General features: G+C 40.0%; 9 protein-coding genes, 1 long non-coding RNA gene and 1 pseudogene across 11 annotated transcripts in view; 4 read left to right on the top strand and 7 right to left on the bottom strand.

Moving 5' to 3' along the window:
• The first annotated feature begins 13,309 nt into the window (after positions 1-13,309).
• CLEC14A (C-type lectin domain containing 14A) lies at positions 13,310-16,112 on the top strand. The gene has a single exon (XM_060758997.2). The coding sequence runs from the start codon at positions 13,451-13,453 to the stop codon at positions 14,762-14,764; it is 1,314 nt and encodes a 437-aa protein (XP_060614980.2). The 5' UTR covers positions 13,310-13,450; the 3' UTR covers positions 14,765-16,112.
• A 41,879-nt stretch (positions 16,113-57,991) lies between these two features.
• Positions 57,992-61,511, bottom strand: SSTR1 (somatostatin receptor 1). Its single transcript, XM_060754893.2, has one exon. The coding sequence runs from the start codon at positions 61,315-61,317 to the stop codon at positions 60,130-60,132; it is 1,188 nt and encodes a 395-aa protein (XP_060610876.1). The 5' UTR covers positions 61,318-61,511; the 3' UTR covers positions 57,992-60,129.
• Positions 61,512-267,915: 206,404 nt separating this feature from the next.
• Positions 267,916-324,663, bottom strand: TTC6 (tetratricopeptide repeat domain 6). Its single transcript, XM_067467841.1, has 23 exons — positions 324,564-324,663; positions 318,552-318,592; positions 316,617-316,630; positions 310,332-310,794; positions 308,619-308,748; positions 306,698-306,873; positions 304,873-305,009; positions 304,575-304,744; positions 301,752-301,872; positions 301,478-301,628; positions 299,255-299,337; positions 298,094-298,170; positions 295,969-296,129; positions 291,844-291,993; positions 282,137-282,277; positions 281,219-281,332; positions 278,537-278,656; positions 277,432-277,505; positions 276,272-276,482; positions 273,729-273,881; positions 272,513-272,683; positions 271,434-271,659; positions 267,916-268,297 (listed from the first exon to the last, which is right to left on the bottom strand). Exons 1-23 carry the CDS (start codon positions 324,661-324,663, stop codon positions 268,161-268,163), a joined length of 3,321 nt encoding a protein of 1,106 aa, XP_067323942.1. The 3' UTR covers positions 267,916-268,160.
• Positions 324,664-324,665: 2 nt separating this feature from the next.
• On the bottom strand, positions 324,666-347,696 carry LOC132762128 (uncharacterized). Its single transcript, XM_067467807.1, has 3 exons — positions 346,689-347,696; positions 344,577-344,666; positions 324,666-325,133 (listed from the first exon to the last, which is right to left on the bottom strand). The coding sequence occupies exons 1-3, from the start codon at positions 347,694-347,696 to the stop codon at positions 324,666-324,668; spliced, it is 1,566 nt and encodes a 521-aa protein (XP_067323908.1).
• A 35,422-nt stretch (positions 347,697-383,118) lies between these two features.
• FOXA1 (forkhead box A1) lies at positions 383,119-393,017 on the top strand. Its single transcript, XM_060759013.2, has 2 exons — positions 383,119-383,284; positions 391,490-393,017. The coding sequence occupies exons 1-2, from the start codon at positions 383,213-383,215 to the stop codon at positions 392,909-392,911; spliced, it is 1,494 nt and encodes a 497-aa protein (XP_060614996.2). The 5' UTR covers positions 383,119-383,212; the 3' UTR covers positions 392,912-393,017.
• Positions 393,018-457,024: 64,007 nt separating this feature from the next.
• On the bottom strand, positions 457,025-676,936 carry MIPOL1 (mirror-image polydactyly 1). Its single transcript, XM_060759026.2, has 11 exons — positions 676,806-676,936; positions 623,460-623,698; positions 622,104-622,233; positions 618,207-618,312; positions 600,911-601,040; positions 596,858-596,891; positions 596,427-596,597; positions 566,702-566,809; positions 522,999-523,093; positions 489,971-490,201; positions 457,025-459,968 (listed from the first exon to the last, which is right to left on the bottom strand). Exons 2-11 carry the CDS (start codon positions 623,681-623,683, stop codon positions 459,902-459,904), a joined length of 1,296 nt encoding a protein of 431 aa, XP_060615009.2. The 5' UTR covers positions 623,684-623,698; positions 676,806-676,936; the 3' UTR covers positions 457,025-459,901.
• LOC137095973 (U2 spliceosomal RNA) lies at positions 642,987-643,126 on the bottom strand (annotated as a pseudogene).
• Positions 676,937-684,365: 7,429 nt separating the features above from the next.
• Positions 684,366-991,297, top strand: SLC25A21 (solute carrier family 25 member 21). Of its 2 annotated transcripts, none has more exons than XM_060759039.2 (10): positions 684,366-684,595; positions 849,360-849,408; positions 901,568-901,651; positions 957,501-957,567; positions 970,160-970,219; positions 976,496-976,603; positions 982,939-983,103; positions 985,813-985,994; positions 988,204-988,256; positions 990,281-991,297. In XM_060759039.2, the coding sequence occupies exons 1-10, from the start codon at positions 684,529-684,531 to the stop codon at positions 990,340-990,342; spliced, it is 897 nt and encodes a 298-aa protein (XP_060615022.2). In that variant the 5' UTR covers positions 684,366-684,528; the 3' UTR covers positions 990,343-991,297. The 2 variants fall into 2 exon arrangements, with proteins under 2 accessions (XP_060615022.2, XP_060615029.2); XM_060759046.2 differs by lacking the exon at positions 684,366-684,595 and adding an exon at positions 810,189-810,222.
• Positions 849,357-939,665, bottom strand: LOC132764877 (uncharacterized). The gene is made up of 4 exons (XR_009630385.2): positions 939,617-939,665; positions 909,275-909,364; positions 849,539-849,664; positions 849,357-849,440 (listed from the first exon to the last, which is right to left on the bottom strand). It is a non-coding gene; the product is annotated as an uncharacterized lncRNA (long non-coding RNA).
• A 5,603-nt stretch (positions 991,298-996,900) lies between the features above and the next one.
• On the bottom strand, positions 996,901-1,055,391 carry PAX9 (paired box 9). The gene is made up of 4 exons (XM_060759063.2): positions 1,055,310-1,055,391; positions 1,052,626-1,053,282; positions 1,032,791-1,032,936; positions 996,901-1,003,187 (listed from the first exon to the last, which is right to left on the bottom strand). Exons 1-4 carry the CDS (start codon positions 1,055,311-1,055,313, stop codon positions 1,002,933-1,002,935), a joined length of 1,062 nt encoding a protein of 353 aa, XP_060615046.1. The 5' UTR covers positions 1,055,314-1,055,391; the 3' UTR covers positions 996,901-1,002,932.
• Positions 1,055,392-1,150,131: 94,740 nt separating this feature from the next.
• Positions 1,150,132-1,153,433, top strand: part of NKX2-8 (NK2 homeobox 8) — a 9,862-nt gene continuing 6,560 nt past the window's right edge. Inside the window, exon 1 of the mRNA XM_060757831.2 lies at positions 1,150,132-1,150,354. Within this exon, the coding sequence (XP_060613814.2) occupies positions 1,150,132-1,150,354 (223 nt within the window). The remainder of the gene's footprint in view (positions 1,150,355-1,153,433) is intronic.

The following is a 1,153,433-nucleotide window of genomic DNA, read 5'->3' as shown; positions in this document are numbered from 1 at the left end:
GTATAACAAACTCCTGGGACTGCTGGGTGGAATTACATTTCAAGGGTCTGGGGGATTTTTCTGCTGTGGTAAAAAGTGGAAAAGGAAATGAAGAAAGTTACAGGGTTTAATACTGTTGATTGATCCTGTCATAGAAACTAAATGTTGGTGAACACTGAGACTATTTCATCTGCAGACAGCAGTGTCATCTTGTGGCTTCCATACACGGGGTGGAAACGGGACAGTGAATCCACATTGGATTTTAGTCTGAGCTTTAAAGGAGGCATCAAATGTGCTGAGGTCTCAGCCCAAAATATATTTAGCACTTGGAACAGGCATGTAGCCGGGGGGGGGGGGGGCTTGGGGGGCTTCAGCCCCCCCCCCCCCCGAAATTCTGATGGTGGTTCGCGAAAAGGCCTTACTGGTGCATTATTTAAACTGTTATGTTTATTCATATCATGATCTGATCACCATAATCAATATATCCCATATGCATGGGGGTATTGGGGTAATAATACAAAAGGTTTGCTAGGCTAGACCCTCTTTCACTCAGACTCAGCCCCCGCCCCGAAACTCAGCCCCCCCCCCAAAACTCCCCTGAAAATTTTTTAGCCCCCCCCGAAACGAAATCCTGGCTACGGGCCTGACTTGGAACAACTATTTGGAAATTTGGACTAAAACTCAAAAGTAGATTCACTGCCCCATTGTAATTGGAGCCATCACCCAAGAATCATCAAATTTGTGAATGAGACCAAGTACTGCAACTTTGCTGTCAGTTTTGTCACTAAGGGAGGGATGCATTGTTTGTTTATTTATTGTATTTATCCCCCCCCCCCAGCTACATGCCTGACATTGGAGGACCTAGATAATACTTAGGGTGAACATCCCTCACCATGCAATACAATGACTGTTAATTACAATAAAAATTAACTGCTGTCATTCGCTTTCTTGTGTCTTCCAGGTAACATCTAGCAGAAATACAGCATTGGTATTATGGAGTGCATTATCCAGTTCCATCATTGTATCACTGAATGGCAACCCTGAGAGTGAAGAAATTGGGATGAGTATCAATGCATAATGCAGTTGGTCTGTTTCCAGCCATTGGTGCAGATACTTCCTGTTAATTAGACTCGACTGTCACCTTTGTATTTTGTTAGGTAATGCATTTAAGCCATCTGTCATGCTCAGTGTCCACAATGACTTGGAAAAATCCTGTGTCAGAGCATTGTGGAAATCTGTAAATGGTATTATGGTACCACTGCTGTTTCCAGAGGCACACTCATGCGGTGAGGGATTTCCCATAGCACTCTGTAGAGTGGCACTCAATCCTGAAGCCCATCCTTTGCACAATGCAAGCTCATATTGTGTTGATGGTGACCATTACAATAGAGATTGGGAGTAGTTCTGCAATTCTTGTAAGATATGGACTGTGTTGACCATGCTAAGCACTCACATAGAACAGAACCTTGATGTAATGTATGAGTATGAGTTTATGCACTGCACATCTGTGCATAGTTTTAGATGGGAAAAATATAGGAGGAAAAATACCAGGAACAGACACCCTTGTGAATTAGTTCTCAGTTAGGTACATCCATTAAAAGTAATGATAATTAATAGAACTTATTTCCCCAAAGTGGAAGCATTGAACTTCATTAGAATGCAGATGCGTCAGGTTTTTCTTGTTCTAAATGACATCGTAATAGGATAATATGTTGTCAAGTTATTTAGATGCAGGTCACTACCCTGTGGAGATGAGCAATAAAATCTTCTGTACGTGTTTATTATGATCATAGTTGCTGCATCATCCTAGTGGGTAATAACATTATCATTACCATTAACACTGTCATGAAATGCATTTATAAGTAAATGTGTATGTTCAGGGGATGCCAAGACTCCAAAGAAAATTATGGTAGGAAAAAAAAGGAGAACAGACATTACTCAAAGAAGCTTTATCAGTGTGATCCAGGAGGAAATCTACCTTTAAACTCTTAATAATGAGGTTCCTAAATATTCTACCCCAAGGGCCCCTGTGAAGACAGATGAGCGGCCACTTGTCACAAAACGATAGTGCAGATCTGAAGCCATGCACACAATAGTAATAGAAAATCTTCTAGCCATTGTTAATTTATTTATTTACTTTATTTCTATACCACTTTTCTCAGCCCTCAGGCGACTCAAAGCGGTAATAACCTTTTTTCAATTGATACCCATAGTTGGAAGTAAGTATATTCTTTGTTTTCTGTTTATTTTGTATTGAAAGTTCCATAGATCAGATGTCCCTGAATCCATTGGTGTTGGAAGAATTGTAACGGAGGGCCTTTCCACACAGCCACATAACCCAGAATATCAAGGAAAAATGACCAACAATATCTGCTTTGAACTGGAATATCTGAGTCCACACTGAAATATATCCCAGTTCAAAGCAGATGATGTGGGATTTTATTTAGCTGTGTGGAAAGGGCCACAGACCTAAATGTGGTAGTCTCAAGTTTTTTTTTCTTTTTAAAATACAACTTTTATTCTCTTTCTAATTTTTTGTCATGCCCAACTTGGCCCTTCCTCCCCACATACCTGCAGTGTGTCTACTGGCCATTTTTACAAAGTTCCATTGTTGTATCTTTGTCACATATATCGGGAGCACAATTTGTTCCTGGCCCATTAAGTCAACTTCCTAAGGTCTGGGTGCTGTTTTATTCTGCCAAAATACATGTGGGACAGGGTACAAGATTACTGAATTGCCTCAAATGCTGGGGAAGCTCCAGAATGGCTCAAAATCTTCCAGTTTTGAAAAGCAGGTGTTACTTTGATGTTGCAAACGTGCAGGAAAGTCCCAAAACCTTTTGAAAAGGTGAATGGAAACTTCCCACTTTCTTTGTCGCAGAAAGGATGTTGGGCAAGATGGAGAGTGTGTTCCTATTCCATCAATGTAAATGTGAAAAGTCTGCCCAGTGTTATGCAGCCAATAGACACCCAAATGATTGAATATATGTGGTCGGCCAATGTCAATAACTTTTCAATTCTTTAACCCAATTGTTGTTAAAGTGGGCTGTAGCCGAGCATCCAATTTTTTTTTTAAATCCATAGATTTCTGACAAGGAACACAATATTTCTTCTTGATTTTTATACATTGCACTTTAAAAACAAGACAGTAGATCTGATTTTTCACAGACCTCAGTTTTGTCACAGTATTTTGCACTATTAATTTCTGGGTTGTTATAGGTTTTTCGGGCTGTATGGTACAGGGTGGGAGCTAGGTGTGAATGTTTCAATTGGCCACCTTGAATAGCATTTGATGGCCAGACAGATTTTAGGTGTAGCTTGTTACTTCCTGGGGGAATCCTTTGTTGAGAGGTGATTAGTTGTCCCTGATTGAAACATTCACACCTAGCTCCAACAGACAAGAGTTCTTTCTCCCACCTTGGACTTTCCTCAGATATATTAACCCAATTTTCCTAGTTTCCAACAGACCTCACAACCTCTGAGGATGTCTGCCATAAATGAAGGTGAAACATTAGGAGAGAATGCTTCTAGAACATGGCCATACAGCCCAAAAAACTTACAACAACCCAGTGATTCTGGCCAAGAAAGCCTTTGACAATACACTATTAATTTCCTTTTTCTTAATTAAAGCTGACCGAGCATTCTCTGCTCACCCACAAGTACTCTTGAATGACAAGCAACTTTTCATTGCTGCTCAGTTGTTGCAATTTAGGGTTGGAGGATGGCAGTGTAACTTCCAAGAGCATAATTACGAGCAAATTGCTTACCCAATTATTCCAAGTAGAAGAGTCAAATTTTGAATCACAAAATAAAAAGCTCATTTAAGGACAAGTGTCAATATTGAAATCCTGTACTAGCCAGCTCAGTCAAATTGCCTGAGTGTATTTCTGACAGCCTTATAGATTAATTTAAATTTAGTCTTGACATGAAATCAATATTTCATGAGGATTCAAAGGACAATTTTCTGAGCATTCAAAAAAGATGTGGTGACCTGCATTTCTCCCTATTTTTGTCAGTTAAACATGAAATGAATTTGAGCTGGGGGCTGGGACAGAAATCTTATGATTTGCCTTGTTTCAAGGGATGCATTAGTTAATATATTTTAGTATCTATTACAATGATTGCTGTTGCTATTTGTAATTATTATTGTATGCTGCCCTCTGATTCCCACATGTGGAACAAGCTAAAATACTAAATAAATAAATAAATAAATAAATAAATAAATAAATAAATAAATGCTAATTCACATTTCATCTGGAGGGGAAATTGCTCTTTGTTATCAGATGGATTGGGTCGGGAGAGCATATTAATGAGATTCTCTAATTCTTAGAGTCCAAGATCTGAGAGGGAAAGTCAATGTAAAATATTGGGCTAGATTCCAAGCTGCCATTCTGAAAATGAAGGGCCACATCCACAACAGATGTGGGTTAGTGGCATCAATTTTTACTTAATTAAAAATGGTAATTCTCCATGGCAGCTCACCTGTTTCCTCTCCAGAGTTCCTAAGCCCTGTGGGGAAGATGTTCTTGGACCTACAGAGGAAAGAGGGAATTATAGAAAGCCACCTTTCCTCTCTGAGTCAAATGCATACAACTCAATTATTTGATCCACATACATACAAGGGAACAAATAACTCCCTCGTTTTAACAGCTTCACTGGTTGCCAGTTTGTTCCTGAGCAAAATTCAAAGTGCTGGTGATGACCTATAAAAGCCCTATATACCTTGGGCCATGGCTGTGGAACGCCCTTCCCATGGACATTAGATCAGCCCCTTCGTTAATGGTGTTTCGAAGAAAACTAAAAACCTGGCTGTTCAAACAGGCGTTCGGTTAAACAATGCAATGTACACGATGAATATAGGAAACGGAAGTATGGAAGACGAATTGGATCACGATTCTAGTTACGAGACGTTAATGTGTTGTTATTGATGTGTCATTTTGTATATTATGCTGTTAATGGTTTTTAAATTTTGTATGCTGTTGGATTGACTTTTGCTCTTGTTGTAAACCGCGTTGAGTCGCCTACAAGGCTGAGAAATTGTGGTATACAAGCAAAGTAAATAAATAAATAAATAAATAATGGCTATTTGGGGGATAATATGACCGTGTTATAGTGCCAATTTCTTTTTGAACACATTGTGTCTGTTCTAAAGCTTGATGCCAGAGTAATAGTTTATACTTTTGGTGTTCCGTTTGTTTGCTGGGAACATGGGGAAAGCCCTTCTCAGTGTCTGCTCCTGTACTTTGGAACTCCTTGCCTAATGATGTTAGGATGTCACTCTCATTGGTCTCCTTTTGCCAGCAAGTAGAAACATTCTTATTCTGATTTTGATGGGATTTTAATTCTGTGCTGCTTTGTTCATTTTTACGTTGTATTTTAATAAATTTTACATGGTTTCAATGTTGCGCGGTCTGTTTTAAAATACATATTTTTATGTTCTTGAATGATTTTTTAATATGAACAAATTTTAATAATTTTAAGCCACCTTGAGTCCCATTATTGGGAAAATGGCATATATTAATGAGTAAAATTATCACCAGTACTACTACCACCATCACTATTTAGTCTAGTTATTTCCTTGCAAAATTTAAAGTGAAACATTTTCACCTTGTTTAATTCTAGTTTCGTGTTTATGTTTTAGGTTTTAAGTACCGTATATTCTAGAATACAAGGTGACTGGGGCTATAAGACAACCCCCCAACTTTTTAACCCCAAATAGAGGGTTAGGGATATACTCGCCATTTAAGATGACTCCGTATTCCATTCCTCCAAAGGCCACTGGGCTCCCAGAATGCTTCCTTCCATATCTTATGGTCACTCTTGAGGTTTCTAGATCCAAGGTGCGGTGACGTAATGGCTATGGTGGTTTCTTTTTCATCGCCCCTATGCCTGGCGTGTGGTTGTGTCAGTCTCACAGGACAAGAGCTGCTTCTTGAGAGGCTTGGCGGGGCTGGGAGGCTGAGGCATGATGGCAGTGGAGTGGGGCCGGTGCCAGGAAGAAGGAGAGCAGCCCAAGCAGTGTGGGAGGCCTTTCTGGAGGCAGCGCGGGAAGCAGCCCAGGGGCCCGGGCACCAACAAGGGAGACGCCTGGGCCTGAGCAAGGAAGGCAGCCAGGAAGGGAGGAAGGACAGGGAGCCCGCTCGGGAGGCCACCATGAGCGGAGGAGGAGGAGGAGGAGGAGGAGGGGAGCCTGAGGCCAAGGCCCTCCACACCAAGAGGCTCTACTGGTGAGGAGGAGGAGGAGGAGAGAGAGAGAGACTCCCAAGGGTTGTGGCATGCCTGGGATGAGCTCGCTGAGGCAATATGGGAGCTGTAGTTTCCTGACTCCTACGGCTCCCAGAATGCCTCAGCAAGCACATCTCAGGCATGCCACCACCTGGGGTTGCAGGGAGTTGTCTTCTAGAGGGGCTTCCTTGGGCCTAAGGCGAGCCCAGTGGCCTTCGGAGGAGGTGAGCGGCAGAGGCCGCAGGGTCAGCCCAGTGGGCGATCATCCCCAGCTGGTCTTTCATGGCAATACGACCTGCCGCTCCTCCTCCCTGTGCCCTTTCTCCACCTTCCTCTCCCTCCCTCCTCTCTCCCTCCTAAGGTAGTTGGATATTATTCTTTTCTTTTAATTATTATTATTTTAATTTTATACCCGGCATACTAGATGACCCCCACTTTTCATAAGATTTTCCAGGCCTAAAAAATCATCTAATACCCCGGAAAATACGGTAGTACGTTATATTGTTTATAGTATTTTTGCTACATTAAGTTTCTTTTAAGAGAGAAAAAGTGGCATACAAACAACAACAACAACAACAACAAGGATCTACTGTATTGAGCTCTCCACATACATTAGCATTAGGGGTGCAAGACTGTTTTTTTCCTGTTAGAGCAGCTCTCTTGGACTTTCTAGGTCCTGCAACACAACTATGTTGAACTTCCTCCTGGAAGAAAACCATAAAATTATGTTGGAGGACATAGAGATTCATAGAAAGAACATTTTAATCATGTCCATGAATAATCAAATCTAGAAAATCAAACCCACAAATGAGGAGGATTGACTGCATATGGTTTATGTTTGTAATACTTATATCTACTCAACTAGCTGTCCCCTGCCACGCGTTGCTGTGGCCCAGTTTGTTTTGTGTGTGTATGCATCTGTATATGTGTAGTCTTGAGCATGTGTTGTAATGTATTTATTTTTGTTTTTAAGTCTCTTCTGCTGTGTTTTTCAGTGTTTTTATGAGTGATGGTCACTCGTTGGCCTGATAGATGTATTGTGTCCAAATTCATCCAGTGGTTTTTGAGTTATGTTAATCCCACAAATGAACATTACATTTTTATTTATATAGATAATGGCACTCAAGGTGGCTTAAACAAGGGCCTCTTGGTCATCTAGGATTCTGCTACTCATTTAAGATTTTTTTGAAACTTTGCATTTGGTGAATAAGAGGAAATAAACTCTACTTCCTTCTGGAACCTGCTCTTTAGAGTAAGGGTTCTCAAACTTTTAAAGTCAAGGGCTATTTCCTGGTCCCTTGGATTGTTAGGAGTTAAAGTTAACTTAACGGCAACTAACAAAACAACAGTGTTGTTGTTCTCCTAAGTTAGATCTCTTTCTATGAAAAAGGAATATTCTGATAGCCCCAAAATACCACAAAAATATTAGTACACGTTGAGCACCTCTTATTTAGAATTCCAAAATACTCCAGAACCCAAAACTGGCAACGTGGGTGGCTGAGATAGTGAGGCCTTTGCTTTTGCATGGTTCCATGTACACCATACACAACAATATTAAAAACCTTGTATATAAAATTAATTTCATGGTATGTGTATAATATAAAAAAAAACATAAATCATTTTCATGCTTAGGCTTGGGTCTCGTTTCTAAAACATCTCATATATGTATGTATGTATGTATTCCAAAATTCACAATATGGAACACTTCTGGTCCCTTTCTGTGGGAAAACAATTTCAGCATGTAGGGTAGCCTTGTTTCTTTTTAAGTGTAATTCTTAAGATATTAAAATGTAAATGCTGATATGAAAAACTGATGCCCTTAGTAGAAATCTAGAAGTGTTTAGTGACAGGATTACAATTTATGTAAAGTCTGATTGACTCATTAATTCATTGATGTGTGCAAGATAGCTGAATCAGTTATTAGGCAGATGATAAAAACAAATATCTACTTATTTCAATCACTAATTACAAATATTGTGATGTGTTGTAAAAACTAATTTCCCTTGTAAAGATTCAAGCAATTATCAGAATAAACAGATGGAGACCTTTAAAAATTGCCTCATAAAAGAAGATGTGTGGATTCATTTGTGGTGTGAAGAGAAAAAAATATCCCTTCCTTTGCAAAATGTTTAGTATAACCAACTACACCAGCGTTTCTTAACCTGGAGGTTGGGTCTCGGGGGGGGGGGGGAGTGTTGCAAGGAGGGTATCAGAGGGGTCGTCAAAGACAATAAAAAACACAGTATTTTCTTTTGGTCATGGGGGATCTGTGTGGGAAGTTTGGCTCGATTCTATCGTTGGTGGGGTTCAGAATGCTCTTTGATTGTAAACTATAAATTCCCAAATGTCAAAGTCTATTTCCCCCAAACTCCACCAGTATTCACATTTGGGCATATTGAGTATTTGTGCCAAGTTTGATCAACATCCATCATTGCTTGAGTCCACAGTGCTCTCTGGATGTAGGTGAACTACAACTCCAAAACTCAAATATTTATATCAATTATTAGTCCTCACCAAACTCTTCCAGTATTTTCTGTTGGTCATGGAGTTCTGTGTGCCAAGTTTGGTTCAATTTGAACCATACCTCCACGCTTAATGCATGAACTCTTACTTACAGATTACTCAACCCTTTAGAACTAATACTTACATTAACCCTTCCATCACCAAGCACCGTCAATTACAGAACATAATACATGACACTGGCGCAACTTTTCTATGCACCAGGAGAGCAGCTGCAACAGTGTACTGGAGGCCAGGTAAGTTTACTTTTAAAAGGGGTTTGGGGACTTTGGGGGAGAACGGAGGGTCCCCAGATGTTCTGCCGGGCTAGTTCTGGCAGAACATCTGGACACCCATCCCAGAAAGCACACACTTTCTGGGGTGGGTGTAGACAGCCTCCCAGGAACATCCACGTCTTTAAAATGTGAATGATCCTGGGATAAAGGGGTGTCTGAAACTGCCCTTGGTTGTAAAACTGCCTTGCCTATTTGGGAAACAGTTACGGGATTTATAAAGATCCTTCAGGCCTGTTACATTAAAACGCAGTTGGGTACAGCTAAGGACACTATGAGTTTGCAGCTGTCTGCAATGGCACATTGTAAAGCATTTCAAACATACAGTGAAGCTCCTTATTCAATATCCTTATTTGAATATCATTCGAACTGATTTCATTTCTGGTTTGCACTGGAAGGATCATATTTTCTCTCTCAAAAAAAAAAAAAAAAAAGGGAAAAGATGAGCTAATTGCCCATAAGCCTTTGATATCTCTACTCTTAGAAGCTCTCCACCTGGAAGTAGTCCTTGCATATAGTAACTGCACATGAATGCTATTTTTCAAAAGGCAGGCAGGATAATAAATGCATTAAATAAAAATGCAGATAATGTAGGAAGGGCATGAAGTTTAGAACAGCAATGGGGAAAGCATGGTGTGTTCCTGGTTTCAAAGTGTTATTTCCTGTTTAATTGTCTGGGACTTTGAAAATAGTTGTTATACTCCAGAAACATCTTTTTTTTTTGTGGCTGCCACAAACTATGATGAATTGGTTGAAACTCTATCCGCTTCATCAGACTGGGGAAAATTTGCAGCACTTTGGGATGGGGCCTGCCGAGTGCCATCACATGATGCTTGGCAGGCCCTGGCCCATTGACCCTCCAAGTGCCAAGATGTAGGTGTTATTCGGGCAGCTACTCACATTTTTGGACCCTTTCCTCCATGTGATGGGGAAAAGGGCAACATGACAATTCCCATTGCTGCTCTTTCCTCCATCTGATGGGGTCAGGCTGCCAAAGCACCTTGTTCTGTTACCCCTGTCTGATGGGGGAAGGAGGGAAGACATGTGGGGCACTGCAAGGGAAAATGGTACTGGGGGGAAAGGCATATGAAGATATTTATTGAAAAATTATAGCAAAATGTGCTGCTATAATTATTGTAGTTATTGTAGTTTAGTAAAGTTATTGTAGTTTAGTAAACTTTTCCCATGTTTTTATTATAGAACCAATTAGGAAATGACATTTATAACCAAGGAACAAAAAATTTGCTACATAATGTAATGGGAGTTGTAGTTTGGTGAGGCTCCAGCATGATATGGAAGAGAAGGCTAAAGACCCTGTAAAATTACAGTTCCCATGGTTCTATAGCATTGAGCCATGGCAGTTGGTGTTGTATCTAATTGCATTAATTCTACTGTGTATATACATCCTTGGTTTTTGAATCTTTCACAGGGAAGTAGCCTCCCAATGTAGTGGTTTAACTTTCTTATCTTCCTGTAATGTTTCCACCTATACAACTATGCTAGCTTTTAGTTGAAAACCAGTTAAAATGTGACTAGAAGTGACATATGCTCATGTGACACATGCTCATGTGGAAAGGGAGTGAAAATTAGTCTTTAGTTGAGAGAGCTGTCCATCCTAGTTAAGACTGAGGACCTCGTCACATGGGGCAGTTTGGCCCCATTTTGCTGCTTTTATGCACAGCAAGGATGGGGCCTGTTGTGCGCCATCACATGATGCACACCTGGCCCCACTCACATTCCTCCCTGAAAGGCACTTTCTTCTCCACTGTGGGGAGGAAAGTGTAATTTGGATAGCTTTGATGGAGCTACCTGCACTTTCCTCCACTCTTTGCTGTGTGATGCCACCTTTTCTACCATCAGATGAAGGGAGGAAAAGGGAACTAAAACATCCTCTCCTGCCCCCGCCATGTGAGGGGAGGAGGGAGGGTGTGTGGGGCACCACAAGCCACCCCCACATGCCATCCCTTTCTCCAGTGATTGCTTGTGCAGTGGCATGGCCCAAAAGGGTCCTAAAAAATGAGTAAAAAAGTATCTCTAAACAAGTTCTATTTTGACATTTCCAAGCCTCAATCAAAAATAACCGTTGTTTTGACTTCATACTGATATTGTGTCCTTGAGTTCAGTAATAATTTCTCTAAGTCAGAATGCCCTTTCCCTTATTTTGAAATTTTGGTTCAGCTGTTCTTTTTTTGCAAACACCTGCTGCGTTCTCCATTAAGATATTCTGCGGAGGAGGGAGCCTTGGCAAATTACCAAGAATTGACATCACTTATTTATGCCTAGGCTTGAAGCTTCCTGCTATTCTAGTGGCAGAGTTTCCTAGGGAAACTCTGCCTCACGACAAATGGACTGGAATTCTTCAGACATTTATTTTTGTATGGGCAAATCTTATTAAAAGCTCAGTACTTAATTCTGCCATGGTTCAACTTGAAAAAAAGTTGTATCACTGATGATAATGTATATGAGGTGTCGCAATGTGAACTCAGAATAGAATAACTTTATTATCATTGTACATTGTACAACAAAATTAAATGCCATCACCAATTATTATTATTATAATAACTTTATTTTTGTACCCCGTCTCCATCTCCCTGGAGGGACTCGGGGCGGCTTACATGGGGATGAGATGATTGACATGGTTAAAATATTGCATATTAAAATATCTAAACAACAACATAAAACAAAGCCAGAAAAAACAACATTATAACAAAATATGAAAACAAAACATCAAACCAATAACCGATGAGCTCTACAGTAATAATCAGTTTCTGGGCACAGGTGGGCAGACTGCTGCAAAAAATAATTGTAAGGATAGGGCTGATGGATAAAGTGCATAGGTCATAAGGAAGCAATAGAAATAGGGGGCAGTATAAGAGCATTATAACTTTGGGTACAGAACAAAAGTAAAGTGCAAGGACAAAATTTTGGGTCCTAGTTGGGACGAAGCTATCTGGGGGATTGTCTAGTCAATACACATTATATATGTAGAATTACAAAACAAAACACCCATTGGGTTGTTGTAGGTTTTTCGGGCTGTATGGCCATGTTCTAGAAGCATTCTCTCCTAACGTTTTGTCTGCATCTATGGCAGGAATCATCAGAGGTTGTGAGGTCTATCGCACAACCCCAAATGTCACAAAAGTTCCATCCAGTCTTGGGATAAAAGATGGCTATCTTGTATCTGTAGTTTTACTGTATGCAAATGGAACCACCAAGTGCTTAGTTAGAGCAGGTTGGCCCACAACTGATGTAACTTGGGCTATAAAGTACCACTGTTAGATATCCCCAGAAGGTGCTAGATACTTCTTCTTTGGCGAACTCCTACAGTTGAGCAGCGGGGGAGAGGGGGCAATTTTATTATGATCCTGGAAATGCTTAATTTTTCTATGCCTTTTCCCTGATAACTTGAGAACACAAACTGATCCACCCGACATTTTTCTCACTATAGGACAGCTTGGGATTTTAAAAGTGCCAAGAACTAAAATTACAATTTTATTAGGAAGGAAAAGGAGCAAAAGTGAACCTTACAAGCAGTAAGAACTTTCACACTGAATATTCATCACTAAAATGATTTATAACACAATCATGCTCCTCTCAGTCACCTGTCACACAACAGACCTATCTTATTGACCCTGTTGCTGCAATGAGTCCCAGGCTTCTTCCAAAACTTCGATCACCAGAAATATCCATAAAATTCATCTTTGCAAGGTATTTTGGAGTATTTGAAGTCATTCAACTATCCTGACAAGTTTGCAAGGAAGTGAAAGTCATAATAGTACAGAAGGAAGGTGAAATGATGTACAACATGAGTTAGATACTTCAACCAGGATGATATTTGGTGATATAAAAACAGTAATTTGGGGGAGGGACTTCTAAAGTTAGGTTTTTAGTATTTTAAAAAGTGTCCCTTCCAAAAAAGTGTAGTTTACAATTAAATACCTTCCCAATTACATTAAACCCAGAAACTGTATCAAACTATGATTTGTGTACCAAACACAAGCATCTATTTCATGCTTTCTTATACCACAAAAACTTCTCTTCCCAGCTTAGCTACCAGTTTTTCCTTTCTGAATGTTCAGAGTAGCAGGGATCAAACTCTAAGCAAACAATAGCCTGAAATCCCAGGCTGCTTTCCTATGCCTGGTTTGTGAGGGCCATTTCTCCAGTTACCCACCATGAAGGGGGAAAATCCTCTGGCTAGGTTTTATCAGATGCTTCCTCGCTCTGGAAAAGGAGACTTTGGCACAAGGCCATTCAACAAATCAAGGATGTGTAACCCCTGACACATTTCCTTCCAGCAACTCAGAGGGGAAGGCTGTGGCAGGCAAAGATTATTGTTGTGAACTTGGGAGGAAAAAGGAGTTGCCCAAGACACTTTCCTTCAATCCAGGCGGGTTGGTTTGCCTTTGAATGCCTCTCACTCAGGCCTTCCATTGTGGTGAGTGGGAGCCGAGATGAAGGGAGTCTTATTGGCTTTTCTGGTACTATGGCAGTTTTTCTACACTCCAGGAGGCTCTGGGATTCTTCCTTCTGCCTTCACTAAGTGCCAGGCCGATTCAAGGACCTGCTACAGTGCCCAATTGGTCAGGCTGGCTTTCCAGAAGGCTCAGGAGGCCTGCATGGGACAAGGAGGTGGCCTTAGCACTGCCAACAATGCCAACGAAGTGAGCACCATTTTGGCTCTGCTTGGTAACCTAGGCAGCACCTCTGGCATCCACTTCTTCTGGCTGGGCTTAGTGAGGAAGGCTCAGCAGTGCACCAGGGAAGACCTGCCACTGAGGGGCTTTTCTTGGACCTCAGATGGTGATTTCATGGAGATGGCAAGGAACAAGAGTGGCCTCGGCTGGCTGAGGGAGCCCAGCAAGTCATGTACCGTGGAGCGCTGCGCTGGATTGCAGGTAATGCTGGGAGGACCTCATTTGGAGCCATGGGGCTTGAGGGATCACCCTTGCACTAAAACCAGTGCGGGTTATATCTGCAAATACATCTATGGTGGTGGCTGCTCCACTCTTAAGCCATCATCCAGCCTTCGGTACATATTGCCCCATTCCCACCTCCAAAGCGCAGCTGTTGAGTTCAGCCCGCCCGGAACGGAGCTCACTCTGAGGTGCCCCGGAGGTCAAGAAGCTCACTTCACTTGCCGCCTCTCAACTGATGGCTATCACTGGGAAAGAGAGATGGAGGAGCGGCTCTGTTCCTGCCCCAGTGGATACTGGAGCCCCAGAGAGGCGGCCTGCATGCAGCTCGACACCTGTCAGGATCCTCAAGGTGCCTTCTTTTGCCTTTGTGCTTTGGGTTCCCGCTTAGGGACCGATGCAGAAGCCTGCCTCCAGGCTGCACAAAATGGTGGTGCTGCCTCAACATCACAGCCTGGCTTGCCTTCAGCAGTACCTAGCAACAGCACTGTGGAGGAGCACTTTCCTACTGTTGTCAATGGGAGTATGGCGGAGGAGACACCGCGGCCTCTGTCGGACTCCTCCAACTACGTCTTCATCCTCATCACGGTGGCTGTGGTGATGCTGGTGATCCTGGTCATGGCAGCGCTGCAGGTCTTCCAGCTCTGCTTCCGAAGGTGCTCTCCTTCTTCCTCTGCTTCTAAGGAGCCTGCTGGGAAAGATGGAGCTGCTATTGGAGCTGAGAAAGGCGACCCTGAGGCCTCCGCCACCTGCACCAACTCAGAGCACTCTTTGGGGCCCAGCAAAGCCGAGTCCCTGGAGGCCTCACCAGAGGAGGCCTCACTAGGAGGCCAACTCACAGAAATGGACTAGCCCTGAGTGGGGTGGCTGGGTTCAACTCCAGTGAAACAGTGAGGAATTAAGGCAGTTTGATACCACTTTAACTGCCATAGCTCAATGCTATGGAAGTCAAGGAGTTGTAGTTTAACAAGGTCTTTAACTTTCTTGCCCAAGAGTGCTGGTACCTCACCAAACTACAACTCTCAAGATTCTATAGCACTGCAACATGACAGTTAAAGTGAATTCAATCTATATTCTACAATGTAGATGCACCCCAGCCTTTGATCCTCCAGGTTTTGGGATTTCAATTCCCAGAAGCCCCAACCAGATTGTTAATTTTAGAGCTGAAGTCCAAAAATGTGGAGGATCAAAGGTTGGGGAGCATTTGACTGGCCATGCCCAGAAGAAGCTTCCCATGGTTTGGATGTCATTCCATTTTTTACCCTTTAGCAGTGGGTTGCTTGGTTGATGCATAACTAGAAGGTTTTGTTTCCTTTGAAGGGAAAGTTGTAGTTGTCGAATGTTTTATGATTTTTAGGTTGCTTGCTCTGTGACCAGGTCAATGCATAATTTCAACACAGGAAGAATGCATTCACACTATTGAATTAATGCAGTTTAGCACTACTTTGACTGCCACAGCCAAGTGCTATGGGATCATGACAAAGGTAACAGCACTCTTTGCCAGAGAAGGCTAAGGACCTTGTAAAACCACAGCTCCCACGATTCTATAGCATTGAGCTTTGGCAGTTAGAAGTGGCATCAAAATGCATTAATTCTACAGTTTAGATCTACCTCAGGTCACCCAAAAGGGGAAAGGAGATCACACAGCAGTCCTGTTGACTTTTATCTTTTCCAGTGGAGGTAGCTCTAAGAAGCAGTGGCTATTATCTTCACTTATTTAACCCCCAACCCTTTCTGCCCATTGACACTATCCAACTATAGGTTATCTTTTAACTGCCCTGGCCACAACTTGTGAAATCCTTACATTTATCATTTGCTAAGACACTAGAGCTCTCTCGCTGAGAATTCTAAATATTGCTCCCTTAAACTGAAAATGCCAGTATTCCATATAATGGGCTGTAGCAGGTTTTTTTCATGTCAGAGGCGACTTGAGAAACTGCAAGTCACTTCTGGTGTGAGAAAATTGGCCGTCTGCAAGGACGTTGTCCAGGGGACACCCGTATGTTTGATGTTTTTACCATCCTTGTGAGAGGCTTCTTTCATGTCCCTGCATGGGGAGTTGGAGCTGACAGAGGGAACTCAACCCATTCTCCCCAGACTCAAACCACTAACCTGTCATCAGCAGTCCTGCCAGCATAAGGGTTTAACCGCACCACTGGCGGCTCCAGCTGTAGCAGTGATTCCACTTTAACTGAGTTGTGTGACTCTCTGAGTAAAGCGGCTGAAACTTCCCTGTCTTTTTGCACTGTTCTCCTACTCTCCCTCCCTTGTTTTCCAGCTGTCTAGGCAGCACAGACATTGGCACTATATGGCAATGTCAATGTTCTAGAATGATAATGCAAACCAGCAGTGGATGTTTCTTGCAATTGTGCACCAACTTCCACCTTGAGTGTTTCGCTTCCTTTCCAGTTTTTACCCTCACAATGCTGATATTATCAATTTTTCAGTTCTCAATTGAAGTGGTAAAGTCTAAATATTGGTAAGAAAGTCATAGGGTGCTGGAAGATCCCAGCGGAACACATTCAGATTTAAGTTGCTCAACCAGTGGCACAGTTCTATGTGTGCTTAAAGATAAGTCACATTTAGTGGGACTTATTTCCAGTTATAATTGTGGGTTTGCAACCTGGAATAGGCTTCTTGTTGATCCTGGTTTACCTCTAGTTTTAATCTTTGTACTAGAGCTGTTTTCCACAAATGAGACTTTGTGTGTGAACATGGAAATAAATTTATAAGCCTAAAAAGGATCTGAAATCTTTTTTTGTGGATTGTCTGATGGATTGTATCCATGATTGCAAACATGAAATGTATAGGCTAGTGCACGCTATATTTTATGCTGTAAAATCCAGCATAAATTGTGAGTTGTATATCCCATCCTTACTTGGCACTTGTATATTTTCTACACCTGATTTTTTTTGAGAATGTCCTTAGTAATCTGTAAATATTGGCAAAGATGCTGCATCACAGATGTAGTTGCAAATATGTATGTGTGAATTGTCTTCTGACTCATCTCTTCAAACACTCCTTAAAGGCCAGCAGCTACACCAAATGATAGAAGTTTGTTCTCGTGGTGATTAGAGTGGGATTTTCAGCTCCCACAAGTGATCTGTGGTAGTATGAATATTTACAACGGGGATCCTCTTTCTGATTGTCACCCCACAGATTACTGGTGAAAATGTGCTAGGAATACCATCCTGTCCATCTTGATTGTCATCCAAACAGACTTCAATTCAATGTATTGTCAAAGGCTTTCATGGCCGGAATAATTGGGTTGTTGTAGGTTTTTTGGGCTGTATGGCCATGTTCTAGAAGCATTCTCTCCTGACGATTCACCTACATCTGTGGCAGACATCCTCAGAGGTTGTGAGGTCTGCTGGAAACTAGGAAAATTGGGTTTATATATCTGTAGAAAGTTGGAGAAAGAACTCTTGTCCATTGGAGCTAGGTGTGAATGTTTCAATTGGCCATTTTGATTAGCATTTGATGGCCCGACATTTTTAAGGTGTGGCTTGTTTCTGCCGGGGGGGGGGGGGGGATCCAATTAGGAACAGCTAATCACTTCTCAACAAAGGAAAAACCTACAACAACCCAGATCTCAATTCCTTGTTGTATTTGCTGGTTGTTCAGGAAGGTTTGAGAAGGACCTTTGCGTTCATGGCAATATTGCCATATTTGTAAATATAAGTACAGACGTGTAGGTCTAGTTTATTCATTTGTAACTGTTTAATGGGATGCCAGGCATTGTATCCCTGAAACTGACTGTTTCTCTCCCCCCCCCCCCCAATTTTGTTACTTTTTATATCCATTTTTGCTTTTGAGACTGTTATTTTATTGATGGCTTTGGTGTTGTTGCTGATGTGCCTTTGAGTAAACCCATTTTGATGCCCCTATCACAAAAGTTTACTCTGCAAAGTTTATTCAGAGCCAATTTCATCTGAGTCTGAGAATGTGAAGCTTGTCTAAGGTAAGCACTGTGTCGTGGTCAATGACTGAATGAGGATTTGAAACCTGATCTAACAGTTGTATATTGCTATATCACATTGACTCTCTTTTTTGTAGATCACCTTGGGAGGGGGGGGGGAGTGTTTGGAACTAAGAGTGTAAATTTGTTAATAAATAAGAAACATCTTTCATAAAGTTTGTTGTTATTTTCTGTAAAGTTTATTTCAATTTATGGTATGAATGAGAGACTTCCAAGAACATGTCATCAACAGCTCTGATCAGGTATTGGAAACTCAGGGCCATGTTTTCCTTGATTGTGTCCATCCAACTGTAGTGTAGTATCCCTGTTTTCCTACTGCCTTCTAATTCCCCAAGCATTAGTCTTTCCCCCATATGGCCCAATTCATCACTGCAGAGTCTCACATAGAGGAAGAGTCTGGGAAGAAAGGAGGAAATGGTGATGAAATTTTCTTTACACTATCAGCTCATTGTGGGGAAAGAATAGCAAGCAGAGAAGTTTAAAAGATAAGAGCATGAAAATCTCCTTTACCATATCGTGGCAGATTCTCTCTGCTCAAATATTTTATAACCCAGCCTTCACTAACCTGGCCAATACTCATGCAGGCTGAGGATGATGGCCACTGTAGTTAACATTTCTGCATAGTATTAGACTAGATAATCTATTAGGAATGCTAACCTGCCTAAAGCTATGCATATCAAGAGATCTGTGGGATTTTTCAAATGCAGAGCTTTGATTAGAAACTAATTGCATTGTTCGGGGAATATGGACATCAGATGTGCTTTGCCAGAAAAAATGCCTGTAAGATGCGACCTGCAGGAATAATGAATCACTGTGTCGTGGTCCAAATGTTCTGTGCGACCATGTGTAAAAAGCCAGAAGGCCTGCAGCTTTACTGAAAAGCAAGTAGAGAAGGAGTGCACAAGTACTGAATGTGGGAATGGAATGTTTCCTTGTTTTCCGTCCCTGCTCCCCTCCCCCATTTTCTAATTCTTTAAATTTTTTGGGATTCCAGAAACATTTTTTGTAAGATAAATGTGAACAGTTGGCTTTAATGTCTAGAATTTCAGTTTTGGGACTCATTGGCTCATAGGATTAGATCCATGAGGACTGATGAGAGAAATGTGGATGTAGCCACTGATGTTACTGTATGTATATACTCAAGTATAAGCCTAGTTTTTCAGCTGAAAAGGGCCCCTTTGGCATATTCTCAAGTGAGGATTCTGGCAGTAAGGTGTGGGCCTGAAAGAAGCTCTTTGCAGGGCTTCTACCAACCGTGTGCCTCCTCCGTTTTTGGCACAGAAACCCAGCTGGATCTCTGTGCCGAGAGAGAAGCTGTATGCCTCAATTAATGTAATTCTATTGGTATCTATTTTTATTTTGAAATTTATCAGTAGCTACTGCATTTCCCAGCCTAGGCTTATACTCGAGTCAATAAGTTTTCCCAGTTTTTTGTGGTAAAATTTGGTGCCTCGGATTATATTTGGGTCAGTTTATGCTCAAGTATATATGGTATGTGGTGTTGTATTCCAAGGCATTTAAATTAAACACTTTTATTCAAACATTTGAAACATGATACAAAAGTTTTATCTCATCATCTATTCCCCTAGCCCTTCCATTATTTACATAGCATGATAAAAATACAGTACTGTCAATTCTATTACATCGACATTATTTGAATTTTATCAAATACATAAAATTATTGTAATGTACTCACAAATTACTCAGTGTTTCCTGCTAACATCTTTTTTGGATGTTAGTGGGAAATAATACATTTCAGGGGAGCTCTGTATTCGAAGGTGAGAATAAGGATCTGGTAACTAAAAATCTTATACTGCTCATGTTATGTGCCCCAAGATCTGAAATATGATTTGAAAGATTTGAAAATGTTAAAGAATCTGAATTAAATAATTGGTTAAACAGGATATGGGTGATAGCTCTATCGGAAAAGTTAACCAATAAATTAAGATTGGCAAAAAGGGTGCATTGAAGGAAGATATATTTGATAAAACTTGGAAACCATGTATTAGTTTCATGTGTAAGAGCAATTGCATTTCTGATGAGGTGACTTTTAAGCAAAACTGTCAAGAGCTTTTCTTGGCAAAGTTTGCTCACAGCAGGGTTGCCTTTCCTTCTCTCTGAAGGTGAGAGACTCTGACTTTCCAAAGATCACCCAGTGGGTTTCCATGACAGAATGGGGATATAGTCCAGTGCTGACTAAGACTCGTGCTATTTTTTTTTTAAAAAACCAATGTTTATGAGCTCCTTATTTCTCAAAAAGAAATTCCAGAAACACATTTATTTTTATTTATTATTGAGGGTACGCAGCAATTATAATGTGAGAAGAAAACATATTTTAAAATAGATTCCTTTCTAAAATAGATTGCACTTTTGACTTTGAGAGAGTAGAACCCAAATTTATTTATTTTTCTAACAAGACAATCCTGTGCAGACTAAAATTAAGTATACCCAGGCCTGCTGATTTCAGTGCATTAAGCCCAGTATTTTAATAGAGCATTAAAGTGTCTCTATATTAGCCATCCAGAACCAATGCAGAAATAGCCTATCCTAGTTCTGATTGATGTCTGAGCAAACAAACAAAACTACAATAGTCCCTCCACATTTGTGGTTTTGAGTTCTGCAGATTTTCTTATTCATGGATTTGATTAAAATATTCTTTCTAGGATTTTCTAGGTCCTATACTGTGACTTTATGGTCAGTTTCCTCTAGACATGTTGGAAGACCTAGATTTCTAGAGAGAATGACTCTCTAAGAATCTCTAACTGCTTTATCACAGTAGGGCTTTAAAGAGGGCAGCCCCACATTTTGTGCATCTTATGTCGCCTACAGAATTCTGGGAAAAGTAGCTTAGGGCGGGGCCTTTTATAGTCACAGATACAGTGGCTCCTGCCTTCCCAAACTACATTTCCCAGAATTCTGCAGGTGGCAGAAGATGCCAAAATGCCAGGTTGCTTGCTTTAAAGCACTAGTATGATAAAGCAGTTAGCCTTCCAATGCATTCTGTGGCCAGTTTCCAGTTGAAGATAACCACTGAGTTGTATTGGAAGACCTAGAAATTTCTAGAGAGATGTCTTCTAGAGAGATATCATTTTTTAATTTGTTTTTCATTTTTATGGGTATTCCGAATCTCTAACTCCAGGAGATGTGGAGAGATGATTGTAGATCAGGGGTTCTCAAACTTTTTCAGCCACGGAGCCCTTTTTGAAGCAAAAGTTTCTTGTGGATCTCCAAGAAATGTATGTGTGTGTATGTGTGTGTGCGTATCAGGCATAGGCCAACTTTTTGACCAACATAAACTTATCATTAACTTAATAGTGGAAGACTCCAGGAGCTATCCAGTCCAACCCTTTTCTGCCATGAAAGAAAAGCACAATCAAAGCACTCCAACAGATAGCCACCCAGCCTTTGTAATAGCAATAATAATAATAATAATAATAATAATAATAATAATAATAATGGCAGAAACCCCAGTGGCCATTCAGTTCAACTCCCTTCTGCCATGCAGGGAGAGCACAATCAAATCACACACACACACACCACCTGTGGAGGCCCTCAGTGTGCTTCATGGAGCAGCAAGGGCTCCATGGAGCATACTTTGAAAATCTCTGTTGTAGATTATTTGGAAAAAGGTTATAACACTAACTATGTGTTTGTGAACAAACATCCACACAATGCTGTTGGATGCCTTCAAGTTCTTTCTGACTTACGGGAACTCTAGAGGATGGAGAGACAGCACCCCCTTGTGGCTGGAATCAAGACCAACCTCCAAGATGCCGAAGCTGGGAAAAATGATGACATAATACCTCTATCTGTTGTCTGTCTGTCTATTTAATGGCATTGAAAGTTTGTCATGGATGTGTTCTGTGACCCCGAGTCCCCTTCAGGGCAGATTATAAATACTGAAAATAAATAAATAAATAAATAAATAAATAAACTTGTTATGGGGTTTTGATAGTAAAAATTGTTCAAGGAAGTTTCCCATTGCCTTCCTCTAAGGTCAAAATAGCGTGAATTGCTCAAGGTCACTCACTGAGTTTCAGTGGCTGACCAGGGATTCAAATTCTGGTCTCCCAACACTAGTCCAATACTCAAACCACTATACCATGCAATACTAATAGCATAATTTCTATCACTGAGTGCTTTTGAGATTCCTAGTGTTCAATTATTAAATGCACAGAAGTTCCATTAACATCATAAAAGATAGAATTGCCCATTCCTTTGATCTAGGTCAATAGAAAGGTGCATTCTCTTGTCACCTGTTAAATCTTATTTCTGGAATGTTAATTCTTTCTAAGAAACTTCAAAAGTGGTTATAGACATCTTGAAGGAAGAAGGGACTGTAAGGCACAATTACAATGAATATTTGATGATGTATCTTCATCACATAATCAAGGATAAAATTCAAATCCTCAGAAAGATGTTTAATAATGTTTTAAACTACAGAGGGCTTGGTTAAATGTGCTGTGGGATTAAAGTAAAACTGAAAGGTGGCCAAGAGCTAAATTCAAATAGTACTTCAAAGAACATTTTTTAAAAAATATATCCAAAGTCATACAGTTTAATGGAGATTTTGGAAAGGGAATTGATTGAGTACTTGCCAACAATTTGGTGGCAGTTCCCCTTCCCCATCCTTCTTTTATAAAACAGCTTCATCTCTTGTTTAAAATGTTCACTCCACCTAGAAAGGGAGATTTTTTTTGCTGCTGTTTCTGTGGATGAACATCACAACTCTCATTCCAGTCTGGATGCATGATAAGTAAGGTGAGGTGGTGGTGTACAGCTGGACCAGAAGCACAAACAGCAGGAAATAATGTGCTGGTAGAGGTGGGCTGGATCTACGGCATTTGCTATGCTTCAAATATCCTGATGTGTATAGCTCTCTGTGTGTAATGACAGCAAAGTAACCCAATTCTTGTGGAAAAGAGAAGATATTTGTGTAAGAATGATAGTAAAAGAGTGCTCTGTTAAACCAGGATTCTATAGAAATAGATTACTCCTTCCCTGTGTGAGTACAGTTCAACACCTATATTCATGGGGGTTACATTACCCAAACCTATGGATCTCTGAAACTGTGGAAAATGTCCCACTCTCCATTTTGACTATAGTATACTGTACCTGAGACATAAGCATAGAATTATGCTAGTGGATCTAAGAAGGCCCACATACACTTCTAGGGTACTTACTTTTACTTTGCTTACTTAGGTGATCCCTCGTTGTCCGAGTACGACAGTCTTCCAGGATCAGTGTGCTGGTGGGTCTGTAGGTGACTGTGGGTCTGCATCTTCTCCCTAAGTGAGGGCATTGGTTTCCAGGTGGAAGGCAGTTTCGGTCAGGGTTGGCTTGACACGCCTTCCTCTTGGCACGTTTCTCTCTTTCGCCCTCCATTCATGCGTCTTCAAATTCTACAGCACCAGTCGTCCCTGCCAGACACACTTGTGCTGTTGACGGGAGTGAAAGCATGGCCTCCCCGGACAATCTTAGATTATGAGGTGGAACGTAGAGGTGGATGTGTTCGGACAAGTAAGCTGGGCCAGAACCATATAGAGCTTTATAGGTCAAAACCAGCACTTTGAATTGGGCTCAGAGATGGACCGGCAGCCAGTGGAGCTGACATAATGGAGGGGGTTTCCCCCAAAAAAATAGGGGGTTATACTGTATGCTAGTGGAGCTTTATTTTCCATCATGGAGCTATTTGTTCTGATGGAATTCTATCAATTCCAATGAATTAATAAAAACACAATATTCACCAATTAACTCAGGTTAACCCAGATTATGATCTTCTGCGAAACAGTGCTGTATTGCAATCCACATATTTTTCTGGGTGACAATAGCATGGTTGGGATAGGGTGCCATATTTTCAACTGAAAAGGTACTGCTCTTCAGTTGCTGTGAAATGCTCATAATTACATAGGAAAATAGGCTGGAAAGGCTTTGGTTATAGCCAATGTTATACTAATGGGAGGAAATCAAAAGAGTTGTTACATAGAGGGTTATATGAGCACTAGTAGAATAAGTAGTGTGCAAAATACCTAACCTCATAAAACCAAGTTTTGATATATTCGATGCACTAAAAAGATGAGGTGAAGTTCTCCCAGTTTGCATCTTTTGTGGATTTGTCAAATTATAAGGATATTTTGGAAAAAGATCAAGATAGCAATTAAAAAGATTACATGAATAGAGTTTTCATGGAGCCTCAAACATTTTTGCTAATTCATACAAAAGAGAGATTTCCAGCTATTATGAACGTGTTTTAAGTATGATTAAGTTATGCTAAATAGTGAAGAATGTTATCTGTAACTGAATGAGAAAAATAAATGTTCTAAAGATAAAGTCTTGTCATAGAGTTGTTGTAGGTTTTTTGGGGTTTATGGCCATGTTCTAGAAGCATTCTCTCCTGATGTTTCACCTGCACCTATGGCAGGCAACCTCTGAGGATGCCTGCCATAGATGCAGGCAAAACATCAGGAGAGAATGCTTCTAGAACATGGCCATACAGCTTGAAAAACCTACACCAACCCAGTGATTCTGGCCATGAAAGCCTTCAACAATACAGTCTTGTCATACCTTACCAACCATTAGCTTATAGAAAGAATGACAAAAATGCAAATATTGCTTATAATTGGAGAGTTCTAATTAAATCTTCATGAAACGTACTATATATGTCATATCTATTGTATAGTCGTATACAATAAAGCCCAGCCAATAGAACAGCAGCAGTAGCAAATCTGCTGTTCTCCGAACATATGTATATAGTATTCTGAAAGTCCCAGTAAATATATCTGAAGACATACAGGTAAAGGTCTTTCTCCAGTTAGAAATCTGCAACAGGCATCTAATAGATTATTTCATAAGGGCACAAAGCATTTTAATTTGCTTGGAAAACAAATCAATAACTCTACCTGTAAATGCAGAGAAAATACATCAGCTACCATTTCCCCTAATTACAGTTAATGAGAGATCTGCCATTCACTTCAGTTGGTGGTAGAGTCTTCCTGTGACTTAAACAATAAAGCATTTCTCTCACCATAATTGTTAGAGACACATTTCCGATTTATGCCTTACCATATTAGATCACCTATAACAGGCGTGAGCAAACTTTGGCCCTCCAGGAGTTTTGGACTTCAACTCCCAGAACTTCCAGCCAGCTTACATGCTGTTAAGAAATGTGAGAGTTGAAGTTCAAAACACCTGGAGGGTCGAAACTTGCCCATGCCTGATCTATAATTATTAAGTTTGAGAATAGATGAGGAAGCATTAATTATACATATGGGAGAAAACGTGGAGGCAGTAACAGGCTTTGTATTTCTAGGTGCAAAGATTACTGCAGATGCAGACTGCAGCCAGAAAATCAGAAGGCGTTTACCTCTTGGGAGGAGAGCAATGACCAATCTTGATAAAATAGTGAAGAGTAGAGACATCACACTGGCAACAGAGGTCTGCATAGTTAAAGCAATGGTATTCACTGTAGTAACCAACGGATGTGAGAGCTGGACCATAAGGAAAGCAGAGTGAAGGAAGATAGACTCTTTTGAACTGTGGTGCTGGAGGAAAATTCTGAGAGTGCCAACCAGTCCATACTTCAGGAAATAAAGCCTGAATGCTCATTGGGGGGAAGGATATTAGAGGCGAAGTTGAAGTAATTTGGCTACATAATGAGAAGTCAGGAAAGGTTAGAGAGGATAATGATGCTGGGGAAAATGGAAGGAAAAAGGAAGAGGGGTTGACCAAGGGCAAGATGGATGGTATCCTTGAAGTGACTGGCTTGACTCTGAAGGAGCTGGGGATGGTGACGGCCGACAGGGAGTTCTGGCGTGGGCTGGTCCATGAGGTCACAAAGAGTCAGAAATGACTGAACAAATAAACAACAAAAATGGTATGCTACTTTGTAAAAGTAAAAACAGAAAAAGGTCCCATAGAATTTTAATAGTTTTTGCAAATATATTGGCTCACAAAATGTTCTGATTTATTTGTTTGTCACAGACAGCAAGTACTGGTGAAGCATCACTGCTCACTGTTACTATCCCCAGCTGGAGATGACAAAGGGATCTTTGCTTCAGGGGAAAAGCGAGAGCCGTGTCTTTTCACTGAAGGCAAGCATGTAATTCGCTTTCTGTTTGCTCTATTACTTCTGCATGAGAGTATAACATTAGGTTGTTAGATTCATCGTTCATCTATGCAATGGTTTTTGAGCTATGTGTTGTAGCAAGTTTAATGATTTTAGGATGCTTGAAGTAACTTAAAATGATCAGAGGGTTATATCAAAGACCTATTTCTCACAGACACCAACTGGGGCATTTCCACACAGCCCTTAAACTCACACCAAAGCAGGTTAAAATAGCCTGCTTTGGTACAAGTGCCTGTCTACATCTACCCACCCAAACAATGGACTTTCCTGCGAGGACGGCTACATACCATCCTGATTAAAATCAGAATTTGGGGGGGGGGCTTCATGCCATCCTGATTGTAATCAGGATAGCATGAAGCCCCCCCCCCCCCAAATTTCCCCCTAAAACTTACTTAAAATGGCCCATGGCCGCCATAAAGCCTCTCTTCACATCCTTCTGTCATGAAAAAATGATGCCTGAGGAGATGGGAGAGGTAAGAAGGAAAGTTCCTCCTCTACATCTCCTCACTCATCATTTTCTCATGCCAGGAGGATGTGAGGAGAGGAGTTATGATGGCCATTGACCCTTTAAAGTGAGTTTTAGGGGAAATTGGGAGCTGGAGCCCAAAAGACATGGGATGGCTGTGGGGACTCACCCCCGGGACTGTGGAAGTGGTCCTGTGAGTGAGTTTCCACAGGCTCAATACCTCATTAGACTCAGGCCTTTCAGGGTGGCCCAGATCTAATGAGGAATTTAATTACGTAATTAAGAACAAAGTAAGGAAACCTTGGCTTGTTCTAAATTCATTTGTTTTTATTGTAGGCGTAGTTTGGACACCTCCAGTAAAAACTGAGACATGTCCCGCATTTTGGGACTATCTGGTTGGGCCCTAGATGACCACTGGAAGACCATAGGCATAACACAAGGGCAAAAGGACTCTTCTGCTTTATTCCCCAGCAGCTAGTATTCAGAAGTCTCTGATCCTGCAGGAAATATATAGCCAGTGTGTCTACTTGTTACTCAGGGTCATTTCCACTATTATTCATATATTCATGGAACCAGCACGCACAGTTTCACCTATTATCATCCAGCAAAATATGTCCTAAGAATTTCCTAAGGCCTCATCTCTGCTTCTGTTGTATGTCAGCCTGTTCAGCCTGGGAGTGTGTCTGCTGATCAGGTTGCTTTGGATGATGGGAATGAGAATGATGTTCATGTTCAAGCTGATTTCCCTGATGGGAATGGGCTGGTCATGTAGATGTTCCTGAAGGGAATGGGGATGAGGATCTGTTTCCTGGGCCTGGGTTTGGGAATGTGGTGTCTGAATGCAGTTTAGATTATGGGTCTCAGAGGCCTGTATTGTTGTAAGAGGATTCTCAAGGCTTTGAGCTTGGGAAAGGCTCTGTGCCGCAGTTCCCTGGTCAGTTATCGCCAGGTGGAGATTTTAATGAAGGGAGTAGCAGTGAAGCCTTGAACAGAAGGAGTTCTTTTAGTCAGCAAAGACAAACAGGTCAACAATTATGGTGCTCAGCCAGATTACAACAGAAGTTAGAAGTGAGACCAAAATTAAGGGAAAATCCTTTCCTAGCTGTTTGGGAATTAGGGCAGGGCTTACAAGTGCCAAGTACAGAATCTAGCTTCAGATGAAGCAATGTTGGATTCATGTTAAGTTCTTCATGCCAAGTTCTTGGACTTTTGCCTATGTTTGATTCATAGATTTAAGTGCCTTTGCTGTTATTTTCCTATGAAATCAAGTATCTAGTTTCATGGAATTCCTTGGATTATTTCTCTTTGGACTATTTGTTCCTGATTTTTTAATCAATTGGATTTACCTTTTATTGTGAATTACTTTTTATTGCTTTGGCTTTTATTATCCTCAATAAACTGCTTGCTAATTTAACCCATCTGTGTGGTATTTAAAGTCAGAGGTGTTCCTACTCTGGAATACAACAACTTCCATAATAATGTAATTTCAGAATGTAGCTTAACTGCATCGAACTGCAGTATATGGCAGTGTGGACACATTTAATCCAGTTCAATTTAGTTAAATTGCATTCCGAAACCGCAGGTGATTTTGTGGTATACCTCTGCTGTAAGATAATATAGAATCTCCCTGGAGAATCCAGCAAATTCCCAAAGAAGATTTTTCTAGGCCTCCCAGGATGAGTCTAAGTCAATTGCTGGTGGTTCACTATTATTTATAGTACCTCATCAGATGGAGGAAGAATTGGCAACATGCTCCACTTTACTGTCCCTTTAAGCACGGAGCCCACTGACTACCATTACATGATGCACAGCTACTTCTGTCAGTGGCTCCAGGCTTAAAGGGGCAGCAAAGTGGGACATGCTGTCTTGGTGGCAACATGGGAAGCTTCCGATATTCCTCCAAGAACAATGGGGGGAAGCCGGATGATTGACATGCGGGGTGTGGGATGACAGGTTCCACACACCCTCTGACATGCACTGCCGGAATTGCAATATGTGGCAATTCCAGTGTCCTTTATGATGAGGTCCATAGTTTCCTGTATCTGTGGTAAATTTAGGAATATATGCCTCATGGATATGGGAGCAATGCTGTAGTTTTAAAAATCCCAGCTAAGCTGAGATGCGACTGCTATAACTGAACCCCAGAAGTGGGGAATATGGGGTACATGCAAATCTCAACCTTCTTGGTCTCCTAGGACATCTTCGGTTTTTTAAAGATAAGAAAATCACTTCCAAATTGCTCAAATCACTCTTTTAAAAAGCTCCAAATGGATAGAAAATGGAGTAAATCAATTCTGAAAGTGATTTCTGGTAATTTCCAAGATGCTAAAAATGAGGCAATGCAGACTGCTGTAGTCAGGGCCTGGAGTGAAAATTAGCCCTTGCCACAGTTTTTCAGGATTGTTATATACAGTTGCCAAGTGTTCATTTGCAATGTGTGAATGTGCTGTCTTAATAACAAAAAAGATATGATCTCAAATAGGATAACTTAAACTTAAGGCAGTTTATACATTTACCTGCAAATAATAAACTATTGAGTAAACAAGTGACAGCAAGTGATAAATACATTTCAGTGTGGCTTCAAGATACCTTCCAGCTTGGAAGTCTTTTTCTTGTTGCTTTAAATACTGAAGAATATAAGACATTGCTTTAAAACAGTGGTTCTCAACCTTCTTAATGCCATGACACCATAATACAGTTCATCATGTTGTGGTGACCCCCCAACCATAAAAGTTACTTTCATTGTTACTTCATAACTCTAATTTTGCTACTGTTGTGAATTATAATGTAAATATCTGATGTGCAGGATGTATTTTCATTCACTGGACAAAATTTGGCACAAATACCTAATATGCCCAAATTTGAATACTGGTGGGGTTGGGGAATTGATAGTGTCATTTGGGATTTATAGTTCACCTACAATCAAAGAGCATTCTGAGCTCCACCAATGATGGAATGGAACTAAACTTGGCACACAGAACTCCTATGATCAACAGAAAATACTGGAAGAGTTTGATGGTCATTGACCTAGAGTTTTGGAGTTGTAGTTCACCTACATCCAGAGAGCACTATGGACTCAAACAATGATGGATCTGGATCAAACTTGACATGAATACTCAGTATGCCCAAATATGTACACTGGTGGAGTTTGAAGAAAATAGACTTGACATTTGAGAGTTGTAGTTGCTGGAATTCATAGTTCACCTGCAATCAAAGAACATTCCGAACCCCACCAATGATAGAATTGGGCCAAACTTCTCACACACAACCCCCATGACCAACAGAAAATGCTGTGTTTTCTGATGGACTTTGGTGGCCCCTCTGATACCCGCTTGTGACTCCCCAGGGGTCCTGACCCCCAGGTTGAGAAACACTGTGTTAAAGCCTAGTATTGTTTATTTGACTCATTCTCAAGGTCTTTCCACCTTGCTCTGTGCTTCAACTCTTGATCATTACAGAAAAACAGAGGAGGTTGAGTCTCACTGCAGTTCATTGGGATACTTCCCCTTCTGACATCCTTCCTTGTAAAAACAGAGTGGAACACGTTAATTCAGGATGACTAAAGACCAAATAAATAAATGTGTACCAGAGGTATATCCACACTACATCATTATTGTGCTTTAATTCCACTTTGATTGTCATGACTTGATCCCATGGAATCCTATAACTATAGGACTCTTACGTGTAAATCCCAGATTTCTGTGCATTGAAATTATGATTATTAACATGGCATCTAATTTCTGAAATTGCACATTGCAGATTATTTTTACTCTTATTCTTGTTGACATTGTCAGAACTATAGTGTTAAGCTGATTGAGGATGAGATACAGGTTGAGCACCCCTTATTTGGAATTCTGAAATCCTTCAAAAATCCCAAATTGTCCACATGGATGGCTGAGATAGTGACATCTCATAGTTTTACTCACAAAATTATTAAAGATATTGTGCATATCATTACTTTCAAGTTATGCTTATAGGGTATATATGAAAGATAAATTAATGTCATGTTTAGACTCAGGGCCCATCTCCAAGATATCTAATTATATATGTATATTCAAATAAATAACAAAAAATAAATTCAAAGTACTGCTGATTCCAAGCGTTTCAAATAAGGGATTCTCTGCCTGTTTTACTTCTACGGATTCATGTTGGCAAAACACTACTCAAGATACCTGACTATTTTATTGTTAAATAGTGCTTCCACCAATTCGACTTGAACAGACTTTAAGGTAATTGGGGCATGCAATCACCTGGGCTTCTCCCAGATTACTTTTTTAAAAAGCCATTTAAAAGTCCTGAAGTATAGAGGCTACAGTTAAGGGAAATAGATTTACGGTATTTTGAAGAAGATCTAGTTTCAGTTCTGAGTTGTTTAAACACTCTTGGCTGCAAATAATCTGAATTTAGTGACGTATAAACTTCTAATTTGCCAATCAGGTTTGCCATCACTGTTTTTACATCAGCTTATCTGGATCCCTTCTTCAAAAATGTCAATTCAAACCCAAGTAATTAATTGTCTTATTGATACTTCTTTGTTTAACATTTAGCATCCATAATGCAGTGACAGCAATTTCTCCAAGAGCTGAATGTCATTGGCCATAAGGCTTGGTCTATTCTGATGTTATTGTGTCTAATATTTTTCAAGTGATTAGAGATAAGGTGCTGTATTAATTAGATAACAAAGGTGAGTTTCCTCATAAGTGAATTGGTAGTGCTTGGAGTGTGTGAAGAGGTGAAGCAAGAATGCCCTTGAGCTGAAACCCAAATGCTCTTCGGACCAAATGTAATGTGGTCAGAATCTATGATAATACTTAACATTACATTGTTAAGCCCATCATGACACAGAAGAAGTGAGCAGGCATGAAGTATATTAACCATGAAATTGATGATAGAGGCTCCCGAGACTGACATGATGGGCCACTGCTCAGCTCAGTGGCTAGACCACATGCTTTGCATATAGATTTAAATTGTGTTTCCCTGACGCTATGTACTATGAAGGCTGTGGGAGAACTTCTTCTTCAAAAATTTGGAAAAAAAATCCAATTAAAATATAGAGAACTTAGAACAATGACAATATTTTATATCCTCTTAAGAATAACATAACATAAAGGTCATATAAAGCCGTACAGTAGGCACTTCGTATACACTGGGGTTTGTCACCATGGGATATCAATATAATCATCATCATCATCATCATCATCATCATCATCATCATCAGCAGCAGCAGCAGCAGCATCTTTATTTATATCCAGCCCTCTCTCACCAAAGAGACTCGGGGGCGGCTTACAACAAAAAATACAGTACTTACTTACTTACTTAGGCGATCCCTCATTGTTTGAGTAAGATTGTCCTCCAAGTGCGGTGTCCTGGCAGTGGGTACGTAGGTGATTGTGGAGCCCTATTCTTGACCCGCATGTTCTCCTGCAGTGAGGGCATTGGTTTCCAGGTGGAAGATGGTCTTGGTAGTGGTTGGTTTATGCGCCTTCCTCTTGATACATTTCTCTCTTTCTCCCTCCATTTGTGCCTCTTCAAATTCTACAGCACTGCTGGTCACAGCTGATCTCCAACTAGAGCGCTCAAGGACCAGGGCTTCCCAGTTCTCAGTGTCTATACCACAATTTTTAAGATTGGCATTGAGCCCATCTTTAAATCTCTTTTCCTGTCTTCCAACATTCCGTTTTCTGTTCTTGAGTTTGGAGTAGAGTAACTTCTTTGGGAGATGGTGATCGGGCATTTGGACAATGTGGTCGGTCCAGTGTAGTTGATGGTGGAAGACCATCGCTTCAGGGCTGGTGGTCTTTGCTTCTTCTAGCACGTCTGTCTTCCCAAGAGATTTGCAGGATTTTTCAGAGGCAAATACAGTATACATAATAATAACCAACCAAGAAAACAAAATTCATCAACCAGCAAATCAGCAAGTCATGATACATAAACAAAATAAAACAATAATAGACATATTAACTGTAGCATCAAAAACACAAAAAAATATAAACTATATGATAGTTAAAACATGTTATATGAAAGAGACAAAAACCAGCTCTTATTAATAAAACAGTAATATCCAGTTAATACTGGGATCAATTAAAACTCCACCACTTAAGTTGTAGTATTGTTACAAGCTTGCTTCCACATCCATGGTTTTAATTCCTTTCTAAATGTTATTAGAGTGGGAGCCAGTCTGATCTCTTTGGGGAGAGTGTTCCAGAGCCAGGGGACCACAACTGGAAAGGCAGTTTCTCTTATTCCTACCAGCTGCACCTGTGAGGGCATTGAGTCAGGGGTCCCACCTTGAGCATCATGGTGAAGGATTCTTATGACCACTCAGAGCAGCTCTGCTGGTCTTTTAGTTGCAGACACAATGCAGGCAGTTCGAGTAAGACTTCTTGGCTGCATCCATTACCGTGGGGTAGGTCCTAAGGGAGGCTCCAACCCTTGCTCAGTCAGATTTATCCCAAGGCTTCCGCCAGCAAGACTAGATGCTGAAATCCTGCTTAGATGGAGCAGACTTACATGAGTACACCTACAGTATAGAATTAATGCAGTTGACACTGCTTTAACTGCCATAGTTCAATGCTATGGAATCATGGGGATTCTAGTTTAGCAAGGCACCAGTACTCTTTTGGCAGAGAAAATCGTATCTCTTAAATAAAATGGAAAAACCAAGATTTGCTTTTTTGCGATTTTATTTGTTATATTTTCATGCCAGGGATGGTTGAATTCATTTTTTTTGTGTGTGTGACAGCAGCGACTCAAGAAACGGCAAGTTGCTTCTGGTGTGAGAGAATTGGACGTTGCCCAGGAGACACCTGGATATTTTTGATGTTTTACCATCCTTGTGGGAAGCTTCTCTCATGTCCCTGCATTGGGAGCTGGAGCTGTCAGAGGGAGCTCATCCACACTCTCCCTGATTTGAACCTGCAACCTGTCAGTCTTCAGTCCTGCCGGCCCAAAGGTTTAACTCACTGCGCCACTGTGAATCCATGAATGTGTAGAACAACTGTACAAATATAAGGCTAAATCTAATTTGGTCTTTGAACTAATGGGAAAAGCCTATCAATGGATTCCAGAAGAAGTTATTTCCTTCTCCCTACATAGCTCTACATTCTCGGGATGAGCTGTTTTCCTTCCTTCTTTCTTCCCTTGCTTTCCATGTCACTCCAATTATGGAGGATATCTCCAGATGGGAAGATAGTCTGCCTGCTTCAAGAAAGGCACCTTTGCTGACAAGTTTGTTTCATGAGCACAACGGTTCTCCAAATTTCCTAAGAACTCTGTTGCTTTTCATCATTCAACCACATTTAGAACTTGGTTCTAAACAATATTTTTGATCTCCCAGCAGTTTCTGTCAGATAATATGCAAACTAAAGCTGTCAAGGTGATAGGAAGAATTGCACATTTAACTGTCCTATCGATTTGTTGTGCTCCAAAGAAACTGATGTGTTCTGAATCTTTCTTTTTTGGTCTGGGCAGGCTGTTCTGTTATATACATTGGAACAACCCTTGCCCAGTGCAAGATACCATTGAGCCTTAATTGGCACTCTGGTTTAAGCAAGGATGCATTTTTCATTTCATTAAAATATAGTCTAACCTAGGAATACATAACATAGTTTGCATTCTTGAATATCTAAACAAGGTGGCATGGGAATATGCCATGAGTTTATGCATACATAATAAGTATTTTATGTGAAATAGGTACACTTAAATAATCTCAGGATTATTATAGCAGGAAGGAATATAGCAATTGGCCAATGTTACTTTCTGTTATGCCTCTTTTCCTTATAAAGTAAATATTTTGGGATAAATGGTCTCCAAATCACAAGTCTCAAGACATGTGCACTTGTTCATGTAATAAAACATACTAAAAAGGCTAATTAAGGGTGCATCTATACTGTTGAATTTTTTTGTTTTGGTCGTGTCGGGAGTCACTTGAGAAATTGCAAGTAGCTTCTGGTGTGAGAGAATTGGCCGTGTAGACTCATATAATCCAGTTCAAAGCACATAATGTGGACTATCTGCTTTGATAATATGGATTATATGGCAGTGCGGAAGAGCCCTAGATATTTGTTGTTACTTGCTGTCCGATGGACTTTGGTCCCTTCTACACTGCCAGATAATAATGTGTATTACCTGATACTGTGTATACACATAATCTGCTTTGAATCGGAGTATATGAGTCTACACTGCCATATAATCCAATTCAAGGTAGATAATCTGGATTTTATATGGCAATGTAGAAGAGGCCTTTGTCTTATAAATGAAATACATCCTTCTAGATATGACTTAAGTTTAATTAGTCATGGTAATTCAATCCCTGTATCCAAAACCGGGATTTTCGAATTCAAGGTAATGACATTTCAGTATCAAGCTCATTATATGAACTGTATGGTATGGGAAAAGAAAAATGTGATTTTAGTTCAAATGTATGCAAGCGTGGTTTGTGGCTTATTTTACTGGGATGATGTAGCCCTTACTGGTATATCACAAATGATGAATATTTATTATAAATGTCATAGTGACTGCTAGAATTTTTTTACATCAGGTAGAAGCCAACAGAACCTATACACTACTAGTGATACTTCCACTATACAATACATATTAATGGTAGTTTGGGATGCTTTTTATTGAGAATATTGAATTCCTGTTTGTTCTGTGCTTTCATAGTGGCAGGCTGTTGAACTTAGAGCCTGGAAGATATTGCGTGATATTTGATACTCTGTGATACCAGATGTTTTTGTTTGCCGTCTGCAAATAGCAGCCTGTGGGGTGCCTGGTAGGTTGACAGTTCTAGTGAAAGTATACTAGAGAATAGAATGACTGAATGAATCACTGAGTTGGAAGGGATTATTAGTGCCACCCAATCCAACCCCCTGCCATACAGGAATAAACAATCAAAGCAATCCTGATAGATGGCCATCCAGCATCTGAAGCAGTGTATTCCACTGTTGAATCCAAACCACAGGAAAACCTACTATATGTGGGCACTAGTTCACCCCTGTTTTCTATTGATCTCACGTGGAGCAATGGGTTAAGCCCTTGTGCCAGCGGAACTGAAGACCAACAGGTTGTAGGTTCGAATACGGGGAGAGTGTGGATGAGCTCTCTCTGTCAGCTCTAGCTCCTCATGTGGGGACATGAGAGAAGTCTCCCACAAGGATGGTAAAACGTCAAAAAAAACCCACCCAGGGGTCCCCTGAGCAATGTCCTTGCAGATGACCAATTCTCTCACACCAGAAGCGACTTGCAGTTTCTCAAGTCACTCCTGACATTATTATGTATATGTTTATTTATAGCCCGCCTTTTCTCTCCACAATGAGACTCAAAACTCTTTGAATTTGACTCTCCTATTCCTAAATATAACTGGCCTCACTTTTAAACCCCTTTGCTAGAATAGCTCACAAATGAACCTAAGACATTGCCAAAAAAACATCAAAGACCATGCACTATTGGCTGTCTGGGGTCCTGTTTCTGCCAATATAGATATGGTTCTTGTGGGTTTTTTCGGGCTATAGAGCCATGTTCTAGAGGCATTTCTCCTGACGTTTCGCCTGCATCTATGGCAAGCATCCTCAGAGGTAGAGGTCCTCTACCTCTGAGGATGCTTGCCATAGATGCAGGCGAAACGTCAGGAGAAATGCCTCTAGAACATGGCTCTATAGCCCGAAAAAACCCACAAGAACCTAGTGATTCCAGCCATGAAAGCCTTCAACAATACAATATAGATATGGCTTCATTATCTTAATTTGCAGTTTTTAGTTAGCAGTCCACCCCACAGATGTACAAACACTCCCTGATGAGCCAGAACTGCAGCCAGCCTTCTATTTGGGGTTTATCTCTTTGTTCATTTCAAACTAATGGTGATTTCCCCATCATGTCAAAAGTTTGGTAGAGTGGGAATTATCACAAAAAGAGGTAGAAGAGAAGCACTGTATGGCTACTACAGGAACTAGAGAATATATGACCAGAATCCTGTAGGTGACATAAATGATCATATAAGGAGATTACACTACATTTGCTTATATTGCAGGAGGTACACAGTATGCCAATCAGACTAATTGATAACTGGCAATCAGAGGGAGAAAATGTGGAGGCAGTGACAGACTTTATATTTCTACATGTGAAGATTACTGCAGATGCAGACTGCAGCCAAGAAATCAGAAGATGTTTACTTCTTGGGAGCAGAGCAATGACCAATTTCTATAAAATATTGAAAAATAGAGACATCACACTGGCAACAAAAATCTGTATAGTTAAAGCAATGGTATTCCCTGTAATAACCTATGGATGCGATAACTGGATCATAAGGAAAGCTGAGTGAAGGAAGACAGATGCTTTTGAACTGTGGTGCTGTAGGAAAATTCTGAGTGTCTTGACCACAAGAAGATCAAACAAGTCCATACTCTAATGCCTGACTGCTTACTGGAGGGAAGGATATTAGAGGCTAAGATGAAGTACTTTGGCCACATCATGAGGAGACAGGAAAGCTTGGAGAGAATAATGATGCTGGGGAAAATAGAAAGAAAAAGGAAGAGGAGCCAACCAAGGACAAGATGGATGGATGGCATCCTTGAAGTGACTGGTTTGACCTTGAAGGAGCTGGGGGTGGTGATGGCTGACAGGGAACTCTGATGTGGGCTGGTCCATGAGGTCACAAAAAGTCGGAAGGAACTGAACAAATAAACAAGAAACACAGGACTTCCCTGTATACCTCCTGCAACCACAAAAGCACTTGGGACATGCCCCTATGACAATTAGTGTACTGGAGTTAATGACGGTACCCAGGCAGCATACAACTGAAGTGCAGTTGGGAGAAAGAAATAGATGTCATCCTCCCAGACTTTCAACATATGATAGAACAGTATTGCTAGAGAGACCAATGGACCAATTATTGAGCAATCTGCTGTTGATCTCCAAAGAGCATTCTGCAATGAAAAAAGCAATTGTAGCCATTCGGCTCAAATATGTTCCTGGCACATTATGGGGAAAGGAGAATTGCCAGTCTCCTGCATTAGATATCTTAAGGAGCGCTGTGCTAAAGTACATGGTAGTGTACTCACTGGAGATTTGGGTGAACAATGTACATTCCTTTTTGGGCTACATATTTGCTACCTTGGTGCCTTTTGTCCTCCTCTGGTCACTACAATTCCATGAAAATATTCTGTAGCACCATCAAGTTGTTTTGTATTCAGGGTGAAGGCGCAATGTAAGTATTATGCTTACAAATCTTTAATACTGGATTTGGACATATATATATACATTTGAAGGTAGACATCCCAATTAAGCTGGTAACATGTTACAAAAACACGTGTACATTGTCTGTGCCCACAAACCAACCATTCCAATAGAACAGGTTACAATCCAATATAATCTATATAGCCCTTCTCCTATCTTTCTCCCAGAAACCCTTGAACTGCAATTTCCACTTCTGGAGCATCCAAACAATTACAGCTCTAACCCCTCTAGGACAGGATTCCTACATACTGCTGTGATCCAGCTGTTTTGGTCTCATAGCCTGGGAACACTGAAATAATTAATAAAGCCAGGTGGTTGGATATATATTTTATTCATTTAGTGTTCTGTAATATATTTCTGTAATGCCTTGGAGTGTCCATCACCTGCGTGTTAATTAATTCCTTCTTAGGATTCATGAGATTTTGTAGCTGGGTGCCTTTTGCAAATAGGCTGTTTCCAAAAGAGTAATTGCCATCTCTGTTTTTGATTCATAGGTGTATTAATAAAAATACATTGAGAAGTAGTTCTACTGTGAGTGTAAGTTGCTGGAACAAATTATGGTGCTGCTAAGGTTAAACAATCCTTTATAGATGTGTATCTCAGAATGTACATATGCTGGTGCACATGTCTGTGGGAGGATCCATTTCCTGTGGTTGCAATCAGAAGCTCCCCCACAAACTTGTAACTACTATTACTTTTGTCAGTGCAACTCTACCACACAATTATAGCAGCTTGTTATTACTTTAATTGTTATAGAATCATAGAGTTGGAAGAGACCACAGTCCAACTCCCTGCTATGCAGGAAAAGCACAATTAAAGTATGGCCATCCAGCCTCTGAGGTCCCTTCTACACTGCCCTATATCCCAGGATCTGATCCCAGATTATCTGCTTATCCCAGGTTACTTGGCAGTGTAGATTCATACAATACAGTTCAAAGCAAATAATCTGGGATCGGATCCTGGTATATAGGGCAGTGTAGAAGGGGCCTTACTAATAGTATCTCACCTTTTGATATAGTTACAAGCTTGGTAGATGAAAGGAATATGGTGCGGATCCATGCTGGCTCCATTGGAGCCAGCACAACAGGAGCATCATTTGATTCTTCCACTCCAGCTATGGACAGGACCTCCACCTTAAGTCCAGCAACATCATGTGATGGGCAACAAGGAGACGTGATAGCATGTTAAATATTTGAATGATTGTCATATTTAAGATGGAACAAGCTTACCTTCTGCTACGCCAGAGATTAGACATGAAGCAATGTATTCAAACTACAGAAAAATATATTCCAACCAAACATCAGGAAAGACTTCTTGGTGGTAGGACCTGTTTGACAGTGCAGTATGCTGCCTTGAAGTGTGGTGAAGTCTCCCTTTTTGGAGATTTTCCAAGAGAGGCTGGATGGCTATTTGTCAGGGATACTTTGATTGTGTATTCCTGAATAGCAGGGGGTTGAGCTGGATGACTGTTGGGATCTCTTGTAATGTTATGAATTTATAATTCTACATTATTTGTCATCTGTGCTCAACTTCAAGGAAGGAAACATTCTACAAAATTCTTCCAAGTGAAGCTAGGAAAGTAGAACTGGTTCAAAATGACACAAAATATTTTGAAACCATTTATCTTCCTTCAAAGTCGGTTAGTTTGATCCATTGTGAGTTTTTAAAGGTCAAAATGGTGATATAACAGTAAGGTATGAAAGTCAGTATTTTTCCTTTGTGTTCCTGAACCAGTTCCTCCTTTCAAAGTGTCACTGTTAAAACTTATCTTCTTTAAAAAATATTAAAAAAACATTTTCTCAGTTATATTGCAAACTTATTCCCCTCTTTCTGTTCTAAGGAAGTAGAGGTCTACAGCCATTTTTTTTATTCCTTCTCTTTTCCTTTGTGAGAAGCCTTATCATCAATATTTTTAAACCTGAATGACTAAGAAAAGCCATTGATTGCATTTAGGGTTATTTTAAAAGAATAGTTGTCAAAAAAATCAGTTGCCAGCGTTTCTTAACCTGAGGATCGGGATCACTGGGAGTGGGGTCACGAGGGGGTGTCAGAGGAGTCGCCAAACACATAAAAAACAGTATTTTCTGTTGGTCATGGGGATTCTGTGTATGAAGTTTGGCCCAATTCTATAGTTGGTGGGTTCAGAATGCTCTTTGATTGTAGGTGAACTATAAATCCCAGCAACTACCACTCCCAAATGCCAAGGTCAATTTCCCCCAAGCCACCAGTGTTCATATTTGGGCATAATGAGTATTTGTGCCAAGTTCGGTCCAGTGAATATCTACATTACGATTCATAACAGTAGCAAAATTACAGTTATGGAAGTAGCAACAAAAATAATGTTATAGTTGGGGGTCACCATAACATGAGGAACTGTATTAAGGGAGTTGCGGCATTAGGAAGATTGAGAACCACTGATGTAAGCAGTAGGTCTTGCTGCTGATTAAAAGTTGTATGATTTTAACACTGAAGAGCAAATAAGCAGGAATGTTGAGGACAGTCTATTAGAAAGCTCTGCAACTTCGTTTTTGTTTGAATATACAACAGATCTATTTTGAAGTGCACTGGTATTGCTTAAAGAAATATATTCTATAGGGAATGTTTCTATTTCATGTATTCAGGTAGTTCAAACAAGGGAAAGATTGAAGGTTCAGACATTTCAAATAATTATTTTTTTCCTTTGTGAACAAACAGAAGTACAGTACTGGACCTATTTTGGTCATCTTTGATTTCTTGCCAACTCTAAAAAAATATAAATACAGTTTGTGTTCTTGTAAGAAGTTTAGAGAAACTAATGAGGTAGAAGAAGACAAGGAGCTGCTATTCTGATCATGTCTTCGTTGCAGACAGCTGATTAGTTGCTGTAAGACCAAGGATAAATCTTTAGTTTAGTCTAATGAAGTTTTAAAATTTTTATACTCTCAGGGTGTTCAGACTGCTCTCTCAAGAGAGTAAGAGTTTTAACCTGAGCATTATTCTAATACCATTATTAAAATGGAGCAACTAGAATCTACAATGAGTCATTTTCTTTTCAGGGACTCAGATTACCAGAACTGTGGCCACTTTGGCTGAAACAGTAAAGATTTACTCCATCTGAAAAGCATATACAGTGTTCCCTCACTTATCGTGGGTGGTCCTTTACAGGACCACCTGTGATAAGTGAAAATCCATGAAGTAGGGACGCTCCGCCCACTCGGCAACAGCCTCGTCCTCTTTGCCTCCTCTGCTGCTCCTTGCTCAGAGGTCCCTTGGGTGCCATTGATGGCACTGCCAGGCTGGTCTGAGGCCTGGTTTGAGGGTAAGGCCCAGCACCTGGTTCCCCCTCCCCTCCTCCTCTTCTTCCCCCCCCCCCGGCAGCTCCCCCCCCCCCCGCAGCTCCCCCCCCCCCCCGCTTATTTCAGACCCATGAAACAGTGAGTCCTCAATAAGCAAGCCTCAATATAGCGAGGGAACGCTGTATTGTGCATATATCCTATCTCTGTTTAAGGAAGTATTTTACTTTGAAAAACAAAACTTCACACCTGTCATATAGTTCTATATGACAACTAGTATGTGTGGTAATGTTTCAAGTGGAAGCAAAGTGTATATATACACACCCCTTTAGACCAAGGGTGGTCATTGCATTGGTCACCACAGGTGTTTAGACCAGTGATGAAGGCTCAAACTGTGTAGAGCAGTAGTTCTCAACTTGTGGGTCGCCAGATGTTTTGGCCTCCAACTCCCAAAACCGATGGTAAACTGGCTGGGATTTCTGGAAGTTGTAGGCCAAAACACCTGGGGACCCACAGGTTGATAACCGCTGGTGTAGAGGGTATATAATATGTATGTTGGCATTGTTTGCATTATCTTTGAATTCATTCACCTCTTTTCAACCTTTTACTTCCAGCTTTCACACATTCAGTTTGATTGTGTATAGAGTATTATAAGTGCTTTTAGATGAATGTGAGAAGGTTGGACACGAGGGGGAAGAACCACTGAGCATAAATGAACTGAAGAAGAATTGATGCATGGAATAGACATTCCTTTCCATCACAAGGGGGTATTTGGGGCATAATAACTGCCCTGTGCTCTTTGGAAAAAGGCTTGCATATCTATGAAAGAAATTACATAGGATTATCATCATGTCATTAACTAAAAACTAAATGCATCTTTTTAAAGCAACCTGCCTCTTGATCTGTAACTCTACCACTGAAACATCAAAGCTTCATATATCCCTTGACTAATTGAACTTCCATCTATCTTTCATCTATAGACCCTGCCAGCGAAATAGACTCCTTAATCTTCCTTAACTCTGTGGCCTGTCTGAGCCCATCCACATCAAACACCAGTCAATGCGATCACTTCAAAGTAGTGAGGAGAAAATTAAACAACGATAAGCCCACAATTTGTATAACAGACCCCCCCCCCCAACTTCCCAGTATTCTTTAAGGTGAAGCCAAGGAATGGGATTAGTAGCAGGTTCATTGTCCCACCTTCAGCACACTTGATTGTGATTGATTTTGAAAGCTAAGGTGTGTCCTGCTTGGTTGGCACTCAGATGAGAGACCACCAGAGAATACCAAGGATATCTAGAGAGGTAGGACAGTATTCTTCTTGATAACCTGAACAGCAACTATCAGTTAGACATGGTATAAGGCAGTGATTCTCAACCTGTGAGTCTCCAGGTGTTTTGGCCTACAATTCCCAGAAATCCCAACCAGTTTAGCAGCTGTTAGGATTTCTGGGAGTTGAAGGCCAAAACATCTGGGGATCCACAGGTTGAGAACTACTGGTATAAAGCAATGCCTGCTGTACTCTTTGTCTTCCTCTCTGGAAAAACAAAGTCCTTCAGGCCCCAAAGAGCAATGAAGCAGCCACTAATTCAAAAGAACGGTGTGCCTATTAATTTATCCTAACCCATTTTTTTCTTGCCTGAGACACATACACACTAATGAAATTCCATGTTTGATACAGAGGAGCTGCAAAAGAATCCCCAGAGGAGGTATATGGCAGCCTAATACCCTATTATTCAAGTAATAAAAGTTATAAAATGGCACACCTCTAAAATAATTTCTAATGTATCAACTTCAGTCTCTTATGTCTTACACTACAGCCTGGTTCTCGACTATCTCTTATTTTTGCAATATGCCCTCCAGTACATTTCAAATGTGAGTGTGTGTGCATGTGTGTATGAAATTTAATTGCTGAATGTGTATTTTTTTGTATGAGCTCAGGTTTCCACTATTGGTCCAGGGGGAGTTGGTGCAAGAGAAATCTACAATGCATAATGCATAATGTGAGGGAAGTATTTTATTTGCCTCCATAGATTTGTTATTCATTTTCTTAGCTCCTACCCCAGGAGACTGATAAACTTGTAGGGACTAACAATTGTGGAAGCACAGCCATTCTTTCTTGAGAATGAAATTTGTTTTATGCATTTATTATTTCTTTATTTTTTGCCTATAGTTTTTTAGGGGGCGGTGGGGATGATTATAATGCAAATCTTTATTTTGAATCTAACTTTTTCAGCCAGTTGAAATAAAGCAATCAGATCTTGCTGGCATTTCTCAATGTCTTTGCAAGAATGAGGTTTTTAAATCAAAATGTAACAGAAATGGGAATATGTGATTACATTCTGGAACTGAAATTGAGGGCAGCTTATTGTATATTTGCATTAAAACCGTTGAGGTTAGCAGATATGTTTTTAAAATTATGTCTTTCTAAACTGTAGCAACAATACTACAAAATGTACCAAATACTCTTAAATATCCTGGAACCCACCATTGTATGATTTTTTGGTCCTATTGTCATATTGTAAAAATTACTCATGTCCTGGATATTGCCTCACTTCCACATTTTGGCTTTTGCAGATTTTATAATTATGTACACCAGGCATAGCAAACTTCACAACATTAGGGTGACATGACCTTTCCTGACACCAAGTAGTTGGGGGCCACACCACTGGTGCTGCAGTTTGGTAGCTATGAATCAGGTTTCCAATATGGTTGGAAGAGATCACTGCCTTTTCTTTTGGAAGGGAAGTTTCAGAAGAGGAATTTTGTAGTAAAGTGAATTTTTATTGTGTCAGTTGTTTACTGATAGTGGCAATAGCAAATGTGGGTTTGCAAAAATGACCCTTGAGGAGTCTACATATGGTTTGCTGGTTATGTGTTGCCATACTGTTCCAAAAGTAATGGGAATGCTTTTTTTTGTGTATCCCAGATGGGCAAGGAAAGGAAAGTGGGAGGTGAGGCAGGTGGAAGGGGAACTCAGGCAAACAATTTGACCTTCCTCAATTGAATGCATGCCTTTGTAGCAGTCAGTACATTAGCAAAGTGTGTAGTAGTCTTTGCATCTTTTCATGGGCAAAAATGTAGAGGAGCCTGGAGCAGCATCCTTCAGCTTCAAGAACTGGGGACAATGTGGCTCATGTGAAGGCTGCTCTGAATGCTTCCCTGACTTGTACAGCCCTGACTTGGCTCCATGCAATTTCTTTCCCTAAAGAAATTGGTGCAAGACCCACCTCAAAGGACATCATTTTAGGACAGTTGGAAATGTCCAGGCAAATGCAATAAAGGCTTTGAACAACACCTCAACAACACTACTGTGAAGTGGCAGGAAAGTGGAAATTGTTGTATTCAATCACAAGGAGCCTATTTTGAAGGGAATAGACTAATTGCATATACGAGCGTTATCTGGAAAGATGACAAGATTTTTTTAATACAAAGAATTAATATATTTTAATAAAACTTACATGGATTGTACGATAGGTATTACATTTTTCCACATAATCACCATTCAGTTCAATACATGTTGTTATTTGTGGGATGAGGTTTTGATGCCTATGTCATAGAAGTTTCTCTCCACCTTTTTCAGCCAGTTCCTCACTTCGATTTTCACCTCATTGTCATCAGAAAAGTGTTTTCCACCTAGGTGTTCCTTCAATTTAGTGAACAGATGATAGTCACTGGGTGTGAGATCGGGACTGTGAGAGGGGTGGCTTAAACATCCCAACCAAATGAGGTAAACAACTCTTGTGTTGCATGAGCAGTGTGCAGATGTGCATTGTCATGAAGGAGGCAGACCCCTGTTATCAGTATCCCACAATGTTTGTTTTGCATGGCTCTGCAGAGTTTCTTCATGGTCTCACAATATATTCCATACCCATTTTGTCATGTGCTCTCTTGACATTACGTCCTCTCCATAAACTGAAACAATTTTGCGATGAATCACAGTGGTGTTCATGCCCTTAGCATTTAGGTAGTGTATTACAGTGCAAACTGCGCACTTGGAGGGAAATGGAATGAGGACGCTCATCATTAACCTTCACCACACTGCCAGTTGATGAGCTACTGACGACTGGCACTGCTCATTCGCTTCTGCTGGCTTCCCACTATACGGTTGTGATACCAACTTCCCCTGTGAAAACTCCTCCGGAGAGTTATGTGCCTTGTAACCTTGCTTTTCAGATAACCCTTATATGTTCTATATATATATATATATATATATATATATATATATATAGGGGTCCCTGGTGGCGCAGTGGGTTAAAGCACTGAGCTGCTGAGCTTGTTGATCAAAAGGTCGCAGGTTCGATTCCGGGGAGCGGCGTGAGCTTCCGCTGTCAGCCCTAGCATCTGTCAACCTAGCAGTTCGAAAACATGCAAATGTGAGTAGATCAATAGGTACCGCTCCGGCGGGAAGGTAAGGGCGCTCCATGAAGTCATGCCGGCCACATGACCGTGGAGGTGTCTATGGACAACGCCGGCTCTTCGGCTTAGAAATGGAGATGAGCACCACACCCCAGAGTCAGACATGACTGGACTTAATGTCAGGGGACTACCTTTACCTTTATATATATATAATCATTCTCATTACTTTTGGGGCAGACATGGAATATACATGAAAGGGGATTGGAATCATGTCTGTTTACAACCACTGGCCTTAGCCCACAAGCACTTGGTGTAACTTCTGAATCATCACATGTCCAATGAACATGTGCACATACTCTTTGTGTACATATGACAGAAGGACCTCATCTTTTAAGAGAATGCCACCACCTATAATATAATGTCTGAATAAGACTGCACATGAATATGTCTCTTTACATTTTGCTAGAATCTGGAGATTTTCAATAAAATTAGTATCATATCTTAATATCATTCGAGATTATTTATTTTGAGGGGGAAAAGAGATCAGAGACATGTTTTTTCACAGGGAAATGCTGCAGCATACCCACAACATCACCTATTTTAAGTCTGAAAATGATGGTCTCATCCTGGCATGAAGGACCAACGTAATATTCTGTGATATTATGCTGGTGCAGCAGCTGGTAAACTATAAGCTAAGCAGTCTTTTTGCTGGCACAGCATCTCTTATTTTGAGCTTGTAACTAATTTAACACTTTGTGCGTATCACTAAAACTTGCTAGCATTTATGAAATGTCTACTGGCATTATCCTGAGTAAAAGGAGCTCAATATTAGAATTTTAATTGAAGCATATTTGCTTGGTGATAACCTCTGCAACTCTTTCATCTCCAAACAATAATGCATTTTTGTCACCTTTTCTGTAATTAATCCCCAACACCAACCCCACCAGGCAAGATAAAAATATAGTAACTTCACATTTCTGGATACCCAGTGCTAGGTCAATTTGAAATTTCCTGGGTGACATTATTCAAATAATTTCTTGGCTGGCAGTTTTGGATCATGCTCAGATTAACACAATGCACTTTGCAGAGCAAGGCACTTCATGACTCCCCACCCCAGCCTTGACAACCTGTGTAGTTATTTCCACCATGCCTATAAATGTATTTTCAAGGCAATTATATCATCACAAACAGGCTTAGACAGAAAAAACAGACAGGAGAGCTTTGGCATGTTACGGGTATAACCAGGAAGTAAAAAGTGTTGGTTACATTTAAAGTCCTATATGGTTGAGGTTTCTGTTGGTTACCCCTCAGCTGTGGAATGACCTGTCGGAAGAGAATTGACAATTAAATATGATATCTGAATTTTATAAAGCATTAAACTGCTATCTCTTTCAGCACATCTATCTGGTTTATTTTACACCATGAATTCCCATTTTTATGTGTGGATGATTATTTAAGATTAGTGTTTGAATCTTATGTTTATGTGTTTGAATATATATGTTTTAAGAGATTTTCTGTGTTTTTAGTTACATATTGTACTAGCGTATGTACCTGGATTTCAGAGAGCCTGCTCCCCATCTGCTTTCACCCCTTTTTTTCTCTTTCTTTCCTTCTCTCCCTTCATGCTTTTTTCCCTTTCATTTTTCTTCCTACCCTCCGTTTTCTTTCTCCCTCCTCCTCTCCCGCCTCCTTTTCTTTCTTTCCTTTCTTCTTCCCTTTCTCTCTTTCCTCCCTCCCTCCCTCTCATACACATCACCTGATTTTTATCTATTTGTACCCTGCCTTGAGACTGTTGGAGTTCAGCCTGTGATTGTGTTTCAAGATCAAGGTGCTTTGGATGTGGGGAATTATGTCAATGAGGTTCAAGATGGCAATGGTTTGGTCAATGATATTTATGCAGAAAATGACATAGAGACACCGGTTTGAAAGAGAAGTCTTTGGGAGTAATTCAGGGAGTAAACCATCATCCCTATACCCTGTAGGAACATTCTCAGAATTTGGGGCTTGAAAACAACTGAACACCTGCAGAAACTAATGAGCATATAGACAGGAAGGTGGAAATTAGCCAAAACAGACAGCTCTACTAGGGCCTTTGGTGTTCTGCCAGGCTCCGACAGATAAGGATGAGAGGCATTCAGGGAAAACGAAACCAATTTCTGAGTGCTTGGCATGGCTTAATGAGGGGATATAAAGTTCCTAACATGGGAAATATAGTCAGACGAAGCATCATTTTAGAATCCTACTAAGTTCTGGTTCTTGCCTCATGGAAGTTTTGCCTGGAAGATTCATGTTTAAGGATTTCTTGTTCCATGGTTGGACTCCTGGTCTCTGGTGATTGTATACTCCTTTGGATTTTGTTAGAGAAGAGTGGACTTTGTTTTTGGACTTTGCTGAACCTTATCTTGGACTAATTTGTTCCTGCTTGTCTTCTTCTCTAATTGGATTTACCTATTCCTTTAAAGTGTTTCTTTTTTACTTTGCTGCTTTTACTTATCTTCAATAAAAGGATTGTTTTTTCCCTACACAACATTTGGTGTTTTAAAATCAGAGGGCTATTCCTGTCCTGGAGTGCAACAGAGCCATCACTACCACTACTACTATTATTAAAAACTGGCTTTACTCAAGGGTGCCATCTTCTGTGAAATGCATCATGTGCCTCCATGATTTTAGCACTTTCTTATTCTGCGGCACCAAAGAGGGCACAGCTTTACTGGGGCCTTTATGCACTCTTTTGGTATTAAATTGTACTGCCTTCTCCTCAAATTGCCAAACGTAAGGCATATTGACATTTTCATTTCAGAGTTATTGAATTATTTTCAAGTATAACCAATGCCATTTTCCAGTTTAATATTGCCAATACAGAATCTGTATTAATTCTAATCTCTAGGCCAGCATGTTTTAAAGAGTGCTCCGTGGAACCCTTGGGGCTTCAGAAAGCATACTAAGGGGCTCTGTGCTTCCCTCCTCCTTCCAAGTACATGCAGCAGCAACTTTCCTGCTCTTCCTCCTCCAAGCATGCACTGTGGCAATTTTCCCACCAGGGAGGGAGGGGTGAGGGAGAGAATGAATGTGGTCCCGGAAAGTGAAGGGGGGGGGGGAAGGACCTGCTGGCCTCCTTCCCACTCCCACCAACAGTTGCAGCAGCAGTAGCATTATCCTCCTGGGGCACAGACCCTTTCTCTTGTGCCCTTCACTGCCCAGGATCCTTTCTTAGTGCCCCCTCATTATGTAGACCCTTTTCTCTGTATCCCCTCACCATGCAGACCCTTTCTCCCATGCCTTCCTTGCTTCCAGAACCCTATTTCCCTCCCACTGCTCAGGGGGTGCTTTGATTAAGCTTTTCCTGCATGGCAGAAAAGGATTGGTCTGGATGGCCCCTGGGGTTGCTGTTGTTATTATTACAAGGGCAGGATGACCATCTGTTGGTGGTGATTTGATTGTGTGTTTACTGCATGACAAGAGGGGTTTGACTGGATGGCCTCTGGGGTCTTATTTATTTATTTATTTACAATATTTGTATCCCACCTTTCTCAGCCCAAAGGTGGCTCAAGCCGGCTTTCAAATTGGCAGCAATTCCATGCCATAACAGTCCATAGTATATAATTAAAAACAATAAAACAATATTATAAAATCCATACAAAACCATTTAAAAATATAAAAACCAATGTCTTCCTGTTAATCTCATTTTCCAATAGTATTGTCTAGGCCATTCCGTGTTTCGTTCTTTCATAGTTCCATGTTTATCTATTACACAGCATTTTCAAAGGCTTGTTCAAAGAGTCAGGTTTTTACTTTCAAAGAGCCAGGTCTTCTACTGAAATACTGTTAAATTTATGTCAGTTAAAATTGTTTTTCATTGTAAATATTGTATTGATCTTTCTTTCCTTGTTTTGCATTGCAATTGAGATATGTGCAGTTTGCATAGGAATTTGTTCATTTTCCCCCAATTAGTTCACACGAACACTCTCTATCCATCTGACACTGGCAAGGCCTGTCTGTCAAATTTTAAAATGCCATGTGTCAAAAGTTTGCCCATGTCTGATATATATAGAATGAACACACACACACACACACACACACTTACTTTACTTTACTTTACTTACTTACTTACTTACTTACTTACTTACTTACTTACTTACTTAGGCAATCCCTCATAGCTTGAAGATGATTGTCTTCCAGATGTGGTGTCTTGGTGGTGAGTCTATAGGTGGCTGTGGAGCACTATTCTTGATCCACGTGTTCTCCAGAAGTGAGGACATTGGTTTCTAGATGGAAGGTGGTCCTGGTCAGGGTTGGCTTGATGTGCTTTCTTCTCGGTGTGTTTCTCCATTCATGCCTCTTCAAATTCTGCAGCACTGCTAGTCACAGCTGACCTCCAGTAGAGCACTCAAGGGCTAGGGCTTCCCAGTTCTTGGTGTCTATGCTGCAGTTTTTAAGGTTGACTTTAAGCCCATCTTTAAATCTCTTTTCCTGTCCACCAACATTCCACACACACACACACACACACACACACACACACACAGAGAGCTTTCACATCAAAAGATTGGTCAAATTCATATATATGCTTTGTTTGTCTATCACAGAGTACAGAACCCCTAGTTCTCAAACTACTTTTGTGTAATTGTGAAATTGTGAAAGAACAAACAAGCAAAGCATTAGCTTGTTTCTGAACAAATCTCTGTGTGATTATATGCCTTTACAGAACCTTTAAGAGATAAAACCACCATAATGAATGCGCAGAAACAGTAAAAAAAATTGAATGCTGAGCCCTGATTAGTACATCCGTTTATTAAGCTAACACTGAATTACAGTATTGCTGAGGAAAAATGACAGCATAAGAGCACTAGATTGATACCCTCTGAAGGAAACAGTGATCCAAATTTGAAATGCCACTCTAAAAATGTAAAAAGTAACTTAATTAACAAGTAGCCCAATGGGATTTCTGTCTGTTCTGAACAATTTGACAATTCTCCCAATTTCAAAGGAATGTCAAAAAAAGATATTGAAGTGGAATCTGGTGAGTGGGGAGGTACAATGAGCAATCAAGTTAATATGTAGCAGAATAATTGCAAATGAATAATCCACAAAATTGTAAAAGAACCGAAATGCAGACTATAGGCATGGTGACTGTCAGATAAAATGATCTAGTTCTCCAAGGCTACAGTCTTATATCTGTGCTTAACTGTGAGTAGGTCCTATTGAACTCAATGGGACGTCTGAGCCATTTATGGAACTGTAATATAAAGTAAACTGAAGCTTTTTCATTTAGTTCTACTGACTTCATTACCAGCTCGGGTTGTTTTCTTTTTGCAGCACTGGTTTTTGCCCATTGGGTGGAACAGTTGTACAGAATGGTGTGATGAGAGTTTGTCCAAATGGTGTCCAACCAATAGTTTGTAGTCCCCGAGTGAGCCAAAGCCAAAACAGATATAAAACTGCACCTTCACACATGGATTTCTTATCCCTATTCTTTTAGTCCTTACTTTCTCACTGACCAAAGCATGAACACAATATAGGCAAAGCAATATACGTATAAGTCCAACAGATTTTGCCTGGAGAAACACAGACCTATGGCACTTGGATGGGAGTAAGCACCTCGATTAATAGGGTCTTAGTTCCAAGTAAAAATTCATAGGATTAGGCTATAAGTCTCTTCCACTGCAGTAAATCAGACAACGTATACTGTAAATATATAATCCAACCAAACAAAGCTATTAGTGGCAGGAGTCTCACAGATATACATACAGCCTGAAAAGCACCATGAAGGTAAATAGTGCTATAGGGCTGATAAAACTGCAAGAAGTGCATATATTGTTCCATTCAAGTGAAGATTTTAACCCTTAAGCATATTGATAAGAGTATATCATAGAGCAGGCATGGGCAAACTTTGGCCCTCCAGGTGTTTTGGACTTCAACTCCCACAATTCCTAACAGCCTACCAGCTGTTAGGAATTGTGGGAGTTGAAGTCCATAACACCAGGAGGGCCAAAATTTGCCCAAGCCTGTCATAGAGGGATTAGAAAAACTGAATTAAAATTGCATTTCCCCAATTTTCCTTTACATCTGAAATATATAATTTGATACAATCATGGTATAAAAGAAAACTTGCCAGTTTTGAGGATGGGGATAAGAACAATGGTTACAATATTTAAATCACTCCTTCAAAATACATTGTAACTATATGCATGTATATTTTTGAGCAACATTGTATATTTTTCTCTATTTCGGTTCCTCTTAGTGCCCTGTTAATGCAGAAACTGCATTTTCTTGGGCTAGATTTGAAGGACAAAGCTGGAAAACACTGGTTTTGTATTCTATAGATCTGGTTAAAAACAAAAGACAGAACATGTTGTTTTATCACAGTGTTTCTCAACTTGGGGGTTGGGACCCTGGGGGGGGGGGTCATGAGGGGGTATCAGGGGAGTCACCAAAGACCACCAGAAAGCATATATTTCTGATGGTCTTAGGAATCCCTTTGGCAGAGAAGGCTGAAGAGCTCTCCTCCTGTCCTTCTCTTCCTTTTTTTTTTCCTCCCACCAAAAGCCCTTCTCCGCTGTGATTGGCTGGCCTCTCAGCTGGCTTCTCAACCAAGGGGAAGGCTGTTTCTGAGACTCCAAGCAGGGAGGGAGGAGCAGGCATTCTTAATACATGACAGCATGGTACACATGTGTGGGCAAGGGAGAGCATGTGAGGTTGGCAAGAGGCTCACACCAGCAAGTCCCTTCAAGGCATGGGAGTTCTGTGTGGGAAGTTTGACCCAATTCTATCATTGGTGGAGTTCAGAATGTTCTTTGATTGTAGGTGAACTATAAATCCCAGCAATTACAACTCCCAAATGTCAAGATCTATTTTCTCCAAACTCTATCAGTGTTCATATTTGGGCATATTGAGTATTCGTGCTAAGTTTGATCCAGATCTATCATTGCACAGTGCTCTCTGGATGTAGGTGAAGTACAACTCCAAAACTCAATGCCCACCACACCCTTCCAGTATTTTCTGTTGGCCATGGGAGTTCTCTGTGCCAAGTTTGGTTCAATTCCATCTTTGGTGGAGTTCAGAATGCTCTTTGATTGTAGGTTAACTTTAAATCCCAGCAACTTAAACTCCCAAATAACAAAATAAATCTCCCCAACTCCATCAGTATTCAAATTTGGGTGTACAGGGTATTTGTGCCAAATTTGGTCCAGTGAATGAAAGTACATTCTGCATATTGGATATTTATATTACGATTCATAACAGTAGCAAGATTACAGTTATGAAGTAGCAATTAAAATAATTTTATGGGGGGGGGGGGGTCACCACAACATGAGGAACTGTATTGCGGGGTCACGGCATTAGGAAGGTTGAGAAACACTGTTTCATCAGATCACACATGTACAATTACAAAATAATTTGAGATCTTCACTTTAGCCATTAACGTTTATAAAACAACACTTTGCTGTTTCCCCAAGAATGTACAGCACTCTTTCTAAAAGACAGGAAACAAGGAATGAGGAAGAAAAGCTACAAGTATTTTGTTTCCCCTTTACGAAAGTACCTTGGGCAAATGCAACCTGTAAATAATTTTCCACTCAATTTTTGCTATTACCCAACATCTGAATAACTACCCAGACTTGGCATACATCACAAACTGTTTAGAAAGATAACCTTTTCCAAAGGTAGACATTTTCACAACACAGAAACAACAATATATTGCATAAAACAAACAACATAATGGTTCTTTACGTTCGTAAACAAGGAATCTAACACACTGAGTGAAGCAATTGGAGAGTGTATTACAACTTAAGAGAGCTGCTGACAGAAAAGTAGAGAAGGAGAAAACACAAACATATGTTGCTTGGTAATGAAAAACAAAGGGATGGGGCCGGTCTTTCCCACCCTTGTACCTTCCTTGTTTCTTCACAGTCCATTTTTGTGGTTTTTGAAAATAAAATCTACTCTTTTTTTGGTCCGATTTTTTGGTCAGAAGGAGTCGTTTGGCTTGACTCAAATTTGTAGTTCCCTTGTTTTCCAGCTCCTCTTTACTGCTTAGTGAAATAGGAAAGAAGCAGACAGATTCTATCATGGGTACCATTGCAAACTGCATGGATTCAGCAAGTCTACACATTATTATCATAAACAGATATCTGGGAGCTTTTTCCATGGCATTTTCACATCCAAATATTACCAACCATGAGGTGCTTTTCAGAGCCAAACCAAAGAACCCCCCCCCCCCCCCCAATAGCTTGTTTCGTATGTGAAGGCCTGCCCTATAGGATTTCCATAGGATCATCTACACCAGGCATGGGCAAACTTCGGCTCTCCAGGTGTTTTGGACTTCAACTCCCACAATTCCTAACAGCTGGTTGGCTGTTAGGAATTGTGGGAGTTTGAAGTCCAAAACACCTGGAGGGCCGAAGTTTGCCCATGCCTTATCTACACTGTAGAAATAATGCAGTTTGATACCACTTGAACTGCTATGGCTCAAGGCTATGGAATCATGAGAATTGTAGTTTGGTGGGCACCACCACCCCTTATGCCATATAAAACAACAACTTCCAATGATTACATAGCACTGAGCCATGGTAGTTCAAGTAGTATCAAACTGTGCTATTTCTACAGTGTAGATGCACTCCATGATCACCTAATAACTGATCCCTGGGCTAGATAAGATTTCTAACCAAACTAGGCAGCCTGTGTCATACTATGCCACCAATCCATCACATATTACTAATAAATAAGCACATAGATGCAGGCCTTGGAGGATACTTTGGAGGAGGATTGCAGCCTTCAGAATAAACCCAGGGTGCATCTGTACCATCAAATAAATGCAGCTTGGTCCCACTTGAAATGCTATGGCTCAATGCTCCTGGTAGTTATAATTTGGTGAGGCATGAGTAGTAAAGTAAAGATAAAGGTTTCCCCTGACATTAAGTCTACTTGGGTCTGACTCTAGGGAGTGGTGCTTATCTCCATTTCTAAGCCGAAGAGCCGGTGTTGTCCAAAGACAACATGTGGCCATGTGGCCAGCATGACTGCATGGAGTGCCGTTACCTTCCTGCTAGAGTGGTACCTATTGATCTACTCACATTTGCATGTTTTTGAACTGCTAGGTTGGCAGAAGCTGGGGCTAACACCGGGAGCTTACCCCGCTCCCTGGATTCGAACCGCTGACCTTTCAGTCAGGAAGTTCAGCAGCTCAGTGGTTTAATCCACTGTGCCACCTTGGGGCGGGGGTGGGGGAGGAATGAGTACTAAGTATTTAACAGAGATGGCTAAAAACCTTGCACAACTACAATTTCTAGGATTCCCTAGCACAGTGGTTCTCAACCTGGGGTTCCCAGATGTTTTGGCCTTCAACTCCCTGAAATCCTAACAGCTGGTAAGCTGGCTGGGATTTCTGGGAGTTGTAGGCCAAAAACATCAGGGGATCCCAGGTTGAGAACCACTGCTAGCATCAAGCCATGGCAGTTTAAGTGGGATCAACCTGCATTCATTCTACTATGTAGATGCACCCATATTCTCCATATCAGGAACCAGCATGAGTGTTATTATGCCTTGGAGTGTGTCCAGTGTTAGGGAATTCTAAGTTGGTGCTTTTCTTCTATGGGGGCATCTGTACTACAGTTTGGCATCACTTTAATTGCAATGGCTCAATGCTGTGGAATCCTTGGAGTTGCAGTTTGGTGAAGCACCTGCATTCTTTGGCAGAGGAGGCTTTCAAAGAATTACAAAACTGGATCGTGGTAGGTTTTTCGGGCTGTATGGCCATGTTCTAGAAGCATTCTCTCCTGGTGTTTCACTTGCATCTATGGCAGGCATCTTCAGAGCTTGTGAGGTCTGTTAGAAACTAGGAAAATTGGGTTTATATATCTGTGGAAGGTCCAGGGTGGGAGAAAGAACTCTTGTCTGTTGGAGCTAGGTGTGAATGTTTCAATTGGCCACCTTGATTAGCATTTGATGGCCTGACAGTTTTTAGATGTGGCTTGTTACTGCCTGGGGGAATCCTTTGTTGAAAGGTGATTAGCTGTCCCTGATTGAAACATTCACACCTCGCTCCAGCAGACAAGAGTTCTTTCTCCCACCCTGGACTTTCCACAGATATATAAACCCAATTTTCTTAGTTTCCAACAGATCTCACAACTAGGTTGTTGTAGGTTTTTTGGGGCTATATGACCATGTTTTAGAGGCATTCTCTCCTGACGTTTCGCCTGCATCTATGGCAAGCATCCTCAGAGGTTGTGAGGTCTCCCGGGATGCTTGCCATAGATGCAGGTGAAACGTCAGGAGATAATGCCACTAGAACATGGCCATATAGCCCCAAAAAACCTACAACAACCCAGTGATTCCAGCCATGAAAGCCTTCGACAAGACCTCACAACCTCCATTTTCCTAGTTTCCAATAGACCTCACAACCTCTGAGGCTGCCTGCCACAGATGCAGGCGAAACGTCAGGAGAGAATGCTTCTAGAACATGGCCGTACAGCCTGAAAAACCTACAACAACCCAGTGATTCCGGCCATGAAAGCCTTCGACAATATACTTGCAAAACTACAACTCCCAGGATTGCATAGCATCCAGCCAGGACAGTTAAAATGGTCTCAAACTACATTAATTCTACAGTGTAGAACTGAAAGTCAAGCTTTCAACCCTTCTTCATTAAGAAACAATGGCTGGAAAGGGGATTCTGGGCATTGTTTTCCCAAAAGATAACCTTGCCGGGCTCTGATGACAAGTAGAGGAGGGGAGGCTTTCTCCGACCAGGTTTCTCCTAGGTAACTATCAGCAAAGATTGCCTGGACTGCAGCCAAGTTCTTCGGGAGCCTTTCAACGAATCCTTTGGAGGCTCCCCAATGTTTTCCTTCCTGCCCCCTCCCCGCCCCTGGCACCGTCCACGTCAAACACCTCGCTGCCCGGGACAATCACCGCGCGGCTCTTGTCACCTGCTTTGTTTGCACACCTTGATGGCGAGGAGCCCGGGCCCAACGGCGCTGGAGGCCAGAGCTCGGCTCTCGACAGGCAGGCACCGAGGAGGGGGCGGGCCGCAGCCGAGGGCCAAAAGCTATTTATCTCGCTCTTATCAGCAGCCTGCTGTTGCTGCGAGATAACGACATCCCCGCCTCCCTTTCTTCCCGGACCGCTTTCCTTTCCTTTGGCAAACGAGCTGCCATTTCCTTCCCTTCTCTCCCCAGCCATGCTGAATGCCAAAGGGGAAAAAATCCTATTGGGGGGAGGCAGGGGGAGGAGTATGTGTGTCTGAGAGATGCTGGGACACATTTGTCGCGGTTGTGTGCGGATTTGTGCCTATTTATCCTCTCGCAGGGGTTTCTTGGCCTTCCCCTGGGACTGAGAGAGTGTGACCCGGCCAAGGTTGCCCAGGGAGAATCCGAACTTTCGTCTCTAGAGTCAAGATAATCCACCAGACCACATCTTAGGGCTCTCAAAAGTGGTGTCTAGGATTGCATCTATACCAAGCCTGGGCAAACTAGGGCCCTCCAGGTGTTTTGGACTTCAACTCCCACAATCCCTAACAGCCTCAGTGGCTGAGAGGGAAAATGAAAGGGCATGAGGCTGTTACGAATTGTGGGAGATGAAGTCCAAAACACCTAGAGGGCCCAAGTTTGCCCAGGCCTGAGCTATACTATAGAATCAAGGCAATTAGACATCACTTTAATTGCCATGGCTCAATGGTGTGGAATCCTGGGAGTTGTAGTTTCACAAGGTCTCTCACCTTCTCTGCCAAAGAGGAGTGGTGCTTCATCAGACAAGGCTAGAGACCTTGTCAAACTGAAACTCCCGGGGATTCCACAGCATTGAGCCATAGCACTTGAAGTGGGGTCAAGCTGCATTGATTCTGCATTGCTGTTGGGACTTGTAGGAGTTGAAGGTCAAAACTCCTGGAGGGCGGGCCGAAGTTTGCCCATGCCTGATCAGTGTAGATCAGACCTGGGCAAACTTGGGCCCTCCAAGTGTTTTGGACTTCAACTCCCACAATTCCTAACAGCCTCGGGCCCTTTCCTTTCCCCCCCTCAGCCGCTTAAGCCTGAGGTTGTTAGGAATTGTGGGAGTTGAAGTCCAAAACACTTGGAGGGGCCAAGTTTGCCCAGACCTAGATGCGCCCATAGTGCAATGCTCGGTCCACTACACTGACTCTGAAAGTATCTCAGGGCTCTCAAAAGAGTTTTTAAGGATCCTATTTTCCTGGAGCTACTTCGATTTGGGCAGCCCGGGCCCTGCTTCTTGGTATGCTTTGGGAGCGAGTTTGTCCCCAGCGGCAGGACAGCTCCGGAGGAGGAAGAGGAAGAGACGGAGGAAGAGAAGAAGAAGGAAAGGACTCTCTGGCTGCCTTTGTCATTGCCCGCTTTCTTTTCCTTTGTCAAACGTGATTTCTGACGCTTGGGATGCTTTCGGCAATAGATCTGAAAGCAAGTCGAGCCACCCCCCAGCCCGTTTTCAATGTCCCCAAGCCTGCCCTCGGCAACCGATTAAAGCTACGCCCCCTAAGCATGTTAAGAGTGCTTTCCAAACCCCCAAACTGACAAACCACACACAAATGCGTGCACAGGCGAGACTCTTGAAAGGAAAAAGGCTGAGCCCCGGCACCTCTTTCTACACTCCTCCCACGCTTTAGAAAACAAATGTTTCTTCAAACTCATAAAGACACGGGGGGGGGGGGGGGGTCGGTCCCCGATTTGGCTTGGGTTTCTTCCCGTCACCAATAGGGTTTCTTCCCATCACCAATGGGAAGCAATTGGCGGGGTCTCGAGAGACGGAGTACGAGGTGCGACTCGGGAGGGAAGGAGGAAGGTCACAAAACCAAGACCCCAAAGCACCAAGGGGCCCGACCGACACCCAGTGGAGACCCCTCACATTAGGGGCGGATAGTGTGTCTGCAGGCCCCCACTGTGTGGGTCGGTGGAGCCCCTTGGTATTTGGGGGCTTGTTTTCGCGCCCTTTGCTGGGGGGACCTGAGACTGGATGGCCTTCGTGGTCCCCAAGTGTCTTCAAGAGCCAGGGAAAGAGTCGCGGAGAAATACTCACTCCCTTTCCCTCCCTTACGTGGACATTCAAGTTTCTTCCCTCCTCGCTTTCCCCCTGCTCCCTTTTCTCCCCCCTGGACCCCTGCTGCCCTCGTCCTGCGTTGGTTTCTGGTTTGTTTTTCACTCCCTTTCCTCGTTTTCCGGGGAGAGTTACAACTGGATGTCCTCGGTGGTCCCCAATGTGCCTTGGAAAGCGAGGGAAGGCGACGCAGAGGAGACGAATGCTTATTGTGATATTGTGATACCGGTGTCCCGCTTGCCTCTCTTACAGGAGATTCAAAGCGGATGGAAAAGTAAGGGGAAAGAGAAGAGTCCTTTCTCTTACTTTCCTGGGCAAATCCCTTTCCTCCTTGCTCCTTTTTTTCTCCCTCGGCATCCTGCTTCCCTCGCCCTGTGCTACCCTCTCCCCCCCTCTTGTTTCTTGAGGGGAGCTCGTCTTGATGGCCTTAGTGGCCCCCAAAGTCTCTTGGAGGGCGAAGGAGAGGGGCGCAGAGGAGAGAAGGATGACTGACATCCCGCTTTCCTCTCTTATGGGAGACTCAAAGCGGCTGGAAAAGAAAGTGAAAGGAGAAGACCATCTGTCCTGACCAAGGAAGTGTCAAACCGGTATTGTAGAAAGCGGAAGAGAGGAGCCCTTTACCTTGGTGCCCTGGGCCAGTCTCTCCCCCTGCTCTATTTTCTCTCCCCTTGATCTGCGTGGGGCTCGGAGTGTTTGCTTAGACTGGATGGCCTTGGCGGTCCCCAAAATGCCTTGGAGGGTGAGAGAGAAGGAAGAGACCCCTTTCCCTTGGCTTCCTGGCTCAGTCTCCTCCCTCTGCGCTTTCTCTCCTCCGTTTGCCCCATGTTGGCCTCTAAGTTTGCTTTTCTTTAAACTCCCGTTTCCTTGTTTGGACTTGATGGCCTTAGTCGTCCCCAAAGTGCCTTGGGGGGCGAGGGAAGAGGGCGGGGAGGGAGAGGAGACCCCTTTCCCATGGCTTCCTGGCTCAGTCTCTTCCCTCTGCTCTTTCTCTTCTCCGTTTGCCCTGTGTTGACGTCTAAGTTTGCTTTTCTTTCAACTACTTTTTGTTTGGACTTGATTGATGGCCTTAGCGGTTCCGAAAGTGCCGGGGGGGGGGGTGAGGAAAGAGAGTGGGGTGGGGGGGGGGGGAAAGACCCCTTTCTCTTGGCCTCATGGCTCAGGTCCCATCTACACTGCCATATAACATCCAGAGTATCTGCTTTGAACTGGAGTCTCGGAGTGCCATGTAATCTAGTTCAAATCAGTCTCTTCCTTGTGAGCGTTTCCCCACCTCTTTCTCCTCTCCGTTCGCCCGTGTTGAGTTCCAAGTTTGCTTTTCTTTCAACTCCCTTTCCTCGTTTGGACTTTGGTCTCCAAAGTGCCTTGGGGGGATGGGGGAGGGTGGGGAGGAGGAGGAGAACCCTTTCCCTTGGCCTCAAGGCTCAGGCCCCATCTACAACATCCAGATTATCTGCTTTGAACTGGATTCTCTGAGTGCCATGTAATCTAGTTCAAATCAGCCTCCTCCCTCGAAGCGTTTCCCCATCTCTTTCTCCCCTCCGTGTGCCCGTGTTGACCACTTGCTTTTCTTTCACCTCTCCTTCCCTTTAGCAGTCCTCAAAGTGTGAAGGGAGAGGGTGGGGAGGGGGAGGAGACCCCTTTTGCACGTCTTGAGGGCCCTGCGCTCCCTTCTCCCCCCGCCCACCCTTTCCCCTTGCCCCGTGTTGGGCCCCTGCCTTCTCCTTTCCGGCCTCCCCCTCCCCCCGGGGCTCAGAGGGTGGTGATACGGGAGGCGCAGGTGCCGTTCCGGTAGGCGCTGCCGCCCGAGGCCCCTCCGCTGCCCACGTCGGCGTCTCCGGGCGGGAAGCCCAGCTCCTCGGCGCTGTCGGCGCGGCTCTTGAGGGCGGTGGCGTAGTAGTCGACGGGCTCCTCGGCGGCGTGGTCCATCCAGCCGAGGCAGAGGAGCCTCTGGAAGGAGCGCTTGAAGTTGTCCGAGAGGAAGCCGTAGAGGATGGGGTTGGCGCAGCTGTTGGCGTAGCCCAGGATGACGGAGAGCTGGCTGATGGTGGCGTCGCCGGGCTCGACGAAGAGGTTGACCAGCTGCACCACGTAGAAGGGCATCCAGCAGACCACGAAGACGGCCACCACCATCAGCACCATGAGCGTGACCTTGCGCTCGGAGCGCTTGCGCTGCTGCCAGCCGGCCTTGAGCGCCACCACCCGCATCTTGGCGATGATGAGCACGTAGCAGAGGCTGATGGCCACCACGGGCAGGAGGAAGCCCGTCAGGAAGGTGTAGAGCACGAAGGCCACCAGCCAGCGCTGCCGCGGCTCGGGCATCATCACGTTGCAGGCCACCGTGCCGTCGCTGTTGACCTCGGCGCGCGAGAAGACCACGATGGGCAGGATGACCACCAGCGCCAGCGCCCAGACGCCCAGGTTGACGGCCTTGGCCACCGAGGGCCGCCGGTAGCGCGAGGCCTTGAGCGGGTGCACCACGGCCACGTAGCGGTCCACGCTCAGCACGGTCAGCCCGTAGACGCTGGTGAACATGTTGACGGCGTCCACGCTGAGCACGAGCCGGCAGAGCGCCGCGCCGAAGGGCCAGTGCCGCAGCAGCGTCGAGGTGACCAGGAAGGGCACGCTCAGCATGAGCAGCTCGTCGGCCAGCGCCAGGTTCAGGATGTACAGGTTGGTGGCCGTCTTCATCTTGGCGTAGCGCAGGATCACGAAGATCACCATGGAGTTCCCGCACAAGCCCACCAGGCACACCACCGAGTAGATGAAGGAGATCAGGATGGCGCTGCCGCCGCCCTGCGGCTCCGACGGCGAGCCCGCCGAGCCCACCACCGAGCCGACCCCGGCGCCGACCCCGGCCACCACCGAGGGGCCCTCGCCGCCGCCGCCCGCCGTGCCGTTGCCGCCCGAGGAGTTGCGCCCGCCCGCCGACGCGTCCATGCCCTCCGCCCTGGAGCAGGGGCCATCCTCCGCGCCCTCACACGGCGGGGCTCGGACACGCGTCTGCCTCTCCTCCTGCTTCTCCCTCGAGCGCTTCTAAGGCGCCTCGAGCCCCTCGCCGGCGTTCATTGCCGCGCTTCTCGGCTGGCCAGGGCTATTCATAGGAGGCGAGCGGCGGCGCGTCAGCAGCGACGAAAAAGGGGAGGAGGAGGAGGAGGAGGAGGCTGCAAAAGGCGGCGGGAGGAAGACCAAGGAGCTTTGAGATCACGTCAGCTCAGCCGCTCAAAAAGAGCCGCTCCGAAAAAAGTCAAGGCAAGCACACATCCACGCTGACTCTTCTTCCACCCAGTTCAAAGCTAGCTCCCAAATGCAGCGGCCAGGTAACAAACTTCCCCCAAAGCTGGGTTGTTGTGAGTTTTCCGGGCTGTACGCCATGTTCCAAAAGCATTTTCTCCTGTTTCGCCTCCATCTATGGAAGGCACGAGAGGTTGCCAGACCTTACAACCTCTGAGGATGCCTGCCATAGATGCAGTCAAAACATCACGAGAGAATGCTTCTGGAACATGGCCTGGAAAACTCACAACCCAGACCTCACAACCTCTGAGGATACCTGTCGTAGATGCAGGCGAAATGTCAGGAGAGAAGGCTTCTGGAACATTGCCATACAGCTCGGAAAACTCACAACATAGACCTCACAACCTCTGAGGATGCCTGCTGTAGATGCAGGCGAAATGTCAGGAGAGAATGCTTCTGGGACATGGCCATACAGCCCGGAAAACTCACAACCTCTGAGGATGCCTGCCATAGATGCAGGCGAAACATCACGAGAGAATGCTTCTGGAACATAGCTATACAGTCCGGAAAACTCACAACAACCCAGTGATTCCAGCTATGAAAGCCTTCGACAATACATTCCCACAAAGCGCCTGAAAGGAAGCCCTTCCTGTGCATCAATGCTCCGTGGTTGGTATTAGCACCTCTCAGACCTCCCACTGCCTTTCCAGCACCCAGGAAACACTTTTTCCAATACCGATTTAAATGCAGCCGGAATATCGTCGGAATATACGGGGCTTCAATTTGGACCTGATGTAGCCCTTGTAAAAATAGACAGGCTGTCTTATTTTTCCCACCCCCTTCCTTTATCTTTATTTTCAAGTTGCCCAGTGCCAGGTGTGGGCAAACCTGGGCCCTCCAGGTGTTTTGGACTTCAACTTCCACAATTCCCAAGCAGCTGAGGGGGAAAAGGAAAGGACCTGATGTTGTTAAGAATTGTGGGAGTTGAAGTCCAAAACACCTGGAGAGCTCTTTCTGTTTACCTTGCTTTCCCACTTGTCAGATGAAATTCCCCCCTCCCCCGAACACAACTTTTTTCAATGTATTGTCTAAGTCTTTCGTGGATTCCAGCCCTGTTGTAGCAGCATTTTTTCTCCCCAGCCACAGATGCAGAAGAAACGTCTAGATGCAGAAGAAATGTCAGGAGAAAATGCTGCTCAAACACTGCCATACAGCTGGAAAACACACAATGCCACAACTTTCTTGGCTTTTCTACCTCTCCTCACTCCCACACAAACCTTCAACCCCCAAGCTCTGCTCATCCCAGCATGTCAAAGTCATTGTGATTTCAAGCTGTTCTCAAAATTTGGCCATCTTGAGTCACTGCCTCCTTTCCTTTGTCTCCAGCCAATGAAAGCTGCCATGTCTCCACACCTTAAATGGTCTTATATTCTTGTAATACAATTCTAATAGTCTTATTCATCTCAACCAGCACAACACATTTGACTCCGTGAAGCAAAAGGATCTTGCCTGGAGCTTGGATCTTATTTCAGGAGTAATTACTGGTTAGATCCTAAAGTGAAGTGGTTAACTTGAGGTCAGGTGCGTGGTACATATGATAACCTGTACCTTAGACCATTTCACGCCCAGTGCCACTCCTCTAGAATCAACTTTATTCTGGGTTGTTGTGAGTTTTCCAGGTTGTATGGCCATGATCCAGAAGATTTTCTCCTGACATTTCACCCAGATCTATGGCAGACAACCTCTGAGGATGCCTACTACAGGTGTGGGTGAAACATCAGGAGATAATGTTTTTGAAACATGGCCATACAGCCCGGAAAACTCACATTAACCCAATGATTCCGGCTATGACAGCCTCCTACAACACTACCTTATCCTCTTAATGATAAGACTGGCTGTAATCATCACATTTGATGATTACAGCCAGGCACAGCTAGTTTGTTTGCTTTCTCTGCTACCTCTCTCCCTGTACAAGATACAAGGCAACCTCCCAATGTTGCCTGGAGCTTACTATCTTGGCAGGGCTACATTCACCTCATCCCCACCCCAACTGCTAAACCAAACACTGACTGTGTGCGGGTTAGCATCACTCCCCAGTCTGTCTCACTATGAATGATACACAACTGTGTGCCACAGTATTGGAGTTATAGAACTCTAGTATGCTGATAACAACGTTGTCTGTGCACATTCAGAAGAAGGCCTACGAACACCTAAACACCTTCGCAGAAGCATACTAAAAGCTTGGCTCCTCATTGAACATCGAGAAAACCAAAGTGCTCTTCCAGCAGACACCAGCCTCTCCAATGCCAGAAATACAGCTTAATGGTGTAACATTAGAAAATGTTGACCATTTCTGCTACCTTGGCAGCCACCTCTCCACAAAAGTCAACATTGCCACTGAAATACAACACCGCCTGAGCCCTCTGAGTGCAGCATTTTTCTGAATGAAGCAGAGAGTGTTTGAGGACCAGGACATCCATAGGGATAACATGGTGCTTGTTTATAAAGCCATTGTCCTCCCAACCCTACTATATGCCTGTGAGATGTCTATAGACATCACATGCAACTCCTAGAATGATTCCATCAGCGTTGCCTCTGAAAAAGCCTCCAAGTATCTTGGGAAGACAAGCGGACAAATGTCAGCATGCTGGAAGAAGCAAAGACCACCAGCATTGAAGCGATGGTCCTCCACCATCAACTCTGTTGGACCGGCCATGTTGTCTAGATGCCCTACTATCTCCCAAAGCAGTTGCTCTACTCTGAACTCAAGAACAGAAAATGGAATGTTGGAGGACAGAAAAAGAGATTTAAAGATGGGCTCAAAGCCGACCGTAAAAACTGTGGCATAGACACTGAGAACTGCAAAGCCCTGGCCGTTGAGCACTCCAGCTGGAGGTCAGCTGCAACCAGCAGTGCTGTAGAAACTGAAGAGGTATGAATGGAGGGCGAAAGAGAGAAACGTGCCAAGAGGAAGGCACATCCAGCCAACCCTGACTGAGACTGCCTTCCACCTGGAAACCGATACCCTCACTGCAGGAGAACATGCAGATCAAGAATAGGGCTCCACAGTCACCTACGGACCCATCACCAATACACCGATCTTGGAAGACAATCCTACTTGGACAAGGAGGGATTGCCTAAGTAGTGTGTGCCACAGTTTCCATTCGTTATGCACCGTATTGCATGGACTCTTGTCTGAAAAGATATACTAACTGCTCTGTTGCACATCTATATGTATAGGTGATACTGATCAAAGTACATATCCCTGCCATTGCCTGACATCTCCTCCTTTCTGCACTATGGCTAGAGATATTACAGTCATCCTTCCACATTGACTGGGGTTATGGGCACAGGACCCCTGTGAAACTAAAAACCACAAGTTAATTGCTATTTTTGTTTTTACTTGAAAACAATTTCTAGGTCTTCCAACACAACTCTGCAGTCATAGAGAGACCAGAGCAGGAATAAGCAAACTTTGACCCTCCAGGATTTTTTGGACTTCAACTCCCACAATTCCTAACAGCCTAGGCATTGTGGGAGTTGAAGTCCAAAACACCTGGAGGGGCGAAGTTTGCCCATGTATTGGTCTAGAGGTTCTTAGAGAGAACATTTTCGATCACATCCCTGAATAACGAAATCCACAAAAGTAAAAAAACAACCTGGTAAATTTGCTTCCTTCACTGGTAGTGGAAACCAAAGAGAGAATCACGGGTCTGCTTGGTATGACCAGGAGAGAGCGCCCTCTCAGTGGCTGCTCCCACCCTCACCCAAGGGACACTAAGGTGGTCTGCACACTTTTTGCCAGCAGGCAAATATTTCTATATTTAAGCAGACTTTTGAAGAATTTATTTATTGTGTCAGAAGCAAATTGAGAATACATTTATAATGCATACAAAACCCACAAAGTTAAAAGCTTGGCATTGTACTAAATTTCCTTCCTTCCTGGTCAATTCGAGTGCCTCTGGTGTAGCTGTAAGAAAGTCTTCCATTGTGCATGTGATAGGGCTCAGACTGCATTGTAATAAGTGGTCTGTGGTTTACTCTTCTCCACACTCGCATGTTGCGGACTCTACTTTGTAGCCCCATTTCTTAAGGTTAGCTCTTGATCTCATGGTGCTAGAGCACAGTCTTCCAAGTCACCCAGTCTTCTATGTGCTCAGGATGGATATCTGAACAGAGGATGGGCCAGAGATGTCAATGCCTTGGTCCTTTCATTACAGGCTTCTACTTCCTGATGGATATTAGGTGGTGTGGGGCATAGACATCCTGTAATAATGTGGCATGTCTTATTAAGAGTCACATCCACTGTTTAAATGTGATGGGATGTATTCCACACTGGGCATGCATACTCAGCACCAGAGTAGTGAAGCACATGGGCAGATGTCTTCACTGTGTCTCGTTGTGATCCCCAGGTTGTGCTAGTCAACTTTCGTGTGATATTATTTCTAGCACCCACTTTTTGTTTGATATTCAAGCAGTGCTTCTTGTAAGCAGTGCTTCTTGTAAGCAGTGCTTCTTGTAAGCAGTGCTTCTTGTAAGCAGTGATTCTTTCAAGCACAGTCTAGAGTAACTCCCAGATATTCTGGTGTGCTGCAAATGCTCCAGTGGGATTTCTTCCTAGGTAATCCTCAGAGCTCAAAATGCTTGCCTGTTCTTAAGATGAAAAGCACACATCTGTGTTTTAGATGGATTAGGAATCAGCTGGTTTTCCCTGTAATAGGCAGTAAGAGCACCTAAAGCTTTGGAGAGTTTCTGTTCAACCATTTCAAAGCTCCCTGCTTGAGTGGTGATGGCACAATCATCAGCATAGATGAAACTCTCTGTTCCTTTTGGCAGTGGCTGAACATTTGTGTGAATATTAAACATTGATGGAGCAAGCATACTCCCTTGAGGCAGGCCATACTTCGATTTTCGCTATCTGCTTCTCTGACCCTGGAACTCAACAAAAAACTCTTGTTTTGTAGCAAACTTCCTATGAAGCTGATGAGATGGTAATCCTTTGTGATATTATACATTATTTTTCAGGAAGAGGTGATGATTTACAGTATCATATACTTTTGAAGTATAAGCAGGGGAGCTTCTTGGTGGGATATTTTATTTATATTAAATGATTTATAGTGTTTTATATGGTGGGACTAATTGTTTTTAAAAATTAAACATTTTTAATTTACTGCTTCTGGCAGCCACCTTCGATCTTACTCTGGAATACATATAAATAAAGAAATAAATAGATCTTAATACATGTCAATGATTCAACAATAAAATGACAAAATATGTAACAAGAGGTTAGTATTTTACCATGTGAATCACTGTTGAATCCTCTGGCATTTGTGAAAGGTGGGTATGACACATTTATAAATATTCATACAAGCAAACTAGAGAGGGTTATTTAATGCAGTTAAAAGTAGGCTAAAATTGTAGGGTTTAAAAATGCACCAACCTATTTTAATTTTACCGCACTGTTCCCTATGCATGCAGCAATGCCTTTGTAATTACACATGATGTCTTACTGACATCGTCTGTGACCTAGAAATGGTTAGAGCTGACTTTCTTCAAAATGATTTATCAAGGATTTAAATATACTTGGTAATATTTCCATAGCTATTGCTAGACACAGTAGCTTTGGAAAATACATTACAACAGAGGAAATTAAACCTATGCACGCAAACATTTACTAATGCTTATAACATATTATGTTATAGGTGTTGGGATAATTTGCATTTCTTGTTATATTTCTTGAAACAGCATCTCATTTGTATTGTTCATTTGATCAAAATTCTTAGTCGGACTACTTTCAAGTCTCGCCCTAGATAAAACAGTTTGTAATATTGAACACGAGAGAGGCATGGAAACAGCAAAGCTATGTAATGGCTAAAAGGCCGTCCTGACCTCTGCTGCCACCTGCCTCTCTGAAAGCAAAGCAACATCCATATATACTCGAGGCTGCACATCTTCTGCAGTCATAGAATTAGATCCAACACTGACAGACAAAGACATTCATCAAATGATGGAACATGCTGCATGGCACATCTCAAAGAGATTTGTTATTTATTTCAGTACCGTTAAAAGACTAGTGGGCACTAATAAATTAATCTATAGGTTTGATATAATGCACAGAATGCTGGTCTCAGATCTGGACACTTGTGTTCAAATCTCATTTAGTGAGCTTTGTTGTTCACTGATTATTTATATTGATGGAGGACTTCCCTTAGCTTGACTGGTAAGCTGCTACTTAACGTCCTTAATCCAAACCTGTGTTGAAGGAGACCAATTTGAAGCAGTATAAAGTTCTGGAACTGAAGTGGAGTTTGAGACCACATTTTTCCCAATTTCTGTGTGCCAGTTGCATTTCCTCCTAAACTGCCTGTGAAATGAAAATACTAGGCTGGGCAATTCTATAACAGGCAGATCTGCCTTTCTACTTTCTAATTAGGCAATGATTTTACCAGAACATTTTAACTACAGTGCTTCAGCAGAGTGTGTGCACACATGTGCAGTGATATTATATATCAAAAACTATTCATTGCTTTCTTTGCAAAATGAGTCTTTTAGAAACAGCAGTGCTTAAACAATTTATGTGGCTTGCTTGTGTTACTTAAAATCTGACATATTCTAGTACACATCAATAATTCCCTCAATCCCATGTTGTGTTTTCTTACTTTTAAAATGTAATCTTGCTGTTGTTTTTTGTACCTGGATTTGAGTCTAAAGTTATCAGTGTTGTTAATAATAAGTAAGTAATAAGGACACCCCTCCTTTACAACTCTGGAGTGCTTCCAGATGGATAGTTCCTAGTGTGACCAGTCAATTGATAATGTTCTTGTTCAACTATACCTTGTTAATGGTGGTTTTCAGATAAGTAAAAAGCAGAAACACGCCATCATATGATTGGTTTCTGTGTTTCTGTTGATATAAGATTGGATCTGGAGTGTGCCTACAACTTTTATTCTGTTGGTTAGCACCAAATACAGTAGAACAATTGAATTAATTGTTGAATAGTGGATGAACACACAAATAAATTCCATGGATCCAGTAGGTCTTCTTTAGTTCACAATAACAAGAAAACCTTTGCCTTTATCTGCTGACAGAAGTGAAGATGCTCTCACTCAGTTTTCAGAAATCCCTCTTTTCATCTGCATCACACTTAACTCCATTCAGCAGGGTCAATCCAGCCACTGTTAATAATCTTTGAGCATTTTTAAGTAACAGAAGGCCCAGAAAGTTGAAGAAGGAAAACATTGCCCTCATCTTCAAAACAAAACAAAACAAACAAAACAAAAAACAAAAACAAAAAACAAAAAAAGGGGGAGGGGAGAAGCCCCATGTTGCTGCTAATCAGTTATCTTGATGTTAATACCAGAATATCGACCTCATTACCTCTGAGGATGCTTGCCATAGATGCAGGCGAAACGTCAGGAGAAAAATTGCCTCCAGAACATGGCCATATAGCCCGGAAAAACCTACAACAACCCAATACCAGAAAAATTTCTTTAAAAGACTATTAAACAGTCAGTCATTCTTACCTGGAATGGAAAGACATGATTAGCATAGGTACCAAAAGCAAATATTATCCCCTCTTTTTAAAAACAAAGTTACAAATTCAGTAGATAAGAGGAATGCTGTGGATATTGTATATCTTGATTTCAGTAAGGCTTCTGATAATCTTTCAGGCAAATGGATGAACTTTGGGACAGACAGTAATAGTTAGGTAAACAATATTATTGAATGGGAGATCACAGAGAGTGTTAACCAACAGTTGTTCTTCACTCTGAGAAAAGAGATTACTGGGGAGCCTCAGAGTTCTTTTCTGGCCCTGATGTTGTTTAACATCTTAAAAAAATGATGCTTATCCAATTTGTAGGTGATGGCAAATTAGTGGAATATATTATACTTTGGAGGACCAGATTAGAATTCAAAATAACTGGGCAAGAGCTAATAAAATGAACTTCAACAGAGATAAATGTAAATGCTACACTAGGCAAGAAAAATGAAATATAAGATAGGAGACACCTGTCTTGAAAACAGCAGATGTGATGAAGATATAAGTATATCACAGGCTAAATATAAGTCAACTATGTGATGCAACAGCCAAAAAGACAAAAAAATAGTGCTCAGCTCAAGGGAAGTAGTATTCCCACTCTATTCTGCTTTGATTAGATATAAACTGGAATTTCTGGGCTATGCAGTGCTAGAAAGATGTTGACAAGCTGGAATGTGTCTAGAGAAGAGTGAGCAAGACAACCAAAGCTTAGAGAGCTTGGCATGTTTATCTTGAGAAAGAGAAGGTTGAGAGGGGACATGATAGTTATGTTTAAATATTTGAAATGATGTCATATTGAAAATAGAGCTGGCTTGTTTTTGGCTGCTCTAGAGACTAGGGACCTTATCATGCAGTCTTATACTATCTCTGATACCCTTTATTTACTTGTGCCTATGGGTCTTATCACATGACATACTTTCCATATCATTAGTAACCTGTAGGCACCCATAGGCAAAGGATCTGCTGCTAGTACCTTTGTAAAATTGGAAAATATTGACTTTATTTATTTCTACACGTAAATCAGAGGTGCAGTGTTTTGATCATAAACTGGTCTGCATGTCGTGTACAACTCATCAGCTGTGCCAGTGATGTGTGTTTTGGGGTATGTTTTGGGAGGCTTCTTTCCCTACAGCTCAATGCTACTTTGTTGAATCATCCAGTATCACACTTCCACTGGCACTCTAAGAAAGTCCATGATTAAAACAATTAATGTTTCATTGTTTATTTTATTTTTCAATTTCAGATCTACACAGCTCTAGGGAATGAAAAAGATATTTTGCAATTTCTATGCAGAGATAGTGATGTAGAGGAACATTGGAAAGATTGGGAAGAGTCATCCATCAGCCATGTGAGAAGTCAAATGTACATTATTATATTTGATAGGGAAAGGAGATAACTGGATGTCAAAGGGTGGGTAAGTATTCAGTATGTATACAATCCTCACCCACCTTCTTTTACCATGGGTTGCTTTCTTAACAGGCATGAGTCACCTGAGTGCTGAGAAATATAGTAAATAAATAAATAACACATACATTTTCTCTGGTGTGTGTGATAAGGTCCTAAGACATGGAGTAATGGATTCAAACTGAAGGGGAAAATTCTACTGAATATTAGGATGAACTTGTTGATGGTAAGAATTGTTTTACAGTGGAATACACTGCATAGGAGCATGGTGCAGATTCCTTCTCTAGATGTTCTAAACAGAGACTGGGATGGCCATCTGTCGGGAGTGCTCTGATTATATGTTTCTGTATGGCAGCGGATTAGATTGGGAAGCCCTTGTAGTCTTTTCCAACTCTATATAAATAAATATTAGGCACAGAAAATTTGTTCCCTTGGTTGAAAAAATGCATGAGATGGGTAGGAAGGCCTTTTCTTATGAGACCATTTCCTTCTGCGATATTAACTAATTAGCCATCTACCCCACTTCACCATTTTTTAACATATATATCAAGAAGCATTCTAAAAAATTAACTGCATAGTTACTCAAATATCAACTATCAATTTATTCAGTATTTCTGCATGGAAAAATGGAAGAAAACATTATTAGCTCTGCAATTTATTGCAAGAGAACGGATTATTATGTGATGCTATCGTTTCATTTTCTTATTCCTCCTACCCATTCTCTTTACACCTACTCACATCTCAGAAATACTTGGAGTGCTTCCTTTCCTGGAAATCTTTCATTTGGAATCATACTTCTGTTATTATGATTTTCTTCAGCAGTTTATGGATCACCTCACTAGACCTCATATGGTAAAAAATGTTTAAACCAATCATGTGTTCAAATTTCTACTTTTAGGATGTGGTCAGTGGTATTTGCTAACCTTTTTGAACTGTGAATTTCAGTTTGATAATGCAAGCATTTAAGGAAGACTTCAAAGTAAATGTTGGGCTATTTAACATCTCTCGAGCTTCCTTAAGCGACCTAACATAATTTAAATCATTAGATCTATTCCACTCAATTAAATAATAATTGACATGAATGACTTCCCACTTGGGTCAAAAGGAGTTTATTTGGCTGAGTAAGTGATAGGCTTAAATGTAGCAATTTGAATTAAGTTTTTATTGAATTATAATCATTGGAAGGTTAAATAATGAGTTGGCCTTTCTGAAGGTAGTGGATACAGTGGAATGTCCTTAGGTTTGACTGGGGAAGACAAACTTTTAGCAGTTTTCATGTCCGGCAAATTCTAGTTGTGTTTCCAAAAAGCATAGCAGTAACAGAGAATAGAATAAGTAAAAAGGTAGTGCAGGAATACCTAGCTACTCTAAATGATTTCACATTACAAAGGTCAGGTGAACAATATGTAAAGGTATTAGAAAGAATTTCTTGATGGAAGCTGTTGTTCAACAGTGAAATATACTTCCTTGGAGTGGGATGGAGCATCCTTCTGTGGAGGTTTTAAAGCAGAATCTGGACAGTCATCAGTCAGGAGTGCTTTGATTGTGTGTTCCTGCAAGACAGAACGTTGGACTGGGTGGCCCTGGTGGTCTCTTCCATCTGTATAGTTCCTTGATTCTGTGTTGATATTTACACTACATTGGATTGGGTCACTTATTAAAAAGGTAACTATAGCCCCTTCTACACTGCCATATAACCCAGGTTATCAAAGCAGATAATTCACATTTTCTGCTTTGAGCTGGATCATATGAATCTACACTGCCATATAATCCAATTCAATGTAGATAATTTGGATTTTATATGGCAGTGTAGAAGGAGCCTTAAACTATAAAGTATATGAATATTATAAACTACTGTACAACACCCTCCATGTTCCAACAACCATTCCTCTGACCTGAGGAAGAGAAGGGCACAATTTAAAGGAGGCTTCAAAATCTGCTGCTGCTTCTGAATGCCTAGGTATACTAGTTATGGTCTTTTCTAAGGTATTCAGGGTTTGCTTTCATCTACATTATCTTACTGCAATGTTCTTTATGTTGAACTACTCTTGAAGATACTCTTGACTACACTTCAATGCTCTACAAAATTCAGTTGGTACAAAACACATCTGCAAGATTGACAATCAGAACTCAGCAACTCCAATCTGATAAAATCTTCATTAACTAATATTTTTTTGGGACTCTGTGTAAGCTCTTATGCATATTTAATTGGTTCTACTGTGTTCAATAGTGTGTACTTTGGGATTAACATGAATGTGATTGTTTTTGCAGCCATGGGCTTCAGTGAAGGCTTACTTCTTTCGAGACATGTATAGAATTATTCTATTCATTGCCCCAAACAGGAGTAACTTGAAAACCACATTTTTACATACACTCATAATTTGCTTCAAGCCTATCTCAGTGCTAGTTGAGATTCATTTCAGGGGTTGCAAGGACATGAGGGAGAAAACTTCATTGATGGCCTGGCTTTGGGATGATAGTGCCTACTAGGTTCTTTTATTAATTTATTTTACAATAGGGTTCAAAGCAGCTCACAACAAGATTCACTTTGAAGGTATAGATAAAAACACAACAGTTTGTCATCTTAAATGCAAAAGTTATATGCAATTGACTGTCTGTTTCAAAGAAATTTACAGTATATGTGTTAATTTACAAAACCTTTATTGATTTAATGGGTTGGCTCTACTCAGGGCTACCATTTAGATTTAGGTCTTAATGTTAAAAGCAAACACAATAAATTCTGATATTAAAACACAACTGAATCAAAAGCAATTTACTTTGAGGGAAACACACTTTACATTACAAAGTAAAAAAAGGTAAAGGTAGTCCCCTGACATTAAGTCCAGTCATGTCTGACTCTGGGGTGTGGTGCTCATCTCAATTTCTAAGCCGAAGAGCCGGCGTTGTCCGTAGACACCTCCAAGGTCATGTGGCCAGCATGACTGCATGGAGCGCCGTTACCTTCCTGCCGGAGCAGTACCTATTGATCTACTCACATTTGCATGTTTTCGAACTGCTAGGTTGGCAGAAGCTAGGGCTGACAGCGGAAGCTCACGCCGCTCCCTGGAATCGAACCTGCGACCTTTCGATCAACAAGCTCAGCAGCTCAGTGCTTTAACCCACTGCACCACCGGGGGCTCCACATTACAAAGTATCAAGAGTATAAATTACATAACAAAGTAGAGATCACCCAACAGGGTAACATCATGCTTTGTACCTTTAATTAGAAATCTTTGTGCTTAACCATTTTTAACAACAGGTTTTCAGTTGCCTGGGACTCATGTCTATATGTTTTGTTTTGTTTTTGGTTCACATATTCTTAAAAAGAAGCAATGGCTGATTACCAGGAACACTTATCTGATTATGTATTGCAGTTCAAATTTATTTGTAATGCAAGGTGTCATCATCATCATCATCATCATCCATATTCCATCTTTCTTTCAAGGTGGTGAATGGTGATAGCTACATGCATCCTCCTAAATCCATTGCGATAGGTTGGAGTCCATACTATCCAGCAGAACAGTGACAACATCAGACCTGGTGGACTATCATCTCACTGTTTGTGTCACTGTCACTGTTCCCAAGCTGCTGCAGAACTCCATGGCCAATGTGGGTACAATTTGCTGACATCAGCAGAGGCACCCTCATGACCATGAAGAAAGGGTGGAGATTGGCTCCCTCCTTTTTACTGGTTACATGTGTAATGTCACATGTAACCAGTAACCGCGACATCAGGAGTTCACATACAATCTTGCAGCAGTTTGGAAGCAGCAGTGGCAACACAGGCAGTGAGGTGATGGTCCACCAAGACTGATATAATATAGTCTTGGCCTGGCTGGACTATGTGGACTCTGACCCACTGCAGTGGGTTCAGAAGAGTGCCTATGACCTCCTCTGAAGTCATTTCACAGCATTTATTTATTTATTTATTTATTTATTTACTGTATCTCAACTCCGAAGGGGACTGAGAGCAGCTTCCAAATTAGCAATAATTCAATGCCAAAATAAACATAAATATGGCATACATTATACATTATACATGAAAATCAATAAAATAATAAAATCCTATCATATCAGCACATTAAAATAGACTGTTAAAACAACATAAAGACCCAGAATCATAATCCAGGAGCCATTCCAATTGTGTTATAATCACTTCATAGCTGCCTAATGCACTGTGCTACACTCCGAACCCTTGGTTCCACAGCCAGGTTTTAAGTTTCTTTCGAACAGTCAGGAGGGAGAGAGCTTAATTTCACTGGGAAGGGAGTTCCACAGCCGAGGGGCCACCACTGAGAAGGCCCTGTCATTCATCCTCACCAGCTGAACCTGCGAAAGAGGCGGGACCAAGAGCAGGGCCTCCCCAGAAGATCTTAAAATATCTGCTCCAGATTGGCTCTGGATTTACTGATCAGTGTAGATGAGCACCAGGACAATTAGGAAAGTATTCTACTGCAAGCCCTGGAATATTCTTGTTAGTCAGAATTTACAATACTGGGCTAGATGGGACTGATGGCCTGATTTAGTGCAAGGCACCTTTATTCTAGCACATCCATAGGGTTATATGTAATGATAGTGTGCATCCTACTTTTCTTCTGTGCCACATTTGATTGCATGCACATTGGTAACATTTTTTTAAAAAAACTCCTTAAAATTCTTGATTCCCTGTGGGTTTCTGAGAATTATTGACCTGAATCCTATTATTTCCATTGAATCATTTTTAAATGGTGAGCTAACCCTTTTGTAAATCCAACTGATTCCATTGATCTTCTTTAGTTAGAAGTATCAATAGTATTACTTTTGAGGCCATATTCCTCAAAGACAAAACTTTCAAACTCTGGATAACAGTGAACTATTGATGGCCCACATTGTGCTTCTTGTTCTACCCAGAGCCTTAGTGTAGCAGTGATACAGTAAGACAACTTTTTTTCCAGACATGGGAGCTAACTTCAATGATATTACAATTATATTCAGCAAACCTAATCACAAGTTTTTGTGAGGTTAAAATAGAGAAGAAAATGAAATACATTATTATGAGCTCCTTTGTATTGTGTAGCATATACAGTTCATTATGACCTCCATATTTGTGAGGGATAGCTTCCAAGACACACAAGCCTGCCTCAGTGGATACCTGAAATTGTGGATAATCGTAAACCCTGTGTTTTAACTAGGGCTGGAAATATAGCGGAACCACAATGGAAGATCTAGCACAGCCACCAACACTTCGGGGGGGGGGGTATCTTTTGGATTGTGGAACATTGAAACTGGAATTATGAATCTGTGGATAAGGGAAGGTATGCATATATACAAACCCTCCCCCTACAACCTCATCAGGTGAAGCCTCCTGCTTTGCCACCGGACAGAGGCTTGCATACTGCTCCCTCTCAGCAATGGTTTCTCATCACACATGGGAAGTGTTGCCTTATTGGTAAGGACCCATGTTGGGAGCCAGCACTACACAGGCAGGCTCCCGTGTTGGGAGAGAAACTTCCAAGGGCAGGACCTCCACCAGAAGTCACACAATGTCATGTGATGGCCAGTGTGGGGCTCCATCCCCAAGACAGGGTGAAAGCATCCCAGGACACTAAATTTCTGATTAAGCCTTTAGTCGGTGTCAGGGACCAAGTCATAGAGGGAATAGGCTAACAGAGTTGTGTGTTAGGGATGTGGGAAAAGAAAGGAAAACACTTCTCAAGATTCTAGAAGATGGTCTTCGTTAGCTAAAAATCCTCAAATGTTTTCCCATACAGATACTCTGAAGCCTCTTTTGGGAGAAGCTATACAAAAACCACATAATTGCACACTTAACATTATACTTCCAAATTTAAAATGCAGCACTTCAGAAACTCCCGAAGAAGGAACTGCAATACCATTTATGGGTATATTAAAGCATATGAATTGAGGCTAAATGGTTTAGAAAAAAATATCTTACATGCATATGATAGGGAAAGAAAGGGTAGACAGGGAAAGGAACTGTCTGAAAACTCCAAAAGATTTTATAAGAGTGAACTTATAATAGTTGAAGAATTCATCAATTATTGGCCTATTTCTAATCTCCCCTTCTTGGGCAAAGTCCTGGAATGTGTGATGGCCTCACAACAGCCTTGGTTGCCTTAGTGGACGATCTGCGCCGGGAGCTTGACAGGGGGAATGTGTCCCTGTTGGTGCTGCTGGACCTCTCAGCGGCCTTCGATACCGTCAACCACGGTATCCTTCTGGGACGCCTCGCGGGGATGGGTCTTGGAGGTACTGTTTTGCAGTGGCTCCGGTCATTCCTAGAGGGTCAATCTCAGAAGGTGTTACTGGGAGATACCTGTTCAACACCACAACCTTTGTCTTGTGGGGTTCCTCAGGGCTCAATATTGTCTCCCATGTTGTTTAACATCTACATGAAGCCGCTGGGGGAGATCATCCGGAGTTTCTGGGTACGGTGTCATCTGTACGCGGATAATGTCCAACACTGTCACTCCACCTACTACTAAGGAGGCTGTCCAGGTCCTGAACCGGTGCTTGGCTGCTGTGACGGTCTGGATGAGGGCGAACAAATTGAAACTGAATCCAGACAAGACAGAGTTACTCCTGGTTAGTCGTAAGGCTGAACAGGGTATAGGGTTACAACCTGTGTTGGATGGGGTCGCACTCCCCCTGAAGACACAGGTTCACAGCTTGGGTGTGGTCTTGGACTCATCGCTGAGTCTGGAACCCCAGGTTTCGGCAGTGACCAGGGGAGCATTTGCACAGTTAAAGCTTGTGTGCCAGCTGCACCCCTACCTTGGGAAGTCTGACTTGGCCATGCTCTGGTTACATCCCGTATAGACTACTGCAACACACTCTATGTGGGGCTGCCTCTGAAGACTGTCTGGAAGCTTCAACTGGTCCAATGGACGGCAGCCAGGTTGCTAACAGGAGTGGCTGTCAGGGAGCATACAACCCCCCTGCTGTGCCAGCTCCACTGGCTACGGGTTTGCTACTGGGCACAATTCAAAGTGCTGGCTTTGGCCTATAAAGACCTAAATGGTTCTGGCACAAGTATGTCTGGCGGGACGAGAGACTGGGCTTTCTCAGAGATGGCCCCTCGGCTACGAAACGCCCTCCCCAGGGATAACAGATCAGCTTCTTCCCTTCTAACATTTCAAAAAACAAAAAACAAAAAACAAAACAAAAACTCAAGACATGGCTTGTCAAGCAAATACAGAGTAGCTGACATAGGAAAATGGAACAACTATACGATGGAACTGGACAATGTTTTAATAAGGACTCATTAATGATTTATGTTTTATTGCTGTTGTTATGATTTTACTTACGTTAATTGTTTTTAAATTGTTCTTCTACTTTGTGGCATTGAATTTTGCCTTGTAAACCACCTCGAGTAGCCTGAGGGCTGAGAGGGGCGGTATACAAATACAGTAAATAAATAAATAAATAAATAAGACTCAAATTATTCAATTAATCCTACCATCAGTCTATTGTGTCTAAAAACTAAACTCTTCTACCGAATGATGTTGTCCTCAAAGGGAGCTCACTAATATAACACTAATATACTTCATTTATAACCCGTCCTAACTCCCTGAGATATCACTAAGGCAATAAGTCTTTTGTTGCTCCTTATATTACATAGTAGTACTCCACTGTGGGCAATGTGCAACCAAACTAATGATTTTACTGTAGGCAGTTCTGTGTTGTTCTCTGTGTTTCCTCCATGAAGGCACATCTATATGCTCAAAGCATCAATAAGCTCAAAGCATTCGTAGGTTGAAGTGCTTTTTTGTTTTAGCTAATACCTTTCTGGTAGCATCTTGAGATATTGGATATTATTGCTTGCTCTCTAGTTTTTGTTCTTTTTGTTCAAACTTGTGAAGAACACAGACAATTTCATTTCCCAGATATAAGACAAATAAAGGGCACATCTATATTGACCGCTTAGGGTGATATGTGATACAATCAGCCCCAAGGTGTTAGACAGAGCCGATCTGGATTAACCCAGAGGAAAGATACTTAATATGGCTTTCCTCTTGGTTATCCACGAGTTCAAGTCTGCACAAGAACCAGCCACAGCTGTCATGACAGCCACACCGCACTCCCTGGGCTCTGCGGCCCAGGGACATGGCTGTCCCTTCCCATTCCTTCTCTCCCATGTTATGAGTGTTCCCAGATACCCATAAGGGAAAGGGGTCTCTGTTAGGGAAGGTGTGCCCATTAGGGAAGCGTGTGGGGGTAAGTGAAATCAAGACAGAAAGCAGTAGTCCATATGGCTTTGGAAGCAATAGAGAAGATCCAAAAGAGAGGGACACCACGGGGAATCCTATTTTTTGTTGTTTAGATGGTATGCCTCTGAGCTGTTTCGACTTATGGTGACTCTAAGAACAACATGGCACATGTGTTTCATGGCAGGTTTTGTTTGGAGAGTGTTTGCCATTGTCCTCCTATGAGGAAGAGAGAATGTGACTTTCCCAGGGTCACCCAATGCCCCTGGTAGCACAATGGGTTAAACCCTTGTATCGGCAGGACTGCTGACCAACAGGTCAGTGGTTCGCATCCGGGGAGAGTGGGTCGAGCTCCCTCTGTCAGCTCCAGCTCCCCATGTGGGGACATAAGAGAAGCCTCCCACAAGGATGGTAAAACATCAAAACATCTGGGCGTCTCCTGAGCAACGTCCTTGCAGATGGCCAATTCTCTCATACCAGAAGTGACCTGTTTCTCAAGTCACTCCTGACATGGAAAAAAGAAATCCAATGAATTTCTGTGGCTGAGTGGGAATTTGAACCCTAGAATCCCAGAGTACTTGTCTAACTCAAACAACATTTATTGTCCCTTAAAACACATAGGAAATTGAACAAGCACGGGCACATAATTTTCCATTTCCAACAAGCTCACCAGGCAGATACTGTCCCAGGGGCAAAGATATGAAAACAATCTGAAAAGAAATTATGATCTCTTTAGTCCACTTTTCAGGAAAGAGACACTGTTTCTGGTGAGTCATTATTTTACTACTTTTCTTAGGGTAATGAGAAGTCAATGAAAAGTTGTTGTCATCGTCGTCATCATCATCATTTTGAATTAGGGCTCTAACCAGCATGACAGGGGAATTCTGGGAATTGTAGTCAAGCAAGTAACTGCTTCTGTATTTTGATACATTTGGTGAAAGGCCTTCTCTCAAACTAACGTAACAAAAACATCTTTCAAATAATGCAAAGAAACCAGTATATAGAGAGTTTATTGAATAGCTGGTTTCCCATAGGGCTGGGAATGTGACTGTTGCAAGTAGAATGATCTCATTTGTTACTGGTTTTTATCACCTTTCATTATTATACAAGAAATTATTGTGATCAGTACATTTTTAATTATTATTTCAGTCAGGAACTTTGTTCTGCCCAAGCTATTCAACACCTACAGTTCCTTTTCTCTTATATGTAGTGACAGCGTTTAACATTGATGAATGCTTTAATAAATTCTTTAAACAGGAGATTAATCTATCATTCTCAGCACATGTTAATAACTTGTATAACCAGTACTTTAAGTGATGTGTACAATATAAGGACAGAGTGTTATAACCTATCCTTCCAACAGATCTATCCTTGACAGCATCTCTTTTCTGTTTTTCTGACACATCTCAAGTGATGTTCTTTCTTGGCCTCCATTCTTATCCTTGAGTGAGTTTTTATTGTACAGATTATGTTATTTATTTAGATGGTGATTCACAAATCTATGTTAAGAATGTTAAGAATTCTATATTATTGATTTTTATTTTCCTCTGTGTTCACCCATATACTTCAAATTAGACAAGGGATGGCTTTCTCAGAATAAAAACCAGAAAGAGTTTTCACAGAATATAAAATGATTTTAGAGGGATATTTCCTCCGAACACAATGGAAAAAGAATTGTAACTGTAAAATCAGAGGGCAGTTCAAACTGAGAGGAAAATCCAAATTTGAAACCTAGGGAGATTAAAGATCAAGGCAGTAGTGGTGTCAGAAGAGCTCAAAATAGTCTCGGAATCTGACTTTTCACCCATCTGTTCATGATCTTCTGTGCACATAACAAACTGTAATTTAAGGAACACAGATGAACCTCCTCAATCTAAAATCCTACTTTGATGATTCTGTCCCTGGTTACAACCATATATTCCTGCCAGTCCCTATGACTCATAATCACTCTTCATGCCTCATATCAAGAGCTTGGGAAAACATGAATTAATTATTAATTTGTTGGCATAATTAGTTAATTATAATGTTCAGCCCTCAAAGGGCTAATTCTCAGTAACATATCATTACAATCTACCTTCAATATAGATAGTAGAGATCTGTTTCACTTATGCCTCACATCTCTTACTAAAGTCACACTTATACATGTTGGACTTGATTTATATTGAGGTTGTATTCATGGATTCATAATGTAAACTGTGAATAATGTAAATGAGGAGAGGGCAATTCCACAGGGAAACACTGTAAACTAGAGGGATGTAGACCTAAGTAGCCACATAGTTAGTAACGTTACCCAGTCTGAGTTGTTGTAAGTTTTTTGGGCTGTATGGCCATGCCCTAGAAGCATTCTCTCCTGACGTTTCACCTGCATTTATGGCAGGCATCCCCAGAAGTTGTGAGGTCGAAACGTCAGGAGAGATTGCTTCTGGAGCATGGCCTTACAGCCCGAAAAAAACTTATAACAACCCAGTGATTACAGCCATGAAAGCCTTTGACAACACATTACCCAGTCTATTTTTAAAGATGTTGAAAGTATAAAGTCTCAGAGCTCACCTTTGCCAGGTTAGAAAAATATGCAGATGCTCTCTAGAAGGACTACAAGACTTCGCAAGGGATATTGGTTGAGATGAACTGGATTGACAATAGACAACAATTTCTCTTGATCTAAATTGTACCTTAGACTTAAATATAGACCTTTATAATTAATTATAGTCTTAAATAGATTCCTGCTCTAGTATGAAAATAATCATTATCATGTACTTCATATTTATCATGTGCTAATGTGAATGGAGAAGTTAGCTAGTTTATGTATGTTGAACTGTTCACACAGCACTGTTGGCAATTTTAACAGAACAAATGGAAAAATACTTAGTTGCCACTGAATCTGAACATGTAGTTATTTAAAATAGATATCTGCTCTACTGTATGTACCCATATATAAGGGTAGTTCAACATGAGCCATATAATTGCTAGTGGAGGCTTGAAGAAGGTTGCTATTTCCAACAGCAGTTTTCTTCTTAAGTTTTGTATTACTGGATAACTGATAACATTACATACAAATCTGACTTAAAAGTAGTGAAGAAAGAATATTTCATGTTATTTGAAACTATTTTTTGATTTTTCCAGTTTAAGCTGAAATCACTTGAATAAATGGATCATACTTCCTTCTTTTTAAAGTGTTAGTCTGTGGGGTTTTTTTTAATAAAAAAAGAATGTGTTTTCTGAATTGCTGTTAATTTTAGCACCATGCTTGACCTTTCTACAGCTTCAGTCAATAATATAATAATAAAAAATCCTTTTGGAAATGATTCACTACGATAATGGTGGTTTAGGAAGCTTTACTTTCTAATTTGAATCATCTGTCTTTTTGTACTTAACAATTAATTGGCTTTCCTCCTGTAAACCAGATTAGAATACACTGCATCTTTATTGTTGCTTTTAGGCAGATAGCAGAATTTCATTTCCTGCAATTGAAAATATTTTTATTGTTATTATTAACCACAATATACATGACATTTTACAGAGAACATAAACTCAGACAGGTCGCTGTCTGAAGGGCTTGTAATCACAGTGACAGCCGTGGTAGGGAGACAAAAGGTAATGGGGTGGATATCTGAAAATGTAGTTACAAATAGTGATGTTCCAGTTAAACATATTCCATTCTGCTTTTGCTTCAGAAGGTTGAGCATGCTCATCCAGTCAATTTTCTGCCAAGTGCTCTTTCGGAGCCCCCCCCCCCCCCCCCAACACAAGCAGAACTTGGATGGAAAATAATATATAATATCATTTTTCAACAATGTGCCCTTTCTATAATTTGCATCTCTTTTATCATCATCCATCATTTTCAAAAGGACTACAATATTTTCCACAGCTACATACACAAATATGTCTTTAAATTTCAAAGGCAGCACATTTTTCCTGCCCAACCACAGTTTCTGTTGAGACAAAACAGTCCAGCCTCATGAACATCATTTAAAAGAGTGGGACCAGTAGAATCTATGGAAAATTTCACAAGCAAACCTAGTTATAAATGCTTGCTTATGTTATCCTCAAGGGAACAGGGATTTCTCAACTGTGTTATATTCCACAAAAAGGTTTTGGAGGAAAGTATAATAATGTATGGCACAAATTATCAAATCACAGGGTAGCAAGTGAGAACTGGAAACATACTAGAGCGGTGGTTTTCAACCTGTGGGTCCCCAGATGTTTTGGCCTTCAACTCCCAGAAATCCTAACAGTTGGTAAACTAGCTTGGATTTCTGGGAGTTGTAGGCCAAAACACCTGGGGACCCACAGGTTGAGAACAACTATACTAGAGGTTGGGTACTTTTAGGATGCATAAGACAATAGCTGAAAGTCACACAGTAGAATATAAGGAAGAAGTACATGAAAGCTTGAAGGTCATTCAAATTGATTAGTTGGTAAAATTGCACAACAGGTTCTTGTGTGCTGTTTAATTCAGGGCCAAGTACACGTCAGTGCCACACTTTCAAAATCTGTGTTGTAATATGTCAGTGGAAGTTTATTATTCCAATTGAAATAGGCATATTCAAGGTACATTATAACATTTTAATCCCATTTATTTTTGTGGGGTGTTCTTGCACAAAAACCAGTGGAATTTTTCAAATGCGCAACATTTGTGAAACTGTGTCAGACTATTTTATTTTCCAGTTTCTGTAGTTTTAGTACTTCTGATATTGTGTCTATTCTATCTTTGATATGAAATTAGTATTCAATTAGCCATGGATATGAGGATGAAAATATAATCCCTCCAAATTATAATTGGACCCTCCCAAATAAAAATGTGTTCAGTTCCTGAACCTTCTAGCATTGTAGTAACTTAAAACCACATTTGAGCATTTAGAAATACATGTAGGCATCCAAAGAAAAGGGAAAAAGCAAATAAAAGAGAAAATGTAATGATTTTAGGTATTAATGATTTTTATGGTATCACTTTCTGCAATGTTAGAAATTTGAAAAAATTTCATAGAGGGGCAGAAGAATTTTATTTGGAGAGGCAACATCCTTATTATTTTGCACCATATATAGACTCCTTGGTTTTGTACTTTGCTCTAGAGAAGGCATGGGCAAACTTCAGCCCTCCAGGTGTTTTGGACCTCAACTCCCACCATTCCTAACAGCTGGTAAGCTGGCTGAGATTTCTGGAAATTGAAGTCCAAAACACTTGGAGGGCTGAAGTTTGCCCATACCTGGACTAGAGCATAGTGTTGGTCCCTTAAGTCAATTTCATGTACTAGAGTTCCTTGTTCAGTCTTGTATTTGCTGTATGTTTGCCTTCTGGAACAATAGTCAGCCTGATCTCAATCTTTGACATCAACATATCAGCAGAAGCACAGATGTTGGATATGAATTGTGTGACAACATTTTTAAGAATGAATGCTGAGGTCAGTTTTTGCTGTGAGAAAGAAGCAGAATGCTTTCTGGTTTACTGATTGTGTTGGGCTGATGCTATCTAGCACCTCTTTATGAAGGCAGGTAGAGAAGTCAGCCACAGTGGTATCATTGTAGAGGCAACAAACTTTATCAGGGATATTGATGCCGCTAGTGATCTTCGGGGCACCTGCCTGTGCAGTGACTCCAGACAATCAAAGATCATTTTGGTCCAGGAATAGCAATTTCCTGAGCAGGCTAATGTGAAAAGTTTTAGTAGACCCTGTATGTCATACACAAAAGCCAAGAGATTCCAGAGTGGACAGGCAGCCAGGGACTACTTGGTGACAACATCTCTTCTCTTTACGAACCTCTTCCCCTGAGAGGTAAAAGCAGGGAAAAACATTTTCTTTAGCATTGCTTACCCTGCCTTTCCATGTTACTTAGCTGTCTTTCTCATTAAACATGTTAACTCCTTACTGTTTTAACAGTGATCACCTCCCCATTTGTATTACAACAGAAACATCCAGCAGTTGCCATCACATGGTAAAGTACCCACTTTTTCCTGCTTCCATTTGAATAGAGAGGTATGGAGTTAGGTAGCACCTGACTCCAAAAATGTCTGTTTCTGGAGCAGGGGGGAAGCCATGACACAGCGGAGACGCAGAGAGATGCCTTCATTCCAGCAGCACATCTGACAAGTTTCTTAATCTTCTTCCCTCAGACTGTTTGCCTTCTCATGGGACAGGGAGGGCATGTAAAGTAGGTACTGGTTACAGTGTGGTCATGACTTGCCCTTTCTTCTCAAAACTTAATATTTAGTAGGCAGAGATATGTAATCTTTGAAGTATCCTGAGTGGAGTAATCATTGAGTATTTATTTTGGATTTCATTTCCATTTGTTGCAATTGCTTGCAAGCCCCTTTCCCTTGTCTGTACAGTATAAACTCATATTTGAGCCCATATACCACATATTTAGAATTGTTGTGGATAACATCATGTATCTGATAGAATGGATTCTTCTTATCCAACAAAAAATATGCTAAAGTAAATTTGGCAGTAAAATGCTACAAGGCTCTGATATTTTTTGCTACCCTATGGGAAATCGAAACATTTTGTTTACTTCTCTGACCTTTTTTTGGCTTCCTTCATTTTTTCTGTTATTGTGGCAGAAACTCCAATTTGCTTTCAAACGTTTCTTTGGGTGAAATTCAATAAAGGAACGTGAAAAAGAAAACACATCTATTGTTAGCCTTTCCATTGCCTTCTCCCCAATTCCTCAGGCATTTTGATGGAGGAACCCCCAAACTAAATTTCCCTTCCTATGAAGTAGTGTTGACTCAAGTACTGGAAAAAAAAGCAATTAACCTGCAACAGAAATTCAACCCAGAGGGAAGACATTGGGATCAAAGTACTAATAAACCACAGCTCCGAAGTAATGGCTGCAGTGTTGGGCACACAAACTTTGGAATGAAATCTGCTGAATACGGGCAGTCCCAGAGTTACAAACAAGATAGGTTCTGTAGGTTTGTTTTAAGTTGAATTTGTTTGTAAGTAGGAACAGGTACATTTTTAAGTGTAACTCCAGCCAAAAATATATATTTCCTAGCTTTGAATAGCCTGGGGAAGGGTTAACATCCTTGTTGTTTTTGTTTTGTTGTCTGAGGATTTCCTCTCGCATTCTGTCCTCGTGAGAATTGGATTTTCAAAAGTTTGGCTTGTTGTGGAAACAAGGTTTGGTGAGAAAGCTTCAGCGGAGACACCTTTCCCCCATGATTACTCTTTCAGGAGTGAATTTCCTTTCCGAGGGTAGATTTCTCTCACTTTCTGTTGTCTCACCCCCATTTGTAACTGTGAGTCATTTGTAAACTAGATGTTTGTAACTCAGAGACTGCCTGTATCATGAAAAGTATAGACATGCATAGCATTTAGCTTGATTAGGTTATCCCAGTGTAAATTATAATTTTGAAAAGTTACTTTTTGGAATATAACCCACTGGTCATGCTCATGGAATTATTCTCTGTTTTCAAAACATTTTGTTGCCTTGGTGCAGATTAATATTGATAAATGACAGATCATTGAGGACACAGCTATTATCCAAGCTTTAACTCAAGACCAATAATTTTTTCTCATTTCACTTTGGAATTATATAGATCTCATATTGCAGCTGTCCTTATAAACAGGAAGACTTGACTGAACTGCTGTGTTGAGTTTAATGCCTTGCCTGATTATCACTTCTTAACATATGACAGAACAGGCTTTGTCAAGGTCAGGAAAAGTGTAAAGCCTGACTCTACTTGGAGCATGAATTCTCAGAAATTAGCATAAATTAATATTCATTAATCAATTGTTAGCAGAGTGCTTTGGGGGGCACAGCATATAAAAATCATTGTGAAAGTGCTAGAAGTATTATCAAGCTTTGCATGTTCCACAACAGCGAGAAACTGGAAAGCTTTAATAATCCTTTTCTTCAAGTTGGAGAAACAGTAGTTATCCAGATGTCAAACTGCAACTCCCATTGCTTACTAGGGCTAGTCCAATAACATCTGAAAAGCTATGTGTAACTCAGAGTCTCAGTATTTGGATGTTCTTCTCCAGTCCAAAAGAAAAGAAGGAGGAATCTCAGAGTAAGAGCATTACCCCAGAAAATGTGTGCGTGTGACAAACTCTAAAATAGCTGTAGATGATGCTTGATAGATCATGTTTAATAGCACCACCAACAATCATCCTTTGTATTTTCAGGGTATTTTGTAGTCTTGCCTCAGAATTTTAAGGGCCTGGAATAATACCTGGCAGCCGAATAATACCTTGCAGCCGAATATAATCAGATGGGTTCTGAGTCAATCACGTTCCTCCCTTGACTCATGTTACTCACATTTCATGTTCCTCTAATCGATGCTGTGTAGCTTCAGATTTTCTTTTTTACCTCTGAACTTGTCAACAGTTGAATACCCTTTTGGCTTCAATCCAGTTGCCTTGCTAGCCACAGTTACCTCTGCCCTTCCACAGTAACTTATTAATTGCCATTTGACCTTGGAATTTAATTGTCTGACATTCTCTCTTGTTTCATTTTGGATTGTCTCATTATTGGATTTTGTTGTAAAAGACATTCGAAAGGGTTTATTGTGCCTCCTGTGCTGCCACTGCTGTTGCCTCTGAGAGGTCCTCCACTGGGGTCACTCTCCACCACTACTGCTATCCACTAGCTGAATGGCACATTTAGAATGGCTCCTGAGAAAAAACCTTCTGCCACAGAAGACCTCATTGGAAGCAGTATTTTATCAACATACCCTCTTTCCTCACAGGAGAATACAATCCCACCACCATGGAAAGGCTGTCTGATTTATCAAGGGTTTCTATCTAACTAATTGAAAAAAGGTTGATGTGGCCATCTAATTGGGTAAATAGTACAGTCCTATAGTACATAAAAGAAGTCAGGAATTATTATTCCTAGTAAACAATATAAAAGAAGTCAGGAATTATTATTCCTAGAGATATATATATATATATATATATATATATATATATATATAGTAAATTGTAATGTTTGAATAACCATGCCCATTTACTTTCTACTTCATTGCTCGCTGGGAATAACTTGAGTCCCACTGTGCCATACTGAAATAGTAATTGTAGAATGGTTTATAAGCCTATTATCTTCAGATGACAGAGGCGAGACAGAAGGAAAATTAAATATGTGATTGAACTGTTATGCTTTCAAAATGTCCTGCAAGCTTTGAACTCCCCACAGCTTTTGACCAGAGATAGGATTATGAAATAAAGATTAAAATATCCTCCGCGCCTTATATGCCTATGTTTTGAGGCTTTATCATCTGGTTGCTTAGAGAGCTGAGAGCTGTCTTCCAACCCACAAGATCTGGCAGGTAGACACTCATACTATCATGAGCCAGAGAAAGTCATACCACAAGTTTGGGGAGGGACAGGGACTCATGGCAAGATACTGGACTGTACATCACATAATTTGTGCTGTGTTTCATAAACTAGCCTGCTCTCTTTAGCTGTTGTATCTTCAGGATGCTGTCCTATCACTACTATTGAAGTAAGATTCATCTGATGTGTGGCCAGCTTCTGCTTATAGAATGGAAACGAGGTCCTGTTTTGTTTTGACTTCAGGCAGCAAAATATCTTGCTCCAGGTAGCAGCACACATTGTCAAACAGCACCTTAGTAAGATCCAATGGAACAAAATGGCAATATTGTATTCAGCATCTTCCTATCCCACATTCTAGTTTATTGGCTGCCTCTTTCAGGGGTATAGAAATGCTCTACATGATGACATATCAGGTTTTTCATTTCCTACACATTACTCAGTTCATCCGTGGAGGTGGTGAATGTGGGAGTCTTTGGGAGCAATGAATACTTCATGACATTTGGCTCAGCCCTTAAAGGGGGTTTACCTGCCTCAAGCTGTTCAAATACCACATTGCAAAGAAAATAACTCTTTCTGAGTCAGGAAATGTTACAAGGACAGCTGTGTTGATTGTTAAAAAACAAACAAGATCCAAAATCCATACCTCTATCAGGCAAACCAAAAAGGAGCAAAATAAATCATGTTAGCTTTCAAAGCTTCCAAGGCTTTTTCATCAGGTATGGACCGTAAAATAGCATATAAGGCAAATAAAGTGACAGTTTTGTCCTGGCATCTGTGCTTTGGATATTATAGGAAGCATGTGCAGATGAAAATGAAGTCCCATTCTTATAGCCATAGGCTGAAGGGAAGGGAAAGCAATAAAGCAAAGGAAATCTAGTTTGGCTTCTCAGTCTGGAGTTATAAAACATCCCCCCACTCAAGAGCTATATACAGTTAACTTTTCCTCAAGATCGCCTTAAACAGCATCATGAGCAAGCATCTAAAATACAATACACTATCCGAAACACCTGCAAAGGTACAGAAATCTGGATGTCTACACAATGTCCTGGGACATCTGGTTCTGAATGTGGGGCAAACTAGGTTGAACCAGTTTACTCCTGAGCTAAGGAAAATTTGGGAATACTCCTGAGTTTCAGAGGAACTCCAGAGCAGCCCCAAACTTAGGGCAGAGTGTGGACAGCACAACGGGGTCTGATGTGGACCAGGCCTCTGCTGCCATCCCCCTTTACTTGTGTTTATCAGTGCAGTGAAAAGAGAATGGATTAGATCAATGCCACTGTTGGCTCTGCAGATGTCCACAGAGCTCTGGAAGAGCCCCTGGCCATTGCTGATGCCGTATATTGACATCTCCTTCTCTTTGGTCATGAGAGTGATGCCAGTATGGGACATCCATATTGGTCAAGCAATCATTTGGCAGCAGCAAAAGTAACAGGGAAAGGAAAGTCACAATCCAGTTGGTTTCGGCTTAATTGGACCATATAGACCATTGCTATGGCTTGGGTCCAGACCACGTAGATGCCTCCATCCAAGGCCTCTGTGGCCAGGCGAAGCATTTGTGCTTTGCACTGATCCCACAATAACTGGCCAGTGCAGACAAGCTCTTTGATGTTGTCACTTTTAAGCTTTGGAAGCTAGCATAACATATTATGTGCCTTTTAGTTGACTTAATAAAGGTTATCAGTGTGATATATATTTTGGATTTTGCTATTTTCAGTTGCTTCCAGTGCCTGATAAAAACCAGGCTTCTGTATGTGATTTGGAAAAAAAAATACTTGGCAAGCAACATGCTTCTTTGAAAAGAAAACTATAGAGATTGTTCATTTGATTTCAGTTAACATTCTTGACATTTCAAAACATACAAAATGTGCTTGGCTTACAAAGTGATGCCCCCCCCCCCCCGCCTCCACAGCAATAATTTTGCCTTCATAATTCTTTCAAAAATCTAGCTACAATGGATACAATATAAGAATCACTTATCTTCATCAGTTATGAAATACCCTTTAATGCTGACCTTATGGGGCATTCTGGGACATGCCTCCTATCCAACAGATATGATTCCAGAAATACTTCGAAGACGCATCGTGCCTGCTTTCTTCTAAAGCATTTTGTTTTTACTTTAGCATTTTCATCTCTTTGCACAGGATAGTTCAAAATGACTCACACAATAATTTCCCAGGTTTGTTTTTGAACGTTTGGCTGCAGTCCAACTAGTTATTATAGAACCTCTTGGCACCACAAGGAGGATTCCCACTGTGCTAAATGTACCAATAGAAGGAAAAGATAATTGATGACTGGGGGGAGGAAGAAGATTGCATGGAAAGACGGGTGACGTAATTCATTACATGCAAACAGTTTTAAGTGAGATAGAAAATATACACCTCTATCCCATAAAAGCCAGGGAAAAGCTTTTGATAGGAGAAACTTATGTTTGACAAACAGAGTTGTTACAGTTGGAAGCTATTTCAAAGCCATTATGGTGTAGTCACAGATCAGTTTAAACTACTTTCAGTTGACATTACACCTTTCCCCATAAACCTTTGGACCCATGGTAATTACAGGGTTTATTACTCTGGACCAGGGACCCTAGAACTTTCTGAAAAGTATATGTAAGGTCAAGCTGGCATCATTATTAATTTTGCCTACTTGCAGCTTGTGTTGTTGTTATGTGCCTTCAAGTTCTTACAAATTATATTGAGCCTAAGACAGGTGTCACATTCATTTTCACTGAGTGCCACATCAACCTTATGGTTGCCTTCAAAAGGCTGTTGAATCCATATCAGTTTCTTGGCCAGATGTTGATCTTCTTGATTGGTGCTGATCTTATGTTGACTTCCTTCTTAACATAAGGAATGTTGCAAACATTTCTGTTATCACTGTCCCAGTTCTTATCAGAGTTTCTCATTAGCAAGTCCAGCAAGCATAAGGAATGTTGCAAACATTTCTGTTATCACTGTCCCAGTTCTTATCAGAGTTTCTCATTAGCAAGTCCAGCAAGCAGGTAGTTAGTAATTGCAGGCCTTACTATTATACTGGTGTCTCCAGGCCCGTAGCCAGGATTTTGTTTCGGGGGGGGGGGGCTGAGTCTGAGTGAAAGAGGGTCTACCCTAGCAAACCTTTTGTATCGTTACCCCAATACCCCCATGCATATGGGATATATTGAGCATGGTGATCAGATCATGATATTTATTTATTTACTTATTTATTTATTTACTTTACTTGTATACCGCTGTTCTCAGCCTGAAGGTGACTCACAGCGGTTCACAACCAACAAAAACAGCAGAAATTCAATGTCAGATATAAAACAGTTAGCAATCCCGCACAGCACACAATTAATAAACACTTACTACAATAACTAATCACTATCATCTCATCCACAAAAACATAATCCAAACTCGTCAACCATTTTCCATTCCTATGTTCATTACCAATTATTGCACTAGTTATTCGAACGCCTGCTCAAACAACCAGGTCTTAACTTTTTTACGGAATACCATTAGAGATGGTGCTAGCCTAATGTCCATGGGAAGGGCGTTCCACAGCCGAGGGGCCACTACCGAGAAGGCCCTATCTCTCGTCCCCGCCAACCGTGCTTGAGAAGCAGGCGGGATCGAGAGTAGGGCCTTCCCGGAAGATCTCAAAGCCCTGGTGGGTTCATAGGCAGAGATGCGGTCAGATAGGTAACTTAGGCCGGAACCGTTTAGGGCTTTAAAGGCCAACGCCAGCACTTTGAATTGAGCCCGGTAGCAAATCAGTAGCCAGTGGAGTTGGCGCAGCAGGGGGGTTGTATGCTCCCTGCGCTCCGCTCCTGTTAGCATCATGGCTGGCGAGCGTTGGACTAGTTGGAGCTTCTGAGCTGTCTTCAAAGGCAACCCCACGTAGAGAGCGTTGCAGGAGTCTAAACGGGATGTAACCAGAGCGTGGACTACCGTGGCCAAGTCAGACTTCCCAAGGTACGGGTGCAGCTGGCGCACAAGCTTTAACTGTGCAAATGCTCCCCTGGTCACCGCTGAAACCTGGGGTTCCAGGCTCAGCAATGAGTACAGGGTCACACCCAAGCTGCGAACCTGCGTCTTCAGGGGGAGTGCGACCCCATCCAACACAGGCTGTAACCCTATGCCCTGTTCGGCCTTGCGACTGACCAGGAGTACCTCTGTCTTGTCTGGATTCAATTTCAATTTGATATGAATAAACATAACAGCTTAAATAATGTACCCGTAAGGCCTTCTCGCAGACCACCATGAAAATTTAGGGGGGGGGGGGATGAAGCCCCCCAAGCCCCTTCCCTGGCTACATGCCTGCGGTGTCTCCAAAATTATTAACTCCATTCATACATCCTTCTATCCTTCCATTCATTACCACACATCATTATATCAAATCTGCACATTCAATTTTTTATTACACAGTGGGGAGCTGGAGCTGATAGAGGGAGCTCATCTACGCTCTCCCTTGATTTGAACCTGCAATCTGTTGGTCTTCAGTCCTGCCGGCACAAGGGTTTAACCCATTGCTCCCCCAGGGGCTCCAGAATAGGTAAAGAGGCAGTAAAGAATACCTGGTAAATGCAATCCTTATCTCCAAGAATGGGTCAAGAGGACCCAAATAATTTGTCCAATGAATACCAGAAATGATTTTATAGAAGATTCTGATATGGCCTGCAAGCACTCAGAAAGGAATGCTGTGAACATGGGTTTGTCAAAAACAATTCAAACCAGACAAGTTTCTCTTGAAGTGAATATGGTGTTATCTTAATTTCAGTGAGGCCTTTACCAGTTTTCCCACGATGTTTTTGCAAACTGTGTAGTGAAATGTGGGCTACACAATGCTCCTGTCAGCTAAGAGGTGACATTATAGTCTTGTTTAAATATTTGAAATGATAACATATTCTTTGGAATGCCCTCCCCAGGGAGATCAAAATGGCCCCCTCCTTACTTGCTTTTAACAAGCAACAAAACATTTCTATGCTCTCAACCATATGATAAGAAGGAGGAATAGCACTTATAACATTGTTAAACAGAACAGAATATAAAACAGATTTGATATGCTATCTTACCTGGGTTTTAATGGCTTAAATGCCAATTATTTAATTGTTATTATTTAAATTACTTGTTTTAACTTGTGTAATGTATTTTATTGTTTGTTGTTTATATTTTTACTTCTGTTTTATACAGGCATTGAATGTTTGTCTTTATTATGTTGGAAGCCACCCTGAGTCTCCTCTGCGGAGATAGGGCAGGCAACAAATAAAGTATTATTATTATTTTTATTAAAAATGGAGCAAACATATTTTCTGTTGCTCCAAGACACAAAGAAATGCATTAAAACTGCAGGAAGAGAATTCCACCTAACATTTGGAATAATTTCGTGATGGTAAGAGCTATTTGACAGTAACGTATGCTGCTGCCTTCGAGTATAGTGGAGTCTCTTTCTCTGGAGGCTTTTAAAGATAGGCAGCTTGGCAATCTGTCAGTAGTGCTTTGATTGTGTTTTCTTGCATGGCAAGGAGGTTTGACTGTATGGCCTTATGAGTCTAACAAAATTCAAGGCTGAATTAAGTGAAAATGTACAATTGCTGGTTGCTTTTCATTTTCCTGGCTATGAATAAAATCGCAATATCTTTTACTCTCAAATATTTTGTGAAATGTAAATGGCAGTGTGTACAATGATTGTAATGTACCTTACAATTATGATGAAAAACATTGGTGGAGTTGACAGAACGTTTACATGTTCCCTTTGCAGCATCACTCCTTTTCTCTCTTTCAGTCTCTCTCTCTCACACACACACTTGGAGAAGAAATTAATTTTAGGCATATCTTTTCAGTGTTGTGGGAAGAAAGAGTTTCACTACTCCTCTTAAATGTTTTCGTATGCTGTTCACGATGCTTTTCCTGACCCTCAGATCTGGTATATTTTCCCTGAAGGGATTTTCTTTGAAATTATTCCATCTAATCTTGGGTCATATACTAAAGTCTGCTTGAACAGTTATTTGTTATTGCTGTGTGCCTTCCTGTAATTTCTGACTCATGGTGAATTGAAAAGAAAGCTTATCACAGGATGTTCTTAGAAAAATTTGTTCAGAGAGGGTTTCCTGGAGACCTCACATCCACGTTCAACCATGGAAACAAACTGAGTAACCATCAGTAAGTCACACATTCTTCTGAGTTGAGAATGTGTGGTTTGCTGAAGGTTACTGGATGAACATGGATGTGAGGTCTCCAGAGCCACAGTTTAACAATCAAACTATCACACCATGCCGCAAGATTTTTTTGGCTGCCATAATACAAGACAGGCAGGAGTTGAGGACGACTCCATATTTACGGTATTTTGTGTTCAAATTTGTTGACACCTCTATCTCTATGGGGTTCCTACTGTGACAGGGGGAATTGCAAGTCTAAGGACAGGCTTCTTTTTGGTGGTAGCTACGGGATTTTTCAAGTTTGGCCATGGAGCCTGACAACTCCCATCACACCTATTACAAGTACTTCCAGGGAGGCTCTGTGGCTGAACTGGAAGAAAATTATTTATTTATTTATTTATTTACTTACTGTATTTATATACTGCTTTTCTCATCCCTGGGAGGACTTAAAGCGGTTTCCAAGATAGTCACAGCAAAATTTAATGCCGAACATACATGTGAAAAACCAAAACATAAAATCAACAGTAACATATAACTATTAATTAAACTATTAAAACCAAATAAGAAACAATACCTGCTGATTTTAGAAAGGTTGATTTCAATTTAAGCAGAGATGGACTCCATATCTTCAACTGATCAGATCCCAAAATTTCCAAAATGTCTTCATTTCTAATTCCCATCTCACTCAATCTCTATCAGTCTCTATCTTCCATTTTTACATTTTGGTGACAGACTTCTATTTGATCATTCTATTTTAACACACATATTCTCAAATAGTGTCATCTTTGCTTTTTATCAGCAGCAGTGGTAGATGAATGTCCTCTGTCCTGAGATTTTGAACTTACAGGCAATCAATTCAGCCCATTTATCCAAAGGTCTTCTAGTTCTGGCTTTTGGCAGTATTGGAATAATAACTAATTTTTGAAGCTCTGATTAAGGTGGAGGTAGGGCACATGGTTCTTCAGATGCTGTTGGACTGCAGCCCCCATTATCCTTCACCAGTTATTACATCCAACAGCATGTGGAGGGCCATGTGGTCTATTAAGATATATCAGTAGACTCTTCCAGTTATACTGGAAACCAATTGTAAATTGTTCCTGTTACAGAAAACCAATTGTATAATATACTCTCCACCGGGAATGTTTGGATGATAGTGTCTCTTATCTTTTCAACCCCTGCCACAGCTGAAAAGAAGCCAGAGGGGCACAACAGGAGGCTCCCCATCTTCCCATGAGGAAAGATGGGTTGAGACGACTTATTGGGGCTTTTTCATGTAAGATGAGGCAGGGGAAAGCCGGGACAGTGTGGGGCACGAGGTGACAAGTCCCCGTGCCCCCTTGGTAGGCTTATGGGCTGTCATTTTGGAGTGGAGACAACAGTAGCGAGTGGAGAGAGAAAGGAGGAAGCCCTGTGTACCAGGAGTATGAGGTGGCAGCTCTTCATTGCTCCTGGCATACAGGGCATCTTCCTGTCCCCTCGTCCCCTCACCACAGCCACTTTTAAATAGAGAAAGAGAGGGGTTTCTGCTCTCTCAACTGCCATCCCCCCCCCCCCCCAATCCTCTCCCTTCAAAACAAGGAGAAGGCAGGGGCGGCAAGTACAAGGAATGCTGACAGTCGCAGTCTACATTTTAACAGAGTATATCTGCATCTACAAGCATTATTAGAGAAGTGCTAAAAATTATATGAAATGTATTTTTTATTTAATGTCACCCTCATGAAGTGAAGCCCTGATATATTATAAATTCCACGTATGCATTTAGACCTATAAATATTGAACTATTGTTACTAGTACGAAGCCTTTATGATGGAGTGGCCAATAAATCTTTGTAAATGTTTGTCATGGTGTTCTCTGCTCTTTCACATGGAAAGGGACAAACATGTGCCCCCAAAGAATCAATACTCTTTAAAACGTACAGAGGAAAAAACCCATACATTACTCATGCTGTCCCATGCTGAACAAACTATTTGTCTGGAAATACTAAACTTTCCTGGGTGGTAGAGTTCCTCAAGAATTTTGAATGCTCTGCATTTTTCAGTGAACCTACCGGAGCCATACTGCCCAAGCTAATACATGAGTCAGCATTTCATTATTCAGCAGCATTTGACACTTCCTTGAATTATGCAAAATTCAGTATACACCACAGCAGTATATACAAAATGAACATATTTTTCAAATTGTAGTTTTAACCACCATTCCTGGATTTATTTCAAACCTTACCTACTAAGGAGGATATCCAGGAACCAAAAGAACTGGAAAAGAGGGGAGAATCAAGATGATGAATGGGTAAACTCCCAGATTCAGTCATACTGTGCCCATTCCCCAGAACTTATTGAAGGCTAGTGTCAGAATTTGGTTGTCAAAGCTAGAGTTTGCTGAACCTGCTACAAATGATACTCAGTTTGGAGAAGCAATCATGCAAGCACCATTTGGCATGTCAAAACAGGTAGTGGGAAGGAGGAGACTATAGGAGGGATGTTTCTAGTGACAGTATCGGAAGTGGTGCCAGCGAAATTGTGGAATTATGGAGACCTCCTCCCCCAGTGATGGTGCTGTGAGTAACAACTGGGGTAAATAGAGGCAATAGGAAATAGAAAAAAGACCTTGGGATGACATCTAGCCAACAGGCTGCTATGTTGGTGATGCTTCTTCTAGATTTTAAGATTGAAACCCAGAATGCACATGGATTTTTTTTGCTTAATAAATAATTGCAAGTGGAACGTTGTGGGCTGCCCTGTAACACATTATTTACTTCCATGGCAATACCCAAAGTGCTCCAGAAGCATTCAATGGGAGTAGATGGGGGGAAAAGACAATTGGCTGCATTCCAATGCTGTCAACTTGAATTTAATTTATGGGCACTATGAATGAGAGACTTCTAAGGTGCATCTATACTGTAGGCATAATGCAGTTTGACAGCACTTTTACTGCCATGGCAATGCTATGGAAAAACCATTCATTTTTAGTCCTGTGTTGGACACCTTTTCATCATTTTGCTGTTTTTTATTTTTTATTTATTTCAATTTTCTTATTATGGTGTTAAAAGAATTTAAAGAATTTAATTGTTTTAATATGTGAGAAGGAACTTTGCTAAGACTGTGAAGATGTTCTATACATATTTTAAAATGTATAAATGCGGCTGGTGGGGATGAGAGACAGGGTCTTCTCAGTGGTGGTCCCTCGGCTGTGGAACTCCCCAGTGACATTAGACTGGCCCCATTCCTCCTTATCTTCAGGAAAAAGCTAAAGCCTGCCTTTGGATATAGGCATTCAGGAAGTAGGGAAATACGGAACTCAGCCAAAATTTGAATAATGACTATGGGGAGACCAAGAAGTATAGAAATCCAGATTCTGATATTTTTAATCTGTTTTATTGTTTTATAATTTAAAATGGTATGTTTATTTTTATGTGCACAATGTGGCATTGAATTTTTGCCATAGTTTGTAAGCCACTTTGAGTCCCCTTCAGGGTGAGAAGGGCAGGGTATAAATATAGTAAATAAATATTCAATAAATCTATATTAATAAAAATGTAATGTTTGTTTGTGGGATTAACATTACTCAAAAACCACTGGACAAATTGACACCAAATTTGGACACAATACACTTATCAGGCCAACGAGTGACCATCACTCATAAAAACACTGAAAAACACTGTAGAAGAGACTTAAAAGGCAAAAAACAAAATTTACATTACAATGCATGTGCAAAACCACACACACATACACACAAATATATACACACAAAAACACATATAAAGACTGGGCCATAGAAACACGTGGCAGGGGACGGCTAGTAAATAATAAATTACATGGTGTAGTGAAACCAATTTTCCTCTTGTTGTTTTTTAGAGAAGGAAGTACACCTGCATGAACCTGAAATCTTGAAATATGGGTTGAGTAGACCGGTGGATTTCTAGAAATATGTTTTTCTTCCCAGTTCTTTGACCTTGTTGGTAGAAAAGCAGCTAGGGGCGATTGTAAGCCTACCCAACTATGCACAAAGTGCCAGGTTTCTGTTTTCATGAGTGTGTTTTCTGGGAATGAAAAGTATTGTGGAACTACATTAAACACTGCTTTAAATATTTTATAGAGAGGAAATTTCTTGGAAAATTGATTCTTATCCATTTCAAAGGCAAGACTGAATTTCAAAGTTATGGGCAGGCAATAAATATTCATTCCACCATGACAGTTTATGGAAGTAAGCTGCAACTTTCATCATCTCACCATTTCCATTCCTCTTGGAAGTAAAATATTTCATTTCTTTACACATTTCTCAAAAGATTATTTTAACATTATCTCTGGTAAAGTATGCAAGTGAAAAGACGGGGTGGAGTGGTGCTCAGCACACATTTAAAATGTTTTCAATAGGGAATAATTGGGTCTAACTAATTTGATAAAACCAGGATCAGCTACATTTCATTGTGCAAAACCAAAAGATCAACAGTTCTTAATATGAACATTAAACGATGCCTCATATTTAAAAAGAACAATTTCTTCAAACTAAAATAGCAACATGAAAGTTCATACTTGAAAAGCGCACACTGAATTGAATATGCCATTCTGCTAATATAATTGGGTTTCGCATTTGCGTGCTTCAATTTAAGCTCATTTAAACTCAGGTACATGAAATACTACATTCCTATTTCTAACACTCATCAAATCCCCATCAGCTTTATGTGAATGCTCTTTTATATAAGACAATGAAGCAAAGAACATGCAATTGTTTCCAGTTTGGTACCTATGTCACCCTGAGTAAAATCCTATGCTACATAAGTGGAATCTACTTGTGTGATGTGATCTTCTGTTGCTTCTACAACCTTTCGGTCATTGCAAAAATCTAAGCGAAAGCACTTCTCTCCATATTCTGTTGATGGAAGCCTCAACAGAAGGGCGTAGCGGGATTTTAGCCATTAAGTCTCATTGAAGTTTTAGTGTACTGAAAATCATTATATGCTGGAACCTGTTTTTAAGAAGGTACGTTCTATGGCTTCATTCTTTTGATTGAATGCATCTTGGAGTTGTCAGATCCTTCTCCTTTTTCATTTGCTAGTGCAGCCATGAGGAAGAGAGAAGTTTCCAATGCTGATTTTAAAGGCAACAGTTGGTATGGACCCAGATAAACGAAGGTCTGTTTAAATCACGGTTTCTAAAACAGCTTGATCTTAAACCTTGATTTAACCATAGTTCAAGTTCAAATATAACACTAACACTAACTGAAAATAAAAGGAAATATTCCAATCTACTTGGAAAATATGTCTAAGGAGGAGGAAGGTGGGATAAACGAAAGGACCATATATAAATACTAGGCTCTTTCTCATTACAACAAGCCATAATGTATTAGTAGAACTAAATGCAGTCAAAGAAGGAAGAAAGGAAGAAAGGAAGAAAGACAGACAGAAAGAGGAATTCATTTAAATTATTTGAGATGACGATCAGGGGTGCCATTATGAGTTTCAATAGGATTGGGACATGTATCAGAGCAAATTTCTATAACCTGCATCTAGATATAAATAATTTTATCTTGGAACCCAGGTCAGCATTAAAACAATGCTGTGGTTACTTTAAATATATTTCATAATAATCACACCAGAAGTGACTTGCAGTTTCTCAAGTCACTCCTGACAAAGGAAGAGAAAGAGGAAGAGGAAGAGGAAGAGGAAGAGGAAGAAGAAGAAGAAGAAACATAGATTTTAGTCTTGGACTATAGCTAAATGTTATTTCAACCCATCCCACCACAGGTTCATCCCAGAAGGCAATAGAAAACAAGAAGAGTGTTTTACGGATGAGTTTTGTTTTCTTATGAGCAAAATGGTTTATTTCACTCATCAGTAGTTCTTGGAACCCACTTATTTCACTTATCATATCTCCTGCTATACACCCTTTGTAAAAGGCTGGAATAACTTCTGGAATTTTGCTTGCTTAATTTAAGTTCTTAAAGTGGTAATAAATGTATAGTAGATAATAGCATATTATGAACATCAACACATGCTAGCTCCAGGCCTAGAGCTGGCCCAATTATAAAGTGAGATAAGAGTGAAAGCATGAATGAAAATGAAGGCAAATGGCCAGCTTATAATAACTCCAACAGCATAGGTTGATGCCAGCAAAATGCCTGCACAATTGTAATTAATAAAGGAATATATTCCCTAGCTTGACTGGAAATGAAGTTCCTTGAAGATATAGTAGCTGAGGGAAGTAGGAAACTTACAACCTGCTGGACCATGGGTGTGGCTATAGGTAAGATCTTTATTTTGATTGGATGAGATAACGGGAAGAATAGTGAAATTGATTGGCTAAATGAAAACTGAATCTGGTATAAAACAGAACTCTTGAGCAGCAAGCACTAGGTTTTGCTCTCAGCAAACTGGTCTACCTCTTTGTTCTCTACTGTTTCCTGGTACTGCGATGTCTGTAAAAATGTTTTTTCCCCACAACCATTATATCTGGTGTGTTATGTGGCAGGTGTTTATCTGTTTGGTTTCTAAACACCCAGAGTATTTTTGCTTCTTTGTTTTCCATGGTCTTTTCAGCTTGTGCTCATACCAGGTTTTACTGCAAGGTAGGCCATACTTCTTGCAAAGGTTCCAGTGTACCATTGCTGCTAGCCTGTTGTGATGTTCAATATAGTCAGCCTTTTCCTTCTTCTCCTTCTCCTCCTCGATGGCCACCTTCTGCCTTAGGAGAATATAAAAAGATACTACAGGCCTTGCCTATACAAGCAGTATGAGATATTGTAGGTATTGTAGGTGTGACCCTAGGAATGTAGATCTCTATGCATGTGCACAAATAGAGGAAGTCATTCTAATCCATTCAAACAACCTGTGCAAGATACTGATTAATGCTTTAGCTGCAATCTCACTGGCAAAGAATGAGTGTGGCAATTGGAATGATGCAATTGCTGCCTTATATGTGAAGACCCATGGATACTTAGCAGCTTCTAATCTGCAGACTGTCTTGGCTGCTACAGCTAAAACAGAAGAAGCTGCAATAGTGCTAAATTGGGAATGGAGTCTGTATCCTGTTTATGGCATAGCAAAGTGCTTGTCAAAAGAAGAGGTACTAATGTTGGCAACTAGCATAGTTTTGGGGGCTCTTCTGGACCATAACAGTTTTAGACAGTTCTGGCCACAGTGTTGGCTGCCCCAGGTTTGGATCCAAGGACCAAAAGAGTCAGGCCAAAAGATGAATAAATAGAGATGACCAAAGCCCCAAGATAGATGTACCAAGGATATGATAACAGCAAGCAAGCAAAAGGACCTGCTTAAGATCAGAAAGTGCAAAACACCCCAGCATACTTGCAGAAGCCTTTACAAAAGAAATCTTCTCTGCTTCAGATTAGCTCTGGATTAAGCAGCCAGTGTAGATATGGCCTTGGTTGCTTTCACTTCAACATTCAAAGAAGCTTTATAGAAAGCTACATCATATGCATCTCCTTCATCAACACATAAGGAATATTTATGTGCTTATCAGAGAACTAATGTGATTCTAGTATTATATATACATTAAATGAAGGCACACATGCTTTTCACACTGGAACAATTTGCTCAATTAGAAGACAAACCGCTTTTGCCATGTGCTTTGCTTTTAGTACAGACTACATATCCTACTTTCTTATCTTTTAAAACTTTTGTCTTTACCCATCTATGGCAAACCATTTAGTGGTTCTCCTAGGCGCTACTGAGTTTTTAATCAGTGTTAGTGTATCTCAGCAGTGAAAAGCGTACAATATTGTCAGCAGCTCACATTAGCATCAACAGAACAGCAAGGTTTCTGTTTAAGAAAGACAGAAGGTATAATTTGTGGGCTCCAGGATGTGGCATTTTATGATTAAAAGTAAAAAAAAACCCTCACTTTGGCTGACATCATGACAAAACCAACCAGTTTTAGGTTTCACAGACTGCAATAAGTTGTCTATATTAATTTCTCCTTCACTTTATAATCAACAGTTCTCTCATCACCTCCGTGTTTGAAGACCACACATTGCAGTCTGGTTAATTACAATTCTTTAGAATTTGGAGTCATTTTGGGTGAATGTTTTTCCAGGATCTGGAATAAATAAATATGGGGGATTAGCAAAATTTCTCACTTTCTGTATATGCTGGGGTAACATTCATGTGTAAATAAAATCTTTTGATTTTCTATGGCACATTGCCTCGTTAATTTTATGTGAGAGATTTTCTGTCATGAACAGCATTCATATTTTGTTCAACCATTATTTTGCAGATGGATTCCCTTCCCTTAATTTTAGTTAAATCAAATTTGTTGCTGATCTTTTTGTGGTTAAAAAATATTGGAGATAGATTGCTGTGAGTTTTCTGGGCTGTATGGCTATGTCCCAGAAGCATTCTCTCCTGACGTTTCACCCACATCTATGGCAGGCATTCTCAGAGGTTGAGGGGTCTGTTGAAAACTAAGTGAGGTTTATATATATATGTGGACTGTCCAGGGTGGGAGAAAGAACTCTTGTTTTCTTGAGATACAAGTAAATGTTGCAATTTGCCACCTTGATTAGTATTTAATGGCCTGCAGTTTCAAGGCCTGACCAGTGGTTGCCTGGGGGAATCCTTTGTTGGGAGGTGTTAGCTAGCCCTGACTGATTCTTTTCTGGAATTCCCCTGCTTTTTGAGTCTTGCGCTTTATTTACTGTTGATTCTTGTATGATTCCAGACAAGAATCAATCAGGGGCAGCTAACCAGCCAGGCCTTGAAACTGCAGGACATTAAATGCTAATCGAGGTGGCAAATTGCAACATTCACACATACCTCACCCTGGACATTATATATATATATATATATATATATATATATATATATATATATATCACTTACTTAGTTTCCAACAGACCTCTCAATCTCTGAGGCTGCCTGCCATAGATGTGGGTGAAACGTCAGGAGAGAATGCTTCCGGAACATGACCATACAGCCTGGAAAACTCACAGCAACCCATGGATTCTGGTCATGAAAGCCTTCGACAACACAAAAGGGAGATACATTGATAGTTTCCACAATCTGTTCTTTCTCCTTTTTTTTTTTTAAACGGTGATGATAATAGCATCTTTGAAGTCTGCTGGAATCCTCTGGGATCTTCCTCTCCTGGGAAGACTATCAAGAGGACAGACAGGAAAGTAGTCTGAAAATGTCTGTGATTTGGGGAGGTGTGGGAAGGTGGGTGAAAGAGAATAACACAGAATTTTTGATTGGGATTTATTACTGCATTGTGATGCTGTATATTATAAAGCAAATTTAATAAAAAGTAAAGTTAAAAAATGAAAAAAGCTGCTGGACCACATGTTTAATGTTCTGCTGTCTATGGAATTCCAAGCTATAAATCCCCATATTTTGCAAACTGCATTTTAAAACCACCTTCTATAAAACCCTGCTTTGTGTCCTAATGGTGGTGACTCTGGCCTCTTAAAAGTGCAAGCTGTGTTACCTTATGTCAATTTGGTATGGGTTAGTACAATTCAAGCTGTATTAGACTGTGTTTCTGCCTCCTAAGGACCACCCTAGCAAAGTAAGTGAGCCATCACCAAAGACACAGCAACAATGAACAGTATGACTGCATGGAATAGTTGCCATCCGCATCAGTCAAGTGACTGTCCATCTAAAAAATATTGTCAATGTATTTTTTAATCATCATCATGGGTGACATTACCAGAAGCTGTAAAAGAGAGTTCACTTAAGAGAGAGCTTTAGAAGATGTGAATAAACTGGCAGAAAGATAAATACCACAATAAAATTAAGTCATACAAAATATTTTAAAAACTAATAATAAAACAATGGACAGCAACGTTTGTCTTTTTCTACTCCCACTGTTTCATGAGTGTACTCTTTAAGAGTTTTTCCACTCTGTGATCTGCTGCTGATTCCGCTGTGCTCGTTACAGCAATGTTATTAACAGAACTGTTTCTTCCTACACAGCTCTGTAATGTCCATTTATGTTTTGTTGGAAATAATCTCCCGGTGTCTTTGTTTTTCTGCAAAATTAGTACAGAACCACTACAACATATTCCTGCAGTGCTAATTGTAATACTATTTTTTTCAAAAAGTGTAAGCTTATTTTTTTTACAAAACATGTAATCATCACAATAATTAAGCATCTCCAAAATGCTTACAAGTGTAAACAAATACATTACAAGTGTAATCACAGGACTCAATCACATCACCCACAATATTAGAGGTAATTTCACTTGTTCATCCACTAATGTGATATATGCCACCCACTGTCAACACTGCCCTTCTGCATTCGACAAATAGGCCAATCTCTGCACTAGAGAATAAATGGACATAAATTAGATGTTAGAAATGAGAATACACAAAGAATAGTTGCAGATCACTTCAGTCGTCCTGGGCATTTCATCTCTGATCTCAGAACAGCTGTTCTTGAACAAAACAAAACAAAAAAAAACTACAAAGGAAGGTTGTAAAAAGAAACAGTAGAACTGGAATATACCCACCAACTCCAATCCATCTACAATAGGTTGAAAAGAGACAATGCTTTGCTGGCACAATACACATATTATAACACTAGTTAGCACCTCAGCTTCATGGAGCTTGTCTTAGCCAGTTTATGCTATCTCATTTCTGGTTTCTAGCCAGTATCTACACAATACCTAAAACATGGGATTTCCCGTGTTAAAAGGGGTGGGGGTGGGGTGGCTACATGGCGTTAGCCCTAAATACGTGCTGATTCACTGCAACTACCGAAAAAAACGGGATTAAAACTTCTCCTTTTATCTCAGTTCCAGACAAAAAATGGGCATGTTCACATCACTGTATTTCTCTGCACTTCCCCAAAACACTATTTCCTTCCCTCCGTGCTGTGAAAACTGCTCCAGCACATGCCTGCTTTTAAACCTTATATGCGCACATGCAAATCTGCTTATATTTATATTAAGATATTCACATGTGCGCATTTATGGTTCAGCACATAACTGAGTGATTTTTGTGTGAAATAAAACACTTCCACTGGATGTCCCCTGTCAACCTTCCATCTTGTTCCAATACAGAGGAGACCTATGAGGACAGCTGGGGAAAATATTCTGGAGCCTACAGGTCTTTGTGGGGACATGTTCTCAGATCCTGGGTTTCTTTGTCTTCCCTTTAAAACCTGTGTTTCTATGCTTTTTGGAAGCACCTCAAATTCCAATTTTTCTTTATCATTCATATTGTTATCCAGTCATCTTGGCTTTAGACAATATCTTCCCTCTTGCCTTTGCCCTCCAATGACTTTATCAGTATACCTATACGTTTTGCATCTCTATAGCTTTTCACATATACAATCTGCCAACAGAGGTCTGTTCCTAGACACTTCATTCCATACATCTGAGGAAATAGACTGAGGTACATCTGCACTGTTGAATTAATGTAGTTTGACACAATTTTAACTGTAACAGTGTGGTGCAATGGAATCATGGGCATTTTAGTTTTCAAGGTCTTTAACCCCCTCTGCTTCACCCAATGACAACTCTCAGAATTCCATAGTATTGAGCCATGGCAGATAAAGAGTGTCAAACTAGATTGATGATCCACTTAGTTTGCCAAAGTGGGCTACGAGATCCCTTTGCAAGTGTAAACAAATGTCACCTCTAATTTTATAGATCTGTTGCATGGCTGATGGGTCTTCATTTTTGTCACTTACCTGGCATTTTTCCTTTAGTTCTGATCACAGTTTGGAAAAAGTTTTATTTTAAAACTATAGTTTTCAGAATCTCCCAATCAGCATGACAAGTGGCTAAGCTGCTAAAGAAATATTGGAGTTCTGAAAAATCAATTTTTGAGCCTTGTTTCTGATTTTGGTGTGTTCTCTTCTTAGCTGGATTACAGAGGTATTCCTCAGAGCACTGAAGCTCAAGCAGAGCTTTCTATGAAAATCCTAGTTCAGGATCTCAAGTTCCAGGTCAGTAACTTCTGCCAGAGGTTGATCATAGAGGCATGCTGAAGGACATAAAGATTCTCAGAGAAAGCATATTAATCAAATCTGTCAATAATCACATCTGTAAACATTAAAGTTTAATTGTGGAGTGTCTACTGTATTTGCTCCTTTTGCTCCCATTAGTTTTCTTCTAAACTTAGGACCTCATCCCATGGAGGAGGGGAAGCAGGGGGAATACTATTATTTACTATAGCTTCTCATTCTATTTATTTATTTTTTCATTCATTTATTTATTTATTACATTTATATCCCGCCTTTCTTGACCCCAAAGGGGACTCAAGACAGCTTACTGCATAGGCAAAAATTCAATGCCTTAAAAACAATATACGTCCAATAAACAATTAAATAAACATCTCAATTAAAAAAATTTTCACAAGATTTATAAGAAAAATGGATAATATATTCACCCTCATTGCACACAATGCACTTTTGTCCATGTCTATCAAAATCCTCCATATTCTGAGCTATCACATGGGTGAGTGTAGTCCTTGCTCATACCACTTTCTTTCTTTTTAATTAAAAAAGGGGAAACCTTGAAATTGTGGAGGTCTGAAATCTAGGCCTAAAAAGGGGGAAATATAACTACAGCGAACTGAAGATAATATATGTTTAAATTACCATAAAGCTTCACGCAAGAGTATTAATGGGAAGAAAAGGAACACTGAGGCACATTTTGAGACCACCCATAGGAACACCCACACTTTGATGTCACTACAATGATCGAACATGAGAGAATCTGACAGTTCTTATTCTACGTTAATATAAGCACCTTTAGCTGTTTCTGTGTGAATTGGGGGCTTTGAAGAAGATTGCTCCCTGACTCTACACAGTTTCTACACACTTTACAAACATTTTAAAGATGGAGTCCCACAGGGAACTACTGGAAGTAGTCTTGCATCGTATAATGAGATCAATGGGACTTCATCTTTCAACTGTTTTTAAAGAGTGTATAAATGTGTGTGTATGTGGTGGTGGGGAGTGCATCTGATGATATCCTTAGCCAGTTTCAATCCCATCCATTAGAGGATGAAAAATAATTTTATTGAGGTCAAGGTTCTCGATGAAAGCTGCAAGATGAAGGGCAGTTTTTCAAGATATTAAATTTGAGTAAGGAAATGGATTAAACTGAACTCGTTCCACTGTGGCACACCTACACAAACACCCCAGAACTGGTTTGAGGCTGGGATGGTGGTCACAGTATCTATTGATTGATTGTATCTGAACCCAGGGCTGTTTTTTCCCATTAACTAGTCTGCTGAGATGTTTAAGATCAGCATTGGACTTTGGTGGGGAACCAGAAATGAGAACAAAGGGGCAGAAAGTTACAGTCCCCATGGAAATTATGTAGTTTTCGTCCCACAGGAGTACTTATTTACCTTTTGGCCAGCTGTGATTTTTTAAAGTGCATCAGCATTAGAGGCGTCCTGACAAGCACTTCACAGGGACTTTTAAACTCACATCGTATCACTGCATGCTGCTTCTTCAAACATGAATCAAGTCAAGTCATGAATCAATAAACAACTTATGACATGTTATATTTCACATCTTTATTATTATCAACTGTCAGTAGATTGTTTGACAACCATTTGGTGTCGTCTACTGTTGCGCTTCTTTAGGTTATTCAATAAAATTGGCGGCGGGGGGAGGGGGGAGAAATGGGAAAAATATTCATTCCCCACATTTCTCAGAAAAAGTAAAATTCTGGGGTAATTTAAGATAAAGTTGACTATTTGCTGTCAATTTTCTTGGTGTGGGGTGATTTTGCTGAAGATCTAATAAACACAAAAGAAGACAAAGCTTTAAAGTCAAAGAAATTGACAGAATCTCTTACGAATGTGTAATATAGCAAGATATTGTTACATGCAGAGCAACCATCACTACCTCTGAGGATGCCTACCATAGATGCAGATGAAACGTCAGGAGAGAATGCTTCTAGAACATGGCTATATAGCCTGAAAAACCTACAACAACTCAGTGATTCTGGCCATGAAAGCCTTCAACAATACAACCATCACTTACGTACATCAATGATTCCACAAAAAGGATATATCTGAGGAGTGTTGCAATATTGGTTTTGCTTACAGCTATATTCACCTAACTTGAAATAAGGCCCATAACTGAAGTTAATGGGGATTACATCTGAGTAAGCATGTATAAACCATTGCATGTCTTGAATTGCTACCTAGTCCACCATAGAAGCATTTAGAAAGAACATTCTGACCAAAGGCTTGTGTTCAAGGGTCATACTTACACAAATGACAAATGCAAGATACTCCACTTTGGCAGAAAAAATGAAATGCAAAGATACAGAATGGGTGACGCCTGGCTTGAGAGCAGTACGTGTGAAAAAGATCTTGGAGTCCTCGTGGACAACAAGTTAAACATGAGCCAACAATGTGATGTGGCGGCAAAAAAGCCAATGGGATTTTGGCCTGCATCAATAGGAGCATAGTGTCTAGATCTAAGGAAGTAATGCTACCCCTCTATTCTGCTTTGGTTAGACCACATCTGGAATATTGTGTCCAATTCTGGGCACCACAATTCAAGAGAGATATTGACAAGCTGGAATGTGTCCAGAGGAGGGCGACTAAAATGATCAAGGGTCTGGAAAACAAGCCCTATGAGGAGCGGCTTAGGGAACTGGGCATGTTTAGCCTGAAGAAGAGAAGGCTGAGAGGAGATATGATAGCCATGTATAAATATGTGAGAGGAAGCCACAGGAAGGAGGGAGCAAGCTTGTTTTCTGCTTCCTTGGAGACTAGGATGTGGAACAATGGCTTCAAACTACAAGAGAGGAGATTCCATCTGAACATTAGGAAGAATTTCCTGACTGTGAGAGCCGTTCAGCAGTGGAACTCTCTGCCCCGGAGTGTGGTGGAGGCTCCTTCTTTGGAAGCTTTTAAGCAGAGGCTGGATGGCCATTTGTCAGGGGTGATTTGAATGCAATATTCCTGCTTCTTGGCAGGGGGTTGGACTGGATGGCCCATGAGGTCTCTTCCAACTCTTTGATTCTATGATTCTATGACTCCATTTGCAAGCTATAGTGAACTTTTCACACCTATAGTGAACTTTTCACCCTATTCTCCCCTATGAACCATCTAGGTTGTTAAGATCGTCTGGAGGGGCCCTGCTCTCAGTCTCACCGGCCTCACAAGCGCGTCTGGTGGGGACGAGGGACAGGGCCTTCTCGGTGGTGGCCCCTCAACTCTGGAACTCTCTCCCACTGGAGATCAGAACTGCCCCCTCCATTCTGTTGTTCAGAAAATGGGTGAAAACCTGGCTATGGAGTTTGGCTTTCGACGAGTGAATCAATATTTCTGTGATCGGATGGATGACGATGAATGACGAACAACGAATTTACTATGACGACTGACCATTGTTATTATGTGATTGCATTTTGCTGTTTTAACATTTTAATTGAATATGTTATATGATGTTTTTAATTATTGTTCTGTGATATTATTGTTGGAAACCGGCCCGAGTCCCCCGATAAGAGGGGAGAAGACCGGTATACAAAATTGCTAAATAAATAATAAATAAATTTTCAAGACTGTACAGAGAAAAGCCATGTATGTACAGCTGTACATATAAATAAGAGAAGTAAATTAACCATAGAACTAGATAATTTGTTATTGTTGCTATGGAAATCCAAAAGCCAATGGGAGGCAGAGATTACAAGTCACTCTTAACAACCAACACTAATAATTTTGCAAAAAGACATGATGTTGAACGTTTTGTTTTTTAAATACTAGCCTGTCAAATAGCTATTGTAATTGCTTTAAGATGTTAGCAGACCAGAAAAACCAATTAAGCATAAGTCAAACATTTGCCCTATCTTTCACTATATGGAAATATTTTTATACGTAAAATGCAATAATTTGTATATAAGGTTTCAAATAATAAACATTTAAACATATTGCCTTTACTACAATATGTGTATGGGTGAGAAAATAATGTTTTATCAAATCTAGCTCTGCTTAATGAGCTATGAAAATCCAGTACAACTTTATTGACAGATAGAACTGTTTGACAGTGGAATCAGTCTCCAATGACCTCATCACATGGAGCAGTTTGCGGCAGCATGTGCCAGTTCCTCGATGATTTTATGACAGAGCCCCTTGCTCCCATCCCATGATGTAAAACTACTTCCGATGGGGCTCCATTATAAAACTATTGAGGAACCAGTGCATGCCACCTCAATGTAGCAATTCTGCTGGCAATTCTGGTGAGGTTACAAGAAAGGTGGTGGTGTCTCCATCTTTGGATGCCATCAAGAAAAGGCTGGACAACTACCTGCCTAGCTGGAAATACTACATTGAGCATGGGATGAGACTTGATGGCCTATATGATTTTAAATATTGACCATTTATAAGTTCTCCTTAAATTAGAAGAAATTTAAGAAAAGAGATCCACGTAGATTGAATGATGTCTCACAAAGATGTCTCATATATTACTTTTAGATGCCACATATTTAAAATGTAAATGATTGCATTCATCTGTACAAATTGTTCTGTACAGTGAGGGAAGGTACATACATCTAATTAACTGGCATAACTAGAATAATACATGAGGGGCAATTATTGACAGTTGAGCTTCTGGGTCTGTTCCTCAATAGGAAGTATTTTTCCATAGTCATACGGGTTGAGCTCCATTTCTCTTAATATGCACTTAATATCACCAGAGGATTTTAAAAAATTCAGTACTACACATAGAGTCCCCTAGTTTTCACTGGGAACATAGCATATTAAAAAGGCAACCCTTCCCTTTCCAGCTGTGATCATAATGAAAATTATCCTCTACATCCTGCAATCAGTGCTGGGAAAGAGTTCTCATTTGCTTCCACCTGGAGCTTTTTCTCCCTATCTCTAACTGAAGTGTGGGAGGTTGTTCAGATTGCAATAGTGGAGATTACAACTCCCTTTTTTGTACACTACAGTTTTGTTGAAAACCATCCTTCTTGCACACAGAACATGCGTGACCCTGAAAATATGGACTTTGAAACTGCACCTGCAGCACATGAAATTGGTATATGTAAAACATGGATGTAATGATAGACTTCATATCTTTGTGAAGATTTTTGTGAAATTGACTGCTTCATTTAAATATAGAAGGAAATATAATTCTGGTATTACATTTTAGCATATATGTGCATAAATTAAAATGTTCAAAGTATGCTGGCATAGTATTTTATACCGTCCCAAATAATACATTTAATTTCAGTAGTGCAGTTATGTGGCACACAAAAGTTTAGGTTTCAATGAAGGCTCTTCAGTTATTGCCCTAACCAAATGGGAATCAAAATAAACATTTCCCAGATATCCTTTTTAAAAGGAAAATCGCATTCACGTTTGCTCTCTCATGGCCTTTGAATAAGGATGAGCACAACGTGACCCCCAACCTGCATGCCTCTCACCCACCCAAGTTTCTTAGCATGGGCTCCAAAACTGCCTATAAACATGGGGTGGAAATGGTGTGGAAATGACCAGTTGAATCCCAAGTTGCATGTAGGGATAAAGCTAACCAAATAAATGCCATTTTATGGCATTTAAAGTTCATTACAGGTCCAAAATAGATGACTACTTCCCCATTCCTCTTCTAAGATGACCCAATTTCTTCCTTTTAAAAAAAGACTATTCTGAATCTTTAAAAGGCCCAAGGGCATCCCAAAATACTTCAAATGGCCAGTGGTGTTCCCATGGCTTCTGGAGAACATGTTTGCCTATTTTTATACTGAAGCAAAATTAAGCATGGAGGTGCAAGGTGCCCTCTAAGGCCTGGGAAAGGCGTAATGTGACCCTCCTGACTCTGCAAAGTTGTTCACCCATACTTTAAAACACTGAATATTGTTCCTAAGATCAGTATATTGAGACATTTTGGGGAGTGCACCTAGCTAGGAAATAAATGACATACATAACTTGACACAAAAGTGAATTGCTGCTTCAGTCTGCTATCTTGCTGACCTGCCAAAATTCTAGGAACTACAAGTGCTATAATTGTTTACCCTTGGCTATCATTCCTAGAGTTTCTGGGAGCAAAAGCTCATTATCCTGGAATTAAATGAAAACCTCCTATATGTTATGAGTCTCCAGAATACCATTCACTATAGTTACCAATGAGCTTAAGCATTTTGTGTCCTCTTTTTGCTTTACAATGCCCATGTCTTAGTAAACATGAGACCACTGTGGCATTTCAGTTCCATTTAGACCAGGTAAACAATGTGAGCTCCATGCTTCACAGTGGTGCTTTTGGACTTGGCAATCAAATGCCTGAAAGTTGATGAATACGGATCTACACCTGATTGAAGAAGCATCATTTTGTGAAATATAATAATGGTACTTTTTTGCTTGTATCAGAACATTGGCACAATATTCCCTATCCTTTTTTTAATCCCAGAGTAGGTACAGACTTACATGCTGAGTGCATTTAGGAACAGAAAAACCATATTGCCTCTGAATGGCAAATTTCCATTTTTAATAAGCACACAAAATTAAAGACTAATTTCAATAAGATTTTACTTAAATGTTATTTTTTTCTTAAGACTTGAGCCTCTTTCAGGTGTTCAGCATTGCCCATCAGCTCCAACCATTTCTTTATTTCCTGAAAACCTGGCAGGGGACAGCAACCAACGGCTTGTGTTTTGGCACCAGTCCCTGGACTACTACTTATAGCATCACTGCTCTATACAACAGCTAATCAAACAGGTAAGGAAAAATGTCCTAGTTCTATCTCTTTGGGGATGTAAACAACCACATTTATTAAGGGGAAGCCATATTTTCAGGTTGTTTTGTGAGATTTAGAGCAAAAACAAATAACCTGGAATTTAGCTTGTTTTTTTTATTGGGGAGGAGGTAGAAACTTTAGGAGGTTTCTACTGGGGCTACTGTAGTGGAATACACTTTCCCCCACTCCTTAGTTAACCCTTTCATAGAATCTCTGAATTTGGTGATTCTACTTAAACTTGAATTTTCCTGGTGCTTGTTCACATAAAGGAGCATTGAGGTTGTCTGTTCAAGGCTATTCCTTTTTTACATTGCACAGAATCAACATACTCATTGAAAAAGAGCTGCCACCTCTTCCAGATTCTAAATTGGCATGCAACCCTTTAAGATCCTGATGATCCCAATAGTTTTTGTGCTCTTCACTTCAGGGAACAAATGCTAGGCTAATGAAAATGGGAACAAAAGTATTCATTGCATCATTGTTTGGGCAGTCATCAACGATCAAAGAGGTAAGAACCATTGAGCAACCCCCAAAATCTAAGTGTTGAAAAAAGGGTATTCAAGATGGGCAGGCAGTGATATGGAATCTCATCCTGTCGTTATACTTCTGATTACTGCCATGTTAATAGGTACAAGAAATGCTCTTAAAATTGGGGGAGGGGGGTGGTGGTTGCAAGTTAACAGGTTTCTCTTTTGTAGATTTGATTATGAGCAATTTTGAAGCTGCTGCTCGACTAGCTCAACCTCCTGTCCATTTCATGTCCTGCCAATAGCAGCAGACTCTCACTCCCTTTCCCACCTTAGCACCATGAAGACTAGGCTTGAAAATCTTGCTGAAGTGTTGTGATACAAAGATGGGAGAGGAAGTGATAGGCTGTTGCCAAGTCAGAAAATGGAGCGGACGAGAGAGGGGAGAACAAAGGGGTTGAGGAAGTCGATCAGACAAGGCCTACTAAAATCAACTTCTAAGGAAATGGAAAGGCTTGAAAATCTGGGCGAGGCATCAAGATACCAAGGTAGCATATACGTTTGGGAAGTGATAGTGATGATGTTTTTTTGAGTTTTGCAGGGATATTGCACCCCTAACACACAAGAATGTAGAAGGCAGAACGTATTCTATGCTTGACCCACACTCCTCTGAAATGCCTTTGCTTTCGGTTGAGCCTTTTTGGAAAGCTTGTACTATCCAAAATGGTTTAAAGATCAAGAATCATTAGAAAAGACAACAGGGGCATTAGTGCTGCTGATAATCAGTTAGCACCTGAATAGCAAAGGGAGAGAGTGTAGACACTACTATGCTGCCATCCTCCTCTCCTGTTGCTCCTCACTAACTAGAAAAGTTTCCAGCTGCTAGGCTGTTGATGATAAGAAGAATGCTAGCAGCTGTGAAAAAGACCAGTCACTTAACACCACGGAAATGCTGGAGATTCAGTAATGGGATCAGTTGGGGGGCGGGGGGAGCAATCCTGATTAAAAAGCCAATAGTGGAGCAAGAGACTACCAGAGTGGGAAGATGTTTGTCAGCATCCTAGGCTTAGAACCTGCCATTGTTGTGATTACGATGTGTTTATACTACTAGACTTTATTGATGTCAGATCTTAATATGATGCATTTGTAGTAATAGATATTATATATATATATAGAGAGAGAGAGAGAGAGAGAGGAGAGAGAGAGAGAGAAAGGTCGTGTCAGGAGCGACTTGAGAAACTGCAAGTCATTTCTGGTGTGAGAGAATTGGCCATCTGCAAGGACATTGCCCAGGGGACGCCCGGATGATTTGATGTTTTTATCATCCTTGTGGGAGGCTTCTCTCATGTCCCCGCATGAGGACCTGGAGCTGATAGAGGGAGCTCATCCACCTCTCCCCGGATTTGAACCTGCGACCTGTCAGTCTTCAGTCCTGCCGGCACAGGGGTTTAACCGACTGCACCACTGGGGGCTCCAAGAATAGATTATATTGATAAGTCTTAAATATTAACAGTTGATAGGAATTCGAGTAGTGTTAGATACTGACCAGCTGCATCTTGTGGTTAGTTGGAGATGGTAGCACCTTATTGCAGACGCAAGGCACCTGAAAGAGAAGGGAGTTCAGCTTTAGGTAAAAGTATGATAGCTGTAACGCAGGTGGGATAGGATAACAGTGAGGTAATGTAACAGTAACTGATTTTGAATCATTTTGCCTGTTTCCCCTCCCCCTTTCTACCGAACTACCTTGTCGACTCTGTTGCAGCTGCATCTCTCACCGCATCTGGTCTCTCGCACACAGAGGCGGCCCTAGGTAATTTTCAATGGTAAGCAAACAGTATTTTGCCCCCCCCACCCCCGCCCAACCAATCACTGAAATATATTTTCTGTTCGTCGTGGGAATTCTGTGTGCCATATTTGGTTCAATTTCATCATTGGTGGAGTTCAGAATGCTCTTTGATTGTAGGTGAACTATACACCCCAGTAACTACAACTCGCATATGTCAAGGTCTATTTTCCCCCAAGAGCACCTCAAGAGCGCCCCTGGGCAAAATCAACTATACTGCAAATGCTTACTTCATGTAATGGGTTGAGCCGCCCCTGCTCGCACATGTGTTCTCTAATTCAGAGCCACATTACGCAGCCAGCATAGCGCTACCAGCACTGGGTTCCAGCTATCATACTTTCTCCGAACTTTAGTTTAGAAGGAATTTTCTGAGATCCAAATCATAGCGTTGGAAGAGACCTCCTGGGCCATCTAGTCCAACCACCTGCCAAGAAACAGGAAAATAGCATTCAAGAGATGGCCCTCCAGCCTCTGTTTAAAAGCCTCCAAAGAAGGAGCCTCTACCACACTCCAGGTTAGAGAGCTCTAAAAACATAAATATAAATCATATTTAAGAAGTATAAAAACAATATAAAAACAATAGTAAATTGTACAGTACAGGCTACCTATCCTGTATTTTGGAATAAACTTCTTCTATCTTCAAGTTAGACTTCTTTTGGAGTCAGCCCAGATCTGCAGCTGAGAATGTTGGATTTGCATCAGCCTAAGAAGGCAGGCAACAAAAGAGAAAAAGGAACAGGGATGTTGGATTGCCAAGCACAACTACAAAGGTAAAAGCTTTCCCAGGGAGGGAATATCTTGGAGGGGTTCTCCTGTGGGCTCTCTCTAGGGATTTTGCTCCTAAATTCATGAAACTCAGTTTAGATGGCTTCAAAAACCTGAATTGCTATGAAGTACTTGTCTATTTTTACCTGCTATTTCAGTGTCTCCAAAAGGGAAAAAGCCCCCACTCAACTCGAACCTGGTGTGATAGAGCCAGATGACATATGGAAAAACCTATACTTACTTTGAACCTGGCACAATCAGGTCAGATTATGTACAGCCGCTTCTGCTTCTTTTAGTCTTCAATCTATATTTTAAAAACTTGAAAAATATTATAGAACTTCCTGGAAACTCCAATGTGCCCCTGGCATATTTGAAATGTGGATAGTTGGAATGGTTTGAATTTAGAATAGTCCAATTCTCCACATGTCAAAACATCTACCTCTGTTTTGCTGACCTCTCTGACAGAGCCCTGCCATAGAATCAAAATTTACCACAGAACTGCCTGGGGGACCTAGCAAATTTCTACAATGGCATTACAGGGGTCTTTTAAGGGGGTCTTACTCTATTTATTTTTAATTGTGATATTGGCTCAGACTGAGAGCACAGTTTCTTTAAAAACTTTCTTCATTTTCCTATCTGCTTTAAAATGGGTTTGCCACTGCTTCCCCAGCAGCAGTGACTCTTTTAACCCAGTAAGCATCAGAGGAAGCATGTGTGGTGGAATGAGATGCCCCAGATGAGGAAGATCACTGTCATATGGAAAAGCAGCAGCAAAACTATTCAAAGGAAAAGATGAGAAACAAATTCTGGCAGAGCTTCTGACTGAGTCGATGCCTCTGGTGCTAAAAGTGTTGCATTCCTCATCAGAAATGGAAAAGAACCACTAAAACTGCAGGAAAATGGCAACAAAACCCTTTAAAAGGGGGGAAATAGAAAAGGAGGTGCTTCAAAGGAAATGTGATCCAGAGGACTACCATCCTGAAAGGCAAACTCAGGGGAATTTCACACGAGCAATAAAATCAAGTTTGAAGCTGTCTCAAGGTTGGGGTGCCTACAAAATGCACACACCCCAATGTGTGCTGAAGCACCCATCCAGCCTGAAAGAGTGTAATTAAAAACCTCACTGGTAATTCTGGAATAAGCGATAAAACATGCTGCAGCAAATCACTGCATAGCCAATACAGTGGTCAAACCTGAGACCAAAATGAGGACAAGGTTAGTGCCAAACTATTTGTGGAAGAAACTGGAAACACAGCTTGCAGGAAAGTAAACAAACACCACCACCCCTGAGGAAACCACAGCATTCTCATGGGAACACTTGCCTTTCCTTTCTTGCTGTTCCCTGCTTTGCTGTAGTGTTGATCCCTAATACATAGGATACCCCCCTTTAGCACATACTATCAGATGAGGTAATTGAGCCACAGTCAGTGGATTGTTGTGGCCATTGTACCAGCCTCCAACAGATTCCTGGGGTGCCTGTGTACATACTCTACAGCAGTGGTTCTCAACCTGTGGGTCCCCAGATGTTTTGACCTTCAACTCCCAGAAATCTTAACAGCTGGTAAACTGGCTGGGATTTCTGGGAATTGAAGGGCAAAACACCAGGGGACCCACAGGTTGAGAAACAGTGCTCTACAGGGTAGTGTCTCTCTCTCCATATCCTGACTCAGTTCAAATACTGATATAGAACCACCCTAAGAAATTGCCATGGACAGCTTGGAGGAGTTGTTTGGAGGGCTGGCAAAAAAGATGGAGGTCAGCAGCACCCATGTTTGCCCAGCCTAGCTCAGATACTGGTGCAGAAGAGCCTTCAGCAGAAGCAAACACTTCTCAGCAGCCTGAAACAAAGATGTCTGAGCAAGCTATGGAAAGGCTAACCATACCCACTTCTCTATAAAGTGAATAGGCTATCACAGGTCTCAGAGATTAAACCATAGTAAACTAAGGCAACCGCTGAGATCTTAAAATTAAAAAGTCATCAGTGTTGTGACTCTTGTGACAATGTTGTTTCCTGGTCTGAGTCCAACACCTGCTTTATCTCATCCTGGACCCTGACTCTGCTGCTTCCTGGTATGTTACTCAAGAATTTCTAGCTTCGACTTCTGGTAATCTGACTTTTGGCTCTGGTATCTTTGTTTGAACTTCATGCTTCTGACTCTGGACCAGACTTTTGACTATTCTGCTGCTTTCTAGGGTCTCTGGTAATTGGCATTTCTAAACCTGGAGTATTGCCCTTGGCTATTTCAGTGGATTTGTTTGGATTTCCACACAACAGCTCTGTTTATGACATCAGTGTTAGAAGGCTACCTTAGGTTTCAGTTGGAGGCAGAACTAAGGGTGAATCTGCACTGTAGAATTAATGTAGCTTAACATCATTTTAACTGTAATGATTCAATATTATGGAATCAAAGGAGTTGAAATTTGATGAGGCACCAGCACTCTTTGGCAGGGACTACTAAAGACCATATAAAACATAAACTCTCATATTTATCGTGTCATCAGCAACCATTGTATTACAATTCTAACAGAGCAAAACAAACACAGAGATTAAAAAGAAAAAGAAAAAAAAAGGAAAGAAAAAAAAAACCACACAGATTTTGTAAATTTGGTATTTGGTTAAATGTCCTTTGACCAGTATCTGGCCACTTGGAGTGCCTCTGGTGTTGCCGCAAGAAGGTCCTCCATCGTGCATGTGGCAGGGCTCAGGGTGCATTGCAGCAGGTGGTCAGTGGTTTGTTCTTCTCCGCACTCGCATGCCGAGGATTCCACCCTGTAGCCCCATTTCTTAAGATTGGCTCTGCATCTCGTGGTGCCAGAGCGCAATCTGTTCAGCGCCTTCCAAGTCGTCCAGTCTTCTGAGTGCCCAGAGGGGAGTCTCTCATCTGGTATCACCCATGAATTGAGGTGCCGGGTTTGGGCCTGCCACTTTTGGACTCTCGCTTGCTGGGGTGTTCCAGCGAGTGTCTCTGTAGATCTAAGAAAACTATGTCTTGATTTAAGTCGTTGACGTGCTGGCTGATACCCAAACAGGGGATGAGCTGGAGATGTCTCTGCCTTGGTCCTTTCACTATTGGCTGCTACTTCCCGGCGGATGTCAGGTGGTGCAATACCGGCTAAGCAGTGTAATTTCTCCAGTGGTGTGGGGCGCAGACACCCCGTGATAATGCGGCATGTCTCATTAAGAGCCACATCCACTGTTTTAGTGTGATGAGATGTGTTCCACACTGGGCATGCATACTCAGCAGCAGAGTAGCATAGCGCAAGGGCAGATGTCTTCACTGTGTCTGGTTGTGATCCCCAGGTTGTGCCAGTCAGCTTTCGTATGATGTTGTTTCTAGCGCCCACTTTTTGTTTGATGTTCAGGCAGTGCTTCTTGTAGGTCAGAGCATGGTCCAAAGTGATTCCCAGGTATTTGGGTGCACTGCAATGCTCCAGTGGGATTCCTTCCCAGGTAATCCTCAGAGCTCGGGATGCTTGTCTGTTCTTAAGGTGAAAGGTGCATGTCTGTGTTTTAGATGGATTAGGGATCAGCTGGTTTTCCCTGTAATAGGCAGTAAGAGAACCTAGAGCTTCGGAGAGCTTCTGTTCTACCATCTCAAAGCTCCCTGCTTGAGCAGTAATGGCACGATCATCAGCATAGATGAAACTCTCTGTCCCTTCTGGCAGTGGCTGGTCATTTGTGTAGATGTTGAACATGGATGGAGCAAGCACACTCCCCTGAGGCAGGCCGTTCTTCTGTTTCCGCCATCTGCTTCTCTGGCCCTGAAACTCAACAAAAAAGATCCTGTTTTGTAGCAGGTTTCCTATGAGGCGGGTGAGGTGGTAGTCCTTTGTGATATTATACATTTTTCTCAGGAGGAGGCGGTGGTTCACGGTATCATAGGCTGCTGACAAGTCTATGAAGACAGCTCCTGTGATCTGCTGCCTTTCAAAGCCATCTTCTATGTGCTGGGTCAGGTTCAGCACTTGGGATGTGCAGCTTTTGCCTTTTCTGAAGCCAGCTTGCTGTGGGATCAGACAGGGGTCTATATTTTCCATAATTCTATGCAAAATAAGTCTCTCCAGAACTTTGTAGAGGTGGCACAACAGGGAGATTGGTCTGTAGGTTTTTGGGTCATTACAGTCTTTGCCTGGCTTCAAGATGGCGATGACTCTTGCTTTCCATGACAGTTAAAGTGGTGTAAAACTGTATTAATTATTTAATGTAGATGCACTCCCATTTGAAGCATCACGTCCTCAAATTGCCCTCCATCTTCAGGACAATCTTAGATCTTCCTAGGGTCATCAGGGGCTATTTAAGTGAAATTTTAAAAAATTTTAAAAGGGTTTTGGATTTTCACACTCTGGTTACATCCCGAATAGATTACAGCAATGCACTCTATGTAGGGTTGCCTCTGACGACTTCAGCTAGTCCAATGCTTGGCAGCCAGGTTGCTCACAGGAGCAGGATATTGAGAGTGTACAATGCCCTTTCTATGCCAGCTCCACTAGCTGCCTAGTAGCTTCTGAGCACAATTCAAAGTGATGGCTTTGGCCTATAAAGCCCTTAACGATTCTGGCCCAGTTTACCTGTCCGAATGTATCTCCCGATATGAACAACCTAGAACCACTTAGGACCTTAAGATCATCCGGGGAGGCCCTGCTCTCTGCCCCCCCCCCCCCATCGCAATCACGGTTGGTGGGGGCAAGAGATAGGGCCTTCTTCATGGTGGTTCCTTGGCTATGGAATTCCCTCCCAAGTGAAATTAGATCCGCTCCATCTGACCTTCTGGAAAGAGGTGAAATCCTGGCTGTGGGATCAGGCCTTTGTGGACTAGACAGACTTTATGATATGAATGGCCATCTTATCCCTATAAACAGGATAACAGATAAAATGGGAAACAAAAATTGGATTAAGATACCAGGATTATATAATAAATTGAAACAAGGAAAATCTGGAGAATGTATAGGTAAGGAGAGTATAATGGAAGATATAATAAAAAAAGCACAGATTTCAGAGAAAGGGTTGATTGGAGTAATATACAAAGGAATGATCAAAGGTGAAGAATATATTATAAGAACATTACAAAATAAATGGGAAAAAGAGGGAGTACTTACAAGAAAAATAATAGAGGACTTAAAAAGAGAGGCTAGAAAAATCAAAATAGAGAAGTTCAAAGAAATTGAAAGGAAATTTTTACGGAAATGGTATTGTACCCCAGCACAGCTATCAAACATGAGTAATGGTAAAAGCTCAACTTGTTGGCATTGTGGCTTAAGCAAAGAATAGTATACACATATGTGGTGGGAATGTCCAAAGGCAAAAACATTTTGGGAACAAATAACAGGAAAAATGGAGAAAATATTTAAGATACCACTTCAAGTAAATAGAATCATAGAATCATAGAATCAAAGAGTTGGAAGAGACCTCATGGGCCATCCAGTCCAACCCCCTGCCAAGAAGCAGGAATATTGCATTCAAATCACCCCTGACAAATGACCATCCAGCCTCTGCTTAAAAGCTTCCAAAGAAGGAGCCTCCACCACACTCCGGGGCAGAGAGTTCCACTGCTGAATGGCTCTCACAGTCAGGAAGTTCTTTCTAATGTTCAGATGGAATCTCCTCTCTTGTAGTTTGAAGCCATTGTTCCGCGTCCTAGTCTCCAAGGAAGCAGAAAACAAGCTTGCTCCCTCCTCCCTGTGGCTTCCTCTCACATATTTATACATGGCTATCATATCTCCTCTCAGCCTTCTCTTCTTCAGGCTAAACATGCCCAGTTCCCTAAGCCGCTCCTCATAGGGCTTGTTCTCCAGACCCTTGATCATTTTAGTCGCCCTCCTCTGGACACATTCCAGCTTGTCAATATCTCTCTTGAATTGTGGTGCCCAGAATTGGACACAATATTCCAGATGTGGTCTAACCAAAGCAGAATAGAGGGGTAGCATTACTTCCTTAGATCTAGACACTATGCTCCTATTGATGCAGGCCAAAATCCCATTGGCTTTTTTTTTTTGCCGCCACATCACATTGTTGGCTCATGTTTAACTTGTCCACGAGGACTCCAAGATCTTTTTCACACGTACTGCTCTCGAGCCAGGCGTCCCCCATTCTGTATCTTTGCATTTCATTTTTTCTGCCAAAGTGGAGTATCTTGCATTTGTCACTGTTGAACTTCATTTTGTTAGTTTTGGCCCATCTCTCTAATCTGTCAAGATCATTTTGAATTCTGCTCCTGTCCTCTGGACTATTGGCTATCCCTCCCAATTTGGTGTCGTCTGCAAACTTGATGATCATGCCTTCTAGCCCTTCATCTAAGTCATTAATAAAGATGTTGAACAGGACCGGGCCCAGGACGGAACCCTGCGGCACTCCGCTCGTCACTTCTTTCCAAGATGAAGAGGAAGCATTAGTGAGCACTCTTTGTGTTCGTCCACTTAACCACTTACAGATCCACCTCACCGTAGTTTTGCCTAGCCCACATTGGACTAGTTTCCTTGCCAGAAGGTCATGGGGGACCTTGTCGAAGGCCTTACTGAAATCCAGGTATGCTACATCCACGGCATTCCCCGCATCTACCCAGCTTGTAGCTCTATCGAAGAAAGAGATCAGATTAGTCTGGCATGACTTGTTTTTGATAAATCCATGTTGACTATTAGCGATGACTGCATTTGTTTCTAAGTGTTTGCAGACCGCTTCCTTAACAATCTTTTCCAGAATCCAGAAATATGGAGTTGATGTTCATAGGAATATTAGGAAACAAGAAGATCAATCTAAAATATCAAGATTTATTCAAAGCAATGATTATTGCAGGGAAGGCTGTAATAGCTTTGGTTGGAAAGATGCAAAAAATGGAATATAGTTAATTGGAACAATTATTTGTTTGACCAGGTCCAATAAGAAACTATTGCAAATGTAACCTGCAAGGATATGAAGGAAGATAAAATGAGGAAAATTAAAGAGAAATGGTTCATATATTCGGAATGGATAAAAAGAGGCGAAGCTAATGTAAATATTGTACAGAGATGGGAAAAGCTGAGCTGATGGATGAAGTTAAAGTTCTAATGGAGACTGTGGTATGGGTTTGGGATGGGGGAGGTGGGAGAGAAGGGAAAAAAACAAAACAAAACAGTGAATGAACTCTAGGACATACTAGATAAGTGAGTGGATAATATTGAATGGAGGAGGTGGAGGATAATGGAAGGGCATAGAGAAATATGCTTATAGATGACATGCATGTACTAATTATATATATATATATATATACAGCAAAAAAAAGACTGACTTGATGACAAAGATATGGTTTTGATGGACTCTGATGGACTGCTTTTAGGATGATGACTTAAATTGGTGATTGTTTTTAATGTTTTTTTATGTTTTATACTGTTTTTACTTAAAATGTATATTTATGCTTTTGTTGTTAGCTACCCTGAGTCCTCCGCAGAAGGTCGAGATAGGACGGGATATAAATGTCCTAAATAAATAAATAAATAAATAAATAAATAAATCTTATGCTGATTATCCTCAGAACTGATTTCACCTCTCAGTTCACACCATGTTATTTGATCAGTTATTTTCTGTAATAATTCTTGATTTTGTTACTATATGTTCATTTTGCTCTCTGTAGTAATGTAGTGCATTTTATACTTTATCTCACTTTGAATTTATCAGTAATATGTTTTTGATATAAAAAGATACCCATTTCATGAGAATTTCAGAAGTAAATACTTTGAAGAGAAAGCTGTGAGTTTCTTTGATCTTTCACTGAAAACAAAGCAAATATTCTAAAGCTCTAGATTAGTGCTTTATAGTGGCTACAGGCAAACAGGTTATTGTCTTTGTAGTTACTTCTGTGGAGATTAGCCGGAAAGAGGTACAATAGTGCAGAAAAAAAATCTTATCACTATACAAATATAATTGAAAGCTGTTTTTTAATTAAATGTTTCCTTTCCAGTCTTGTATAAATAGCTCAGGAAATTCAAATTGCCTTAAATTTTGTTGTAATCCTTGTAATTTTTCACATTGCTCCTTGTGGAACTGCAGAGTGATTCATTACTGAACCATAGCTTTTGCTTTGTATGCCACACATCGTAAGAAAAGAAACCACAAAGCTTGAATGCTTTCCACCTGTTCATCCCATAGACCAGGATGTGTCAAATGTTTTGTAAATAATCAGAGCCCGCTTGAATTGTGCTGTAATCCAAAATGTGTGTATTATTTTGTCTTGGAAAATATTTCACTGCTATATAAAAAGGAAAGCTGTAACAAGCTGATGAAGAAATATTGAGTGTCCTATCTTAAAATAAGCTCACATCTTTGAAATTGGATATGGGCCCTTTCACACTAAACAATTATGGCACTATGATTCCATTTTAACTACTATGGCAATATCCAGTAGCATCCTGCTGAAGCATTTGACTTTTATGGCTGCAATATTCCATAGGATGTTGCCATTGTGGTCATTGAGAAATCAATCTTTGCTATTATTGTGCAATGGGAAAAGGTCCCGTGTTGTTATCTGAAATACTTGAATAAAAAGAGATAGAATGAGGCAACTTGATAAACTGCCACCCAAACTTCACCCAACTCTCAGTGGCATTTCAGTGAGCATGTTATTTTATGTGAGAGCCAGCGTAGTGTAACGGTTTTGGATGAATACTATTCCTTATGGAAATATACTATAGTCCCATCTACACAGGCCTGAATATCTAGAAGGAAGTGGGATAAAAGGGGGAGAGGGTTGTCCAGAAAATATACTCCCCCAAGCATTTTGCCCAATATAGCACACTAAAAAAACTCACCTGAAAGTCTGAAATTGGTGATAAAACGTGCTGCAGCTGAACAGTGTGATCACTCAGAACAGGAATTCGGGAACAACATGTGCAAACAGTACCACTGCTGGAACTGGATATGGAGCTCTCAGGAGGTAAACAAACACCTTTTTCCAAAGGGAAATTGCTTTTTTCTCTTTTGTTTTCCCCCTGCCATGATACTTATCACTGTTTCTCATCCAATGGGCTGCTTCTGTTTAGCACATTTCTCCTGATGAGGTAAGAGAACAATTCTTTATGTTGGATTAATTTGTCATGGGGGGAGCTTTGTGGATGCTACAGGAGCTTCTTTGCTGTTCCCAGGGTGCCTGTGGAAACTCTCAGGAGCGTAACTGAATTTCTTTAAATCATGTTCTGATCTGCATTAGATCTGTGTAGAAGCAGCCTGTGAGATCTCGGGCAAGTCACACTTGCTCAGCCTAAGAAGGAAGCAATGGCAAGTCTCCTACAAAAACATCCTTTCAAAAAACCCTTGGATACATCATAATAAATTGGAGCCAACATGAAAGTATGCCAGACCAACAACATTTTATGCATGGTGGGCACAGTGGGAAATGAATACTATATCTTGATTGCACTGGTGTAATGACATGTTTTTGTGTACTATACTTATGCCTAAAAATACATTTTAAGTGATTTGTAACTACTTGATCATTGTCCCATCACAAATGGGTGAGGGGGAAATAGGCAGACTGGATCCCAACATATTCCACATACTTTATCTACTCAAAAGCTCAGTGCAGCTTTGAAATACTTCAGCATGATAATCTGATAATACCATGAGCACAGTAATGAGGACGTGACCTTTTCCAGTTTCTATAGCTTGCTGAATCAAGCTGAGTTTGGAACATGATGGCTGGCATCCTGCTGATGAATCACACTAGCCTCAATTAGACTTACAACTCATTGTTTTGGGTTTTTTTATTTTGCTTTTTGTGGATTTTGGAATTATCCATTGATTATGCAATTGCCACCCCACTCCCACCCCATTTACATTTTCTCAGTTGCAACTCTTCAAACTTGTCCATTTTCTGGTTGGAGTGTGAAGGGAGAAGCAGAAGCCAAGTGTCCAGGTATTTTGCTATAGATGAATAAAAAAGCATATCCTGTTGTGATGCATTTGGTTATGAGGAAAGAACTTGGCTGCTGCTTCACTTGCTTTCTGACAATGGGTGAATGCTCAGGTTTGGAGCACTGCAGTAGAGAAAAGAGAAAAGGAGGAATGGGTGAGCGATGATGCTAGCTACATTTCATAGCGACATCTCCAAGTACATGATTGTTGCCAACTTTTAAGAAGTTATTTTCAGAAAGGAATTGGAGCAGGCTTAGAGAAGAGTGACAGGGGTGATAAGAGGAATAGAGAACAAAACATGTGGAGAGGCTGAAAGAGCTGAGATGGATAAAAGAAGAAGGGCGACATGATTGCACTTTTTAAATACCTCTAGACTTGAAGAGAGAGGAGGGTGAAGGCTTGTTCTCTGCTGCCCAAGAGGGCAGGATCAGATCTAATGTTCTGAATGTACAGACTGAACTTCTTGACACTAAGAGTGATTTGGCAATGGAACCAATGGCTTAGAGCAGTGGTTCTCCGCCTTCTTATTGTTGCAACCCCTTAATACACTTCCTCATGTTGTGGTGACCCCCAACCATAAAATTATTTTTGTTGCTACTTCAAAACTGTAATTTTGCTACTGTTATGAATTGTAATGTAAATATCAGATATGCAGGATGTATTTTCATTCACTGGACTAAATTTGGACCAAATACTCGATACGCCCAAATTTGAATACTGGCAGGATTGGCGGGGGTGGTGGTGGTGGTGGTGATTTTGTCATTTGAGAGTTGTAGTTGCTGGGATTTATAGTTAACCTTCAATCACAGAACGTTCTGAAATCCACCAACAATGAAATTGAACCAAACTTGGCACACAGAACTCCCAAAACCAACAGAAAATACTGGGTTTGGTGGGCATTGACCTTGAGTTCTGGAGTTGTAGTTCACCTACACCCAGAGAGTACTGTGGACTCAAATAATGATAGATTTGGACCAAACCTGGAACAAATACTCAATATGCACAAATATGAATACTGGCGGAGTTTGGGGAAAATAGACCTTGACATTTGGGAGTTGTAGTTTCTGGGATTTATAGTTCACCTATAATCAAAGAGCATTCTGAACCCCACCAACAATAGAATTGAGCCAAACTTCCCACATAGAACCCCCATGATCAACAGAAAATACTTTGTTTTCTGATGGTCTTGGGTGATCCCTCTGACACGCCCCTCATGCTTCCCCCCCAAGAGGTCCCAACCCCCAGATTGAGAAACACTGGCTTAGGGCCCTTCCACACAGCTCTATATCCCAGAATATTAAGGCAGACAACCCCACAATATCTGCTTTGAACTGGGTTATTGGAATCCACACTCAGATAATGTGGGATTGGCTGCCTTGATATTCTGGGATATAGGGCTGTGTGAAAGGGCCCTTAGAGAGGTGTTGTGGTCTCCTTCTCTTCAAAATCTCTTCAAAAAAGGCTGGGCAGCTACCTGCTTGGTAGAGCAGAGGTTTGGACTGGATGGCTCATGAGAGCCATTCTAACTTGTGGATTCTATGCTTTTAAATAGTCAGTTAACTCCCAAAATAAATTTGTTAATGCTAATGTGATCAAAATGTTTCATTCACTATATTATGCTAGTTGTAACTTTTCATGGAAATTATTGGCAGTCTGCACACTGGAGCTCCTGCTCTATGCAAAACATTCAAAGATTGTTAACCAGAGCTCTTTTTTTGCAAAACCTTTCAAGAGTTTCCATAACTCCATATTTCCAATCACTGATCACTCCAATCACTGGAGGGAAAAAACCCCAAATGATAAGCATGTCAAATGACTAGCTTTTATGCCAAATGATTGACAGATATATGCCTTGTTAACTTAAAGGTAAAGATGCAAAGTCATATCCCCTTGTTATTCACCCCTCCCTGTAAAGTTCATTTTTCTTGATGTCTTTGTGGAATCAATCCCACTTGGAGGATTTTTGTAAAAGAAAGAAGGAAAGAAAGAAAGAAATGTCATTCTTGCTATTTCTTTTGGTGCTCTGTGAAATCCCCTCTGTACAGTGTCCAGTATTGTGTCTTATATTAATTCCAAGACAGGGCAAAGCCATGTCTGGGAACTTGGCTTAGTTACACTAAGCACACCACACATTTGTTGAATTGGCCAGAAATGAGGAGGTGTGGCTCAGATGCCTGCCAGGTTTTAATGCTCTGCACTATCAAGTAGTGCAATTCTTCTCAGCCACTACCACTTCAGAGAAATGAGAAGAATTAACCTACCGACTAAACTACATTTAATCCATGATTGCTGTCTACTTTGATTTATTTTTAACTGAATTTCAGCCCTGGGGAGTCACCAATCTGTTCAGACCTATAGCTAGGAGAACCGGTTCTGTTTAACACTTTGTCGTATATTAATTTCCCCAAGGTAGTGCTTGCCTTGTGAAGTACTCTTTCTCCCCTCTCCCAGTTATATCAGTCACACAGGAGAAGGCTGAGCTGTTTTTACTGGAAGGTTATCCTGGGTGGTAGTGGTGAGACAAGAAGGATTAAACGTTTTCCTGATCTTTTGCTCTTCTGGACAGTTTGGCATCTTCCCAGTAGCTGCATTACAATCTATATAAATAAAAATGTAATGTTCATTTGTGGGATTAACATAACTCAAAAACCACTGGATGAATTGACATGAAATTTGGACACAATACAACTATCAGATCAACGAGTGACTATCACTCATAAAACACAACAGAAAGGACTTAAAAGGCCAAAAAAGCAAAAGGACACTACAGCGCATGCACAAAAACAACTCCCTCTGGCAAACAAAAGACTCAAAAGCATATCCACACTCTCTTTCTGACTACAGCTCCCAGCATCCCCTAGACCAGGCCCTTTAGGAGAGGAGAATGATCCAAATGCACTGCTTCCAAGATATGTATTTATTTTATTTTAAACTTTTATATCCCGATCTTCTCTACCTCCGTAGAGGGACTCAGACCAGCTGATACAAGCTTTCTTCTCCTTGGATTTCTTTGAGAGCGTCCCAATCCCTGCATATCTCTAATTTCCTATTCCTGGACTGCAACTCTCAGCAATTCTCCAAATAGATAGATCAGATGGAGATAGATAGGTAGATAGATAGATCAATCAAGATGACTGCTGGGAGTTGCTGTCCAAGAATAGGTAGAGAAGGAAGAAAAGGGAGAAAGGGGAAGAGAAAGAAAAAGGTGGGGGGGGGGGAGGAAGAGAAAAGGAAGAGAAGGAAGGAAGGAAGGAAGGAAGGAGAGAATGAAATTTTAAAAAAAGGAAGGAAGGAGAGAAAGAAAGGAGAGAAAGAGGAAGGTTGGCCACAGCAACACGTGGCGGGTACAGCTAGTGTTAAAATAATTTAGGAAATCTACCACAAATACCCTACATCCAATAATGTCCATTTTAGCCAGCAGATTGCATGTAAAGATTCAGATTGTATGTAAGGATGGTTTATCACTTTGTCTCACATTGAGTCTTTTTTAAATGAAGAAATTATATTCTTAGTGTACAGATTGCCGTGGCCATAGGGTTGACTTTCCTTCTTGCAGTGTGGCATGAATCTTTTACTTGTGGAAGAGCAACGTATGGGCAGCAAAGGAAAATTCAAAGGGAATAATTAGAACCATCAACAAGTAAAAGACACTACTTTTGGACCTCAGTACATTGGGGTGAGAAAGCATAATGGCATCCATTGACAACTGACTCCTGGGTTGGTTCCATGTTTTATTTTGCAGAGGATTGTTTTTTCTACTTGAAGGGCTTCTATTTCAAGGCATGCTCTGTTGGGATGGTTATTCACTCTGTTGTTGAAAACCATAGGAAGAAAGAGAAGAACACTGATTTTGATCATTAATAATTCAAGACTTTATGAAGAGAGTAAAGACGGGCTTGTAGTAGTCTAGCAACAATTAGCACTGGACAGCAAATTTAGGACCAGGCTAGATAGCTTAGATGGCTAGAGTTTTCCCTATTATGATGAGCTATATTATCGGTATTTCTGTATCTATATATGAGTTAGCATATGAAAGTATTATGCAAATCTCCCCTCTCTCTCTTTTAGTTCCACATGGTTAAGCTTGATGAGCAACTGGATGGTATACTAGGTGCTGTGGGGTTGCGTATGTGTATTGCTTTTTTTAAAAAAAATATTATTATTTTATCATCGTTTAATACATATGTTATACATTGTTTGTTTTACAGCAGTTACATAATATTCAATACAACCTACCATACTTTTGGCATCTAGTGTTATTTTTCTGCTTATACATATTATCTATCCCTCAGCGCTGTGCTCCCCTCCTCCCTCCCAAGCCACAGCTTTTACATATCATCTGTCCAAAATTTCAATTCTTCTTGAGGAGGTAACTTTCCTTCTGCATATGTGTATTGCTGATTATGTTTGTGGGCAGGTTGTCTTTCCACAGTGTCTAAAGACGTTGCTGCTACTTTGATACCATTTTGAAGTTTTCTGATTGAGGTGTTTCCATCTTAGGGCCCTTCCACACAGCCATATAACTCAGAATATCAAGGCAAAAAATCCCACAATATCTGCTTTGAACTGGGTGATTGAGTCCACACTGTCACATATTCCAGTTCAAAGCAGATAATGTGGGATTTTATTCAGCTGTGTGGAAGGGGCCTCAGCGATGGCTCCTCAGGTATGGAACTCCCTCCCCAGTGATATTAGATCAGCCCGTTCTCTCCTGACTTTTAGAAAAAAAAGGTGAAAACATGGCTTCGTGACCAAGTCTTCAGCAACTAAGACAAAGCAATAGATGACTTGGATTTATGTGTAATGATCATTGGAATGGCCCAACCTTGATTGTGGATAACATGATTATATATCTGTGAGTGGTATTGTTTATGTTTTAATTGCTTTTAACTTTGTTTAGATTTTAACTAAATGTTATTTAATTGTTGAATTGTTTATGGCATTGAGTTTTGCCTCTGCTTTAAGCTGCCTTGAGTCCCCTTCAGGGTCGGGAAGGGTGGGATATAAATATAGTAAATAAATAAATAAATACTGCCCAGTGTCTTTCACAGAAATTAATGCAAATTTCCAAATAATTGCAATGTTAAGTCACTGTGAAAAGTATTGCTTGCTTGTGTGTTTTCTTTTCAACTGAAAACACATTTAAGAATATTTGTTTCCTTGTGTTGTAGGAGCTAGATAATATAGCGATACAACTCACAGAAAAAAGAAACCAGGAACACAGTGAGGTTTGAGGGTTTGAGGGTGGGGGGAGAGAATAATTAACATCCCTCCCCATATTATTTTTATTTCTTTGGATGGATTTAAAATATTCCTTCTAAAGCTCCTGCCATGCCTAAAGCCAACAAGAGTGGGGTTTTGTTTTTGTTTTTGTTTTTTGTCTTGGCTGTTCCATCTTGCTAGGCCCTTTGAAGCTCTTCATCTCAGAAAGAAAGCTGTGTGATCAAGATGAGTTTATTCTTAAGCAATGGGTCTTTTATTCCCTTGAGTGAATGCAACAACATTTATGACATGGAAGTAAATGTATGAGGTTTTGTGCTTTAGGGGATTACAGGATTTTAAAATGAGGAAAACATTATTGTGGAAATGAAATATAACAAAATACACTGCAAATTACATACCCACAACATGGAGGGAAAGTGCAGGATTTGAGATAGGCTGCATCATAGGCTATATGACGTTCACACTTGTGGGTCTGTCATCAAAATTTCAAGAGCAACATTTTCTTGAAGTCCACTGTTTCAAGTCTGTAATGAAAAAGTCCACAGACAGACCTCTGTCTGAGAGCCATGCAAAGAAACTGGCCGGTACGTCGCTCCAGTGAGCAATCTGGCTGATGCCCATTGGACTATTTGGAGTTTCCAAACAGTCTTCAAAGTAATGTAAAATGTGTTGCAGTAGTCTATTCAAGATGTAACAAGAGCATGGACCATTGTGCTCAAGTCTGGCTTCTCAAGTTATGGGCGCAGCTAACACACAAGTTTTAATTGTGTGAAAGCACCCCTGGCCACCACCGAAACCTAGGGTTCTGGGGTCAGAAATGAATCCGGGACAATTCTCAAGCTGCAAAGCTGTGCCTTCAGGGGGAGTGTAACCCCGTCTAGCACAGCCTGTGACCCTATACCCGGTTCGGCCTTTGACTGACCAGGAGTACCTCCATCTTGTCTGGATTCAATTTCAATTTGTTTGCTTTCATCCAGATCATCACAGCTGCCAAACACCACTTCAGGACCTGGACAGCCTCCTCAGTAGCAGGTGGAAAGGAGTGATAGAGTTGGACATCATCTGTGTATCCCATTAAGTAGCAGTGAGCACTTAAAAATAGCAATGCTTGCTACAGTCTGTCCCACCCACCACTGAAGCTGCACACTAGCAAAAACCCATTTTTTCCTGGAAACTGCAAAACAAGGAGTGAGTTTTTAAACATCCCATTAAAGCCCCAAAAGGGGCTTTCACTTTAATAATAATAATAATAATAATAATAATAATAATAATAATAATACCACACAGCCCGAAAAACCTACAAAAACCCAGTGATTCCAGCCATGAAAGCCTTTGACAATACAAGGAATCTTACCACTGCACCATTTCAGTGTTGCCCAGTAGTTGGACTGCTTTGAATACAAATTTCCTGCTTCTTGGCAGGGGGTTGGACTGGATGGCCCTCTGGATGGTCTCTTCCTACTCTATGATGCTATGAACCCCAGTGTGACCCACCAAAATTGGAGATACTGAATGGAAGGTCTAGCTGCCCTACTTAAGAGCCCCTTTGACTAGTCTAGCTATGTGCCTAGACTACAGGTAAACCAGCCCTGTAGTGGCAAGAGTAGCAATACTTTAGTACATGTGTCTCTGCCTGTAGACTAGAGATGGGAATTGTGAAAGTCTTCAGAGGCTGCTATAACTCCCAGCAGCAGCCTGTACCAATAGAGACAATGAAGGGGGATATTTGGAGTTGCAGTCCAACAATGTCTGGAGAGCCACACCACTGCTGTGGACTACTTCCACATGTTTAGAGAATATTCACAGTTGAGACATTAATAAGCAGAAGGCAGAGGGGTTTAACCAAAATGTGCTAAAGGAACTACTGGGCAACACTGAAATGGTGCAGTGGTAAGATTCCTTGTATTGTCAGAGGTTTTCATGGCTGGAATCACTGGGTTGTTGTAGGTTTTTCAGGCTGTATGGTAGACAACCTCTGAGGATGCCTGCCATAGATGCAGGTGAAACGTCAGGAGAGAATGCTTCTAGAACATGGCCATACAGCCCGAAAAACCTACAACAACCCAGTAAGATTCCTTTTTTTAGTTTTTAAAATTGTATTTTCAGTGTATATACAGCTTGACCAGTATTTCTGTAACCTTGTGTGCTGTCTCAGCCCCCCGTACATCTCTTTGTTGCCCTTCGTTTGATTATGTTTCTATGGCAACCAGGTCAAGAAGCAGCCAGGCACAATTATGTGCAATGATGCAGGAGAGAGAGAGAGGCATCATGGCAAAGCTGCTGTGCACTGATTTCAGTTTTTCCAGTCTCTTGGCAACTCCACTACGCAACAGATGAGAATGAATGCCTTTTGCATGTTTTATCCAACCAATTTCACAAGAAGTAACCATGGAACATCTGAAGAAGAGATGCCTTATTTAAGCCTATCAGTGATCATAACACTAGGAGAGTTCTATTGGATCAAAGCAAAAGCCAACTTGACTAACATGCTGTTTAATCAGTGGCAATTCAACTGCTTATGCAAAGCCACAAAGCAGAGCATGGATATGACGTTCTGCTTTGCTCATCCTCCTCTTATAGCTAAGTTAGTAGCTGTTACACCATTTTGAGATACCTGATTCCATCAGTCAACCATGTGTTCTTTGAAGCAGAACATCCTCTTACATCACCTAAATTTCCATACATTAGCTACTGTGGATGAACCCAGATGGCAGTATTATGGAAAAAGAAGAAGAAGAAATGTTTCTCCCTATCCTTTTTCATAGGGCGAAATATATAACACCACAAACTGGATTCATCAACCATAGTCTCTTAGCCTTAGAGGAAGGCAAAAACTCCCTCTTCTGAACACATCTTCTCAAGAAACCCCATGTTAGATGTGTCTTAGGACACAATAACCAGAAACTACTCAGGCCAGATCCAGACAGGCCTTTATCCCAGGAGAATATGCGTTTGAAAAAAGCAGATTTTCCTGGGGGCCTTTCCACACCTACCCCAGAAAGCGTAGTTGTGTGCTTTCTGGGGTGGGAGTCCAGGCATTCTCTCAGGACTATCCCCCATACCCCTTAGAAAAGTAAAATCAATTTATCTGGCCTTCAGTGCACTCTCGTAACAACTCTCCTGGCACATAGAAATGATATACCAGGAGAGGGGGGCGGGGAAGAAATTTTCCTCCTCACCTCCCCCCCACCCACCCACCCGCTCTCCTGGCGCACCAATTCTATGCTATTATCACATCTTGCATTTTCACATCTTGAATTCACCTCCAGTCAACATAACCTTACCTCATAGGGCAGTTTCTCCAGGCCCCTTATAATTTTGGTTGCCTCCTTCTGTACTTCCAGCTGTACAATATGCTTCCTTAGGAGACGGTGATCGGAATGGTACACACTTTTCCTAGCATAGTTGCACCATAGGTTTGCAATAACATGTTACTACATGGTTTAATGTCAAAATGTAGGAAGCTGCCACAGAGTTATATCTGGAGGACTATCGTAAACGGGCAGTTTTACTCTTAATTCATAGCAAGTATGTATTTCTTATTTGACAGCACTAACCATATGTGGGCATGTGCTATACACTCAGGCTTTCAGATTGAGACATAGCTTTAACAAAGACTAGTCTTTTGGGAATGGTGGGATTAAAACTTCAAATACTACCTAAGCACTATACATATTCTTTTGGAATTTTTCAGGATACGTTTATGGTAAAACACTGCAGAAAGTTGGCACACCTCAATCTCTCAGGAGCAACTATGATGCCAGCAAATTACATCATGGAAAACATCCAGAGCTACAGAAAGTAGGATGATGTGACTCTCTACCTTAGATCAGTAGTAAAGTATGATAACATGATCCATTAAGACAATACATCCACTTTTAAAGCAAACAATTTCTCTGTGCATAGTTTTATTCTAGTCATATACAATAGGTGCATGTTTATCACCCAGCTGTTAATTCCCAATTAGAGTATATGTACTAAACCAATAAAATTAACCAAGTACTGCAGGACACCACAGGCCATTTATTTATTTATTTGATTGTTTGTTTAAAACATTTATATTCCACCCTTCTCACCCCAAAGGGGACTCAGGGCAGGGCACAACACACAATGACAAACATTCAATGGCTATGGTATTGAACAGGAATCCCCCAGTGCTGCTTCCTGAGTTCACCCCTTCAAAGAGAACTAGAATAACTGTAACGCAAGTCCAAGTACTATCCTGAAGAGACAATCCAGAAGGATATTGTGGTCAGTGGTCATTAATGACATCATACGGGGTTGGATTCGGTGGCAAACACTGATTTAGCTCTAGTAACCCATGGAACCAACTGGCTCCATTCACATGATGTTGTGCCGGTTCTGTGGGTTCAGAGGGGCAGAAGTAGTGTTCCGCAGTCACCCAGGAAACATGGGAGGTGTCCTGAGTTGCCCAATCTGTGGGGAGAATCCACGAGCACCATGCTCGTTCCACGCTTCCCCCATGTGATTGTCCTCCTGGCAGGCAAGGTGAGGAGATGCAAGACATGGGTCACTGGATACTCACATCTTGCATCTCCTCACCTTGCCTGCCAGGAGGAGCACTGCTGCTGGCTGCTGCTGCAAGTATGATGAAGTTGTAGAAGGTCCTGCAGTCAAAACGGACACATTTTCCATATCTGGTTTTTCGCAAAGGCCATCTACTTAAGGAGGCCAAATGTTGTGGAAAGCATGGACGAGGAATTGCTGGTAGAAGACTCAGCAGTAGAGCTGGAGTCTAGCAGTGACATCTATGGAAAAAGCAACTACTTAGCCTGCTGACCAAATGCAAGAGACATTTGAGCAGGCTGAGGAAGAGTTAATTGCTCCTGCTTTTGCAGATTTTAAAAAAGGAAGGTGTGTGCTGAGAAGGTCATTGAGGCATGCTGTGAGGACAGCCAGCAACAGGTAACACCTGTGAATTTAGGATTTAAGGAACTGAAGATCCTTACCTGGTTGCCTGCTGCAACATCAGTGCTTGAGCCAAGACCTTGGATTCTTCATCTCTTGTGCTCCCTGAAACCTCGACTTCTCTTGGAAATCAGCTTTGGACTTTGACTCAACCTTGTATCTTGGATACTTCTTGGTTCTTGACTCTGGAACAGACATTTGGATTTCTATCTTGTATATTCCTGTGATTGTTTGGAACCTCTGTGGACTCATTGGCTCAATCTTGTATTGTTTATTTATGCTCTGCTTGTATTTTTTTGTGTCTCATAACCAAATCAAAAGCTCCACCAAATTGTATCTAAACAACCTGTTTCATCCAGGAAAAGGGATATTGGTGACTGGCATAGTGCTTTTTAGTACGGTAGGATTCAGAAATGTTTTTTCCCCAGTAGCAGCCTAAATATACATACTTGTCTTAGCCATTTAGCCAGTCTCCCTCTGGTCTGTTTGATTAACCAGTTTGATTAACCAGCTTGATTAACTTGTCTTCAACTTGGTGAGTTTGTTTCTCTGTCCTGGCCGATCTGGTTTAGCATATGCTCGCCGGGCAGGGACAAGTTAACCAGGACAAGGATCCATTAAATTTAAGCTGGCTCTCACCTCTCCAAGGATACTATCCATATTCCCAGGTTACACAAATTAATATATATCCAATATAACAGAAGAGTTAGAAGCCAATGTTACATTCACTGGACTTTCACCAATTACAACATGCAAGTTATAAATCCAAGTGATTCTGGCTGCAGTATTGTGCAAATTCTTCACAACGGGCTGTTGAGTGGTCTGTGTTCTGCTCTTTTGAGGAAGAATGTAGAAAGTTCCTAATTACATAGTACTGCTCCATTAGATGACACTGTGCAGATGCAATGATGTAAGATCTCTGAAGTAGATAATTGTATTTACATTTTTAGACTTAGGAAGCAACAGTTCCATAATTTGTTAATGCAGAATATTACTCTAGGCAAGGAGTGATAGACATTTTCCAGTGCTTTTATCAGTACCCTTGTAAACATAAGACTCTTCAAAGGTTTCTGTGTTCCTGATGCTCATCCATGATTGTGTATATTTTAAAAACTGTAAAAGCTAATCATCATTTGGACAACATTTGAGAGGTCCCTGACTTCACAGTATGACGGAATCGTGCATATTCGTATATAAACACTTGAACCTGTAGAGGTATTAAAGGATCTATTCTGACAAAAGAGACATACAGTGATATCCAACAATTTTCCCTTGAAGACACTTTGAGCCCATTCTCTTTATCCACTTTGGCTTAAATCTTGGGGAGGGGGGAATGCCAAGTGAGGACATATTTATTCTGCAGATTGGCAACTCACCCATCTACCTTCCAACAGTGTGTAAATTTCTGCATGGGTGGCATGTGGGTAGACCTTTGTCACCTCCCTTGTTCTTTATGTGAATTTACATTACTTTCACTGTTCTCTTTTTAGCTGCTAGAAAGCATTGCTTAAGTCTAAAACCTGCCACCTCTGGAAAACCGAATTCAACCATTCAAGGCACTTCTGGGCCTTAAAATAACAGCCTAAATATTAAAACTATGTCAACATTCTAGTTACACTAGTTTGGATTAATATTCAGGAGCACCAGCCCTGTATTAACCAGTTAGTCCTGCTATTTGTCTATGTTTTGCCATTTATCAAGCTCTGTTGTAACAACTGCTGTATACTCATTGTGTATCTTTTAAAGCATTATTTATCATGTACACAAGGTAGCCAGACTCAGGCTTGGTGCTAGAGTCCCAGCAGCTAATGTTGGAGGACTTCAACATTCATACCGAGTCCACTCTATTGGGAGTGGCTCAGGACTTCATGGCCCCCGTGACAAACATGGGTCTGTCCCAAGTGGTTTCTGGCTCCACCCACAGTGCTGGACACACCCTTGACTTGGAATTCAGTTCAGGACAAGATGACAGTGATGGTATTGTGGAGGAACTATCCACAGTTCCTATGTCACGGACCAATCATTACCTGGTCAGGTTTAGTAATAATAATAATAATAATAATAATAATAATAATAATAATAATAATCCTTTATTTGTACCCCGCTACCATCTCCCAAAGGACTCGGTGCGGCTTACAGTAGGTCGAGACCCAATACAACAATAAACAAGACAACAACAACACAGCAGTAAACAAAACTCAAGCAATAACATTAACAATAACAATACGACGCAATTAAAAACCAATGTCAGGGCCAGATGTAAAGGTTAAAATTTAAAAAGCTGGGCATGACCGGGTGAAATGGATAGATATTTTGGAGAACAGGTAGGGCGTGCAGACAGTCCTCTAGTAAAGTCCATTTGGGACAAAGTGCTTGGAGTTTCCTATTCTGGGAAGGCACACTGAAACAGCCACGTTTTCAAGCTCCTCCTAAAGACTGCCAACGTTGGGGCATGCCTGATATCCTTTGGGGGCGAGTTCCAGAGTCGAGGGGCCACCACAGAGAAGGCCCTGTCCCTTGTCCCCACCAATTGCGAAGCAGGTGGGATTGCGAGCAGGGCCTCTCGGGAAGATCGAAGAGATTGTTTGGGTTCGTATACTGAAATGCAATCATGCAGGTAGGCGGGTCCCAAACCGTTTAGGGCTTTGTAGGTAAGCACCTGCACCTTGTATTGGGACCGAAAAATGAATGGCAGCCAATGGAGCTCCTTAAACAGGAGGGTTAACTGGTGCTCCCTGTAAGGAGCACCAATTAACAATCTGGCTGCCGCCCGCTGAACCAGTTGGAATTTTCGGGCCGTTTTCAAGGGCAGATCCACGTAGAGTGCATTACAGTAGTCTAATCTGGAGGTGACTAAGGCATGGACCACCCTGGCTAGATCCGCCTTCTTAGACTCACTGGGGCTCTAAACCTATGCAAGGGTGGAGGATGGTCTGTTCCCTTGGGGAGATGGTGGTGGGGTATAATAATAATAATAATAATAATAATAATATCACATGTATGAGTTCATGTCAGGACTGTGACCGCATACATGGTAGAAAGGATTTTGCATTCTTTGAAGAAGGAATCCCTGAAACCAAGATCCTAGAGCATAATCAACTTGTGCTTTGCCCTAGTGACTGGACAAATTCAGACCTCAGTTCCATCTAAAGAGCTGAGAACTAGTCATTCCCGTCGCTAAAAATGTCTCTTTAGGTTAAGAAGAGCTGTCATTGTTAGGTAATGAACAACCCTGTTGTGGTTGGAGCCATGTGATCAACTGTATAAAAGTCTATGCTGTTGCACATCACATGAGCAAATACTACGGATTTGTATTTACCTTGCTTAATTCAGTTATTCCATAAAAGAAATATAAGCAAAAACAAAGTGAAAAACAATTATAGAGATAGACTTAACAATAATTAGAGTTTTAAAAAATTAATCAGTAGTATCTTGAGTCTCACTGAGAGTTGTTTTTAACGCTATTTTTTCCTTCATTCCTTAATTACAATTCATTTTAGGATTTGCTGAAAGCCATGTTTCAAGGGAGTGATAATAAGATAAGCCACTGGAAGACAGAAGACCTCATGCCAGAATTTAAAGTAGTTCTCTGGGGCACTGGCAGCACTATTAAGGTAAGATAAATAAAGAAACCATTTGTTTATAAATTTGTCTTCTGTCTCCACTTTCAAGATATGCAAACAATAAGTACTCCATCACATGGATGTTTCCCACATGTTCTCTTCATTTTTGCATGCTGGCAAAACAAAGTCCCACTGAGGCCACCCCATGACGCATGGTCATTTCTGGTGGCCGCCCATGGGACTCCACCTTGCCAGCGTGCATCAAGGAAGAGAAGACTCCCTTGTAACACCCGATTTGTGCTTGCAGAAAGTGGGGGGAGTGGAGAAGCAAGGGAAAGTGAAAAGAAGACCTGGAAAAGTTGTGGAATGGCTGGCCATTTCTGAATATGGACCCTGCAAGGAAAGAATGTGATAAGATGTTTTCCTCACTCTTCCCAACACTTTCCTCCTGTTCGTCTGATGACGTGCTAAGTTATCTTTTCATTGAATGCTAGCACTCAAGCAGTCAGGAACCAAATAATCATAGAGTTGGCAAGATCACAAGGGCCATCCAGTCTAACCCCTTGCTATGCAGGAATACATAAAAAACTCCTGACATATGCTTAAAAACCTCCAGATAAGGTGATTCTACCATACTCTGAGGCAATGTATTCCACTGTCCAACATTTCTTACTATTAGGAAGTTCTACCTAATGTTTAGGTGGAATCTCTTGCAGTTTGAATCCATTGCCCTATTCCTTGTCTCTGGAGCGGCAGAAAACAAGCCTGCAGCCTCTTCACTGTGACATCCTTTCAAACATTTAAACATGGCTATCATGTCCCCTCTCAGCCTTTTTTCTCTAAGCTAAACATACCCAGCTCCCTAAACTGCTCCCAGGCCTGTAGCCGGGGTTCAACCCCCCCCCCCCCCCCGAAATTTTTCAGGTTTAAAAAAAAAAACCTGGTTTACTCATGAATTTTAACTGGTTAACCAAATCCCCATGAGGCACAAAAAATTAAGAGTCCCTCCAGAACTGCAAGCACTATCTCAAGCAAATATTGACAATTTATTCACACTGTCATTACTTGCAGCAATAGCCATTGCAGTGAAGCAACCAAGTTGGGGGGGTGTTGAATGTTCATTAAGGAGGCCAGACTTTGTAGAGGTGGTTAACAGGGGCGGAGCTGCAGGCTATTGAAGGCTGCTTTGCCCCCTGCTGTGCTCCTTGCTTCAGCGTGAGCTAGGAGGCAGGTTTCAACCCCCGTGAAATTTTCAAACCCCCCCCCCCAAATTTTCAACCCATCCCGAAATTTTTTTCTGGCTACGGCCCTGACTGCTCCTCATAGGGCTTGGCTTCCAAACTTTTTATCATGTTGGCTGCCTTTTTCTAGACACATTCTAGCTTGTCAATTTCCTTCCTGAATAGTAGTGCTCAGTGTGGTTAAGGAAAGGGAGGGGGTGAGGGCATTTCCCTGAAAATAAGAATTTTGTATTACAGAATGTGCATATGTATGCTAAGTTTTTACAAGGATCATTGCCTGTATGGGTGCGTGTTGAGGAAGAACACCTGGACAATTAAGCAATTAAGCTTGAGCCACTCCCTGAAAGGAGTATATCATGAGGAGTGCTTCATGGTGTATTCAGATGGAAATGGTGATCAGATGACCAGGAAGAGACCGGATGGGACTTCTATATTACAGGACTTGCTGAAGATCCTGAACAAGACTCCTTGCACCAATGAAGAAGCAGAGAATGCATGATTTTAATGCATTGGACTGTTGTGTGAGTTATTTTGCTGCAATGGACTAAATTTATTTTCAAGGCTGGTTATTTGGTAAAGCTGCATATTTATCTCTGACTACTCAAGAGTAAATTTTGTTTTTCCTTTTACTCTGACTCTGTGTGATTCAACTAGAGGGCTGGAGCTGGGAAGACTACTGGGTAGCTTCCGCATAGACTGATAAACCGCAACATTTTGCTCCCCAATGACATTTTCCCTCAGACATCACATTTCTAGCATTGTAGTAATTTAAAACTTCACTTGCATATTTAGCAATACACATTAGCTATTTTTTAAAAAATGGGGCTGGCAAAGCTACCAGGGGAATGGGTTGTACAGTGCTAATCTATTTGTTCTATGCCATTTTCAAAGACATCTCACAGGTGTAGAAAATCTCTGGTAGCAGTGATAGAAGATATTCAATTTACTTGTCTGACTAACGTCTGAAGCAGAGCTTGCCAAACTCTGTGTTGCGACACCTTAGTAAGCTGGCTGCAGTATGTAGGCATGAATGTAACAAGAAACCACTATGAAACAAGCAATGCCAACTTGCATTCATTTTTATGGAGCAAAGGTGCCAATTAATATTATTTATTAATTTATTTACAACATTTCTACCCCACCTTTCTCCACCTTGGGGGAGGAGGAACGGGACTCAAGGCAGCTTACATTTAGGCAACTATTCAATGCATTCAAAAACAGTGTACAATATAAAAAAATGAAATAGAATTATAAGATACATTAATATATTTAAAACTTATAAAACAGTGCCTTCACTGTTAGCCACAATATCCAGCATCATAGTCTGGACCATTCCAATAGTCATTGCACATAATTCCATATTTATCTATTGTACAACATTTCCAAAGGCTTGATCAAAAAGCCACGTTTTTACTTTCTTATGAAAGGTCAGGAGGGGGGGGCGATCTAATATACATAGGGAGGGAATTCTACAGCTGAGGGGCCACTGCTGAGAAGGTCCTGTCTCCCATCCCCACCAACCACACTTGTGAAGGAGGCAGGACTGAGAGCAGGGCCTCCCCAGTCAATCTTAAGCTCTGAGGTGGTTCATAGGGAGAGATTCATTCAGACAGGTAAGCTGGGCCGGAAACATTTAGGGCTTTGTAGGCTAAAGCCAGTACTTAGAATTGTGCTCAGTAGCAGACATTTTATTAGTAACATTAATAGTATTAGTAACATATTGTTACTCATAAAAGCCAAAATTTTGGAAATATATATTAATCATATATTTAAAAATATAAATGAAAGGTTTTCATGAAATATGATGTCTCCTTATAAATTTCATCATCATAATCTATGTATGTGTTCATGTCTCTTATAAGGGTTTGGTTTAATTACCAGTTTGCTAATAAAAATGAATTACTGTGTTATGAAATGATGCATGTTTAAAAAATGTGTCACCAACTTGAAATGTCTGGTCTGGAGGATGGAGCAAAAAGGCAACTGTCCAACTGAAGGCAATTGTTAAAAAAATATTCTCAAGGTTTTCGGTCACTTGAAAAATCCCTTTCTTGGTTTTCCCCTTTTGAGGTGTCAAATATTATTTCCATTCCTGGAATACAGCAAACATGAGAGCTTTAGGTGTATCAGTGCTAGAAATTTGGGGACTGCAGGAAACTTTCATAAGGGAGATACAGTATTCTTATTTGGAGGACTAATGTCCTCATTTTGTTCCACCATAGTTACACCTCTGATGGAGACTCATTGGCTATTTAAACTTTTCCCACCATTTCTCCCAACCTCTTACCTGTTCCCTTTCTGTCACTTTCTCCTCCTTACCAGTCTTAAGGTAAGGAGGAAGTATTTATTTATTTATTTATGTTGGATATTTATATCCTGTCCTATGTCGACCTCCGTAGACGGACTCAGGGTGGCTAACAACTAGCACACCGTGGTGTCCACAACCAAAAGCATAAATATACAATTTAAATAAAAACAATATAAAAGCAGCATAAAAACATTCAATCAATCTCTGATTTAAGTCATCATCCTAAAAGCTGGGAGTGATTCATCCTTTGTCTTCACTTTACCACAGTTGTTTCAAATTGAATTCAAAATACACAAATAGTTGCAATCGGTTAACTCAGTGGGTGAAGGGAATAAGAGGGCAAAATCTTGTTTTTCCCTGTAAGCTCAGGGAAAAGCAAACTGTCTCTTAACTCCTAACTGTGGACATCTTGACCACTCTCTGATATTCTTTGGCTACACATATCTTAGTTTTCATCTGCTAAATATTGGTGGCTACGGGTTGCAGTTTTCCCAATCTTTTTTCTGTCTGGTAATCTACCACATTTATTCAAGCCGGCATGAAGATACTGTATGTTTAGTAGTGTTTTGATCTGTGTCAGGTTGGACAACTTGTGAGCCACATGTAAGCCTTCCTGCACTGATCCAGCACCTCTGGCAATGACAGCTGATCCTACACCCTGCTTCATTCCTTTTTCTTTTCTTTTCCTGTTCTCTTTTCTTCTCCCAGGAAGAGAAATATATGCTCACTCTTTCAGCTTCACAGAACTCTGTGATGTAGGAGGATGTTCTAATATTGTCCTGAAACATACAGGGCCTCCAAACTTGTTACAAAAATATAGGTGTGAACTTTAAAGGCTGGAAATTGGAAAGTGCTGCAACCTCTGCTCATTTCCAAGGGCTTTTAATGCATCTCTCTCCAAAATTCAGGAAGTTGATCTCTATTAGGGTGAGAGTTGAACAGTGCTCTGGGTTGCTGAATTGCAATTTCGAGCAGTGTCACTCAGAATAGCTAAAAGCAATGTTCAACAATAGCTGGAGAGCTGGGATGCCGATCACAGCTGATCTACATTCTTGTGTGCCATAACTCACAAAGAAATTAGAAGTTGAAGACGTAAGGCCATGATTGTTGAACCAACAAATAGACGGTAAAGAATGTTCAGTGTTCTGTCTTTCATGTATTCCTTTACAAAAGCAATCGTTTCATCCACAGGGAATTATGCATGTAAGAGAGAAACCTTAATTTTCTGTAAGAAAAACCCTAGAGGCAGTGAAGGAGGTTGAAAAAAGAAACCCTGTCATTTCTCATGTAAGAACTCTTTTATTGTGTTAAACATGGCTAAACAAGCAAATAATACAATGCACACACTATAATGCCACTTCAGCACAATTTACAATGTACTTATGTTTAAAGATCAAAACGTACACAAATCTTTATTTAATCACAAGACAAATGAGTCAACCATGTACCAAATTAGTCATGACTGAAAGACTTATTATGGAATAATTACAATTCATGATTAGAAATAATAATATTACCATAATTTAAATCTGCTCTGGAAAGGCCATTTAACTAACATAATTTATGGCACAAGGAAAAAAGTAAGCCTGATTGAAAGGAAAGTTCCTGCCTATTGCTCTCAAGAGAAAAAAAATCTTTTATTGCAAAACTTATGCCATGGAAGAAATTAAGAAACTTTAATTATCAAAATGTAATTAATGTGCTTTTCTATAACACAGGTATAGGCAAACTAAGGCCCACGGGCTGGATGCAGCCCCCGGGTACTTACCTTAGGCCCTCCTCCTTTTCCCTCTCTTTTCAGCACCAGGAAGTGGTGGCCCGCTGCATGCTTATGTAGAAAGGATGGGGGAGGAGGACACACAGCAGCTGAGAGCCCTTTGGAGTGCTCTCAGTCACTGCAAGCCTTGCCCTCCTCCTGGCATAAGGACAATATGAGCAATCCCATCCTTAAGCTGAGTGGATGGCCTGAGGAAGGCATGTAGTGGCTTACAACCCTCCAGAACATCTTGGCTGTCTCCTGTCTTGCCCTCCTCCCGGCATAATGCCAAGAGGACAGCCGATTGGGGGAGGAGGATCAGGGAGGAGGATCGGGGCAGTCACAACATGTCTCGTTTTCCTCCCAACCTAAGGATGGAGTAAGCAGCCTCGTCCTTATACCAGGAACACAACCTGAGGATGACCCAGGTCCTGCCCCGCACCCTCCTGGCCCTGCCCTTTTCTCACCCCCACCCCCATTCAGTCCCACTCAACACATGCCTGGCAGCCCTTCCTCTCGGCCAGGCCCACATATCTGGTATAACCCCATGAAAATATTCAGTTATCTTTCTGTTTAAAATCTTTTATTGTGCATTCATTGTGCTGTATTCATGTTGGGCATATCTCTCTCAATGGGCCTTCTGCAGATGCATTTATTTCTCCTCCAGTGCATCCAGCTGTTTAGGGTCTTTGGTCTTCAGCCTCAGTTATGCTATATGAATGCAAGCACAACAATGCCTGAACAGCCATCTTTCAAACATGTGAGTCTCTGGATCAGAATGAAAAAGGGGAGCTGAAACCAACACCTCTATATGATACAGTACTCGTACAAGTGCAGTAAATGAACGAGTGTGCTGTTTTGGTTTGAGTGTTAGACTATGATTCTGAGATACCATAGTTTGAATCCCTGCCCTGCTTTGGACAAATTGTATTTTCTCAGTAAGCTCCTATATAGGCCTTTAATCCGGAGTATAAAGAGGATTTTAAATACTTGTTACTCTCTGGAAAGTTTCCACTTGACTCCATTGCACCACAGCAATCCTCCCAGGATGTTTGCATTAATCTGCCAAACAATCCAATTGGCAGGACATACATCGGAGGTTTTTCACTCCTTTCTCCATGCAGCTGTGGAGATGTGCTGCAGCACATGTGCAGAGTGCAGGTATGACTGATGTTTCAAAATGCAGTTAGGCACTTGTGACATCCACAACAGAGCACCACATGGAAATCTCGCAGTCTCGTATTTTCCATGTGCCTGGGATAAAATGGGCTCTGTTGCAGTGCATTTTTCAGCGGAAACCAGACGTTCTCAAGACTTTTTTTTAGATATGTGCTTTCCCTGTTTAATGTTGTTCTGCTAGGATTAGGGGCATACTCTGGCTGAGCATTTTAAAGCCCCCTTCTTTTAACTACAAACCCCAGAATTCTGCAAGAAGCAGCAACTCCTTAAGCCCTAGTGGATGTTGGCCACAGAGTTGTGATGGATGACATAGTGGTTCTTAGAGAAGAGTTCTCTTAGCATTTTCATTTACAGTTTTTCAATATCAGAATGTGAAGGGCTGACTAAATCCTCATAGAGGGTTTTCCCCCACATTTAGAGACTCCTCGTAATGAAGCCCCATGCAAAAGTCTAAAACTGCTACATTTGCTTGTTTGCTTGTATCAAAATAGTTGAAGCAGATGATGATGATAATGACAGAAAATGACAAACGGAATTAATGTGTAATGGCAGTCAGGCTAATAGATTATCTAGTGAATGACAGTCTTATTAATAAATCAGAATAATATTTATGTAATAGAATATGTCATTCCTTTCGCAGCAGGGAGGATATCCCTATGAAAGATAATGAAACCAGGTATAGGGCTTTAGATCTGGGTGTTCACAAGGTAGAAAATAGCAGAAATAATCACAATCATGCTTCCTGACACATTAATTGGGCTTAATGCACCACAGAATATATCAGAGCAGAGAAGCGTAAACAACAAAACAGCAATATTCTAAGCCTTTGACATTGGGGGTTTTTTTTTCTAAATTAGAAGTGTTTAATGGGAATGAAGGAGAGCATTAATGTGAGGCAACAAAACTAGCTAAGAAGAATGTTAATTTCTATGGTTACTAACAGTCCAACCCAAGACAGTTCTGCCCAAAGCAGAACTGCATCTCACTCCCATACTTTACCCCAGTCAGTATAGGATTATTTTATTCCTGGGTGCGGAAAATCCCTATAATATTTGCCCTTCCTTCCTGCTACTAAAATACAGCAATAATACATTAAATAACTATAGCCTCTTCCTCATATCCATGGCAGAGGCCAGCTCTTAATTTCTATTGTCTTTATGCAAAGATCATGGTGACAAGAATGTTAACAACGAACCAATATACTGATGTCAAAATGTTAACAGGTATCAGGTAAGATCATTGGAGCACATACAACTTGACACCATTTTAACTGCCAAAGCTCAGTGCTATAGAATCATGGGAGTTGTAGTTTGATGAGGACCAAAACTCTTGGGCAAAGAAGGCTTTGCAAAATTAAAACTTCCATGGTTCTGCAGCTTTGACCTGTGGCAGTTAAGGTGGTGTCAAACGGCATTAATTCTAGCGTTGATGCACCCAGGGAGCCAATTTTTGCTCTTGTGGATGCCCAGTAGGTGGTACTGGATTTCAATAGGTAGGATGTAACACTGAAAAGAAAAATGGGTTCCCTTGGAACTAAAGAGACCAGTATCCACTAATTGCAGTAATGCAAATGTATCTAAACACATAGAAACTCAATGTATGACAGTGTTCTTGAAAAGTGGATCAACAATTCCTTGTCAGCCAGTATATTCTGCAAAGGCATATAAAACGTCTTGTTGATCCACTTTTTAAGAACACTTATCAGTAGACCACTTGCCTCAAATATTGAGCCTTTTTGATAAATGAACCTAACTACCTGATGAAGACTCCTGTGAGTCAAAACCGGTTGAATGTTGGAGTCTACTCTTGTGTAATAAAGAAAATGGGACATTTACTGTAAATGTTGGAATCTATTCTTGTGTAATAAAGAAAATAGGACATTTGCTGTGCAAGGACTTGGAGTCTACTCATCTGTAGTAAAGACACAAGGACTATTTCGACACATGTGAAGAAGATTTTTTCATCTTTCAAGAAAAGAACAAATTATATTAGTTAAATGTGAATGTAACAATCCTATGTTTTATTGGCATTTGTACAGTATTTGTATGCGTACATTGAGTTTCTATGTGTTTACATACATTTGCATTACTGCAATTAGTGGATACTGGTTTCTTTAGGATGTAACACTGGTCATCTATCCTGAATTTTCTTGGCAAGATTTATTCAGAGGGAGTTGTCCCTGTGTTCCTCTGAGGCTGACAGAACATGACATGCCCAGGAGGTCAAACAGAAGGATTCATGGAGAGCAGATACCTCCCTGGGATTTAAAATGGCTGAAATGCCAGGAATCTCTGGCTTGGCTAAGTTTGAAGATAAGGCTTCTCATGGGTCATTTTTCAATGTAAGTTAGAGGCCACCATCTCTGTACATTAATCTTGTCTCAAAATTACCTCTTTAAAAACTCATTACACTCCTTGCAATTTGTGAGAAGTAATTTGTCTTTCGCCTAATTTCAATCCATAATGTGTCCTTTCAATAAGAAACCCAACCATGTACTTTGAAATGGACAATAGCCAGACTTGTACTCAAGAAATCATAATTAGATTTCATAACCTTGCACTGATTATATTGGCTTTTATCCAGCTGAAAGGAGATGCCATGATATATTCTGTCCAAAGCAGACATCTAAAATGCCTTATTTGGTTTCTCAGGAAGGAAGTCTTCCTGCTGAACGCTTGTGAACAAGAACTTTCTTTCTGTGAGTAGGGCTCTGTTTCCCTTGATCTTGCAAATACTGCTATCTGTTGCACTGTGTCCATCCTCAAGCCCCAAAAATGTCTGGGGCAAGGCTGGGAAAGTCAGCAAAAATGGGTTCTCTCCAAGCCCTGGCAAAGTGTTTGGGGAAATGGATAGTCCCAAAATGCCTATAGATCCAGGTGACTGGAGTTCTTCACTGAGGTAAATCTAGATCAACCTCTTAATCTGGGGACAGTCTGGAGCACTAAGGTCTGGACTGGTCCTAGATCAACTCCATGATAGTGGCCACATGCACTAAGCCAAATTATCTCTGACACTGCATCAGCCCCACAGGCCTGTTTCCTCACACTCATATGACTGTTGTTACTCCCTGAGAGTTTCTTGCAAACTCTGGAGTAACTATCTACTTCATCATACTAGAGAATGAATCCACATTAAATCCAGTTTCTGCCTCCTGCAGAATTCTGGGGTTTGTAGTTTAGTGAAGCTGTTAAAGGTGCCTCTCTAAACGACATTCTCTAGTGCATTCCTTCCTTCTCAACCTGTGGGTCCCCAGGTGTTTTGTCTACAACTCCCAGAAATCCCAGCCAGTTTACCAGTTGTTAGGATCTCTGGGAGTTGAAAGCCAAAACATCCGAGGACCCACAGGTTGAGAACCACTGCTCTAGTGTGATGAGGTCCGTGTTGTCAAAGGCTTTCATGGTCGGAACCACTGGGTTGCTGTGATACTGGTCTCTTCTGGGATATATGGTCATGTTCTGGAGTAACTCCCACCCCAACCCTCCCCCCCCCCCCCCACACACACACTTTTCTTATGCTTGATTCGTCCTGGAAATCACTGTGTAACATGAAGCCTGCTTTTTAAAGACCAATATAGATTTGTCCTTAGCACCACATTTGTCATGGATAGTATTGACTGTCAAGGACTTGACAATACCCTTTTTACCTTGCCCAGTACAGCAAAGTTATTTTTACCTACAAAAATCATTGATTTTCTGGAAGTTTTAAAAGTATGCCTTTTCTTGTAATGCTAAACCACAGCATTATATTCTGTATGTCAAAAATTCAGAACAAAACTGTATATGTATTAATTTAATGTCTTTGAATTATCCTATATACTCATGAATAAGTCTAAAAAATTTAGTTAATAAGTCAGCCTCCTGCACTGATGACACCTCAATGTTCTCATATTGACAGTGATGTTGTTTCTGGTTGTTCTGAGTGATGGGGCAAGAAAATGCAGGTGGTGGCCAGTCGCTGCTGGCCCTCTGGGTTGGCAGTGGTGCTTTCATCTCTCAGAAGAATGACCCTCGATTTAACCACGACATATCAAAATCCCTAATATTGTCCCAAAACCTGCTCTCAATTTGTACTTGAGGTTGACTTATATACAAGTAAGGAAGTAATAGAAAGTGCTAAGACTATGCATTTCGAAATTGGTCTCTATTAAGCTATAGGATTTCAGTGTATAAAGAAAGGAACCGTTCCATAAAACATATTTAAAAAGGCAGCCTGGAAAATGCATATGTCTGCACAGAAGGAGCCATTAAGAAGGGAATTCCAGAGTTGTGAGGCCACAAAATAGAAGGCTCTGCTTCTACAATATTACCTCCATGAATCTTACTAGGAGGCGGACATGAAACTCATCTTAATGTATAGACATTTAGGTAAAGGTGTCATTTAAAAAGCCTGCTCTTAGGTAGTTTGACACTAGTATTTTGAACTGAGCTGAGAAACACTGCCCCTGGGTAGCTGGTGCAACTAGTACAAAATCATACTAAAAATATTTGCTCATAAAAAGTGATGTGTCAATCTATCATGACAATCTCACACTTCTGCAGTCTATAAAGTCTGTACTTGAAGTAGTAAATTCAGTACTTTGTGCCTTTTTGTTGATAAACTTCTCTTTCTGCTATCGGCTAAATGAAATATTATGGGTTGTACTTTATCTGTTAAAAGTCTATAAATCTTATATCTTTGTATGCTCAGTATTCATAACCCAGAAAATTGCCCTATATTGTGGCATATTAGAGTATTTCCTGTCTTGTAGGTATGAAAAAAGTCTTAGAGAAATATAATTGTTGTATGTCTATTGTAATATCTCATAACATTCTGTACGTGGCTTGCCAAACAGAGCACAAAATCATACTTGAACAAAATGCATCAGCTTTGAGGGAAAGGTATAGATATTTTTTGCTGCTTCTCCTACAGCATTTATTTAAATGCAGAGAACAGACATATAATTTTCCTTGCATTTTCATGCTCTGAAATTAATAGTAGAGCAGGACTGGCAGTTATGAAAATCTATTCAATGAATTCATTCTTGCTGTTTGTCCTTCTCCCATATCACCACAGCAGAACTGGGTAAGACATTATTTTTGACCACTGTGGTGGAAAGGAGTTGCTGATAAACTTTCTGTTCTCTGCCCTGTTTTTTAAATGTATGAATCATGCATGATGATTGCATCCATATAGGCAGGGTCATGTTGCTTCCATCCTCTAGACAACTGTGTGTGCCATACAATATATTAAACTTAATATGAGAGAGGGAGTGTGGGTGTGTGAGATGAAAATGTGAAAAATTGAATACAAACTAAGGCAAGACATGCAGTTTGATATCATGAACTGCCATGGCTCAATGCTATGGAATCCTGGAATATGTAGTTTGGGGAGGCATCAGGCTAAATATCTTGTAAAACTACATCTCCCATAACTTTGAGTCATCACAGTTACAGTGGTGTCAAACTGCATTAATTCTACAATGTAGATCAGTGGTTCCCTACCTGTGGTCTGTGGACCACCAGTGGTCTGCAAGAACTAAAATGGTCCACGGCTTCACTGTTACACTGTTGCAATGAGAGTGACTGGTCTCACTAAACCCTTATAGTGCCGAGGCTTATTATTTATTTATTTATTTGCTTTATTTTTATACCGCATTTTTCAGCCTAATTCGGCGACTCAATGCGGTTTACAATGGAATTTATATAACAATAACAATTAGTTAAAACACAACATATACGACAGACAATACAAGACAACACAACATAGTCATCAACGCCTCAGTAAAAATCAGATTCCGTTCTCATAATCCTTCTACCATTCCTTTGTTCATTTATACCGTCTTCATGAGTTCAGTTGCCTTGTTGACCGAACGCCTGTTCATAGAGCCACGTCTTGACCTTCCTCCGGAACTCCAGCAACGAAGGGGCCTGCCTGATGTCTATTAAATATGGTTTTCTGTGGGCGAGCCGATAGCGACTACTGGATGGCATATGTTCTGTATTAGAAACTAGAGGTGTTGTGGTCTATCCAATGCAATTTTCTGAATCGGCACCCAAAATAACCAAACCGAAGCTAAAGTTGACCAAAAACTGATTTGTAGCCCTTTTGGAACTAATGTTGGAGAGTGGTCCCTGGTCAAAGTGGCCCCTGGTCAAAAAAAGGTTGTGAACCACTGAGGTAGATAGGCTCTAAGGACCTCATCACATAAGAGTAAGAATTCGCCATCCAGCATGACAAATCCATGGAATCCCAGCTGGGGGTAGGGGTGGGGGGGTTGTGTGTCAGGGAGAAGCAGTCACTTCATTCCCTGCATTGCCTGATTTACCTGGGACCCCATCCCATGGGGGAAAGCATCACCATCCAGCTTCCTCCCGTTGATCCAAAGCCAACACAAGAAGCCTCCCGTGTTGCAGTGGCAGTGGCATATGTCATTTGCTTGCCCTTTTTGGCATGGAGCCTGGCTGAAATTACACGTGTGGTGTGTAATGGGTTCCAGGTTGAAAGTGGAGAGCAAGTGGCGTATAACAGTAAAATCAGGCCACCCGATGAGGTGGAAAATCAACTGTTCAAATGTCTTCTATGTTTACATCTTTCTCATAATTAGATATTTTGTATTTTCTTTCACACTCTCTGACAAGTGCCATTGAAAACACAACTGTACTTATTTATTGAGTAGAAAACCCCTTCTGCCCTTGCCCCAGTCATTGGATACAGTATTTATACACTTAACTTTCTACTTCATTTTCAGTAAATGGCGAGACACTTCAGAGCCAACTAAAACATCTGCTTTTGCCTTTTTAAAATTCACAAGGCTTTAATTTTAATCAGTCTATTTTGGAACAAAAAAATAAAATAAAATAAAGGGAAACAAAATAACCCAAAAATGTCTTTGCAAATCTCTTCCCAAATTGCTTTATAGATTGGTTTTACTTTGACACATTTCATTGCCATGCTAAGTTGACTTACAGCCATCTGTACTGCAAAGCTGCTGATTGTGGTTCAGGTGGGGATATTATTTATATTAGCATATGAGAGAACCTGACAAGCATGCATACATCTTTGTATCTTTTTTATGGGTTCTAGGAATGGGTCACGGCCAAGGACAGAATATATTAGCACAGACATTTGTGGCAAGTTCCATCAAGCGACAAGGCTCTGTGTATTTTGGAAAATGAGTATAGAGTGACAGCAGAGCTCACAGACACATTCCATCGGTTCTTGTCCCATTACCATCTGTCTCAGCTTGCACATATGGCCAATGACATCCTATACCAATCAGCATGTAGGAATCCCTTGGAAAAGGCTGCTTGGAAAATCTAAATTGAATCATCACCACTGTCATATTTGATAGGACAATTTATGGTGAGATCCAGTTGTGTCCATCTGCTAGTTACAAGGCATTCCCTTGTAGAGGAGGGGAGTAGAGTGGGAAGGATGGGTGCCGAATGAGGAAACAATAGTCTCTTCTCTTCCATTTCACAGAGGTCTCCTAGCATGCTATTGAATGTATCTCCTAGGTGTTTAGCACACTAATCAATTGTTTCGAGTTGTTATGGTTGAAAAAGCACTTCTCTGCCTAGAAAGATATGCTTCAGTGGTATTAGTCCCCATGTTTGCTTTCTCATCATTGAAACATGGCAATATATTCTACACTGTACTATCAGTCTTACCTCCTGCTCCATAATTGGTATTTTAAAACATTAAAACAATGAAACCTGGAAGCTGTAATGACATAGTTATGTATGCTGGAACTACCCCCAAGTCTGCCCTTATCAGAAAGATAAACACACACCATGCCACTTCCAAAGCATGTTCCCATGTATTCCTTCACACAATCTAATACCTGCCTGATTCACTTTTGTATATAACATGCAGTCGGCCCTCTGTATCCATGGATTCTATATCCATCGAATGAAAATATTTTTAAAAAATTCATAAAGCAAACCTTGATTGTGCCATTTTATATAAGGATTGTTTTGCTAGGTCATTGTAGCAAATACCAATGGCTCATTCTATTTTAAATAATGTGCCAGAGTCCAGAGAACAAACATACAAAATCTGTTGGCGTAATGAAAATCACACGTAGTTCATGTTTAATCAGTCCACACACTGTCTTGCCAGAAAAAGAAAATATGCCACACAGATGAGCAATAAAGAACAAGTAGTAACACAGAACAACATATATACAATTATGTGATCATTTGCATTAACTCACACAATGTCCTTTTCAAGTGATATAAATGGTATTTTGGTGTCCATGTGAAAAATCTCCTTCCAGCAGCTCATGAAGCAAGAGCTGTCTTTCTGCAAGCACCTGCACAGCAAAAGCCTAAATATGAAACTGTTACCAAAACTCCCAGGCTCAGCTAGTTCCCTGGGTGTGATCCAACCAATCAGCTTCGCACTTTGCATTTCCAGTTAACACAAACACACACACACACACACAGAGACACCATCCTTTTATGGATCCAATGCAAAATTAGGTCTTGCCCACACTGGCAAAAAGCTCCATAAGCACTGAAAATGAGTTGCTACTATTCACATGAAGCACAGTAGCTTCTGGTGAGTATCATAGAGTTTTTTGCTGTTTGCAAAATTAGGGAAAACCCTAGAATTGGCTGGAAATTCCAGAGTATCCCTGGCGTAATGAAAATCAGTCTAGTTTGGACACCAGGAAAATCAGTCTAGTTTGGACACCAGGATTGGCTCTGATTTGGGCCGATCCGTTGCCAGATTGGATACTAGTACAATCACCATTTCCCTATGTTCATCTGTGTAGGGAAAAGCGATGGGGTCATGCCCATGTTGCCAAAACTCCCAGAGCTACGGTGCTCCACATAAACTGTTGGCTGTCATGGGCTGCTCTACCGATGTCAGAAAACGGTGTTCACATGACCAGCAAGAAGGAAGGGAGACTTAAAATGGAATCGTCATGCTATACTTGTGTAGCATGAATTCATGTATCACCCTTGTGAGGTCATAATTTTCTAAACAGTGGAGAGTATGTGGCATGACAAATTGTAATAGACCCATAAACCATAGCCACCATATCCAGTGATGAAAGCTGATGAAAGTTGCAATCCAATACTTGGAGGGTGCATGTTCCCCATCTGTAGAATAGGAGTTGTACTGGTATAGGAACAGTATTACTTATCTTTTGCTTTTCAGTAATTAAGAATACTAGAAAGTCATGTGTAAAATATAGTCATAAGACAATAAAGACTTTTGTAAAGTATGTTTTGAAGCATCTCTTTGCAATGTATAAGATGCTAAATGCTATTGAAAAATCCTGTTTAAACGCACAACATCCTTCTAATTTGATTTTATTGTTTCAGCTCTTCTGAGCTAAAGATTTTTTTTCTGGCTGACCTTTTCAAATGTCAGTGGAAAGGGTTATCATGCCTGAGTAATCTTAAATCCTGAGAATCTTAGGTCTGGAAGGTCATTAAGTCCAATCCCATGGCGTAAATCATCACTTTTTCTACAGTTCACAGTCAGGAATCAAATTCCCATAAATCTGTTTTCTAAACCAGGTCTGAGGAGAATTACACTTTAGACTATGACTGTCAGAATTCCTTAACTAGGATGATGATGACCACACCAGATGGGGGAGTCTGGGAAATATAGTTTAAAAATAATTCATTATTTATTTATTTACAGCATTTTTATCCCGCTCTTTTTAGCCCGAAGGTGACTCAGGGCAGCATACAGATTGGCAGCAATTAGATGCCACAATGTACATACATACATATCAATTAAAAACATTTAGTATCACATAATAAAAATAATATAAAACCAATTAAAAACTATAATAATCAGTATCTTCCAGTTCAACTCCTTATCCAGTTGCATCTTTTAAGCCGGTTTAAGGTTCTCAAACTCTGCTGTAAACCAAAGGGAACACAATAGTAATCTTCCTCAGCCATGAAAGCCAATAGAATAAAACAGAGAATGGCATCAGCTAACTTTTATTATATTCAAGTAGGAAGTCTCCTTACACTGAGTAAAGACATTAGGCCATCTGGGGGAATGTGGCTTGCCATCAAGGAAACTGTGGTATAATCAGCTTTCTCTGACCTAACCACACTACTCAAAGCAAGTTAATTAAATGTTTGAGAAAATAATGAATAGACACATGAAAACTACAGTAATGGACTTCAGAAGAAGAGCTTTGAAAGCAAAGTGATGAAGTGGAGCAAGGTAAAATGGCTTTAAGGAAAATAAAAGGGGCAATGGGAGGACAGCATTTTCTAAACCAGGTCTGAGGAGAATTACACTTTAGACTATGACTGTCCAATTAAAGAAGATGAAGGCACGAGAAGCTTGTTACAAGTAAAAATGGAATTTCATGCAGAGTTGTAAAACATCCAGGAGATTCAGGCTCATTTTTCAAAGTTCTGAAAAACGTAGATAAGAACCTTGTTATGAAGGCAATAAGAATTAATGAGATCAAAGAGATGGCAAACAAGGTACTAGAGCCTTGCTTAAATTACATAACTTCAGGAGAGGAAGTGAAGAATAACCTCCAAGAGCTAACAGCCAAAGTGAAGGACCAAGAGAGCTATAGCAGAACTGTACTTTGGCCTACAAAGAAGATAGATGATTTGATGTCGTTTTAAAAATCTAATCTGCCATGGCAACAATGCTTTAATTGCATCCTGTATTTAAAAGCTAATTGAAGAATGCAAGCCACTAAATGGAAAGAAACGTGTAAATGATGAGCAGCCTTGAGAAGAAGCTGGAGCACAAAGATAGAAAGAAGGCTGGAAATCTTACAAAACAAATTTAAAAAGACCAACTTAATAGGAATGCATCACAGCAACTCTTCTAAATGACTACAATCAGAAAATATTGTACTTCAAAACATATTTATGTTTAACTACCTAAAGTTGCTTTCAGACTTTTTGACTGCAGCAGGCAGTCATATCAACATGTTTGGTGTTTGTTAAATAGCTGATTAGCTACCTCCCCCTCTTCAGTTTTCAATTCTTTGTTAAATATGAGTAAGCAGTTATAGAGATCTGGCTACAAGAACAACGTTAAGCTTTTGACTTTCTGGTTTTGAGTTACAGAAGTTACCCACCAGAGTACCCAGAGTTCAGGCCAACTGGGGAAAGTGGGAGGGAAAGAGCAGAGGGTAGTAAGAAAAGTTTGCATGTTCACTATCTTATGAAATGCTCAAGAGCAAACCAGAAATCTAGTGTTTATAGATGTTCAACCCCCTTTCAAGACTTGTCTATACTAGCCAATAACCCTGGGCACACCTCGAATGGAAGACTACCTTAAGGGCAGCTATTACCAGGAATTATCCTGAAGATTTTGTTGTTGTGGTGGTGGTTGTTTGAATCTGCTTTTCCTCTGATTCAGTCAAATCAAGGAATACTGCAGAATTCCCTGGAAATACCGGATCATCCCTCTCATGGCCAGCAGCTCCCAGCACTCTGCCTGGCCTATCTCAGCTGTTGCTTCAGATGAGCCTTCAGCAGAAGCAGACACTCCCATCATACTCCAAGGCAATGAGTTCCACCTCCGAGAAGCTCTTATGGATCCCCAGATGTTTTGACCTTCAACTCCCAAAAATCCTAACAGCTGGTAAACTGGCTGGGATTTCTGGGAGTTGTAGGCCAAAACACCTGGGGATCCACATGTTGAGAACCAAATTGAACCGGTTGCTCCAGGGCCACAGAAAACAAGCCTGCTCCCTCTTCCTTATGACATCCTTTCAAATATTTTAACATGGTGATCATGTCTCCTCTCAATCTTCTCTTCTGCAGGCTAAACATATCCAGATACTCAAGGACTCCTGACTTCAACTTTGACTCTGGTATCTATGTTTGATGAACAGCATGCTTGGGACACAGGATTGGTCTCTTGATTATTATGTTGCCTTCTAAGGAATCTGACTATTCTGCTTTCTAAGGATCTTTGTAATAAGTATTTCTGACCTTGTACTGTTGACATTGGTCCTCTTGACGCACTTTACCTCATCTAGTGAAAATTAAACCCCACTGTTTATCCCATAGGAATCCCCCACCAGATACACTATTCCATTGACCTATCTCACCCAGGGTTACATGATTTTATCCCTACATTTGATCTAGCCCATTGTGTTCAACTCCTTGTTTGTAACTTTTTAAATTTTATTTCATATCCTATGTTTATTCTATTGTATTACTTTTATTGTTTGTATGTTATTTGAGTTATTGCTTGTTGTATGTATTGTATTCTGCTTATTGTAATTGTTGGGCTTGACCTCATGTTAGCCGCCCTGAGTCCCCCTGGGGAGATGGTGGCAGGGGGTATAAATAAAGTTGTTGTTGTTGTTGTTGTTGTTGTTGTTGTTGTTGTTGTTGTTATCTTACCCATTACAGTGAGCTTGTTTGGATTTGGCTTTCCCCCAGCAGCTCTTGGCTTTGGGGCAGTTTGTAAGACCGGATCTGCCTGCTCATTGATCAATGGGTCGGTGGGTGAGATAACCTTTGTCTACACTGTAATCAAATAAAGTTATGCACTAGTATGTTTATGAATTATAGTGTCTGTCTGGTTCTTAGTCTTTGTGTGCAGAGTACCTCATACCTGAACACACAAACCATAGTGTCCACTGAATTTAACATCATACCATTGTTTGCTTTCTCGTCAGAAATGACTAATTGAATCAGAGTGGGGAGAGGAGAGGAACGGAGAGGTAGTGGGAAGCTTGTGATCACTTAATCCAACCATGGTATGAGGACTTGGAGATATTACTCTTACCCATCTTATTCTAGTTTGACATTGCCCATTCTTGTTAACTGATTTAGCAACATGATTACTAGATAAGGTGTATACAAATTATGCATTTTTAAAAAAAACAACACAATTCATTTATTTTTTCAAAAATGGCCTGAGGTTTTGCATCATCAAATATTCATATAATGATGGTGCTCTATCATCATAGAAACTGCAAGCTGCTTCTGGTACAGGCATGTAGCCGGGGGGGGGGGGGGGGGGGGGGGGCTCGAGGAGCTTCAGCCCCCCCTCCCCAAAATTCTCATGGTGGTTCGCGAAAAGGCCTTACTGGTGCATTATTTAAACTGTGATGTTTATTCATATCATGATCTGATCACCATACTCAATATATCCCATATGCATGGGGGTATTGGGGTAATGATACAAAAGGTTTGCTAGGCTAGACCCTCTTTCACTCAGACTCAGCCCCCCCGAAACTCAGCCCACCCCGAACCCCCCCGAAAAAAATTCAGCCCCCCCCCCCGAAATGAAATCCTGGCTATGGGCCTGTTCTGGTGTGAGAGAATTGGCCATTTGCAAAGACATTGCAAAGGGGACGCCAGATGTTTGATGTTTTTACAATCCTTGTGGGAGGCTTCTCTCATGTCCCCGCATGGGGAGCTGGAGCTGACACAGGGAGCTCAATCCTCTCTCCCCAGATTCGAACTGCTGACCTGTTGGTGACAGACTTTCAGTAGCAGACTAGCTTTAAAGCACTGGTTTAAATCAGGCTTTTCTTTTGGTGATTTACATCACACTTTAAATCAATAAATGATTTAAACTGATTTAGTCTGCTAGCAGCTGTGACAGGCTAGTAGTGAAACCTCTTTTTGGCATGTTTACTAGGGCTGTCCAACCACGGAAAAATTTGTTTCTAAATTTGATTCGTTTTTAGAGGGTTTTTTCGTTTCGTTATTTAAAAGAATTCCGAAATTTTTCTTTTAAAAAGTTCGATATTTACGAAATTTCGGAAATTATGAAACAATTTTGAAACAATAATGAATCGATTCGTTAATGGCAGACGCAATTGCGCAATACGCTAAAAAAACCTCCAAATGGGACAGGGGGAACTTCTGAAGCTTCCCTCTCCCTCTGTTGTTGACTGTTGGTGTGATAAAAATTTTTTTTATCACTGATAAAACAAACAACGACTATAAAACTTGCACCAGACATACGGAAATAATTACGAAATAATAACGAAACAATTACGAAACAATTTCGAAACAATTATGAAACAATTACGAAACGAATTGGAAAAATTCGTTTCGTTTTTTAGTTGCTCCTGAATGGTTCAATATCGCTTCGTTATCAAAAAAAATAACGAATTAATAACGAATTACGAAATTAACGAACGAAACCGCCCAGCCCTAATGTTTACACATCATTCTCTGCACAGTAGGAAACCATTTTTGACATTTGGAACTATAAGCCGGTTATTGTTCCTTTATATTGCATTTTTTGGAATTTAGTTTATAAGAAACACATTTGTGTTTAACAGGATCTCTTAACATGTAAATTTGTTGTTATTTGCTGACAGGTCAGCTTCAACATGATGCCACTATGAAAAGATAAACCACCAAGTCACTCTTATCTGCCCTGCTTAGATCTTCCAAGCTTAGGACTTTGTTTTCATTTGCTGAGTCTATCCATAATTCAGTCTTCCTCTTTTTTTTCCTGCTGCATTATAGATTAATAGACTCTATAAAACCCTAGTATATTTCTGATAGCATATTTTTGTCATTTTTCCTAAGGAGTTATGTCATCTCATGTTATGGCCAAGGTATGATAGCCAGTTTAGTCATCTTGACATGTCTTCTAGTGTAGAACTCTCCTTCAGTATTACATTTCAAATGAGATTATCTATCTCTAACAACTTTCTACACTGTCCTGCTTTCACAGTTATACATATGAAAAGGTATAGAAATATCCTACAGAATAGGTTTCACTTTGTTGACCTTCCCATTTATTGCTTCTTCATATCCTTGTCCTGATCTTTCCCAGCCAACTCAAGTATCCTTACTGCCATGTCTTCATCCATAAATTGGTTCACATTCATTATCTTCTCAACGAAGAACTTTTTAGGCAACTTCAGAGTGATCACTTCACCTTCTCAACACTGCAAGAAACATAGCGAAATGAGACAAAAATGAATACAAATAGATAAGATGAGAACCAGACCGAGAAAACTCTAGATTTTATGTAATAAAGATTCCAACTCTTCCATGATACACAAGGCTGAGCATAAAATGAGCCATAAAAATAGACCTGCAGCCAAGCTTTGTATCATTATAATTGGAAACTAAAAATAGCTATATACAATCTAGTGTGAATTCATCTGCTTCAGATCTCAGTAGTTCTTTTTAGCACCATATCACAGATCTTGAAAGTAAGTGGCTAGATTATATTACAATTGCTAGCTGAGTGCTACAGAGTTGAGAGAATCAGCGAACCACATGAACACCAGAGTTAAAATTTTAAAAACCTCTACTATGATTAAGGTCTGCAAGCAGCATGCAGTTTGTCTTCGGCAGACAGATTAAAAACAGAAAAAAGAAGTTAGTGGATAAACTATTAGAAATAGCAATCTTCATCAAGCCTCCACTAGTTATTTGTCTGTGTATAATTCAGATTGCTTACTGTATTGGATATGTGTGTATTGGTAAGCAGTCTTCCTTTGTGGAAGGGGCCCCAGACCATGTGATCAGAACTGGGACTGTTCAGGACATCTTAGAAATAGTATGCATCCAAATGCCAGTAGAAACAGTACAGTTTAGACTCCATTGGTCTTTCAGACTAGGCAGAGACTTTATTAGACTCTCAAAACAGAGAGATGCATTAGACTATGGACTGTTAAGATTATAAGCAAGATGCCCTGTGTTATCTCCACAGAGAAACTACTTCAAATCCTATCTGTAACTGGATTGATATGCAAAGAACTTGTGTGCTGAACACATGAAGTTTGTGAGTAAACCAACTATGTTACTTTTAAAGAAGTCTACCTTGTTTTTGGTCTCTTGAAACATGATTTAAACCAAGATGTTTTAAGGGGGAGTAGATGTTTTTTGGGCAACCAAAAGAACACTTCTGAAACTCTGAGATATGTGTGTGTGTGTGTGTGTGTGTGTGTTTGTGCATTGGCATATTTTTCTCCCTAACAGTTCAAAGAGATATCTTTACCATCATTGATGATCAGTCTAAGAGGGCCCATGTCTTCTTCTGCCCTTCTCCGCCTTCAAACATCTTTGGAGCCGATTATCACTTGGCAGTTGTCTGTTACTGTTATCGCTGCTGCTGCCTGATAGCCTCGAAATCTTGAGCCGCCATCAACCGCCATCACAGTGACTATGACTGCGCCTCCCAGGACCAAGAGTTGGCCTTTGCCGCTAGCGATGCTGGGACCTGCTCCCATTTGCCACCAACACTATGGCCACTATTCATCATTCTGACAAATTAGCCAGCATTTACCAATATTGCTGTCTGCCTCAGGGGGCTCTACATCTTTGGCCAATTTGGGGCTTAATTTTTGACATTCTGAGGGATTTTTTAAATCTTATTTAACCCATTGATTATAAGACCTAAGGGGTAAGAAGTCATGGGCCAGGAGCCATTGTGCGGCCATTGTTATTGAAATTACACTGATGAGGCTTTATGAAAAACTTGACGGTGCCCAGACATCAGCACCAGTGACTCCAGGGTTTTTTTTTCTCCTGCCACATCCATTGCTGCTGTTGCCTTGGAGATCGCCACTGCCACCGCTGATATTAGAGGCCTCCTGCATGCCTCAGCTAACATGGCTGCCATCTGCTATTGCTGTTCCTGGTCTTGGCAATGATTGCTCCTGTCTGCTCCATTGTCCCATTGCCAGATTGCTCAGATGCCCTCTTGCCGCTCTTGTGAATCTTAATCATGGTGTGCAGAGGCTGATTCTTTGGGAGTGGGATGGTGCCTTCACCTTGCACTTATTTTTATATACTACCAATCTAATAACTTATAAGCCAATCTAATAACTTGTACAAATAACTTGTAAGCCACTCTGAGTCTCCTTCGGGGTGAGAAGGGTGGCATATAAATGTTGTAAATAAATAAAAAAATAAATATCTAGGTATATCAGTTTAACATCTGAGAAACCTAATTGCCTTGGATGAATACTAATGAATATTTACGCTAAGGAGAAGGTTGGCTCAAGCAAGTTTTTAACTTTTCTCAGGGAGATTACAATCTTCCCAAAATGGTGGTGAATGCTGTTTTCCAAAAGGCTATGGAGATTTCCATTTCCCAAAAGGTTATGGCATCATTTTTCCAAAATGTTCTGACTTCTAACAAGGTCATGCCTTTCCAAAGAACATAATTCTCCAAAAGAAGTTGCTTAGCTCAGGCCTATTCCACACTGCCTCTATATCCTAGGATCTTATCCCAGATTATCTGTTTGCCCCAGGTTATCTGGCAGTGGAGACTCATACAATCCAGTTTAAAGCAGATAATCTGGGATCAGATCTTGAGATGTATAGAACAGTGTAGAAGGGGCCTCAAATAGAAAAAGGGGAAGAAGCTGGATCCATTGTTGTTCAAAGCAGTGGTCTGTAAATCAGTGATGGTATGTGAGCCATGTAATTCTAGTCCCCCCCCCCCCAAAAAAAGAAAAAAATGAAAAGGAAGAAAGCCAGCCAGCCAGTGGACACAAATATGGCATTAATATCAGAAGCACTGGGTGGTGAGGTGAGGGATTTGCTGGTCTCCCATATCAAATTTTGAAGGGCCACTGCTCTATGCAATCAATCTGATAAGTTAAATTACCACCTACTTTTGTAACTGACCATTATTTATAAGCCATCTTCTTCCCAAAGACAGCAAGGTTGCTCACTGTCTTCAGTAATCTAATTCTATTTCACTTATTTTCATCTCTGCAACAACAAAAAAGTAATGATTTACCCCTATTCCTTTCAATTGCACATCATTTTGCAACCAAAATAGTGAGGTCTCCTCTCAGTCTTTCTTACATGAAGATTACTTTGGTCTAGGAAACATGTACTTCATACAACAGTCCCAGTGTCCCAGAGAAGCTGCTCCTTTATCTGAAGAATCTAAAGAAATGCTTCCCAACCACTTACAAAGTATTTGAAAGCATATTCTTGGTCAAGATGCAATTACAGATCAATTTCACAAAGTCAGGAAAATGAACCATACATGTCTTGGATGTAACAGCATAAAGAGAGAGCTGCCTGCCAGGCAAGCTTATCCATTTCACTGTAAGAATGATATCAAAGAAAATGGCAAAACATCTTTTAATGGAATCTCATGACTCTAAAAAAAACCCTAGACAGTTTAGAATATTTGTTTATATGTTATTTTTGATATGGGAGAATTTCAAATCAAATGAAATGAAAATTAGAAATAAAGACCTCAGACCTCACAACCTCTGAGGATGCCTGCCATAGATGCAGGTAAAATGTCAGGAGAGAATGCTTCTAGAACATGGCCCAAAAACCCTCCAACAACCCAGAAATAAAGACCATTGGAGATTATAGTAGAGAACCAGGGAGCTGAATTGGTTTGGGCATTGTGGTTGAACATGCGGGCCAACCCTACACTTGGAAGGCCATCCTACTCAGACACGAGTGATCGCTAATGATGATTCGTTTCAGCATTGCAACAAGTCTGTAGACCAGGGTTCAATTCCCCACTTCTATGGAAACCCATTGGTTGAATTTAGGTGACTCCTAACGCACTCAGTCCCAGAAAACCTCATGATAGGTTCACTTTGGGATCACCATAAATCAGAAATGATCTGAAGACACATAACCACAGCAACAACATAGTAATATAGTGACACAAGATGTAAAAAATTAGCAGATAAATCAGAAATATGCTACAGCTTTTTTTTTTAACTGATGCAATCAAGGATATGGATGTTAAAGAAGAGGAAGGATATGTATCAAGTGGAGTATGAATTAGGAAGTGATGCATAGGAACCAATAAAACGCTCACATAAAGACTAGGATTTTTTCAAACTTGATCTCAAGGTGAGAGAGGACCAGACTTAATGTTTTCTTCAGCACTATTACAAGAATCTACATTGGTACCAATAGCAATTTAAATTGCCATTTAAATTGCCAAAAGGGAACTACTGAAAAAGTAGATCATAATGAGGGCAATATTAATTATTGGTGCAGGGATCCATAGAAAGGATGATATATTTCCTATGTACTTTGTTAAACTTCCAATTCAGAATTGGTCTCCTGAACTTAGAAGAGTTGAAAGAGAACCCATGGGCCAACCCACCAAGAAACAGGAAAATCTTATTCAAAGCACCTCCAACAGATGGCCATCCAGTCTCTGTTTAAAAGCCTCTAAAGAAGGAGCCTCCACCACACTTGGGCAGAGAGTTCCACTGCTGAACAGCTCTCACAGTTAGGAAGTTCTTCCTAATGTTCAGGTGGAATCTCCTTTCCTGTAGTTTGAAGCCACATTCTAGTCTCCAGGACAGCAGAAAACAAGTTTGCTCCCTCCTCTAACTTAAGTTAGAATTTTAAAATATAAAACAAAATGTAATTAAGGGGAAATTGACTTTGACCCTAGTAACTCATTCAAATGGAAATTAAATGAACATTATGCTTTAGTGTACATATAGTAATGTCTGTGATTTCAGCAAGGTTGTCTGTTAGTGCCATGATCATAGGGATTGTTGTGCATCCATTCATACATTGTGTTCCCATTGCTTTTTGCAATAGATTAGGTTTGCACTTAACCTTATGAGCTCCAATGCTTAAACAATGGATTCTCTTTTTGCAGCAACTAAAACGAGGTGGCAGAAATCATTTTATTTTTGCTCTTGGGTCTGACCTTTAAGACCAGCAGGGAACCACAAATGTCTTACTGGTCTAATGCTGATTAACATTTTGAAGTAAAAAGTGGAGCAAATGCAAAATCCTGATCAGCATAAGAGGAAGGAAGAAAAAGAAAGTTTTCTTGTCTTCAGGAATGCTGGCCAGTGTAATGGTAGACTGAACCTCTGCCTTGAGCTAAGCCTCATGGGTCTCCATGAAAAAGAAGGCATTCAGAAAGCCATGTTAACTAATTGTAGAATCATGCATTTGTAGGGAACACTGAAATATTGCTGGAAGGCTTTGAAATGTTTCTAATTGTACATTTTTCTCAGCACCACATCATGTTTTTGGTAGATTTTTAAAAAGGCGTGCAGCCTTGCTAGCTAGAAATGCAAATGATTTATGCTGCCCTACTTAAAAACTATTTAAAAATGGCTGGAATTGTCATAAGCCTTGAGAATGCCTATTTGTCCCTCATCACATTGGTTTGGCATTGTTTTTAAGACAGCAAAAAGTAGTGTCAAGAACTATAAAACATTTATTCCTATGTTTAGAAATATACAACGATGTTTAAAGCCCAGACAAAATATGCTTGTCAAAAGCAGCAGCCTTGAAATGGTATTTACTTTTCCAGACAGTACAATTAAACAAACACATTCTACTTTTTCTTCTTTTTGATAATTCCCAGATGAGATTACATCATCTCTTCTGCCAAGAAATCAAGGCTTTTGATGTTATCTGAGAAGCCTATTCCCATTTATGTGAGAGAGATCCAAGAGCATCAGACAGCACTGGGCATTTAGCAGGCAAGAAACAGTGAAGTTCAAAGGCCTGTTCAAGATTAAATTTCAAAGTGTGCGTGTGAGAAAGGAGCATTTGTACTACTTCCTCTGAAAATATATACAGATAATGGGTTCATGCATGTATGGTGATGCATAATTCCATAATAAATCATATTACAATACCATAATAAGCTAAGCCATAATGTCATAATAAACAAGATCCACTGTAGGCATCCTCCCAAAATGGCAGGCATGTAAAGATTATGCTTTGCTCTCATTTCCGTCATTTTAGAAAACATAGACTTGGACTGGGTGGGATGGAGGAGATTGAGGGTGCATCTATGCTACAGAATTAATGCAGAATTAATGCAGTTTGATATCATTAACTGTCACAACTCAATGCTATGGAATCCTGGGAGTTGTTGTTTTGCTAGGTGTAGATGCACTTTTAGAAATTGTGCACACTGTATCTCCTATACAACCTTGCTGATTGTGCAGCCAGGTAGCAAGCAACAACATTGAAATCCCCTCTTTTATGTAACCATTAAAGATACAGGAATCTTCTGTAGTTTTCACTCTATGCAATTTAATGCACATGCAAGCCTCACTGTTATTTATTTGTACTTCACATTTCCATTTGGTGCCATTCCAACGGTATACCAATATCATTCAATGCTTTTGGACCATCTGCAGAATGAGGCCAACTGTTAGCTCACCCTCAAAAGTCCAGTTAGCCAAAGCTTGCAATCCTGAACAAATCTTTAAAATATTAAGTTTCCCCTTTATTAACATGCAAGCTTCTAATTGGTTATATGCAAACTATAATTACCCTACCTAATACATAAAACAGATATATTGTCTTAATTCAAACTGTACATGCTTATTCCATGTTTGATAAAATGTATTCCCCCCACCCCATTTCTATCTACTTTTACCCCTGTCCATCTTCCTTCACATATCTTCCCCCATGTGCCTATGTCATTATGCCCTCGTATGTCTGCAAATGTGCGCATGAGTGAAGCACTGATAAAAATAGGACCGGACTGTGGCACAGCTACAGGTAAGGTAAGGAGATGCTTATTTAAGCAGAAGTACATAAATAGCCAATGTAAAATATAAACAATTATTATTTTAAAAACACCAACAACAGCTAGGAACAGCAAAAACACCAACAACAGCTAGGAACAGCAACAGCAAGTTAGTCGCCAGCTGCATTAAATCACTACTGATCAAGAGGTCATGAGTTCAAAGCCAACCCGGGTCAGAGTAAGCTACTGACCATTAATAGTCTAGCTTGCTGTTGACCTCTGCAGCCCGAAAGACAGTTGCATCTGTCAAGTAGGAAATTTAGGTACCGCTTTATGGGGGGAGGCTAATTTCTCTAATTTATGACACCATAAAACCTTCCAGCAGCATGCAGAAGAATGAGGAAGTACTCCATCAAGGACTTGGTGTCACAAATGGATGGTGAAGCGGCAGCTCCCCCTGTGGCCAGAATCGAGTATACCCTCATGAAGCCAAAAAAGCTGAAATGTTAAATTGCCTCTATGTCTCTCTATATATGTTGTATGTCTAAATGGCATGGAATGTTTGCCATGTATATGTGCATTGTAATCTGCCCTGAGAAGGGTGGAATATAAATACTGTACATAAATAAACAAATAAATAAAAATATAGAAACAATGTTTCTTGACCTCTTTAATGAAATATAACTAATATGATCTGCCTAAACTGTACCCTTTCCTCTCTATAACCTAGTTTATGAAACGTCTTAATCAGATATGATTTGTGCATAAAGCCAGGCGCAGAGTCATCGCTCCTTGCTAATCCCACTGAAGAATTTCCTAAGACATCTGAGATGGGCATGTCCTGATACAAAAGTGACAATCAAGATCCATTATGTACATAGGCAGGACAACAGGCGGTTTCCTCTGCAAAATCTGGTAACTGCCAGCCAGTGCTCACCAGCTGATCACTTCTATTGAGCTATCTGTGGAAAGCAGGAACTCCAAGTATACACCTGTAGTGGATCCCTTTCTTTGACACCCAAGGCTTGATTGAAGGGAATCATCATCTTTTTTTCTCAGGGTACCTCACCCTAATATTTCCCAGGGAACTCCTTCCTCATTCAACATTAGAACAATTAAAAACAAAGACTTACATGCATCCTCGAGGGTAGACAGAGAATTTTCTGGGGTTCACCTCCTCCCATGAATTCTGCCCCTCAGCAGCTGATTGGCTCTCCCTGGGCCAATCCCCCTCCATCTCCTCCTCTCCACCAGGGAATCCCTGCTTGGAAGTGCCAATGTTATCAACACACCAGCCAATGGGAGCACGGATCCTAAGCCTGTCCTCCTGCTGGCCAATCAGTGAAGGGAGTAGGTGGAATGGGAGATTTTGAATAATTGTCAATTGTATAAAGTCTTGTACCTTCTGTATCCACGTTATGCGTGTATTTTTGGTGCTAGCCTTACACGTATCCTTTCTAGCCAGATTGCAAATAAACCTCTATCGCTGCTTTCAAACTTGGTGAGTGTACTTTTAGATTGGGAAAGCTCTGGGTTAGTGTAACGCTCACTGGGCAGACCTTCTATACTTGAGGTCCTTACTCTAAATTGGACCTCAGCATCACAGCTACACACAAAATGCTCTTGATTATTATTTTGTTGTTGTATTCCCTCAAGTCAATTTAAACATATGGCAATCCTCTCATAGGATGAATTCATGTTTGCCATGAGGCTGAGAGAGTGCAACCTCTTCCAGGCTCAGTGCAGTCACTAGGAGGGTGCAAAAGGTGCACTCCTCACTTGGTGAAATCAAATCTAGTCTCCCTGCTCTATCTAGGATTTATTCCAACCTCTAAAGAGCATTATATTCTGTTGCTGTGCCTCCAGAGAACACCATATCGAATTTTTTATCCATTGCCATCTCAGAAGTATTAGTTTAGTTGAGTAGCAGAACACAGGAAGGGGAATAATTGCATGCAAAGTATGCTGATGTCAAGTAAAAGGTAACCATGAATGCTCTAATGTTGTCCACTTAGCTATCCATGTCACTGAACTTTTCAAAAGCATGTCTATTTACTCTGTGCCTTTGCTAATAGGATCATTAAACAACACACAAACAAGTGTAATTTGTTATAGATGGATTACTTCATAATTGAGTGTGTTTTAAGGAATGCCGTCACAAACAATAGCTATTTCTAGTCTCTGTTAATCCTACATAATTACATTGCTGTCGATAGATTTTAATTGGAGAGGGAAACTAGATTTTAATTGGAGGGGGAAGCTAAGAACACTTGCAGTATTTGTAGCTCTGGGTAATGTTAAGATTGCTTCGGGTTTTTTTCCAGTTTCTACAATTCTTTCCTCTTATATAAGAACTTAGGAAAACAGGAATTATTGTATAAAGAGGTGAAGCATTTCTTAGCCTTTGGCTAAGATCATGAGTAGGTGAATTACATTTTCACATGAATTTGTCTATTCAGATTTGTCATCCTTCGAATTTAGGGTCACAGCTCCGCCTTATTACATTGAACCATAGCAGTTAGTGATGATGAACTGCATACATTCTACAGTGTAGATGCATTCACAGATGAAAACTAGGTCATGTGTGGCTCAGCAACAGTACAATATGATCAATATGATAAAAAGTTATGAAATGAAAGAACATAAAAGCTAGGAGAGGTTGCAGCAATTGCTTTGGCTTGAGCCTACTGGAAAGTACACGATTCCACTATTCCCTCTCCTCATCTCCTTTCTAAGTTACTTAAATATAAACTACTTTGGGAATTTGAACTCAATTTACAGCAAATCAAATTAACTGAGGACACATGGAGAAAGAAGGAGGAAGAAACTGATATTTTTAAGCATTTTAAAAAGGAGAATGATAGGCCGCTGCCAAATCAAATCAGTCTAAGGGTAAGACACTGTTGTATTTTGAACACTTAACAGAAAATATTTTATGGCAACACCTCCATCGCAATATATGACAAGGGCATCCATAATATACTTGTAAGAAGACATTCAAACAACTGTTTCATTGTAATATGAAATGCAGAGGTATGTACACATCAAAAGGGTCACAGTTAATTTCAAATTCAGCTCCTACTGAGAACAAACTAGAAATCAATTCTGTGGCCAAATTGGAATAAATTACAGGGGAGCGCAGGATTTTTTAAAAAGTTGAGTATCCCTTGCCTAAGACAACCCTACGAAATGTATAGGGTCTCCATAAGTTAACAGGTGACGTGAAGGCATATAGACACCACACACAGAGATGAATGCTGGATCACTTGTCAATCCTGGGCATTAGTGAGAACTGGCTGAACAATGGTGTGTGTGTGTGCATGTCTGTGTGCACATGCAGCCCTTCAGTGGGCTGATAGAAACTGCAGTTCAACAACCAGCTAGGATAGGGCTCCTCAAGATGTAATAATGTGGCGCCCACAAGTAAATGTGCCAAAAACAGACATGTATCAATGTGGCTACTGGTTGACTGGCAGCCACCCCACCCATTATAAGTCTAACGCTTATCACACAAGGGAAAGGGGGTTGGTGGCCTGTGTGGGGCAGGCAGCAGCTGGATTGACAAGAATATACCCACCATGAGGATTGCAAACAAAACAAATTTTGGACAGCGAGGGAGTTGGGGGGGGGGGTGCTTAGGGTGCCAAGGAGGACAGTAAGGCTTTTAGGTACACTTTCAGAACATCTCCTCTGCTCTATTGATGACCTTGGTGACCCTGTGGATCCAGGATTTTCCTGCCTGGGATTACACCATTTGAGAATAAACATCTACCTCTTTTGGACCACCTGCAGGACAAAGCCGATATGGCTAGCTGACTGTTGCCGCTGCATTGCCTGTCAGTAGGTGGAGGAGAGGCTGCCGCCTCCACGGAGGGAGTGAGACACCAACATGTCTGATTGGGAAGCCAAAGAAGCTCCTGATGAAGAAGAAGAAACCAAACTATTGGATCAAGGCTAAAATGCCCTTGTTTGGAAAACTGCAAAAAAAGGAGTAAAACAAAAGATCTTTTCTACAAGATCCAAGAAATCAATGAAAGATTTAAACCACAAGTGGAGATGCTTTATGATCAGAAACTGAACACATTACATGACCAAGTAGAACTATATAAAAGAGATGAAAATGTGACAGAGCTATTCAAAGAGGCAGCATTTAAAGATGAATCTTTCTACAGTTGTAGAAGTGGAAGCTGCACTCATAATACTTGGGATAAATGAATCACCAGGAACAGATGGCATGTTAATAGCTCTGCTTCACACTACAGAGTCAGAATCTATTCTAGTTATAACTAAAATATGGTAACAAATGCAGAAAATCCAAAAATGCCCACAGATTAGAAATACTTAATACACATTTTGGTCCCCAAGAACAGGGACACCAGGAATTTCAATAACCACTGGACAATTGCATTAATTTCCCTACAAACCAAATTATGTTCGCTTCTCGGCCTTTTGGCTAAGATCAAGTGTGTATACTACTACAAACCAAATTATGTTCAATATTATACACCAAAGTTTTTTTTTTACCATATATGAGGTAAGAAATGCCACCTGCCCAAGATGTATCCAGGAAAGAAAGAGTCACTAGGAAACACATTGCAAACATACATTTAATATGCAGTTGAGCATGTAAAGGAATTTTCAAATAAAATCAGCCTAGATTTTCTAGATAGCAAACCCTGATAGGAAGAAAATAAACTAATATGAAATGTGGTGCTAGAGAAGTATTCTATAGATACTGTCTGCAACTAAAAACACAAATCAATGGGCAAATCAACCCTAAACTCCCCTTAGAAGCCAAGATGATTACATTTGGGCATATGATTAGAAGACCGACTTGCTTGAAAAAAGCAGTGATGATTAGTAAAGTATAAGGCAGTAGGAAAAGAGGAAAACTCCATTCCAAATGTATAATCAAGGAAGACACAGCCTCAAATCTTCAAGACTTGGGCAAGGCTGTTTCAGGGTGACTTAAGCCCCCTCCATACTGCCCCTATATCCCAGGATCTGATCCCTGATTATCTTCTTATCCCAGACTATCTGGCAGTGGAGACTCATATAATCCAGTTTAAAGCAGATAATCTGGGATCTGATCATGGAATATAGGACAGTGTAGAAGGGGCCTTAGAGGCTCCCATTCATAGAATCATAGATTCATAGGGTTATCTTAAGTTCAACTTGACTTGACAGTAGTTAACAACCCAGTGCTCATCTCACATTTTCATTTTTGAATGTCCCTTTTTTGAATCACAATCTTTCATTGAGCTGCAACATATAGTTTCATTGAGCTAGACATATATTCACCATCAAGTCAGCAACTAAATTTAGTGGGGTTTACATTTGAGTCGAAATAAATGGTGATTTCTGTAAGTTTCTTTCGCCATATTGTAACAGCCATATGCAGAAGACGTGCATTGTTTCTGTCTGATTTACAGTCAAGTTCAACAATTCAGTGCTACAGTTTGTAGAAGTAGCTAAGGTCTCCAAGAAATACCAGTCAAAGTCAGGACACAAACTTGTACCAAGAGAAAAATAGATTGATATGCCCTAACATCAGTGAAGGGTCACCAATAGCACTTCTGTTGGACTCTTGATAACTAATTATGTCTAACCTTGTTTGTGTCAACTTCATTTCTTCAGCCTACAATTGAATAAGACAAAGTTGCAGAAAAAACTCTGGTTTGATATCCTCTGCTGACTGTTTTTGGAATAAAAGGATTGTTGCAGTTAGTCCCCTGCTGGTTTTGTCCCCATAGTTTGCAAAGTCACCAACCATATTGCTGTCAATCAGTAAATGCTGAAATTAAAAAGATAGATAGTGAATGAAGAATTAGCATTTAGTGACCTAAATCAGTCTATTGATAATTTGAGAATTTTCACACACCATAATATACAAGTGTTAATAAGACAGTGCCTTAATTATGTTAATGCATGCAAATAGCCCAGTTTGGCTCTCCAAGGAATAGATTATCTCTGTACTTAGTCAGCAAACGAGTTTTATGGAGCTTAGATTCTTACGCTCCTTGCACAAACATCCTTTCTTCTTGTGGATGTTGTTTAAAGGTTGAGTGTACGATGTTTCAAATTTGGATATATTTGCTAGTAAGGAAAATGAATATTGAAATTAAATCAATACTGAGGTGAATTTTGCAGTCTGAACCAACTTCAGCTCATTGAGGATACTTTACTCCTTCAAATGACTCCACTAGTTCTCCTTTGCTTTTCCTTATGCTTCAGATTACCTCATTAGTATGACCAGCATTTTTGTTATGTGAAATTAATGTAAACTGCAGTACTTAGGGTTTTGGGTACTGCAGAAGGAGGAATGCAACCCCTCTATGTACAATGCCTTTGCACCAGGACTAATGAACTGCACCATTATGTGACCAGGCGGTGATCAGGGGAGCATTTGCAGAGTTAAAGCTTGTGCGCCAGCTGCACCCGTACCTTGGTAAGTCTGACTTAGCTATGGTAGTCCACGCTCTGGTTACATCCTGTATAGACTACTGCAATGTGCTCTACGTGGTGTTGCCTTTGAAGACTGTTTGGAAGCTTCAAATGGTCCAGCGGGCAGCAGCCAGGTTGCTAACTGGAGCAGTGGTCAGGGAGCACACAACTCCTCTATTGCGCCAACTCCACTGGCTGTCAGTTTGCTACAAGGCACGATTAAAAGTACTGGCTTTAGCCTATAAAGCCCTAAATGGTTCTGGCCCAGCTTACCTGTCCGAACGTATCTCTCCTTATGAACCATCCAGGAACTTATAATCATCTGTGGAGGCCCTGCTCTCGATCTCGCCTTCTTTGCAGGTGCGCCTGGCGGGGACGAGAGATAAGGCCTTCTCAGTGGTGGCCCCTCGGCTGTGGAACTCCCTCCCTAGGGATATTAGATCAGCCCCCTCCCTTCTGACTTTCCGGAGAAAAGTAAAAACTTGGCTCTTCAAACAAGCTTTTGGAAATGCAGTGTAATAGATAAACTCGGAACTATGAAAGACTGAACACTGAATGGCTTAGATGATGATACTGGAAAATAAGTTTAACAGGAAGACATTGATGATTGATTCTATGTTTTCAATGGTTTTTGTATGGATTTTTATAATATTGTGCTAAATGTTATAATTGTATTTTATGACTGTTGTGGCATCAAATTGCTGCCAATTTGTAAGCTGCCTTGATTCGCCTTCAGGCTGAGAAAGGCGGGATAGAAATACTGCAAATAAATAAATAAATGAATAATGTTCAGACAATGTCTGGCTGTAATGTTAGACCTGTAGAAGCAGCAGCAACTTTTGCTCTTATCTGGGGCAAATCAGAATTGTTCCCTGGCTGCCCTTGTACTTCCAAGGATATAGGAGTAGCTTTTGACACTTCCCCTTACCACTGGAATAGCTATTCTGGTGGATATACGCATTCTTCCAACAGACTTATTGAAACTTAATATATGGCTCTTCCCTGGACAAACTCACAAAATTATGCTGTCTGAAGTAGATCCCACCCTGATACACTGCTAAGTCAAAACACACAGTACTTAAACCCAGCCAAGTTATTTTGGTGCATGAGGCAGAAAAATCTCATAAACACTTCCTCTCCCACTGACACTTGAAATAAACAATAATAACAAATAAAATAATCAACTATTCGCTGCCTTTTCATAATGTCCAACATTTGCTGACGATGGTAGCTGCCTCAATGTATGTTTACTTTCTTCCCTCAATTCATTCAGATCTTGGGTAATGTCTTAGATTTTACAAAGACAGAGAGGGAATTTCTTAGACCTCAGCTCATAACATCTATCACCACTTGATATCAAGGATATGCAATATTCCATACTGTGACCTCTCATTTTTAGCAAGGTGTGAATGGCCTCCCAGTCACAAATCTACATTTTCACTGTGGTCTTGGATTTGTTCTCTTAAGTCTTATTCAAACCTGTAACCAAGTAGATTTTTCATAGCAAAAAACAAGAGGTTGCTTTTCCTTACAATGTTAAGTACATTTGTCAACATTCTTCTTTTCTGCCCTACCCATTTTCTACTTTTGATTATAAGCAATCGGGGACAATCAATTATCTTCGTTGCTTGCAGAATTCTTTAAGAGACCATATTCATTGATGATGCATAATGGACAAGTAAGGAGATTTGGAAGACAGAAGGCTACATCATGGAGCTTTTCACACACATTTCATCCCAGTCTTATGAAACAAAGGTGCAAAGACATGTGGGGCAAATATTCACTTGACATTTAGAAGCACTTTGAGTATGACAAAACAAGATGTGTTTTTCTCAACTAAGATTCTAATTGAACATGACAGTTAATGACTGGCGACGGCAGCGGGGTGTGTGTGTTGTAGCAAGTATGAAAAAGATTTAATGTAGGAATGCAGTAAAGCCATCTGCTGAAATTGCATCTGCACATACCTGGATTCCACAGTGCTATTCAGATGGCCTATCTTTGATCTCCACCAATGTTGAGAATGAAGTCTAGGCTGTTCAGCTAGGCAGAAGCCAGTTCAGCTATGCTGGATGGCCCCCCTTATTTGGCCTGTCATGCATGTGGTTGTGGTAGCTGCCCCAGAGTTCCAGAGAGCCCCTCACCACCACTGACACCTTTGATTTCATTAGCAAAGGTACTCATGCAACTAGGAAGAAGGAGCGAGGTTTGTTCTTATCTTTCTTCCTGGTTGAATGGATGCTCTCGCTGACATTAGCAAAGGTGCCCGGTGTTAGCCAAAAATTCTCTGGAGCTCTGTGGCTGGCTGCCATGGTGACAAGGGCAAAACAGTCTGATCTTTCCCCTTTTCTATGCATTGCAGAGCATACGAAAAAGGCAGTGAAGATGCTGGGCTATGTGGACAGTGGACTAGTTTGAATTAGAACTGGTGCAGCTCTCAAATCCAGCTCAAACGTTTCTCTACAGTTTCCCTGTTCTCCCATAAAGAGGGGTAAAAGCAGGTTAACCTAATGCAGAATAAACCCAGTTAAAGTTGGGTAAATGGGCCAAATGTGGTTTTTCCCTGCATTGTTTACGGTAAGTCCCCTGACGTTGTCTGGATATTCTAGAGTGACTTTTGATCCAAACAAGGATATAGGGCCAGTGTCCAGTTATGGTAGGATGACACAATTCTGGTTATCATCCTACCAATGCTCAGTTATAAGGTTGCTTACAGTAGACTTTTATATTCTTAAAGGTAACTTAAAAGCTTGGAAACTAGGCATAGTTTATTTTCATTTCTTATGAGATCATCTAAGAAGCATAGTTATGAATAATCGAAGGTCCAACTATAACTTTCCATTCATGATGGCAGGAGGCATCCACTTCAGTGGGCCATGAATCCACTTTGAGTTTTAGTCTGAAATTTAGGCCTTATAACTCCTTTAAAGTTCAGACTAAAAACAGAAACAGCTTAATCACTCAAGGTACATGAATGCAACCAGGTGCCACTTCTTCTTAATCTGAAAAAAATCAGATGCCTGGCCACCTGTTACAGCAGCAGATCTCCAATTAACCAATTAAGAGACTAACCCATAATAAAGCCCCGGTGATTATTTTATTTCCTGTTAATTTTGCTTAATTGTTTCCTGGGTTTGCCTTTTTTTAAAGTACAGCAATAGCTTTTCATCTATTAGTTGGACTGAATAATCAATTAACGGCCTTCCAAATTATTCTAAAAGTGCTTCTGATTAATTGGAGATCATTTTAGAAAAAAATAAAGCCTCAATTGATTCCTGCCATTTTTCTTCCTTTCTTCTACAGATGTTCCTATACTACAGCTCTCATCATCCTTCATTATTAACTACTTGTATTGCCCAGGGTGGGAATGCAGTTCAAGAAACAGTGCTTTCAGTCACTTGTATTTTTAAAATACATTTAATTCTTTCTGTATGAGAATTGTGATGGCACGCCAAGCCTTTGGGGAAAAACTATAGTGTCTGGCTTTACTCGGGGCTATCTCTGTACTTTCTGTTAAGATTAAGACTCTTTAACATGCAGAGGCATTTTAGGCAAGATGAAAAGATAACCAAAGTAAGTTTACTGCAAACAAGATGAATAAAGGGTTAACTCCACCCAGGACTATCATAAGGTAACTTAAAACAATACATTACAAAAGGAGCCTTTGCTGGCTGCAGTCATCTATCTGGAGTCTTCTGCCTCTGCTGCAAAGCATTGGTTATAAACTGTCTAAATCTTCTTTCTTGTCAAGCATAAGCTGGTCATAGGCTTCTGTTGTCCTTTGGATTGCTGGTGTAAAAATACTGGTGAATGCAAGTGCTAAGGATGCCTGTTTTTGGATTGCTAGGCCTAGGGTTACCAGACAATCCCAAGCCTAAGTCACAGTAGCTCTGCTGTAGGAAAAAGAGGAGTCCAGCAAGAGAGCTCTATACAGGGAAATGGAATAGACTAACTAAGGGTGGCCTCTGGGGGGATTTTAAGCTCTACCCAAAATGAATACAAAGAAAGGGAAAACCTAAACAGCGGAAACTGAAGCAGAAAAGAAGAAAAGTCAGAGCTAAGACTTCTCAAGAATCATGTTCATTCCAAAGTAAATATATTTTGTTTTTTCCTGCATGGCAAAAGATTGGGCTGGATGGCCCATGTGGTCTTTTCCAACTCTGTGATTCTATGTTTCAGAATGCAAACCAACTTCCATACTATTTCCTTGTTTATGGTGGCAGTGCTTTGAGTTAAGTCATCTTAAAATAAAAAAATACACAGGGTTCTTTTTTAAAAACCCAATGTTGGATTGTGGTTGCTTGCTCCTATATAGAAGGAATTATAAATCACAGAACAGAGAATGATAAACGTTACATGAATATTTGCACAAAGTGAAGAACTGTAACATAACTATCTAAAGGCCTCTCCACCCATAAAATCATTATATCCAAATTTTAAAATTATACTGCTGTGCTAGTGCAACTGAAGACTTTATCACATAAGGGAGGCAATCAGCATCAAAGCTGGAGCATCACAGACCATACCACCTGGTGCCATGCGCATCCTATTGATAATCTGCCTCTTCCTTGTGCTTAACCCATTTCCAGCTAAGGGGCAAAGTCTGTCAACGTGACCAATCCTGCAACGTTTCCAATATTTCCTTTGTATAATTGGTCCATTCCACTTCTTCTACACCCCTCACTATTCCAGAGCTGTATATTATATATTTTATTTTAGTCTTTATATTTTACAGTATTTTTATGAACCATTGTGGAAACTGAAAATCTTTTAAATCATTTTAAAACATAATGGAGTGGCAGCAGAGTGAGAGGACAGATTTATGGGGCTATGCGGAAGTACAATCACTGGACTACAGATCAGCAAATTCATTACAATTGTGCAAATGAAGTGAGGTGTGTTAACAAAAGTGTTCATGCCAGTATGTATCAGTTAGTTATGATACCAGCTATTTGTGATAAAGTCCTTAGTCTTTTCTGTAATGATGTTTGTTCCAGTCTCAGACTCTAAAAATTGCTCACCCATTATTCATTCCCAATGGTAAAAGTTGCAATGTGAACTCCCATTTAAACTAGAAGAGAATTCACATGTGGGTATGCAAAGTAATATGACAGTCAACTAATGCTTTTTTTATTAAGCTGTCAAGTATATTAAAATACAAAGTGGAGAAAAACAAGCAAATTTTGTGAAAGTGAGTGCCCTTTGCTTTTGTAGAGACTCTTTGATCTAAAGCTCTATGTTGTGTAGAAATCATGTTGATAATTGAATTTGTATTCTGTGTTTTATATCTTAAGCTTGTATCAGCCTAGAGATCAACAGAACATCAAAAAGTCTGTCCTATCATAACTTAAAAATTATGATCAATAAAAATTGATTGATATAGTAATAGCTAAGATTAGAGGTCCCAGAGAAGGGACAGTGAAATAGCCAGCAATAAAATGATACCAAGTACTATATAGTTGGCCCTCTGTATCCAGAAATTCAACCATCCAGAACTTGAAAATATTTTTATAATTCCCAAAGCAAACCTTGGTTTTTACTTTTTATATAAGGAACACCACTTTTTGGTACCATTTTATATAATGGGACTTGAGCATCCACAGAGTTTGGTATCCATTGGGGGCCCTGGAACCAAACCCAGGAGATATATCAGCGTATTTTTCTTTAATTGCCATGGCCCAAGAGCTCTCTGGCTGAGAATCCTAAATACTACTCCCTAAATGGCTAATCCCAGAGTTTTATGTGATGTAAAATCTATAGCTTATGTGTATACTGTTAGAACAAAGGCAGAAATTGTGAAGCTCTCCAAATGTTGTTGAATTTTATAGAGCTGCTGAGTGAAAATAAATTCAGTCCCCCAATTGCCAATTTTTCAGACAAAATACAGTAGAGTCTTGCTTATCCAACATAAACGGGCCGGCAGAACATTGGATAAGTGAAAATGTTGGATAATGAGGGGTTAAAGAAAAGCCTATTAAACATCAAATTACGTTATGATTTTATAAATTAAGCAGCAAAACATCATATTTTACAACAAATTTACAAGAAAAGCAGTTCAGTACATGGTAACTTTATGTAGTAATTACTGTATTTACGAATTTAGCCCCAAAACATCGCAATGTATTGAAACAGCTGTGGATTCGGGTGGGAGGCAGACTGCGTTGGATAATATAGAACGTTGGATAAGTGAAGGTTGGGTAAGCGAGACTCTACTGTAGCTTAAAGAGACCTATATGATCTAGGAAGGTAAGCAGAGTCAACTCTGCTTAGTATTTGGATGGGAAATTAGCAATAAATACCAGGCGTTGTAGGCTATATTTTGGAGAAGGGAGCTGGCAAAACCACCTCTGATTATTACTTGCCTGAGAAATCTTATGAAATTCATTGGATCACCATACATTAACAGGCAACTTAAAGGTTATATAAAGCCTACTTCCAGTCTTACATGAAGTTCGCCTCTCACAAGAGTTCCAATTTATTAGTAATGATCTTGTGGAAGTGCAGACCTTTTTCTAGGTTTTCCAGCATGACTCTATGCCTAATGTTTGGCAGAAGATGACCAAGAGAAGGACCTTTGATCATCTTTAAAGGTTTGGAGACCATTCCCTATGAGGAGTGGCTTAAAGAGCTGCGTATGTTTAACCTGCAGAAGAGAAAGTTGAGAGGAGACAAGATAGTTATGTCTAAATATTTGAAAGGATGTCATAAGGAAGAGGGAGCAGACTTGCTTTCTGCTGCCGTGAAGACTACAACTCGGAGCAATGGGTTCAATTTACAGGAAAGGAGATTTCCTCTGAACATTAGGAAGAACTTCCTGACCATGAGAGCTGTTCAACAAGGGAAATCTCTACCTTAGAGTGTGGTGGAAGCTCCTTCTTTGGAGACCATTAAACAGAAGTTGAATTGACCTGTTGGAGTTGCTTCAATTGTGCTTTTCCTGCATGGCAGGGGGTTGGACTAGATGGGTAATGTGGTCTCTTCCAACTCTATGATTCTATGAAGAGATACCCAGAGAGAACACTGCAATCAAATCTGTGAATAATTAAATCTACAAAAGTTAACTCACATATATGGAAGGATGACTGTGTTTCAGAGGAAGAAACTGGCAAAATCGTTTCTGAATACTCCATGCCTATGAAAGTCATAGAGTTGCCATACATAAACATACATCACATACAACAATTGGCATAATCTGGCCAAAGCTGAAAATGTTATGTTCTAATTTTTTGAATAGAACTAATCATGTGGGCAGATGCATAAAATACTCCAGACACCATTTACTTATTCTTCTTGCATTTCAAATCACATGTACTTTTGAATTTAACCCCAAGGGATATCTGTAGCCAATTTAAAACTGCCTTCTTATCTATAACTCCCATGTCAGTTGGATGAAGAATCCACTCTAGGTGTTCACATGAACTTTCATGCTATTGTACATCAAAAAATGCAAAGAGGGGTGTCCTGCAGCCCCAACTTCAGGCTCCTCCAACCTCTGAAAGACAGCTTTCATTTCCCAGGGGTAGTACTGTGGCTATTTAACGAGGGACAGAAATGTGGGGATAGGCCATGACTGCAGTTCTCCAACTGAGGAATGAGAATTGTAGTTGCTCAGAAATCTACCCCCAGGAAGGAAAATTCACTCCTGAAAGATTGAGAAGGGGGAAAGGCATCCCAACTGATGCTTTTTTGCTAGTCTCTGTTTCCACAAGACAAATTGTTCAAAATCCAATTATCACAGGGACAGAAAATGAGGTTAATTCTTCTGAACAGGGGCAAAACAAATACCCCATGGGTATTAACCCTTCCCCATGCTATTTCAAATCAGCATGGAATTCCATGTTGTGTAGCAGAAGGGACTCTCCACTCCTGTTAAGGAGCCAAACACCTTCTTGCAGTGAAGTGGTCTCCTCGAGAGAAAAAACAACAACATGCAAACACAAAGTTGTTCATTCCAACTGGAAGGCTTTTCTTTCTTGAGCTGCAGTAATAGTACAAACAGTACAAATACTAACACAGTATTTACAGTATGTACAAACATTCTCTCCCCTAACTTCATACACCAATCCTCACCAGATTACTACAAATGTATATACCACAGTCTGACACCTGTAGTTAAACCTGAGGCACTGATCTTGTTATCACTTCAATAAATGCTGTGTAACTTACAAATCCTGACAGGAGTTACATTTAAAAAGTTCATGTTCCAACTTTCATACGAGTTCAACTTAAGAACAAGCCTACAGAATCTATCTTGTTCTTAACTTGGGGACTGCCTGTAATAGGTTGCATGGGCAAGATAGACAATAGACCAGTGTTTCATCTGAAATTACATATGTGTGTGTCATCAATAGGTCATCAGTATCATCAAGACAGCATAAGTTCCTGCTTATTTGCAAAGAATAGCAATGTTCTCAGATGGTAGCAACTAATTTAAAATAATGAAAGTATTTTTCCCCTTTATGTATTTATTCTAGATGGTTCCAATAAGGCTTTTTATATATTTTATGAGTCTACCTTCTTGGAGAAATTTGTATCACCGTCTTTATGAGACTGTTGAATGCGATTCATCAAATTAAGCAGCAATTATCTGAATGTACCTTAAAAATGTCAGCACATGGTGGCCGGATTTGGAATAATTTTGATTCTGTAAGGTGACTGGTATGGAAATAGAAAATGTAATTTAATGGAGATTGATGTAAAATATGGGTATCTGAGGTCAGCAAAACTAATAGAGGGTACGTTTTAATGGAATATGTGTACAGTACATTGACCAGGGAAAGGATTTAGATATCAGTGTGTGGATGAGGGGATCGTTAATGGCATCATCTTATATAATAAAAATGAAATATTGGAACAGCCAGAGAATACTGGAGCTTTCTATGGCTTGTAAGGAGGCAGTCTTCTTCTTCATTATGTTTCCTTTCCCAAACCTGGCTTAATCAGAATAGCCTGTTTCTCATATTGGAATCCTAAAATCTGCTATTAGGGCATTTTATGCTACCTTTCTATTTTATTTACTTTCATTCAGAACTAATTGCTGAGCAATAACACAACCTTGTGGCCCATGTTGTGTTTTAGGGCAAGTGATGCACCAGTTTGAGGGCAAGTGATACACCCTTGCCACTTTCCCATGTACATTGGTTTAGAACAGTGGTTTCCAACCTTTTTTTTTTGGGACCAGGAACCACTTGATCAGGGACCATTTTGACCAGGAACCACTCTTGAACATCAGTACCAAAAGGGTTATGAATCACTTTTTGGTCAACATTAGATTTAGTTTGGTTATTTGGTGTGCCGATTCAGAAAATTGCATTGGATTGACCACAACAGCTCTAGTTTTTTATACAGAACATATGCCACACAGTAGTGCCATCTGCTCACCCACAGAAAACCATATTTAATAAGCCTCGGCACCATAAGAGGGTTTCGCGAGACCAGTCACTCTTGTTTCAACAGTGTAGTAACAGTGACCAGGGACCATATTTTAGTTTTTGCGTACCACAGGTTGGGAACCACTGTTTTAGAACATAGGAGATTGTCTTCTTGATGGTTGCTTCCAGACTTTGGATTTCTCTCCCTGGGGAGGCCAAAATGGTCCTATCTTTGATATCATTTCACTAGTAAATCAAAACTTTTCTATGTATTGTCGAAGGCTTTCATAGCTGGAATCGCTGGGTTGTTGTAGGTTTTTTCGGGCTATATGGCCATGTTCTAGAGGCATTCTCTCCTGACGTTTCGCCTGCATCTATGGCAAGCATCCTCAGAGGTAGTGACCTCACTACCTCTGAGAATGCTTGCCATAGATGCAGGCGAAACATCAGGAGAGAATGCCTCTAGAATATGGCCATATAGCCCGAAAAAACCTACAACAACCCAAAACTTTTCTGTTCTGACAGATTTTCTAGGAATATTTATTTATTTATATCATTTCTACCATGCTCTTCTCACCCGCGCAGGGGGAAATGACTGGGAGGACTTGGAATGGTGTGGGTTTACAGGGCTGTGCAAGATTTTGATTGTCCGTCATATGTCAGATGTAATTTGTAAGAATCGTACATACAACATGATATTATGAGGTGCGGTCTCCCAGGCCCAAAAATTAATAATCAAAACTCTCACCCCGGTAGTTATATGTAAACTTCGTAACTCTCTGGGATGTAGTTTTAATTCAAAGAGCAACCAAGCACTACCAAGTGGCAAAGTCAAACATATTGGCAGAGGAGGTGGACCTACAGCAATTTCTCTTTAAATTCCCAAGAGTGACACCACAGCCTTCAATTGCAATCAGGCAGGGAAAGAGTTTGGATGTATAATTCCATTAAAAATACAAATGGAATACATTGAATTACAATCCAGTGATAATTTTAAACAATGTTGTTGTTGTTAACTGCCTTGAAGTCAGTTTCGACTTATGGCAACTCTATGAATGAGAGACCTTAAAATTACCTTGTCATCAGCCGCCCTACTCAGATTCAAGGCTGTAGCTTCCCTCAGAGACGAACTAATATACATCAGTTGAGAAGAATCCTTTATTTGTTTAGTTATTAATTATGTTCTGCAGGCTCTTAAGGTAAGGAGATACTGCTTATTTAAGCAGAAATACATAAATAGCCAATGTACAATATCAACAATTTTTATTTAAAACACACCAACAACAGCTAGGAGCAGCAGCACAGGCTGTGGCGCAGCTAGTTAGTAGCCAGCTGCATTAAATCACTACTAACCAAGAGTTTGAAGCCAGACTGGGTTGGAGTAAGCTCCCAACCATTAATAGTCTAGCTTGCTATCGACCTATGCAGCCCAAAAGACAGTTGAATCTGTCAAGTAGGAAATTTAGGCACCGCTTTATGCGGGGAGGCTAATGTAACTAATTTATGACACCATAAAACCTTCCAGCAGTATGTGTAAGAATGAGGAAGTACTCCATCAAGGACTCGCTATAACAAGTTGATGGTGAAGTAGCAGCTCCCCCTGTGACCGGAATCGAGCATAGCCTCATGAAGCCAGAAAAGCTGGAATGTTAAATTGCCTCTGTGTCTGTCTATATATGTTGTATGTCTAAAATGACATTGAATGTTTGCCATGTATATGTGCATTGTAATCCGCTCTGAGTCCCCTGCAGGCTAAGAAAGGCAGAATATAAATACTGTAAATAAATAAATACACCCAGAAAGCCCTGTGTTGTATTTCCACTAGAGCTATCTATGAAGGTCATGGGATGGAGAGAAGGCTCTCCCCAGAAGATCTCAAAAGAAGGATCGGTTCGTGTGGGAGAACAGAAAGTCATGGTGAATGTCTCCCTTCCTTCTGGATAAATTCAGTGAAAATACCGTGTCTTCCCAATTTGTCTACAAGTAAACAGAATAATGAATTTGGTGAGGGTATTTACATTTAACTTTAGGCTAGCTCAACTGATCCAGTCAACTGATTATTCATTCAAGATTCTTCTTTTTTACTATCAGGTGTGGGAAAAAGTCCAGCACACAAATAAACACAAGCAGAAAAATCTGATGCAGAATTGTGTGTGATCCTTCTGCCTCTACCACTCAACAGAGATTATTTCAATGTAAAGCTATTTCTAGTGTCTGCAAATAAAAAAACCAAATGAAGGGGAGCCATTAAGCATTTCCAGGAAGTTTTCAATTAATTATGCAATTTAACGAGCACCAGCAGTAGGCCGGTAGCTATTATATCATTGCTGTTAATCACTTTATTCCATTTTAGCTTTCTTAATGATTAAATATGTGGTTCTGGTAGATCTTCTGTTGCCTGGCTTACCTTCATTTGGGCATGTGTGTGGATGATGAAGCACAGATTTAAATTTCCCCATCTCATATCATCAATATTAATTTGGCTTGCATGAGAATGAATAACCTGAGCGCTGCCTTCAATATTCTATTTTTTGTAATATTTCTGTGAAAGTGAAAGCAGTTTGGACAAGCAATTGATGGAGGCTGAGTTAATGACTTGGTGCTATCTTTATTCATGTCACTAAATCAGCATTATTTCCATAGGACAGAGACCATGCTGCAGGCAACTCTCCAAAACTGCATTTGGATAAAGTGCATCCAGAAAGATGGGGGACATTATATATAAAGTGAATTTTACAAACCAAGTGTATCAAATTATCTTTTTGATGTCATATATGTCTTATTATGTATGAGATCATACAAATCTTGACGATATTTCATGTAGGTAACAAACCATCTGTGTGGGATGGGGCCAATACTCCAACAGTGCATGGAAGTACAGTATAGTCTCACTTATCCAACATAAACAGACCGACAGAGCGTTAGATAAGCAAAAATGTTGGAGAATAAGGTGAGATTAAGGAAAAGCCTATTAAATGTTGAATTATGTTATGATTTTACAAATTAAGCACCAAAACATCATGTTTAACAACCAATCAACAGAAAAAGCAGTTCAATACATTGTAATGTTATGCAGTAATTACTGTATTTACGAATTTAGCACCAAAACATTGCAATGTATTGAAACAGCTATGGATCCGGGCGGGAGGCAGACTGCATTGGATAATACAGAACATTGGATGAGCAAGGTTGGATAAGCGAATCTCTACTGTACAAAAGTACAAATATATAATAAATGAATAATAAATACTGTAGCAGGAAATCTGAATCATGGATTTCCTCAGTATAACTGTTTTAATCACCTTGCCATAATTAACCAGAGTCTAATAGGGAGACTAGGCAGTCTTGTGGAGGCCATATCCCATGTCTTCACTGCAGTTGGAATCTCTTCTATTGATATGCAATAAGACACCCCGCCCCACACACACACAACAATGGAACTATTATCCATTGTTTCGCTTACCTTCACCCAAGTAAAAATGGAATCTCTAGTCATTTCCTAGGGCCACCAGGAGATTGTATGAACTACATCCACTGGAGATTGTATGACTTGCTTCCATTGGAGTTTACTAAACATTTTAGTAGAAAAATCGACCATAAAACACCGCCGTGAGTCGCCCTAGGGCTGAGAACGGCGGTCTACAAGTGCAGTAAATAAATAAATAAATAAATAAATAGATCAACTTATGCATGGACTAATATAAGTACTCCCCTTCTCTGACTCAGGGCCCTTCCAGACAGGTTTTGTATCTCAGGATCTGATCTCAGGTTTTCTGCTTTAAACTGGATTATATTACCAGATAATCTGAGATAAACAGAAATCCTGGTATCAGATACTGGGATATAGGGTCTGTCTGGAAGGGCCCTCAACAGGCTGCAAGGAGAAGACTGTGGAGGAACTCCTGGAATATGGAAATTTCATTATTATTGTTATTATTATTACTACTATTATTATCTATTTTCTATTTTTTAAAATCAATTCTAAGGCGACCTGACTGCGACTGTGAGAGCTGTTCAGCAGTGGAACTCTTTGCCCCGGAGTATGGTGGAGGCTCTTTCTTTGGAAGCTTTTAAATAGAGGGTAGATGGCCATCTGTCGGGGGTGCTTTGAATGCGATTTTTCTGCTTCTTGGCAGAGGGTTGGACTGGATGTCACACGAGGTCTCTTCCAACTCTGTGATTCTATGATTCAGGCGCTACCACTCCTTCCTCCATCTCATGCCAGTGACAAAACTAGAACAGGAGAAAGTGATGAGAAAACAAGAAATAAAGGCATCTCGTCCCAGAAGGTTGGAGGTGTTGACACCTTTCTAAATCACATGGAGTTTGATTACATAATCTTATGTTATTCTGTTCCCTAAGTGGTTAAATTAACACTTTGTTAACTAGATATAGCTTAGCACACAGTCACTGTGCAGGCAGTCCCCGAGTTACAAACATCCGACTTACATTTGACCCATAGTTAAGGACATGGGTAAAAAAACAGGAAGTGAGAGAAATCTATCCCTAGGAAGGAAAACTAACTTCTGTAAGAGTTATTATTCATAATTTGGGGACTGCCTGTATAAGGGCATAGAGTGACATTATCACAGTCTCAAAAGTCCATCCATTCTGGATTTTTAATTGGAATTGACATGTTTTGCTAACTTTTTATGGGTCGTATGATAAACCAAATACTGTCATGCTGCAATTTCTCTGTGCTTCTCTGGGCAGATGGAAGATTTCCTGAGCTATCTTTCATAGGACCCTGTGCCACTCTGCATTTCCCCACTTTCTTTTCCTGGTAAGAAAAAGCCACAAGAAGTCATTGAAAAAAATGCAAAGATTATAAATGCAACAATGTTATTTAAAGTGAAAAATTTCCAAAATCCATCATTAATGTTGCTAAGGTTGTTAAAACATGTTTAAGCATTAGCATTATTATAGTATTATAGCATTATTATGTTGTAACACAGGAAACAACAATGCAACATTATGGCATTATAACTCTTTCATTAAATGCCAAAAGGCATTTTAAGGGCTAATTAAAATATCTATTAATACTGGTTGGCATCCTGTCCAGTAATAATGATGCTGTAAGCCTGATGTAATTATTCCAGTTGATGCTTACAGTCATTGCATGATCATAATGTCCAAAAATGTCCACAAAATCCTACCTCTGGTGCCTCACAAACACCGCAAACACAACCATATCCAGTTGCGGGCACACAGACAACTGTGAGAAGATCCCAAAAGTACCCTTGGATTTCTACAGTCTGCTGGGAAAACAGAAAATTGGTGTGTGGGCTGTTTTGTGCATGTTGGTTGCACATATGACTCCAATTGTGCACATCTCTCCAAACCAAAAGTGAAAATGTTTGCACCCTTTACATAAAGCCCCCCATTTTTCACAAATCCACCTATCCGAATTTACACAGTGCCCCAAAATCTTACAAACTACTACTAGCAATTGCCATGAAAAGCTGTTAGTCTGTATCCAACTCCATGTATTGTTACTGGAAAATAACCAGTTCTCACTGATCTGAAAGCATCTTTTCTCTAGATAGCACTCATCACCTGGTTATAAGTATTTTCTGTCAATCTTGTCAGCTCTTTAAGGATTCTCCATTTTCTCTTAGCCTGTCCCATTCTGTCAAGTGATATAAGAAGCCTGCTTGAAATCAATAAGGTTCTAGCAGCAGCTCCCAGCTTTCTTTCTGATTTTCTTTATTATTCGTCCCATTCTATGGAGCCATGTCAATCCATGTAGAGCTTAGTGTTCACAAGATTCAGAGGCGATTATCCCAGCACTGCTCTCGTGCAATAACAATTTCTGCCATCTTCAAACACACAATTTTGTTATCTGTGTCATTCTTGTTGTTCCAATTTAGAGCCCAAGGGCAGACAATTGTCTTATAGGTGAGTATGGACTGGAGACAATCTATAACTTGGTAAACTGGACTTGCAGACAAGCTGGAGATTGATATTCCCATCTACATTGATACAACCTGATTCCAATAGGAAGAACAGGAAAAGCTGCAAGCCTGAGAGTATACTCTACTGACTAGTAAGACTAGATCCAGGGCTCCTGAACTGCCTGACTTTCTTAGTCAAAAGGATTATATGGGTTTATGATAGGTGTAGTCACTTCTTCCAGCTGTCTGGCAGTGAAGGTAGTAAGGAGCTCTGTCTGAGTCAGAGGTCATCAGTGGATGTCTGCAGTACTGGAAAAAATCACAGACAACAGTTGAAATGTAGGTTCATCATGTCAGAGAGGAGGGTTGAGCAAAGTGAGGCCCTAAGGTTGCATGGAGAACACACACACACACTGCTGTTTTGTGGCTGTTTTGTGGTCCTTCCAGTCTTTCATTTTGATGAATTGCCTTTTTCAGATGCCTCCAGGAGGAGCAATTCATCTTTAAAATGTATTGCAGGCCTGGCTGCTTAATTTTTTAAAACTGTTTTTCAAAACCAGAAGTGGATTTCTAGAAATGGAGTTTGGGCATTTGGGGCAGTCTGTGCAGATCCTGGAGGACAGTGGGAATCAAAATTGCTCCCTTGGCCCTCCACAGTCACCATCTCATGTCAGATGAATCAATCTGCAATTGTTAATATACGTAATTTGTTATGAGCCAAAACTCTCTTATCTTTACAGGACTGTTGGTTATCAGGATTTTCCCCTTCAGTACATTATCAGAACTCACTTGAACTTTTCACGCTCTCATCTTGTATCAGGGATGAGATCTCATGAGAGGTTCAAGGTTAGGCCATACCAGAAGTTCAAGTGTATTCTGATTATGCTATCATTGGATAACTCCTCATGAAAGCAAGTTCATACTCATCCTTTCAAATGTAATTGCTTCTCAGATTCCTTCTACATACATACATGCCTTTGCATCAGAATTTGGGAGAAAATTTGAAAAACTGTTTCCAGAATCCACCAGCCAGAATAACAGCTGGCCATATTGACTAGAGCTATGGTTCTCAACCTGTGGGTCCTCGGGTGTTTTGGTCTACAACTTCCAGAAATCCCAGCCAGTTTACCAGCTGTTGGGATTTCTGGGAGTTGAAGGCCAAAACATCTGGGGACCCACAGGTTGAGAACCACTGGACTAGAGGATTCCAGGAACTGTAGTCCAAAAAGTAAACTCCCCAACCTCTTCTCCACAGACAGTTGTCTTCTAGTGAGCCCCAGTGAATAATCCACATCTTCAATAGTTCCTGTGCAATTTTCAATGAATGTTCAAAGATGTGTAAGGTATAGGTACACATTAACTGAAAAATGTATCTGGGTGTGTTGCAAATTGTACTGACCATATTTACGTGATTCTATCAACTCACTTGAAATCTGTCATCTCAAGACTGAACACTTTGTCAAATTTAAACTTGGTTCTACATTCAGCATGAACAAAAATGGGGAAATTCCAACACCAGTCTCTGTATGCAAATGAATGATTAAAGGTATTAAGAACCTGCATGAAGCACTACTGAGTACGTGATCCTTGTGTTCTGAGAGATGCATTATTATGCAATAAATAATGAGAATAAGAACACAGATGTTCAGCATCTGTCAGGGGCTGATTCAATATGCATATTATATCTTAATTTAAACTGACAGTGTAATCATGTTCATCCTTTAATACACTGATTTTTATTCTATTGGCTATATTGTGTTTGTATGTGATTAGATGACTAACAGAACACCATCACAATGGGATTCTTTCCCCAAGCTGCTTAGTTTACCTTCCAATGAAAGATAACCTTTCATTGGAAAAAGAAGATATTTTCATTTGAAAATTGTAAGACATTACAAAACAAACAAGAATAGTTTTGCACTGGGGTGTAGAATGGAGAAAGAAGAAAGTGACTAAACACTGACTAGTAAACAGGAAAAATAAATCTATTTCCCATATCTGTATGAAGTATAATTTATTAATTATTTAGTAAACATATTTTATTTTTATTTTTCCCATTGTTAATATGTTTTATTTTTAGTTTACATATTCATAAAAACAGTGAAACAAATCTATATACATGTATATATGCATGAACCAATACACTACTTCCTAACATCTATGCATTATTTGCTCTCTCCTCCTCCCACGCCTCCCAATTTAGTGACCTCCCCTCCCTTTGATTAGAGATATTCATTTATAATTCCATTCTTCTTTCCTATTACATTGTTTTTTATTCTTCCTTCTGGCCTGATATTTATTATTTATAAATTCCCTACACTGATTCTAACAGGTTAAATTGTGAAGACTTTTATTTAAAAAGTCCCTTTTTTACATAGTTTAGAAATGGTCCCCAGTCCTTGATGAAGTTTTTTTGTGTGTTTTTTCTTTGTTTATCATTGCTAATTTGTCCACTTCTGCCAATTTGTAGACTTTAACTATCAATTATTCTATTGTTGGAAGGTCTTCCTTCTTCCAGAACTGTGTGTATACTGTTCTTGCCACTACGATAATATAGTGTAACACTTTATAATTTAGTTGTTTCTTCCTTTATACGTTTTAGCTAGTTTTGCTGCGGTCAGATATCACTTGTTTATAAAAAAAAAATCTAAGATAGTAGCATTGAATTTTCTTTAAGCCACTAGTCCACATTTTCCCCATTTATCTAGTTCTATGTTATACCTGACATTTTGTGCCAATTTAATCATACAATCCTTTATGAGTTCTGTTTCCATTTCCATCTTCAGTAATACTTTATATATTTTCCAATAAGATGCTTTCAAATTCCGATTGGTCTCTTTGGAATCCTATATTTTTACAGCCTAGAGCAAATCTTTCTTTCAGTTGCCAATATTTGTACCTCTGAAGGTAAAGTCCTTCATCCTTCAGTTTTGAGTTTTAAATCTGTATTTTTCATCTTCATGTATTATTAAATCTCTGTATTTAATCCATTGTTCTCCTGTCTTATCTAACTTTCTTATCTAATTTGAAACGAGATTAACAGGAAGACATTGGTTATTATATGTTTCTAATGGCTTTTGTATGGATTTTATAATGTTGTTTTAAATGTTTTAATTGTATATTGTGGATTGTTATAGCATCAAATTGCTGCCAATTTGTAAGTCACCTTTGAACTTGAGAAAGACAGGATAGAAATACTAGAAATAAATAAATAAATAAATAAATAAATAAATAAATAAATAAATAAACTTGTTAAAAGCTTCTTCCGTTGAAATTGATAATTGGGGTATTAAATATATTTTAAACTACCCTTCAACCTAGTACACAGAAAACTGGTATGCAAAGAGCGCAAACTACTAAAAAGTGTAATAAAAGAGAGGAATGCTGCAACAAAAGATGTACAGAAAAAGACTAACTAAAAACAAATAGAAACCTTGAAAATCTCTAGACAAAACTTTTTTTGAGACTGGGATGTCAGTAATGCCAACAGTAATTGAGGTTCTGAAGGGAAGCATCATTCCAAAGACTCTGGGCTAAATTAATAAGGTCCTTCATTTTGTCTTTACAGTATGGACTTTATACAACATTTTTTTTCTGAAGCCTGCAAATTAGAAGTAAAGTGAGAAAAACAGATAAGACAAACACAAAGGTAACTTGCTGTATACTTCCTAGATGGTCTCCCTAATTTGTAAACCCATGATAGGAAGCAGCAGGAGGAACCAGCAGGGAGGAAATTTAATCACTCACTCCTACATCTCTGTTAAACAAACAACACTTCTTAAGTCACTTTTCCAGAGAAAAGAAGTCAATGAATTCTGGTTACAGAAGTGAGTAGTTATATTTTGCACTACAATATGGTTGATGGTGTCTGTGAGTTGTAGTTCAAAATATAACCTTTATAAACTCTGTTCCATTAGGAAGTAATAATTTTAAGAACTATAATTTAGCATGTTTCTTATAATGAAGCATATTTCATATATACCTTGCATAACCGTGGTATAAGTTAAATTCACGTATAAGTCAAAAGCAGGCTTTGGGCCAAAATTACAGATTTTCATGTGACCCAGATAATTTGTGTGTTGAAGCATTGATTTTTAACTGTAAGTTAAGCGTAGTTATGTATATGTGTCTCTACAGTTAAATATGATTGTATGTGTGTGTGTGTGTGTGTGTGTGTGTATATATATATATATATATATATATATATACATGCTTAGATGGTTGGATATTATTATATGTATGTGTTCAGGAGGTAAAAGACAGTTATGGATGTACATAAAGGGTTAACCATTTAGAAATGGCAGAACTAGGGGGATGGGACCAAGCTCAGCACTCTGAGTTAGGTTGCCATGGAGAAAAGGGTGGAGCCAACTGTACTTACCAGAAGCAGACATTTTGAGGCTTCAGTGCTTTGGTCATTGAGCCAAAGGGAAGGTGGTTCAAACGTGTGGTGAACCAAACTAAGGGAAAGCTTTTAGCCTGAGTGATTTAAATAAGTCAAGGGGATTTATTTAGGTTTGTGGTTTAGCTGTGTGCTAATAGGAGAAGAAATGCTACTGGAAATCTTTACTTCAGCAGGAAACGGAAGGGAGACAAGGGCATTAGCTGACCTTAGTTAATCTGTCAAATAAGGAAACATATTTAGAAGTGTAAGAACTAGTTGGTGAAGTAAAAGACATCCTAAAGTTATATTAAGATTTGTTGAAACTGTAACTCGTGGAGCTTTATACCGCAGGAGAAGAGAACTCTGAAACCATTAAGACCCTTCCATACTCCAAATAAACTTGTTCTTGTTTTAGTAACTCAAGTCTCAGTGTACTATTTCAAGGAAGAAAAAAAACCCCTCGCTACACACCAAAAGAAACACTACAGAGTGGTAGCAGTGAATCTGTTTGAAAATAGGGGAATCCATTAATAAACTAAATAGGAAAACCTTATTAATTGATGGCAGCATAGCCTAGTACCTCACAGATGGTGGCAGCATACTAGATTGAATAGAATATCAGACAACAAAGAAGAAGTCTTTACAATTTGAGAGTAGAATTTAGGGAAATGTAACAAATATTTTCTTTTCCTTTTAAAAAGTGTGAAGAGCTAAAGAGAGGGAGAGGATCTGTTCATTTGAGGGGTTACCGCTTGGATATTTGTGTAAATTGCATTGCTGATCTTAAAATGACTGCATGTACAAATAAGGAAAAGAATATAATGAGGAAAAAATTAGAATGGAGTCTGAAAAGTGGGGAACAGAATATAATAAGGAATGCAACCTGCCTCTATTAGGGATGCGGTGCAAAGACAATAACAAGAGGAAGAGGTGAGAAGCCTTTCTTGATACGACAGGGAGTGGAAGCAGCTCTGCCATCCCATAATCCCCTCTTGCCTCCTTCCATATCTTATTTCTTGGTTTCAACAGCATTCAACAACAACATGGGAGAGCACAAAGACTGCTAAATACCCATCATTTTGGGCACTTGAGGTGGAATGGAGTAGCAGCAACCATTTTAATAGGGATTTAAAGTGTAAGCCTCTCTTCAGAGAGATTGCCAAGCTTCCTAGAGCTTCCATAGTAAGCCGCTATTAAAAATGACTGCCACTGTTAGGCTCCAACTTAAATACCTAAAATGGCAAGCAAGCCATGTTCTTCTGGTTCCCACATATCACTGATGAACATTGCTCAAGTTCAAAAAGAAATTTGAGGATAGGGGAGCGTTGTCCTTATTCTCCAATTTGGGCAAAGGAGGAATAGTGGGATAGGAGCATTTCTTACCTCTGTCTCTTTTCAGTGCCTTCGCAACATGTTCCTAATAGAGGTAAGTTGCTTTCCTTGCTCTTCTCTCTCTCCCCGCCTCCCTCCCCCTCTCTCTTTCTCTCCCTCCGACCTCACAGCTCATTGAACTGCCATAATGATCTGTTTCCATTATGAACCCATATATAAATCAACTCATTTTGGATCTATTTCTTGTTTAAACATTTTTTACTTATACATTAGTTTATATGGTAAGTAAGCATGTATTTTCTGCTACAGTGTTTCAGGTGAGTGATTATTATACAACTACTAGAGATATGCAGTGGATGAAGACAACAGTGTTGTGTGTGCTAGACTTTTGCTTCAGTCGCTTGGGCATTTTACATATCTTGGTTTTTCATCAGAATTACAAACCACCAGTGAACTTTGCAGAAGTCAATGGAGGTTATATAGGTTTGAATGAAAGCAGAATTACTTGCCCTTTATCTCATCCAGCACAAATAGATGGGTGACAGGATTTGAACTACAGCCACCATTATAGCTGACATTAATTTCCCCCTGCCAGTCTGATCACCTAGTAATTGAAAAGCAGCAAATTCTTTTGTTCATATCTAGGAGAAATTCCATTTATAGAAAAAAGAAGTAATTTGCTTGGCTTATGATCCTTTTGGGTGCTAAATATTCTCATTTACCTCCAATTTCAAAAGAAATTGAAAGCAGGACTTAACAAGAACCAGGGTCTCTCACCTTGGAACTGATCTTTAGAACTGGAGTCCATTTCTGTGCATTATGAAGTGATAAGCAAACAGCTCTTTAGCATATACAGGGTACTTTCTCTCAATTTTTCCTGACAGATCTGTGACATTAAGATAAGAAACAAAGGCCTGAGCCCCAAATGCCCTGTTCATGAATTGAAGCTATGTTCACTAACACACAGGGAGGTTGATCCCACCCTACACCCCTTTAGCATGGGATACAATGAATGCCACATGAGATATATATTTAAAACTGGTTTAGCATTTGGCATAGAATCATAGAGTTGAAAAAGACTGCAGAGGGAATCCAGACCTATCCTCTACCATGTAGGAACACACCATCATGCACCCCTAACAGATGGTTATCCGGGCCTTTGTTTAAAAACTTCCAGAGGAGGAAACTCCACCACACCACAAAGCAATATATTCCACTGTTGAATAGCTCTTATCATTACAAAATTATTCCAAATGTTTAGGTGGAACCTCTTTTCCTGTATTTTGAAACCATTGCTCGGTGCCTAGATTCTGGAGCAGCAAAAAGCTGCTATTATTATTATTACTTGATACACAACAAGATTATACACAGTAAACAAGATCACTATGTTGGGTTTTGTATTCAATCACATGTTGGACACTTCCCAAGTGTCTAGGACTGTGTGATGTATCGACGAATAATGCATGCAGATCCGAGTAGGGTTGCCTTTTGCTGACAGATGGTAATTTTGTCAACGCCAATTGTTTTTAAGTGCAGGCCAAGGTCATTAGGTGCTGCACACCATGTGCCGATCACCACTGGGACCACCTTTACTGGTTTGTGCCAGAGTCTTTGCAGTTCTATCTTGAAATTCTCATATCGTGCAAGCTTTTCTAGTTGCTTCTTGTCAATTCTGCTGTCTCCTGAGACTGCAACATTGAAGAGCCATACTTTGTTTTTCCCCCCCACAATCATGAGGTCAGGAGTATTGTGCTCCAAAGCTCTGTCAGTCTGAATTTGGACGTCCCAGAGTAGGTTGACATCTTCATCTTGTATAACTTTTTTCAGGCTTGTGATCCCACCAAGCAGATGGTATTTGTGGCACATTTATCTTCAATATCTTATCCAATATCACATCCCTTCAAATATTTAAACATGGGTTTCATGTCACCTCTTAACTTGCTCTTTCCCCAAAAGGTTCCCACTCAATCTCTCTTTAAAAACTTCCAGAGAAGTTGCTGTGGCCTCTAGTAAGAGTTTTGAAGTCTCTGCCTGGCCTCTCTTCCTTCCTTCCCTCGCTCTCATGTCACCTCTTAACTTGCTCTTTCCCCAAAAGGTTCCCACTCAATCTCTCTTTAAAAACTTCGAGAGAAGGAGACTCCAGCCATCACACTAGACAGTATATTCCACTATCAAACATATAATTTACTAGCTGTGCCCTGCCACACGTTGCTGTGGCCTTTAGTAAGAGTTTTGAAGTCTCTGCCTGGCCTCTCTTCCTTCCTTCCCTCGCTCTCTTTCCCTCTCTCTCACACTCCTTCCTTTCCCCTCTTTCTCTCTCTCTTTCTCTCTTTCTCTCTCTAGCATCCCTCCTTCCTCCCCCTTCTTTATGCTTGTGTGTAAACTTGAGTATTTTCTGTTGGTCATGGGGGTTCAGTGTGGCATGTTTGCCCCAATTCTGTTGTTGGTGGGGTTCAGGATGCTCTTTGAGTGTTGGTGAACTGTGAATCCCAGTGACTACAACTCCCAAATGTCTAGGTCTATTTCCCTCAAACTCCATCTGTGTTCATATTTGGGTGTATTGAATGCTTATGCCAAGTTAGGTCCGGATCCATCATTGTTTGAGTCCACAGTGCTGTCTGGATGTAGGTGAACTACAACTCCCATACTCAAGGTCAATGCCCTCCAAACCCCTCTTTCTTCTCCCCCTCCAAACCCCGCCCCCTCCAAGCCCCGCCCCTTCCCGCCCTGTCCAAATCTATCCCTCCTCCCCTCTTTCTTCTCCCCCTCCAAGCCCCAAGAAGGAAGAAGAGAAGGAAAGAAAAGGAAAGTTGAGTTTTCCTCCCTTTCACTTTCTTCCTTCTTTTCTTCATTCCCGTCTTCTCTCCTTCCTTCTTGGGGCTTGGAGGGGGCGGGGTTTGGAGGGGGAGAAGAAAGAGGGGAGAAGGGATAGATTTGGATAGGGCGGGAAGGGGCGGGGCTTGGAGGGGGCGGGGTTTGGAGGGGGAGAAGAAAGAGGGGAGGAGGGATAGATTTGGACAGGGCGGGAAGGGGCGGGAAGGGGCAGGGCTTGGAGGGGGCGGGGTTTGGAGGGGGAGAAGAAAGAGGGGAGGAGGGATAGATTTGGACAGGGAGGGAAGGGGTGGGGCTTGGAGGGGGCGGGGCTTGGAGGGGAAGGAGGGGGAGGAGGAAAGTTTGAGGAAGAAGAAGGAGGAGGTAAGACTGGGGCGTGTTGTGGCATGTGTGTTTGTGTGTTGCGGGGAAGGGAGGGGTGGTGCGTTAGCGGCGTGTGTGTTTGTGTGGAAGGGAGGGGGGTTTGTTACAGGCGTTTGGTTGTGTTGCGGGGAAGGGAGGGGTGTGTGTTAGCGGCGTGTGAGTTTGTGTGTTGCGGGGAAGGGAGGCGTGTGCGTTAGCGGCGTGTGTGTGGCATGGAAGGGAGGGGGGTTTGTTACCAGCGTTTGGTTGTGTTGTGGAGAAGGGAAGGGGGGGTGTTAGCGGTGTGTGTGTTTGTGTGTTGCGGGGAAGGGAGGGGTGGTGCGTTAGCGGCGTGTGTGTGGTGTGGAAGGGAAGGGGGTTTGTTACCGGCGTTTGGTTGTGTTGCGGGGAAGGGAGGGGTGTGTGTTAGCGGCGTGTGTGTTTGTGTGTTGTGGGGAAGGGAGGGGATGGTGAGTTAGCGGCGTGTGTGTTTGTGTGGAAGGCAGGAGGGTTTGTTACTGGCGTTTGGTTGTGTTGCGGGGAAGGGAGGGGGCATGTTTTACCGGGAGGGGGCATGTCTTACCGGAGCTGCATTGGAGGAGGGAAGGAGTGTTTCAAGGCCGGAAGGGGTGGGGGGAAGTTGCAATGCGCCTGTGTGTGTGTGTGGGCGGTGACGTGTTCATGCTGGGCGGAGCGAGGGAGGGAGGGAAGTGCGGAGGGTGCGTTGGCCGTTCGGCCATGTGTGTGCGCGCGCTGGGGACTTTGCGGCAGTGCACATGCTCAGTTGTTTTGGCGATTTATCTGTGTGTTGTGTTGTTTTCAATTTTGAATGGATTAGTTTGTACCGAGTGGGTTGTCCTTGGGGCATGACAATTTTGGTGCAGTTTCGTTGGGGGGTTGTGGAGTTTTGCTGTCCCGTTGAACCAACCTAACAGATTTATATATATAGATTTCAAATAAAAAATTAACAAAGCATAAAGATGTTCCAGAGTGAATCTTATCTGTCTTTTAATCATTTTTATAATACACTCAATTATTTAAAGTTCTATAATGACTACAATTTGTTAGCCTTCTTTATTCATTTATTTTCCTCCCCTTTCCTTTATAGCAAGATCTGTGGTAAACTATTCATGTAAATGTTTGTTTTTGTTTGAAGAAGCTGAAAATAATAATTTTGACTAGGGGTGACATTTTGTTTCACTACTTGAGAGTTTATCACTCCTCAACTATGTGTGTGTGTGAGAGAGTGCAACAATTTTTCAGGGGACTCAAGGACCTTCCAGACAGGTCTTATATCTCAGGCTCTGATCCCAGGTTTTCTGCTTCAAACTGGATTATATGAGTCCACACTGTTAGATAATCTGGGATAAACAGAAAACATGGGATCAGATCCTGGGATATAGGGTCTGTCTGGAAGGGCACTCAACAGGTTGTAAGGAGAAGACTGTGAACAACACTCTTGGAATATGGACACTTCATTATTATTATTATTATTATTATTACTACTATTATCTATTTTCAGTTAGAGCCACTTAAGCCAGTACTAACTATCTAAAGCTGGCTCTGTAAGTATTGAAAATAATTTAATACAACCCTCTCAATGTGTTGGCATTGTGGTTGTGTCTTTGGACTTCAGGAGGTTGGAATTGTGGTAAATTAGTTTACTTCTTTCAGCTCCTGGTTTTGTTTTTGTTCATGTTATCTTCATCTTTAGGCCCTTCCACAGCCATATAACCCAGAATATCAAGGCGGATAATCCACAATATATGCTTTGATCTAGGTTATCCGAGTCCACAGTGCTATCCAGTTCAATGTGGATTTTAAACAGCTGTGTGGAAATGTCCTAAGTTTTCCACATCTTAGATCTTGCCCCTGATTCATGGTCTGGACCCTCTTATCTGGCCTTCATAGGGTTTCTTAGGAAAGGAATATTCAGAAGTTGCTTTGCTCATTCCGTTTTCTGAAATATATTTACAAAGAAAAACACAGCTTTAAGAACGGCAAAATTAGAGTGGAGTAGCACCATAAGGAGCCCCTGGTGGTGCAGCAGGTTAATCTGCTGAGCTGCTGAACTTGCTGATTGAATCTGGGGAGAGGGGTGAGCTCCTGCTTTTAGCCCCAGCTTCTGCCAACCTAGCAGTTCGGAAACATGCAAATGTGAGTAGATCAATAGATGCAACTCCTGCAGGAAGGTAAAGGCGCTCCATGTTGTCATGGTGGCCACATGACCTTGGAGGCGTTTACAGACAATGCCGGCTCTTTGGCTTAGAAATGGAGTTGAGCACCACCCTCCAGAGTTGGACACAACTAGACTTAATGTCAAGGGGAAACCTTTACCATTACTAACAGCACAAGTTATATATGTTTTTATAACTCTATAGAGGGCAGTAATTGGATTGGAAAAATCGCCAAGTTGGGGTGGGGGTGGGGGAGGATTAGTGATAAGGATGAGTTAAGGAGGCAACCAGTCTTCATTACAAACTTCCTTCATGATGCTGATTTCCTGTAGTTTGCTGTTGTTAGAAAAGACATCAATGGATATAACATGTAGTTGGTTCATGAGTCTCTTTGGTGCCTTGTGACATTAGTTCTAACTTTGTACTTTCTCTATGCACAACTGTTGGTAAATGACAAATGTAACTGGACCCTATCTAGCTCTACAGTGTAAAAAAGGGATTCCTTTATTGAACAGAATGGGGTCATGGAGTTAATATGTATTTACATGCCCATAACAAATAGCAGTAAGTGATCCATTATTGGGTAGATCGTGAATGAATAGTGTGGCTTTGAGGGGACATCTATGGTCCATTTATCTGAGAAAAGTTCAATAATTTCTTTTGCCATTAGTGGGAATGTCACAGGGTAAGGCTAAAAGCCTTTATTAGAACGAATGTTGTAGTTCCGATCATGCAGAGCAAATAGGAGGAAAGTTGATAAAAGTTTACTTTGCACTTTATGTGTTATGTAGCACAAATAGGAATGAGACCAAGAGGAAAATTCATTTCATTGACCTCTGCGAATGACTAGGAAACAGTTGTCACTAATGAGCTAAGCAACCACATATGGTGCAGTTAGAAGTCTAAGGACAATCAAGGGGAGGGGAGAACCCTGAATCACTGGTTTGTCATATTCTTTGAAAGATAATTTACAGTGGGAAGATGTCATCGGTGGTACATTTGCACACTTACAGTCAGTTTCATCAGTAAATCAGTCAGCTAGACCATTAGTTAATTCATTACTGGGTCCCTAATAATCAAGTAATCAAATTTAATTGCAGTACCTTTGAGATAAGGGCACACTTATTTTTCATTGTAATTCCATTTGATTCTGGCATGCTGCAATAAGTAATACAATACTAAAGACAGGTTTTCCTTACAACAGTGGTGAAAATGGAAACCAGTATTTCAAATTATTATTATTATTATTATTATTATTATTATTATTATTATTATTTGAAACACAACAAGATGAGTCCACAGCAGACAAGATCACTCTGCTGGCTGTTGTATTGGATCACACGTCGGACACTTCCCAAGTGTCTAGGACTGTGTGATGTATCGGCAAATCATGTGTGCAGATCCCAGTAAGGTGGCCTTCTGCAGCTGGTAGATGGTAATTTTGTCAGCACCGATTGTGTTTAAATGCAGGCCAGGGTCTTTAGGCACTGCACCCAGTGTGCCAATCACCACTGGGACCACCTTGACTGGCTTGTGCCAGAGTCTTTGCAATTTGATCCTCCTTCCCGGCCTTTTTTGCTGCTGCTGCTGCAACTTCTTCTTCCTCTTCTTCTTCCTCTTCTTCTTCCTCTCCTCCTCCTCCTCCTCCTCCTTCTTCTTGGTTCTTCTTCCTATTCTTGTTTCTGTTGTTGTTCTTCCTTCTCCTCTTGTCCTCATACTTCTCTACTCCTTGTTATTGTTGTTGTTGTTGTTCTCCTTGTTCTCAATCTTCTTCTTGTTCTCATTCTAATTCTTGTTGCTCTTGGGGTCTTCTTGAGGTCGGCCCCTCTTCCTCTTTCCTTCCATTTTTCCCAGCATCATTGTCTTCTCCAAGCTTTCCTGTCTTCTCATTATGAGGCCAAAGTACTTCATCTTTGCTTCTAATATCCTTCCTTCCAGTGAGCAGTCAGGATTTATTTCCTGGAGTATGGACTGGTTTGATCTTCTTGCGGTCCAACACCACAGTTCAAAAGCATCTATCTTCCTTTGCTCAGCCTTCCTTATAGTCCAGCTCTCCAGTAAATGCTCCAGTTAATTATATTACTGAAAAAGGCATTGTCCCTTTCCTCTGTTTATGAAAAAATTATATAGCTGTTCATGCTGTGATATATTTGAGAAAACTAATGGGGCTAGGAAATGCCAGGTTAATTTCGTAAGCCTTAATGAAGCATGACATGCATGAGGTTCGGTTCAACACTCAACCAGTGGTTCTCCCTCCCTTCCTCCTTTCCTTATTTACTTTTTTCACCAATTACAAAAAGGGAGTAATTAAACACCAAAATTTGTCTCAAGACCTGAGAGTATAGATACTCTCCAAAGTAGAACTAATTCAGTTTGACATCATTTTAATGGCCATGGCTCAATGATATGGAATTATGGGAGTTGTAGTTTTACAAGATCTTTATCCTCCCCTGCCAAGTATTGCTGGTTTCCTCAAACTACATCTCCCATAACATTGTTCTGTGGCAGTTAATGTGGTGGCAAACTGCATTTATCCTACAGTGTAGATGCACCCAAAGAGGTCTAGTCCTCAAATTGTTCTCACAATTCTCTGTTTTGTATCTTTTAATGGAGCCACCAGTGAGTTAAACCGCTGTGCTGCTAAACTTGCTGATCGAAAGGTCACAGGTTCAAATCCGGGGAGCAGCATGTGCTTCCGGTCAGCCCCAGCTTTTGTCAACCTAGCGGTTCGAAAACATGCAAATGTGAGTAGATCAGTAGATACCGCTTCGGTGGGAAGGTAAAGGCGCTCCTTGCAGTCATGCTGGCCACATGATCTTGGTGGTGTCTATGGACAACGCCAGCTCTTCAACTTAGAAATGGAGATGAACACCAACCCCCAGAGTCAGACACGACTGGACTTAATGTCAGGGGAAAACCTTTACCTTTACCTTATATCTTTTAATGGATAAGCAAAATTGTATTGCCTCAGTTACTTTCTTTGTTATGAGTATAGTTTGCCTTAGAACAGCCATCTTTAGCTTGCTGCTCTACAGATGCATTGGACCACAGCTGCCATCATGCTAGATGGCATCAGCATTGTAATGCACCAACCTGGGGGACGGCTGTCTTAAAACCTCCTTTAAATACATAGACCCAGTGAAATCAGCAGACATTAAAAGTGCTCAGCTTAAAGTAGAATGTACGCTCGCAGATACCAACTGTCTTCCTGAAAAACCCACTGGAGTTAACTGAACTAAAGGTTTTTCTATCTTAGCACCATCAGTCTGAATCTATCCAGATGCTGTATCTTTCCGTCTAGCCATCTGCCCTCTTCCCCTTTATATATGAGTAGTGGTTTGAGAAGTGTACCCTTAAATAACCCAGTCTTTCAGCACCTTATTGCTTTTTATTCCCAATTCCCTGAGCTTTTATTGAAAAGGAGTGTCTGACCTTTCTCAACTCCCACAGGATTTCTAATGAAGAGGCAGTCATGGGGCAGAATCGTAGTAATTAGATGTTATGGAAGAAAAGTATATAGAGCAAGCCAAAAGGAACATCCATTGATTTAGAATCCTTTGGTGGGTTTTTAAAAGAACAATCTCCAGTATCTAGTTCCTTTGAAATTATTTAATTAATCCACCTGTCTTGAATTCTGTATTGGGAGAAAGACAGGGTATAAATTTAATTAATTAATACCATCACACCAACAAGGAGCAATGGGTTAAAATCTTGGCCGGCAGGATTCCTCACCGATAGGTCAGTGGTTTGAATCCGGAGTGAGCGGGTTGAGCTCCCTCTGTCAGCTCCAATTCCCCATGTGGGGACATGAGAAAAGCCTCCCACAAAGATGGTAAAAACATCCTGTCTCCCGGGCAACATTGTCTCCCAGGCAACATCCTTGCAGATGGCCAATTCTCTCATACCAGAAGAGACTTGCAATTTCTCAAGTTGCTGCTGACATGAAAAAAGAAATAACAATCACCCCACAATGAGGTCGAAGAGTAGTCTCCCTCTTTTTCTTGTTTTCACAATTTTTAAGTATGTTTTATTCCTGTACTCTGGTGACCCCTCAGTTAGATTGTTGTACCAAACTAAATTTAAAGAAAGTTCGGAAACAGCACTTGCACAATGACAGCATTAGTAACCAGGCATTGGGCATGATTACAATATTAGTAACTAACTATACTTGTACTATGAAATCTGAGCCACATGTCATGCTCTTTTTTCGGGGGGGGGGGCACAATATGGGTACTATGTTTCTTGATGGGAATAGTTTGGGTGCATCTACACTGTGGAATGAATGCAGTTTGACATCACTCTAACTGGCATGGCTCAATGTTATGGAATCCTGGGATTTGTAGTTTAGTTAGGCACCAGTACTAGAGAAGGCTAGAGATCTTGTAAAACAGTAACTCCCATGATTCCATAGCACTGAGATATGGTGTGAAATTAGATTAACTCTACAGTGTAGATCAGGCAGGTGCAAACTTCGGCCCTCCAGGTGTTTTGGATTTCAACTCCCACAATTCCTAACAGCCTACTGGCTGTTAGGAATTGTGGGAGTTGAAGTCCAAAACACCTGGAGGGCCGAAGTTTGCCCTTGCCTGGTGTAGATAGATACACCAGTTTGTCTACATGAGCCTTTTCCTGGATGCAATCCACAGAAAAGTACCAATGGCTGATCAAGCAAAATGTTCCCATATTCTATAATGATTTCTTCCATATCTGAAATATGGTTAAATACATAGTGGAGAGCAGCAATGGAGACTATTAGCAATTATCTTGTCAGAGGGAGGAGGAAGGAGTAGGTTTGAGTAAATTGTGAGGTTCTAAAAGAGAACCTGGCCTATTTGTTTCCTATGCACATGGATATAAATTGCTTTTTGTATCAACTGATATCATACAATTTCACTGCAATTTGAATTTTTCAGTGACACAAATGTTCTTTTCAACCTGCACATTTCCCCACCGCCCCAAGCATCACAATTTTTATCTATCTGCACATATTTCAAAGCTCTGGCATCAAGTAATGGGAACAAACATTTCCTTTGCCCAAAGAAATGTGCTGTAGCAAGATGTACTGTGGCAAAAAACCAGACAACAGCCATAATGTAATACGACATGATATGATCACGTTATTCGATATAGCAAGACATTTAATTGTTTGGATGAAAGAAGTTACACATAATTTGAAGGCTATCGCAGCAGCTCAATTATCTATTCAAATGGTAAAATCAGTTAGATTTGACATATGCTCTCCTTTTCTGTGACTTACGCACTTTATAAATGCGTTGGCATAACATACTCAGGTAATTACTGACTCCATCAGCAGCACAGCAAAAACATTAGATGTTAATAAGCATCTTCCTAGAAACACCACTTTTTCAGCGTGAGTGGGCTATCTTTTCCCCCGTGTTTCTAATGGGACCAAATGCAATCATTGCTAATAAAGACAGAAAATAAACATGCCGGTAGTGGGCACAACAAGGATAATGTGAAATTCCAGGAATATAATTACAAAAGCTAAAGAAAAGCAAATAGAAACCATTTTGTTATCTCTAAAGTAAACTTTTGACTTGATGGATGAACCTGAGCCAGATTCCAGTTTAGTTTTATATCCCTTTGTAATTCATTCAGGTTCCTGTAGTTTGCAATAGAAAGAAAGGCCGAAACCAGAAAAGTCAAACTTGCATTCTGGACTTTAGGAGAGCTGACTTCCAAAAAATGAAGGAAATACTGAGTGTCATTCTGTGGACGCTGATACTAAAAGACAAGGGTGTTAAGGATGCATGGGACTAAAATTATCAAGGGTCTGGAGAACAAGCCCTATGAGGAGCAGCTTAAAGAGCTGGGCATGTTTAACCTGCAGAAGAGAAGGTTGAGAGGAAACATGATAGCCATGTATAAATATGTATTATCAAAGGCTTTTATGGCCGGGATCACAGGGTTGTTGTGAGTTTTTTCAGGCTGTATGGCCATGTTCTAGAAACATTCTCTCCTGATGTTTTGCCTGGCAGGCATCCTCAGAGATTGTGAAGTCTGTTGGAAACTCGGAAAATTGGGTTTATATATCTGTGGAATGTCCAGGGTGGAAGAAAGACCTCTTATCTGTTTGAGGTAGATGTGAATGTTGCAATTGACCACCTTGATTAGCATTTAATGGCCTAATAGTTTCAAGGTTTGGCTTCCCCCAAGCAGTCAATTACAACATTCACACCTACCTCAAACAGACAAGAGGTCTTTCTCCCACCCTGGACATTCCACAGATATATAAACCCAATTTGCAACAAACGTCACAACCTTCGAGGATGCCTGCTATAGATTCAGATGAAACGTTAGGAAAGAATGCTTCTTGAACATGGCCATACAGCCTGAAAAACTCACAACAACAATATATAAATATGTGAGAGGAAGCCACAGGGAGGAGGGAGCAGGCTTGTTTTCTGCTGCCCTGGAGACTAGGACACAGAGCAATGGCTTCAAACTACAAGAAAGGAGATTCTACCTGAATGTTAGGAAGAACTTCCTAATTGTGAGAGCTGTTCAGCAGTGGAACTCTCTGCTCTGGGATGTAGTGGAAGCTCCTTCTTTGGGGGCTTTTAAACACAGGCTGGATGGCCATCTGTCAGGGTATTTCGAATGCAATTTTCCTACTTCTTCGCAGGGAGTTGGACTGGTTGGCCCACAAGGTCTTTTCCATTTCTAGAATTCTATAGAATCATAGAATCAAAGTGTTGGAAGAGACCTCATGGGCCATCCAGTCCAACCCCCTGCCAAGAAGCAGGAATATTGCATTCAAATCACCCCTGACAAATGGCCATCCAGCCTCTGCTTAAAAACTTCCAAAGAAGGAGCCTCCACCACACTCCGGGGCAGAGAGTTCCACTGCTGAACGGCTCTCACAGTCAGGAAGTTCTTCCTAATGTTCAGATGGAATCTCCTCTCTTGTAGTTTGAAGCCATTGTTCCGCGTCCTAGTCTCCAAGGAAGCAGAAAACAAGCTTGCTCCCTCCTCCCTGTGGCTTCCTCTCACATATTTATACATGGCTATCATATCTCCTCTTAGCCTTCTCTTCTTCAGGCTAAACATGCCCAGTTCCCTAAGCCGCTCCTCATAGGGCTTGTTCTCCAGACCCTTGATCATTTTAGTCGCCCTCCTCTGGACACATTCCAGCTTGTCAATATCTCTCTTGAATTGTGGTGCCCAGAATTGGACACAATATTCCAGATGTGGTCTAACCAAAGCAGAATAGAGGGGTAGCATTACTTCCTTAGATCTAGAATCCTATGATTCATGAACATCCAGGAATTCTTTCAAAATGCTATCATTCATCTATAAGTTTTATTTTATTTCATTCATTTATATCCATCTTTCTAGATTGTAACTTCCCCAAGCTGATTTCGAGCAGAAAAAGAATACAGTTGAACAGAAGACATACAGATTCATAAAACCATATTGTTTGAATACAATATTAGGACAATGGAAAATATGCAATAGATATGGTATTCTTCCAAGCCAACTACTAACATACAAACTATGCCTAGCATGATGAAATCACAATATGTTGAGGCAAGATTACGTTAAACGTACTTGCAGGCCAATTGCATGCAAATCCAGTGTAATAATGTTGTTGCAATATTTCCCTTGAAAATAACAATTTTGTGTCATCCGTTTGATTTTTTAATGATCAGAACCCTGGAAATAAGCTTGTGTTTGTTGCAAAATTCTCCTTTTAACATTTAGATTTGTAGGTCTTTTGAATATCACTATATGTCTGCCTCCTAGCATATGTTGCCGATTTCTTTTGGAACAGCACTTTAGGCTTAATTTTGACAAAACTGCTTTAGCAGATGTTACCCTGACACTTCCTTTGGCAAGATTAAAGTGTTGCCTTTCTAGCCTGTAGTGCTAATGATGAAATAACTTAATTTGCAAAGTGAAGCAACTTAAGTTTAACAAAGGAAAATTAGCACAAATGAACATTTGCATGAAAAACAATATTTTGTTCATATAAAAACAGAAAGGCAGCCTTTCCTCCGGTGCTTGGATTCTGCTTTCCGGTGTTTGAGTCTCCCCAATCGTGAGTCCAGAAATTAAATCGACATACTGGAGGTTGAAAGTGCTAGACAAATTTCATCACCTGTTCCACATGCAGTATCACCTACAGTTTGGAGGATAGGTGAGTAACAGAACTTGGCAGGCAATAAGGTCTGAAATCTATTTATTGCCATGCACCAGAATAGGTCTCATTAGACTCAGTCACCTTCATCTAGCAAGAGCACAGTTTCAGGTATTTAAATGTGCTATGGTGGGAAGAAAATAGCCCACCAGCACATCACAAAACTAGAGTGTGCATCTTCACACACACAACACAACCTGCTCCTATATCATGAGTGCAGCTCCAAATCGTTAGATGTTGTCAAGGCTAGGGGCAGATTGCATGTCTGCAAGGGTTGGGGACCTTCATTTTCCCAGTAAGGGATTGCTGTTCTTCTCAGTTCAATACATGTTAATATTCCTGTACTGAGAAAACCAATAACTTTCAATGACCTCTCTGCACACGACCTACTTTTCTGCAAAAAGCTTGTATTTGTTATCTATTTGTTGCACTAAATAACCTTTTCTGAACATAGAATGCAATATTGAATTTCGGGGAAGTGTTGGGTCTAGGCATTTAGCAATGCAATGTGTATTCATTACTGAGATGAACAAGTAATTGGGTGAGGAGGCTGCTGAGTTATAACCAAAATGCTATCTTTCCCAATGTTTGGATGCATCTGTATTGTAGACTTGATACAGTTTGATATCACGTTAACTGTCATTTATTTATTTATTTATTTATTTATTTATTTATTTACAATATTTATATGCCACCCTTCTCACCCTGAAAAGGACTCAGGACGGATCACATAAGACATATACAGCAAACATTCGATGCCGATTATACAATGACAAGACAGACAACAGATAGAGATATATATAGGCTTTTGGCATTCTTGGAGGTTGTGTTTGGTTTTGGGCACAGGTGGGGCTGTCGCTCCATCTCCTTGCCTATAGCTTTCTCTGTTCGTAAACTTCCTCCTTTTTCTGATTGAAAGGCCATGCCTAAAATACCTCTCCACTTTAATGTGGTTCCTATTTATCTACTCACATTTATTTTCAAACTCTCAGGTAGGTAGAAGTTAAGCTAAGGACAGGTGCTCACCCTGATCTGGGCTTGGTGATTAACCTGCTGTGCTAAAGTTCGGCCCCAATTCTCAATGCTATGGAATCCTGGCAGTTGTAGTTTGGTGAGGAACCAATACTCTTTGGCAAAGAAGGCTAATAACCTTGCATAAATATGCTGTTGAAGCTTTAATTTTATCAGCATTAAAAAGATATCAGTTTTTAAGTTTCTCAATGTGGTCATAGACAACTGAAAACATGTGCAGACATAGTCATGGTCTGATATCCTAAATTTCAGATCCTGTTGTAAATCAAATCCTCCAAGACTGTTAAAACTTGTGCAAGACTAAGGACTACAAGGCGCAAAAGGGCTTGACATGCTGGCAATTCATTGCCAGTGCCAAACTAGATTTAGACCTGAGTTTAACTAAACATTTTAGGAACGTGAGGAAAAATTAGATGCAGGATTGCTATAACTGCTCTATATCTGATATGATTATCTAATTCTTATTGTAGGACATCCTGTTTACATGGTGAAAATAAAACTAAGCTGCAGTGAGTGAAAGAGTGCACAGAATTGTGCTTTAAAACAATGTTAAACAACATACATAGATGTATTTTGGTTAATTCCAATGTGAGTGAATGCTCATCCAGCCTATATAACTCCTATATTGTGTACAACACCGAAAATATTACTATTGGAATGAAAAAAAATAGTTCTGTCTCAATTGTGCAGATTTATAGGGTTTGGTGATTGCCCAAATGGCAGAACAATAAGGCTTTATTCTCTACTGTTGCCAAATGGAGCTGAAATCATCTTTGTCTCAATTTCAAGTCTTGCATATTTCAGGGGCAGCACATTGCCAGCTCTGTTCTCAAGCATCAGGGAGGTGTGGTGAGATGTCCATCTAATAAAATTAACATCTGAACATGTAATTATATTTCTGTGTCAGGGAACATAATGAATTAACAGTGAGAAAGAGGAAGCATACCCTGCAAGATATTAAAAAGGTATACGTTAGGGAAAATGTATCTATAAATAGGAGATACAATCTTTTTAGAAGGTTTGAAGAACATCTAACAAGTGCTGAGGGTGCAAGAGAGAACCTCCTCCTTAAGATAAACCCCATGGTTTTTGCCTTGTCCTGGGCACTAGTCAAGATAATCACTTTCTGCACTACATAATCATGCCAAAGAGGGGGATCTGATTTTCAACCAAAATATAGGTACAAAGATGGCCCAAGACAGTTGCTACATGAAGCAAATCAACAAATGGGGAAGCAGGGGAAAGCCAGAGGGAAGTGTCACCCAAACAGGGCAGAAGAGTGCTGGCTTCATTGGAGCCAGCAGAACACAGGAAGGCTCCCGTGTTAGAGTGGAAGTGTCCTTGGACGCTTCCACCCTGGTTGGGGGCAGGGCTTCTGCTGGAAGTCACATGACATTGTGTGATGGCCAGTATGGGGCTCTGTCCCCAAAGAAGACTGGAAGTGTCCTAGGATGCTAGTTTTGATAAATATGATAGAGTCAGAAAATACAGTGTCCTGCAAAGATGATCCTATTTATATGAAGGGTCTTATGCACCCAGTGTCTAAACACCACCCCATGTAACACACAAGGTAGGTGCTGACTGAAGTCTATCTCCTTCAAGGTTCTTTGCTTCAAGGAGATAGACCTCCAAGTCTATCTCCTTCAAGGTTCTTTGCTCACCAAAAATGATTGCAGAGCCTCATTCAGTTAAGCTCCAGCCTTTGCTGGTGCAAGATGTCTGCTTGGCACCACCATTGACCTCATCACATTGGGCCAAAATGAGTGGTATGCACTGATTTTAGCCCAGATCACCCACAGAGCCAGTTGGCTCCCATCACATGATGCTTGGCCAGCTCCGTAAGTGAAGGAGGGTGGAGCTGGTACATGCCCCCAGCAGGACACCATGGGAGAGCTGCCATGTTGCCATGAAATCTATGGAGGAAGCCATGCTTACCATGCACATTCACTCTTTTCCCCATATGATCGCACCCCATGGATAATAATTATGTATTTTATATTACATGTAATATTACTAATAATAATACAGTATAGTGGTATAGTAAAATGTAGTAATATATAATACTAATATTGTGCTATGCTAATAATATAATATATTGTATGCACATATAACTTGTAAGCCACTCTGAGTCTCCTTCGGGGTGAGAAGGGCAGGATATAAATGTTGTAAATAAATAAATAATGGATCTGTACGATACGGGGAGTGGGGTGCCGGGTTCCTCACCTCCCGCAATGGAGCGCTGCCACCTCCTGTCACTGGCCATCTGATGAGGTGGTATGAACTCCTCCATATAGGTCAAAGAAATACCAGACTATTCTGTTTCTGAGCATCATATCTCAAAATGGTTGTTCCCACTCTTGCTTTCAAGTCATGTCCAATTATAGTGGGATTCTCTATTTTTCCTGCTTCAGGTGTGATGAATTGAAAAGTGGGGCTGTTTTTCCTCCATGAAATGAACACCTCCCCTCACACTCCTTTCACCTTTATTTGGGGTGGGGTGGGGGAATCAGCCATAGTGCCAAAGTGCTATTGAGATAAAGTGCTACCCTATTGCTGTAGAAAAACAAAAAAAAAAAATCAGAATTCAAACATCATACTGTGAATGTAGTGTAGGTCAAAGGAAGTGTTTAGCCTAATAACTGGAAATATAATGAGGGAAGGATGTTCAGAGGAAAATATCCATAGCAGAGGTTACACCTCCATTCAACACACCATCAATAGGAGCATGCAGAAGTAAAGAAGAAAATAATACAAACAAACCATGAGAATTTTCCCTTTATCAGAAACTCCCAAGAGAAAGGAGGAAAACAGCTCCTGTCATTAATGCAGAAAGATTAGACTAGCCCCAGAAGTTCATAAGAAATCAACTTTTAAAAAATGCAAATACAGTTCCCAGTAAATCCCAAGATTTTAGGGCAATCTGGATCCCTACGGCTCTCAGAATGCCTCAGTGAGCACATCCAAGGCACAACACCACCTGGGGTTGCTGGGAGTTGTTATCCGGAGGCGCTTCCTTGGGCCCAGATGAGCCCAGTGGCCTTCAGAGGAGGTGAGCGGAGGTACAGAGAGTATATACATAACTCTATTTTATCTTGAAAAATTGGGGGTCATCTTGTATGCCAGAAAATACGGTAGTAGTGCCACTTGGTTCTGCATTGTTCAGATGTCACCTGGAATACTGTATCCAATTTGGGGCACTGCAGTTCAAAAAGGATATTGACAAGCTGGAAGCCAATAAAGATAATCAAAGGTCTGGAAATCTAGCTTTATGAGGGATGACTGCAGGAACTACACATACTTAGCTTGGAGAAGAAAGAAATGAGTGGTGACATGGAAGCTATCTTTAAATATCTTAGAAGATTATGGCAGTTTGTATTCAGTTGCTCCAGAGACCAGAACAAGAAGCAATGGATTTAAATTACAAGAAGAAAGCGATTCCCCTTAAACATCAAGAAGAACTTTTTAAAGAGCTGTTCCACAGTGAAACAGATTACTTTGGAGGATGGTGAACTCTTCATTTTTGGCATTCTTTAAGCAGAGGCTAGCCATTATTTAAGAGTGCTTTAGTTATGTGTTCCTGCAGGATAGGTGTTGTACTAGATGACCCTTGCAATGCCTTTCAACTCTATGATTCTATGGTTCACATTAGGAGGAGCGGGAATCAGACTTAATACATGCACCTCTAGGGATTAGTATTAGTAGAAAGAATAGCATTTCTTAATCAGGTTGGATAACATTAGCATGTATTGATTTATAATGGTAGCTAGTGTACATTCCCGGTGCATGGAAAAAATAGGATATTAATTCTTGCAAGTGTTTTCTGAAACTATACTTCAGCATTAATCAGATGTTCCCTTGGCACCATGACTCTAAATAATCCCTAGAGATGAAAAAGAACTGGGTTCATTAAAAATGAGTGATTACCTACTAACTTTCCAGAAGGGTAATTGGTTCTGTCTATGCGGAACTTTGACTATTTCTGTTAAGAGAGAAACCTGGTCCTTTTTTAGATCTTCAGAAACTTGTCCCCCATCCAACCCCTAGTGAAGGTGACTCCAATGCTTCAAACAACTAATGTCAGCTTGTACAAACTGGCTGTATGCTGGCAGTTTTCCATCTCCATAATAAAGTTCACCAGTCAAGGGTTGCGAACGTCTCATTTCAAGCCACCCAGAAAAAGTTGGCTGTTATTCATTGTTAAACTGGAAAGCGAGGGTGAAGAGCAACTCAGTGAAGGACAATTTGAAAATATACCTATTTGGGGCTGATGAAACTTCTAGTATTTTTCCTATGAAATCTATGAGCACTAAATGGTCTCAGAAGCACCAAACCAAATCTGTAGAGGTGTGTGTGTGTGTGTGTGAAGTTCTGTGTTCTACAGGGCAAATCTGAAAAGGAATATGGAACAATTTTGCCAAGAGGGTATGTTCGGCAGGAAATGAAAGGACAAGGGAGAGCTCCACATTTTTATTTACATGTCATCATCAGCACACTAAATTCAGCAACATCTGGACAGTTGTCATTTTTAAGTCTATGAATTTGCTTATTGGACTATTACAATTAGAAGAAAAAGAGAGGAAAAAAGAGATGATGAAGGAACATATTTTAATATATGGTAGTCTTTATATTCAAGTATATTCATAAAATAGTGTAATATTTAATAATTAATATATTCATTATATACTGCATACTATTATTTATATTACATTTATATTCATTTTATTTATATGCATTGTGTGTGTGTATTATTGACATCTCTAACCCTGGAATTCCAGGTGGTTGAGAAAAATTAAGGGTTCAATCAGATTGCCTGGAAATATTAAGAATGTCTAGTTCTTTTTGTTTTGAATGTACCTGTCTGTTCACAAGTTTTTCTAATTTTCCACCTTTCCCTTTCTGGAAGTATGCTGGGCTTCCTGATCACATGTGACATTCAGTATTGTGCAACATTGAGATGATGATGATGATTCAGGATTTGTAGTTATTATGCTAAAGTACGTTTGCAATAGAGTCATCTGTGACCTCATCAGATTGGGGGGGGGGGGGGTAAATTCAGCGGTGCACTTTGCTTTGCCTTCTCTTTAAGCACAGAGCCCACCAGCTCCCATTACACAATGCACAACTACTTCTGGCATGGCTCCATGTTTAAAGGAAAGGGAAGTGGTACATGCCGCTGACACAGCAACACAGAAGGCTTCCCATGTTTCCCCAGGAACAAATGGGGGAAGCTGGGCAATCGATACTTCTTCCTATGGGAAGGAGTGGGGTACAGGGAGCGCACAACTGCTCTGTTGCGCCAACTCCACTGGCTGCCAATTAGCTTCCAAGCACAATTCTTTTTTTCCCCCAATAGTTTTCTTTGTGTTAAAGGTAAAGTTTACAGCGAAAGTGAAGGAACACATTATAGTAGTATAGTGAGAGAAAGAAAAAGAACAAAAACGGACAGGAAGAGTGGGAGAGAAAGAAGCAAAACAAACAAAGAAAAACAAACAAAAAAATAAAAAAAAATACGACTTTCCATTGTCCTCCAAAGAGAAATATTATCCGATAGAGTATGTATCTTCTGTTTTTCTCTGTCAGTTTGCCTTCTTCAGTTGTTGTTCTAACACTAACATTTCTTTTCCCCTTCCTTGATCTTTGTTGAATCTGTATCTTGGGGTTCATCACAGGAGCTGTAGTTTACAAGGTCTTTATACTTCTTTGCCAAAGAGTGCTGGTGCCTTGCCTTGATTACATAGTACTAAGTCACTGCAATTAAAGTTCTTTAAATTTTCAATTCAATGGGGTAGATGTACCCCTGGAAACATAAGCATTGTAGAATTAATACAGTTTAACATCACTTTAATTGCAATTGCTCTATACTATGGAATCATGAAAATTGCAGTTTTGCAAGGTTTATTTATTAGCATTTTCTGCCAGCTAATGTTGATACATCACCAAACTGGAACTCCTATGAATTCTACCTTATCCTTTAAAATAAAACCCAAATGGACTAATTTGTTTCAATGTGAATAAAATATCAAATAAGTGACCCTCGTCGATTTGTAACTGCCCACTTACCACTCATCCTCAACCCCACTCCTGTTTTTTGTTGGTACTTGAGGGTTCTTTGTGGCTAAATCTTGAGTTTCATTCATGCCTGATGATATTTCCCTCTAATTTTGTGTTACATAAGCAATGACATTCATAGTTGGAAATTAAAATTAGAAGTTTGGATGAACTACCAGCTAGAAATATCATCTTGGGATATATAGTACAGCATCCCTGTTTGTAACATCACTGCGCTGTAAATTCTGAGTTTATCATTTCAGGCTCTGGCAGAATCTGGTTTCCATCAATGCTCTCATTATTGTTCCTCTCATAGGAACTAAATCCTAAGTAGTGGGCCAGCTAGCCTAATATTCCAATCAAGAAGCAACCAGTCAAGCATGTAATTAAGAGGAAAGCTGTGCTCAGGTTTTTGGATCATAGGCAGGAAAGGGCACATAAATGAACAAAGACAACTTTGATAATTGACTTAAACACAGCAGTTCAGCTCCAGTGGATGTTGCCTGTAGAAACTCAAGAGATTTCACAAATCAATACCTTACATCCCCAATAAACCCACAGATTCCTCTCTTTTGAACAATTTTCTTTGGCAAAACATTTCAGGTGCGAGGGGACATATCTGCTTGCATTTCTCCAAAGAGTTACAGCTATATTCCACTCAAGGCAACAGTCTAGCCTGGGAATTTGCCAGGGGAAATTCAGATGTTTTGCTCAATTGCTTTACTTGGGAAATTGAGCTGCAAATCTTGTTTCAGCAGAACAGAGATGGGTTTATGGAGATAAGAATGAAGGAAGACAGAAAAGAGAAGCGGCTTCTCCTAGACAGCTCTTGACTTTGGGAAAAAACGTTCTCAACTCACCACCCACCCACTCACACCCAGCTTGAAGCAGCTCAATCTGAAGTCAGATACACAAACGTCCTTGTTTATAAGAATCAAGGGCATCCATGTGATGCACAAAATTGTTTGTGTTTGGTATAGGAAATCTGGCTTGTTTTGTGAATTACCTTACTTATTTAGAGAGGACAATACATTAATAGTGACAAAGGGACAGGTGAGTTGCAGGCAAAAGAACACAGTAGGGGATGTCCAATGGGTGAGTATGGGATAGATCTTAGCTCTAGTACTCTAATTGTACCAAGTGGGATGGAATTTGCTCAATGATCCTTAAATTTCCTGCTGCTAGAGCAGAACTTACAGCAAACGAGTGTGGAGAGTAGGGCTTCCTTAACTTGTTATCGAGCCATTTACCCACCTCCCAAATTTATCTGGACCTGTAGAAGGCTGCACATGAATTTATAAGATTTGTTTCTTTTTTCCTTTTCTGCTTCACTACAGCTTTGCTATTGAAAAAAAGTCAGAAGCGCTGGAAGGACCCAGCAGCAACCGTACCCCATACTTTATCTGATTAAACCCTTAAATAAGTATATTAAATGATTTTTGGGTTATGCTGCATTAATTGAAATTGTATAAAGTCAAATCCAATGTATTGTGCAGACACCCTTTTACCTAGTCCCCTCTATTAAAATAAATCCCCAAGAACAGAGGCCACAGAACCATTAAGAACTACCCCTACAGCAATCTCTCAAGCTTAAAGATGAAATACTTTTGTGTGTTGGTGAAAGACAGATAATTCCTTTATCGCTAGGGCTATGTTTTGTACAGCTTACCTGACCAGATGTGTCCAGAGACTTACAATTTTCATGGAAGACAAGGCTAAGAAGTAAGGAGTGAATTGAATGGGCTACTAGGCCTCTGGATACCTGGCATAATCACCTTTTTCTTTCTGTGTTTCTTACCATGGTCTCACTCAGAACTGGATATTAAGTCAACCAAGGACACATTCACGTACCCACGTCATCACATTACTCAGTTTCGTGTCCTTCACTGGGGCGTCTCCACAACTGACTGGATCTTTAACGCTATCAATGATCAGGTGTTCTTCTTCCCAAAAGAGGGAACCCCGTTTCTTAGCCAGCTTGTTTCTCAGGCAGTCATGGGAGGTGCAGAAAGTCTGAATATCTGTAAAAATGTATTTAATGTCATGTATTTCTCTGTGTTGGTATGCTTGTACATTTTAGAGCACAGACTCTGTACTTGCATCCCCCATGGCCAAATTCTAATAGACCTCTGTCTTTTGCCTTTACATCCAGAGTGCTTCACCACTTTCTTGGCCTATCTGGTTTAGCAGAAGTTCACTGAACATAGACCCGCTATCCTCACTTTCTGCTGTAAATCACAACAATCTCTCAATTTGTCTATACTGAAATAGTCCAATTCCTCCCATACAAGAGATTTGAGCAATTCTTTAAAAACAAGTAATGATACAGTAAAATTGGTTTAAGCCTTTTTCGTTTATTGTAGTGTCAATGGGAATGCTCAACCTATATGGTCTTCTCGCCATTGCGCATAGCATGGCCTCTCGAGTCCAAACTGTTTTTTTCTTGCTGTGTATAGGTCTCAATATTGAAGGAGCAAGGGACGTGATTCTCCCCGAGACTTGGCCTTGAGCTCCCTGCCCAATTGATCTAACCAAAATGGACCACCAAGACACATAGGAATTAGCAATCGGGAATGTACAAAATATACATAATGGCATGCAGCATGGAGAAATATGAAGACAGCAATTGTTATTGAACTTTCCAAAAAATAATCATGTCTGCCCACAATTTGTCCTATTAATGGGACTAAGCTATACTGAATACACGAGGGGCACTTATGTGTGCACATTATAAAAGGCTTTGTTGTATTTAAGAATGTTTCCATCATAGAGGATGTAATAAGTATTTTGATTCCCCCACTACAAGCATCTTCAAGTAGGCAAAATTAACCTATCTGTTAGACTTGAGTTTCCCGCTACACCTCCCCCCCCCCCCCCCCACAAAAAAGAAAAAAGAAATCCAATGTCCCATCCACTAAATTACTATTTGGGGTTGTGAGAGGGGGCACTGGTGACTTTCATGTAGTACAGCTTTAGTGGCCCAAAATATGACCATGAAACATCATTATTTTAAAAATGATATAACCTCTGATGATTTTAGAATTAGAACCATTTCCTTCCCAATGTTGACTCAGTTCAAAACCCAGCCATCCCATATTCTACAGCAAGGCATCTCAGAGCTGCTTTTTCTACTACTACATCTGTTTATTTACACAAATACTCACAGAATGAAAATTCAGCGTTAAAACCTTTTAAATGTACAGTTTTAGGATTTGCTGCTCCTGCACAGCAAGAGAAAACCGGGGAGAATGAGATTAGAAAAGAACATCGCCATTTCTTTTTTCAGTTCTCTTGGTAGGTTAGGAATTATGATGTTTGTCCCTAAGCTCACAGGGTTAGCAGGGTGAGAGAACAGCATGCATTGGCAAGAGCTTTGCATATATTTCTAGGTTCTCTCCTTTTTACTATTCAACTCAAGCCTTGCAGACAAATCAGAGTAAGACCATAAGCACTTCTAAACGCCACGGGCTTAGTTACAGAATTACAGTTTCTTGGTGTCAAAATACCTACACTTACACTTTTATGTATCTTCAAAATGGTGCTCTCCGGAATTTGTTGTGATGGTTTTTAAAGACAGACAGGTAATATCAACCCAAACTACTGCAACAGCTATTAGTGTACATCTTCCCACCCTCCATGCTGGATCAATTTTCAAGCATGCTGCACCTTCTGGATCTCATGCTGCAATTTTTCTCTTCAGGAGTGTTGTCGAACACGATATCCACCCTCCCCACCTCCAATGATTTATAGTTTTCCAACAGCAACAGAATAAAAGTATAATTTTTATTTCGTTTTGTCTGGACTTCTGCAATTGCAGTGAAGAACGATACCAGCAACAGACCAGCAGCAGCTCCCAGATAAAGACTACATTGTTTCCAACCCATTATAAAATGCATCTTCCCTACAACTTTTCTGCCTACCTTGTACCCTTTAAAGGTATTTCTCTCCCTATATGTGTTGGGAATCAGGAGCTGTTAGGCTCAAAATAACCCTCTCTGGGGGTGATTCCACCAAAAATATACCAGAGTGCTGGATACACAGTTCATAAGCAGCAGAACTTACATATAGTGTTGTAGTAGAGCCTGCGAGTAATGATGCTAACAGTAGTTTGGGCACTAGAAGGGGAAAGAGGGTTACTCAGGAGCAGGAACCTGATGATGAGCAACAGAGGAAAAGGATCTGGGACATACTTATGGCACCCTCAAATGAGGAGTCATTCGAGGTTTTCTCTGGGGATGATGGGTCAACAAGTGAAGAGGAGGAAGGAAACATCATGGATTGGTCCAAGGGAAGGAAAAGGGCTACTCGGGAGCAGGAGTCTGATGAGGAGCAACAGAGGAAGAAGATACGGGATATACTTACTGCTCCTACAGATGAGGAATCAATTTTGGGTTTCTCTGGGAATGATGGGTTAAGGAGTGATGAAGATGGGGAATGACACACTGGACTGGACTAAGGTGAAAGAGGTACAAGCTGTATGTGTGGAGCCAACATCCAGTGATACATTTGTAGGGTTCTCTGGTAATGAGGACTGGCAATCGGCGAATACATCTGAGTCTTGGGGGGATCTAAGTCTTGACAGAAGATGGAGAAGGTGGAGAGATGAGATTCTCGTGAGTGTGGATTTCCCCCTGCCTTGACCTTGGACCGGTTTGACTACGACTCTGCTTCCATGGACTTCGGAACTTTGCTACTTCGGATTCTGCTTGCTACGACCCTGGACTTCGTTTGACTACGCTTTCTTCCCTGCGGCTTCTCTGTTTTGTTGACCATTTGCATGCTGTGCTGTTTTGTGTGACTTTCAGAATTCCTTGTTTAATCCGGTTCTTTTCTCCGGATAATCCGGATTATTGCTTTGGTTAATCTTTTTGAACCAGGACGGGTTTTTACCTTTGAGTTTTGACTGGAGACACTGACACTTTTTCCTTTGTTTAATAAACTCTGTTTTGAGAACTAACTCTGAGTCTGGCCCTTTAAGGCGTCTGGGTTCCGACATATAGTGAGCATGGATTGGCTTCAACAGGATGGAACAGGATTACAGAGATACACAACGTCATAGGACCAAAAATAATATGTTTATTAAAGATAAAAGGAATCCATTCCAGATAGTAAACTAGCTTCACTGAGCTATCTTCTAAGGAAAAGGAAAAATAATGAAAGTAACTATATCTACTACATCTTGCCTTAGACAATGGCAAAATGCTTCCTCACACTAGAGAAGACAAAAGGAGAAGAGGCCAGAAAAATGTAGAAAGGCCACATGGCCAGCCCAGGGCAATAAAAATACCTTTAAAAGGGGAAGTTACGTTTCCCTGAAGAGATCGTATTCCTAGCTATTCAAAGGGAAGGAAACAGTGGCATGCAAAAATGAGTAAGACAACCCCCTTCTTAACCCCTTCTTAAAATGAGCTTGCTACAGGAAATTAGGGAGGAATCCCTCAGTCTATCTAGGCTAACTACTCATTGAGAGCTGGAGTAGTTAGCCCTATCTAGGCTAACTACTCATTGAGAGCTGGAGACTTGAAACCCAACAATATGTATATATGATATACATGATTTATGCTAAGATGAACCTTAGAGGTTTTCACCCTTCAGCCAACCATAGAGAATAATTCCTGGGGCAGGAAAGCTTGGGCTGATCCCACCCACTCACCCCCGCTATCCCTAGCAAGGTGATAATCAAGATCCATTGTGTGTACATGTGGAATGAAAGACAGTTTCTATGCTTGATCTGATAAAATGAGCCAATTTTTGTACAGCCAAGTATCCCACTTGAGATTGCTGACTAAAGAAACAGAAGCTTAAACTATGTATATTTACCTACTCCTTTTATTCCAAGTGCAAGGCTTGATTAAAAGAGATCATCACCTTTTGTTCCTGGGACTCCTTGCCTTTGTTTTCCAAAAGCATTTCTCATCACCTGGAGCTGGATGATTAAGCCACTCAGAAACTCGTTTCCATTTTCCAAATATATACACAGATGATCCCCTTCCTTGGGGGATGCCTCCAACAGCTGATTGGCCCTCTTGGACCAATCCCCTGTCATCTTCCCCCCACCAGAGGGAATCCATGCCTAGAGGCGGCCATGTCATTAGAGCACCGGTCAATCAGGGCGTGGATCCAAACCAGCCTCTCTTTCGGCCAAACAGGGGAGGGAGCGGGAAGTTTGAATGGCTGTCAAATGTATAAAACCGTTGTATTCATATTATGCTGTGCATTTGAAAGCTTTTGTTTGTACACACATCCTTTCTGACCAGATCAAATAAATCTCTTTGACTTGTCTTCACCCTGGTGAGTGGCTTCTCTGTCCTGGTCTATTTCAGTTTAGCCTGAACGCTCGCCAGGCACAGATTCTCTTATTCATGGTCCTGACTTTAAATCTGACTACAGGAGGACTTCAGATTCAAATACTACAGCAACTGCCAGGCATTAGCTAACAAAACTCAGGAACGTACTTTTCTTTAAATTGAAAACAAACCTGTTTGTTGTTGTTCTCAGGGACCACAAATTCTCACTTGATCCCACCAAAAAGAATTTACATAGGAAAGGCATCAATTTTCTCAGACAAAACCGAAGAGGAACTCACATGGTGGAATTCTTGCCTTTTAATGTCTTTTTATACTTGCTTATTTAAAACTGACACACCTTTTTCACAACAAATCTAGGCCACATTTCTGACACTAACACGGCTTTTTTTGTTCTATAATAAGTCATAGAATTAAAATAAGAGTGGCTGGATGTGATTCATTTTACTTCAGTGTTTTTCTTCAACCACCACAATGTCTGCTCCTCAAGTCCAGTCTTTTCTATTTTCCAATGTGGATTAGGACTCTGGGAGACTAGAATTCCCACCCAGCCATGGCCTTAGACAAGCCATACTCTCTCAGCATCAGATGAAAGGCAAATTCTGTGTTAAGTTGTTTTAGAATTCACCCCATGCTTGGTTGGGACTGTCTTCTCTCTGTTTCTATGTGCTTCCAACACGGAGTCCCATCACATAACTCAAGGCTACTTCCAGAGGGACCCCATGGGACTGCATGTGGTGGCTGCACAGTGAAACAGAGGGAACTCAATTTTCAGGTGACAGGCTCTATTCGACTTTCAACTGCAGAATCCGCAGATAATTAGACTAGCTCCATCATTAATGGTATTCGCAAAAAAGTGAAAGCCTGGTTGTTTGAGCAGGCGTTCAAATAGTCAGTGCAATGAATGTAATGAACATAGGAATGGAACAATGGATGACAGATCTGGATCATGTTTTTAGTGATGAGACGCTAGCGAATGGCTATTGGTGTTAATTGTATATTGTTGTTAATTGTATACTTTTCTATAATATGTTATGATGTTAACTGCTTTTTATACCGTGTTATGGTAGCATTGAATTTTTGCTGTTCTTGTTGTTAACCGCTGTGAGTCGCCTAAGGGCTGAGAACAGCGGTATACAAATAAAGTAAATAAATAAATAAATAAATAATTCAGGGAAAGGTGCAGAATGGATGTGGCATGGCCATCCTAGAAGATGAGGAAAGACCAGAGAGAATGGAATAAGACATTTCCCTCCACTTTCCCCTGCTTTCCTACCGGTCATTGGATGAGGTCCTTAGTGTCACCTTGAGTTGGAAAGAATTTGAAGGCACATACCAAAAACACTAATTTAGCAAGAAAGATGAGAGCTCAAAACTGACAGACAGATTTTTACTAATTTTGCCTTCTTGGGGTGGGGGGTGGGGGGCAATTGCCTTCAAATCTCAATTCTAGGCTTTTTAGTGGCACAGTTTACATAATCTCTACAATTCTTTTCACTCTTTCTAAAAATTGAACTGCACGGTATTGATGTACACAAAAGCATGGGGTGGTATTCCAAGACAGAGTTGAGAGCATGTCTTCCATTGTTTCCTTATAGGTTGGTATGGAAGCATGGGAGTCTTAAACTTTGTATACCTCTGAGCAGATACCAAGAAGTACCATTTTCCCCTTGTGGGTGGCTCACTTCAGTTAGCAAAGTAGATAAATTTTGGGGCAATACTTCTTTAATTTAAATTTGCTGCTGGAGATTGAAAAAATATGGAAAGAATGGGAACTTTGACATATTTCAGCAAACTTTGTCTTTTCTGCCTTGTTTTTCTTTTTCAAAATAAAGCTTTCTTTCTGAGAGCAATAAACGCCTGGTTAATTTGCTGGCCATACATTTAAAGCTATGCCTTTTAAGAGATTGGGACGACAGAAGTGCATTACTATAGTACAAAATGCCATCTAAAGAGCCTCATCACTACCACAGTCCACTGTGTTCAAATATGAAAACATCCCACAGGTGTTTTTAGATGAAGCTTTTATTGTGAAACTGTTCTTTTTCATTTGTGGAACTTTACAGGGTATCCAGAAGGTATAATCTTCCATATGTTCCTAGAGAGACACACATACACAAAGAAGCAAGAAGTGTCTCCCCACTGTCTCTTCCATCTGTTTGCTTACCATTCATTAAACAGGTGTAATAGTTGTCATGTGCCTTTTTAATTTTTTAAAAAACCGTGTGGTGCCACTAGGAACCATTTTTTGAGAAACACACCACATTTCATACACACACATTCCTCTCATTTGCAATGAAGCCTCTTTGTGGCACATTCTGCTTTAGTTGCTCATGGGCTCTGATATAAGAATTGTTTAGTGTGAGTCAATAGTAAATTCACCCCCTTCGCATCTTGCAATAAATAGAGGTTAGTTTGGAAACATGGTTAAAATGATTGTTTGAGTACATTCTCCGCTCAAAATGGTTTGAGTTGCAAAGGTTTCATTTCAAAGCCTGGGAAATCTATGTGGCTTTCACCGGCTGCAGGTGCCTGGAGAAAATCTTTAAAGGAGAGCAATCTGGAAGAGCTATAACATTGTTCCCATTCTGTATATCCATAGAGATAAGGTTTCAACCATTCCATTTTATTCTGTTTTTGTTCCAGATTCCTCCAAGTTACGATGAGTATTTGGCTTACCTCTGACTTTGTCTCAAAGCCATTAAGCATTAATGATGCTCTGTTGCATAGATTCAAATGATTCCAAATATTATTTGTCTTATAGTATTTATTTATTTATTTATTTATTTATTTATTTATTTATTATTCGAACGTATATGCTGCCACTCCCCTGGGGCTTGGAGCAGCTTACAAGAACAGGCTAAAATCTAACACAATTTAAAAACAATTTAAAACAATTTAAAAACAGCAATATCAAAGAAACAGATATGTCTTACATGCCCTGCGGAAAGCTGATAAGTCCCACAAGGCACGTTCTTCAGGTGGCAGAGTATTCCAGAGTGATGGTGCCACTGCTGTAAAGGCTCTGCATCTGGTTGCTGTTAGACGCAAGGTCTTGACACTGGGGATTTCCAACAAATCTTGGTCTTCAGAACGGAGGGATCTCTGGGGTTGGTAAGGGGTGTGTTTTGATGTGTGTTATAGGATATGTGTTCCAGATAAGAATGAGATACCTAGCTTTCTTTTCAATCCATCACAGGTCCCAGGACAGATTTTTCCCTGTAGGTGATCCCAGGCTGCAGAATTCCCTTCCTCAATCAATACATAAAACCGGACCTCTCTCTTTTTTTCTTTTTGCCAGCAAGCAAATACTCTTTTAATGAGTAGCTTCTTGCAATGAGCCTTTTCATGGGGTGCCCGTCCTCCATTTTTAACTATATTTTAAAAAAATATTTATATATTTTAATTAAAGTGAGGATTTTTAAATTGTGTTTTAATATTTATTGTTAGGCTTTTAGCTCATCTTGTTTTATTTTTGTAAGAAACTTTGGAGGAAAAGTCACATATACATAGAGTACAATAAATAAATAAATGTTATCTTACAATCTTTCTTTACTACGGTCGAACATCATAGAGCTGCAAATTATAGAGCAGTGGTTCTCAACCTTCTTAATGGCATGACCCCTTAATACAGTTCCTCATGTTATGGTGACCCCAAACCATAAAATTATTTTCATAACTGTAATTTTGCCACTGTTATGAATCGTAATGTGAATATCTGATATGCAGGATGTATTTTCATTCACTGGACCAAATTGGGCACAAATACCCAATACGCCCAAATTTCAATATTGGTAGGGTTGGGGAAGGATTGATTTTGTCATTTGGGAGCTGTAGTCACGGGGATTTATAGTTCATCTATAATCAAAGAGTATTCTGAACCCCACCAATGATAAAATTGGGCCAAATTTCCCACAGAGAACCCCCATGGCCAACAGAAAATACTGGAGGAATCTGGGAGGAATTGGCAGTGATTTAGGGGAGAGCATGCCTGCTTGGAATCACAGATACTGCCCTCCCCTTGACTGAGAGGCCAGCCAATCACAGCAGGAGAAGGGCTTTTGGTGGGAGGATTCACCTTCTGTTTTCAAAAAAGAAGAGAAGGATAGGCGTAGAGATCTTCAGCCTTCTCTGCCAAAGGGGTTTCTAAATCCATCAGAAATATGTGTTTTCTGATGGTCTTTGGTGACCCCTCTGAAACCCCCCTTGCGACCTCCCCCAGGGGTCCCAACACCCAGGTTGAGAAATGTTGTTACAGAGGGTCAAATGAAAGGAAGTAGAAGTTGTGCCAAAACTGCATGAAAACAGAATTGTCAGATCAAGACCGTCCTGGGTCCTGAAATTTCTTGGCCACTACTTGAGAATAAATAACCAGTGTTGTCATAAGGGTGACTCCTGGCAGTTTTACAATTTTACAAAATTGATGTTTCACAAAGTGATTCTTGGTAGCCATGACACATTAAGGATCAACTGCAGTTACTCAGAGTATGCAATTCAAATTTAAAACACCATGTATCACAAATGAGGATATACACTTTTCAAGGCAGTTAACTTGCCATGGGACATCATACTAAGTCTTGAATAATGGAGAAGAAAGACCAAACTGTGGGATATGATAAGTCTACAAGACAGTATCTTCAGATCAGATCAGAGCAATCATGAAACTTATCTCCAGAACATGAATATATATTTTTATTGCAACATCCAGAATCTCCACAAGGTATAACTACTGACACTCTTACCACTATCTAATTATGTTAATTATTATTATTATTAGTAGTAGTAGTAGTAGTAGCAGCAGCAGCAGCAGCAGCAGCGGCAGTAGTAATAAACTTTATTTATATTCCACCCTCTCTCCCCAAGGGGACTTGGGACGGATTGCAACAAAAAATGGCAAATATTCAATGCCAAATACATTCATAAATAAAAAAAATACAAAAACTGACTACTCGAATCTCAAAAGGAAACAACAACTACGACAAAATTAAACAAACATTAAATGACAACATAACTTACCAGTTCACAGACTTCAGTACAAGCTTGGAAAAGTTGGGTCAACATGATCATGTTGTCCAAGACGGTTGAATAATAGTCACCCCAAATGTTGATCTTTTATGTTCCAGGAAACTCCCCACTGTAATGGTGCTTGTTTCATAAATAAATTGATTCTCTTGTGTCTGAATATCCCACACGTAGAATACCAATATTGCTTTATTATTAACTTTGATGATCTGGAAAGAGAATCTTGAGTTACCAGTCTTGAAATCCATGAAAAACCGCCTTTAAACTTCAAGTGACATTGTAAATGACATAAAGACAACAACCAGAAGCCATTATTTCTTTCATCAATATGCATTTCCTGACTTATAGGCCTGGTCTTGAAGGACACATCCATCCTTCCAGTGATTCTGATTTCCCTTGAGAAAAAAATGAGACATTTGCAGGCATTTTTTCTTTCGAAAAAAATGTCAGTAAGGACACAGTATACAAGCCTATTGCAAAATGCAATCACTCTAGTTACACATATAATGAATGTGGGGAATGGGATAGCATATGCTATCACTCTTCCTTATCTCCATACATTTAACTGACAGTCTATACAGAACTTATGAGTAACTGTATGTGTATGTCTCTCATTTTTGCCAGAAGGAATCCTGGAAAAGAATGGTTCCAAAGTAACATCAGGAGAGGTATAAACATTTATTAATACATTATGATACCCTTATCTGGGACCATGGTTTTATTTATCAAACACAATATGCCCTCTCAGGGTATTTGGGGACTAGAAGTCCACTTCAATAGGATTCACTATTATTCATGGTTTGGCTATTCAAGTCCAGGAATGTATCTTCTGTGCATATGATGGGGGAATCACTATAGTAATAGTTATTAATTGGTTTTCTGATCACCAGAGCCACAAAGCAACAATAAAAGAGATCAGCTGGGCTGTATGGCCATGTTCTAGAAGCATTCTCTCCTGACGTTTCACCTGCATCTGTGGCAAGCATCCTCAGGTTGTGAGGTTTGTTGGAAACTAGGAAAATTGGGTTTATATATCTGATAAAGATAAAGAAAACCTTTTAACTATAGATATATAAACCCAATTTTCCTAGTTTCCAACAAACCTCACAACCTCTGAGGATGCTTGCCACAGATGCAGGCAAAACGTCAGGAGAGAATGCTTCTAGAACATGGCCATATAGTCAGAAAAACCTCTTAATTCTGAACTGACAACCCTAATATGAGATGTTCCCCTTATACCAGGAGCCACTTTAGGGGTATCTGTCCCCACCATGAATGTATTTCCCAAAAGTATTGTAACTTTTACTGTAGTATGAGCATCCATCCATGTTCCTCCCATTTTGTATCTATACTCTTTGTACTCTGTTAGTATACTGTAGTTAGGATTTTCATTTTGTCAAAGGCACAGAGAATAATGTGTCAGTGCGGTGGGGGCAGTTAACCCACATGGTGCTATGCTTCATATCAGTTCTATGTATGTGGGCTGAGGTCTCATTTGAACTCCCTTTCTGGGATTCTCTTCCAGAATTTTAGAAGCCTTTGGACTAATTAAGGCTTTAGATTGTGGGGGAGATGTGCAGTGTAGTATGAATTATAGTACCCCCCATAGTCTTTGCTCTCACAATTTTACAGCAATGTACTTTTTTTAAAAAAAAAAGACAGTTATTTTAAATTACTCGTTTTCACAAGGCTTCAATAAAATCCAGTCACATGGCACTCATCATGCAAACTTTGTATCAGTTCTCAATGAAATTTCCTTCAAACTCTATGTGAATAATTACTGGTTACTTTTGCAACAGGCAATTTGCAGAACTGTAGTTTTTGTTCAGCAGCGATTAACTTTCCTTTAAGCAGATGGTGCATAATATATCATGGTACCTTGAAGACTTCTGTTATGCTACCCCTACCGAAATGGTGGTCAGTTTCATTCTGGTATCATTTGCCAGGTGGTTTATTGCTTTGGGGGGGATTGCATCGGGTTATATGAATGCCTCCCCTCTGAATTATCCCATGATGTTTCTGCTCAGTAATGGTTTAAAGCTAGGGATGCACAGCTTGCGAAATGAGATACTGCTGTGCTCATGCAATGAAAAGATAAAGAAAACCTTTTAACTTATTAATTACCAAAAGCCTAATGATTTTTAAAATTTATGTTATTCCGTATGGAAATCCACCCCTTCTAAATTAAATTATTCACTAAGCATTTCTAAAGTCCTCCATCAACCAAAGTGGGAAGGTCATGAGTAGCTTAATCCCTTTTCTCTTGTTGGGGTCCTTCATTGGTGATAAAATATATTTGCTTAGGAGAATACACTGCTGATTTGTCCCTGTGAGTGAGAAAAACTGGGTTTGGAATTATCATAAGAATGAAAAGAGTTAGAAATCCTACTATTTGGGGCTAAACCGGAATAGTGTAACATAACTCAGTGAAGGAAGCCATGACCCCGAATTCTCAGGACCCAAGTAGGGCTGTTGGCAATCTCTTATTCATGGGTCACTAGTAAGTCAGAGCCTACACATCATCACATAACAACAACAAATCATAGCGCAATAATGATTTGGAGCTAGTGCCAGCATTTTGCCAATCCTGGGCTCCCACTCAGGTTCTAGTCAGAACCAAGCTGCCATTTTGAATTTAACACAATGCCCCCATGAGAAGGAATTGCTAGAGCTTGGGAAAGTTACCCTTTTGAATTACTACACCCAAATAATCTCCAGCTAGTATGGCAACTAGACATATTGGACTCCAGAATTCTGGGAAATTTTCAAGCAAGTGCTGAAACATCTGCCAGTATGCTGTGTTTAAATATCAACATTTCCCATTATGATAATAATGGATGCCCATTATAAATGTTTCTAACTATGAAAAGGGAACTGCTAGATATAGCAAGATCAAGCAAGGCTCAAAGACATTAACCTTTGAATGTGTGTTCACAGATGCCTCTTTGGAAATTTATGGTTACACAACAGATGAGATAGTATTTCTTAATGGAGAAATGACCAAGCTATACTATATACAATGGCAATGTGTTGACTATTAAGAAGATTCAAGGAGACAGAAATTCAGTTCTCTGAATTATCCAGTGATATGCCAAGTCAGATGTTATACTTGCATAGGAATTGAATGTATATCTTTCTAAATCTTTAACAGGTTTCTTAATAGCCAACAATAAAACATTACCCTCTTAAGCAGGCATCCTCAAACTGTGGCCCTCCAGCTGTTTTGGCCTCCAACTCCCAGAAGCCCTTGCCAGCTTGTTCAATGGCCAGGAATTCTGTGAGTTGGAGGCTCAAACTGCTGGAGGGCCGCAGTTTGAGGATGCCTGCTCTTAAGCAATATATTTCAGCTATTGTAACTTTTTGATTGTAATGATGCATGAGACCTTACATTTAATGTAGTATAATGTTATAAAATCAACTGTATACGTTTGAATGCTGATTGTTGCATGGCATAAATAGCTTAAAAGGTTACTAGAGAGTCTGTTCATTCTACCATAAAAATATGCTGAAATTCCAATACTTAAGAATGCTTCACTTGAGTGTTGGTGTTACTTCTATCAGGTTTTCACCACCATCACAATTAGGGTGCTCAGACATCCAAAAGGTGAGATTCAGGACAGAATACAGATTAGCTGAGAAATGGCAAAGGACTTTCTGTCCCTCAGTCTAAAGAGAAAGGACATGGGACCATGCCAGTGATGGGCAACCTTTTGAGCTTGGTGTGTCAAAATTCGCCAAAACACAGAGCATCATTCGGGTGAGGTGTCACTTCAAGAGAGAGAAAAACATAATTTCGTGGTATTTATAGTGTAAATAACAAAAAATGTATAATTGTAATATACAACTGTATTTAATAAACCAAAAACTAATTAATTAACTTACCTGACTTCTTTGTTCACTCATCAGTCGGTTTCTTTTGTTGGTCTTGATATTATTTGACTTGTGTGGGGTGCCGTGAGCTAAAATAGGTCAGGGGGAAATCTTTAAGTCACCTGCCTATGAGTGACTTTTTTGTTGCTGAATTTCATTGGCTAAATCTTCAATTGAAGGTTGGTATTTTGTACACATCAAGCCCGAGCATGTGCTACTAACTTCATCTGCTGCTATTTCTAATGGTGGGAAATGGCACCCATAGCAAAGGCCCTTGCCTCTCCCGGTCCCCCCCTCACTTATCTCAGTAATGATGGTCAATTAGAAATCCACGACACCCCAGAATAGTAGATTGGACGATGGTTGCTGTGGTTATGTAGCTGCTGGCAATGGTGATCACAGGGCCCCCAGAGATGTGTCCCCCGCGGCATTCCGCTGCTCTCTGCTTCGCTGGTTGTGAGGTCAAAGCTCCCCTAAAAGCCTAACCAGAACGTCCCAGAACAAGATGCTCTATGCTGAAGTTCTGTTGTTTTGGCCTACAGACCTCCAGTACAGCAGAATGCCACGGGGGACGCATGTCTGGGAGCCCTGTGTCTACACTACACTACAGCAAATCTTTAATCCTTAGCTACTGCACCTGGCCATGCAGGAGCCGAGGATGAAATGTCTTTCTCGGCATGTGGCCCCATACTTCTCTGTATGTGGCCGCGTGTCATAAAAATGGCTAAGCGTGTCAGTGCTGACACGCGTGTCATAGGTTCGCCATCATGGGACCATGCCTTTCCCACAACATATGCCTATGGGAAGCCCACAAAAAGCCTGGGAGTACAATGGCACCCTTCGTCTTGATGCACACTTAAAAGATCCCTCGGGATAGAGCTTCAAATTATATATATACACACACACACTAGTGAACACAACAGCCTCTTGCTGATTCTTCTCTTGATAATAACATACACTCAAATTTACCTTATGTCCAATATCAATACATTATGGGTTTTTACTTTTGCTCTGAATCATTCCTTATAGTTGTCAAGTCCAATAAAAATGTTCAGAACATAAGATAAATTGGACTCTAGATGATAGTGAATAGGGAAGGAGAATTCTCAACACAAGGCTGCAGTGCTCCATAAAAATGCATTTTGCTTACTATTTTATTTCCACCTCTAAAGAAAAATACTGTCACATCCATCATCGTAGCCACAACTGAATATGATTAGTGTAGTTTGATCAAACCTCCCCAAAATGGTGCTGTCCAGATTTATTTATTTATTTATTTCCCACATATCTAACCCGCCCTTCTCAACCCCCAAAGGGGGACTCAGGGAGGCTTACACCGACAACAATTCGATGCCACAAGATAATACAAATATGAACAAATATAATAACAGTTTAAAACAGTAAATAGAACATTAAGTTAAAATCACATTTAAAACATTGTCATCAACCCATATAGCCAATTCCAGTCCAATTCAACATCCAAAGTGCTGTCATGTTTGCTGTCCAAAGGCCTGGTCCCAGAACCATGATTTAACCTTTTTTCTGAAAGAAAGGAGGGAAGACGCCGACTTGATCTCACTGGGAAGCGAGTTCCACAGGCATGGGGCCACTGCTGAGAAGGCCCTGTCCCTCGTCCCCGCCAAGCGCACTTGCGAGGCTGGCGGGACCGAGAGCAGGGCCTCCCCAGATGATCTTAAACTGCGAGGCAGGATGTAGAGGGAGATACTTCAGACAGGTAAGGCAACCCCACGTAAAGCGTGTTGCAGTAGTCTATTCAGGATGTAACCAGAGCATGGACCACCGTGGCCAGATCAGACTTCCCAAGGTACGGGCGCAGCTGGTGCACAAGCTTTAACTGTGCAAAAGCTCCCCTGGCCACCGCCAAGACCTGGGGTTCCAGGCTCAGCAATGAATCCAGGATCACTCCTAAGCTGCAAACCTGCATCTTCGGGGGGAGTGTAACCCCATCCAACACCGGCTGTAACCCTATGCCTTGTTCAACTTTTCAACAGATGTATTGGATTACAATCTCAGAATGTAGAAATCACAGAATGGGAGTTGTAATCCAACATATTTGGATGGTGGGAAGTTGGGAAAGGTCTAGATAAAGTGAAAAATTATTTTTAACATTTAATTTAATTATACTACCATGATTGGCTGTGACCAAGCTTTTGGGAAGCATTGTCCCTACCCCTCAAATTATTTCTCCCTAGCTGTTATCTATTGGTTCTCTAAAATATAGCTCTTATAAATGCAGGAGTGGGTAGTTTGCTAATAAACCCTTTGCAAATCAAAGATTTTAGGCCATCAACTAATGAATGCACAGCTGAAAACAAAGAAATGTTACATAATAATGGAAATAAATACCTTTCTCCTATATATCAATAGCTGTGCTGGCATTATGCCCAGAACTCTGCTTTTTTTCAAGTGAACAAAAAGAAAAAAGATACCATTCTCTTGCTCTTTGCTTCCACTGCTATTTGAAGACAAAGTCTGCAGGAATGAAATTGTGGATATTGCAGCAAGACACAGCTGTGCCAGCCCAAGAGCACAAACCTATTTCAAGCTGTTGCTGTGGGTCCTTGGCATTTGGGCACCTGAAGGTAAATGTCTACATAAGTTGCCTCTTTCCCTACCCTTTTAAAAGCAGAAATTGATGTTAAAAGCAGAAAAATGATCCATCTCTTCACTCACCCCACCTTCACACATCAAGCAGGAAGGATTCTTGTTTCTTGAACAGACATAATTCTAACATCCATTCATATGCATATAAGGATGCACAAATATACATACATTTAAGGTGGAGTAAGAAGCAAAGTTCATAAGCAGCTAATTTACAAAGTAGAACATGGGAAATGTGAGAAATAGTGGTATACAGTCCCTCTATATTTGTGAGAGATAGGGGCGCATATATTTTTGATCACCTGTCAGGGAGCAAATATGTGACCAGTTACATCTGCAAATGCTTAACCTGCAAATATAGAGAGACAACTACACCTGAAAAGCTCAGTAATTGGTTATTTGGTGGTGTGGGTAACCAGTCCCACACCACCACTGTAAGGCTTAAAAGATGCTCCAGAGAATAGACTAATGATGGTTAAATTTTCAGAAATAGGACCCAGTCTTCAGCAAAATCGATTTGAAAAGAAGCCCCCATTTAGATTTCCTCCATTAAAATGGAGAACAAGGGAAAATAAATGTGTTAACATGTCAATACCCTAACTTGGTTCTCACTTACCTTTACATATACAAAACAATTACTCAAGGACAGAATCGAATCACCCTCAACCGCAACTAGACCGTATGACTAAACCTTTGTTTTGTTCCCTTGGTGATACAGTAACTCTTATTGTGGGAACTGAATTAATTCTTGTTCACACATACACTGTAATTACTATTAGCTCATTACAGTATGGATGTATACATTTGCAACAACCAATCAATAAACTATTCTTCTTGACTCATGAAAGAAGGTGATCCATCTGCATTCTTGATGAGACTAACGCAAAATTCTTTGATCAAAGTTAAGACTGGGCCATAATTTTTCTCCACTGGCTTGGTGGTTTCCATGCAATCCAATGACTATAAAGTGGTTTCATGGCAGAATGGCAGACCTGGTATTCTAATGTTTGCACCTTACACCACCAACCATCACCCCCCCCCCCCCCCCGCCAAAACATTCAGGGGCTTTTGAGACTATTTTGAGAGAGAGAAATCAGCAGAGGAAGAGGAGGAGAAGGAGGAGATCATTTTGTACCATCCAGTGTAAACATTATATATTCAATGATATTCCCCTCCAAAACTATGAAAACCTACAGACAGCTGGAGAGATCTCTCGCTTCTTCAACATGCCCCCTAACTGGTAGAGCAGTAGAATCATAGAGTCATAGAACCATAGAGTTGGAAGAGACCTCGTGGACCATCCAGTCCAACCCTCTGCCAAGAAGCAGGAAAATCATGTTCAAATCACTCCCAACAGATGGCCATCTAGCCTCTGTTTAAAAAGCCTCCAAAGAAGGAGCCTCCACCACACTCTGGGGCAGAGAGTTCCACTGCTGAACAGCTCTCACAGTTAGGAAGTTCTTCCTAATGTTCAGGTAGAATCTCCTTTCTTGTAGTTTGAAGCCATTGTTCCGCGTCCTAATCTCCAGGGCAGCAGAAAACAAGCTTGCTCCCTCCTCCATACGACTTCCCCTCTCATATTTATACATGGCTATCATGTCTCCTCTCAGTCTTCTCTTCTGCAGGCTATACATGCCCAGCTCTTTAAGCCACTCCTCATAGGGTTTGTTCTCCAAAACCTTGATCATTTCAGTTGCCCTCCGCTGGACACATTCCAGCTTGTCAATATTTCTCTTCAGTACAGTACAGTTTTAATTTCCACTGATCTGAACTATTTTGAAAAGCTCCTTTTTTGGAGGCTTTTAAACAGAAGCTGGATTGTCATCTGTCAAGGGTGCTTTGATTGTGCTTTTCCTGCATGGCAGGGGGTTGGACTGGATGACCCTTGTATGTCCCTTCCAACTCTATGATTCTAACAGATATGAAATAACATGAATATTGTCAATGTTCTTCCTAAATCCTTAGAAAGGCCTGAAAATTGGAAATTATCAAATGCAAGCCTGCTTATCAGCATTACTTCTAACACATATTTCAGAATCATGTGTTTGGAGTGACAGGGGGAACAATCACAGCCTCACCCACTCTGAACATTATATGTATGTATTGGATGAACAGATTTCCTACTTTAAAACATCATTTTATTTTAAAATCATAAGCTTAAAAAGTGAGGAAGCTTATTTTCTTTCTACCTTCTTGCTTCATTCATACAGTTTTGAATCATTTTTTAAAAAATCTCTCTCAGTAGGAAGTACTAAAATGTAGTACAGAACATATTGATCATGTGGAGAATTCTACAAATAGTTCTCTCCAGGAACCTCACATTTCAAGCAGCTAAGGCAGAACAGTGTTGAAGCCTTTGAGATAGCAAAAACCCTGCTAGGCTCATGCCAGTAAGGTTGAAGTGAGAGAAGCAAGATGTTCACTTTTTCCCTCTCTACCCAGCTGGTTTAAAAAAAGAAAATAATAGATTCCTTCTCAATGAAACCGAAAGAAAGGAGGTATTCTACAATTGCTCGGTAGCACATGGAAACAGAACCCCACAAATTTCCACCAGAAGTGCCCTCATATCATGTTTGTGGAGCTTGCATTGATCCTGGGATAGAGCAGCCTAGGATGTACTGAAAGGGATGTGGGCAGATATGGTCTAGTGGACCTAGAAAAAGTATCAAATATAATATCATGTTGGTCCTTTTAAAACTATTCCAGTGTCCCACTGAGAGGTAGACTCACCCAGGTAAACAGAGCAAACAGGAAAGACTTCATTTAGAGACACGAAGAGGATCGGACTCCTGAGGGTATCCAGATGGTGGGAGATGTCAGACACAATCAGTACCTCGATAAAATCTGTATTGTTCTGCATGCTTTCCTTTGAAATCTCTATATTTGCATAAGCCTTCTTGTTGTCTCGAAAGGTGATTCTTTTATGTACATTGGATCTCACCAATAATCCCATTTTGGACTATTTGAGCCTGGGAGAACTCTCTGAATGGCTCCAGCTTCGAATGGACAAATTATAGCTCTCCATTCTTCCTGCCACAAGAAAAGTTCCATCCACTTCTGACATCAGAGGGAATCCCCAGCCAATGAGAACCCAAATCCTAACCTTTCAGCCAATCAGGGAAGAAAGCAGGGACTTTGAATGTCTGTCTTGCACTGCATTGCATGGTTTTATCCAATTCTGTTAGAGTGGAGACTCTGTATCAGACATCCTTTCAGGCCTTAAAGCTAATAAATCTCTGTTTGTTGCCTTCAAACCAGGTCTCTATGTCATCATTTGGCTCTCAAGGTAGCAGGTTGCACCAAGCAACAGATCCACACCACTTTTTAAGCAGATAGCTTAATTTCATCTTTGGAAGGAAGGAAGGAAGGAAGGAAGGAAGGGAGGAAGGAAGGGAGGAAGGGAGGGAGGGAGGAAGGAAGGAAGGAAGGAAGGAAGGAAGGAAGGAAGGAAGGAAGGAAGGAAGGGTGGGCTCTATAAGTGATTAGCTACTCCACTGCTACATTAGCTCCCTATAGATTCGTTTTTAGATATTTCAGTCTAGTCTTTAAGAGCTTTTCATTTAAAGTGCTTTTTATTCCCCCTATTAGAAAAGAAGGTTTTTTCATTCAGCCTTGTCATGGTTGCAGGATCAGAAATGGAAAATTCATGCACTGCTGTATCTTTAAATCAGTGATACAACCACTTTGAACCTCATTTGATTTCTCATCTCCAAGGGTCCATGGACAAAGCAGATTATCTAGATCCATTTCAGTCTGGTTTCAGGCCTGGCTATGGGACAGAGACAGTTTTAGTGGTTGACCTATGCAGAGAACTGAACAGGGGGAATGTGTCCCTGTTGGCTCCCCTGGACCTTTCAGTGGCTTTCGATAACATTGACTTTGGTATCCTTCTGAGTCACTTTTCTAGGATGAGCCTAGAAAGAGAAAAGTGGGTTATTTATTCTTATTCTTCTTATTATTATTATTTGGATAGAGTAGTGAAGGTGATCATGGGGGGAAATAAAGATGGGGAATAAATATATCCAAACTTTACTGATGATGATCTTCACTGTGGTTATTTTATTATATTGGTGTGGTTTAAATCAAAGGTTTCTTTGGCCATTAAGTAAACACATCATGTGAAGGATGGATACTGGTATGGTTGTGGGGAAGGATTATATGACATCGGCTTCTTATACTGCCACAACCAACTAGGACTCCATTAAATATTTAGGGGCACCATTCTACATGAAAACACTCCCAAAATCTCTATTCACATTTCTCAAAATCTGTTTCCCCCCTCTAATTACTTTTTGCATTCTCAGTTTTAAGTGTCTTGTATCTGTAGTGAAGGTGAACTACGAATCATGTGGAGATTACCATTCCGCCATTCTAGAAGCCAGGATGCTGCTTGGTCATCATTACCATGCAAGATAATGTTCCTGATAGACAACAAAAATCATTATGCTGCATGGAAGGGAAAGTGCAGATGAAGCTGATAAAGGAGGGAAGTATCACCATTTCTTTGACTCTTCGTACAAAATTGGGGATGGACACATACCCCAAAAGCGATGCTTTGCTGCTAGAAATAGCACACCAACATATGGCATCACATTGACTTGGCGTTTAAATTGAGATTATTGCAACATGAAATCTCTACAATGATGTTGGGAAATGAGACTAAACAAATAGGTACAAAGAGCACATTGCTCAGTTTGTCAGGAAACAAGTTCAGTGTCCAGTGTGCAAGCAGCATTCAAGAACACATAATTACACACAAACTGTTGGTCTGGTTTCCTTCTACATCTCTGAAGACATAATAAACTCCTTTACAATGAAAACTAATTTATTCCCGCATGTAACAATATAAACACCAAGACCAATTCATAAAATATGTACAAAAAGCCCATAGGACAAGAATATTAAATATATATGTTACATATTATTTTACCAGTATTTCTGAAGACATTGCTAGGGCCATGGTCCTGCATTATAAAACAACTATGATGATAGTGTTCCATCATCACTGTTATGTCTGATAATGATACCTCCCCAATGCTTACATTGTCAGACTGACAGTGCCCCAGATGAAAATTTCTGCAGCTCTCTCCCAGATTCAGGGCACATTAAGGACAAGCAGCTAGAGCATTCCCTCGGGGTCCTAGTGTAAGTACTTGTCTCAAAGTCACATTCGGTTATTAACAACAGTAGAGTGAATTCTTAAGTCCAACTTCGAATCTTGTCACCACTGAACTGGATGTGAGTCCATATTTTCAGATGCTACAGATAGATGTCAAATGACGTAATGTAGAAAAGAAGAAGTACATTCTTCTGAAATTTGTTGTCCCCAAAATATTGAGCACCATCTATGGCTTTGCAATAGACAAATAAATGTTACAATCTAAGCAACACTGAGTACCCCCACCCCACCCCAATAGTCAACGTCAGAACTAAAATCTGGCTACAGAGGGTTTTTCAGATTTATTGTTGTTTATTTGTTGCTTCCGACTCTTTGTGACCTCATGGACCAGTCCATGCCAGAGCTCCCTGTCAGCCATTGCCACTCCCAGCTCCTTCAAGGTCAAGCCAGTCACTTCAAGGATAACATCCATCCATCTTTTCCTTTGGAGAATGATCTTACATCTCCTTTTATCACTCCCCTCAAAATGGGTGTCCTGTCCTCATATTGCACTGCTTTCTGCCTGCATGAAGGACTGTCTCCATTATTTCGTTCATGAGTCTCCCCTACAAATATGTTTTATTTCTATCTCATCCTGGGTTTTTATCATTGTATCTTGCACATGTGGCCCACTCATTGTGATGGTGTTTGATCTTTTATTGTATTACTTGCACTGTTTATTGTTTTTATGTTTGATTCATTTTACTGCGATGTTTTTTATGCTTTTTATGTTATTGTATTGTAATTGTACTACTGGGCTTGGCCTTATGTAAGCCACCCCAAGTCCCCTTTGGGGAGATGGTAGCGGGGTATAAATAAAGATTATCATCATCATCATCATCATCATCATCATCATCATCATCTTGTCCTTGGACTTGTCTTCCTTTTTCCTTCCATTTTCCCCATCATCATTATCTTCAACCTTTCTCGCCTTCTCATTATGTGGCCAAAGTACTTCATCTTTGCCTTTAATATTCTTTCCTTCAGTGAGCAGGTAAAGGTAAAGGTATCGAGATTGGTCATTGCTCTGCACCCAAGAACAGGTATCTATTGGTAGGATGGGGGAGGAAGAGAAGGGAACGAGACCCAGCAGCGGCGTCCACCAAGCTTGCAAGGCTCCTCTGTGCTGCCCCCTCCCCCCTGCCTCCCTGGGGGAGGAAGAGAAGGGAACGAGGCCCAGCAGCGGCGTCCACCAAGCTTGCAAGGCTCCTCCATGCTGCCCCCTCCCCCCTGCCTCTCTGGGGGAGGAAGAGAAGGGAACGAGGCCCAGCAGCGGCGTCCACCAAGCTTGCAAGGCTCCTCCGTGCTGCCCCCTCCCTCCTGCCTCTCTGGGGGAGGAAGAGAAGGGAACGAGACCCAGCAGCGGCGTCCACCAAGCTTGCAAGGCTCCTCCGTGCTGCCCCCTCCCCCCTGCCTCTCTGGGGGAGGAAGAGAAGGGAACGAGGCCCAGCAGCGGCGTCCACCAAGCTTGCAAGGCTCCTCCGTGCTGCCCCCTCCCTCCTGCCTCTCTGGGGGAGGAAGAGAAGGGAACGAGACCCAGCAGCGGCGTCCACCAAGCTTGCAAGGCTCCTCCGTGCTGCCCCCTCCCCCCTGCCTCTCTGGGGGAGGAAGAGAAGGGAACGAGGCCCAGCAGTGGCGTCCACCAAGCTTGCAAGGCTCCTCCGTGCTGCCCCCTCCCTCCTGCCTCTCTGGGGGAGGAAGAGAAGGGAACGAGGCCCAACCCAACGGCGGCGTCCATCAAGCCTGCAAGGCTCCTCCGTGCTGCCCCCTCCCTTTCATAAGATCTCCACCCTTGACTCTGCCCTATGTCTGATGTATAGGGGGGAGGGGGGGTTAAATCGTGTTGTATTGCTGTTACATTGTTATTACGACCATTTTGGCCAACGCTGCTAATTCCCCATCTGCCAGCACTTTAAGCCACTAGGTATAACCTGCACTTTAGACCTTGTTACTTCAATTGCTGAGTGCACTTTAAACTCTCGCACTTTAATCCCATTAGCCTCCATTACAGCACTTTAACTATTACCAACGGGTTAGATCAAAGCACTTTATTGCATCTTGCACTTTAACATCTGCTGATACTTGAAGCTAGTAACTTGTACCAACGTTGCCCCATCGCTGTTATCCATGTCGGCTCTCATCCTTTGGTACTTGCTAACAACATTGTTGATAAACTGGGAAGGGAACAGAGGGTGGAGTGGGGGGCTAGATTCTAGAAATAGCATTGCAAGGTTAGGAAAGGACTGGAAGGAGGTTGTATGGCACAAAGAGAAGTCATTAAAACAAATAATTTGGAAAGAACTATGGGATGAAGCCACAAAATTGAAGTGCAATATGATCGAGGAGAGGTATTCCATTGGCCGAGGGGCCCCCATAGAAACCATAATGGGGAGGCGGAGATGCGGGAAAGGGAGACCGCCAATTCGGTCTAGAGATAACGGAAAATTTAAAATAACTCAAATTCGGCCTAGGGATAGAAAAAGAAATTTAAGAACTTGTAATCGGTCTCCTGACATGGTAAGTGGGTGTACCAAGGATGGCGGTCCCTCTGGGTTGAAGCTGGTGCTGTTGAATGCCAGATCTGTCAACGGAAAAACATCCTTCATCCAAGATATAATTCTGGAGGAGCGGGCAGATCTGGCGTGCATTACGGAGACCTGGTTGGACGAAGCCGGAGGAGTAAATTTGACCCAGCTTTGTCCACCAGGCTTCTCCGTACAGTACCAGTCGAGACCTGGAGGGCGGAGAGGCGGAGTTGCGGTTGTCTATAAGAATTCCATTCCCCTGACCAGAGGCCCCATCCCGCAGTCAACTAATTTTGAATGTGTCTACCTGAAGGTGGGTGACCGGGACAGAATAGGGATTCTGTTAGTGTACCGCCCACCTCGCTGCACTACGGTCTCCCTACCTGAGCTAGCAGGGGTGGTCTCGGGCCTGGCATTGGAGTCCCAACGGCTTCTTGTGCTGGGGGACTTCAATGTACATGCTGAGACTACCCTAGTAGGAGCGGCTCAGGACTTCATGTCTTCCATGGCAACCATGGGGCTGTCCCAACAGATATCTGGCCCCACTCACAGTGCTGGACACACATTGGACTTGGTTTTCTGTCAGGGATGGGAGCAGAGTGGCGGTGTTGAGGAGTTATCCATCTCTCCGTTGCCATGGACCGACCACTATGGTCAGCTTTAGACTTACTGCACCTCCCAACCTCTGCAGAGGTGGGGGACCCATTAAGTTGGTCCGCCCCAGGAGGCTTATGGATCCGAATGGATTCCTGACGGCTCTTGGGGATTTTCCCGCTTCCTTGGTTGGTGATCCTGTTGATGCCCTGGTGTCTCACTGGAATAGGGAGATGACTAGGGCAATAGACACGATTGCTCCGGAACGTCCCCTCTCAAGTAGCCGAGCTAAACCAGCTCCTTGGTTCACCGAGGAGCTGGCAGCAATGAAGGGAAGAAAGAGGAGACTAGAGCGCGTGTGGCATTCGGACCCGAGCGAGTCAAATCGAACACGGTATGTCGCTCTTCTTAGGGCATATGCCGTGGCAATAAAGGCGGCAAAGAAATCTTTCTTTGCAGCCAATATTGCGTCCGCAAAGAACCGTCCGGCTGAGCTGTTTCGAGTTGTCAGAGGTCTATTAAATCCCACCAAGTCGGATGGGAACCCTGACAACTCGACGGCCCGCTGTGAAGCTTTTGCTCGGTTCTTTGCGGACAAAGTCGCTTTGATCCGTTCTGACCTGGACACCATGTTAACGGCAGTCTCAGAGGATGTAACACGAGCATCTGCTTATCCGATTTCGTTGGATTCATTTCAATTGGTGAAACCTGAGGATGTGGACAAGATGCTTGGAGGAATGAGAGCTACCACATGCATCCTAGACCCCTGCCCATCCTGGCTTCTAAAGGAGGCCAGAGGGGGATTGGCCGAGTGGGTGGAGGTGGTGGTTAATGCCTCCCTTCGGGAAGGCAAAATTCCAGCCAGCTTAAAACAAGCTGTGATAAAACCGCTGTTGAAGAAACCATCACTGGATCCCACTCAATTCGTCAACTTTCGGCCTGTTTCCAATCTTCCCTTTTTGGGCAAAGTCCTGGAACGTGTGGTGGCCTCACAACTCCAGGCATTCTTGGTAGACACTGATTATCTAGATCCGGCACAGTCTGGTTTCAGGCCGGGACATGGTACCGAGACAGCCTTGGTCGCCTTAGTGGATGATCTGCGCAGGGAGCTAGACAGGGGGAGTGTGTCCCTGTTAGTTCTGCTGGACCTCTCAGCGGCCTTCGATACCGTCGACCACGGTATCCTTCTGGGACGCCTCGCGGGAATGGGCCTTGGTGGCACTGCTCTGCAGTGGCTCAGGTCCTTCCTAGAGGATCGTACTCAGAAGGTGTTGCTGGGGGACAACTGCTCTACCCCACAACCATTGACTTGTGGGGTCCCGCAGGGCTCAATATTGTCCCCCATGTTATTTAACATCTACATGAAGCCGTTGGGAGAGATCATCCGGAGTTTCGGGGTGCGGTGTTATCTGTACGCAGATGACGTCCAACTCTGTCACTCCTTCCCACCTACTACTAAGGAGGCTGTTCAGGTCCTGAACCGTTGCTTGGCCGCTGTATCGGACTGGATGAGGGCGAACAAATTGAAATTGAATCCAGATAAGACAGAGGCACTCCTGGTCAGTCGGAAGGCCGAACAGGGTATAGGGTTACAGCCTGTGTTGGACGGGGTTACACTCCCCCTGAAGACGCAGGTTCGCAGCTTGGGTGTGATCCTGGACTCCTCGCTAAGCTTGGAACCCCAGGTTTCGGCGGTGTCCAGGGGAGCATTTGCACAACTCAAACTTGTGCGCCAGCTGCGCCCGTACCTTGGGAAGTCGGACTTGGCCACGGTGGTCCACGCTCTGGTCACATCCCGGATTGATTACTGCAACGCGCTCTACGTGGGGTTGCCCTTGAAGACAGCCCGGAAGCTTCAGATGGTCCAGCGCTCGGCAGCCAGGTTGCTAACAGGAGCGGCACTCAGGGAGCACACCACTCCCCTGCTGAGCCAGCTCCACTGGCTGCCAATCCGCTACCGGGCTCAATTCAAGGTGCTGGCCTTGGCCTATAAAGCCCTAAACGGTTCTGGCCCCGCTTACCTCTCCGAACGCATTTCCGCCTACGAACCGACTAGAACGTTAAGATCGTCTGGGGAGGCCCTGCTCTCGATCCCGCCTGCGTCACAGGTGCGCTTGGCGGGGACGAGAGACAGGGCCTTCTCAGTGGTGGCCCCTCGGCTATGGAATGCCTTGCCAGCAGACATCAGACAGGCACCTTCGTTGCTGGCGTTTCGGAGAATGGTCAAGACCTGGCTTTACGAACAAGCGTTTGGCTAAGCAATGCAACTAACTAAGGAAGACGGTAACTGAACATAGGAACGGCACAATGGCTATGAGAATGGATCTGACTTTAACGGAGGCGTTATATATGTTGTTTGTTGATTTGTCTGTCTGATGTTAATTGTTGTGGAGCGACGTTGTCGTCCCGGTTGTTGTATTGTTGTGTTTTAATTACACTGTAAACCGCATTGAGTCGCCTGTCAAGGGCTGAAATATGCGGTATAAAAGTGAAGCAAATAAATAAATAAATAAATATTGCATCTACAATATCAGCCTAATAGGGGAGTTGATCAGGATCAGGTTTAGTCAGTACAGTCCAACTTCATATCTGTGGGGAATACACTCCTAGACTTTGCATGGTTACTCAGATACTATTTTTTCAATGGCTGAACAGTAGAGGTACTAAGAAGAGGATAAGTGTGAAAATGTGGGTAAGTAAAACCACTTATATCACATGTTAAATTAATCATCTTCAGCTGTTTCCACATTAATCAGGAGTTCTTAAAACAATTGCACGTTGACTCCATAATTCCTCAGTTTCTACACACTTTTGAAACAGTTTACAGGTAGAGTCCCATGGGTGACTGGCTTACTCCTTAAAACTTATATCCCTTGTTCACCTCTATCTTACCCCATTGTAGTTCACAGACCAGTTTAACGCCTTTTTCCTCTCTATTCTGTCGAGTTGTAACAGCAGCAGAGAATGGTTCTTATCACTTACAAGAAGTATTACAGTAATTCTTGCTGGAGAGCCCTTATTTATTTTCAATCCCATTGAGGCTTTACTCACCTTAAAATGGTTTCTTTGAGCAGTAGCAGAGAGCTAAGATGTTAGCCCATGCTGTTTACAATCTCCTCTGTTCAGTGGAATGTGCCTTTTTACTTTCACACAACAGAGAGCTGTAATCTCTAACACAATAAATGAAACCTTACCACCTTAACACGGGACACAGATTCACTAGTTTTCTTTCTCTTATGAGAGCTGCCTGCCGAAATAGAGTATTTGATAATACAGTGTGGTTTTGTTTGTCTTAATGAAAAGCCAAATAGGAAATAAAAGTTTTGCCAAATTGTATTTATTATGTGGTAGCTAGATGCTTCTTAAATATAATGCTATCTCCAGATAAAATTCAGTAAATTAAATGTTGGAAGGGAATTTGATTTTTTTTTCTTTAAAATAAATGGGAAGCAAAACAATTGCATTCCCCCTTTTAATAACAAAAATAATAGAAAACTGAATGAAAGAAAACTGAACAAATTTCAATTAATTTGATTAATTTGCATTGGATGTCTTGCTTTGTGCTAAAGAAATGGCTACAGAAAAATAATTAATTTGCATTAAAGATAGGAACTGTGATCTGAATCTAGTTGTTAGTCCCAACTAGAGACAGCCATTGAACAGATGGGATTTATCCTATGCATTGGTTTTAAAGGTGGTGCCCTCTAATTGTGGCTTTGAATCTGTATATACAAATCACAGAGGGTGCATCCAGACAGCCCTTTAAAAGTGGGAGCTCCCACATTTTAAAGTGGAGCGTCCAGATGATGTCCCACAGAAAAGGGAATGCATTCGGCACAAAGCAGAAAAACTCTGCTTTGTGCCAAGATTTTTTCTTAGCTGGAAAGATGTGGGTATTCTTGAAAGACCCACATCTTTCCAACTGCGGGGGCTGTATAGATGGGACCGGGGATTGCACCACACGGCTTCCAGTGCCCATCTACACAATCTGTCTCGTGTTGCTTGGGATCCTGGAGCCCAAGAAACCCTCTCCAAAAACCCCTTCAAAAACCTTCTAAAAAGGAAAATAACTTACCTGGCAGCCATTTCCCTTCTCCAGACCTCTCCTGGGTCATACCAATGGTGCACCTGGAAGGGGGGAGGAGGAAAATCACTCCTGCCCCCCTCCTCTTATCCAGGGCATCATTGGGATGACCCAGGAGAAGTCCGGAGAAGAGAAAATGGAAGCCAGGTGAGTTGTTTTTTTAAAAGCTTTTAAAGGGGTTTGCTTTTGTGTCCCAGTAACCTGCTAGAAAGCTCAGCAGGACATCTGGACCCCCCCCCCCCCTCCGTAAAGCAAGTACTTTTGGCAGGTTTGGTGTGGACTTCAATGCGAATGCAATCACATTTTAAAAACTTGATTGCACTCACAGTAAACTGCTGTCTGGAACCACCCAGAGAGGTCATGAGGAAAAGATGAAAAATAGCAGTCAAAGAAACCGTGGAAAGCTATATTTAGTTTTTATAAAACTCACAATGTCCATCAGTATAAACTCTAAAACTAAGATATTTCATTCTAGCTATCTGAGGCGCTTCACGTATAGTAGCAGAACTGTGAATTTCTTGTCTTTCCAAGAGAAAACAACATAGGCAGCAGAAGCTTAGCTTGGCTTTCCATTAAAAACAGTGGGAAATTAACAAACCAATTAATGAATACAACTCAAACAAATAGAAAAAAAGCACATTTTCCCTTTCCATGTGAAAATATTTCTTATCTATTTTGGCCATTAGTGCTAAAAACATTCCCATTTATTCTGCAGAAAAGGCAGCCATCAGAATGGATGTTGCACTCTGAACTGATTCTAGGAATGAAACCATGATGTGCTGCCCTTGTATTGCAAATAGAAAGGACATTTACACTTAAGTAGCAGAGAGTGTGTCAAAAAGTTCTACAGAGACACTCGCTGGAACACTTCAGCAAGCGAGAGTCCAAAAGTGGCATTCTCAAACCCCGAACCTCAATCAATGGCTGATATCCAATGAGAGACTCCCACCTGGGCACACAGAAAACTGGGCAACTTGGAAGGCACTGAACAGACTGTGTTCTGGCACCACAAGATGCAGAGCCAACCTTAAGAAATGGGGCTACAAAGTGGAATCCACGATATGCGAGTGTGGAGAAGAGCAAACCACAGACAACCTACTACAATGCAACCTGAATCCTGCCACATGCACAATGGAGGACCTTCTTATAGCAACACCAGAGGCACTCCAAGTGGCCAGCTACTGGTCAAAGGACATTTAATAAAATGCCAAGTTTGCAAACTTTGTGTTTTTTTTCCCAATGCAATACAACTGTTTGGTACACTCCAGACATGATAAATACATAAACTGACAATTCCCCCCACCCCAGAATCCCACCCACACCTTCCCAGCAGCATGCCCCTTATCCTTCCCCAGATGCCTGCTGGCAGAGGAAGATCTTGAACTGCTTGTGAAAGGCCAGCAGGGATTGGGCTACCCTGGTATCTCTTGGGAGGGAATTCCACAGTCTGGGAACAGTCACCAAAAGGGCTCTCTCCAATGTTGCCACAAAACATGCTTGAGCGGGTGGTGGGACAGAGAGATGGCCCTCACCAGTAGATCGTAGATGTCTACCAGGTTCATAGAAAGAGATGCGGCCCTTCAGATTACCTGGACCAGAGTAATATAGAGTTTTGTAGTCAAAACCAGCACTTTGAATTGTGCCGGAAAATGTATTGGCAACCAATGGAGACAAAACTAGAAGAAAATTATAGTAAGGACCATCAACTACTAATATCAACCATTAAAATAAAACTAAAGAAGACCACTAAATCAATTGTGATGCCAAAATGCAACCTGAAGAACATCCTTGTAGAATTTAAAGACCATGTAAAGTATATTTCAACCTTAAAGTCTAAGAGGTAGCAGAACTCTGGACACTCTGTGCAGCCCAAAAGAAAAAGAAGCATCACTGGATAATTAATCAAACTTTTCAAACAGTTAAAAACAGACAAAAAGGAGAGAAAGGGGAGACAAAAATAGGGCCAGAATCCTGAACACAATTATTCAGTAACTTTTGCACAGGAAGAAAGAGATTACTGTACTAATAAATGCAGAGAGATCGAAAAAGACAGCAAAGAAGTAACTCAAGAGACCTTAACTGCAAGATCCATGAAATCAAAGGGAAATTTAAATCAAGAGTGGGGATGCTGTAAGACCAGCCGGACATGATCATGAAGAAATAAACAATTATGGAAACAATAAACTAAAGAACTATATACAAGAGATGAAAGCATGACAGATGTGTTCAAGAAATAATCATTTGAAGATGAACCTACAATTTTAGAAAGTGAAGTTGAAACTGCACTCAGAGCACTTTGGAGAAATATATAACCAGGAACAGATCGCATACATAAGGAAAATTTTCATACAAGAATGTCTACATTTTTGGGTAAACGCTTGTGGCTACAATTTATGTGCATAAATTCATGGATTGATAATGAAGCATAATGGGAAACGCTTGTGGTTCAAAATATCTAAAACATTAAACAAACAAAGTAAACAGATTAATCCATCCATACATGATATGGTTGTTATTTTTTAAAGTTGGCAAGTAACACAATTGCTTGTGACAATCCTTTCTGGCATAAATAGCCCTTCTGCTGCCAGACTTCTGAGCAGACTTCAGCAGCAACTGAAACTTAGTGAAATAAATCTTCTGTCAGGAGCAACCTAATAGAAGCACACAAGTTATCTTTTTATAGTAACTGAGATACTTTACTGTCACTGAAAGCTCATTTTCCTGTCATGCTTGCTTCCTTTGCTTACAACCGTCTATATACAGAAGCGCCAAAATAATAATGCTACATTCTGAATCAATCCAAATGGGCCAAGAAGGAAGCCTTACACTTTAGATATCAGTGACATGTTAAAAGTCACCTGAATATTTTTAGCAAGAGAGATCAGGTATCAAATTTGTTTTTCTGCTACAAAGAATATGACAGTTTCCAATGCCTACCTGGAAAACAAGCGACTGTTTGAAAATCTATTCCATAATGTATACATATATAGATATGTATATGCAAAGGAGCCCCCGGTGGCGCAGTGGGTTAAAGCCTTGTGCCGGCAGGACTGAAGACCGACAGGTCGCAGATTCGAATCCGGGGAGAGGCGGATGAGCTCCCTCTATCAGCTCCAGTTCCTCATGCGGGGACATGAGAGAAGCTTCCCACAAGGATGATAAAAACATCAAATCATCCGGGCGTCTCCTGGGCAACATCCTTGCAGGCAGCCAATTCTCTCACACCAGAAGCGACTAGAATCTAAGAGTTGGAAGAGACCTCATGGGCCATCCAGTCCAACCCCCTGCCAAGAAGCAGGAATATTGCATTTAAATCACCTCTCTCCTCTCAGCCTTCTCATCTTCAGGCTAAACATGCCCAGCTCATGCCCATTTTTTCCAGATTGGGAGCAGGGTGAAAACATAACAATAGGATACAATGTAAGCAAGTGTAAAGTGGTGCATCCGGTGGAGAATTGAAATTCTATATATACACTGATGAGATTCAAGCTGGCAGTTGCTGAACAAGAAAGGGATCATGGAGTCGTAGTTGACAGCTTAATGAAATAGCTTGATACTCCCCTCCTGCAGATGCTGTAATAAAGCTGAATTCCACATTAGACATAATTAGAAAACGAACTGAAATAAAACTCCCCAAATTATACTGCCCATATATAAATTTGTAATGCTACCATATGTGGAATATTGTGCAGCAGTCTGGTTAGCACACCTAAAAAGGATACTCTAAAGCAAAATGGAGCAGAAAGGGAAATGAGACATTCACATTATTATTAACAAAACTTGAAATAATCAATTTGACCTTGGTGATTGGATAGTAAGGGATTAGGGCTGTTATATTACTCTTTTGGTATGATTACTAATAGAAATTACTACTATCTTCATCTTTATTCTCTGTAAAATGGTAAGAATTGTTACATCATTATGTTGTGAGGCTAAATAGCTATATAGTTATGTATGCATGCATTATTAAAACTTTGCCTTTCTCCCAGACCTAGAATTCAAGCTGTTTGTTGGATGCAGGCTCCAATACTGCAGGACCAAATACTCTAAAAGAAAACATTAAATGTGAGGTTTTTATAGAAACAGATATGATTGATCAATTTCAAGAAGATGTTCCATGTTCTGTGGTTTTGGCTAATTAACTAGCACAAGATGCTGTGGCAGAAGTGATGGTGTTAAAAATAAATTGCTATAGCCGTAAAGTTGAAAGAGGACTAGGATGTCTTTTGTGGCACTTTTGTGTCTTGGTCATTCTTATGTCAAGAAAGCTTGCTTTTGAATCGATTCATTCACATATAATACTGTATGTCATCTGTTTTTTTGGCAGATTTCCTATGAACTAGACATGAAAGCACAAATTATCTTGTTGTAGTTCTCCACTGCCCTTATTATGCACACTATTTCTCACACCTCCACTTGGCAGTGTCATGTTAACCTTAAAAATGTAGAGGCTACAGAATGAGCTGCTAAATGTAGAAAGGAAGGACATCAGTACTTCAGGTTTATAGGAACTTGCTGTGCTTTCTGTCCTCTCTCTTCTCTCACAGTCACAGTCCATGCTATTTTTATGCTTTCTGATAGCTGTTGTGTTTAGCACACTTTTTCTCTCCCCAACAGCTCCCAGAATCCTACAACCAACAAGTGCATAAAAGTCCTTCCTTTCAGCACCGAGCAGAGGAAAGAGTCATTAGGATTTTCTAAATGCTAAAAACTATCCTGGTTTCCTATTTTTTGGAATTATCCATTGATTGCCCTGTTGGGTGGCTATTTTAAATACTGATAATGTCTCTGCTGTTCACCTACACAACCATGAAGCCAACAGGAAATTGAAAGTCACCTGGGAAGATCAAAAGCTTGAACACTGTTTCCATCCTAAATATCTCGATGTCACCTTAGATTGAACACTAGCCTATAGGAAACACTGCTTGAACACCAAGCACAAAATAGCTTCATGCAATAACATCCTACGGAAACTTACTGGCAGCACATGGGGTGCAGACCCAAAATTAATAAGATTATCAGCCCTAGCCTTTCTTACTCAACTGCTGAGCATGCCTGCCCTGTTTGGCATAAATCTGCCCATGCAAAGCAGGTGAACACAGCACTGAATGAAATATGCAGAATAATCACAAGATGACTGAAACCTACAGCTGCTGGTGGCATTCTCTCCCCCCCCCCCCCCCCAATGTGCGATGGGAAGTTGCTGCTAAATGTGAAAGAAATAAGGTTGAACACTCCTCCCAGTAGACTCAAATCAAGGAAAAGCTTTATGAGAACTACCACTCCTCTTGGAGTCTCCCCAGGAACAGCAAGGATATCCCTCTGTGCAGCTAAACCAGGAAATCCCAACTGGATGGCCTCCCACGAAGGTCTTCCTCCAGGGGTGAACCAAGAATGGGCAACTTGGAAGTCCCTGAACAGACTCAGAAATAGAGTGGGCAGTTCAAAAGACAACCTGGCTAAATGGCACTACCGAACAGAATCCCACGCCTTGTGTGACTGAGGAGCAGAATAGGCAACTCCACATCTGGATGCTTGTCCACTATGCCCTGCCTCATGTACAGAGGAAGAATGGTTGGAGGCTACAGGCAATGCCATTGCTGTTGTCTGTTTTTGGTCAAAAGATATTTAGCTGCCTGCTCTACTTTTATTTTTATCCATTTATATTAATTTATGCAATGCTTTTGTTACAAAATAAATAAAATAACCTGCTCCAATACATTGTGAGAAATTTACTTGCTGCTGGTTGTTGCCCTGCCAGTAGTCAGAGGCCTGTGCAGAGATAGGAACCCTCCACACATATATTGTGTACAAAATTAATATAGCATCAATACTGGAAAAAATACTATATATCTCCTAGCAGCTTTGATTTATGGAATCCAATCATAAGGGTTTCCAAGGGAGAGAAGGACAATGGGAGTTTGCAGTTGTCTTCCTCTTAGGCTGAGAGAGCATAACTTGCCAAATTTCCCCAGATCTTTTCCACAGCTCAGTGGGGATTTGAGTCCTGGGGCCCTTGCACACGGCCCCATATCCCAGAATATCAAGGCAGAAAGTCCCACAATGCCTGCTTTGAACTGGGTTATCTGAGTCCACACTTAGATAATGTGGGATTTCCTGCCTTGATATTCTGGGATATGGGGCTGTGTGCAAGGGCCCTTGGCCTCCTAGAGTCCTAGTCCAATACTCAACACTGCATCATACAAAAAACGTATATGTGTGGGTTGTATGCTGATGGTATGCATAGGGAGTTGGTTCCGGGACTTCCTATGGATACCACAATCCATGGATGCTTAAGTTCCATTAGATACAACAGTAGAAAAGTGGTATCCCTTACACTAAATGGCAAAATCAAGGCTTGCTTTTGGGACTTTTAACAAATATTTTAAATTCAAGGATGGTTGAATTCATGGATGCAGGATTTGTGGGTACAGAGGGCCAGCTATATTTCCAAATTTTAAATGTAGCAACTACAGAATGCTGGTAGAGTGTTTTTCACCTCCATGTAATCTTCATTAAGTCCATATAAGATAAGACTGAAGCCTTCAGGGGGTACCTTCGCATCACCAACGTAAGGTTTGTGCTTGTAGTTTTATTTTGAGTAACTAGTTTTGCTGCTTTGACACACATCTGTAAGTCTGCTGAGCTCTCTTGTATTTCCAAATTGGCTGGCATCTTTCCAACCTGTGGGTAGCTTACTCCTCCTGCTACATCCCTGGTGATCTGTGGCTCTTACCCCTACTTCTTCCAATTATGAACGAATAAGATTCCCCCTACTTAGTATTCTGGTCTGCTGCAAAAACGGTCTGTTTTACTTTCTTCTTTTTTGCAGCACTTAATTTCCACAAGAATTTCCTGAAGAAGAGAAGGCTGGGAGGAGATATGATAGCCATGTATAAATATGTGAGAGGAAGTCACAGGGAGAAGGGAGCAAGCTTGTTTTCTGCTTCCCTGGAGACTAGGACATGGAACAATGGCTTCAAACTACAAGAGAGGAGATTCCATCTGAACATGAGGAAGAACTTCCTGACTGTGATAGCCATTCAGCAGTGGAACTCTCTGCCCTGGAGTGTGGTGGAGGCTCTTTCTTTGGAAGCATTTAAACAGAGGCTGCATGGCCATCAGTCAGGGGTGCTTTGAGTGCAATATTCCTGCTTCTTGGCAGGGGGTTGGACTGGATGGCCCATGAGGCCTCTTCCAACTCTATGATTCCATGATTCTTTGAAAAAGAATGCCCAAGGCCTGCAGGGAAATTCCATCCAACAGTTTTTCTTCCTAATCCTCAGTTTGGAAGTGATAATGGTGGAGCCACCCAACATTAAGGAAATCTTATTTTGTTCATGTTTTAACAGGTTCTTGTTGTCAATACTACCACAGCTCAAAACAGTCATTTTTTTTTTTTGGATGGCAAAATGCAAAGCAGGAAAACACCTTTTTGTTATTTATTGGGTGCTTTCAAATTGTTTCTGACTTATGGTGGCCCTAAGGCAACCCTATCACGGGGTTTTCTTGGCAATATTTTTTCAGAGGGTGTTTGCTTTTGCCTTCCTTGAGCCTAAGAGAGTGCAACTTGCCCAAAATCATCCAGTGGATTTCAGTGGCTGAGTGGGGATTTGGACTCTGCTTTCTATTTTTCCTTCTCCGCAAATAGTTGTGGTTCGAGAACTAAAATGGTGGTGCAAATACTTTAACCTGAAATGATGGAAAGGACACACACTTACCCCACTTGGCACATGTCCTAAGTTTTAAGTTTCTCCCACTGCTCAGATTTCCTCAAGTCTTAGTGTTGAGGAAAGGGAATATACAGACAAAGAAAGGAGGGAGAGGAGAAATAGGAGTAGAAATGCAGGAGGAGGAGGCAGAAGAGAAAGAAGAGGAGAGATGATGATGATGATGATGATGATGATGATGATGATGATGATGATGATATACCCCATCACCATCTCCCCGAAGGGATTTGGGGCAGCTTACATATGGGACAAAATGCCCACGAGACATAAATACAAAACAATCAATTAAAGCAAAAACACAATTGAAGTAAGAGCATAGTAAAATATAACAATTCAGATAAAAACACAAATAAAACATAAGCATATAAAACAGCAACACTGAAACTCAATCAAAACAATACCCAACAAGAACCAATAACCAGTAATATGATGGGCGTGACTAGACTATAAAAAGGGCCAGACATGGAATAGTGCGAACAGTGTACCATAGAGCCGGGGTACTGGATGAAGTGGAGAGAACAAAATATTATCAGGCAACCTAGCAACAGGGCATTTATAAGTAGGGACTAGGCATTCTCCAATGCTAGCTGAAACATCCAAGTTTTCAAATCTCTGCAAAAGGGGGACAGTGTGGGGGCTTGCCTAATCTCCCTTGGGAGGGTGTTCCAAAGTTGGGGAAGGGGCACCACCTAGAAGGTCCTCCCCCTCATCCCCACCAACCATGCTTGTGACAGTGGTAGGAGTGAAAGGAGGGTGTCCCTGGTGGATCTTAGAGCCCATGGCAGTTCATAGAGGGAGATGTGGTCACAAAGATAGACAGGACCCAAACCATTTAGGGCTTTATACGTCAAGACCTGCACTTTGAATTGGGATGGGAAACTTATCAGCAGACAGCAGAGCTGCTTTAATAGGAGCGTTGTGTGCTCCCTATAATTAGCTCTAGTTAGAAGCCTGGCTGTCGACCTTTGTACCAGTTGCAATTTCTGGGCCATCTTCAAAGGCAGCCCCATGTAGAGTGAGTTGCAGCAATCCAATCTGGATGTAACCATGGCATGGACCACCGTGATCAAGTCAGACTTCTCAAGATACGGTCGCAGCTAGCACACAAGCTTTAACAGTGCAAAGGCCCTACCGGCCACCGCTAACAGCTGAGCATCAAGCATTAGTGCTGAATTCAGGAGGACCCCCAGACTGCAGACCTGTGTCCTCAGGGAGAGTGTAATCCCGTTGAGCACAGGTTGTCACTCTATACACCGATTGGCCTCATAAGTGACAAGGAGGACCTCTGTCTTGTCTGGATTAAGCTTCAGCTAGGTAGGAAACTTCTCAACCCAATCATGCTGCGGGAACAGAAAGCGGCAAGAAATGTTGAAATTTCATGACTCAGAGGTGCCACAAGACACCATGCATACACACTTACCCCGCACTTACAGGCTACCATGGCAACTTCCATAGTATTTTTGATTACTAATTGCTATCATTCCCTACTTTCACTATCTTTACTGTGTAATTGTATACATATCTGTTTGGAAGGAATTCCAAGTGGATTCAGTGGGGCTCCCTGGTAACTGTGTTCAGGATGGCAGCCTTCACAAAACATTATATTTATTTATTGTATTTAAAGCCTAATTTTCTCCCAGAATGGGTTTCATACTGCCCAGCTGGTAAACATTAGTAGCTAGAAACATTTTTCAGTGCATACTTTATATATTTCCTTCTTGGTGGCATAATGATTTGTCTCATATTCTGAAATACCAGCACACGCTTTCAGTCCATTAATGTTGTTGTAGATGAGAGGAAAAACCCTCACACTTTGCTAAATGACTTTATGATATATATTTTCCACATTCCTAAGGAAGCTTTTTTATGTATGCTGTTGCTGTTGTTTGAAGTAAGGGTTTATTTTTTTTAAAAAACACACTTTTTTTTCAAGGTAGAGAAAAAGCAAAGTTATGGGCAAGCATATGTACGTGGAAAATAATTTTCTGTAGGAGATCCTGCAAGAGGAGGATTGGGACTTGGCTTTATTATGCATGCACATATTTCCATCTGTTTGCAATCCTTTTAAGCAAATTGATGTGCTTTGAGCAACTCCACACATAAAAGACACAAGAGCCTGCACAATTGCTAGCATTGATTGGAAAACATTCTTTCTGAGCAGGAGATCATCGCTAAGGATCACAGCAAAGGGCACCAAATTCACTTCAGTATATTGCTCGTGTTGGCACGAGCAATAAACAACTCTTAATGCTAGAGCTTTGCGAGATGCTGACATGGGGAACCATGACCACCATGCAATCAATACATTGTGATTTACATCAAGGCTAAATTGATGCCTGCTACAGTGGTTAAAAAATAAGAACCAACAAAGTGGCAGGACTGAGCGTTTCCAGGCCCAAGTACCTATTAATATTTCAGACTAATATGTCACACCTCTGAATATACACACACATATTACTCCTCTTCAGTGGTCAGTCTTCTATGTGAAGAGCCATCCAAAATATGAGTGGGAAGTTGCTTTTCCTCCTCAATGATGAGAAGCCCTTCTCCTCATTTAATGAAGTGCCTGTAATCTAGGTCCAATTTAAAGAAAAAAGAACTCCCAGGAGCCTTGTTTACTTTGCAACTTCCAATTTTCTTGTTTGCTTCTGGGGTGTCTGTCCCTGAGAGCTCATTTACACAGACTTTCCCTGTTTCAGGCGAAGTCAAGAGATACTGTTCAAGAGTATCCCATGATTTTGGAGTAATGTTAATAGCTGGATCTGATTCAGACTGGTTGGATCATATGGACTCCAACCTGTCATTGCTCATATTGGAAAGGTACAGATGGTTGAGGCCAATTCAGAGCATTGCTACTGTGGACTATCCCAGATTTTGTTTATTTGTTTATTTATTGACAGTATTTATATTTTGCCCTTCTCGCCCTGCAGGGGATTCAGGGCAGATTACAATGCACATATACATAGCAAACATTCAATGCCATAGACATGCAACAGATATAGATGGACACAGAGGCAATTTCACATTCTAGTTTTCCAATTTTATGAAGGTATGCTCAATTCTGACCACAGGGGGAGCTGTCACTTCACCGTCCATTTGTGACACCGAGTCCTTGATGAAGTACTTCCTCATTCTTATGCATACTGCTGGAAGGTTTTATGGTGTCGTAAGTTAGTTAAATTAGCCTCCCTGCATAATGCGGTACCTAAATTTCCTACTTGACAGATGCAACTGTATTTTGGGCTGCATAGGTCATCAGCAAGCTAGACTATTAATGATCAGGAACTTACTCCAACCCAAGCTGGCTTCGAACACATGACCTCTCAATCAGTAGTGATTTAAAGCAGCTGGCTACTAACTAGCTGTGCCAGAGCCCGGTTCTCCCGTCAGTGTAGATATGCCCTTAGATTCTTGGGCATCTTGCTAATATTCCATCTTCTTTGGATTGAGGCTTCATTCTCTGCTGAATTAACTGTTTTTCTTTTCCCTCACAGGTTTGGCATCACACCTGAGTACATTCAATGTTTATTACAGAAGAAGTTAACTAGCACTTTCTTCATGCAATGACACCCTGTCTATACAACCTGTCTCTCTGATGCTTGTGCCTTCCTGTACAGCCAGAGGAGGCAGCCAAGCAACATCTATTTAACATTCAGAAATTATTAATCTCTAACCCATTTTTTTCTATCATGCAAATTCTATGCAATCTGCCCAAGTAAGGGTTAAAGTAAGACTAGAGTACATTTTGCTACCTTGATCACAACTAATAAATTACAAACAGTTCAGCATGATGAAAGGAAGGCAACTCCTGCTGCATATAATTCTTACTTCAGAAAAAATGTTTTCCCCAAAGTGCAAATGTTAATGATTAATCAACTAAAATGAACGAATACAGTATACGTTAAAATGGAATGTACGCTGCTCAAGTCTAAATAAAAGGGAGAATCAATTATTTCATGTGAATATCTGCAGGAACATAAAGCCAGTTTATTATAGTGGTTTGAGCACTGGGTGTAACTGGAGACTGAGATTCGAATTCCTGTTCAGCCATAGAAACCCACTGGGTGACCTCAGACAAATCACACGCTCTCAGCTTCAGAGAAAGGCAAAGACTTTCTCTGAACAAATCTTGCCAAGAAAACCCTATAATCAGTTTGCTCTAGGTCACTGAAAGTCAGAACTGACTTGAAGGCACACAAAAGCAATCTGGAAGCAGCACATTATTATTACACACATAGCTGCTCAGGCATGCTACAAGTTAAAGAAAATCAAAATATGAATTAAACATTGAGAAAAACATCTATAAGGAGGCAATGCCATGATTGTGGTGCCTTGGAAAAAGAAACAGTGAATCAAATGTATCTGATTTTAAAAGAGGGGAAAATAGAGTTTGACTCTTTAAGGTGGAAAGTTTGATATGGGCGAAGATGGCCTCCCAAATAACCAATTCTATGCAGATTAACATTTTGGTGCCTGACACTGTCTTCAATATTAGTGGACTGCAACTCCCATCAATCCTATCGACATGGTCCCCCATGACCTTCTGGCAAACTAACTGGTCAAATGCGGGCTAGGCAAAACTATGGTTAGGTGGATCTGTAATTGGTTAAGCAAACGAACTCAGAGGGCCCTCTTCATCCTGGAAAGAAGTGATGAGTGGAGTTCCGCAGGGTTCTGTCCTAGGCTCGGTCCTGTTCAACATCTTTATTAATGACTTAGACGAAGGGTTAGAAGGCATGATCATCAAGTTTGCAGATGACACCAAATTGGGAGGTATAGCCAATACTCCAGAAGACAGGAACAGAATTCAAAATGATCTTAACAGATTAGAGAAATGGGTCAAAACAACAGTGACAAATGCAAGATACTCCACTTTGGCAGAAAAAATGAAATGCAAAACAAAGATACAGAATGGGGGAGGCCTGGCTCGAGAGCAGTACGTGTGAAAAAGATCTTGGAGTCCTCGTGGACAACAAGCTAAACATGAGCCAACAATGTGATGTGATGGCAAAAAAAGCCAATGGGATTTTGGCCTGCATCAATAGGAGCATAGTGTCTAGATCTAAGGAAGTAATGCTACCCCTCTATTCTGCTTTGGTTAGACCACATCTGGAATATTGTGTCCAATTCTGGGCACCACAATTCAAGAGAGATATTGACAAGCTGGAATGTGTCCAGAGGAGGGCGACTAAAATGATCAAGGGTCTGGAGAACAAGCCCTATGAGGAGCGGCTTAGGGAACTGGGCATGTTTAGCCTGAAGAAGAGAAGGCTGAGAGGAGACATGATAGCCATGTATAAATATGTGAGAGGAAGTCATGGGGAGGAGGGAGCAAGCTTGTTTTCTGCTGCCCTGAAGACTAGAATGTGGAACAATGGCTTCAAACTACAGGAAATGAGATTTCACCTGAACATGAGGAAGAACTTCCTGACTGCGAGAGCCATTCAACAATGGAACTCTCTGCCCCCATCTGTCGGGGTGCTTCGAATGCAATTTTCCTGTTTCTTGTCAGGGGGTTGGACTGGATGGCTCATGAGGTATCTTCCAACTATGATTCTATGATTCTAACCCCACCCTGACTGCACTGCATCAGAATTGTTTTCCTATCAAGTTGGAGTATCCAAGATTAGGAAAACATCTGTTTAGGACTTTAAAGGTCAAACCCCAATATTCCATAAACAGAAGAGAGTGCAATATGTGTACTGTTCTAAATTAGACCTTTCCTGAATGGATTTTCAGAAGTTAAGCAGTGCCAGGGATATGGTTAGGGGTTAAGAACTAGGATCCTAAAGAGCTACTACCAGCCACTATTGACAATATTGGATTAGATTGGGATGGCTCAGCTTCTTGTAATGGCTCGTGGTCCTCTGAGTGGTGACCAAGTCTTTCCCTTAATTTGCTGTTAGATGCCATTGATTAAAAGAGGTCACAGGAAAGGAAGAGAATTAATCCAATTAATGATAACAGTTCATCTGAGAACGATGTTTGCTGTTTGTGTCATATCCCAAGCAAACACCTTTCTCTCTGACATTTCCACAGCAATTTCCACTATATGGCTATTACAGTCCCAAAGTTTCTTTAGCTTTCTATCAGGACAGTAACTGTATAACTAAATAGTGTGTCTAGAGTATTTTTTTTAATTAGTGATGCCCCAAGGACTGCTCTTGGCAGCTTTAATTAAGGGACTGGAGGCCATATTTCCATCTAATTAGAGCTTGCCTCCAAATTGACTCTCCTATGGAGAAAGTTGCCACAAGCTTAATGAGAAGAAATTACCTTCAAACATAAACACTTTAGCTCTGTGGTACCTGGGACAAAAAAGTATGTGCAGAAGAGATGTAATCACTCCCTAGACTCATTAGCTTTGCAATTTGTGACTTTTTGAAAGTTTAAATTGGGATCTGACCGCACTATTCTGTATTCACAAATCAAGTCAGAAATTCCTGTCTGCATAGTCATTTGTCCCTCTTTTTCACTAAATCCTGTCCTCAACACTTGATTTGCCTAAAATACAAGCAATAATACATCCCGTGCAAGCACAATCTCTGACTGAAATACTAGGAAATGCCCTTTCTATATGAACGAATAATCAGTGATAGGCACTCCAGTTATCAGTAGCTCTTTATCAGCTTATTTTCACCTGGTTCCTGAGATCAAGCTACAACATTTAAATGTCACATTGTAAGATATGCAATTTAGGAACTAGAGCTTAGGTGTGATCCTGGACTCATTACTGAGCCTGGAACCTCAGATTTCGGTGATGACCAGGGGAGCATTTGCCCAGTTAAAACTTGTGTGCCAGCTGCACTCATACCTTGGAAAATCTGACTTGGCCATGGTAGTCCATGCTCTGGTTACATCCCCTATAGACTACTGCAATGCACTCTACGTTAGGTTGCCTTTGAAGACTGTCTGGAAGCTCAAATGGTCCAATGAACGGCAGCCAGATTGCTAAAAGGAGCGGCACTCAGGGAGCATACAACTCCTCTGCTGTGCCAGCACCACTGGCTGCCAGTTTGCCACTAGGCACAATTCAAAGTGCTGGCTTTAGCTTATAAAGCCCTAAACGGTTCTGGCTCAACTTACCTGTCCAAACACATCTCTCCTTATGAACTTTCCAGGACTTTAAGATCGTCTGGGGAGGCCCTGGCTTCTCAGTGGTGGCCCCTCGGCTATGGAATGCCCTCCCTAGGGATATCAGATCAACCCCCTCCCTTTTAACATTCCGGAAAAAAGGCAAGACTTGGCTTTTTGAGCAGGCATTTGCAAATACAGTGTAAAATGGAATGACTGGGTGATGTGATTGGACAATGTTTTTAACAAGGAGACCCTAATAATATATGTTTTTATTGACTTTGCTATGGTTTTATATTATCTTAATGCTTTAAATTGTACTTTATGGTCTTGGTACCGAGTATAAACCACCCGAGTCGCCTGCGGGCTGAGAGGGACGATATATAAATATAGTTAGTAAATAAATAAATAAATAAATAAATAAATAAATAAATAAGATATGGACTGTAGGCATGGGGGAATTCCCCCCCCCCTCCGTTTCTATTTCTAAAAATGGTTATGCAAATATTCTATGGGACAATTCCACTGATGGAACAGCCCTAGTGGAAAAAGGAGAGGGGTGATTCCCCTTTCCTGCATCCTTCATGGACTCCCCCTCCCTCAATTAACATTGACAAAATAAAATTTCAGATCTGGGGTTTGATTTTAACTGCCATCTAACACAGTGCCACAATTTCTGATGGCATTTAAAGTCAGTTCGGCTCACAGTTAAGTGTGTGTGCATGCGAGGGAGGTGGAGTGTCCTCCTGGATATGTATTTTCAGGTCTCCCTTCTGTGACAACATTTCAGTATTCAGATGCTACTAAAGCTAAAAAGATGTCAGATCACTTTTTTTCAGAGCTTATCAAAGGGCCTTTCCAGACCGACCCCAAAATGTGGGGTCTGTTGGGCTTTTACCAGAGGCATCCAAACGATGTCTCCGGTAAAAGCGAATTAATTTGGAATAACTATTCAGAATTAATTAAATACCCCATTCAGTTATTCAGAATTAATTAAATACCCCATTAGACCCAGGTCTTTCTGAAATACCCCATTATACCTGGGCCTTCCTGGGACTACCTGGGAGTCAGTCTCCATAGCCATCTTGCACTTCTGGAGCCCAAAGCTGCAAGATGGCACCAACCCATCCCCCAAAGCTGCCCCCCAAGCCCTTAATTTTTTTTTAAAAAAACTTTCAGGGCCACTATTAAGTAACTCCGTCAATCTTCTTGGCACATAAAATTATGTACCAGGAGGCAGGGGGAGGAGCAAAATAGCTTCTCCCCCCCCCCCCCCCGGCACATAATTTATACATGCCAGGAGGACTGCTGGAGCAACTTAATGTGGCCTAGTAAGTTTTTTTAAAAAAATGAATTAAGGGCTTTTTTGGGGGGGAGGGGGTGCTCCTGAGTGCCATCCTGGTGGTTAATGGGAGGGCATCTAGAAAACCCTCTCAGAAAGCCCAGGTTTTGTGGGGAGGTGTGGGGACAAAAACCTACACTGAAGCGGATTTTTAAAATTCAATTTGTCATCGGTTTTTCTGGCCTGGACATGCCCTAAGAGATATAGGAAGAATGTACAATAAGATTTTGAGCACCAACAGTAGTTTCCATTTAATTGAAATTCACTTAGGATATGTACATAGATCATCAGCTCCACTGGAAGGGGAAAACAATGATGAGTAACTTTAATGTATTGTGGATGACAAGTTAATTTTTAAGGAATTGTTCCAAGGCCTGTTTGGGATTAACTAAAGGAAGCATTTTTATGAGGATCATTTATTCCCACATGAACCTGCCTGCTGCTCAAACTATTTCTGTCCCATCGCTATTAGAGTACGGTCAGCGGAAACCTAGTACAGAGTCTTATTCTTCATGGTTCTACATGTGGAATTCTTTCCAAAGTTGTTTCACTGTCAAATATTTCTGCCATAGATAATTTCTGCCACACAGTAACTTAATATTTCTCCTGCAATATGACTTTGACTTGATCAGATTCCTGGTTTTTAATGGCTGCTAATTATTTGAGATTTGCTTTTTATTTTTCACTTTAATTTATTGTATTCCTGTTTTATCATTTTGAATATTAGCTGCCAGATTTCTCATTCAAATGTGAAAAGGTGGGTATGAATATTTATAACATATAATCTCTCAGGTTAATCTGCATAATAAGTAATACAGGAATAGAATAGAAAGGCAGCAGGAGATGCCATACACTGCTAGTAATTTTTTGGAGCGTAAGTTAGGAAGCATTCAATTAGATCCTGGAGTGTTCCTTTGCTGCTCCCACTCTTGCCCGGCCACTAAATGTCCTTGTGCAGGTGAAAGAGGAAGGGGAATTTTCTCTGTTGGAGTATCATTGCATGAAAGTGGCTGTGAATAGTAATGGCCAGAAAGAGACATATGAAAGAATAATAATAATAATAATAATAATAATAATAATAATAATAATAATGTATACCCCACTTCTTTTCTCCACAAGGAAACCCAAAGCAGCTTACTTTAAAAGCATTTCATATCAACTTAGTATCTAAAATATATACACATTACTTAGATACTACATATGTCACTAAAAAGATGCCAACTCTTAAGTGTACTTCCCTTGCCTCTATTCCACATTTTTGTTAAATGAGCTTACTATTTGTTTCCTTTCTAAAACGCAACTCTGGATAGTGGATCATGACAACTGACACTCAAGAAAAGATGAGAATGGTTGTTTAACCCAAGGAAAAAGGACTCCACATTTGATTTCCCAACCAATTTCCATTTGGCAATGATGAGATATCTGTAAGAAGTCTAACAAGCAATTTATTAGGATGTCAGTAATATTGTCAGTGAATTAATATTGACATCCTCAGTTGCTCTAATCACAATATCTATATTTGGGTGTCACTTTCTATAAATGAAGAATAAAAACAAAGTTGAACAAACTGGGCATTTTGTTCATTCCTTTGAGCTTATTTTTCCCATTGGCAACAGGTACCCTTTTGCAAGATTCGGGGCTCATCTATCCAGGGTAATTTAGGTAAAGGTAAAGGTTGTCCCCTGACATTAAGTCTAGTCATGTCTGACTCTGGAGTGTGGTGCTCATCTCCGTTTCTAAGCCGAAGAGTCGGCATTGTCCATAGACACCTCCAAGGTCATGTGGCCGGCATGACTGCATGGAGTGCCAGGGTAATTTAATCCAGTGTAAATACATCCTGGAGCAACCCTAGATCCAGCATGTCTGTGCCAAATTCAGGGAAGTTGGTTACATGGCTGGGGAGTACAGCCATTCCTAGAGGCTGCTCACACTTTAACTCCTCCATGTCACCACCACCATTCCTAGCTGGTCACAGAGCTTTATGAGAGCTGTGGCAGTGCCTCTGCTTATATCACGATGACCAGCATGAAGAAGATCTCAAGATACTCACTGGAAATAGCTGTGTGTAAATTAATATAATAAGATTATTAAGAATAGCTTTGGCGATAACTTAATAACCACAGATGTATTAAGAATATGTTACTTTCCAAAGCATAATAAGACCCTACACACTTACAAAGAGCAGTATAAAATAAAACATTAAACTAACACAAACAGATATGCCTACTTTGTACTATGCTTCTTGCAACAGGTTAATATTGCTTTGTGTCTCATTGTTACTTTCAAATCCTGCATATATTCAACCTTCCATTCACAGTGAACCCAAGCTTTTTGGTTTGTGAAAACAAGCCCTCATTCAGGGAACCTTTCTAACAGAAGTTAGAGTAATACGTGTAGAGGTAGTTAGAAGTTATATTCATGGATGCACTGCTACATTAAGTATAAGTGGTTTAAGTAACCATGCAATAACATATAGGCATGTTGACACAAATATGTTTACATGACATATATACAAATATACCAGAAACTAGAAATGTCCACATTAAAGTGAATGTCTTAAGACTGAATCAGATGCTAATTCACTAGCATAGATGGTTTTAATGAAAATTAATAATTATTAATAACAAATTAGTAATTTATTTGTTTTATTAATGAAAAGTATTAAAATGGTCAAATGAAAGCCAAAGTACCGCCAAAAGTAACAAAATATCATGAAATGTCAATCCTTACTCAACTGATTTACATTGTTGTCATTTAACAAATTAAATTAATAACCCATTTACATCCTTTTCAGGGGGAATAACATATTGAAGCAATTAATTAATCTTAATTACTTTTATCAAGCTCTAAAAATGTATTATGAAAACTTCCAAAACTCTTACTACTAAAAGAATCACATCCTGGATTACTTCATTAATGCCATTCGTATTCAAAAGATGCACACCAGCAATACACCAAAAGAAAATTGTCTGTATTCATCATGTTAGTTTTAGTGTCAAAAGGAGAAATAGAAAAGCAGGGGAAATGAATGTGGCACCTTTAAGACAAAGTGATTTCTTTCAGCATAGGCTTTTGTGGATTACCATCAATTCCTTCAGATGCAGAAAGGGAATACACTAATACAAGCCACTGGTGGAGGTTTGAATATTACACTCTTTCAGTACATTTGGGGAAGTGGATTATAATCCATGAAAACTTATGCTAACATAAACCAGATAAATCTTAAAGGGGCCAAATGACTCCTCTCCACCTGCTAACTGTGTATTCATGATTCTTGCATTACATCAAGAATAGTGGTTGCTGGAGTCCAGTGGTTGGATAGATGTACCAAACATTTAAGTCTTTTTCTCATCTGTGCCAGACTTGGGTATGTGTGTGTGCGTGCACACATTCCTTCAAGTCACCTGTCAACTTATGGTGACTGCATTAATTTCAAAGGGTTTTCTTAGAAAAGGATTATTCAGAGGAAATTTGCCTGTTCTGTCTTCTAAAATACAGCCTACAGCACCTGATATTTGTTGGAAATCTCACAATTTCATACAGAATCTGGTGCCTTTAGGGTATTTAGGGTATTTCTGAATCTATTTGTGGTTTTAATGCCAACAATTATATGTAACTGTCAAAACAACATGCATTTATTTATCAAATGTAATATGCTTTATCCTAAAATGCATTTTAACAGTGTCATGATTTTCAGAGCTGAGAGCACTACAATATTTGAAGAAGTGTAAAATATGAAAAATAATTATGTTCTGATCTGCACATTTGTCCATGAGGTGAAGATCAGGTCAGGTATGTCAGACATGCAGTGTGCCTCACAAATAAGAGTGAGGGAAACAAGTGAAAGAGAGAAGAGTGCAAACTTTCATTTTTGAATGAACATATACAGTCATTTGTGTTGTTCTAATGAAAATTCACCTGACCTTGAATACTCTTTCTACCCTCTGAGATTTCCTTCAATGTTTTAGATTCCGAGATATTCTAATTTCCTAATAGATATGCTAGACATAGCACAGTCCAAAATTCTAATTAACTGCTTGGTAATTCTCCTGCTAATTGAATAAATAACTTTGTTTCTTAACAAGATTAGGGGAGGTAGCACATTTGCATCTTCAGAATAAACCTGCTATCCCATATAAATCTACTCTAAATTAATCTCCTGACTGATGTAAATTGTTGTTATTTACATACAATCTGTGAAGAATCCATAAGTCAAAACCCACAAATGTGAAGGGATGATAATACAGACACGCAGAAAGGATAGGCCCTCATCTAACCCTGAAGCGGATCCTCAAAGGCATAACTTTGCTTTTGGGTTGCCATTACTCCCTGCAAGAGCCCTGCTTTTAATGGCTCAGATAAGCAAGGCAGATGCCTGGATGGTGGGCAGTACCTGATGAGTCAAGACCTTGGTCCTGCAAGGAGTAGAGGCCCAAAGTATGTGACTGCTGAATTATGGCATCTTCATGAATTTAATAAGGTTTTTACTAGATCCTTTAAGGAACTAAAGAAGGAAACCATAATAGGTACACAAATTTGTCCACATGGGTGGCTGAGATGGTGACACTTTTGCTTCCTAATGGTTCAGTGTACATGAACTTTGTTTTATTCACAATATTATTAAATATTTTGTATAAAATTACCTTCAGGATATCTCCTTATATATACCAACTATTCAAAAAAAAAAATTAAAAAATCAAATCCAAAACATTGGGGAGACTTCTGGCCCCAAGCATTTCAGATAAAAGATGTTCAATCAGTACCTGCTCAAACTGCTTTAATATGTGCCTTAAAAGTAACCCAAAACATTATCCATTAACCACCAAATAACCTTGTTCCTATGCTGTATTCTTAAATTACTTTTGAAATGTTACTTGACTACAGCAGTGTCGCAAAAAAGTATCATTATAGATAATTTGTTAGCTATATTCCATTACTTCCAGTCTCTGGGTGAAACCAATATCCAGCTTTCATATAAGGCAAGAAATAAGTCTTTTGATTTATTTTCTCAAACTTTTAATTATGAGCACACTTTGAAAATTAAAGAAATCCAGTGCAGTTGCATCAACAGCAACAAAAGAAAATTCAAACTTCTAGAGATTTCATTTCAGAGTTATTTTCCTTCCCTGTTTCCTTTTTTCATTTGCATTCCACTTTTGTGAGGGAATAATAATGACAACTCAGATTGTATGAAATCAGATATTAGTAATTGTGAAAATGCTATGGTGTTTATTTTTTGTAAAATTAAAACCGCAAAAAGCTTTATTGAAGAGAGAAAGAACAAGAATTTGTTTCTTTCATAATATAAAATAGAACAGATATTTTCATTCATTCAGTATCCTACTTTTTGTTTTCATGGGATCCAACAACTATCTGCAGCAACAACTATTTATAATACAAACAAAATTTAAAGAGTGCTACCTTGGCTTTCATAGTACACGACATTATACTTTATAAAATTACGTGAATAGAAATTCCATGCTGCCCTCTACAGGCAGTTCGCTAAAATGGTGATTTTTATGATAATACTTGAAATCTCTGCTATATATCACTATAAATCAGAAAAGACCTGAAGACCCTGAAAAACAACAACAACAACAACAACAACGTATGTGGTCATTATGTCTGTTTTCTTAAAGTTCACCTGTAAACCTGCATTTGCATTTCTTCCTTGATTTTCTTCAGTAATTATTCAAAATCTTCTAGCATTATGGCTTATCTTAAATTGAATCTGCACATCTTAAATCGTTCAGCAGAGCTTTCCAAACACTTTTTAGACATGCATCATTTCAGTTCAGTTTTCCTAGCAAACCCCTCAAAAAAGATATGGACACAAACATAAATTTGTGATATCAAAATGTATGGGGATACAACATTGGTCATGAAAAGTTTTCATTTATATTTTAAAAAATATATGAGTAATTGCTTGTTTTATATAGACTGAGAGGTTTTGTGCAGCATGCCTGCAACTGCAGCCAACACACTAACATGCCACAGTACAGATACATGCAATTATAGTAAAAATTATAGTAAACCAAGTACTTATCTTCGGTAACATGTTTAGTAACTTATTTCACTAATGTTATAGATCTCAAACTGGTAGAAAGGGTAGGGGGATCTAAATAAACACATGAATCCATATTGAAGTGATTCCTATTTTTATTTGTTAATTAAACATTTATGCACTGACTTTAATCCCACTTGAAATGCAGAAAGTTGTACAATAAATATTAATTTCAGAATACAAACTACGGTACGTGCATTCATTTTATGTAATATTCACTACTGAACTGTGCAAACAAGATAAGTACAGAACTATACATACAATTTAAACCCCGTGACAAAAAATAACTAGATTAGTATATTCTCTACATAGCAGCAAAATACAGATGATGTTCAACATGAACTAATAAAAGTCCTTGTAATGGAAGCCCTTATGTTGTATTGAAAGATACCTTTTCACCCAGTACTGATAAGTTCTTGGATACTGATAGCTTTTCTGTAATCAGCAATTGCTTCTTTAATTAAACCCATTTTGCCACGAATATCAGCTCTGAGCTTATACATCAGAGAATCATAAGGTTGAATTGAGAGTGCTGTAAAAAATAGTAATTCTATTAGGTTACTTTTCAGAAAAAAATATCTATAATGCTAAAATGCCACTAAAAATGCACAAATAACTTTGAATACATATTGTTTCAATTTTGGGTCTTTATCTTTGGTTCAAGAAATTAAATATGTCAAAACAGCCTTAATCCCACTTATTAGACTGTAGAATTAATGCTATGTGACACCTCTTTAATTGCCAAAGCTCAAAGCTACAGAATCCTGGGATCTGTAGCCTGGTGAGGTACCATCACTCTTTGGCAGAGAAGCCAAAGGTAAAGGTTTCCCCTGACATTAAGTCTAGTTGTGTTTGACTCTTGGGGGCTAGTGCTCATCTCCGTTTCTAAGCCAAAGAGCCCGCACTGTCCATAGACTCCTCCAAGGTCAAGTGGCCAGCATGACTGCATGGAGAGCAGTTACCTTCTCTCAGAAGTGGTACCTATTGATCTACTCACATTTGCATGTTTTCAAACTGCTAGGCTGGCAGAAGCTTGGCCTAACAGCAGGTGCTCCCCAGATTCGAACCACCAGTCTTTCAGTCAGCAAGTTCAGCAGCTCCGTGGTTTAACACACTGCTCCACCCGGGGACCCTAAGAGAAGCCTAAAGACTTTGTAAAACAACAACCCTCTGGATTTCATAGCATTGAGTTATGGTAGTTAAAGTGGTGTCAAACAGTGTTAATTCTACAATGAAGATATACCCTGAGAGGTCTCGCATTGCTTCCAGAAGATATCTGGGATATAATGTCATGAATCTACAGCAAAAGGATGCTTTGCAATATAACACTGAAAACAAATTAGGTATTTTTATTTGTTTATGGGGCTAACTATACTTCACAAAATAACTTCTTCCGACAAATTCACCCCCAAACCTGATGGAAATGCATTCATTTGCACTCCAATCACAGGCAGAATGGATCTCCATCTTCCCATGCAGTTTACACTTGTTATGACACTAAGGCTATTCCTATCCCATAGTCATTTTAATTTTGCACTTCCCATTGGCCCCATTTAGGAAGCTCTGCACTTACTTGTGCCTGAACCCAGTGCGGCTTTATCCCAGCCATTAGACAGTTTTATTATGATGATTGTTACTGTGTTATGTTTTATTTGATAGATTCTATTATGTTTGGTTTTATCTGTATTTGGGTTTGTCCCCAAGCTGCCCTGAGTCCCCTTGGGGAGATGGTGGTGGGGTATAAAAATAAAGTTATTATTATTATTACACCTTGTAGAATAGGGAGAGTTATGGTTATAGCAGTAGTGTCCCAGCTATGGGTAAGTAGCCATCATGAATATGGAACAATTACCTAGATCAAGCCATACCTGCACAACAATAAACCATTCATCTGCTACCCTCAAATGTAATAAGAAAACATTGTCCTGTTATCAGTTATCTCTCCAGCTACTGCAAAAATAACCACCTGAAACCTAACCCTACCAAGACACAAGTGTGTGCTTTCCACTAACGCAACCGTGAAACCAACAGGAAATTGAAAGTCACCTGGGAAGGTCAAGACTTTGACCATTGTTTCCATCCTAAATATCTCGGTGTCACCTTAGATCGAACACTAGCATATAGGAAACACTGCTTGGACACCAAGCACAAGGTAGCTACACACAATAACATCCTGGGGAAACTTACTGGCAGCACATGGAGTGCAGACCTAAATTAATAAGAACATCAGCCCTAGCCTTGTCTTACTCAACAGTCGAATGTGCCCACCCTGTTTGGCAAAGCAGGTGAACATAGCATTGAATGAAACATGCAGAATAATCACAGGATGTCTTAAACCTACACCTGTTGACAAACTCTACAAGCTAGCTGGCATTGCCTCCCTCATGTGCGATGGGAAGTTGCTGCTAAATGTGAGAGAAATAAGGTTGAACACTGTGAAAACCATCATTGCATGGCTACAAGTCTCCTCCCAGTAGACTCAAATCAAGGAAAAGCTTTAGGACAACTAGCACTCCTCTTGGCATCCCCCCAGCAACAGCAAGGGTATCCCTCTGGGCAGCTAAACCAGGAAATCCCAAGTGGATGGCCCCCACAAGGGTCTTCCTCCAGGGCCAAACCAAGAATGGGCAACTCGGAAGTCCCTGAACAGACTCAGAAATGCAGTGGGCAGATCAAAAGACAACCTGGCCAAATGGCACTACCTAAAGAATCCCACACCTTGTGTGACTGTGGAGCAGAACAGACAACTCCACATCTATATGCCTGTCCACTATGCCCTGCCTCATGTACAGAGGAAAAATTGTTGGGGGCTACAATGCCATTGCTTTTGCCTGTTTTTGGTCAAAAGATATTTAGCCTTCTATTTTTATCAGTTTTATACTAATTTATGCAATGCTTATGATATGAAATAAATCAATCAGTGTGGAAATAAATTTTAACTGAGTCTTCTCTACCTATGAATGACAGATGGAATTTAGGATGGGTGTGTTGAGTTGCCTTCTGTTTTAGATAGAAAAACCTCATCGGTCAACCTTGGGCCCCTGCACACAGCATCTAGCTACCAAAACCAGAGCTCTTCCCCCACTGAACGGATTGTAGGTGCTGGTGGTTAGATGGTATTGATTGCTTATTTGTGGATAAAACAAATACTAGGAATCACTGTGCTCATCCCATAATCAGTTATTTAGTCTGTCGCTGTTGACGCTATTGGCCAGTTATGTGTGACTGGTATAGGATTACTGTACAGTATATGAATACACAGTATGGCCCCTGCATCTATGAGGGATGCATTCCTAAACTGTGGATAGGTGAAACCACAGGTACCTGGTCCTACAGGTACAGGTGCTTAGATGTTGGAGGAATTCACACCTAGATCTGCATCCATTTTATTAGGTCTGCATAATAATAATAATAATAATAATAATAATAATAATATAATAAATGATTTATAGACCCCCCCCCCCCCCCTTATCTCCTCCAAGGGACTCAGGGCACTTTCCAACATGTATGGCAAATATTCAATACCAAAAGGGGAAAATATTCAAAAAATTACATCAACAGCCTGTCTGGATCAGAAAGACAATTTCAACTATTCATTTCCTCTATTGAAAAGATGAGGAAAGGAAGTGACAAAAGACGACCTGCGTGTATACTCCAAACACTAATACCTTTTGAAATGTCCTCTTCAGCTTGCTCATATTGCTGTAAAGTTTTGTGGAGATTTGCCTTGTTAAAATATATTGCTGCAGAAAAAGGGGAAAGGCAAATTGCATTCTCAAAATCTGCTTTTGCTTCTTCAAATTTCCTTAGCAGAGTATTAGTAATAGCACGATTGAGGAATGCAGATTCATTTTTAGGATCAAGTGTCAGTGCCTTGGAATAGTAGTTATTTGCCTATAAAATAACAAAATGCATATTTATTTAGGTTTTCTGAAATTGAGAAATACAATGTAAGATTATACTGTTTTATATTTATTTTTAAAAGTAATAACAGCACAAGAAGAAAAATAGTTCAGCAGGAAAAGTGGTTCTCCTTAACTCAAGATGTTTCTCCCTCTTCTTACGCTATGTGCTCACCCATTTATTTCTGAGAATTCTAACAGGCATCATTCCAAAATAATTTTGTTTCTGTGTTTTGTTGTGTTGGTTTTCCCCAAGGTCTAATTAGTCATACATTTAACATTTCCGGTGCAATTACTGAAGAAGCATTAGGTGCAAATTGCATCATCAGCAGTGATGGATAGGTGATGATACTGTTGTTATCCATTCATCTCACCATTACAGCTTGAACAGCATCAATTTTCTCCATTCCACTGCCATTACTTATGAACATAAAAACAGTGGTGCTTTGACAAATGTTTTCAATCTCAGTTGTGTACTTTTAGGAATTCCAAAAGACTTGGCTTATCAATTGCTTTTGAAAGTTTTACTAAACAATGTTGGGCGAAAAGCTCACATTACACATAAGCACTATGATTTACTTGGTTACACACTTAGTGAATAATTCCGAGATTAATTTTAATGAACACTATTGTTGAAGGCTTTCATGGATGGAATCACTGGGATGTTGTGTTGTGTTTTCTCTCCTGTCCTCTACCAGATTGGACCATGAGTAACCTATTCTTGAGGTTTTTTTCCCCAAAAATCTCAAATGCTTAATAGTATGACATAAGTTTGCTTAGCTGAAATAGTTTCACCGAAAGAAAAATGTTCCAGAAAATTTTGGAGCATAGATTCTCATACTGACCTGTACAAACTGCCTGTTAAGAAAGTAGATATTTGCTGCATTGAAATATGCTAAGGCATAGTTGGGGTCAACAGTGATAGCCTGCTGATAGTCTGTCATGGCACAATTTAAATATCCCATAAATTGGTTAATGACACCTCGGTTTGTAAGCAATTCTGCACTGGTAATGATCTGAAATGTGTGTCAAAGATATACATTTGTAAGAGTACATTCACAAAGGAAATATTCAATAGAAAAAGAAAATATAGCATAATCTGAAGAGTTAACTTTGAATACTATGTTCTTTCTGCTTAATTGTTTCTACTCTCCCTCCCTTTCTTCTATGAATTGGAATGACTTTTCAAAGTAACAAGTAAATGAATAAATATAATATTTTAAAGTGTTAGCAGTATGAAATTTATTTTTGGAATTCACTAATAATGCGCCTTCACCTGTTTTAATCTGAATTCATATTGGTCTTGAATGCGATATAGTTCCCCCTCTCTCAAGTAACTTTCCTGAAAAAGGGCTTCTCTGGCATGTTCACTGAATGCAATTACTTTAGGTAACACCATCATAGTGGCTCCAATTTCTTTCCTTCCCAGCACGCATGTGAATGTATGTATTGCCATAAAACAGTGTAGCACCAACATATGTAAGAAATGTAGAAATTTGGGAAACTATGGGCAAATGGGTTGTCGAAGGCTTTCATGGCCGGAATCACTGGGTTGCTATGAGTTTTCCGGGCTGTATGCCATGTTCCAGAAGCATTCCCTCCTTACATTTCACCCACAACTATGGCAGGCATCCTCAGAGGTTGTGAGGTCTGTTGGAAACTAGGCAAGTAAGGTTTATATATCTGTGGAATGTCCAGGATGGGAGATAGAATTCTTGTCTGCTTGAGGAAGTGTGAATGTTGCAATTGGCCACCTTGATTAGCATTTAATGGCCTTGAAGCTTCAAAGCCTGACCTCAAGCAGACAAGAGTTCTTTCTCCCACCCTGGACATTCCACAGATATAATAACCTCACTTGCCTAGTTTCCAACAGACTTCACAACCTCTGAAGATGCCTGCCATAGATGTGGGCAAAATATCAGGAGAGAATGCTTCAGGAGCATGGTCAAAGCCCGAAAAACTCACAGCAACCCTATGGGAAGATGGTTGAGAATAACAGTACAAATTATAAGCAAGAAAGGATATACTTTAAACATGATTAGTAAGAGAACACATGTTTACCTTCAATGCAGCATTTGTATCCTGAAAAGCAGCAAAGGTATCGCTCATCTGAAGACAGACTATAGCTCTCCCATCGTAAGCAATGTGACATTTTGGATCAATAAGAATGGCTGCTGTAAACTGGGCCCAAGCTTTTTGAAACTTTCCAAGAGCCTAAAATAATTTAACATAATAATTAACAAAATGGTAAGTAATAATAGGTTGCCTCATCTCCTTAAAGGGAGCTGCATAATGTTAACTACTGTACCTGCAATAAAGGCAGTGTGGAAATCAGTATGCAAAGGCATCTTATAGCAGCTATGTTCCTGAGAGAAAGATGTTGGTGACATAAGTTTTTGTAGACTTAAGTCTACAGGAACTTCTTTCTCTCAGTATCAGAAGTGCTACAATATCAGTCTGCATAGTGCGTACTGTTACAGAAACATAGCTATGTCTTTTAATTCAACTGGTTTACAAATCATTCTTACTTAATAAGGTACATAAAATGTGGTAGTGCAACATTTTTCCTAATTTTTCAACAGATTACAAAGTACATGGCAAATCTATTATAAATGGGCACTCTAAACCATAACCTTGAAGTCCTCAATATACATATATCTGACTACACCTGAGATTCTGAGTATAACTAGGCAAATACAGCAATTTTAGGAACTAAACTCATTGTAGGAATTAAACACCAGTAAAGGCATACCAACAAAATTATTTTCCCATGGTAAGAGGTGCCATTTTTTAAAACAGGATTCTTCAGAAGGCAATATAAGGCAAGTGATAACCAGTAAAGGAAACCATGAGGATGAGGTAATGTTGGAAAATTCTGACTTTAGCTTTCATGATATGTGTTTTCCCCCTTCATTGCTGGAAAATTAACCCCAGCAAGGGCACACAACTAGAATTTTTTCCATTGTGAATGGAAGCACTGTATTTAAATAAAAAATATTGAAAAGGCAACATGAGGCCAATAGCAATCAGTCAAAGAAATCAAGAAGATTAGCTGAAGTTGCAGAATTCCAATTTAAGTTTTTATGGTACATAGCTTTGTTATAATGAGATTTTAATTAAAGGAAAGAGATTTTACAGTTGTACTGAGATAATCTAATCTTATTCAGAAAAAAACAGAAGCAGGTCAAGAAGCAACTCATCATTTATTATACAGTGGATAAAATGGAAACTCACAAAAGGTTACTTTTGTAAGTTTCCATTTTCATCAGGAAAGGTGACAAGCCTGTTCTTCCTGTTGTTTTAATATTTGCTCATAGGAATGGGTCTCATCAACTTTATTGGGGGTTGATAGTCTTATGACTACTGACAGCAATAGATAGGCCTCAGTCATTTCTCTCCATGACATCACCTTCTTGAGTATTTCATAGTCATATGACACATGGGGAATAATCCAAGAATATATGGACTGCACTACCCAGGCATGTAGCCTGGGGAGGGGGGGGGGCTTGAGGGCTTCAGCCCCCCCCCCTCCCGAAATTCTCATGGTGGTTCGCGAAAAGGCCTTACTGGTGTATTATTTAAACTGTTATGTTTATTCATATCATGATCTGATCACCATACTCAATATATCCCATATGCATGGGGGTATTGGGGTAACAATACAAAAGGTTTGCTAGGGAAGACCCTCTTTCACTCAGACTCAGCCCCCTCCCGAAACAAACTCAGCCCCCCCCCCAGAATCGAAATCCTGGCTACGGGCCTGGCACTACCTATAATTCATCCTGAGAATTATTCCAATCTGTAAATAGCTTATTCAAGAATTCTACAAGACATTAGAATTGAAATACCAGTTTTCATTGTCTTCGATCCAAAGATTTTAGAAATAGCTCTTTTTGTATGTAAAAGGTTTTTAATCCAATGGAGATTTCTGCTGACAAAAGTGTGCAGCACTTCCAACAGTAGGCAAGATTTTCCTGATTCGCCTTACCCTCTGCAACCTCCACATCATTTCTCAAACTGTTTTAACACAGATTTTAGGAGACTACACAGGAAAGAAGAACTGGAGAAAATTGCTCCACTCATCTGACAGAAAAAGACATAAGCAAATTTCTGCCAATAAATCCCTAAAAACCCAAATTCATATGAAAAAACTGTTTTTTAGCTTTTGTAAATTTTTAAAAAAATTTTTTTTTCATTTTTCACAGTGGTATTTGTTTATTTTTTTCTTTGAATGAATGATTTGTTTCCCACATGTCTCTTTTTGCCTTTCTTCCTTTTTCTCTTAAATTGCTTTGCTGCACTATCAGGTAAAACAAAAAAAACAGGAGATAAAGCCAACAAGCTGTTAAGGAATATTATAAGAGTATTATTATTTTATACTGAAGATAAATCTTTCCATCTCCATTTTGCCTACAAAAGGTATAAGGAAATAATATTGCCTTCTATAACTGAATTCTAAAGATTTCATGTCCAAGCAAAACATCTAAATCTTTAGTCCTTCTCAAATAATGTAAGTGACCTAATCCTTCAAATAACAAACAGATCAATTTCAGATTGGCTTCCTGTTTTTAGCAGGATAGGTGGCAGAGTCATAAACACATTACCTGCAAATTATATCCCAAACAAAGTCGGGCCTTCACAGAAATTGGATTCATGTGTATTGCTATCAAGAAGTCCTTCTGGGCTTGCTGAGTGCCTTCTATGTGACCATATTCCATATATGAATTTCCTCGTCCAATGTAGCCATCCAGAGAAAAAGGATCTATTTTAATAACCTCAGAAAATGACTGCACGGCTTCCTCATATTTCTGAAGTCTAAAATCAATATACATGCATTTATAAGCAGAAAACAAACAGTGGTTTAAAAAACCCCGATGACTTAAATATGGTTACAGCCAGGACCAAAATGATCCTGAGAGGAGAAACCAGCAAAGTTTTTGGAGTCTGATGCCCCAAAAGGGGACTGGGACTCCTTCATTTGCTTGTTTATTTTTATCCCACTTTTCTCCCACATGTGGGACTCAAAGCAGCGAATAATGGTAAAACAAAAACAGGAAAAAAAGAACATCCCCCTAACCCAAATACATAAACAATAAACCAACACATTGCATAATAGTAAAGGCTTCCCCTGACATTAAGTCTAGTTGTGTCCGAATCTGGGGGTGGTGCTGACTCCTCCAAAGCCTACATGACTGTGTGGAGCACCATTACCTTCCCACTTACACTTAGAAGAAGAAGAAGAACTTTATTTTTCTACCCCACCTCCATCTCCCCGAAGGGACTCAGGGCGGCTTACATGGGGCACAGGCCCAGGCAGAATACAATTAAAATAAAGCAATAAGAATTAAAACACCATAAAACAGCATAAAACAACATAACAAAAATAGCTAGCAACAACAATAACAGCATGTGGTGCCTCAAGCCAGGTTTGTCATATGTATGGCTCATAAGGAATAGGAAATCTCTTATTCTTATTTCAAGACTGGGTATGCAATGCAGGAAAGTGACAAACTCGGCTTGAGACACCACCATGAAGGTAAAAACAGACATTTGTGTTTGCTACAAAAAGACTTCTAACTGTTCACTCAAGCATGGATGGAACATGCCAATTTCACTTGGAATCCAGTTCAAAAAGAAAAAAAATGTATTTGGTTGTTATTACTTTCTTGTTCAGCTCATTCTGCTTCAACTTTGTAAAACCTCCATTAACTTAATTGTAAACTGTAACATAAAAACATTCCAAAATCTTATTAATCAGCATTACCTGTGGTAGCACTGCCCAATAGCTTTTAATAGTTGACTGTCCTTTGGTTTACTCAGCATTGCCTCTGTAATATCCTAAAAATAGAATAAAATATTTCTGATACATACAACTGATTATATTGGCACTATTCAGTAGATGCTGCGACACTAGTACATTTGTTTATATTATTTGCCAACAGGTTCTGTGAGTGTTTTGAATGTTGATTAATAGTGTTTTCACCATAATTGTAGAGCTTGCAGTGTTGCAGAAGGACTGGAGCAGTGTTTTCCGAGTAGTTCAGTGATAGCTATATAGTTCCTAAAGACTCACTACAGTTTTTAGATGTCCCCCACCATAGAGTGGCTTCCTTGTATATGTATGGATTCTTTCAAAACATTTATTGCAAATTACAGTAATCTAGATTGAAAATTATGCTAAATTAATTTGGCCAAGTAAGTGCTATCATAGAAAAGTCATAGGCTGCAGATCAAATGAGAAGGGCCAAAAGCTTATAAAGAACCAAGCTCTCTTGAGTCCAAAGCTCAAAGATTAATTTAAGTGTATTATCAAGCTCTGCACCTGTTCAGTGAAAGCTCATTCAGAGCTTGGTGTTTATCCATCTCCTTGACCTGAGAACTACCAATTCACATAACCTCCATTTTGTCAGTTTCTGTTGACTGAAAACCCTCTTTTATGTTGTTAAATTTTGTACATAATCAGAAATAGTTATTTACAAGCATTCCTATATCTATATAAATAAAAATGTAATGTTTGTTGAGGGATTAACATAACTCACAAACCACTGGATGATTTGACACCAAATTTGGACACAATACACCTATCAGGCCAAAAAGTGACCATCACTCATAAAAATACTGAAAAACATAGCAGAAGAGACTTAAAAAGCAAAAACAAAACAAAACAAAACAAAACAAAACCCAAGGAATACATTACAACACATGTGCAAAACTATATATATACACAAATATATGCACACCCACAAAACACATATACACAGACTGGACCACAGCAACGCGTGGCAGGGGACAGCTAGTACAGGATATTCTGTGTTCTATATTTTTCAGTTATTATGCCCAGCAATTTCTCGTCAAGAAAAATACCTAACCTCTAGTGCATCCATATATTGTTCCAATTCTATATAGACGAGTCCACGGTTGATCAGGACTTTCAAGACAATGTCCTTGTTTGCCTCAAGGAGAAGAACAACCCCATAATCTTTTAACGCCTACAAGAATGAAAGTCACATTGTAAGTGCAGAAAAATCTGTATCATGAAATGCATTTGCTAGAATAAGGAATTCCCTCTTGTATGAAGATATTCTGGTTGAGCAATAATAGGAGAGAATGCTTTTGAACATGGCCATACAGCTCGGAAAGCTCACAGCAACCCAGTGATTCCAGCCATAAAAGCCTTTGACAATACATTATTCCAGTCTAATTATACAATTTCCTTTTCAAATGAATAGGACCTCTGAGAATTTGGTGTCTACTATATGTTTATTAGTGATTAAAACAGAGGCTGAAAATAACTTTTCCAAGTTTCAACAAAAGTAATAAAATAGTCTGTATAAAAGCATTCATTTTAGTTGTTGTTGTTGTTGTTCATTCGTTCAGTCGCCTCCAACTCTTCATGACCTCATGGACCAGCCCACACCAGAGCTCCCTGTCGGCTGTCACCACCCCCAGCTCCTTCAAGGTCAGTCCAGTCACTTCAAGGATGCCATCCATCCATCTTGCCCTTGGTCGGCCCCTCTTCCTTTTGCCTTCCACTTTCCCCAGCATAATTGTCTTCTCTAGGCTTTCCTGTCTCCTCATGATGTGGCCAAAGTACTTCAGCTTTGTCTCTAATATCCTTCCCTCCAATGAGCATTCGGGCTTTATTTCCTGGAGGATGGACTGGTTGGATCTTCTCGCAGTCCAAGGCACTCTCAGAACTTTCCTCCAACACCACAGCTCAAAAGCATCGATCTTCCTTCGCTCAGCCTTCCCTAAGGTCCAGCTCTCACATCCGTAGGTTACTACAGGGAATACCATGGCTTTGACTAGGCGGATTTTTGTTGCCAGTCTGATGTCTCTACTCTTTACTATTTTATCGAGACTGGACATTGTTCTCCTCCCAAGAAGTAATCGCCTTCTGATTTCCTGGCCACAGTCTGCATCTGCAGTAATCTTTGCGCCTAGAAATACAAAGTCTGTCATGGCCTCCACATTTTGTCCCTCTATTTTCCAGTTGTCAATCATTCTTGTTGCCATAATCTTGGTTTTTTTGATGTTTAGCTGCAACCCGGCTTTTGCGCTTTCTTCTTTCACCTTGATTAGAAGGCTCCTCAGCTCCTCCTCGCTTTCGGCCATCAGAGTGGTGTCATCTGCATATCTGAGGTTGTTAATGTTTCTTCCAGCAATTTTAGTACATTTATTTATTTATTTAGTACATTTCTATACCGCCCCTCTCAGCCTTATGGCGACTCGAGGCGGTTTACAAGGCAAGGATTCAATGCCACCAAGGACACAATTACAATATACAATATAAAAAACATCAGCAACAATAAAATCAAACATTATAATGAAACATACTTCAATTGATAATCATTAAAAGAATGTCCAGCTCCAGTTATTCCATTATTATAGCCGTTATTCTGTATTTTCAAATGCCCACTCAAATAGCCATGTCTTCTGGATGGGAGCGAGGAAGCTGATCTAATCTCCCTAGGAAGAGTGTTCCATAGCCGTGGGGCCGCCACTGAGAAGGCCTTGTCTCTCGTTCCCACCAACCGTAGTTGTGATGATGGCGGGACTGAGAGCAGGGCCTCTCCAGATGATCCTAAAGTCCTTGCAGGTTCATAAGGGGGATTCGTTCGGACAGGTAAGTTGGGCCAGAACCATTTAGGGCTTTATATACGTGTATGTTGCAATTGGCCACCATGACTAGCACTGAACGGCATTGAAGCTTCAAAACCTGGCTGCTTCCTGTCTGGGGGAATCCTTAGCATTGAATGGCCTTGCAGCCTCAAAGCCTGGCTGCTTCTTGACTGGGGAGGATCCTTAGAATTGAATGGCCTCAAAGCTTCAGAGCCTGTTTGCTTCCTACCTGGGATAACTATAAAGACTGGTGCTCAAATGTTCTGTTCTCTAACAAAAATTGTGACTTATACCCCATATAAGCTTGGGGGGGGGGGGGGGATCCTAATTTAATTTACAGGCAGTCAGCGAGTTACAAACATCCAACTTACAAATGATTCATAATTATGAACGGGGACGAGGTAACACCTCCAGGAAAGGAAATTCACTCCTGGAAGAGTTATCATGGGGAAAAGGTGTCCTCACTGAAGTTTTATTACCAATCCTTGTTTCCACAACAAGCCAATTTTTTGGAAATCCAAGTACCACAGGGACAGAAAGTGAAATCTTCTGAACAGAGGAACAGACAGCAAAACAAACATCACAGGGGTGTTAACTCTTCTCTATGCTATATATTACTTATATATCTATTTGGCTGGAGTTACACTTTAAAATGTGCCTGTTCCGACAAACAAATTCAACTTATTTATTTATTTACTATATTTGTATGCTGCCCTTCTCAGCCCTTAAGAACAAACCTACAGAACCTATCTTGTTTGTAACTTGAGGACTTTCTGTACAGTACAATGACAGACTAGGACAAACAAATTAATAAAAGTATGAATACAAAGTTAAATCTGAAAGTGAAATATGCTTATTATAATTATAATTATTATTATATTATATTATTATTATATCATAGAACTGCTCACTTGAAAAGCTATACTTACATTTTTGTAGTCCTTCAGTAAGTGATAGGAAATTGCCCTGTTGTAATATGCCAGCATGCATGTATTATCAAATTCTATAGATTTAGTTAAATCTTGAACAGCATGTTTGTAAGTCTTCAGGAAAAAAATGTTGCAGCATCAGTCATATTAAGTGGAACACAGAAATCATGAAAACTGCATGCCATAGTCCTATTTTTGCAGATTTTTTGTTGGAATAAGCAGCAACTTTTCTTACTTTTTTAAAAAATTATATCTCAAATTCCTCCCAACATGGAAATTAAGGGGAAAGCAATAATTTCACACACATATACATATGTATTAAATGGAACTATTCCCTTATAAAAAGGCAATAAAACTGCTTTAAAGTATTTAAAACAGAGCAATCTATCATGGAAAAAGGCTTCCTGTAATGACCACTTAACAGCTAAAAGCCTATCTAAATAAAAAATATCTTTGTCAGCAGAAGAAAAGCAGAGAGGAGACCAGCGTCCCGTGTGCAAGGTCTCCAATCTTGACTCAGCCATCAGAAAGTCTCCCCTACATTTCCACTGCCTTAGCAATGATGGGACTGCACCGGGGTGGGGTGGGGTGGGGTGGGGAATCTTGAGCACATTCATAATATACAGTCTTGCAGATAGTCCACATCTAAGCCATATAGAGCTTTTTAGCTTATAAATGGCACTCGTTCATTGTGGTCCAACAGCAATATACCCAAGGCTATTCCTGATCTTTAAAAGGGATGGCTTTCTCCAGAACTATTTCTTTTAAATTAAGATTGCCCCAGGAATGATGGTATTATTTATTATTATGTATTTAAGAAACCAGTAGTGAAACTCAAACATCTACCTTCACCTATAACAACATTGCATAAGATTCCTCCTGTCTCACCCATGCTAAAGTACCAATAGGCATGTTTACCTTGTTATAACATTTCAGTGCTCCTCTGTACAGGTAGGCTCTCACGCTTTTCGGCTGTATTTTGATGGCTTCTGTACAATTCATTATTGCCTTAGAGAATCTTCCTTTGCTCCCATAATAAGCAGCACGGCTTAAATATGCCTTTGTAGGAAAACAAAAATACATTATAAAACAAAAACTACTGATATGTAGATCATTTTGTCTTAATGTCCAACAAAAGAATAAAAACTCAGTATTTTGACACTCTAAGCTGCCAATAATGGTAGGTTACATACCTGTGACCATCTTTCTTCGAGTGGTGCTCTGCGAATTCACACTTGTGGAGAGACTGCGCCTGCGCGGGCTCCAACGGAAACTTCTACATTTTAAAAACTTTCAAGTTTTGGCGGTAACCCCGCCCAGCCCCGGCAGGGGATAAAAGGGCGCCCCGCGCACACCGATCCAATTCCTACGCCGCTACGGTAGCGAGAAATTGGAGGTTTGCATAGAGGGGAGGCTGGGCGGGTTAGTGTGAATTCGCAGAGCACCACTCGAAGAAAGATGGTCACAGGTATGTAACCTACCATTTTTCTTCGTGGTCTCTGCGAATGCACACTTGTGGAGACTAGCAAGCTCAGGTCCCGGAGGCGGGAAAAATGAAAACCGACTAGTCGAGTCAAGGGCCAAACAATTTTATTAAGTGCAAACAGTTACCAAACAAGAGATTGCAATCACTTCCGAAGAAGGGTACCATGCATAAACTTATGGGAGTACGTGATCCTCCCGGTCACGTGAGGGTGACCAATCAACAGTGAAAGACACTCAATAAATGAGGGCATTCTCGAACAATAAGAACTGTTTCATGACCCTTGAATTAAAACACATAGTTATTTCCGAAGACACTCATTGGAATGAGGGCACATTAAGTGGTTACACAAAAAACAGCTTTGTAAACAAGTGCAAAACACATTAGCGAGGCAAAGAAAGGCGTCGATATCGACACAAACACTACCCGTGGTGAGCCCCATTAGGCTATAGTGCAAGGTTGCCTGTGCCCCAGGCAATAAGGCATCAAGTGTAAAGGTGCAATTACATTCACTGGCACCGGTAAACAATTGAATTCAAGTAAAACATGGTAAATAACATTCACAACAATGTACGGTACCGAAGACAGTCTCGGTATCGACCAGCACCAGAAAAGTTCTTTGGGTCCTATGAAGGACACGATCCCAAAATCGCCCTCCCAAAGGCCATGTCAGGTGTACACCTGGTATTTAGTCTATAATGTGAGACAAATGTCTGAGGATTCTTCCAAATGGCCGCTTTGCAAATAGCGTCCAGGGGAATCCCTTTAAGGAAGGCTGTTGAAGCCGCCATGGCCCTGGTTGACCGAGCTCGGACAACCGAAGGAGGCTGCTGTCGGGCAAGCTGGTAACAAAGCTCAATTGCCGAGGTGATCCAGTGGGACAGGCGTTGTGCCGTGACCGGCAAGCCCAACTTCTCTCGGGCATACGCCACGAACAGTCTCTGAGTCCTTCGAGACCGAGCGGTTCTGTCCCTATAAGAAAGCAAAGCCCTCCGCACATCGAGCATATGAAGTTCTTTCTCCCTCGGGGTGGAGGGGGACTGACACAGCGAGGGAAGGACAATGTCTTCATTCACATGAAACGGGGACACTACCTTGGGAAGGAAGTTCACGTCGGTACGGAGGACTGCTCTGTCCTCGTGGACAACAAAATATGGTTCGTCCACGCGCAGTGCCGCAAGCTCCGAAGGCCGACGGGCCGAGGTGATAGCAACAAGAAATGCTACCTTCCATGACAAAAGTCGCAGGTCGATCGACATTATTGGCTCAAAAGGCTCCTGTGCGAGCCGGGCCAGTACAAGGTCAAGGTCCCACCCCGGAGTCGGGGAGCGGACTGGGGGGTGTAGGTTGTTGAAACCCCGCAGGAAGGTCTTCACTGAGCTCTCCTTAAACAAGGAGGCCTCTCCTGTCCGTTGAAGCTGCCAAGAGATGGCTGCCAAGTGAGACTTGAGCGATGACAACGACAAGCCTCGTTCGGTAAGGTGCAGCAGGAACGAGAGGACCGACGGTATCGAAGGCTGGCGGTCGTCAAGGCCCTTCTCGGAGAGGAAGGCCTGGAAGCGGTTGAGGCATGCCGAGTAGCACTTTTTGGTTGCCTCCAGGATCGGGAGGACTCCTGGACACAGGGACCTCAGAACTGGATCCTCCACGCCGAAAGATGCAGAGAAGCGAGGTCGGGGTGGAGAAGTTGACCGTCTTCCCGGGAGAGTAGATCCTGCCGAAGTGGAAGGCGTCTCATCCGTCCCTCGGATAGTTGGAGAAGGACCGAGAACCACGGTTGTCGTGGCCATTCTGGCGCGATCAAGATGCAGTTCACTCGCGCCGACTGGATTCTCTCGATCACCCTCGAGATGAGCGGGAAGGGAGGGAAGAGGTAGAGCAGATGCCGCGACAAGTCCAGGAGGAACGCGTCCCCGAGACACCCCGGTACCGTGTTCGGAGCAAGCCGGGCACCGAACTGAGGAAGCTGAGCGTTCTGCGGCGACGCGAAGAGGTCTGCGGTCGGGAGCCCCCAATCCCTGAAGATCTTGGCCAACTCGTTTGGGTTCAACTTCCACTCGTGAGAAGTTGCCTTGGTTCTGCTGAGTGCGTCGGCCTCGACGTTGACCTCTCCCGGGAGGTGCAAGGCTGTTATCGACACCGACCTGGCCACACACCAGTCCCAGAGTTCCAGCGACAGCTTGAGCAGTTTTCTCGAGCCCGTTCCTCCCTGCTTGTTCACATAGAACATTGCCACCATGTTGTCCGTGAGGATCTGGACCGACTTCCCCGCTACCAGGAGAGCGAACGCCCTCAGAGCTTTGAAGATTGCCAGCAGTTCCAGGTAGTTTATGTGGCACTGCTTCTCCTGTGGAGACCAGAGATCGTGGACTGCGAGATCTCCTGTATGGCATCCCCATGCGAACATCGAGGCGTCTGTCGTTATCGTGACAGCCGGGGGTTCTGGGTGGAATGGAACGCCTCTGCAGACATGCTGGCGGTCCATCTACCAGTTTAGAGAGTCCTTTACCGACCTCGGTATCAGCAGGCGTTTCGTAGGACTGTCCCGCATGGGATTGAAGTGGTCCAAGAACCATCTCTGGAGGGGACGGGAGCGGAGCCTCGCCAATGGTGTCACCATCACCGTGGAGGCCATGTGCCCGAGGAGGACCTGTATCTGCTTCGCGGGGACCACTCGGGATCGACGTACTTTGAGCGCCTCGGCACGAAGAGCTCTGAACCTCTCCTCCGGAAGGAAGACTGTCTGGGAGAGAGAATCGAACATGGCGCCGATGAACTTTATGCAGGTGGTGGGCTCGAGATGGGACTTCCCCTCGTTCAGCTGGAGGCCGAGGTCTTCGAGGAGGGAGAGCGTCTTTGCGACTTGGAGGCGCAGAAGGTCCTGGGAGCGTGCTGCCAACAACCAGTCGTCTAGGTACGGGAAAATGCAGATTTTTTCCCTCCTGAGGACTGCCGCGACCACCGACATGCATTTGGTGAAGGTTCTCGGTGCCGTCACGAGACCGAACGGGAGGACGTCGAAGACGTACGTCTGCCCCGCTACCCTGAAGGCCAGGAAGCGCCTGTGATGCTTTCTGATGGAAATATGAAAATAAGCGTCTCGAAGGTCGACGGACGCAAAGAAGTCCCCATGCCTGAGGAGCGGGAGAATGGACGATACCGTCACCATCCGAAACTTTTGAGGTTCGATGAAGGAGTTTAAGTCCCTGAGGTCGAGGATGGGGCGGAGGGAGCCGTCCGGCTTTGGGACAGTAAAGTATCTGGAGAAGAAGGCTCGATGGTTTTGGGAGTCCGGGAGAGGGGAGATTGCCCCCTTTAGAAGCAAGGTCTCGACCTCCTTCAGAATGGCTGAGGACGGTTCGGTATCGACAATTTGCCCCGTTGGTGGGAGCTCTTCGAACTCCAATGCATAACCTTCTTCGACAATCTTTAAAACCCATGCATCTGAGGTGATATTTTCCCATGCAGGGAGAAAGTTTGTCAGGCGATCCCTGAACGGTGTCGAGCCGGATGGAAGGAAGAGGGTGGGTGCCATCGGGAGGGACATGGGAACAACATCGGTAATGAAAGAGCAAACGGTATCGTCCATTAGGGCGTCAAATGCGGCGCCTAGCTTGGTTGCCTCCAGAGGCCTGGCGGGATCGGGAGCGTTGCTGCTGATGCTGCCTTCTCTGTTGCTGTGGTTGCTGAGGGTGGGTTTGCTGGGAGGCATGCAGAGGGCGGGTAGGCTGCCGGTACTGTATGGTACGGTACGGGACCGTGTGTCGGCGCTTGTACTGGAACCATCTGGTCCTCTGCGCCTGGTTTTGGTTCTCGAACCCACACTTCGAGGCCAAGGTCTTGTAGTCATGATTCGCCTTCAACTTGTCGTCCGTACCCGCGTTGAAGAGTCCCAGGGTATCGAACGGAAGGTCCTCGATCACCTGCCTCGAGGATGTAGAGAGGCCAGAGGATCTGAGCCATGCATGTCTCCTGATTGCCACGGCGTGGGCAATCATCTTGCCCGCGGTGTCCCCCGTGTGTTTGGCCATCTGCATTTGGTGATGGGCCAAAGAGTTCGCCTCCTGAGCCAGGGTGGAAAGGGCAGATCGGTCCTCCTCAGACATTCTTTGGAAGAGTGGTGCTGCCTTCTCCCAAAGGATCTGTTGGTATGCGCCCATACAAGCGCCATAATTTGCCATGCGGGCCAGCAGGAGGGCACCGGAGTACAGTTTCCTGCCCACTGCATCAAATCTCTTCCCTTCACGGTCGGATGGCGTTGATGATTGCCTTCCGAACCCCTGAGCCGCCTTCACGACCACCGAGTTAGGGTCGGGATGGTGTTTCAGCCACTCCAAGCCCTCATCGTCCGTTCTATACCAAGACTCGATCTTCTTGGAGGTAGGAGGGATGGAGGAAGGGGTCTTCCAGGAGCCCTGGATCACTTCTAGGAGGTAGGGAAGGAAGGGTAGAAGAGGAGCAGGTGGGGATTCTGCTTGCACCCTTTTGAACACCGGGTCTTGTACTGCCTTGGAAGTTTGCTTGACCTCCAGGCCCAGTTCTTCAGCCATACGAGCCATTTGATCTGCAAAGGCTCGGACATTGTCAGTAGGAGATGGAGGGTCAGCCTCATAGGCGTCGTGAGTAGGTGATCTCTCGATCCCGAGAGACAACACAGATCCTGAGTGTACCGATCCCGGCAACTCGCCATCCTCTTCGTCATCAGCTGCCACTGACTGAGGGGGAGGGGATGAGGAGACATCCCTACTCGGGCGCTGCAGCGGGGCCACTGGAGGGGCTTTGGAGGTTGAAGCCTGATTGGCACGGGCCAAGGCCAGTCTCATAGTCTGCCTGCCCCTTTCCGGAGTCTCCAGCACTGGAGAAGTCTCCTGTCTTGCCGTCACAGTTGTCAAGGCCACGACCGACGGGAAAAGCTCCTGTCTGGCTGTCACGTGTCGAGCTGGTGCCTCGATCACCGTGTCCACCGAAATCACCGGGGACTCGGGTTGCTCCGACGGTGGCTCTGGCAAGGGCTGCGGCTCCTGGGCAGGCTGAGGGGCCGGCTGGGGCTCGACCGGCTGCAAAGGCGACGACCTCGCCAACGAGGTGGCCGAGGAGGCGGTGGTTTGCTTTCGGGAAGAAGAAGAAGACGAGGATGGAGGCGGCATCGTCTTCTTCTTCTTTGCCGGTGGTTGAGATGTCTTCGACACCGACTTGCCCGGGGTGGGCGGGACGGAGGAAGAGGTAGAGGCACGCCGAGACTCCTCCTGAGACCGGCGGAAGGCAATACGGACCGCCGTGGAAGATGGCGGAGTCGCCGACGTCGACCTCGTGGACCTGACCGATCTCACCGACGCCACAGAACTGGTGGAAGAGTGCCGGATGCGCACGGTCTCGGTCGTGACCGTGCATGGGGCCTTCTGCTTCGTCGGCTTTGTAGCCTTGGAAGCTGTTGACACCGAAGGTTTGGAGGTTGTCGACATCGCTGCTCTCGGCCTCTTCTGTGCAGCCTTCTTCGCCCTTGTCTGGCGAGGCTCGGCCCCCGCCGATGGGTTGACAGGTCTTGGTGTCGATGCTGCCTTCGACGTCGAAGCTGATGTCGAAGGCCTAGATATCGCTGCCGACGTCGACGCCGATGTCGATGTCGAGGGAACCGGAGCCAAAGACTGCTGATACAGAAGGTATCGAAGTCGGTGGACCCGATTTTTACGGGACTGTGCTGTCAACGATTGACAATGACGGCACGAGGAAGTAATGTGTGCCTCACCGAGACACAAAAGGCAAAGAGCGTGAGAGTCCGAGTCAGGAATCTTCTTCGGACAATTCGCGCATCTTTTGAAACGAGTTGTTGACATAATCCAGTCAAACAACTCGAGGAAAAACTCTGACGAGAAGCTATCAAACTCTATCCAAGTAGAAGTATCGAAGCGAGCCGTGCGGCGGAAAAAAAGGAATTGGATCGGTGTGCGCGGGGCGCCCTTTTATCCCCTGCCGGGGCTGGGCGGGGTTACCGCCAAAACTTGAAAGTTTTTAAAATATAGAAGTTTCCGTTGGAGCCCGCGCAGGCGCAGTCTCTCCACAAGTGTGCATTCGCAGAGACCACGAAGAAAAATGATTTATAAGACTGAGAATCAGCTGTGTTACCAATAAAGTCCTGTTCCACAGGAAAATTCTAAATGTAGTCAGCCCTTGGACAGTAAATGTAAATGAATTTATCATTTGTATCTGAAAAAATGTGTTTGTTCCTCCAATAGTGCATTTAATGTTCTTATAATTGGTGGAAGGGTGAATATAAAAATGTCACATGTTACGTACAAATACATGATGTATTCATAACAAAGTCATTTATGGCAGATAACATAACCCTATTCCTCCCATTATGTAAAAAAGTTATTACAATTTGAGTCACTATAATTTTTCAAAGATGTTTTCCTCATAATATAACCCAGTGTTGCAGCACAATTCAGTTATTCCTCATCTTCAGGTGAAAAGTTACACATCTCCTTCCTTAGAAAGAATTATTTTTTCAGTCATTCACTAACACTGGAGTAGGGAAATGTATAGTTTTGCATCTCCCAATTACGTCTGATGTAATCATGCTCTGAATAAAATAGTCAAACAAATGGCCAGCCACATCCGCAGACCCTCCCCTACCCCCCTGAGACTTGAAATAACCTTCAAAAAATGTTCCTTCTGATGTGGGGAGAGGGAAGCAATTTGGGCATTAAGGATTTCATTAGAAGGAGTGGGGGATGACAACAGGGAAATGGATGAAAGCAGAGGGAAAGTCTTACCCCATTCCCTCCTGTCTTTCCCTGACTTGAGTGATGGACAGACATCCCATGTCCTTATCCATCTTTCCCTCACTTTCTTCCATCTTAAGACTGTTTGGAGTTGGGTAACACCCGATTCCTGAAGATGGGCGTAAGCTCTGTTTCCATGCACTGCGGAAATGGAGTCCTACTGGTCATGCCCTTACGTCATGTGATTGCCTCCCTGGTACTCCTGAGGGCCCCATTTCCACAGCCCTACAGATGGGTGCCCTACACCCATCTGATAAGGATCTATGACAAGTCAAGAGACATGGAAATATCCATTTTACGGCTTACTGTGATTTCTGGAGGTGTCTGGGTGAGCAGGAATTTTCTGAAAACTATTCCCTACCCTCCAAATTCTTATTTTAACTGAAACTTATTAATTCATTCATGTAGACCGTAGGCTGTTGACAGTGACCTCCAGACTTCACTTAAATGCAGCATCCATGATCCCGCTCCACTAGCTATGCTAGCTGGACTCTGGTGGACCACAGTTGCTCCCCTTCCTCTTATACAGACCGAGCTTCTTTTTTTCCTGCAGGGCAGCATATACCATATTTTGGCATATATTTTAAAGCAGGTACAAAACCAGAGCTATTTTCCACATAGCAAAAAATATTTCCACTCAAATTCTGTTTATATACAACACAGATAAAAATAGAACCTAGAGAATTATTTGAGAGAAATACTTCCAGTGATCATTCAGAAAGATCCCAAAAGCTTGCATCTCTCTGTGTTTGAAAGTAAATCACGCAATGCATCTTATTGCAAAGTAAAGCTGAATCCACACTAGAATTATACCCCAGCCCGAATGAGCACGATCCTGCCCCAGTTTGACCCCACTGAAAGCCAGTCACACTTTTTAATCTGAACTAAAAGGGGTCTTGAAAGCCACATAGTTCCTCCCTCCCAGAAGCCACTGCAGTACAAAAGGGAATTTCTTGAATGGTAATATATTTATTGTATTGGATTATTTTAGATCACACACCCATGGCATCTGTGGGGGGTGTTATATTACTGATATGCATAAACCTAGCAACGAATAGCCTTTCTTACTCTCTTGTTAATGTTACAACATACATCGCCTTCCCACCAAATCCCATTCTCACAGATGTGAATTCAGCCTCAGTCTGAACATGATTCTTACTTAAGAATGAAAATATGAAAAAGGCTATCTTTGATCTATATTGCTATATTGTTATTATTATTAATAAGTTTAAAATGTTTAAAATGTTTAAAATGACTATTTTATAATTTAATGTTTTAATTAATGTTGAATCTGTGTTATATTGTTATGGTCTATGTGTTGGCATCGAATTGCTGCTGATTGTAAGCTACTCTGAGTCCCCCTCGGCGGTTGAGAAGGACAGGGTACAAATGTTTGAAATAAATAAAGACAAAACCTAACTACTGATAAAAGTCCATCAGAAGAATTACTTTAAAATATACTGTAACAGTCTTGGCATTTCCACTCTCAGAATTTCCACCAAACTAGCATTCTGAAGCCTAAGTAAGAATCTTTGCTCCCTTATGTCATTTGATTTGTTGAGTTTACAGTTGTCTATATTGTAAGGGCAAAACCACTTTTTGATGTAATATTTAAGTACATATAACAACTGCTAGGGGAGTATTATTATCAAGATCACATAGCACACAGGATGAGTTTTATTCTTTCCTTCTATTGCAAAAGTAGGCCTAAGATGCTGCTGTTTGAATGGGAAAGAAACCTATTATTTGTTGGCCCTGTGTGGCTAATTTCCAACAGCAACAGAATTGTCAAAGGATCAATTCTCGGGTAAAGTTAGCATCAGCTGAAACAATGAGAATACAAGGAAAGGGTGAAAGAGATTCTATGAGAGGGGGTGCATAAGATTATCTTAAATCCTGCCGGCCATCTTATGAAGCATCCTGCACGCTTCTTGCCTCAGGCACAACATATGAATGAGAAATGGGTAAGCCTTTTAATGCTGTGGAACTGCAACTTCTAGCAGCCTTAACCAGCATTACCAATGGTGACGAATCCTGGGAATTGTGGCTCAGCAATATCCTGAAGAAAGAAACATTCTTACTCCCATCTCAAATATATGAAAAAAATTGCTTGAGTGAAGAATAATGTAGGACACATCAAACAGAAGGGAGGAAAGAAGGAAAATGAGAAATCAGACAAGGCATATTAACAGGCCAGATATCTTGTGCTGTTCATAGAAAATGGAACAGCAATGGGAATGTAGACTATATCTAAATAAGGAAAGCTGCATTTAGTAGCATCATAACATTTTCCTTCAGACTTCTATTTCCATCTTACTTACTACTTATTACAGACCTTGAATAGGCACGCTATCCTTTACCTGAAAATGGTTTGGTGCGACAGCAAGCGTTTTGTTGAAATCTAATATGCTTTTAGCTCGTTGGAGGTACATTCTGCAGAGCCCACGCTGATAATACGCATCTGCATAACGTGGATATAGCTTGACAGCTGAAGTAAAAGCCTCACATGCCTAAAAAGATAACATAAAGCAGTTTTACTGAGTACTACCTTTTATGAAATAGCAAGAGTATCAACATTTAAAAATTAGGAGGTTTTTATAAATTTTCTTTTTGATTTATTTAATAAGAAAAGGGGCAACAGAAATCTTTGCAGGTTACTTGTTTATTTTATTTAATTTAGAGTATTTATACTCTGTTCTTCACCCACAAAGGACACCAGAGTGGTCTGCTTGCACCACTTCAGAATACTTAATAAAACAAGTGATTTTTAACCATATTTCCTTAGAAAAATCTCTTTTGTGATCATGAGGACTTTTTGGTTTAATTTGGAGCCAAAGATAATGCTGTAATGAAATAGTCACAATCCTTCCAATAACCAGCTGTCATTAATAACAGCTGGTTATTAATGTCCAACTCTGATTAAATCATTATTCTAACCTTCTTCAATGTAAATGTGCTTACGTAACCTTCCAATAATCACCATAGTTTATTTTAACTATACGTTTTGGGGAAATGCTGTGTGTATATGAATAAGGAGAAGTGGGAAAGACTAGCACCATGAGAGGAGGAGAGGAAGGAGAGCTGGGTTGTTGTGTGGAGAGGTGAGGATCCTGGCAGGAAGGCGTGGGGCTGAACAAAGCCCTGCTTTCAGCCCCACGTCTTCCAGGCAGGTCCCTCACCCGAGTATATGCCAAGGGGGGCTTTTCAGCCTAAGAAAAGGGCTAAAAACTAGTTTTATACTCAAGTATATACAGTAAGTTCAAATTTCCATGAGATATACAGCAGAAGTACTACTGGCTTATCACTGACTTCCCCCTCCCCACATCATCAATTCTATAAATGTCTTTTATTGGGATGGCCATAAAGGGGTCAATATTATTTTTTTTACAAAAACCTGAGCAAATCAATAAAAAATGTTTTGATAGATTTTACTCTTTACTCATTTTAACCCAGCAATCAAAATTTCCATTTACGGCGCTTAAAATCAAGTTAAAACTAAGGAATAGATACCTCTATTAAGCAGACTTGTTCCATGTAGCATTCTCCTATAAGAAAATACATTTCCGCAGCTTCAAATGTATTAGGTGGACTTTTTGCAGAACCAGAAAGCAGCTTCAAGGCCTGTTTAAAACTGGCCACTGCATCCTGAAACAAAATGAAAAGCTAAGCATTGTCAATGTGTTGACAATCTATGATCAACTGCTCCTATTGACATGGAAAATCGAAGCACTTAAAATCATGGCTTATTTGTGCAAAAGATTCATAATAAAGTACTAGACATGCCTGAGAAACAGACCTCCCAGACACCCAAAAGTCCTCCTTGTATTTCAGAAGTGGCCCTTACCACATTCAAATACTTATCTAAACATATATAAGAATGAGCACTTGAGATAATTTATCATTATTTATTGGATTGTCTGCTGTGGTTGTTGTTGGATGCCTTCAAGACATTTCTGATTTACCTCCCTCTTCTTTTATTTTTCCTCATGCCAGGAGTGACTTGGGAAACAGCAAGTCACTTCTGGTATGAGAGAATTGGCCGTCTTCAAGGACTTTGCCCAGGGGACACCCGGATGTTTCTGATGTTTTACCATCTTTGTGGGAGGCTTCTCTCATGTCCCCACATTGGGAGCTGGAGCTGACAGAGGGAGCTCATCCGCACTCTCCCCGGATTCAAACCTCTGACATGTCAGTCTTCAGTCCTGCCGGCACAAGGGTTTAACCCACTGCACCACCGGGGGCTCCTTCCTCTGAAGCTGAAGGAATGTGATTTGTGTTCTTTTCCAACTCTATGATCAATAAACAATGCTTCACTTTGGGATCATGGGAATGTGCAGACAGGGGCTCTTTGGTGCATATTCAGTTGAACATCCCGTTCTCTTGGAGCAGGCCCGTAGCCAGGATTTTGATTCGGGGGGGGGGGGCTGAGTTTGATTCGGGGGGGAGGGGCTGAATCTGTGTGAAAGAGGGTCTACCCTAGCAAAGCTTTTGTATCGTTACCCCAATATCCCCATGCATATGAGATATATTGAGCATGGTGATCAGATCATGATATGAATAAACATAACAGTTTAAATAATGTACCAGTAAGGCCTTTTCCCAGACCACCATGAGAATTTCGGGGGGGGGGGGAGCTGAAGCCCCCAAAGCCCCCCCACCCCCGGCTACATGCCTGTCTTGGAGGCAAGCTAATAGCATCCCTGTACCCAACCAATACAATACTGTGGAGTACCTTTATTACCATTCAGCATTTCTTGAAAGCAATGGTACATTATTATTTGTGGCCATGATCTCTCTGCTACTGATAGCAGCCCATATGGAGATAACCAGCTAGTGAAAAATCCTTGAGGAGCTTAATGTAATGAATTGGATAGATCGAATTTAGACAGTCTTAGGCCCCTTACACACATCTGAATAAAATCCTACATTATCTGCTTTGAACTGGAATATATGGCAGTGTGGACTCAGATAACCCAGTTCAAAGCAGATATTGTGGGATTTTCTGCCTTGATACTCTGGATTATATGGCTGTGTGGAAGGGCCCTTAGAGAAACTGGCATTTAAACTCTGAATGGTTAGAAGACCTGGCAACAAATATAAATTTCTAGATGCCTGGTATTCTTTTATCACATTTGCATATAAAGACCCTTCATCTTGTGGTCTGTCAGTACTGCACGTGAAAAACTGGAAAAGTGTTCTTTTAAGAAGTTAAATTTGACTGACCTTAAATGGAGAATGTGAGGGACTTCTCTTCTGCTCAAACATTTCCCATTATTATAATTACAATGTTCTTATTACCTTTTATATTTAGGCTGTTTGATGTTTGAGGTTTTTTTTAAAATATATATTTTGTATAGTTGTCCGTCTGTGTACAGCTGCTTAATCTACCTGGGTCAAAAGAGAGCTGGACCTAGTGGCCATCTACACTGACCATTTGATGCAGTTTAAAACTGGAAGAAAGTGGTTTCACTGTGCACAGGAAATCCGGGAATCCTTGTTATCCAATACTATTTGCTGAAAATTCTGGTAACAGCTGAAACTTTTTATTTTCATCCTCTAATAGGAATTATTTTTGTAAAAAATATACAAGATATATTGCAGCAAAAGAAAAGTCCTGAGGGGCACACATGCATCGTTTTATCCTTTTCACCTTCTTTTTAAAAAAATCAGAATTCATTATAGCGCATTTGTAAAATAGCATGTTGGCACTTAAATGCTGTAACACTATGATACTAAGAAAAGTAACAAATAAAAATGCAGATAAAGATTCAAACAGGAGATCTCAAAATAAGTAATGATATATCAAAAATATGTTCAGCATGTCACCATCTAACTTACAATTACTATGCCCAGCAACTACCTGACCCCAAAATAATGGAAAGTAGACCACAAACATGGAACAAGTAGAACCCTAACACTACGTTAGCATTACTGAGCATAAGGCCCCTTCTACACTGCCATATGTAATCCAGATTATCAACGCAGATGGAAGTCGCTTGTGCCAGCAGGATTGCAGACTGACAGGTCACAGGTTCGAATCCAGGGAGAGTGTGGATGAGCTCCTTCTGTCAGCTCCAGCTTCCCATGTGGGGACATGAGAGAAGCGTCCCACAAAGCTGGTAAAACATCAAAACATCTGGGTGTCCCCTGGGCAACATCCTTGTAGACGGCCAATTCTCTCACACCAGAAGCAACTTGCTGTTTCTCAAGTTGCTCCTGACACAAAAAAAAATCAAAGCAGATACTCCACATTATCTGCTTTGAACTGGATTATATTATTCTACACCGCTAGTAATTGTAACTCCAAAGTATATAATTTGAATTTTATATGGCATTGTAGAAGGGGCCTCCAGCCTAAGTATGCAGAAATATCTTTGGAGTTGGAAATACCTCACAACTCAGACAGTGCAATTCTTATATTCTACTGTTTAAAAGCAAAAAAAAAAAAATCCCCTTCAAATTTACAGAGATTGTAAGTTTTTGACCTTGTGTTTTTTGGCTTTCATTTGGATTTTTCCGAGAAGAACAAACATGGGAGGTTCAGGCTGCTTTTTGGCAGCAGCTTGAGCACACTCAATAGCCTTGTTATGATTCTGACAAAATGACTGAACAAGTGCTTCTTGAACAAGGGAACATTCAAGGAATCCTGTAAGGGATTTAAAGAGAAATTGATCATGACCAAAATATTCATTACTGTGCATTTCAGAATAGATATAAATTGAATAAATCTCTAACATAAATAGTCATAAATATGTAATTTTAAGAGATTTTCCAATCTTAGCATACAAAGTCAAACCACTAAACAACTTTATAAATGCCCTTTATATCAGACAAAAAAAAATAAGTTTTCTAATATAAAGTCAGATCACAGGCCTGTTGGAACTCAACCACATCCTGGCACAAGGTTGTAGTCATCAAGGATTGTGATTGGATCTACACTGCCATATAATCCAGATTATCAAATCAGATAATCCAGATTATCTACTTTGAACTGGATTATACACTGCCAAACAATTCAAAGACAGAGGCTATCCCTCTAAGGTTGTGGACACAGCCATTCAGAAGGTTAACGATATAGATAGATCTCACCTTCTAAAAAGTTCACCTAAATCATCTTCTAACAGGATCATCTGGCCTCTCACACTTACACAACTCTCCTCAAATATCTTTAAAATAATCAAGAAACACTGGCACATGATCAAGGATATTCCAGGCTGCCAATACACACCGATGGTAGCATACAAACGCACCAAAAATTTAAAGGACATGTTGATGTCATCAGATCTCACTAAACCTAAAAAAAGTCTATCTAGCCTTAAAGGACATACTTACTGTGGGCACTGTGAATGCTGCTCACAGTCATTGAAAACTCTACAATTCACACACCCCACCATGAAAATCACTATACCTTTAAATGATTTGACCACCTGCTCGACAGAAAATTGTGTATATTGTATTCTATGCCCATGTGACCGTCTTTATATTGGTATAACAAGTAGACCGGTCAAGGTCAGAATAATGGAACATCGCTCTCGCATAAAAAACAAATACAATGACTGTACTCTTTACTCTCACTTTCTGGAGAAAGGACATACACCTTCCAGCTTCAAGTTTTGCATCATAGAAAAAATTCACACGAAGCCACACATGGACACTAAGAATTTTCTTTTGCAAAAGGAAGCATTTTGGATTTTTAAGCTCAACACAATTTTTCCTACCGGTCTTAATGACAGACTGGACCTCAGCTGCTTTCTATAACAGGCCCCATTATCCACCTTATCCACTAACAATTTACATTCCAGCTGCCGGTTTGTAATTAGCTATGCATTTAAATTCCTGTTTCCCTGCAACCACAGTGCTCACAACTGAAGAACTCACTGTAGGGCCAGCATTCCATTCAAGACATGAGTAATTATTTGTGGGGAGTCTGTTTTACTGTATTGCATGTTATCATCACTAAGTGTTTTTGGTTTGGGTGCCTTTGTTGGCATATCTATTATGTTGCTAGCTTGTTATTGTTATCACCCACTCAGGGATGTAGGGTGTGAACCACCTGCTAGCAAATAGAAGAAACATTCTGAAGAAGGGGAAGTCTCCCGAAACAAGGCGAACTCAACCCGGGGATCCTTGTCATTTGTTTACATTCTCAAGGACTACAAGTATTGATTTGTTTACGTTCCCAAGGACTACAAGTATTGTCAATCCATTTACGGTCTTTAGGACTACTTATATCATCATTTGGAGTGTATTCTGCATTGGAGACCATATGGACAAGATTTTAGTTCACTGATTGTCTCAAGGACTATACATAATTTGTTTACGTTCTTATGGACTACAAGTATTTTCAGTTTATTTAAGGTCTCAAGGATTACTAATATCAGCATTCGGAATATATTTTGTATCGGAGACCATTGGGATTATATTTGAAGTTCACTAACTGTCTCAAGGACTAATATACAAGCAAGGAACTTTCTATCTCTATTTTGTTTTGTGATTCACACACAATGTTTGTTTGAATACATGTTGCAACTTCTATTGTGTTATTGTATATAGATATCTGTGTTTCTTTGACATGAAGAAAAAGTACAACCAAACAGAAAGACATTATACCTTTATCCATTTCTGCAACTTGATATATGCAGAAGCTTGCAAGTTCAAACTTCTTCATATCCAGTAAATATTGTCCTCTGCAATAAAATGTTTAAAAAACATAGATTGCTTGGAATTCATGTGAAACTGTATCATAGTCCTTTAATGTAATACTATTCAAAGCTGTGGTCCCTTAATTTATATCGGTCCTTTGGTCCTGGTATTTTCCAGAAAATAACAATTGTTTTAATGGATGGTGGGATTAAGATTCTGAGAGAAATTGCTCAGATCTAGAATGCTCTGTGTCAGGCTTTCTGTAGTTGTAAAATCCTTTCTATTCCATAGAGACCGCAAATACAAAATTGTCACTATTTTAACATGTATCAACGTAGCATTCTCATGACACAGTGAAGCAACAGATCGTCCACCACATCCAAACTTTCCTGATTTACAAAGCAATCCTAACTCCAAAATGCGCTGGTGTAAAGTGTCAGGAGTAGGCATTATGCTATGGCAGTTAAAGTGGTGTCAAAATGCATTAATTCTGCAGTGTAGATGCACTCAGACATAGGATGAAATGACAGACAAGCAGATCTCCTGTACAGTAGAGTCTCACTTATCCAACATGAACAGGCCGGCAGAATGTTGGATAAGCGAAAATGTTGAATAATAAGGAGGGATTAAGGAAAAGCCTATTAAACATCAAATTACGTTATGATTTTACAAATCAAGCACCAAAACATGTTTTATAACAAATCGACAGATAAAGTAGTTCAATACATGGTAACGTTATGTAGTCATTACTGTGTTTACGAATTTAGCACCACAACATCACAATGTATTGAAACAGCTGTGGATCCAGGCAGGAGGCACACTACCTTCTACACTGCCATATAATCCAGATTATCAAATCAGATAATCCACATTATCTGCTTTGACTGGATTATATGAGTCAATACTGCCATATAATCTAGTTCAGAGCAGATAATCTGGACTTTCTATGGAAGTGTAGAAAGGGTCTTACTTAACTCGCCCTCTGCTATTCTGGTGAATTAGGAGTGCATCTGACTGTCTTTCTTTTTGTGGTGTTTTTAAACAAGAGGAAAAAATAAGAGAAAAAACTACATGTAAAGCGTTCCTGGAGGAATGAACAGCTCAGTGTATGTGATAATAGTATCTTACCTTGTTAAGCATAAGTGGGCTGAGTTGGGGTAGAGATGAATGGCTCTGTTTATATCTCTAACTGCATATTTTAAGTCATGAATCTGTTATTTTCAAAAAGATAGGCATCCATTATTTCTAATTTTTGGACATTGCCACACAATACATTACCATAGCATAGTACTATTATTCAACTTGCTTACACATTTAAAACAACACCAATAAATATTTAAAGCATAGCTTGTCTAAAAACAAGAGCCACCATGTTTTCCATTGGCTGCCATGATATCTAGCAATATTCTAGAGTTGAGTAGCTTTGGCATAAGGTATGCACCAAACCTATAGTCTAACGTGTCATTAGAACTGAATGTGCAGGAAAGCGGAGCAGGGAGGGGTTATGTGAATGCACAGATATTACTCAAAGAACCTCTGTTACTGGTAAGCAAATTGATCTTCACCATGGTCAATATGTTTCACACAACTACTTGCTTATTTATAGTGATGGGGTAGGTGAAACTGTTATGAAAGTCAGTTGCATCCTGACAAAAACTCCTCTGCACAAATGAGGAAGAGAGATTTCTGCTAGGCAATTGACACTTAAACTGAGCACAGGTTGCTTAGCTGATAAATAGGTCAATTTTATGGCTTGCACAATAAAGTTTGCAAATTTCTGAGATCACATGTTCTTTTTATGTCTTCTATAATAAAGAAACAAATATGAAGATTATTTGAAGTCTTTACTGGCAGTTTCTGAGCTACAAATATCTGACTTACAAATGACTCATAGTTAAGAATGGGGGTGAGACCACAGGAAGTGGAAGAAATCTACCCCTAGGAAGGGAAATTCATTTCTGAAAAAAGTTATGGGGAAAAATGTCTCCACTGAAGCTTTAACATCAATCTTAGTCTCCACAACAAGCCAATTTTTTTCAAAATCCAGTGATCACAGGGATAGAAAGTGAGGTGAAATCTTCTGAACAGGGCACAGACAGGCAAATAAATATCACAGGGGTACCTTTCCCTAAGCTATCCAAAGTGCTTGATCTCTCTCTCTCTCATTCTCGCTAGTTATTCGGCTGGAGTTACATGTAAAATGTACCTGTTCTAGTTTACATACAAATTCAACTTAAGAACAAACCTACAGAACCAATCTTGTTCATAACTAAGGGACATCCTGTAGTTCTATGTATATGATATGCTAGGGCTCCCTATACATCAAGGTAGTGAAATACCCTTTTCAGCTGTGAAGGAGGCGTAAGAAAAAAAAGTTTGGAAAACAAACACATTGTAAATGGATATTTGGCACTACTCTCATGAGGAAAGTGACATTAGGTCTTAACTTCATCTTATCTCTATGGAACATGAGATAAAGGAAGCCATTGCAACCATAAGGTAGTCTTGCAAATGAAGAGATGTAAAGCCATCAAAACAAAATGTTCAGATGGTGTGAGCTGTGAGAGCATCAAAGATAAGAACCATGGAAAAGCTGGGTGAAATGAAATCAGATTTTTTTAAAAGAAACATCAGATAAAAAGATTAAAAAAAAACAAAAGGTGAGAAAGTGAGAATATAAAGTAGCTATTCAACAAACTGTACTACTGGAAGAATTCTCTGGGAAAAGTTGCCTGAATGGTAGATGAAAACACTGTTATTACAGGAAGGAATAGCAGAGTTTCCATCTAAACAACTCAGTTCTAAAATGTTCCAAATGCAGTCTGCACGGGTACAAGGCCTAATTGTGTGATGCACTGTGGCTATAATAAAGAATAATGTATGATATGCAAAAAAGGAAAAAGAAAAGAAAAAGATGACTTTTAGAACCCAATTGAAAAAAGGCACTAGTATGGCTCATGTAACAATTTTTATCTTAAGTTTACTTTTGAAAGTTCAATCTCTTCTTATAAACTATAACAGTAAATCAATAAATTGTTATTTTTAATATGTTTTCTTAGAATTTGACTACACTGAAGACATTATACCCATTGGGTGCAGAATGCAGTTGTCTTTTAAAAAATGAAAATAGAGCCAGGAAGGATGTTAGCAACATATAAGATTAACTTAATTATCTGTCAGTTGGCTACTTTGTCAGAAGGGAAAGAAGTTGGACTGAAGTGTAGACAAATAATTAATTTTTTCAAGCCAACATCATCCACTGAGCCCCACATCAAATATACAAGCATTTAGCTAGTTAAGATATTAAAGGCTTTTTGCAAAATTTTAAAGTACAGTATGGAAAATGGGTACCTTGTGATATGCTTGAGCTCTGCACAAGTAAGGTCTAATATCTAGGGGATCAACCTGAATGGCACGAGTGAACTGTCGAATAGATTCAAAAAAATGATCCAGATGCAACATCATAATCACTCCAATGTTTATATAAGCTGTTGTAAGAGTCCTAAAACATAAATAAAATACTTTAATATTTTCTCAGTTAAATTTATTTGATCCACTTCTTCAGGGTTCTTCAAGTAAAGTACGCAAAATTAAGCAAACAGGAGAGCAAATAAACAAAGTGTACCTGTCCAATTCTAATGCACTTTCAAAATCACATATTGCCAATGCCCATTCTTTCAGTTCTGCATACAAGATTCCACGGTGAAGGAACGCACCAAGATTGTCATAGCTGTAATTGAGAAGAACTGGAGAAGAGGGGAAATCCAGGCATGAAACTCTTTGTATTTACAGCATAGAACATATCCTTCTCCCAGAACAATAGACCTATACTGAATAGGGTTACATTCCTCTGAAGCCACAGCCTCACAGTCTGGGTGTACTTCTGAACTGAGGTTTGAGCTTGGAAGCTCAGCTTTCTTCACTGACCATGAGTGCTTTGGCTAGTGAGGACAAAAAGCGATTGCTTCACCTTCACGTGTTCCTGGAAATGCCTGATGTGGCCATTTTGGCACATATCTTCATTACATCCATTTGGATTATGGAAACCTGATATGGAGATGGCTTAGAAATTCAGTTGTTACAAAGAGCTAATGCTTGTGGTTTTAACTGGGACTGGATAGTGGTATGATACAACCTTTGCTACAGCAGCTCCACTGACCTATGAAGCCCTATATATTTCAGGTCCAGGCTATCTGATATATCTCAATGAATTCTTAAAATCCTCAGGACAAGCCCTTCTCTTCAGTTCCATCACTTTCATAGACATGGCTAAAAAAGGTGTTAGATATGACCTTCTTGGTGGTTACCTCTAGGCTCTGGAACTTCCCTCCTAGAGAAGCTAGAATGATATCCCTTGGTACAGCTACACTGTCAAATTAATGCAGTTTGACACCACTTTGACTGCCATGGTCTAATTCTGTGGAACCTGGAAGTTGCAATTAGGGGAAGCATCAGCAGGTTTGGCAGAGAAGGCTAAAGACCTTGTAAAACTACAAATTCAATGATTCTGTAGCATTGAACCATGGCAGTTAAAGGGGTGCCAAACTGCATTAATTCTGCAGTGTGCTTTCAGCAGAAGGCAAAATCTTTTATTCTGATAGGCCTCTGAAAGTTGAATGTTTTAAAGAAAGGACTTTTAAGGGGCTGTTGTATTATTCTGAATGTGCCTTTAATTGTTTTTAAATTTTGAAATTGTATTAATGTCATAGATAGTTTTCATTTTAAGTTGCTATATTTTATATATTTTAACTATATTGAATTGCAATTCTAGTTTTAGGGGAAATGTGGGGCTTAAATAATGTTCACAAACCAATCATCTTTAAAAAAAAATACTGAAGGGATTCCATGACACCTGTGTGTGTGTGCGCATACACACACACACACACGTGCGCGCATGGGCAAAGGTTTCCCCTGGACATTATGTCTAGTTGTGTCTGATTCTGGGGGGTGGTGCTCATCTCCATTTCTAAGCCAAACAGCCAGCATTACCCGTATACGCCTCCAAAGCCGCATGGCCAACATTACTGCATGGAGCACCGTTACCTTCCTGTCGGAGCGGTTCCTATTCATCTACTCACATTTGCATGTTTTTGAACTGCTAGGTTGGCAGACAGACAGACAGACAGACATACAGACAGACAGATATCACAAGCAATTTTAATCTAATGAGAAACAAACCTGGAATAGGGCAATAATTCTAAAATACTTAAGTGGGCTACATGCAGAAGGTTTGTTCAAACTCCAGTTTCCCTTCTCTGTCAGCTACCTTATCTCTTCCCCCTAAATCACTTCCAAGGTTATCTTCAAAGGAAGTAAGATACCACAAAACAGGCACATCTACACTTGTGTCTCTCTTGGTGTGTCACTGGGAACACTAACAGAATCAAATCAGGCAGAGGTCAAACACAAACAAGAAAAAATATTACAAGTCATCTTTATATTGAATAGCTCACTTGTTTGAATCCCTAGGGGACAACTGCATCTTTAAATAAACTTTCAATTATTCTCATCTTTCATCTTCCTCTTAGTCCCATCATTCATCTTCCTCTCGGTTGTCCAAAACTGACACTTTGTATATTGGGGTGGGAGTCAAACAGATAGTACAGAACTACAGCAATCAGCATTCCTTACCATTAGCTTACTCACTTTTTCATCTTCCTTTCTTTTCCCTTGCTTATCTAAGTCTTTGCTAAGTGTCTTCCAACTGTCAATCTGCTTTTCAATTCCTCCCTCTTTTCTCAGCACCCCTCCCCCTCCCCCACCACAAAGCTCGATATGGTTGTGATAGGAGAAAGCAGACAGCATCTCCTCTGTCCATTACACTTATCTATTGTGATTTTTTCTATAAAGTTCCCTGAAGCAACTATTGTGATGGATGGAAAAGAACTGAGCATGAAAGTGGTGAATTTCCTGACAGAACTTTAGCCAAGCTATAGAGTTTTGTTGAATAGGAACAGAAAACACACAGCAAGGGGCCATACAGAAAACACAAAGAAGAATTAGTGCTTGTACAAGGTCATAACTCTCTTAATCACATCTGAAAAATGGTAAATTATCTGTTTATGCCCAAATTCAAAATTAAAAATCTTTAAAGGGGGAAAATGTTTGCTAGTGGAGAACTAGTTTTTTTTAATAAAAAAAACCTCTCAAATTTAGGAATAAAAGAACTAGTTCACATAATGAAAAACGAGGAGTAGGCAATAGAAATGGTCATGAAACACTGAAATACCGGTATATGCAAGCTTAATTGAATGTTTGACTATAGTAGTTAGAGCCTGCTAAATAGAAACTAATCGTATTTACTTTAAAATGCTCATTTTTTACTTTAAAATGTTGATGAGCTTACAGACACATGGACTATGAATTCATAACATCCACATATGAAAGTAAATCTTTCAACAACTATAAATGCATTTTGGCCTATATGTGAAAACTATGGGAGAAATACCGGAAACACTGAAGTCCTGTAAGGCTTGTTTTGGATTCAGCTTTCGCAAAATGCAGCCTCTGTAGTAGTAGGCAATCCAATTACAAGGATTCAAATGAATTGCAGCACACAAGTCTTCAGCTGCCTTGTCATATTTCCCTAGTTGCAGATATGTTCTTCCACGATAGGTCCTAAAACATAAACTCAACTCAACAATACTTTCTCTACATTACAACCCTAACTGCATTACTAAAAGTTAACTTTGTTTCATTGCTGAAACAACAACAGTTGCTCCAGTCCATAGGCTGCAGGTGCTTACCTTGCCTCAGCATGGTTTGGATCTTCTTCAACCACAGTTGTAAAATCATTAACAGCTGCAATCCAAGAAGATTTGTTGAAAGAATATATTCCATGCTTCATAAGTGCATCTGTTCTTCTCGGATTATAGTAAAGACACTACATTGAAATAAAACACACAGATAACGTTTCCACAATTCTTATTATATCAGACTCACCACATTGTTTGGGCTTAAAGCATATCACAAATTATTCTATGGTCAATCCATACCTTCTAATACATTCATTATTTACCTAAAATGGCAAAGGCTGAGATCCTATACATTTTTCCTGGAAGTGCATCCCAACGGCATAATAAGGGTTACTTCTAGTAAATTTACAAATACTAAATAAATTTGAATTACAATATTTGATTTGAATACAGCTCACAGTACAGGCAGTCCACAAGTTACAAACAAGATGGGTTCTGTAGGTTTGTTCTTAAGCTGAATTTATTTGTAAGTCAGAATAGGTACATTTCTTAAGTGTAATTCCAGCCAAAAATATGTGTTTTTTAACTCTGAATAGCAAAGGAAAGGATTAACATCCCTGTGATATTTGTTTTGCTGTCTCTGCCCCTGTTCAGAAGATTTCACCTCACTCTCTGTCCTTGTGGCAGTTGGATTTTGAAACATTTGAGTTGTGGAAAAATTGTTTGGTGATAAAGCTTTGGTGGAGACACTTTCCCACATAAGTTTTCCAGGAGTGAATTTCCCTTCCTAGGGGTACATTTTTCGCATTTCCTATTGTTTCACTTCATTCTTTACTATAAGGCATTTGTAAGTCAGATGCTTGTAACTCATGAACTGCCTGTACTGTAATCGGAGAATAAATCTTATTTTTATTCTGCTGCATGCTGTCAGGATTAAATGCACTTTGACTTATTAAAGCTCAAAAAATAAGATGTACCATGTCACCCATTTTATATACCTGTTTTCCAAATGCCTAAAGGCCTCCTTTTCTGAATACCTTCAACAACAAAAAAAGCTGGGTATCTGTAGCTGGAGTCTCTGCATTGAGAAGGGGATTAGACTTAATGTCCTCTGACTGGACAATTTCTAGTACAAGCTTGGAGGCTGCAATAGCTCTCTATAGAAACCTATAGAGAGGTCATGAAGAACCATTTCGAATTTTTAAAAAGTTTTTTTGATCAAAGATAAGTAAAAATTCCAAAGCAGCCAGGATTAAAACTTCAACATAGTTACCAAATTGAAATCCCAATTTGAGTTGGTGAAACATAAGAATTTATATCACCCTTTCAGAAACCACAAGTAAGTATCCCATCCAGAAATCCTGGACAAGATTGTTGATGTGTGGAGGCCTGACATTAAGGCCCCAGACAATTTTGAGTATTGAGTATATGTATATCTGTGTAGTTAGGGTCCACAGCCAATGCTGAGAGGGGATAAAAAGATTGCACCCTGTATTCAAATGAAAAATGATGAACTACCTTCATTCTAAGCCCGCTAGAGAACAAGGAGAATTAAGGTTAGATGTTCACATTTGTTCTAAAGCACAGAAGGAAAGATGCTTGGCTTTCCTTCTGTTGGGGTATAGCACCACTTCAGAAGTTTCCACTAATTTCTATATTACCTCAAGTAAATATATTTAAAATGGGAATGTGCTTCCACTGATATTTTTTTTTAAAAAAAACTGTCAAAGGGTATCCAATCAGGGCATTTTCTGAGATACACAAATGGTACAATGACCTTTCTCAAGTGATATGCACTTTAAAAGGCTCCAGCCAGGTGTAGACATGGGAAGGAGTGAAGGAGAAAAATAAAATAAATCTACTCAGTAAGACTTACTCTGGTATAATCCTCCATTGCCAATAGTAGGTCTCCTTCTTCTTCATGGGCTTCACCTCTCTTGTAATATATTTCATCATCTGTAGGCCTGCTTCTTGCAGCAAGAGTGTAGTTAATAATTGCTAAAGAATTCTCTCCTTGCTTTCTGTATATATCTGCTCTTGAGAGATATGCATCTATATATGAAAATTAAACAAAACAAAACTTTAAACATTCCCATGATCCATACTGACTTGTAGAGATATTTTTTTCTAAAGAAACCTTTAATTTTATTTTTAAAGCAAGTCTGAGAGGCAAATCTGCAAACATGTCAAACATCAATCTTCATTAGAAATTGATAATTTTAAATAATTTTCCCATCAATATTTCAACTTTCTAGTTGATGTGTCCAAAGAAAACAAAACTCTATATACCTCCCAGGGCTCCTCCCGACGGTCCAGTAGATCAAGTGAATGTTGTGGCATTCTGGTTCAGAGCTCTAAGCCTTGTGGGCTTTTTCACATTCCCATACCCAATTATATCCTACATATACTGGGATTTCAGCATTAATATGTTGCTGGTTATACCAAATTTTTGCACTACCCCATCTTTTCACCATGTGATTAAGCAGTGGCATGCATATAGTTTTCCCTCCACTTCTGCCACTTAAGTTGTTTTATCATTTATTGAGTAGTTTCTTATTTGTTTATATATTATTGTTGGCACTGAATGTTTGCCACTGTGTATTTTGTTGTGAACTGCCCTATAGGGCGGACTATAAATAAAGTTTCATTCATTCATTCATCCCATGAACTCCTTAGCACTACTAAATACATTCCTTGCCCAGTATCAACATTCCTAGAATTGCACATTATTTCTATTTTCTATCTCAAGATTTTAAAAAGTTTTATGTATAACAGTACTCCTAAAGTAATATAGTGTCATACTGGTTGTGCACTACAACTCTAAAAGAAATGAAAAAAGAAATCAATCTGGTGATTATATCTTTTCTATTTATTTCATTATAAAAGTGGTGGGGTTTTTTGTATACTCATAGTGCTAAACCAATATAAAGCTATGCCACTGTAGTATTACAATTCTAAAAAGAAGTGGGGGTGAGGGATTAAATCTGGTAACCAGGAATGAGACAAAGGAACAGCGGGAAATCTCCATCACAATGGTTATACCTCCATTAAAATGTCATTTAGAAGGCTTTTTCAAGTATAAAGCAGAAGAAACTGAGACATTGGATACATATACCTTGTTTTTACTCCAGCCTATATTGGGATCGCCTCTTGAAATGGATATAAGCCGCTATGACTAGTAATAGAATTTCAGGGAGGAAGGGAAACAGGACAGGAAGAACATCACTAAGAAATTACCCAGTAAGTATAGCTCCAGCTCAAATCAATCTCAAGGTGATTGTTCAGTCTGGAGAAACTTATCACCAATGTGCTTTTTATTAATTAAGAGAAATTTCAACTCTGTTAAATGATATGGCCTAATACTATAAAGGCACAAAATCCTGCCTGCTCTTAAAAGCTAAACAGGGTTAGGTCTGATTCATACCTGAATTATGAACCACCAAGGAATATCAGTTGCCAATAGCTAAATTTCAGGTGAATGCAAAAGGAAACCATCTCCTAGTATTCCTTTCTCAAAAAGAAAAAAAATCCAGTCACCATGTCAATAGGCAATTTGGAGGTGCATACACGTACAGATAAAAAGTCTATATCTGTGTTTTCCACTAGAAACAATGGATATCATGGTATGCTAGTGATCTAAATTGTGGTCAATATACACTTTATGTATGTTTAATGGAACTGTCATAGAACAAGACTTTTTAAAAAAATGAGTCTTCAGTATGTCACACTATCTTGATACAAAGAACGTACAAGCCTGAGGATCAATTTTTAGATAGCAGATCTTCAAAGAGACTTACCTGCATGGGTTTTATTGTACTTAATTATAAAATTCAGGTCTTCCAGTGCTAGAAGAGTTTCGTTTTGGTAAAGGAAAATTAAATGCCTGTGCCAATAAGCATCAACCAATGATGGTTCTAAATTTATTGCCTGCAAAAGCAATGAAACAAACAGAAAAAGAGCATGACGGCTAGTTGTACATTCTAATGAAACAGAGTTACCTTAGGCTTTCATTTGGGGATGCATTATTTCACTTATAAATGACTTGCTTAATCTAAACTCAGATTCTAACTCTACCAAATCAACTGCACAGCTGTTTAAAATGATATATAGTTATGTTGAATAGGTTATTCATCCCCCTAAGGGTGAGAAAAGCGGTATAGAAATACTGTAAATAAATAAATAAATATTTCTATGTACAGCAAATTCTTTGTAGCCCCATCACAAAATTCGGGTATATGTAATTTAACTATTTAGCAGACAAAATCACTAATAACACATATCTTTCAGATTTTTTTTCATTCTAATGCTTTCATTTGTTTTGGAATCTATGAACATAAAAAATATAACCTGTGTCAATTATCATATGATTGACAGCTAAAAATCTAATTGTTTACTTAGCTTTTTAGAGAAGTCATTGGTTTTATCTGACATTTATAAATCACCAAAAATATATATATATAAAAAGCATTAAAAAATAAACCACTCAAGACACAAAAAGACAGAGATAAAATTAAAAATAAAAATAAAATTAGAGGACAGTACTAAAATCAGAGAGAAACATGAAACTTCTATTCTTATGATATGATCTTGATATTTTCTAAATTACAAATTATTCCATAGTGTGGAATAATTAAAGTGGGATCAAACTGCTATAATTGTATAGTGTGAAAACTCACAAATTTTAAAAGTAGCACATATTGATGACTAAAAACTCACAGCCACTTGTTAAAAGTTATCTTGCATTATAAGCTTTTTAATATAAGACTTTATTCATGTGCTCTTGCTAACATCCCTTTAGTATAGGTGCATAGGGGGTCCTTGATATCCACTGGGACTAGGTTCCAGAACCTCTACGGATAGTCTTTGAATACTCAAGCCCCATATATACAATGCCAAAATAACATGGTGTATCTTATATAAAATGAAGAAAAAAAATCAAAGTTTGCTTTTTGGATTTTAAAAAAGGTTTCTGAAACCATGGATGATGGAATCCATGTATGGAAATCTATAGCAGTGATCAGCTATATACCATAAATTTCCAAAGGTCCTCAGATCCTTAGCTCTGTATCAATATGTTATCCAAGTGCGTGTATATCCATACAGTTATTAGATGTGTCATTATTATTTGCTTAATCAGTGTCCTTTAGAAATTGTTGGATCACAAGACCCAGTAGCCCAAGTCAATATAGCCAATGATGAGGAGTGCTGAGAGCTGCAGCCCAAGTGGAAGTCAAAGATTACTTGATTTTCACTCCTGTTCTACATGAAGGTTCCAGATACCTACTTACGATGCATGCCTTCTCTTCTCCTCTCCCAACATAAAGACTTTAGCAACTGTTAGGGTGAACACAGCAGTGCATAAAATAATGTACCCTACAATGGCGTTATATGAAAGAGATACATATTCTTTTTGAACCTATTTGACACACTTAAGAAGTCATAGCTATTCAAAGTTATAAAAAAAGGCATTCGTAGCTAGCAAAATCAGCTAATATTTCTTTTTCACTAACTTTTTCTAAGTCATCCATAGCTGCCTGCAATTTGCCTTGTTTCCTATAGATTGCTCCACGCCTACAATAGTTGAATGCAGAAGAAAATCCTTCATTTATCTCTCGGGTTAGTCGATCAATTTCAGATTGACACCTATCATTTTCATCTGTTTCCCCTCCTAACAGAAGAGGATTCACTGTGTCAGATAGTTCTTTTTCCTTTATTTCATCTTCCTTTTTGCTTGATGACTCCCCATCTTCAATAAATGATGGACTGGGAGGGTACAATTCATCAAACCACTTATTCCAGATTAGTTTGTACCAATTATATTCATCAACGTCTTCGGGTGTTCTGCCTTTCTCTTTTGCAAATTTCTCATAATCTAAGTAACAAGGCAGACTTGGACTTCGATAAAGGCGAACTACTCGGGACACTTTGATACTATATTTTTCATGTGCATGAAGCTTCCCAAGAGATGCAGACCTGAACAGAGTAAAGTAAAGCAAAATTCTAGTCAATATGCTCATCACTGATATAGTGAAATAAGAACAAACTGTTGGAATATATAATTTGAAAGATGTTATTCAATATAATATTTAATAATATACTGTAATCATTACACTAAACTGTAAGAACACATTGCTGAAATAATTTAATAATATGCTCTGTTTTGGTAGATAACACTCAAATTTTGGCCCATATCAGAAAATGTCAACCAGAGGTAATCCTGTGTACATTTTGAAAACTCCAGAAAGAAATGTATATCTTAACTCAAAGTAGCAACTTCAAATTAAGATGGCCCAATATATTTTATAGACAGAAAATCTAGATAGGACAATCCTTTCCTTTTTCTTGTCTTACAACACTGATGGTGAACCTTTTAGAAGCCAAGTGTGGGGGGGCACTTGGGGGTACTGGGGTGAACTCAGGTGAGTGAGCGGGGAAATGAATGGGGGTGGGTGAGCAGGCAAGCAGTGAGAGGATGGGAAAGTGGGCAAGCAAGTGGGCAAGCAAGCAAGGGCAGGTGAGCAAACAAGTGGGCAAGGGGGGCTGAGCTGTGTGGGGGCAAGTGAGCAGGGTAACGGCGAGCAAGCAAGAGATGAGCAAGTGAGTGGGGTAGGTGGGAAAGCAAGCCAGCAAAAAGGGCCCAGATTGCCCCTTCTGGCACATGTGTGATAGACTCGCCACCACTGCACTAGGGCAATTCAGTGCTACAAAAGGTAGCATATACTACTCATATATAAAGGACCCAGATATGCAAAACTGGACCAATTTAGGTGCATACAGAATGCCTTCTGGGGTTTCAGTAAAATGCACCAGCTCTACTCTCTTGTGCACCTCTTTTTCAGGCAATGCACTTTAATTCATTTTGCCCATCACTATAACTATTTCATACTATGGTGCTGAACCATAAATAACTAACCATTTGGGTTAGTAGCACACTAAACTCAGCATCAGATTTTTGCTTGATAGCACATTTAGCCTATGGTGAGGAATATGACACCATTAAGCTGGCAACTCATTATCAATTTCCTGTTACAAGCACTCCTGCAGCACCTTCTGTTGGAAGGGAAACAGCATTGATTGCTGTATAGCAACTCATTTATGCAGTACTACTCAATCAGGAGTATGCAATGTTTCTTTGGGATATGAGTATGGATAGACCAATATAGCTTTTCTCCTACATCCCACCAGTGGAGCCAATATGTTATTGGGAACCTGGAAAGTGGCCATCTCTATTGTGGCACCCCAGTTATGGAATGTCGTCCCTCAGGAACACACAGTTGATGCTGACTATGATGCTATTTCAGTCCAAATTCAAAGCAGAGGTTTTCATTACAGCATTCAGGGACTAACTGGTTTTATCCATATCTGCAAATATGCATGGATTCCATTCTTTTCAATGGCTTGAACTGGTTTTAAATAGTTTTACATAATAAATATTTTAATACTTTCTTATTGTACTCAAGTGTTTTAAATTGATTTTAGTCTATGCTGCCTAGAGAATCTTCCCAAATAGTAGATTAATATATCAATGAGTAAATAAATAAAACAATAAACATGTGAAAATGAACAGGAGAACAATACTTCTTTAAGGAGGAGGCTGGAATGTCAGCTCACACCAGTCATAGTAAGAGATGTTGATCGTTTTTTTCATGATTGATTTTAAAAAAAATGATATATAAAATTGATTCATTTCTCCACCCAGGCCTCTTAGTTTTAATTGGGGTTATCAGTATTCCAGCTGGCCTACTTCAGGAGACCAATTCTGGTGCCTCTCAAATAATTAGATGTGAGTTGTTTTCCAAACATTATCTTAGAAGTTTACAAATGACAGACACATTGCCATGGCAAATCTGTGATCCTTTCCAAGGCTGGTGATAGAGAGAAAAACCATACCCATTTATAGCCACTCTAGGCAAGAAATCACCAACTTCAGAGTGCTCTGCCTGAGGACTGAAATGGACTCTATAGAAAAATATTAAAATTATAACATTCTTCAAATGTTAATAATATTGCAACCTTTTAAGACTTCTTGGGGATTCATTTAATTTCTCACGTATATTTTCCAATACATGAGGAGAAACACGTTTCCCTGATTTCTTCCTTCCTTGTGTTTTCTTTGGATAAATAATATATGTGAGCCCAGCTTTTCGTGATGCTTCAGCAAGAGAAGTGTCATCCGGAGCCTGGGAAGGTTGGGAAGGCGCTTCAGGCTCTGGGGTGGAGGGGAAAAGACTTTTTCTTGATCTTTTCGTTAGTTTTCTGGAATCAAACCCTTGATCTGTAGTAGGAAAAATATCTGTAAGATCACGGAGATCCTCATCAATAGAAGTAGGAAGGCTCTGCTGAAGTTTTTCTGGAGATACTTTAACTTCTGGAGTCGAAACACGAATATCTGTTGAAGAAATATGTTTCTTCATAACATTTATCTGTTCCATAGTGGTTTTGAAATCTGCAGAAATTTTGAAATCTGTTGTGCCTCTGTATAATGACAATTCTGGTGAACTATTTGATCTTTTAAATGGCTCTATCTGCAAGAAAATTAAATTACAATTAATTTAGTATTTTTGTTGAAATATCTGAAGCAGCAATCAATCAATTAATCAAACTATACATCAAATGCAGGTGCATGTTAATATATTTAAATGAAAAATGATGTTTTCATATTAAAATAAATTAAGGAACATCCTTGATCTAAAATTTCATATGCACATCTGAGCCAGGTCCAATTGCTAGATAAGCGTATGGTTTCCCAGTCTTTTTCAGAGTTACACAGATGGATTACCATGAAATCATTCCCATTAATAAAAATCAGAAGAGACTACCATAATTTATTCTTTAAAACCAAGAACCATAGATTGCATGCCAATATAAAAAAATCTTAAGACATGAAAAGTACGATGTTTGGTAAAGATGTTCGCTTCACAGAACAATAAAGATGTTCTGTTCGCAGAAATGTTTTTACCAGCAGGAGAGGACAATTGTACGACCTCCTTTCCAAATCAATATAAGAAGTTTGTTTCCAAAAGGTACCAAATCTCCCCTAAAAGTTGAAAAGTGAGTTATAGATGGCAGTACATAGTTTGCTAGTAGATACATTTTGATAATTTTGATGTACAGATCAAAATTATCAAAATGTATCAAATCACTTTGGTACAGGACTTGGAAAACATTTTATAGCAAAAGAATGCATATACTCAGTACATTTTTCAATTCCTATAAAATTTGTTCAGATGGATTTGGTACCTTATGGAAACAAGCCCCACATATATGTTCCAGATTATGGAGAATCTCCAAAGCAGAATGGAAAACTAGCAGAGAGACCAGACCAAAAATATATATCTTGTACAATTTCATCCTTTATATAGAAGAAAAATAGACTAGTTTAATTTCCAAATGTGTCTATTCAGATTTAGATTTAAAAAGCCTTTGGGGAAACATACTTGAATTTCTCTAATTAACCATGTTGTGAATCTAAGCAAAACTAATACACATAGTTTTTAAATTCCACCTGTTTCAATGTATTCTTAACTCAGGCTAAATAATGCTACTGTTAATACACAATGTTAACATCATCTGATGATTTCGCTTACCCGGGATCTGTGAATCTGTATTTTAAGGAAGAATTGATATAATGGCTAAAATTCTGAATTATATGTTTATGAATCCAAGTATTAGTCTAAATTACTTCAAATCATTCCCATAAAAAAATCTAACAGCAAACTCAAAAAAGAGGAAGTGTTATCCTTTATTCCCGGTAAGCATACTTGAGAGTCAATATGGGGTAGTGGTTCGAGTGTTGGACACTAAGGAGACCAGAGTTCAAATCCCTACACAGCCATGGAAATCCACTGGATGGCCCTGGGCAAGTCATGCCCTCTTGACCACAGAGGAAAGCAAGGGCAAATCTCCTGTGAGCAAATTCTGCCAAGATGACCCCATGAGAGGCTTGCCAATGATTTGCCATATATGAGGAATGACTTGAAGGCACACATGAGTAATACTTGTGTTTTCAAGTCTCAAAATACATATTCTGACTTCATATATCCATATCAGGCAGCCCTTTATAGTTAAAATGAACATATTCCTACTTTCTTTTTTTCTTGCTATGTGTAAATCAGTCAGTGTCGCAGATGGATGATAAAAGCGACAGCTCCCCTGGCGGGCAGAAAAAGTTAAATAGCCTCTAACTGTTTGTCTATATCTGTTGTGTGTCGATGGCATCGAATATTTGCCATATATGTGTACATTGTAATCCACCCTGAGTCCCCTGCGGGATGAGAAGGGCGGAATATAATACTGTAAATAAATAAATAGTAAACTGTGAAGTGGTGAACAAAGAAGATGTTATTAGCAAATATAGTCATCCAGAATTCTGGTAATAATAGCATCTAATTAGTGTAAATCAGTCATAGGCAAACTTTGGCCCGCCAGGTGTTTTGGACTTCAACACTCACTATTCCTAACAGCCGATATGCTGCCTGTGATTTCTGGGAATTGACGTCCAAAACCTCTGGAAGGGTGAAGTTTGCCCATGCCTGGTGTAAATGCTATAGAACAGAGGGTCTAATTCAATCTAATTCAGTCCAACTTTGCTTTGAGTTCATATTTTCAATATTGTCAAACAGTGCAATGTTATGTAAGCAAACTCAGAGTTCTCAATTAACATCTTCAGCATTACTTTATTAACAAAAAAGATACCTGAGGCAGAAACAACTTGGAAAGAGGAGAAAAAGTGTTTCAATCACAAAGAAATAACATGTAAAGAGAAATGATAGGTTCTTATATCACCAAAGGAAAAAAAAATCAATTGAACATATTACAGCAAACCTTTTACTTAGAACTAACAATATGCACCTGTGAAAAGAAACACCAGGCTTAGGTATGTCTTGCATAAGTCAACAAAACAGAGAGAACTTCCTAGAGACCAGTTGAAAGTGCCTTTCAAAATGTACATAGGAATGATTCTCCCACAGCCGCCACTTCTGTCCTCTACAACAATATCCATATTGATGGTTAAACTTACAGAACTGGGAATGTTTAGCCTGAAGAAGAGAAGGCTGAGAGGGGATATGATAGCCATGTATAAATATGTGAGAGGAAGCCACAGGGAGGAGGGAGCAAGCTTGTTTTCTGCTTCCTTGGAGACTAGGACGCAGAACAATGGCTTCAAACCACAAGAGAGGAGATTCCATCTGAACATGAGGAAGAACTTCCTGACTGTGAGAGCCATTCAGCAGTGGAACTCTCTGCCCCAGAGTGTGGTGGAGGCTCCTGCTTTGGAAGCTTTTAAACAGAGGCTGGATGGCCATCTGTCAGGGGTGATTTGAATGCAATATTCCTGCTTCTTGGCAGGGGGTTGGACTGGATGGCCCATGAGGTCTCTTCCAACTCTTTGATTCTATGATTCTATGAACTATGTTTCACTAATGTTTTGGGGAGGGGGGAATCTATGGACATTGGTTTGGCTGCTCTCCTTTGTCTTCTTGCGTTTCTGTTTACTTTCTCCTGCTTCTTGGCAGGGGGTTGGACTGGATGGCCCATGAGGTCTCATCCAAATTTATGATTCTATGATTCTATGATTTGATATGCTTGTAAGGGGTTCAGGGGCAGGTGCTGTTTACTTTGCCCACTATAAACAGGTGCATATGACTATAGCAGGTTTGACAAAACAAAGCTCAAACTTTGGTTACGTTATTATTTATTGCAGATGTGCTGCTGCAACCCAACACCAAAAGAGTTCTCTCCTTCATCCCTCTCTCAGTGTTGATGTTGCTAGAAAATGAGAGGTTGATACTTACCATGAATTGTTATTCTAAGAAGGATGAAGGAGCAATCCATAATCTGTGAATTACTCTTTCATCTCAGCTAACTGAAGCAGGAATCTAAAGTTCTATTTCATTTCATGTGTTGATTCCTCTTCCTTGCCACTTTTTATATTTACTGATTTGCCAAACAGTCACGGTTACTTTACTCTCCCCCTCTTTTCTATTATTTTCTATTCTTTGCTAGTTATATCTGGACTAAAGTAGGGCAAAATATGGTGTTGACAAATGATGATGTACTAAACATAAACAGAAGTTACAAGATTCAGATGGCAATAAAAATGAATCCTGTTTGCCTTCACTGAAAATCCTGAAATCAATGCAGTCAATCAATTGGCCATTAAGTGTTCCCTCCTTCACCACCTTACCAATGCTGATGTGCTAGACAATATCCAGCCAGAGAGGAAAAGGAGGAAAGGGGGAACTATGTGAGTGTAAAAAGAGTTTGAAAAAGCTATAAAATGGTTTGCTACTAAAGTATGTCTGTATAGAACAGATACCTGGGTTGCATTGATTTTAAATATAATTTTCTAATAAAAGTATTCCAGCACACTGGGTAAAATGGTGCTAAGGAATATAAATAATAAAGATGACAATACCTCTATATCCTTTGGAAAAGATGAAAGCTGTGGACAGGAATTACTCCTTACATCTTTTGTAAGACTCTACAAATAAAAATAAAATAGATACTTTTAAAAAATATAATCAACACATTTTTTTCAACTAAACATGTATCTGGTATGTGAATATTTATAAAGACTATGTTAACTTTACATCGTACATTTTCAAAAGTGTATTTGACATCAATGCATAATTCAACCTGAAGCTCAAAACTTATGTTGGGAGTGATCAATTGTATGAATTTTCTTTCCAATTTAGATCATCCTTTTCCTAACAATTGCATGTTGAAAAAGGAAACAGGATTCTACATAAAGACAATTATCTGCAATTTATTTTCTTCACCTGTGCAAAACAAAAACAAAACATTGTATCTAGCTGCACACTTGAAGCAATGTTGGATATAAGGGAGTTTAAATCCTACTTTCCTAGTTTGAACACTTATTTGCTTTAGCAAACAAGATACCAGAAATCACTTCTATTTTGTTCCCCCATGTCTAGAGATGTACAAACACTGTAAAATTAATGCAGTTTCGCATGAATTTAGCTGTCATGACACAAAGCTAAGTAATCATGGAAATTACAGATTTACAAGATCTTTAGCCTTATTTATTTTATTATTTATTTCCCATATTTCCACCCTGCCCTTCTCATCCCCGAGGGGGGACTCAGGGCGGCCTCTCTGCAAAAGAGTGCTGGTACCTCACCAAACAGCAAATCTCAGGATTCCACAGCATTAAGCCATGTCCATTAAACTGCATTACTTCTACAATATAGATTCACCTTACAAGATTGCTTCCTGTGGGGCCCATATGCTACATTTCATCCATTCCTGAGTTACAGTATAAAATACTTTTATAAATAAGTACACAAACATTCCTTGGCAACAAAAAAATATTTGCCAGTTTGCTGGATAAGGAGTGATGAAAAGAGCTACAGGAGAACTGGTCCCATGCTCTAACAAGGTGTATTTTTTATGTTAGGTTTAGAAAGGGGACATGGTATCCCATCTTTCTTCAGCTGGACCATTGAACCGTCTGCATATGAAATGGATAACTGCTCACAACTAGCATTCACAAACTATGCAGACATAATAACTAAGAAACGTCCTTTCAAAAGATGAATTTTTTTGGCTTAGAAAATATGTTAATATTGTCATGTATAAATTCTAATAGAGTATAATGTCCTTCCAAAGTGATTGATATAAAACACACAAAACTTTTATTTAGATAACATAAAACCAAATACAAAAAAGCATCAGATTAAATAACATACAGACAACACAATACATACCGCAAACAAGCTGTCGAAGTCTTCATCGGACTCCACTTTGTCTATATCTCGAAGATCACAAGAAAAGTCTTCACAAATAACCCCATTAATTATATTACTCTAGGAAGAAAACTGAGTTTGTTTTACTATTAAAACAACAGGAAGTTGAAAACCATAACATAATTTCACTTTGACCCAATGAACTTGATTTTTTTTAAGTTACATTTCCCCCACCCCCAAGTCTCACAATCCCCCCGTAGTACCACAAAACAAGACAGTCAAGAAAGAGCTAATAGAACTTATGTGTAAGGGTTTAGTGATAACATATTCCATGTCTGCATTCCACATATGTGAACATATTCCATGTCTTCGAATTTTTTAAAAATGGAACAAAAGTAGTTAGATGTCTACAAAATTTCAAAAGAAGACGTATTTTCCCTTGATAGTGTAAAGTCTAACCAATAGCAATAACCAAAGCAAAAACAATATTAGTTATTCTGTATATCTGATGAATGCATCGGCCACGCATCAGGGGCTTTTCTTCATTAATGGTAACTTTCCAGAAAGTGGAAACAACTTTCAGAGATGTCTAAATGACCCCTCTTATATTCAAGTGATCCTATAATAAATCTTTCTGTGGTGTGTACTGTTATCTACCATACATATTCACTCCAGAAAGTCAATCTGGGCAAGTTTTACATTTAATAAGACGCAACAGGTGCATGCTTCAAATACAATTCAGAATTTTTACCTCATACTTTGGAAATAAAGTTTTCTTCATTAGAGACAGAGGAGCAGAGAATTTTTGTGGAGCTGGTGTCCAAAACATTTTGAGGGAGCCTGGTTGAAGTTTGACCTTTAAATTAATTGAGGGGGAGGTTATTCAGCATGACATATTACAAACATTTGGTCCTAAGTGCATTTTTTTTCTTACGTAGTAGACTGCACACAAGTTATTGTGCTGAAGGATTCCAAAACAGTGACTGTAAACTCAATCAACATTAACATCATTAAAATACCAAAACTATCCTGCCTTTGAGAGTTGTGAATTACAGGTTGTTGGATATAGAACCTCCATTCCTACTCATCTGACTACGTACAATGTTGTAACACTTGTCTAGGATGTCCATCAACACATATCTACAAACTATCATTCATGTTCAAGGAGTAAGCCCTTCCAGAACATGAAAAACTGGGGGAATTTTGCTCAGGTGCCAAGAACCCCTCTCTTCATAACAGCCCTGGTTCTGTTTTGCTGGAGCTGAACTTTCTGTCTGTTAGAGCTGAACCAGAAATTCATACATTTACCTATATACATAGGAGCATATTGTGTGTAACTCTGGGTAGCAATCTCCTTATAGATTGCACTGGAGCAACACAAGTTCAATCCGCCAATCTTATTGAGGGAGCATGAAGGTCTTCCCAGAAAGAAAGAAAAAAGGGGGGGGGGGAGGATGGTTAGAATGTGAAGAGACAGTAATCCAAGGAGTTATCATGATGATATATAGCACTTGGACAAATGAGGTGAAACAGAGTGTTACATTTTCTATCCTTACAATATATCACAGCAATTTAGCACATATATAAATAAACATTTTCCCCCTTTAAGATATGCCAGGTCAGAGTAGCATGTTCCATTTCAAAGGATAGAAGTTTATCAAAGGAAATTGTCAAAGGCACATTAATATATCCTTACTTTCTTTCCTAATAATTCCAGTTGAGGTTTTTCAACATAAAGCTCAGCTGCCCTTTGCCACTCTGACATAGTTTCTAGTGCAGGAAACACATTAATTTCATCTTCCTGGCTGTCCTGGTATACTTCAGAAACAGGGAGTCCTTCATTACAAATTCTGAAATAAAATAAATACTAGTTAAACCACTGGCCTATTTCTAATGAACACAATATAACAATGCAGCCCACGAAAGGTCTTTTCCCCCTTGAGCAGCATCCCTTCTTGCCTGTGAAAAGATAGCATGACGGTTGGTTACCTGTCTCACATCTATAGGAAGGCAATTCCAGAACCTGGAAACAACCACTGATAAAGTCCTCTCCTGTGTAAGGTTGAGACAGAAAGGTGTTCCCAAACTATTGAAGCCAAGGGACCAGCCATTCCAACGATAATGTTTATAAGGAGATATGGAGTGGGGATATAATATTGTCTCTGAATCTGAGTATTGTGTCTCCAGAGAGAGCAGAAGGTGAGCTGTGTTCTGAAGATCATTGTTGATGCTTTCACTGTACTTTCTTTTTGAAGGTGGCAGGGTAATGTTTGTTACACATAGTCTAAGACAGTGGTTCCCAGCCTTTCTTACTCATGGTGGAGCCCTTTTTAGAATCAGACTCAATCACGTTGCCCCTTAGGCGTTTCCTACCATGCCAGACTACACAGAGAAGCCATTGAAATCCGCAAGCATGTGGACAATTTCAACAGAAAGGAAAAAACCATGAAAATGAACACAATCTGGCTACCAGTATTTAAAAAACTCTAAAATCATAACAGTAAATAAAGAACAGCACTCAAAAACTGGGGCACTCCAAACAAGAAACAATCAGGGACAGCTAATTACCTCTCAACAAAGGATTCCCCCAGGCAGTAAGAAGCCACACCTTGAAACTGCTAGGCCATTAAATGCTAATCAAGGTGGTCAATTGAAACATTCATACCTACTTCCAACAGACAAGAGTTCTTTGTCCCACCCTGGACTTTCCACAGATATATAAACCCCATTTTCCAAATTTCCAACAGGCCTCACAACTTCTGAAGATGACTACCACAGATGCAGGCAAAACGTCAGGAGAGAATGCTTCTGGAACATGGCCAAACAGCCCAAAAAACTTAGAACAGCCCAGTGATTGCAGCCATGAATGCCTTTGTCAATACATTATCCATCATATGACTTGCTGGGTTGGGTAATGGGAGTAATGAATGCCTCACTGCAACATGGCGGAGTTCCATCTCATCTAATTATGGTGAGGCTTTCGCTTAAAGGACCCACCTACAGTATATACAATACTGTATATAACTACCAGCTGTTCTTTGGGAGTTCTGGAGCATGTGGTGGCCTCCCAGTTACAGGGGTTCTTGGATTAAATTGATTGTCTAGAGCCAATCTAACTTTCGGTCTGACTATGAGACAAGGCCAGCTTTTGTTGCTTAAAGGAATGGCCTATGCAGGGAACTGAATAAGGGAAGCATGTTCATGTTAATTCTCTTGGATTTTTCAGTGGGTTTCAGTATAATCAACCATGATATCCTTTGGAGCCTTCTATCTGGGATGGGGCTTATTGACACTCTTCTGCAATGACTCCTGAACTTCTTGGAAAAAAGAACTCAGAAATTAGTGCTATGTAATTTTGCTCAAGGATCAATTTTGTTCCCTATGCTATAGAGCATCTATACAAAACCCCTGAGAGAGACTATCTTGAATTCTGGGGGTGGGTGTCACTAATATACACTGTCTTTAAATCTATCCCACCTTTCCCTCCAATTCCAAGGAAGCAAGCTCTGTGATAAACCAGTAGCTGTTGTCAGTAATGTACTAGATGAGGTGAAACGAAGTGAAATTTAATCCAGACAAGACAGAGAATCTCCTGGTCACTCAAAAGGTAGGTCAGGACATAGGATTCATGCTGTCACCTTCTCCCTGAAATCTCAGGTGCATAGCCTGGGCATGCTCCTGCTCCGATCTGACCCTCATGCTCAGGATTCAGCAGGGGTCACCAGTGCGTTGGCACAGCTAAAATTGTTGCACCAGTTGTTCCCATTCTATGAGACATAAGATTTAGTTATGGTGACACTTGCCTTGATTACATCCTATCTGGATTACTGTAGTGCACTCTATATGGGTCTGTCTTTGAAACTGTTCAGAAACTTGAGGAAGTCCAAAATGCTGCAGCTAGGTTGCAAACCGGGACAGGTTATATGGAGCATATAACCTTCTTGCTGAAACAGCTCTGCTGGCTACTGATCCATTTCAAGACAAAATTCAAAGTGACAGTTATAACCTTCAAAGCTTTATAAAGCTTAGACTGTCTGAAATACCATCTCTCCTTATATGAGGCAGCCAAACCTTTAAGATGTGTAGGAGAAAACCTTTTTGAAAAAGCTAGTCGAAGACATATTCATAAACAAGTAACACAAGCTGAAGGTCGAGTCTACTGGAAAGACAAGCAGCTGAGGTCAAAAACTGAGAGATACAACAGATCCAGAGGTCGAGGAACAAGACACATCAAAAGCCAAGAGATCAAACCTTATCCAGTCAAAATAAGTGAAAAGAGAAGTGAAAGTACAAGCAGAAGAGAGCCAAAGTTTCTAACAATGCTCCTGCTGCACAGACAAAAATGAACTAAGGATTTAGCAGCAACTGTCCATTCTTAAAATTCCATTTAGCTTACTGTGATATGTTTGAAAAGTTCTCAGACACTTCAGCTAGTCCAAATAGCTGCAGTCAGGTTGCTAACTGGGGCTGACTACAGGGAGCGGACAACCCCCCTGTTGCAGCAGTTCCACTGGTTGCCAGTTTGTTTCTGGGCACAATTCAAACTACTGGTTATTTCCTTTAAAGCCTTCAGCAGTCCAGGCCCAAGCTATTTGGCTGAGCACATCTCCTTGAATGAACCTGCCTGGGCCCTGAAATCTTCAGGAGAGGCTCTTCTCTTGGTTCCACCTCCATCTCAAGCTGGTGGGAATGACAGTGAGGGCCTTCTCTTTCAGTGGTTGCTCCTTAATTCTGGAACTCCCTGCCCAGGAAAGCCAGAATGGCCCTCTCCCTGCTCTCCTTCCAGTGGTAGGCTGAAACCTTTTTATTCAGGCAGGCTTTTAAAGAAGGTTTTAAAGATCCAGTCAAGGGGTGCTGGGGTTTTAAGGTTTGGATATAGGTTGTTTTGGATTTTAACTGTGATTTTAAAAATAACATTGTTGTTGTTTATTGTTGTTTATTTTTGTTTGTAGATTTTAAATTGCATTGAAATGCTTTTAATGTAAGCTGCTGAAAGCCTTCAACAAAACTTTGGTCTTGTTTGGTTCTAATTACTAAAGAGTACAAAACAAAACAGAAAAAACAGTGATCAAAATGCCAATAAGGATGTGTTTAAGCTGAAGAAAGAAACACAATGATACAAACAAGCTCTAACCCTTCTGAATACATTTAAATTACAATTATTTTCCTTGATGCATGCTGACAGTGACATCTACTGGTGTTTCACAAAATTATCTCACTAGGAATTATAGGCAAATGTGCTCAGCTTTGGCAAATAAATGTTCACAAATCAATATGGTCGAATACCATCCATTATCCACTGACCTAATAGAGTATCTCCCCAATGAGTTCCCTTATGAAAGCTTTATAATTATTATTTCTGTGTCTTTGATTATTCTTGTGCAATGTTTGCTTTATCTAGAAATCTGAAATGCTCATAAATCCAATTTGTCTACATGAATGGCTGAAATAGTGACATATTTCCTTTTCGATGGTTCAATGGACACACACTTTGTTTCATATATAAAATTATTTAAAATTACTTTCAGGTTAAGTGTACTCATATAATGTGTATGTGAAACATAAATGAATTTCATATTTAGAAATGCCTATCTACAAGACATCTCATTATGTATATGCAAATATTCCAAAATCCCCACAGAAAATCTGAAATCTAGCATAGTGGTCTCAAGTATTTAGGATAAGGGATACCCAACCTGTAATGGCAAGTGACAATGATCATGAAACAATATAGGCAATACTTTGCATTAAATTATTGATTGGAAGTAATGGTTCCGGTAATGGTGGAAAGTAGCAAGATCTGGAGCTGCGCTTGAGAAGAACTTAAATCCGAGGGAATCCAAGCGCCTTTTCCCCTCCTCACTCCCCCAACTCAAGTAAGGAGATCCGGTGTAGCCAGGGGTCTGGAAGGAGGCCCGGGCGATCCGGTGATTCCCAAGAGAAGGGAGAAAGGGAGGAAGAAAGCAGAGAGGGAAATCGAGGTCGAGCGCCGCCATTGCATCGCGGCCGGCTCCCTCAACTTTTAAGACTCACCTGCTGTCGGGGCTCCGGGGTTTGCCTCGCCGTGGCCGGCTGGCATCTGGACCGGTGCTGCCGGGGGTTCCGGGGGAGGAGAGGCAGGCTCGAGCTGCATCACTAGCCTTCGCAGCCACCACCATCGCAGCCACCACCATCGCAGCCGCCATTGCTGCCGCTGCGGGTCCGCTCCCCTTCGCAGCCTCCTGAACCCTCTGTGCGGCGTCTCCGAGCAGAGGGGAGTGGCTGTCGGCGGCACCCCAGCGCTTCCCCTCGGCGCCCTGCTGCGTTTCCTGGCCCCCAGGCAGCGATCACGGCGCTGTTGGCGGCCCCCTCACATCGGCAGCCGCCTTTTCCATCGGCGGCGTTCTCCGCCTGGGCCCCTCGCCGCTTCCGACGGCCCTGTGCCTCCCTCTGCAGCCGCCTCTCTCCATCGGCGGCAATTCTTCCTGGCGGCGCTTCTTGGAGCCCTGGCGGCACCCGTCCATCGGTGGCCGCCCTCATTCTATCGGCGGCATCTTCCGGCCCTCGCTCCTTGGCGCTCTCAGCGGCGCCACTCAACAACCGCCCTCCTTCCACCCAGAACAACTAAGACCGACCACCCAACATTGTGGGACACCATTTGTTGCACCCACTGTCATCCGGAATAATCATCGTCAATTCCATCAAAGTGGGCCTAAGCAACAACCGGAAGGCCTACCCCACAGAAGTTTCAGCGTTCAGCTGCTTGCTACTTAGAACTCATAACAACATAAACTCTGTTATTCTTTGCAACACCGCCCTCTCTGGCAGGAGGTGCAATAGCATAATTCCACTTTGCTGCTAAAAACAGTCTCCTCGGAATCATCGCCCGCAATTCCCACCAAGCTCTACCAGCCTTCACTTGAACGGTCATGAAGAACTGAGGACCAGGCCAAGGGGTGCCGGCTCGTTGTCCACGGGCCCCGGAAGCTGGGTCCTATGTTTCGAACTGCCCGTCCTAGCAGAATGACATTGGGAACCTCTTGTGGGCTTGGACTCTGGGTCAATGAACTATCAAGCACCTTAGTCCAGCAATTAAGACTGTATGGTATTATTAGAACTTGAGCCATAGAAACCATCCAGCACTTTAACATAGCACTTTAATCCTGCACTTTAGCCCACCTGGTCTTGCCAGAAGTTACCAACTGGTCCCAAACCACTAAATTTGCTGTTGAGGCGTGGGCACTACAGCACTTTGGACAGACCTGAGTCTCTTGTCTAACCCTAGATCTAGATTATATACTTCCAGTAATTATTGATGTCATCACTCCTGTTACTTTGTTACTGCTGATATTCCCCCCGCTAGTAATGCACAAATGCACTTTATGACCCCCAGCATGCTGGAAGGAGTAGGAAGTAATGAGGGGGGGATTCTCAGGGTCTAGAGATATACAATTACAATCATGTCTGTTACTATGCATTAACAACCGATACTGCAAGCGAGGAGTATGGAGGAAATCCCCCCGGGGCGGGGGGTTCTACGGGTGCGGGGGCTGCCATAGGGGTGGTGACTGGTAGAGGGAGATACGGGAAAGGGAGAACAAATCATTTATTTCGGCCCAAAAACTATCATAATAATCTGGCAAATACAAAATACAACAAGGATTCGACACGAAAGCAAATTCGGCCCAAAATTCACAATAGAACATTGGCAATTCCAAAGATCACTCATACTACATCCATACAAACGATTCGGCCTGAAAATAATAGGAATATATTAGCAACTCCAAAAAATACTCCCGACAAGATACAGCTGAGATGTCAGGATGGTGGCCCCTCTGGGTTAAGGATGGTGCTGTTCAATGCCAGGTCGGTAAATGGAAAAACCTCCATTATTCGAGATCTAATCCAGGAGGAACAAGCCGACCTGGCATGTATAACAGAGACCTGGTTGGACGAGGGGGGAGGGGTGAATCTCTCCCAACTTTGCCCGCCAGGTTACTCTGTGCAGCACCAGCCAAGACCTGGAGGGCGGGGAGGAGGAGTGGCAGTAGTCTATAAGGTTTGTATTCCCCTGATCAGGTGCCCCATCCCACAATCTTCATCATTCGAGTGTGCCGGCTTTAGGTTAGGTGACCGGGACAGGATAGGGATTCTGTTAGCGTACCGACCACCCCGCTGCACGACAGTCTCCCTACCTGAGCTAGCAGGAGTGGTCTCGGACATGGCGTTGAGCTCCCAGCGGCTTTTGGTCCTGGGAGATTTCAATGTCCATGCCGAGACCTCTCTTTCAGGAGCGGCTCAGGACTTTATGGCCGCCATGACAACCATGGGCCTGTCCCAATTAGTATCTGGTCCCACCCATACGGCCGGACACACACTGGATTTGGTCTTCACTCAGGGATGGGGTGATAGTGTCGGGGCGGAGGAGCTGACCATCGCTCCATTGTCATGGACCGATCACTACCTGATTAGGTTTAGACTTACTGTACCTCCTAACCTCCGCAGGGGTGGTGGACCCATTAGAATGGTCCGCCCCAGGAGGCTTATGGATCCAAATGGATTCCTGACGGCTCTTGGGGAATTTCCCACCTCCTTGACTGGCGACTCTGTCAATGCCTTGGTCTCTCATTGGAACACCGAGATGACTAGGGCAATCGACACATTCGCTCCGGAATGCCCCCTTTCGAGTAACCGAGCTAATCCAGCCTCTTGGTTTACTGAGGAGCTGGCAGCAATGAAGCGAAAGAAAAGGTGGCTAGAGCGAGTGTGGCGCAGAAATCCGACTAAATCAGCCCAAACACATCTGAATGCCTTTCTAAGGTCCTACGATGTGGCAATAGCGGCAGCACAAAAAACATCCTTTGCTGCCAACATTGCATCTGCGAAGAATCGTCCAGCTGAGCTCTTCCGAGTTGTCAGGGGTCTGTTAAACCCACCGAAAAGTGAGATCCCTGACAGCTCTGGAGCTCGCTGTGAAGCGTTTGCTCGATTCTTCGCGGATAAAATTGTGCGGATTCGGTCGGATTTCGACGCCACTTTACCTGCAGTCTCTGAGAATGTGACGAGAGCATCTGCTTGTCAGGTTTTGTTGGATTCATTTCAATTGGTTCAGCTCGAGGATGTGGACAGGATCCTTGGAGAGGTGCGACCCACCACATGCATCCTAGACCCCTGTCCATCCTGGCTGATAAAAGAAGCCAGAGGGGGTTTGGCAGAGTGGGTGAAGGTGGTGGTTAACGCCTCCTTACAGGAGGGCGTAATTCCAGCGAGCTTAAAACAAGCTATTATCAAACCGCTGTTGAAGAAACCATCACTGGACCCCACTCAATTAGACAACTATCGGCCAGTTTCCAATCTCCCCTATTTGGGCAAAGTCCTGGAACGTGTGGTGGCAACTCAACTCCAGGGATTCCTGGTAGACACTGATTATCTTGATCCGGCACAGTCTGGCTTTAGACCGGGACATGGGACGGAAACAGCCTTGGTCGCCTTGGTAGATGATCTGCGCAGGGAGCTGGACAGGGGGAGTGTGTCCCTGTTAGTTCTGCTGGACCTCTCAGCGGCTTTCGATACCGTCGATCACGGTATCCTTCTGGGACGCCTCATGGACATGGGTCTTGGGGGTACTGCCTTGCAGTGGCTCCAGTCATTTCTTAAGGGACGGTCCCAGAAGGTGTTACTGGGTGACACCTGTTCGGCCCCACAACCGTTGTTGTGTGGAGTCCCACAGGGTTCGATTCTGTCCCCAATGTTGTTTAACATCTACATGAAACCGCTGGGAGAGATCATTCGGAGTTTCGGATTGAGATGTTATCTCTACGCAGATGATGTCCAGATCTGTCACTCCTTCTCACCTGTCACCAAGGAGGCTGTCCAGACCTTGAACCGGTGTCTAGCTGCTGTATCGGACTGGATGAGAGCTAACAAATTGAAACTGAATCCAGACAAGACAGAGGTCCTACTGGTCAGTCGGAAGGCCGAACAGGGTATAGGGTTACAGCCTGTGTTGGATGGGGTTACACTCCCCCTGAAGACGCAGGTTCGCAGCTTGGGAGTGTTCCTGGACTCACCGCTGAGCCTGGAACCCCAGGTCTCAGCGGTGGCCGGGAGAGCTTTTGCACAATTAAAACTTGTGCACCAGTTGCGCCCGTACCTTGGGAAGCCTGATCTGGCCACAGTGGTCCACGCTCTTGTCACATCCCGAATAGACTACTGCAACGCGCTCTACGTGGGGTTGCCCTTGAAGATGGTTCGGAAACTTCAACTAGTCCAGCGAGCGGCAGCCAGATTGCTCACCGGAGCGACATACAGGGAGCACACCACCCCCCTGTTGTGCCAGCTCCACTGGCTGCCGGTGCAGTTCTGAGCACAATTCAAGGTGCTGGTTTTGACCTACAAAACCCTGTACGGTTCCGGTCCAGTGTATCTGTCCGAACGTATCTCCCTCTACGTCCCACCCCGGAGTTTGAGATCAGCTGGGGAGGCACTGCTCTCGACCCCACCACTGTCACAAGTGAGGCTGGTGGGGACGAGGAGCAGGGCCTTCTCAGTGGTGGCCCCTCACCTGTGGAACTCACTCCCGGGGGAAATCAGGACATCATCATCCCTCCTCTCCTTCAGGAGGAGGGTGAAGACATGGCTTTGGGACCAGGCCTTCGGGCAATCTGGCAATTAAATCAGATGAATACGATCAGCAGGATGGAAGAAGTGGAATTGAAAATGAGATCTATGAGTTAGTGAACGCTGACCATGTGGGAGGATGATTAGGGTTTGTATGGGGATTTTATTGATTTTATTGATTTTATTGGTATAGTGGATGAATTGCTGTTAACTATGAAACTGTAATAATTTTGTATTGATTGTTTTGTGACGCGGGCATCAAATGGTGCCTTGCTTTTGTAAGCCGCCCTGAGTCCCCTCCGGGGTGAGAAGGGCGGGGTATAAGAACCCGTAATAAATAAATAAATAAAAAGTAAGCATGTCACATGAAATAAGAGTCTCTGCAATCAACGAGAGTGAAACATTTCCAATCATTATTCATTCTACATGTACTGCATCTTGAACCCAGGCTTATGTTCTACAACTTTTGTAACCTTCAGTTCATGTTGCTGAAAGTCATTACAGAACTTGTGGTTCATGACCCAAAACAGTGACAGAAGCCCAACATTCTCCAATATAGCAATCAAGGTTTTAGCAAAGTATGTTTTTTTAGGAGTACCCCACCAATTCTCCTAAAACTCTCAGCACTTTTTCAGATTTATGGATTTGTTAGCAGAGTCTTGATAAATATAAAAGATAATACTGAACATCTACAGGCAGGAGATAATACACCAGCATAATCATAATACCACCACTGCTCTCCAGACCCTACAATTAGATACTGCTGTCTACTGACTAAATAACTTTCTATTGTTCCAAAAGCTATAGTAATATCTCCAATACAGGTGACATTAAGTATAAAGGTATCTCTTGCCAATAAATCCCTAAGTACAGATTAGCTCTTACCATGTAACTGTGAGACCAATGAGAACTGTGAGACCAGTTCTATTGATGAAACTCGGCAATCTGTATCAGTTGTCACTATTCATGACTCATTCCTCTTTGCAGGATATCAGCCAGAGCACATAAACCAGAACAAACAGAAACTGCAGACACAATGGCAATGAAATTCCCTTCACTAAACAGTATTTATTATATTATCTCCCCCAAAAAGGGTCAAGCCCAAAACGATTTTTTTTTAAAATTGCCAATGGGAATGCATTGAGCTAGCACAAGACATGAAAGAGCACTTAAGTCAGGGATCGACAACATGGAATCTATGGGTCACATGTAGCTGCACCACCACCTGTTTTGCTGTCCCTGTGGCCACCAGCATGGCTTCATTTTCCGCTGCACCAAGATCAAAACTAGACAATTTCCCCTTTTTTAAAAAGGTATGCAGAGAAGCTCCCCATAGATTGTGTTTTAAAGGAGAAAGCGATTGTTTCTACCCTTATAACTGATACTTAAAAGCATTAACAATTGTCAATGCTTTTTTTTAAAAACACACACACATCTTTTACTTTAAATGCAAGTAAAAATGAACTTTTGCTTCAGTTTGAAAGCACCAACTTTTATTATACAAAACCCAACCTGAATAGCTAATTTTAAAAAGCCATGGAACTATTTCTACCAAAACATAAAGTGAGACCTCTGCTGTCACAAAGCATGCAATGACAGACAACATAATCAATACCACACAAATTCTCTCTTTTTCTCTCTTTCTGCAATATTGTTGAAATATTTTTAAATTCTTGTATTCATATAGTAATCTGAGATAGTAAAACTTGTTTCTTTAAGTATTGAATTCTGGTTAAAATCTACATATTAGCTTGGATCCAAAACAAATTGTGGATTTATCTGACTTCATATTGTATGAAAAGATGGCATCTCAACTGGATCAGTACTGCAATGAGCATAGGAACCAAATGGTTATGTTTCTATAAATATACTGTAAGCTGTGTAAATGATATAATAATTAGGCAAACTGTTCACACTACTCACCAATTAAAAGATATATTAAATTATCTTAATATTGTTCTTGACTACCATTACATCAATACTGACTTATGAGTCCCTCGGGAGATAGAGCAGAATTTTAAAAAAAGAATATGATGATCCAATGGATAAGAGAACTTCAAGTCACTTTGTCATTATTCACCCTGCTGATGTCTTGCAAATTTAAGGCTGTGGCTTCCTCGATTGAGACCATATACCTGTAATACGGACCTCATTTTTTCCTGATGCATTCTACTTTGCCAAGCTCTACTGTCTTTTCTAGTGAATTATGTATCCTCATGATATGTCCAAAGTATGACACTCTCATCTTTGTCATCTTGACTTCTAGGGAGAGTACAGCCTTTTCATGTAGTAATCTGAAACATTAAAACTCCCCCTGAAGACACAGGCTCGCAGCTTGTGAGTGATCCTGGACTCATCGCTGAGTCTGGAACCCCAGATTTCAGCGGTGGCCAGGGAAGCATTTGCACAATTAAAACTTGTGTGCTAGTTGCATCCATACCTTGGGAAGTCAGGCTTCGCCATGGTAATACACGCTCTGGTTAAATCTTGAATAGAGTACTGCAACATACTCTATGTGGGGTTGCCTTTGAAGACTGTTTGGAAGCTTCAAATGGTCCAATGGACAGCAGCCAGATTGCTCACCAGAGTGGCATACAGAGAGCATACAACCCCCCTGTTACGTCAGCTCCACTCGCTGCCAGTTTGCTACCGAGCGTAATTCAAAGTGCTGGCTAGAGCCTATAAAGCCCTAAATCAGTGGTTCTCAACCTGGGGTCCCTAGATGTTTTTGGCCTACAACTCCCAGAAAACCCAGCTAGTTTACCAGCTGTTAGGATTTCTGGGAGTTGTAGGCCAAAAACATCTGGGGACCCCAGGTTGAGAACCACTGCCCTAAATGGTTCTGACCCAGCTTACCTGTCCGAATGTATCTCCCCCTATGAACCATCTCAGAATTTAAGATCATCTGGGGAGGCCCTGCTCTTGATCTTGCCTCCTTCACAGGTGTAACTGGCAGGGATGAGAGACAGGGCCTTTTCAGTGGTGGCCCCTTCGCTGTGGAATTCCCTCCCCAAGGATATTATATCAGCCTCCTCCCTCCTGACCTTCTGAAAGAGAGTAAAATATGGCTTTGGTATCAAGCCTTCAGAGAACAATTATAGTGCAATAGATGGATATGGAATTATGTTCAATGACCACTGGAATGGCGCAGATTACAATTGCTGATAGCGTGGTTAAGAGTGAATGTAATTTTTTTATGTTTTAATGTATTTTAATTCTATCTTAAAATGTTTATTTTAATTGTACATTGTTTTAAGGCATTGAATAGTTGCCTATATGTAAAGCCGCCTTGAGTCCCCTTCAGGGTTGAGAAGGGCAGGGTATAAATATAGTAAATAAATAAATAAATAAATTTTCAGCTGAATTATTTTAATAGCCTCTTTGAACTAAAGGGACAGATCCTTGTCTCTATCATAATGGTGAGCTTTTAAAAGCCTGAGTCTCAATGCATGAAACAACCTCAGAAGTAACCTACTCTATCCTATGCCACTGTTAAACTGCGAAGTCAAAAGAAAGATAATACGTTTTTTAAATTTCACTACATTCACAAAACACGGTACCACAAAAGGAAATTCTCAATTATTTTCTTGATCATGGATCTGAAGGGGAAATATTGCTAATGCTTTTTTCTCCTCTCCCTATCATTTTTACCAGCATATTTACATCATCAGGTTGCACTCAATCTGTTGTTGTCTTGCAAATGGTCTGGGGCTGGACAGACAGGAGTGTGACACAGTCAGAAGTGGCCCAGGCACTGAGCAACAGTTCTGAGAATACAAAAACAATACTTTAAAGCATTGCACAAACATGTGCTTGAAAAGGATGACATAAGCCACTGCCATTTCAGCATTAGGCACCAGGATGGAATGGGAACACATATGTGAAATTCATCCACCTGGTCAGCAGATAAAGAAAAGTGCATGAACCAGTTGTTTGTGCATAAGAGAAACATTAATGCACAGCTTTATTACAATACTCTACTACCCTTGAAGGCTATACAAAATCTTAGCTATTCCTACCTTTCTCTTTCCATCTTGTCCTCAAGAGCAGCAGCAGCTGGGAAAAGCTCTTCTGGGTTGTAGTTGCCAAGATTAAATGGTGGCAATAAAATATTATGGCCTCTTTTGTCTAATGTATGGTGTACTCTAGACACAAACTGCAGATCAACAGGCAATACACATTCAGGACAAGCTGTACATAGAAGGTGAATAAGTGGGTAATCCACATCCCTGGAAAGAAAATAAAGGTCCAGTTAACATTTTACGCATGCAAATGCTGACTACAAAGATACTGATAGATAGTTCAATCTCACAAATATTTGTTTATTTGGGGGGAAATCTCAATTGTGAGAGCTACAAACAAATATACATTTCAATTATTTTTTGTTTTCTGTTCTTTAGAAGTGGTAACTGGTGGACTGAGCAAGAGGGCACCTCCTCCCCACAAATGGGGGAATTGTTCCCTTGCTTGGCCCATGAGTCATTTGTGTAAAATAGTGTAAAATAGATTCTTCTACTATGTTGGATTCAGATTTAGTTATTTGTGATTGATGATGAAATTTACTTCATTAAAGGTTGTTTCAGAGTAGAATGCTAAAAGGATATGCAAATAAAATGAAACACAGGTAGTACTGAATACATGCAATGAAGAATCAGTGTTAAGTATTTGGTGTTTAAATTAAAAAGCAAATGTGAAAATCTAAGATGATATGTGAAGTAAAATTTATACTGAATGATAAAAACAATAATTTCACTTCTTGTATCACATGTGTTACTTTAAAAGACAATCTTTTAGCCATTTTTTTCAAACAAGAAAATGACAATTCCTCACTTCTCTAAATATAGTATACTGTGGTTGAACAAATTTAATTATACATAGCTACCCGCTGAAAAGCTGCTCATCATGATTTGTTAACAGTTTCTTTCTAAATATCTCTGTTAAAACATATCATTCTCTGTCACCAAGTCTCAGAAGAATCCATTTCTAACAGACAAAAAAGGAAATACTCCTAACTAAAACTAAAATATTTAGAGCATGTTGCAAGTAAAGGTGTGTGTTTTTACAGCACACACTCTCCTTAAGCAGTCTATTTATCATCCTTTGAAATAGAAGACCAGAAAAACCAATACTATGTGTGTGGCCTACATTAACCTCACTTAATGCACTCAATAACATTACCTGCCACAAAATCATGCTTTTTCTGCACCATTCATAAACTGACAGTAACATTTTATTGAAGTAAAATATTCATTGTCTGTTGTCATTATTTGTTTTAATATATAATCTTGCTAACCAATTGAACTTAAAGCAATGCAGATAAGCAATGGCATGCACAGAATCACTTAAATGCCAATTTGACTGTTTCATAAACTTCGGCATTCTTTTCCTGTGAGTTTACTTTCTGTTACCTAATTGAAAGTAATATCCATTTACAAACTTCAGCCCTGCCATAAAAAGGCTCTCTTCCATGTCCAAGAAACCTTTAAGGACTTAAAGCACAACAAAAGCTAATAATTAAAGCTTTTTTCTCTACCTCAATAGAGTAATGAAGGGTAACTTAGGATAGTCCTAGCCAAGCTTTACTATAAGATACTGCTGAACACAAGGACTGCAAAATCAAATGAAACACTCAGCATAGAGAACATTCTACCAGGCAAAACATATAGAGATAACCTAACAGTCCATATATTTAATTAAATGAATAGCACAGATTGCAACAACATGCACTTCCAAGCAAACATCCGAACTAGCTGACACCTTTAAAAATGGGTTTAAAATAGATGACCAGAATGAACACGAGAGATTTAGCCTATCAGAAACAGGAGAAATGTCTGTGTTTGGAACTTTTCATATAATTGAATAAATACTCTCATATGTTATATGGACTACAGCATAATCAACAAGACAAAGAATGGGTAAAGAGCATCCCTCCAGATGACATTTGCCTAATATTCCCCACTATTTATTGTGTTGGATATGGCTTCTGGGGTTGCCATCCAGTAATATCAGGAGGGCTACTTTGTCCACACTTGCACTAAGAAGAGAATGATTTCCAGAAATATGTGTTTGCAAACAGAAACAGAGAGAGAAAAACATTTCTTAAGATTTCGAGGTAAATGCTCTGTGCTGGAAACCAAACTACTACTAACATCCACATGAGAAGTTTGAGCTTGCCCAGTGGAATGTTTGGCCTCTTTCTCTTTGAATATCATCCCTATTTCAAAAACAGTTTGAAATGTTGCATGGGACCTGCTGTTCAAGAAATAAAAATGTGAAGCCTCCATTAGTTCATGGAAATACTTCTGTGGCTTTTGAAATCCTGTTCATTTTTTTCAGATGATAACAAATATACACAGGTGATGAACTCAAGCTGTAAAACATTGCATTATGTGGTGATCAATCACCAAGTGAAAGCTGAAAAGGCAACCAATCAGTACTACAGGTAACAAAAATCAGGTTATATTATTATGTTATCTGGGATTATAAGTTTTATATAAATTATAGATTTTATGTAGGGAGGGAAAAATAAAATAAATAGTGCCAAGAAAAAGAGTTTGTTTACTTGTAAGAAGAGCTTTCTTAACTATAAATGGGTTCTTCAAGGTGCTTTCTGTGCGTTTACTGGCATAAGTCTGTACTTAAGCTGAGACCGACTTGGAACCTTCTACAATGCAGGCAGTGATAACTTCACCCCTCCTCTCTTATAAGCATGGCTACGCCTCCATCTTCAAATAATTGCTTAATAGTGATACTCAAAAAGCACCCACCAATGTGTTACAGGAAGAGGAAGGACAGGTTTCATGAATGCACAGTTGACCACAGTTATATATAATCACCCTGCGTATGTCATTATAGTGTTTACACATCACATATATGATTAGTAACCTTACTGGAAAAGACATGTGGGGAAGTACATTGTGGCACTTAATTTGCTTAGGCGATCCCTTGCTGTCCAAGTATGACGGCCCTCCAAGTGTTGTGTCTTGGCAGTGGATACGTAGGTGGCTGTATTTGATCTGAATATTCTTCCACAGTGAGGACTTCGGTTTCCAGATGGAAGATGGTCCCTGTCAGGGTTGACTTGACATGCCTTCCTCTTGGCACGATTCTCCCTCCCCCCCCCCCCTCATTTGTGCCTCTTCAAATTCCATACCACTGCTGGTCACAGCTGACCTCCAGTTAGCATGCTCAAGGGCCAGGACTTTCCAATTCTCAGTGTCTATGCCACAGTTTTTAAGGTTAACTTTAAGCCCATCTTTAAATATATTTTCATTTTCAAAGCACTAACATTCCATTCTTGAGCTTGGAGTACAGTAACTGCTTTGGGAGATGGTGATTGGGCATTTGAACAATGTGTCAAGACCAGCGAAGTTGATGGCAGAAGATCATCACTTCAGTGCTAGTGGTCTTTGCTTCTTCCAGCATGCTGATATTTGTCTGCCTGTCTTCTCAAGAGATTTGCAGGATTTTTTGGAGGCAATGCTGATGAAATCATTCCCGGAGTAGAGTATGACATCTGTAGGCATGTTGGGAGGACAATAGGTTTATAAGCAAGCACCTTGGTATCCCTACAGATGTCTCGATCCTCAAACACTCTCTGCTTCATTTGGAAAAATGCTGTACTCACACAGCTCAGGCAATGTTGTATTTCAATGATTTTTTTATTTATTTTTTTTGTGGAGCGAGGGCTGCCAAGGTAGCAGAAATGGTCAACATTAAGCTGTACTTCTGGCATTGCAGAAGGCTTGGCTGGTGACTGCTGAAAGAGCACTTTGGTTTTCTGGATGTTCAGTGAGAGCCCAGGCTTCTCTTATGCTTCTGCAAAGGTGTTTAGAGTGACTTGTAGATCTTCTTCTGAATGGGCACAAACTATGTTATCATCAGCATATTGGAGTTCTCTAAGAGATGTTGTTGGGACCTTGGTTTTGGCTTTCAGTCTGCTGAGGTTAAATAGTTTGCCATTTGTCCGATAGATGATTTCCACCCCAGTGGGAAGCTTCCCATCAACAAGATGAAGTAACATAGCAATGAAGATGGAAAATAACTGGGGCAATAACACATTCCTTTTTGACACCTGATTCCACCTTAAATGGGTCACTTTGGGAACCACTGATGTCCAAGACTGTTGCCATCATATCACCGTGGAGAAGCTGCAGAGTGTTCACAAATTTGTCAGGGCATCCGATTTTTTGGAGGAAGGTCCAGAGAGCACTGCTGTTGATGCACAGAAAGCACAAAGATTCTCTGAAGAATCTTTACACGTATGACTCCATACTTGCAAAGACCCATCTTTAGGTATATTCTAGCACTCCAAGGCAAAGGTCTTGTGAGTTCTTCTGCATATCAAGTAGGCAAACTGCACTTATGGCAATTCTAATTATTAATCAAGCAGATGAGATATTTGACTTAGAATCTTATGTGCACTCCTTATATAAATGTATAATTACAATATCTCTTTCATTTTTAATTTAACATATTCTGCATAAAATAAGTTGCTATAATGCAGCAAGCGGTTGTGTATCAGCTAAAATTCTTAACATCTCTGCTGTGAACTCATTAGGTGACTTTGGACAAGTCATTCGTTTTTCACCACCTACTATGTAAAATGTCTGAAACTGGTGATAACCATACAGGTTTCTGTCAGGATTATAAGAAAAAACAATTACAATGCTCTAAAACACCTTAATGTTATTGTTATGCAATAGTAGTAAATACATTTTATTAAGCTCACTTGATCGTTGTAGTCCATGTGGAAAGTACAGACACAGGCTGTGGTTCAGAAAGGTCTTCTAAACCTTTCTGAATTTCAGCTGGTTTAAGCTTTGTAAATGCTTTTCCTCTTATTGACAGGTCCATGTATGAGGGCAGAAACTCCTATGTAGAGATAAAACTCAATATTAAAAATAACGTATTTAAGAATCTGAAAATACTACTAAAAGTGCTTTCAGAAGCCACACAAAGTCTTGTTTACACTCCAGAAATAGCTAAATTTCGTGGGTTTAGTTATTCCAGTGCATTCCAGTGTTGGATGAGACTAAAGACAAACTGGTGGAGCTAAAACCAGCATGCTTAGCTTCAAGCTCTTCCTACAAGTAACTAAGCCTTGGGACAGATATTTCAAACTTTTAACAATGAGGAAAATCTAAAGAATTACAAGACATGAAATAAAGCTGCCACTGATAAAATAGTATCAATAATAATAATCATCATCTTTATTTCTATCCTTCCCATCTCCCCAAAAGGACTCGGGAGGCTCACAACATGACTAAAACACAATAAACAATATATGCAAACTAAATGACAAATTAATAAGGAAAACCAATAAAACAAAATAACAATTAAACAGTAAACAGTAAAAACATTAATTAGACACATTTAAAACATAATGGTCCCAACAGATTTAATTAATTAATTAACAGCCAAAGTGCCTAAGTGTATCCATAAAAACAAAGGCCTCATTCACATTAAGGGTTACTAATCATTTTCAAAGGCCTGCTTAAATAGCCAAGTCTCCTTGAAAGTCATGAGGGTGGTTGCTTGTCTGATCTACCTGGGAAGGGTGTTTCAGAGCAGGGGGCCATTATTGAGAAGGCCCTCTCCCTTGTCCCCATCCGTCTCACTTGCAATGGGGGCAGGACCAAAAGGAGGGCCTCCCCAGCCAATCTTAATGCCCTAACAGATTCATAAAGGGAGATGCGGTCGCATAAATAGGCAGAACCTGAACCGCATAACTATTTATTTATTAGAACACAGAAATGCTGGACCACTCCAACAACCACCATGTCAGACTACACAGAGAAGCCATTGAAATCCACAAGCATGTGGACAATTTCAACAGAAAGGAGGACACCATGAAAATGAACAAAATCTGGCTACCAGTATTAAAAAAAACTCTAAAATTACAACAGCAAAACAGCAGAGAGGAAACAACCAGGCACATCTTAGCACCTCTCAACAAAACATTTTCCCAGGCTCAGCCAGGCCTTCAAATGCTAATGAAGGTGGTCAGCTGAAACATTCACACCTAGCTTCAGCAGAGAAGAGCTCTGTGCTCCACCCCGGTCATTCCATAGATATATAAACCCATTTTCCTATTTCCAACAGACCTCACTACCTCTGAGGATGCTTGCCATAGATGCAGGCGAAACATCAGGAAAAATGCCTCTAGAACATGGCCATATAGCCCGAAAAAACCCACAAGAACCTATTTATTTATTTATTTATTTATTTATTTATTATATACTTCATTTATATACTGCTTTTCTCCCCCAGGAGGACTCAACGTGGTATCCAACAAGTTAATGGCAAAAATTCAATGCCTTACAACATATATAAAATCTAGTATAAAACAACTATCTGAGGAACTAGCTAGTCAACCTTCAGTCCCAAGGTCTAATTTTCCCCACCCCCTGACTGAAAAGGGAAAAGGCATGCCTATCAGTGATAAAGGCTGTTTAAAATTCACAAATGAGCAATACTGTTATTGAGTAATGAATATACATAAAACATGACACAAATGCTACTGGCTTCTTCCATTTCCCCCCAACATTTGTTGTTTGTGTGAGCCTTCAAGTCATTTCTGACTATAGTGACCTAAGGCAAAACTATCACAGGGTTTGTTCAGAAGAAATTTGCTACTGCCTCTCCTCAAAATTCAATTCTCTGGCTCTAGCTTGAGTGCTGGCGAGTCTTAGATAGATTTCCAATATTGATTAATTAGATGATATATTGACTAATTGTACATAAAACAGTTTTGCTACCTCTGATTCTTCCTCTGTGACCTTCAAGCTTTCTGATGTCGAAGAAGTTGACTCTAACTCTTCAGCCTCCGAAAATGAAAACTCTTCACTTTCTTGTTCCTTTGGTCCCTCTTGAGAAGGTGTTCTTGACATGGGAATTAGTTTTCCAGTAATTGGTTCTTGTGCCTATTGGGAGATTTTAGTCTATACATAATTCCTATTTTCATGAGTTACAAAAAATAAAATAAGGATGATGTCTGATCTATAATTTGGTCCTGATGCCTCTAGCAAGAAAGACAGGATTTATTTTTCAACCATTAACTACAATAGACTCATAGTTACCCAGAATTCAAGCCAGCAAATTATCAAGAAAATTGCAAAAAATCAAATAAATAATACTTTAAATAAAAAATAAAATAAAATCAATTATTATTATTATTATTATTAATTATTATTATTATTATTATTATTATTATACTGTAAAATCAGTTTTTGTTATATAGTTAAGTTTGCCTCTATTTGTTTTTAATTACTGTATTTCAATATTAATATCAAGTCAAAAAAAGAATTTATGGTATGGCACAGTATGGGGTATAGTATTAGTTAGGTATATGCTGAATTGTAACTCTCAACCAACCAGAACTACATTTATCCAGCATGTACTGTGGGTGCCGGTTAACTGAGAGTATACTATATATGATATTTTTCAGCAATACAAGAAATAAAGCTTGCTTGCTTGCTTGGTTTTCACTGTGATAATAATGAGACAAGTAAGGCAATTGTAACACAGATCTGCAATATTTTACAGAAGAATTATCTAAGCTTTAGCAGTCTCTATTTTTATGTGATTGATAATAACTGTACATCCTGGAAAGCATAATTTATCAGAACGGTTTAATGACTGTGTAATATTAGTAGGGTGCAAATGTCACATAATCCACAATTGCCTGAAATAGGACTGTGGGATTTGCTGTAGAAAGATTTATCCTCAAGGTATATGGTGTCCAAGAAGCTTTTTTGTTAACTGATAGAATTGAAATATGTGCTTCAGTATGTACCAACCAAACAGTTGTCACTCCTCTCAATTACGGAACACATAAACAATGTTGGTTTGCATTTGACAATACATCATTTATCATTTTATTTTATTCTGTACAGGGAAGACCATACTATAGCAGTGCAACGAGAAGGGTAAGGCAGTGTCTACCTGACCAAAAGGAACCTTTCATGCAATTCCTGCTTTCTTTAAAAAATGATTTGGATTTTCAGGCACAACTTATGGACAACTGTGTTTTACTCAATTTAAATGCTGGTGGGTGGACAGCTCCCACATCTCTTCATTTTATTCTAAGAGTATTGCAATCCTCCTTACTATAGCAAATTCCCACTTTTTTTTGGCTGTGAAATGCAATAACCATATCCATAAATCTTGTGCCATGTGTGACTGACTTATACTCCATACCAGTGTTTCTCAAACTCTGCTCCTCCAGGTGTCTTGGACTTCAGCTCCCACAATTCCGAGCAGCTGGTAAGCTAGCTGGCTGGGATTTCTGAGACCTGAAGTCCAAACACCTGGAAAAGCAGAGTCTGAGAAACACTGCTCTATACAAATGACAGTTGATATGCTGACTTATATTTTAACTTTTAGCAGAAAGGAATAAAAATTTACCATTTCAAAATGTTTCCAGTAATACAGGCATTTTGGTGTATGTTGCGGTAGTGTTATGCATATTTGCGTGGATGTGAGTCCCAGTGAACACTGTGTGCTTACTTTTGAAAAGACATTCACTGGATTGTATTGCAAAAGTAGGCCATTTTCAGTTTGTTAAGTTTTCTAAGATTTTGATACTCCTGCAAGTCAATTATAGAGCATAAGCATAACTGGACTGTTACTGGACAACCTATTAAACAAATAATTACAAGATTGTGTTCATGATAATAAACAAAATGTATGGCTTGCAAATTTCAAGAATAAGAAAAAATAGCTTGGGAAAATTGTAGCCGTATGAGCAAAAATAATTAACTAATTTAATTGACAGAAATCAGAAACATTTGCAATTTTGAAATTTTCACCTCAACTTTGAGAGTGTCTTCTATTTCTTGTTGTGCTTTGAAGTGAATACTCCCCCTACGTAGGCTTTCTGGTATATCCTGTGGAATGTAATGAAAGATATATTTTGAGGCAGTATGGAAGATTCTAGGATACAACATTGTGGAAGTCTGGTTGAAGGGAAATAGGATCCTTTGGCCAGATATCCAAACATCCAAGCAACAGCACATGAGCATTAAATGGGTTCTCTTCTACAAGGCAAAACCCAAGTTCTTCTCTTTAGAAGGACATAATATTTTGTTGATTTGGCACATTCTTCTATCATAGGAGGTAGCCTTCTGCTGTTTGCTTCACTGCTTTATTAACCGGGAACACAAAGGTTTACAATTTTGAATGGTTCACCTTTATTTTGACAGTATCTTCCCCCACTCTGGAGGCTTCCTGTTGTTCTTTATAGAAAACACTCTCCTTTGGTGCACTTCCAGGTATTTCCTGGGAAAACAGAAAAGGAAAAAAAACAACATAAAACTAGAGCAATTCAATTAATATTAATTTTAAAAATGAAATAAAAAATAATTAATATAAAGAGATTTAAACAAGCTTTGCTTTCAGCTGTTAATTCTTTAGTTTATTTGCATTTGAAAAGAACTCAAACAATAGTCATATGTAGCCAATACTGTGCTTATTATTATTATTATTCTTTTAAATTACCAGATTGTATTCATATCTGCAAAAAGTAAAAGTTTCCACTTGACATTAAGTCTAGTTCAGTCCGACTCTGGGGGGGGGGGGGTGTTCATCTCCATTTCTAAGCCATTTCTGTCCAAGGTGATGTGGCCGGAATGACTGCATGGACCGCCATTACCTTCCCGCTGGAGCAGTACTTATTGATCTACTCACATTTGCATGTTTTCAAACTGTTAGGTTGGTAGAAGCTGGGCCTAACCATGGGAGCTCACCCCATACTGCAGATTCGAACAGCTAACCTTCCGGTCAGCAAGTTCTGCAGCTCAGTAGTTTAACCCACTGCACCACCGCGGCCCCTATTCATATTTTTAATGAGAACTAAATGAAGCATGGCAGGCTATATTCAAGGACTAATAAATGGTTTTGAAAGAGAAGAGCAACCAAGAAAGAACAAGTATTAAGCAAAAGAACTCAAAATGCTTTATCCTAACCTCAATAGCACCTTTCCCTTCTGTTGAATCATCCTGCTGCAGTCTATGGGAAACACTTTCCTCTTGTGGTCCTGCAGATATTTCCTATGGAAAATAACAAAAGACAGAAACAATGTATATTCTACAAACAACATAAGACATAAATCAGAGTTGAAAAAGTGCAGCTCTCCAAGTTTCCCACCCCCAAAAATATTTTGTAGGAAAATAAATTGAAGAAATGGCTACACATATTCCATAGGAGCAATGGGTGGAAATTTCAATACATTTTAGGCCCTAATAGACATTTTAGAGTAAATACAGTTACTTCAGTTTCAGTAGTAGAAACAAGTGTAAGAGAATAGTCTCACTGGTGTCAAAACAATCCCCCCTCCCCCCACACGCACACACACACAAATAGCCTCACTATCACTTTATATATATATGCTGATCAGAAGCCTTACACAGACATCCTCAGCATAATGTTCATGTTTCATGTAAAGGCTTTTTAACAGAAAAATACAGCAAAAACATACATTCTCTCGCTCCACAAGCTTAACACTCAATTCTGCATATAGAAGCCAGGTGATCACACAGCAAAAGTACACAAGTTAAGAATTAATTTCCTTCTGTAACAGCAGTTTAGGTATACTACCTTTGTTTCCTCAGCAGCTGCTGGTGTTACTTGTTCAGTTAGAGTTTCAATTGGAGATTCAAATTCTGTGGGCCGGAATTCTTTTGTAGCAGGTGATGGCTTCATTGGGCAGAAAAATAATGAAAGGCTCAATATTAGGGTAAATATGTAGAGTTCTTGGTAACACATTTTAGTCCTACTAGGAAAAATATGTTGAGATCTGATTGGCAGTTTGAACAAAAGCTGCAGAGATGCTATTTTTGAAATTTCCATTTGAGTAACAACCTAGATGTCTTTGATCAATAACCATCTCTCAGCCTATCCTGCGAATAAGGAGGAAGAAGCTCATTTGTGCAAACTTAGGCACCTTGGCAGAAAGGTGCATTAAAATTGTTAAAAAATATGTTTGATACAGTGTAGTATGCTCATGTAAAAGTCTAGAAATTTTAGTCAAAACATCAACCCAAAAACCTTGGTTGCCTTATCCATAGGTTAATATGAGTGTTGTGCCTTAACTCTTTATCAAAAAAGAAACCATCCCATCTCTAAATAAAGGGGCAAAAAATAAAAATTTACCGCCACCCCCCTCCCCCGAGGATTTAAAAGAAGCATGAATCTGGTTTGTTTTTTTAAGTCTAGGTGGGAAAATGGCTTATATTTGGGCACTTCACATTTCATAATTTCAGATATTTAAAGTTTTGAAGTTTAATCCAAAACTCTAGGCACTAATTCCTCTCCAACTGCAGCCCTACCTTATTGTTATAACACAACTATCCAGAAGGTTGCTTAGCCCTTCCACTCTGAATACAGAAGGTATCATCATTCCCTATGCATTGAAGAGGGGAAGTTAATAACTTTCATGAAACTTACCAGTTCCATTAATTCTTCTTCCCCTGGTAAAACTTCTGCACCTGAAGACTCAATTTCAGCTGGCTCAATTTCTTTCTGAACAGCTGGTAGCTTTATTTTACAATGGAAACAATAACAAATATCACAATGCACAAATATGTGATAGCCAATAAGCTTGAGATCCCAATTTGAAGAGCTGCTCATGACTTTTGATATACTCAGCAGTTTGAGAACAAGGTGTTTGAAGTAACACCTGCATCCATATGAATTGGATAAAACCTTAATGCCACCCTGAGAGGTCCTGCTGTCTAGTATGCTTACAGAGATTAGGATAACAGTCATCAAGGACAGGTTCTTTTCAGTAGCAGCTCCAAAAATGTGACACTTCCTCTTCCAAGAACTGTATCAAGACCCAGCCTATTCAGAATTTTAATACATCTTTAAAATGTATTTATTTCAGCTTTTCCTGAAGTTCTTTATCCTTACAATTTATTCTGATTGCTATTCAGTTTTTAGCTTTACGTAGATATTTATATTAATATATGCTTTTAAACTGCAGATTAAGCTGCAGTTTTTAAATCATCTTGTGAAGCTGTGCCCTCAAAAGCCAAATAAAAAGGTTGTAAATTGTGTATAATAATATGATGCCTAAGTATGCCTAAGTAAGTATGACAAGCATTGGCAAAATAAAGCATGAAACCTTCAGTACACATTTTTAAAATCAAAGCTTTTTATTTAGTTCAGTTTCAGACTGCTGCTCAGTAACTTTAGATTATCGAGTCAAAGTTATTTATTATTTTACTCTGTTATTATTATTATTACTGTTATTATTATATAATACATAGAGTAAGAAATGTTACTTTATTTTAGTTTTATTATTACTTTTACATTATTTCTTTATTTTAATTACATTTTATTTTACTCTCTTATTATTTTATATTATTGTTATTATTACATTTCCATTATTTTACTCTATTATTTTTAGTTACATTTATTATTTTGCTCTTTATTATTATTATTGGAAGGATACATAAGCACATTTACACTGAAGAAGGTTACAATAATGGTTTAATCAGAGTTGGACAGTCTTATCTTAAATTACAGTTTTATGTAAATATTCAAAAACATTTAACCTACTGATGCCTCAATTAATGTAATTTTATTGGTATCTATTTTTATTTTGGAATTTACCAGTAGCTGTTGTATTTCCCACCCTTCACTTAAGTCAATACGTTTTCCAAGGGTTTTTTGGTGGTAAAATTAGATGCCTCGGCTTATATTCAGGTCGGCTTATACTCGAGTACATACGGGAACTTCCTTGATAAAACAGCCTCACTAGTTACTGGTTCATTTCCAGACACTGAATTGTTCAGTGCTGGTCTTGACCTTAGTTCCAGACTATCTAAAGGACTTGTGTCTTCCCAGGTTCTAAGATCTACAGGGGATCCACAAATATTACAGGCTTACTTGGTGAGGACGGGAGAGCCTTCTTAGTCCCTGCTCTCACACTAGGCTGGCCACCTCCGATTTTTTTATTTGCATGTAAATATCTTTTTTCTTTTGGGCAGAATTTTAATATATAAGCGGGGGGGGGGGGTATTATTTGTGTAGTTTTTGGTTTTTTAAAAAAACTTTTGCTTGTTTTTTAACTGATTTTGTTGTTTTATGTGTGGTTTTATGGTTTGTTTTTCAGGTCTTTTTAACAAACTATTTCTGGGAGCTGCTTTGCATTTTACTCTGGGAGAAAGGTGGAATACCAACAAAATTAATTAGTTAATGATAAAAGACTGTTCTATCTGTCTATAGATACAAGTATTTTTGTTTACTTGCCTATCTATAAATAAATGATATATTGTTTCACACAACTAGAACAGCTTTAGGTATGTATAAAGTATGTACTTCAGGTAATACAGCTATGCAGGCATATAAAACATTTCAGTGGTGAATGTATTTAAATTTGATACATTTTGTTGTTTAAAAATAGCAGAATAAAAAGTTAGTAAAAATATTTTTTTCCAAATATGTGAGTGGTAAAGCATTGCTGCCATCATATATATAGAGAGAGAGAGGGAGGGAGAGACATACAGTATTTTTATTTAGTCGACTATGGTCAACTTGCTCTACTTTACCTACATTAATTTGTATGTTGTAATCATGGCCAAGAATGCTTTGTAGGAGTTCTTTGATCCTCATGTCTGACTCAGTTGGAGCAGTAGACTTCAGGGACGCAATTATTTCATCGATAGACCGTCGAACAATTCTAGTGGTCGAAGGCACATTTTGAACAGAAATACAAATCTGTGAGTTACTCTGTATGGATTGCCTCACATGTGCCTTTGTTCCCCTACGAGCATGAGTGCCTTCCCCAGAATCTGGAGCAGACTTCACACCAGGTGGGATGCTGCTTTTTCTACGATGTGATTTGTCCAAGTCTAAGAGTGAACTCAATACACTTGACTTTGGCATTTCTTTACCAATTTTAGGGTACTTTTTACTCAAGGGGGAACCCTGAGGAAATGACTTGATGGGTCCTGCAACATCAAGTTCAGTATCATCTTCTTGCTCTGGCTTCTCACTATAAGTACTGTCTTTCGGTAGACGGATGGGAGAGGGGAGCAGTACTTTTGGACGGACAACCTTTGGATATTTTGGTTTGGGTGTGGGCTCTGGTTTCTTTAATAAACTGAGTTGCTTACTGGTACCGACTAAGGAGGTTATTGCTACTGGCCTTTTTTTACTTTTATGTTCTTTACTATCACTTTTGCATTCCGGAACTGCCTTTCCAGAGCCAGGCCTGACTTCTTTCTCAGGAGACTTCTTTTGATGGGTTGTGACATCTTCCGCTTGCTTTTCCTTCTTGAGTACTTTTGGGGGGGATTTAGAATCATCCTCTTCAAAAAGGGATTCAGGGAGCAGGGATGGACTCCTTGAGGCTAGGCAAGAATACAGCTGTATGTCAGATGATTCCTCTGCTGGTGTCACCTCCAATGTAGGTTTATTCTGAGCACTGTGAACAACTGCTGCTTCTTGCTTAAACTTCAGAAATTCCCGTCGAGATTCTTTACATATATTCTCACGCTCCTTAAATATACTCAGTTCTTCCAAATAACTTAATCCAAGATGCTCACGTTTTCTAGCCATTTGTTTGCACCTTGGGGGGAAAAAAAACATAGAATCTTGTTTATATGCATAAGATCATTTAAGTGCTGGAGAGTCATTGCTACCAATCACTTTGTAATTTAGCATTTTTGTGATTATCTATAAGCTTGTAGACATCTTTCTTTAAAAAATGAAAAATAAAAGGAACCTTAGCAAAAACCAAAACCTGAACATACTTCAGTGAAAAATGGAGCAAACAAAGCCCACCACTTCTATCATTTAATTTTCCCATTCCAAGGATAAATTATGTGAGATGCATATATCAAGCAAACTAGAAATTTGACTAATATAGCATTCATAAATGTTCGAAAAACAATATTTTTACACTACATAAATTTATTAGGACTACTACCCATCAGGAGATTTAGTTAATTATAACATGTTTTGATCATTAATTTACATAGTTGTGCAGGTAAATAGATGAAATAATTTCAGCATTCAAAGGACAACACTAAAAAGTTATTGTTATTATTATTATTATTATTATTATTATTATGTAGTAGTAGTAGTAGTAGTAGTAGTAGTAATAGTAAAGGTAAAAGTTTCCCCTGACATTAAGTCTAGTCGTGTCCGACTCTGGGGGCTGGTGAACATATCCATTTCTAAGCCAAAGAGCCAGTGTTGTCCACAGACACCTCCAAGGTCATGTGGCCAATATGACTACATGGAGTTCAGTTACCTTCCCGCAGGAACAGTACCTATTGATTTACTCACATTTGCATGTTTTCAAACTGCTAGGTTGGCAAAAGCTGGGGCTAACAGTGGGAGCTCATCCCGCTCCTCGGATTTGATCCTCCAATCTTTCAGTCAGCAAGTTCAGCAGCTCAGCGGTTTAACCTGCTGCGCCACCAGGAGGCACGACACTACATCGAATTAATTCTAGTTGCAGTGTGACTTCAAGTACTTCCTAAATTATAGCAACCCTAAGACAAAACCATCATGAGGTTTTCTCGCAAAGTTTTGCTCAAAGGGGGTTTGCAATTGCTTTCCTCTGAGGCTGAGAGGATGTGACTTGCCCATGGTCACCCTCTATGTTTGAATGGCTGAGCCAGGATGCTAACCCTGAGTTCTAGGATTCTAGTCCAATCAAAGGGAGCAATGAGTTAAACCCTTGTGCCAGCAGGACTTTTGACCAAAAGGTCAGTAGTTTGAATCCAGGGAGTGGGGTGAGCTCCCGTCTGTCTGCACCAGTTTCTCATGAGAGGACATGAGAGAAGCTTCCCACAATATGTTAAAACATCTGGGCATTCCCTGGGCAACATCCTTGCAGACGGCCAATTCTCTCACGCCAGAAGCGACTTGCAGTTTCCCAAGTCGCTTCTGACATGAAAAAATATATCTTGAATCACAACAACACAGAGATTTTCTTGGTGCAGCATTAAACATACTACCTTTGCTGATACAAGTACACATACTGTGCAAGAAAGGAAGGCTCATAAAATCATAAGAGTTTGAAGAGAGTGCAAAGGCCATCCAGTCCAATGCTGTAATTCCTACACACTATCAGAGCAACTCTTGAAAGCTCTATATACTACCTATAGATAGGTAGACAATTTAATGAGATAGATTGACAGAGTCAGAGGAGGGACAAGTATCTATACTGCCATACAGATGAACTGCATTGAACTGGATTATATGGCTGTGTAGACTCATATAATCCTATTCAATGCAGTTAAATCTGCATTATATGAATATATACTGACCATTATAATGCAGTTCAAACTGTATTATATGACAGTGTAGATGGGGTCAATTAGAAACTTATCCTATTGCTATGTAACTAATAGGGAATACCCTTTTCATCTATCAAAAGTTTCATCTGTCCTATATTAACCAATTAACAACATTAATGTTATAGTGTAGAGCTGACCTGGGCAAACTTGGGCCCTCCAGGGGTTTTGGACTCCAACTCCCACAATTCCTAACAACTTCAGGTCCCCATGACCCACTCTACATCCTACTGCAGGGGTGTAGAGGAGGGGTGGACAATGGATGTTGGGACTTGAAGTACCCCCACTCACTTCCCAAGACAGCTGAGACTCTCATCCAATGACTGATCAAGACCAAACTTGGCACACATAACCCCCACGACCCCCTTTACATCCTGGTGAGGTCTGGGGGAGGACAGACATCCTGGTAAGGTTTGGGGGAGGACAGACAATGGATGATGGGATTTGTAATACTTTCAAACCCTTCGGTTCCCACAGACCACTGTGGTCCCCAACAGAGACCGATAAAGACCAAACTTGGCACACAGAGCCCCCATGATCCACTCTACATCCTATTGCAGTTTGGAGGAGGGGCGGACCATGGATGATGGAACTTGAAGTACCCCCACTCAATTCCCCGAGACCGCTGAGACTCTCATCCAATGACTGATCAAGACCAAACTTGGCACACATAACCCCCATGACCCCATTTACATCCTGGTAAGGTTTGGGGAAGGGCAGACAATGGATGATGGGATTTGTAATACTTTCAAACCCTTCGGTTCCCACAGACCACTATGGCCCCCAACAGAGACCGATAAAGACCAAACTTGGCACACAGAGCCCCCATGATCCACTCTACATCCTATTGCAGTTTGGAGGAGGGGTGGACCATGGATGATGGAACTTGAAGTACCCCCACTCAATTCTCAAGACCACTGAGACTCTCATCCAATGACTGATCAAGCCCAAACTTGGCACATATAACCCCCATGACCCCCTTTACATCCTGGTGAGGTTTGGGGGAGGACGGACAAAGTATGATGGAATTTGTAGTACTTTCAAACCCTTCGGTTCCCACAGACCACTGTGGCCCCCAACAAAGACTGATAAAGACCAAACTTGGCACACAGAGCCTGCATGACCCACTCTACAGCCTACTGCACTTTGGAGGAGGGGCAGACCATGGATGATGGGACTTGAAGTACCTTCACTCACTTCCCGAGACCACTGCGACTCTCATCCAATGACTGATCAAGACCAAACTTGGCACACAGAGCCCTCATGACCCACTCTACATCCTACTGCAGTTTGGAGGAGAATGGACCATGGATGATGGGACTTGAAGTACCTTCACTCACTTCCCGAGACCAGTGTGACCTTCATCCAATGACTGATCATGACTAAACTTGGCACAAAGAACCCTCTTTGCCCACTCTACATCCTGGTGCAGTTTGGAGGAGGATGAACCACGGATGATGGGACTTGAAGTACTTAAGCGGCTGAGGGGGAAAGGAAAGGGCCTGAAGCTGTTAGGAATTGTGAGAGTTGGAGTCCAAAACCCCTGGAAGGCCCAAGTTTGTCCCAGGCCTGGTGTAGATGCTGCTGCTCTCTCCTTCCAAGCAAAAAATCAAAATATCTGCGACTTCCCCTTTTCTTTTCGGTCTCAACTATATCCCTTCGTCCTTCAAGACGTCAATTCACCCCAAAACAAAGGAAGCGACCCCTCCTGTCTCTCAGGCTCCAGGAGACATGCTTTCGTCCTCTTCTCTCCTCTGCTTTCTGCTTCTCAAGTCAACTGCTTCGGGTTGGCGTTGGGAGGGAAGGCGGGAGAGGAGGGGACGCGCGCGCCCGGTCGCCTAGCAACAGCTCTGGGGGCGGAGCCAGAGAAATGGAGGTCCCAGTTTGGCCGGAGGGAAAGACTCCGCAGAGCGCCCTCTGTAGGCCTTCTAGGCCCCAAAACACTACTTGGAGCTTGCTTTCATTGCCATGGCAACGTCGTATGGAATGTTGGGATTTGCTCTTTAGGGCCAGAAAGCCCTTAGGCCTCAGTAAACAACAAACCCCAGATGACTACAAAATGTTTGATGTCTAGCCAAGACCCGCCCTTCCTCAGAGAAGTTGATGAATTGCTCCAGAATTCCACATTTGGACTTTGGTGGGAAATTCGAATTGTTAGCAGGGAGCCTCGAGGATTGATTGGCCTGCTGGAGAATTGAGGAAGACCTGCAGCAGCCACAAGCTCCAAAAGATACATAGTCTCCAAGCTCCCTTTTATGAGTTACATAGTAATCCTTGATGTTGACAACCTGGAATGTGTCCAGAGGAGAGCGACTCAAAGGATCAAGGGTCTGGAGAACAAGCCCTATGAGGAGCGGCTTAAAGAGCTGGGCATGTTTACCCTAAAGAAGGGAAGAATGAGAGGAGACATGATAACCAAGTCACAGGGAGGAGAGAGCAAGCTTGTTTTCTGCTGTTCTGGAGACTAGGATGCGGAACAATGGCTTCAAAGTACAGGAAAGGAGATTCCACCTGAACATTAGGAAGAACTTCCTGACTATGAGAGCTGTTCAGCAGTGGAACTCCCTGCCCTGGAGTGTGGTGGTAGCTCCTTCTTTGGAAACTTTTAAACAGGCTGGATGGCCATCTGTCAGGGGTGCTTTGAATGCGATTTTCCTGCTTCTCGGCAGGTGGTTGGACTGGATGGCCTATGAAGTCTCTTCTAACTCCATGATTCTATTTTTCTAGAAGGGGCCTCAGTTAACTGAAACTCAAGCAAGCAGAACTCTCAAGCAACCAGAGAAGAAAAAAGAAACAATGCTTTAAATACAAATTAAAACAACATCAATTGCAGCAGAAATGTTACATGAAGTTACATTTATCTTTATTTGCTTTAAATTGCTGTGTTTCAATATCAATATCAAATTGGTGCAATGTTTATGGTATGGTATAGCATGGTGTATAGTATTAGACCTATTTTAAAAGCAACTCTCAAGCAACTAGAAACTATATTTATCTGGCATCTACCAATCCCCATGAATGCTGATTAACTAAGGTTAGCTCTACACTGCCATATAATCCAGTTTCTGAATCCAGATTATCTGCTTTGAATTGGATTATATGAGTCTACACTGCCATATAATCCAGTTCAAAGCAGATGATCTGGATTCAGAAACTGAATATATGGCAGTGTAGATGTGGCCTGAGAGTCTACTGCAGCATTTCTCAATCTGGGGTTCAGAATCCCTGGGGGGTCACTAGTGGAATGTTAGAGAGGTCACCAAAGACCATTAGAAAATACAGTATTTTCTGTTGGAAATGGGGGTTCTGTGTTGGAAGTTTGACCCAATTCCGTCATTGGGATTGAGAATGCTCTTTGATCATAGGTGAACTATAAATCCCAGCAACTACAACTCCCAAATTTCAAGACCTATTTTCCCCGAACCCCACTAGTTTACACATTTGGGCATATTGAGTATTTGACCCAGATCCATCATTGTTTGAGTCCACTGTGCTCTCTAGATGTAGGTGAACTCCAAAACTCAAGGTCAATACATTGTTTTCTGTTGCTCATGGGAGTTCTGTGTGCCAAGTTTGGTTCAATTCCATTGTTGGTGGAATTCAGAAGGCTCTTTGATTGTAGGTTAACTATAAATCCCAACAACTATAACTCCCAAATGAAAAAAATAAATAAATCCCTCCCTAACCCCACCAGTATTCAAATTTGGGCATATCGGGTATTTGTGCCAAATTTCATCCAGTGATTGAAAATACATCCTACATATCAGATATTTACATTACAATTCATAACAGTATCAAAATTACAATTATGAAGTAGCAAAAAAGATAATTTTATGGTTGAAGGTCACCAAAACTTGAGGAACTTTATTAAGCGGTTACGGCATTAGGACAATTGAGAAACACTAGTCTACTGTATATAAACATGAAATGAAATACACAGTATCTCCTTGTAATGCCATTGAGTGCTGCCCTCTACAGTTCATCTTGTTACTGCGTACAGTATTTGGTTTCCTTTTACTACAAAGCCACACTTCAGTAAATGCTAATTGTGTGTTGCAAATACTTAAATAATGATTACTGCTAAGGAAGTATTTTCTAATGATTTTTCATTCAGCTGCATAGAAATGAAGGGGAGGGAAGAGTGACAGCAAATAGTGTTTGGGAAAGGAATCCTACACACAGATGGGATTTTAGGGAGCGACTAGTCAGCCCATAATGGTAAACAAAGCATCCAAATGCCATTTTAGGCAGCCATGACACCTCTCTGCAGGAGTCACAGCAGGAGCTAGATGACATGGCAATGAGTGTAAAGAGGCATTAGCATCAGGAGGACTCAGGAAGGATGCCTTGAATGGGACAGCATTTGCATCAGGAAGGAAGCCAAGGGACCCTCCACAATAGACAGAGGGAGAGGCGCATAAGTCTGTGTCACAATAGAATAGGTGCTCTCTGGGTCAGGATTCTGGCACAGCTGTGAGGAACATTTCAAAAAAATGGCCACTGTTTGTTTTCCTACACTATAGCACAGTGGATGCAAGGAATGGAGGTCTTCTTCAAAGTTATTCATGTTCACAGTGAGGCAGGCTCAATCCTAATCCCATTGAAATTAATAATGATTTCCCTTTTAACCTCAGTGGGAATGGGATTTTGGCCCCAGTGTGCAAACTTCCTTCCTCTGAATGTCACAGGTAGCTGATCGGAAACTCAGACAAGAAAGGAAGAGGAAGACCCTACATACCCTTTGAAAGACAGATGCCAAATATCTAGATTAATCATTTTCTATTTATGTTTAGTTGTTCATTGATAATCAACTACAAATGCTGCAGTGCTGGAATTTTGTTACCTGGCGTTTTAAGAGGAATATGGTCAGTTGATAAAGACAAAAAATTGAAAAGCTGTCAACTATATAATGATTGATCTGGTGTATAATTTCTAACAGGAATCTTTTCCAGGTTGGAAACTAGAACCAAGATGTTCTGTAACCTTGAGATGCATTTGGTTTTCTTTGTTTCTCTTCATTCTGATTCACTTAAATCTGAATGCTGGGTCAGAATCAAAATCATGTCAGACACTACATGTGCAAATGTCTTATTATATGGACTCCTGATCCATTCCTGCTGTTGTATTTTGAGCAGCCAGCCATATGTGGCATTCTTCTGTGGCCTGAGCCCAATAGATATTTTGAACTAAACTTCCAATAGCTGTAGCCAGCAAGACAATGATCAGAGATTATCGGATTTGTCAACCAGATCATCTGGAAGGATGTTACTTGAGGAAGACTGAATTAGAGACACTTGGATCTATCAACCTTTTAACATAAAATGTAGAGTTGCATCTTATTGCTCCCTTTCTCTGTTTATTGCTCTTCTACAGATCTGTTGGGATAAAGTATACACTTCTAGACAAAAGACATCATATCTGGAAAAAAGTATTTCACAGCTGGAAAGTATTCAGATGAAGGCAAGACAAAAATATCAACTGGCACAACCAACTCTTCTATGGAAACAGATTACAATGTTTGGGGGCATTTTGCAACAGAAAAAAGTGCAGATTAAGGGGATGCATGATGTAATCTACACAATCCTACATGGTATAAAAATGTATATACTAGAATTTGGGGTCACTCACTGAGGATAAACAGAAGGGGTTTCATGATTCACAGAAGGAAACATTTCTTCATGCAGCACATAGTTAAGCTGTGGAATGATCTGCCAATTTTAAAAGGGGAATTGCATAAAATTCCTAGGGGAAAGGGTGGTCCTATCACTGATTAAGCTTCATCGTGGATATATATCATCTCCAGTATCATGAGGAGTAGGGCTCTGTATTTCAGTTGTTTGAGAGCATAAGTGTGCAGAAGGAGGTGGTTGAAGGCATCTCACAGGCAACTGATTGGTAGATGTGAACAAAATACTAGAGGTACTTATATTCTGATACAGAAGGAAGGGATCTCCCAAAATTCTTATATTGAATCACACTAATGTCTTGACAACTCATTCAATCTATGAAGATGGGAAGACCAAACAATTTGGGGCATTTCATAAAGGAGACAGATGCCCAATAGGTGCATGACTAGTACAGCCGTAGATTTCTGTCATTTCTTACTACATCTATCATTATTTTTCAGATCAGATTGTTCTTTTTTTTCCCTCTGCACAAACTAACTTAATGAAAAGATGAAAGGGCAACCTTGTTTTTACATCTTTTAAGATGGAAATCTTTATACTAATATCATATATTACTGACTCTTTCAATATGAACCTGCTTTGGTATTATTTTATTATATGTATTTTTACCTCCACAGAAAAAATCTAGAAAATGAATTATCTGTATAGGTGTCTGTGCCTTTAAGTAACCTGTCAACTTATATCAACCCCATGACTTTCATAGGGTTTTGTTCTGTAAGGAATACTCAACCATGGTTTTACTAGTTCCTTCCTCTAAAATGTGTCCCTTAGCACCTGGCATTTTTTGGCAATCTCCAAAATCAGGTAGGACCTGGTATCTTTAGGATATTTAAGTACATGTACATTAATGAGAAATAAACTTTCCTTTAATATATGGAGGTCCAAGAGTATAGAAAGCATTATTTAAGATGTAAGAAGACATGCTATTGTAGCCTTTTGAAATCAACGAAGCACCAATGTGGAAAGACAAAATGTGTCTACTGTGAGACATCTTTAATAAAAAAAATATATGTTCATTTGGCTCTAAAATGTCAGCAGCCATTTCTTCATTTCCAGGTTTCCATCCACTTTCCCATACCCATATATTTTTTTCTACTATTCCTTGGGCTTGTAGTAGTTTAGGATCATCCTTAACAAAAGGTTTCTTAGAATATTTGACAGACAGAACAGTAACCTACAGAGGCTGGGAGAGAAAGGGCTCATCATGGTAGCCACTCTGCTGCTTCCAATGCTATGCAAGCTCGCTAATGTAGAAATATTCATGGACAACACTTTCTGGTGCTTAGAGATAGTAAACTGTCTCATACCTTTTGATCAAACTGTTTGTGAAGCCATAAATAGGTAGGATACACTGTAACAATGCCAAGTTAATCTGCATGTTAAAATTATTGCTACTTTTCAGTAAGCAAAATGTCAGAATGTCACCATAATATTTTGGGCTATTATGTGTGTTGTATCTGTTGTTGTCTGTTTGCCTCTTTTGTTTCTGGAATACATCCTGAGTCCCCTTGGGGAGACAGGGCAGAATACAAATAAAATATTGTTATTATTGTTATTATTATTATTATTATCTGTATCATTAACATCTACACAAAAGATAGAAATAACAAGAGAAAAAGTTCTTTTTCTTTGGGATAGATGCCAGTTTGGGTGTATACAGTGATGATGGTTTAACTGGACATCTCCACTCTTACCCCATTGCAACCCCTATAACAACCCCAAAATGTGAGAAAGCAGTAGGGGAAGCTGGTGTAGCAGGATCTAAAAGGACATGGGGGATGTCCCACCTCCCTGTTAGGTAGAGATATTTTGTTGCTGTGTGCCTTCAAGTCATTTCTGACTTATTGTGATCCTAAAGTTAACCAATCACAGGGTTTGACTTCATTCTGACGACTTGGCCTTATGTAATTACATGATTGTATTTTAATGTGTTAGTGTATTATGAGATGTGATGTTTTAAACTATTGTATGAATCTTTTGTTGTGAACCGGACTGAGTCCCTCTGCGGAGGTCGAGAAGACCGGTGTGACGATGTGTAAGTTTTATTCCTTTGGTTATGTGTAGTTTGGACAATGGTTTAGGGATGGTAAGTATGGGAGGTTATGTTTTGTGGGAGTGGCTTGGTGTTAGCTGAGTTGCCATAGCAACAGGGGCGGAGCCAACCGCCTCTTCAGGAGGCAGCTGTGTTTTAAAAGTCCAGTCAGTGGCCGGAGAGCTGCTGAAAAAGACACTGAATCTTTTGGTGGAGATTCAGGGAATGTGTCTGTAGCCAGTGTGCTATAGGGAAAAAACTGAATCTCTTAGAGATTCAGGGAATCAATTGGTGACCAAAGTGGTTGCAGAGAAGGACCCGGTACAGGGGGTTGTTGATTCTGAATTAAGAATCAAGGTTTGGCTGGGTTTAAGCCTGTTGTGCCAGCTGTGAAACCTTATGAAGTGTTTGCCTGAGTTTACTCATGAAACCTTTCCAATGTAACCATCAAGATTTATGCCTCTTTTGAAGAACAGTTATACATTGTTATACTCCTGTTAAAATAAACTTGTTACTTTTTCTTCAAGCCTTGCCTGATACAGTTTCTTCTAAGTTGAACAGCCTGCAATAATAAAGTCAGCCAGAAACAGTCCCTTTATAAAATAGTTCCTAGGCTGATATTGATTGTTGCCCGGCTTCCCTCATAGATAAGGTGGCAGTGGGTGCTTTACCACGCGCACCTTCACAATTGGTGGTATTCGGTGGCATTAAAACGGTCATCGTTACAATTGGTGGCAGCAGTTTTAATAACGGACCCCCTCACAATTGGTGGCAAGCGACGGGATACGTTTAACATCTAATTTAGTGCCTAAGATCGCCTAAAGAAAAAATCCTGAGGTAAAAGTTGGAGCCAAAGATGGCGGCTAAAAAGCAAGGCAAAGTAACAAAGGAGGTTGAGGCTTATCAAGAAGAGATAAGCTTATCAGACTCAGACCAAACTCCTATGTCTGAGTTACAGTATAAATATCAGATAGAGTTAAGAAAATTGGAAATTGAGGCACAGGACAGGGCAAGACAGGCAGAAATGGAAGCCCAAAAGAGACAGACAGAAATGGAGTTTGAGGAGAGGGAAAGAGTCAGGCAGGCTGAATTACGGAAAATGGAATTAGAAATTGAAAAACAACGTTTAACTCTCCCTCAGACACAAGTGAATATACAGGAGAGACCAGAGGAGATCCCTATGGATCATATTTTGAGAAAATTCCCAAGATACAATAAAGAAGACAATATCGAAAAGTTCTTAATTTCCTTCGAACGATGTTGTAGAGACTTCAATGTAGCTGAGGAAAAATGGATGGCATATTTAAGGCCACAGATTTGTGGTAAACTTCTGGAGATTTATAGCGACATGGCAGAGACAGAACATAAAGATTACTCTAAGTTTAAACGAGAAGTTCAACAGAAATTGCAGCTGACACCTGAATTTTATAGGATGAAGTTCAGGATGATCAAAAAAGAAAAATATGAGAGTTATTCTCAATTAGCTTCCAAACAAGCACAATACTTTGAGAGCTGGATCAAAGGCGCTGAGGTAAATGACTTCCAGCAGCTCAAAAACTTAATTCAAAAGGAGCAGTTTTATCAACAGGTCCCCCTTGATTATAAATGGATTATACAGGATAGAAACCCCGAAACTTCAGCACAAGCAGCTATCATGGTGGACCAGTTGATTACTTTAAAGGAAGGATTTAAAGTAGAAGAAGGAATCAAAAAGGAAACAAGACAATCCCAACCGCCATTTAAAAAATCCCCTCACAGTCAGCCAGGGAGAGGCTTTTCAGTAGAAAACACCGCCTGGAGGATGGCAGGCGCCATACAGCCTAACAGTGCTGAGGGAAATAAGGGCTGTTTCCATTGCGGAAAATTAGGACATTTTAAGTCCCAATGTAATCTCCTGAGAAAAGAGAAGTCCACCTTCTTCATTAGAGAAAGAAATACCCCTGGAAAAGAAATGGAACCCAGTGCTAAGAAGGATTGCACTGAGGTGGTTCAAAAGGGGGAACAGATTGAAAAACAGTGTTTGTTTGTGATACTAAACACAGTCCCAAATGACTATTTGGAACCCATCGAAATAGATGGAAACCTGTTACATGGATGGAGAGATACGGGTTCCGAAGTCTGTGTAATTCATTCAAAGATGGTACCTGAGAAGTATCAAAATCCTACTTCTCAGATTAATTTAAAAGGTTTAGGACCAGCGATTATTTCAAACGTGGTCTCTTTACCTATAAAATATGGCAATTGGACAGGCATGTGGGATTTTGCCATGAGTTCAGAGATCCCTTACTCATGCTTGATTGGAAATGACCTGGTCAGAAGAATTAAAAAAATATCAGAGTCACCTAAAGAGGGAAAAGACCTGACTGTGGAACAGACTGGAGTACAAAACACTTCATGTTTGCCCATCTGTCAACCTCTGGGACAGAAACCCGAAGCAAGCTCTATTGTAACTGAGTTGCTTCAAGGGACGAAAGGAGAAAATGAAATTTCTAAAGCACAAAAGGCTGAGAACACACTCCAGACCTTGTTTGATACAACTCAAACCGAAAAGACAGAGTTAACCCCAGAAAAACCAAACCAATTTGTAATCAGAAATGAAGTTCTATGCAGGGAAGTTTTGGACCACAAGTCTCCAGCTGTTTCTTACACCCATAGTATGGTACCTCAGAACCATGATGAGCACCCAGATAGAGCCAGTGATGAGAATATAGAAACAGTGGTTCCTGCAGAACAAGTGATAAATTCTGAGGAGAAAAAAGAGCTGAAAGAATCGTTGACTTTCAAAGATATATTGCCTTCAGCTGCAAGTAAGGAAATTAACTCTGCCGAGCTCATTGACAAAACAATCCACACATCGGAAAGATTAGTTGAAGTAAAGATAACTTCCAAACATGATTCATTCACTATGGAGGTTCCAGATGATCGCACAAAAGAAGTTTTGAAGATTGGAACTGTGATTAAAGTTAAGAATCTAAGTGAAACTTATCGAAAAGAAGAGAGGCAGTTTGCTGAGAATGAAACATTGGATCAGCTTCTTCTTCTTAAACCTGAACACTTCGAAACGCCTACAGATGAAAAGAAAGTAAGCAGAGAGAGAAGATCTCATCATATATCGGAGGAAGAAGAGGATAAAAATCAAGCTCATGGACTGTTAAGAAAAGTGATATACACTGACTATGTTAGTTTTGATAAAAAGACAAATCTCCAGTTCCAAGGTTTAAAGGTTCATCCAGACAGCAGTGATGACACTACAATAGAGAAAGACAATGTTCTTGTTTGTTCTTCCAACGGTGGCGGATTCTCTTCAATTCCAAGAAGACATGTTCAAGGAACTATAAATTCTTCAATAAGACTTAATGATATTGTAGGACTGATATATATACAAATATTGAGAATGTATGTCAATAGAGTCACAGGGAAATTAGCCAAGTATGTTGCAAAGGAGATGGGAAGAATGTTAGAGATGTGAGACTTTGATATTACATACATGAATGATATTGGATAACTGAACAAAATATGGTTTGTATAGTTATATGATGTTGGTATTATCCAAATTATTTTTGACCATTCTAGTTGGTAGAAAAGTCAAAAATAATCCCTATGGGTTGGGAGGTGTGACGATGTGTAAGTTTTATTCCTTTGGTTATGTGTAGTTTGGACAATGGTTTAGGGATGGTAAGTATGGGAGGTTATGTTTTGTGGGAGTGGCTTGGTGTTAGCTGAGTTGCCATAGCAACAGGGGCGGAGCCAACCGCCTCTTCAGGAGGCAGCTGTGTTTTAAAAGTCCAGTCAGTGGCCGGAGAGCTGCTGAAAAAGACACTGAATCTTTTGGTGGAGATTCAGGGAATGTGTCTGTAGCCAGTGTGCTATAGGGAAAAAACTGAATCTCTTAGAGATTCAGGGAATCAATTGGTGACCAAAGTGGTTGCAGAGAAGGACCCGGTACAGGGGGTTGTTGATTCTGAATTAAGAATCAAGGTTTGGCTGGGTTTAAGCCTGTTGTGCCAGCTGTGAAACCTTATGAAGTGTTTGCCTGAGTTTACTCATGAAACCTTTCCAATGTAACCATCAAGATTTATGCCTCTTTTGAAGAACAGTTATACATTGTTATACTCCTGTTAAAATAAACTTGTTACTTTTTCTTCAAGCCTTGCCTGATACAGTTTCTTCTAAGTTGAACAGCCTGCAATAATAAAGTCAGCCAGAAACAGTCCCTTTATAAAATAGTTCCTAGGCTGATATTGATTGTTGCCCGGCTTCCCTCATAGATAAGGTGGCAGTGGGTGCTTTACCACGCGCACCTTCACAATTGGTGGTATTCGGTGGCATTAAAACGGTCATCGTTACAATTGGTGGCAGCAGTTTTAATAACGGACCCCCTCACAACCGGTATATAAAAGTTCTAAATAAATAAATAAATAAATAAATTTTATTGGCAAAATTTGTTCAGAAGACTTCCTCTGAGCCTGAGTCACTTGCCCAAGGTCATCCAATGAGTTTCCATGAGCAACCAGGGACTTGAATCCTCTTCTCCAGAGTCATAGTCCAACACTCGAACTACTACACCATGCTGACTCTCATAAGTTAAGAGCCTTTCACAGAAGTGTCTCTGCTAAACTATTTATTATTTACTAGCCATTGCTGTGGCCCAGTCTGGTGATCTGAAAAATAAAGTAATGAGACAGTTTCTAATATATGTACATTCTTTATGCCTGTGGGTAAACAGTATTTCTTGCTGTTTCTTTGTCAGTGTTGATGTGGAGATAGTCTGGTTTGCCCACTTTGGAACATGCAACATATAATTGTACTTCTTTAGGGGTCCCTTTCAAATCTATGATACTATATCTGTGTGTGTGTGTGAATCATATATATCTATTTATATCTATGGCTGGATGGCTCTTTGTCAGGAGGGCTTTGATTCAGTTTTCTTGCCCTGGTGAAGGGAGTTTCCAAAACATATAGGCTACTTGAATTTTGTAATATATTTGATTATACAGAACAGGATTCTGTCACTGAGAGCCAACAGAGAGAAAAGGTCCCACTGACATACCTCTTATGCAGGACTGAAGGAGGGGACAGAGACATGCAAATTATTAGTGTGAGAAATTCCAGTCTACAGCCAGGAGCCATGAGGGCCACAGGATGGAGTGGTATCTTGGAACTGTTGTGTCAACAACAACCACTTTCCCAAGTAGGTACTGAATACCTTTTTTGCAAGCCCATTAAAAGTCCAAACACATCAGGATCTTTAATCTATGGTGGGAGTCAGGGAGCCCTCCACAAATTGTTTAACTGAAGTTCCTAATATTTATTTATTTATTTATTTGTTTGTTTGTTTCGGGCATTTTTACCCCACCCTTCTCAACCCCTGGGGGACTCAAGGTGGCTTCCAGCTGGCACACATTTGATGCCTACAAGTAAACACAGTAAAATACATATCAAAATCAATAAATTATGAATAATCAGAACCATTAAGTTAATACAATAAAATCTACTAAAAAGAAACACCTGTCTGGTGGTCATTGTCTCACCGAGTTCAATAGAGTCCATTAAATCCGCTACCATAGCAATTATCATCATTGTCATTGTCAAAATCTGCATAGATTACCCAAATGCCTGGTCCCAGATCCATGTTTTTAATTTCCTTCTAAAGGAGAGGAGGGATGAAGATGACCTAATTTCGCTTGGGAGTGAATTCCACAAGCGGGGGGCCACCACCAAAAGGGCCCTTTCCCTTGTCCCTGCCAACCATGTGTGTGACGAGTGGGGCCGAGAGCAGGGCCTCTCCCAAAGATCTTAAACTCCTAGGTGGGGCGTAGAAGGAGATACGTTCAGACCGGTATGCTGGGCCGGAACCGTATAGGGTTTTATAGTTCAAAACCAACACTTTGAATTGTGCTCGGAACTGATACTCCTCACTATTGGCTATACTGGCTCAGACTGCTGGGAATTGTGGCCCAAGAAGATCTAGAGCAGTGGTTCTCAACCTCGGGTCCCCAGATGTTTTTGGCCTACAATTCCCAGAAATCCTAACAGCTGGTAAACTGGCTGGGATTTCTGGGAGTTGTAGGCCAAAAACATCTGGGGACACCTGGTTGAGAACCACTGATCTAGAGGATTAAATGAGGCCTATCCTGTCTTAAATCCATTGCAGTCTTAAAATACACCTGGACATAGGAATTTTAAATTCTAATTGAATTATAAATGTTCATCCCATTTATTTAGAATTTTAAATACATTTCATCCTTGGAAATAAATTTGTTATTGATTTCCTAGAAAAACCCCTTCCACATAATAATGCATTAAAGACTTCTGCCTTAAACGTTCGCAGCTAAGTCCTTCTGTAATCAGTGGGATTTATTTTCAAGTAATTAGTCTCTATATTAAAATCAGTCACAAGACTCTTAGATCTCCATGTCTCTCTCACACTCATTAGCTACAGCCAGACTACAGCTATTGTCTTAAGATTAAAAGAAAGAAAAGGCAGCCATTTCCTTCTCACTGTTTCTTTCCATCCTTCTTTTGGATAAAATGGTCTTTATCCCATAGGATAATCTTGCAAGCTATGTTTTGTGAAATGAGCTGCAAATAGGAATGCATTTTATATTATGTCTATAATATATAATATGTTTATATTGGGGGGGGGGGGGTTCTCATTTTCCAAGAGAAGGAATGCTAATTCTATTAGAGACAATGCTATCTGCTTCCTCTCCTTGGTTATAAATTAGTAGGGACAAGATTATGGAATCAGCATGGTGTAATGGTATGAGCTACAAGATCAAAGTTTGAATTACAGCTTGGCCATGGAAACTCAAAGGATGAGCATGGGCAAGTCACACCCTCTCAACCTCAGAGAAAGGCAGTGACAACCCTTTATTGAACAGTTCTTGCCATGAAAGCTCCATAGTAGTATTATCAGAAGTTGGGAATGTCTTGAAGGCATTCATTATCAAGAGACAATGTTGTGCTTATATCATCAAGTAATGAACAGAAGGCATATTTCATCTGTTAAAAGGCTCTACAGTTAAACACAGATTCCAGAATTAAAACCTGGGCTCAAAGTAAAGCACCGAGGAACAGATTTTTGTATCCAACCTTCAAGAATGGAACCCCCTCTAAGATCCTATCCACATGAACACAGCAATCAGTCCCAGGGACACAATTGTTATTGGAAATTCCATAACCTATTGGAATTAACTGCACCATAACCTTACTGAAGAGGTAAAACTGATGTCACATTCTCTTGGCAAATGTGAATCTCTATGAACATGTGGAGACCACCTTTTGAAAAACACTAGTCAAGAAAAGCATAACCTTGTTAGATGTCAACCCTTTGAACAAATGATATTCATAAGCATTAATGTAATGGCACACGGGTAACTCAGCTGTTAAACTGAAGAATCATGTCTTTTAATTGCCAAGGATAAAGATATGCCACTACAAAAATATATTGGTTAGCAAAGGATGGTTGTTTCTTTGAAGTAGAATTTGTGGTTGCAATTGCCTAAAAGATATATAGAGTGAATCCGCTTAGTTAAAATATGCACTTAAGAGACAAAACAAAATTTTCTTTGAAAAATAACATCTTATTTACTAACAAGTTTCTTGTATATATTTAGCATACTAATCCATAGTCCAATGTCTTTAAGCATATAGATATAGTTCAAACAGTATAACTGTACTCAATGAAATCTGAAAGGAGACAAATAGTACCCACCTCCATTGAGGTCTAAAACATACTGTATAACAAAAATGGAGTCCTGTGTCTGAAACCCCTCCCACACCAAAAAGGTACAGTCAAACTGACAAACCAAAATGTACATACAATATAGATTAACAATTATACACATTTACAGTTAGTGGAGGCTGGAAGGTTGCTATTTCCAATAATTGTCCCCAAGGACAAATTTCCAATGGCCCAGTCAGCAGCATGCTCAATGGTTGCAGTTCTGGGAGTCAGAGTTCATCATTTAAAGACGCAAGTTTAGGATTCATTGGTTTAGAGTGAAAGATTTTATTTATACATTTTATTTATATTCCTCTTCATCTCCCTAGAGGGACTCAGAGCAGATTACAATATACACATATGCGGTGAACATTCAATGCCTTTTACACACAGTGAGCAACAACATATAACATAGACAAAGGTAAAGGCCTTTCTCTTTTTCCATCTGCGTTGTCCGAGGGTCATGCTTAACTCCAACCATGGGGAGGTGCTCTTGTTCCATTTTCCCATGCTGAGGAGCCTTTTGTCCATAGACATCTCTGACTGTGTTGCTGGCATGTCTACATATCTGCATAGGGCGTCCTTTTTGCCTTCCTGCCGAAGCAATACCTATTAATCTACTTGCATTGCATGCTTTTGAACTGCTAGGTTAGTAGAAGTTGGGCTGACAGTCGGGAGCTCACCCCAACTTGTGGCTTCAAACTGCCAACCTTCTGGTCAGCAGATTTTCTGCAGCTAGCGGTTTAACTCGGCCCTCAATAACTAGTATTTACCTGACAAACAGCAGACATCTTGTCTCTCCATGCTCACAGGAGAAGAACAAACTAAAAGACCGGGGGGGGGGGGGTATTGAGGTAGAAAAGAAGCACCCTGTTATTAAAGGAAGTGTGTCCCTGACAAGTATCAATCTAACAAGAAAGGTGTTAGGAGGGGAGAGAGGAAGACAGGCAAAAAGGCCAATGAGAGAAGAGCTTTCCCCTGCCAACTAACTCATCTGCCTATCTAAGTCCTTGATGAGGATTATAACCTTGTGCAGGATGTGGTTGAGTTCCAACAGAGCCAGTCTCTCAGACCATCTCACACCACAACTTGTGGAAGATGGAAGGGAAGTACCACCTTTGCAAGCCTGGCGACTTCAAGGATCCCAGCATCAGCTTACAATTCCATTATGCATCACTCAAAGATTTATCTGTAGGTGTGAATGGGCTCTGAAGGGGGAAAAAGTCAAAATAGTCTATGGTAGTTGGTAGACAGGGCCTCTAACTTCTTTAGAGCTCTACTTTCCCCATTTTCTTTAAAAACAGTTTCAAACTTCTCCAGAGGCGCATTGACTGTAGGAAGGGCAATCCTGCCATATCAATCTATTGCAGAAAACATACTGGACATCAGACATAGTTTGTGATCAGGTAAATTTGAAAGAATCGCAGTTACAAGACAAAGCTGTTTGTGAGACTTTTTTTGGACTAGAGCTCCCAGAATCCTTTGAAGCCGACGTCCACAAAAGTACAGTTGGTTCACACTTATGTTCTCTAGAGCAGGCATGGGCCAGCTTGGGCCCTCCTGGTGTTTTGGACATCAGGTCTAACAATTCCTAACAGCCCCAGACCCCTTTCCTTTCCCCCTATCAACTGTCTTCACAAGCATAAACAGACACTGGAAATACAATGGCATGGATAGTTCTAACTTGTGTATTCAATGACATATCCTAAGTTAGTTACACTTTGGGACCTTCTATCATTCATGCCTAGCTGCCCTTCCAAATGCTAATCTTATGATTTCTCCACTGCAGTGTCAATTCTGATTAGCAACTGAGCCAAGACATGGAAAATCTCAAATTAGTCTTATAATTGCCCACTTTAGAGTTAGGCAACTATAATGGGTTTGAGTTCTGTAGTGATTTTCACCTATGTTTTTTCAACTTTACTTTTAAATTAATGTTGGATATGGTTTTGATTCCATAGACAGCTTAACATTATTTTAGTCTTGGGGGATTTTCTTTAGTCATGTGTAGTTTAACTTGTATATTGGTGGAATAGTAGTAAAATTATTAATCTGATTTGGGATTTTGGCCTGCATAAATACGAGTATAGTGTCTAGATCCAGGAAAGTCATGCTACCCCTCTATTCAGCCTTGGAATAGACCACACCTGGAATATTGTGTCCAATTCTGGGCACCACAATTGAAGAGAGATGTTGACAAGATGGAATGTGTCCAGAGGAGGGGGACTAAAATGATCAAGGGTCTGGAGAACAAGCCCTATGAGGAGCAGCTTAAAGAGCTGGGCATGTTTAGCCTGAAGAAGAGAAGGCTGAGAGGAGACATGATAGCCATGTATAAATATGTGAGGGGTAGCCATAGGGAGGAGGGAGCAAACTTGTTTTCTGCGGTCCTGGAGACTAGGACGCGGAACAATGGCTTCAAACTACAAGAAAGGAGATTCCCTCTGAACATGAGAAAGAACTTCCTAACTCTGAGAGCTATTCAGTAGTGGAACTCTCTGCTCCGGAGTGTGGTGGAGGCTCTTTCTTTGGAGGCTTTTAAGCAGAGGCTGGATGGCCATCTGTCAGGGGTGCTTTGAATGTGGTTTTCCTGCTTCGTGGCAGGGGTTTGGACTGGATGGCCCATGAGGTCTCTTCCAACTCTGTGAGCCTATGATCTATGATTCTAAAAGGGCAATGGATTTGGGATAAGGAACATCTCTCCTTTTGGGTTTCCTGAAGGATGCTATACCTTAGGAGAAAAAGATAGGAGGGGACGAAATGGGAGCGAGATCCTTGCGAAAGGGAGGACGGATCAGTAGATCGATCAGATCTCTTGCTTGGGAACCCGCTGTTCCATCTGGTTGACCACCGTGGAAAAGGGGACAATGGCAAGCTCAATAGACCATTGTTGTTGCCCAGCAAGCCCTTCCTTCTGGTTCACGAGGATTAGATGCGAAATTCCGGTCACCCGGAACTCCATTATCAGGTTTAAAACAAACAATGTAAAAAGCCTCCCGCCCACCCTCTCTCCATCAAGGAGGCGATCCTGAGGCGAGATAGAGGTAGGAAGGAGAGACAGGTTGATACCAGGAGAGATAGGCAGGCTCTGGAGCTGTAAAAGAGAAAAAAGGTAAACAGAAGAGCCGCAGAGTGAATGGGGCACCTGACTCCTGCTTCCCATTTAAATTAATCCAATTAAATGAGATCTAACTTCCACTGGCATTGATATTACCTGTCGGATCCTTACCTGTGAATGGGCAACATATTCAACTCTCAGAGTTAGCTGAAGACAACTTCCAAAATAGTCAAGTCAGTGTAGACCAGGCATGGGCAAACTTGGGCCCTCCGTGTGTTTTGGACTTCAACTCCCACAATTCCTAAGAGCCAATAGGCTGAGTTGTGGTGAGTTTTCCAGGCTGTCTGGCCATGTTCCAGAAGCATTCTCTCCTGACATTTCGCCCACATCTATAGCAGGCATCCTCAGAGGTTGTGAGGTATATTCAAAACTAGGCAAAGGAGGTTTATATGTGTCTGGAAAGCCCAGGGTGGGAGGAAGAACTCTTGCCTGTTGGAGGCAAGTGTGAATATTGCAGCTGGCCACCTTGATTAGCATTTAATAGCCTTGCAGTTTCAAGGCCTGGCTGATTCCTGCCTGGGTGAGTCCTTTGTTGGGAGGTGTTAGAAGCATAGAATCATAGAGCTGGAAGAGACCTCATGGATGGTCTTCGGAGGAACCTTCCGGAAGAGAAGACTAAAGATCTATCCGCCTGTCATTCTCTTCCGTTTTGATGTTGGTGAACTACAACACCCAGAATTCAAAAACAGCCCTCTTAACCCCACCAGTATTTAATGTTGGCCACGTAGGTAGTGTGCCAAGTTTAGTGCAGATCCATTGTGGGCTGGGTTCAGAGTGCTCTTTGATTGTAGGTGAACTATAAATCCCAGCAATTAAAACTCCCAAATAGCAAGGTCTATTTTCCCTAAACAACACCACATTCGGGCATATTATTTGTGCCAAGTTTGATCCAGAGCCATCATTGTTTGAGTCCACAGTGCTCTACGGATATAGGTGAACTACAACTCCAAAACTCACGGTCAATACCCAACAAAACCTTCCAGTATTTTCTGTTGGTCATGGGAGTTCTGCGTGCCAAGTTTATTTCAATTACATCGTTTGTGGAGTTCAGAATGCTCTCTGGCTGTAAGTTAACTATAAATCCCAGCAACTACAACTCCCAGATGACAAAATCAATCCCTTCCCAACCCCACCAGTATCCAAATTTGGGCGTATCTGGTATTTGTGCCAAATTTAGTCCAGTGAATGAAAATACATCCTGCATATCGGATATTTACATCATGATTCATAAATGGCGAACTTAGAGTTGTGAAGTAGCAACGAAAATTATTTTATGGCTGGGAGTCACCACAACTTGAGGAACTGTATTAAGGGGTCACACATTAGGAAGGTTGAGAAACTCTGCTTTAGGGTCCCACTTTGGGGAATTCCCGGTCACTTCGCTTTCCTGCCAACAGTCTTTCAAAGGGTGCGTCTCTCTCCATTACAGAATTCATGCCGCCTGGTTATCTCTTTGAACTGTTAGGAATCAAGATATGCCTATGCATAAAATATATAGTAGATCTTCAAAAGTGTTATTTAGTTGCCCCAAACAATATTTATTTATTTATTTTGTTGTTGTTCATTCGTTCAGTCGTCTCCGACTCTTCGTGACCTCATGGACCAGCCCACGCCAGAGCTCCCTGTCAGCTGTTACCACCCCCAGCTCCCTCAAGGTCAGTCCAGTCACTTCAAGGATGCCACCCATCCATCTTGCCCTTGGTCGGCCCCTCTTCCTTTTGCCTTCCACTTTCCCCAGCATAATTGTCTTCTCTAGGCTTTCCTGTCTCCTCATGATGTGGCCAAAGTACTTCAACTTTGTCTCTAGTATCTTTCCCTCCAGTGAGCAGTCAGGCTTTATTTCCTGGAGGATGGACTGGTTGGATCTTCTCGCAGTCCAAGGCACTCTCAGCACTTTCCTCCAACACCACAGCTCAAAAGCATCGATCTTCCTTCGCTCAGCCTTCCCTAAGGTCCAGCTCTCACATCCGTAGGTTACTACAGGGAATACCATGGCTTTGACTAGGCGGATCTTTGTTGCCAGTCTGATGTCTCTACTCTTCACTATTTTATCGAGACTGGACATTGCTCTCCTCCCAAGAAGTAAGCGTCTTCTGATTTCCTGGCCACAGTCTGCATCTGCAGTAATCTTTGCACCTAGAAATACAAAGTCTGTCACCGCCTCCACGGTTTCTCCCTCTATTTTCCAGTTGTCAATCATTCTTGTTGCCATAATCTTGGTTTAAAATCTTGGTTTAGCTGCAACCTGGCTTTTGCGCTTTCTTCTTTCACCTTGATTAGAAGGCTGCTCAGCTCCTCCTCGCTTTCGGCCATCAGAGTGGTGTCATCTGCATATCTGAGGTTGTTAATATTTCTTCCAGCAATTTTCACCCCAGCTTTGCATGCATCCAGCCCCGCACATCGCATGATGTGTTCTGCATACTAGTTAAAAAGGTTGGGTGAGAGGATGCAGCCTTGCCGTACGCCTTTCCCAATCTTGAACCAGTCTGTTGTTCCGTGGTCAGTTCTGACTGTTGCTACTTGGTCCTTGTACAGATTTATTTATTTACCTCCCCATAAAATATATTGTTTTTAAATCATAGAATCATAGAGTTGGAAGAGACCTCATGGGCCATCCAGTCCAACTCCCTGCCAAGAAGTAGGAAAATTGCATTCAAAGCACCACCACCCCTCCCCCCCCCCCCACAGATGGCCATCCAGCCTCTGTTTAAAAGCTTCCAAAGGAGGAGCCTCTACCTCAGATGGAATCTCCTTTCTTGTAGTTTGAAGCCATTGTTCTGCGAGTCCTAGTCTCCAGGGCAGCAGAAAACAAGTTTGCTCCCTCCTCCCTATGACTTCCTCTCACATATTTATACATTGGCTATCATGTCTCCTCTCAGAAGGTTGCTATTTCGAACAAACTGAATTGAGCTATGGCAGCTAAAAATGTGTCCAACCGTATTAATTCTACAGTGTAGATCAGGCATGGGCAAACTTCATCCCTCCATGTGTTTTGGACTTCAAGTCTCATAATTCCTAACAGGTGCCCAATACACCTGGAGGGCCGAAGTTTGTCCATGCCTGGCGTAGATGCACCCAGAGGTTCTTCTCTGGAAGTTTCCCTTCCCCAGCCCAGAATTATCCTCTTCCTAAAGGGAGGAGGTGGGATTGGAGACAAACGCTGGCATTCTCTCCCTTCAAAGAAAAGCCCCAAGCTTTCCCTGCACGCCGATGTTTCTCCAAAGGACGTGGAGTGGAAAGTGAGGAGGGGGCTCATCCTGTTGCTTCGACACCAAGGCTTTCAATCGATCCCTGAAGCCTCTGGATTCCTCCTGCGACAGGTGCCCGCTCTCGACAAAGGCAACAGGAGGCGCTCCGAGTTCGGAAACACGGTTTCGGGCTGACTCGCTTTTGGAGCCGGATTGGCAAGGATGTTGCCTCGTCCACAGGGCGACCTCTCGGCAGAGAACTCGCCCTCCCCTCCAAAAAGGTGAAGAGGAAGGCGGCCACTCTTCTGATGACGCCGTTTACTCGGGGAGGGGGGTCAATATTTTTTTAAAGACGAGACGGTTAATGTACATTCATTAAGCCCAGTGTAAATATCTTTCACACATAAAAACTGTTCTAAAAAGAGAAAATAGTCTCAATGTATTGTCGAAGGCTTTCATGGCAGGAATCACTGGGTTAGTGTGAGCTTTCCAGGCTGTATGCCCATGTTCCAGAAGCATTCTCTCATGACATTTCGCCTGCATCTATGGCAGGCATCCTCAGACGTTGTGAGGTCTGCTGGAAACTAGGCAAGTGAGGTTTATATATCTGTGGAATATCCAGGGTGGGAGAAAGAACTCTTGTCTGTTTGAGGCAGGTGTAAATGTTGCATTCAGCCACTTTGATTAGCATTTAATGGCCCAGCAGTTTCAAGCTTTGACTTCTTACTGCTTGGGGGAATCCTTTGTTGGGAGGTGATTTGCTGGCCCTGATTGTTTCATGTCAGGAATTCCCCTGTTGTTTGAGTGTTCCTCTTTACTGTCCTAATTTTAGAGTTTTTTAATACTGGTTGGGAGGTGATTGGCTGGCCCTGATGGTTTCTTGTCTGGAATTCCCCTGTTTTTGAGTGCCGTTCTTGAGGCAGGTGTGAGTGTAGCAATTGGCCACTTTGATTAGCATTTAATGGCCTTGCAGTTTCAAGATCCGGCTGCTTCCTGCCTGGGGGAATCCTTTGTTGGGAGATGATTAGCTAGCCCTGCTTGTTTCTTGTCTAGAATCCCCCTGTTTTTGACTGCCATTCTTGAAGCAGGTATGAATGTTGCAATTGATCACCTTGATTCGTATTTAATGGCCTTGCAGTTTAAAGGTCTGGCTGCTCCCTGACTGGGGGAATTCTTGTTGGGAGGTGATTAGCCGGCCCTGATTTTTTCATGTCAGGAATTCCCCTGTTGTTTGAGTGTTCCTCTTTATTTGCTGTCCTGATTTTAGAGGGTTTTTAAATACTAGTTGCCAGATTTGGTTCATTTTCAGGGTTTCCTCCTTTCTGTTGAAATTGTCCGCATGCTTGTGGATTTCAATGGCTTCTCTGTGTAATCTGACATGGTGGTCCAGCATTTCTCTGTTTTCCAGTGATATGCTGTGCCCAGGTTGGTCCATCAGGTGCTTTGCTATGGCTGACTTCTCTGATCTGCAGAGCCTTTCATGTTCCTTGAATCCTGCTTGGGCAATGCTGCGTTTGGTGGTCCCTTTGTAGACTTGTCCACAGCTGCACGGTGTACAGTAGACTCCTGCAGAGGTGAGAGGATCCTTCTTGTCCTTTGCTGAATGTAGCATTTGTTGGATTTTCTTAGTGGGTAGGTAGATAGTTTGTAGGCTTTGTTTCTTCATCAGCTTCCCTATGTGGTCAGTGCTTCCCTTGATGTATGACTAGGACACTTTATCTCTGGGCAGATCGTTGTCTTTCCTCTCCTGGATTGTCCTTGGCCTTGCAGCTCTTCTGATGTCTCCATTGGGCCGTAGAGCCCAGTTTAACTGGTGCAGTTCACCTTGGAGGAGGTGGAGTTCGCAGATTCTTTCTGCAAGTCTGCCAGGGCTTTAATTGTGCTTCTTTTCTTGACTTGGATGGTGTTTGGACTTTTTATTTAGGTAATAGTCTCCATTTACAGTCCTGAGTCTGCAAGACCTGCGGGGAGGGCAACTTGGGTTTCATCCACAGGGTAGAATTATTGCAGTTTGATACCACTTTAAACTACCACGCTTTTTGAATCCCAAGCGTTGTCTTTGACAAGCTCTTGAGCTTTCTCTGCCAAAGACTGTTGGGGCACAACCAAACTGCAATTCCAGGACCCCATAACATTGAGCCATGGCAGTGAAAGTGGTGCTAAATTGCATTAATTCTACCGTGTAGATGCAATCTTGGAGATCTCTTATTCATAGGGTTGCCATACATCGACGGCTGAGACTTGATTGAACAACAAAAAGTACTACAGGGAAGAAAAAAAACTGAAGGCAGGTAATGAAAGGTTCATAGAGTCAAAAAGTAATGCCTCAAATGCTCTAGCTTTGATTTCTTTCTCATCTATTGGACTATTTATGCATGATATGAGAGAGGGAACCTTAATCTACTGATATAGTCTTCTCTTTTTCACATGGAGTGATTAGAACTATGAATCTGAAGCTAAAAGAAAGAGTCATCATTGAATTTCTGTCAAAAGAAGGTTGTGCACCTAAGGAAATCCACCCTCGCTTGAAGAATGTTTATGATTTGGCCCCTTCTGACTTTTACCTGTTTGGACCTCTGAAAGACAACCCACTTGGTTTCAGATTCAATGACTTGAATGGCAGTTCATTCATAACGTTTTTAATGACGCAGGAGGCAAAACTTTTTGACCCACCCGAGTCTATTCCAAGGAGTTCTGTAGAAATTGAAAATGTCGCAGTTACTAACCTGAGCCTAAATGTCAATAAAATAAATTGGGATTACTCTAGTTGGTTTCAAGCCCAAGATCCTACTAGTCTGGTATAATATATTTCAGGAAATATTTCAGGTAAGAGAAGGCGAAGAAACATTCCTTGCAGCTGAATTCCTGGAGGGGAAAAATGCAGAATTCGACGCCTAGGCAATGTGGCAACAAGTCGCTAGAAATGTCCTCCATCAGGAATTTAGGCAGAGTGCCTTGGTCTCCCCTTTCCTCCTTCCAAATTTTGAACTGAGTTTAATTGAAATCCATTACAATCTGGGCATCAATGTCAATTAGCGGTCGGATTTCCAAGAAAATATTCACAGGCAGTAGATCTATATGTTTCCGAAAAGGGGTAGAAAAGACTTTAGACCACAGAACACCAACGTTTCGAGTTCAGTAGAAAACAAATGCCAAATAGTGCAATCTAAAGTTCTCTATTGGCAGAAAAGGGGGGGGGGGGAGGATAATATATATATATATATATATATATATATATATATATATATTTAAAAGTGTAAAAACAGTATGTGAACCAGTACATATACATAATATTAATACTACTACTACTACTACTACTAATAATAATAATAATAATAATAATAATAAATATTTTTTTCGTGTCAGGAGAGACTTGAGAAACTGCAAGTCGCTTCTGGTGTGAGAGAATTGACCTTCTCCTTGCCCAGGGGACCTCTGATGTTTTACCATCCTTGTGAGAAGCTTCTCTCATGTCCCCATATGGGGAGCTAGAGCTGACAGAGGGAGCTCACCCACGCTCTCCCGATTGGAACCTCCGACCTGTCGGTCTTATAATAATAATAATAATAATAATAATCCCTCATGTGGAGCTAGAGCTGGCAGAGGGAGATCATCCGCAGTCTCCCCGGATTGGCATATTGGTCTTCAGTCAATAATAATAATAATAACAGCAACAACAATATATTTTATGTATAACTCGCTCGCTCTCCCCGAAGTGACTCAAGGCTGTTTCCAAAACAGAACAAAAATGGCGCAAAACTTTCAATGCCAATATATCTATGTGTATAACGCCCCCATAAAACGCATTTATTATCTTTGGCTCGATCTACACTATTTATCTATTTGCGGAAAAGTTAGGTGAGGGGAATTAAAATCCTTAAAAACAATATGTAAGCCAGTAAATATACATATATATCCCTGTGTATAGTATCCCCATAAAACGCATTTGGTATCTTAGGCTGGATCTACACTGCCAAATGATGGGTTGTATGGTCAGTGTAGCCCCAAGCCATGCCGTCAGTGCAGTTCAAACTGCATCATATGGTTCTACACCAGGTATGGGTAAACTCGGGCCCTCCAGGGGTTTCGGACTTCAACTCCCACCATTCCTGACAGCCTCAAGCCCTTTCCTTTCCCCCCTCAGCCACTTAAGCCATTTTATAGTGTGTGAGAGGAGTTGCCACGTCCTGCTTGCTCAGTCTCATAGTCTAACCCCCTGAAAGACACAGAAGTTAAGCAGTCACACTCTCTCAGCCATAGACTGAGATACACACACTCAGATTAAATATAAATATTCCTGCCAATATTAGATCAGCCCCCTCCCTCCTATCCTTCAGAAGGATGGTGAAGACCTCGCTGTGGGACCCAGCTTTTCGGGCAGTGTAATGAGGTAAAAATAGAATGGTGTCCTGAGATAGTTTTAAATAGGTGATTATAAACTGGATATTAGTGGTTTTAATGTTTGTATATATTTATGGTTTTAGGAATGTTCGCCCTATATATGTTGGGCTCCGGCTTGAGTCCCCTGTGGGACGAGAAGGTCGGAATATAAATGTTTCTAATCAATCAATCAATCTTCATTATAGGTATTAGTTATATTCATTATAGGGAATATAAGTTAGGAATGGTGGGAGTTGAAGTCCAAAACACCCGGAAAACCGAAGTTTGCTCAGGCCTGTTCTACACGAACCATATCATGCATTGGGTTGTTGTGAGTTTTCTGGGCTGTACGGCCATGTTCCAGAAGCATTCTCTCCTGACCTTTCGCCTGCATCTAAGGCAGGCATCCTCAGAGGTTGTGAGGTCTGTTGGAAAGTAGGAAAATGGGGTTTATATATCTGTGGAATATCCCTGGTGGGAGAATTTTCCAAGTTTCCAACAGACCTCACAACCTCTGAGGATGCCTGTCATAGATGCAGGCGAAACGTCAGGAGAGAATACTTTCAGAACATGGCCATACAGCACGGAAAACTCACAACCCAGACCTCACAACCTCTGAGGATGCCTGTCATAGATGCAGGCGAAACGTCAGGAGGGAATGCTCTGGCACATGGCCATACAGCCCGGAAAACTCACAACCCAGTGATTCTGGCATTATTAATTATTATCAATTATCAATTATTATTATTATTATTATTATTATTTATTTATAATAAAAATTAATAATTATTATTATTACTTATTCATGTTACTTATTCATGGCAGTGTAGATCCAGCCTTTGTTTCCTGACGAAAAGAAAACGAATGGAACTAACCTGGTTTCTCCTTGACAAGGGACCTGGGAGCAGCCATCGAAAAGGCCCTCCTTCCCAATAAAATCTGGGATTTTTTTTGTTTGTTTACTTCCAGTGGTTGGACAAAGTGTCCAAGATTGCGGCATAATGCCCTTACATTCGTATGGCCATTGTCCGGATATTTAAAGCAATGTCCACGCTAATGTATGGGGTTCCCATTTCGCTTCACTTACCCCGAATAGGAGCCATGAATCGGAATAGAAGTGACTCCGGATCGGAGTGTGCCTGCCACCAACATGATGCGCAGGATGGCCTGTCTGTTCACTCTCAAAGCTCCTGGCGCTTCACTTCCTTCCATGGGGATGCCTTTCCTACCCATTTGGTTCCATTTGTCAGCCTTTGAATGTACACTACGGCGGTCTTTCAAGAGCAGTTTGTAGCCGGGCGCTTTTATCCTTTCTTCCTTCGGTGGCACGTCTTTTTTTTCCCCATCCCTTGTTTCTCTCCTGCCGATTTGAGACCGTTGTTTGTTTCCAGGATTTAACTTAATTCTGTTGCCAGAATTGGGAAGGAGGAGGAGGAGGAGGGAGAGGGGACAAAGCAAGGAAAGAATAAAGAGAGAGAGAGAGAGAGACCGCCCTTTGTCAAGTCATAACATATTATTTTTTTAATGCAAGATTTTCCATTTTCAAAAATTAGTTTCTTATTTTAAATCTGATCTCGACGTCTGTTGGTAACAAAATATATATATACAAGTGCCTTTTAATACCACAAACTCCTAGATAGTGAAGGAAATGGAGCTCTAAATGTCATAGAAATTGATATTTAGGTTCATAGCCCCGTGTAAACGGATGTAAACCTCTGAAATAACCGCATCGAGGTGAAATTCATCGCAAACGGGGTTAAGGATCCGTGGAGGTAATAAGGACGTGAATTTTTCATGGCGCGGGTGTGTTAACCGGGTTGTCGATGGGCTTTAAAGGGATTTCTGTTTGCTCCCATCCATTTCGCTCAGCTTTCGAGCAGGTTTATTTTGCCTCCTCGAAATAGACGCTCAGATTCTCCCGGGAGCCTTCCAAGCCAGTCCCGCCTTTTCTGCTGCCATAAATAAAATAAAACAAGGTGTGAGCGTGTATGTATATACATAATGTGCACATGCATACCTTAAAGAAAGAATCCAGGGGCCCATTGGATCATCTTTTACTGACCTCGGAGAGAAAACCACTCCTGTCCTCAAAAGCGAGATGTTTGCTTACATATTTTAGTCCAACTCCAAACGGGTTCCCAATCAAAAAGTCCAACTGATTTGGCGAGGATTTGTTACCTCTTCATGAAGTCCATTGACGCTCTTTTTTTCAGGACAGTCCTCTTCGAATAAGGGATAAGGATTGAGATGTCCAATGTCCAATCACCGTCTCCCAAAGTAGCTACTATAGTCCCAACTCAAGAATGGGAAAGGTAATGTTGGTGGACAGGAAAGCGATTTAAAGCTGGGCTTAAAGCCAACCTTAAAATCTGTGGCATAGACACTGAGAACTTGGAAGCCTTGGCCCTTGAGTGCTCTAGCTGGAGGTCAGCTGTGACCAGCAGTGCTGCAGAATTCCAAGAAGCAGGATTGGAGGGCAAAAGGGAGAACTGGGAAGTCCTAGCCCTTGAGTGCTCTAGCTGGAGGTCAGCTGTGACCAGCAGTGCTGCAGAATTCGAAGAAACAGGATTGGAGGGTGAAAGGGAGGAAGTGCCAAGAGGAAGGTGCTGCCTTCAACATACAGACTACGAACCCTCCGCCAAGACACTACACTTGGAGGACCATCATCCTCGGGCTACAAGGGATCGCTTAAGTAAGTGTCTCAAGATGTGTCTACACTGTCGAATGACTGCCTTGGTTCAATATTATGGAATCCTGGCATTTTTTTACTTTGATGAGGCACCAAAGAAGGTTTAAAAAGTCCTTGTGAAACTACAACTCCTGTGTTTATTTATTTATTGTGCCAGAAAAGAATTGAAGGTAATGTTGTAATGTATTTAAAAACACAAACAAAGTTAAGAACTTGGCATTATCCTAAATGTCCTTTGACCAGAAGTTGGTCACTTGGAGTGGATGTGACAATAATAATAACAACAACAATAACTGAAGTGCCTCTGGTGTTGCTGTAAGAAGGTCTTCCATTGTGATGTGACAATAATAATAATAGAATAATAATAACTGAAGAGAAGCAACTTGAAAAGCTGACACGATATGAGGATTTAAAGATCGAACTGCAAAGACTCTGGCACAAACAAAAGTGGTCCCAGTGGTGATCGGTACACTCGGTGCAGTGCCTAAAGACCTTGGTCTGCACTTAAACACAATCACGCATTATTCGCGGATAAATCACACAGTCCTAGACACTTGGGAAGTGAACGATATGTGATGCAATACATCAGCCAGCAGAGTGCTGTGTTTCTAATAATAATAATAATAAAGTTCAGGTTGCATTGTAATAGGTGGTCTGCGATTCCATAGCATTGTGCCATGGTAGTCAAAGTGGCTCAAACTGCATTCATGCCACAGTGTAGATGCACCTGTAGTTGTACCTGCACTCGACTGGACACTCTGGATAAGCATGAGGTAGGTCAGCCTAAGAATGGACGCAAATTTTGGTGAACCGAGGTTCCAGTTAAATTAATACGGCAATAAGGTTTCAATAAGATCGTCGTTCAGCTTATTTCGCATGGATCCTGCCTATGTAATATCTTTTATTGCCCTTCCCTAGGGGAAAAAATGTTTTTTAGGAAGCGGTCTCCTTCCCCACATTCCCGACACAAGGAAAAACACTTTTTACTGCTCAGAGAGCCCACCATCTAGATCAGGTATGGGCAAACTTGGGCCCTCCAGGTGTTTTGGACTTCAACTCCCACCATTCCTAGCAGCCTCAGCCCCCCCCCCCCCCAGCCGCTTAAGGAAAGGGCCTGAGGCTGTTAGGAATGGTGGGAGTTTGAAGGCCGGGCGGTGAGGACACAAGTCACAACACTGATGAGCTCAAGCGCTTCCTTTGGTTGGAGTTTGTCCTCCACAGGTTGAAGCTCTAGCTTCCAACTGCATTAAATGGTCAGCTCAGATGGGACCTTAGGGTGCTACTATAGAGTCCGAAAGCTCCAGAGCCAGGGCTGATGGGCTTTGCCACTTTCCGCGGCCACCACCTGTTTGTTGTTGACTCGCCCGAGCTGTTCCTAAGGTGACTCTTCCCAGAGCAGCTGCGGGGCGGGAGGGAGCCCAGAAGAGCCGGGAAAAGAATGGCAGGAGCAGCCAGACTGACTCACCCGGGCAGCTCGCCAAGGAAGGGGAAAGGGGGGGGGGGGGGTCAGGCGAGGAGATCAGCTCTCTCTCTCTCTCTCTTTCTCCCTCCCTCTCTCCCCGGGATGGCCTCGCGTCACAGGAGGGACTCCTTCCCAGGAGTTGGGTGTTTTTGGGCCGCCGAGGGGCATGGCCAGGCATTGGGGGGGGGGGGGGGGGTTAGGGGTTGGTTAAGGAAGAGAAGGGATCCCTGGCTGGGTGGGCTTTTCAAGGACAATGGCAGGCACGCACAGGTGTGGATGGGTTCCTTCCCACAATGTGTGTTCTATTTTGCTCTGAATTATTATTATTATTATTATTGTTGTTGTTGTTGTTGTTGTTGTTATTATTATTATTATTATTATTATTATCACAACAAGATGAGTCCACAGCAGACACTCTGCTGGCTGTTGAATTGGATCACAGGTCGGACACTTCCCAAGTGTCTAGGACTGTGTGATGTATCGGTGAATAATGCGTGCAGATCCCAGTAAGATGGCCTTCTGCAGCTGGCAGATGGTAATTTTGTCCGCGCAGATTGTGTTTAAGTGCAGGCCAAGGTCTTTAGGCACTGCACCCAGTGTGCCGATCACCACAGAGACCACCTTTACTGGTTTGTGCCAGAGTCTTTGCAGTTCGATTTTTAAATCCTCATATCGTGTCAGCTTTTCCTATTATTATTATTATTATTATTATTATTATTATTTCCCACTCAGTCTATTACATTTTTATACACTATTACAGTCTATAACACGATTTTTGTTCCTGGATTATAAATAAGTTATTTCCTAATTGATTCTATCATAAACATATGAGGAAAGTTTTGTTTCACAGTGTTATGAGTTTAATACATTGTGTGGACCAGTGTGTGTATGTGTGTGAGTATGTGTGTGTGTGTGTGTGGGGGGGGGTATATACTTAAGACCCACTTTGGCCCTCCAAGAAAGTTGGACAAGTTAGGCGCTTTAAGGGAGGAAAACAGAGCACAATACCAACAGAGGAAAACAAGTCACAAAATAACAACAACAGCAGCAACAACAACAATAATAATAACCTCGAAAAGCACTTGAAAAGCCTTATGTAATACAATTTTTGTTCCTGGGATATAAATAAGTCATTTCCTAATTGAGTCTATCATAAACACAAGAGGAAAGTTTTGTTTCATAGTGTTATGAGTCGAATACATTTTGAGGACCAATGTGTGTTGGTGGGTAGGTGGGTGGGAATACACTTAAGACCCACTTTGCCCCTCCAAGCAAGTTGGACAAGTTAGGCGCTTTAAGGGAGGAAAACAGGGTGGAATAACAACAATAACAATGGCAATAATAATAATAATAATAATAATAATAATAATAGAAACTTTGAAAAGCCTTAATTTGGACTGAACATCAATCCACATGCTGCAGAAGGCAGCACTTCTAGGAACTGATTCTCTAATATGGGTTGCTGTGAGTTTTCCGAGCTGTATGACCATATTCCAGAAGCATTCTCTCCTGAAGTTTCACCTACATCTATGACAAGCAACTTCAGAGGTTGGGGGTTCTGTTGGAAGCTAGACAAGTGAGGTTTATATATCTGAGGAAGGTCCAGGGTGGAAGAAAGAACTCTTGTCTGCTTGAGGCAAGGGTGAATGTTGCAATTGGCCACTTTGACTGGCATTTAAGGCTCTTGGGAAGAGCCCATATTCAGAGTGGAATCCCAAGACACTTGGACCTAATGTTCCCGTGTGCTGGGTTGTTATGTACATATAATAAACAAACACACACCCCCAACCCAACAGATCTTTGTATGTTGATTTTTAGGTCTGTTCCTGGTGTTAATTGGGCCGATGGTTCAGAGAATTGCATTGGATAGGTAGGCCGCATTAGCTCTAGTTTCTTAGATATATGGATATATAATGGGTTTTCTGTAGGCGAACAGCGGGTATGTTCTGTATCTCAAAAACTACAGCTGATAAAAGAAAACTTGTGACCTTTTTGGAATTGGTGGGTCAAATACACTCAGACACAGATCTACTATTTGAGGCACCAAAATGTGGCTTGTCTTGCCTTCCTCCTCCTATAACTCCAGCCTTCCTTGACCTGCAATGTAGGTTGGTTTTTTGTTGGAAGTCAACCATAACCTGTACAGGTTTATAGTGGAGCTACCTTAGCTGCCTTTCTCTCTCTCATATTGTTGAGGACTAGAAACTCGTGCAGGGAATAGTTGACTGGCAACAGTTTTGTCCCCTCCGCTCATTCAGGGTGAGGCGCACATTCTGCCTTGAACTGGTCTCATTTAATACTTATTTGAGGGCTATGGGTCGCAGGGCCCTTCCACACAGCCCTGTATCCCAGAATATCAAGGCAGAAAACCCCACATTATCTGCTTTGAGCAGGAATATATGGCATTGTGGACTCAGATAACCCGGTTCAAAGCAGATATTGTGGGATTTTCTGCCTTGATATTCTGGGATAGAGGGCTGTGTGGAAGGGCCCTTACATTGCATTGTCTTTTAATGTGGTATATCTCAAGATAAGAGAAATAAAATCAGGAATAATAATAATAATCATCATCATCATCATCATCTCCTTGCTGCTGTCCAACAGTGGACTTTTTTGAGGGGGGGGGGGCTGGGGACCCTTCCACGCAGCCTTATATCCCAGAATATAAAGCATAAAATCCACAATATCTGCTTTGAACTGGGTTGTCTGACTCCACACTCAGATAAGGTGGGATTTTCTGCCTTGATATTCTGGGTTATAGGGCTGCGTGGGAGTGCCCCTTGTTCCTTCTCTCCTACCTGGCTCTACCTCTTCTGTTTTTAGTTTCCTTTTAATGAGTGTGACCTCTCTGAGTTCCTCCTCTCTTTCCTTCCCTCCCTCCCTCCCTTCGTGGCGTTGCTGAACCCGAGGCTAACGTGGGCTGGGCTTCCCCTGGGGAGGCGGGGGCGAGTGGGGAGCCTCCGGCCCGCTTTGCAGGTGCATCTCCGGCTCCCTCGGAGGTGAGAGGGGCGTCTTTGGCGAGGCCGCCAAATGGGGAGGAGGGGAGAGAAAGAGGAGGGAAAGAAAGAGAAAGAGGAGGAGGAGGAAGAGGAGGAGGAGGAGGAGGGCGCTGTGGCGGCGACGTAAGATCCACCTCCGCTGCCCAACTCCACTCGCCGCCCCGCCGGCCTTGCCTCACTTTCTCGAGTGGCGCGGCGCCACACACCACTCCTTGCCGCCGCCGCCACCTCCTCCGTGGGTGGGGGGCTCGAGACAGAGCCGGCCCTCCTCTTCCTCCTCCTCCTCTTCCTCCTCCTCCTCCTCTTCCTCCTCCTCCTCCTCTTCCTCCCCACGGGGCTCCAGAGGTGGGGGCTCTTTCCCCCTCTGTCTGTCTCCCTCCCTCTCTCTCTCCCTCTCTCGCGTGGCCCCCTCCCCGCCTCCGCCGGCGCCGCCCCCTCGCCGGCCAGAAAGGGGCTGGATGCTTCTCCCGGGCGCCTGGGCTCCAGGATGTTAGGGACGGTGAAAATGGAAGGGCACGAAAGCAACGACTGGAACCACTACTACGGCGAGGCGCAGGAGGTGAGCCCGGCCAGAGCTGGAGTTTCCGCGGGGCGGGGGGGGGGGGGGGGGGAAGGAAGGCAAGGGAAGGGCTTGGCTTTGGGGCTCAGAGGGGAGAGTCAAGCCAAGGGTTGCGCCCCAAAAGGGAAGCGTCTCCCGAGACCCGAGATTGTATTTTCTCCAACCTATGATCATTTTTGTAACAATATGCCCCAAAGCCACTTTATCTTCGCCTTACAGCAGTCCCACGAATGGGAAGTGCTGGGGATCTGCCTCCAAAGAGCTCTGGTTGTATATTTTCCAACCGAGGTTTATTTTTGTGTCTTTAAGCCCCGAAGACACTTTCTCCTCGCCTTACAGTAGTCCCACAAAAGGGAAATGTGAGGGATCTACCTTCCAAGACGTCCGTTTGTATATTTTCCAGTCTACGTTTATTTTTTTTATATCATTTTGCCCCAAAGCCACTTTATCCTCGCCTTACAGTAGTCCCACTATTGATCTTGCGTGGGGAAATCTTGCGTGGAGAAAAGGGAGATGCATGGTGGTCTAGTGAAAAAGCCAGGGTCGATCTCTCCTGGAGCACTCCTCCAACTTCTCTTCCTCCCAGCCACGGCTCTCTCTTCTCCGAGGGCCTTAGCGTTTTGTGTGTGTGTGTGTGTACACACACACACACACACACAACGCTAAGGTCCTCAGAGGAGAGGTTGGAAGAAAGAGAAGTTGGAGGAGTGCTCCAGGAGGGGGTCGACCCTGCCTTTCCCACTCGGCCACCATGCATCTCCCTCTCCCCACGCAAGATCAGGTACACTAGTGGGACTACTATACCTATATTTGTGTTTATATGGGGGAAACAATCTCAGCAGCCATTCCTTGGGGGAAAACTTTAAGTTGGGGTCTTTTTTCTTCCTCTCCCCTCCCCTGTGATACTATTCCCCGGGCAAAATAATCGGTTTCGGGTGTACTTTTTGCCACACGTTTCTTTTCCGGGGATGTGGGGAAAGGAAGAGAGGGAAATTACATCTAAGGTGTGCAATTCCCCCTTTGGCCAGTGGGTGGAGCTGCCGAGACTGGCTCGGTTTCACCAGGAAGCCGGGCTCTTGGCATTGTCCATTCATCTCTCCCTTCCTTATTTTACAATATGCTCCAAAGAGGGCGAAGAAAAGGATCAAAGACGGGAAAACGAACAATAACGGGTGGAGGGGGGAAAAAGAAGAAGGGGATGAATGGGTCCTGTGACTGAGTAAAGCGTGAAAGGGGGAATAAGTCCAAAAAATAGAAAGAATGTTAAAAAAAAAAAGACAAAAAACAAGGAAAAGGGGGAGGTCTTTAATCCAGCTTTCACAAAACGCAAAAAAGGACAGAAAACAGATGATAGGAAGAAAGACATACAAGGAGAGCAGCCTGGAAGGAGGGAGGGAGCACCCAGAAATTAACTGGGAGGACAAAGCGGGGATTTGGCTTCGCCTTTCCTTACCAGAGCCGAGGTCCGGGTCTCTCTCCCTCCTTTTCCTGCAGGCGAGGCGGTGGGCTCCCTGGAAACATATGGGTTTGTGTTGGCGGCAGGCCGTGGGCTCCTTCTTTAATACGCCAGGGTCAACAGGGGGCAAAGAAGAGGCTGAGGTGGGAATGCGCGCCTCTCCCCGACCCCCAGCCCACACGGAAAAGACCCTCCTGTAATAAGGTGGGATCTTTCATTTGCAAGCAGGCTTGGATCTCCTGAACCCGAGCCGTTGCCTCCTCTGATGCTTCGAGATAATATTGAATATTTTATTCTGAAATGCCTTTACCACTCTCACACATATATAACATGCTTTACTCTGAAATATCTCTATCACACAGAGAGATATGTATCATGGACATATAATAATAGGCGTACATGAACACAATAATATATTAAAATGAAATATAGACAAAACAGGGTTGCTGTGGGTATTCTAGGTTGTATGGCGAAGTTCCAGAAGCATTCTCTCCTGACGTTTCGCCTGCCTCTATGGCAGGCATCCTCAAAGGTTGTGAGGTCTGTTGGAAACTAGAAAAATTGGGTTTATATATTCTCCCACCCTGCAACATTCACACTTGCCTCCAAAAGGCAAGAGTTTTTTCTCCCAACTTGAACATTCCACAGAAATATAAACCCAATTTTTCTAGTTTCCAACAAACCTCAAAACCTCTGAGGATGCCTGCCATACATGTGGGTGAAACGTCAGGAGAGAATGCTTCTGGAACATACAGCCCAGAAAACTCACATCAACTCAGATCTCACAGCCTCTGAAGATGGTTGCCGTAAATGCAGGCGAAACCTCAGTTGAGAATGCTTCTGGAACATGGAAATACAGCCCGGAAAACTCACAACCCAGACCTCACTGCTTCTGAGGATGCCTGCCATAGTTGCAGGCGAAACCTCAGGAGAGAATGCTTCTGGAACATGGCCATACAGCCCGAAAAACTCACAGCAACCCAGATCTCACAACCTCTGAAGATGGCTGCCGTAAATGCAGGCGAAACCTCAGGAGAGAATGCTTCTGGAACATGGAAATACAGCCCGGAAAACTCACAACCCAGACCTCACTGCTTCTGAGGATGCCTGCCATAGTTGCAGGCGAAACCTCAGGAGAGAATGCTTCTGGAACATGGCCATACAGCCCGAAAAACTCACAGCAACCCAGATCTCACAACCTCTGAAGATGGCTGCCGTAAATGCAGGCGAAACCTCAGGAGAGAATGCTTCTGGAACATGGAAATACAGCCCGGAAAACTCACAACCCAGATCTCATTGCCTCTGAGGATGCCTGCCATAGATGCAGGCGAAACGTCAGGAGATAATGCTTCTGGAACATGGAAATACACCCCCCCTCCCCGTAAACTCACAACAACCCAGTGATTCCAGCCACGAAACCTTCGACGATACATATAGAAGTCAGGCGTGGGAAATGATGCCTGTGTTTATATAGCTACGATTTTTCTGGGTCGGTTTGCCATCATTCATAAATGATACAACTCTATCACAAAACCTATCTTTATATTCAAACTATATATGCAAATACCACGCAAAGTGTACGTGTTTTCACTATTAAAAATTCCGGCCTTGGCGTTTTCCACTTTGGAGGAAAATAATACTAAACAGGAAGCGAAAGAACTTCTCTTTCCAAACCCAACAACAAATTATTTCCTTTTCTTTTAAGTCATGGGATATTATTTAAAGTGAAACTTAGGCCCAGCTGAATAAAATCCCACATTATCTGCTTTGAACTGGAATATATGGCAGTGTGGACTCAGATAACCCACTTCAAAGCAGATATTGTGGGATTTTCTGCCTTGATATCCTTGATATTTCTGCCTTGAGACTTTTACGGGCTTGTTTTGTCCCACTCTCGCTTGCCGGGCAATGCTTTCGAATTTATTTTAGGCTGCGGTCAGGTTTAATAGGGTTTGGAGTGGCAGAAAGGAAAGGGGAGAAAGCTCCCTCCGGATTCCTTGCCTGCTCCTAAACCTCGGCTCTATCCCGAGGTTGTTTGTTTTTGTTTGGGGACAAAAAAGAGGCAGCTGTCGTCGTCGGAAGCGGACCCGTTTCCCCGTCGCGGCCTCCGAGGCCGAAGGAACCAAAGCAGATGGAGGGAAGCAGAGGAAAGTGGGGCCAACGGGTTGGGAAGTGTTTCAGACTACTGGCAACGGGGCTGGACAAAGTTGGGCCTTCCAGGTGTTTTGGACGTCAACTCCCACCATTCCTAACAGACTCAGGCCTGAGTCTGTTAGGAATGGTGGGAGTTTAAGTCCAAAACACCTGGAAGGCCCAACTTTGCCCAGGTCTGATCTACATCAACATATTTTCCCTAACGCCTTGAAACAATGTGTAAAATCTAATTCCACGGCTCTCTCTGTGAGTTTTGTGGAGATCCTTCAGCCTTTGCCGCTCTCCTTTCCACAGCTCTGTAATGTATAAGAAACCAAGTTCCTTTCTCCAAAACCATTCCAGTGTCGATACCTTCGTCAAGTTATCCAGACCGATTTCTGCCCTGTGATTTACTTTAGCTTCAAATTGCGGCCTTCATTAGGCACATGGCAAAGCCTGCTTTCTGTTTCTTTTTTCTTTGGCAAAATTCCTCAGTTGAAGGTGTGTTGTTGTTAGTATGATCACAAGCTCCTCTCCTCGGATCTAGGGCCCCTGAATAAAATCCCACATTATCTGCTTTGTACTGTGTGGACACGAATAACCTGGTTCAATGCAGACATAGTGGGATTTTCTGCCGTGATATTCTGGGATATAGGACAGTGAGAACTAAGGACAGAAAGGCTTCACTAAGGACATTCACTCAGGCCCTAGGACTCTAGGTAGGTACTGGGGTGCAGTCCTATATCCCAGAATATCGAGGGATATAGGGCCCTAGAACTCTAGGTAGGTGCTGGGGTGCATGTGTCCCCATGCTTGCGTCCCTATGAATGATGGCAATCCCATAGTTTTTTCTTAGGCAGAGATGTTTCCTTGGAAAGACAGCCAAGGGCACCGAGCTAATCCCTGACACTCTCCAATTCTAGTACTTATTTAGGTGGACACTTGTACCCTACTTCTTTCACAAAATGTTATATGTCATCAGATCTGGGTGTATTTGTATTCATATACAATTTGGGGAAAGGAGTGGGGCACAAGGTGTTCAACACCGGCCTAAACATTACCGTAAATTATTATTATTATTATTATTATTATTATTAAGAAATATATAATTATAATATAATTAATTATTATTATATTATAATATAATTAATTACAATATAATTATTAATCATAATATATAATTATAATTATTAATTATAACAATTAATAATAATTAATTATCAATAATGCCGGAATCACTGGGTTGTTGTGAGTTTTCCGGACTGTATGGCCATGTTCCAGAAGCATTCTCTCCTGACGTTTCGCCTGCATCTATGGAAGGCATCCAGAGGTTGTGAAGTCTGGGTTGTGAGTTTTCTGGCGCCTGCATCTATGGTAGGCATCCTCAGAGATTGTGAAGCCTGGGTTGTGAGTTTTCCGGGCTGGATGGCCATGTTCCAGAAGCATTCTCTCCTGAGGTTTCACCTGCATCTATGGCAGGCATCCTCAGAGGTTGGGAAGTCTGGGTTACTGTGAGTTTTCCGGGCTGTATGGCCATGTTCCAGAAGCATTCTCTCCTGACCTTTCGCCTGCATCTGTGGCAGGCATCCTCAGAGATTGTGAGGTCTGCTGGAAACTAGGAAAATTGGGTTTATATATCTGTGGAGTGTCCAGGGTGGGAGAAAGAACAAATCTATAAATCCCAATTTCCTGGTTTCCAACAGACCTCACAACCTCTGAGGAAGCCTGTCATAGATGCAGATGAAACTTCAGGAGAGAATGCTTCTGGAACACGGCCATACAGGCCGGAAAACACACAACAACCCAATACCCTTATGCTTATGTTGTTTTATTAATTTTATGTCATGCTGTTTACTCTATATGTTTTGGTGATGTTACTTGGAAACCGCCCTGAGGTAATAATAAATAATATTATTTATTATTATCCTAAATGCACCAGATCCTGTCTGATTTTGGATGGTTATTCAAAGCGTAGGTTCCTTAGTGAACTTTATGGTGCACAGCGGAAGCAGGCTATGTTCAGAGGATTCAGTAAGGACAGTGAGAACTAAGGACAGTAAGGCTTCACTAAGGACATTCACTAGGCCCCATCGACACTGACCAGTCAGTTCCAAGCCTGCATTGAAGGAATACAGTTTCGGTGTGCATAGGAAAACATAGGAAACCCTGGAACCAGTTTAAGGCCCTGACTGTGATCATTATTACCCAAGCCACTGAGCACTGGTGCGCCTTGGCGGCTTTCTTTTGCGGAGCTTTTGGGGGAGTTTGTTGCAGTTTGTTTTGGGGGAGTTTGTTGCGGCCTATGGAAATGTTATGATGCAGAGCAGGGCCTGGAAAGAGGAGGCAAGGGATTTTTAGAGGATCTTGTGTATATGGGGGTCGGGGGTATGACGGGTGAGGATGGAAGATTGGATCACTAAGAATCCACTAGAGACAATAGGACAGGATCTGTATGCTCGCCCATAACGCCCTGCCTCAAGCACAGAAGAAGAACTGTTTCGAGCTACAGATAATGCAGTCACTGTCGCCCGCTTTTGGGTCTAAAACTATTTATCTGCTTGTGGTCCTTTTATTTTATCAGTTTTAAACTTATTTATTATGCAGTGCTTTTGACATGAAATAAATAAAGTGGGGCCGGTAGTCTATTGTGGGTTCTGAGGTACTGGAAATGGAGATTTGGGCCACTAGCGGGTTTTTAGTAGATCCACTGAGATCAGTGGATCCAGGTGGCCTGAGAATCCCTTTTGAGCAAGAAAAAGCAAACTACAAATATAACACAGCCCAACAAAAACAACAAAAACAATATATATATACAATATATACAATATATACAATATATATATATATATATATATATATATATATATATATTGTTTATATATATATAGTCTTGGGTTTCTTTAGGCCTATTCCTGGGGTTATTTGGGGCGTTGATTTAGAAAATTGCAAGTTCTTGGATATAGCTATCATAGTTTTTCTATGGCTACTGGTAGGTGCCATATCTCAAAAATTAGAACTCATAATTGTACTAGTGCCATTTTTTGAATCAGCGGGTCAAATATACCCAGAAACATGGGGAACATTTGAGGCACCAAAACGTGTGTGGGCCAGTATAATTTTATATATGAGTCCCTTGGGGCGATAGGGAGGCCTATAAATAAAGTATAATAACAGCAACAACAATAATAATGAGTCTGGTGTCCTGGGGTTCTCGAGTGTCATGTGTTGGAGTGGGAGTGGGTCATCCACTGTTAGAAGTAATAATAATAAAAGTAACAATAATAGCAATTTTATGTATTTTAATAGTTCTCTTAGGGTTTATGTCTTAATTATTCATTATGTTATTAGTATAATCGTGTTAATTTGATTACTTGTATTGTTTTTCATTTTGATGTAAATTTCTCTTTTGTTAAAAGTTTATGGGTTTTTTTGTATTATTTTGAGGTGTCTGTATTCGCTTATGGGCATTGAACTTTGCCTTTTTGTGCATGTAAACCATCCTGAGCCCCCTTGAGAGCGGTCTATAAATAAAGGTTTATTATTATTATTATTATTATTACAACAACAACAACAATTGGTCCCGAGTCCTGGGGATTTGGAATGATATGGGTTGGAGTGGGAGTGGGTCACCCACTGTGAGAAGTATTATTATTATTATTATTATTATTATTATTATTATATCGAACCTTGTGTTTGGGGGGGATCTAAGGTGTTATGGGTTGGGGCGGGAGTGGGTCACCCACTGCTAGAAATAATAATAATATCGAGACTTGTATTTTCGGGATCTAAGGTGTTATGGGTTGGGGTGGGAGTGGGTAATAATAATAATAATAATAATAATAATAATAATAAGTCCCGTGTTTAGGGGATCTGAGGTATTATAGGTCGAGGTGGGAGTGGGCCACACACCGCTAGAAGTAATAATAATAATAATAATAATAATAATAATAATTTCGAGTCTTGTATTTTCGGGATTTGTGGTGTTATGGATTGGGGCGGGAGTGAGTCACCCACTGCTAGAATCATAGAATCATAGAGTTGGAAGAGACCTCATGGGCCATCCAGTCCAACCCCCCTGCCTAGAAGTAGGAATATTGCATTCAAAGCACCCCTATTATTATTCGAAATAATAATAATAATAATAATAATAATAATATACAAAATCGAGCATATAGATCTCATTTGCTGTGATATACTGTGTTTTTGTATCAGTAAAATAATAATAATAATAATAATAATAATAATAATAGCAAGTCTCGTGTTTTGGGCATCGGAAGTGTTATGGGTTGGGATGGGAGTGGGCCACCCACTGCTAGAAGTAATAATAATATGGAGCCCTGTTTTGGGGATCTGGAGTATTATGGGTTGGGATGGGAGTGGGCCACCCACTGCTAGAAGTAATAATACTATGGAGCCCTGTTTTGGGGATCTGGAGTATTATGGGTTGAGGTGGGAGTAGGTCACCCACTGCAAGAAGTAATACTAATATAGAGTCTCGTGTTTTGTCGATCTGTAGTGCTTTGGGTTGGGGCGGGAGTAGTAATAGTAGTAGTAGTAGTAATGTCGGGTCTCGCGTGTGTGTGTCTCCCGCTCTAACCCGTGCCTTTCGCCCTCAGGCCTACTCCTCGGTGCCGGTGAGCAACATGAACTCGGGCCTGAGCTCCATGGCCTCGATGAGTCCCTACATGAGCATGAACGCCATGAGCAGCGGCGGCGGGGGCGGCGGCGGCAACGTGGTGACCTCGGCGTCGTCGTCCTCCTTCCACATGTCCTACGCCAACCCGGGCCTGGGCGGGGGTCTGAGCCCCGGCGGCACGGGCCCGGCCCTGAACTCCATGTCCGCGGCGGCGGCAGCGGCGGCAGCAGCGGCGGCGGCGGCGATGGGCTCGGCCTTGAGCCCCGGGGCCATGAACGGGCTGGGCCCTCCCGGGTCGGCGCAGGGCTCTCTGAACGGGCTGGGCGCCTACGGGGCGATGCCGGGGGGCCACGTCGGGGGCGGAGGGGGCCCTCCGCATTGCATGAGCCCGCTGGGCTACGCGCCGTCGGGGCTGGGCCGGGCCGGGCGGGACCCGGGCAAGGCCTTCAAGCGCAGCTACCCGCACGCCAAGCCGCCCTACTCGTACATCTCGCTCATCACCATGGCCATCCAGCAGGCGCCCAGCAAGATGCTCACGCTGAGCGAGATCTACCAGTGGATCATGGACCTCTTCCCTTACTACCGGCAGAACCAGCAGCGTTGGCAGAACTCCATCCGCCACTCGCTCTCCTTCAACGACTGCTTCGTCAAGGTGGCCCGCTCGCCCGACAAGCCCGGCAAGGGCTCCTATTGGACCTTGCACCCGGATTCCGGCAACATGTTCGAAAACGGCTGCTACCTCCGGAGGCAGAAGCGCTTCAAGTGCGACAAGCAGCCCGGCGGCAAAGCGGGAGGAGGAGGAGGAGGAGGAGGCGGCGGCGGCGGCGGGAACGGCAACAACAACCACCAAGGAGGAGACAACCGGAAGGAGCAAAGCACCAACTCGGGCTCGCCGTCGCAGCGGGGCGGGCAGGGCAAAGCGGGCCAGCTGGAGCCCGCCCCGTCCAGCCCTTCGCCCACCTTGGACCACGGCGCCGAGCTGAAGCCTTCCGTGGCGGCGGCGGTGGCGGCCTCCTCGGTGCCCGGCGTGCCTTCCTTGGCCTCCTTGGGCCACCCGGGCCTGGGCTTGGGCCACCCGCACCCCCACGCGCACCACCACCACCACCACCACCACGAGCCGGCGCTGCACCTCAAAGGCGACCCGTCGGCCCACTACGCCTTCAACCACCCCTTCTCCATCAACAACCTCATGTCCTCCTCGGAGCAGCAGCAGCAGCAGAAGCTGGACTTCAAGGCCTACGAGCAGGCGCTGCAATACTCCTCCTCCTACGGGGCCGGCGGGCTGCCTTTGGGCGGCGGAGGGGCCTCCTCGGTGGGCGGCCGCGGGGGCATCGAGCCCTCCGCCCTGGAGCCCTCCTACTACCAAGGGGTCTATGCCAGGCCCGTCCTAAACACCTCCTAGCCGCGCCCGCGCCCAGCTCGGCCGCCCTCCTGCCCCCCAACAGGTCTCCCCAGCGATCCTTCTGCAGACTGACTCTGTGCCCCAATCTGGCACAGCCCCGACCTCCCCATAGAACTCTTTGCCTACTCAACGTGTGCCCCACAGACTGACACCACCAGAAAGTAAGCAAAAGAAGGAGTGGGGAGGAAAAGAAAGGACTGTTACTTTACTCTCACGATTGTGGTTGTTGTTATTATTCCTGTATCCCAACGCGTCTTCTTTCTTCTAGTTTGGCCCCAAAAGCCCCCCGTCCCTCCCCCCCCCCCAGGTCCCATCCACACTGACTATTTAATGCAGTTCAGGCTCCTGCAAAACAAAGCCCTTCACGAGCACCACCGGTGTTCTGTGGTGGGTTCAGTCATCAAACTGAGTTTCAGGATTTTCCTGTTGTAATCATCGGCACAGTCTAATGGGTTAAACCCTTGTGCCAGCAGGACTGCTGATCAACCAGGTTCGAATCCGGGGAGAGTGGGTTGAGCTCCCTCTGTCAGCTCCAGCTCCCCTTGAGGGGACATGAGAGAAGCCTCCCACAAGGATGTTAAAACATAAAAAAATCCAGGAGTCTGCTTGGGCAACGTCCTTGCAGACGGCCAATTCTCTCACACCAGAAGCGACTTGTAGTTTCTCAGGTTGCTCCTGGCACACACACACACAAAAGAGCACTGGTGGTCTGTGGTTTGCCTCATCAGAAGGTTTCCAGGATTTTCCTGTTGTCATTCTCAGCCGTGCCCAGGAAACACCGGTTTGAAACTGCACTAAATGGTCAGCGGAGATGGTCACCCTATGTCCCCACCTACCCACCCAACCGCACATATATATAGACTGTAGATATATATAAATATATATAAATATATTGGCCCACCCCCTTGCCATGACCACTTTAAAGGGAGAGAAAGGGAGGAAGGTTTGTCCATCTTGTCCAAAAATAAGAGGGGGTGGTTTTCTGCCACTTCCCTATTATCTCGAGTTGAATCCGGGACATTCTCGGGGCAAAGCCTGAATTACCCGCTCCGCTTTCATAATACACCAGGGACCAGGTTTAGGGTGTATCTACACCAGCCATGGGCCAACTTTGGCCTTCCCTCCAGGGGTTTTGGACTTCAACTCCCACCATTCCTAAGAGCCTTTGGGCCCCATCCTTTCCCCCCTCAGACGCTTAAGAAAGCCCATTCCGACCAAATAAAGCTCACCAAGTTGGAGAGAAGTCAAAGTCTCACCAAGAAGGAGAGAAGCCACCGAGGGTTTTTTTTTATTAAAGCCTGAGGGGGGCTTCCTTTCCCCGCTCAGACGTTTAAGGAAGCCCAATTTGACCAAATAATGCCCACCAAGTTGGAGAGAAGCCACAAAACCTCGGGACCCTTCCTTTCCCCCCTTAGACGCTTAAGGAAGCCCAATCCGACCGAAATAATGGTCACCAAGTTGGAGAGAAGCCACCGAGGTTTTTTATTAAAGTCAACCGAAGTGATGTCAGCTTGCGGTAGGCCGCTAAAGTAAAAGCTAAGATACATAACACAGTAAAACATGCTTAAGTGGCTGAGGGGGGAGGGGAGGAAAGGGCCTGAGGCTGTTAGGAATGGTGGGAGTTGAAGTCCAAAACACCTGGAAGGCCCGAAGTTTGCCCATGCCTGTGATGCATCCTTAGAAAGTTACATCTCAACCAGGAAGCTTTGGAATGAGCGATAGCAAAACAGGGATGAAGACTTTGTAGGCTCCGTGCGTGGAAACCTTTCTCCCTCAAAGAAGCCACGCACATTTCTTGGCTCAGGCCTCTCTCCCTCATTCCCACACACACAACAAACCCAGTGGGCCAGATCCGGAACGACGGAGGAGTCCAAGAGGAGACTTGCCTGGGATACACACAGACTCACACAGGTCACAAGCCAGTTGAAGGCGTATTGTTGTTGCTATTGTTATTATTATTATATATCTATATATTTTGCCCAAGCTGTTACTTGAGGAGTCTCCTTCAGCGGGGGGGGGGGGGGGGGTCCTGGCCACGTGGAGGATCCCCATTTTTTCCCCTTCCTGCGTGAAAGAACTATAGTATAACTATTCATGGCGACGTTTTTATGATGATGATCCAAGCCTCCCCACCGCCCTCCTCCCATCAAATTTTAGAGGGATTCTCTTTCTCTTTCTCATCCTTCCTTCCATCAGATCAATTGACTCCCCAACCCCTTCCCGCACCCCATTTCTTGTGACACGTCCATCCAGTGTTAATGCACTTTTTCCACCGTTTTTTTACACCTCCAAACGGGTTTCTCTCCCTTTCCCCCCCTATTCCCTTTCCTTCTGTTGTTTTCTCTCCTCCTTGTTGGCTGTCACGACATACTATTAATTTATTTGCACGGTTTCTATTTTCTCTCCCCCCCCCCCTTTTACAGCTTTGACAGTGCTTTCAATGACGGTTTTTCCAAAATGAGACGCCATTTAAAGAAAATAAACACACAAAAAATTATCTTAATTTTATAATAAATGTGATTGTAATTGAGAGAAATGCTTTGATGTTTTTTTTAAATTGACGGTCTGAGTATGGTTTTTTGGTTTGTCTCTTTCTCTCGATCATTTGCAGTTAAGGACTTTAAATAAATCAAGCATTATCAATGAGTGCCTATTATTATTATTATTGTTATTATTATTATTATTTGGTGCATAGCAAGATTAGTACACAGCAAACAAGATCACAATGCTAGCTTTTGTATTGGATCACACTTCGGACACTAGGGAGGCTTTTTGCAGCTGGTAGATGGTAATTTTGACAGTGCCTCATTGTTTTTAAGTGCAGGCCAAGGTCTTTAGGCACTGCACCCAGTGCGCCGATCACCACTGGGACCACAAGTACAAAAGTAGCTCATCAACATGGTCTCCCACTCTGAAAAAAAAATGACAAAAGCTAGAAAGTTGTTGTCACCAGGGTTTGTAGTCAAAAGATATATATTAAAAAATTGACTGAACCAATTCACAAATAGGAAAGTACAAGAGAAATCTAGTTGCTCTGGGACCATCAAGTTTACTGCAGTGGAATAAATACTAGGGTGGCCTTTTGCAGTTGACAGATAGGATTTTGTCAGTGCCTGGTTGTTTTTAAATGCAGGCCAAGGTCTTTAGGCACTGCACCCAGTGTGCCAATCACCACTGGGACCACAAATACAAAAGTACAAGAGAAATCTAGTTGCTTTGGGACCATCAAGTTTACAACTAAATCCACCCTCCATTCACTGCAGTGGAATAAATGTGATGACATGGAATAAAGAGAAAGCAATTCCTTCCATTTGGAAGATATATGACACAACATGGCACAGGATTGTGATAAATTTTATTTTCTGCCATGGGGCATTGTCCTTAATGTTTTAGGATTGTAGTTAGATACTTCCCTTAACTCCTATCGAGAACATGGAAAGCTTTTAGGAATTATTATTATTATTATTATTATTATTATTATTATTATTATTAGAAACACAACAAGATTAGTATCCACAAACAAAGTCACTCTGCTGGCTGTTGTATTGGATCACACGTCTGACACTTTCCAAGTGTCTAGGACTGTGTGATGTATCCGTGAATAATTTGTGCAGATCCCAGTAGGGTGGCCTTTTGTAGCTGACAGATGGTAATTTTGTCAGTGTCCAATTGTTTTTAAGTGCAGGCCAAGCTCTTTAGGCCCTGCACCCAGTGTGCCGATCACCACTGGGACCACCTTTACTGGCTTGTGTTAGAGTCTTTGCAGTTCGATCTTTAAAACCTCATATTGTGTAAGCTTTTTACAGTGGCTTCTCATCAATCCTGCCACATGGGATTGCAACATCCACGATCCATAATTGTTTTTCCCCCTACGATTGTGAAGTCAGGAGTGTTATGCTCCAAAACTCTTATCAGTCTGAATTCGGAAGTCTCAGAGTAGTTTGACGTGTAATTATTATTATTATTATTATTATTATTATTATTATTATTATTGGGTTGCTGTGACTTTTCCGAGATGTATGGCCATGTTTCAGAAGCAGGTTGTGAGGTAGACAAGGGAGGTTTATATATCTGTTGAAGGTCCAGGGTGGGAGAAAGAACTCTTGTCTGTTGGAGGCAAGTGTGAATGTTGCAATTATTATTATTATTATTATTATTATTATTATTATTATTATTATTATTATTATTATTATTATTATTTGAAACACAAGATGAGTCCACAGCAGACAAGATCACTCTGCTGGCTATTGTATTGTATTATTGTATGATGATGATGATGATGATCTCTTTTTTGTTCCAATCTTGGAAGACTTATATAAGACTTCTGGCCTTATTTTCCCTGTAGTTTGGGGTTGAAAGAGAGAGGCAGGAGGAATAAACAAAAGAGATCCTAGGCTGCTTCTGCCCGCCTTTCCTCCCCAATTCAGAGCATTCAAAGCCACTGGGGCGGCTGTGATTAAGGCTTGGGATGTCCAAACACACGGCTTATGAGGTGTATATTAAATATTTATTGAACATATTGAATATTTAACCAGAAGACCGATCCTGCAGGACAAAAAAAAAACTTATCACAAATTGAAATATTCACGCTTCATGCAAATGGTGGAAATAGCAGTGCAATTAACATCTCTCGATATTTGCATCGAGGGAATTGACAAACGGTGTTCATTTCCTTCGAGAAGAGAAATGTTCGGTTTGGTAGGAAAGACTTTTCTTCCCCTCCCTTTCCTTCTTCCTTTGGAGGCTGGAATATCTGAAGGAAATATCTGCCGCATTCTGTGAATATTATATTATATTATATTTTTCTATTCTATTCTATTTATTATATATAATATTATATTTATTCTATATTATATTATATTATAATTTTATAGTATATTATATTTTCTATTCTATTCTATTATACTATAGTATTATCTTATTATATTATATAATATTATAGTATATTATATTATATATGGGGCAGTGGGTTAAACCGCTGAACTGCTGAACTTGCTGACCGAAAGGTTGGTGGTTGGAATCTGGAAAGCGGGGTGAGCTCCCGCTGTTAGCCCCAGCTTCTGCCAACCTAGCAGTTCAAAAACATGCAAATGAGAATAGATCAATAGGGAAGGTAATAGGGCTTCCCTGAGTACTTCATGTCAGGGGAAACCTTTACTTTTTATATATATTTCCGTGTCAGGAGCTACTTGAGAAACTGCAAGTAGCTTCTGGTGTGAGAGAATTGGCTGTCTGCAAGGATGCTGTCCAAGGAAAGCCAGGATGTTTGACCACCTTGTGGGAGGCTTTTCTCATGTCCCCCTCAAGGGAAGCTGGAGCTGACAGACGGGAGCTCACCTCCTCCCGGGTTGGAACTGCCTAACTTTCAATCAGCAGTCCTGCTAACACAAGGATTTAACCCATTGCACCGTAATAATATTGCCATGGCTTTAGCAGGAAAAGGGATTGTGATTCCTTTGTGCCTTTTAAAAATAAAATTGCAGACTTGGCTCGAGTTTGTTCTGGTTTCGGTTGGATCTACACTACTATTATATGAAACTGCATTATGTGGTCAGTGTAGACCAGGCATGGACAAACTTGGGCCTTCCTTCCAGGTGTTTTGGACTTCAACTCCCACCATTCCTAACAGCTTAAGCGGCTAAGAGGGAAAAAGAAGGCGTTTGAGGCTGTTAGGAATGGTGGGAATTGAAGTCCAAAACCCAAAATTTGCCCATGCCTGGTGTAGACTCATATAATGCAATTTGAACTGCTTGATGTGGCTCTACACTGACTGTATCATGAAGTTCAAGCTGCATTATTTGGCAGGGAAGATCCAGGCAAAATGAAAAGAGGTGAACTCTACAGTGGTATGTCACTATTATTTTTCCTTTGAAAAATAAACAAGAGGAATGGGGTCAATTCTGCTTCTAATGTTTATAATGTTGTGCATTAGAAGAGTCTGCATGAGTCCTACCAAAACAAAACTGTTAGGAAGACTTAAGCCTTGTTGTTGTATTGTCGATGGTCGAAATCACTGGGTCGTTGTAGCTTTCTCTCCTGACGTTTCGCCTGCATCTGTGGCAAGCATCCTCTGGATGCATCCGTCAGGAGAGAATGCTTCTAGAACATGGCCATACAACCCGAAAAAGCTACAACAACCTTGTTGTTCTTTTTGGGAATCAAAGGCCGGATCTACATTGCCAGATGACACAGTTTGAAATGCATTCTATGTATGGTCAGTGTAGACCCCTTATCATGCACTTCAGTGCAATTCAAACTGCATTATTTGGTAGTGTGGATCCAGCCAAAGTCTTCTGTCACATTTACCGTGCAAAAGGCGAGGACTCCCTTTGGGCACATTTCCCAGATAGTTGTGGGGGAATTTGGCACCAAGTTAAGAAGGGCCTTGAGGTTTGATTAATTTATTCCTCGAGCTCACACTCTTTTTGGGGGGTTTCACACCTTTCCAAATGCACAATATTTTTTTTGGTAAAGGAACTAGTTAGTGTTGATTCTGCTCTTTGTACATAGTGGGCTGCACATTGTCAATGTTTACATTCAGATTGGGCTGTTAAACAGAGTAATTAGAATATGGATATTAATATTTTTAAAACTTAAACATCACAATGATCAGTGCTGTTATTAGTTATCTATTACCAGTGATAATAGATCAGTGGTTCTCAACTTTCCTAATGCTGTGACTCCTTAATACAGTTCCTCGTGTTATGGTGACCCCCAACCATAAAATTATTTTTGTTGCTACTTCACAACTGTAATTGTGCAACTGTTATGAATCATAATGTAAATATCTGATATGCAGGAGGTATTTTCATTCACTAGACCAAATTTGGCACAAATACCCCATTTACCTAAAATTTGAATACTGGTGGGATTGGGCAGGGAATTGATTTTGTCATTTGGGAGTTGTAGTTGCTGCGATTTCTAGTTCACCTACAATCAAAGAGCATTGTGAACTTCACCAACGATGGAATTGAACCAGAATTTGCACACAGAACCCCCATGACCAATAGAAAATACTGGAAAGGTTTGGTGGGCATTGACCTTGAGTTTTGGAGTTGTAGTTCACCTACATCCAGAGAGCTATGTGGACTCAAACAACCATAGATCTGGACCAAACTTGACACAAATACTCTGTATGCCCAAATGTGAACACCGGTGGAGTTTGGGGTAAAATAGACCTTGACATTTGGGAGATGTAGTTTCTGGGATTTATAGTTCACCTACTATCAAAGAGCATTCTGAACTCCATCAACGATTGAACTGAACCAGACTTTGCACACAGAACCCCCATGACCAACAGAAAATACTGGAAAGGTTTGGTGAGCATTGACCTTGAGTTTTGGAGTTGTGGTTCACCTCCATCCAGAGAGCACTGTGGACTTAAACAATGATGGCTCTGGACCAAACTTGGCAGGAATACTCAATATGCTCAAATGTGAACACTGGTGGAGTTTGGAGGAAATAAACCTTGACATTTGGGAGTTTCAGTTGCTGGGATTTATAGTTCACCTAGAATCAAAGAGCATTCTGAACCCCACCAAGAATAGAATTGGGCCAAACTACACAGAACCCTCATGACCAACAGAAAATACTATGTTTTCTGGTGGTCTTTGTCGACCCCTCTGACACCCCTCTCGAGACCCCCACAGGAGTCCTGACCCCCAGGTTGAGAAACACTGCTTTATATATTACTAGCTGTGCCCTGCCACGCGTTGCTGTGGCCTATAATAAAACTTATCAAAGTTGAGTTAGATATCTGGACTATTAAAGAGAGGTACCTACCTATTCCTTCCCCCTTTTCCTCCCCCTTTCTCTCCTTTCTTCCTTCTCTACCTCTTTCTTTCTTTCCTTCTTTCACTACTTGGTTTCATCCTTCTCTCTTTCCTTCATTCCCTCCCCCTTTCTTCCTTTGCCTTTCTTCCCTCCCTGTTTGCTTCCTTCTTTCACTTTTTATTTCCTTTTATTTCACCACCATCATAACAATAACAATAATGCAATGCATTGCCTCCGGGACCTGACACCTCTCCCATTCCCCCTAAAAGGGTCTCATAGGAACAATAGCATAATAATAATAATAGAAATAACAACCTTTACCCGCCACGTGTTGCTGTGGCCAATCTTCCCTCTTTCTCTCCCTCCCTCCCTCCCTCCCTCCTTCCTTCCTTCCTTCCTTCCTTCCTTCCTTTCTTCCCATCTTTCCTTCTCCTCTTCTTTCTCTATCTCTTTCCTTCCTTCCCCCTTTTTCTTTCTCTTCTGCTGTCTCTCTTTTCTTTCCTTCCATCTTTCCTTTTCTTTCCTTTTCTTCTTCCTCTAACTTTCCTTCCTTCCCCCTTTTTCTTTACCTCCCTTTCTCTTCCTTCCTTCTTTCCTTCCTTCCTGTCTTTCCTAGATTTTGACAGGGCAGGAAGGGGCGGGGTGGGGTTTGGAGGTGGCATGAAGTAAAAGGAGGTAAGATTGGGGCAGGGGAGTGATGGAACGTGGGGTTGCGTGTGTGTGTGCGGCAGCGGGGGGAGTGGGGTTGCGTGTGTGTGCGGCGGTGGGGGGAGTGATGGAGCGTGGGGTTGCGTGTGTGTGTGCGGCGGCGGGGGGAGTGGGGTTGCGTGTGTGTGCGGCGGTGGGGGGAGTGATGGAGCGTGGGGTTGCGTGTGTGTGTGTGTGGCGGCGGGGGAAGTGGGGTTGCGTGTGTGTATGCGGTGGCGGGGGGAGTAATGGAGCGTGGGGTTGCGTGTGTGTGTGCGGCAGGGGGTGTGTGTGTGTGCGGGAAGCGGCGCGGCGGGGCTTGGAGTGGGCATGGTTTTCGCAGAGGGAACGTTGGCCGGAAGGCCATGTGTGTGCGCCAGGGAACTTGCAGCTGGGCGCCAATGCACATGCTCAGTTGTTTTGCCGTTTTGTGAGTGTGTTGTTGTGTTGTTTTTCATTTTGAGTAGATATGTTTGTACCTTGTGGGTTGTGTTATGGGTATGGGAATTTTGGTTAAGTTTCGTTGGGGTTTTTTTGAGTTTTGTTCTTTTGCCGTTTTGTGAGTGTGTTGCTGTGTTGTTTTTCATTTTGAGTAGATATGTTTGTACCTTGTGGGTTGTGTTATGGGCACGGGGGTTTTAGTTAAGTTTTGTTGGGGGATTTTTGAGTTTTGTTGTTTTGCCGTTTTGTGAGTGTGTTGTTGTGTTGTTTTTCATTTTGAGTAGATATGTTTGTACCTTGTGGGTTGTGTTATGGGCACGGGGATTTTGGTTAAGTTTCGTTGGGGGATTTTTGAGTTTTGTTGTTTTGCCGTTTTGTGAGTGTGTTGTTGTGTTGTTTTTCATTTTGAGTAGATATGTTTGTACCTTGTGGGTTGTGTTATGGGCACGGGGATTTTGGTTAAGTTTCGTTGGGGGATTTTTGAGTTTTGTTGTTTTGCCGTTTTGTGAGTGTGTTGTTGTGTTGTTTTTCATTTTGAGTAGATATGTTTGTACCTTGTGGGTTGTGTTATGGGCACGGGGATTTTGGTTAAGTTTCGTTGGGGTTTTTTTGAGTTTTGTTGTTTTGCCGTTTTGTGAGTGTGTTGTTGTGTTGTTTTTCATTTTGAGTAGATATGTTTGTACCTTGTGGGTTGTGTTATGGGCATGGGAATTTTGGTTAAGTTTCGTTGGGGGGTTTTTGAGTTTTGTTTCCTCGATGGATGCCCCTAACAAATTTATATATATAGATAGTAGAACTGGTCCCTGTTTCTAAACGCACACAATCTAAACTATTTTAGGTTAAGATTGTCTCTGGCAGGATCTACACTGCCAAATATGGTCAGCGTAGACCCATATAAAGCTGTTCAATGCAGCTCAGACTGCATTATCTGGGTCTACATTGATAGCAAAAAAGTCTATGTGTATCCTTAAGCCCCAAGGAGTTCCTGGCACAAACATCTATTGAACTCAACAGGCCATACTTTTTCTTAAAGTGGAGGTCTAAATTGTTGCAGTAAGATTGGACTCTACATTCATTCACAACCCAATTCAAAACTCATTTAGCTGTCAGCCAATTCGCTCGTGTTTGAATTGAACTCTGCAGCCTCATTATTATTACCTGCTTCCAAAGGTCTCCCTCGGTCCACTCTCTTAGATTGTGAGCCTTAGGGTAGGAAACTCTTCTGTGGTTCTTTTACTCTAAGCAAAGTAATGGTGCAGTATAATTTCTTTTTGAAAAAAAAATAACGATGTAATAATAATAATAATAATAATAATGTTTTGTCGTAGGCTTTCATGGCCAGAATCATTGGGTTACTATGAATTTTCCGGGCTGTATGGTCATGCTCCAGCAGCATTCTCTCCTGACCTTTCGCCCACATCTATGGCAAGCATCTCTAGAGGTTGTGAGGCCAATTAACAACAACAACAACAACAGCAACAATAATAATCATGTTTTGTCGAAGGCTTTCATGGCCAGAATCATTGGGTTACTGTGAATTTTCCGGGCTGTATGGTCATGTTCCAGCAGCATTCTCTCCTGACGTTTCGCCCACATCTATGGCAGGCATGCTTAGAGTTTGTGAGGCCAAATACTACTACTACTACTACTACTACTACTAATGTATTGTCGAAGGCTTTCATGGCCAGAATCACTGGGTTGCTGTGAGTTTTCCGGGCTGTATGGTCATGCTCCAGCAGCATTCTCTCCTGACGTTTCGCCCACATCTATGGCAGGCATCCTCAGAGGCTGTGAGGCCTATTAATCATCATCATCATCATCATCATCATCACCATCATGCTGGCTTCACGTTGCAGTTATCCAGGCGCTGCTTAAAAGTAAACTTGTGGCGGCTTTTTTGGGATGACAAAGACTGGAATTGACAATCCCTCAGTAATAAGATCTTTAGGATTTGGTTCCGTCTTTAAAGGGGATGCATTATAGGTAAAAGGTTTCCCCGGTCATTAAGTCTAGTCGTGTCTGGACTCTGGGGGTTGATGCTCCTCTTCATTTCTAGAAGAGCCGGCGTTGTCCTTAGATGCCTCCAAGGTTAGGTGGCCGGCATGACTGCATGGAGCACCCTTACTTTCCCGCCAGAGCGGTACCTATTGATCTACTCACATTTGCATGTTTTCGAACTGTATTATGTGGTCAGAATAGGATCTTATCATGCAGTTCAGAAAGCATGATATGGTACTACACAGTTGAAACCGCGTTCTATAGCAGTGGAAACAGCCTCAGATCACCACAACCTACTGGAAACAAAAGAAATGACACACGTCAAATTGTTATTAGGGTATGTGGTATAGTGGTAAGGAAGCGTGTGAATTAGGAGCTGAGAGACCAGGGTTCAGGCCTCCAGCAGGGCCACGGGAAACTCCTGGGGAAACTCAGGAAGTCACACTCGCTCAGCCTTTGAGCAAAGCTATGGGTGGACCTCCCCGAAGACATCTTCTCCAGGAAACCTCAGGATGAGGTCGCTGTAAGACGATTTAGACGCACGTCGCAACAATATATATATATCTACATCGACATGGGTGCCTTTTTTTCTTGTCAGGAGCGACTTGAAAAACAGCAAATCGCTTCTGGTGTGAGAGAATTGGCCGTCTGCAAAGACGTTGGCCAGAGGACTCCCAGATGTTTTACCATCCTTGTAGGAGACTTCTCTCATGTCCCCGAATGGGGAACTGGAGCTGACTGAGGGAGCTCATCTGGGCTCTCCCCGGATTCGAAAGTGCGACCTGTCGGTCTTCAGTCCTGCCTGCACAAGGGTTCAACCCACTGCGCCACTGGGGGCTCCTTACATGGGTGATGCTATGGATATATATGTGTGTGTAATAGTTTTTATGTATTGTTTACTTAGAAGTCCAGTACATACAGTCAAATGTTAGAGGGGAGGGGGAGGCGTCCTGGAAGTGGCCTTTCTCTGGAAGCCTGAAATCAGATGCATCAAGGGTGTGTGTGTGTATGTGTATGTGTGAGTGCTCATTTTCTCTCCAACGCATGGATTCCTCCTTCCTAACCGGGGTTCCTTTTCTCCATAGGACCCCCCTTGGATGAGTTGCACTTCCTCGTTTCTGGCCTCAGCGTTGGCGAGGTGCTAAGTGTCCTTCCCGCGGATCCAGGAAATGCCTCTCCTTTTCAAAGGCAATTACCCCCTTTAACAAGCCACGTGCGAGACAGGGCGAGACTGCTAAAACTGTTGCCATCATTCAGGCTCATTTAACTCCATTAAACTCAAGCGGGGAGCAATTCAGCATATTACTGAAGCCTTAGAGAGCGCTAACTGGATTTGGGAGGCTGAGAAAGACCCCAAAGGGCAAGCACGGGGGTGGGGGGGGGGGGGGTTGGAAAGGGAGGGGGAGCTGCGTGCCAAGCACAGAAATACATTATTTCTATCATACATTACAGCCAAAGCAAAGGATGAGGATTGGGACCCAGCCTGTATATTCTGGATTTTTATTTTCTCCACAATCCTAAGGAAGCCAATTTTATGGATTTTTCAAAAGTAATTTTCCCCTAGGTTGTTGTGAGTTTTCCGGGTTGTATAGCCATGTTCGAGAAGCATTCTCTCCTGACGTTTCGCCTGCATCTATGGCAGGCATCCTCAGAGGTGGTGAGGTCTGTTGGAAACTAGGAAAATGGGGTTTATGTATCTGTGGAATGTCCAGAGTGGGGGAAAGAACTCTTGTCTGTTCGAGGTAAAGTGTGAATGTTTCAATATATAAATATAAATACTGTAAATAAATAATAAATAAATTGGTTAGCATCTAATGGCCCAGCAGTTTCAAGGTCTGGCTTCTTACTGCTTGGGGGAATCCTTTTTCCCCTCTTCCAGCAACTCACTGATTCTGAGTAGTAGATACAGAAATCCAGTGACCGGGTGGTAGCCTGTTATTATAGTTACAGACATTTTTTAAAAAAAATATCGATTTTTCAATGGAGGATAAAGGTTGCGGTTACACTGTAAAAATAATGGAGTTTGACCCCATTGCAGCTGGCAATAGCTCTATGCTATGGAAGTTGTAGTTTTGTGAGGTCTTTAGCGTCTTTGCCAAGACTGCTGATGCCTCTACAAATCCCATAATGTCCTAGCATTGAGCGATGCCCGTTAAACTGCATTTATTCCACAATGTAGATGCAGCCAAAGCCAATATAATAATATTGCAGTATAGTAGTATAGTACAATATAGTAATACATAATACTAATATTGTGCTATGATAATAATATAATAGATTGTACATAATATAATATTGATAGTAATAATATAATGTAATACAATATAATACTAATATTAGTACAATATGCTACATAATAATAATAATAATAATAATAATAATAATAATGTTGTAATATGGTAATACTGACGCATTAAATGTAATTACTACTGATAATATATAATAATATATAATGATATACTGCTTGATTATTGTATGTTTGTATGTTTGTATTGTATCTGAAGTTGCAATGTTTTGGATTGTGAGCTGCTTTGTGTCTCAGAATGGAGAGTTAAAGAGGGATATGAATGAATGAATGAATGAAGGGATTTCTCCTCATTAGTTCTTTCTGGAAGAGTTGTTAAGCTTTCTACTCTAAAGGACAGTTGAAATACTTAACTCTCAAGGTTAACAATCCGGAAGAAGCTATAAAGTTGGTGCTGTACTTCAATACCAAATGAATCTATTGGTTTCAGCTTCCCTAGCCATGCATTTCTCTGCAAAATTATTCATAAATTCCAGAATGCAGATGTCTCTGGCTTTATAGATGACTGGGGCTCTTTCCACACAGCTGAATAAAATCCCTCATTTTTTTTTTGCTTTGAACTGGCATATATGGCAGTGTGGACTCGGATAACCTAGTTCTAAGCAGATATCGTGGGATTTTCTGCCTTGATATTCTGGAATATAGGGCTGAGTGAAAGGACCCTGAGATCCCCAAAATATTGGGTTTGTGGTGGGATTTTGTTCATAAAAGGAATAGCTTTCTACCCTTTAAAGAGGAGGCAGTACTTAAAATAAAGGACACTTGGTAGTCCTTATATGCGACAACTTTTCTGCCTCTCAAATAAGGGACATCCTTATACACTAAAAGTCATTTGGGATGCAATTGCACTGTAGAAATAATGCAGCTTCACATCACTTTAACTGTCATGGCTGAATGCTATGGGACTTTTATTCATTCATGTTCTACTTCAAGGATGAGATCTTAAACTGACCACTTGAAAGAAAGCATCGTTTCTGTCAACAAGATTGACCCTCCATGCAATGTGTTGAGGACTAGGGTGCCAGGATACAGTTGTGTATATACACACAAGGAAACTATTCAAAAGACGTGTAATAATAGCCTTCCTGATAAATGATGATGATGATGATGATGATGTTTGGAAACGATTGGAACTCAAGAGTCTTTTGATATCAACCAAAGAGAGTACGGTGGCATCTACACTGTGGAAGTAATGCACTTTGACACCACTTGGACTGTTGTGGCACAATCCTGTGGAATTCTGGGAGTTGTAGGTTGGTGAGACTTATAATAATAATAATAATAATAATAAGAAGAAGAAGAAGAAGAAGAAGAAGAAGAAGAAGAAGTGTGTCGGAATAATAATAATAATAATAATCTTTTGATATCAACCACTTGAGGTTGGTGAGATTTAATAATAACAAGAAGAAGAAGAAGAAGAGGAAGAAGAGGAGGAGGAAGAAGAACAACAACAACAAGAAGAAGTGTGTCGGTATAATAATAATAATAATCATCATCATCATCATCTTTTGATATCAACCACTTGAGGTTGGTGAGATTTATAATAATAATAATAATAATAATAATAATAATAATGTGTCAGTATAATAATAATAACGATAACAACAACAACGCTTTATTTATATTCGGCCCTTCTCCCCAGTGGGATTACAGTGTAAACAGATATAGGCAAACATTCAATGCCTTGGGTTGTTGTAGGTTTTTTCGGGCTATATGGCCATGGTCTAGAGGCATTCTCTCCTGACGTTTCGCCTGCATCTATGGATGCTTGCCATAGAGGCAGGCGAAACATCAGGAGAGAATGCCTCTAGACCACGGCCATATAGCCCGAAAAAACCTACAACAACCCTGTGATTCCGGCCATGAAAGCTTTCGACAATACATTTAATGCCTTGTTACAATACAAGGAGACACACAAACACAAAGGCAGAGGCTTCTCCTTTCATTTCCGGCTTTGGAGGCAGTCCTCATCTCTGGCTCTGGGGGAGGACACCAGCACTTTTTGACAGAATCTAGAATCATAGAGTTGGAAGAGACCTCTGTGGGCCATCCAGTCCAACTCCCTGCCATGAAGAGAAGGCTAAGAGAAGGCTAAAGACTATGGGCCCTTCCACACATGGCCATCCTTCCGAAAATCCCTTGTCCCTTTCGCCTGGAGGAGCCGGATCTGCTTTGAATTTGAATAAATGGCAGTGTGGACTCAGATAACCCAGTTCAAGCCGATATTGTGGGATTTCTTACCTTGATATTCTGGGATATCGGGCTGTGTGGAAGGACCCTATATAAAGCTCTAATTCCAGTGATTCCATGGCACTGAATCACTGCATTAATTCCAGAGTGTAGATCTGCCTATCAGTGAAATCTACCTGAATTTATTAGAACCCCCCCCCCCTCCCCACTTCACTAGGTAACCCAAACATCACCTTGAGACAACTTGTTGTCTAGAGCTGATTTATATTGGATCTCTTCCGCATCCCACGGAGGCCAGTCAGTGGGAAACCTTTCCTGGGTTTGAATAGATTTGCATTGCTTCTAATAAGTGTGTTCTGCCTCCATTCGGCCTCGCCTTGCCATTGAACGGAATTGTCCCGATATTTGCAAGGAAAACAAAGGCAGGTGCCAAATCCAGCACGAATCTCTACTGATACAGTTATGAATTGATTTCCCCCCCTCGCTGTCGGGCTCCAGCACAAAACTATGAAGTATAGCATTTGACTATCTCGCCACTGTCGAATGACTCTCGTTCTTTAGAACGGCTTAAGTCCCATCTCTATTGCAGTGGCTCCAAATATAGAGATTTGCAAGAGGGTCTTCACCTTATAGTCTGAGCGTGTCATTGGCACTAAAACCAGTAGAACTACAGCCCCCACCACTTTCCATAAGCATAGAAGGGCTGCAACTTCGGACTCATGGGATGTAATGACGTTAAATGGAAACAGGTCCTTCATCTGAAGTTCATCTAAACACCCAACCCTATTGGTGCATCTACACTGGAGAATGAATGCCGTTTGACTCCACTTTAACTGCCATCGCTCAATAATATGGAATCCTAGGAGTTTTCGTTTGGCAAAGCACCAGTAATCGGTATAAATTAAAATGTAATGTTCGTTTGTGGGATTAGCATAACTCAAAAACCACTGGATGAATTGCCACCAAATTTGGATACAGTACATCTCCTACCCCAAGGAATGACCATCACTCAAAAATGGATTTTGCCATTTGGCAGTTGTAGTTGCTGGGATTTACATTTCACCAGCAATCAAAGAGCATTCTGAACTCCACCAACGATGGAATTGAACCAAACCTGGCACATAGGACTCCCACAACGGCTAATTATTATTATTATTATTATTATTATTATTTATAGGCTGCCCTATTTCCCCAGAGGTCTGAGGGTGGCTTCCAGGTAAAAAGGCAAACATTCAAAGCCTTGGAAATGAACACACTCTTTGTCAGAGAAGGCTAAAGACCTTGTGAAACTACAGCTCCCAGGATTCAATACCATAAAGTGGTGTCAAACAGCATTCATTCTACAGTGTGGATGCACCCAAAGGTGAGATCCCAGGCACATCCCACCCCCTTGCTTGCCCCTTTAAAGTTCACAGGCTTCAATTCATCAGCAAAGGAGGAATCGCGACATACTCCAAGGAGGAAGATGGTTGGTGTCAGGAGCTACTTGAGAAACTGCAAGTCGTTTCTGGTGTAAGAGAATTAGTCATCTGCAATGGCGGTGCCCAGGGGAGATCCTATGTTTTACAATCCCGTGGGAAGCTTCTCTCATGCCCCCCCCCCCGCATGGGAAGCTGGAGCTGATAGACGGGAGCTCACCCCGCTCCCCGGATTCCAACCTTTCTGTCAGCAGGGCACAAGGGTTTAACCCATTATGCCGGGGGGGGGGGCTTCTTTTGGAGGGCTCAGAGGTTGGAAAAAACAAACGAAAGGAGCGGGGTGACGGTATGGAAAGGCTGTCTTTGTTCTCTCGGTGTTCTTTTCCATTCATTATTCCGCACACGGTGACAAGGTGGCTGTTAAGGACAGATTAGTCGGGAATCACCATTTCGTTTCGTTCCCCCTTCACTCCTTCCTTCCCTCTCACTCACTCTTTTTCTTACCCCCCCCCTCTCTCTTTCCCTCGAGCTCTTTTTCACTCATTTTCTCCCTCTTTCTCCCTCTCTTTTGATCTCTCCCTCTTTTTCTCTCCCCCTTTCTCTCTCCCTCTCTTTCTCTCCTCTCACCATCCAGGGAGAGGGAGAGAAGCACAGAGCCGACCTTTTCCCCAGCTCTGAACTTTGAACAGCCCAAACCTCTCCATCGCTGTTCACTTCCAGCCTTGTGACCAAGAGAGGACTTCCCTCCTTGTTTGTGCCTCCCATCTCCCTCTCCCGCCAAGGGAAGCTGATGACGAAACACAACCTACATACTATCTACAGAACCACTGAGAAAATCCAACAAATGCTCCCTTCAGCAAAGGACAAAAGGGATCCTCTCACCTCTGCAGGAGTCTACCTTATACCATGCAACTGTGGACAAATCTACATAGGGGCCACCAAAGGCAGCATTGCCCAATCACGAATCAAGGAACATGAAAGTCACTGGGTTGTTGTAGGTTTTTCGGGCTATATGGCCATAATCTAGAAGCATTCTCTCCTGACGTTTCGCCTGCATCTTTGGTAAGTATCCTCAGAGGTTACACACAGGCAGAACATACACTCCCTTTATTAATTTTTTAAAAAAGGAGAGAATGCTTCTAGAACAGTTGTTCTCAACCTTCCCAATGCCGCAACCCCTTAATACAGTTGCTAATGTTGTGGTGACACCCAACCATAAAATTATTTTCGTTACTATTTCATAACTGTAATTTTGCTACTGTTTTGAATTTTTGTTGTTCATTCGTTCAGTTGCTTCCAACTCTTCGTGACCTCATGGACCAGCCCACCCGTCACCACCCCCAGCTCCTTCAAGGTCAAGCCAGTCACTTCAAGGATACCATTCATCCATCTTGCCCTTGGTCGGCCCCTCTTCCTTTTTCCTTCCATTTTCCCCAGCATAATTGTCTTCTCTAAGCTTACTTTTCTTCTCATGATGTGGCTGAAGTACTTCATCTTTGCCTCTACTATCTTTTCCTCCAATGAGCAGTCGGGCTTTATTTCCTGAAGTATGGACTGGTTGGATCTTCTCGCTGTCCAAGGCACTCTCAGAACTTTCCTCCAACACCACAGTCCAAAAGCATCTATCTTCCTTCGCTCAGCCTTCCCTATGATCCAGCTCTCACATCTGTAGCTTCATTGCCAGTGTGATGTCTCTACCTTTCAACTGAACCATATTCAGTTCTTTATTTCTAAACAAGTATGGCCGAAGCACAGTTCTATGGATGTAAAAGTAGTTTACAGCCATGCAGATACAGATGGGTGTAAATTTTCTTCTTATTACCAAATAAGAATTCTTCACCACTGAAACGTTAATTAAATCCTGACATTTCTAACATTCCAGTAAGTTAAATCTGTTTGACACTATGAAAAAATATAAAATATTGCACTGCAATACCTGCAGTCCAACACTATACACTCCCTAGGATTTAGCCCCACTGTAGTGTCCAAGTCTTATTCTTGAGTAGACCCCTTAAAATGCCTCTGACAAAGCAGTAGCTTCTTCCTATGTATTTTAGAGGAAATAAGACTGAATGTATACCAGGATATTCACTGTATAGTCTTTCCCTCACACTGAGAGCATTGGATTTGACATCAGGGAGAAAGGGAAAGAATGGTTAGGCCATCTCGCATACTTTGCCACTATTTACAGTTTCTACTGGAAACCATCCAGAAGACAAACCTTGTAACAGCTGGAAACCTGTTCTTTTTCAACAAAGAAAAAGAAGAGCACTGGTTTCATTGGGGATTTAAATTTACAGCCTCTAGCCCAGGCATGGACAAACTTAGGCCTTCCAGTTGTTTTGGACTTCAACTCCCAGAATTCTCAACACCGAATTCTAATCCAAAAAATTATTTCCCCAGACTAATTCAACCAATTGCAGAATAATTCAACAAGTCAGCCATAGCAAAGCACCCGATTAACCAACCTGGGCACAGCATATTATTTGAGAACATGGAAATACTGGACCACTCTAACAACCACCATATCAGACTACACAGAGAAGGCATTGGAATCCACAAGCATGTGGACAATTTCAACAGAAAGGAGGAAATAATAATAATAATAATAATAATAATAACTCACAGCAACCCACTTTCCCCAGTCTGGATAAGTCCGCCAACAAAAGGTGTAAATTAGGTAGAACACATGGGAATTTGGGGAAGGAATCCCTCACTCTATACTATCTAGGCTACCTACTCATTGAGGGCTGGAAACTTGTGCAGTCAGGGATGAAACGGACAGATTTGTATGCCCAGTAAAGAAGGGAACAAAGCGAAGCAAGCCTATGTACATTCAAGTTGCATCTCAACTTATGACATTTCATAGGGTTTTCTTAGGCAAAGAGAACTCAAGAGATGGTGTGACAGTGGCTTCCTCTAAAATACAGCCTACAGTTCTTGATGTCAGCAATGATTAGTTTTCACCTCCACTGAGGGAAAATATATTGTCGAAGGCTTTCATGGCAACCTTTGAAGATACTTGCCATAGATGCAGGCAAAACGTCAGGAGAGAATGCTTCTAGAACATGGCCATATAGCCCAAAAAAACCTACAACAACCCTGAGGGAAAATACTTTTTGTGTGCTTTCATGTCCAAAGAATTGTGGGGATGGCGTCCACATTAGAAATGTACACACACACACACACACACAGGCATTCTTGGCCTCAAATCTAGGAAAAAATAAGTTTCTAAGTGTAATAGGCAACTCAGAACCTGCTTAATTAAGGTATCTCCAAATGGAGGCTAATGGTGCATCTACGCTGTCGAATTAATGCAGTTTAACACCACTATAACTTCGACTATTCGATGCTGCGGAATCATGGGAGTTGTAGTTTAGTGATGTTCCAGAACTCTTTGGTTGCACCACAACTGCCATGGCTCTATGCTGTGGGATCCTGGGTATTTGATGAGGCACCAGCACTCTTTTTTTGCAGGGAAAGAACTTGTCAAACTACAACTCCCATGGTTCCTTCCCAAGTCTTCACTTTCAATAGAGGCACCCTCGGTTAAGTTTGGCTGAAGCAGGCTTGGCAATTCATTTTTAACTTTGTCCCTGTGAAACCAAGGGGGCATGATGTCAAGGGAGGGCGATCCTTAGAATGCAATGGCGTCAATTGTACACCAACTTCATAGCATTTTGATGCGTCTTGATGCGCACCTCCTTTACTGGCACCTAAGAGCTGAATTTTACTATCGAAGGATGCAGTTTGACACCACTTTAACTGTCTTGGCTCAATGCTATAGGATCCTGGGAGTTGTAGTTTGATGAGACACCAGCACTCCTTGGAACAGAGGCTAAAGAGCTCGCGAAACGACTGCAATGTGCGTTTTCCCCCAACTCTGCCTCTCCCCCCCCCCCCCACCACTCCGAACAAATCCTCGGCTTTTAAGTCAGATCTGGAGGACCTTTCCTTGGAAGGAAGTTCAACGGAGTTTTCTCCCCAGAAAGGGCTGCCTTTGTGGCGTGAAGTGAAAGGAACTCAGCCGTCGCCCGCCTCCCAAACTCGTGGAGGAGAAGTATTCGAATGTCAACAAATCCACACATTCCAGCCTAAACACTCCATGCGCCTTGGCTCCGGCTGGAGGTGAAGGGGAGAAAGAAGCCCACAGAAAGGAGAGGAATTAACCCCCAGACACCAAGAGCCAACCCCCCCACTTCTGGCCCAACCCGGCACCGATGAAAGCCAGGTTGTCCATTTCATTTACATTATGCAAATGAAACAATCAGGGCCAGCCAATCACCTCCCAACAAAGCATTCCCCCCAGGCAGTAAGAAGCCAGACCTTGAAATTGTAATCAAGGTGGCAAATTGAAATATTCACGCCTGCCTTAAGAATGACACTCAAAAACAGGGGAATTCCAGACAATATACAATCAGGGCCAGCTAACACCTCCCAACAAAGGATTCCCCAGGCAGTAAGGAGCCAGACCTTGAAATTGTAAGATCATTAAATGCTAATCAAGGTGGCCAATTGAAACATTCACACCGGCCTCAAGAATTACACTGAAAAACAGGGGGATTCCAGACAAGAAAAAATCAGGGCCAGCTAACACTTCCCAACAACGGACTCCCCCAGGCAGTAAGAAGTCAGGACCTTGAAACTGTCAGGTGATTAAATGCTAATCAAGGTGGCCAACTGAAACATTCACACCTGTCTCAAACAGAAAAGAGTTCTTTCTCCCACCCGGGACATTCTACAGATATATAAACACAATTTTCCTAGTTTCCAACAGACCTCACAACCTCTGAGGATGCCTGCCATAGATGCAGGCGAAATGTTAGGAGAGAATGCTTCTGGAACATGGCCATACAGCCCGGAAAACTCACAACACAAATCAAACCTATTCCTAATCAGGTTCCTGAATAAATTCACCTCAGGTGCATCTATACTGTAGAATTGTTTCATTTTGACACCACTTTAACTGTTATGGTTCAATGCTGTGGAATCCTCGAAGTTGTAATTTTGCGAAGCTGACTCTTTAGCCTTCTCTGCCAAAGAGTGCTGGTGCTTCACCACACGAAACCTCCCATGATTCCATAACATTGCTCCATGGCAGCGATAGCGGTGTCAAACTGTATTAATTCTACAGCGTAGACCTGCCTATAAGGGAAATCTACCCGAACAGGCGACTTGAAGGCTTGGACCTAACTTGGTATCCGGGCATAAACCAATCAAATGATAGCGTTGTCAATATCAACATTGTCAATAAATGGAGGCACATCAGGACTTTTGATTCGACCCTCTTTGTGCGCATATTCAGAATCCTGGGACGTTTGATGGATCTCTCCCTTCGGGAGGTTGTATAGAGCCTTCCTCAGGTACAGTAACCCCAGGAAAGGTCTCTTTCTCTCTCCCTGGCCTCCTCCCAATTCGGATTGCCTTTTCCCTCCGGCCCCCTTAGCCGATCCCTTCCCCCAGACCCCGGCCCTCTCCTCTCCCATTTTCATGCTAACGGGGGTCATTGCTGGGAGTCACTATGGAGAGGATGAAAGCCGGACCCCCTCCTCCTCGTTTCCAGGCTGTTGACATTACCCCCCCCCCCCATTCAGAAGAGCCGGAGGAAATGCTGCCCCTTTAAAGGCTTGCCTGGGAGGAGGAGGAGGAGGAGGAGGAGGAGGAAGGTTACCAGGAGCGTAGTCTGGCTGCGCAGGCAAAAGCCTGCCAGAACAGGAGGCCTTGATGGCAAAGGACCAGCTCATCCAGGCCAGGATCTGGCTTGCTGCTGCCTTCAGTGTACTCTGGAGTTAATTATCGGGTATCTCTTATGGGATGTTCCCTTTAAGGTTTCAACGCATTTGTTTTCATATGGACCAAGCATGAGCAAACTTCGACCCTTCAGGTGTTTTGGACTTCAACTTCCATCATTCCTGGCTTAAGCGGCTGAAGGGGGAAAGGAAAGGGCCTGGGGTCAGAAATTGTGTAAGTTAAAGTCCAAAACACCTGGGGACCCAAGTTTGCTCATGTCTGGTATAAACACATCCTGAGGGGGGTCTCTTCCGAACCACTTGCTTTCCAGAAGCATTGCTGGGGTGATGGGCTTTGTAGTCCTTCCCTGGAAAGTGCCGAAAGAGAAATGGCTCGGGTTAGTAAAGGAGCAAACCCAGTGCATTGTTGCCTTTCCTGTGGGTCTCTCTCTGCCTTAGGACATCTCCGCACATGACACAGAACCCCCTTCCCCCATGATACCGAAGTGGGGTATCACCCCCCTCCCCACACACACACACACTGTCCATCTATCTATCTCTGTCTCAGTAGTGGGGAAGAAGGCAATGCTAAGCCCTCCCTGGCCTATCTATCTATCTATCTATCTATCATCTATCTATCTATCTATCTATCTATCTATCCATTCATCCTTCCATCATCCGTCTGTCTCAGGAGTGGGGAAGAAGGCAATGCTAAACCCTCCCTGGCCTATCTCCTGTCTGTCTGTCTGTCTGTCCCTCCGTCCATCCATCCATCCATCCATCCATCTATCTCTCTATCTATCCGTTCATCTATCTATCATCTGTCTGTCTCAGAAGTGGAGAAGAAGCCACTGCTAAGCCCTCCGTGGCCTATTATCTATCTGTCTGTCTGTCTTTCTCAGGAGTGGGGAAGAAGGCAATGTTAAGTCCTCCCTGTCTGTCTGTCTGTCTGTCTATAATCTGTCTCAGGAATGGGGAAGAAGGCAATGCTAAACCCTCCCCGGTCTATCTATCTATCTATCTATCTATCTATCTATCTATCTATCTATCTATCTAATCTCTCTCTCTCTCTCTCTCTCTCTCTCTCTCTATCTATCTATCAAATCAATCATCGAGCTGTCTGTCTGTCTGTCTCAGGAGTGGGAAAGAAGGCAATGTTAAGCCCTCCCTGGCCTATCTAATCTATCTATCTAATCTATCTATCTCTCTCTCTCTTTCTATCTATCTATCTATCTATCTATCTATCTATCTATCTATCTATCTATCTATCTATCTATCTATCATCCATCCATCTGTCCGTCTGCCTCCGGAGTGGGGAAGAAGGCAATGCCAGGCGCTCCGGGGCCGGCCAAGGCAAACAGGCAAGGAATGCGCCTTCCGGGGACCACCAACGCGCCTTGATCCCCGCAATGGCCCACTTCATCCACTTCTGGGCTTTAACCCGGGATGGAGAAGGCGGAGAGACCCCCTCCCTGCCTCCCCGATTGTCCCGCGAGGTGTTTTCTCATTTGTCCCCTCCCCGCCTCGCCTCTGTTCCCTTTGAGACGGCCCCTCCGAGCCTTTTCTTCTGAGCCCTGGCTCTCAGGCGAGATGAGTACACTTTGCTCTTTTCGTTGGCCGAGCACAATTGTGTTATTGGAAGATAATGAATTCAATCCCCCTCAAAGCGTATTAGCAGCAGCAGCAGCAGCAGAGGCCGGGCTCTTTCTCGCTCCTTTCCCCCTCTTCCCGCCGGGAATGAAAGGCCCGGAGCCCCCCTGAGAGCGCCTTTTGAAGTGAAGGGGGTCACAGGCCTTCCCCCGGTCCCCCCCTTTCTACTTTCCAAGGGGGACACACGGACAACTGAAGAAAAGCCGGCCGCTTTTGAGGCACGAAATGAGAACCTCAAGGAAGTGGGGCCGGACTTATGTCCCGCATTGAGACGAGCTCAAAGGGGCTTGGAGTGGGGCTAGCTGGAGGGGCCAGTGTATCAGTTTTCCTGACTGGTTAAGAAGTATGGGCTGGACGCTAGACCCTTCTTCCTAACACCGCAGGGAGTCTACACCAGGCATGGGCAAACCTGGGCCCTCCCACAATTCCCAATAGCCTCAGGCCGCCTAAGTGGCTGAAGGGGAAAAGGAAGGGCCCTGAGGCTGTTAGGAATTGTGGGAGTTGAAGTCCAAAATACCTGGAGGGCCCAAGTTTGCTCATGCCTGATCTACACTGTAGAAATAGTGCAGTTTGATACCACTTTAGTTGCCAGAGCTCAGTGCTGTGGAATCCTGGGACTTGATGAGGCACCAGCACTATTTGGCAGGGAAGGCTAAAGACCTTGTCAAACTACAAGTCCTTTGGCTCCAATGATTGGGGATGTATAAGTTCTATTAGTCATTATTATTATTATTATTATTATTATTTGTAACACAACAAGATGAGTTCACAGCAGACATCTTGTATTGGATCACAAGTCAGACACCTCCCAAGTGTCTAGGACTGTGTGATGTATCTGCGAATAATGCATGCAGATCCCAGTAAGGTGGCCTTCTCCAGGTGGCAGGTAGTAATTATGTTAGCACCAATTGTGTTTAAGTGTAGGCCAAGGTCTTTAGGAACTTCACCCAGTGTGCCGATCACCACTGGGACCACCTTGACTGACTTGTGCCAGAGGAGTCTCCTCCTCCTCCTCCTCCCCTTCCCCCTCCTCCTCTCCCTCCCCCCTCCTCCTAGGAAACACAAAAAGATTAGTATACAGTAAACAAGGTCACTCTGCTGGCTGTTGTGTTGGATGTTGGTGAGCATCTTTGGGTTCAGTTGCTTAACCAATGACAAATCCACCTAACAGCAGTATTATCTATATCTAGCTCACATTTTACTAGTTTGTTTGCAAGAAGACCACAAGGAACTTCATCAAAGGCCTTACTGAAATCAACACCCACAGCATTCCCTCCATCTACCAAGCTTGTAACTCTATCGAAAAATGAGATAAAATTAGTCTGGCATGACTTGCTTTTGAGAAATCCATGTTGACTTCTTGTAATCACAGCATTCTTTCTTAAGTGATTACAAACTACCTCCTTAATGATCTGCTCCAGAATCCTGCCTGGTATTGATGACAGGCTGACTGGAAGGTAATTGTTTGAGTAGAAATGGAATGGAGATAGGCTGTGATGGTCTCATAATCCCCTGGGCATAAGAGAGTGGGCAGGGAGTAAAACCACCAGGCCAAATCTATAAAAGGCTCATATACAGGTTTCTCACCAACATGGTACAAATAAATCCTAGTACCCCCCCCCCCACCCCCAAGCCCAGAGGATGCTTATAGAATCTGTTGCTAAATTTAGAGAAGAGGCTCCATCAGGCAGGTTCTTGCTACCAGCAGTTTAATGGGTCTCCAGAAAAGATTGGAGAAGAATAGATGTGGTGATGAGTGAACGTACTTACTTACTTATTACTTAGGCAATCCCTCAATGTCCGAGTAGGATAGCCTTCCAAGATCGGTGTACTGGTGGGGGATACGTAGGTGACTGTGGAGCCCTATTCTTGATCTGCATGATCTTCCATAGTGAGGGCATTGGTTTCCAGGTGGAAGGCGGTCCCAGTTGGGGTTGGCTTGATGTGCCTTCCTCTTGGCACATTTCTCTCTTTCATCCTTCATTCGTGCCTCTTCAAATTCTACAGCACTGCTGGTCACAGCTGACCTCCATCTGGAGTGCTCAAGGACCAGGGCTTCCCAGTTCTCAGTGTCTATGCCAGAGTTTTTAAGGTTGGCTTTGAGCCCATCTTTAAATTTCTTTTCCTGCCCACCAACATTCTGTTTTCTGTTTTTGAGTCCCGAGTAGAGCAACTGCTTTGGGTGACAGTGGTCAGGCATCTGGACAACGTGGCCGGTCCAGCGAAGTTGATGGCGGAGGACCATCGCTTCAATGCTGGTGTCCGTTGCTTCTTCCAGCATGCTGATATTTGTTTGCTTGTCCTCACAAGAGATTTGCAAGATTTTTCGGAGGCAACGCTGATGGAAGGAGGCTCCACCAAGCATAATCCAGTTAGGAAGCTCTTCTTAATGTTGAGGTAGAATCTCTAGATAGTCCACGTCTCACAAGCATATAGCAGGGTTGGGAGGACAATAGCTTTATAAACAAGCACCTTGGTATCCCCATGGATGTCCTCAAACACACTCTGCTTCATTTGGGGGGAAAAATGCTGCACTCTCAGAGCTCAGGCATTGTTGTATTTCAGTGTCAATGTTGATTTTTGTGGAGAAGTGGCTGCCAAGGTAGCGGAAATGGTCAACATTTTCTAGTATTACACCATTAAGCTGTATTTCTGGCATTGGAGAGGGATTGGCTGGTGACTGCTGGAAGAGCACTTTGGTTCAATGACAGTCCGAGCTTCTCATATGCTTCTGCGAAGGTGTTTAGAGTGGCTTGTAGGTCTTCTTCTGAATGCACACAGACAATGTTGCCTGGAGTGAGGAGTGAAAGAGTGGGATGATCAAAAAGCTAACGCTGGCATTACCCAGGCATGTTTTATGGAGGCCTTCTCAATTTATCCCTAGATAAAATAACAGAAATGGAAGAAACCACAAAGGTCATCTAGCCCAACCCCATACCTTGAAGGAAAATAGAATCAAGCCACCTGACAGCTGGCTATCCAGCCTCTGTGGAAAAACCTCCAGAGAAGGAGACTCCACCAGGCATCATCCAGTTAGGAAGCTCTTCCTAATGTTGAGGCAGAATATCTTTTCCTGCAATTTGAATCCATTTCTCTGTGTCCTGGTCATTCATTTATTTCTTCCACTCTTCTTTCCTGCTTTCTCTCAGAGCAGGGCCCAAGCTCTCCCCACAAAACCCTGCTAAAACCTAACCATACGTTCTCCCACCTCTGGAGATAGTATGATGGGTGATACAAAAGAGGGCCTTCTCTGCTGCGGCACCCCATTTACAGAATACTCTTGGAGGTGTGATTGGTGTCTGCTCTGGTTTCTGGCTTTCTTCAAAAAATAATGCCCTTGGGGGCTGCTTTCCTTTGAAGCATGTACATACTTTCTGCCTATTTAAACACTTTGACCTTGTTTGAATTGTTTTACATGTTTTCATTTTGTTTAAATGACTGTTTTTTAAAAAATGTGGACTTGTTTCTACTGTTTGACCTGTTTCCTTAGGTCTTATGAGAAAAGAGAAGGATAAAAAAATTATTTCAATACATATTTTAGTCAATTCCAGCTGCAAAGGAGGCGAGAGCCAGGTGGGTGGGCTGGGGCCGGCTTGTCCCAGGGATAATCGCCTTCAGCCTCACAAAAGGGGCGGGCTAGGCTGCCCTAAAGTGGACTCTGTAAGACTAAACAAAACACAAGGGCGGTTCCTGAGCGTGCCAGAGAGGGACCTGTGACAAAGATGGCAAACAAACAGGGGCGCAGGGTTACTACCAGGCATCGCTGCCCCCTTTTCTCCCCAACCCTTTATGGGGAGGCAAAGGGTGGGGACGCGCAAAACACACACCACTAGTAGGAAATATGGGCTCACACTTGAGTGCACGGGGATTGCTTAGGATCAGAGATATTTGCCTGGAAAAGGAACAGAGATCATCACTGTTTGGTGAGAAGTGTGTGTGTATGCCTTCAAGTTTTCTGCCCATTTGTGGTTTTCTTCTGTGATATCTCTATCTATCTATCTATCTATCTATCTATCTATCTATCTATCTGGATGAATGAATGAATGAATGAATGAATGAATGGGTTTGGTATAGGTTGACAGGCGACATGAAGATACACATCCCTGTGCAAAGAAATCATTTTCTAGATATTTTATTTTGAGCATATTGACTAAATTACATATAACAAAATAAGGCAAAGCTCTGGTGTGTGTGTGTATGTAAAGTTCGGATATTTATTTATTTACTTACAGTATTTGTATACCTTATTCCTCAGCCAATGGGTGACTCAAGGTGGTCACACACATATATATATACAAATATATTTTCTTTAACCCTTCCCTATGCTATCCAAAGAAAGTGCAAAATTCAATGCTTCAATGCAAATGCTTGTTCAAAAAGCCACATCTTGACTTTTTCCCCGGAATGTTAAAAGGGAGGTGGACGATCTAATATCTATAGGGAGGGCGTTCCACAGCTGAGGGGCCACCACTGAGAAGGCCCTGTCTCTCATCTCCGCCAAACGTACTTGTGATGAAGTTTATATACTTATATAATATACTTATATTTATATGATAAGTGTTATATAATATTATATTCTTATATTATATTATATTATATTATATTATATTATATTATATTATATTATATACAGGCAGTCCCTGACTTACAATCATCTGACTTACAAACGACTCATACTTACAATCAGGGGTGAGACAACAGGAAGTGAAAGAAATCTACCCACTGGAAGAAATTCATTCCTGGAACAGTAGGTATCTCTACTGAAGCTTTATCACCAATCCTTATTTCCACAACAAGCTAATTTTTTCAAAATCCAATTATCACAGGGACTGAGAGTGCGGTGGACCCACAGGGGTGATAACCCTTCCCTATGCTATCCAAAGAAAATATATTTGTATATATATATGTGTGTGTGTGTGTGTGTGTGTGTGTATGTGTGCGCGCACGTGTGTGCATGTGTGTATGTGCTTGTTCTGTCTTACATATAAATTCAATTTAAGAACAAACCTACAGAACCTATCTTGTTCATAACTTGGGGACTGCTTGTACATGTGTATGGGTGTTTACATATGTATATCTATCACTATATCTCAGAAAGATCTCTCTATGTGTGTGTGTTTATATGTGTGTGTCCGCATCAGAGCTTTATTTAATTTTGTTATACATATTATTTTAGTTAATATACTCAGTAGAACATACCCAGAAAATGATAATCTTCACATAATCTTTTATCTTATACCAAGCCCATTAATTTCACAAGGTTTTCTTATGCAAGAACTACTCAAAAGTGGTTTTGTCATTTCCTTCCTTTGACATATAGCCTACTGCATCTGGTATTCATTGGCAGTCTCCCATCTAAGTATTAACCACTGCTGACCTTGCTTTACTTCCAAGAACAGACTAGATCTAGTGCTTGTAGTGTATAGGGGATTTAAGTGTAAATCACTTCCCTCCCAGTTTTATTTATCAGGTGTTGGTTTTTTCCATGGGGTGAGCAAATCATCATAGGCAAGTATTGACAGCAGTTATTTTTCGACATGTCTAAAACAAGTCACTGAAGCTTTGAGGAAAGAGCAAATTAAAATTTCAGAGATCATCAATATAGCAACTGTCTAGAGCAGTGGTTCTCAACCTGTGGGTCCCCAGATGTTTTGGCCTTCAACTCCCAGAAATCCAAACAACTTGGAAACTGGATGGGATTTCTGAGAGTTATAGGCCAAAGCACCTGGGGACCCACAGGTGGAGAACCATTGGTCTAGAGGTTGCTCTCAATGCCCCCAGCTTAATGAGTCTTGTACTGAAATCTATCTGTCACTACTCAAGTCAGTCATAATTGAATTTTAGAAGGTCTGGACAAATTGTTATAACCAGCAAACTGATGGTGAAGGATGGTAGAAGATGGAACAAGATCTAAAGGATCAGCCTTTGGCCAAAACTGGTTAAAATGTGCAGACAGAACAAGTATGGGAAATTTTTGGTATATTAATCAAGAATCAACACATTATTTGATATATCAGGTTTGTCCATGTCATTGTATTTCCAGTTTTTATGTATTGTTATGAAAGTTGGACAGCTGATGGGAGAGACTGAATCCACTTGGATCCACTGGAAAACACCCTGGATTGTCACGCGAACAAATAAATGAGTACTAGCATAAATGATGCCTCTCATTTTCTTGGAAACCAAGATGACTGAGCTGAGACTGTTACACTTTGGCCATGTCATGAAAACTGGCTGCTCTCCAGCATTTGGGATAATGGGAGCTCTGGAATTCACCAGATTGTGGAAGACATGCTTACAGTATGATTTTTAAATTAAAGTTGCTTCAACTGCAACGTCCAATTGCAACGTTCTGTTCCAGTGAATTATATGTACACACACACAGGCACACACATTTCTATCCTGCAATGTACATGGTTAATTCTCACCATACACCTATGACATTAGTCTGAAAGACAGCAGGCTGCCCAAATGTGTTCATTTTTGTTCAGGTCCAATACTTTAACCACCACAATAAGAGCATGTGGATCATGAGGCCCTGAAGATGTAGTTAGAGTGCAACTCCTACCATTCCTCACTGGCTAGAGTTGTATGACTTGTCCTCTAACATTCGGAGGACTGCATGATTCCCAACTCCGCAGTACATGAGGTTGACAGCTATAGAGGACAGGTAAAGATATTTTATTTAAAGAACACAATGCTTATATTTGTGAAACAGAAAGTTTGGGGGAGACAGAATTGCCTGAGTCATTTTCTGGGCTGAAAATTCACAGCTAAGTGCGATCAGTCACACAGGAATACAATTTCATTCAGAAACACCGATGAATGCATCTTTTGTAGGTTTGAAAACTGGTTTGTAAATGTGCACACCATTAGTTCCATCTGGGATGCATATTTGTTATAGAGATTTTTGTACATGGTTCAGTTCTATTTGGGATGTGTATTTATTGCCCCTACCTTCACTTTGGCATACCCAGGAGGCGTTTCAGAGAAAAGCAAGTGAGGAAGGATAGGATCAAAGACAAGAATATCTTGTTCAGTGAATGTGAAGGAGGATGGGAATATAAAGACTGGGAACATTACCTTTTGAGCTATAATTCATATAGCTCCCAAACAAGATAACTGGGGGTTTCTGGAGAGGCAGGTAAATAATAATAATAATAATAATAATAATAATAATAATAATAATAATTGAACAATACTCCTGACCACACAATGGTGCTAAAAAACAAAGTATGGATAGTTGATGTTGCAATCCCAGGCAGCAGAATTGATGAGAAGCAACTGGAAAGGTTTACACAATATGAGGATTTAAAGATCGAACTGCAAAGACTCTGGCACAAGCCAGTAAAGGTGGTCCCAGTGGTGATCAGCACACTGGGTGCAGTGCCTAAAGAGCTTGGCCTGCATTTAAACAGAATAGGTGCTAACAAAATTACCATCTGTCAGCTGCAAAAGGCCACCCTACTGGGATCTGCATACATTATTCGTCCATACATCACACAGTCCTAGACACTTGGGAAGTGCCTGACATGTGATTCAATACAACAGCCAACAGAGTGACTTTGTTGGCTGTGTACTAATCTTGTTGTGTTTCAAATAATAATAATTTCTAAAAGCTTTCCATGTTCTCGATAGGAGTTAAGGGAAGGGTCTAACTACAATCCTAAAACATTAAGGACAATGCCACATTACAGAAAATAAGATTTATCATAATCCCGTGCTATGTTGTGTCACACATCTTCCAAATGGAAGGAATTGCTTTCTCTTCTAAATTTATTTCATGTCATCACATTATTCATTCCACCACAGTGAATGGAGGGTGAATTTAGTTGTAAACTTGATGTTCCCAAATCAACTAGATTTCTCTTGTGGTTTCCTATTTGTGAATTGATTCAGTCAGTTTTTTAATATGTATATTTTCATTATAAACTCTGGTGACAATGACTTTCTACCTTTTGTCATTTTTTTCAGAGTGGGAGACCATCACTTGTTGTTGAGCTACTTTCCCCATCATCCCCTACCATTTGCCAGCATGATTAGGGCTGCTGGAAACTTGAGTTCAATCACAGCTGGAGGACCAGAAGTTCATTAACACTGTTTCAGAGAATGTCTGGGTTGTGTTGAATACCGTCAACATGTAGCAAAGTGGATGTGAGACATGTGCACAATGCATTTGCCACCCTCATCAGTAAACCCCCTCTTTCATCTATAGAATGGTGGAAAATACTTTCTTGTGTTAAAACACGTGAGTTGCGTTTCAACACCTCACTTTTCAGAAGTTAAGGCACGCTAACAATCTTGGTAATGACATGCCTGAAGTATATTGACATGCCTGAACCACCCTGCCTATGGGTTTTATCTGGATCCCCTTTGAGGGTTTGACAATGTAACATCTTGTCTTGTTCCTAGAAATGAAATGATGATGGGTGGTGGAAGGAGTCTCACTTTAGGTGCTAAAAGTGGTTGGACTTTATCTGGTTTGAATGCTCTGAATGCAAAGGGAATTAAGATGTCCAGAAAGCTGCAAGATCTGAAGCTTACCTGAAGAGAATTTATAGAGAGGGATATTGGGCCTTCTAAATCTTTGGGGATTACAGTTTGGGGTTTGTGGGGAAGGAGCTCAGAATGGCTCCACACTAGGCAACTAGTATCTTGACTGTTAATTCTTTTGCCTAATGCAGTTACCAGCATAGACGCCTCTTGAAAGTTAAGATTAGATGAAACCTCTGGGAAGGGAGTTGAAGGCAGAAAAGCCTCACAAATACTTTTAGAAGGTCAAATGATAAGGGTTGCTTTGTTAAACCCAATGTGGCTTTGGTTACGTGTTAGACATGGTGGAAGACATTTTAATTTTTATTCCAGTGTGCATAGAAAGAGTAAGCCCATTATTTTCCACATGTTTCACCTGAGTTTATTTAAAAAGTATCATTTGAAGGAAAGATCAATCCCAAATTTACAGCAGAATAACTTTTTAGGACCAACTAAAACGTTCGCTGTCTCCTCAAAGTGAGCTTCAGCCTTGAATTTCTAAAACTCTCATCCAGCAAGGGAAAGCTGGAGTTGATGCAGTTATTCTCCAAGGGAATCGTTTTTTCTAACAATCTTCAACTGATAAACAAGAAGCTGTCTGCAGATACAATGCCTGGTTGCCCTCTCAAGGAACAAGATAGACCAAACAATACATTCAGAACTATCAGGTTTGCTTGTTTTTGTGTGTGTGAGTCAGGAGCGACTTGAGAAACTGCAAGTCACTTCTGGTGTGAGAAAATTGGCTGTCTGCATGGACATTGCCTAGGGGAAGCCAGGATGTTATGATGTTTGACCATCCTTGTGGGAGGCTTCTCTCATGTCCCCACATGGGGAGTTGGAGCTAACAGAAGGAGCTCATCCGCACTCTCTCCGGATTCGAATCTGCGACCTGTCAGTCTTCAGTCCTGCTGGCACATTGCACCACTGGGAGCTCCCATCAGGTCATAAACAAAACTGAGTTTTTGGGTTCATATAAAATCCAGCAGTGGCCTGGTTCTGTCCCAAACTCTCACTAAAATATACAAGTTAAATGGATGGCAGAAAAGACTACTGCAGAGCAACATGGTAGGTTTTATGCTCACAAAGCTGGAGATTAGTTTTTAGGATGTGTACAGAGGAAAGGAAATGTGCTCTGAATAAATCTTGCCAAGAAAACCCAATGATAGGTTTGCCTTACATAAGTCGGAAACAACTTGAAGGTACACCACAACAACAACTAGATAAAAAAGTCAATAGGGGCCAAACACCTTATTATTAGGACCAGCTCATATTTCAGTATTTCAGTATTCAGAAATATGGAAAAAAGTAACTCTTTTGAGTTCTTCAAAATTCTTCACTACGCAAAAGATTGTCAAGCAAAAGAAAAAAAAAGGAAAAAAGAGCTGCAAGGATGAGAAATGAGGATTGTCTCTCTTCAGACAAATGTGTCCTTCAGATAAAACCTACAGCCAAGGTCCAGGGACTCTTGCTGTCATTTCAAGCACCTGACAATGTTGCACAAGAGACCTTTTGACCAAATTTCATATTGGGTAACCGAAAGCTTAACCACTATCCCTTGAAGCACCATCGGGGCTTTTATTCCCCCCCCCCCCCCCCCCCGCTGAGAATAATGGCTAATTCTGAATGCTTGCTGTTCCTTTAAGTGGGAACCTTATCTTAATATACTCAAGTTATAATATGTATGCATTTATGTTTATTGTTGTATAGATTGCTAGGATTTTGATATTCTCATTTTCCTTGGATTCTTTCATAGGAATGACAACTGTTCAAAGCTCTTCATAACATATCCTCTGCTCACACACTCCCTTCCCACAGCCAGCAAACATTAATGAAGCGATCCTATACATGTAAGCCATCCTGTGTCCCTCTTTGGAGGTGTTAAGGATGAGATATAAATGCTTGAAATAAATAAATAATAAACACATGTGTACTTGAAAATAAAGCCAGCTGAATTCATTAGGTCTGCAAGACTACAGTCCAAATTTTGTTTCTAATGTAGAAGGCCAGCAATCAAACTAGGTTATTTTTTTAAATCCCTTTTTTTGTCAACATCATAACAATTTCTGAGTTGTTGAAGAGGTATATGGCAATTCGCAAATACAGGTTGATAATGCCTCAGCAGAAATGTATGGGACCAAAAGTGTTTGGGATCTTGGACTTTTCTTTGGAATACAGTGTTCCCTAACTTATTGTGGGTGTTATGTTCCAGGACCACCCGTGATAAGTGAAAATCCGTAAAGTAGGGATGCTATATTTATTTTAATATTATTTTAATATTTATACATTGTTTTAGTAGTTATACATATTTTAAAGTTTTTATAAACTTAAAACAAACCCTGTTTCTGTTTTACCAAGTACTCCTCCTCTTGCTCGTCCTCCTCTCCCCCTCTGCAGCTCTCCCAACCCGCCTCCCTATCAGTGAGGTGGCTGCAAAGGAAGGAAGGAAAGGAAGCAAGCCCTCCTCGCCTTTCTCTTCGCTGGGTGAAGAGAGAGAGAGAGAGCGAAGAAAAGGAAGGAAAGGCCCTTCAAGGCTGGAGGGAGGGTGGGAGGGCTGAGGAGGGAAACTGCTTTGGAGAGTGGTGGCGGCAAAAACCCATGAAACAGCGAAAATACCGCAATATATATTTTAAATTAATATTTATTGCAAAACCGCAAAACAGCGAGTCCACTAAAAGCGAACAACAAAGTAGCGAGGGAACACTGTACCTGCATTTGCCCATGTGTACATAATGAGATTTCTTGGAGATGGGATCCAAGTCTAAATAGCAAATTCTTTTTTTCTTTTTTCTTTTTTTCCCCCCTATTTTTTCTTTTTTTTAAAACATTATTTTATCATGGTTCAATACATTTGTTATACATTGTTTGTTTTACAGCAGGTACATATTATTCAATACATATATTATTCAATACATTATTCAATACATATATTCAATAAAACCTACCATACTTTAACTTTAGGCATCTTAGTGTTATTTTTCTGCTTATACATATTATCTATCTCTTACCACTGTGCTCCCCTCCCCCACTCCCAAGCCACAGCTTTTACATATCATTTGTCCAAAATTTCAATTCTTCTTGTGGAGGTAACTTTCTTTCTTTATTTTTTTAATCCTTTTTCAATAAATTTTCTCCATACATCATCAAAATCACTTTGTTTCCATATACCTCTTTTAACTTTTAATATACATGCCAGCTTATCATTTATTGCCAATTTCCATACTTCCTTATACCACTCCTCTATTTGTATATTTATTTCTCTTTTCCAGTTCCTTGCTATAAGCAGTCTTGCTATTGTTAATAAATTTGTTATTATTTACTTTATTTACTTTACTTGTATACTGCACTCTCTCAGCCCGTAGGCGACTCAGTGCGGTTTACAGCCAGGACAATATACAGGTGCACAACATTAGCATTTAAAACAGTAACTAAATCAACTACGTCAATATAACAATACAACAGAGCATCAATATAACATCTAAACATCTATATAACTAATCCATCACGTCTCAACGGTAAAATCATAATCCGATCTCCTCGTCCATTATTCCAAGTTTCAAGATCAATCAGTTGGTTGCACTGCTTAATTAAACGCCTGTTCAAAGAGCCAGGTCTTTACTCTTCTCCTGAATGCCAGCAGGGAGGGAGCCGATCTAACGTCTGCGGGAAGGGCGTTCCACAGCCGAGGGGCCACCACTGAGAAGGCCCTGTCTCTCGTCCCCGCCAGCCGTGCTTGTGAGGCTGGCGGGATCGAGAGCAGGGCCTCCCCGGACGATCTTAATGTCCTAATGTTATCACATCTTTATCCTCTTTTTTCAATTGTTTATTATTATATAATGATAATAAAGCTATACTAGGACTTCTTTCTATTTTAATGTTCATTATATCTTCTATTTCTTTAAATACTTTCCCCCCAAAATTATTTACATATTTACATTGCCACCACATATGCATATATGTTCCTGATTCTTGACATCCTCTCCAGCAATTTTTTGAATAGTTTTTATTTATATTTGCTATTCTTACTGGTGTTATGTACCATTTCCATATTAACTTATAATAATTTTCTTTAACCCGTATTGATAATTTTTTTAGATGTCTTTGTCTCCATAATTGTTGTCTCTCTGTTTCATTTATTTTTATCCCTAAATCTTCTTCCCAGACCTCCTTGAGGGTGTTATTTTTTGTTTTTCCTTTCTTTATTTCAATTATTATCTTATATACTTTACTAGTTACTCCTTTCAAATTTTTATGTTCCTCTACAACCCTTCCGTTTTGTATTATTTGTTCAAATTGGTTAAGCAAATTCTTTTATGTTTCATTTACACCTTGTACACATTGCCCAGAGCCCATGATGTACAATACAATTTTAATAATGTTGCGCACAAAACAAAGTAAAGCATCAGAAAGCAACAATGCCACTATCTCAGCCACCCATCTGGACAATTTTGGATTTCAGATTATTTTGGTTTTTGAAATGCTTAACCATAGAAAATGCAAGTTCTGGTTAAGTGGGCCTCATTCAAAATTATTGTTTTGATCTTTATTGATCTATGTCACTCCAAGCAAAGATAATTGATAGTAAATGTGACTTCTGGAATGCACAGTCACTGCTACAGATTCTTTGATCAAATATAGCTGTCTGTCAATGTGGCAGTCATTACAGTATAGATAGCTGGGGGTAAAGCTATAGACAGTGAGGTGAGAGGCAAACCAAGCAGAGTAATTATTGTTAGTGACAATAGCATGATTAACACCAGCCATTCACAAACCCATTGCTGTTGATAACAGGAATGCATCAAACCCAAGTAAGCCAATTAACATGTACAGTGGCATTAAGAATAACACTCCACCCCATTTTCAGAGCTTGAAAATGTTACTTTTGGGAACTGCAGGACCTTGAATTTCCAAGTTAGTATGGCCAATGTTTTGCTGACTAGGGAATTCTGGCAATTATTTTCCTTATTATTAATGTTTCTAAGCTATTTAGCCAATTCAAGCCTCTGATGACAAAACCCAAACTTCTCACTGAATTGAAGCCACTTAAAAAATATGGTAAGAGTAAAGGTCAAAAATGTAATAGCAGATCTTGTGCTAAGGCAGATCCCAGTGATTCAGTTTGAATGCACTATGCAATGATGTTTTTGTAGAAAAGACCAACGCAGGATAGTTTAATGCCCAGAAAAATCTTGATTTGAGAGAGAATGATTGGATGAACCAACTGAAGTTTGACAGATGGATATATCTGTAAATTGACAGCTGGAGCAAGCTAGACAAGAGTGTGCTTAGGGAAAGTAAGGCCTCAAAAGATTTGAGGGGTAGTTATAGCAACCAGATCAATCCCCGTCTCCTCTCTGCCCTCTAAAGCCCTTTCAGCTCAGGCTGCCGGAACATGTTTTTAATTAAAGCATGTAAAAAGTTGTTTTGTGTAGGCTCTCAGTATCCGATCAGTTTCAAAATGCTTAATCAGGCATCAGCTCCTTTTCGGTGTTCAGGGAAGCATGGGAACTACCAAAAATGGCTGCCAAAAGAGAGCAAGAGAGAGCAAAATCTCTCAATCTGAATTCCCACAACAGAGAGGTTATCTGGCTTGAGTAAAGCTTCTAAACATTGACTTATACTCAGAGAAACCTACAAGCTCAAGGTGAATGGTGGAGTTGTGATCAGAAAAGATATAACGAGGGATCCTGTCACACACATAATACAGACTCAAACCTGTATGAACATTTTAATGTCCCGAGTCATTTTGGGTCTTAGTTTTAGAGGTAGTTATATCTTACTCAAATATAGATTTATGCACTAAACTACAGCAACGTGAAGCCTTCTGGATTTTTACTCTTAAAACTGTTCACCCCAAGGGTCTAAATGATTCTATTTAATTCCAATGTTTCCTGCGAGCCCGTGCATGCCTCTTTTAAGTTTATACAGCCATACCATTATCCATACCGGACCCCTTTAAATTTCTCCCTATATACAGTAGTTTCTACCTGCTTCTACTGGGCTTGCCATGGAATCAAACTATTAGCAGAGCACTCTTGTAGAAGAACTTACGTGAGTATTTATGTTACTGTCTTTAATGCTTTTACTATTATTGGTAATTTTTTGTCTTGTACTATGTTTTCTAGCCACTCATATGTATTCCCTGTAGGTCCACTTCTTCGTTGATACTTATATATTGATTCACTTGAAGAACTCTCACAGGCTACCACCTGAGGAAGACTCTACACCAGGGGTCCTCAAACTTAAATGGAGGGCCAGGTCACAGTCCCTCAAACTCTTGGAGGGCCAGATTATAATTTGAAAAAAAAACATGAATGAATTCCTATGCACGCTGTACATATCTTATTTGTAGTGCAAAAACACTTTAAAACAATTCAATGATTAAAATGAAGAACAATTTTACAAATATAAACTTATTAGTATTTCAATGGGAAGTGTGGGTCTGCTTTTGGCTGATGAGTTAGGATTGTTGTTGTGTGCTTTCAAGTCATTTCAGACTTAGGTTGACCCTGAGCGAGGGTGTGTGTGTGTAAATTACCTTGGAGGGCCGTATCCAGCCCCCGGGCCTTAATTTAAGGACCCCTGCTCTACACAGTCGAAACCGGTCATGGTTAATAAGGACTTACAAACTTTGATTCATAGGATTGGATTTACAACCTGTGATTTACATAGTCCTCCATGTGGAACATGAACTTTATATGATATTGGACTCACAAACCTTGAGTATAAGAGAGATGCCTTCTATGAGTATGTTTGTTTGTAATACATTGACCATATTCCTTTGGATTCTGCTTCAGGATTCATTTGTCTGTCCTATGTAAGTAAGATTTTGTGTTCAGAGACTTGTATTTTGAATCATTGTGTAGTATACTTTGAACTTCGACAAGCTTTGATTGTACATTGAATGCTCTATGACTATAGCATACATATGAAAAACATTCTTATGATTTATATTATTGAATTATATTATTGTCTGTAGTGGTCTCTTGCCCCATCACACAAATATCCACATTCAAGATTTTTCTCTTCTTTGATATTATCAATGCTGGTTGTCTTCATTTTTATGCAGAAGTAAGTAACTTTGACATGGACCATTTTCCCCAGGAGCTGGATTTTTCCCCAGTCACTGCTCGGAGTGGGCACCACAAAAATTTGGTGTTAGAAGTGAATTTTTTTAAAAACCAGCTCTCCAAAATCCAAAATTTTGTATTGTTGAAGGCTTTTGTGGCTGGAATCATGGAGTTCTTGTAAGGTTTTTGGGCTATATGGCCATGTACCAGAAGCATTATCTCCTGATGTTTCCCCTGCATTTATGGCAGGCATCCTCAGAGGTTGTGAGGCTTGAAAAATTTACAACAATCCATGTTCTGGAACATGGCCATACTGCCTGAAAAACTTACAACAACCCACAATTTTGGTTTAAACAACACACTGTGGAAGCCTGCACCTTAATCTCCCTTAAAACAAGGTACAGGTTGAGTCATCCTAATCTGAAATGCACGTAAGAAGTCTTTCCATTGTACTACCTATATTTGCATATATATAGTGAATGAAGGATGGGGGTGGAAAGGGCTAGTCACATATCCAGTGTCTGTTGAATTCTTCCTCAGAGAGCACTATTGGGGAAATAAAAAGAGGGAAGCGCGGGAGGTCTTCATTTGAAGATGGACCTTGTAAAAAGCAGGTGTTTCTTTGGCTATCAGCATGCTGTCCATCCTTTTAGCAAAATAGCCAGGAAGGGAGTGGGAAATCCTCTGTTTCTCCCAAGACCCTTTTCCATTTTCTCTGCATTGGGTACTGGGGTGGCCAATGGGGTCACTCTGTACTTGCCCTTGTGACTGTTTTCAGGATGCCTGCGCCACCGAGGGCTGCTGTTCACCAGGGAGAAGGTGAACATAGAAGTATTTTGGCACTTGCCTTTTACAGGAGCATTGTCCAAAATCTTCCCCAATCTTCTCCATCTTTTCTTTTTCTGTGTGAGCAGAACTTATGACTAGCCCCCTTTCCCCAGAGGCAGAAGAAGGCTTTTGGTACCAAAATGTTTCAGTTTTTGGAGTACTTTGGTTTTCTACATAAGGGAGATTGAACCAGTATATGTTTCAGGTGCATCTTATTTAAATTCTAAATGTAGTTTAAGATTGGTGATGCATAGGTTTGGATCATATCTCCCAGCATTCCTGACCAGTGGCCATACCTGGTGGGTCTTCATCATAGAATCATTGAGTTGGAAGAGACCTCATGGGCCATCCAGTCCAACCCTCTGCCAAGAAGCAGGAAAATCACGTTCAAAGCACCCCGACAGATGGCCATTAAGCCTCTGATTAAAAGCCTCCAAAGAAGGAGCCTTCACCACACTCAAGGGCAGACAGTTCCACTGCTGTGTCTCACAGTTAGGAAGTTCTTCCTAATGTTCAGGTGGAATCTCCTCTCCTGTAGTTTGAAACCATTGTTCTGTGACCTAGTCTCCAGGGCAGCAGAAAACAAGCTTGTTACCTCCTCCTTATGACTTCCCCTCACATATTTATACATGGTCATCATGTCTCCTCTCAGCCTTCTCTTTGGCAGGCTAAACATGCCCAGCTCTTTCAGTCGCTCCTCATAGGGCTTGTTCTCCAGACCCTTGAGTTGCCCTCCACATTTCCAGCTTGTCAACATCTCCCTTCAATTGCAGTGCCCAGAATTGGACACAGTATTCCAGATGTGGTCTGACCAAGGCGGACTAGAGGGGTAGCATGACTTCCCTGGATCTAGACAGTTTACTCTTATTTATGTAGGCCAAAATCCCATTGTCATTTTTTGCCACTGCAAGAAAAAGACAGCTCTTGGGATTTCCCCCATGTTCATCATCTGCCTATCTCAGGTTAAAGTCAATTGATACTACAACCATGGGTTTAGGGGCACATGACTTTCTGACAGTGGAAAGAGTACAAATAAAAAAACTTTCTATTTTTTACTTGAGAGAACACCTCTCTGGGACTCTCTAGGTTCTAGTGCACCTTTTTGATCAATTGGAATTGGAATTGAAAGTGATCACAAGGGCTATCTAGTCCAGTCCCTGACCATGTAGAAATATATTCAAAGCACCAGAAGTGATCACTAGCTAGACTAGTGCAGATTCCCCCAAGTGCAGTGCCGTCTAGTGACTAAACTGTATAATGGCCATATCCACAATTGTCCTTTTACATTCATGGGTCAATGAGCCTTTATTATTTGTATTTCAATTTTAAAAATGTGTCTATAACTGTTTTTTTTAATGTGGGTTAATTGTATATTATGCCTGTTGGTAGCCATCCTGAGTCCCTCTTCAGAGGCAAGAAGGACGGGATAGAAATGCTCCTAATAAATAAGTAAGTAGGTAAGTAAATAAATGAATAAATAGATACATTGATTACATCTTTCACCCACTTGCTCTTCTGCCCAACTCTGCATATAATAACCTGACAACCAAGGTTATATTCTATGCATATAATGAAGTGGGTGGATTTCTTGAAATCTTATGCCAAATAAACTGTGTCAGTCTTTAAGGTGCCACACAACTCTTCTATTTTTGCAGCAACAGACTAAAACAGTTACTACCCTTGGTAACTCATTCAAGACTTTTGGCATCCTTTGAGATCCCAGACTTCCTACCTGGGCTGAATACATTCTCCAGCTGTCAATGATTGGCCAAATCCTGCAATAAGCAAAGGTGGGGCGGCTGACAGATTGAATTCATATGGATTTAAAACAGTTTAGAGCCTATTTATTAAAACGCAAAAGATAAAATTTGTAAAACAGTGCTAAAACTCATTCTTTATCAAGCAATCAGCCCCTTCAGTTCCTGCAGGAATAAAACAGTCTACATCTTCTGGGACAGCAAAAGTAAGAGCCAGTTTAGCTTCCCAACAAAGGTAATCCCAGGGCCTTGGATTAGCCACTGATAAGGTTTCTCACATATTCTAACTCAAATGTGCCTTTGTGGACAGTGTAACCAAAAGAAAGGCCTCCTCCAACAATTTCAAGGACTCAGAAAAACTTGTATGAAGGGGATAGTCCTTCAGAGATCTGACACCTGAGCTGTTAAGGGCTTTATAGGCCATAACCAGCATTCTGAATTATAACTATGAAGAGACTAGCAGGCAGAGAAACTATAATGAGAAATAAGGCGTGTACTTTCTGCAGCTATTTATTTTATTATAAAAAAATCACGATGCATTTGAGCACAGAATTTTTTTTCAGAACCAAAAAAGGAACTGTGTTGTCAAAGGCTTTAAGGATCGGGTTCACTGCATTGCCGTGAGTTTTTCAGGCTGTATGGCCATGTTCCAGAAGCATTCTCTCTTGATGTTTCACTTACATCTATGGCAGGCATCCTCAAAGGCTGTGAGGTCTGTTGGAAACTAGGAAAATTGGGTTTATTATATCTGTGGAATGACCAGGGTGGGAGAAAGACCTCTTGTCTCTTGGAGGCAAGTGTGAATGTTGCAATTGGCCACCTTGATTAGCATATAATGGCCTTACAGCTTCAAAATCTGGCTGCTTCCCACCTGGGAATCCTTTGTTGGGAGGTATTAGCTGGCCCTGATTGTTTTTTGTCTGGAAATGCTAATCATGGCGGTCAATTGAAACATTGCCCAGGGTCGGTTAGTGGATTCCCATGGCTGAACAGGGAACCAAACTCTGGTCTTGAGAGTCAACAGTTCAATGCTCAAACCACTACACCATTCTGGCTCCCATTATATTCATACCACCTCCCCCCCTCCCATCAATTGATGTTATACTGTCAATGTAGACTAATATATTGCAGTTCAATGCAGTTAAACTGCATGATAGGAATGTACACTATCCATATAATAAAGTTTCAAACTGAATTATATACCAATGTAGATGGAGCCTGGGAGTCAAGATATCTTTCAAATTATGGCAGCCACAATTATTGCTTTGATTTAACAAGAGGGATTCTGAAATTCCTGGCCATCTACTGAAAAACAACCAGAAATATAGAAATAAATTCCTATCTATCTTCTGCCAAAGTTTGTAGAAGTTTTTTAAACTACATTTCCCAGATTCTCCAGTAATGAAACTGTGAAGTCTTGGCTGTTCCATTACATCTCCTCTGCTTTAGTTCCCCCGTTTAAGTCTTCCCAATAGTGTAGATACCTTCCTTTGTATTAGTATTGGGTGGAACATAAAAGACCCCTAGAGGCCAGCGTTAGTTAGTTTATTCCATTTGCCTGTATAGAGCCATGTTCTAGAGGCATTTCTCCTGACGTTTCGCCTGCATCTATGGCAAGCATCTTCAGAGGTCTGCTGGAGCTGGGAAAAAGGGGTTTATATATCTGTGGAATGACCAGGGTGAGACAAAAGGCTTTTGTAAGTTGGGCTAGGTGTGAATCTTTTCAACTGACCACCTTGATTAGCATACAATGGGCTGACAGTGCCTGGAGCAAACTCTTCTTGAAAGGTGATTAGATGTCCCTGCCTGTTTTTCTCTCTGCTGTTTTAATTTTAGAGTTTTTTAATACTGGTAGCCAGATTTTGTTCATTTTCATGGTTTCTTCCTTTCTGTTGAAATTGTCCACATGTTTGTGGATTTCAATGGCTTCTCTGTGTAGTCTGACATGGTGGTTGTGAGAGTGGTCCAGCATTTTTGTGTTCTCAAATAAAATGCTGTGTCCAGGTTGGTTCATCAGAGCACCTGATGAACCAACCTGGACACAGCATTTTATTTGAGAACACAAAAATGCTGGACCACTCTCACAACCACCATGTCAGACTACACAGAGAAGCCATTGAAATCCACAAACATGTGGACAATTTCAACAGAAAGGAAGAAACCATGAAAATGAACAAAATCTGGCTACCAGTATTAAAAAACTCTAAAATTAAAACAGCAGAGAGAAAAACAGGCAGGGACATCTAATCACCTTTCAAGAAGAGTTTGCTCCAGGCACTGTCAGCCCATTGTATGCTAGTCAAGGTGGTCAGTTGAAAAGATTCACACCTAGCCCAACTTACAAAAGCCTTTTGTCTCACCCTGGTCATTCCACAGATATATAAACCCCTTTTTCCCAGCTCCAGCAGACCTCTGAAGATGCTTGCCATAGATGCAGGCGAAACGTCAGGAGAAATGCCTCTAGAACATGGCCATATAGCCCGAAAAAACCCACAAGAACTGAGTGATTCCGACCATGAAAGCCTTCGACAATACATTGCCTGTATAGAGCTCCTTTGCTGGACCCCCCCCTTTTTTTTGGCAACACTGCTACAGAGTATTGAGGCTTGGGAATTGTCTGATAATCCTAGGCTGAAGTAATCCAAAAAACAGGCACCCTTCGCACCTGCATTCAGCAGTATCCATATACCATCAGTCCAAGAGACAACAGAAGCTTTTGGCCAGTTTAAGCTTCACAAGGAAGAAGATTTATAACCATCACTTTGCACCAGAGGCAAGAGATTTTCAAAGATTCCAGAGAGATAATTGCAACCAGCAAAATCTCCTTTTGTAATGTATTGTTTTGAGTTATCCTATAATAGTCCCAGGTGGAGGTAACCCTTTATTCATATTGTTTTCAGCAAACTCATTTTGGTTATCTTTTCACTTTTCCAAAAGTGCCTCTGTGTGTTAAGGATCTCAATCTTAACAGAAGGTATACAGATAGCCACCCCCCCCCCCACCCCCGAGTAAAGCCAGACACTATCGGCTCGGGCGTGCCATCACGGAAGCTTGGGGAGCTGGTCCTAAATGTGATTTTTCAAAGCTCTGTGTCCAACATAGGCAAACTCCACAGTGTTTTGTGTAATCTTGGGCAGATTATACAAAGATTCCATTTTTCTGCTGCTCCTAAATTGCCTCGAACAATGGTAATTTTTCCAGCTCACTACAAACCACAACTCTCAGGTTCCTTCTGCATCAGGCAAAGACCCAAGGCACCTCCAGGTGGTCAGCAGAGGAGAGGTTAATCTAGAATGGATAATTAAAACTAGAATTTGCAGTAGGCTTAAATATTGGAGAGAAGTGCATTGTAGAATGGATCAGTTGCAGGTCAATCCAATGACATCTATCAGCATGACAAGCTATGCAAGAGTTGCTAAAGACTAGAAAAGGCTTGACCTCTAGCTCCTTTAGCTAAGGGGGTGGTATATACCCACAGAGGGTGGGTCACACAGGTAAGGCTCTTAACTGGTAAAAGCTGAAGTTTACTGCTGCCAGAGTTACAAAGCTACAGGCTGTAATGACTCAGGTTAGATAAGGAATTGAATGGGTGGAGTCGGTGAACAATACATCGAAGTGCTTTTCTTTCAACACCCCTGGTTCAAATGAAGGTGAAATTCCAGGGGGAGTGAGCATTCCCTCCTCTTCAAAGAAAGGATTTCAAAGTCCTTATTTTTTAGCTTCAAAATGGCTAAGGAGGGCGCGTGCAATCCTTAATGCTGTGGTAGGACTCAGAAGATCCATTTGGTTTTCTAGAAAGATTATTCTGGCTCTGAACACCCTTCCCTTCAACCCTGTAGAATGAACAGGGTAAAGGTGGTGTGCTCAGGCCCTAGAGCTGCAACAGGTATTAATAAAACCCATTAAAGTCAATGGTCTGGATTTTGCAATTTGTTAAATGAAAATTGACATGGAAGGTCTAACTTAGAATGTTTCCATTAATGGTCAACAATGTGTGGATTTGTAAAAAGACGCCATGATGTAATGGGTTGACTGGAAAGCATGTGTTGGCAGCTGATTGGCTGAGCATGCCAGGAGCCAGAATTCTGATTGGCTACTGTTTCTAGCTTGTTGCTGAGACAAACGGTTTTAATTGCCACTTTCATCTCGGAGAGTGAAGAGAGTGCTGACTGGAAATAGCCAGGAAGGAAATGGCTGCCAACTCTCTGAAGCCTGATCATTTCTAAGGCATAAAACATATTTTAAAAACTGTTTAAAAGGACTGTTTATTCCCTCTGTTCTCTGTGTGAATTCAGAGAGACTGCTGTATATATTGTTACCCTGATTGATCTTTTGAACGGAAGTAAAGATACTGTTACTTGTTACACAAGCCCGAGTGACACTTTATTATACTGCATGATATATTTTGGTTCAGAAACTGCAGTAAAGCTTCTGTTTATTTACATTTACAACCTCCCGCAAACAACAGTTCTCGGGATGCAGATGTCAGGATAGATAAACGAATGTCCTTGATATCAATTGATCATCCTCTCCCCAGCCTACCCCAACAAAAAGAATAGCCCAGCCTGGGGATCATATTTGCTTTATATATGTGTCCCCCTCAGAGCTCAGCCAATTATTTTTTTTAAGTATTTAGTTGCAGTCTTAGTTCTAAGTTGCCCATAGCAGTTTCTTACAGTGCATCTACACTGTAGAATTAATGGAGTTTGACACTACTATAATTCCCATGGCTTAATGCTATGGAATCAAAAGAGTTTTAATTTTAGTTCTGTGTTGCTGTGAGTTTTCCAGGCTGTATGGCCACGTTCCAGAAGCATTCTCTCCTGACATTTCACCTGCATCTATAGCAGGCATCCTCAGAGGTTGGGGGGGGGGGTCTGTGGAAACTAGGAAAATTGGGTTTATATATCTGTGGAATAATTTCCAAGGTAAGAGAAAGAACTCTTGTCTGTTTGAGACAAGTGTGAATGCTGCAGTTGATTTCCTTGATTAGCACTGAATAGCCTCGCAGCTTCAAGGCTTTGCTGCTTCCTATCTGAGGGAATCCCTTGATGGGAGGTGATTAGCTGGCTGTGATTGTTTCTTGTCTGGAATTCCCATTTTGATTAGTGTTCTTTCTTTACTGTCCTGATTTTACAGTTTTTTAAATACTGGTAGCCAGATTTGGTTCATTTTCATGGTTTCCTCTTTTCTGTTGAAATTGTCCACATGCTTGTGAATTTCAATGGCCTCTTTGTGTTAGAGTGGTCCAGTATGTCTGTGTTCTAAAATAATATGCTGTGTCCAAGTTACTTCATCAGGTGCTCTGCTATGGCTGACTTTTCTGGTTGTGCCTTTTATGTTCTCATTCCAACATACCTCTCAACCTCACCATAGATGTGGGTGAAACTTCAGGAAAGAATGCTTCTGGAACATGGCCATACAGCCTGGAAAACTCACAACAACCCAGTGATTCTGGCCATGGAAGCCTTTGACAACACAATTTTAGTTCTTTTTGCCAAAGGGTGCTGGTGCCTTTCCAAACTACAGTTCTCATGATTCCATAGGATTAAACCATGGCAGTTAAAGTGATGTTAAACTGCATTAATTGTACAGTATAGATGTGCTGTAATCTTAAGAGAACCAGTTTTCTCCCCAGGAAAGGGACCAAGGCTTCAGGAATCTACTAATCCAACAATTTGCGGTAGGTCCCATGAGAAATATCTTTGTATTTCACACTGAGCCAAATTTCCCCTTCTTTTTTAATTACGCAATTTGATTTCCAACCCTCTTTCACCATCCATTTTGCTCCTTTCACAGCAACATTTGTCTGATTTGTAGATAGCATGCCACTATGAACCGCCCACCCATTGCTCTTACTTGGTAATCCTTTGATTTAGCTCAAATTACAGCGTTATTAAAACAGTCAGAATACAAAGCTAGGCTAAGAAGACTAACTACTTTGCTGGTATGTTCCAGCATCACTGTTCTTGTTGTTGGACTGTAAGCTGTTGAGACAGGGAGCTGGGTAGCAGATACTTCCATTTGTTTTTAAGGCCACTTGTCATACCAAATTTACATGGGAATCTCCTCCTGTCCCCATGCAAAGAATTTATATTGGAACTTTATGATTGCTGGTTTATTTTTCTCTCTCCTTATAACAAAGGTAGGGAAGTGGCTTTTCTGAAGCCTGCACAGAATCTATGGCTTCACGATGCCTGAGAACCAAAAAGGAAATTCAGATGAGCCTTGTGGGAAATATATATTTATATATGTGATTTCAAGGCACCAAACAACCAAAGCTCTGAAAACTGTGATGCAATGTCTAATGCTATCGATAGGTTTTCCTGTCAATAACAGGACAAGTGTATTGCGTAGAGGTGGACTGCGTATTTATTTATTATTTATTTAGAACATTTATACCCCGTCCATTCTTGACCTCCAAAGAGGGACCCAGGACGGCTACCAACAGGCACAATTGGATGCCAACACAGTAAGCATATAAAACATATCATATAAAACACAATCAAATACCTAACAGTAATATAAATATACATTAAAACAGTTCTCCTGGTTAAAAATGTCATCCAAGTCAGTCGAAATTGCGGTCAAATAAATCTAATCTTTGCTAGTAAAACCAGTCTAATCTGCAAACGCTTGCTCCCATAACCAGGGTTTAAGTTTCTTCCAGAAGGACAGGAGCGAGGGGGCAGATCTACCACAGAGAAGGTCCTGTCTCTTGTCTCCACCAAACGCAACTGCGATGGTGGTGGGACAGAGAGCAGGACATCTCCGGATGATCTTAAAGTCCTTGATGGTTCATAGAGGGAGACACATGCGGACAGGTAAACTGGTACAGTGTTGTGCAATACAAACGTCACAAAGTATCCTGCCACAATGCCAACTCCTAAAACTATAATAGTTCAATAGTTAATAAAATTTTATCTGAACAAAAAAAACCTGCATTTGACTAGTACTCTTGAAGGTTTGCAGTAGTCTCCTTGATGAGATGTACGTTTCAAATGTTCTCTTTTAAAAAACCTTCTGCAGCTAGAAAACCAGCACATCAGGGAGGTAGCAGGGTTAGACACATTCTCAATGGAATGCTACTCACCCATAGGATTTTATCATGCTATTCTGCTATTCTACAACAGTTATGTTAGTGTAGATCAGTGGTTCTCAACCTGTGCGTCTCCAGATGTTTTGGCCTACAACTCCCAGAAATCCCAGCCAGCTTACCAGCTCTTAGGATTTCTGGGAGTTGAAAGTCAAGACATCTGGGGACTCACAGGTTGAGAACCACTGGTGTAGATAATGGAAATGTAACAATTAGCACCTTCAATATTGCACATCAGGTCACCAATCGCATGAATAAACCTCCACACACTCTTATAACCCTGCCCTCTTGCATTACTCCCTACCCAATGGACCCTGCGGTTCAATAATTATTTAAATTATTATCTATTTTTGGTACAATTATGCATTTCTGGTATTAAAAATAAGTGAAGAGCTATATGTAAAAATGCAAAGCAACCATCTTGGGAATAGTGAGGCGGGGGGGGGGGGGGGTGGTGGTGGTGAAATCTGACACCTTGATATCATATTACTGCTGGCATGCTAGCACAGAAGAGGAAGGGACCCATCAGACTATAGGAGGTAGTGGGAATGTAGTAGGATGTGGAGCTATTGACCCTTCAATAGCTAGGGATGGGAGAATCATAAAGGAAAGAGACTTGAACCAATAGCGGGATGCACATGGTACCATGTGATAGGAGACATCACCAAAGGTGATGGTGCAGCTGCAATGCTGGTTTGCTTGCCTTGTGTGATAAAACCCATATTCAGGATGTTTTTTACACATAGAAAATTTGTGTTTCTTACTCTTGAATTCTGAAGTGGGTGCAGCCCTGGGTGGGAGAAACAATATGACATTTCTAAATGTGTGGCTTGGCTATAAAACAACGAAGTAGATGGGGTTTTCCAGACCTAAAAATAACCAAAATTTATTTAACATAAGGAAATAACTGAGGTGAGTAACAAAAGCACCCAATGTTATGCTGCTATATGAGCAGTCTCTGGCAGTAATGTTATGCTGCTAAGGGAGGATTTAGATAATATCTGTATAAAAACTGAAATGGCTGTGAAGAGATTTGACACTCACAAGGAGGGTGGGAATAGAGCAAAATAGGAGGCTAGCTTGATAACATACCTTATGACATTTAAAAGGAAATGAGACTTCTATGCGTGAAGTCTTAAATGAGAAATATTCTGGCTGATGAGAGCTGTTCTTCTGACAGACAGTTAATGACTGGAGCACTGCAGACACAACGTGATTATTGAAATCGAGGTACGCCATTAGAATTCCATGCCACTGGCTGAGAGGAGCCGATTGGAAGCCAGCCTGTGACAGTTAATGAAAATAAGAGCCATAAAAGGAATAATTTAATTAAATATAGGCTAAATGATGTTTAATACAGAGAAGTTTGGGGTTTAGATCAGCATTTCCCAGTTTTTTCTCTCTGCTTGAAAATTGCTGAGAGTCTTGGTGGATCACTGAATGCACTTGGGCGTTTCTGTTCTACAGATTCACATAAATATATAACTCGTAGGCATAGCCTTCTCTCTCTTATGTTTCTTGTAGAAATGTTTTATGGATCAGTGCAACAGGACAGGTTTTGCATTCATCCTGCTGTATTTGGACTTAGAAACATAAAAAGAGACATGTTAGATCACACCATCCACTTACCTAGTCCAACCTTTTGCTCTCACATCTACCACCCAGATGCCTATGGTAAGCTATGTCAAAGTCACTTGTACTATAGCATGTTTTTCAGCAGCCAGTATTCATAATGTCATGCTGTGATTAGTATTGGATTGGGATTTTGGATATCAAGATTCAAGTTTCAGTGCATCAAGAAATTCAATAGACCTCCTCAATGTGTTTGTGAACCACCCATCCCCACCCTACTATGGGGGAAGGAGAGAGAGCATGCAGGGTACCATGCTGGCAACTGCTAGCAAAACAGCACCGCCCCCATGGGCCGTATTAAGAGGTAGCTGGAGAAGAGAAGACTGAGAGGTGTTATGATAGCCATTTTTAAATATTGGAAGGTCTGTCATGTAGAAGATGGAGCATTCTTGCTTTCTTTTGCTACAGAGACTAGAATATGAGTCAACAGGTTCAAATTACAAAAAGAAGAGATACTACCTAAGCAACCTAAATATCAGGAAGAATGGACTATTGAGGAATTATAAATAAGCACTCTTGTTACCCAATCTCCCCAGTCCCTACTTACGGAGCAGCAGCTGCTCCATTCAACAGGGGTCTGTTGCCACTTCATTCAGAATGAAGCTGACTGACAACCCCTTCTGTAAATGGGAATGTTTATTCCATAAACTTGGGAATACATAGAGATTGGAAATACGAAACACAGGTGTGTAACTCTTGGTTACAGATTTATAATCCTCTAGGACTCTAGCCAATGTTTATTAGAGATACTCTAACACAAGTTCTCTGCAGACTTCAGCTATGATACTTCATGATACTTGTGGAACTGAAGCTCTGCAAGTTTACTTATGTGAGTCTTCCCTTTAATGACTAGGCAGGGATGCCTGGATAGCATCCAATTCCTCTTCTACAGCCAGGAAAAAGAGCTGGCATCACCTTCTGGATCTCCAGAGATTCAGAAAGGTGATGGTTGTTCTTTTCTTTTCGCTACAGAACAGAAACCGGAGACTGCCTGAGTACCTGCATCCTCATCTGGCCTTTGGAGCCCCCAGTGGTGCAGTGGGTTAAACCCCTGTGCCAGCAGGACTGGAGACTGACAGGTCACAGGTTCGAATCTGGGGAGAGGCGGATGAGCTCCCTCTATCAACTCCAGCTCCTCATGCAAGGACATGAGAGAAGCCTCCCACAAGGATGATAAAAACATCAAATCATCCGGGCATCCCCTGGGCAACGTCCTTGCAGAGGCCAATTCTCTCACACCAGAAGCGACTTGGTTTCTCAAGTCGCTCCTGACACAATTAAAAAATAATAATCTGGCCTTTGAATGGTTGCCCCTTGCCCCAGCTACTAAATCATCATACTGTAAAACTACCTTCTGTGCAGAGGGGAGATTTTGCAAAAGAAAGCACCGGACTTGTCCTTCTGTAGTGTCTCCAAAGAAACATATGCTGGCTAATATCTGGTTACATCAACATGTATTACCAAAAAGATTCCAGCCATAGATTCATGAAATGTCGTGGTTTTATACGCTTATTTGTTTTATTAAATTTGTGTTTTTATTTTAGATGTACTTCTTTGTTTTTTAGGCACTTTGTGCCGGGTGTAAGCAAGAGAAAGAATACATTTATTATTATTATATTATAAGTGCTATTTGGAATCTTTCCTTTTCTATGTGAGGTATTCATAGCCATATCAGCCTTGCACTTTGACACAGAAGCATGGGTCCTAATACATGGATACTTTAACTTCATCTAAATAATTCTTCTCATCTGAAAGGCATCTATATCAACAGGGCAAGGCTAAGGTTTTCATACCTTTTGGTCTGATTCTCCAGATCAGTGAGTCAAGTAGAAATGTTTGTATGAACTGCTGTGATCATTCCTTTTGCATTCCCTTTATAGCTGTGGATCATGACATGAAAATACACATTATATTTATGTTTCAAAGCAGTCTGTCACTGCAATGTCATAGTCAGTTATGCTCCATGCTGTCATTTGACTTTTGGAAGTTTTCATTTGAATAAAAGCCTGTTGTTAATATTTCAACCATGAGTGTCTATTACCTGTTATTTGGAAACCAGAAACTGTAATTCAGGAATAACCACAGGGGTGATAATTGAGAGGTCAAATTGAGAGATGAATTCAAAGTAAGGGAATGTGGTGAATCAGAAATCAAAGCATCCAGAATCAGCAGAAATTTGTCTAGTCCAGGTCAAGTCCAAGTCTGAACAGGAAACCTTTATACTTTTTTCTGTCAAAGAATGGTTTGGACCATTCTTCAACAAGGCTTGAGGCAGGGTACAGCATAGATTAAATACAATATATAAATAAAATACATAAAATCCTTTAAAACACATAGATATAATCATAAAAAATCACTATGGTAGTTACACATTTCTAATTGTTCTTCCAATTCTAGCCAATATTTCCAGTTTCTGAACGGTAAGAATCAGCAGTCTATGGAGCAAAATGCTCTTCCATTGTACTTTTTGCTGTTTTGACAAAGTATTTTTTTAAACTTTCATAGTTTTTGGAATTTTTCATAGTTTTTTTAGAATTTTTAGAATTCGGCAATAATAAGTAAGCGAGCCCCACCACTCAATCCTGCATAAAATAGCAATATAATTATAACAATATCACAAATACAGTGTAATACATACATTATCAAATCCATTATAAATAATAATAAAGGCTCTGGCATAAACCAGTAGAGGTGGTCCCAGTGGTCATTGGCACACTGGGTGCCATGCCAAAAGATCTCAACTAACATTCAGAAACAATAAACATTGACAAAATCATGATCTGTCAACTGATTAGTATGTTCACAATAACTTGTGAAAGCAGTTACAGGGCCAATCCAACCTTTTTGAGTATTTGTGATTTTGTGTATTTGCAGGGGAACACACAAGTGCAGGGTTATTCTTTGCTGAGTGATGCTGAGCAAAGTGCACTTGCCAAGTAACCTAAATGACCCCGTTAAGAATTGCTAATTTTATTTGCTAGAAGAAAAGAAGGGGATTCCAGACTATTGAAAGTCCTCCAAATCCTGCTTGTTTGCAGCCTCATGTTTCAGAGACTTATTTTTATAAATAGTAAAAAGGGGACACACCCACTAGGCTACACAAAGAACTTGTGAAACAATAAAGCAACATCTGTGGAAGTCAAATACTGAAGAACAAAGCTCTCAGTCTCCAGACATACATGTTTCAGCAGTTCCCAGACAGTTATGTATAATGTATCTTAATTTCTGGAATTCCCTTTCATTTTTTGACTTGGAAGATGTTGGTCAATACCACTTTTATTTGGCAAATGCATCAGAAATATACCAACTGCTATTTGAATCATGACTTGGGAACAAAATTTAACAATTTTACATGTAATACATTACCTTTTGGATAATGACACGGGCTATCTGATCATTTAATTCAGTTTCAAACTAGAGTTGAAGAAAGTGGTTTCACTGTGAAGATGATTATCTAGGAAATCCAGGAACCAGTTTGAGGCCCAGATGATGATTACACAAGCCACAGGATACTGTTGCATCTTAGGGGTTTCTTTTGTGTACTTTGTGGGTATTTGTGGTCTGGCCACCACAACTTGAAGCTAGTTTCAAACTGCATTAAATGCTCAGAGAATATTCTTGACCATTTAAAATAAATAAATAAATAAATAAATAAATACAATGACAGATACAGCTGAGCATTTCAAATTCTAAAATCCAAAATAATCATTAAAAACATGTCCACCTTAGTGGTTGAAATAGTGACTTTTTGATGATTCAATGTGCACAAATTTTGTTTCATGTACAAAACTATTCAAAATATTGTAAAATTATTTATTTTATTATTTATTTACTGTATTTGGTGACTCAAGGAGGTTTGAGCTTCTGAGGTACTTGAGGTACCGTCATGTAATTTGTATGAGATGTTATTGGTGGGAATAAGGATCTCTTCATACATGCAGCTGGAACCGCTATGGATTGTGGAGATTTTGGCGGTGTCCATCTGGAGGCTTGGGGAACCCATTGCCCCACATCTCACTCACATCCTCATCTAACAGAAGGAAGTGACCACCACCTGGTTTCCCCCCGTTGATCCAAGACAACACAGGAAGCCTCCTGTGTTGCCACCATGGTGGCATGTGCTGGTTCATTTTCTCCTTTACGATGGAGCCCCGCTACAAGTTGCAGTTTGTCATGGGGTGGGAACTGGTGGGCTCTGTTGTAAAAGGTTAGGAGAGTGGGTGCATGCTGCCAATTTCAGTATTTTACCTAAGGAGTGCTTTGAATGCAATATTCCTGCTTCTTGGCAGGGGGTTAGACTGGATGGCTCATTAGGTCTCTTCCAACTCTATGATTTTATGATTCTATGATTCTATGACTCCTTTATCATTACAATGTACGGGCATTCTTTGTACAATATTAGCCAGCAGAGTGATTGAAGTGTCACTGCCCCAATGTGTACTGATGTACATCAAGGCACTCTTTATACACATCTGGAAACTGGCTAGGAAGAGCCAAAGTGCAACAAAAATGCCCAATGTCCAATAAGCATGAGAAGTGCCTAACGTGTATGTGATGTGTAGCATGTGATGTGCAACTGAGCTGCCAAATGCATGTGATGATTTGCTGTTAAACATTATTGTCAGGTCCTAGATGTACACCTTCACAATTTAGTGCAATGTAGCTATGGGTTAGTGGAGTCTCTAGACTTATATTGTGACATAGAATTTTGGCCATTTCCCCCCCAAGATGCAATAAAAGGTAAAGGTTTCCCCTTGATATTAATTCTAGTCATGTCCAACTCTAGGGAATGGTGCTCATCTCCATTTCTAAGCCGAAGAGCCGACATTGACCGTAGATGCCTCCAAGATCATGTGGCCAGCATGACTGCATGGGGCACCATTACTTTCCCACTGAAGCAGTACCTATTGATCTACCCACATTTGCATGTTTTCAAATTGCTAGGTTGGCAGAAACTAGGGCTAACAGTAGGAGCTCACCTCACTCCCCAGATTAAAACTGCTGACCTTTCGGTCAACTAGTTCAGCAGCTCACCCACCGGAGGCTTTTGCAATAACATGTAACAAGTAACATTGAAACATTTTAACAGTTGTGAGTGATGAACAATAAAATACTTTTATAAAGCCTAGTTTGAAGTTCGTGCATGTCTGTTTTTCCATTGGTCTGTTTTTCCCTTATTCTGGAAATGGAAGGTACAGAACATTTGCACTCTTTGATAGGTGCCATTTCTGGAAAGAAAGGAAAGAAAGGAAAGAATTTGGTGGATTTGAGTCAGGAAAGCCACTGTATTTGGTTGTAATTCAACAATCAGCCCATCTGAATGTAGCAATAAAAAAAAATGAAAGTTCCTAATGGACCATAACTCCAATAACAAGAGCCAAGAGATGAAAGAGCTATAACTCTGCGTAAAATTTAGGAATTTCCTGAAGAGGAGAAAAGGTTTATTTTGATCTCTCTATGGAATTAACCTCATGTCCCGAGCCTCCTGGGAAAGCATGGGTTCAATCCAAAAGGAAACACCCAAAACAAGGACACATTTGTACAAAAGATACATTATTTAATGGTGTTTTTTAAAGAAACAAAACTATTCTGTGAGTTACCTTGAATAACATATTGGGAGAAAGTTGGAATAAATAAATAAATAAATAAATAAATAAATAAATAAATAAATAAATAAATACATTGACACAATCCAGTCCATGCACAGATACCTTCTTGTGTGCAACTGGCAAATAATTATAGTACACACATATCATTCCAAGGAACTCCAGTCACACTAAAAACAAAATACCCATAAAATCTAGGAACCATTTCTCTCTCTCCCTGTCCTGCCATTTCACTTTCACAGAACTATATTGAAGAAAATTTCATTAATTGATTTATTTAGGCCAGGCATGGACAAACTTCAGCCCTCCAGTTGTTTTGGACTTCAATTGCCATAATTCCTAATTGTCGGTAAGCTTGTTGAAATTTCTGGGAGTTGAAGTTGAAAACAACTGGAGAGCCAAAGTTTGCTAATGCCTGTTTTATGTTCTTAAAAACTACAGCTTTCTAAAATAGTGTATACATGTGAAAAAAGAATTGAAATGATTACACCAGAACATATGTTTTCAATTAATTTGTGAAATGTGCAACATGTGGAGTCAGTTGTAGAAACCCCTGAAGACAAGACAGAGTTGGGAGGACAAAGCATCACCTAAGGATGTTGGACCACCATTGAGAAATCCCTGTGTCAAGCACATGCCAACTTTACAAGTATTAAGGTTGCATGCTTGAAAGGGACCCCAACGTAGATTTTTTTTTTGCATGTTGGCTGGATTGTAATGGAGCAGGTGGTATTTTGGTTAGCTTGGCTGGAAATCATTAAGATATTTACAGTAATTTTGAAATTGGCTCAGAAATACAGTCTTCTTTTGAAAGAGTTGCTAGAATATAGTCTTGTAAAATGTCCCATATTTGAAGTCTGGTCTAAATGTCAATTTACAGATCAGGAGACTTGAAATTCTCTATCAATGGCTAGCACCTGGTCAGCAGACACACGAGCCATCTTCTCAACTATTTATTTATTTATCATGTCAGAAGCATGTTGAAGGTACAATTAAAATCCATTTTAAAACACAAAGTTTAAAAAACTTGGCATTATGCTAAATGTTCTTTGACCAAAAGCTGGCCACTTGGAGTGCCTCTGGTGTTGTGGTAAGAAAGTCCTCCATTGTGCACGTGGCAGGGCTCAGGCTGAATTGTAGTAGGTGTCTGTGCTTTGCTCTTCTCCACACTCGCATGTTGTGGACTCCACTTTGTAGCCCCATTTCTTAAGGTTAACTCTGCATCTCATGGTGCCAGAGTGCAGGCTTCCAGGTTGCCAATCTCCTGTGTGCCCAGGAGGGGGTTTCTCATCTGGTCTCAGCCACAGATTAAGGTGCTGGGTTTTAACCTGCCACTTCTCAAGTGATACATTATCAGAGTTAAGCACTCATTGGTTAAAAATAACTAAATAATTCTATTGATTTGGAAATGTTAGGCCTTAGAAGGGATTGTCAAGATCTTTCATTGATTACTTGGAGCCCCCAATGGCACAATGGGTTAAACCCTTGTGCCAGCAGGACTGAAGACCGACAGGTCACAGGTTTGAATCTGGGGAGAGCATGGATGAGCTCCCTCTGTCAGCTCTGGCTCCCCATGCAGGGACATGAGAAAAGCCTCCCACAAAGATGGCAAAACATCAAAATATCCAGGCGTCCCCTGGGCAACATCCTTGCAGACGGCCAATTCTCTCATACCAGAAGTGACTTGCAGTTTCTCAAGTAGCTCCTGACATGAAAAAAACTTGATTACTCAAGTTAATGTCATGTTATTTCTATTCTTTATATATGGTTGTGAAAGCTATAGAAAGACAATCAATTCACTTGAAATGGGATTCTGGAATAGAGCTCTATGGATACTGTGGATTGCTAAAAAGAAAAATAAATGGGTCCTAGAGCAAATCAAGCCTGAACGCACCTTAGAAACCAAGATGGCTAAATTGAGGCTGTCATATTTTGGACATATAAGGAGGAGAAATGACTCACTAGAACAGACAATAATGCCTCGAAGATAGAAAGCAGGAGGAAAAGAGAAGGATTTTTTTCCAGATGGATAGAGTCAATGAAGGAGGCCACAGTCCTGAATCTGAAAGACCTGAGCAGGATTTGGAGGTGTCTTTCGTAGTGTCACCATAACTCAACATTGACTTGATAACAGTTAACTACAACAGAACTTTTTTTTAAAAAAACTTTATTACCAGTGTGTTATATTTCAAGAATTAATGTATGCAGACAAATCAGGTTGTCTCAGGTTGGAACGATCCATTAGTGCCAATCTGATGTAGGGAGGTTGTGAAAAAAGACCACATATACTGACTGCATAACAGTTTCCAATTTTACAAATCTTATCATTTATTTTTCTACAGAGAGAGAAAAAAATCTGATCATTAAAACACAGATCAGAAATCCCCCATCTCTGATTTTTACAGTTAATGCCGACTCTCTTCAGGCAGCGACAATCCTTCACATTGAACTGTTTTTAAACCAACCTTTTCAATGACTATTTTAATAAAAGGATTACAATCTACAAAAGGGTAAGAGACAGGTAACCCGAGATGCAATTTTGGAACGTATACTCCTAGTTCAAATGTGCAGGCTTGAACTTAACAAATGTTTAAAATATTTGAGTTTTTTAAACCCTGCCAAAATAAACCACATCTTTTCTAAAGGCGACATATTTAGCTAGGCACTGGCAATGTAAATCATTCAACCATTCCAACTATTTGTTTAAAAGCCTCATAGAACACGTGCAGCTCCAACAAAACTGAACTGAAGTCTAGACTGCCCAAGACTACAAGCTGACTTCCAGTCAAAGCAAAACAACTGAGAAACTTTGGAGTTTCAGTCATACTTTACTAATGTAAAAGTAATAAGAGTTTTAACAAGCAGAACTGATGTTCTTTGGATGCAGCACAAAACAAAATCACATATGCTTTTTAATACCACAAAGGTGTGGATATTTTACTGGATGCAGCACAAACTGAACTGCAAACTCCCACTGTGAAGCAGATTCCCTTCCACTTGCCTATATAAGAAAGTGCTTATTACTGGGTCCCAATAACTCTGAGGTCTCATCATTTGCATGGCCCAGAAAAGGCACATTTGGGTGCAAGAGATATTTATTTGTTATTTACCCTATTTATACCCCGCCTTTCTCTACTCCAAGGCGACTCAAGATAGCAATACCACAAGCAGTGAGAATGCAATTGTCACCATCTATCTTAGAGACAAAGCAAAGGGAGAAAGAAGATTGCATTACCAGTGCCATCAAAAAGAACCATTTTATGATGTCGTCAATGTTGCTATGACCAGTCACAGCTCCAATATGCCAACATCATAAAGGGATTTCACTGAGATATATTGATTATACTGGTTTAGGGATTCAGTGATGCTCGGGTTATTTGAAAAAGGCATTGTTTGTTTTTGGATGTTATCATTGCTATAATTGCTATTGTTACTGATGTTATGTTTTTGTTGTCATGCAATGTGGGCATCGAATTGTGCCTTGTTTGTGTAAGCTGCCCTGAGTCCCCCCCGGGGTGAGAAGGGCGGGGTATAAGCGACTTATAAAATAAAAATAAAATATTTATTTTATTTATAAATAAATAAAATAATTAATATGTTAGGTATTCTCAGTTTTGTGTGGGTGAACTACAATTCCCAGAATCATGGGTCAATCCTCACCAAACCCTGCAAGTATTCAGAGTTGGCCATTTTGGGTCTGTGTGCAAAATTGGTCCAGGTATGTCATCGTCTGGCTGTAGTGCTCTCTGGATAAGAGTGAACTTCAAGAGCAGTCACCCCAAACCCTCCTGTATGCACAGTTGACCATGTTGGTTCTGTGTGTCAAGTTTGGTCCAGATCTTTTGTCAGCTGGGTTTTGTGCTCTCTGGATGAGGGTGAATTACAACTCCCAGATTCCCAGGACAATCTTTCCAAAACCCAGCCAGTATTCACAGTTGACCATGTTAAGTGTATGTACCAAGTTTGGTTCAAATCCATTGTTGGCTGGATTCAGTGCTCTCTGGATAAGGGAGAACTACAACTCCCAGATCCCCAGGGCACTCACCCCGAAACCCAGCCAGTATTCACAGTTGGCCATGTAGAGTCGGTGTGTCAAGTTTGGTCCAGATCTGTCGTTGGCTGGGTTCAATGCTCTCTGGATGCAGGTGAACTACAACTCCCAAAATCAAGGTCAATTCCCACAAACCCCTGCAGTATCTTCAGTTGGTCACAAGAATTCTCTATACTAAGTTTGGTCCTGGTCCATCATTGCTGGGGTTTGGAATGGTCTTTGATTGCAAGTGAACTATAAATCACAGTACCTACAAGGAATGAATGAAAAGGCCAATTTCACCCCAAATCCTCCAGTATTAAAATTTTGGCATATCAGGTATGCATTCCATATTTGGCCCAGAGCCATCATTGTTTGGGTGCATAGTGCACTCAGGTTGTAGGTGAACTACAACTCCTATAAATCCCTCCAAAGGCCTCCAGTGTTTTTTTCTTGGTCATGGGGGTTCTGTGTGCCAAGTTAGTTCCAAGTCCATCGTTGGTGGGGTCCAGAGTGCTCTTTGCTTGCAGTTGAACTATAAATTCCAGTACCTACAACTGCTATAAATCTGGGTGAATTCGCCCCAGATCCCTCCAGTATGTTTTGTTGGTCATAGGGGTTCTATGTGCAAAATGTGATCCAGGTCCATTATCAGTGGGGTGTCACAGTGCTTTGTCTTGCTGCAGGGCGAACTACAAGTTCCATCCTGTGGAGTCAGTTAATTCCTTTGTTTGTTGTGTGCCATAGGAAAGAGTTAAGGAAGAGGCAGTTGGTGGGGGGGGGGGTCATGCAAAGGGTTATGGGAGAAGCAGTGGGCAGGGTCATGCAAATTCCACCCCAATTAAGAGAGAAAGAAACCCTTGGAGGTGTCTTTGGTGGAGGAAAAACTGAAAATCTAGGTGGAAATTGTACCTGTCTGAAGGCCTTCACTTGAGGGGTGGGCAGTATGGCGTTTGTGGAGGGCATTGGCAGGGCTCTTGGACATGCCCATGGTAACCTGCAATGTCAATTTTGGGAGGGCCATGGGTGTCTTCTGCTCAGTGGGAACTATAACCAGTTTGTGGACATGGGACTCTGGCACATACATGCATAACACAGCAATTTTGTGTGTTACATCACATTGAAAGAAAATGGTTGGCCCAAGGTCACCTCATAACTTTCATGGCTCACAGGGGATTCAATTCTCATTCTAACTCAATTTCAGTCCATCACTACAACCTATAAGTTTGCTCAGTCTAAGGTTCCCTAAACCGAGATTGAGTAATCCAGTCTTGGATTGGGTGTCATCTTGACCCCTTTTCCTACTCTTCTTGCATAAGAGGGTGCCAGAGGTTGAGGGAAAGAGATTGCACTGTGCAAAACACCATGCTCAGGTTACAGTATGAGACTGAATGGGAAACATTGCTGGGTGACTAAAGGTCCCCAATTCTTTTCTGTTCAAGTTGACTTGTTGCAATATAGTTAATTAGTGAGGGCTTAGGGAAGGCTTATCATGAATCTAATTACAGTGCTGAAAAGCTTTAATAATGTTCTTATTCTCAGATAACGTGATGCTATTTACATATTTTACCATGACATGGACCATGGATGGCTCACAGCTCACTGTGCAGTCCTGCAGAAAAATACACAGTATCTCCATGTAGCATTGACGAAAGAGCGACACTACTCACAGTGGTAATTAAATTTGTTATCTTTGCTGGTGGGGGGGAAGAGAGGCTCTTTCTTTGAACCCTGAGAAGAGGGGGAAGTATTATCATTATCAGCATGCAATTAGAAATCATCTCACATTTCCTACTGCAATCAAGTGGGATAAACCTAATTCCAGACCACAGGTTGGAAAAGTTACTTTTTGGAACGACCACTCCCAGAATTCCAAGAGGATCAGTGGCAGAGCCAATTATTCTTGGTTCTATTATTAAATAATTGATTTGTTGTATTTATATCGGACGTATCCTCTTGAGCATTACAGGAAGCATAGACTGCTCTTCTTCTCTCAATTTTATCCTGCAAACAACTGTGAGAAGCCATTTAGGATGAGAGTCAATTACTAGCCCAGAATCACCTAATGAATTTCATGACTCAGATCTGGTATCTCTATTTATAAGCCAGCGCTCTAACACAGTGGTTCTCAACACCCCCCCCCCCCATTCCCTGCTATCAAGGAAGCACCTGTCCTCTGGAGCCCAACTGCTGCCAGCGTGGGATCTCTCAGCAACCACTGGCATGACCTGCGCGGCTACAGGGTGACCCCCAATGTTGCCGCCAGCGTGGCCTGCGGGGCCTCCCCAATGTTGGTAGTGATGCAGCATGGCAGAAGGGTGGTCCTGGGGTTGCTATTATTGTTGTTGTTGTTGTTGTTGTTGTTGTTGTTATTATTATTATTGCAAAGGCTTGAGGGACATCTTTTGGGGTGGTTTGGACTGGATGGCTCCTGAGTTGCTCCTTCTCCTTTCTCTCTCTTTTTGCACTACAAACAAGATATGTGCAGTGGGCATAGGAATTTGTTCATGTTTTCTTCAATGAGTTCACACAAACATTCTCCATCCATCTGCCACTGGCCTGGCCCATCTGTCAAATTTTAAAATGTAATGCATCCCTTGTGTCCAAAAGCTTCTTGGGGATTCACGAGAAACCTTTCCTTTTAAAAAGGGCACAGTGGCTTTAAAAGTTTGAGAGCCCTTGGTCTAATGCAGTGGTTCTCAACCTGTGGGCCACAGCTCAGCAGTGGGCCGTGAGAACAAAAATCTAGTCCGCAAACCTCCTTCCTTATTTAATTAATTTCTGCTACTTTCCAAGGAGCTAAGCAGCCCTGCCCCTTTTGGCACTAATGTTGGAGAGTGGGCCCTGGTCAAGTGGGCCTTGGTCAAGTGGGTCCTGGTCAAAAAAAAGGTTGGGAACCACTGCTCTCACGGATGCACCAAATAGGTTCTCCTAATATTCTCTGGCAACTCCTGACACCTTTGCTAAGTAGTTTGTGGGCAATAAAAACCCTAAGGTGCTTTAGTATAATGCATAAAAGATAGAAGAGGATGAATTTTTAAGCAGGAGTGAGGACATGAGGTTAAAATTCTGGAATCTTCAGCGGATTTCTTTTGTCTATTTTTCTTTCAGGAGCAGCCATGTTCATCTGACCATGCCAAAAATAGCCATGGAAGTCCATAGTATTAAAAGATCAAACATCTCCAGTCATTTTAGGGAAGAAATATTTCAGCATAGTTTCAAGAGCACTTTCTGCTTCTTCAGCATACTTTAGATGCATGACACAGACTGAGAAAGTTGTGAATGTGTACACACACAGAGAGAAATACAATGACAGATAACTCAACTTAGCAAAACAAAACTAGAAGATAGCAAGAATAATGGACACACAGAAAAAAGATATCATATGAAATGTATTTCCTTCTTATATTATTCTTCACTTTTCCATTTCAGATGTATCATCAAAAAAGTCCGTAATGTTACAATCAAAAGGAGCTAAATTCTAAGTGACAGGAAATTAACACTGATACAATCTAACAGAGGCTAATCATATGGCTGTTCCTTTGCCTTTACTCAAAGGATTCATAAGGTTGTCTTACATGGAATTAATTGAATACATAGATCTACTGATGCTTTTGTACATCTTGAGACAGTATCACCAAACTCCTCACATTCTTATCAATTAATAATAATAATAATAATAATAATAATAATAATTAGGAGCATTCCTATCCCATCCTTCTCACCTCCAAAGAGAGATTCAGGACATCTACCAACAGGCACCACTTGGTGCCAAACAATAAAACAAACATAATATGAAATTAACCTACATTAAAAACAATTATAGATACTTTAAAACAGTTTGCCATTTCATGTCGTCTTCCAAATCAATCTGTTGTCAGCTAAAAAATTTAATTAAAACCATCTATTCTATGAACGTTTGATCCCATAACCAGGGTTTGAGCTTCAGTCAGCCCTCCACATTCACTGGGGTTAGGGGCACAAGGCTCCCATAAAAGTGAAATTGATTTTTTTTTTTTACTGGAGACAACACTTTTCTAGTAATCTCTGGTTCTCTAGCATGTTTCTGTGGTCAGCTTCTAGTGCAAGCTAACCATAGTGTCCCTTTGGAAGACCTAGAGATTCCCCAAGAGAACATTTTAATCAGATCTATGAATAAACAAATACATAAATAATCAAATCTATAGTTTGAAGGGCTGACTGTATAATTTTTATTGTAATTGGAAATGTGCTATGTAGATCTATAATTATGTCTTGTCTAATGATATATTTCTGGAAAAATCACTCATACACCCTCTCCTTTCTTTCTATTTACACTGTTTGTCTGTCTGTCCAAAACCTAGGTGGCTTCAGTAGATGTCCTCATCTTGAAAGCAGTAGCCTAGCTATCCTGGTGATCTCTACTTGGGTAATTCCAGGTTAGAATATTGCAGTGCTATGTATGTGAAGCTGCCTTTGAATAAGTCTTGAGAAATCAAAAGAGCAGTCAGATTGTCTATGAAGTTGAGACAGGCTGAAGACATATTTGAGCACAGTTGCACTGCCTGCTACTATATTAGATATCTGAGTCCAGTTCAGAGTTCTGCTTTTAACCCATGGAAATCTGTATGACGCAGGATCAAAGTACATGATGGAATATCTCTTCTGCTATGAACCGAAGGTCAATGTCTAAACCCCTTGAGTACTTCCTTCAAGAGAAGACTTGATGGTGCTGACAAGGAAGAGAGCTTTTTTGGTGTGACACCTGTCTATAGAATATGTTTCCTCAGCAAGGTCCATTGAGCTGCTACACTATCATCTTATCAACAACAAATTAAGACATTTCTCAACATCCAGGCATTTCATGAGATGTGACTCACCAATTTTAAAAAACCAGAATTACAGGCAGTCCCCAAATTATGAACAAGATAGGTTCTGTAAGTCTGTTTTTAAGTTGAATTTGTTTGTAAGTTGGAAGATAAACATTTTGTAAGTGTAACTCTATCTATCTATCTATCTATCTATCTATCTATCTATCTATCTATCTATGGATAGCATGGTCAGGGGTTAACACCCCTGTGGTGTTTGTTTTGCTGTCAGTGCCTCTACTCAAAAGAGTTCATTTTCTGTTCCTGTAAAAATTGGATTTTGAAAAAAAAAATGGCTTGTTGTGGAAACAAGGATTGGTGATAAAGCTTCAATTGAGCCACTTTTTTCCCATGATAACTCTCTCAGGAGTGATTTTTCCTTCTGAGGGTAGATTTGTCTCATCGCCGTTCTTAACAATGAGTCAGATGTAAGTCGGATGTTTGTAAGTCAGATGTTTGTAACTGGGGGACTCCCTGTATACCAGTTGAATGTTCCTCATAATTTTGATCTGTGAGCAATTTGTACTTTTAGTAAATAGTTTGCATTGTTTCTAACTCTTCTATATTTTAATTATGATAAGATGACTTCAGTTTTTCCTACAAAAAAGCATCTAAAATTAATAAACTATTAACCACATATATCTCTCCTTTCAGATATATATGCATGTCTGCGCATAGGAAGTTCTCATTAACCATTATAGCACTGAAGGAAGTGTGCCTAAAGATAAAACATAGCATTTGATATTATCCAAAGGAAATTCTTGATTCTGGGTCCCCTTTGCCAGTATCTATCATTTTGTTGGGTAGATATCCAGGATCGTTAGGTATTTTAAATATTTCTATTTAACCCACTGTATTTATAGTTGGAAGTTTTTAAACAGAGGCTGGATGGCCATCTGTTGGGGGTGCTTTTAATGCAAGTTTCCTGCTTCTTGGCAGGGGGGTGGACTGGATGGCTCATGAGGTCCCTTCCAACTCTATGATTTTATGATTCTATGAATGTTCTAAAACTTTTTGCACTGTCAATTATGCAGGAAAAGCAAGATGAAACTACATTTTGTTTAGTAAGGACATAAATTAACAACTGTCCATAAAATTATCTACGTGTATCTATGTGTATATCCATATACATATAAACGTAGGCTTTCCCAAAGACTAGCTATACCAAAATAGATCTGCTACAAAAGTAAATAATGTTCATCAGGATAGCTCTGGACAAATCACAGAACTCAGCAGCCAAGTAGTTAAACATTTATGATTTGATTTTATCTTGGCTTGGAATGTCGTTGGAGTGTCCCACTTCTAACAACTGTTTGCTAAGTTAAGGCTTTCATGTTTACACAGTGCTGAATGAAGCAGGCTGGTCACCAGATGTGAATGCTTTCTCTAGACTGGAGTTTTCTATCAGATCACCGTCCTAATGGTCCCCGCTCCAATCTTCTTCCTCAGGACGTCCACCAGCCTTTGCAACCTAGAAAGGGGAGGGAGGGGAAAGGAAGAAAAGGAAACTAGCATTAGGAATGTCTTGACTGAAAAGAGACAGTGTTTGCCTTAGACCAATATGTCCTGGGGTGGTCATGCTAGGAAACAAAGCAATACTGTAACAGAGACGGACTCCCAAGGCAGAAGGCAGACAATTTCAGGGGAACTTTTAACCTGCAAGCTGGCCTTCTCGCAGTCAGAAGAGCGTGTTAACTCATCTCCCACTTTGTAGCAAATGCAATATCTAAGGACGTCATGGCTCCTGTGTTTAGTCAGGAGTCTGACAGCTTGTGTGTGAAGCTTTTTACAACCATGCCATTACACAAGTAAGATGTGTGTATGTGTGAGTATAAAACCCTGCTGTGGTGACTCTTGATCTCATTACATGGATCACCCAATTCTCTTTTGTCATTTAAAAGATCTCACCAGATGTTATTCATCCAACTGAGGTATGAAAAAGGCTTCTCAAAATAATATTGATGCATTTCAGTAGGTCTTTCAATGTATATTTTCTCTTAAAATTAAAAACCATTTGCACTTTGGATACCATTACAACATTTGGAAGAATGTGGTATCTACCAGTTAGCTAAATTCTGATTTACATTATTGCCCAAGAGCAGAAGATTAGGTGATTTCATATAAAGGAACTGGCAAATTACTCAAACTTTCCCACAAATGAAGACGTATGCAGCTGGCTCTCCATATCCATGGATTCCGTATCTACAGATTCAAATATCTATGGATTGAACATATTTTAAGAAGTTGCAAAAGCAATCTTCGATTTTGCTATTGTATATAATATGCCATTGTCTATCATGGGACTTGAGCATCCATAGACTTTGATATCCATGGAGTTCCTGGTACCAAACCCCAGTGGACAACAAGAGCCCCTGGAACTTAAAATAAACAGGGAAGATTTCCCTTAGTGTTTAACACGAATGATTAACAAAAATGAAACCAGTCATACATATATGGAGGTCACATAAAGTATTAGGAAACAGTAGAAGCAGACGATCCCTTCATAAAGATTCCTTCTTCAATATCACAATTTAATAGTGGAAAATCAGACCTAGCAATGTCCTTTTCTAAAGCTGGCATTCCATTTGCTTTCTTGGCCAGTGTTTTAACAACAGGGACCTTTAGTAGCCAATCTCTTAGTTCAACGATATTTTATTCAACCTCCTCAAAAGATTCTCTCACATATAAACACATGACATAGATGTATATTTTGGATACATTCTCACGTAGCACTAGTAGTCGCCTACCTAAGCAACATCCCCCCCTTTCTCTTTCAGTCTATGTTGTTTATCCGTTCAGTCACTTCCAACTTCGTGATCTCATGGACCAGCCCACGCAAGAGCTCCCTGTCGGCCGTGACCACCCCCAGATCCTTCAGGGTCAAGCCAGTCACTTCAAGGATACTATCCATCCATCTTGCCTTTGCTTGGCCTCTCTTCTTTTTTCCTTCCATCATTGTCTTTTCTAAGCTTCCCTGTCTTCTCATTATGTGGCCAGGCGACTTCATCTTCGCCTTTAATATCCTCCCTTCCAGTGAGTAGCTGGGCATTATTTTCTGGAGTATGGACTGGTTTGATCTTCTCGTGGTCCAAGAAACTCTCAGAATTTCTCTCCAACACCACATTTCAAAAGCGTCTGTCTTCCTTCACTCAGAATTCCTTATGGTCCAGCTCTCACATCCATAGGTTACTATAGGGAATACCATTGCTTTGACTATTTGGAACTTTGTTCCAAATAGAGTAGTGTGATGTCTCTACTCTTCACTATTTTATCGAGATTGGTCATTGCTCTCCTCCCAAGAAGTAAATGTCTTCTGCTTCCTGGCTGCAGTCTGCCCCCAAATTTTGCTTTGAGAATTCTCAAAAATAGACACCAGGGGCTAATAGAATCATCCTTCTCCATTCAACTGACATTTCATTGGCAGGATTGTTTTATAGGAAATGCCCACACAGTGAAATAATTCAAATTCATCATAATGCATAGAACAATGCCTTCAGATGTGGCTTCATTCCAGTTCCCATTAGCTCAAATAAAGTCAATGGGGAAAGATGATGGGATCTTTAGTCCTTGGTATAAGATACGGATGGTTAATGAGTTGCCTTTAAAAGAGGCCAACATCCTGGATGAGAGACATATAGCTTAATATAGGTAAGAACTATTATTCATCTCCCCTCTCAGCCCCTCCAGTACTATTTTGTGGCCACAGGTAAAAGCTGAGTTTTGGGAAGATTTTTGGCCATTGCAAGAGGTCTTCAAAGAACTTTGAACCTCTGCAATGATTAAAAATGGGGCGGAGGGGAGAAACCAAGAGAGATCTACAATGGCAAAAGTCCAGGACACTAGCAAACATGAGAAGCGTTTATCTAGAAAAGAAAAGACAAAGTAAGAATCTATCAAACGTGCAAACTGAAGAATCTGAAGTAAAAAATGCTTTGTTACATACTGTGTAAGAGTGAGGTCTATAGTAGAGAGCTGCACAAAATCTCTGATGATAACTGCTTTTGATTTAAGTGATGTATGTTGAAATGTAAGATAACAACAGAGGTGCACAATAGGTACTGGGGCTCTCCCAGTTTCCGCATGACGAGAGCTGCCCTTTAACTGAGATTTTTATTGCACTATTGAGAAAACCTCATCCCTGAAACTTGATTAGAAATCCAGTATTCATCCCCACTCAAAGAACAAAGAATCATGAAGAAGAATGGGAGATTGGATAGGGAGAGAAAGAGAAGCCACATTAGTTCGCTGCAAGCACTAGAAATGTGTTAGCAACACAGACTTAACACACCTTAAAGACTATTGCACTGATTATGGCATAAGCTGCAACACTCATGTGCAACCTTTCCCCTGTGCTGCAGCTGCACAATGAGTCTGTTTAGGAACAATTTCTCCATTTTTTTGCTGGTAAGACCATTGTTTCTAAACTGTCACATTGTTCTTTTGCTAATCATTTCATTCCTGCAATCAAACATTTCCTAAAACCAAGGGCAATTTTGTGAAAATAAGTGCACAACTGCCTTTTATAGACCTCATCTGCAATGCTGATATTGAAGAAAATGGTTTCACTGTATAGATGATTACATAGGAAAGCCCAAATCCAGTTTGAGACTCAGATGGTGATCCATAAAGGAAAATCTTTAGAACAAAAGGTAATTAGCCAATAATAATAATAATAATAATAATAATAATAATTTATTTATAACCCCCCACCATCTCCCCGAAGGGACTCGAGGTGGCTAACATGAGGCTAAGTCCAAATAATTACAATAAAACAAAAGAAAGTACATACAAAGCAGACAATAACAACAAATAAAATGCTTAACAATAACAGTAATGCAATAAAATAATGACAATAATATAATAAAAGCAAAGTATAATATGCTAAGGGAATAGTTATATATGTACATGCATTTGGAGATGCAGAGTAGCGACCTCATCACAAAGGCCGCATGAATTGCCACAAATCATGGCTATTCTGGCAGTGCACATCGGGGGGCATGGGCCACCCATCGCCCCGCACCTCACATTGCCCAACTCACCAAGGTCACCATCCCATGGGAAGAAGTGTTGACTACCCGGCTTCCCCCCAATGTTCCTGGCAGAACATGGGAAGGCTCCCATATTGCCACCATGGCAGCATGCTCCCTCTTGCCTTTCCTTTAAGCATAGAACCACACTGGAAATAACTGTGTGTTTGTAATGGGAGCTGACGGGCTTCATGCTTAAAGGGAAGGTGAAGTGGAGCATGCTACCGATTCTATCCCTGTCTGATGAGGTCGATTGTCTATGAAAGCTTATGCTACTAACATCATTCTCTCAGTCTCTAAGGTGCATGCTGATATTCCATAGTAATGTCCTTGAATCATATATATGTGTGTGTGTGTGTGTGTGTGTGTGTGTGTATTCATTTGCTATTCAGTTGGCTTTGACTTTTTGACAATCCTATGGATGAGAAACCTGCATGGTCTCTCAGCACGCCTGCTCAGGTCTTGGAAACCCAGGGCTGTGGTTTCCTTGATTGAATCAACCCACTTCTAGTAGAGTCTTCCAATTTTCTCACCGCTTTCTACTTTATTAAGCACAATCACCTTTTCCAATGTGTCCAAAGTATGACAGCCTCAGTTTATTCATCTTGGCTTCGAGGGAGGGTTTGGATCTAGGGAGATTGGGTAGGAACTCTCCCAAGGAAGATTGTTTAGATCAGTGGTTCTCAATCTGGGGTCCCCAGATGTTTTTGACCTTCAATTCCTAGAAATCCTAACAGCTGGTAAACTGACTGGGATTTCTGGGAGTTGTAGGCCAAAAACATCTGGGGACCCTAGGTTGAGAACCACTGGTCTAGATAAACTGTCTTAGGACTCATGCATCATTTTGGCAGTCTGCGACCACTACAAAACTTACCAGTATTTCAAATGGGTTGACCTCAATCTCTCTCTCTTAACCATTCCTGTGCGTGTTTGAACATGCATACAAGCACAAAAGCAGCCGCCTTTCATTTTCTCCCCTTTAGTGATAGAAGAAAGCAACCTTAAAATCTGTCATGGAATTAAAACATTATTAAGCCACATAATGAATTCCATCTTGTGGGCTATGGGGAAAACAGTCAATGGTAGCCTTATTTAAGAGCGTGGCCTGAAAAAATTTGGATTTAGGTAGATCTGACCAACTGACATCTAGGAACAACACAATTGACAAGTCAATGAAGACTCATCCATGCTTGACAAGAAATACCCACTGGATGAAAGTTGCTGTCTTCTGGTTAACTTTGAAACTGTCAGGCCCCATTGAAAATAATGAGGCTTAACAATCATGACTCTTGCTCTTCAAATGCCTGATGACGGCTAGCATCGAAATGAGGGAGACCACACCACGAAGAAGGAATGCAAGCAAGGCCACTTTTTGTTTTGCACTGGAATAAGTCTGCATATTTTTTCAGTGTTAACTAGAGCAATGGGGCTTTTGTTTAAAAATAAATGAAGGATGGATGATTTCAAAATACATTTCAAAGACAAGTCACAACCCCCCAAAGGCATGTTCATCCCCTGACTGGATGCAAATTCCTTTGGTAGAAAAGGTGGAGAAATTGTTAAAAAAATGTCAGTGGCATTGCCAGAACTGAAGGAATCCTGGTCAAGATGTGCTGGGTCCCGAGTGAGCCATAGACATTGAACTACACCGCCTCCAACACACATATTTAAAAGAGTATTTTTTTAAAAGAGGAAACAATGCCCACAATCTCATAAGCATGCCAGCAAAGCAGAAGTATCCTTCCTTCCTTCCTTCCTTCCTTCCTTCCTTCCTTCCTTCCTTCCTTCCTTCCTTCCTCTCCTCCTCCTCCTCCTCCTCCTCCTCCTCCTCCTCCTCCTCCTCCTCCTCCTCCTCCTCCTCCTCCCCCTCCCAAAATACATACATATGTTCAAAATTCACTAGCAACATAACTGGGAATATGCAACAGTGTGTGTATGAGCCTTAAAGGTACTTGTTGGCTTATGATAACCCCATGAATTTCAAAGGATTTTCTTAGGAAATGAATACTTTAGAGGTGGTTTTGCCAGATCCTTCCTCTAAAATATAGCCTACAGCACCTGGTATTCATTGGCAGTCTCCCATCAACTCTGGTTACCACCAAAATGCTAACCAGAGTTGACCCTTCATTTTCAAGATCAGGCGGAATCTGTTACCTTCGGAATATTTAGGCAATGTGCAATGGAGGTAGTAAAAACATAAACAGAAGTGAAAAAAAACATGAAAAGGAAAAAAGAGATCCTGCACTATATTGGTAGCATCACAAAATTCAACTGTGCAAAGTCACTTGCTTATTTTCTGGCTGGGTGTTCCTTCCACGCATTCAGTGGCCAAGGGAGGACAGTAAGGACATTATCCCATGTGTGGGTGGGTGTAGCACCATATTACCATTGTGTTATGTCCTGTAGCTTTATAAAGGATATCCTTCCATTTCTCATTCCTCTTTACACATGGCCTTGCAAGTTTAACTGGAATTAATCAGTTTTTAGATTTATCCCATAAGTGAGTGTAGTCCCCGCCCACCCCATTTGAAACAGAAAAAACCTTTGAGGGAAAAAAGCTTATGGGATACCTAACATTCTGCTCCCATACACTAGAGTAGGCTACCCAGACCTTGAACCGGTGCTTGACGGCTGTGTCAGACTGGATGAGAACTAACAAATTGAAACTGAATCCAGACAAGACAGAGGTCCTCCTGGTTAGCCAAAAGGCCGAACCTGAAGATGCAGGTTCGCAGCTTGGGAGTGATCCTGGATTCATCACTGAACCTGGAACCCCAGGTTTTGGCGGTGGCCAGGGAAACTTTTGCACAGTTAAAACTTGTGCAGCAGCTGCACTCGTACCTTTGGAAGTCTGATCTGCCTATGGTAGTCCATGCTCTGGTTACATCCCAAATAGACTACTGCAACACACTCTACATTGGGTTGCCTTTGAAGACTGTTCAGAAACTTGAATTAGTCCAAAGGCCAGGTTACTTACTGGAGTGACATACAGGAAGCATACCACCCCCCTGCTGTGTCAGCTCCACTAGCTGCCGGTCCACTTCTGAGCACAATTCAAAGTGCAGGTCTTGACCTATAAAGCCCTATATGCTTCCAGCCCAGGTTACCTGTCCAAAGTATCTCCCTCTACATCCTGCCTTGCAGTTTAAGATCCTCCGGGGAGGCCCTGCTCTTGGTCTCACCAGTCTTGCAAGTGCACCTGGCAGGGACAAGGGACAGGGCCTTCTCGGCGGTGGCCCCACGCCTGCGGAACTTGCTTCCCATTGAGATCAGGTCGGCGTCTTCCCTCCTTTCTTTCAGAAAGAAGGTTAAATTGTAGTTCTGGGACCAGGGCTTTAGACAGCAAGCATGACAGCACTTTGGATGTTGAATGGGACTGGAATTGGCTATATGGATTGATGAGAATCTTTTAATGTGTTTTTAACTTAATGTTCTATTTACTGTTTTAAACTGTTGTTATATTTGCTTATATTTGTATTATCTTGTGGCATCGAATTGTTGCTGGTGTAAGCTGCCCTGAGTCCCCCCCCCCCTTGGGGGTTGAGAAGGGTGGGTTAGAAAGGTGGGAAATAATAACAATAACAAACCCAAACAGCTGTTCTTACACCAGGCACCACTTCAGAGGAAAACTAACTTAAAAAAATTACCATGCCAAGCTCATGATTAGGATTGCAGGAAAGAAATGGCCATGCTTGGTAGGAGAATGCCCACAGGAATGCACCTTACTCCACGTCACTGAAGCAATTCAACATGGGGGAATTTGGCAGAACCCAGCCCACGTGTTTCCCCACATTTTCTCCAATTTCATAGCGATTCCTGAGCTTAGAAGATGATCTCTCCCTCTCCCCCCTTTCCTGGGACTTTTCTGATGGGGCATGATGGGCACTGACAAGAAGTCCCCCTGCATTGTGGGATGGGCTCCGTCACATCTCGTCACTTTTCTGTAGGATAACATCACAAGACAGTTAGTTGGTGTCTTTTGGGAGCCGGAAAGAGGTCATCTGTTTGAACCTCCGAAAGTTTTGAAAAGAAGAGATTCGTGGGGTTTGAATCAGGTTTTGAACATAAGCGATTCAGCTGTTTTCATCCCACAGCAACTTAAGACAGCTGTTGTTGGCCTGCCCCGCTTCTTCTCTTGGTCACTGAATTGTCATAGAGAGGGATGCTTTGCCAGCTAAGTGGTACAGAGAAGGCATTGTATGGGAAAGATATGCTGAAATTTTCCATTCACCATGCTTTAAAAAATTACACATGTAGGTGTAATGTTCAGTTATGCTTGTCACTAAAATACATCATGCCAGCCTTAAACAATATAGCATGTATCTGTTTAGGCCTGGTTACAGGAGCCCTAAAAAGGTTTGCCTTTTGGCATTTTTAAAATACATTTTCAAGCTGTGGATGGTTGAATCAGCAGATACAGAATCAGTGAATACGGAGGGGCAACTGTAACTAGTTTTGAACATTGAATATTTTTTATCAACAATATTTCAGAATTGCATGTGGTTTTCTACAGAAATTGGAACCAAAAGGTTCAAAAGGGGTTATTATATAGTTAACTAGGCTTAGTGTACCTTGTATCATAAAAGCCGTCTAGACATTAAAACTGGCAACACAATCCTTCAGCCCTAACTTCTATGCTATGTGTGTATGAAACACTGAATGCCCCTTTTCTCTAGAATAGCTGCTGTTTAGAGGAAGATGCCAAAGTGTTATGAGAAAGTGACTTTTGCTGAAGTTCATGACTTTGGGGGCCGGAGTATATGAGACAGTAGGCTACTAGCATTCTGTAGGAAGTACAAATTTCACCTCCAGTCAAACTAATAAATATTTTGGCACGAATGTTGACTGTAGTAAAGATAGCTCAGTTAATGGAATGAACAGTTTGTTTGCTAATGCATGTGAGTCAAGCTTCATGTAGATGAAGAAGAATTGCATTATGAAGAGGCATTGCATCAGTAGGATGGGTGGTGTGACTCTTGTTCAGGCTATTTGGACAGTCACAACTTTTAGTACAACTTTTCTATGCCTAGTATTTGACACATACATGTGGTATCAGAAACGCCACAAAGGAGGAACAATTAATGAATTTGGCGAAACACAACTGTTAGAAACTTACTGTGTCAAATAATAATAATAATAATAATAATATGTCTTTTTTTACTTTTCATTTGTTCTCCTGTTTCCATGGCACACATGGCACATTTGAGAGTGAGCAAATTATGCTATGCCCTGTAGAGAGGCTTACAGAGCTAAATATGTTTAGCCTGGAGAAGAGAAGGATAAGAGGTGACAAGATAGCCATATTTAAATATTTGAAGGGATGTCATATTGAGGAGGGAGCAAGCTTGTTTTCTGGTGCTCCAGAGACAATGGATTCAAACTGCGGGAAAAGAGATTCCACCTGAATATAAGAAAGAATATCTGATAGTAGGAACCACTCAACAGCTGCCATTGAGTGTTATAGGGTCTCCTTTTTGGGGGCTTTTAAAATAGAAACTGAATGGCCATCTGTAACAGAGAGTTTTCATTATATATTCCTCCAAAGGATTGGTCTGAATGGCCTTTGTCATCTCTTCTAACTCTATGATTCTATTTAATATCCTTGTAGCTCGTAACTAGAACTAGATATAATTGGGAGGTGTTCTTTGCACTGTCAGTATCAAGGCTGTAAGAAGCTTCTTTTTTGGACCACAACTCCCAGAACACCACAGCCAGCTTATTATGGGAGATGTAGTCCAAATTTATTTTCCTAATCTTTGTTTTCAGTACACCTTTATGATTTATTTCTTACTTTTGTGTTACAGTAATTTTAATTTGGTGACTAGGCTTTGACTCAGATCCTCACGCAATTTTGGAGTAGCTACTAGTTGGGACAATTGATCTCAGGACTTTATTTCCCTTTTTATTCAGATAGCTATATTTTCAAGAGTAAATCTTTCTCTGCCCCTTTCCACCCTCCCATTATGCAACCTTAGAGGTGGGGCTACACATGGGACATGGGGCAGAACTCAGCTCTGTGCTCGGTTTTGTGTCCCTTGGAACTTCAAGAAGCCCATCACAAAAACAAAACAAATAAACAAAAAGTGGAGGAAGACAACCATAGAACAGGAATTGCAGAGGTCTCCAGGAAGCATGGTATTTTTTTTAAAAAAGCAATGTACAATATATGGCTCATCTACCCCATTCTTTGCTCAAAAACAAGGTTTCATTTTGTCATTTGGGAGTTGCAGTTGCTGGGATTTATAGTTCACTTACAAAGAGCATTCTGAACCCCACCAAGGATGGAAGTGAACCAAACTTGGCACACAGAACTCCCATGGTCAACCAAAAATACTGGATGGGTTTGGTGGGCATTGACCTTGAGTTTTGGAGTTGTAGTTCACCTACATCCAGAGAGCACTGTGGACTCAAACAGTGATAGACCTGGACCAAACTTGGCCCAAATACTCAATATTCCCAAATGTGAACATTGGGAGATTGGGGAAAATAGACGTTGACATTTGGGAGTTGTAGTTGCTGGGATTTATAGTTCACCTACAATCAAAGAGCACTCTGACCCCAGCCCTCAATGGATCTGCACCAAACTTGGCACCTACACGACCAATATTGATTACTGGTGGGGTTGGGGGGGGGGGCTATTTGAATTCTGGGAGTTATAGTTCACCAACACCAAAAAAGAAGAGAAGGATAGACAAAGAGATCTTCAGCCTTCTCTGCCAAAAGGGTTCCTAAGAGCATCAGAAATATGTGTTTTTTGATTATCTTTTGTGACCCCTCTGAAACCTCCTCGTGACCCCTCCAGGGGTCCCGACCCTCAGGTTGAGAAACACTGAGTTAGAGCTTTCACTATGGTCAGAAGGATACTATCAAGTAAGAGTGAAGAGGCGCAAACCAAATCAGAATAAAAAATAGTTTTGTGAAACAAATCAAACTTATTAAAATAGAAGAGTCACATTGAAAATGCAGAATATACTGAAACATAGAGATTGTGTTTTGCTTGCTGGTTCATGTATAGAATGATTTGCAACATTTTGAGTCAAGATGTCATATACTGTGTTTCTTCCATTCCAAGGCACTTTCCCCCATATAAACATCTCTAGAAGGTAGTAGCCTCCAAAACTAGAATATTTAACTTTAATTGTCCATCACATATCAGCTGTTTTGATATGATTAACTTATCCTTGAAGCAATGCTCACTTTTTCTTTTGGTAAAAATGCAAGCACGGCTGCGACATTCTCCAACTGAAACAATAAACTGCATTCTATGAAAGTTAAATGTTTTCTGAGTCAACATAATCATAGCAACCCATTTTTGACCTGAATGTACATTTGCAGTTTACTTACAACAGCTTCAGAGAGATGTTTGTACAATGATTTATCAGCAGCAAAATATACTAAGTATGCTCCATAAATTGGAAAGGCTAACTTAGAGGCTACTGTAGTACAACATGAACTTTTTGCAGAACATTTCAGCGAAAACATCCCTGCTGGCCTGGTGCGCTTACAAAGTATAAACAACCAACCTAATAGAAACAATGCAAGATCAATAACACAAACAAAATCATTCTCAGAGTTGTAGGCTTCGTCCAAAATGGAAAAGCATATTTACCTATCTTTTTAACATTTATAACTGTTAGATTGCAAACTATTGCATTATCTCTTTTTGTAAACAATATTTGCTACTTGAGTAACTGCTAGAGATTCTCATCAAGCAAGACTCAATTTAGACACTGTTTCAGCACTTTCGTTGTTTCACTTGATTCTCATGGAAGGAAAAGTGGAGTACAGTATCCATATTGATTTAACTCCAAAATCTCTAATGACATCACTCAAATGATTTACACACCATAGTTATTTTACAGTGTAGGGAATAGACTATAGATCAGTGGGTCTCAACCTGTGGGTCCCCAGGTGTTTTGGCCTACAACTCCCAGAAATCCCAGCCAGTTTACTAGCTGTTAGGATTTCTGGGAGTTGAAGGCCAAAACATTTGGGACCCAAAGGCTTAGAACTACTGCTATAGAGTCTGGTGGTGCCTCAGAATTTAGAAGCTGTAGGTCTGAACAATTTTCTCCCCAGTACTACTTTTTGTAACTGGTTCTTAAGGTAGAAGCAGAACCATTTTTAATATAGTGTCTCCTGCTCAAATTCACAGATCAAGTCCTATAGGGTACCATAGTCGACAGAGCCACTATGAGACCCAAGATCAGAATTCTTTGCTTTATACAATTGATGTATACTATATGTTTCAGTGGAGCCTGTAAGTAATGTTGCAAGCAGTAGTATGGGTGCCAGAAGGGGAAAAAGGGGTACTCATGAGCAGGAATCGGATGAGGAAAAACAGAGGAAAAGTATCCGGGATATACTTATGGCACCTACCGATGAGGACTCATTTGAGGGGTTTTCTGGGGACGAAGGGTCCATGAGTGAAGGAGAGGAAGGAAATACAATGGATGGGAATAGGGGAACAAAGAGGGTTACTCGGGAGCAGGAATCGGATAGTAAAGCAATTCAGAGACTTGTCTATTATTAAAATAACATTTGAAGTATTATGAAATTTACATTCAGTCTGTTTTTGAATTTTATTTGATTGATTCATCAGCACATTGAAATTTATGGTATCAAATGGTATAAACTTACAATTGTGATATACAATTGTGAAAAACTTACAATTGTGATACATGTTTCACGCAAATCCTATTTTAACATACAGGTAACAAAAACCAAGTCCGTGGAAATTAGGAATAAAGAGTGCCTGGAACTCTCGATTTAATCCCTCACCCTTTTCATGATGGCACAGTGTGAAAGTCTGTGATAACTGAGGACCTTGATTTGATAGTTTTGAGCCAGGAGGTGATTAATCACTGTAACTGGAAAGATCACTCTTCTTTGACCTCTTCAGATATTTAAGAACAGCAGAAAGAACTGTTTGAGGAAATAATGAGAGAATACCTGCTTTGTCTTTCCATCCTTCACATAAACTGTAAAATCCGAACACTGTATACATTTTCAGAAAACAATATTTTGATTGAATTGCTCAGACAAAGTTCATGAACTTTTTCCCCTGCCCTTTGTGAAAGTAAATTAAGAAATACATATTGAATTTTTTTGCTTGCACTTTTAGAAGTCAAACCTGAAAGTAACAGAGCAGACAACCAAAAGAGAGAACCTACCAAGAGAACGTTTAACTGCTCGCATATGTGCCTACTTTAGAGCCGCCGCAAACTAGCCTCCTGCGGGAGCAAACTGTGCCAGCACGTCCATGATGTCATGAGACTGCGCCTCTCTCTCCGCCCCTTTCTCCGCCTCTTTCTCCATGCCAGCATGGTTTTTCCTTTGCTAGGGCAGCATTGCCAGCGTACTCTCGTTGGTGACAGAATTCAGTTTGCGGCGGCTCTTAAAATGTTTCCTAGAAACACATAGTCACTTTTTGTACAGTTCTCCACTTCTAACACCAGCGGATCCAAAACACAACAGACTTCAGAAGTACAATGTTCCCTCGCTACTTCACGGTTCACTTTTCACAGACTCACTGTTTTGCAGGGAAGGAGGAGGGGGAAGAGGAGGAGGGGAGGGGGAGCCAGGCGTGCAAGGAGGAGCCAGCGGGAAGTGTGGTGTGCAAGGGGAAGGGGGAGAGAGGAAGGGAGGGGGAAAGAGGAATGTCCCTACTTCGTGGATTTTCACTTATTGTTGTGGTCCTGGAACGTAACACCTGCAATAAGTGAGGGAACACTGTATAGCATAACTGTAACACCATTGTAAACTGAGCCCTTCAGAAATCTAGTCAATAATTAATGCAAAGAAACTGGAACTGTTACCCAAATTAGATGTAGAAATATTCACTTGACTTGATTGATAATCTTTATATAGTAAAGTATGCTCTCTGTATTGACTTAATTAGGTCAAATACTATACAAGCCCAAGCCCTTTTATTTTGAGAATTCTGAAGGAACTTTCTTGCTTAAGTGTTGATCAAGAATGAATTCCATTTCTTTTTCTTTATTAAAAAATTATTGTGCATTTCAAAATAAATTTTACATATTTATTTTATTTTATTTATTTATACCATTTCTACCCTGCCCTGCTCACCCCCGAGGGGGGACAGGACGGCTAACACAGGCAACAATTCAATGCCAACAGTATCAAAACAACAATATAAAACAGCAATATAAAATCCATTACATAACAATTAGACAGTGATATTAATTAAAATTACATAATCACATAGAACAAATCACATAATCACAGGTCATAAAGCCATTTCCAGGGAGGGATCGCCTGGGGGGTGTGGGGGAGAAGAAAGGAAAAGAGAGAGGGGAAAAGGGGTCGGAAAGGGGGGTTGTGTCTTCCATTCTTATTCACAGCAGTTCTATTTATTCATATATAGTTTATTCATGTCCTTTATTCCTCTTTTTTTTAATCTACAAAAGAGTAGTCCAATGTCTTACCCCCTGTTCTTCTAATGAGTTTTGTTCTCTTTCTTTCTTGAGTATTCTTAACTTTTTAAATATTTATGTATTCTTCAAAAAGGCTCCAATCGGTTTGTTTTGGCGGTCTTCTGGTAATATTTGTAACAAAGACGGTTTGTTTGTCCATATCCTTTATCTCTATCATTTTATCTAACCAATGTTCTTTATGAATTACATTTCTTATAGTGAACCAGTAGATCATTTTATAAGAAAATAGAAATCTAGTTTTCCATATTCCCCTCAACCATCAATGCTTTCAGACACATGAAATCCAAATATTGATTCATATTTAGTATTACACGAGAACTGTAAACTTAATCTACATTGACTCAGCCACAGTCAGCTACTTGTCTTTGCTCCAGTTTTACACTTTTTCCCATTTTTCCCATCTTATAATCCAGTTCGAAGCAGATAATGTGGTTTATCAGCTTTGATCATTTGGATTATATGGCACTGTAGAAGGGGCCTTAGTGTTTCATGCTGTGTCCTCCCACTTTTGCCACAGCCTGAAACAGAGGTGGAAATAATGCAGTACTCAAATTGATGTTGGATTGTAATTCCCATTGTTCCTCATAATAGGTCATGCTATCTAGGTTTGCTGGTGCTTGTAGTCCAACAACTTCTAAGAGCCACATGATTCACATGCTTAATCTACACCTCACTCTTACTATTCATGTGGCACGCTTTGCCTCCAAATATTAGAAAGGTTCAAGGTGTTATCAATCAGGGCTAGGCAACTGTAAATGTCCAAACATTTCTTGGACTCAACTTCCATAGTCCCACATCACGGAGTATGTTAGGTAAAGCAGATAGTTCCAGGTTCAGTCCCTAGCATCTTCAAAAACCAATTGAAGAACCACTATCAGTAATATACACCATTGGATTAAATGATTTAATGACAGAAATTTGGTGTAAGACATCTCCCTAGGATTGTTTGATCAGATATTGACTATTCCCCAGATACTGAAGAAGGAAAGTATGTGTGACGTGCCTGGTAAAGCTCTTCCATTGTAGTATGACTCAGTTTTCATGCATATTCACGGCATATGCTTTGTTGGGACTTCGATAACCAGAAATGCCTAACAATTTTAAAGAATATGTCCTGCCTTTAAATTACTGGACTTTCTATTAAAATTTATTTGTGTGCACACAGCCTTAGTTCTACCCTAGTGATAATTGATCTAGTAGTCAGTTGACTTTCCTGATAACTTATAACTATACCGTACATATCAGTTCCTGGAAAAGCCCTTTCTGTACAAATGAATTTTCCTGACTGGAGTAATAACTGGGATTACCGAAGGGTTTAAAACAACTGTGATGTGTGCAATCAGTCTTAAATACCTAAATAAACTTTGTAAGTTCTCAGTTGGATCACACACAACCTCCTTTATACATTGCAATTAGTCTTAATTCTACACAAACCTTAATCCCTAAGGCAGACTTAGTTTGCACACCCACCGTCACAAAATCCAGTGACTTTACTGTGCCCTTTATTCAGATATTCCATAGCTTATATGCCAATTAAAGACAATATCTCCACCTTGTGAGTTAGGAACCTTACTTTCTTCCATTTCAGAATTTCTTCTATCTCTGCTCTGAGGAAGCTTGCATTGATGAAACATCTTGCAGAATTCCTTCAATACTCCCAATACTTTGCTAGTATTGGGGGGAAATTGGAACCTACTTATAGAGTATAAGAAATTGGGGCCGATGGCCCACACAGTGAGAAAACAAACACATGATGTATATGTGTTTTTTTTAAAAAATGTATCAATCTTTTCTGTTTTAAGTTCCCATTAAGAAACATTACCTGGTCTTTCTAGACCAGGGATGGGGACTATGGAGCAGGACTGTTGTCTGAATGCCCAATCACCATCTCCCAAAGCAGTTACTCTTCTCAAGAATGGGAAATGGAATGTTGGTGGACTGGAAAATAAATTTAAAGATGGCATAGACACCGAGAACTGGGAAGACCTGGCCCTTGAGCACCCCAGCTGGAGGTCAGTTGTGATCAGCAATGTTGCAGAATTTGAAGAGGCACGAATGGAGGGCAAAAGGGAGAAACGTGCCAAGAAGATGGCACGTCAAGCCAATTGTGACCAGGATGGCATTCCATCTGGAAACCAATGCCCTCATTGTCGGAGAACATGTGAATCAAGAATAGGGCTCCACAGCCATCTACGGACCCACCTCCAAGACACCACATCTGGAAGACCATCATCCTCGAGCTACGAGGGATCGCCTAGGTAATATGGAGCATCTAGATGCTCGTGAACTACAACTTCTAGTGGTCCTAGCTAACATAGCCACTCGTGAGGAACTCTGAAGATTGGCGCTTAACAACATCTAAAGCACCAAACAATTCCCAGTTTTGTTATAGATCAAAAGATCTGAAGAAAATTCTCAAACAAATAATATTTAGAGTATGGCTCAAGGTTGTAAGAAACACTTTTGGAATTAGGAAAACAACCCTGACGGCTCTGATTCAAATATAACAATATAGGTAACCTCTCTTAGTTATGTCAACTTAGGAAGCACCTATGCATTCACTCTAAAGAAGCCAAATTGGCTGCTTGGTCAGAAAACAGGAAAATTATGGTGCTGCGTATATCTTTTCTTTATCATTACTAGGAGGCACAGAAACACACATACTTTTTGTAGTTTTTGTATCTTTATTTTATGCCTTACATTAATGAGGATTAGGGGCATAGGAGACCCACAAAAGTGGAACAACTGCAAATAAAGAACACTGTTTTTTCACCCAATAAAATGTCTCTCTATTATCCTCAGTGGTTCTCAACCTGTGGGTTCCCAGGTTGAGAACCACTGAGGACAGTGGTTCTCAACCTGTGGGTTGCCAGGTGTTTTGTCCTACAACTCCCAGAAATCCCAGCCAGTTTACCAGCTATCACAATTTCTAGGAGTTGAAGGCCAAATATATGGGGACCCACAGGTTGAGGACCACTGCGCTCAGTTCACCACTATGACTTTTGGTTAAATTACACTGGAAGTTGACTACAGAGTTGCACCGGAGGGCCTAGAAATTATCAGAACATACTGATCCAATCTCTTATCAATCAAATCTGCAAAAGTTAAATTCACAGATGTGAAAGGTTGACTGTACAGACAGACCTCAATTAACAAAGGCTCTGACTTTTCACAAAATCTTATGTTTTTCAGGCCCCCACTCTTCTCCTTATCTTCTGCCTAAATAGAAGCCTAGGCATTGGGAGGATGTTGAAAGACAGCTTTATTTAAATATATTAGAAGTTTGAAACCAAACAAGGAGACAATTGGATGGCATTGCTAGAAAGAATTTCTGAAGGAAAAAACTACCAACATTTATAGGCAGAAATCTACAAAGTGATGAGCCTCTAATGAATTACTTTAGAGGACACGTTAAGAAATAAATCTTTGTCATTGTTGTCATCACCATCTTCATCTTCATTACCATTATTGCTTTGGGAGTAATTTAAAATAACCAGTCAGCATCTGAATAAAATTGTTACAGATAGGATCACAACTGCACAAATATCAAAATGGTACAACTTGGAGCATGGCCTATTATTTGATTCTCAAACAGAATCTGAATCACAAATGTTGCAAACCCCATACCACTGGGAGTCTGTGAAAGAATAATCATAACCACAATCATACATGAACGTCTGTGTTTAAATGATGAAATAGTCATGTCAGTAATGAGTTCTGAGCAAGTTAAATGAAAAATGGTTGGCCTTCTAATGAAATATAAATTAGTAAAATTAGACTCTTCCTTATCAAATATCAGCAAGCTATTTTTAAAATACTTGCTGATGTGGGAAAGATAGATGCAATAGGATTGTTCTCACCATAAGTTATTGGGCACTGTTTTGAGTTTAAATAATTGTTTTATGCGCTTGTGGTTTTATTTTTTTATTGTATTGTGTGTTTATTTTTTGCATTTTTCCAGACACATTGTGCCGTATGTAAGCTGTCCTGGGTCTGTGGGTTGTTGTAGGTTTTTTCGGGCTATATGACCATGTCCTGGGTCCCTTCAGGGAGATGGAGCCGGGATACAAAAATAAAATTGTTGTTGTTATTATTATTACTTTGAAAAAGATGGTTAGCTCCCAAACTGCATTTCCATTTTAAATGTAGAACAAATTCTACATAAAAAGAAAATTGAAGATAATTAAGAAAATTGTATACTCAAATAAATGTTAATAAAACTCACCATTTGCTTTTGCAATTTAAAGAAAATTCTTAAAGTTTAGGCAGTGGAAACAAATATTTTCAAATCAAAACAGTGTTTATTTTTCAAAAGGTTAATTTCAGTAGCGTAATGTTACCACCTAGAATTTTATTAATTGGACCCTTTTTCATTTTTGTCCACCACTTAAACATTTCTACTAGATTTGAAAAGGTCTATTTCCTGGAAATGTATTTAGGCATTCGGAATGTTTTGCAGGAAGGCCACGAGTAAAGTGGTATCAGACAGGAGGAGGGGGAAGTGAATCAGCAGAGATTTCCACAAGCTCAGAGTTGAGTCTGCTTCCTATTTAATAGACATTACCCTCTACAGAATACAATCTGTACTTTAATGATATCATGTTTGCACTTTACAAAAAACCCCCTCAGACTTTAGACCTTATGTATAAAAGATACTCATATGAACCTTTTCTGAGACACTGACCTGTATCCTCATCTAAAAATGAACAACCCATCTTTATGTAATTAAATCTTTGTTTTGATCTATTAGTATTCAGCAAAGTGCCATTTTATAAAACCCCGTTTTGAATAGGCAATGCTGGAGGTAACCATCTGCAGCCTCGGAGCCCGAGCTTGAATTGATGAAAAGAGCTTTGTGTTTCCATTGCCAAGGTTGATTCTTCCAGTCATTAAGCATTCCCCTCAGATTGAATCAATGAAGCTGAAGCGCTTACACCGTCGTGTTAAATTCTCTTCCCCTCGTGGCTTCCTTTGCCAGCGATACACCAGAAAGGCTACTGGGTCTTAGCCACATTCTTCTCGCAGCTGTGTTAAAAAAGAACATCAGAGTCCCTTTCCCCAGACCCATATGGGGAAGTGGTCAGTTCCCTGTCTGAGGGTCAGCTCACATTGTGGTGCGATTATTCAAAGATTCATTCTTGTTCTTGAACACTAATACAACTCAGATCATTCTGGGAAAGATTATACCCTCCAGTGGGCGCTGGAGAATGTCTTGGACATTGGTGTGAAAGGCACACAATCCATGCGCTCCAAAGAAGGCAGATGAGTTTTACTTTCTAAGAGGATAACACCTATTGAACGGGCCATCCAAATGTGATCTCCCTCCCTCCTTGTGTCACATGGTGGCATAACATTAAAAAAAATCATACGAGTTTCCAAAAAGATCCAATTCAACACAAGTCAACAAAAGAAATGGAACTGACTTTGAAACAGAAGACAAGCATCTCATTGTCCTCAGGCTACAAACACAAAAGACACAGGCGAAGATGGAAAAATGGCTTTGCCTAGGATTAATCATTACAAAATTATGCTTTAAGGTAGAATAAGACTATATATATATATATATATATATATATATATATATATATATATATATATATACACACACACACATATACACATATACACATATATATACTCTCTCTCTCTCTCACACACACACACATACATATAGAGAGAGATTGAGATTGTTGGTAAGAAGTATGTGTCCCATGTTACATTATAGTTTGTAGTTTATGTCAAGGAAATAATGAATAGTTGCTGAAGGGGCATACACGTGCATTTCTCAAATAAATAATAATGCTATAAGTGTTTTTGAAATACCACTTCATTTTCTAATTCTTTATTGAAATAATTTACATTCCATCTTTCTTTCACTATGAACTTTGTTGCTATTTGTCTACAAATCATTTCTGACTTATGATGACCCTCAGGCAAACACGTCTTACCTAAATTTGTTCAGAGAGGGTTTGCCTTTGTTTTCCACTGATGCTCAGAAAGTGTGACTTGCCCAAGGTCACCCTGTAGGTTTCCATGGCTGAACAGGGATTCAGAACCTGGTCTCCAGAGTTGAAGTCCAGTGCTAAAACTACTACACCACATTGGCTCTCAATCGACAGGACACTAGTAACACTACAAATACAATTCAATGCATGTCTATTAAGATCTACAGAATTCATTGAGGTTAGTACTTGGATGGGTCTTCCAAAGAATACCAGGTGCTGTGTGATATATTTCTGGGGAAGAAACTGGCATCACCACCAGTGGTAGTCCACGCTCTGGTTATATCCTGTATAGACTACTGCAATGCACTCTATGTGGGGTTGCCTTTGAAGACTGTTCGAAAGCTCCAAATGGTCCAACAAGCAGCAGACAGGTTGTTAACAGAAGCAGCGTTCAGGGAACACACAACTCCTCTGCTACGCCAGCTCCACTGGCTGCCAGTTTGTTACCGGGCCCAATTCAAAGGGCTGGCTTTAGCTTATAAAGCCCTGAACGGTTACGGTCCTGCATACCTATCCGAACGTATCTCTCCTTATGAACCATCTAGGACTCTAAGATCTTCTGGGGAGGCTCTGCTCTCGGTCTCGCCTTCTTCTCAGATGTGTTTGGTGGGGATGAGAGACAGGGCCTTCTCAGCGGTGCCCCCTCGGCTGCAGAACACCCTGCCTAGGGATATACATGTGGCCCCCTCCCTTCTGACCTTCCTCAGAAAGGTTAAAACCTGGCTTTTTGAGCAAGCTTTTGCTAATGCAGCATAATCTGGTAAGTATGAAATCATTGAATGACCTGACAATGCAACTGGATAATGACTTTGGTAAAGGAGATGTTTATGATAATGTTTTTTGGCTTTGTACTTTTTAAATACTATATGCTAAAAGTTTTTAATAGTATTTATGACTGTTTTAATTGTCTTTTAATTGTTGTGGCATCAAATTGTTGCCAAATATGAACTGCCTTGAGTTGCCCCTGGGCTGAGAAAGGCAGTATACAAATATGGTAAATAAATAAACAAATAAATAAATAAAAATGAATATTCCTTGCCTAACAAAACCCCATAAAATGCTTGGGATTTCCAGAAGTCAACAAGCAACTTCAAGGCACGTGCATACACACATATTCCAAAATAAGGTAGAAATATATTCTGCCATGGGTTGTTGTAGGTTTTTCCGGGCTATATGGAAGGCTGAGCGAAGGAAGATCGATGCTTTTGAGCTGTGGTGCTGGAGGAAAGTGCTGAGAGTGCCTTGGACTGCGAGAAGATCCAACCAGTCCATCCTCCAGGAAATAAAGCCCGGCTGCTCACTGGAAGGAAGGATACTAGAGACAAAGTTGAAGTACTTTGGCCACATCATGAGGAGACAGCAAAGCCTGGAGAAGGCAATTATGCTGGGGAAGGTGGAAGGCAAGGGGAAGAGGGGCCGACCTAGGGCAAGATGGATGGATGGCATCCTTGAAGCGACTGGACTGACCTTGAAGGAGCTGGGGGTGGTGACGGCCGACAGGGAGCTCTGGCGTGGGCTGGTCCACGAGGTCACGAAGAGTCGGAGACGACTGAACGAATGAACAACATGGCCATGTTCTAGAGGCATTTTCTTCTGCCATGTTTTTCCTCTTCTCTGCTTTCATTGGATTGTTCTGAAATCTTATTAACCCAAAATAATATCAGATATATATTTCACTATTATTGAGAATTGCCTGGTTATCATATATTCTGGCTTCCAATCCTGCCTGAAGGCAATACTGCAAGGGACAGGTAAGCAATTTCAATCCCGGGAGAGCGGGTTGAGCTTCCTCTGTCAGCTCCAGCTTCCCATGTGGGGACATGAGAGAAGCCTCCCATAAGGATGGTAAAACATCAAACATCCTGGCGTCCCTTGGGCAACGTCTTTGCAGACGGCCAATTCTCTCACACCAGAAGTGACTTGTAGTTTCTCAAGTCACTCCTGATATTTAAAAAAATCCAGGGCAGAAAACTGACCAGGCACCCATGTGACTGTGGTGGAGGTTCTGGTCCTTCATATATTATGTCTGGGCCTAAAAATCGCTTAAGATTATTGTTGGTATGAAATTCAATTAAGCAATCTTGCTCTCCATGCAAGTTCTTCAAAAAGAATACTGATTCCTGTTCTGGGTGGAGTTGAACCCTGATTTTTTTACAGCGATCTCATACAATTAACCAAAACAAAAAACTGAATGGCATGTCCTCTTCTCTGGAGCTTAGAAAGCTATGTCAGAGTATTGCTTCCAGGATCTCTGAGCTAGTGTGTCCATTAGGATCCTGAGAACTGTAGACCTAAAGCTACATTCTCAAGTTCTACTCCTCTCCACGAACATGGAAAAGCCATGGCAAAAGTTCATGTGAGTAGATCAGGGTTCCTCAAACTTTTTGAACAGAGTGCCAGGTCACAGTCCCTCAAACTGCTGGAGAGCCAGATTATAATTTGAAAAAAGCATGAACGTTTAAAAACAATACAATAATTAAAATGAAGATTAAATAATTAAAACTTAATTAAAGATTAAATAATTAAAACTTATTAGTATTTCCGTGGGAAGTGTGGGCCTGCTTTTGGCTGATGAGATAGGATTTTTGTTGTTGTTGTGTGCTTTCAAATAGTTTCAGACTTAGATTGACCCTGAGCGAGGGCTGGGTAAATGACCTTGGAGGGCCGTATCTGGCCCTCGAGTCTTCGTTTGAGGACCCCTGGAGTAGAGGTTGCACCCATCTGCTCTGACATGCTTAGGAAGAGAATGCACAAATCTCTTTTTCTCTGTGAAATTTTTGCTCCTATATTTCTAAATCCTACTCCCAGCCCAAAGTAGAATAGACCCTTGAACAATGTGATTCACGTCAGTTTTGACTTACCATTTAGCAATTGACTCAGTGGTCTATTGTAGCTGTGACAGGCGATCGGATTTTGGCCAAACTATCTTGTGAATATTCCAGGGTTTGAAGAATTATGCCGATTGACCTTCCAGGATGATCAAAGGACTGTTAAATTGTTAAAGCTGGGAAATAGCGGCATACAGGGCATGGTCCCAAAGGTAGGAATAAAGGATTTGATCACAAATGTGTATTACATCCTTCATATACCCTGTGATATGTATAATATTACCAGCTAAAGGTGAGGGAATCAGAAAATGCTGTTTGATTACAATGCTTTTGAATGATTTTTTAAATAAAGCACACATTTTGTTTTATTTGTCTAAGGATGCTTGGTTTCTCTCCTAAAGAAATGAGAAAAAACCCTGAACAGAAACAAAACTGTTAGGAAGTCTTTCGATAAACCAATCAGTCCATTCCTTTTAACAATAGAATATTTTCTCCTCCATCTCTCTCCTTACAAACCTAGTTCCTGCCTAATTGTAAAACACCAATTTATGTGAAGCCGTTGAGGTTACAAAGACATTGTGAATTCCTAGCCCGGTTTCCCTGCTGATGAGCGAGAGCCGTCTGTGTGGCTCTCCCAGAGGTGTCAGTGGGATCTCTATAGTGCCACACAAGGGTTCTTAGCTCAAAGTAAACACACTTTCCACAAACTCAGCTGCTTAATCTGTTTGCAGGTTGAATTATAAGATGGGGTGGGTGATTGTGGGTGCTGGGAAGCTGCAGCGAGCATTTCCACAGTTCCTTGATAAAAAGGGCATGGAGCTGTTGTCAAAAGACTTTGCCCAGCTGTATAATTTTGCTACAGGCTCAGAAGGCTGACTTTAGCATTAACTAACCTGGCAGACATTTTCCCAAGTAGTTAAGCATGTCAAATTGAATTAATTCCCTTTTTTCTCCCCAAAGAAGCTCATGTTAGAGTTAGCTATGGTTCCAGTTATATCTGCAGGCCTTTTAAAGTGCATCTTGTTTCTTTTTTTGAAAGAAGTGGGAATTACAGCAAAGCTACAAAAAATCATATGAGATAACCTTGGTCTTTAATAAGACTACTCTATTATTGCTGCAAAATTTAATTAATTTTTTCATTCACTGATTTTGTGATGAACCTGCTAGCTCCTAAAGACCTTAGAGATAAGGTAGTTTCAAGGTAGCATTACTACTTACAGTGCCACACAACTAGAATCATAGAATCATAGAGTTGGAAGAGACCTCATAAGCCATTCAGTCCAAACCCCTGCCAAGAAGCAGGAAAATTGCATTCAAAGCACCCCCAACAGATGGCCAATCAACCTCTGTTTAAAAGCCTCCAAAGAAGGAGCCTCCACCACACTTCGGGGCAGAGAGTTCCACTGCTGAACAGCTCTCACAGTCAGGAAGTTCTTCCTCATGTTCAGGTGGAATCTCCTTTCTTGTAGTTTGAAGCCATTGTTCCACGTCCTAGTCTCCAGGGCAGCAGAAAACAAGTTCGCTCCCTCCTTCCAATGATTTCCTACCACATATTTATACATGGCTACCATGTCTCCTCTCAGCATTCTCTTCTTCAGGCTAAACATACCTAGCTGTTTAAGCTGCTACTCAACGGGCTTGTTCTCCAGACCCTTGATCATTTTAGTCGCCCTCCTCTGTTTGTCAACCCCTGTTTCGAGAGTCATGATCCAACGCTCAATCCCCATACACCATGCCGGGTCTCAATCTACACAATTTAATATCTATAAAAGTGCAGAACATCACAGGTTAATGTTGTGCAGAGCTACTTTTAAGGTGGGCTCTCAGTGTCCATTGGGTTCCAGGATCCCAAAATGCTCAAGCCCTGTGGTGTAGTTTTTTTTCCATATCAGGAGCGACTTGAGAAATTGCAAGTTGCTTCTGGTGTGAGAGAATTGGACATCTGCAAGGATGTTGCCCAGGGGATGCCCAGGTGTTTTACTATCATGTCCCCACATGAAGCTGGAGCTGACAGATGGGAGCTCACCCTACTCCCCAGATTCGAGCTGTTGACCTTTTGGTCTGCAGTCCAGCTGGCACAAGAGTTTAACCCATTGCACCCCTGGGGGCTCCCATGGTGTAGCAAAAGGCATCACTTATATAAAATGGCAATGCTGGCGACAACCTGAAAGCCTGTAAAATGTTGTGGGGATACAGCAGCCAAGTGCTTTGCGCATGGCAAAATCGAAGTTTGCTTTCTGGACTCATCCCCTCTTCCTGCCCTCAAATATTTTCAAGCCATGGTTGGTTGAATCCGTGACTGCAGAATCCATGGATAGAAGGGGAGCCATGTATAGTATTTTCATGAAATTGTATGTTTTTAATAGTTAACGTTCCATCCTTTTTAAATAATTCCTTTTATTTATACTTTTATTAATCACTTTGCATAATCATTAACTGGTTTGTTGTTCATTCATTCAGTTGTTTCCGACTCTTCGTGACCTCATGGACCAGCCCACGCAAGAGCTCCCTGTCCCCCATCACCACCCCCAGCTCCTTCAAGGTCAATTCAGTCACTTCAAGGATGCCATCCATCCATCTTGTCCTTAGTCAGCCCCTCTTCCTTTTTTTTCCCATTTTCCCCAGCATCATTGTCTTCTCTAAGCTTTCCTGTCTCCTCATGATGTGGCCAAAGTACTTCATCTTGGCCTCTACTATCCTTCCCTCCAATGAGCAGTCGGGCTTTATTTCCTGAAGTATGGACTGGTTGGATCTTCTCGCAGTCCAAGGCACTCTCAGAACTTTCCTCCAACACCACAGTTCAAAAGCATATATCTTCCTTCGCTCAGCCTTCCCTATCGTCCAGCTCTCATATCTGTAGGGAATACCATTGCTTTAACTATGTGGATCTTCGTTGCCAGTGTGACGTCTCTACTCTTCAATATTTTATCGAGATTGGTCATTGCTCTCCTCCCAAGAAGTAAGCGTCTTCTGATTTCCTGGCTACAGTCTGCATCTGCAGTAATCTTTGCACCTAGAAATACAAAGTCTGTCAGTGTCTCCACGTTTCACGTTTTCTCCCTCTATTTCCCAGCTGTCGATCATTCTTGTTGCCATGTTTAGCTGCAACCCAGCTTTTGCACTTTCTTCTTTCACCTTGATTAGAAGGCTCCTCAGCTCCTCTTCACTTTTGGCCATTAACTGGTATCATTTTGAATATGTTGTTTGCTGCCTTTAGTTCAGAGAAAGGCATGATGATGATGATGATGATGATGATGACGACGACGACAACGACGATGATCCAGGGCTCAAATATTGCTCCTGAGGATTTATTGATGGCCATATAAAGTCCAATATTGCCAAAACATAAACACCAAAAGAGGTGATAAGATCTATCTCTCTCTCTGTGGGAAAAGTCTGCACTATGCTTTTAGCTGCTGCTCTTCGAATCATGTTACAATGTTATTAGAGAAATTTTTAAAATAAAAATCCTAAAATCACAATGGCTTGAATCCTATAGGTAACTTATATTTATTAATTTGCTTCATTTTTACCCTGCCTTTCTCACCCCGCAGGGCACTCATGTGTAAGTTTTCCTGTGGAAGGGCTGGACCAGGGCATACGCAGCTGTGTATAGATGTGTCCACACTATTCATGGCTAAACATTGTGCACTGTACATAGATGCATGTTTGTATTTGGTTATGCATGCAGTTGCACATTTGCTATCTTGGTTCAGTTTTAGTCTAGCAAGGTTGTTGTGAGGATAAAATGGGAAGAAGATGACCAGCTATAGCAGGGTGATGGCTCGGTCTTGAGAAACATCCTAATACCCTACCGGTACACACTGGGCACTAAAACTCACTGAGTGACCTTGAGCCAGCCAAAGACTAGTGTGTGCCTTCAAGTCATCTGTCAATTCATGGTGACTCTATGAGTTTCATAACCTCTCCTTAGGAAAGGAATGCTCAGAGGTGGTTGCTACTTTCTTCCTATGAAAAATAGCCAACAGCAGCTGGTATTTTTGGTGGTCTCTTATCTAAGTGCTTAACTTTCCACAGTCAGATGGGATTTAGAGAATCTTGGTTGGGAGGATAAAATGGGGACTGGAAGAGCCACGTGCACTTCTTTGACCAAAAAAACAAAAACAAAAACAACACAAAATGGGTAGTGTATAAATAAAATATCACTTAAAGTGCTTTGGAGAAAAGCTGGGACAGAAATGTAATAAAAATATACATTCATCTTCCCCCCAAAAAAGAGGGAATGGGGCGGGGGGGGGGGGGGGGGGGGAAGAAGGAAGGCATGAGAAAACAAATTTTTGCTTGATATTTAGATGAGAACATCGACATAGAGCTAGAAGAGACCACTTGGGCCATCCAGTCCACCCCCTGCTACCCAGGAACACACAATCAAAGCACACTCAACAGATAACTTCCATAAAAGGTTTCTAAGCAGATTTTTTTTTGCAGCAATGCTAGCAGAGCTGAGGATATAATAGTTCAAACTGGGGTGGTGTAGTGGTGGAGAAACAAATCCTATTTAGTAGTGATTGAAACATGAACTTCCAGTTTTGACTTTTTGGTTTCCAAGGGCTTTTTTTTGGGGGGGGGGGGGTGGTCAACCTACTTAATCTATGAAAACACAAATCTGACCAAATGCTTTTCAAGGAAAGAGCAGGCTCTCAAGAAGCAAGGTATATGCCTCACAAAAAGGGCCTTGGGGTTGTTTGTTGTCACTTTTGGAACTATTAAAAATCCCCCTTTTAGAAATGATCACTATGGGAAAGGGTCTTTAACAAAGATCTCCAACAGGAAGAGAAATGTAAATTGCTACAAACTGAGTTCTGTCAGCATTTGTAATTTGAAAGTGAAGAAAAGGCATAAAAGTGCAATCCTATGCCTGCAAACCTTAGAGTAAGTAATACTTTCATCTAAATACACTTATGTTGTGAGGCTGTAATTTTATGTACCTTTCCTAGGAGTGATCCCCCTCTCCAAAATCACCTGAAACTTAGTTCTGAGAAAACATGCATAGGATTGTGCCACTGAGATTCCAAACAAAAGAATTGTACTAAGGAAATGGTTTCACAAGAGTTGAAAAAATAAACCAAGAAAGAAAGAATTTCACAAAGAAACGTTAACTAGCCAAAAAAGGCCTTTGTTTTCAGTGCTCTAAATCAAAGCAATATACAGCTGACTATCACTGGGAATTAACCAGGACCCAAATGACTGTCATTCCATAATTGTAGCATTATATAATAGAATTTTTCCAGCACGTACTGTGGCACTGGGCATGAATTATATTTGACCCTTTGGCTGCTGTACCAAGACATAATGATCATATTTAACTGAATGATGGTAACTGAATGGATTTAACTGGCAAGGGGATTACAGGCAGTCTATGAGTTACAAACATCTGAGTTACAAACATCAGGTATGAACCAGCCTGGACACAGCAACACAGAAATGCTGGACCACACCAACAACCACCATGTCAGACTACACAGAGAAGCCATTGAAATCCACAAGCATGTGGACAATTTCAACAGAAAGGAAAAGACCATGAAAATGAACAAAATCTAGCTACCAGTATTAAAAAACTCTAAAATTACAACAGCAAAACAACAGAGAGGAAACAACCAGGCACAGATTAACACCTCCCAGCAAGAGATTTTCCCAGGCTCAGGCAGGCCTTCAAATGCTAATGAAGGTGATCAGCTGAAACATTCACACCTAACTGCAGCAGGGAAGAGCTCCTTGCCCCACCCCAGCCATTCCACAGATATATAAACCCATTGTCCTAATTCCAACAGACCTCACTACCTCTGATGATGCTTGCCATAGATGCAGGCGAAACGTCAGGAGAAATGCCTCTAGAACATGGCTCTATAGCCCGAAAAAAACCACAAGAACATAGTGATTCCAGCCATGAAAGCCTTCGACAATAAATAGTTTGATTGTGGGACTATGACTCTGGAGACCAGGATTCATATGTTCACTCAGCCATAGAAACCCAATTACCTTGTGGCAATCACACTCTCTCAGCTTCAGAAGAAGGTAAAGGCACTTTCCCAATGAATCTCTCTCCTGCCCCCAAGAAAACAAATATGATAGATATGCCTCACAGGACTGCTGTAAATTGGAAATGACTTAAAAGCACACAACAACAACAATCCATCTTAACTGTTCCCTTGTTAAATAAAGTTTTTTTTTTTTTGGTTAAAAATGCTTTAAAATTGCTGCTTTTGATTCTTCACATTAATCCAGAACAGCCATTACATCAGAGAGTTTTAGATGTTGAAAGGTGTGGGAATAGGTAATGTGAGTGCCATGCAGGCTCCCTCTTCCCCAATCCTCTTTCTCACATAAATGCGTATCTCACTGTATTTGTGTATCGGAATTCTGTTTGGGTGGTGAGAGAGAAATACTGGGTATTTATCTTCAAAAATGCATTTCTTTGATATAGAAATGGGTTCTTCTCATGTCTAGCATGCAGCCAGAGATAGGATGTGTGTATGAAAGTGAGGACTGACTCTACACATGATCATACATGGATGTCTCATGGTGTGATGACACGGATGAATGTATGAATTTGAAAGTATGACATCTGAGGACTTTTAACCTATCCAACTCAAAGTGAGGGTTTCACATAGTTCTAGTGTTACATTTTGTACTTATTTATTTCTTGAATGCATTTATATACTGCTTTTCTCACCCCGGGGGGGGGGGGGGACTCAAAGCAGTTCATAGCAAAGTTAATGGCAAAATTCAATGCCTTACAAAATATAAATATATTACATAGCTAATACAGCTTATCTAAAACACTTCTACCAGTTAAAGCTGTATTGTGTGAAGCAACCATTAATATATGATTTTAAAACAAATAAATAAAGGATCATCTCTTCTACTGATGGTTTCAATACGCAGCATTATAGTTCCAGAGAAATTGTGTGTGTGTGTGTGTGGGGGGGGGGGGGTATCCTAGTGTTTAGTAGCTCTGGCATTGTTTGATGAATTGTTTAAACAATATTGGCCCTACTTTATATTGGCCCTACTTTAAAATGCATAAAGATTTTTGTCTTTTTAGTCCACTCTGTACGTTATCTCACAGGAAGAGGACCAAGAATCCATTTAGTTAACACATAGCATTTTTCAAAAAGAATGACAATGGGCTTACGTTTGAAGTTTTTCGTTGGCTTGTTGTGAAGCCTCTAAAGCTTGCTGAAACTTTAATTCCATGTTTGTTCTCTCTTCTACTGTTTGCTGAAGCTGGGTTGCTAGCTCCTCATTCTGGAGAAGAAGCATGGATACAATATCCTCTCTGTTCTTCAGAACTTTTTCGTAAGTCAGAAGAGCAGAGTTGAACTGATCCTTAAGGCTCGCTTCTTGAGACAAAGATTGGTGTAAGCTGGAAGAGAAGGTACACATTTAAGTGATGTGAAATACGTCTAGAAAATGTAAAAATAATAGTAATAATAAAACGGCGTGCTGATGAAAATTTTCAGTAAATATGTACAAAAATTCCATAACCAAAATATTTCACTATTAAATACAAACAGCACAGCAGAAAATGACTTGAAATGCCCACTCAACTCTCTATTTCATATAAAATATGACCCCCCTCTGATCTTCCGAGGTCAGCTGTAGTTTGCACTTGGATGGGAGCCCACCAACAAATACCAGGTGCCATAGCCAATATTACAGATGAAGAAACTGGCAAAACTACATCTGAGTGTTCCTTGCTTAAGAAAACCCCATGAAATTCATAGGATCACCATAAGTCGACAGATAATTTAAAGGCATATTGTTTGGAAGCAATAATTGGATTTAGGACAATTGCATTAACATTAAATCAATACAAATGGAATTACAATTTTGTACCGTGACACATGAATGTGAAACATTCTACTCCTTTATTGGCTTCCTCTTATGGCAAGTCTATGAACAACGTATAAATTAATTTTAGTCCATTTTTTTTTAAAAAAGCTCTTACTGGAGATAGAACATATCAGTGTTGATTATATGAAAAAAACACAGTACTAAACCAATCCATATCATTTTGTTATTAGTCAAGGATTCTAGCATTTACTTTACTGCACCTCTGGATCTCTTCGATCTTCCAAACTGAGACACATTTGTTGAAAATGTCTTTCTTAGGGGCAGGAACATGAAAGGTGACTCACAAGAACATACACATGGCACATCTTCATATTTTGCAATGTAAAAAGTTACATTGATGGATCATCTAAAATGTCATAAAATAATAGAATCATAGAGCTGGAAGAGACCACATAGGTCATGCAGTCCAATCCCATTCTGCCATGCAGGAAAAGCACAAAGTACTCCTCACAGATGGCTATCTAGCATCTGTTTAAAAACCTCCAAAGGAGGAGCCTCTACCATGCTCCAAGGCAGAGGGTTGCACTGTTAGGGCCAGGAAGTTCTTCCTAATGTTCAGGTGGAATCTCCTTTCCTGTAATTTGAACCCGTTGCTCTGAGTCCTAGTCTTCAGTGCAGCAGAAAGCAAGCCTGCTCCCTCTTCCTTATGACAGCCTTTCAAATATTTAAACATGGTGATGTCTCCTCTCAACCAACTCTTCTGCAGGCTAAACACCCCCAGCTCTTTAAGCCACTCCTCACAAGGCATGTCTAACCCAGTATCCTTTTGCCACAGTTGTTAAACAGGTGCCTATGAGAGAACTATCAACATGAGAGCAACAACATGTTTCCAAAGCATACACAGAGGAATACTTCATCCACTGCTGATACTAGTATGTGAACAACATGATCACAACCCACTGATTGCCTTATCCTCATGATTCCTGGGTAGCCACATTTTGTAGACAATCAGAATCTATGTCTTAATGACTTCCTCACAGTGGTTTTGAACTGGTATGTACTGACTGGATAAAAACCGAAAGCCCTCAGCCATTGAGTCAACTACTGAACAGTGAGTCAACACTTAGGTAAAAGTTTTCAAAGCTGTGTCACTCCTTTGCATCATAAAAATTAAAAGTGGGGGTGGATAGGCGGGAAGGAAACAGGAGGAAGGAGGACTCCAGCAGCCCATTTAAGACTAACTTGTTTCAACACAAGTTTTTGTTTATTTCAGTTCACTTCTTAGATACTCGAATGGAGAGATATTAAAATCAACAGGTTTTTAAGCACAGTCACATAGTTGTAGAATGACTTATAAGACAACTCCTGTTGGTTCAGAGCAAACGCTTGTCTAGTCCTGAATCACGTTCTCACAATGACTAGGCAAATCCCTATTACAACCGTTAGCGTAATTACATATCTGTGGCTGTAATATCATTCCAACAGTGCAGATGAACAAGTGGGCTAACATAAATAGAACCTCATGCTAAAATACATGTATATGTATGTGTAATAAATATGTGTAAAGACTTTAACCATATATTGAGTGAGTAATACCAGATGTTCTAAGCTGAGCTCAGGAAATGGAGAAGCACTAGGAATCATGTAGCAAACATGCACTAGACAATGGCGTGTACCAAAGACTTTCAAAAGAAAATCACCCTATGTTTTAAAGACTATAGCAAACCTTTTGATTGTATAGATTATTAAAAGCTATGGATTACTTTTAAAGAAATAGGTGTTCCACAAAACTTAATTGTCATGACGCTTATCTGTATTCAATATAAGAGGTAACTGTTAAGACAGAACACAGAGAAACGGAATGGTTTACAGCTGTCAGGAGGGTCAGAGAAGGCTACATTTTATCACCCTACTTTGTATGTCAAAATATCACAAGCAAAGCAGAATTAGATTCTGAGGAAAGAGGCATGAACATTGGAGGAAGGAATAGCAACAATTGAAGATATGCAAATGACTAATAGTAGAAAATAGCAAGGAATTGGACACCATTCAAGAAACTCAAGGTAGAAAGTGCAAAAGCAGGTTTACAGCTGAACACTAAGAAAACAAAAATAATAGACAATGAAGACATAGAAACTGCTCAATCATTACTCATAGTGTCGTCAAGAAATCAGAAGACAGCTATGATTTAGAAAAATAGCTATGACAAAATCCTGAAGTATGAAGTTATTGTCACTGAATACTACAGTTATGATGGTCCATGGCATAATGTTTTCTGTTTCTATGTATGGTTATGAAAGCTAGACTGTGAAGAAAGATGATAGGAAGAAAATCAACCTATTTGAAATGTGATGCTGTAGAAGAGTTCCAAGGAAAACCGTTGGTTGCTCAAAAGATAAATGTATGCTTCCTAGAACCAAAAAAGGCCAAAACATTATCTAAGAGCCAAGATAAGTATATTGAGGCTGTCATATTTTGGATACATAATGAGAAGAGATGCCTCACTATAAAAGATGACAATGCTTGGTAAAGTAGAAGGCAGTAGGAAAGCAAGATGGATACACTCAATCAAGGAAGTGGTGGCTTTTGGTATACAAGAAATAGTGTTATTGTTACATTTGAAACATCAAATGTGTTATCATGCGACAGGTTTTTTTTAGTTATATACACAACATAAAGGTACAAATCTTGTCTCTGTTGTAAATAAATGTCAGTATTCACATAAATTTCAAATGGGAGACATCAATCTCCTCTTAATAAACACAATAGTCCAATATATTGACAGGATATGTCTGATAATTCGAAAAGTCAATTTAAAGTATCTTGGAGGACTAGAAACGATGACAATGGGTTGTTGTAGGTTTTTTGGGCTGTGTGGCCATGTTCTAGAAATATTCTCTCCTGATGTTTCAAGAGATGGCAATGCTTGGCAAAGTGGAAGGCAGTAGGAAAGCAAGAAGATTCCATTCCAGATGGATAGACTCAATCAAGGAAGTGATGGCTTTTGGTATAAAAGACCTGAGCAGGGCTGCTGAGGAAAGGGAGATTTGGAGGTCTCATTCATAGGGTTGCCATAAGACAAAGTTGACTTGAAGGCAGCTAACAACAAATGTGCCTTCAAATCATCTGCTGACCTATGGTGACCCTATGAATTCCATAGGGGTTTCTTAAGTCAAGGAATGCTCAAGAGGTGGTTTTACCATTTCCCTCCTCTAAAATACAGCCTACAGCACTTGGCATTTGTTGGCTATCTCCCATCCAAGTACAAACCAGGGGTAATCCTGTTTAGCTTCCAAGATCAATGGGATCTGGTGTCTTTAAGGGATTTTCTTAATTTTAAATGTGCCACAAGGTTCCTTCCCCTTTCTCCCCTTTTCAACACATATGTAAATCCCATTGATTAAAAGAGTTTCCTTCAGTTAGGATTGGCAAGTAGATTTTGGCCCAAATACATGTGAACTGCATTTTCTCACAGTCTTCCCTTATTACCTTTACTGCTCTTCCTTGCCTCCCACTCTGTCTGAATTTGAAGTGTAAGCTCCTTGGGAAAATAACTTCTCTTTTTTGTTATAATAACATGTCATGTACAACAAAAACAATGAATGGCAGTAACAAAAAGCTACCAGTGGTATGCAAAAGACAATCTTTTCATGCAAATCCGAAGAATGACAGAAAGATAAACAAGGCCATCTCATCACAGATGGATGTGGTAGAAATTAGCAGATGCTATGCTTTTTCTATGCAGCCTCAGTCTTGAACATTTTGAGGCCATATGACCTAAATGCATACCGGTAGCTTTTCCAAGTTAAGCATCACAACTACAAAAAGTCCTGTTATTTTTAAACACGATTGTAAAATTGCCACTCACCTAAGTTTTTCATTAATTAAAATATTATTGCATGTTATGCTGACAGAAGCAAAGTTCAGGTGATACTTGATCAAGGCACATATTTATTTGATGACACACACTAATGTGGTCTTTTGCTTCCTTAATGGCCTTTCCCCAGAAATTCTGCACTGCAGAAGGCTAGGCTGGTCCCCTACCTATTATCTTGCCATCACCCAGCAAATATTTTTTCTTTGTCCAATTGGGTATTTGGCAATTGACCTTACCTGCACAAGGGATTTTCAATAAATAAAAAAAGGTTTCTACTGGTATTTAACATGTATGAGATGTTTTAGTGCTTTTATTCATTTTATGTTTTGGTTATATTTGTTTTATTTAAAGTCTAAGTTGCTTTCGGCCTCATCCTTGGGAAGAATGGCAGACAGACATGGAATATTTTCAATATAAGATATTTGAATATAAATTCCAAATATTTTAGAAATGGTTGTAATTGAAGATCAATATTTTTAAACAAATTGATACAATGCAAAACTGAAGATTATATTCTCTGATGTTCAAGATAATAGAAAACATGCAATTGTCATGGACTTGTATCTGGTATATTCAAGACACCGGAACACCTCCATGCCATGAGTTTACAGTCACAGTCAATGAATAAAAACAGAATGAAAACATCTGGGGCCCTTCATGGGAAAGAGCCTGATAAAATGAACTGACTCAACCTGGAAGACCTGGAGACTGTATGGAGAAACTTTTGGGAGTTGAGGGGGTCAGGCCCGTAGCCAGGATTTCGTTTCGGGGGGGGGGGGGGCTAAAAATTTTTTCAGGGGGGGGGGGTTTCGGGGGGGCTGAGTTTCGGGGGGGGCTGAGTCTGAGTGAAAGAGGGTCTAGCCTAGCAAACCTTTTGTATCATTACCCCAATACCCCCATGCATATGGGATATATTGAGTATGGTGATCAGATCATGATATGAATAAACATAACAGTTTAAATAATGCACCAGTAAGGCCTTTTCGCGAACCACCATGAGAATTTCGGGGGGGGGGGGGCTGAAGCCCCCCAAGCCCCCCCCTGGCTACATGCCTGGAGGGGGTGGGTCTTTTGGGGGGTATTGAATTGAGAAGTTGCCTGCATTTTCTTTATTCTCACCACACAATGGTATATTCTTGCCACAGTATATACTCACCACAGAATAAAACTCCTTGCAGGGTATATTGCTCAATAAAGAATAGCTGATCCACCCCTCCAGAAGTCTGTTAGTGAATTTCTCACCTCAAAAGTTGAGCTTTTTTGATAATTTGAACCCAACCGCCTGAGGAAGGCTCTTGTGAGTCGAAACCGGTTGCAGGTTGGAGTCAATTCATGTGACTACTGGAGTCTACTCATATGTAATAAAGAACAGGACATTTTCTCAGACGAAGACTTTGTTTTATACTTCAAGAGAAGAACCAGTTGTTTCTACTTAATATGAATGTGGCAGGTTTTTTTGATATGTGTATTTGTAATATATACATTGAGTTAATTTAGTTATTTTCATATTACCACAATCAGTGGATTTTGGTCTCCACAGTTTCATGGGAACCCATTTTCCTTTTTGGAAATGGGACGCTTTGCTTGGCCTTTGTGATGAGGCCTTCAGTTGTGCAAGGCAGACCTCACTGTGAATCATAGTCTTCAATTTGAAGCATTGTCCAGTTCAAGAAAAAGAAAGGAAAATAAGGGATCTGAAGTTGTTCAACAACTTTTAGTAGCATTAGGTCAGCAAACGAAATGGACAGGTCACCTGGTCAGTCTCTTCCCTACCACCAGTTTTCACTAAAGGAGCATCTGTATGTAACATAAATAAATATAATGCTAACTTGCATCCCATTTATTAGTCCTTCTTGTGTACCTTCAGGTCATTTCCAACTTAAGGAGACAAGTTTTTGGCAAGATTTGTTCAGAGTCATTTCCTCTTTCCTTTACAACACCCACTGCTAGTGTTCCCAGCTCTTACCTCTGCCTCCTTTCTCTGGTCTTTGGAGCAAGGAGGAAAAACCTCAGAGTAAGAACACTGCCTTGAAAAGGTGTGTGTGCATTTTCTTCATTTGTCAGACCTGGTGTTTTTTATTTGATTGACATACTCTATGTAATTTTGGCCAATGCTTAATTAATCGTGGTTATTGGCATCAGCACAAAGTGCTACTTAGAACACCACCAGGACCTTGTGACGTCAAAAGGGGTCTTCAAATTGAAGACTAAAGACTGAATCTCTTGGCTTGGATAGTTCTAATACAGTATTGTAACCCTATCACAACTTAACAGATTTGCACACATGGCACTGTGATGCGATGTCTATGAATTGACACCCACATTTTCAGGAGATGGCAGAAAGTCCAGCACAGCTTCCTCTTTGTTTCAGACGAGTCTTCCATTTCTGGTTATCCTCAAAATATTTTTGATATTATTTCGATTAATCCCACCCAACATGACCAACAGTCAAGAATGCTAGGAGCTGTGGTCTAAAAGAGTACAAAAGGTTAGTGAAAGCTACTTGCGGTAATCTGTATAGCTAATTTAAAAAACAATGAAACTGTTTCTGCAAAGCTGAACTTCTATGGCTACTTACTCAAAAGTAAGTCCAATTGAACCTAATGGATTTTGCTTTTGAGAAATTATGCACATGATTGAACTGTAAAGCGGATTTTGAAAAAGGATTTATTTATTTATTTACGATATTTCTATCCTGCGTTGCTCAAGCCCGAAGACAACTCAAGGAGGCTTACAAATTGGCAGCAATTCGATGCCATAACAATCCACAATATACAATTAAAACATTTTAAACAGCATTATAAAATCAATACAATAAAAAACCATTAAAACATATAACATGTTCAGTATTATGTAATTATCCACTAAATTTTATCTCACCTTTTCCAGAAATTCTATAGGAAAGAGCTATATTAGTATGTTAGTATCCTGTTTGTCTTTATAACAAAGATGTGAGATATCTTAGACTGAGCAAAATCAACTTTCACAAGCAGAGGGGCTTACCGATTAAGCAAGAGTCTTATATTAATTTTTCTTCCAAAATGGAAACTTTTTGAAAACTTAGTCCTATGCTGTTAAGTCATAGTTGTTTTGCAAGGGTTATTTTACATTCTTTTGGCTTGTTTCACTTTGTTTGCTTGGCTGCAAAATGTTAGGTGTAGAGACTGGGTGCTAAATCTCTGAATGGCTATGCAAGAAAGAAATGAGGTATAAATTGTGTTCTCCTATTTTGACACTTGAAAAGTGAGCACTGAAAAATAAACAAAGAGCTCTGGCACACTCTCCTTATATCGTTTCTCCAGGAAAAAGATATGACCGCATTGCCATATCTTATAGAAATTAAAACCGACCGCCCATGCATAAGTAAAATATGGCTGATTTAATGGGAATCTAGAAGTTAAAGGTCAGAGTATTGGTATGTCATTACACCTACCACCTGAGGTTGTTTGAAAATGGTGTGAAGTACCTATTCAATTAAATAAGGACATTTTGAAACTATAAATAATGTATAAAGAGATACGAAAAAATCCACAGAGCAGAGGCTCTAAAAAAGAAATCATCTGCTGAAGAGTAGCAGATAAAATATATTGACTTGCATTTCCGCAGAAGTGGAAGGGGAAAAATTAAGTACTGTAGCATTTCAAAGAAACACTCAAAAGATATATTATCTGAAGGTATCACTGTTCCACTATTAATGTGTCACAGGAGGATTGCATTTCATAACAGAAATTTAGATTTCAGTTGCTATTGTTGTGATTTTGTGTAAACTGATTTACTTTAACAAAAATACACAGTCCATAAAAATACACCACGGTCCATAACCAAAACTATTTATTAATCTTATGTAGCAATCTTTTCAAAAAAATCACAAAGCAATTTTCAAATAATGCTAAATTAACAAAACAGAAGCACTAATAAATCACAACTGTGAAACCGGAAAGTGTCCATCAAATCCAACCAAAAGGAAAATAATAAATGCTGTAAACCGATCAACAAAACAGAGGAGTCTGTGGCCTTCTTAGATAACATCGAAAGGGCCTGAAGACCAGGATGAAGAAGCATTTATCTTCAGCAACTGGTGAAACTGAACTACAGAAGGCATCTCATGTACTTTTAAATGCGGAGAGTTTCATGAGGAGGGTGCTAGTACTAAAAAATCATCCTACTCAGGTCTTTAAGATTGGTGTTGTTCCTCATGAGTACAAATTCAAGTAGGGCACCCTTCAAAGACTGCAAATGTCAAGGCATCCAGTCTGATGGGAACTGGTTTCCCTTACAAATCTATACCAGTACTCCACCAGTAGTGTCAAAACCAAGAGGTCATGCAGATAGATCCCAGAGGACCATATATATTCATTTAGAAATCAAGAGCAAGTTTAGAGGTCACAATTATAAATTTTAATTTGACTTGTGTATAAATTGATGATTATTCTGCAGAGATAGGAAAATGCCATGGGGCCCAACCAGACCTGTGCCATCGTTTTCTCACCCAGGTTTTCAAAGAGGCCAGAAGCAATGCCACATCTGGGTGGAGGAGAAGTTAGGTTCTTCCAGGATGGACTGAGCTCTTGCCTTTCACCTCTACTCAGTAAGGGTTCCTTTTTTTTTTTTTGGATAAAAGTTAAGGTACAATCTTGAGATTGACCAATGAATAAATCAGCCCAGTTTTTGGATAAATCTCTTTACTAAAATTATTTAGACTTATGCATGAGTATATGCACTAATATAACTGATTATTCATACTGTTGAATGACAAGTGGGATTCTGCATTTGATGCAGCCTCAAAACTGTCCTCAATTACAACCTTATAAAGAACACATCACACTAGTCCAATTGCAACATTGCTGCACCATGAGGAAGAAGAGCAAACTCTGTTACATTTTGCTGTTTAAAGCTGTGAGGTTGTGCCCCTCAATACTACTGTTTTGAACTGTGTTGCAGGATCCTGAGGAATGGTATATTACTGTGTCCACAGTTCTTATCTTGTAGACTGCTTCAGGAGGACAAATAACTGGTGGTATCAAAGGTCACAGAGATATTCAGGAAGAGCGAGGGATTTGCACTACCCTTCTCTCCTCCTGAAACAGAAAACCAAACAGAATGACCAAGAGATTTCTAAATCCAAACCCAAGTTTGGAGAAATACTGAAATGGATCTGTCAAATACATTTCATCTAGGCACATAACAACTGATGGAGATGTACATCATTGGCTGATGAAAGGCCTCCTGAGAAAGGGGATGTACTCATTCATCTTTCTAAGATCTTGGTTTCATCTAACTAACTTTCTGTGACTAGATTTCACTCCATCCTGCTGGTAAAATGGTCCAGAGCATAGGTAAAGGTATAGACTTGAAAGGTACCAACTGAAACTGATACCATGCATTAAGACCAGATGGTGCCTTTTGTATTGTATGTCCTATGGCACAAAGTTCAGAGCAAATCCAAGCAACTTTGCCCTTACATATTTGTCACAGCTCACCGCAGAGGGCTCTCATGACCCAGAAAGCAGGTTGGAACCAACCAGCCCCCTCAGAGAAGCTAAGTAAACACTGTGATTTCCAGAACATCCAAGAGCTCAAAGGCCTCTAGTTTATGTTTGCTTCACATAAAGGTACATGAAAACATCACGTCTGATGTGGTTTCTTCTCCAGCACTATACTTTAGAGTTCATTTTTTTTCTACTCTCATGCTTGACTATGTAGTTCACTCCATGACAAATGTTTTCAACTTTTAAGGGAGGTTTTCTGGAATGTAGTGATGGAAACAGGGCTGGATTAAAGCACAGGAATGTTCCAACTACAAGATCCCATGTCACTGTTGTTATTCTAACAATTTTGTTTGATATTTTGTTATATTTAAGATCTCATAATCTTGGGCCTTAAACTGAAATGAACTTTTGTGGATCAATCTGGCACTGGGTGGAAAATAGCATTAAAATTGTAAGTCTGAAGCAGTGCAGTTCATTCTGTCACTTCAGAACTCTATAATTTTAGGGTCAGGCTAAATAGTACTTTAAATATGTATCATGTAGTGACAGTTCACAGATGAATAGCAGGATATGTGGGGACAAGTAACACTAATGCATGGTCTAGATAGGAAAAAGTATAATGAGGAAGAACACACAAGCAAGAAGAGACCACAGAAGTTTGCTTTTGAGAGTTTACAGAGAAGGGAAAGATTCCGTCTCTTTCCGCTGATGACTTAACTGAATGCAAACTACTTTGGCCCCTTGAATTCAGTTTGCAGCAATTAAAATAAATTGAGTACAAAGAGAAGAAGAGATATAAACTGGAATATTTTAAAAGCAGCTAGAACACTGCGACAACAAAGTTGGTGGGTATGATATCAGTGCTTTTCCCTTTATCAGTTATAGGCACTAGGAATGCAGTAAAGAGAGAAAAATTATTCTTTCTCCTCCCAGTTGTGATCCAGAAGAAAATCACCCTGCCCCCCCATACAAAAATGAGAAAAAATAATACTTATTATTTTTCCCCCCTAAGTTCCATAGCTATGCGAAGGAGGATGAGTATTGACCTGGACTGCAATCTTTTATAAACCTTATCTTCCTACACACTTTGCACGTGATCATATCAGTCATCTTTCAACATGTATAAAGAGGGAGGAGACCCCATCACATGCTACATTTTTAAAGCAACCTTTTGCTGGGTTCTTATTGGTCACTTGTACAGAACTTGCCACACATCTAGTATGTTCTGAAGTTAAATCTGCTGAACATCTGGAGAATTCTGGTTTACCATGAATGATGCAGAATGCTCATGTTTCCTGAGTTTTCCCACTTGCAAATGAGAGCAGCTAAATATACAACTCTTCAGCTCATGCTTTACTTATTGGAATGTCCTAATCTGGCACTTTTGGATTTTATGTACACCAGCTAATCAGATAAAGACCCCATAGTTTGTAATAAGTGTACTTCTCCAAAACACTAGTTGGCAGAGGACTGGGGAGACAGATAAGTTAGATTGGACACACAAAAATCAAACATAAAAAATCATCATTTGCTTTGTCACTCCCATTTCAAGTGGAAGCAACCAAGCGAGTTGTACCAGTACACTGCTTGTAAAGGGAAAGCCATGGGTCTTCTGGACCCTTGGTTTCATGTGACCTGTAAATCAAGCCACTGTTATTGAAGAGCCTTGAGTGTTATCTGGAACCATAATCTTACACACAGTTTTTTGGAAACACAAAGACAAGAGCTGGCATATATTGAATTAAGACCACTTGTCTCAGTAGGGTCTGTAGTGAGGTGAGGAACCTCAGGCCCTGATGACAAATTGGATCTTCTAAACCTTTTAAACAGAGGGCCAGGTCACAGTCCCTCAAACTGTTGGAGGGCCGGATTATAATTTGAAAAAAAAGAAGAATGAATTCCTATGCACACTGCGCATATCTTATTTGTAGTGCAAAAGCCACTTAAAAACAATACAATAAATAAAATGAAGAACAATTTTAACAAATATAAATTTATTAGTATTTCAATGGGAAGTGTGGGCCTACTTTTGGCAGATGAGATAGGATTGTTGTTGTTATTTCTGTGTGCTTTTGAGTCATTACAGACTTAAGTTGACCCTGAGCGAGGGCCGGGTAAATGACCTTGGAGGGCCACATCCGGCCCCCAGGCCTTAGTTTGAGGACCCCTGCTCTAAAGCAGGAGTCCTCAAACTTTTTAAACAGAGGGCCAGATCCCTCAAACAGTCTCTCAAACTGTTGGAGGGCCAGATTATAATTTGAAAACAGCATGAATGAATTCCTCTGGACACTGCACATATCTTATTCGTAGTGCAAAAAACACTTTAAAACAATACAATAATTAAAATGAAGAACAATTTAAAGAAATATAAAGTTATTAGTATTTCAATGGGAAGTGTGGGTCTGCTTTTGGCTGATGAGATAGGATTGTTGTTGTGTACTTTCAAGTCGTTTCAGACTTTGATTGACCCTGAGCAAGGGCCAGGTAAATGACCTTGGAGTGCTGTATCTGGCCCCCGGGGCCTTAGTTTGAGGGCCCCTTCTCTAAAGAGTTCCAATCCAATCTAGCCCTCTGGGGTTCCCAGAAAAGGATGCTGTTCTTTATATTGCTCTTGTCTTGGTGGTTTTCCAACATTTGTGTATCTATTGACACTCCTCTCAAAGTATAGCTATTTTCAGTAAGAGCTTTAAGAAGTCCTTATGTTGGTTTACACTTACTTGCAAAGATTTCTGGGGTTCAGGGTGGGGTTTCTTTCCCAGCATCTGCTTGCCATTCTGAGGATTGGTCTTCATGCAGATATCTACTTTATGCAAAGCATTTCCTTTACCGCTGAGCTTTTGTCCCTCTCTAAATCACATTGAAAACATTTGAGTTTTCAACTAAACATGCTTCGTATTGCACTTCCTAACAAATTTATTTTCAAAAAGCAGTTGGCCATGATGTTCATTTTGAATATGTATGCAAGAGAAGAGTGAAGACTCAGCATAATAAACCCATAACGGTTTCAAGCAGAATGCTTTTTAAAAAGAAGTCCAAAGCAGGCTTGGCTTTAAAAAGGCATTCTAATAGTATGACATCTTATATATTTTATAATTCTGTTTTTTTTCCGCAAAGAATTTAGTGAAGTGCCTATTGCGTTAAAAGTGGCACTTCTCTGATAATGAAAATCTTTTAGCAGTGAAACACAAATCAGACATTTGACTCACCTCAAAACAAGTTCAACTTAATGGCTGTGCAATATGCCATTTACTTTTTTTTAATCATCTCCAGGGAATATGTTTACCCTGCTTTAAAATTTATATGCCTCATTTTGCAAGCTGCTTTTCAAAAATCAGTTTGAAGGAAAGAGAGATTCAGGAGAAAGAGCGGAAATCAATTCCAATTCGATATTGATAGCTACAGTGCGATGTAAACTGTGTGTTCTTTCTAATTAAATGTAAACACACTCAGTTCTAAAGTCCAGCAGCAATGACAACAGCCACTAGAATGGATTGCTTAAGCATTGATCAACTGATTTGTCTGAACCTTTTGTTCATGCCGTAGGTATTCTTGAGCAATATGTGGTAGGGTTAGTGTCAGTTCCAACTGACTTCAGTTTAGGTCATCTTCAAGCAAAGAGAGAGAGAGAGGGAGAGAGAGAGAGAGGGAGACTTGACAAGAATGTGGAGTCCTCAATAATACCTGAAGTTATTCATTAACTGTGTCCTTCTGATAGCTAATCAATACCATTGAATGGAGCCAAGCACACTCCTCTAAACTGCCCCTCTCCCAAAAGCCAAATCTTGGTAAATATTTAATGGCAGTAAAGGTGTTTTCTTATCAAAGTGATATGTTAAAGAACTCTTAAAAGAACCTTTATCTTCCCCTGTTCTAGCAAAATTGGTTTAGTATTATAAAACTGTGATGCAAAATGCTTGAGGGAATGCATTTAAATCCACACTTTGGAGAGCAGAGGATATTCAGCTTTGGCCATGTGTATGTGGAAATTTATTTTTTGCATATAGATGTCTGAAGAGACTGTGGTGGCTCTACAGAGTTCCCATTGAAACCTGGGGGACCAGGGGCCAAACTAAATGTGACCTAGAGCTCTTCCACACAGCCCTATATCCCAGAATATAAAGGCAGAAAGTCCCACATTATCTGCTTTGAACTGGAATATATGGCAGTGTGGACTCAGATAACCCAGCCAGCAATTTTACATTGGTTGCTCTCCCTTTTACATTTTTTCTTTCTTTCAAGATGATACATTGTCCAATAGCTTCCTTACTGCAGAACTTCAATCCCAGTATATGTCAAGTTGTGGGACTGGGAAAAATGGAGGGGACTGACACATGTCCCCACTGAATAGGATTATCATCAAAATTATATTTCCAGTAAAAAAATGCTACCTGGTTGTGGTGAACAAGGATGGTTACAAAGGGGCTGAAAAGTTCCATGGCCAGCAGCTGAGAAGGGTCCAGTCAACAAAGCAGCCGCAACTCACAGAGTGTAGTCACTGCTCCCCCCCCCTTTTACTTAGTGCTACATTTTTGCAAGGTTATCTTTGCTATCTGTCTCCACTCTCTACTTTTGTGTGTGTACGTGCCTTCAAGTTGCCAGTCAACCTACAGCAAGCCCATGAATTTAATAGGGCTTTCTTAGGCAAGGAATGCTTCGAGGCTGTTCTGTTGGTTTCTTCCACACAATATAGTACACAGCACTGTTGGTGGTCTGACATCCAAGTGCTAACTAAATCCATCCCCAATTTGAGGATACCAGAACATTCAAGCACAGGACACAGAGTGAGAGAGCCAATGGTAGCTGTCAACTCATACATGAACACCAAACCATTTTGAATCAAATTGACAATTGGTGTAAAGTTCTCCCATAAAAATGAAAATATTTCCCTGAAAATTCTTGAACCCGAAAACATTGGCATTCTTGATTTATCGTGCCTCCCACGCTGTTGTTTCACACATCATGCAAACACAAAAACATAAAACATTTCTTCAGTCCTCCAATGCCTTCCTCAATATTGGCCTTGGCTGTTTCATAGGTAGAGTTGTTACCTGCAACTTGCCACACTATGTGATCCCTGTGGTTTTTTTTTTTTTGGGGGGGGGGGTTATTCTCTTCTCACTTCTTTTTGTGCCACTGAGGTAGGAGAGAAACACTGAAATGGAGATCTATGTCTACATACTTTTATTCCTTCCAAATTTAGAAGTAACTATTTTATACCAAAAAAACCCCCAAAACAAAAGAAAAAGAGGAGGAGGAGGAGGAGGAGGAGGAGGAGGAGAATCTCAAACCCTACCATTGATTTAAAATAAACCTTCTGGATATTTCTTTCTTTTTTGCTTTGTAATAGAGTGGCCTGAAGAAAGGCTGCTGCAACCCATGAATAAAGCAGTATAAGTATACATAGTAGTCATGGTGCAAATTGAATAAGTCAGTGATTTCATTTTAGCAACAGCAGTAAGAAATTGGTGTCTTAGGGGCCCTTCAAGACAGGGTCTAAAATGCAGACCCCGTTGGATTTTTACCTCAGGTATCCAAACAACACCTCAGGAAAAAGCAAAGTAATTCAAGACAACGCAGGGCAACCCTGCTTTACTCCAAATTATTTAGATACCCCAGTAGACCCGGGCCTTCCTGAAATCAGTCGCAGTAGTCTGTCCGCACAGCCCAATTTGCTTCTTCAGACTCCATGAGCATCCCACAACCCACCCTAAAAGTCCTAAAAACAACAGAAAACTTACTGAGTCACCATGATGCCTCTCTGCAGGCCTCCTGGAACACAGCAATGACTCGCCAGGAAGTGGAGGGGAATCGCTCCTCCAGGTACATCATTGGTATGTTTGAGGAGGCTTGCAGAGAGGTATCATGACAGACCTCTAAGTTTATGTTGTTTTTAGGGCTTTTTTTTGGGGGGGGGGAGAGTTGGGTGACCCAATGCTATCCCAAACGTTTTCAAGATGACATGGAGAAAGCCAATGGGCAAAGCCCATTTTTCCCCCTGGGGTATGGAGACTTAAATCCACTTTGGAGTGGGTTTCTTTAACCCACCTGGAAGTGGGTTTAATGTATGTCTGGAAGCGTCCTTAACCTGAAAAGAATGTATTGTCAAAGGCTTTCATGACCAGAATCACTGGGTTGTTGTAGGCTTTTTCGGGCTATATGGCCATGGTCTAGAGTCATGCCTCTAGACCATGGCCATATAGCCCGAAAAAACCTACAACAACTCACTGAAGAGAATGCATTATTTCTCATCGTATACAGGAACTTGATTCTTGTGAAAGTATTGCAGTCTTAAGTAGCTCCATTTGCACACTTGGCTGTCACACCAAATAAATATTTCCCCAGACTTCACAGAATGTCATCTTCCTGAAAGGACTGCTGAACTCTGCCAAAACAAGAGTTTTTGGCTTTCTGTGACCAAGGACAGAGCTGATCTCAAAGGAACACACTGACATTTTATGACTTCCTTTTACATCCTTTGCTCCTGTCAGTCTTGTCTTTCTTTTAGTGGGGGGCATGCATGATGTTTGCTTCACACTCTGTCTGAGACACTGAGATAAAGAACACATAGACTTGCAACCCATGATGACAAGAAACATATGATCTCTGCACCATTTTCATGGGATGAAAAAGCTAGTGAGTTTGGAAAGCGAGGGTACATTTTTTGTACCTCCTGGTTGGCCTAATATCACTAATGTGTATTTTGGAGTAAGACTTGACTGTAAGATACAGAACACTGAAACTGTTATTATTGTTGAGTGTTTCCAAGTCATTTCCAACAAGTGGCAATCCTAAGGTGACTAATTGAAGTTGATCATAGAGTTTTACTGTAGGACCCAGAGAGTGATTTTTAAATTCATAATCCACTTTCACAGGGGTCTTGTCCCTCTAAGCCCAGCACATAACTCAAATCACTATTATTCTATTTAAAAGCAATGTCTGAGTCTCTACCCATCTCCCATTTATAGGGATAATTATGACTCTTAGAGAGTGAAAACTCTTTTGGCAGAAACTCTTAGGTATGAAAATATCATGCGTGTCAAAATCGATTCAGAAACATTAAAAAGAGTACTCAATTAAGTTTGACCAAGTATATATTACAGTATATGTATTAAGTCAGCATTTCTCAACATGGGGGTGGGGACCCGGGAGGTGGGTTCATGAGGGGATGTCAGAGGGGTCGCCAAAGATCATCAGAAAACACAGTATTTTCTGTTAGTCATGGGGGTTCTGTGTGGGAAGTTTGGCCCAATTCTATCTATTTTCCCCAAACTCCACCAGTGTTCGCACTTGGGAATATTGAGGATTTGTGTCAAGTTTGGTCCAGATCCATCACTGTTTGAGTCCACAGCGCTCTCTGAATGAAGGTAAACTACAACTCCCACACTCAAGGTCAATGCTCACCAAACCCTTCCAGCATTTTCTGTTGGCCATGGGAATTCTGTGTGCTGGGTTTGGTTCAATTCCATTGTTGGCGGATTTCAGAACACTTTTTGATTATAGGTTAACTACAAATCCCAGCAACAACAACTCCCAAATGACAAAATCAACCCCCCCCCCAACCCCACCAGTATTCAAATTTTGGCCTATGGGGTATTTGTGTCAAATTTGGTCCAGTGAATGAAAATACATTCTGCATATCAGATATTGACATTACGATTCATAACAGTACCAAAATTACAGTTATGAAGTAACAACGAAAATATTTTTATGGTTGGGGGTCACCACAACATGAGGACCTGTAGTAAGGGGTTGTGGCATTAGGAAGGTTGACAACCACTGTATTGTGTATCAATTAATGGATACCATACAAGAACATGTTGGCACATATAAATTTATTAACCTCATGTATTCACTTTCCTAAATAGTTTCTAAGTCAACAAAACTTTCTGCATAAGGTTAATGAAGGGTTAGTCAATAACTGATACAAACACACACATATACACACATACTCACACATTTACACACATATATGAGAAATCAGTAACTGTTCGTAATGCAATTCTTCTGTTTAATCAAGAGTTAAAATATGCACTGCAATTCCTTATTTTCATAATATTTCTTTTGACAAAGATAACAGCCATGAAAACAGTTCCCACCTGGCTAAACCTGACTTACAGGTTTTGTTGAGAAAAAAATGACTTAATTATTGAAATGGATCTATTAGAACCGTCCCCCAATCCACCTTGCCTGCTCCACCTACAGATGAACTTCAAATGACCTGTTTTATGCAAAAGGAATTGTAATAACTTGTACTAAAAGCTGTTATAAAGGTAGTGCTGCTAAGAAGACAAAAGCATGATTCAGAAATTCATAGGATGCCCCTAAGAAGAGAGAGTTTTTAAAAAGTCACCTTTTATCAAGTTTACTTTTACAGTGAATAAATACCTGTAATAACTTGAACTGTGTGGTAACTTATTTCCTTAGTGTTAATTATGTTTGGTTTCATTAGCCCTTGAAACTGTTTATTGTCTAAATTGATTCATTAAAACAACAGAGAGTGTCAAGAGTAACACACTGAAAGACATTTTTCCTAGGAATTCCCTTAGTTTTAAAAAGGGTGATTTTATAATAGGAGCTCTGCACTTTCATTTAAAAATAGTTGCATTTGGAGCTATTTAACTAAGGCATCGAACATCTAAAAATGTGGGGAAATGGTTAGCAACAATCTCTAGACAGGCATGAGGAAACTTTGGCTATCCAGGTATTTTGGACTGTTAGGAATTGTGGGAGTTGAAGTCTAAATCACCTGGAAGGTCAAAGTTTCCCCATGCCTGCCCTAGAAGCATGGGAGTGCTTTTTGGGAAGAAAGTGTTCAGCCTACCAGAATAGGGTGCTTCTCTTGAGATATGCAATGGACCACAATCACATGTTTTCAAAAATATGTGTATAAGTTGCTTGTTGGTTTATGGCAGTAGTTCCCAACTTTTTTGACCAGGTTTTGTTGAGAAAAAACCACTTTGACCAGGGACCACTTTGACCAGGGACCACTCTCCAACATTAGTACCAAAAGGTCAGTTTTTGGTCAATTTTAGATTTGGTTTGATTATTTGGGGTGCTGATTCAGAAACTTAGATTGGATAGACCATATCAATTCAAGTTCCTGATGCAGAACATATGACACCCAGTAGTTGCCATCTGCTTGCCCACAGAAAACCATATTTAATAATCTAGAGCTGATGTGGTAGTAGTAATCTTTTCTGGGTAGTCAGCCTCTCTGCTCCCGACATTCCTGTTGCCTCAGCAGTATAAGAGGGGTTTCGCAAGACCTGTCGCTCTTGTAGCTGTGTGGTTTCAAGGCGACTGTGTAGCAATGGTGAGATCGCAGACCATATTTTTGTTCTTGCAGACCATTAGTGGTCCATGGACCACAGGTTAAGAAACATTGGTTTATGGCAACTCCATACATTTCATAGGGTTCTGTTAGGAGAGGAACACGCAGAAGTTGTTTTGCCAGTTCACTAACAATTATGTTCTAATTTAAGGTACAAAAAATGAATGTTGTCGAAGTAAAGGAGTGAAAAAGACAAATTAGAAAAGAACTCAATTTTCCTAGATTTAAGATGAAACGGAAATCTGAATTTCCTAGTGAATGGGGACAATACCATTGACAATCGTGATGAGAAAAAAGACAATAAGCTTCTTCTATGTAGCTGGCAAGCTGCTGAGCCCAGAAATAGATATTTCAAATTGACATTAAATTTGACGCTAAATTAAATAAACACTTCCACCGTGCTTGCTTCGGCAGCATATGTACTAAAAATGGAAAGATCCAGAGAAGGCTTCCAATGAATGTGGCATATTTTTCTCATGCTGCAGGGAAACAAATGTTTTGATAGGGAATTCAAAAGGAGGATGCTGAGATTCAGTATTCAGGAGGAATTGTGACTGGGCCATGAACTTTTAAAGTAAGCTGCTTAGCCTTCCAACACACTCTGCATTTTCCTGAGAAGATGAATAACTATAGGGGGAAAAAGGAAGGAATCTAAAGTGCAGATTCAACTGCTCAACCAGTTATATTTTAGGATGAAAGAAGTCCTTTGTCGACCTGGCACAACTAATGAGATTGTTAAGAGATGTACATAGTAGTACTGGGACACCCAGAGAATCACAATCACAAATTAAATGATAGTCCATCCTTCGGATCTGAGAGCAACATCAGTCTATCACATTCAGATGTAAGGCACACTAAAGATGGCCTCAGAAAGAACAACTGAGGGTAAGAGTTTAAACATACTATAGTGAGTACACTATGCAGAAGAAGAATTTCAGCAGCCTGCCTCATCAAGTACTGACAATTGGAATGTGAGAACTGTTCCTTAGATGAAAGGAGGCAGGCTGAACAATTCAGCTAATGGGATCACGCTGAGCTAATGGGAGCGCTCTGACTTGCTTGGCTTCTGTGGGCATATGTCAGAATGCTTGTGTTATTTTAAGGCAGTTTCTTTTATTTGTATATTCACTAGCAGTGGTCCATGACAAGCTGGGAGAATTTTGAGGCAGTTAAAACACATCAACATACTTTACAAAGGTGCAAGACAAAAAGCAAACTCTCTGAAAAACATGTTTCTGGGAAGGAGCATGGAGCTATATACTAGACCCAGGTTGCCTTTTCTTAGTTCTCAGTTAATCCCCCCCCCCCCCCATGTTTCAGTTTCTTGGGAGTGTAAAAACTACTTTGAGAATCCATTGCATACAAAGTGGATGAGCCCATCATGAGAAAGACCAAAATAACAATACATTTTCTAGGAGGCTTGCTGCCTGGTCTTAAGTATCTAAGTCAGGAGTGACTTGAGAAACTGGTGTGAGAGAATTGGCTGTCTGCAAGGACATTGCCCAGGGGATGCATGGATATTGTAATGTTTTACCATCCTTGTCCCTGCATAAGGAGCTGGAGCTGATAGAGGGAGCTCATCTGTGCTCTCCCCAGATTCAAACCTGTGACCTGTCAGTCTTCAGTCCTGCCGGCACAGGGGTTTAACTCACTGCACCACCGGAGGCTCCAGTATCTAAGTATCTAAGTACCTAGTATCTAAGTCAAGTTGCTTGAACAGTGAAACCAGCAGAATGGATCTGTGACCTTAAGTGTACATACAAATATAAATGCTTATTACATGTTTGGTCAGAACTCCCACAGTTCAGTGATTAACAAAGACAAACACTTTTCTACACATTCTCTGCTTGTTGACTTTTGTCCTTTCTCTCCACAAGTTAGTATTTCTTGGGATCTTAACTTAAATGCAGAAAATTTTCCTATTCATATAGATAACATATTCTGAATGCAATTTTATTACTAACACTTGCATAATGAACTCCTTTTTGCTACAATAAAACACCTTTTGATTTTTCAGATCTAAACAGTAAACTTGTATAACTAATCTAAAGTAAGGTTCACTGAGGTCTGTGGGACTTATAGTTTATGTAAAGGAGCTTTCAAAGTATGCCTCCTGGATTTCCATAATAGCTAAAATTTCTTGTCTTCCACATCTGTGATACAAGACAAAAACAATAATGTATTTGAAAATCTACCTTTAAAAATTCATTTACCTTAATATATGTCCAATTAATTTCAGTGGAATATCTTTTAAGTGCATGTGTTCAAGATCATGTGTTCTGTTCTGTACCAGTGGTCAGGAATGTGCTATGGAATGGACCAGAATGAAAACTGAAGGACGCAATCCTAAATCTTATAATTTGCCAGTAGTTAGGATAGGGAAAACAAGCTTCTCCACCAACAGGGAATTTATATCCTAGAAATTCCCTATACCCTCATGGAGAGATCCTTTGAAATAAAATTACTGTAAATGATGCTCTTGAGCTTAGAAACCCTACTTTTCTTGTCTAGTACCCATGCTGGCTAAGGGATGTTGCAGTCAAACCAATGGTTCTCAAACTTTGGGTCTCCAGATGTTTTGGCTTTCAGCACCCAGAAATCCTAACAGCTGGTAAACTGGCTGGGATTTCTGGGAGTTATAGGTCAAAACACTTGGGAACCCACAGGTTGAGAACCACTGAGTTAAACAATAACTGACCAAAGCTCCAGTTTTTGTCAGTGGCAAACTCCCCAAATGGGATACTTGGAGGTAGCTTAACAGTATTGGTGTTCCCTTCAGGGGCCTTGGAACTGGATTCTTCAGTTACACCAACCTGGAATTATCCTAGTTAAATCCACTCCTATTTGTTCAAGTGTGGTGTGGGGCAGAATGCCTATCTCTTACCCTTTTTTGGTCTGAGCTAGCAGGGCTTTGTAAATGGCACTCAATTCACCACTTCCCTTTTCCCAGCCTGCTAAGGGTAAATAATGGAACTCATTGCCACCAAACAGGTGTCAAATTGGATGACTTTAACTGGGGATTGGACAAATTAATGGATGACAAGTTCATCAATAGCTACTGATTAAGATGTTATATGAAATATCTGGGGCAATATGCCTTGGGGTATGAATTGCTGAGGAGCATGAATTGGGGGATTGCACTTCCAGTTCTGGGTTCAGTTGTGAAATGGATAACTATCCAAAAATAGTTGGTCTAGGATTTTAGTCTTTACCTTTTTATGTTGTTATGCAATTTTCAAAAATCAATAAACAAAACTTTAGTTAATGGAATGAAGTGTTTCAGTCATCTTGCTTTTCAAAATCCACTGTGTAACCATCATATGTGAGCTAGAAGGACTGTATTAAGTATATCAATTAATGGATACCATACAAGAACATGTTGGTACCATATAAATTTATTAGCTTCATGTATTCACTTTTCTAGATAGTTTCTAAGTCAACAAAACTTACTGCATAAGGTTAATGAAGGGTTAGTCAATAACTGATACAAACGTACACATATACACACATACTCACACACTTACACACATATATGAGAAATCTGTAGACTAGGGACCTCATCACATTTACCTTCGGAAGCATCCTATTATGCTTCCATTCCAGCTGGAGGACAGGTGGGACCACCATCCATCACATGATGTAAGAGAACTTCCTGTGGAAGCTCCCCCTTCAATTGGAGGAAAAGTATTGCATGATGCTTCCCTCCAATGCAGCCAGCACACTTCTGCATTGCCTGGGTGACTCTTCCATGTTCGATGAAGGAAGGGTTACTTCCTGCATTGGCACCAAAGCCAGGGGAAGCGGGATGCTACACCTGGCTAAAATAATAAGGTCGTAAGACTTGGGGAGATATGGGGTATATCTATACTGGAGAATGGATGTGGTTTCATATCACTTTAACAATGGCTCAATGCTATGGAATTCTGGGAGTTGTAGTTTTACAAGGTCTTTAGACTTTTCTGCCAAAGTACAAATCCCATGATTCTATAGCATTGAGCCATGGCAGTTAAAGGACCTAATCACACTGATGCCCCCATCCCCCAATCCTGTTCCATTTTGCTGGCAATCACTGGTGAAATGGAAGGCATGAGTGGCAACTTGTGATGAGTCACACACCCTCCCTCCTTCCCCTATCACATGGGGGGGGGGGAAGGTAGCAGATCTGGGGCAAAGTGTGTTGGTGCTTCCCCCATCAGACAGGGAAAAGCATAAAAACAGTCCGTAGCTCCATTGGAAATACCCAAAAGACAAGAGATTCACCATGGTGGCAAGGAAGCTTCTTGCAATACTTTGCTGTCGCTTCTCCCATTGATGGGGCAGAGCCATGGCTTGCGTGATCTGATGAGATACGTCCATACCTGTGGCTGAAGAGGAGCCTCAGCATGGTAAAGGGCAAAAAGGAAAAAAAACCCTTATGTGATGAGGTGGAAAGTGGTGTCAAACAGCATTCATTCAATAGTGTCGATGCAGCCCCTGTTTCAAATTCTGATTTGTTCATAAAAATCCTTGGGGGTGACCTTGGACAAGCCACATCCTCAGACTCAAAGGAAAGCAATGACAACAAACTCCATCCAAACAAATCCTGTTAAGAAAACCCTGTGAAAGGTTTGCCTTAGAGTCACTATAAATCTGAAACAACTTGAAGATACACAAAAGCAACTGCCACCATATTCTGAAACTAGTTCACAAGCTACTTATCACTGTGCCACACAAGTTCTTACACAAAGGCCAATTATGTGCAGGAATGGGCATGAAATCGGCATGTTAATCATCCTGTCTTGATCTGACCCACCACGGCTGTGAGCTCAGGCAGCAGGAAGCCATAATTGGTCACTGCTTAGTCTGTAAAACATTACAAATAATACATAGTGTGAAACCTACATGAATTTTCTGTCAGATGTGAACATCCACATGTGGATTTCATGCTAATTCTTCAATCTCCCAATCACGCCAGTTTCTGTGTAGCATCTGTAAGAAGCCATGTTCGGAACAAATGCTTTCTTCTTTATAATTTTGTAAATCTGGCTAAGGTCACAAAAATCCTGTGAAACATAACATCTTAGAGAGCCCATTCAATAAAAACTCAGGGTCAGAGAGCTCCGCCCTGGAAACCTAAAGATCTGATAAGATTACTTGTATTATCCACAACATCATTAGCTTTAATACCACTAGTGGTTAAACACAGATGAGCTTTTGAGATACCATTGTTAGATTCTATCTGGTAACAGTGGGCATCCTATTGTGACTTCACACTAGTCTGCTTCTAAGCACTGCTCCTCTTTCTTGCTATTATCCTCCCAAACAACAGACTAAAGAACATAAAGAAGCTTTTTTCCCCTCCTGATGAAAGTAACTGAAATAGCACAAAGCTGATATGAAAAATCTAGGGTTTCAACATGCATTTAAAAACAGATTCCTGAAGTACTGGAATAAAGGAACCAAAAATTAGTTAGCATTCTCTTTTATAGAGAGCAGTTTACTAATTGGCTGCATCATTAAAAAAAATCTTCATACGTATATGGTAAACAAAGTAGAAAATCGGTATGAAATGCATACAAAATTTTGTACAAATCTGTTGATCACCAATAGTGCTTGTTAAATATATTCCAGGGACTGCATTTTTTTTTTTGCTAAGAGTCCTTAAAATTTCTACCAAATGGACTTCCATGTCATGTTGGCAGCAACAAATGGTACATAGTGTGAATCCACTTTGTATAGTATTTTCTATGAAGAAAAAGATGTTGCCAAGGTAGATCTGCACTTTTCTTTTGTCATATCTTGTTTTTGAACAATAATTCTTTATTAATGGAAAATCTCTGTTGTAATGAACACCATCTTGAAATTAGTTAAGGTAAAGGATTTCCCCTGACATTAAGTCAAGTGTGTCTGACTTTTGGGGGTTGTTGCTCATCTGCATTTCTAAGCCAAAGAGCTGGCATTGTCCTTAGACACCTCCAAGGTCATGTGGCTGGCATGATTGCATGGAGTGCCATTACCTTCCCGCTAGAGAGGTACCTATTGATCTACTCATATTTACATGTTTTTGAACTGCTAGGGTGGCAGAAACTAGGGCTAACAGTGGGAGCTCACCCTGCAAGTTCAGCAGCTCAGTACCTTAACCCACTGCACCACTGGGGGCTCCATCTTGAAATTACCTCATTGTATTTGAGTTTCAGAAGGAATTTTGGGAAGATATGCAGCAAAAGCAAAAATAATGTATAGTTCCCTTTCTAAAATGTAACATATGGGAAACTCCAGAAAAGAAAAAAATAAGGTATTTTTCTGAGGAACATTCTAAGATTTTTCTTATTTTTCTAAAAATAGCACGCTGCTTGCAAAACTGTTTTCCCAAATTATCTCCACCATTTTTGTGGCTGTTTCCCAATCACTAGCACAAGGCATTAAGTAGACTTCAAAGTGAAGAATTCAACATGGTGGTCAGCATTCTTTTTGGTGGGATGTTGTTGAAGGGAATTACATTATTTTGGGAGGATAACTTTATTCTTATATCCTGCCACCCCCACCCCCCCTCGGAGGGACCCAGGGTGGCTTACACACAGCACAAGGTGCCTAAAAACAGGACATAAAATGAAAAACAATTAAAAATACAATTAAATACAACTTACAGACATATAAAATATCAACTAACACTCAATTAAAAACAGCGCTCATCAACTGATGGCGGTGAGCTACTATAAACGTGTAATATAAGTACACAAATAAAAATCTTAAACCCTCTCAAAGTCATAGGGGCACAACAACTGAACTGGCAATGTATGCAAACACACTTATGAGCCTTTCTTTCTTATTTGGCACATTAAATTCTTGATGCTAAACTTGGGAAATAATACCTGCTATGGGCTATGCCACATTCACATTGCTCAAATAATTCATGGATTAACTTCACAGCTGCAAATTACTAGTATTTTGTAGCTTAAGTGGTCATGGAAAACTTGGAACATAGCATCTTAAAACTGACAAACTTTTTTGATAACTGAATGTTTTTAGTTCTTTCTGTTGCAGACATTTTTGCGTAACTGTTCTGTGAAACCAAAAACAATGCACTTTCATTTGTTTCCTGTGTATGAAAGATCTCAATCTAATGCAACTTGATACAGCACACTTTATATGTAGCAAGGGAAATAAATAGCACTGAGTGTCTTGTTTCTGCTTCTTTATTTTTAAAAATCTGCTTTTCACAGATGATGCCCTTTCATGTCATTTAGTTTCCAGGGCTGCTCTAAATCTTGAAAAAAGTTAGTCTGTGTCATTACATTTCTGTGTTCTGTTCCTTTATCAGAAGTTCCGATAAATCATCTGAGCAAGTGTTATGCCTCTGCTTGTAGTTTGTCTACATGATCTTCTTGCAGCAGCAGAGTATGTGATCTATTGTTTATTATTATTATTATTTACAGTATTTATATACCGCTTTTCTCACCCCCAGGGGGACTCAAAGCAGTTTATTATTATTTCAAAGCGGTTTATTATTATTTCTAGCACAATTATGCAGCTCCAGTATTTAAAAATGACAAAAAGATACATATAGATAAATATGAAATACGAAAAGAAAGGAAAAAATTGAAAAAGATCTAGGGAAGTAATGCTACCCTTCTATTCCGCTTTGGTTAGACCACACCTGGAATATTGTGTCCAATTCTGGGCACCACAATTCAAGAGAGATATTGACAAGCTGGAATGTGTCCAGAGGAGGGCGACTAAAATGATCAAGGGTCTGGAGAACAAGCCCTATGAGGAGTGGCATGTTTAGCCTGAAGAAGAGAAGGCTGAGAGGAGATATGATAGTCATGTATAAATATGTGAGAGGAAGCCACAGGGAGGAGGGAGCAAGCTTGTTTTCTGCTTCCCTGGAGACTAGGACGCGGAACAATGACTTCAAACTACAAGAAAGGAGATTCCATCTGAACATTAGGAAGAACTTCCTGACTGTGAGAGCCGTTCAGCAGTGGAACTCTCTGCCCTGGAGTGTGGTGGAGGCTCCTTCTTAGGAAGCTTTTAAACAGAGGCTGGATGGCCATCTGTCAGGGGTGATTTGAATGTAATATTCCTGCTTCTTGGCAGGGGGTTGGACTGGATGGCCCATGAGGTCTCATCCAACTCTTTGATTCTATGATTTTATGATTCTATGAATTGGGAATAATGAGGAAGAGGAAGGAGAGGAGAGTATCTAATCCCATGACATCACTTTATTGCCAGCATGCCTGAACAGCAATGGAAGGGACCCATCGTACTAAGGTAGATGATGGAAATTTGTGAGACTGAGAGTTATCACAGATGGGAAGCAAACTGGTAACAAAATATACACTGTGTGACAATCCAGCTGCAATGCCAGTTTTCCTGCCTAGTGTGATAAATTCCATGGACAGAACTGAGCAACACTTGGCATGCTTGGTGATAAAACAACCAAACAGGTAAGCACTGGGTCTAGGAACATCTACTCTGCTTTGGCCATGCTTACTCCATTCTTGGGCCTGTCCTAGACCTTTAGCCCAGTACACTGTTAGCACGCACTCCACAAGAGACTTCCCATATCAGGCTTTAGCCCTTGGTTCAAAAGGGTTTCCCCAACCTCTGCCAGGAGCTGTGAGTCATGGTTCCTTAAGAACTAACATTAATCTTTAAGGTGTCACATGTCTTTTGTTGCTGAACTTCTGATATTTTCCCACTTAACTTGGGACATTTGTGCCAAAAAAGGATAGGACAGTGAACCACATCTTTGGAGCAAATACCAATTGGAGGTCGAGGAATTCTGGTGAGAAACTGGCACATGGCTCCAACCAGAATATAACTGCCAGCTTTAAGCACCCTTTCAAAACCGTACACTCATGTCACACGTTATGCAAAGCCATTGTGGCTTTATACACAATCACTATTGCATTCTGCCACTAGGGCCACTGTTACATAATTCAATAAAGCAGACTGATGTGTACAAATTTATGACTGTAAGGCCAGATGCTTAGGACAGTGATCGGCAGAACTTTGTTCTTATGATATGCTAAACAAGAAAACAGAGAAGGGGAAGTTAGAAAAAAAGGAAGGGTTTGGGACCTGCAACCCATAATACCCCATGAGAGGAAGTTACTTGGCACATGTGAAGCCAGCAAAGAGTAGAGAACCTAAAAGAGACTGAAAGGTGAAATGAGAAAGAAGGAAGTAGGATATACTAGACTGTTAAAAGATTACTCCTGGCATCTAAAGGCCTGGGAAGGTCCCTGCCTGGAAAGTGATCAATCAGATAAACTAACCTGTTTATCAAGCCTCCTTTTAAAGGCATTACATTGGTTAAAGTCACCTTATAGAAAAGAGGGCTCTTATAGTCTGTGTTTTACATTCTTCAGAAAATTTAAAACACTTCATTCCAAACAGTTCTGGGATATATTTTGGGTTCTTTCTAAAGGTTAAAAAACTACCCCAGCCTTTCAATTCCTGTTGATGGAGCTACTGAAGAGAAATGGAATTGAGAATTACTAGTTTTTCTATGGATCCATATAATTTAAATTACAAATATATAGTCAATCATAATGATAATCATCTTTCTACTCTAAAAATAAAGTCCCAATCCATACATGCATATGTGTATGTGTGTATACACACACACACACACACACACACATACACACACAGAGAGAGAGAGAGAGAGAGAGAGAGAGAGAGAGAGAGGCGTACATTGCATATATTTTTAATGAGGGTAATGATGTTATTTTAGAAAATTGACACAAAACATACTAATTTATTTTAAATTTAACTGATCCTCTGTGAGTTTTTATTGTTGAAAAAAGGACAAGAAACTGGCAAATGTTGGACAGAAAGATCATTTGCAGCCTTGTGCCCTTTCAATTTTTTGGACTACAACTCCAATCACTATATCACACACAGTCAGTTGGGATATGAAAAATAGAACTGTTTGCAGAAATGAACTTTCTGTGTTCTCGCCCCTGTTGAAATTTCCAGGGAAATACCAATGCTAGTCTGTCACAGCAAACCCATAAAAAACATTGTGAAACTTTGAAGACTTTCTTAAATTTCCATGGACTGCAGTCCACTCCATCAGAAACATGGTACACAGACATATATTTATAACCAAGAAAGCACCACCAAGGCCTGGGAAATGAAAGAGAGATGCAAAGAATGCTATCATGGTAGAATACTCAGAGGTGGTTTTGCCAGTTCTGAAACATAGCCTAAAGTACTGGCCAGGGTTTAGCACAGCTAAGAGTCAAGGTTTAGCACAGCTGATAAATCACCAGCAATTGTAAGATCTATCAACCAAAAAGTTCCCAGTTCGAAGCCCGGGATTGGTGTGAGCTGCTGACTGTCAGCCCAGTTTATTGTTGCCTAAGCAGTTCAAAAACACCTTTAGCTGTAATTACAGAAATTAGGTATCGCTAAAAGCGGGGGAGGTATTTTATGACACCATAAAGAAAGATCAGAAAATGATTGGTGACTAAAAAGAAGGAGTAAGTCCTGATGGCTCTTCATCATAGAAGATGGAGCGACAGCACCCCCTGTGGCTGGATTCGAGCCCAACCTTCCATGGCACCAAAAAGCTGAACATTGAATTGAAACATCACACCTCCTTCTTTTCTGTCTGTCTCTGTATTGTCTATACAAAGCGGCATTGACTGTATGTGTACTATGATCCACCCTGAGTCCACTTCGGGGTGAGAAGGACAGAATATAAATAAGGTGTTATTATTATTACGATGATTGTTGTTGTTTATTCATTCAGTCACTTCCAACTGTTCATGACCTCATGGACCAGACTATGCCAGAGCTTCCTGTCGGCCGTGGCCACCCCCATGGTCACCCCCTCCTTCAAGGCCAAGCCAGTCACTTCAAGGATGCCATCCATGCATCTTGCCCTTGGTCAGCCCCTCCTTCTATTTTCCTTCAATTTCCCCCAGCATCATTATCTTCTACAAGGTTTCCTGTCGTCTTATGATGTGGCTAAAGTACTTCCTCTTTGCCTCTAATATCCTTCCCTCCAGTGAGCAGCCGGGCACTATTTCCTGGAGTAAGGGCTGGCTTGATCTTACGGTCCCCAAAGCACTCTCAGGATTTTCCTCCAAGTACAGTTCAACACACAGTACTTGTTATGCACTGGCTATCTCCCATCCAATTACTAACCAGAGCTGGCCCTCTCAACCTTCAGAATTTGGTGCCTTTAGGGCATTTAGTGCATAGCCCAGCAAAATGATTCAGGACAAACCAGACAAGGCAAGTTGATCAGGAAATGGAACCATAAAATGTTAAAATACAAACAGTTAATTCTATTTAGAGTGATTGAATCATTTTTAAAAATTAAAGCTGTAATATAGTTGCTTATTGTTGCAGCAAAAACACTCTCGCGGTACAATTTGGTGTACTTTTTGTTCTATGGATGGATTATTCTAACAGCATTTGCACATCATTCAGGTTTTTAAGATTTGCATTAATCATCATCTATGGAATTCAGTGGCTGGAAAATTAGAATAGTTAAACTGGCAAGTGTAACGTCTAACTGTTATGCAAAGTATCATTTCAGGAATCAGGAAGGATGGTAACCTTTCCCGAGTTAAAATGCAAAGAAGAAACTTGCCTATCCTCATTTGCAGCCAATTCTTTCTTGGCTCAGGGGATCATAATAGATTCCTTTTTATATTCAAATATCTTCACTTTTTAATATATTAAATAGCTTTGAAAAATAATATCTAACAACCTTTTTTTAAAAAAACCTAAGTATCAAATTTAAATTCATTGGTTTGAATCCTATCTAGTCCAGACCCATTGAATCAGTGGGATTTACTTCCATGTTCATTCCCCAATCCATAACTGATTAAATGTGCCTGCTCTAGTTGGAATTACCAATTGTAGTTAAGACATTACTATCTTGATAAAAACACAATTCAGGAAGAGATTATCAAACTGTTTTCCACAGCTCTATGAACTCCATTAGACATCCTACAGAAAGGCTGAGGTACAATTGAGTGTATCTGTACTTGATGCCAAGCAACCGATGCCAAGTCTGTTTTGACCATGGCCAGATCACTAAAAGCTAACATGACCCTGGTTTGGGGCCTGGGATTTTCATAACACAATGTGGGGCATTGTGTCCTAACTGTGAACATATAGCAGATATAGAGGTCATTCTCAGAAGCCAGATTTGACTGTGCTCTGTGATCTTCTAAATGCAACTACTAGTGTTGCCTTGGTGTTGGAGGGATTGTTGGTCCCTTGTTTTCATCCCTTCTTTGTCTTTCCCTCCCCTCATACCTTCTCCTTTCCCTTTCCCTTTCCCTCCCTCCCTCCCTCCCTCCCTCCCTTCTTTCTGTTTATCTGTCCTTCTGTCCTTCCTTCCTTCCTTCCCTCTTTCTCTCTTCTTTCCTTTCCTTTCCCTCCCCTTTCTCCCTTTTCCAGCTCTGAGAGGGTCCCCCAATATTACTATAGCAATATGGCTCTTTTGCAACCTCATCAAATGTGCCATTGGAATCATAGCGATTCAGGTGGTGCCCATCCGTGAGTGTGGGGAACCCACTGTCCCACACCCCAGATCATCCGACTCACTGGAGTCCCCACCCCATTAATCTAAGACAACAAGGGAAGTTTTGCATGTTGCAGCAGTGGTGGCATGCACCACTTCACCTTCCCTTTTATGATAGAGCTCCACCCGAAGTTGCCGTGCACTGTGGGATGGGAGAATGAGAGCCAACGGGCTCTGTAGTAAAAGGAAAGAGGAACTGGCATATGCCACCAAATTCACCCTAATATGATGAGATCCTTTGTGGTTTCCCCTCATACACATGCCACTTTCTTTCCTAGTGACACCACAGAGGACCACAGTACTGTCATCTAGAAACAGTCTTTATGGTACAGACGGACGGACAGAGACACTTTATTTATTTACAGTATTTGTATCCCACCTTTCTCAGCCTGAACGTGACTCAAGGCGGTTTGAGATATGTGTGTGTGTGTGTTATGTATGGTCTTCTTTGATTCTTAATTTATGTAATTATTATTTGATCAAAGACCAGAGAAAATGTTAACTGAGTTCCTCAGCAATCTTTATGTAGCTGATGAAAGGAGAAACATATTTTAATTAAACATAATGAAACAAAATTTCATTTACTCACCTATAAACAAGCTAACCCATCAGGGTAAAATAGCATATCTTAGGAAGCCATTCCTTTATTGAGACTTGGGGCTATGCCATTATGTAACTGGTGAAATCTTATCTGCTGTTAATAACTTCCATATTAGTTTGAAATATTTGTGTCAAACGGCATCAAATGAAATATTTGTGTCAAAGGTTTGTGTTGGAAAGGACAATCAATCACATCAACCATTTCTTTGTCAGGCAGTTGTAAAGCAATGTGCGCGCACACTTCAGAAATTGTGTAGTGCTGTGTTTTTTGTTCTTGGGGTATGGCAAGCCAAATGCAAAACAAAACAAAACACCTATTTGGATAAAACAGCATATTTAGGATTTTTCCTTTATAGGATATGGCAATGCACTCAAGGAATAAAAAGATAAAAATAGATCTGATAATTTGAAATGAAGGATATTGTAACTTCATTCTTGTTCCACAGAGTTTTAAAAAACTTCCAGGAATAAAAATGCAATAGACAAACATTTTTCCACTGAATGTATTTTTAAGGACACAAATTACATTACCTGTAATAAATACGAAGGGTCTGGAGCTCTTCTTCAAGGCTTTTGTACTGCTGAACAACAACTTCTCTTTCTTGTTGCATAGCCAGCAATTTTTCCTGCAAATATATACATAGCTAGTGAGTGTTTCTTCTCCTTTCCCCCTTCTAAAACAATAGAAAAAAATTGAATTACTTTCTGAATGAAACTGAATGTGTTCCATTTTAATAGCTAACATGCCTGCAATCCTATCAATGTTCACTTAAAGTCCCACACAGAACACACTGGATTCGGGCTTAAGAATATATCACATACCAACAAATAACGAATGGATCAGACCAAAGGTTGTCTCATCCAGTTTCCAGGGCACTGTTTCCTACATGCCAATTTTACAACACTAGAACCAACATAGACAAAGCATTGCACTTGGGCCACAGTGTAGTCCAAAGCCTGTTTTTATGGGTCCCCTTTTACCCAAACAATGTAAGGGTGTTTTTTTTCCTTTGCCCCCTCATGGCCTCAAGTCTCTTTTGTTGTTATGCGATGACATGCAGTTTTCTGATCTCATTACAAAGGCCAGGTGAAGTATTCAATTTCACCGTGGTATAGAGGGGGCAGCGAGGTGAATCTGTCGCCATGTGTGTTAATCCCTCTGGCAACTCTTCCCACATCACACATGGGAAGCATCGCCCTCCTGGCGAGGACCCATGCTGGCTCCATTGGAGCCAGTACAACATGGGCAAGCTCCCGTGTTGTGGGGGATGCGCCCAAGGATGCTTCCACTCTGGTTGGGGGCAGGACCTCTGCCAGATGTCATACAACATAGTGTGATGGCTGCCATGGGGTTCCATCCTAGGATGCTAAAATTGCCCTGTCTGATGAGGCCCTATGATTTATGGTGAATGAAAGCTTCAGATGAACTGTTTGCTACAGCTCTGCTCATGGCCTTTCAATCTCAGGAACTTAGCTTACTTTTCTGGAGTCATTCCATCTGTAATCTCATTTTTCCTACTGCCTTCAACATTACTTATCATTATACTCTTTCCCAGTACTGCTTCCCTGCTGCTCCTTGGGCTGGCGTAAGGGCATGCGGCAGTGCCATCCTCCTCCTCCTCCTTCAATTGTTAGTTGTTAAACTAACTCTGCAGCTAGAAGCATGCACATTGTTGACATTAACTTTGGGTGTACATGTAACATTTCCCAAATGTATTAACTAGTTGTTATATCATGTTGTAGATTTAATAATAATAATAATAATAATAATAATAATAATAATAATTTTTTGTATCTCACCACTATCTCTCCAGGTTGACTCAGAAGCACTATGGTACCACATCTGAACCACAATGCAAAGTATACAAGTACACAAATATATAACAAAAAATACCAAAAAAATCCTAAAATGCAGTAAACCTGTGAATAAGCTAAGCATCAGCAATAACAAAGTGTGGAGTGGCACAATTAATTAAACAATGAATACTATTGTCTCCCATTCTTTGTTACTATTGTTTCCTTTATTAATACATATACCTTATTATTCATACTTCTGTATACGTATTGTGTGTAACATGCCCCATAGAACACAGACAGATATAACAAAACATTAAACATTTTTTGGGGGCTCTACAAGAACCTTTTGCTTCAAAAAGGGCTTAGTGGCTGAAAGAGTTTGGGAAAAATGTTTGTCTATTGCATTGGAAAGAGTTTGTTCAAGTGCAATCCTGTGGTTAGCTTTTAGTAGTGGAAGCCCTAGAAATTAACCGAGTAGTGGAGGCCCTAGAAATTCCCAGGTTAAAAAAATAGCAATTCATTTATTAGCATTTTTCCACTTTCATTGGGGTCTTGTGCATCAAATTCTAGTGAATGTGGAGGGCTGACTAGAATGGTAATAGATCTTCTCCACTCCTTATTCCAGCAATTTAGAGCTTACATGTAGCGACCATGACCATCTAGTTTAGTTTCTAAGACAATTAATTTAGCTTACATTTTTAATATAAGATAAGAACCTGGAAGGAAATATTCAGTCATAACAAATCAACCTTTGGGCATATATAAAATAGTAGAGCAATAGCAGTTAGTGGGACAAGTGAGTCACGACTAATTAAAGAGACATTGCTTTCAATCAACTGGTGTTAGGGGATTTAATCTGAGTTATGACTAGATCTAGATCCAGCTGTATTTTGTAGTTTTATTATAATTCCTAATCGATGTATATTTTCTCCACAATTTTATATTTCAGAAAGTCCACAATGGGGCTAACAGTAAAGCAATGCATCATATCAAAATCATAGTTTTTAATCAAAACAAGAAAATTAAAATAATCTATGTCAGCAAAAAGAAGAAGCAGTTAAATCAGAATTACAATACTGATTCTTAAAATAGAATAGCATTGTGTGGGCAATGCAAGAGGAACACATCTTTATGAGAGAGGGAGGTGCCACTGTAGAGTTGACCTTGCCATACTTCAGATGGAAAGGGCACACAGAGCATTTCTCTTCTGAGGAAAAGCTAATGTTCAGTAGAGTGAAATGAGAAAAAGAAAGGCATAAAATATCCCAAACCCAGCCATATACAGCTATATATTAAAGGTAAAGGTAAAGCTAGTTTAGCCAACTCCAAACAACAATGTAACAGGCACATTTCATACCAATGGAAATTATTAAAGTTTTTAAAAAGCAGACCCACACAGAACATATTACAGAAGTCTAATCAGTAAATAAAATTGTGATCATGTTGTTCTCCCTACAATTTTCTTTAAGATCACAGTCTTTCCCATAGTCTGAAATATTATGTTTCCAGTAGAATCCCCTCAATCCTCCACCAAGCATAGTTCATAATTTGTGTGGTAATTCTGGGAGTTACAATCCAAAAATATTTTCCCCACTTCTAGACTTTCCAACGTCTCCTCTTTTAGGCTGATAGAATGTGCTTGTAATGCTTCTACAACTACATACAAATAGCCTATTGCACCTTGTGAAACCCTTGTCTAGCATTCCAAAATCCACAATACTCCCAAATCCAAGATTGTCTACACAGGTGCTTAAGATAATGACACCTTTGCTTGATGATGGTTTAGTATGCACAACATTTGTTTCATGCACAAAATTATTAAAATATTGTAGAAAATAATCTTCAGTTTCTATGTTTAAGGTGTGTTTGAAAGAGATATGAGTTTTGTATTTTCTTGGGTCCCATCTCCAAAATATATGGTAAAGGTTTCCCCTGACATTAAGTTTAGTCGTGTCCAACTCTGGGGAGGGGGTGGTGGTGGTGGTGCTCATCTCAATTTCTAAGCTGAAGAAGTGGCGTTGTCCGTAGACACCTTCAAGGTCATGTTGGAAAGTCTCTAATTGGGGAAATTATTTTTGGATTCTGATTGTGTACATATAAGCAAATATGGATATTCCACAATCTGAAAATATCCGAAATCCAAAATACTTCTGATCCCATGCATTTCAGATAGGAGGTTCTCAATATATACTGCTACAAATCATCACCTCATCAGGTCAAGAAGTTGACTTTTAAAACAAAAGGGCACTCAACAAAGAATTTTGTGGGACCTTGAAGACTCGCAATTATAGTTTAGCATTGTCCTTCACAGACTGCATCCTACTTCAGATGGAAGGCATCACATTCAACCACAAAAAATGGAAAGCAATCAATTTCATGAAGCATCTGCTGAAATGAGCTGTAGTCAATGAAGGCTTATAAAGGACATAAAATATGTCACAAATGTGTTTGCTGTTTTCACTAGAACAGATGTAACACAGGCCATTTCTACAGTAGGTTACTTCAAACTCAATGTTATTTGCTTTGGCTTTATCTTTATCTTTCCTTCCTTCTTTATTTCATGCATCTTTTTGGACAGGCAAGCCACAGCTCCTAGAATCAAGCAGTTAAAACTGCGTTTGTAGGCAGAGCCTCTGCTTTTAGGCTCACCAATATAACCCACAAAGCACACCCACAAAACACAAGGATGTTAGCCAAAACAAACTATTTTCCATAATTATACTGTACCATTGATGAAAAAACCTTCTTAAATATTGGGGGAAGCATGCTTAAATCAAAAGAGGGTTGTTCAAGAGCCCAATAATTAACATCCTTGACAATTTTCAGTGTGCTGTGAAGTGCAATTGAAATGGTAGATGGGGAGGAAATGTTTTCAACAGACACACCTACTCCTCAAGAGATTACTAGCTAGATTCTTTAGAGAGGTATCACACCTGATACCCTTTTAGGAGGAAGGTCGGGAGACATAAGTCCTGACTCTCCTTTCACTTACACCCACACTGGTCTTGCATTACTTCACAAGAAAAGCTTCTAGTCTACAGCAACATAAAAAAGAAGAGAGAATCGACATAAGTGGATTTAAAACAGTCAGCAACAAGAGGAGGAAAATAATAACAATACTAGGCTTGCAGCTAATCTCCTTGGTATAATATGTAAGATAGGAGTGGAACATTGGTCAGACAGAGACAATAACAAACATTCCAATATGGGGTTTAGGTGTATTTTACCAGAAAGAGAGATAAATTATTGTGTGTCTCCCTATTAAAGTATTTAAATTGAGTCTTGGCTGTACCATCTCAGAACAAAAGAAAAATAACCAGGCTAGGAGTATTATTCTCTCTATGTGCTTGTCTATACTCATGGGGAAAAAAAATCTGTTTGGCACAACATTTTGCTGGTCTGCATTGGCCCTGCACTGACCCTGTTAATGCCAGACACTTCATAGTGCGATTGCCATAACTGGTTGCACATTTCCTTCTGGTGAACCAACGCGCTCTATGTGGGGTTGCCTTTGAAGACTGTTCAGAAGGTTCAACTGGTCTAACGGGAGACAGCCAGGGTGCTCACTGGAGCAGCATACAGGGAGCATACCACCCCCTTATTACGTCAGCTCCACTGGCTTCCAGTACGCTACCGAGCACAATTCAAAGTGCTGACTTGAGGCTATAAAGACCTAAATGGTTCCGGCCCAGCCTACCTCTTTGAACGTATATCCCCCTATGAACCATCTCGGAGATTAACATCGTATAGGGAGGCCCTGCTCTCGGTCCCACCTTCTTTGCAAGTGCAACTGGTGAGGATGAGAGACGTGGCCCCTCAGTTGTGGAACTCCCTCCCTAATGATATCAGATCAGCCCTCTCCCTCCTGGCATGCAGAAAAAGAATAAAAACCTGGCTCTGGGAGCAGTCTTTTGAAAAATAGTGCAGTGCAGTAATTTTAATGTGGAATATGTGCAATTTACTACAGAATGGCCTTAGACTCTGATCCTAGATGGCGTGATTAACACTTGAATGTATTTTCATCATGTTACTATGTATTAATTTTAATTCAAGTTATTTTAAGTTAGCATTGTACGTTTTTAAGGTTCTGTGGAGGTGCCATATGTAAGCCATCTTGAGTCCCCCTTGGGGTAGAGAACAGCGGGATATAAATAAGGCAAATAAATAAATAAATTAGAAGGTGATCTGCATTTCCAATCATTTTGTGTTATTTTGGCCCACACGGCCAAGGATACTCCGCATTTTGGGTCATCTCCCCATCATGCATATGAATAAACATGTCTTCCATTAAGCAGCGGTGTGCTAATGCAGATATGTCAGTATTTGCAGACACTAATCATCCTTGAAAAATATTTTAAAATTCAACCCTAGAAGGATCCACTTCCTGGAGGGAATGCTCACCTTTCACCAAACAGTTCTGCCCACAACTAACCTCTCCCCACAACTATACAGTGAAGCCATGCTTCCTTGGAGGGGAAACCATATGCCGAAAACTCTGAATTTTCAGTAAAACATCAGGGTAAAAGGCACGTTTTTAAATGATTAAACCCCAAGTAAAAGCATTGCAAATGAATAATCGTGGATGTTGTGTGTCAGGATAAGCACCCATATGAAGGATTCCTCCCCTCTTTTGGTCATATCATGATCTTACTGTTATGGTCCAGACATGACTTTCCCATCTTACTAGGCAGTTAAAATAATTTTGAAGTGTAACTATACTATGAAGCAGTTTACTGAAAAACATGTTACCAGACATGACATTTTAGGAAATCTAAAAAAAGAGGGTTGTTTACCTACAATTGGAATGCTGGAAAGAACCACAAGGATTATCCAGTTTAACCCTGCCACCACTACACCGAAACAGGAATTATTACACTTTAAGAATCTCTGACAATTGTTTATCTATGGCCTTCTTTTAAAAGTCAGTTGACAAGTTTCTATGACTTAATCTTTCAGTTGGAAACCTTTGTTGAACATTTAATCTAATCTATGTTCTTAAAACTTTGCCTTTCACCCTGCATCAACAAATGGCAATTGCTTTCTACTTTATTTATAGCAATGTTGAAAACTTTTTTGTCTTCAAAAACTCTTTTTCTCCAGGTTTAACATTAGGACTGCATCAAATATTCTGCAGTTTTGATTTTGGGAGTTAAAAACAAAGCTCTTAGTGGAAATATGTTTCTCAAGACACTTAAGATTTTTGTGATTTTTCCATCCTTTGGGTGTGTGCTCCTGCTTGATACCACTATCTAGAAAAGTGCAATTGAGTAATTCTGCCTGCAAAGCAGAGCTCAGTGCTATGAAATACCTCTTGTGTTTGTAAAGCACAGTTTGCTGCTCAGATCTCCCTGGGTCATTTAAAGTTTATATTCCTTTAAATACCCTCCTATCACCAGTCATTGATGGAAATAAGCAGCAGGCAAATTTTTTTTTTTTTGCAAAATTGAGTATTTTGTAGATTGGTTTTGCAATTTCTGCTGTAATGGCACAAAATGAGGTTATAGCTGAAGTAAAATGGGGGAACAATAATATTTTCTCATTAGATTATAGTGGAAACAGTGTGTACTTTCAGATGTTGCTGAATTGCTGTTACCAGCAGACCTAGGACCTCATCAGACAGGAAGGAGGAAAATGTGGAAAAGCAGAGGGAACCATCCTTCTTTGTTCTCTATTAACTTTCCCCATCTTCTGGGATGGCTGACTATTACAGCTCATTTTTCAACAGTTTGTTCCAATCAATGACAATGTGTAGAGAGCACTGGTAAAACACTCCACTTCATGACAGGTAACAACCAACAATGCAAATAATAATAATAATAATAATAATAATAATAATAATAAAGAAAAAAGTCTGGATTATTGATGTTGCCATACCAGGTGACAGTAGCATTGAGGAAAAACAACAGGAAAAACTCAGCTGCTATCAAGACCTCAAAATCGAACTGCAAAGGCTCTGGCATAAACCAGTACAGGTGGTCCCAGTGGTCATTGCCCACTGGGTGCCGTGCCAAAAGATCTCAGCCGGCATTTGGAAACAATACACATTAACAAAATCACAATCTGTCAACTGCAAAAGGCCACCTTACTTGGATCTGTGCGCATCATTCGAAAATACATCACACAGTCCTAGACACTTGGGAAGTGTTCGACTTGTGATTTTGTGATCCGAAATCCAGCATATAGATCTCGTTTGCTGTGACATACTGTGCTTTTGTGTCAATAATAATAATAATAATAATAATAACAACAAAAACTTTATTTGTATCCCACCCCATCTCCCCAAGGGGACTTGGAGCGGCTCACAACAATACAATTATACAAATCATCTCAACATAAGTAATTGTTTAGTTATTCAGTATAATAGCCTTCTGTTTGAATTGGTTAACGAGATGATCCCTGATGGATTGGGCCAATGGGCCATGTAGACCAGCAACCTTTTCCCAACCATACCCAGTGAATCCTACTCCAGTAACTCATTATTAACAAGAGCCAGCAAGCAACATATATCAATTTTCTATTGGATGATGATGGTGGTGGTACCATTAAACAACTGTATTCTTAAATTATGTTCACAAATTCACAGAAATACATCTAAGCTTGTAAAATTCTGTTCTACTAAAATCAGTAGGTTTACTTCTCGGCTTAAGCACAGTTAGGAGATCACAAGAGCAAAAATTTCTAAGAACTGTTAGAAGAGTGTTTACCAAATTCCTTACACTTAACAAATGCTACTGAGCTAACATCAATCAGTACAGACTGAATTACCATGTATAAACCTATGGTCTTTTAATAGGGAACTGTAAACTTTACCCTCCCTACCAGAGCCCTTCTGCAGTTGGAAACTTTGCCAATGCTTATGTTTTTGTTTGTTCAAAGGATCTCATCGGCTGTCACTGTGACTATCTTACCATTCACCACCTGAACACCTGCTGTACTGAACCTGCCATGCCAGAAACGTTAAGCAATCTCCGTTTAGTGAATGGCAAGCACTTGGACATTATTTCCTCTGTAAGCTTTCAATTTAACCAATAGACAGTTGGGGAACTGACTGTACATAGATATTTGCCAACTGAAATGTTATTGAAGCAAGTTTAATCAAGTAATCTTAAGGAGCAAAGAATGACTATATATCTATAGATAACCTGGATCCAAATCATGTAGGGTTTTATAAGTAAAACCCCAGAATACAAAATTGTTGTTGTATAGTGTACCTTCAAGTCGTTTCTGACCTATGGTGACTCTAAGATGAAACTATCACAGGATTTTTCCTGCCAAGATTTGCTCAGAGGATGCTTGTCATTGTCTTCCTCTGAGAATGAGAGTGTCACTTGCTCGAGGTCACTCAGTGGGTTTCATAGTGTGGTGGACTGGAGATGGTCTCCAGAGTCATAACCCAACACCCAAATACTGTGGTATAAATTAAACTATGACAGCCTTTGTCCAAATGCACCACGGAGGAGGCTATCTGATTGGGGAAAACTGATCTTGGTCAATCAACAATCGGAGGCTCTCACTCATGCACCCAGAATAATATAGGGCTGAGTATCTTTGGAATCTCTGCTAATCATTGCCTGTCTTGAAGTCAAGAGCATCCCAGAAGAGAACCTTGAGGGAAGATCTAAATATCTATTATGCATATTCATATGGGAGAAATAAAGGTAAGCTTGGAAACAGGCTGGCAGCTGATTTTGGAAATGCTGTGATGTTTACAGTTAGTTCTGATCAACCATCTAGAATAGCCTTTTGCAATCTTTCTGTTCTGGAGGAACCCTTGAAATTGTATTGTAGAAGGCTTTCATGGCTAGAATCACTGGGTTGTTGTAGGTTTTTCAGGCTATATGGCCATGTTCTAGAAGCATTCTCTCCTGATGTTTCGCCTGCATCTATGGCAAGCATCTTCAGAGGTTGTAAGAACTTCACAACCTCTGAAGATGCTTGCCATTGATGCAGGCGAAATGTCAGGAGACAATGTTTCTAGAAAATGGCCATATAGCCTGAAAAACCTACCACAACCCTTGAAATTATTTTCAGGTCTCAGGTAACCCCTGTATAAAAATTAATATAGCTACCAGTAAAAAGTAATATCTTTTAGTCGCATCCTTGCATAGAACCCCTAAGAATTTAGCAAACCCTAATAGAGAAACTCTGATTTAGAGACTGAATATCAATCTTTAAAGGCAGATTCAAGTATAATACATGTCAATATTCGAACCAGGAAGTTAGCAGTACACAGATAACTGTATTCTATCTGCCTACCTCTGTCAAAGAGTGTCACAACACAGAGTGTGGAAATGTTACTTTTTCAAACCTCAGCTCTCAATACCCCAAGACAGGATTCTATCGAGAATTCTCAGAGTTACAACTCTAAAAGTAACCTTTTCAAGGTTTGATCATTCCCAGTCCATCAGCACTTTGAGCCACTTGAACAAGGGAAGATAGAATTTTCTTTAAATTGGGTCAAAGAGATGTAGACGACAACATCCCTCTTGTTGTGTCAGCTCCACTGACTGCCAGTATGCTACTGAGCCAGCCAGGAGTTAAGATTGTCTGGGGAGGCCCTGCTCTTGATCCTGCCTCCTTTGCAGGTGTGATTGGTGTGGGACAAGAGACAAGGCCTTCTCAGTAGTGACCCCTTGGTGATGGAACTCCCTTCCTAATGAAATCGGGTCAGCCCCCTCACTCCTGACCTTCAGGAAAAGGCTAAAGATATAGATGTGGGATCAAGCATTCAGTTAGTAACCCACTAGAGAATTAGCAAATAGTGCAATAACAATTTGGAATGACCATGGATTATGATTTTGGATAATGTGATTTTAATAGTGTTTAAGGTTTGATATGTTTTTAATTATTGTTTTAATATATATGTTTATTTTATTATGTATGTATGTTTATATGGCATCAAATCGTTGCCTATATATATAAGCCCCCTTGAGCCCCCTACGGTGTTGAGAAAGGTGGGGTATAAATAGGGCAAATAAATAAATAAATAAATAAATAGAAGGAAGAATGTACTAAACTAAATCCCAAGATCACCTCCATTGGTGATATAGTACTAGTATTTCTATCTTGTCTAGACTGAGCCTTAGGTTTTGGGAGATCACTAGTCTATTATCCATCCTAGACACTGCTAATTACTGGCATATCCATGAACTCACACTTTGTGGAAAAAAAGGATAGCAAACCATAACATCACAACCTATAAAAAGCAATTGGTTATGGAATTTTTAAAAAAATATCAATGCTTTCTGAATGTTTGGTTTGTTCATTCATCTAAGATGGAACCCAAAGTGTTCCCCTTGCAATCTACCATCCAAGTGTTGACTAGATTTAGTCAGTTTCAAAATGGTTTATTTAATTAATTAATTTATTTACCACACTTATATCCCGCCATTCTCAATCCCAAAGGGGACTCAAAGCAGCCTTACAAAAGCAACAGTTTGATGCTGCGTGTACACATACCACCAATAAGTAAACCAACACACTAAGACATTAAAACCAACCAGTTAAAACATCGCATTAAACAACAACTTAAAATAACAGTATATGCAATGTTGTTGCTACTGTTAATCCTGACTAGAGAAGACTCATTAAATCAGTGGGGTCTATCAATGTGCTGATTGAATGATTAACCATTCAACAATTGATTGTATAGTTTTAAAAACAGTTGAGACTAACCAACAGGATGCCAGCTATGATGCAAGTGTATGTATGTATGTGTGTATGTGTGTATATATGTATATGTATATGTATACATTCACTCTGGCAATCTTATTCTGCATTACTGACCTCTCAGTCTACCCTACAGTGTTTGATGCTATCAGTACAGTCCTCTTCTGACTTCCATAGCTCTGAGTGTGCACTGATCATAACCTCTCCAACTTCCCACTAACTTAAATATTTTCCAAGTCTAAATAACTGTGATTATGGCAGGCCAGTGTACAAAACTAGTCCTGATGTTTCTTCTCTTTACTGCACATGGGAAGCTATTGCTATTGAAATGGAAACCGCTAGAAAAAATTTTTTGGGGATCGACATGGGCAGGGAAGGTTTAGTACCCCTACACACCAATTTTCCAAATAAAATGTCTTTACTTTCTCAGGAATATTTTATCTAGTCTGACTACACTGCTCTTCTGTAGTGTCAGGATGGAATTAAATTTGACAGGTGTTAAGTCCAAATTATATATTTCCTGTTTATGTTACAGAATACTGTGAGGCAACTGAAAGCATACTTTAAAGAGAATTTTCTATTCAAATTATATTTATTTTATGTGATGATAACTATAATGAAATACAAGGACAATAAAATTTTTCACATGGGACAAAATATATATTGGTTACATAAAGATGTGGGTGTGCACCCATCCTGTGCTTGAGACAATGACTTGGAGTTGTGTCATGTTGCTTTAGTTTAGAGCATAGTGCTACCAACCTGTGGCTTTTGTGCGAAACTCCAAAAACCGCTTTTGATCCAATTTGCCTTGCAACGTAGCAAAGAAATGTTGCAATAAGAAACACCAACAAAGATCTGAAAAACTTAAGCTCTGGATTACCATATTGTGTTCTCCTGCCATTCAATGCATCAGACAAAGGCCGTGGTGTTCAAAGTAAAAGGAAGGGAGAAAGGAAAGGAAAAAAAGAAAGGAAAGAAAAAAGAAATAAAGAAACTGGTCACAGAAAGTGCAGGGTACAAAGTCAATAATATTCCTCCACATCTTTACTCTTTTCACAGATTGGATGTTAAAAGAGTTGGGGCAATTAGGCTTTTGTTAATTACCAGCTGTTGAAACAGATGTGTTGACTGTCCTTATTAACCCACAGCTGGGGCAGGAGAACAATTGATGCTCACTAAAACCAACAGCCAGCTGTTTTGCAGTAATTATCTCCTATCAATAATACAGGTGATAAATGCAGTAAAGCTTATATCTACGAGTTTCAATAACAAAAGAACAGTTACTAAATATAAGGCATATTGTATTTTTAATTTAAAAGTCAGATTCTTCTATCTTCAATATTTGCGCCGCACAATTTCATGGATGGTTTGGAGGTAAATCTTTGGAAGGTACAGCAGTCAACACAGGGTATCCTATGTAAAGATTTATTTACCAGTGAAACATGCCTTAAAATTGACTCAACATGGCAGGAATGTGTTAACCATGGACTGTTTTAGTGTAGAAGTTATTCTATGGGTCTGAAAAATGTGAGAACCAAAATATCTCTTTTCATTAATTACATCGTATAGCAGAATTCATATTGGAAATTTGACAAAATTCTAATGAAGAAAAAATCCTGAATATTTTGAACGTTTTCATCGGCTTAGATAGCTCTAGCATCTAGTAAAGGCATCAACATAAATGCTACTGTTAATCCTGCCTAGAGTAGACTCATTGAATCAATGGGGTCTATCAATGTGTTGATTAACCATTCAACAACTGGTTGTATAGGTTTACTACAGTTGAGACTAACCAACAAGATGACAGCTGTGATGCAATGTTTTGCCTTCGTTTTGTGACTACAAATTCACACAAATGGCTTAAATATAAATAAAAATGTAATATTCATTTGTGGGATTAATGTAATTCAAAAACCACTGGGTGAATTGACACCAAATTTGAACCCAATACACCTATCAGGCCAACAAGTGACGATCATTTATAAAAACATTGAAAAATATAGTAGCAGAGACTTAATGCGCAAAACCACATATATACACAAATACACATACAAAACACATATAGACAGACTGGGCCACAGCAATGCATGGCAGGAGATGGCTAGTATACTATTAAAATGCTTGTAGCTAGCTTGCCTTATTAAATACAATTCTTCCAACTGTTGTTTCCAGTCATGTGTATGCAGTGGAATTTTGCCATGAGTTGACATAAACACATAAACCCTACTTAAAAATATCACTAGATGAATTCAAATCAGTCAAAATTTCATTATAGAATATGAAATAAAATGTTATTTCCTAAAGGTATCAGCATTTTTTCTTTAGACATTTGTTTCAACTCCAACTTTACTACTAATAAAGCATATTCATCACTTAATTTAGGTAAGTTCAAGCAATATTTGGCATGGATCCAAATTGGGAGTAATTATAAATGTGTTGAAGTAATCCTACATCATAAAATAATTCCATAAGAGTGAATGTAAAAATGCGAGAAAGTTGATATTTATAGGAAAATGCTGTTAAGGCCAGGTGAATGTTTTGAATCTCCAAAAAACAACATCTCGTACCGGATATGCATGTTTAGGTATTTATCAGCAGGTAAAAGAATATGTTAATATACTGTACATTTCTCTACATTTTCAGACCCTTACTGGAAACTTTGGGGAGAGAGGTTGAGTTATTAATAAGGTTTTCTATTATTATTATTATTATTATTATTATTATTATTTTATGTAAGATTAGTTTTAATATGAAAACATCTACACTCATATTTTGGGTTTCCATTATCATGGTAAGTTTACATTTTGTGTGGGGTATTAAATGCTTTGAAATAGCCATCACAGTGAATCATTACAGATTCTCATACAGTAATTTATTTACATTGGTTCCTCATTCCTAATGTTATCTCTGTGTATTTCCTTATGATGCATTCAGAGGGGGAAAAGTAATGTAAAACAGAAATTTTGTTTCCCTTATAAGCAAAGCCGTTCATCACAATTCAACAAAGAACATGTCTATTGGAATGTAAGTCTACCACTAATTAGTATACATTTAAAAACACCATCTTATTGAAAACAAGGATTAAGGCAGGCTGAATATTCACCCTTTCATGTCCTTCTTTCCTTACGTCTTCAGTAGAATTCACCGTAAAAAGCCTGTTCCGTCAACTTTTAAGGAGGGAAGTTTACAATAATCAGGGCTCTGTTCATTAAGAGGGACAATATCAATTAAGAGACATTATTGGACAACAAAGAAATCTGAAATCCAACACGCACAGCCCACACAATGTCCACAAGTGGATTGTTAACACTGTGTTGTGTTTTAAATTATCTACATAATTGCTATTTAGAGCTAAGCTCATTAGCATGTACAACAAAATCCTAAAGGAAACACCGTTGTACTAACCCAAATGCAAATGCTTCTTAAGGGATCACAAATTGAACTATATAAGCCTGTATATGCATCATTATATTTTTTTAAATATTATTTAAATGTATATTTTTGGAAAAGCCAAATACAACTAAAACACACTATTTGTTTTTACTTTATAAGTAATATCCTATGTGATAAACCTATTTCTCTCTCCTCATCAACTTTTGGAAAAAATAATTCACGCAACTATATGTGAATGTTGCAATAAGATACACTGTAGCAATTTCTCCCAAATCACCAGCGTCACCAATTGTTGTTGTGACTTGAGAATAATAAATCTTTTGTTGGCATTTACCTTGAGAATTTTACTTGAAATAATTAAAACATTCTATAAATGCTCTGCTGTATTTGAATCAAAAAGTAAATCAGAAACCACATCTGATACTTCTGAGCGAGGCATCCATCCAAAAGAGTACTAGTTTGTGTATTCAAAATAAATTTATTAGTTTATCCACAATATATCTTAAACTATTCTGTTGCACATTTAAGTTTAGTTGGCAAAGAATGCCAAAGGAGTTATCATCTAACTTGATTTTTTTATTTCTTCGTGTTTTTTTTAATAATTGTGATGTTGATGCACAATACACACTGCATATCAGCCCAAAATGAGAGAGCAGCAGGTGTTCGTTCAAAAGTGAGAAATCCTGGGGAAAGCAGAATAGTGTATCTTATATCATTTTTAGTTGTTTATTTATGTTTTGCTTTACTGCTATAGTGTTTTATTTTTTATGTTGACCATTATTTGACTTTGTATTGTATTTTAACATGTTGGAACCCGCTTTGGAACCCCATTGTGGGGAAAAAGCACATTTAATAAAGAATTATTACTATTGTTGTTGTTATAATCTTTCATCTAACCATTTATTTCTGGAACCTTGTGGTTGCTTTCAAGTTCAGTCTCTCATAGTTATAACACCACAGATCTCTCTCTCTGAATGCTTTTTTATAATCCTGAAAACTTAGCAAAATCTCAAGAAATGCATCAATACACAACTTGACATGGACTACTGCATTTGCCTCCAGTGACTGGTAGTTGCAGCCTCTGTACACATATATTTATCTTCGCAAATCTTGTGAGGGAGATAATAAAAAATAAGAGTTAACTATGCTAACAGCATACTCACAACAAAGATATATCAGAGTCTATCTTCATTTCCCTTTGTGTAAGTCCCTCTAATGGAAAGGAAATGTTAAAGAGAGATCTTTCAAGCAACTAAAACGGACTGTGTCATTTTTAAAAAATCAAAGAGAAGAACAGATCAGGTAGGGGAGAATGGAAATTGAAACATACATCTATGTCTTAGAGTTTTGATGTAAAATCAGAAAATTCATTTACATAAAATTACTGTATAAATAAATCTACCTGAGAATTTCAGAAAAGGTGCCACTAATATTGAAAGAAAGCAGTTGTATTTTCAATGTGCCTTACATTCTAGTACTGAAACTTCATGCCCTGACTTCCAAATAATGGCATAGATTGAATCCATTTACTCATATACTAAAGCTGTATTTCAGAGGAAGGAGCTGGCAAGACCGCCTCTGAATATCCTTTGCCTAAGAATACGCCATGAAATTAATAGAACCACAGGCAACTTGAAGGTGCACACATACGCAAAATGTTCTGTTTTACCTATTTGATGAAGACTTTTAAGGTGATACAATTACCTATGCTTTTGTAGTTATTTAATGAAGAAAAATGCAATTGGAGATCTCAAAAGAATGTGTGTGTGTGTGTGTGTGTGTATGTGGTATTTGTATACTTGAGGAACAAAGGAGCACTGCCACCAGCATCTCACACCTGGTTTTAGTCTCCTTTTGCTTATTAGTCTTGGGTTTGTTGGTTTTCTTCTTCTTAACAATCATGTGCTATAATGCCACTAGCAATAGTTGTCATGGATGTTAACACAACAGCAAAATTCACCCAAAGTTGTTGATAAGTCATGCAGAGCACATTAATCTAAACAGTGTCACTGGGATATTATGCCTCGCTCAGAAAGGAATGACTTTTGATAGATTGCTTTCAATCCAGCAACACACTGCTTGCTTCTCATTTTAACCTTAGTTTAAACTGTGACTCAACCATCTTTTTATTTCCTTAGAAACATGAAACAGTTGCTGCTACCGTGTTGGCACGACATTGGGTTTCTTGATCACATCATTTGAGGAAAGAAACCAATTTAATGGGTTTCCCTTCCTGTCATTCTTCATTTCATATTCTGGATGGGAAATTCCAAATGTGGCTGCTGATACCATCTTTGATTCCTGATTAAAAGGTGTTAAGAATAAAATATTAAAATTTGCTTACATTTTAGGGTGACGCTTAACCAAACCTCTCCAAACCCCTCTAAGCCCCAGTTTGATTACTCGCTGGGATACATTTATACTAAAATCTTTCTTTTGTCCCCTTTATCCCTCGCTCACCAGTTCTTTCTTTTCATGTCAATTATTAACGCTGTGACGTTGCTTGTTGCTGCAGTAACTTTGTTTCAATGCAACTGTTGCCAGGTGAATTTTGTTGGGAGCTTGATTGGCGCATTTACTGGTACTTTATGAGGTCTATCAAGGAAGAACGGTTATAGACAGCTTGCAGTAGTTTCACATTTTATCAGGATTGTGTTCTCCATCTGGGCTTTAATATCTGAGCAAAACCACCTGTGCCACATTATCACTGTGACTTGGTAAAATTTGGAATTGCCTTTGTACCCATAATGTAGAGTTTACTTTAGAGGAAAATGTGTGCTTATATGTCATACGTATGGCAAAAATTATGAATGCAGTCTATCATAATTAAAGTCATCTTGCATTTTCCCTCTGACCTCCACAATGTGTTCATCATAACCAGTGTTGCAATAAATATCCCTTTATAGAAGCAGTTTAAAATACACTGAAAGAAAAATAAAGGTTTCACTCCCCATTTTTATGTACATCTAACCAACATTTATCTGAAATATTTGAGGTGCACATTTTAATATTATTTTTAGTAGCTTGGAAGTTTAATTCTAATAGTTTAGTATATTTGTAATGTTGTTTTTGGAAATGAAATTATCAGTTGCAATAATCTAGCATGAATATACAGCATGAATATTGTTGCTGCTCTTATAATTTAAGGAATTTTTACCGTATACATTTTTATTGATGCTAGTGGAATGCATATCAATGAAAATATGACAAAATTGAATGGGTTTTGCAGTGTGATCCTAAGTATCCTTCCCCTAAAGTAAGTCAAACAGCATTCAACCAAACTATGTGCAATTAGCGTTACAAAAAGTGAATTAGATACCGTGGGTGTTGTTTCAAACACTGAAACCATCCCATACGACAAATAATGAGATCATTAGTGATAAGAAAGAATGTAAGCCATACTTTCACATCGGAATCAGTTGAATTTATTTCCCCCCACTTCTCCTCTAATTATTTAATGAAAATACACAAGATCATACTGGTATCGGGAGAGGATTTTCAAGCTACTTGAAACTACTTTTGAGCTTTAATGTGAAATGAGTCTACGCCAAGCTTTTGAGCAGAAGCATCCCTGAGATGTGAATTGTTTACCAGTAATGTATTATGTTTTTTACGGTTTTAATTGTATACTGTGTACTGTATATTCTGTTGTAAACCGCGTTGAGTCGCCAGTTAGGCGACAGTAAATAAATAAATAAATAATGAAACAACTAGTTTCATTTTCTTGGGTCACAAAAAGTCTGATGAAATACCACATTAAAAGGAGCAAAAGCAACATTTCCGAATATAGCCTTTTTATTTTTCACCAAACATGAAAATTTCAGTAGCTTTCCATGTTACCAAAGAAATAAGCGGTTTACAGTCAAATTGACTAAACTGATGTTGAATATCTGTCCTGGTCAGAACATCGCAGAATATCTTTACCAACTAAATAAGGTTTTATAAATACTTGTTTAGCCTATTTCCCTGTATTTGCTTCAGTCTGGAGCAAATAATGGGAAATAGACATCATGACTGTTTAACAATCAACAGTAATAGGAAATAAACTGTTACATATAATCCTGTCTAGGCTCTTCAGTTCACTCAAGTGTAGAGATTTTTTTTTTATCATCTTGGGCAATCTCCTTATCAGAGTAATAAACATATGACATTATTGGAACAGAAATGGTTCCTGCTAGACAGCCAGGAAGCAGATTAAAAAAGGTTACATTTAATTCAGGATGTACAGGAAATGAATGGTTTCTATGTCCTGAACAGAACGTGTACCAATTAGGAACTTACCAGACTGCGCACACAATGCAACCACTTGGTAAGTTGACCATTTATATATGTTGAGGATCATTTGACCCTTTCCTTGCCTCCCCATGTATCAAAAGTGGTAGAAATGTTCTCTTCACTTATTGTTAAATGATGGCTACATGGCAAATTAGCACTCATTCACTAGTCATCAGTAATCATCTTGTAAGGTATAGTAGCTAGTGGGAACATAGATAGTTCTAGCCTTTTTGAAGGAAAGTAGACCAATAAGGAACTAGGGACCAATCTTGGGCATGAAAACTCAAGGAAAAAATATGGATGCATGGAGAATTAACTATGTGTGAGCACTATTTACAATTTAGCACCATTTCTGATTGCGGAGAACCTCTTCATTCAGTGTGTGGCTTTCTTGTGCTTAAGCCAATATGAGATAAGTCTCACTCTGTCTTTACACCAACTTTTAAAAACAGCAACAATATCTCTCTCTAAGACTGCTGCTGCTGCTGGTACTGCTACTACTAATAATAATTTTATTTCAACTTAACCATTTTTAGGTGTACCTCCCAAGCAATACATACAACACATTTGCATTTCATATATCGGATTAGCTACACATACAGTTTGTATACATGACTGCACAGGATTCTTGCCGTATGTTATTCATCAATGTAATTAACCAACGTGCATAAAAGTTATACATTGTATATAAATAGTGCAGATTTATTCACATGTACATTTGCAAAGAAGCGTACATGTGTTTACTGGATACTTGCCCAGTATTGTTTTATTTATTTATTTCCAATATTTCTACCCCGTCCTTCTCAACCCCCGAAGGGGGACTCAGGGCAGCTTACAATGACAGCAATTTGATGCCAACAACATACAAAACACATTACAAACAACATTATACAAAAGATAAAACATTAGATTAAAATACATTTAAAATATTATTATTCATCATATAGCCGAATACAAGTCTGATTTATTGACCAACGACCCAGTCCAAAGTCTGTCATAGTCAGAATTCAAACATTATGATTACTGCCAAACCTACAGTCCGAATGCCTGGTCCCAAAACCATGTTTTGAGCTTCTTTCTAAAAGAGAGGAGGGATGGAGCTGAGCTAATGGAGCAGGCCACCACTGAGAAGGCCCTGTCCCTCATCCACGCCAAATGTGCTTGCGAAGAAGGCGGGAACAAGCGCAGGGCCTCCCTGGACAATATTAGATTCCGAGCTTTGCCCTTCTAAATAATTCCTTCACTTGCATGGACATGTGACAGAATATTTGTTCTTGAATTGCTGCAATATTCAAGCTCCTTGATCAACAAATAGTAATAACAAGAAATTGTTAGAAGAAAAATACTTGCAAGCAATTGATCATAAAAAATGCATGTTGCTCGTGCACACAGAAATACATATTATTGATTCATATGGAGCTAGCATAGAATTGTGCTCTTTGTAAAAATTATTCGTTCTGCCTAAATTACTAGAAGTAATTGTGGTCATTTTTTAAAGATGTGATATTATTGGTTTTGGAAATTTAATAAAAGAGCAAATGAGCATAAAAAATACTGACAGTTCATTTATAAGGAGAGGAAAAGAAGGAAGCAAAATAAAAATGGACCACTGGAAGGCAACTTTCTAAATAAAACAAAACAGTAGTAGGACACTGATCCTCCCTCCCCCAAATCAGTTAACCAGCCCGGTCCAGAGACCTGTGTCTGCTCCTACATAACTCTAGCTGAGATGCACCTGTAGAATCCAGCCTGATAATTCAGTGGCCTCCAAGCTGGATGAATGCTCCATGTGGAAATCTGACTGCATTTCCTACCTTCACCATCTTCCCTAGCTTGTGTGTTAAATTCAATCTCTCCCTCTGGTTTTTCCAGTCTCTTTATTCTGTCAGATCTTCCTTTTCCCCTGACAATTGGTTCCCAAAAAGTCCTCTTCAGAATATCTTCTCTGTGCCAAAAAGGAGTATGCTCCAAGCTTCTGGTGGGCATGGGCATGGTTGCAGGCTAAAGTCTCCTGTCCTGTCCTCTTCTCGCTAGAGTCCTAATCTTTCTAGTAATATGTACCCTGATCTTGGGTAGTATGTTTCAAAACTAAAGGAGTAAGCAATTAATTAAAGGAACAGGCAGCTTCCCCTGTAATGCAGAAACTCTCTGAAAACACTGGAGCACTGGCAGTATTCCAGCTTTGGAATGAATCTGAGATACCTTTGTCAACAGCCGCTGCTGTAGGCATTAATGGAAAAGAAAAACTACAGTATTTGCATTTGAACTGCTGGTCAAAATTTCACCAAACCAAAGAAGCATTTGTTTTCTTGAGAAGCCTAGTTCAGATTTTTTTGAAACTGTTATTTCAAATACACAATGAACAACATATAAGGAAAAATATAAAATGTATATAGTGTATAAAATGACTGCCATTAATATAAAATGCTATTTCAAAACTGTCCTTAAAAAGAACATTCCATTTGAAATTAAGAGGAATTTTTATTTGCTCTTAAGACAAGTAATACAAGAAATCCTAGAATTTCTGAATTTGCTGCTCTTCTCAAATGATGTGTAAGCTTTCCAACTAGGCCTATAATGTAAACAATGGAAAGTCATTTTTCAAAAGTGCTTCTTTTGACCTTTTTCTGGCATTGTGTGACTTTCTGCCACACAGCATGAATACAATAACTGATTAGTTTTCACGATAATTTGACATGAACAGACAATGTGCTTATCAAAAATTGTAAGAAAAGAGAGGTGCGTTGAATTTCAGCACATATGTAGTATGTGTACCTTTGGTGATTTTTATCACATTAGCTTAAATTTTTTCCTTGCTACCTTCTGCAGGCAAGTGAAGATTTCTTTTGTTTCAGTTTCCTGACTGACTGAATATGGGGAAAGAGTCTTCAATAATGTGCTATATTTTGACCAACATTTGTTTAATGGATATGCCTTTAACTGATTTTAATTCTATCAATAGTTTAATTACGAGGGTTGAATGAAAAGTAATGACTCTACCTTCGTAACTCCTCAACAGATGGCAGTACTGGTATGTGGCAGGTACTGGCTTGTTCAGTAGACTCCCCTCTAGAGTTCCATTTTGACGGGAAGCCTTAGCATTGAACAGTTGTGTTGTTAAAGTGTGAAGTATGGAACCCTGTGCAGATGGTCAGTCAATGCGACTTAAGCAACGTGCAGTCATTGAATTCTTGACAGCAGAAGGTGTCACCCCAAAGGAGATTCATCGGAGAATGCAAGCTGTTTATGGTGATTGTGTTGATGTGAGTACTGTACGTCGTTGGGCGAGTAAGTTTAAAGATGTTGAGGTGGGAACATCTAGCTTGCATGACAAACAAAAAGTTGGATGTCCTGTGACAGCAACCACTGAGTTTCACAAGCAAAAAGTTGACAGATTGATTCAGGATGATCACCATATCACTCAGAGAGAAATTTCAAGCATAATGGGCATTTCACAAGAACATGTGGGTCACATTATTGCTTTGCTTGGCTATCGGAAGATTTGTGCATGATGGGTATGTTGAGAGAACTGCGAGACGCTATTTGCGGAAACAGAGTGTCAACTTCTTCCATGACAGCTTCAGAAAACTTATTCATCGTTGGCAGAAATCTATCCAATTGTATGGTGATTATGTGGAAAAGTGAATAGTGGTAGTTAAAGAGCACATTTTAAGGATTATTTCTGCATTTGATTTATTAAAATATTCCCATCCAAACCCAAGTAACAAAGGTGCAGGCATTACTTTTTATTAAACCCTCATATATGTTAACCTTTATATGGTGTGTATTTTTAGCTGTACCTTTTAACATTTTTGTAACCTGCCTTAAGTCCCAGGGCTTGGAAAAAGACAATATATAAATATATACATTTGCCCTGGAGACCCGCAAACCCTTCCTCTATTCTTAGCCTCCACCCAGCACTGCTTCATCCCACCTGCCTATCTCTCTTCTTTCTCTTCCCTGTCCCTTTCCTTCTGTTCACCGCAGAGATCTCCTTGGGCTCCCCAGTCCCACTCACTTCCCCTTTGCCTGATCAAATGAATGTATGTGTAAGTGAACTCTTGAACACATCTACTTAAGGAAGTGAATGTAAGGGAATGCACACGCACACTTTATCTCCTTGTACTCCTCCATCCCATCTCTTTCCCTGCAGCCTGCCTTCATGAGTGAATGCAAAAGTGTGTCCTCTTCCTTCAATGTGCTCCCTGACCCTTTTTCCTCTCATCCATCCACCCAGAGGGGCAAATAAATATATGAGGAAATGCATCTCCTGACTTCACACTTCCTCATCCTTTCCCCTTCCAGCTTGATTGTGTGAATGAATGAGGGAATACATGCGTGAATTCTCCTTTCTCATACTTCCGTGTGAATCCATGGGGGGTAATGTGTACATGGGCGGCCTAAGCCACCCACTGTTCAATTCCCTCCCAAATCTCCAATAACAAGTCCCAGAAGCACTTTATTAGAACTAAGATTGCAGCACACCGCACACTGCACTTACCCTATAATCCTTACATATCACCTGTCACATCAGCACTTTTAATCCTGTACTCACTACTCTGGCCAGGCCCAGTTTCATTATGTCCTAGTGTATTTTTTATTGCTTGTTGTTATATTGCTTTAATTGTTTTTAATTTGCTTTAGGTGTTGTATTGTTACGTTGTGTTTTGAAGCCTTGGCCTTTGTAAGCCACATCGAGTCCTTCGGGAGATGCTAGCGGGGTACAAATAAAGTTAATAATAATAATAATAATAATAATAATAGTAAACCTACAACCTCCATAGCATTGAGCAGTTAAACTGCATTAATTCTACCATGTAGATGCATCCTTTGACTGACTTAATTGAAGACATCTTAAGATGGACATCAGTGCTATTAAAACCTATTAAAAATAGTAATAGGCACCAGCAGAGAAAGTAGCGAATAAACTGCAAATAATCAATTCGGAAAAGGTTAAGCCGGCAAATGTGGCACAAACACTAGCTTATGGATGCCAAGTTATCATTCCACATTATCAACAAGTTTCGTTTTTATTACCAATGCAATTCTGAGCCTTATAATGGTAAAAACATTTTTGTAAAATACACTTTCTGCCTCCTGCAGAATTCTGGGGTTTGTAGTTTACTGAGGCTGTTAAAGGCTCTTCCCTAAACTGCAAATTCCAGAATTCTGCAGGAGGCAGAAAGTGGATTTTAAGTTGATTTTTTTCTCTAGTGTGATGAGGCCTCTAATTAGAGAACTCATTTGGTGCTCCTTTCAGACATTCAGTGAATGTAGTTCTCATGATATTTTATAGCAAAATAACCTCTGTTCTTTGATCTATTTTGTGCATAACAAAACAGGTGGTTATTCCTTTTTTAAAATCATATTTATCAGAGTTGTATATGAAATATCTAAGTACTTGATGTAATTTTTAAACCAAAGTCCAATGTCCAATCAGAGGTGTGTTTTGTTCATACGTCTTACAATTTTTAAAACTGTGATATCGGCTTTCAGGAGAGATGTTGCAGTGTTTTCCACTGGAGTGGAGCGTATGAGAATAAAGATGTGCAGCAAATGAAAGATCTAAATATTTTGAACCGGTGTCAGAAATACGGTTAATGATTAGCTGCATGAAAGGCTGGGTTTCTCTTTCCCGGCCTCATGGTTTGCCGAGGCAACACAGCCACCATGCAGGTCTGTCTGTGCCATTCTTTGGCCACTTCCAGCAGATTGAGAAAAGCTGGAAAGTAAACACAGGTGCTTTAAAAACCAGCGCTGCTGTCATGGACAACCACAAACACCCTTCACTCGACTGTGGCTATGCCTCTTTCCCGCCCTCCCTTTTTAAAAGGAGAGCTTAACGAGAAAATGTCAAATGTTTCACCTTTCAACACCTCAAAATAACTTGGAGCTTAAAGTATTGTCTAGTAAAATCTCAAGCAAATAGCTCTTTTTCTGACTTTCTTTTTAAATGTAGCCAAATGTGAATTAGTCATGGAATATATATATTAGGCTAATTATTTTATTGGGAAAGCAGATTTCTTTGTTTCTTAAAAAGTCCTATTGCACAGAGTGCACAATCCAGAGAACTGGCCAGGTTGTTCCTTGAATCCAGGGTGTGGGATTATTATTCACTGCTTCTTTTATTTCTATCAAAATTGAAACACCTTTCCAGTGTTCATTGATTTTTTTATCAATTTCTAGTTTAATAATAATAATAATAATAATAATAATAATAGGACTCTGCGGATTTCAACATACAACAACATACAACATTCAATGCCTCCATAAAAACACACAGACACTGATTTAAAATCCTAGGTTAAAAAAAACCCACATATGAAAGTAACCTAAGACTTTTATATTGAAACCTTACATCAGTAAATTAAAACTAACATCAATAAATTAAACTACACATAGACAGCGAAATTATATAATGACATAAAATCTGAACAAACATCCATAATTAATTTACAACAGCCAACTAGTGTTCACAAAATGGTGTGGGTTGGTTGTGTAGTCAAAAGATGGTCATTGGCCTGGCATGGACTAAGAGAGCCCAGATATAGAATAATTCTCAACCAGGGGCCCAGAAATGATCACTCATTATCTAGTCTTCCTCCTCTCCATTAGCTAGTGAGCACAATTAGTTCTTAAGTTGCTTTTAAAGGATAGGTGGAAGGGGGTGAGCTTTATTTCTTTAGGAAGGGAGTTCCAGATGTGGGGGGTGACCAAAGAGAAGGCCCTGTCTCTTGTTCCCACCAGCCATTTTTGAGATGGGGGTAGGACTGAGGGCAGGGCTCCTCCACTGACTGGAGTGCCTGGGATGGTTTGTAAGAAGAGATGTGATCAGTCAAGTTGTCTGGACCCAAGCCATTTAGTGCTTTAAAGGTAATAACCAGCACTTTGTATTTAGCCTGGAAGCAAATCAGCATCCAGTGGAACTGCCGCAACAAGGGAGTGGATCTCTCCCTTTACAGAACTCCTGTTAGAAATCTGGCCACCGATCTCTGAACCAGTTGAAGTTTCTGAACTATCTTCAAGGGCAGTCCCACATAGAGAGCGTTATAGTAGTTCAAGCAGGATGTGACTAAGGCGTGGACTACCATGGCCAGATCAGGCATCTCAAGGTATGGGCACAGCTGTCACACATGTTTTAATTGTGAAAAGGTGCTTCTGGTCATTGTCGACACCTGGGGTTCTAAGGTCAGCGATGAGTCCAGGAGAACCCCCAGACTGTGAATCTGTGTCTTCAGGGGGAGTATGACCCCATCCAACACAGGCTGTAATCCCACACTTTGATCTGCCTTCCAACTGATCAGGAGTACCTTTGTCTCTTCTGGATTTAATTTCAACCTATTAGCCCTCATCCAGTCCATCACTGATGACAAGAACTGGTTTAGGGGTAGGACGGCATCCTTAATATTAGGTGAAAGGAGTAATAGAGTTCGGTGTCATCCACATAAATTTGACACGGAACTCCAAAACTCCGGATAATCTCTCCCAGCTGACCTCTCTGAACCCTGTGTCCTCCAGATGTGTTGTATTATGCTCCCCACCATTCCATGACACTCTGATGCTAAATATTAACTGCTGGGGCAGATCACAACATGTAACTGTGACACAACAGCATTTGTATGACCCAGTAATTGTCTTTCTGGAGCAATTCAGAGGTCTTGTTTTGACTTTAAACAGATTGGAACCAAAGTTCTTTAAGCACAGGATCCAACGATATGAAACGGTTTGATCTTGGCAACAAGCAGCTGACTTATCCCCGGCTACTTAGATAGGCAGATTTTCAGAAGCAGAATTCTCTCACTTCATGAACGCAATTCTTTGAAATGTATGATATGTACAATCAGTTTTGGACCAACTGCATGGAAAGCTTGTACTATTTCAATGAGCAGAGAGTCTTCTCAAAATCTCAGAAGACTTGTCCAAGGACAATTGGATGGATTTGAGGAGAAATTGTAGATTAATATCTGAACGGTGGTCCTTTCCACCACATTTTGTATGTATCCACACAGTAGAATTAGTTCTGTTTGCCCCCAGTTGAATTGCCATTGCTCAGTCTATAGAATCCTGGGGCTTGAGAATTGAGAAGTTCTATAGCCTTCTCTGTTGGTGCCTCGCCAAACCACAACTCCCAACATTCCACAGCATTTAGCAGTGGCAGTTAAAGTGGTTTCAGACTGCATTGATTTGATAGTGCATAAGCATAATAAATCTGCACTTCATTTCAGTTGTTGCTATAAAATCAAAGGAAGAGGATTTTGCAATGGGCAAACTTCTGCCCTCCAGGTGTTTTGGACTTCAACTCCCACAATTCCTAACAGCCAGTAGGCTGTTAGGAATTGTGGGAGTCGAAGTCCAAAACACCTGGAAGGCAGAAGTTTGTCCATGTCTGTTCTAGAAGAAATGCTTTACAAATTTAGAGTAACAAAAGCTTTAATTATTGGTTAATATTAAAAAAAAACAATAGGAGCACAGAAAAATTAATTGCCCTTTGGGTATATAACGCATTAGGGAAAGGTGTATTTAATGACTCTGAATAACTTTCATATTACAGGAGGAAATATGAAAAACCAAATTGCACCATGTATTGTAATTTCTTTTACCAAACAGGGGATTCAGACTATGGTCTCATGAAATCCTAGCCTAAAACTCAAATTACTGCACCACTCTGACTCATGATGACTGTAGGAGAGAAGACAGATAGGTTGGCCCAAGCAGCTATATTATGTTGAACAAATAATGCTTCCCTATACGCTGTTTGTCCTGTGGGCAAAATGGGCTTGTATACTGTAATCCAAGGCATAGGGAACACACAACCCCCTGCACAATTCCAAGGCTAGGAAACATACAATCCCCCAACATTTGCAGGGCCAATCGCTCATAACTATATCTAGACCTTTAAATATTTCCAGGGTGATTTTTCCCCTCGAAACTGCATGAAAATGCAGTAACCCCTCAAAGACCACAAACCATCTTAAACAAACACTAAGTGTAATGCCACAATTCCAGGTCACCAATGACAAGCCAAAATTTTGCCCCTGAATCCAACACAGTTCCTTGTATCTGTGTTGTGGTTGTGTGTCTCATATCTCCTCTTATCGGAGATATGCAACTGCTTTCCTCCAAAGCTGAGATTGTGACATGGGTCATCCAGGTCCCATCTAAACTGACCATTTAATGTATTTTCAAACTGTTATTGAAGAAAGTTGTTTCACTGTGCAGATGATCGTATAGGAAACCCCCAGAACTAATTTGAGGCCCAGATGGTGGTTTCACACTCCACAGAACATTGATGCACATTAAGGGCTTTCTTTTGACAGCTTTGGGGGGGGGGGGGGGGGAAGGTTGTTGTCCGTCTGTCACAGTTTGAAGCTAGCTTTGAACTACATACATAAGTAGTTGGTGTAGATGGGGTCTCAATGGGTTTTCATGGCTGATTTGAACCCTGTTCTTCTAGAGCAGGGTTCTCCAAACTAAGGCCCAGGGGCTGGATACGGCTCTCCAAGGTCATTTACCCGCCCCTCTCTCAGGGTCAACCTAAATCTGAAATGACTTGAAAGCACATAACAACAACAACAATCCTATCTCATCAGCCAAAACAACAAGAAAAATCCTATCTCATCAGCCAAAATAAGTTTGTATTTGTTAAAATTGTTCTTCATTTCTTCATTTTAATGATTTTATTGTTTTAAGTGTTTTTGACACTACAAATAAGATATGTGCAGTGTGCATAGGAATACATTCATGTTTTTTTCAAATTATAATCTGGCCCTCCAACCGTTTGAGGGACTGTAACCACTGTCCAGGCCTTCTGTTTAAAAAGTTTGAGGACCCCTGTTCTAGAGTCTAAATCAAATACTGAGGTTCCATTTACGCTGCCATATATTGCATTTTCAGAATGCAATTTAACTATATTTTACTACACTATATGGCAGTGCAGACCCAGTTCAATGCAGTTAAACTGCATTCTGAAACTTCATTATTTGGCAGTGCAAGTGGGGTCTCAAACCATTGGTAGCACCCTGGATTTTATTTTATTTTTTGCTTTTGACCTGTGTACATTGTTTAATATTTGCCTTTCATTAAAAAAAACTGAATCCAAATCATTAAAAAAAATAGTGACGTTTTCGGTTCTTTAGTAATCTTGCTGTGTTTGATGTGTTTGTTGCAAAATAAATCATTTCTAGATCTCTGGATTCATGCACACAACTGCCCTTCATTAAGAGTATTATTCTCTCTGTGTTTTTTTCTCCACACATTGCTTTCAACATTTAAGGAATTGTTAAAATAAACTAATAGTAACTATGTGTGTGTATATGTATATATGTATATATGTGTGTGTGTGTATATATGTATACTGTGTGTGCGTGTGTGTGCGCATATATATATATATATATATATATATATATATATATACACACTGTGTGTGTGTGCACATGTAAGATCTGTGGACAACATTATATATAATGTGAGATCATAATAGTAAAAAAAAATAGTTTTTTAAATGGATGTATAATTTAAGATGTCAAACTAATTTTAATTTAAAAAATGTTTTCATGCACTTTTGAGAAATTCTCACAAGACCCACTGATCTACACTTTAAAAATCCACGTACACCACATTTGCAGAAGGAATTCCGAGAAGATGAAATTCCATTTTGTGAAAACTTTTCGCCCCTTGGACTCACATCTGTTAAACTGCAACTGGAATGAAGTTTAACACTGCAATGCTTTAAAGTCATGTGGATAGGAAACCAGAATGGTGTGACCTAAGCGACTTCGGCTACTGCTACAACATTAACTCCGCCACACAAGTTTTCTTAAGTATCTAAAGGGAAAAAGCATGAAAGCTGATGTCATTTTCCTTTGAATATAAACAAAACCCAGCAAGAGGGTGAATCTATTTTTCAGAAGAAAAACTGAAAAAACAAAACTTTGGGAGAGGTAGACATTCCTCGGCAAGGTCAGAGCTAATAAAACATTTGGAAGGCGGGATGACACAATTTCGCTTTAAAGGTTCACTTAACTTTGTTTTAATGTTTTGCATTTGACAGGCTCACATGTCAAAAGATGTTTGAATTGTTTTGTGACTCAACAACTGATCTGCAAGAATAATTTTTAAGGAGCTTTCGTTTTTTCCCCCCAGTTAAAATTAAAATCCATGCTGCCTAATCCTTGGAGTCAATCTGTAATTAAGGGGATTTCAAGAGAGACCATGCACTGCATTAATGATAAAATTTAATATCTGTTTAATACTCTAACAAAAGAATGAAAACCAAGCAACACACAAAAACACTATCACTTCTGTATTTGGTTTGAATTAATGCTTTCCTTTTACCTGCTACCTGCTTTTATTTTTAAATTGAGATACCAGGAACTGAATCCTGGCTATCTACATATCACCACCACCATCATTTCCCCAAAACCGGGGCTTAACTTGAAACAAGACTGATAAAAAATACAAAAAGTAGAGATTAAGATGAAGTAAGACTACTCACAATATCAAAACAATGTAAATATACATTTTAAAAGATAAAAAACAATTAAAATTGTTTAACTTAAAACAGTTTCTTAAAAAACTTCTAAAAATAGTTTTAAAAACCTGCCAGAATTAATAAGTATTTGTTTGCCAATGAAAGGACAGCAAGGGGCGGGGTGGGCTATTTAGGCCTAAAGGCAACCACCAGAAAGGTCCCCTCTTGATAAACTTCAGTTTTTGGATTTAACTCATTTTCTTCATGCTAATGACTGTGTGATCCAGCCTACCTGTGAAGGTGGTGGGACTGAGAGAAGGGTGTTTCCTGAGGATCTTGGAGCCTATACAACAAGCTCATACGAAGAGATGTGGACAGACATATTTGTTGCTCTTTTTAACTGTCTTCATCTATGTCACAATCAGCTTTGAGGTCTCCATGGATGACAGACCTCCAAGTCTCCCTGTCCTCATCAACCCTGCTTAAGTCTTATAGACTCAGAGAAGTAGTTTCCATGATTGAGGCTCTCCATCTGGAATACATTTTCCTCTTTTCCAACTGCACATTATCGTATTGAAGCTGGACGATCCCTGTTGCATGACCTATGCACCTCCCACTGCTAGTCACCCTTTACCCAACATTCTCCTGTCTTTCACTGTTGATGGGTATGTCCAGTCAATAGCTTGTAGTGTCAAACATTCCCATCACCATTAATTGTTAAATCAGTGCATTGTGTAATAGAAGATAAGTGTAATCATGAAGGTGCTCAACTTGGTGTGTATCTGCTATCAATGAGTCAATAGAGGTTTTGTGTGACAAAGTCCTTATTCTGAGATGTAATCTTGCTAGATATAGTAAATAAACTGCTCAACTTGGAACGGGCAAAATATGGAAAGCATGTTCCCTGTAGAACTCTGCACAAAGATAATTTGATCATCTATGGTTACTTCCCAAAATAACATGAAATAATCTAAAAAGGTAAGGGGAGAGGTGATGTCATATATAAATTCCAGCAAAAACCTGGATGTTGCTGTTTGTATATCCATATCAATGTATTGCTTATGTCTTGGTATATTCTTTCTCAGCACTTAAAAGATCTTATCATAAAGGCCCATGGATTCGCCCTGCATTGGGTGAATTCATGGGTTCCTGGTGAGGGGCGTGGAGAAGCCACCACTCCACACCCTGCATCACCTGCCTTACCCTCTCCCTTATCACATGGGGGAAGTGTTGCTGCCCAGCTTCCCCCCCTGAAGAGAAGGCAATACGGGAAGACTCTCATGTTGCCCTGGTGTTGGCAGGCAGTGCTTTACCTCCTTTTTTAGTAGGGAACCCGACTGGAAGTCCCTTTACGTTGAGTGAAGGGCTCTGTGCTATAAAGGGAGGTGAAACAGAGCACACCGGGCAAATCAGCATGACTGATGAGGTAGTTGCTGTCCTGATTCCACAGACCTCTCTGTCCACACATCACTTTAACAGATCTTTGTAGATTAATCTAAAGCCTGATCTACAGTCTTATTAGGTCCCTTCTACACTGCCATATAATCCAATTCAAAGTAGATAATCTAGATTTTATATGGCAGTGCAGAAGGAGTCTTAGACTTACGTTCATGGATTTAACTCATTGTCTTTATAGTAATGACTATGGGATTCAGGATGCAACCCTATACAGGCAGTCCCCAAGTTATGAGCAAGATAGGTTCTGTAGGTTTGTTCTTAAGCTGAGTTTGTTTGTAAGTCAAAACAGGTACATTTTTAAGTGTAATTCACACACACATATATGCTTGGGATAGCATACGGAAGGGTTAACATCCCAGTGGTGTTTGTTTTACTCTGTGCCCCTGTTCAAAAAATTGTGATAATTGGATTTTGAAAAATGTGGCTTGTTGTGTAAACAAGGATTGGTGATAAAGCTTCAGTGGAGACACCTTTTCCTCATGATAACACTTTCAAAAGTGAATTTCCCTTCCTAGGGGTAGATTTCTTTCACTCCCTGTTGTCTCACCCCCATTCTTAACTAAGAGTAATTTGTAAGGTGGATGTTTGTAACTCGGGAACTGCTTGTACATACTTATATGTATCATAAAAGTCACATTTAACCCAATAGACTTACTTTTGAGTGGACATGTACAGGACTGTGCTAGTAATTTATTTTCTCATTCAAATGCAGAAGATCAAATGGTTTGTAGATTATACATTTCCTAATTATCAGTTTGGTTTTACACTGAAAACTAAATTCATCATGAGATGTTCTTAGCAGCAGATTTGTTGGGCAAGTGGCTTCAGAACTTGAACTATATTTAGTTTATCTATAATGTTAACACCATGAATACTTTTTCCATTAGCTTCATTTACATTTTTTTCTCCTAACGGAAGGTAAAAATTTGAAATTGCAACACTTTTAAGTGAATATTCAAATCAGTAGAGATTGAACCCTTAGCTGGGAATGCCAGGGCATTGTATTTATTGTTATAAGAGAGGAGAACTTCTCTAAGCTTATTGCTTCCTACTGAATAATTCATTTCTGAATAAGTATAATGAAATACTCAAATCAAAGTACACGCCAGGACTGAGCAATCAGGTTCTGCAAGGACGACACATCCCAATATAGTCTCCACAGAGATCTTCAAGTATTTGCTCTGCTTTAATATCTTCCACACAGTGGGGCTGCTTTCAGCTTGCCTTGCTTGTGAGTAGCTATGTTTTGTGTTTGTGCCTAACCCTTGTTGAGGACCAATGTAAAACAATAAGGACTCTTCCTGCAGTACACAACCTCATTGATTGGCTTTCTGAATTACAGAGAGAATACAGGAAGCAAATAGTTGCTATCATTAGACCTAATCTCTGTATAAACATTAGTTATTGGTTACTTATTGGAACCACTGGTCCCAGAATCTCCAGGAGAACATGGACATTGGTGTTTGTGATAGATGGATTCTGGGAATGGTAGCCCAAAAATAGTATTTCCAAGCTATACATACAGCTGTTTAGTATTTCCAAGCGTGCGCATGCATGTGTGTGTGTGTATGTGTGTGTATATATTCAGCTTGTCTTGGTTGTGAGTTGCAATGTTTAGAATGTAAATTAAGATTTGCATTCAATTCCAAGCTGAATATCTTTTATCCAGAATTCCAAAATCTGAAATGCTCCAAAATCTGAAGTTGTCCATCTGGGTGGCTGACATAGTGACACCTTTGTTATTTGATGGTTCAATGCACAAACTTTGTTTCATGCACATAATTATTTTTTTTAATTCAGCAAAGTTATCTTTAGGCTATGTGTATGAGATATTTATGAAGCATGAATGAATTTCATACTTAGATCATCTCAAAAATATCCCATTATGTATGTATATGCAAATACAAATACATGTATTACAAAATCCCAAAAAGCTAAAATCCAAAACACTTCTGGTTTCAAGCATTTCAGATACACAACTTGTACAACTTTATAATCAGCATTGGAATAGTAAAGGACAGGCCACTATGTGGAGGACAGGAGATTCCACTGGCAGAATATGGAAAACTTCAATCTTAAGAGTTATGCCCAAATGTACATCAACATTTGGTAGAGGAGGGAGCCTAAATCATGGATACAAACAATCACCTTAAATCAAGTTGGACTTAGTCACCCATTCAAGACATTGCATGATAAAACTGCATTTTACTATCACATATGGGCCCACTTGGTGAATTATTTCTTCTCTATTAAAAAGCCAGGCTAAATGGCAGAGGAAATTGAACACACTGAGAAATCCAGGCAGAGCTGGTTTATAATGTAAAATATTATCAATGGTGGGAAGGAATGTGCTTCGCTTGTCCAAAATGATAAGATTATTTGTGATTTAGCAGAATATTCACAGCTTTGAATAGTTACCATTTTGAAAAGAGGTCATGCTAGCTGGGAGGCTCTGGAAATGCAATTGAAATGCTTTGAAAATATCTGAAACAGTAGGACCTGCTTTTAGGACCTCATCAGATGAACAGGGGAAAAGAGGGGGAAAGCAAAGAGAACTGTCCTCTGTCATTCCCTTCTGTATTTTCTTGTCTTCTGGGATATCCTTTCATCCCATGTGGTTTCCTGTCCTCCAAAACTACTCTGGGCATTGTTTCTCCACAGAATGGAGTCCTACAGAGCCCATCATATGACGCAGGGCCACTTCTGGTGGGACTCCATGGAGCTTCATTTTGGCAGTGTGGAGAAATGGGGAGAAGACACAGAGAAAACTGTGTCTGACAAGGTCATCAATCTCTGCAACAGGTTTGTTCTACCTTGGATCTTTCCAAGATAATGGAATTACGTGGCTGGAGTGGATCATGTGTTTCCATCCAATGAGAATGTGCCTTGCTTCCAGGGAAGATGCTGGTTACATGGAAATAGCTATATCTTGCTTTTCCTCCATTGGGATCAAGGCAATATTTAGGGCTCTCCTCTTTCATCCCTTTCATTCATAACAAATCAAGTAAATACTAAGGAAACTTTGAATGAAAGAGCATGATCAATCCAATGCCACACATAATGTGATCTAGATCCCAAATCCAGCTCTCCAATTGAAATACTAGTTCCACTATCACACCTTTTTCTCTCTCCATACCATTCTGATATAACAGCATTCAGCAAAAACATATAAGAATCCACAGGAAAATTGCTCATACACCATAGGGATACTATGTGATCTGTATCAAGGAATGGTTGCAAAATATTGGAATCTGTAAAGAAAATGACTTAAGAATGGATCCTCTGCTTACTACCAGTCTTCACCAAGGCAAGGCAGCAAAAATGTTCTGTCAAGAAAACACCTGTTAGCAATGATGTGCAGAAAGATATTTATTTTCCAAATGTTTTGACACAGTTCAAAGGCACTGAAAATAAAGAACACTCTGCATTGCTGCTGGCAGGTACTTGGGGACCAGACTGAATTGGTTGTTGACTTGGTTTAAACGTAGTGCCAAAAAGAGGTAGGCCACTGCTCATGGAATTAACTTTCAGAAGAGGCATAGATGTGAATGCAACAAAATGCCCAACAAGTCGATGACAAAATTAGCCTGAACCAGAGCTTGGAAAAGCTGATATTTTGGGTTCCAACTCCCAGAATCTCCCAGCCAGTATTTTGGGAATTCTGGATCCTGAAGTCTATTCATTAAAAACAACACATGAAGAAAATAAGCAGGAGTTAAATAAGTCTGGTTGACTGATGGAGAAGGATGAGGGGTCATCCAGTCTACACTCTGACTTTCTATGTTGTATTTTCAGGATGTATGTGAAAAGGCTCACATGAGGAAGAGGAAAGGGAAAAAGCCTTCTACAAGTTCAGTTGCACATGCCTAACTCTGAATCCAACCCGTGTAAAAAAGAAAAAATTAAAAGTAGTAAAATAGTGATCAGTGAGTGTTCCCTCCAATATATCTTCCTCATTTCCATATCTTTAGTGTGTCTCTCAATCCTATTGATTAGATTTGGAAGAGCTGCAGGAATTAGGAATTCAGTCTACAAAATTGGTAGAATAGAGTTCAACCATGATGAAAACCAGTATGCCATTACATGAATAAATAAACCTTTATTTTTGGGCTTCTGCAGTCCCATGATTCTCTCTTATCTTTTCAAATGCCAGAGAAGATGAAAAATATCTTTATTTTATTGTCAAAGGCTTTCATGGGCAGAATCACTGGGTTGTTGTCGATTTTTCAGGCTGTATGGCCATGTTCTAGAAACATTCTCTCCTGACGTTATTTTAAATTTAAGGTCTATTCTCCAAAATGTCTAAATGTGGAGAGATGTGTGGTTTGTTTAAGCTATGTTTAGTGAGAACATGCTAAGATCTGAAATTCTATGATTATTATTTATTTATTTATTTATTTATTTGCTTTATTTCTATACCGCGTTTCTCAACCAAATTAGGTGACTCAATGCGGTTTACCCAATATTAATTAACACAGCAATAACAATTAAAACTCAGCATACACAATAGCAAACATACAACACTCATACATAGTGCCTCGATCACAAACAAGATCCAGTCTCATATCCTTATGCCGTTCCTATGTTCAGTTTACCGTCACCCTGTATTCAATTGCGCTAATTAGCCAAACGCTTGCTCAAAGAGCCAGGTTTTGAGCTTCTTCCGAAATGCCAGCAGCGAAGGGGCCTGTCTGATGTCATTGGGTAGGGCATTCCATAACCGAGGGGCCACCACCGAGAAGGCCCTGTCTCTCGTTCCCGCCAACCGTGCCTGTGACGCAGGCGGAACCGAGAGCAGGGCCTCCCCGGACGATCTTAATGTCCGTGATTCCATGAATTGGGCTTGGTCCCATTAACTGCAGTTGGTACCTTGTTATTGGCTTGTTTATCTAACAAGCCAATAACTTCTAACTACAGCTTGTGTAAAGTTTGGGTGTCACCTGGTCCCATGGTTAGTTTAACAGTGAAGGTGGATAATGTCTACTCTCTTCTTCTAACAAGAAGAGATGGAAACAAGGACAGCACGTTCAAAAAGCAGAAAGCCACAGTTTCCCATTATGTCTGGATAAAGTTAATAGGACCAAGAAGCAGCAGATATTAGCAAAATATGTTATGGAAGAACGCTGCCAAGTTCATGATAAAAAATGGGCACTTTTTTTTGAGTTTTGCCTAAGGAGGGTATTTGGATGACTAAAACTTCAATTTCCTATTCTTTCATGCCTGGGGTTTTGAAGGAGAAATTTGACCTTTAAAAGTCAAACTATGGTTTGGTGTTAAACTACATTTCACTGCTGAAGACTACAGAAAAATCACCATGAGTTTCTGTTAAAAGGGAAAATTGGAAATTGTGGTGGAGAGATTTGTTCACACTAATGTACATGCTTGTATTTATTTTCTTTTACTTTTATGGAAGGCAGGGGGGATGAGTCCTATGTTGGCAGAAAGGCATTATTTTATTTTTATTTTATTTTAAAAATCTAAATGAACTATCAAAATAGCAAGGCCTAACCTACACTGCCATATAATGCAATGTAGACTCATATCATGCAGATTGAACTGGATTATGAGTCTACACTGTCATATAAAATACAGTTCAATGCATTTAATCTGCATTTTGAAACTGCATTATATGGCAGTGTAGATTGGACCAAAGCTATAAAATCACGTTTATGGAAGCCAACTAGGTATGATTTACATGATCTCAATTTTCTAGTTTCAAAATGTAGAGTGTGGACAATGTGATTGTACACTATGGGGATAGTTTCAGGGCCCATAGAAACTACATGCACAGCTATAAATCCCTTGGGAATCATTTGTCAGTTCTTGAACCAACCTGACAGGAACTTCCTCACTAGCAACAGAATTTAAGTCAACATGATTTTCAGATTGAGAATGAAGGGAGTTTTGATAAGGGCAAATATGTTGTATCTTTTTGAGCCTATTGATGTTTGTAGCTTGAATGCAATAAGGTATCTTCAGCTTTTGATTTTGGAAAACATCGCTCACACATTTCAGGCCACATTAAAAAAAAATAGTTAAGCTCTAACAGGTAAAATGACCTGAGCATAATGGCAAAAGGAAGCCTTGGAAATATCTATGTAGACTTGCCCCACCTATGTCTCCTTAGTGTCTACTAAAGGCTAAAAGTGGATTCTATTAACTTGGAAAAGCATTTCAGATAAGGAGGTCATGGAAGGGTCAGAGAGAGACCTTTGCTATTTAGAACTTCTTATGGTTTTATTTGTGGGGAAGGTTTTCAATAATGGCTTTAAAAATATTTTACTATAGGACAAAAAAGAACAAATCACTAAGAACTAAGGGTGAAGGGGAAAATCTGAATGAAGATTATTTCGAGACTTATTGTTTTATTTTCAGTGTCTTCTCAATAACTCTTAACACTGAATGGCATTTATAGTGCTGAAGCTTGTGGAGTTTTCTACTATGAAGCAAAGGCACTGTGCATCCTTAGTCATATTAATTCATATTCACATATTGCAATCGTTTGCAGAGTTATAACTGTTTTGTTCCCGCATTCAGTGTTGTAGTAGTATGGATGTCAGAAGGGGGAAAGGGGTTACTTGAGAGCAGGAATCTGATGAGGAACAACAGAGAAAAAGGATCCGGGATATACTTATGGCACCTACAGATGAGGACTCATTTGAGGGGTTCTCTGGGAATGAAGGGTCAATGAGTGAAGGAAAAGAAGGAGACACAATGGATTGGACTAGGGGAAGAAAGGGGGTTACTTGGGAGCAGGAATTGGATGAGGAACGGCAAAGAATGAGGATCCGGGATATACTTATGGCACCTACAGATGAGGATTCATTTGAGGGATTCTCTGGGGATGATGGGTCACAGAGTGGGGAAGATGGGGATGACACCATGGATTAGACTAAGATAAAGGAAGTGCAAGCTATCTGTGCAGAGCCAACATCTAGTGATACATTTATGGGATTCTCTGGGAGTGAAGATTGGCAATCGGAGAATCCAACTGAGTCTTGGAAAAGGTGGAGGGATGGGCGTAGGACTTCACGTGAAGAGTTGGGAGCAGCTGCAAGGGATAATCATGGGGCGGTGGTCAGTTCATCTGATGATGATGATGATGATGATGTGTAGATAAAAGTGGGTTCAGGAATGAGGGATCTTTGCAGAAGGCAAGGTGTTGGTGAACGTTCGTGCATTGGGTACTGGCTGGACTTGTCACTGCCTGTTTCGTGTTCGGCATTGGTTTGGGATCTGCAGGTTACTGTTCCTGATCGTGTGTGTTTTCGACTCAGATTGGATTTTTGTGAGTGTGGATTTCTCCCTTCCAGGACCTTGGACCAGCTTGACTACAACGCTGCTTCTGTGGACTTTGGAGTTTCGCTATTTCGGATTTCTCTTGCTACAACCCTGGACTTCGCCTGACTACGCTTCTCGCCCTGCGGCTTCACTCCTTTGGTTTACCAGTTGCATGCTGTGCCTTCTTTGTGTGACCTTGGAGTACTGTGTTTGATTTGGTTATTTTATCCATTTAATCTGGATTATATTTCTGTTTACCTTTTGAACCAGGTTTGATTTTACATTTGAGTTTTGACAAGAGGCATTGAGTTTAAGTGTCTCTGTATCCTTTTCCTTTGCTTCAATAAACTCTGTTTTGGAACTAACTCTGAGTCTGGCCCTTTAAGGCGTCTGTGATTTCGACATTCAGTCTTTAGTTTGAGACTTTTCTGTTACCCAGTTTCCAAGGCACATAGTTTGAAGAGAGTTGTTATTGACAGTATTACTGGAATTTTTATCATCCTAAAATTTGGGAATGGCCGCAGGTGACTTGTCCATATTGGTGGGATGGTAATCTGCTCCACATTTTAGCCTGAAATGAGTTTTCCAAGATGCTGGACTCAATTCCCATAAAAGATTCAGGTCTTGGATAATCTCTCTGAAATTCAGACTAAAATCCAGTCTGGATCCCTGCTGCACAGGCATGTAAACTATAAACTAGAACTGTTATTTGATGTCATTAGCCCTGTGTCATTTCAAATTTAAATATTCCTAGATCAGTGGATCAAGAACAAAAAAATTCAGGTTATGGGACCCTTTAGGGGTGGTTCCAGACAGCCCTTTAATCCAGGAGCAATTGTGTTTGTTAAACACGATTGCTCCCAGGTTAAATCCCCCTCCAGAAAGTGCCAGGTGCCCTTCCAGAACCTTCCAGAGTGCATCCTGGAATACTCATTTTATGCCCCACATTAAAGAAGCAGGAGCTTGTGCTTCTAAGGGGCTCTCTGGATGACCCTTAGGAATTGCATGGATGGTGAAATCATCAATCAAAAACCAAAAAAGGCAGGCAGGCAGGCAGGCAAGACTTCAAGTAGCTAGAAAAGCCACTCTTTCTGAAAAATTGAGTTTTAAAAAATATGAAAAGTATCAATGGCATGTGCTGCAATCTATATAAGATGTGAATTGCCAAGGTATAGAATTCACACTTTTTACCATAAAAAGAGTAACTTCGGGGATTTTGGAGATATATTGGGGGATACAAAAACAACCTGGGGAGGAGGCAAGTGGCTACAGAGCTAAACTTTGTCCACTCATGTTTTAAATAGATCTAATCTTTCGCTTATATAAACTAACAAGTTCCATTACACCTTGCTATTACACTCCCTTCCTTCAGGCCTTATAGTTTGCTAAGATTAACTCAGCACTTTCCTTTAATCTGTTTTGCTTTTAGAAATATATTTTCCTTGACCAAGTGTCTCATTCTCTTAACCACAAAGGAAAAAAAAAACAACACCCTGCTCTCCATTTGTTTGTCTTTAGTAACAAGCTAAATAATACTATTGCTAATAAACATTTTAATCTCCAGACACTTAACTATACAATTAAAATTAGTCATACAAATGAGTCAATAGTACTATTTGTGTAAAGAGAGCCACATATGTAAATATCAGCTGAATCAAAATCTCAACATAAAAACATACATGCTGTTCCTAAAATGGGCGTACGGTTTTCTTTTGGAAGGATGGGGGATAATATGAGCAAATGGCCAATTAAGTAATTCTACTGATGATATGATACGGAGTTGCATACTTTTCAGCTATCCCTATTTGGCAGGGACCTCTGCCATTCCACTTCTTTCATCTGCCATTAAAATATCCCAGTTTCTCTCTGTCCTCCCACTTCCCCACTTAGCTTGTCCTCAGATTACTTTGGCTGCTTCTAACTAAATTTGAAGGGCAAAAGTAATTTCACTCAATCAGAAAGAGGAGAGAAGGAACAAAACTTGCTCTTCCCTGTTACTCTAGCACAGTGGTTCCCAACCTTTTTTTGACCAGGGACCACACTCTAGTATTAGTAACAAAAGGATTATGAATCAGTTTTTGGTCAACTTTAGATTTGGTTTGGTTATTTGGGGTGCTGATTCAGAAAATTGCATTGGATAGACTACATCAGCTCTAGTTTCTGATACAGAGCATATTCCATCCAGTAGTCACCCACAGAAAACCATATTTAATAAGCCTCAGCACTATAAGAGGGTTTCGCAAGACTGGCTACTCTCGTTGGAATGGTGTAGTAACGGTGAGGCCGCGAACCATATTCTAGTTCTTGAGGACCGCTGGTGGTCCACGGACCACAGATTGGGAACCTGTGCTCTCATGAAAGCATACTGTTGCATCCTCTCTAGTTTGTGTGTTTTCCCCATTAATAATGGTTACCATCTTGACCACACTCTGATGTTACCTGGCTGCATGTACTCTGGTTTTCATTTGTGAAATCTTGGAGGGTATGGAGTTGATGCTTTAAGACTATAAGCAATTTGTGTTGAACTTCTTATTATGTATATCAAAATGTATTTACAAATACTGGGCAGAATCCTAAAATTGCTTAGAATGGGCTGGTCTGATACTTTCTAGCATCTACATCTTTGTTATGCAAGCAAAAAATCCAAGTGGCAACAAACAGAAGAGAGCAACCCAGGCCACATACCGCATATGCACACCTTTGCTAGAGGAGGAGACCCAATGGCTTTTACCAGAGACTGGCTAAATTTAGAGTGAGGTTCTGCTTACGGGCTGCAGCATAACTATGGGTGCAACTACACTGTAGAATTAATACAACATGACACCACTTTAACTGCCATGACTCAATGCTATGGGGTCATGGGAATTGAAATCTCACAAGGTCATTAGCCTTCTCTGTGAAATAGAGCTGACACCTCAACAAGCTAAACTTCCATTATTCCATAGCATTGCAATGTGGCACTTAAAGAAATATCAAGCTGCATTATTTCTTTAGTGTAGATGGATGCAGATTGGCAGAGCTCTCCACTCCAAGGGATTCTTTACTTCACACATATTCAGTGTTGCTGGAGAACAACATGTGGACTGAAGAGCTTTTGCAAAAGAGAAGGAATGCTAGGGAAATTAGTAACAATACATGTAATATATCTGGTAGTATAGTAACTTAAAACACCTACATGTAATAAAACTGACGGAGATATATTACTCTACTGATAGTGTTCTTGGAAGGTACAGTGGGCAGAAATACTTAGGGCAGTGCCATTTTTAAAGTCTATCCTTGTGTAGCGAGAATGATGAAAGCTCTTGATGTCATTATTAACAAAAGCAACATGCCCATGGAACAGCTGAGCACCAGCAGCATTTTTTAAGCTTGTCTAAAACGTCCTATTTTAAAAGCTTTTGAAACATTCCTATGACAACTATACAAAGATCATAGAATCATAGAGTTGGAAGAGGCCTTGTGGACCATCCAATCCAACCCCTTGCCAAGAAGCAGGAAAATTGCATTCAAAGCATCCCTCAACAGATAGCCATCCAGCCTCAATTTTATCTTTGCTGTCTTGTGTAAGTTGTATGGATGATAACTTTATGTGAAGACTAAGGATGTACAACTTCACAAGCTCTTGTAAGCCCATCTTTATTGGTGGGTTTTTGCATATTTTAAAAGCAATCTATAAAGGCAGCAGGATTTTTATGTCTCAAAACATTAAAGAAGTGAACAACAAACAATGGAAAAACTAAACAACTTGACATAGGTTGTTTCTCTCTCATCTTTGATTAAATAGAAAATCCATGGATTGTTTAAAAAAATCACTTTTTTTCAGGCTGCAATATTAGAAACAGTTACTTTTGTGTAACCTCCACTGAACTCAACATTATCTATAGCAGAAATGCTCAGTATTGTACTGAAACTATGCTATTTCTTCCTAAGAGAAAGCAGCAAAGAAATCCAGCTGCCACCGTGCTGTGTCTTTTCTGAAATCAAAGCATATAACTTTTTCAAATATCCTCAAACTCCTTTCTTCTATGCTAATTTATTATTTAATAAGTATTCCCCACTCCTATAAGTTCAAAGAGGCCAATGAACAAGAAACAGAAAGTAAACAGCTAATATCTCCTTTACAATTAAAAAGAACAAAAATGGATACCTTAAAGAATTAAAACATCAGCAGGTAATAAAAAAGCAACAATAAATATTTGAAAATATTCAGAAAATAAAATCAGAAAAGGATTAAAAACAGAAAATTATAAATCTAATGTTTTCCTAAAGGGAAGCTGTTTTCAAACACCAAGATAGCCATAACTATGGGTGAGGCAGGCCTTCTCATACCCCCTCCTCCTTTTCATCCATCTCTTCCTTTTATCCTTTCCAACAAGACATTTTCTACCTTGAACTGGGAAGAGGATTCATAAGCTACCCTTTTGCAAACATCAGTATCAACTGTGTGGTCACTACTAGGATAGGTCAACAATCTTATTAATACATCACACACTATTTGAAGCATATCAAACACTCTTTTAAAAAAAGAATTCATTTTGTACAGTCACCAATGGGCAAACAAGAGGCAATATTGTGGAATGACAATATGGGCAAAAAGGGAGTCCGTACGAACCTAATGTCGGTTACCATAACTGAGCCAGGCAATTTGGAGAAATATGTTGTTTTTATCTTGTTGTTCTCATACACACATACTCACAGAGGGCCATACGCACACCACAAAAATAATACCATAACAGAAGGGTGCTGTATCTGTGTTTAAAGAAGAGGTTGTTGGCAAACAGCGCAGCTCCCTTCTGCTGAAATGTACACAACTGATATATGCAGCACAGAAAGCTGGCACCCAGGGCTTACAACCTTAATTTGCCTGCAAGAAGGAATGGAGATTTACCTTCAGAGCACGTTCTTGATTGTTTTCAGCAGTCAGATGTCTCGTGTTGTTTGCAGAAGTCTGGTTCTGCTCTTTCATATGATGAAGCTCCTGCTCCAGCCGTTTGCACTGCAACGAGGAAAGAATCCCATTAAGTAAAGGAACCGGACATCTCCTGTTTTCTTCCCCCTTCAGCAAGCCAAATGAATTAATGTAAATAAAGCTATTCTGTGTGTGTGGTGCTCGTATATGTATGTATACGTATTTTTACTCCAAAATTTCAATTAGTGCAATAGTCTTCTATTTTTAATGTAAGTGTGTACATTATACATGTACACACTTACATGTCTGCAAGAAATAGAGTCCTAGCATTGATTCAAATTTTGGAATGAAATATCTTATGAGTCAGGATAGACAATGAACACAGAGTTGATTCTCTTGTGCTAAAATTAGTCACAAACAAAAATGCAAATTTAATATTTGAAAGAAGAATCCAAAAATATCAGAATGATGGCACATGAATTATAAGGAAAATTATTCTCCAAATCAGAAGACAAAGGTGATTAGTTAGAGAAAAATGTCCATATATACACATATATTTGACTATATAATGCTGAACTGAAATAAGGAGGCAGAGTGTTGTACACCATCTCAAAACAGCATCAAACAAAACTCTTTATACTTACTGCACAAACTATCATACACAGCTATGGGAAGCATTGGTTACATTAGAGTTTAATACTGTACCATCTACATAAAAAAAGCCAGGGTGGCATAGCAATTGAGAGTTGGACTATGACTTTGGAGATGTGGGTTGACTCCCCATTTGGTCATGGAAACCCATTTTCAACCCCAGAAAACCTTGTGATAGGGTCACCATAAACCGGAAATAACTTGAAGTCACACAACAACAATGACTAAGGAAGAAAAGTGATATTTTTGTGTGTGACAGGGAACATGTTTCAAATAATTAAACAACCAAAATGTAAGCCAAAATATTGTATATATTCTGAAGGTCACCTAACCAGCTTTTGAAAAGGGCCATTGTGGACATTGCCTGTGTATTTTTGGTTGAAGCAAAAATGATTCCAGAGAAATGAGTCCTAACAAGATTAAAAAATTTAAGACTGAACCCGTGTACAAAGTCTAATGTAAGAGAGAAATCACAAAAACTAAGTGAGAGAAGAGTTTGTGAAAGCATAACGTTATATGAGATTAACACTGTAAATTTATTTGTACAGTGGTATGTCAACGCTTGTTAGTCACTGACAATAATGTACAAGCTTCACTTTTGGCCACTCGGCTGTGTGCAAGCTGTCAAGTGAGTGACACATTTTTGGAAATGTGCCAGAAACAAACGGCAAATCCATTTTGGAGTACAACCTGATTTTTTTAGACACAAGATATAGGAGATTTCATGATATTTAAATTACACATTGAGATTTTAACTGTTCGCTTTTGTAGGAACAAACCTACTTTTACCAATGTATAATAACAGTGCAGTAATAATGGAGTTGCACTGTAAGCAATTTTCAAAGAGACCAGAGATAGAATGCCAATGAGCAAGGCCAGGTTTTCGTGGAAACCAAGATATATTTTTCACATTGAAATATTTATTCACATAAGCAACATCCAGATGTGATGGCTGGCTAGAGTCCAATGTGCAGTTGCAAATACTTATGTCCTACTAAATCAGTGCTATTTAAACATTCTCAACTATGAACTGGATTGGAACAGTTATAGATGTTATTTACCACACACTTGATACAGCATTTGCTTTCCACATTTGAAGAATCTCCTGAAACTCTACTAAGCATAAACCAGGTGTGAGAAAATTGCTGATCCTACACAGTCTCTAGTATGACTTCTTCCATTGTTGTAGAGAATATCTATTCCAAATGGAATAGATATCTATTCCAAGTGAAACTCTCTGCCCCAGAGTGTGGCGGAGGCTCCTTCTTTGGAAGTTTTTAAACAGAGGCTGGATGGCCATCTGTCAGGGGTGATTTGAATGCAATATTCCTGCTTCTTGGCAGGGGGTTGGACTGGATGGCGCATGAGGTCTCTTCCAACTCTTTGATTCTTTGATTCTATGAAATCACACAGAATGGATGTTTCAAGGGTTTGCAGGGAAGTGAGGAATCTGAAAACAAATGCCTTTCATTAATGGAAGTACTCTGTTGTGAGCAGAAAGAGCACCTGTCCATAAGAGAGAAAACCTATAGGTTGCCACAGAATGCAACCACACCGATATAGAGTTAACCAAAGTGAATGCTTCCCGGAGTGGTGATTTAATAAACCAGTAAATATTTATGGGAGTCATCCTTATTGGATAGACATAACTAAAAATGCCCATGAATGAATGTGTTTAACATTTCTTTGACACAGAAGTATCAACACTGTCATGCATCTTTCCCCATTGTGAGAAAACATATCATGTTCTTTTTTAGTGGAATTATTGGTACTGTTTGTTTATGTAGATTTCTACCAGCCAAAGCTGGTGGTTCTTACCTTCCCTCTCTGAATGCCAAAAAAGCAGTAACTGAGAGAATGTGTTGTCTTCCAAATTTGCTGGACTGCAACTCCTGTCATCCTTCATCATTACTTTTCTTGGCAAGGACTGTTGGAACTTGCATTCAACATTGAAAAGGTAGCATGTTCATCATTCCTGAGCCAACCCTTTGAATAACAAAACTTCTACTATTAACATTACTACTATGGGCCAGAATTCTCTTTTACAGTTTATGGTATGTAAATATATGTAAACTTAACTACAGGGGAAACCCTTTTAGTGAATTATGAACAGGTACTGGTAAAAGTGTGCACAGGCTATGTCTAGCTGGTGTCCGGATGCACAATGAACCTATGCACATTGGTCATTTTGCTGACTCCTACATAGTAATGTAACAGCAGCCCTTACTAGATACAGACATTACGGAATTGTTCAGTTACAATGTCCACTTACAAGGATGTAACTTCCCAACAGGATTCTGAACATGAGTGTTAGGATTTCTACATTTCTAAGCTTCAGGATTTTGTAATCTCATGATTATGACCAAAGATGGCAAGTTGAGGGTGCAAATGGATCCTCAATAAATAATAAAATGTAATGCCAAGAGTACTTATTTATTTTGCCTGCACTCAGGGAGAGAGAAGAAATCAGGAGAGAAGTGTGCTGGTGTTTTGGGGGTCAGCACTTATTGCCCGCATGTACAGTTTGGATGTTAATGTTGGTGTTTTTTCTTTATTTTTGGCTGTCTGCTTGCTCTGAGCACATGGTTGGAAGGGGTGAAACTTCTGCAGAGTCACTGACTTGGTTGAGAGCACAGTTAGCAGTCAATAATTTTATATAGCTTCCACCTTAGTCTTTGGAGCCCAGCAAACAGGAAGGGAAAAAGAAGAATTTCTGTGGGCACTTCATGGAAGACCTTAAGGGGAAGTCTGGACAGTTGTACCACCATGTTACGTGCTATGCTTGTTTTCTTATCAGAAGATATACTATCCTATACCTGAAGCAACTACCTAGTTGGAGGGGAAGGTGCAGCAGCTTGAGGTCTGTGTATCTACACTTCAACTTACCAGGAAAGATGAAACTTTTTGAAAATGGTCATTTTGAAACAAAGGAAGAAGATAATTGAAAGATTGTGGCACCTAGAAACAGAATGATCAAGAGCCGCTCTTAAAGCTTGGAGCTATACAATCAATTTCAAGTTATCCCCTTTATTGGCTCTATGGACTCCCAGAATCTCTGACTATTGGCTACAGTGGCTGAGGCTGCTGGGTGTTGAAGTCCAAAACACTTGGAGAACCACAGTTTGGGAATCACTGATGTGGTACAATGCAGGACTAGAAACTTTAATTCCACCATTCTCACTATACACCACAGTGAACAAGTATCCAATTACAAGAGGCATTGCAAATGAGCTGTAATACTCCAATCAGTCCAAACATAAAATAATATGTTTTAATATATTGACACAACAAATTTGATCCAATATTTCATGGTTAATTAGACTGGGAACAAAACACATTTCTGGATACTTCCCCTTAATATCTTCCTTATCTTCTCCTTGCCTATTTGGCTTTAGCAAAGATACCCTGATGCCTTGAACTGTAATGTCCCATAAAGTACCCTCTTATAATATCAGAATCAGAATTTTCCAATGAAATAAATTAATATTGGCTCAAGACAAAGGGAAGTTAAGGACAAAATACATGTCCCCAATGTGCCTAATCAATTCAAAGAATTTGCTGATGTAGGATGTGGCAATAGCAACAAGATTAGTTTTTATATTGATTCATGGGGAATGAGGTTGGTCAATGGTTGTGAGATCAGAGATGGTGGGAATAGCCATCTCCACAATGTTCTGATTGTAAACCTCTCAAGCGTGTCATCAACAAATAACCCACTTAACCTTTATCTTAGTTAGTCCGCACTGCTGTTGTACAACTTTTGAAATGTTTGCAATTATGACAGTTAAAGCAAAATGAACACATAATTCCTAAAAACCTTGGGGTTACATTTCTGTGAGCTTTTATTTCAAAGAGTGGCTAAAAAAATAAATATTTGAATATCAAGGCAAGATGTTTCAGCTTCTGCCTTCATCAGCTTCTCCAACTTTTTGGCAGAGGTAAAAAAACGCCTTGCCATAAAATTCAGATATTCTTGTTTGGTTAGTTCCACTCAGTCTTGTCTGAAGTGCTCTCTGATGATTTAAAAATGGCTTTTTATGTATGTGTGCATTCCAATCAATTCTTGAAGGAAAAGAGAATTGCGAGGAATGGCATAGAAACTATACTTTCCTGTAGACTTGCAACTCAATTGTCTAGTGGCAGACTTGCCACATCTAAATATGCACATTTTGTCTATCAGGGAAGAATGAGAAATGTCTCTACAGTTAGCACCTTTTAATTCTACTTCTCCATGTTGAAAATGTGTTAATTGTTGATTTCCATGCCTACGTGTTGGACCTTCAAACCATTCTGGGTCAGGATCATTTCTAGGTGGAGGATTACCATATCTATTCTCGATCTGTTATCCTAATCCACAGAATAAAGGTGGGGCTACATTCCTATGATAAATAATCTACCATAAAACATCGGGGTGATCCTTGAACGCTGTGAGTAATTTTCCCAAGTCTCTTTAAATGTTCTTCCATTCTACTTGCTTGTCATTTCTCCCTTATCCTAAAATTGCTTAATTCCATTCCTTAATTGGAACCTCAGTTTCAATTATACTTTGAGCTCACAAGGAATATTCCCCGCATGCTGGATTGCCCAGTCATTCTGGCTACCTGCTTTGTATTAAATAGGTATAAGGCAACAACAGGTTAAGTTTTGTTTCATGATGATAGATTGCAAAATGTCCTTTATAGAGGGTGGCACAGCGGGTTAAGCTGCTGAGCTGCTGGACTTGCTGACCAAAATGTTGGTGGTTTGAATCCCGGGAGTGGGGTGAGCTCCTGCTGTTAGCCCCAGCTTATGCCGACATAGCAGTGCAAAAACATGCAAATGTGCTTAAATCAATAGGTTCCACTCCAGTGGAAAGGTAACAGCACTCCATGTAGTTATGTTGGTCACATGACCTAGAGGTGTCTATGGACAATGGCTCTGAGATGAGCACCAATCCTCAGTCAGACACGAATAGATTTAATGTCAAGGGAAACCTTTACCTTTACCCTTTATAGAAACACGGCCCCAGATTTTAGGGCCCTTTTCTTACATACCTAGGATAAACAATATAACAACAACAACGTTGATTGATAACTGCTTTTCCTCTCCACAAGGACTCAAAGCAACTTAGCAAAGAAGCAGAGACTACGATGTTTATTAGAAAGACGTTTATCTTTGGTAGCTTGAACACATTTTTCTAAAAAATGTTTTGCACCCTCTCCAGAAAACTTTTCATTTATTTAGCTGCCTAGAAGTGTAATAAACAAATACATTTTACTCCATTCGTTTTTAAAAAATGTATATCCTACATTTTTTATCAAACTGAAACTCAATGGACATGTCAAAGAGCAACTTCTCTCTGCACCTAGACAAAGACAGTTTAACAGATTTCAACCTTGTTTTATTATTTTCTCATCTTCTTTATTTTCTTTTGAAAGATCTGCACATGAGGATAGTTTTCAATGTAAAGATTCCTAAGGAAAGCAAGCAGTTTTCACAGTGATTTTTGTTTTAAAAAAACAGTCTCTGCCTTGTCCCAAATTCATCCTGATTGCTTGAGAGGCAAATATCTCACCACTTGGATGCTGCACAACTCCTTCCTCTGCAGACAAAAATAATACCAAACTCTTCCAGTCAAAACACAAACCAACCTTTGGTGTCAATGTGAGTTATGTACTTTGAACAGCAGATGTTTGGAAGCACTTGTATTTATCTAAATTGATTTTATCCTTGTCTTTTATATTTAAAATGTAAAATGTCAGTCTAGATGAGTTTATTTCGCTATACTATGACTCAAAATTAAAGCCTCCCTCCCCTTTAAAAATGTGAACTCTTTACTCTGGAGTTTTGGCAAACAATAAACAAGTATATTTGTCAGATTATTAGGGAGCTAGTTTTAGTATTAAAAAAGAGTTTTGGTAGTTAGGTCACAGGAACATCTACATTTTGGTAATTTTTATATGATTAGCAAGAAAAACATTTAGACTTAAATAAGGGAACTTCAAACAGACTCAGTGTTTTGTCAGTTAGAAGGTGCAAAAGGATACTCCTTGTTCTTTCACACTCTCTGTTCTTTTAATTGTAATCCAGCCAGGGTTTGAAACTGTCAAAGAATCAAGGAGAATTTAGTATATTTTGTTCACTCTTAATAAATATCAGTTTATGAATAAGATGAAGAAAGGCATGAAAGAAAGTTTCATTAAAATATGCCAAGAGTGGGATTTTCGGATGCAACTCTCACTTAGCAGCACAAATCCTACTGAATATAATTTGATTTGCAGGAAGGTTAATGGAGCTTGTGATCTTATTTGGGAATCTTAATTCAACCTCCACCCATCCTGCAAGATTTTAATGGAGGAAATGACTATATTGGGACAAGGAAGGGGCACTGACCACAAGTCACACCCCAAATCGGAAAAATGGCATCCAGACCAGAACTTTTGCTTCAGAAGTATGAAGCTTCATGTCTCACGATTGGTGAACATATTGCGGGGAACAAATTGCTATTGCATTTACATAGATATTTGGAGTGGTTAAAACTCTTTTGGATTTCAGACAAATTCAGACAGATGTTTCTGTGGAAGAAGTCTATTAAAGAAATTTAGAACCACCACAGAGACTAAGATCCTTCGGGGAGGCCCTGCTTTCGGTCCTGCCGCCGTCACAGGCACGATTGGTGGAGACGAGAGAGGGGGCTTTCTCAGTGATAGCCCCTTGGCTCTGGAACTCCCTCCCTGGTGAGATTAGATCAGCTCCTCACTCCTGTCCTTCAGAAAGATGGTAAAAACTTGGCTGTGGGACCAAGCCTTTGGGATAGTGCAATAAGGTAGTAACAGGAAACCATCTGGTATGGCTGGTTTGAGATAGTTTTAACCATTTGATTTTAAAGTTGATATGACTCATTTTAATGTTTGTGTATATTTATAGTTTGTTTTATTCCGGCATTAAATGTTTGCCATATATATGTTGTGCTCTTCCCTGAGTCCCCTTGGAGGTGAGAAGGGCAGAATATAAATGCTTTAAATAAATAATAATTTAGGGAAAGTGATTTGTAGAATTAGATGCTTGGACTCATGGGTACAAAGGAGTTGCTGATGTATTTTTATAGTAACCAAATACAGGAAGGAATTTTGAGCACACCTCCTATAGCAGCCAGCTCTACTCTTTTCAAAGGTCTCCACTTTACTTGAGATTAGCCAGCCACATGGATTACTTGATACAAATGTGGATTAAATGAAGTTGATGACTTCTCCTCACATATTTATACATGGCTATCATGTTTCCTCTCAGAAGAGAAGGCTGAGAGGAGACATGATAGCCATGTATAAATATGTCATAAGGAGGAGGGAGCAGGCATGTTTTCTGCTGCCCTGGAGACAAGGATGCAGAACAATGGCTTCAAACTACAGGAAAGGAGATTCCACCTAAATATTAGGAAGACCTTCCTAACTGTGAGAGCTGTTCAGAAGTGGAACTCTCTGAAACAAAGTGTGGTGGAAGCTCCTTCTTTGGAGGCTTTTAAACAGAGGCTGGATGGTCATCTGTTGGGGGTGCTTTGAAAGCAATTTTCCCTTCTTCTTGGCAGTGAGTTGGACTGGATGGCCCATGAGATCTCTTCCAACTCTATGATTCTATAATACTGCAACCTAAGTCCAAAATGTTAAAAAAAATTCCTTAAAACGCTGCATAATTCTCTGCCATATCTAGTTAAGAGAGTTTTCTGGACTACAGCTCCCAGAAATAATTTGACAGAATGGCTACTAACCATGCTTTATGAAGGATTCAATTACTTTTATCTTTTTTTTTTTGTCATGTCAGGAGCGATTTGAGAAACTGCAAGTCGCTTCTGGTGTGAGAGAATTGGCCGTCTGCAAGGACGTTGCCCAGGGGACGCCTGGATGATTTGATGTTTTTATCATCCTTGTGGGAGGCTTCTCTCATGTCCCCGCATGAGGAGCTGGAGCTGATAGAGGGAGCTGATCCGCCTCTCCCCAGATTTGAACCTGCGACCTGTTGGTCTTCAGTCCTGCCGGCACAGGGGTTTAACTCACTCCGCCACCGGGGGCTCCTTTTTAAAAAAATCTTATATACTCATGCATAAACCTAGATTTTTAGTCAAAAAAATTTAATGCAAAAATATAGGTTGATTTATCTTTGAGTCATTATGACTACTGTACCTAAACTTTTCCCCTTTACTCTTTCCACTGTGGTGCTACTGCTGGTCCTTTTGAATGCCTGGGCAGGGAAATAGCATCGGAGACTATGCATCCTGAGGCATCATTGGTGCTTTCTCCTTTCCACAGAATGACCCTAAATTTGGCCCCAAAATCTGCCCTCAACTTATATATGATTTCTACTTGTATATGAGTATATACAGCATTTTTTTAAAAAAACAAAACGAAACATGCCAAGGTCTGTTTATAAGGAGCTACGTGGCAGAAGATGGTTTTATGTCACTTCCTGTTGCAATAGCACCTCCAAATCTGGTTACCCCATTATCACAGGATGTCTTCACCCTACACCACTGGAGAAATTATACTGTTTAGCCAGTATTGCACCACCTGACATCCGCCAGGAAGTAGCAGCCAATAATGAAAGGACCAAGGCAATTTTATCTTCGGCCCATCCCTGTTTGAATATCAGCCAGCATGCTAATGCCTTAAATCAAGAAATACTTTTTAAGATCTACAGAGATACTTGTAGGAACACCTCAGCAAGCAAGAGTCCAAAAGTGGCAGGCTAAAACCCGGAATCTCAAGTCATGGCTGATACCAAATGAAAAAACCCCGGACACAAAGAAGACTGGGCGACTTGGAGGCACTGAACAGACTGCATTTTGGCATCATGAGATGCAACCTTAAGAAATAGAGCAACAAAGTGGAGTCCACAACATGCAAATGTGGAGAAGAATGGACCACAGACCGCTTATTACAATGCAGTCTGAGCCCTGCCATATGCACAATGGAGGACCTTCTTATAGCAACACCAGAAACACTCCAAGAGACCAGCTACTGGCCAAAGGACATTTGGTATAATGCCAAGTTTTTAAACTTTGTGTTTTTCAAATACATTTTCAACTGCACCCTCGGTTTGCTTCTGATATGATAAATAAATAGCACCTCCAAAAAAAGTGAAGCAAACAAAGCAGCAAAGAGGAGAGGGGGAAGTATAGAATTATTGGGTATATTAGATAATGTCTTTGTTCATTAAATAATTAAGTCATTATTTCTTCCTATAGTTTTCAGCTCTGGAGCTTTCAGTTCTGTTTATATTGCAGCTGGACAAAATTCTAATCACTTTTCTGATTTGGATCAGGCATTTTATTTGTGATTTTAATGTTAGGTGTAAGGAAAAAAAGAAGCCCTTCAGGACTTTTTTTTTAAAATGCCCCTCATATATACATATGAGAGCTCTGTTTTACATGGAGGTTCTATTATTCATTCAATTTTCTAATTTCAAGCCTTCTATTCAAATAAATTATTTATAAACAAAGCGTGTAAGATGATAAATAGTACTCAAGGTAGGAGATTAGTATGCTCAAGCACACTTTACAAACCTGAGCTAATGCACCTTCTTCCAGTTGTTCAAACAAAAGGAACCCAATGCAGTACAATGGGCTTTAAAATGTTCAGAGTGCTTTCATGCATCTCAGAGTTATCAATATCCTAACTAATTCTCATTTGTACATACACACACAAAAATGCTAATTCATTTCTAGTTGAGTACTGATAAACATGACAAGGTTTGTCCATCCAAAGTTATCATCTTGACATGGCTGGATTAAAGCATGCTTCTGGGAAATTTCAACATTCAAGCAGAGGTCAGAGAGTCAGGAGTGGCTCAGGATTTCATGTCTGTCATGACAACCATGGGCCCATTGTAATTAAGATCTGGCACACTCTTGATTTAATATTCCATTTCTGTGGAGGTGGCTCTATCTGCAGTCACATGCCGTTGTCATGGTCAGATTATCTTCTGGTGAGTTTTATATTTGCTGCTTGTAGAAAGAGGGGGAATGGGAAAGTGAAAGAGGCCCACCTGGGATGGAACTGGGGAGCCCTCTGCAAGTCAGGCACCATATATTCAGGATTGCCTCCTTGGTCCTCATGGTGTGAGTTGAACTTGATAGAAGAAGAGTGAAGATCAGGCTGCTGATCTGTAACTTTTGTACTGTGACCACATTTTCTATGCTTTCACAGATCTGGGTCTATACCTGTGTGACACGTGACCTACAAAGCTTCTAGACATTAGAGATTTTGATGGCCCTTCTCATAGATGTAAAAGTTTGTTCAGTTTCCTCTTGAATGAAAGGAAATATTTATCATATCAGTAAAAAAATGTCCATCTGTGCTGCGGAGGTCAGATGGGTAAATAAATTAATAGATGACCACTTGAAGAATCAAACTTACAGATAAGCAACCTGGTCTTGGTGTATCACAAATATTAATAAGCTTAACCTAGAAGGCAAATTGAAAGCTTATGAGGATTAATCTGATGACACCACAGCACTTCTAAAAGTCACATCTACTCTAGTGCAAGTTGGCAGCACTGAATAAGGGTGGACGGCTGAGATCCAACCTGTTATGGAAAGCAATGGAGGTCAACCTCTGCCACAACAACCTGACAACTTTCGGTTTTCCTCAAATGTTGACTACAGTGGTAATGGAGCTAAGGATGATGATGATGTTTTAAAATTGTTTAAAATTGTTTTTAAATTGTGTTCGATTTTAGCCTGTTCTTATAAGCCGCTCTGAGCCCCAGGGGAGTGGCGGCATATAAGTTCGAATAATAAATAAATAAATAAATAAATAAATGAATGATCAATGTGTTATCCAAGGCTGGAATCGCTGGGTTTGTATGAATTTTCTGTGCTGTATGACCATGTTCCAGAGGCATTCTCATCTGATGTTTTGCCCACATCTATGGCAGGCATCCTCAGAGGTTGTGAGGTCTTGGTTTCTTCTACACTGGAAACCAGGATTCAGAGCAATGGGTTCAAATTACAGGAAAGGAGATTCCACCTGAACATTAGTAGGAACTTCCTGATTGTAAGAGTTGTTCAAATCCCTTATAAGATCAACGGTGGGCTCAAATAACCCAACACTTTCCAATTATAGATATTGCAGAACACTAGCATCTATTTAACAGTGACGAACAAACCCCTATCAAGCTGGGTGAAATGAGCAAGTGCAGAATTATACTCATATTCTCAGCAAATCCAATATGCTGTAGCTATTTCACTGTTGAAATAGTTTCAGTGATAGCTTCCAGTTTTAGAAAGGCTGAGTTAATAGTAAAAGCTACAGAGGACGTGTAAAATGTCCTTTACTGAAATCAACATCCCAACGCTAGGATAGGAAGAAACTGCTCCTTGTATGTGTTGCAGAGTTCATTTGCCTTTGAGCAATGAAAAGGTATGTTGTTCTTTTGTGTACAGTAATGTCATAGCAAACATTTAACTTAGTTGGTGTCTTGTCCAATGGTTCCATCGCAGTGAGACAGAAGTATCTTTGATTAATGCAGAGGAAGCTTGAGTGAACATAACTGGGCTTTTTTCACGACTGTATAGTGCTTGCTTGCTTGAACACCCTAATGTATGTTGATAGGCAGGAAAACAAAATTCTGTAAACAATCTGTCATTCTAATGAGCTGGTTTTCAAATAAGCTTCCATGGATTTTACTGAAAGCCATATGCAAACAAGAATATTGCCTAAATGTTAAGTTGACAATAATAGTACAAAAGGAGAGGAATGATTCTTGTCCTTTGCAAAATTCTGCCACATTAGCTCAGGAAACAAATACCATGGATCACTGTCTCATCATCAGCACAAATCATGTATTAATCTTCTTGTTCTGTTTTTTCCCCAGATCAGGAGTTTGCAGGTGTCTCCACGCAGTACACAAGTATTTGTTTGTCTATCGTAGTGTCAGTTGAGCTGTCAACAGCCTAAGTCTCTCTTCTTGGTTGTGTTATATAGATGTATATTCTCTAAACACTTCTAAATTCTAAGTAAACTACTTTAAAGTAGTTAGGGCATAAGAAAATAAAACAGAAAAACCTCAGTGGGGTTTGCTTATTGTGTTTACTGCTACAATAAAGTGGAAACAAGGAAATTCAATACAATACACACATACTTTCATTTGATGTCATCCTTAACGTAATCTCTCAACCTCCAAATCTAATCTGTTGGGTGGCCCAACCCTGCAAAGCATATAAAGCTTTGCAGGGGCATATAAAGAGGAAACAGTTTCACTAGCAGTGGTTCCCAAACTTTGGACCTTCAGGTGTTTTGGACTCCCACAATTCCTAACAGCTGGTAAGATGGCTGGGATTTCTGGGAGCTGAAGTCCAAAACACCTGGAGGCCCAAAGGTTGGGAATCACAGAAATGGACTGGAGTGAGCACAACCAAGAGTGTGCCTTTTATAGTTTGGAACAATATATTATTCTGATGCATTATAGCCATTATTCAGCTGTGAGTTGTTCTGTAAGTGTACATGACATTGCGCTAGTGGGCAACTAATCAGGACTAGGGACAAGGGGAGAATTCAACACAATTTCCACTTGTTCAACTTGCTGAATAACTGGTTCCAGAACTGGTTGTTCTTGCCTATGAACAAGAACAAGTGTATGACCACTTGCACAACTGATAAAACCAATAGAAGTCTGTGGGTGCATAGTCATTTTTTTTAACATTACACTGGATTTAGGCTTAGGAAAGTAAAGTCATTACTACAATAAACCCCTGTAATTTGGGCAATCTTCATGGAACTCACGATGGAGCAATGGCTGAACTTAAAGAATGCAGTCAAACAGACCTTGTGTTCATTTATACTTTCTACAGAATTAGACAGCGCTGTTTTTCCTGGAATGGGGAACTTCAAAATGCATTTTAGCTTTGAATATAAGAAAGAGAAAGATTGGAGCTTGTCTTTCAGGAATTTACATTATGCGTGCATCTGGCTCAATGCCGTGTATTTTATTGCAAAGTGGCTCTCCGGGATATTTTAAATTCATTTCGTCTTATGATGTCATTCACTACCTAATGAGAGAAGGAAACAGCAAAACTGGAAGCATTTAAAATGAGAAAGGGCTATAAGGAAATGTACTTGGGAAGCTGGGCTTTTGAGTAGGCAAGTTGTACGAGGAGAAAAAATGAGCAGGGATACTCTAACAGTGTGAGTTTCACCCCCAATTCCCCCCTATACTGACTTCATTGACCACTGAGTCAATAGGTAGAGGCATCTCACATAAAGGAAGCCAATGTAATATTTGTGTGTGTGTTGTTAAGGGAATATACAGGCAGTCCCCGACTTGCAACATCTGACTTGCAAACGACATAGTTACAAATGGGGATGAGACCACAGGAAGTGAGAGAAATCTACCCCTATTTTGTTTGTAACTAGTGTTGCAGCCTGTACAAGATGGTCAAGGATTTTAAGAGTATTAAGTTCAGGGTGTCATCTTCTCTCTAAGATACACATCAACCCAAAAGAGAACCAAAAAGGGATAGATCCGATATTTGTATGTACTACTATATATGCATAACTGTAAATTTAGATATGATGGCCATAACTCCAAATAGAAACCTACAATTATAACACTATGATTCCATTTTAAGCATTTCAACTACATTTTATAAAATTCTGGAGTTTGCTGCTTGGTGGGACACTAGAGCTCTCTGGTTGGAAATTAATACAAGTCGCTTCTAGTGTGAGAGAATTGGCTGTCTGCAAGGATGTTGCCCAGGGGACGCCCAGATGTTTTTTTTGATGTTTTTCCATTCTTGTGGGAGGCTTCTCTCATGTTCTTGCATGGGGAGCCGGAGCTGACAGAGGGAGCTCATCCGCCCTCTCCCCTGATTTGAACCTACAACCTATTGGTCTTCAGTCCTGCTGGCACAAAGGATTAACTCATTGTGCCATAAGATGAAAGCATAGCAGTTAAAGTGGAATCACAGAGCAAGGGTTTGGAAAATCTGACCATGCAGACATCTCTTATTGGACATCTCACACCAATAAGGAGAATGAAGAGGATTGTGCAAGCTGTTGTTCAAAACACGTGGAATATCAAAGTTTTCCAAACTACTGTAGTAAGTTGTCTTCAAATAAAGAACTACTAAAGACTGGTACATGGACACCTTAGTAATGAGAGATACCTCCACTGAGGAAAATCATTTGCCTAGGAACTACATATATCCATTGGAGCTCTTAAATGCACCAGACAATGCCTCAAATTGACAAAAGATTTTTGTTTAGTGTCTTCAATAAATTACATTTTCTTTGAACTTTAACAATGCATGCATGTTACTGTGTTTGAAGGTTTGGTAATATGCTACTAAAGTAAACTACCATTAAAATAAAACTTATTGGTTTCCTCCCAAGGTTCTGACATTAAATATTTAAATTCATTCCAAAAAATGGTTAGGGAGTCTGATCTGTATGAACTTAGAGCTTAGCACTATGATAGAAGAGTCAAATAGCAATTAATCTAACAAGCTTTCATGCAAATTTAGGGACATTACCGAGAGTCATTTACAAACGGAGAGTCGCTCTTAACTATTAGAGAGAAAATGAATTTTCCATATTAAAATTAATTAATATTTGTAATTAGAGGTATGGTTTAATTGTGCCCTCAAAGACTACGCTGGCATGGATTTTGCAAATTCTGCACAAAATCAATGTTTGAACAAGCACAACAGGTGATTTTACAATACAAATAACAGATATCCCAGGGCAGAAATTTGACATTGTTCTAGGTGTAAGTGGAAGAGTCATTAAAATGGGTTAACAACTTTACAAGGTTATTTATGCATATTGCCTATTTGTTCATATATTTATTACTCATTAACTACATTAAAAATCCAAGCAATGTGAGGAAGAAGGGAAATAGTAGATAATCCTTGCCATTTTTTTAAAAAAAATATTTGTATATGTTTCTTTATTATTTGACTGGACATTCCATCTACCTCATTTGAAAAGAGAATTTTGAACCAATCAAGTAATTTGATTTTTTAAAATATACCACACTTCAAATTATGGCACATCTACACTTTAGACTTAATGCAGTTCATTACCACTTTAACCATTATGGCTTAATGCATCCTCAGATTGTAAATAAAAAATAGATCAATTTGTATGTATTTTCTTTCATATTATGCTTTCAAAAAGCTTTTTAGAGTGCTTGCTTGCAGTGGTAATTCTGCATGAGCCAAGAGGTTACATATTTAGATTGGTGGGTTAATTCTGCCTTTTGTTGTTGTTGTTGTTGTTGTTGTCGTGTCCACATTGATTGAACTCCGATGCAAGTACTTCAGGTTGGGCAGCTGCTGCAACTGAGGGGATCAGTTATGTCTCATGAACACCCACAACAACCTATAATGTCCCAAATTTTCCGAGAATGAAAATTGAAATTTATCACTATATTGTTGGTTGCAATGTTGGTTGTTTGATTAAATTATTTCTTTCAAAAGTCTACCATGTCTAGGGGGTGCTAGGTAATAATGATGGAGCATTCTGGGCATTTTTCTAATGGGAAAATACGTTTGTTTGGTTTTTTTGCTACAGGGCCAGTGCTAGGGGGAACAAAAATGCCTAACAGCTTCATACGGCCTCAATGTGGGTGTACTTAGCAGCCACCCCCATATCAGACCAATAATGCTGAATGAGACATTGCTGGTCAAGTTTCTTCCTTTCTTATGGAGACTAATATAATATGTATTAGTCTTGTACATATCTGGCATGCATACCAAATACTTTTAATTAGTGCAAGATCTTGCTATCACAAATCGCTATTTAATTCTTGTTGCTATTGTCAGTTTCAACATATGGATACCCTATGAATGAGAGATTCCCCCCCCCCCCCCAAGAGCCACAGTCATCAGCTGTCTGGTCCTGCAAACTCAAGGCTCTTTTTCTGGAGTCTACCCTCTTTTAACACAGTTTCCCCTTTCTACTGCCTTCCACCTTACCAAGCATTATTATCTTTTTAGTGGGTCATGTTACCCTATGATATGTCTGAAGTATAACAGCATCCGCTTAGTTACCTTGGCTTCTGGTGACAATTCAGCTCTGCCTTTATCTAGGACCCATATGACACCCCCCCCCCCCCTGTTGTACTGCACTCCTGACATCTTTTCATTTGAAGAATATATCTGAAGTTTACTGGCGAATACTCCCATGCTTCATGCCATGGAGGGCAGATGATAACATAGGGCACGATCATAGGCTTTAATTTCATTGGGCCCTCAGTTGAAGAACCATGAGTAATAATTTAAAGTTGGGGACTTTGTCTGGGATTTGCTTTTGAGATGAAGAACACTCAAGCTGTACTCCATGATCCAGTTCTGGATGTCAGATGACAGGTGGCTTTTAGAGTGCACCAGCTTTGTTCTTCCTTCATTGGCTAAGAACGTGAAGAAAGCACAATCAATAGAGACATTGCCTCAAGGTTCAACTATCTTTCTAAGCGAGGGGTATTACAAAGGGGGCAGGATTAGGAGTTGGGCAAAGGGTTTTCAAAGGCTAAATATGTTTTCAACAAATGATTTTGTTTGCCAATAGCAATGCTGTGCAAGTGTTGACCAATTCCCTGGTAATACTGGGCTAAAACAATAGTTGATTGCTCACTATATACATACCATGTATTCATACATCTTTATATTATACTATGAAGCTCAGGGGATCTGACCCAGAGATAGGTTAACCTGCATGTATATTAATCTGTGAGCATATGCATCACTCACTTGTCTTACCTCATATCTATCTACGCTGGAATGGTAGATTCATATGTATAAAATGATGGATCTACTCTTCAGCAAGAGACACACTGTGTTTGTCACCTGCTCAAATTAACTCAAAAGTTTACTGGGTTGAAAAGATCACTCTCATGATTTTGTACTGTTCTTTTTCTGGAGACACACATTATAAAATGAATTTTTACTGTTCTTGAAACACTTTTTGTAACGATGGGATATTCCTCTGTCACAGAAACAAAGGATGCTGTTTTACTCCAGGTCTACTCTGAATGGCAGAAACTCTCCAGGGCTTCAGAGAGAAATCCTTCCTGTCACCTGCTAACCTGAAACTTGGTGCTAGATTAGATGGTGTTACAGAATCAGGGATTAAACCTGAGACCTTCTACATGCAAAGCACATGCTGTATTGTTGATAAGGCTTCCTGGATTGCTTTCCGTATGGATCAAAGATATAGATTACCCATACAACCATTAAAAGAAGAGTGATACCTCTCAGTTGTTGCTGCTTTTTTATATTAGCAGCTTCTGCAAGTACTTCAGGAATTAACTCTTAACTTCAAGTTGGCATTTCAATTTTATCATGTATATCCCTTTCACCTTTATTCCACTCTTAAGGGCAATAGCAACTCATTTGAGTATCAGAAAAGGAAGGGCTTTCAAAGAAAATGTCTTTGAGCTAATCCTGGCTTTTTGATCTATCGCATTAACTGCTCATATACTTGCTGATTAGGTATTGCTCCCTTTGTTGAGTATGAAAAAGGAAGAAAGAAAGAACGAAAAGAAAAGAATGAGTTAATAGCAAAGCTGACAAAAGTAAAAGAAAGAGTTAATAAAGCTAGGAGGTCTGATTGATACCAGAAATTAGAGAGAAACTGATAAATTAGCCAGAAGAACTCTATGGCAGCCTTTGTTGCAAGGGTCTGTCACTTTTGTTTCTGAATTTTTGTCCCAGTCTAGTTCACACTCTCAAAGAAAATTTATTTATTTATTTACTTCATTTCTATCCTGCTCTTCTCACCCCATGGGGGACTCAGAGTGGGATACATCATATATAATTTTACAGTCATAAACAGATTGTAAAATGAAATCACAAAACACAGAATATTTACAATAAACAGAAACATGAGTAAAACCTTATATATATTTAGAGCAAATCAACTTGCAGAGTTCCACGACTTAATACAATTAGATATGATGGCTATAACTCCAAATAGAAATTATAGCACTATGATTCCACTTTAAGCATTACAACTACATCTTATAAAATTCTGGGGTTCACGGCTTGGTGAGTTATTAAGACTTATTATGACTTATTAAAACTAAGTCTCTTCCTGCATCCTCTTTCAATGAATGCATAGCTTTCCTAATGGCACCGTTCGAGTCATAGAAGCTTAAGAATTGGAAGGAACCATAAGGGTCATCTAGGTTCAATACATTGCCATGCAGGAATACAGAATGAAAGCATTCCTGAAATATGATCTTCCATCACTGTTTAATTTTCTCCAAAGATGGAGAGTGGCCCACCATCTAAGGTAGACATTTTTAAAGGTAAAGGTAAAGGTAGTCCCCTGACATTAAGTCCAGTCATGTCTGACTCTGGGGTGTGGTGCTCATCTCCATTTCTAAGCTGAAGAGCCAGCGTTGTCTGTAGACATCTCCAAGGTCATGTGGCCGGCATGACTGCATGGAGCGCCATTACTCTTTGTAGCTTTTTGTAGGCTCATCTAAATGGGAATGTCTGTATGCGTCAGAACAGCTTTTTTCATGTAAGAAGCTAATTGAGAAACTGCAAGTTACTTGGCCATCTGCAAGGATGTTGTCCAGGATGTGCCCAGATGTTTGATGTTTTGATGGGAGACTTCTCTCATGTTCCCGCATGGGGAGCTGGAGCTGACAGAAGGAACTCAACCCACTCTCCCCAGATTCAAACCACTGACCTGTCGTCAGCAGTCCCAACGGCACAAGGATTTAATCTATTGCACCACCGGAGGCTCCGTGAAAGCAGCTTAAAGTGTATTGGCATTTTACATGCACTTTAAAGACTAACAAGCATTATTTGGTATGAATTTTTATGGATTTTGTGGATTGCATTGAATGCAGTTTCCTCATGGTGTGGATCTGTTATGTGGGTGCCAAACAAAAGTTTATTTTGGCATAATAAATCCCCAGTTGTTTATTCATAAGTGTGCCCTGAGGAAATAATCAAACTTATTGTGCCTCACACTATATCCCAAAAAGTCAGAGGATCATGGAGATGTATGCCATGAGAAAGTAGTCTGAGGTTCAGATCCTTTAACTTGTTTCAGGCCGTTCATGCAGCTCTGGTCTAATTCCAGTTGTTAGTCCTAACTAAACTAGACCTGTTGAATTAACAGAGTTTTTAAAGGTGACTTACCAAGTTTGCACTAATTCAATGAGTCTATTCTAGGGCCCTTCCACACAGCCATATAACCCAAAACATCAAGGCAGAAAATCCCACATTATGTGCTTTGAACTGCGTGGAAGGGCCCTGAGTCCACACTGCCATATTTTCCAGTTCAAAGCAGAAAAGTGGGGTTTTATTCAGATGTGTGGAAGGGGCCCTAGTTGAGAATAACAAGTAGATTTACGCCTGTTTTGAACTTCCAGTTAAGAAAATTGAAAACAATAATCAGTTTCAGCCTCATTACTCACAAAATAGGGCACTAAAGCAAATTTTGAGAAATTTCTATTAACATCTAAAAATGAATACACAATTTTACAATATAATTCTATTAGCACCTATTAATTTCAAAGAGAGGTTTTAATGTGTGTATCAGTTCTGTCTCCTCCACATTTTATTCAAATACAAATGTAGCAATTTTGATTCTTTGTTGTTTGTTGTTGTATCCCTTCAAGAAGATTCTGGCATATGACAATAAAATGTGAACCCGTGAAGGATTAGAAGGAAGTCACAAGATTTTATTTTTATTTTCCATTTTTACTTTTTATATATTTTTACACATTTTTCTTCTATTTCTCTTCTCTCTTTATTCATATCTCTATTTTCTTGTTTTCCTACTTTTCTTTGAAAATACTATGCTCTCCCACTTTATATGGAAACTTTATTATTCTTCTTTTTGTTTATACAAAATAAAAATTTATTTTAAAAAAAGAAGATTCTGGCATATGGCAACCCCAAAGGATTTTTTTTTTTTGCAAGATTAATTCATAGAGGGTTTGTCTTTGTGTTCCTCTGAGACTGAGAGTGTGGCTTGTGCCGTCTTGGCCATGCAAGGCCTGTGAATTCACAACAGAGACTGAAGAGTTTCTGGAGAGCGACTCCCACCATTTCCAGACAGCATGTCTAGTGGTGGCTAGGGATTCTGCATGTAGTCTAAAAAATAATTTTTCCATGCTCTAGTTGAAAAGTTGTGACTTTTGAATAATTGTCCAAAAAGATCTTTACTTTTACATGGTGGTTGAATTCAGGGTTGCCCCACTCTTAGATGGACACACTATTCTGTTGTTGTTGTTGTTTACTTGTTCAGTTGCTTCTAACTCTTCGTGACTTCATGGACCAGCCCACACCAGAGCTCACTGCTGGCCGTCACCACCCCCAGCTCCTTCAAGGTCAAGCCAGTCACTTCAAAGATACTGGATCTCAAAAATACTGTATCAAATGTTAGATGTTCCATTGGAGAGGGTGGCTGTGTGCTTCAAAAAACACAAAACAGTACAATAAGGCAGGTTTGTGCCTTTTGTACCAGTGAAGAACAGATTTGGAGACCTAGATGAAGCATTCCCTATTTTTTTATTTAATGTAATCACTTTTAAAGAAAAAAAGACTCCCTTGCTGTACCTCACAGGTGTAGTTCTTACCTGAGAAATGCTCGCTCACCTGTGGCGAGAATGCTTGAATGCTTTCTGAGCAGTAAAAGGGAAGGTGGGAGGGGTAGTAAGGTGATTTCTATGGTTCTCTTCAGTAAACTGAGCTGCAGAAAAGATTGCTCTAAAGCTGGCCTGCTGTGCCTGTTGATGCTTTATTGGTTATCAACAACTAGCTGGAACTGACAAAGAGGGGCAGTCAAGTGTGCTGCTTCTCAGTCTTTGTCCTCTCATTGACTGAACAACAGTAGGCCTCTTGTCAAGTGGTGCCACGAACAGAAGAAAAGGGACTCGGGCTCGTTTCAGATGAGCAACTGGGCGTGCGCCAGTTTTGTTCACGAATAGTCGCAAGCATGTTCCTGCAAAGCAGGATGTGATCAAACTATTTCAAGAGCTGGAAAACCAGGTTTGCTTGCCAATTACGTTACTGCTTCAGTGCCGAGTATTAAATAGACAGTGCCACACCAGCCATGAAACAATTGTTTGTCTCAAACAACAAATCCTACTTCTTTGGCCCGTGGGCCAGACGGTAAGATGATTACGGTTATAAAGGCAGCAGAGGACAGATTAAAAAATTCACACCCAGAAGAGAGTGTTAAGAAACCTCTTTGCAAGTAAAAAAATACCCACCCCCAAAGAAACTTTAAGAGAGAAGTAGCCATCCCTCCCTCTATTACTGAGTTTCGGCTGCCAAGCCACTCATGTTAAACATTCCTGAAGAAAAGGTGTAAATGGCAAGGGGCCAGGAGTAACTCTGAGATATTTCATCATACTGCCCACTGCTGGTAAACAGACTTATTAAAAAGCTTTGAGGAGGAGTAAAATGTTCAATAAATGTCATTGTTCCTCAGAAATGGAAACAACAAAAAGGCATGGGACCAAAAATGAAATGTACCATGAGATGACCTTGCAGAGTCCCTTTCAAGTCTATCATGCTATCCTCCAGGATGCTCTCCTGCACTCCTGTTGAGTTTTCTTTTCAGTGCCACCACAATTAGTAGACATTACATGACTACCAGACACACTCATATTTTGGCAGAGTTTGTTTGAGGGCCTTTTTACAGTTATAGCAAAGTGGTTCCACTATGAGTACCATAGGACAAATTGGGTTCTGCAGTTTGTTGAGGCACTAGAGAGCTCTGGGCAATGATTCTAAGCACTCTTCTCTAATCTGCAATGTCTCCATCGGATGGAATCATCTTGCCATAATTATGTAGTGTGAGATAGTCCCGGGTTCCCTGACTTCCAATGTTTTATGCATTCACTCAATTTCATTAAATTCATCAACTGCCTTTCTCCCAGCACAGGATTCAAGCCAGGACTCAACTATTTTATATCTCACAAATCTTGGTGTTTTCTGTATGTGTGAAAGCCTGAATGCCAGGAGATGTTCAGGAGACCATGAAAAAACAAAGATGGACCTTTCCCCTAATAAATAGCATTATAAATTATCTAACTAATATTACCTATCATCCAAAAACAAACAATGCCTTTTTCAAATAATCTGTGCATTGTCGGCTACCCAAGCTAGGAATAAATGAAGCCCACACTCCCGAGTAGAATCAACCACAACATCAATCGTTAAATGAGAAATCAATTTTTTTGTAAATTCCATTGATGTAAAGGTCTCAATCAGGGGTGAACAATTCTTTTTGGTCTATAGGTCCCATCAGCCTTCAGCAGCATAGTCAGTGATAAGGAATTATGGGAGTTCTGGACCAAAAAAAAACTAACTGGAGAACCATAGTTCATCTCTGCCTAAATTCAACTGGTTGTCACACTTAGACAGGAATCGACAGGATTGCTTAAGTGATAACGAACCAGTCAACCATTAATTGAAAAGATTATGTCTACTTGGGATTAGCATAGACAATGAGTCTACTCTACTCTTGATCTAGCTGGTGGATTTATGACTACAAAATTTCTATCCCACAATACAAAGATGTGCAATATTATATTGTGCTTTTAATGTAAAGTGTTTTAATTGGTTTATTTATGTTTATTTAGTTGAACCCTTGATTTTGGTTTGTCTATAAGTTATATTGAGTTATTTGATTTCATGCTTTGCTTTTATTATTGTTTATCTGGGGGGGCTGGCATGTTTGCCAATTTTGTTATTTCTGTAAACTGCCCTGAGACCCTGCAGGGAGAGAGGGCGGGTTATAAATAATAATAATAATAATAATAATAATAATAATTATTATTATTATTATTAGAAATACAACAAGATGAGTCCACAGCAAACAAGATCACTCTGCTGGCTGTTGTACTGGATCACACGTCAGACACTTCCCAAGTGTCTAGGACAGTGAGATATATTGGCGAATAATGCATGCAGATACTACTTGGGTGGCATTTTGCCGCTGGTAATTTTGGTAATTTTGTCAGTGTCGATTGTGTTTAAGTGCAAGTCAAGGTCTTTTGGCACTGCACCCAGTGTGCTGATCACCACTGGGACCACCTTTACTGGCTTGTGCCAGAGTCTTTGCAGTTCGATCTTTAAATCCTCGTATCATGTAATCTTTTCTAGTTGTTTCTCTTCAATCCTAATGTCACTTGGAATTGCAACATCGACGATCCATACTTTGTTTTTAACACGATTGTGAGGTCAGGAGTAAAACTCTGTCAATCTGCATTCGGAAGTCCCTGAGTAGTTTGACGTGTTCATTTTCTGTAACTTTTTCAGGCTTGTAATCCCGTCAGTTCTTTGTCACAGGCACATAGTATTTGTGGCACAAGTTCCATTGAATCATCTGAGCAACTGTGTTATGCCTCTGCTTGTAGTCCGTCTGCGCGATCTTCTTGCAGCAAGTGAGGATGTGATGTATTGTTTTATCTGCTTCCTTGCATAGTCTACATTTGGGATCTCTCGTTGACTTTTCAATTATGGCTTTGATGGCATTGGTTCTAATGGCTTGTTCTTGGGATGCCAGAATCAGGCCCTCTGTCTCCTTTTCCAAAGTTCCATTTGTGAGTCACATCCATGTTTTTTCTTTGTCAATTTTGCTCTCAAGTTTTCCCAGGAACTGTCTATGGAAAGCCTTCTTTTGACAGTTTTCTCTTCTGCTCTGCATTGTTTATCATGATCATGATCACCACCACCACCATCATCATCATCATCATCATCAAAATTGCAGTTTCTTCATTCCTGAAATTTCTCTGTTTTCTCTCATATGTATAATCCGCACTACAAAGAGAATAATCATACAAGTTCCACAGGGTAATACAGTATCTCTTTGCTAACAAATATATCTTGGCAGTTGAAAGTGAATGGCTGAGAGGTTTACTTCTTCTTTTGGAGGGCCAAAAAGCTAAAAGGGAGGCTGCTGTCAATGTTTAGCTATGCTTTAGTTGTTTGTTTTCTTTTATTCACTTGAAAATACATACGAAAGTAGTATCAAATATTTGAGTTTAGACCATTTTATTTGTTTTTGCACATAGAAAAAGGAGTTTGCATATTTGCTCAGCAATCTAGTGAATGATCTCAGATTATATACACATGTGCCATTGAGCCCAGTGAAGATAATGCTCATCGTTCCAATAAGACAATGCACTTGTAATACCCACACAAGTAGAAATCCGGGTCTCACTTGGAACTTTCACAGTTCTTTCACCCTCAAGAATTTGTAAGTTGTTCTAATACTGCCAGCAGAGCAAAGTTCAAGGGAAATTCTAATTTAAAACACGCACTTGCATAGCTGCAGGTTTATCATAGGCTAATTAAAACTTAACAGGCATTATATAACAATGTGATGTCAAATAACATCCGAAAGATCAATCCAACCACATAGGCTGTAACCATACTTACAGAAGGGATACAATTTATTACTATACAGCTACCAAGAAAGAATATGAAATATAATCAGGTCAAACCAACTCAAACTCTACCATTTCTATGCACTCCTGCTTTCCCTATTTTCAAACTATTTACTGGATAACAGAGGGGATGATATTAACCACAGAGATGACCCTTTATGATACAATCATTTCCCTGATATGGTAACTCATGGTTTTCAGTTGTTACTAGGACTTCACATCACTGGCTCTAATTAGTACAGAGTTTGGAAAAGTTAAATTTTAAATAACACTGTCCTTCCAGAACTCTGAGACAACACGGATTAAGGGGAATATGTAATCCAAAAATAACTTTTCCAAGCTTTGCGCCTCAGCAAATATTAATTAATTCTGGAATAATCTTCCAAAAGGACAAATAATTTTATATGATTGATACATAATAGGAAACACAATTGGGATTCTAAGTGGGAGCTACATTAGAATAATCGATATCAACAGTTTGGGGAAATATTATCAATGCACTTCTTAAAGAACTCGTGACAGACCCCTTGTAGTATTTCCAATTTGTATATTAGATGGCCTCAGATGGCAGTGGTTATGGAACAGACTACACTATTTCTGTTCCCAATTGTGTCCCATACATGTCACTGAAAGTAAAATCACACACTACTTCTCCCCGTGCATCTCTTCCACCTACTCAACTTCCCATGTGAAAAGAAGTTCATGTGTGAGTATATTACTGGAATTGATTCAACATGCATAAAATCAGACATGGCTAATATTTTAGATCAGTGGTTCTCAACCTGTGGGTCCCCAGATGTTTTGGCCTTCAACTCCCAGAAATCCTAACAGAACCACTGTTTTAGATAAAACCTAGGAATCAGCTACGTAACCTGGGCCTGCATGCATCAATGGTATTTCAACCCTGCATTCCTAGGTTGGGTGGAATGACTGGAGTGCACTCACTTCCCCATCACATATTTGGGACATATCCAGGAACTGGTATCATCTAGTTTGATTGTAAGTCAGATATTTATAATGTAGAGGAGACTGTCACATAGCTTGTGTTATTCAACTTCATCTAACTCTCTATTATAATGTTTAAATCTCTAGAGTCAGCTATCATCTAACTACCATTTCTTAACAACCAAACAGTATATACACAATTCATTTTTGGTCCAGCTAACCTAATGAATCTTTTTAAAATTAATTCCCTCCCTTCATGAATAGGATTGTGTTATCTGTCTGAGGATGAAAATGAAAACCTATTTTGCTTTATATGTAAATGATCTGCAACTCGCATCTGCTCATCACAATGGCAGCAACACAGTGAAGGATATTGCACAGCTCAATCCAGCTTTCCTCATCTGGTAGCATCCAGAAGTATTGTACTACAACCCTCATGCCATGCTGAGGATGATGGAAGCTATAGTCCACTACACCTGGAGGCTCCCTAATTGGCTAAGCCTTGCTCATTGCTTTCCTTAGAGAAAAATGAAATCCACTTTTGTTTAATTGGTAGGTCAGATATGGGGCAGTTGATGAAAGTAGCTAAGAACTATTATAGACAAATTATTTAAATAATCAAAGAGAAAAAGAAAATAAACTCATTTGCATATACATCTGTTATGACCAAGGAAAAGAGAATATTATTAATATTGTAATGCTTAAATTCTGAACAATCTGATGTAATAAAGTTGAGACAAACTTGGCACTATATCACTGAAAAGTCCATAAAAAGTCCAATGCATCTCACTCTTAAATATAACATGTACCAAGTAGAGTAGTACTGCTTGGAATCAAATATTTGGAATGCAGTATACTTAAGATAAAAGTGGCATTTATGGCCTGCACTATCTGGTTGAAACTCCCAATGTGTTACACTGAGAGAGGCATGGCTTAGACATCAGGAGGACAGAGCCAAGAAAATGCTCTGGATGAATGGCCTTTTATTAAGATTTTGCTCAATATTTTGGGCACCAACTTCAGTTCAAAAGAAACCCACAATCTGAACCCATAGTTCAGAGCCAAAGTTGCTCAAGACCGGTTTGTCAGGTGTATTCAAAAAATCCTGCTGGAAAGCACACTGTGACAGAAAGACTGAACAAATTAAAACTGCCACAAACCAAATATAAAAATCCCTCCTTCTTCTGTCACCATCTTCTCTTTTACTCTCAGTCCTCTGTATTTGAAAGAAAAGTGCGAAAAAAGGTTTCTGAGAAGTCATATTTTACAGTTGGTATTTCCCAGCTGCAGATCTATCTGCAATAAATATATTCAACTGGAAAACTAAATGGGCAGACATGAAATAACCTATCTATTTTGAAACACTGAGTTAAGATGTAACCCACGTTAGCAGCTAGTTACAAGTTTGGATTGAAAGGTTTTTTTAAAAACCCAAGCTTGAATCAAAAGATTTTATAAATGAAACAGTGCATTTGTTGTAGACATGCATTAGAAATGGTCAAGGAATGCTTTGGATAGGAATAATGTTATTCTGAGCAATCTTGTGTCTTCCATAGAATCATTGAATCATAGAGTTGGAAGAGACTTCATGGGCCATCCAGTCCAACCCCCTGCCAAGAAGCAGGAACATCGCATTCAAAGCACCCTGACAGATGGCCGTCCAGCCTCTGTTTAAAAGCCTCCAAAGAAGGCGCCACCACCACACTCTGGGGCAGAGAGTTCCACTGCTGAACAGCTCTCACAGTTAGGAAGTTCTTCCTAATGTTCAGATGGAATCTCCTTTCTTGTAGTTTGAAGCCATTGTTCCACGTCCTAGTCTCCAGGGCAGCAGAAAACAAATTCGCTCCCTTCTCCATATGACTTCCTCTCACATATTTATACATGGCTATCATGTCTCCTCTCAGCCTTCTCTTCTTCAGGCTAAACATGCCCAGTTCTTTAAACTACTCCTCATAGGGCTTGTTCTCCAGATCCTCGATCATTTTAGTTACCCTCCTCTGGACACATTCCAGCTTGTCAACATCTCCCCTCAATTGTGGCGCCCAGAATTGGACACAGTATTCCAGAGGTGGTCTAACCTGAAATTTCTTTAACACTGCTAATGAGAAGCTCTTCCTCCATTTCATCTGCCACTGATGTGGCCTCTAAAGGGGAGAAGAGCAGTCAGCGTTGGCTGGGCTTTATCCATTGAAATTTCCTTATCCTTGTGTGTCCTGTCTTTGTAGACTATAGGCTCAATGGAAGGAAGCTGTCAAATTAATGATTTGGAAGCTTCCCTGGGACACTTTTCTGGCTGAAATATAGGGGAATAAATACTCTAAATAAATAGATGAATAAATAAATATCCATCTTACCTGGAAAAAGACAACATGTTCCTCAATACAGTCAATATGTCCTCCAGTTCCTCCCAATGTTCCCACTTTTTGCCAGTGCATCATGCTTCCTGTTCTAACTCATCAGTTTAAGCTACACAGGCTCCATTGTTTCCTTTCCTTACAAACCAGATTGCAAGGTGATATTTGTCAGCTACTACATTCCACAGCTCATAATCTCATAATCTCTCTCTGAACTTCAATCAATCTGATAACACCCTGAAAACAGGACTTTAGATTTCAGAGGATGTTGGTCAATTTGCATAGCTTTTCCCTTCCCCTGCAATTCTCGATGCTTCTGAAAACTTGAGCTAGACCTTTTGAGACAATAGGAGGGACTGTTGCCTCCCCCTCAACTTCTGCGACCCTCCATTGGATCACCAACCTTTCTGCTAATGGAAGGAACACCACCACACATGAAAGGGCTACTGAAAAACTAAGTGTATGTCCCTCAGTAACTTCCCACAGCACTTCTGAGCAGCATACTATGGCGATCCTTCCCCACAACATCCCCCATAAAAAGAACATAGAATATGAATTGTGTATCCACCATGGTTGAGATGTCTTTATCTATTCCACGCTGAAATGTAATGGAGTGAACCACAGAGTTCTTCTTTAGCAAGCCAACTCGTCGTGACATGGGTCACTTTTGTAGAAGGTGTCCTTACCACTTTGAGGTGGGGATATTCTCTAACCGTCTTGGGCTATATTATGGGATTGGGTGCCTTTAGCTTATAGGTTCACATTTAGGTTATGATGCCTTATAAGCAGAAACACAGTTCAATTCTCTGCACTTCTACTTAAAAGCAAGTTTCACCTCAATTCATTTAGGTTAAGTTATGAGAAAATGGGTATAGAATTGGAGTATAAGATTCACATTTACACCCGAGTCCACATGTTCATTCCTAACAACTTGTGTCCATACATTTTCACCTATGTGGATGTTCTGTTTTCTTTAGCTTAAGCAGGCATTACACTTTCTATGCTAAATTTCACTTCATTCCTTAACATGTCCCACACTTAACCTATTAAGGTCATCTTGGATTTTTATGTCAGGTCTGAGTTGGATATTTCCATTTCCCTCATTTTTTCTATCATGTTATGTACTTTTTCTTAATAATCTCATAAATTATTATATGGAGAAGTGACTTGGTGACATCAATTAGTCCCTTTTAGATATATTACTATTATTTTTGGGGAGGGGGTGACAGCATGTCCAAGAATGTCTTCTAGAAAGTAAGAAAGTTAAAATAAGAAAGTCATTCATTTTCCCAGTAGTGACGACAAAGGGGTGAGTGGATATCTCCCGATGAATCCTTCATAAAATAATGTGGACTTACTTGAGCCAACACAGCATCTCTTTCTTCGATCACTGCGCTCATTTCTTCAGCTGTTATTTTCTTTTTCCGCTCCTGGATCCTGTATATTCGGTCGACAATTACAGCTCCGCTCCTACGTATTGCCATTCCGGTGTCTGCATTGTTTATTCTGTTCAGTAATTCCTGTAATGTCTACCAACAGCATTATATGTTAGTCAGACAAGAAGTTTTAATATATTTTATTTAATATAGGGTTTTAATTAATAGGCACATGTGAATTGTAAATTGACTGAGTGAAGTTATTGAATTTTCATACTGCAGCAAAGATGTACATTATTAGTGTGTCAATTCTTCTTTTTCCCCACATCTTAGTTCCTGAAACCCACTCAATTGAACTTAAGCCTCTAAGATATAAGACTGACATCAAGAAATCTCCTCAGAGAATGGCTTACCATGTCATTTTCTTCAGGGTTAATATTTTCTAGCCTAGGAAAAAAGGGACACAGAAAGCCTGATCAGTAGCATTTCCTTAGTGCAGCAAAATGAGTTCGCTTTTTAAATCTTTAGAACCCTCAAGTAATTTCATTCGACTAGTCTTTAGAGTCAACCATGACACTGAACATATTAAAGTGCCACCTGCTCGATTCCATCTTTCAATAATGCACCATATCTTCAGAACCGACTTCAGAATGTTAAGTTATTAATGTTTACTGCTATATATGACTACAAGGATCAATTGTTCATATGTGCTTAGATGAAGAAAGTTCCCCAGCGGCAGGAGCAGAGGCGCATTTATTTATTTATTTGTTTCTAGGCCTATGACTTTCATCAAAAATTGGATATTTTAATTTCGTTTTTCCAAATCCCTAAAAAACAGAAGCCACATAAACACCGGCTTTCCAATTCTAAAATGTATTTGTCTGAAAGGAAAGTTTCACAGCCATTAATGGAATTGTTCCTTCTGAGTAAGTTTGCTTAGCATTTCAGTCTTAAGTTCATGTAATGTGAGATGAAGTTGGCTTTCCTAATGTGTAACATTACTGAGTTCTTAACAGAAGATCATAAAATTGGGTAGAACTTTATTTGCAAACCTTCAACACAATTGAGGGGATGAGCAAAAAATCACGCCCTCTTATTCAGTTTTGAAATATACATGAAGTATTTCACAGAAAAATGTTGTTATCAGGTTTGTAGCTTATTACATGTTAATAAAATATGTGCAATAATCAAGGTAAGCAATGGAATAAGCTGTAGGAGTAAACATAATGCTATAGGACTGCTAACCATTTTTATTAGCCTTTTCAGAAGATCAAATCTTATAAATGAGGGCAATTATTTCTCTCGATGCAAATAATAGGCTTGGTTGCCATCTGTCAAGTTCAGTTTGTGAGTTTAAGAACTTCACAGTTCAATTTTATTTTTATTTTTGAAGAGTTGCATTGAAATTGAAAATAATTAAAGAGACTATTTTCTAATTTCTAGAATATTTTTTTCCATAAGCCTCAATATATGTGAAACTGTGTTCAATATGATGCTTCAGATTCTGCTTTACGTAAAGCAAAAATGCTGGAACTAAGTCATACTGCACTTAATTAGAATTGAAAATATTGCCGTGGTATATCAGTCTGGAGGGGGATCCTGTGACATTTTAGGAACCCAGACTTGCTTTGGATTCACCTATGGCTGTTTTCACAATGTTCACCTACTTCTAATATTGTGGGGTTTTTTAGGGTTAAACTGGCTTTGCCCCAATTTGGGCAAAGTTGGAGAATACCCCAGAGGTTGCTAGAAGCTTTTCTGAGCTGCACCATCAGTGTAAGAAAAGGAGGTGGATCACTGCTGCTACCACATCCAACCAAACACAGAGCTCCATACAAGTTCTAGGCCTTTCCAATTCCCATTCTAACATGAAAGGAGGAGAGATCACCACTCCTCCTTCTTGGTCACATGGGTGCTCCAATGGCATCAGAATGGGATGCCTTCAATGGCCAGGAGTTTGCAAAGAGCTCCATGTCTGGCTGGGAACTGTGGTGGCAACACAGAGACTGATAAGACAGTTCAATGAGGCTAATGTGGTTTCGAGCTAGATGGACCATGGAGATGCCAATGTGGCATTGCAGGGGTCGGTTCAGGCTGGCAGATATGAAAGTGACAATAACAAGGAAAACTTGGCAAAACACAAGGTGTCACATATTTTTAGACTACTCCTCAGTCTTTTTATAACTAAGTCAGTATGGTGTGATGATCTGAGCACTGGATTACGACTCTGAAAGCCACGATTCAGACCTTTACTTGACCAGGAAAATCCACTAGGTAACCTGGGGCAAGTCACATTCTATCTCAGAAGGAGGCAAAGGTAACCCCCTTCTGAACACATCTTGCTAAAAACCCTGCTCAATGTAGGGTTCTTCTAAGTTAGAAATAACTTGAAGGTATACAACAATTAAATCCATTTGGTGAACCCAGCTCTAGATCAACTGCTGAATCAGTCAAAACTTTTGTAAACCTGTTTGACTCAATAAATCTACACCAATTGGGACTAATATTTGGCCGGGGTGGTCCACGCCTTGGTCACCTCTAGAATGGATTACTGCAATGCGCTCTACGTGGGGCTGCCCTTGAAGACGGCTCGGAAACTTCAATTGGTCCAGCGGGCGGCAGCCAGGATGCTAACCGGGGCTCATTATCAAGAGAGGTCTACCCCTCTGTTTAAGGAGCTCCACTGGCTGCCATTTATTTTCCGAGCCCAATTCAAGGTGCAGGTGCTCACCTACAAAGCCCTGAACGGTTTGGGACCACCCTACCTGCGTGACCGCATCTCCATTTACGAACCCACACGCTCACTTCGATCATCTGGAGAGGCCCTGCTCGTGATCCCGCCCTCGTCGCAAGCGCGCTTGGTGGGGACACGGGACAGGGCCTTCTCTGTGGCGGCCCCCCGACTTTGGAATGCCCTTCCAAAAGATCTCCGACAGGCCCCTACTTTAGCAGTTTTCAGAAGGAACCTAAAAACCTGGCTGTTCCAATGTGCCTTTTCAGATTAGGAATCCCCATCCCAAGTCCTAGAAGCACCTTAGCACAACCGATGTTACTGCACACAGCACTTTTACTCCTACGTTCCTCCTGCCATCTCAGCATTTTAACCCTGTACCCCATTACGCCGGCCGAACCAGTTTTAATAGTGTCTTGATGTAGTTATTGTTGTTATTTTGCTTAATTGTTTGATTTGCTTGTTTATTATTGTGTTATGTTCTATTGTATTGTGTTTGAGGCTTCGGCCTGTGTAAGCCGCATCGAGTCCTGTGGGAGATGCTAGCGGGGTACAAATAAAATTAATAATAATAATAATAATAATAATAATATTTAGGATTAGGTCCTTGTTTTCAGTGGCTGCCTGACATGGAGCTTCAATATTTTCAACCACAAATGACAGTTGGAGTTTATATAAAGCATGTGCCAAAATAAAAAGTGATTGTAGATGTTGGTAATGCACTACCAAAGCTGTGGAACATTTTTGACCCCAACTTCCATTAGCACCTGCCAAGGGTAAAGGGATATTAGCAGTTGTGATTCATCAGCATCTGGAGGTTTATCATCCAGATGTTAGCATACCAGTACAAAATACCAAAGCAAAAAGTATTATTTATATTAAGAAAATTAATGCTATTGCATTGTAGCTAGTGTGGGGAGATGAAGTTTATTTGATGACCACTTCTTAAATAATGAGAGTCTTTTTTTTAACAGCAGAAAATCACCTACTGACATCAAAAGAGAAGATTGATTTTCTTTGCTGTGTGACTTTTGACTGGCAACCTTGAAGTCCAAGCTCTGTACTGTAGTAAGAGATGTCACACTTCTCTGATATATTCTTTTTTAAAATTAATCCTGCTTTCTCACTCCACTTGCACATATCCATAAACTTTTACCTTTTTTCTGTCTCAGGAACAAAACGGCAACTATAAATTAATAATTAAAAATTCAACAAATAAAGCCAATGGCTTGCTTGATACTCCTGTTAACCATGTAGCAAGCAGGCTATTGTCCTTCATACTTGATACTTGGGTTAATGACAGGAATGAGACCAAGAATATGAAATATTAAGATATCCCTCCAAGTGTGTTTTCCCCTAACCAGTATTAATGGGTCCCAGGTATAGGCTATAGTCTTATACTCAAGAACACACTGTTAAGGCACACTGGAAGAGTGGATAACCCATCTTTGATTCTACTGATGGAAGCAGTTCTGTCAACAGATGTTTCCCAGTGGATTAAGGTCTGAAACTGCAATAAATCAATGATATTTTTCCCCAATGCTGATAAGACCTTCAGACACTGTAGAGGAGAAGCTGAAGTGATCAGTAAATGACGAATATTTTTGTGTGTGCATGTATTGAACACTGTGTTATTGCCTAAGACAGGACACTTTAGCAAAAAACAAAACAAAACACACACACACACACACACACACACAGAGTAAGTTGAGTATATTGATGGCTATATACTTACATTTCAAAAGACTGTTCCAAAGATTTAATTTGTTTCCTTGCATCCTCTCTTTCCTCATTGGCCAACTTCAGTCTTGCCATGATGGCGTCATCACGTTCCTGTTGCGCAGAATAAACTTCCTGTACCAAAGCTGAAATATAGCAAGCAGTTTTTTCTATGTGAGTGTCGTGAAGTCAGGGGTCTTGTGTCAGATTTGCTAGCCTTGGTTGAAAGGAAAAAAAGTTCTGTATCTCAGAGAAATTCTCTATATCAACAGATTTCCATTTCAAAAGGTTATCTTATCATAGTTCTGTAACTGTTGCAATAGTTTCCATATGGGTGCACAGGTCAGTTCTGATTAAATTTAATTTTTACAGATTAAGTATACTATTCCCTGGATTTAATCCTGGGAGGTTATTTAGGGATGTTTAGGTATTTAGCCACATCATGAGATGAAAGGAAAGCTTAGAGAAGACAATTATGCTGGAGAAAATGGAAGGAAAAAGGATGAGGGGCCGACCAAGGGCAAGATGGATAGATGGCATCCTTGAAGTGACCACATTGACCTTGAAGGAGCTGGGGGTGGTGATGGGCGACAGGGAGCTCTGGCATGGGCTGGTCCATGAGGTCACGAAGAGTCGTAAAGGGCTGAACAAATGAACAACAACAAGTTATTTATCATTGTAATTCCACCTCAAGAAGCAACATATCTTGGGCTGACCTTAATAATAGGTATAATCTCAGTGCAGTTCTGTGGACACCCTCATTTTTAATTAATCCAAAGAATAGCTGTACACAAAACAGTTTCCGATTCACATGAATCCCAAGCTTCCTGGGTAATCTTTTTGCCATCAGTTGGTGTATTGGCAAGGACTTCCAGGACTCTTGCTCCAAAGGCACCTTTGAGATTTCCTGGAACACCTGGGTTTATCTTGGCAACAGTCTTCAACCAAGTCTACATGTGAAAGTTTTTTTTAAAATGACATTTTAATTGAACTAGCAAGCTTCTTGAACTGAATGTACATATTCAATGTCAAGGTGCCATATATGGGGAAGATCAGGCCCATTGACTTCAATGAGAATAACAACTCTGGCACATCAAGCAACTGAATTAATATGCACCCCATTTTGCTTCATGAACAAGACAAGCAACCTATAATTTTTGCTACTAAAATGTATTTCAGTGATTTGGTGAAAGATTGGCCTGTCAGATTTGCTTGAATTTCGTATCCGTCGGGACAAAATCAAAGCCAACACCTCATCTACAAAAACCTCCCCAGTTCCCCACTGCTGAAAGATAATTGTGCGAAACCCATCAGGTCTAACACACTTGTAGTTTTAAGACAGATAATAATGGTAAACAGACCGTTATTGTAAGGCACATAGCTATTTCAAAGTTCACTTAGAAAATCAACATAGCATTTTAGCTGGAATTTGCTCATTAAATACCCATAACTGTAATGTGAATTATGCTGGAATGAATAAAGCAAATACATATGCTTCTTTTCTTTTTATTAAATGTAAAATCTGCTGTTAATTACATTGGCGATGTCATATAAACTTTTCTCTTTAACTATTAAACGGAAGTCTTTACAAAAGTCATTAGAGATCCTCATTCTTTGACTTGTATAAATTTCAATATTTGTTCAGTAAAGGTTCACAGCAGTTAAATTACATTAACAAATATTATTAGCTACTATGTAAGCCAACTAAGTAAAATACTTATATTGCAGGTAAAACAAATCATTTGGTGTTTACGATAATATTTGGATATGTCCATTTTTAAACAAGCTTATCAAATATATCCTGTAATTCTTAGTCAAATGAGAGAGACTCAAAGTGGATATTTCCCCCCCAAATACTCAAATTTGTTTAGTAAGCTAATTGTTTTCTAATATGGGATAAAGCAAATATGAAGAAGCTGAACCATTCGGAGTGTGAGTTTACTGAGTCAAAGTAGTGTACATATTTTCTTAGTTAAACCCGATTCTGTTGGCAAACCTTTCGGACACTTTTAAACTATCTTTAAAATACAGTAGTAGGAAGGGAGAGTGTTAGAAATTATTCTAGTATAAACATTGGTTCACGATTCTCCAAACAACAGAACATTGGGTGAGAGGTAGAGAAGGGGCATTTATGTCTGTTTGCTGATTTCTTAGGGGTCATCTGTGTAAATACAGAAACTGAATAGCAAACCCACAAAAGGATGAATAGTTGGGATGCTTTCTTTAAATCTGCCACAGAACTCGCATGATACATATTAAAGGCAAAATAACCTTAAAACCTTAGACAACATACCAGCTGTATAAATAAAACACCTCCATGCGTAAAACTATACGGCAATACTGCATTCTGACACTCCGCTCTGAGCAATATTTTGTGGCAAATATTTTGCTACTGAAAGAGTACATTCTCCCTAAAATGCAAAAATTCAAAAGTGTTCTAGCTCTGCCCAACAGGAAAATTAAAACCTCTTATAAAATGTCAAAATTATCTTTAGCAACCAGTCCTTCATTTCCACATCTCATATGTATGATTTCTGAATTTTCTTACTGGCTTTAGCTGCAGATCATTTCTTCGGTATCCTCATTAATTGAAGAAAGGAAAAAGAAAGAAAGAGAAAAAGGAGGTGGGAAAAAAGAAATTTGCTGCAATAATGAGAAGACTGTTGTGAGGGGTTTTGTGATTTTGGATTTAGTATTCAGGATTAGGGGTTGTTGAACTCTCTGTGACCTAGGATTTTCCATAGAGCTCGTGAAGGAATGATCACAGGATTTCTAATGGCATTGCACAGTCGTCTTTTTCTTAGCAGAGCCAATCTGAGGGACTTTTTAAAGATATTTCTAGCAATGCTAAAGTGTTTTAATTTTTAAAAAATCAAGGCAGACACACAGAGAGCTAATATGTGTAAGAGAGGAAAATGGAGACTACACATTTTCTGTTTTTTAGTTCTTTGCTTGAAATAATCAGGGAAGATGACTAATTCCCTGTAATGCCACTCTTTGAATTGGAGCTATCTGCAATGGTCTGCATCATTTACTTATTTTCCTAGTTCATTTTATGGGAAACCTACCTATAATTAGTTTGTGGTCATATCTCTCTTGTGGAAATTATTTTTTGGTTGTTAAATAGATGTAAGGAAAAATAGGTTCTTGTGACCCCAATATTTGTCCCACCCCATATATGCCCCAACCTACAAAGCCTCAACTCCTGTCTGTGCCTGCTCGCTATGTGTGCATACTGTATCTACACCAGTTACAGCAATATGCTACTTATCTGCTTATACACACAATGTATTGCAGAATGCTGATAATCCTGGAATTATTCTAAGGGCTAGATTGCACTCCTGTTAAAATGAATGTCAGCAGTCCCCTGGTACTGTACATTTCTTTTTTAAAGTGACGTTTTTCTGATGTCATTAAGGTAGCCGAGAAGTAGAAGCATGATAGGGATACATGAATAAAAGTCAAGCTGTTTTAACAGGTCAGTACTAGGCATTACAGACTAAAAGCCATTTACATATAAATGTGACGCTGCAGATAAAGCGGTGTGTTCAAACACAGATAGAATATGCCGACATGTTTGTTACCTCATGTTTGTTGTATATATTTGGCTTGAGGTACTCAAAGACTCCTAAATTTCTGGGGCCGTAAACACATTGATTCTACCCAAAGAGCCCGAAGTGTTTAGAAATAAAAACAAGCAAAAAGACTCCGCAGTGTGGTGTGCTCCTGTTTACTTTGAGTCACACACAGAAAATGAAAGAAAAGGCATGCAAATGAGAATAGGTACATTTCCTTCTCTAGCACTTAAATCGCTGCATTTCTTTGCAGTGCACTAAACCTGTCCCTCCTTCCTTCAAAATAACAATTTTGCTAAGATAACTACAGTTACTGATCACCTGGAAGTAAATTTTGACAAAAATAATGAACTTGCATTTAAAATCACACACACACCTCTAATTTAATACAAATAGTGAATTTCAGGAATTTTGAATTATCTGCAGATGGGATACTCTCAACAGAGATCTAAATTTCTCAAAACAATGCTGGTATTTGTTTTTTAACTGATAGGAAAGTTAATCACAAGCAAAAAAAGTATCCAATTAATATATGCTAGATACATGCAATTACTTTAACGACTGAAACTGTAATCCTACACAAGTCTACTCAGAAGCAAGCCCCTTTGAGTTCAATTAGGCTTGTTCTCATGAAAATGGGAGCTGGATTGCCTCTCCAATGAAACTATTCCATAAAATCAAAACGTGTTATAAAGCATTTGTGAATGTGTTTATTTCAGTAAACCCACTATGCCAGAACAAGCCTTTCCAATGAAAGCCAAAAGAACATCTTTCCATTGCCTTAAGTTCCCTACGTTGGGAAACAGGCGGGATAAAAATGAAATAAATAAGTAAATCTTGTCTTGCATATACCCATGAAGCATGTCTCAATTTCAGATATAACAGCTACAAGTTCAGTAACTTGACAGCACAATTCAGCTCTCTCTGAAGTCCATGAGAAAACTCAGATCGATTGAGTGGAACTAAACAGCACCTCTGGTGTCTTAAAGGTCTTTGCATTTATCAAGACACCTTCTGATGAAAGGTTTAGAAAAATGTATTTGCATAACTATAATGTAACAGTCTTACAACAAAACTAAGGCTAAGTACATATTGTATATAGAAAGAATAATTTTAGGAGAGAATTATTAGTAAAACTATGTCCGTTACATTCTTAAAAAAAATAAGAATGTCACACATATTTAGATTTATAAACACAAGGGTTGGGAACTGTTGAGATCTTTTGGCTAAAGCCCAATATTGGCCTTATTTCAGTTTAATTGGAAGAGGATCTCAAATTCATCTTCTCCATGAGATATCAGGAACCTGGATTTCTCTTTGTATCAAAGGTTAATAAGAAATGTGTCTGCAAAAGTCAAACAGCATTAAATATCAAAAACTGATTATTATTCCGCGGGAGTTGTTCTGGCATTCATAATCTCTCCATGCTCCAACCTTCCGCAGCTAATCTTTAATGGATGACATGCAAGAAAGAAAAATAAATGGCATCTAAAAAGAAGTCACCAAAGTGAGCTTAAAAGAAATGGTAGGCATTTCCCTATAATGATGAGAAAAAGGAAATTGAAAGAAGAATTAACAAATGCTAATCGAATTCTTTTTCCTATTTGTGACTTGATTCATTTGTTTTCCAAAGGCAAACCAAACTGTTGCTTGGTTATGACAATTAACTAAGACGTTCTCAATTGTATTCCAAAATATTTAAAAGTATCATTATAAGCTGCTTTAAATGCTGTATGTGAACAAAGGCGGGATATAAATTAAATAAAGGTGTACCGTTTCATCTAGATTTTAGCTCTCATTCAAAGGATTTAAAAAATCTACCCATTAACTGATGAGATATTTAAGGAAGCATTTCAAGGCAAAGTAGTATGAAATGTGGACCATGCAAACTGAGGAAAATATGACAACTTTCATATATTTAAACCACTACTGGCCACAGAATGCCACAACATCAAGGCAAATGAAGCAATTACTTCTTGGATTATTTTTAACAATATATAATATATTAACAAACAAAATCAGAACCTCTTTAGAATAACGGTAGCAAGCTACATAGATGCCAATAACCAAATTATAACTTTTGTGCCTGCAATCAAATTATAGCCATATAAGAAAAATGATTTGGCATATTGTTAGGCTTTTACATTTTTTAAAACATCTTTGAATTTCATCTCACTTTACCATCTGCTTGTTGCAGCTGCTAATCCTACTTTGAATCTGTCCTAATGCTGTATGAAGTTCTTTCAAAGCCACGAGAACCACATAAACTCTGTATTTAAAATCCTGAGTTCCAAATTGTGAATTCTTCTGTGCTACTCATGAAAGTAAAGTATTTTCATCATGTTATCTCATTATCAGTTTTCCCTACACATAAGATATTGGCAGAGTAACATGTGCCCTGGTTAGTACGTACATGGATGGGAGACCATCAAGGAGTGCCAGGGGTTGAGGGCTATATTCCAGACACAAGAAATGGCAAATCACTTCTGAGTATTCCTTGCCTAATGAAACTTTATGAAAGACATGGAGTCATCATGTCCTTTGAGTTAAATGAGGCTCACTCTTCAAGCAGGTGACTTGAAGGCATATATATTTACAGTATGCCCACCCTTGTTCTCACTCTATAGTTTATCTTAGGACCTCTTTACATGGCTCTTTCAGGCTGTGCCATTTTGCTGTCAGTTGTCGGTGAAAGAGAAGGCATGCGGGGTGGCTTGTGGTGCCCCGTGCGTCCTGTTTCCTTTCCCCATCATGTGGTGAGGACGGGACAGGGTGTACTGGCACCTTGTCCCTGTCCCCATCAGATATGAGAAAGGGTGGCAACATGTAGCAATGCGAATTGCCCCGCCACCCTTTCCCCCATCATACGGGGAAAAGGGGAGGAACGTGTGGGGAGCTCCATCAGAGCTACCAAAATACACTTTCTCCTTGTAGTGGAGGAATGTGGGCAGGGCCTGCCGTGTGTCGTGTATTGGTGCATGGCAGGCCCTGTCCTTGCCATGAATAAAAGCAGCAAAACAGGGCTAAAATGCCTCATGTGAAGAGGTCCTTTGCTTCTAAAATCTTGTTTTCAGCAAGACACACCATAACTTCAATACAATGAAGTTTAATGCTTTGAAATTACTGTTTGCTAGGCTTTCGATAGGAGCCAGCATGGAGTAGTGGTTTGAGTGTTGGACCTTAATTCTGGAGACCAGGGTTCAAATACCTGCTCTGCTATAGAAACCTATTGGCTGATTTTGCGCAAGTCACACTTTCTCAAAGGAAAGCAAAGGCAAACCCTCTCTGAACAAGTCTTGTCAAGAAAACCTGTGTTAGGGTTGCATTATGGTCACCACAGGTTGGAAATTATTTGAAGGCACACAACAACAACAATTTACCTGGTAGCCACTTCTGTTTCAAACAGTAGCAATTAGATCGTTAAATCAGACAATATATTTTCCTCAACTGCAATGTGGCCAACAGCCAAGGATTTTAGTAAAACAACAAATATTAACTCAGTTCTTGGCAGTGTTTATCTGGAACACTTTATTCACTGAATGTGCTGAATCAAGCAAAGATTGTTTTAAGGTGGTTTAGATGATTTACTAAAGGGGCATGTAGTTCTCTCACACAGAAAGCCTTCAAAACTTAAAACCTTCTGGTCAATTATTCCTGTCTATTTATTTCATTTTGGGTTTTCAGAGAAATTACGCATAGTCAGAGTAAAAAACATAAGATCACCTCTACTGGATCAGATCAAAGGCCTATCTTTTTTCTATAGAATACAACCAGATATGACTGACGACTAATTTGTTTAAGTCTGAGGAAATGGCCATTACTACACTTTGTACCAGCAAATTAAATAGGCTTAACTGTCCACTATTTCTGCCTGGTTTTTTTTTTTTTTGCCTCTGGAACACCTGGTTTTTGTTGACTACCTACATATATCTGGGAACATTTAAGAATTGTCCTCAGTCTTATTAGGTGACAAGAGAAGGCCTGTATTATTAAGACTTTATTCTTCCTCTATACCTGGATTCGGAGGCTCAAAGTGGAATTGGTGTCAGATATTTGAACTATCAAATGGTTATGCTTTGATGGTACACTGAAGCCTAGTCAATCAAAAGCTGTTGAGCAAATGAATGATTGATTTCATATTTTTTTAACTTTTGACATTAACTGTCTAGAAGACGATTGGGAGAACTAAAACAAATAAAATTATAAATGTAAGAGTTGAATGCAATGAAATGTTTATGTTTACAAGCTGAACATCAGGCTACATACATAACCTCCCCCCCACCCCATTGTACAAGTACTGTATATACTCAAGTATACGCCTAGTTTTCCAGCCCCTTTTTTAGGCTGAAAAGGCCCCCTCGGCTTATATTTGAGTAAATGTTATTTATTATTTTACTCTGTTATTGTTATTATTACATGCATTGTTTTATTCTCTTTATTATTATTGGAAGGATACGTAAGCACATTTACATTGAAGAAGGTTAGAATAATGGTTTAATCAGAGTTGGACAGTCTTATCTTAAATTACAGTTTTATGTAAATATTCAAAAACATTTAACCTACTGATGCCTCAATTAATGTAATTTTATTGCTATCTATATTTATTTTGAAATTTACCAGTAGCTGCTGCATTTCCTACCTTTGGCTTATATTTGAATCAATAAGTTTTCCCAGTTTTTTTGTGGTAAAATTAGGTGCCTCGGCTTATATTCGGGTTGGCTTATACTTGAGTATATACGGTAATTGTGGAGGGATTACAAGCATTTATAAGCATACCTATTTCAAAAGTGGCACATTTCACACTCAGTATTTGGCGAACTCTGTTCTCCCTGCACAATCTGGCAAAGGACATTTTTTAATCTGCCCATTTCAGATACTGACAACTAAATGTATGGTACCACCTAAATTCAGGAACTTATTTCCAATATTGATATTGCAAAGTTCCGGATTCCCTTCTCTTTTTCTTCTTCTTCTTTTCATTCTTTCTAATTATTTTTTATATTTTTCTTTAGTTTTTCTATATCATTTAGTGTATTATTAAAATCTCAAATAAATAAATAAATAAATAGGCAAATTTCCAGAATACTGTATTGGTTAGGAGATTGTTGGGGATGTAGTCCAGAAAAGAAACTTTTAAAAATGGCGCAGTTGTCAGATATGCTATCAGCTTTCAGTGGGCTTTCAATCTCAGTGCAATGTGAAGTCATAATATTAGGAAACAATAAAGATCTCTGCAGACAGCCTCATTAATCAAGTGGACAGAATTATCAAAGTTGAACATTATATTTTCTGATATAATTTTCTTTTCAGATATTCTCCTACAAAATATGATTTTTTTTGTTTTTGTTTTCAATACTCCTATGTTTCTTATGATAATCTGGCCAGTCTTCACTTTGTAGAAGAGTTATTATTAATATCGCCTCGTATTTTGGAAAGTGGGTGTTTAATTTATGATGTCCATGTGGTGTTATGGTTTCCATGTTGGACTAGAAGTCTGGGAGATTCAAGTTTAAATCTCTTCTGGGCCATGGAAACCCACTGGGGGATCTAGGGCAAGAGACATTGTTTGGCCTAGAAGAAGGCAATGGCAAACTTCATTTGAAGAAAACTCACCAAGAAACCCTGTGATAGGGTTACCTTAGGGGATCCCCATGTTGGCAACAACCTGAAGGCACATGACAACTGTTAGGCAGCCGCGTTATCCTTCTCTCTTGCACTAAACAGTAACAGGAAGGATAGACACTCTTGCTTTGGCTCCGGAGACAATATCTGTTATGGTTTTAGTGGCTGACTAGTACTCTGGAAGACTAAGATTCAAATACCTGCTTGGCCATGGAAACACTGAGTGACCTTGGGCATGTCACACTCTCTTAGCCAGAAGCAAACTTCTGTTGTGTTAGTCACAACGGAAAAAAATTGAACATTAATTTCTATTATAAACAGTTATGTATGAAAGTCTATGGTCCTAGAAAAGAAAATTCAACAGTGATAAATATAAGAGAGCCAGCATAGTGAAATGGTTTGAGTATGAGACAATCATTCAAGAGACCAGGGTTTGAAATTTTGCTCAACCACAGACTGGATGACCTTGGGAAAGACATGTTTTCTCAGGGTGCCTCTAGACAGCAGTCAAATTTATGCTTTGGTGTGGACTTGAGTTGCCACCCCCCACCCCAAAACCCAAAATAACTTATCAGCCTCCCCCCACCCCCCATGTCTCCTGGCGCTTCATTTCTACACGCTATGAGGACTTCAGCATTATCTTAATGGCGACCCAATAAGTTATTTCTTTTTAAGGGGCTCGGGGGGGGGGGGGGGGGGCTGGGGAGGAAGTGGGTGCTATCTTGCTCCAGGTTTTTGGAAGCCCAAAGAAGTAAGATGGCAAATGGGGACCACCCTTGGATAGTCCTAGGACTACCCATAGTTGAGTCCCCATGAGCCTAATACCTCATGAGACCTGGGCCTTTTAGGAAGGCCTGGATCTAATGGGGTATCTAATGAGGTTTGGATGCCTCAGGTAAAAACTTGACAGGTCTGCATTTTGGGACCTGTCTAGGAGGGCTCTCAGATTCAGAGGAAGGAAAAGACAATTCCCCCCTAAACAAAGCTTGCTGAGAAAAAAAAATCTTGAGAAATTAATCTTAGGGTACCACAAGTTAGAAATGACTTGAAAGCACCCACAGAAGTATGATAGGATGTATCAGGTGATAAAATAATTTTACTAATCCAGATATTCTCCTATTCATTTTTTTCAGCAATCTCTTCAGCACAAGATATGTTCATATTGGCCCATTCTCTATGCTCCCAAACCTAATTCTGCATCTCCCTGGCATCTTTGAAATTGATTTTCCGCATAGCTGTTCTACAATTTCTCAGTCTATACTCTCATAAAATCATAGAGTTGGAAGAGACCACAAGGGCTATCCAGTCCAATCCCTGCCGGGAATATTTGTCTATTCTTCATATTCGTACTCCTCTAGTGCATTTTCTCTTCTTTCATGACAATATTTCTTGTCCCTCATAAGTTTGACATGTATGCTGAGCAACCAAACAGTATGAAGAGGTAACCAAACACCAACAAGAAACAATAGCCTCTAGTGGACAAGGAAAAGTGGGCAAGCGACAGGTTCTCCAACCCATCTCCCATTATTTCTAAAGGGCGAGAAAGAAGGCCTAAATGTGTGATGTACTGTTGGTATCATAGTATGCAAACATTTTGATCCTGCTCTTTCAATAGCAAATTTCTGATAATTTATTGATTTTTAAATGTATAAATTATCTCTTGATCCATTATTGTTGTCGAACACACCATCGCTATCCCAAAAGATGTATAGTTTTCAAAGGATATTAAGCCAGAATGAAATAAAGTGGCATCCTTCCCTTTCATGTGAATTCTTTGTGACCCCGCAGCTAACCACCAGCAGCAAACCCTTTCAAATATCATTTTCCCATATTATATATATAACACTAAAAGTTCCTTAATATGTGCTGATTCGTACCAACGCATATCTAAGTGATCCAAGCCTAATAGTGGGAGCATCCCAAAAAAGGTAACTTAATATAAACCTTCTAAATAAAATGTATCTTTCTCCCCATTACAATGTATTTTCTTTCACTCAGCCTCACTCCATATCCCTAATAATTTATTTATTTATTTATGACATTTATAGCCCACCTTTCTCAACCATACGGCAATTCAAGACGGGTTCCAAATTGGCACAATTCGATGCCATGCATTCATAAAGTGCGATTAAAAAGCAGGCAACATAACAATATAAAAACATATATAAAAACCATTAAAGCATGTGGCACTGGTGTCATCTTGTTAAAATTGTTTTCCAGTAACATCATCTGGCCATTCCATGTTCATCATCCATAGTTTAATGTTATCTATTCCGCTGCATTCTCAAAAGCTTGTTAAAAGAGCCAAGTTTTTACCATTTTTGGAAAGGAGGGTGGGGGACAATCTAATATCCCTGGGAAGGGAGTTCCATAGCCACCACTGTGAAGGCCCTGTCTCTTATCCCCATCAATCATATCTGCACCTCCGCTGATTCTGAGATATACATATGTGCAGAGGTTAATAATAATAAAAAAAGATACAACATATTGATCTCCCTAATTGCTTATATCAAATCTGGATCATTCTGATTAACCTATAACCTTGCTTCCCTCCTCCATATCTCTAGTTATGAACTATATTCTCTTTTATTCTATTTTATTCCTGGGAAGAACATTAAGCACAAGACAAATGACATTAAACTCTGCTTGACTCAGGGCAGAAGTAACAACCCAGAAATACCTCACTGCACCTCAGGCCAGAGGTGCAGCATGGACTACACCATGGACATAGAGCTCAGCTGATAGGCTTATGATTGATATCACATCAGGTGGGACCTTGGCCATCAGCCAAACAGGACACTTGGCAAAGGAACTATGATCACCCTGGAATCTCAAAAGACACCTTGGGATTTTTCCTTTCTAAAAACGGACTTGGGAAATCATCACCCATTGTCTCTGGCATCCTGGACTCTACATTTACATAATTCTGTCATCTCTATGCCTGGACATCAGTTGTCTTTAAAACTACAATCTAAGCCCCCTGAATATAACCTTTACTTTCTGGGGACTTCCCTCCACTCAGGCAAACACCCCAGCTGGCAGATTGGCCAACATTGGATTTCTCTGCCTGGAGAAGAGGGGATCCCTAGCTGCGTCATTAGTACTTGCACCAATCTAAAAGCAGGTGGACTCGGTCCTGCCTCTTAACCAATCAGGAGCGAGGGGGCAGCCCACCAGCCTTGGCACTCAGTCAATCACAAGCAGGGGAGGGAAAATCCAAACAGAGACAATGTTAATGTATGGACTTTTTACTGTATAAAAATGGTTACACATTCCAATATGGTTATGCTTGTACATTTTGCCATTCTTTGCTGTATATTGCATCCCTTCTGCAGATTGTAATGAAAGCCTCTGTCCTTGTCTTCACCATAGTGGATCTCTCTCTATTTGAAAAACACTGGTTGTTAGCATAGCTCACCAGGCAGGATCCTCCATAGCTTTTAAATTTGACTTCATAATGATCACAGAGTGGTGTACAGAGCATTTTGAAAAGAGAAAGATAATAAGAAACACACAACCAATTAATGATTTGGAAGAGAACTATAATAAGAAATATAAAACCAATTAATGACTATATATATTATATATGTATACATCGTTTTAAAATCAAAATTTACGGACCAAGGAGAATGCTCTACTTGGAGATTAAAGGAAAATATGGCTGGCAATAATCATATTTCTTTAAGAATGCATTCAAAATGGATCTTTAGTTTTACTCATTATTCATTCATTACTATACCCATTTTTGTTCCAGATACAAGAAATGTGATACATAAACAACAAATCCAAAGGAAATCAGTAACTACGATGAAATCTGAACACGGTTCGAGGACTAAGCCTATCCAATACTATTCACTTCATTATATTAGAACTTCAAATCTATTCCAGTGGGTCAAATGTGACAACCACAGATGGGCATCCTCACTGGTAGGATGTTTTCTCATTTATTTTCTGTTTTATTCCATCATCTGTTCTTTTGCATTCTCTTTCTTCTTAACCTTTTTTTCCAGCATCAACAAATGATCTAGCAATTTCTATGAGCATATGCTCTGGAGAGCTGAACATACGGCAGAAAGTTTAAATTCATTGCAGACATTTGCTCTGCTGAAAAGGCAATGCAATCTTGAATTTCAGATGGAATCGCCTTTCATCCACAATTTAATTCACTGCAATGTAAACACAATAAACAGCCTATACGATTGTACCCAAAGGCATATATAACTTTGTTAGGTATAGGTAATATTTACAAAAGTTGCAATGCAGATACAATGCGAATTCAAATTCTAGTTGACTAGTAATTGGCTCCTAGTCTTCTTCAGATTTTTACAGATTTCTATCATGTCAATTTTTCTTTCCTCAAAGTGCATGGTAGTATCTGACAGCATTCCTCTTGAGTACTTTCGTTTAGTCACTCTTCACCAGTGATTTCAAATGCCAAAAGATATCTGTATATATATAATATCTCCCTGGAGCTTAACTATTGGATGAAAGAACAGAATATAAATATGATTTTTTTAAACACACATGATTAAAACATTTGATTTTTCCTTTGCTCATGTAAACATGTAGTAACTAATAGTAGATATCCACAGAAAGTCCCAGTAATGTACAGCAGCACAATTATCAAACTAAGCTAATTTAATTTAAAAGTATAACTACTTCCACTTTTGAGCATATTATTGGTAGCAGAAACCATTAGAGGTGTCTGCAAAGGATATAATACATCAATACTAAATGCAAGATTGCCAGTTTCCCCATAAACACCACACAGGATCTAATGCCCAGGAATATTCATGCAGAACACAAGTCCCAGGTCCAAAAATATCCAATACCATGTTAGATGTAGGATACATACTTTTTTCATAAGCAGCCCATAGATTCCTATCCTCAAGGTGATCCTTACAATATGGCACTTCTGTACACGGACCACCACAATTGCTTGATCAAGGCACATATGTTTTTATCTGCCATTTTTTTCAATAGGTTTCAATGAGCAAGAAATGTCTATACTGAATAAAATATTTCACTATTATATGCACAGAAGTAAAACTCTGTGCAAACATCCCCAAAACAAACACATAACTTTGAATTTAATCCAAACAGTTCACATACTGTAAATGTTTAGTTGGTGGATAATCAAGATGTAACTATGATCTAGATAAGTGTTTTATGGTGACTCAAAAAGATCTATAGGGTAATGATAAATATATTTAATTGGAGTTGCAAATACTTAGGATTCTGCCACTGTTAGAAAATTATTGGCCTTGCTGAAAATGTTAGGATTCTCTATAATAGATACACATAGAGACTATTACAGATACATAATCACAGACACAGTAGAATCCTAAGGGATAATCAGATAAATCCGATTAGATAAGACTCATCAAATTAATGGGAGTTATTAATTATATTTTATCTAAGACTAATGTTAGACCACAATATATTGTTGCTGTCAAGCCAGTTCTTGATGAGAACAGAAAAACAAATGTTGAGACACACCCATTACTTTAAGAGAAATCTATAGTTTTCCATAATCTGCACATTCAAAGGCTTTGCTATATTCTACAAATCACAGACTGATTTCTTTCTGAAATTGTTTAATATGCTCTATTATGCAACATATATTTGCAATATGTTTTGTAGTGCCTCTTCCATTGCTGAACCCAGCTTGGACAACTGGCACTCCTTCCTCCATCTATGGAAAAAATCTTTGTTGATTTTGAGGATCACTTTGCTAGAATTTATTTATTTATTTATTTGGAGTGCTTCTACCCCGCCCTTCTCAACCCCCTAGAGGGGACTCAGGGCAGCTGAATGGGAGATTAATGCAGTGCTCTGGTGGTTAATGCAATGCCTTGTGGCCCTTTGACTGGAGCTAAATTATTTGAAGGGCTGAATCTCTGTTAATGAGCTTATTAGAATACTACACTCATTTAGGAGGGCTTTCTCTCTGTTTCACCACACTCTCAACTCGTTTAGTGGGAACTAAGGAGAAGGCTGTCCCGAGACTACGGGCCTCCCTTCCTAGAGAGGCCAGGATGGCCCCATTCCTCCTCACCTTGCATTTGCAAGTAAAACATTTCTCTGCCATCAAGTGTTTATACACAAGCAACAATTGTGTTTTAAAGGCAATGAATATGCTTTGTTTTATGAGCATTGATTGATATTTATTTTAGCTGTCTTGAGTCCCTGTATTAGAAAAAAGGCAAGATAAAAATAAAGTAAATAAATAAAATAAATAAAAGAGATATATTACTGTAAGTGCTCTTAATTTGCAGGGCACTGTTTTGTTTTCACTATTTGCTGTCAGATTTTAGTTATAATTTGAGTGGATACTGTCAATGTAGCCTGAAAAGGGTCTGTTGGTATGCCATCTGCTCTGCTTCATATATTCAATGTATGGGTTCACCTTCAAGTGATTCTACTTGGTGTTATACAGTTCTTGAAAGTATTGCTTCCCTTGTCTTTACATTACTTCTTAATCATGTAATTTTTTCTGTGCTGGTTATATATGATTATGATATATGATCCTTTTGGTTTACATTTCCCTTTCACTTGTCATATATTTATGAACAGATTTCTTATTCTTAACTTTTTTGTTGTCTTCTTCTATTTCTTTGAGTTGATTATTGCAGCAGTTTTCTTTGTCCCTGTGCACATTCTCATCCTATTTCTATTCCTCTTTACTTTTGTTTCTTGTCTGTTTTTAACTGTTTGAAGAGTTTCATCTGTCATCCAATGAATCCTTTCTTCCTTTTGGCTGCAGGTAGTGCCTTTCTGCATTCTTCCCTGACAATGTCCCTGGTTTTCATCCAGAATTCTTCTGGCTCCCTGATTAATAGTGCAAATATAGTTTTTCATGGTTAGGGCCACTGAAAAGAATTTCAGTTGCTAATTACAGGTTAACTAAGTCTTAATAATATCGGTGGGGCTACTTTAAGTAGGACCTATGTCAAATTCAGCATAAGAGCAGGTATGCTGTGGCCTTCTAGGTTTTTCTGAATTGCAGTTCCCAGCATTCTTCATCATTGGCTGTGATAGCTAAGACTGTTTGAGAATGATAGTGTAATGCCATCTAAAAGGTTGCACTGTCCCCTTCCTTGATTTCAATCTCTTTCACAACTGAAGACTCTATTCTGCTATCTCCATCCACCTACTTCCATTAACTTTGCCAAGGAAATGTGGACAGGATATTTTTAAATCACCAAGATACTTTGAATAGTTCAAACATTGTTGACGTTTTCAGTTATGCAAGTTGCCTATGATTAATCACAATATTATCGCTGAGAATTATCTGAATAGCATGACTTTCTTCCTTGTCATCAAGAGTACAATATCAATTGTGCCTCTTGTTCAAACCTCCTTGCTAGCAGTATCACAGCTGTGCAATATCTTGAGCTATACAGCTGCCATTAGCATACTAACCTTTAAAATGAAATGATTATTTTAAAACAGAATGAAACTGATATTATGAAAACAACCTCTAAACCATATGCAAATTATTGGCTTCTCTGTAATCTGATACCAGTCAACAGTTTGTCACTATGGGGAACGTGTAATAAAGCTTTGTGGCTCAAGAGTCATCATTCTCAAACAGCATCTCTTTTATTACCCAAAACCCAGATTTTTCCACCCCCTGAACTGTGCTCCCCTCAACCCAGGTCTTGATTTGAGGGGGGCACAGGCATATCCCCATATGAAGGTGTGTGGAGGGACCAGTTGTAGTACCACGCTGGGCTGGGGGAGAGAAAAGCTAAAACAATAAATGGATATTTGGACTGCTGGTTGAAAGGTAGAGGCCGTGGTAATCATTTTCCCCTTGTTTGTTCAGGACCTTCCAACAAAACAAACACCCTTTTTGTGATTGGATTGACATGGTGTTAACAATGCATTTAATGCCCAAATCAGTATGAATACAGGTAAAGCTCATACTAATACCGGTACCAGGATGTTAAAGCCACCTATTTTCTAAGCAACTTTAAACAGCCTCACATAAAGAAGTCAAACCACCCCTCCTTTAGCAAATATACCTAATGTTCATGAGGCCACGCCATACAGCAGCCAGGCGGATTGTCTGAGCCATATGGACATCTGTTGAGCGTTCATCTACTGTACCTGCAGCCTTTTCTGCAATCTTCGCTTCTGTCACTCTCTCATGCAGTTCTAAGTCCAACTTTATTGTCTTCATCTCCTTGTCCTTTTCAGACAGCTTATCCTGAAGCTGAATTGAACAAATAGACTGTAAGGCCATTGGCCATTTCTAAAAGTATGTAGGCAGCCTATTAACTCACAAAAAACATATGCTTACTTCATCATTGAACAATTTTTAAACAAAACTGTATAAAAACTATTTTATCTAAATAAAAAAATGAGGTCCTTAACCATTTTCAGCCAATGTGCTTTAATTTTCTCAAAGTAACTCTGCTTTCCAGTTTAATTTTCTGGGTTGAAAAAAGTTCAGGAAAAAAAGTGAAGATCTGGCTATGGAATCAGGCATTTGGGTAGTGCAACATGGATTTAACATAATGTAGCAACACAAATGACGACTGTAGGACTAGATATAATAGTTTTATGGTATTTATATGTTTTTTTTATCTGATTTATTTATTTACTTATTTATTTCCAGCATTTCTACCCCATCCTTCTCAACCTCTGAAGGGGGACTCAGGACAGCTTACATTTGGCACAATTTGATGCCATTAAATATAAATAGAACATTGATTAAAACAATAAAAACAGTATTAACTGCCATATCACCATTCCAGTCAATTTCCATATCCAAACTGCTATTTATGCCTGCTGTCCAAAAGCCTGGTCCCAGAACTACGACTTTAATTTATTCCTATTTTTTTGTATATTGTTTATATAATGCATTTTATTGTATATATGTTTGAATATGCGACATTGCATTTTGCCAGCTGTAAGCCACTCTGAGTCCCCTTTGGGTTGAGAGAGTGTGGGATAGAAATATAGTAAATAAATAAAAAAATAAGTTAGTGGACAATGTTGGCTACAGTAGCTTTCCCCAATATGGTATCCCTCAGCTGTGTTGGTTTAAAACCCACCGTTCTCAGTTATTGGCCAACCAAACTGGAAATGGTATAGGTTGTACCTCAACACAACTAAGGGGAGGTGCCATAGGGACAGGGCATGCATAGCAAAACCCAAGTGTATTTACTAAGCACCTCAGGAATTAAGTGGGATACTGAACAGGATCACAGCCTCAAGCAACTACTGTGTGTGTGTGTGTGTATCTACACACACAAGTCTAGACATTTAAACCAAAACACTGAACACAAAACCTGGGTTGACTTATCCACAGGTCAATGTACCATATATATCCATGTAAAAGTCCAGATTTTTTTCTAAAAAACAAACAACACTCCCCCCCCCCCCCAAACTGGGTTGACTTATCCATAGGTCAATATGAGTACTGTACCTAAATTCTTAGCAAAGAATGACCCATCCCTTTATTTAAGTAAGCAAGCAAAAGGCAAGAGCTTAGTTCATCCTTGGAGACCATTTAAAAAAAAAACCCAGCAACCCACTCTATTCACTGCTGTAATTCGGCTTCTGGCATTTTTGAATATTTGGGTGGGATAAAGGGTGGCGGTGGCAAAAAACAGTGGCAGCTGGCCTGTTGAAACAGTATTGGTGCTTTCATCGTATCAAGAATAACCCTCAGCTTACTCACAAGTCAAACCATGGCCTCAAATTATACACAAGGTCGACTTATACACGAGTATATATGATAGGTACCGTAACTTAACTCTCTTTTTTTTTAAAAGAAACCATCTTTGAGTGAAGTTCCTTGGGCCAAAATTAACAAAATGAAGTTCAATGGGGACAAATGCAAGATACTCCACTTAGGCAGAAAAAAATGACATGCAGAGATACAGAATGGGGGACTCCTGGCTCGACAGCAGTACATGTGAAAAAGATCTTTAAGTCCTCGTGGACAACAAGTTAAACATGAGCCAACAACGTGATGCTGCTGCTGCTAAAAAGCCAATGGGATTTTGGCCTGCATCAATAGGAGTATAGTGTCTAGATCAGGGAAGTCCTGCTACCCCTCTATTCTGCCTTGGTTAGACCACACCTGGAATATTGTGTCCAATTCTGGGCACCACAATTGAGGGGAGATGTTGACAAGCTGGAATGTGTCCAGAGGAGGGTGACTAAAATGATCAAGGGTCTGGAGAACAAGTCCTGTGAGGAGCAGCTTAAAGAGTTGGGCATGTTTAGCCAGCAGAAGAGAAGACTGAGAGGAGACATGATGGCCATGTATAAATATGTGAGGGGAAGTCATAGGGAGGAGGGACAAGCTTGTTTTTTTGCTGCCCTGGAGGCTAGGAGGCGGAGCAATGGCTTCAAACTACAGGAAAGGAGATTCCACCTGAACATGATGAAGAACTTCTTGACTATGAGAGCTGTTCAGCAGTGAAACTCTCTACCCCGAAGTGTGGTGGAGGCTCCTTCTATGGAGGCTTTTAAATAGAGACTGGTTGGCCTTCTGTTGGGGATGCTTTGAACACAATTTTCCTGCTTCTTGGCAGGGGGTTAGACTGGATGGCCCACGAGGTGTCTTCCAACTCTATGATTCTATGATTTTATGAGTAGGGGAAAATAAGAATAAGAAAGGAACACTGGCCACATTTACTCTCTCCATCTTGTCACCACTTTGGGACTTTTCTGAGACCTAGACTGAAATTAGTGCTTTCTCTTCTCAGCAAAGTGACCCTTGACTTATTCCTGGGCCATATAAAAATCCATCATTTTGGTCCCAAAGCATGCCCTTAATTTATAAATGCAGTCAACTTCTATATGAATATATACGGTAGTTTTAATCCAGCACCAAGTTCAGGCCTTTTCTCCAGTTTGAATGGCTGAATTTTCAGGGGTGGGGTTGCAGTTCAAGGCTAAGACTTGCCCACCCCAGTCTAGGGCAGAATCTGATAGCAGCCAAGATTTGCATAAGTAACTGGGTTTTCTCATTTGCATGCTAACATGTGCCCATGTTCTGCCACAAGGTGCCTATGAAATTCAAAAATGATATAGACTGCAGCTCAAGTAAATGGCTACTGTTTTTAACAAGAAGAGAAAAAACAACGAAAAGCACACTGGGCCACATGTCCAATTCCTTGTATTGCAGGATCACAGTTGTAAAAGTTAAATATTAACGAATAAAGTCAATTATGTACATATTTCAATTACTATATAAAACAAGAACCTACAGGGAAACAAAACTTGTAAAAACCCTTTTGTAATGAACAGGTGTTTCATTTGTATATAAGTACAATAAGGGTATATATTTGAGCACTCAGTGCTACAGATGTACTTTCATTTCTCATGATCTATATTTGAATACCCAAAAGGTGTTATGGGCTTTCCTCATTCTAGGATAATTCAACAGTTGCTGAATAGTGAGGATTAAGCAATACTACTTCTACTACTACTACTACTACTACTACTAATAATAATAATAATAATAATACTATCTATAGAAGAATTAATTTCAAATATAACACTCAGTGTTTGATTACACAATGAAGCACATCTCCAGGATGCTTTAGCTGATCTATTTATTCTAAAAGTTTTGTAGAAACTGATTGTACTGAGATGTGGATCTAATAGTTCTAGTATGTAAGTGCAGTGATCTAGAATTAATCTCTTAATCATCACTGCAAATTACGATCTTTCTATTGTTTCATGGAAATATGATTAATCTTGATCCACAGTTGAGTGGGGATGATTCAGTGTTTAGTGAAACTATGCCAGTTTCTAAACAAGTTCCACCATTTCAAATTTCCAAGAATCCTAAGCTGGAGAAGAACTGCATGGCCATTAAAGTATCTGTGATGCCTTTGATGAAAAAAGACTCAACGGCAGACAGGAAAACTACTCCAACATAAATAAATCATAAGACAAATGTGGTATCTTGTCAATCAAAACAAACAATAAAGATAAAATTAGAGTAGGTTAATAGGCTGTGCTGGAATATTTTCACTGTACCTTTTTATTGTTTGCCCTTAGAACATCCAATTCCTTTAAGAGGAATGCAATATCCTTTTCTTTATCGGCAGTGGCATGAAAAGGATCCTCATGGCCAGGCATTGTTTCTCCTCCCTTATTTTCAGCAGAACTAGAATAAAATGAAAAGGAAAAACAATTACTGGGTCACTTCAACAAAGGCTCCTCCTCCTTAGATGCAACTATGGAAGGGGCTATTGCTGAGTGGTAGATCATAAACCTGTTTAGAACAGCGTTTTTCAACCTGGGGGTCAGGATCCCTGGGGGAGGGTCATGAGGTGAGTTTCAGAGAGGTTGCCAAAGACCATAAGACAACACATATTTCTGATGGTCTTAGGGACCCTTTTGGCAGAGAAGGCTGAAGATCTCTCTGCCTGCCCTTCTCTTCCTTTCTGGTGTTGGTGAACTATAACTCTCAGAATTCAAAAAAAGCCCCCTCCCCCCAACCTCACCAGTATCTATTGTGAGCTGGCTTCAGAGTGCTCTTTGATTGTAGGTTAACTATAATCCCAGCAACTACAACTCCCAAATGTCAAGGATACTTTCCCCAATCTCCAGCAGTGTTCTCTTTTTAGGCATATTGAGTATTTGTTTCAAGTTTGACCCAGATCTGTCATTATTTGAGTCCACAGTGCTCTCTGGATGTAGGTGAACTACAACTTCAAAACTCAAGGGCAATGCCAACCAAACCCTTCCAGTATTTTCTCTTGGGAGTTTTGTGTGCCAAGTTTGGTTCAATTCCATTGTTGGTGGAGTTCAGAATGCTCTTTGATTGTAAGTTAGCTATAAATCCTAGCAACTACAACTCCCAAATGACAAAAATCAATCCCCCCCCAAACCCCACGAGTATTCAAATTTGGGTGTAAATGTTATTTGTGCAAAATTTGGTCCAGTGAATGAAAATATATCCTGCATATCAGATATTTACATGATGATTCATAACAATAGCAAAATTACAGTTATGAAATAGCAACAAAAATAATTTTATGGTTGGGGGGTCGCCACAGCATGAGGAACTGTATTAAGTGGTCACAGCATTAGGAGGGTTGAGAACCACTGGTTTAGGAGATCTCTGGTTAATGCATTGGCCTCTTCAGTCAAAAGAAAAAATCTCATTGATATCTCCAATAGAGGCTGAAATAAATAGGAGTCTTGGTGGTCCAATTCTGCCATTTTGGGGCTGTGTGTAGAGGCTTCCCCTAATCTTGGCCCTACTTTTCAAAGGTCCATTCATCAATCCCCAACACTGATCACTGGCTTCTTAGTGGTTTGTTTTGACATTTTTTAAAGTATAGCAAATTGTATTTTTTTACATTCTAAAATTAACAGTTTGCTTACCTGAACCTTTCATCTGCACAAGAGACAGCAGGCTTATTCTGGTGTAAAGATTGGTCAGAAGCTGTCTGTACAACCGTTAAACTTGCTGTTGGTTGATCTGGGGGATTGATGTGTTCACTGTTTGCTGGGGTGGCTTGCTGTCTTCTTGACTGTGAACTTACAGAAGAATTTCGAAGACTCAAGGAACCATAGGGAACTTTTCTTTGCTCAGAATTTTGCTCCATGTTAAAAAATGCAGTCTGGAAAATAGAAATGTTTTGCTGGTCATTCAAAATAAATTTTAAAACAATAAGGAAACACAGCTTAATATTGACACTTCTGGCTTCTAAAAAATGAAGAAGCCCTGCAATGTCTCAAGAACTACACATCTTCCCAGGTTTATAGAGTTCCATATTTTATTCCTGCAGTGCCTATCGTATGCACCAATGGGAAGCTCACCCACACAGAGTTCGCCAGTAACTCTGGAACGCCCTCCCGAAAGATCTCAGACAAGCCCCTACACTGGCAGTCTTCAGGAAGAATTTGAAAACCTGGCTGTTCCAATGTGCCTTTTCAGATTAGGAATTCTCCCAGTACCAAATCCCAGAAGCACTTTAGTACCAAAATCACCGCACACTGCACACCGCACTTATATCATAATCCCACATCCCTCCGACACATCAGCACTTTTAACCTTGTACCCCTACTTCGGCCGACTCAGTTTTTAATAATGTCTTGTCGTATTGCCATTGTTATTGTTTTTCTGCTTAATTGTTTTTATTTGCTAGATGTTGTATTGTTGTATTGTGTTGGGCTTCGGCCTATTGTAAGCCGCATCGAATCCTTCGGGGGATTCTAGCGGGGTACAAATAAAGTTATAATAATAATAATAATAATAATAATTTATTGATCATAAAACATGGAACATGAGATTTAAAACGAATTTGGTTTTGATGACAGATGGATAGAGGGTAATTCATTGATTCTTATCCTTGGAAATAGAAATGTGATTTCTTGTGCTAATAATTAATTAATTAATTAATTATTAATCAACACATTAGTTTTTAAAGAAACTACAGAATTTATGAAGAGCAAAGCGTTTAGTTGTCACCATTGTCCCATCCTATCATCAGTGCCATCAAAAGGTTTTTCAATAGTTTTAAGTTACTTTCAGCAATATGGAAGCAATTGTAAATAGTAGGGGTTGCAGGTTACTTCGATATATTTAACTTCAAGTATGAAGAGAGGTCGGAACAATGTGTGTATGCTGTAGTCGTTTCAGGAAGAGAGATGGGCAGGCAAATCTAATTCATCTATCTTCTTCAGTCTCCCTGACCTTTCAATTCTCTTCTCTAGATTCTCTGTCTCCAGCATTTCATACTTGCCCTCAGATGACACAAGTAGACAGAGCTTCCTTTCTTCCTACAGAAGAGCCATCATTGAGCCATTCTACCTTCCTCCTCTGCAGAACAGCACCTCCCCTAATCCTTCCACAAGATGTGAGTGCGGTCCACACTCCTCATTTCCAGATTTGACTTTTGCAGATTTGATTATTTGTGTATTTATTTAAAATGTTCTCTCTAGCAATATATCTAGGCACTCCAGTGCAACTCTATGGTTAAATTTGGCCAAAAGTTGAGGACAAAGTCATGTTGGAGGACCTAGAGATTCCTAGAAAGAAATATCTATAGGAATCTGGAGGTCTTCCAGTGCAATCCAGCAGAATTTGATCATGGAGTCATACTGAAGAAACCAGCTATTCCTAGAGAGGTGTTTTCTCAGGTAAAAAATAGCAATTCATTTGTTTGAAGTTTTTACTTTCACAGAAGTTCTGTGAATCTTCTTCTCCGCAGGTTATTAAGCATAAGCTTGGGTGGCCATCTGTTGGGAGTGCTTTCATTGTGTGCTCCTGCAAGGCAGGGAATTGGGCTACATGGCCCTTGTGGTATCTTCTGACTGTGACTCTGTGAGATGACAAAGGATTAATTGGGATTGTCTTTGCCAAATCAGGCCAGTTGGGGTATAGGTTGCTTGACTGCCCATCCAGATATGTGAATCCTATTTCTCGGCTTGAATTAAATGATCAGCACTGAATCTAGTCATTCTCATATCACCTCTCAGTCTTCTCCAAGATAAGCATACCTAGGTTCCTAAGCTGTTCCTCATAGGATTGGTTTTCAGGATAAAACCTCTTAACTTGCTTTATTTAGTTTTGATCTTCCACATGTTTTAACTTTTAGGGGTTTAAACGTTACCTATCAATGACTCAGAGAACTGCATCAATAAGCAGTGTTTCCAAAACTTTGGATTTCCAGAAGTTTGACATTTCACCTCTCAGAATTCCTGATTGCTGGCTAACTGGTTGGGACTTCTGGGAGTCCAAAGCAGCTGAAAGATGAATATTTGAGAACCACTGGGTGATTGGGTGACATATAAATTTATTTATTTACAGTTCTTATATTCCGCCCTTCTCACCCCGCAGGGGACTCAGGGCGGATTACAGTAAACACATATATGGCAAACATTCAATGCCAGTTTGACAAACAACATTTAACAGACAAAGGCTATTTAACTTTTTTTCCTGGCCGCCAGGGGAGCTGCTGCTTTTCATCGTCCATCAACGACACCGATGAAGTTCTTCCGCATTCCACATTCCCCGGAGTCTTCTTTCTTTATGGCCTCATAAATTAGTTAAATTTAGCCTCCCACACAAGGTGGTCCCTTATTTTCCTACTTGACAGATGCAACTGTCTTTCGGGTTGCAAAGGTCGACAATGGGCTACACAATGGCTGGACACCCACTCCAGCCCGGGCTGGCTTCGAACTCATGACCTTTTGGTCAGAGTGATCTTAATGCAGCTGACACTCAGCCAGCTGCGCCACAATCCCAGATTATAATATAAATAAATAAATGTACATTAGTTAGGAATATTTCAATTAATTGTGGGTATTGAAGTTCTATTGAAGCACCGGGATTGTGGCGCAGCTGGCTGAGTGTCAGCTGCATTAAGATCACTCTGACCAAAAGGTCATGAGTTCGAAACCAGCCCGGGCTGGAGTGGGTGTCCAGCCATTGTGTAGCCCGTTGTCGACCTTTGCAACCCGAAAGACAGTTGCATCTGTCAAGTAGGAAAATAAGGGACCACCTTGTGTGGGAGGCTAAATTTAACTAATTTATGAGGCCATAAAGAAAGAAGACTCCGGGGAATGTGGAATGTGGAAGAACTTCATCGGTGTCGTTGATGGACGATGAAAAGCAGCAGCTCCCCTGGCGGCCAGAAAAAAGTTAAATAGCCTTTGTCTGTTAAATGTTGTTTGTCAAACTGGCATTGAATGTTTGCCATATATGTCTTGACTGTAATCCGCCCTGAGTCCCCTGAGGGGTGAGAAGGGCGGAATATAAGAACTGTAAATAAATAAATAAATAAATAAATAAATATATCATTCGTCTGTTTAAATTGAGAGTGAGGTAGGGACAAAATGAGTTAGATGCATTGCCATACAAATTCCCCTCTCCAGAAAAAATGATTTATATTTTACAAAGGCCTTTCTTTTGGTATACCTACACTTGGGAGAGGGAAGTTTTTATATTTTGTTTTCAAAACTGGAAGTGAACTTCCAGTCATTTCCAGTTTGCGGAGGAGAGGAAATGCAACTCACATGAAAGTTGCCCTAAAGCTCTTTTGTGGTTTTTACAATCCACCATAAATAAACTTGACTCTTATCAAACCATGCAAAAGGTGACACCACAGCCCTTGATCCTCTGCTAGTAAACTGGAAAACATACAAGAATATTTTTTTGTCATGGCTTGTCACAATTAGTTTGCGATTCAAGTAAAGGACACCAATACTTTTTAAGAACAACATAGTTAATGCTTATATACCATTTCATCCTTATACCACTATAACTAATACTTAACAAAATTTCTTGGTAAGAAAATAATTTAGGGCGCCATGCTTCTCCCTCACTCTCTCCCCAACATTCTTTATCCCTCTGTGTTATAGCCTAAGCCCTAGGTTTAGATAAGCAATAAAATACAATGATCTGTACAAGGGGAATGATCGATACATATATATTGTGTCAGCTGCCAAAGAAATACAAAATGTACTGTGAAATCTCCAAAAAGATATGATTGCTGGAGATACTCTGGATTTTTTTTAAAAAAACACACAGTTAAACTAAACCTTTAATGAAATTCAGCAAAATTTTCACTGCCATTCACTTGTGAAAAAAGAAAGATGGGATTCATATATGTATATAACCATAACTGAACAGAGTTTGGGAGTCACATGATACAAAGAACAAGATGCTTATAATTCTTTTTAGAAACAACTAAATTATACTAGAATTGTGGTGTAATCAGAGATAACTTTGTTGCTTTATTTGTTTATTTATTTATTTATTGTGTTGGAAGCCGATGGGGTACAGTTATAATGTATTTAAAAGTACAAGCAAAGTTAAAAACTTGGCATTATGCTAAATGCCCTTTGACCAGAAGCTGGCCACTTGGAGTGCCTCTAGTGTCACTGTGAGAAGGTCCTCCATTGTGCAGGGCTCAGACTGCATTGTAGTAGGTGGTCTGTGGTTTGCTGTACTCCACACTCACATGTTGTGGACTCCACTTTGTAACCCCATTTCGTAAAGTTAGCTCAGCATCTCATGGTGCCAGAGCATAGCCTGTTCAGGGCTTTCCAGGTCACCCACTCTTCTGTGTGCCCAGGAGGGAGTCTCTCATCCGGTATCAGTCACTGATTGAAGTTCTAGGTTTTTGCCTACCACTTTTGGACTCTCGCTTGCTGAGGTGTTCCTGCGAGTATCTCTGTAGGTCTTAGGAAGCTGTTTCTTGATTTAAGGTGTTGGATTGCTGGCTGATATTCGAACAGAGGATGGGCTGGAGACATCAAGGCCTTAGTCCTTTCATTACTTGCTGCTACTTCCTGACGGATGTCAGGTGGTACAATACTGGCTAAACAGTATAATTTCTCCAGTAGTGTAGGGTGTAGACATCATGTGATAATGTGACATGTTTCATTAAGAGCCACATCCACTGTTTTAGTGAGGTGAGATGTATTCCACAGTGGGCATGCGTATTCAGCAGCAGAATAGCAAAGCGCAAGAGCAGATGTCTTCACAATGTCTGGTTGTACCAGTCAGCTTTCCTATGATATTATTTCTGGCACCCACTTTTTGCTTGATATTCAAGCAGTGCTTTTTAAATGTCAGAGCATGGTAACTCCTAGGTATTTTGGTGTGCTGCAATGCTCCAGTGGGATTCCTTCCAAGGTAATCCTGTTGCTTTTCTGAAGTTGTAGGATGTCTGTGGATTTGCTATTTCAAAGTGTTTTGTCTTAGGCAATGGCCCATACAATTCCAAGTTTTGTTTTAATTATGTAACTAAGATAGAAACATTTCAGCTCATTTTGAATAATGAGAAACCTACATACTTTAAAAATGTAACCAACAAAGGCAATTTGAAAATACTAGAGGTCATGAAATACTGACTTTTAAGATCACGGGAGCATAATAATATAGGAGAGGGCATTCTTGGTGGCAGCTCCCAGGTTTTGGAACTCCGTTTGTGAAGTGGCTAGAGCCTAAGCTCTTGAAAGTCCAGTGGGTAACACAGCTATTAATAAAGTAGACATGCTTCTTATCGTTTCATCTTTTACAGACACTTTGGTACCAGATGCAGAAATAACTTGGAAAGAATAGGAATAGACTCCTTGATCACAAACAAAAAGCTATTCAATGCACTTCAGCAGACTTTTGATGCAAAACTATTCATAGGCATGCCTGAAATAAAACCAGGTCAGGTTTTAGCATAAGTAAAGAAAAGCATTTTGAACTTTCTAGAGGCCATTTAAAAACTTTTTTTGGGGGGGGGGGGGAAATTCATCCAGGGATGATATTTTTCTTTTACCAGCCATTATTATTCTTATGATTTCTTTCTTGGTGGCCTAATATAATCTAACCTGCCTTCCACTTTTCTCTTTGTTTTGCTATCTACACATGCTTAGTGTAAGATTTTGGAAATGGCTGTTGTTCACCTTGATTCTTGTATGCAGGCACACACAGCTAGAGTAAAATCACATTCTTTTCCAGCACAAGGTCTATCACAATTTTAATGTAAACATCTGCTGCAACCAACCACATTCAAAAACTGGGATTTTTCAGCTCTCCTTCCCAGGGCCCTTCCATGCATATATAACCCAGAATATCCCACAATACCTGCTTTCAACTAGGTTATCTGAGTCCATACTGCCATATATCCTAGTTCAAAGCAGATAATGTGGGATTTTATTCAGTTGTGTGGAAGGGGCCTCAGGCTGGTTCCTACACTGTCATATAATCTAGTATCTGATCTCAGATTATCTGCTTTGAACTGGATTATATGAGTCTACACTGTCATATAATCCAGTTCAAAGCAGATATGAATTTTATATGGCAGTGTAGGTTGATGGGGTGCAAGCTTCCCAAAGCCCATAAACAGGAGTAGAAATACTTTTTTAAAAAAAAGGAATTTCTTTGTTGGAAGATTTGTTAGTTGAGGTATGCCTGTACCTTTCTACTATCTTGCTTTCTTTTCTCCCCAGCTTTTGCTGATTTCCTATTTCATTGATTTTAGTCAACTGTAAACTCCTTTGGGGCAGGAATCTTTGTTCTCTATGTTTCTCTACAAAGCCTTATGTACATGAATGGCAATATACCAACAAGAATAATGGTAGATTCATTAGAGAGGAAAAATGAAGAAAGTTTGATTTGGCAGCCAGTGACTTTAATTTTGTAGGATATTAGGTAGTTTAGTAATTCTATTTTCTCTGTTCTACGTATATTAGTGCATTTTAAATCCACACTTACCCTAAAGGAAGTCTTATTGCAACCATCAGAGCATATTTTTAAGCAAAAATGCACAGAATTGTAACCTGTCCCCTCCCCTCCCTGCCATTTGGTTAATAAAGGATTGTGCAACCTCTTCTCAAAACTAGTTAATCATAATTTTAGTACTCAGTGTCAACTGTGATCATTAAGCACTTACTGTGTAAATATCACCAGCTTCTTTAGGTATTTGCTTAAATTTCTGCAATTCATTAACATGATATTATTTTCTGGCATCAGATATTGGGAAGAATCCGGGCCCTCCCTTACGGATCTCCTTGCCTGTGCTTTAAAGGCATTTTTGAGATTTCACACACATACAATCAAAAGAGCAGAATTGCTAGACAGATAGCAAAGCGGGGTGGCAGGGGGAGAGGACACATTCAGTGAAACACAATGTTAGTTCTAATGGATGGATGATTGTGTTTGGTCTTTTGAAACTTTGAAGTATAGGTAAGTCTTGATCACACAAATTAATAAATCCTAAAGCTGGAGTTAACAATAACCATTACACCCAAATTCTGCAGCTTAGCCCAGGCAATTTTTCAAAAGGTCAGGTTGTGAACCGGAGAAGAGCAGGGAGGTCCACAGCATAGCTTTGTTGCCAGGCATCTCCCGTCTGGATTGTTGCAGGCGTTTATTAGCATTCGTCAGCAGACTCAACAAAGCAAACAAGAAATTCAAGCACGAATAATAAAATGAAAATGCGGCTATATAACCCTTTGTCATTCAGCAAATATGGGACTTTTTAGCTACATTGTTCCTAAACCTGGGTTACTACTTTAATTTTTCTCCACAGTGCTGACGGGTGGGAGTCTGCATGTGTGTTAAATGCACAGCTCCCTTAACAACTGCAGGGCTGCCATTTAATCTGTTGGTAGATGGACCATTTCCTGTGGGAACTCTAGCTATGACTTCCAGATCCAAATAAATCTCAGATTAAGAATCCAAATGAAATCTGCCTTTGGAAGATAAAAAAAAAAGGTCAAGACGGATATAAACAGTAAAATTATAAATCATCTAGGTGTTGCATGACAACTTGGATGCACAGGGGTTTCTTTGTGCATTGTTTACCTTTTCCAGCAGTATCGCAACGACACAAGGTATCTGTCAAATGTCACTCTTTCATCATATTGGAGGCATCATTAAAACTGTTTGGCTAAGGACCTTGAAGTGTTTAAGCAGTAGCTCAAAAGTATATTTGTGCAAAGTAGAAGAATAAATTTACATATCAGCAGCAGCTCATAAGGGATGAGTAAATATTCTGTTTATCTCTCAGTGTAATTCAGGTTAGTTTAAATACAAGGGTTCAGGATATCATTACAATCTATATGGATTTATTACATAATATCCAAACACAGTGGTTGGGGCAATCTGACTCAGGAAAGTTAAGTTGTCTAAACCAGTTTTTTTTAAAAAAATTAATGCTTACATTAAGTGCAAGTGCCAGTTTATATAAATATAAAATATTTTGTTACTGTGAACATAGCAGATCACATAACACTGGCTCTCATCCAAATCTTAATTACCTAAATTTCCTATTTATCTGGAGCAAGGTCATATCTGCGTATACCCTTTAATTAAACAGAAATCCTTCCTGTCACCCAAATTTATTCGTGCATTAATACTGTTATGATAAATTTAGATTTAGACAAATGCTTGTGTGTGTGCACCCACAAAAACCACACCTTACTTTTATAATACTATACATTTGAAAGCATTGGTTTTCTTTTTTAAAGCATGCATCATAATAAAGTTAAGTCCACTTTAGCTAATAATGAGGCAATACATTATTCCCAATCAAATTATTCTATTAAATATGCAGGCAAAATCTTTGATCTTCATCTCATCTCTGGTGCACCTCCTCTGGGGGACATGAACTGTTTTTTTTAATGAAAATGTTGTTATGTCTTTGCTTATCTTACATGCTGTCATGCTGGCGTGAGTTAAATGTAAGCCTTACGCTTCTTGACAATGTTTTAACACCAGTGAAGGTTCATAAGCAAAGCAACTACCAGATGTTTGCATTACGAGTGATAATTTTCTTAAGTTTGATTTTGAAGAATGCAGAAAACACAGCAATTCCAAAATAGTGTTTGACACTTGAAGCGAAAAGACAATGCACTTTGTCTGGACTTAGCCATGGTCATATCAGATATGGAAATTTAGCTAATTGGAATTAATTTGCCATAGTGACTTCAGTGGGTCTATTGCAAGCACTGTTAAATGTGCATCCAACTCATTCAGAAGATAGATTATATCCCCAAATTTCATTTAAGGCAAATATTGTAGCTTTGAAAATGATAATTGGCCTTTAAGAATAAAATGTAGTATTTTAGCAATCTCTTTCTTTCCCCCTTTTACTTAATTTTTTAAAAGAAGAATGATTTATATAGAAATAGACCAAAATCATTGCTCATGTAGGACATAAGTTTTTTTGTCACAGAAAATCTGAAAAGGCAAGACGAAAGAGAATATAATAGAACATGGAAGTATATTTGTACTTCTACGTATGTGTTATCAATTTATACTAATGAAACACTGAGCTCTTTCTTTTCAGTATGTGTGAAAGGATTTCAACACTCAAAATCTAAAAAAATAATAATCAGGTATTGCATTGTTCCCTGAAAGAACATATGAGATGGATGCTAAAAGGTGTCTTACACTTCACAATACAGTTTATCCCACAGAATTCACCTTGAGGGCAGGCAATAAATGAAAAAAGCAGTATGCAACTTTAGAAGGATGATACTGAACACATGCAAAGAGAAAACTCTTGAATTTTTTTTGTGTCAGGAGCGACTTGAGAAATTGCAAGTTGCTTCTGGTGTAAGAGAATTGGCCATTTGCAAGGACATTGCCCAGGGGATGCCCAGATGTTTTGATGTTTTACCATCCTTGTGGGAGGCGTCTCTCATGTCCTTGCATGGGGAGCCGGAGCTGACATCATGAAAATAATGTTCATTGGATAGTCCATCTCATGCACTTTATGTGGACCTCTGTGGTGGGATTATAAACATATCCAAAAGACACCAATATGGCTGTTAGGTTCCTAATTTTATGTAGCTCTGGGAGACTTGAACTCTATAGATAAGAAAACCCAAGATTATGACAAAAGGGAAAGGACACTTGTGTAGTTGGTCGGTAAGCGGTGGCTTGCTTTGTCAAGTTGGGTAAACAAATCCCACTTCAATCAACTCCGTCCAGAACACCAGTGATCAGGAAACCTGGAGGAAGGCTATAACCATATTATCACTTGCTTGTACAAGGTGTCCAAAATTTCCCTGCCAGGGATGTCAGTTGGTCACACTATTATTATAGGGCTGTCCGACAGGGCCTTGTGGTCTGCTTGCAGAATTTTCTTCCATATGCAGCCAGGTTGGCCCCCTCTCTGTTCTCCTCCCACCATTAGTTGAAAATCTTACACAAGGCTCTTTTAATTGGGGGAATGGGTATATATTATTTTAATTATTGATGTTTTAAGAGAGTAGTGTCTGTTTTTTTTAAAAAAATCAACACTGATTGCATGGTTGGTTGTGGCTTCCTTGATTGAGTCCATACCTCTATAATGTGCTATTCTTCTTTTCCTACTGCCTTTAACCTTACCAAATATTATTGTCTTTTCTATGGAGTCATGACTTTTCATGCTGTGTCCAAAGCACAACAGACTTGGTTTCGCCATTTTGGCTTCTAGAGAGAGTTCAGTCTTGATCTGTTTGCTCTAGGACTCATTTAGTTATCTTTTTGGCAGTCCATGATGGCCACAGAGCTCTCCTCCAGAACTACATTTCAAATAAGTTGACTCTCTTCCTATCAGCTTTCTTCACTGCCCAGCTGCCTATCAAACAACAGCAACAATTAAACATCTCTTTCTCTTTGTGTGCCCATTCAATCTTATATGGTTAATATGAACAAAGTGTGGTGGCACATAGGAATATATTTTTGTGTTCACTGTGCGCAATTTGTTCCTCTAGTACTCACATTCTGAGAATGAGAATTCTTTAATTCTAAGAATGTCTTTTGTGCTGTGTTCTAGAAATCTGGGATTCTAGCAGAAAAATAAGAAGTAAATCCCAATCAAGTTTGCCCATCTCTGATTTAATGTAAAACACTCAGGCTCAACTGGCCAAAATGGATGAAAACATTTGCAAAGTTGATTTTTGTTTAGAATTCAAAAGAGCATTATTTCACATTATTCCTGTTGCTGACACACTGTCACCAACAGAAATTCAATGCACGAACAATACTTTGGATGAAAAAAATACCTTCAACTGCATCTCAAATTTGTAGGAGAAGTGAAAATTCACATTGGTTTGCAGACTATATGCATAGAAGGAGGACTAGGAAAAATGAAAATATTATCTTACCATTAATTTCATAATCACACAGGTCTTGGCATTGGCCTCTTCCAAAGGGTTAACCTTTTGAACTCTTTCTTAGGGTATAGTGACCCCTAAAGGTACTGATGTTGAACTGGTTATAGGGGACCTCAAAAGTTAAATATTTGAAGTTTACTAGGAGAAAAGAGTGAAGGAGGGAGTGAAAGGCACCTTTGGATCATATCCCATACTTTTATGAAATATACTTTGATTTCTAATGGGGGGTTTATTTATAACAAACTTTAAGCAGCTTTTCTGTTATTGAGCATTTTAAACACTTTTCCATAACTTCCTCAAACCTATTTGATTGAACATGTAAGAGATACACAAAATAGCTATAATGCCACATTAAGTGTCATGGTTCCATCCTATGAAATCCTGGGATTGGCAGTTTAGGGAAGAGTTTTCAATTCCTCAGCCAGAGAACTCTAATGATTCATGAAATTACAAAGCCCAGAATTCCACAGTTTGGAACCAATGCAGCTAAAATGGAATAATACCACTACATTTCTATAGTGCCAATGGGCTATGTGTCTCCAATAACCCAGAACATGCTTGTCCTTGCATTTGGATTAGCCTGAAAAGAATATCTCTGAAGAACTCCCTGTTCTATGCAGAAAGGTGGGTACTAACCCAGTGGAGTGAGTATTCATGGGGACAAAGGGGTGACACCAGCATGCACTACTGTGTCATTCTGCAACAGGGGTGAGCAATGTGTAAATCTATAGTTGTTCTGGAATTATTCCATCAGCCTTGCCTCTGAAAAATTCTGCAAATCTCTTGGGAAGACAGGTGGACAAATGTCAGAATGCTGGAAGAAGCAAAAACCACCAGCATTGAAGAGATGATCCATTGCCATCAACTATGTTGGACTGGCATGTTGTTCAAATTCCAGGTCATCATCTCCCAAAGCAGTTACAATACTCCCAATTAAAGAATGGAAAATGGAATCTTAGTGGATGGGAAGAGAGATTCAAAGAGGGGCTTAAAGCCAACCTTAAAAACTGTAATATAGATACTGATAACTGGGAAGCTAACTGAAGGATCTGATGATAGACAAGGTCAAATGGAATGGAATGGATATATGGACTCTGAACCTGAGCATGAGACTGTTTTATTATTTTATGATGTACTGATGTTTTTAATTAATTGTTGAATTGTTTGTATTTGTATTGCTTGTGAATTGTCTAGGGCATCTAATTGTGCCCCCACTGTAAGTCGCCCTGAGTCCCCCCCCCCCCCGGGGTGAGAAGGGCAGGGTATAAGTAAATGAAATAAATAAATAATAAATAAGCCCTGAGCGTTCTAACTGGAAACCAGCAGTGACCAAACAACAGTGCTGTGGACAAATGGGGAGTGAAAGGGGGAAATGTGCCAAGTGGAAGGCGCATCAAGCCAACTCTGACCAGGACTGCCTTCCACCTGTAAATCAATGTCCTCACTTCAGAAGAACATGCAGGTCAAGAATAGGTCTCTACAGTCACCTACAGACTCACCACTAAGATCCTACACTTCGAAGGCAATCATGTTAGGGCACAAGTGATCGCCGATGATGATGGTGGACTACAGTTCCCATCACCCCTTATCAATAACTATGCTCGCTGCAGGGGATGGGATTTGAACCACACTTGGAGGGCCACAAATTGCTCAACCCTATTTTACAAATATTAGTGCCCTAATTTGTTCAGACAAATTACCCATCAGGGACTCCGTATCCTCCTTCACATACCTTCATGGTATTAAATATGAATGGGAATATAGCATGTGACCCAAGTCCATGTGCTAAGACAAGATCAGGAAAACTACAAATCCTTAGATTCGATAGGATGTTGCCATGGAAATGAAAATGAAATCATAGTGATATTGTGTAGTACCTTGGGATTAAAGGTTTAGCTATCATAGCATTCTCCTTCAACAGTTGCCAACCAGATATTTACTATATTTAGATAGCTGCAAGAGGCCTACAAATAGGACATAGTGCAACAGTACCTTTTCACTTTCATTCCCCAGCAACTGTTATAGAGACAATGAAAGAGAGGCTGCTGCTTGCTTCCCCTCAGCTACACAGTGCCTACATCCATGGTGCTCTTAGCTCGGTTGTAACTTACTATGTGGAAGGAAGATGTTTGGTATGCATATGCTGCATTCTGTAGCTATTACAGGTTTGCTCTTCCACACATGGACAGCTAGAAGGGGCCATAGCATATCAGTGTTTGTGCACTGCCTAACTATGAACCGAAATGCTGGATAGTGCTGCAACCTGGCAAAATAGACCTATAACTAATATCAACTTCATGTGCCGCATAGGATTTGGATGAAGATATCTGAAAGGGACTGAGATATATATATAGATATAGATATATAGGCCTAAAAACAATACAATATTATCAGTGGGCTAGAGCACACTACTAGAGTTCTGTTGCTTGCAGTAAATTTGTTTTTGCCACTAGGCATATTTACTACTTGTGCAACTGCTTGTGAATCCATTGTGCAAGCAACTGCAGAATGGACTGGACAAGTAGCACATCCTGACGTGCTCTCTTGTGAATACCGGAGGATTAAGAATCTGTTATCACAATGTCTTTCACACTAGTGAAATATCACCGTTGGATACTGGCTGTATTGTCTCCGTAAAAAAAATCAGTTTAGAAACAACATGCTTGCAGTTAACATTACTTTGAACTAATGTATTCCAGGTAATGCCTTTTATTGGCATAGTCCCTGGAGTTATGTATCAATGTCTCCAAAGTCTTTTCCTTTTGACCAGTCCTCCATCTGTATCTTTGAGCTTGTTTGATCTGGCAAGGACTCCACGTCTTGCTCCAAGACTTGAGAGCTAAAATAAAGCCAGCTCTGGACAAATGCATTTAAAACAATACATGAGAACACACCTATACCTTGCCCTTATTTGTCAGAGAATTCACAAGACAAATGATTCAAATAATATTTATATTAGGACAATACAAACTGTTTATTTTTACAAGTGATAGTAAATTGACTGTCACAGAAAAGGATTTTTTTTAAATTCACACTTTTTGTTTAGATAGTAGTGATCTTTCCCCCATGTCCTCCATTATATTTGATGGTGGTGCGGAGAAATGTATTAATTCTCAAAGGCTGATCTCAACAACAGTTGCTATAAAACAGAATAGGTCCAGTAAAATAAATACGATTACTTTTTCCTTGTTCTGTGGTAATTATGATAGTGAAATGTTTGAGATCACATGATGGTTGATTTCACAACAATCCTTAGGTATATATGAAAAAATCACAATGGGAAAACTCTCAATGTTTTCAAATTTATAGTCATATATGAAGGTACATCAACAATGATATTATTATGTGCTATCTGAATAAGTACCATATGGACTCATATGTAATTCAACCTTATATATGAGTCAAGGGCAGGTTTTCAGCCAAAATGATAAATTTTGATATAAGTATGGGTAAGTTGAGTTACTATACAAAGGGGATCCCTTGGGGCTCAGCATAGGATTCAATGGCGCCATTCCATGGAGAGGTAAAAGTCTTAGCACCACCTCAATGGGCTAGTTGCCCTGGTCACCACTGCAATTTTTAACTTTTCTGTCACTCTAAGAAGCACTGACCCCTCTAATTTCTCTTCTTCCATCTACTTTCTTTTGTGGAAAAATAGCAATGACGGTGGCTTCTTGCTGATTCCCCACATTGCTGCAGAGAAGCAACCTCTGTCAACTGCAAAGAGAAAGTCCAAGACAGCCTGCTCCCCAAACCCCACTGCAGCTTGGACATAAGGATAGGGATGGTGAGCAGCAACTTAGCCTTTCAATGTGCACTGCTTCCTCTTTCTCCTTTTCTTCTGGCTAAGATCTAGTAATGCTCCTGCCTCCCTAGCCCCAGCATTGCTTACACCTTCGGAAACCACCTTGGCATTCTGACTTGCTTGTACTAATGCCTGGTCCAAACCCATTCCTTAGTAACCTTCACCAACACTAGGCTCCAAAGTGTACATTCCCATGCCTGGCTTGTGGACCTCTTTGGTCTTCTGCCTTCCCCTAGCATGTTCTTGAGGATGAGGAGCTTTCACTAAACATTCATTTGCCTTGAGAAGGAATAAAAGCTTCCCATTCCACCTTTCCTCAGCCTGGTCTTCAGTTTTTGAAAGAATCAGGGAGTAACTAATACATTGTTGTGAGGAAGGTCCAAAGACCTCTTTACACTGCCAATTTGCCAGCAGATGTTCCAAACAGCCAAAAGTGGAACTGTGGCAGAGAGGGATAAACTGCTAACCCATGTGTAAGTAAATCCAGATTATTTGACTTTATTTTGGCATAAAATTCTCATTGTACACATAAATATAAGGTAGTCAATGGAGAAGTGTCAGTAATACAAAAACAAAACATTTACATCTTTGGAAAAAAACACACCAGTAAAATAAGGGAACACACATCCAACTTTTGCATGCATAAAATTAATTCACATGATGATTTTCAGCAAACGAATAAATCAAGAATAAATAACCTGTTCTTGCTTCAACATATCAGCATGTGATGAAAGTAAAACTAGCAATTTCTCCTTCAAAAATGAATGCAGGCGAGATTACCCCATATTTGGCACCTGAGTTCCCTACCAATGTCCCCAAATAAAGCTGTAATTTTGCCTTTTTTCTGTTCTGTGTAATGGTGTTGATTGGGGGTTTGGCAATTTTCCCCTTAAGTTCCTCATTTACTTTTGGATTACTTGAAAAGATAGAGGGTTATTATTAATATGAAAGAAATGTGTTTTAAGTCAATGAAGCCTTTCCCCTACATATTGCACAAAAAGGTCCATAATAATTGTGGTATTTTAATAAGGTGTTCATATAGGAAGAGATGAAGAAAATACAGTCTTTAATAACCTCTGGAGTATTTTTAAACATGTCTCAGGGCCTTAATGCGCCTAGTAATATACTATTTAAAACCACAATTTTATCCCTGCACAATATACAGTCATACTTCCTCGCCATTTACCCAGCTAATGAATGCCAGCAATTAGTAAAATGTAATCCCACTGCACAATCAGTTTAATGCTTTTAGCACTCAGAAAAGTAAACACCAAATTAATACTGCTCAAGCCATATCAGATCCTACTTGGAAGCAAGCAATTATAGTTCAGCTCCTCAGGTGTAATTAAATGATTGGAATGATTTAGTTCCATAAATGCAAGTTAATTCATAAGCAAGCAACAAATATACTGGGAGTAATTACAAGAAACATTGGCAGTCTAATCAGGGCATGCTCTTTTATACACCTGGTATAGGAAAATGCTGCCCTCTCCTGGATATATCCTGTGACTATCCATTGAAAGATTCATAGGGATTTGAAGGAGGACAACAGGCAAGGTAGGAACACCTGGGAACCTTTGGAGGTTGAAATCCATTCTTGTGTTTGGCTGGCATATGCGACCACAAAGTGCAACAATTGTAGTAAGAAGTACCTTATTTTTAAATCATCAGCATTCACAAAAGTGCAGGGAAGAAAATCTATTAATCCAAAAGTGACTTTAGAAGAAGTTCTTTCCACATTATTATTATTATTATTATTATTATTATTAATAACAACAACAACAACAACAACCACCACCACCACCCTTGAAGTGACTGGCTTGACTCTGAAGGAGCTGGGGGTGGTGACGGCTGACAGGGAGCTCTGGCGTGGGCTGGGCCATGAGGTCACGCAGAGTTAGAAGTGACTGAATGAATAAACAACAACAATAATAATATCCTGTTTTTTGACTCCATATGGAGACTCAAAATAGCTCACAATTAAAAGCATTACAATACAACTTAAAATATATAAGTATACAAAAATTAAAACAGTATTAAACATCATTAATAGTAAAAGAAATCAGATTATTATTATTATTATTAACTGCATTTCTATACCGCTTTTCTTACCCTTAGGGGGACTCAAAGCGGTTTACAACATAATAAATGGCAAATTCAATGCCTCACATATATATAAAGATATTACATATCAAAATTAATAACATATAACTGTAGATTAAAACCATTACAACTATAAAAACATCAAACATAGACATAAGCATGAAACATATTAATGGTGCAATTAAAAACATAAAGGTTAAATCCATAAAAGCATATAAAATCACAGCAGCCCCTGACATGATCTTTAAAACTTTACTGAATAAAAAGGTTTTAGCCTGTCCCCGGGAGGATAGCAGGGAAGGGGCCATTCTGGCTATCTGGGCAGGGAGATTCAGAGTTGAGGGGCAGCCACTAAGACAGAAGGCCCACTCTCTCATTCCCACCAACTGAGCTTGAGATGGAGGTGGGACCAAGAGAAGGGCCTCTCCTGAAGATCTCAGGGTTCAGGCAGGTTTTCATACAAGGAGATGCAGTCTGCCAAATATAATGTACTTTACAGTGGGTAATATTTACAGAAGCAATTATAAAAAGTCTGAACAAATGACCCTAAAATAACCCTAAGTCTAAATACAATCTTCCCCCAAATAGCAACCACACATAAATATTTAGGTATTGTTTACAATAATGTACACAATATTCAAAGACATAGCCATGTCAGTCTGGAATATCAATATGCAAGGGGATCTTGTAATAATAATATTTTTAAATTTATACCCCGCCACCATCTCCCCGAAAGCACTCAGGGCCTCTCACAGAAGCACATCAAAGTACTGCATATAAACAGATAGTACATAAGTGTATGAAACAGCAACATAAGTTTAAAACAACGAACTCATATAAAACCGTAGCACCTTAGAGACGGAGATAACTAAGTTCTTGTGGGTTTTTTCGGGCTATATGGCCATGTTCTAGAGGCATTTCTCCTGACATTTCGCCTGCATCTATGGCAGGCTTCCTCAGAGGTCATGGCAGGCTTCCTCAGAAACGTCAGGAGAAATGCCTCTAGAACATGGCCATATAGCCCGAAAAAACCCACAAGAACTGAGTGATTCCGGCCATGAAAGCCTTCGACAATACGGAGATAACTAAGTTGGTGGCATCAGCTTTTTGTAGACCAAGTCTCCTTCCTCAGATGCATCTGAGAAAGTAGATTTACTTTGCGAAAGCTTATGCTTCTTTCTCTTGGTTAGTCTCTAAGGTACTACAAGATCCCTTTGTATAATGTATACACATTGTACATTTTTCTCTATACAGAGGTCATATCTTCTCTATGCTGTAATTTCAAAAAGCTTGCCTAAGTAATCCTAAAAGATTTGAGCCTGTTTGATGAACGACAGCTTTAAGACATTATTGTACAACATTTCTCATTTTATTTCTAAATATTTTTTTCTATATAGCAATATCAAAAAATACATAAGACATGTAGCTTTAACATCTAAAAACACACTAAGCAAAATGTCTGGTGCTGTCAGCAGTGTAACTAATTAAATAAAACCTTACTAAAATAACTAAAGACTATTTTGAGAATTATGGATCATTTTATATTATAGAAATTACACACTTGCAAAATAACTAGAGGCTATTTCAAGAATTCTGGGTGACGTTATGTTATGTAAATTATACAAACAGACCTATATTACATACAGAAAATGCGTATATTAGGTTTTATAAGCATAAACACAGTCATCTCAAGATGTAATTTTAAGATAATAAATGTTTGTGGCATTTTATTCCATAGTTATATAATTTTTTAGTCACACCCAAACTGATGAAAAAAGTTATTTCTGACAGGCAATGCGATCCTATGCATGGGGTTCAATAGGTCTTATTCCCACGCAGGTATAATAGAATTGCGGCGTATTTATTGTTGTCTTCCTGAGACCCAAGACCTATTTGACCTCATGGAAGTGACTTCTAAGTAGATTTTAAAAGAGGTATGCTATAACTTTATTTCGGTGGGACTTGTATGTAATTCAAATGGATCAGAACTATGACAATGGTGGTTAAATATTGTCAGTTCATATGGATTGGTGCAGCACTCTATACATTATTGTTGTTGTTGTTGACACAAAAACACAGTATGACACAGCAAACGAGATATATATGCTGGATTTCATATCACAAAATCACAAGTCAAACACTTCCCAAGCGTCTTGGACTGTGTGATGTATTTTTGAATGATGCACGCAGATCCAAGTCAGGTGGCCTTTTGCAGCTGACAGATCATGATTTTGTCAATGTTTATTGTTTTCAAATGCTGGCTAAGATCTTTTGGCGTGGCCCCCAGTATGTCGATTACCGTTGGTACCACCTGTACTAGTTTATGCCAGAGCCTTTGTATTGTTGTTGTTGTTGTTGTTGTTGTTGTTGTTGTTATTTAAAGCATTTATATTTCGCCCTTCTCACCCCAAAGGGGACTCAGGGCAGAGCACAACATATAATCAGCAAACATTCAATGCCAGGACATAAATAAACTATACACATACACACGCTACACTTGATCTTAGCCAAAAGGCCAAGAAGTGATATACACATATATAAACATTGCAATCATTTATCTCAACAGTAATATCCACTGTTTAAAACCATCTCAAATCTAGTTGGAATGGTAAGGTTTCCTATTGCTGCCATATTGCATTGTCCCAAAGGCTCGGTCCCACAGCCAAGTTTTTACCATCCTCCTGATGGACAGGAGGAAGGGGGCTGATCTGATCTCACCAAGAAGGGAGCCAGGAAGCAAAACAATAATAAATAAGTATTGATAGCACCCACATTATGTACAATAAAGTGAGGGTAAAAACGGATTAATGCAATTCTGGATCTGCTTTAAGTGTTCATCTGAATATGCACTGCTACTATGCTGGTGGGTGTTTTACAAAGTTTTAAGCAACACAAGGGCAAAGACATGCTCAAAGAGACTATTCTCAAACACACAGATGTTAACCAAATGCCTATTTTAATAACCAATAACGGTTACAACGCTGAACTTTTAAGGCTGTGTATCTGTCACCCTTCATATGACTGAGTCAGTTTTTAGTAACAAAATATGCTTATCTCATTAGTATTTAACTGTCGTTAAGCAAGCAAAGAGATTGGATAAATAACTGCACTCTAACTCAACCCCCCCTTTTCGATATGAATTCAATTATTTTATTAGAAGACATATTACTAATTTTAAAATGTACAGCACATTTGCTTTGCCCTTTAATGTCATGGTCTTATTTTTCAATTCATATCTTGTACACTGTAAGTTAATTGCTTTTGGAAACTACTTATTATTCATGTAAAAATTAATGTGCCAATGTGTTTAAATCCTTTTAAATGACCATTCATGCATCCTCCTCCTTTAAGTACCAAGAAATCTGTCAAAGATATCAGTGCAAGATGGTTTTAAAGAAAGTTCGAATAAAGATTTCTTTCTACTAACATAAGATTTTCATTTTCACCAACTTTACTTGAATTCCATTAATTTTTTAAGCTGCTTTTAATAAATTCACCAAGTAAAATTTTTTAGGCTCCATAGCCTGTCATTTGTGTTCCAGCTGACTCTATGAATATTAATAACAGTGTTATCCTGATTAAATAGGCTTCATATGAAATCCCTGTGAATCCTATAGCTCAGACATCTCATTTTTCTAACTCTTTATGAATTTGGATTCAGACATTAAACTGGAAGGAATCTTTAGAAACAGATCTAGTAGTACTTTGTGTATTCTTAAGCAAAAATGAGGTCTTCGCATAATTCAAACAATTAAAAGAAATGCATCCACATCTTTGGTTTGAGACTATTTGTAAACACACAACACATTTAATCTTAATGGAAACGTCATCTTTTTCTAGAACAAAGGACTGGCTGGATAGCTACTGTAAAATAACACTAATAATTGTCCTTTGAGTCACCTTATGCAAAAGACTCCATTATCTTAAGTCATTGGTCATTTGCAAATAGTGTATGGTTAACTAGTAAAGAATGCTTCAGATACATACACAAATAGCTGCATTTGATTCAACCCCCCAAATTATCACTAGTATCCTTATTTTATTGTTGCAACAGTAATCAAATTAAATTAGCACAACACTTATCAAACCCTCAATTAGTATAATTTATTCAGTTTTTTAGGCTATGATATCTATACACAGTGGCATCCTAGTATCTATATTTGAAGTCTTCCATTTCAGTTCTTATCCATTTATTTTGAAACAAGACCGATTCTAATGGAGGTCATTCTGCTGGATAACTGCATAGTACAAGGCTGGCAGTTATCATCCTTTAGATCAGTGGTTCTCAACCTGTGGGTTCCCAAGTGTTTTGGCCTACAACTCCCAGAAATCTCAGCCAGTTAACCAGGAGTTAGGATTTCTGGAAGACCAAAACATCTGCGGACCCATTGGTTGAGAACCACTGCTCTAGATCATGTGTCAAACTCAAGGCCCGCAGGGAGAATCTGACCCTCCAGGTCACTTTATGTGGCCCTTGAGATGCTGGAGTACAAGTCCTGTATTCCTCATTATTAGACATCATGACTAGAGCTGAATGGCATTGTGATACAATAACATATGGAAGGCTGCAGTTTGTTCTGTTTAGTCAGGCTAGTGGGGCTTGAATTTAGATACAAAGCTTTGAATATGATGTTTGACTTTAATCTTTCCCCAACCTCAGAGTCATAAGTGCTGTTGGGTTGCAATTCCCATTATTCCCAGTCTGCATGGTGAATAATCAAATAACATCTGGGGACCTAAATTGGGTAAAAACTAAAGAGCACTGGCCACTATGTTAAAAAAATACTTGGCCCTCTGTAACTCACACCAAGTGCAGCTGTCATTGGAAGTGTAAGGAAGTTATTGAAACTAGGCATATGTATTTGAACTGTTTAACTATTTGTTTGGTAACAGTAGCTGAAAACTAGAACTGGTTGTATTCACTGTGGCGTTGCCAAGGAGACCAGGCAGGAGAGAGTGGAAAGTGGGCGGAGCCTAGTGAGAGAAATCTATCTGCGTTTGAAAAGAAGCAGTCAGTTAGGGTTTGGAGTTCAGAGTGAGCAGTTGAGAGAGAGAGAGTGGGAAGTAGAGAAGCAGTGTTTGTGAATAGTCAGAGGTTTCTTCAATCTAGGAAGGTTGAAGGGGGGAAACCTGATTAGTTTCATTAGTCAGAGAAGACTAAGTGAAGCTTGTTTAGATCATTAGTTAGGAAAGAACTAGCGATCTGGGGTTTGATCACGAAAGGATCAAACAGGAAGGCTATTCACCCCAGGAAACATTGTTTAAGAAAGTGCTTCACCACAGTAAAAGTCAATTACAAGTTGTATCATCCAGAAGTGTGAACTGTATTGCAACCAAGTTACATGTAAAGTTCTCAAAGTATTTCCAAGTTTATCAACAGCCTGCAACCATACGCTTTGTTCAAAATAAACTTATTAACTTTTGTTTGAAGACAGTGTCATCTCTATATATCTGCGTCTGGGAACCAGTTCTCATCGGCATTACCTCCCGTTGGTGGCAGTTTCCTGAATTACATCTATAATTATCTACACCTTTTATAAATTAGCAAACCTTTAGAGATTTAAACAGTATTAGGTGGAATACCTTCGCAGATTGGCCAGTGTTGCTAACCACAGTAAAACAAATCCAGTGAGAGTTGGCGAAGTGGGATACTTTTACAAATTGGTGTCAGTGGTGTGGCAATCTATCACAAATTGGTGATATTCGGTAGTATTGGAACGTTCCCTCTTTGCAGGAAGTTACTCAGAAATTGGATCCAAAATACAGCAGCCAGGTTGATGGCTGGTCTGAGTCCCTCTACGGAGGTAGAGAAGATCAGGATACAAAAGTTTTAAATAAATAAATAAATGACTGGGGATAGTTACATGAAATTTATTACTCCATTTATGACCAAAATACTTTGATGATAAGGATTATATCTCCTTATTTGAGCCTCTCTGAGTTGTAAGATCTTGGGGGAGTACTTTCTCTTGGTCCCATCGCCAGAACAAGCATGTTTCCTGAAGACATGAGAGATGGCCTTCATAGTGCAGAAAGACTAATATATAAAGACACACAATTCTAACACACCTAACTACAAACTGAATAGCATCAATAAGGCATTTACTCTGACTAAACATGTATTTTAAAGGTGTGACAAGTTTTCTGGAAGGCTTATGCAGAAGTATTGCTGAATCTGATCAGTTTCTTCAATTGACACTATGCAAGAGTATAAGATACAAGAGTTGCGTGATTTGTATATACACACATATAAAATATTACAAAGTATAGATATCAGTTTATATACTATAATCCTTTTCTCTATACATACAGGTCTCAGAATTAAAATTTGCTGGAGGTCCTTTCTCTGTGTCTCACTACTAGGCATGATGTCGTCCCACTAACCATGTAAAGGTGGTGGGACAAAGAGAAGTGTCTCCCCTATAGATCTTAAAGCTCAAGCAGAATCATATGGGAAGGTACAGTCCTAAAAAATCTTGAGCCTTAGCTGTATACGGTTTTATAGATAAAAACCAGTACAATGAACTGTGCCTGGAAATGGCTAGTGAAGTGGTTGGCACAGGCTGTTTCTTTGTATTCTATAAACTAGTCGTATGCCCATTGCTTCAGTAGAAGACTCTGTCGCATAATCAGTGTTGAAATAAGGTTTTATTCCCAGTCCACATGGTTTCAGTGAATGAAAGGGACATTCTTGCGTTGTTCACCTTGTGCCAGTTCTTTTCAGTCATGTTGTTTCCTAAGGAATCTAGGTATAGATAGCAAGGTCATAGAATGTCTAACCACCTCTGTAGTTCTGGACTGCCTAACCAAGCTCAGTCCTCAGAAACTGGTTTGAATAATCATCCAGCTGCACAAATCTTTGGCAAAGCAGACTGAGTTTCTAGAAAGGTAGTTCTCTAAACTGACACATGGCCCAGATGTGAGGGAGAAACAACAAGCAAGAGCTGGAAAAGAAATGACGTTCAGAAGGCAAGATCATGTGGTCACATACCATAGTTCTGTACTCACTGTGTTCATCTTGAATGATTTTTTTCAGTGTGTATAAGCAGGGATTAATTTGTAAATCCAAGTGTTCCAGGCCACTGAAAGTGAAGAAACCAAAACTACCCACCTTCCCTGCAGCTGGGAATTCCTTCCCTTTGTCGTTTAAAGCACGTTGTATGGGATGGCAAAGGAGAAGAGAAATGGCAGTCAAACAAAGAGCAAATAAACAACTCTGGGGCTTGGGAGAGCATAGACCATGGGTGGCCTATATGGAACCCTACTATCTGTCTCCCACTTCCTCAAGTTAAGAGTTTAAAAACTTCATAAAGTGCTATTTTCACATTGCTTGGCATTTTTTTAAGAATGAAAGCAGAGTGAGGGTGTTTGGGTTGAATTTTTTAATAAGAAAAATAGGTAGATTTAAGTGAAGAGGGGAGGGGAAATGATAGGAAAAATGATGAGGAAAGCAACTGGACCAGTAGCATGTATGGTGAAACAGGATCCAAAGAGATACTTTGCATACAAAGGGATACTTTTAAAAAAGGTAAAATGTATATCTTAAAAGTTTAAATCAGAAACCACAGTAAACTGTACCAGACACTGTTTACAAAACTGTCCAGTCTGGCTGAGCAGAACCATTCCAAGCCATTTCAATGGCATTTCTTTAGCACACAAATACAGTAGCTTGGCTGTGATCAAATTAGATCAAGAAGGATGTTAGCATGGACCACACTGGCCACATCTACTATATGTAATCATTACTTGATAAATGGATCTTACTTTGGCATTTCAGAGGAAGAAAAACAGGAATGGGAGGGCCAAATTCTATTGGGACCCCTTTTCAGGTATTAACAGAGTAATAGAGAGGGTAACATGCATTAGGAGAAGCCATGAGATATCACACTCAAGGAGCTAAGCCAGCAGTTAAAATTTCAAAAGCTTTATTCAAAAGAAGTACATAACTGCTAAGAAAGGAAACAACTGAGGTCTTAGCTAGTCTAAGCTCAAACTTCTGAGAAGAAAGTTCCAGGAAGGGGGCTGGAAACTTGAGTAAGGGGAGTTGCCCTGAGAATATCAGTCTACACATCAAAAATGGGGAAAGGACAGATGGAGATAAAGGATGAGTCAGGGATGGGCTTCCATACCAACTTTCTAAACCCTATCTACTGCTCTATCTATTTCCCATCAGTAACACTGCTTTTTGATGAAGAACATAGTTGGATTCTAACATCAGGAAGCAGTATAGCTGGCTGTAACTCTATGTAACTCTATGTCCTCTGATAATATGCCATCTTCCTCACAAAGAGACTTGCATTGGGACAAAAACTATAATGGATTACAATCTGGATTGGGAACACTGATGGCAGAGTTCTTGTATTATTGTAAAAAACAACAACATCCTAACCCTATCATGATCAGCTATTTAGAGTATCCAATGATTTATTAGTCTTCTGACTTATTGAAGATTGTATCTGATAAAGAATGTGAGTAGAAGACAGAACTACAGGTTTGTTGTTGTTTATTCATTCAGTCGCTTCTGACTCTTCGTGACCTCATGGACCACCCCACATCAGAGCTCCCTGTCAGCCATCACCACCCCCAGCTCCTTCAAGGTCAAGCCAGTCACTACAAGGATACCATCCATCCATCTTGCCCTCTCTTCCGTTTTCCTTCCATTTTCCCCAGCTTCATTATTTTCTCCAAGCTTTCCTGTCTTCTCATTATGTGGCCGAAGTACTTCATCTTTGCCTCCAATATCCTTCTCTCCAGTGAACAGGTAAGGAGGTATTAGTTAGATATAAGATATTTTAAAATGTCTAACCTCTTTGTCTACTTCAGTCATCAGGCAAACTGGATATAATTCTATCCATGTTAGGCATGAGACACAACTCTTCCAGTTTCTCTCAACATCTTCTACTCATGTCCAATGCATTTTTAACTTTTTTCATGCAAACTTTCCACTATTCCTACAGGTTCTATGCCAGGAGAAAGACAGGATATAAAATGAATAAATAATTTTGAAAGCTCACATCCAATGCCAGGAGAGAACTTGTGGCCTTGGGGTTGCAACTGGGTCCCCACTCCCACCATCCCTGACCACTGGCTATACCAGCTAGAAATGATGATAGCAAGGAATTCAGCAACTCTGCATAGCCAAATGCTTTATTAAGAGAAACAATTTCAGAATATCTGGAGAGTTCCTGAAATGAACTGAAACCTAAAAAATATTCTACGGTGGCCAATTTAAACATTCACACCTACCTCCAACAGTTCTTCCTCCCATCCTGGACATTCCACAGATATATATACCCATTTTTTTCTAATTTCCAACAGACCTCACAACCTCTGAGGATGCCTGCAATAGATGCAGGCAAAACATCAGGAGAGAATGCTTCTAGAACATGACCATATAGCCCAAAACACCTACAACAACCCAGTTTTTCTGGCCATGAAAGCTTACCTTTACACTACTTTTTATTACCCACACTGAAATAAACATACATATCTGCCATCCTTTCACACATTTTTATCTTTCAGAAACTGCATGACCCAGCAACTGTAGCAGCATAGTCAGTGGTGAGGAATCCTGGGAATTGGAATGAATTGCATTTGGAAAAGTTCATTACGCAGCTATTTTACATATTTTCATAAGGGAGTTTCCAATAATCCATTAAAGAAGAAGTTGCTCATCTAGCTACGGTGCTACTAGAAGTCCATCTCAGAAGTTAGTTGCTTTGCAGGCAAAGGTCTGTCTCCCTTTTCAACAACAGGAAGAGTCAGCAATCCTCACAACCTCTGAGATGTCTGCCATAGATGTGGGCGAAACGTCAGAGCAGAATGCTTCTGGAACATGGCCATACAGCCCGGAAAAGTCAATGATTTGGCACACTGTACCCATCATCTACTTAAGTATATTAACTGAAGCTTTAGACTCTGCTTACACTGAATAGCATTTTAAAAATTAAAATTAGGAAAACTTTAATAGGAATACAAAACAAACAACAAAAGGTGGTAAAATGGAAACTAAAATGGAAAGCTCCACTGGCTGCCGATTTGCTACCGGGCTCAATTCAAAGTGCTGGCATTGGCCAATAAAGCCCTAAACAGTTCTGGCCCAAGCTACCTACCCGAACGTATCTCTGCCTATGAACCCACCAGTACTCTAAGATCTTCTGGGGAGGCCCTGCTCTCGATCCCGCCTGCATCACAAGCACGGCTGGCGGGGACGAGGGACAGGGCCTTCTCTGTGGTGGCCCCTCGGCTGTGGAACGCCCTTCCCATGGACATTAGATCAGCCCCTTCGTTAATGGTGTTTCGAAGAAAACTAAAAACCTGGCTGTTTGAACAGGCGTTCGGATAAATAGTGCAATGAACAATGAACATAGGAAACGGAATTATGAATGACGAATTGGATCACGATTTTAGTTACGAGACGTTAATGGGTTATTATTGTTGTGTCATTATTTTGTTTATTAAGCTGTTAATGGTTTTATATATTGTATGTTGTATGATTGACCTTTTGCTCTTGTTGTGAACCGCGTTGAGTCGCCTACGGGCTGAGAAACTGCGGTATACAAGCAAAGTAAATAAATAAATAAATATATCTTAGTCTATTGGAACTCATTAATTCTTCCCTAAAATCTTGTTCAAAACAAGAGGATTCTGTGTGACAGCTAACCCATTTTGAATATTTATGAATTGCTCCCTCATTTGCATACATGTTTCTGTACCTATGTGAATGTTTATCATTTGAAAACTGATGAGTTTGAATGCAGCAGTGAGACTTTCTTACAGGATATCAATAAGCATGCTTCTAAGGGGAATCAGCCCACACATTCTGACATTTGGTTCACATATTCATTCATTTAGTGTTGGGATGGGGATTCAGATAAGGTGCTGACACATGTAAAGTAGTCTGGAAAGAGAGTGGATGTTGATCAGCCCATTCTCGTTCCTTAGAAACCCTGGAAGAATACGTCTGAAGAACTGAGTCAACCATCTCAAACACTAAAATAATAAATCTTTCATCATTGCTGTGAAGCATCTTAATCACACTGACCACTATCTGAATGGCTATCCTGCTGAAGGGTCTCCCTTTTCCTTGCAGTCAATCTATACACTCCTAAAACCTGTCCCAGAAGGCTAAGAAATGATACAGAGTTTGTTTGCAGGTGACAGAAAGGAAAGGAGGAGGAAACATGGCAAAGTGCCAGGGTTCATCTAAACCAGCGTTTCTTAACTTGGGCGTTGGGTGGGTCATGAAGGGGGTGTCAGAGGGGTCACCAAAGATAATCAGAAAACACAGTATTTTCTGTTGGTCATGGGGTTCTGTGTGAGAAGTGTGGCCCAATTCTATCATTGGTGGGGTTCAGAATGCTCTTTGATTGCAGGTGAACTATAAATCCCAGCAATGACAACAGTGGCAAAATTACAGTTATGAAGTTGTTGTTGTTGTTTATTCGTTCAGTCGTTTCCGACTCTTCGTGACCTCATGGACCAGTCCACGCCAGAGCTCCCTGTCGGCCGTCACCACCCCCAGCTCCTTCAAGGTCAGTCCAGTCACTTCAAGGATCCCATCCATCCATCCTGCCCTTAATCGGCCCCTCTTCCTCTTTCCTTCCATTTTCCCCAGGATCATTGTCTTCTCTAAGCTTTCCTGTCTTCTCATGATGTGGCCAAAGTACTTCATCTTTGCCTCTACTATCCTTCCCTCCAATGAGCAGTCGGGTTTTATTTCCTGAAGTATGGACTGGTTGGATCTTCTGGCAGTCCAAGGCACTCTCAGAACTTTCCTCCAACACCACAGTTATGAAGTAGGAACAAAAAATTTATGGTTGGGGATCACCACAACATGAAGAACTGTATTAAGGGGTTACGGCATTAGGAAGGTTGAAAAACACTGATCTAAACTGTAGAAGTAATACAGTTTGACACCACTTTAACTGCCATGGAAAAATGAAAGACCTGGTAAAATTACAACTCCCATAATTGAGCCATGGCAGTTAAAGTGGTGTCAAACTGCATAAATTCTACTGTATAGATGCATCCTTAGTGGCCAGGCACTGACAAATCTCTAGATTTGGGTTACTAAGACTTCAGAACTCAACCCACTGCTATTATAAGCACCTTTCAAAAAAAAAAAAACAAAGAACAGGATATATGCAAAATATTCAACAATGTGTCATTTGAATGAAAATGTTTCTTTCTGCTGGGTGGGAAAATGATGCCCTTTATATATTCTCCATGGTTTTTTATATTTATATTTCAGGGTGGTGTTTTGTGCTCACACAAAACAGAAAGGGGATGAAACACTTGGGGAATAGCAATCCAAAAGAAGTCTACACAGTTTAATGTTACAAGCTGAATTTTAATGGGAAAATAATCAAAGCATTGATAGTTGATATTTAAGTGGATGGCTGGTATTAAATTGGACAGATCACAGACAGAATTCAAAAGTAGCAAGAAAATAGTCTTCAAGCTTAAAACAGAAATATTTTTTTCTAAATAAGCAAAATCTGAATTTGGCATAAAACCAAACCACATTCCTCTTCAAGCATATAAGTATAGCATTTTAAAGTATAACATATAATATATAATGGAGATAGCAAATCCAACTGATAAGGAAGTAAAGTCTGATTAAAAAAACCCTACCCCTATTTCCATAATGTTAATCAGATACCAGGATCTTTGAAAATATCCTGAAACGTTTTGCCGTAGGCCAAGCTAAACTAAATCACTTAATCTAGGAGGGTACTGAGTATAAAAGCAAAGTTAGCTTATAGAATAGTTTCCCCAGGGAACAAACAGCCTGTTTTCTTAGCACTCATATTCATGCCAAGTTTTGATGTAATGACAAACTCCTTCACAAAAGGACTTGCATTTCCACAGGACTTGAAAAATTTACTGGCAAACCAAAAGGTCAAATATTATATTGAGAAAAAAGCTAGAACAGGTGCTAGGAGAAATCACCACTGCAGATAGGATTAAAAGGTTAAGGGAAATTATTTTAATGACTACAGTCGAATCTCAGTTGACCAGCACCCATGGGGATTGTTAGGTGTGGGATAAATGTAATTTCTGGTTGTTGTAGCATTTCAAGTCTGTGACAGAAAGGGATGGGGTCAAAGGCCCCCTTTTGCATCTCCTATACAGGCTTAAGGCTTTTCAACTTGTCCACATGGCTGCTTTCCACATAACCAAACATTAGCCTATTAATTGTTTTCATGCAGTTATTGTTATTATTATTATTGTTATTATTATTATTATTATTATTATTATTATTATTAGAAACACAACAAGATTAGTACACAGCAAACAATATCACTATGCTGGCTGTTGTATTGGATCACACGTTGGATACTTCCCAAGGGTCTAGGACTGCGTGATGTATCAGTGAATAATGCATATACAGATCCCAGTAGGGTGGCCTTTTGCAGCTGACAGATGGTAATTTTATAAATGCTGATTGGTTTTAAATTCTCTGTGTTATTGTTTATATGTGAGTTATATTAATTGTACTGTTTTATTTGCTTACTGTTTTGTTTTTATTGATGTGTTGTTGGGCTTGGCCTTATGTAAGCCTTCCCAAGTCCCCTTGGGGAGATGGTGGCGGGGTATAAATAAAGTATTATTATTATTATTATTATTATTATTGTGTTTAAGTGCAGGCCAGGGTCTTTAGGCACTGCACCCAGTATGCCAATCACCACTGGGACCATCACCACCACCACTACTACTACTGTTATTATGTTTATTTATACCCTACTTTTTCTCTTCACAAGGAGACTCGATTAACATCACCTTAAGAGTTTTGCTCCATGTGCAAGATATTGTGTATGTGGAACTAGGGGACATGGATTTCTACGAATACTGAAATCCTTTTATCTCAAAAAGCTTGGCCTTGCCCTCTCATTAGAGATTTCAGCTGCTTTGGCAGCCCCCAAGTATTCTTGGCAAAGTGTTGTAATGTATGTGGATTCAGAACAGTAATGCTGAGTTATTTCTGGAAGAATGCCAGAATGAAGAACGGCACATTTAAGACTGCAGCACAGGTCAACCTTACATGGAAGCACAGAAAGAGACCTTAAAGCAGACACATATGTGGAGTCTATGAGTTTTTCCTTTGTTAACTGTGATCCATGGTGAAGCAATAAAATATTTAAGACCAGGCAGGAATGCTTTCGTATATGATATAACAGAGTGTTTGAATTTGGGAAATTATATAGATTTTACTTTTTTATTTACTAAAATATCCATACCTTGTCCAAAGGACCTCAGAGTGACAAACAGTGAAACTAATATAAACATTTTATAATAATTCAAAACAGCAAAAAATTCAAACATCCCAAAGTAAAAAAAAAACCCAAAAAAACCCCAGATCACATTGAACCATTTAATACTTGTTTTATAGTCGTGTTTTATGTCATTTATCTTGTATTCATACAAACATGCCTGAAAATTAGTAGTTCTAGCGACAACACGACCTACTAAATCAATGAGATTTACCTAAAGGGTGATTCACTGTTCAGTAATTGATTCAGAGTTTATTCTAACTGTAACTAGCTGTTGGACTGGGACTTAGGTGTGAAGCAACTACTCTTAATGATGGCACGCATAAAGATATGAAATCTAAAGCATGCCATTCATATGTCCATGAAAATATGGAATTCAAAAACTTGGGCAACTAACTTAGGACACTATTAATTTGGTTCACTGTGGTGGAACAATAATTTGATGAGAAGCTTGCAGCACATATTTAAATACATGGTGGGGATGTTTTATTGGAAATTATTAACTTTGGTTGAAAGTGTTTAAAAGGTAATTCTTAATGTCAAGTCCTTTGTTAAATATGTGCTTACAAGTAGCCACTGAAACAAAATGTAACAGTTAGTCTCTGGGTTGCTGGGATGCAAAAATAAGATAGCAAAGGGAATCTTACTCTATCTTTGTCCTTGTTTCATGAGCTTTGCAAAAAAGGGTTTTGAGTTCTTTATGAAAACTGATAAAGAACAACACTTCTGAATACATCTGGTTTCGCCTGGAAGAAGATTGTGATGTGTGGAGATTTAGATATACCCACTTTTAGTCTTCATATTTACAGTGGCTTCGTTGCAAAATATTATAAGTATCTCTTTTTTCTCATTTATAGCTGTTTTACCTGTAGTAAAGGTATATTAGTGAATTACATTTCACAGTTTTTGTACCTTACTGTCTCTGTCCAACCTGCAATGTGAGGAGGAAAAGTAATGGATGACAAAAGAAGCATGCCACATGCTGCTCCCTTAACTGAAGACCAAACTTGAACCTACAGCTGCAATCTTGCATCTAATATTGTGCAATTGTTGGTTACTTTAGAGGCGAGTGTCCTTTATATAAATTTAACTACAAGATAGTACAACACCTGTATCCATGGGGGATACATTTCCAGTCAAAATCCTGTTAGAATGAAGGGTTTCAAGCTCAAGAAAATCATAGTACAGCACTGGAGGACATTGAAACTGCCTAGAGAGAATATATTTTGTCACATGTGGATAAATGAAACCACATATACCAGTCCAGATATGGAGGTTGGACTTGAATGGACTGCTGTAGGACATCATTAGCACTCCATGGTTTGAGCATGGCCCATCTATCTTCACACCTTGACTCTGCTCCTTTCAAATAGCAATATGGGGGGGGGGGGTTCTTCAATGATAAGCTGTATTTTCAATGGAATTAGCATTAGAGGGACTAAATTTTAAAAAAGAGTAGGGACAACTGTATGTGCGCCCACACATGTGTATGTACAATGGTGTCTCAATCCCAGCATCACTGAGATTTTGGATTTCAGTCAAGACTTTCTGCATGTATTTCAGATTTCAATATTAATGTCAAAAATACGTAGTATGATTTTACATAGGATTTCTGCTACACTACTCACTATTCATAGAAGCACTGAAGACTTTTAAGAACAGTCTTGAGTAACATGAAAGGAACTGTCCAAACAACAGCTGGTCCTCCTCACTCAGTTCATAAAATAGGCATGGGCAATCCATGGTTCTAAATGGTTCTAAAGTACTTACAAAACTAGAGGGCGCTGGTGCTTTGCTTCTAAAGTGTTGCTAAAGTTCTGGTGGTAAACCTTTCAGAACTTGAACAAAACTTTAAAAAAAATCATTATTATTTTGTTACTTTAATGACAAAACCAGCTAGGAACCACCATTATAACAAATTTTTGAAAGTTTTGTTAAGAGTTAAGAAATTTTCACCACCAGAACTTTAGCAACACTTTAAAAGCAAAGCACCAGCACTCCCTAGTTTTGTAAATACTTTAGAACCATTTAGAACTATGGATTGCCCATGCCTATCATAAATCTCCTTTCTAAGAGACCATATTTCATTACACTAATTACTCTATATCTACTAGTTTTCTATTTATTTTCCAATGACTGCATTCACTCATCATTTTTTTCGAAAGAGCTTGATCAGCCTTCACTGGGTGTCTTTCTCCTTACTTTGTCCACTAAGAGTTTTCCCTAAATATTTCTGTTGTTCTCAAGTTTGTCAGTAGCTCCCCCTTGTGACTGACCGTTCCTGTTCTTCCCACACAAAAGTCAACACTGTCTCCAAAAGGCTAGAGACAGATTCTTAAGAGAAAATATCATAAGATGACCAGCAAAAGATAACATGACAATTCTGAAAATCCTAATTTGTTACAGTTTGTAAATAAGGAATTCCTTCCTATCTTTAAGATTAGTGATTGCCACTGTTGCAGCAGTTTTTTGCTGAGCTGGTGCAGCATAGTAGTTTGAGTATTGGAGTAGGACCCTGGAAGACTAACATTCAAAAATCTGGTCAGCCATGGAAATCCATTAGGTGACCTTGGAGAAGTCGCACACTCTTGGGCTAAAAGGAATAAAGGATTGCCTTCTCGCGTGCAATCCGTGCCATACACTTATGTCTCCTAGGGACATCTCCAGCCTGCCAGAACCCAACTGACTAGTGTCACCCAGAGGACATTTTCATTGGCTACCTCAAGACTGTGGAATAAACTGCCAGAACAGCTCCGACAGCTAGATCAGATGTTGGAATTTAAGACACAATTGAAAACGCATCTCTTCCACCAGGCCTACCCAGTCAATTTTAAGTTGTGAATTTTAAGCTGCATATTAACAGCGGATTTTAACTTTTTTTTAACTCTGTGCATTTTGTTGTATGTCTTTTAATAGTGATTTATCTTTTGTTTAATGATGTCGTATCCTGCCTCAAGCCGTAGGGAGAGGCGAATAATAAATACATTATATATCCTAGACATGAGAAACACAAGTTTTAAACCTACCCACATAACCACCCATCTACCTACCTACCTGGCTACGGGACAAGTGAAACCCCACCCCCCTCTACACACGTATACGTTCTTTTGTCACTATTAACTTGAGGATGAAATCTTGTTTTTGTACCAGAGGCAGCAGCACAAATGTCATTGCAAAAGGTGTACAAATAGGTTTTAAAAGGCATGCATACAAACCCATAACAGCCAAGATATACTATTTCCAAGGATGACATGGCAAGTAAAGGTCAGGGAGCAGACAGCATTTTGATGGCTTTCTTAAAGCAGAAGTATTAATTGCAATGACTTTTTCAGAAACAATTCTGTAACATGACTACTGCAGCGGCCAAACTCCTTTTGCAACTCTGTATAAGATTACACATGAGAAAGAAAAGTATTTGCCATTGCATGCAAAGCCTTTTTTTTTTTTTTTGGAATGTGAAAGAGATAAATGGGATGTGGGGAGAACGTAATCATAACTCTTCCATTATTTTGTAACCTTCAGAGACTATAATATCACTTCAAACCCCTAAAAAACAGGCTAGAGACAAATATTAGCCTTACCAGGATGGCAAAGGAATGGATCAAATTACATTTCAAGGGGAAAACTGCATTTTAATTAGTGCTGCCCAGTGTCTTTACACAGCAGTCACCTTCAGTGCAGCATGGAGTAACAATTACACCCCACAATTATTTCTAATTTTGACCATATTACCTGGAAAGAGAAAACAACTCCCTACAGGACATCCTGTTACTATGACCACAGGGGTATTGTCTTGCCTTTGCCTTGACATACATACTGACCTTTACAGAATAATGTTGTAGTAGAATGAAGGGCAATGAAGGAACAAGACAGCTTTGATCCAGTGGATCAAAACCATCACTATTTACGTAATGAAATTTTATGCAAAAACGTTTCACTCAATAGTGAGAAGACCATAAAGATGGTATATGAGGCAGGTTTGAGGCTCAAAATTATGGATTTTCATATGGCCCACACATAAGTTGGAGATCATTCCATAGAGAGGGGAAAGAATCAATGTCACTTTAGTGGTCCAGGCATCTTTGGCCATCACCATTTCTTTGCCCATGCATTTAAAAAGGCCAGAGGTGCACCGTGGCAGAGAGTAGATGGGGGTCAGAGCTTCTTTTAGGTTCTCCTGGAATGGAGTACACTAGTGGTTCTCAACCTGTGGCTCCCCAGATGTTTTGGCCTTCAATTCCCAGAAATATTAATAGCTGGTAAACTGGCTGGGATTTCTGGGAGTTGTAGGCCAAAACACCTGGGGACTCACATGTTGAGAACCACTGAACTACACTCTCACCTTTCACTACTCTATCAGAGAAGGGGCTGATTTCTTTTTGAAATAAGAATTAAAGTACAGTACTCACATTAATCAATTAATAAGTCAACCAAGGTTTTTTGCGTTCATTTTTTTTTACTAAAATTGATAGACTTATACATGAATATGTAGGGTTCATGTCATTCTAAACAAAAATTATTCAGTTGTCTCATATATATATACAAGCTGTCCCTGCCTCATGTTGCTGTGGTCCAGTCTGTGTATATCTGTTATGTGTGTGTGTGTGTGTGTGTGTGTGTGTATGTATATGTATATGTGTGTGCATATATTCGTGTATATGTATATATATGTGGTTATGCACATGTGTTGTAATGTATATTTTAATTTTTGGTTTTTAAAGTCTCTTCCATTGTGTTTTCCAGTGTTTTTATGAGTGGTGGTCACTTATTGGCCTGTTAGGTATATTGTGTCCAAATTTGGTGTCAATTCATGCAGTGGTTTTTGAGTTATCCCACAAACAAACATTACATTTTTATTTATATAGATTCTAGCAGTTCCCTGCCATGTGTTGCTGTGACCCAGTCTGTGTATATGTGTTCTGTGTGTATATATGTGTGTGTATGTGTGTGTATATATTTGTGTATATGTGTATATACATAGCTTTATGCGTGTGTTTTGTGTGTGTGTGTGTGTTTGGCTTTTTAAGTCTCTTCTGCTCTGTTTTTCAATGTTTTTATGAGTGATGGTCACTCCTCGGCCTGATAGGTGTATTGTGTCCAAATTTGTGTCAGTTCATCCAGTAGTTTTTGAGTTATGTTAATCCCGCAAACTAACATTATATACACATACACACACACACATATATACATATATATAATTTCTTTATTTATTATATTTGTATACCACCCTTCTCAGACCTCAGGCAACTCAGGGCGGTTTACAGAGGCAACAATTTGATGCCCAAGAAATCATAAAACATTTAAAACACTAATACATAGTATAAAACCAAACAAAAGTAATAAAAACATAAGCCATTTGCATCTCCTAATTAAAAACATTATCCATCTTGTCGTCCAGTTGTTCCAAGTTCCTATACCTTTTACATTGCATTTCCAAATGCTTGCTCGAACAGCCAGGTCTTGACCCTTTTCCGGAATGTTAAGAGGGAGTGGGCCAATGTAATGTCCCTAGGAAGGGTGTTCCATAGCTGAGGGGCTACCACTGAGAAGGCCCTGTCTCTCATCCCCGCCGAACGTATTTGTGATGCAGGAGGGATCAAGAGCAGGGCTTCCCCGGACGATCTTAAAGTCCTAGCAGGTTCCATATATATGAAGATAGTCACTATATCTAGAACATCACTATATCTAGAACTTTAAATGATGTTAAATTACTCTAGAATAGATATATTTAGAAGTTCCATCAATACAAGATGTAGTTCCATAGTTCTGTCTGCTTATGTACACCTGACTACTTCAGAAAGTCACAGAGACCAAGAAAAATGATTCACTTTCTGTCTTCTGTTTTTGATGTGAATGGCCCTTCAGCACACCATATGTAGGATACAATCTACTACTTTACCTTCACTCCAACTGCCTCATTGTACAAATTGTGATAAAACGTGAATGTGCCTCATGAGGAGGACAAAAGATTTCTAATCTCATTCATTCACTTTATATTTCTCGCAAAAGTAATATGCTTTCTAAGTGAGGGCTTTTTCTGCTCTGACCTTGGCATCCATTGGGACCATACTGTGATTTATATTGAGAATTGCAAGCCTTTATCTAATCTTATAAATAAATGTAAAATACATAAAACAATTACCCCTGAATAAAATTGAATTTTATCTCTCTGTAATCAGCTTCTGTCTATGTTACAAATGTCTGTGTTTGAATACAATTCAAAATTAATAACACCTATAATTTATTTTCTGACTTTTCATTACCTTCACATTTTAACAATCATTTTTTATATACTCAGGCTTTAACTCTACCTAAGGCTTCAACCTTATACAGTTAGTTTTTAGCCACGCAGAGGGGACTCTCCCAGAATTTCTATTTAAGGAATTTGCTTGTTAAAGAAACACATTTCCCATTTACAACCCAAAATATACAGCATAATGGAATGGGGGCCGGGGAGGCTTTGCTGCAATGTAAAGAAAGATTAAGGGAAGATTTATTGTGGTGCATGTCAACGATCCATGGACTGTGCGTTTTTCTGATTTTTAGATATATCAAATCAGATTTTGTGAGCTATAATATTGGCATCATGCTGTACCCTTATGTTGAACTTTTTGTCCAACATTTAGCTATTGCCCCATTCTGATTTAGGTAGCTCAATATTTTGAATGTATATTTTGTTATTTTTACCATATAGTACTTGGAAGTTTAAATGTATAACCACACAGCCTAAAACTCCTAAACTAATAAATAAATGTTTGGCTTTTAGTTATTGGAGCCACCACTTTCTGATTAGAATTATAATATATTTGTCTTCTTCCTTTTGTATAATAAGATTTTAGCTGTTGGATATGACTCCAGTACCCACAAGACTAGTTCTCATGGTTTCACGTATCCAAGTCCAAAATACATGTTCTCTCTAGGTTCTCCAGGGTGAGTCTTGAGGACCCAGAAAAGCTACAGATTTGTTCTCCACCCTGAGTCCCCATGGGGAGATACGGCAGAATATAAAGTTGTTTATTATTATTATTATTATTATTATTATTATTATTATTTTCTGTATGCATTTTATATGACCTCCAGCTCAATTCTATGGTATGCTTCCAGCTGAAGCTGCTTGTTTCAATAGGGTTATCCATGGTATCAGGTTTCCAAGGTAGCTGAAACCATGGAAAATAGCAAACCCAATATTTTGGCAATATTTGGAGTAGAAGCACAAAATGGATGTAGGAGTCATATTGTACTTTGTTTCATTGTAAAATGATTTCAGTCCTCTGTCATGAGGAAATACATGGTACATAATAATAATAATAATAATAACAATAATAATAATAATAATAATAATAATAATAATAATAATAATTGTATTGTCAAAGGCTTTCATGGCCAGAATCACTGGGTTGCTGTGAGTTTTTGGGGCTGCATGGCCATGTTCCAGTAGTATTCTCTCCTAACATTTCATCTGCATCTGCAGCTGGCATCTTCAGAGGTTCATGAAGTTCATCTTCAGAGCTTTATCTTAGAGAAACCTCTGAGGATGCTTGCCACAGATGTAGATGAAACATTAGGAGTGAATGCTACTGGCACATGGCCGTACAGACCGAAAAACTCACAGTAACGCATTATTATTATTATTATTATTATTATTATTATTATGTAATATATTTATTACTTGTTATTATTGCTCATCATTATAATAATTCTTTACTGTTCTTTCAGCAGAATGGCCTTTCTTTCCTAAAACCCTTGAAAAACCAGATATGTTCCAATACAATAGACTGTCCAAATCCATCGAAATAAAGTTCCAGTTCCTCATTTCATAATGAAACTTTATGAATGTGAACATTACCTGATCTATCTATTCCTATTAGGATAAAATGATAGCTTTGTGAAGAAGGAGGCGGTTGTCTCAAATGGCTGTTTCCATATTGTAGAGGCAACAAAGTGAATGGACTTGAACAAGAAGCCGTAAGATAAACCAAAGACAGAATGAAGATCCTCTACTAACTTCATCAGAAAAGCACATCTCTTTGAGGACTAAGTCACTGCCCTTAAACAGAGTCAGTTTCCCCTATTCACTTTTACAAAGGTTCACTATTATAAAAGGACACTACTTGGAAGCAAAGTATTGTTCTAATAAGCTGTGCTTATAAGAGCTTTTTCTTTTTATCTCCAGATAGAGATGTGAGAATTTCATGGGTGTTTTCTTTTCTTAAAATAACTTCCCACAATTCAGCATTTTTTTGTAACCTTGGTAGAATGAGGAGGATGAGGAACTGTTTTCAAAGAAATAGCAAATTAGCAGAAGGTCAAAAACTTAGGCAAGGGAATATACCAGTATGATATTCATCAAGACAATTCTAAATCACCTTACATTGCAATGTTTGAAATCAAATAAGCACATCATTCCAGATGGGTGGGTGAAGGTCCTCTATATTATTATTTTAATGTATAGACCCACAAAGCCAGACATGGGCAAACTTTGGTCTTCCAGGTGTTTTGGACTTCAACTCCCACAAGGCTGTTAGGAATTGTGGGAGTTGAAGTCCAAAACAACTGGAAAGCCAAAGTTGTCCCATGCCTGCCCTGAGCACAAAACCTATATGCAAGGTTCATTACCTGTACTCGAGGGGAGGGGGGATGGTTTCTCTAGGAATTTTCTAAGTCTTCCAGGCAATTCTATGCTATACTTCCTCTGGAGACTACCAGAGTTGTGCTGGAGGACTTCAACAAATTCTTAGAAAGGATACCTTTCTATGAATCTCTAGGCCCTCCAATGAAATTATATGGTATGCAGTCCATTTGGGAATATATCCTCCGTGAATACGGGGGTCTTTATGGATTCAAGAAATGGAAAGCATGTGCCATAAAATATGCTTTCTGAATGTATTTCATTTCTCTTGTTGTTCAATGAACATTTGCACGAGACCCAATGATCAAAATCTGACTGTTCGTTTATTCATTTATATGAGTTCTTTTCTGTTGGAACTCAACCACATTTTGAACAAGTTACCCAACTTTTTCAACTCAAAAGAATTTCTATATTTGCTGCCAAGCACAGAACAACTATTAACTCCATAGACAAGATGATAATTTGCCTGAATGAAAATAAGATTCCAACTGCAGGGGGAAATAGATTTATGCCATTGTTTTCTTAGTCTCAATGAAAACCTCCTTCCAAAGTGTTGCAATGAAGGGACAGGTCCACTAAATACTAGTAATACACATGCTCAGCTACTTACAGTTGTTTTGTTTTGGGTTTTTTTTTTTTTTGCATTTTTTATTCAACTGTTTATGGATGCCACTCAAGCACAATAAGGTATATTATCAGTTATAATACACTACTTTTAGGCAATGCTCCCTGATCTCAGAGGAGATGGGTTTCAATACAGCCCCAGCCTGAAGTCATATCAGCCTTCTGCCATGTAAGAAAACACAATCAAAGCACTCCTGACAAATGGCTATCCAGCCTGTTTAAAAACATCCAGAGACGGAGACTCCACCACACTTCAAGTCAAGGTAATCCAGGATTGCTAACTAATTAAACAAGTAAAGGATTACTAGTAACAAGAGCTTGGGACTTTGCTGTTTTTGTTTTTTTAAGCTCAACATTTATATTCCATCCAGCCCAGGCCTATAATTATTAATATTAAAAAGCAATTATAATGCTTGTATTTATTATATTAAAATGGCAACAGTTGGAGCAAGCCTATTGTCTGAATAAGCTCTTTTAAAAATTGACTGGCAAAAGCTGTCATGGGCTCAAACCAGTGGAAAAATTGCTTTCAGTACATCCTTGTAAAGATCCTGTTTAAAACAGATGACACCCTGTCATGTTCAGTAACATATCCGTCATCAACTTCATTCGGGCTTTTTAAGCTGAACGATTTCATTCAAGCTTGTAGCTTGTCTTGTCAAGTTACCAAGAGCTTCATAACTCTGCCATCAAGTATAGAATTACTCCAGCTGTTCATAAACTATTCGGTTGTATTTTAATTTAACCATTTCTTCGGTTAACTACTCTCTCTCTCTCTCTCTCTCTCTCTCTGTGTGTGTGTGTGTGTGTGTGTACACACAGGTCTTATTTTTTTGTTTAAAATTGGCCAATGTCTGTAAAGTTCAGGAAATACTTTCCTACATATAAAACCTGGCCTGACTAAAATCAGAAAACCATGGTGGTATAGTGGTTAGGGCACAGAACCAGGGAAAATTCAGGTTGCATTTGAAATTCACAGGTGTCACAAAACTCACTGAAAGACTTCCCCATGGCAGTTGTGCTGCCTTTGTCCTATTCTCTCACAAGGCAGTTGTGAGAACGAAGTGGAGATGTACACAGAGCCCTGTATGCAGGTTTGCACTCTTCCAGCTGTAGGGTTCTATGTTAATGGATATAGTATTGTGTAGCCAGGCAGAGCAATCTTAACTCCTTTATGGACATTCAGGGTGATTAGGTTGTAATGGAACAGTCCTAGACTTATAGAGTGATAGTCTGGAAATGACGATGGAGTGCTGTCTGTGGAAGGTTCTGCAGGTATGTAATATGGGTGTAATACCATACTGGTTTTAGGATAAAAATTATGGAATCAGTATCCTCTATCACAGTGGTTCTCAACCTGTGGTCCGTGGACCACCAGTGGTCCCCATGAACTAAAAGATGGTCCGTGGCCACACTGTTACTACACAGCTGCAACGAGAGTGAAACCCTTTTATAGTGCCAAGGCAATGGGGATGTTGGGAGGGAAGAGGCTGACTACCCACGAAAGGCACGACAACAAGCCTCCTGACTGTGCTGCTTCTCCTCCCTCCCCCGAGCATGGTGCCTGGAAGTGGGGGTGCCTTGGTGTCTCCATTTTTGGTCTGTTCCTGGGGATATTTGAGTGCTGATTCAGAAAATTGCATTGGATAGACCACATCAACTCTAGATTATTACATATGGTTTTCTGTGGTCAAGTAGATGGTGACTACAGGATGGCATTTGTTCTGTATCAGAAACTAGAGCTGATGTGGTCTAGCCAAAGCAGTTTTCTAAACCAGCACCCCAAATAACCAAACCAAATCTAAAGTTAACAAAAAAACTGATTTTTAACCCTTTTGGTACTATTGTTAGAGTGTGGTCCTTGGTCAAAGTGGTCCCTGGTCAAAAAAACGTTGAGAACCACTGCTCTATCAGTTGCCATAGGTGTGGGATAGGATAGAAGAATTCCTAAAAAAACCTAGATCTGCTCATCTAGTAAATTTATTTTACCAGATATAAAAACTTATGATGCCAAGTACAAATTATGTATTTACTTATTATTCAAACTTATATGCCGTCACTCCCCTAGGGCTCAGAGTGGCTTACAAGAAACAAACTCGAATCTAACACAATTTAAAACAACATATCAAAGATCGAAAGCCTGTCACACAAGCTTTTTTTTAATCTGCTGGTTCATTATTCAACTGATCAAAAGGTCTTTAAATTGTTTAATCTAGCCAATCAATCAATCAAAATGATAATTTCCAATGGCCATGCTGTCTGGGGGTTTCTGGAAGTTGCAGTCTGAAAAGCAATTATTTGAAACTCAGGACCATAGCTTTACTGGTTTATTAAAGCGGTGTTAGTCAGGTCTGGAAGGCGGTGTTTTGGGGAGCAAAGGTGCAACAGGTTCCTTACTACTGCCTTCAGGGTGCCTCTTCCATTACAAATTTGCATGGTAGCCCATCATTATCAAGAACAAGTATTGGAATAGAATTCCTAATGAAATTTTAAAACCTCTACACTAAAGGAGAAACCAAAATACAGAACTGCTGTGAATCACAGAAAGCAAATATCTCAAACACAGTTATAAGACTAGATTATCTCTTGCCTTGCTTCTGGTCGATTCTCACCATGCTAAAACAGTGGACGTGGCTCTTAATGAGACATGCCGCAATTATCACCGGCTGTCTGCACCCTACACCACTGGAGAAATTACACTGTATTGCACCACCTGACATCTGCCGGGAAGTAGCAGCCAATAATGAAAGCACCAAAGCAGTAACATCTCCGGCCCATTTTCTGTTTAGATATCAGCCAGCATGCCAATGCCTCAAATCAAGAAATAGTTTTCTAAGATCTACAGAGATACTCGCAGGAACACCTCAGCAAGTGAGAGTCCAAAAGTGGCAGGCTAAAACCCTGCACCCCAATCCATGGCTGATACGAAATGAGAAACTCCCTCCTGGGCACATAGAAGACTGGGCAACTTGGAAGGTGCTAAAGAGACTGTGCTCTGGCACCACGAGATGCAGAGACTACCTTAAGAAATGGGGCTACAAAGTGGAGTCCACGACATGTGAGTGTGAAGAAGAGCAAACCACCTATTACAATGCAGTCTGAGCCCTGCCACATGCACAACCTTCCTACAGTGACACCAGAGGCAGTCCAAGTGGCCAGATACTGGTCAAAGAACATTTAATAGAATGCCAAGTACCTTCAAGTAGTTTTCATCTTATGGTGACCCTATCACATGGTTTTTTTCTTGGCCGGTTTTATTCAGAGAGAGCATCTGAATGTGTAATTCTATGGAGTCAATGTTAAAGCAGTTAGAAAGCAGAGGCTTTGTTTGTTTGAGTTATGTGCCTTCAAGTTGACTCCAAAATCCTGGTCCAACACTTAAACCGTTATTCTACATTGACTCCAGAATGTGTTCAGTACAAATAAGAATATGTACTGAATACAGAATGCTGAATACAGTAAAGTTTTGACTGAAATAAACAGATTTGCTGTTTTGCTCTTTCCAGTATAAGTTCTTTCCACGTATTGATTCATGCTAGAGTTTTGAACTAGCAATAAACCTGGAGAAATGTTTAGAGGGAGAACTTCCCCTAGGGCAGAGTGCTTTGAAGAAAAGTAGTCCTGATTAACTCTGTTCATGGAAAATCACTGTTGAAAATGGTAATTTCAGATTTGGAAGATTCAATAAGCATTCAAACCAGCTGACAGACTTTCAAAAACCAAAACAAAGGGATCTGATCTGCTAGAACCATTAGTGAAATACTTTCCACTGAAGTATATGAAGTTATCATATATATTTTTCTGGTCAAAAAGGTGAGATATAAACAAGAGCAGGGTGTAAAAATAGGAGAAATAGAAGTAGTAGTATTTTTTGAACCCCCTGCAATTTCCTAGCATAATCTGTCTTTCTTACTTTGTCACTGTCTTTTGTCACTTTTGTGCCACAATTCAAGTGGCAGCACTATTCGTAACTCCCCACTCTTAAAATTTACTTATTTGGAGAGTTGAGCAATACCTCAAGACTTCAAATCCTAAAGAAAATCCATATGGCTAATCTCTGCAAGCCAATAACATCCAAAAAGGAGCTCAAATTTATTCCATCCATCAAAGGCAATCCGAACAAGGAAAAAGGTACTATTTCAACAGAATTCTAAGTTGTTTTGTTCAATCACTTTGACAAATGTCAAAACATTACCTTTCTTTGCCTTGTATTTAACACTGTTCCTTGAAGTCTGAATGTGTTCATTTATACTTGCATAAATATCAGCAACGACTCCTGCAGATTCCTGTTCTGTGTGCAGCACAATGACATAAATCAACCAAATCCATAACCTTTGAAAATAAACTTTACACCTTTCTTCTGGGATATCAGATATGGCTCAGGAGCATAATTACACTACAATGGTGCTAGTCAAATCTAGGTCACCTAGATTTTGTGCAGCAGACATGAATAATAAAAGTCTCAAAACTATTTCTTTTTTTGATACACTTCAGAAGGCTTTTTTGAATTTTACTGCTAAGAAAATATTCTTTCTAGCTATAAGCAGAACGAATTGCTGCATTTTGGAGTCGCTTTGTATTCTTTTATGTAACAGAGGTGCTGCGAATAAAACAGCTTTGTTAAGAAAACAATTTGATAGTTCATTCATGAGAAAACAACTTAAAATCAAAAATTAAAATTATAATTGGCCAGCTTCACATCAAGGGGTTATTATGGATTGCTTAGTCTATGTGCGTAATCACAAATGTTGTAAGAAAGTACGGGCAAACTGGCAATTGGTGTAGTTTTTTTTATAACAGTGCAAAGATGAGGGAAGGGATATGAAGAATGTGTACTTGTTATTATTTCCCATCAAGTCAGCTTCAACTTATGGAAACACCACGAATGAGACCTCCACCAACAGTTTCATGCACCAATACATAATATGATCTTGCAGAACTTGGCCATGTGCAAGATATGTACAACATATTTTCCATGGGTCTTCCATCACCAATGCCTCTAACAAATTTCAACAGCAATTGGAGACTATGCATATACACATCTCCTATTTATGCTGACTTCCTGGGGGTGTACTCCAAGGCATTTCCTACACATATTGACAACTACCTGTTCATTTGCCATTCGGTTCAAAATACACAGAAGAAATACAATTCTGAAATGTTTGGCACTGATAATATAACCTGTTTTGGCAAGATTTTTCATCATGATAATGAACATGTTTTCTGAAAATCAGATTATATGATTCACTGGAAAGCAGAAAGACTAGGAGTAAAAAGATTCAGTTCTTGTGGGTTTTTTCGGGCTATATGGCCATGTTCTAGAGGCATGCCTCTAGAACATGGCCATATAGCCCGAAAAAACCCACAAGAACTGAGTGATTCCGGCCATGAAAGCCTTCGACAGTAAAAAGATTGCTTGCTAATTTTCTCATCGTTGACCAGAAAAGATGTTTTGATAGACTGAGGCATCCAGGTAAGAAATGGCCACCTGACCAGTGATGTTTTGATAATTTGGGATGTTTTTTGTAATGTAACGTTAGGATTTTTGTGCAAAAACAGTTTCACAAAGTTTTTCTGCAAAAAAAAAACCCAAGAAAAAAACAAAAGAAGAAGAAAGAAAGGAGGAAAAGAGGAAGAGAGAGAAGGAAGGATGATTTCTTTCAGAAAAATCTCCCATGCACAAAAATTCTCCTCATGTCTTGGGAGATTGGGGGGGGGGGGGGGGGTATTGAAAATATTTGTTACCAAATAAATGAAGATGTACTACTTTTCTAAGGGCAAGGTCATTATTTGACAAACTGTTGGCACATAGCCCCATCTAGTGGTGAGGAAATTTCTCAATTTAAAAAAAAAGAATGGAGAAATTATCAACATATACATGTTTTGCTTATGGCTTTACTATTATTAGAGTAGGAAGTTAATAATTTCTTTTTCACCTTCTCCTCTACAGTATTTATATAGCACCATCAATGTACATAGTGATGTACAAAACACCCAAATACATCTTTTTATTTTACTCCTTCATCAAAAAGATAAACATGCCAGATTATCAGTAAAGTCTTTCCAGTCTCTGCACAGATATTCTGTCCTAATTACTTTTTATAGATATACTACTTCGTCACACTAGAGAATGAATCCACTTTAAATCCAGTTTGTGCCTCCTGCAGAATTCTGAGGTTTGTAGTTTAGTGGGGCTGTTAAAAGTTTCTCCCTAAACTACAAACCCCGTAATTCTGCAGGAGACAGCAACTGGATTTAAAGTGGATTCATTCTCTAGTGTGATAAGGTCCATATAGAGTGAAATATTTCCCAGTGATCTAATCTAATGTATTTGCCTTCTATCAGTTCTAGTAATACTAATTTCTGTTGCCAAGCAGGACAAAGTTAATTTGGAAACCAACGGGAAGGCAGAAAGACACAGATAGGATCTTACAATATGGATACTCAAAGTTCCTGCTCAAATTCCACCTGAATGAAGGTACTTCTTTTGACATTATAAATGTAGCAAATAGTTTATTTTTACAGTAATAAAAACTTTGCTAACCATATGTACCACTTTTGTTGGATTCACACACTGTTCCTTCAAACAGCACAATGAAACAAGGAAGAGATTTTATTTCATAAGGATAAAGGTGTGGACCAATATTCCTTTTTGTATTATGTGGTTAGGTACAAATATCTGAACTAATGGGAGGAGTGGAACTTCTTTGGAGATGGAGCCAAGGATGAAGATTTATATATTTGAATGTTTGCTTTTCTTTTACACACAGATCGGCATCACAATACTTTCGGTGCTCTTTTTTTCTTTTCTTTTGATTTACCAAAATATTGATGGTAATCAGATAACCTTGTTTTAAAGTCAAGCATAAAATCACGATAATAATGAAAATGGCTCAAAAGAACAGTAAACGGAGAAGTGATTGCTCAGCTGGTTGTTTAGCGTGAAACAAGATTTCAGCATTCCACATTATAAATACATATATTCATGATTACCTTTAGAGATCATTGTCACTACAAAGAGGTCAAGACCGGGGCAATAAATGTCCAACCAAGGTGCTTCCAATTCAGATACACTTGCTTATCCAACATAAACAGGCCGGTAGACAGTTGGAGAAGCAAAAATGTTGGATAATAAAGAGGGATTAAGGAAAAGCCTAATAAAAGTCAAATTATGTTATGGTTTTACAAATTAAGCACCTAAACATCATGTTTTACAACAAATCGACAGAAAAAGCAGTTCAAAACACAATAATGTTATGTAGTAATTACTGTATTTACGAATTTAGCACCAAAGAAACACAATATATTGAAACAGCTGTGGATCCGGGCGGGAGGCAGATCGCGTTGGAACGTTGAATGAGTGAAGGTTGGATAAGCGAGATTCTACTGTACCAACAGGACCTAAACCTGTATAATGTCAGTAAGGATTTAGCAATCATACAGTATCCAGGCTCTGTAGTATACAGCAACTGGGTTGTGTAACAATATGTTGCAACATTGTTCACATTAGTCAACTTTAATAGAGTTGGAGCCTTCGGACCTTTGAGAAGCAAGTACAAATACCTACTCTTTCACTTGTCCTCTCCATTCCATCTTATTGTAGCCAGAACATTCACAGAAACTGGAAAGGAAATGGATTCACAGCATCTATGTATGGACTGCCCCTGCTGTAACCGGATATATTCAGAAGTGACTCTGTTACAAGTGGGCAAGACCCATTAGCATTACAAACAACTTGCTGCTAGTGGAGATGTAAACATCTAGAATTTCCATCCAATAAAAACATATTCAAATCAACACTGCTATCTATTCAGTGTCTCTTTAAGGATATTGCTTTACAAACTATTATACAAAGAGCCTTCACTGCAGCTTCTCTCTGTAGTACTTACTCAAAATTCTAACAATTCTCTTTTGCCTTCCACCTCTGACTTGGTTTTCTACTATCAATAGTGAGCATGCTCCTTAGCACTTAGCTGAGCTATTTGGGTGTTTCTAGTTTTTTTAAAAAAAAATAGGTGTCATTCTGCAAAGCATGTGGCTTCTCTCAATCCTGCTAATGCTTCCTTTGTTTGCCAATAGTACTGTTTTGATTTTTGCATAAGTAGTGAGGCTTAAAACATTAAGGTTGGAAATATATAAGAACCGCTTGATTTCCAGCACATATTTGTTTGTAAATTTAACTCCAACAATCTTTTTCGCTCTCATACAAGAAGCTGACAAGAGCAGAATGAGTAAAATGCGCTCTGCCTGGATGGCAGAAACACTCACTGCTGTAAGACCATATGGTCCTTTGCAGATTCTTCTTATCAGTATAAGCTACCCTTTACCTAACAAATACAAGCAACCTCAATTAACAAAAGTCCTGACAGTGAAGCTCCTTTCTAAAAAAAATACTTTTTACAAACATCTACCACCCCTTTCCCACTTAATCTATGCCTAGCTGTACATTTTTTTTTAGCAGAATCAACACTGGAAGAAAGGCAAAGGGCTACAGAAACACAGGCTTTCAGTGCCGGGTTTCAGAAGTACACAAGTAGCAATAAGAAAAATCTAAGCTGAGAAAGAATAATTGAATCTTAAGAGTTGGAAGAGACTACAAAGACCATCAGGTCCTGCTGCCAAGCAGGAGGACACAATCCAAGCACTCCCCACAGATGGCTATTCAGCCTCAGGAGAAGGAGACTCTACCATGCATTGAGGCAGCACTGTAACAGCTCTTACTGCCAGGAATTCTTCCTAAATGTTTAGGCAGAATCTTTTTTTTCCTGCAGTTTGTATCCATTGCTCTGTGTCTTAGTCTCCAGACCATTCAAAACATGCACAACCCCTCCCCAATATAACATCTTTTCAAATATTTAAACATGGCTATCACCCCCCCCCCCCCTTTCTCAACCTTTGTTCCATGCTAAACATATCTATATGCTCCTCATAGAGTTTGGCTTCCGGAGCTTGACCTTTGACCATTTTGGAGCAGCATTTTGTTCCAGTCAATCTTATTCTAGCCTTGTGTGCCTCTCTACAACTGACAAGGCAAGTAGTAGCTGCCTACAGAGTCCCTTATGGGCCATGTATGAATAAAAAAATAGACAGAAAAGGCAGAGCAGATAAGCTGCTTCACCAACTATTCCCAGCGTGTTAAAAACAAAACAAAAACAAAAACATAGAAATATATTTTGACCAGTGGGGGCATCTAAAAATCACCGTTAAATGCACTTTGTGAGAAGCTTTCAGTCTTTTTCCAGTTCAAAATTATTTTGTTTATTTATGTATGGCTTACCTGACCTTCTATAGTGTGCATGCACCCGAAGCAGTAGGCGATCATAATCCATTAGATAAAACTCCTTTCCTTCAATATTTCTTCACACATAAACACTTTTAACATGCTATTAATAAACAGGTCTCTCTATATAATGCATCCTCTCTTACTCTCTCTCTCTCATCTCCTTCAGAACATTGCCTGTCCTCCTTCTGCCAGGAATTCTGGGAGTTGAAGTCCCAAACAACCAGAGGGCCATACGTTTGATACCACTGCATAATATCTTCCACACTGACTTTCTCAAGCAATCACTACCTGTATGCAAATTTACTTCATTTATGGACAATTCATTCTATACCTGCCACTGAAATCCATATAACCATATTATATTAATGGAACACAATATAGGATCACTAACTATCATGACAATTTATGTAATATCACAGGGAACATTCTGTGCACAGGTTTCTCACTTTTTCTGCTCGTTGTGAGTAGTAGTACTGGGGTTCCATCTACACTAGCCATTTAATGCAGTTTGAAGCTAAGTTCAAAATGTGGCGACCAAATAATAAACTCTCACAAAAGAAAGAAAGCCCTCAATGCACCCCAGTGCTCTGTTATTTGGGTAATTATCATCTGACCCTCAAACTGGTTCCATGGTATCATTTGCACAGCAGAAGAGCATTCTTAAATGCTATTTTGAAACTGCATTAAATGGTCAGTGTAGATAGGGCCACAGAATGCAAATCCTGGGATATCTGAAAAGGTCCAGCAGCACTGAATGTTATGATTATATCCCAAAGCCAGCAGTGACAAAGATCGATAGACTGGGTCTCGGCTAAAGTTTTTTTTAAAAAAAACAGTGTCACCCTAAAACTTATTTTTAGGGGAGCTAAGAGAGAAACACAATCTTTCTCTCTCTTATTCATAGATTTACATATACTCACAACAAAACTTGGCTTATTTACAAAGTAATTCAGAAGGAGGCATGGAAAAGAGAAAAGTCAAATATCTTACTTTAGTTTGGTAGTCACAAATATTATTATTAGATTTGAAATTTCCAACCTTTTATCACTCAGTCCTATATGGTAATGTACTTTAGCTGTACTGTACCCTGCCTTCAGGAGAGGTGGCCACAAATAAATAATAAAAATATTTAAGAGACCAGAAGTCAGAACCAATGAGGTTGTGACAACTTAGTAGCATGTTTGTCTTATATGTTAAAAAAATAAAGGCTACTGGCAGATCTTTTGTCTGCTATCCCTTTCTATTTCTCTTGCACTATAATAATAATGGGCCTCCTGGTAGCACAGCGGGTTAAACCGCTGAGCTGCTGAACTTGCTGACTGAAAGGTTGGAAGTTTGAATCCAGGGAGCAGGGTAGGCTCTCGCTGTTAGGCCCAGCTTTTGTCAACCTAGCAGTTCGAGAACATGCAAATGTGAGTAGATCAATAGGTACCACTTCTGCAGGAAGGTAACGATGCTCCAGGCAGTCATGCCGGCCGTGGAGGTGTCTACGGACAACACTGGCTCTTTGGCTTAGAAATGGAGATGAGCACCACCTCCCAGTAATAATACAATAATATTAAAAAAGACTAGAAGTCAGAACCAATTTAATAGTAATATTTAAAAAGACTAGGAGTCAGAACCAATTAGGTTGTGACAACTTAGTAGCATGTTTGTCCTATATGTTATAAAAATAAAGGATTCTGGCAGATCTTCTGTCTTCCATCCTTTTCCATTTGTCTTGCACTATAATAATAATGCCCCCCCCCCACTGGTGCAGCGGGTTACACCTCTGAGCTGCTGATCTTGCTGACCGAAAGGTTGGCAAATCAAATTCGGGGAGCAGGGTGAGCTCCCGTTGTTAGGCCCACTTTCTCCCAACCTAGCAGTTTGAAAACATGCAAAGTGAGTAGATCAATGGGAACCACTTTTGCGGGAAGGTAACAGTGCTCCATGTAGTCATACTAGCTACATGGCCTTGGAGGTGTCTATGGACAGTGCTGGCTCTTCGGCTTAGAAATGGAGATGAGCACCACCCCCCAGAGTCGGGCATGACTGGACTTAATGTCAGGGGAAACTTTTACCTTTACTACTACTACTAATAATAATAATAATAATATACTATAATATAATAATAAAACTTTATTTATAACCTGTCCTATCTCCCGGGGGAGGGGATCCTCAGGGCAATTTCCCAAAAAGGATGGAAAACATTTAATACCACAATAAACAATAGAAACAAAACAAATCAAACCAAACAGTAAACAAACACATAAATACAAACTTATAGTAACTGGCCACCATACATATCTATTTGACAGTTTGCCCCACTAAATTTAATAGTTTACTTTCATATTAGCGTGCATAGGATTACAACCTTCCCTGTTTTCAGGAGGCCTTGCTTTTGATCCTCTTCTCTAAATCTGATCAGAGTTAATGCCTACCACCTGGAAATGTTTTGCAATTGCACTCTATATTCAAATTCAAAACAGCACAAAAAGAAAAGTCAAAAGAGGAATATACTGGGGTTGCAACTCATAAGAATATAACATTATATCAATGCTGTTAAGAGCACCAGCACCTTTTGGTAGTGGGGTCCAGAGGTGACCAATGGACTCTGCTTTGGAATGTCGTGCCTCCTCCCTAGCAATGTTTTCCTTGAGTGCATCTCCACTGTAGAATTAACACAGTTTGACACCACATGGCTCTGTGTTACAGAATTCTGGGTTTGTGGTCATCCTTTGGTAGAGAAGACTAATGGCCTTGTAGGATTACAACTCTAAGGATTCCATAGCCTTGAGTTATGGAATTGAGTTAAAATAGTATCAAAATGCATTCATTCAACAGTTAATCTCAAAGGTGCCCTAATACATGGAAGGCAGTGCAAGCGGGAACACCTTTTATTATCCTCTTCTGATGCTTCCCAAACCCCTCCACAGTCCCCAAACACTCAGCTTACACTGTAGAACAGGCATGGGCAAACTTCGCCCCTCCAGTTGTTTTGGACTACAACTCCCACAATTCCTAACAGCCTCAGGCCCTTTCTTTTTGCCCCTCATCTGCTTAGCCAAAGTTTGCCCATGCCTGTTGTAGAATGAATGCAGTTTGGCACTACTTTGAACCGTCATGGGTCAAAGCTAAGGAGCCCTGGGAGTTGTAGTTTTGCCAAGGCACCAGGGGAGGCTGAAGCCCTTGCACAACTACAGATTCCATAGCATTGAGCCATGGCCCTTGACTTGGTATCAAACTGCATTCATTCTACCAGAGGAGAGGAAATCAGAGATTGCCCTGGTAATGAATGCTTAAGAGGGAACTTCCTAGCCACTCCGTGCGCATGCGTGTTGCAGTTCTTTTCCCCCTCCTCCTACCCCTCCCAAAAGGAATTCCGTCCCGTTAGAAAGGCGGCTGCAGTTACCTATTTGCCTCGCGCAGTCGGCCGGGTTGCGCGCGTGAGGCGAAGGAAGCGGCACCGCTGGGCTCGCGACCCCCAAAGGGCTAGGGCGACTGAGCTTCATTCATTTGTAGACTCGCCTCTACGCTGTCCACTTCCGGCGCCCTTGCGACACCTCCCCTCTCCCCCGAGGGAAAGGCTGGGTGGAGACACTCCTCATTCGAGAACCCACGGGTGCCTCTCTACACTATAGCATTAATGCAGTTTGACACCACTTTAACTGCCATGGGTCAATGCTATGAAACCACAGAAGTTGTAGTTTTAAAAGTTATCTTGCCTTCTCTGCTGGAGCCTTCTCAAGCCACAACGCCCAGGATCCCATAGCATTGAGACCTGGCAGTTAAAGTGGTGTCAAACTGCATTAATTCAGACTGTGTAGATCAGTGCTTCTCAACCTTGGGTCCCCAGATGTTTTTGGCCTACAACTCCCAGAAATCCAAGCTAGTTTACCAGCTGTTAGGATTTCTGGGAATTGTAGGCCAAAAACATCTGGGGACCCCAGGTTGGGAACCACTGGTGTAGATGCATCTTCTGTGTGGGTTGCATGTTAGGCCAAGGGTGCAGTTACACTGTAGAGTTAATATAAAATATAAAATTATAACAGTAAACAAAGAACAAAACTCCAGACAAGAAACAAACAGGAACACCTAATCACCTCTCAACAAAGGATTTTCCCAGGCAGTAACAAGTTACACCTAAAAACCGTCAGGCCATCAAATGCTAATCAAGGTGGCCAATTGAAACAATTACACCTAGCTCCAACAGACAAGAGTTCTTTCTCCCACACTGGACTTTCCACAGATATATAAACCCAATTGTTCTAGTTTCCAACAGACCTCACAACTTTTGAGGATGCCTGCCACAGTTGTAGGCGAAACGTCAGGAGAGAATGCTTCTAGAACATGGCCATACAGCCCGAAAAACCTACCACAACCCAGTGATTCTGGCCACGAAAGCCTTTCAACAATACAGAGTTAATATAGTTTGACATGCAACTGGGATTCAGTTTGGGCTTGTGGTTGATGTAGTTCATCCCATTGTTTATACGGGAAACTCTCAACCAGAACTCAAGCAACCTACAAAAGCAAAGAAATAATACATTAAAATTAAACCAATTTTAGTAGAAATGGAAGTTTAAATTAAGTTTGTCTTTATTTGCTTTCAACTACTGTATTTCAATATTAATATCAATACAAAATTTCTGGTATGAAGTATACTATACTAGGCCCATTTTTAATAGTAGCTCTCAAGCAACCAGAAACTACACCTATCCGGTATCTACATAGCCCCATGGGTGCCAGTTAACTGAGAGTCTACTGCATTGCAGATTGGGCTCATCTCCACTTCTCAGTATTACCATTGCCTGGTTGGCTATCATAATATTTGAGTATTCTTTATTGTGTTCATATTAGAAAACTCTTTTTAATGTTTCCATATAAATTCCCTTTTCCCTTTATATATTTACAGCTTCCTCTAGTTTCTAAGATGAGTCTAGGCCCGGTCATTGCTGAAAGGCTGGCTTTCTCAAGGGTCATCTTATAGGTATACCTTGGGACGAAATGAATAAGCAACCCGGAAGCTCAACGGCTCTTGGTGCTCTACTATTTCCACACTCTGTGCTCATTCTGGCACAACAAACATTCACGCAGGAGGCGTGACCAACAGGCTTGGAACTGTCATCCAGTCGCTGGCCCTAGATGTCAATCAAACGATGGAGGCGGGACAGAAGAACCTCATTGGTGGGCGAAGACTGAGTGTTGTTTGGGAGTGTTCGAAAAGGGGGGAGGAGTTTGATTAACTCATAGAAGTTAGGAGGAAGAGGTGGTGCATAGTAAAGGGGATTAACTCCTTATGTTGTCGAAGACTTTCATGGCCAGAATCACTGGGTTGCTGTGAGTTTTCTGGGTTGTATGGCCATGTTCCAGAAGCATTCTCTCCTGACGTTTCGCCTGCATAGGTGCAGGCGAAACGTCAGGAGAGAATGCTTCTGGAACATGGCCATACAGCCCAGAAAACTCACAGCAACCCAGTGAGGTCACAAGCTCTGAGAAGTCAGTGTCTCTGAGACTTCACAACTTCTGAGGATGCCTGCCATAGGTGCAGGCGAAACGTCAGGAGAGAATGCTTCTGGAACATGGCCATGCAGCCCGGAAAACTCACAGCAACCCATTAACTCTTTAATCAGCTTGAAAATCCAAGGTACGTCTCCACTGGAGCATTTATGGAGTTTGAGACCACTTTAGCTCCCAAGGCTCAATATTAAAGAATCCTGAGAGTTATAGTTTTACAAGGTCTATGAGTACTGGTCTTTGCCAAACTACAACTTTCCACAGGATTGTGCCATGGCAGTTAGAAGTAGTGCCAAACTGTATCCCTGCTACAGTGCAGATGCAACCCTAGCTGGCATCTACTTAAACTAGGCGGAAGAGAGGGAAAAAAACTTTTGAAAACTCATTTCATATCCATCCCATTGAAACCTGCTCTTTATAATGGTAGGGCCATATCTACGCCCTTTCTCTAATTATAAGTTGACTATCCATTATTTGAAATGCTTGGGAACAGAATTAGTTCATAGTTTGGATTTTTGGGGATTTTGGAATACAGTACTTGCATATACAGAATAAGATATGTGGATGAGACTTGTGGCTAAACACGAAATTCATTCATGTGCCATATAACTATGCAAATAGCTTTAAGGTAATTTTATACACCATATCAATAATTTTGTATGTGAGACTATTTGTGTACCCTATACCATCAGAGCAAAAATCCATGGACTATTTCAGAATTTGAAATTCTGCATAATGGATGCTCAACCCAAAATTGATTGCCATACAGAGCAACCCGAAGCCTCGCTGTTAAGTCATTCACCACAATTGTGTTGTTGCTTGAGTGTTGGATTGGGGTTTGAAGTCCTGTTTGGCCATGGAAGCATACTGAGTGGCTTTGGGAAAGTCACTCTCTCTCAGCTTTGGAGGGAAGTACGGGCAAATACTCCTTGGATCAAATTCTGCCAAGGAAACCCCAATATGGTTCACCATGAATCAGAAATGACTTGAAGGCCCAAAATTATGTAAAGGATTTGATTTCGGTAGCCCCTTGCTTTCCTCTGAGGTTGAGAGAGTGTGACTTCTCTGAATTCATTTGCAGTGGTTCTCAACCTGTGGGTCCTCAGATGTTTTGGCCTCCAACTCCCAGAAATCCCAGGCCATTTACCACCAGTTAGGATTTCTGGGAGTTGAAGGCCAAAACATCTGGGCACCACTGGGCACTGATTTAGTGGGTTTTGGGGGCCAATTAGACTGAGAGGGGAAAAAAAACATTGGAGGAAGGAGCACCAACAATATTCAAGTGACACCAAAATACCAAGACATTGAATGATTACTGAATAGTCAAGGTAGAAAGTGCAGAAGCGGGTTTACAGTTGAACGTTAAGAAAACAAAATATAATGACCATGAATGATTTACATAACTTTAAAGTAGACATTGAAAAAGTTAAAGATTTCCCGTACTTGGTTCAATCATTAATCAGAGTTGAGATTGTGGTCAAAAAATCCGAAAATGACAAAGGTTTGGAAGGGCAGTTTTGAAAAAACTAGACAAGATTCTAAAGTGTTGAGATATATCATGAATGCTAAAGTTAGAATGGTCCATGTCGTTGTATGCCCCGTTTCTATGTATGGTTGTGAAAGCTGGACAGCAAAACAAAACAAAACCCCAAAACAAAACAACAACAAAAGCAAATTGGAAGAAAATCAACTTATTTGAGGTGAAGTGCTGGAAAAGAGTTCTGCAGACACTGTAGACTGCCAAGATGATTAAATGGAGACTGTTGTACTTTGGACATATAAGAAGAAAATGTAACACGGTGATAATGTAACACGGTTTTTGTTCCTGGGTTATAAATGTCATTTCCCACTTGGTTCTATCATAAAAACATGGGGAAAGCTTATTAAACTGCAAAAACTTTGCGGGACATCCTGCAGCATGTTTTGCTGTAACTTTCAATGAATATCTAATAGTCTCAGCCAATTCAACATAGTTTATGGCAGCCACAAAAACAAAGCTTCTAGAGTATAACAACTACTTTCAAACTACTGCACAATTAAACAGGAAATAACACTTTCAAACCAGAAACAGAAAAGAAATCAATTTTATTACATAGTATAATGTTTGCAGATGTGGAGAGCAGTAGGAAAAGAGGAAGACAACATTTCAGATGGATAAACTTAATGAGAGAAGCAATAGGTCTGAGTCTGCAAGACCTGAACAGGCCTGTTGAAGTTAGATCAGTGGTTCCCAATCTGTGGTCCGTGGAACACCAGTGGTCCTGCCAGAACTAAAATATGGTCCGCAACCTCACCATTACTACAACATTGCAATGAGAGCGGCTGATCTTGTGAAAGCCTCTTATAATGCCGAGGTTTATTAAATATGGTTTTTGGTGAGCGAGCAGATGGTGACTACTGGATGACATATGTTCTCTATCAGAAACTAGAGCTAGTGTGATCTATCCAATGCAGTTTTCTAAATCAGCACCCCAAATAACCAAACCGAATCTAAAGTTGACCAAAAACTGATTTGTAACCCTTTGGGTACTAATGTTGGAGAGTGGTCCCTGGTCAAAATGTCCCTGGTCAAAGAAAGGTTGAGAACCACTAAGTTAGAGTAACTTTGATGTCTCTCAGTCATAAAGAGTCCTGCCTCAGTCAAAAACCAATCCAAAACTGAGGCTCATTGACTCATAATTACTCTCCTGGCTCAACTTCATTTAAAAAAAGAACATGATCTTCTTTTAATAAGAGCACCAGGAGGCTGAATCTTGTATCATCTCCCATGTTTCCACATTCAATAATATCGGTGATATGAACTACATGAAAGTGAGAAACCATGAATAAAGACATTGCTATTTTTTTACCCAAGAAAACACCTATCTGGGAATTTCAAGATTTCACTTCACTTCACTTTATTTCTTAATTAGTCGCTCTCCACCAAGGTGCTCTGAGCAACTTACAATTTAAAATAGCATTTACACAATATAAAAACATTCAACATAAAAACATTCAACAGTGACTATTTGGCAAATTAGATCTGATCACTTTACTTAAATGCACAACCAAACAGCCAAGTCTTGAGCGCCTTTACAAAAGGTCGCAACTCTGACATTGCTCTAATGTATGGAGGCAATGAGTTCTACAGAATTGGAGCATAGGTTGAAAAAACTCTACGCCTTGTAGCTTCCAGGTGTACCTCCCTAGGGCCCGGTATGTATAGGAGATTTTCTTGGGTGGATCAAGGTAACCACTGATGGAAAAAACGAATGAGATGGTCCCTAAGATATAAAGGTCCTTGGCCATTTTGAGCTCTAAATGTTAGGATCAGTATCTTGTAAGAGATCCAATGTTCTATTTGTAGCCAATGCAGTTGTTGCAGAATCGGTGTAATATGGGATCTTATAGATGATCCTGCTAGCACACATTTTGGACCATCCGAATCTTCTGGGTTGTTGACTTCGGAAGGCCGGCATATAAGGCACTGCAATAGTCCAACCTAGTGGTGACTGTTGCATGGATTACTGTTGCTAATGCTTCTACCAAAAGGTAGGATGCCAATTTCCTTGCCTGGCAAAAATTAAAAAAAGGCCTGCTTACTTATGGCAGACTTCTGGAGGACTTCTGTCTTGTCAGGATTGATCTTCAACCTGTTTGTCCTCATCCAGACTGCCACAGCAGCCAGACACTGATCCAGTATCCGAGAAGCTTCCTTGGATTTCGGTGGAAAAGAGTAATAGAGTTGGGTGCCATCTGCATAGAGATGGCACCGAAATCCAAAACTCTGGATGACCTCTCCCCGCCTTTTAACTTAGATGCCAGACTGCACCCACACATCTTCTTAACTAAAGCCGTAAGCAATGAAGGGTGCATCATCTTTGTAGAATGAATGCAGTTTGACACCACTGTAATTGCCTTGTTTCAGCACTATGGAATCCTGGAAGTTGTAGTTTTAATTTTTTTTAGCCTTTTCTGCTAGAGTGCTAATGCCCAAGTACAGCTCCCAGAATGCAATAGCATTGAGGCATGGCAACTAAAATGGTGTCAAACTGCACTCCTTCTACACTGCAGATTTGTGTGTGTGTGTGTAAGTAGCGACTTGAGAAACTGCAAGTCACTTCTGGTGTGGGAGAATTGGCCATCTGCAAGGACATTGCAAAAGGGACACCCGGATGTTTGATGTCCCCACATGGGGAGCTGGAGCTGACATGAGGGAGCTCAACCCGCTGTCCCTGGATTTGAACCACTATCTATCGGTCAGCAGTCCTGCTGACTTATTGTGCCACTGGGGGCTTACAGTGCAGATGCACCCTATGAATTTCAGCAGCATTGCCCGACTCCTTGGTACTGGGGCCCCTGGCTTCTATGTAGCAAGTACATAGAATGCTGACTGTACACAGGCATCTTCTTTACTGTTGGCAACTAAAAAAGAAAGATTGTGGCACATCAGCATTCCCAAGCCCTTTCCTGGATTCTTTCGTGTGGGGCAAAGGTTTCATTGGGCTGTCTTTTTTTGGCTGGGATCCCTGAGTCCAAAGGTCCCAAAGGCCTTGGTGGAGAAGAGAGGGAAAGCTGCCCTCAGAAGGTGTGCCTGCAGACCCGTAGCTAGGATTTTGATTCGGGGGGGGGGGGGGGGCTGAGTCTGAGTGAAAGAGGGTCTACCCTAGCAAACCTTTTGTATCGTTACCCCAATACCCCCATGCAGGCATGTAGCCCCCAACCCCCCCCCCCCCGAAATTCTCATGGTGGTCCACGAGAAGGCCTTACTGGTACATTATTTAAACTGTTATGTTTATTCATATCATGATCTGATCACCATGCTCAATATATCCCATATGCAGGGGGTATTGGGGTAACTATACAAAAGGTTTGCTAGGGTAGACCCTCTTTCACTCAGACTCAGCCCCCCCCCCCAAATAAAAATCCTGGCTACGGGCCTGCCCCCATGCATATGGGATATATTGAGTATGGTGATCAGATCATGATATGAATAAACATAACAGTTTAAATAATGCACCAGTAAGGCCTTTTCGCGAACCACCATGAGAATTTCGAGGGGGGGGGGGCTGAAGCCCCTCATGGTGGTTCGCTACATGCTATGCAATCCTAGAATATATAGTTTGGTGGGGCACCCACACTCTGGCAGAGAAGGCTACAAACTTTGTAAAACTATAACTCCCACCATTCCGCAGGCTACAGACTTTGCAAAACTATAACTCCCACCATTCCACAGGCTACAGATTTTGCAATACTATAACTCCCACCATTCTACACCATGCAGCCATGACAGTTAAAGTGGATACCTACATTTTACAGCAGGAATAGGCATACTTTGGCCCTCCAGGGGTTTTGGACTTCAACTCCCACAATTCCTAACAGCCAGTAGGTTGTTAGGTTTTGTGGGAGTTGAAGTCCAAAACCCCTGGAGGGCCAAAGTTTGCCCCTGCCTGGTGTCAATGAACTCCTTGCCTTGCGCCCGGCTTTGCCCGCCCCTTCTCGCCCCGCCTGCTCTCCCTCCTTCCTCGCCCACTGGAAGGAGGCGCCCCCCGCCTCTGAAGTGACTCTTCTTCTTCTTCCTCCTCCTCCTCCTCCTGCTTCCCCCTGGGCGGCTCTTTTCCCTGCGCGAGTGGATCATCATGGCAGGAACCCCGCGCGGTTTTTGGCACGAGGCGTCCCACCAGATCCTGGCCGGCGGCTCGGCGGGTGAGTCAGACCCTGGCGCCCCATTCTCTTCCTCCTCCTGCTGCTGCTGATTGGAAGCCAGGCTCAAGTTCCTCTCTTCTCTGGGTCACTCCAACGCGGAGTCCAGCCTCCTTCCTCCCTCATCTCTCGTGGGAAGCCCGCCCACTTCTCTTCCAAGAGTCTCTTCCTGGTTTTTTTGCGTCCTGGGTCTGGAGGCTCCTCCTTTCGTGGGCAAGGCAAGCGCGCGCCTCCTCTGCACCAGGCATTTGGCCCTCCAGGTGTTTCGGACTTCAACTCCCACAATTCCTAGCAGTTAGTAGGTGCTAGGAATTGTGGGAGTTGGAGTTCAAAACACCTGGAGGGCCAAAGTTTACCCATGCCTGCTTTACACAGTGGACTCAATCCATCATTTTCAACTCCCTGTGGCTCAACGCTATGAAATGATCGGATCCCCCCCCCCCCCATTCTGCAAGGTCTTTCGCTTACTCTGCCAAAAGAGTGCTGTTTCTACATCAAATTACATATTTCAGGGTTCCATACATTGGTTTCTTCTACACTGCCATATAATCTAGATTATCAAGGTGGATATCTGCCTTGATCTGGGTTATTTTATTTATCGTGTCAGAAGCAACCAGACATTTGTATTACATTTTTAACAAAGCAAGCAAGCAAGCAAACAAACAAACAGACAGACAGACAAAGCACAAAGTTTGCAAGCTTGGTTGTTGATTAAATGTCCCTTGACCAGTATCTGGCCACTTGGAGTACTTCTGGTGTTGCTGCAAGAAGGTCCTCCATTGTGCATGTAGCAGGGCTCAGGTTGCATTGCAGCAGGTGGTCAGTGGTTTGCTCTTCTCCACACTCGCATGTTGTGGATTCCACTTTGTAGCCCCATTTCTGAAGATTGGCTCTGCATCTTGTGGTGCCAGAGCACAGTCTGTTCAGCGCCTTCAAAGTTGCCCAGCTTTCTGTGTGCCCAGGGGGGAGTCTCCCATTTGGTATCAGTTATCGGTTGAGGTTCTCGGTTTGAGCCTGCCACTTTTGGACTCTCGCTTGCTGGGGTGTTCCAGCGAGTGTCTCTGTAGATCTTAGAAAACTATTTATTGATTTAAGTTGTTGATGTGCTGGCTGATACCCAAACAAGGGATGGGCTGGAGATGTCTCTGCCTTGGTCCTTTCATTATTGGCTGCTACTTCCCAGCGGATGTCAGGTGGTGCAATACCGGCTAGACAGTGTAATTTCTCCAGTGGTGTAGAGTGCAGACACCCGTGATAATGCGGCATGTCTCATTAAGAGCCACATCCACTGTTTTAGCGTGGTGAGATGTGTTCCACACTGAGCATGCATACTCAGCAGCAGAGATGCATAGTGCAAGGGCAGATGTCTTCACTGTGTCTGGTTGTGATCTGGGTTAAATGAATCTACACTGCCGTATAGTTTAAAGCAGATAATCTGGTGTTTATATGGCAGTGTAGAAGGGGCCATTGAGCCGTGGCATCCAATGTTGTATCAAACTCAATCACGCATAATTTCCCAAACACTGGTTTTCAGGAATTATGGACTTCAAGTCCTAGAATCCCTGATCATTGCCCAAAGCGGCTGAGGCTTCAGGGAATCCACATCAACTCCCCCTCCAACCCCTGAAAGCCTTAGAGTGCGTCTAGATTGTAGAATTAATGCAGTTTTGACACCACATTTAACTACTCAATGCTATGGAATCATGGTAGTTTCACAAGGCCCTGACTGCCCAAGAATCCTGGTGCCTCACTACAAATCTTATGATTCCATAGTGATGAGCCATGGCAGTTGAAGTGGTGTCAAACCACATTAATTCTACGGTGTAAATACAATAGGGTGGTCTTTCATTTCCATTGATTGGAAACCGCCCTGAGTCCCTTTGGAAAGATAGGGCAATCTACAAATAAAGTTACTGCTGCTGTTGTTGCTATTGTTTTTGTTAACCATCTAGGGTGGTTGCAAAATAATAATAATAATAATAATAATAATAATAACAACAACAACACTTGGGAAGTGTCCGAACTGTGATCCAATACAACAGCCAGCAGAGTGATCTTGTCTGTTGTGGACTCATCTTGTGTTTCTATTATTAGAAATAATAATAACAATCTAAAAAGCAAACCTTGATTTTCCCATCTTATAAAAGAGATCCCATTTAGTATGGCATTGTATATCATGCAATTTTGACATCCATGGATTTTGGTATTGGGTGTGTGTGTGTGTCCTGGAATCAAACCCCAGGAGATACCAAGGGTCCGCTGTATTTGCAGGTATGTGTGTATCAGATGGCAGCCTTCAAAGGAGGGGTGTGATTTCCTTGGTCATGTTGGCTCAAATAAAATGCTTGTTTCTGAAGGCCATGATATGGCTTTACCTGGACATGTTCAAGTTTGAATTATGTCTACATGAGCTTTCCTGGATATAAAATCCTATAATCCTAGAGTTGGACATGTTGGAAATAGCAACCTTCTTCAAGCCTCTACTAGTAATTTGTTTTGTATATGGTTCTGTTTACTTACTGTACTGTATACATATGTTTTGGTATGCAGCTTTCCCTTTATGTTTCTTGAGGTTGTGGGAGGGGCTGCAGATCACATGATCAGATCTGGGACTGCTCAGAGCTCAGACTCCATTTTAGAGACAGACTCCATTAGCTTTTGGACTGCTAAGAGCAAACTCATGTTGATTGTAAGAAAGATGCCCTGTGTTATCTGCACGGAGAACTCACCTCAAATCCATCTGTAACTGGATTAACAAGTTATGTACCTGTATGCTAAATACATTAAGGTTTTGAGTAAACCAAAAATGTTACTTTTAATGAAGTCTATTTTATTTTTGTCTCTTGAGAGAATGATATAGAAACAAGATATTTTATGGGAGAGTGGATGTATTTTAGGCAACTGCAAAACACTTCTGAAACTCTGCTGTTTTGTGCATTGGTATAATCTCTGTTCCTAACAGTTCAGAGACAACTAGGTTATCAGTCTAACAACTGAAAACCAAATTGCTTTGCATAAGTACATGTGGTTATATACCACTGAAGAGAAGATTCTAGAGAGGCTACCCTCTCTAGAAAGCCTTCCTTCCACGATGTCCTTGATTTCAGCAGCATTAGTTTTACTTGCTGTAGCCTGTAGCTGGCGCTCCATGCAGTCATGCCGTCACATGACCTTGGAGGTGTCTACGGACAATGCCGGCTTTTCGGCACCCAGAGTCAGATATGACTGGACTTAATGTCAGGGGAAAACTTTTACCTTTAGCCTGAGAATAGTGGATGGGATTCTCGAGAATGAATGCAATTGAACACATTTTGTTAGCATTCGGAATATATGGCATATAATTGCAGCAGTTTGATGCCTTTATTAGACTTACTTGTCAATAGTTATGCACAAGACCATGCATGATTGATTAAAGCAGTGGTTCTCAACCTGTGGGTCCCCAGGTGTTTTGGCCTACAACTCCCAAAATTCCCAGCCAGTTTACCAGCTGCTGGAATTTCTGGGAATTGAAGGCCAAAACATCTGGGTACCCACAGTTTGAGAACCACTAGATTAAAGGAACAGGCTTATTGCACACCAGAATATAGCAACACAAACTTTTTTACTTTTTACATATATACTCTAGGTTGGCCACTGGATGGCAGTGTAATGATGCATTAAAATTTAATTTAAAAAATTAGGAAATGAACAACCTTTTTTTTTTTTTTAAAGAGTGCTTTTACAGGTGAATATCAGGTTTATTTAACTTAGAATATTTTTTTAAAGAGTGTCATAGTGAAAATGAGACATGAGAGGGAACCTGATATCTTCACGGAGAGAAGGCTATGGTTGTTTATTAACTTTATTTGGAACATTTATATTCCACTGTTCTGCAAATATATTACTACAAAGCAGAGCACAACAATAATTGAAAACAAACAATTTCAATAAAACAGTATGAAATAAAATGAAGACATTAGTGTTGTCACTCAGCCACAATAACTTATGAGTAAAATCCTCACAGATTTGATGATGCCAAAGCTTGGATGGAAAAACTTTTCTTTCATCCTCTAAAAAGTTCCTAACAGATGTATCTAGTGAGTAGAAATATACAATAAACTTTGTTTTGTCTTGAAAAATGAGCCATCCAACCCTGATGGGTCTTTGAGTGTCCAAAGCATTTCCACAGACAGACAGAGCCTGTTTCTGTCTGTACCACTGCACTGACAACATCCTTAACTGTTGGGACAGGAGGAAGGTCCCACAGAAGGTTTCCCAGTTTTGGATGGAGAGGTATTTTTATTTCTTTCCTAAATCAAGTAAGCAGAGGTGGCAATCTACTTCTTCCCAGATGCTGTTGCATTTTCCTCCCTTGCCCCATAGGCATATTCCTTGTATTTTCTGCTGATCCCCAATCCAGGCACTTTTTTGATGTTTTACCATCCTTGTGGGATGCTTCTCTTATGTCCTCGCATGGGGAGCTGGAGCTGACAGAGGGAGCTCATCCGCACTCTCCCCAGATTCGAACCTCCGATCACTGGGAGCAATGCACTAACCAGATCTGAACTTGCTTAGCTCTCAAAATCAGATGAAACTGGTTGTGTCCAGAGTGATATTTTAGCACAGTATGATCACTACCATCCTTGAGAAGGCTATCTTGCTCTCTAATCCCTATAATTGTCTGATAATGAAAGTAGTGGGAATAATACATATCTAAAATACCTAAACAGCCTAAAGATACTAGACCCCATCTGATTTTGGAGGCTAAGCAGGGTTAGTACTTGGATAGAAGATTACCAACAAATACTAGGCTATATTTCAGAGGAAGGAACTGGTAAACCCACCTCTGAGTATTTCTTGCATAAGAAAATTCTATGAAATTAATGAGATTGCTATAGGTTGACAAGCAACTGAATGGTATGGAGATGCACACACACACACCCCTACACTCATACACCTAGCTAGCATAGACAATGGTGAAGGATTATTGTAAACACTGTTATGCGATGCACATCTGGTGAACTACATTTGCTCACCTCTGTTCTAAATCACTGGTTCATAAACTGTGGGTACTGACACCAAATGGGGTCCCCTTAGCTCAGTGTTGGGGGTCATGAAAAATTTGACAATCATAAAAGGTTTCTGAATACCACCTAGACAGTAACACAAATCTGCTGGGCAGTGTTTACCATGGACTATGAAGAAGATGCTTCAGCTATAATTCATAAGAAAGAAAACCAGCCTGTTTGTCAAGCCTTCCAAATGCTGTTTTATTACCAGCAAATGTTTGGTTTTTACATTTATCTTATATACCTATGTACTCCAGGGTCCCAAATGGAAAAATTTAAGAAGCCCTAGTGGAAGAGAGAAGAATGGTGAGATGGGGCTATTGGTGCAGCTGAAAGTGTGTCATGTTTTTAAAAATATTTTATGCCTCAATAATGTTTGGCAAGAAAAAATAAGCATGGTTGAACTGGAGGTCATCCATATTAGAAAATTAAACTACTGTTCTTCCACTTTAATTGCCATGGATTCATTCTATGGGAATTTTGGGATTTGTAGTTTGGGGAGGCATTAGCTGAGAATTCTAAGGCAAAAGTATGATAGCTGGGACCCTATGCTGGTTGCGCACTGCGGGTCAGAATTCATGAAGGGAACACATGCGTGAGACAGTGCAGCGCGTGAGAGACACAGCTGTGAGGGAGGGAGGAGGCGGGAGTGTACAGCTCACATATCCCGCCCTCCTGGAGCCCCGGTTCCTCCTCTGTCAGAAAGCGGGCAGGGGAAAGCAGAAGAAGAGGGGAAGGGAGGGATCCCATTCCTGCCGCTCTTTTTACACTAGGGCCTTGTAAAAACCTTCCCCGGCTGCCAGAATACTTTCCGCCCTTCAGAGAAAGCAGCCCCAGCAGCTGGGAGTAGTCCAAGCGGACTTCCCTTCATTAATTTTGACGCGTGTTGCGCAACCAGCGTACAGGTTCTAGCTATGCATAGGGTCCCAGCTATTATACTTTTGCCAATTTTAAATGCTGCCCCCTAGACTGCCAAAGTAATGATTCCATAGGATGGAACCATGGCAGTTAAAGTGGAATAAGAGTGCTTTCTAGTGTGAATGGATACTAGATGCTACAGAACTGAGTAAAGGAAAACAATAATTACAGGGTTGTTGCAAGTTTTTTGGGCTATATGGCCATGTTGTAGAGGCATTCTCTCCTGATGTTTCACCTGTATCTATGGCAAGCATCCTCAGAGGTTGTGAGGTCTGAACAATTATTACAGTATTTGAAATGTTAAACTTTTACTAATCAAAAGACAAGTCCTAAAATGGAGTAGAAGGGCACATTTGCCACAAAGCCCTAGCACAATGAAGCTGGCTTTGCTCAAAGCTGGTAATTCAAAAGTGAGTGTGGTAAAGTGAGAGGAAGCTGGGGCATGGGGCTGCTAACCTTCCTTCTAGAGCAGTGGTTCTCAACCTGTGGGTCTCCAGATGTTTAGGTCTTCAACTCCCACAAATCCTAACAGTTGGTAAACTGGCTGGGATTTCTGAGAGTTGTAGGCCCAAACACCTGTGGAACCACAAGTTGAGAACAACTGTTCTAGAGCTTCTTGGATTTAGAAAGTACCCTGCGTTTTGAAATCAATGAAGAGAAATACCTATGCCAGGTTCATGCTCATTAGCTAAGAGATAAAAACCTTCAACTTCATGTAGAAATGAGGTGGATAAAAACAGATTTCCACGTTGTCCCTGAATCCCTTTGTTTGGGGATCTATTGGTACTTTCAACACAGTGCATCTACTCTGCATTATGAATGCAGTTTGACACCACATGAATTACCGTGTCTCAATGCTATGGAAACATGGGAGTTGTAGTTTGGTGAGAAACCAGTGCTATTTGACATAGAAGGCTGAAAACCTTGCACAACTAGAACTCTTATTCCCTAGCACTGAGCCATGGCAGTTAAAGTGGTGTCAAACTGTGTTCATTCTACTGTTCAGATGCACTCACAGAGGCATCCTTACCCTTTCTTAAATCTGGCCGCCACCATGAAATATGGGGCTGGCATCTTGTTCTTCAGTTCACCATTATATAACATTAATACAGCCCTCTTCCCACATATTAAAATGGTTCAGGAACAGATTGTTCCTCGAGTATCAAACAGTGGATATTATTCAAAGTAAGGGTAAATCTAAATTAATGTCATATTCTCGGTATGAAACTATTTTAGTTTAATGTCAATAAACTTTAAATTCAGACTTTTCTTATTAGAATAAATGTTTCCTCTTAAAATGCATGATAATCATAATCAAGACTAAATTTGTTCTGTTATTTATTTTCTAAATGATTGTACATGTTTAGCAGACTTTTGATTTAAATCCCTATGGATATATTGGAGACAGATGTTTAGATGACCTCATGTTTAATGTAATGTTATATTTGGACACCAGATTAAATTTTCCTGAAAATCTTTCCTTATAAGTGAGACTGTTGGAGTGCAGAAACTAATCAATGATTTATATTTGCAACATGGCACTTTGTTAAATAGCATTTGCAACATTTTGTAGACCTTTTGTACTGCAAGAATCTATATTTTAGAAAAGTTCTGGTTATGCAACAGTTGTTTACATATGAAAATAATGTTTCTGGCTGAAAGGTTAAATGAGAAACAGATTTTTGAAGTTACTTGAATTTGAATGCAAATTTGCCATGTCATATAAACTTTTCTCCTTCTCCCTTCAACCCATTCATTGGTAAAAAGTTTCAGTAAGGTTTTCCTAGCACTGACAATAAACAATTTATATTTCAGTTCTCTGATAAATTTTGTATCTTTTACTTCTCTGAACAAAGATAACACTCCTGCGATCATGTTGAAGTACAGTTGATTTCACTAAGACTCTTCATATCCAAAGAGGTTCTGTAACTTATGTTTAAATAGCAGGGCAACAGGCAAGGAAATTAGTGAAAAAGGGTTAAACACATTAATGGTTAATGAAATAAAAAGGTTTACATATGATGAGCTTTTTTTTTTACAGCTCAGTTAATTTAAAATTTATTTTATGTTGCAGGTTCAGTATCCATTATCTGAAATGCTTGTGTCAAGAGATTATTTATTTATTTATTTATTGGATTCTGGAATACATGTACATAATGAAATATCTTGGAGGTGAAACTCAAGTCTAAATATGAAACTCATTTATGTTTCATATACCCTTATACACAAAGCCTGAAGATAATTATCGTATATACTTGAGTATAAGCCGAGTTTTTCAGTCCTTTTTAAGGCTGAAAAAGTGCCCCCCTTTTTGCCGGCTTACACTTGAGTCAAAGTTATTTATCATTTTATTCTGTAATTATTATTATTTTTATTACATTTATTATTTTACTCTATGTATTATTATATTTATTATTTTACTCTATCATTACCATTATTTTACTCTATTGTTATTATTTTTATTACATTTATTATTTTACTCTTGGAAGGATATGTAAGCACATTAACATTGAAAAAGGTTAGAATAACGGTTTAATCAGAGTTGGATAGTCTTATCTTAAATTACAGTTTTATGTAAATATTCAGAAACATTTAACCTACTGGCCTCAATTAATGTAATTTTATTGGCATTTATTTTTATTTTGAAATTTACCAGTGGCTGCTGCATTTCCCACCCATGGCTTATACTTGAGTCAATTTTCCCAATTTTCTGTGGTAAAATTAGGTGCCCTGGCTTATATTTGGGTTGGCTTATACTCGAGTATATATGGTGTATATAATATTTTAAATATTTTTTGTGTATCAAAGAATGTTTGTATACATTAAACCATTGAAAAGCAAAGGGGTTACGATCTCAGTCACGTATGTGGACAATGTTGGATTTCATGGACTATATGGGGCAGGGCCGTAGCCAGAAATTTTTTTTGGGGAGGGTTGAAAATTTTGGGGGGGGGGGGTTGAAAATTTCGGGGGGGGGGATGGAGTTGAAACCTGCCTCTTAGCTCACGCTGCAGCAAAGAGCACAGCAGGGGGCAGAGCAGCCTTCAATAGTCTGCAGCTCCGCCGCTGTCAACCACCTCCACCAAGTCTGGCCTCCTTAATGACAGCATTCAACACTCCCTACATCAGCTCTTGCTGCAAGTAATGACAGTGTGAATAAATTGTCAATATTTGCTTGAGATAGTGCTTGCAGTTCTGGAGGGACTCTTAATTTTTTGCGTCTCATAGACTTAGCATGGGGATTTGGTTAACCATTTAAAATTCATGAGTAAACCAGGTTTATTTTTTTAACCTGAAAAATTTGGGGGGGGGGGTTGAAGCCCTAACCCCCCCCCCCTTGCTACAGGCCTGATATGGGGCTGAAATCCTTAGTAATGGGGAAATATTCTTTTCATTTATTTTAGCAGAATTCCCAGAACATTCAGTTTCCTGAGACCAAGGACATTTTTGGAGAGAACTTGAGATGACTATATGGATGGAAAGGGAATTCTTCCCTTCCAATTATGGCCTAAACCATTCAGTTGCTGAATCCTAAACTTAGGAAAGGAAAGAAGGAAGGGAAAAGGGAAAATAAAAATAAAAATATATATTTTGCAAAAAATCTAAGTGAATTAAAGTTTAGACATAAGCCAAAAAAGTTATTTTGCAAACATGGGTTTTTTTAAGCACCGTGATTCATTTAATTACTTAATATCTTCAATCTGTTTTTAAAATTTAATTAATTAATATCTTTGATCTGAGAAGCCCCTGGTGGTGCAGTGGGTTAAACTCTTGTGCCGGCAGGACTGAAGACAGATAGGTGAGAATTTTGAATCTTGGGAGAGCGTGGATGAGTTCCCCCTGTCACCTGGCCAAACATCAAAATATCTGGGTGTCTCCTGGGCAATGTCCTTGCAGATGGCCAATTCTCTCACACCAGAAGCTACTTGAAGTTTCTCAAGTCACTCCTGACATGAAAAAAACCCTCCAATCTGGAGAAATTAATTTAATCATTATAGTTTTAACATGTAGTTATGTTGCCCCTTTTTCATTAGCAAATTTCAAAGTTAACTCAAAACTTAGACTTTAAAGGTAAAGGTAGTCCCCTGACATTAAGTCCAGTCATGTCTGACTCTGGGGTGTGGTGCTCATCTCCATTTCTAAGCCAAAGAGCCAGCGTTGTCCGTAGACACCTCCAAGGTCATGTGGCCGGCATGACTGCATGGAGCGCCGTTACCTTCCCGCCGGAGCGGTACCTATTGATCTACTCACATTTGCATGTTTTCGAACTGCTAGGTTGGCAGAAGCTAGGGCTGACAGCGGAAGCTCACGCCGCTCCCCGGGATTGAACCTGCGACCTTTCGATCAACAAGCTCAGCAGCTCAGTGCTTTAACCCACTGCGCCACCGGGGGCTAGTTCAATTTACAGGACAACTACTATTAAAACGATAGTTAACAGTAGTTGTCATGCTGGAAACTTGTCCTGAAATTTGCATTAAAAAATTGAAATCTAAAATTGAAATGTCCTTTTTGCCTGCAGTAGTCAGTTTTGTTAAAAACGAAATAATAAATAAATAAATAAATGGTAGTTATAACTAATATAATATAGGAACTGGAATATAGTCATTTTAGCTATTATGCTACAGTTGTCATAAAAGTAATTCTTAATTTTGAGAGTAGGCTATATTCCTAGCTTGATCTAGAAGTTATTGTAATAGTATTAGTAAAACAGTACAGCAGGTACATTAGTATTCAACCTTTTCAAGAAATTCAATGAAATACGATACTGTATGTCAGTGGTGAGTCCTGAGGTTAGGAATAGCACATAACAGGTAGCATGTGAATTTAAAATTGTTAAACTGACCAGAAAATGCTGCACTGTTTTCTGGTTTTGTGGTAATGTCCTGAAAATGAGGGGGCAAGACTGCCTTCCCCCTCACTGAAATTGATATGAATACTTAAGAGACAGCAGAGAGACAAGACAAGCTTTCCCCTATTAACATTGTTCTGCACTACAGCGCCTCGAAAAAATAACTTGGGAGACATTGATTTTTTGGCTCTGCATTTTAACTTAAACTGCTGTTTTCACAGCACTATATGAGGATGGGTAAAGTGAAATCCTGGGGTCCCATGAGATTATTTTTAAGGTTCCTGGCACCTTCAGACCACCCACACTTGCATTTCAAACCAGAAAGTCACTGATGGTGTTGGTTTTGGGCTGGGGTCTTTTAGAACACCGAGCAATCCCTGTAGGGACGTTGAAACAGAAAATAGGCTTACTCTTGCCTTATATCCACGATAAGCCAAGGATCTAACTCTGAGGGAGCTTTAAGCCTAAATTTTGGTCCTCACCTGACACAGAAACTTTTTTCTGTATCTTGTTCTGACAGAATTACCAGATTGTCAGTGTAATCACCTGGTATCTGATCACACTCAAGCATCACACACACAGGCATTACAGGGTTGACTGTGAACATTTCACCCTCTCTGGATTATATTTTTAGCAATATATCTTAATGAACAGCCAACTGAGTTTGAGAATTCAATGCCATCACCTAGGAGAATTCATAGGGCAGTACTCCAAGCCTGATGTTCTGCAGCTCCCATCAGCCCCAGCCAACATACCCTCTGTTGAGGATACATGTGCATTAGAACTCAGTCACATCTGGAGGGCCATGAATTGCCCACATCTGCCCTGGGTAGAACCAAATCCTTAATGTCTTTATTGTTTTTAGCCTGTTTGGCCTGTTTTGATGCAATTTTTTCTTATTTACTTAGTATTTATCCCACCTTTCTACCAATATAGCGATATTGCAAGCCACCCGAGATATTAATACAGGTGTGACTATTTTAATAGAAAAAATAAAATAAAGCAATGTCTGAAATCCTTAAAATGAGTGACAGGGGTTGGGCAGGGGTTGGGCAGAATGCTTTGCCTCCCTCCCAAAACCACGGAGGATTGTTTTGATGTCAATTGGTCAAACATTTATTTATGATGACCCTATGTATGAGAGACCTCCACCTCTTCATAAGCATAGCAAAATCTTGGTCTCAATACCCTTCTACTCCAGGACGCTGCTTCTTAAACTGTGGATTTTCACTACCTCATGCAATTTTAGGAAGTCACTTTGGGTTCAATTCTTGTTTTGTTTTTTTGTTTTTTAGATTATCCAGGGTCTAAAATTTCCTGTTTGGTCCAAATACACAGGCAATGTGTGTTGTAGCCTGGTCAGATTTTGAGTGCTCAGAAGATGAGGAAGGGAATGTTGGGATAGATTCAGAGGACCCAGAGGAGGATAGAAGTGGTCTGGAGACAGTTATTTTGGAATCTCCTGACAATTACCATGAGACTGGAGAAAGTGATATCAGTTCTCATGAGAATCTGCCAAAAGTGCAGGCTGAGAGAAATGTGGGAGACAAATGTTTGTCCAGATCAAGGTGCTTGGAACTTCAGAGGCAGAGCATACAACAGAGACAGATTCACTTTTCTCAGCGGCTTAGAGATAGAGGAAAAGCAGGTGTATGAGGAATGATGTCATGGGAGGGATTAAAGCCTTTTAAGTGGTTTTCTTCTGGTACAATCTTTTATGAGAGCAACATTGTATTCAGGTGAACAGCTCTTGGTTCCTGGTCCTATGTTTTTGGATTCATGTATTCAAATTTCTAAGTTTGTTCCTGTTTCTAGTTTCATGTGTGGTATAGGTTGCCTGCCTTGGAGTCATGCTATCATGTTTATCTGTGGATTGACTCTTGTGGATTGACTCTTGAGACTGTATTTCAAAAGATTTTGTAATCTTGGCTATCTTGGAAATAACGTTTTCAACTTTGATTCTCTTTTTTAGATTTGCTTATTTTTATATACTCTTCTCTTAACAAACTTTTACTTACTGGATTACCTGGACAGAGTGTGGTTTGTGGTGTAAAGGTCTTTTCAGGGCTCTAGTGCAACAATGGTCTCCTTACTTTCTCTAAGAAGTATTTGGGAGGAATTGGGGTCATTTTTCAACCAAGGGAGGCACATAAAGAGTGCTGATGGACCACATAAGGTTCATTGGCTACATTTTATCTATTTTGTCAAATTAAGCTTCTTCACTTAGGGATAAGAATTCGACATCTTGTGTTTTTCTATGTTAGATATCAATGCCTGACACTAGTTACTCTCAGATTTTTTTTCCAGTTTGCAAATGTTATGTGTTAATGTAAACACGTTTTAAACATATGTATTGTTTTGTTACGTAATTTTGAAGAGAGGCTTCTATTCACAGACAGTGAATATGTCTAAGGCTATGAATTCCCCAGCTCTGTACCTGTCTCAAAAACAGTTTGTATTCTCCTTTGCTGCTGCCTAATAGAACTATATGGGTTGTACTTCAAGCTTTTGCTAATAAACAGGATTTAAACATGAACAGATTTCATGTTAAAATGGGCTTTAGCATTTTTATTAGCTGCTAATTTTACATATGAATGTTATGAGTAACATTCAGTGTAAAACTATAGATTATGAGTTATAAACGATTCATAGGATTGCAGAATTTATAATTTAAGAGATGTGACTAAAATAGTCCATGTTCTTTGTTATCAAGGTACTCGAACTTCTGGCACGAGAACATTATATTAAGCCTTTTCACAATTTTTTATGTTTTTAAACAAGCAGTAAAAATATAAAAGATTGATTAAATTTAGTCACATCTCCACAGATTTTCTTTTGCTGCTGTTCATGCAGTTATCATGATTTTATTTTGCATTAAAGCTTTGATTTTCAGGTTTGATATATTTCTTCTGTATTGTTGTTGTTGTTGTTGTTGTTGTTGTTGTTGTTGTTATTTTGCCTAGTAAGGCTGTCATCCTGTTTGTGGATACCCAATGTGAATGTCATTATTTTGTGTAGTATTCAAGATTTATTTGAAGGAGATGCAATTGCATGACAAAGCCAGGAAACAACATGTTAAAAGTATATATTTTTTCCTAGTGTTTGTTTTGGGGACGTTAGTGATATAACGACATTCCTCTTGCAAAGTGAAATAACAAATTTGAATGTTTATGGCTATTTTGTGTACATATTACTTTTTCTGATTGCCTTTTAAGAACAAAAACAATTGGAGAGCATTGTGAGAGGATTTCCCAGCCCTACATTATAAGGCATTTACTTTTTAGATGGACTTTTTTACCCTCCAAAAGGAAACCAGAACATTAAACATTATTTATGGTTAGTATGTAGCCCTTTTAAAAGTGCTTTATAATGGTGACTTTCCTTGCTCTCTTCTGCAGGTGAATTATCATGTACTGCTGTGAATGTCCTTCTCCATAATCAGTTTGGTTATCATTTTTAATCAAGTTGAACCTAAACACTTCAGCCTTGTTCCTCTTTAGTGCCCCATCCTAATTTACTTCATTCTTTCCCCGTTTTTTTCTCAGTAAATCTGCATTTTGTGAGGCTCAGCTTTTATCCTGATTTCAGAGTTCACCAAAGGGTTTTCTTCTTTTTATTTTAAGAAATACATTGTGAATATTTCTAGAAACTAAAGGTTCACCCAAGTCTGCTGATGCTCATGTCTACTCTGTGGATGGTGTAGTTTTCAGAAGCCATGGAATTATTATAGACAAAGCAGTTATCATTCATTGTTAAATATTGTTTAAATATTGTATTCATTGTTAAATATTGTTTTAAGAACAAATGCCACAATGAGAAATCAATGTTTTTGGTTCAAAAGTATGCTTAGTACAGAAGTTAGACATAGTAATGCACAGTTAGGATTTCTGAATCCAGCCTAACAAAGGGATATGAAGCTTTAAAACAAAACAAATGAATAAATATCCTTTGTGATATATTTAAACAACACACTAACTTATGTTTGATAAAAAAAAAGATATCCCACACTTTCTTCTATCAAGTGCTGACTTAACATACTGCTTGGCTGAAGCTAAATGTCCTGATACGATCTAAGCAGAGCAAGGTGTGTATTGGCATCCCATGAAAACTCAATGCCAGCAAATCTGTTTCTTACTTGTCTAGACACTTCCTTGTATTGGATCTTCTCAGCTTTCCATCTCATAACGAAGGCATCTGCAATTGTGTTTTGAGTTTGAGAATCACATGTATCTCTTTTTTCAAAAGGTTGCGAAATTATTGAAATGCCACCCTTTTCATGGTAGTCTGCAGTTCAGCCTAATATTTCATGATGATTCTGACAACATGGCATCTTGGAGACTGGGTCACATTTTCTAGACAGCTAAATTGTGCATTAATTGTGAAATTTGAACATCGTAAATCATTGGGTAATTTCTCACAAGCAAATGAGGGAAAAGATGGATAAAAACACAGGTTGAACATCCCTTATCCAAAATGTTGGAAACTAAATGTGTTCTATACTTCTGATTTTTTTTAATTATTTTGGAATACCTGCATTTACATAGTGAGATATGTGGGAGATGAAATCATTTATGTTTCACATACACTTTAAGACACACATAGTCTGAAGGAATATTTTATACACAAATTTTTTGTAGGAATCTTGTGCTTGAAACAAAGGTTGTGTTTCTTGAACTGTCAAAAAACCAGCCACCCCTATAGAAAATCTTTGGTTTTAGAGTACTTATTTATTTATTTATATTTTCATTTCTAGCCCGCTTTTCTCCCCGTAGAGAATCAAGGTAGCTACCATAGGGACTGAGAGCATTTTAGATTTCAGAATTCTGGATACTGAAACTGTTCTATATTCATAGTGTGCTTGATATCATTTTTAACATCAGGTTTTCCCTCAAAGAAGAACTTTCAAACAGGCAGAATGTTTTGACGTATTCAGTAAATTTCAGTTTGCACCTATTATTGGATTTACTATGCCTTGACTTTTTCTGATTTAGTGTGATTGGCTTATACTGCTTAGAAATAGAAAAGTATGCATAGGAGTGGGCTGAAGGACTGAATCCAGCTACAGTTTATGTATATTATGTATCCCTTGATTCCAGTGGGGCCAAGTATGGTTACTCCAGCTTTACTGTTTTGTGAATCATGCTTGACACACTTTGATTTCATAGTGCTCTGGGATAAATTTAATGTGTTTTTTGAAAAGAAAATTCCTTACAGCTGTAGACTCTCACTGTACATATTAATGCTTAACTTTAAAAATGAGAACATGTTCCTTTTTATTAGAAGGATATGTTCTTGTGACTTTGAAATGTATCACTTTTTTAAAAGTTTCACATAACGAGAGCATGACTCCAAAAGCAATGTCAGATCCTAAGTAAGATAACCTAAAAGACTGAATATTTTAGAAATGTTTTGAATGCCAACAATATGTATGATTAATGCCGTGCGTATTTGTGAAATGGCATGGGTTTTTAGTTGGGCATTTGCTAAACTCTTCCAATGGCATCAACTGGAGGAACAAGAGTGTAGCCTCGAGTGATTATTTGAACAGTTTATGTTACTGCCAGAATTTGCTTATTTTACCTTGCAACTAAATCTTTGACACTTATAGCATTTTTGTAGAAGTATGTGGGCCTGAAATAACACATGTACGATATGTTTTTGTTCAGTTTATACTATCTAGTTGTTTTTGTAGCAGCTGAAACGTTATTTACGACTGCAGGTGTTCCTACAGGATATGCTCTGAATAATATTGAACTGAAACTTAACAGGTGAGACCGTTTTCCTATCCAGCTTGTTTCATCTTACGCAGGACCTTTACAAGACACTGAGAGGTCCAGGGAAGAATGTGCAGTTGAGGCCCCTTCCTTGCAGTCAGTGTTGTGCCAAAGTGTTGGGCAGGGACTCAAGTAATCCAGGTTCAAGTCCCCACACAGCCATGAAGATCACTAGTTGATTTTGGGCCAGTCCCTGATTCTTAACCTAACTTCCACACAGAGTTGTTGAGAGGGTAAAATGAGGAGGAAGGACAGTATTTGTAACCTCCTTGGGGTCCTTGGAAAGAAAAAGGAGCAATGGAAATATAATAACAAAAACATGTCTGAGTAAGGTTTTGGCTGGTCTGCTCCTGTCATCAGTCCTTGTGGGCATTTGTGTATAAAGGACACCGCCAATAGTAAACTTATTTGGGGATTTTTCTCTTTTTTGCTTGTGGTGCACAACTTTGTCGAATTCTGAAAAAAAACAAGTTTGCAACAATATAGCAATGTCAATGTCAATGTACCCATGTATGTGACCTAAATAAAATGTCCACCCCCATGCTGACATATCCCTAAAGTGTGCTGGTCTCATGTATTTTTGTGGTCTTTGTGATGCACAAATATATTATCTGTACCTGCACAGTGCATCTCTTGGAAATTTTCTATTACTATGCAATATGTGGCAGTAGCCATTCTCATCTTCTGCACACATGACCTGTGTGCTTCCAGCCTAAACATTCATTCACCAAAATAGCATCATTAGAAACTTAGTGAGCTTTCTCAGTTTCCTTATAGTTTTTGCATTATGGTTTGGCTTTGGTTTTTGGGTTTTTCTTTCTCTGTGTTTTGTCTTTGTCTTTGGTTTCTGATCTCTTCTTGTTATGACTTACCTGATTCAGAATAGGAGGTAAGCAATATACTGTGTTAAACCTGGGGTTAAATGAGGGGCTGCAAAAGTGTTTATGATATGTATGGAAATAAGTTTTATATTGTGTTATTGTGTTATGCAAAGGTGCTGTTAATTGAGACTTATAGAGCAATGACTTCTGACGTATGGAGGGACTCAACAAGCCTGACTGAAGGCAAACTGTCACAATTAGGGAATGCTGTAAAGGGCAGCCTTTGGGGAAGAAAAGTTACAAAACCAAGGCACATCTCTGTCAGAGACTAGATAGGGCAAAACTGACATCAAGTGTGCATCTACACAGGCCATTTAGCCTGGCCTGAGGCTGATTCAGAGTGGAGTACTTCCCCAAGTCATACCATCACAATTGTCATGGGCACTGCAACTCCAGGCTTCCCTTCTCCACATTTTACAGGTATTGAGAATGGATTCTCAAACTACTAGTATGTGAGAACTCCAGCTCTGGTGTACTACTACTATCATTCTTATTAATCAGCATTGCTTCTAATGGGGCCAAAACCAGATCCTTCACTAATCTCAATTCTAGTGTTCTGATACTTGCTTCAGGCCACCACATTTTCTATCCTTTCCACTTTAAAAAGATAGATGGCCTATAGAAGATGATCAAAATGAAATCTGAGTGACTCTTCTGCCACTCAAACAAACGTCCATAATTGTGGATCTACTCAGTTGTAATTCTTACAGAAACACAATGTAACTTTCCTTTAAGGTTTTTAATTATGCTGCACATTTTGTGCAGCAAAATTAGACTTCATGGTTGGATAAGCTGACAGAAAGGAATCGTAAAATCAAATTAGCAAAAATGACTGTTTTGAAATGAAGAATTTTGCAGAAAAAGTTTATCTCTTATTAAAGTATCTCATGTTATATTCTTATCTACATAGCTGGCTTCAACTCAAGGAATATTAATCAGAAAATAGTTTCCCTCTGCCTACATTATAGATCTATTTTAATCATACAATAGTCTGCATCCTGAAATGTTTAACTAAACAAAGATCCTAGAACCCAATAATAACACAATAACAGATTTTATTCCAGAAACTGTCAGTTCTGATCACCATCCCAATTTATATCTTGTCAGCTCAGCCATCCCACTTTTGGCACTGATTTCCCTTATTGTCTTGAAACATCAGAGTCAAAGGATCAGGGGCGGGCTTTTCCACCGAAAGACATAAATGGAGAAACCTTCTAGAGCTATGTTTTTGACCTCTTGTCACCTTTCCAGATGACATTAGCTGTCTACCTTAGTTATCAAGTTTTAATTGATTTTAATGGTTTTTATTGATTTCAAGTTCACAGCGATATTTTAAGTTCATAGTTACATGTAGTAATTAGTTATTATGATTTCTTTGTGTACTGTATGTTGGCATTGAATTTTTTTGCCATTAGTATGTTGTAAACTGCCTTGAGTCCCCCCAGGGTTGAGGAAGGCAGTATATAAATACAGTAAATAATGAAGAAATAAAGACATTATCACATATGAATTCCAGAAAGGAATTTTAAATGTGCTTTGTTTAGTCAGATTGCTCACAATCCCAATTAGTTATTACTGTGGCGAATCTCCAAAAACACATTCTCTAGAAAGCATTGTAGTTGGTAACATAAGCTGAAGCTGAGTAAACCCTTCCAACTAGCACCCATGCATCCAAGAGAACTTTTAAACAGCGTAATTGGTCCACTAAAGGGAATGCAATTCTATGAAACATGTGATAGTGTTGGAATATAAGATTCCAAGGTCAGAAGACACTCAACTAGACTCAAGTTGAAAGAAAGTTACGTTACTGACACATTCAAAGGTGAAAGAAAAGTCTGAGTCCATGTTAGATATGTATTGGGTCATAGCATGAGAAACATGTTACCAGAGAAAGCCAGAAATTGTGGATTATGAATGCATAGATGTCGGCATACATGGCATGAATAAACAAAAGTGGACAGAAATGACACATTTTTCAGTTGGATAATTATGCAGTGTTTTATTCTGGAAATGAAAACCAAAGGAGAAGTGAGGAAAGAGTAGCAAATACATTGAGGGACACAAAGTCTGATCAAATATCAGTAAGGCCCCAGGGAAAAATTATTAATGTAACTGTAATTTAGGTTCGTGTTCCCATCATAGGAATATATGGAAGAAACTGAAATATTCTTCCTGAACATCTAGAAGGAAATTGATCCAATACCAAATAATGGGTAACTGAAATAGAAAACTAGGAAACTAAACAAAAACAAATATTGCAGGAAAATGTAGCCTAAGTTCAAGAAATGAAGTAACTTAGTAAAATTGTGAATTTGGCAGAAGGGAATAGAGCGTCACTTTGAAAAGGTCCTTCTGGCAACTTACAGAGCTTCAGACACTGCTGATAATAGTAGCCCAGGTGAAGGGTATGATGGGCAAACTAGTCGTCTTAGCTTTTTTGGCCCCTTTTTCATATATATTGGAGAATAGCCTCATCTTTCTTTTCTATCCAAGATGGATTTTTTGAAACAATAAATCTGTTTTATTTTTCATTTTACCAGAGCATCCTGTGTATTTTCTCTCCTGTTTTCTACCATCCCCTCATATATTGCACTGATACATAAAATAATAGAATAATAAAGTTGTAAGAAACCACAAGAGTCATCTAGTCCAGCCCCTTGCCATTTAGGAAAAGCACAATCAAAGCACCCCCAACAGATGGTCACCCAGCCTCTGTCTGAAAAACTCCAAAGAAGGTGCTTTCACCACACTCCAAAGCAGAGAATTCCTCTGTTAAACAGTTCTCGTGGTCAGGAAGTTCTTCCTAACGTTCAGATGGAATCTCCTTTCTTGTAATATGAGCCATTGCTCTGAGTCATAGTCTCTAGGGTAGCAGAAAACATGCCTGCTCTCTGTTTCTTATGACATCCTTTCACATATTTAAACATGGCGAGAATTTCATCTCTGCACTCTACCTTTAATATAGATACCAATATCCCTATGGCTTTTTCTGCCAATACTTAATATTTTTCTGTTGACACTGTCATTACAAAATAATGAATTATCTACCATTATGGTGTGTCCATAGGCATTCATATGCAATGTAAATATTCTCAGCAGGATAGTGGCTCACTATCCTTTGGATCAATGTCTCTTACTATTGCAGTGCTTTCCCCCTCCTGCTCCTAGGTCCAATTCACTTTGGGGAAAACCACACCGAGTACACCATGTCATATAGTGGAAACCTCTCTGAATCTTAGATTTAAGTCCTAGATTCATTCAGAATGCTAGCTGAGCAATTCTGGGAGTCAAAGTCCCCAAAGAGTTAATTTTCTGTACTCTGATGTAATTGTACCGGAACACATCCTGTGTGGTTGTGTTTGTATACTGCTGCTTATTTGTTCCAGCAAAACTTACAAAGTCTAGACAATGGATGCAGGAACCCAATGAATAAATATACTGAAGCATTATTTGCCGATATTGTAGCCTAATTGTGCCTCTCACTGTACAGGGGTTGCAGCTTCTCCAACTTTCCCCAATCTTCCCCTCTCCACGCACCTTTTGGCCTTGCACAATGTCTGACAACTTCTAATTTCTCTTTTTGCTATTGTTTAAAGCACTTGTAATTTTGATAGACTGGTCTTAGTTATACTATCTCCCTTTTTGACATAGTTTCAAAGGGTTACTTGATTTAAACATGTTTTGCCAATATGCCCTTCCATATCTTCTTTCATGCATTATGGTTTTTATTATGGTTTTCTTTAAAAAGAAAACGATAAATATCAATATAATCAGAAGCATACAAACCCTGGGAACATTTGTCATCACAATGTTATTGTAGTTTATTTCATTACTGTGTAGCAGCACAAGCAAACAACTGACTGTTTCAGTGGATATGAGAACTGACATGAGCAAAATTCTTATTGCATTGCATATTTAAACAACAGACATTTTGTTCCAGGCATTTAACACTTACTTGCCTGCTGCTGAGAATGCCCTTTATCTGATCCAAGAGCAGCTGGAGAAGATAAAGGCCTTTGCCTCCTCACCCCAGAGAAGGAAACTGCCCAAAGTAGTTCCTACCGGAACTACTTTGGGGGCGGAGCCTGGAGGGCAGTAGCCTCCCTCCAGCTCAGTCTTTGCCTGACGGCGAGGAGGACAGATGCACAGTGCAGGTCTGGGGCAGTTAAGCCTGGGCCTCCTGCCCCAGTGGTCCGGATCCCTGCAGGACAGTCTTCTTCTCCAGGCTGCTGGGCAAGCCTTTTGGCTTCTATGCCCAGCCTCTACAACGATGGGACTGTGTCATGATACAGGGTAAGGGGCCTAGTGGGTGTGGGTGTGGGGAGGCCTTTGGCCTCCTTCCCCCCTGAGGCCCATTCACGGAGCTCTTAGCGCGCGCGCGCACGCACGCTAATGCCTGGGGTTGCTTAGCATTGCTGGTAAGCCCCTGGCTGGCAGCCTGTTGGGATAACTTTCGTGAGGCACTCCATGCCCCAATTTTCAAGCCCCCAGGGTGGGAGAAGCCATCGCTCCTCAGCGCCGTTAGGGATACAATGCTCAGGGAGTGCTTATAATGGCAGATGCCTTTCAGGTCAGTTATGGGGTGGCGTTGGCCCCATTTCCCCTGCCTGCTTTTGTTTGGGCCCAATTTGACCTGCATTATATACATTACATTTTTTCATTCACAGCAATGTCCCTTGTTTTGAGAAAGGCATTAGATTTAGCCTTTACACTGTTATTTTCCTCTCCCTCCTGAGATAAAAGGTAGAAGGGCGGGGGGGGGGGGGTGAGCCATTTCACACACCTTCTGCTTGCTTGACTGTGGGGTCTCCCCCCCCCCCCCCAGCAGAGCTCCATTGGGCTTAAGTTTGACCTTCAATATACATTGAGACTGTATATATACATATGTGTGTGGGTGTGCTTATGTGTGTGTGTATATATATAATATGTCTATCTATGTATTTATATAGGTGTGTGTGCGTTTGCATGGATATATCTATATCTATGCTTATAATACGAAACAGAAACTAGGCCTCCCTCATGGCCGTCAGCCATTTTAACACTACCTCATGGCCGGCGGCCATTTTGGGGGTGGCTGGTGCCCATATGGCCCAACTGAGTGGCGGCCATCTTGGACCCTTACACAGACAATTGGGGCCAAGTTGCGGCTTACAATTATAGAATCAGTGAGTTCTGAGAGACCTCAGGGGGCATCCAGTCCAACCCCCTGCCAAAACCAAAAATATTACATTCACTGCACCCCTGATAGATGGTCATCCAGCCTCTGTTTATAGGCTTTCAAAGAAGGAGCCTCCACCATACCAAGGGACAGAGAGTTCCACTGTTGAACAGCTCTCACAGTCAGAGAGTTCTTCCTCATGTTCAGATTGAATCTCTTTTCAGTAGTTTGAAGCCATTGTTCCATGGCATCCTGGTCTTCAGGGCAGCGGAGGGCTTGCTCCCTCTTCCCTGTGACTTCCCCTCATATATTATACAGGGCTATCATGTCCCCTCCAGCCTTCTCTTCTTCTGAATTGAGGTTGTTTCGCCATCGAATGCTGTCAACAACCCACTACTAAATTACAGGATATTACTGTTTCATAATCATCCTGTTTTACCTCCATGCGGCGTTTACAACAACAACAACAACAATAATAATAATAATAACAACAACAACAACAACAACAAAGTTATTATATACCTGGCCAGTCACGATAAGATTGTTAATCAACACAAGATATGTGGATATACATATATATAATGATATGCACATATCTAGCTATATAGTCATATAATAATCCACATCTATCGATCAGCTATTATAATTCAAATTATATCATTATAGAGTTGATGAGCCCTCAGGGCCATCCAGTCCACCCAAAAGACGGCTATGCAGCCTTGGTTAAAAGTTCCATACAAGACCATCCAGTACTCACGAGACGGAGAGTTCCTCAGTTAAACGGCCTTTACAATAAAAATAAGGAATAATAATAATTATAATAATAATGTTTTTGACTGTTTTCCCCAAATTAACACATAATCGGCTATACTGTTGATGGCAATGAGGAGACGGCTATGCAAGAGATAAGGTTATATAGAAAGACCCTAACTATAGTTCGCCTAACAGCTACATATATACTGGCCAGATCACAATATCTAACTTAATAAGCAATATATTATATAACAACCAAGCATGATTTTAATCACGAGACACAACGGTTCCATGGCTCCACAGATACTTATACAATAACGTTAACTGTATACTGATATGTTGTTACAGGATTTTACCCACAAAATATGAGAGGACTGAAGGCCAGGGCCCGGTTGATAAAAGGCCGACAAAATGCAGTCAGCACCCCCGGAGCTCGGTGTCAGATGACGGAACATCGATGCAGGATTCAACATTTTTCTAGCTTTCATTGAGGGGGTTGGAAAGGATATTGACTATTTACCGCCTGAACTATTCCTACAACTTAATGGGGCTCCCTTTACCTAAACCACCTTTTTCTTCCAATTTTACATTAGTGCCTGATGCTGAGGGGGTACCCGATCAAACTTTGACCATCACATCCCTCGGAGGTCCAGTGACCAAAATCAGAGCCTTCAGCACCACCGGCTTTACCTGCATTGGCTTTCTCAACGATAACAGCTGCCAACGCAGTCTCGGATGCTGACTGGACGCCTAATCAGTACTTTGTCCCAACACATCTTTCGGAGGCCCAGCAGTTGACCATGGAGCATTCAGCATTGCAGTACTCACCCACTTGCCTGCCCCAACAGTCCTAGCTACCAAGCGAGCCAGACACAGTCGATGTCCCTGGATGTTTCAATAGAGTTATCAGGTAGTATTGGCTTGCCTTTACAATCAGTGGGTGTTATAGCTGCACACAAAATTAAACTGGATGCTTAACTTACAAAATATTGCACACTGAAAGTAGTCCCCCAGTGGCTCCCAGTTTTAGCACCCAGATGTTAACATTATCCGGCGTTGACACATTCTCCTTTCAAATATCGGGACATCAAATCATAAGGCATACTTCATGTCCTTGGAGACTCTTGGCTCTGATACGTCGGGCTGTTTCAATAAAATGAGACAGTGATCCCTCACTTTGGGGATATGTTAAAATAACAAGCTATCGAGACTTGTGGTACCCTTCCCCATTGGGGGACAAGATGATGTTAATTCCAGTAACATATAGATGAGTCACCCACTCAGGCCGGGCCTGGCGCTCTTCCTGCGCTCATTCAACTTGGCCTGTGACAAGGGACTCCTTACTACACTTATTCAGTGGGGGGCTTCAACTCTCCTACGACAGAGGCGTTCAACAAGGCTGTATACCATTGAGGGGCGGCTCGGGTCAATAGGTCACCCTATGACTCCAGTCCATGGCTACGCCATACACAAATTAACTATCGATGTTAAGCTTTGTTCAGCTGAGAACTAATTAAACTTTTCCCCTAAGAAGTTTGCTCATAATAGGGCTACCACCTATTTAACCAACGTGCTCTATACTAATGCAATTAGGTCCCGGAGTTGTGATGCCCGGACAGCCTATTTGACCACTATAGCCTTCACACATCACAAGATAGGTGTCGTTTTTCGCCAGTGGTCACTGGAATGTTGAGATAAACGCAAGATAAATGGATAGTTGGAGAATTAGGTCTTTAGAATATATAAAAGTTGGTTGGTTACAAGTTACCATCCATTGTTGAAAGACCCAACAGGGGGTCCACAGTTTCTGGGGGCAAGGCTAGGCCAACCCACCAGGTAAAGAAAAATTATAAATTATTACCCAAGATGATTTTGGTGATTCATACAGAAATAATATATTCACAGTCATTAAGCATTGGCTCGGTCAGGCTCGACCATCGGGATCAAGGTGTTATGCTAAACGCTAATAATAACCCATTAACAAGGTCAACACACTAAATGTCTCTTCCGGAAATTTTGGATTACAATTCGGCTGAGATTTAGATAGGCATAGTCAAGGCGTTCGCTGAGAACCGGACTGACAAAGGTGCTCTTTTCATATAAAATTGCTGAGTTATTCCAGCATTACAAGTTGATTGAGTCCATTCACCGGAATAATCATTCTACATAGTTACTGAGGCATAGGAGTTTTAGCCAGAGGTTCAATCTCGAGCCTACGGCGAGATAGACTTTAGGTCTACCTATTAAGTTGGACCTCTCTGGTTTAAACAAGGCTAGGCAACAGTTTCCTTATAATGACAGCCTCATGTCAGTGGATAGAAGGATCAATGATGTACTACTCCAACTAATGCCAATGCAACCATTACCACGATGGTCAGCCAATAAATAAATAAATTAAAATTAAAATAAATAAATAAACACTTATAAATCAACTAAAGCTGATTTAGGATGAGTTATGACCACTGTATAAATTATGGGTTACATTTCAGACAGACTACGACTCCCAATACTGTTACTATTTCCCTTGGCTACAAAACGTTTCAGATAATCACTGAAGCGGACATACCATCGTCGTGACACAATTTATATAGTTACAATAATTCTACTAATAATTACTAATAATAATAATAATATTGAAAATAAAAAGCAAGAGCTAAGTCATTAAATAGACAAATACCTTAAATCACACAATTCTTTTAGTTGTTAAATGTCACAAATTCTGCAAGAGTTCAGGATAAGGTTCAACGGCAGATTATATATATAGACAGACATGGACATATATATATATACATCGACACACTCGCACACGCTTGTGATACTTGGCATTAGGTCAACAAAATTGCTACTAAACTTTACCACGATAGGCTGGGCCACACAATTCTAATTACAAAGATACTACAGGGGACAAGTTGGTTACAACATTGTATGTACCACTAGTCTCTCATATCTATGGCTAATACTTGGCCTAACAACCAACACGATTATTAGTTGCCGCGTGATCATGATCAAGGTTAGCGATATCTGAGTTGACCGAATAGGGTCATTTATACGATATACCCAAATAATAATAATAATAATAATAATAAAAGTATTGGTTAAATCAACCGTAGCGAAAGCGAGTTATTACAGAATGCACAAACATGGCGATGGGACTTGATTCCAATTAGTGAAGCGCTGACAACGCACACTGAACTTGAGATATCGCTTCACCATGGTGCTGGACAAACCATGTCCTGTGTGAGGTTCAGCTGAGCCTCGATAATGATACTTTGATCCTGGGAAGCTTGGTTGATCTAGACCTTGAGGATGCATTGTCAGGAGATCAACACAGGGCTATAACTTGTTTGTGGGGGAGAGTGGTACGACACCCCCTCCCCCTGGTTTCTGATTTTCTTTTGAGTTTTGCAGCTGCAGTTTGGCTGACAAGTGGAGGACTGACCTGATGAACCATAAGGTTGGGGAGGCACAGGCGTGTCTCGGAGAATTGGTCCAGTGAACAGCACTGGAGACCAGCCACCACAGATTTCAGCAACGCTGTGCCGATGAACTTTTGGGATGACAATCCCCCATTTGGGTGGAGAAAAGGTTTCTCCTAATTGTGATTTACTGTTTTATGGATTACGAATTGTTCCTTATGAACACGAATGCATGGTGGCATTGCAAAGCTGGGTGGAGAAAAGGTTTCTCCTAATTGTGATTTACTGTTTTAAGGCTTACGAATTGTTCCTTATGAACACAAATGCACGGTGGCATTACAAAGCTGGAGGTACCCCCAGCCGCAAACATACCACTATCATCACACACGTTGACAATATCTTATTACAGACACAGTATTAAATCCATTTGGGTGGTTACAGGTTTAACACATCTGATATGGCGCACGTCACCACATCACTATAACTATCAACATAGAAACAATGCGTCAATCTTAGTTTATTTATTCAATACCTGGGCAGCTTTTGTTACAAATTAGGCTAGCAATTTGCAAGAGCTGTTTCAAGGGGTGGGGGGATGGAGCTAAGTAGACACTTGCCCTCATCCTGTGGCGGAAAACAGCTAGGAAGAAATACATTTGGTGTTCACCCGAAGCATCCCCTTTTGGGAAAAGCCATTAACATAAACATCACCGGTCGTTACCCTAACCGAGGTGACTACTGGATAAATGGCTTTCAAATGGGGAGGGTCTTACCTCAATATCCTTGAGGAAGATTCCTTCAACATTGGCTAAAAGGTTACCCTGGTTTAGGTCACACGGGAACCGGGTGCTTCGCCCTTGTTGAGCCGAGGGGTAGGCCGGGAAGGGACACTACCTCGGCTTTAGTCACCACACGTTCATGCTAGTCTGATTAAGAGATTTGTTGCTGAGTTAATTAGGTAACAATAAAGTTGCCCAGTTTTAAATCCATAACTTGTGTCTGGTGTCTTCTTTTGGGGGGTTGGCAGGCAATGCCCTTTATCTGATCCAAGAGCAGCTGGAGAAGATAAAGGCCTTTGCCTCCTCACCCCAGAGAAGGAAACTGCCCAAAGTAGTTCCTACCGGAACTACTTTGGGGGCGGAGCCTGGAGGGCAGTAGCCTCCCTCCAGCTCAGTCTTTGCCTGACGGCGACCCACCTCACCCGCCCATCAACAGTATAATTATTGGTTGCTTTAGAGAGCCGGGTAGGAATTTTTTTCCCCTTCTATGTTCTAGAAGGGTTTTTTCGCCTACCCTATACTGTTGCCAGGAGGCAGATTAGGTTTTGGTGGTTAATAAATAGGTTTAGCGGAAAACAGCTAGGAAGAAATACATTTGGTGTTCACCCGAAGCATCCCCTTTTGGGAAAAGCCATTAACATAAACATCACCGGTCGTTACCCTAACCGAGGTGACTACTGGATAAATGGCTTTCAAATGGGGAGGGTCTTACCTCAATATCCTTGAGGAAGATTCCTTCAACATTGGCTAAAAGGTTACCCTGGTTTAGGTCACACGGGAACCGGGTGCTTCGCCCTTGTTGAGCCGAGGGGTAGGCCGGGAAGGGACACTACCTCGGCTTTAGTCACCACACGTTCATGCTAGTCTGATTAAGAGATTTGTTGCTGAGTTAATTAGGTAACAATAAAGTTGCCCAGTTTTAAATCCATAACTTGTGTCTGGTGTCTTCTTTTGGGGGGTTGGCAGGCAATGGTAACCACTACAGTCAATTTTGCACCTTAAACTTGTCTCTTTCCTCCATCTTACATCAATACAGAACCAATGCAATTAGAAAATCAAATTTTGAATCCCTACTCAGCTCCTATTTCTTAACCTAACTTTCTTCACATATTCTCTTGACAAAATGCAGTTTTAAAGATGTACGTATCTCATATTATTACAGTCCTAGGATTCCCTGTGAAATTTGTTAGCATCCTCACTGATGAAGGGATCCATTATTACTTTTGATGAAGTTACACCAAAATCAGTTTTTATAAACACATGAAAATTGGCATATACTAGAAAAAAGACTCATCAGTTAAGAAATTAATTGGATAAATAATAAATAATTTGATAATGTTGGCTGTTAACATTAGAAATTTATTCTCTAGCATGATTGAAATCATTTGATTTGGTAAATTAATTCATTTGTAATTTAGGTAGCATCATTAGGAGTACAATGTCTAGATCGAGGGAATTAATAATACTACTTTATTCTGCCTTGCTCGGAATAAAGTTCTGGGAACTACACATCTAGGAGAATGTAATCAAAAGAGGTGTTATCCAGTAGAGCTCTTATTAAATTCTTAATTACTTTTTGAATAGTTCCTTTAATATTGGTAAGTCTGTGAAAAGTCCATGGAAATACCTTTTGCCTGAAATGCATGGAGGAGCAGGCTGCAGATGTGTTGTTAGCTGTTCCTTAGGCAACATCTACAAGTAAAAGAAAAAAAGAAGAACCAAGTAATGGAAGCAGACAGGAAATGAAAATTGTTGGTCTCTAGAGAATGATTAAAGAAGGCTACAGAAATCCCCTGATGCTCCCACAACCCGTCTTATATGAAAGCACATGAACACAAATAAGCTCTCCCAGAAACTAAAAAAGCTCTAAATGGAAATATATAGCAAATGTAAAGGTAGAAAAATGGCTTATATTTCTTAAAATGTCCCTTACATTTATAAGAAAATTCCTTCCATGAACTGAAGATGGTTTTCCTCTTTCTCCTGTCTTTATTGTGACAACAGCCCTCTGAAATCCGACAGGCTGAGAGAGTGACTGACTCAGGTTCACTTGATGAATTTTGTGGCTCAATGAGAACTAGAACTCAGATTTCCCAATAGTAAATCCAACACTCTATTAATTGCACTACACTGGCTGTCTGGTCAAGGCTCAATTCAAGCACTCCCAGGAAAGGACTCTCACAGTTAAGAGTTATATTGTTGAATGCTACAAAGTAAGATAATCTTGCTACAGATTTGTATGTATAGTTGGGAAAGCTGATCAGTGAAAAAAAGTTGCTGTTGCTGTTATGTGCTTTCAGGTTGTTTCCAACCTATAGTGATCCTAAAATGACAATATTATGGGGTTTTGTTTTTTTTTGAAGGGAAGATGCAACATTAGCCCTTGCCTTCCTTTGAGACTGGAGGAGTGTGGCTTGCCCAAGATCATAGAATCATTGAGCTGGAAGAGACCCTGTGGGCCATCCAGTCCAAAAATCACATTCAAAGCACCTCCAACAGATGGCCACCCAGCCTCTGTTTAAAAGCCTCCAAAGAAGGAGCCTCTACCTCACTCAGAGAGTTTCACTGCTGAACAGCTCTAAAAGTTAGGAAGTTCTTTCTAATGTTCAGGTGGAATCTCCTTTCATGTAGTTTGAAGCCATTGTTCCACATCCCAGTCTCGAGGACAGAAAAAAACAAACTTGCTCCCTCCTCTCTATGACTTCCCCTCACATATTTATACATGGTCATCATGCCTCCTCTCAGCCTTTTCTTCTGCAGGCTAAACATTCCCAACTCTTTAAGCAGCTCCTCATAGGGCTTGTTCTCCAGGCCCTTGATCATTTTAGTCGCCATTCCTCTGGACACATTCCAGCTTGTCTCCCTTCAATTGTGGTGCCCAGAATTGGACACAGGTGTGGTCTGACCAAGGCAGAATAGAGGGGTAGCATGACTTCCCTGGAGCTAGACACTATACTCCTATTGATGCAGGCCAAAATCCCATTGGTTTTTTCCCCACCACATGACATTATTGGTTCATGTTTAACTTATCCATGGGGACTCCAAGATCTTTTTCACATGTACTGCTGTCGAGCCAGGCATTTGCCTTTCTGTATCTTTGCATTTCATTTTTTTCTACCTAAGGTCACTCAGTGGGTTTCCATAGACAAGGAGGGATTCGAACTCTGATCTCCTGAAGTCATAGTCCAAATCTCAAACCACTAAACCATACAGGCTCTGAAAGGAACAGAATTTATTCCTTTGAAATGTGTTACTAGAGACATGGTCTAGGTATACTATGGACTGCCAAAAAGACAAATAAATGAGTTCAAGGTTGGATCAAGTCTGAAATAAACTGATGCTATTATATGTTGGGTTTATTACATGACTCACTGGGAAAGACAATAATGCTCAGCAAAGTAGAAGGCAGTAGGAAAAGAGGAAGACCACACTGAAGTTGGATGGACTCAATAAGGTATTTGAGTTAGCAAGACTTGAGCAAGCCTTTTAATAACAGAATCTCTTATTTTCTTTCATAGGGTGGCCATAGGTTGAAGCCAACTTAATGGTCTCCTTAAGGGCATACCTGTTTGCATTCCCAGAAATGACACCTCAAGTGTTCTCAGAGCTTTCCCAGAGGGTTTATAGTTTTTTAAAGAAGCCTCATGGGCTGGAAATGTGCTATAAGAAAGGGAGAAAGAAAAAGAATAAGAAAGAAAGGCTGAAAGAAAAGGTTTATCATCAGCATTGAAAGAGGATAGTCTGCAACAAATAGTGTGGAGACCCTTTCTCATTGTGGGGGAAGGAATGTACTACTTACTCACTCAGTAAATTTCTCCTATGATGAATAAAGTCAAAAACAACTTATTACAGAGAGCTAAGCCACATGTAATTTGCTACTTCCCAGCTGTGACTGAGACATACATTACATGCAGAGTATAAGGCAATTTGGCATTCTGGGCAATAAAGATCGAATATTCTTTTATAACAAACAAACTCATTGAAGCAAGAACAACTTAATCTTAAAGCTAAGGATATTCTTGGGTACCAATTCAGTGAGGGGCAAAAAGTTCAGGAGGGTGATGTGAGGTTATAAACTCTCTCACACCCAAATGTTGCATGAAGATAAAACTGAAGCCCTTCCACACTGATCTCTCCTGGAAGGAGTTCATCTGGACATGGCTTCCATCATCATCTGATTATCCACATATTCCCATTGTCCTTATGTTATTACTCAGTCACAAAGGCTTGAAATGGAAATAATCATCTTGTTTATTATGCTTCTGCTTGTGGAAGATTACTCTCATTATCATGATTTCTAATGTGTGCCTAAAGTGTCCCAAGTGACAAAGATTTCACCACTTCCTTTACAGACAACTTCACACTCTATAGAATTTACTGCCAGGAAGCTGTTGCTGACATTTAGCCTGCTTCTTCAGCTTAAAGTAGTCTTTTCATCTCATCTGCCTGCTGCTGAGGAATGTGGTATTCCAAAACAAACTGAATGCTGGTGGCCAGACGTAAAGATTTTATGGAGAGGATACTGAGAAATAGTTAATCAGCAAGCATTATGACAGAACCATATGAAGACTAACCTCCACATTTGAAATGTGAAGTAGAAGTGGCACTCAGAGCATTCGAGAGGAGTAAGCTGCCAGGAACAGATGGTATATCAATAGAGATGCTACAGTTCAGAATCTCCTCTAGGTGTCACTAAAATTTATCAACAAACATGGAAAACTAAACAATGGCCCGCAGATTGGAATATATACCTGATATATATTCCAATGCCCAGAAAGAGGACACTAAAAATTTCAGCAACCACAGGACCATTGCATTTCCCATGCAAGACAAGTGATGCTGAAATTTCTACAACAAAGACATTTTCCATATATGGAGTGAGAAATGTTCAAGTTGGGCTCCAGAAAGGAAAAGACACTAGGGATCACATTGGCAACAGTCTTGGATAGCAATAGCTCCCAAAGTGACCCATTTAAGGTGGAATCAGGTGTCAAACAGTGATGTGTTATGCTCCAACTTTATTTTCCATCTTCATTGCTATGATACAGTACCTTTTGATGGAAAGCTTCCCACTGGCATGGAAATCATCTGTCAGGCAGATGGCAAGCTATTTAACCTCAACAGACTGAAAGCCAAAGCCAAGGTCGCAACATCTGTTATAGACCTCCAATATGCTGATGATAATGAAGTCTGTGCTCATTCAGAAGAAGACCTATAGCAACTCTAAACACCTTTGCAGAAGCATGCAAAAGCCTGACCTCTCACTGAACATGGAGAAAATCAAAGTGCTCTTTCAGCAGGCACCAGCCAGTTCTCTGAAATGCTATAAATACAGCTTAATGGTGTAACATTAGAGAATGTTAACCATTTCTGCTATCTTGGCAGCCACCCCTCTACAAAAGTTAACACTGAAACTGAAAAACAACACCATCTGAGCTCTGAGAGTGCAGCATTTTTTCAAATGAAACAGAGTTTTGTAGGGATACCAAGATGCTTGTTTATAAAGCTATTGTCCTCTCTACCCTGTTACATGCCTGTGAAATGTGGATCAATAACAGAAATCACATTCAAGTTCTGGAAAGATTCCATCAGCATTGCCTCCAAAAAATCCTGTAAATCTCTTCGGAAGACAGGCAGAAAATATCAGTGTTTTGGAAGAAGCAAAGAACACCAGCATTGAAATGATGATCTTTCACCACCAACTTTCCTGGACTGGCCACATAGTTCAAATGCCTGAACACTGTCTCCCAAATAATAATAATAATAATAATAATAATAATAATAATAACAATAACAATAATAATCTTTATTATTATACCCTGCCACCATCTCCCCAGTGGTGACTCGGAGCAGCTTACATGGGGCCAAGCCCGGACAACATATTACAGTGGAATAAAACCAAAAACATAGATAACAAACATCATCAAAATTACACAGAAAGAAAAAAAATCCAGTGGGTGGGCCACATGTACAGGATAAAACAATTAAAAGACTCTAATGAGATAAAAATAGGAGCAGGTTGTTTGCAGGGAGCTCATAAAAAACAAACAGAGTTGTGAAAGTAAACTTCCCATTTGGAGGGCGTGTACTCCAGAGGCAGAAGCGTTGAGGAAAGCAATAATATCATGTTGTACACCTACTCGCAAAAGGTGCAGTGGAAGAGCCAGGTTTTAAGGTACTTTTTGAACTTTTCTAGTGAAGGGGCTTTACTGATCTCTCCAGGTAATGAGTTCCAGAGACGGGGGGGGGGGGGGGGGGGGGGCACAGAGGAGAAGGCTCTCTCCCTTGTGCCCACAAGACGAGCTTGTGAGATTGGTAGGGGCGAAAGGAGTTACTATACACTCAACTCAAGAATGGAAAACAAAATGTCGGTGGACAGGAAAAGAGATTTAAAGATGGGCTTAAAGCTAACCTTAAAAGCTGTGGCATAGACACCGAGTACTGGCCCTTGAGTGTTTTACCTGGAGGTCAGCTATTACCAACAGTGCTGTGGAATTCAAGGAGGCATGCATGGAGGGCAAAAGGGAGAAACATGTTGAGAGGAAAGTGCATCAAGCCAGCCCTAACTGGGACTGCCTTCCATCTGTAAGCCAAAGTCCTCACTGCAAAATAACATGCAGATCAATAATAGGTCTCTACAGCCACCTATGGACCCACCACCAAGACCCTACACTTGGAAGGCACGAGGACACGTGGGATTGCTGCTGCTGATGGTATCATCAGTGTATTGGAGCAAAATTTAGGCATTGTCCAAAGAGCTAAAGGACACTTTTCCCACTGCTGCCACTCGCTTGAAAGCCTGCTGCCTCCTCAATAGAATAGTTTGTGTTAAAGAGAGAGGGAGATAACTGCTTCAGGAATCCAATCTTCATGCACTTTAGCTCATTCTATTTATCAGCTTCCTTAGTAGCATTTTCATGGGGTTGGGAAGATTGGTTGGGGATTAGAGAAGACAATTATTTCATGCTCTCTGCTTGCACCCAAACTCAAGTCCAGTCCAGATTTTTATTATTATTATTATTACTATTATTATTATTGTTGTTGTTGTTATTATTATTGCATAGCCTTGTGATCTCTTTCACCTCCATGATTAGATAATTATAGCATTGCTATTATTGCTATTACAAATTGCTATTAAATGTGTATCCTGTGGAATTTTGTGCCAACTGGCAGGCAAGAGAAAGAGCTTCTCATCTTGGAGATCTTTCTCTTTTCTCCCCTGTTGGGAGACCACAGGTCTTTCTGCATAGTCATTCCCACTCATTCCCACACCAGATTTTGCAATACATTTGCATTTTTCTAGGACTAAATCCCATTCAGCTCTGGGGAATAGTGCCACCTCAATATGTGAAGGATATAATACTGGAGCCTAAATTTATAAATGGTTTCACTGCTATTTTATAAAACCCACAAAGTGATCTACTTTTTAAGAGCAGCAAATGCAATGAAAATCTTGAGGTAGAGGTAATTCCATTTAAAAAGTTGTTGGTTTGATGCCCAGGAAAGGAGATTTATGTCTGCCTATTCTATTTCTACATCCTTCATCATCAACAGCACCACTGCCCCACACAATTTGCAAGTTTTAAATTAGATATGGCAGCATTTGTTTTATGTTGGGGATTTTTTGCCCATACTTGTTATCTGAAATTCAGTTCTCCATTATTTCCGTTAAAGGTCTTTCTTAGTCATTTTAAGTTAAAATAAGTTTTAATTCGGCAAATTCTTGGCAAATGAAATATTTTTTACGGTAGGACCAAATGTTTTCTTAATGGGCTGGCTATGGGGTTGGCTGAAAGATGCTTCCAAGCTGTGATGGGATTGCCTCCAAAGATAATTGCTGTTGCCTTTCTACCAACAGGCAAAGACTCTTTTATTCAGTCAGACTTTTAGCAGCTGACTGTTTCTGAGAAAGGGGCATTTAATGGGCCGATACTATACTTATTTCAAAAATGAAGGCCTGTGTTATTGTTTTAAAGCTATACTTGTTTCTCTGTGCTTTAAGCAATGCTTCCTTTGCTATCTATCTATCTATCTATCTATCTATCTATCTATCTATCTCCATCCTACTAGGGGGAAAATCAAAGTAAATAAGAAAAACCGCAGAGGAATCAATGCAAATTATTGTCTCTTAATGTGCAAAATTATAGTTTAGGATTTCACTGTTTTTTCTTATCAATTTTCAAGGAGCAGAGTAATTAGAGGAAGTAATATCAATGAAAGAACCAAATGGCTGAATTCATAAAGTCTTCCATCTGGTGAAGTGGACTATGCCCATAAAAGTTTGTACTAAGAACTTCTTCTTTGCACTTTTTCCTAGAGGTGCTGCTATGTTCAAGTATGTCTTCAAATGGCTGCTGCTTTTTCTGCTTTCAGTGAGGCTGGACCCTTTTCTGACTGTTTGGACAGAGTATCTTCCCACAATCTAGCATTATCCAGATGAGTAGAAGTAACATGAGCTGGGAGGGTAAGGGGTTATATTCTAGCCTCCTTTGAAGACACCAGATCTGAGAAGGCTGTTCTAGATGCAGGTTAGAAAATGAAGACATGAGAGCCAATCCAGACACCTATTTTTTTTTATTAAACTCATGCGTATCACTTTGGTTATAATGAGGTCTGCACAAGTATTTTTGAACCTGAGGGCCTCCAATGATGCTAATTCTGGTGTTGGAAGCTCCTTGGACTGTTCTTTTCCATCCATTTCATACCCGACTTGGAGAGTATTCAGCATAGCTCTCTGAATGATGGATGAAGAAACCTTTCTCCTTCCACAGTGATTCTGATTGAGTCTACTTTTCACTTGGTGTGAGTAGAAGCAAAGAAAGAGTTATAGGTATGAAATTAACAGGAGGGGATGGCAAGGTCAGAGTACCCATGGGAGTGCCTTTCAGGCATTGCTATAAACTGTGTGGTTGTGTATGTTTGTGGTTGGGTGGGGGAATACAAACCCTCACTCCTTTCCTCATGTTACCTTCTGCACTTTCATTTGAGGATCTTTTTCTCTAGCTTGGCTCCCTTTCAGTATGGGAACTAAGTTGGGGCAAACAGCTTAAATAAGGAAAAGGAGGTTGATTTTGTTTCTGTCACCCGCAGATTCCCTTTAGTGTTCAAAATGAATTCTCTCCATCCTGTTCAATTTATAATCAGATGGGTATATGCATGCTCAATAAGTGCAAACACATCTGGTTCAGCCCTTAGAAAAGTTCCTTTACCACCAGTATTAGCTCTGGGGATTTGGACATAAAACAAATAAGGCCAGGAATGGGGAGAAAAAGACAAATGAGTATGTACTATACACACACACACTTTCACAAACTCAGGAACAAAGTAAGTTACCTGGAGGTTATCCAGTGCAAAGTACATTGACACAAATGAACTTCTGTAATTTCCACTCATTTTAGCAGATTTTGCAAGATGATTTCCAGGTGGATTGTGTCCAGAGAGAGACTAGCGTTAGGCAATAACTAAGGCAGGAGATTTCATTAGGTTTTAAAAGAGTTCTTGGTACAGGTGCTGAAAAGGGTGGAGGAAAAGAAATATGATAGTCAAACCCTGCAACATTTCTCAGATTAAAAGCAGGACACATGTGGCTAAGTAGAGTGCCATCTGAAAAGGTTTCTGAGAACGGAGACAGATAAGAGGCTGCAAATGTTTACTGTTGTTTGAAAATATAGGGAAGAACAAAATTCTCCCCTTCCCCAGTTACCTGAGTATCAGCTAGTTTTGAACTTGCTTTGAAGCAACTGAGATACACTGAGGATAAGGGGGAACATGGTAGGGAGGGAGAGAACCTGGGACATTTTCAAAGCAGTTGAAAAAGTAGAGCAACCAAAGATTGATGAGGCCTGTCCCTGTCATACTGAGACCTCTGAAGGGTCACCATGCTTTCCACTGATGGAGTTATTTAAAAAGCAAGATTCCTATTTGGAGGTACCTGACTTTTGAACATCTCCCTAAGTTGAGGGGTTGGATTTAGAAAGCTTCAACACTTGTGTGTGATGCTCATATGTATGACTAGAGATGTAAATTTCTTAAATGGGGGAGAAAGAAAATGACCACTGATTAACAGAGGGCTGCACCAGACAGAGCAAATGTGTCATTTGTTGCTGTAGTTCTTCTTTATCTTTCTTTCCTTTTAAATACCCAAATGGCATTCCTCTTGTCCCAGGTTATTTTTGGCAATGTTCTAGCACAAGTTGCAATATTTTATTTCTATCATCAAGAAGGCTTCTTTTCGGGTCTGAGACAAGTTGGAACAAGAAAGGTATTCTTTGTTCCTTTCTCTTTTAAATTGCTTAAATGAGTTCCAGTGTATCAGTGAAATGACACTTTTCACTATATCAGTGGTTCTCAACCTGGGGTCCCCAGATGTTTTTGGCCTACAACTCTCAGAAATCCTAACAGCTGGTAAACTGGCTGGGATTTCTGGGAGTTGTAGGCCAAAAACATCTGGGGACCCCAGGTTGAGAACAACTGCACCTATAGCATTACTCAATGCTGGGATCATCAAAGAACTGGTGACAGTAAAAGGTTTCTGAATGCCACCTAGATATTTAGGACACTTCTACATGGTCCCTATATCCCAGGATCTGATCCCAGATTATCTGCTTATCCCAAAATATCTGGCAGTGTGGAAAGGCCCTTACACAAATCTGTTAGCAACAATGTCCAGTGTTTATAGTGGACTATTCAGAAAATGCATCAGCTGTACTTCATAAAAAGAGAAACAGCTTGTTTAGCTAGCCTTGTAAATGCTGATTGATTGGCAGGAAGTGTTTGATTTTTACACCCATTTTATATACTTGGGGTCGCAAATAAATTCTTGGGTGGAAAGGTGTTGCAAATGGGGGAAAAAGAAAGAAGAAGCCCTGCGCTATAGCACCCGAATTTGCAGTTGCACCATGAGAATTGGATCCATTCCTTGGCATCTGAAGGTGGATTCTTGCTGTTTCTTCATCCCTGATTGGTTACTGTCTTGTTCAAATTACCTCTCAGATGTACATTGTATCCTTCTTCATGTGTAACAGTAAATAAACCATTTATAAATGTGAAGCCTATGATGAATGAAGAAACCTTGAAACTTGGTGTGATAATTAACATTGTTTTATACAAAACTAAGTGAACAGGCTTCATTTAGCTCCATTGTTTCATCATTTTGTTTTGCGTGTGTAACATCCTGCTTGCAATCGGTATGCTGACGGAAAACTGTCACAACACCGATCCTTGCAATCTGGAAGTTAAGTTTGACTGAAACATATGTCTTCAATTTTAATAGCTCGGCTTCCCAGATGCCCTAGAGGAGAATATTGCCTGAGAAGGAGCTTTTCATGTAAGAATAATTTGTGTTAAGTAGCTCAGTGATCTGTTTGTTAGGTTAGAGCTGACAGTTTGTTTATATTTCTAAAGGGGTATGATGAATGGGGGAGAAGTTGATGCTAATTAGCCTAAATTGTTCCTAAGAATGCAGAACACTTTGCCAGTTTCATTGTTCCTGTTTCTTTGCACTTTTTCAATAATTGAATGGAGCTCAGATCATTCATCATAATTTCAGGCAACATGGAAATAAGTGAATATAGCACGGGCCCGCCGGTGCAATGGGAGATGTCACAAGGGAGGTCAATTAGGGAAGACATCAACCTGGGACTCAGGCTGCATGTTGCAATAAGTGCAACAAGCAGGATCATGGCCCCTGAAGAAATTAATCCTGTCATTAGGAACTATGACAAGGTACTGCTGCTACCAAGAAATCTGCTTTATGTAGTAAACATAGTTTTTTCTTAATTCTTAGCTATTCATACCATCCCATTAGTCCTGGTGACTTTTGTTACTTAAACATGTGCTACCTATCAGGATGCTTATTAAGACCAAATGCTTTATGACAGTGGTTCTCAACCTGTGGTCTATGGACCACCAGTGGTCCGCAAGAACTAAAATATGGTCTGCGGCCTCACCGTTACTACACCATTGCAACGAGAGCAACTGGTCTTGCAAAACCCTCTTATAGTGCTGATGCTTATTAAATATGGTTTTCTGTGGGCAAGCAGTTGGCAACTACTGGATGGCATATGTTGTGTATGAGAAACTAGAGCTGATGTGGTCTATCCAATACAATTTTCTGAATCAGCACTCCAAATAACCAAACCAAAGCTAAAGTTGATCAAAAACTGATTCATAACCTTTTGCTACTAATGTTGGAGAGTGGTCCCTGGTCAAGTGGTCCCTGGTCAAGTAGGTCCCTGGTCAAAAAAATGTTGGGAACCACTGGTTTATCGGAAACCTGATTGAAAAAATCTCTTGCCAAAGCTGTTACATTTTGGATGATAGTACCCAGAATTCCCTGGAAACATAGACAGTAATCATACGTGCTGGTGATTTGTAGTGCAGTAACCTTCCCAGGCTCTGGAAGTCCCATGACGACAGTAAATCAAAGTCATTAAAAGAAGGGAAAAACACTTTGATTCTCCTTTGGGAGATATATAAATACTACTACTACTACTATTATAAAAAGTAGAGTTGAGTCACCTTTAAGACTAATCTGGGCTGCAGTCAACTTTTGTATATGCACAGAGTGAAATACACTGTGTTCATCTCTTTTTAAAAGCATTTATTCTTAATTAGCAATACAGACATAAAGAAACTTTAATAGTTGTTGCCCCAAGTTCCATGAGCAATGACGTAATTCCTCAATGTGTGTTGAATGTATCTCATCATGTGATCTAGAGGAGACCAATCTAATAAAATTATGGTTGACACTCCACATTTGCAGGATTATTTGTGGATTTGATTACTAAGGTTTCGCTAAGAATTTCTAGGTCCTCCATGGTGACTTTTACCAGATGTTGACCATAGAAAATTATAGGCAACTTGGCCTGCAGGATACTCTGAGCAATAATCCAGGCAAGTAACTTTTCTGTTTTCTGGTCTTTAATAGAGTCTACAACAGTGGTTCCCAACCTTTTTTGACCAGGGATCATTTTGACCAGGGACCACTTTGACCAGGGACCACTCTCCAACATTAGTACCAAAATCAGTTTTTGGTCAACTTTATATTTGGTTTGATTATTTGGGGTTCTGATTCAGAAAATTGCACTGGATAGACCATATCAACTCTAGTTTCTGATACAGAACATATGCCATCCAGTAGTCACCATCTGCTTGCTCACAGAAAACCATATTTAATAAGCCTCAGTACCATAAGAGGGTTTCGCAAGACCAGTCACTCTCATTGCAACGACATAGTAATAGTGAGGTTGTGGACCATATTTTAGTTCTTGTGGACCACTGGTGGTCCATGCACCACAGGTTGGGAACCATTGGTCTATGGTAAGAACTGGTAAAATCGCTCCAATGTCCCTTTCTCTATGAATGCTATCTGCAAATGAAGCTTGTGGTTATGTGCTTCAACTTGTTCCTAACTTACAGTGACTCTAAGGAGTTCTCTTTGTAAGATTTGCTCAGAGCAAGCTGCCTAGTGGGTTTTTTTTTTTTTTGGTCAGGTGGGGATTCGAACCCTGGTTTCCCACAGTTCTAATCTAGCAGTCAAACCATTAAACCGCACTGGCTCAATTGAAATTTATAGCAGTATATATGCTGTCTCTTCCCTTTCAGCAGCTTTGTGTGGTAGTTGAGACTGAAAGAGAGTGATTGCTCCAACTTCTTGGCTTAAATGGATTGGCTTAAATTGATTTTAAATGTGGATGTGGGTGTTTTTTTTAGTCCAGTTCCACTACACCACTATAGAATGCTCTATATTTGATTGCCATTTTGGGATGAAATGTCAGGGTTATAAATTCTAGTGATCAAACTCAAAATAATATCTCTATTACTTATTCTTTCTTCCTCTTTACACACACACACACACACACACACACACTTCATGCAAGAGTTTATTACATCTCCGTTTAATTGAAGAATAAATCTACACATGCCCAAGTCTTACTGAAAACCATTCTTTTTTAATTTATGCAGCATATAGGATCACAGGAAGAGATGGAATAAATTTGTGGACTGTGGTGAATGAGAGAACATTTTTGAATCAGGATCTTTAAATGGGGTGAAATTTGAGTATGATTAAGTTAGGAAAAAGACTCGTTTACAGCGGAAGTCGGAGACACTGTATACATTATAGGCGTATCATACTCCCCCTTTCCTTTTTATAGCTCAGTTAGGCTTTCATATAAATTATGAAGGAATTTGCAGTCCTGAAAATAGAATTTTCTTTCTTTAGTAAGCTGCTCTAGAAGTGCAAAATACAACAAAAGTCAAAGACAAATAGCAATTACTATTTAGTATTCAGATCAGGAGTGATCCTTGCTTTAGGGCAGGCTGGTAGTTTATACTGCCTGGGAGTCCTTCTCACCACTAATTTTCTTGGAAGGAAATGATCCCATGGCTTATGCTAGCCACGTTTTGTGCATATTTGCCCTATAATTGGCATTTATTAAAGAGCCTTTTGGTTTGATGGATGACTGTCAGGGTAGAGACCGCCAGCTTTCATGCAAATTGCTTGTCTTTTACATTAACTCATTAGAACTCTGCTCTGTTTCAACATGTTCTTTGTTTAGCTTATGATAATGAAGTTTTTTTTTAAAAAAAAAAAGTCCAAAAATTGAAGGGAGCTAGTAGGATTTTATTCTGTTACTCGTATTTGTAACTTTGACCGAAAGGAACCCCAATAAAAAGTTATAGGGTTAAATTCCTTTCTTTAAAAATACATTAAAAAGCAAAATAAAACACAATTTTAACCCCATAAAATTGGAGGTCTGGATCCAATGCTGTCATTTCGCTGACAGAAGCAGTTCTGTAAGTGGAAATGGCAAAATGAGATTTTCCTTCACCCCATTGTGCCCCTCCTGTATGCCCAAAAATCTGTTTTAGAAGGCATCAAGAAGGAGGAGATAATAGAACAGCACCCTTTCATTAGCACTGCTTTATACTGAAAGTTTAACTTGGGAATATATAGCAATATTTTCACACCAGGCTTACAATTCAACCAATCCAGATCTAACAGCTTAAATGTAATTATTGATATATAAATGGTACATATAATGACAGCTCCCTTCTTTATGGTTCATAATAATTTAGAATAATAATTAATTTGATGAGTGTTTAAATCAGCCATAACATTATTTACTACGTTTACAGTAGCTTACCGCCATTGGTTGATGAGCACTGTTGTAACTGAGCCTTAAGTTGTTCTTTATATGCCTATATGCTTTATTCAATTGTATTTTATACTGTGCTTTGTTTTATATTCTGTTCTTGTGCAGTATGTAAGCCACTCCGAGTCCCTTTGGGGTGATGGTGGCCGGGTTGTTGTTGTTGTTGTTACTGTTGTTATATTTACAGGTATTTTATACTGTAGTCCAATTATTTAATTTAAATGCAGTTTTTGGTGTTGTGTATGTACCCACTGGTAGAATATGCCGTAAACTGGTGTTTGCAGCATGCAGAAAATCAATGCAAAAGGTCACAATTCTGTACTCAATTTTATACTGCCAGTCTGGCTAATGCTGTCATGGCAATTTATACACATTAATAGAACAGTCAATAAAACCACAAATATAAGCCCGTTGTTTCAGTAGTAAAATGTTAACAGAGTGGAACATGGAAAGGAGCTAATAAATCTGGGTAATTAAAGTAAAAAATCAAAGAATATATGCCTGTTTTAAGGTCAGAGCTCTAAAGGAGCTGGACAGATTTCCTGGTAGAAGGCCCTGGCAGCCACTCTTTCACTATTGGAAATCATGTCACCTAGAGGAGAACATCCAAAGCTTTTCTAAATAAATGAGATAAAGTTCTCCTTTCAGTAATGAGAAAAAAATTGCCCTGTTTGGGTAGCGACTTGTTTTTCAGTTAACATGTTTGTCATTCCCATTTCAGTGTTTGGCACTTGGTAGCAAGCTTGAAAGTTTCCCAAGCCATGGCTCTATGCCATGGGGTCCTGGAAATTGTAGTTTAGTGAGGCACAAGCATTCTTTGGCAGAGAACATAAAGATTTTGTAAACCTAAAACACCCAAGATTCCATAGCATGGAGTAATGGCAGTTAAAGTGGTGTCAAAGTTCGTTCATTCTTCCGTCTAGATGTACTCTCTGCTTGTAGCTACATGGTTCAGTTTGATACTGCTTTAATTTCAGTGGTTCCAACCAAAGGAAAATGGAATTTTGGTGAGCTACTTAGACATCACTATTCACGGGAAATCTTCCAACCACTTGAGCTTTAATGTTTGAGCAAATAATTCTAATACCTAAAAATCCTATATATCCCATGATTCCATAGGACTGAGCCATAGCAGCTGAAGTGGCTTTCAGTGGCTTTCAGTGGCTGTGACTATATAGTGCAGATCACCCTCTGTGAAGTCACTGTTTTTCGACTTTCTAGAATGCCTGCCTCATCCAGAATAGAGCTGGCAGCAACTGCCAAAAAAAGCTTTCACATCTCTGAAGCAAGAGTCCTCAAGTGCCTTTCCTCAAAAATGAAATATATGAAGCTTGTCAAATTCTGCCAAAGTAACCCTCTTATTATGTTTATATTATTTAAATTTCAGCAATGTAATGTTGATTGGGCTGAGGGAAAAATGTAATTGGAGTGGCTAGATGGTATGGTTAGATAGACTTTCACCCTTGGGAACATTAATTTAAATTCCACATTGAGCCTGAAAAGAGACTATGCTTGGTAGTATCATCTTCAGTCACTGTTGAGGCACATTATGAACCCACCAGATAATTTGGCATGACTGCCAGCCTCTCATCAAGTGAGTCAAGGAAAACTGAAACCATGTAACTACCCTTTCCCGTAGACCAAATACTTGTGAGCTCCTTCCAGTTCTTAAGACAACTGCTTGTTTGCAAACTCCTAGCTTTCAATCTTTCCTTTTCAATATAATAAGTTTAAGCAACTTTACAAAGTTTTTTTTTAAAGACCTGATATCAGTTTTAGTTTGATTTTTTTAAAAAACTTCTAGGCCGTCTTTAAGGGTAAAATCCTTCTAAACCTGCTTTCAAGAATGGGTAAGATATCAATAGCACAAAATTTTAAAACACAAATAAGAACCAGGAGATGAGAACAATTGAAAACCTTTAGTAATAAAAGCTAAAATCATTTCCATTCAGCAGCCCAATAAGCCTGTTAGAACTTTACATTGAAAAGAATTCATATGGGTACACATATTGTTGTTGTTTATTTGTTCAGTTGCTTCCGACTCTTCGTGACCTCATGGACCAGCTCACGCCAGAGCTCCCTGTCAGCCATGGCTACCCCCAGCTCTTTCAAAGTCAACATATATTTTATATTTTAAAAATTCCTGTATATCTATGGTGGGGAACCAGTGTGGTATAATGGTTTGAGTTTTGGACTAGAACCCTGAAGACCGGGTTTGAATGCCCACACAGCCATGGAAATCCCATGGATGAACTTGGCCAACTCACATTCCTCTGCCTCAGAAGAAGGCCAAGGCACACCTGCTCTGAACAAATCTTGTCAAGAAAACCCAATTTTAGGGTTGCCATAAATTGGAAATGACCCAAAGACACACAACAATAACAGCAGCTGCAGCAGCAGCATCTATGGTGTGTTCTGCCTTTTAAATAGTAGTATCTGTATAGCATACACTCCAACTATTCAACTTTAACAGGTATGGTCCTTCTGTCCTCCTCTCACTTGTGCTCCGTTCTTTCATGAGGTTGTGACACCATCTCTAGTAGCTGCTTTGTTGTTGTTGTTGTTGTTGTTGTTGTGTGCCTTCAATTCCTTTATGACTTATGATGAGCTAGGCTTTTCTTGGCAAGATTTGTTCAGAAGGAGTTTGCCTTTGCTGAGAGAGTGTAACTTGCCCAAGATCATGCAGTGAGTTTCCATGGCTAAGGAGGATTCAAACTCAGTTCTTCAGAGCTCAGCACACGAACGACAACACCACAGTGGCTCTCCCAGTTGATGCTACTTCCCAAAGTTTATATTGAATGCACACTTTAAAAAAAAGCAGAATTCAGGCCTGGAAGCCTCTCAAAGAAACTATTCTTTTTTCAGCCACATGGCATTTTAAAAGGAAATTTCATAATTGCCCAAAATGCCATTTTTACTGTCAGTAGCACAGATTCAAATTCAGAAGCAAGGTAGTAGCAGGGTTCAGGTTCTGGGAGACTATGGGACAGTGTCTCTGTTACTGGAAGCCCACCCTTGCACTAGAGAAACTGATAATTCCTTCCATAGTTACAACATCTTGATAGTTCGGTTTAGTTTCTGTTAGCAGAAACTCTTAGGCAGCATATTCCACTGCCTGTCAGCTCTTACTGGTGGAAAGTTCTTCCTAATGTTTAGGTGGAATCTCTTTTCCAGCAATTAGAATTTATTGCTCCTTGTCTTAGTCCCTAAAGCAGCATAAAACAAGCTTGACCCTCCTCAATGTGGCATCCTTTCAAATATTTAAAAAATGTCTAAATTGTCCCCTCTCAGCCTCCCCCCCCCCCGCCCCAAGCAAAACATACATAGCTCTCTAGGTAATTGCTCATAGGACTTGGCTTCCAAACCTTTGGTCATTTTCGCTACTCTTCTCTGGACATGTTATGGTGATAGTCTTTGGAATTGCTTTGCCCAGAACTGAATGCAGTATTCATGGTGATGTCTAACCAAAGCAGAATAGAGTGTGACTATGACTTCCCCCAATCTAGACCAGGGGTGTCAAACTCATTTTCATCGAGGGCTATATCATCCTTATGGTTGCCTTCAAAGGGCCATTAAATCCATGGATGGAGAATCTGTGGATACAGAGGGCCACTATTTTTACATAGTGTTCAGTACTCTTTAGTGTTTACCCAATTTGGGTCCCCAGATGTTATTGAATGACATCTCCCATATATTTTGATTATCCAGCATGTGCACTTGGGATCATGGGAACTGCAGCTCAACAGTATTTGTGCCTCTGAGGTTGAGGAAAGGCTAAATAATATTTTAAAGTCAGATGTCAGATCCACAAGCCTTGTATCTAAATTCAAACCCCACTGTCCTGACTAAATAGAACAAACTGCAGAGTTACAGATGTTGAATGTATCACAGCTGCCATCAGCTCTAGTCATTTCTAATGACAAGGAATATAGAAGCTGTAGTCCAGCATGTGGAGAGCCTCATAAAATGATATGGAGAGCCGAATTTGGACACATGTCGAGACATTATCTAGACCAGTGGTTCTCAACCTGTGGGTCCCCAGATGTTTTGGCCTTCCATTCCCAGAAATCTTAATAGCTGGTAAACTGGCTAGGATTTCTGGGAGTTGTAGGCCAAAACACCTGGGGACCAACACTGAAGCACTGATCTAGACACTATCCTCTTTTTAATGCAACCCAATTTTTGAAGCTGTTGTATCATAGAATCATAGAGTTGGAAGAGGCCTCATGGACCATCCAGTCCAATCCTCTGCCAAGAAGCAGGAAAATTGTATTCAAAGCACCCCTGACAGATGGCCATCCAGCCTCTGTTTAAAAGCCTGCAAAGAAGGCGCCTCCACCACACTCAGGGGCAGAGAGTTCCACTGCCGATCCTAGATCCAGGCATTTCATTTTTGTGGACTAGAGAAAAGACAGGCTATAAATAAATACACAAACAAACAAATAATGTTGTCTTTCTCTTTCTTCTTCTGGTGTCAGCTTTTCTGTTCAAGAAACACCCAGGAGCTCATCTATCTCATTAACTGCAGCATATCAGTTTTATTCTTATTTTATTTTAAATTGTTTTGAACTTGAGATCAGGGAGTTTCATCTCTTCCAACAACCTATACCTATAAATGTTTACTCTAGATCTGGGAATCCCTTTGATTCTAGTAACCCATTCAACACGGCGGACAGTTTTGGCAGGAAGGGGAATTATCTAAACTTGTCCAGAGGCAGCTTGGGCATGTGGAACTTGACCTAATTTCGGCAATTCTATCTTGCTATCAGCATTCATCCCTCCCCCCCCCCCCTTAGAATAGTGAAAAATATCCCCAGAGGAGAGGGTATGGGAGTAGGGTGAGAGGGAAAGGATCAGTTCCTTTCTGGGATCCTTCACTTATTTATGGACCCAACTCTCAAAAATTCAATTCTCCTTTTCAGTGTTTCAGGCATTGAATTTTTTAGAGATGTTTACCCATACACATTGGCTTAGTTTTAAGCAATCTGTAGGAATGTGATCCATACTCTAAATCCAAAACAGGAGGTATGCGGGAAGTATCTGGTTCCATTTCACTGATGACTGTGTGTGTTCTTAATTCTAATGAATTACTTGCAACAAGTGAAGCAAGATGCTCTATAGTGATTGTCCAAAATACAATATCATGATTATATGAAATAGATCTGTTTAATGTAGATGTATTCTATCTTGTCTTTTGTCTCAGTTCTGGTGAATACCACATTTTTTGAAAATATGGAGCTGTCTTAAAGAGTGCCAAGACTGACATTATATTGCAAATGTATTTGGATTAAATATGCTAAAAAATCCAAATATCATCAGTGAGGTGGGCTAGGAAGCAGATGATTATGTGAATCAAAGCAGATGTGGTTACAGCCCTTCCTGCTGCTTTGGTCTTGAGAACTATCCTCCCTCTGAAACTAGTATCTACTTTTAGGATATTTGTTTGACTCTCCAATTCTTCCTTGAAGTCCCTATGCTTTAATCCCAAATCTGTTTTGGGTTGTCTTGTTCTAGGTAATATCCTATAAGTATAAAAAAAAAAAGGAGGAAGGCAACTGAGGGGAAAAAAAATCTGTGTTTCAATATATGCCTTCAAGTTGCCTGTTGACTTATGACAACTCCATGAATTTCATTGGTGTTCTTAGGCAATGGATGTTCAAAGGTCATTCTGCTAGTTCTTTCCTTGAAATATAGCCTAGAGCATTACAGTATTTCTTGGCAGTCTCCTATCCAAGTACTAACATAGTGGATCCTTACTAAATTACTTTAACTGGTAATTTATGGTAGCATGTATTTCACTTTTTCAAATACATTGATAGAGGAAAATCTTCAAGCCACATTTAATTACAGTTGTAGAAGTGGGATCAAAACAACAACAACAACAAGGATTAAGAGGAACACACTTGTGACACTGGCCTTCAAAGGAGTATGCATGATGATTTGGGTCTGTCAAGCAGCTGTTTGGCCTGTTAGTTGTTTCTAAGCTATCAAACCAATTCTTCCTGCTTACCAGAACATTAGTTTTATAGAAGTAAGATATCTTTTTAAGAAAGCTTGTGTGTGTGTGCGTGCGCGTGTGCACGTGATGAGGACCAGCACATCTATACCTATAGTGTGGCAAGAAACTCCTGCTAATAAACTTATTTTTGTGAATATATACTCTATGTGGGGATTCCCCTGAAGACGGCCTGGAAACTTCAATTGGTTCAACACTCGGCAGCCAGGTTAATAACTGGGGCAAATTACAGGGAGCAGTCTATCCCCCTGTTCAAGGAGCTCCACTGGCTGCCGGTCATCTTCCAGTCCCAATTCAAGGTGCAGGTTATTACCTATAAAGTCCTAAATGGTTTGGGACCTGCCTACCTTCGTGACCACATCTCCTACCACCAACCAGCACAATCCCTCCGATCCTCTGGAGTGGCCCTTCTTTCGCCTCTTCCTGTATCACAGGCAAGACTTGTGGGAACAAGGGAGAAAGCCTTCTCCGCTGTGGCTCCCCAACTTTGGAACTTACTACCTGGTGAGATTAGGCAAGCCCCCACTTTAGTACATTTCAAGAAAAATCTGAAAACTTGGCTGTTTCGATGTGACTTCGGAGAGTCTGCTTCATCCATAGTGTTGTGCCTATGATGCACTTTCCCCCATCCTAAACTGAAAGCCTACCTCATTGTTTATCCTTTTTAGGCTCCCCTCAATTACATATTTTCTTGTCCTACCTCATCCAGGGTTTTATCATTTTAGCTTGTTCATTCGGCCCACCCGTTCTGTTTGATTTTATAGTGTTAACTTGCTTTATTTATTTTATTTGGCTACTGTATGTTCTTTATTCTAATGTAATTTTGTTGTCTGCATCTTGTATTTTATTTTGCTGTTTTGTACTGTTGGGCTTGACTTTTTGTTAGCTGCCCCGAGTCCCCTTTGGGGAGATGGTGGTGGGGTATAAATAAAGATTATTATTATTATTATTATTATTATTATTATTATTATTATTATTATTGGTGTTCCAGGACAGGATACATTATACATGAATGTGTGGACATGAATGTGGTTGGATCATTATTCTTTTTTGCACTTGTATGCTAATATTGGAGCAGTAATCTCAGGACTGTGATGAATAGACTTCTCTTATAGCTACATACCGTGCAGATATTCTTAGAAGAAATTTTCAGATCTTCTCTGAAAAGATATGCCTCAGAGTGTGGTGGAAGCTCCTTCTTTGGAGACTGTTAAACAGAGGCTGGATGGCTATCAGGAGTACTTTGATTGCATGGCCTGGGGTTGGATTAGGTAGCTCATGTGGTCTCTTCCAACTGCATAATTCTATCACTTCTACTTCCTCTTCCCCTATATGCCATAGTGTAACTTCTGGTGATTTCTGGATTTTTATTCTTGACAGTATTTGTTCAGGGGGGATTGCAGTTTGTTTGAGATGCATCATGGGTTCTTCTTGAATGGTAAAAAGAGTTGTTAAGACCTGATCTTTCAAGCTTCCACTTATATGGAGCATGGTGCACTCTTCAATATTGAAACACAGATCTATCCAATTTTCAGAATGTACATTTACAAGGTCTTTAGCCTTGCCAAGGAGTGCTGGTGTCTCACCAAACTACAACACCCATGATTCTATAGCACTGATCCATGGTAGTTAAAGTGGTGTCAAACTATATTAATTATACAGTGTAGATGTACCCTTAGCTACCAAAACCAAAACATCACCTTAGGCCCTTCCACACTGCCCCTCTATCCCAGGATCTGATCCAAGATTATCTGTTTGTCCTAGATTATCTGGCAGTGAAGACTCATATAATCCAGTTTAAATCAGATAATCTGAGATCAGATCCTGAGAAATAGGGCTGTATTGAAGGGGCCCCAGTTGGGTGATGAACTAGAGTTCTACTGCATCACCAAACTACAAATCCCTGGATTCCATGGGTCACAATCATGGCTGTTAAAGCAGGATCAAAGGCCTTTAACTGTATGGGGTGAAAGGAGGTATCTCATATGTAGTACAAAAACTTGGATAGAATTCACTGCCACTAGATATGTTGATAGTCATCAGTTCATTTGGCTTAAAATAGGATTGGTCATTGATTAATTACTAACTTTGGGCATATGTGACCTCCATGTTTAGCTACAGCATACTTCTCATTTGCAGTTGCTGGAAATATTGGAAAATAGCAATGGTCTGTTTGTAGGATTACTGAAAGGCAAAAGGACATAGGTGCTGCGCTTCACTACTATCTAACATGGCTCTTCTTAAGATGTAGTAGCTGTCTCTTTGGGTCCCCTTTGCTTGTCTTTGAAATTTCTAAATAAAATAAAAACACTATTTATCCAGTTCTTGTGGGTTTTTTTCGGGCTATATGGCCATGTTCTAGAGGCATTTCTCCTGACGTTTCGCCTGCATCTATGGCAAGCTTCCTCAGAGGGTGAGGTAAAAACCCACAAGAACTGAGTGATTCCGGCCATGAAAGCCTTCGACAATACATTGAACACTATTTATGTTTATTAATATGCAACATTGTATTAATTTTTTAAAAAAGAAAGACTTTGTAGTTACATTCACAAGTAAAAATAGCATTTGTGTGGGTCTACGTAGAACACAATCTGAAGATAGCTGAAAAGGGTAGTTAGACAAAAGAAAGCAGGGAGAAACACATCCATTTGAAATCCGGAGACCTTTACAATGCTTCAAGTAAGTAAAAACAGATGTTGTAAAGTTTAGAAAATCAAGACATTATTTTCCTGTTTCCATTGAATTTTTCTAAACACATTATAAATAAGCTTTGAAGTAATACAAAATACTCTGTTTGTTTTGCTGATAGCATCTTTTTGTAAGAAACTTTATCAATGCTTGTTTAAGTTATAGACTAAATGATACCTTAGTCAGCGGTTAAACAATTAACTGTATCCCTTAACAAATACAATGCAGAAAGTCTGGCAAGGTCTTTGATACTAACTTGCATAAGCCGATTGGAATGGTTTTGAATTTAACTTTGAGGAGGAAGACTATTTTGCCTACGTTAATATGCAAAAAGTTACGCTGACTTAAAATCGCCTCAAAATACCATGTCTTCCTTTTGCCATTTTAAAACAGGTACTCTCTCCTTTGTCATGCACATATACAAATAATGTTTAGTTGTGTAATAGTTTGATTTTTTTTCATCTTATTTTCTCTTGTTTTGCCCTCAAACAAAAGACGCAAAGAAGCTTAGCAGGGAAGGAAGCTCAGGTGAAGAGTTTTCTCCACTGCACACTTTTTAATGGAAAGTTGCATCACTCATGTCCTTTTCTCCCAATCACTCTAACCCATGTCTTTTTGAGAGGTGCAGTTTTGAGATAGAAAATTGCCTGTAGGGAAAGGCTTGTATTCTTGCAGTTTAAAATCTGTTTGAGGGTGGTGTTAGCTTTAAATACAGAATTCTGGGTAGGTAATACTCCATTTAAAGGCTAAATGTCAAGCACCAGTACAAAGTTCTGTAACATGAAGCTGGTGTCATGTTCCTTTGGGAGAAGTTCATTTATGTTAGTTTCCCAAAAAGGGGTTTTTCCCAATTTTCCCCATTTCTGGCTTTTCTTCCTGAGGTCTCTATTGAGGGGAGTTGCTGATTGCCTGTAGTGCATATGGCTTCTAGGATCTGAGATTGCTTTTCTGATTGTTTTGTATGTACTTCTAGAATCTTACCTGCCCAAACGTATCTCTCCCTATGAACCATTTAGAAATTTAAGACCGCCTGGAGAGGTCCTGCTCTCGATCCCGCCTTCTTTGCAGGCGCATTTGGTGATGACAAGGGTCAGGGCCTTCTCAGTGGTGGCCCCTCAGCTGTGGAACTCCCTTTCTATTGGATCAGCCCCCTCCCCCCTGACCTTCCAAAAAAGCAAAAACCTGGCTCTTTGAACAAGCCTTTGGAAATGCAGTGCAATAGACAAACACGGAACTGTTTGAAACATGGGACGGCTTAGACGATGCTACTGGAAAGTGAGATTAACAGGACGACATTGTTTATTCCATGTTTTTAAACATTTTTTGCATTGTATTGATTTTATAATGCTGTTTTAAATGTTTTAATTGTATATTGTAGCTTGTTACGGCATTGAATTGCTGCCAATTTGTAAATTGCCTTGAGTCGCCTTTGGGCTTGAAAAAGGTGGGATAGAAATATTGTAAATAAATAAATAAATAAATAAAATATTGACCTGGAGCTCAGGAGCTGCAGCATCTTTGCCATTAAGAGGCATTGCTCAGCAAACAGTGATAGTTCAAGTCTATCTTGGGTGTATTTTGATGTTTTGCCAGCCTCCTCTCCCTCAGCCTCCATATCCAGTCCTTCTTGACAAGTGCGATCAGGGAGTGATGTTAGCTCCCCAGTCATCAAGGGATTAAATCTGTTGCTTATAGTAACATTGAGGAGAGGCGAAACAGCTATCTCCTCAGAAGTAGCACCTGGGGCCTGGGCTTGACATGCAACTGCATAGACCTCCAGGTAACTTGGTTTTAATTCAGTGGATTCTCCCCTTAGCTTTGATGATCTCTTCCTCTTTTTGCATTCCTTCTTGTTGTTTTGAGTGCTCTGACTTAACAGTGATATAACTCTTTTCCTTCTTTTGGGCATTTCAGTTATCTATTATTATACTTCTGTAATTTCTATAATTTCTCTGCCTTTTGTTCTGTGCACCTTTGCAACTGCTTTTGATAAAATACGGTTCTGATGGGTTTTCAGAGTTTACAGCTGTTGTCTTCTCCTTCCCTTCTTGGAAAATGTCCACATCCACAAACACTAATAAAGAAAGTTTACACAATAGCGTGTGGGAGAACAACTCAGCCGCACAACAAATTCATTCTCTAAGTTTCTCTATCCTCTCCTGGCCCAATTAACTGCTTCCTCAGCTATAATTTTAAATAATAGCTGATAAAATTATTATTATTAGTAATAGTGGTCATCAAAATGATTGATAAAATCTAAAAACAAACCGGGAAGTTTCTCTACGCAGCCCTCATTGGTGCCATCACTCCAAGCTCAGTGCATCAAACAACCTAGGGAAAGAGTTAAGAATCCCTCCCTTCACTCTGTTGTAGCCTCCAGTGATGCTTTTCTTTCTTTTTCTTTTTTTTTAAAGTGGGTAGCAGTGGAAGGAAAGTTACACTGAATTGGACCTCAATAAACAAACAAATATCCTCTTAACATAGAGTGCCACTAATTAAAATCTGATTGAATAGCTAAAACGTTCTGATTGAATAGCTAAAAGCTTTTGCAGATTCATCTGCTGATTACATGAATGAAAGACTGTTGTCCTCCTCCTTTCCATTTTTCTGGGGTGGCATGGCACTGTCCCATGGCTTTTTCTATGATGATATGAAGTCAATGAAGACAAGAACCTGAAAAAATATGTTGTCACTAAAGAAGAGTATATCCTGTAAGGAAAACCAAAATGCAATTGGTGAAATGCAATGATTTCTTGCTAAGAATATCACTGATGTCTAGACATCTTGTGATATGCTTTTCATTAGTAAAAATCTGGGTCTCATCAAACAATGAGATAAATGGAGAAAAGAACATGCAGTAATTTGCCCACCCATTCTTTTTAGTTCACTTCCAAGAACAAAAAAAGTTGGTGGCATGTCTCTAAATAATCTTAAATTCGCCTTTTTTCAGAATACTAATTTAGATTTCGTTTTGTAATAGGGGACCCAAGTACATTCTTAAGTTATGAGCCTTATCTCCATGTTGATCTAGTTTCCAATAGCATGACATGATACTAGAAATCTTCTGTTACATAAAAGAAGGAAAAATACTTTTCAACATCTTAGGAAGTTATATCTGTTTATTAGAAAAATCAGACTTGCAGAAGGTTAGTAACTTTATTAGGACGAAGCAAAGGGCCGCAAGCTGCTGGATTCTGTTAGATGCTAAATGAAGAAAAGGGCTTTTTTTCATCTGCAGCTCTCATCCTTCTGCAGTCTTGCAGTCCATGATGGTTAGGACTAAAGGGAGAGGAAGTCTGGTAATATATAGACGACAAGACACCTCTTATCCTGCATCAGTCCCAGGCTATGAATAGAGTTCTTAAAAACCCAAGAGCTTGCTCACAACTTTGTGGCATGTTGGTTTTTCCTACTAAATCTATTGCTCTACTGAATAATTTTCAGTGTGTCATAAGGATAGATTTGAAACCCTGAAAAAGGAATACATTCTCTCTCCCAGCTTTTCTGTTATAAGTGTCCCAGGGCGTATCCACATAACCCCTTGTTAAAACACCTCATAATTATTGAGATACTAACATTTTATAAGGGTGAAATGTTTTATATATTGAGGCCAGATATGAGTACACAAACATGATCTAAATGCCCTAAAGACACCAGATCCCATCTGATCATTAAGGAGGCAGTCTGCAATCACTTAGAAAGGAATGATATGATTACTAAAAGTCAACATGGATTTCCCAAAACCAAGTAATGCAGACTAATCTTGTTTCTTTTTTCAATAGAGTTAAAAGCTTGGTAGATGCAGGTAATGCTATGGATGTAGCATAGCTTGATTTCAATAAGGCCTTTGACAAAGTCCCCAATGACCTTCTTGCAAGCAAACTAGTCAAATATGGTCTAGACAATGCTACTATTAAGTGGATCTCTAATTGATTAAGCGATCGAACCCAAAAGGTGCTCACCAATTGTTCTTCTTCATCCTGGAAAGAAGTGACAAGTGGAGTGCCACAGGGTTTGGTCCTTGGCCCATTACTGTTCAATATCTTTATCAATGACTTGGATGAAGGCTTAGAGGGTGTGCTTATCAAGCTTTCAGAGGACATGATCAGGATTCAAAATGACCTTAACAAATTAGGGAGCTGGGCCAGAACTAACAAAATGAATTTCAACAAGAACAAATGTAAGATACTACACTTAGGCAGAAAAAATGAATGGCAAAGATACAGAATGGATCTTTGGCTTGACAACAATCCACGTGAAAATGATCTTGGAGTTTTTGTGGACAATAAGGTGAACATAAGTCAACAATGTGATGCAGCAACTTAAAAAGCCAATGGGATTTTGGGCTGCATCAAAAGGAGTATAGTGTGTAGATCAAGGGAAATAATGGTGCCTCTCTGTTCTGCTTTGGAAAGACCTTACCTGGAATACCGTGTCCAATTCTGGGCACCACAGTTCAAAAGAGGTATTGACAGGCTTGAAGGAGTCCAGAGGAGGGCAACTAAAATTATCAAAGGTCTGGAGACCATGCCTTATGAGGCGTGTCTTAAGGAACTGGGTAAGTTTAGCTTCCATAAGAGAAGGTTGAGAGGAGACATGATAGCCATGTATAAATATGTGAAAGGGTTGGACTAGATGGCACACGTGGTCTCTTACAACTCTGTTATTCTATGATTCTATTATTCTACTACATAAATAAGAGACCACCAATAAATACCAGGTGCTGAAGGCTATATTTCAGAGGAAGGAACTGCCAAAAACACCTCTGAGTATTCCTTGCCTTTTCTTATAGTTACAGTAGTTCACAGGTGACTTGAAGGCAAGTACATATGCACACACAAACAATGTAACTAAAATAGGCATGGGCAAACTTTGGCTGCCACAATTCCTAACAGCCAGTAAGCTGGTTGGGATTTCTGGGAGTTGAAGTAAAAAAAAACACATAGAGAGCCAAAGTTTGCCCATGCCTGATCTAAAGGTTAGATCTAGCTATCATAGACAGTGATGCGGAATTATTGGAGATGTAGTCCATTATGGGATGCTCACCTGGTGGGCCACATTCACTCACCTCTAGTGTAAATAAAATGGTGTAAGATAAAAGGAAGGTGAGATAGGGCTATTGGTGCTGCTGTGTTGTATAATTAAGTTACTTATTTAATAGTTAAAGGGTGGGCTGGGTGGTAATGTTTATAACAGATGGGAACACACTAGATATATCTCGTTCCCTTTATTTAAAAACTCTGACCTGTTACTTTTATTGAAAGTTACTTGTTTTATTTTAATAACATGTTACATGTAATTTTTTTTGCAATTTTGCTTTGGAATCTCCCCTTGGGGAGATAGAACTGTATATAAATAAAGATTATTATTATTATTATTATTATTATTATTATTATTATTTATTAAATCCTTAAAAATAGAAAAATTGCCTCAAACCTCCCCACCTCCTGGTCTAGGAATAATGAATAATCATTAATCATTATTGCTGAAAGGTGAGGAAATTACTAATTGCAACACTGTTTTGTAGAAATAATGTTGTTATGGCACTGTTATCCTCCCCAATAATGGTGTGCGTATTTGTACTCTAGTAATGTCCTTATGCACTTCTGACCATATTTCCCAATGTAAAACCTACGTTATGCACCATAACAGATGTCTAGTCATAAGGGGAGCATGAACCAAATGGCTAAAGTAGAGCAGAATGTGCAGCTGTACTTGAAAATGTGTTTTAAGGATTGTTTGCATATTTGCTACTGAGAAGACCTGCTAAATGAATTATTTTGATTATGAAAAAAAAGTTAAAGTGGCAGTAAACATTGCAGTGCTTTGGGAGGGGAGCCTGACATCTGCTCTGTGAAGAGCTGCTCTGGGAATATGCTGCAATAATATCAGCTTTACAGTCTACAGTATTTTTGGCACAACATTTCTTATTTGACAGTGCAAATTAAGTGTATCGTATAATATTAAATAGCCACCATTACTTCTCAGATCTAGTTGTGGGCCAATAATATTTCATGGTAGCTTGCAAAGAATATATGCTAATAAATTAGAGTAATTTTCATTTAGAAACGGGATGGAGCTTAACTCTGAAAGGGCAGTTAGCACTTCTCACATTTTTACTTGGTCACACCCAGAATGTGTGAGCACCCCTCCTGCGCTGCCTCCATCTGTTACGTGAGTCCCTTCCCAGATGTGTATATTCCCTCTGATGTCACTGGAGATACTTGGATCAGAAAGTAGTAAACATAAGTGAGTCCAAATTTAACTGCAGAAGCACAAGGAAACATATGGCTGGCTTGCTAAACATTTGTGATTGCAATGACAGATGCTATGCAGAGCCTGATTTATTAAAAATAAGAAATTGGCATAAGGGATGTATTCCTGAACATCCACATTTTAAAATGTTTCCTTTCCAAGGCGTATTTTACTCCCTTTCCCATTATATACTCAAACATATGAAGATAATAATGACTTATACTGTATCAAACCATTCGTCTGTCTTTGAATGGCAGCAGCATCCACGGTCTCAAGGTATTTTCCGACTATCAGATTTCTCGTACTGGTGGTGCTAGGGATGGAACATAAACTTTGTGCACATAAAATATGTTCTCTAGTATTTAGCATTAGCCCTTTTCCAAGGAAGGAGGGCAAACATGTATGGATATAGATCAGCACATATTAGCTTTGTAGGAGCAAGCCCAGGGGTTTAAAAAACCCTAATGCATTTTTAAGGTCACTTCAACAGATATCTCCCCATGCTATCATCAAAGATTGGAGATATTATTTTTTCAGCATTGTTCTTCAACTTGTAATCTAATAAAGTAACTTTCCAAAACACTAGCCATTGACAGTAGTGCCCAAATCCCCATACTACAATAACTGGGGGTGTTTTTAGTAGCATAAACTAAACTTAAATTATGAGCAAAAGAAAAAAATTCTCATATATATAGAGAAAGTTCACATATATTTTAGTTCCTTTGAGTTCCAGAACTATTAGGCAGCTGTGTGTTAGTTAACCAGAATTTGACTCCTGCAGCTGAAAAAAATATATAACTGCTGAAAGAGTTGCTGGCTGCATTTGCGAATGGCCCATTCCATTCCACTCAACGAAGTAATATGATGCCAGAATCAAAATGGACTTTGAGTACTTTTCTGGTACTCAAAACAAATTCCTGGACTCAGAGTTCTTTAATTATAAGTGTATGTTTAGTGAACCACGTTGTAGTGAGAGAAATCTCAGGGTTCTAGTTTTAAAATGGAGGAACTCTAGCAAATATAACATCTGGTTATTGTAGAGGAAGAATGACAATAATGGTGGGACTTGAATTGTTTCTGTGAATGTGTCCAACAGAACTAATCTTCTAAATCGGAGGTGGGCAACTGTGGTGCATATGGAAAGGGGATCTCTCCAGAGGATCCTAGTCTCAGTGGTGGTTCGTAGAGGGAGATGCGTTTGAACAGGTAAACTGGGCCAGGGCCATTTAGAACTTTATACCTCAAACCCAGCACTTTGAACTGTATTGTCGAAGGCTTTCATGGCCGGAATCACTGGGTTGTTGTAGGTTTTTTTGGGCTATATGGCCATGTTCTAAAGGCATTTTCTCCTGACGTTTCGCCTGCATCTTTGGCAAACATCCTCAGGCAAGGACCTCACTACCTCTGAGGATGATTGCCAAAGATGCAGGCGAAACGTCAGGAGAAAATGCCTTTAGAACATGGCCATATAGTCCAAAAAAACCTACAACAACCCACTTTGAACTTTGTTCGGTAGCAAACTGGCAGCCAGAGGAGTTGGTGCAACATGGTAGTTGTATGCTCCCTGTATGCCATCCCAGTTATTAACCTGGCTGCCTCTCATAATTTAAAACTTCCGAACAGTCTTCAAAGGCAACCCCACATAGAGTGTGTTGCTGTAGTCTATCCTGGATGCAATGAGAGTGTGGACCACTCGTTTTGAAAAAAAATGGAATTTCATGTTAACCAATGTGGGGTCACCCCTTTCTGACACTGGTTCTTGTATGATCAGGTGATCTCCCCTCCTTCCTGGTTGCATGGGTGCATCTGCTGATGTCAGAATAAAAAAAATTCTAAGAGAGTAGATAATTAAACAAAAATGCATCAAGATGAAAATTCAGCACAGAAGGGCATTTTCATTCTTACATCCAATATCTAAGTGCACTTTTTGGTTAGATGCAGATGTATATTCATAGAATAGGAACTCCAAGTGACACCTATTCCAACTTCTGATGTGCAGAAAAATACAACCCAGGCATGTAGCCGGGGGGGGGGGGGCTCGGGGGGCTTCAGCCCCCCCCCCCGAAATTCTCATGGTGGTTCGCGAAAAGGCCTTACTGGTGCATTATTTAAACTGTTATGTTTATTGATATTATGATCTGATCACCATACTCAATATATCCCATATGCATGGGGGTATTGTGGTAATGATACAAAAGGTTTGCTAGGCTAGACCCTCTTTCACTCAGACTCAGCTCCCCCCCGAAACTCAGCCCCCCCGAAACCCCCCCCCCGAAAATTTTTTAGCCCCCCCCCCCCCCCGAAACGAAATCCTGGCTACAGGCCTGATACAACCAAAGCACTTTTGGAAGAACTCAAGCTAGTGGACAATGGCACAATAAGACAGATGTGTTTGGAATGACCCACAGCTGCTTTCATGCCTTGGAAGGAACAAGAAGGCGGATGTAAGAGGGAGCTCTGAAAGGGGGAAGAGCAAGAGATCAATGTCCTGACTACTTTTAGGGTTTTAAAAATAATATTTCAAAAACTATTGAAGATAATCACATGGGGTGAAAAACAAATGAAACTACATAATAAAATCTATAAATGTGTTCACATTTCACAAAAATGTGTTTAGAATCAGAGATACAGCATTTTGAAAGCATATATTCATTTTAAATGGAATATTTAAAAATCAAGATTTATGACTCACACATATTACATTTTTAGAAAATACATAAAAATGCAGTTTGTGTGGTACCTAGTTATTAAAAATACTTGATAGTTTAGAAGAAGTTAAATTATAAACTTTTAAAGCAAGCACAAATTATCACAGTTGTTATATAACTGGAAACATCGTAAATTGTACTTAAACTTCAGTTTTTCTTATGGAGTTTAACTGGAAGAGTCAGATTCTGATGTCAGTTTCAGTGGATTACGTCATCTCTATGTTGAATTAACATCCGCGACATCAAAACTTGGTCGCTTCCACCATGTTGGCTATTGCTGCTATTGCAATGTAAATTGGCAGAAAGATAGGTAATGATAATGTGAATAAATTATCAAAATTTGATTGAGGTAATGCTTGTAGTTCTGGAGGAACTCAAATTTTTTGCTTCTTGTAGATGTAGCATTGGGATTAAATTAAAATTCATGAGAAAACCAGGGCTTTTTCAACCTGAAAAATTGGGAGGAGGGATGAACCCGTAACCCACCCATCCCCACCAACTCCTTGCCTACAAGCTTGGACACAAGCATATTCTTTCTGTTTTTAAGAAGGACCAAGACTGAGGTTGGACGTCCAGCAGCTCAGAATGTTGGCTGAAATTTTGTTTGCATTACTTCTGACGGGCTCCAGCAAATAGATATCATCAGGCATCCTCCATTGTTTTTTGTTTGTGTTTTGTTCTTGTTTTTCTTAGGGAACTCCAGATATCTGCACCCTATTGAAGTGTGTTTTCCCCTCTATGGGACATTCTGTTGCCTTCTTCCTGAAGAAAATTCAGAAATTATTTCTAAACAATAACAAGTAAATAAGCAGAAGGCTTTTAAAAAAGTCTTTGCAATGTTCTACTTTGGCCATGTTAACTGTGTAAACCAAGAACTTATCTGGGATACCCAATCGGCAAAAAGTATTGATTTTTATTAGTTCAGCCTACTTGGGTTTTTTATTTTATATACACTATACATTTGCCAAAGCTTTACAAAGTCAAATTTGAATTAATAGCCTATTCTGGTCTGGTTTCTTTCTCACCCTCCCACCAATATGCAGAGGAGGGGAAAACTTTAAAAAAGGAAAAATAAAGCTCTTCAAAATGGTTGGATCTGTTTTTAGAATCAGAAGTGGCATCTAGTTAGTTAGTTAGATGTGTTGTTAACCTGCCATGTGGCAGGACAGACAAGGACATTTCACATTCTACATTCAAAAACATGTCAACAAGGGATCAAATTCACATGTCTGTTTTTTCAAGGCACGTCAGGATTACCCAGAGAGTATTACATAAGAAAAAACAAGCAAGAAGAACACTGTTTTGAAAAGTAATTCCATAGCACAAAAGTCAATGTGACTATTTTTTTTAAAAATCGCCTCTGTGGGCTGTGGAAATGCAGACTTACAACTAAAGTCAATTTAATTTAACTTTACTATAGTTTCAATGTATTGTCGAAGGCTTTCATGGCTGGAATCAATAGGTTCTTGTAGGTTTTTTCAGGCTATAGGGCCATGTTCTAGAGGCATTTCTTCTGACATTTCGCCTGCATCTATGGCAAGCATCCTCAGAGGTAGTGAGGTCTGTTGGAAATAGGAAAATGGGTTTCTATATCTGTGGAATGACTGGGGTGGGGCAAAGAGCTCTCTGCTGAAGCTAGGTGTGAATGTTTCAGCTGACCACCTTCATTAGCATTTGAAGGCCTGGCTGAGCCTGGGAAATGTTCTGTTGAGAGGTGTTAAGATGTGCCTGGTTGTTTCCTCTCTGCTGTTTTGCTGTTGTAATTTTAGAGTTCGTGTTTGGGTGCTGCGTTTGGTGGTCCCTATGTAGACTTGTCCACAGCTGCATGGTATACGGTAGTCTACCATATACCATGCAGCTGTGGACAAGTCTACATAGTCACATAGTCTACATAGTCTACATAGGGACCACCAAACGCAGCGCCCAAACACGAATCAAGGAACATGAAAGGCACTGCAGACTACTTCAACCAGAGAAGTCAGCCATATCAGAGCACCTGATGAACCAGCCTGGACACAGCATATTATTTGAAAACACAGAAGTGTTGGACCACTCTCACAACCACCATGTCAGACTACACAGAGAAGCCATTGAAATCCACAAGCATGTGGACAATTTCAACAGAAAGGAGGAGACCATGAAAATGAACAAAATCTGGCTACCAGTATTAAAAAACTCTAAAATTACAACAGCAAAACAGCAGAGAGGAAACAACCAGGCACATCTTAACACCTCTCAACAGAACATTTCCCAGGCTCAGCCAGGACTTCAAATGCTAATGAAGGTGGTCAGCTGAAACATTCACACCTAGCTTCAGCAGAGAGCTCTTTGCCCCACCCCAGTCATTCCACAGATATAGAAACCCATTTTCCTATTTCCAACAGACCTCGCTACCTCTGAGGATGCTTGCCATAGATGCAGGTGAAACGTCAGGAGAAATGGCTCTAGAACATGGCCCTATAGCCCAAAAAAACCTACAAGAACCTATTTACTATAGTTCATTGAGCAGCTACTTTTATCTGGAGAGGTTTCAGTAGTGTTTTAATTTTATATAGTGAAACACTTGATGGAATACATTATAATAATTTTATAAGATAGCAATGAGTTAAATGCTATTTCATTGAGGTGCTATTCAAGAATGCATTAATGGGTGTAAACTGGGCTCAAGGTTTGATTTCAGGAACCCCCTGCCCATGAATGCTCAAGTTCATTATATAAAGTTGAGGAATTCACATGAGTGTCCCACCACTTTGTGGGTTGCTTTGCCATTTGGAAGTGATGCAGGACCTCAGCTGCCAAGTTGAGCCTGACCCCAATAACCTGTAGTCCCATGGCCTCCAAATTAGGAAAATAAATGGGCTTGTAGGGCACTTTCCTCTTGGATCTTGTCCCCTTACAATAGGAAATTATGACAAACAGAAAATCCGATAAATTATATATAAATCATATATGACAAACTCAGTGTTTAATCAGAAAGGGTGGGATGATGAGAAGGCCATTCAAGCCCAAATGCCAGAAGAGCTGATGGTGGAGAACTCGTGTTCATCTCTGCTAGATCTCAATGGGAACCTATTTCCTGAAGATCTGGCAACACTGCAACCCATCACCCTTTAACTCATATTTGACTGCCTTCCCCAAAAGACCACAAAAGACACGGGTTTCCAGAAAGAAAACAGTTGAGAGGTAAATGGCAGCACCTCTAATTCCCATAGCCTACCAGCAAGATTTTCTGGTAAGGCAGGGGCCCTATCTTGCAGTTGCAATAATAAAAACTGTGTGGATATTGAAATGACATTTTTTTCTTTCCCTAGTGCTTGTTCTTTTGCTTTCTGTCTTAACATTTAACATGTTCAGTGCTAACAATCCATGCACTATAGATATGGGACATTGATTTTTTTTTTACTTTAAACTTAACAAAACAGTGGATTGGAGGACTGGACAGAGCAAATATGAATGCTATAATTAGTCTGAAATTAAGAAATTACAAACAAAAATCAGCTTGGACTTCTCAGTTCATTCAGATCTTAAAATGTATGCCAGAATATAAACATTAGGGGGATGAAATAACAATTCTCTCTCCTGTTTCCTCACTACATTACTTTGCATGTCAATGATTAATGTTCTCGTTGGTAGAGAAATCTTATCCAGGAACAATACTGGTGCAAATTTTACTGGTGAGATGGGAGTACGCTTTATAAAGTTCTCAGTTTTGTGGTGGGCTTTTTAAAAAAGTTAAATGTACCATTTGGCCAACAGGAATGAGTGCAGAAGAGCCAGAGGTTTTTCAGTTCCCCCTTAACATCTGGGTAAAGCCGTGTATTTTTACTCCAAGCACAATAAAACAATCCTACTTGCTGGTGGTATATGACATAATGACCCAAATATGTTTTTAAAAAATCATTTATTGCTGTACATAAACAGCTAAGTTAGCACCAGGGATGATAAAATAACAGTGGTAATTCTTCCTTAAGCTGAGAACCATTGGTGGCCTATTAGGATTCCAGATGTGGCTGTGTGTGCTTTCCCATTTGTTTTCCAATGTCTAGTGCTTGGACCTTTGGTATCTTGGCTGTGGTTGTCAGGCATGTTGGCTTTTCAGCTTGAGGTCTTCCTGGAGCAACACATTGGCCTGGCTAATAGCTATAAAGCAGCTTATTGTCTTGGGTCTAGTTTGTTAGGAAAAGTTGGAGAGAGGGCAGGCTTTGGTCAAAGGTCAAACACCAGCTTGACCAGATTTTTTGCATGAGGGGGGAGGGAGGCAATAGGTCTGCAAAATGAATGTAATATTTGGACATGGAGGCCAGTATCCATGGCTCTTTAAATTGTAGCCTGGGGAACAAATGTTATGATTGCAACTCCCAGAATCCCACAGCTAGCATTGCTGCTAGTCATATTAGCTAGGGATAAGATAATTGTAATCCAAAAATACCACTTTAAAGCTCTGTTTAACATTATTAACTCTGCAGTCCTAATAATTTCTGGTCACCATTAAACGGTCCTGATATAGATGGGATTTACTCCACAGTAAGTGTGACTACATTCGTAGCCTCTAAGCATCAAAACAATAATATCCTGGGTTTTTTTCCTGAATAGGACACAAGGCAATTCATACAAGTTAAAATAATATATATACATTAAGTATTACTTGTAGACATGGGCAATTCATGGTTCTAAATGGTTCTAAAGTACTTACAAAACTAGGGGGCGCTGGTGTTTTGCTTCTATAATATTGCTAAAGTTCTGGTGGTGAAAATTTCAGAACTCCAACAAAACTTTCAAAATTTTGTTATAAATGGCAGTTCCTAATTGGTTCTGTCATAAAAATCACCAGTAATGAAATAATAATGAAATTTTGAAAGTTTTGTTACAATTCTGAAATTTTCACCTTTAGCAACTTTAGCAACACTTTAGAAGCAAAGCACCAGCGCCCTCTAGTTTTGTAAGTACTTTAGAACCATTTAGAACCATGGCTTGCCCATGCCTAATTACTAGTAAAAAACTGAGAACACAATAAAATCAGATACCATATTAATACAAAATCAACCACTTTAAAATTACAATTTAAAGAACAATTTTAAAAGAACAATTTAAAGACAAAATAACTTGTACATCCAGTATATGTTCCACACATGCTTCATACATCCAGTATACGTTCCACACATGCTTCGTATAAGCACTTTACAAAGAAAACACATTTTACTAGACATCGCTGTACATTCACTTGCCAGTGAAATAAAGTAGGTCTGTTTGCAATCCAAAACAGAAAACCAGTTTTAACTTACCCCTTTAAAAAGGCAGACATCATGTGCTGTAAACTTCAGTTTTCTGTATTACCTGGCAATTAGTATATTAAGTCTTCAAATAAAAAGTGTAGCCTACTAACCTAGTTCATCAAACAGATGTGACAAATATAATTCCAGCAATCTTTAATTCATTTGAGAACCATATTTCACTTGAATATCCCCAGTGAAACCATTGGACTCACCCATGTAAATACTCACCAGAGGAATGAAAGAATTCACTTCCAGTACTCTGCAGTGAAATGCAGTTAATAGTGCCATTCAGCATGAGTAATGGTTTCAGATATAAGGAACCTAAACAGTTATTTAATCGTATCTGTTCCTTAGTGGATTGGATAATTACTGAAAGTACATTTTAAATAAGCAGGATGTGTCAATCTTTCAATACATCCACAGTTTGTTAGTGCTAAACTTGAAAGACCTTAGCCTTTGCTTACCTTCAAGTTCTTTTTTTTTTTAACTGTTGTTGGTATGTTGAAAGAGGCATGCACAACCATTTCTTTTCCCTCTTTATTTTATATCAATGAAAAAGGGAAAATAAAGAGGTGTACATCCTTACTTAAATAATTTGCAATTAGAAATGGATATTCTTATCATCACAGGGACCATATCATAAAATAATAGCCTAAAATATAGCCAGGTGTACTCATCCATACCAACAAACAAATTCTAACCATTTTAATTTCCCCCATGAACTGGTCTTTTGTAAAGTTCATAGCTCCTAATTGTTCATTCAGAACTAAGACATTCTCAATTTTCTCCACAACAACGGGAGCTCACAACATTATTCTATTGCTGAAAAAATTCAATTCTTCCTTCCTCCAACTTCTGTTAAGATTGGTGACAAATTATGTCATTGTTCTTGATAACAAAAGAAAATCCTGGTACTTTGATTCTGTAGTGCCAATCCCCATATACTAACCGGTTTTACCCCATGTTATGCACTGGAAATACCTGGGTGCCCTCTGGATGTCCAGGAGTGACTTCTAGCCTAATGTGGGATATAGGACCTGTGTAAACAAGCCCTAAGTCCTTAAAAAATTGTAATAAATCTTGAAGAGTTGGTTCCTTAGAAACCCCCCCCCCCCCCACATTTATTTTTAGCTGAGTTATGCTTAGCATGTGATGTGTCTATCCACTTTTCTTAAAGGCATTGCAGGAAGATATGCTCCTACAACGTATTCCTGTTTAAGAGCTACCTTAAGGGCTGTTTAAGCTACCATTAAGAGCTGTCCTTGGGTGGTTCCAGACGGCAGTGAAGTCCACATCAATCCAGGTTTAAAAAATTCAGATTGGGGTGGACTGTAGTCCGCATGGTGCTTCAAAAGCCTGTGCTTTCTGTGGGCATTGTCTACAGGTCCTCCTGGTACTTACCGGGAGAACAAGGAGACAATCCAACCAAAACCCTTTTAAAAATAAAAGAACTTGCCCAGCTGCCATTAGCATGATGTCGGAGCTCTCCTGGAGCATATGAATGAGATGCCAGGAGAAGGGGGGTGGGCAGGAGTGATATGCCTCCTCCCTCCTTCTCCTGGTCCATCACTCCTACATGCCAGGAGAGCTCTGGCACCATGCTAATGGCAGTTAAGCAAGTTCTTTTATTTTTAAAGGGGTTTGGGGAGGGTTTAGAGCCCTCTTGTGTTTTCCCACTTGATTCAGGCCAGAAAATGTTGGATGGCTGTGTTGATGGCCCCCTCAGAAGTCCCAGAACTTTTGAAGGAACAGTCCAGACAGCAGAAATAGATTTGCCCCAGTATAATTTTGGCACAAAGCAGAGTTTTCCTGCTTTGCACGAAAAGCATTCACGATTTTGTGGGGCATCATCTCGACACCCCCCACTAATACCCGGTTGTTGTTGTTCATTCGTTCAGTCGTCTCCGACTCTTCGTGACCTCATGGACCAGCCCACGCCAGAGCTCCCTGTCAGCCGTTACCACCCCCAGCTCCCTCAAGGTCAGTCCAGTCACTTCAAGGATGCCATCCATCCATCTTGCCCTTGGTCGGCCCCTCTTCCTTTTGCCTTCCACTTTCCCCAGCATAATTGTCTTCTCTAGGCTTTGCTGTCTCCTCATGATGTGACCAAAGTACTTCAACTTTGTCTCTAGTATCTTTCCCTCCAGTGAGCAGTCGGGCTTTATTTCCTGGAGGATGGACTGGTTGGATCTTCTCGCAGTCCAAGGCACTCTCAGAACTTTCCTCCAACACCACAGCTCAAAAGCATCGATCTTCCTTCGCTCAGCCTTCCCTAAGGTCCAGCTCTCACATCCGTAGGTTACTACAGGGAATACCATGGCTTGGACTAGGCGGATCTTTGTTGCCAGTCTGATGTCTCTACTCTTTACTATTTTATCGAGACTGGACATTGCTCTCCTCCCAAGAAGTAAGCGTCTTCTGATTTCCTGGCCACAGTCTGCATCTGCGGTAATCTTTGCACCTAGAAATACAAAGTCTGTCACGGCCTCCACGGTTTCTCCCTCTATTTTCCAGTTGTCAATCATTCTTGTTGCCATAATCTTGGTTTTTTTGACGTTTAGCTGCAACCCGGCTTTTGCGCTTTCTTCTTTCACCTTGATTAGAAGGCTCCTCAGTTCCTCCTCGCTTTCGGCCATCAGAGTGGTGTCATCTGCATATCTGAGGTTGTTAATGTTTCTTCCAGCAATTTTCACCCCAGCTTTGCATTCATCCAGCCCCGCACATCGCATGATGTGTTCTGCATACAAGTTAAAAAGGTTGGGTGAGAGGATGCAGCCTTGCCGTACGCCTTTCCCAATCTGGAACCAGTCTGTTGTTCCGTGGTCAGTTCTTACTGTTGCTACTTGGTCCTTGTACAGATTCCTCAGGAGAGAGACAAGGTGGCTTGGGATGCCCATCCCACTAAGAACTTGCCACAAGTTCTTGCCACTAATACCCGGGAGGGCACACATTTTGTGCCCTGTCTGGATACACCCTTTTATGCTAGTGAATGTCATGAAGATAACTTTAGCTAGTAGAGCTGAACCATTTTCAACAGAAAAGCTGTTTTCTCAGTGGCGAGACATGGCTTAGAAGAATAAAACAGAATCACATTGAATATTGCTTCCTAAACCCAACTGCACTAGACTTTCTGGGGATGGTTGGCTGGCTGCTTTAATCCATGACAATTTGATAGTGAGAGCATCATTTTGCCTTTCTCCTGATGTATTTAAATAGCATGGATCTGGGAATCATTCCCACATTGAGAACCATGCAGAGAGGGTTTCAGATTAAGTTTCCATTTCAGAACAGTAGAATGAAGCCCTGTATATATTTAACAGTAAGATTATGATTCATTTCAAGAGAATTTGAATACGAGTTAATGTCTGATCCTTTTAATAACCTACAGCATACTGGAATCCTCCCCCCCCCCTTTTCCCCTTTTTCCGTGAAGCACTTAATTGCATTATTGGAATCTAAAACATACATACTAATTCACCACACAGTTAGGAAGCAGGCTCATTTATAATACGCTGTGTTGAAGAAGAGGGAGAAAGGTTTGCCAGTTTTCCCCTGATGTTTTGTCTGAATAGAAATTATTTGAATATATCAATGCAAGAATGAACAATACTGGAAATGGAAGAGAGTGACAGATGCACAAGAGAACTCATTTCTTCAGATTTTCTCATAGGTTGATCTGGGCTGGGTGTTTACCATTCATTTTAGTGCAATTTAACCATCAGCAGTCAAATCTATGGATAAAGAAATCTTCACTTCAATTCAAGGAGAATAAACTCATTCAGTGGCCTTAAGCAACATACTCTCTTTCCCCCTGCTGCCTGTAAATGCTATATTAGTCCACCACGCAGATTTGTAATAGTGATGATGATGATGATGATGATGATGATGATTGCAAGTAAGAATTTCAAGGCAATGTGTGTGAAGAATCATATAAGACAGGGATTCTTAATTTTTCCCCACTTGTGACCACGTATTACCCCCAAAATATTTATGTGATCCCAGGTATAGATAGATAGAATAGGTATAAAAAACAAAAGTTTGCTGAAAGAAGGTTGAAATTCTTTTTTATGAAGTACAGCTGAAGCATTTTCTGTAGAGCTCACAGCAAACACTACATGTTGTTGCTTACAGATTCGTATAAATGGGTGAATGGTTCAGAAACCTTTGACTGATTCCAGCATTGAGCAAACGGGAAGAAGCAGTGTTTTTAGAACTACTCACAGTTCTTGCAGAATCTTGTTGTACTGGGAAGAGACAGTTCTTCCCAATGCAACTAGACCTCCTGCACTGAGCCAGTTTTCTCTGTACTGGAATGGAAGTAGGAAAATGCATTTTGTGATTACCAGCCCAGCATTGGTAATATAGAACCATAGAATTACAGAGTTAAAAGGGCTACATGGGCCATTGAATTCAAACCTCTAGTCAATTGAAGAATTCCAACTATAGCATTCACAATAAATAGCTTTCCCAGATCTTTTTGTAGGCATCCAGATAAATCGTTCCCCACTGCCTCTCAATCTTCTCTTCACCAAGTTGAACTTGCCAAGCTTCTTGAACCTCTCCTCTCCTCGTATATTTTGTTCTCCATTCCTCTTATCATCCTTGTTGCTCATCTCTGAATTCACTATATTCTTTTTAAAGTGATTTGTCTGTTATTTCCCTTGACTTGGAAACTATTTTTCTATTAACTCTATAAAATTTTCCTTCTTTTCTGGAGCCTCACACTGCTAACATGTTCAACTTATCATCAATATTAATTCCATGGTCTTTTTCAAGTGTCTCCCATCCTATACCTGTGCTTTTGTTTATTTTGACCTAAATGTAGAATCTTGCATTTCTCTCTGTTGAATATCATTTTATAGTTGCAGTCTATATTTCTAGATTATCAAGTCCTTTTGATTTCTCTTCCTCTTCCTCTTCCTCTTCTTCTCCTTCTTCTTCTTACTGCATTTATATCCCACCCTTCTCACCCCAAGGGGGACTCAGAGTGGCCTTACAACAGGGGGGACTCAGGGGGACTCAGAGTGGCCTTACAACAGGCAACACTTTGATGCCATACACAAATATTTCATTTATTTATTTTATTTTATTTGCATTATTTCTATCCCGCTCATATCAGCCTGAAGGCGACTCAGAGCGGCGTACACAATTGGCACAATTTGATGCCATAAGAATACATATATTGATAAACAAAAAGAACCATTGTAGTGCAATTAGACATAAGACAGTGCATAATAACAATATTATAAACTAAAAACTATCCTCTCATTCAAGTTCTTATCCGTTCCATTGTCTTGGACCATTCCTGGTTCATTTTCCAATTCAAGTTTGTCTATTTATTCGGAGATTCCAAATGCTTGCTCGAAGAGCCAAGTTTTTACTCTTTTCCGAAAGGTCAGAAAGGAGGGGGCTGATCTAATGTCCCTAGGCAGGGAGTTCCACAGCCGAGGGGCCACCACAGAGAAGACCCTGTCTCTCGTCCCCGCTAGACGTGCTTGCGAAGCAGGCGGGATCAAGAGCAGGGCCTAAACAAATATCCTCTAATGTAGTCATTATTCCTCCCAATTTTGTACATCTGCAAATTTGATAAGGATTTTCTTCTCCACATCATCTAAATAATTCATAAAATTATTTCATCCTTACATAGAAGTTGATGGTGAATGTATCATGCAGATCCTTTGGTGTGGATGAGAATGTCATACTGGAATCAACTTTCTCCCTCTATATTTTAAACATGAGTAATACAATTTAATTAGCTGTTTATGAATATAAACAGCTAATTAAATTGCATTACTCATGTTTAAAATGAATACTTTGTGCTTACTAAGCTAATAATAATTAAAATTATGTAGCTGGAATAAAACCTGGCCCTAACTCCTGTTGTTAGTTTAATTGTAGTAGACATGCTGAAGCAAACAGAACTTACATAAGTACTAACATACCATTGGTTCAGTGGGTCTACTTTAGTTGAGTTTAAGCCTAGAAGCCGAATGTTTTATATTTACAGAACTGATAAGGCAACAGAACTAAATTGGAATGCAAAGTATACATTCAAATTATGCAATGAGCTAAATCAGTACAAGGCAGCAGTCTATGTTCTATATTTCTGTATTGTTTACATCATTAATTGTCTTGTATAGTTTTTAATAAAATTTTATTTGAATTTCATCATCACTTGGCATCCAATAGTGAATAAAATATCTAAAGGTGTTAAAAAATATTTATTTGAACAGCCTGAGTATTGATTGTGAAATATCTGCCTTTTAGTAGGGTGACTCACTTTACAGAAATGCCATGTAACTTTTAAAAATAAAACATGGCTTGCCAACTTTAAATTCTTTTATGACTTCTAATTTTCAGCTCCTTTGCATGCAATCCTTTAAAAATGTGATTTACTCCAGGAACTCGTGCTGTTTTTCCTCTAGAATTAACACTGAAAGTAGGTATTCAATCATTAGTTTGCAAAGTTGTGCCAGTATAGAATTGAAAAAGTGATTATTCATATGCAATACATAATGTCCATATGCAAAGAAGAAGAAAAAAACCAACTGGAGAGGTTTAACATTTTAGACTTAAAATATCATTTCCTCAGTTCAGATATTCTACTTGAGTATGACATAAGTAAGTGTTGTGTAATTGTGTCTTGAAAGGCAAAGTAAATTGGCATTTAGAAAAACCTATAGGTATACCCATAGATGATTATATTTCTAGATATTTTTATATGCATACAGTGGAATTTCTGATGTTTCAATAAATTAAGAAGCTGGATGCTTTTCATATGCTATCCTATTTCAGTAACACAGAACAACCTTGAACCACACTAGAGCAATAATTACCTAACCTAAATCAGAGACATGCCCAGCCAAACAGCTGCTTTTAGTTTGCTAGGAGATCCATTTGATTTACGCTCTTGGTCAACTTTCATTACTGTAGAAGACAAAACTTGAGTTTAGTTTTTAACCCTGAATTCCCAGTCTTGTTTGCAGGCTGCTATAAAATTGCATGCTTGAACTGTCAGAGCCATTCAGCATGCTAGAGAGCTACTGTTGTGTTTTGTATGAACTTTGGTTTATAGAAGGGAGACATCGCCAGTTGTACAAGCAAAACCAAGCCTTCATTCTGTGTAGTGGCACCAAAGAAAACTTAGCTATTGTCCTGGCTTTAAGACATGGATAGAATCACCAAAAAAAAGAGCAACATCCTCCACCCCAAAATAGTTCTTTTATTGTATGGGACAAAGCAACATGAATTCAAGTCTTAATATGATAGCTCTGCTGCTGAGCTTTGCGGACTGTGTCGTGATACTTTAGTGTGTCAGCTGCAGTATGTAGATTTCTCATACAAATGTAACGCGAAATCTCCGATTCTATGTGAAATAAGCAATAAATCTTATTTACCTAACAATATAAATAAGAGGTTTTCATGAAATATATTGTGCCCCCATACATTTCCTTATTATATTTTTGTCTGTGTCCATACCTCTTATAAGAGGCTGGTTTAACTTCCCATTTGCTAGTAAGACTGAATTACTGTCGTTCAAAATGATAAGTAAAGGTAAAGGTTTTCCCCTGACATTAAGTCTAAGTGTGTCCAACTCTGGGGGGTGGTGCTCATTTCAATTTCTAAGCTGAAGAACCAGCGTTGTCCATAGTCACCCCCAAGGTCATGTGGCCAGTATGACTGCATGGAGTGCCGTAACCTTCCTATTGAGGCATTCACATTTACATGTTTTCGAACTGCTAGGTTGACAGAAGTTGGGCCAAACAGCAGGAGCTCACCCTGCTCCCCAGGTTTGAACTGCCAACCTTTCAGTCAGCAAGTTCAGCAGCTCAGCAGTTTAACCCACTGCACAGCAGGTGGCAAAGCGATACATGTCTAAAAAGTGTGGAAAGCTCTTTTCTATAAGAATTTATTTTCTGTTTTTTATTTTTTTATCCCTTTTCTCCCAATATAGGGAATTGAGGCAGCTATCCCACAAATCTGTCCTTCCACAGGATATGCCCTAACAGCCTTGCTAGAATGATATACCTTGGTAGAATGGAGCCCTGTGTATCCCGTAGGTTCTAAATAGTTTCAGTGGTGTTTGTGGGCTCATGCTGCCATTGCCACACGGCTCACCCCATCACTGCCTCCTGACCCACAAGGAATGGAGTTGGTAGTTCTAGGGACGGAGTAAATAAAACTGGAGGATACCTGCTGCAGCAAGCAAAGGTGTTTCAACATGCTTGCTGGCAAAAAATGGATTCTCTGCTCTTGGGGCTTTTTGCTGTCTGACTCCCTTATTGCTATTCTGATGCCACTGCAGAAGTTGTTATTTTTAATTTCTGGAGTGTTGGCTTGGAGTGAACTTTTTTAGCATTCTGGTTACATCTAGATTATCGGATTATTTACAGATTGCCTTTCTTTTCCATAATATAGAATGAAATAAGCCATTGAGATCTTTTGCAGTGAGTAACAAGGAGAGCAATTGTATGCATAGGAAAAACAGACAAAATAAAGGTACACACAGTGCTTGGTACTACATACAAAAATGCCCTGCAACATCCCAAAAAACAATGCACAGCCGAAAGAACAGCCATCATTGCCAGTATGTTTGTGGAAATTACTTTCTGATTATGGTTTCTTATCCACCCCCATTGACACAGAGACCTTCCAGTTCTAAAAGTTTGTGCATAGAAATGTTCCAGATATGTAGTACGTCCATACAATGCAGTAACTAGAGTACCCAATATGAAAGAGGTGACCTCAAGAAACAACTTGGCTTTAACAAATGTGTACCATTAAAATGAAAAATTTAATTATTTGTCTTAAATTTGTACTTCTGGGAGCTTACTGTCAGACCATATTAAATAAACTTATTACTTCCGTTTTTCATTTAACCATTGGATTATGCTATGACAAATCTGTTTTATATCTTCAATCAACAGATGATTGTATTTGGTAATAATTTATCAAGAATAAAATCTGTTTGTGAAACTAATCACCTCATGTTAGGTCTGCCCTTTTTCAGACCCACCATCATTTTGCCAGCGAGGCAAACATACTGATGAAAATGCATATCCCATAGTATATAGATCATTGTAGAATGAAATAATTCTTTTCTGCTGTCATATACATATAGTATGTATATATTTTATATTTTCTGTGACACATAGGTGAAATTTTCATGCTGAATGGAAGAAAATTAATTTTGCATACTGGCTTAAACAATTATGAAACCAGAATTATATAATTCTGATTAGTTTTGTATCTTAGAGATTCCTGCAGCCCACTTCCCGGATGTTGAATTTGAGTAGTAAAATTATTGCCCTTTCTAACCTCAACAAGAGATTTTCTCTGCTGATCAAAGAAAAAACACCAGCCACAAGATTATTTGTTATACAGTGAACTTTGCAACCACAATGAGGCATGTTCTGTACTCTGCAGTACATTCGATTATGGTAAAACCTGAAAGAAGTGTGCACACATTTTCTGTTCCTGTATTCCTGAATTATTTCTAGAATGTCCCGTATCAAAAGGTATTCATATTAAACTTGAAATCTTCCTAAACAAAGGGAAAAATAGATTAGGCATAAGAATTTCCAGGGGGTGAGGGGAAGGAAGATTATTTCCTGAAAAAAATGCAATATAGTCACTCCGTCTTCCCTTATCCATGCTTTTGCATTCTGTAGTTTCAGTTATCTGTGGTTAACTGTAGCCTGAAAATATTAACTGTAAAAATCCAGAAATAAACAATTAATACATTTTCAATTGCATGCCGTTCTGAATACAATAACTGTGAATAATCTCTTTGTCTAGCACAGCGTTTCTCAACCTAGGGTTTGGGACCCCTGGGGGGCTCACAGGGGGGAGTCAGAGGGGTTGCCAAAGACCATCAGAAAAGACAGTATTTTCTGTTGGTTTTGTGTGAGAAGTTTGGACCGGTTTTATCACTGGTGGGGTTCAAAATGTTATTTGATTGTAGGTGAACTATAAATCCCAGCAACTACAACTCCCTAATGTCAAGGCCTATTTTCCCCAACTCCACCAGTATTCACATTTGGGCATATTGAGTATTCGTGCCAAGTTTGGTCCAGATCCATCATTGTTTGAGTCCACAGTGCTCTCTGAATGTAGGTGAACTACAACTTCAAAACTCAAGGTCAATGCCCACCAAACCCTTCCAGTATTTTCTGTTAGTCATGGGTGTTCTGTGTGCCAAGTTTGGTTCAGTTCCATTGTTGGTTAAGTTCAGAATGAGCTTTGATTGTAGGTGAACTATAAATCCCAGCAACTACAACTCCCAAATGACAAAATCAACCCCCCAACCCCACCAGTATTCAAATTTGGGTATATCGGGTATTTGTGCCAAATTTGGTCCAGTGACTGAAAATACATCTTGCATATCAGATATTTACATTACGATTCATAACAGTAGCAAAATTAGAATTATGAAGTAGCAACCAAAATAATGTTAGGGTTGGGGGTTACCACAACATGAGGGACTGTATTAAGGGGTCGTGGCATTAGGAAGGTTGAGAAACACTGGTCTAGCATATCCAAGCTCAATACACTAATTGCTATTTAGAGCATAGAAAAAAGCATAGAATATTAGTACTGTCTATGGTTTCAGGCTTCCACTGGGAGAACTGGGACATACAAGGGCAGGAATGCTGTACTCCCAATGCAATACAAAAGTTAAAAATAAATAAACATTTTATGAAGTCTATTAAGAGCAGCTAGTTAAAGACAGCTTAAAATATATTTAAAATGTTTGTAAAGATTAACAGGATAAAAACATACTACATCACTATTCACAGTATTCTAGCATATAATCATAGTTATTTTGTTGTTTGTTTTAATTCACTTTGATGCTACTTTTCTGTGATAGTGGGATTATGTACTGCAGTGAGATAGTATGTTTTGTGTATTGCTACTGGTAGGATTGGACAGTCTTTCCCTGCCTAAAGAATATAGCATTGCACAGAAGAAGGCAATGCTAAATCACACCTGATTGCCTTTTGCCTCAAAAGCTGCATAATAAGACAGTCCACAATGAAGGAGAAGATAGTGCTGAAGCATGAGACTTCCAGATGAGAAAGTGGACAACCAGATGCTGCAGAGAACCAAATGAAGAGCTATAAGAATTATATATGGTCCTCATATGTAAAGACATAATAGTAAGAATCAGCTGTAGTATACCACTTTCAATTTTGATGTAGGATTATGAAGCGGCACAGTGAGAATACATGATTCATTAGAAAAGCAATAATGCTTGGGAAAGGCGAAGGTAGTAAGAAAAGAGGAAGACTATTTATTGGTGGCCAGACTCGGTCAAGAAAGCCATGCTCCTGTGTTTGAAAAACTTTAGGAGAATTATTACTAGCAGGGGGGCTTGGACATCTCTCATTCATACGGTCACTGTCAGTCAAAATTGATTTCACAGCAAATAACCACAATGACAAAATGATTTTAAGAATATTATAATCTGTTTTACCTTGATGTTTATCTGTGATCAGAAAATGATTACAGTGTTTTAAGAATAATCATGAGGTCACTGCTAAAGAAACCAAGCCTGTAGCCTTATCACTCCCTGCAGAACCTAGCCAGCATTTCAGACCACTCACAAAGCTCTCTTCGGATTTAGCTTTATTGCTGTTACAGTCCAGCTGCCTCCTTGATCCCTTTTTCACCCAGACACTACCCAGATGAACAAGAATAGTAAGTTTATTAAGAAAGAGTATCTCATATAATAACAGTTTCAAAATACATTCATGAGCTAGATTTCCAGAAGTTTAACTAAAAACAATGACCAATTCTGAATAGGAATTCCAAAAATCACTTAAGGCAAAAGCAAGAAACTGTGAAGGTTGTGTAGAAGGGGCCATAGAGAAAGCTGAAAATGGTTGTTTGGAATCTTTTTAGTTTTAGGATGCTTTGGCACTGAAAATTCACTAGAAATTGATGATTGATTTAGAAAAAGCTAATATTCTTGCATTGATTGTCATATTTTGGAATAAAGAACAGGATCCTTCTGGATAGGATATCTGGGTTATGAACTCAGGATGTCGTACTTAAGGAAACATTATTTCTACAATCATCCACTTCTGAATATCATGCTTCTGCCCTGATCATTGTTTCAAATTAACACTTAAATCTTTCCTTCCCAAAATAAACAGGCTGTTAAATAACTTTATATTTCAGAGGCCACACTAGGACCGCAGCTCTTGCTGGCTCCACCTTGTCCAAGAATTGGAAGAAACATTAGGCTTACTATGTGCTATCAAATCACTTTCAGCTTTATTCTGAATGAGAGACTCTGAGAGCTTTAGTCATCTACTCCTTCGCTCAAGTTTTGTACCAACTTCGAGACAAGCCATTTAATGAACTTTTTGCAGTTGCCGGGCCTTGTGCAGATGACTTCTGCTTCAGAAACTTAGAAACATTTGGGAAGCAAAAAAAAAATCCCTTCAACACTGATCACCTGGGACTGATAGTCCATGACTTAAAAATGATTGCCGTTTTTCTGAATGACTAGTCCATCAGATTGTTTCTCTGAATGACTTAGTTTTATCAGGTGGTGTCTGTTCTTTCTACAATTCAGTAATAGGAGAATATGACCAACTCTGTGGGATAGGAGGGAAGTGGAATTTCCATCATTATCAGTTCTGGAAATAGTGGAAGAACCATTGGGCATTTTAGTTAACACCATGCGAGTACACATGCTTGAATCCCATTGATAATCCTGCTAGAGTAGACTCACTGAATCAACTACATTTACTGAAATATTGAGTTATCAATGGGTATAAATATATCTGGAACTCACCACCAGATTTAGGCCATGGTAGCTGGCTGGCTGGTTGGCTGGTTGATACTTCCCCATAGCCCTACTATCCATATACATGCAAAGACAATGGTGAAATCTAATTGCGGGACCCTCTTTTTCTGATTCTAATACACCGACCACCTAACACTAAAGCTTTTTGGACAAGGTGATGTCTTTGAAGTTGTTTTGGAAAACAAAATCCTGGGGAAAAAATTAAATGCAGCTGTTTTGAGAACCAAAATAACATACAAAGCTTAAAATCCTTTACACTGATTGGCTGGATTACACATAGTGTGGGTCACTGCTTATAATAATTGCCAGTTATTTTCCCCCATTAAAATGAGCACCAACTAAATATTAGAAACAGCCTTAAAAATGAACTGGGAATGTGGATATGCCTAGGGCCTTTATTTTCATTGCCTGCATAATAAGAGGATCTGAGAAGGCAGCATTTTGCATACCGCGATGTCTTTTGTTATATAATGAAATGGAATTTGATTTTCCAGCATTGGGAATCCTAAAAATCAAGTACAGGAAATCATGCTATCCTGTATTCTAGAGGCAAGATTAGTGGAAGCTAGATTGGGTCTTTGTCTAAAATTCCAAAATAATGGTATTCTTAAATATCATATTAAAATACCTTTTAATTCTTCAGGCTCATCCCTTTATCTGAAATGCGTATAATTAATTATATTTGCTATTTCAAAACTGTATTCCTAGGGTAACATATTTCAACAATAACTTTTGTTGAGAAGTAATACAAGTATACCATCGACACAATGTGGACTGTAATACTAAAAGTATGTTTTTCTTCCTACTATACTGGCTTTCTATTCAGTTGTTACTTAAGCATATTGATTAAACATAGGAGAAAAAGTCCTACCTACAATCTGCATCATTGGTAAGAGAATAATTAGATAATAATTTCAAAGTCTTCTATGATAAAACTGACAATCTACTTTTACATTTTCATGTAAAAATTAATAAACTTGAGTTTGTTTCACCATGTAGTTTCACTTTTCCATGTAAGATCTGTAGAGTACTTGCAGATCCCTCACAATTCCCACATGCACACTGTTCTGTCGCGTGCTGGGCCTGTAACAGCTGTCTTTTCTATAGGAAGTATACTTTAAGCCCAGCGGGAAGCCAGGGCGCCTCAAAGAGAGGTTCTCAGGGATTTTTCTGAAGTAATGGTCTTTAGAGTCTGTAATGATACAACAAAGTCTTTATTATGGAACAAACAACAAATCTTCAGTGATTCAAACAACACTTCAAGGTTTTCTTAGTCTAGTCCTCAGTGGACTGGTACCTGACTTTAATTAACTGTACTTTCTCTGTAGGAAAAAACCCTATTTAACCTCTCCCAGGCTGTTTACTATCTATGCCTCATCGGTATGGGTCCTACTACCGATTCCAAATGCGTCTGGGTATGGAGTAGACCTACCAGCCGAGTGCTGTCCTCCCTCAGAGAATTCTTTGAAAACCTCAGGGTTGTTTTCCCTTTGATTGCTGTGAGCTCTCAGCCAGAGCCTTGAGACCTTTTCCCTGGAATTTCTGTTTCTGTTTCCCTGGATGTTCTTGAGAAAAAAAGCTTTTCTACAGGATGAGCTTGGTCTACGTCCTATAGTTTAGCTTCCTTATGTGAGACTGCCCAAAAAACGGCTCCTTTCCCTCCCAGAGCCCTGAACAAGGGGTGGAACCAAAGCTTAATTATGATGGACAGGAGGCCTGCCCTATGACTGCAAACAGATAACAGAAAGAAAATAAAGTTGGAGCTCCTGGTAAAGCCGTACCAGCACATATACTACGTCAGTGATTCTAACATCACATCAATTGCTCTTATCAAAATGTGCCAGCCAACTTTTTCCTAAGAGAGAGATTAATATGCTTCCATTTTGTTTTTATATCTATTTATTTACTTCATTTTTACCCCACCTTTCTCACCCCTCAGGCGACTCAAGGCGACTTACAAACTCTGGCAAAATTCAATGGCCATGGACATAAAAATCAATTATAGTAAGTTTTAAAGACATAAAAATTGCAGTAGTATACATCCCTGCCCACAAAAGGAAATTTATGTTAAACACGTAGTTTAGTGTTGCAATAATGGCAGAACACAAAATTGAAATTGCAATAATATTATTGTTATGACATTGCTGTAACCATTCAAACCATTGTGTCCCAGTGCCATTATACTATACCACTAGTTGAAAAGCACAACCCTAAGGAACATTTATTCATTGTAAGATTGGGTAGCCACAGAGATGACCCATTTTGTGGGTTTCTACTAAATCAGCTTTGTTTGTTTTACCCCCAGGATATGTAGCACAACTAATCAGAATGCTGTTCAAAGAAAATAGATCTTTTTGTAGCCAGTGGGCTGTTCTTGGATACCATAAATACCTAATGGCAATCTAATACTGTAATTTAGTTGGCCAGTTTTGGGATTGACTAGACAACTGTTCCTCTGGGAGTAATTTAAACTTTAATTTCAAGGAATGTGTCCTGTTACAGGTTAAACATCTGTATACAGAGGTTGTATCTTTGTGGTTTGTGCTGCACATATGCACTGCCTCTTTCCATATACATTTTAAATTAAATCTGTGTTCTATGAAATCCACATATTGCCTTCAGAGACCACCTACATCAAAACTCTGACATCATGTTTTCTTTGAGATTCATTGTGGTAAATTGTACAGATCATGCTTGCCAGCCCTTTACTATTGTTACAAGTGAGCAGTTTGCTAATCATGCAGAAGAGAAGTAATTGCAGCCATAGATGCACATTTGTTTATACTTTTCGGAGAATAGAAAGAATTAATCTAATCTGTGTATAGCATATGTGCCGAATGCACAGGGGATTTGTCTACTTGACTTTAATACATACACCAGTCTTCTCCATGCGTTTTGACTTAATATCTTAAATCTAACATAGTTTAAGTTCCCCAATCACCTATCCGTTTGCATTATTTCTATTTCAGTCTTTAGTCCTACGTACCTTTAATAAATGCCATTGAAATGCACCTTGAAATACCAAAACTATCATAACTGATTGTATGATTACCATTATTCACTCATGATCCAAATTGCATATTGCCTTGTTCTAATCATAGGTGGTACTTAAATGAGAATGCAACCATCCTTTGTAGTATTTATATGATAAAGAAAATCAAACAGATATTTTGCTCAATTTCCTGCACTCCCATTCATCACAGTAGGATTGAATGGGTTGTATATTATTTTCAAAATATGCAAGGAAAGAACATGTGTCCTTTTGTATCATTATTCAGTATCAAAAAACAATGGAATCTAAATTACACCTCCAGAATTTTGTTTCTCAGTCCTATGTCATAAGTTTCTCAGTCCTATGTCATAAGACCAGTGATAATATTCAGCAATTTTGCATTCTAATTTTTGGATACAATTTTTATAAAGTTTATGAAATCAAATCTTCGTTGAAAATTTTTCTCAAAAATTGGAAGATAAATTGCTAGATACATCACCGTTCTTCTTTAAGACTTAATGCATAGGCTGTATATAAAAAGGTAAAGTCTAGTTGTGTCCGACTCAGAGGTTGGTGGGGCTCATCTCCATTTCTAAGCTGAAGAACTGGCGTTGTCCATAGATGCCTCCAAGGTCATGTGGTCAGCATCCCTGCCAGAGCGGGACCTATTGATCTTTTCAGATTTGCATGTTTTTGAACTGGGGCTAACAGCGGGAGCTCATCCTGCTCCCTAGATTTGAACCGCCGACCTTTCGGTCAGCAAGTTAAGTGGCTCCACAGTTTAACCCGCTGCACCACTGGGGGCTCCATACTATATATACTCATGTATATGACGAAAAATATTCGGTAGAAAAACAACCCAAAAAATCTGGGTCGAATTATACGCAGGTCAACTTAAATTCTGTACATTAACTCTTACAACCCCCCCCCCCCCCCAACTATCCATTTCACTGAGTAGCATGGAGAAAGGTGAGATATTAATTCTGGAAGAAACTAAAGAAACACTGACCCCGTTCTGTTCTTGTCACTGCCTTTTTTGAATACCTGGACAGAAAATGGTGGTGGCCATGGACAGCTGGCCCTCTGATGCAGTGCTGGCACTCGCTTCTCTTCATGGAATGACTCTTGGCTTATCCATGGGTCATATCAAAATCGATAATTTTCAACTCAAAACCTGCCGACAATTTATATATGAGATTGAGGTATATATGAGTATATATGGTAGCTGAGACAGAAAATGCACAGCATGAGAACAATTTGGTTCATGCTTGATGGATTCATTTCTGATTCTGATATTTGGACCTTAAAAAAGTTTCTTAAAAATAACAGCTCCAAAAATCCCCCAGCCTGAATGGCTGAAACAAGTAACTTTTCCAAACTCTGAATCCAGAGCATCATCCTTCCACTTCTGAGTTAAGCATGAATTCAGCATGTCATTACGTTCATTTTCCTTAAAAGTAATAGTCTAAATTCTGCCTGAAAATAATGTTCAAGACTTTTTTTCATCTTGGACATCAGTGAGGGGTGACAGCGAGGAGGAAAAATGAAGGGCTAAAAGGTAGAGAAAGGGGGAAACAATAATTTTCTTTTTAAAATGGCAGCTGCCCAAAACTGCTCATGGGTCAGGAATGTTAAACAACTCCTGGTGAGGTGTATTAATGGCCAGTGGTGTAGTCATAGGTATCACATGCCTTTTCCATTTATAACCACATCCCAACAAAATATGTGTTTAAGGAAGGGAGAAATATGTGGTGGTAGTGGTGGTGAATTATGCTAGTACAGAAAAAAGAAAGCACTTCCATATATATATATATATATATATATATATATATATATATATACACACACATACATACATATGATTTATACGTTGTTATTTATGTCCCAACCATAATCTTTTACTTAATCTTAGTTCTACGTTTTTCTTAAGAATTTATACACATAATATTATATGAGAAATGGAACACATAAGGCAACTATGATCAAAAAACAATTAGCAAGTGTTGTCAACAGAAGCTCAGTTAGAATCAGAGAATCATAGAGTTGGAAGAGCCCACAAGGTCCATCCAGTCAAAACTTCTATCATGCAGGAATACACATTCAAAGCATTCTTGACCAATGGCCATCATCTTTCCTGTAGTTTTAATTCATTGCTCTGTATTCTTGTCTCTGGAGCAGCACAAAATAAGCTTGCCCCCTTCTCAATATGGCATCCCTTCAGATATTTAAACATGGTCATGATGTCACTTCTTAATTTTCTCTTTTTTGTCCCTTTCCTTCCTTGTTTTTGTTTTTTCTTCTTTGTATTGTTATCCGACTATTTTTTTAATGGTAAACTTTTTCAGATCAGGAATCTATCGGGTATTTCCATGTATTCTTTAGAGAAAAATATTACTATTGACAAGAGTTGGTTGCCTCAACAAAGCAAGACAATCTGGTGAGCCCTATGAGAGATCCTATCTCCAGCACAAGATGGAAATGTAAGGCAGTTTTTCTCATCATCATCTTATCTGTACTGAAGACAAAATGTACCTTCTTGGGTTAAGTATGTTTCACATGCAGAGAGACCACTGGAGAGAATGCAGAACAAGTCAAACCATCTTCAAGACTTTAGTGGAAGCTGCAGGAATAATTATGTCTGATTCTTCAGTGTTCAAAGCTTCACTCACTTTCCTCTGCCTGATTGAGCATTGGATGGGAAGTGCTCTGTATCATTATTGCCTGCCTAAGATGAAAGAGAACTGTTGGAGTTTCCTCCATGGTTTTCTTGTTGTGTTCAAACAAGTTGTGAGATTCTATAGGACAAGTAAGACAAACCAGATGGTTAAGCACCCTGGAGAGCTCCAATTATTTCAATGACGTATTGGAGTGCAACTGAAGTATTTTCAGTTTCATGGCCAAGACTGCTCCTCTTGGGTTGCACCTTTGGCTTGAAGCCTTACATTTGTCTCTTTGGGAATTCAGGCTTAGTATGGACCCATTGTCTCCTGTGTTGGCTTCACTGGGTCCTCAGTCTCTGTGTACTCTCAAGCTATGACATTTCCCATTGGGGATAGTGAGCCATGCACTGGGGCGGAGTTTCTCAAATGTGTTCCTCCAGATGTTTAAGACTTCGGCTTTCACAATTCCTAACAGTTATTAAATTGCCTGGGATTTCTGGGAGCTGAAGTCCAAAACACCTGGAGGAGCAGAGTTTGAGAAATGCTATACTGGGCAGGGGCGGCTCAACTCATTACGCAAAGTAAACATTTGCAGTATAGTTGATTTTGCCCAGGGGTGCTCTTGGGTGAAAATAGACCTTGACATATGCGAGTTGTAGTTACTGGGATGTATAGTTCACCTAAAATCAAAGAGCATTCTGAACTCCACCAATGATGGAATTGAATCAAATATGGCACACACAACTCCCATGACGAACAGAAAATATATATCAGTGATTGGTTGGGGGTGGGGGGTACCAAAATACTGTTTGTTTACCATTGAAAAATACCTAGGGCCGCCTCTGATACTGGGGGAACCCTCAGTATACTCTCCAATCATTGAATGGAGAACATCTCAATTCTTAAACTGAGAGAGTAAACAACATGGAAGGAAATTCTTAGAATTTGGTTTTTGGGTTGTGAAGGGATTGGAGAGGCATCCCTGTATCTCTGTTGGCTGGATTGAGGATTCTGAGGCAGGCCATATTAGGCCTATAGGTCGGAAGTTTCCTGAGTTTGATGAACCAATGATCCAGATCAATTTCCATTGCTTGTACTCAGTTTTGAGAATTTGGATTTTTAATGGTTTCTTTAGTGGATTGTTGTAGATTTTTTGGACTGTATGGCCATGTTCTCAAAGCATTCTCTCCTGATGTTTCGCCAGCATCTATGGCAGGCATCCTCAGAGGCTGTGAGGTAGAGAGAATGCTTCTAGAACATGGCCATACAGCCCAAAAAACCTACAACAACGTGGTTTCTTTAGTGTTGATAGATTTTTAATAGGTTTGATTTAATAATAGATTTTATATATTTTCTGAATTCTTTCAGTTTGGAAGTAATATGGCTCATTACTACTTCCTCTCTGTAAGAAAGAAAGTGCAGTGTTGCTACAATTAAAATTGGATAAGAAATTGATACAAGATATGCTTTCCTTTTTATGTTTTTAATTACTTTTTGAGGAATCGTTTTGGAGACTTTGGTGTATGTTTTGCATCTTAAAGGTATTTTACTTTTTGAATGCATGAAAAAGTAATGTACATTCCTAAGAAATATCAATACATGCTACTCAGAAATATTGAATAATAACTAAATGCTTTGGTAATTTTGGTACTTCCAACATGTTAACTTTTTTCAGTTAAATTTTCAAATTCTGATTTTACCACAGTTGTTTATATTAATAAATGTCTGTACAGAAAAAATGCTAAAATTTGAACATTGCATAAACTTAAATGAGAGGGAGAAATGTAAAAAAAGAATACAGTAATTATGCCACTAGTCATTCTAATATGTTTGCTTGGGCACTTTCTTTTGCTGGAAAAGCATAAGTGAGTAATTAGAAAATTGCTGCCTTGATTAAGCTTAATAGGAAACATTTCAATTAGGCTAAAGCTGCATTGGGAGGAAGTAGGCTTTTACAAAAGGAAACATTCCTTGTCATGCAACTGTCAGTTTTTGCCCACACTAAGAGGTGGAATTAAATGGATCTATACAAGGCGGGGAGAGAGAGGGAGGAAAAATGATTGCAGTAATTAGATGTAGCTGAATAGTCAAAAGCTAGACCCATAGTCAAACTGATATCATGTCTTGATCATTCCCTCTTTGATAACATTGATCTTCTAAAGCATCTGCCTGTAACAAATTAGGATATGAAATCCATGGGAATCATTGGTTTTCTCCTTCATGAGAAAGAGGGAGCAGGGGGAACTGACTTTAGTGTGGGTTTTTTTGGAGAGGACAATGTGACTTTTGTGAATTCCTGAGTGATGTAAACAGATTTTTTTAAAGTCATTTGATAATAGATAATTTTATTTATTTGTTGATAATATATTCACTTGATATTTTATATAATTGATATATTCAATTATATAAAACAATTTTATATAATTTACAGTTCCCCATGTGATCTGTCCTGCATAATGATAAGTTCACCAAGGTGCCCAGCTAAAAGCCCTGTGCTGTTCCTGCCATGAACAGACCAGTGCTGGACATCTGACTTTGCATGGTTTCCTTATACTGAGTCAAATCTTTAGACCCCCGTAGTTTCTGGTCAAAATACAAGATGTTGGTTTTGACTTTTAAATCCCTACATGGTTTCGGTGCAGGTTACCTACAGGATAGACTTCTCCCATACAATCAATTCCACACACTTAGGTCCTCTGGGAGGCAGCTACTCCAGCCTGCAAGAACCCAACTGATGACTATCACCCAGAGGACTTGTTCATTGGCCTCCCCAAGACTGTAGAACAACCTCCCGGAAGAGCTCCAACACCTAGATCAGCTGTTGGAATTTAAGGACCTCATCACATTGAGGTTCTATTCTGTGGGGCAGCGAGGGAAAACTATTGCCCCATGCCATGCATTGCCCCCTGCATCTCTTACCTCATCCCATAGGGTGAAGCATCACTGTCCGGCTTCCTCCCAATGTCTACCAAAGACGGGAAGCCTCCCATGTTCCAAGGAAAGCGCCATACCATGCTATCAAAATGCGTCCTCCATGGAACCCCACAGCAAGTTGCCTGGCATCATATGATGTTGTCCAGTGGGCTCCGAGGAGGAAGAGTTCCGGCAATATGCTAGGACACTGATTTTTCCACATGTGATGAGGTGGTAAGACAGAACTGAAGAGCTATCTCTTCTGGCAAGCCTACCAAGCCAGTTTTAAACATGAATTTTAAATTCGTGTCCTGTGTTTTAATCTCTGTCTTGGGTATCTAATATGTATTTTATAAAAATACATTTAATATGTATATTTTATAGAACTACATTTTAATATGTGTGCTTATAGAATGTTTGCAATTTTTATGTGGTTTGATCATGCTGTGACCCACCTTGAACCATGAGGAGAGGCGAGTAAGAAATAAAATTACTACTACTACTACTACTACTACTACTATTCATTTGCTAAGGTGTTCATTCGGGAGTACATTTGAGGTTTCATTTCTGATAGAAAAATATAAATTTGTATAAACCTTCCTTTTGGGACCAAAATTACAAAAATTTTATGCTGGGTAATTAAAAACAATCACAAAGCAGTTAAATTTTAAAATTATGTATAGCGCTTTCTTTTCTTCACCATTCGTTTAGATGAAAGAATTGTAATGTGGAATCTTTCCTGTCAAATAATATCTGGGAATGGGTTGAAGGAGAGAGCGAGCGTGGCTGAGGAGTAAGAAAAAAACCAAAATACATTGAGCATGAAATTGAAGCACTCAAGGGAGGGTTTCATTTTCCCTTCTTCAAATCAAAAGGAGACCTCCTGGCCCCTGATAATAATTTTAGCAACAAAGGCCAGACTGTGAATGATTTTTGTCATTTTTCCCTTCTCAATAATGTGAGAAGTGCTCCTCAATATCCTATTTTCTAGCACTTCTTGAAAGTATGTGTATTGCATGTATTTATTGATTCGTATTGTGTAGCCAGGAATGTCCCCTTTGAGAATCTATTAAAGCCTGATATGAAGTTTGTTTAGCCTGGAAATACTTGGCCTGAGGTAAAGAACCATTGGTGGTTCGCATATCCGCAGTTATAATTTAGTCATTTGTGTTTGGATGATGTATGACAATTTGACTAATGACTGCCCTGCAGAGGAATGCCTACCAAGCTGACATTTGGGATGTTGTGTTTTTCAGTCTGTATTCAGGTGTGTTATCTGGAGATGCAGAAGGACAAGAATGTATTTTGCTCTCACACTTGGCATTTCCCTCCCTTTGAATCTTGTTTGTCATCTTCATCCCAGAAGCTGTATTTGGACGAAGTTCTGTATTCTGACAGAAGCTTGACAGCCTGCCAGAAAAAGTGGAAATAGAGGCAACGTAAAGTAAATACTGATAATATTTCTCTCTCCCTTTCTTTTACTCTTGAACATTTTTTAATAAAAAGGAAAAGCATATGTTCATAGCCTAACTTGTCCCAATAGAGGGTCAATTACAACCATTTGGCTGCGAATCCTATCCAAGAAAAATACCAAGTAAAGAAACAGCAACAGCAGGTACCAAGGGCCCCCACTACAGTCAGATGTTCTCAGTGCATGTCAAATGTGAACATAAAGCCTATGGGTAAGATATTTTTCATCCTTCAGTTTCCCATGAACGTCCAAAATGAATCAATAAACCAAGGAGACATTTTTGCAAAGTTAGGTATTTTCCTGGAAAGCCCTATAAATGTTCACAAAGATGTGCATTCTTTTATTGGGGTCATGAGAAGAATAAATTGATGTCAGATTTAGACAAATACTGCCTGGCCAGGTATTCATGGACAGATGTGAATTCAAATTTATCAAGGCAATATATGTTCAAATACAGTTCAAGTAGTGACCTTTCTTTCACTTATTATATGACTAGACACAAAAAAGAATGGTTAGAATAGCACCCGATGCCATTCCATCACTGATGGTCTGTGAACAGGGACTAGCTTAGTACACAACACTCCTTATTTCTATCACACAAACATAGTGCTGTGATTTTGGGGAAAAAGCAAAGGTATCATGTATTAATGGCTACACAATATGTGATAGATCTACCTTTTAGCCGGCTAGGCCGAAGCCTGCATGGCAGTGGCTGGCCTCCTGGTTGTTAAGAGAGCAGGAGGAGGAGTCAGGCTGACTCCCGATTGGGTGTAGCAATTGGGGGTGGAGTCAGCTGGAGAGAGGGAAAAGGGAGCTGTCTTGTCTGACAGAGAGGGAGAAGAGTTTTAGCGAGGAAGACAGAAGGTGGGATTTTAGAAAGTGGAAGTTACTGCAGGGGCTGACAGAAGTGAGAGAACTTTTAGGGAATCTCTAAGGTTTTGGAATAAGGGGAAGGCAGGAAGCCAGAGCTTTACTGAGTTAGAAGAACTAGTAAAGGAGGGCTGTGCCTTAGTGAGCCTTGTAAAGGTTTCACAGATACCTTATTGCCATTTGTCTTGGGTCTGTATCCCAGGGAATACTGTGTCTAATAGTAGAACAGTGGTTTAAAGAGATTCTCAGATATAAAAGTTATTATGTCAGAGTGAAGTGTTTGATTCCAGCAACCAAAGTTTTATGATTACTTCAAGATACTGTACCACTCATTACATCGAGTAGTTGTTCATTTTTAATACAAAATAAACTCTTAATTGTTTCATCGTTAATTAGAGTGGACCTCAATCCTTTCACCTCTTTTAGAATTAATTCTCTCATCATAGTTATAATATACTCAAGCCAAATTTACCTCATATACCTTCACACCCTGTTTGGTTCCTCAGGCCATATTACTGAGGTGGTGGCGGCTACTACTATCAAGATCAGTAGGTCAATCACTTAGACCAACGTAGGGTCAGCCTTTTTGGTGATTTTTATCCTATTGGGGGTAAAGGTGTGTTGGTAGTTTGACCGCCCTGCCCAGGGTTGACCCTTTAAGTTCCTTTATACAATACAATAATTAAACAACCAAATCTGCTTGAGAATAAGTCTGTTGTGTAAGTGATAAAACAACTACTACTACTACTACTACTACTACTACTACATAAAGCCTATGGGTAAGATATTTTATTTTACTTATTTATTTATTTATTTATTTATGCTATTTCTACCCCATCCATATTAGCCCAAAGGTGACCAGGGCAGCGAACAAGTCGGCACAATTCGATGCCATAAAATACATACATTAACAAAAATAAAAACACCACAAAGCATTTAAAAGCATAAAAACAGTTAACAATAAAAAATTTAAAACTGTGTCTTCATATTTCAGTCATCATCCGTTCCATGGTCTTAGCCATTCCTAGGTCATTTACTGATCCAACTTTGTCTAAATTATACTGAGGTTCCAAAGGCTTGCTCGAAAAGCCAAGCTTTCAGGTTTTTTCAAAAGGTCAGGACGAAGGGGCCCGATTTAATATCCCTAGGTATATTAGGGATATTAATATACCATACCCAAGGGGTCACCACAGAGAAGGCCCTATCTCTCATCCCTGCTAGACTTGCTTGTGAAGCAGGCGGGATCGAGAGAAGGGCCTCCTCTGATGATCTCATGTTCCTGGAGAGATGTGGATAAATAAGCTGGTTAGCAACCTGGCTGCCTCACGCTGGACCATTTGGAGCTTCCGAGTTTTCAAAGGCAATCACACGTAGAGTGCGTTGCAGTAATCTATACGGGATTTAACCAGAGCGTGGACCACCATGGCCAAGTCAGACTTCCCAAGGTACAGGCACAGCTGGCACACAAGTTTTAATTGTGCAAATGCTCCCCTGGTCACCGCCGAAACCTGGGGATCCAGGCTCAGCAATGAATCCAGGATCACACCCAAGCTGTGAACCTGTGTCTTAAGGGGGAATGTTACCCCATCCAACACAGGCTGTAACCCTATGCCCTGTTCGGCCTTACAACTGACCAGGAGTGCCTCTGTCTTGTCTGGATTCAGTTTCAATTTGTTCACCCTCATCCAGACCATCACAGCGGCCAAGCACCGGTTTGGGACCTGAACAGCCTCCTTAGTAGCAGGTGGGAGGAGTGACAGAGTTGGACGTCATCTGCGTACAGATAACACTGTACCCCGAAACTTCGGATGATCTCCCCCAGTGGCTTCATATAGATGTTAAACAAGATGGGGACATAGAACCCTGCAGGACCCCACAAGACAATGGTTGTGAGGTTGAGCAGTTGTCTCCAAACAACACCTTTTGGGAGCAACCCTCTAGGAAGGACCGGAGCCACTGCAGAACACTGCCTCCAAGGCCCATTCCCGCAAGGTATCCCAGAAGGATACCATGGTCAACGGTATCGAAGGCTGTCCCTGTACCATGTCCTGACCTAAAGCCAGACTGTGCTGGATCCAGATAATCTGTGTCTTCCCAGGATACCTAAAGTTGTGAAGCCACCACACATTCCAGGACTTTGCCCAAGAAGGAGAGATTGGAAACAGGCCGATAGTTGACGAATTGAGTGGGGTCCAGGGATGGTTTTTTTCAACAGTGGTTTTATCACAGCTTGTTTTAAGCTCGCTGGAATGTTGCCTTCTTGAAGGGAGGCATTAACCACCACCTTCACCCACTCGGCCAATCCCCCTCTGGCTTCCTTTAGAAGCCAGGATGGGCAGGGGTCTAGGATGCATGTGGTTGACCTCATTCCTCTGAGTATCTTGTCCACATCTTTGGGTTTCACCAATTGAAACGAATCCATCAAAATAAGACAAGCAGGTGCTCGTGTTACATCCTGCTTTTAACATGGTGTCCAAGTCAGAATGGATCAAAGCGACTTTGTCTGCAAAGAACCGAGCAAATGTTTCACAGTGAGCTGTCGAATGGTCAGGGTTCCCATCAGGAATGGTGGGATTTAGTAGACCTCTGACAACTCGAAACAGCTCAGCCGGACAGTTCTTTGCAGATGCCACAAAGAAATTTTGGCCACAAAGAAAGACTTCTTTGCGGTCTTTATTGCCATGGCATATGCCCTTAGAAGGGCATCAAGCCGTGTTTGATTTGGCCCACTCGGGTCCAAACGCCACATGCCCTCTAAACTCCTCTTCTTTCGCTTCATCACTGCTAACTCCTCGTTGAACCAAGGAACTGGTTTAGCTCGGTTACTGAAGAGGGGCCATTCCAGAGCAATCGGGTCTATTTCCCTGGTCATCTCCTCATTCCAAAGAGAGACCAGGGCATCAATAGGATCACCAACTGAGGTGGCGGGAAAATCCCCCAAGAGCCATCAGGAATCCATCTGGATCCATAAGCCTCCTGGGGCGGACCATCTCAATGGGTCCTCCACCCCTGAAGAGGTTATGGGGTGCAGTGAGCCTAAACCTGATCAGGTGGTGGTCGTGATAGACAACTCCTCAACACTGCCATTGTCCTCCCATTCCTGGCAGAAAACCAAATCTAATGTGTGTCCCACACTGTGAGTAGGGCCAGATACCAGTTGGGACAGCCCCATGGTTGCCATGGAAGACATGAAGACCTATAAAACCCTATACGGCTCCGGCCCAGCGTACCTGTCCGAACGCATCTCCCTCTACGTCCCACCTCGGAGTTTGAGATCTTCTGGGGAGGCCCTGCTCTCGACCCTCACCTCTATCACAAGTGAGATTGGTGGGGACGAGGAGCAGGGCCTTCTCAGTGCTGGCCCCTCACCTGTGGAATTCACTCCCCGGGGAATTAGGTCATTGACATCCCTCCCCTCTTTCAGAAGGAAATTAAAAACATGGCTGTGGGACCAGGCTTTCGGGCAATCTGGCGGTTAGATAAGGACAATGACGACCAGAATCTATAGTACTTGACAATGTGGAATGAATTTACGGACTCTGAGATGGCGAACGCTGAGCATTAGAGTGTTTTTATTGTTTTTATTAATTTTGATGTACAGTATAAACTGACTGTCTTAATTGTTATAATTGCTGTTTACATGTTTTATCTATTGTTATGTTTATGCTGGCATCGAATTGTGCCTTTGTAAGCCTCCCTGAGTCCCCCCTCGGGGGTTGAGAAGGGCGGGGTAGAAATGCGCGAAATAAATAAATAAATGAAGTCCTGAACCGCTCCTGATAATTAAAGTCTCCCAGCACAATAAGCCATTGAGACTCCAACGCCAGGCTTGAGGCCAACCCAGCTAGCTCAGGTAGGGAGACTGTAGTGCAGCAAGGTGGACGGCACACTAACAGAATCCCTATTCTGTCCCGGTCACCTATTCTCAGGACACATTCAAAAATGTTTCGCTGCGGGATGGGACACCTGGTCAGGGAGATGGAATCCTTATAGATCACTGCAACCCTGCCTCCCCACGCTCCAGATTTTGGCTGGTGCTGCATGGAGAAGCCTGGCAGACAAAGCTGGGTCAGGTTTACGCCTCCAACTTCGTCCAACCAGGTCTCCGTAATGCATGCCACCATTTCCCCAAAGGGACTTGGGGTGGCTTACACACAGCACAAAGTGCCTAAAAATAGAACATAAAATGAAAACAATTCAAAAATACAATTAAAAACAAATGGAAATATAAACAACAACTAACACTCAATTAAAAACTGCATTCATCAGCCAATGGTGGTAAGCTACTATAAACATGGCCAGGTGGTAACAATTGAACTGGGAATGGGATAAATGCAAAGCTATAGTAGACATTGGAAGAGTGCAAGGCTGCATGACAATTGCATACAAACTAGGCATTCTCAAAAGCTTGTTTATAACTTCTTGCATAAATTCTTTGCACATGTACTTGTGCAAGGATATAATCCAGTGTAAATGAGGTAGTATGGATTTTCACTCCATGCCATTAATCTATATTTAGGCCACTTGGGGTTCATATAGAATTAATACAGATAGACAGCACTTTACCTGCCATGGCTCAATACCACAGAATCACTGGAGTTGTAATTTTACAAGTTCCTTAGCCTTCTCTGTCTTCTGGTGCCACACCAAACTACAAATCCCAAGATTCCATGGCATTGAGCCATGACTGTTAAAGTGGTGTCAAATTGCATTAATTCTACAATGTTGATTCATGCTTGGTTTTATCTCAGAGTAGATACATATAAAATAACAGTATCCAGAAATATGGATAATCTTGATTTAGGACTTTGTTGCTGAGAAAGAACACTCCAGTGCTCCCTTTCTTTAAATGGGAGAACCACCTCAATATATGCAATGAGATTCATATGCAAAAATGAATCTTTCTTAATATGTTTTTGTGTAAACATCAAACTTTAGGATTTTGGATTGGAACAAGCTATCTTGTAAACTTCTTTATATATGCTAATGAGTGTAGTACGGTTATAAAACTAACAAATGAATACCATACCTAGTCCTGTAAATCCAGCCAGAGAGGTAGGGAAAAAACCCAGAGGATGTCTAGCCGCAGTTTAGCCTGCCAAACACATCTGATGGCAGATAGCTAGGACTAGACAACTCGAATGAAAATTCTTATCCAACTCTTATCCAACTGTTAGCCGCCTTGAGTCCCATTGGGGGTTGAGAAGGGTGGGATATAAAAATAATAAATAAAAAAATATTTATGATGTTTATGTTTTTTAGCTATGTTGCAACCCACCTCAAGCCACAAGGGGAGGGAGAAATAAAATCGTTGTTTTTGCTGCTGCTGTTGCTGATAATATAACATAGGCAGATATCTTAGTCAATGGTGATGAATGCTGTGAGCTACATTTCAAGAACATCTGGTGGTTGTTATTCATTAAACTCAAATTGGCTAGTGACATATTGGAGTGATAGACCTCCAAGATACCCTGTCATCAAGGTCCTGCAGACTCAGTCCTGTGACTTCTTTGATTGTTTCTATCTACCTGTAATGTGTCCCGCTTCTTTTCTTACTTCCTCCCACTTAATCAACCCTTATTGTTTTTTCTAATGAATCATATCGTCTCATGATATGCCCAAAACATCTCACGTGTGGTCATTTTGACTTCTAGGAGGAATTCAGGCTTCATTTCCTCAAGGACCCATTTATTTGTCTTTTTCACAGTCCTTGGCATTTGTAGAACTCTCCTCTATCAACATCTTGCAAATGAGTTCATTCTTCACTGTCCTGCTTTCACAATCACGTATAGAAATTGCAAATATGAAGGCTTATGCCTTCATATGACTCTTGTATTTAGTAATACATTTTTACACTTTGGTTATGTAATTCCTTCATAACGGCCCTTCTAAGTTCTAGACTTCTTGTTTCTTGCTTACAATATCCATTTGTTTAACAACTGAACCAAGGTATATAAAATCCTTGATTACTGTATTTCAGCAACCTCATCATTTAGAAGTTGTACAAATAATCTGTAGTTCAGCTGTAACTCTGGGTTTGCAATTTTTCTTTGAGTTTCTTCAGAACCATTCCCTATCTTTGATCATTCCTGTTGAACAATTGGCACTTCTTTATCCATATATGACATAATGAGCACTGCTTCCCTTGCATTGCAATAGTTCTGTGGTTACTGCAATTCCTAGTGTCTCTTTTCTTGGGATGATATTGAGCATATCTCAACTCTTGGTTTAAATTTCTTATTGATTTTTTAGATCTTGTACAACAGGTTACTTGATTTTCCTTTCTTGCTGTCATTTTCTGTTTCTCTGAGTTGATGATAGATATTTTCCTTGTCTCTGTTCAGAAGTTGTTGAACAGTTGATTTCCAGGTTCTGACTATCTTCAAATTCTATAGGGATGTGTTTGCAAAACTCAAACACTTGGCTTCATAAAATTTGATAAGTCATTCTCCTGTGTCATTTCTTGATTCTAGGCAAAATTCTCCAACAATGTTTGATTTGGCTCTTTGTCCCACTTTTGCTTTTCATGATGCCTATGATTATCAACGTATCCTATTTTGGTATGATATGAATTTCCTCTTGGACTCTAACATAGGCTCTTTCAATTTCTTCCTATTGGATTGTGATTATATTTTGAATTATGTTCATGTTGTCATTGTTGTTATTGTGTGTGTTCAAGTCATTTTGGATTTATGGCAGTCGTATGAAAGGATTTTCTTCACAGGATTCATTCAGAGGGGCTTTGCCTTTCCCTTCCCTGAGGCTTAGAGACTGTGCTTGTCTAAGCTCAAACAACAGGTTTCGATGCCTACAGGTAGGGATTTGAATTCTGTCCATAGTCCAACAGTCAAATCACTACATGGTTATAAAACTAAATAAATACTTAAAATATAAAAATATGAATAACAAATTAATAGTAAATAAACACTATTATGTATTATGTTGATAACTGAATGTATACTTATCAAAATCATCAAGTTATAAAACATATTTTTTTTTCTTTTTCATGTCAGGAGCAACTTGAGAATCTGCAAATCGCTTCTGGTGTGAGAACTCCCACAAGGATGGTAAAACATCAAAACATTCGGGTGCCCCCTGGGCAACATCCTGGTAGATGGCCAATTCTCTCACACCAGAAGTGACAACAGAAAAATTAAAACATAAGACAACACAAAAATAAATTAAAAGTACAAGAAAATACTTTCTATGAATGTAAAAGCTTTTCTAGCAAACCACCTTGATTGCTTGTAACCTGCCCAAATTATTTATTTATTTATTTATTTATTTATTTATTTATTATATTTGTATGCCGCCCTTCTCAGCCGTTAGGCAGTTTAAAAATAAAAAGGTGCTTGCATGCTGATGAAAATACAACCGTGGGTAGAGATGTGGTACTTCCAGAATTCCACAGGGATCTTTAGCATACTTTCACTTTCCCCTTCCCTCTGCAGCTCCAGAGGGTTTCTCCCATCCACTGGGGCTCCCTGATGGGGGAGAAAATCCTGATAGAAGTTCATCATTGGATTTTGGAATTTATATTTACTAATAAGTTTTAGACTAGACAGTTTTAATAGCTTTATTTGACTGCAATCCATTTGATTTAGTATAGTTATTTTGTCCCAACGATACAATAAATGGCTGTCTGAAATGTCAATATTTTGCCAGGTGAAAAGGTGACAACCCTGTTAAGAAAGAAGTATGATCCAAAAATGTGATTTGATGGGGAAATATGCAGAATGGCATTCTAGAAATCTGTCTTTTCTATTCTTAGTTGTCTGCCATTCCCTGTGCAACTGAAAGTTTTGTTTCTGAAATTGTAGCTGAGATTTTATTTGCCCTTCCACACAACCATATATCCCAAAATATCAAGGCAGATAATCTGCAATATCTATTTTGAATTGGGCTATCTGAGTCCACACTGCAAGTTCAAAGCAGATAATGTGGGATTTTATACAGCGGTGTGGAAGGGGCCTCAGATGGGCCAGGACTGGTTAAGATAGCAACACATTACTATTCTTTGAAGTTTACAAATATTTTCTTCTATATGTTTAGGATCATTTATCTCAGTATTTTTTTTTTTAGTGGAATGGCATTTGACATATTTGCAGCAAAACATTGCTCGTGTTTTTTTCTCGTGTGGGAATTTCACTGGTGAATATGTTTTATGTTTATTTATTCTTTTTAAAAAAATAAAATCATGAGTAAATAAAACTGTCATTCCCATCTAGTTTCTCTATCAGTTTCTTCTGTAATGAATTATGGAAGAGCTATTCTCAGGAGTAATTGGCACAAAATAGATAGACCCAGCGAGAACGTAAAGAAGAGAAGACTTACTCAGCAAAGCAGTTGGCTTTCTTAGGGGAAAAGGGATAAATTAGTTTGAACATATAATTTCCAAGCAGAAAACAAAATGAAACATTCCTGTGATCTTTGTACTTTTTCAGCAAACCTTCGCTGAATTGGAATCACTTGTGGATTCGATTTGGACTAATCCGACCAATGTTTTCTAGTTGTTGAGTATTTTTTGCAACCGAGACACTAAACAGAACCTTTTTATTAGAGGCAATCTCTTTGTTAAGATTTTTTTAAAACAAAAAATATGTTGAATAGGATCTGGAGACATACATGTAAAAGCTGGAGAAATACAGTGTGTTGCACTTATGCAAAAACCAAGATTGCTTCCTCAGATTGAGGTAGAAAAGAGTAATAGTGTTGGATAACATCCACATGTTGAAGACACCAGACCCCAAAACCCTGGACAATCTCTTTCAGTGGTTTCACGTGTATGCTAAATATATGAGAAACAAAACAGAACCTGAAAGAACACAAAAGGACAGGGAGTTGAACAGGAGTCCTTCAGGACCACATTATAGATTTGGGACTCCAGAAAGGATTGAAACCAACGTAAAAAAAAAGTACCTCTAAATCTCAGAAAGGTGCCTGAGAAAGACACCATGTTGTTGAAAACTGCCTAAATATCAACCAGAACTAAAAGAAACACCACCACCACCCCCCCCCCCCCGTCCAGTTCCCAGTGTAGATCTTCCACAACTTGACCCCACAACTGTATTAGTAACTCAGCTAAACCTGAAACCAAAATAAAAGGAAGCAACACAATCCATTCCACCCAGAAATTCCTGGGTGGCCACCACACAATTCAGTACAAATGGGATATTGGAAACTGCCTGATAATTGTCCAATATGGTGGGATGTAGATAGGACTTTTTGAACTACGGTCTTGTTGCAGACTTCTTTAGACATGCTGGAACATTGCTAATTTTAGTGGGACAATGACCACTTTCTGTAACTACTAAGGGAGCTCTTCTCAGGCTTTTTATTAAGCCAGGAAGGGAAAAGATCTAATTATTTTCGAAGAATTTTGTTCATATCCTTAAGTGGTGCAAAGCAAAAGCATGGGCCAATGCTACAGATGATGGCCAGAGTGTAAAGTTCAGTGCCCCCTCGGGAACATATGAGTTACATGAAGCTATGACAACAGGCAAACTATATTATCAAAAAGTTGACAGTGAATCAGTTTTTCCTCTTTCACTTATTCTGCAATTTCTCTAACACCATTTCCTCCTGAAATCGATATATGCAGACAGGAAACTGTATAAATTGATACTTAAAGTAGTTCTGAGTGAGAACTCAAATATCCTCATGCAGCATAACGAAAGGAAAGGACAACCAGTTAGTGGCTATACATATGTATACACACTGAGGTTATGCCACTCACAGGGGTGCCAGTCTTAGACTTAGACCTGGATAGGCCTAAATTGTTACATTCCTTTCCCTCCTCCTTCTCCTGCTTTCCTTTTGCTGCACTACTGGTGGTCTGCTGTACTATGTGCAGATGTTCCTCCCATGCTTTTTCATGCTTACTTTACAGTGGCCGTTTAGGAGAGGAATGGAGGATCAACACGTGGGGGACCATCTGCTCCGATGGTGTTTCTAAGCAAACAGCAGATAGCACTGCTGTTGCCTTTGATCCCATATCACTGGATTTGGCTTAAGTTTCAGGCTGCTGAGCAAAAGTACATGTGAGCTTGTGCCTTCTGCCCTTTTCTTCACAGTAGCAGAACTTACAGATGTTTGCTCTGGGACCTTCTATTCCAGTCGGTTTCTCCTGTCACTCTCATGATTAGTGGATGATTTGGATGATCTCCCCCCCCCCCCCCACCACCACCAAAATCCTTCTTTTCCTTCTCCTCTCTGAAGTTCCATTATAAATGGTTACAGCCAGAGATCTGTTTCTACATACCCTCTTTCCTTTATTTCCTTTCTTTCTTTTCTTTTCCTTCCTTTTTAGGGTGGGGAGCTAGAGGGGATTCACTATTTTTTTTGGCTTACTGGAGTATACTGAAATACAGAAGTTGCAATTCCTATGACTATAAGAAAAAAATGGCCAAGAATCAAGAAATTAAGCAGAAGGACAAATTAGCAGACTTTCACTGAAGTGTTATTGGTATGATTTTGTCAGATTTGACATTATATTCATTGACTTTAGTTGTATTTCTCTTAGATTTTCATTTTCTGAACAAAACACTGCGGAAATATACTCAAAATGACCAATTTCTGTCTATTTTAGCTCATTTGCCCAAAGTATTGCAATGCGTTCCATTTCTTGTTTTATGATGTCTAGCTTCCCCGATTCATGCTTCTCACATTCTGTGTTTATATTAATATGTGTTGTACAGTTTCAGATGTTCCTTTTGTCTCTGATAACATCAATAGCTTATCAGTGTGAGGTCAGTTGTTTCATTAGCCATAGCATTACTTGTAGTTGTCCTCTGCTGTACCCAAATAGCTCTTTAAGTACCTTCCAACCTGGGTGTTTCATCTTCTGGTGCTACCCCTTGTTTTATTTTGGATTCTTTAATCATAGGATTTTGTAGTTAGAAGATCCTCTGCAGTTTAATAACAAGTGTTAGCTGTGGTGCTACTTCCTTTGTACGCAATACTTCCCTTGTCTCTGACAGATCTTCTGTCAGTGTCAACTCCAACCCAAATTACAGATCCTGCTTCATTACAGAAAACAAATGTGGTAAAGTCTGGTTGATACTTGGCCAGGAAATACCAGATACTGCAGGCTATATTCAGAGGGAAGCAATGGCAAATCTCATCTTAATAAATATTGCTAAGAAAATCCTATGATATGGTCACCATAAATCATTGCAGACTTGAAGGCACACAGCACTTACAATTCCATGTTAATGTTGGGTACCTTGAAGTTGTTTCCAATTTATAGTGATCCTAATATGACCATATGATGAGGTTTTCTTGGCAAGACTTGTTCAGGTTGGGTTTCCAATAATCTTCCTGTAAGTCTGGGAGAGTGTGACTTGCCCAAGGTCATCCAGTGGCTTCCATGGCTGTGTGCGTTGGGATTTGAATCTTAGGTTTTCAGAGTCCTAGTTCACCACTCATATCACTATGTCATACTGTCTCTGCATTTTTGATATTTAATGTGGTCTTCCAAATGTTGTTGAATCTAAACTCCCATAAGCATAAGAGATGAAAGGAACAACAGGGATGATCGGAACATAGAATGAGTGTCAGGGATGATGATGATGATGATGATGATGATGATGATGATACTTTATTTGTACCCCGTCTCAGGGGAGTTTCTAACAAAAGCAACAAAATGGCAAACATTCAGTGTCGAAAACAGACAATGATAAATCAAATCAAAACAGTGGATGAAACAATCCCAAGATAAACTTAGAAAACTAAATAAAAATAATACATAATTGAACTTAAATATACATAATATAACCTATCACTAACAATTTTCACAGGTTGAAGTAAGTGTCCGATATATAGGTGTGGATATATATAAAGGTGTACTAGTCTTCCTCCTCTTCATATGCTAAAGTGCATAAATGAGTTTTTAATAGATTTTTAAAGGAGAATAGGGTGGGGGCCATTTTTATTTCTTTTAGGGAGGGAGTTCCAGAGGAGAGTAGCGACCACATAGAAGGCTCCCTCTCTCATCCCCACCAACCATGCTTGAGACGGGAGCGGGACAAAGAGGAGGGCTTCCCCATTGACCACAGTGCTTGAGCTGGTTTGCGAATGGAGATGCGGTTTTTCAAATAGTCTGGGTCCGAACTCTTTAAGGGCTTTTATAGGTAATGACCAGCACTTTGCATTTAGCCCAGAAGCAGACAGGCAGCCAGTGGAGCTGCTGCAACATGATAGGAACAACAGTCCACTATTATCTGTCGAGTTAATTTGCTTAGTCCTACTCCAGAGTTTGCATCTAGTATCCAAATTAAGGTTATTTAGTCATGTTAATGCATTGGTACAGTCATACATTTCCCCTTTTTCTGTACTTATTGTACTAGTTCGGTTGCTCTTCTAAAGCTTCATAAAGCTGTATGTTTCCTTGGGAGTGAGTCCCATTTAATTCAGTAGAATGTAGATTTTAATAAACATACATAAAGTCATTACACAGAAGAATCAAGTTCATCCCAGAGTTCTGTATCAGACCAAAATCTTTTCGAAAAAATTCTCTGTCACATCGTCATATCTTTTGGAGTACATTAATAAATAGAAAGTTTTGGTGTGCCTTTTTTCCCAACTGACAGTTGAAAATTACAATGCTGCTGTTCCATTTTCCAGATGTGGAAAACAGCTTGTCTTTCTCTTTCCTGTTTGTGAGGGGAGGTTAGCCTAACTGAATTTATTTCAGATGGCAGTAAAATTAGAGGCACACATAGCACTGGCAATGTTCATTTTTTTCATTACCCCTCTAATTAATCAGGAGTGATGAAAAATCAGCACAGATTTTTAGTCTTCACCAGCATTTTAGTCACGTGAAATCCAGATGTACTGTTCTTCCTTTTAAATTTTTTAAAAGCCCGAACTTATTATTAAGCCCATCTAAATATTGTGTGAAAAGCTGTATTTTAGCAAAAATGCACCATCAAGCACTAGCATATTGCTTTAGTTTTTTATGAATGCAGACTCTTGCCATTGAGGACAACGGATTTTCCATCAAATATTTCTGGATTCCAGTCCCAATCAGCCTCAGCTCCCAACTGTCATTGATGATGGGCATTGTAGTCCTACAATATCTAGAGGGCTGCCTCTGTAGATCTACCTACTCCCGTGAGCATAAAAAACTCTCTTGTAAGATAACTTTTTTGGACTATAAATGTCATTACTAAAAGTCAGAGGCAATGGGCATGCAGACAGGGTATTCTGAGAGATGTAATCCAAAAGAGGAACTTCAGGCTGCCCAAGAAGTTGAGTCAATGCTGCCCAAGAAGTTGAGTCTCTCCCCTTTGGAGAGATGGTGGCGGGGTATAAATAAAGATGATGATGATGATGATGATTATTATTATTATTGGAAATGAGGTAAAATATAAATCCTGTGGTTTCTTATATTACCTATTGGTGCAGGAAGAAGTGACTCGTATTCTGCCATGCTAACAAAAGAACCAGTCTTTCGAGCAGCCCACCCCAACTTGACATAATTCAAATGTGCTGGACTACAACCTTCATCAGCTCACCCATGTGGATGGGATCTGTAGGTTACCATTTTAGAAAAGGTTTACCCAGATCAGTGTGTCTCTATTTTCCACTCAAGAGTGGCAACTATCTCAACATTGCATGATTTCTGGTAAAAGAGCCCTGAGATGTACAGTTGACTGTTCACATGTTGACTTTTGGAGATTTGATTATTCACATATTTGATTAAAATGTTCTTCTAGGAATCTCTAGGTTTTCCAGTACAACTCTATGGTCACCTTTTTTGTTTTCCTACCTGCACCCCCAACTCCAGAAAATGTGGATAGCTGTCTGTACTGTTATTGCTTACATGGGGTGGAATCTGATCTTCTTCCTCCTGGTTTAACTAAATCCTTGGGGAGTGGGGCAGTTTTTTCAGTACTTACCCAGTTTACTCTCTGTTTTCCTCGTTCTTTGCACAGAGCTCTTTCTCATTGGCAGAATGATTTTGCTAAGGAAATGGAGTTGCTTGATTAGGTCAGTCCTCCCATTGATACATGATTTTATGAGACTTTCCCTTAATTTTTGCACACATTGAATATATTAGCGATGTGTTTTTTTGTCAACCCGCTGCTTTCCCAAGACACTGTATCTACAGGGTTTTTCCACTTGCTTTTTACAGAAGGACATGTAAAACGGCACAGTTAGCCTCTTTTCTTTGAAAAATCTTGTGAAATCATCTGCTTAATGGCTAGTTTAGCATTGCCAGGTTTTCAGGGCAGTTGACAAATTGTGCAGTTTTAATGCACTGGAATAATTGTGCTTATGGGGCATAAACCTACTGGTTGTAAATGCAGCTTTCATCTTCTGGTGGTGGTGGCTGATTGTGCATTCTGTTTAATAATTTAATTTCATTCTGGAAGAGAAAACAAAGAAAAATGGAGCGAAACAGACTTGTATTTCCACAGGCTTAGGGAAACTATTTATCTTCATATAGTCTAGTAATGAAGAAGCAGTAATGCCACTGAGGGACCAAAGGCTAACTGTGCCGTTTTACATGTCCTTCTGTAAAAAGCAACTCCAACTAAAGCTTACAACCTCCACAGCTGCTTAACGGTTTGGTCTAAACATTCAAAAATGAAGACTTACCCATTCCGAGAGGCAAATTCCTGAAGAGCCAGCTGAAGTTACATAAATACTGATCCAAATTAAAAAATCAGGTGGCAATATTAGTTCAAGGAGAAGTGGACCTGACAGAGAGGGATAATTAAACAGTTATGCTTGAGCCACTCAAATGGTAAATAAAAAGAAAGAAAATGAAACTGAGATGTGCAAAAAGACTCTATAGCACACAACTTAACCAATTATAAAAACTGAATCCTTTTTTCAAAATATCAGTTCAACAAGGCAAATCAAGGCTCCAAGGGCTCAGTTTACAAAAAGTAAACTGAGAGTTATCCAAGGGTGAGGTTGCTTATAATCCACAGGCACCCTAGTTTTTTCCTGTCTTCAAATTGGCTTTATCTTTCTTATCACAAAAAGTTACGTGTTGGTATTGATATATATCATAGATTGTATTATAACTGATTTTAACTGTTGTTTTTAACTGTAACTGTTATTTTATAATGTATGTGTTGGCATCTAATGATTGCCTGTTGAAAAGCCACCCTGAGTCCCCCTCCAGGGGTGAGAAGGACAAGGTACAAATGCGTGAAATAAATAAATAAATAAATAAATGGCAAATCAGGAGGGGAAAGTAATTATGCTCCCTTTTTTACTGTTCACAAATGGCATCTTTTTTTTCCTGGAACAAATTATGTAATCTTACATTCCCATGAAGGTAGAATCTAAATTGGTGGCTCTCAATCTTTGGTTCTTCAGATGTTTTAGATTTACAGAATTATTGAGAATTGAACACACTAGCTGCGATTATTGGGAGATGGAACCTCAAACATCTGGAGAACCAAAGGTTTTGAAACACTGCTCTGGGCACAGAACCACTGAAACTATCCAGAATATCCAACTAGCATCTTCATAATGCTCCGTTGTCTTCTAGCCCCGTCATTACATTAGATTATGTGTGTTTGCATTCATTCCACAATCCAAAAAATCCAAGTTGAGATCTACCATGTTTTCCAAAACTACAGACTTCTTACATTTAGTTCCATAACTCCAAAATATTTGCTTTCATTATCCAAGATGTCTAAAACAGAATGTAACAGCACGAATACACACAATAATTAACAGAGCTTGGAAAAGTTATATTTTTTGCTACTGACCTGGAAAAAAGGGGCTGATGGAGCTGACACTTTGCCATTACTAATAGTAGAAGTAGCACATAGAATAACTTCTTGTGTAGGTCATACCAAAGATTGTGAAAAGTTTCCACACTGGTGATGCCATGCAGCCTTTTTCCATGGGAGCATCCACACAGTGAACTGCTATACTCCTTGGTGCCACTGTGTGGAGCAATCAGTACAGAGAAGTGTTTTGAATAGGTGTTGGTTGTGTTTAGAAGATATGCAAGTTGATGTTATTATTGGGTTTTTTTTTTTAAAAAAAAACACCTGATGTACATAATTAGTCTTCTTTTGGTGTGAGGTCTTAATTTCAGCTTTTAAAATTGTTTATGGCATTACCCTCTCTAGGGTTTAGCAAAGGATATGCAGATCCAAACCCCAAGGGTATCCTTTTGTTTCAAAGACTTTTATAGAAAGAATGTATTCACCAAATATAATTTCCCTCATCCCAGTGCCTTGGCAATACACTTTATTTCCCCTTCTACAAAGATGTTAAATGGTAAAGGATGTAAAAGCAACATCTGCTGTTCTAACAAACGACACACGGTCATATGTTTTTATGCCAAAGGTTAAAACGCTATTCTCTCTCTCTCTCTCTCTCTCTGCCATGCACTTTGCCACCACATTCCATGAATAGTGGTAAATGTAGTGTGGCATCAGGTCTCTTGGCTGGTGCTACATGGAAAAGATAACATCGCTGAAGGCTTTAAATGCTCTGATTGTTGTGGCTTCTTAGTTTTGTCAGGTGCTATGACTTGGTTCTGACACTGAGCTTGGGAGACAAAACAGTTGGAGACCTGGAGAATGGCACCAAGGGTCAGTGACATTTACTATGGGCAGCTGCTGCTTCAAAGACACTCTCTGTGCAGAAGCCTATTAAGAAGTAGTAGGTTACTTTCCTGAGTTTCCCCAAGCATGATGGATGATGTTCTGAAAAGTGAAAGCGTTTCCTGTGCTGTAGAGGCTTCCCACTCTCAGATAGTGAGCTGAAAGATATAGTTGAGCAAGATGAATTTCCAAATAATGAATAACACTGTACTGTTTAGCATTGCCTGTTTTTCTCAGATCATTTATGATATTCAACCATTAGCATTTGTTCTTGAACATAGATTTAGCATTTTTAATCCCTAATTTGGTTCTTAAAACTTAATTAATGAAGAGAGGTCAGTATACCAGACATCAGTATCAGAGAGTTCAGGCATAACATTGATGTTTCCAGATGTTATGTGCCTGCTCTAATTATGTCGTGAGTTACAGTTTTAGAGTAAAACATGGATTCCCAAACTGTGGGTCAGTAATATTACTGCTTGGATGCAATAGTGGTTAAAAGGCAGGCCTACAAGATCAATTCCATCAAGATGTGCTTACTGTGGGTGGGTGGTCTCTCAGGATTAGGAATTAGCAAAGAGGTCTGCTCTGGTTAGAGTTGCTTATACCCCCCCCCCCCAAACAGGAGCACAATTTGAGGATATATTTCGATTCTCTCTTCTCTAACTAATTCACCAGCTGTGCGTCTTCCTAGAAAATAAAACCACATCTCATTTAATATTCTTACCTTTACACTGAAAGCACCAGATCATGTCTGATTTTGGAAGCTAAATGGGGTCAACTCTAGTTAGTACTTGGATAGGAGACCACCAACAATTACCAAGTGCTTTGCTTATATTTCAGAGGAAGGAACTGACAAGACTACTTCTGAGTATTTCTTGCATAAGAAAACCCTATGAAAAAATTCATGGGTTTGCCATAAGTAGTCAGGCAACTTAGCACATACATCTATTGGTGCTTTGAATATGATTTTCCTGCTTGGCAGGGGGTTGGACTGGATGGCCCACAAGGTCTCTTCCAACACTATGATTCTATTGCGATACACTTGTTAGACATCTTAGCATGCAGCACAAAGTGTCTTGCAAATGTATAGCAATAGATCAAAGTGTCTCATAGTCACACACTAAACTTGATTTCAAAGGTTCATCATCACCCATCCATTTCCTCCACATAAACATTTTGGTCACATTGTTATAAGTAAAGAATAGATAACTGGAGTCCTCTAGATATTTTAGACCATGGTTTTCCCTGTGAACTGGCCATGGAAACGATGGTCCAAACATTTAGAGGACACCAGATCAACTAGTTCTACCACAGATGAATTTGAACTTCATTGTACAGAAAAGATAGAGATTGGTTGTCTGTTACTGTTCTCCCTTCCAGTGTCATAGGCACAGGTAAAATAATCTGTATTTGTTTGTATTTGCTCTTAGGGTTCATACTGAGTTCTACATAACTGGATTTAAATCTCATGCATAAACAGCTCTCATTTCACAATCAGTAGCAAATATGTAACAAGTCTCCTGTCTCCTCTCATCCTCTTGCCAAGTTCCCTGCCACAAGTGCACATTATATTGCATTCTTCCACCCACATAAAGCAGGGTAATGTCCGGCCTCTGAATGAAGAAATACTCGCTGTAAAAGTACAACACAAATGTTCCAAGAGAGATGTCCAAATAAGCAAATTTAACACAGTTGTTCCTATCTCTTTTGGGAATTAGCATCAAAAATACTGTTTCCAGGGTTTTCTCGTCCTAAAACAGCTTGTGTTTTCTTTCTTGAAGTCTTGCAATGTACTGAAGTTATTTTATGTACACATAGATATATAAACATGGAATATTTTCGCCTAATATTATTAAGAATTAGTTTTATTATTGTTCCTGAAAACATTACATGTTTAGCAGAAATTAGATGATGTGAAAGCATAGGCAAAACTGTATGAATCGTTGAGAAAACTACTTCCTACCATGTTAACATCTCCCAGAAGGTGAACATGTGGACAGTTGATGTTGTTTATTCATTCATTCAGATGCTTCCAACTCTGTGTGAACTCATGGACCAGCCCACACGAGAGCTCCCTGTTGGCCGTGGCCAACCCCAGCTCCTTCAAAGTCAAGCTAGTCACTTCAAGGATACCATCCATCCATCTTGCCCTTGGTCAGCCCCTCTTCCTTTTTCCTTTCATTTTCCCCAACATCATTGTCTTCTCCAAGCTTTCTTGTCTTCTCATTATGTGGCTAAAGTACTTCATCTTTGCCTTTAATATCCTTCCTTCCAGTGAGCAGTTCGGCTCAGTTCAAGATACTGGTTTTGATCTACAAAGCACTAAAGGGAACTGAGGCCAGTTGATTTTCTTCCTATCAGCTTTCTTCACTGTCCATCTTTCACAACTATATATAGAAACTGGGAATACAATGCCATGGCCCATCCTAACTTTAGCATTCAGTTACATAGCTTTACACTTCAGGATCTTGTCTAATTCCTTCATAGCTACCTTTCCAAGTCCTAGACTTCTTCTGATTTTTGACTGTAGTCTCCTTCTGATCAATGACTGAATCAACAATGATCAACTGACATTGTAACAGTATCTACTCTCCCTAAATAGATTCTGATTTCCAGGTATCTTTCACAATAAATGAATGGGCATTGAAGATCAGGGGAATTGTATCTTGGTGATTCCTTAGCACTGAGCCATGGCAGTTAAAGTGGGGTCAAACTGCATTACAGCATTCGTGCACTCTTGCTTAGATCAGTTGAAGTGTTCTAGGATAGGGCATACATGGCATATGTCCTTTTGTTCTTTAAAATAGTGAAGTCATGGGTACAAGAGCAACAGTTGTCATGACTTTCTCCAAAATCTGCTGCCAGAGGTGTTTGCCTCAGAGCGCTTAATGATAGGGCAGCCCATCCTAAAATGTTAAACCTTTCTAGTGATAACATGGAGTGTATGTTTCAGCTGGGTTTTATTTGTGTCATTAATAGCACAGACACAAATAAACCCAAAAATCCAGTTGTGTGCACAGCCATTTCTAAAAAGAGCCCTGGGGCAATTAAGCTTAATAATTCTTACAAATATGTCAAGGGAATCATTCATTTTGTCTAGCTGCCATGTACTGAGACATTATATGAGTAAATGTTCCGCAAACACTCTCACATACACCCAGTTACTAAGAAATCAAATTGTAGTCATTAGGCTGTATCTCTTAGCAGCCAAAGAAAGACTGGTTTTCTTCCAGATTCTGTGAATCAAACAGCAGGGGTCCATTTTGTGAAGTGAACTCCACAGGAGTCATGCAGCTGTAGAGAGAAAGCAATCCATCTGGGGAGGGAAATGGAAAGGCTAGTCAAACCAGAAAGCTTGCTTTCAAAACTGTTATTTTCAGCTATTAATGTTCATGAATTATATTGATTATATAAAACATGTTTTGTTCTCTTACCTTTCTACAAAGTAATGTATCAGCTACAGTGCCCAAGATACTGGGGATCTGGTTTCAGGACTTTATTGCAGTTGTAGTGTAACTGACGATCCTTATCGCACAATGCCATGAGGTTCCTGCTGCTGGTTTGCCTCCTTCCCATTATCCTGTCCTTTGCTATTGATGGGTGAAACCTGTCAATAGCTCCCAATGTCACAAGGTTCCTATCACCTATCTTGGTGCAATGAGTCCCTTCTATGTCTGTGCTGGTATGCCCGGGAGTGCAATTCCCCTCCCCATCTCTCATCCCCCCTCCCCATTCCTGTTCCAAAGCTGTCCATTGTTTATTATATATTTTATAAAATGGCAAATCTAGTCAAAACACAAAGCTTTATTTTATAAAATATTATTTATTTATTTATTTATTTATTTCGGTTGCTTCTACCCCGCTCTTCTCACCCCGGGGGGACTCAGGGTGCCTTACAAAAGCAAGGCACAATTCGATGCCCGCATCACATAACAGCAAAAGACAATAACATCAGTTAACAAAACAGCAATTCAAGCAATAACAAACAATTAACAGAAAACAATAATGATTATAGGCAAAAACAACAATAAAACCAGTAAAAGCAATAAAACCAATACAAACCACATTGATGGTCAGCGTTTCACAATCTCATAGTTTAAATTCCAATTCCACAATTGTCAGTCCTTTCAGTCCTATCCTTTCAGTCCTTTCAGTCCAATTCCTAAATTGGAATTGCAAAATTTCTCTAAAATAAAAAAATGGAACAGCAGTAGTAAAGAAAAACCAGGTTATGAGAGTATTCAGAAGTATGGCCACTAGGCCTGGGTAACAACGGAAAAATTTGTTTCTAAAATTGATTTGTTTTTTGGGGGGTTTTGCGTTTCATTATTTAAAATAATTACAAAAATTTCTTTTTAAAAAGTTCGATATTTACAACATTTCGTAAATGTGAAAAAAATTACAAAACATTAACGAATCGATTTCCGAAACAATAACGAATCGATTCGTTAATGGCGGACGCGACCGCGAAATACGCTAAAAAACCTCCCAAAACCTCTGAAGCTTCCCTCTCCCTCTGTTGTTGACTGTTGGTGTGATATTATAATTTTTTTTCACTAATTAAACAAAAAACTTGCCCCAGACATGTGGAAATAATAACGAAACGACCTCGGAACAATAACGAAACGAATACAATAACGAAATACGAAGCATTTACAAAACGTGTTTAAAAATTCGTTTTTTAAAAAAATTGCTCCAGAATGGTTCGTTATCGTTTTGTAATTGAAAAAAATAATGAATTATTAACGAATTACGAATTAACGAAACAAAACCGCTCAGCCCTAATGGCCACAGGTTGTATGGTGGATATGTAATGTAGTTCAGGAATTCTGGGAAAAAGTGGTGAAAGAAAAAAACAATATGATCAATAAAAAGGTCAAGAAAAACCCAGAAATGTGCTTATTAGGATTATTCAGAAGGTGTATTCCCGCAGGAGATGAAGAAATTTGTCAATATTGCTTTGTTGCTGTGAGACTAATAATAGCTAAAAGATGGATGGGGCGGGGGGGGGGGGGGGTGGAGGAGTTAACTATTAAAGACTGGAGAGACAAATCAGTAGATTATATCCAAATGGCCAAGCTGACAAATAGAAGCAGAGGAGGAATTAATGAAGAATTCACAAACAAATGGAGGCTGGCACTGGGTATGTTGAAAATATGACAAAGGTAGATTTGATGATTGCCATAAAGGGGATTTAGTGAAATAAGACATATGGGTTGTTGCTGGTTAGTTATGTGATCCAGTGTTGGAGGTCATGGGGGTTGGGTTCATGGATGTGGGGTTAGAGAGAAAAGAAATGTTAAGGTATAGTGAATGTACAGCCAATTTTGATTTTTCACATGTTTCACGAGCGCTGACTGTATACCATTTTGTAAACCTGCTTACTCTCTTGTATATCTTTTTTCTTCTTTTTTGTCTTTTTTGTTTTTATTGTCTTTTTTGGTATACGCTATAAAACAATAAATATTTAATTAAAAAAGGAAGCATGGCCACAGGCCCACAAACTATCCAATTGACACAATTGTGCAATTAAAAGAAGTGCACAATCAAAGATGCTCACCCCAGTATGCACCCATTATCAATGATAGTGCAACTCCAGTGGAATAACAGGTTTATAACAGGTTTGTAAAGTCATTAGTGTCCATGTTCTGAAAACACCAAGGATGGTTTACTAAAATATGTTATACGTTACATGTAAAGATTTTAATGGTTATATGTCTAGAAATTTTAGGCAAAAATTAACTCAAATATCCTGGATCCATGGATCAAAGTCAGTTCTGAACTCTTATTTTAAAAGGTGATCACCCCCTTTTCTGAGTGGAGTAGTGAAGGATGAGAGCTTAGTCCATCCCAGGAAAACCTAGAAGAATCTACTGTCTCTTCTGCAGCAGAACTTCTAGCCTTTTTGAATGCCTGCTGGGTACATGTCAGTGATGCCGGGAGTGGCCAGCCCCCGAAGGTGGGAAAGGTGTTTTCCCCTCTATAGCATGACACTAGACATATCATCCATGGGTCATAATTTTGGCTCCAAAACCTGCCCTTGACTTATACATGAGATCAATGTGTACATGAATATATATAGGACCTTTTGGTCTACCACTCACAGAATCCTCCAGTTAATAAGCTATGCGTGTGGAGCTGCTTTTAAGACCAGAAAAACCATCTTGCACCATACATCCATGTTGCAAGAACTTGGGGCTGGTACAGACTCTGGCCTTATTTACTGACCTTCGTATTTTGTCCCTTGTAAGGATACTTGCAAAACATCTGCATATCTCTAGGACTAGCTATTGTTGCTTTCTCACTGCTAGCTGTGTGGGAGCAAAGAAACAAAGAGTTCCCAATGCTTAGCAGGGTGAATATTGAGAAGAACTGTAGAACTGACATTATTGTATTTTCTCTTGTCTCCTATTTGATAATGCTGCAGTATTGTAAGTTCATAGTTGTGTGTAGTCTTAGTTTGGTCTCTTAGCTTGAACAGTCATTCTGTGCACGTATTGAGAATTTCTGCCAGCATTTGAGTAAAGCTGGAAAAGATTTATGTGTGTCTGAACCAACAGAGAGAAGCGCATAAGTTCCCATAGTAATTCTTCTAACACACAGGCTCAGTATGAGCCTAATTCAATTTTGTGACTTTGGAAAACTTCTACAGTAACAGTATTAATGCTAACTTTCCATAACAAGGGTTTATTCTGACAGACAGATTGCCGAAATAAAAACTTGAAAACAGATTTTACAGGTGCAAAGAACATACATCTGTAACAACTAAAATACTCCCCCCTTAAAAGCTGACATCATGTTGGAAAGAATGTTTTATTTACATACAGTGCTTTCATTTATTGACTAGTATCAAAATGTCTGGGATCTTTCTCTCTTTCCCTCCCCCTCCATCATTTTCTTTATCCTCCTGGCCACCAGCCAGTTGATTTCTATTATTGCAATATTATTCCCAAATGAAAGAGTATTTCTTAAAATGAAGAGCAAAACAGACATTTTTTACAATGGAAAATATAGATCAGACATTTTACAGTAGATGTAGAATTGCACAGATGATAAAGATGATGGTGATTAGGATGGGATTGCATTTCTGATCCACAATAATGTCACATGTTTGAACATATATAACTAGGCTGCCTTTTCTTGACTTGTGTCAAAAAAATCCTGGATGCCAGATGGAGTGGCAAACAGTGGGGAGGGGGAATGTCAGCTGGAGTGCACAGCTGGACCGATGTCATCACTCAGCACCAAATGCACAGCTGGCTGTAAATTGGGCATGAAGTGTTGGGGCTGGAAGAAGGAGAGATGAGGCTGAGGAGCAGGAGCAGTGGCCCTGCCAGCTCTTAGTTTTGTGCCAAACATATTCAGCTTTCTTGTGTTTTGCCATTGGGCAAACTGGAAAAAAGCACAAGCAAGAAGATAGTAAAAACCAGTTCTCTTTGGCAATAAGTATTTTAAATAGTCTCACAGTACATATGCGTTTCAGATTATGTCTTGCTATATCCTTAGAGAAATGTTACAGTGATCCTAGCCACTCAGAAGGAGAATTGCAAAACAAATGAACAAAAAGTAGGAAGAGATCTCTGTTATTTTCCCCCAGGGGCATCCTTATCTGTGTCTCACATCAGATTCTGCATCCTTGATAGCTGGAATCAATCAGTGCTTCCTATGTTTCTACTCTGTCTACACATACCCTCAAAATTTCACAAAATCCATGTGGCCAAATTATATCAGGCTGTGGTCAAGATAGAAAAGTAGAAACATCCAAGCTAGGAGGGACTGCAGCAGTTTGCTCCTGCCTGAGTCTATTGGAAAGGGCAAGATCTCACCCTCTCTACTCTGATAATTGAATGTGAACTACTTTTCACTTTGACCTCATTTTGCAGCAGTGGGTCAAAGGAGGAAATTGGGAAGAGGAAAAAGAAACTGGGGCATTTTTAAAGCAGCTGAAAACATGGGATGGCTGTGAATTAATTGTGACTGCCCTATCTAATCAGGACATTTGGAAGGTATCGTGTGAAATGAAAATAGTTGCTCTTTTTTGGAATGCATTCCTACTTCCCCTAAGCATTACAGCCACTTTATCCTAAATCGATATAGATTTTTTCCCAATCCTTTACCAGTCTGTCCTGGTTTCTCTAGAACAGACCTGGAAAAATATGCATTTATAACATCAAGTCAACAAAAGCTGCTTGCACCATGGATAGCCATGTAACACTTGGCTAAGAATCAATGAGATGCATCTATTTTTATTTATTTATTTATTTGCTGCATTTATTAACCGCCGCTCTCAGCCCTAGGGCGACTCGAACTTCTACAGAACTTCTTCAAAGTTAACAAAATAGATTTCTAAAGAATTCATAATAAACATCTGTATCAACGTGAGAGAAAGCTTATGTTCATTATAAGGACAGGAACACTTTTGGGGAGCTTGAGCTTGTTTGGAGGTTTTAGCAGGAGAGCACAGGACTGGGACCAAGTACTTGAGATCTCGGTACACTCCTGTATCTGGAACATCATCCTCTTCTCAATACTAAAGAAAATATTAATATAGTAAAAAGAGAAGACACCTCCTTTGAAAAGATAATGAGAGAAAAAGTGGAAGGAAATAAGGCACAGGCTAATAAAATATTTATAATGCTAATAGAGGCCAACCAGTGTACAATACAGGACTTGAAAAGTATGTGTGAAATGGAGTTACACATTACAGAACAAGACAAGTGAAAAGTATGCGAGAAATGGAGTTACACATTACAGAACAAGATATGAGACAAGTGGTAGAGACAATACAGACAACAAGAAAAAAGTAAGAGAAACGAGGAAAAACTTACTTCAGTTGTCTTCCCTGTCAATTAGTGTATTATTATAAAAAGGGGAGCAGTCAGTGCTGGCATGGATGTCAACAGAAAGAGTGGTTTATGCACATGATGTGGGAATGCGAACAGGTACAATACTTCTGGTAGACTATACAAAATGTGTCAAATCAAATATTAGGAATCAATTGGGTGATTACAAAAGAAAAAGCAGCCTTAGTACAAAGAGAGGGAATGGGAAATTACAGGGAAATAAAGGAAGCAATAATTGAGTGTACACAAGTAGTGATATTATTGGGATGGAAAGACAAGTCAAAGTGGACAGTAAATAAATGGTATCAGTATATGGTGGATGAAATGGAATTTGAAATTATGGATGTAGAATTAAATGATTCAAAAGGTTGAAGTTGAAGAAAGATGGAACCAGGTCAAGAATTATATTATGAATAAGTCTAGAGATCAGGCCATAAGAAATAGGATACAAATGTTATATGGTATGTAAATCTGTAAGGATTGTCTCAAAAAGGATTAATATGTAAAATAAAATAATCCTCATGGTGGTGGGAATTATAAAGGTGTATGTGTATGTCCATATATTTATTTATTTATTTATTTATTTCTGTTACTTATACCCCGCCCTTCTCACCCCCGAGGGGGGACTCAGGGCGGCTTACACAGACGGCACAATTCGATGCCCTTAAACAAATACATACAAATATAAAAACAATAATTAATAATTAACAGATTAAAAACATCAGTATATATATAGCACCATAGCATAACAGTAAGCAATCTCATGGTCAGTGTTTCGCGTTCCATAGGTCCAATAGATTAGAATAGGTTCCTACAGTATTTGCCCTTCATCATGGTCATTATATTATAATTATAATATAGGAACACTTTTGGGAGGTCTTTTCTTAAGTTAAAGTGACATTCATTTCTCTCCACTTAAATCTTTAGGATGAATAGATCCATCAAAGTACAAGGTAATATATTTTACACAGGTTGCCCTGCATTTTTGTAGCAAATTGAAGGAGGGAAATGATATACAGCTAGGTGCTTGACTCTTTATGGCACATACATTAAAAACATCGTCAGGTGTGAGTTTGAGTTCTGGAAGACATTGTGGGACTTCTTGGAAAACTCTATGTCATCATGCATTTTAGTGCAGGCCTGGTAAATCTATTCATCATGGAAATGAAGACCACCACTGTGTTTGCCGAGCAAAAAGCTACCCTTTCTTTTTCTGGATAATAAATGATCGCAGCCCTGGAAGTGAGTCAGACTCGCCAGAAGACAAACTATCTTTCATACCAGTCTTTTGGATTCACCTGTACACATTCAGGTGCTCTGCAGAAATGAGTTTTGCCTTCAAGGCTGAAAGACCCCTTAGTTTAATTTAGGAACATTTCACTGGACTTCCCCTAGAAAGTAAAATAAATTTGCTAGTGGTTACAAGTTGTAAAAAGCTGTTAAAATACACAGGTTCTGCCTCATTTCCAGTGCAATGCTGTGACTTAAGAACACTCGTTTATTGTTACACACTATGCTGCCAGACTGTCCAGGTAGATGAAACTGGACACCCCTTCATATGCCTTTAAGCATTTCATTATCATTTACGGTTTGTTTCAAAAGACAAGGAAGGGGAGGAACCCAGGTCCTTGGAGGGACATATAAGCTAACTATCAGCAATGTGTAGCTGAATGCATTAAGAAAGAAAGGAAGAATAAATGGACTGCATTTGACCTTTGATCTAGGAGGGCTCCTCTGGTTTTCTATTACTAGGGAAACAGGTTTCCTTAATGGCAACCCATTAGAGGTGAGATGAGCAAAATAAGCTGTTGCATAAAGAAACTTGGAGAGACATACATGAAATATTAAAAACTTGACTGGACAAGTCGGCCTGTGTCAACAATGCATTAAGAACATCTATCATAATCTGATGTGGACATTTACACCTAGACTGGATATCCTGCCTGCGCATTAGCTATGCCATAATGAGAAAGAAAGCTAGCCCTCCCTCACTAACCTGCTATTAAGACATGTTTTATGAATCCAGGTGTATATAAGCTGTCTGTGGCCAGAGGAAGAATGCTTGACTATAATTAATTCTGTGCACTCTTTCTAGATTTATAGAATATTTATTGGCCATTTTTTTTTGGTTCTCATTTCATTCTCTATCGATGGTGACAGCTTACATTCTACATAAACTTGATCTAATTGTGACAATTCCACATTTCATATAAGAGACTCAGACCATATTAAAGAATGTTACCATGCTGTACTACCAAAAGGCTAGTCATCTTTTTCACCACTTCAGTCTTTTTAAGTCTTTGAAAATATTTTCTTAAGTTCAGTGAGAATATTTAAAAAGTGAACCATAGGGAATGGTGGAGAAAATTACTTAAAATTTGATGGACCTACAGTATGTTCCGTAAATCAAAAATGAAATGGGACAGATTTTTGCAAAAGCAAAATTCCATCTATGCAGACTTTTGAACCAACCTATACAAATTGCATTGATCTCCATGGGATTTTGATATATTACCAACAAATGAATAAAATCAAACATTTTAATAAGAATCAGAATAATAATTCAGACCCTGCCTTTCTCCCAATACTGGGATTCAAGGTGGCTAACTCATTAAAACAATACAAATTAAAAACAATATATAATTAATGAAAGTATAAATATAGAAATTTTAAAAAACAATTAAACATTTCATAGTTTAATTTACTTTGCAAAAGCCTGACAGCATAATAAGGTTTTGATCTTCTGCCAGAAGAGAGCAAAGATGGGTCCATTCTAGGCTCTCTGGAATGGGATTTCTAGATTCTGGGAGCAGTCACCAAAAAGACCTTCTCCCTTGATCCTATCAACTAAGTCTGATAGGGTGATGGGATAGACGTTCGGTGGAGACGAGGGACAGAGCCTTCTCAGTGATGGCCCCCACCTGTGAAATTCACTTCCTGGGGAAATCAGGTCATCGTCATCCCTCCTCATCTTTAGAAAGAAGGTAAAAATGTGGATGTGGGACTAGGCCTTCGGGCAATTAGGCAGAAAGGACAATTGAAAATGTTGACAATGGCTTGGAAAAGGATTGTGGATAAGTTAAACAGAGTACTCAGTCATAGTATACGGCTAGATAAATGACCACCAGACTGGTAATAGCTCAGTGGACTGTAAGTATATTGTTTATTTTTTTAAATTTATTTACAGCTTTTTTATATTCTGCCCTTCTCACCCCGCAGGGGACTCAGGGCGGATTACAGTGTACACATATATGGCAAACATTCAATGCCAATTTTAACATACAACATATACAGACATACACAGAGGCTATTTAACTTTTTCTGGCCGCCAGGGAAGTTGACGCTTTAATTGTCCATCTGTGACACTGATGAAGCACTTCCGCATTCCCGCATGCTTCCCCGCTGGAATGCTTTGCTGGAGTCTTCTTTATGGCTGCATAAATCAGTTAATTTAGCCTCCCCACACTTTAAGGTGGTACCTTATTTTCCTACTTGACAGATGCAACTGTCTTTCGGGTTGCAAAGGTCGACAACAAGCTACACACAATTGGTTGGAAACCCACTCCAACCCGGGCTGGCTTCAAACTCATGACCTTTTGGTCAGAGTGATCTTAATGCAGCTGACACTCAGCTGTTTTATGTCTTAATGTTTTATGCTTTTAACTGTTATAATTACTGCTGTTTGTATTTTATTATGCGGCATTGAATTGTTGCCAATTGGAAGCCGCCCTGAGTCCCCCTAGGTGTTTTGGACTTCAGCTCCCACAATTCCTAATAGCCATTAGGCTGGTAGGAATTGTGGTAGTTGAAGTCCAAAACACCTGAAGGGCCGGAGTTTTCCCATGCCTGCTTTAAAGGTGCTGACTCCTATGCCCAAAATAGACTTTCAAGTTCATGCTAAAGATGAGAATGGATTTACTGCCCACTGTCATGGGTGCCATCAGCTTCCACTGGATACAATCACTGGATACAATGTTTTAATTGTATGTGCTTTGAACATATCTAAAGAAGAGCAGAAAGGTGTTGTATAGGTAAAGTATACACTAACCCAAACTAATGTTCAGGGAATAAGTCTCAGATGGTCTCAAACTGTTCATCAGCTTTGCATATTTCTTTTGTGGATTTTTTGGTGAGGAAAATGATATTACTGGAGTTAATCTATCATTAAGTGGTGAAATCATATAAAGTATAAAATAGGAATGATGCTAATCTCTTTGTGATGTTGCAATATTATTTTAATCCTTACAGAGCACAGCAATACAATATCATCCCTTCAGAAATACTCTCAAATAATTTTCTTAAATTCTTAAACATACTTTTCATTTGTCTTCACAGCATCAAACATTTTTGATAAAAGAAAACTTTAACAGCATGCCATGGCTCAAAATAGGATCATATATAACTCACATAGCTTATAATAGCAGATTTTGTCCCTTTTTGTTGTTTCTTTGAGTATTTTTCCCCTAAGACAAGAAAAATTAGAGAGGTTAATGAGAGAGGAAAATTCTGAAAGTATATCATTACAACTTATCCAAATTTATGCCTAAACATTGGCTAAACATCCAAAGTGCTTCATTCTTGCCAGATAATGAAAAGGCTGATCTTATGACTTTTAAAAGATAAATGCCTTCAACTATGGGGATAAATACAATATGTTGATATGAAGCCGATAAGGAAGGAAGGAGGGCAGGGAAAGAAGGAAAGAAATCAGTTACAAGAAACAAGAGAAAGCACAGTTCCATTTATATATACACTACATTTATATAGCCACGAGAAGGACAATACAGAAACATTTATTATTATTATTATTATTATTATTATTATTATTATTATTATTATCTTTATTTGTACCCCGCTAACATCTCCCGAAGGACTCGATGCGGCTTACAAAGGCCAAGGCCCTCAATAAAACAACAATATACAGTACACATAACTCATAAGCAAACCAAAAACAATTCAGCAATAACACTAAAGCAATAAAACAATACACCGTGACATAATAAAACTAGGGCCGAGCCGAATGTAGAGGGTACAGTTAAAAAGTGCTGGATGTGACAGATGACAAGCAAGGACTATGAGTAAGTGCAATGTGCAGACAGTCTGAAATCTCTAATAAGGTGCTTCTGAGACGTGATGCTACGAGTTTCCTATTCTGGAAAGGCACACCGGAACAGCCAGGTCTTCAAACTCTTCCTAAAAACTACCAGCGTTGAGGCTTGTCTGATATCCTTGGGGAGGGTATTTCAAAGTCGATATATAGTTAGTAGATAGTTAGTAGCAATAACATTAGGGAAAATTAGCTCAGGAATAGTTTTATTGCACTAACTGGAATACATTCAATGCCTCTGTGTTTGCTTATATGAATGGAATTCGACTTGATCTGTGTTTCTTGTTAGCAAAACAATTGTTTTCATGACCAGTTTATAAACACGTTATTTCATTGCATTTTCTCCACTAAGCTGAAGTTGTCCTTCCTGCCTTTCCAGCGAAACAAACCCACTTTGGGGAACCATTTCCCCCTTTTATTCAATTTTCCCTTTGGGTTTTCCCCCCTGTGATCTTTGAGGATACATTTAGATATGTTCTTGCTTCAAGAACAAAGAAGTGGAAAACTTTTCTCTCTGCTAAGCAAGACTGTTTTGAACATTTTGATGTTTGGGAACTTTTTTGAAAAAATAATTCTTTGTCTGAAAAAAAAACCCTACATTTTCTATGCAAAACAGCAGATTTTTGTAAATTAATTTTCAAAAAACTATCCAAAATGAGAAAAATCTCATTGTAGCCAACTACTTTTCAATAGGATGTCTAAGAATAAACTACACTGTAAAATGAATGCAGTGAGACAGCCTTTAACTGTCATGACTCAATGCTGTGGGGTTTGTAGTTTGGGGGGAGGACACCAGTATTCTTTGGTAGTGAAGGCTAAAGACCTTGTAAAACTGTAACTCTCATAATTCCACAGCATTGAGCCATGGCAGTTAAAGTGGCATCGAATTGCATTAATTCTGCAGTGTACATGAACATTCATGGTCATGAATGAGAATGGTTCTTTTTTACATCCCTGCAATAAATATACATGCAGAACACAGTTGATACCACGATTAACTTTCTACATATATTTTTAATTTTTTGAATTTCAATATTACTGTGTTTTCTTATTATTTATCATTTTCAACACAGTTGTATGTCACTACAATTTCGCTCTAATTTACAATCTTACTGTAATACTTCATCTAGGGAAATTAACTTCATTCCCTGTGTAGGAATGAAAATTACACATAATCCCATTCCATCCCTCCTTTTTTTTCAAATAAAGTCCAGTGCATTAAGTCACAGCTGTCTCAGGTGCTGTAGCTTCCAATTGTGTAACTAACATTAATCCTTTAGATTATTCTAGGTCTCATTAACCTTGGCATGTTAACCACTGCTATCAAGTACAAATTAGTTTTCATTGCACATATGTTATTTTCAGTCAACCCAGCTATTTCAGATATTACAAAAGTAAGCTCTCCCTGATAAATTCTCTTGTGTATACTGGACAGATTGGCTGGACAGGATAATTAATGGTGATTATTTTTTTAAAAACCCCTCTGCATTTTGACATCAAGAAGATGAGTCGAGGAAGACAATGAGAAGTACATGACATTTTTGGAAGTAATATAATTCATCTTGGTCAAGTTCATTAACAGTAATTGGACCCTTATAGAACATATTTCTTTTTTGTGGCCATGCTAATGTGAGCACTTTATTGGTATTGTCTCTCTGTGGAAATAAATGGTGGCATTATTGGGTTATCCTTAGGGCCATACTATCAGTATTTTAGTTACCTAATAAGAAGTTAAATAAATTAAATATGGAAGAATATTCAGGGATCAGACTAATACATAAAGTGTATTTTCAATAAATTGTGAAATAATGGTCCCAGTATAAACTAAGAGAAAAACTGTATTCAGGGAATAGCTTCATACTATAGTGTTTTCTCACAATCTCACAGCAAGCCTGCTACTCTAGAGCAAGTCAAGTCCCCAAGTCCAAGTCCACAACTAACATTTGGAATGGCCCGGTCTACATACTTGGATCACGTTATTTTAATATTTTTATTAGGTGTTTTAATTCTTATGTTTCATGTTTTAAATGTCTTTTTAATGTATCTTATGATGAATTGTCCCACTGATTTATACTTTGTTATGGTTTTGATTGTAATTTGGTGTAAGTTTGTAAGGTTTTGAATTTTGCCACTATTTCTGTATAAACCAGTTTGAGTCCCCTCAGAGGTGAGAAAAGTGGTATATGAATACGATCGATCGATCGATCGATAGATAGATAGATAGATAGATAGATAGATAGATAAGTCTGGTAATAATAGTATAGCCACTAATGTACTCGGAAAAAGTCTTTCTATGTAGTTGCACGTATAGGCCTTTGCACGTATAGGCCAAGTTCATTATATATTCCATTATCAATTTCCACATGAACGAAAATGAAAAATGATTTTGCTTTATTTCAAGAGCCCACCAGCCAAAGCCCTGCTCTGCACTGCCTACTACCATTTGCCCAGGTAGTTTGGATTCATTCATGAAATCATGGAGCTGGAAGAGACTGCAAGGGCCATCCAGCCCAACTTCCTATCATCAAGGAATACGCCATGAAATCATTTCTGTCTAGCTTCTGTTTTAAAATCTCAAGAGAAGGAGACTACCACACATTGAGGCAGCATATTCCACTGTCAAAAGGTTCTTCCTAATATTTAGGAGGAATTACTTTTCCATTCTTCCATGTACTAGTGTCTAAAATAGCAGAAAACAAGCTTGCCCACTGCTCAATATGACATGCTTCCAAATATTTCAACATCGCTATCATATCCCTTCATAACTTTCTCTTCTTCAAGCTAAACATACCCAGCTCTCTAAGCAGCTCTTCATAGGACTTAACTCCCAGATCTTATACCATTTGGCTCTCCCTTCTCTTGACACATTCCAGTTTGTCAATATCTTTCCCGAATTGTGGTGGATACAGCATTCCAGGTGAGGTCTGACCACGGCAGAATGAACTTTCCCCATCTTGACCACATTCTGGTGTCACTTGGTTACACATGTGAAAAATAGTGGACCCATGATATAATAGACTCACTAAATTAGCTGTTGAATGATGTGTCAGTGTGGAGGTAAATCCCGTTGTTTCAATGGGTCTATTTAATTGGAATTAACAATAGAGTTTGGACTCATGTTAAAATAGGATTAAGCTAAAAGCTGTATTTTAGACAATGAGAAATACAATGATTGAAGGCTACTTTTTTTGATAAATAAACATGGTATCCCAGGACTGGTCCTTGTGTACCTGACTCCTGTAAAAAAACAAACTATCTATTATGGACTTTATTGCACAGAGATGGAAGAAGCCTGTATGTGAGGTTTTTTTTTTTTAATGTATGGAGATTGATGCACAGCTGATCAACACACAGTCTTCACAGAGTGAGGGTCCCAACCAGTGGCATGGTTAACACAGTGCTGGCTTCTCAATCTGTTGCAGCCTTCTTCCACCTTCACAGCCATTGTAATATGGATGTTACTAATAAGACTGTTACTCTCCACCTGATCTGCCATTGAGGTCTTCAGGTTTTCGGATTGTTCTTGGTCTGGAACCTCCCCTGCGGCCCTTCCTGGGAGTGCATGACTCTGGTGGTTATGGCCACAGGTTCATTGAAACACACAAGCCCCCTCACCATGACAAGGAGACAATCCATTGAAGGGCACAGAGATGACAATCAAGCATCAAAGAAGCCCCCATCGCATGATGTCTTGCATCACCCCTTGCCACCTCCCTGTGACAAACTCGTCACCTGCCATTGATGGGCAAAGTCCAGCAATAGCCCCTTTCAATTTGCTTCTTTGCCAGCATGTGACTCAGAGGATGGGATTGTCCTTCTCCCCACTCAATTCACTGCAATGTATGTAATTAAATATATAATTTGTAACCTAAACTTCGTAGCAACTGCAAAGTTGCTCATAAGTAAAGATAAAGCCTTCCCCATGTCTGTCTCTGGTGGGTGGTACTCATCTCCATTTCTAAGCCGAAGAATGTTGTCCTTATTTATTTATTTATTTATTTATTTGATGCATTTGTTAACCGCCATTCTCAGCCCTTTAGGGCGACTCATGGCGGTGTACAACACATATAAAAGGCAATTACAAAAAGGCAATTACAACAACATATTAACAATACAACAATTACAGAGTTACACTAAATAATCCGCTTTGTCTCATAGTAGAATCATAACCAATCTCATATTCCTTGTTCCATTCCAGTCGTCTTTACCACATTGTTATAGCACTTAATTAAATGCCTTCTCGAACAGCCATGTCTTAAGGCTTTTTCGGAAGGACATAAGGGACACTTCCAAGGTCATGCATGGAGTGCAGTTACTTTCCTGCAGAAGTTGTACCTATCTACTCATATTTGCATGTTTTCAAACTGCTAGGTTGGTAGAAGCTGGGGCTAACAGCGGGAGATCACCCTGCTCCCTGGATTTGAACTGCCAACCTTTTAGTCAGCAAGTTCAGCAGCTCAGTGGTTCAACAGCTGCTGTGTTACCGGTGGCCCGAGAAAGTTGCTCATACTGAAATAAAAAAATATTAATAACTAAATTTCTGGGGCAGCGGGACTATGGGAGGCCAGAGTTGGGCTGCTACCCAGAAGTGTGGTTATGAATCTGCAAAGTTATCAGTCATGTGATGCTCAGAGATATGCGATACAGAGGGTCATCAAATCAGTAAGTTAGCATCATCCCTGGTTGTGGTAATGCTACAGGATAGCAGCTTCACGAAGCCAAGTCCTATATTTATATTGCATCTTTTCTTCCATGCATGAAAGGTCATTTATATGCCTCTCCTCCCCATTTTTTCAGCATAATAATCCTATGATGTAAATTAGGCTGGGAGACAGGAACTGGCCCAATATCAACTAGTCAGGTACATAATTCAGCATGGAATTGAACCTGGGCACTGAGACAGGCAGTTTCCTCATATATCACCAGACATAGACGATTTTGTACACTATCATGGTTATGCATGTGGAAGTTGAGGTAACAGGAAATCGGTTTCTATATGAACATTCCTTCCAAGTTATAGAAGAGTTATGCAGGATAGAAGGCAGTGTATGAACCAGGCCAGATTAGAGAACATTGCTGATATGGTAGCAGCCATTCATACTGAATATTTACTTCTTGAGGTTCCCCCGAGGAAGTGTACATTTTTTAACATTTCATAATAAAGGGTGAATAACCAAAGGATGTATTGAAGGTGAACCTGTCAGTGAACAGAACAGTAATGTAGTCAGTGTAGTTCAGCCACCATAAATTTCCCCTTGCAGTTTAATGGCATCTATAAAGACATTAACTTGACATGCTGTATATGTTCCAGTTTTTTAAACAGTAATAAGTTTCCAAAATGAAATCCTAGGTAGATACTTCTACTACCTTTATCCACTAGGTGACAGTAAAAGCCTTTAACCTATTTGTTATTAGACAAAGGTAAGGAAAGTAAAAGAAAAGGTAACTGCTGAATGTGTGCTGTCCAGTTGAATAAATATTGTGTAATGTGTGAATGGGAATTATCGTTGGCTTATACATAACTGGGAGGTTATGTTTCTCTTGAATTTTTTTGGTGGGTGATTCACACAGTAGATATTTAAAATAAAATTTGAAAAAAGCTTTCCTTTCCAAAAAGACCCCTGTAGTACCCTATTATAGACCATTAGTAAAAGAATACCTAATGGAACCTTTTGGTGGGAATGAACCATCCTTAAGGTAAGAAATATGGAATTTTTGAAATTGGGTATCAGTTTCTTTTTAAAAAAATGTAAATAATTAATCTCTTTATGTCAAATTAACAATATGTGAAATGAGCATTTCAAACAAGGCAACTGCCATTTTCTTTTAATATTTTAGTATAGGAGTTATTGTTTTTGCAGGGCTTAGGCATCAGTGGAAAAGTTATATTATTTTTAAAAAGCTTCTTTTTCTATCATAAAGATGTTTACTGATACTAATAAATATGGTTTGGATTACAGTGTCAGTCCCATGAAATTTGCTTTAAATACATGAATATTTGATGAGACATTACTCTCAACTTAAGAATGTTTATCTTGCTATTGTAATATTTGAAAGAAAAAAATATACAAAATGTTTAGAGTTAAAAATTATAGTGTGCACAAATTCTGGAAAATAACATGCTAAACCTCATATAATTACTAAAAAGAAGATTCCTTATTTGGTGAAGAGAGATCTGATATCCTACCAGTATTTCATATTATACTTCCTATGAACCATTCCTATACATTCCAGTATGATTAATGATTGTGAAAGTTGTGGGTCAAAACTGGAGGAGGTCTAACTCTTGGACATTGTCGTAACTTACTGTCTGGATTAAAATATATACTGTTATTCTCAGAGCTTGTAAAAGTTACTTTTAGGGATAAGAATACTAAAATCATAATGAACATGGGAGAGTATTGGAATTATAGCTCAAAAGGTTTTTTGTTTAAGTACAGAAAATTCTGCACATAGTTAGAAAGTAATATGTAAAATATAATTTGGGAAATGTTACTTGGATTATTAATTCATTTTTTAAAATTTTCAAATAGGTGTGTGACTTGTGCATTTTAAATAGAAACTATACAGTGTACAGTTGCTAATATCAACTAGCCCATTCCTGCTGAATGAATAGGATTTACATGATTGTTGATTCACCATTCTGCAGTTGAATCAACGAGGATACTCTTGTTGGAACTAGCAATAACATTTAGGCCATAGCATCAGTTTGGGGAAAAAGTTGAATTTATAAGTTCAAGTAAAAGTCTAATTAAAGTAAGACACAGAGTATGCCTTTCCAAATTTATAAATAAACCATTTTACTTGTATAGCACTTTGTAGAACAATGTCTTATTTACCTCATCCTTACATAATTGCAAGGATGAAAATGGAAAAAATAGCCTCTTATTTGGAATTGTTCTGGAGCAGAGAATTATGCACAATGACAAAGATTCACAGGTCCAAGCTGAAAAATCTCATATAGTATCTTATTCAATAAAGCAGAAAGAGTCCATGGATCTGCCTAGATATTTCTTTTGCAGCTCTCTTTTAGTGTGCTGTATGTAGTCCTTTCACACGCAATGCCCAATGTGTATGCAAGCTGCTTCTGCACTGCAAGTACGCAACTGCTAGTGTTGCCAGGTGTCCCTTATTATAATATTTTGATATTATTTCTAGCAGGTGTCCCTTATTAGATGTCCCCTATTCAAAATTTAGAAGGCTTTTCCTTATATATAGACTAAATGAGATGCCAAAAAAGCCCATATTTGGGGGTGAAGGCCCTCCATAAAGACATAAATGTATGTTCAATGTAATTTATTAATGTGGACAACATTGTAATTTTACAGAGAAATACATGACTAGGTTAACTGAAATCAATACTTCCATTTGGTATTTAGGCAGAACACAAATTTGTTAATAGCTACTTCCTAATGTCATAAATTTTGGCTTTTCCTTATTGCTTTTTAAACATTCAGAAATACTCACCACTGATAGTATAGGTAATATCAATTCCCACTGTACTTATCATCTCTCGGTACTCTAGGATGACTGAATTCCCTTTTGTCCCTGCGGTATTTTGGAAAGAGAAAGCACAGACTGATGTGAGGATTTCTGGAGCTCAGTGTGTGACTCTTTCTGTAGACATATGGGTGCAAACATACATTTATAGTAGTAATAATAATAATTTTATTTCTCACCCACCTCTCCTTGTGGCTTGAGGTGGGTCACAGCACAGTTAAAACACACAAACACTGCAAAAATTCTATAAACACATACATTAAAATGTGGTTCACATAGTGTTGTTCAAAAGGCAAGATGCAAAGCACTGTTGCTTCTATTCAAATAATCATGGGTGGTAAAAGCAAAAGCCATTTTTATTCTTTTTCCATGGGGAACACTAGGTTAATGTGTTTGGCTTAGTCTGGTGGGAAGAACTAAAAGAGTAGAAGAACTTAAATGAGGGCCACTGATGAAGATGAGAGTGTTGAAATGTGTTTTTATTGAAGGCTTAGATTCATGGTCATTAATCATCCTCCAGTTAGATTCATGCCTATGGAGTATGTATTTGTTAGTAGTAGGCTCTCAGTCAACCAGAACTCAAGCAACTTGAACTCTCAAGCAACTGGCAAAGAAATGAAGAAATGGTACTCTAAATTTAAAAAATTCTGTTTTGTAATACAGAAAACCGTAAAATTGTGCTATATGAACTTAGGTTTGTCTTGATTTATCTTAATTTACTTTTAATTACTGTATTTCACTAATAATATCAAGTCAATAGAGAATTCATGATATGATACTGTATGGGGAATAGTATTAGTAAGGCCTATTTAAATAGTAACACCCGAGCAACCAGAATTTATCGTACATTCATCCGGCATTTACCAATCCCCATGGCTGCTGGTTAACTGAGAGTCTACTGTATGTGAATTATATATAATTTCAGTTTACTATTTACTGATCTTGTAAAACATGTCTTATATTTCTCCCCCTACTCTTATCATAATTAATTAGGCAACATCAATATTATCTGTGATCACCCCACCACAAGTTGTTTGAATAATAATAATAATAATAATAATAATAATAATAATAATAATAATGTATTTATACCTCACCCTCTCTCCCCGAAGGGACTTGGGACATTTAATTACACAACTTATGCACACATAATGGAGGACGAATGAGGATAGTAAGACAGCTATACATCTGCTTAATACAATGAAAGCGGATCAAGTAGAGTGTTTACAAAGCAAACAATCATCCATGTATGTTAGAGCACCTGGCAGGGAAACATATAGATGAAAACTTGAACATATTCACTTGGAATTCAGATGGATTTAAATGGAGCTTCCTTTCAGATACGTATATGTAAAACTTCAGCCTTATTAAAATTTGAATTCTGGCAACATTCATAAAATGACATGGGCAAGAGCAAGATATGTCCTTTGTTGTAAGCAATATCCAGTAGCTGGCTGTGATGACACATTGTTGCGTATTCAAGAAAGTAACTTTTGGCCAGGGAAAAAGAGAAAAAAAAATGTAATGAAAATGAAAATTTAGAGAGAGAAAGAGAAATTCTATAAATTGTAATAAAAAGAAACAGAAAATTCTGTTTCATCAGCTGTAAAAAAAATCAAATTGATCTGTATGCAAGCAAGAAAGTAACAGTTTCCCATTTATGCACAGTTTTTCTCTCCGAAGAGAAGTTGCTCATGAGCATGCTCAATTTTTCCCCATAATTTTTATATTATAATTGAAAGAGAACCCGCATTAAGTTGATGCTCAGAATTGTGTCAATGGGGCTTGTATTTAATCAAATGTGCCCCATTATTGCATACCTATGAATGTCTTTAATTTCCCGTTAGTTTGTAGAGGGAAATAATCTGCCTGTTAATTTTATAAAGGCTGTTAAAAGACTATAAACCAAAGTGGAAGCTTTTGCTATGAGTGATTCAGCTAGAAGTATAGGGACACTGTATAATTAGCACTTTCATATCCAGTATATTTTGTTTGTTTTTATGTTCTCAATTAAAACTAAAATAGGTCATAAATTTCCTTGGCAATACATTTATAGTTCTTACCTGTGTGTTTGTGTGTGTGTGTGATTTTCATCCATTCATATGAAATTTAAAAACTATATAATTTCAGCATGTTTGATCTGCTGAAATGAAGTTAACGTGTCATTTCCTCATAATTATTATGAACAATAACAAAATGTGCAAAACAATCCATTGCAACTTTTTCAGAAAAATAATAATATTTCATTATAGATCAACTTCTATAAAATAAATCTGTGGATTTAGTAAAATAAAGCAAATAGCTTTACAAACTGCATTAATTTTTTTCTTTTTCACAGTGTTGTTTTTATTTTACATGGAAGTTGATCTTATTGAGCTTCAACCTTTCTATTAGTTTTTAAATATGGAAACATTAACTAAGATACTCCTCTTGTATACTGTGATTCCCAGCATTATGGACATGTGTTTGTGAAATGTTTGTGGGAAAAAAATAGCAAATAATTCCCGATCCAAGTATATAGGCAGGAAACTGAATGCTGAAGTCTGCCCACATTGCTATTGAGTCTTCTACATGCTCACCTGGCATATATGTCATTGACTCCATGAGGCTTACTTCTAAGTAAATACAAATAGTCGTCCCATAAAGATTTTTCAGTCGACACACTAAACTCTTAGCTAACAAAAATCTCAAATTGTTAAGAGTGCTGTGTACATTATTTTTTTACATCACTCAAATATATGTTTATATATGTTGGTTGAATATTCAAACACACGTATGTGGTTGTCCGTGCATTCACGTTTGTATTTGTATGGCATATTTATAGTAAGCAAATGCTAACATTTTATTTTCATTGGTAAAGTAGTATTCAGTCAGTGATGTGTTAAATTACAAGGATAATTCTGGAAATGACAGGGATATTACAAATGAGTGGCTCAATGTGCCAGCATTAATTTGCATATTCTGATTGTATGAAAACAAGGTTTAAAGACTGGTATCAAAGAACAGCTGATAGGCATACGGTACTTTGTATTATACAGTACCATTCGGCGAGAACATTTAAAATATTTTTTTCTGTATGTTAGAAGTTATGTATACCAAAAAGCAAAAGGTGTTTGGCCCACATTTTGTTCATTTAGAGTGTACAATTTTTGAAATTGACTTGGTGGTCCTGAGGACTACTAGCAGACATATAAAACAAATCCTTCAGCATTTGTGATAATACATTATGATGTATTCATAGTGTGTATAGAAATGGCCTTCATGCAGCTCAAAATTAAATGTTGTCTATTGCTAATTTACACAGAAGAAAATTGAAACATGATGGATATGAAAAGACAGGGAAGATGCTTCACATTTTTCCACCAATGCAGGCCAATAATTGGCTCCTGATCTTTAGGGAAGCTGAGGACCTCTCTTGAATTCTAATGGCTCTGCCCTGAACTACATTTCCCAAAATTCTGCAAGAGCAACTCAGATGATTGACAGACAATAGCCTCCATTCTGTAACAGTGGGAAAATAGGAGTGCCCAGTGGCGCAATGGATTAAACCCTTGTGCTGACAGGACAAAAGACCGAAGGATAAGATGTTCGAATCGGGACAGAGTATGGATGAGCTCACTCTGCGGGGACATGAGAGAAGCCTCCCACAAGGATGGTAAAACATTAAAACATCCGGGTGTCCCCTGGGCTGGATGGCCAATTCTCTCGCACCAGAAGCGACTTGCAGTTTCTCAAGTTGCTCCTGACATGGAAAAAAGTGGGAAAATGTCCATGTTGGGGTCCCAAGTAATAACATACCTAGCTGGTTCTGTAATGTGATCCTTCATAGAATTTTGTGGACTCAAAATAATGGATCAGCAATATGGTAACTTTTAATTCACTCATTTTTTATTCCCATGATTACTCAGTTTACATTTGTGCTCACTTTACATTTCCACAGTGGCACAAGAACAAGCTGCTGTTTTGAAACAGAACTCTTCAAAAATGAGTAGACAAGTAAAGTCCCCAACAACTTCACTCTTTTTTTATAAACATGTCCTTTATTTGCAGGTGAGATTGGGAAAAATGAATCAAGTGTCCAGTTGTAAAAGAAACAGAGACACCAAGGAGTAAAAGTGTTCGCTGTCTGTCCAAAAAAGCAACCACAATGTTTTATTGGGTACACAATTAAACAGCCTCAGGTTGTCAGCAATAGAGTCATTATGCAAACAAATATATAAATTAGAAGATGGTCAATACAGCATTAACACTGGTGGTGTTTATCTTACTAGGATTTCATTTTTATGACCATAAATCTAAGGCTTCCTTTATCCATTTGCTACAGTGGTTCAGTTTCATGACCCCTGGCCTCAACCACAGATTATATTCATTTGCCAAAAAAAGAATGAACTGTGTCTTTGGAAATTTTCAGATTTCTTCTACCAGCCTTCTAAATACCTTCTCCATATTGAATTTGTACATTGATGCCAGATCAGTATGAGCAGTCTGGAGCCCCCGGTGGCGCAGTGGGTTAAAGCCCTGTGCCGGCAGGACTGAAGACTGACAGGTCGCAGGTTCGAATCCGAGAGAAGCGGATGAGCTCCCTCTATCAGCTCCAGCTCCTCATGCGGGGACATGAGAGAAGCCTCCCACAAGGATGATAAAAACATCAAAAATCATCTGGGCGTCCCCTGGGCAACGTCCTTGCAGACGGCCAATTCTCTCACAACAGGAGCAACTCCCGACACGATTAAAAAAAAAAGTATGAGCAGTGAGTGACTGCTTCCCTTTTCCACTTGGGAATGCTGCCTGCAAATTTGAGATGAATTTCCAGATAAAACCGTCCAAATATTTGCAGTGCACTAGGAGTTATGTACAGAGGAAAGGAAGCAGACGGCATCAAAAACATTTCCTTTTAAAATTCTTTTAGAAAAGTCTGCTTTAACCATGAAAAACATTATCTATTTTCCCATGGTTGCCTGCAGAAAATCTTCAGTGCAACAAGCAAAACCTCCTTCCACAAAAATACCAAAAAAAATCAAGTGTCTGGCTTTAAACTAGTTATAGTTTAGATATTAGGGAACATTTTCATGAGATTGTGACCCTTTTTAGGTTGCTCTAAATTAAGCACCCAGCTTTTCAAAAGATTTCTAATTCTATTTGTTTCCAGTCTGAATAATTCTGATCACTGTAGCTGTTTGGTTAAGGGGATTAGGGTCTTTGAGGTTTTCTTCTTCCCATTTTTCAATGAGCGCAGAAAGAAAACTGTGCTGGGAGAGGGGGGAGGGAGAGAGAATGAACAATGAAGCAGCACATTTAGTCTCTTAAGACTCATTGCCTGTACCTTTAAATTGGAATGAGTTTATCTTTTTTGTTGTAACTGTCTCATTACATCTGCGATGTAGTTTTTGTTGTTCTTTTTTCAGATAAAAGTGAAACTTAACTTTTATTGATCACCTACAGTAGGACAGATACTGCTAAAGCTCTGACTTCTTATTATTTCTCTTTCCCGTGAGTCTTGGAGGTTTCAAGCTACAATGATCCCTTATTTGGAGTTATCCAGCACTTCCTTTAAAGGCATTTATAAATTTACAAACCTAGCAATACATACTGTCTTATGATGCAAGTTATCTGACTGGTTTACAAACCACAGAAATCATAAAAGAGCTGGAGAACAGAAAACAGAAAAGGTCGAAAGAGAAAAATTGGTTTTGTTTTGGAAAAGAAGCATTCCAATCCATTTAGCAGCTTCACAAGTCTTAATGAGAAGATAACTCAACAAGTCAGGGTTATTTGTTACTTTCAGGAAGTGCACCCCATGTAAATGAAGGAATTATTTGAAGAAGGATCATAGAAGGGTGGGGAGTGTTTGTGATTCAGCTTGGTAAAGGCAGATACAGATTTACTTTGGTGTCTAGTAACCCGCTAGTATTGGTTCCTTCTGGTGTGGTTATCTGGTCTTTATCTGATGTGATTCATGGCTTGTGAACTGAGAAGATGGAAAACACTTTAGAAACTGATACCTTCATGATAACAAACAAAACTCTGTGTACAAAGGAGTTCCTTTCTTTTTCATTTAAAAGACCAAAAGCATGAAGAGTAAAAATGCCAAATAAGTACTCTTCAAAATACACCAGCTCGTTTATCAGATAACTACGGATCATAACTGATGAAATATAGAAATATTTTGATCCATAGCAATGTGGTAAACATTGTGGCTTATTTTCAACAGAAACTAACTGTGTTGAGATATATGAAACAGTGTGGAATCTAATTTGAATGTTGAACTAAGGGTGCATCTATACTGTGGAATTAATGCAGTTTGACATTTTAACAGTCATGGCTCAATGCTATAGAATTATGGGAGTGGTAGGTTTGCAAGGTGTTTGGCCTTTTCTGTCAAAGTGTACCTCCCCAAACTAAAACTCTCATGAGCCAATACATTGAGCCATGGTCATTAAAGTGAAGTCAAACTGCAGTAATTCTATAGTGGAGATGTAACCTTGGACTTCGGTAGACCAGGATTCAAATCCCTGCTCAGTCGTAGAAATCCACTGTGGGATCTAGAGCACTGCTTCTAAAACTGGGGTCCCAACCCCAAATGGATCCCTTTAGTTCAATGTTGGGATGTGAAAAATTTGAGAACGGTAAAAGGTTTCTAAATGCCAACTCCACATTTGCATGTATCTGTTAGCAACAACAGGAAGCATTTACTGTGGACACTTCCGAAAATGCTTCAGCTGTACGCCACAAAAAGGAAAACCAGTCTGTTTAGCAAGTGTTGCAAATGATTTATTTTCCGACTCTAGTTTGGAAAAAAAAACATGAATAATTCCTGTGCGCACTGCACATATCTTATTTATATTTATTTGTTTGTTTTATTTAAAACATTTATATTCCTCCCTTTTCAACCTGAAGGGGACTCAGGGTGGAGTACAACATATATATGGCAAACACTCAATGCAGGAATAAAAACAAACTATCAATATACACAAAAAAATAAAATCAATTATATCCATTTTAAAATCAAATTGTTAGAAACCACCTCAAGCCAGCCATGGTTTCCTGTTATTACCCTATTGCACTGTCCCAAAGACTTGGTCTCACAACTAAGTTTTTTGTTTTATTTGGAAGAACAATATAATATTTAAAATGAAGAACAAATTTAACCAACATAAACTTGTCAGTATTTTAGTAGGAAGTGTGGGCCTGCTTTTATTTATTTATTTACCATATTTGTACCCCACCCTTCTCAACCCGGAGAGGACTTAAGGCAGCCTTACAAGAGGCAGAAATGTGATGCCATACACATATATCAAAAATAAACAATTACAATTAAGACCAAACAATGTAAACATAAATTATTAAAACATAAATTAAAATCATGCCATCCAATATTACGCGATATATCTACACACACACACACACACACACACATACACACATGCACATATTAGAGGTGTGCAAATGACGTATCAGAAATAAGAAGAAATCGTAAGTTTTGTAAGTCGGAAGCCTTTCCGAATTGTTAGCATGGCCTACTCCAAAAATTTAAGAATCAAAACTGATGAGATTGTCAAGTTAATTGGGATTGTTGTTGTCGTGTTCCTTCAAGCTGTTTCAGACTTAGGGTGACCTAAGTCTAAAGTTTAGGGTAGAGGTGGGTATATAACTCTGGAGGGTTTCTTCAAACTCATAGGCCTTAGTTTGGCAACACCTGCTCTAAGGTCTTCATAAGTTTTAAAATCCTCAAAGATACACCACAATGCAAATCCTGCTTCTTGGCAGGGGATTGGACTGGATGGCAAACTTTATGATTCTATGATTCTAAATAATATTTTAAAACTGGCTATATGATTTAAGATATTTGCATTGCATCTTGTGTAAAGTTATCAATTTTTAATTTTATTTTATATTTGCCTTCAGAACTACCTTGTGAATGAGACTAGACTCTGAGAGAGAACATCTTACCTCTTTTCATCCTTAGAAGCAGTAACAGTTTCTTCGGAAATTCTAGTACATAGCACAATTATGCAGTTGTCAAAGCACCATATGGAACTGCCACGTTATTTCCTTAAAGTTGCATTATGCTTAATTTAGTCTCCACCTTCTGTAAAAACCAGTGCATACACTCAGATTTTCTGGAGAACTTCATTTACTCAGAACTTGTCTGACATGGGTAACCCAAAAGACATTTTCTTCAGCCACCCCTAAATTATGGAATGACCTGCTGGAGGAGCTCAATTAGCTGGATAATATGCTAACTGCATTGAAATCTCAGTTTATGTATTTATTTATTTACCGTATTTATATATCACCTTTCTCAGCCCAAAGGCAACTCAAGGTGGTTTACTTTCAGCAATCAATGCCCCTAACAACATAAAATATAATTTAAAAACATTAACATATAATATAGACCATATAAAAATAGTAGAAGCTGATGGCACTATTGCTGTTAGCTAGACGAAAACAGGGATAGTTTGCATGGATTTTCCTTTGAAACTCAAATGAATGGTAAAATATGTTATACTTACTTCGTACAAGTTGCCATCTACATACAGATCTAGACATGTTTCATTATTTCTGAACGTATATTTTCTGATTATATATGAGGCTGTGTCAAATAAGTAAGGACTAGGAGAGTAGACTAGGGGAGTAGACCTTTCTGTTCATATAAGCTCTCAGTGAAAAATGGGAGTGGGTTAGGAGGAGATATAAAGAACTTTCAAGAGTAAATACAATTGTTTACTTCTGAGAGTATATACTGTACAAATTATTCTAATTTGTCAACATTATTATTTAATTTTGATAGCTTACTTTTTTTTCTATGTCAGGAGTGACTTGAGAAACTGTAAGTTGCTTCTGGTGTGAGAGAATTGGCCATCTGCAAAGACGTTCCCCAGGGGATGCCCGGATGTTTTGATGTTTTACCATCCTTGAGGGAGGCTTCTCTCATGTCCCCGCATGGGGAGCTGGAGCTGACAGAGGGAGCTCATTTGAGCTCTCCCCGGATTTGAACCTCCGACCTGTCCGTCATCATTCCTGCCAGCACAAGGGTTTAAACCATTGCACCACCAGGAGCTCCTTGCTAGTTTACTGAAATGTTTCCTTTGCTGAAAAATAGATGGCTAGGTTCATTAATTATTTATATGAATCCTTTCTAGGCAGAATGCCATGGGATCCTTTTCATCAATCTTTTTTTGTTTTTACTTCCTGCCGATGTACTCTTATTAGCAGTTTAGAAAGCTGTTCCACCTTTCTCCTTGAACAATTTTTAATCAGGGAAAGGGTACTTTTCAGAAAAGGCATTTTATTTGCACAAGGTACAGTCTGATGAATTAGCCAGATGTAGAGAAATAGACATTAGTACTTAATGGAGCAGCTCAATATTCTCTGCTGGGTTCCACCATAAGAGACCACATTTCAAAAATGCAATTAACCAGTTGTGAACAGACGGCTTTGTGGCAAACAAACAAAGACAGTTTTTCAGTATCTTCCTTTGGGAATTGGGTATCTCTACCATTAACATGTGAGAGGTTCTACCATTTGGTATATCTCTGAGGAAAATTTTTTGCATACCTCCTGTATTCACAGAATGAATACAGGTGACTATTTATGAAGTGGTGCCTTTACCATTTGGCAAGTCACCCATCTGTAAAGCTCTTTCAAGCAGTAAAAGAGAATTTAATTACATATCCACACTTTGCTCCAGTTACAGGGGCGTTGAGGTGACAGGATGTTACAGGCAACTAAACAGTTACTACATAGTTATATGCACACTGTAGTAAGTTACTTCCTTGTGGTATTGTCATGTGTTCCTTAAATTCATCAGTTATTAATTTACTTCAAAATCCCACCATCAATAATATTGCATTGCCCAATGCCTCTTGTATTAAATACTACAATAGTAACCTCATTTCTCATTCCGTCAAAAAAAATTAACTCACTTAAGAAATTTTAATATTTTTTCACAATAATTTGTATACATAACAAAATTTTATTCACAATGAAAAAATAGAAATAAATAGCAGCTTAAAACCCATGGCAGCACTAGCACACACTGGTGTGTCAGCATGATATTATATTCCAAAAGGTAATGTTCACCTTCTCTGGAGCTTTATTTTTAGTTTTTTTCTTTATGCTTGTGTTTAAATTGATGATATAGAACAGGGGTCCTCAAACTTTTCAAACAGAGGGCCAGGTCACAATCTCTCAAACTATTGGAGGGCCGGATTATAATTTGGAAAAAAAAAAAGAATTCCTATGCACACTGTACATATCTTACTTGTAGTGCAAAAAACACTTAAAAATAATACAATAATTAAAATGAACAATTTTAACAAATATGAACTTATTAGTATTTCAATGGGAAGTGTGGGCCTGCTTTTGGCTGATGAGATAAGATTCTTCTTGTTGTTGTGTGCTTTTAAATTGTTTCAGACTTAGGTTGATCCTGAGCAGGGGCCAAGTAAATGACCTTGGAGGGCTGTATCCGGCCCCCGGGCCTTAGTTTGGGGACCCCTCGTATAGAATGCCTTCCGGGGAAAATATTGAAAGTTACAAGCTACAGTAGAGTCTCGTTTATCCAACATAAATAGGCCAGCAGAACATTGGATAAGCGAACATGTTGGATAATACGGAAGGATTAAGGAAAAGCCTATTAACGTCAAATTACATTATGATTTTACAAATTAAGCACCAAAACATCATGTTTTACAACAAATCGACAGAAAAATCAATTTAATACATAGTAATGTTATGTAGTAATTACTGCATTTACGAATTTAGCACCAAAACATCTCAGTGTATTGAAACAGCTGTGGATCCGGGTGGGAGGCAGACTGCATTGGATAATACAGAATGTTGGATGAGCGAAGGTTGGATAAGCGAGACTCTACTGTACAAGTTGCCTGCAATGAGCTTGCCAGTTTTGATTATTATTGTTTGTCTTTGACTTATGGCTAACCTACGAATAAGATACTTGAAAGTGCCTTAGTTATCAGTTGTGTTGCTTAGGTCTTGCAAGTCAGGGTTGTGGCTTCCTTCACTGAACCAGTGGTCTTTCTCTTTGGCTGCAGTCTTACACATTTCTGATCATGAAAAATTTGGTAAAATGGCATAATAAAATCATGTTTCAAAAGTAATGTGGGGGAGAGGTTGTTTTCTTGGTGAATGTTTGTATATTTGAACCCTACAAAAAGACCTTGCACTTGACTTTATTCTACATATACTAAGTTTAGTCATGACACTTTAACATAAGGAACACTCAAAAGTACTGTCTTATAGGTGCCTATCTACTGTGTTTCCCCAAAAATATGATACTATCTTATAATTTTTCCTCACTAAGGCTTATTTTCAGGTGATGTCTTATTTTTATGAAGTATGATACAACAATCTGCATTTAAGGGACAATCTCTCTGGAGCTCAGTAGCAGACTGCTAGCTGAAGCTTTTCCCTATCCCTTGATGTTTGTGTGGGATGAGAGAGACCCACAGACTGTTGCTGGTCAGTGCTGTGGAGCAGCAGCTTTACTAGTGTTTGTGGGGTGGGGGGGGGAGGAGACCCACAGAATGTTCCTAGCTGGTGCTGGGGGAGAGAGACCAAAGTTCTCAGTAAAATAGCAGCCATAGCTTTACTTCTTCCCCCTGAGGACACACAATACCTCAAGTAGAGTGTCTTGCTGTTCACTTCACTTCTCCCTCTATGCCTCAGCTTGCAGCATCCACAGAACAACCAGGATCCAATAGGCATGGCTATACAGCATACAGGGTCGGCTCCCTCTATCACTATGTCTTATTTTTGGGGTATGGCTAATATTGCGCAAATACTTAGAAATCCTGCTACGGCTTATTTTGTGGGTATGTCTTATTTTCAGGGAAATTATTAAAAAACCCTCTTATTTCCTTCTTTACAGATATTTAGAAGCAAATGGACGGTACAGTTATAATGTATTTTTTTAAAAACACACACACAAACAAAGTTAAAAGTTTAGCAATATACTAGATTTCCTTTGACCAGAAGCTGGCCACTTGGAGTGCCTCTGGTGTCACTGTGAGAAGGTCCTCCATTGTTCATGTGGCAGGGCCCAGGCCACGTTGTAGTAGTTGGTCTGTAGATTGCTCTCCTCCGCACTCGCAAGCTGTGGACTCCACTTTGTAGCCTGTCTGATCTTGGAGCCTATGCAGTAGTTGGATGGGAGATCACCACAATATCAGGTGCAATAAGCTATATTTTGGGGAAAGGAACTGGCAAAATCACCTCTTTCCTTGTCTAAGAAAACCCTGTGATATTCATGGGATTACGTTTACAGGTGACTTGAAGGTACAAACATGCATGCCTTCTATTTTCAGATAAAGTCATATTCACTTTAATATGCCTTGATTCTTGGGCTATTGTTAAACTAATCATTCTTAACTTAATCAATAGCCGCTAGTCATAATGTCTATGTGCATTATCTCTAATAGCAGAGGGACTATAGCTTTCCATATAAGTCACTGCTGAACATGAGCACTAAACTGCTATTACCCTTATATGCAGGGTGAGGCAGCATAACTTACTTTTTAAAAAACTTAATAAAATCCATTGTATGAATCAGATTTTTATTTTTTTATAATGTAGGCGCATACCTAAAGTTTTGTTTTACATAGTTTTGAACATCAAATTAGGTAGGCGACGTCCTCCATTCTCCATACACTGAGTAAACCGATTTCTGGCGTTTGTCAGGACTCTTGCCAGCATAGCAGGCATTATGTTGGCAATTTCTTCCTGGATGTTGGTCTTCAAATCTTGTAGGGTGCTTGGACAGTTCACATAAACACGGGATTTCAAAAAACCCCATAGAAAAAAGCACAAGGGGCCAAATCTGGAGAGCGGGCCAGCCACTCCAAATCGGCTCAAAAAGTAGGCCTCAACTGCAAAAGCACATTCCTCACTGTTCCAACGCATGATGGCAACTGAACTGTGTCAGGACAAAACTTTATACTCCGACCTCTCGAACGAGACCACTAGCGCTCCGCTACGTCTTCAACCAACTGAATGGCACACATTTTAAAAAAGGAAGTTATGCTGCCTCACCCTGTACTATTTTTGATTTTGTTTCTGGTTGTTGTTTTTTTTAATCGTTTTGTGGAAAATTCATTTTCCATAGAGATTTTCCTACAGAAACTAGGCAAACTCCTTGCTTGAGAGGTGAAGATACTTTTATCTTAGCAGATCTAGGAGAACTAACTTTTCATGAGAAAAGGACCTTATACAGGGCAGTCTCAAAGTTATGAACAAGATAAGTTCTATAAGTTTGCCCTTACGTTGTATGTAAGTTGGAACAGGTACATTTTAAATTGTAACTCAAGCGAAAAATATGTATTTTTTAGCTTTGGATTTTATAGGGAAGGGTTAACAGCCCTGTGGTGTTTGTTTTGCCATCTTTGCCCCTGTTCAGTAGATTTCACCTCACTTTCTCTTCCTGTGATAATTGAATTTTGAAAAATTTAGCTTTTTGTGGAAACAAAGATTGGTGATAAAGCTCCTTTCCCCATGATAACTCTTCCAGGAGTTAATTTCCCTTCCAAGAGGTAGTTTTCTCTCACTTTCTGTTGTCTCACCCCTGTTCTTAACTATGAGTCATTTGTAAGTCGGATGATTGTAACTTGGGGACTGTCTTTATATTGTGCTGTATTGTCTCTATTTTTTCTTTTTAATTTGCTTTTAATTGTTTATTATTGTATTGATAGCTTAGTGTTTCTATGATTCATAATTTTAATTGTATCTGTAAGCTGCTTCATGTCTAATTGCTGAAGAGAAACAAATGATAGTACTCTGGAAGACCATTTTATGGAAAGACAAGGTAAAATATTAAGAAACATTAAAATTATAGAGTTTTTGTTTTCCTCATATTTTTAAGTAATTTTAAATGATGTCCTATTGTTATTTTGCTTACATTTAATGTTTATTTTCCAATTGGAAAGCTTTACATATATAAATAATTATTTGTTTTCCATTCCACTACAATGTGATTTAAATTCCCATATTTTAATGGTGAGTGTATTAAAAACAGTTAACCTATAGTTTTTATTATTTGAAATTTACCACAATATTCATAGGAAAAATCCATACTTGCCCAAATTCATATTAGTGTCTTGGTTTATTAGTGTCTTGATAATATCTCCTCAAACTGACTCTATTTGAGAATTAAAGAATTGACCTATTGTCTTTTCCTTCCTATGATACCATTATACACATGGGCTTCATTAGTTCATCCTGTCAGACTTTCCATGCTACCATTGATAAATTGCTCTCCTTTCACATGTGAATGAAGGAGAAAGATTTTCAATGTCTGCCTGTTGTTTTATACTTTAAAGTCAAGGGGGAAAATAATTGTACAATTTTGCTCATACAGAATTTTCAGAGTATTTTCCATTAGACATTTTTGAAGATTATTAAAGGCATGAAACAATGTATTAGGTTGTTTTCACAACTCTTTTTATATCTGCTTACTTGAGATGGTTGACTATAAATTCTGCATTTTAACAACTGCCATTTGGTTGTCATGGATGTTGTAAAATCACACACTGCAGACACCTTCCTCTCTATTCCTGGGAGGAAGGAAGAGGTAATAGTTATTTGTTTTGTCCCCAGCGTAGAATTATTTTTTATGGTCATCAATTTTTTTGGTTTCTTTTGCTAATGTGATTATGCGTGTGTGATAACTGTAAGGGTATTCTGTAGCTGAAACCTTCATATTATATTTTATTTATATTTCTCTTCCCACATTCACACCAGTCCAGTCCCAGATAAATATAATACTCTGTATAATTGAAATTCATTTTTTTCTTCTCATTTGGGTTGAGTACTAGCTCCACCTTGAGCTTCTTAAAGTTTTAGTCTCAAATGACGATGTTGTATGGCTGATCATTGTAAGGAGATGGCAGATATGGTAGCACTAGTCCTTTTTCTTCTTCAGATGATACAGATATTAATAGAAAGAATTGTTTTTGCTCTACTTAACCCATTCACAAATTAGTACAGAAAACTGTACAGAAACTGTACAGAAAATTTTTTCTACAAATGCATACTTGATTAAAATACATAAATATTGAGCCATCAGCTTTGACACAAAATAGAATAAGCCCCCCATAACCATGGAACCAAGATCTGCGGTATCATTTTTTTGAGGGGGGGGGGGGGGAGTGGAGAGAATACCTCTCCAGAAATTTCTAGATCCTCTGGTGCAATTCTATAGTATGTCAGGACTGGAAGTCATCTTATTTAATAGTGTTTGGTTGTATCTATCGTTTCAGTTAACCCAATTCCCGGCACATATGGGAATCCTATTGTAATACATCAGCACTTGCATAGTTCCTTCAATGGCAGATTATCCCCCAGTCTTTTTGTTTTGATTTAGAGTTCCAAATTATTTAAATCCCAATATAAACATTAATGGAGTGAAGATACCTCAAGGGCCATCTAGTCCAATACCCTGCCATGCAAGAACACACAACTAAAACAGTCCCAAAAGACATCAAGAAAGTAGGGCCTATTGCCTTCCAAGGCACTGTATTCCTTTGTTGAGCAGCTCTTACAGTCAAGTCATTCTTCCTAATGTTTAGGTGAAGTTTTTTTCTTGTAATTTGAATGCAATGGTTTGTGTTTTAGTTCCAGAGGCAGTAGAAAATAAGCTCATTCCATCATATTTTCGCTATAAGAGTTTTCATTATACCAGGGTGTCTCTGCTTTTAATTTTTGACCAGTGTTAAAGAATGCAATAAAATGGAAGCTGAATGAAAGCTGTTCACTGAAAAGTCGTGAGTCAATCCATTGCTGATCGCAGTGGTTTATTGGTGTCAAACTTGGGTTGAGGAGGTTAACCCATCTAGAGAGTTAGCCATGCAGCAGAAATGTTAGGGATCTTTGAGGTTTTGCTGATATCTATGTGAGGAGCATTGACAGGACATATAGTCATGACTACATTGTTCTGCTCATGGAAGATGGACCAGGATTCGATTTCGGATGACTTGTTGAAATATATTTTTTGAAATGTAAAATGTATTAAAAGTGTGATTGTATAATCAAGAACAAGATGATTCCCTCCCTTTTCACATTCAGAAGGCAGATTGTATACACATAAAAATACACAATTTCATTGCTCCTTAGGTTTTCATGTATGTTTAATTTATAACACTTTTTATTTTCTGACATTCCAAATTTTAGAAATTGCTAAACAGTTTTTCTAAACTCAGCTCAGGGTGCTTAATGGTTTCTAGATGCATGTGAGAAATATTTGCTTAGTGATCCCATACTTTGACTCACTATGCTCTCATGTACTTCCATGACCCATTGCCAGGTTTCACTTGCTAGTGTTAATGAAAAGACTTTTTAATAATACCAGAAACTGGATTTAGTGAGACAATTTTAACCCTGGGGATTAGAATTCAAAATTATAGCAATGTTAATCCGGAATTTATAAATGCAAATGGATATTACAGTACCTTAGAAATTAACTGACTGAACAAAGTTGGTAACAGAAGCATTTGTAGACTTTCTACTTTCTTGGATGTGGTGGTGTTATTTGTGGCTTCCATCTTTACTCTATATCCATTTGCCTGTCCTCCAACCATGATAAACCCATCAAATAAATGGAATTTACATATATGTTGACTTAAGTTATAGCTATTGATTCAGTGGGTCTGATCTAATTGGGATTAGTAACTGAATTTAGATTAGGAGCCAGTATTTAAATCTTCTTCCCCAGATGTCCTTGGAAAGCTATGCCTGAACATTTTGAGGAAACAACATAATGTATTTTTCATTATGTCAATGATTATGTTTATATATGTCTGTTTATGATATTGAACTGCACATTTTCAGATCTTGAATACAAAACAATTTTAAGTATGGACATAAAGACTTCATGGGTGAAGGAATTCTCAGGGCTGGAAATTAGTACATCCACTTCCACTATTTATGTTATTTTTATTGCTTGTTTTTTAAATAATGTTTTCCTCTTAAAAGCAAAATCTTCTAGTATATGTTATATATTTTTCCTTGAGACTGGTAATCCGCTGACATGGCAAATGTGCCAAAAGACAGGCTAATTTTGGAGATGGCTCCTACATGCTGACATTTTCTAGTTGACATACAACTTATGGTGGATGTCTGTTGAAACGCTGCCATGATATGCTGCCAGCAAATGGGAGTGGTGAAAAATATTCGGAAGACCAGCAAAGGCTAAAATAACACAAAATAATAATGCTGTCATCGCTTGTTTCCACAACATGGTATTCAGAAACACTGTGTGCAGTGCGAAGATCCCTGAACAATCTTGAATAGTTGCCAGTCATCTTCAGATTTAACCCTTTTGTATTCAATATATATGAATGTGGGGTTGGTCCCTGTAGTCACATACAATACATGTTTCCCCCTTTCTGTATTTGTGTCTACTCATACTCTATATATACCATCTGTACCCACACACCCTGGGCAAGTCTTCTTACCTAAAACATTCCTTCCTGTTGTAAGTGGAGGGAAATACTTGATAGTGCTATCTTTCCATCAAAGAAGAATGTGTATTACTAGACAGAGAGGCATCCCTGGTAGTCCTTTTCCTGATACTGAACTACTTCTTCCTACAGAACTTTCAAAACAATGTCTAGACATGTGTTGAAACAACATAATTTTCCTTTAACAAGTTTGTGATGGCTAGTGTTAGGAGCAGAGATACGGCATATTTTTATTTGTAAAAACAAAATACAAATTATTATGTGTACAGAGGCACATATTTTTACAGCTGATCAACCATAATTGTTATATCTATTGGGCTGCAATGTTGTGTTAAGCACAGAATTCAATATACAAAGCCACATGCAAATTTATGAATTAAATTCAAGGGAATTGAAGTTGCACTAAACACCATGGATAGTTGAAGTGTTAGAAAAAACATAATTTCATAACATATTATGAAAAATTCCAGATGAAGGTTCTGAGAACATGTTGATGAATGACAATGTGTTTGAGGAAGTTTCCACCACAGTCTTTGGAAAAGACAAACAGTCAATGTTTGAGGATAGCATCAGCAACTTCTCTAAGTTCCCCAATGTCAAAACATAAGAGTTGTTCTTGTTGTTGTTGTTGTTGTTGTTGTTGTTGTTGTTGTTGTTTTTTAAAGAAGTTGTTTCAGTACAACCAACATATATTAGGAATTATCAGGCAGAATCAAGAAATTTAGCTCTACAGAGAAAAAAAGTTGCAATTCCATAGTGGTTTAGTAGTGATTTGAAATAATCATAATTGAGATTTTGTAATTTGCATAAATTCCTCAACTTCTTCTAAGCACATGAGCTCTTATTTTTTATTTTTTTTTGCAAAGGAAGCTTTATGTATAGATTTGCATGGAATTCATTACTTTGTACAAAACCTGCCGTGATATAGCACCTGACAATGTGTGAACACTTCACTAAGGTAGTGGGTGTTTCATGAACATAATGGCATGATAGTTTACTTTTCTTCCTCCACTGAATTGTGGGAGTTGAAGTACAAAATACCTGGAGGGCTGAAGTTTGCCCATGCCTGGTGTAGAGAGAGGCAAATCTAGGCAACAGTTAATGTATTTGAAGCAATGCCATAATAGAAGAGTGTCCCAAAGTAGCTCAGCTGTTTCAAGGGGCAATTTTCTGACCAAGACCTTTTTGATACTGGTGTATTCACAATTGTTGCCTACTTGTACACTTACATTTTCACCAAATTGAGACCATTCTACCCTTTTTAAAAGGCAATGACTTTGCCTTATTTTATTTTACAGTAAATTCAATGTGTGTGTGCACGCGCGCGCGTGTGTGTTTTGTTTTCTCAGGGGGAAAAGGCAATTATAATATCAGGTTTATTGTAAAATAAAATAAGGCAAAGGCACTGCAATGACATTTCAGCATTTTCAATATGGTATTGGATGTTTCATGAACTTAATGGCATGACAGTTTAGTTTTCTTCCTCCACTGTTAGGAATTGTGGGAGTTGGAGTACAAAACACCTGGAGGGCTGAAGTTTGCCCATGCCTGATCTAGAGAGTGGAAAATCTAGACAACAGTTAATGTATTTGAAGCAATGCCAGAGTAGAAGAGCGTGTAGCTCAGCTGTTTCAAAGGACAATTTTCTGACCAAGACCTTTTTGACACTGGCGTATTCACAATTGTTGCCTCCTTCTACACTTACACTTTCACCAAATTAAGACTGTTCTACCCTGTTAAACAGGCAATGACTTTGTCTTATTTTACAGTAAACTTGATGTGTGTGTTTGTGTGTGTGTGTGTGTATTGTTTTCTCAGGGGGAAAGGGCAATTATACCACCAGGTTTATTGTAAAATAAAATAAGGTGAAGGCATTACAGTGGAATTCCAGCATTTTAAGAAAAAGAAAACATTATCTTGTGTTTTTCATATGTTTCACAATCAAGCAGTTCTAAATGAAGAGGCTTAACAATTGAAACTTCTATCTGTAAATAGGCTATTAGATATGTGTGGGCATGACTTACCAATGTTTTATATGCTTGCGGTAGAAATGGATTCCCAGAGGAGAGGCTAAACATGTTTGATTATGATATTAATTTAACCCTTAGCCTCCTTGCTGCTAAAGAGGCCCGAAGAGACGGGGCATTATTCAAGTACAAGGCTTCCTATGGATCACTTGCCACTACCGTGGCACACAGGGGTTGAAAGTCATCATTCAGCACTATTTTGCTGGAGTGACCAGACTGTCTATCTCTCATCAGTTCCTCCAGACTTTTCTTCTGGCCAAAGAAAGGATAGCATAATGAGACTGCCAACGACACTACAAAAATTATAAACCTTTAATGTCACTCAACAGAAATGTGATGCTTACAACAATGAAAAGATTGGGAAATAATTCTTTCTGAAACTTGAAGGGCTATACACACAATACCATGCTAAATTGATCAGTAGTCAGTCTGGTTGACTATAAGACTGCTGCTTGTAAAACAGAATCATGTAGCACTGCCTGATTTATACAGTAGGTTCTGAGAATGTTTTGTACTTAACCCAAATAAATTTGTATTTTAAGATGATCTGAGATTTTGGGTATGGTAAGCCATCTAAACACTGAGTTAAAAAAACAAACAAATTAAAACTGTGGTGGATCCCAAATTGTACCATTTGATATTATTATTTGCATATTTATTTGTTATGATATATTAACCCACCTTTGTATGATAAGATCAAAGTCTTTGTTGTTTATCTTCAAGTAATTTCCAATTCATGAGAACCTCAGGGCAAAACTATCACAGGGCTTTCTAAGGTTGAAAGTGTATGATTCACCCAAGATCATTCAGTGAGTTTCCATAGCCAAGCAAGTTGGGAATCAAACCCTGGTCTCCTGAGTTATAGAGGAAAATGGATATAAAGAGTTTTCAAAATTATTACAGTAAGCTAGGAGCAAAAAAGAAAACAGTAAGGAAATATAATGAAGTTCAACACCGAAACAGTCAGATAAGGGATAGTATCTAGACTAGCTCTTATGTATATGTGATATGGATCATGTGAAGAGAAGCTATTTGCCCAACTGAATGTATTTTTGGATTTTGCATGCAAAATGCAAAAAAAATGTATGTATTTTTGCATGCAATAATGTTTTGGCTAAAATGTATTGGGTGTAGTGTTTTATTTTTAACTTTTCAGAATTCATTTTTTTCCTTTTTGACCACATTCATTGCTTTGCATTTTAATGATGTGTTTAATAACAATTCTATTTAATAGATTTTATTCCCAGGGAAGAAACAATTTAACTATCTTGGAATCTTCTGATTTACATTACAAAGAGTTTTAAGATTTTATAAACACACATTTCCATTTATGCTGTGACATTTGGATTCTGACAACATATTTTCATCTTATAATAATGGATTTTTACATAAATCCTTTTTAATATGCAAATTCCTAGTTCACTTGAAAGGTCACCATCTTATAGTCTTAACAAAGCTGGTTCTGATTTGGAGAACTACAAGGGTTATTCAGTTGTTAGTTCCAACTACAGTAGCACCAGAAATGGAAACTTAGTAAACCTACATTTGTGTGAATCCTGTCAATTCAATGGGATTATTCTAGTTGCTATCATGTGTTGCAATGTGGATAAACAGTGCCTTTTGATGACTAATGATACAATACTAAAACTTGAAAGGGTTTGAATAAAGGACATACCTGCTGGCAGAATTCCCTGTCTGCATAAATGCTGGCAGAGGGTCCTCAACTACTGTATATACTCGTGCATGAGTCTATAAATTTCAAATTATCACACCTCCCAAAAAACTAGGTAGTTTTATCCACATGCTATTGAAATTACTATACTGTCATTTTAAAAGGAGCCATTTCTGAGTAAAGTGATGAAAGGGAAGAGCTTAGAAAATTCTGGGAGAATCTAAAAGAAACATGAAAACTTAGTGTGGTGACATTTGGCCTGTTTGAATACCTGGCTGGGGAAGTGATGATTGAGGCAGTGCTGGGGCTTTTCTGTCTCTTCAGAATGACTCTCAACAATTCCATGGGTCATATAAAAATTCTAAGGGGAGAGGGGAAATCAACTCTGAATTTTATCCAAGTTGACTATGCTGATGTGGATTTAGGATTCAGCATCTGTAGGATTTCCTGAATTTAAGAGCATCTGCATCAAAAGTTGTGGTAAAATCCAAGAGTACAATTAAAAAAATCCTCATTGTTGGCTAGAGTGGCACTCTCCACAGGTGACATTTCTTCTCTTCAGAGCCATGACTTTACATAAGCAAAGTGATAACAGCAGAATTAGGATTAGCATGTATTGTCGAAGGCTTTCATGGTCGGAATCACTGGGTTGTTGTAGGTTTTTCCGGGCTATACGGCCATGTTCTAGAGGCATTTTCTCCTGACGTTTCAAGCATCCTTAGGGATAGTGAGGTCTGTTGGAAGTAGGAAAATGAGTTTATATATCTGTGGAAAGACCAGGGTGAGACAAAGGACTTTTGTCTGCTGGAGCTAGGTGTGAATGTTTCAACTGACCACCTTGATTAGCACTTAATGGCTTAGCATGTTTTCCACCTTGCATATTGAACAAATACATTCAATAATAATGGCATCTGTCTATTTACCTGCCTACCTATACTGATTTGGACATGAAAGAAAGTTGTTCTGGATAGCTCTGATAGAGGAGGTGAGAAGGTACTGTTTGAAGGGCCAGTGTTTGAGCTGGAGGCAAGCAATGCCCAGCAGCTTCCTCACCCGAGCTTGAAGGAAGAGTCTATGGAGGAAGCTACCTCTTCTCAGCCTGCAGAACAAATACAAGCAAGTTCATCTGAGCAGGTGGATAAAAGTTCACAGGTCCTCCAGGTTAGCAGAGAAATACACTAGCAATAGGTAACATATGAAAAGCAAATATAAAAGGTGCTCTGGAGTACCACCTTGTTGCTGGCAAAACTTCAGCATTTGGATCTGTGGCCTCAGGCTGTTAGTGATCTCTGTATTATTGACCACTTTGTGGACTCTGGCATTTGGATTGGTGGATTAGCTCTTGACTCCAAATTCTGTTGGAATCTTCTTAGGGATTTGGAAATTTCTATTGTCTATGACAGGAGTCCTCAAACTAAGGCCCGAGGGCTGGATATGACCCTCCAAGGTCATTTACCTGGCCCTCGCTCAGGGTCAACCTAAGTCTTGAAAGCACACAACAACAACAACAACAACAACAACTCTATCTCATCAGCCAAAAGCAGGTCCACACTTCCCATTGAAATACTAATAAGTTTATATTTGTTAAAATTGTTCTTCATTTTAATTATTGTATTGTTTTTAATTGTCTTTTGCACTACAAATAAGATATGGGCAGTGTGCATAGGAATTCATTCATGTTTTTTTTTTCAAATTATAATTTGGACCTTCAGCCGTTTGAGGGACTGTGACCTGGCCCTCTGTTTAAAATGTTTGAGGACCCCTGGTCTATGATGTTGTTTCCTGCTTTTGTTGCCTTTCATCTGGATTCTGTTGCTTGAACTTGAACCTTTTGCCAACCTCCTGTTTGGACATGGGGTCTGGACTTTTTAACAAAAGTAGTGAAAGAAATGTAATAATGAAGTACTGACACAATGTATACTTGCCAGAGCTTTATTTTTTATTTATTTGATTTATTTATTTATTTATTTGATGCATTTATTAACCGCCATTCTCAGCCCTTTAGGGCGACTCATGGCGGTGTTATTTATATCACCTTTCAGAGTGATACCTAAGGCAGTTTCCAAAAACAGATATAAAACATTTACCACACAATTTAAAATTAAAAATAAATTGTTTCCTAAACCAAGTTAAAATCAATTAAAACATACAAAATTTCAAAACATAAGTAAACATGCTCAATAAAAAGCCCTTCAGTTTATATATTCAAAACTTGCTTCAATAAAAATGTATTTGCATGTCAGGGAAAAGAAAGCTGGGAGGGAACCAGCCAAACTTCCCATAGAAGGGAGTTCTAGAGGGTGAGAGTAGCTACTGAGAAGGCTCTCTCTGTTGTTCTCACCAAGCAAGCCAATGATGGTTGTGGAACTGAGAGATGATCTCGGTGACTTGGCAGATTCATATTGGGAGATATGGTCTTTCATATAGTCTGAACCTGTGCAGTATATGGCCTTATATATAGGGTCATTACCAACATTTTGAAATGTGACTAGAAATTCATTGGTAGTAAGTGCAGCTGTTTGAACAAGGGAGTGATATACTCTATATAACTGGCCCCAATCAACATTTCAGCAGCAGCATTTTGAACCAGCTGAAGTTTCCAAACACTTTTTCACAAATTCAGACCTGCATGGAGTGTGTTACACTGGTCCAAATAGGGTGTAATAAAGTCTATCTGTCACTGTGACCAGACCTGAAATTTCAAGGAATTGGCACAGCTGGTGCACTAGTTCTAGCCGTGTAAATGTAACTCTGTCCACTTATGAAACCTGCCAATGTAACCTCAGAGTTGAGTTCAGAAAAATATCCAAGTTGGGGAACCAAGATTTCAGAGGTAGTGTGACCCCATCCAGCATAGGTGATCTCCCTATTCCCTGATCTTCCTTTCAACTGACCAGGAGAATCTCTGTCTTGTCTGGATTAAGCTTCAATTTGTTTGCCCTCACTCACAAAGGCAACAGGCATTGATTAAGATGGAAAGAAGAGATAGAGTTGGGTGTCAGTGTACTGCTGACACTACAAAACTCCAGAAGTCCTCTCCCAGTGGTTTCATGTAGATGTTAAGCAGAATGGGGGACAAAACAGAACCCCGAGTGACCCCATCTGCCAATTGCTGGGCAAGCAGAAGAACTTCAGCATCACCTTTGAGAGGATTGGATGATGAAGGGTACTTAGGAAAAACGGAAGATGACCGAAACTGCTTTCCTTTTCCTTTCTTTCAGAACCATTTTCTAATCTAGAACAAAGAGCCTACCATGAGTAGAAGGCATGCTTGGATAAACCAGAATTTTCAGTTTCTTGGCTAGTAGCAGCATCTCATGAATCATAGGACTCTGTAGGAACTCTACACATTTTCTATGAATGTAAAATATTTCACAAGCTAAAAATGCACGAATCAACTTTTAAGTGTAGAGTAACTTAAGTGTAGAGTAACTAGCCTGTACATGATTGTGCTCACTGTAACATCCTCATTTTGTTACTGGTTGTAATATTTAAAATCTTTTGGTGCCCTAAATGTTTGTTGACTTAAGTATGACTTTGACAGACTTTTTGGTGACTTTGAATTTTACAGCTACAGTACTAATAGTGTCAGCCTATTTTTTTCCAACATAAACCAAGTTGAAGGTTATTGGTTCTGATGCAGCAGCAACCCTATGGCTTGCAACCGAAGAAATCTTCCTTTTGTAGTATTTATATAGAAGATAGCTTTCAGATTTATATTTTGTTGAAATGTGTGCAATGGTACAGTACTTAGGAGCAGGTCATAGGGCTTATGGACTGTTGAATATGTGACAAGGAGGCTGTAAAAGATCTGGTCAGATGAAGTTAATTAACGGCAAATGAAGGACAGCTGCTTTTTATGTGTGTAGCACATCTTTGATCTACTCTACCCTTCAGACCTCTGTGGACAAGGTAGTTAAATACAAACTAGGAGGCCTATTTTAAAGACATTAAGACCCTCAGGGGCAGGGACTGACAGTCCTTGCAGCCATGAGCTGTTAGCTGTATTCGTTAGAGAACTTTAAACATGTCAAAAATAGAGTGATGTCCTTGCACTGAGTTCAGCCTTAACACTGAAGATTACCACAGCTTTGGGACATTTGAGTTGGCCAGTGTCTGAGAGGGGTCAGTTAGAGAAGCAAATTATAAATATAATGCTATCCGTCAATCTGTCTAGCCTTATTTAGATGTTACTCACCTCACTTTCTTCAATGCATGAGCAGAGAAGCTTTTACCCATTGTTCCCACTCTCACTGATTCTTTGCTAATGTGTAAAGCAACATCCAAGGAGGAGAGATTTCTGTTTGTGTGAAGTTTTCCATAGGAGCAAGTCCTTGATGTTTTAGGATTCTTGTTTGAATGGAGCATCTTCAAAATATTCAGATATCATTTTCCAGATGAAGAAAGCAACGGCAGAAGGGCAGGGCTATGTTCAGATGTTCAAAACATTTGTAACAGCTGAAGTAGGCAGTTTCCACTTTGAAGAATCTTGTGTGGAGGCATGTAGCTGGGGGGGGGGGGCTTGAGGGGCTTCAGTCGTCGTCGTCCCCCCGAAATTCTCAGGGTGGTCCGTGAGAAGGCTTTACTGGTGCATTATTTAAACTGTTATGTTTATTCATATCATGATCTTATCACCATGATCAATATATCCCATATGCATGGGGGTATTGGGATAATGATACAAAAGTTTTGCTAGGGTAGATCATCAGCCCCCCTCCCTGAAATCAAACTCAGTCCCCCGCCCAAATCAAACTCAGCACACACACACACCCCCCCCCCCCCCCCCGCATCAAAATCCTGGCTATGGGCCTGCTTGTCTGTCACTTTCAGAATATCTCCCATAATCTTTATTAGAGTCTTTCATCACCGTAGAACTGTCAGCACAACAGAAAAGTGTTGTTGGTCTGACTTCTGAAATAAAGATGTCAGCCAGACACTGGATTTATTTATTTCACAAGCACAAACTAGAAATTGGACATTGTTCATGAAAGGCATGACCTTTTGTACATTCTGTCTTTGGAACCAAATATGATATTTGATTTTGTTACACTTCAGCTCCTGCCATCTGTCCTTGATTGTACCTTATTTTGATTTTGTAGATGAGGATAGTGGTAGTTCAAGGTGATGTCAAAGTAAGGATTTTAACTAAGAGCTGACTTCAAATAAAAAGTATACTGCTACCATCCTGGCACAGACCAGAGTTGTTTTATTTATATGTCCAACAAACATTAATGTAAGAAGCAGAATGATAGAATATTTTTGCCAAGTACCCAGTTCTCTTGGGTCTTACACATTTTTGGTTAAATTTGAATTTTGCATGTGGACATACTGTAATTTATGCTTGCCAAAAGGGTTTGCCATAGAGGGACCTGCATAGCTCAAATCTGTGGGGGGGAAATCCAGCAGTATTGCTAGATGTAATAGCAGAGATAGCATCTACTATCTTAATCTCAAACTGCCTTTAGAATATCACAGTACATGAAATACAATTATTTTAATTTTTTCTGCCATTTTAATATACTTTCAGTGGAAGGTCCTTTTAAATTCACAGTGATTGAGGGCAAATAATTTCCTGTAATATTGATTTATAGATTGAAATATAGATATTTGTAAATTCTCATAGATTCTGCTTTGATCCAATTTCACGCTTTTAAAGACCTATATGAATGGATATCAGTGCAACTTGTAAAATTTTCTTAATTTTTATGGGGACTTTTCATGACCTACATTAGACAATGTTGTAAAGATGTCATATCCACAATAACTGCATTTTCTTTGGCTGTTTCTCAAATGGTTATGATTGGCTTGTTTGAACCTGTCACTTAAACTAGTTGCTTATATTTTTGTCACTCTGAAAAATCTAACAGTAGAACTAATCCAATATAAAATAAATCTAGCATGAGAATAGGGCATAGCTAGGTAATGAGGAAATAATGTTTACTTCCTGCGCGATCCTCACCATGTTAATTCATGCATTCAGTATATTCCTAGAGAATGAGTTTACAATTGCAGCCTTAGCTGACTTTCAGATTTTTGTAATGTGAAGGCACTTTTTATTTTGACTACATTTAATTTTGTAATGTGGTGCGTAGTTGACTCCTCCCTCCTAACTCTGACTGTATTCTGCTTCTCACAGCTCCTCCAGCTCACTTTCCCCCAGGATTCTGTGCAAAGTGGGGAAGGAGCTGGAAGCAATCTTAGGATAGATTACAGCTGAGTTTAAATGCCAGCTACCTTCTCTTTCTTCACCTTCTCTTTCCTTTACTCCTGTCACACATCACCATTTTTCCATTTCAAAATATATTTCTTCAAAGGACACTGGGGCTTTTGCTACTGTATGTACAGTTAATGGTTAGCTGGATGAAACCCAAATAACACCAAAACATTTCAAGGCATAGGATGTTGCCAATGTAGTTAGCTTAATCACAAGACATTTTAATTATATACTTCATATGTAAGCCGACCTGAATATAAGCCAAGACACCTAATCTTACCACAAAAAAGTGGGAAAACTTATTGACTCAAGTATAAGACAAGGGTGGTAAATGCAGCAGCTACTGGTAATTTTCAAAAATAAAATTAGATATCAACAAAATTACATTAACTGAGGCATCAGTAGAGTAAATGTTTTTGAATATTTAATATTTTGAATATTAAAACTGTAATTTAAGATAAGACTGTCCAACTGTGATTACCTATATACCCAAGTATATGCTGACCCGAATATAAGCCAACCAGGACCCTCACTCGAGTATAAACCGAGGGAGGCTTTTCCAGCCTTAAAAAGGTCTGAAAAATTAGGGTTATTCAGTTCTTGTGGGTTTTTTCGGGCTATATGGCCATGTTCTAGAGGCATTTCTCCTGACGTTTCGCCTGCATCTATGGCAGGCTTCCTCAGAGGTCTGCTGGAGCTGGGAAAAAAGGGGTTTATATATCTGTGGACTGACCAGGGTGAGACAAAAGGCTTTTGTAAGTTGGGCTAGGTGTGAATCTTTTCAACTGACCACCTTGATTAGCATACAATGGGCTGACTGTGCCTGGAGCAAACTCTTAATGAAAGGTGCTTAGAAGTCCCTGCCTGTTTTTCTCTCTGCTGTTTTAATTTTAGAATTTTTTTTTAATACTGGTAGCCAGATTTTGTTCATTTTCATGGTTTCTTCCTTTCTGTTGAAATTGTCCACATGTTTGTGGATTTCAATGGCTTCTCTGTGTAGTCTGACATGGTGGTTGTGAGAGTGGTCCAGCATTTTTGTGTTCTCAAATAAAATGCTGTGTCCAGGTTGGTTCATCAGGTGCTCTGCTATGGCTGATTTCTCTGGTTGGAGTAGTCTGCAGTGCCTTTCATGTTCCTGGATTCTTGTTTGGGCGCTGCGTTTGGTGGTCCCTATGTAGACTTGTCCACCGCTGCATGGTATACGGTAGACTCCTGCAGAGGTGAGAGGATCCCTCTTGTCCTTTGCTGAACAGCATCCACCCAAACATCCAGTTCACTATGGAAAAAGAAAAGGAAGGAAGATTGCCTTTTCTAGATGTCCTAGTCATCCGTAAACCAGATCAACAATTGGGTCACACCGTTTACAGAAAACCCACACACACAGATAGATATCTACATAAAAACTCCAACCATCACCCAAGTCAAAAAAGAAGCACCATTAAAGCCTTGACAGACCGTGCAAAAAGAATCTGTGAACCCCATCTCCTCCAAGATGAACTGAACCACCTCAACTGGGCTCTACAGGCCAATGGATATTCCACCTCAGACATCAGAAGAGCTGAAAGACCAAGAACAAGCCACAAGAGTAAAGATGAAGATCCACCCAGAGGAAAAGTGTTCCTGCCATACATCAAGGGAACCACTGATCGCATAGGGAAGCTGATGAGGAAACACAACATACAAACAATCTACAAACCCACCAAGAAAATCCAACAAATGCTACGTTCAGCAAAGGACAAGAGGGATCCTCTCACCTCTGCAGGAGTCTACTGTATACCATGCAGCTGTGGACAAGTCTACATAGGGACCACCAAATGCAGCGCCCAAACAAGAATCCAGGAACATGAAAGGCACTGCAGACTACTCCAACCAGAGAAATCAGCCATAGCAGAGCACCTGATGAACCAACCTGGACACAGCATTTTATTTGAGAACACAAAAATGCTGGACCACTCTCACAACCATATATAGCCCGAAAAAACCCACAAGAACTGAGTGATTCCAGCCATGAAAGCCTTCGACAATTAGGGTTATACTCGAGTATATAGTGTATTTGCTTCAAATAAGCTAAATGTACCTTGAATTAAATTTTTGCTTGTCCTTCATCTTGCATGGTTAAAAGAGACACTATGAAATTCATGCATTTTAACACCACTTTAACTGCCATGGCTCAATGCTTTGGAATCGTGGGAGGTGTCACTTTACAAGGTCTTTAATCTTCTCTTCCAGAGTGTTGGTACTTCATCAAACTACAAAACCCAAGATGCCATAGCATGGAGCAATGGCAGTTAAAGTGGTATCAAACAGCATTATTTATACAGTGCAAATATACCCTTTATTTTTGAATTGACCACATCCAATGGTGCAATATCAGCAGGCAGTTCTCCCACATTGTTCAATGTCTGTCTTGGTCAGAAGACTTTTCAAAAAGCAGTTTAGTCAGACCTTGGAAAAGTTATTTATTTAGTCAATGTAGTCCAAATAAGTCCAATTTTTATTTTCAGCTTAAATAGACTCATTAAATGAGTGGAACTTGCATAAATGTTGTTTTAATCAAAATTTTCATTCATTTTATAGATCCCTTCTAGTTGAGAGTAACATTTGGACAGTTGGATTTATGCCTTCTATAAATTCCTACCCAGCATGAGCACTGGCCATGCTGCCTAGGAGATTCTGGGTCTAATAATAATAATAATAATAATAATAATAATAATAATAATAATAATAATAATTTCTAGATTTTTGTATTGAAGGCAAAGTAATCAGTTGTGAATGGCACACACTCCTGTACAGAGGCATCTTTATGAATGTTTATTTTCATAGATGAGAAGAGTAAAAGATCTGAATCTATGGATAGGTATTAGAACCATTTCATAACTGAACTTTTACATTTGCTAGGAAACACAATGAAGAATCAATATTTGTAAGTTTTCAGTGCTCTTTATAAACAACATGCAATTCAATGACGTTGCGATCATTTGTCTTGTCACGCAATAATGTTTTGGCAGCAAAAATACTACTTTGGAGAGAAATTTGTTTTTAAAAGTGTTAATTCAGCTCACTATTAACAGTTTCATAAAAAGATTAGTTTTCAAGTGAAGCATAAAGTATATATCACAGTATTTATTGCTATTCTGCATATTTTGGCAGTAAAGGTTTTAATGCCAAAACAAATATGTGCAGTTCCAACTGCATAGTATACACTGCCTGACATATGTTTCTCTCTATGAGCAAATTTCCATTGTGTTTTGTTTCCTCAGTGACTATTTCATTCCAGGAAAATGAGTAACGCACCATAAGGAAGGTGAACAGTACTTTCTGCACTAAGTGTGTGTGTATTCTGCAATAACAGGAATGCATATCCATATTTTCCATCTTTTCGGACCTAATCTAAAAGGTGAAATGACATACAGATTGTTGAGCCTCTAACATGGAAGAGTCATCAATCTTGTACCTACCAAAAGCTTGGGAAAACCTACATGTAAACCACTTCTGGAAAGGGGTGCTGTAGAATGGGGGGAAATAACAAAGGGGTCACAAAAATGATGGGAGTAACTCTAAGAAGAGTCAATAGAAGGTGGAGTCTCCTCTTCTAGGATTTTTAAGTAGAGGATGAATGGACATCTGTCGGGGATGCTTTGATTGTGTATTTCTGCATTGCAGAATGGGGTTGGGCTGGTTGGCCCAGGTGTCAACATTTATAATTCTATGATTCTAGGAAAAATTATAATGTTAGGGTCTGTTTGACTTATGGGGAGATATGATAGCAATGTGTGAATTATCCAAAGAGTATGGAAAATGGAAAAAAAAACATTTTTCCCTTTCAGAATGTGAAAACCTAGGACAGCCACTGAGGCTGAATGGTGAGAGATCCTGGACAAAAACAAAGAAGTACTTCTTCATATAGCACATACTCCAATTGGGCAATTCATGGCTAGAAAATGTAGAGCTGTCTGCCAACTTGGCTGGCTTTCAAAGAGGGATTAGAAAAATTCATGGAGGATGGGCCACCAGTAATTTCTAATCAGAATGGTTATATCATTTCTGGTATTAGAGGCAGTTTCCTTCTCTAGCTGGGAAATATAACATGGATGCTTTCCCTCTTACTTGCTCTTTTTTAAGTTAAACAATCCCCAAATATTGTAACTTTTCTCCAGAAATAAATTAGTCTAGTCCCTTAATCATTTTGTCATCTTTTCTGCATCTTTTCCTTCTTTGCCGTTCTCTTTCTTAAGGTGCAGTGACCAGAACTGTACACACCATGGATTAATATAAAAGCAGTTTGACTGGCAGTTTTATTTAAGTTCCTCTTCTAATTATTCCCCATATGAATTTTGTCTTCTTCATAGAAGCTGTCCACTGGATTCACATTTACACCAAGTTGTCTACTTCATCTTCATGCTCCCTTTCTTGGGCAGGTGCTGAGCAGCTGTGATCGCATCAGTGTATTTATGAAATTAGGGTGTTTGCCCCCTATCCATCCCTTTCCCCTTGCTTGCTTGCTTGCACTAAAATTTCATTGCCTTTTTATTACTCATTTTGAAGGTCTTTTGGAGGTCTTTTGGAGGTCTTCTGTTGAGATTAATTTCACAATTCAGCAGCAGATCAGTTGCACAACTTCAGCACTTTCCAGTAGCTTCTTCCTGCACAGTATTTTCAGTCAACTGCTCCCACAAACTGCAGTCATTCTGGAACTCTTTTACAGACACTTGAGCACATGCCTGGCCATTGTCAGTTTTACCATTGTCTTTCCTCCAGTCTAGATGACACTACAAACTTACCACAGCACACGGTTTTATCTTGTCTTAGCAGACAGGTTCTTTTAATCAATTACATAGAGCCTTCGACAAACAGCATCACAACACAAGGAGAGAGTATACACTCTACATGACTTCCTTATATACAATTCTATACAATTACACATAGCAATCTCTGATTGGTTCCCAACTCATTAACTTAACTCAGACCCAGGATTACATCATTAACACTCACTTGGACCAGGCCAGAACACATTCCCCAAATGATTCCCTATATACAGTTAATGCATGACTCAGCATTTCCAATAGAAGCCTATTAGCAGTGCATGACTCAGCTATATTACATTACAATACATTGTAAAACCTGACATCTTCACAAACTACTTTTGTTCCCACCACTCCAAACAATGTCTATTAGTTAACTCCTGTCCACATGTTTATTAAGTGGGTTATTTTGATTGTTTTAGTTCATTCTAAATATTCAAAAATCCACAGATAATGAATCCATATGATCCCTGACCCCTCTTCAAATATTGTAATAAACTTGTCCTTCCCTCATCAAATGGATATAAATGCTTATTACCTATGGATTTGGTAAGGCTGTTAGAGATGGAGCTAGGAAAAAGTGATGGGAAGGGGAGAAATATGAATGCAAATTATTTTACTGAACATAATGGGATATATCCCTGGGGATACTACATTTATAAAGAGACAACATGATGTTTGAATGTTGATCTATGACTCTGGAAAACAGGGTTCAGATTCCTACTTGGCTATAGAAACTCACAGGGTGATCTTGGGCAAGTAATTCCCCCTCAGCCTTAGACGAAGGCAAAGTTTGGCCTGTGAACAAATCTTGCCAAGAAAACCCATGATGGGTAAATGTTAAATCTGATTGTTATTGAACCTTTGGATCTGATGGAGACAGGTTTTGATAAATATATTATTATTATTATTATTACTATTACTATTATTATTGGTATTTATTTTCTACCCACTTTTGTAGGGATTGAGGTGGGAAACAACAATTTAAAATGTATAATCCAAGTTAAAAATAAATAATCAGGTCAAACAGCATAATGTCAATGAAAATATTAATATTAATAACAATGCATTCATAATTTTAATACCAACAAAAATGTAATTTATATCAGCATAATTATGACAAAACTTGGAAGGGGGTTAAAAGAGATCTTGAAAGATGGCAATGAGTTCAGTTCAACTTACCTGATTAGGGAAGGTTGCCATGGTAAAAATGATGATTCTATCTAAAATGTTTTTGTTTAAAAAATTACCAATTTGCAAAAGAGTAAAGATTTTTGATCTCTGGAGGAAAGATCTTGTTAAATTCATTTGGAAAGGCAAAAAAGCTAGAGTTGCTTATAGGACTCTTATCGATGCGAAAGATAGAGGGGGCCTAGCGCTTCCAGACCAAGTTTCAATTGGCTTAAGGATTAGATCAAACTGGAGAACAGTAAGTTACTTAATTTAGGTCCTTCCACAATTTGAACAACAAATGTCCTCTGAGTAAGAGTTGTCAGCCTAGCCCTAGCTGACCTTTTGGGCCACAACTGACAGGATCCCTGTCAGGCTACATTTTCATGCTGTGGAATAAAGAGTATGGATAAGTCTTCAGCTGTATATGAGTTTTCGATAACTTGTCTATGATTTCATTCTGTGTCTTGAGCTCATGATTTCATATGTGCTGGTATGCTCCTATGGAGATCTTGTAGTGTTTTGAACTGGTTTTCATGAAAATCTGTTGAGCAAATGCATATGAGAATATTGTCTATGCATGGAAAGCATCTACAAAGTTATAAGTGTTATCTAAAGCAAATGCTGTAATTTTCTGGGCAATTATTCAAGCAGGATTCTGTAATCATTACTGCTATTGGGGAAATATATGCTGTGCTTTATCTGTTCTTTTACTGCAGCAACAATTGGTTAATTGATGTTGATGATGATGATGACTGATGATGATCAATGGTGATTGCACTCTTGCACACTTTGTTTCTTTCCACCCCTTTTCCATTTCTGTATATCCACCCTGGTTGTTATGCAGAGAGTGTTGCCTTAGGAAATTAGCCATAGAAACCTACTGTATAATTAAGTGATGAGAAGAAAAGAATTTTGCTCCTCAGGAAATGCAGAAAGCTAATAGAATCTCAAAGTTACCAAAACATATTTCTTGCCAGTAGGAGTGGAATTCATCTGATTCATTTTCTGGAAAAATGCCTGTCTTAAAAATGTGCCCTGAAGAGGCCAAGAAATTAAAGTTAAGTGTAGCACAAAGTTTTAATGTAATGTAATTTCTGGTGCAAAAAGTAGGATTTTGGAGATTCAAATAGCTGCTTGATTTTGCCAGGCTTTGGGTAAATTTTGTGTGGATTGCTCATACAGTGATCCAAAGGGCTAGAGGTTAAGTTTAAGTTCTGGCAAAGGAGAACCAAAAGCCAGAAAAGGGAGACATGATGACAGCCCAGTTGTTAAATACGAAATCATTAAGCAACGAAAGATGAAATATGATGACTTTCTCAGACATTACTCATATAGATTGAATTGCATATGTTGTTGGCTACATATTGAAATGCAGATCACAGACAAAGAGTTCTGATAATTTAATGTAAAGGGAATAAAGTCCCAAATTTTTTGAGGTTTAATTTGCACCCTTCATCCCCAAATAGATGCTAACCTTGTACAATTTTAGATACCTTATATGTTTAAGTCTGAAAATGAGTAGATTTTTCACAGGTTAAGGTATGTACTGTGCCTTGACTTTTATAAAGAAAAGGAACCACCCACTTCTTTGAGTAGAGTGGCCCATTCTGGAAAAACCTAAAAAGAGCACACACACCCCTCTATTCTCTCCACTGTGGCACCGCTTCTGGCCTTTCCAAATTGCTGACCCCTGAGTTGGAATTGGTGCTTTCCCTTATCGGTGATATCACTCTTGACATCCACATATCAAAATTTTGTTCCCAAACCAACCCTCAACTTATAAATGGGTACATATGGTATTTATCTAGAAGTAAGCCCCATTGCACCCAATATTTTATAAATGTATACACTTACCTTGAAGTTTGTCCCATTGCACCCATGCATTATTTAATTCTTAGTAAAATAAACTGGACATTGCTGGCCAAAATTACACTGCGGAGCTTTTAACTGTCTATTTGGCGCCCTTGGTGGCTTTGGTTATGCTTTGTTTCCATGAATGACAGCATCCTCTGAGCAAAATTTCACCCAGATATGTTCCTAAGAGTGCAATTGGGTAGGAGGCTTATTATTTACTGAAATAGAGGAGGAGGCTGTTACAAGAGGAGAAATTTCCAAAATTTCCTCCTTGCTTCCATTAATGAGAGCCTTTACTAGGTGTTTTTCCTGCCTATGAATGAAAGTGGCACTTCCTTCAATGGATACCAGCCACCTCATCACATGGAGTCTTTTTGGCACTTTTCTGTGCTTCTCTGCACTGCCGGCCAGATTTCCCCAGACTCCATCAAATGATGTTGAGCTACGTCCAACTGGGCTCCATTTGGCTCCGTGTTGGCAATGTGCCATGGGAAGGGATCCCATGACAATCAACAGTAAGGTCACAAAGTGTTACATTGCCCCATGGTTTTCTTCACTGACACCCAACTTCTGGGCCTCAGTGTGATGAGGTCCTTAGTTTCCAGGCTACAGAAACCTGGTCATGGTGACCTTTTCATGGATTACAACCTCTCTTTCAATATTAGCATAACCTATTTGCATAGTACACTAGTGGTGGCTAATGGCTTTCATGTTAATGGGTGGTGAATCTGCTCTTACTTTTAGTTTGAACTTTCAAGAAGCTGTCCAAAGTGATAAAACCTATTCTCAAAAATAGGTTCAGTATGTTCGATGGCTGCCATAAAGTTCTGAGTAAAAACTAAAGTGAATCAACCATTCTACTGCCATGGAGTGAATTAACCATTCTACATATTTTGATGCAGTATATACTATGCAATTGCTCCATGCTGTCCTTGTCACTTGCACATCTGTGTGACAACTGCTGAGTGTGTTTCTGGTAAGGCATAGTAACTATCTTTTTCATGCACCCACTTGCACACCAGAATCCTACCTATTGTCCTATGAAACCTACAGCATGTCTCTACTCAAATAGTTTCAGGAATGATACTAGCACACCATTTCTTCACAGTTTTAAATTACCATGTTAATTAAGGTCCTTTAAAACTCAAGATATAATCAAAATAGAGCCAGAGAAAACCCATAATAGGGGTTCACCTTAGGGTTTCTATAAGTCGGAAATAACTTGAAGGCACACAAGATCAACAAAAAGTACAAATCAAAAACAGCTTGGGCAAGAGCTGCTGTTCTTAATAATCATAATAATTATTAGCATTTCTCTTTTGCTTTTTCAGTGTTCAAAGTAGATTACAATAGCCTTTAAAGTAGACTAGCATTGTTATTCCAACATTGAAATTGGGACATTTAGGCTGAAAAACATTGGGTCACCTAGTCCTAGTACATTTAAATGTCAGAGGTGGCGTTTAAAAAAAAATGGTGGAATCAGTCAAGCCCAGTTTTATTCACTTACTAACACTAAGTTTTTTTTCTGAACGGTTTTCTCATCTTCCTCTTTACTTCCCTCTTCCTCCTCCTCCTTTCTGTTTTTATCAACATTTTTGCATGAATTTTGCAAGTACATGCATCTTGGTAAGCTTTTAAAAATATAATTTCCTTCTTTATTCCAGTGAAGAAAGCATTTTTATACACGGTTCATATGCATCTTTTCAACGGTACATGTTTTATGTTCACTTTTTCCCAATCTGAATATTGCTGTGTGTTACAAAGAAAGCTGTGTATTTTGACTTTAAAATATTCAGTTTAACTATTTGATTCAGGGAGTATGTATTGGGTAAATTCACACTAAAATGGTAGCTGAACTAATTTCTCATCCATCCCTACAATTGAACCAGCAATGTCTTGGATCAGGCAATGTGCTATGGGAGCCTTTAAATAATATTTGTTTTCCTACAAACTTTTATTTTGACTCAGAAGACATTTGAAAAAAATGTTAGGAGGCTGTACATGTCTTTGTATTCTTGTTTTCTTTGCTCAACATGCTTTGCGCTGGAACAGTGGATACTTCAATAACTGTGGAGATCAACAGTATTTACCAGGCTTCTCTTCTCTATCATCTTACAGGTCTTGTAGAAATTTGCTTGATGCACCCCCTCGATGTGGTGAAAACCAGGTAAGGTTCTGCTTGAACAAGTTTTATTGACACTGGAAGGCATCCAAATTGGGAGCTGTCAGAACTCAAATCGCTAGAACTTGTCCCAGTAAGATAACTTCTCCCTTTAATGGCATTTATATTTACTTACTGTTTTTCATAGCAGTTGACAGGCAGAATTTGAATAGCATGATGCATTTCTGTATGGAGGTCATCTGGAGGTGCTAAATACTTCTTTATAAAATGTGCTCTTCATGTGACAGCCTGAGATCCTATTCTATTAAAAAAAGAGGGGAGGAGGAGAGCGCAGCGCGGTTAGATTTTCTTTCCGACCATATTTATCATCTGAAGTAATGTTTTAACTTGAAATGAGGAATGTCATATTGCCTTAGAAATAAAATAATATTGATGGTAAATGTGACCTGACACAGCCAGTCATGTTTTCAAAAGTCAGCGAAAATGAGAGTTCTTTAAACCTGTATTTGCACATGCCAGTTGGGTGGTTTCATGCTAGCTACCTTTCGGGCATGTCCCAGGACTTCTAAACATACATTTGCGGCCGGGCAAGTACCACCTGCTCCATTAGGCTGTGGGAAAAATCCCACTAACCTAAACATTTCATTTAGCTGCCTAGCCATAATAATAATGTTATAGGTTAAGGGGGTGGGTGTACTTTTGTTGTCAAGTTAAACATTTCAGATTGTATCCTCAAATAACAAATTCCGTCACTGTTAGAACAGGGGGCTGAACTTGGTCATACTGGGCAGGGCTGCTGTTTTGCCCTACTTTCTGTATTCTCTGATTCATAGCTCTGCATGTCCACAAATGCTGAAATCCTGAAATGTTATCAGGCTATATGTAAAACCAGAACTTGGAAAAGCTTCTTTTTGGACCAAAATTTACAGTGGCTATGGTGGCTAGAGGATTCTGATCATGTCAGCATCTCTGTTTGTGTAAAACAATTATCTGAGGAACTGAACAAATAAAGTGGATTTTTGTGCTTATATTATTTATTTATTTGCAATATTTCTATCCCGCCTTTCTCAAGCCTGAAGGCGACTCAAGGCGGCTTTCAAATTGGCAGCAATTTGATGCCATAACAATCCACAATATATAATTAGAACATTTAAAATAGCACTATATTTGTTGTTATTGTCTTGTTTCTTGACTAAACGGGGGGGGGGGGGAGGGGATGGTAGCTCATAAATTAGCTGGGCAATTGCCACTGCAATGGTCATGTAATGTAATGGTCTCATATTTGGATCAGAAAACTGCTTGGCCATGGAAACCTGATGTATTTTTATATATGGCATCTAATTGTTGCCGACTTGTATGCCGCCCTGAGTCGCCTTCGGGTTGATATGGGCGGGATACAAATATTGTAAATAAATAAACAAACAAACAAACAAACCTTGGACAAGTTATACTCTTTTAGTTTCAGGGGAAGGAATACACAATACACCTCCCTCTGAACAAATTCTGCCAAGAACTTTGTGATAGGGTTGTCATCCATCAGAATGACTTGAAGGCACACAGATTTGCCTCCACTACTATATTGAAATGTTAAGTAGCAATTGAATGGTCTTTATAATCCTGCTCACCTCTGATATCAGAGCTAGGCTGGGAGAATTTTTTTTTTCAGAAATGGATGTTAAAGGTAGGTGATCTCCTGTGTCCTACCAGTGAGTTCAACACTTTGTATGAAGATGTGGGAGAGGGTTTCCTTGGATGTGGCACCCCATTTCTAAAACACAGTCCTGCTTGGAGGCCTGTTTGGCACTGCTAGTTTCCTTTAAGCACCAAGTAAACAATGGCCTAGCAGGTCTGTGTGATTTACTCTAAAATGTTTATGTGCTTGTTTTGAAGCTGTATTAACCTATAATCTGTTTTAACTTGTTAATATATTTTTTATGTTTTAATCAACTGAAATTGTTTGCATTATTTTAAATCACACCTGTCCAACCTTCTCTAGAACATGGCCATATAGCCCGAAAAAACCTACAACAACCCACAGACTCATACATTTACTTAAAACATTGTGAGAATTTTTTTTTTGGTAACTCAATTGTGCAGCTCTCTAGCACATACTTTGTAGACAAAATTGACTATTACACTATAATTCGCATTATAACCTCAAACCATTCACATAATGATTTTAAAAGGCCATCCAAATGGAGTGACACATAATTAAGGTTATTATGCAAGGACCTTTTTTTCTTATCCGTAGTTGCAAATATCACAAAAAATTATGCATTGACTGTTTTTTTGTTTTTGTTTTATGGGGGTTTTTGCTCATCAGTTATTGTCAATTTTAGCATATTCTATGTGTGGCCCCAGACAATTCTTCTTCCAATGTGGGCCACCCTTGTTTTTAATTGTTTGTGTTTGTCTGTATTTGTATGCAGCTCAGAGATCTCATGATGTAGGATGAGGATTTCATTAATTAATAAAATAATAAATAAACAAATAGGAATGTTTCATTCTCCTCATTCACGCACCATGTCAATATCATACTTTACTTGTGAATGTTTCAAATATGTGAATCCATACACATTTATTCTCCTCATCTCCAATCTTAGCAGGTTTTGGTTATAATTTTGGCTGGTTAGTGCCAATAAATTTAATGTTGATCCAACAGAGTACACATGAATATCATGCTTTGTGGTTTCATAGAGCTTGGAGAAATTATTTGTTGGACAGCAACTCCCCGCTTCCATGGCCACTAGGATTCTGGGAACTGTTACTTTTCCAAGCTCTGATATTGCAATGTCTCAAGGAAACAGCAAGACACACAACAGAAATCAGCATCTGAAACCACTGACAACAAAACCAGGACAAACAAATTAAATATTAATAAATACTATTGTAAATATTTGCATGGATTTACATGTGATTTCTCTTCTTCTTTTTCATTGTGCTTGTATCTACAAATATTTATCCAGTCAAGGTTTTGCTGGCATTATATTTCCTAAACTAGAAACCCCAGTGTGATCTGAGCAGTTATTTTCAGGTAGAAGGATGCATGTGTTTGCCCTCAGTTGTTTGGGCTTCATTTTAAGCAAACAAAAGCAATATTAGTAGGTTCAGTCAATAACTATCAAATGACAAATAGTTCTTTCTGACTATTTTGAAGATATTTCTTTTAGAAAAAAAAGGTCTTACAATTTCTTAAACTGAGTTTGTTTTACATTCTCAAATGTTTTGACTACAGGACAAAAATTGTCTCACATCCATTTGCCGTATTTCTTTGATTTTAAGATGCTATCGATTTAAGATGCACACTAATTTCAGTACCGCCAACAGAAAAAGCTTAATTAATATATTTGCTGGTGATTCTAAGGTGCTGTTTATATTGGGGAGTGAGAAACTTAAAATAAAAGAAATACAGTATTTTCAAATGTTTATTGAATAGAGATAGGGACCGAATTGTCCTTTCTTGTTTTGTTTTTCATACAGGAAGTATGTCCCTGGAGAATGTATGGAGAACTTACATAATCAGTTTGCGGTTGATTGTATGTTTTTTTAAAAACTGATGCTTTAACGGGTTCTATATGTGGTTTCCATGTAGCTCAGGGGTCCTCAAACTAAGGCCCGGGGGCCGGTTACAGCCCTCGAAGGTCATTTACCCGGCCCTCACTCAGGGTCAAACTAAGTCTGAAACTACTTGAAAGCACACAATAACAACAACAATCCTATCTCATCAGCCAAAAGCAGGTTCACACTTCCCATTGAAATGCTAATAAGTTTATATTTTGATAAAATTGTTTACATACAATTTTATATAAATTTCCCTGTGGAGCAAAGGGGAAAATGGCAAAATCAATCTAGTAATGGGATGAAGAGGGTAAAATTAATGCCACCTGAAAATGTACCAATCCTTCCATCCCTAGCTGGAGATACTCATGTTGAATACATTTACAGATTTTATGTGCTCCCGAGCAGCATGCTGAATGCCTGGTATATATTGGTGCCAACCAGGATTCTATTTTCCTTCCATTTTGCATTTCACTTAAATATTTGTATTCCACTTTATATCATAGGATCTAAGGATCCAGTTCTTTCGAAGGCTGCTCCTCCTGGTAGTTGCAGTGCAGATGATAACTAAACATGGAGTTGAGGGTATCCACCTCTCTTTCAAATATCATAATACATATGCACTGCTCTGCAAATAATTTTTGTAGACAGGATTCTGTCTACATAAGGAAAGAAGCAGATCAGCTAGATTTTCTTCCAGAAGAATATTTGTACTAGTTGAGTAGAAGCGTTGTGCAGTTCCCAATATTCTGTGCAGAACAGTAGACTTCAGTGGACTTGGGAACAGTCATCTCCCTTTTCCAAGTAGCACTCTAAGCATCCCCCAAAATGTACTCAGAAGGCTAGGAAACTTTGGAAGACATATTTTGTGTGGTTTCTAGGGCAAGATGAAGGGGTGGGAAATGAGGCACTGTTGAGTTTTATGGCATATTCAGATCCTCTGAAGTCTTTGAGGAATGTTGCCAATCAGTGTAGACACCACTGAGCTAGAAAAGGTAATGATCTGGTTCAGTATAAAGCAGCTTCCTATTTTCCTAAGCAAAGGAAGTGTCAGATTATGAAAAGCAACATAGGAGAATATTGAAACATGCAATCCCACATGTGGAATCTGAAGTGAAGTCAGATATGAAGTGATTAGATCAAGCCATGTGAATTAGCTGGATGTGTAGCTTGGCTCAAAAGTCAAGTGCAATCTAAGATGAAAGGTATTTTGAATGGAAAGATTTCTGTGAGGATTAAAATTTAAGGAGAGCAGAGGGACACAATAGTGAAGTAATTTTAGCCTGCAAGTGGAACACCCATCTTGGGACTACTCAACCACATCACATGAGGCATAGGGAAACATTTTGGGAGTTTAAATGTCTTGTTATTATCAAGATTTCACAGCTTGCTACTGCCTATTAGCTAAAACAACACTCTGGGTCAAAAAATCTCCTAGACTGTATGAAACACAGGCATCACTGAGCGTATTCTGTGGCAAAGGTCCATTGCTAGTAAAAGATTAATCTTGCATTCTCTACTGGCTATTCTTTTCTTGTTTATTCTTATGCCCTAATTTCTGGTGTTTTGGACTTATTAGAACAGCTCTGTTTCCTACATGTGTTTCCGATCTCTTTCCAGCTGTTGTTTAGTAAGACCCCCCCCCTTTTATATCATTAATTTCTCTTTGATTTTTCTTATTTTTCACATTAAGTACTGCTGAATTCTGTTCCAAATTTATGCTAAAGCGAAAGATAATTAATTATTGCTATCTAAACTTCCTTTGTTTCTAACGTTACTTGGATCCACAATAGTGCCCTCTTTTGTTAGTTTAGTTAAATATAGTTTATTTTATATAATGAGGGTAATTCATATTTCCTGCTTTAAATCTGAAGTATTTTTACAATTATTGGTCTTTATTGGGTGTCATTATACTCCATCATGAGATTCCTTAGCAGCCATTCAGTTTTTAACACCCAAAACACAGAGCTTAAAAATACGCAGCTCTGGAAGTTTACTTAGATTCTGGAGTTTAGCTGGGGATCTAATAGAATTTTTAGTGATGTTGCTTAGGCAAAGTCAATAGAATTTTATAAAATGTTTCATTGTAAGAATTAAATTGTATTTCTTTTTAACATATTTACATATTAACTGCATTTTATTTTGTATTTATTTATATTTTTATCCTGCCTTCCTCCCATTATAAGGATTCAAGGTGGTTAACAGCAAACATAACACAATGCAATATGCTGGATGGCTACCTGTCGGGGGTACTTTGAATGCAATTTTCCTGCTTCTTGGCAGGGGGTTGGACTGGATGGCCCATGAGGTCTCTTCCAATTCTATGATTCTAAGACTTGGTCACCACAGCCATTTCTTTTCCCCAAGCATTCAAAATCGCCAGAAATAGTGTCATGGCAGAGAGAGTAAAGGGGGTCAGTGCTTTTCCATTATCTCAGGACATACTGAACTCTTGCCTTTCATCACCCTACTCAGAGAGGATAGTTCCCTTTTTTAAAAAAAGAGTTAAAGTACAATACTCATGTAGACCCATGGATAAGTTGATTGATGGGGTTTAGAAGGATTGATTTTTTGACTAAAATTCTAAACTCATTCATGAGTATATGGGGTAATAGTTTTAATAATGTACAATAAAGACCATTGTTATTTACATTAGTTACTTTGGCCTACATCCAGTATCAGATAAGCCAATGCCTGTGAACACAGCAAAACTCTCTTCTCTCTCCCTCCCAACATGCCTCCTCGGTGCTAGAAAACTGATTACGGAGGCACTCCCATCTTTCTAAAGTGGGTTCTGGGGAAACACAGTTGGCTACAAGGAGAAGCAGGAACTGCACCCTTATTCCATTTTGCAGATAGAAGCAGTTCTGTCAATGAATCTTAATTATTGTTATTTAATCATTACGTGAACCTTAATTATTGTTATTTATTATTCATTAGTAATACATTTGATCTTGTTTCAAGAAAGTACATAAATAAATCTTTTAGCATATTCTTACATTAACATAATATCAGCAAAGGTTTTAACATGAATAAATGTTATTATTTTATATTAGTATAGTCTTTCATTTTTGGTAGCACAATCTTTTAATCTCTGCTGAAGGGTGGTGTGCAAAGCTTTTAAAGCAACATCTAATGTGCTAGGAGAACAGTTTTTCTAAGTTATATTCTTCCAACTTCTAAATGTTGTTTAATCCTTCTTTATCAGAATACTACCTGTGGCAATGAAGATACCATTGTTGATTTGTCAGGAATGTGACATCCCTCTTTAATCTGCGCTGGTGATTAAACTTTTAAAAAGCACATGCCAGTACCATGTGTTTGCTCACCCTTCTGTATTGTCTTTGCTACGCTAGAAATGGAAGTTGCTTCTAATACAGGAAGTATTTCTTTGCAGTGGAAAAAGCTGCAGTTGATTAAATCTGTTTTCATGCCGCAATTATCAGAACGGCTTCAGAAAGTTGCAGGCTTCATTGTGGAAGCTGCATGTTGTTGTTTATTCATTCAGTTGCTTCTGACTCTTCATGACCTCATGGACCAGCCCACGCCAAAGCTCCCTGTTGGCCGTCACCACCCCTAGCTCCTTCAAGGTCAAGCCAGTCACTTCAAGGACACCATCCATCCATCTTGCCCTTGGTCGGCCCCTCTTTCTTTTTCCTTCCATTTTCCCCAGCATCATTGCCTTCTCTAAGCTTTCCTGTCTTCTCATTATGTGGTCAAAGTACTTCATCTTTGCCTCTAATATCTTTCCCTCCAGTGAGCAGTCGGGCTTTATTTCCTGATGTATGGACTGGTTGGGTCTTCTCGCAGTCCAAGGCACTCTCAGAATTTTCCTCCAACACCACAGTGGAAGCTGCATAGTTTTTCAAAAACATTATTTTTAAAATATTGTCTTTTATAATATAGCTCTACACTATATTTTAATGTTTATTTACGATATTTCTATCCCACCTTTCTCAAGCCTGAAGGCAACTCAAGGCAGCTTACAAATTGGCAGCAATTTGATACCATAAAAATCCACAATATACAATTAAAACATTTTAAACAGCAAACAGCATTGACATGTTGTGTACAGTATGAGGTGGGGCACTGTTATGAATGCACTTTCATATAACATCTCTCATGGGAAGAAACATTGGATTTCCCCTTGTTCTTCCCTCATCATTGATCTACCGAAAAAGCAATGGACACATGGAGGCATTGCACACAGAGAGCTAGAATGGGCTGATCTAGAAAATGTTTACATTCCTTTCAGCATTTTAACCCAAACACTTCTAGCAGTATTTTATTGTCAGTACTGTGCTAGGGCGAGCAATGGCTGGGATCAGTGTGTCAACTAACATAACAGATTACCATTTCGATAATGAAAATGTCATAACCAGTTTGACAATGTCACCACTTATGCACTCAGGACTTTTTTTGCTCAAGTGATTTTCACTACATGTACAACAACAAATGGCAATATATTGTTATTCCTACAGTATTCAATAGCATCTCAGTCAATGTACGTCTAGGCACAGTTATAAAATTCCTAAGGGGCTATAGTGACAATGAACATCTTTATTGTTTATGTTATGTATGGTTGGGCAGGGAAATAATGACATGAAAACAGCTGAGGACAGTCCTTCAGGAAAGTAGGACTATAAATGTTTTTGGTCAGCTTTAAATGTTTGCCTGTTACTCTTGTTCTAAGACTGTCTACCCATTGGCTTCCTTCAGCCTTCTTTGCTTACCTGCTTTCAGGCTTTGGAATAATTACTTTTCTGCATTATAGATCCCAGAATACCCTGTCTAACACAATGACCATACTATCTGTGATATACTAGAAATGTAGTTCAAACAAGTAACTTTTCCAGACTATGGGTTTTCTTTTAACACTGCCAGGCTCCTAATGCACTTCAGCTTCCTGGTTGCCTTTCTTTGCCTTCAGACTGACATTCATGTGGCTCTGTTTTGGCATTCCACTTAATGTATTCATATGTATTCATTGATGTTTTTGAACAACTGGTAATGCAAGATGGGATATCCTTGCCACTGTGGAAAATCAAGTTTTCCAAGTTGTGCGAGACATCTGCGACTTAGTGTGGCCAAGAGGTCTCCCTCATTCTTCTGTTTATCTTCTTTATACAAATCTGGTGGTAGATGGTTGGCTTGTGGGACCTCCCTGCAAACACAGGTGAGAGAAAAGGGTAAACTGTGTTGCAGACTCTGAGGCATTAAACATTAACAGTAGGACTAGTGAAAGAGGAGGAACATCATGTCTCTTGAGTAGAAAGGGAGTGGGGATAACCTAGCCTCCTGCAAAAATGCATTATCTATGTGTGGCAAAGAAGTGAAGTTTCTCCATTGGCAGCCCTTTGAGGGTATTGCAAGTAAATTTATTGATCATATTTGATCTCATTTGCACTCTGCCTTTTCTCGCGTATGTTTTTTATATGACTGTCCTAATCTCATGTTTTATGACATAACAGGGGTAGGTAATATTGTATCAAGGAAAATCCAGAACATAACTTCAGTTCTTACACTTGTGAGCTCCTAATTTTACAGCCATTCATTATCTACTTTGGGCATCAACCAGTTAATACAGATTAAAAACAACTGTAGGATGAAAGCTGCTTCGCCTCTCAAAATATACTTCTGCCATCATTTACCAAAGTGACAAGCTTTTTTGTTTGTTTGTTTCTTGAAGCTTTAAAAATGATCTACATTAATTTCTCACCTTTTCCTAAATATATAGTTTTTCTTGTGTTTTTCTTCTTCCTCTGTAGCTTTGTATGTGTCTTTTACCCCAAACAAAGTTTTGGAATGAAGAAATACACATATAAATAGGGGACTCTTTTGTAGGAAAAATCTATCCAGTGTCTCCATATGAATATGATGTGTTTGTGGGTGTTTTAAAATCCGGAAATCATGAAATTATATCAGGAATGGAAAAAAGATAATAATAAAACTGGTGGAAAGTACTGCGGTTTACATATACAAGAAAAATACATGTTTAAAAATGGGGATGGGGTGGGGAGTGAGCAGATGTTGGGGGCGCATGAAAAAAAATCTGGAATAAAAAGGAACATTTTTTAAAAAAATGTTATGCATACATTTTAAAAACAATATTTAAAATAAGGATGAAGCAGCTGGGAAAGGTTAAATGGGATGAAGCTGGAGACATCTACAGCACACACAAGATATTTCAAAACATTTGAACACAGTGACTGGGTGGGTTATTAACAGATGTTAATGATTTCTCAGTGGTAGAAAACATTAAGTCACAATCAGAATTGACTGTGGTCATGCCTAGTTTCTTACCCATGGACAAAAATTCAGGGTTAGACCACTGTCATGCCTGATTTCTAAACAGCGATGGAACATGTCTGAATTAAGTAACCAAGGAACCACTTTGTTTTAAATATAATACAGAGCCCCCTATATTTAATGTTTTTCCATGCATCTAAACTTAATGTGAGATAATTTATGGGTACAGTCTCTGTTTAACATAGCCCTGAAAAAGAGTCATGGCCTCTACCTCTTTACAAGTGTGTGTTGTGTGTGTGTGTGTTTCAGTTCACAGGCGATTAGAAATGGCTCATACAAAAAAGAGAGCTGCAAATGCTTGAAGTGCTGTGTAACTGTAGCACTGCCAATAATTCTCATAAAAGTTGGCCATTAATGCCGTATTTGAATAAAGTCCTAAAAATAACTGTATTAAGCTAATGGTTGCCAAATCAATCCTGTAAATAAATAAAAAGTCAGATAATATCTCGCTTTATGAGCTTTCTGCGTGTTTTTGCTAGCAGATGTAGCGCTGTGTACACTAGGCCTAGAGGGGCTTTTGAGAAACAAGAATCCTCACAGTGAGCCGCTTACGAGTAAAAAAATACCATCTTCAGTGTGTTTTTGGCAAGAGCGAGTTCCATTTTTATTATTCATTTCTCTGGAGGATGCAAAATATTTTTGAAGAAGCAGTAACAATGTTTTAACCCTCTACAATTAGAAAGTGGTGGCTAGTGAAAGTGCAGCAATATAAGCGCAGCTTGATAGGCAGAGCAGTGTGATTCCAGGACTATACTTAATTACCCTGTTTAACATGCCTCATTATGAAGACCTACCTGTGGATATACTATTATAGCTATCATAATAAAAGTTTCAGTAATAAAAAATAACAGGAGGTCTACAAGAATTCCAGACCATACTTCAGGACAGTATTTGACAATGATGTATACAAAGTATTAGAAGTTAGTTTATAAGTTGTATTGAGTTTATGTTATTTTATGTTTTGCTTTGATTGTCTATTTGTTTTTAGGCATTGAATGTTTGCCATTTTCTTATTTTTTGTAAACCACTCTGAGTCCCTTTGGGGAGAGAGAGCGGGTTATAAATAAAGTATTATTATTTGAAACATAACAAGATGAGTCCACAGCAGACAAGATCACTCTGCTGGCTGTTGTAGTGGATCACACGTCTGACACTTCCCAAGTGTCTAGGACTATGTGATGTATCACCATGGGGACCATGAGCTTGTGCCAGAGTCTTTGCAGTTCGATCTTTAAATCCTCATATTGTGTCAGTTTTTCCAGTTGTTTCTCTTCAATCCTGCTGGGATTGCAACATTGACAATCCATACTTCGTTTTTTAACACGATCATGAGGTCAAGAGTATTGTGCTCCAAAACTTTGTCTGTCTGAATTCAGAAGTCCCAGAGGAGTTTGACGTGTTCATCTTTTGTAACTTTTTTTGGCTTGTGATCCCACTAATTCTTTGTCACAGGCAGATGGTATTTGTGGCACAGTTTCCAATGAATCATCTGAGCAATGGTGTTATGCCTCTGCTTGGAGTCTGTCTGTGCAATCTTCTTGCAGCAGCGGAGGATGTGATCTGTTGTTTAATCTGCTTCCTTGCAGAGATTATTATTATTATTATTATTATTATTATTATTATTATTATTATTTACAACTGGTTGAAACAATTGATAGTGATTGTTAAGTTGGCCATAAGAAATATTTCAGAATCCATATTGTTATAATGCCTTTATTATATTGACTAAATACAGGTACTATTTTAATACAGAAGTTTTGAAACCAATAGAGACACGATGATCATCATAGTCCTCCTGAATGAGTAAACACTTTTTTAACCCTATGGAGCAATGCTCTAAGAACTGTGAGAAACACAATTTCCAAATTGTTCACATACATACAAAATTTTATTTGTTATATGCATTTTAATAGTGCTTTGTTCTACCTTGCTGCTTTAACTATGTTATAACTCGCCTCAAGCTGCAAGAAGAGGCAGGTAAAAAATACATTATTATGATTATTATTAATAGTAATAATAATAACAACAACAGCAACAACTTTATTATCCCACCTCCATCTCCCCAAAGGGACTCGGAGCGGCTTACATTGGGACAAACCCGATCAACATAATTTAAAATATAACGTAGTAAAATTCATAAAACAACATCATAAAACAAAACAAAAAACAATCAACATCATAACACAGTATAAAAACAACCATCAAGAAAACAAACAGTAGCCTGATATAGTAAACATTTACTGGACTCAGGCAGGCGGGCAAGTGCAATCAGTTGCAAGGACAGGGCTGAGGGATAAAATGCAAAAGCCAGATGACAGAATTAGGAGTAGAGGGGCAATATGAAGTAGAACACTATATCTATGGACAGGGGAAAGTAGTAAAGTGCAAGGACTAGATCTTGGGTCATAGCTGGGGGCCAAATTATCAGGGTAAATGTCTAATCAAAGGCACAGTGGAACAACCATGTTTTTAGACCTTTACAAAAAAAAAATGGACAGGTTGGGTGCCAGTATAATCTCCCTGGAGAGAGAGTTCCAGAGCCCGAGGGCCTCACTTGTGACAGGGGTGGGAGCAAGAGGAGAGCTTCCTCAGAAGATCTTAAAGATCACACAACCTAGCAGTAGGGAAAAATATGGTCGCAAAGACTGTTGGGGGGCTGGATTATAGTTTGGAAAAAAAAACCATGAACTAAATCCTTTGCACACTGCACATATCTTATTTGTAGTTCAAAAATAACAATAATGAAATAACAATACAATGTTTAAAATGAAGAACTATTTTAACCAACATAAACTTACCAACAGATCAATGGAAAGTGTGGGCCTGCTTTTGGCTGATGAAATTCTCAACAAGTTAATTAGAATTGTTATTGTTGCATGCCTTCAAGTCGTTTTAGACTTAGTGTAACCCTAAGTCTAAAATTTAGGGCAGGGAAAAGACCCTGGAGGGCTGCATCCAATCCTGGGCTCTTAGTTTGGGGACCCCTAGATTAGGGCTTTATAGGTGATAACCTGCACCTTGAATTGAGACCAGAAACTTATTGGCAGCCAGTGAAGCTGTTTGAACACTCCCTGTAATTGGCTCCAGTTAACATCCTGGCCACTAACCTTTGCACTGACTGCAGTTTCCGGGCCATCTTCAAAGGCAGCCCCACGTAGAGTGCATTACAGTAGTCCAATCTGGAGGTAACAAAGGTGTGGTGGTGGTGCAGTGGGTTAAACTGCTGAGCTGCTGATCTTGCTGACCAAAAGGTCGGTGGTTCAAATCCGGAGAGTGAGGTGAGCTCCCGCTGTTAGCCCCAGCTTTTGCCAGCCTAGCAGTTCAAAAACATGCAAATGTGAGTAGATCAATAGGTACCACTTCAGCGGGAAGTTAACGGTGCTCCATGCAATCATGCTAGCCACATGACCTTGGAGGTGTCTGCAGACAGCGCCAGCTGTTCGGCTTAGAAATGGAGATGAGCACCATCCCCCAGAATCAGACACGACTAGACTTAATGTTAAGGGAAACTTATACCTTATCTAGCACATTATCATGTGGGCGCATTCTAGTTGGGACTAACAACTTCCTATATTTCATGTACTTAGCGTATGTTCCTATATGTCACACACTTAGATGAATAGCCCTCTGTTTCTGACAACTTACTATCTCAAGAAATGTTACTGTGTTTAAGAAACAATGTGCTTCCTTTATTGATGGATTCATATTAAGGAGCAGCTCATTTTTTGTGTTTGTTACACATACTTTAAAAGTGCTTTTCTTCCCCACCCCTCTCTCTATATGTGGAATGGACTGAACTTCATTGTACTCTGGGTGTGAATTTAATTGCACGTCTTGTTGTTTTTCCATTACATAAATATAATGTACCCAAATATTGTATTGACATTTTAATATGCTGTCACTTTAAGATACCGCATGAAGTGTGAACAGAGTACAGGCACTTTAGACAGGTGGGTCTAATTGCTAGTTTGTTTCTCAGAAATTGCCGTCATGTAATGTTTGGTGAAACATGTATAGATCTAGAGAAGGTGTTTGGATGCTGAAACATGCTAACCAGGTTTTCTTTGCCTTCTGGTAAAAACAAATTGGTCTGTGTAATTGATTTTTTTTATAAGTACAGCTTTTATGTTTGCTTTGAGTTCAGACTCCATCTTTTTCTTGTTATATTTTGTCCCTTAGGAGTGTTTGCACCACGGGAATCTTGAAAAAGCAAGCTTGGTATAAATTTGTTTATCTCATCAAATAGCTGTGTTTCTATTACTTTCAGATTTTTGCAGACCTTGTTCCTGCAAAAATAATGGTGGAATATGTGAAAGGTAATTTTTAAACACATGCACACACACACTCTTTCACCCAATTGTTTCTGGGTTCAATTCACAAAATCTTTCTTCATGTCTGATAATTAGGATAGAGTGAGGAAATCGCTGCTTTTGTTCAACTTTCTTTTTATTAAACTTTTTACTGAAAAACAAATATGAATATGTTCTGCTAAAATAATAAACAGGATTGTTCCATGTGTTCCCTCTTCTACTCAAGTGAAACTCTGTTTTTAGTAACATATCTGATAGAATGGAGCTGAATTTGGAAACACTTGGTTTATTGCACAGGAAATAAGCATCTGTTGTACAGCAGTCCCTGAGTTACAAACATTCAACTTATAAATGACTCATAGTTAAGAACATGTGGGAGACAATAGAAAGTGAAAGAAATGTATCCCTGGGAAGGGAAATTCACTCCTGAAAAGGTGATCATGGGGAAAAGGTATCTCTACTGAAGCTTTCTCACCAATCCTTGTTTTTTACAACAAGCCAAATTTTTCAAAATCCAATTAACAAAGGAACAGAAAGTGATGTGAAATCTTCTGAACAGGAGCACAGGCAGCAAAGGAAACACAACAGGATTGTTAATCCTTCCTTATGCTATCCAAAGGAGTATCGTGTCCCTCAAAGGATATCGTTTTTTGCTGGATTTCGGCTTCTAAGGAACTACATAAAATGGTGCAAATCAACTTATTACTTAAGTTCTAGTATAGTTAAATGATCAATGTGCAAAGAAATTGCCACCAGCTGTGCTGGTTTTGGTCTTGAAGCTCATAGCAATTTGCTAAATGATTTATTTTTAAACTTCTATAATGAAAATTGTATAAACTTTGGCTCACATACAGCTATGTAGCACTTGATCATGTTGACTACTGACAATTATCCAAGGTGCAAAATCAACAGGTTGCATTTGCTAGAGTGTCTTCTTGCATTAGTTGCATAAATTGCTCTTTATGTGGGGATATTTTGGGTCATTATATTTTTACTTACTGTTATTGAGGCATTGAATGTTTGCTTTTTTGTTTGTTTGTTGGAATCTGGCCTGAGTCCCCCAAGGGAGATAGGGGGGAATATAAATAAAGTTGTTGTTGTTGTTAGCAGGACTAAGCCCCATCTCAGACACTTCCCAAAAGGAAATTATACTTCCTCCTAGTAAAGTGTGCCCAAATGCTGTTTAGGAAGCATCATGCTATTGAAAGGACTCAGGTATTTTGCCTTTCTTAAAAGCTGCTCTTTTTGTTCAGAGTATAAATAGGTAGATATTAATGGCTTGATTTTGATTAATGGCTTAATCAGCTGATGTGAAGTAAAGTTTCAACATCTCTTTATAAGGATGAAGAAATGAGGCTATAGCAAAATTTTGCAGGTATTACCTTTTTGTGTGAATGTACCAATATTGTTGTAGTTCAGCGTGTTGGTAGTGTTGCTACTCCTGGTAGCAGGGAGAAAAGGTCTGCTCAGGAGTCGGAGGGAGAACAACAGTGAAAGCGCATTAGGGAAATCATTATGGCCCCAAGTGATACTGACACATTTCAAGGATTCTCAGATTGCGAAATGGGGGATGGGGAAGAGAGCAGAAGTGTAAAGAGGGCTGCTTGCGAGCCGGAGTCCGAAGGGGAATTGCAGAGGAAGCGCATCCGGGAAATACTTAGTGCGCCAACAAAGGATGAGGATTTCCTGGGGTTCGAAAGGAGTTCTGGGTCTGGGAGTGATATGGAAGAGGAGGAATTGGATTGGACCCGTGTTCAACAAATAAGGGACATTTGTAACCAACCCACCTCCAGTGAGGAATTTTTTGGTTCTTCGGTCGTTCCAAGCTATTATAAATATAGATCTAGAGATCTAAAAAATAGAGAACAAAAATATCTCGCTCCAAACACATCCCCGAATCAAAAAGCTATTTTGTACATGGCAGGATCTAAGTCTTAGCAGACGCTGGCAAAGGTGGAGGGATGGGCGCTCGGATTCAGCTGCAGGGTTGGGGGCAGCTGAGAGCGATGACGAAAGGGTAGGGAACTCATCAAGCTCTGATGAGGAACTTTGAGATAAAAGTGGGCTCTGTTTGCATGATACTTTGCAGAAGGCAAAGCGTCTTTATTGGACATAACTCTTTGTACTGCCAACTCTTGAATTTGGGCCCTTGGGCTACAGCTTCGTGTGTTCCCGAATTCCTGTTCCTCGGTGATTCCTGCGTTCCAGCGTTTGTTTACCAACGGCTTGACCACGGACCGATTTGACTATCGTTGTTGGCTTTCTGGACTTTAAACTCTTATAACTTTGTGTTTGAACAATTCCTCATTTTGGGACTTCGTTTTTCCATCTTCTGTGACTGTGTTTTTGTGCTGTGCCAATTTTCAAGCGAATTACTTAACTTTGAGTTTAATCCGAATTATAAGGCAGCACTATAATCCGGGTTATATTTTTGTTACTGGTATTGCTTTGTTTTTGATGCCAAATTACTACTGGGACTCCTTGCACTGAAGTTAAGTGCTTTGGAAGACTATTTTTGTATAATAAAGCTGTGTTTGAACTCTTATCTTGTGTTTGGCTCTAATTAAGGCTTCTGGGTCCTGACAAATATCGAACTCTAATATACATTTTTAGTTTAGCAAAAGTGAAGCATACCTGCATATTTTCCTACTCTTCCATGATATACATATACATGGCAAGTGGAGCTCACATACATGTGTTGAAAGGATGAAATGAAATTACACATGTAAATGTATTACAGATTTGTTTTCCTGTTTGTGCTCATTCAAAAGCGAGTACAGAAACCTACACCAGAACCATCCATTTTAACAATTATTTAATGAAATTAATAAGTAAATACTTAAGTAAGCCCATAAAGGACCTTCCAAAAGTAGAAAATACTTCAATGAATAAAATGTGATAACTTAATTTATCTTACATTGCTTTCAATATGTTGAACCAGGAATAAAACCTGTATTTAAAATAATTAATGTGTGCGTTTTTAAATTATGAGAAAACTCATTCTCACCTGACATTCTCTGAATCTCCCTGAGGCCTAGCTTATCTGTCTGAACGTATCTCTTCTTATGAATCATATAGGAATTTAATATCATCTGGGCAGACCCTGCTCTCGATCCCGCCTACTTCACAAGCGAGTCTGGCAGGGACGAGAGACAAGGCCTTCTCAGTGGTGGCCCCTTGGCTGTGGAACTCCCTCCATAGGGATATTAGATTGGCCCCCTCCCTCCTGACTTTCTAAAAAAGAGTAAAAACTTGGCTTTTTGAACAAGCATTTGGAAATGCAGCGGAATAAATAATTATGAAATAGGAAGAATGAACAAAGAAAGGCTAGACGATGCTGCTGGATAATGATGTCAACAGGATTACACCGGTGATTATATGTTTTTGATTGTTTTGCATGGTTTTTATAATATTAGGTTGAATAATTTCAACTGTATTTTTATGAATGTATGGCATCAAATTTTGCCAATTCTATAAGCTGCCTTGAGTCACCATAAGGCTGAGAAAGGCAGGCTACAAATGCCATAAACAAATAAATAAATAAATAAATATTTTTGCCAATCTAGCAGTTTGAAAACATGCAAAATGTGAGTAGATCCAGGGCTATAGTGTGTGTGTGTTAAGGATTCTAACCCCCCCTCCAAAAGGGTTCTAACCTCCCCACCCCCCGAAACCTGGTTTACTCAAGAACTTTAACTAGCTAACCAAGTTATGAATAAACCAGGTTTCTTTTTTAACCTGACACATTTCAGGGCAGGGTTAAACTTTTAATCCCCCCGCCCCCCGGCTACGGCCCTGAGTAGATCAATAGGTACTGCCTTGACAGGAAGGTAATAGCGCTCGATGCAGTCTTACTGGCCACATGACCTTGGAGATGTCTATAGGGAGCACCTGCTCTTCAGCTTAGAAATGGAGATGAGCACAACCCCCCAGAGTCAGACATGACTAGACGTAATGTCAAGGGAAACCTTTACCTTTTTTATTATTATTATTAAAGATAGTGAAGCATATGTTCAGTAAAGCATCTTTACCAGGGGAAGTTTGTGCATTAGCATGAGTATATCACATACTCTGAATGCTGAAGAAGAACACCAGGCTATAGTAAAGCAATATTTTAAAGTTTTTAGCCATCTTAAAATTATTGTAGTCCTTTATCTTTCTATACAGAAAAAAAACATAAAAATTATGCAGCAGATTTATGATAATTTAACAGAGATATTGCTATACACAATAAGGATCAAAAGGAAAAATAGATTAACTCAGTGCTATGTCCTCTGCTCGAAGTCATCTTGGTAGCTTTCTAAGACTGGCATATGGTCTTTTGACCAAGAGTTTATGGGCAGTATCTCTTATTTGCTACTTCTCTTGTCTGCCTTAAATTCTCTCCCCTTCATTTTTATTTTGACCAGCTGTTTCAGAAAAGAAGCAGCAGATTTTTAACTTCCCTGAAAGGGACATCTGCACTTCCTATATGGTCTGTATGCTTAAATGACTATTTACAAGGTGGAGGGAAGGAGAAATCCCCTATACAAATCTTATCTCATTTTATTTTCTGACTACACTTAAGGGATTACAACCAGGAGTGGATGTTAAACTGTCTACTTGTCATACAACAATATGATGGCGGTAATATGGTGCCGTATAAGCATATTTGGTACTGAAAAAGTCCTTGACAGTAGCTAACAAAATAAAACAAATCCAGGAGCACATAAAAATAATTGAGAAATGATAAATAACCTTTATAACTGCCTGTTTGAAAGGTGCCTTAGCTATTGGAGAAAAGATAAGGAAGCAACGCAGAAAAATCAGTTCCCACCCTCTTGACATCTAGGAAAGGCATGAAGACTTTCCTCTTTGAAGCAGCTTTTAACTGAAGCCAGACTGATTTTAGTTTTTAATGTGTAATAATAATGTGTAATAATACAGAAGGTTTTTGGAGACTGTTGAACTGTTTTGGAGACTGTTGTGTGTGTTTGGCTATGTTTTTTAATTATTTGTATATATGTTTTTAAATATAATGTAAGCCGCCTTGGGTTTGCTCTGGAGAAAGGTGACATGGAAATCCCCATAACAAAGAAACAAACAAACAAAGACTCTTTTTCTTGGTTGCTCCTCCTTTAATTGCATGATTTAGATAAACAGAACTTGTTAAAAGCTTATTATGTCTGAGATGCAGGGAGATTTCTGCAGGTTAAGAGGGCATAACTTTTCAGCCCTGGTCCTAAAATGATGTTGCAGCTTTTCATTAACCTCGAAACCTCCTATTTACATGGTTCACAGCCTGGTCTCAGCTCACTTGGAGGTAACAAAGGGTGTCGGGGACAAGAGTACAGCAGGGGGTTTGCTCCTCCAGGGCTGCCATCTGACTTTCATCAGGTCAACTGTTTTAACTCCTGCCTCATTAGGCAAAATAAAATGGAGATTATGGTGTGTAGAAGGATCAGATTACCTGGAGCAGCCTTTGCCTTCTGACACTTGCCCATTGACTGTGTATTTGGACAAGACATTGCTCCCTGTGTTTTCCATTCAGCATGGCAGCAGGCTTTAAATTATGCTCAAGACAAGATCATTTGTAATGCATCCCCTTTGACATTTCAGAGGTTGGATGTGGAGAGAGTGTCCTAACAGGGGAAGGTGCATCAGTCTCAGAGGTAGTTTATCTACCGAAAATATGTCATTGCCTGGAATTTCTTTAATATTTCATATCAAGTGAAGGTTGCCTCTTCACTTTCTCAGATGGGTGTAAATTACATTATGTTAAATACTAAATATTGGACTAAGAGGGTTTATTATTGACTGAACACAGAAGCACTATTTCAGATAAAGTATTGGTTAACAAAATACCTGTGACTATTTATGATTTGATTGCTTATATTTGGTACCATTGTAATCGGGTGTTCTATTAAGGTTCAGTGTCATCATTTAGGCCATACTGTTTGGCCAATTTGCAGATTTGGTGCCAGGTATTCACAAGCTGGGGGCTATTAAAAATAGTAAGATTGATTTCATGCCAATCAACCCAAGAGAAAAAACAGACTGGGAAATAGATCTCTAAGTCCCTAATGGGAGATAACTTGTAAGTTAGATATAGCTTAGTTACAACAGTCAAAGGTTAACTCAGTGATAACTCAGGAACGCTATTAAGTTGGTTTTAATCACGAATTTTAAATACACATCTTGTGCTTGAATCTTTGTTCTGTCTATTTTAATGTGTATTTGGTAGAAATACTTTTTAATATGTGTATTTTATAGAATGTTTACAATGATTATGTGTTCTCAGCTGTGTTGTAACCAGCCTCAAGTCATGAAAAGAGGTGGGTAAGAATTGTTGTTGTTGCTGCTGCTGATGCTGCTGTTGTTGTCCAAATATGAGCAAGGATAGAGAGTGCATTCACATCTGAAACTGATTAGAAATCTTGAATACCAAAATGAGAAACATAAATAAATTGTGCAGGAATAAAATGGTAGTAAAGGCATGACACTGACATATCATGCCTTTACTACCATTTTATTTCTGCACAAGGTTTCAGAGATAAATTAATCCTTATACAGTATCTGGTAGCCCTTCTAAGAAAAAAAAATCCAACACAATCACATTCTTCTTCAGAAAAGGAAACTTTTCAAAATGAGGGGATTTGTAAAAAGGAGGTTGTAAAAGAAAGTTAAGAAGATAAAAACTCTCCACTACAATTTGTGTGTGCATGCTTTCATGTTGCCTGCTCATTTATGGTGACCCTATGGATTTCATAGGGTCACCATAGAGAAGACAATTACTAGAGAAGACAATTATGCTGGGGAAAGTGGAAGGCAAAAGGAAGAGGGGCCGACCAAGGGCAAGATGGATGGATGGCATCCTTGAGGTTACTGGACTGACCTTGGGGGAGCTGGGGGTGGTGACGGCCGACAGGGAGCTCTGGCATGGGCTGGTCCGTGAGGTCACAAAGAGTTGGAGACGACTGAATGAATGAACAACAACAATGGATTTCATAGTGTTTTTTGAAGCAAGGAATACTTAGAGATGGTTTCATCAGTTCCTTCCTAAGAAATATATCCTACAACAACTGATATACACTAGTGGCCTCCCATTTAATTAATTAACAGAGCCGATCCTGCTTTGCTTGCAGAATCAAATGAGCTTGGGTACCTTTAAGGTATTTAGATCCTCCACAAGAATATTTAAGGGTTATCCAAAACTACAATAGGTACCGTTCCATTATCCGAGTGGAGGCCACAAGAAGGCGCTAGAAAGAAAAGGATAGTCCATTTTACAGGGGAGGAATTGAAGCAGGAAAACAATTTACCCCATTTTTGCTGGTTATTACCCCTCCCCACTTCCCATTTCACAAACAAGGGTTGTTTCCACAATGGTAACATGGGTGGGAAAAATAACAGGAAAACAGGAGGAAATGGTTTTCCTCCTTGAACCCACCCTCCACCCCTGTCAAATGGACTATCCTTCTCTCTCTAGCACTCTCTTGTGGCTTCTGCTCAGATAATTGAACAGTAGCCTACAATAATACAACATTAACTAGAATTCATGCCACATGTCCAACATTGTTAATGACTTGTGTCAAGGTAGCTATTAAGGAAAAGAAAGCTTCCTTCAGAAAGTGAAGTTTGCAAGAACAGAATGAGCACCCACTTGCAAAAGAAATGCAAGCATGCAGCAATGAATGAGGAAAATAGCTCTCTTGAGAAATATATTATTAAAACGGTGACATATAGAGGAATATTTAATTCTGATACATTTAATTCTTTAAATGTATTTGGAGAAAGTATTGTAAGAGACAGTTGCATGGTAAGGTACTAAATAAATACTAAAGGTGGATAAGGAAATTGTAAAGAAGTTAAATGAATTATTTATATGTCTTTATTGCAAAAGATGCATGGACTGACATTTTCAGGAAGGGAAAATGAGGAACAGGGCAAATGATGATGACATGAGATGATGTTTTAAATCTTGCTAGGGACATAAAGAATACTCAATAAGCTTCTTGTTCTTGTCAATTCAGGCTGTTGCAACAAAACGGATGCCTTGATGAGCAATATTTAAGCCCCATGCGACATCTTACTTCCAGTGTAAAGGCAGAAAAGGAGTGCTTATTTTTCTTTTCAAGGTCAGCAGTTTGCACAATTTGTACAGAGATTCTCTACTCAAAAATAGTGACTTTACACACTGTGATTCATAGCATCTACACAAACCAACTACCAAACAGTTACAACACTGCCAGAAAAATGACCAATTGGTGTGAGATTTTTGTATTTCAGGTCTTTTTGTGGGAAGAAATGTTTTGGTTTCTTCGTACATGTTTTATGTGCAAAACCAACCATGTTTTTCCCCAAAAGAAAATCCCCTGCTTCAATGTACAATTTTTAAAAAAAATCTCATGGTTCCATCTGCCAGGGAGAAAAATAATAAATTATGTAAACAGAGTAAAAGTACATATTAAATGATAAGTTAAAACAAGATTATTTAACATCATTTATATAGCTTAAAATATTTTAAAACCATACACATGTAGAACTGGATGAAATTAAGAGGCGGCCATGTTTCTCCTTAGTGAAAAAAATGACACTGGAACTAGTGACAAATCAGACAAGGAGACAGTATTTCACAACTTCATCTTTCACCTGGACTTATCCAGCCAACCTGAACCTTCAGACTGGCATGTATAGATTGAAATTATATGAGTGGCTGACTGATCCAGTACTAAGGTCTTAAACTACTTATGATGGCTATAGTAAAGTGGCCACTTCATTGCTGGAGACATAGCAAAAGGGATGAAGGACTTCTGGCTTCTTCTTTAATCATAGAAGCAAAGTTGTATGCATAACATGCTCATACAGTGATTAGTTGTTGTTTTTGTTTTGGAAATGGAAATTGGGTGTTTTGGGGGGGAAATTGCTCAGATGAGCTTTGCCTTTGCCATTGTTTGAGGCTGAGTGTGAGTTGCCTAAGGCCACCCAGTGAGTTTCCATGGCCAAGCTGAGTGCAAACTCTGGTCTCCATAGTGAAAGGCCAATGCTCAAACTACTACTCTGCTCCGATTCTTCTATATAGTGTCAAAACATTAAAAATAATCACCTAAAACATGTCTGCTATTACATTTGTACTTAACGAGTAATATTAGTGAGTAGTTAATTCATTAATTCATTAAGGCTTAACAGGTATTAAACCCTTACAATCATTGTACCCCACCCTCAATGAGCTTTTATATCTTACCTAAATAAAATTTGTGATGTATTGCAAATCATAGATGTAAGCGACTAAAAGGCCAAACTTGTGTGAGTCAGCCACTCATATAATTCCAACCAGAGAGACAATCACTTATTCTTGTGCGCTTGGTGGGTCTCGAGACAGGGCCTTTTCTGTGGTGGCCCCCCGACTCTGGAACACCCTCCCAAAAGATCTTAGACAGGCCCCTACATTGGCAGTCTTTAGAAAGAACTTGAAGACCTAGCTGTTCCGATGTGCCTTCCCAGATTAGGAATCTCCAATAACAAGTCCCAGAAGCACTTTAGTAGAGCTAAGATTGCTGCACACCGCACACTGCACTTACCTTATAATCCTACATACCTCCTGCCACATCAGCACTTTTAATCTTGTACCCATTACTCTGGCCCAGCCCAGTTTTATAGTGTCTTGATGTATTGTGTATTGCTTGTTGTTAATATTGCTTAACTGTTTTTAATTTACTTTAGATGTTGTATTGTTGTATTGTGTTTTGAGGCCTTGGCCTATGTAAGCCACATCGAGTCCTTCGGGAGATGCTAGCGAGGTACAAATAAAGTTTAATAATGATAATAATAATAATAATTCTTACAGATTATTGTAATGCTCTTTGTTGGTCAATAGAAGATCTGATACAGATAGTGACTCACATTTTGTTAAGTCAATTTGTTAGGACTAACTTATTACTTCATCACATGGGTTACTGCAAGCATCGTAGGATCTAAGACACCATCCATCACACGATGTGCACTCACTTCTGGTAGGGCTCCATAGATCAATTATGGTAAAGCATCCTATGATGCTCTGTCCAGAACACAGGAGGCTTTCCGTGTTCCATAAGAAGCAATGGGGCCAGTGCAGGAGGAAGCCATGTGGCAATGCTTCCCCATCTGTGAGCCGCTCTGAGTCCCCCTTGGGGTGAGAAGGGTGGGATACAAATATGTCAAATAAATAAATTGGGAAGCATCGCTGTGGGCAATGCTGGGCACAGGGGGACTGGATTGCCCCACTGCCCCACAGTTTCACTGCGGAGGCAGGCGAATCCTCCCATTGCCCCTCATCAATGTGATGAGGTCATTACACTAATATTTATTTTTAGCAACTGAAACCAATTAAGACGGAATTGCTGTATTCACAGTCTCACTTTAGCTCAGGAGTGAGCAGCTTCCTAGTGAAAAGGAGGATATTTAAGAACCCAAAATTTTCTAGAGCAGTACCACTTCTAATGCCATGAAGACTGACAGCACCCATGAGTACTGCAGAAATTCTCTGGGGTGCTGGACCATGCCAGTTGCAATGCATTGTTCCTCTGGCAGATGGCTTTGGAGCCTTTCCTAGCATCATGGCCAAACCATGATTTAACACCTGTGCAGTAGCATAGAGAAAGTTAATTTATATTAGTGACTTTATTAAATACATTTTTTGCAGTAACTTAGTATTTGCCTATGAAGGCTGAGAACAGACTGGAGGAATGGATTTCCTTGAGTTGTTAACCTGCCCACACAGTTCTCATAGTTATATGGGCATAAAAGAAATGGATCACACATGTAGTTTTATTTTCTTTGTTTATGTCTGTATTATATAACTCTTGGGAGTCCTTCCATCGATCTTGGCTGGAGGGGTGAACTCCAGTCAGGGGCTGCAAAGGCAGCTATAGTGAATGAATTGCCAGCCAGAGGTAGTCTGGGTAGAATTGGTTGTTTAGGGCTCCGGTTCTGCTGTTGGCTGTGAGGAAGTGCTAGACCACATCAATGAAAGTGCAGGGTACCTCTCTACCACATACCATATGTTGGATCATTTACTACCAATAAAGCTTATCTTAGAGCAGTAATGTGTGTCAGTTTTTGGCACCAGATAAAGTCTTGGGGAGGCCTGAAACTACAAGTTCCAGAAATGAATACTAGCACTATAAGGCTTCATATTCTCTTTCCATAAATAACCTGCTTCCTTTCTAGCATGAAAAAGAAAGAAGGAAGGGCAATTTCTTTTGCACACTTGACACTATTTGGTGGTATATTTCTGACTATGGATGTATCATGTACCTGCCTAGGTATTGGTCACAATAATCAAGGAGGGCAGGAGCCCAGAGACAACTGGGGTGGTATGTTGACTAGCGGGATACGTACTTACCACTGCTCTGTTGAAACACTATCTCATTTATGTTTTTCAAATACTGTTCTGACAATAAAGTGGACCACATGCTTTTGAGCTGATCAGAGAAGGGATGGTATTTAAATGTACTAGGAATAAATAGTGATAATGCGGTCCCACCTGCTTCATCCTCAGTAGATGGAATTGATAGTCCCTTTTCTTTTAGATTGGAAGGAGTACTATACAAATGTAGACACTTTTGAAGCGTGGTGTTGGAGGAAAATTCTGAGAGTGCCTTGGACCAGAAGAAGATCAAACCATTTCATCCTCCAGGAAATAATGCCTGACTGTTCACTGGAGGGAAGGATATTAGAGGCAAAGATGAAGTACTTTGGGCACATAATGAGAAGACAGGAAAGTCTGAAGAAGATATTGATGCTAGGGAAATTGGAAGGAAAAAAGGAAGAGAGGTCGACCAAGGATAAGATGGATGCATCTTGAAGTAACTGGTTTGATCTTGAAAGAGATGGGGGTGGCGACGGCCGACAGGGAGCTCTGGCGTGGGCTGGTTCAGGATGTCACAAAGAGTCAGAAGCGACTGAACAAATCAACTATAACAACTATGCAAATGTTATATTTGCATGAAGCCCAAAGAAGTGGCTCAATTACAAATTTATTATTTATTTTAAACATTTATATTCCGACCTTCTCACCCCAAAGGAGATTCAGGGTGGAGCACAGAATATATACAGCAAACATTCAATGCCAGGAGAAGAATTAATTTTATGCATACATAAACATTAAAAATATTTATCTCAATATTAAAATACACGGTTTTAAACTGTCTTTGATATGATAGGATTGTACAAATGCGGAAATATATTTGGGTCATACTTTGGAAGTATATATAAGGTATGCTTTATGATCAGAATGTCTCAATTAACTTAATATAGCCAACATTAATTTTGCTTTGAAGCATATGTGCCATTTCAGCCACATAGGAGGTCTGGAGCCTTCCAGCCAAACTGAACAGGTATTTGTTTGTTGCAAATATTTTATCTCATGTCTCATTGGTTGCAGGTCATTCCTAGGTTCATGTTATACTAAAACATGGAGGGAGGAATAGCTAGTAATTTGTTAATGTCATCTAGGATGAGCTTGGTTAGAAAGGGAAGTGTACCCGCTTTATAATAACACAAGTGTTTCCTTGCTAATCCCTTGGCAGGTTCATTATCTGTAGAGCCTCAGGCAACAGTTGGCCTATCGTGAGAGAGAAATTTAACCCACAGCATGAAATTAATCCTCAAAGACTTGTGTCTGCCCATTCTAGAAATAATAACTCTGAAGTGATTTTAGAATTACCTTCTAACTTTATGTAGAGGTGTTAAACTGGTAGCTAAGTTCTGTGGTCCATGCCACTGCATTGGTAAGCATTTAGTAAAAGGAACAAATCAGTGAATCCATATTCTAGAGGATGACATTTGGATATAATGAGCAAATGTGGCATAACAATATGTTTAGTAACTTCCCTTGTATTTTTCATAGAATTCAGAAATTGAAAAACAAAATGTAGGCATGCATTGCCTAGGCAAGGCTGTGATTATTTCATTATATATGTTTAACAAATTACAGAGAGGGTTTCTCTCTCTCTCCAGAAACTGATGGATTGAGTTGCTATAGTATGTTTTCATTTTCACGATGTCAGGAATACAGAATATCAATAATGTTCCCTTGTTAATCTTTTTGGTAAATACTTCATCATGTTTCGCATGAGAGGCATCGTTTCCTTGCTGTGCATGTCAGTTGAATGGTTGATCTCTCTACTTCTGTAACCTGCCAAGTGTACTGCATGAAGTGGACAGCTTGTATGCAATGATTCTTCTGGACAATGTGTCCTTCACTATTGAGTACAACGTCTATATTAGCACCAGTTGAGAACTGCTGACAGCAGGATTCAAGCTGGCTTTAGTTTTAATGAGATCAGGGATGGAAACATTTGACCTAATAATAGCTGACCAGTTGTTCATACTAAACAAGAGCAGGGGCAATAAAATCAGATTTTAGAACCAGTCTTTCTAACTTGCACTTTTCATCTGCTTGGAGGAATAACTGAATATTTACCTCCAGCTCATGTGAAAAAGAAAGAGCCTTTTCTTGTGAACACAGAGTGTCTCCACTTCTTATACCTACACATTTCTAGACATTTTAATTTCAAAGCTTGATATCTGGCTATTTTTCCTACATACAGTCAGCCTTCCATGCTCACAGTTTCTGCATCAATTGATTCAATTATCCACTATTTGAAAAAAAAGAAAGAAAGAAAGACAGTCCTAAAGATAAACTCTGTTTTTTGCCATGTTATGTAAGGAATTGCATTTTAATACGTGCCATATATAAATGGGACTTGAGCATCCACAGACTTTAGTATCCACAGGAGAGGGGACCTGGAACCAAAAGCCAGGTGGATATCAAGGACCAAGTATTTATACCAATCAATAAACAGCACTGGTGGAAAATCCAATATAATTTATCTTTGTGTGTGTCAGGAGCAACTTGAGAAACTGCAAGTCACTTCTGGTTTGAGAGAATTGGCCGTCTGCAAGGACATTGCCCAGGGGATGCCTGGATGTTCTACCATCCTGTAGGAGGCTTATAGAATCATAGAATCTTTGAGTTGGAAGACACCTCATGGGACATCCAGTCCAACCCCCTGCTAAGAAGCAGGAAAATCGCATTCAAAGTATCCCTGAATGCCTCTGTTTAAAAGTCTCCAGAGGCTGGATGGCCATCTGTTGGGGGTACTTTGAATGGGACTTGAGCACCCACAGACTTGAACTTCTCTCATGTCCCCACATGGGAAGTTAGAGCTGACAGATGGGAGCTCACCCTGCTCCTCGGGCTTGAACTGCCGATCTTTCAGTCAGCTATTCAGCCGGCTCAAGCGTTTAACACATTGCACCACCGGAGGCTCCAAAATAATATATCAGTACTACAAGTGTACAATATTAAATGTTTTTACACATTTACCCAGATAAAGCTAATGCTACAACAATAGGGAAAACATAATAGATAGGTAAGAGGTTATAGTGTTATCAGAGATCCATATAACTGAAAAAGGAATAATGTCTCTTCGGTATTCAACTTTATTGTTTTGAGAGACTGAAAAAGCTTTTGACTCTAGGAGGGAAGAGGAAACCATCCTGAATTCCAGCTGATGGTTAAAATAACACTTTTTGAATTCCAGGGGCGAAAGAAGTATTAAAAGTTGTGAACAGTGTGCTAAGATGTTTCTTTGATCTAAAGATTTTCATGCGGTTGGAGACAGTTACTTAACTGGACGGCTCCCCTTCCCCCAACAAGTTTTTTTCTTTTTTGTTAAAGAAACAAAGCTACAAAACAGGTAGTAAAATCTGTTGCAAAGTATATGCCTCGTAGATTACGACAGTGTCTGCAGTCCACAAACCCTTGGTTTGAAGGCTTTTCTCTTTAACAATAACAACAAACTCATGTTGCTCTGTAGCTTTAAAATTATCAGCACATTGAAAAATCTTGTTAAAGCTCAAAGAAAGACCCCCGTTTCCCTTAAGATTTAACAGCATTTTAGACGCTGGTGAAAATAAAAAAAGAGGGAGAGGCAGGGGGACTCTCCTTTTAATCCTGAAGTCAGTAAGACATATTATGGAAAATTGCGTTAACTCTTGCAAATCCCTCTCCAACTATAAAAGTACAAATGAGATTGTCCCTGCTGTGTCAGTCAGGCCTGTGAACTTCAGAGCAATAGGATATTTATAAGAAAATTCCAGACATAGCAGTGGAGCCGTGATCCATATGACCCAAACTTTCCAGTCTTTGTCTATCCTCCTCTCTTTAAGGAAAAACAGAGGGGCATGAAATAAAAACTTGGGCTAGCACAAATCATTGTTATGACTCCTTATAATGAATGATTTGCGTAATGCTTAATAGACTTGTTAGGCTGAACTTTTTTTTAAAGCCCTTTAAAAACCTTTTCACTGCTTTATGCTAATTCTTCAGTTCCTTTTTTTCTTTCACTTCAAAATAAGTGTTCTTCCGCCTTTTTGTCTGCTTTATTCTGCCATCTCCTTTTCTTTTTTTTAGCTGGGAAAATGTGTGGCGTCTCATAAAGGTGCAAGTTAGCACTATTTGTAGCACTGTCCTCATCTGTGTGATGAAGTCCTGTGATGAAGTCCTGTTTTCAGAGGTCTATAACTTGGTCTTTAAAAAACCTAAAGCCAAATGTTGGTAGATTTCACAAATAATTCTGTGTCTGGAAAAGAGATTTCTCTTTTGAGAGATACCTTAAAAACTAAAAAAAAATGTCTGGGAGTAAAGCTTGCACAAAACCTGCAGCTTTACAACATGCACATTGTGGAATTTCGTTGTATAGAAATACTTGCTTTATTTCAATTTTTTATTTTTGATACAGTCCTTCATGCACAGTTACCATTGGTTACCTGTTTTAGGCATGGTTAGAATTATTGCATTGTTATATTTTACTAGTATGTTAGTTTGCTGAACTAAATCCAATTGCTAATCCAAACTAACTCTTGGATTTAAATTTTAGGCAGCAATCCTACAGCCATCCACTTGGGTGAAAATCCCATTAATTAATTAATTAATTAATTTACTTTGCTTATATACCGCTGTTCTCAGCCCGGGGGTGACTCACAGCGGTGTAGTTAATGAGCCTTAATTCAATGTATATGTGTAAAGAATAACTATCTTAGTTGTTTTAAATGAATGTTGTTTGTTTACTAAAAACTAGATGACCATAAGCTACTTGATCAAAATTCTTTTTATAAACATTTTCAGGAGAATGAGAGTTTGGAAAAGCTGTATTAAAAACAAAACAAAACTACAACTCTAAATCTTCACTGCTCTTGAACTTTTTTGAAGGGAAGTACTAAAAAGGTCTCTCACTTCAAACTGATAATAATAACTATGTATGTTTAATCCTGGATGAGAATAGAACATTAACTATTAATTCTACATTCCCTAGCTTTAGTGTATTCTATTTGCACTGATGTATTTTAATGTGTTATATGTTGTGTTTGTAGAAAATCAGCTCAGTAGGTGGATTGGTTGCTTTGGGACTGTTAAACCAGCTAGTGGTGAGAGAGCCAGCTAGAAGATTGGGTAGTAGTGAGAGGGCTAACGAAAACCATATAATTAGCTACAAGGCAATCTCCTAGTGGGAGTAGGGTGCTGCTGGACTAGCCAACTAATCAGACTGATTCAATGGGAATACATCCATTGACTGTGTTAAGTGTTGTTTTGTTAATGTTGTAGAAACAGAATAATAGAATAATAGAGTTGGAAGAGACCACATGAGCAACCTAGTCCAACATTCTGCCATGCAGAAAATTTCAAAGTAACACTGACAGATGGCCATCCAACCTCTGTTTAAAGACCTCCAAGGAAGGAGCTTTTACCACACTTTGGGGCAAAGAGTTCCATTGTTGAACAGCTGTTACAACCAGGAAGTTCTTCCTAATGTTCAGGTGGAATCTACTTTCCTGTAATTTGAAACCATAGAGCACAGATGGCAAAAAACCCCTCTATTTTTATCTGACAAGACATGGTATAGAGGGTACCTTTGCTCCTAAAAGATGGAGATGGCAATATGTGCAGGGAAGAAAACTTTCTTCTCTGCACACATTGCATGTGCAGATTCATGTCTAGCTTAGCTTTTCAGAGTGGTGAAAGGTTTAACTTGGGTACCCTCCCCTCTGAAACCATTGCTAGAACCTTCAGCAGCTTACTGTGATGCTTTTTACACCATTTCGCAGATAAAATCTCTTGTACAAGAGCTGTCATTGATGCAGAGGCCAACAATGAGGTGTCCAGCAACTCTGTGAGTGGGATTACACTGGATCAGTTTCAATTGTTATGATGTTTACATGTATAATGTTTTAATGGGTTTTACTTTGTATTTATATGTCTTTTGATTTCAGTTAATTATGTTACAGAATTTTTTGAATGTATATTGATGTATTTCATATATAACAAATGCATCTTTCAGGGAGAGGGACTTTCCACCCTGGTAAAAGAAGCAGCAGTTAGGTTTCTGCTCAAAAAGCTCTCCCTGGATTCCCTGGACCTTAATAATTACAGACCAGTGCCTAACATTCCATTTTTTGGGCAAAATAATTGAGAACGCAGTTGCCCTCCAACTCCAAGTAGTCTGGGATAACACACACTTCTTTGACCAATTTCAAACTGGAGTAAGCAGGATATGGAGTTGAGATTATTATGGTTGCCTTAGTGGATGATCTTCATCTTAACACTGACAAGGGGAGTGTATCTCAGTGTCTTTCGATACCATCAACCATAATATTCTTCTGGAATGCCTGGAGAAAGAGTTAGGAATCAGAGGCACCATGTTGCAGAGGTTCAGGTCATACCTTGCAGACAGTTCCAGACAGGCCTGTAGCGAGGGGGTGGTTTTAGGGGTTCAAACCCCCCCCCCCCCGAAATGTTTCAGATTTTTTTAAAAAACCTGGTTTACTCATGAATTTTAACTGGTTAACCAAATCCCCATGCTAAGTCTATGAGATGCAAAAAATTAAGAGTCCCTCCAGAACTGTAAGCACTATCTCAAGCAAATATTAACAATTTATTCACATTGTCATTACTTGCAGCAATAGCCGATGTAGTGAAGCAACCAAGTTGGGTGTGTGTGTGTTGAATGCTCTCACTAAGGAGGCCAGACTTGGTGGAGGTGGTTGACAGGGGCGGAGCTGCAGGCTATTGAAGGCTGGTCTGCCCCCTGCTGTGCTCTTTGCTTCAGCGTGAGCTAGGAGGCAGGTTTCAACCCCCCCCCCCCCGGCTGAAATTTTCAACCCCCCCCCCCCCGAAATTTTCAACCTTCCCCCCCCCCAAAATTGTCAACCCTCCCCGAAATTTTTTTCTGGCTACGGCCCTGGTTCCAGATGGTAGTCTTTGGGGATAACTATTCTTCAAAAAAGAAGCTGTTATATGGCACCCTACAAGGTGCCATTCTATCTCTAATGCTTTTTAATATTTACATGAAACTGCTGGGAGATATCATCCAGAAGCATGAGGTGGGATGTTATTAGTATGCTGTTATCTGTGAAATAGGAATGGAGGTGTGCCACCCAGTTCTGAATGGGGTTGCACTCCCCCTGAAAAACTGTGTTCACAGCTTGGAAGTAATCCTGGATCAGTCTCTCCAAATGTCAGCCAGGGTAGATGCGATGGTCAGGAGTACTTACTAATAAGCTTCAGCTGATACATCAGCTGCACCCCTTCCTAGATTTAGCGGACCTAAAGATGGTAGTACAGACTGGACTTCTGCAATGGGCAACTTTTCTGCTAAGTTCAGAAACTCCAACTATCACCCAGAGGACCTTTTCATTGCCCACCCCAATATTTATTATTTATTTATTTATTTGATGCACTTATTAACTGCCATTCTCAGCCCATAAGGGCGACTCATGGCGGTGTACAGTACACATAAAAGACAATTACAAAAAAGCCAGTTTCAACAACATATAAACTAACAACAATTACAGACTACACTAAAAATCCGCTTCGTCTCATAGTGGAATCATAACCAGTCTCATATTCCTTGTTCCATTCCAGTTCTCTTTACCGTAATGTTTAGCACTTAATTAAATCCCCTCTCGAACAGCCATGTCTTAAGGCTTTTTCGAAAGGACATGAGGGAGGGCGCCTGTCTGATGTGTGCAGGGAGAGTGTTCCGCAGCCGGGGGGCCACCACCGAGAAGGCCCTCTCCCTCGTCCCCGCCAGCCATGCCTGTGAGGCAGGCGGGATCGGGAGAAGGGCCTCCCCAGACGATCTCAAGGTCCTCGTGGGCTCGTAGGCCAAGATTCGGTCCGAAAGGTATTTTGGGACGGAACCGTTTAGGGCTTTGTAGGCCAAAACCAGCACCTTGAATTGGGTCCGGTAGCAAATCGGCAGCCAGTGGAGCTGGGACAACAAGGGCGTTGTGTGCTCCCTGCCACCCGCTCCAGTTAGTAACATGGCTGCCGCGCGCTGAACCAGCTGAAGCTTCCGGGCTGTCTTCAAGGGCAGCCCCACGTAGAGAGCATTGCAGTAGTCCAGGCGGGATGTGACAAGAGCATGTACCACCGTGGCCAAGTCAGACTTCCCGAGATACGGGCGCAGCTGGCGCACTAGCCTGAGCTGTGCAAATGCTCCCCTGGTCACCGCTGAAACCTGGGGGTCCAGGCTCAACGATGAGTCCAGGGTCACACCCAAGCTGCGAACCTGCGCGTTCAAGGGGAGTGCGACCCCGTCCAGCACAGGCTGTAACCCTATACCCTGTTCGGCCTTGCGACTGACCAGGAGTACCTCTGTCTTGTCTGGATTTAATTTCAGTTTGTTCGCCCTCATCCAGACCGTTACAGCGGCCAGGCACCGGTTCAGGACCTCGACAGCCTCCTTAGTAACAGGTGGAAAGGAGTGACAGAGTTGGACATCATCTGCGTACAGATGACACCTCACCCCGAAACTCCGGATGATCTCACCCAGCGGCTTCATGTAGATATTAAACAGCATGGGGGACAGTATGGAACCCTGTGGCACCCCACAAGTCAAAGGTTGTGGTGTGGAACAGGAGTCCCCCAATAACACCTTCTGGGTGCGGCCCAGAAACATCTAAAACATCACAAATAGATTACTGCAACACACTCTATGTGGGGTTGCCTTTGAAGACTGTTCGGAAATTTCAACTTGTCCAATGGGCGGCAGCCAGATTACTCACCGCAGCGCCATACAGGGAGCATACCACCCCCTGTTATGTCAGCTCCACTGGCTGCCGGTCTACTTCAAAGTGCTGGTCTTGGCCTATAAAGCTCTATATGGTTCCGGCCCGGCTTACTTGTCTGAACGTATCTCTCTCTACATTCCACCTCGCAGCTTAACATCTGCCAGGGAGGCCCTGCTCTCGGTCCCACCAGCTTCGCAAATGCATCAGGTGAGGCTGAGGGACAGGGCCTTCTTGGTGGTCACCCCTCGCCTGTGGAATTCGCTCCCCAGCAAGATTAGATCAGCGTCCTCCCTCCTTTCCTTTAGGAAAAAACTAAAATCATGGTTTTGGAACCAAGCCTTTGGCTAGCGGGTGCAGTAGCACTTTGAACATGGAACTGGACCATACAACTGTTATGATAATTGGAAATGGCTATGCGGCTATCTGATTATATGATTGTATAACTAATGTTACTGTTTTAATTTTTTATGTATTTATGGTTTTATACTGTTCTTATTGATATTGTGGCATTGAATTGTTTGCCTATGTTAGCTTCTCTGAGCTCCCCCCCCCCCTCCCTCAGGGGTTGAGAAGGGTATAAATGTTGTAAATAAATAAATAAATACATCTAAAAACCTATCTCTTTCAGCAGGCCTCCCCAGCCAGTTTTAAGCATGTATTTTAAACTTGTGTTCTGTGTGTTTAATCTCTGTTCTGTGTATTTTAATATGTATTTTATAGAAATATGTTTTAATATGTGTATCTGTGGATTTTTTCAATGTTTATGTGTTTCAATAATGATGTAATCCACCTCGAACCATGAGGAGAAGAGGATAAGAAATAAATTATTATTGCTATGTTATTATTATTATATTTAAAACTTTAATAATGCCCTAATAGTGTGCTTTGTGGCTTAGCAACATATATTATAGCCAGAGAGATCTAGTGAGGTTTATTATTTTTGTAACAAAGTGCAGATCAGTTTTTTAAAATGCTGATGAAACCAAGGACATAATCTGATATTTTCTATAGTTAATCTTAGCCAAAGACCTAGAAGTGATAACCTGATATTTTAAAGCAAATTTTAGCTGGACGTTTTATCTAAAAGTGGAATTCTTCTGCGGCTGAAGAAGAGACATGTATTTGAACTGTGGTGGAGCAATTTGCTATTAAGTTTGGGATGTTATTTCTTAAAAACATTTGTGCCTTTGGAAGGGGGTGTGAAGAAAATGTTCAGGTATTTGGACTCCTGTACCACCATGGAGTTAATTTAATCGGCATGATTTTGCAGTCTGCCAATTTTTTTCCTTCCTTCTTCATTAAAGCATAATATGGCAGTGTACCAGCGTGTCGCGGGTTAATCTTACGCACACTCCCTCCCCAGAATACTAATGAAAACAGAAAAGGCACATTTTAATTCCACATGGCAAGAGTAATAAAATAAAACAACCTCAACCCGTTTGCTAGAAATCCACAGAGAAGGAGCCATTTCCTTGTCCTGCTAGTCAAAAATAAAGGTGTTGTGGCATAGGGGAAATCAATGTTTTTTAAAATAATAATATTGAAATCTATGTGTAAAGTGTGCTGTTGTTTGCTGTCACATCAACTTCAATTTATGAAGATTTTAAGGATGGTTAAGGAGACAGACAGACAGAGAGAGAGAGAGAGAGAGAGAGAGATTTGTCAAAACCTTTCAGAGAGGCATACAGAAGATTCAGTGTGAATCTGCAGACTGAAAATCAGTGGCACGATAAATAGCAAGCAGCAATAATAATAATAATAATAATAATAATAATAATAATAATAATAATACAGCATATAGATCTTGTTTGCTGTGACGTACTGTGGTTTTGTGTCAGTAAAATAATAATAATAATAATAACTTTATTTTTGTATCTTGCCTCCATCTCCCCAAAGGGACAGCTTATATGGGGACAAGCCCGATCAACATAGGTAAAATAACACATTAAAATTCATAAAAACAGAAACAAGCAAAACAAAACAACAATGGCATAACACAATATAAAACAGACAACCAGTAGCCTGAGATAGCAAAATAGTTCTGGGCTCAGGTGGGGGTGAAGGGAGGGGCAGGGGCAATACAATCAGTTGTGAGGAAGGGTTGATAAAGTGCAAGTGCCAGACTGAAAATTGGGAGCCAATTTTTTCTGGAGAAACCGTCTAATCATGGAATATCCATGTTTTTAGATCTTTGCAAAAGTTGGACAAGGTGGATGCCAGCCTGATCTCCCTGGGGAGAAAATCCCAGAGCCGGCGGGCCACCACCAAGAAGGCCCTCTCTCTCGTCCCCACCAAGCGCACTTGTGACTGAGGTGGGAGCAAGAGGAGAGCCTCCCTAGAGGATCTTAGAGATCTCGCAGGTTTGTAGGGGACAATGCGATTGAAAAGATAGAAATATTCCAAACCGTTTAGGGATTTATAGGTGATAACCTGCACCTTGAATTGAGACCGGAAATTTATCGGCAGCCAGTAGAACTGTTTGAACAGTGGGGTTGACCACTCCCCGTAATTTGCTCCGGCAAAATTATGTTTTTGCTTCCCTGATCTGAAACTGACTGAAAGGAAATTTGAAGGTGATAGAATGAATACTGAAAAATTATACCAGATTAGCAGGCAAAGAAAGCAGTGTGACCCCATCTTTACTGAATGTATTTTTATGAGAAATATGCCTGGCTATTTTTAAAGAAGCTCCAAACAACAGCAAATCCTTAATATATTGAAATGGAATTGTAATTATGCCATTTAAAATAATAAAGTATGTGTGCATGCATCCATGCTCTTCGTGTTTTTATTGTACTGTCTCTCTTGAGAAGGGATTATTAAAGGGTTTCAATTCTTCTTCAGAACTATCTATCTTCTAAAATACATCTCTGGTATTGGGCACATGTTGATAATACTAATGTAGTGCAAATGTGTGTGTAAAGTATTAATTGTTGCCTCTCTGTGGCTGCCCCATGCTCTCTTATAAAGGGTGCATCTACACTGTGGAATTATTGCAGTTTGATAACACTTTAAGTGCCATGACTCAGTTCTATGGAATCCTGGGATTTGTAGTTTGGTGAGGCACCAGCACTCTTTGGCAAAGCAGAGTGTAAAACTATAAAACTGCATGATTCCATAGCACTAAGCCATGGCAGGTAAACCATTAATTCTATTGTGTAGGTGCACCCAAATAAATTGCTGTATCGGCATTAAAAATACAAAGGAAAGTAAAGAACCACACAATCAAATGGGAAATACACTTTTAAAGTAGGAAAATATTTTCTTTATTATTAAAAAGATTTTTTATAAAAACTTTGAAAATCCACCAAAAATTCTGTGGATAAGGAAAACATTCTGAAATTTGGTGGGCTAATAGTGGTAAATGTGTTCTACCATTGTAGCAAGTTTCACCATAATAACCTTTAAAATGTGGGAGATAGGAGCCCCGGAAGTTTCCCCAATTATAGACATTTAGCAATTTAGCAATTCCTATAATGAAATAGTAACAAAATGTTGTTACTTTCATTATAGTACTGAAATTTTAATCAAATATACCTTAGAAACACTTTTGTAATGAAGTGCCAGTGCCCCCAGTTTTGCAATGAATTTGAACCATTTTAAATGGATCACATAACCCTAATAAACACAGAGAGAGCTCTGCAGATCGAATTAAATTGTGCACGACAGGAGGAAAGGGAATGAAAAGGAGAAAGTTGGCAAATTAAAAATTATAGGATTTTTTTTTAAATGCTTTGCTGCTAGGAATGAAAAGGCTCAGAAAGAGGGGAAAATATGAAATGCCCTGGAATTACTAATTCATTGTTTGGATCTTGGAAGCAAAGGTTGTAATTACAGGAGTAAAAACCATGCTCTCCTAATACATTTGACTAATCTGGATGGATCCTGAGTCTAGAATCATAGAGTTGGAAGAACCCATTAAGGCAACCCAGTTCAACCCCCCCCCCCCCCCCTGACAAATACACATATCAAATGCACCATCATGTAGCATCACTCTAAGGGAGCATGTGACATAAAAATGACTAGTTCCCAAAGAGCTTAAACACATTTTTAATAAGGAAAGGGGGAAGTAATTCTACTGTCAGTAATATCACACAACCCCTCCCCAAGTGACCTTTCCAAAACTTCACCCTTCTCACCCCCTTTCCCTAGATTTCAAGCTGAATGTTTGCAGAGTGAAACTTTTATCTCAGCCTTAGTCCCTTACACCCCATGACTCTCAATGACCTCAATCACAGCATGATGCATCCAGTCCTTCTATAGGTCAGTTGCTTCGTATCAGTATGACTGAAAGCTATTAAAACAGATTTTCATGGTAAAGGTGTATGAGGCAGCATAGGGCCAAGGGGATAAGCTGTATAAAGGCAATAAATAATAAAGCAGAATTCTTCTAAGAGCCAATCCTGTACCATCCATACTCCATGCCAGATTGACTGAATGCTGTGCAATGTTCCCATTTTCTCATTAAAATAAAATGTTTGGATAACAGCACTGCAAACAGCTTGACTGACATATTTAATTTGGAATAAAACAGTGGTAATGTTCACTGAGGCGATGACTTAGTCCTGAAAAATGCTACTTGCGAATTAGAATATCAACAATATTTATGGCTAGAGCTGTACTGTGCTGTGACTCTTTTTGAAAAAGGTGTTAAAGTATTTGCATGTCATGCACCAGCGAGACAGCTATAATTAGTTATTTTTGTTAACCATTAGTGTAATTACTGTAACAGATCACTATGCAAGTGTTCCATAGACAAGTTAAACCTGCTCCTGGGCAGGTTTAATTTATGTGTCAGTGACTTTGCCAAGAACTTTAAGTGTCTTTTAATTATTTTCAAACACAGTCCTTAGTTCTGTCTTTGGAAAGCTACTGTATGTTTTATGTACCTTACTTATGGGGTAATCTGGGGAGGGGGCAAGTCTGTGATGAAGGAACCATGGCTTCCGAGACCCCATCGACTTTTGCTTCAGCCAGCGTAAAAAGTGGATGATGTTTTATTTTTCCTTTCATTTTCCTTTTAAACTTTAAACTTTCCTTATAATCCACTGGGAAGGAAAAGAACTACAACACTTTCAGGCTAATAGGCTGTTCCCCCGCCACTGGCCACTTGTAGAGGAACAGCCTTACACAGTCTGCCCTGAGGAGTAATCTCTATTTCCATGTACAAGTCTAGAAATTTTAGTCCAAAAGGCAAGTGATTAGTCCATCACAGGAGAATCTAAAAGAAGAACCAATTTTGCGACTCTCACCGCTGTGGCACTGCTTCTGGTTTTTTTAATGCCTGGGAGAAGAAATGGTGACCAGTGGCCAGGGGCTAGCATTGGTGCATCCCTTGGAATAAACCTCCATGACTCATATCAAAATCCATAATTTTGGCCCCAAAACATGTGCTCAACATATACATAAAGTAGGTTTATGCATGAATGCATATGATGCTTTTCCTCTGATAACACATTACAAGTGGTATATCTAGCTTGTCAGTCTTTCCTCTGGGATTCTTTATATCATTGGCCCAATAATACACCCAATTGCCCTTTTTCCAGCTTCAAATTAGTAGCCTAAATTTTAAAGAAAATCAAGGGTGAAAATGATTTCTCTTAGATTTCATTCTAATCAGTGCTATAAAGTTTTCGTTGTTGTCACAACTCCTTTGTGAATGGCCATTACAATTTATTGAAATTGTCACAGTCACTATTTCTGGTGCTTTCTACTAACAGTTGTGTTTCAGTACACTTAAGTATACATATCTACAAACTAGAGATAACATTCCATTCAACTGGTAAAGCTTATAATACATGTTTTTAAGATGCTACAGGGTCACATATTAGCCCCCTTTATCCTATTTTGGAGAAAGGTGAGGTATAAATTTAATAAATAAATAAAAAGATTCCTTATCATTTTAGCTGCAATAGACTGAATATAGTGCTCCCTCACTTATCACAGGTGTTACGTTCCAGGACCACCCACAAAAAGTATTTCTGATTTTATATAATATGTATTTTAATAAAAAATTTCAATAAAGACTTTTTTTTAAAAAAAGTGAAAATCCGCAAAGTAGGCACACTATATTTATTTTAATATTTATATATTATTTTAGTAGTTATACACTATTTTAAGTCTTTATAAACCCACTACAGTAATCGAATATACTGTAGAACAATATTAGATTCCTCCCCTACTTTCTACTCCAGTTAGTTCAGTCGATAACAGACAAGCATTTCCCACCACAATTGGAATGATCCTTTCAGGATGGAAATTGCGGGGGGTAGTGGTTATTTTAAGGAATGGAGAGTCAGAAGAAGAAAGATGTTTTGGCCACAGCGTGTCCATGAAGATGACTTTTAAAAAAACTTCATTTCTTTCTGAATGTTTTTTTTCTATTTGTGCCCTCAATGTTTTTGGTATTATGACTCTCTCCCCCCCCCCCCCCGGGTGGTGCTTGACTCAGTCCAGTTTGAGTCAGTCACAGGAGGAGGGGGCAGGGGTGGTGGAGATACCAATGAACCCTCAGAAGCCACTGAAGCTGGCCAGGAACACCGGCAGCACCACCTCCCTCCCTTTGCTTTCTCCCAGTACCTGGCCAGGCCTCATTTCCCTCCCTCCTTTCCCCTCAGGACAGGTGAGAAGACACTTTTCTCCCATCTGGGTTGAGCGCAGCGACTTTGGTGGACGGGCCAGGCCTTGCTGGGCGTGCCTGTTTGTGCTTGGTGTTGTATAGGCCACTGAATGTTTCCAACTTATCTGAAAGGTGGGTGGATAGGGGTGTCACACCAACCGAGGGCAGGAGAGTGTTGTTTTACCGAGTACCACAAAAACCTGCGAAACAGTGAAAATACCCGCAATAAATAGTTCACATTAATATTTATTGAAAAACAGCAAGTACACAAGGTAGCGAGGGACCATTGTAATAGCTTTTCCTCCAAAAGAGGAAAAAGCTTGCCATCTCTTTCTAGTTTTGATACTTTAAAAACTATCAATTTTATTTTGTAATTTGAAACAGAGGAGAGCAAAATCTTTTTGATGTCCAGAATACAAATGAATAGGAAGGAGATGTTCTGGAATTTCATTTGGTACAACTTTCAATACTAATTGACCTGATCCACACATCCTGGACTAATACATAGCCCAGAAAGTAGCTATGCTTGCATCTTGCCCTTCCTGGTATTTTTGGAATGTAATGTATGCAATGTATTAAAAGTTATATTAAAATTTGTATTTTGGGGTAAAACATATTTAAAAATATGTTCCTTAATAGCAACTATATCTTGAAATGTGTATTTGGGGTGGCAGAAATTGGATGTGTTGTATCACATTTATGAATCAGCAAATGCAAAACTGATATGGACCAAAGAAAGACTAATGTGTCCATTATTTCTTCTACACAATAGGCTGAAATTCAACAATTATGATTTTTTCATTGAGGAAAAACTATCTTTATTGCATACACACACACAAACACACATATGAATGTTTTGAAGTCTGCCAACAACAGTGTTATTATATTACATCAGTGTAATGACATTTCCATTGTCCTTTGGGTGCCATTTAAGGACACTTTAGGAAACATTTAACTGGTGCTTAACCTGTCTTGCCAGCAGCCCAACAATTTATTGTAAGACCTATTAGGAAGACAGAGAAGTGAAGTAAAGGAAATAGATGGTTGGTAATATGGTACAGTAGTACATGGAAAGGTCCCAGCCAAAATGACAGTAAGTGTATAGGCACATTAGTTCAGAACAAAGTTTCACTAAGTGCCAATGCTCCACAGATGAACTGTAGTCTTATAAAAGACCACTTCTTATTGCAAATAGCCAAGATGGTATCAACCCAGAGAGGCTTTCATTCATTGCAGTGAGTCTGAAGGCTGATTCTCAAGAAGAATAGAATATTTGATAATTAGGTGGATTATCCGTGACACTTCACTATGGTATGGGGAATCATGTGATTTTTTGCTCTTCCTTTTTGTAGAAAAGATACAGAAATTTCAATGCCAGGAGAAATGCTAAACTAAACCTGTTTTCCGTAACATATTCTATGTGTATGGGATGTTTTTATACTCAAATATATATTGATGCCTGTAAGCTCCCACATGCAATCTTAAATACGTATAGTCAGAAGTAGAGTGAGCATTTTCAAACTGTGGGTGTATATTTACTGTACATGTTTTATATTTCATTGAATTCTTGACATGACGGAAGGTTTAAATCTGTGACACACCCCATCTTAAATCTGATAAAAGAAGTACTTATGGCATGCTATTCCTGAGTGTTTGAATCAGTAAGAAGACAATTATGTAAATATTTGTGCTGAGTGAATGACATATTGCCATGTCTTGAATAATGAAGCAAGTACATCCTTTCCCCTTGCTCAAGTCATCCTCTGACTTCTAACTTTATAATCGTTGTATTTAAGAGGTAGTGCACTTGCACATATGAAACATGAAAACAAGATAATTTTATTCCAAACGAGTGCTGAATTTCAGCTAAATTTCAGTTTAGCTGTATGTATTTGAAAGACACAAATGAGAGTGTTAAACAGTAAAGAAGTGCAACAGAAATCAATCAGGGGGTGAATCTTTTGAAAGATCTGCTAGAAAGGAGAACATTTCCTGTCTCTGTATGGCTTTCCTAGGTTCCCTTTTAGGCTCATATTTAAAATATTATTGCAGCATTACAATAGTTAAAATATAAATCCCTGTATTGGCAGAATTTATACCTGCGGCTTAAAATAATTGGGCATTTGTTTTGAGTTCTAATGTTCATATTTTCAACAGTTTATATGACTTGAAAGATTTACCCTCCAAATAAACTCCAGAATTATACTCTCAATTTACTAATTATCTTTGGTACATACTATAAACAGCCTGCAAATTCTGTCCCAGATGGTAGAATAAGTTATCAGTGTTCATTTTGTAATAACTGACTTCTAATAAAAGTTTAGCCGAAGTAATGAAAAAAAGGAATGTGAATATTTAGCAAATATCTGAATCCTGAATGAAAAACACTGGTCATGCTAAATTTGATAGCTTTAATTACTACCTGGTTTTATCTGAATCTAACCACATGACCTAATAAAAATATAACCCTAGAGCATTGTTGGAGTTATGGTTCATAATGTGATTTTTTAAAAATATGTATTTCTAGACTTACTGTCTCATGATTTTAAAAAAGTAGAACAGCATCATATAAAACAGGATGATACCTATCATAATGCATGTGTAATAAATATTAGCAATAATTAACCATGGTTTTATTAGTCTGATTTTTGAGAAATTGCAAATTGCTTCTGGTGTGAGAGAACTGCCCATCTGCAAGGACATTGCCCAGGGGATCCCTGGATGTTTTGATGGTTTACCATCCTTGTGGGAGGCTTCTCTCATGTCCCCACATGGGAAGCTGAGGCTGATAGAGGGAGCTCATCCATGTTCTCCCTGGATTCGAACCTCTGACCTGTTGGTCTTCAGTCCTGCCGGCACAAGGGTTTAACCACTCTGATGCATTTCTGTAATAGGAATCTAAGGAGCTGCCTTATAGTAAGTCAGAGACCAGGGTAGTGTAGTGGTTTGAGTACTGGATTAAGATTGGAACATCTAGATTTTAGTCCCCATTGAGCCATGAAACCCACTGAGTGGCCTTTGGACAGTGGCTATCTCTTCAGACTGATATACCCACAGGTTCTTAGCCTGTGAGTGCCCAGATGTTTTGGCCTTCAACTCTCAGAAATCCTAACAGCTGGTAAACTGGATTTCTGGGAATTGTAGGCCAAAACATCTGGGGACCCACAGGTTGAGAACCACTGTCTTACAGGGTTGTTGTCAAAATACAATACAAACCACTTTGTGTGATATAAATTATTGGTTCATCAAACTTAGCATGGCTGCTCTCCAGCATTTTAGACAGAGATGCCCCCACCCACCCCCCAGCAATGCCATGGATCACAGAGGAGAGTTTTTTGTGCAAAATTGTGCTTTTAATACTCTGCTATGACCATCTACTGCCCTTCTAGCATCGTGATGTTATGATTTTGTTGTTCAGCATGTATTATTGTAAGATGGAAACACTATCTAAGAACATAGGTTGTTATTGCATGCCTTCAATCTATTTCATCTTATGACTATTCTAAGATGATCCAATATAGTGTATTCTTGACAATATTTATTCAGAAGTGGTTTCCCTTTGCCTTCCTGTGAGCCTAAGACAGGATAACTTGCTCAAGGCCAGAAGGTTTCCATGGCTGAGTGTGGATTAAAATCCTGGTCAGTTCTCATAGCACAAACTCCAAACCACTACACATAATGGTTCTTACAAAAACATTACATAAATTGAATACATATAAATCAGTCAATAAATTACTAAATCTTAAGCCTCTGAAATTTCAAACAAGCATGTTTAAATCAAGGGACCAATAGCTAAGAAATAAAGGAGGGAATACTTAAAGGGGAATATTTTAGCCATATGCCACCTATACCTTGGCTTGATTATTCTTTAATAAAGGACTAAAGCCAGGCATCTAGAAAGTTTAACTTAACTTTACTTCTTTTACAAAAGCTTTTAGTTCTAACACATTTGCTATGCTATGGTTGATGGGTAATGAGTCCTAGTTTCTAGGGCTGCAGAAAACAAGTACCTCTTCCTTATGACATCCTTTCATGTCTCCTCTCAATCTTCTCTTCTGCAGGCTAAATATACCCACACTCCTCATAGAGCATGGTCTCCAGACTTTTGTTCATTTTAGTTGCCTTCCTTTGGATATATTCTAGTTTGTCAATATCTCTCTTGAATTGTGATGCCCAGACTTGAACATGGTATTCCAGGTGAGACCTGGTCAAAGCAGAATATTTTGTCCATTACTTCCTTTGATCTACACACTATACTCCTTTTGATGCACCCCAAAATCCCATTGGCTTTTTAAAGATGCTGCATCACACTGTTGGCTCATGTTTAGCTTATTGTCCACCAAGACTCCAAGATCTTTTTCACATGTACTGTTGAGTCAGGCATCACTGATCCTGTATCTTTGCATTTCAATTTTCTGCTTAAGTGTAGTATCTTACATTTTTCCTTTTTTGGTTCTGAAATGACTTCTGCTAGTTCCTTCAATACTCTTGAATGTAGTTCACCTGGCCCTGGATACTTGAATTCTTTTAAAGTGACCAAAATCTTTACCAATTTTGGATTGCATATCCCTTATTGCTTCGTCCACTCGGGTTGAATACTGGTTTCCTTTTGGGAGAAGACTGAGGCAAAGAAGGTGTTGAGTAATTCTGCCTTTTCCCAATTCCCTGGCAACATTTCATCATCCTCTCCATGCAGGATAATGAAATGCTGCCAGGGTTTTTCTATTGACATAACCAAAGAACCCCCTTTTATTGTTTTTAATCTCTCTGGCAAGCTTGAGCTCATTTTATACTGAAGCCATTTGGACCTTTTCCCTACATATGTTGGTTATTTGTTTAAATTCCTCTTTGGTGATTTCCCCCTTTTCCATTTCTTATACATATCTGCTTTAAATCTTAGCTCAACTGAGAGTTCCTTGGACATCCATTGTGGTTTATTTACACATCTTCTATTTTTTCTTCTTGCTGGCACTGTTTGCAATTGTGCCTTCAGTATCTTACTTTTAAGAAACTCCCATCCATCATTAGCTCCCTTCTCTTTAAGTATGGAATTGAGCTCAATATTTCCTTAAGTTTCCTGAAGTCTTTTTTTTCTAAAGTCTCAAATACATGTCTGATTAGTCTTTCTTCTACATTACAAACTCCAGTAGAACATGGTAACTCCCATCTAAGGATCCCACCACTTCCACTCCATTGACCAGGTCCCCATTGTTGGCTAGGATCAGATCCAGTTGATTCTCTTGTTGCCTCTTCCACCTTCTGGACAATAAAATTGTCTGCAAGGCAAGTGAGGAATTTGTTGGATTGTACTCTTGGCAGAGCTTGTTTTCCAACAGATGTCAGAATAGTTGAAATCTCCCATACTACTATATCTCTTCTTTCTGTGAGTTTGGTCTTCTGTTCAAAAAAAGCTTCACCCAGTTCTTCAGTCTGGCTTGGAGGTCTATAATAGATCCCCCCATCATTTTCAATCCTTGTTCTCTTAATTCTGCTGTAGTTTTTAACTTTGAAAATGTTTTAATGGATTTTAACTGAATACTTAATACGGTTTTTATTTAATTCTGTTTAAATGTTTGCATATTTGTATATTATAAATTGTATGCTAATGCTGTTATGTTAAGCTGCGTTGAATCTCTTTCAGGAGAGATAAAGTGGGATATAAATAAAGATAATAATTTATTTATTTTATTTATCGTGTCATCCTGGTTTCCAGGAGTGAAAGCCATCATCTCATCACAGGTATAAACATCCTTGACATATAATGCTACTCCACCCTTCCTCCTATTTGTCCTTTTTCTATGAAATAACACATACCCTTCCATTACTACACTCCAGTTACAGGATTCATCCCACCAGGTTTCAGTTTTGCCTATTATGTTGTAACTGTTGTGCTAAAAGTTCCCATTCATCTTATTTAGTTCCCATACTCTTGGCATTAGCGTAGGTAAAGGTAAAGGTTTTCCCCTGACATTAAGTCCAGTTGTGTCCGACTCTGGGGATTGGTTCTCATCTCCATTTCTAAGCCGAAGAGCCAGCATTGTTTGCAGACACCTCCAAGGTAATGTAACCAGTATGACTTCATGGAGCGCTATTACCTTCCTGCTGGAGTGGTACCTACTGATCTACTCACATTTGCATGTTTTTGAACTGTTAGGTGGACAGAAACTGGGGCTAACAGCGAGAGCTCACTTCCCAGATTTGAATCTGAGACCTTTGATCAGCAAGTTCAGCAGCTCAGAGCTTTAACCCACTGTGCCACCAGGGGCATAAGTGTAGAGACATCTAAGTCCATGGGATATTCCCCATAGCTGTTTATTTGGAATTCTTGTCCTCTCGCTGGACACTCGTTCTGTTTGTCCAACCCGCTCTTTAACCTTTGGGCTGTTCCTTCCAGGCCTTGATAAACTACTGTTCCCAAGGATATTGTTACCCTCCTCCAATATTGACTCCTTAAATAAGCAAACACAAGATTGCATTCTACTCATGCCACTTTATCACATTCATTAACTACTACTGAGCCACCCACTTAATTTATTTATTTATTTACTGCATTTGTTGACCGCCGTTCTCAGCCCTAGGGCGACTCACGGCGGTGTACAACATATAAAAACACAGTTTACAATAAAGCAATAGCACAACGAAATATCAACAACTATCAATAATACAACAATCAAATAATTACACTTAAGACATTGCAACCTACTGTGCTCATCACATGATGTAGGCTTAAAGTGTAGGGTAGAGATATCTTGACATTTAAAAAAAGGGTTGCAAAGGGTTATCTTTTCAGACACTTTCTAAGCTGGTTGGCAAGTGACTTTTTTGCAAATTATCCAGATAGAGATGTCTCCTTCTTTCCCTCCTTCCTTTCTTCTTCCAACATGGGGAAAGGGAGGGAGAGAGTGAGACGGATCATCAGAATGGCAGCAAAGGGAGAGCCCCCAGATGCCTCCTTTCCTCCTCCTCTTCCTCCTTTGGCTGACCCCAAAGGCCATCTAGTCCAACCCCCTTCTTTCTGCCATGTAGCAAAAGCACAATCAAAGCACCCCTGACAGGTGTCCATCCTACCTCTGAATGACGACAACAACAACAACAACAAAGAAAATATGTTCCTAGTTTGCAAGTGTTATTTCTTGTTTAATTGTATAGTCCTTACTTTGAAAGTAGTTGTGCCTCAGAAACTTTGTTTTTGTGTCCACAAACTCTGTTAAATTGATGGAGACTCTACAACATATTAAATAATTGAAAAATTAGAGAAAAATGTGCTGTAACAGGATGTCCCTCATGCAAAGACAAAAAATTTGCAGTTTAATGCACTTTTATGATAAAGCCAATTACTAAATGACATTTATAACCCAGGAACAGATATTATAGTCTAGGAGAGAAGGTGTTTCTTTTCACAAAGAAAATGGAGGAGGGACAGTGGGTGGGAACAACTCTCTACAATGTGATGGCAAATCAACTGAGAATTCTTGAATAAAACAGATAGTTTGCTATTTGGAGATAGGAAAATCATCCATTTAAACAGAGTATGCCTGAGCTGTATGGTAAACCTACTTTCCAAACACTTGACTGGTTCAGTGGGATGAATCTATGATTAGAGATTAAATTCTCTAATTGCCATTTTTTAATGGCTCACTCCACCTACATGCCTAATGGAGAGCCTTTCCACGCAGCCCTATATCCCAGAATATCAAGGCAGAAAATCCCACAGTATCTACTTTGAACTGGAATATGTGGTAGTGTGGGCTCAGATAACCCAGTTCAAAGCAGATATTGTGGGATTTTCTGCCTTGATATTCTGGGATATAGGGCTATGTGGAAGGGCCCAGAGTGTAGAGTTGCTTCTCAAGAAACATTTTGCAACACCTCCCCTCCTCTCCCTTTCCCTTGTGTCTGTCATGCTGATTTGATGTCATGGGCAAGGCTACTGTTAGACATGCCTCAATGCATCAGTGTATCTCAAAATAGCATATTTTCCCTGGGTTTTCGGGGGTGTGACTCTTGAGATTTCAAGATATTTGAAGTAAGGGAAGGCCTTAACCTTATCATGCAGCCCTATACATTGTTCTTCATAGGAAAGCAGTTAGGTGATGGAGTTATTGGCATCTGGGGCTAGCAAAATGGAGTACTGTTGGCAACAGGGGGAAAGGGAACATTAAGAAATAACTACTTTGCGTTGGATTTGCATCTGTTCTGATTAATATAAACATAGATTTATAAACATTTGTCTGTTTTTTCCATGTTACTTTACAACTTCAGTTTATGCTGAATGTTTTAAAAGCATGTTCTGATATCTTTAGTTAAATTAACACTACTCATTTCTACCTATTTCTGCCACATGCGCCAACTGATTCTTTTTTGGTTCATGCATAAACTTTCTTATAACAACTACTGGCAATTAATTAGCTACTTCATTAACAAGTTACACTTAATTTTATTAGCCTACCAGGTTCATATCAAAGAACTCAATTCACAGATCTAGACTACAACTCCTAATTGGCATGTAGTTTTAAGGTTGCTATTAAAACTATAAAACTGATTTACTACAAAAATACCTAAGGAAAGGAATGTGTTCTGTATTGTACCCTTTGCAACATTGTTAAACAAACCATTAGCAGTAAATAATAATTACAGAAGGTTTCCTCTTGTTCATTTATTTAAAACAGTTTGTAGCCCCAGACAGCGAAAATGGATGCTAGAACAATTTTCAGAGAGAGAGAAAATCTGAACGCTCTTACTATATACAGTTCATTGGCTGTAGTCCATTGCTGAAGACCAACATTATCCCCACCCCTGATTTTAAAGGGAAGAGCTAAAAGGACAAACAAAGATGCAATGTTGGCTCTATGGGTAGATCTACACTGCTGAAATAATTGTTTGATACTACTGGGTTTTGTAGTTTGGTAAATCAGCAGAACTCTGCCAGAGATGGCTAAATATGTGGGGCACTTCCAGACAGGCCCTAAAATGTAGGGCCTGTCAGGCTTTTACCTGAGGCTTCCAAATGACACCTCTGGTAAAAGCGAATTAATTCGGGAGAGAGCAGCTAAACTAAAAACTTTAGTCTTTAGTTATAAAGCCCTGTATCACATAATAAGACCATTTTACACATGTGAATACCTGTTCTAGGTTATCTTGGCAGCCCCATATCAAGCGCATTACATCAGTCCATCCTGGAAATAACTCTCCACACATCAGTGAAACAAGGAATACCCTTTTTAGGCAGGACTAAAAAGTCTCTCTTGGGATGCTTTAGCCGTAGGTTCCTGCAATGTTAGAAGATTCTTTCCAACTCTAATGGCCCTTGGGGCTCTTTCCAACTCCATAATTTTGCGGCTATGGTTGTGGTTATGACATGATGTGCCAAACTAAGCTGTGAAAAGCATTACTGGCTACTTCTGCTGCCTGAACTTTCAGTATGCACAGGTTACAGGAAAAATTCCAAGATGTACATGTGTTCTACACAGAGAAGCACAGTGGCAAACAACACTCTAAGAATTCTGTAGGCTCCATGGGAGAAGTATGTGAAATAGAAGGAAAGCTGAATACCATTATTATATTGTTGCTTGGAGCTTCCCCACATCCCCAAACATATTCAGTCTCCATAGTTACCCCCTGCATATATTTATTGTCCTCAACTGAATACCTGAAAAGTGTGTACAATATGAACTAAATTCAAGGTTCTTCTCCACATTTTATTTTATAGATCTGTTTTGCATTTAATCTATTCATTTCCTGGCTTTCTGCCTTTACCTCTCTGTAACTCTCGACCATTTATTTTGGGTATAGGCACACCTTTTACATAGTCTGTCTAAATAGTGAAGATTATCCAATTCTTACATATTCTATAGGGAAATTACTGCATATTTATTAGGTAAATATAACCTCTTTGCAATCCAAATAAAGTTCAAGAGTGGAAGATTATTTCACCATGTGATGTTGTACTTTATGCGATGCCACTACAGATTGTGAAAGGTGTAACCTTCACAAAAGCCATTTGCAAAGAAAGAAAATATGCTACAGTTTTTAACAAAGTGTGTTTTCTGTTTGTGAATTTCAAAATAATTTTCTCTTCACAATCTCTCTCTTCCACTTTGTTGCTTTGCATATCCCCCTTTCTCTCATATCTATATATTCTTTATTCCCATGTTTCTCCATGTCTTTCTTCTGCTACTTCTTCCATCTCCCTGTCTTGTGTCTTGTCCACTACCTCTTTCCTCTCCACTTCCCACCCCCCTCTTGTTCTACAACAGGCTTTGCCTCCCATACATTTTAATTGTCTTTCAGTTACATCCCACCTTTCTCTCACTATAGGTTTATGCTACCTCCATTTAGCCCACTCTTGCAAATGTTCAGTCCATTGGGTAGCATTGACTGTTGTCCTTCTTTGTTAATTTCTCCATCTTGTCTGAGGATCTCTGCGGGCAAGTCCTCCTCTATAAAGCAAGTGTGGACCATTTGTGGTCTTTCAGTTAATGGAACCCCACAGACTCTTCACCATTGGCTACACTTGGTAGGACAGATTCTAGAAATTTGAGATGAGAGAGCTAGAAAGTGTGGGAAGGAAAGTTTGACAGGTTCAGCCAGTGGATTCTTATGGCATAATTGTTCCACCAGAAACTCATTACTTCATCATACTAGAGATAGATATCCACTTAAAATCCAGTTTCTGCCTCCTGCAGAATTCTGGGGTTTGTAGTTTAGTGGGGTTGTTAAAGGCTTCTCCCTAAACTACAAACCCCAGAATTCTGCAGGAGGCAGAAGCTGGATTTTAAGTGGATTTTCTCTCTCTCGTGTGATGAGAATCTCAGAGGAGCACAGAAGAGATTTCTTAGTCCCCACCTGTACCATGTGAATAATAATTATTTCAAAATGCTTTGCAGTTTTAAAAAGTGCATTGTAAATATTAGAGATTTACATGAGAGAACATTCCAGACTATGGAATGACCAGCCAGAAGAGATTCCTCAGCTGAATATAATAAGCAAGTTTAGAACAACACTTTGAAACTAACACCTTTTGGAAGGCTTATCCAGATGATTTTTAAATTATTAATTTTAACATTTGTATTGAGTGTTTGTAATATCCATCACTTTTATATGCTATTTTAATGGTTTATGTGCCATTTTTGTTCTATATGCTCTTTTAACTGCACAATATATTTAATTTATTGTTGTTCTCTACGGTAAACTGTACGGAGATACAGGAAATAAGTAAATAACAAATAAATAAATAAATCCAAATAAATTTCCTCCCCTCCTCCTCTTGTTCCTTGTATGGCCTTTGACTTACTGTAAACTATCTTTGTAGGTTCCAGATTCAAAGAGGAAAAAACGATCCATCCAGTTACAAGAGCCTGAGGCATTGTTTTAGAACCATATTCCAGACAGAAGGGTAAGAATATATGCAACAATTATATTTTCATTTGGAGACCTTTTTAAAATAAATTGTATATTATCTTAATGATTTCATTTCAAGTTTGTATTCTACTTTTCCTTCTGAAAATAAACCCCCAAAAGGACAAAACGATCAAATTTGCATGCTTCCTGTACTCTGTAGGGGTTACAAGGGCTATAATTTTGCTGTATTTTTATCTGTTTCAGGATATGATAATGGGATCTACCATTATCTGGTTAACAGCTATGGGAATCTTAGTGATACGTGGAGCTAAGTTACATTTTTTGAGGGTAACATCATAAAGAGTTAGAAATCATAAGAGACCAGTGAAAGTGACCATCTTGGGGAAATTGAGATGGCTTACGTTATATAAGGCAAGACCTAAGGGTAAACAAAGACCTAAGGGCTGAATCAGCTGCATCGCCAAGGGCACTGGTTCTCAACCTGTGGGTCCCCAGATGTTTTGACCTTCAACTCCCAGAAATCCTAACAGCTGGTAAATTTACCTAACAGCTGGTAAATTGGCTGGGATTTCTGGGAGTTGTAGGCCAAAATACCTGGGGACCCACAGGTTGAAAAGCACTAAACTAGGGGAAGCCTGGTTGAAACTTAAGTTGTAGTCTTACAGGGTCTTTAGCTTCTCTACCAAAGAGTGTTGGTGCCTCACCAAACTAGAAGTCCAACAACAACACCAACAGCTTTATTTCTAGACCGCCCTCTCTCCCCGAAGGGACTCAAGGCAGTTTACACATACAAAAAGGCATGCATTGAATCCCTCAGGAGAGTACAAACATATCAAAATAATACAGAATAAAGCAACAGTAATAACGGGGAGCTTATGATGAACAGTGAGCTTATGACAATTCCATAGCATTGATCAATGGCAATTGATTAAAATGGTGTCAATCTGCATTAATTCTACAGTGAAGGTGCAGCCAAAGAAACAGCAAATGCTAATATTCTTGTGATTCGAATTCTTGATATGTACAGTCAAAAATATAAAATTGCTTTCAGTAGTTAATGAAAACATGCCAGTGAAATCCATTTTTGGGATTATTTCCCCCTAAGTTATGCAGCCCTCTACTGTCTGTCACTGTGTTTGAGAGAGTCACCCAGTCCTCATGGGCATCTTTTATTAGGTGTGGTCTCAAGTAGGTGGTAGGGCAGATTGAAGAAATGTTTCTGTCAAGGGAAGAGCTTGTTGAAAAATCCCAATATTATTGGTGTATATGACAACTTTAATGGTGATGGAAAAACCGTAATACATTCTTCATATCAATTAGTTGGCTAAGAGTATTTCTTAGCCAACCAAAGTATTCTTGGTGCATAAATGTTCACTTGCATGTTTAAGTTTTTATGTGATTGGGGTTGAAGTGTTTAGAATGCATCCTAATTAACTATGTAAAGGATCTTATTTTATTAACTGTTATTGAATGACAAGTTTTATGCCGTGCAGGTGTGTGATGTAATGCTGACACAATGGGAACACTGGTGGATGCAAAAGGCATAAAACCTTCTTCTGGAATTTTATTTCATGGAAGATAATGATAAAACTTAATTTAACTTAACATTACGTAAGAGACATGGGTTTTTTTTTTTAACACATTGATATATAGTCTGAAGATAAACAAAGGTAAATAAACCCTTTAAGAAAAAGTTCCTTAACCTCTTCCCTTGGGTTTTGTTGTTATGCAAATTCAAATAATTCCCAACTCATGGCAACCCGAAGAGAAGCCTATCACGGGTTTTTCTGGTGCTGAGAGTTTATGACTTACCCAAAGTCACCCAATGGGTTTCCATGGGAAAGTGGGGAATTGAACCTTGGTCTCGAGAATTGAAGCTCAGCTCCAAACCCCTACACCATTCTGATTACCAGAACATTATTTGAAAGTATTGGAAAAAGCAGCATGCTATCATAAGAGGCTTCTGATGACCTCATCACACTCACCTAAATCAAAGTTCTACAATGCTTCCACTTTGTCTTAGGGATGAAGCCGGAAGCTGGCCATCACACAACATGGTGTGATTTCCAGTGGAGACCCTGACCCCACCAGGATGGAAGCATCATTGGACACTTCCCCCACATCATGGGAGCCAGCATGGATCTTCTGGTGACCCTTCCCAAGTGTGATAGGGAAAGCATTGCTGAAAAGGAGCTGCACGGGGATGATAGATTCTCCCTGCTGATCCACTCTTTTTGCCACAAAGCCAGGCGAAGCAGGACACTTTGCCTGGCCTTTATGGTGAGGCCCTAAGACAGATATTAGAAAAGCTAATATTTTGCGTCATAGTTTTTAGAATCCCCCAACTATCATGGGTGCTTGCAATGCTGGCAAGGAAATTCTGGGACCTGTAGTTCAAAAAATAACTTTTCCAATCATTGCTAAGAGCTGTTTCATAATGGAACCAATTACTCAGAAAAATGCAAGTCTTCAAGCAGAGAGTAGGCAGCTATCTACTGCGAATGCTAAAACCTATGACTTTTTGAGTTGTTTCAAAAATTTAACCAACCACATTTTTCAGTATGCAAATTCAATGAATTGTGATTTGTTTAAATGCTATATGTAAGGCTTTTTAATAACCATAGTTATGAAACAGCCATGCATTTCCCATACGCATACAATATTCTTCTTACAACTGTGATTGTGTTCGTCTGAAAAAATGAGCTATTTTTCATCTTAGTGATAACAAGCAGCCTCTTAAAACAATATAAAAATAACTTGCTAAATCTTAGTATGGAATAAGAAGACAATAACCTTTTGAAAAGCATCTGCTCCTAGACTTTTCTCTGTCAACACTAAAGATTAGTGAATGCAACACTTGCTCTTTGAGCACAGCAGACCCTGGCTTTTCTGGTGAACGCTTTTTTGCTGTGAACCCTTTGGTGAGCTTAGCCACTTTTAAACAATATGGGAAAACTTTAGTATTGGTGTTGGGCTGAGTGAGAAGTGATTAGGAATCTGAGACTAAACCATTGGCAGACCGTAGTGTTGACAAGAAAAAAGCTTGAAGAATTTTGTTTTCTTTTCCAAATCTTGGTATTTAGGGAAAGCGTACAGCACTCTCGGCTTTCTTAAGTGGTTGGTATCTGAAAGTTGCTGTGAGAGAAATTATGTGGTTTACAGTACAAAAAAATGGTTCCTTTTTCAATAATCCAAAATTAAGGCTGCGGGGATTAAAGGAGCTTCTTTATACTGAGCTGTGCCACTGGCAGTTACTTCATTAGTATAATCATCCCTCCACAATTTCAGTTTTGATTTTGGTGGATTTGATTATTTACAGATTTAATTAAAAATGTCTGTCTCGAAATCTCTAGATCCTCCAATTCAATTCTATAGGTAGCATTCAGCAAAAGTTGACCGTAGAATTGTGCTCGAAGGCCTAGAAATTTCTAGACCGGTATTCTTTTGGATATTGTTTTGCTGTTTTTCACTTTCACACGGTTCCTGTTCTTCTAACCTTAAGGAATGTGGATGGCTGACTGTATTGTCAATTCTATGGACGGTCAGCTGCAATTCTAATGGTAACTTTTAACTATTTGCATTCAATGTTGAATTCACCAAGTGCTGCTGGCAACCTGAAGCAGCTTATTGAATACTTTTAAAAAATGGTCAAGATATGCTTGTTTAGAGGAGCTTTTAAATTTATAATTTCTGGATTAAGAATTATCTCAAGTGCAGTGTTGGTTAGATAATAGATACCCATTGTATTTTAGGACCACTGATGTGCATCCAAAGGGTTGCCTGCCTTTCGTTTTCTTTTTACTAATATGATTTTTCAACATGTCAGAATTTTGTGGGGGGGAAATCCACTGCTCCTCATCAAAACTATTGTGTGGACTTGCCTTTGTTTACTTAGATTAGACACACACAAAAGGAATATTTAAAAATACATCTAATCTTTTCCTTTTTGAGGTTTCTACATATTTTAAAGATGAACATTGCTGTTTCTGTACAGAATTACACTTTAAAACTGACTTATTATGCGTACAATGTTTTATTTGGCTGTCATTCCCCAAATACAAAATCTAATAAGCTATCATCAAACATTTAAGAGAAGCATCAAAACTTCTGCTTCTCAACAGTGTGGACTAAGGCCAGGAAATTCTGTCCACTGTAAACACATACAAGCATCCTGACCAAAACTCCATGGGATTTCCCTTTCCACCGCCACTGACAGATAACATTTCTGCAGTATTAGCCACCTTTTAGCTAAATAGCTCAGCAAAGACTTTACGACAAGTGAGTGCTAATTAACCAGACACTTAACATGCAAAAACATTACCCAGTTTTTCCATATACAGGGCATGAAAGGTCACAAGCTCTATATTAAGCAGACACATTCACAAGCTATATATTAAGCATACAAGCACCTGCTTTGTAGGCGAAAAGAAATTGAGATGAAGCTGTAGATAGAAATAAAAGTGTTTCAGTTGAACAAATAGTCACAATTTGGATTTAAGTAACAAGAAAGGAACACTGAAATGGACTTTGGCTCTTTAAGAGAGGTCTTCATGGAAGTGAAGGAAGCCCAGTAAAGAAGGTTCATTACTGTGTTGATCCCAGCAATAAATAGATTTGATTACTATTACATTCTGATAAAGACCTTGTCACCAGAAGAGAATGGTGACTCAAATTCCTCTGGCTCCTCTCCCTTAGCCAACAAAACAAAAGAATTTGTTTTGTTGCAGGTACGCAATCCAAGTAACCATTGTGTACATAGACTCAGTTAATGCAAGTTCAAATGGGGAAGGCCAATGCCAGAACAAAACTCAGAAGTTGTTGAGCTGGCTTCTCAGAAATGGCAGGGCAAGATAGAGCTCCTAGGAGCACATCAAATCTGAAGGGGAACAAGTTCGGACTTGCAGAATGGAACAAAGGGAGAGCAGAGATGCAAGAAATTTGATAATGCAGAAAACAAGAGCAACAAGTGTTTTTTGGGAGGGTGAAAGATGTAGCTCTGGGTAGAAGGAGGCCGAGATGCAAGCCTGACATGGATGTAAAAAGGAAGGAAATTCTGCAAAGCCAAATGATGGGAAATTTAGGAAGCATTCCTTCACACAACACAAACCTAAATAATAGAATTTGTGATCACAGGATGATCTGATGTTGTCAATTGAATGGGTTGAAAGGGGGGTTAGACAAATTCATGGAGGATAACACTTTTAATATCTACCAGTGAGTCATCATAGGCTCATTCAAAACCTGGCCACGATGGGGACCATCTGCTAGACTTAACAGGATGAACAATCCACTGGGTGTATCTCTGAATACCAGTTGTAGGCAGATGTTTGCAGAGATGTGACCAAAGAAAATAACTTTCAGCATCTTGGATCAGCCATGGAATTAGGATTTTTCAAATAGGAGATGTGGAGTATTTTTGATCCCCAGTTAGAATTCCAGGGCATTCAGAATTAAATGAAATTAATTGTTGTTAAGGTTAGGGTTGGACATTTTAAATTTGAATTCTAAAGTACCTACAGTGGTGAAAATTTTGATTTCTCGTGGAATGAAGTTCCACATACTGACAAACTTCACCAAAAAAAAAATGACATGAGACTTTTGACCACCCACCCCACCATAAATCATATAGGTTTGGAGAGTAAAAATACCCAAAGGCAATAGACTTCCTAAAAAATTTTGTGCAAGCTGGTTTAGTTGTAGTTTTTGAAAAAAGACCTGTGCATCACAAGTGGCTAAAATTAAGGAAATAGCCGGAAACTACAAAGGTGAAAATACCAGAGATTGTCTACATTGTAAGTCTATTTAGAATCATAGTTGGAATTAACCACAAGGACCATCCAGTCCAACCATCTGCTATACAGAAACACACAATCAATGCACTCCTGACACTTGCTCTCTGCTTAACCCCCCCCCCCAAAAAAAAAAGAATGCTCAATCACACCCCTGCATGGATTCTACACCAGAAAACGAAGAACCAAAATATCCTTTATCGAGTATGGAGATGAATATTCCTGCTTTCTTGACACTGAGGTTAGAGGTAAATTATTGTTTTGCAAAAAAAAAAATCCCTCTTAAGACTTAAGAATCAGTAAGATTAATCAGAGTAAGAACAGAGTAAAGATGGCTCCTTTTGTTCATTACAAGAATATCCTCATTATAAACATTAAAAAGAAGGCTAACAAGATATTTACTCCTGGAAATTTGAAATATAATTCAAGACCTTTCTGTAGGACCAAATAAAATTTTACATAGTGAAAGTTTCTAGCTTTGTAGTCCAGAAAAGTAACTTGATAAAACTGTGGTTTTGTCAGCTGTTAAATCTATCTCTGCAGATTTGTATAGGGCATGGTAAACTAGTGTGTGTTCCTGTACTCAGGGCTGAATTTCCTCTTATAGGCTTTTAATCTGTGCTGGGATCGAGTTTAGAATCCACAAACTTCTCTCCACTTTTTTTGAGGAGAAAACCTGATTTTTGGAGAAAACCAGATGTTCTCTTGGCCAGTCTTTGCCAACCTGGATGATGCTTGTGGAGCTAATCAGACTTGGTAATCAGGGAACCTGAACTGAATGTTGGCTATTGTTTTCTTCTCATATTGTATTTTGCCATGTATATAATTGAGAAGTATCTTGAAATAATGTAGTCATCAAGGCTTGATCAGAAGCCAGAAACATGCAGCGGCAGGGCTTTCCCCACTCCCTCCCCTTGCCATTCACTAGCATATAAATATAGTCTTGACAGTGCTTCCCATCTGACCCATCTCATAAAAGTGAAGCTGTGTACATAAATAAAATCTAAACTATCATTATTTTTGTGAAGATAAGAGATTTCAGCACTCAGTTAATTTTTTCCTCTTTAAAGTTGAAACAAACAGAAGAGAACATGATATTTATTTTCCTCAGCTTACATACATGTGAGTGGGTGAACTTTTAATTGTAAAGTTCCCATCTTCCATTGCCTTTAGCCATAATGATTAAGGAGGATGGGAGTTGGAGTCTGGGAACATTTGGATGTTAGCTACTTCTGCTGTAAATAGTGTTGTGAGATGCAGAGAGTTTTCATTTTCACGACTGCTTATTGTCTCCTTTCCTGAAGGACAGGGCAAATGGCACATTTGGTTAAATACAGCATGTGTTCCTAGGCCTAATAAAATATAAGACAGGAAGAAAATGTTCTGTGGCTCTCTCTCTCTCTCAACATAATTTTAATCATTTCATTTGTCTAATTTCATTAGCCATTGTTTCCAAAATAATTGTAAATGCTGCCAGATTTCCAAAATGAGGCACCGTTTTCCTTCCTTTAGCTGAGAAAGAGCTAAAAACCTATTCAGAGTAAATGAAGTCCGTACATATTTACAGGAAATATACTATTATTTTCACAATCTCTTGAGAGGAGAAAAGGAGACGGTCACCTGCATCTGTTCAGAACTAAAGGTCAATCAGTAGGATTAAGAGACCAGGGAGTTATATCAGACCTAGAAGCCCCACTTTTCTAGGTCGACAGTCATGTGCAAGGCAATTACAGCAGATGGAGTTTTGCTCCATTGTAAGATATTTTACAATGGGTTTTTTTGCAACACATACAGTGTTCTATGGCTCTACTTTGGACATGCCTCAAGTGCCGGTCTACTGTACAATCTTGCAGTCCGGCAGGAATTACCTGGTTGTTCCCTTCCTTGTACCATGATATCTGAGTCCTCAGGGAGCACAGTCTTGAACTCCATTTTGTATGTCAAGTGGAGACATCGTGCTGTAAAATATACATATCTGTGGTTAGTTCTTACACTCGTATGCTTAAACTGCAATGTTTATTTCTTGAGAAAAGGTATGAAATGCCCCATTCTTGTCCATTCAACATTTCCAGGTCTTCAGTGACTCAAGTGTCCATTTAAAGTTTACATTTTAAATATGTGTACACCTTTGTGCTAACATGTTGGCTAAAATCCTTTTGCCGTTGCACAGTAAAATAAATTGACTGAACCTAGAATTATCCTCTATTCTGGACTATCCATCAGGATTCCAGTTGAGGTACTATGTCCTTTTGTATCTATTTTGGGGAATAAATTATCATAAGCAGTGCTGATTTTGACTTTGAGTAATCTAGACATGCTTATTTTCACAAAAGTTTCCAAACACGGGTATTACCAGTTGTGGTATCAGTATTTTACATCTAGGGAAAGATTTCAAGTTACATAATGTTAGAGGAAGAAAGAATTTGATGAGGCCAGGAAGCAAGGATCTACATACACTCAAAGGATCTCCAGAATTTACTGGAGAATGGAGATCATTGAATGGCAACATTCAATAATTCAGAGACCAGAAAAGGAGTGGGGTTGTGAAGGGAACACATAGGAAAACACATCTATGGGACTTTTTCAGAGCAAAAGCAGTATCAACTGCCAGCATGGAAGAAATATAAATTAATGTGGTGGTAATGAGGCTTAGATATTTTACTACCATGTTTGCTACCATGCAGCACTGAGCATGGTGTCCTCTGCATATGTTGGACTCCAACGTTCATCATACTATTCTGTGTACCCAATTGCTATTCCAGCTAGGTAGGATTAGGGTCCAAGATACCCGGAGCTGTCCAGGTTGGAGAAAACTGACAGACAGAAAGCCAGAGAATGATAGAATTAATAAAATAAGACTGGGTATTCCTTTCTTATTTATTTTTTTAAATGATGAGGTTCTAACTTCATCCAAGTAGCAATTTTAAGTGGCAGGATTTCCTTGAAAGATTTGTTTATCTTTTAAATTAAAACTAATAGTTGCATTTAAACAGGTCTATGATCTCTTGATAGACAATGATGTGCATTACAAATTATGCAGTCAGAAATGAGCATCACTGTGTTCTGTGGAGCTTAATTCCTGGTAAGTCTGTCTTAGCTTGCAGACATGACTCATAAATGTAATAGTGAGTTTTCATTAGTAGCTTGTTTAATAATAATAATAATCATCATCATCATCATCATCTTTATTTATACTCGGCCACCATCTCCCTGATGGGGACTCGGGGCGGCTTACATGAGGCCAAGCCCAACAACACAAACAATAAATGAAATCAAAACACACCATAACATGATAAATTACATGAAACATAAAAATACAGCAAACAATATAAAATCATAACACAGTGATTGTGACAGTGACAGGGCCACATGTACGGAATAAAATACTAAAGCTAAAAACTAAAAACACTAAAAACACAAGATGAGATAGGGATGGAGCAGATTATTTGTAAAGGAGAAACTCTTCAGAAGTGAGGTCAAGAAGGGTCTTCATACAGGAGAGGAGGAGGTGTACTCTAAGGGCAAACATTGAGAGGTAGCAGCAATATCAGATTGTATGGTTAATCATCAAAAGTGCAACGGAAGAGCCAAGTTTTGAGATTCTGTTATTTGTTAGAGTTGTCTATGTTTTATGATGGAGATTTTAAACAAAATCTTTACTAATTTGAGAACAAATCACAACTTGTAATTATAGTAGGACCTCCACTTTCATGGCACAGAAGCCCCGTGGAAGTGGAAAAGGCACTTTTTAAAAAAAGGTATTAAAAAAAATTGTGATCCCACCGATCCATGAACATTTAGGTCATCTGGGGTTACTCTCTTTTATTTGTTTCTTATAATTATTATTTGTGTGACAACAGTTGACCATAGAGTTACCCTGGTGGACCTAGAGATTCCTAAAGAGAACATATTAATCAAATCTTCAAATAGTCAAATCTACAAAAGCTAAACCTACATATATGGAGATCCAAAAGCAATGGGTTTAAAGTAACACCATTATTTGCTACTTGTTTCTCTGGCCCCATCTATACTGCTATTATAATGCAGTTCAAACTGCAGTATATGGTCATATTATCCAATGCATTTAAGCTGCATTATATGAGTCTACACCGATCATACAATGCAGTTCAGTCTGCAATATAATGGCAGCGTAGATGGGACCGCTGCATCTCTCCTTCATGTTCTGTTTTTTAAGTGGTGAAAACAAAACTCTTACTTTTAACACTGGATGGATTTTTAGATAAACAAATTCACAGAACAGCCTGAGATTATGATTTTTGGACGGTGTATTTTGATATTGAATGTAATTTTAAATTTTTAAATATGTATTAATTTTAATTCAATGGATTTTAAGCTTAATGTTGCATAGGTTTAAGGCATTGAATATTTGCCATATGTAAGCTGCCTTGAGGCCCCCTTGGGTTAGAGAAAGGCGGAGTATAAATAGGGTAAACAATAAATAAATAAATAAATAAACACTTGATTTTTTAAAATGGTACTCTAGGGAGTTGGGACATTTTTAGAGTGTTTCTTGTATTTGTTTTGTTTTGTGAAAAAATAATGTTAAATGTAATGCACTGATAACATTGTAAATTATTGGCAATGCATTACTCTTGAAAAACTACAACCAGTGATTGTTTTCCCCGACCTGATATGCTCCAAAAATGTTAAGACAGTAATATCCATCTTCACCAGCCAACAAGGTATCTGAGATATGTAAGACACCAAGTTAAGGAAAAGCTGCTTCGCTGGATTCTTTACCAGGCTTGAATATTTATGGTGGAGTGGTGGAATAAACCTGTGACAAATGAACAATACGTTTCCAAAGTATGTGTCACAGGAGTTTTTGATGGGGTATATTCCAATGTCTTTCTTTTCCATTCTTAACATACTCTGGCCAGTACAAAAGCACAATCTCTGAAGTGGAAATATATTTTCTCAATAGAGAATTAAAATCTTCAAAGCAAGAGTCATCCCTTGAACTTTGTTCGTGTATTACAAGAAAACAGGAGCCACAAAACATAAAATTTAATTGAGACTTGCTAGAGTCAGGCTCCATCTAACCGAGTATTAAAGGTCACATTAGCTTTTCGTTAAGGAGAAGCAGATCAGACGCTTGGTGAAATTCCTATGGAACTTTCTAGTCCCGGCTGGTGATGTAATAACCGTTCTCAAGTGCCAGTGTGAATTGTTTGTTGAGTTGCTTCAAATGGGACTTTTACAACTAAATCTCTCCATATTTGATAGGGTTTAAGTTAAGAGTTGGTGAGCATTTTGACAGCCCCAGAGTCATCAGAGTATATCTGTTTATTAAAGACAGACAGCTTTATAGCCAACATAAACATAATCTAATGTTTATTGTGGTAAAAAATTGAAACTGAGGGTTAACCAAAAAATAAGGACCAAAGAAAATACTTTTAGCATGGTCAGATGCTATAAATAACAGTTTGAAGTTTTATTGTGCTTTTTGGCTTATTATTGGTTTAGAAATTTAACAGTAAATAATGATTAATTCCTTGAATGAGGCACAGCACTGTAATATATGCATTTTTTAATCTATTTTGTCCTTATGTATCATTTTAAAAAGAGATAGCATTGTATACTGGTTTGAGTGCAGAACTACAACTCTGGAGACGATCTGAATCACTTCTCATCCATGAAAATCCATTGGGTGATTTGGGGGCAAGTCACAATCTTCCGCCTCAGAGGAAGGCAAAGGGAAATTATTATTATTATTATTATTATTATTATTATTATTATTATTATTTACCAATAATAACCTATTATTATTATTATTAATAATAATAATAATAATAGGTTATTATTGGTAAATAATAATAATTATTATTATTATTATATCCTGTCACCATCTGCCCAAAAGAACTCAGGCAGCTTACAAGGCACTCCAGGGCGCACATATAACATACAACAGGTACAAATGGTACAAAAGTATAAAACAAGTCACATAAAATTATAACAACCCCTGTCAACACATGTAGCATAAAACGCCTCTGAAATCTTCCCAAGAAACCATGTGTTGGCTCAAGTGAGAAGTGATTTGAAGGCACAAAACAACAAACCATTTTAAAAAGCAGAATGGTGTCAAGTTCCTTATTATATTTTCAGGAGCTCCTAATTTAGCCAACAAATTTCATTATAGGTTTTTCTGAAATATTCTGATGCCTGTTAAAGTGAATCTTGGGATAAAGAATTTTAAAGCCACAAAACCAGGAAAGAGTTGCCTTCACTATGTTCCTGCCTAAACATATCTTTACTCTTCAGCCTTCAAATGTCTGAGACCTGCTTGAAGCATTAGCAATTCTGCAAAGTGCTGATTGCCCCTCTCCTCATGATGTCACCAAGGAAATTCAACAAGACAGTTTTGTATGTTTAGAGTGTTTCTTTTGAACCATGTGTGGTATAATAGCTACAATGGCTGCAAAGATAGCTGCCAAAAAGTTATTTAAAAGAGATATTTACATGTTCAATTCTAGCAACTTTACTCCTGTTTGTGAGAAGTTTGTTGTATATTGCAAGAAGGTTTTTTCTTTGCTCCTCTTTGTGGAAGCTGAAGATACTTTTTTCCCTCTTCAGCTTCAGTTTCTAATTTATTTATTGTGTCAGAAGCAAAATGAGAATACTGTTATAATGTATAAAAAACCACAAAGGAAGTTTAAAACTTGGTATTATACTAAATGTCCTTTGACCAGAAGCTGGCCACTTCCAGTGCTTCTGGTGTCGCTGTAAGAAGGTCCTCTGTTGTGCATGTGGCAGGGCTCAGACTGCATTGCAGTAGGTGGTCTGTGGTTTGGTCTTCTCCACACTCGCATGTTGTGGATTCCACTTCAGTCAGAAGGTACTGTGGTTTTAACTTGAATACACATGATCATCCCTTGCAGCTGCTCCCAACTCTTCACGTGAAGTCCTACTCCCATCCCTCCATCTTCTGTCAAGACCTAGATCCCCCCAAGACTCAGTTGTATTCCCTGATTGCCAGTCTTCACTTCCAGAGAATCCCATGAATGTATCACTAGATGTTGGCTCTGCACAAATAGCTTGCACTTCCTTTACCTTAGTCCAATTCACAGTATCATCCCCGTTTTCCCCACTCTGTGACCCATCATCCCCAGAGAAACCCTCAAATGATTCCTCATCTGTAGGTGCCATATGTATATCCCGGATCCTCTTCCTTTGTCGCTCCTCATCCGATTCCTCTCCCAAGTAACTCTCTTTCTTCCTCTATTCCCATCCATTGTGTCTCCCTCCTCTCCTTCGCTCATTGACCCTTCATCCCCAGAGAACCCCTCAAATGAGTCCTCATCTGGAGGTGCCATAAGTATATCCCAAATCCTTTTCCTCTGTTGTTCCTCATTAGATTCTGGCTCACAAGTAACCCTTTTTCCCCTTCTGGCACCCATACTACTGCTTGCAACATTATTTACAGGCTCTACTACAACAAGGGGTGAATAGAAATCTATAGTGATAAGCAGCAGCAAGCAATTACAGACACGTGGCTGTCATGATTACAGTTATATATCAACATTTTCAAAATTACAGTGGAGTAACTCTTTCAAGCCACGATTCACACATTAATGTTGTTTGACTTAAGGTTCTATTTTTAGATAATGGGAAGAGTAGAAAATGATTGGGCCTGTATGACTCTGAATCCCCTTTAGTTGTTTTCTGTAGCTAAATGAAACAATGATCCGGTGCTGTTTTTTCCTACATATGTTACTAATTTGGTTCATCGTTTCTCACCATATACACCTCAGCGTCAATTTTTTAATGGTGCCTCTTGCCTGCTGAGAATAGACTCTTAAGTTACAAAGTACACACATTACCATTCTGTATTATTTTGGTATCTTTCTCTTGTGTAAAAACTACATTCTCTCCCAGATGTTTCCTCTCTTTAACTCAAATGATTGCAAGTTGAAATGTGGGCTTTTAGTTTACTCTTGCTATTAAATTATTAAAATGTATATGCCTATGGAGGTACTGTATTTTTATAAGTAACTAAAATGGTAACGCTGGATATTTTTACTATCTATGTGCCATTCATTGGGGAAATACCCTTCAGGACAATTTGCAAGTCAAATTCTAAAGCAATCAAAATACAGTTAACTCAAACAGCAACTTGAAACACTCAATTACTGCAGTAAACACATTGCGTAAAAGAAGACTCTCCAGTTTATTTTATTTTGTTTTCCCATCAGTCTCCTCAAAGCATTACAAAGAATATAAAATTGCAACTATTACAAAGTTAGGAACATATAAGCTTCTGTGGAATGGATACTTTGGGCCATCTAGCTCAGGGTTAAATTCAGTGCTACATAATTCAGCAGAATCACCTCCTTTGCTATTTATTTATAAGCAAACTTACAGGCCCTGGTCTGGATTGGGTTCACCATGTTCGAATTAGCTATCTTTACATGCCTTGTCATACTTACGAATTGCTGACTTGTGTATTACTTTATAGTTTAGTCATGCCTTATATTTATGGTAACTCCCTTGATTTACTACTTTTTCTCTCTTCCTGCATAACTGTAACCTACAGCTGTTTTTCCTCTCCTCTGTTTCTCCACCAATAGACCATGCATTTGATTTTGACCAGGTTTGCAAGTAAAGCTGCTTTTAAATGTCCTAGAAAAAAAGATTGAGCATATTTATTTTTCCTTGCTACAAGCTAGCAACTAGAACTTGTGGATGGGCAAGCAAATATCGGATTGGATTTTGTTCAGTTTCTGTCTTGCCAGTTTGATAACTCTGCTTGCAAGATCCACAACTAGTCCTTAAATTCCCCAACATACCATATGCAAGTGTGGTGGGGTGAAACTAAGCTTACTTCAGATGTTTCCTCTCCTAAAGGAAGGAGCTTCCACCACACTCTGAGACAGAGAGTTCCACTGTTGGTCAGGAAGTTCTTCCTAATGTTCAGGTGGAATCTCCTTTCCTTAATTTGAACCCATTGCTCCAAGTCCTAGTTTCAAGGAGAGCAGAAAACAAGTAAGCTCCCTCTTCCTTATGACACCCGTTCACATATTTATACAAGGCTATCATTTCTTTCAACCTTCTCACCTGCAGGTTAAACATACCCAGTTCTTTAAAATGCTCCTTGTAGGGCATGGTGTCCAGACCTTTGATCATTTTAGTCAGCCTCCTCTGGACACCTTCCAGCTTGTCAATATCCCTTTTGAACTGTGGTGCCCAGAATTGGACACAGCATTCCAGGTGAGGTCTAACCAAAACGGAATACAAAGGCAGCATGACTTCCCTCAATCTAGACACTATACTCCTTTTAATGCACCCCAAAATCTCATTGGCTTTTTCAGTTGTTGGCTCATGTTCAACTTGTTCATGAAGACTCCAAGATCTTTCTCACATGGACTGTTGTTGAGCCAGGCTTTGTGTGTGTGTGTGTCAGGAGCAACTTGAGAAACTGCAAGTCGCTTCAGGTGTGAGAAAATTGGCCATCTTCAAGGATGTTGCCCAGGGAACACCTAGATGTTTTACCATCCTTTGTGAGGCTTCTCTCATGTCCCAGCATGAGACAGATGGGAGCTCTCCCCGCTCTCTCCGGATTCGCACCTCTGACCTTTCAGTCAGCAGTCCTACCGGCACAAAAGTTTAACCCATTGCACCATCGGGGATCAACCATCTTGTATCTTTGCAATTCATTTTTTTTCTGCCTAAGTGTAATATCTTACATTTGACCTTGTTGAAATTCATTTTGTTAGTTTTGTCCCAGCTCTCTAATTTGTTAAGGTCACATTGAATTCTGATCCTATCCCCTGGAGTATTAGCTATCCCTCCTAATTAGGTGTCATCTGCAAACTTGTTGAGCATGCCCTCTAAACCATCATCCAAGTTATTAATAACAATATTGATCTCGGAATTGAGAATGAGATCAATGAATAATTTTAAGTAATGGGAGACACTAATTCAGTAAGAGCTGAAGGAAAGCTATTCTTTGCCAGTATTTTATTGCCTATAGTGAGCAACATGATCACAAAGCTGATAATGCACCAGAAACACCTCTTAAACATGACCCCCTGAAAAGAATATAAGATCTGCAAGAACATTGCTATTTATCCGTATTTATCCTCTTTTTTTACATTGGTCTTGCTGTGTTTCTCTGGATATTTTTTGCAGATTTTACACTTTAATTTAAAAGGATAAATATGTTGTCTGCCTCTTGGGGTTATAAAGGCAGAGCACATTTCTTGTTGAAGCCAAGGCTGTGCGATCTGTGAAAACCTCAAATCATATGTCTTGGAGAGATCCAGTGCCCAGTTGCATTTCAAGGAAGTGATAACTCTGACACCCAACAATGATGTCATTCACTCAACTGTTAGCAAGTTGGCCAAGGAAACAGAACAAAACATTACTCCCAGACAAACTGGTCCAGTGTTCATATTTCCTCACCTTTGTAAATTTAGTTGAAACAAAAAATAAATAATGCGCCCCGGAATCCATTTCAAATGTGGTAATGCTGTTGCTTTTAAAAATGAACAACCATGTATTTTCCATAATTTGTGGTTCTTATTGCTGTTAATAATTAACTTCTCCCATAAAAGAAAACTTCCATTGTGTCAAGAAGAAAAAACTCACTGAACATAATACGTGTCTCATAAATCACTTTTATGTCCTTAAAACAGCTGACTTTACATTTTTATTACATTATTTGAAAAAGTATCATTTCATCTGGAAAGAATCAGTGTAAAATGTGATTGTCAACACAGCTAAAACGGTTTTCTGAAGAAAATGGCTGCTTGCAAAGCTAAGGACTATAATTATGACAGGATTTTCTTCACAGACATTAGTTACAAGAACCAGGAGATTTAGATGGGGATGTGCACAGGAAATACCTGGCAAACAATGTAAAATGTTCTCTGAATGCAAAGCCGAGCTGTTCCTTTTAGGCTTCAGAAAGCAAATATGTCATGATGAGCAACAATTGAAGCATTTGATAGTGAGATGACTTCTCCTGAAGTTGTGAAAGGTTGTTTGGCAATCTTTTATGTTGTTCAAATAATACCACATGTATGTGCTTGTTGGGGAAAACTATTTTGTATCAAATATAATCACTTTTTTCTTTATACTTGAGAGGCAAAGTCATGGGGAGGGTGTTCTTGTCTTGGCTTTTTACTTGAAGTGCATTCATTGCCTGCCATTAAGTCCATTACGTCACCTTGCTCTATTTCCATTTCCATTTCTATTTTGCAGACAAGTACTGGGATTATTGCTGCATCTGTTAATCTTTCATCTTTTGCAAAATTCTCAAAATGATGTTTCTGTTTGCAATTTTCTTCATATTAAATGACAGTGCATTTGGACATCTCTGGTATCTCGTCTTTCTTAGGTGAACTAGATCATTGAAAATCAGCATGGTTGATCACTAGAGACCTATTAATCTAAATGCAAAGGCTGATGACATTTTCTCTGTCCAAATATGGATCCAATTAGTCAGAAATCCTGGATAATCAGGAAGGTTTTCCACAGGATAGATTTTGAACACATGAAAATAAAATGGAATATTCCTGTAATGCATGTTTTGTTTCATTTTGTGTTTGACTCAAGAGTGTTGATATGGAAAATATATATAGATGCAGGTATATAAGAAATATGCATTTTTTAAAAAATAAAAAGATGAAACAAATTTTCATTATTCAAACAATATGATTAATTAGATATATATTTATCATGTCAGAATACAGTTATAATGTATTTAAAAACACAAAGTTAAAAACTTTGTATTATGGTAGATGTCCTTTGATCAGAGTACCTCTGGTGTTGCTATAAGAAGGTCCTCCATTGTGCATTTGGCAGGGCTCAGGTTGCATTGTAGTAGGTGGTCTGTGGCTTGCTCTTCCCCGCTTTCACATGTTGTGGACTCCACTTTGTAGCCCCATTTCTTAAAGTTATCTCTGCTTCTCGTGGTGCCAGAGCGCAGCCTCTTCAACATTAATTAGATGGGGATACTGTTGTTGCTTTATAATGATCTATTTGCTGCATGTGTCTGTGGTGTGAGATGATCTAGTTTTAAAGGCCTTGGACTGTGAAATTCCTTCTTACAAAGATTTTTCATACTAGCCTTTCTTCCTCCTCATCCTCTATCTAGCTACTCGTGTTTTCACCAGAATCAGCATTGGGAGGAAGATGAAAGAGCCCTGAGGAAAAAGAACTGTTGGAATACTGCAGCATGTCTGCAGTAAACAATGCAATAAACCTTGCACTGGGAAATTCCATTCTAAGCCTTCCTGTTATTACAGTTGTATGTGTCTACATACATTAGACAAGGTGAACAGCAGCTGCTTCCAAAGTTTCTTACTAAGCATACATAAATAGCAAAATAGTGAAAAGCAGAGAGAAAATCAGCATTCCTCATCAGCTACCCATTCCCGTAGCATATTCAATAGCATCTTTCTGTAAGTATGGGTCAAAGAGAAGAGGAAACTGATAAAAGAAAAGGTCATTTCTTTATGCATTTTGAAAAAAGCCTTGAAATGGTGTCTAGAAGTTAAAGAATAGTTTTGGGTTTGTTTGTTTTTTTGCATTGTGCTCCTGACCAAGTTGTTTCATTTCACATGTGCATATAGCTTTGAGTTCTGAGGAAACAATGCTGAAACGTTGTTGAATCTATCCTGTGGCAGTGTAGAAGGATTTGTTTTTCATCTCCATTGCATTTTGACACTGCCATCCATAAGAGTTTTTTTCAGTGAAGAGCTGCCTCTCATAATCTGGTTTAGGGAATAGGTGGTGTACTTTTGGAAGCATGGGCAATTTAATGCATTTGTAAAATGTTTTGAAAAAAATTCCTCCCAGACTTTATGATTTAGACTCAATATTTACTAGTGAACTGGACCTGTTACCAAGTACATGGATTTTGGAGTCCTTGTTAGCATTATGGTCAAATGTTAACAGCTGTCCAGTTGTGTGAACTCATTGGATACTTTTGGCCTTTGCTTTAGCATTTAGAACTGAGGCCCCTTCCACACAGCTGAATAAAATTCCACATTATCTGCTTTGAACTGGAATATATGGCAGTGTGGACTCAGATAATCCAGTTCAAAGCAAATATTGTGGAATTTTCTGCCTTGATATTCTGGGATATAGGACTGTGTGGAAGGGCCCTGAGAAAAGATATGGGAATTGACTGAAGGCACAGATTTTCCTCTGTTGCTAACCTGCATGTGAAGTTCTCAGAGCTGTTAGGGAGATTGCTTGCACACTTTCATTTTCATTATTTCTTTGTCAAGCTTCCCTATGGGCCTGTTTGCAGTGTGGGAGCAGTGTGTTGTAGATAAGACTTTTGTGCTGTTCATTCTGAACAAGCCAAAAACATCTAGTGTCAGTGCTGACCCTTATAGTACGTAATAGCTTTACTGTGCAACAAGATGCTGGTTGGATCCATCCAGGAGATAGATCCTTCTGGGTGGACACTGCAGAGGAAACTCTCTTTTCAGTTTCCTTCTATAATTTAAAAAGGCCTTCACCAGCCAAATGGTTCTGTCTATCCCAAGCTTTCTTTGCTTGATTTAGACATGATTGATGAGATTAGGTGGTATTTTATTAGCCATTTTATTCCGTGTTCATTTTGAATCTCTCCTCCTCTCAACTTTGAGCAAGTGGTTTTAGCATTGTTCCAGATCCATTTGGTGGGAAATGGGGCCTCTTTCCCTTAATTGTGGGGATCCATGTAATTCATTTTTAGATGAAGACTTTGGGACTATCAGTCTGTCTTGGCACTCCACTGTTTCCCTTAATAAGTGAACTCGGGTGAAGACATTCATCATGTGACAGATAGATTATCTAATGCATGAAGCTATTGTCCTTGGTTGTGGCAAGGCTTTAATGCTGTTACCAATAACACTGTGGCCATTTTATCTCCAGCATAGTGCTTCCCTTTCTTTTATGTTTTCTTTTTTCTCTACATCTCTTGATCATTGTGTCCACAACTGCTATAACAGAAATTTTCAAAATACTGTCTATTCATGTTGCCTGAGTGATTTTCAGTCCTCTATAATATACTGGTTCCCCTCGCACTTTGGAGGTTTTTATTATGCTTGTTTTAAATAGTAAATAACTCTATATAAATCAGGGGGTTTTGCTGCTGATTTTATTCTGTGTAATTTTAATCTTACACTACATTATTATTGTTTTATAGTGATTTTATATCTTTAGGGTTTTGCAATGTGCTTGTAAACCATCCAGAGAATATTACGGGGGCTGCCTGAAATAATAAATAAGTAGATTTGTTAGGGTTGGCTACTGCAGTGTGTAGCTTTCTGAAGAAAAGTATGTATTTCTTTATTAAGCTGTGCTGTTTCCATGGTACATTAGAACTTGTTTGGGATGTCTAACAAATATGAGTTCGGTTTCTGTATGGGAAGAGGAGATTCTGTATGTTGGTTGTACCTGCCTGATGTGAGACTATGACTGACATATTAGAGGGGAAATGTTGACGAAATTAAATATTCCCTAGTAGTGTATTATATTGGCAGGACAAAACATTGGTAGCATGCTGTGGAAATCCCAAGGCTCGAGACCACATATCAGCATATCATTCCTTCTGAGTCGGTGGGAATATTACGAGCAAATGCTTTCAGGATTGCAGCACTTAACTGTAATTGGTATTTTCCTGAAACATGATTTAATCCTTACTATTCGCACAGGATAGTGCCTGCTGCTGACAGGAAGAATTAGGATTTGTCTTGAGAGCAAATAGAGAAAAAGAGAAAGATGAAAGCAACATTTTCCAGCTACTTCTTCCATTTTCTACTTTTTTCTCAATTTTATACATTTTAACACAAAACAGAGCATTATATGACTACATTTTTGCATGCAGTCATATTGGAGAAAAGACAAGAACAGGCTTTGTTAAGGTTGGTATAAACAGTGGTACTCAGCATGCAAGGATCCATTCCTGTTGTTATTTTTTCAAAGTTACACCGAAAGCCAAGGATGCCATCAAGCCCCTAAACGGGTGCCTGTCATCAATGATGGACTAGTTGAGGGCAAATAAGTTGAAGGTAAATCCATACAAAACAGAGATACTCCTGGTCAGCCAGAAGGCAGATCAGGGTGTGGGATTACAGCCTGTGCTGGATGGAGTCACACTCCCCCTGAAGACACAAGTTCACAGTGTAAGGGTGATCCCAGGAATCATCGCTGACCCTGGAACCCCAGGTGTCGGCAATGACCAGGAGCACTTTTGCACAACTAAAACTTTGGTGCCAGCTGCACCCATGCCTTGAGATGCCAGATCTGGCCATGGTAGTCCATGCTTTGGTTACTTCCTGTTTGGATTACTAAAACGCTCTCTACGTGGAGCTGCCTTTGAAGATAGCTTGGAAGCTGCAACTAGTTCAAAGATCAGCAACCAGGTTCTCCATGGGCGCTCCACTCCTCTGGAACTACCTCCCAAAAGAACTAAAGACTGCACTCCTCACCTTCAAAAAGTTGCTAAAAGCCCACCTATGCACTCTGCCATATGGAGAAGAGGAAGTCTAACATGTCTCGACACACCCTCCCTAGATTTGTTAAATCTTGTCTCGATAGTGGAATTAATATTAGCCTGTTGGTTGTCGGAAATCATTCCATTGCTCTATAAGGTTTTAGCTGTTAGTTTTAGATGTTTTGCCCTGACATATATTATGTCTGTTGAGGCTATGTTAATTTTTATAATGGATATATTTTGTTTGTCATTCGGTTTAAAATTAGGCTGCGTATATTTGGTTTTGATGTAATTTATTTATATGTCTTCTCTTTGTTGACATTGAATGTTTGCTATATATGTTGGAAATCATCCTGAGTCCCTTTGGGGAGAGAGGATTAGCTACAAATAAAGTATTATTATTATTATTATTATTATTATTATTATTATATGATATTGCAATTATATTATTTCTCACAAAGATATTAGCAGCAGACCACTGCACTTGTCACCTTCCAAAATGGCCACTGTTACATATAGTAGCCAATTAAAACTATTTAAAAATGTCTTTATCCCACCAACTTACAGGATGAGGAAATGGCAAGAAAGCACCTCACGCACTATTTGTTGTATATGATAGTGTAGTGTAAATTACACAAATATAAATCATTCATTTTCAGGTGCATGATAAAGGCATTCCTGATGTAGGAAATGTTTTTCACTCTGTTCTCTTGCAGTAGCATGTGGTTTGAACTGAATGTTTTAATTAGAGTTGGGAAAGAAATGGATTATTTTAAAGGATCAGCTAGAACTCTTGAAATTTGGACTACTGTTCCTAGAAATTCACAGTCAGCATGAACATTTTTGCAAGCTCTGGAACTGTGAGCGAATTCATCTTTCCCTCATTAATATGCAAACTGGAAGACGATTATAGTTTCTCAATGCAGACTTCTGAACAAAAATGAATGTAAAAAGATCTGGAATAGAGAAAATGTGTTCACACAAAACGTTGCACAAGAAATGCATGCAAAAAAGTGCATGTCAGTACACATGTGCAAAATTATTTACTAGAATTACTAGAAGACATACACAAATATATACACATTTTCTTAGGGGGGTTCTACCAGAATATTGTACAAATTGCATAGAAAGAAGACAGAACTATGTTTTGTTTTGGCAGCAAATACTATTCTGTTCCATCAGATTGATGTCTTATATGACACTTTATATAGCACTTTTAATTTTAATTGTAATTGCTGAATTTCTTTTTATGGTTTTACGCCTGCTCTATTCTATTAAGGTTTTGAAAATTGTGTCTTTCCCTCTGATATGATTTATAAATGCATTTATTAAATTAAAGTAATTGATTGGTTAGGGATGTGGTTATACATTTTCCCTGTTTCCCACAAGTTCTCATGAGACAATGTTTTTAACCTTTTCTCTCTCTGTAGCGGGGGAGAACAGTTGCCTGTTGATAGTAGTTGGTTTGTAGTGTTGCTCCTCTATTGAAGGCTAGTGTACAGCTTGGTCTCCGGTGATCCATGAAGTCTTGGGAAGTCAAAGCACCACCTGACAGGCTCAGGCCATCAGCCTCCCTTGACAGAAGCTCTTTGTTTGGAACTGTTGGCAATTTCCACCTTAAGATAAGAGCCAACGTTCTCAGGTAATGTCCTCGATCACACTTGATGACAGACTCGCATGCAAGTTTTTTCAGGTGTTCTGTTTGTTCAGCAATCCTTCAATGCCAAACCTTTCTCAATAGTGAGCAGGTCCCATCAGTAATGGACATCAGCCATTAAGCTGGTAATATTTGTCATATATCAGATTACGGCTTTGTTATTCCAGTGTGGTGAATGCCTGCAATGCTTTGAAAAAGATAGAGTGCAATATATTTAGCAGTATTGCAGAGCTGCTGCTGCTTCTGCTGCTTTAGAACTAAATGACATTAGCAGAGAGAACTACAAAGACAAAAGCAAATTTTGATTCAATGTGCCCTCTGTTGTTACCCATTCACTTTTATATATCTATTGTATGTAAACTTTAGGTTGATTTAAAAGGAAACAAACAGTACCGTAACCTGGAAGGATGCAGTTAAATTCATACAGGTGTATATAAACATATACATATACTGATTGCACTGCATATGACTATACATATGTGTGTGTTATATGTATTATATTGCACATAAATGAGTAAAAACAGATCAGAACAGAATTTAACAGTCCTCTCTCCCTCCCTCTCCTTCTCTATACACACACACACAAATATATTAATTATTTTCATAATTAAAATGTAAACCTATTATTAAATGTAATACTTTTTGACTCTGTGTATTTTAATTAGCTTATATAACCTATCCATGTTTCTGTATAGCTAGTGATCCTACCTTAAACTTAAACTGTATAGTCTGCATTGTCTGTAAACATCTGTAAACATTAGACCCTGATTAAAATTGGCCCAATTGTACCTGCAGACATTTTAATCACATTTGGCAACCAAGGGTTGCAGATGTAGATATTCTCCCTTTCCTTCTGCAAGTATGCATCTGGCTAATTAAATGGTGCACAGATGAATATAGTAGAGAGTCAGCATGGTATAGTGTTTGATTGTGACTCTGGAGATCAGCAGTTGAATCTCTGCTTGGCTGTGGAAACCCATTGGGTGAGTTTGGGCAAGTCATACTTTCTCAACCTCAGAGGAAGGCAATGGCATGCCACCTGCATCCCTGAGACAAATTTTGCAAGAAAATGCCATGGTGGAGTTGCATGAGGGCAGTGTTTCTCAACCTGAGGGCCAAGAGCACTGGGGGGATCATGAGGGGGTTTCAGAGGGGTCACCATGGATCATCAGAAAACATATTTTTGATGGTCTTAGAAACCCCATTGGCAGAGAAGGCTGAAGATCTCTCAGCTGTCCTTCTCTTCCTTTTGGGAAACAGACAGCGAATCCTCCCACCAAAAGCCCTCCTCTGCTGTAATTAGCTGGTCCCTCAGCCAAGGGGAGGGCTTAATCTGAGAGTCCAAGCAGGGAGGGGAAAGCAGGTATGCTCGGTGTGTGGCAGCATGCTGCGCATGTGCAGGCGAGGGAGAGTGTGTGAGGATGGAGGGAGGCTTGCACCAGCAAGTCTCTTCAAGACATGGGGATTCTGTGCGGGAAGTTTGGCCCAATTCTATCATTGATAGGGTTCAGAATGCTCTTTGATTATAGGTGAACTATAAATCCCAGCAACGACAACTCCAAAATGTCAAGCTCTATTTTCCCCAAACTCCATCGGTGTTCATATTTGGGCATATTGAGTATTCATGCCAAGTTTGGTCCAGATCTATCATTGTTTGAGTTGACAGTGCTCTCTGAATGTAGGTGAACTACAAATTCACAATTCAAGGTAAAAATCTACCAAACCCTTCCAGTATTTTCTGTTGGTCATGGGAGTTCTGTGTGCCAATTCCATCATTGGTGGAGTTCAGAATGCTCTTTGATTATAGGTTAACTATAAATCCTAGCAACTACAACTCCCAAATGACAAAATCAATCCCCCCCCCCCCCAAACTTCAAATTTGGGCGTATTGGATACTTGTGCCAAATTTGGTCCAGTGACTGAAAATACATCCTGCAGATCAAATATTTACATTACAATTCACAACAGTAGCAAAATTACAGTTGTAAAGTAGCAAGGATAATAATTGTATATTTGGGGGTCACCATGACATGAATAACAGCATTAAGCGGTCGTTGCATTAGGCAGTTGAGAGTCACTGCCTTAAGGTCACAATAAACAGTAAATGTCTTGAAGGTACAAAATAACAATGAAATGAATATAGCTGTTTCAATGGGAATGTATCCATGCACTAGCTTTATATTTGGATCCATAAACCTCTAACCACACCTTTATTGCTCGCTTTCATGTTTTATTTGGTATTTTCTGACTCATGGATTAAAATTGTACCCTCTATTGTACATAGAGGGACTGAGAACATGGTTGTGGAAGTGCTTCTCAAATTATTTGATGTGATGAACCAGCATTTTTTCTACTGTTCATGCCACTAGGTAGAATATGCCATATTATTGTCATATTCACTTTCTTTCCTGACCTAAGTGAATCGATTTCTTTCAGTCTTAGAGAAATTCAATGGCAAATTTCTTCTGAATACATCTTGCTAAGAAAACCTCCTGATAGATTTGCCTCATAGTTGACATGAGTTAGAAATGTCTTGAAGGCACAGAGCAGCAGCAACAAATCCACCCCTCACCATCATCTTGATAATTGAATAATTTCCTTCAACAGAATGCAGGAGTTGATTCCCTCACCACACTTTTGCATCCATCAAATTCTGCTCCAAAGAACCAAGTTGTGTGCACAGTATGGAAAACTTACTTTTTAAAAACTACAGTTTTACAGAATCCTCCAAGTAGCATGCGCACTGGTCATGCTGGCTGAATTATTCTGGGAGTTGTAGTTCGAAAACATAACCTCCTTTCAAGAATGTGAGGGTTGCAAAAAGTTAGAGAACTGGGTTTACTCCTGAAATCTACGCAGAGGTCAAACTGCATGTTTGTTGGATTTTATGGAACACATTAAGCTCAAGCTGAATAGTATGCTATGCAGTTCAAATAATAGAATGCAAAGGGGGAATGTTTCCTTAGTTAATTTTTGTTTCCTGTTTGGTCATGTATGACTCGACCTATCCAAAAGAGTCAAGAGTAAATTAAAACCAGAAATGATTACCATCAATACTAAGAAGGGTTGTTTTTCATATCACTTTTGTCTTTCTTGTATACTAATTTCTTATACAATATTTTCTTTGATTTGAAGCCAGGTTATAGGAAATACAGGGGAAGAATCGGAAAATATGTGGGAACAGAATGTAACCTTTAGTTTTTTGGGCATTCTCAGGGAAGAAAACCCACCCACTGGATTAATGGAACGCAGTGAGCAAAGGGATGTTGGAACATTCCTGTAATTTGATTATTTATGCATTTCCCCTGAATTCAGAATCTCTTTAGATACAGTGTATCTGCGTGCTTTATTTACTTAGCTGTAAAATTTCCTTGGGCATCTACATCAGTGCTGAACCCCTGAACTTTGTAAAGAAAGAAAACAAAATATTGTGTCACCAGTCACACAAGTAATAACATTACTTTGGTATTCACTCATTTTTACAACTGTTGTTGCCAGGAGTTTTGCATTAGCCCACTTCTGGTTTCTCTATGAACAGTTTATGATCAGACCATTCCAAAAGATCAAGAAAAGTTTGTTGTGATTTTATTCAGTGTCACATCAAAACATGTAAGCAACCACATGCCCAATGTTGCCTTTGTCCTACAGTTCTATCCTCATGTACAGACATATGTACAGCATAGAAGCTTGCTTTCATGTATACATTTGTATGTACAGATTCATATACATGCAATGAGAACTCCATGGGTACAGAATTCTGACATGCATGGAATTCTCTTTTTGTATAGCTGCAGTATATGCCCAAAGGTCTCTGCTTGGCAGGTGTTTGCCCTTCATATATACATGTCTGTGAGTGACATTATATGTATGCAAGAGTTCAAGGATTGCTTTGGGCACATGTAACATACTGTTTTATAAATCCTTTGTTTGATAAGTGATGATAGGATTATATACACATCTGCAAACAGTTGGAAGGCTCACCTTAGATGGCTTAGGTTACAGGTAAAGGTTGTCCCCTGACATTAAGTCCAGTCGTGTCCCACTCTGGGGGTTGGTGCTCATCTCCATTTCTAAGCCAAAGAGCCGGCATTGTGCATAGGCACCTCCAAGGTCATGTGGCCAGCATGACTGCATGGAGCGCCGTTACCTTCCCATCAAAGTAGTATCTATTGATCTACTCACATTTGCATGTTTTCAAACTTCTAGGTTGGCAGAAGCTGGGGCTGACAGCGGAAGCTCACACCGCTCCCCGGATTTGAACCTGCGAACTTTTGGTCAACAAGCTCAGCATCTCAGCGGTTTAACCCACTGCACCACCGGGGGCTCCTTAGATAGCTTACATTTGGCCAAATAAATATCTGATATCATTTCCTAGGTGTCTTCACATTCTATGAACTGTTTCCATCAGTATCCCATTTTCTCCCATACTTTAAACTTTCTGGTTTTAGTCCAATTGCTAGCTCCCAGAAGAAAAAGACTTATTTTATTCCAGATGGGTTAAAAGATCAACAATTGCTGAATGATCAACTAAAATTCAAGTAAATCTTTCTAGTTCAGCGGGATTGAAATTATGAAAAACAATTTAGCAATTTAGACTCTTTCCTGCTTTTAACCTTTTTAGTTGTCCTAGTTTTACGCTAATGATTAGTTGAACACTGATAAAATATAATGTTCATCCTCACTGCCTGGTCTCTCCTTTAGCATTCCTGTTTACTTACAGGTTCTGGATTTGTTTACCCATTTCATTTATTTGAGTGGCCTTTGATAAGATAATGGTGCAATCTAAGGGCCCTTCTACACAAGCCCTGAAGCCCATGATAGCTAATGGGTTTACCTGAGGTATCCAAACAATGTCTCAGGTTAACCTCGATTGAACTGGGGGCCTTTTCCAGACAGGCCCAAAATCTGGGATGAACTGGGTTTTTTAAACCCAGGTTTCTGTCCCCATGCCCACCAACACACAACCTTGGGTTTTCACTCGAGGGATGGCATCCAGCCCCCCACCCCACCCCACCCCCAGCCTCCAATTTCCCTCTTTGAAACTGAGAGGGCTGCCAGCAGCGAAGACCCCTCCAGAGAGTACTCCTGATGTGTGAAAATGACATGTCAGGAGGTGGGGTGGGGGGGGGGGGACACACTATGATGCAACTCATTCATATCCCATAGAAATGGAGCCAACTCCACTTTTTGATGTCCCCAGCTGTCTTTACTGAAGCCCATGAATAGTCTTTCCCATGCTGGCATTTTCTACATGTGGTGTAGAATCATACTTCCCTAGACAGCATGGCTATATATGTTGGTGATGGAGGTTGTAGTCCAATGAAAATGAACATCAGGTTGATGAAAATTACATGGTAGATAATGATTTCCCAGTGGTGTACTGGAACCAGGGTCACAAGAATTGAAGTTCTAGGACTGGGACAATGCCATATCCCACAGGCTTTATTTCCCCGTTTGAGTTCAGTTCTAATTCACAATTCAAAGTTCAGGCTGTAGCCCATAAAGCCCGAAACGATTCTGGCCCAGCTTACCTGTCTAAACATATTTATTATTTATTTATTTCTGCTACTTATACCTCACCCTTCTCACCCCCGAGGGGGGACTCAGGGCGGCTTACAAAGAGGGCACAATTCGATGCCCTTATCCAATACATACAAATATAAAACAATTACAATAATTAAACAATTAACAGATTAAAAACATCAATATATAACACAATAGCACAACAATAAACAGTCTCATGGTCAGTGTTTCGAGTTCCATAGGTCCAATAGGTTTCGTCATTTGCCCATCATTATGGTCTTTCTTTTTAGCTGCCAGAGTTTCCGAAAGCCTGATCCCACATCCAAGTTTTCAGCTTTTTCTTGAATGAGAGAAGGGAAGTCGCTGTTCTGATCTCCCCGGGGAGTGAGTTCCACAGGTGGGGGGCCACCACCGAGAAGGCCCTGCTCCTCGTCCCCGCCAGTCTCACTTGTGATAAAGGCGGGGTCGAGAGCAGGGCCTCCCCAGAAGATCTTAGACTCCGAGGTGGGATGTAGAGGGAGATCTGTTTGGACAGATACACTGGGCCGGAACCGTATAGGGTATATCTCCCTCTATGAACCATCACAGAGGTTAAGACCTTCTGGAGAGACCCAGCTCTCGGTCCTACCTCTTTCGCAAGTGCAGTTTTTGAGGATGAAAGACAGGGCCTTCTCAGTGGTGGCTCCTCAGCTCTGGAACTCTCTCACCCGGTGAGATTAGATCAGTGCCCTCCCTCCTGGCTTTCAGAAAGAAGACAAAGACATGGTTGTGGGACCAAGCCTTTGGCCAGTAAAGTAATGCAGTGCAAAGAATAATTAGGGAATATGTGCAATGACAATTGGAATGGCTACAGTTTACAATTTTGGATCATGTGATTTTAATATTTATACTAGGATGTTTTAATGCTTTGTGTTTAAATGTTATTTATGTCTTATGTTTAATGGTTTTAAGGATTTTAATTCATAGTTGTATGTTACTGATCTAGTTATTATGATTTTACATGTATGTTACCATTGAATTTTTGTCACTAATATGTTGTAAACCACCTTAACTCCCCAGGGGTGAGAAGGGCCATATATAAATACCGTAAATAAATAAATAAATAAATAAATAAATTCTGACAGTAGCTGGAGCAAAGCGGATTTTCCCAGCAACAACATATTGTTCTGAACTATGCCTCTTTTAAAACCTAATATGGAGGATGGTATGGCCTCGAATGGGAAGTTCAGCTTCATTAACTTTACAAAAGACCTTCTCCAAGTAGAAATAAAAATAGAACTGATTTGTTGATATAGGTCAAGAGAGCTGTCTGCATTATAAACATTCTTTTGTGGGTTGTGGCTTCCTGGACAATCAGAATAAATGCCTAAAGTTCATTATTTACCAGTACTCTACTGTGTTTCCCCATTCCTGAAGCATGCCTGTATTATCCAAGGGAAAAGATAGTGTATTTGTGGATAGAGTCTTTGACAGAGATTTAAAAATATTTCGTATTGGTGACACACTTTTTAGACATGCATCATCTCACGACACAGTAGTTCAGTTTTACCAGCAAACTGGAGGTTAAACCAGCCTCTTATAAGAGATACGGACACATACATAAATTGTAATGATGAAAGCACGGGGATACTTCCCCGTTTGAGTTCAGTTCTAATTCACAAGCGAACTTCTAGCCAGTTCTAAGTTTCCTCCATTCTTTAGCCATATTTTCAGTTCCAGTTAGTAACTGATCAAATCCAGGAACACAAGTGTCTTATTTACTTTGGGTTTCTCATCTTTTCCTTTTAGAGATTACCTCACAGAAAGCTGACCGTGTGTTCATGGTATACTAAAAGCAAAGTAAAGATTCTGCCTAGACGTGTGTTGCTTGAATTAGGTTTTGAAATAGGTAAGCAGTGCACAGTGGTTTAAGGAAAAACATCTACTAACATACAGTTTCTCAGTCATAAGGAAAACAACATTACAGCATGGCCCTGACCATATTTACAAGTTCTATTGATCTTATGGTATTTACTTCCACATAAGTGTATTTAGGATTAAGGTCCAAGCCATTTATGGCTCAGGTGTCTCGTTTTTAATGTCCAGGAAAAAGAGAGTCCTTGCCGTTGTTTTGGCCAAGAGATCATTATTTCCATAAAAAACAAACCTTGCAGACTCCCAGCACCTGGAGTACTGGGAAACTTGAGGTCATACCTGAACCAGAGATTCTTGTGTGGCAGCAGGTTGCATTACTACTAATTGAGTCAAAAACCCCAGCTGTGTTTACCTATCGCAAGCCATTCAAAGTTAGTGATCTTTGTTCCGGTAAGTATGGAGTGTGTTTTACTTTGAATTCATCAGTAATTTGGGGAGAGGGGGGAGGGAGAAAAAGGGACAACCCATCATTTGGCTACTATCCAATTGACAATGTGAAATGCATGATAGAAAAATTGTCTGTTTTCTTCATTTTTAGTGTCGAATATTGCTTTAAATGTTCCCACATTAATGGGGGTGTTTTTAGCTATTATCTATAGGGAAATGGAGGTTCTCCAAGTGGTGCTTCCCCAGATGTTAAAGAGATAATGAAACATGAACTGACAAGAAAATGGTCTCAAAACCCAACATCTGCTGACCATAGTGAAATGTTGGCATACTAGTTAGGGTTTGTTTTCATGGAAATAATCATCTCTTGACCAAGGTAAGGATAAGAGCTCTCTTTTGTCTGTATATTAAAACATGAGACATCATGGCTATAAATGTCTTTGTGTGCATCCCTTCCTTCACTTCACATTTGCTAAATGTGCACCTGGCTGAAAAAGATATGGAAAATGACAGTTTAAGAGATGTTTCTTGACCACTCCATTAAGCTGGCATTGTGTTGTGTATAAGTATTACATATCATGTTCTGTAAAGTTCCTCAAAAGTTTATAATATGTTCCCATTGTCGATTATGTTGTTGTTGTTCATTCGTTCAGTCGTCTCCGACTCTTCGTGACCTCATGGACCAGCCCACGCCAGAGCTCCCTGTCGGCCGTTACCACCCCCAGCTCTCTCAAGGTCAGTCCAGTCACTTCAAGGATGCCATCCATCCATCGATTATATGCTGAATATATTCTAAAATTTTGAGAATTCCACAGAATCCAAATCTGTTTTGTTATGTTACTCTATGACTTTGTCACTGTGCCTATATGATTCCTAGCTGACTTAAACCATGGGGTCGCAAGGGGGTTTCAGAGGGGTCGCCAAAGACCATCAGAAAACATATATTTCTAATGGTCTTAGGAACCCCTTTGGCAGAGAAGGCTGAAGATCTCTTCACCTATTTTTTTTCCTTTCTGAAAACAGACACAAAGTCTCCCGCCAAAAGCCGTTTTCCACTGTGATTGGTGGGCCTCTCAGCCAAGGAAAGGGCTGTTTCAGAGACTCCAAGCAGGGAGGGGAGAGCAGGCATGTTTGGCACATGGCAGCATAATGCACATGTGCAAGCGAGGGAGAGCATGGTAGAGGGAGGCTTGCACCAGTGAGTCCCTTCAAGGCACCGGGGTTCTGTGTGGGAAGTTTGGCTCAATTGGTGGGATTTAGGATGCTCTTTGATTGAAAGTAACTAGAAATTCCAGCAACTACAACTCCCAAATATCAAGGTCTACTTTCTCCAAACTCCACCAGTGTTCACATTTGGGCATATTGAGTATTTGTGCCAAGTTTGGTCCAGATTCATCATTGTTTGAGTCCACAGTGCTCTCTGGATGTAGGTGAACTACAACTCCAAAACCCACCAAATTCTTCCAATATTTTCTGTTGGTCGTGGGAGTTCTGTGTGCTAAGTTTGGTTCAATTACATCATTGGTGGAGTTCAGAATGCTCTTTGATTGTGGAACTATAAATCCCAGAAACTACAACTCCCAAATGACAAAATCAACCCACCCACCCCCCAAACTCCACCAGTATTCAAATTGGGGCGAATTCGGTATTTGTGCCAAATTTGGTCCAGTGAATCAAAATACATCCTGCATATCAGATATTTATATTACGGTTCATAACAGTAACAAAATTACAGTTATGAAGTAACAACAAAATAATTTTATGGTTGGGGGTCATCAAAACATGAGGATCTGTATTAAGAGATTGCAGTATTAAGAAGGTTAAGAAACACCGATGTAGCCAGTAAGAAAAACACTGTTTTGTTTAATTTTAATAGCAACTGGATTCAGTATACTGGATTCATTCATTTCAAGAGGAGTAGTCACATTAATTAATTGAACCAAAAACCAGAACGACTCTTGTGACACCTTAATATTTAACAAGGGTGGGGTTTTTGTTTTTTTTGACAAAAGCTTTCACTTTTACAGACTTCACTCAAAGTTCCCTGTAAGGTGTGTTAACATACATACTACAGGGCAGCAGCAACTTCCCTGTGTCATATTATCACAAAGTATTACTACCTCACCAGAAACCAATCAGACCAGAGTAGTTATTTTCTAATCTATCTCATGAGTTTAGTGTGAGGGTCAAATGGGGAGCCGTGAGACTAAGGGCATTGTGCCAAGCCACTTAGAGGGTAAAAATGTAATTGAAAGAATAAATGAGTGAATGAATAAATGAAATGCTAAAATGCAGTAAGATCCAAGAACACCGAGTAGATGTTGCATGTTTGATTTATTGTGATTTAATACAATTTGACTAAACAGTTGAATAGTAGGAAAATTATGTACCTAGAGGTGAAAACTGTTTTAGAACATGGGAGTTAATCAAATGATAATATAAACTAAGCTTACAAGAAGGGTTTCATTTTTCATTCTCTAACAAACTCTTTCAGTATGGATTTCCAGTGTTTAATTTACTGTTGGTGGTAGTAGTGGCAGGAGGAGGTGGCTCGCCTACTGAGAAGAAAGGAGTTCGGTCTATTTTTTTGTATACCTGGTTAGATGTCAAAATGGAGCAAAGATTCACAGCTGAGGAGCCTACCGAATCTTCCTTCAGAGGGGATGTAGCTTTAGGAGATGTAGTGTTAGCAGAGTACTTCCATCAGCATGACCACACAAACATGGCATCCAACATTTCATGAATGAAAGCTAGAACACATATAGCCAGGCAACAAATGAAAAATACCACACAAGCTGAGAGAAGCTGCAGCAGTTTTCATTTGCCTAAGCCAAGCGGGAAGAACAATTTTGCTGCCTCTTCTGCTCTCCAATGCAACTCAATGCTATACCAGGACCGGGAGTGAGATGTTTCAAAGGGCCCTTCCACACAGCCATATAACCATGGCAGAAAATCCCACAATATCTGCTTTAAACTGAGTTATCTGAGTCCACACTTCCATATATTCAGGTTCAAATCAGAAAATGTAGGATTTTCTTCAACCAAAGGCACTCAGTTATACCTTCAGTTTCACATCACTGGGCTGGTCAGGAACATATTCCTCACAGATAAAGAGGTCTTACCGTTTGTATGTGTCTCCCTTTTTGTTCTAATAATCTTTTTCAAGGTTATTTTTGTATATGTGGGTGACTTTGATGCTATTATTATATTGTGGAAATTTTCCAATAGTATTCATTACAACCCACTAAAACGATGAATTCTACATCATAGACATAATGAGCTCATAACATTTTAGGCCCTGGGAAACCAGGCACATCCTAAAGGAAGATTGTGGAAAAATTCTAGTTCAAACTTGGTTTAATTTTTATTGGAATGAATGTGGAAATTACATGATGTGATTAAGAGAAGGAGAAACAACCAGTTCAAACCCTGAGTCTATCTTTTATAGGGTTGTCCTCAGGCTCATCGCTTCTTCACAACCTAATCTGTGTCATAGTTGTGAAGATAAAGAAAGCAATGGGGTTACCATAGCTATACTAATATAACTGTATAATAATCTTTTAGGAGTCTATAGGCTAGGATAAGAAAGTAAATCAAATGGAAGAAAATTTTGTCTCAAGTGTCTTTTGTCCTTGGCAAAGGGATAGGAAAGCATTTTTGAAATCTGTATAGAAGCCTGTTTGTTTTGTATCTCTGGATCTCTGCTGCATAGAGACAGATAATCATTTAGTCATGCCCAATGAGCTGCTATTTGTCTTGGCTTCACAGTGGCCTTCTGATGATGCCAGATGGTTGCAACCAGTTTGTGGAACCACTATGCATTACAGAAACCTAGAGTCAATTTGCAAGCGAGTTGACTAATATTTTCCTTTATTCTTGATTTTGTTAGAGAGTATGTACTGCAATTTTGGATGGGAGCCAAAAAGCCGTTGGACTATTGGTTTGTTTTGAAAAAATCTGGAACAATAACAACAGCAACCATCCTGTTACACACTTAAGATTTGTTGACATCACTTTCCATCATGCTGATATAGCAGCTCTTTTTAACTAGAGCTGGAGTATTCTGGTTGCTCGAAAGAAAACATTTCAAAAAGGCATCTAAACTTGCTGAGGCAGGTTGGCTTTTCAAAGAAAAGCAGGGTGTTGAAAAAATAAAATCCACGAGGACTGTCACATTACATAGTGTGTGTGTTACTCTTAAGCTAGATAGACACATCTTGATTAAAAGAACAGGGAAAGGGACATCTATGCTTGATTTAAATGATGTGGTGGTGAAGGGTGTCAAAGGCAAGATAATTTGCTGTGCAAATGAGTTTTTTAAGAAAAACAAAGATGGCCAATATAGTTGTTGCTGCTCAAGTCATTTCCAATTTATGGTGACTGTAGGGCTAACTTATCACAAGCTTTCCTCTGAGGCTAAGAGAATGTGACTTGCCCAAGGTTACTCTGTGGAACTCAATGGGTGAGCAGGGATTTGAACCCATCAATCCAGAGTCATAGGCCAATGCTCATACTACCCCACCCCACCGGCCCCCAAGGAAATGTAGTACATGATTTAAATGAACAAAGCTAGGCCTTAAATCTTTGAAGGTGGAGACTGCCAGCCAACATAGTCTACTTTTAAGTGTTAAACTGGGCTCTGGGGATACCAGGATTTAAATCCTGATTCAGCAGTGGAACCCTCCTGGGTGGCCTTAGGTGCCGTATAAGCCGACCCGAATATAAGCCAAGGCACCTAATTTTCCCACAAAAAAAGGGAAAATGGAATGATGCGTGTATAAGCCGAGGGTGGGAAACGCAGCAGCTACTGCTAAATTTCAAAATCAAAATAGATACCAATAAAATTACATTAATTGAGGCATCAGTAGGTTAAATGTTTTTTGAATATTACATAAAACTGTAGTTTAAGATAAGACTGCCCAACTCTGATTAAACCATTATTCTAACCTTTTTCAATGTAAATCTGCTTACATATCCTTCCAATAATAATAACAAGAGAAAATTATAAATGTAATAATAATAATAATCACAATGTTAATAATAATAATAATACATCACACAGTCATAGACATTTGGGAAGTGTTCGACTTGTGATTTTGTGATACAAAATCCATCATATATATCTCATTTGCTGTGACATACTGTGTTTTTGTGTCAGTAAAATAATAATAATAATAATAATAATAGAGTAAAATAATAAAAATGTAATAATAACAGTAATAATAGAGTAAAATGATAAATGTAATAATAATAATAAATAAATTAAAATAATAAATGTAACAACAACAATAATAGCAACAGAATAAAATAATAAATAATATTGACTCGAGTATAAGCCAAGGGGGACTTTTTCAGCCTTAAAAAAAGGGATGAAAAACTAGGCTTATACTCAAGTATATACAGTAAGTCATGCATTCCCATCCTCAGAGGAAGGCAGTAGCAAATCACTTCTGGACAAAACTTGCCTCAGGATTTCCTCAGAGTCACCATAAATCAGAAAAGACATGAGAGCACACAACAATAATATGTCTACAAACAGCAATATGTGTGCCTATCTCTGCAGAACCTGCAGAGATACTCCACATGATTAGGAGCCCTGTATGCTAGAGGACCCCAGGTTCATGCAGCATTTACACATGCTCAGTTACTCATAAGTAGACAGTCCACGGCAACACGTGATAAGGCGATGAAGCTTGTAGAGCACCCATCTTTTGGGTGGATCTTTCAGTTCTAAAAAGCGATAATGCATCAAATATGCCTGCTTGTCACTCAAGACAATCCATAGCATTTTAATATTTTTTCCTGTGAAAGAGGTTTTGTAATGTTGAAGAAGACCTTGAACTTTAAATTTAATTCAAAAGTTGTTCATAATTTGTTTGGCAGTAGGTAGGACCAAGGGGGAGAATCCGGGTTTGAATCAACAATTAGCCCACATTCAGTGAAGTTGGGCATGAAGCCAGGAGATCATAATTCAGGCATAAGCAAATATAGCGAACATTTGAGTTTTTAAGCAAGAAAAATGGAGCAAGATTATCCTACCATACATGTAAATACTTTATGCCCATTTCTGTGGACGTGCAAATCATTTCAGGCAATTGTCTTGCACCTGCAGTTATATTTGCCTAGGAGTGAGAGCACTGAGACAGTGAAATTATTTGTTTGAGCTGCGAGTTGGGGACTTTAAGATAACCTGAAATCCAGAGACCAGAAACTCCAAAAGTAAACTGTGTGCCCACAAAAATGATGGTAAGATTCCACTATACGTGGCCCACACTCAACATTGTATTCTGAAAATATCAGAAGAATCAAGGAAGAATCAAAACTACATATCATAATATTTGATATCATTTTGATTTTTTAATAGATGAAAGAAATCATGTAAACAACAGTTTCCATCAGGAATGTAATTAGATGTGCTGAATCTTATTTTCACTGGTTTGTACCTAGATAAACATTTTCCCCAACCAAACACATCCATGGAATGAGGAGGGAACTTAACTGTAGCCCTTTGCCTGCCTGTAAAAGCCTTTGCCTTGTAGCTCTTTCCCTGTTCAGGGGACCCTCTGAAATCAATTTTAGGGGAAAGGGAGAGGAGAATAAAGATCTACTATGCAAGCAGAAGTCTGCTCTCACATCATTGGATTTCAACCGGTGTAATCATATGAATCTGCAATGAAAATGTTCCTGTCACAGCCATTACTTTGGAATGATAGAAAATTGTATAATTCTCTATCATCTAGTCAGAACCATTGAAATTGTCCAGTGTGTAGCTGAAATTGTGATCTCTTTGCTTTCTGATGGTTCAGTATGTACAAATTTTGTTTCATGCACAAAATGTTTTTAAAATATTGCATAAAATGACCTTCAGGCTATGTGTACAACTTGTGTTTATAGAGTTGTATCCCATTGCCAAGACACCTCATTATTTACCTATTTATATGCCAATGCAGATATTCCAAAATCCAAAACAATGCTGGTCCCAAGCATTTTGAATAAGAGGATTCAGCCTGTATACTCTCACCATACAGTTGTAGAGTTTCACTTTTTATGACATCAGAGAAAAGGACAAACCCAAATTGTCACTGTACTCTCTCACAAAACAAAGACGAAGTACTTTTTCTTACATTCCTCAACTTAAGTAGGCCTAGGAGTGGCACTATTTCCTGCTGTACCTGTTATGCTAACTACAGTTTTCTTAGTCAAAGCCAGAAAAGGACCTTTCACTATTTTTGTCCCAGTGTTCCAATAGTAATAATAGTAATAATAAATGCATACCTGAACATACAGCCAGCTCTGACAATCTGAGACAGAAAGAGGAATTTGACTGTTCTAGAAGCTTTAGGCAAATTTGTTTTGGCATGCCTGAATGTTTTTTCCTACTGCAAACAGATGGACAGTTGTAGAAATGCCAAGTGGGTGTGTCTATTAGTGTGTGTCAAATTGGAAAGGTGAAATAGCATGCATAGACATTTCAGTGCAGGTATGCTCTAGTGTTTTCACTGAATACATTGACATTGCATTTTTCTCTCAATTTTGGATCAAAAAGATGAACATTAATGACAAAATAACATACAAATATCATTTAATAAACAAATGCTTGAACACAATAGCTGAAAAGTAGCATAATCTTCAAGGTGTATGTAACAAAATGATTAAACCCATTTTATGAAAGCCAGAAAGACACTGATTCAAGGAAGTAGAAGATTCCATCTGAAAATTGTAATACAATTGATGGGATTATGATTCCCAAAACCCTTCCTGTCTATGAGTTTTCAGGTTGTTGTATTTTAACAAAGAGTATTTTAAGTCCCGTGTTCCAAATATGTGAGTATGTGATGTTCTGTCATATCCCAGTATCCTGCTTAGCACTGTCGTTTTTAATATGGGCGCCTTGAATTTAGGTGTCAGAAGCAAACTGGCATCTGGTATAACTCTTGCTGCGCTGATCTTGTAAAATAACAACAATAACAACAATAACACAAACATGCAGATAAAATGACCTTTAAAACAACCAACATTCTAAAATCAATACACATGACAATTTGGTGCTATAATTTTGTTTTAATCCTGCCTTTCTTCCAATATGTGTGGCTAGCAATATTATACAAAATTCAATACAAAAATACAAAGACTATTGGCTACAAGAATTAAAGCAACTAGGATTGGATTAAAAACTTGCAGTGTTTGAATTTTTTATTTTGTATCAAAAGCATTGCATACATTAGCATAAAACTGACAAAAATAGAAGGTGTGCAGGTGGCTAAATATCTTTCAACCAAAAATGGGCAACAACAACGGCATTGTCTGTAGCCTCCAACAATTCCTCCTCTGTACATGAGGCAGGGCACAATGGACAAGAATACAGATGCAGAGTTGTCTGTTCTGCTCCACAGTCACACAAGGTATGGGATTCTTTTAGGGAGTGCAATTTTGCCAGGATGTCTTGATCTGCCCACTCCGCTTCTGAGTCTATTCAGGGACTTCCAGGTTGCCCATTCTTGGTTTGCCCCTGGAGGAAGACCCTTGCGGGGGGACATCCCGTTGAGATTTTCTGATTTAGCTGCCCAGAGGGATACCCTTGCTGTTGCTGGAGGGACACAAAGAGGAGTGGTAGTTCTCATAAAGCTTTTCCTTAATTTGAGTCTACTGGAAGGAGGCTGGTAGCCATGTAGTGGGTGGCTTTCACAGTATTTCTCTCACATTTAGCAGCAACTTCCCATCGCACATCAGGGGGACAATGCCAGCTAGCTTGTAGAGTTTATCAACAGGTGTAGGTTTAAGACACCCTGTGATTATTCTGCATGTTTCATTTAATGCTATGTTCACCTGCTTTGCATGGGCAGACCTATGCCAAAAAGGACAGGCATACTCAGCAGTTGAGTAAGACAAAGCTAGGGCTGATGTTCTTAGTTTCAGGGCAGGAAAAGTAGATGAAGGAGGCAAAAGAATGGTTTACCCCAAGACAGCGTACTGGCACCAACCTTGTTTAATATCTTTACAACCCATCAGCCACAACCACCACTCACAAAGAGCTTTATATATGCAGATGACCTTGGCCTAACAACACAAGAAAAAGACTTTGAAACAGTTGAAATCCAACTTACTAATGCCTTGAAAGATCTCTCCAGCTATTACAAAGATAACCACCTGAAGCCTAACCCTGCCAAAATACAAGTATGTGCTTTCCATCTACACAACCGTGAAGCCAACAGGAAATTGAAAGTCACCTGGGAAGGTCAAAAAACTTGAACATTGTTTCCATCCGAAATATCTCGATGTCACCTTACATCGAACACCAGTGTTTGAATAAAAGTCTCTAAATCATTATAAATACTAAACCTTAAAAATTGGAAGAAAGAGAAAAAAAATCTAAGCACCCTTTTCTTGTTCTGTTAGACATTTTGTTCTTGCCACAATAGCAATAGCCCACTTTTCAACCCCCCCCCCCTCCTTCCAACATATACACACTGTGTTTACTCAACTGGTGCAATCACACAGTGCTTTCCAGAGACTTGGTAAGAAAATCATATATGCTATTTGTAGTTTCCTAGAAGACAAGTGGGATTTAAAGTTAATAAACAAATGGAGAGGGGGGCGTGCAAAGAGGGACCTTACTACTTTTTGTGCCAATGGTAAAAGAAACCTTCTGCTACTCCTGTTTGGTAAACACACTAAAGCATTTGAAAAATTTGCTCTAGGTTGATGTGGGAACAGGAAGAGTTTCAACGTTTTCTCCTGAAATGCTTTCAATGTGTGGATTGTACAGAATAAGTTCAGGGAAAGATAAATGGAAAGGCAGGAAGCCAACATCCCTGTCAACTGGATAGGTATTTTCTATGGTTTTCTATTAAGGATACAGCCCCACAGTATCCTTTGACTTAAGTCATTACAATGTGGTGTACATAGCCCACAGCACAACAATTTAATGGTATTAACCAATGGTGTAATGTGCCATTATACATCAGTAGATAAAGTTGTTGACACTATTTGCCAAAAGTGAGAAAAGGGGTAGGAAGGTAATAACAAAATGTCTTCCATTTACAAAGCCTAGACTGGAAGTGAAAACTATACAAACTCACCCATCCTGACTGCTGAAAATGTGTTTTCCTTTAGTTTTCTCACTTTGCTTTCACTACAGTGGTTCTCAACCTGTGTGTCCCCAGGTGTTTTGGCCTACAACTTCCAGAAATTTCAGCCAGTTTACCAGCTGTTAGGATTTCTGGGAGTTGAAGGCCAAAATATCTTGGGACCCACAGGTTGAGAACCACTGGCCTAAATCAAGTGGGAAGTGGTGGTCTAGTGTCCTTAATCCCAACAGAATTAGCTGGGAATCCCAGATGGCCCTTTTACAACTCCAGTTTACCATCTGTTAGGATTTCTGGGAGTTGAAGGTCAAAACATCTTGGGACTCACAGGTTGAGAACCACTAGCCTAAGTCAAGTGGAAAGTGGTGGTTTGGTGTCCTTTGTCTCAACAGAATTAGCTGGGGAATCCCAGATGGCCCATTTACAACTCCCAGAAATCCCAGTCAGTTTACCAGCTGTTAGGATTTCTGGTAGATGAAGGCCAAAACATCTGGGGACCCACAGGTTGAGAACCACTGCACTAGGAGGAAAGAACGACATAGGTTTAGGCTCCTCATTTTAAGGTTTCATAGAAGAATTGATCATGCTATCCTGTCCAGTCTCAAAGAAATAGCTGGAGAGATAAGAATTGCTTTCCCACTCTACCAGGGGAACTGCTAGAGTGGGATGAAGCTGAAAGAACACTCAGACAAGTTTAACTATATTCTCAAATTTTACTTTGTCTCCATCTGCTCCTACCACATTCTGCCATAGACCCAAACCAGACCTGCCAAATTCCCCCTTTCTCAACCTGTGACCTGTCCAATTCCATTCTGACTTTATTTGCTATCCCAGCTGGAGGAACAGGAGAGCTTGCCTGCTTAGTTTTTTTTTATAAGCACTGGTTGGCAAGTCCACAAATATTTTGGCCTGTAGCACTCACAGTAAACTAAGATGACAGTGTTGAGTTCTATTGCTGCCTGATGCGAGTTAGACATCCTGAATATCTGTTTGCTTTATAACTGCTATGACCCTAAAGTGTATTTACTTAAATATTTATCAGCTGCAAGGACCGCACATTCGCTGCCATTTTATTTTCTTAAGTTGAAAGAGCAAGGAAGCGAAAAAAATATTAAAATAATCTCTACTACAAATCTGAACAAACTCTGAATGTCTGAAATGGTAATGAATAATTTGCATAGCTTGAAAAGTACAAAGTCAAGGTCATCAAAAGTATTTTCCTTCTAGACCTAATAAAAATACTTTGACCAAATAGTGTATAAAGTATTGCAATGTGTAGAGTGAATACAATTAAAATTCTCTTTGCAAATGGAAAGGGTGGGTCATGGGGACAGTTGTTTCCACTTTTGCTTTCTGCTGCTGAGGAATGGACAATTTTCTTTGTCTTCCCTTCTCTCCTGGGTTTATTTATAGGTGTGTCATGTCCAGGACAGGCAGCCAAAAGTTAGCAAGGGTTTTGAGCAAGAGATTGAGGGGGTGGCTAATACCTCTGGAAGGGAAGCCTGATTCTTTGCAAGAATAACAAAGTCACATGGATGATGGCACACAACTACCGCTTAATCTGACCCATATGCTGTAAATATGGTGAAAACTGTCATTCTGAATATATTAGATTGATTCTGACTATTCATCAGTTTGTTGGCCAACCAAGTGGTTCCTGAGCCAGTTCTATGCTGGAATCTTCAAACATAATCTAAAAATATATTCCATTAACATTCTCTCAGTCATAAATATATTTATTTATTTTTTTGCATCGTGTATGTTCCTTTCTCTTTGGAGTTGCTTGTTGTGACCTTTATTTAGGCACTGTATCTTCTAAAGAAGCAGACTGTAGCATGAATACTGTTTAAAATGACAGAATTCTTCTTTAGAATGCAGCTTTAATTCATGTTCATAGCATTGAAATAGTTCCAAAATAAATATTCATAGATATTTGAAATCCATCAGATTTTTCAGTCTTGCTACTCACATATTGAATATTAAATATGAAGTACAAAATACTAATTTGCATTCTAAATGCAAAGATTTACCCTTCAATTAAAGTGTAATTAGATTTCTTGCTCTCTTGATTAAATAGACACACATTGCATATAAAATCTCTTAAATTGTTAGTTGGAGTTTATTGTCAAATGCTGTTTGCTGTTTACCAAGCATCAAATAGTGTCAGACACCAGATACCAGTGCATGTCTGTTCAGATACTGCCAATTATAAAAAATAAACAAATAAAAACTATAAATAATTAATACATTACAGGATATCAAAATAGACAGTATTATAAGCTCAGTTTTTCAAATATTTGAACAATCAGAATATGCAACATAAACTTAACAAGGGGGTAATTTGGACTGAATTTGGGGAAGCAAATACATTTCAGCTCTATATGATAGACAGGAATGTACTCCAAGGCTGTCTATTTCAGCCTCCTGAAAGATAGCTCCATGTCTGACAATGTGGAATACCCCCAACTCAGAGACTTATAGCTAAAGGCACTGGAACATACAAACAGCCAAAGACGTGAAGCTTCAAACATTCGGTCTGCAATAGGCTGTGTTTGATTAACTTCTCAAGATGTATTTTGTATACTTTATTTTAAAGTTTTGCAGCTAAATTTTGTTCACGCTGTAGAGCTCTGTTTATGGTTTTAAAGTTAGGATTACATTCATTTTCACCATAATCCCTTTGCTTATAAATTTCTAAAACGAATATGTGTAAATTCATGCATACTCAACTTGCCTTGCATGCAGCTAGTAATAATTGAAATGGGATGAAACCACATGCAGCAGTCAAAGATTTTATACTATAAATAACATCTGATTTATGTAGGCTATACTCAACATCTAAATGCAGCAATTGCAGACAGAGTCCATATTTTATTTATTTATTTATTTATTTATAACTTTTATATCCCGTTCTTCTCTACCTCCGTGGAGGGATTCAGAACGGCTAACAACAGCAAAAATGCAATGCTACACAATAAATAACATTATAAAGACAACATACATAATAAATAAGTTCTTATATATATATATAAGACAATTCACCAAGTTAAAAATATCACATTGTCAACTATGTATTGGCAATGTGCCTGTGGTTCACTGGACAGGGAGACATTTTGGGTAATGTGATTTAAAGTATGTCCACTTTAACAGTAAAATTATATGGAACCATTAAATTAGAGTTTTACTTACTGATATTGCATGATGTGTACATATCAAAAAGGGACCTAAGGGTGCTTTCATGTACTCCTTGATATTATATGGGAGTATATATCTGCCAGTATATTAGTTTCCCTTGCATCAGGATATTTTTACATATAATTGAGCCAGTAATATTTACATTAGATACCCTGTTCATTAATTTTCTCCAGATTCCAGGATAAAAATACCTGTTCTACTTACAGTAGTAGTAATAAGTGGTATCAGCAGTAGATATTGATAGTATAGTCATCATAGTATTGCTAGCCATGGTGGTTCAAAAATATCCTAAACCAATATTTGCAGTAAATAAAAAGCCTTGAAAATTTAATGAGTAACTAGCTTAAAGAATGAAGTCAGTATTATACCCAGTAATTGATTTTATTGCATGAGGCAGGTAAACCACCATTGCATCTTGGTGATGGTCCCAATCACATGACTCCATGGGCATCCCTAGCTATTAACAGGTTAAATCTGTCAATTGCTCCCTATCAGGGGTTCTCATCACTTTCTTTGGTGCCTCTTCAACTTCTGTGCCAGTATGTCAATAATAAAGTGATGACTAGGAGAAAATATTCCATATTTACATTTGCCTTTATGGTCTTAAATGCTAGAATTGCTCAATTACGTTAAAATAGGTATAATAATAAATTAAGGAATGGCAGTAATGTAGGAAAGTGGGGATACACATGCGTGCAGAACTATGATTGGTAGATCATGGATTGGTGAAACGGCACAATTGGTATGTATGTACTATCAGTGATAATGCAACTGTAGTGGATTAGCAGATTTGTGTGATAAAAACCATAAATAACAATAATACAGACTTTATTCTTATACATGGTCCTTTTTGGAGGAGAGGGAGACTAAAATTGTGGTTGTGTAGTGCAGTTCAGCAACGTACAAAGATTACAAAATAAACCCACTCAAGCTTTCTAAGTTATTTAAAAAATATAAATTGGGGAGATAAAGTTGCTCTTATTTGTTCAATTATACACTTTGCACTATGTTGCACTATATACATTTTAGGCACACTTATCTCCACTTAGTCTAACTCAAAAAGCTTACTGGTGCCAATAGCATGGTATATTTCACATTGGAACATTCTGTGCATCTTCATTGGCAGGGTTCTGTAACTCATCTAAATTATATGGACCCCTAATTCATGCAAAGCAAGTGAACAGGGCCCTAAAGGTACTTTCTGTCATTGTTTCAATTACAAAAATATGTGGGTAACAGGCTTAGATTTGACAGCAGCTGAAGAAAGAGGATATTATATGCATGCCTTCAATCAGTTTTGTATTTGATCCTTAAAGGGAAAATTATGTGAGAGACAGGGGAGGAAAACAACAAACTAAGCAAGATCCCAATTTCAATATAATTTGGAGAAAATAACTGATTTGGGTTGGACATGTTGCCAAAATGAATGACTCAAGGCTTCCAAACAAGAAATGGAAACCAGAAGGATGCCTAAAGCCTTAAAGAAGAACAAATTGAGAAGATATGATTGACTGTAATGTTTCAAAATCAACTATTGCAAAGACGAATTTGGGCAGATGCCCAGAACACAATTGAATGGTGATGCTCATTTAGATATTTAATACTGAAACAAAATAATGCATTTCAACAGTGTCTTGGTTACTTGTATTATTATTATTATTATTATTATTATTATTATTATTATTATTCTTACCGGCCTCTCCCCATGGCTTGAGGCGGGTCACAGTTAAAAACAAGTTAAAAACACACAAATACTATAAAAATTTTACAAACACACATTAAAAAATCAGTTCCATAAAAGATACAGATCAAAGCATTTCTGTAAAATATACATTAATCACACAGGACAGAGACCAAAACACATGACATAAGTTTAAAATTCATCATTAAAGACTGGCTGGGTAGGCCTGCCAGAAGAGATAGGTCATTATATGGTTTTTAAATTCTGATAGCTGATCTGGCTGTCGGAGCTCTACTGGCAGGTCGTTCCACAGTCTTGGGGTAGCTGATGAAAAGGTCCTCTGGCTGTTGGTTGCCAGTCAGGTTCTGGCTGGTTGGAGCAGACGCCCCCAAGAGGACCTCAGTGTACAGGAGAAGGCAATCCTTTAGGTCAAAACCAACACCTTTTGCTTTGCCTGGAAACTAAATGGCAGTAAGTGGAATGACTTTAGGATAGTATGATATGCTCACTCCTGAATGTTCCTGTAAGGTTCTCGACCTTCCTAATGCTGCGACCCCTTAATACAATTACTCATGTTGCGGTGACCCCAACCATAGAATTATTTTTGTTGCTACTTCAAAACTGTAATTTTGCTACTGAATCATAATGTAAATATCTGATATGCAGGATGTATTTTCATTCACTGGACAAAATTTGGCACAAATATCCAATACAACCAAATCTGAATACTGGTGGGGTTGGGGGGGGGATTTATTTTGTCATTTGGGCATTGTAGTTGCTGGGTTTGGTGGGCATTGACCTTGAGTTTTGGAGTTGTAGTTCACCTAACTCCAGAGAGCACTATGGACTCAAACAATGATGGATCTGGACCAAACTTGGTACAGATACTCAATTTGCCCAAATGTGAACACTGGTGGAGTTTGGAAAAAATAGACCTTGACATTTGGGAGTTGTAGTTGCTGGAATTTATAGTTTACCTACAATCAAAGAGTATTCTAAGCCCCACCAACGATAGAATTGGATCAAATTTCCCACACAGAACCCCCATGAACAACAGTTCAGTTTCAATTTGTATTTCCTCATCCAGACCATTACCTCTTCCAGGCATTCATTCAGAGGAGACATGTTATCCTTAGCTGAGGCTGTTTGTGAAGGCATGGAGAAATATATTTGGGTGTCTTCAGCATACTGATAAGACCCCGTCCCATGCCTATGGATGATCTCTCCCAGCAGCTTCATGTAAAGATTAAAGACCATTAGGGATAGAATGGCACCTTGTGGGATACCACATAACAGCTCATTTTTGAGGAGCAGCTATCCCCAAGCACCCCATCTGGAACTGGCCTGAGAGGTACAACTAGAACCACTGCAGCACAGTACCTCCAGTTCCTAGCCCTTCCAGACTCATAGTAAGCAGTGGGTTCCAGAAGGGTACCACGGTCAATGGTATCGAAAGCCAAGGAGCCTTTTTTTTGTCATGGGTTGGAGAGGACGTTTGGGAGCGCTCCTGTTAATAGCCTGGAATCTCAAAGGATCCATTAGCCCCCAAGGGCAGACCATTTTAATAGGTCCTCCACCCCTGCAGAGGGAGGCTGTAGTTGTGATTCAAGCTCTGACCTGAAAGTGATGTATCGATGACAGCTTGGAGGTATTAATCACCTCTGCCCACATATCCATATATTCTGAACTGAAAATCACATCAAGAGTATGACCTACCAAAAGTGTTAGTCCTTAAACCAATTGGGTTAGGCCCATGTCTTTGTCATGGATACCATGAACTCCTGAGTTGTACCTGACAAACTGGCCTTCAGTGATATGTTGAAGCCACCCAGAAGCAGAAGTCTGGGTGACTCCAGTAACACCTCCAAAACCAATTCTGTGAGCTCGACCAGGGAATCTGTTAGGCAGCAGGGTGGATGGTACACTAAAACAATCCCCATTCTGTATCTGTTTTTTAGACTCAGGTACACACACTCAATGTGATTCAGCTTCTTAGTAGGTAGTCTGGTCAGATTAAGGCTCTTAAAGGGCATAATGGCCCATCGCTAACAGCAGCTGTTCTCAAGTGGGAGCCACAATAGCTGCAGGGAGCCACATCCAGTTTGTAAGTAAGGCTAGCTCAACAGAAGCTTTTGTAGTTCTTGTAGTCCAGAAGGCAGGCAGCAGTTTGGGTTATTTACAAAGGTGCACCCCATATTGTGGAATTACTGAAGTTTGACACCACTTTAACTTCTATGACTCAGTTCTATGAGATTATGGAGTTTATAAGGTTAGTGGAGTACCTGTATTTTTTATGAGTGAAGATTGAAAACCTTATAAAGCTACAACTCTCAAATTCCATAACATGGAGCTATGGTAATTAAAATGCATTGATTCTACAGTGTAGATGGACCCTAGTAAAGAGTGAATGTACAAATGTTCATTCTATAGCAAAACCAAAACAAAAGTAAAAATATCCACACTGCTTGTTCAGGAAATACCCAAAATAATTGACAGACTGTGTCCAAAACCGTATTACATTTTGATATCATTAGATGGCACACCACATCACATGGGCAAAATTGCCCATCCTACAACAGTTTGACCTCACTTCACACACGGAGCCCATCAGATTCCATCACACAACATAAATCTACTTCTGGCAGGGCTCCATGCCTGAAGTGAGGACAAACTGTTACAAAAAGCTTCCCGTGTTCTATAGAGAAGAATGGAGGGAACCCCATAGGATGAGATAGGGACAATATGGGGGGGGGGGGTTGGTCGTGTCAGGAACGACTTGAGAAATTGCAAGTCGCTTCTGGTGTGAGAGAATTGGCTGTCTGCAAGGACGTTACCCAGGGGACGCCCGGATGATTTGATGTCTTTATCAACCTTGTGGGAGGGTTCTCTCATGTCCCCGCATGAGGAGCTGGAGCTGATAGAGGGCGCTCATCCGCCTTTCCCCGGATTCGAACCTGCAACCTGTCGGTCTTCAGTCCTGCCAGCACAGGGGTGGTGTGGGGCAATAGATTTCCTACACCCCATGGTGGATTTGCCACAATCCATGGCAATTCCCCCATGCCATCGCCCACAAGTTAGACCTCAATGTGATGAGGTCCCTAGTGACACCTTGGTCAAGTGCCTGGGTCTGCATAAAGTAGCAATGCCAAAACACTTTGAATTATACACTATAGTATAGATTCTAATAAGTATGAATGTACACTATAGAGAAGTCTATATTTGTCTAAGGCACTGAATGTCTGCAATTTGGTTTACAGACAGAGCGGGAACCTTCTTCCATTATGGAGCTGAGTACTAGTGACCATTATCCCTACTATTATCCCTCATTGCATAGCCTTCTTTCACTTCCACTTCAACCAGTCACAAACAATCCCTTACTCTGAATGAATTTCCTTTAAGCTTAAAATATGTGTGTGTTCTTGAGTGTGCATTCATTGTCAGTAAAATCTGCTTTCATGACATCCAAATCAACTAAATCTGAACCAAATGGATATTTAAAAAGTGGTAGGGGATCCAAATCAGGAAGTGCCTATATCATTGAGCAGCTTAGATGAAAAAAGACCACCCCAAGATAGATACTGCGCTGAAAAGTAAACATCAATTCTTAAAATAGAACTATGGAGAAAGGAGCCAAAAACCCAACTGTATGAATGATGCCTTCCCACCCAATCTCTGGCCAGTAAAATATAGACCATCTAATAACAACAATTTTAAACATAATCATAGGAAGGAATGCAATCCTTTGTCAGTCACATGTTTAGATGCAAATTGCTTCCTTGCTCTATCATCAACTGTTTATGAATAACAGATTCTGTTCTTGCTTTGTTGATGGGAACCTTCTCTATTATCCACTTTAGCACAAATCTTAACAATGAAATGTTGATCAATAATACATACTATGCTTTAACAATATAATATGAAATTGAGATTTTTTCCTGGTAATCTTCTGAAATGCATTCATTCAAAAAATACATTCTGAAAATCAGAATCTTTTTAGAAGACCAAAATCCATTGCCAAAGGCAGCTATCCTAAAATGCCTCTGCAGAAATATTTGTAAGACCATATCTCCTGGGTGTAGTCATTTTGCAATGGCTGTTAAAGAACCACTGTTAACATTGTTTGCTGGTACTTTTTGCTTTTCCTATTCTCCCCTCCAGCTCTAACATCTTCAGCAGACATATAAATCTCTACCAACTAAAAGGCTACACTCCATGTATTTGATGAAGTGGGAAGCAATCCACAAATATTTATGCCAAATAAAACATATTAGTCTTTAACATGCTTTGATTATTTTTGCTGCCATCTAACAAAGATACCTCCATTGTACAAAACAGTTATATTCTAAGCATATTCTTCATATTGCATGTGATTTGCCTTATTTATCACTTCACATGCTACTCAATCTAATATACATTTTCTTTTCCTTGTTTCCACATGCATTAATTTGCTATTCCCATTGAGATATACAGGCAAATTTCAAGTTAAATTATATTAAACTTTTGGAAACAAGGCTTTTGAACAAGGAAACTAGTATGGGTTAGATCCAGATTTTCAACAAGCAGATCTGCACTCACAAGATTGTTGTTGTTGTTCATTTGTTCAGTCGCTTCCGACTCTTTGTGACCTCATGGACCAGTCCACGCCAAAGCTCCCTGTCAGCCGTCATCAACCCCAGCTTCTTAAGGTCAAGCCAGTCATTTCAAGGATACCATCCATCCATCTTGTCCTTGGTCGGCCCCTCTTCCTTTTTCCTTCCTTTCCCCCCAGCATAATTGTCTTATCTAAGCTTTCCTGTCTCCTCATTAAGTGGCCAAAATACTTCATCTTCGCCTCTAATATCCTTCCCTCCAGTGAGCAGTCGGGTTTTAATCCCTGGAGTATGGACTGGTTTGATTTTCTCGTGGTCCAAGGCACTCTCAGAATTTTCCTCCAACACCACAATTCAAAAGCATCTATCTTCCTTCACTCAGGTTTCTCTATGGTCCAGCTCTCACATCCGTACGTGACTACGACGAATACCATTGCTTTGACTATGCGGATCTTCATTGCCAGTGTGATGTCTCTACTCTTAACTATTTTATCAAGATTGGTCATTGCTCTCCTCCCAAGAAGTAAACATCTTCTGATTTCCTGGCTGCACTCTCCGTCTGCAGAAATTTTCACGCCTAAAAATACAAAGTCTGTAACTGCCTCCACATTTTCCCCTCTATTTGCCAGTTATCAATTAGCCTGGCTGCCATAATCATGGTTATTTTTATGTTTGACAGCAACCCAGCCTTTGCACTTTCTTCTTTCACCTTGGTTATAAGGCTTCTCAGCTCTTCCTTGCTTTCAGCCATAAAAGATACTCACAAGATACTCCTGCTAAATTACAGAAGGTGATTTTAGGGGAGGAAGAGTTCAACTTTCTCTTTGTTCCCAAAAAAGCTTTTCCAAAGGAATAGAGACCTTCTGGGAAAATGTGCAGGGAGACACTGTCTGATGAAAGTGAAAGGGACATGGTGACCCCACCACCTTCCCATTGCAAATTTCTTCTGGTTCTCAGTCCCTTTTTCAAACATAAAATGACATGTTGTTCAGGGAAACCTCATTAGGCGCACTTTAAACTAGGCCCACTGGGGGAGGGGGACAACAGCCTTGCGAACACTACTTTACCCACAATATCAGGGAACCGCCAGAACGCTAAACGGAGGGCTGCACAAACACAAAAAGGACCAAGTACCGAAAGCACAATAATCCCAATTAAACAGCTCAGGGGAAGATCTCAGGGGCTCACATGTCTTTACACTAATGCACAGAGCATGGGAAATAAACATGACGAACTCCAACTTTTAGCACAACACCACAAATATGATATCATAGGCATCACTGAAACCTGGTGGGATGACTCCTATCGCTGGAATGTAGACATCGAGGGCTATAACCTCTTTCACAGAAACCGAACAAAGGGGAGAGGAGGCGGAGTAGCCTTATATGTCAAAAACTCTTATGCTGCAGAAGAAATGCATGACAGCAATCCGGGAAACCAGCTTGAAAGCATCTGGATAAGAATCAAGGAAACTGGGACTCAAAAAGATCTTATTGTAGGAGTCTACTACAGACCTCCAAGCCAGGAGGAAGAACTTGATGAAGTCTTCTGCCAACAGTTGACCAAACAGGCACAGAGAAGAGATGTAGTAGTCATGGGCGATTTCAACTATCCCTATATTTGCTGGAAAACAAACTCGGCCAAGAGTACAAAGTCCAACAAATTCCTCGCTTGCCTTGCAGACAATTTCATGGTCCAGAAGGTAGAAGTGGCAACAAGGGGATTGGCTACTCTTGATCTCATCCTAACAAATGTGGAGGACCTGATCGATGCGGTTGAAGTGGTAGGATCCTTAGGGGCAAGTGACCATGTGCTCCTGCAATTTGAGGTACAAAGAAAGGCCGAAACTAAGACACGTCAAACCCGCATTTTGGACTTTAGGAGAGCTGATTTCCAAAAAATGAAGGAAACACTGAGCAGCATTCCATGGACACAGATACTAAAAGACAAGAGAGTTACGGAAGAATGGGAGTTTCTCAAGAGTGAAATACTCAAGGCGCAGTTGCAAACCGTGCCAACAAAAAGAAAAAATAGGACAAGTGCAAAGAAGCCAGAATGGATGTCCAAAGAATTTCTAACTGTGCTGAGACACAAAAGAGACATGCACAAGAACTGGAAAAAGGGAGAAATCACCAAAGAAGAATTCAAACAAATAGCCAACATCTGTAGGGAAAAGGTCCGCAAGGCTAAAGCACAAAACGAGCTCAGGCTTGCCAGGGACATTAAAAACAATAAAAAGGGATTATTTTCTTATGTCAGTAGAAAAACGAAAAACAAGGAGGCGATAGGACCTCTTCGAGGAGAAGATGGGGCAATGCTGACAGGGGATAGGGAAAAGGCAGAACTACTTAATACTTTCTTTGCCTCGGTCTTCTCACAAAAAGAAAGACATCTTCAAACTCAGCAAGACTGAGTGGATGAGGGATTTGAGGACATCCAACTCCAAATTTGGAAACAAGTCATACAGGAATACCTGGCTGCTCTAAATGCATTCAAGTCCCCAGGGCCAGATCAACTACACCCAAGAGTATTGAAGGAACTAGCGGAAGTCATTTCGGAACAATTGGCAACCATCTTTGAGAGTTCTTGGAGAACAGGAGAAGTTCCAGCAGATTGGAGGAGGGCCAATGTGGTCCCAATCTTCAAGAAGGGAAAAAAGGATGACCCAAACAACTACCGTCCGGTCAGCCTCACGTCAATACCAGGCAAGATTCTGGAAAAGATTGTTAAGGAAGTGGTCTGCAAACACTTAGAAACAAATGCGGTCATTGCTAATAGTCAACATGGATTTATCAAAAACAAGTCATGCCAGATTAATCTGATCTCTTTTTTCGATAGAGTTACAAGCTGGGTAGATGCAGGGAATGCCGTGGATGTAGCGTACCTGGATTTCAGTAAGGCCTTCGACAAGGTCCCCCATGACCTTCTGGCAAGGAAACTAGTCCAATGTGGGCTAGGCAAAACTACGGTGAGGTGGATCAGTAATTGGTTAAATGGACGAATCCAGAGGGTGCTCACCAATGCTTCCTCTTCATCTTGGAAAGAAGTGACGAGCGGAGTGCCGCAGGGTTCCGTCCTGGGCCCGGTCCTGTTCAACATCTTTATTAATGACTTAGATGAAGGGCTAGAAGGCATGATCATCAAGTTTGCAGACGACACCAAATTGGGAGGGATAACCAATACTCCAGAGGACAGGAGCAGGATTCAAAACGATCTTGACAGATTAGAGAGATGGGCCAAAACTAACAAAATGAAGTTCAACAGTGACAAATGCAAGATACTCCACTTTGGCAGAAAAAATGAAATGCAAAGATACAGAATGGGGGACGCCTGGCTCGAGAGCAGTACGTGTGAAAAAGATCTTGGAGTCCTCGTGGACAACAAGTTAAACATGAGCCAACAATGTGATGTGGCGGCAAAAAAAGCCAATGGGATTTTGGCCTGCATCAATAGGAGCATAGTGTCTAGATCTAGGGAAGTAATGCTACCCCTCTATTCTGTTTTGGTTAGACCACATCTGGAATATTGTGTCCAATTCTGGGCACCACAATTCAAGAGAGATATTGACAAGCTGGAATGTGTCCAGAGGAGAGTGACTAAAATGATAAAAGATCTGGAGAACAAGCCCTATGAGGAGCGGCTTAAGGAGCTGGACATGTTTAGCCTGAAGAAAAGAAGGCTGAGAGGGGATATGATAGCCATGTATAAATATGTGAGAGGAAGCCACAGGGAGGAGGGAGCAAGCTTGTTTTCTGCTTCCCTGGAGACTAGGACGCGGAACAATGGCTTCAAACTACAAGAGAGGAGATTCCATCTGAACATGAGGAAGAACTTCCTGACTGTGAGAGCCGTTCAGCAGTGCAACTCTCTGCCCCGGAGTGTGGTGGAGGCTCCTTCTTTGGAAGCTTTTAAACAGAGGCTGGATGGCCATCTGTCAGGGGTGATTTGAATGCAATATTCCTGCTTCTTGGCAGGGGGTTGGACTGGATGGTCCATGAGGTCTCTTCCAACTCTTTGATTCTATGATTCTATGAGAGGGAAACCTGCATCCAAACCAATGGAATTCCCTGTGACATTGGAAGAAAAAGCATTGCCTTGGGACACATATAAAATATGCTAACACTAATGATAACTGATAAGCAAAAAAAAAAAAATTATAAAGCTGTGCATAATATTTGTGTCATCCCCCACCACAGATAAGCAAAAAAAAAGTACTTGCATAATAATCCAAATTATGTGCCACCCCATTTGGAGAGTCTTTTAAAATTGTCAAACAGGTCTTATGGCTGAACTGTTTGCAATTATGGATAATGCTCATATATTTGTAGATGTAGCATACTCTGATTATTCCATTCCATTGTTGTCTACAAAATTTGTGTTCAAGAGGCTTACAAAAAACCCCTCAAGTCTCATAATGTTTTAAGTAAACTTAGGTTTAGCGTTGGGCTGCTTTCACAGGCATCTTGAGCCGCATTTGGCCTGTGGGCTGCAGGTTGGACAAATCTGCACTAGAAAAATCACATCGTCAAATAGCTGTTTCAGCATACTGAATCATACTGAAAAATTTAAAGAGCCATATTTCAAGTATATATCAAAAATCCCATTTTCCAGGTGGTCTGTTCCTTTAGCATATTCCTTTCATTACAGCCATTTCCAGAGAAGCAGCAATGTCAACCTGTTGAAACAGGTTGCAACAATAGAGAGCCCTGTGATACTCTAAAGACAAACCACTGATAGATGGTATAGTCTTCTAAAACATATGCTATAATGAATAAGGTATCACAGAAATGAATTCATTTCTTAAATTTTATTATGCATCGTCTGTCTAGGGCAGGGGTCCTCAAACGAAGGCCTGGGGGCCGGATGCGGCCCTCCAAGGTCATTTACCCGGCCCTCGCTCAGGGTCAACCTAAGTCTGAAATGACTTGAAAGCACACAACAACAACAACAATCCTATCTCAAAAGAAGGCCCACACTTCTCATTGAAATAATAATAAGTTTATATTTGTTAAAATTGTTCCTCATTTTAATTATTGTATCGTTTTTAAGTGTTTTTTGCACTATAAATAAGATGTGTGCAGTGTGCATAGGAATTCATTCATGCTTTTTTTCAAATTATAATCTGGCCCTCCAACAGTTTGAGGGACTGTGACCTGGCCCTCTGTTTGAAAAGTTTGAGGACCCCTGGTCTAGGAATTAATTAATTTTATTATTATTAGGGGGTTTTTTTACATACAATTCTATCCTATCTTCATAAAAAGTTATCTATTAGCATAGGCTATCCTTGTGCTTACTCATTGGCATAAACACTTCTTTTTTCAGTGGTGTAAAGACAGACTTGGGTCATAATTCTAAAGAATTTATTCCAGTCTAGTCCTGTCGAAATCAGTGGCATTATCTCAGGATAAGTAATTTAAGGACTGCAGTATTTGTTACATAATACTTATGAAAACAGAAATTCATTGTTGACAATAAGGGCTGTTCGTAATAATTAAGAATGACTTAGGATTAGTTGTTTCATTCTGAAAAGAAAACAGAATTACTATTTGACTAATAGTCATATATACCTAGGTAACATTTTTTTTTCTTGGTCTTTCCTCCCTCAATAGATTATTTGGCTTCTATAAAGGTATACTCCCTCCAATCTTAGCTGAAACACCCAAAAGGGCAGTAAAGGTAAGTCATTCTCTTTAATCCAAATGTAGAGTTAAATATTGTTTTGTAACATGAAACAGAGTAATACTAATCCCAAGATCTAAGAATCTGCCCTAGCTGTCCCCATTTTTAAGTAATGAATTTTCTGCAAGGGATTAGGGATGGGTTAAAGCTTTTTCAGTCAGTATTCTTATTTATTTTCATACCATATTTATTTGGTTTGACATGGCAGGTGTGTATGTGTGGTTGGACTAACAAGTTCTCAGGCTTAGCTGCACTAATGTTTTGGATGTTTCCCATTTTGTCTGCTGGCAGCGCTCTCTTCCATCCTTGAGGGTATTTAAAAATCATGCTTCTGTATCTACAAGTCACATTATCCTTCCTCCCTTTCCAACTACGCTGTTCCATTTCCCCCCTTCCAAGTTGTCATTTTGTTTCTGCTCAGTAAATTAACATTCCATGCAATAAAGTCCTTATGGAAATTTTTCACCCCCAACTGCCATTTATTCCTTAAAGATTTTTATGGACATCTACAAACTTGAAGTCTGCAGGTGCAACACTTGTGTGTATAAATTAACTTGTAGTTTGACTATAACTCCATAAACATGAGAACTTTTGAACTAGAAGTAGAGGAGGAACTGATTAGACTAGTAATACAAGATAAAGAAGAGCCAGCATGATGAGGTTTGGGCAATGGGATTTCTCAAGGTCACCAATAGATTTCCATGTTTGTGTGAAGATCCAAACTTTAGTTCAACATTCAAACCATTAGGTTTGAATGTTGAACTAAAGTTTGGATCTTCACACAAACATGGAAATCTATTGGTGACCTTGAGAAATCCCATTGCCCAAACCTCAGAGGAAGCTAAACTCATCTGAATAAAATTTGCCATAAAATGCCTGTTGCTTTAGGATTGATGTAATTTAGAAATGACTTCAACAAACACAACAACCAAATATCAAATAAGTGTCCAGTCTACTTTAGACTGTTGTTTATGCACATAACACAAACAATCGTTATATCATGTGTTAATGAAGCACTGGAAGATGAAAAAATGCATGAGTGCAGGCTTGGCAAGGAAAAAAAGGGTGGGAATTAGCATGTTACAAGCAATGATCCAAACCATACCTTCCAGAGCATTATGGCTATGAGGATTCCTTCCTCCCACATAACAAATTGCTATGTAAAATTGGCTGCACAGAGTCTGTAGTTTTCTATCTCTCCCTATGAACCATCTGGCTCTTAAGATCGTCTGGAGAGGCCCCGCTCTCGGTCCCGCCTTCTTTACAGATCCGATTGGCCGGAATGAGAGACACCGCCTTCTCAGCAGTGGGCCCCCGGCTATGGAACGCCCTCCCTAGGGATATTAGGGAAGTAATGCTACCCCTCTATTCCGCTTTGGTTAGACCACACCTGGAATATAGTGTCCAATTCTGGGCACCACAATTCAAGAGAGATATTGACAAGCTGGAATGATCAAGGGTCTGGAGAATAAGCCCTATGAGGAGCGGCTTAAGGAGCTGGGCATGTTTAGCCTGAAGAAGAGAAGGCTGAGAGGAGATATGATAGTCATGTATAAATATGTGAGAGGAAGCCACAGGGAGGAGGGAGCAAGCTTGTTTTCCCTGGAGACTAGGACGCAAAACAATGGCTTCAAACTACAAGAGAGGAGATTCCATCTGAACATGAGGAAGAACTTCCTGACTGTGAGAGCCGTTCAGCAGTGGAACTCTCTGCCCCGGAGTGTGGTGGAGGCTCCTTCTTTTAAACAGAGGCTGGATGGCCCTCTGTCAGGGGTGACGAATGAAATATTCCTGATTCTTAGCAGAGGGTTGGACTGGGTGGCCCATGAGGTCTCTTCCAACTCTTTGATTCTATGATTCTATGATTAGATCGGCCTCCTCCCTCCTAATATTTTGAAAGAGAGTTAAAACCTGGCTGTTTGAGCAGGCATTTGCAGACGCAGTATAACTGATTAATTGAGACTCATGGAATGATTAGACAATGCAACGGAAAATGATTTTAATGATGAGACGCTGAGGAATTGTACTTTATGGTTTTTAATTTTCTTATTGCTCTTATATGGTTTATATTATATGTAATGTTTTTGATTGTATTTTATTTGCGGGGCATTGATTGCCAACTGTAAACCACCTTGAATCACCTCCGGACTGAGAGAGGGGCGGTACACAAATATAGTATATAAATAAATAAATATCTCACTGCCTTCCTCTTCGTTGCACAAGCCCAGAGAAAGGAGAACCATTTGCAAGAGTGACCATGTATGACGTGCGCCAATGGGTTTGCTCTCAGGACCTGCTTTTGGTGGCATGGCAATGGCCACCTTTTACTTTCCTGTCTAATACAACCCACTTGTGTATTGATATCCCTACATTTCAAATGGAATTGTTTAACTGCTTGCTCAACTTACACAAAACAGAAAAGGATGGTGGGGTGTGTGAGTTGGATAAGGGAAACAGAATGTGTGGCTGGCAATGTGCATCTTTATCTATACAAACATTGCTCAAAATTCAAGTGATAAGCACATTGTGAAGCTAAATGAAAATTTTCGCATTGTCTATGTTGAATATTTCGATTCTGAGTTTAGATAGAACAAGGAGAAAGAAACTTGTAAAAGAAAGTTTCACCTCACAACCTCTGAGGATGCTTGCCATAGATGCAGGCAAAATATGTATTTGCCCAAAAAAACCTACAACAACCTTGTGAAAGAAACTTTGCGCAAATTCTCATTTTGTACAGATTAACTAGGAAGCTGTACATTGCTCCAATTTACTGGTACAGAGCTAGGCAAAGAAATGAAAGTGATGTATGTTGCTTGGTAGCAGTGCAATTCTATCCATGTTTCCTGAGATGTAAGTTCCACTGAGCTCAATGGGAATTACTCCACAGTTAGAAGCTATAGAACCGCAGTCTTAATTTCTCAGTTTTGTGGAGCGGGGGCAGGGGAAAATCCTTTTCAAACTCAATGCTTTAATTCAAGTTCCATTGTGGTAATTTTACACAGCTGCATCTGTACCTGCCATTCACATTTCAGAAACTTACAGAGAAAGGCTGCCTTGAATTATAAAACTGCTGTGCTGATAAAAGATCACTCAGATAAACAAACAAGGCAGAGTTCCTGTTGAGAAGAAAAATATAATTGTCTATTCCTTTGGTAAATCCATTTGCATGTAAAAATAAAGCCATTATAATTAAGGTAATATGTCACTTGGACGCCATGTGTCAAAGACAATTTTGCTTTGAAGAGTTCAGATCCTTTGTCTGTGTGTTTGTGCTTCTTTCTGTCTTTCTTTTTTCCTCTTTTCTGAAAGAAAGCTGGTAATTCTGAAGGATGAAAAGCCAAACTTTATAGCCCTGATTTAGTCTGGACTTGAAGAAAAGACATGAACAGTGCCAGGACAATGGTTAACAGATGATTTTGTTGGGCAAATACATATTTTGCATGTGTTCCCAGGCTTTTTTTTTTACCTTAACATTACTGAGACATATGGTAAGTACTTTGTCTTTTTTCCTCTCTGTGGAACTTAGATTTACATGTATCTTTGCCAGATGGACAGCACTGGTTATTAGATACATGAAGACATATATTTTGCAATTACTTTTCCTTTAGCTGGGGAAGCAAGCTATTTTTTAAACTTAACAAAAAAATCTAAAAACTGTTAACCAAAGAAAAGGCCTCGCACTGTCATGATAAAGATATTTTGAGCCCTTAAATGCAGTTAGTCATGGAAACAAACATTTCTGGATTTTCCTGACAAACTAATTCATACTTGTTTGTCCAATTCAACTCTTAATTTGGAGCTTATTGATACTTGTTTTGCTTTTTTTTTTAAGCATCAGAATTGTCCACTTAATGTGAACCAGAGTTGCTACATTCTAGCTCATTCTTCTGTTTATGACTTTAGGAAGCAATTGGTATTTTTGAAGGCAATTTTTTAAGAACAAAAGATTGCTAGGTAGCATAGATGTAAGGCATGGAAAACATTAACTGATACCTAAAATTCCATTTTTAAAGCTAAGAGAACAAGAGAAATGTTGTTTGTATTAAGTTAATGTGCAGTGCAAAAATCTGTTCTGATATTTATTATTCTAGTTTAAGTTTTATATGCCTTAAGACTATAACCCTCAGTGCACTTCTTTGTACTTAACTGCTTTGGTTGTCTTTGTTAACTGAAGTTCAGAGACTTTGTATGCTTAAATTGTGAATAATCCTTGAATTTTCCTTGCTGGTTTTATATGTTATTGTATTTGTGTAGGCACCAAGATGTGCCTTTTGTAAGCCGCCCTGAGTCCCCCCTCGGGGGTTGAGAAGGGCGGGGTATAAGCACACGAAATAAATAAATAAATAAATAAATATTTTGAGGGACTTACTTCTGAGTAGGCATTGCTCAGATTGCACAGTTAAGGATTATTGTGTAAAGGAACCAATCTTACGAATGTGTAAGTAGCACAGTTTTTAATTACAAGAAGACTCATTATTCTCTGTTCAGGGAATTAACTCAAGTTATGAATAACACATTTATGAGATACTTTCTAATATTATAAAATATTCCCTCCAGCAGGATAGGATGCTATGCTTCATAATATATGTATCTCTTTCATTTGAAAATGTTTTAAAAGAAAATCTATAGCATTTTTTAAAAAAATGCTATAGATTATCAAATATAGAAAAAACAATAGTGTATAAATGAATTAGGTTTGGGTCTCATTCATTTATAAACTGGCGGCTGTATCAAAATTATTATGGTACCTTTTCAATCAATGGAATGCTGATTTTTAACATAGAGCTGGTCAATATCACCTTGCTTCCTAGAAAACAGAATTTCCAGTGTATGTCTGGGGCAGATCTAGGCTTACAGAATGTAATCTTTGTTCATATTGATTTTAAATGTTATTTATTTTATATTCCATTAGCAAAAGTGGCAATAATTATATTTAAATAACTACGCTGTATTGATAATGGGGAACAGGGGAGTGACCACCACAGCCATATACTGAAAAGTATAAAAGCATGCTTCAACTTGAAATTGTAAACACAGGTTCAAAAATTTGTCCCTGGACCTATAGAAACTAAAGCATAATTATATCCAGCATTTCTCTTTGACTGGGATCAGACAAGGCATGGGCAATCTTCAGCCCTTCAGGTGTTTTGAACTTCAACTCCAGCTAGGTTGCTCACCAGAGCGGCACTTCCAGTCTGCTACCAAGCAGAATTCAAAGTGCTGGCTTTAGCCTATAAAGCCCTAAATGGTTCCAGCACAGGCTACCTGTCCGAACATATCTTCCCCTACAAACCAGCTTGGGAGGCCCTGCTCTTGGTCCCTCCTGCCTCACAAGTACGGCTAGCAGGGACGAGAGACAGGGACTTCCCAGTGATGACCCCTCATTGTGGAACTCCCTCCCTAGCAACATCAGATCAGCCCCTTCCCTTCTAGCCTTCAGGAAGAAAGTCAAAACTGGCTCTGAGAGCAGGCTTTCGAAAATTAGGGCAATGCAGTATTCCGAAAATAGAATTATGTGCAGTTTGACCTTGTAATGGCCTTTGACCTAGAACTCTGGATGGCATGTCATTAACTTTGAATGTATTTTAATCATCTCTAATATGTTGTAATTTTAAACTATTTTTAGGTGAATTTGTTGTTTTGAGGCAATGTACATGTGCCATTGTAAGCTGTCTTGAGTCTCCCTGCTGGGATAAAGAAAGGTGGGGTATAAATATAGCAAGTAAATTCATTAATTAATAAACTCCCACAATTCCTAACAGCCAGTTGGAATTAGAATTGTGGGAGTTGAAGTCCAAAATACCTGGAGGGCTGAAGTTTGCCCATGCCTGGATTAGACTGTTCCAGGAGACTATAACATGGAAGTAAACATGGCACAAGTAAGAGGAGGTTACAAGTCCTTCAGAATCTTAATGGTTCTAAGAGGCTGCATACATGCCAATGCAATCATGTTGCAAAAACTGAATATCTATTTTTTTTCTTTTTTCTAAAATATATTAATGTGCCTTCTGCATTAATATAAATGTGGGAGTTAACGTCCAAAACACCTGAATGACCAAAGTTTACCTGTGCCTGGGTTAGACTGTTCAAGGAGGCTATAACGTGGGAGTAAACACGGCACAAGTAGGAGGAGGTTGCAAGTTACAAATTTTGCCCTAGAGGTATTACTGTCAGCCTGTTCTAACCAATGGGCCAGTTGACAGTCCTTCAGAATCTTAATGGTTCTAAGAGGCTGCATACATGCCAATGCAATCATGTTGCAAGAACTTAATATCTAATTTCTCCCTTTTTCTAAAATATATTAATTCTCCTTTTAAACATGTCAAAACATATACTATAGCCAGCGTATAAATGGGAATCAAAATGAGGGCATTTCACTTCCACATTAGAATTCTGCTGACCCAAATGAAATTTCCTTTCAATTTACAAATTTCTAGCATTGTAGAAAGTGAAACATTGAAAATTGTTCACACCTAGATGTCATATTAGCTGTGTTTGCGTTATCTTAGTAACTTTGCCTGTTCCATATATCTTGGTGGCTAAATTGTATTTGTAAATGCTCAACTAAAAATTGAGGAAGGAAGATTTCATTTGGGAGGCAGAATTCCTCTTGGAAAGCAATGCCCTCTTTTTGTTCCTCTGCCCAGTAACTACATCCTTGCCTATGTCTTTGTTTACCTATTCTTAAAGAAGCATTAAACTGGGAGAAAAATAAGAAGAGAGTACAATATTTGTAGAGGATAAACCAGTGGGGAAAGGAGATGATTTACAGGGATTGTTGTTGTTGTGTGTCTTCAAGTTGTTCCTGGCACCTAGGCAAACCAATCAAAAGATTATCTTGGCAAAATTTGTTCAGAAGAGCTTTGCCTTTGCCTTCCTAAGGCTGAGAGAATGTGACTTATCCAAACTCATCCAGCAGATTTCCACAGTAACAGATATTCAAACCCTGGTCTCCAAACTCCTACTCCCGAGCTCAAGCCATTATACCACACTGGCTCTCCCTGCTTTTAAGGAGGCTATATATGAAATCTGTTTAAACTGAAAAATAACTGAAAGTAACTTTGGTATAGTTAATAATAAAAGAGTATTAATAAGCATCAACACTTTGAAAAAGAAAACTACACAAAAATATACCAAAGCCTAAGGTGGCACTGGCTGTTGCTGCAGCCAAATGAAGAAAATTTCTCCTGATTCCCACCAGCTACTTCTGTCCATTATCTGTCTAACCTCTCTGTTCACTGCTTGTCTCCTATTATGCACTTCTATATGTATGTAGAGATATTTCTCAGATCTTGGGGAAAGTTATCTTTTTAACTACAGCATGGCCTGCCTAGCTGGAAAAAGTGTGAACTTGTAGTCTAAAATTATAACTTTTCCAACCTCTGAAATGTTTATAAAGTCAGATATCATGAACTATGACTACTTGTGAATGTAAAGACCATATGCAGCAAGATGAAATGGCCTTGAATTATTAGCAGAAAAATAGGTTTCTAGCACATATTTATGAAGGACTAGCCATCCCCTGCCACATGTTTTTGTGGCCCAGTTTGTGTATATGTGTGTTTTGTGTGTGTATATATATTTGTGTATATGTGTATATGTGCGTTTGTGTATATATATGTGGTTATGCATATGCGTAATGTATTTTTTATTTTTTGGCTTTTTAAGTTTCTTCTGCTGTGTTTTTCAGTGTTTTTATGAGTGATGGTCACTTGTTGGTCTAATACGTGTATTGCGTCCAAATTTGGTGTCAATTTGTCAAGGATGCATATATTTCTGGTACTTCTACTTTGAGTATCCCACCTGGGGTTACAGTACTAAGAGTCTAGATCAGTGGTTCCCAAACTTTTTTTTTAACCTGGGACCACTTTGAATATGGGCACTCTCCAACATTAGTACCAAAGGGTTACAAATCGGATTTTGGTCAACTTTAGATTCAGTTTGGTTATTTGGGGTGCTGATTCAGAAAATGGCATTGGATAGATCACATCAGTTCTAGTTTCTGATAGAGAACATATGCCATCTACTCACCATATTTAATAATATAGAGCTGTGGACCTTATTTTAGGTCTCACGGCCCACCAGTGGGCTGTAGCCCACAGGTTGGGAACCACTGGTCTAAACTCTTAGTACTCTCACCCAAGGTGGAAGTACCAGAACAAAATGCTTCCTTCTTCTTTAGGGAGAAAGGCTCCTTCAGCAGAATGAAATTGATAGTTCCAAATGTGAAAGATGTCAAAGAAAAATTCAGAAGAGAAACTATGAGTAGCAGCAGTAATGAAAGATGATGCTGTCAGGGGATTTCTTTGTGAAAATGAGAGTGGCACTTTAGTTATTGTTAGTAAGGCTTATTAGAAGGCACTGAAAACCCATTTTCAAATGTCTTCTACTTGTAAAGCTCTGCGATGAAACAATCCAAAATGAAGCAAGAGATATACTAGAAGTTGAAGCCTCCCGATCAGAAGGCACTCATCAAACTATTGGAAAAGTTCAAAAGACAAGTATGGGTAGTATTGTGTTCAATGAATTCAACTGAACTCAATGATACACAGCTTCTCATATATTCACATATGAAAGGGAAGTCCAGAGCTGTTCAGTGCATATAATAAGATTGTATGTGAGAAAACTGAATCAGGGAAAAGCTAGAAATTTTAAATCAAGAAATTGAACAAATAATCTTTACAGTACTTGGTGCTAATGAACAAAAGCGGATAGTAATAGAAGATTTTCAGTCAGATACTCTCAGTGTTTTACTGTAGAAATGACAATCTAAGGGGGGGGGGGGGAAGGATGCCATTCTTAATAAAGTTAGATATAGCCAAGTACTATACTGCAAAGGCGTAACTAAATAATATCAATATGATGCCATGAAACACCTATCAGTATAACTATAACACAACTACAGAAGACAAAGAAATAGAAACATTCTCTTGCTGTTAACTGCAGTCAACCTGACTTTGACCTATAGTGACCTCATAAATGAGTCACCCTTTCATCAACAACCCTGTTCAGTCCTTACAAACTCAAGGCAGTGGCTTTCTTGATTGAATTTATCGATCTAGAATGTGGTCTTCATTTTTCCTATCGCCTACTAGGCTTGGTTGAGCCAAAAAAAAAATGATTTCAAAACTCATTTTGGATGTAGGGAGTGCTGGTGGTTTGGATCTAAAGACAATTCTGATTTTCACAGGAAAAAAGTTCAAAACTTTTCAAAACTTCTGAGACTTCCAAATCCTTTGTTAATGGATTCAAAGTGTTATTTCTTGTTTCATTGGGTGGTCTTTACTTTGAAAGTAGTTGTTTTATTCCAGAAGCGGAAGGGGGAAGCAAAGGGAAGAAATCCATCCACTCTGGTTTAAACTGCATCTCTCGCCCAAGGCTGACCGGGAGGGAAAGGAAACCGGAGGGAATCCATCCACACAGGGTAAAACTGCATCTCTCACCCAAGGCTGACCGGGAGGGAAAGGAAACCAAAGGGAATCCATCCACACAGGGTAAAACTGCTTTTCTTGCCTAAGGCTCACCGGGAGGGAAATCCATCCACACAGGGTAAAACTACGTCTCACTCCTAAGGCTAACAGGGAGGGAAAGGAAACCGGAGGGAATCCATCCACACAGGGCAAAACTGCGTCTCTCACCCAAGGCTGACTGGGAGGGAAAGGAAACTGAAGGGAATCCATCCACACTGGTTTGAAAAGCTGAGTCATTTCTGACTCACTTACAGATTCATAAGAGAAATGGCGGAAAAATCTTCAGAAAGGCAAAGGGACTTCTGGTTTCCTTAAAAACTTCAAAATCGCTTCAAAAAGGAAATCTTTCTGAATCTATTCCGAATTAAGAAGATTTTGACCGAACCTAACCATGCCTATTGCCTACCAGCATTATTATCTTTTCCAGTGAGTCATATCTACTCATGATATGGCTAAAGTATGATAGTCTCAGTTTAGTCATCTTGGCTTCTAGGATCAGTTCAGATTTGATTTACTTTAGGCTCCTTTATTTGTCTTCTTAGCAGTCCATGATATCTATAGAACTCTTCTCCAGCACCACATTTCAAATGAGTTGATTTTTTTTATGCAGGCATCCAAAAAGAAATTGATCACAGACCAAAATAGGGCATGATGGTAATCATAGGTGACTGGAAGGCAAAAATAAGAAACATAGCAGAACCAAGATCGTTGATAAATTTTGCCTATAAATGAGAAATGAAGAAGGAAAGCAACTTAGTGAATTTTGTGAAGGTTTGTTGCAAACACATTCTTCAGCAACCATACAGACGTGGTGGTTGCTTCTTGACTAATATAGAAATTAAATAATTGGTGCAACTGGAATAATAAAATCAAATACCTCTATTCTTTCTGCCAAATAGGACCTACTATTGCGACCAGATATGGAACGTGGGTACCTTTATTTGAAGCCAGAGATGGCATTCTCAGGCAAAGTGTTCTAAAACAAACTATCAGTTACCCAAACTGGAGACTGGACTAAAGTTGGGAGAAGAATATAACAAGTGTAAATCCTGTGTGAGTTATATCTGTAATGTGACCAGAAATGTCACATTACCTTCCAATTTCAAAGGAAATTATTGCTACTTCCTGTTGCTTTCAGTGGACTATGGTTGTTCAGAGTGCTTCCAGACTAAAATTTATGCTGAAGCAGGTTTTTAAAAACCTGCTTTGGGACAGATTTCAGTCCCCACTGCTCCTCAAAAACCCAAGCTTTCCCAATGGGGTGGCTACATACCTAGCCACCATAACTTTCCTCCTCGTGCCTTCCTGTCATGAAGAAATGATATGCCAGGAGATGGGAGACCAATGAGAAAACTCCCCACCCCCACCCCCGGGTCTCCTGGCTCTTCATTTCCTTGCCCCAGAAGGGCCCGAGGAGGAAAGTTATGATTTCCAGGTACGTTTTGCTTTAATTTTTAGGGGTAAATGGAGGGCTGGGGTGAGAGGGTAGAAGCCCAAAGAAGCAATATGGCTATGGGGACTCCCCAATATGGCTGCCCCAGGACTACTCAGAAGGGAGTTCCAGCTGCCCCTCATTTTTGGAGATGAAGTCAGGTGAAGCACTAAGTGGGACACTTTGCCTGGCTAATATGATTATTTTCAAAACTGCATAGGAAAGAGATTGAAAAGCTACTGTATGGAATGGCCTCTGGAAAGATGGGAGGTTGGCCAGCAGGTTCAGTTAGCCAACAGAATGGCATCAATAAGTTAATTGCATGTATTGACATGAGAAAGTGAACAGGGGCTGGATGAAGACTTCTCCAGAGATAGCTCTAGAAATCTTGAAAATTGTGGTGACCCTTCCATACTAAGATTTTTGTACACAATCAGCCCTCCATATTGCAGGATTTGCATCCATGGATTCAACCAACCATGACTGAACAATATTGTGGGGGGGGGGGGGGCATCCAAAGAGTAAACTTTGATTTTGCCATGCACTAAGCACTCTGCAGCAGTATAGGCACACACTGCTGTAGCCTCCTGTCATTTCACAGTTTTCAGACCCTCTCATTTCTAGCGTTCACCATTTTATATACTGTACTATGTCATTGTATATACTGGGATTTGAGCTCCCTTTGACTTTGTTTTCCATAGGGAAGGGCATGTCCTAAAACCAAATCACAGTGGATACCAGGGGTCCATGGTATAGTTATGTAGAGATTCAAAATGAGTCAGTCAGGAGATGTTAAGGCAACTGACAATCTACAAACTTTTGGCAAGTTCAGCCTATACAGAATACTCCCCTACTCATTTGTTTGCCCATTGTTCCCTCCCATTATTTTTCTCTGTACCATATTACACAAGAAGCAGTGGGATGGAGGACTCAGTTTGGAGGGCTAGGAAGGAAAGCTCCATTGTATGCGCAATCTTCTACTCATGTGTGTTTGGATTTAATCCATTGGAAACCTGTTACGTTGTTACTAAATGGAATATGTAATGTTAATGTTATGCTTGATCAAATAATAGTGCTCTTGAGAGATTTTAAACATATTATCTTTGCATCAAAGTCTGGCATGATTTTGCATTCTCAGCTGCTAAAGATGTGATGTAGTTCTGCTGATCTCGCCAACAGATTTTACTTAGATATTTTGGTCCACAATAAATTGAAAGAAAAAAAAAAGAAAAGAAATATTGCTATTCAGTTACTGAAAGGAATAATTAGGAGGTGCTTACATATTTTGCAAGGATTCTGCACTTCAAACAGAAAACTATGCATGTGATAGATGGTGATTTGATTTTTTAAGAAATTTGCAAAGTACGGTTCTCTTGTAGTATAAAAAAGAGGAAAACAAAGTTATGGATCTGTCATATATTGACCTATTTGTGTGGCATCTGTATAGATATACATTAGCATGTCTATTTGTCAATTCTATATATTGCTAATAAATATTTTGAAAAGATATGAGATCAAAATAGCCTTGATGCAAGTTTAACCAAAGCCATGTGTGCGGTAATTGCCAGCTACTAGATCAAATAAATCTTGTTTTGTCTTTTGTCTGACTAATAAAAGTAAATAATTTTCTGTGATAAAATCTCTCCTGCATTTTTGAGTTTTAACTTCCCCTACATTTACTTTTCAGTTCTTCACTTTTGAACAATACAAGAAATTACTAGGAAATGTTTCCCTATCGCCAGCATTGGTAAGTGGCATAGACACAGAGTTGTGGAGAGACTGTTTTCTTTTTGTATTCACTTTTAAATTTTAGGAAAAGACTAACTGGAAATGAGTTTTTTGGTTGTCTGGAGAGATCCCACCTTTTCTTTTCAAATTGGTCAAGAGAATTGAGCAAAATGAACAGAGGCTCAAGGATGCAGAAAAAGGGGAGAGGAGATCCAAAAGTACTGTGTGTAGTAGTTGAAAGTGTTTTCAGGAAGGAAAAAACTTTTAGCAACAGCCTCTCTTAAATTTTGGATTGCAACATCTAAGGGCCTATTGTCTCCTCTTCCTTCTCCTCTTTCTTTATACCCCACCTTTTCGCAAAAACTGGGACTCAGGACAGCTTCCTTGTGAAGTGAGAGCTTTAAAATCTCATACATGTGTGCAGACTTCACTCTTGTTGGTCTGAGCCCCATGGGGTTTTGTTTGTTTATTTCAATTGTGGAGGTGAATGTGTGCCTTCAGATTCTTGGATAGTATGCATCGCATGGGAACTCGGCCACCCAGGTATCAACCCATGTAGCCAGATTTTATGCTGTTACCAGAAAACAAATTGAAAGAGTGCATGAACAACAAATCCTGACCATCTGGATTATAGATTTGTTAGTTAAATGAATTTGGGATTGGAAGTCTTTCTGGAGTTTGGCTCTTTCAGTGGAAGCATTGTCACAAACACAGAAAGTATTGATGTTTTTTGCTTGTAATATGAAGTAAGAATCTTTCTCGTAAAATCAGCCCATGAAAGTGAAAGTCTGCAGAAACTGAATATGCTTCTGTATCATCTTCGTTTTCTTCTTCTATTACTACTGCATTTGTCTTTGTCTCTTAAAATATTATTTCCCCATCTTTTATGGATTCTCTTTTTATGAGCTTCTACATCTTCCAGAGATAAATCCTTAAAGTTACTACAAGGAACGCTTTGATTTTTCATACAAGTGTATGGTAGAGACCTCATGGGCCATCCAGTCCAACCCCCTGCTAAAAAACAGGAAAATCGCATTCAAAGCACACCTAACAGATGGCCACCCAGCCTCTGTTTAAAAGCCTCCAAAGAAGGAGCCTCCACCACACTCTGGGGCAGAGAGTTCCACTGCTGAACAGTCTCCCAGTTAGAAAGTTCTTTCTAATGTTCAGGTGGAATTTCCTTTTCTGTAGTTTGAAGGCATTGCTCTGCGTCCTAGTTCCCCGGACAGCAGAAACGGGTTTGCTCCCTCCTCCCTATGACTTCCCCTCACATATTTGTACATGGCCATCATGTCTCCTCTCAGCCTGGTACATGGAGAAAACTCCTCGATGTGTCTTGAATAAATAATATAATGATTCACCAAGCCTCATGGACTTTTGGGTACTTGCCAAGTCATAAAATCATGATAGAAGTGGGTTGTCATGTCATTTCAAGAACTGTCCAGTAAGAAAATAGTGGAGAAGAAAGAGGTATACTTCTGTTGCAGTAAATGCCTCTTGTTCTGGTAGACTGCCTCTGATTTTGATAGACTACACCCAAGAAAATATTCTTATTTGTCCAACAAAAGCCTGGTCACCTACTAGTTTTAAGCATTTGAAATAAGTAATTACTCAATATCATTCCTTGATATTCATTTTTTTCTTACTTTGCTCTCTAATTTCTTGTGTAAAAGTTCCATCTATAAAACATACATAAATTAAAAATGACTGAAACTACTAGAAGGGAGAATCCTCCAAAATGATTTCCTAAAATTGAGCTTCTTAAGCTCTTTATTATGGGAAGCCAGCAATGTTTTTTACCTCAGTGTGCCAGGGACTACCACCATATTGGTGCCCATTGGCTATAACTCTTTCTTTCTTCTCTAGAAACTCACTAAGTCACCAACTGCCCATGGACCACCACTAATCTAAATAATTTCTGATACCCAAAGAGTAATGAGTAAAAAGCCAAGTAATCAAGGAGGTTAAGATCTTCTGAGGAGGCCCTGCTCTCGGTTCCACCTGCTTCACAAGTATGGTTGGCAAGGATGAGAGACAGAACCTTCTTAGTAGTGGCTCCTTGGCTCTGGAACTCTCTCCCCATGAGATTAGAACAGCGCCCTCCCTCCTGGCCTTTAGAAAGGGAACAGAGACATGGTTATGGAACCAAGCTTTTGATTAGTAAACCAGTACAAGAAGCAAATACAGAATATGTGCAGCTGATATTGGATTGGCCCGGTCTACACGCTTGGATCATGTGATTTTAATGTTTTTATTAGCTGTTTTAATTCTTATATTTCATGTTTTAAATGTCTTTTTTCTTTTCTTAATGAATTCTCCTATTGATTTCATGCTTTCTTATTTGATGTTGATTTGTGATTTGGCATTGAATATTCCATTATCTCTGTGTAAACCACTTTGAGTCCCCCCAGGAATGAGAAAAGTGGTACATAAATACTGTAAATAAAATTTAAAAAATTAATTAGGTAGCTTTCGTAAACAACCATGCTTATGTCTGCATTATTTTGAAAGTAACCTTGCTAATGGCAACTTATAATGCATTTCTTCAAAGTTCTAGTGGTTTCTGAAGCATCTATAGAAGGACTACATCATATGCTAGATTCTTATTTATATTCCACCTTTCTCCTTGGCTGGTGAGTTGTCTCCTAGATTAGGAATCTGTGCTGCAGAAGATGAGTTCTATGTGTAGTTCCATCTCTTCATTCCTCCATGATTTTATTTATATTCAACCTTTCTCCTTGGCTAGGACTCAGTAATTTCCATTACTTGATCATCACACAAAAAAGTCTGAATTGCATAGATTAGGTCAGGAATACAGTTTGGCATAGCAGCCAGAAACCCAACCAATCAGTCCCATCCAGGTAAGATGGCATCACTGCCAATGGCCATTGCCCTAACATCAGAAGTATGGCAATGTCCTCTAAGATTATGGCTCCCAGGCCTAGTTGGGTCCCATTTTCATCTTTCAAATTAATTTCTGAGGAATTAGAAGCGAATGATTCCACTCATCTTCCCTTAGTCCCAAGCAGATGGTTGATGCTATCAATGCTGTCAGCGTACATATTTGTCCAGTAGATTTTAGTGTGCAGACCAGAATATTTGTAAGGTCTATACTTTGAAATATCCAAATTGGGGTTTGCTGAGAGCTATCTGTTCAATTTTCACTCACTGTTGGGAGCAAGAAGAGGAGAATTTTTATTGATAATCTCATGTCATGGGCAGGTTTGTATAGCAAGAACAGCAAAGTATACTTGGAGCACCTGAAAGGCTAAAGGGCTCAGGAGAAGTTTTCATGGATTTTATAAAGAATGATAGTTTTGAAGACAATGCTTTCCAGCACCACACCACCCCTAGAGATGTTTTTTGAAGAGGTAATCCTTGAGGTCACCCCAAGAGGTCAAGCTAATATGTGTAGCTAACCCATACTTAATTATACCATTGCTTTCTCTATTGGTCTCTATCTAATTAGCCTGGTAAATTCAGGGCCCTTGAGTTACTCTCTGAGATCCTGCAAACTAGAGATGCCCGATACCTGTCTCAAAACAGTTTCACACAAGTCAATTTTCTATAATTATTCTCACTACAAGAAAAAAAGCATTATAACTTCTTGATTCTTTTCTTTGTTGTATATTGGTGAATAGCATTATTGAGCATAACTTGCAGTGCACCCACTCTATAAAATATATCAGACCTTAGAAAATGTATCTGGTGTGGCTCTTATCTCAGTCATACAGGTAGGAATGGTAGGGGTTTTTTTCTGGAGATGCTTCTAAAAAAAAAGAAGGCAGTTTCTAATAGTATTAAAATGAAACTAAAATAGTAATGTATAGAAAATGGATGAGAAATCAATATTAAAATGTTTAATAAAACTTGTGAGTGGAGTACATGGAAGCTGTAAGTTTCCAAGCCTTTAAGATAATAAATGTTGTATTAATATTTGCACTATAGGAAAGGTCATGTGTCCATACACAAGCAAACACAGAAACAAATTTCATTTGAAAAATTGTCCCACAAATGTCCTTTATGGTGCCAATATTTGGGGTTACCCAAAGCAAGAACCAGGAGTGTTTTACAAGTTATGATCCAGTACATCTGCAATGATACTGTGGGTGAGATAGAGCTGCAAACACTTGTAACTCCAAACCATTAAGGTTTACAGACGCTTGTTCCTTGGCTGACTGAAATTATCGCAGATGGAGGATATACTAAACTAGTTATTTGGATCAGCTTGTAAAGTTCAATGAGCACAGCTGGATGCAGAAATGTCATCATGTTAAATTGTGGGTTGCTCCCTGATGTGCTGAGTTCTATGGATATTAAATACAGGCAGAAAAAAAATCATGGGCATTGTGATGTATATAGAAGCTACTATGTCAAACAGTTCTCTTCTGAAAGCAAATGCAAGCTGAAAGCTACAATTTCACTTTTGATATCTAACATAAGCTCTAAGGATCTCATCACATGAAGCTTAGGTGCTGTCCTAGGACTCTTCCAGGAGGAAACCAGAATGGAGCCGATCAGAGTCTTTCACATGACACAGGGCTACTTCCAGTGGGCCTCCGACCTAGCTCCATCCTGGAAGTGTCCTAGCACGAGGCCCTGAAATCATGGATGGCTACCCATGTTTTCATTAGGTAAGCCAGGGACAGCAGCAGGAGGGGGAGCCCGGAGACGAAACTTTCCCCCATATGATGTAGAAGCTGGCAATGTGATGCACAGGATGATAGTTTCTCCTGCTGCCTCCCAGATGTGCCCTGCCCTCCCACAGATGCCCCCCGTTTGAGGACCTCAATGTGACAAAGTCCTTAGAGAGATCTTCTGAACAGATGACAATATTGGCTTATATATACTAGTGCATTTGTGATTACCTTTGGGGAAGTGGATTATGTCTTATGTTGTCTATTATATGAAGCTTCCAGAGAGGGAGTTTTGTTAGAATTTGTCTCTGCACAAAAAAATTGAAGGTCACAAACTTCATCACTGTCAAACAAGCCATCACAGGTTTTCTCAAATGTATTATTAAATACATTGGCTTAGATCCCAAAGTATGGGAATTCATGGAGGGAAGGTTTAACTAATGTTTCCCACTACATCCCTTACTCTGTTCTGTAGCCATGAAGACACTGTGAGAAATGCCCCAGAAGTGGACAAAACACAGCCACAGACCATGCTTCGTTGGTATCCTCCCCACACACATCTGTTGTGTGATGGGGAGAAAGGCAGTAGAAAAAACAATGTAAATAAATAAATAACATTGTTTAAATACTCTAAAGGCAACAGGTCCCAACTGATCTTAGAAGCCAAGCAGGCTCAGCCCTGGTTAACACTTGAATAGGAGACTGCCAATGAGTAACAGCTGCTGTAGGCCATATTTCAGAGGAAGCAACTGGCAAAGCCATCCAGAGTGTTTTTAGCCTTTAGAAAGCCTATGAAATTCATGTCGATAGACAACTTGTAAGCAAACATGGAGAGGACACAGCAAGTGACTCATGCGTAATAGCATGAATTCATTGGGTACAACTCCAAAGTTTTAAATAAACCTAAATGTGTTTTAGATTATAGTCAAAAATATTGTTTGCACTAAAAAGGTTTTAAAGGGATTTTACTATGGTTCACTGCATTATGTACACACTTTAAGCACTCTTTGCAATTTATTGATTTCCTTATTGTGGCTATGTATCAAGTTGTTGTTATAGGTCATGGTTGTTATACAGTTTTTATAGGTCACATTAGCATGACTACTAATATATTTCTTAGGGCTTTTCAGAAGTGAAATTTGCCCTGAAGAACTTTTCGATGAACAAAATGGTTTTCTGAATGGGAATCTATCAATGTAGTCAATTTTTTCTTTGTAATTAATATACTACATCATTATCCATTTGTTTTATGCTCTGGAAGTGATTTTAGAAGCTATCTTTGTGCTTAGATTGCATAATGTAAATTTACAAGTTAATACTCTCCTTAAATAGAACACAGAGGACATGCTTTCCCCCATATACATTTCTTAAACCAGTTACAAAACGTTCCTTCCAGCTAGAGAAAATGTATTGTTGATAGGACTTTGACATTTTATTTTGAGTGTTTGGAATGTGGTTTGTGGCTTTTGTAATTTCTTCTGCATGAACTGTCAACATCTAATCAAGGACGAAAGCTGTTTAGTAATGGTATACTCCTGTGCAAGGGTTGGTCTCTCCACTTTCATCGTATCAGTCAGCTTAATGCTCAACTTCAGAATGTGATGTGCGGGATGTTTTGTTGCAATGAGCTTGAGAACTGATTGATTTAACTCTTTTAGGCATTTGCAGTTGCTGGCTTGGGATCTGGGCTAACAGAAGCCGTTGTGGTTAACCCTTTTGAAGTAGTCAAGGTTAGCCTGCTGGCAAATCGGGATGCTTTCACAGAGGTATGGCAACTGAAAAAAAATTCAATATGTTGGAAAGAAAGCAGAATAAATGAATAATATGTATGAAATCTTCATGAAGACCTGAGTAACATCAGAGCTGGGAGGGGAATCACCGAGCAGATTTTTAAAAATGTAATAATCACTGTTTCTATTGCCACTGGAAAATAGCTGGGAAAACAAATTTGATATGGATAATGTGGTAAAAAAATATTTATTTGGGAATGATTATGTCATCTATTAAAATCTGAGAATATATTTCAAACTCTATAAGCACAGAAAACAGGGAAAGTAAAAGAAAGTATTAAAACAAGGGGAAAACAGAAAGAAAATAGGATTTTGATTTAAAATAGATATTGCCTCTCTAGAATTTACAAAATATGTAGGCAAAATTAAAATTTGCTTTCTCAGAACTGCACAATCAAATGTCCTTTTATGGTTTTTAATTAAAAAATACACAGAGAGAATAAAGTTCTGTCCAATAGCCATTCCTCCTAGGTGACACACCTTCTTTGGTTTTGTTGTTTATTGGTTCCTTCACTTCCAATTCTTCGTGACCTCATGGACCAGCCCACACCGAAGCTCCCTGTCAGCCGTCGGCACCCCCAACTCCTTCAAGGTCAAGCCAGTCACTGTGAGGATACCATCCATCTGTCTTGCCCTTGGTCCTTCCATTTTTCCCAGCACCATTATCTTCTCCAAGTTTCCTGTCTTCTCACTATGCAGCCAGGTGCTTTAGACTTTCCCCATTTCCCACATAAAATAAATACTAGATTTCAGAAGAGGGAGAGTTTTTACAAAACTTAATCAAGGAAAGATTTTGAAAATGCCTGGGTTAAGAGATATGAAAATGCACACAGATTTTTATGTGGACTTTAAAATAATGATAAACTTATCCAGAAGCAGGACAGGCAAAACATAATGTTGAAAATCCAACAAGAAGATTAAGGTTATATGCCACAATGGCTCATTGAGGAATAACCATACAAGCATCAGAGCAACAGTTTTCTCTCATGGGACCTTTTTCTTTTGCTGCTCTAGTCTATAAAACATTTGAAAACAGAGGCACATACAGAAGATCACACTATTTCACCACCCCCTTCTCAAAATGGAATTATTCTCCTTCTCTGTATTAGCTTTTTATCCAAGTCTCTTGTATAAACAAACTTGGGCTTTGACTTTAGACACAACTGAATCAATGAGGGCAAAATGTGTCTTGACATGTTTGAATAAGCTCAAGTGCTTTCTAAAGAAAAGGAAAACAGAAAAATGGGAGAAAATTCCTTTCCTCATTTAAATAAATGAGGTTTTATGTCTTTAAAAAAATACTAATAAAATCTTGTTGCGGAAAAAAATAATTAGTGGACCACAGGAACTTGTTTTAAAACATGTGGAGCACAAGGCAGTTTGAGCAGCAGCATTATTGGCTAAATTTTCAAGAGTCATCTAATCAAAACAACATTTATTTTAATAATAAGTGATAAATACAAAGTGCTGGTTATTACCAACAAAGCCCTAAATGGTTCAGGCCCTGACTATTTAAAAAACCGCATCTCCACATACTGATCAGCATGAGCACTGTGGTCTGCAGAGGAGGCCCTGCTCTCGATCCCACACCCGTCTCAAGTGCAGCTAGTGGGAACGAGAGAGGGAGCCTTCTCCGTGATCGCTCCCCGCCTCTGGAACTCCCTCCCTAAAGAACCAAAAATGGCCCCCTCTCTCCTCTCCTGTAAAAGGCTTTTCAAAACTCATCTATGCACTCAATCTTAAGGAGAAGAGGAGGACTAATTACATCTTTATATATTCCCCGCCTAGTTGTTCAACACCTACCTTCGCCTGTTAGAAGGTGTATACCATCTTAGCTCTAATATCTTAGCCGAATGTTAAGAGTTTTAAAGGATTTATTATGTTGTAAAAGTTTGAAATGTATTATGTTGTGTTTATTTAAGTTGTTATTTTTATTATTTTTATTCAAACTGTTATTTTGATTTGTTATGTATTGCCCTTGGCACTGAATGTTTGCCACTGTGTTCTTTTTTTTGTTGTTGTTGGAAGCCGCCCTGAGTCCCCTCGGGGAGATAGGGTGGGTTATAAATAAAGCATTATTATTATTATTATTATTATTATTATTAAGTGGAGAAATAATTACATTAATAAAATATGGAGTATTTTGGTTTTCCCACTATAAGTCCAAAAAAGGTCTATTTTAATAGACCTCACAACCTCTGAGAATGTCTGCCATAGATGCAGGCAAAACGTCAGGAGAGAATGCTTCTAGAACATGGCCATATAGCCCAAAAAACCTACAACAACCCATCTATTTAACTTTCCTGCTAGAAAGAGTGAAAGTGGCAGAAGCAGTGGTGCTGGTTGCTTCCATGTCAATAGAGTGCCTTATTCATTGTGGGTTTCCAACTGAATTTTCAATTGCTTCTTTCATGTTCAGGTGAAAACTCACAGTAAATTCACTTTCCCACTGTTAGGGGGAGAGCGGTCTAGAAATATATTATTATTATATTATTATTATTATTATTATTATTATTATTATTATTATTACGAGATACATAACAAGATTAGTACACAAGTGCAGAAATGGCGTTAGGAAACCCAAATCACCCAAATATGAATCTTTAAAAGGAGCCAGTCCCAGGTTCCCAGCAAACTAAGTTTTGGAGTGGAAAAATGCAAGCCAGTCATGCTAAAAGTGGTGAGTAACCAGCTCACCTTTAAGTTGCAAAAGGGGCTGAACTTGATCCAGAGGTTTACCTCCTATTCTTCATATTCACTTAAGGTATTTTGCAATTTCAGACATTAATTTAAAAGTAAGCCAAGATCATACTGTATGATTCTATGGGAGTCAAATATTAATCAAGGTAATTGAACCATTTGGTTTGATTCTTATCACTCATTTTGAGCACAGTCTCAGCAAAAATTAGCTGCATAGTTTGGGGATAGGAGACTCTATTCTCTTAAACCATTCCCAAACAAATGACTCTTAACTTTTCATTGAGACCATTTTCAGCATAGTAAGGCCTTTCCAGACTAGTCCCATAGCAATATATACCTTTGTAGTGTTATTCTTGTTTTTTAAAAAAGACAGATTTATTTTGCAAGTCATAAATACTTATACTTGTTAAATGCAGGTAAATCAGGGTGAAACAAAATATTAAAAGAAAGCTCAGTATGACTGTCACCTGAATAAGCATCCACCTGTTGGGTTAGCTATTTCAGGGATCATTTGGCTGTTTTTCCTGATCATTTTGATAGCATATTTGTAATGAAAACATGCTAAACAAATAGGTATAGTGAAATTAGGACTGTTTATTGTACTGTAGTCAAAATTGTCTTCATTTCCCTGTTTAAGCATCCTTCCGGAAGCTACGTTTTGCCTTTCTGATTAAATATTTGATTACACAAAGGTAACATTAGCAAAAAGAAAAGCTAAGTAAGCAAATACTTGGACAGCAAAATAAACCTTAATTGAAGACTGGAGGCACAACAGAGGCTAGAAGCAATATTCCACAGTGATATGTTGTTCCAGATTAGAATGGTTCAAGTTTAAGTTACTTTTAAAATGGTCACATAGACTAAACACAAAGTCTCCCAATCTAGAAATTCTTTCTACCTGGTTGAGTTTGGTTGAGCTTGTAATAGATGGTCTATGAAGGAAGGTTTGTAATTTCTGGTTTAAAAAGCTACAAAGGAAAAGTGATGTGTTCCTTTCATTTTAAAATTTACCTACTATATAGTCCAAAGCAGTAGAGAAGACCTTTTGCCCTGAGGACCTAATCTGGTTCAGTAAGGGTCAGAATCCAACCCCTCTTCTTTTTTTGCTGTGCTTTCTCCTCCTGAGTTATCATTGAGTGAATCTTCAGAAATCTCTCTAAAATGAGATAGCAGGTAGTGTTTCTCCCACTGCCAGCTGTGCTTCTCAGAACTTGGTGAGTTCCAGTTTAGGACTTAAGGACCTGTCACCTCATAACCCATGCCGTCGAAGATGTCCCAGATCACCACATCCCACTGGGGGCATGGGAACCTGTCACTCCATGTCCCGTTCCATTGCAGTTTTCCCCACTTCCTCATCAGATGGGGGGAAGCCCTTTTTCAGCAGCTGAACCCACCTTTCCTTATGGGAAGACAGGGACCCTGCTGTTGTCTGCCATTGTCATCTTTTCGGCGGTGGCAGCACTTCTGCCACAGAGCTGCCTCGGCAAGCATGTAGCCGGGGGGGGGGGGCTCGGGGGGCTTCAGCCCCCCCCCCCCCCGAAATTTTCATGGTGGTTCGCGAAAAGGCCTTAATGGTGCATTCTTTAAACTGTTATGTTTATTCATATCATGATCTAATCACCATACTCAATATATCCCATATGCATGGGGGTATTGGGGTAACTATACAAAAGGTTTGCTAGGCTAGCCCCTCTTTCACTCAGACTCAGCCCCCCCTCCGAAACTCAGCCCCCCCCCGAAACCCCCCCTGAAAAAAAATTCAGCCCCCCCCCCCCCCCCGAAACGAAATCCTGGCTACGGGCCTGTACCTCGGGATTAGTTATCCATTGTGTGATGGGAACCATTGGGCTGTGTGGCTGAAGTCCCAAAATACTCTTAAATCGCTTAAAAAGAAGGCTGAGAGGAGATATGATAGCCATGTATAAATATGTGAGAGGAAGCCACAGGGAGGAGGGAGCAAGCTTGTTTTCTGCTTCCTTGGAGACTAGGACGCGGAACAATGGCTTCAAACTACAAGAGAGGAGATTCCATCTGAACATTAGGAAGAACTTCCTGACTGTGAGAGCCGTTCAGCAGTGGAACTCTCTGCCCCGGAGTGTGGTGGAGGCTCCTTCTTTGGAAGCTTTTAAGCAGAGGCTGGATGCCCATTTGTCAGGGGTGATTTGAATGCAATATTCCTGCTTCTTGGCAGGGGGTTGGACTGGATGGCCCATGAGGTCTCTTCCAACTCTTTGATTCTATGATTCTATGAAAATACGGTATGTGTGAAGAGGTCCCTAGAAATTAAAGGTGAAAGATTGTTTCCCCCTCCTGAATCCACACCCAAGTAGAAAGAAAGGGAATAATCCTTTTGTACTTCAACAAACATTCCCAGGAGCTCCTAGAAGCATTGATGCAGATCAGATCATTCCTATGTGGGGAAGAGGGTGAGGAAACGAAACTGAGCACACCAACTTGACACTTCTAGGGGATCGTGGAGACATTGACTAAGATCATTTAATTCCCAGCCCCATGGAGTGAGGAGACTGGAGGGCACAAAGCCTTCGTTCCACACCAAAGCACTGACTAAAAAAAATTCTAACCTCACAATCTAAGAATCAGAGACACCTTACACATCCCTTCCTTACACATTTCCTTCACCCATTCAATCAAAATTTAAATAGGACATGTCTCATGTACCTCTGTGATGGTAACCATTTGGCTCACATGTCTGTATTGTCAAACGAAGGCGCAGCTTGCTGCAGTAGAAAGAAACAGACTGACAAAATTAATTGTCACAGAGGTGGGAGATGTTTCTCATGCTCCCCAAGTGTCTCCCTAAATGGTTAAATAGGTGCAGTCCCAAGAAAATAAGCCTTCTGTCTAGGCATATCCATCCTTGAAACTCTGTGACATAGGAACGCTCCACTATACAGGGAACACCAGCAGCAGCTGTATGAGAGCTGCTTCAGTTCTCCATTTTTGTTCATCAACATACAGTAAGACAAAATAAATCACACACATCTGTGTCTATGTACACTGCTATTTCTGCACCTTTGATAGCACTGAATACTTGGGGGGGGGGGGCAGAGGAGATACCTCTCATGAGTCCAAAAGCACTTGTTTCTTCACAAAGAAATAAAATTTATGATGCATGGACATATATTAAGATGTTTCATACAGTTTTGTGACCAGAAAGTTCTGGTACAGCTGGAAATGTGTATGTGAATAGATAAGTAATAAAGCTGCATCTATTTTTATTAAAAAGCAGTGATAGAAAATGGGGCAGTTGATTTCTTCTGAGCTGAGATCTAAAAGTTAAAATCCAGTTTTTACATAGTTTCTTTAAAGTTCAGACAAAATATGACCAGCTATGGATGCATCTGTCAATTCCCATCCTTTCCAGCTCTTCCCCCAAAAAGGCTTAGAACTTTAACAGCACTATAAATGTTTAAAGTAAAATTTGGGAAATATTTATTGGGCCAGTAACATATGAGCTACTAATTGCCACTGATTAAAAAGTGGCTAGCAATTTAATATGGGCTGCACATGATCTTTACAATCTAATCTCACATTCTGTGAGATCTTATTTTATTTCAAGCAGCTTCTGACATTTTGCTTTGTTCTGACAGCAACCATCCACCTTTGCCAAAGCTCAACAGATTATTAAGGCCCATGGCTTGGGTCTCAGAGGGCTCAATAAAGGATTAACCGCAACCTTAGGAAGGCATGGAGTGTTCAATATGGTTTATTTTGGATTCTACTTCAATGTAAAAAGCATAATTCCTGCCAACAAGGTAAGCACCTCATTGCATAAAACAAAGCGAAAAAATCAGGGTATGGATTTGGTTGCCATAGTCACAGTGCTTTTCTTTGAAACAGTAATGACTAATGACTCCAAAAATTAGAAGCACTACCAGTCCCACCTATCCTTTGAAGCTCATCCATCATACTTTTTCCACTGCTCTAATACTCTTTCAGATTTCTTTACTAGAAATCAAACAAAAGGCTGGTATCTCCTTGCATCAGGAGACATAACATGAAGTTTCACCCAGATAGAATTATATACCATTTCCCTCCAGCAAAACTCAGTTTCCTCCTGTGGGGGTATTTTATGGTTAGTAGAGAGTGGTGGGGCAGTATAGGGACATCTGGCTATGTTCCTATAAGCCAGGTGGATAAAAACAGTGCAATATTAGGAGATCTCAGAAGATGGCTTCATGCATCTCACTATGGGAACATTCAGTGGAGGGGTGGTCTCTATAGGAGGAAGGTGAATCATAAATCATGAAGGATGAACATCATTATGAAAAGGAGATAGTAAATTCCTTCCTTCACAACAAGAAGATGGTTGTTACTGTGTACCTCCAAGTCATTGCCAATTTATGAAAACCTAAATAAAACTTATTACATGTTTTCTTAGCAAGATTATTTCAATGAACGTTTGCCATTGACTTCCTCCTCTGTGGCAGAGAGAGCATGGCTTGCCAAAAGTCACCCAATAGGTTTTCATGGCAAGCGAAAACTTAAACCCAGGTCTTACAGCTCGAAAAACCTACAACAACCCACTAGATCCAGGTCTTACAAAGTTCGTTCAAACCAGTGTACTGTGCTAGCTCTTAGATCTTTTCCTGCATTTCTCATTAACAAAATGCTAGCTATTATTGTCTAGCAGGCCTAGTGTTCCAATGTAACCTCTACCAGAAGACCTTTTCCAGATTTAAGAGTAAAAAACAGAGGTCTATTGCCCTCATATACTGAACATAAACTTCTCACAGGCATTTAGCTGAACATTGCTGAACTAACTGGAGAGAAACAACCTGACTAAAGCAGAATACAAGGCAGTTTCAGTCCTAAATTTAATTTTCACTCCTTTGTTCCCAGATGTAACATCTTTTTTTTTTTTACAGAAGACAATCAATGGGGTCACAGAATGAGTACAAAGCTGAGTTGAGGCTCTGCACCCCAGTCAACAAGCACATTGATCACTGGAGAAATATTTCAATTTAAACACTTTTTTCAATTCGAAATAATTTTGTTTGTATGCTAAGCTAAGATATTTCAGCTTCAAATATTTCTTGTTTATCCATGATCCAAGCAGGATATGTATGGTTTATACCTCATCCTCTAGTAGAAGGAGAGGCCCTCTCCACTACGTTTAGATCCTGGACCACTACTGGGTGGCTTCTCCATCCCAATTTGGCTCTAAAACATAATTCCTATGCAAATACATCCTAACAGTTGCTCTCAAATTCAACTGTGAAAATGTTTCCATTTATCTTATGTGAAATGGGTCAAACAAAATAGCATTTCACCCCAAGAAAATAACTGGTTTGACATTTTAAGGTGCCAAATTCATGCTGTAAAGTGGTGTAGAGGGGGCAAAAAGCGTTCAAGGATTGCAAGAAATATACTTTGTATGTAGCATACTATTAGCATTTCGGGTTGTTATTGTTTTTAGCTTCCATGACATAAAATGGAAGTCCTATTATAAACTACCTTGGAAATTCAGCACGGCAGCATTCCCTTTTAGTTTTCAGTGTTCACACATATGGGATTAGAGTTTATTAAGGAAAAGTTCACTTCCAGATAAACTAATTGAGCACTTTGATGTTCCTGGCAGTACCTGGGTAGGAAGGCTGTCTGAAGGAATAGAAACACAGTTGGATTGTCTCAGCTCATACAGAAAAGCGTTATTTCAAGTTTGGCTTTACAACCAATTTTTACCTTTTTTTAAAAAATCAGGGCAAAATAGGAGGCTTTGGGAACAATGTGTTGTAAATTCTTCAGCCAATTAGCTTAGTGAATTACTACTGTTTATAATGCACAGGGCACTGAAGTCTGCTTTGCAGTTGTACCGCTGCTGGATTGTTAATAGCAGGAAGCCAGCTCTGCTTCGTACAGTGCATCAGCTACACATGAAGCTAAATGTAAAAAACCTGGAGGGGAAAACAGCAGACTGAGATTAGCCTTTATTTAATTTAACATTTGGGGGTCCAACACACAAATGAGCATTTTAGTAGGCTTCATGGTGGAAGTTGCTGTCATTTGTAAAATATTCTGGCCAATTAGCTAATAGTGTGCTTGGATTTCTCCCGTTTTGATACAGTAATACTAAGTACATTGTGAAGCCCAATTATACAAATCATCCCCATATGCCGTACTGGCCTTGCTTTATGAACTGTGTTTATAAATCCTGTGTGAGGAAATGTGTACTTCAGCAATTTAGACCATGTGTAAAAACATGGCCAATAGGATTGTCAAGAAATGGAGCCCCAATGTAGGAAATCCTAATGTGTTCCGCTATAATAACAGGAGTGTGTCGTATCGTGCAGGCATTTTGATTAAAGGCACATTACTTTATAGTCTTTAACCAACTGAGGTGCTTCTGTTCCTCTTTTGTTTGCCCTCCCTTCCTTCCTTCCTTCCTTCCTTCCTTCCTTCCTTCCTTCCTTCCTTCCCTATTTCCCTCCTTCCCCATCTCTCTGTCTTGTTGATTTATCTAGGATCCAACTTTGGAATTCCTAAGAAAATTTGGGATCGGGCTGGTCTCAGGAACAATAGCCTCCATTATTAACATCCCTTTTGATGTTGCAAAAAGTAGGATTCAAGGACCACAGCCGGTTCCTGGAGAGATCAAGTACAGAACCTGCCTTAAAACTATGGCAACGGTCTATAAAGAAGAAGGGTAAAGCATTCTTATTTCAATCATAAATATCCAGGCCTCTCGTTTGTTCAGGCAAGTCCATAAAACCACATTGTTATATTTCAAATTTGATGAGGCCCATAAAAATCACCCTGCAAAGTGCTTGTGTATCAGGAGGACTTGAAAGTTGAGCTTTGCAGAAATAGGCATACACCAATTACATGGGGGGAAATATCTTCCTTTATCTGAGTTTTCTGGATTTTCATTGTATTTTTTATTTTAAAAAAACCTCTAAATGTGTCTATAGCAGAATATTAAACTTGCTGTTTCCCTTGATAAAATTAGAAAAGCAGGATAACTTCAATTGCTTCAGTTATTTGTGAAGAAAATGAGTTACCACAAACAGATGTTATAATGATTGTTGATCGTGACTGGTTTGTATATTATGCAAAGTTGAGAAGTTCTTGTACTGTATACAACTAACTGGTCAGTCCACAAGAATAGAGCTTGGTACTGCTTCTATGACCACCTCCTAAAAACCCACTGTACTATGTACTGATCATGTAAACTTAAAATCCAGTCCAGATCTGGAAGCCCAAAAATTTATTGGAGCACATGCCAAAAAAAAGAGAGGATGTTTGTCACTACATTTTACTTATCCCCACACTGATAGCAGAAAAGTTATCCCCCACTTGTATGTCACCCCATTCTTAAGGAAAAGGACACACTTAGAATTGCGATGAACAACTAAAATTGCCTATACTTGGTTTATTATATTTATGACCTCATCACGTGGGCTTTCAGCCCACTCCTAGGACACTGCCAAGATGCAGCCAGACAGAACCCATCACATGATGCAGGGCTGCTTTGGCAGGGCTCCTGCTGACTCCCTGCATGCTGCATCTTGGCAGCATGCTAAGTGACAGTCCTGAGAACACAGGGCACTAACTGTGTTCTCATAGAGTAAGCCAGGACACCACAGTAGCAAGCCAAGGACAGACTGGTTTCCATGTGGGATGGTAAGGGGGTGATGCAGGGTGCTGTCCAAAGGATTCTCCCCACTGCCCAACAAATTCACTCCGATGCCCCACGGATGCCCCGCTATCCCCCAGGACCTCCATGTGATGAAGTCCTTAGAGACCATGAGAAGCAGAAAATTTATTTCAGCCATGTCTTCCTGTTCTTTTGGGGGGGGGGGGTGTACTTCCAATGTTTTTGATCATCATCCTGAGTAGGAAGAGACCAAGCATCACTTTTCCAAGTTCCAACAAGTGCCTGGATAATAACGTCTTTTGTTGTTGTTGGGTACCTTCAAGCTGTTTTTGATTTAGGATGAACCTAAGGTGAACCTACCATGGGGGTTTCTTGGCAAAATTTAGTTAAGTGTACATTTACCTTTCTCTGAGGCTGAGAAAGTGTGACTTATCTGAACTCATTCAATGTGTTTCCAAGCCTTTGAATCTTGGTCTCCAAGAATCCTAATCGAGGACTCAAATCACTACACCAGCTCTAATAATCTTTTATATGTGTATATATTTTTCCTTAATGCTGGTCATTGACCATACCAATAAATAGTGGTCAGAATCCTATAAGGGAGTTATAGTACTGTGCAATGTATTCCAGCCCAACTCACCCAACTCCTACGTAGTGGGCAGCAGCCACTGCAATCAATGGCATCCTGTTCCTCTGTCACTCAGAAACACCTGACTGCCATTTCCATCCCCTCCTTTGAATGATGCCTGGTATTACAAGCAAAAGCAGGACCCCTGTTGCAATTCCACCTCATGCCACAGGTCATTCTTGCAAAGAGAGACAGGAATGTTCAGCCAGCTGCTCTTTGATCGAAAAAGAAACAGACTCGTATCAATCACAGCAGCTCCAGTACCCCAAACTTGGTTCATGTCAATTCTTCTAAAATGAAAACCCACCACAGTTGTATTCATTCAGGTGTGGTCCTGGCTCTGCATGTTTCATGTAGTTGCTATTAAGAGATGTGTCTTGGTGATTAAAGTCATGTTTTGAGGGCCCTACCACACTCCACTCTTATGCACTATTATTCTACTTTAATTGTTATGGCTGCACCCTGTGGAATTCTGGGATTTGTAGTTCAGTGAGACCCAAGAGCTGTTTAGCTGAGAATTCTAAATCCTCGTCCCAAAACTGTAAATCCCAGGATTGTATACATTAACTAAGCAATGCATTTTTTTCTAACATTATAAAATAAAAACATTCTTCTTTTATTTTTCTACAGATTCTTAGCTTTGTACAAAGGATTGGTGCCTAAGATCATGAGGCTTGGCCCAGGTAACTTTCCTTCCTTAATTGTTTTGAATCCTGTCTTGATCATTTTTTAAACATTGGTTAAACATTGGTTTCATTTGGCTATTGAGAACAAAAAAAAGGCTACATATAATCAATTTAATAGCAAGATTATGCCACTGTTTGAATTATTCAAAGCTTGGGGGAAATTACATTTTGGACTGCAACTCCCAGAATCCCATAGCCAGTGAAGCAACTTTTCTAAGCTTTGCTCTCATTGCCGTGTTGTATTTTTCTTATAGTTCTTGACAATTGCTCCCTTCCTCCTTCCCCATACTTGCTCACTACTCAGGTGATAATATTGTCATGAGTCAGAAACCCAGAGAAAAATGCCGGTAAGAGTAGAGGGCAAAGCCGGTTTGCCTGATCCTGTTAGCCAGGAAGAGAATATAAATGTAGTCTGAATAAAGTACAAGTCATTACTTGCCTTTGTTGCTGTTGATCCAAATAATTGGGCAGACACCTTTTTATGTGTCATGTCATTACCCTACATTTTGTGTGCTTTTTGGATGTATTTTATAGTTGCACACATATAAAATACATTTGAATTTTATATTCCAGCTGCATATTCTTTAGCCTATATTGATGGCCAAAATTTAGAGATAGATTAGTGCTTTTTTCATATCAGGAGTGACTTGAGAAACTGCAAGTCATTTCTGTTGTGAGAGAACTGGCTGTCTGCAAGGACATTGCCCAGGGGACACCCAGATGTTTGATGTTTTATCATCCTTGGTGGAGTCTTCTCTCGTGTCCTTGCATGGGGAGCTGGAGCTGACAGAAGGAGCTCAACCTGCTGTCCCCAAATTTGAACCACAGTGGTCCTGCCAGCACAAGGAGTTAACCCATTGCACCACCAGGGGCTCGTATAGATTAGCTTAGAAAAGATTTTTTGGAATCATCTCTCCAGCAGCCAGCATGGAAGACTTTGGACTATAGTGTGAAAAAGTATCTTTTCCTGACCCTGAAATGGTCACATAGGGTGTATCTATACTGTGCATATATTAATTTCATACTACTACCATCACCCAATGGATTTCTAGGATTTCCAGTTTGGTGAGAAGTACTTAGAAATCTCTGCTAGAGAGGTCTAGTGCTTGTCCAAAGATAATTCTAAATGCTCACCACCAAATACAAATTCCAGGATGTCATAATGATCACACTAGTATAAAACTGATATAGTTGTGTACATTATGCTAGTTATATCCATGGAGATCAAAACTGACTTGTGTTTGAGGAACTGGCTCAAGACCCCCTTCACACATCCGGTGTAAGCTAAAAAGAGAGGAATGAATTGGCTCTTGGATAATTTTGTTCATTGCCTGTTCAAAGGGAATACAGTAAACCCTCCACTTCCATTGAGTTTGGTGAGGTGGAACCCCCATGAAACTGGGGAAAAACATGATTCCCCCTCCTCTATTTTTTTTATTTGAGAGAATACCTCTGTAGGGATCTCTCGGTCCTCCAGATGACTCTTACATGGAAGTAGACCACAAAGTCACCTTGGAGGACCTAGAGATTCCTAGGAGGAGCATGTTAATCAAATCTATGAATAATCAAATCCAAAAAGTTAAAATCGCAAATGTGGAGGGACAACTATACAACCTTTTTCCTGCTTACTTTCTGGCTTCATTTTCAAATACATGTCCACATATATATCAGCTCACTACATTTTATATTATTTATGTGGTATTAAGAGGGTGGTCCATATGTGGTATTACGATTCCACATATGGACCAAATAAGCATGGCCTTTAACATGGCATAATTTTCAAACTTGCTTTAATAGTGTAGCTGCATCATCTTAGTGTCATAAGTGTATTTAAGTCCATATCAGTCTTCAAAGTCTCACCCAATTTCCTTCCCAGGTTGTACTTGTTAGACCCAGATAATATCAGTCATGTTTTTGCACCAAATTCCATAGGAGTTTCAGTTCTGTCCCATATGTGAAATTATAGAAATCATTAAAGTGATCCGATTTTCTTTTTAATACAGTTATATTCTCTTTTCTAGGTTGTGCGGTGATGCTTCTGGTTTATGAGTATGCTTATGAGTGGCTGCAAGAAAACTGGTGATCAAAAATATGACTTTTAAAACCAGTGTGCACAACTGTGACCTCCAGGTGTTTCTTGGATAGCGACTTTGATCAGTATTATCTGCCATAGCCTGTAGTGAAGGCTCATGGGAGTAGAAGTCCCAAAAACATCTGGAAGGCCACAAGTGCTCATTCAGACTTCAAACAACACATATTAAGTTATGTTTCAGTATTAAATTGGAAGCAAATCTAACATAGTCTATCTCTAGATATAGATGCATCATTCAAAATTATTTCTTCTTAACTTAATATGCCAGTTAATAAAAGGTGATATCACATAATTCTTTGGTAGAATGAAACTCAATATTATATTGTAGTTACAGACACAAATGTACAAGCAATTTTACCAAACAAAGGCAACAGAAAACATATGGAGCAAGATCCTGCATTGGAGATTGCGGTGTGTAACGGAGCTACATCACTGGTGCAGTACACAAATATACTAGCATATTGTGATGAACCACATTACGGCAAATGGTCCTATTACACAATAGCAGTTGCCATTGTGCATCAGGACACATTGTGCCTTGGGGTGCAATAGATATGAAGGCATGGGTTTTCATAGGGAAGTATGAATTCAAATTATGGTCTCCCCGTGTCTTATGTGTTGGACCATTGCACAAGTACCACTCTGCTGGCTCCACTTGCTTTAATGATGTAGCTATGTCTCAAATACCTTCCTTAGAATATTACTGTTGCAATTTAACTTTAAATTTGTGAGTTTACGATGATGCAACTTACCAACAGAATGTCAGTCACATTTGACAGCTTAAATGTTTGATTGATCAAGAAAAATATCACTTGAAAAGTTGTGTGTTTTTCAGTAACTGATCAATTGTCTGTTAATGATATTAGATAAAAATGTGCAGTGCCACTGTTGAGAACCATTTTGAAGTACTGAAATTATCACTTAATAATAAAAGCTACCACAATTAATGAAATAGTGAATCTCTTCTTGAAAGGTGAATACACAGACCAAAGTACTCATTGATACAGCTATGGGAAGGAAGGCAGGGGATGAAGTAAGAGTATTGCTTCCCCATAAGAACACATACACCCCTCCCCATACTGATGATGCCAACGACTTTTCCCTGAGTCCTGTCTGTCTAGCATTGCAGAAGTGGAGACATTTAAGATCATTTAAAATAATTCACACTGGGCAGTGTTTTCCTTGTTTACTGAACCTCGTTTTTTTTCTTAAGAACTTTCTCTGGCTACAAGAAAATAATGCAACAACCTGTTCCTTCCATTGGGAACTGTGAAAGAGGTATATATAAATGCAATGATAAAGCTGGCTTTTACTGTATTTGATAGGAGTTCCACTTTGGGTCTCAAGTCGATATGATTAGATGTGCCTTATGGAAGCAGAATGCCTGTCCATCCAGTTATTCCTGATGTTGTATAGGAATCTGTTTGAATATGACTAAGATTCTTCTGTTCACCCTTCTATGGAGTCACAAGGCTCTTCTGATGTCTTCCATGCAATTTTGAAGAAGACATGAGGCCCAGACAACCTCCCCTTCTTCTACCATTTTGAGAATGTAATGGTGGGCAAAACAGAATGTAATGGTGGGCAAAACAGAATGTAATAGTGGGCTAAATTGTATAGAAGATGACATGTCTTTGGTGAATTAGGTTGGTAAAAATCAGACTTATACCATCACAATTAGCTTTTCTAATCATTGCACAGGTTGTAATTTATTACTTACAATGCGATGAACAAAGTCCCCCTAAACACCACCTACTCTTCAGCAGGAGGAAGAGCAAAATAGAAGTTCATCTGTGTTCTTGTAGTGGATGCAGAGCAATGATATCAAATGTAGGGGCCTCCAAAGAACCCACAAAGTGCCTGTAAATGCCTGTTGCTATGTGTGCAGTGATATGAAAGAAGCTAGATCCTTGTCTCCTGTGCCCCCCATTCTCCACCTACCAGAAAATGGCCAGGTTATGATCTGGGAAACTGGCACTGAGAAAAGGTGATGATTAGAAAGTTGGATGGAAAACATGTTGTAGCTATATCTCCTAGTGCAGACCCTCAGCCAGGATGTGAGAAATCAGATTCCCCAACATTTATTAAAAGTACTAAGAAGCATTTAAGTTTGGAAATCTTTGATTTTAAGTAGTAGTGCAGGTTAAAGGTACCTTTGGTACCATTTCCCCAATCTAAATCTCAATTTTTCTCAGCTGCTATTACCCAAGCAAAAGGGGGGGAAATGCAAGGTCAACAACATGTAACTGGCAACTAATCTTCTGTAAGCAGATTTTTGCTTGTGTGAGAAGCATTCAGCCATACGAGTCTGCCAATTGTAGTTTAAAGCTGTCCAACATGGGAACAGTTTTGAAAACCAGGTCTCAATCCTTAATTGCCTAGTTCTTCCACATCTGCAATAAGCAGTTGTTAGGTCCCATCTATACTGCTATATAAAATCCAGATGATTTGCTTTGAACTGAATTATAAGACTCTATACTACCATATAATCCAGTCCAAAACAGAAAATCTGGATTTTACATGGCAGTGTAGATGGGGCCTTAGAAAGGCAATATATAATATACAATTCCTAACGTAAGTGGCATAATCTACTATTTTCAACTTCAAAGTTAGATAAAAAATGTACACTTAAAGATGATCACACGAGATTTTCACTTATTTGTTTTCATAAAATGCAGCTATAAGAAAATAAAGAAGTGGTGAACCCCTTTCCCCCTTTGTTTCCCTGATGGTACTACCCCACAAGAAGCTGCTGTTTGCTGCCATTTTTAATTGCAGATAGCAGCTGTGGGAAGGGAAGCAGAACCAGGAAAAAAATCTATACAGACCCCCTGTGTCATGCTCTCCTTGCAGACTGGGAGTTGTGTTTTAATACAATGAAAAACATGGAATCCCAAACAAGCATAAAATCTGTAGTTCAAATTAACAATGCAATTCTATACATGTCTAAATTGAGTGGGTATGTGGAATCATAGAATCATAGAGTTGGAAGAGACTTCGTGAGTCATACAGTCCAACCCCTTTCTGCCAAGAAGCAGGAAAATTGCATTCAAAGAACCCCCAACAGATGGCTATCCAGCCTCTGTTTAAAAGCCTCCAAAGAAGAAGCCTCCACCACGCTTCAGGTGGAGAGATCCACTGCTGAACAGCTCTCACCATTAGGAAGCTCTTCCTAGTGTTCAGGTAGAATATCCTTTCCTGTAGTTTGAAGCCATTGTTCCACATCCTAGTCTCTAGAGCAGCAAAAAACAAGCTTGCTCCCTCCTCCCTTTGACTTCCTCTCACATATTTATACATTGCCATCATGTCTCCTCTCAGCCTTCTCTTCTGCAGGCTAAACATGCCCATCTCTTTAAGCCTCTCCTCATAGGGCTTTTTCTCCAGACTCTTGATCATTTTAGTCGCCCTCCTCTGGACACAATCCAGCTTGTCACCATCTCCCTTTAATTGCAGTGCCCAGAATTGGACACAGTATTCCAGGTGTGGTCTGACCAAGGCAGAGCAGAGGGGTAGCATGATTTCCCTGGATCTAAACACTATACTCTGATTTACGCAGGCCAAAATCTCATTGACTTTTTTTTTTTGCCTCCACATGACATTGTTGGCTCATGTTCAACTTGATGTCCATGAGAACTCCAAGATCTTTTTCACACGTCCTGCTATTGAGCCAGGCATCCCACATTCTATATCTTTTCATTTCATTTTTTCTGCCTAAGAGGAGTATCTTGCATTTGTCTAGTGAACTTATCTTTTTAATTATAGTGTTGCTTATATAATATTCTTGTTAGCATCGGGTTGTTGAGATAAAGCATATGAAATAGTTCCTATTTTTATACCCTATACCTTTACTCTATTTCTTTTCATGGTACAACCACTTTTCTTCTCAATAAACTTGTATTTAATTCCCCTTTCCCCATTTGAGTAAATGTTTTAAAGCTGTTGAAAGCTTTAGGGAAATTAGTTAATTTTCAAAAGATACAAGCTGAGATCCTCCATCAGACTCTATGATGCCTAACTTTACACTGATGGAGCTCTGCTGCTGACACAATGTGCAACTATGCTACTGAATTATGAGAGTGCACAGTGAAGCACCATGAAAGATGACTGTTGTCCATTAGGACCTCCCATTGTACAGTGGAACATTTTGTGCATAGGAACACATTGCACATCGGGGCTTGTTTGTCCATTTGGAACACATTGTGCATTAGGACTGTTGGCTCTGCTAGCACAATACCAGTTATGTCTTCATTCCCATCCTGAAGATATTAGGCATTGTGTAATGGTGTAATTCAAGATTACATGACCATAAGTCAGTTTATAATAACATAACTTCCCAACATGATGCTGTCCAAAATATGTAACTTTGAATATATGTAGATGGCAGTCCCAATATGGGCAATAACATTTTTCAACTTGCAATGAATAAACATGCTGTTCAAGTGCAGCTACTGTGAAAAGAGATTAATGCAGGCTTCTTTATGGCAAGAGAAGATGAAGGCCAAACTCACATCACAAGCCCATTTCATTTATTGCATTTGAATCTTAGACTTTCTCTAAGGATCTCAGAGAATTATTTCAACCTGACAGTAGTCCTGGGAGGTAGATTAAGTTGATGGAGAGAGCATTTCCAGAAAACTAAATTAGGCATTAAACTAAAGAAGTAGCTACTGCCAAGCTGAAGTGAGTAGGGTTCCAAGTTCAATCCCCGAAGCAGATCATAGAATCAAAGAGTTGGAAGAGACCTCATGAGCCATCCAGTCCAACCCCCTGCCAAGAAGCAGGAATATTTCATTCAAATCACCTGACAGATGGCCATCCAGTTTAAAAGCTTCCAAAGAAGGAGCCTCCACCACACTCCGGGGCAGAGAGTTCCACTGCTGAATGGCTCTCACAGTCAGGAAGTTCTTCCTCATGTTCAGATGGAATCTCCTTTCTTGTAGTTTGAAGCCATTGTTCCTTGTCCTAATCTCCATGGAAGCAGTAAACAAGCTTGCTCCCTCCTCCCTGTGGCTTCCTCTCACATATTTATACATGGGTATCATATCTCCTCTCATACTTCTATTCTTCAGATCATCTGTTAGAGTTACCAAAATGGACACTATTGAACCTGATAGACAATAGGCTATGCCCGATATATTCAGAATATAATAATGTTTATTTTGGGGTTTTTTTATTAAAATACATGTGGGAGATTGTGGGATTTTGGTATGCATGCAAAAGCAATTTAAACAATTTAAATTTTAAATCTTTTAAAATAATGTAAACATATTTGAAACATATTAAACCAAATTAGCTAAACATTTTAGAACCATATAATGTACGTGTTTGAAGCAATATGTTATGCTCCAAACAATTCAATAAAAATCCATTCCTGGCAACATGGTAAGCATTTATGCTAGTGTATGTGAACGTATGTCATAGCAACTCATTGTTTTGGCTGTTACGTAGGTCGGACTTCAGATCTCACCATGCAATGATCCAAAGTTCCCTCTGCCACAAGGAAACCTACCTAGTACACCATGCAGCCTCCCCAATATGGTCATCTCTGAGTGGTTAAAGAGTGGGAGAATCAGCAGTAATGCTTTCAGCTATTTCTCTTTGGTTTGATGTGCTAAAAGGAGCTTATTTGTAGAGAGACTCCAAGGATATCAGAAAGATCCTAGAGTGTCTGTTGCAATGTGTCCAATGTATCCATCCCTCCTATTGTTTCTGAGTTTCCCATTGTTTCTGAGTTTCTCCCAAAACTCAGAAATGGCCATGCTATAGGAAGCTATAGGAAGCTGTGCAGTTTATAAGCTGCGTTTAGGGTGGTAGTATAGGAAAACAGCTACAGATATGGAATTGCACTGAAACTCAAAGATCTCATGATGCACTGGAATGAAGCCAACATCAATGTCATGATTGGGCACTCCACCAATGGGATATATATCTTGCAACACCATGATGTTCCCACTGGTATAAGACACAGGAAGGCCTCAGGAGCAGAGTTCAGTCCTTGGCTGTCATATATTCCCCTGACTACACTCCATGGCATCCACTCCAGCTGGTGGGAAGACATGACAATGCAAGAGATTTTCTACTCAACATTGTAAGGGGTGGGATTGTGAGTGGAGATGTGTCACTAAGCACATAGCTGCCATTCTAGCATTAAATCTGTATATGAGCAAGCTACCCCACCCATTAGCATCAGTAAAGATGGTCGCTTTGAGTAACATGACACTTCTTTCTACACCACTGCCACCACCATAGAGAGGGGAGCTTTTCCCCATTTAAGAACTAGACAAGGGGAGTGTCTCCCGGATCTCTCAGCAGCTTTTGATACCATAGACCAGGCATCTTCAAACTGCAGCCCTCCAGCTGTTTGGACCTTCAACTCCCAGAATTCCTGACAATTGAACAAGCTCATTGAGGGTGCCTGCCATAGACCATGGCATCCTTCTGGTTGAACTCTCCAAGATGGAGCTTGGTCTTGTCATCAACTGCATATTGGATACCTCCAGTATAAAAGTAAAAAAAAAAAATTAATTTATAAAGAAAAACAGATCCATCTGCATTATTGTTTTCTTTATTAATTTAGGACATTCAAAATATAAAAATAAAAGGCTTTTTACATATATAGCTGTATATACATATATAGCCTCCTTTTGTACAATGCTTCCCTCATGTTCTTAATATTTCCAATTTCATAATTCAGTCAACTAGAATCATTTGATAGCACAGATCTCCAAATACATATTTTTGTTTTACAAGGAATGTTCTGGTTTACTATCTCAATGCAAAATCTGTACTAGTTATGATGCCAATTTTCATGTATGCTGACAGGTTTCTTTTATATACCACTATCAGAATGAGAAAGTTGATCTCGATGATGTTCTTTAGAAGAAATAAGTCCCATTGTTTTATGTGAGATTTCTAATTAAACATTTCAATCCCAAGAATGTATCATCATATACAAAGACACTACACACAAGTTATTGGCTATGCTGGGAAGGAATTGCTTACAGTCAGAGTCCAACACATCTGGAGGTTAACAGAGGAGGGGATTACTCTGTATAAATCCAGCGCAGTGCTATACATAGATAAATCAGTGTTATAAATATTCACAGACCCAAGCACAGCAGGCAGATTAGTATTACACACACATTTACTCACAAAACTTTTGTTTTGTGCTGCTGCTGCTGTTGTTGCTATGTGTCTTTAAGCCAAATTTAACTCATTGCATTCTTACCATAGGGTTTTATTGACCAGAGTTCTTCAGATGAGGTTAGCCATTACCTTTTTAGCCTGAGATTGCATGGCTTACCCATAGATTTCCATGGCTGAGCAATGATTTGAACCCTAGTGTCCCAGAGTTCTAGTCCAATACTCAAATCACTATACCACACTGGCTTTGTGCTGTCCAAAACTTGAAGGATGAAAGCTTTCATGGTCCCTCAACTCTGATCCTGGCCAGTGACTGTGGTTCTGTGAGCTATCATCCCAGATATGGAAATCGTGCAGTTCCCCCAAAGATTGTTCAGCTGAACCTTCCCCATATTCTCCATCATTGATTGTGCTGATTGGGATTTCATTTGCACAACATCTAGAATTCCCATTTTGCTCTATACAACTAGCATTTTCAGTACTATAAAAGCATCCAGTCCTTCCTAAATGCAGTGTCAGGTCCAGAGACAGCTAGTTCTACCCCCAAAATGGAAGGCTGAATGCAGGAAGCACCACTGTTGGTAGTTCACCTGTGCTTCTCGCTGTAATCTCTGCCCCTGATTTAATGTAGCTGTCTGGAGACTAGTAACAACGTGTGCTCTCTGTACACAAACATGCATACTCCAAGTCCAGTATCCAGTGGTTCTCCCAGCCCATTGAACAAGTCTTAGGTGTTCATCCAAATGGTTATTTTCTTTAGCAACCTATGCCAAATCAGACCTCTTTACTGCTTTTTCGGGATCTCGTGCTTCAAATTGAAGGAATATGTATACACTGAGCAATGATGCCTCTATCACAGGGTGGATAACATTCAGTTTCCCACCAGCTGTCATGTCACCTTCAACTTCCTTTGAAATGTTCTCCTGTCTTCTGCCCAGTTTCTTGAATGGAAGTGTTTTGAATTGATTGTGAACTTAAGGCGTTCACTTGGAAGTACTTCCCACTGGAACTAATGGGTTTCCTTTCGATGAACATCTTTAGGATCAGTGACAGTTTTAAAAGTACCCATGCCCATGTCTCAGAAGCATCACCATTCTTCACACCATACCAATATCTTTTTAAAATAACAAATAAAAATAAAGCAATCTAATTCCTGATTTGGTTCAGCAAGAATACTTCAGAAGCTTTTATAGCCTAATGCCCATGAAATCAACCCTAGACTCTGGAATCATTACCAGTTATATTTCCCTCTCTCTTTGATTAACTGATATTCAAAACAATACTCAGATATTGTTGGACTACAGCCCACAGCATCCCTGATTACTGGGGGGATGGTGGAGAGTGATGGAAGCTGGAGTTCAAATGACAGGTTCCCTACTCCAATGACCCTGGTTTGGTCTAGAAGGCTGCCAAGGCCATTTCAGCAGCAATAACTTCATCTTACAATTTACCACCAATGCATGTCACATAACGTTTGCAGGCAAATATATCCTTCAATTAATATGAAGTCCAAATCTAGGTTAAAACAATCAGAAGAAATCCATTAGAAGTAGTCCAATGGAGAGCATTGACTGGTGATGATCTCTCCTTGAAAGGGACCAGATTTTCAACATTGTTTCACGAATGTCACCAAATTTCCATTCACTGGATATTCTGCCAATCAGAGTAAATAATGCTGGCCTAAATATACATATAATCTGGCCTGTCTTGATCTGTTTCCTATGCTCAAAAGCATAGGGAAGCTATTGTTGTCACTAGGCATATGCAATTTCATGAGAACTCTCTATCAGTTAAAAATATTAATTCAGCCAAGTAACTTAAAGATGTGTTCAGCATTTGAAAATTTAAAGGTAAGTGGGAACTTTGATGCTCTAATCATTCAACAGGAACAATATGATATCCACTGTTAGCGATACTAAAATGGCAGCGTCTTAAATTCAGCATGATAGTACTTTCATGCATCTCAGTTTTGTTAAAACCAACACAACGGGCCCCTTTGCAGCATAAGAATTATTTGAATGTGGGGAAATACGGCCAAATGTTTGTTTGTTTGTTTGTTTGTTGGAAGGGGTCCACAAGACAGCTCCTTCCTATGCCAGCTTTGTCTCCATTTCTAAGAGGAGAAACAAGCAAGTTTTTTTACTGCTTGTGAAAGACCTGTATGATAATGTTTGAAAAAATTGTTTGCTTTATAATCATTTTGAATTTCTATTGAGCTGAAAGATACTGTATATATTCATGTATAAGGGTAGCGCAGTGGGTTAAACCCTTGTGCCGGCAGGACTGAAAACTGACAGGTCAGAGGTTCGAATCTGGGGAGAGCATGGATGAGCTTCCTCCGTCGGCTCCAGCTCTCCATGTGGGGACATGAGATAAGCCTCCCACAAGGATGATAAAACATCAAAATATCCAGGTATCCCCTGGGCAACATCCTTGCAGATGGCCAATTCTCTCATACCAGAAGTGACTTGCAGTTTCTCAAGTTGCTCCTGACACACACAAAAAGCCTAAGTATAAAAAATACAACCTAAGGGTCAAGGTAAGGTTTATCCAAGGGTCAAAATAAGTATTGCATCTTAACACTTATCAAAAATTGAATTATCCCCTTGCCTGAGTAGCAAAGGCTAAAAGCTTAGTTTGTTACAAGAGAAAAGAAGAACTCACCACCCCTACCCTCTCTGTCATGGCACTGTTATCCCCCTGGCACTTTCCCAACCTTATAGAATGACCCTCAACTTATCCATAGGTGATATCCTAAACTTGCCTTCATACATGAGGTTGACTTATACATTAATATATATGGAGTAGTTGTTATATTGCAGATTTGAGCAGTACAAATGCATATAGCTTTATTCAGAGGTTGTTCTGATTAAATGTAATGGAATCTGTGCCTGAAAATTTCACTTTTGGACTGGAACTTCCAGAAGCAATGCTGTCTGGAGCTTGTGTAGCTTAAAAAACCTTGTCCAAGCTCTGTATCAATGTAGGTGTATATGAAATTACAATCTAGGCCAATTATTCCAGGCACAAGTCAAAAGAACTCTTTTGTTGTGTGTACTAAGACTGTAGCCATAATGACCAATAGAAATCACTAGGATAATGAATAATCCTATGATTGAGGGGGGGGGGAGGTACCACATATATCTAAGTATCCAAAGTCCTCTTACTGCAAAGCCTTCATTTCAAACAGGTTTATATTTGATTCCTGGTCAATTGGTTCAAGTGGTGCTCTGTGTCAAAAGAAAATTGTAACCCGGAAACTCTGTCTGCCCATACTGATTGCATCTCACAAATATTCTCAGTTCAACATATGACTTGACTAAATGATTGCAATAGGAAAAAAAATGTTTTGGAAAATTTCCCAGGAAGTATCGGCATGACATCACACATTATTTTCTTTGTCCGGCTGTAGAAATCTACCTTTGTTGGCATTGTAAAATAAAAGCATGCAATTCTCATAAAAGAGACAGGATCTTATCTTGCTGTTCCAGCAGTATGTGTAATATGGCTAGGAAGAAACAGAGATAATTTTATTAAATCAGTCTTTCAAAATCCGTAATGTATTGTATATTTTTTTTACATTATTGCACTAGACTTACAAAAATACATAATATATTAATATCTCATAATGCTAGGGAATATGTCAGTTTTCAAATCTTTCCTTTTCATGGTTAATCTTCAGCATGCATCTGTACGCTTGAGGAGGCTTTCTGAAATGATATTCACAACTTTATTATTGTCCAAGGGAAACAGACCATCTTGAAAAGATTATACTGTTAATGAAAAAGGGTAAAGGAGAGCAGTTGGAATCCAAGTGACCATGTAATGATGCTTGATAAAAGATACAGAAATGTAAAAAAAGAATGATTTTTTAAAAACATTATAAATAATATCTGCAGTACCACCACCAATATACCCAGGAGCGAAAAATGCTTATGTACAATAATGTAAACTTTACCAAAAGTTTTTTTACATTCAATAAAGCCAGAATTAGGGACAAAAAAATTTTTTTGTTTTGTTTGTTTTTCAATGTCAGCATAAATTTGGGGGCTAGGGCTATTGTACCCAGGTGAGCCAAGGTTAAAAAATACAGTACAATCTCTTTCACAGTGGTTTGGTTAACTTGGGGCAAAATTCACATAAACACCCACTGGAATGAATACGAAGTGCACAAGAATTTTGCCATGTTTAAACTGGAGAAATTCCTGGTAGATTCTGCCCTTGGGTGATTAAAAACTCTGCACAAAATTTCACATTTAATGCAAGCTGTCGTTTTGTTTGGATCCTTTCTCTCTATATTTCTTTCATAGTAGGGCAGTGCAATTTTCCTTTTTGATCCTGGGATAACCTATAAAAAAACTGAGCCACAATCCAAAGAATGAGTTGAGCTAAAGACCAATTAAAATCAGTGAGTTAAATTCAAATTTCCAATGATGAACATCCATTCACAAGAGGAAGGGATTTTCACTTAATTCTATTTTACTTCTGCTCATTGCTCCTGAAAATCGGCAGTGGTGGGTTAAGATACCCTCCAATAAAATGTGAGAAGCCATTTGGAAGGGATGAGAGGATTGAAGTTACAAGGAGAAGGAAAAACAAGGAAATATGCCTTTCCCTCTCCCAGTAGTAAGACTTTCCAGTGAATGTCAATTTCAACCCACTGGAGATTTGCAGATTCAGCCCACTGGGATCCAAAATTGGTCAGTTTCAGTTCTCTATTGAATAACCCAAATTCTCTTTCTGAGATGTGTGTGCCTCCACCCAATGCACAAAAAATCCTTACAAACTGTTTCTAACAAGAAAAAGAAAACAGACAACAGCTGGATAGTGGAAAGACAAATTATGACCCAGACCCATATTTACATATAGAAAACAAAAGTATTACTGCCTTTGTAATCACAATAAAATACAAGATAAATAACAGAGTTGTGTAATCATTTGGTTCTACAATTCGTTACTTATAAAAAGTAATCTGTTAACCAAAAACAACTGTTCACTTGTCCATACATTTCAAGATAAGAACTACTGGGTGATCCAGAAGAGAACTTCCGTTTTGTTGCAGTTTTCAGTTTCCTTGACTGTTTTTACCCCCAAAATCTGAAGCAATTGCACATAGAGAAGGTCACGTTGATTCAGAATAAATATGTGTGGTTTTACCAATCAAATAGTCACACAACAAGCCCTCTGAGGGTTGTAAGATCTTCTTTATGCAAAACAGTGCAATAACACATGTATTACTTCCTTACATTATTTACACTTATGGAACATCCATGATCTTTCTTTCCTCCCCACCCATCCTTTTTGGAAGCAAACTGTCATGGAGAAAAATAGTTGAAATATCACCAACCCACAACGTCATTCTGTGTGAAGAAATTTTGGGGAAAGTGAGACAACAAGAGGAAGGGCTGGACTAAAATTGTTCTGCCATGCTTCTGATATCAGAGTGCAGAGGCTGTGACCGAATGACTACCTTCTCTGGATGTCGACATGCCCTTGAAAGTCAGTGATGCTGGGATATCACAATTGTGGGGGGAAAGTGGAGTCCCTCCAGCATGCTGCCAGCCATGGCCAGCTACGTAACCAGAAGGAGCAGCACTGTATGCCATGTAAGGGGACACCTGTGCTGTGGTGGGGTATGGTGCCATAGCAGGTGCAGAGACGAAGCTTCCAACTGTTGGAAGGCCATTTGGTGCCTAGAAGAGAAGATAAAAAAATATATGAATGGTTGCACTTTTCTAATCACTGTAGTAACTCAAAACTAACAATAACTTATTAAAATATGGAGTTAAATACTTTAGGGAACTGACAGTGAGTTTCAGGGGTCACAGAAGTGCAATCAAGAATATGAATTTTGCCCATCCTTAATGGCAGGTGTGAAGTAGACAGTGAGGTAGCATCCATTAAATCCAGAAATATGAATTATTTATTTTATTTATTTATTTCCCACATATATATCCCATTCTTCTCAACCCTGAAGGGAACTCAGGGCAGCCTTACAAAGACAACAATTCAGTGCCATATATTAATACATCGGTAAATAAACATTAAAAACAAACTCATTAATTGTAAGAAACAACTACACAACACAAACAGTCTGACATTAAAGAAGTTAGTAAATCTGACTGTAACTGTTGCAGACTTTGACATTGTTCCTGAACATGCTTGATTAATGTAATTCAAAGCTGACATTTTGACTTTCCAGAACTGGGGATGAGGAGGCAAAATCAAATACATTAAAGGATCCAATGTCTCTTTCACACTTCATTTTGCTTCAGGATTTTTATTCCGATGTCAGGAAAGTTCTCCAAGTTCAAAACAATGTTTGGGCTGGAGGGTGTTTGCTGGCTCCCCACTCCTTCTGCAACTCCTTGTGCTGGCTCCCCCACTAGTCTAAAGGACACTCATAACCAAAACTTGGAAAATTAGTTTTGAAAGACTACAGTTCCCCAAATGCCCCAACTGACCATGGTGACTGGGGATTCTTCAAAGTAACTCCAAAATAGTAATAATAATTCTGTCTTCAAGCCTTCAGCGCAAAATTTTAGAGGTCAGGAGGAATGGCAGAAGGAGGCAGAGAGAAGGAATGAAAGTTACGTCCTTCTTCACTCCATAATGGACCAAGAGAGTCCCACTCATGATAAGAACCTTCTGTCCATGGTAGAGTTTGCTGGACCCAACCCAGTAATAAATTGCAAAAAAGCAGTAATGACACAACTGAGGTTAGAATCATAGAATTGAAAGAGACCTCATGGGCCATCCAGTCCAACCCCCTGCCAAGAAGCAGGAAAATTGCATTCAATGCACTGCTGATAGACGGCCATCCAGCCTCTGGTTAAAGGCCTCCAAAGAAGGAGCCTCCAAAGAAGGAGCCTCCACCACACTTTGGGGCAGAGAGTTCCACTGCTGAACACCTCTCACAGTCAGGAAGTTTTTCCTAATGTTCAGATAGAATCTCCTTTCTTGTAGTTTGAAGCCATTGTTCCACGGCCTAGATTCCAGGGCAGCAGAAAACAAGCTTGCTCCCTCCTCCCTATGAGTTCTTCTCACATATTTATACATCTCAGCCTTCTCTTCTTCAGGCTCAATATACCCAGCTCTTTAAGCCTCTCATCATAGGGTTTGCTCTCCAGACACTTGATCATTTTCGTTGCCCTCCTCTGGACACATTCCATCTTATCAACATCTCTTCAGAGTGGTGTCTGTTGATACATTCACTTCAATTATTTCATTAGGCAGGTACATCAGTGAGAGGCCGGTTTTCTTCAGATGTTCCTAGACCTCCAGGAAATGTAGACATCACAAAGGAGAATGCAGTCACATCATGACTCTGTTTGGAGCAGTCAGAGATGGAAGCTGCCCTACAGCAAGGATGCATACTATGATTTCTCCTATCTCGTTACTTTGAATGAGATATGATGGTGTAGAATTGTACACATGGCAGTAAGACCATACCCATTCCTACACAGTGGTCATTCCACAGACATTGGCTGTGTTACAAGCCCAGTTTCTGCAGTCAGATGTGCATGGAGCCCAAACGCATCTTAACAAGACTGGTGATACAGTGTTCCCTCACTTCTCGTGGGTGTTACGTTTCAGGACTACCCGCAAAAAGTGAAAATCCATGAAGTAGGGAGGCTATATTTATTTTAATATTTAAACATTATTTTAGTAGTTATACACCATTTTAAGTCTTTATCAACCCTCCCCACACACTTATATACTACATAACCCTTCTTGAACGTGTTGTTCACTTAATCCTCGGCTCCGGCTTTATCCACAGAGGCAGCCTCTCCATACATACAAACGCTCTTAAGTCCATAGCGCTTCTGAAATGTATCAAACCAGCCCTTGCTGGCAGTGAATTTGCCTGGTTTGGTAGGAGAACCAGTCGATGCATAAGATTGTTGTTTTACCGAATACCGCAAAAACCCGCAAAACAGCAAAAATACTGCGATAAATATTTTACATTAATATTTATTGAAAAACTGTGAAACAGCAAGACTGCAAAAAGTGAACTGCAAAGTAGCAAGGGACCACTGCATATTAAGGATTTTGGCTACTTGCTATAATACAATTTCTCCAAATCTTGGAGAACTCACTTGTTTTGATTAGAACACCAAAATTTACCAAGGTAGCCATCAATTGTCTAAATAAGATTCAATGTTTTTTATTTCAGAATTCTCATCAGCTCTGCACAGCGTAGCCAAGAGAGAGGTAAGCAAGCGAGTTGCTGTTCCAAAATATCTTGAGCAGGGGTCAACAAACTAAGGCCCGTGGGCTGATGTGGCCCTCCAAGGTCATTTACCTGACCTACCCTAAACTTTAGACTTGGGAAAATAACTAGAAGGCACACAACAACAATCCTAATTCATTCTTTGGATTTTTTTTCATGTCAGGAGTGATTTGAGAAACTGCAAGTCGCTTCTGGCGTGAGAGAATTGGCCGTCTGCAAGCACATTGCCTAAGGGATGCACAGATGTTTTGATGTTTTGCCATCCTTGTGGGAGGTTTCTCTCATGCCCCCGCATGGTGAGCTGGGGCTGACAGAGAGAGCTCATCCGTGCTCTCATCAGATTCGAACCTTTGATTTGTCGGTTTTCAGTCCTGCTGGCGCAAGGGTTTCTAAATTTTTAAGGAGCAGGCAAAAACAAAAGGGTTTCTAAATATTCAGCTGAAGTTTTAAGTTATTGCAATGCAAAAACTTGTGATTGAAGGAAAAGTTTAGGTTTTAGTTTTGACAGTTTATTAAAGAGCAGGCAAAAACAAAAGAAACTATCAACATTAATAAAACAGAAAAATATGTTGTTTCTTCTAGTTCTCTTAGTGTCAATGGATTTCGGCTTTAGAAGCAAGTTCCACTGGTTTAACAGTCTTTGCTGCCACGTAAGTATGGACAGAATTGCAAGCGAGAACTATTAAGAGCAAGGAGAGGGAATTGCTTTCAGTTCAGGGTATATGAGTTAACAAATGATAGCTGAGTCTCATTTGTTAATCTGGCACTTCTTACAAGAACTACATTCACTTACGTATGAAATGGCGGGGATTAAATTCCCATGCCCTATATATATTGGGCCAATAATTCATCCAGCATATTTCAGTTGAAGGAAATGAATACCAAAATGCAAAATCAGGAGTTGGGAGAACCCTGTGGTGTTTATGGGTTTGCAAAGTACTTAGAAGTCTGTTCTTAAGTGCTGGGTTTTGAGAAACATTTTTAAAAGTTCTGTAAATATTACTACCATAATTGAAGCCATTGTTTATGAAAGGAAATTTAATTACTTTAGAAGCGCTTGAAGCTGAATGTAACCTATGTTCATTTTTTTTCTCAATATCTAAGAGGAGGAAGCCACAGGGGAGACATTTACAGTGGCTCAAAATGAATGTTTTGCAAGAGCCAAAGGGGAACTGGAACCTCAGTCAAGCTAAGCTGAACCCCCATGTCTTTTCCGCAGTGCATATGTGTAGCAAAATGCATTTTTACACTTCTGTTGCAGCTGACACAAGATTTACAGGCCAAAAAGCCTGCCTTGAAAGTTACCTTTCAGTTACACCAATTTGATGAAAATGGGAGGAGATGCAAAAATCAAACTAGTGATTGAATTTAATTTGGGGGGGGGGGGTCATGAGGGGGTTTCAAAGGGGTCACCAAAGACCATCAGAAAACATATTTCTAATTGTTTTAGGAACCCCTTTGGCAGAGAAGGCTGAAGATCTCTCCACTTGTCCTTCTCTTCCTTTTTTGGGAGTGAATCCCCACAACTAAAGCCCTCCTCCGCTGCGATTGGCCAGCCTCTCTGCCAAGGAAAGGGCTGTTTCTGATACTCAAAGCAGGGAGGGGAGAGCAGGCATGCTCTGTGCATGGCAGTGTGATGCGCAAGTGCAGGCAAGAGAGAGCGTTCAAGGAGGGAGGGAGGCTCACGTCAGCAAGTCCCTTCAAGGCATTTGGGTTCTATGTGGGAAATTTGGTCCAATTCTATCATTGGTGGAGTTCAGAATGCTCTTTGCTTCTAGGTGAACTATAAATCTCAGCAACTCCAACTCCCAAATGTTGATGTCTATTTTCCCCAGACTCCACCAGTGTTCACATTTGGGCATATTGAGTATTCGTGCCAAGTTTGGTCCAGATCCATCATTGTTTGAGTCCACAGTGCTCTCTGAATGTAGGTGAACTACAACTCCAAAATGCAACATTAATGCCCACCAAATCCTTCCAGTATTTTCTGTTGGCCATATGAGTTCTGCGTGCCAAGTTTGGTTCGATTCCACCATTGGTGGAATTCGGAATGCTCTTTGATTGTAAATGAATGATAAATCCCAGCAACTACAACTCCCAAATGACAAAATCAAACCCCTCCCAACCCCATCAGTATTAAAATTTGGGTGTCTCCGAATTTGGTCCTGTGAATGAAAATACATCGTACATATCCGATATTTACATGACGATTCATAACAGTAGCAAAATTACAGTTACGAAGTAGCAACAAAAATAATTTTATGGTTGGGAGTCACCACAACATGAGGAACTGTATTGAGGGGTCACAGCATTAGGAAAGTTGAGAAACACTGCCTGAGGGAATAACTTAAGAAGTGAAACTGTGAATAAGAGAAACCATATGCATTGTACATACCTGCTGGGGTGGTGACTTATCAGCACCTGTTTAGGTTAGTTAGATCAGGATTACATCAGTGGCCCTGATCCCTCCTCTCCCGTTCACCTATATTCAGCCTATTATTAAAATAACACTTCCACTGTTTCAATACTATCTCTATACATGACACTCTACAAAGAGAAGGAACAACAGGTCAGTACTCCAAGCACCTCCTGCCTAAGATAAACCCAGGGAAGCAAATGTAGAAGGAGGAACTGGAGTCAGAGTGAAGAAAGAAGACAGAAGTATGTCAACAGTCCTTTTCAGGTGGATATATGGTGACTTGCCTCAACACAAAAGGAAAGCCACACCACCACATTGGCAACTCCCCAGGTATTGTGAATATGGTATCAAATCTCCACCCAACTCACCTGGCAATAGTCCAAATATCTAGAAAAATGGAACCTATGTGCATACTGCCAGAAGTCAAAAAGTGACTTTTGAAAGTATTTTTTTCTCATAATTTATTTCTGTTGCTTATAACAATAGAAAAAAAAATACCCATTATGCCATTCATTACTTTTTATGTTTGTTTCTAGTTCCTTTTTTGTGGAGTGAGGGAATTTGGGGTTTTTAAGAGGCAAGCATAAGCTCTGTGAGTGAAGCATTCTTCTGAATGAAGCAGAGAGTGTTTGGTCTCCCTACGAGGACACTCGTAGGGAGACCAAGATGCTTGTTTATAAAGCTATTGTCCTCTCAACCCTGTTATATGTCTGTGAAATGAGGACCGTCTACAGGCGTCACAACTCCTGGAATGATTTCATCAGCATTGCCTCAAAAAAAACTGCAAATCTCTTGGAAAGACAGGCGGACAAATGTCAACATGCTGGAAGAAGCAAAGACCATCAGCACTGAAGCAATGATCCTCCATCGTCAACTCCACTGGACTGGCCACGTTGTCCAAATGTCCGATCACCACCTCCCAAAGCAGTTATTCCATTCCCAGCTGAAGAATGGAAAATAGAAGGTTGGTAGATAGGAAAAGAAATTTAAAGATGGGCTTAAAGCCAATCTTTAAAACTGTGGCATAGGCACTGAGAACTGGGAAGCCCTGGCCCTTGAGCATTCTGACTGGAGGTCAGCTATTACCAAGAGTGCTGTGGAATTCAAAGAAACATGAATTGAGGACGAAGGCAGAAATGCACCAAAAGGAATGGACGTCAAGCCAACCCTAACCAGGACCACCTTCCATCTGAAAACCAATGTTATCACTGTGGAAGAACATGTGGGTCAAGAATAGGTATCCATAGTCACCTACGGACCCACCATCAAAATCCTATGCTTGGAAGGCCATCCTACTTGGACACGAGTGATCGTCAATGATGATGGCATAATACTTTAGAAGAAATCCCATCAAAACCCCTAAAATGCATTTTCAGAAATTCATATAGACTACTTTATGGATGTAACTTCACTATTTTCCCATTCCAACAAAGAAATAATTCACTGCTAGTGCGTACATTACTTATAATTAGTTCCTTCCAAGATCTGCCCATATACAATACTCATAGGTTTTTACATGAGCCAAAAACTGATATTGAATTTCTGCCCTGTACACTTGTTATGTATAGTTCTCTTCCCTTCAGATACTCATACTATAAATTCAGAGATTGTAGGCATTCCTTGTCATTTGATAAGACTGTGCAGATGACACAGTTCTTCCCATATTTGAGGTAAGGTGCCATATAATTTAAACAGTATATTTTTACTGTTACAAAGCAAATCATGGCAATTTGTCTTAGTATATTGAGAAAAACTTCTTCAACGGATAAAAAGCTTGCAATTGAGGGACACTTAGATTTTGTATATGAGACGGCTAGAAAATTATTTGGTTCCAAATTTAAAGTACTGGAAAAATGCTGCCTCAGTTTGCTGCACCTTTTGTATCCACTTTTAACTTTTCACTGAGGGCCCTTTCCAGACAGACCCTATATCCCAGGATCGGATCACAGGTTTTCTGTTTATCTCAGATTGTCTGGTAGTGCGGACTCATATAATCCAGTTTAAAGTAGAATACCTGGGATATAGAGCCTGTCTGGAAGGTCCCTCAATGAGGAAAGATACATAAAATGCTGCCCTATATCACATAAAACATTTATTTCCACTGAAATGTCAATTTGTTAATTTTATTTATTTGCCATACTTGTATCCTACCCTTCTCTACCCCGACAGAGGGACTCAAGGTGGCTTACAATGGCACAATGTCGTGCCTCAACACAATCATCTAAACATTTCAAAACTTCTAGCATATTAAACAGAGTTAAAACAGATTTTAAAAGTTAAAAACTTAGAAAACACGCCATCCAAGTTAATGATCTGAGTCCATTCCAAGGTCAATTGCACAAGGTTTCGATTCAAAAATACTGCATTGCCTTAGTTTCCAAAGGCCTACTCACAGAGCCAAGTTTTTACTCTTTTCCTAAAAGCTAATAGGGGGGCTGCTCTCATGTCACTAGGGAGGGAATTCCACAACTGAGAAGGCCCTGTTGCTCATCCCTGCCAGCCGCGCTTTTGAGGCCAGTGAGGCCGAGAGCAGGGCCTCCCCAGAAGATCTTAATCTACATGCTGGTTCGTAGGGAATGATATGTTTGGACAAATACCCTGGGCCGGAACCATTAATCTACATAGAATGGCAGCAGCTCTCAGGCACAAACCTTTCCCATCACCTTTTCATTGGAGATAGAACTAAAACTCTACTGCGTACACTTTCCTACTGAGCTATGTTCCCTCCTGAAGAAGGGTATGTCTGTCTTCATATCAATAAAACAAGTCCAGAAAAACATATTTCAATATGTGATACTTTTTGCAGTAAATTACAGACAATACTTCAGCACATGATTGTGAGTTGCCTGTGGGTCTTGGCAAAGAGTAAAGAGAAAGACAATACCCTAGAAGATGTGTGTCTTTTTTAACATTAATTTTTATAAGGAAGATGTCTTCCTTGATAATAGACAGTACCTGGAAATTCCTGCTCTAAAAAAAACTAGCAGTGTCACGGGATACTGTAGCATTTATAGCATGCAAAACACAAAGGGAGTCAGAAAGTGAATCTGATATAAATGGGGAACAAAAGTCAAGCCACAATTATGTTTCTGGAAAACCCCAAAAATGTATGTTTTATTTTGCTCAGATGACTACTACCTGTGTGGGCTTGCTATTCTTTGAGGTTGTACTGGTTTTGGAACCATCATATGGGAGTCAAGCAACTATTTCATCTGCTAGTGTAATATATGTTTAATGTCAAGATATCTGATGATAAATAAAATAGCAGATTTACAAGATGGCTGCACAAAATGTACACATTAGATTAATTACTTCTGATTATGCTTTTGTTATCTCACACAATATGCTTGTGTTGAGCAAATTCTGAAGGTCATCCATGGGATGTTTTCCCTCTCTCCAATATCTCTGTGGGCCACATTCCTGACACTAATATGCTCAGATCCCAGAAATGGTAAACCGGGTGTATCAAAGGAATAAGATGCATTCCCTGAACACAGTTCTCTCCAGTGTTGCTTTTGGTTTTATCAAAAATAAAGGGGGGGGGGGGTTAGAGACTGGAAGTGACTTTCCCAGGGAGAGTTGTATTTATAGAAGCTTCCAGAGTGTTAGACTGCTTTTGGGAAATAAACTGGAAAATCAGAGGATATTGGTGGGATCCTCATGGCTACATGTGGTCCATTGGTCACATTTTATCCACTCCTTGTTTGTACACTGCCCTAACCTGGCACTTATGGATCAGGCTTGGGAAATTTTGAAGGATAATGTTCCTCTCATATTTCGTGTATTCTGACCTCAAATTTGTACCTTCAGAATATGAAGAAATTTTTGAATTGGGATGTTTATTTTGGGGAACAGCTTAGGGAGCTGGGTATGTTTAGCTTGAAGAAAAGAAGTCCCTAGTGGCTTATGCCATGATGACACAGCAGTACACTTCCTCTCATGCCCATGTCCCATGGCTACAATGTTGTACTATCCCACTCCCTAGTCTTTTTGGTCAGTCTGGCCATGTTCTTTGGTAGCTTGTTGCCATCTGTTATTGTGCGTTGTTTTTAATAGTTGCTTTATATGCCATATGTTTTTATTTCATTGTACTTGTATTTTGTCATTCATTTTATATTCTGTTTCAGACACTTTGTGCCATCTGTAAGCCGCCCTGAGTCCCCTCGGAGAGATGGAGGAAGGATACAAGAATAAAGTTACTATTATTATGAGAAGGGACATGATAACCATGTTTAAATATTTGAAAGGATGTCACATTGAGAAGGGGGCAAGTTTGTTTTCTGCTGCTCTGGAGACTAGGACATGGAGTAATGGTTGTGGGGGAAAAGATTCCACCAAAATATTAGGAAGAATTTCCTAATGGTAAGAGTTGTTCAGCAGTGGATGCTGATGCCATGGATTGTTGTGGAGTCTCCACCAGAGGTTCTTAACCAGAGGCTGGATGGCCATCTGTTGGGAGTGCTTAGATTGTGTGTTACTGAATAGCAGGAGGTTGGACCAGATGACCCTTGTGGTCTCTTTCAACTTAATGCTTCTATGATAGTAGTGAGGGAAAATAAACTTTTTTGCAGGTTTACTTCAACTCTCCCATCTCTGATTTCATGAAAAAGATCCACATCACATCACTAATGGGCGTGATGTTATTATTTGTAGTCATGTAAAACTACAATTCAGTTTTATAAGTTGAAATTATTTAGATACCTAAATTGCCACCCTCTTCTCTATGACCTGTTTGTCCACTGAAATCTACTCCTGGGGCTATTCTCTAGTTCCTGTTACCTTCAGAAGTTCTGACAGTGATTGAGGGAAGGGATCCACCGGGGCACCCCAAATGTGGACTGTTCTCCACATGTGCCCTCTTTATTATCTTTAAGACAGCATGCTGAGGTTGGCTTTGTTTGCCTAAGCTTTTAGCACCAATTAATAATAGTTTGCTAAAACTGCAATCACTGAGAAGAACTGCTGCTGTTTATGTTCACTACACAATTGCTTTTCACTTTGTTTGTTTTTTCTTGTTATTAAACTAGAGAGGCACACTGTTTTGGGGACATTTACAGTGGGAAGCCAGAATATATTCTGTAAAATAAATTAACTAGCACTCATGCTGGTATTAGCCCACATCCCTGCCTCACATGATCAGACTGTGAGATTTGATGGACTTCAGGACTTCCGAAGCATAGTTATTCTCTGAATAAGAACTCCATACAGCAAGCTTTAGCAAACATAGCTTTTTCAACAGGAAAACATTCTGCATTGAAAAGCCATTCTGTCTCTACGCTTTGCTTTCAGGACTTTATTTATTTATTTTATTTATTTTACCATTCCTCCACAAACAGATAATTCCCCAACTGGTAATTTGAAACCTGCAGCTCAGCGGAATTTAAAGATGTGTGTCCAATAGATTCAACATCACATTTGCAAAATAACCATTAAATCTGTATATTTGCCTAGCTGAAGACATGCCAGCATTCCTGCATATTTGTAGTTTTGACAGAAAATGAAAAAATACTTTAAAAATTTAACCCATTTCTTCAAAGTTCACTTTCATAGGTTCTCAAGAAATTGTATTTTTGAATAGAGGCTGAAATACTAGTCATATTTGAGTAATATTAGAGAAGTGATGCAATGGGAAGTTTATGTAAGCCAAGTGTAAATACACAGGATGTAAGCTTGCTACATCACTTCACTTTACTGGATGGTAAATATGATTTATGTAATCAAACCAATGTATGCAATCCCTAGAGAAGATTTAACACATTGCCCAAGCTTAACCTCATCAGCATATACACGATGGAAACTTTATTCACAGATGTGATGTTTAGTAAAGATGTAATTAACACAGCTATGGTTTTTTAAGGTTGTGATTCTATGCACACTTGTCTGGAAGTAAGTCCCATTAAACTCAGTGAGATTTGTTTTTTATATGCTTAAAATCGCATTGTTTCATTACTTGGTAGTCAGATTTTTACTCATTTGGACAGAAGACCTAACCACTTAAAAACTTAAAATCAAAAAGAGGGGAGTTGCATCAATATACTGGACAGCACTTATTAGGAGCACCTAGAACAGTAGTTCTCAACCTGTGGATCCCCAGATGTTTCTGCCTTCAACCCCCCAGAAATCTTAACAGCTGGTAAACTGGTTGGGATTTCGGGGAGTTGGAGTCCAAAACACCTGGGGGCCCACAGCTTGAGAACCAGTTATCTACAGAATAAATGATACTAGAACTGTAATACTAGAGGCAAAGTGAGATTCAGCCTGTTTTTTTATTTAGTTATTTACCATACTTGTATCCAGCCTTTCTCAACCCTGAAGGGGACTCAAGGTGGCCTTACAAAGGCAACAATTCAATGCTGCATATATACATACATTAATCAATAAACAAAAACATTAAAACCAACCAATTAAAACATAACATTAAGACAACAATTAAAACCACATAATCCAGATCATATTCCAGGGCCAGTCTGGATTGTCATTAAATTAATTTATACTTATTGCACTGTTCCCATTATTGACCAAAAGCCTGATCCCAGAGCCATGTTTTCAGTCTTTTTTCCTGAAGGCCAGGAGGGAGAGGACCAATCCAATTTCACCAGGGAGGGAGTTCCACAGACAAGGCGCCACCACTGAGAAGGCCCTGTCTCTCGCTCCACCAGTCGCACTTGCAAGGTGGGTAGGACTGAGAGCAGGGCCTCCACTGATGATCTTAGCCTCCAAAGTGGATCTTAGAGGGGGATACGTTCAAACAGGTAAGCTGGGCCGGAACCATTTACAGTTTAGAAGCTATATGCAATGATACTATGGCTGGTCTTAAAGCATCCTTGCTACTATCTATAGAAATAATACAGTTTCACCCCCTGCAGCAAATCTTGAAAACTATATTCTGTTATGTAGACTGGAGAAAAGGTGCAATTTTTTTTCTTTTGTCTCAAAAGGCAAAATATATTAAATTTGCTATGTTAATAAGTGTTTTAGTCAAGGTATACTGGCAGGGTTCTAGTATTATTTTCAAGATTTGTTGTAGGTGGCAGAACAGTTTACTTTTTGAGTAAATGTGAATTTGGGTGCATCTGTATCATAGAATTAATGCAGTTTGACACCATTTTAACTTCCCATGGCTCAATGTTATGGAATTGTGGGGTTTGTAGTTTGCAGAGGCACCAGCACTCTTTGGCAGAGAAAGCTAAAAACCTTGTATGACTACAACTCCTACTGTATAATACCATAGCATTGAGCTATAGCAGTTTACAGGGTGTCAAAGTGCATTAATTCTATGGTGTAGGTCCAGTAAGAGTACTTTAAAACCAGCATAGCATCATTCCATATAGCTTCTAGGCCATAAAATTCACTAAACATATAGCTTGTTTTCGGCTGCCATGGAGATTAGGAAGTGGATTTAAACTACAGGAAAGGAGATTCCTCCTGAACATCAGGAAGAACTTCCTGACTGTGAGAGCTGTTCAGCATTGGAACTCTCTGCCCTGGAGTATGGTGGAGGCTCCTTCTTTGGAGGCTTTTAAACAGAGGCTGGAAGGCCATCTGGCAGGGGTGCTTTGAATGCAATTTTCCAGCTTCTTGGTAGGGGGTTGGACTGGATAGCCCACAAGGTCTCTTTCAACTCTACGATTCTATGCTTTTATAGGGCTGGCCTTCTCATAAGACAAAGTGGTCAACACTGCAGGCAAGAGATGTGGAAGAGAGCAACAATGACAACATTCCAGCTGTTCTCTCTAAACTCTCAAGGTGTTGAAAGATTATGATGGACTCCCTCAACTAACTTGCTGTCTTAGGTGCAGTGGAGAACACTTTCCCAGTGCCACTCCAAAAAAAATGACATTCTGTTATGGAGACTGGAGAGGAGTTGCCATCTTTTCTTTTCTTTTTTACCTCAAATAGCAAAATATGTTAGGCTCGCCATATTCATAGAGGCTTTGGTTGATATGTGAAGCATTTGCTCGGTTCTTTGCAGACAAAGTCGCTTTGATCCGCTCTGGGCTGGACGCCACATTAGATGCAGTCTCTGTGGATGTGACACAAGCACCTGCTTGTCCGATTTTGTTGGATTCTTTTCAGTTTGTGAAACCCGAGGATGTGGACAAGATACTTGGAGGAATGAGACCCACCACGTCCATCCTAGACCCCTGCCCATCCTGGCTTCTGAAGGAGGCCAGAGGGGGATTGGCCGAGTGGGTAACGGTGGTGGTTAATGCCTCCCTTCGGGAAGGCAAGATTCCAGCGAGCCTAAAACAGGCTATTATAAAGCCGCTGTTGAAGAAACCATCACTTGACCCCACTAAATTGGACAACTTTCGGCCTGTTTCCAATCTTCCCTTCTTGGGCAAAGTCATGGAAAGCGTGGTGGCCTCACAACTCCAGGTATTCTTGAGAGACACGGATTATCTGGATCCGGCACAGTCTGGTTTCAGACCGGGACATGGTACCGAGACGGTCTTGGTCGCCTTAGTGGATGATCTGCGCCGGGAGCTAGACAGGGGGAGTGTGTCCCTGTTGGTGCTCCTGGACCTCTCAGCGGCCTTCGATACCGTCGACCACGGTATTCTTCTGGGGCGCCTTGCAGAAATGGGTCTTGGGGGTACTGCTCTGCAGTGGCTCCGGTCATTTCTGGAGGGTCGTACTCAGAAGGTGTTACTGGGGGACTCCTGCTCAACGTCACAGCCGTTGACCTGTGGCGTTCCTCAGGGTTCCATCTTGTCCCCCTTGCTGTTTAACATCTACATGAAGCCGCTGGGTGAGATCATCCGGAGTTTCGGGGTGCGGTGTCACCTGTACGCAGATGACGTCCAACTCTGTCACTCCTTCCCACCTGCTACTAAGGAGGCCGTCGAAGTCCTGAACCGGTGCCTGGCCGCTGTAATGGTCTGGATGAGGGCGAACAAACTGAAATTAAATCCAGACAAGACAGAGGTACTCCTGGTCAGTCGCAAGGCCGAACAGGGTATAGGGTTACAGCCTGTGCTGGACGGGGTCGCACTCCCCTTGAAGGCGCAGGTTCGCAGCTTGGGTGTGACCCTGGATTCATCGCTGAGCCTGGAGCCCCAGGTTTCAGCGGTGACCAGGGGAGCATTTGCACAGCTTAGGCTCGTGCGCCAGCTGCGCCCGTATCTTGGGAAGTCTGACTTGGCCACGGTGGTACATGCTTTGGTCACATCCCGTCTCGACTACTGCAACGCTCTCTACGTGGGGCTGCCCTTGAAGACGGCCCGGAAGCTGCAGCTAGTCCAACGCGCGGCAGCCATGTTGTTAACGGGAGCAGGACGCAGAGAGCATACAACGCCCCTGCTGTCCCAGCTCCACTGGCTGCCGATTCGCTACCGGGCCCAATTTAAGGTGCTGGTGTTATCCTACAAAGCCCTAAACGGTTCCGGCCCAAAATACCTTGCAGACCGCATCTCGGCCTACGAGCCCACGAGGGCCTTGAGATCATCCGGGGAGGCCCTTCTCTCGGTCCCGCCGGCCTCACAAGCACGTCTGGCGGGGACGAGGGAGCGGGCCTTCTCGGTGGTGGCCCCCCGGCTGTGGAACACCCTCCCTGTTGAAGTTAGACAGGCGCCCTCCTTGATGGCCTTTCGTAGGGGCCTGAAAACATGGCTCTTCGAGCAGGCCTTCAATTGAGTGTATCTTGGAATGACACTGGAATGAACTAGGATTATGAATTTCGGCTATGACCCCAGGACTTGACGAAGCGGATTTTTAGTATAGGTATGTGTTATGTTGTCATTGTCTGGTTTTGTATTGTTATTGTTCTACTGTACACTGTCCTTCTTTGTTGTTGTTCACCGCCCCGAGTCGCCCTCGGGCTGAGAGGGGCGGTCAATAAAAGTAAGAAATAAATAAATAAATAAATAAATAAATAAATAAAATAAATAAATAAATATGCACTGGTAGTCTAAAAATATTAAAATGTTACACTGTCAAAGGTTGACAGCATCACTAGAGAGAGCTATAGCTGCTTATTCATGTTTGGTGTGAAATACAAAGGGGGGCATTGAAAAGAGTCGTTGAATGTTGTCAGCATGACTGCTTCATTTACAATGTATGGCATGATTATTAGCTTATCGTGTTTCAAATAAATCTGCCATTAAGAAATAGCAATCATAAATGTAATTGACCCACTAACGATTACCCGCTTTGAAAAATATTGTACAAACAGTAGGATACAACGGCAATATGGAACAATCAGGAGTGGGAAGCACTCCCTTCAAGAATCAGTCAATGAAAACCAAACCACAGTCTCTATTAGAAACAGCTTAAGAAGAGAGCAAGCTACAGAAGAAAGGGAGCAATAAATGTGGAACCCCCCTGGGAAATAGGGACTAAATATTTTCAGATACTCTCTCCTGAAAGAATAATGCAAAAGGATTTCATAGTGGAGACAGTCTTATAATTAGGAGCTTGCAATGTTGTAGGAAGAAGGCAAAAATATGCAGCAATCTGAGAGAGACAAATAAAGGTCTGCAAATGTTTAAATGTGCACCCAAAAGCAAAGTTTCTAAAAAGGTTCAAAATGAGATGTTTTTCTTTTCCCTCCTCTGCTCTGTTAAGTTAAATACAATCATGTCTTAATTTAGGATCTATCAGCAACCAAAAGGACAGGTGGGAAGAGTGCATATCTACATGGTGATGCAAATGAGATATATTGAATGAGGCAGCAAAATGATCAGCTTGTGGTTTTTATTGGAATTGTGATTATGTGAGATTTATAAATTTAATAGACATATTTACTTTATTTTGAAAGAATGAAGATCCAGAGTGTGTGTTTGCATTTATACGCATATGCATGCAGATCAAGTTGCAAAATGCCTTGGAATCAAATTACATCTTGTAATCAGTTCGTCCTAAGCCTCGTGTTTAACCACAGCCAGTTTTCCTAACACTGACTGGTTTGTCAACCAATAGTCATCATAGTTCATGATCTGCCAACAAATAACTGTGAATGCAAACACTAGTCTCTTTTATACTGCATAATCATAGTGTTACAACTCTCTTTAACTGCTGTTGTTCCATCCTGTGGTATCTTTTCAATTGTAATTTCTGGAGATATATAGAATTCTCTGCCAGAGACCTCTAGTGCAGTGGTTCTCAACCTGTGGGTCCCCAGGTATTTTGGCCTACAACTCCTAGAAATCCCAGCCAGTTTATCAGCTGTTAGGATTTTTGGAAGTTGAATGCCAAAATATCTGGGGGCCCACAGGCTGAGAACCACTGCTTTAGGGTCTCCCCAAATTACAAATCCCAGGATTCCATGGGATATAGACATGCTACTTAAGGTGGTAACAAAGAGGGGGCCCAATGGGAGTGCATTTAAACATTTAACAACTGAGAATCCAGCATTGGGGGCATGAAACTTCTTGCTAAGCTATTCACATCTATTTCATCACACTAGAGAATGAATCCACTTTAAATCCGGTTTTGGCCTCCTGCATGATTCTGGGGTTTGTAGTTTAGTGAGATTGATAAATACTCCTCCCTAAATTACAGACCCCAGAATTCTGCAGATTTAACCAGATTTAAAGTGGATTCATTCTCTAATGTGTTGAGTGGTCAGTCAAACAAAAGATAAAACAAATTCACCAACAGCTTTGTTACTCTATGGTATTTTATGGACCAGTTTGTAACTGATAAAGAGAATTTTAGCACAAGTTGGATACTAAGGGGTGTGGCAAAATATAGGGTTTCTTGGTTCTTGATATGTCTTTCTATCAAATTAGCAGTAATGTTTCTTTCCTCCAAATGCATTGCCAAGTAGAACAAGGAATTCTATCCCTTTTTATGATCAGAATTACTTGCAAATGGTGTCTGGGCACCACCTTTATGGTATAGACACAAACTTCAAAATCATTGCTTGCATATCTTACCATTTTGTAAATTATCACTTACAATGAGGTTAGTCAACCAGGTGTTGGCCAACAGCTCACACATAATCTTGGCTATTATCTATGCTGATGGAACTGAGGAATAGTATGTTTCACACCTGGTCTTACATTAATTACTCTCATGCCAGCCATAAGAAAAATAATGAGAATTCAGTCATCAGCTTTCTATGTCCCAATGTTGCAAAGGAAACAATGTGAGACTTTCGAGCTGGACTGGAGAATTTGCAGTCACCACATATGGTAGGGGGAGCTCAAAAATGGCCGTGGCTGCATCCTCGCAGTATGCAGTAACCATATAAAAGCAGCAAGGGCAGTGCTGTACAAGTACGGTAAAAGAAAATCCACTCACCAGGACTCATGGAAAGAAGTGACTTAATGTGGTCCTGATGACAAGGTGAGAGGGCACATCACCAGGAAGGTGTAAGTGAAGGGCAGAGCAAGCTGCAGGCATCCGGGACACCAGGGGTATGGAAAAAAGAGATAGAGCCAAGCTGTGCCCAGAAAAACATGCCTTTTTTACTCATCTGGCCTGCCCTTGTATCCTAATACCATACCTACTTCTCTGCCTCTCAGATCTTGCTCTTGAGGACGGCAGTGAAGCAGTGCAGGCGTGCATGTGCAAGATCTGAGAGGCAGAGAAGTAGGTACAGTAATAGGAAAATTACTGTATTGAAATCAAATCTGAAATTTTAAATTTTAAATGGGTGTGCGTTAGAAAAGGGGTAGTCTTATACAGCAAGTATATCCCAAGCATTATATTTTAACTGGAAAAGTTGGGGTCGGCTTATACGCCCAAATGTCCTATACACCAGAAAATACCGTAAATTCCTTTAATGTATTACCAGTTGGTTTGGGTGGTAATTCCTTTCTTTAAAAAAAATCAGCTTGATCAAGGTATCTCGTATCTAGAAGAAAATATAGGCTGGAATGTTTCTTACTATGAACCATCAGATAAATGCCCAAGTCCCATTAAATTATACTGTACCTGGCATAATTCACCCCAGAAAGCAAGAAGAGAGCCAGACGGTTTCTGCATACTTTAATTTCATATAAGTCCAGCCTCACCTATTTGTTGTATATACATTTTAAGGTTATGTGATTCTAGTTCCACTTATTTGCTAACAAATAACATAAGTGGTGCTCTTTGTGTATCTTTGGTCCTGACATTGTCAGCATTCAAACTATAAGAACACTGGGTAGTCTTTCCAGTTTTGCATCAATTACTCTGTAAAGTCTATTAACCATACAAATAAAACCAGCACCTATACATACATTTAGAATGAGAACTTTAGTAAGAAATATTTTGAATGAATAACCTACAGTATTCTTCCCCAAATGTAGTAAAATGTCCATGCTGGTGGGGTGATAATAAGACTTGACTTCCAAAAAGAAATCAAACCTTTCCAAGCTTTGTGTGTGATCCATTTATTTCTGAAAGGCTCACACAAGAGACTTGAGGCATTTTTAGCCTGATAAATCATGATTTAGTCCTGTATATCTTGTGCTCCACTTGTCAAAATACAGCCCACCAGCTCTATATTAAGGATTGTGTGATGTTTGACAATCCTCGGTTTTGTAGTCCCAGCCAGAGAACAAAACAAGAGATATCTCAAATATGATTTTCTATATAGTTGGTAAGGTGCCATTAGCTTTTCCTTTTATAAACTCTGCAGGCTTCTTTATTATTTCAGTGTAAAACCTAGATGGACATTGGATTTTAATTCTGGAAGGTCAGTCACATCCATGGAGTTCAAATACTTCCAAAAGATTCAAGAATGCCACTTGAAGGCATATCTTGTTTATGAAATGCTCATTAATGATGGTCAGTAAAGATGATCTAAAAAGAATGACTGCAACTGCACATGCTTCTTGCTTTATTGACTATCAAGGCGGAAGATAAAGAAAATTTTAGCACAAGATGGATACGAATGGTTGATGTGTACAGACTGTTTCACAGTGGCTTTACTTTATTATTCTGTGGACAAAATTACAGCAAAGCACCTGAGTTGTAGAAATTGATTGCTTTGGGTTCAGACAAATTCTCTTGTTATTACAAAAAATGTAGTGATATGGGAGAGTCCAAAGGCTTTGAAATCTCTCCAGGTACTCTCTAGGAAGAGACCTCATCCAGACCTCATCCAGTCCAAATGTTCAATTTTTTTCATTTGTCTAAGAGGAGCCCACAGTGGTGCAATGGGTTAAACCCTTGTGCTTGCAAGACTGATGACCAACAGGTCAGTGGTTCAAATCCAGGGAGAGTGGGTTGAGCTCCATCTGCCAGCTCCAGCTCCCCATGAGGGGACATGAGAGAAGCCTCCCACAGGGATGATTTTAAAAAAAACATCAACCATCTGGGCATCCCCTGGGCAATGTCCTTGCAGACGACCAATTCTCTCACACCACACTGGCAGTTTCTCAAATCGCTCCTGACATGAAAAAAAATGTCTAGGAGATAGCTTTGGAGTTCCTAACTCAGAAAAGTTTTGATTCTGAGTGAGTACATTTAGGCTATTATTATTAGTAGGTATAGTGCAGTGATTTTATGCACCAACAAATTATGATCTGCTAAAAATTCATTATTCTGCCACTATGGTATAGTAGTTTCATTTGATCATTGCACTGGAACTCCATAGGACCAGTGTTTGAATCCCTTCTAAGACACAAAAGTGTACTGGGTGACTATGGATAAGTCACATTCCCTCAGTCTGAAAGAAAAGTAATGGCAAATCTCTGATCAATAAATGTTGCCAAGAAAACCATATGCTACAGTCATTGTGGGCCAAAATCAACTGTACACCAATAAATGTACAGGATATATGTAACTACAATAATTATTTTATGAAATGTGATGCTATTTATGCATTTTCCCTGTATGGTTTTATATAACCCCCTGAAGAAGATCTTAAGAGCATTCTCAGAACAAATCAGGCTTTTAAACTAATAAACAGACCACCTTCTGAGCATCTGTGTTTACCTCCTGGAGAACCTCAGAATTGACAACACTTGGTGGGACAAATAGTGTGACCTGATATTAGGTAGTTTCCCGTTTTCTGAATAAATAAATAAATAAATAAAATTCTGAATGCTACACCACAAGTGCTTCCAATCAAAATGGGTTATTGGGAAGCAGGTCCCCAAAACTCTCTATAAACCTTTCTGAATAGAATCATAGAGTTGGAAGGGGCCTCATAGGCCATCCAGTCCAACCTCCTGTCAAGAAGCAGGAAAATCACATTCAAAGCACCCCCGACAGATGGCCATCCAGTCTATTTACTTATTTATTTATTTATTTATTTATTTATTTATTTATTTTATTTCACTTACTTATACCCCGCCCTTCTCACCCTGGGGGGGGGGGGGGACTCAGGGCGGCTTACAGAGGAGGCACAATTAGATGCCCAAATTGATTGACAAGCAATACAAAATACAAACAGTTCAACAATTAAATTAAAACATCAATGCATAATAAAACAATAAAACAATCTCATAAATAAATAAAACAATCTCATGCTCAGGGTTCAGAGTCCATATATTCATTCCATTCCATTTATCCTTGTCTATCGTCAGATCCTTAAGTTAGTTTTAAAAGCTTCCAAAGAAAAAGCCTCCACCACACTCTGGGGTAGAGAGTTCCACTGCTGAACAGCTCTCACAGTTAGGAAGTTCTTCTTAATGTTCAAGTGGAATCTCCTTTCCTGCAATTTGAAAACATTGTTCGGCATCCTAGTCTTCAGGGCAGCAGAAAACAAGCTTGCTCCTTCCTCCCTATGACTTCCCCTCACATATTTATACATAGCCATCATGTCTCCTCTCAGCCTTCTCTTCAACAGGCTAAACATGCCCAGCTCTTTAAGCCGCTCCTCATAGGACTTGTTCTCCAGACCACTGATCATTTTAGTCACCCTCCTCTGTCACATTCCAACTTGTCAATATCTCTTAAACTGTGTTGCCCAATACTCACCACTTGAACTTTCTTTTTCTCACCAGCAAAAAATCAATGATAATCTTTAAACAAATAATAAGAAATGCTCTAAAACAAGTCTATAAACAGGCATCCTCTATAAACTGTGGCCCTCCAGCTGTTTGGGCCTCCAACACCCAGAAACCCTAGTCAGCAAGTTCCATGATCAGGAATTCTGGGAGTTGGAGGCCAAATCAGCTGGAGGGCCGCAGTTTGAGGATGCTTGCTATAAAAAGACCTACATATATCTCAAAATTGATTAATTGTTTGCTGATGTGGAAAGTTGAAACTGTGATTATCTCGGATTTAAATTAAGTGTTAGTAATTTCTACTGCTGACAGATTCTCTGATTTGAATATAGACCATTAGCCTCTATTTGAGATCTTGGAAATCTCCAACAATGATTAGTAGTGTCCTTGGAATTGAATGGGGAAGATAAGCCTGCACTTGAGAAATTGCCAGTTACTGAGGATTTAAAAAATGCATGGAACAACAGCCAGATCCACAGACTTTGTGACAAACAATGCTTTTAACATTCCACATTGTTATTTCAGTCAGTGAATGCCTGCTTGATCTAATAACATGAGATACAGAAAGAAGGAAAAATTGGTGAGCAGCACACATGACCGCCACCATAAATGTACCTATTATAGAGTTGGAAGAGACCACAAGGGACATCCAGTACAACCCCCCCCCCCCCTAATATGCAGGAACACACAATCAAAAATACTAGGGGAATTGTTGTTATTTCTTGATGTGGACTTCTCAACACATGCCAGGGTCCTATCATTGGAAAGAGTAAGAGATGCAGTCATCTCATCCTAGGCTACTAAGTAAGGTGCCATACCACCTTTCTTGCATCTTCTTGGCTAGTTCGCTGCATAGGTTGGGGTAGGATACTAAACCACTACCAGTCTTCATTGGGTTCATCTGCTAGCCCAGTATAGGCTACGGTACATGGAATAGAGGGTGAACAATATTGTCCTATGTCTTAGCAGAATTGTAAGACAATGCCTTGAACCAAACTCGCCAAAAACATCTCTATAGTTGAGAATACAATGTAGCACTAAATAGATCTTTGATTCAGTTCACTGAGCCTCTTGTTGTGTTCATAAAACACAACCTGTTTAAGGATTATAAGAAAAGTGGAGGAACGGGTTCGGAATACTGAATCAGCAAAATAATGCAATTTAGTGTGGTTATCAGACAAATCAAGCACACCTAGAGCCAGTGGCAACAGTTTGGGTGATTCAGTTCAGCACCTTGGATAGGACCTTTCAAGTTCAGATTAAAATTGCGGGGGATTCACTGAGTCACTGGTAAAGAAGCCATAAACTATATTTGGATGAATCAAATTATTATTATTTTTTATTAGGTTTATTTATACCCTGCTTTTTCTCTCCTCAAAGGAAACTTGAAGCAGCTTGTTAACTATAAATTGATGTCTTCAATTTAGCAAATGCCTAAATTAAATTTCTCACCCCACAGCTTCACTAGAGTAGACCTACTCAATTAATTGGGGTTGCATAAGTGTTGCTTTAACATTTGTTTGCTGATTTAATGAGTTGAGTTTGGACTCACAACCAAATTTAAGATAGACACCTGAATCAACTACTTTTCCTGACTAATTATTAACATATCACACAAATACTTTCGTAATTCTTCCCACTAAATGCAGTTTTATATTGTCTATACTTTTACATCAGTGACAACTTCACTGCTCCATGGTAAACTCAAACTGCTCTAAATGTAATAAGCATTCAAGTGGTGAATCTGTTCCACTGACTTCAGGTCAACTGATATTCTATGGATGCAATTACAAAACCACCACTTCCTGAACAGAATTTGAGTCATCAGGTTTCATTCAGGAAACTCTGGAGATTAGGAAAACAGCATTCAGCCCTTAACCCACAGGCAAAACACGCATTTGACTATAAGAAGGCTGGAAAAATGCCTATAATGTCTCTCGATCTCATTATCTGCTCTGTTATTGAAAGGACAGGATATAAACTAATTAAATAAATAATCAATCAGTCCGAGTTTGACATGTGTAAAGGCAATAGGCAAGCAAATACCACTGGTGAGTGGGAAATAGTACAAACACTATATTTTTCTGTTCATTGATGTGAATGCAAATGCACAGCTTCCTATTTTCATGGGGAATAATGACCAAAAGTGTAAAGCAATTCAAGTTTTTCATTGAGCACCTTTTTTGAGCACCAACCAATCAATTAATTAATTTGACAGACTTTAGTGTATCACAAGATAGCAGTCTAACAGAGCTGCAATATTTTTCCTGATAAACTGGCCTGGCATGGCTTTCTACCAGAGATCAGAGAAGTTACTTTGGAGGTTCAAATCCCATGCCAGCATGTTATGCTCATTCGGGCTGAGAAGTTATGGGAGCAGAAGTTCTAAAATGTCATTTTTCTGAGCTATACATATTAAAGCCACCAATCAGTACCAAACAAAGGGATATCTTTTGTGTTCCTTTTTTTAAAAAAAAATGCCTGCACAACAGATTAAATTATAGTAACCTCAAAAATAGAGATGCTCATCCTTAACTTTCCTCTTTCCAATCTTTCTCATCTTTCCAACTAGCTTTCCAGAGTTTAAAATGGCAGATGCCAAATGACCAAGTAAAGTAATCTTACAATTACTCTTTCACACAAATATTTACTTATTTCTCAGTAAATTGGTCTAGCTCAGGCATGAGCAAACTTCGGCCCTTCAGGTGTTCAGACTACAACTTCCGCAATTCCTAACAGCCAGTAGGGTATTAGGAATTATGGGAGTTGAAGTCCAAAACACCTGGAGGGCTGAAATTTGCCCATGCCTGGTATAGCTGTTCACACTTCCAGTTTTACAGCAGACCCACCCAGACATTAGAAGAGTTACCACCATTCATGATGATAAGTAAGCCCATTTTTCCATTCTTGGGATGTCTGCTACTACTGATATCCTCTTATCGGGATCTTAATTGTATCCTCTTATCCTCCTGAGAAGAGAGGGAGATGGTATATAGGCAGCCCCTCATGCATCCCAACCATCTGTATTGTCTCTGACATCTTCTGCGTTTTGAGTTCTTTCCTGAAAGTGGTTAATATTATTTATAGCATACTAGCAAAAAATATTATTTTAATTAGGTATAAATTATAGTATATATGAAAGCAGAAATGAAGCATAGTCATCTTATTCCAGCAATGACTTAAAGATGTGTGGATGCTGATTTATGTATATCGATTTATTTTACTGTACGTAAATGCAAATTTATTTTCCCCATCCAAATCCAACTACATATGTTTATAGTTAAATAAACATATTACAGGGGTGTAGGAGAAAGAGAAACTCCAGCTTCATCAGCCCAGATTACACTAATAATTATTACTATTACACCTTTTGTAACTACGCCACATACTGGTTTGAAAAAACAGCAACAAAGGAGTCTTTGTTGCTCTCACCACACTAAACAAATGCAGCTACTAGCCTTCTGGAAACACTTATTTCCATCATTTTTACCACTGGATCATGAGATGAGCCAATATAACTATCCACATAGCATAGTCGGGCCAGGGGGGAATTCATGTTGCCCAATCTAAGGAAAACCTCTAAGCAGAGCTAATAGAAATATGAATGGTTCGTAGTTAATATGTGCAGGTACTCAGTACAGCATACCAAAATTATACAGTGCATAGTGAAAGCAAACACATCAATGATAGTACAAACTTCATATTCTTTGTATTCTGAAATATCTGGTTTCTTACTAAAGAAAGAGGCTGAAATCCTTTAATCACATAACTGGAAATAAGACTCAATTAACTCAGTGTATTCTGAGCAGATACATAAAATGTATTCGAACAGGGAATGAGAAGCCTGTTGAGGCATTGCAGTCTACTAATAACTGGTAAGTCATATCCTTCCTTCTCCTACAGTAAAATGATGATATGCAATGCAAATCTTCTCAAGAGTAAATCCCGTTGTGTTCAAAAGAGATTGGTCCATAGCCAAGTATATTTTGGGTTACTTAGGCCAACTCTATGGAACACTGACCCGCTTAATGAAAGCAGGGGAACCCTATGGTTCACAGGGAGGATGTGAACTTCAGGCTTCCCCATCTGCATTGCCAGCTTTTTTGGGTTTACACATCCACATCCAAGTCACCAGCCCAACCACTTTTCCTGCTGATTTTCTGTACAGCAAACTAATTTTGTCACTATGTAGCAGCTAGTAACTCTGATGAATAGCTTAATGAGATTAAGTACTTTTCATAAATTCTGATGTGAGCCACAGTGGCACAGTGGGTTAAACCCTTGCGCCAACTGAACTGCTGACCTGAAGATTGGAGGTTCAAATCCATGAGATGGAGTGAGCTCCCATCTGTCAGCTCCAGCTAGGGACAGGATAGAAACCTCCCACAGGATAGTAACACATCTGGGTGTCCCCTGGGCAACATCTCTGCATATGGCCAATTCTCTCACACCAGAAGCGACTTGCAGTTTTTTAAGTTGCTTCTGATACAATTTTAAAATACAAACAAATTCTGATTGCACATGTTTGCATTTCAGTCATTGGTGAAGTTGGCTTATTCTCATCGAATCCTTATTCAACCCAGGTAAACTTCATATGCCAAATGTATACATCTCTGCACCTCTAAATATCCTATACCACTATCACAGCCCAAAGACAGGGACTTTGGAAGCAACAAGAAACAAGATCCAATACCAAATTATGATTTAATAAAGACACAGCATAATAAAGACTGTGACACAGCAGTTTGAGCATAAGATTTGAACTCTGTGAGACCAGAGTTGGAATTCCTGATAAGTCATGGAAATCCACTATGTGACCTTGGACAAGTCACACTCTTTTATTTATTTATTTATTTATTTATTTATTTATTTATTTTGCTTCTATACCGCTGTTCTCAGCCCGAAGGCGACTCACAGCGGTTCACAACAATAAAAGACAGCAGAAATTCAATGTACAATACAAAAACAATTAACAGTCTAATCCTTTACACAATTAGTAACAGTAAACAGTCAACAGTTTAGCCTAAGAGAAAGGCAATGACAAACCTCCCAAGATTAAAACTTGCCAAGAAAACTTTAGGATAGAATCAGAGTTGACTTGAAGGCACATGAGACATAGAATGTATCTATACTGTAGAATTAATGCACATTTATAGCACTTTAACTGCCACTGTGTAATATAACACTTTGTGTATAAAGCATATGAATATTACAGATCTGAAAAATGTTTACAATAATTACGAAGCCATTTTAACATTTTTTTCAACTACAAACAAAAATAATTTTGACAACTTATCTTAAATAGATAAATAATTATTTTGACTAATACACATCCTTTGGAATAAATAAAACAAGAAGCTCCAAATCACATAACAGCATTAAAAGCGTGCTTATATTCTGTGCTGCATGGGAGTTGAGCAGCATTATTATCTTTTTAACAGGATGACCAGGATCAATGCAAATACCAATTCACTCTTTAATTAAATGAACAACAGCAACATTTTAATTCATTCTTTTCATCAAGGAGCTCAAGGTGGCAAACAAAAGACACCCATTTTAAACAAAACTGTTTGGGGGGAAAATACTATGGCTAGCCAAAAGGCAAGACCAACCCACCAGTAAGTCTGGGCCGTGTGTTTATATCTTTTGTCTACAGACATAGATGCCTTGAGAGGCACATCAAATTGGACATTTCAAGGACTAAGGTTTACAAGATAGTCAAGACATCAGACTTCTAAAAGTGCCCATAGGGTCAGGCAATGAGGAATAAATGCAGAAGAAAACAAATAAAAATAAGCAGTCACGGATATATGATAGCCTTAAGGACCCTCCAAGGCCTATTTAGCTGACCAATGAATATAGCAATTATGTGACAGTCTCCACAAATCCCCATTCAAAGGTGCCATTTAAAGGGTCAAAGTCATGCACAATGAAATCCCACTGATTTCAAGTTGGAAAGCAAAACACTTTTCTGCTTGCCTACTCAGAAGTAATTGTTCCTGAGCTCAATTGAACTGACTCACAGAGTTTGTTAAGTGAGTTTTGTCTATTGCTTAATTTGGCTTTAGTGATGTCCTTAGGAGCCTTGAGCATTTTTTAGAAGTGGAAAGGCAGACTAAAAATGCAAGAAATAAATAAATTAAAAACACTCAGGAACCGTACACACTCAGTCTCAAGAAGCTGCTGGGATTTATTTCTGAGTAAACATGCAAGGGATTGAGCACTATCTCTCTCTCTCATTTCAACCAGCACTACTTAAGAATGCTGTCTAGAAAAGACAAACACAAATTCCAATTTGGACACAATGAGCTGAGGCAAAGAGGGGATTTGGCTTTTGCAAAAAGAGAGCCCTACAAAGGTTTGCAAACCTATTCACATTTTAACAAAGGATGTGGCTAAATCTTGTTTGGTGGTGAGATAAAACAAGGCATCAAAGAAGAACAGCCCAAATCTTCAGGTTAGGGATCCATTCCACAAGAAAGGCCTATTAACAGTTTGTTATTGGGAGGCTAACATGAGGAGTTGGCTCCCTGGGAGAAACTCTGAGCCAGGATAATGCAGTACAAAGTCAAACAGCATTGAAAGTCCTTCCAGACAGGCCCTATATCCCAAGATCTGGTTCCAGGTTTTCTGTTTATCCCAGATTATCTGGCAGTGCAGACTCATATGATCCAGTTTAAAGCAGAAAAGGTGGGCTCAGATCATGGGATATAGGGCCTGTCTGGAAGTTCCCAAAAGCAACCAGAAACGATTTACTCCTACAGTCAGATCTTCAAAGGATGCATCTACACACTGTAGAATGAATCCAGTTTGACTACAATGGCTCAATGCTATGGAATCATGGGAGCTGTAGTTCACAAGGCTTTTATGCCCCTTCCACACAGCTGAATAAAATCCAACATTTTCTGCTTTGAACTGGAATATATAGCAGTGCGGACTCAGATAACCCAGTTCAAAGCAGATAGTTTGGGATTTCCTGCCTTAATATTCTGGGTTATATGGCTGTATGAAAGGGCCCTTAGCCCCCTCTGTCAAATTTTTTGGAGCCTCACCAAACTACAATGCCCAGGTTTCCACAGCATTGTTATGGCACAGTTTAAGTGGTGTCAAACTGTATTAATTATACTGTGTAAATGCACCCAAAGTCACTTGAGAAAGTAAGTTGTTCCACCTCCTGTAGCAAATCTTGGGTCCCTTCCACACGGCTGATTAAAATCCCACATTATCTGCTTTGAACTGGAATATATGGCAATGTGGACTCAAATAACCCATTTCAAAACAGATATTGTGGGATTTTCTGCCTTGATATTCTGGGTTATATGGATGTATGGAACAGCTCTTGGAAATGATATGGAGCCCTGAGAAAGTATTGCTCTGGACTGTAACTCCACATGCAGGCTGTAGGAGTTGTCCTCCAAAATATACCCTTTCCAAGCTTTTTCTTTTTCTTTTTCTTTTTTTTTTGGGGGGGGGGGAGATATTTCCATTCCTTGGGCACAAACTGAGTGCTTTATCAGCATAATTCCCTGGCAAATTACAGCTTTGGTGAATTTTAGAAGGTTTTCTCAAAAACCCACTTTTTACAATCACTCAATTCAATCAGTCCCCCCCCCCCCTAAAAATGACAGCTGGGGTGATGGAAGTTCACCTCCAGCCAAACATTCTCTGGAGGGGGGATGGAAGGACAGGCTGGGAGGGGGACAAGGAATAGCCAGCTGTCCAAAGGAGGGCGGGGGCAGGGGAATTCAACTGGAAAGAATTGGGGGAAGAGAGGATGAAAAGGCCAAAGAGTTGCCAGCTGCCTGCCTATAGGATCGCTCTGAAAGTCTAATTTTGCCACAGCCCCCTTCTGGTAAGAACCTCGAGTGGGCCTCGAACAAAAGATTCCAGCTTTCCATCTATAATCTCTTTCTCTTTCTACCCATCTGTGAAAGAGAACACATTTCATGTAACTAGTAGCTTCACGTAACGAAATATTAAATTTCAAAACCAAGGAAGAAAGTTATATCCTACTCCTTTCCAAAGAGTGGGCCATGGGATTAGAAGCCTGTAGCACAAACCTGTGCCTGTTTATTCAACCATTGACTTTGATGAGACTTAATCCTTAGATGTGGACTTGGTAGGGCTAAACGAGGCATGGGCAAGCTTCGGCCCTCCAGGTGTTTTGGACTTCAACTCCCACAATTCCTAACAGCCTCAGGTCCTTTCTTTTTGCCCCTCAGTCACTTAAGTGGAAAAGGGTCTGACGCTGTTAGGAATTGTGGGAGTTGAAGTCCAAAACCTCTGGAGGGCCAACGTTTGTCCATGCCTTGTTTAGCCCTACCAATCCAAAACACCCAGAGGGCCAAAGTTTGCACATGCCTGGTTTAACTGCATTGAACGGCATAATAGGGCGGTATTGATGGGTCCCCAGGGCCCTAGAAGCTTGGCCAGGGTTTCCAGGAACTCAAGTCCAGACCTGCTAGAGGACCAAAGTTTACAGGAGAACTTAGACTGAGAATTCTCAAGTTCCCCCATGCAGTGCAAATCCCAGCATCATGTAGCATGGAATTGTGATAGTGAAATGGAATTGTGGAATCATTATCATTATATTTTGCTGAAGGCCCCAGTTCCTGTTGAGACAATGCCCAGAAAGGGGGCCCTACAGGCCTTGAGTGCACCTGCTTATTTCATTGCAGCAGAACCACTTAGTTCTCCCAAGGACCTCCTTGCCCTCTCTCCCTTCCTCTTCCCTCCTTGACCCCCAGTGGCTCTTACCTGGCTGTACTTGGCTTCTTGCTCCAGGGAGCCTTTGTCCAGGCCATTCACCGCCATGTGTTGAGCCGTGGCTGCGAACCCGCTTCTGCTGAGGCTGCTGCTCCATTCCTCGATCTTGGGGCTGTGGTATGGAGAGCTCTCGCTCACTGCAGGCAAATAGGAGGAGGGGAGATGAATGAAGAATAGGCAAGGAGTGGCAGGAGGACCGGTTTCTACAGAAGTCAAGCTCCCAGTGGAAAGAAAACTTGGGGCACATCTAGACTACAAGAAAGGAGATTCCATCTGAACATTAGGAAGAAGTTCCTGACTGTGAGAGCTGTTCAGCAGTGGAACTGTCTGCCCCAGAGTGTGGTGGAGGCTCGTTCTTTGGAGTCTTTTAAAAAGAGGTTGGATGGCCATCTGTTGGGGGTGCTTTGAATGTAATTTTTGGCAAAAGTATGATAGCTGGGACCCAATGCAGGTAGTGCTATGCGAGTTGCGTAATGCGGCTCTAAATTAGAGAAGGGAACATGTGCACCAGACACAGAACCACGTGCACGAGAGACCGCACACAGTGAGAGATGCAGCTACGACAGAGTCGACAAGGTAGTTCGGTAGAAGGGGGGGGCAGCCTGATGTAAGCTATCCGGAGATCCTATGCAAAGTAGTTCAGTAGAAGGGGTAAATCCTATGCAAGGTAGTTCAGTAGAAATCCAGTCACTCTTACATTACTTCACTGTTATCCTGTCCCATCTGAGTTACATTACTTCACTGGTATCCTGCCACAGCTGCATCTTTCACATGGTGTGCTGTCTCGTGCAGTGTTCCCTTCTCTAATTCAGAGCCACATTGCGCAAACAGCATAGTGCTACCAACACTGGGTCCCAGCTATCGTACTTTTGCCATGATTTTCCTGCTTCTTGGCAGGGGGTTGGGCTGGATGGCCCATGAGATCTCTTCCAACTCTATAATTCTATTAAACCCAAATTTCTCCATCAGAGTGAAGCTGTGGATGCTGCTTCCATTTGGAGGCCGGCATCTGCATCGATAAGGCAGGCCTGGGCAAACATGGGTGCTTTGGACTTTAACTCCCAGCAAAAGTATTATAGCTGGGACCCAGTGCTAGTAGCGCTATGCTGGTTGCATAACACAGCTCTGAATTAGAGAAGGAAATACGTGCGCCAGACAGCATACCGAGTTAGAGATGCAGTTGCGGCAGGATACCAGTAAAGTAATGTAACGCAGGTGGGAGAGGATAACAGTGAAGTAATGTAAGAGTGACTGGATTTCATTCATTTTTCATCACTGCTCATTTTTACCCCCTCCTTTCTATCCTTCCTTGAACATATTTACATACGATGTCTGGATAGCCTACATCACTATGCTTGGCTGTTACTCCTCCCCCTTTCTACCAAACGGCCTTGCCTAGCATCTCCAGATAGCCTACATCAGTATGCTTGCCTGTTCACCCCTCCCTCTACCTTGTTGACTCTGTCATAGATGCGTCCCTCACTGCGTACAGTCACGCATGTGCTGCTGTGTCTGGCGCACATGTTCCCGTCTCTAATTCAGAGCCACGTTATGCAACCAGCATAGCGGTACCAGCACTGGGTCCCAGCTATCATACTTTTGCCCAACTCCCACAGTTACTAACAGGCTCAGGCCCTTTTCTTTTAAGCAGTGGGGGAGGAGAGGGGGAAAACAGGGCCTGAGGCTGTTAGAAATTGTGGAAGTTGAAGTCCAAAACACCTGGAGGGCTGAAGTTTGCCCATGCCTGATCTAAGGCCTCCAACCAGTCTGAGGGCTTCACATGTGACATGAATTAAATCACTCCCTTCTTTGCAGGTTTCACACCAACCTAAGTGGTTAATGATGGGAATCAGAGCTGTTAGGCTCAAAGATAACCTTCACTTGGGGTGATTCCACAAAATATAGCAGAGTGCCAGAAACACAGTCCATAACCAGCAGAAGCTTGCATGAAGTGAGCAAGGATTCATCTCCATTCAACAGGATGGAACAGGATTGCAGGAGCCACAACTTCATAGATTCTAAAATAACATGTTTATTAAAGTCAAAAGAAATCCATTCTGGAAATAAAAAGTTCTTGGAAGGGACTACCTTACTAAGCTATCTTCTAATAAAAATAGAGGATAAAAATAAGGAAATATCCATGCAGACTGACCACATGGCCAAAACAGGGCAATTAAGCCAGGGCAAGCAAAATACCTTTAAAGAGGAAGTTATTTCATCCCTCACAGATATCACATTGCTACCACACTGTCTTCTCCTATGAAAAGAAGAGTGGGTCCCCAGATGTTTTGGCCTTCAACTCACAGAAATCTTAACAGCTGGTAAACTGGCTGGGATTTCTGGGAGTTGTAGGCCAAAACACCTGGGGATCCACAGGTTGAGAACCAATGGTCTAGACTACTTGAAGGACTCTCTCTCCTTCTCCCTGTTTCAAAACTAAGGTCATGCAGAGAGCCTCCCTCCTCCCTTCCTGGACTCTTTTGGTGGGAACATGCAGAAGGGCACAACATTTCAAATTTCTGGGTTGCTGTGAGTTTTCTGGTCTGTATGGCCATGTTCCAGAAGCATTCTCTCCTGATGTTTCGTCCACATCGATGGCAGGCATCCTCAGAAGTTGTGAGGTCTGTTGGAAACTAGGAAAGTGAGGTTTATATATCTGTGGAATGCCCAAGATGGGAGAGAGAACCTTTGTCTGTTCGAGACAAGTGTGAATGTTGCAGTTGGCTGCCTTGATTAGCACTGAATAGTCTTGCAGCCTCAAAGCCCAGCTGCTTCCTGTCTAGGGGAATCCTTTGTTGGGAGGTATTAGCTCGCTCTGATTGTTTCCTGTCTGGAATTCCCCTGGGTTATTTTTTAGTGTTGTTCTTTATTTAGTGTCCTGTTTTTAGAGTTTTTTTATACAAAATTATTGGTTCATGTTCCCATTTTACTGGGCTTTGAGAAATGTATTGCCCTAGATTTGTGCTTTTTTATAAAAAATATATTATGTCTTTTAATAACCTTTAATGGATTTTTTAAACGATAGATTGTTTTTATAGCTATAGACTGCTTTAAAACACATGGCTAGATACAGCACGGTGTAGTAATGGTTTGAACATTGAATTCTGTAGACTCTGGTTGGGAGACCATGGAACCCGTAAATGAACAAAACAATAATACATTATAACAATAATTTCCCCCTTACTTAGAAGTTTTTGTTTTGTTTTGTTTTTTGGCTTTGGAGTGAACTACTTTTCTTTTCTAAAATGATTTTATTTAAACTGCAGTACTCATGTCTGCCAGATTAATTCTTCCTCTTCGCAGTTGCCTAGTGGTAAATCCTTTTGAACTGTCCTCTCAAGGAAACCGGTTCAGGACCGGCGTGTAAACGAGCGATGGGTGCGGTCTGGGTCTAAAAGTATCCAGGGAAAGCCATGCATTGGGTCTGAAATCCTTTCTTCTTGGGAGGGAAGGCTGCGAAACTCATCAAGTGGCCTTGACCCGGATAAAAACAGGTGTTCCTGCCTCAAAACATTGCCTCGATCCGAAAGTCTTGCGTGCAGCGGACTTGCTCCCGTCCGGAGACCACATTCACACGTGCAGCTTGCATACGCGTTTAATGAAAATTACTCCCAAATAAGCGTTTGGATTTGAGTATTTGGTGTTGTGAGCCTAACAAACCCCAATAAGCCCATTCATTTGGGTTGTGGGTCGTCTCTTCTTCTAACCCTTCAATATACTTCTTGGAGGCGGCCCCACCCCACCCCCGCGCAACGTGTTAAACCCTTGTGCCGTGACCGAGGTTCGAATCTGGGCAGCGGGGTGAGCTCCCTTCTGTCAGCTCCAGCTCCTCGTGCGGGGACAGAAGAGGAGCCTCCCATAGGATGGTAAAACATCCTGCCGTCTCTTGGGAACGTCCTTGCAGATAGCCAATTTTCTCACGCCAGAAGCAATTGCAGTTTCTCAAGTCGCTCCAGACAGGAGATAGATGATACATAGATGATAGATAGATAGACAGACAGACAGACAGACATCCTATGTTGTATGTTAGTATGGGATATATATTTAAGAGGAAAAGGAATCTCAGATAGAAAGTTTTGGGGATTTATGTCTATAATGCTTGTGGTGTGGTCTCCTCTGGAGATTTTTAGGCAGAGGCCGGGTGGCCATCTGTCGGAGTTGCTTTGATTGTGTGTTCCTGCATGGCACAAGGGAGTTCATCTGGACGGTCCTGGGGGTCTCTTCTGATTCTATGCTGTATGTTAGTATGAGATTTATTCCTGTGTGGAGCTTATTGCTGAGTAGACGTACCCTCACTAGCTGGTGGGCGTCTTTCCAAAAGCATAAATTCTGTCGAAGTCAAGGGAGACCTTAGCCGTGGTTTTCACAACAAGTCTTAAATTCTTATTTTTTTATGGGAAATGTCCGGCGGCTCTCGATCCCAGTAGGATGTTTGTTTGGGGGGGGGGGGGGGGCACTGATCCCATTTCATTCCCAACCCCCCTTTCACCATGAAGTACTCCTAGTGGGACCCTGTCCTGGTTTACCAGGCAGCCCTAACCTTCTGCAGCAAGAACGCGCCTGCCTCGCATCCCTTCACCACCTACGACTGAAAAGTGGTTGGACTTTCGATTTCTAAGTGTGGAAAATGAATCACAAACCGGTGAAGGGCCGGTGGGTGAACACAGAAAATAGAATGAAATGAAACAGATATTAAAATTAAACAACTAGTGAGGTTGTTGTGTGGCTGTCTATGGCGACCCTAAGGTGAATCTAGAGGAGGGGGTTTGGCAAGATTTTTTCGAAGAGGAGTTTCCTTTGCCTTCGAGAATGAGAAAGTGTCAAAACATCTGGGTGTCCCCTGGGCAACATCCTTGCAGACGGCCAATTCTCTCACACCAGAAGCGACTTGCAGTTTCTCAAGTCGCTTCTGACACGACAAACACACACACACACACACACAAACTCAATGGACTGAGAGCTGAAGCAGGTATTCCAAAGCTCAAACCACACCTTCCTTGCTCTCTGTACTGCCTTATGGCCGTTTCATAGTACAGTCTAACGGCATTTAAACTGCATTATAAAACTGCTATGTGTCAATTTTCGGCATAAAAAGGGGCCTAAGGAGAACTTTAACAAGTTTGTCCCCCCCCCCCCCCGAGGCTGAGAGTGTGTGATTTGACCAAAGTGAAAAGGTCCGGAAGTCCTAGTCCAGAGCTCAAACCACCACACCATGAAGGTGAATATGACACTAAATACTGCGACATGTAGAATAATCACAGGATGTCTTAAACCTACATCTGTTGATAGATTCTATAAACTACCTGGCATTGTCCCCTCCCATGTGAGATGAGACGTTGGAAATAAGGTTGAACAGGATGAACGCCATCCACTATATAACTATCAGCCTCTTCCCAGTAGACTTAAATCAAGGAAAATTTTAATGAGAACCACCACTCTTCTAAATGTTCTTCCAGCAACAGCAAGGGTATCCCTCTGGGCAGCTACACCAGGAAATCCCAACTGGATGGCCCCCACCAAGCTCTTCCTCCAGTGACAAACCAAGAATGGGCAACTTGGAAGTCCCTGAACAGACTTAGAAGCAGAGTGGGAGGATTAAAACACAACCTGGCAAAATGGCATTACGTAGACCAGGGCTCCTCAAACATTTTAAACAGACGGCCAGGTCACAGTCCCACAAACTGTTGAAGGGCCGGGTTATAATTTGAAAAAAAAATGAATAAATTCCTACGCACACTGCACATACCTTATCTGTAGTGCAAAAACACTTTAAAACAATACAAGAATTAAAATGAAGAGACTGTGGAGCAGAACAAACAACTCAGCATCTGTATGCTTGCCCACAGTGCCCTGCCTCATGCACAGAGGAAGATATGTTTAAAAGCTACCAACAATGTGGTCGCTGTTGCCCGTTTATGATTTTCTCAGTTTTAGATAAGCTACTTTATGCAGTGCTTTTGTTGCGAAATGCTTGCTCTCAAAACACGTGTGTATACATACTACTGAAGTCAGCCCATCCCTTGGTCTACAGGTGGAGGAAGAAAGAAGAGTGCATAGGAAGCTGCCCAGGAAACAGTTCCATCTTGTCTCCTGCGTATGCCATCAGTTGGGAACCCCTCCCCTCAGCGCCAACTGTTGTTCAGGGCCAGGGTGAAGAGAGTGGGGGCCAGGGGGGCAGTTCCATCTTGTCTCCTGCGTATGTCATCAGTTGGGGACCCCTCCCCCAGCACCCACTACCACTCTGGGCCAGAGTGAAGAGAGGGGGGGCCAGGGGACAGTTCCACCATGTCTCCTGTGCTATGCTAATAATATAATGAAATATAATATAATATAATATAATAATATAATATAATATATTGTATATACATATATTTATAATATAATACAATATAATACTAATAATATGATATTATATATATTATATTACATGTAATATTACTGATAATATTACAATATAATTGTATAGTACAATATAGTTATATATAATAGTACTGATGTTGTACTATGCTAATAACATTGTGTGTGTGTGTGTGTGTGTGTGTGTGTGTATATCTTGTAAGCCGCTCTGAGTCCCCTTTGGGGTGAGAAGGGCGGCATATAAATGTAAACAAATAACAAATAACAAATAAATAGAAGGCGAGTCAATCTGTCAGTGTTGGCAAGCCAGGGAGTCCAGGATTTCTGGCTACCCCACCTTTTAAGAAATGACCCCTCAACACACAGAGACTTTTCCGAACTGGTGTCGGGAGTCAGTTTTTACGGGAAGAATTGTAAATTCAGTTCAGTCGAACTCAAGGTTCACTATGACGAATTTCCTCGGCCTTGCCCAGCATAAGCAGCCAACCTTTGTCTGCTCGCTGGAAGTAATTAATACTGTGAAAGAAGTACAGTACGAATGCACAGCCCTGAGAAACTATAAGGAGGATTGGGTCTAGTAGGCCGTACCATAAAGTTCCCTAAATAGAATCTGCTGGGAATCTCCAGCTTTCAGAGGAATGTGCTTTTGGAGTGGGGTAAAGGGATCCTAACCTGTTTCAGCAGGGCCCAAACACTGAAAAAGGAGCAACTTCTACTGAAATCCATGGATTTTGAGACAAAAGTATTTCAAGATACATCTCTGAAGGAAAACAGTCATTTCTCCCTCTCAGCTAGAAGCCGAAACAGTGTTAAATACCATGTTCATACTTTTGGGGGAAATTAATTCAAATTAATCCAAATTTATATTTGCTTATATCTAAATATGTATGTCACACTAGAGAATGAATCGACTTTAAATCAGGTTACTACCTCCCGCAGAATTCTGGGGTTTGTAGTTTAGGGAGGAACCTTTAACAGCCTCACTAAACTACAAACCCCAGAATTCTGTAGGAGGCAGAAACCGGGTTTAAAGTGGGTTCATTCTCTACTGTGATGAAATTGAAAGTGCATATTGTGCATGAGAATGTGTAGACACTCGGAGATACAATTCCTTCTAATTACACTATGGACCTACTAGAGAATAAATCCACTTTAAACCCGGTTTCTGTCCACTGCAAAATTCTGGGGTTTGTAGTCCAGTGAGGAGCCTTTCGCAGCCTCACTAAACTACAAACCCCAGAATTCTGTAGGAGGCAGAAACCAGATTTAAAGTAGATTCATTCTCTAGTGTGATAAAGTAGTATGTAACACGATTTTTGTTCCTGGGTTATGAATGTAATTTCCTAATTGGTCCTATCTAGAAGTTTATTAAACTGATTTTTGTTTTGTTTTTGCGGGACATTCTGCAGAATATTTGGCTATAGTTTTTCAATTAATATCTCTTAAAGTCTCAACCAATTCAACACAGATTGTGTCAGCCACAAAAACGAAGCTTCTGGAGCATAATCACTATTTTCAAAGTAAGTACTGCACACTTAAACCGGAAATAACACTTTCAAACCAGGAACAGAAAAAAAATCGCATTTTGTTGCATAGGGAGATAGAGGGAATTTTATATATGCATGTGTATCAATCATTTGTCAAAATTTTGTGTATCTCAAAATAATCATTGTGTGAATAATAACAATAATAACATTTATTTATTTATTTATTTATATCCCTCCCTCTTTCCTTAGGAAATCATTTCTATCAATCATTTGCATGGCTACCAATTATATCTATCTATCTATCTATCTATCTATCTATCTAGGGAAAATACAATCTCTTCCAAGCATTTATAGTTTAAGGGGCACTGTATTTCCAGAGATAAAAACTCTGCCTTTTATGGGTTGCTGTGAGTCTTCCGGGCTGTATGGCCATGTTCCAGAAGCATTCTCTCCTGACGTTTCGCCTGTATCTATGGCAGGCATCCTCCGAGTTTGTGAGGTCTGAGGATGCCTCCCATAGATGCAGGGGAACCGTCAGGAGAGTATGCTTCTGGAAAATGGCCTTACAACCTGGAAAACACACAACAACCCAGTGATTCCGGCCATGAAAGCCTCTGACAATACATCTGCCTTTTATGTTCAAGAATGTGCAGATGAAATCCGTATGTGAGGACTGGTTTGAATATTGGACTTTAGAGACTAAGGTTCAGGTCGTCCCCCCCAAGTAAATCCATTGAGTGACCTTAGGAAAGCCACACACTCTCAGCCTCAGAGGAAAGGAAAGTCCCTTGTGAATCAATCTCGCCAAGAATAACCTGTGATAGATTCACCTTAAACTCACCATAAATCAGAAACAACTTAAATTGCACAAGAAATACAATATACAATCACTCTCATTCGATCACATCTCAATGTAGACATTCCCTGAGTATGAACCCATGCGGGATCTAAGTCTAATTTCGAGTGAGCAAAATCGAAGTTATTTTTTCGTAACTTCGGGTCGGGTTGCATCGCCATCAGACAGGTTTCGCCTTTCCAGGTCTCAAAAACCCGGTCACAATTTATGACTGGGTGGAGGTGGCCGTCCTCTAAAATCCCTAACACATTCTAGGTTTAATACAGTGTGTTCCATTCAAAGGAGCTGGAATAAAATGTCTTAAAGGGATGTTTAAGCCGCTCTTGGGCGGTTCTACTTCTACTCCGGAATGCCTCTTACTCCAGAGTAACCCAAGTGCTGTAGTTGTGTGTGCGTTTCTTTTAATTAGGTCCACCTGGCATGGCTGGAGTGAAGCTTTCGTTCAGAGCAGGGTTGCATTTATAAGATCCAAAGGAAAGAATGGGAAAACTGCAAGAACTTGATCCCCTAATCAAGTTATGTGCGGAAATTAAGTTTATGTAGGACAAATGTGAATGGAAAGATCTGGCATTCCGTCTTCCGTACAGTTTCCAACATCCCTCCCCCCTCCCTCCCCGAGTTATTGCATCCTAACACGAAGGAAGGAAATTGTAGGGCCTAACCGGATTAAGAACGACCCTAGAGCGGTTCAAATTTGTCCATCATTCCGCTCGTTGACAGCCACTGCGGAGTGATAACTAGGTGGATTGGGTGGAAGCGCGTTACAGACATGGTAAATAAAGAACAACAGCGGGATTCCAGACAAGTAACAATCAGGTCCAGCTAACACCTCCCTACAAAGGATTCCCCCAGGCAGGAATCAGCCAGGCCTTGAAGCTGCAAGGCTTTACAATGCTAATCAAGGTGATTAATTGCAACATTCACACTTGCCTCAATCAAACAAGAATTCTTTCTCCCACGAGATCCATCCTGCTCCTCCTCTCTAGATATAGATATATAGAGATATAGAGATACAGCTTAGAGACTTTTGTTATGAAATATGAGGGACGGCTACGGGCACTGGGACAAAGGGTACCTCTAGAATGAAGGCAGTTTGGAACCACTTAACTGTCAAGGCTGGAGAATATAAGTCGTGTGGGTTGTAGTTTTACAGGATCTTAAGCCTCCTCTGTCGAAGACAGCCGGTGTTTCACCAGACTATAAATCCCAGGATTGCACAGTCATGGCAGATAAAGTAGTGTCCAACTGTATTAATTATTCAGTGGAGTCCCCTTGGCCCAATGGGTTAAACCCTTGTGCAAGCAGGGGTGTTCAAATCGGGGAGCGGGGTGAGCTTCCATATGTCAGCTCCAGCTCCTCATGAGGGGGACATGAGAGAAGCTTCCCGCGGGATGGGCAAACATCCGGGTGTCCCCGGGCAACGTCCTTGCAGACGGCCAATTATCTCACACCAGAAGCGACTTGCAGTTTCTCAATCTTCAGTGCAGATCCACCCAAAGCCCACTGGGTCCCACGGACTGCAAGACAGTTTCCTTCCAAAGCCGATACTCGTAGCAAGACCCAGTGAAATCGAGCAAATGCATGGAGTGGAATCAAAGCCCTTCGCTACTGTTGGGAAGAGACTCCATATGGATGTAACACCCAGGTCAATGTGTTTTTGAAGGGTGTGGATCAGCGGGATTGGCAGTGGTTTTTCTCTGGAGGTTTTTAAACAGAACAGGGATGACCATCTGTCAGGAGTGCTTGGTTTGGTGTTCCCGGGTGGCCCTTGTGGGGTCTTCCAACTTTATGATTCTACCTACATTCAAGAATGGGCAAATCTCTCAGCTTCATAGGGCAAACTCCTTTCTGAGCAAAGCCTTGGTCGGAAACCACCTGGATAGGGCCTTAGAGAAGCCAAAAAGGTGCGTCTACAGCAGGTACGGGGAAACCCAGGCTCAGAGGCCGGGTGCGACCCCTTGGACTCTTTTCGCAGGCCTTCCTCTCTCACACCACCCTATCCTTCCTTGTTTGCTTGCTTCTCTCTTTCCTTCCTCCTTTCACCTCTCTTTCACCTCCCTTTTTCCCTCCTTCCTTTCTTCCCTTCCATCCTTTTCTCCTTCAATCCCTCTTTCCTCCCCCTTCCCTCTCTCCCTCTTTCTCCTTCCTTCCTTCCCTCTCTCTTTCCTTCCTCCTTCCCTCCCCTCTTCCTCCCTCCCTCCTTTCTTCCCTTTCACCCTTTTCTCCTTCCTTCCCTCTTTCCTCCCCCTTCCCTGTCTCCCCTTCCTTCCTTCCTTCCCTCTTTTCTTCCTTCTTCCTCCTTCCCTCCCTCCCTTCCCTCCCTCCGTTCTTCCCTTTCACCCTTTTGTCCTTCCTTCCCTCTTTCCTCCCCCTTCCTTCTCTCCCTCTTTCTCCTTCCTTCCTTCTCTCTTTCCTTCCTCCTTCCCTCTTCCCTCCCTTACTTCCCTCTTTCTCCCTCCCTCCTTTCTTCCCTTCCACCCTTTTCTCCTTCCTTCCCTCTTTCCTCCCCCTTCCCCCCTCTCTCTTTCTCCTTCCTTCTTTCCTTCATTCCTTTTTGTCTTTCTTTCCTTCTCTCATTCCTTCCCCCCCTTCCCTTCCCTTCCCTTCCCTTCCTCCCTCCCTTCCGTCTCTTTTTCTTTCCTCCTTTCCTCCTGGGAGATGTTTAGCTGGGAGAAAAGAAGCTAGAGAGGGAACATGGGAATCACGTTTCCAGATTTTAAAAGGTGTCCCATTGGGGAGGAGGGGAAAATCTGACTTTCTGCTGCTCCCTTGTCCAGGGCACAAGGGAGCAATGGTTTCAAATGGCAGGGAGAGAGATTCCACTGAAAAGATTAGGAAGAACTTCCTGAGAGTAAGAGCTGTTGGAAAGTGACATAGGCTGCCTCAGAGTTTGGTGGAGTCCCCTTCTCTGGAGGCTTTCCCGCAGAGCCTGTCTGTTGGGAGTGCTTTGACTGTGCCTTCTTACATGGCAGGGGGTTGGACTGGATGGCCGTTGGGGGTCACTTCCAGCAACAGGATTCTATATCAGGAGTAGCAATACAGGGTTCAATGGATACACTTGGGGGAAACCCCTACCAACCTCGCTCTGTCCTGCCATGCGGGCCCCCAGAGTTAGAAAGTTTGCCCATGCCTGGTCTACAGCGTATAATTAATGCAGCTTGACGCCACTCGAACTGCCATGGCTCTATACAAACTAAGGAACCATAGCAGGGAAAGCTAAAGATCTAGTAAAATGACAATTCTCATGAATCCATGGCAGTTGAAGTGGCGTCAATGCATTCATTATACAGTGTAGATCATGCATGGGCAAACTTGGGCCTTCCAGGTGTTTTGGACTCCAACTCCCACCATTCCTAATAGCCTCAGGCCTTTTCCTTCAAGGAAGGGGGCTGAGGTTGTTAGGAATGGTGGGAATTGGAGTCCAAAACACCTGGAAGGCCCAGTTTGCCCATGCCTGGTGTAGATGGAATCTTGAAGGCGAGAGCGGGTTTAATGAGTGCTAAGATGAATCTGTTTTCCGGGTATGACAAATCTCAATCTCTCTCTCTCTCTCTCTCTCTCTCTCTCTCTCTCTCTCTCTGGTGGAAGGGGGATTTCGGCCTCTCTTGCCTCGTCCCTGGACCTCCTGCGACCACCCCAGCTCGCCCGGCACATGTCTTAGGAAACCGAGCTGTCTCTGGCGAGCTCCCAGTTCGGCTGATCTCTCACTTTCCCATGAATAGGGGCTTCCTTTCGGTGTCAACAAGGTCAGCTTCCCCTATAAATCAAGGCAAGCAGCCCGCAGAGGCGAGTGAGGAGAAGCCCCCTGCTCTGCCCACTGCCTTCTCCTGCTGGATAGGAAAGCTAGGGACAAACCACGCCAGATTTCACAAATCTCACACACACACACCCACCCACCTCAAAAAAATATTGTTTTTTCAGAACTGGCTAAATGCATTGCTAAGGAGAGTTGGACTTTGAAAAGGAGGGAATCAGAGCCCATTATTTCCTTACAGCAGCCCCCAGTGGCACAATGGGTTTAACCTTTGTGCGGGCAGGAACGACAGGTCTAAGGTTCGCATCCGGGGAGAGAGCAGATGAGCTCTCTCTGTCAGCTCCAGCTCCCCATGCGGGGACATGAGAGAAACCTCCCACAAAGATGGTAAAACATTTCCTTACAAAGTTATTTTATTTTTACACACTGGAATTAAAAGAGCTTGAAATAAAATAGGAAATAAAATGTGTGTCTATTGATCGGAGCATACTACTATTTACGGTGTAAGGCTAACCAAGAGGCAATAGGCACAGTTTAAAATTGAAGGCAGTGTATGTGTGCGCGCGTATTGATGGGATCATTATTATCATCTTTGAAGCAGCAAGGCTATACAATGCTAATCAAGGTGGCCAATTGCAACATTCGCACTTGCCTCAAGCAGACGAGAGTTCTTTCTCCCGCCCTGGACATTCCACTGATATATAAACCTCACTTATCTAGTTTCCAACAGACCTCACAACCTCTGAGGATGCCTGCCATAGACGAGGGCGAAACGTCAGGAGAGACTGCTTCTAGAACATGGCCATAAAGCCCGGAAAACTCACAGCAACCCAGGGATTATTATTATTTATCTGTGTTGACAATAGACGGGTAACTAACTATTATTGTTGTTGTTGATGATGATGTTGTTGAATATTATTACTATTATTATTACTATTGATAGTAATTGGGTGTGTGTGTGTGTATGTGTGTATTATCAATAACCATTATTATTGATAGTAATAGTAGGAATATATATATTATCAATAACCATTATTATTATTATTATTGATAGTAATTATAGTTATATACATGTATATATCATCAATAACCATTATTATTCTTATTGATAGTAATAGTAGTAATATATATATTATCAATAACCATTGTTATTATTATTGATAGTAATAGTAGTAATGTATATATTATCAATAACCATTGTTACTATTGATAGTAATAGTAATATATATATTATCAATAACCATTGTTATTATTATTGATAGTAATAGTAGTTATATATATTATCAATAACCATTATTCTTATTGATAGTAATAGTAATGTATATATTATCAATAACCATTGTTATTATTGATAGTAATAGTAGTTTTATATATATATGCATATGTATATGTATATATAATCAATAACCATTATTATTATTATTGATAGCAGTAGTAGTAATATATATATTATCAATAACCATTGTTACTATTATTGATAGTAATAGTATATATATATATATATATATATATATATAAAATCAATAACCATTATTATTATTATTAATCTCATTATCATTATTAATTACTGCCTCAGGCAAATCGGAGAGAGTAGCAGAGCAGAGAAACTTCAGCTATTTCTGCTTACATTTCGCTCACATTTTTTCTGGCTTGAAACTCCACAACAACCAACCAAATTTTAAAAAAAATCGGAGGGTATCTAATTTTAGCTAGACCTTCGATGCAATTTGTTTAATTCGAGTCTACTCTCAGGGAGAGACGTTTACTTAAAAAAAGGAAATAATGTGGCGTTTTGAATCCTTGGAGCACTGAGAGTAAAAAAAGCCAACCCAGCATACAGCTTGCGGAAGGGGGCTAAATGCTAGTTAAACATCAGTAGTTTCAGCTTTCTGGACCACCGCTTCGGAGGAAAACAAAGTGAAGCAGAAGAACGAAAGCAATTAGGTGACATTTGAACTTCCTGTCTGAGCAAATTTGGCCTGATTGCGAGAACTGGAGGTGGATTTGCCTGCAATTTCAAGGAGATGCCTTTCCTGAGAAATCCCTGACTTGGAAGCAAACAACAGGCACAAAAGGCCGGGCAGGGGGGAAAAAAGGAAATATATCTACTCGCATTTTGGGAAAGGAGAGGCAGTGAGGATTAATTATGTTACATATATTTAATGTTATGCTCTATCTAGTACAGGCATGGGCAAACTTGGGCTTTCCAAGTGTTTTGGACTTCAAGTCCCACAATTCCTAACAGCCTCGGGCCCCTTCCTTTCCACCCTCAGCCGCTTAAGCAATGGCCTAAAACCAATAGTCCCAAACAGAGACCCGTTGAATCAACAGGAATTTAGTTAGTCAACACTCATGTAAATTGAATTAATTCAGTGCTAGAGGAGGGATTGGGAGTTATATTTAAGCAAGTGTCCTTCCCCAGGCCGGGGGGGGGGGGGTGTTATTTCCTGCATTTAGCAAAATCAGTTCTAGTCTGAAACTTAAAATGCCACATCTCTAAAGGACACACAGAATTCTTTACAGTTTTATATGTACATGACCTTGGAGGTGTCTACGGACAACGCCGGCTCTTCAGCTTAGAAATGGAGATGAGCACCAACCTCCAGAGTCGGACACGACTGGACTTAATGTCAGGGGAAAACCTTTACCTTTATGTCTAGGAGATGTGTATCATTATCATCATTAGACAATATTATGTACATCAAGCCTATTATTTTATACCGATAACATGTAAGGCTGGAGTTAAACCAATTACATATATGTGGAAAACTGGCCTTTTCCCCACAGATAGTATAATGCAATGTAATATTAGCAACTAATAAGTGTCAGAGCTCTATAGTTTTCAGGTAAGCCAACCTAGAAGACCAGCGGCATTGTTTACAACTATGGTTAGCCGGACCCTGTGCGTGTTAAATCTGAAAACAGTATAACAACGCTTTATTTCCTATTCAAAGTGGAGTGTGTTGGGCCTTTGATTTTAGAAGATTGAGTTCTGTGTACATTTGGATCTAAGTCTGCAATCCTAACATGTACTCAAGAGCAAGCCATAGCACAGGCATGTGCTGTACTTTGGTTATATTTAATGCATATTTTTTATGTTTATGAAATATATATATTGATTTATTGAAACCAAATCACAGCTCAAATCTATACTTACCCCATGACGTTTTATAATTCATGAGTATATAGTTTGTTACATAGGTTTCAAATATTTAATGTTAGCTAACAAACTGATCTAAGATATTATATATTTGCAATAATAATAATAATAATAATAATAATGGTAAAGGTTTTCCCTTGACATTAACTCTAGTGGTGTTGACTCTGGGAGTTGGTGCTCATCTCCATTTCTAAGACAGTAGACACCTCCAGGGTCATATGGGCGCATGACTGCATGGAGCGCCATAATAATAATAATAATAATAATAATAATAATAATAATAATGATGATGATGATGATGATGATGCTGACACAATAGGAGGATTTAAAGATCGAACTGCAAAGACTCTGGCATAAGCCAGTAAAGGAGGTCCCAGTGGTGATTGGCACACTGGGTGCAGTGCCTAAAGACCTTGGCTTGCACTTAAACACAATCAGCGCTGACAAAATTACCATCTGTTAGCTGCAAAAGGCCCCCCTAACTGGGATCTACAGGCATTATTTGGACATACATCACACAGTCCTAGACTCTTGGGAAGTGTCCGAGGTGTGATCCAATACAACAGCCATCAGAGTGACCTTGTTTGCTGTGCACTAATCTTTTTGTGTATCTAATAATAATAGTAATCATCATCATCATCATCATCATCATCATCGCTTGGGAAGTGTTCGACCTTGTGATACGAAATCCAGCATATAGATCTCATTTGCTGTGACATACTGTGTTTTTGTATCAGTAAAATAATAATAATAATAATAATAATAATAATAATAATAATAATAATGCTTTATTTATAACCCTCTCTATCTCCACAAGGGGACTCAGGGGAGATAGATTTTAGGTAGGTAGCTATAAACTGTATATAGCTCCAGCTTCTCATGTGGGGACATGAGAGAAGCCTCCCACAGGATGGTAAAACATCCTGCCATCCCCTGGGGAACGTCCTTGCCAGACAGCCATTTCTCTCACACCAGAAGCGACTTGCAGTTTCTCAAGTTGCTCCTGACATGAAAAAAAAAGTTTCAAACTCGAATATAATAATAATAATAATAATAATAATAAAAAAGAATATCAGATGTTAAGGAGAGTAATTTTCCAAGAAAGTAACATAATATAAAGTAATATTATATGTTTTAATATAAGGGAATGTCATTTTTTTAAATCTAATGCTTTTCTTTTCCAGGATTTTTAAAACTAATCTTCTCTTTGTTTTAAGTTGCTACTGTCTCAAATGCAGGCTGTTTAGGAGACAAAAGACAGTAAAGCCTTCCTAAGGCAAAGAAAAAAAATATTCCCGAACCCACAGCCAGAAACACATTTACTAGGATCATAAAACTATATGTGAAATTGTGAGCAAGCTTTCAAGACTTCCAGATATCTTCATCAGACAATATATTAGTCCTTGAAAAATGCTGCCACAGATTTATTTGGAAGGTTGTTCTTAGAAACTAAGCAATGTCAGCCCTGTTTAGCCAAGGAATACCAACTACTGTAAGCTACTTTTTAGAAAAAGAAGTTGGCAAAGTCACTTCTGAGTATGCCTTGTATAAGAAAACTCTACGAAATGTATAAGGTTGCCATAAATTGACAGGAAACTTGAAGGAACATGTACATACAGCACACTGAATGAGACCCAAGGCCTAGAAATAGTGTCTATTTCTGAATCAAGAAAGTGACCTTACTATGCACAGGAGAGCAGTGGAGGGTCTAGGTGGTGTAGGTGTTTGAGCATTGAACTTCAGCTAGAGACTAGGGTTCAAATGTCCACTCAGCCACGGAAACCCACTGGATGGGCTTGGACTAGTCACACTTTCTCAGCCTCAAAGGAAAGTGAGAGCAAACACTCTCTGAGCAAGTCTTGGCCTGAAAGGACTTGGAAGTACACAACAACAAAAATATTATAAGGAAACTTACTACATATATGTTACTTGAAACCAAGTAATGTAGGGATTCTGGTCAATTTTATATTTCAGGTCAGGTAAATGTTATAGGCCAGGTAAATTGTAGTTTCCTGAGGCATCAGTAGTCTTTGGCAGAGAAGGCTAAAGGCCTTGCAATATAACTTCCAGGATTCTACAGCATTGAGCCATGGCAGTTAAAGTGGAGTCAACCCGCATTAATTCTATATTATGGGTGCACCTAAGGAAAGGCTCCTGAAGAGATCAATGTACCCCCCCCCCCAAAAAAAAAACCCTTTGATTGATTTGGAGTGCATTTACACTGTGGAATAAATGCAGCTTGGTTTCCCACTTGCCCCAGTCAAGGGACTAATAGTTTCTCAAAGTCTTTAACTACTCAATAATGCCAATGCCTTCCTAAACTGCAGCTCCCAGGATTCCATAGCATTGAACCATGACAGTTAAAGTGGTACCGACTATATAAAGTAGATGCGCCCTTTCTTGCATTAAACAGAGTATGTTTATATAACTATGTTTTTATAACTATGTTTTAAAACTATAGCTATGTTTTATGTGTTTCCTCTACCCTGTTTTTCATTTTTATGTTTATTTTTTTTTCATGCATTTAGTTCTTTGTTGTTATTATTTTGTACTATGTTATATTGTTTTGCTGTATTTACACTTCTTTGGGCATTGGATGCTTTCCTTCTTTGTGTGTAAACTGCCCCAGGTCCCCTTGGGGAGAGAGTGTGGTCTAGAAATAAATTATATTATTATTATTATCATCATCATTATTATTATTATTATTATTATATACAGAACAAGATTAGTACACTACAAACAAGATCACTATGCTGGCTTTTGTATCACACCACGTAATATAATGCGTGCAGTTTTGAGTAGGGTGGTGCTGATTAGGTTGTTATGAGTTTTCGGGCTGTATGGCCATGTTCCAGAAGCATTCTCTCCTGACGTTTCACCTGCATCTATGGCAGGCATCCTCAGAGGTTTTGAGGTCTGTTGGAAACTAGGAAATGGGGTTTATCCTGTGGCATATCCAGAGTGGGAGAAAGAATTCTTGTCTTTTTGAGGTAGGTGTGAATGCTGAAATTTGCCACCTTGAATAGAATTTAATGGCCTAGCAGTTTCAAGGTCTGGCTTCATACTGCCTGGAGGAATCCTTTGTTGGGAGGTGATTAGCTGGCCCGATTGTGTTTGAGTGCAGGCCAAGGTCTTTAGCCACTGCACTCAGTGTGCCGATCACCTTGACTGGCTTGTGCCAGAGTCTTTGCAGTTCTATCTTGAAATCCTCTTATCTTATAAACTTTTCCAGTTGCTTCTCATCAATTCTGCTGTCACCTGGGATTGTAACATACTTTGTCCCCCGTCCCCGTCCCCCCGCCCCCCCCCCCCCCCGCGATTGTGAGGTCAGGAGTATTGTGCTCCAAATCTCTGTCGGTCTGAATTCGGAATTATTATTATTATTATTTAAAGGTAAGGATAAAGGTTTCCCCTGACATTAAATCTAGTCCTGTCCGACTCTGGTGGTTGGTGCTCTCCTCCATTTCTAAGCCGATGAGCCGCATTGTCCTTCAAGGGCCCTTCCACACAGCCCTATATCCCAGAATATCAAAGCAGAAAATCCCACATTATCTGAGTGTGGACTCAGATAACGCAGTTCAAAGCAGACATTGTGAGATTTTCTGCCTTGATATTCTGTGATATAGGGCTGTGTAGAAGGACCCGAAGTTACATGTTTTCTAACTGGTAGACACCTCCCAGTTGCATGTTTTGGAACTGCTAGGTTGGCAGAAGCTGGGCCTAACAGCGGGAGCTCACCCCGCTCCCCATGAGCCACCAGGAGGCCCCTTCTTTGTATGTATATTTACCTGGCCTATCATATTTACTAGGCCTATAACATTTATCTGGCTCAAAGATGTAAACGTAAACCAAATCTTTACATAACTTTTGCTCCATAAGTACAAACTTTCAATACGCCTGTAGGCAAGTCTCATTGTCAAACTGCATTCATTCTATAGTCTGGGCTCCATCTTCACGGGTCATTCAATGCCATTCCCACGAAAGCAAGTCCTCACATGGGCCTCAAACTGGTCCCAAGATTCCTCACAACCTCTGAGGATGCCTGCCATAGATGCAGGCAAAACGTCAGGAGAGAATGCTTCTGGAACATGGCCATAGAGCCCGGAAAACTTACATCGACCCAATTCCTCGTGTCATTATCGAAAGACATTGCATTAAATGGCCGGGGTAGCTGGGGATGTAGGCTTGATTTGAGGGGCCTGTGGGTCTTACCTTGATCCGTGATGGACCTGATGCCCAAGATGTCGGTGACGGAGTGGGAGGAGGGCCAGGTGCGGGGCAAGTGGACGGCGCTGTGGAGGGTGGGCACTCCGGGCGGGGTGTGCCCCTTGGCGCCCGAGGCCGCGATGGGGCTGGGGTAGGAGTAGAGCGGGTTGTAGGGCAGGGCGGGCTGCGGGGCGGCCTGGGGGTGGTGGTGGTGGTGATGGTGGTGCTGCTTGTAGGCCTCGAAGTGGTGGGCGCCCTGCTGGGCCAGGTTGCCGATCTTGTTGCGCAGGATGCGGCTGATGGAGCTGACCGAGGGCACGTTGTACTTGTCGCACACGCCGTCGGCCAGGAGGCGGTCGCGGATCTCCCAGGCGAAGATGCCCGGGTCGCGCTGCTTGTAGGTCCGGATGTGCTTGACCACCGTCGGGGTGGTGACGCGGGGCTTGCTGCCCCCGATGGCCCCCGGCAGGATGGAGCCCGTCTCGTTGTAGCGGGCCAGGATCTTGCTCACGCAGCCGTGCGAGACCCGCAACTGGCGGCTGATGTCGCAGGGACGGATGCCCAGCTGGGCCAACTCCACGATCCGGAGCCGGATGGCGTTGGGCAAAGGGCGCCCGTTGACGAAGACGCCGCCCAGCTGGTTCACCTCCCCGAAGGCCGGCTCTGCAAGGAAGGAAAGCAAGCAAGGAGAAGGCCTCAGAAATGGGGGAAGAGGAGGAAGGGGACTCCAGGGCCTCTAAGGCAGGCAGGGGCAGACTTGGGCCCTCCAGATGTTTTCGACTTCCAACTCCCAACATTCCTAACAGCCTCAGGCCCCTTCCGCCGCTTAAGCATGTTTTACCGTATTATTTATTTACTTATTTACAACATTTATATGCCGCCCTTCTCATTCCGAAGGGGACTCAAAACGGCTGACAACATACACACACACATACACATAAACACAATATACTATATTATTAGCATAGTACAATATCAGTATTAAATATTACCATATTGTATTATACCATTATATTGTAATATTATTAGTAATATTACATGAAATATAAATATATAATGATGTCATATTATTATTAGTAGTAGTATTATATTGCATTGCATTATAATGTATCTTGTGTTATGTATCTCAGCTTTTCTTTAGTGGGCTACCACAAGCTGACATCACTTCAGCTGACTTTAATAAAAATCCTAGGTGACTTGTCCCCAACTTGGTGAACAATATAAGCGGCTGAGGGGTAAAGGAAAGGGCCCGAGGCTGTTAGGAATGGTGGGGTTGAAATCCAAAACACCTTGAGGGCCCAAGTTTTCTCATGCCTGATCTACACTGTAGGATAAATGCATTAACTGCCATGGATTCGTGAGAATTGTCATATTACTCGATTTTTAGCCTTTCCTGCTATCGTTTCTTGATTAGTATAGAGCCATGGCAGTTCGAGTGGTGTCAAACTGCATTAATTCTACACTGTAGACGCACCCTATCCATGATACTACTAGATCATACGCCTTAGGGCTGAGTGGGAAAAGGAAGGGGCCTGAGGCTGTTAGGAATGGTGGGAGTTGGAGTCCAAAACCCCTAGCTGACCCAAGTTTGCCCATGCCTGATCTATACTGTAGAATTAATATATTGAGGTGCTTCAACTGCCATGGATTCACGGGAATTGTCATTTTGCTCGATCTTTAGCCTTTCCTGTTATGGTTCTTTGGTTAGTATAGTGCCATGGCAGTTTGAGTGGTGTCAAACTGCATTAATTCTAAACTGTAGATGCACCCTATCCATGATACTACTAGATCATATGTACCCTAAGGCCCTATCCAGGCCGTTTCCGACCAAGCTTTGCTCAGAAACGGTTTTTCCTTTTAAAGCTGAGAGATTTGCCCATTCTTGAGCGGTTGAGGGAGAAAAGGAAGGGGCCTGAGGCTGTTAGGAATGGTGGGAGTTGGAGTCCAAAACACCTAGACGACCCAAGTTTGCCCATGACTGATCAACACTGCAGAATTAATGCATTGACGGGCTTCAACTGCCATGGATTCACGGGAATTGTCATTTTACTTGATCTTTAGCCTTCCCTGCTATGGTTCCTTGGTTAGTATAGACCCATGGCAGTTCGACTGGTGTCAAACTGCATTAATTCTAAACTGTAGATGCACTGTATCCGTGATACTACTAGATCATACGCACTCTAAGGCCCTATCCAGGTTGTTTCCGACCAAGCTTTGCTCAGAAAGACGTTTGCCTTTTGAAGCTGAGAGATTTGCCCATTCTTGAGCGGCTGAGGGAGAAAAGGAAGTGGCCCGAGGCTGTTAGGAATGGTAGGAGTTGGAGTCCAAAACACCTGGAGGGTCCAAGTTTGTCCCTCGCAGTCTCCTACGCCTTCCCCTCCCCACCCCGCTTTCCTGGAGTTTGGGGCTCAACAGGAAACGCCTGGTTGAAACTGGACATGTCTAGGACTCTTGTGAAGTGCTAAGGAAGTCCCACTCCGGGATGGAAAGGGAAAGCGGACGATCGGGTGCGAGTGGGCCAACTCCAGCGCTAACTCGCCTCTCTCCCCTTTCTCCCCGAGTCGCCCTTTTGCAGGCGGCCCAGCACTGTGGACGCCAACCAAGCCAGCAAAAAGCAGAAGCCTCTTCGTTGGCCGGCCCTGTCTGTCTGTCTGTCTTTCTATCTGTTTCGCTTTCCCCGCCGGACTCACCCATGGCTGGAGTCGGGACCCGGCTGTTCCTGGGCGCTCCGGCCGAAGCCCGGCCTCGATCCGCGCTGGGCAGGAAGGCCCGGCCTGCCTCCGAGTCCCGGCCACGGGTTCAGGGCGACGGAGCCCGCGGCAGTCCCTTTCCTGAGGCAGCCACCCGAGCAAGAAGAGGGTCTGCATTTCAATCGCGCAGCAACGTGGGGCTGGGCGGGGCGGGGCCTCCTGGGCTGTCAATCACTCTGGCACCGCCCCGAGGAAGGCGGGACCACGGAGGCAGGCGGCTCCCGATTGGGGGAGGGATTTTGACGGACGTGGGAGCCCTGGGAGAGTCTTCCGTTTCTGTCTGTCGGCATCTGAACCCTCCTTCTCCCCATTCTTCCCCTCCTCCTCCTCCTCGCAATGGGTCGGATCAGGGCCCGGTGAAAAGTGGCCCCTTTGGGGGAGGGGCTGGGAAAGGTCCCCCCACTTAAGACTCCAGTGTCCTCAGAAAAACCTCTACACTGCAGAATTAATGCAGTTTGATATAACTTAAATTGCCATAGCTCAATGCTATGGAATTATGGGAGTTGTAGTTTGACAAGGTATTTAGCGTCCTCTGCCAAAAAGTTTCGGTGCCTCACCTAACTACAAACGCCATAATTCCACAGCATTGAGACATGGTTAGAGTCATAGAATATAGAGTTAGAAGAGACTCTGTGGGCCATCCAGTCCAACCCCCTGCCAAGAAGCAGGAAAATCGCATTCAAAGCACTCGCGACAGATCGCCACCCAGTCTCTGCTTAAAAGCCTCCAAAGAAAGAGCCTCCACCACAGTGTAGAGCCAGCCTGACTCCAGCTGTCCTTTTAGATCTGGTTCCAGTACCTGCAATCAACCCTCCACAGATATCATTTGGGGCATATCTGCAGTTTCACTTTATCTACCATGGCTCAATGTTATGGGATTTAGAAAGTTGTTGTTTTGCAAGGTCTTTCTTTTGAGTTCTCTGACAAAGAGGGCTAGTGCCACACAAAACTGCCAACCACATGATCCCATAGCATTGACCCAGGCACTCAGTGCGGTGCCAGACTAGGATGGGAAGAATGACTTCAAACTACAGGAAAGGAGATTCCACTTGAACCTTAGGAAAAACTTACTGACTGTGAGAGCTGTTCAACAGTGGAACTCTCTGCCCTGGAGTGTGGTGGAGTCTCCTTCTTTGGAGGCTTTTAAGCCGAGGCTGGATGGCCACCTGTCGGGGCTGCTTTGAATGTGATCTTCCTGATTCTTGGTAGAGGGTTGGACTGGATTGCCCACGAGGTCTCCTCCAACTCTATGATTCTCAAAATCAATGAACAGAGGAATGAATGAATCCAGGTGAAAAATATTAGGAAGGGCAATGGAAGTTCGTGAGGGGGGATTGTTCAATCTTGCTGTACAATTCTTTTAGTGTTGTTTTCAGTAATTCTTTTAGTGTTGTTTTCTTTAAGGATACAAGTTGTTGCGTGGGTATGCTTGTGTTTAAAATGTGCGTCCTAAGATCTGTTCGTGTATGTGATATATATGTGTGCAGGCCCGTAGCCAGGATTTTTATTCGGGGGGGGGGGGGGTGAGAGTTTGATTGGGGGGGGGGGTGAGGATCTACCCTAGCAAACCTTTTGTATCGCTATCCCAATACCCCCCTGCATATGGGATATATTGAGCATGGTGATCAGATCATGATATGAATAAACATAACAGTTTAAATAACGTATCAGTGATGGCATCCTTGAAGTGACTGGATTGACCTTGAAGGTGCTGGGGGTGGTGACGGCCCCGACAGGGAGCTCTGGCGTGAGCTGGTCCATGAGGTCAGGAAGCGTCGGAAACTGAACGGATGAACAACAAGACCTTCTCGCAGACCAGCCTGATAATTTCTGGGGGGAGCTGAAGCTCCTCAAGCCCCCCCCCCATGCCTGTATGTGTGTGTGTATATATATAAGGTGCCCTGTCGATTTATGGCGACCCCATGAATTCAACAGCATTTTTCTTCGGGCAAGGAACACTCAGGGGTGGTTTTACCAGTTCCTTCCTCTGAAACACAACTTCCAGCATCTGGCATTCGTTGGTGGTCCCCCATCCAAATTGTAGCCGAGGTTAGGGTTAGGAGTTTTGTGTGTTTGTGTGTGTCAGGAGCGACTTGAGAAACTGGAGAGAATTGCCCAGGGAACGCCCGGATGTTTTGGTGTTTTAGGATTCCAACTTTCCAACCTGTCGGCCACCATTATATTTCTTATAATGCTCAAGCTCCCTTGATTCCATTATATTGAGCCATTGCTATGAAAGTGTATTAATTGCACATTGTAGATCAGGCATGGGCAAACTTGGGCCTTCCAGGGGTTTTGGAGTTCAACTCCCACCATTCCTATCAGGCTCAGGCCCTTTCCTTTTCCCACTTCGCCGCTTAGGGAAAAGGAAGGGGCCTGAGGCTGATAGGAATGGTGGGAGTTGAACTCCAAAACCCCTGGAAGGCCCAAGTTTGCCGAGGCATGGTGTACATGCACCTTGAGGCCCCGTCATTCATTTTCAAGACCACTCAACGGGCCAGAAGCACAGCCTCCGGGAAAGCTCAGCTCCAGTGTTTGGAATCCTTTCTCCATCCCTTCCTCTGCATTGATATGTTAACTAGGAGACACATTCCCTGCAAACCTCCTCGGAAATTGGTCTCTCCGTTGCTTCCCTGCCAAGGCGAACTCTCCCGCCAAGGCACGCTCGCGGGAGAAAAAGCGGGTTCGCGTGGCTGGCCGAGCTGCTTTCGCTTCAGCCTGAGGAGAAGGAAGGCGAGAAGGTCCTTTCGGAGGGAGAAGAAAGCAGGGAGCCGCTGAACCAGAAAGGCCTGCGGATCCCGAAGAGAAACCCTATGGCCAAAGAAACCCCCCTGGTGCCTCTTTGGCTGCAGGCAAAAGCAAGTAGGGTTTTGTGTGTATTCGCGGAGCGAAGCTGTCTCTGGGCAAAGCATGAAAAGGAGGACTGGTTCCTGTCAAGGTGGGCTTCTAGGGTCAAGGATCTCAAGCCTTTCTTTCCGTGCTCCAGGCTCACACAGCTTCAGGTAGGAGGCAATCCTGACATCACAAAAGGTTTCCTAAGATGGAGGATGCGGATCAGAAGCCATTCCTTTCTATTATTATTATTATTATTATTATTATTATTATTATTATTAACACAGCAAGATTACTACACAGCAAACAAGACCACTATGCTGGCTGTTGTATTGGATCACACTTTGGACACTTCCCAAGTGTCTAGGACTGTGTGATGTACTGGTACAGATTCGAGTACGGTGGCCTTTTGCAGCTCACCGATGGTATTTTGTCATCGCTGAATATGTTTAAGTGCAGGCCAAGATCTTTAGGTACTGCACTCAGTGTGCCGATCACCACTAGGACCACCTTGACTGGCTTGCGCCAGAGTCTTTGCAGTTCGATCTTTAAATCCTCATATCGTGTAAGTGGTGGCGCAGTGGGTTAAACCCCTGTGCCAGCAGGACTGAAGACCAACAGGTCACAGGTTCGAATCCGGGGAGAGGCGGATGAGCTCCCTCTATCAGCTCCAGTTCCTCATGCGGGGACATGAGGATGATAAAAACATCAAATCATCCAGGCGTCCCCTGGGCAATGTCCTTGCAGACGGCCAATTCCCTCACACCAGAAGCGACTTGCAGTTTCACAAGTCACTGCTGACACGATCGTATAAGATTTTCCAGTTGCTTCTGGTCAGTTCTGCTGTCACCTGGGATTGCAACATTGACAATCCATACTTGTGCTTTTTTTTTCATCCGATCGTGAAGTTTTGTGCTCCAAAACTCTGTCAGTCTGAATTCGGAAGTCCCAGAGTAGTTTGCCGATTATTATTATTGTTGTTGTTATTACTGTTGTTGTTGTTGTTATTTGATTAGTACACAGCAAATCAAGATCGCTGCCTGTTGTATTTGATCACACGTGGGACACTTCCCAAGCGTCTAGCGATTCTTTCCAAGTGCAGACCAAGGTCTTTAGGCACTGCACCCTGTGTGCCGAACACCACTGGGACCACCTTTACTGACTTGTGCAGAGTCTTTACAATTCCTCTTATAGTGTAAGCTTTTCCAGTTGTTTCTCGTCAATTCTGCTATTATTATTATTATTATTATTTTAAATCTGTTTCTCTGCAAATCAACGACATTGCAAAATTCCATAACATTAAGCCGTGGCAGTTCAAGTGGTGTCACACTGCATTAATCAGACGATGTAAATGCAGTCTTCAGGAGCCGATTGAACATTGAAAAAACAAACCAACCAACCAACAAACCAGAAAATGTAACTACTTTGATTTGAGAAGAAAATCAAATATCCGGTGAGGAAGTTCACCTACGAAATGCTTCCGTTGACAGTCAACAATAAATTCACGTGTATTTTCCTTCTCAATCTCAGCTCAATGTGAAGAACTAAGACTGAGGGTTCTTTTTTTTCCTGTCGGGAGCGACTTGAGAAACTGATGTTTTACTATGCTTGTGAGAGGCTTCTCTCATGTCCCCGCATGCGGAGCTGGAGCTGACAGAGGGAGCTCATCCGCGCTCTCCCCTGGATTCAGACCAACAGGATTACGGGTGCCTTCTCAATGATTTCTCCTTCTTCTACCTTGGTTCCTTCTCCTCCTCCTTCTCTCATATCACCAATTCCTATCATGCTAAAGAGCCTCGGTGTCCACCAGAAGAGGTGAGCTCCCGTCAGCTCCAGCTTCCCATGAGGAGATATAAGGGAAGCCTCCCACAGGATAGTAACACACCAGGGCGGCCCCTGGGGAACGTCCTTGCAGACGGCCATATCTCTCACACCAAAAGCGACTCCAATTCGCCTCTGACACATAAATCCGTCCGATGAAAAGTATGATGATGAGGAGGAGGTAAAAATAAAAAGACACATAGAATTCCTTGAATAATGGATCCAGAATTAGGATGGTACTTGGTAGAGAAATTGTCCGGCAGTTGCTCCTATTCCCTCTCGACCTAATAATGATGTTTGTCTATCAAAGGCACTGGCCCGTCAATCCTGTGAGTCGGGCTTGGACGTTCCTCGTGTCTCTCTAATGTTCTGTGTCAATAGTTGGAGGTGGATCCCGCCGCCTTCCCAGTCTAATCCTAAGGGTTTTCTTCGGCCAAGACGGGGCCGCGCGTGCTCCAAACCCCCGGCGGGTTTCACTGGGGCGCGAAGTCCTCTGACCCACGACGCCGTGAAGGCCAGTCCCCCCCCCCCCCGAATTCGCGGCACCTCCTCTGCCCTCGTGATGTTTACATCATCTCTATGGAGTTAAATAAAACCTCTTCCCGAGCCCACGATCTGTTCCACGGGAATCAAAACTGGAGTCATTCCACATCCTCCAGGAGAGAAGAAAGCTACCCGTTGAAGTCTCCCAGCCCCGGATTTCAGTGAGACTCGTTTCCATTGATGCACTGCTATTTAAGAATAAGCCCTTCTTGAAAGCCAGGGAAATGCTTCCATGCGAGAGCTACAGAGGATCGGGTTGTGTTGCCCATAAGGATCTCATCCTTGACATGGAAAGAAAGGCACACAAAGCAGGAGGGTGGATCAAAAAGTAATGCCTCCGTCGCTCTAATTTTTATTTCATTCACAGCTACTGGACTATCTATTCATGAGATGATAGAGGGGACCTTCCTCTACTGACAGTATTTTCTTTTTCCCATTGTGCACCGCTATTTAGAAATAAGTCCTGTTGAAAGCCATGGAAATACTTTCATGGGAGTTACATTGGATCAGGTTGAGCTGATCATAAAGATCTCATCCTTAACTTGGAAAGGGACGCAAAGTAGGAGGGTGGGTCAAAAGTAATGCCTCCCAACAAAGGATCCCTCCCGCAACAACCAGCCAGGCTTTGAAGTTGCAAGGTCATTAAATGCTAATCAAGGTTGAGCTGATCATAAAGATCTCAACCTTAACATGGAAAGGAACACGAAGTAGGAGGGTGGGTCAAAAAGTAATGCCTCCATCGCTCTAACTTTTCTTTCTTTCACAATTACTGAAATATCCATGCATGATAAGATGGAGGGAACTTTACTCTACTGACCTAGTCTTTTCTTTTTCCCACTGAGCACTCCTATTTAGAAATAAGTCCCGTTGAAAGCCATGGAAATACTTTCATGCGAGCTACATTGGATCAGGTTGAGCTAATCATAAAGATCTCATTCTTAACATGGAAAGGCACACCAAGTAGGAGGATGGGTCTAAAAATAATGCCCCAATCGCTCTAACTTTTCTTTCTTTCACAGCTACTAGATTATATATGCATGAGATGATAGAGGGAACCTTGCTCTACTGACCTTGCTCTACTGACCTTTTTCCCATTGAGCACCGCTATTTAGGAATAAGCCCCTCTTGAATGTTGCTCTTTATTTACTCTTTTGATTTACAAGTTTTTAAATACTGGTAGCCAGATTTTGTTCATTTTCATGGTTTCTTCTTTTCTGTTGAAATTGTCCACATGCTTGTGGATTGCAATGGCTTCTCTGTGTAGTCTGACATGGTGGTTGTTAGAGTGGTTCAGCATTTCTGTGTCCTCAAATAATATGCTGCGTCCACGTGGGTTCATCAGGTGCTCTGCTATGGTTGACTTCTCTGGTTGAAGTAGTCTGCCATGCCTTTCATGTTCCTTGATTCATGTTTGGGCGCTGCCTTGTGAAAGCTTTCATAGCCGGAATCACTGGGTTGCTGTGAGTTTTCCTAAGCTGTATGGCCATGTTCTAGACGCATTCTCTTCTGACCTTTCACTGGCATCTATGGCAGCACAGGCATCCTTAGAGGTTGTGAGGTCTGTTGGAAACTAGATAAGTGAGGTTGTATATCTATGGAATGTCCAGGGTGAGAGAAAGAACTGTTGTCTGCTTGAGGCAAGTGAGAATGTTGCAATTGGTCACCTTAATTAGCATTTAAGGACCTTGTAGCTTCAAAGCCTAGCTAGTTGCTGCCTGGAGGAATCCATTGTTGGGAGATGTTGGCTGAGGCTGTTAGGAATTGTGGGAGTCGAAGTCCAAAACACCTCCTAAGGCCCAAGTTTACTTTTCTATCCAAAATGGATTTCTTTCTTACTTCAATACATGTTTTTGAACCTACAGTTGTGACGCTGCAATCCTTTGCCATCCTGTTGAATGGATGCTTATCCTGCCTCACCACACGTTAAGTTTCTGCTGGTTATGAAGTTTGCTTCTAGTACTCACAGAATCATAGTTGGAAGATACCTCGTGGGCCATCCGGTCCAACCCTCTGCCAAGAAGCAGGACAATCGCGTTCAGAGCACCCCCAAAAGATGGCCATCCAGCCTCTGTTTAAAAGCCTGCATAGAAGGAGCCTCCACCACACACACACAGAGAGAGAGGCAGTCGGTGGTGGAGAGTGCCACTGCTGAACAGCTCTCACAGTTAGGAAGTTCTTCCTTATGTTCAGGTGAAATCTGAACATAGTTATATTTATGCTATACTAGCCGTCCCCTGCCACGAGTTGCTGTGGGCCAGTCTGGTGATCTGGAAAATAAAGTAATGAGAAAGTGTTGGTTTCTACTATATGTAATTTCTTTATGCTTGTGGGCAAACAGTATTTCTTGCTGTTTCTTTTTCAGTGTCTGGTTTGCCTACTCTGGAACATGCAGCATATAATTGTCCTTCTTTAGGGGTCCCTTTCAAATATATGATACTATATTTGTGTGTTTGTGAATCATATCTATCTATCTATATCTATGGCTGGATGGTTCTTTGTTAGGAGGGCTTTATTAGGTTTTCTTGCCCCGTGAAGCGAGTTGGACTGGATGGCCTTAAATACATATTTCTGTTGGTCATGGGGATTCTGTGTGCGAAGTTTGCCCCCAATTCTGTCATTCGTGGGGTTCAGAATGCTCTTTGATTGTAGGTGAACTATAAATCCCAGCAACTAAAACTCCCAAATGTCAAGATTCTATTTTCCCCAAACCCCACCAGTGTTCAGATTTGGGCATATTGAGTCTTCGTGTAGAGCTTGGTCCAGATCCATCATTGTTTGAGTCCACAGTGATCTCTGTATGTAGGTGAACTACAACTCCAAAACCAAAGGACACTGTCCACCAAACCCTTCCAGTATTTTCTGTTGGTCATGGGAGAACTGTATGTTAAGTTTGGTTCAATTCAGTTGTTGGTGGGGTTCCGAATGCTCTTTGATTGTAGATGTACTATAAATCCCACAACTACAACCCCCAAATGACAAAATCAATTATTTGAGTGATGGTCACTCATTGGGTTATTAAGCGTATCCTGTCCAAATTTGGTGTCAAGTCGTCCAGTGGTTTTTAGTTCTGTTAATCCCACAAACGAACATGACATTTTTATTTATATAGATTTATGGTGGAATCACCCCAAATTGAGGGTTAGTTTGAGCCTAACATCTCAGATTCCCAACATTTACCCTTACCTGTTGTAGATCCACCCTCTGACTCCGTTTTTGCCCCTAAAGTCTGCAAATATTGTTGCTGCCGATCCCCAATCCATATGCTCCCTGAAGCAGTTGCCTCACTTTATCTATGGAAAGGACCAGTCCTGCTCACTCATTCCAATTCCCCCAGCATTTGATTTCTGTTCCTCTCTGCCATTCTTCCCCGCACTCCGCCGCTGACTCGCCTTTCTTCTCCCGACTGCCTCTCTCTCTCTCTGTGTCCCTCTCCTCCAGTGCAGCCCCGCCTCCCTGTCCCTGCTCCTCAGTCCCCCTTTTTCTGTGCTTTCTGCTCTCAATGTGTGTTCCTGATGTGGCCCTGTCGGAAAAGCTCGTTTACCCCGCCGGGGTCCCCGGTGGTTGAAGGATAATGTTTATCAGGGTCGAACGTGCTCGCCTTGTTTCTCTTGCGCTGCCGAGCGGAGGCTGAAATAACAAAGGTCACGTCCAGGGAGAGCCCGGCCCGGGCCCAGGGCAGCCCCACCAGGAGCAGGAGGAGGCGCCCCGCTCCCATCAACAGCAGCCCGCTGACCTGCCTGGCAAAAAGATTAATTTCAGGTACCAAGTAATGAAATAATTGGCGGGAGAAGTAAAGGAGGGGGCGGGGGGGGGGGGGAGGAGGAAGGAGGGAGGGAGGAAAGAGAGACCTTTCTTTCTTTCTTTCTTTCTTTCTTCGAAAACAGAGATAAAACAGAGATGCCACCGCTTTCACTACCAAAGCTAAGTGTGATGTAATCCTGGGAGATGTAGTTTGGCGAGGTAACTAACAATATTTTGGCAGAGGAAGCTAAAGATCTTAGAAGACTACAACTGCGTGTATAGCATTTAAGGTGGTGTCAAACGGCATTAGTCCTACAGTGTATTTGATTTTCTGTTTTCAGAGAGAAAAAGCGGGATACAAATAATCTATATAAATAAAAATGTAATGTTCGTTTGTGGGATTGACATAACTCAAAAACCACTGGACGAATTGACACCAAATTTGGACACAATACACCTATCAGGCCCACAAGTGGCCATCACTCACATACGAGTGACCATCACTCATAAAAACATGGAAAAATACAGCAGAAGAGGATTAAAATAAAAAAAATACATTACAACGCATGTGCAAAACTACATGTATAGGCGAACACACATATACACACAAATATACACACACACATACACACACAAAACACATATACACAGAATGGGCCACAGCAACGAGTGTCAGGGACGACTAGTCTATATAAATAAAAATGTAATGTTCTTTTTTGGGATTAACATAACTCAAAAACCACTGGACGAATTGACACGAAATTTGGACACCACACCCCTAACAGACCAAGGAGTGACCATCATTCATAAACCCCTCCCAAAAAATAGCGGAAATGACTTCAAAACCCCCAGAAGCTAAATGATGATACAGTGCATGTGTGAAAACGACAGCTCCCAACATCCCCTAGACCAGGCCCTTTAGGGGAGGGGGATGCTCCAAATGCACTGCTTCCAAGCTGCAAGCTTGTTTCTCCTTGGATTTCTTTGAAAGCATCCCAATCCGTACATATTTCCCATTACCTATTCCTGGATTGCAACTTCCAGCAATCCTCCAGATAGATAAGATATATAGATTAGATAGAGATAGATAGCAGGTAGATAGATCAATCAGGAGGACTGCTGGGAGTTACAGTCCAAGAATAGGTAGAGAAGGAAGGAGAGAAATAAAAGGGAGGGGAAGGAAGGAAAGAGGTAGAGAAGGAAGGAAGGAAGGAAGGAGAGAAAGCAAGAAGGAAAGAGGGAGGGAAGGTTGGCCACAGCAGTTTGTGGCGGGTACAGCTAATAATAATAATAATAATAATAATAATAATAATAATAATAATAACAACGACAGACTGACCTCACGATCGAATCACAATAAGCAATTGGAAAAACGTACATGATATGAGGATTTAAAGATCGAACTTCAAAGACTCTGCCACAAGCCAGTCAAGGTGGTCCCAGTGGTGATCGGCACACTGGGTGCAGTACTTAAAGACCTTGGCCTGCACTTAAAAACAATCTGCACTGCCAAATTACCATCTGTCAGCTGCAAAAGGCCCCCCTACTGGGATCTACACGCATTATTTGGACATACACCACACAGTCCTAGACACTTGGGAAGTGTCCGAAGTGTGATCAAATGCAAAAGCCAGCATAGTGATCTTGTTTGCTGTGTACTAAACTTACTCTGTATCAAATAATAATAATAATAATAATAATAATAATAATAATAATAATAGATGCATCCAAAGATGGTAGAATCAGGTGTCCAATGAAACAATGCGTGCAGCTTCAGGGTGCATGTATAGTGTAAACGAAATACAGTTTGGCCCCATTTTAACTTCCATGGCTCGATACTATGCAACCCTGGGAGCTGTAGTTTGCCTATGGCTAAGGTCCAATAGAGCCAGACTGCTTTCATTCTACACTTTCCCTCCCTCGGACCTTCCTACAAGCCCGTCTAACCCCAAAACCATGCTGTCTTTCTTTTCTCAAGACTGGTCGGCTCACTCACGAACCAGTTAAGCCGGAGCAGCACTTAATGGTTTACAAAGCAACAGATTGTTTGGAAGTCTTCTCTTCGCACCAGTTGCCAGAGAGACAGCCATGTGTTTTGGTACAAAAAGGAGATTTGTGACACCTTAGAAACACACCAATTTATTTCATCATAAACTTCAGCTGGAATAAATCAGTCAGACTTTAATGTCCCATGAGATTTTTTTTTCTGATAGAACCAATAGGTCTTCCACCAAATCACAAGGCAGGGCCCATCAGCTTGTGTAGCCACTGGACATCAAATTCATTTGCTGTAAATGTTCCTGGTTGTAATGTCAATGTATCCGTTTTTTAGTGCCCAATGCCCCAGTGCCCCCTCGCCAATGGGTTAAATGGGTTAAATCCTTGTGAAAGGTCAGTGGTTCGAATCCGGGAGCAGGGTGAGCTCCCATCTGTCAGCTCCAGCTTCCCAGGATTGCACAGCCCTCAGGCATGGCAGTTAAAGTGGTGTCCAACTGCATTAATTCTTCAGTGGAGCCCCCTTGGTTAAACTCTTGTGCCAGCAGGGCTGTTCAAATCGGGGAGTGGGGTGAGCTCCCATCTGTCAGCTCCAGCTTCATGCGTGGACATGAGAGAAGCCTCCGCAAGTTGGTAAAACATCCAGGCGTCCCCTGAGCAACGTCCTTGCAGACGGCCAATTCTCTCACACCACAAGCAACTTGCAGTTTCTCAAGTGGCTCCTGCTACGGAAAAAAATGTCCAATGAAAACCTTAGTATACTTCAAATGCAAACTCCACTGAGTCCAGGTAAATTTGCCTGGGACTGCAGTCTTGTTACCTTCCTTTATAAACGGAAAGAATTCAATTAACGGATGGACTTGTTTAGTTCCAGCTCCCAGGCCCCGTCTGCACTGACCATTTAATGCAAATAGAACTTCATGATAGGGTCAGTGTAAACTTATATAATGTAGCCCAGTGCATTGATTGACCGTTAGTGTAGATCGGGCCTCAGGTTAAGCATACTCGGATGATGGATTGCAACCTCTTAAAATGGTTTTATTCAGTTTTGTTATTGCTTCCTCCCAGTTCTTCCTGTGTCAAACCGACTAGTAATATGTTATCTGCTTAAATGGTTGCTCCAAATGGCATTAATTTAGAAGTAAATTCCACTGAAATGAACAGAATTTAAAGGTAAAGGTTTCCCCTGACATTAAGTCTGGTAGTGTCCGACTCTGGGGGGGGGGGGGGGGGTGCTCATCTCCGTGTCTAAGCCAAAGAGCCAGGGTTGTCCATAGACACCTCCAAGGCCATGAGTGCCCTTACCTTCCCGCATAATGTGAGTAAATCATACCTACTGATTTACTCACATTTGCATGTTTTCAAACTGCTAGGTTGGCAGAAGCTGGGGCTAACAGTAGGAGTTCACCCCTTGAACCTTTTGGTCATCAAGTTCAGCAGCTCAGCTGTTGAACCCACTGCACCAGGTTTTGCATAGCTCTACTTATATTTGCTCTCTACTCTTCTTTAGTAAGTGGAATAAGAGTAGGTGGGGAAGAGTAGGTAGTTGAGCACTTTCTGACCTAAGATATATATTTTTTTCTTTTTTAGGCCACTTATTGGGTGTATCTTCAGTTAGCCTATTGATTTAAGGCAACCCCATGAATTTCATAGGGTTTTCTTTGGCACTGGATACTCACTGGTGTCTTTACCCATTCCTTCATTTGAAATGTAGTGTACAGTACCTGGTATTCAGTGGCTTCTTCCCATCCTAGAACTAGGGCTGATCCTGCTCAGTTTCCAAGATCAGCCTTCCAAGTCAATCTCCGGCAGCATTTTTAGGGCTAATATGAAGAAATCTGGCAACCTCAAAAACTTGTCCACAGTTTCACATACATAATTCTTAGGCAAGGAATGCTCAGAGGTGATTTTGCCAATCCCTCATTCTGAAATAAAGCTTGGGCAATTCGTAGTCGGTCTCCCATTCAAGTACTAACCAGGTCTCATCCTGCTTAGTTTCAAAGATCAGACAGGGTCTGATGTCTTTATGGTATTTAGACCACCTTTAAGCAATGACTCAGTCACTGGGTCTGCTCAACTGGGATTAGCCAGAGGAAGCTGTGCTTTACTTTGAAGGAAACACACCTTCAATTTTACAATATCAGAGCAGATCCCGTAGTCCAGAACCAAGTTCCTACTAGAAGGAGTAATATCTACCCGGAAGTAAGGCAAATCCTACAGATTTCAATTGTGCTTTTAAAAGAAGAATGGAGAGGATACCAAGATCAGGAATGCCCAGAATCCCACAATCAGTGCAGTGACTGGGGAATTCTGGGAATAACAGCCCAAACAGTAAAATCTGCTCCTGTGTACATTTACTTGGGAGAAAAGACCCTTGGGGTTCAGTACCATTTACCTATTTCAGAGATTTCCTCATGGATTTGGCTGTATGCCATTGAACACAAGCCATAACAATGTGGAATTTGTCTTGAGCCTGGAGTAAACACAGCCTGTGATGTTTCAATATGGAAAATGGGAGAACAACTTCCATTAGTCACAGAACTTTAATATCCCACTCCCTTTAGTGTGGACTCTTAACATTGTCAGTACAGGCATACCTAGAGTAACAAAACCTTTAACAAAGAAGCTATTTTTTACAAAGTCTTTTCATGCCCCCTCCTGGTCCTCTGTCTAACTGTTTTAGTTAAGTATTTAGCAGCATTACCATTGGGTGGTGGTGGTGAAAGAGGGTTTGAGAAACCAAGTAGCAGTATCTCAGGAGCACTGGATGCTCCCTCTTCCAGTCCTACTGAAGCCATGACTGTCCATCTACAAGAGACAAAGTAAATAGCAGCTGCTTCCAGAATCCAATATTGAGGATGCTTGAACTATAAAATGGAATGAAAATGAGGAAACAGGCAAGCCTTCTGGGCCATCTCACAAAAACGGAAGTCATTAGAAAGGTAGACACTTGTGGAGACAAAAGCCATCTCTGGGCACCATTTGAAAGAAACTTTTAAGTGGTCTCTAAAAGGTTCCAAATGTTTTTTGTTTACTTATACAATGCTTACTTGATACTTTGTCTCTTTTGACCTGTTCATATTTTTGAGTAAAATGTTTGTTAAAACACAGTGACTTGCGTTTCTATGGTACAGGAACCTATCAATATTATTTCTATCCTGGTGTCAAATTTTCTGTGTGAAGAAGTGGTACTTCTTAAATCCTAAAACTGAATCCCAATCCTAAACATAAGAGCTTAGAGTGTGGTTCTCAACCTGTGGGTCCCCAGGTGTTTTGGCCTATAACTCCCAGAAATCCCTGCCAGTTTACCAGCTGTTAGGATTTCTGGGAGTTAAAGGCCAAAATGTCTGGGAACTCACAGGTTGAGAACCACTGGCTTAGAGTAATACTAGAAAATTAGAGTAATCTTAGAAATCAAGAGAGATCAATACAAACATTCCCATGATTAAGAGGTCTCATTCTATGCCATAAAGCAGTGGTTCTCAACCTGTGGGTCCCCAGATGTTTTGACCTTCAACTTCCAGATATCTTAACAGCTGGTAAACTGACTGGGATTTCTGGGAGTTGTAGGCCAAATCACCTGGGGACCTACAGGTTGAGAACTACTGCCATAAAGTAACCCAGAAGGATTCATTTTCATGTAAATATGCATAGACTTGGGCTGCTGGCCCATTAGGATCTGGGTGTTTGTTCCAAGGAGCAACCCTAAATATGCTTTTTTGACCATAAATCCCTCCTACTGCATGGGTCAGGACCTGCAGATGTAAAAATCTTGACATTTTCCCCTCCTGACAGGAAGCACTATTTACAGAAGAAGCAGCAATGCGAGTCTGACAGTATACCTTTGCAAAGCAAACATCTCCAGGGCAGCTTCCTTGCAGGACTCTGTCAAGCTCACTTGTTTTTGCTGACTATCCCCAAGAAGGGGCCCACTGGCACTTTTGAGGGTTTTTCAGGCTCAAACTCTATACCTGGATGTAAATGCTGTCAAATTTAATAGGCCTGATCTCTGAATAGAGGCGCATAGGATTTGAATAGTGGCTATGTTTCAGAAATGACTTGGTGGTGAGAGTGTTAGGAAGTTCAGAGATCCAGTAGGAAGATCCATTTTCACTGTCCCAGACTCATTGGTAAGAGAAGGAGATGGGATATGAAGGTCCAAAAGATTTAGTGGCCAGCCTGAGATAAGAAATAGCAACCTTCCAAGCCTTCACTATTTGTTTATTAATGTATATATTTGCTAACCTGTATTATATGGATATGTTGATTTGCCAGTTTGACTGACCTCTTTGGTGTGGGAGGGGCTACAGACATGTGATTGTACTGAGCATGTTCAGACTCAAGATTCCATTTTGTTATCAGTATGCTTTTGGACTTCTGTGGAAACAGTATGCTTTTGGAAGCAGATGTAATTTTGACTTATGCAGGAACAGTTTACTATATGTTTGCTTTGAGAAGCAGTGGGTACAATTATACAGTCTGGAGTTTTGTAAGATATGTGCTTAAAGACTTTGGACTATGGACTATTGATTAAGAACGATGCCCCGTGTTCTCAACATAGATAAATGACATCCTATCTATAACTGGACATTAATAAGAAATGTGCTTGTAAGGTGAATTAATGTAAGATGTTTGTGAATAAACAAGATAAGTTATTTTTCAAAGAAGATGGTTTTGGTTTTTTTTGTCTCTGAGTGTATATTTTAAACTAAGAAGGTTCAAAGGAGAGTATATGTTTTGGGCAACTGCAATTTCAACTTCAACTTCAAAGAAACATTTAAAAATACTGCTACCCAAATATATTTTAATGCAGCTGCATGTCTTTGTCCCTGGCAGTTCAAAGACATGGTTTATCAGTTTAACAGTTTATCAGTGCTTTGAATGCGATTTTCCTGCTTCTTCACAGGGAATTAGACTGGATGGCCCACGAGATCTCTTCTAACTCTACGATTCTAACAGCTGAGTTACCTTTGTGCCATTACATGAACGCTTGTGAACATCACTTGTTCAAAGTGTTGACATCTAACAAGGTCATTCATGCCTTTCCGTAGTTTTCAAAAAGGTGGTCTCCAGATGTTCAGGGAGATTCACATTTGCCAAAAGGATATGACATCATTTTTTCCTTTTTAAAAAGGTGATGGTTGCCATTTTCCCCCAAAAGATACATCTTGATTTAAAGGGGTGTGAAGTGGAATGCCATTTGCTGCTACTCATAAAATTCAACAATATCTCATCTTGCCTAAGAGTCAGTCTGGGATATCACCAGTTCATCATTGCAAAATGGCAGCTGATGGCTTCCATGGTCCAGGTAGTGAGTGAGTCTTAACTTTAAAGGAACTCTCCAAGGTACAAAAAGTGGCCTTCCAATTTGGATGCCTTAGGATGCAGCTACACTGTACAATTAATACAGTTTCACTCCACTTTAACTGCCATGATGACTCAATGCTTTGGAATAATGGGAGTTGCAGTTTATAAGATCTTCTCTGCCCACGAGCAGAGATAACTCCAATTACTCCATAGTATATAGAGCCAGAACAATTAAAGTGGTGTCAAACTGCATTCATTCCATAGTACAGATGCACCCTTAGATAGGGTCAAATATTTTGGACATGCTATGACAGGACAGGACTCATTAGTAAAGGATAAAGCAAAAACTAACCATATATAGATAAAATAGTCATTTCCCCTCTTGGGCCACCCAGTTTCCTGGAATAGATATCTTTCTGACAACCTAAGCCACAGTGAATTCAACAGGACATAGGACATAGCTTTACATTTACGTCACTGGAGACTTGTTGAGTTGATTTGATGCCAGATCTCTAGGTGGAGCGAGCTGTCCTGAAGCTTCTCATTTTAATCCTCAAGCAACTTGTTATATAAGTTAATATCTTTGTATTTTTACATCCAAGAAGGAGGGGAGGAAGATAATGGTTGGATTTTCTACCTCAAATGCTAGAATAATTTGGTCAGGATGCATGGTGACCAGAAAGGGTGTCTGGTGGGAAGTAATGTGATGTTACTCATAAGATTCAGTAATGGGTTGCTGTGGGTTTTCTGGGCTGTATGGCCATGTTCCACAAGCATTCTCACCTGACATTTCAGCTATATCTATCTATGGCAGGCATCCTCAGAGGTTGAGAGGTCTGTTGGAAACTAGACAAGTGAGGTTTATATATCTGTGGAATGTCCAGGGTGGAAGAAAGAACTCTTGTATGCATGAGGCAAGTGTGAATGTTACAGTAATGTTTCCAGTATCGACTAAGAGTAAATCTGTGGTCTCCCATTTGCAACATGGCAGAGGGGTAGAGGGTGGATTTCAGTCTGAATTCTGAAAGAACTGTCCAAAGTCCAATAGCCCCCCCCCCCAATTTGGACACCTTAAATAAGCCTTAAAAATTAGACAAAAAAAGGAGTAAATTCACCAATCCATTAACACCAATTCATTAACATTGGAGCGACCAGCAACAACTTTGGAAACAATTTTCAAGATCATATAGCAATCATGTCAGCAACCGGAATTAAAGGCCTCATCTATGTGGGCACCAATCCTAGGTTCTATTCAAAAACTTTCTGAAAGTAGAATCCTATGGGATACAAATACATCTTAAATTATTGCTCCTCGTTGTAATAACTCTCCAGTATTCCTTTGGAAGTACATCTCATTAGAACCTCTGCATATGGAACCAATACTAGCCTCAATCCAATTATCAGTATTACCAACTGGAATAAACTCACTGAATGAAGTGCTGGATTAACATTTATGCAAATCTCATTTATGCAGATCCCATTTGTCTAATTGAATAATTAGCTGAATGGGTCTACTCTAGTTGGGACTAATCTAAGAATGCCAACCCATTCACTGAATGGGATTACCTTAGCTGAGTTTAGCAATTGATTTAGGGCCTGGATTCAAAGGGAATTTACAGTGAAGTAAGCATATTACAGTTCTGCAACCTGAGACTGAAATTAAGGGCTCAGTTATTGTGGCATACTAACAAAATATCTCTTTTACTTCTTAGTGTGACAACTCATATATAAATACTTTATGTGTTGCAGCAAATAATAAATTGAATCCAGACATTGTCAGCCATAGAGTAACCTACCACTCTGCATGACTGAAGTTCTGTTGACTTCATTTGAACTATTCTATTATTTCAACCATACTTATTCATATTTAGAGTAGACACACTAAAGTCAATTTGATTTTAAGTGAGTTGTACCTAAATTAAGTCCATTTGATTGGAGTCCTATGACTAGGTATCACCTCAACTATCTTTAGTTCAGACCTGTGATGAAATTTTCACCTATTTCTGTTTAAAAATATATTTGAAATTTCCTCCAGTGTGATGGAAAGGAGAAGAGAGTCTACAATTAACCATTTGGCCTTAATTCTCTCTGGATGTGAAGGGTAATTGGGAGTCCTGGTCAGTAGTAAACACGAGTTCTTTCTGTTGGGATTCAATAACACTCTACATGAAAAATGGACAGGATTTAAAAAGTGTGTAAGGTAGCCGAACCCTGACTTATTCTCCCAAGTTATCTGTCCTGCCCCCATCTTTGATGTTTAGACTGATATCTCTCAGAGTCACACCCTTTCTCAGGTTTCCAGCTTCCTTCCTGGAATTTCCCATTCCCTTTGTTTTCATAGAATAAGCTTAGCCTATCTAGGGAAAAGATCCTGGTCTCTTTTTCTATCAGCCATGTAGTTCTCTTAAATATAGTTCCTCCTGATATGCAGATCTCTCTGCTAACATTTCCTGCCTTCCACTCCTCTCACAACAAACATTACACTAGGTAGCTAAGTGCTTTCCGTCAGATGTTGGTGGAGAATGACTCCTACTATTTCTCAGCATTGACTATACTAGCTGGATTGATGGGAGTTGAAGTCCAATAAGAAGGTGGCATTTTGCACTTCTCTAATGTCAGTCATTATCTACACATTTAAATATCTCTATAGGATTTCAGTGCAACCTTGTCCATAGATGAGAATGAAGCCCTCCTGTGTTCAAAGGGTAATAAGTATTGGGATTGTAGTTTTAGTAGGTAACAAATTCCCTAAATACATAGAGAGCTAGGGACACATTTACACTAACCACTTAAGTCAGTTTCAAAACAGTATTGAAGAAAACAGTTTTGCTGTGAAGATGATTACATAGGAAATCCTGGAACCAGTTTGAGGCCCAGATGGTGATTACACAAACCACAGATCTTTGATGTCTGTTATGGGCTTCCTTTTGTGAGCTTTAGTGGGCATGTGTTGTCTAGCTGCTGCAAATTCGAGCTAGCTTCAAATTGCATGAAATGGTCAGTGTAGATGAGGCCTAGGTGGCAAATCTAGATATCTTGTTATGAGTTGATACATTGTTGTGTAAATCAGTCAATAAAATCTAGTCTACTCTGATTTATTTGATTGTCCCAAAAGACTAAAAGGTTTGATAAAATGAAAGCTGAGTCTGTGTGGTGTAGTTGCTTGAAGCGATGGACTATGATTTTGAACAAGGTTCGAATGTCTGCTGAGTGATGGAAGTGTCTGGGTAATCTTGGACAAGTCACACCTTCTCAGACTGGGAAGATGGCAAAAGCAACCTCACTCTTAACAAATCTTTGCAAGATACCCTATGATTGGTCCTCCTCAGGGTCACCATAAGCCAGAAAAGACTTGAAGACACACAACAACAAGGAAGCAGAAGAAGAAAGGTGGCATTACAGATAGATGGATCAAGTAAAGGAAGCCTGGGCTCTGAGTTTACAAGACTTGAGTTGGTTGCTGCTGAGTTATGTGGATAGGAGTATATCTAATCCCTAAGTTAAGGGATTCATAAATAGAGACTTATTTGATGGAAAAGAACAGTAACTCTCACTTGTTTCAACAAGTATTATATATGAATTCAATGTAAGAAGCTTTTCTGTGTTGGAAATAGCAACCTTTGAAGACTTTACTATTTGTTTGTTAATGTATATATGCGCTAACCTGTATTGTATGTATATATTGATTTGCCAGTTTTTGGTGTGGGAGGGGCTACAGACATGTGATTATACTGAGCATGTACTGAGCATGTTCAGATGCAAGACTCCATTTTGTTTTCACAGTATGCTTTTGGACCTCAATGGATACATATGTCATTTGGAATTATGCAGGAAAAGTTTATGTTTGCTTTGAGAAGCAGTGAGTACAGTTATACAGTTTGGACTTTCATAAGATGTATACTTAAAGACTTTGGACTATGGACGAGTGATTAAGAATGAGGCCCTGTGTTGTCAACACAGAGAAACTACATCCTATCTATAAATGTGCCTGTATGCTGATGTTTGAGTAAACAAAATATGTTCCTTTTTAAAGAAGACTGTTTTTTTTTGTCCCTGAGTGCATTTTTTAAAACTAAGAGGTTTCAAGGGAGAGTATATGTTTTGGGCAGCTGCAATTTCACCTTCAACTTGAAAGAAATATTTCAAAACTCTACTAGCTAAATATATGTTTTTGTGCAGTGGCATGTCTTTGTCCTTGGCAGTTCAAAGGTATGGTTTATCAATTGAGTTACCTGTGCCCTTACATGAATGCTTGTGAACATCACTTTTTCAAAGGGTTGACTTCTAACAAGGTCATGCCTTTCCTTGACTAGCAGTTTTTAAAAGGTGGTCTCCAGATGTTCATGGAGTTTCACAATTGCCCCCAAAATTCTGTACCTTCACAAGAGGACACACATCTTGCCCCTATGAATGACATTTGATCCAAAAGCAAAAAGTAGCCAATTGTGGGTGGACTCTAATCTGATGAATGGAAAATGGTAAATGGTCAAAAGGGATGGGATTTGTGGCCTTGCCAAGATCCTTGCCAATCAAATCCTATTTTCTGCCATCCCCACTAAACCTGTGTGGCTTTTGATGGTCAAAGTTCTCTGAGATATGGCCATGGCAGGGTAAACATGAAAAACATGTGTGTTGAAGATTCTAGGTTGGTTGGCAGTTTAGTCCAAGACATCTGTGATGCTTTTCCTTCAAGTCAGATTTCCACCCCCCTCCCCAAACAAGTCTTTGTGATCATCTAGAGAGGGCCTTCTTTCTGTCTCAACACTCTCTCAAGCTGGATTGGTAGGAACAAGATGGGAACAAGGGAGAACATTTTGGTGGCTGCTCCCAGGTTTCAAAACTCCCTCCCTAGAGAGACCAGGCCTCATCCTTGCTTGCCTTTCATGACCTACCTCTGCCATCTTGTGTTTAGGAAGTGATGAGAAAAAGGATACTGGTGATGAGATGAGTGGGATTTTGGGAGGCTGTGTAGCTTTTAAGTGTAATTTTAAATGTATTTTAATTTTTTGTTCCATGACACAAAATATTTTTTAACGTCACATTTTAATGCATTTGCTCTGGAGATAGGCAAGATAAAATAAATGAAGTAAATAAATAAATTCAGTTCCACGTGAGGTAACATACCTACACAAAGCTGCTGCATTACCAAGTCAGAGGCCCAAACAGGTAAAAGTCAGAAGGGACCAAATCATAAGCATTCTTCAAGTGTATTGTCGAAGGCTTTCATGGCCGGAATCACTGGGTTGTTGTAGGTTTTTTGCGCTATATGGCCATGGCTATATAGTCCGAAAAGATCTATAACAACCCAATTCTTCAAGTGATTATAGATTTCCTTAGGTGCACATCCCTTCTTTTGCCAGAAATGCAATGAGGACTCTCTTTTTAAAGCTTCAGATTCATAGTTCTAATTAGTCAATCTGAAAAAGAGAAGACCATATCAGTAGTTGGCAGAAGCTGGGGCTGAGAGCGGAAGCTCATGCCGTTCCCTGGATTGGACCCTGCAACTTTTCTGTCAACAAGCTGAGCAGCTCAGCTGTTTAACCCACTGCAGGCTCCCAAACTAGCAGTTTGAAAACATGCAAATGTGAGTAGATCAATAGGTACCCCTCCAGTGGGGAAGTAAGGGTGCTCCATGTAGTCATGCCGACCACATGACCTTGGAGGTGTCTACTGACAACCACGGCTCTTCTGCTTAGAAATGGAGATGAGCACCAACCCCCAGAGTCGGACAAGATTGGACTTAATGTCAGGCGAAAACCTTTACCTTATATCAGTCGAGTAAGGTTCCCTCTCTCATATCATGCATAGATAGTCCAGTAGCTGTGAAAGAAAGAAAAGTGAGAAATGGAGGCATTACTCTTTGGAAGCTTTTAAACAGAGGCTGGATGGCCATCTGTCAGGGGTGATTTGAATGCAATATTCCTGCTTCTTGGCAGGGGGTTGGACTGGATGGCCCATGAGGTCTCTTCCAACTCTTTGATTCTATGATTCTATGATTCTATACTCTTTGACCCACCCTAGGATATACATGGACCATTGCAATACTACAGATGGGTGGACTCAGTCAGGAAACCATGGACTTGAGTTTGCAAAGTCCATCTCTCAGTCAATGGGAGAGGGCCTGTGTGGGATCATGCTTTCTGGCTGGAGCTGGAGCTGGCAGAGGGAGCTCATCCGCGCTATCCCCGGATTCGAATCTGTGACCTGTCGGTCTTCAGTCCTGCCAACACAAGGGTTTAACCCACTGCACCACCGGGGGCTCCACATTATAGATAGACTGGTGGAAGGCTGGGGGGGGGGGAGCGGTTCCAGGCCAGGTATGGCATACTAAAATAAGCCTTCTCCCTCTTGACTCTCTCCACCCGCTCGCTACGAACAATGCTGTGTGTGTGTGTGTGCTTCTGCGTGTCTGGGAATAGCCGACGAAGTTGGACGCGGGTCGGGGAAGAGCAGGAACGCCGCCTCGCGTGTCTGTCTGTATCTGTGTTATTCCAAGAGCCGGAGGAAAATAGCAATTCACAGAAAAGCGGGGAGAGACGCGGCCTTGAAGGAAGAACAGACAACGGGGGAGCCTGTGGTGTCCTCGGACGGAGAACCAAGAGAAGAGAGGGGGGGCTGACAGATGTAGTCGGGATAGAAGTGAGGAAAGGCTTGTGGTTGGTTTTTTTCTCCCCTAGGCGAAGGGAACCTTTCCAGGCCTGCAAAAGTCAACAGGCTGCTTGAAGGAATGAGTCAATGCTGGGACGGGGCATATTTACGACAAAGGGAAGCGAATAATTCTAAGAAGGTAACTTTCCTGATTCAGAAATAGCTAAAGATTTCCTCTGACATTAAGTCTAGATATCCGACTCTGAGGGTGGTGCTTATCTCCATTTCTAAGCCAAAGACCCTGCCTTGTCCGTAGACACCTCCAAGGTCATTTGACCAGCATGACTGCATGGAGTGCCCTTACCTTCCCACAGAAGCGATACCTATTGATCTTGTACTCACGTTTGCATGTTTTCGAATTGCTAGGTTGGCAGAAGCTGGGCCTAACATCGGGAGCTCAGGCACAGTTGAGTCTCACTCAGTGTGCCTTAAGTTGCCTCTAGATTTATGGCGGCCCCATGCATTTCACAGGTTTTCTTAGGCTTAAGCGGCTGAGGGGGGAAAAGAAGGGGGCTGAGGCTATCAGGAATTGTGGGAGTTGAAGTCCAAAACACCTGGAGGGCCCAAGTTTGCCCAGGCCTGATATAGATGCACCCAGTCTTCAAAAACAACAGTCCGAGTGTCGCATCCTCTGGGATAAACTCCTTTGGAACAAAAGCCCTTTCCTTTTAACAGGATGCATGTGTTCAGGAACGTAACCTTATACTTTCCCAGCCCTTTAAAGTCTCTTTACACAAAGGCATAAAAGAGCAACGCTGTCTCCGATCGTAAAAGGCACTTACTTGAAGCGGATTCCAGGGCTTTCAGTATTATTTGCTATTTATTTATTTGCTATATTTATATACCGCAGTTTCTCAGCCTAGCCGGCGACTCAACGCGGTTTACAACATAATATAACCATCAACAGTAAAAAAGTTAAAAGCATAAAAAACATAAAAAACATAAAAACACAATTCATACATCAATACCAATCCAGTTCGACTCTTAACTAAAAACGTGATCCAGTTCGTCATCCATGTTGCCAGTCCTTTAGTCAGTTACCATTCGTTGCATTGGGTTAACCAAATGCCTGCTTAAACATCCAGGTCTTCAATCTTCTTCGGAATATCATCAATGAAGGGGCTGATCTTACCTCCAAGGGCAGGGCGTTCCATAGCCGCGGGGCCACCACAGAAAAGGCCCTGTCTCTCGTACCCGCCAGCCGCACCTGTGAAGCAGGCGGGATAGAGAGCAGGGCCTCCCCAGAAGATCTTAGGGTCCTGGCGGGCTGATAGGCCGAGATACGTTCGGATTGGGCCAGAACCGTTTAGGGCTTTAAAGGCCAACGCCAGCACTTTGAATTGAGCCCGGTAGCAGATCGGCAGCCAGTGGAGCTGGTGCAGCAGAGGAGTTGTATGCTCCCTGCGCTCCGCTCCCGTTAGTATCATTGCTGCCGAACGTTGGACTAGTTGGAGCTTCCGGGCCGTCTTCAAAGGCAACCCCACGTAGAGAGCGTTGCAGTAGTCCAAACGGGATGTAACCAGAGCGTGGACTACCGTGGCCAAGTCAGACTTCCCAAGGTACGGGCGCAGTTGGCGCACGAGTTTTAACTGTGCGAATGCTCCCCTGGTCACCGCCGAAACCTGGGGCTCCAGGCTCAGCGATGAGTCCAGGATCACACCCAAACTGCGAACCTGCGTCTTCAGGGGGAGTGCGACCCCATCCAACACAGGCTGTAACCCTATACCCTGTTCGGCCTTGCGACTGACCAGGAGTACCTCTGTCTTGTCTGGATTCAATTTCAATTTGTTCGCCCCCATCCAGACCGTCACAGCGGCCAAGCACCGGTTCAGGACCTCGACAGCCTCCTTAGTAGCAGGTGGAAAGGAGTGACAGAGTTGGACATCATCCGCGTACAGATGACATCGCACTCTGAAACTCCGGATGATCTCACCCAGCGGCTTCATGTAGATGTTAAACAACAGTACAATTCGCTTCCCAGTTAAAAGCGTTTAGGAACTTGGTGTGACTCTCAAATTAATCTCACAGGAGTTTGGGTGGAGGGGAGGGGATTTCGGCTTTATTGGACCCTGTGCTTGGAAGTGAGCAGCCCTCATATACTTGAAGGGAAGGATTGCTGGGATTCAGCAATGCTCTGCATAAGAAAATAGCCCACATAATGGGAAATGGGTGGATCAATACATAGGGGTTAGAATTGTCAGGGCTCAGTGCTATTTTGTAACTCTGAGACTGCCTGTATTGGGTATATCTCTGAGACATGTGTTTCCCCTGCAGGTTTGCCACAGTCCAATGAAACCAGAGAACTACTAAGGCTGGACTTTCGGGTGACTGCCCTCATCTCTCAATCTGTGTTTTGCTGCCTTTTAGAAGTCGATTAAAACTTCTTGTCTAGTTTAATTTTCCCCTCGAGAAGCCAACCCATATCATTCGATGGGATTCAATTCGCTTCTAAAGTGCTCTATCTTGTCATAAATCCATTCAACTGCTAGTCGGAGACCCCACGCTTGGAAATATTAACGTGAAGCTAAGGCCTGAGTTGTCAGTGAAAGGCAACGAAGCAGGTGAAGGTCCCCGAGAAGACAACAACGAGGAGGGAAGCGGTCATCTACACTGTAGGATTAATGCAGTTTGACACCACTAAACGCCATGGCTCAGTGCTATGCAATCCTGGGATTTACACTTTTTAGGGGGGGGGGGGGACCAACATGCTTTGGCAGAGAAGGCTTTGGGAAACTACACCTCCCAGGATCCCATAGTTTTGAGACATGGCACATAAAGTGGTGAAAAATACACACACACACCCTATATATACATACATATATTCTCTCTCTCTCTCTCTCTATATATATATATATATTCACACCAGATACACACACACACACACACACATAATATATATAATCTTACTCCGATGGTACTGTTGTGCGTATATGGTGCTTTTTGTCATGGTCTTGGGCCCCTACAATAAACTCCAAAGTATCTATATATATATATAATCTCTCTTTATATATTTTTACACGCACTGTGTATATACACACACACACAATATATATATATATACACACACACACACACACACACACACACACACGCTCTCTTTCTATTCACAGAATATATATGTAATCTCACTATCTCTATCTCTATATTCTCTCTATTTATATATACTATGTATTCACACATTGTGTGTGTATAAATACACACACGCATATATATACACACACCCTACATACATATGGTAGCACACGTTTTTATATATATACACACACATATACACACTATATATATATATGTATGTATTCTCTCTATATATATATATCTTCACATGCACTACACACACACTATATATTCTCACTCTCTCTATTCACAGTATATATACTGTAAATATATGTAGAGAGAGAATAGAGATAGTGAAAATATATTTATATATATATCTTCACACACGCACACACATTTATATATATATATATACACACACACACACATATATATACTCTATATATTCACACACTATAAATATATTCTCTGTCCATATACTGTGAATATATATATATATAGAGAGAGAAAGAAAAAAAATAGAGAGAGATAGTGAGAATACACACACACACACTATTCTCCCCCCCCCCCTCTCTATGTATCTATACTATGTATTCACACACTGTAGGCCCCCAGCTTTCCATGGACCGATGTCACCGCCCCAGCCTTCCTCAATTATTTTGTTCCTGGTGCTGGCCAAGGTCTCTTTCCAGGCGGGAGCTCCACACTCTGTCAATTACGGCAAGCAAGAGCCCCCCCCCTCTCCCCCTCTCCCCCTCTCCCCCCCTCTCCTCCTTCGGCGCGATCTGGCTTTTCCTGGCTGCAGTTCCGCCGGGCCTTGGCTCCTCGCCTTGATCGGCGGTTCCCTTAATGAAGTGTTAGTTGCCTCGGCGGGCGCGGGACCTCCTGGCCAGTCCCGTCGGGGAAAGCTCGCCGTTGTCTAATGAGGGCTTTCCTGGAGAAGGCAGCCGGCTGCAAAGGGAGCGAGGCCGCTGAGCTCATTTGCCTGCCTAATTCCTTTTTTTCAAAATGTAACGACGCAAAGGGAAATAGACACATTTTCATCTCCAAGGCTCTGAAGCCGGCCTTTGAAAGCCTATTTGGTTTTAATAAAGGAATCGGTTTCTCATTTGTCTCATGCTCTATAAATTTAGAGGCAATGGGGGGAGACATGCCGCTATTGTTCTGCCCTCAATTACAGCCCGCGATTTTCTGAGGTGCCTTTCCTCCAGGCTTTCGGATGACCTTGTAACAGCGCCATCTAGAGGATGCTTCGGGGAAATGGCGGATTTGTTTCACCGTAACTGTTTTGGATGATTTAATTAGGCTTTGTTTTAATTTTAGAGGTCCAGTTTTCTGAGGTAGAAGAGATGGTTCTCAGTGGAAAAGGACTTCAGGTCCTCCTGCGATTCCTTGGGCACATTTTATGTCTCGACAACACGGTAAACAAAAGGAAGGTCGGGAACCTGGAAGTTAGAATGGTTGTTCCCTAAAGCCTACTGCTTAAAACAAATTTACACATGAATTTCACAAAATCGTAGAATAATAGAGTTAGAAGAGACCATATGGGCCATCTAGTCCAACCCCCTGCCATGCAGGAAAAGCACAATCAAATCATCCCTGACAGATGGCCATCCAGCCTCTGTTTTAAAGTTTCCAAGGAAGGAGCTTCCACCACACTCTGAGGCAGAGAGTTCCACTGCTGAACAGCTCTCACAGGAAGTTCTTCTCAATGTATTATCGAGCTTTCATGGCTGGAATCACAGGGTTGTTGTAAGTTTTTCAGGCTATATGGCCATTTTCTAGAAACATTCTCTCCTGACTTTTCACCTGCATCTATGGCGAGCATCCTCAGAAGTTGTGAGGTCTGTTGGAAATTTTCCTAGTTTCCAATAGACCTCACAACCTCTGAGGATGCCTGCTACAGATGCAGGTGAAACATCACCATATAACCCGAAAAACCTACAGCAACCCAGTTCTTCCCAATGTTCAGGTGTAATCTCCTTCCCTGTAATTTGAACCCATTGCTCCTAGTCCTAGTCGTCTAGTCTTTATCATCCTGTTTCCTCATTTGAACAGAAAATCAAACAAGTCTCATTTTTCAGAGTACAACATCCACTAGTGACTCCTTTTCCTTATTAAGGGAAAGTTTATTTCAAGAGGGTCGAGAGTTGTCAGGGGAGAGGTTCAGATTTGCAGAGAATGCTTGAGGTCTCATCTTTTAACTCCAGCTAAATTTTGCTACGGTTTCCATCAATCTCAACAGCGCACTTATAGGCATGTCTCCCCCAAAATCATTTCCCCCACGTGGGGCATGCACATTTTCGTCAGAGATGAGAGAAATCCGAGGCCTGCTTCTGTTAAAACATGCTCAGACCAGCCACAGCATCAGGGCATAATCTGAAACCTCAGTACATTCTATTCAGTGTAATCTATGAACACGGATGTTCGTTTTATCTTGCTGTTTGTTGCTCATTTTTGTCTGTACTTCTTGTTTGTATTTCTACCTGTTGAACTAAAAAAAACCCCAAACATACTTAGGAAAATGATGTCTGTGTTGATCTTATTTTAACCCAGGCCTGGGCAAACTTGGGCCCTCCAAATGTTTTGGACTTCAGCCCCCACAATTCCTAACAGATTCAGTGGACAAGCACGGAAGGTTTAATCAAGTCCCATACAACGAACGATTTTGTATTTGTGGAGCACCAGAGGTGGAGGATATCACACATGTATTGTTCAACTGTGAGCTGTATAAGAAAGAGAGAGACCATTGCCTTGGACCATACATTATTCAAAAAACACACTGGGACCCATATATTAAAACCTCATTTTTGTTGGCTGGACAGAACCCTAAAATAACACACAAAACAGCCTTTTTTCTATTCAAAGCAACACAGCTAAGAATTGCACATTTAGAATCAATTGGGGTAAACTGTGGAGGTGACGCAGACATTTGATCTGAACGAGATCCTGTTGACAGCTTGTTTATTTTAACTCCTTTTATACCGAGGGTTGTATGTTGTATATATGACTATGTATGACTATGTGTTAATTGTGTTATGTGTCAAATGTTTTGATACGGCCAATAGGCCAATCAATAAAACGTACCTTTCCTTTCCTAACAGATTCAGGCCCCTTCCTTTTCCCCCTCATCCATTTAAGCGACTGAGGGGGGGGGGGGGGGGAGGAAGGGGCCTGAGGCTGTTAGGAATTGTGGGAGTGGAAGTCCAAAACACCTGGAGGGCCCAAGTTTTTCCAGGCCTGGGTTAAATCATATGCATACTGATCAGGCAAGAGGGGCTATGGAACTCCCTCCCTGGGGGTATTAGATCGGACCCCTCCCTCTTGACTTTCTGAAGAAAAGTAAAACTTTGAACAAGCTTTTGGAAATGCAGCGTAATAGATAAACATAAAACTATGAAGAATGAACATGGAATGGCTAGTCGATGCTACTTTATAATATGTTTAACAGGACGACACTTGTGATTATGTTTTAAATGGTTTTTATATGGTTTTTGTAAATTTGTGCTGACTGTGCTAATTGTATTTTTTATGAATGTGTGGCATCGAATTGTTGCCAATCTGTAACCCACCTTGAGTCGCCTTAGGGCTGAGAAAGGTGGGCTAGAAATACGTTAATAAATAAGGCAAGGATTTTTCTTTTAATATTTATGCGTTGTTGGGTAATTTCATGCTTATGTTGCTGTTACTGTTATTTTTTGTTCATGTTGTGACTCTGTATGTTTTGATGTTGTTGCTTGGAAACCGCCCTGAGTCCCCCCCCCCCCCCCCAATAGAGCGGTATATAAATAAGCGGTATATAAGTTTTATTATTATTTATGATTATATAAATAAATAAATAAACTTCACACCAGGAAGCATAGGGTCCTTCCACACAGCCCTATAACCCAGAAAATAAAGGCAGAAAACTCCTGAATATCTGCTTTGAATTTATTTATTTGAGTCCACACTGCCATATATTCCAGTTCAAAGCAGATAAGGTGGGATTTTATTCAGCTGTGTGGAAGGGGCCGTAGTCTTTTTCCTGCTAGGCATGCATTGCACTCAGGCTGGCTTACCGTATTAAAATAAAGTGTACATTTTTGATCTATGGCGAATCTATGACTTCCACGTTTTTTTCTTAGCCAAGGAATACTCGAGAGATGCTTTGCCTTCCTCTGGATGCAGCCTAGAACACCTGACATTCCCTTTCCAAAGCGATTAGCGACCGAGATTTCCCCCAAACCTTGAAACAGAAACTCTAGTTCGCTGAGTCACTTTTGCAGCGAACTTAAAGGCAGTCCCGACTGGAGGGGTTTCTTTGGAGAATCCGAAATGAACACAGCAGCAGCAGCTCTGAGCCTTTCCTCGGCGCAAGACTTTGATGGGTCGGACAAAGATGGGTCGGAAAGCCTTCTAGAGCGACTGGAAAGTTGCCTCCAAAGAGACGTCGGGGAGGGAATGGATTGCGACGTCAAGTGAGTGAGCTTTGAAATCTGGGCTACCATCCTGATCCTATGGAGCTGGGACTTTTGCAGGAAGGTGTTCTCGGAAGTCAGCCTCGCGGCAAATTCCATGCCATTTGCACTCTCCGGAGGAAGCGTGCTCCAGGGATGTGCACAAGTGTGCTATACTGTAATCCCGAGATGTTTTTAGAGGGAATAGAAACACCCATGCCCCGCGAGTTGTAGAGCCCAGAAAGATCAGATCCGCGGATTTGACGATCTTTAAAGGAAATGCTAAACTTTTTCTTAGGAGGATCTATTCTGTTTACAAAACACATCTTCTCCAGCAAAATCTGGGGGACTTTGTGTAAGGATTTGAGAATTGACTGTCTACTTTGTTTCAATGTGACCAGGCACGTTAAAGTTAAAATCCAATCGTTCTCGGATCTGGATCCATGCAAAACACACATTTTCCGGGTCACTTTCCCTATGCATTGACGCTGAAGACATGGTGTGGGGGCATCGAAGCTACAGAAGAGCAACTGGTCCAAGTATTTTGGAACGTACAGTAGTTATTTCTTTATTTATCATGTCAGGAGTGAACCAAACGGTTGTATTGCATTAAAAACAAACAAACAAAACACAAAGTTTGCAAACTTGGCATTCTATTAAATGTCCTTTGACCAGTAGCTGGCCACTTGGAGTGCCTCTGGTGTTGCTATAAAAAGGTCCTCCATTGTGCATGTGGGTTCAGACTGCAGTGTAGTAAGTGGTCTGTGGTTTGCTCTTCTCCACACTCGCTTGTCATGGACTCCACTTTGTACCCCCATTGCTTAAGGTTGGCTCTGCTTCTCGTGGTGCCAGAGCACAATCAGTTCAATACCTTCCAAGTCGCCCAGTTTTCTGTGTGCCCAGGAGGGAGTCTTTCATTTGGTATCAGCCATTGATTGAGGTTCTGGGTTTGAGCCAGCCACTTTTGGACTCTCGCTTGCTGAGGTGTTCCAGCGAGTGTCTCTGTAGATCTTAGAAAACTATTTCTTGATTTAAGTTGTTCACCACTTACAGTGGTGAAGTCCCAGGCATTTCTACCTTGTTCTGGTCCTCAAGCTTCCTTGCTGTTGATAAGCTAGCATAGATTTGATGTTGTAATGAACATTGGTATCATGCAAATATTTTTCTATTATGAAGAGGCCAGTGTACCTGGAAAAGTATTATTTTGATGGAAATTGGGGTAACAATAATTCTGAGAGTTGCATCCATAAATGAAGTAACTTTCTCAAAATCTTCACCATTGCTTTCCCCCAAAGACTGAATGTTATGGGATCATAGGAGTTGTCGTTTTACAACAGCCTTCTTTGCCAAAAACTCTGATACCTCAGCATACTACTGTTGGGTTTCATCCCGGAAGTGCACAAGTCTCTAGTCCTCAATGAGTAGCAAGACTTAGATATAGGATTAGAGTGAGGGATTTTTTTCTTCCCATTCCTATGCATGCTTTTCCCATAAAGGACTTTGTTTTACTCTTCTTGCTTGCCACTATCCCTTCCCCCTTTGAAAACAAAGCAATGGAATATCTGTGAGGGATGAGGCAACTTTTATTGCCCTAGGTTTTGTGGTTATTCTCCATTGCGCTTTCTCTGCCTTTGTCTCTGTTGGGTTTCACCTTCCAGTGAGGACGCATTTTGCCTTTCTCCAGGCAAAATATAGCTGCATGGATACTCTTGACATCCTTTTATCCTTTTACCTTCTTTAGAAGATGAGCTTAGTAAGCTAGTTAGCTCCAAGATCTTTTCTATCTAGAATGGATTTCTTTTTCTTCAATAAATATATTTTTTGAACCTGAAGTTGTGACTCTGCAATCCTGTGCCATCCTGTTGAAGGGAAGCTAATCCTGACTTACCACACAGTAAGTTTCTGCTGGTTATGAAGTTTTCTTCTAGCACTCTGCTGTATTTATGGTGGAATCACCCCAAGTGAGGGTTATGTTTGAGCCTAACAGCTCCGATTCCCAACAACTACAACTCACAGCATTGAAACATTGCAATTAAAGTGATGTCAATCTGCATTAATTCTACAGTGTAAACGCACCCTAAAAGAGAAAGAAACAGTTATAGCCAGTGGGCAGAGATATACTGCTGGCACAAGAGGAAAGGTCAAGAGCAGTCTCTCCAGGAGCCAGGAAGGCTGGAATCCACAGGAGAGGGCTTCCTGTGTAGGAATTCACTGCTGGGCTAAATCAGGACCGGGCGGATACATTCCATCAGAATATGATTACTATCCTAACCCAGAGGAATGTCTGTTTATTATTTGACACACAGAATGTTCATTCTTTCTCCTCCACCCACCAGTCCCCTTCTCCTGACCACCCCTGTCTAGTTTCCACACACATGAACCGAACCAAAACTGCTTTGTAACTCCTTGGTTGAGGCTTCTAGAAGCTAAATTCCCAAAGCTTTGCTTTACACCAGAGGGCAGGCTTCAAGCTTGAGAGATCTCTTTCTCATTCCAAAACTCTAAGGTCCACCAGAACCAAAGCCATCTACCTAGGCCTTGGTCCTTACTGGTCCCCACTATAATTAACCTTGCACATAAACATCCACTTCTAGTTCCTCCAAACCTTTTCCCACTGATTTTGCAATTAGCTGGGAGAGCTCAACAGTACTTTTGTTCCACTGGTTGTGCAACAACAGGAAATTAGAAATCCTTGCAATTGATAGAAGGATTTACCTACAGATCCCACCTATTTATCTGCCAAGGACATACCCACTCCTTGCCATTTGTCCTGTATAAGTAGAAATATTGCCTGCAGGGACATTACAGAGGTGGGTGGGTAGGTGTGTGTCAGAGAGAGAGTGTGTTGGTAGGGTAAATATCACTTTGGATATTATTCATGTTTTGAAATGAACTACTTCTGGGGAAGTTTGTGGATGAAAACTCCTATTCTTCTTATGCTCAAGGTCCCAGAAGGCAATACATGTCCATGTGAAGAGACGCAGCCTCACCATCTTGAGAAAAAGAGAGAGAAGAAGGAAGGAGTCTTGTATACATTTAGACAATGGGTGACCGAGCCCCCTTCTACACTGCCATATGAAATCAAGATTATCTGCTTTGAATTGGATTATATTAGTCTGACATATAATCCGATTCAAAGCAGATAATCTGGATTTTATATGGCACTGTAGAAGAGCAAATGGGAAAGGTTCTAGACTCTAGCGACATCATATATATGGTAGAGGCATGAAGCAAACCCTTATTGCCTAATAGCAAATGGGTGAATGGAGTGGGGAATAAAGATAATGCTTGGTTGGAAAACTGTTGGGTTTCATAGCCACTGGTATTTTGAATACCATCTGATGGAATAATACTGGAACTGGGTTTTAAATGTTTGTAAATGTCTTAATAGGATTATGTTTATGTTTTATAATGGTTGTTTTTGCATAATTTTGTGTTGGAAATTGAATGTTTTGTTCTGTGTTGGAAACCACCCTGAGTCCTCTTGGGGAGAGGAGTTTTGTTATTATTATTAAGTTTTGTTATTATTATTATTAATCCTTGGACTGCACAAGTTTTATGTTATCAAGTTTCTAGTCCTCAGTGGGTAGCTAGAAACAGGGCTAAGCTCAGGGATTCCTTTCCCCACATTCCAATGCATGTTTCCGCAAAAGGTTTTGTCTTTTGTCTTTACTGTCTCCTCCCCATTTGATGAAGAAGCAATGGAATTCTGTGAGGGAACTTCCTCTTAAGTTTAAACTGCCCAAGGAAAGCCATATGGTCCCCACCATTTTAGTTCTGCTTTCCTTTCTCCCTATGAAGACACATTTTGCCTATATCTAGGCAAAATGTATCTACATGGACTTTTTTTACTCCTTTCTTCATTTAGAAGATGAAACTTTGTAAGCTAGTAAGCTCCAAGACCTTTTCTATCAATAATATATTTCCTTTACTTTAATAATTATTTTTGAACCTAAAGTTCTAACTCCGCAATCCTGAGCCATCCTAAAGAATAGAAGGCAATCCCTTCTTGCCATAGGTAAGTTTTGGCTGGGTAAGTTTTAGTGGATTACAAACGCATACTGTTTTTCATTGATTGATTATAATTGTTTTGTGTTAATTGTAACTATGTTTTTTTGGGGTTTTTTTGCATCTAATGGTTTTTTTTTTTTTTTTGCATCTAATGGCTGCCTTCTGAGTCCCTCTTTGGAGATGAGAAGGACAGGATATAAATACCCGAAATAAATAAATAAATAAATAAATAAATATGGAGTTTACTCCTGGTACTCTGCTATATTTTGGTGGAATTGCCCCAACTAAGGGTTATTTTTGAGCCTAACAGCTCAGATTCCCCAACAAAAACATTTTGCCAAAAATATCCTTCTCATTCTTTTGCATCCCAATTGACAACTTGCATCCCATCTTTGGAAGCAATCCTTTGATACAGGCTTGGGGAAGATGCCAGCAATCATAACTTTTGTACTGCCATATAGCTCAACAAGCACACCTTGACACATTTATTGCACTTTGTGGGAGGCTGTGTCAATATTCTTTTTGAGTAGCTTCTCACTCTCAAAAATCTTGATATAGCTTTAGATGTCTTGCAACAAAATATTGGTTTTGGTTCTGTTATCCTAAGGTCTGAAAGTGAGCTATGCAGCCACTTTATTCCATTGCAAGCTGTTTTTGTAGACACACATTTTTCCCCTGTGGAGGGATCAGCAATCAGAGCCTGTTTCTTAGTCGACCAGCTCATGGCACCTCCACCATAGACCAGTTTCCCCATAGTTGACTTTCTGTCTGCCAGGTTTCCAGCTCAGCTTAGCCTATCAGCTGGGCATTAGTCATTAGCAGATAGCACCAGGGGTGCTTTGAATGCAATATTCCTGCTTCTTGGCAGGGGGTTGGACTGGATGACCCATGAGGTCTCTTCCAACTCTATGATTCTATGATTCTATCTACATTTCATTTCAAACATTTCCCACACTTTCACTGCAATAAGAACTTTTGAAATAGAAGGCTGAACTGTTGTCCATAACATTTCAACTGTATTTGCAAAGTCTGGCCTGGTGGAATTATCAATATGTAGGAGACCTGTACTTGTCAGTATTTCTGATAGGTTCACATTTGTCAGTATTTCTGCTGGGTTTCATCCCTGGACTGCACAAGTTTCTTGTGTTGTCAAGTTTCCAGACCTCAATGAGTAGCTAGGCTAGAGATAGGACTAGACTGAGGGATTCCTCTCCCCCCCCCCCCCCACATTCCTATGCATGTTTCCCAAAAATGCTTTGTCTTTCCTTTTCACTGCCAGCCACTGTCTCCTCCCACTTCAATGATGTAGTAATAGAATTGTGTGAGGGAACTTCCTCTTTAGGTTTTATTGTTCTGGATTGACCATTTTCCAGTCTCTTCTGCCTTTTCTTCCTTCCAGTAAGGACACGTTTTGCCTCTCTTTAGGCAAAATGTAGCTGCATGGATCTTTTTATCTTTTATGTTTTTTAGAAGATAAAACTTAGTAAGCTAGTTAGCTCCAATACCTTTCCTATCAATAATGTATTTTTTTTACTTCAATAAATCTTTTTGAACCCAAAGTTCTGACTCTGCAATCCTGATCCATCCTAATATATAGAATGCTATATCTTAGTACACCACACATATGTTTCTGCTGGTTATGAAGTTTCCTTCTGGTACTCTACTATATTTATGGTGGAATCACCCCAACTGAGCATTATTTTGAGCCTAGCAGTTCAGATTCCCCAACAACTTCTGATAGGGTTGGCATGACAAAGACATTCCATAAAATCTTATCTTCTGGTGTTGATTAAGAAAGAAATTTCCATCACTGCTCATTGTTATCTCTACTACAAAACCTTGTACTACAAGATGTCTCCTAAAATTTTAAATTCTATCACTTTCTGGAGATTTTGGATCATCTCTTCACAATCTGCCTTGTTTTGATACTACAGGATAAGAAAATTGGCAATACTTGTAACAGAAGTGTTTATTATTTCTAAATCTTTTGCTTACACATTGTCAATTGTGCCCGGAGTGAATCCTTCTATGAGAAGTCAGTTCAGCTTTTCACTCCATGCTCTGGCAGCCTGCTTCAAGCCATAAATATTATTTTTCAGTTGACCCACAATATATTTTCTTTCTAGAACTTGAAAGACTGGAGGCTGTTCCATGTAAAGTGTCTCATCTAGCTTTGCATACAAAAAAGCTGTTTTAACATTTGGGCGTCAAACATTTATTTGCTTTGTACAGGGACAAAACTACTAAGGTTTCACTATAGCCTTCACCATATTTTTGACTTTGCTTTATAGCTTTGTACTTCTACTTCTGAATCTTTGTGGTAAAGACCAATCTATGATCAATTGCATTTTTACATGTAGAAGATTAAATGCTTTGGTATATTGTCTTACAGTGACTGGCAAATATGAAGTAGTGGAGACCAGGGTTTGAATTTATGCTTGGCAATGCTAAACAAACAAATCCATGACAACTTGGGGTCACTTTAATATGTAGAAGACTTGAAGGCACATGACAATTCTGCTTTAAGTCATGTTTAGAGTAGAATAAACCATGAACTGTAAATATCTCTATATACCAAATCCAGGACCTCAGATCCAAAAGGTTGGCTGCTCTGAAGATTAACAGAACAGAAGAGTATTTTCCACTCCTGGCCTTCAGTTTGCTTTATAAGAACAGCAATGCTCTCAATATAATAATCATTCCCTCTTGCTTTTTTAAGCAAAGAGATTTGAGCCTTTGACATGCCTACCTAATCCTAGGCTCCCTTAATTGTTTATATTAATAGCACTCAGTGTACAGAGCCATTAATATGATAATTAATAAAGGAACTCCTGCATAATAAGAACTAGCAGAGGCTTGTCTAGGCCACCTAGTGAGCTCAGATTTGTACCTAGAACATCCCAGATCCCTGTTTGCACTTATAGGCAGAGTTCTCATGGAGGTGAACCATGTTAGGGCATGATCAATTGAAATATATTGAGGATTTGGACACAGGGTACAATACTCCTCCTCAGAAAAAAGGACATATGAATAGAAAATTAGAAGTTGAGAAAACAGAGCTTTAACAGAGCCTTCTCCTCACATGCCAAACTGATAGACTGCATGTCCTGTTGTTGATGTAGAGTAGTGGTGTGAGTGTTGAACTGGGCCCACTGGATGACCTTAGCAAGTCACACTCTGATAGCTTCAGAGGAAGGTGATGGTGAACCTCCTCTGAAGAAGTCTTGCTAAGAACGTCCAGTGACATGGTCACCCTAGTCATAGTTTACTTGAAGACTTATAATACATTCAAATGATAAATGATACATGATAAATAAGATGGAAGAGAATTCCTTCTACTTCTACTATTACTTGAGACCTCAGTGGGAACTTCCTTCTCCTCTTTCCCGGTGAATTCAAATCAGCCTATGCAGCTCTCCCTACTTTATTCTAAGAATATATTTGGGAGGTAGAGACAGGGACTGGTCCTGGCATATTGTGTCCAATTCTGGGCACCACAATTGAAGAGAGATATTGACAAACTGGAATGTGTCCAGAGGAAAATGATCAAAGGTCTGGAGAACAAGCCCTATGAGGAGCGGCTTAAAAGCTGGGCATGTTTAGCCTGAAGAAGAGAAGGCTGAGAGGAGACATGATAGCCATGTATGTGGGAGGAAGTCATAGGGAGGAGGGAGCAAGCTTGTTTTCTGCTGCCCTGACTAGGTCAAGGAACAATGGCTTCAAACTACAAGGAAGGAGATTCCATCTGAACATTAGGAAGAACTTTCTGACTGTGAGAGCTGTTCAGCAGTGGAACTCTCTGCCCCGAGTGTGGTAGAGCCTCCTTCTTTGGAAGTTTTTAAACGGGGGCTGGATGGCCATCTGTGGGGGGGGGGGGGTGCTTTGAATGCAATTTTCCAGCTTCTTGGCAGGGGGTTGAACTGGATGGCCCATGAGGTCTCTTCCAACTATATGACTCTATGATTCTATGATTCTAAGGTCACCAGTTGGTTTCATAGCATGTTTGATGTCTCAAACCCTAGCCAGATTTATACTATTTCAGTTCATGCTTCAGTTTAATCAAAACACATGACTTTCTGGTTTATACAGCCTGGCCTTCGCCACACCCCTTAAAGCCAATCACTTTAAGGATACCACCCATCCATCTTGTCCTTGGTTGGCCCCTTTTCCTTTTTCCTTCCATTTTTCCCAACATCATTATCTTCTCCAAACTTTCCTTTCTTCTCATTATGGGGCCAAAGTACTTCACCTAATATCCTTCCCTCCAGTGAGCAGTCGGGCATGAAGTATGGATTGGTCTCATCTTCTTGAGGACCAAGCCACTTTCAGAATTTTCCTCCAACATCACAGTTCAAAAGCGTCTATCTTCCTTTGCTCAGCCTTCCTTATGGTCCAGCTCTCACATCCATAGGTTACTTTAGCTTTGCTTTAGCTCCTTAGTCAAAAGTTTTAAAACCTGGACTTCAAGTAAAGGTAAGCACCCTGTTTTTGTCAGACCATTAAAGCCTGCTAGGCTTGGGTTGCCAGCCTAAGTGTTTTTGGCTCTCCCACCTCAGCCTTTAGAGACCTGCGGGTTTATATACGCATCTGTATATATGTTATGACAAAAGTCATTCATCAGGTTTCAGGGTTCTGGCCTAGCTACCAAAGTTCAGGCCTCGGTTCACTGCACACCCGCAAATCTCAGCAAGTTTCAAGTTCAGTCCCAAAAGCAGGGGCTTGATGGATGAGTCATTCATCTTTCGGAGGAACAGTCTGGGAAAGGGGACACTGGCTTCGCTTGGCGCCCCACTCCAAGGGCGGGACGTCAATGGGCCGGGCAGCTGATTGGCTGAGGACGGCGCCCGTCATGCACTACCTGCCCAATGAGATGGAGCATTCGCTCCGGGTCCGGATGGCCCCAGGCTAGGCAAAGCATCTTTCGTCGAGTGACAAAGGCCTCCCAACCGGATCAAGGTGAAGAGAGAGAAACTAACCTTTTCCGAAAGGCAAAAGAAAACCCACCTGGTTTTACCTTGGGTGGTTCTGTTTGTGTATGTGTGTGTGTGTGTGTTTTAAAAGCACCTGGATGGAGCCTTATTGAGACTGAAACTGAAAGGCCATCCCTGGTCAACGTTTCAATACAGCTGCTCCAACCTGATTATTTTCAGGGGAATATTCTATCTCAATGTTTTGAAAGGTTGCCTTGGTGGCATGCTGGAGTGATTTGCATGGATGATAGTCATGAACCGAGAACATCCCCACAGATAAAACTTCTATGTCCTCTTCAGCTCATTAAAGGTAATACACAAGTTCGGCAGTATTCTAACTGTAGAATTAATATGGCTTGACACCCCGTTAACTGCCATGGCTCAACGCTGTGGAATCCTGGCGGTTTGATGAGGCACGAGCACTCTTTCAAAGGCGAAAGACTTTGAAAAACTACAACTCCCACGAGTCCGGCTGCATTAATTCTACAGTGTGGATACTACTAAATGCCCAAGAATACGCAAAGCAGCCCCGCGTGAAGAATTTGCGAGTGAATGTTCTCATAAGTAGGTATTTCAGAGGGATATCCCTATCAGTTGTTTAGGAAAAATAATAATAAAAGGTCTTGGTTTGTTGATGTATGTATTCAAGCCTTTCCCGACTCATGGTGACCCCAAGACTAGCCTATTTTCTTGGCAAGGTTGGTTCAGCAAGGTTTAGCCCTTGCCTTCCTCTAAGGCCCCAGGTCACCCAGTTGGGTAGTGCAATGGATCAAACCCTCGTGCTGGCAGGACTGCTGACCGATAGGTCAGCGGTTGGAATCTGGGGAGAGCAGGTTGAGCTCCATCTATCAGCTCCAGCTCCCTATGTGAGGACATGAGAGAAGCCTCCCACAACGATGGTAAAATATCAAAACATCCCCGCGTCCCCTGCAGACGGCCAATTCTCTCACACCAGAAGCGACTTGCAGTTGGGTGTACATATTTGAACCCGGATCTCCACGGCTTAAGCCACATTGGCTCTTCGACAGAGGAGAAACCCTTTCAGAATATGGGGGGTCTGAATATACTTCTAGGCGCCTCTTTCGGGCTCTCCCTTCATTCCGGGAGGGTGAGAGCTATTCATCTTCCTTCTGCTTCTGGAAATTATGGCTCGTCCCCTTTCTTGGAGATGTAGACTTGAGTTGCTTACTCTCGTTCGAGGTCTGGTGGGTGGAAAGGTGGCCACAGTCCTTTTTAATGTTCAGCGGCAGCGAGCAAAGAAGGGTGCCAGAGAGTGAAGCGACAAGCGTCGCCCTTTCAAATATCTGCCCCACCCCCGTCGCTGGACCTTTGTGCTCCCCTGAAGGTAAGGCATTTTGCCACGGTCTCTTCCTCTCCATCTCCGAACACACTGTCCCTCTTTGAGTGTGAAAAGGTCTCATTCTTATTCTCAGGGACTCACACAATTAGAGCCAAGGAGGAAGGAAAGGGGAAGGATTCTCCCTAAGACGCGGCTATGTATGCCGAGTCTGTTCTGGTTTGCAAAATGAATCGGAAGGGAAGGAAGCATGAGACGAAAGAGAGAGAAGCTTCTGCCTAGAACTCATACAGCGAGGAAGACTCGGAGGATAACCAGGACATGGAGGACATGGACCAGATGAACGGCTACAACGAGTCACCCGACGACGCAGTAAAATACCTCATGGAATTCCCTTGCTACCTCATCAAAGGGGAGGAGACAAGGAGGAAGAGTAAAGACAAAGCCTTTTCTGAGGAAACATGCATAGGAATGTCGGGGGAGGAATCCCTCAGCCTAATCGTACCTCTAGTCTAGCTACTCATTGAGATCTGGAAACTTGATGACGCAAGATACTTGTGCAGTCCAGGGAAGAAACCCAACAGGAATAGGGGAGGGCAAAGATATGGGCTCCTTCCCCTACCCCAGGACTTACTCCTCAATATTGTTGTTGTGTGCCTTCATTTCCAACCTATGGAGCCCCTGAGGCAAATTGATCCTAAGGCAAATCTTAGCAAGATCTGTTCAGGAGAAGTCTTCTCTCTGAGGTGGAGAGAGATGGCTGATGGGGGGGGGGGGGGGTTCAAACTCTGGTCGCCCAGTCATAATTCAGCACCCAGCCTCCTGCATCCCATTGATTGAATCCTAAATACCACCCCCCCCCCCCACACACACACACACGCTAATAAGAATTAGAACTGTGCACACCCTTTTGCTTCCCTTATAACGAGTTCACTGAAGGCACAACCCCAATAAAGCTTTTGGAACTGAAATGAAAGGGAACAAAAGTCACAGTGGTTTGAACACAACTGGTGTAGCCCCACCCCAACATCATACACCGGAACATGTACAATTATCAATTGTATGCGATTTACTTCCTCTTAAGTCTTAGAATATTTACCAGGGCTAAATTAGTTATTACTAGAAATGTGAATTCTATTTTGCACACATTATTTTCTAGTAAATATTTGGCTATTCTGATGGCAGAAAAAACAAAGAACTTAACGTTTTCCTGTATTTTCATCAGCAGGCAATTATTTCTTTCTCCTTTTTTTATTCTGGCAAATGTTCAGCATCTGACAAGTTGCTAGGAAAAGTGGCTTGTTTTCAATTGGATGCTTTTTTCTTCTGTTAATGAAATGTTTAAAACTGTATTTTGAAGTATGCATTTTTTGCTAGTATTTATTTTTTAAAGCATTTTACCAATGTTATTGGGAACTGCCTTGTTTTCCCAGTTTTGGAGAATGGTGGAATATAAACCCCATAAAGACATAAATAAATTCTAATTGGGTCATAATAAATTATTCTGGCCATGCACAGAGTGGGCAGTCTAAGCAAAATATTACACAATTGGCATTTAAACATGTTGGGTTGTTTCATCCCTGGAGAGTACAAGCACCTTGTGTTATCAAGTCCCCAGTCTGTAATGAGTAGCTAGACTAGAGATAAGATTAGACTGAGGGATTCCTCCCCCCACATTCCCATGCATGCTTTCTTTCCCAGAAAGGGCTTTGTTTTGACTCTTCCTCCTTGCCACTCTCCCCTTTGAAGATGTAGCAATGGAATCCGTGTGAGGTAACTTCCTGTTTAAATGAATTTTTATTACCCTGGACTTGCCATGTGGCCATCTTCTATTGTCCCTTCTGCCTTTTACTTCCTTCCAGTGAAGATGCATTTTGCCTCTCCCTCTAGGCAAATGTAGTTGCATTGATATTTTGACTTTTTATCCTTTACCTTTCTTAGAAGATGAGATTTAGTAAGCTAGTTAGCTCCAAGACTTTTCCTATCTAGAATGTATTTATTTTATTTCAGTAAATATTTTTCAATCTAAATTTCTGACTGCAATCCTGTGCCATCCTAAGAACAGAAGCTTATTGCAGCTTCACCACACATAAATTTCTGCTTGTTATGAAGTGTACTTCTGTACTCTGCTGTATTTATGGTGGGATCATCCCAACTGAGGGTTATTTTTGAGCCTAACAGCTCAGGTTCTCCTACAAAACAAAAAGGATTTTTATCATGTAGTATCAAACCCCCAAAGAGTCGCCTTTTCTCCCCAAACATTGAACACTTCCATAATTATCAAGCGTTCTTCAAGTACAACGTCATTTTTACCCTGACAACTGCATTCCTTCCTAGATGACCATCTAATGACATCAGTCAGCTCTGTGTGTGGTGATGGGCGGTGTGAATCAAAACGTGGGTGGGCTAAAGCCCCTTCCCTATTGTTACAGAGAACCCACATCGGATAGAAGAATGATCCAGAAAGTATTTGGGAAAATTATCTTTCAGATTTCTTCTCCCAGCACCCCACTTTCCAACCAGAAGCTGAGACATCCTGGAAGCTGTCAAAACCCCATTTTTCCAAAGCTATTTGATGCAGCAGTTAGATTCCCACTGTTGTCAATGGATGGCTTTATAAAAAGTATAATTTTACTAATGTGTGGTAAAATGTCATGGATTACATGTCCTGTTGGTGAGGTGGAAAGTTCTGAAAAGGAGATCTTCTCTCTTCACTCTCTTCTTGTTTGAAAAGCATAAAACAAATAAAATAAAACCAATAGGAGAAGCCAACTTGAAGGCTGTCAGCCAAGTCACTTTGAATGTTCGACCTTAAATGCAGCATCCATCCCCTTGACACTAAAATGCTTTAAAAGCCTAGAAAAGCTTTCCCTTGTCAACATATTTGGGGATTTTATTATTATATATATGAGACACTGATAGGAGCACAGCAAGGAGGAAGCTATCTGGTTGTCTATAGGGAGGGAGTCCCATAGCCTGGGAGTTCTGGATGCCATTGGACTGCAGCTTTATTGGGTTGCATAATTTCTTTTGTGTTGTAACTTGCATGTTGACCAAACCCCTGTCACAAAAGGGAACTAAGTCTCCAGTCCAATACCAGGCTAATGGTTTACAAGCCCAGCCCTTGAAGAGCACAATATACAGAAGCCCGTACAAGCCTCAAATATATTAATCCTCCCTGGGATGCTGCCAGCATCCTTCTGGGGCAGAATACCAGTAGTGCCAGGGGAGGAAGGAAGGCACTGGTGAAATAAGGCTGCTCAGAGATAGCATAGCAGAGTTTGCCCGTGACCTTTTACAAAAGGTCAGTTACTAGATTAGTGTACCAACAGAACTCCAACCACTGTTTTTGTTTGAGCTGGCATTCTGTAAATCAGTGCTTCTTAAATTGTAGCTCAATGTTGGCATTCTGATAAAATTGGCAACAGTAAATATTGGCCCACCTGACCTATCTGAATGTATCTCCCTCTATGAACCACCTTGGGGATTAAGATCTTCTGGGAAGGCCCCGCTTTCAGTCCCACCTTCACACGTGCAGTTGGGGGGACAAGATGCAGGGCCTTTTCAAGGGTGGCCCTTCGGCTGTGGAACTCCCCAGTGATATCAGATCAGCTCCCTCCCTCCTGGCCTTTAGAAAGAAAGTAAAAATGTGGCTAATGGCTATGGAATCAAGTACTTTAGTGCAATAGGTGAATATGGAATATGTGCAATTTACAACTGGAATGGCTCCTGGACTACGATTTTGGATTGTGTGGTTTTAATAATTGGTTTAATATATTGTTGAAGGCTTTCATGGCTGGAATCACTCAGTTCTTGTGGGTTTTTTCGGGCTATATGGCCATGTTCTAGAGGCATTTCTCCTGACGTTTCGCCTGCATCTATGGCAAGCATCCTCAGACCTCACCTCTGAGGATGCTTGCCATAGATGCAGGCGAAACGTCAGGAGAAATGCCTCTAGAACATGGCCATATAGCCCGAAAAACCCCACAAGAACTGAATTGGTTTAATGTTTAGATGCTTATATTCTATGTGATAATGTAATTGTTTATTTTATTTTATTATTATGTCTGTTATACAGAATTGAATTGTTGCCTATTTGTAAGGCCACTCTGAGTCCCCTTTGTTGTGAGAAGGGCAGGATATAAATATAGTAAAAAAATAAAAATAAATAAGTTTTCTCAACATCACCTAGTGGCTGTTTTAAACATTTACATAAATCTATTGTACTGTGTTTACAGTGGACTCTGCTGAAGATGCTTCAGTTGTACTTCATAAAAAGTACAACTGATCTGTAGTCACTGGAAATCATTTGTCTGGATCTCACAGATCTAGAAGGTCTGGACATCTTCACAAATGGAAAAGTTATAGAGAAAACATGTAGAGGAAGATGGGAAACCCTTATTGCCTAAAGTTGCACAAATGCATGAAGAGGGTTAAAGAGAAAAGATGGTTGGGAAGCATTTTTCAACCATTTTGAAATGACTGTTGGAGAAAAACAATAACAAAATAAAGCCTTGTAGGTACAAAAGGGTGTCTTCCAACTCAGACTTCCATTCAGCCTTGCCTTTTACTTTGGGTATTGGGCAAGGTATATTTAACACTTTGTCTTCTGGGAAATCAGCATTTTGTGATTCATGGCACCCACCTGTAGCCATTTTGTGAATAGGTAAATCCCACCCAACATGGCAACTACTAAATGAGAGTGCTCAGACAATCCAAAAGTATACAAAATCACACTGAACTAAAATAGATTGGGGGGCCTCTGAGATTCTTCTGACAAACCCTTATCTTGAAATGATAATTTGATTTTCCCCCTCAGGGCAAAATTGTTCAAGGTTTTTATTTTGGAAGCGCATATAAAGACACTGGTCAGTTTTTGGATGAGGTCCAGTTGGATATATTGGGCACTTGGCAAATAAAACCTTTGTCCTGTGAATGGCTCCGATTAATCTGCCCACACTAAAAACTCACAGTAAAATACATCTGATTAGCACATTCAGGTATCACATCTTGGATGAGATAGAATTGCAGCTTGATTCTAAGGTCTTTACACAAATTACTCTAAAATGTTTCTACAGTTTATCCTTTCCCAGGCTTCCTGAAATAAGAGATCAATGGCGCCCTCTTTTGGTTGAACACAGGCAGTAACACAACAGCCTGTATTATGCATCCTTAAAGGGCTTTCATCACTTTTTGGGCTATACTCTGGGCTGAGAGTTCATCCCCTGTCTCCCATTGGTAGGTTTTGGAAATGGGGAGGGTGGTGGTGGTCAAACATAACTTACAGCAGCCCTGATGGTCTGAAAGCTTAAAGGCAATTCATATAATTCCATCCAGAGGAGAGCATGATAGGAAAAATGAACATTTGGCTGTGGCATTATCAGAGCTTGGAAGAGTTAGTTTTTCCAGTTCCAAATGTCACAATATCCCAGTTAGTAGAGCAATGCTCTACTATGAGGGGACAGGCATTAAGGAGACTGCAGTCCAAAAGTAACCCTATAACTTCCTCCTTAAGGAGGTTAGGATGTTTTTCCCTCATTGTCCTTTCATCCACTAGTGAGAACTTTTCTATTCCTTTTAATAAGCCTTTAGGTACTGACTGCAAGGACTTTTAATAGCTTGTATCCATAGGAGCTTCATATGGTGAATCAGGTGAGAATATCTTTCTTTCTCAAATAGGGGTTATTTGACATTCATTGAGTAACTTCCTATTTGGATTTTTGAATATGTTTATTAAAATAAAATAAAATATGGTAGTACTAAATAAAAATTTCAGTTCCATTCTAAATCAGAGTGACAATGTTAACCTTTGTGCTGTGAAGACACCAATGCAAGACAATGAAGAGGGGTTGTCAGTCTGGATGAGAACAATTTCCTGAGCAAGGTTTCTCAGGTAGCAAAGCCCTTCTCTTGAACCTCTTTTTTGGATTGTGAGTGTTGGGAATCAGGAGCTGTTAGGCTCAAAATAACCCTCTCTGGGGGTGATTCTACAAAAAAATATAGCAGAGTGCTAGATGCACAGTTCATAAGCAACAGAAACTTACATGTCGTGAGCAAGGATTGGCTTCTATTCAACAGGATGGAACAGGATCGCAGATCTACAACTTCATAGGATCAAAAATAAATATGTTTATTAAAGACAAAAAATCCATTCTAGATAGGAAAGGTTCTTGGAGCTAACTAGCTTCACTGAACTATCTTCTAAGGATAAGAAAAAGGAAAATCAATAAAATTAGCTATGTCTACTACATCTTGCCTGGACAATGGCAAGATGTCTCCTCACTCTAGAGAAGTCAAAGGAAGAAGAGAGCCAATATGGTGAAATTTGACCACATGGCATTGCCAGGGCAATAAAATACCTTTAAAGGGGAAGTTACGTTTTCCCTGAAGGGATCACATTGCTCAGTATTCAAAGGGGGGCGGGGACATAGTGGCATGCAAAAGATGAGTAAGACAACCCCCTTCTAAGCCCCTTCTTAAAATAAGATTACTAGAGGAAATTGGGGAAGGAATTCCTCAGTCTAATCTATCTAGGCTAACTACTCATTGAGAGCTGGAGAATTGTGCAGTCAGGGATGAAACCCAACAGTGAACACAATTCAGTTGCTGATCTGTTCCAAGAAAGCACACTTCTCTCTTAATAGAGAGGTCCTTGAGTCACCTGTAAATATTAACTACTCCTATCTAAACCCTGTTCTTTTGCTATCACCAAATCTGAGAGTAATGGACATCAGTATAATATTTCTGAGAGCATTGTCTCACCATCTCCTTGCTCTGTGCCCTAACAAAGCTCCCACACTGACAAATATCAAAGGTGGGAGTCATTAAGCTCTCTAGATGTTGTTTGACTACAACTCTCATCTTCCCCAGCTGATCATAAAGAATGTTGGGAGTTGTCATGGAACCATATCTAGAAGGCATATCTGCCACCCCTCTTCTAAATCTACATGTTTATACCCACTAGAAATGATGCATTGATTCATTAGAAATCCACAAAACTGTTGACTTAATTTCTGATTGATTCAGTGGGTCTTCTTTAGTTGAAACCAGCAGTGGTTTTAGGCCATTGATTACGCCTTTTTAGTTTGCCTTCTCTGTAAAGACTCAAATAAACTCAGGCATATAACATTGATTAATTTCCAGCATATAGCTTAGGGTTACATTATAGGAAGGGCTATGCCTTCCTATATGAGACTACTTGGCTTTAAGATCTTCAGAGCTGGGTCTTATCTCAGTTCCAGTATTGTCCAGGAGATGTTAGATGTGAACCTTCTCAATGGCTGCTTCTAGACCAGTGGTTCTCAACCTGGGGTCCCCAGATGTTTTTGGCCTACAACTCCCAGAAATCCCAGCCAGTTTACCAGCTGTTAGGATTTCTGGGAGTTGAAGGCCAAAAACATCTGGGGACCCACAGGTTGAGAAGCACTGTTCTAGACTCTAAGAATTGTGGGGTGGTTCCCTTTTGGCTCTCCTTCCATGGCCAAAGGAAACCACCTCTGTTCTGACAGATTTTTAAGATTCAACTGTGGTGGGTCTACTGTCATATTGGTTTTTATCTTCTGTGCAGGTTTTAAAATTAGTTTTAATTCTAAACCATTTTAAAAATAATTCTTATATGCTTATACTGATGTATTTGCATGTATTTTAATCCATATTTTCTTCAAATGTTGTAATTGTAATTGAAAGTTGAGTTCCCATATTTGGGGGAAGGCAGGACATGAATTCATCATCATCATCATCATCATCATCATCATCATATTATTATTATTATTATTATTATTATTATTATCTATATTCCCATTGTGTTCAATGCTCATGTTTTACAGAGGTCTCCATTCATCCATTTTTAAAAGTCAGTTCATTGACTGAAGAAATGTAAAGTTTAGTCCTCAGTGCAATTGTGTTACAAAACTTGAAAAGTCATACCTGATATAACTTTAAGTTCTACCCAAGGTGAGACTTAGGGCCCTTCTACACTTTCATGTAACCCCAAATAGCAAGGCAGATAATCCACGTCATCTTCTTTGAACTGGATTATATGAGTCTACACTACCATATAATCCCATTCAAAGCAGATAATGTGTATTTTATACAGCTGTGTAGAAGGGGCCTGAGAAACAACGAATTGCAATATCAATATTGGATGCCATTTAGGGTGGGATTTGTATGGTTCTGGCCCAGCTTACTTGTCCAAACGCATTTTTCTCTATGTCCCGCCTCACAGTTTATGATCATCTGGGGAGGCCCTGCTCTTGCTCCCGCCAGCATCGCAAATACATCTGGCAGGGACGAGAGACAGGTAACAAAATGCAAGTTGTAAACTGTTATCAACACAGAGCTATGTTAACATTAACTGTGTAAGTTGGTTTAAACTGGAAATAAATATAATGAAGAAAATGCATAGGGTATAAGTCTAAATGCTAACGAAGGGGGGTGAGAGACAGGGCCTTCTCAGTTGTGGCCCCCTGCCTGTGGAACTTGCTTCCCACCGAATAAGATCGACTTCATCCCTCCTATCGTTTAGGAAGAAATTGAAGTCGTGGTTCTGGGGCCAGGCTTTTGGACAACAGACATAGATAGCACTTTGGATATGGAATAAACTGGAATGGTGATACGGTTGTGAATACTATTTTTACTGTTTTAATGAACATTTTACTAATTGTTTTAATTGTTATTATATTGCTCTGTTATATGTAGTGGCATTGAATTGCTGCCAAATGTAAGCCGTCCTGAGTCCCCCTTCAGGGGTTAAGAAGGAACGGCATAGAAATATTGGAAAATAAATAAATAAATAACAACTGTGGTAAAAAGCCAAAAGGACAAAAATCAGACTCTAAGTCCCATGTGCATAAAAATCATCCATCATTTGATTTTGAGTATGCAAAATGATCCTATAGTAGATTTTCATGGCAAGACTTGTTCAAATTCAGTTTGCCTTTGTCTTACCTCGAGGCCAAGGGAGTGTGACTTACTCAAGGTCACCCAGCAGGATTCCATAGCTGAGCAGAGATTTGTACCCTGGTTTCCAGAGTCATAGTCCCATGCTCAAACAACAACACCATACTGGATGTCTAAGAACTTGTAAATAATCATTCTTGTTTCATGAGAATCTGAACTGCAGTAAATCTGATGTCGTTTTCCTGGTGACTTCTTGAAACACGGTGAAGATTCATTAGCTGGTTGCCAGTTAGCATGATCCTTGATACTTGACTTCCTGTATGAAAATATTAGCCTTTATGAGTTCATAGCCACAGAATAAGGAAACAAATTGCAAACAAATTATTACCAGACCATAGAGACTGGTATGTTTAAAAGAAGGAATGTTTCAAGTTTGGTGGTAAAATATGCAATAGGATGTTTAAAAAAGCAACAATGAGCTGATCCTATGGGAACAACCATGACAAATTCAAAATTGTATACATTTACTTGGATGCTAATTCCATGGGCATAAAGGCATCACTGCATCGAAGCAATGCTGTCTTGTGATGGAGGCATCATTGTATATAAATACATTACAGTGAGGTAAAGTTAAACAAAGTATTGAAATTATTTTCACAAGGATATGGTACAGTGCTCTTCCAAAAACCAAAACAACGGCAAGGACTAATTTCTTTTGCAATATGAAAAGAGTCTTTTTGAAAAACCATAAAATAAGATGCCCATTAAACAATTTTATTGTGTAATACATATTTCCACAATTAGGCATCTTCTGGATGCATTACACTTCACGTCTTGTCATCGTTAGCCAGTATAACTGGCTGGCAGGGCCGTAGCCAGAAAAAAATTTCGGCAGGGGTTGAAATTTTTGGGGGGTGGAGGTTGAAAATTTCGCGGGGTGGGGGGTTGAAACCTGCCTCCTAGCTCACGCTGAATCAAAGAGCACAGCAGGGGGCAGAGCAGCCTTCAATAGCCTGCAGCTCCACCCCTGTCAACCACCTCCACCAAGTCTGGCCTCTTTAATGAGAGCATTCAACACACACACACACAACTTGGTTGCTTCGCTACATCGGCTATTGCTGCAAGTAATGATAGTGTGAATAAATTGTCAATATTTGCCTGAGATAGTGCTTGCAGTTCTGGAGGGACTCTTAATTTTTTGCATCTCATAGACTTAGCATGGGGATTTTGTTAACCAGTTAAAATTCATGAGTAAACCAGGTTTTTTTAAAAATCTGAAACATTTCGGGGGGGGGGGTTTGAACCCCTAACCCCCCCCCCTCACTACAGGCCTGCTGGCTGGCACCTGGGGGGCACAAGGTTGGAAGAAGTTGATGGTGCAACATATATTGCAGTGCATAAGGGCTGCATGGAGATGTATATCATGTAAGTGTTGAGCTTACTATCTGCATTTACTTTGTTTTGAGAAGGCTTGTCATATTTTTTGCAGAATCTTTCAGAAGCAATTAATTCTTTTTATTTCCAGAAGGAACTGGTTTTGTAGAGTACTGATTAGCTGGTCTGTGTGGCTCTTATAAAGCCATACCTTTTCCCCTTCTTGGTGTTTTAGGTAAAGGTTTCCCCTTGACACTAAGTCTAGTCATGTCTGACTCTGGGGGGTGGTGCTCATCTCCATTTCTAAGCCAAAGAGCCGATGCTGTCTGTAGACTCCTCCATAGTCATGTGGCTGACATGACTGCATGGATCGCTGTTACCTTCCTGTTGTAGCAGTACCTATTGAACAGCTAGGTTGGCAGAATTATTTATTTATTTATTTACCTTATTTATATCCTGCCTTTCTTTACCCCGAGGGGGACTCAACGCGGCTTACAATCACACCTCCACAGTGCATTAAAACATACATCAGTTAAAACGTAAGTTAAGAAATAAAACATGATAAACATAATAAAAATACATTTTAATGAATCATGTCATCCAGAGTCGTAGTCTAAAGGCCAATCCATAGTTAAATTGCACATATTCCATACTTTTATTTATCTTTTTAGAAGCCCACAGTATCCATAGAACTTTTTCCCAAAACCACATTAGTTCATTTGTAAATTACTATTTCAAAAATATAAAAATGGTCTCAAATCCACTCAAACAATTCTAGAAAAGCAATGTTTTAGGAGTAACAAATGAATGCAATTTGTTAAACTAAATGTATCAATGTTGTGTTGTTTTTTAAAATTAGCATTGTTATGCTGTTGCTACCTCACAGATAGCACATTAGAAGTGACAACTTATAATGTGTTGCTTCCAAACTCTGTCTTTCAGTCCGGGTCAACTCAGCCTATGTGTGTATTTAGTTGCTTTTCTAATATTGCCGCTTTAAACTAAAGTGAGAGATGTCCAATTGTACTGGCGAGTACATTATTATTAAAATGCAATGAAACTCAGTGTGAACTCACAGAGGAAGCATTTGGATCCGGCATATACTGTATCAAAAACCTAATTGGACTTGGATGATGGTTGAATTTTGCCTAGTGCCTTGGAACCATAAAGCCTGGTTTCACCATTAGAGTGTGCCCTGTCATCTGGCAGTGATTAGATGCATGGCTACCTTTGGGCTGCCGTTCTTGTTGGTTCTTTCAACTAACAAGCAAATAATGATCTGGAGCATTATTCATCACCACCAAGTAAACAGGTAATTGGGCTGTAGATTTCAAAACCAGAGGTGCAAAATACATTTGAAGCTGGTCAAAAATGTGCTGTTTTTTCCTCACCACTGGTTGCTTTTATAAGCTGCTAAAACCTACTTGCACCCCCACCTCTATCCGCCTTTCCTTTCTGCTTGGTATGCCGAGAACACAGCTGAACTTATATCCATAAAATAGTGGGTTTTCTGGCTCAGACAGGACAATCAGATCTAAATCACTAATATTTTTATGCCTTTATCATTCCCTTGTGTATCACTCCTCTGGTATATACAAAATCATAGGTATTAACTCTTTCAGTTTGGTGGACTGTAATAGGTTTTTTTCCATGAAAAAGTACATAATATTGTGTTTGTGTGAGTTGATTTCAGGCAAATACATTGGGTTAGATACCAATTCACAAGCATGAATCGAAGCTCAGCTTTCTTCGAGACAGCTACATTCAAACAGACTCCCATTTGTATAAGAAGCATAAAACCATAGTGCATCATAATATGACTTATGCAAAATGTGAATTATGGCTTTGTCTGGGCTTGCTTGCTACAAGCATACCTCCATTCCAGAAGCTGCTAATTTCAGCATGTGAATAATAATGTATGTAAAGCCACCTTGAGTCCCCTTTGAGGTTGAGAAAGGCGGGATATAAATATGGTAAATACAATAGATAGATGATAGATAGATAGATAGATAGATAGATAAATAGACAACTAGTTCATTTTTATAAATGGAAGTAGCAAACTTCCATTATTCCATGGTATTTAGCCATGGCATGTAAAGTAGTGTCAATATGCATTAGTTCTACAGTGTAGATCCATCCTAGCACTACTTTCACAATTATCAAATGAAATGGGTCCAGTCATTCCAATGAAATGCATATGACCCACCTCTAACCCTATTTTCACAATAACCCTGAGTGGTATTTTAAGCTAAGAGGCAGTGAGTGGCTCAAAATACTTCAATGATCTTCATGACTGATTAGGATTTGAATATGGTCTCTGCAGTTCTATCATGCTAGATGTTGGTTGTTGTGTACATGCTACCCATTTGCTAATATGGCATTTTCAAATGTAAGAATCCATAGCAAATCATATTGCAGCTTAGGCTTTGTTGAAATGTTGGGCAGGACTCTTGTAACTTTAATGGCTGGGTGGGCAAAAGAATTTCAGGATGTGAGCCATGCTTTTCTGTACAATCATTAAAGGCACATGATCCCACATTTCAGCTGACATCCTTATTTATTTGTTTGTTTGTTTACTGTATTTCTATCTTGCTCTATCTCACCCCAGAGGGGACTCAAATGGTTTCCAGTTTTTCCAATTACTTAATGCCACATAAAAACATACAAATACACAACAGATTAAACTTAAAATCAAATAAAACATACAGGTACAATTCAAACAATTAAAAACATTGCACCTAATCCTGCAGTCATAGTCTAAGGTGTTTCGTTTATATTGCCTCCATGGATATATGGTTATGCTACTCCCCAAACACCTGGTTCCACAGCCAGGTTTTGACTTTCTTTCTAAAAACCAGATCTAATATTTATTTATTTGACTTGTATACCACCACTCCCAATTTGGCTCGGAGTGGTTTACAGCAGTAGATTAAAACAATACAACCAACTTTAAAATACAATAAAAATGAGAACCGACATAGTCCTGAGTTATTCACCCATCGAAAGCTTGTTGGAAAAGAAAGGTCTTACAGGCTTTCTGAAAAGCAAGTTTCGGGTTTCAACTGAAATGGCAGTTGTGGAGGGAGTTTCGTAGCCGAGGGGCCACCACTGAGAAGGCCCTGTCTCTTGTCCCCACCTGCCGTGCTTGTGAGGGGTGTGTGGGACCAAGAGCAGGGTCTCCCCAGAAGATCTTAACATCTGGACTGGTTCATAGGGGGAGGTATGTTCAGACAGGTAAGCTGGGCCAGAACCATTTAGGGCTTTATAGGCTAAAGCCATCACTTTGAATTGTACTCGGTAGCATACTGGCAGCCAGTGGATCTGACGTAATGGGGGTTGTATGCTCCCTGTATGCCGCACCGGTGAGCAATCTGACTGCTGTCAGTTGGACTACTTGAAGCTTCCCAACAGTCTTCAAAGACAAACCCATGTAGAGTGTGTTGCAGTAGTATATTCGAGATGTTACAAGAGCGTGGACTACCATGGCCAAATCTGGCTTCTTGAGGTATGGGCACAGCTGGCACAAAAATTTTAATTGTGCAAAAACTTCCCTAACCACAGCCGTTATTGCAGTTCTGTCCCTCAAAACCTGGTTAAGGATAGGAGATACATGTTCTTTATTGGGAAAAATCAATGGGAGTTTGATTTCAGCCTGTAAACAGGCTACAGACATCACATAAAAAGCAGGATGCAGAGCAAGTCGGTGACATTGACTGAATTTGCCTTGTTCTAATGCTCTGAACCACTACACCAAGACTCTTATAACTGGTACTGATACAGTTGATTAAATGTCAAGATCACAAATCAGAAGGGGGAAAAAAATCACCTCTGCCACAAATTCAATAGATTAGATAAGCATTTTCTTGCCATTTCCCCTAATCTACAAGAAGACTGAATTAATATAATCAATGCTGCAACATGATTACACTTTTGAAGTGCTTGGAATGCTCCAAAGTGCTGAACATTATATTATTTTAATTATAAAAATGGGGTGGATGACTGAATGGATGGATAGATAGATAGATAGATAGATAGATAGATAGATAGATAGATAGATATAGACAGATAGACACATGGGTAAAGTAGCCATTGCCTTTGCACAGAATTATTCTAAGTTCTGTTCTTAGACTGCTTGCATATTGCAAATCTTTTCATACTTTTAATGATGTTTGGAACTTAGATGCTCCTCTGTTCTGCACATTTTATTGGTACACTTCACAGAAAAGCCACATAGTTATTGTACTGGGTATTCATGAATCAAACTGGTCATGCGCAATTCAAGTTGCAGTAAAACAAGCCTGCTGCATATGTTAACAATTGTGGGATAGATATATAAAAGCATGACACATTGCTTGCATTGGTTTCTTAAGTATTTTTTTCCTGCTGAGTTCACCTACAATAAAACTTCTTTTCTGTCTGAAATTCATTAAAGACTTGTCTCTCTCCACAGATGATTTTTGAAGAAGGGAAAAGTTTCCTGCTAAAATTTTCATAATGTCTTCTTTCAAAGGATTAATAAGGTGTATGACTAAAGCCTTTCCCAATTTAACCCTTTGAGCATTACTCTAAGAACAAATCAAGAGATGGTTCCAGTTTTGTTTTAGGCAGATGAACATCCATCACCATATGACTTCTTTCAAATTATGAGGAAAGAATGGAGAGCCTCCCCAGAGATATTCATATTGATCTTTCCATACTGGGACATGGGTTGCAGAGAAATTAAAGGATGGGTTTTTTTGTGTGCGCGCATCTGCACATGGCCTCTAATTCCCATGTGGTTCCCAGAGCTTAAAATGTTGTATTTCTTTGCTATATAGAGAACATGGAGTATCCTAATATCTAAAATAAATGGACTGAAATGTTTCTAGTTTTCAAAATATTCCATGCAATCTGGGATGATCAACACAGCTGGTAAATCATCAGCAATGATAAGATCTACCAACCAAAAGGTTGCCAGTTTGAAGCCCCGGGTTGGTGTGAGCTGCTGACTGTCAAGCCCAGTTTACTGTTGACCTAAGCAGTTCGAAAACAGCTTGAGCTATAATTAGAGAATTTAGGTACTGCTAAAACAAGCAGGGGAGACATCATAAAGAAAAAAGTTCAGAAAATGCCTGGTGACCAAAAGGAAGGAGGAAGTCCTGTTGGCTCTTCGTCATAGAGGATGGAGCGATAGCACCTCCCTCCCCAGATGGCTGGATTCAAGCACAACCTTCCAAGGCACCAAAAAGCTGGACATCGACACAACAAACCTCCTTTCTGTTCTGTCTGTCTCTGTATTGGCATTGAATGTTTGCTGTGTATGTGTACTGTGATCCGCCATGAATCCCCTTGGGGAGATAGGGCAGAATATAAATAAAGTGTTGTTGTTGTTGTTGTTGTTGCTGTTACTACTACTACTACTAATAATAATAATAATAATAATAATTTCATTGACTTTAAAGAATTATAAATAAGTTTATCTGGAAGTAAATTCTTTTAAGGCCTACATACCCTGAAGGCAGCAGGCCCTGTCTGATCTTGAAAGCTAAGTGGTTAGTATTTGGATGGGAAATTGCCAACAAATATCAAGTGCTGTAAACTATATATCATAGCAAGGAACTGGCAAAAACACCTCTGAGTATTCCTTACCTAAGAAACCCTCATCAAGCTTCCTGGCACAATGACTCTCAGCATTTGGATCTGGCCACCAGCTTGAACTATTGTCCTTGTGTCCTTCTTATGACTATTCTGTAGACATCTGCTTATCTACAGTGGAAATAGAATTTTGGACAAGATATATCTTTTAAAATTCTTTATTCCTTTGTTTGAGCTGTCCTAAACCTTCCAGTATTTAGGTTCAATGAATGACTGAGTTCTAAACATGGAAAAGGTTTATCTTTTGGATTTCCTTGACACCTTAATACAATTGGTTCAGTTCTTATGAATCAAAACAGGTCTAGTTCTACCATTACAGTGAGCTCATGAACTGCACTGGATTCAAATCCCTAAAATGCTTAAAGAGTTAATGTGTTGTTGAAGGCTTTCATGGCCATAGAGTGTTGTGTAGTTTCCGGGTTGTATGGTTGACAACCACAGATGCAGGCAAACATCAAGAGAAAATGCTTCTAGAATATGGCCATACAGCCCTGAAACTACACAACACTTCACTTATTAAAATTGGCCTCGTCACAGTAGAGAAAAAAATCCAATTAAAATCTGGTTTCTGCCTCCTGCAGAATTCTGGGATTTGTAGTTAAGGGAGGAGCCTTTAACAGCCTCACAAAACTACAAACCCCAGAATTCTGCAGGAGGCAGAAACCGGATTTAAAGTGGATTCATTCTCTAGTGTGATGAAGTGTGAGTTACCTTGGAACAATTTCTGGGTGGAGTCCAGTTGGTGCTCCATGCCAACTAACCTTCCATTCTATCTATGAATCTGTTTTTTAGGTGGCTACCCAAGCAAGTATTCAGCATAATTGACTTTGGTGATGGCAGACAACCCTACAGGAAACTATGGAAGAGGGAAAGGCAGGGAACACCAAGGAAGCATCTATCTGAAGTTCTACAGCTGAAAGGAGTCTGGACTGCAACTATACTGACATGTTCTCAGTAGAGAACTAAATGAAAACTGTCTCTTATCCCAGTTTCAGAGCTGCATGGGCAGGTCTACAGCAGAAGACGAACTATGCTGATGGAGTGTTGTTTTGTCAGGGTGGTGTGGGATTAGGGCCAATCTGTTTCATTTTTCTTCACAGAGTTGCTTGATCCTTGGAGAATGGGAGAGACCTTTTTTGTTGTTTTTGTACAGCTCAGCATTATTATCTTCTAATAATCATGTATTATTTCTGTTTGCTTACAGTTACAAGTACATTTGTTTAATTCAGTCGGAAGTCCCCCCCCCCCCCCCACCCACCCACACACACACAAAGACACATTTGCAGGAAACAAGTCCTCTTTTTGGGTCCCAGAAAAATCCCTTCACCCTCTGCCCCAGAAAACTTTGGGGAAATTTCTTGGCACGAACTGTTTTGCAGCGACTTGTGTTTCCACACATGGTCCTGTTTCCTTACTGACTATATTTTGCCTTTGGCTAAATCCGCCCAGTGTCTTGATCAATTAAATCTTCCATTTTTCTTTTTCAAGCCAAGTGCTCACTTTGCCACATGAAAGTCTTTAGACAGGTGTGTGAACGTGTGTTTTGTATGAATGTTTACCCATAGCATGGTAATTACGCCCTGTAGGTATGTTTGCACCATGTTTTTTTTAGACAAATGATGAACGGTGCTGGAAAAAAAAGGATTTTTTTAAAAAAAACACACATGCAATCACACAAATTCAAACAGCCTCAAGACACTATGAATGTGAGATCAGTCCCTTTGGCCTAATGCAATTCCCTGCCTTTACTATATAACTATAGCTTCTACCTCATTTACCTTCTGGCCCTAGGAAAAAAGTATGAAATCAGAGTATTTTCTCACCTTCACAGAAAACATAAATTATTAAATGGTGAAAAGAAATTCTAATCCAGACTTTCCTAATCAAAAATGTGCCTTGCTTGTTTGACTCATGTGTAATGGACTGAAATACATATGTATTCGTCAACAAAAAGCACTCTTAATGGAAAATATAGGCTCATAAAACTAAAAATGAAACATTCTCAGGCAATGTATTCTGTTGGAAATAATTACCCTGAAATGTTTCATTTAGAGAAAAAAACAACATAAAAGCAATAGAGAATATATTTGAACTGAACTGAAATGTTTGGATTTTGAATAGTGAACTGTGACATCTACTGTGATAGCTGTTGGAATAAGGGTAGACCCCCAGAATGGCCCCGTTTCTGGGAAAGGCTAAGGCTGGATAAATTAAGAATCAGTCTCCTTTAGCAAAGTATGCAAGAAAAAGCACTGAATGTCTTGGTTTTCTCTGACACTCGCTTCAGTGTGGGAACAGGCAGTGGGAAAATGACTTAATTGAAAAGCTTTACAAGTCACATTGAAGTGTACGTTAAGAAGTGATATACTTAGATTGCCTAAGCCCCAACTAAGGCCCCTTCTACACTGCCATATCAAATCCATATTATCTGCTTTGAAGTGGATTATATGGCAGTGTAGACTCATATAATCCAGTTCTAATAAAATAATGTGGATTATCTGATTTGATAATCTAGATTATATGGCAAAGGAAGAAGAGGCCTAATTTAGGTGAGATCTACACTGCCACATAATGCAATCTGAACTTCATTATATGGTCAGTGCAGATCCAGCCTTAGAGTAAAGAAGCATCTCAGCATGCTACCACTCATCTTGAAGGAGGAAGAAGAGATGGAAGTATTTTATGTGACCAAATAATAATAATAATAATAATAATAATAATAATAATAATAATAATTTTTGACAAAGAAAAAACATGGCTGTGGCTCACAAATGGAACTCTGAAAAAGGAGACGGAAGACCTGATTCTGGCAGCCCAAGAATAAGCCATTCGAATCAATGTCATCAAAGCCAGAATTGAAAAGTCGACAACAGATCCCAAATGTAGACTCTGCGAGGAAGCAAATGAAACAATAGATCACATCCTCAGCTGCTGCAAGAAGATTGTGCAGACAGACTACAAGCAGAGGCATAACACCGTTCCTCAGATGATTAATTGGAACTTGTGTCACAAATACCATCTGTCTGCAACAAAGAACTAGTGGGATCACAAGCCGGAAAGAGTTACAGAGAATTAACATGCCAAACTCCTCTGGGACTTCCGGATTCAGACAGACAGAGTTTTGGAGCATAATACTCCTGGCCTCACAATCGTGTTAAAAAACAAAGTTTGGATCTTCGATGTCACAATCCCAGGTGACAGCAGGATTGAAGAGAAACAACTGGAAAAGTTGACAGGATATAAGGATTTAAAGATCAAACTGCAAAGACTCTGGCACAAACCAGTAAAGGTGGTCCCAGTGGTGATCGGCACACTGGGTGCAGTGCCTAAAGACTTTGGCCTGCACTTAAACACAATCGGCACTGACAAAATTACCATCTGCCAGCTGCAGAAGGCCACCTTACTGGGATCTGCATGCATTATTCGCTGATACAACCCACAGTCCTAGACACTTGGGAAGTGTCCAACATGTGATCCAATATAACAGCCAGCAGAGTGTCTGCTGTGGACTCATCTTGTTGTGTTTCTAATAATAATAATAATAATAATAACAATAATAATAATAATAATATGGTTGTCCTGGTAGTGATTGGCACACTGGTTGCAGTGCCTAAAGACCTTGGCCTGCACTTAAAAGCAATTGGCGCTGACAAAGTTACCACCTGTCAGCTGCAAAAGGCCACCCAATTGGGATCTACATGCATTATTTGCCAAGACCTCATACAGTCCTAGACACTTGGGAAGTGTCCGACGTGTGATCAAATACAAACATCAGTACATTGAACTTCTTTGCTGTGTACCAGTCTTGTTGTGTAGCAAATAATAATAATAATAATAATAATAATAATAATAATTATTATTATTATTATTTATTGCCTGGCTCTCCTTGTGGCTTGAGGCGGGGTACAATAGAAATTAAAACAGAGACATAAAACACATGAAGACATTGAACTGCAACAAAGAATAAATGCAAGGAAATAATGTCAGTGGAAATTGGCTGAATATTACTCTCTAAGGGACATTCTTTGGATATAATTTAATTTGACCCATGGAGGATTTTCTCTGAGTACAAATAACAGTGAAAAAAGCTAAATTTTTATCATAGCATTTTATAAACCCTCATATTATTTTAAAGTGCAAATCTAAACCAAGGTAAACAGCAAACCATACAAACAAACAGATCCATAACTCTGCCATACCATAAATTAAGAATGTGTTTTAAAATTGTAAATTGATTTCTGCTTAATTTTAATAATTGTATTATATATTGTTTCAGATCATTTTAAATGTATACCACAAGCCATCTTGGTTTCCATTGGTTTTCATATTGTGGGAAAAGTGGGATATAAATTACATAATTGAAACCACCTCACATCTCTACCAGATCCCAGTATCTGAACAGGTTTCTGTGCAGATGGGATCCAGGCTATTTGCATGAAAGCGTCTCCCTCTATGAACCTACTTGGGCCTTAAGGTCTGCAGGAAAGGCCCTTCTCACAGTCCAACCACCTTAACAGGCAAGGTCAGTGGGGACGAGGGAGACGGCCTTCTCAGTTGTTGTCCCCTCTCCCCTTCTCTGAAATGCTCTTCCCAAGGAAATCAGTTAGGCCCTCACTCTAATGACTTTCAGAAAACAACTAAAAACATGTATGTAGAAGCAAGCCTTTGACAATAGTTGACTATAATTTAAGTGATTGAGGCTTTTAAATTGATTCCAATACCAACAGGATTTTAATTGGTTATTAATAGGAGCTGGGTTGGTTTTTTCCCCCTCTTATGTATAATATGCTTTATTCGAGCATAACATTTTATACTTTGTCATGTTTTGATGTTATTATTTAATATTTTTATGGCTGCTTTTGCTTTTGTATTGTAATTTGTTGATCTGTTCTGTTATTATTGCTATGTATTTTGTATTTTTGTTGTAAGCCGCCCGAATCCCTTTTGGGAAAAGGGGCGGATACAAATAAAGATTATTATTATTACTATAATAATAATAATAATGTGAACACGTTTATTCAGACAATCTGGGCTCAAACTCTCTAAGTCTTTATAAATCATAGTGAACTCTTTGAATTGTGACCAAGGACAGCTGAGGCTGGAGCTATACTGCCATATAATCCAATTATCAAAGCAGATAAGACAGATGATATGTTTTGAATTGGATTATATGGGTCTGGAGCCCCCAGTGGTGCAGTGGGTTAAATCACTGAGCTGCTGAACTTGCTAACCAAAAAGTTGCAGGATCGAATCTGGGGAGTGGCGTGAGCTCCTGTTGCTGGCCCCAGCTTCTACCAACCTAGAAATTCGAAAACATGCAAATGTAAGTAGATTAATAGTTTCCGCTCCAGCTGGAATGTAATGGTACTCCATGCAGTCATGCCGTCCACATGACCTTGCAGGTGTCTACAGACAACACCAGTTCTTCAGCTTAGAAATGGAGATGAGCACCAACCCCCAGAGTCAGATGCTACTAGACTTAATGTCAGGGGGAAACCTTTTCCTATATGAGTCTACACTGCCATATAAAAATCAGATAATATGGGATCAGACCCTAGGATACAGGGCAATGTAGAAGGGGCCTAGGCTATTTAGGTACCTGGATCAGAAAACCCATGTTACTTTTGCTGGCTGCAAAAATTAAACATTCAAATTACTTTGCTTCAATTTAGTGACTGCCATCTTGAAGTTTGAAGTGACTGCCTGATAGTTGGGCAAGCCTTGCAGTTGCATTTAATAGCAATTCTGTATAGTAGATTGGGAAGGTACTATTTAGGGTACATGTGGGCAAAGCAGAGCCCCCCCCCCCCCCCCAGGTTTGTGGGAGTGTAATTGCCATGAGAAAGGCCTAGTGTAGCATAGAGTGAGAAATATTGACATATGTAATCCAACAAAACCTAGAGGACTTCAACTTGCCTCTTGCTGATTTAAGCAAAAATAAATGGTCAGTCATTTGGTTTATTGTGTCTTTGCCATCATGAAGGGCAGAGGAGGAGGTCACTGAATTTCTATTCAGAAGCTGGTCTGGAATATAATTGGCTTTGGATGTTTCATGTATCCATCTTTCACTGTACATGGGGCATCAGTAGATTTAGGCCCCCTCTACACTGCCACATAATCCAGATTATCAAAGTAGATAATCCACATTATCTGATTTGAACTGGATTATATGAGACTACACTGCCAGATAGTCCAGTTCAAAGCAGACCATCTTAATTGTATATGGCAGGACAGAAGGGGCTTTAGTAAGCTGTTAAATTATTTACTCCTCTGTGTTAGCAAAGCATTGAGTGCACCAGCCAGTTGCTTCAGACTTTTACCTCTAGAGGGAGATAAAGGACCTTCCTTTGCCTTGTGACTGTTTCAAAAGCAAGGGAGAATTTGGAAACAAAGGGACAAACAGGATTCAGGTTAGTCCAAGCAAAATTGAATGCTGTCATGTCCCATTCCTTTCAGACAGAGAGGCAACCCTCTACTTAAATGTTTGCCATGGAAATGAATGGAAGTTGGAAATGCGTGATTTTGACTGGATTTTAAATATATATGTTTAGACAGAATGTACAGTGTTAGATAATATTTTAATATTAGAAGAGGGTGACTTCTAACAAGTCTACTTTTAGGAGATTATTAGCCTGAGTGTTAAGTACTAGACAGCTTTATAATTAAGTTTTAATGTTTGGTGGACCTCACCTTCCATTATTTTATAGAAACTGAATTAGGAAAATCTATACAAATAATTCGGTTTAGGAAATATATTTGGAATGGACAAAATATATTTCTTATGAAGAGAGTACATTGCATGTGCTTATGTATTTTTGACTAACTAGATAGCTTGGTCCAAAGCTCCTCTTTTGATCTATAACTTCAGAATAGTTCATCTAGACTGTGGCCAACTGGGATTATCCAAAAAAGCAACTTTTCAGATATTTGCTGGATCCTAGGATTCACAGTATCAACAGTTTATAGTTATTCTAGTCCAATTGCATAAAGTATTGTTATTTCATTATTACTGTACAATTTCATGCTTGTCTTACACCTTTATATTTTAGTGAAAATGTCTGTATTGGACACACACATTTTGGTCAAACCTCTCATGGCAAATCCTAACCAGAGTAGACCAATTGATTCAATAATTGAATGAAGAGTAAGCACATAAGTAAATTCTATTGATTCAATAGCAATAGTGTAGTTGGAATTGAAAATAAGCTTTAAACCTATATGTTTTATGTATCATTCTAAATTATTATACTTTTGTTCAGGACCAGGGACATTTTGGATTAAGCCCAATTGCTAGTTCCCACTAGAGTAGATCCATTAAATTAGAGGAATTTACATAAAGGGAAATGATTAAATAGGTCTACCCAAGTTGGGACTAGCAGATCAATTTAACCCTCTATGTTTGTGAAGCGAGGTAGATAACTAATAACAATAATAATAATAATAATTTATAAACAATAAACATTGACAAAATCACGATCTGTCAACTGCAGAAGGCCACCTTACTTGGATCTGCACTCATCATTCGAAAATACATCAGACAGTCCTAGATGCTTGGGAAGTGTTCAACTTCTGATTTTGTGATATGAAGTCCAGTATATATATCTCATTTGCGGTGACATACTGTGTTTTTGTGTCAATAATAGTAATAATATATTTGCATGTACTTTTGTGGGTCCCTCATTTATTGGCTGATTCACATATCACATACATCTTGTTTGAGGGCCATGAACTGCGAAAGAAAAACAGAACAAGAACTTACTAATGACAGAACATGGGATAGGATAAAGTAGGATAATCTCTTTTGAAGTTCTGTGCACACAGAGCCTGAAATGTATCTAATCTGGATTAAGGGAGATTTGTTTAAATTGTGGTGATCCCACTGCCCAGCAACCATATTTGGATATTTTTCCATCTGGTTTAGGGTGAAAAATGCATGCAGACTTTTGCATCAAATTCAGGATTTTAACATATTTTGCACAGATATAGAAAATATAAATGTAAAATTCTACTTTTGTAGTTTGCTGCTTTTGGAATCCCGCTAAGGTACTTAATGTGGTATTAATTCTGGTGCGATTCCTGTTTTCCTGAGAATATATTGAGAAAATTATTTTTGACTTTTTTCTTGCTGATTTGTGGACATATATAACCATCATCTGAGATCTTGCAGTTGTGGTACAAATGAAGATAGTGTAGAGAATTTCCATATCACGTTAGAGTGCTTTTTTATAAAGTTAATTCACTTTTTCTGCCATGAGTCTTCAAGCTCTGAACAATAAAGCAGCAACAAATCACAGAGCACAGATGACCCTCCCAAGCCACTTGAGGGCATCTGACCCTCCAGAAAAGGATTAATTGCAATTCCCATCATCCATGGCCAGCCAGTGACAAGGGATAATAGGAATATACTGATCTACTGCAAATGAATAAAGAAAAAAGAACATAGAAGTGGAAAAAGAGAAAAGACAGTATGGAAAGAGAAAAGATGAAAAACTGAAGAAAACAAGGTAAGAAGATTCTTCTGATCTTTGCAAAATCTAAGTACTTTGGGGTTGCTGCTTTTAATACAAATAGCATTATATTTAAATGCGTATTATAGTACTTTTTATAGTACTAGCCAATATCTTATTAGTGACGTAAGCAGAATTGTGGATGTGGAACTATTTTGTAAGCTTAGCACATTAAAGTATACAGAAGAATATGTGAAAGTGCATTTCCTCTATGCATTGTCTTTGCACAAAGGATTTCTGTTGTGCAATAGATTGCCCACCATTTGCATTGACCATTGATACACTTACAATATGCTGATGTGGAATCTCAGCCATTACTTTATTTTATATCTGGCATCCCTATAGAGACAGACCAATCTGGCAAACTCTTTTGTTTAACACAGGGGTTCTCAAACTGTGCTCCCTGGAGCCCTTGCGCATCCGCAGGTGATAGTAAGGGGCTCTGTAGTGCCATGCTGCTTCTCGCCTACACTTTTTTCCTCCTCCTGAGAAATGCAGGGAAAGTAAAGTTTTAAGCTGCAGGAAACAGCATCAGCATCCTCCCAGGCACAGGCACTTTCTCCCCCACCTCCCTCACTGCCTAGACTCTTTTCCTTGCCACTCAGCTCCACCCCTACCCCACACATACTTTCTTTGCTTCCAAATCCTATTTCCCTCCCACCACTCTGGGGGTGTTTTGATTGTGGTTTTCCTGCATGACAGAAGGGGATTGGACTGGATGGCCTCTGGGATGGCCATTTGTTGGAGGTGCTTTGATTGTGTTTTTCTTGCATGGCTAAGTGGGGTTGAACTAGATGGCCCTAGGGGTCTCCCAATTAAATACAGGTTAAGTTTACATTGGTTAAAATTGTTTTTCATTTTAAATATTCATTTTAAATATTTCTTTCCCTTTTTTGCACTGTGCGGATTAGTTCATGCAAACACTCTTCATTCACCTGCCACTGGCCTGGCCCATGCCTGATATATATACATAATATAATATATAACATTTCTGGTTTTAAATTGATTTTAATGTATATGTTGTGTTAACAATTTATGCCTATGTTTTTGTTTTATATTGTATGTTTTAGTATTATTTTGCATATGTGGAAACCGCTCTGAGTCCCCTAGGGGAGATAGGGCGGTATATAAATAAAGTATTATTATTATTATTATTATTATTATTATTATTATTATTATTTCTTAGGGCTCCATTAGAAACCTTTGCTTCAAAAAGGGTTCCATAGCTGAAAAAGTTTGAGAGCTTTTTGTTTAAGAGGTCAGTTTTCATATGAAACTACCAGGCATGAAGTTAATGCCCAAGACAAGGAAATTATAGGTTGAATAAGCACAGAATGATATTGGAGTGGGAAAAAAGGAGTCCGATATAGAGTGCACTCAGAGCATTTGACAGAAATAAATCACCAGGGACAAATGGCATATCAATATAACTGCTTCAATTTACAGAGACATACTCTATTCTGTTTTTAATTAAAATCTATCAGACGAAAACAATGCTCCACAGATTGGAAAAGCTCAACATACATTCCAGTCCCCAGGAAAATGAACATTGAGGACTGTAAAAGCATAGTACTATTACGTTAATAAAAGTAAAGTCGTGCTCAAAATTTTACAAAAAAGAAATGCCAGGAGGCCCAGCTAGGTTCAGGAAAGGAAGAGATGCTGGGGATCATATTGCAAACATTGGATAAAGAATTTACATCCTTTACATTATATACCATAGCAAAGTTTGTTATATAGACCAAATAATTTTATCCAGTTCTTATCACCCATTTTCTCTATTACTTTATCTATAGGAATTAATTGGCCATTTAGGTGGATGATGGACTTCTTATTTTTCTCTATTTTTTATTCTTGTCTGCTATGAAACTTAGTAGTAAATGTTAACAAGATAAAGGCTATGTAAAAGTTTAAGATATAAACAAAAGAAATGAAGAACACCTAGGAATGCTGGATACAAAATATCCTAGATGTTATTGCACTAAATGAAAATAAGTATAAACACTAACAATAGGATTTACAAAAGTTTATACAAAAGGTTTATGGATATCCGTACATAACTGAAATAAGTGTAAATAATGTGATGAAAATGCATTAAGAAACAATAATAAAATATATTTTAAAAAATTAAAATACGCAGATTTATTTTATTATTTATTTAGCTCACTTGTACCCCACCCTTCTCACCCCCAAGGGGACTCAACAATTTAATGCCATATATCAATAAATAAACAACGCATTAAAATCCAAAACAACTAAAACATCAAATATTAAATAACAATTAAAACCACACAATCCAAGACATATTCCAAGGCTGGTCCAAGTTGTCATTATGATATTTGTAATCTCTTATTGCACTGCTCCACTTCACTCACCAAAAACTTGGTTCCAAAGCCATGTTTTTAGTTTTTTTCCCCCCTGAAGGTCAGGAAGGAGGAGGAATGAGAGGGAGGGTGTGGGTGATGGGTGAGACATATCTAAGGAATGTATAAAGTGTCATTTAAGGAATATTTACTTTTGGAATAATGTATACTGAAATAAGTCCTATATGGCAAGCGTTTGTTAATTGTTGGGATGTATCAAATAAAATTTATAATTACCTTTAAAAAGGAGGGAGGGAGAGGGCCAATCTAATTTCACTGGGGAGGGAGTTTCATAGACAAGGGGCTACCAAGAAGTCCTTGTCACTTGTCTCCACCAGTCGCGCTTGTGAGGGGGGTGGGACCAAGAGCAGGGCCTACCCCAATGATCTTAGCCCTCTGGGGTGGATCATAGAGGAAGATAGTTCAGACAGGTAAGCTGGGCCCAACCCATTTAGGGCTTTATACACTAAAGCCAGCACTTTAAATTGTGCTAGGTAGCAGACAGGCAGCCAGTGGAGCTGATGCAACAGGGGGGTTATACTGTATGTTCCCTGTACACTGCTCTGGTGAACGAGACCACTTAAAGCTTCCAAACTGTCTTCAAAGGCACCCCCCCCCCCATGTAGAGCACATTGCAGCAGTCTATTTGGAGATGTAATAACAAGAAATTCAAACTACAAGAAAGGAGAGGAAATTGGGGAAGAAAACCCTCACTCTAATCTATCTATGATTGAAAAATATTTGCATGATACTGATAATAATTACAATATCAGCTCAATGCTGCCATGTCAGTTTCCTTAAAATATACAGCAAGGGAGCTTGGGGATCAGAGCTAGGTAGAAATGCCAGGGGTTAAGAAAAGGTTTGAGACCAACAAAAGTACACAGCTACCCACTTTCTCCCCTTTCAAGAAATGCACATGCAAATAACTAGCTCAGACACAGAGTTAAAGATAACAGACTTTTACTTACTAAAGAAAGCCTCACATGATGTAAATTTCATACAGGTTACAAATACTTGGTTACAATCAGAGCAATGAATCAGGTCTTAAGGTGGTGTTGTGAGTAGACCATCTCTCCTCCAAAGGTTACATCTCAGCCAAAAACAAAGAATCAACAGGTAACAGAGGATCAAAGAAGCAAAATAGGGCAAATGGGGGGAACACAGGAATACATATACCCTTACAAACATGTGCTCTGATGGCTTACCTGACCTAAAACACATTTCAAATGGTGGTCAAGTCATTATCTTACATGCATATTCAAATCAGGTGCAATAAAACTTTGGAATGTGAAAGAGGTCGCATTACAGCAGGGACAAACAGGAAATGTGTGTGAGATTGCCTTATTCCCAATAATCTAGGCCAGGGGTCCTCGAATTTTTTAAACAGAGGGTCCCTCAAACTGTTGGAGGGCTGGATTATAATTTGGGGGAAAAAACATGAATGAATTCCTATGCACACTACACATATCTTATTTGTAGTGCAAAAACACTTTAAAACAACACAATAATTAAAATGAACAATTTTAAACTTATTAGTATTTCAATGGGAAGTGTGGACCTGCTTTTGGCTGATGAGATAGGATTGTTGTTGTTGTTGTGTGCTTTCAAGTGTTTCAGACTTATGTTCACCTTGAGTGAGGCCGAGTAAATGACCATGGAGGGCTGTATCGCCCCCCCCCCCCCCACAGTTTGAGGACCCCTGATCTAGGCTAACTTACTCATTGAGAGCTGGAGACTTGTGCAGTCAGGGATGAAACCCAACAAGATTGCCCATATCAGCCTATGACCAATTTGTATGCATGGTTGTAAATGCTGGGCAGTTAAGAAATCTCTTAGGAAGAAAAAAAAACTCATTTAACAGTTCTAGAGAAGTGTTCTACTGCTGCCATGGAGTGCTGAGTTTGCAAGGGCTTCATGAGGTTCCCAGACGTCAGCAAGAAAGACTCATTTGGATAAAGAATGCCAAAGGCAACTTTAGATGCATATTAGTATTCATGCTGGGTTTGTTTCTCTTAGGATGCGCGGGTTATAAGTCCCTCCTCAGTGTAATTGTCGCAGAACCGATCTACTCACACTTAAGGGCTCTTTCACCCACACAATTACAGCATTCCAATTCCACTTTAGCAAGAGTGTTAACTATGAGAGAAGGCAAAATGTGAGGGCATTGCAAAATGAGGAGTCTGCAATCTCGATGTATCTCTTTTTCAGTTGAGCATCAGTTGAGTTTTCAGGCATGAGGTTTAAACATCAAAACGGGAGGGACAATTGGCAAAAGTATGTAAACAGAGTAAATATATGTTCTATGAGTGAATTATTTGCCCTGTTTCACTGTAATGGTTCGAATCCGGGCAGAGCGCGGATGAGCTCCCTCTGTCAGCTCCAGCTCCCCGTGTGGGGACAGGAGAGAAGCCTCTCACAAGGATGATAAAATATCAAAACATCCCGGTGTCCCCTGGGTAAGTCCTTGCCAATTCTCTCACACCTGAGACAAAAAAACCCCCTGTAATGCTAGAAATCTGGAGATTGAAGAAACAGTTTCAAGGAGAGTGACAGAACTGCCCAGGAATACTCTGGGACAGAGAGTTCCACTGCTGAACAGCTCTCACAGTCAGGAAATCCTTCCTAATGTTAAGATGGAATCTCCTTTCTTGTAGTTTGAAGCCATTATTCCGCGTCCTTTTCTGCTGCCCTGGAAACTAGGACGTGGAATAATGGCTTCAAACTACAAGAAAGGAGATTTCATCTGAACATTAGGAAGAACTTCCTGACTGTGAGAGCTGTTCAGCAGTGGAACTCTCTGCCCCGGAGTGTGGCGGAGGCTCCTTCTTTGGAAGCTTTTAAACAGAGGCTGGATGGCCATCTGTCGGGGGTGCTTTGAATGCAATTTTCCTGCTTCTTGACAGGGGGTTGGACTGGATGGCCCATGAGATCTCTTCCAACTCTATGATTCTATGATTCTATTTGAGGGAAATAAATTTAGATTGACCTCTCTCCAATACTATTCTCCTGAGGTGCACCTATACTATGCAGCTTGATACCACATTAATTGTCATGGCTCAATGCTTTGGAATTATGGGTGCTGTAGTTAGTGAGGCAGGAGCACTGTTTGACAGAGAAAGCTTAAAGACCTTATAAAACTACAACGCCCATTAATAGATAGCACTGAACCATGGCAATTACTGTGGTATCAAGTTGCATTGATTCCACAGAGTGGATAGCTGCATCGTATGGAATTGTGGGGGGGGGGGGGGGGGTAGTTTGTTAACGAACTAGAGCTCTCTGGTTGAAAATGCCTAACGTCCATCCCTAAACTGCAAATTTCAGGATTCATTCCAAAGGTTGGAACAATGGCCGTTAAAGTGGTAATCACGGTGGCGTTATTGTGTAGCCTGAAAATGCGCTTATTAGTGTCTGTATTCAGACCTTTCTTATTCCAACACACCACAGTGTTGTCGTGGCTGTATAACAACCACCCAGCGTTCATTTCCAGCGACAGGCCATAAAACCGGGGCTCCTGCGGTCAGGAATGACAATCGGACAAGGACAAGGTAATTAGGAAGTCATTGGCATGCTAATGATGCCCCAAACCCCAATGGGGTGCCCAGCTGAGCATGGCGCACTTGGGTTTCAGAGGGGTTTGCTGCTCCTCCAAGCTGAGGGCTCTCCTTTCCTTCCCAGACTGCCTGGCTAAGGAAAGAGGGGGCATTTAAAGCATTGGGCCCAGAAAGGATCCAAAGGAGTGCAACCCTCCCCCCCCCTTCCCAATACATACATTAATTGCATGGGATAAATGTTATTTCTCGGGGCTTGAAGACAAAAAAAGGGGAAAAGACACAATGCCTGTAGGGGAAAGCTGCTGAGAGCATCCGAAAGGAAACGGGGGGGGGGGGGGGGGGAGAGAGAGAGACGCTGCAGCTGCAGCTGGGATACAGCTGGCTCATCCTAACCTAACCCCCACCCCCCCCCCCCCACGAAAAAAACCTGAGAAGAGAAGGAAAGAGAAAGAAATACAAATACAACGCCTCCAATCTTTTCCTTCCTCTGTTCCAAAAATGGAGAAGCCTCAGCAGCTGGAGAAGAAGAATCAGATGATGGTGATGATAATGCATCCTGCCCTTGCTCCAGCCTGGGATTCAAAGCAGCTGATGGAGAGGTTAAACTGTACAGCTTCAGAGTTCACATTCTGCAGAAATTAGACTTAAATTAGCAATGGCGATTTGTTGGACTACAACTCTGGAAACCAATATTCGGACTCTCGTTCAACCGTGGAAACACCTGGAGTGACTTTACTTCTTTTGTCTGAGCTGGAGCAAAAGGAAAAACCCTTCCAACTAATTTTGCCAGGAAAGCCTCTTGGTCGGGGGGGGGGGGGGGGAGTCTGAGTGAGAGAGGATTTACCCTAGCAAACTTTCTGTATTGTTATCCCAATACCCCCGTGCATATGGGGTATATTGAGCATGGTGATCAGATCGTGATATGAATAAATATAACAGTTTCAATAATAAATGTTACTTATTTACTTTCATTAACAAAATATTTAGAATACTTTTTGACTTATTTTTTACTTTTTACTTTTCTTCTCCCCGGCCATGTTGTCAATTACTTTTCTGGTTTGATAGTGATGTCCCCATGGATGGAAATCATTTCTAGTCCACCAAGTCTCTGGTCTGTCAATGATTGTCCTTTACAAATGGTAGTTGTTGTTTACCTGGACCCAGAAAGCACTGAAGGCAGCCAGCATCTTATCTGGACCAAACATGGCCAACTGTGCATACAGGGCAGGCAGGGATTGGGGGTGATTAACCTTGGATCTGGAAGTTGCAGTGCGCCCTTATCCAGAAGGCATTGAAGCAAGCCAACACTGGATCTGGACTAAACTTGGCACATGGAGCCAATGTGCCTAACTGTGCATAGAAGCAGGGATTGGGGAAATGATTGCCCTTTTTCAAAAGCCAGTTGTTGTTTACCTGGATCCAGAGAGTCCCAGAAGGCTCGGCGCACTCCACTCCCATCCAAGAGTGTGGCCAGGGCCCAGGCGGACCACCGTGAGAATTTCGGTGGGGGGGGGGCTGAAGCCCCTCAAGCCCCCCCCCCATGCCTGCTCTTGGTAGTTTCGCCTTATTACTTCATCACACTAGAGAGAGAGAAAAATACTTTAAATCCAGTTTCTGCCTCCTGCAGAATTCTGGGGAATTCCAGAATGATTTCTCTAGCGCAGTGGTTCTCAACCTTCCTAATGACGAGACCCTTTAATACAGTTCCTCATGTTGTGGTGACCCCCAACCATACAATTATTTTCATTGCTACTTCATCATTGTAATTTTGCTCCTGTTATGAATTGTAATGTAAATATCTTATATGCAGGATGTATTTTCATTCACTGGACAGTACGCTGCTCTAGAGTGATGAGGCAGAGTCGTCATCCCTCCGGAACGATTTCCACGCACACAACAGCAACAGAAATAGTGGCTAAAAGCAGGACCGTTAAATAGAATACAACAAATACAAAGTATTCCCAAACTAGTCCCACTCCCAGTATTATTATTTCGTGTCAAAGGCATAGCATTGTTGTAAAGCAAAGCTTTTGGGTTGGAAAGATTAGCCGGACTGTGTTTACTCAGTCTTCAGTCTTCGAGGAGTCTCTTTCCATGTCTCCCCCGCCTCCCTGTCCTAATGTGATATGAAGCCATGCCGAAATAAAAAAGGCCTCTACCTGCTTATAGTAGAATATTAGGGAGAGAAGGAGGCCTGGCTAACGACGATAGCTTTTAATAAACCCAGTTAATTTAGAGTTAGTTACAAGAGTGGAAGATCAGATGAGAATTTTAGGAAGGCAGTTGAGGCAATGAGGGCCCTTCCACACTGCCGTACAATCCAGAATCAAGGCAGAAAATCCCACTATATCTGCTTTGAATAGGATTGTTTGAGTCTACACTGCCATATAACCCAGTTCAAAGCAGATAACGTGGGATTTTATACAGCTGTGTGGAAGAGGCCAGAGTCTCCAGAGATTATCGAATGGGACCAAACTGAAGAGAATAGAAAGAAATGTTTTCTGACCTGATCAGCCAATACAAACATGTTGATTTATTTACCCAGGGAGACAGGTAAACCAGTTGTTGCTCTCAATGCGGGCTTGTCCTTGGCTCTTGTGGCCAAGAGACAGCTCAAGGGTGCCAGTCCCAGGATTTTGTAGCCTTGAGTCAGGACTATTAAAGGGGTGTCAAACCACATTATTTCTACAGTGTAGATGCACCCAGAGGGTCCTGCCACACAGCCACAATATCTACATTGAACTGGATTATCTAAATCCACACTCAGATAATGCAGGATTTTTGCCTTGATATTCTGGGATATAAAGCTGTGTGGAAGGGCCCAGAGTTTAGGCAACCACAAAAAAGGGCCAGGCAAGGCGAACCAGGCAATGGAAGGTTTTCAGAGAGCTCTCTACACTGGAATTAATGCAGTCTGACACCACTTTGACTGCCATGGCAATAGCGGCGTTTGTAGCTTGGTGAAGCACTGGCATTCTTTAGCAGAGAAGAATCTTTGCCTATCTCAAAGTCCTATGATTCCATAGCATTGAGCCACAACAGTTAGAGTGGTATCCGCTTTATCAAACTGCATTAATTCCACAAGGGAAATGTTCCTGAAGTCTTACTTGCCGAAGTGCTAAGAATGGGAGGACTGAAGGTACTTTCATGGAGGCAGAACGTGTATTTGGGAGAGCCATGTCCTCAGTTAGTGCCCGCTTTCTGTAAGGACACCTCACCTCCCCTGCTGTGATATCACACAGGCCCCTTCCACACAGCTGAATCAAATCCCACGTTATCTGCTTTGAACTGGACAGTGTGGACTCGGAAGTTCAAAGCAGATATTGTGGGATTTCCTGCCTTGATATTCTGGGATATAGGGCTGTGTGGAAGGGCCCTGTAATCTAGAGATAATATACCCTGAGTCTTCGGGCTCTTTGCCACCACGTGGAAGTAGTTTCCTGGGCGATGCCCTCCTCTGGGCTCATCCCAAGCGGAGGTCGCCCCCTCCGTGTCCCCCTCCCGGTCCCTCTTTTTTAGGCCTCCTCCAAGCCACAAGCTGTCACTTTGGGTGGTCGTCTTTTCAGCCATTGTGCGCGTGGACCTCGTCGCCTGCCGACTTGGCCCGGCCTCCTCCCCGCCGCCACCACCTTCCCTTTGTTGGGGCTTTAAGCACTGGATTGAAGGCTCATCCTTTCCCTATGGGGTCTTTTTTTGCTCTCTCAGTCTAGCCTAGAGAGAGGGAAGAGAGAGATCCAGGTTATTCTCCTCGTCACAGGGTCAAGAATGATGGCTTTGTATTTTTGTAAACACTGCTGGCAGTCAACACCAATAACATGGATCTGTTTGGAAAAATGACATCTTGAAAATCCAGCCCAAGTGAAGCACTTACAAGGCTGGATCCGCTTTGAGTCCCCCCAGGGGTGAGAAAGGCAGTATATAAATATTGTAAATAAATATAAATACACTGTCATATAATGCAGTTTGAGCTGAACTGAACTGCAGTATAGATCCAGCGGGAAGTCTCCTGGACTCAAGAGATGTAAAGATGAGCTTTACTGGAATCCTATAGTCAGTTCCAACTAAAGTAGGTCCACTGCCTCAATGGGACTTATTTAGATGTAGATCAGGCATGGGCAAGCTTGGGCCCTCCAGCTGTTTTGGGATCCAACTCCCACAATTCCTAACAGCCTCAGGACCCTTCCTTTTCCCCCTCAGCCGCTTAAGCGGAAAAGGAAAAAGGAAAAGGAAAAGGAGCAGAAATTAAATTAATAAAATAAATACAGAGGAAAGAAGTTCGCTGACCGGATTTCCATTCTCACAAACCACTGCTGGTTCTCAGCCTGGTCCACAGGCTGAGAACCACTGTTTTAAATCATTCTCTCAAGAGACAAAAATAAGTGGACTTCTTTAAAAGTAACATAGTCTGTTTACTCACAAACCTAATGTATTCAGCATACAGGTACTTTGCTTATCAATCCAGTTACAAATAGATTTAAAGTAGTTTCTCTGTGTAAGTAACACAGGGCATCATTCGTGGAATCAACAGCCCATAGTCCAAAGCACCTCTCTGTTCTTCACTTCATTTTATTTCTTAACGAGTCGCTCTCCACCAAGGTGCTCCGAGCGACTTACAATTTAAAATAGCATTTACACAATATAAAAAATTCAACATAAAAGCATACAACAGTGACTATTTGGCACTGTTCTGAGAGTGTAATAGAGTATCTGACTAGTCTGAAAGTCCAATGGAGTCTCTAAGCATACTATTCCTACTGAGGTCTAAAGCAGACAATTCCTGCTGGCATCTGAAAGCAAAGCTCTTTCTAAAAATGGAGTCTGAGTCCCGAACAAGCCCAGTTCTGATCACATGGTCTGCAACCCCTCCCACTGCAAAGAGTTACGGTAAAATTGCAAACCAATACACACACGTACAATACAGTAAGCAATTTGAATTATATACATAACAAATAACTAGTGGAAGCTTGAAAAGATTGCTGTTTCCAACATTGTTAGCTTTCAAGTCATTTCCAACCAATGAGGACCTACCAAAGGGTTTTCTTGGCAAGATTTATTCAGAAGAGGTTTTATTGCCTTCCTCTGAGGCTGAGAAAGTGCAACTTGCCCAAGGTGGCCCTGTGGTTTCATGGCCCAGAGGGGGTTTGAACCCTGTTCTCCAGAGTCATAACCCAGTGCTCAGACCATTACACCATGCCGCTTCTGTAATTGTGAACAGATATAGATCGATATATTTTCTCCTATCCATCCATTTAACTATACAAGAGTTTTTTTTCTAACTGACTAAATGCCAATAAAGCCAAGAGCCTGCCTGCACCCCTAAAAAAAAGGAGTTTTTTCTAACTGACTAAACAATAAAAATCTGACTGAATTATATCTCTTTCAAAAACCATATTACAAATAACAACAACAACAACAACAACAACAACAACAACAACAACAACTTTATAGACCACCCTCCCCCCAGAGGATTCAAGGCAGTTTACATACAAAAAGACAAACATTCAATGCCATAATCAAATTCAAACATCAAAATAATACAAAATAACATCAGCAAACTTATGACAAGGACAAGAATAAAAAGAAAAAGAATACACATACTTAAATAAAACATGATTACACTAACAACATAATGACATATTGTAGGAAACATTGTGTGATGATAGGACCTATTAGAATGGATTTTTGATGGAATTGATTCCATTTGTATCTCACCTTTCTTCCAACATGGAACCTCAAACAATTTACAATATATGTAATTTTTTTTACAAATAGCTAAAATAATAAGTGAAGCAAAACGTACTGTACTATACAAGCAATAGAAAACATCAATTTGAAATAGTTTAAAACACATGAAACATATATTAAGAAACTTGCACAACAGTGAACATTCTTCTACACCAACCAGTTAAAAGCTAAAGACCTGTTTAAATAAATGGATTCCAAATAGTTGGTCGAGGATACACAATTTAAGTTCCATAGATCCTCTTAAAACATTTTGTTTCCTTGAAGATAAAACAGTGTATAAGTATCTAATATCATTTAGCTGCTTAATCCTAAAGAAATATGGGCAGGAAATTATGCAATTTAGATTCTGTTATGAAGTCACTAAATGCTGGCAGTCAGTTTTAATACAACAAAGGGGCTTTTATAGATGTAGATTTAATTACTTACTTTTTAGTAAATCTTCCCTATATTTTTCCAAGTTTTAAGAGGTGAATTTTAAAGATTATACATTTGAAATAATCTATTCCCTTCTATCTTCCCCTGTATTGTCTTTCCACTATGTATGTGCCAGTAAATAAATAAATATATAAATAAAGGACAAAAGTCAACTCAAGAAGAGGGGGAAACTCTACAATAAAACACAGCTACCTTTGCCGGAGGACAAAAAGAGACAGAAGGAAATGCCTGCCATCAGAGTCCAGAGAGCTTTTTCCCACACTCTAAAACTGTGTGTGTGAAAGAGGAGGGGGATGAGTGTGTGAGAGACCAGGATGGAGTTAAGTATGGAGAGAAGACTATCTATTTATTTGTGGGATTGAAGTCGGGGTGGGGGGTGGGGGGGGTGTTTTACAGAAGAATGAGACAGAATTATGGTACATTTCAAAGGCAAAAGAAAATAAAATAAAAAAGGGGAGAGGAGTTGCTCAAAAAACTACATTCCCACAACAATCTGAACCTGAGCAGGTGTGAAGACCAGTGATAGCAGATCTACAAACAGACTTTCCATTTAGATCAGTTGTTCTCAACCTCTGGGTCCCCAGGTTGTGGCCTTCAACTTCCAGAAATCCCAGTCAGTTTACCAGCTGTTGGGATTCCTGGGAATTGAGGGCTGAAACATCTGGGAACCCATAGATTGAGAACCACTGATTTGGATTCTCTGGCTCAGGGCCTTTTCAAAGATGGCCTCAACTGGAACCCACAGAAGAATATCTGTCTCCTTCTCTGTTTTCTTTTAGATAGGGTTAAGAATGGGTTGCTGCGAGTTTTCTGGGCTCTATGGCCATGTTCCAAAAGCATTATCTCGTGACGTTTCACCCACATCTATGGCAGGCATCCTCAGATGTTGTGAGGTTGTTGGAAACCAGGCAAGTGGAGTTTATATCTGTAGAATGTTCAGGGTGAAAAAAAGAAATCTTATCTGTTTGAGGCAAGTGTGAATGTTGAAAATTTTGTGATAGGAATCAAGAGCTGTTCGGCTCAAAAAATAAACCTCACTTGGGATGATTCCACAAAAATATAGCAGAATGCCAGAAGCACAATTCATAACCAGCAGGAGCTTACGTGTTGAGAGCAAGGATTAATTTCCATTCAGCAAGATGGAACAGGATCGTAGAGAGCCACAACTTCATAGGTTCTGAAAATCATATGTTTATTAAAGTCAAAAGAAATCATTTTGGATAGAAAAAGTTCTTGGAGCTAACCAGCTTCACTGAGCTCTCTTCTAAGAAAAGAAAAAGGGTAAAATAACAAAACAGCCAAGCATCTACATCTTGGAAATGGCAAGATGCATCCTCACTCAAGGAAGACAAAGGGGAGACAATCCTAGATCACTAATAAATATGGCCTCACTGGGGCAATAAAATTACCTATAAAAGAGGAAGTAACCTCTTCCCTTAAAGATATAACATTGCTAAGTATCCAAAAGAGGAGGAGATCGTGGTATGCAGGAAGAGTAAGGACAGAGCCCCTTCTTGAGATAAGCATGCATAGGGAATATGGGGAAGGAATCCCTCACTCTATTCTATCTAGGCTAACCACTCATTGAGGGCTGGAGACTTGTGCAGTCAGGAATGAACCCCAACATGTTGAAAATGTGAAATGAAGCAGACAGGCTTTGAAGCTGCAAGGCTATTAAATGCTAATCAAGTTCATCAATTGCAATATTCACACTTGACACTACTTTAATGGCAATGGCTCAATGCTATGGAATCCTGGGAGTTATAGTTTGGTGAGGGATCATCACTCTTTGTCAGACTTCAAAATTTCAAATTCTGGTTTATTTTAATAAAACTCATTTCCAAACCACATTACAATGTAAAATACATTAATAAACCGGACTGTCAAAAACTTGCAAGATGCTCTTGAAGAGTACATCAGATAAAGATTTTTAAAGCAGACTATAAGAATATTATCATACTGAGTGACTATGGTTAAATCAGAAGAGTTTTTGAACCCAATCATTTTAGATGGAAAATATATTTGATGCAATACTGAGTGACAGCATGATGATAAAATAATATAAATACTATCCTATTAACAATTTAAATGAAAAATGTAGAACTTTCTTTCTAAATATTAATAATACATAATTGAAAAAAGATTTAATGTGAAATATTCTGTTATGAAAAATTAAGATCAATTTCCATTGAAGAAGAACTAGAAAAGAATATATTAAGACCAGGAGACAATATAAGAAGACACCAGGAGATACAACCAATGGACTTAAAATTAAAATGGTTAGAATCCTCAATATTTTATTAAATATGTGTTAAAGAAATGGAGACAAAGACTTAGTTGTAACAATGATAATTTTGTAAAAGAACGCAAGCATCTGAACACTGACAATGAATGTGCTGAGTTTGATAAATTTTTAAAAGAGCATGGCATAGAGCATCAAACTGCTATACAGGCTTATAGCCCAAAGAAGAATGATGTAGCCAAGAAGATGAATAGAGCTCTGAGGAGATGGCCATGACTATGCTCTTCAAATTCAATATGCCCACATCCTTCTGGTCTGAGGGTGTACTGACTGCATCATATTACTGACTGCCAACTAAATAACAGACTGCCAACTAAATCCAGAGATGCATCTCCTTATCAATCATGGATGGATTCAAACCAAAAATAATTTAAATAATCTCAATGGACATACTCTAAAATTATCAAAAATCACAAAGTCAGAAAGGACCACAAGGGCATGTTTTTGTAGATGAAGAATCAAATGTAATTCACGCCAAAATATCTGTCCAGATTTATTTGTGATGCTCTAATGTTTTCTTGTTGCACTTAGACCTGGAAAGCTGGCCACTGAATGCAAATCTGTTGCCCAGCAATCAACACCCTGACAATTAGCTGGACAAATTGCCTTCATGGCGCCTCTTTTCTCTAGACTTCTGAAAATGGAGAAATTGAACTGTCTTCAGTTGATAGCCAATGCCTACTAGCCAAAGAAGGAAGAGAAAGAAAGAAAAGAAACTAGTATGATACAGTGGTTTGTGTGTTAGATTAGGATTTGCAAGACCTGGGTACAAATCCTATAGATTAATGATAGATTTTTGGGGTGTTAGCCCCTTTTATGAGAAAAAAAATGAAGACTGGGTTTCTGTGAGTCTTCCAGGCTGTATGGCCATGTTCCAGAAGCATTCTCTCCTGACGTTTCACTCACATCTATGGCAGGCATCCTCAGAGGTTGTGAGGTCTGTTGGAAACTAGAAAAATTGAGTTTATATATCTGGGGAATGTCCAGGGTGGGAGAAAGAACTCTTGTCTGTTTGAGGCAAGTGTAAATGTTGCAATTGGCCGGCTTGATTAGCATTGAATAGCTCTGCAGCTTCAAAGCCTGGCTGCTTCCTTTCTGGGGTAATCCTTTGTTTAGAGGTGTTCGCTGGCCCTGATTGTTTTCTGTCTTGAATTCCCCTGTTTTTGAATGCTGCTCTTTATTTACTAACATGATTTTAGAGGGTTTTTTTAAAATATTGGTAGCCAGATTTTGTTTATTTTCATGGTTTCCTCCTTTCTGTTGAAATTGTCCACATGCTTGTGGATTTCAGTTGTTTCTCTTTGTAGCTTGACATGGTAGTTGTTAGAGTGGCCCAGCATTTCTGTGATCTCAAATAATATGCTGTGTCCAGGTTGGTTCATCAGGTGCTCTGCTATGGCTGACTTCTCTGGTTGGATTAGTCGGCAGTGGTTTTCACGTTCCTTGATTCGTGTTTGGGCAATGCTGCATTTGGCAGTCCCTATGTAGACTTGTCCACAGCTGCATGTTCTACAGTGGACTCCTGCATAGCTGAGAGGATCCCTCTTGTCCTTTGCTGAAAGGAGGAAACCATTTGTTGGATTTTCTTAGTGGGTCTGTAGATAGTTTGTAGGTTATGTTTCTTCAGCAGCTTCCCTATGTGGTCAGTGGTTCTCTTGATGTATGGTAAGAACACTTTTCCTCGGGGTGGATCTTCATCTTTATTCTTCTGGCTTGTTCTTGGTTTCGAAAAAATCAAGATTGTTTCGATGAAGAATCAGTCTTTCAAGAGAATATGCAACTGAAAACATTGACTCTTTGGGGTCTCTTATACTACCCTAAGCTAGAGCAAGATAGAGGAGGAGGAGGAGGAGGAGGAGGAAGGGCAATTAGTGAATTAACTAAGAATTTTACTAGTTACATTGAAATGTACATTAAGAAACAATATATTTACATTGCCCCAGGCCCGTAGCCAGGATTTTGTTTCGGGGGGGGGGGGGGGGGGCTGAGTTTGATTGGGGGGGGGGAGCTGAGTCTGAGTGAAAGAGCAAACCTTTTGTATCGTTACCCCAATACCCCCATGCATATGGGATATATTGAGTATGATGATCAGATCATGATATGAATAAACATAACAGTTTAAATAATGTACCAGTAATGCCTTCTTGTGGACCACCATCAGAATTTCGAGGGGGGGCTGAAGCCCCCAAGCCCCCCCCCCCCCCCCGCTACATGCCTGCATTGCCCATGTACTGGCTACCTCGAAAAAAGTTTTGAATGATAGAGTATCTCATCAGAGCTAGCACTCATCATCCTGAGGGAGGAAGGAAAGAGAAACAAGGATGGAGAGATGTTTAAGTGGCCACAAACACATTTGAAATTTTCTAGGACTGCCTGGTGTGGTTGATTAGAAATGTGGAGACACTGATGACCATAATATTATCATTGGTAAATGAGCAAACTCTGAAGAGACAGGCACTATACCCCATTTACACTGCCATATAATGCAGTTTCATAAGGCAGTTTAACTGTATTATATGGCAGTATAGATGGAGCCTCGGAAAACCCTGATATTGTCCGAATCCCCATTGCCCTAAAAGCAAATGGGAGAAATTGTTATAGAGATAATGTTTGGTTGAAAACGTATTTTCCAACAAAATCCTTCAGGGAGACCCACTGGATAACCAAGAGAGTGGGAAATTGAAATGTTTGCATCTGAAAATATTTATTACTTTGGCAGTTAGCCAGGAGGATTTGAATCCAAGTTGAAATTGCATAGTCCAGATTCAAGGACCACAAGCAGTAGAGGCAAATAGAGCCCCCACCAACCCTAGTCAAGATTATTTTGACACATGAGTCACAAGATACCCCACAAGCACATTCCCCATTTTTGGAAGTAACAAATATAAATGCAAAATAAGAACACGGTTACTTTTTTTTTTTTTTTACGTTTATAGCTTGCTTTTCTCCTACCATAGGATCCAAATCAATTTACAGAGAAACCCTTTGCTCAGTGCAGGATGTCCAGCTAAAGTATATTCTACAGGTAGCTGTCCGGTCTCTTTTTGAAGATGTCTAGATAGGAAAAAATACACAAAGTATTATGTTATTGTTGTTGACATTTCAAATATGATGTCTTACGACAGGTTTATTACTTATTTACACAATATAGAGGAACAACTTCTCTTTGTCATGGATAAATGTTCATATTAATGTAGATAAACATAATTGTCCAATCTGTCTGATGATTTAAAAAGTCACTTGTAGGTATTTCGAAGGACTATTTGTGGCATCCAAGGTTGTGCCAGAGAAGAGTTCTACACAGTGACCAGGTTACAACAAGGTATCCCTGTGTAGTTCCTTGTTTCAGTGTTGGTGATGAGAATGCCTTGTTCAGGTAATGAATTCTTCTTAATATTTCAACAGGAGACAAGTCTCTGGCACTACAATTACATGTATGAAAAGTACAACAACATACATAAAATAGATATGCTATAGCCTCAGAATCAAACATTAAATCAATACATAACTAATACAAGATAGTCAAAGTAATGTTCACATGACTTACAGTATATTCTGGCGTATAAGACTACTTTTTAACCCAAGAAAATCTTCTCAAAAGTCAGGGGTCGTCTTATACACGGGTGTAGTCTTATGCATGGGAGTCGTCTTAACTCTATATTTTAACTGGAAAAGTTGGGGGTCGTCTTATACGCCTAGTCGCCTTATATGCCGGAATATACGGTACATTTCATTGAGTAATCACAAGGTCTGCTGCAGGAGATTCTGAATGAGGGGTGAGGGGGAGGAGCAGAGAAGAGATAGGAAAGCTTGGAGGAGGAAGACAAGGAAGGAAGATGAGGAGGAAGGCATGGAGGCCCTTAGTATGCTTTGTGGAGCCCCAAGTGCTCCATGGAGCACACTTTCAGAACCACTGCTTTAGGGTATAGAGGCCTACTTTGTTCTCTATACTTCTTAGCTTTCTTGTTCTGAACACATTCCTGTATCTGTATCAGTCTTAAAATGAGGCTCCCAGAACTGAATAGTATGTTTCAGATGAGGTCTGACCAGTTTTGAATATAAGAGGTGGGGAGGGACTATGGCTTAAGACAACACAGCATATCATTTTCAAAATGCTCTTCTGTCATGCGATTAATAATTAAAGGCCTTATTAAACAGAAAAGTTTCCATTCCTCCACTGGAATAGAGTTTCAAGATCTGAAAGCAACCACTGAGAAGGTTCCTCAAATGAACCTGTGATGGTGGTGGAACCAAGAAAATTACTATTCTTTAGGGCTCCCTAGATTCTCTATCGGCCCTTCCACACAGCCCTATATCCCAGAATATCAAAGCAAAAAAAATCTACATTATCTGTGTGTGGACTCAGATAACCCAGTTCAAAGCAGATATTGTGGGTTTTTCCACCTTGATATGCTGTGATATAGGGCTCTGTGGAAGGGCCCGGCCTCCTCACTCTCCCTAAACATGGAAGATGTTTGTTGCTACTCTGTCTGCTTTTGTGAAGAGGTAAAAAGAAATGTAGTAAGACCCACAGGAATCTGAAGCAGTGCTATTCTCCAAAGCTTTACAGCATCTACATGGGTGTGATGAATTCCCTACCTTTTTAGGTCAGGGAAAGCCCAGGAAGTAGGCCCAGGAAGTTCAGCAGCCATTTTAAGGAGATGGTGCAAGGAGGCAGCCATCTTAGAGCACCCAGTTCTTAGAGGGGGTGGAGCTTAGAAGCAGCCTAGAGGGAATGTGGGAAGCTGTGTAATTGCCTGGGAGAGAGTGGGTGGAGCTTAGCTGGAGGGAAGAGGAAAAAAATCCTTGAAGTAGGTGCCTTTTAAAATCTGACAGCTCAGTTAGGGTTTGATTATTGAAGAGTCAGAGACTGGTGTCTGAAGAGTTACATTTTGGGAGTGTTTGAAGAAGAAGAGTTAGTGAAACCAGGAGTGGGTCAGTTAGTATAGATAGATAGCTATTAGGGAGAATGGCTAGTCTAGAGAATAGGCAAATCCAAATGAAAGGACTGACTGGAGTTTAAGGAAGTCTAGTCAGAGGGAAGTCTGCTAGAATATGAGGGAGTGGAGAGTTATTTTGAAACTAAGCCTTTAATTGTTCTTTGAAGAAACCATACGCTTTTGCTCATTACTGAAATCGATAAGATTAAGTGCCTGTTTTGTCAAAGTTCTCACAAATAAACAATTTTGTTACTTGTTACATAACATCTGTCTCAAGAGTGCCTCTATGCGACACAGTTCCATAGCAGTATAGGAAAACAGAGTCTTAAGAAATGGTGGCAGCATTTATTTAAAGAAATCTCAGGGTTATTTACCTCAGAATAAAGAGCCCTGAGTGTGAATCCAGAACAACACAGCTTGCTTAAAGCCTCTTGCCAAACCAGAAGCTTAATGTTCCTTAAAGTGTAGTGGTTGCCAGTAATCACAGAACTTTACCTCAGAAAATAGTGTGTTGGTGACAAAGTCTCAGCAACCCCAAACGCTTAATTGAATTTATTTAATAATCTATTATATTTTTGGTGGCATATTTGTGGGATTGCTTTACATTTTTGGTGAGGCAGCGGTGAGATCTCCAAACAAAGGAGGATCCTCACAGCCTGATAGAGAATCCCTCCTTCTTAAATCCCCATATCAGTGGGATCACATTATAATGGGCAAAATAAGGGTGGTTGAGGAGGGACAAAACAGCTTCGATTTCGTGTTTATTAAAATGTGAGGAGCTTAGAGCAGATTTCGCCCCTCTCTCTTGACTCTGTAAGAAGAAGATCTGCCGAAGGACTGCTAAGGGCTTTGGGATACTTAACTAGTTGGGAGACTGGAAGAGGAGCGGTTTTTGGTGCCACTGGAGAGAAGAGAACGCCTAAGAGAAAGAGCAAATATTTGACGCTGAAGAGCTCTTAAGGGCCGATGAGTACCATTTACTTCTCTCCACAGAGCAGTGTGGGCTTAGGATATTCAATAGATTAAAAGGCGAAGAGAGGTCACCAAAGGAGAGACTTTCTCCTGACTTTCCCCCCTCCTTTTGCAACGTTTTTTTAAATAAAAAAAACCCAACATCTACTTTTCTTTTTACAGTCCTTGGCAAACTTTCTGAGAACTACCTTGAATACTTGGCCTCTCTCTGCTCTTCTAGCTTCTCCCTGTAGCAGCCAAGGACTGTTTGCCTTCAAGGGTCCAGATTTTCATAGAAGAATCTTTCTTTGGGTAGGATGAAAAAGTTGGGTCTTTATGTGGGGGGTGAACTCCCTCCCCCACCCCCTAATGTAAGACTGCCTTACCATCTCTGGCCTCAAAAGTATTGGCCTGACCTTAAAGAAGTGAACACAAAAGTTCAGCATCTCCTTTTGTAAAACTCTTTGTCAATTGCTGTTTGCAGAGAGGAGCCAGAAGTCTCTGCATTCTGTAAGCTGTTTTGATCCTTCTCTGGCCTCCTATCCATCTATTATTGCTGTTGTTGCGGGTGATTTAACTTTCCAATGAGTTGTTGTCTCTGATTCCAAAACCAAGGAAGCCAAAGCTGTTTGGATCCCAGTTGAGTTCAAGCCTGATCACCTAGGAACTGAATTTGTTGGGTTTCATCCCTGGACTGCACAAGTCTCCAGTCCTCAATGAGCAGCTAGACTAGATAGGATTAGAGTGAGGGATCTCCACGCACATTCCTATGCATGCTTATCCCAGAAAGGGGCTGCGTCTTACTCTTCTTCCTTGCCACTATTTCCTCCTCCCTTTGAAGATGTAGCAATGGAATCTCTGTGAGGGATGAGGTAACTTCCTCCTTAAAGGAATTTTTATTGCCCTGGCTTTTGGCCATGTGGTCATTCTCCATTGCCTTCTCTCTTCTGCCTTTGCCTTCCTTCCAGTGAAGATGCATTTTGTCACTCTCCAGGAAAAATGTAGCTGCATGGCTACTTTTGATATTTTATCCTTTTACCTTCCTTAGATAGCTTAGGGCCCTTCCACACAGCCCTATATCCTAGAATATCAAGGCAGAAAATCCCATAATAGCTGCTTTGAACTGGATTATCTGAGTCCACACTCAGATAATGTAGGATTTTCAAACTTGATATTCTGGGAATTAGGGCTGTGTGGAAGGGCCCTAAGTAAGCTAGTTACCTTCAAGGTCCTTTCCTATCCAGAATGGATTTTTCTTTACTTCAGTAAATATATTTGAACCTAAAGTTGTGCCATCCGGCTGAATGGAAGTTAATCCTGACTCTCCAAATGTAAATTTCTGTTGGTTATGAAGTCTGTTTCTAGCACTCTGCTATATTTGTGTGTGTAATCACCCCAAGTGAGGGTAATTAAGCAATGATCTTCCCCTTAATAACCTACGGATGTGAGAGCTGAACCATAAGGAAGGCTGAGCGAAGGAAGACATATGCTTAGGTAATTTGTGGAGGAGTGTTATGAATTGATATTCATTACACATATAGGGCCTTCCGCACAGCGCTATATCCCTGAATATCAAGGCAGGAAATCCCACATTAGATGAGTGTGGACTCAGATAACCCAGTTCAAAGCAGATATTGTGGGATTTTCTGCCTTGATATTCTGGGACATAGGGCTGTGTGGAAGGGCCCCCAGATCCATCCCCCCCCCCTCTGTCTAAGCCGGCTGGCATTCCAACTCGGGTGGGCGCAGGGAGCTCCCGCCCATGAATGAGTTGTTTCCCTGAAGTCGTCCCCATTTAATCTCATTTAAAAAGACATAACTAATAAATTTGTATGGGGTAGGCTGCAGGAGACGCAAAGCAGAGTCGATCGTGGTTCAAATCCCATTGAACCCAATTGAACACCATGACAACAAGGAACAAGCTCCGATTTATCCCGGCTCGCTAAAGGACATTGTCAGGAGGCGTCAATCACCTATTCTTCTCCGGCTGAACAAATGCAAAATCTTGACTGGAACAAATGCTTCCAACAGGTCCAGGACATAGGGCGACATTGCCCCTTTTGTTCGCAGGCTAGCAGTTGGCATGTATTTGTGTCCCCCTCGGACCGACCACCCAGGACGACGGGGAAGCTGATCTAGGCACCGGTGCGTGTGTGTGTATGTGTGTGTGAGAGAGAGACAGAGATAGTGTTGGGGTTGCGAAAGGAGGGGGAGAGGGAGCCCCTGTCCCTGGGCACGCTTGATAGGTGGCTCCAACAGTCACGGCCTGGGAAACCTTTTGAAGGGAGCCTGTCCTCAGTGTCCTGGGGCCAAGAAATATGCGGGAAACGGGCCAAGGGGAGCCCCATCCCTTGCTCATCCGAGGCCACAAATCAGCCCCCAGGGACAGAAGCCTTTGAGCCTCCGCCTCGGGCATTATTGCTCTATTTACATTTTCCTAGCCAAGCCCTGAGACGAAAGCGAGGCGGGCTCAGCAAGGGGGGGGGGGCAAGGCTCTTGCGCATCCTAACCTTGGAGGCTTTGGCAAGAGGGCTGTGTGCTCAGGAAGCTGGGAATCAATGCAGGAAGGAGATTAAAAGACCCCCCCCCCCCATGCCCTCCCACACTGAGGTCTCTCTGGGACCGCCAGGATCCACTCTCCCAGATTGGGAAAGGGCTATGCCAGGCACCACACTGGAAAATGGAGGCAGTTTAGGGCCACTTTCACTCCTGTGGCTCACTACTCTTAAGGAGCAATTTGGGGAGGCACCAGCACTCTTTGGCAGAGAAGAGGAACGGCCTTGTAAAACTAAAACTGCAACCTACACGATCCCAAAGCATTAAGCCACGGCAGTTAAAGTAGTGTCAAACTGCATTCATTCTTTAATGTAGATCCCACAACGCCCAGCATCACCTAGCCAGTTTTGGAAAATGAAAATATCCAAAACCTTTTGAAGATTTTATGATCTTTAGAAAGAAGTGATCTTGTTAGAAGTCACAACCTTTTGAAAAATGATGCCATAACCTCTTGGTAAAAGCATGACCTGTTAGAGACATAACCATTTGGGAAAATTGCATTTACCAGCATTCACACATACACACAGCAGAGTTTCAGAAGTGTTCTTTTAGTTGCCCCCAAACATCTATTCTCCATTAAAATATATTTACTTTTAAATCATGCTCTCAAGAGACAAAATATGTCTTTAAAGGTGACATAATTGGTTTATTCACAAACGAAAGTACCAGTGTTCAGCATACAGTACTTTGCTTATCAATCCAGTTACAAATAGGATTTGAAGTAGTTTCTCTATGTAGGTAACATAGGGCATCTTTCTTAGACTCTATCCATAGGCCAAAGCATCTCTCTGTTCTGAGGCCCCTTCCATACAGCTGAATAAAATCCCACATTATCTGCTTTTAACTGGAATATATGGCTATATGGACTCAGATGTTTCTGTTCAAAGCAGATAATTGTTTCCTGCCTTGATGTTCTGGGTTTAATGGCTGTGTGGAGGGGCACTCAGAGTCTAACAGAAGATCTGACTCGTCTGAAAGTCCAATTGAGTCTCTAAGCATACAGTTCCTGCTGAAACCCAAAACTAACATTTCCTGCATTGAAGTCTGAAGGCATACATCTGTTCTGAAAATGGAGTCTGAGTCCTAAACAAGCCCAGTTCTGATCACATGGTCTGCAGCCCCTCCCAAACAAAGAATTAAAGTAAAATTGAAAACCAATATACATCTATACGATTCAGTAAGTAATCTGAGCTATACACATAACAAACAACCAGTGGAGGCTTGAGAAGGTTGCTATTTCCAACAGCCAGCCTGGCAAGTGGCAGTTAGTTTGGTTACAGGACAGCAGAAGGTCATTGTAAACTGAAGGTCTCACAATTTAATATTTTCCAAATTGTGTTATATGGCAGGATAGTCATTAGAAAATTGCTTGCCAAGAGTTTGAGACAGCTTTGTTATGGTTCAAGTCTGTAAAAGCCCAGAATTTATAATTTTGTCGGATATGTAGGATTTTCCCCTGGTGAGGTCCTACTGTCCCTTTCCTCCAGAAAGGCCCCAAAATAAATCTAAGGATCTCCCTGTTCTACAAATTCCAGGATTCCGTATGGCCGAACTATAGCAGTTATAAAGATTGTTGTGATACAGATGTGTCGAAATATTGTCACCCGGAAAATAGCCAAAGGAGAGCTCTGGCTTGGCCTTCTTGCTCGCCTTCCCTTGCTCTTCTCTTGTCTCTTCCGTCCCTTTGTTTTTTTCTCACATTCTCTGCACGTGCGTGCATTCAAGTTGCCTGGAAAGGCCCTCCCTGCTCTCTTTTGTCTGGCTGCCCCTTTCCTGAAGGACCTCCTCGAAGGTCCTCTTCTTGAGCAGGGCATTCCTGATTCAACGGCATTCCTGATTCAACGTGGCTTCACTTTCCCTAGATCACTGGTTATTTTTTCTCCATTTCTTTTAACCATGCGTACATTTCTTTCTTCCAGCAATTCCCAACATTCTGGAAATAATGTTTGCCTTCTCTCTTCCGACATAGGTGGAAAATGAATGAGGATAGGGCTTGAGCTCAACCTATTGGAAGGACTGCATTTCCCAGTATATGGGGCTAAATCAGCTAAAGGCACAAGATCCTGTCTGAATTTTGAAGCTAACCAGAGTTATCTCTGGATAATATTTGGATAAGAGGCCACCTACTGTACAAATAACATGTATTGGGCTGTATTTAAGAGGAAGAAACTGGCAAACTACCTCTATGTAGTGGGTTGCTGTTAGTTTTCCGGGCTATATGGCCATGTTCCCTGAATACCAACATCTATGACAGCATCCTCAGAGATTGTGAGATCTCTTGGAAACTAAACAAGTGGGGTTAATATATCTATAGAAAGTCCAGGGTGAGAGAAAGAACTCTTGTCTACTTGAGACAAGTATGAAGGTGGCAATTGGCTGCCTTGATTAGCATTGAATGGCCTTGCAGCTTCAAAGTCTGGCTGCTTTCTGCCTGGGGGAATCCTTTGTTGGGAGGTGTTAGTTGGCCTTGATTGTTTCCTGTCTGGAATGTCAATTGCTGAACATAGCATTTGTTGGATTTTCTTAGTGGGTCTGTAGATAGTTTGTAGGTTGTGTTTCTTCATCAGCTTTCTTATGTGGTCAGTGGTTCCCATGATATATGGCAAGAACACTTTTCCTCTGGGTGGATCTTTGTCTGTGTATTTCTGGTCCAAGGAAACTCTATTACATTCAAGGGGTTTTATAAGGGGCAGACACACATGCTTACAGTCTTTCAATAATCTTAATGTTTTAACTGTACACATTTTAGTATAATTTTTATATACACTTTTAACTGATGTTTCTGCAGTTTCTTTTAACCTGTATTTTTAAATATATTATGAGCCATCTTGAGATTTATTGTTGGGAGGAAATATAAATCGATATTATAACTATTTCATAATTATTACAATGATTATTGGTTATATATCATTTTTCTCATCTTTCAGATCCAGCACACTGTAGAGCTGAAACCTCTTGGTTCAGTTTCAAGCCTAATGTAGAAGCCAGTCTCCACCTACAGAAGACAGTGATTCAGAATGAGACAACTGAACCTGAGCGAACCTTTCCATCACTATCTATAATTAGGAGAACACTGATTTCTCCTTTGCTTACTGTACTGTGTGTGTGTGTGTTTTTAGTATGTAGTTTCCCCTTTACTCTATGTTTCTTGAGGTTGTGGGAATGGTTGCAGACCATATCATCAGATCTGAGACTGTTCAGAGCTCAGACTCCATTTTAGAGGACATGCTCTATTAGACTTTGGACTGTTAAGAGCAAACTCGTGTTGCTGTTGATTGTAAGAAAGATGCCCTGTGTTATTGGCACAGAGAAGCCATTTCAAATCCATCTGTAACTTGATTGACAAGTTATGTACCTGTATGCTGAATACATGAAGGTTGTGAGTAAACCAGATATGTTACATTTAAGGAAGTCTACTTTATTTTGTCTCTTGAGAGCATAATAAAGAAACAATATATTTTATGGGAGAGTGGATGTATTTTTGGGCAACTGAAAAACCTTTCTGAAGAACTGCTATATTTTGTGCATTGGCATATTCTCTGTTTTCCTAACAGATCTGAGACAACAGGATATCAGTCTAACAACTGAAAGCCAAATTGCGTTGCATAATTATATCTGTTTGTATACCACTTGAGAAGATTCTACTCAAACGGGTTTTTGGCTCTTTTCTGAAAGATCATGCTTTTCCAAAAAGGTTGTTATCTCCAAATGGTTATGAATGCAATTTTTTTCTCCAAAAGGTTATGGAGATTCTGGTTTTCCAAAAGTTTCACAAAGTCTTCAGCTTTATCTACCACAGCATGCTGGTGCTTCACCAAATTACAACTCCCAGGATTTCATAGCATTGAGAAGTGGCAAGTAAAGCAGTATCAAACTGCATTCCTTCTACAGTATAGATGCATCTGTTGTCATTAGATTTGGCAATCTCACTGAACTTCCCTTACAGTTCCCCAGCCTCAAGGAGCCCTTTCCATATTCTTCCCACTGCTCAGTTTGCCCTCCTTATTTGCTTCACCTGCTTTCTGAAGAGCCCAGTCCTAAACCAAAAAGTGTCCTCTCTCTGCTACCTTCATTATGAGATACTAAAGGCACCTCTAAGTTGTCAAGGTTTCTGGGAGATAAAAGGGTGAAAATGTTGGCAGCTTCAAATAATTTACACTAAACCTATTCCTATGTATATATAACTGACCTCGATTGGCTTGAGATTTTGCATTTGTTGTCTGAAATATGCTTCTGTATTTCACAGAGGAGGCAAAATACCTTGTAAGCCTACAACTCCCTTTTTTCCTATCAGGAGGGACTTGAGAAACTGCAAGTTGCTTCTGGAGTGAGAGAATACCCATGATTCCAAAACGTTGAGGCTTCATTAATTACACTGTAAAATGAATGCAGTTTGACACCACTTTAGCTATCATGGATAATCTGTGGAATCATGGGTGTTGTAGTTGTACAAGATCTTTAGCCTTCTCTGCCTGAGAGCTGCTGCCCCACCAAACTATCACTCCCAGGATTCTACAGCATTGAGCCATGGCAGTTAAAGTAGGGTAAAGCTGCAGTCAGTAAACTGTATAGATGAACTGGTGTTGATCATGGCTGTATGGCCATGTTCCAGTAGCATTCTCTCCTGACGGTTCTCGCATATCTATGGCAGGCATCCTCAGAGGTTGTGAGGTCTGTTAGAAACTAGGCAAGTGAGGTTGATATATATCTGTGGAATGTCCAGGGTGGGAGAAAGAACGCTTGTCTGCTTGAGACAGGTGTGAATGTTGCAATTGGCCACCTTGATTAGCATTGAGTAGCCTTGCAGCTTCAAAGCCTGACTGCTTTCTGCCTGTGGGAATCCTTTGTTGGGAGGTGTTAGCTGGCCCTCGTTTTTCATGTCTGGGATTCCCCTTTTTTGAGTGTTGCTCTTTATTTACTATCCTGATTTTAGAGGTTTTTTTAACACTGTTAGCCAGATTTTGTTCATTTTCATGGTTTTCTCCTTTCTGTTGACATTGTCCGCATGCTTATGGACTTCAGTGGCTTCTCTGTGTAGTCTGACATGGTGGTTGTTAGAGTGGTCCGGCATTTTTATGTTCTCAAATAATATGCTGTGTCCAGGTTGGTTCATCAGGTGCTCTGCTATGGCTGACTTCTCTGGCTGAATTATTCTGCAGTGCCTTTCATGTTCCTTGATTCGTATTTGGGCATTGCTGCGTTTGGTGGTCCCTGTGTAGATTTCTCCATAGGTGCATGGTGTATGTTGTGTTTCTTCATCAGCTTCCCTATGTGGTTCCCTTGATGTGTGGTAAGAACACTTTTCCTCTGGGTGGATTTGTGTATTTCTTGTCCAAGAAAATTCATGGGGTTTTTATAAGGGGCAAACACATATGCATACCCTTTTAATAATTTTAAAATGCTTTAACTGTATAGATTTTACATTTAGGGAAGTGAGGTTTATATATATCTGTGGAATGCCCAGGGTGGGAGGGAGAACTCTTGTCTGCTTGTGGTTGGTGTGGATGTTGAAATTGACCACCTTGATTATCATTGAATGGCCTTGCAGCTTCAAAGACTGGCTGCTTCCTTTCACATTTTCACTCTTTTCAAAAAACAAACAGTAACAATTTAAAATCGAACTCACCTCCCTACTGTGGTCATGGATAGACATTCTTAAATCTGTGTTGTCAAAGGCTTTCGTGGCCGGAATCATTGGGTTGCTGTGAGTTTTCCAGGCTGTACAACGGTGTTCCAAAAGCATTCTCTTCTGACGTTTCACCCACATCTATGGCAGGCATCCTCAGAGGTTTTCAGGTCTGTTGGAAACTAGGCAAGTGAGTTTTATATATCAGTCAAATGTCCAGGGTGGGAGGGAGAACTCTTGTCTGCTTGAGGTAGGTGTGAATGTTGCAATTGGCCACCTTGATTATCATTGAATGGCCTTGCAGCTTCAAAGACTGTCCTCTTCCTGCCTGCGAGAATCCTTTGTTAGGAGGAGTTAGCTGGCCTCACTTGCCTAATTTACAACAGACCTCAAAACTTCTGAGGGTGCCTGCCATAGGTGTTGGCGAAATGTCAGAAGAAAATGCTTCGGGAACATGGCCGTACAGCCCGGAAAACTCGCAGCAACCCAGTATAGATGATCCCTTGAAGAGAGTTTGGCTGCCCCATGCCTCTATGGAACAGAATCATAGGAGTTGTTGGGAAAACCCGGGCGTTTGAGAGGTGAAGATATGCGCCCCCGCCTTTTTAGAAAAAAAAAAGAAAGAGCGAAAGGGGAAAGCTGAGGCTGAGGAGAGAGAAGAGGAAGAGAGAGGACAAAAGAAAGGGACGGAGAAGCCGAAGGAGAAGGAGAAGACTCGACCTGAAGCCGCTTTGGCAAACAAGGAGAAAGACAACAAGACAATGGCCCAATTCCTGCCTACTCCCGAAAAAGACGAGGCGTGGAGTGAATGGGGGAAGCGGGGACCCCCGAGGCTCTTTCCGATCCAGCAGCGGTTCCTGTGACGGGGGTTGGCAGGGTGGCGAGGGCGGCTGTTGCCCCCCCACTTCCCCCCCAACTCTCCAATACCACCCAAGACGTTATTCAGGGCGAACAATCCCCATTATCTGTCCCCACTTTGGCTTAATCAGACAGAACCTGGAATAGCAGAGGCTGCTTCCTGCTGGCTTTGGGAAGAGAGGATTCTCTGGGGGGAAAGGGAGGGAGGGGGCATGAGGTGGGTGCGTGCGGGGGGAGGGGGGAGAGGGAGTCCTCTCTCCCATTAGCCCTTTGGCACTTGACTCAGCAAGGAGGGTGGGAGAGCAACGCTGGTGTGGATGATAACCCGGACCGGGCCAATATAAACGGTTGCCAAGCGGGCATGAGCCAGCCCCGGTCTGGTCGCCTTCCCTGCCAGTCCCCCGGCGTCGCCCCCATGGCAGGCAGGATCAGCTTCACCGTCCGGAGCCTCTTGGATTTACCCGAGAAGGACGGCGAAGGAAGCAGCGGCCAAAGCAGGAGAGACGCTGAGCCTATGGACGGGGGCTACAGAGGCGGATCCCTCTTCGGGGAATGGATGGAGACTGATCGGAACCACTATGTGTGTGAGTGAGAGGAAGAGGTTGAGAGTGAGCGAGTGCAAAGGGTGGCCAGGGGGACCATCTCGCTGCCACACCTTGTTTTGGGGAGGGGGGGGGCGGAAATGGGAGCCATGGCAGGGCCCGCGAAGGAGTGGAGCCCACCTTCCTCTGAGGAGAAACGGGGAAAGCGTGCAAGGCCGGGCAGCGGATCAAGGGGGGAGGCCTCAGGTGGAGAGGAACTGGTCCAGGAAGGTACGGGAAACGAGCTCTTTCGATGGCTCGGGAGGAGAGAGCAAACCTGGTTCTCTCCAGATAATAATCGACCCCAAGAGCTTGGAGGAAATCCTAGACAATTAGTGCCTTGCGAGGGATTCGGGCGTATCGTAAACATTAGGGGTCCCTGAACCCATGCATTAGGGCTAACATAAACCTATGTCACGGTACTCACACAAACCTGCACATTAGGACTCACGAAACACACATAAAATCCACTCATTAGGACTCACAAAACCCACGCATTAGGGCTCACAAAGCACACAGAAACCCACGCAGTAGGAGTCACCAAACGTGCATAAATCGACACGTTAGAACTCACAAAGCCATCAGAACTCACAAAACAAAAAAAAAGAAATTGATTTCCTTGGATTTTAAGGTTTTATCTATAGAAAGCCTTGAGTCTAATATTATTACATTATATATATATATATATATATATATATATATATGACGCTTTCCCTTCTTCTTCTTCTTCTTCTTCTTCTTCTTCTTCTTCTTAATATTGAGAGAAACCTCCCACAGGAGGTAAAACATCCAACCTCCCCTCGGCAGCGTCCTTGGAGACGGTCAGTTCTCTCACATCAGAAGTGACTTGCAGTTTCTCAACTCGCTCCTGTCTTTTATTTCTAGAATATTAGAGTGACCTATATGTTGATCCATCCTTTCACAATTAATCTAACGGGCCTACATTACTATTTTTATTATTATTATTAGATGTATAATCTCTATTGCGTTTTCAAATGGAGTCTGCTTCAACTAGCATGTTTTGTCTAGTTTAGGCTGTAAGAATAGAGATCAATAGATAAGTATAATGTGCCAACACATGGACATACCCGATATATATGGACATACACGACAGTTTAGTCGGAAGTACCATACACACACATACACACACACACACACTATATTCGGGCGTATCGTAAACATTAGGGGTCCCTGGACCCATGCATTCGGGCTAACAAAAACCTATGTCACGGTACATATGGTACTTCGGACTAAATTGTCTTGGATTTCTGAAGGACGAATTCTGTGATATCTAGATATATATCTACGCTATACATTATATTGTTCGTCTTTCTTTTCGTTGCTTTTGAAAAGAATATTTGGTATGTTTGCCTTCGAAAAAACCCCTTTACAATTTACCGATTAGATCTACCATATTCTACAATAAATTCGTGTTGTTAATCTGCAATACATCTCCTAGGAATCTAGTTGGATTGACTGAACCTTTGTTGAAAGCCTTTAATCTATAGACTTTTAGAAAGGTGATTGCCTTCTCTGTTATTTCAACTGATATTTATTTGCAGTTTTGCGGTGCGAGGGTTCACTTGATTTTACGGACATTATTTTTCAGGGAGGATAACATTGGTCATTGAAGTCATAATAGTACCATTCATATATCAATCACAAATATTGTAAATCCCATATTGTGAGGCTCGGAAGGGGTCTGAGGCTGTTAGGAATGGTGGGAGTTGAAGTCCAAAATACCTGGAGGACCAAAGTTTGTTCAGCTAAACGCTGTCATCCTAAACAATTTCACTGGGAATAAACCCATGAAATTCAATGGCATTTATTTCTGAGGGCCCCTCCACACAGCCCTATATCCCAGAATATCAAGACAGAAACTCTCACATTATCTGCTTTGAACTGGGTTATCTGAGTCCACACTCAGATAATGTGGGATTTTCTGCCTGGATATTCTGGTATATAGGATTGTGTGGAAGTGCCCCGAGCAGGCCGCATAAGATTCGGCTATGAAGGGTGCTTGCTTTCAGTGGGAAACCAGGTATTATTATTATTATTATTATTATTAAACTTTATTTGTACCCCGCTAGCATCTCCCGAAGGACTCGATGCGGCTTACAAAGGCCAAGGCCTCCACACAACAGCAATAAACAACAACAATAAAACAAGGCAAAATTAAAAACATAAGCAATAACAAAACATTACACTATTACACAATAAAAAACCATGGCCAGGTCAATGATGGGTACAAGTTAAAAAGTGCTGGGTGTGACAGGTATGTACACATGAGTATGCTTACTCAGAAGTCAGTCCCATCCAACGAGGCACTGGGTTGCAACTAAAGGAGCTTTCCCATAGAACTAGAGCAGCGTTTCTCAACCTGGGGGTTGGGACCCCTGGGGGGTCGCGAGGGGGTGTCACAGGGGTCACCAAAGGCTATCAGAAAGCACATTATTTTCTGTTGGTTATAGGAGTTCTTTGTGGGACGTTTGGCCCAATTCTATAATTGGTGGGGTCCAGAATGCCCTTTGATTTTAGGCGAATGATAAACTCCATAACTACAACTCCCAAATGCCAAGGTCTATTTTCCCCAAAATCCACCAGTGTTCACATTTGGGCATACTGAGTATCTGTGTCAAGTTTGGTCCAGATCCATCATTGTTTGAGTCTACAGTGCTCTCTGGACGTAGGTGAACTACAACTCCAAAACTCAAGGTCAGTGCCCACCAAACCCTTCCAGTATTGATTGTCGAAGGCTTTCATGGCTGGAATCACTGGGTTGTTGTAGGTATTTCGGGCTATATGGGCATGTTCTAGAAGCATTCTCTCCTGACGTTTCGCCTGCATCTATGGCAAGCATCCTCAGAGGTTGTGGAGACTCCTTCTTTGGAAGCTTTTAAACAGAGGCTAGGTGGTCATCTGTCGGGGTGCTTTGAATGTAATTTTCCTGCTTCTTGGCAGGGAATTGGACTGGATGGCCCATGAGGTCTCTTCCAACTATAGGATTCTATGATTCTATGTTGTGGAAAGGAATATTTTGGGAAACCATAACAATGCAAGCTATCGCCTTCTGAGCTTCTAG

This window comes from Anolis sagrei, chromosome 1 (genome assembly GCF_037176765.1).
Source record: "Anolis sagrei isolate rAnoSag1 chromosome 1, rAnoSag1.mat, whole genome shotgun sequence".
Classification (NCBI taxonomy): domain Eukaryota; kingdom Metazoa; phylum Chordata; class Lepidosauria; order Squamata; family Dactyloidae; genus Anolis; species Anolis sagrei.
This window is presented reverse-complemented; position numbering and strand designations above follow the sequence as displayed.

What these genes read in the sequence shown, in the direction of transcription:
- CLEC14A (XM_060758997.2), top strand. Translation starts at nt 13,451, where the DNA reads ATGAAGGGAGTCTTATTGGCTTTTCTGGTACTATGGCAGTTTTTCTAC.
- SSTR1 (XM_060754893.2), bottom strand. Translation starts at nt 61,317, where the DNA reads ATGGACGCGTCGGCGGGCGGGCGCAACTCCTCGGGCGGCAACGGCACG.
- TTC6 (XM_067467841.1), bottom strand. Translation starts at nt 324,663, where the DNA reads ATGCAGCTCGAGCCTGCCTCTCCTCCCCCGGAACCCCCGGCAGCACCG. An exon ending in CCAAACCATGCTGAGGCAAG is followed by an intron (nt 304,745 to 304,872) that starts GTAAGCACCTGC and finishes TTTATGTTTTAG; the next exon opens with GACCTATCGTGGAAGAACAT. An exon ending in ATTGGGCAGTGCTACCACAG is followed by an intron (nt 276,483 to 277,431) that starts GTAATGCTGATT and finishes TATTGATTTTAG; the next exon opens with ACTTCAGAAATATGAGGAAG.
- LOC132762128 (XM_067467807.1), bottom strand. Translation starts at nt 347,696, where the DNA reads ATGGCTAGAAAACGTGAGCATCTTGGATTAAGTTATTTGGAAGAACTG. An exon ending in ATTACAACATACAAATTAAT is followed by an intron (nt 344,667 to 346,688) that starts GTAGGTAAAGTA and finishes TGTAAAATAAAG; the next exon opens with CTACCAGCTGTTCAGAAAGA. An exon ending in AAGAAGAATTAATGGAACTG is followed by an intron (nt 325,134 to 344,576) that starts GTAAGTTTCATG and finishes GGTCGGTCTTAG; the next exon opens with TTGTTCTGGGTGGAAGGAGG.
- FOXA1 (XM_060759013.2), top strand. Translation starts at nt 383,213, where the DNA reads ATGTTAGGGACGGTGAAAATGGAAGGGCACGAAAGCAACGACTGGAAC. An exon ending in ACTACGGCGAGGCGCAGGAG is followed by an intron (nt 383,285 to 391,489) that starts GTGAGCCCGGCC and finishes TTTCGCCCTCAG; the next exon opens with GCCTACTCCTCGGTGCCGGT.
- MIPOL1 (XM_060759026.2), bottom strand. Translation starts at nt 623,683, where the DNA reads ATGGAGCAAAATTCTGAGCAAAGAAAAGTTCCCTATGGTTCCTTGAGT. An exon ending in TAAGGGCAAACAATAAAAAG is followed by an intron (nt 618,313 to 622,103) that starts GTACAGTGAAAA and finishes TGTTCAATTCAG; the next exon opens with CTTCAGGATAAGCTGTCTGA. An exon ending in TTGGAACAGTCTTTTGAAAT is followed by an intron (nt 596,892 to 600,910) that starts GTAAGTATATAG and finishes CTTTTTTCCTAG; the next exon opens with GCTAGAAAATATTAACCCTG.
- SLC25A21 (XM_060759039.2), top strand. Translation starts at nt 684,529, where the DNA reads ATGGCAGGAACCCCGCGCGGTTTTTGGCACGAGGCGTCCCACCAGATC. An exon ending in CCTGGCCGGCGGCTCGGCGG is followed by an intron (nt 684,596 to 849,359) that starts GTGAGTCAGACC and finishes ATCATCTTACAG; the next exon opens with GTCTTGTAGAAATTTGCTTG. An exon ending in CTCGATGTGGTGAAAACCAG is followed by an intron (nt 849,409 to 901,567) that starts GTAAGGTTCTGC and finishes CTATCTTTGTAG; the next exon opens with GTTCCAGATTCAAAGAGGAA.
- PAX9 (XM_060759063.2), bottom strand. An exon ending in CAGGTCCATCACGGATCAAG is followed by an intron (nt 1,032,937 to 1,052,625) that starts GTAAGACCCACA and finishes ATTTGCCTGCAG; the next exon opens with TGAGCGAGAGCTCTCCATAC. An exon ending in AAGAAGCCAAGTACAGCCAG is followed by an intron (nt 1,003,188 to 1,032,790) that starts GTAAGAGCCACT and finishes CTTCTCTTCTAG; the next exon opens with GCACCAAATGGCCTTCCAAC.